This window comes from Heptranchias perlo, chromosome 3 (genome assembly GCF_035084215.1).
Source record: "Heptranchias perlo isolate sHepPer1 chromosome 3, sHepPer1.hap1, whole genome shotgun sequence".
Taxonomy (NCBI): domain Eukaryota; kingdom Metazoa; phylum Chordata; class Chondrichthyes; order Hexanchiformes; family Hexanchidae; genus Heptranchias; species Heptranchias perlo.
The window spans coordinates 26,110,516-27,263,948 of record NC_090327.1 but is presented as its reverse complement, the minus strand read 5'-3'; the positions used below and the strand labels follow the sequence as shown (position 1 = coordinate 27,263,948).

The following is a 1,153,433-nucleotide window of genomic DNA, read 5'->3' as shown; positions in this document are numbered from 1 at the left end:
CAAGAACATGGCTGTATTAGGGGATGAGCCTGCATCTGAGTGCAACCAGGCCACACTAATGCTTTAGGACATCAAAATTCAGGAGCAGGGCAGGCTAGGTAGGCAAACTGCACTTGTGATGCACTTCACCTGTCCTGTGCCAGTACAAGAAAGAGGGGGAATATCATGGTCTATATTTCTCAAAGTGCTTCACCTACAATGAATTATTTTGAAGTGCAATGACTATGTTGTTTAGACAACCATTTGGCATGCAGACAGCTCCCATAAGCAAGAATGACCAGTCAGTCTGCTTTTTTTGGTAGTGTTAGTTGAGGGTAGAATGTTGGCCAGGATACCAGGAGAACTCAGGAGTGAAATCAGGAAGCACTTCTTCACACAAAGGGTAGTGGAGAGCTGGAACTTTTTCCTCCAAAAGGCTGAGGACGCTGGATCAGTTAAAACTTTCAAGACTGATATGGATAGATTTTTCTTAGGTAAGGGCATCAAGGGATATGGAGCTATGGTGGATAAATGGGCTTGAGGTACAGATCAGCCACAATCTAATTGAATGACAATACAGGCTCGAGGGGATGAATGGTCTACTCCTGTTCCTAAGTAAGTCCCTGTTCTTTTTTGAACAATGCCATCGGAACAGGCATTCACTTATCTTGTTACAAGCTGCTTTTACACAAAAAAAATAGATTTCTGGGGCTCTAACTTCCTCTCTTTGCTAATTCTAGTGAAAAGGTAGCTCTGAATAAACAGCAGTGCAGTACCAGAAGTAAGTGTTACATTACTATTTATCCATGTTTAGTGCTGCTCTGAAGATTTCTCTTTTCTAAAATTGGTTCCACAAAATTAACAAAAAGAGAGAAAATAAACAAATAAACAATCATAAGAATCTCAGACCAGGCTTGATATGAGAGAACAGTGAGTCAGAGCTGATCTTAGTATCACATGGAGGCCATTCGGCCTATCATTGCCTGCAGTGAGCCTCTGAAGGAGCCATATCCATGCTGTTTCCCAATAAGAGCACTCAACTGATGAGAAGATTTTGAAGCATCATCGCAGCTGACAAGATACTTAAAAAATAACTGACAGATTAGATAGCAAAGTGAGAGTCAAGCAACCAGAAATAGCTTTCTTATTACTGGTGAATTATTGAAACTATGCATTATTTAAAATTTTATGCATTTATGGATGTCAGCCATTGCTCAGTTGATAGCACTCTCGCCTCTGAGTCAGAAGGTTATGGGTTCATGCCCCACTCTAGAGATTTGAGCACAAAATCCAGGCTGACACACCAGTGCAGTACTGAAGGCGTGCTGCACTGTTGGAGGTGCCGTCTTTCAGATGAGACGTTAAACCGAAACCCTGTCTACCCTCTCAGGTTACATAAAAGATCCCATAACACTATTTCGAAGAAGAACAGGGGAGTTCTCTGGCCAATATTTATCCCTCAACCAGCACCACAAAAAAAAACAGATTACCTGGTCATTATCACATTTCTGTTTGTGGGACCTTGCTGTGTGCAAATTGGCTGCCGCATTTCCTACATTACAAAAGTCACTATGCTTCAAAAAGTAATTAATTGGCTGTAAAGCGCTTTGGGACATCCTGAGGTCACATATAAATGCAAGTCTTTCTTTTCTAAAAAAAACTCTTGTTCGTACGGAAATAGAATGTTCTTATAAAGATGAAAAGATCCAGGATATATTTCTGCACATTTTCACTTCTGATATCTTTAATATTAATATGTCTGATGTGTTCCCGTTTCCTCCCACCATCTCCACCCATCCCCATCGTACAACTGAGCTAATAGCAAAGGCAGTTCTTAAAGTTAAGTCGTGTAATTTAACAGGCAGACAAGTTATATTTTTGAAGGTGGCAGCTACAGCACGATGAAGCAGAGAAGCCCAGTCAGGGAGAGCAAGTAATAATTATCTGAACCAATTCTTCTCAAGGTTTAAAGCCTCCAATCATTCTCACCCTGGGCAACCCAGCAGCCTTTCTCCCGAGGCACAAAATCTAAGCAATGAATTAAAAACATTTAATATATTTCACATATGGTATTAAGTATATTTTGTATGAAAATACTCACTTTGCATACAAAGATCACTCTTAAAGAGATTCATTTCTTATAGGTGTGTAGAAAAAAAATTACAGTCTAAAGATTCATGAGATTTTAAAAAATCGTTTTTGACATGTCAATGATTTACATAAATGTTTTCTTTAATATGATTTTCAACATCCAGCTCAGGAAAAAAATAGAATGACCAAAAGGGTGTAGTACTTTGCTGTTCTCTATTAATTACGATGAACTTGTGAGGATATACCAAAAGTTGAAATCATTAAAGTCATTTCGACAAATTGCTGGACAGGTCCATTTTTTGCTAGCATGGAAACCGAACTGATTTCTTGCTCACTGCTGGCTAGATACCATTACTGTAACAGAACCAAACGGCTACAGCTTTCACTTTAATGCAGTTTAAACTTTTATATATCTGAAAATGAAGCGTGTCAGTGCAGGAGGGTTTTATTAGTAATAAAGATAATAAAATCACTACACTAGAAGTGACAGAGCATATGGATCATTTTACTGAGCATCTGAGGTGCAGAACACTGAAATATATTCACATAATTCCTGAGGTCAAATGTAATCTATATTCCGGTGTCTCAAAAAATCTGTTGAACAATATTGTGAGGCTTTACAGCATTCCCTGGTTTAGAAAGGGAACAGTGTAAAGCTTTATAAGGAATAGTGCTACTCTCAGGCTGGCTATTACCAGCCACTTTTTGAAGAAGATTATTTATGTAAGGATGTTAATAGAGATTGCACAAATTCAAATTTCGACTAAAGATGGTGACTGAGAGGGGATCTTAGAGACATACATTGAACAATATGGAAAAGACGAGTCTGAAACACTTGTATCAGCAAATTCAAGAGATGCAAGAGAGATAAGCAAATACTTGGTGGAAAATTTGATAGAGGAGTATGAGAGGTATCATGGGATATGATATTCCTTAGGCACTAGATAGACCACAACAGACTTTTCTGATCCTGTACTTTGCTATGTACTATGAGGAAATTTTATGAGCTTGTTCTCCAGGCAAGGACCCGCATAACATAAGAACATAAGAAATAGGAGCAGGAGGAGGCTCCTCGAGTCTGCTCCGCTATTCAATAATATCATGGTTGATCTTCTACCTCAACTCCACTTTCCCGCCCTATCCCCATATCCCTTTAATGTCCAAAAATCCATCGATCTCAGTCTTGAATATACTCAACAATTGAGCATCCACAGCCCTCTGGGGTACAGAATTCCAAAGATTCACCCTAACCTGCTGGTAGCACATAATGATGATTTTAATGGTCAGAAATTGTAGGAGGTGCCCATTCAAATTTCTGTTATGTACTCCCAGCAGGTGAGGCTCCCCATCAGGAGTGCATAGCAGTAAAACTACTCCCTTTATGCCAAGGTATGCTATAAAAGGACACGGCTCGAGCTGGTGAAAGACAAAGATAGGACTGAGACCTTAACCCAAATAGCGATCAACATTTGGATTGAGTTTCCAGAGAGTAATGAAAGCAAACGACTTGGAATCTTTAATAGGAGGTTCTGTAGGTTAATGAGTCAAGATGGGCCAAAGAATCTGCTTCACCCATATGTATCTTTTGATCTTGTGAAGACAAGGGTTAATGTACAGAACTCCCATACTTTCCCTCTGCTTCTGGATCCACTAAAACTTCAATGATGGTTCCAGCAATCTTTATTGTGATATTTGTGTGTAGCATTTGTAACACCGTTCTTTGACATTTATTTGGGAAATTAGAGTGTGCATCTCTATGGAAACAGACAGTGACTATCAATAGGCTAGTCAACTAGTAAAAGGTATCATAGTCGAGCTGTATCCAATCATGATTCATCAACCACACATGAGAACTTTCCAGGAAGGGTGCTTAACTAGCAGTCAGAAGCTGTAGCTGATTTATTTCCCTTCCTATCCCAGGGGCATCCCAATAGCTGCCCTGCTTGAGATCAGCTAACTCAGCACAGATGAGGGAAGGAGTGGGAAGGAGATAGAGGAGTAAATTTGCAGGCAAATTGCCGAAAGATGCAAAAACTATAGACTATGTGATAATGGAGGACTTCAATTATCCCAATAAAGATTGGGACAATAACAGTGTAAAGAGGAGGTACTTAAAAGATTGGCAGTACTCAAAGTAGAAAAATCACCCGGTCCAGATGGAATGCATCCTAGGTTACTGAGGGATGTAAGGGTAGAAATTGCGGAGGCTCTGGCCACAATCTTCCAATCCTCCTTATATATAGGGATGGTGCTAGAGGACTGGAGGATTGAAAATGTTATACCCCTGTTCAAAAAGGGGAGAAGGATAAATCCGGCAATTACAGGTCAGTTAGTCAGATGGTGGGGAAACTTTTAGAGACAATAATCCAGGACAAAATTAATTGGCATTTGGAAAAGTATGGGCTAATAAATGAAAGTCAACAAAGATTTGTTAAAGGAAAATTGTGTTTGACTAATTTGATTGAGTTCTTTGATGAAGTAATGGAGAGGGTTGATGAGGATAATGCAGTTGATGTTGTGTATATAGACTTTCAAAAGTAATGATACAGTACCACATAATAAACTTGTTAGCAAAATTGAAGCCCATGGGATTAAAAGGTCAGTGGCAGTGTGGATACAAAATTGGATCGGGGACAGAAAGCAGAGAGTCGTGGTGAATGGTTGTTTTTCAGACTGGATGGGAAGTATACAGTGGTGTTCCCCAGGGATCAGTATTAGGACCACTGCTCTTTTCGATATATATTAACGACCTCGACTTGGGTTTGGAGGGTATAATTTCAAAGTTTGCAGATGACATGAAACTTGGAAATGTAGTAAACATTGTGGAGGATAGTAACAAACTTTAGGAGGACATAGACAGACTGGTGAAATGAGCAGACACATGGCAGATTAAATTTAACGCAGAGATGTGTGAAGTAATATGTTTTGGTAGGAAGAATAAGGAGAGGTAATATAAACAATATGGTACAATTTTAAAGGGGGTGCAGGAACAGAGAGACCTGGGGGTGCACATACACAAATCTTTTCAAGAAGGCTGTTAAAAAAGCATACAGTATTTTGGGCTTTATTAATAGAGGCATAGGGCTCGATATTAGCAGGGCGGCAGGTTCTCAGCGGGGGTTCGACTGGACGCGTGGGTAACGCGCCCGGTGAAATCAGTGTGCTCCGCATGCAATTACAGGATAATTGGAGCCACTTAACTTTGCTTCCAGGTTCCCCGCTGGTAAGCTGCGCAGCGGGCGGACTGCGCATGCGCAGTAAGGTCTGTCAGCTGGAGGAGCTCTATTTAAAGGGGCAGTCCACCAATGCTCCTCCTGCAGCAAACAACCAATGCTACACCATGGAGCACGCCAGAGGGAAGGCTGCCCCAAGATTTTCGGACTCCTCACTCCAGCTGCTGCTGGATGGGGTGAGGAGGAGGAGGGAAATATTTTTCCCGTCTGATGGGAGGAAGTGCCCTCCCTCCACCACGAAGAGGGCATGGCTGGAGGTGGCCGAGGAGGTCAGCAGCTGCAGCAATGTGGCACGAACCTGGGTCCAGTGCTGGAAGAGATTTAATGATCTAACCAGGTTAGGCAAAGTGAGTATACTTACGCATTCTCCCACACTCCGTCTTCCACATCACCTCCACCACCACACAACCCCTTCTGCACTGCCACCACAACGCTCTCGCATCACTCCTCACATCCAATCAACTATCATCCTCACCTTGCCTGCACATACTCACTGCCCGTCCCCATTCGAACACTACCACGCAACCCAATCCTCATACAATATCATGGCTATGTTGCACATGCACCCTCCCATGCATCTCCCTCACGCTCAACCCCACCTACACCAATGCATGCAGCGGCTCACCATGCAACCATCACTCAATCACACCTCTGTGTTTTGCCTTGATAGGAGAAGAGATGCCAGAATGCCTGGGAGAGGGCACAGACAAGAGGGGGCCCGCCACACCAGGTGGTCCTAACGGACGTGGAGCATCAGGCGTTGGAGATCAGCCACACGCTGGAGTGCCTGTCCATGGCGGATGCTGAGGCTGGGATTGCACAAACGGCCGGTGACAGAAAGCTAACACTCAGCACTCATGATAGCGAATGATCTTAGCGTCACTTCCATCTGCAGTACCTCAACATCTGTCCACTTACCTAATATTGCTTTCTGTTCTCTTGCAGGGCCATCTGCGAGTGCCGTGAGCATGGAGGGCGATTCCTCAGAGGACCTGCCGGTCTCTGAGGATCCATCGTCACATCTGAGCCATGCATCCACCAGTGCAGATACATACACCTCGGTGGGTCCCCATCCTCACTTAGTTGGGCTTGCACATGGTGAGTCACCACGCACATGTGAGCACGACCACACCCTGGTGGCAGGGGCAGCTGTGGAGAGTCCGCGTCGGTGGGAGCACTCTTCTCCAGGCTCTTCTCAGCTGGACTCAGATGCTGAATCCTGGGGGCCAGCCATAAAAAGGATAGTCATTGAGGGGCAGCAGCACATTGCCGAGGTGCTGGAACAGGTGCCACGTGCACTCTCCACAATCGCGCAGAGGATGGAGGAGTCCAACTCCTGCATGAGGGGAATGGTGGCAAAGGTACAGGAGGGTATCTCCGAGATAGTGTCGCAGGGACGTGAAGGCATCTCTGAGATAGTGTCGCGGGTAGGTGCGGGAATGTCTGCGATGGAGGAAAGGCTAGCCTCCCTCGAGCGTCAAGCACGGCTCAACAATGAGTCCATTCAGGCCCTGACAACGGCCATTCAGATTCAGGGTGAGCAACATTCTGCCGCCTTGAACAGGCTGACAGATACTTTACAGGTGACCTTCCAAGGCCTCACACAAGTCCTCCAAACTGCCGTCCAGCAGGGTGGAAGGAGTGATGTGGGCCTGGGCCACGAGAGGGATGATGGTGAAAGGGGACATGGAAGTGGGGACGCCACTTAAAGCGCTCTCACGTCTCACCCGTTGCCCCCCTCTCAACCAGTACCTGCAATGCCGCCCCCCTCCAGGTGGCCGAGTCTGCCCCTGCACAGGTGCAGGTGGAGCAGTCTTTGGAGGGGCCTTCACGGGCACCAAAACCCAGAGGGCGTCGGCCCAAAGGATCTCATCGGTCAGGGCATGGAGAAGAGCAACCTGCCACTACCTCCGCTGAAGCCACAGGGGCAGCACCACATAGGGGTTCCCGGAAACGCACGGCGAAGGTTTTGTGAGCACAAAGGGAATGCACAAGGGTGTCTGACGATTTGTCATGTTTTTCATTTCTTTTGTTTTGTTTCACATGCACAATCAATATTATTATTATCACCACTACTGCCACGTCTTGCCCATTCTTGACTGGCTTGTGGAATAGATCCCTTTCATGGGGTTCACCATGAACATGCACACTTGATGCCACCCATTGTGTCATTGCAGAGTGGGTGTAGGTGTATTTGCAGGGCTCTTTTGTGCAGACGACTGAGAGACGCCAGCGATGTCCCCGGTGGAACCCTGGAAGGATGCGGAGGAGAAGTTGTTGAGGGCAGTGGTGACTTTGACAGCGACAGGTAAGAAGATGGTGCTCGGGCCAGCCGGGAGCAGCTCGGCATGAAGGAGGATGCAGATGTCCATGACTACATGTCGAGTGACTCTGAGCCTCCATGTGCACTGCTGCTCAGAGAGGTCCAGGAAGCTGAGGCTCGGTCTGTAGACCCTATTGCCAGGGTAGTGCCCTCTGCGACGCATCTCTCTCTGCGGTTGCCCTCCCTCCTGCTGTGCAGGTGGATGTGTCACAGCACTGTGTTGTGGAGCTCCACGTGTCAGAGGTGGACGGCGTGGCCGGCGAGGCTGGTGATGCTGTTCGCCCTCCGAGGAGGTCATGACTGCAGCTACGGCGCCCCCCATCCGGAAGTTTGAGGGGGTCCGCAAGCAAGGTAAATGTGTCTGGACACCGGGGTAAGTGTGCAAGTTTATGCATTTGATTGTTAGGAGGAGGGTGGTGGAGACCAAACTTTGTCCAAAGTGACAGAGTGGCCTCCTGCAATGAGTGAGGGTCTCCCCCTCCCACCTGTCAAATGGACCTTTGCAGCTGCCACAGGATGGTGGCTGCAACACGTCCATTTCAACTGGGAGTGTTTCCCCCAGTACGGGAAACAGAATCAGTTAATTGCAAAATCCAATCCCTCCTAAAATATCAGGTCAATCAGGTCTGTAAACAACCTGAAGTACCTGTTCAAGTACTTTAAGTGGCACCCCGCCAGCTTTAATTGCCGGCGGGAGTCCCACATGCGGGGGTTGCGCGCACATGTGAGCGCATCACTGGGGAACCCGGAAATGGGGCGGGTTGGAGCCGGGCTCTGGACCCGCCCCGGGAATCCCGGATTTTCGCAGCCTCCCCACCACGAACGCACCCGATCGCGGGTGTGAAAATAGAGCCCATAGAGTACAAAAGCGAGGAAGTTATGCTAAACCTTTATAAAACTCTGGTTAGGCCTCAGCTGGAGTATTGTGTTCAATTCTGGGCACCACACTTTGGGAAGGATGTCAAGGCCTTAGAAAGGGTGCAGAAGAGATTTGCTAGAACGGTGCCAAGGATGAGGGACTTCAGTTATGTGGCGTGACTGGAGAAGCTTGGGTTGTTTTCCTTGGAACAGAGAACATTAAGGGAAGATTTGATAAAGGTGTTCAAAATCATGAACAGTTTTAATAGAGTAAACAAGGAGAAACTTTTTCCAGTGGCAGCAGGGCCGGTAACCAGAGGGCACAGATTTAAGGTGATCGGCAAAAGAGCCAGAGGTGACATGAGGAAACATTTTTTTACGCAGGGAGTAGTAATGATCTGGAATGCACTGCATGAAAGGGTGGTGGAAGAAGATTCAATAATAACTTTCAAAGGGGAATTAGACAAACACTTGGAGGGAACAATTTTACAGGGCTATGGGGAAAGATCAGGGGAATGGAACTCATTGGATAGCTGTTTCAAAGAGCTGGCATAGGCAGGTGGGCCGAAAGACCTCCTCCTTTGCTGTACCTATTATGATACTATGATAGATCAGGGATCAGACCCGGATCTGTGCTGAGTTAGCTGATCTCAGGTCTGTGTGGTTAAGTAACACACCAGCTGTGTCCTTTACCCACTGGGTCATTGGGGAAGCTGACCTGAACAATGTTAAGAGACTTTGGGATCAATTTTTGTCTTCATCGCCTGGATGGTAATTTGGTGGAATGAGTCACCCACCCATTGTAGAACCCATCCAATTTTCATTCCATTGAAATCAGATTACCATCGAGGCAGTGAAGAAAACTTACACCTTTATTTTGCAGCAGACACTGTCTGATGATATCATCACATTATTTTGCATCTATGATTATGAATACCTGACAAAATGATATCCCAATGAATTTACTTCAGTACTGTTTGTCTGTAATTGGTAATTGATGGAAGTGCATCAGTGTTGATGTTCCAATCCCTTGTGAATACTGTAGAGTGTCTGTGTACTAGGAATTTTAGTGATGCATTCCCCCATGTATCAATTCTGGCATTTGACATCAATAACACATCAGTCACACTTCAGTTAATATCAATATTAGTGAGATACAGGGATAATAATTAAAAGGGAAGTGTAGTCCACTGAATTGTCATACTATCTTAAATGTTGTAAAAGGAAATATTAGTCTCTCTCAAATTATCGTGTTTTGTAACAAAACTTAAAATTGCTGGCTATATTAAAAGCAGATGCTACATGGGCCTGTCTTGAACATTATGAATGATGAAGAAGAGCTGTGGTCAGTCCTTCATATTAACGATGTTACTAGAACTGAGGCATCATGGGGAGCCCCGTGATGTTCTTATGTTGAAATTGTTGTAGGGATCATTATAGTCCAACTGGGTGATCAATGATTCACTTTAGTACAGTTGCTAACAACTTCACATTTATGCAGTCTTCAATAGCTTCCAGTTTACAAGCTCCATGCTTCACCCAGGATGCATTGATACTACAACAGGGTTGGTGTGAAGGGCTGTTTCATTGTAAATGCGCCTGAGTCCAGCATTTTGGCCTGACCTGCTATGGGAATGTAGCTGAGTGAGACTCCCCGGAGGAAGTATTCTCACTCTGCATCCCTTCAGAGTCAGTTTGGGCCTAGGCACTCAATTTAGACACCAAGTTTAGCGATAGTTGGCTTCGGACTGATGCTAAACATGTGAATTAAGAATGCTTACTCAGTCTGCTCCACTCTTGCTCTAGCTGGTCTGGCTCTGAAAAGGTTACGGTAGATTTCCTCTGGTTGCGTTATGTTAACAACATCATAAACATAGCAGGAGGACTTCCTATGTTTGTTATTACTAACTAAATCATTAAAGTTTTTTTTTAACTACACTATAAATAGTGAGCAAATGAACACTTCCCCATTATTGCTTAGGAATTATCTCTAAACTGACATTAAAGGAACTACTATAAATGCTCATAATATACCATTACAAACTCTAAACTACTTATTCCCAGGTTCTGTTGCTTCCATCAATTTTAAAGCAACAACAACAAGGGCGACTAGGAGATGCCAATAAATATCTAGACATCGCCCTCATTTATTTTTTGTCCTTCCAATTTTCTCCCCTTCTCCCCTGGAGGCAGGATGCAGTTCCATAGATGACTGGCTGATTTTTTTCTCCCCTCCTTAGCCTAGCAGAGCTGAGGCCATCTGTAGCACCACGACCCCCAGATGAAATCAACTAATTCAGCACAGACTGGGGATCAAACCTGGGACCTTCCTAATCTGTATGGCTCAGTTCCAAGTTAGGCAACAAGTTCACCAAATGAGCCATTCTGGTTGCACACTTCCCCTTTAACTGAGTCAAGTTAAAAAACCTGAGGTAAGCATTTGACTCATCGCTCCACCATATTTATAGAAGAGATCGAAGAGACAAATCTGATATAAATTTGCAATCAATGAAAGATTATAGGTTTATAAACAGAGCTGTGTACTACAGCAGAGTGCAGTGACATGCTATGGGTGACATTAAAGGAAAAGCAAAGATTAAGGAAATTTTTGCATTGTGTTCCTCTCAGTATTGTATTTCTGCCTAGTTTCATATTGGTTTTCTGCTTGTTTTGATGATAGCATCCCAGTCCCAATGAATAATGGAGGCATTGTGTTGTTTCACTATGATACATTGCAGTTTTAATGTAATTTATTCATGACACATCGTTCAATGAAAATAAAAAACATATTCAGAAGAGGATAAAATACATTCCACTCAAAAAGTTAGAACAAATTAAGCAAGATATGGAGGAATTGAGAGTTTTGTGAGGAATGTATGTCTATATTGACCTCTCCACTGACCTTCCCACCTCTCTCCTCCCATCCAACTCTGCCAATTTGCTATGGGGAGGTACAAAATAGTAGACAGGAAGTGAGGTTCTCATATAATTCCCTCAGACCAGGTCAGAGTGGAGTGGCAGCAGTGGAAGTGACGCGCCTCACACCCATTGTTATGTTTCAGAGAAGACCATTTATATTCTCTTGCACACACTGTTCCACATCCAGTCACATATAATATCTTGAACTTAGAAATGTTGTGCGGTTATCATGCTGTTGAAACATGGAGTTGGGGAAGCACCAAGGGATGTACACCCCACCCCCATCTTCCACTTGCTCCATTCAAAATGTATACTAGGACTGGCAGAAAAAGAAGAGAGGAATGTCCAACCCTGTGGTGAAGTACAAACCAATCCAAAGTCTACAACAACTCTCTGATTTCTGTCATATGATTCAAGTCTTTCACCACTGAGGATAGGATTCCATCTATTTCTGGGAGGATACAATCTAGATTGACACTTCAGTTTTAAAAAAAATCATTCTCAGGATATGGGCATTGCTGGCAAGGATGGCATTTATTGCCCATTCTACTTTCCCTTGAGAAGGTGGTGGTGGGCTTTCTTCTTGAAACACTGCAGTACAGTACAGAGTACGTGCAGCATTGTTTGAGGTGCTATTGTTTGGATGAGACACTAAACGAAAGCTCTATCTGCCAGTTTAGGTGGGTGTAAATGATCCTATGGAACTATTTGAAGAAGAGCAGTGAGCCCTCCCTATGTCCTGACCAACATTTCTCCCTAACCAAAGCCACCAATAACAGATTGATTGGTTATTTATCCAATTTTCTGTTTGTAGAACCTTGCTGTGATAAAGATGGCTGCCGCATTTGCCAACACAATAACAGTGACCTCACTTCAAAAAGTAGTTTGTTCTTTTGGGACATCCTTATGTGAAATGATAAGGTGCTGTAAAAATGCAAGTTCTAGTTAATATTTTTTTCCAATTTTCTCCTCTCCTGAAGGTACTGACTGACACATAGATCTATGGGTGTCAGCAACTCTGGGCTACCTTACTCAAGTGGCTACTATTCATGTATGAGCCTAGTCAATGACTGTCAACAGGATATTCCACTGAGGGAAGCATCACATCCAAGACACCTACACGTATGAACTTTCAATCAAGAGTCACCGGGTAATGGTAGGGGCTTAAACTCTGGTTTATTCTATTCTTTCTATCCTAAGGTCATAAAAGACCAGATCGTGGCTCACCCTATCTGTGCTCCAAGTCTGATATCAAGGGAATCAGAAATGGGTGCCCATTAATGTCAACTGACAAAAAAAAACAGCCACACTGGATTGTAAGCTATTATTCTCCTGTGGGCATTCAGTGGTAATTGTACACTGGACAGAAGCTGGGTATTGCCATCTGAAAATCAGGTGATAAGGGTACCAACAACTGGAAAATAAGACTGTGTGTGTGTGTGTGTGTGTCTCTCTCCCCCCTCCCTCTCTCTCTGAAACATTAGCAATAGTAAACTGTAAGGAAACATGATCAGCACTATGAAAATGTGCTTATCATAATAAACATGATTAAAGCAATACCTGGGTGTTTCTGTCATGGCAAACAAATAATCTAAGGGTTGAGGCATTACATTATCAAACAGTGAACAGAACAGCCTTTCATACAAACTAACAGTGGAAATTTAGGCTTAGTGCACTTAATAAGGTTGTGAACACTTAACAGCAAAGCACTTACGGTTATGCTGACATCAGTGTGACATGAGTCAGGAGTTTAGAAGTGAGCCACAGGGATTATTGGTGGGACCAGCACATCTACAGCACTGACAGCACAAATAAAAGATGTCAGCTTTGCGAATAATTTATAAAAAATGTATACGTTTAGACGTGAAAAGCCAGTGTAGAGCTTCCCTTCTCCACGGGGGTGATATGAACTGTGACAAATAGTAAGTGACAGTAAAGAAAACACTTTCTCTCAAGCTGCCTTCCTACATTTTTTATTATTATATTATTATTATTATTAAACTGCATGAATGATTCCAGGCAGGATGCAGGGGGGTGGGGTCTGCCATACATACAGTCAGGGAGGCACATCTATTGGTGAGATTCATTTCTTTATGGAAATCAACATTTCAGGCCCAGCACCTGACTGTCACAGTGTGGAATCAACCATTTCCAAGCACACAACACCTGTCATATTGATTCAAATCTCGATAAAACAGCCCCTGGCTGCTGTATCTGCCATACTCAAGGTTTGTGCAGCATATGTGAGTGTGTGTGAGAGAGAGAGAGAGAGAGACAAGGGCTGTTGAGCAGAAGGTAACTCTAAAGAATCATTTACATGCTTGAGGTGACCAAATATGACCTTGGGTCCACTTGTTCCTTCACAGTACATTTCTATGTCCATGTGTATATTTGCAATATGATTTCTAAGTTACCAGATTTCATGCTGGAAGACGACATGTTCTCTCATATCAAAATAAAATGTTTCCTTAAGTTTTATTAACCCTCTTTATAGCCCACATCAAACCAAGATTTATATTACACCCACATCTGGAAGGCTTTTTCTAACACCTCTAGTGTACTTGGACAGGATACAAGAAAATGTTTGTCTTCTAACCAGCTATCTTTCTTTTACCTCTATCCTCCAACCTCTGTTATCCATCACAGCCTTTTATTGCCTCTCCATCTTATCAATATTATTGTGGCAATTTATCCTCTGAAATTTTCTCCCTCGTGCCTCCTTAAAAAATATGTTTTAAACAGCTGTAACTTTTATTTAACATGTAGGACGAGTGAAGATTACTGTCCTAACCTACTCCTTTGCTTCTTATTTTCCTGTTTTTCAAATGCTGCAAGTTGGAGAGTAGTTGCTTTACTCCAGGACATAATCTAGGCTAACACTTCAGTACAGTACTGTTGGAGATGCCGTCTTTCAGATGAAACATTACACTGGCAGACGGTTCGGGTGGACGTAAAAGTTTCGCATGGCAGTATTGGAAGGATATCAGGGAGTCTGCCTAGTTATTCTGCCCAATAGTCTTCCCTCAACCAACATCATCAAAAACTGGTCATTAGCTGGTCATTCATCTCATTGCCACATGTAAAATGGCAGCCACATTGTCCTAAATGCATTTCAAGATAATTAATTGTACATGAAGGAATTTGGAACATTTCTAAGAGATCTGATAAGATAAGAACATAAGAAATAACAGCCCCTCGAGCCTGCTCCGTCATTCATAGAACCATCGAATCATAGAAAATTACGCACAGAAGGAGGTCATTCGGCCCATCGTGTCCGTGCCGTCCGAGAAAAAGCTATCCAGCTTAATCCCACTTTCCAGCACTTGGTCCGTAGCCCTGTAGGTTACAGCACTTCAAGTGCACATCCAAGTACTTTTTAAATGAGTTGAGGGTTTCTGCCTCTACCACCCTTTCAGGCAGTGAGTTCCAGACCCCTACCACCCTCTGGGTGAAAAAATTTCTCCTCAGCTCCCCTGTAATCCTCCTACCAATTACTTTAAATCTATGCCACCTGGTCACTGACCCCTCTGCTAAGCGAAATAGGTCCTCCCTATCCACTCTATCTAGTCCCATCATAATTTTAATTACCTCAGTGAAATCCCCCCTCAGCCTCCTTTGATCCAAAGTAAACAACCCCAGCCTATCCAATCTGTTCTTATAGCTAAAATTCAATCAGATCATGGATGATCTTCTATCTCAACTTCACTTTCCCATCCTATCCTCCAATTGCTTGATTCCCTTAGTGTCCAAAGATGATATGTAAATACAACCGGCTCACTTTTCAAAGTAAAAAACGGGTGGATTGGGGGCGGGGAGGCATTGAAAATTGCCACCATTTCACACCCGTCCCCAACACCCCCATTTCCGGTTTTCACTGGGGCGGGACGAGGGACAGGCGACCAACCCGCTCCCAGGAGGTGGGTCGGACATTAAGACCTTTCAAGGAGGCTTCAGACCTCCGTTTTTATCCAATTCCCGATTTCAACCCCGGGGGGCCAGGATTCCTGGACCTTGGGCTCAATTTGAAAACAGAGCCGGGAAGGGGGCAGGGGGATAATTGAGATCGGGAAACCCATTAGTACAGGTTTCCCGGACGTCCTTACGATTTTGACATAAGGATGTCTTTTATTTTTTTTGTCGGTTTCCCGTCCGACTGACCGGCTGATTGACAGGCTGGGCTCAGTCGAATGGGAGAGCAGCCAGGGAGAGAACGTCTTCAGGTAAGTCTGCAGGTAAGTCTTTGTTTGTATGGATAGGGAGGGCATGGGTGGGCACGGGGGCATGGGTGTGCAAGAGGCATGGGGGGCATGGGTTCGCATAGATGGCACATGTGGGCATAGGTGGGCATAGGTTGGCACGGAGTCACGAGTCATGGGGAATGGGATTGGGGTCAGTCACGGGGGGAGGTGACGGGATCAGGGGTCATTGCGGGGCTCCGCGATCGTTGAGTGGGAGGGTCGGGGTCGGAGGATCGGAGGACCAGAGATAGTGGATGCATTGGTTGTAATCTTCCAGAATTCACTAGATTCTGGAAAGGTCCCAGCGGATTGGAAAACCGCAAACGTAACACCCCTATTCAAGAAGGGAGTGAGACAGAAAGCAGGTAACTATAGGCCAGTTAGCCTAACATCTGTCATTGAGAAAATGCTAGAATCCATTATTAAGGAAGTGGTAGCAGGACATTTGGAGACTCATAATACAATCAAGGAGAGTCAACATGGTTTTATGAAGGGGAAATCATGTTTGACAAATTTATTAGAGTTCTTTGAGGAAGTAACGGGCAGGGTGGATAAAGGGGAACCAATGGATGCAGTATATTTGGATTTCCAAAAGGCATTCGATAAGGTGCCACATAAAAGATTACTGTACAAGGTAAGAGCTCATGGTGTTGGGGGTAATATACTGGCGTGGATAGAGGATTGGCTAACTAACAGAAAACAAAGAGTTGGGGAAAAAGGGTCATTTTCAAAATGGCAATCTGTAACTAGTGGGGTGCCGCAGGGCTCAGTGCTGGGGCCTCAACTATTTACAATATATATCAATGACTTGGATGAAGGAACAGAGTGTCTTGTGGCCAAATTTGCTGATGATACAAAGATAGGTGGAAAAGCAAGTTGCGATGAGGACACAAAGTGTCTGCAAAGGGATATTGACAGGTTAAGCGAATGGGTAAAAATTTGGCAGATGGGATATAATGTGGGAAAATGTGAAGTCATCCACTTTGGCAGGAAAAATAAAAATCTAAATATTATTTGAATGGAGAAATATTACAAAATGCTGCGGTACAGAGGGATCTGGGTGTCCTCGTACATGAAACACAAAAAGTCAACTTACAGGTGCAGCAGGTAATCCGGAAGGCAAACGTAAGTTTGGCCTTTATTTCTAGGGGGATGGAGTATAAAAGCATTGAAGTCATGCTACAACTGTACAGGGTGCTGGTGAGACCACACCTGGAGTACCGCGTATAGTTCTGGTCCCCTTATTTAAGGAAGGACATACTTGCATTGGAGGCAGTTCAGAGAAGGTTCATTAGGTTGATTCCGGGTATGGAAGGGTTGTCTTATGAGGAAAGATTGAACAGGTTGGGTCTATACTCATTGGAGTTTAGAAGAATGAGAGGAAATCTTAGTGAAACATACAATATTCTGAGGGGCATCAATAGGGTAGATGCTGAGAGGATGTTACCTCTCATTGGGAAATCTAAAACTAGGGGGCATAGTCTTAGAATAAGGGGTCGCCAGTTTAAGATGGAAATGAGGAGGAATTTCTTCTCCCAGAGGGTCGTGAATCTTTGGAATTCTTTACCCCAAAAAGCTGTGGAGGCTGAGTCATTGAATACATTCAAGGCTGAGTTAGACAAATTTTTGATCAGCAAGGGAGTCAAAGGATATGGGGAAAAGGCGGGAAAGTGGAGTTGAGGTAAAAAACAGATCAGCCATTATCTCATTGAATGGCAGAGCAGGTTCGAGGGGCCAAATGGCCTACTCCTGCTCCTATCTCTTATGGTCTTATGGTCTTATGATCAGAATTGGGTGGGGAGGATCAGGGTCGGGGGTGGGAGGATCGGAGTTGGGGGGAAGGATCGGGGTCGGGGGATCAGAGGGGGAGTATCGGGGTCGGGGGATCGTGGTCGGGGGATCAGGGTTGGGGGTCAGGGGAGGATTGGGGATGGGGGCCGGGGATTGGGAGATCGGGGTCGGGGCTCGGAGGTGGAGGATTGGGGTCAGGGGGCAGGGAATCGGGGTCGGTGGATCGGGCTCTGGTGTCGGGGATGAGGAACGGGGTCGGGGTCGAGAGGTCCGCGATCGGGTGGTCGGGGATCTGCGATCGGCGGGGGGGGGGGTCCGCGTTCGGGGGTCGGGGTTCTGCGATCAAGTGGGGTTGGGGTTCCTCGATCGACGGGGGGCTCCGCGATCAGAGGTCGGAGGTCCGCGATCGTTGGGGGGTCGCTGCCGGTAGGCTTGTTGGGCCCGAGGGAAGCACTCCTGCCCCAGTAGGCCCGGGAATCCCGGCCCCATGGGGTTGAAATCGGGAATTGGAGAAAAATGGAGGCCTGAAGCCTCCTTGAAAGGTTTTAAGGCCCGACCCGCCTCCTGGGATTGGGTTGGTCACCTGTCCCTCATCCCGCCCTGGTGAAAAGCGGAAATGGACGGGTTGGAGGTGGGTTGGGGGCGGGTCTAAAATGGGGGCAATTTTCAATGGCCCCTCTACCCCCAACCCACCCGTTTTTTACTTTGAAAATTGAGCCCCTCGTGAAATGAGACGAGAAGGCCCGAGACTAACAGGTAGGTGCCTAGAAAGGCACAGCTTGTGGGCCCGGAGGAAAAGTGCTTCTCCCAGACCCAACAAGCCTACCTGCATCAACCCCCCAACGATCACGGACCCCTGATCCCCGATCGCGGACCCCCAACTCCCAATTGCGGACCACCCGACCCCGTCCCCCGACCCCTGATGCCGAACCCCGACCCGGATCCCCCGACCCCGCCTGTCAATCAAGCGCTCAGTCAGACAGGAAACCGACAAAAAAAAATAAAAGATGTCCTTACGTCAAAATCATAAGGACGTCCAGGAAACCCATACTAATGGGTTTCCCGACCTCAATTTGACCCCCTGTCCCCTTCCGGCTCTGTTTTAAAATTGAGCCCAAGTTCTTTCTTTCCTAAACTGCCTATTCACCATCCTACATGCTGTTCCTCCTCCCTGCATTATCACTGTATCGAAATCAAGAATCATTCTATTCTCGGTCACTCTAACTCACCCTTTCCCAGGATCTCAAAACTGTGGAACTCCTGACCACTCTCAGTATTCCCTTCCTGCTATAATTTTACAGTTTTGTAAAGTCCAAGCTTCTCAACAATTAATCACTCTTTCTTACATCTTTTATTCAATGATATCCTTCATCCGAGTTCCTTGACTGAAAAAATGATAATTACTTGAAACTCTATTTCTTTTTAATACTTACTGGAATGGAGATACAGCACAAAAGAACAATGCCCTGATAAAATCCCTTAACATCCTCATCTCAGATACATATCCCCTCAACACTCTATTCTGCTGGTGTCCATTGCCAAATTAATGCCAATTAATAATGAATTTTGATGCAGCTTTGTCTTATGGTCTCATGTCTGCACTGAGAGCTTGACTGAGCTGCCAAGAAACCATTCACTTAGGATCCTTAACAGCTGTCTGAAAGAAAAGACAATTATCCCCTTTGTCATGACTGGATTTGAACCCAGGTCCTTGAGTTAAAAAGGACAGTGTTTTAACACACACTGTGCCATTCTCTATAGGCTGGGTTGAATCTTGATGGAACAGATTGCCACTGAAAATCCCAACATAGCAACTCCTGTCTCCAGGATACATGTAGACATTTTAGGTCACGAAGAAAGTGCAGGATTATCATCTCCTAAATTATTCAGAGTAGTATTTTTTCAAATTTACCTGCTCGTGCCTCTATAGCTTTGCTGTCAAAAGCTATAGAGGCACGAGCAGGTAAATTTGTCAATGAAAATTACTGCACAAGTGAAAGGAAGCCCAATCTCACAAGAAGGAATGAGAGGACGAAATAAACCAACACCTTGGTACTTTGTCAATGATGAGATTAAAATAATCCAAGATTGTTATTTCCAAATGCATAATGTTAATTGCACACTGATAGTTTTGGTATGAAAACTAGAGTGCACCCATATTAGTTTCTTCTTCGTTTATGACTTACTTGCGGCCATGAGTTACTTGTTGGCTGTGATGACCCTGGTCTAATGTGTATGTGATTTATACAGGACCTGACTCCATATAACCAGATATAAAGGAAAATTAAGCAGGACTGCAGAGGGTCCTGTCAATGACTTAATGGGCCCGATAACAACTCAGAGTCGGGAAGAGAGTGGGGGGAGGATTTGCGGACGGGAATCCCGGAAGTAATTGTTTCCTGCATGTCCTGCCGAATTTAACCGCAGGACCTATTTTAAATTATCTCAACAGATTTCCCGCCCGACGGCCAGCCAGATTCACAAGCTGGCTCTCTGTCGGGCTGGAAAGTGGCTGGAGAGCGGATGGCAGGTAAGTCCGACATCGCGGTGGGGTGGGGGGGGGCGCGGTTGGGGATAATCGGACATCGCGGGAAGGAGTGGGGGGGAATCGGACATCATGGGGAGGTGGGAGGAATCGGACAACGTGGGGGTAAATCAACCGTCGTGGGGGGATACCAAACATTGCAGGGGATATCAAAGATCGGTGGGGTGGATGACTCAGCTTATCATGGGAGCAGGGGTTGGCCGTTTGCGGGGTGTTTAATAGGTAAGCATGGTGAGCGGGGAAGCACTTCTGCACCTCCTGGCCCACATGCAGTGCAATAAAGGCACTCACCTCATGGATCCAGCCCTTCTTTCAGCTGTCGGATTCTTCGTCTCACCTCTTTTCATCTGTCAGATTTCCCGACGCCCGGGAAACCCGGCCTTGCAGAAGTTAAAAATAAAACATTAGTTAAAATGGAGGCACACAGCGTCCTTAAAATATTTTACTGACCGGCCCGCCTCCTAAGAGTGGATTGGTTGCCTGACCCCCGACCTGCCTCTGTTAAAACCAGAAGTGGGTGGGTGGGGTCAGGTTTCCCGTTTTTTTTATTTTTGACCGCCTCCACGATTACCCTCAATGTGTAACTACACCATCTGATGAGCCATACAGACCAGGAATGTGTGTGCTGAGTTAGCAGATGAAAGTTAGCAAGCTCTCTGAGTGTATCAATGTAGATTCCTTCATCAATTAAGGCTCAGGCTAACTGTCTGGAATAGTTCCACGACTCATGTAGTTAGATATCTAGCTGGATATCCTCTAGTGGTTATTTTTCACTCTGGTCTTTTCTCTCAATTAATGCAAAGTGCCAAAAGCAGCAGCAGATGTATCTGGGCAATTGAAAGCACATTCATAGTGACAAAATCCCTTTAACTTACAATTTTATTTCAAAGATAGTTAAAACACTAATATTGCCTTTTGATTCCCATATGAGTGGCACTGAGGCCAATTGTAGTTATGCTACTGCTGCCTGCCATCTAATATTTATTCATCTCCAATAAGCTAGGATAACCATTACAACCAGTGCAGCAAGAGGATAGGCAGATTTACATTGTGTTCTGACCATTTCCTCTTTAGGATTTGTACTTGCCTCAAGGTTGACTTCCCCTTTCAAGAGACTATGAGTGCCTTAGACGAATGCAGACAAAACAAATCCCAGCTTTACAGTGCACTGTACTTTCCACTGCAACTGGAAAACCCTAAAAAAAGTCCCCATTCTGTGATTTATGTTTGTCCCATTTCCATATGTGCCTCCTTCCTTACAGCACCTTGCCCAAATGTTCCCCTTTTGTGTGTGAACCTAGACAGTCATTGTCTTTTGAAGGAGAGCGTGGCAGGCAAGGCTTTTCACCATAACTCAACCCATCACATCCTCATCTGGTATTCATATATGAACACACTCCTGCAAGGAGTTACTGATGTTTGCATCTTTATAGTTCTGGGGCACTGAAGCCAATTTTAGCAACCCTACTTTCAGCTAATTCAGCCCAGACTAGGAATTGCACCTGGGATCTTCCTGGTCCATGTGCCTCAGTTCAACACTAAGCGCTGCATTTACGAACAGAGCCATCGGGAGAGTTACTGAACAAAGATAATTCACTGTGATCAGTGTTAATATTGGAAGATTTTGGACTTTTCGATATGGATTTTTCACTTGCTAAAGGAGCAGAGTTTGGTTCAGCAAAGGATGGAATACAGTATAGAGTGGTGTTCCCCAAGGGTCAGTATTAGGACCACTGCTCTTTTTAATATATATTAATGACCTGGACTTGGTATAAAGGATATAATTTCAAAGTTTGCAGATGATATGAAATTCAGAAATGTAGTAAACAGACTTCAGGAGGACATCGACAGACTGGTGAAATGGGCAGACACATGGCAGCTGAAATTTAATGCAGAGATGTGTGAAGTGATGCATTTTAGTAGGAAGAATGAGGAGAGGCAATATAAACTAAACGGCATAATTTTAAAGGGGGTGCAGGAACAGAGAAACCTGGGGACGCACATACACAAATCTTTGAAGGTGGCAGGACAAGTTGAGAAGGCTGTTAAAAACGCATATAGGATCCTGGGCTTCATTAATAGAGGCATAGAGTACAAAATCAAGGAAGTTATGCTAAACCTTTATAAAACACTGGTTAGGCCTCAGCTGGAGTATTGTGTTCAATTCTGGGCACCACACTTTGGGAAAGATGTCAAGGTCTTAGAGAGGGCGCAGAAGAGATTTACTAGAATGGTACCAGGGAAGAGGGACTTCAGTTATGTGGAGAGACTGGAGAAGCTGGGGTTGTTCTCCTTGGAACAGAGAGGGTTAAGGGGAGAATTGATAGAGGTGTTCAAGATCATGAACGGTTTTGACAGAGTGAACAAGGAGAAACTGTTTCCAGTGGCGGAAGGGTCAGTAACCAGAGGACACAGATTTAAGGTGATCGGCAAAAGAGCCAGAGGCGACATGAGGAAACAATTTTTTATACAGCAAGTTGTAATGATCTGGAATGAAGCCTGAAAGGGTGGTGGAAGAAGATTCAATAGTAACTATTGGGAAGGGAATTGGATAAATACTTGAAGGGGAAGAATTTGCACGGATATGGGGAAAGGTCAGAGGAATGGGACTATTTGGATAGCTCTTTCAAAGAGCTATCCATAGGCACGATGAGCCGAATGGCCTCCTGCTGTGCTGTACCCACTATGATACAGTTAGACTTGTCTGTTCAGGGCAACATTCTGGGAAGGTTGACCAAGTTCGAAAGGTGTTATTATTGATTCAGACGGTTTAGAAGGCTAACTCAGACGATGTACTTTTGCGGAGATAAGGGGCGAGGTTAAAGATATAACCTGTCTAGGCCTTGAAAGTCTGTGGGAAACTGTCATAAACATCAGATGCTGTAGCATCTGTTTGTTTGAACCTTGGGAAAGAGAAAGAGGGAAAAGCACCAGCAGCTTGTTTTTCCCTGAGAGAATGGTATGAGAGCAGCCATTCTGAAGTGAAAAAAGAAGACAGCCCACCAGACAGACCAGAAGAACATTAAAAAGGATGTCAACAGAGAATTAACCCCTCAATCTCCCGAAGCAGAGGAATTTGACCATTCTGAGTTTTGAGTTGTACTACTGACTTAAGATTGTATACATCTCTATCTGTAAACCTATTGTGTTTTAATGTTAATAAAACCAATTGTTAGAAAAGTTTAAAGGCTTGGTTGATCTTATCTCTGACTACCCTGAAGAGTAAAGAGAGAGTTAAAAAAATCTACATTATGAAGTGGTGAAACCCTACCTGCTACTGTCCCTGAGAACAATGGGATTTAATGTGTTGTTAACACAACTCTATTCAAACACTCCGAAAATGGGGACTAATTGTAGCAATGAATGCTGTAGCTCACCAGTGATTTCTTAATCCTTGGCCTCACCTTTTGGCAGACAATGACTGGCATGATATGACATACCTCCTCAATCGTTAGTCCCTAATTAAGGGTTTTCTATGGCGTCACTAAACAATACCTTAAGGAGAAAGGGGAATTCTGCCCTCCACCTTTAGTAAGTTAAATCAATTTGGTATTTTTCTTTCGAAAATTAATTTTGATTCTGCAACCTACAGCTTTTAAAACCTGAGCTCGTCATCAGTTAACCCTACTTCCTGATTTATTTTGTCTTACCCCCCCTATCCTTTTCGAGCTTGAGCACAAGTTGCACTGTGGGGCTTGGTCCTTCACTTGTGTTCCTCAATAAGAAGAGGGAGTTGGATGAAACCTTTTAAAGCAGAAACAAATAGATTCGTAGAATAAATCTCCAGGACAGTACTCTCAAGGGAGCAGGAGAGGTGGCGGTGGGGCTGGGGGAGCTGTGTGAATGGGCTGAAGAAATGATTACATGAGGCATCGCAGCTGAGCCTGAACCTTAACCATGCTCGCAGGGGCACCACGTAATGATCAAGAATACAAACTCTGACTAATTTATTTTGCCTCGCTCGGGGGTGATGGAGCCAATTTTGACAAGCTCTTTTGCCACCACAGCTGAGATCAGCTAACTCAGTTCAGAGACAGCATGATTACAATGAATTCAACGTATAATAAAAATTCTAGTTCTCACTGCCCTGGTGAGTGTAGGACTGTGCCACATTGATTAATTGGTCACCGAACAGAGTAATTATTAGATTTTGTCTGTGCTCAAAGACTAGATTATTTTAGCAGCCTCTGTGGCAAACTAGCTGTAGCTGTTCATGGAACTAGAATACTTTGATATGTTTTAATCATGAGAACCAAGTGCTCGTGTTTTATAGTGAAGCGATTAAAGCTGATGGGTAGGGTTTAGGTGTTATGTGAATGAGGAGGTCTTTTCATATGCATAATATGTCAGCTTGGCTCAGTTGGCAGTACGCTTGTCTCTGCGTAAGAAGATTCTGGGCTCAAGACCCACATCAGAGCATGAACATATAATCTGCCTGATAGTCCATTGTAATACTTAGGGAGTGTTGTACTGTTGTATTATTTCAGATGGGATGTTAAACCAAGGCTCTGTTTGTCTGTACCATTGGTTCAGTTGAGTATTAAAGATCCCATGGACCTATTTGAAGATGAGCAGGAAGTTTTTCTGATGTCCTGATCATCATTCCTCCAAAATGTATACCACAAAAAACAGATTAATTCATTATTCAATCATCTTATGGGTGTCTGTGGGATTTACTGGTGTAGAACAGTGATCACATTTGCCTACATAATGACAGTCACTGCAAAGGTATACACATTCTCAGGTGGGCTGAGACATCAAGGAATGTTGTAATATTGAATGTTCAGGGTTACATACTTGAGAACTAGTGAAAGTATCATATGTCACTTAATATATCCAATGCATTACAGGAGTTTCCAAACAATCTTTGATGTTATAGCTCTAAGTATTTCTATTGCTTTAATGGTAGAATGATCAAGGAAAGTTTCATTTCATTTAAGATTTATACTAGGAAGTGATCCATCAGTTGTAGGCCTAATTCCAAACGGACTACAGTAAATTTATGAGACCAGAGAAACTGGTTCAGCATCAATCTACAGGGATAATATCTGGAGTAAATCAAGGCTCCATTTTATGAAAGACTCTAATTTGGCACATCTTCATAAAACCAAAACCAACCTGCAGCTTCAATTTGCTGCCCCACAAGCTGGTAGCACATGGGTTCCCATTTGTAATTTTGCTGCCGAGCAGAAAAAGGAGGTTTCACACATGGAAAAGGAAAAATTAGAGGGTGAATTACCCACTCCAGACCACTCTCTAGTAGCCAGCTAAAGAACATCATTGGTGGAAGTCAGAGTGCAGGTCCCTTACTGGTTCTCACAACTAGAGAAGTTTCATGATACTTAGAGACTCCAGAAAGAGAAATTGGAAAAAAGGAAACACACAAAATCAACTTCCTAATTTCTGCTGGAGCAGAGCTTCACAAAATGTACCATATAGATGCTATAAGCGTAGCAGTTTATGCTGGATACATTACAAGTGTCCCGTGAGTAAACATTTTATTTTGATTATTTTGGTTGGCTTTCTCTGCAATTGGAAGCTTTATAAAACATTTCTGTTGATCTGACATTTCACAAAATGTCATTCCTGTAGATGAGCTAGTGCAGTTATAATTGTTGTCATCTGTACACACACATGCCCAGATGGGCTGGGACATCAAGGAACGTTATAATAGTGAGTCTTCAGGGCCACATACTTAAGAACCAGTGAATGTGCCATATGTCACTTCATACATCCAATGCAAGACAGCAGTTTCCAAACAATCTACAATTATCATGGTAGCATAAAGTAACAGCAAAGTCAAATTTAAGTCAGGATTAATTAATTATATCAAATAGTTTGAATCAATGTAAAGTGCTTCTGTTTCACATCAATGCAAACTGTGAAATGTAATTCAGATGTGTAGTCACTCAAGCTTAATTTAGGCAAGAGGTGTAGGACCACCTTTAAGGAGATACTCTGTCTCCAATTCAGATTCAACCCCTGCAGCATAACTACTACCAAAGGAACGTTAAGTTTAAAAGTCACCCCCAAATCAGTGATCCAATATTATCTGCGCACCACAGAGTGAATCAATGTTTTCTTTGTTTCCTTGGTAAATTGAATTGAAATACAAGGTATGTAGTTACAATGCCCCTTTAAAAATCTACCAATTGTTGAGTTTGCAAACTGTTTTATTACTTTCAAAATGTTTTTTTTAAATCCTCTCTTGTTGGAGTATCTCCTGGTTGTGGTCTTACACCTCTTGCCCAAATTCTATTTGAGCTCCTGAAGTGGCTGACTCATGCTCGGGTACAGTTCCATTAGCAGCCCTCCCTCATCCTTCATGTATGGGCCTGGATGATAAGAGTTGGCCAACTGTGGCCCAGAACCTAAGGTCAGTCATATTAGTTGTGCTGGCTGCAAATGTCCGATATTGGCAAATAACTTCTGGAGTATGGATCTGTACGGGTTTCCGACTCCTTTTTCAAACTGTTGTAAAATTTCTGAGGAAATGTTGAAACAGGCATGTACAATTGTGTTTAATGTGTGTGTTAGCCTAAGTCTGCTAGTTGTTGTTTCCAAATTAGTTCATTAAGGGGGAAACACTCAAAATTATAGGTTTCACCCATTGCCCATGCAATGCATTCCTACAGCCCATGTGAATCAAGTGTTGCAGCTGAGCCAAGTTCCCACTCAATGGGAATGTGAAAGGTGTTTCATTGAGTCTTTGCTGGAAGAAAGTTCACCACAACAGGGATTGCTTTTAGTATCGTCCTAACGCTTGACTCCACAACTAAAGGGCTGCTGGAGATTTCAGGTGGCACCAAAGGAGTGTTATCAATAGTCAGCCTATGCCATCCATTGGGACTCTCTCTGGAGGATGTGATTTTTGAGGCCTCCTCAAAAACCTACCCTCAACCTCTCTATCCTTGCAAACTACGCCTCATCTCCAATCTCCAGTTCCTCTCCAAAGTTCTTGAATATGTTGCTGCCTCCTAAATCCATGCTTATCCTTCCTGCAACTCCATGTTCGAATCTCTTCAATTAAGTTTCCGTCCCTGCTACAGCATTGAAACACCCCGAACCAAAATCACAAATGATATGCTATGTGACCGTGACCATGGTGCATTATCGTTCCTTGTCCTTCTCAACCCCTCTGCAGCCTTTGACATAATCAATCACACCATCCTCATGCAGTGCCTTTCCTCTGTTCTCCAGCTCAGTGGGACTGTCACTTGGTTCTACTCTTACCTATCTGATCATAGCCAGAGATTGGAAGGATTGCTCCTGGTACACCAATTATACCATCTTCAGCCCTGGCTCATGATGCCCTTGTGGCAGCCATCGACACAGAACCTCCAAGGTTTGGAGGATCATTATTGTCTGTTGCACATTCAATGACTTTGTTTTATAAAGGTGCCTAGTCATGAAGGAGGAAATAAATGCTGGAACTGGAAACAGACACTGGCCATAATGATGTAGCTACAGAAGCACCAGTGGTCCCAGGAAGATTGCTGCACTAGCTGCTCATTTGTGTAGATGACCCGAATTGGACAGCAATGTCATTTTATAAGGCCTGTGAGGTCAAAGTTTCTGGGTGTTGCAGGAAAACAGCAGGTGCCTTCTCTTCACCTACTACCACCATTAACTCCTCCCACCCAGTACGACTTCTTTAAGCCCACTGTTTACACCTTCTGGGATGTGTGTAACTGCTGGTGCTTTGCAAAAGCAGTGAGAGTGGCAAAGGTGCTGGCTTGCGTGGGAACAGTGGCTCTGTTCTTACAAACCTATGAAAACAAAAGAGGAATATATATCGAAACATGACATCAAATGAACACATTCCAATAGTTCTTTCACTACAGAAATTCTTTGCATCCAGGCCAGAAGATTGGCCAGTTTGCCATCTTTTTGCACAATTTTCAACAGTCAAATGAGGCTCTTGTAATTCTATGCAAGAGCAAAGGATAGTGATAAACAACCAGACCTGTGGTTTCCGACAATGCTTTACTCGAGCAGGGACCTGCCGACTTCATTATCATCCCAAATTCCACTTGGCCACTTCACACTACCAAATCCATTCCTGCTGTTTGGCAAGGGCAGAATCAGTCTCAACTGTGATTTCCCCTTGAATCGCCAAATAGCCTGCCACTTTCTACATCTAGGCTTGCATAGAAAGGAAGACTTGCATTTATATAGCGCCTAGTGCCTTTCACAACTCAGGACATGTGTATTAAGGCCATTGGAGAGTAACTAGCCTCAACCAGCACTATCAGGACCGGAAGGAAGAAAAGTTGGTGGGATAAAGATATGAAATACTCAAGCCTAGGAGCAGATGAATAATTTGTGAGATTATGTGGTTTATTACTGATCATTTACTCGAAGGTTAAGCTGCTTTTTGATTTAATCTGTTACAATGGAAGTTAAGTCTTACTAAATCATCCCTGCATACATTTCCTGGTAAATAGATTTTGTTGATTAAAGATCTAATTGAGAATTTGTTTCTTGTGAGTACTTAAGCGAAAGCTTTTATGGCAAATTGTGTATTACAAATAATCTGTAAGGTAACAACAGGAAATTTATTTGTCATTGTCAAGTGCTGGGGACCTCTGATGACCCAGCAATAACCCCTCATTATGATGGATGCCAGTGAGTGCGTGGATGTTGTTTATTGGATAGATGCACAATAGTTAGTGCCAGTTCTGTATTGTAAGCTCACAGTGCCATCTTCCGGTGACAATTCAGTAATGCAGTGCTTTGAAAGCAGTGAGTGAATGGAGTAGGGCAATTTTTTTCCATGAATGGCAATGCAGCATTGTATCAGAAAATATAGTGAATCTAGTGAATGAATTGCAATTGTTAAGGAGAAAGAATAATCACGGTAACACTTATTGAAAGACACTTACAGTGTATGCTTTTTTAAAATCATTTTGAGTCTACGACTCTGTTCTGTTGCTTAGCATTTTCTAGTCTCGCTAGATATGCACATCAGTACCCATCTGTTCTCTTGTTTGTACAATGTGATCACAGGGAAAATGTCAGCAGTTTCATTGTGTCTAACAGGATGTTTCCTATATATTAGCATCTGATGCTTCCACATGTACATTAGCATATGATTAGTACCTTTCTACCTGAAGTTTAAACAGTGATAAAGATTTATTATAAAAGTTACTGAATCATTTATATAAAAACATTGGTCTTGAAATTACACTGTGCGAATATTAGGGATAGAACTGTTAATGCATTGGTAAGCAAATCCTTTACTGTTTAATAGAAATGTAACCCCATTTAATGCCTCTTTTGAAATAGCAGACAAAGCAATTGCATATCACTGTGCTACGTGTTCGCACACTAATGTTTGCACAGTGTCATTTCAAGGCCATTACATTGGTTCATTGTTTTATATCCATAGTTAGCAGATGTCCACAAGGTATCTGATCACTTTTGACACCATTGACATTAATCTGTTTTATGCAGGTGAAAATGCATGGAGGTGGAGTGGTTCAGTGCCACTGAGCTGCTATGCTCGATGCCAAGAAGTGGTAATTCAGTGGATTTACAGTCTGCTAGAAGGCTTATAACATAAGCCACCATTTTAACTGGTGTCATAAGCCATGAAATAGGAGCTACAGCTGTAGGTGTGGCAGCTAAGTGGTTATGGTACTGGAATAGCAACCCAGAAGTGTGAGTTCAATTCTCACCACTGTAAGCTATGAAATTGTGCACTAGCATTAGAAGAATAACCCAACTGGTTCACTTCAGCCTTTAGGGAGAACACCCTACCTGGTTTACTCTATACATAACTCCATCCCACGTGCTGTGGTTGACTTTTAAAGGCCTCTGAAATGGTCAAGCCAGCCACACAGTTGTAAACAATTGCATATAAGGGAATATAAGTGAAAAAAATTGGAAGGGCCTACCAGCAATGGACCAGGCATCATATTAGAACAAGACACAGGCAATTTTAGCCCAGTGGATTTTGCCAAGTCCTCCTCACTAATATCTGGGGGTTGGTCCCCAAGTTGGGAGAACTGCCCTACAGACTAGTCAAGCAACAGCCTGGACATAGTCCTACTCACATAATCATATCAATCAGCCAACATCCCAGAGCCCTCAATCAATATCCCTTGGTTTGTCCTATTCCACTGGCACAGTGATATACAGTCAAGTGGAAGTAGCCCTCAACATTGTCTCAGGACCCTATGAAGTCTCGTCCTCCAGATCAAACAAGCCCAAGAAAACCTGCTGCTGAGCGCCACCTATTGCTCCCATTTAACTGATGAATCAGTACCTCATTCATGTTAACCACCACTTGGAGGAAGTTCTCAGGGAAGCAAGGACACAGAATGTACTCTGGGTGGGGGATTTCAATATCTATTATCAAGTGTGGCCCAGTAGCACTACCACTAACTGAACTGACTGAGTCCTAAGGACATAGTTGCCAGATAAGGCCTGCGACAGGTGTTAGAGGAAGTATCCTACATAATCTTGCCCTTACCAACCAATGTCAGTCCACGACTGCATTGGAAAGATTGATTACTGGATAATCCTTGAGAACACAAACTTGTCTCCACAGTGAGGACATTCTCCATTCTGCAATACAGCACTATCACTGACTATGGACAGCTCTAGCAGCCAAAAACTGGGCATCCATGAGATTCTGTGGCCGAGCAACAGCAGAATTGTATACCATCATAATCTTTAACCTCATGCCGGCAAATTCCCCATTCTTCAATCATCATCAAGTTCGGAAACCAACCCTGGTTCCATGTGGAGTGCAGAAATGCATGCCATAAGCAGCACCAGGCATACCTTAGAATGAGGTATGGATTTAGTGAAGATCAGCCATGATCTTATCAAATGGCAGAGCAGGCTCAAGGGGCCTAATGGCCTACTCCTGTTCTTAATTCATATGTTCATATGTGCTACACTGGGCTACCTCCATGCTAAATACCACAAACAGAAGGCTACTGGCAGAGCAAAATAATCCTACAACCAGAACATAGCTCTGAAGCTCTACCACATACAGTAGATAAAGGTGCCTGGTCGTTCACCACCAATCAGGACGAGGAAGTTTCATGAATACCCCTATCCTCAACTATAATGGAGCCCAGCACATGAGTGCAAGGGACAAGGCTGAAGAGTTTGCAAATGTTTTCAGCTAAAAGTGTTAAATGAACAACTCAGCGTCCTCCCAAGATGCCTACCATCAAAGATGTCAGTGTCCAGCCAATTTTGTTCACTCCATATGACATTAAGAAGTGGCTGAGTGTACTGGCCATTGCAAAGGCTATGGCTCCTGACAACATCTCAGCTGCGGATCTGAAGAGCTCTGCAGCAGAAGCAGCTGCTCCCCTAGCCAAGCTGTTTCAGTACAGCTATGACACTGGCATCTATCCGACAATGTGGAAGATTTCCCAGATATGTCCTATCCACAAAGAACAGAATAAACCTAACCCAGCCATGGACCAGTCTATCAGCCTCCTCCCTATCATCAGTAAAGTGATGAAAGGAGTCATCAGGAATGCCATCAATCAACACCTACTCACCGATGCTCAGTTCAGGTTCTGCCAGAACCACTCGGCTCCAGATCTCATCAAAGCCTTGATCCAGCATGGATGCAAGAGCTGAATGCCAGAGGAGAGGTGAGAGTTTCTGCCCTCTGTATGAAGGCAGCGTTCGACCGATTATAGCACCAAGGAGCCTAGCAAAATTAATGTCAAATGGGAAGATGCTCCAATAGCTGGAGTCATGCCTGATGCAAAGGAAGATGATTATGGTTGTCAGAGGTCGATTCTTAGAGCCCAGGACATCACTGCAGGAGTCCCGCAGGGAAATATCTTCGGTGCAAAGATCTTCAGCTACTTCATCGATGATCTCCCTATCTCCCTCCATCATAAAGATAGAAGTGGAGCTACTCATTGATGATTCCACAGTGTTCAGTTCCATTCCCAACATCTCCAATAATGAAGCATCCTATGCCAGCCTACAGCAGGCTGTGAATAACATTCAGGCTTGGGCTGACAAGTGGAAGTTAGCATTTGCACATTAAAGTGTCAGATAATGACCATCTCGGATAAGAGAAAGCCCAACGATCTCCCTCTGTCATTAATTGGGCCTGCTATTGCTGAGTCCACCATGATCGACATCAAGGGAGTCACAATTGACCAGAAGCTGAACAGCCATATCAATACCTTAGCTACACGAGCAGGGCAGAATGACTGAGAACTTGGACAAGTATCAGCTGATCAAAGAGAAACAGTGTGGATTTGTAAAAGGTAGGTCATGTCTGACTAATTTAGTTGATTTTTTTGAGGAGGTCACTAGCATGGTGGATGGGGACGTGTCCGTGGATGTTGTCTATATGGATTTCCAGAAAGCATGTGGTAAGGTCCCACAAAAGAGATTATTAGCAAAAATGAAAGCTCACGGAATTGGAGGTAACCTTGTGACATGGATTGGTAATTGGTTGGGAGATAGAAGACAGAGATTAGGAATAAAGGAATCATTCTCTGATTGGCGGGTTGTGACAAGTGGTGTTCCCCAGGGATCTGTAGTGGGGCCTCAGCTTTTCAGAATATATATTAATTACTTGGATGAAGGAATAGAGAGTTGTCTATACGAGTTTGCAGATGACATTAAGTTTAGAAGTATAGAAGGTGTGTAGGTGGGAGCAGGAAATCTAAAACTCTCTCTCCCAAAAGGGTGGTGAATGCTGGGTCAATAGACATTTTCAAGTCTGAGATCGATAGATTTTTGTTGGTAAGGGCATCATGGCAAAGGCGGATAAGTGGAGTTCAGACCAGCCATGATCTAATTGAATGGCGAAATAGGCTCGAGAGGCTGACTTGTCTATTCCTGTTCCTATATTCCTACTCATCACTCACCTGGACAGGTACAGATGCAACAGCACTCAATAAACTAAACATCATCAAGTAAGTACAGAGCAGTTCGCTTTGGAATTGTTTTGCTCAGCTCCTCATAAGCCAACATCTAAACCTATTACTAACTGACATATGTACATATTATAACCAGCTAGGGCCTCCAAACCTTTGACTCAAAAATATAACCCTAGTTTATGACTGTGGTTCACTGCACGAAAAGGTCTCAAACTCAGCCATTCCATTTAGTCTTGCTAGTTGTAGGCCAGAGACCTCTCACCAGGGAAAGTAGGAAAACCAAAAAAGTTTCACCTCAGATCAATTTGCACATGGCCTCATCACAGAGTGGCAATAGCAGAAGCCTAAGAAGGAGTTCGGGATGGTGCAAGAAACATCCTAAGGAGGTCATTGGAGTCAGCCTTGATTCAGTGGTGGTGCTCTTGCTTCTGAGTCAGAAGGTCATGGGCTCAAGCCCCACTTCAGACACTTGAGCATATAATCTAGGTTGGCATTTCAGTGCAGTACTGTCAGAGGTGCCATCTTTTGGCTGAGAAGCCCCATCTGCCCTCTCAGATGGATATAAAAGATCCCACGGCACTATTCAAAAAGGGGCAGGGGAGTTCTCTTGGTGTCCTGGACAATATTTATCCCTCAATCAACATCACCAAAACAGATTATCTGGTCATTTTTCTCATTGCCATTTATGGGGCTTTAGCTGCCGCGTTTCCTTATATTATAACAGTGATTACATTTCAAAAGTATTTAATTGCTGTGAAGCACTTTGGGACTTCCTGAGGTCATAAAAGACACTATATAAATGTCTTTCTTCTTTCTATTGGGAGAAAAATTTCAAAACAAACTGCATATGGCCTTTAACATGTAGGTAGAATGCAGTTAAATTTGAAAAACATGAATGAATCATGACAAGAACATTTTTAACTGGCCCTGTGATAACTGCATTAGCCCTTATTTTCTTCCCTGCCTTTAGTCGCTGACTTGTGCTGGGTTAAAGGCCCACAGGTATTAGCTGCCCTTTCCGGAAAGCTGCACTTTCTGAGAGGAATCACTGGACAATGAGTGCGACAGGAACTCCTGGCTAGTTTTTGTCACCTTCCTAGTCCAGGCACTGTGTGATAGCGATAGCTAAGATCAATTAGCATGGGATTAAACCTGGTACTTTCCTGTTCTGTGTGGCTCTGTCACCAGCAAAATACATGTAGAACTTTTAAGTCACAAGCACTTTGGTATTTTATCAAAAAGAAGCACAGTGATCCAAAACATCTCGGTAAGAATTCTAATGCAGGCAGTGAGTGGGAAGTAATTTGATACATTACAGTTTTCTGCTTGGATCTATTATGTCTTTATGTGTAGTCAGCTGTACGGGCTAATTATATGAGAAGAGCATGTTGTGTATATTTCCTTTCGAATTAGTTTAAAACAAAGTGAAATTGTGTATTAAAACAATGCACTACCTCCAAGTGATAAGGCAAAAACAATTTCCATAAATTGCATTAGTTGCGATGGCAGCTATTACAAGATTATTAAGTCTCAGACCCGTTTCTGTCCTCAAGGGAGACCACAGGTCACTGGGGGTAACTCTCAGCTCTGGCTGCTAATGATATTCTAAATTAGGTGTTGAGCAATTGCAGCTGACAAAAAAAAAATATTGTAAGAAATTAATTATAATGAACTCATTAATTATTCTGTTATTCGGAAGTGTCAAATGGAACAGTGTAATGAGTGAATTCAGACATGTACTAGAGCTTTATATCTTCTGAACCTCACCAGAGAGCTACTTACTGTATGTGTAATAGGAAAGCAATGACTTGCCCATTTTGCATTCAAGAGACATTTTATTTTCGGTACAATGTATCCTGAGGCATTGTTAAAGCTCAGTCTTTCCCCACAATACGCTGGGGGAATGGGCAGCATATCTCTGGCTTTTAAGTACCCGTCCCTCTCTGAGTTTCTGGTTGGATCCCCCCACCCCCTAAACTCTTTGCACATCCCTTCTCCTTTGAGCTCTTTGAAAAATAGTTAATTTCCCACTGGCTTCCTTCTGTGCATTAGAAGAGTAATGCTGAAACATGTTGCAAAATGCTAACACTTCAGGCAGTTAAGCTGTGTGATGATGAAAAAGGCTGTTGTGACACCACAAGAAGTTATTGCAATATTCTGTGAAATTAGTAGCTGCGTTCAGGTTTACATTCGATTTCCATGTAGAATATGAGCTAGCACCTTCCTCTGTGTCCTTCTGAATAATATTGTCTATTCAAAGTACACAAGTTTCATAAGGACTTCAAGCAGAAAGTGTTTTTAACAAACTGTTAGCCCATTAGGAATTGTGTGTATCGTGCACTGTAGGAGAAGTCATTTAAAAATGTCCTAAAAAATCCAGATCTGTCTTAAAATGATATTTGTGGCATTCCTGCCGAACCTTGGGAGAACAGAAAGAATCAGCGCTGAGAACCATGAGTACTCCAAGACAGCACTGTGAGGACAAAGGATTGTTCACAGTTGGCAACTGGTTCTCATCAGTGGCCAGAGTTAGGTGCACCCAGGCTTTTCTAAGTTGAATGGAGGGTTATATTTTCTGACCAAGGTAAGAAATGCCTAGGATGATCCTTATGTTGCACTGTGTTGCACCATTATTTAAGGCCAGACAAAGTGAAATGAGTTTCAACAACCCGAGACTCACCTAGTCCTTATCTGAATTGCTTTATTACTTTTATTTAAAACCAAACAACGTAACAAGTTTTGCAACTAATGGCCAGATCTGGCTTTTCTGAAGTAATTAAAAAAATTCTCATTATAACTGCTTGACATGCGTCTGTATTGTCACCAAATAAGGGAATCCTTGAAATAAGGTGCATCACGCAGCTTGAAATGGTATGGAAGGAATTTGCTTTGACAACCAAAGGTACAAAAGATGGTGTTTTGTCACAAAAGATCAGAGAAGAAAAAAGAGGAAAGAGAGACAAATCATATGGATAAAAGTTCTTGACAGAGAGGTTGATTCAACAGATTTTAAATTAAAATAAACTCTACTAGCCAGAGATCAGCAAATAATTTAGTATATCACTTGCATGTAAGAGTTAAGTTCCTGAGAACAAGCAAGGTTAGTTCTAACTAGGGAGAACAGCCATTGATAGAAGGAAGAAGAACTATGACTACAGACAGAGATTCATCACTCTAACATTCCAGAGGTGGTTCTGAGCACCTGAGGCAGGTGAGTCACCAACCCTACTACACCAACTCAGAAGAAAGGCTGGGGCTCTTTTCTCTAGAAAAGAGAAGACTGAGGGGTGACCTGATAGAGGTCTTTAAGATTATGAAAGGGTGTGATAAGGTAGTCTTGGAGAAGATGTTTCCACTTGCGGGGAAGGCCAGAACTAGGGGCCATAAATATAAGATAATCACTAATAAATCCAATAGGAAATTCAAGAGAAACTTCTTTACCCAGAGAGTGGTTAAAACGTGGAACTCGCTACCACAAGGAGTAGTTGAAGCAACTAGCATAGATGCATTTAAGGGGAAGCTAGATAAACACATGAGGGAGAAAAGAATAGAAGGATATGCTGATGGTTAAACAAAATAGGGAGGGAGGAGGCTTGTGCGGAGCAGAAACACTGGCATGGACCTGTTGGTCCGAATGGCCTGTTTCTGTGCTGTACCTTCAATATAATTCTAAGTATAAGATCTGGAAATCTTTACTAAAGCTACGTGCATATCAGCAATAATATGAATTGAGTAGACTTTTAATACATTCAGTGGAGTAGGTATTTAAAGTTGTTCACTTGTCACCGATAAATAGGATATAGTTTAATCTAATCTTGCTGACTTTCTGACAATTTTGGACATTGAGTATAATATCAACTTGTAATAAGTAGAGCCCAGCTGATTGAGATAATATTTCACAATTGAACTGAATTTGTGACCTCAGGTATTAATTCCATCAGTTTATAATATCTATCTAAGTGCCTTGCATACTCTCACTGTTTAATATTATGAGTGTTACTAGCAAGGCCAGCATTATTGGCCATCCCTAGTTGCTCTGAAAAGGTGGTGATGGGCCTTCTGTTTGAAACATTGGTAGCAGTTTGATACAGCTGACTGGTTTGCTAGGCCACCTCAGTGGGCAATGAGTCAACCACATTGGTGTGGGACTGGAGTCGCACACAGGACACAGAAGGTAAAGACGGCAGTATTACTTCCCTAAAGGACATTAGTGAACCAGTTGGGTTTTACGACAATCCAACAGCTTCATGGTCACTTTTATTAATTTGGAGTGAGAACCCTTGTTGATTTTCTCCTTCCCTAGTTCAGGCAACCAAGGTCAGTTGTAGTTCCCCAGCTGTTGGTCCAGTTAACTCAAACCTTCCTGGTCTGCATGGTCAGTATCAAACCAGCAGCGCATTAAGCCATGAGGGAAACTTATCATTTATAATGTAACACTGCTATCTGCATTCAGAAAATAAGATGACAAAAGCTCTCTGCAAAAAGAGCAGCATCATACATGAACCCAAAATACTGAAGAAAGAAAAAAATACACTTTCTAAACCAATAAATGCATACATAGACATAGACATAGACATAGTGTTGAGATATAAATAATAGCTTTAGATGTGCAGAGACAGATATGTACACATTGGTATAAAGACGGATATGGATGTAAGATGAAGTTACACATATATAGATACGCAGTTTTGAGATCTGATGATGATGGCCATTATAACATATCAAATTCTTCTCTGCTACTTAATAGAAGAGTTAACCCATTTAAAATAGCATAGCATAAAATAGCTTAGAGAGGAATATATAAAGGTGTAGTATTTATATTGTTGTAACTTTCTATCCATAGTGAAGTACAGGAAGTTCCCCAGCTGTTTCCTCTGACCTGAAAATGATTTACAATGGTACGTAACTGTTTCAAAAATTGCTCAGCAATAAAGAGCTGTAATGTAAGAGCAATAATATTTTTAAGCTCTAAAGTATTTTCTAGTTTTAACTTAATAACAAGCGCCATATTACAGGGACGACCTGAGAATTAGCAGAGACACCTTTCAATCTACCAGAATGTTTCTAAAGGAGATAAAGAAAAAAAGATTTGAAGTCAGAAAAGCAAGTTTCCCCCAGTTCCATGCACTTTTTAGCTACTTACTCTAAACTGAACGAAAACAGATCCTGTTCTGTTGTTTTTTTGACTGAATCCTGCTCTGCATGGCTGTATCTTGTAAAAAGTAATTTAAAATGGAAAACTTAAATGTTAAGTACTGGGGGTTGGAGGGGGGGGGGTAGAGTTTCCGCTTTGGGTGCAGTCGGGAAATTGTGCCTAAAATGCACTTGAAATTGTGCTGGTTAGGTTAGAGTTCAAGTATCTGCTAAAATTCATATGCATAATCACAAACATAAAATCTTCCATGAACCATCGCAATCTGGTGGCATTATAGAATGTAATCATTTCTTTTTCTTTTTTCTATTAAAAAGTATTCCTTGATGTATTTAAGACTGGTAACCTGGTGCTGATTTATTAATACAGCTGAAAATGGTATTATCAGCAAAAATAATAATTTTTAATAAGGGTGTCCAGTCCTCCACCTGTGAGTAACCTGATTTAAAATCACTGAAAATGATTTTAAAAAACAATACTGAACTATTTAATAGTTTCATTGGTGTACACTAGTCAGTTTCTTAGTACATAGAATTACACAGAATGTACAGCACAGAAACAGGCCATTCGGTGTTTATGCTCCAGACGAGCCTCCTCCCACCCTTCTTCAACTAACCCATCAGCATATCCTTCTATTCCCTTCTCCCTCATGTGTTTATCTAGCGTCCTCTTAAATGCATCTATGCTAGTCGCCTCAATTACTCCTTGTGGCAGCGAGTTCCACATTCTAATCACTCTCTGAGTAAAGAAGTTTCTCCTGATTTCCCTATTGGATTTATTAGTGACTATTTTATATTTATGACCCCTAGTTCTGGTCTCCCCCACAAGTGGAAACATCTTCTCTATGTCTACCTCATCAAACCCTTTCATAATCTTAAAGACCTCTATCAGGACACCCCTCAGTCTTCTCTTTTCGAGAGAAAAGAGCCCCAGCCTGTTCAATCTTTCCTGATAGGTATAACCTCTCAGTTCTGGTATCATCCTAGTAAATCTTTTTTGCACCTTCTCCAGTGCCTTAATATCCTTTTTATAATATGGAGACCAGAACTGTTCACAGTGTGGTCTAATCAACTTTCTATACAAGTTTAACATAACGCCCCTGCTTTTCAATTCTATCCCTCTAGAAATGAACCCCAGTGCTTTGTTTGCCTTTTTTATGGCCTTATTAACCTGCGTCGCTACTTTTAGTGATTTGTGTTTCTGTAACCCCAGATCCCTCTGCTCCTCCATCCCATTTAGACTCTTATTTTCCAAGGAGTATGTGGCCTCCTTATTTTTCCTACCAAAATACCTCACACTTATATATATTGAAATTCATTTGCCAATTACACTCCCATTCTGCAAGTTTATTAATGTCTTCCTGTATTTTGTCACAGTCCTCCTTGGTATTAACTATACCCCCCAATTTGGTGTCGTCTGCAAATTTTGAAATTGTATTTCCGATTCCTGAATCCAAATTGTTTATGTAAATAGTGAACAGTAGTCACAGCACTGATCCTTCTGGAACACCAATTCCTACCTTTTGTCAGTTTGTGTAACTACCTTTAGCCCCGACTCTCACTTTTATATTTTGTAGCCAGCTTGCTATCCATTCTGCTACTTGTCCCCTGACTCCATATGCTCTGACCTTAGCCATGAGTTTACTATGAAGTACCTTATCGAAGGCCTTTTGAAAATCCAAATAAATTATATCTACTACACTACCCTTGTCTATCCTTTCTGTTACTTCTTCCAAGAATTCAATAAGATTGGTCAATGATAACCTTCCCTTTTGAAATCCGTGCTGACTATTCTTTATCATATTTTTGGTTTCTAGATGTCTTTGAGTAAGGATTCCATTACCTTTCCTACCACCTACATTAAGTTAATTGGTCTATAGAATCACATTAGCTGTCCACTAGTCCTCTGGCACTTTGGGCTCGATATTAGGAGGGAGACGGGTTCGCAGCGGGGGGTAGACTGGACGCATGGGTAACGAGCCCAGTGAATTCGGGGTGCACTGCACGCGATCGCAGCCTAATTGAAGGCACTTACCTTGGCTTCCGGGTTTCGCGGTGGAAAGCTGCGCAGCGGGCGGACTGCGCACCCGCATCATAGGCTGCCAGGTGCAGGAGCCCTATTTAAAGGGGCAGTCCTCCACTGACTGATGCTGCAGAAAGGAGCTAAAATTACAGCATGGAGCAGCCCAGGGGGAAGGCTGCTCCCAGGTTTAATGATTCCTCACTCCAGGTCCTACTGGATGGGGTGAGGAGAAGGGGGAGGACAGAGATCTTCTCCCTGGCGGACAGGAGGAAGTGGCCTGCCTCTGCCAACATGCAAGCCTGGCTCAAGGTGGCAGAGGAAGTCACCAGCACCTCCAACATATCGTGCACCTGCATACAGTGCAGGAGGCGCTCCAATGAACTAAGTAGGTCAGCCAAAGAGAGTACACTTACTCATTATCCTATGCTCCGTCTGCCACATCACTGCCCCCACCCCACATCTCCTTCTGCACTGCCAACACTACTGTAACACATCACTCCTCACACCCACTGAACCCTCATCCTCATCTTACCTGCACTTACTCACCTCGCCAGTACTCATCCCACCACTACCACTCAACCCAATCCTCATACAATCTCAAGGCTCTATCTCATACTCACCCTCTGATGCATTTGTTTCACAGTCAGCCTCACTCAACCTGCCACTACCTGTGCTGCAGCCACAGGGCATGCATCACATATTTGTAGTAGGAAGCGTAAGGCAAACGTGTCGTGAGCATGAAGGGGATGCACAAGGGTGTTTGAGGGTTTGTCATGGTTTTTACATATATTTTATTTCTGATCAACTCACATTACATATTATAATGTCACCACTCCTGCCACGTCTTTCGGTGAGGGAGAAGATCTCTGTCCTCAGCGCGAAACCCGGAAGCCAAGGTGAGTGGCTTCAATTTACTTGCGATCGCGTGCGGAGCACCCCGGATTCACTGGGTGCGTTACCCACGCGCCCAATCGACCCCCCGCTGCCAACCCACCTCCCTCCTAATATCGGGCCCATATTGTCACCACTACTGCCACGTCTTTGCAAATCTTGTCTGGTTTGTGCAATAATGCCCTTTCCTGAGGATCACCATGTAGACCCACAACTGATGCCACCCATTGTGTCACTGCAGAGTGGGTGTAGGTGTATTTGCAGGGCTCTTTTGTGCAGACGACTGAGAGACGTCAGCGATGTTCCCAGTGGCACAGTGGAAGGATGCGGAGCAGAAGTTGTTGAGGGCAGTGGTGACTTTGACAGCGACAGGTAAGAAGATGATGCTCGGGCCGGCCGGGAGCAGCTCGGCATGAAGGAGGCTGCAGATGTCCACGACTACATGTCGAGTGACTCTGAGCCTCCGTGTGCACTGCTGCTCAGAGAGCTCCAGGAAGCTGAGCCTCGGTCTGTAGACCTTGTGGCGAGGGTAGTGCCTTCTGCGACGCATCTCTCTCTGTGGTTGCCCTCCCTCCTGCTGTGCAGGTGGATGTGTCACAGCACTGTGTTGTGGAGCTCCACGTGTCAGAGGCTGGTGATGCTGCTCATCCTCCGAGGAGGTCATGACTGCAGCTACAGCAGCCCCCATCCAGAAGATGTACGTTTGAGGGGGTCCGCAAGGTAGGTAAATGCGTCTGCACACCAGGGTTGAGGTTGCAATTTTGTGAATTTTATTGTTAGGAAGAGGGTGGTGGAGGCCAAACTTTGTCCAAAGTGATAGAGTGGGCCTCCTGCAATGAGTGAGGGTCTGCCCACGACCACCTGTCAAATGGACCTCTGCAGCTACCACAGGCTGATGGCTGCAACACGTCCATTTGAACTGGGAGTGTTTCCCCCAGTGCGGGAAACACTCTCAGTTTAGATGAAAATCCCACCCCTCCTAAAATATCCTACAAATCAGGTCTGCTAATGACCTGAAGTACCAAATTAATTGGTTTAAGTGGGATGCATGCGGGGGCTGCGCGTGCATCTAAGCGCATCATTGGGGAACCCGGAAGTTCACAGGTTGGAGCCGGGCTCTAGACCCGTACCGGGAATCCCCGATTTTCGGAGCCCCCCCTACCACGAACCCACCCGCTCGGACGTCCAAAAATCGAGCCCTTTGACTTTTTCTAATAATTTTTTTAAAGTATGTAATAGTGCCTCTGCCATCTCTTCCCTAACTTTTTTTAATATGCGCGGATGGAATCCATCTGGACCAGGAGTTTTATTCTCTCTAAGTTTGATTAGTTTATCAATTATCTCCCCCCTTTCTATCTTAAATGTTTTTATATCTTTTTTGATCTCGTCTTCTAATGTCATGCCCACCATGTTAGTCTCTCTGGTAAATACTGAGGCAAGGTAATTATTTAATATTTCTGCCATTTCGCTGTCATTACATATGAGTTTATCCTGTGCATCTCTTACTGGCCCTATCCCTATCCTGATTTTTCTTTTGTTATTGATGTGTCTGTGGAATATTTTTTTCTTTTATTCTATTTCTTTTATTATTCCTTGATAATTTGATTTTGTAGTTTCTCTTTGCCTTCCCAATTGTTTTTTTTGATCCAAGTAAATCGAATATTTTTTGATATGAAAAAACTACTAACCTGGGGGCGTGGCCAGTTTGATGGGCGGGGCCTGATCCGGGCGAATTCAATCTTGAAATAGCATAAAAGATCACCGAAAACACGAACCTAAGTGGTTTTGGGCGTAACTCACTTACGTCCAAAATTCCCCGATCTTTTGTGCTGGTTCGGCTGATTCTGCCCAGATTGCGCTGATATTACTAACAGAAACAAGCGGACACTCGACTCCTGGGAATGCAACCACTGTACAGTTCTGTGATTTTATTATTCAAAATGTACAAATGTCAGTAGAGATGCAGTGGCAGACATTTAATGAGATATTTCATAACAGTCAGCAAAGATACATTCCAATGAGAAAGAAAGACTCTAGGGGAAGGACGTACCATCCGTGGCTAACTAAGATAGAATCAAATTGAAAGAAAAAGCATACAATTCCGCAAAGATTAGTGGCAGGTCAGAAGATTGGACAGAATATAAAAAACAGCAAAGAATGACTAAAAGAATAATGAGGAGGGAGAATTATAAAAACAGATAGTAAGAGTTTCTACAGGTATTTAAAAAGGAAAAGAGTAAGTGAAGTGAGCATTGGTCCTCTCGAGAGTGAGTCTAGGGAATTAATAATAGAGAATAAGGAAATGGCGGATGAATTGAACAGATATTTTGTGTCTGTCTTCACTGTAGAGGATACAAATAACATGCCAGAAATAATTGTGAATCAAGAGGTGAAAGGGAGGGAGGAACTTAAAATATTTACAATCACCAGGGAGAGGGTTCTGAAAAAATTATTAGAATTAAAAGCTGACAAGTCCCCAAGTCCTGACGGACTTCATCCTAGGGTCTTAAAAGAAGTGGCTGCAGAGATAGTAGATGCATTGGTATTAATTTTCCAAAATTCCGTAGATTCTGGAAGGGTCCCATTAAATTGGAAAATAGCAAATACAACTCCTCTATTCAAGAAAGGAGGGAGACAGAAAGCAGGAAACTACAGGCCAGTTAGCTTAACATCTGTCACAGGGAAAATGCTAGAATCTATTATTAAGGAGGTTATAGTAGGGCACTTAGAAAATCTCAATGCAATCAGGCAGAGTCAACACGGCTTTGTGAAAGGGAAATCGCGTTTGACTAATTTATTAAAGTTCTTTGAGGAAGTAACAAGCAACATGGATAAAGGGGATCCTGTGGATGTAATGTACCTGGATTTCCAGAAGGCTTTTGACAAGATGCCACATCAAAGGCTACTACACAAAATAAGAGCTCATGGTGTAGGGGGTAACATATTAGTATGGATAAAGGATTGGTTAGCTAACAGGAACACAGAGTAGGCATAAATGGGTCATTTTCAGGTTGGCAAGATGTAACGAGTGGAGTGCCACAGGGATCAGTGCTTGGGCTTCAACTATTTACAATCTATATCAATGTCTTGGATGAAGGGACCGAATGTATGGTTGCTAAATTTGCTGATGATACAAAGGTAGGTAGGAAAATAAGTTGTGAAGAGGACATAAGGGGCTCGATTTTAGGATCGTGTTTCCGGCGGGTTCCCAGGGGGGGGGCCCCGAAAATCCCGATCTCCGGTCACGTGACCGGATCGCGACGAAATCCCGGCCACTTCCGGGTACCGCGCTGACGTGCGGGGCTGCGCGCGCAAGCCCCGCTGGTGGGAATCCCGCAGGCAATTAAAGCCAGCGGGGTTCCACTTGAGAGTACTTACCTTGCTCGTTGTGGTCAGTTAATGAGCTGAAGCAGCTGTCAAAAGAGGAAGTGTGGGATTTTCGGTTCAAGGCAGTGAGTTTCCCACACTGGGGGAAACAGTCTCCCTCCAACCAGGCGTGTTGCAGCCAGCAGCCTGTGGCAGGTGCCAAGGTGCGCTCCACGGGGGAGAGCCCTCACCCACGCAGGAGGCCACCGCGTCACATAGGGCAACCCCTGCCCTCCACCACCCCCCGCCAAGCCAGAGGACAGACCGACACGAAACCGCAGCCCCAGTCCGAGGAACCACACACCTACCCTGCACAACCCCTCAGACCAACACCTGCCAGTTGGGTGGTGTGTGGAGACCCTCGGAGGACGAAGAGCATGACCAGCACCAGCAGCCTCGCAGTCCACGCCGTCCGCCGCAGAGACGTGGATCCCCCCAACACGGTGTTGTTGCACGCCCACCTGCACAGCAGGAGGGAGGGCTACCGCAGAGAGAGACGCGTCGCAGAGGGCACTACCCTCGCCACAGGGTCCACAGACCGAGGCGCAGCTCCCCGGACCTCTCCGAGCAGCAGTGCACAGGGAGGCGCAGATTCGCTCGACATGTAGTCGTGGAGATCTGCAGCCTCTTTCATGCCGAGCTGCTCCTGGCTGGCCCCAGCACCAACTGCTTACCTGTCGCTGGCAAAGTCACCACTGCCCTCCACACCTTCTCCTCCGCATCCTTCCAGGGTGCATCCGCCTACACCGCTGATGTCTCTCAGTCGTCTGCGCGGACGAGCCCTGCAAATACACCTGCACCTACTCTGCAGTAACACGATGGGTGGCATCAGTGGTGGGTCCTCATAGTGATACCCAGGAGCGGGCATTATTGGACACAACGGACAGGATTCGCGGAGACATGGCAGTGGTGGTGTCAATATAATGTGTGCTGTTTGTTGCTCTGAAATTCAATATGGGTAACACCCATGACAAACCCTCAGACACCCTTGTGCACCCCCTTCATGCTCACGACACGTTTTCCTTACGCTGCCTACTGCACATATGTGATGCATGCCCTGTGGCTGCAGCACAGGTGGTGGCAGGTTGAGTGAGGCTGGCCGTGAGGGAGATGCACGAGAGGGTGAGTATGGGATGGAGCAATGAGATTGTATGAGGATTGGGTTGCGTGTTAGTGGCAGGGTGAGTACTGGCGAGGTGAGTAGGTGGAGGTAAGATGAGGATGGGGTGTGAGTGGGTATGAAGGGTGATGTGACAGAGTAGTGTTGGCGGTGCCGAAGGAGATGTGGGGTGGGGGCAGTGTTGTGGCAGACGGAGTGTAGGGGAAAGACTTCGTGTTCTCACTGCGGCTGACCTACTGCGGTCATTGCAGCGCCTCCTGCACTGTATGCAGGTGGGCCATATGTTGGTGGCGCAGGTGACCCCCTCTGCCACCTCGAGCCAGGCCTTCTTGGTGGCAGAGGCAGGCCGCTTCCTCCCGCCCGCCGGGGGGAAGATCTGTGTCCTCCCCCTCCTCCTCACCCCATCTGATGATAGCTGGGGTGAGGCATCATTAAACTGGGAGCAGCCTTCCCCCTGGGCTGCTCCATGCTGCAATTTGTCCCATTGGTTGCAGCATCTGTCAGTGGAGGACTGCCCCTTTAACTAGAGAGCCTCCAGCTGACAGATCGTAATGCGCATGCGCAGCCCGACCGACGCGCAGGCCAGCGCCGTGGACCCCGGAGGAGCAGGTAATTGATTCCTATTAGTGGGTTGCCTGCTACGATCGCGTGGGCAACCCACTAATTTCGCCGAGCGTGTTGACCACGCTCCCGGAGGACCACCCGCTGGGAACCCGCAGGCCTGCTAAATTCGGGCCCAAGGAGTCTGCAAAGGGATATAGATAGGTTAAGTGAGTGGGCAAAAATTTGGCAGGTGGAGTATAATGTGGGAAAATGTGAACTTGTCCACAGGGGTCAATTAAGGACCGCCAATGTAGATTTGTAAAAGACAAGTTATGTCTGACAAGTTTAATAGAGTTCTTTGAAAAAATAAGGGAATTCTTGATAAAGGAAGTACAGTCAGGTGAACGAGGGAGGAAGCCTCCGAAGGCTTGTGATTTTCAAATAAAATTGTTGGACTATAACTTGGTGTCGTAAGATTGTTTACATTTGTCAACCCCAGTCCATCACCGGCATCTCCACATCATGTCTATAATTAAGGATAGGGTGACTGATCACCTCGAGAATTTTCAGTTAATCAGAGAAAGCCAGCATGGATTTTTGAAAGGTTGTTCGTGCCTGACAAACCTGATTGAATCTTTTGACGAGGTGACTAAAGTAGTGGACAGGGGAATGTCAATAGATATTATTTATATGGTCTTCCAGAAGGCATTTGATAAGGTCCCGCATAAGAGACTGTTAGCTAAGATAGAACTCCATGGAATCGAGGGAAAAGTACGGACATGGTTAGGAAATTGGCTGAGCGAAAGGCGACAGAGAGTAGTGATAATGGGCAGGATGTGACTAGTGGAGTCCCGCAGGGATCTGTCTTGGGGCCTCAATTATTCACTATATTTATTAACGACTTAGATGAAGGCATAGAAAGTCTCATATCTAAGTTTGCCGATGACACAAAGATTGGTGGCTTTGTAAGCAGTGTAGATGAAAACATAAAATTACAAAGCGATATTGATAGATTAGGTGAATGGGCAAAACTGTGGCAAATGGAAATCAATGTAGGCAAATGTGAGGTCATCCACTTTGGATCAAAAAAGGATAGAACAGGGTACTTTCTAAATGGTAAAAAGTTAAAAACAGTGGATGTCCAAAGGAACCCAGGGGTTCAGGTACATAGATCATTGAAGTGTCATGAACAAGTGCAGAAAATAATCAATAAGGCTAATGGAATGCTGGCCTTTATATCTAGAGGACTAGAGTACAAGGGGGCAGAAGTTATGCTGCAGCTATATAAAACCCTGGTTAGACCACACCTGGAGTACTGTGAGTAGTTCTGGGCACCGCATCTTAGGAAGGACATATTGGCCTTGGAGGGAGTGCAGCGTAGGTTTACTGGAATGATACCCGGACTTCAAGGGTTAAGTTACGAGGAGAGATTACACAAATTGGGGCTGTATTTTCTGGAGTTTCGAAGGTTAAGGGGTGATCTGATCGAAGTTTATAAGATATTAAGGGGAACGGATAGGGTGGATAGAGAGAAACTATTTCCGCTGGTTGGGTATTCTAGGAGTAGGGGGCACAGTCTAAAAATTAGAGCCAGACCTTTCAGGAGCGAGATTAGAAAACATTTCTACACACAGAGTGGTCGAAGTTTGGAACTCTCTTCCGCAAACAGCAATTGATACTAGCTCAATTGCTAAATTTAAATGTGAGATAGATAGCTTTTTGGCAATCAAAGGTATTAAGAGATATGGGCCAAAGGCAGGTATATTCAGTTAGATCACAGATCAGCCATGACCTTATCAAATGGCGGAGTAGGTACGAGGGGCTGAATAGCCTACTCCTGTTCCTATGTTCCTATGTTCCTATGACACTGCATGTATTACAGTATACTGAGGAAAGTCAGAGAGGAAACATCATAGGCTCTGACCACAGTCTTTCAAACAAAGGAAGTTGTACCAGACGATGGAGGGTTACCAATGTAATGGTTCTATTCAATAAAGGAGACAGGGATAAACTTGGTAACTATAGACCAATCAGCCTACGAGAGTAGTGGAGGCCATAATATGACATAAACATAATACTCACTTCGAAAGACATGGGTCAATTAAGGACCGCCAATGTAGATTTGTAAAAGACAAGTTATGTCTGACAAGTTTAATAGAGTTCTTTGAAAAAATAAGGGAATTCTTGATAAAGGAAGTACAGTGGATTCTGTGTATATAGATTTTCAAAAGGGTTTCATTGGAGGATTGTAGGTAAAATTAAGGCTCATGGTATTAAAGGGAGTGTTACAGCATGGACATTCATTAAAGAACAGAAAACAAGAGAGTAATGGTCAATAGATGTTTTATTGGACTGGATGTAAAAAGTGGTCCGCCACAGGGGGCAGTATTGGGACAATCGCTCTTCTCAATACATTTGTCGGGCCAGAGTTCCCACTCGGTTGCACTGGGTTTTTCAGTGCAATCCGGCCGAATCAGTGCAAAACATCATGGAATTTCGATGTACGCTGGGCGTAAATCACATCCAGTGTAATCCAAGTATCCGCGATGTTTTACGTTGGCTCAAAAATCATCACGCCTTGCCCACAAAACTGGCCAACGCCCCCCAAATGAAATAACTAGGGTTGCAAATTTCTGCCGATTGGGCCCACCTAAGGCCGTTCGAGGAGGGTTTTCAAATTAAGCTAGGTGCACAGGCACTAGTAGACATGTTTTAAACATTTTTAAATATTAAAAGATATTTAATTTACTAAGAAACTGTACACCAATGAAAGCAGTTAATGGTTCAGTCTAGTTTTTTCAAGCCATTTTCAGTGATTTAAAATCAGGCTACTCACAGATGGAGGACTGGACACTCTTACAAAAAAAAATGTATGTTTTTTGTGCTAAACCTATTTGCAGCTATATTAATAAAATTGCACCAGGTTACCACTCTGAAATACATCTTAAATACATCAATGAATATTTTTTATTGCAAAGAAAAAAAATAAACAATTATGCTCTGTTAAGCTGATTGCGCTGATTCATCGAAGATTTTATGATTGTGATTATGTTAATGCATTTTTAGCAGGACTGTAAACCCGCCGGCCCGAATTTTCGGGCGCAATTTGAGCCCAATTGCCGATTGCGCCCAAAGCGGAAACTCTAGCCCATAGTGAATGATCTAAACTTGCTTACAGAGAGCATAATATCAAAATTTGCAAACCACACTAAAATAGGGAATGAAGAGAAGTGTAAACAACTTCACTTCAGGAGGACATAATCAAATTTAACTGGTCAGATAGATGTCAAATTAAATTTAATGTAGAAAAAGATGAATATATTTTGGGAGAAAGAATATATACTAAATGGTAAAACTTTAAAAGAGTAGAGGAGCAGAGAGTCTTATGGGGTTCAGATACACAAATCCTTAATAGTTGAAGACCAAGTTGATAAACCAGGGAAGGAGAGATTAGCAGGGGTGAATGACAGCTGGGTCAAAGAGATGGGTTTTGAGGAGGTTCTTAAAGCAGGAGAGAGAGGTGAAGAGGCAGAAGGGTTTAGGGAGAAAATTCTACTCAGGGATCCAAGTGGCTGAATGCCCTGCTGCTAATAGTGGGGTGAAAGGAAGTGGGATGGACAAGAGGGTGAAATCAGAGGAACAGAGCGGTTGGGAAGGGAGGAGGTTGTAGAGCTAGCCCCTCCCAAACCCACGACCTCTACCACCTAGAAGGACAAGGGCAGCAGGCTCATGGGAACAACACCACCTATACGTTCCTCTCCAAGTCACACACCATCCTGAATTGGAAATATATCGCCGTTCCTTCATCGTCACTGAAACTCCCTACCTAACAGCACTGTGGGAGAACCTTCACTACACGGGCTGCAGCGGTTCAAGAAGGCGGCTCACCACCACCTTCTCAAGAGCAATTAGGGATGGACAATAAATGCCGGCCTTGCCAGCGACGCCCACATCCCATGAATGAATAAAAAAAAGATAGGGTGTAGCAAAGCCATTAATGGGTTTAAAGACGAGGACAAGGATTTTACATCTGTGGTGTTGAAGGACAGGGAGCCAGTGTAGATCAGTGAGAAGAGAGGTGATGGGTGTGTGGGATTTAGTGCAGGACAGGATGCATGCTGCAAAGTTTTGGAATACTTTAGCACAGCTAGTGATTGAAGATAGACCATGGCCAGGAATTTTCTCGGAGGTGCTCCTGCTCTGCTGTCATAACTTTGCCAGAAGTGTGGCATAAACTGGGATTCCACCGGACTTCCGGCAGCTCCGACGAAACACTTCAGAATAAATTAGATAGGTGTTTGAAGAAAAGCAGAACGAAGGGATATGGGATCAGGCAGGCACATGGGATTAGATCTACTGCTATTGTGGAGGATAAGGACCAACACAGACTGCTCGGGATGAACACCTTGGCCCCGATAATTACGGGAAGGCAGGGATGGAGCCGGGGCAACAGGGAAATGGCAGAAATATTAAATACGGGGAACGCAGAGGTCCTGCCGAATTTAACGGCAGGACCTTATTTAATTTTTTTTTCTCTGTTTCCCGCCCAGCAGCCACCCGAATCAAAAGGCCAGCTGGCTGTTGGGTGGGAAGGCCTGTGGTAGAAGGCCACAGCCGGGGACCGGAGAGGAGGGAGGGAGGGACTGAGCGATCGCAGTGGTGGGGGGAGATCACGGGGGTGTGTGATAGCGGGTCGGCATCAGATCACGGAGAGGAGGAATGGATCGCAGGAGGATCAACCTGGAGATCGAGGGGGCGAGGGGGATGTCATCGAATTGTGGGGGTGGAGGCCGGGTTTGCTTGGGAGGTCGGGGGGAAGCACTCCTGCTCCTCCTGGCCCACAAGCAGTGATGGAAAAGCACTTACCCGCTGAATCCGGCCATTCTCACCTCCCTGTAACTGTCGGTTTTCCCAAGCCCTGGGAAACCAGGCCTGCAACTGTTCAATTCAAATGCCTGCTAAAATCTGAGGGACGCAGCCTCATTAACATATTTCAATTTCCGACCCGCCTCTCGAGGTTAGGTTACTCCCCGACCCCTAACCCACCCCGGTTAAACCAGAAGTAGGCCCATTCATGGCGGGTTGGGGTCAGGTCATCAAGGACAGATACTTTGAAATTGGTTGCTCTTCTTTTGGACCTTGCTGTCATCCCTATTGCCTCCAGTGCTGCTATTGCCTCTGTAAGCAACAGCAGGTTTTAGATCCTGTGGCTGCACAGATCAGCCATGATCTTATCAAATGGCGAGCAGGCACGAGGGGCTGAATGGCCTATTCCTGTTTCTATGTTCCTATGTACCAGGTCTCTGCCTCTTCTCCAGCTATTTTGTACTCCTATTTTGTGCAAACCAAACTTGCACTACAAGTAACCAGGGTTTGGGGGTGGGGGTGGGGTGGGGAATGTCCTGTGCTTACTGTGTGTCAGCAATTTTGTAAACGTAACAGGAAGATTCTCTTGGTATTTCTAGTGAAATTGCAAACACAACCATTTAGAATGCTTTTATGATTTCCGAGAAGTAACAATAAAAGGATAACCTCCTGCTGTGTTTATAATGTTGCTAACACACAGTGACCAGAGGAAATTACCCAGGTTATCCTAATTGTTCAAAAATGAAACATTTTGGTAACATTAAATAGCTGTGGAAATGACGGAAACCTATTGTCAAAACGTTGCTATTTTGTGACTCTCACAAATGAAACAGTGGTCAGATAGCCCTGTCATGTCATCCCCACTCCTTCATCACAAGCTGTTGTTAGAGAAGTGTTTGATTTGCTGGGAGTTTGTCACTATTCTTATAGTGGCAGGTATCTTCATTGACTGCTAAAGACTCCTGGGAGGAGCTGGACTGGTCAAAGTGCTAATATTGCCCCTTGAATGAAAGAATGATCATTACTATGCTTTTCTTTGTTTTTTCCTTCCTCCTAAATTTCTCCCCTTTGCTCCAGAAGCTGCTGACTAATGCTGAGGTATGTTTGACGGATATCAACTGCCCTCTGGTACCGTAGCCAAATTACCATTTGTTATGTATGAGCCTTCATCAACAAAACTTCACTTTAATATGGACTATATGGACTTTCAAAAGGCGTTTGATAAAGTACCACATAATAGACTTTTTGGCAAAATTGCCAATGGGAATAAAGGGGCAGTGACTGCATGGATATGAAATTGGCTAAGGGACAGAAAGCAGAGAGTAGTGGTGAACAGTTGTTTATCAGATTAGAGGTAAGTGTGCAGTGGTGTCCCCCAGGGGCCATTGCACATTTTTGATATATATTAATGACACGGATTTGGGTATACAAGGCATAATTTCAAAGTTTGAGGATGACACAAAACTCAGAAATATAGTAAACAGTGAGGAGGATAGTAACAGACTTTAGGAGGACATAGAATGGTGAAATGGGCAGATGAAATTTAATGCAGAGGAGTGTGAAGTGATTAATTTTGGTAGCAAGAATGAGAAGATGCAATATAAACTAAATGGTACAATTTTAAAGGGGGTACAGGAACAGAGAGACCTGGGAGTATACGTACAGAAGTCTTTGAAGGTGGCAGGACAAGTTGAGAAGGCTGTTAAAAAGGCATATGGCTTTATAAATAGAGGCATAGAGTATAAAAGCAAGGAAGTTATGCTAAACCTTTATAAAACGCTGATTAGGCCCTAGCTGGAGTATTGTGGCCAGTTCTGGGCACCACACTTTAGGAAGGATGCCAAAGCCTTAGAGAGGGTGCGGTGGAGATTTACTGAATGGTACCAGGGATGAAAGACTTCAGTTACATGGAGAGACTGGAGAATCTGGGATTGTTCTCCTTAGAACAGAGAAGGTTAAGGGGAGATTAGATAGAGATGTTCAAAATCATGAAGGGTTTTGATAAAGTAAATAAGGAGAAACTGTTTCCAGTGGCAGAAGGGTTGGTAACCAGAGGACACAGATTTAAGGTAATTGGCAAAAGAACCAGGGGCGACTTGAGGGGAAAAAAAATACGTGAGTTTTTAAGCTCTGGAATGCACTGCCTGAAAGGGTGGTGGAAGCAGATGCAATAATAATTTTCAAAAGGGAATTAAATAAATACTTGAAGGGGGAAACAATTGCAGGGCTATGGGAAAAGAGCAGGAGAGTGGGACTAATTGGTAGCTCTTTCAAAGAGCCGGCACAGGTACAATGGGCCGAATGGCCTCCTTCTGTGCTCCATCATTCTATGATTCTATGAATGTAATGAAACATCCCGAGGGGCTTCACAAAGGGGAGCATGCAGGACATCAACCAGGAGTTGGAAGAAGAAGAATTAGGGGAGATGACCTGAAAGTATGGTTGAAGAAGTAGATTTTGAGAAGGCTTTTGAAGAGCTGAGAGATGTAGCAAAATGGAAGAGTTTAGAAAGGCAATACTGAAAGAAAGAACTTGCATTTATATCATGCTTTTCACATCCTCAGGATGTCCTAACGGGCTTCAGATCCAATAAATAACTTTTGAAGTGTAGTCATTGTTGTTATGTAGCGAAGCCGAGCAGTCAATTTAAACACAGCAAGATTCCACAAATAGCAAATAAGATAATCTAATTTTGGTAGTTGTTTGAAAGTGGAATGTTGGGCAGGACACCAAAGAACTCTCTGCTGTTCTTGGAATAGTGTCAATAGTTAATATTTTGTTGAGAAGATGAATTTTCTTGCAAACAGCATTAGTTGTATTATGCTTCCTGCACTTTTCAAACTCTGCTTGACATATGACTCTTTTATCAGGTTAAGTAGGATTTTCTCAACTAGAACTGGGTTGAGGGGTAAGTTTTGGCGAGGGAGAAGAGTCCGAATTGCTGAGTGTCTTTTGTCGCAATGATGCCAATGAGTGACATAATGATGTGTTTCAAAATAATTTACATCATTGTGTCATGTGCCTGTAAATAAACAGACACATGTATATCAAATAATTTTTCATGAAGGTGTCCCTTTAAAGGGTAGTTTTGCCGCTTTTAAAAAATGATCAAACCATTACAAAGAGTAATTGACATCAACATTCATTTATGTCATTACATAGAGTTACAACGCAGAAGCAGGCTATTCAGCCGAAACCAGTCTGTCTTGGTGTTTATTCTCCACATGAGCAGTAGTCTTAATCCCATGTGCCCACTCTTTTCCCATATCCTTTTATTCCCTTTTCCTTAAATATTATCCACCATAATCTTAAATATTAACATGGTCTTTGCTTCAATCACCAACTCTGGTTGGGCATTCCACAGCCTCACAACCCTCTGTTTAAAAATCTTTCTCCTGCTCTCTGTCCTAAATCTCTTACATTTAATCTTATATCTGTATCCCTTCATTCTAGATACCATTACCACTGGAAACAGTCTGTACCGTTAACTCAGTGCCATCCTTTCTTAATTTTAAACAGCTCTAACAAATCACCCCATCATTTCCTCTGTTCCAGCAAAAAGAGCCAACATTTTCAAGTCTTTCTTTGTATTTCCTCATAGCAAGCAGCATCCTAGTGAATCTGTGCTGTATCCTCTCTATTGCTTGAACATCCTTCCATAATGTGGAGCCCAAAACTGCACCCAATATTCCAACTGTGATTTTACCGATGATCTGCATATTTAAAGCAAGACCCCACTGCCTTCTTGTGGGGGGGTCCTGCTCATCTGTTCAAAAAGAGCAGGTTAATATTGGGACACAGCAGAAAAGCAGCGGGATCACAGGGGTTAAGTCGCAGCCCTTATTTTAACTGCTCCTCCCTTCTGTCAGCGAGGGGAGTTAAAATTGGGGCTCCTTTTTTTTTTACAGACGACCCTGACTGTGAAACATCGGGCTCGAATTTAGCAGGCCTGCGGGTTCCCAGCGGGTGGTCCTCCGGGAGCGTGGTCAACACGCTCGGCGAAATTAGTGGGTTGCCCACGCGATCGTGGCAGGCAACCCACTAATAGGAATCAATTACCTGCTCCTCCGGGGTCCACGGCGCTGGCCTGCGCGTCGGTCGGGCTGCGCATGCGCAGTACGATCTGTCAGCTGGAGGCTCTCTAGTTAAAGGGGCAGTCCTCCACTGACAGATGCTGCAACCAATGGAACAAATTGCAGCATGGAGCAGCCCAGGGGGAAGGCTGCTCCCAGTTTAATGATGCCTCACCCCAGGTATCATCAGATGGGGTGAGGAGGAGGGGGAGGACACAGATCTTCCCCCCGGCGGGCGGGAGGAAGCGGCCTGCCTCTGCCACCAAGAAGGCCTGGCTCGAGGTGGCAGAGGGGGTCACCTGCACCACCAACATATGGCCCACCTGCATACAGTGCAGGAGCCGCTGCAATGACCGCAGTAGGACATCCGCAGTGAGAACACGTAGTCTTTCCCCTACACTCCGGCTGCCACAACACTGCCCCCACCCTACATCTCCTTCGGCACCGCCAACACTACTCTGTCACATCACCCTTCATACCCACTCACACCCCATCCTCATCTTACCTCCACCTACTCACCTCGCCAGTACTCATCCTGCCACTAACACGTGACCCAATCCTCATACAATCTCATTGCTCCATCCCATACTCACCCTCTCGTGCATCTCCCTCACGGCCAGCCTCACTCAACCTGCCACCACCTGTGCTGCAGCCACAGGGCATGCATCACATATGTGCAGTAGGCAGCGTAAGGCAAACGTGTCGTGAGCATGAAGGGGGTGCACAAGGGTGTCTGAGGGTTTGTCATGGGTGTTACCTATATTGAATTTCAGAGCAACAAACATCACACATTATATTGACACCACCACTGCCATGTCTCCGCGAATCCTGTCCGTTGTGTCCAATAATGCCCGCTCCTAGGTATCACTATGAGGACCCACCACTGATGCCACCCATCGTGTTACTGCAGAGTAGGTGCAGGTGTATTTGCAGGGCTCTTCCGCGCAGACAACTGAGAGACATCGGCGGTGTAGCCGGCTGCACCCTGGAAGGATGCGGAGGAGAAGTTGTGGAGGGCAGTGGTGACTTTGCCAGCGACAGGTAAGCAGTTGGTGCTGGGGCCAGCCAGGAGCAGCTCGGCATGAAAGAGGCTGCAGATCTCCACGACTACATGTCGAGCGAATCTGCGCCTCCCTGTGCACTGCTGCTCGGAGAGGTCCGGGGAGCTGCGCCTCGGTCTGTGGACCCTGTGGCAAGGGTAGTGCCCTCTGCGATGCGTCTCTCTCTGCGGTAGCCCTCCCTCCTGCTGTGCAGGTGGGCGTGCAACAACACCGTGTTGGGGGGCTCCACCTCTCTGCGGCAGACCGCGTGGACTGCGAGGCTGCTGGGGCTGGTCATGCTCTTCGTCCTCCGAGGGTGTCCACACACCACCCATCTGGCAGGTGTTGGTCTGAGGGGTTGTGCAGGGTGGGTGGGTGGTTCCTCGGACTGGGGCTGCGGTTTCGTGTCGGTCTGTCCTCTGGCTTGGCGGGGGGTGGTGGGGGGCAGGGGCTGCCCTATGTGACGCGGTGGCCTCCTGCGTGGGTGAGGGCTGTCCCCCGTGGAGTGCACCTTGGCACCTGCCACAGGCTGCTGGCTGCAACACGCCTGGTTGGAGAGAGACTGTTTCCCCCAGTGTGTGAAGCTCACTGCCTTGAACCTAAAATCCCACACTTCCTCTTTTGACAGCTGATTCAGCTCATTAACTGACCTCAACAAGCAAGGTAAGTACTCTCAAGTGGAACCCCGCTGGCTTTAATTGCCTGAGGGATTCCCACCAGCGGGGCTTGCGCCCGCAGCCCCGCACGTCAGCGCGGTACCCGGAAGTGGCCGGGATTTCGTCGCGATCCGGTCACGTGACCGGATATCGGGGTTTTCCGGGCCCCCCCGCTGGAAACCCGCCGGAAACCCGACGCCAAAATCGAGCCCATCCTCTTTAAAAGGGTTTTGGTACTGCCCGTTTTAAAAAAAAAGTCCCAATGCTGAGTCTCTCCTTTTATTTGAAATAGACTTAAAATTATTGACTTACCCTTTTGTATAATCAATGATTGATCCAGAAATTGGTATACGGGACCAGAGTAAATGTCTTTTGCAGTACCAATTTTCAAAAGGAGTAATAAGCCTGGCTCTGCTGAAGTTTGCAATTACGTTAATTGTTCCCATTTGTGTGCAACATCCATCAGCTGTTAAGACGGCCATACTTTCAAATGGTAAAGAATGTGCCAATTTTTAACCTTGTTCTCAAATCTATATTGTTAAAAGCAAAATTAAGTAGAAAAAGAAGAGAAAATGAAAATTACTTTCTTTATAACCTTTGAAAGCCCAGCTTTATTAACATCAAACAAGGTCACATGCAGACACAATCCATTACTGGTAATTGTACATTTTAACAGAGAAAGCTTGAAATGTGTAAAATGCAGTTAATAGTAAAGTCTGGGAAAAAAAACAGGCCTGGCAGATCTTGTTACTGCAGATTTCCTGCAAAATGAAAGCTTTTCTTTTCCATTTTGTTTCCCTCCTTTTATGAAGGTACTGACTCATGTTGGAGTATTGATCTACAGGCACCAGTTGCTCTCTGGTACCTCATCCTGTTACCTTGTGTCACGGCCACATTACTCCCTCAATCAACAGCACCAAAAAACAGATTAACTGGCTGTTCAACTCATTTCCTGTGGGATATTGCTGTACATAATTTGGCTGCTGTGTTTGCTCAAATAACAAAAGTGACTGACTGACTGGTGCCTCAAAAACACCATTCATTGAACGTGAAGCACTTTGAGGCATACAAGGAAACACAGTAAAGTGCTTTCTTTCATCTAGGTGCTCATTCCCCACAGATGGGCCTGGTCAGTGAGCGTCGCCAAGCTATCTGAGAGTGGAAGAATCCAGCCTCCCGCTGTCTTCATCCAATGTCCACACAGGTGTGCTTTCTAGCAGATGTCACTGGACAGCGATCAGAACGGCCGTGCTTTCAGCTGCCTAGGCCTTAAGATCTGGATTTCCCTCCGTCAACCTCTCCACCTCTCCCTCCTCCTTTAAGATGCTTCTTAAAACCTGCCTCTTCGACCAAGCTTTTGGCCACTTGTCCTAATATCTCCTTATGTGGGTTGGTGTCAAATTTTGTTTGATAATCGCTCCTCTGAAGTGCCTTGGGACATTTTACTATGCTAAAGGCGCTATATAAATGCATGTTGTTGTTGTTGTTGTTGTTGTTGTTGTTGTTGTTGTTGTTGTGTTCAGCTCAGTATGGGAGGGATTGGATCTGGAATATTCTTCATCATTATGACTCAGTTCATACAGGGCAGTGAACTACTGGGAGAGCTTCAAACCAGAAAGATTTACAGTGATAGTTTTAAAAAATGAATAGCATTATGCTTATTAGCACAGGTTACGTTTTTCTACTTGTTGGTTGCTACTTCTGATCAAATTGTTAAATTCAAATATGGAAACAGATCAGCTCCCTTGCTGCTGTATCAGTTTCTCCAAAGATGCAAACATAACTTTAATGGGAGTTGCGAATACTTGAATCACATATACACCATTAGAGCAACGTTGTATTTGCGACAATGCCAGTTTGGTTGTGACCTTCGCAATGTTGTGGGAAGCTCTATGACGGATCAGATCTCATTGTCACACAGTGATCAGAGGCACCAGCTCTTAAGTGTGGCCTTAGTTATTTTGCAGAGTTTGCCTCTGAAGGCACTCGTATACAAAATAGTTGAAATTGCAGAAGAAAGGTTTAGATTCTGTTGACTGTTCCTTTCTAGTTCATGACTAACAGATTAATTTAATTGACGATCAAAAGGTTATGAAACATTACCTTTATGAAAAAGTGTTTCGCAATAACATAAAAGCACTGCATCAGCAGGATTGCAGTACCGTAGTCAAGTGTGAGCCTAGACAGAGAGTCAAGTGTTTGACCTGCAGCCTCAAGCTTTCAGGTACTTTCCAATCTATGAAGTCCCCTCACCAACCAAAAATCTAACTCTGAGCGGAGGCTATATTCTACTGTGGGGGCATCACAGCCAACCTTGATGCTGTCCATACCTGACATCCACACATGGGCATGATTTTGACTCTGAGCCGGGAAGGGGGTGGGTGGGGTGTTCAGATTGCAGATGGGAAACCCGGAAGTACAGGTTTTCCGGATGTCCTTACGATTTTGATGGGATGGAACTAAGGAGAGTCTTAGGGGGAATTTTAACACTCCACAACACGCGGGACAGTGGCAGGGGGTTAGGTAAAATTTTAAAAATCGAAACCCTGATCCCAACCTGCCTCCAACGCTCCCACCTCCAGTTTTAACTGAGGCGGGTTGGGGGTCGGGTGCGTGACCTGCTCTCGAGAGGCAGGTCAGTAATTTAAATCTGTTAATAAGGCTGCGAGCCTCAGATTTTAGCACATTTTTACATTTAATGGCTGCGGGCCGGGTTTCCTAGGGCTCGGGAAATCCAGCAGCTGAAGGGAGGCGAGAATGGCCGGATCCATCAGGTATGTGCCTTTAACAGTACTGCTTGTAGGCTAGGTGGAGTAGGAGTACTTACCCCTGGCCTCCCCCAAACAAACCTGCCATGATCAGCCTCCCTTCCCACAATCTGCTCACCTCTCCCGCGACCTGCGATCCAAAGCCCCTCCCAGTGATCTGAAGCCCGACCCACGATCTCTTCCTCCCTCCCTCCCTCCTCTCCGCTCTCCGGCTGTGGCCTCCCAAAGTAGGCCTTCCTGCCCGACAGCCAGCCTGCCTCTCAATCTGACTGGCTGCCGGCTGGGAAACGGAGAAAAATAATTCAAATAAGGTCCTGCCGTTAAATTTGGCAAGTTCTCCGCGTTCCCCGCATTTCTCGGCTGCTACAACCTGCCCCACTCTGCTCCCTCCCCGCCTCCCCGTAAATATTGGGACTTTAATGTTTTCCCCACTGGGTTAGCAGGTAAAATGAGCAGGAGTCATCCCCAACCAAGGGGCAACTGCCACACACCCTCAGAGCAGCACTGGAGGAAACTGGTTTCTGCCATTCCTGCCATATTAGTGTGTGATCCAGTGAGATCAGAAGAGCCAGATACCAGAGAAAAAAAAAGATGGAGTCTATCTTCAAAATACATTTTTCATACAGGCCATCCATCATGTGTTTTGGCCATCACATCTGTCTATTAAAAAATGTTGTCTCGCTTCCATTCTTCAAAAAGATGTATTACAAAAACTAATTATTTGCAATGTACAGAGAAACAGAAAATAAATATCTTATTGGTACAGGAGTCAAAATATCTGTATCCTTTGATTGACCTAGTGGGGTACGATAATGTCGTGATTATGTTACTGGACTAGTAATCCAGAGGGCTGGACTAATAATCCTGAGAACGTTGTAGTTTGAGAATTTGAATTCAGTTTAGAAAAAGATATGGAAATAAAAAAGCTGGTAACAGTAAAAGTGACCCTGAAGCTGTCAGATTGTTGTAAAATGCCAACTGGTTCACTAATATCCTTTCAGGAAGGGAACCTGTCATGCTTACCCATCTGCCCTATATGTGACTCCAGTCTCACACCAACGTTATTGACTCTTAACTGCCCTTTAAAATGGTCCAGCAAGCCATTAAGTTGTATTAAACCGCCACCCACCTCCCTCTCTGAACAACTAGGAATGGGCAATAAATGCTGGCTTTGCCAGCGATACCCACATCCCGAGAACGAATTAAATAAAACCTTAGTCAGGACACAAAAAGAAGAAAGCCAATCACTTAATGCTGGGTAATTCTGACCTTCACCTTGAAATTTACAAGCATTTTTCATCCCTGGCTAACCAACAATTAAACTGGGTTTGAACTTGTTTATTTAATAATTAGAATTTATAGCCTTAAAGGGTCACATATCCACTTTAGCAGCAGAATTATACTTCTGCTGCTAAGGTGGATATATGATCCTTACATATATATGTACATATCAGTCACACTCCAGATTACAGAAACAAAACAATGTTAAAAAGAGAATAAAAGCTAATTAAATTAGAGCCTACCATTTACAAGTGATTTACTGACCTCTAACTCAGGGGTGTCCAACATGAGAGTCTGGGCAATCTGTCCCTCAAAGCCCAGGCAATTCAGTCCTATTTGCAATTATACTGATTTCCTGGTTCATGCTTTTTGAATGTTTTGGGCTTGGATGAATGGAAAAAGCTGCAATTGCAGTGTTGCCTCATTAATGGATCAGAATACCAAGGTTTGTTAGTATGAGCAACTTGAGATGTATGCAGATTAATGGAAACATGGATTTAACCTCCCAAGACAAATAGTGTGTACCTTTTCAGCCCATGACGATGAAAGCTTGGATGCCCATGGTTTAATTGACCTGAAGAACTTACAAGAAGCTACAATCACCTAGATTGTAGATGTCCTACAGAGAATACTTCAGCATGATCTTAGAAGGATAGGCCAAGTTAGCAGTTAAAGCAGGTCTCAGACTATCCATGAGTAACACTACAGGAGATCCACTTGTAATTAGGCACGGCAGAACTGGCTGCATTACAGAATGGTTATATTCATTTTAATGGGGACCATGAGACCAGCATAGACTTAATCTGGCCCTGGGAAACCATTCTACTGGCACAATCCTCTGCCAAGAATTTATTTTCCTTTCCTTTAAATCATTCAGCATCTTTGAGTTGTGGTGCCATTAGCACCACCAGGATTTGGATGTCCCTTTGGCAAGGATGTAGAGATGCAATGACTAGAGATTTGGTGGGGACAATGTCTTTGGTGGGTGGCAACGCAGTGATGCTGAGTGCAGCAATGCCACGGAGAGAGGACAGATGGAAGTTTGAGTTCCATCTGGAAAGTTTCCAATCTGAGCTCTGTCAAGCAGAGGGGCACTAAGCAGGGGCTACAGTGTTTCTAAGTATGGGGAAGGATAAATCAGAGGGGGAAGAGTCACAGCTAAGTGGTTTCTAATGCTACCTAGTAGCCAATTATGGGGGGCAAGATGACAAGAAAAAAACCCAAAAACTCAATGTGGGACAGGATTCACGTGCCTGAGATCCGGCAGATGGTGGAGTATTAAAGCTACTGTTCTTAAAGCCCTTTTCATCTAATCTTTGAACATTTTCATTGACTGTTTATTTTTATGGATTAACATTAAACTCTCATCACATCTGCTTGGAAAATATAAGATTAGTCTTAATTCCAAATAAGCAGTATGCACACATAACTCAAAGGCAGGTGGGGAGGTGGGGGTGGTGGAATTGAAGTTATTTATGGCAATATTACAGTATTGTGATATTGTGGATGTGCATTTACAATATAAATACTCTCCATGTAAATATGGATTTATTATAAAAACCTCAGAGATCAGACTTGCAATTCTGCACCATGTCCCATGTATTATGGAGGTCATTATCGAGATATCCCAGATCAGGTGGTCTGATTAAAAGTAACTGGACCGGTATCAGTTTACTATATGAGAAAGCTGGGGATTGTATGGATGAAACAGCAGATGATGATGTGGCTGGAAGGACTAATGTTCTCATTAAAAATATATAATTTTGTATAGTTTGTTTGTCTTTGGTTTCCTTAACCAGAAATCACTTACAGAAACTGCCGAGTGTATCTGCCATGATTTTGCCCACAGGAAGTCAGGATGAAATAATTTTCCATCACAGGACATTAGTGATGGTGTGGGTATAATTGTGGGGATCTGCAGCTTCTGGAACTCCATCTAGTAGCAGAAGTGTGCAGCTGCCAGTGTGACTGTGTCACAAAGTGGTGATGCCCAAATAAGTGCATGACATACACAGAAAATTTAATACAGAAACTACTTTGCATTTTTAAGGCTACTTTATACAGTGGGAATAAACATGCAATACAATCACTTTCAGGAGCGAGATTAGAAAACATTTCTACACACAAAGGGTTGTAGAAGTTTGGAACTCTCTTCCGCAAACGGCAATTGATACTAGCTCAATTGCTAAATTTAAATCTGAGATAGAAAGCTTTTTGGCAAAGGTATTAAGGGATATGGGCCAAAGGCAGGTATATGGAGTTAGATCACAGATCAGCCATGATCTTATCAAATGGCGGAGCAGGCACGAGGGGCTGAATGGCCTACTCCTGTTCCTATGTTCCTAATCAACACAGATTATGGAGGTCTGTCATTTTTTTAATTCAATCTTGGGATGTGTGTGTTGCTGGCAAGGTCAGCATTTATTACCCATTCCTAGTTGAGAAATTTTGATCAGACTGAGTGGCTTATTAAGTTGTTTCAGAGGGCAATCAAGAGTCAACCATGTTGGTGTGGGACTGGAGTCACATATGGGCCAGACCAGCTAAAGACAGCAGGATTCCTTCCCTAACGGGCAATAGCGAACCAGATATGTTTTTATGACAATCCGACAGTTTCATGGTTAATTTACAGATACCAGTGTTTTACATCTGGATATAATTTTCATTAGACAACTGAATTAGTTAAAGTAATACAAATTACTCATCCACATACACAATGTGATTGATTTATTTCATGTACATTATAGGAACCGGAATAGGGCATTCGACCCATTGAGCCTGCTCTTCCATTTTGTTAGCCAAACTGTTCTATCATACTGTTATTTCAATGCATTTTGAAGTACTCAAATGAAGCTGTTAACTTTCTTTAATTTACAGTTCCACATAAAGAAATACTTGTATTTGTATAGTGCATCTCATGACCTCAGGACAGCCCAAAGCGCTTTACAGCCAATGAAGTACTTTTGAAGTGTAGTCATTGTTGTAATGTAGGAAACATGGCTGCCAATTTGCACACAGCAAGGTCCCACATGCAGCAATGAGATACTGACCAGATAATCTGTTTTAGTGATGTTGGCTGAGGGACAAATATTGGCTAGGACACTGGGGAAACCTCCCCTGCTTTTCTGCAAATCCGAAAGAAAGCACCTCTGACAATGCAGCACTTCCTCAGTACTGCACTGAGAGTGTTAGCCTGAACTATGGGCTCATGGCTTTGGAGTAGGACCTGAACCCACAACCTTCTGACTCACGAGGCGAGAGTGCTACCATTGAGCTAAGGCTGACAATATCAAAGTGAAACGGGCTCAAGGTGCTACACACAATGAATTACTCTTGACTGTTACATAGGCAAACAGCGCAACCATTGCACCAGCAACAACCCACCAACAGCCATGAGATGAATGACCCGTTAATCTGTTTGGCAGTGTTGATTGAGGGAGGAATGTTGGCCTGGACACTGGGAGAGCTCCTGCACTTCTTCAGATCATGCCATGGAGTGTTTAACATCCATTCACTTGAATGGGAGCCGGCAAGTTGGACCAGCTCGGAGGCAGATCTGGAAACCTCCAAGTCTGGAAAGGCTAATCCAGTCTATTGCTGTTAATTCAAAGTCATTTTGTTTTCTGCTTTTAAAAAAAAATCAAATTATCCAGGAATTCGAATTAAGCATTTTCAATAAGAAGGCACAGGAAAAAAAATCAAATTAACAGATAATTCAAATTAAGCAAATTAAAGGTACAATATTTATCCAGAAGTGGAAATCTATCTCCTATGCCTGTTGTTATTCATCACTATGTCTTATGGTGATGGTTTCCAGCAAAAACACAAATGCTATGTAACTATCACCAGGCCTAAATTGATGCTGAAACATTGAAAGACTCCAGAAACTCCAAATAAAGGAAGTCAAGAACTTTATTCAGTTTGTACACAGAACACAAGCCACCACGAATGATGCAAAAGCAAATGTAGAAAAATAGTAGGATCATATTGGCACTGACGACTATCTGTTCTGTACACAGTTTTAGTCAAAATAAATAGAAGATTTCCATCTTGCAATGGCATCAATGTATACAATAAACTTCTGCTTTCATTTACATGAATAATTATAAAGGCTGGGGATTTCCTTGGTGCTGCTCCCACTCCTCTGGCGTTACTTCGTCTGAAGTGCAGCAGAAACTGTGTTTACAGGCTTCCACTCTGCCAGCAAAGCAATGCCGGTTAAATGGGAGCAGCTCCGAGGAACTTCCTGGCCAAAGTCTGGAGGCATCCCACCCAGCTTGTTAAGATATCTGTTAAATTGTCTGTGAATGTTTGTGTGCTTGCTCCAAAGTCATCCTTTTCAGTCCTGGGTCTGGGACTAGGGTAGATCTCCGTTAGATTTAAAGTGTGCGTACATGGGCTAAATCTGGAGATATGGAATGTGAAAATATGATGAGTTGCTAATGGTTTGGCGATATTGTTTTTACATCCTGTGGTTGTAATATTAAAAGTAGCAGAGGGAATCTGGGTCTAGGAAGTTTATTTGGTTTTGCTAGTGATAGTACTTTAAGCTTGCCACAGCACCGAGTGAATATCTGTTAAACCTGGACCAAAAAGAAGACGTGAATATTGGAAAGCTGAAATAAAAGCAGGAACTGGTGGGTTGATCATCATCTGAAACAGAAAGAAATAGGCTAATGTATTGGATGGGATACTTCATTTGTTCTTATGAAGGTTCCCACCTAAAATATCACCAACTTTCAGGTGCTGACTGACCTGCTGTGCATTTGAAGAATTCCCTGTTTGAAATTTGCAGGGCTATGAGGAAAAAGCAGGGGAGTGTTACTGATTGGATAGATCGTTCAAAGAGCCGGCACAGGCACGATGGGCTGAATGGCCTTCCACTGTGCTCTATGATTCTATGATTAGGGAGTTTTTTTCTTTAACTGCAGCTTGCCCATGTACTTTCACATAAGTTGAATAGGTGCTTGGTTTCCTTATTTGGAAATGGAAGAATCTAGTCATGACTTGATTCTAGACAAACAAATCTTATTGACCAATCTAGGTGATAGATCAAGATCTATGGGGGAGGATGCCACCAAAGTTGAAGAGAGTAGGATAAGTTAGGGAGACACCAAGCTTTGATTTTTAGAAGCCTGAAAATTGTAGGGGAAAAGAAAGACTGAGCAAGTTCCACAGTTTTGAGGTGTTGGGAAAAAACATTTTAAAATGAGCTACATCATGATTTGAAGACTGAAACGGCATAGAGGCTATGTAGAATGGTGAATTGTGGGATTAGAAAGAACAGGAAAAGAAAATTCAGAAAAGCAATGACTATAGTGCAATTGATAACGTACAGAAAGACAAAGGTTGTGAGAGAGATTGAACTATTATATCTGTCCTCTAATACATGGTGTAACTTGTGGGGGGAAAAAAAGAGGTAAACGAACAGAATAACAAAACCAGTTCATTCATCCATGTAATGTGGAATCCTTAATTACCAAGGTTAAAATGGAATGCTCTTTTCTACTTGATGAATACGATTCTGGTGATAATTTAATCACAGATTCAACTGTGATCTAGCACAGTCTACCCAGTTTAATGTGGACCATTTTATTTTATCTGTAAAACTCATTTATCTGGCCACCAATTTGGAAATGGTTCAGAAAAGTGTGTTCATCACTCGATTTACTCAAATTCAGCACCTGAACCTAGAACAAGTTAGTTTTGGTAAAGTGCATGTTTCTTTGTTAAACTGACAAGGCTGATAGAAATTTAAGATGTAAATGGACCTGTAGCAAAATGTTAGTGTGACAGACCCACGAGTTACATCGAAACTACAGCACAGAAACAGGCCGCTCGGCCCAAGTGGTCTATGCCATCACTTATGCTCCACACGAGCCTCCTCCCTCCCTACTTCAGCTAACCCTAAAAGGATACCATTCTATTCCTTTCTTCCCCATGTGATTATCTAGCTTCCCCTTAAATGCATCTATGCTATTTGCCTCAACTACTACTTGTGGTAGCACGTTCCACATTCTTACCACTCTTTGGGTAATGACGTTTCTCCTGAATTCCCTATTGGATTTATTAGCGACTATTTTATATTTATGACCTCTAGTTTTGGAACAAGAGGCAAGAAACAATCTGTAGCTGCTTAATGAAATGAGCCGTGAAAAAGGTCATGATAGTAAAGCATTTACAGCTAATGTTAACTGTTTAAATTGTTAAATAAGTGCACACTGAGGCTGCTTATTATTTCTATTATAATAATAAAAGCAGTAGTGTAATGTGCGTGTGCACCTGAGCAGCCATCTTGAAATGTGTTAGTCCAAAATAAAATAAAACAAGGTAGCCTGTAGCTCTCCTGATGTTCTATTTTTGCGAGTACCCTCATCCATATACCCAACCTCCCACAACAATGGCTCTCTGAAAAACTTGTTATAAATGTGGCTGGAGCAAGGGTGTTTTGGCCATAAGGGAAATCAGACATTTTCTGAGACATTATAGAGAGGATGGTGCTGGAGTAGAGTTATTACAGAGCCTAACTGTGCCAAGAACTAATTTAGGATGACAACAGATACAGTCCATTACCCAACAATGCCTCAGTGACCTTGTCATGTCAACTGTACATCAACTAATTGAGCTCCCTCACACCACTAGGCTCAGTAACGCTGCTCAGATAGTTCTACTTGATGATGTCATTAGCAATCATATTTTGTTTTACACAAAAATCAATAGAAATTGACAGATAAAAAAGGAAGTTAAATTTCATCATAATGGCTTGATATTTAAAGAGGAGCACTTATGACACAACTTTATCGTGTACACTATTGATCATGCAGCTTTCCGTGCCTTTGGCCATAAGCTTGAGTCTCAATGATATCAGCCACCATAGAGAGAGAGTTCGATCACTTCAAAAGGTGCTTTTGTATTGCAGGAATGCAGCCGGTAGGAGACGCATAGGCCGCCAACCTCAGTTACATTTCACATTAAAATGTGGATCTAAGAATATATCGTCCAGTTAAGGGAGTTGTTTATTTTTACGTAGAAAATGTGTTTATGTGGTGTTTATGCTCCACACGAGCCTTCTCCCACCTTTCATAAATCATCAAAAGGAAAGTGTTTTTCAGAAGGGCGAATGGCAATGCATTGTCTAAAAGGAGTAGAAATGACATATTGCACATTATAGAACTACGGTTAAAACAAATCTTGTGCTGAAAGAAATGAAGGAGCCAACAACTCATTGGTTCAAAACAGCAGGTGATCAGAAAGGCAAACAACAGATCAATGTTTCAGAAGGACTTTCATACCTGAAATAGTGGGGTAAATTTTGCTCTTCACAGCATGGGCGGAAATCTGACAAGAGTGGATTGCCCATCCATTATAGAGCCCGTCTGAATTTCATTCCATTGATTTCAGAGAGGGCTTTATAACGGGTAGCCGATCCACTCTAACAGATTACCGCCCAGGCCGTGAAGATGAAAATTTACCCCGTTACCTTTTCTGTTTCAGGTGCTGATCAACCTATTCTATTATCTTCAGCGCTTTCTGTTTTTATTTCAGATTTCCAGGATTTGTGGATTTCTTCTTAGCTTATTTGCCTTGTCTTTGAAATGAAGCAGAAGTGGTGGAATTGGATATGATGGGAACGGATAGGGGCAGACAACAGGCAAATCTGATACAGCACAAAACCTTGCTTTGTAAGTAGAAAAATACTTTATGTATCTTGATTAACCCAAAGAAACTCAGAAGGATGCTACTTTGAAATGTCAGTTATAAGGATCAGTTAAACACAAACTCATATTGCACAAATATGATGGGCCCATATTCACAGTAACTAACATCCAGGTGACAGACCACACCAGTGTATAAATTATTTCCTCATTTTTTTTTACCCTGTCATTTCAATAAAGAACACACATGAAGGTGTGATTTATAAACTGGATTTTACATTCTTACATGTACAATCCAAAATACTGTCAGGATTAGATACCACACTATGTATAAATTAGTGATTATGGAAAGATAAACGGTGCATATGGGCCCTTACAGTACACTATCATGATACGGGAATATTTAATAACAAATAAAACACTGAATTAGGATATGGCACTTTTACAGTTAACAGAAGGAGCTCCCAAACACAACATAATTAAACCAAATCCTAACATTAAAGTCAATTCCCCACCAATTCTGTAATTTCAGAGTAGTTCTTTGATTCCTGTCCCCTCATGGCAGTTAACACAGAGACCAACAGAGGGCTGGGAGTGCGTTACATGGCTGTAGCATACTTGCACGATTTTGGATGACATCATAATTTCACTAAGGTCATAACAATCTCCAATATTCTGAGCTTCTTCAATGGCCCAATTGGTAAAGCCAGAATGTAACTGAATCATTGAGAGCAAAGGGTCCCACGTTCAGTAACTGGTCTTTGAACAGTCAGTTGATCTTGACTGATGTGAGAGAGCAAGACCTCGATTTTAACCACCCCCCACCCTCCCCTAACGATCGGTAGGAATCCCCAGCTCCAGCATCCCCGATGACTGCAACGCGCAAAGGGAATCCCCAATCTTCCCCAACCTCCGATCGCACAAAGGGAATCCCCAGCCATCCCCAACCTCTAATCGCACAAAGGGAATCCCACTGAAGTCAATGGAAATTACAATCGGGAGAGATGTGAAAGGGGCTGCCGACTTGTTATCGCCCGTTATACACAATCGCACAAAGTCAAGATCTACCCCAAATACTCTCAGTGCAGCTACAGCATAGGTCATAATAAGAAAATAAAGTTCAAAGCAAAAAAATGGTCATTCGGCCCATCAAGCCCATTTCATCCAAAGTCCATTCTTGTTTATTCTATCATGCACTCACCTTCCCTACCCCCAAGCACCACCTGATGATCGCCCTCTTTAAAGAATCATAGAATGCGGCCATTCGGCCCATCGTGCCTGTGCCAGCTCTTCGAAAAAGCGACTAATTAGTCCCACTCTCCTGCTCTTTTCCCATAGCCCTGCAAATTTTTCCGTTTTACGTATATATCTAATTCAAGTTCCTTTCCCTACCTCCCCAAAAAATACACCGTTGGGCATCATTCTGCATCTAAATCATACTCTACCTTACCTGAAACTTGGTGCCCAAAGTAAAAATGTATTCCATTCCCCAGTACTGATATTCCTCGCCGTGATGAGCACACAAATAATTCAAATTTGTTACAATCTCTAATTACTCAATGTGGCCAAGATTGGCTACATGAGTGTCAGTGCCTGCTAGGATAGCGGTCATCAATGTATGAATAAAATTAATCCAAAGAAAAATGAAAAATCCTGCTGTGACCTTTGCACTAACTATTATAAGAACTAACAGATACATGGGAGTGATTGATTTTCTAAACTCATAATGGGGCTTCAGGTAATGTTTTCGAACTGCTTGATGTCACCCAAGCCCTGCTCACTTGTGATTACACTTCTTTACCCATCATTCTGCATGTCTCTCATCACCACATGAAATGAACAAAGCACGCAAATGTGACAAACTAGGCTGCCGCGGGGGAACGTGGGTTTAAACTGGCACAGTTCTGTCCTAGTAGTGATTTGATGATGCCAGAGATGCAAGAACTTTTTTTTAACGAATGGTTAGATTACTCAGATTAGGAATTAATAATTGCATGGAAAAATCTCTCAGTCATTTGCAGTAGATTCCGTTGATTTTCATCCGTTGGTTCTAACCTGGTAGGATACGCGTGTATCAGATGGCATACATTCAATTTTATTTTTACCCAAAAGTGACTGAGAAACCACTGCAGTGCCATGTTTATTCCACAGGGGAGGAATCAACATCTGTTCTTTTCCATGTGGAGACAGACACGCGACAGTTAAACAATAAATAAAAAGATAAATCAGAATCGCTACTCAAGTTATTTATCGTAGAAAGCCTTTTCTTAATTTCTCTGTGTAATTAAGGCAGGAAAGCATTTTTAGATAGATTTAATCTGAAATGTAAATTTTTTTTTAGTACTATTTACAATACAATCATGTTGATCGCATGGGTTAATAAATGGATATATGTAATAAAGAATTAACACCGACTCCGTCAGTGCTTTCCTACAAGAAAGCGTCTGGAGATGTTGTCACAAAAACATTTCAGGGTGTCGTGACTGAGGGAGTGAGCGAGGGGGTGCTACATGAAGTAGTGTAATCCCGCCACCAGTAGGAACTTTTCCAGGAACAGTTCAGAGTCGAGGACGGCAATGTGAGCTGCCCGTCCGATCAGCGCATTGGCAGTGTTAGGCAGCGCGTGGAAAATGTCATAGCGGATCAGGGTGCAGTCCTCAGCCTCTGCCACTGGCCGAAGGAGGTTGTTGATCATCTCGGTGTAGACACAACCTGTCCCAGCAACAAAAGAGAAACTCTTTTTAAAAAATGGAAATATATGAATTATTCATAACAGAAGTTGACTTTTCAAATGTATATATTTATTTCCTTCCTGACTTTACCTTCTATCCCCCTCAAGATTTTATGCAGTCAATGAATACCCCAAAAAACATTTAAAAATTATGAATTTTGCACTCTGCAAGATGAGGGATTTTAGCAATGGAAAGTTTTCCTAATTCAGGGTCCAAGTCAAGTGCACCCAGAGGATGTGGAGGACCTGCCGATCTTAACAGCAGGGCCTGATTTAAATAAAAGTTCCTGGAGTGGCACCCGACATCTGGCCAGATTCATTGCCAGGGACTGTTCCCACAGGTAGTCAGTGGGAGGAGCAGTCTTGAGGCTGATCGGAGATCGGGGGAGGCTGGGGCTAGGTAGGTCCGAGGACTCCTGGGGGGAGAGAAGCACTCCTGGCCCACAAGGAGTTTGAACAGATGTAATTCTTAAAGACTTACCTTGACCTCTTCTGGCCAGTCAGCGCCTCCCGCCGTGGTTCTGCTTCTGGGCTGCCGACAGTGCAGGGCTGCCCCTGAAGTGAAGTTACTGTTATGTCGCGGCCTGATAATGTCATCGGCCCGCCACTTTTGAATATTAAGTAGGCCCCCGCGTACCTTTAGCGGGAACCTCGTTAATGGCATGATTCACTGTCGTAAAAATCACAGCAGCCAGGAACACGGTGAGTTGGAACTAGGAGCTAGAATGTTAAAATGTGAACCCCTCCCATGCACCATTCCCACTGGGCGAGGGGGAGTTAAAATCCCGGCCAAGAGAGAAAATTGAGAGAAACAATAGCTGGCTGATTACCTAAGGTGGAATAGGATTGGCACTGTATTGAGATGCCAGTGAGCTAGAGATGATCATGATCCAGTTAAGAGTCATTCTTTCACACACCTCAGACCAGTGGAACTCCTTCCCTCTCTCAGTCTTCCCTTTCTCCTTACAATCTAAAGGCTTTTAAAACCCAGTCTAGGTGTCACCTAATCACTACTTCTTCCCTAATCATTTCAACCTCATTGGTGCCCTGGAAGATAGGTCTTGGCCCTTCATCTAGGTTTCTCAATTTAAAAAAACACAGAATCAACCAAAGGTATTTAAAGAAAGAAAACACAACAAAAGAATCATTAAGACAACACTTACCAGACTGTCTATCTTTCAAAGCTGTCTTACACATTTCAATCCTGGCAGAGTGAAAAGGAACATATCGATCCTGAGTCGATGCCACCAGCATAACATTCTTGAAGTACTGCAGCCCTATATCAAAATAACAGGTGACCATTAGAAATTAGATCGAAAAAGAGGCTTTTTGTTTTCCAATTATTAGTAACTTCTTCTTTCCCTCATTCCTCTCTGGGTCTCACTGGGCCTTCTGCTGCTGAGAAGAAAGGAGGGCGACCGACTCCCACATCTCCGCCAAAGCTAATTGAGAAGAGGCTAATGACAACATCCACACAGAGGCCCTGACTCTCTGATTTTTCTTCTGCATCACCCCCCCCACCGCCCCTCACCTGTCCACAGTGGAGTGGGGGGAGCGTTATGGAGATAAGGTCCCTCAAAGCAAGATGCGCGTGACAAACCCGAATAAAAAAAAATTACCTTTTCGATGCAATTGCGATGTAATTGATGGTGATTAAAGTTCTTTCCGGGTTTCGCGCCTGACAGCTAGCCTGATTGACAGGCTGGCTGCTGACAGGAGCTGCAACACCGAGGTCGGGGGGGGGGCGGAGGGAAAGAGAGAGAGCGAGACGTCATTGGCGCTGGAACAGAAGATCGGGGGAGAAAGAGTGGAAGATCGGGAGGGGAAGAGTGGAAGATCGGGGGGGTAAGAGTGGAAGATCGGGGGGAGGGGAAGAGTGGAAGATCGGTGGGGGAAGAGTGGAAGATTGGGGGGAGGGGAAGAGTGGAAGATCGGGGGGAGGGGAAGAGTGGAAGATCGGTGGGGGAAGAGTGGAAGATCGCGGGGGGGAAGAGTGGAAGATCAGGGGGGTAAGAGTGGAAGATCGGGGGGGTAAGAGTGGAAGATCGGGGGGGAAGAGTGGAAGATCGGGGGGGGGGAAGAGTGGAATATCGGGGGGGGTAGAGTGGAAGATCGGGGGGGGGGAAGAGTGGAAGATCAGGGGGAGGGGAAGAGTGGAAGATCGGTGGGGGAAGAGTGGAAGATCGGGGGGGGGAAAGAGTGGAAGATCGGGGGGGGGGAAGAGTGGAAGATCGGTGGGGGAAGAGTGGAAGATCGGGGGGGGGAAGAGTGGAAGATCGGGGGGGGGAAGAGTGGAAGATTGGGGGGGGGAAGAGTGGAAGATCGGGGGGGGGAAGAGTGGAAGATCGGGGGGGAGGAATGGAAGATCGGGGTGGGGGGAAGAGTGGACGATCGGTGGGGGCAAGAGTGGAAGATCGGGGGGGGAAGAGTGGAAGATCGGGGGGGGGGAAGTGGAAGATCGGGGGGGGGGAAGAGTGGAAGATCGGGGGGGGGAAAAGTGGAAGATCGGGGGGGGGGAAGAGTGGAAGATCGGTGGGGGAAGAGTGGAAGATCGGGGGGGGGGGAAAGTGGAAGATCGGTGGGGGAAGAGTGGAAGATCGGGGGGGGAAGAGTGGAAGATCGGGGGGGGGGAAAAGTGGAAGATCGGGGGGGGAAGAGTGGAAGATCGGGGGGGAGAAGAGTGGAAGATCGGGAGGACATCGGCGGGGGGGGGAAGGGGAAGATCGGGGGAAATTTGGGGGGGGGGGGGAAGAGGGGGATATCGGGGGCTGAGAGGGACATTGGAGAGGGAGATATCGGACATCGGAGCAGGCTGGAAAGGTAGGTTGATTTTGTGTTTTAACTTTGTGCAATGGTTTTTTATTTAACTTATCTAGTTTATTTTTGCCTGATCAGGCGTGAATCAGAAGCCCTGGGAAAGCTGCCCAGGTAAGTTAAAAATCATTCTAACTACCTAATATGTCACAAGTAAAGTACCTTAAGTATCTCAATGAGGAACATTTGGTTCTTTAACTATCATCCCGCCGGCGGGTTGGAGCCGGCTTCTGAACCCGCTCTGCATTTTTGTAATTTTCGCAGGTTCCCCCCACCTCTATTTCAGTTTAAAATTGAGCCCTAAGTGTGCATGGAAGTTGGATGAGGAGGATCAGGTTTGGTTTTGGTATCTCCTTGCATTACTCCCCCTTCCTTAGATAAATAGCCTGCTGACAATCACTGCCTCAGTTCATACATGAAGAGTGGGCCACCTTGGAGAGGTACCTGTAGGTGACTGGTGCCTATGGAACTGTTCCCAAGCATGTCAGCACTTTCAGGTGAGGAGGGCAGAAAATTGGAAGGAAAAAGAAATGATATCATTTATGTATACACTGGAATGACATCACAGTTTCAACTGGTTTTCTACATTTACAAAGAGCAAAAAATATTTTTTAGAAGAAAAACTGCTGCAAGCATTGTGAACAGAATATAAGTTATGACAAATGTGATATGATAAATGTCTCCATTTGTCAACCTTGCATTTGTTGTGTTGCATGGCTGGACGAGTCACAGCCTCCATTTATTTCACAAATTGGTGGAGTTCTTTGATGAAGTAATGGAGAGGGTTGACGAGGGTAGTGCGGTTGATGTTGTGTATATGGACTTTCAAAAGGCGTTTGGTAAAGTACCACATAATAGGCTTGCTGGCAAAATTGAAGCCCATGGGATTGGAGGGGCAGAGGCTGCGTGGATATGAAATTGGCTAAGGGACAGAAAGCAGAAAGTAGTGTTGAACGGTTGTTTTTCAGACTGGAGGGAAATATACAGCAGTGTCCCCCAGGGGTTGGTATTGGGACCACTGCCCTTTTTGATATATATTAATGACCTGGACGTGGGTATGGAGGGCATAATTTCAAAGTTTAGGGGCTCAAAAGAAGTGGCTGAAGAGATAGTAGATGCATTGGTATTAATTTTCCAAAATTCCCTAGATTCTGGAAGGGTCCCATCAGATTGGAAAATAGTGAATGTAACTCCCCTATTCAAGAAAGGTGGGAGACAGAAAGCAGGAAACTATAGGGCAGTTAGCTTAACATCTGTCATAGTGAAAATGCTAGAATCTATTATTAAGGAGGTTATAGCAGGGCACTTAGAAAATCTCAATGCAATCAGGCAGAGTCAACACGGCTTTGTGAAAGGGAAATCGTGTTTGACGAATTTATTAGAGTTCTTTGAGGAAGTAACAAGCAACGTGGATAAAGGGGATCCTGTGGATGTGGTGCACTTGGTTTTCCAGAAGGCATTTAACAAGGTGCCATATCAAAGGCTACTACACAAAATAAGAACTCATGTTGTAGGGGGTAACATATTAGCATGGATAAAGGATTGGTTAGCTAACCGGAAACAGAGAGTAGGCATAAATGGGTCATTTTCAGGTTGGCAAGATGTAACAAGTGGAGTGCCACAGGGATCAGTGCTTCGGCCTCAAGTATTTGCAATCTACATCGATGACTTGGATGAAGACACCGACTGTATAGTTGCTAAACTGGCTGATGACACGAAGGTAGGTAGGAAAGTAAGTTGTGAAGAGGAAATAAGGGGCTCGATATTAGGAGGGAGGCGGGTTGGCAGCGGGGGGTCGACTGGGTGTGTGGGTAACGCGCCCAGTGAATTCAGGGTGCTCCGCACGCAACCTAATTGAAGGCACTTTCCTTGGCTTCCGGGTATTACGCTGGAAAGCTGCGCAGCGGGCGGACTGTGCACCCGCATCATTGGCTGTTAGCTGGAGGTGCCCTATTTAAAGGGGCAGTCCTCCACTGACTGATGCTGCAGAAAATAGGCAAAATTACAGCATGGAGCAGCCCAGGGGGAAGGCTGCTCCCAGGTTTAATGATGCCTCACTTCAGGTATCATTAGATGGGGTGAGGAGGAGGGGGGAGGACAGAGATCTTCTCCCCGGCGGACGGGAGGAAGCGGCCTGTCTCTGCCACCATGAAGGCATGGCTTCAGGTGGCAAAGGAGGTCACCAGCACCACCAACATATCACACACCTGCATACAGTGCAGGAGGCACTTCAATGACCTAAGTAGGTCAGCCGAAGTGAGTACACTTACTCATTCCCCTACACTCCGTCTGCCACATCACCGCCCCCACCCCACACCTCCTTCTGCACTGCCAACACTACTCTATCACATCACTCCTCACACCCACTCAAAGCTCATCCTCATCTTACCTGCACTTAGTCACCTCGCCAGTACTCGTCCCATCACTACCACTCAACCCAATCCTCATACAATCTCATGGCTCTATCTCATACTCACCCTCTCATGCATCTCTTTCACAGTCAGCCTCACTCAACCTGCCACTACCTGTGCTGCAGCCACAGGGCATGCATCACATGTACAGAAGGCAGCGTAAGGCAAACGTGTCGTGAGCGTGAAGGGGATGCACAAGGGTGTTTGAGGGTTTGTCATAGTTTTTACTTATATTTGATTTCTGATCAACTCACATTACATATTATACTGTCACTACTACTGCAAATCTTGTCTGGTTTGTGCAATAATGCCCTTTCCTGAGGATCACCATGAAGACCCACAACTGATGCCATCCATTGTGTCACTGCAGAGTGGGTGTAGGTGTATTTGCAGGGCTCTTTTGTGCAGACGAGTGAGAGACGCCGACCTTGTCCCCGGTGGCACACTGAAGTTGTTGAGGGCAGTGGTGACTTTGACAACGACAGGTAAGAGGATGGTGCTCGGACCAGCCGGGAGCAGCTCGGCATGAAGGAGGCTGCAGATGTCCACGACTACGTGTCGAGTGACTCTGAGCCTCCGTGTGCACTGCTGCTCAGAGAGGTCCAGGAAGCTGAGCCTGGGTCTGTAGACCCTGTGGCGAGGGTAGTGCCCTCTGCGACACATCTCTCTCTGCGGTTGCTCTCCCTCCTGCTGTGCAGGTGGATGTGTCACAGCACTGTGTTGTGGAGCTCCATGTGTCAGAGGTGGCCGGCGAGGCTGGTGATGCTGTTTGTCCTCTGAGGAGGTGATGACTGCAGCTATGGCGGCCCCCATCCGGAAGATGTACGTTTGAGGGGTCCGCAAGGTAGGTAACTGTGTCTGCACACCAGGGTTGAGGTTGCAAGTTTGTGAATTTTAGTGTTAGGAGGAGGGTGGTGGAGGCCAAACTTTGTCCAAAGTGACAGAGTGGCCTCCTGCAATGGGTGAGGGTCTCCCCCCCCACCACCCCCCACCACCTGTCAAATGGACCTTTGCAGCCGCCACAGGCTGGTGGCTGCACGACGTCCATTTCAACTGGGAGTGTTTCCCCCAGTATGGGAAACACTCTAAGTTTAGATGAAAATCCCACCCCTCCTAAAATATCCTACAAATCAGGACTGCTAACGACCTGAACTATCAAATTAATTGGTTCAAGTGGGATCCTGCTGGCTTTAATTGCCGGCGGGAGTCCCGCATGCGGGGGCTGCACGCGCATCTAAGTGCGTCATTGGGGAACCCGGAATTGGGCGGGTTGGTGCCAGGCTCCGGACCCGCCCCGGGAATCCCCGAATTTCGGAGCCCCCCCCGTCACGAACCCATCCGCTCGGAGGTCCAAAAATCGAGCCGAAGGAGTCTGCAAAGGGATATAGATAGGTTAAATGAGTGGGCAAAAATTTGGCAGATGGAGTATAATGTAGGAAAATGCGAACTTGTCCACTTTGGCAGGAGGAATAAAAAAGTAGTATATTATTTAAATGGAGATTGCAGAATTCTGAGGTACAGGGGGATCTGGGTGTCCTAGTACATGAATCACAAAAAGTTAGTATGCAGGTACAGCAAGTGAAGGCAAATGAAATGTTGTCATTTATTGCAAGGGGAATGAAATATAAAAGTAGAGATGTTTTGCTACAGTTGTACAGGGCATTGGTGAGACCACATCTTGAATATTGTGTGCAGTTTTGGTCTCCTTATTTAAGAAAGGACATAATTGCTTTGGAGGTGGTTCAGAGAAGGTTCACTTGACTGATTCCTGGGATGAGGGGGTTATCTTATGAGGAAAGGTTGAACAAGTTGGGCCTGTATACACTGGAATTTAGAAGAGTGAAAGGTGATCTTATCGAAACATATAAGATCCTTAGGACTAGAAGGGGTAGATGCTGAGAGGATGTTCCCCCTTGTGGGAGTGACTAGAACTAGGGGTAACAGTTTAAAAATAAGGGGTCTCCCATTTAAGATGGAGATGAGGAGAATTTTTTTCTCTCAGAGGGTTGTGAGTCTGTGGAACTCCCTTCCCCAGAGAGCGGTGGAGGCAGGTTCATTGAATATTTTTAAGGCTGAGTTAGATAGATTCCTGATTAACAAGGGAGTCAAAGGTTATAGCAGATAGACGGGAAAGTAGGGTTGAGGTCGCAATCAGATCAGCCATGATCTTATCAAATAGCAGAGCAGGCTTGAGGGGGCGAATGGCCTACTCCTGCTCTTAATTCGTATGTTTGCATGTAAAGTTTGCAGATGACATGAAACTCGGAAATGTAGCAAACAATGTGGAGGATAGTAACAGACTTCAGGAGGATAGAGACAGACTGGTGAAATGGACAGACACATGGCAGATGAAATTTAACACGGAGAAGTGTGAAGTGACACATTTTGGTAGGAAGAATGAGGTGAGGCAATATAAGTTAAATGGTACAATTTTAAAGTGAGTGCAGGAAGACAGAGACCTGGGGGTGTATTTACACAAATCTTTGAAGGTGGCAGTACAAGTTGAGAAGGCTGTTAAAAAAGCATATGGGATCCTAGGCTTTATTAATTGAGTACAAAAGCAAGGAAGTCATGCTAAACCTATATAAAACATTGGTTAGGTCTCAGCTGGAGTATTGTGTTCAATTCTGGACACCAAACTTTGGGAAGGATGTCAAGGCCTTAGAGAGGGTGCAGAAGAGATTTACTAGAATGGTATCAGGGATGAGGGACTTCAGTTATGTCGAGAGACTGGAGAAACTGGGGTTGTTTTCCTTAGAGCAGAGAAGGTTAAGAGGAGATGTATGGAGGTGTTCAAAATCATGAATGGTTTTGATAGAGTAAATAAGGAGAAACTGTTTTCAGTGGCAGAAGGATCAGTAACCAGAAGACACAGATTTAGGGTAATAGGCAAAAGAACCAGAGGTGAAATGAAGAAAAAAAAAATTACGTCGTGAATTATGATCTGGAATGCACTGCTTGAAAGGGTGATGGAAGCAGATTCAATAATAACTTTCAAAAGGGAATTGGATACATACTTAAAACGGAAAACTTTGCAGGGATATGGGGAAAGAGCAGGGGAGTGGGACTAATTGGATAGCTCTTTCAAAGAGCCGGTGCAGGCCCGATGGGCCGAATGGCCTCCTTCTTTGCTGTATCATTCTATGATTCTATGATATCAGTTGGAAGCAGTAGCTTTCTATTGAATGTGACATTTAGTTCCCTATAGTTATGGACAGTGTGCATCGCTTTAAGGACAGATTTTATTTTTTTCACATTTTTGGGACTTTTGTATTTGTGTTTGAAGTGAGTAATTTTGGTGCTGGGGACTGGAACACTTTGCAACTTGTTGCACCCACTCTCAGCAACAAATACTCCCAGGTGACGTACAGTACAGCCAGCCGGAAAGTGACACCCCCTCTATTCTGCTCTAGCATTGTGCCTTAATCCCAATCTTAGCAGTTCACATCTTGCTGCACTAGTGTGACACTTCTACTTTTTACACCAACCTTTACGGCCTTTACAAAGGAGACTGTCAATTTAGTGCCACTCAGTGTGTAATAATGGACAGCTTTTTGTAGTGGGCCTGCAGACACTGGTGATTGAGTTCAACCTGCCCAAAATTCATTTCATTTAGGACCATGACAGCCTATGGAAAAAAAAGGGAAGTATTTCATTGAGCTCAGTACCCAAGCTCCTCCCCTGAATGTCATTAACATTTAATGCTTAAACATACCTCTGGGGAAAAAAATCATTGTTTTGAACCATTATGGATCTGTGAAAATTCCAGACTCCCTAGGCCAGCCATTTTTCATATTTTCAAGTCGTATAGTAACGCTGGAACAAGCACTATTGTTAAAGTAATAATTCAACCACCAGCAACTGATAAAAGCAGCAATCCTCAGGCATCTCATGCACCTGCCCATTCTTCACGTGTGAGCCTTGACAGTGAGTGCAAGAAGGCTGTCTGTCTGTGGGGGTATCAAGGCTGAGCCTGGTCATGTCCTCAACCAGCATCCACACACTTTCCTGCTTTAAGGCTTACCTGATCTGTGGAAAGACCTTAGTTGTTACAGGGTGGCAAAGAGAAAGAGCAGCTCATTTGAGAAATTTAACTATCTGATTCAATGGAAGGCTAATTTTTATTGTGATATTCATCCTTTAGCACTAAAATAAACTCTTAAAACACTGTACTTCTGCTCATCCAGTTTCCCCTTTCTCCATTCTCTCTTTCCTACTTTTATTATTCTCGACTTTACTTTTACCTCATTTATAATTCACACACCCTATTATGACCATTTTACATCATTTTTTTTAATTTAAAAGGATCCTGATTGTTTGATTTTGTCTGCTTCCCCTGTCCTGCTGTCCACTTTGGAGGTGGGACTCAAACGTGGAAAAACATGATCTTCTGATTGTCTGAAAACCACCACATCAAAGTAGAGCTGTCAGTTCCACTGGTGTGGTCAATGTACCACCTTACACTGGCAAAAATAGATCATTCACCTGGTTATTGGTTGCGGAATCTTGCATTGTGCAAAGTGGCTACTGGATCTGTCGATATAACAACCTCTGCTCTTCAAAGTAATTCATTGTTAGTGAAGATAGAACCATAGAAAAGATACAGCACAGAAGGGGGCCATTCGGCCCATCGTGTCCCCGCCGGCTCGAAGAACCACCAGGTGCCCATTCTAATCCCACCTTCCAGCACCCGGTCCGTAGCCCTGCAGCTTACAGCACTTTAGGTGCAGGTCCAGGTACTTTTTAAAAGAGTTGAGGGTCCCTGCCTCTACCACCAATTCAGGCAGCAAATTCCATACACCCACCACCCTCTGGGTAAAAAAGTTTTTCCTCATGTCCCCTCTAATCCTTCCGCCAATCAGCTTAAATCTATATCCTCTTGTTCTAGAACTCTCCGCTAGTGGAAATAGGTACTTCCTGTCTACTCTGTCTGGGCCCCTCATAATTTTGTACACCTCAATCAAGTCTCCCCTCAGCCTCCTCTGCTCCAAGGAAAACAACCCCAGCCTATCCAATCTCTTCTCGTAGCTGCAATTTTCAAGCCCTGGCAACATTCTTGTAAATCTTCTCTGCACTCTCTCCAGAGCAATTACGTCCTTCCTGTAATGTGGTGACCAAAACTGTGCACAATACTCCAGCTGTGGCCTTACCAGCATTTTATATAGTTCCATCATTACATCCCTGCTTTTGTATTCTTTACCTCGGCTAATAATGGAGAGCATTCCGTATGCCTTCTTCTCAACCTTATTTACCTGTACTGCCATCTTCAAGGACCTGTGCAAATGCATTCCAAGTTCTCTCACTTCCTCTACCCCTCTCAATATATTCCCGTTTACTGCGTATTCCCTTTTACTGTTTGCTCTCCCTAAGTGCATTACCTCACACTTTTCTGGGTTGAACTCCATTTGCCACTTTTCCGCCCACTACACCAACCCATTGATATCTTCTTGGAGTCTACAGTTATCCTCTTAACTATCAACTACACAGCCAATTTTTGTGTCGTCTGCAAATTTGCCAATCAGGCCCCCTACATTCAAGTTCAAGTCATTAATATATACCACAAACAGCAAAGGACCTAACACTGTGCCCTGTGGCACACCACTGGAAACGGATTTCCATTCGCAAAGACAAATGTTCTTTGAGATGTTTCTGACAGGAGAGCAATGATAAGGTGCTGGATAAATGAAAGCCTTTTGTATGTCATGTTTTATTGTTTGTATGGTTTAATTTTTATTTTGATCATGATGAACATTTGTAAATAAAAAGTTTTTAAAAAAACTCTGTTGGTCCTCATTCATCTAACAGAGTGCAAATCAATAAGCGAATGCTGAGTTCAAATTGCCTTCTGCTCTGGCAAAATTGAGATTGCATGTTCATCCACACCATGCACAAGTCTGGAGAAGCTCAGACAGGCTGTTCTCAGATTCGTGACAGAACTTCAGATGATTTCACATGCCAAATATTTCAAAATAGGACTCTGTGTGACTTTGTTACAAGCTGTAATGAGCTTTGTCTTGCAGGTGACATTACTTGTTGCCGAACAGCAGTTAATAAAACCTTCACCGCAACATTTACAGTGACACGATGACATGCAAGACCATCTGTTCCAGTATTTTTGACAGATGTTCGTCCTTTATGAGAACCTACTTAATATTTGCACATATGCTCATTAATAAACACAGCTGTCAACTACATCGATCTCTTCAAATCACATAAATACTGAAAATCTTTCATGTTCTCAATAGTAATTTGGACAGTAATTTTATTTTGCAAACTTTTTGCCGAAGACCACTTTCCCAAGCAATATCTTGCTAAGGACCACTCTCAGGGGTGCTCCATTTCTATGCAGTGAGGAGAAATGGATCTGTGCCTGGAGTTCCACAGTTCTACAAGAATTCCTCTGGTAATAATGTGTACCGACAACATTAATGCTTTTGTGAAGTCTGCCTCTGGTCTGTCTTTCTGTATATGCTGGGATAATCTCACTTCCTAATAGCTTTCCTTTGCTTCCTCTCACTGGACCGCAAGGGGAGGAGTGAGAACAGTACTGTTGACGTCCCACTGCCGTGAGTAATATACATGAAGCAGCAGCTCCGCAAAGGGACAGAGCGGGAGAGGAGGAAGCACCCAATTGGCCCTTTGTCTGTTTTAAATGACCAGTGGTGTGTAGTCATGAGGTTTTAAGGGTGTTAGTTGTTCTCTTGGTGCTCACTATAAGCAATAGGTGTAGGGGAGGGGTGGAGGAAGTAGATCCACACTGGGATGTTTTACACTTCTTTGCAACAATCTGTATTTGACCTAATTCAGACACATTTCAAGTTAAAGACGTTTCATATTCCATTTAAACAAAAGAAGGTGCAGCAGACTTGCACTGGAACTCCATCTCTCTGTGTAGTTGAAACACTTTAGCTAGTTAACATTTTGGAGATTCTGCAACAGAAACGGATTGAACTACTCCTGAACACGTCTCCCGTGGCTTCTGAAACACACTATTGAAACAGAGACGAGTTGCAGCCGAAGTTCATTTGGCCCTTTAAACCAGTGATTGACACATCTCAATAAAAGGTGAGGTTTTGCAGCTGGGCACTCGGTTCTCTCAGGCAAACATTTGGCTGGGATTTCTTTGTTGAGACTGAGAATTATAATGTTCAGACAAATTTACCTGCATTTTGGAGCCGCTCAAACTGACAAGATCAGGATGGGGGGGGGGGGGGGCGGCCGCAATGGATCTATTCCACGGTACATCTGAGGAGGAGGAAAATGAAGATGGGGAACCCATCGCCAGAGCAGCCGCTCACATTGCTGCCCATGATGCGAGGGATTCCCTCATCTCTAACGGGTTCTCATAATGAGATGTGCAAATTGAAGACTTTGAAGTACTCACGCCACCTGGAACAAACCACCACCACCACCACCACCTCACCACCCCCCCACTTTGCACAAAACTGTCCTTCAACGAAGCATACACCCATTGCACGCAATGGGTGGCATCATGTCTTGGCATTAATTATGAAGTACATGAAAGGGCGAATTCACAAAAGGGACTCAATAATGGACAAGACGTGGCAGTGGTGGTGATAATGTTTAAATTCAATGTGCCATAACAAAAAAAAAATTAAATTAACAACTTGACAGCTCATCAAGTACCCTTGTACATACCCTTGGTAAATTACAGTTGCTTAGCCTTTCTCTTTCAACCGCTTCTACGTGGTGCATCCGCTGTGGCTTCAGCAGAGGTATTGGCAGGTTGTTCAGGTCCCTACCCTGACTGCTGAGATGCTCTTGACCTACGACCTCTGGGTTTTCGATCCTGTGAGGGCCCCGCCAAAGACTGCTCCATCTGCACCTGTGCAGGGGCAGACTTGACCACCGGGAGAGGAGGCAGCATTGTGGGTACTGGTTGAGGAGGGGGCAACAGGTGAGACGTGGAACACTTTGAGTGGAGTCCCCATTTCCATGTCCCCTTTTGCCATCATCCCTCTTCAGGGCCACATCACTCCCACCACTGACATTGAAAATGTCAGAACTGGCACAGACTCATGTGTGGATATCAGATGAAGACAGGCTTGGTTGCGATGCTCACTATAGTTGACCGGCTTCCAAACAGCAGTGACTAAGGTTACATACGATAAACATGTACTTGAGTAAGGTACTGTAAAGTTGCTAGCACTTGTTCAATTGTACCCCAGCAGTAGTCATTGCTTTCAAAGCAGTAAGAAAACTGGAAGTGGGGGGAGGGGGAAAAGCAAAGCATACATTTCAATGGGATATACCACTCAACTGTTGGTGTTGTTTCCACAGCAAATACACAGATCACAAAGCACACCTACCTGGTTTTTCACTGAGTTTATACAGAAAAGTCTTGCGAGGGTCAGCCTGGTCCTTGAAGGTTAGTTGTAACAGTGAGCTAGACTTTTTCAGTTTCTGCATGAGCCAGAGGCCTACAGTGGTGGAAAAGGCACAATTAGTGACCAGTAACTGCCAAAACACCTGAAGCACAACCATTCCTCCTGTGAGGTTCACAATCAAGATTAAAAAGCTAGAGAAGACAGGATAAGTCATGTAATGAGTAGTTGATGCCTTGAGTTTTAAAAGCATGGGGATTATGGGAAGATGTCATCTCATCGAAACATATAGGGGTCGATTTTCGGATGGCCGAGCGGGTGCGTTGGGGGTGGGGGGGCTCGTAAAATCGGGGAATCCCGGAGCGGGTCCAGAGCCCAGCTCCAACCCGCCCACTTCCGGGTTTCCCAGTGAAGTGCTCGGGTGCGCGCGCAGCTCCCGCTGCGGGTCTCCCACCGGAAATTAAAGCCGGCGGGATGACAATTTAAATACTTACTTACCTAGTTAAGGTACTTGACAGACCTCATTGACTGGAGATTTTGACAGGGGTGCAACTTTGAAGGATCCTCAGCTTGTTTCCCGTGCTGTGCGAAACACTCCCTGTTGGAGCAGACGTGTTTCAGTCAGCAGCCAGTGGGAGATGCAAAGGATTTTTGGACAGTTGGGGGGAATACCTCATTTATTGCAGCAGGGCACTCTGTCACTTCAGACAAAGTTTTGGCTGCAACACCTTTGTCTTTCCACTCAAAATTATTAATTTATACCCTAAACTCTGCTGTGCAAACACATTTACCTACTTGGCAGACCCCCTCAAACTCACACCGTCAGGATGGGGGGCACCATGGCTGCATTCATCACTTCATCCGAGAACGAGCAACATCACCAGCCTCACCAGGCACCCCATCCACCTCCGCCACATGGAGCTCCACAGCACAGTGCTGCACCACAGGCACCTACACAAAATTGTCGTGCAACTACACATACACTCACTGTCGAGTGACCCAATGGGTGGCATCAATTGTGGGTGTTCAGGGAGAACCTCATGAAAGGGACTTATTACACAAGCCAGTCATGAATGGCCAAGACGTGGCAGTAGTGGTGACAATAATAATATTTATTGTGAGTTGAACTAAAATCAAATATAAATAAAAAACATGACAAACCGTCAAACACCCTTGTGCATCCCCTTTGTGCTCACGAAGCCTTTGCCTTACGCTTCCTACTACTCATACCTGATGCATCCCCTGTGGCTGCAGCCGAGGTAGCAGCAGGTTGGGTGAGGGTGACCGTGAAAGAGATGCATCAGAGGGTGAGTATGAGGATTGGGTTAAGTGGTAGTGGTGGGATGAGTACTGGGGAGGTGAGGAAGTGCAGGTAAGTTGAGGATGAGGTTTGAGTTGGCGTGAGGAGTGATGTGATAGAGTGGTGTTGGCAGTGCCGAAGGAGTTGTGGGGTGGGGGCGGTGATGTGGAAGACGGAGTGTAGGAGAATAAGTGTGCTCACTTTAGCTGACCTAGTTAGGTCATTGAAGCGCTTCCTGCACTGTATCCAGATGCGGGATATGTTGCTGGTGCTGCTGACCTCCCCTGCCATCTTGAGCCAGGCCTTCTTGGTGGCAGAGGCAGGCCACTTCTCCGTCTGCTGGGTGGAAGATTTCTCTCCTCTTCCTCACCCCATCCAGTAAGACCTGGAGTGAGGCATCATTAAACCTGGGAGCAGCCTTTCCCCAGGGCTGCTCCATGTTGTAATTTTGGCTGTTTGCTGCAGGAGCAGCATTGGAGGACTGCCCCTTTAAATAGGGCTCCTCCAGCTGACAGCCTGTGATGCGAGCACGCAGTTCGCCCACTGCGCAGGTTTCGGGAAACCCGGAAGCCAAGGTAAGTGGCTTCAATTTACTTGCAATTGCGTGGGGAACCCACCGATTTTACTGTGCGGGTTACCCATGCGCCCAGTCAACCCCCTGCTGCCAACCCGCCTCCCTGGTAATATCGGGGCCATAAGATTCTGAGAGGGCTTGACAGGGTCGATGCTGAGAGGTTGTTTCCCCTGGCTGGAGAGTCTAGAACTAGGGGACATAGACTCGGGATAAGGGGTCAGCCATTTAAGACTGAGATGAGGAGGAATTTCGTCACACAGAGGGTTGTGTATCTTTGGAATTCTCTACCCCAGAGGGCTGTGGATGCTGAGTTGTTGAGTATATTCAAGGCTGAGATAGATAGATCTTTGGACTCTAGGGGAATCAAGGGATATGGGGGTCGGGCAGGAAAGTGGAGTTGAGGTTGAAGATCAGCCATGATCTTATTGAATGGCGGAGCAGGCTCCAGGGGCTGTACAGCCTACTCCTGCTCCTATTTCTTATGTTGTTATGTCTGAAGCAGTTGTAGTTTTGAAGTCCTGGGAAAGAATGAGGTAAGAGTGAGATACAGTGCAACCTCTACTGATTTAAGCACAGTGAAGAAGGTGTAGGACACTGTGTTTGAATTTTCAAAGGAGGAGAAGGAAGTTCAGAGCAGCAATGACTAGAGTTGAACCAATTAAATAGAGAAACATAAGAAACAAATCAATAGAGGGAGAGTTTGGAGGCTAAATGAGAGAAGAATCAGGCATTAGGCAACCAGCTTTCTTTGTGTTCTGTTAAGGAGAACAAGACAGGTTTTAGAAGAGGTGCAGGAAAGGTTGAATAAAGAAATGGCATCTGATAGGCAGCTGAGATATTCATATCAGAATTCTCTGATCAAAGTTTGAGAGATTACACTTGGTTTTGCCAGGGTTACCACTGATTGCCATCTAGGAAGTTAGCCAAGAACTGATTAATCAAGCATTTCAGCACCTCGTCCAAGTGGGTGGGTAGCAGGTTCATAGCATAGATGGGTTAGATAATGAATTGGCTCCATGTTATAACATCTGCAAGGCAATGGATACCTAGAAAACTCGAGGCGGTGCTTGGAATCTAGATCGTTTTTTTAAAATTCTGAGTTTGTGAGAACATCAGAAAGATGGACACCCTAAAAAGCAGAGAATTTCATCCTGTGATTCCTGATCTTGAGCATGTTGCCAAAAGGGGAGAGAGGCACCTACTAAAAACAATATCAAGTGAGAAGTGAGACTCTTGCATCTCTCCACGAGGTGCGTTTGTTCACTTCATAGATGCCAGCTCAGTCCTGGAAGTCATCCAAGAGATGGATTTCAGACATGGCAAGAAAAAAAAGCAGCTATTAATAACATGCCCAGCCAGTTTTTTAAACTACATTCCCTCCCTCAGAGGAGTTGGCGCCTAGGGTTGTCCCTTGTCCAGTTTTGTACCTGAAAGTGCAGTTTTTGGCAGTCTGCTGAGTATTCTACTATTATGGCAGGTAATGGGGCTTCCACTATAATTAGAATCAGTTCTTTACCACCAGGATTAGAAATTTGTTACAACAGACACTTCCTGACTGTCTTGGCTCAGACTCAGTAGAAAATTCTTTCAGCCCCTGCTGCATTAGTGTGACATTTCCATTTCCCCACACCAGATGCAATCGGATTGAGATTGCCAATTAGTGCAGAATTGTAGGCAGGTGTATGCTGTGAATCACATCACTGGCAATTGGGTGAGGCAGCCAAATTTATTTCATGTAGGACCCTTTCCGGAGAAACAGTGAAAGTGAGATGGAAAAAATGAAAGTGAGAGTGAAAGAGAGAGACAGCGAGAAAAATTGAGAGTGAGAGAAAGACACGGAGAGTGAAAAACACAGATAAAGAGTGACGCATACAGACTGTGACACAGAGACAGATAGGTTTCATCAGCCTGAGCTGGATTAAACTGTAAATCTCAAAGGTGAAAAGGGCAGTGTGCTATTGCTGGTGTGACTCTTAAGTCTCTCTGTGAACAAATTGAGACTTGGTAAAGATTTGTTTAGATCTGATTAGCATCTGAGTGGATTTGAATTGAGTATAACATGGCTTAGTACAAGACTATGGGAACAGCTGTTGTTTAAGATCACAACTAAACTACTGCTGTATGCTTGGCACACTCTGTCACTCCAGTGCCTTTCATCAGCGACCATTTATTTCCAACAAAAAGGGAAAAAAATAATTTGTCTCTATTTTCAGGCAGAAGAAACACGGGATTTACTTTATCTTTCACAAAGAGACTTGGATTTGATATAAAAGTACGCATTTGAAATATTAGAGGGAAAGTCAGTGTGTAAGTAGAAAGCTTTCGTAACTGTAATTAGGACTTCTTAGTAAAATTGTTTGCCATGAATAACTTGTTAGGCGTACATACATAATACATGAGTTCACATGTGATTGATTCAAACCAAGCTCTCTTACCCCCACCCCGCCACCCTGAAGGTATTGTCCCCTTGCTGGGCTATAATTTGCTCACTCTCCAGTACCTCGATCAAGTGGCATTATTCAAGATTGATCCTGGACAGTCACCCAATGGACTAGCAACCCAGAAATTGAGAGTTCTAATCCCACCGCAGCAGTTTATGAATGTTGAATTCAAAAGGGATGATGGTGGATAGGCAATGGCTAATATTTAAAGAACGTGTGCAGGAATTACAACAATTATTCATTCCTGTCTGGCGCAAAAATAAAACAGGAAAGGTGGCTCAACTGTGGCTTACGAAAGAAATTAGGGATAGTATTAGATCCAAAGAGGAGACATATAAAATTCCCAGAAAAAGCAGCAAGCCTGAGGATTGGAAGCAGTTTAGAATTTAGCAAAGGAGAACTAAGAGATTGATTAAGAGGGGAAAAATAGAGTATGAGAGTAAACTAGCAGGGAACATAAAAACTGAATGTAAAAGCTTCTATAAATATGTCAAGGGAAAAAGATTAGTGAAGACAAATGTAGGTCCCTTACAGTCAGAAATGGGGGAAATTATAATGGGGAACAAAGAAATGGCAGAACAATTAAACACATACTTTGGTTCTGACTTCACAAAGGAGGACACAAATAACCTCCCTGAAATGTTAGGGAACTAAGGGTCTAGTGAGAGGAAGGAACTGAAGGAAATCAGTATTAGTAAGAAAATATTGCTAGGGAAATTAATGGGGCTAAAGGCTGACAAATCCCCAGGGCCTGATAATCTACATCCCAGAGTACTAAAGGAAGTGGCCCTGGAAATAGTGGATGCATTGGTGATCATCTTCCAAAATTCTATAGACTCTGGAACAGTTCCTACAGATTGGAGGGTGGCAAATGTAACCCCATTATTTAAAAAAGGAGGGAGAGAAAAAACAGGGAATTACAGACCAGTTAGCCTAACATCAGTAGTGGGGAAAATGCTCGAGTCTATTATAAAAGATGTGATAATAGAACATTTGGAAGACATTAACGGGATTGGATAAAGTCAGCATGGGTTTATGAAAGGGAAATCATGCTTGACAAATCTACTGGCGTTTTTTGAGGAGGTAACTAGTAAAATAGATAGGGGAGAACCAGTGGATGTGGTGTATTTGGATTTTCAGAAGGCTTTTGATAAGGTCCCACACAAGAGGTTAGTGTGCAAAATTAGAGCACATGGGATTGGGGGGAATATACTGGCATGGATTGAGAATTCGTTGACAGACAGGAAACAGAGAGTAGGAATAAACGGGTCTTTTTCCGGGTAGCAGGCAGTGACTAGTGGGGTACTGCAGGGATCAGTGCTTGGGCCCCAGCTATTCACAATATATATCAATGATTTGGATGAGGGAACGAAATGTAACATTTCCAAGTTTACAGATGACACAAAGCTGGGGTGGAATGTGGGCTGTTAGGAGGATGCAAAGAGGTTCCAAAGTGATTTAGACAAGTTGGGTGAGTGGGCAAGAACATGGCAGATGCAGTATAACATGGATAAATGTGAGGTTATCCACTTTGGTTGTAAAAACAGAAAGACAGATTATTATCTGAATGGTGATAGATTGGGAAAAGGGGAGGTGCAATGAGACCTGGGAGTCCTTGTACACCAGTCGCTGAAAGTGAGCATTCAGGTGCAGCAAGCAGTTAGGAAGGCGAATGGTATGTTGGCATTCATTGCAAGAGGATTTGAGTACAGGAGCAGGGATGTCTTACTGCAGTTGTACAGGGCCCTGGTGAGACCACATCTGGAGCATTGTCTGCAGTTTTGGTCTCCTTATCTGAGGAAGGATGTCCTTGCCATGGGGGGAGTGCAACAAAGGTTTACCAGACTGATTCCTGGGATGGCAGGACTGACGTATGGGGAGAGATTGGGTCAACTAGGCCTATATTCACAAAAGTTTAGAAGAATAAGAGGTGATCTCATCAAAACATATAAAATTCTAACAGGACTAGACGGACTAGATGCAGGGAGGATGTTCCCGATGGCTGGGGAGTCTAGAACCAGGGGTCACAGTCTCAGGATACGGGGTAGGACATTTAGGACTGAGATGAGGAGAAATTTCTTCACTCAGAGGGAGGTGAACCTGTGGAATTCTCTACCACAGAAGGCAGTGGAGGCCAAGTCGTTAGATGTATTCAAGAAGGAGATAGATATATTTCTTAATGCTAAAGGCATCAAAGGATATGGGGAAAAAGCGGGAACAGGGTACTGAGTTAGACGATCAGCCATGATCATTTTGAATGGCAGAGCAGGCCTGAAGGGCCGAATGGCCTACATTTGCTCCTATTTTCTATGTTTCAATAAATCTTGTAATTTGTGGGCTGGTACCAGATGAAAATGATCATGAATGCTCCAGGATTATCGTATAAACGTAGTTCATGAATGTCCTTCAGTGAAAGGAACCCACCACCCATATCCTATCTGCATTACATGCGACTCTTGAAGATGAGGATTTAAAATTTAATATGATGAGGGACAGGAAGCCCGTGTAGGTCAGCGAGAACGGGGGTAATGGGCGAGTGGGACTTCGTGTGGGGCAGAATACAGGTATATGAGTTCTGAACAAGTTGGAGGTTATGGAGGATGGGGGATGGGGGATGGAAAGCTGACAAGAGTTGACAAAAGCGTGGATAATGGTTTGAGCAGCAGTGGGAGAGAGGTGGGGGAGGTGGCAGTCAGTGTTGTGGAGGTGAAAGTAAGTGGCCTTGGTGATGTATAAGGTTCAGGGTTTGAAGCTTAGCACTGGATTGAACAGGAGGCCAAGGGTTTCCATGGTTTGGTTTGGCCTGAACAGGTGGCTGGGGAAGTGGATGGAATCAGGATCAAGAGCACAGTTTATTGTTGGGGGCGAAAATTATGGCTTCAGTCATCCCGATGTTTAGTTGGAACAAATTCTGACTCATCCACAGCCTGATGTCAGACAGGGAAGTGTTGGCAAAGTAGAGTTGCGTGTCTTTAGCATATATATAGGAAGCCTAAGTGTTTCTTAATATTAAGCAATAGAATTGCCTTTCTGTATTTTTTTAACCAGTCAAGTAACATTCTTTAAAATACCTAACACAATGGTCAGATTTCTGTCGTGAGCATTGTACAAATTCCATCATTCATCCAGTGCATCTTCCATATCATTTAGCAAATCAAACTCTGCTTTCTGCAGCAACTTACCTGTGCTAACCAGCGTGCTGTTATTATATAGTGTTCCCAGATGTGGCCCAGACAGCGACAGGAAGGTATGCAGCTTGCTGAGATAACATCGAAACCGTGGCCGCGTCAGCACTGAGCGAATGATGATGTTGCCCAGTGAGTGGCCAATGAAACTGCATGAAAACACAGAAGATGAATTAAAATCTCACAGAATACATTGGGTGGCAGCTCCATTCTCTGCAGTGATACATAAATGTGTGTTGCCAACATTTAACATGGGGAATAAGTAATTCCAGGGACAGGAGACAAATATCAAGATCCGATGACATCACAAAGCATGACAGCAAAACTGAAAATTATATTGAGAAACCGATGTGTAAGGCCAAGGTCCATAGTGCAGGATACCACCTAGGTTTAAATAAGTAGGAAGAAAACAAGATAAGTGAAGTAGTGATGATTAGGTGAGGAAATAATAAGAGAGGTAAAGAGGGTCACAATCTCCATTACCATCTGAAACCCTACAGAGTGTTACAGTATAAACCCTCCAGTGCTCATTTGTTTTTCCCAATATACAGTGTTTAATACTATTACCTATGATGGAATCCATTAGAATTGTATTTTTTTGATATTTTGACACCAGTTAGCCACTGAGTTCTGAGTGGGATGATTGATATACAACTTTCTTTTAAGAGATTAAATGGATGAGGTAGAGTTCCTAGTAGGGTAGAGTCTATATCAGTGGTATCCAAACTATGTCAGTGCTTGCAATTCAGCCCCGATACACAGGGAACTAATTTCTATTTATGCTTACGTGGGTAGATTTTTTCCAAGCACTGGCAAGCATTGGAAAATTGGGCCAGTAGGCCTTAAGCAAATGAGCTGTGATTTTCCGACGCCCTCATTCATGTCAAGTATGAGCTTCATTACCCACCTCAAATTAATGGCAATGCAATCAAGGGTCTCTATAACATGATTTATGACTTTTAGAATTAGGATTTTCAATGGGCGGAAAGAGCAATTTGATCGGCTAGGCAGCTCTTAAAAGGGAACTGTCTTTCCCTTTTGTTTTCTTTCCCCTTTTTCCTTATGCTTACTGTGGGGTTTTTACTGGTGGAATTTTTTGGATACTATTTGTCGCTACGTTTTTTTATTTCCATCGCATTAAAATGTATCCTTTCTGTCCCAAAGAAGTATTCCTTCATTGTTGGCTCAGTCACCAGAAAGCTGACCATCTCTGATACATTGACAGGACTTCATAAAACTGGAACGGATGCAAAAAGAGGGCACGTGCAAAGGAGCTGTCCTAATTTTATCTTTCACAGGAGCAGACTGAGTCACAAAGCAAGTAAGTGTATATTGCAGAGTCCCATGGTGGGCTGCAAGTCAAAGTAAAATTAATGGTGACGATTTGCTTGCTCCCACAATACAGTATCGCACAGCTGTAGAGGAGCTAGATGAAAGGTTATGAGAAATTTCCTTACACAAAGAGTTGTTGGAGAATGATATGCTTTGCCACAGGGAACAGTTGAAGCAGAGATCACTGCATTTTTTAAGGGAAAATTGGATAGATATTTAAAGCAGAGGAAGATACAGGGCTGTGGGGAGAAATCACGGCTGTGGGGTGAGTTTTGGATTGCTCTAGCAAAAAACAGCATTTGACACAAATGACCTCCTTCTGAGCTGTAAACTTCTATGGTTAGAAGGCAATCAGCAGGTGTTTGAACTGCATTGATTATACTTCCCATTATGCAACCCTTGAAACACCTAACAACTATGCTGGGAGGCAATTGTCTCCACAGGCTTCAAGTCAGCAGAGAGACAATTACATAACTCGACCATATGCTATGCCATCTGCAGCCAACCTGGCAGTTCTGTCAATGGCACTGCAGAGCTCAATATTTGTGGCTCCAGCTCATTGCAGCCTAACACTGCACCATCAGCTAATGTGCTGACAATCAAGGTATCCAACAAGTGAGTGAAGCATCAGTTAGCATCATTGCACTTTCGTCTCCTTTCTCAATGAAAAAAAACAAGCACGACACTGCTTGTCAATATCATTGCACTGCTGTGCAGGGGGACTGATGGCCCCCACGTGATCACCTGTCCAGGAGGTTTATTCTCCTCCTTTGCCAACATGACTTGTATGACCTGCCTCCTCAACCTCACTGGCTGCATTTTCCATGCTGTGATGGTGCTTGTGAACTTCTGTCAGAGATGCAGGATGTCATGTGGTGTTGTGTTGCTCTGGGCCAGTGGCAGTGCTAGCTGGCCACTTCCTAACACAACTTCAAGCAGAACACACATTGTCAGATACTGCATGTAATACTTGTGTGTGTCTGTGTGGAAATCCTAGCTTTTTAGAGCATGTAGGGAAAGGTGAAGCAGAACTCCCCAGGTTTCACCTTCTACCATCCTGCTCTTTTGTCTCCCTTCCTACTCATTTCCACACAGGGATGCACAAACATGCTCCTTTTATCTTTTCAAAATGGTTGAGCTTTTAAGAGTTGCATGCTAGCCAGATTTTCTGCATGCCCTATTAGGCTAGCTGTGGGCTCGCTCTTAAGGATAACTTTGCACTGAGAACTCATGTTAACTATTCAAATAAGCTGGCGCTGAAAATGATTGGCAGTTAGATTGTGATTTTAAACTAGCTGATAGGCAAGTCCCAGCTCCACTCAAATAGCACTGGAAAATTACCCTTATATTGGCCTCATGCTGGTTAGTCTTGCTTAAATTCCGTGGTCCTGCAAGTTTGGAAGGGGTTGTTTTTAGTGCCATTATCTCACTGGTGCATAATTGAGAACTCCAAGGTCTGTTGGTGTCCATAGCCTGAGGTATATACAAATGAATGGGAACAGTGACAGGCAATGTATATGCGGCTCACGAGGCTCCATGGTTCTCATTAAGTGGCCCATGAAGACAAACAAATTGGAAACTCCTGGTGCTATGTTCTATGGATAGAATATACTTGATGGGCTAAATGGCCTTTCCTCATTCTAAGTGTTCATGAATTGTTACATTTCAACCAGTGTATACTGTAAAATAATGCTTAACATGTCTTCATGTCAATGTGTTTCTCAGTCTAAAGGTTCTTATGTTCTAAAGCATAGATTAAACTTGGATGATTAGGAGAGACAAAGGGGTGAATTTAACCCTACCTGCCCGGTGGAAACCCGGATGGTAAGCAGTTAAAATCCACCAGGTGACTTACCCGCTGATGTCACGTCCGATTCTGCCGTTACTGATTTTTACCGGTACTTCTGGATAGGTGGCTAAGTCCCCTACTCATAGCCAGCGGGGTCCTTCTTTAAATATGCAGATTAGGGTCTGAATACGTCGTTGGGCCCCGACTGCAATTTTAACTCTGACCTGAGCTGGGAAGCCGCTGTGGCTTGCCGCCAGGTGAAGGCCTGTCAGAAGAGGATTGGGACATGAACTCTCTGTTCCTCTGACTTTGGCTTCTGGTGCATCCTCCTTCCTTCTGCCTCACTATTGATGGCCCTGCTTTCAGCCATCTAGACCCTAAGTTCCGGAGTTACCTCCGTCTCCCTCCTGTCCTTTAAACCCTCCTTGAAACTCATGTTTTTGAGCAAGTTTTTGGTCATCCCTCCTAATCTTTCCTCTGACTCAGTGTCCATGTTTTCCTTAGGCTTCTATGAAGCACCTCGGGATGTGTTTCTATGTCAGAAGTGCCATATGAATGCAGGTTGGTGCTAGTCTTGTTGAAGTAGAGTCCATAAATTCTATTAACAGGAATTAGGTAATTACTTGTAAAAGAGGAATATTAAAGGTAATGGAATTAATTTAAGTGGCTCATGTGGCAAAAAACACTGGCACTGAATTGATGGGCAAAATGGCCTATTCTTTTTCTGTAACATTCTATGGTTCTATTAAATTCTCTCCAGCTAATTATTATGAACATTTTCCTGCAGTTTTCCATTCCCCTGGCCACAGCAGTCTATGCTCCCTAGTTTAGGCCACCAGCATTTCCACAGCAATGAGCCATAGATATTCTGGAGGTTAACTTGCTCACCTTTGAGGATTAGTGAATAATTATGCAGTATTTTCTCTCAGGAGATTAAATAGGTGGTGTGAACTTCATGATGAGGTAATTATACATAATCTATAAAGAGAGCAAACTTGATGGAGCGCATGAGCATGAGAATTTTTAGGAACAGGAAAGACTATTAAGGTCAACAAGCCAGGATATTTTTGATAGTTCTCAACCCCAACTAAGCACCTTCACGCCCAACCCCCAATCCATTCTCTCTTGAAAAACATAGTTAATTGCCTTTGGAACCCATTCATAATGTTTGCTTCAATAATTTGCCCCGGTAACTTATTCCACAGCTCTATTATGGTTTGGGTGAACAGAGTTCCACATGATTGCCCTTCTTTCTCATTTTTGATTTGTTTCCCCTGATACTTAGGTACTTTGATAAAGAAATTTGCCTGGATCAAGCTTGTCAGATCCATTCATAATCTTGAAAAGTTCTATTAGGTCATGTCAGGATTTATTTTCCAAAGAAAATAAGCCTTGGCGGTCTCTTCTTGTTTTCTTAAGTTTTTATCTTTTAAGTTACTGTAAACCTACCCTGTATTTAATCAATCATGGGAGAAGGAAGAAGTGGTGACAGGATCAATGAGTTACGAAACATTTATTTTGTTCCATTTTTCTTCCTCCTCTCCTGAAGATGCTGACTTACAGCTCCATGGCTATAGACAGCTTTGCAGTAGAGTGGACATTCTTCATGTTTGACCCTGATTAAGTACATTTTAGCCAGCAATCACCAGATCTGGCTGGACCATATCATGCACTATCGGGCTTCACTCTCCTCTGCCAAAACCACCCACTAGTCCAAGTTCATCCTGGAGAGCAAAATTATCACCCAGCTTCTTTTCTTAGCTATCAACCATCTACTTACACTGCTCTCTCCTGTCCTTTCTATCCTCACCTCCAACAAGTGTGAGGAGCTCATGGACTTCCTTGTCACTAAGATTGAGACCATTCATTTAGTTGCCTGTGCTGCTTCACCCCTTATCCTTGCCTATCAAGCCAACCCCCACTCAGACTCCCCTCCAACCTAGCCTGAATCTGTGTGTTTATCTCTTATTACCCCTCATTCCCTCTCATCGGGTCCATGAGACAAGTTCCTGCTCCGTTGACCCCATTACCACTAAACTGCTGACCACCTAACTTTCTTTACTAGCCCTCATGCTACCTGACATTGCAATTGGTTCTCTCCTCAGGTACTGTCTCCCTCCCTTTCAAAACTAGCATTATCACCTATCCTTGACACCTCTGTTCTTGAAACCTACCGCCCCATCTCCAACCTCCCTTTCCTCTTCAAACTCTTTGAACTTGTTGTCACCTCCCAAATCCATACCCATCATTCCCTCAACTCCACCTTTGAATCTCAGGTTTCTGTCCCAGCCATGGCACTGAAACAGCCTAAAGCAAAATCACAAATGACATCCTCTGAGATTGTGACCATGGTGCATTATCCCTCCTATTACTCTCTCTATCCTTTGAGATAGTCAACCACAACATCCTCCTTCAGTGCCTTCAGCTCAGTGGGACTGCTCTCACTTGGTTCCACCCTTACCTATTCAATCATAGACAGAGCATCTCCAGCAAAGACTTCGCTTCCAGTTCCTGTACTGATACTTGCAGAGTTCCCCAAGGATCCATCCTTGGCCCCCTGCTCTTCCTCATCTACATACTGCCCCTTGGCAATAAGATCCACATGACATGGGGTCGGCTTCCACATACATGCTGACGACACCCAGCTCTACGTGTCCACCACTTTTCTCACCCCATCTATTGCCCGTGTTGTCAGCCTACTTGTCCATCATGCTGTAATTGAGCGGTGAAGAACGAGGGTCCATAGGTACAAGATTAAATGTAAGAGATTTAGAAATGTAAGAAATTAAGAGATTGCCGGCACGGACTCGATGGGCCGAACAGCCTCCTTCCGTGCTGTAACCTTTCTATGATTCTATTTTGAACAGAGGGCAGGAGAAACTTCTTGTTATGGAGAGTTGTGAGGATGTGAAATTCACTTCTAGGATTAGTGATTGAGGCACAAACTATGTTAGCATTCACGATTATATAGGGTCAATGGGTGAAGGAAAAGGAGTTGAAGGGATATGGGAACAGGGTTGGTAAATGTGAACTAATTTGCTTATGTGGAGAGTGAACGTCGACATGGATCGGTTAGGCCAAATGGCCTGTTTCCATGTCGTAACTTCACTGTATTTCTATGTGTATTGGGGATGTGTGTGTGGTTTAATTAAATTCAGCTAGTGATGTCTCATGGGAAACTATGGCCTCTTGGTGGTTGTTTGATTGTCTTATGCAGTCAGGGAGGAATTTTCCAGATCTTTTCCTGAAATTAGTCACAGTTTTTATTCCTGTTTGTTTTTGTTCCGCGCACTCTCCCCCAGAGTTGGTATTGCTGGCGATCAGAGAGGGTGGTGCACAAATTTGCACAGGCCAGCAAGTGGAGTGAGCATTGATTGGTCCAATGGTCTTTTCTCATCCTTCGTTTCATATGTTCATATGGTAGAAATCTACAAAGAAACCCTAAAGTGCTGAAAATAAACAGCAAGTCTGTTAGCTTCAGAAAAAAGGTTGATGTTTCAGCTGGCCACAGGACCCTTCACCTGTTCCTTACCTTTGTTTCTCTTTCATATGCTGACTGACCTACTGTGCATTATTTTAATTTCTCAAGTTTGATCTAAGTGAGGAGTTTTCTCTGTATATTTCAAAGAACTTTCATATGAGTCTACAGTTCCTCTTTTAAGAATTTTTTGTTTGTTTATTTCCAACACAGACTGAAATAGCAAGGCCAAAGAAGTTCGAATGATCTAAAGATGTTTGACAAGCTCACAGTCGAATAGATTATCCTGTGGCTTTTAGTGCTGGGATTTATGGGTTTCTGCACTTTAAAGGAATACTCCGGGGAATTGCTCTAACTCTGGCAGTCAACCCTGGCTTAGAAACAAACCTGAATGGCTTACTTTGTTCCGATGATAATCGAACTTTTTCTAATTCCCTACGCGAACCGCTATTTCAATAGACAGAACACTATTTATAAGTTGTTCTCATGATTTTCATTGCTTGTACAATGGACACATTGGAACACTGGTTTGCTGCCCTCTGTATTGACTGTTGCTGTAGTAAATTTTAGACTTTCTACATTGTAGAATTCACAAGATATGGACGAGAAGGCTATAAGATCCATTTCTTCATAGAAATCCAATAACTTTAATCATTTTCTTTCATAAATCCATGCTCACTCCTTCTTACCATACCATACTTTTCTAGGTGTTTCATTATCCCCTCTATCAGGATGCCTTCTAATACTTTACCCACAACAGATGTGGGGTCACTGGGCTGTAGTTTTCCGAGAAGTCCCTATTTTCCTTTAAAAGACTGGTGTTATGTTAGCTGCTTTCCAATCCTTGGGCAGTCCTCCCTTTTCTAATGATTGCCTAAAGTTAATGGGTTGAATTTCTGTGTGGGGGTTCTCCCACTCATCCACATTTTTGTGGTTTCTCCGGGGATTCTGCAGCGCTTCCACTTGGTTTACAGCGGGCGAACGAGAGATTCCCTGCGGAAATTCACCCCAGTAGCAAGACTGTGATTGAATTTCACCCTTGTATGAATTTCAAGTGGTCCTGGAACCTGGTCTTCCTTTAATTTCTTTAGGTTATATGGCTGCCTTATCTGAAATTTCTATTTCCTTTGGCACATCTCCCCCATGCATTCAACTTCCAAGCTGGATGGGCACAATCACAGAAAAGAATTCATTCTATATAAAAGAAGAACTAGTTTATATGTAAGAGGAAGGAAAGCTATGAAGGGAGGAAAGCCATTCCATGGTTTTGAGGTCTTGCAATAGATTGAATTAAGAGTAGAAAGAAAATTAGAGCAGGACAAAGGAGAAAAATTGACTGCATTGCTTAGGGACCGGAAGGATCATAATGATCTCACAGTATAGTCAACTGTTAGCCAAAATCTACAAAGTTTTCTAGCCGTTAAAGTTCTCCAGTAATCTCATTATATTGATGGTTCCATGAAAACAACAGGAGTAGATCTGGACCTGCTAGATCTCTGTTCAGGTAAAAAATGTGTTTTTTTTGTTAAACTCCCCTCTCCATCTGAAGGCATGGACTCCTTGCTGTTCTATGGTTCCCACAAACGTCAGGCGCTGTCCAGTACCTCGACTAGCACATATTGTTTGTGGGTGAGCTTTGAATGGAGTGTTGCCAGACATCACAGCTGAAGCCTGTCTTAATTTCACCTGACATCCACACACGTGCACTTCCTGCAAGAGTCACTGGATAGTGATCAGGAGCCCTGGCCATTTTCCCTTCCCTAACCAAGGGAGCACTGAGCCAACTGTAGCATCCCCATCAACACCATAAGATCAGTTAACTAGCTGCAGACAAGAAATTGAACTTAGCACCTTTATGGCCTGCTCAGCTACTTATTGGATAAACACCCATGTGACTATAATTTGACATTATGACCTGGAAATTTGTGGCACAGGGAACAATCCTTGCGCCTGAATGGGTAGATCTGAAGCTCAGCCTGTATTTGGCCTCAGGTATCCCCAGGCAGCTCGCCGGCGAAGAGGCTTTAAATTTTGGGTTTGCCCTCAGGAAGGTTGTTAAAGGGGAGGCGATCGCGAGGGAGCGACCACGAAAGGGAGGGTAATCAGGAGAGGGGCGACCAGGACAACGCCAATCGGGCAATTGGTGGCCGGCAGTGGGCCGTAGTTTTAACATGGAGTTGGGAGGACCACTCCTACTTCTCCCAGCTCCACATTCAGTATTTTAAGGATGCCAGTTAGGCTTCATGTAGACCTGGTTTTCCTGAACGCAGCCAGCCTGGCAACCCAATTTTGTACAGGGGGCCTCAAACAGGTGTTAGGCCCTTTATTTACACTTGCAGGCGCAAGCCCTGGGTGCCTATTTTTTTACCTATAACAATTGGAGGGCAGGGCATCTCCAGCTCGTAATGAACGTGTGCTTCCTGCCCGCCAATTTGGAGATTTAGTCACCAGTTGAGTGCCCCAAAAACAGATGTGGCGCCATCAAATTTCTAGGCCTTTATGTATAAATGTGAAAGGATAGTCTTGTAAATATATCTTTTTTCAATACAAAATAAGGTAGCGCTTTGAACAAAATGTACTCCCCCTAGACTTTTCTTGTAATTTTAAACTTAGAAAGTTCCTAGACTTGCAACTGAGAAACATCAACAAGAATAAGCGTAATGTTATTTTCTGGCAATGAACAGTTGCTAACAATTATTCCACAGTTGGTAAAGTATCAACCCATTTTGACACTTGTTCTTTTTCTCCTCTGTGGAGGAAAGGGAGAAATGAGTTACTGCTGGGAGCTAGATAATTGCTTCTGTTTCAAAGCTTGCCCCTTTCCTTTCACACAGGTCCGCGTTCAACATTGACAGAGAAAGTATCATTTGGTGAGTGAATTGGATATGATCTATTATGCCTGCTTGGTATTGTCTCTGGAGAGACATGGAGGAAGAGGAAGGGAATGGTTTATAAATTGAGCTGAACGTTTTGCAGGGAGAGTATTTTAGACAATCTGTAACTTGAAATGATTTTTATGAGCTATCTATCACTTTATGATGAAGGACATGGTGACTCCCTACAATTTGATGGTAATTCTTCCCAAAGGCATTAGAGCTAGTTAACTTTTTTTATATATATATATATATATATGCTTTGCCCAACATCTGGTACAGCTGCTGCAATCTGCGTGTTTTTCTTTTTCCCCTTATTTTGTTTGTCTGAATTTTGTGCTTATCGAATGGGACACTTTCCATTTCAGGCAATTAGTAACCACACCAAGTGCTCCCAGGTTAGGTAATAATAGGGCAGAACGTCCGCCCGCTGTTTTATCATGGTTGCAACCCCATCCCAAACCCTGGAGCCGGGGGGGGGGGGGTGGGGGTGGTGGTGGGGGGGAGACTATTAAATAATATGGGCAAGTGCTCTCACCTGTAGTGGCACAACAGAGGTGCACACGTTGCAGGGACATAATAAGCTCGAGAGGGAGGCAGATGTCGCAAGTGCTGTCAGTGCCCTCAAAACAGTGACCTACACTGGTAGGAACTACTGCTGAACAAATTTCCTTGACCCCCATGGAAGCGAGGCAGACGATTTCAACTAATGCTGCTGCTGGAGATCACTTGTAGCCTAGAGCAGCACCACTGCCTGCTTTCAGCAGACGCAGGTACCACGGGGCCCATCCGAGGTGGATCACAGTCTCAGGATACGGGGTAGGACATTTAGGACTGAGATGAGGAGAAATTTCTTCACTCAGGGGGTGGGAGGGTGGTGAACCTATGGAATTCTCTACCACAGAAGGCTGTGGAGGCCAAGTCACTGAATATATTTAAGAAGGAGCTAGATAGATTTCTAGACACAAAAGGCATCAAGGGGTATGGGGAGAGAGCGGGAATATTGAGATAGAGGATCAGCCATGATCATACTGAATGGCAGAGCAGGCTCGAAGGGCCGAATGGCCTACTCCTGCTCCTATTTTCTATGTTTCTATTAGATGGAATCCTCAGGTGGTCTGGGAACACTCCAAAACATAGCCCTGAACTGCAACCAGAACATAAGTGGGGTGGGCAGAAGAAGTGCTTGCCCCACTGGCTTGGAATTTTTTTGCAACCCATTGCACTATGAGTATCACAGATTTTCTGGGCTATCACTTTTATAAGCTCTTTCTACTCTGCTCTAATGTTTTTGAACCCCAACTTCAGGAGAGACATTTTTTGATTTCCAACACCAGCTATCCTGTGGCCTATCTGAGTGAGATTGCCAACTAGTGCCAAATTAAGAACATTTGTATTCTGTGTGCCCATGACCATTAAGAACTAGATTAAGATTCTCCAAACTCATTTCATATAGCACCCTTGCAAATAACAAGGGTGCTCATCTCAATAGCCTGGACAGGATTTGCAACCAGGTTCCACATTTGAAAACTTGATGTCTATAATCCAGTGCAGTATCCAGTCCCCCACTTCCACAAGTGTCAGGGATTTTACAAGCTATTTAAATAACTTATTTTTAGAATTGGAAATGCCTCAGAACTGCACTGAAACACAAGAATGGCTAAAGGTTAATTGTTGATTCAGGTTTCTCTCTCTCTGGGCCTGCTGCATTCAGGATAATCATGTCTACATGCAGTCTAACCAATGGTCCTTTTTAAAAAATACTTAACCTGAATGTGGAGCTGGGAGGAGCAAGAGTGCTCCTCCTGGCTCCACAGTAGACCCGAGGACTATTGCCGGCCCCCTCCCGATTGCCTTCCCTCCCTCCCAATCAACCACTTCCCCCACCTGATCGTCCCCCTCCCTCCCTCCCGAATGCCCTCTCCAGCCCAATCGCTTTCTCCCTCCCTACCGATTGCCCCTCTCTCCCCCACCCGATCGCAGCAATCCCCTCTCCCAGGGCCTACCTGACGGCGATGCAGGTTTCCGCACCTTGAGGCCCAATTTTGATCGGGCTTCGCTGTTCCGACGCAGGGATCGATCCCTATGCCCAGTTGGTGCCGAGCTATCTAATTTCACCCCCATTATCTCTGATTCTCCTAACGTGACCTTGAATCTACAGCATTGATTCCCCTATTTATTTTCAAAACACGTATCTCCTTAGTGTTTTTCCCACCAAGGAGAGGTTTTGCTTCCTTTTCCCCATCTTCAAAATCTTGGAAGTTTTTTTTTAAAGAGTTCTCAGTATAAATGTATGAACAAATAAAATAAAGGTAGCTGCAGTAATCGCTGAGAATGCATTCTAAAATATAAAGATTCTTTGAAAATTGGAATTGTGTTGCCAAGTATGTAACATGGAGTTGGCCTTATTATGTGATGTTATTGCATCTTAAATGCTTCTAAACTTTATTTTTTTAAAAATATGTCAATGACGTAGCTTTCACTATTTAGTTATACATATGGATTTGTTTTTAAACAGGAAATAATGCACAAGATAAGTAATTGTGGATCTTTTACCTTATTCTAGATATTGTCAGATTGTAGAGATGGATATGTTGAATAATCTCGTCCAGGAGTCGATCCGTCATTGCATCAAAATCAGCGAAGGTGTCGCTCTGCAGTCAAATAAATTCATAACAAAGCAACAACAGTGTTACTCTGACGTGACATTGATAAAATGAGACAGAGGACTAAGATTACCATCCACCTCGTTTTGAACAGGTTGTGCATAAATTTCTAGAATGTAAAGATGACACCAAAATCACTTTAAAAAAGAATGCCTACTTTTCACCTTAATTCTGTGACTTACAAAGTATTATTAGTTAAGGTTTTGAATCATGTACATCAGCAATGAAACAAACAACAGAATTCAAGCCATAATTCCATCTCTTGCCCATCCACCCCCTCCCATCCTGCATGCTATCTAGTTTGTGAACTTGGCCAACGGTGGCAATTCTACATCGGGCAATTTGCCAGACAACCATGTCTCTTTGCATAGGTCCATGCCAGTGTTTATGCTCCACACCAGCCTCCTCACTCCCTACCTCATCTAGCCCTATCAGCATATCCTTCTACTCCTTTCTCCCTCATGTGTTTATCTAGCTTCCCCTTATATGCATCTATGCTAGTCGCCTCAATTACTCCTTGTGGTAGCGAGTTCCACATTCTAACCACTCTCTGGGTAAAGATGTTTCTCCTGAATTCCCTATTGGATTTATTAGTGACTATCTTATATTTATGGCTACTAGTTCTGGTTTCCCCGGCAAGTGGAAACATCTTCTCTATGACTACCCTATGAAACCCTTTCATAATCTTAAAGACCTCTATCAGGACACCCCTCAGTCTTCTCTTTTCTAGAGAAAAGAGCCTCAGCCTGCTCAATCTTTCCTGATAGGTATAACCTCTTTAAATGCTGGAATTTATACAATAAAGGGTGGCACAATCTACTGAATTGCTCTATAATCTTAATCGTTATATGAGAGATAGCTGATGATTATGGGTGACTTCCAGTTACCTCTTATTTGTTACATGCCTTTTGTGCATCTTCTCCGCCTTCACCCCACCTTGTGGCGGCCAGACCTTCAGCTGTCCAGACACCATGTTAAACCACTCCACCTCCCTCTCCTCCTTTAAGGCCCTCTTTAGAACCCACCTCTTAGGTCAAACTTTTGGTCACCTATCCTAATAGCTCCTTCTTTGTCTCGGCATCCATTTTTGTCTGATTCCTCTGTGAAGCACCTATGGGCATTTTCTTCATTAAAGGAGAGATATAAATGCAAGCTGTTATTGTTGTTGTTCTTACAGACTTTATAACTGCTGTTTAAAGACAGTCTGTTTGTGTGGATCTTTTCTTTCATGTAACATTGTCAATAAGGCGCATTCAGTTGGATAATAACTTTGGATGAATGTAATAGACCAGAATGGAAAGGGTTAATCAGTGCAGCAGCAGAGATCCTGCTGCTAATTTCATACCGATGGAATCTGCTAGTTAGTATGATGTGCTTTTTTTTTTAGATAATAAGGTTACTGAGTGCATTGTAGCTGTAGGAAATTTTACTTTTCATCTGAGAAATGTGATAATGTAGTTTTAAGCCACAATATTTCAAAATAGCTAATCAATGTTGGGACTGTTCTGTATGCCCTAAGCAGATGGTTCTGTTCGCAAAGTGGATAAGGGAGTGAGATCTGTGGGAATAGACTCCCATGACAGAATAGTTAAACACTAGAGTGCTAATTCAGCAAAAGGGCACCAACTGCTCAGATAAAGTTCATGTAAAGGCTGGGTAACAGAGGGGTGTCATGTAGCAGTGATGAGAAAGGGTAGAAAAGGAAATGGTAGCTACGGTGATTTATTCACAGAAGAAGGAAAGCTCGGTCGGTGCATCTCCCAGGACAGAGATAATGACTGTGTCCTGATTGGTAATGTTGTCCCGTAGTGGCTTGCTGCTACGGAAATGTTGCTGCTTTGCTGATATACTTGACGCTTGTCACAAATCAAGATTAATTTGCTTTTTATCTACACGTATATGCAGTCATGTCTGATTTGATAGGAATGAACCAAAGTTATATTTAGTGACACGGTACATGATTTACTAATATCCCCATAATCCACTGTCTCCATTGCTTGACATGAAGAGATGCTGAACGGCTGGACCAGATTACCAAGTAGAGCGGATGAGGCCAAGACATTGGCCTCATTCAAGAAACAGCTATAGGAAAGTAAGGCTAGGGACTCTTTTCTCCAGAAAAGAGAAGACTGAGGGGTGACTTGATAGAGGTCTTTAAGATTATGAAAGGGTTTGATAGGGTAGATGTAGAGAAGATGTTTCCACTTGCAGCGGAGACTAGAACTAGGGGCCATAAATATAAGATAGTCACTAATAAATTCAATGGGGAATTCAGGAGAAACTTCTTTACCCAGAGAGTAGTTAGAATGTGGAACTTGCTGCCACACGGAGTAGTTGAGGCGACTAGTATAGATGCATTTAAGGGGAAGCTAGATGAACATATGAGGGAGAAAGGAAAAGAAGGATATGCTGATAGGATTAGATGAATTAGAGAGGGAGGAAGCTCATGTGCAGCATAAACACCGGCATGGACCTGTTGGGCCGAATGGCCTGTTTCTGTGCTGAACATTATATTTAATTCAATGTAAAGAACTTGAATTTATATAGTGCCTTTCATGACCTCAAGGCTTCCCAAAGCGCTTTATAACCAATGAGGTACTTTCGAAATGTAGCCACTGTTGTAAAGTATGGAAACGTAGCAGCCAATTTGCACAGAGCAAGGTTCCACAAACAGTAGTGATATAATGACCAAATAATCTGTTTTAGTGATGTTGGTTGAGGGATAAATATTGCTCAGGACACCAGGAAAACTCCCCTGCTCTGCTTTGAATAGGGCCCTGGGATCTTTTACGTCCACTTGAGAGGGCAGACGGGGCCTCGGTTTAATGTCTCACCCAAATGATTGCACCTCTGACAGTGCAGTTGGATGCTATAATGCAAAGGTAGTTGGGTTGTTATTCAGGAAGGAGGAGATGAAGGGGCTGACATGCCTTCTTCATCCAAACCCATGTTGTGATCAGACATGATGGCGCGGGAGGAGAAGATATTCGGCACAAAATGTCCACTGCTCTCTCAACAGTTATAAAACAGTGTAATACATGGCGAATGAGGAACAGCAGCTAGCACCAAAGCATCTTTCTTTATAACATTCAGGTTTACACAACAATTTAATGGAATATATATTTCCCTTTTAAGATAGTGGCTGATTTTTTTTTCTTTTTGTTTTTGAGATGTAGGAGATGAGGTCGGGCCCCATGTATTGCCCATCTCTAGATGCCCTAAGGTGGTGGCTTTCTTTTATAGCACTTTTTCTTTTTCTGTTATAAATGAGTGGCTTGCTGCAGAGGGCATTGAGAGTCAACCACATGCAGGACAGGGAAGGTTCCCCTTCCCTGATGGACATTGGTGAAACAGCTTGGTTATTACAACAGTTTGGCAGTTATTCTGGTGCCAGCCCACAAATTAACAGATTTATTGAATTCAGTTTCATAACTTGCTGTGGTGGGACTCCAGGTTTCTAGTCCAGTTCGACAGCACCTCCCAAATCCACGACCTCCACCACCAGGTTTATGGGAACACCATTCGCTCCAAATTCTTTTCCAAGTCACACACCCGCCCAACTTGGACAAATATCGCCGTTGCTTTATCGTCGCTGGGTCCAAATCCTGGAACTCCCTAGCTAACAGCACTGTGGGAGTACCTTCACCACACGGACTGCAGCGGTTCAACAAGGCAGCTCACCACCACCTTCTCAAGGGCAACTAGGTATGGGCAATAAATGCTGGCCTTGCCAGCAATGCCCACGTTGTGAGAATGAATTTTTAAATAGTACCTTAATCACTATATTACCATACTCTCAATGTTCCTCACTTTGAAGTGGAAGGACATGGGCTCTCCCCAGTGGCAGTCTAATGGTAATGCATCTAGCGTCAGTATTCTTAAGGCTATTTCCCTCAGGTAGTGGCCATGGCAAGTTGGGGGGAAAAATCTGCTGCATGGAGGTGACAGCCAGCAAAGATGTGAGAGGAAGCCATATTTTGTTTGCTGTGAAACTTGTACACCCATTAAGGAGCAAGTGGACTCCCCAGATTTCAAATTGCTCCTGGATGAGATCAATCAGTGAACGTCAGGCAACACGGGGATCTGGCACAACCACTGAGTTTAAGTGGTTTAGTTTCCCCATAAAGTTCTACGATTCAGCATTATAGTGTGCAAATCCAATGTGCTTTTGGAATTCTAAATGCAGCTAAAATGCAACTAAAAGATAGTAAAAGACGGAACAAGCTCGGCTGCTTATTTCTTGTCCAACTTGTTCATTTGTAAGGTAATAGCTCCCTCTAGTGTCCTTTGCCAGTACTGTCAAACATTAGCTGCTTTGAAACATTTGGTTTCCTGCAGGTTTTAATTTACGAGGTATTACGTTCTACCCCTGACAGTCCTAATCCGCCGGGTACTGATGTTGGTAAAAGCCTGTAGGTTTTATTATTTTCACACCATGTGTTTAATTGCTGATCTGTTTTTGCCTTCTTATTTCCCCCCCTCCCCACTTTCCTCCTCTCCTCTCCTGCCTTATGCTGGGATAAAGTTCCACAGGCACCAGCCACCCTCTGGTACCTGGCCCTGGTGACCAAGCTTTTAGTCATCTGTCCTAATGTCTCCTTCGGCTCAGTGTCAGTTTTTGTCTGATTACGCTCCTGTGAAGCGCCTTGGGATGTTTTACTACATTAAAGGTGCTATATAAATGCAAGTTGCTTTTATTGTTGTAGTCCATTCACATGAACTTTCATCAAGGGTCACCGGACAGTGATTAACGGCAGTAAACCATGACCAATTTGTAGGCTGTGGATGCTGATATGATCTGTAGCACTCCACTGTCACGTTGGCTGAGACTTTTTGTTTTATGATCACGTGACGTCTCGGAATCCTGGCAGCCATTTTAAGATCCAGTATATTCTTGTGCAGATTCGTGGGCCGGGGAGTGGGCGAGAGGGGGGTACCTGCTTCATGTAGCCTGCTGGATTAGAATTTAAACAAGGGAGCATTGCATTTCTAGTTATTAATCTCTGCTGCTTAAACATGAATTAAATTCTTCGCATCAGGAAAGCCACATATCCTCCCACATGTCAGCCGATTTCTCTCTGACCTGTCTACAGAATCTTTCTTTCATATGGAGCACTGCAGCTTTAAAGAGTGAGTCAGTTTTACCACCCTGACTTTTAAAAAAAAAAATCAAATATGGCAAAAAGATGTGAAAATTACCTTATTTCTATCCACTTCTTTTGTTTAATTTGTGCTATTAACATCATCAAGGGCACTGATCGGAAGAAATACAGGGCCTGGCAGCGTGAGCGGTGAGTTAACAATCGAGACAGACGTATTAATGTAATAATGGCCGAACTCCAGGGTCAGAGGGTTGATGTATAAGGAAACTGTAGAGAAATCTGGGCTTTTCGCCTTTGAAAGGAGGTCATTGTGAGATGACCTTGTAGAGGTATACAAATAAATAAATAGTATATTAAAGATAGATCTGAAAAATTACTTCAACCAAACATAGGGATCAGGACAAGGAAACACAAATTAAAACTAATGAAAGACTGACATAGGAATGTTCTTCTACACACAAGGAGTGAACAGAATATGAAATGGATTTCTGGGTACAGTATTGGAGTCCAATAACTTAAAATCATTTAAGGAACGGTTGGATGCTGTAGTAGGTGGGGGGAGTGGCTATATGAGCTAAGGTGGGTCATATAACCTTCCTCATCCATACTCAGCTTGTAATTCTTAGATATGATTGGTATGATTCATAGCCATATAGCTGACAATACCACATGGGTATTATTTCAATGTCTATTATTTCAAAATAGTGTGTTAATTTATCACCCCAGCAGTGCAAACTCATGGGGCTCAATTTTAAAACCGAGCCGAGAAGGAGGCGAGGGGGTCAAATTGAGGATGGGAAACCATTAATACGGGTTTCCCAGACATCCTTATGATTTTGACGTAAGGATGTCTTTTATTTTATTTTGTCGGTTTCCTGTCCGATTAACCGGCTGATTAACAGGCTGGCCTCTGGCAGACGGGAGACCAGCCAGGGAGAAGATGTCTTCCGGTAAGTCTTTGTTTGTATGGATGGGGGGGGGGAGAAAGGGGGGCATGAGTGGGCACCGCTGGGCATAGGTTTGCATGAGTAGGCATAGGTTGGCATGGGCAGGCATAGGTTGGCACAGGGGTTGTGAGTCATGGGGATGAGATTGGGGGTCAGTCACGGGGTGGGGGGGGGGGGTCGAGATCAGGGGTCACCGCGGAGTCCGCAATCATTGAGGGGGAGGATTGGGGGTTGGAGGATTCGGGTCGGGGTTGGAGAATCGGAGTTGGGGGGGGGAGGCGATTGGGAGGGGGGGTTCGCGATAGGGGGTCCACGATCGGGGGGGGGGGGGGGAGGGGAGGGGGTGTCCGTGATCAGGGGTTGGTGCAGGTAGGCTTGTAGAGCATGGGGGAAGCGTTCCTACTCCTCCGGGCCCACAACCTGTGCCTTTCCAGGCACCTACCTGTTGGTCTTGGGTCTTCTCACCTCCTTTCACGAGGTGTAAAACAGATGGCCCAGGAATCTCGGCCCCCCAGGATTGAAATCGAAAGTCCAGAAAAATGGAGGCCCAAAGCCTCCTTGAAAGGATTTAAGGCCCGACCCGCCTCTTGGGAGCAGGTTGGTCGCCTGCCCCTCTTCCTGCCCGGTGAAAACCGGAAGTGGACGGATTGGGGGCGGGTCTGAAATGGTGGCAATTTTCAATGCACCGCCGCCCCCAACCCACCCGTTTTTCAATGTTAAAATTAACTCCTCCAAGTCATCTCCTCCAATAGGATTGTTAATACACAACAAAAGGATGAGAAAATGTACTGTAACTTGCCTTTGGTATTGCTCAAACAAAATTTAATTTTTTTTGGAACCGACACCTCTAACACATTACTAATCTAGTCTCCATAAGTCAGAACAATTACATGAGCTGCTTAGAAATCTAATCCCAGAATTATCTGTGGCTGCTTCTTAGTTAAACTTCCAGTTAGAGTTTCTAAATTACTTAAAATTTTAACTTAGAAATGTTCACAATTACTTAAATGTTCAGTTACAACTTTTATATCATTAGTTATTTCAAACTACTTAAGCTTTCAATTTTTGGCGTGGATATGTAATGATTTTCTTCTATGTTTATTGTGCATTATGATTCTCAGATCTGATTAGTTGCTAACCATGGAATCAAAAACAATACACAGATCAGCATGAACCATTTAACAAGGATACTGCATTAATGTGACATTTTTTAAACTTATACAAATTCTTTGAAACATTTCAATTTTTTTTGCAAGGGTATGATCATGAAATTCACTTTTTAGTGGAAGCTATTTGATGTTCTTCCTGTCTAGAAAAATAGTAATAATGAATAATATAAACATACATAAAATATGTAAAAAAACAAATAAAATATAAAAACAAGAGGAATTCCTGCTGTTAGCCTGAACTAAAAGTTGAAACTGTCCTGGATCTAGTTTCTTTCGCACTTATAAAAGCAGAACATGCCAGAAATGGCTCCACAGGGTGACCAGCACCTAAAAGAGAAAGATGGGGCTATGTTTCAGAAAAGAAAGGCCTAACCTATACTTTTTTCAAATGCTGCAGCATTTCCAGAATGCTCTGTTTTTATTTCAGATTTTCCTTTCTTTCTTTCCTCTCTTGTGCTAATAGATCTAACGATTAACAAAGAACAAAGAGTTTATTCCCCACAGATAAGATTGGTAGCTCAGGTAGCCTTATCATTTCCTACCTGGTTCCTTTCAGACATTAAGAAATCCAGTTTGGCACCAGGAAGCCCCAGCTCAATAAACGTCTTCACAAGTCGTAGATCTGCGCTGTTACCTGAAATAAATAAGCATTCTGTAACTAGTCTCAGTACCTGCAGCTGGGAGAGGATGGAAATCAAGTGAATTCTTACAACTGATCCGATTGAGTCCTGGGATGTGTGCATGTCTGTGGGACTAGTGTGAGCACAAGATTGATCTGATCTGTGCCTCCCATTGATAAAGTGGACAACTGACATTCACCATCTAGGCTCATGTATGGATGAATGGACACTTGAGTGGGACATTGGAGGTTTGTTGGCATTAATGCAATTGTACCGCAGCATGAGCCACCAACTTCGGCGGGGGCGGGGGGGAGCAAGGGGAGGGAAGCATTTGTCTCAGAAAACCCCATTTCCACTAAGAAAGATGCAACAGGAAGAGTGTCAGAGGATCACAGTGTAACAAGAGTCCAGCTTGCTGCACCACTGAATAACAGGGAACTTGCACCTGCAACTTGCTGCACTATGAGTTCACGATATCGACTGTGCCACAGCGCAGCACCACCGACCAGAGGTCACTGTAGTACATCCGTAAAGCAGCTCTGTAGGAGGCCTGGCCGATTTTAACCCATTCTCCTGTCAGAGAGAAAAGCATGGTCCAGGGTGAATATAAGGAGGTTTAGAAGTAGGCATGCTATTTAATTTGGACAGCAAGCACAGAACTTGAGGGCACATTTCCAAAATTCACAAGGCTCGAGCGAGATTATAAATTAGTAGAATTGTTTCCTTCCTCTCCCACAGAATAGTGGATATGTGAGACAGACTACCAGAGAAAGGTTTCACAAACACTTTTAAATAGGAACTTTAAAAATAACCTGTCGAGAAAGGGGGTTGCAGATTAAAGAGATATTAATAGAATTGTTTGATTCACATTTTTTTTTTATTCGTTCACGGGATGTGGGCATCGCTGGCGAGGCCAGCATTTATTGCCCATCCCTAATTGCCCTTGAGAAGGTGGTGGTGAGCCGCCTTCTTGAACCGCTGCAGTCCGTGTGGTGATGGTTCTCCCACAGTGCTGTTGGGAAGGGAGTTCCAGGATTTTGACCCAGCGACAATGAAGGAACGGCGATATATTTCTAAGTCGGGATGGTGTGTGACTTGGAGGGGAACGTGCAGGTGGTGTTGTTCCCATGTGCCTGCTGCTCTTGTCCTTCTAGGTGGTAGAGGTCGCGGGTTTGGGAGGTGCTGTCAAAGAAGCCTTGGAGAGTTGCTGCAGTGCATCCTGTGGATGGTACACACTGCAGCCACAGTGCGCCGGTGGTGAAGGGAGTGAATGTTTAGGGTGGTGGATGGGGTGCCAATCAAGCGGGCTGCTTTATCTTGGATGGTGTCGAGCTTCTTGAGTGTTGTTGGAGCTGCACTCATCCAAGCAAGTGGAGAGTATTCCATCACACTCCTGACTTGTGCCTTGTAGATGGTGGAAAGGCTTTTGGGAGTCAGGAGGTGAGTCACTCGCCGCAGAATACCCAGCCTCTGACCTGCTCTCGTAGCCACAGCATTTATATGGCTGGTCCAGTTAAGTTTCTGGTCAATGGTGACATTGGAGTTAGGAAGAGAGTGTAGAGACCTTGGTGGTGGGGGATTCACAATTGAGGTGGTCAAGCATGGACTGTGCCAGCAACAGGCTTTTATAGGCTGTTTCTCAGAGAAAAGACGACAAATAAGAGGAAACTCAGGATTTCCAAAAATGTGGCAGGACTGCAGAGTTTTGATCTGATCTGTTGGTTGTGGAATCGCTTAGCTCTGTCTATAGCATGTTGCTTCCATGCATGTAGTCCTGAGTTGTAGCTTCACCTCATTTTTAGGTACGCCTGGTGCGGCTCCTGGCATGCTCTTCTACATTTCTCATTGAAGAAGGGTTGATCCCCTGGCTTGTTGGTAATAGTAGTGAGGAATATGCCGGGCCATGAGGTTACAGATTGTGCTAGAATACAATTCTGCTGCTGCTGATGGCCCACAACGCCTCATGGATGCCCAGTTTTGAGCTGCTAGATCTGATCTGAATCTATCCCATTTAGCACAGTGATAGTGCCACGCAACATGTTGGATGGTAACCTCAGTGCGAAGACGGGACTTCATCTCCACGAGGACTGTGCGTGGGTCACTCCTACCAATACTGTCATGGACAGATGCATCTGCGACAGGTAGATTGATGAGGACGAGGTCAAGTAGGTCTTTTAGTTGTGATGGTTCGCTCACCACCTGCCGCAGGCCCAGTGTGGCAGCTATGTCCTTCAGGACTCGGCCAGATCGGTCAGTAGTGGTACTACCGAGCCACTCTTGGTGATGGACATTGAAGTCCCCCACCCAGAGTACATTCTGTGCCCTTGCTACCCTCAGTGCTTCCTCCAAGCGGTGCTCAACATGGAGGAGGACTGATTCATCAGCTGAGGGAGGGCGGTAGGTGGTAATCAGCAGGAGGTTTGCTTGCCCGTGTTTGACCTGATGCCATGAGGTCCGGAATCAATGTTGAGGATTCCCAGGGCCACTCCCTCCTGACTGTATATCACTGTACCGCCACCTCTGGTCGGTCTGTCCTGCTGGTGGGGCAGGACATACCCAGGGATGGTGATGGAAGATTCTGGGACGTTGGCTGAGAGGTATGATTCTGTGAGTATAGCTATGTCAGGCTGTTGCTTGACTAGTCTGTGGGACAGTTCTCCCAATTTTGGCACAAGTCCCCAGATGTTCGTGAGGAGGACTTTGCAGGGTCGACTAGGCTTGGTTTACCTTTGTCGTGTCCGGTGCCTAGTGGTTCGATGCCGGGTGGTCCGTCCGGTTTTATTCTTATTATGAATTTTTTAGCGAGATTTTTCAACTGAGTGGCTTGCTAGGCCATTTCAGAGGGCAATTAAGAATCAACCACATTGCTATTGTTCTGGAGGCACATATAGGCCAGACCAGGTATGGATGGCAGGTTTCCTTCCCTAAATGACATTAGTGAACCAGATGGGTTTTTACAACAATCCGGAAGTTTCATGGTCACCATTACTGATACTAGTTTTTTTTAAATTCCAGATTTTATTTAATTAAATTTAAATTCCCCAGCTGCCGTGGCGGGATTATGAACTCATAACTCCGGATTATTAGTCCAGGCCTCTGGGTTACTAGTCCAGTAACATAACCACTATGCTACCGTACCCTACACTGGAGCAAAGACCAAAACGACACAATGGAGCAGCAGAGGGGCAAGGCTGGTCCAAGATTCAGCGATGCCTCACTTGAGGTGCTACTGGCCGGGGTGAGGACGAGGAGGGAATTTTTTTAAACGGCCGATAGGAGGAAGTGCCCTGCCTCTGCCACCAAGAAGGCCTGGCTTGAGGTGACAGAGGAGGTCACCAGCAGCAGCAACATCTCCCGCACTTGGGTCCAGTGCAGGAAGTGTTTCAATGCCCTAACTAGGTCAGCCAAAGTGAGTACACTTATTGATTCTCCTGCATTCCGTGGTGCACATCAGCCCCACCGCCCCCCTCCCCAACCCCCCAACTCATTCTGCACTGCCAAGACTACTCCATCACATCACTCCTCACACCCCTTTAAAGCTCATCCTCAACTTACCTGCACTACCTAAGCACTTCCTCACCTCCCCATTTGTCACCCCACCACTGCCACTCACCCCAATCCTCATCCAATGTGATGTCTCTGTCTCATACTCACTCTCTGATGCATCTCTTTCATGGTTAGTCTCACCCAAAGTAATGAATTCATTGGCTGACCACTTCACCATCACTCACTCACACGTCTGTACTTTCTCCCCTTTTAGAAGAGACTGCAAAATGCACGCGAGAGGGCGAGGACTGGAGGGGGCTCCACAAATAGTGGTCCTCACAGACGCGGAGCAGGAGGCCCTGTAGATCAGCCGCGCCCTCCAGTGCTCGGCCGTCAGGGACACCTAGACTGACACCCCACAAACGTCTGGTGACACAACTTTAACATTCAACACACACATGAATTGATGTTAACAATGCTCGCCATGTTGAACACCTCAGTATGCTCATCGCAACAGGACACATCTGTGATGATGCTTAATATTGCCTTCTGTTTTCTTACAGGCCCTTCAACGACCGCAGTGACAGCAGAGAGCAATTCCTCAGAGGACCTGCTGGCCTCTGAGGGCGCACCGTCACATCTTAGTGAGCCATTCACCAGCACAGATACTCACACCTCGGTGGGTCCTAGTAGTCAGTTAGTTGGGTTGGCACCTGGTGAATCACCACACGCAAGTGAGCACGAGCAGACACTGGTGGCAGCTATGGAGAGTCCGTGTCGGTGGGCGCACTCCTCTCCAGTTCTGCTCAGCTGGATGCAGGTGCTGAACCCCGGGGGCAATCTTTTAAAAGAAGAATGATCGAGGGACAGCAGCACATTTGCGAGGTACTGGAACAGGTGCCACACACACTCTCCACAATAGCGCAGAGGATGGAGGAGTCCAACTCTTGCATTAATGGAATATTGGCACAGGTACATGAGGGCATCTCTGAGATAGTGTCGCAGGTAAGCGCGGAATGTCTGCGATGGAGAGAAGGCTAGCATCCACTGAGCTTCAAGCACGGCTCACAAATGAGTCCATTCAGGCCCTGACATCGGCTGTTCAGACTCCGGGTGACCAACATTCTGCCGCCTTAAACAGGAAGACAGATACTTTGCAACTGGGCTTCCAAGGCATCATACATGTCCTCCAAACTGTTCTCCAGCAGGGTGGTAGGAGTGCTGTGGGCCTGGTTCAGGAGAGGGATGATGGCGAAAGGGGTCATGGAAGTGGGGACGCCACTCAAAGCGCTCCCAAGTCTCACCCGTTGCCCCCCTCTCAACCAGTACCTGCAATGCTGCCCCCTCTCCAGGTGGCCGAGTCTGCCCCTGAACAGGTGCAGGTGGAGCAGTCTTTGGACGGGCCCTCACGGGCTCCAACAACCAGAGGGCATAGACCTAAAGTATCTAAACAGTCAGGGCATGAACATGAGCAACCTGCCACTACCTCTGCTGCAGCCACTGGGATGCACCACGTAGAAGCGGTAGGAAGAGAAAGGCTAATGATTTGTGATCACGAAGGGTATGCACAAGGGTGTCTGACAGACTGTCATGTTTTTCATTTATATTTGTTTTTTGTTAAAGTCACATTAAATGTTATCATTCTCACGACTACTGCCACATCTTGCCCATTCTTGAGTGGCTTTTGTGATAGTGCCCTTTCATGTGCTTCATCATGAACGGCGACACTTGATGCCACCCAGTGGGTCACTTTACAGTGGGTGAATGTGTAGTTGCCGGACTGTTTTGTGCAGGGAGGGGAGGGGGGCACGCTGGTGTTGGTGCTGGTCTTTCCAGGTGGTGTGAGGACTGGACTCTTCTCACTTTCTGATCTTACGAGAACCGTTCACATATGAGTGACTCATTGGCCTCACAAGCAGCCAGGTGAGCTGCTGCTCTGCCTCCTCCTCAATGGGGATGGCAGATGTGAATGGTGGATGAGGGGATGGGGCATCCTCAACCGGTACCCCTCTCTGTTGTGCAGGATACAATACACAAATGTGACCCACTGTCACTGGTGCGTATTGAAGCGCTCCCCCAGAACGATTGAGGCACCGAAATCGCATCTTCAGCAGCCCTATTGCATGTTCAATTATAGACCTGGTGGCGATGTGGCTGTCGTTGTATTGACGCTGTTGCTTGCTGATGGGGTTCCTCAAAGGTGTCATGAGCCACGTGTGTAAGGGGTATTCCCTTGTCTCTGTAGAGCCAGCCCTTAAGGGTGTTCGGTGCGTGGAAGAGACCTGGGATATTGGATTCCCTCAGAATGGAGGAATTATGGCAGCTGCCGCACACGTGAAGGAATCTTTTGCGGTGGTCACAAACGAACTGAACGTTGATGGAATGATACCCCTTTCAGTTGATGAATAGTTCTGGCTCGTGTGGAGGTACTTGGATTGCTATCTGTGTGCAATCGATTGCACCCTGTACATGTGGGAAGCCAGCCACAGAGTGGAATCCCACTGCCCTCTCTGTCTGGCTGAGATCATCCATGGGAAAGTTGACATATTGCAGGGCTCTGCGAAACAAGCCGTCGGTGACCTGCCTTATGCACTTGTGTGCAGAAGAATGAGAGACCCCGGCGATGTCCCCGGTGGCACCCTGGAATGATATGGAGGTAAAGAAGTTGAGGGCAGTAATGACTTTTAACTGCGACGGGTAACGAGATGCCGCTTGGCCCAGCAGGGAACAGCTCGGCATGGAGGAGGCTGCAGATGTCTGCGACCACCTGGCGACTTACTCTCAGCCTCCATAAGCACTGCTCCTCAGAGAGGTCCAGGAAGATGAGCCTTGGTCTGTAGACCCTCTGATGAGGGTAGTGCCTCCTGCGAAGTCAGTCCCTCTGTTGTTGCCCTCTGTGCTCTTGTGCAGGTGCCTGTGGCGCAGCACCGTGTTGTGGAGCTCCAAGTGGCGGAAGTGCAGCCGTGCCTGGTGAGGATGGTGATGTTGCTCGTCCTCGGATGTAGTGGTGAATGCAGCCTTGGCACCGGTCCATCCTGATGGAGTCAGTTTGAGGGGGTCCAAAAAGTTGGTAAATATACGTAAACAGAAGAATTCTGAGTGTAAACCAAAAATGTTCAGTCGAAACACAAAAAACTCCCAGCCAAACGTTTGTCTGAGAGAACTGAGTGCCCTGCTGCAATAACTCACCTTTTATCCCCATCTGGCAAACAGGCATTTCAATGTCCAACTGGCTGTCAGCTGAAAAATGTCTCCCCCAACATGAAGCGGTTCATACAGCATGGGAAACACGCAGAATACATCCTCTCAGCATCTATCCCATCAAGTTCCCTCAGAATCTTATATGTTTCAATAAGATCTCCTCTCATTTTTCTAAACTCCAATGAGTATAGACCCAACCTGTTCAATCTTTCCTCATAAGACAACCCTTCCATACCCGGAATCAACCTAGTGAACCTTCTCTGAACTGCCACCAATGCAATTATATTCTTCCTTAAATAAGGGCACCAGAACTGTACGTAGTACTCCAGGTGTGGTCTTACCAGCACCCTGTACAGTTGTAGCATGACTTCCCTGCTTTTATACTCCATCCCCCTAGAAATAAAGGCCAATATTCCGTTTGCCTTCCGGATTACCTGCTGCATCTGTATGTTGACTTTTTGTGTTTCATGTACGAGGACACCCAGATCCCTCTGTACCGCAGCATTTTGTAGTATTTCTCCATTCAAATAATACTTTTCTTTTTTATTTTTCCTCCCAAAGTGGATGACTTCACATTTTCCCACATTATATTCCATCTGCCAAATTTTTGCCCATTCGCTTTACCTGTCAATATCCCTTGCAGACACTTTGGCCCTGATATTACCAGGGAGGGCCCCGATATTACCATGGAGGCGGGATGGCAGCAGGTGGGGGGGACGACTGGGCGCGTGGGTAACCCGCCCAGTGAAATTGCTCCATTCCCCACGCGATTGTGGGTAAATTGAAGACACTTACTGTGGTTTCCAGGTTTCCCGTCGTCAACCTGCACAGCAGGCACATTACAGGCTATCAGCTGGAGGAGCCCGATTTAAAGGGGCAGTTCTCCAATGCTGCTCCTGCAGCAAACAACCAAAAGTGCAGCATGGAGCAGCCCAGGGGAAAGGCTGCTCCCAGATTTAACGATGCCTCAATCCAGCTTCTACTGGATGGGGTGAGGAGGAGGAGGGAGATTTTCTACCCAGCGGACGGGAGGAAGTGGCCTGTCTCTGCCACTAAGAAGGCATGGCTCGAGGTGGCAGAGGAGGTCAGAAGCAGCAGCAATGTCTCCCGCACCTGGATACAGTGCAGAAATGCTCCAATGACCTAACTAGGTCAGTCAAAGTGAGTACACTTGCTCATTCTCCTACACTCCATCTTCCACATCACCGCCCCCACCCCACAACTCCTTCTGCACTGCCAACACTACTCTAACACATCACTCCTCACACCCACTCAAACCTCATCCTCAACTTACCTGCACTTACTCACCTCCGCAGTACTCATCCCACCATTACCACTCAACCCAATCCTCATACAATGTCATGGCTCTGACTCATACTCATCCTCTGATGCATCTCTTTCACGGTCAGCCTCACCTAAACCAATGCATTCAGCGGTTGGCCATGTCACCATCCTTCACTCATGCCTCTTTACTTTCTCCCCTTATAGGAGAAGAGAGCACAAAATGCATGGGAGAGGGCGAAGACCAGAGGGGGGCCGCAACATCAGGTCGTCCTCACAGACGTGGAGCAGAAGGCTCTGGAATTAAGCAGCACCCTCGAGTGCCTGTCTGTCGGGGACGCTGAGACTGCTACCCAACAAACGGCTGGTGACGGAACTTTAACATTCAGCACTCACAATAGCAAATGATGTTAACATGCCTTGTCATCTTCAGCACCTCAACATCTGTCATCATGCTTAATATTGCCTTCTGTTCTCTTACAGGGCCTTCAGCGACCGCTGTGATAGCGGAGGGCGATTCCCCAGAGGACCTGCCGGCCTCTGAGGGGGCACCGTCACATCTGAGCGAGCCATCCACCAGTGCAGATATACATACCTCGGTGGGTCCCCATCCTCACCTAGTTGGGGTCGCACATAGTGAGTCACCACACACGTGAGCACAAGCAGACACTGGTGGCAGGGGCAGCTGTGGAGAGTCCGCGTTGGTGGGAGCATTGTTCTCCAGGCTCTGCTCAGCTGGACACAGATGCTGAACCCTGGGGGTTGTCCTTTAAAAGGAGAATGATTGAGGGGCAGCAACACATTTGCGAGGTGCTGGAACAGGTGCCACGCGCACTCTCCACAATCGCACAGATGGAGGAGTCCAACTCCTGCATGAGTGGAATGCTGGCACAGGTACGGGAGGGTATCTCTGAGATACGTCACAGGGACGTGAGAGCATCTTTGAGATAGTGTTGCGGGTACGTGCGGGAATGTCTGCGATGGAGGGAAGGCTAGCCTCCATCGAGCTTCGAGCACGGCTCACCAATGATTCCATTGAGGCCCTGACAACGGCCTTTCGGACTCAGGGTGAGCAACTTTCTGCCACCTTAAACAGGTAGGCAGATACTCTGGCACTGGTCTTAAAAGGCTCACACATGTCCTCCAAACTGTCATCCAGCAGGGTGGTAGGAGTGATGTGGGCCTGGCCCAGGAGAGGGATGATGGCAAAAGGGGACATGGAAGCAGGGACACCACTCAAATTGCTCCCACGTCTCACCCGTTGCCCCCCTCTCAAGCAGTGCCTCCTCTCCAGGTGGCCGAGTCTGCCCCTGCGCAGGTGCAGGTGGAGCAGTCTTTGGAGGGGTCCACACGAGCACCGAAACTCAGAGGGCGTAGGCCTAAAGCATCTAATCGGTCAGGGCATGAACAAGAGCAACCTGCCACTACCTCTGCTGCAGCCACAGGGGAAGCACCACGTAGGAGTACTCGTAAGCATAAGGCAACGGTTTTGTGAGCGCAAAGGGGATGCACAAGGGTGTTTGACGGTTTGTCATGTTTTTTATTTATATTTGATTTTTGTTAATGGCAAATTAAGTATTATTATTGTCACCATTACTGCCACGTCTTGGCCATTCTTGACTGGCTTGTGTAATAAGTCCCTTTCATGAGGTTCACCACGAACACCCACACTTGATGCCACCCATTGGGTCACCCTACAGTGAGAGTATGTGTAGTTGCATGACTATTTTGTGCAGATGCCTGTAACGCAGCACTGTGTTGTGGAGCTCCACGTGGCGGAGGTGGACGGTGTGCCTGGCGAGGCTGGTGATGTTGCTCGTCCTCGGATGAAGTGATGAATGCAGCCATGGTGCCCCCCCATCCTGACAGTGTGAGTTTGAGGGGGTCCGCCAAGTAGGTAAATGTGTTTGCACAGCAGAGTTTAGGGTATAAATTAATAATTTTTAGTGGAAAGACAAAGGTGTTGCAGCCAAAACTTTGTCTGAAGTGACAGAGTGCCCTCCTGCAATAAATGAGGTAATCCCCCCACCTGTCAAATAATCCTTTGCATCTCACACTTGCTGCTGGCTGAAACACATCTGCTCCGACAGGGAGTGTTTCCCACAGCACAGGAAACACACTGAGGATCCTTCAAAATTGCACCCCTGCCAAAATCTCCAGTCAGTGAGGCCTGTCAAGTACCTCAGCTATCTGACTAGCTATCTAAAGCAGCATCCCGCCGGCTTTAATTTCCGGTGGGAGTCCCGCATGCGGGAGCTGCGCGCGCACCCGAACGCATCATTGGGAACCCAGAAGTGATCGGGTTGGAGATGGGCTCCGGGATTCCGCCATTTTCGGAGCTCCCCTGCCTCCGCTTGGCCATCCGAAAATCGACCCCTTTGTGTCCTCCTTGCAACTTGCTTTTCCACTTATCTTTGTATCATCAGCAAATTTGGCCACAATACACTCTGTTCCTTCATCCAAGTCATTGATATATATTGTAAATAGTTAAGGCCCCAGCACCAATCCCTGCAGCACCCCACTAGTTACAGATTGCCATTTTGAAAATGACCCTTTTATCCCGACTCTTTGTTTTCTGTTAATTAGCCAATCCTCTATCCATGCTAGTATATTACCCCCAACACCATGAGCTCTTATCTTGTGCAGTAACCTTTTATGTGGCACCTTATCGAATGCCTTTTGGAAATCCAAATATACTGCATCCATTGGTTCCCCTTTATCCACTCTGCCTGTTGCTTCCTCAAAGAACTCTAATAAATTTGTCAGACACGATTTCCCCTTCATAAAGCCATGTTGACTCTCCTTAATTGTATTATGAGTCTCCAAATGTCCTGCTACTACTTCCTTAATAATGGATTCTAGCATTTTCCCAATGACAGATGTTAGGCTAACTGGTCTATGGTTACCTTCTTTCTGTCTCACTCCCTTCTTGAATAGGGGTGTTACATTTGCGGTTTTCCAATCCGCTGGGACCTTTCCAGAATCTAGTGAATTCTGGAAGATTACAACCAATGCATCCACTATCCCTGTAGCCACTTCCTTTAAGACCCTCGGATGCAAGCCATCAGGTCCAGGGGGCTTGTCATCCTTTAGACCCATTAGTTTACCTAGTACTTTTTCTCTAGTGATAGTGATTGTTTTTAGTTCCTCCCTCCCATTGATTATCTACTATTATTGGTACGTTATTAGTGTCTTCTACTGTGAAGACAGATATCTGTTCAATTCCTCTGCTATTTCCTTGTTTTCCATTATTATTTCCCCAGTCTCATCCTCTAAGGGATCAATGTTTACTTAAGCTACCCTCTTCATTTTTATATACTTGTAGAAACTTTTCTTGTCAGTTTTTATATTTCTTGCTAGTTTACTCTCATAATTTATTTTCTCCCTTTTTATTATTCTTTTAGTCATCCTTTGCTGGGTTTTAAAGTTTTCCCGATCTATGGGCTTATCAGTAATCTTTGCCATGTTGTATGCTTTTTCTTTTAACCTGATACCATCCTTGACTTCCTTAGTTAGCCATGGTTGGTTCACCCTTTTTATGGAGTCTTTCATCCTCACAGGGATATATTTTTGTTGCGAGTCATAAAATATCTATTTAAATGTTTGCCACTGCTTATCCATAAAATATCTTTTTAAATGTTTGCCACTGTTGAAGTCTATTACTGTCCTCCTCACTGTTCAGTACACTTCCAAGTTTTGTGTCATCTGCAAATTTTGAAATTGTGCCCTGTATACCCAAGTCCAAGTCATTAATACATAGCAAGAAAAGCAGTGTCCAGTACCGACCTCTGGGGAACACCACTGTATACCTTCCTCCTGTCCGAAAAACAACCGTTCACCACTACTCTCTGTTTCCTGTCACTTAGTCACTTTCGTATCCACGCTGTCACTGCCCCTTTTATTCCATGAACTTCAATTTTGCTGACAAACCTATTATGTGGCACTTTATCAAACGCCTTTTGAAAGTCCATATCCACAACATCAACCGCGTTGCACTCATCAACCATCTCCACTACCTCATCAAAAAACTCAATCAATTTAGTTAAACACAATTTGCTTTTAACAAATCCGTGCTGGCTTTCCTTTATTAATCCACACTTGTCCAAGTGACTATTAATTTTGTTCCGGATTATAATTTCTAAAAGTTTCCCTACCACCGAGGTTAAACTGACTGGCCTTTGGTTGCTGGGTTTATCCTTACACCCTTTTTTGAACCAATTCTCCAGTCCTCTGGCACCACCACCGTACCTTAGGAAGATTGGAAGATTATGCCCAGCACCTCTGCAATTTCTACCTTTAGTTCCCTCAGCATCCTATCCGGACCGGGTGACTTAAACACTTTAAGTACAGCCAGCCTTTCGAGTACCTCCTCTTTATCCCATCCAGTATCTCAATTACCTCCTCTTTTACTGTGACTATGGCAGCAATTTCTTCCTTGGTAAAGACAGATGCAAAGTACTCATTGAGTACCTCAGCCATGCCCTCTGCCTCCATGTGCAGATCTCCTTTTTGGTCCCTAATCGGCCCCATCCCTCCTCTTACTACCTGTTTACTATTTATAACACCATGCTATTATTAGTGGAAGGTTTCCAGTGACAATTATGCATGATGGGATAGTCCTACCACCATAGCATTGGTTTACTTTTCAGAACAGTTGGTTTACTTTTGCTGCCAGAGTCTCAGTAAAGGAAGATGTAGTTGAAATACTGAATGGGCTAAAAATTGATAGAGAAGAGGCTAGCTATACTTAAAGTAGATAAGTCACCTGGTCTAGATGGGATGCATCCTAGGTCGCTGAGCGAAGTAAGGGTGGAAATTGCGGAGGTACTGGCGATAATCTACCAAACATCCTTAGATACGGGGGTGGCAGCGGAGGACTGAAGAATTGCAAATGTTACACCCTTGTTCAAAAAAGGGTGTAAGGATAAACCCAGCAACTACAGACCAGTCAGTTTAACCTCAGTGGTGGGACACTTTTAGAAATGATAATCCGGGACAGAATTAGCAGGCATATGGATAAGTGTGGATTGATTAGGGAAAATCAGCACGGATTTGTTAAAGCCAAATTGTGTTTAACTAACCTGATAGAGTTTTTTGATGAGGTAACAGAGAGGGAAGATGAGGGCAATGCAGTTGATGTGGTGTATATGGACTTTCAAAAGGCGTTTGATAAAGTGCCGCATAATAGGCTTGTCATCAAGATTGAAGTCCATGGAATAAAAGGGGCAGTAGCAGCATGGATACAGGGCTAAGTAACAGGAAACAGAGAGTAGTGGTGAATGGTTGTTTTAAGACTGGAGGGAGGTGTACAGTGGTGTTCCCCATGGGTCGGTACTGGGACAACTGCTTTTCTTGATATATATTAATGACTTGGACTTGGGTATACAGGGCATAATTTCAAAATTTGCAGATGATACAAAACTTGGAATTGTAGTGAACAGTGAGGAGGATAGCGATAGACTTCAAGAGGATATAGACAGGTTGGTGGCATGGGTGGACACGTGGCAGATGAAATTTAACCCAGAAAAATCCTTCGGTGGGAAGAATGAGGAGAGGCAATATAAACTTGACAGCACAATTCTAAAAGGGGTACAGGAACAGAGCAATCTGGGGGTATATGTACACAAATCGTTGAAGGTGGCAGGGCAGGTTGAGAAAGCGGTTAAAAAAGCATACCGAATCCTGGGCTTTATAAATAGCGGCATAGAGCAACAGCAAAAGCAAAGAAGTGATGATGAACCTTTATAAAACACTGATTCGGCCACAACTGGAATATTATGTCCAGTTCTGGGCACCGCACTTTAGGAAGGATGTGAAGGCCGTAGAGAGAGTGCTGGAGAGATTTACTAGAATGATTCCAGGGATGAGGGACTTTAGTTATGTGGACAGATTGGAGAAGCTGGGGTTGTTCCCCTTGGAAGAGAGACAGTTGTGAGGAGATTTGAAATAGGTATTCAAAATCATGAAGAGTCTAGACAGAGTAGATAGAAAGAAACTGTTCCTATTGGCGGAAGGGTCAAGAACCAGAGGACATAGATTTAAGGTGATTGACAAAAGGACCAAAGGAGATATGAGGAAAAACTTTTTTTACACAGTGAGTGGTTAGGATCTGGAATGCACTGCCCGAGGGAGTGGTGGAGGCAGATTTAATCATGGCCTTCAAAAGGGAACTGGATAAGTACTTCAAAGGAAAAATTTTGCAGGACTATAGGGATAGGGCCGGAGAGTGGAACTAGCTGGATTGCTCTTGCATAGAGCTGGCACGGACTCAATGGTCCAAATGGCCTCCTTCCATGCTGTAACCATTCTATGATTCTATGAAAGACAAACATCAGAATCTACAGGTATAGTCCAAGCGGTAGAGAGACAGTGATCATAAACGAGGCTCCCAATGCATGTAAGAACATGGACAGGCCTACTATTAATTATCCTCTTTAATGCTGGGTGATGGTTTTATTCTAAAAGCCAACTGCACAGTCGTTACCTACCATCCAATCCATGAACACAGATGACCAGGTGGATTCCCTCCTCCGAATTCTCCTCCTCTTCTTCTGGGGTGAAGTATGGGATCTCGGAAGCGAGAAAAGGTAGGTCACTGTACAACAAGCCGTCAAACTTCAGCTGCTTGATCAACTCGTCTTTGGCCTGAACAAAACTGCAAAAAAAAGTTACAATGTAGAGATCTGTATTTATGTGGCATGTGGAGAGGGGTTTGATGGTACAATATCGCTATCCTTGGCTTTCACACCTCAAGTAGCCAGAATCACTATTTTAACAGGGTAAATGCTCTTACCCCTTTTACACATTTCAAAAGGTTTATAATGTAAGTATTTTCAGGGATATTGTTTTTGAGATTAACTCTTCATATTAGGAAAGGGAGATACTTAATTTCCAATTCTTCCAATTCCTCCAATTCTTGCCTCTCGCGCTCCCCGATTTTAATCGGTGCACCATTGGCGGCCGTGCCTCAGCTGCCTAGGCTCTAAGTTCTGTAATTCCCTCCCTATATCTCTTTGCCTCTCTACCGATCTCTCCTCCTTTAAGACACTCCTTAAAACCTATCTCTTTGACCAAGCTTTTGGTCGTCTGTCCTAATATCTCCTTATGTGGCTCGGTATCAAATTCTGTTTGAAAATCAGTCTTGTGAAGCACCTTGGGACATTTTACTATGTTAAAGGCGCTATATCAATGCAAGTTGTTGTTATTGTCCAATGTATCAATATTTTCTTTACGCAGCCTTATTTGGACGGGGTAAAGAAGAAAGAACTTGCATTTATATAGCGCCTTTCACCTCAGAACATCCCAATGTGCTTTCCAGCCAATGAAATACTTTTGAAGTGTAATCACTGTTGTAATGCAGGAAACATGGCAGCCAATTTGTGCACAGCAAGGATCGACAAACAGCAATGTGATAATGACCAGATAATCTGTTTTAGTTTTTTTTATTCGTTCATGGGATGTGGGCGCGCTGGCGAGGCCGACATTTATTGCCCATCCCTAATTGCCCTTGAGAAGGTGGTGGTGAGCCGCCTTCTTGAACGACTGCAGTCCGTGTGGTGACGGTTCTCCCACAGTGCTGTTAGGAAGGGAGTTCCAGGATTTTGACCCAGCGACAATGAAGGAACGGCGATATATTTCCAAGTCGGGATGGTGTGTGACCTGGAGGGGAACGTGCAGGTGGTGTTATTCCCATGTGCCTGCTGCTCTTGTCCTTCTAGGTGGTGGAGGTCGCGGGTTTGGGAGGAGCTGTTGAAGAAGCCTTGGCGAGTTGCTGCAGTGCATCCTGTGGATGGTCCACACTGCAGCCACAGTGCGCCGGTGGTGAAGGGAGTGAATGTTTAGGGTGGTGGATGGGGTGCCAATCAAGCAGGCTGTTTTATCTTGGATGGTGTCGAGCTTCTTGAGTGTTGTTGGAGCTGCACTCATCCAAGCAAGTGGAGAGTATTCCACTTGTGCCTCTGATTTGTGCCTTGTAGATGGTGGAAAGGCTTTGGGGAGTCAGGATAGTGGTTATGTTACTGGGCTAGTAATCCAGAGGCCTGGACTAAAATCCAGAGTCATGAGTTCAAATCCCGCCACGGCAGCTGGCGAATTTAAATTCAATTAATTAATTAAAAAATTCAATTAATTAAAAAATAAAAAATCTGGAATTAAAATACTAGTATCAGTAATGATGGCCATGAAACTACCGGATTGTCGTAAAAACCCATCTGGTTCACTAATGTCCTTTAAGGAAGGAAGCCTGCCGCCCTTACCCGGTCTGGCCTGTATGTGACTCCAGACCCACAGCAATGTGGTTGATTCTTAATTGCCCTCTGAAATGGCCTAGCAAGCCACTCAGTTGTAAAATCTCGCGACGAAAAGTGAAGAAGGCGGCTCACCACCACCTTCTCAAGGGCAATTAGGGATGGGCAATAAATGCCGGCCTTGCCAGCGACGCCCACATCCCGTGAACGAATAAAAAAAAAGGTGAGTCACTCACCGCAGAATACCCAGCCTCTGACCTGCTCTCGTAGCCACAGTATTTATATGGCTGGTCCAGTTAAGTTTCTGGTCAATGGTGACCCCCAAGATGTTGATGGTGGGGGATTCGGCAATGGTAATGCCATTGAATGTCAAGGGGAGGTGGTTAGACGCTCTCTTGTTGGAGATGGTCATTGCCTGGCACTTATCTGGCACGAATGTTACTTGCCACTTATGAGCCCAAGCCTGGATGTTGTCCAGGTCTTGCTGCATGCGGGCTCGGACTGCTTCATTATTTGAGGGGTTGTGAATGGAACTGAACACTGTGCAATCATCAGCGAACATCCCCATTTCTGACCTTATGATGGAGGGAAGGTCATTGACGAAGCAGCTGAAGATGGTTGGGTCTAGGACACTGCCCTGAGGAACTCCTGCAGCAGCCTCTGGGGCTGAGATGATTGGCCTCCTAGTGATGCTGGTTGAGGGATATATATTGGCCAGGACACCGGGAAGATCTCCTCTGCTTTTCTTTGAAATTGTGCCATTGGATCTTTTACGTCCACCTGAGAGGGCAAATGGGGTCTCGGTTTAACATTTCATCCAAAAGAAGAATGCTGGAAACACTCAGCAGGTCAGTCAGCATCTGGAGACGACAGTCAAGTTAATGTTTCGGGTGTTCCTGTTTTTGAAAAAGGGCCCATACCCGAAATTAACTGGATTGTTCTCTCCAAAGATGTTGACTGACATGCTGTGTGTCTCCAGCAATTCGACTATTTGGATGGGTTGTGGAATTCTGGGGGTAGAAATTTGTTTTGGTTGGTCGCGCAAAACGGGCGGAATCGTATCTGCCACCCGTTATCCTTCCCTCTCGATACACTCCCCGCCCGATAGTCATTCCATTGACTTCAATAAAACTGAATATCGAGCTGGCTGTATAATGGGTGGCCAATTCAATCCCACCCGTTTAGCTCTACCGCCTGAGACGAATTTCTACCTCTTGATCTCTGATGATCTGGTTTCCCCAATACCAGCAGACCATTTAAAATGCATAATGAACACTCCCCCACTAAGTAAAACTAGTGTTAGGCCATCTGCCCACTAGGCCATGACGAACAAGAGTTTTTTTCTTAAATTCACAGAACTAAACGTAATTTCATTGCAAAATGAAATTGAGAAAAGATGAGATCCGGGTATTTAAAATAGAAAGCTAACATAGACGTAAGCAGGTTATTTAAAAGGTCACTGTACAAGAAGCCTGTGTACTGCTCGGACCATGGAAACGACACTTGTGGAATTCAACTGATCAGAGTCTTAACAACTAAGTTGTAGTCCTTTACCTAACGTGGGACTACTTGATGCTGACTATAGATAGTAAAAAGTGGAAAAGTGTTGCATTCCCCAACACAGAAATACTTTACCTTGATGCACATGAAAATATTGTGAAGTTTAAAATAACGAAAGAAAATACCCATCAGGATCATCCTACGTGAACAAGCTGCTACATGTCAGTGTTACACAATTTTCTAAACAACAAAGACTGTAAAAGGCAAAATTAGGAGGTATATGAATTGTTCAGGCAAGGCGTATTAGTACTTTGGGATCCTAAACTGGGTGTAAGGATCTTTCACTGCACATATATGCACAATGACAAGTGAGTCTGGATTATTCAAAACACAGCAATTTAAAACAATTGTCAATATCTGTGTGACAAACTAAATGGCACGTCCAAAGAATAGTTTTGGAAATAACTCAAATTAAACTGCAGAAGCAATTCTAGACAAGACATCAAATAACATAAGTGCTTTCATGTATATAGGCCAAATGTTGCTATTTATGTCCTCACTTTCATTTGAAGTGGTGCAGTGGGGCAAAGGTACTTTGCCGCCAGTTCTGTGTATTATCTTATCTCCCACTCTATGTACTGGCCTCCAATGAAAGGAAGAAGTGACTGTGGTTATTTGATGAATGCAGAATATTGTTGCTGTGTTCTGTGAAGTGCTGACTTTGTTCTCAATATGACAGATGGCATTGCTACAAGCAGACAATATAATTGCTGAAACTTTTTTTCTTAGAGTCATAATAAATCTGTCTTGCTTTTTTCCCCTCAAGCATATTATTCCATTTATATGTTTATGTTACTGTACTCAAAATTGATTCCACAATCTCTGCTGTCCAGGTAAGAAAGCAGAGGTCCAACCGGCATGATCTTATTGCACTAGATGGTGTCAGGAAGCACTTCTTCACACAAAGACGAGTGGAAATTTGAAACTCTCCCCCCTAAAAAGCTGTTCAGGTTAGGTCAACTGAAAATTTCAAAACTGAGATTGATAGATTTTTGTTAGGTAAGAATATTAAGGGATATGGAACCATGGCGGGTAGATGGGAGTTAAGATACAGATCAGTCATGATCTAATTGAATGGCGAAACAGGCTCAAGGGGCTGAACAGCCTACTCCTTGAATGGCGAAACAGGCTCAAGGGGCTGAACAGCCTACTCCTGTTCCCAGTCTTGCACCTTCAGTTCCCATGTGTAAGATCTGTCATATTCATCGGACGCGCCCTACTCTGGGGCTCCCAGACAAAATTAGGTCATGGTAAATGTCCTTTTTAAAAAAAAAATCCCCTCCCAATCAATTTTCTCCCCCTCCTTGGTTGTAGGTGCACATATTAGGATATGGTACCAAAGGGCTCAGCAGCCCTCCTGAACCTCACCCAACTTGGCCATTCTTTATGTGTGGTCCTCCAGGGCTAGCTAATTTACCATGTCTGGCAAGGCTTAATCCTGTTCCGATTGATGCAGGGACATTCAAAACCCAGACAACTTTATTTTCTCTTCCTATTGTCAGTGGTGGTATTTCACCCAGTAACTAATGCCCCAGTTGAGACAGGCTAACCCACCTCTAATACTGAATCCAAGTCTGCTCTGCCCTGCCTTGAATGTCTCAGTACCACGCTGGGCAGTGCACTTACCCACTAAGCCACGGGGGTGAGGTACAGACTAAAAAGAATTTGAATCAGTAACTGGTTGCATCTTTACCTCGCCATTCTCTCATTGGTTTCTGCATCAATGCCCTGTGAATTAGCTGAGACAACTCCAAAAGAGCCCATGGGTTGCCTGGTGATTGGAGACGCCACTTGACTTGAAGGAAAGGCAACTGGAGAATCCCTGAGCATGGAAGAAAATGGCAGACACGTAGCTGTGCATGAAACAGAAAGATTCACCACCTCAACCATGTTCCTTTTCTCAAATGCCATGCCTGAGCCACCAGTTCCAGAAGAATTTCCACCATCAACCAGAGGTTGGAGTTCACCGTTGTTGCTACCAACCGGCTGCTTTTCACCCCCATGCTCATCTTGTAATTGGGTACAACTGTCATAATGCTGGTCGATTTTAATTCCAGTTTCCAGTTTTCCTTCGTGTAGGCAGGAGGCTTCTTCATTCACCATTCTGTCTGTCAAAATGACATCACTGTAAGTAGCTGTGGTCGGCTGCAAAGTTTCTGTTGTCAGGTCAGTTTGTGTAGTCACTTTACATGTTGGTATCTCATCACTACTGTTTGACACATATTCAGCATTTGGCAACTTGTCACCAAATGAACCATGTTGGTCATTTTGCAACTCATCAGGAAGCAGTAGTAAATATTTCTTCTCCTCTGTGTGACTGTCAGGGTCAGAAGTATTAATATCTGTATCTAATAACTCATTAATATCCACCTTCTTAGATACAAGCTCTTCAAAAGTGTGAATTGTTGAATCCTTAACGCCATCAGCATCTAATATATTTGTGTTATGGTGGCCATCTCCCGTCACTTCAGAGGAAAACCATTGATTTTTGTCTATTGCAGCAATGGTGGTCTTTTCAGCAGCTTCTGTGCTGCTACCGTTCAGCATTGAATCTTCTATACTCTCTTGCAGAATCTCTTTCTCTGTAGGGGAATCAAAATCATCACATCCATCTCTTTGAACTGAATGTGTTTCATGTTGGCCTTCCTCTGCCTTTTCTGAGAGATTCCCCCTAACCCATTGTTTTTTATCAACAGTCTGATCCTGTGCTGAAGAGTCAGGAGATTCGCACGTCTGATCTGAGCTACTGATCTGCGGGGCTGAGACAGATTTGGTCAATTTGCTGAGTTCCACCTCTTCTTCATCTTCGAAAGGCAATGAACTGATAGATGTCAAAGAAGCCTGAATTCCGCTTGGCAGACTGGTGCCACTTTCAGTCTGGCCACCCTCTAGTGAGTTCCTATGGACTGCTTGCGCTCTGACTATCTGCTGCACAAGGTCCCGGTCACTAGATAAATCCAAAGGTTTACGCATCTCCGACCAAGCCACTGAACTGGGTTCGCTCTCTATTCCAGAATCAGATATTATTGACAGAGATCGTTTCATGGCCCCAGATACAATGGAAAAGTCAGCACTCTCACTTCTTCTTTTTATAGATTCCTGCTCGACAGACTCACTATCTACATGTTCAGAGTTCACTACAGGATGCGACAAGTCCAAACCCAGTTTGCTGAATTCCTTTTTCTCACTAATTTTACAGTCATTAGATGCAGATGATTCATTTGTATCTGTTATATTTGGAGAGCAAACTACTAATACGGTCTCACCCCGATAAGGATCCTTGTTGCTGGGTTTTACCTCAATATACATCAAGCCTGATGTAGACCTGGTCTGTTTGATTAATGTGGCATCATTAGATTCAGGGGCAGTTTCCTGCCACTCAGAATTAGATGACTTTTCATTCAATCTGAACGATTCAGTAAGATTTTCATAGATTGTAGAGAGTTCCCCTTGACACTGTCCAACAAACTTTTCTACATCTGAACTTTGAACGCTTTTAATTTCGGCCTCACTGAATTCATCATATTCTTGGCTGACGAAAGCAGCCAAATCCACAGAGTTGTACATCGTTTCCAAGGAAATGGTTTCATTCAGTGTCTGTGTTCCGGACGTCCTGGTCACAAGCATCATCAAGGCTTCGGAAGTGAAACCACCATCTTGTGTTTGCTGGTACCCTTTCATTCCAATTGGTAAGCTTCCAAGCTCTGATATGCGAGTGTCTAACACATGATTCAGCTTAGGTCCCACCTCCTTATTGGATGTGTCGCTGTCAAACCCGTGGTTAGCTGTGAAGACAAAAGTAAATAAATCATAATGAAGCACAGTGAAGACTACATGCCAACAGAATAGTTACCAGCTCAAGCCAGTTCCTAAGTGTGTGAGTGCAGCACAAACCAATGATTTACGCATTAGCAATCTGAAGGAGGCAACTAATGATGTCCAGTGTGATGTGTCGAAGTAAAAGTGTCACACTGGTGCATCAAAGGGTTGGGTTAAAGCACACTGTTGAGGGAATTTTACCCTGCATCTTAAATGTTACATTTTGCAAGTTAAAAATTAGGATGTCAGGATTAAGAAGGGAAATAAGGAAAAACTTTTTTTTTAAAAGTAGGAATAATATAAGTTCAAGAAGCAACGAGGTGCACTTCAGGAGAGCACAATTTATTATTATGGTGAGAAGCTGAGTCTATAGAGTTGATCAATCAAAAAGTGAAGAGCTTGTCGGGGGAAAATGTTCCTAAAATTCTTATGTCTTTACCTTGCTTCACCTCACCTGAGAGTGCTCAATTCTGACCCTGAATGCAAAAAAGTACATAAACGAGTTCCATAGCCTCAGCAAACTGGTGAGCGCAAAGATTCACTATATCATTTGAACAACAAAAAAACCCATTTCCACCCCCTATGTTTGTAATGCACCACCACAAAAAAAAACAAGTTTTCAAAACAATTTTTATTTTCAATGGTGCTGAAAAGAATCAGCATCATGCTAAATATTTTCCTCTGGTCGCTAACTGGAGCAAAAAGAGTAAATAAATGGGAAGCATCACTTTATACTCAAGTCTAAAAATAGCGGAGAAGACACTGGGCTGCTAGAGTGTCATCAAACAAAAACCAAGCAAAAGTGCTCCCTTTTTTTGAGGGGCACAATTAATAAGGAACTAAACCATAAAACAAAGGAAACGTATAAACTTAAATAATAATATTATCAGTGTCCACTATGCACTCCAGTCCCTGCGGTGCCCACCGGTCGTGGAAGGCATCAAGTGTACTGGGGGATACTGCGTGCTCCTTCTCTTGGGCCCCCCGGGGGCGGACAAGACTGCGGAAGAGAGACAGGCAGCCAGAGTGAGCACCCCCACGGGCTGCATCCAACCTGGACCTGTAAATGGCTAACTTGGCCAGACCTAGCATATATCTGAAATTCTTCTTTCCACTGAGGAAGCATTAACCCATTTAATTTGAATGAATTTAGAAGAGTGGGGAGGGCAGTAGCTTGGTAAGTTTTTGTACGCTAGTATTCCATGGTGTCATTTAATCGTTGGAGGACAGAATGCTTTGCCACAGGGTGTAACTGAGACAGACACCACATCTTTTTAGGGAAGACTAGAAAGATATTTAAATCAGATGAAGATATAGGGCTGTGGGAGAGAGCAGGACAGTGGGATTAATTTTGGATTGCTCTAGCAAAGAGCATTGGAAAAAAAGGTTGGGCTAAATAACCTCCTTCGGTGCTGTGAACTTCTGTGGATCATAATTTCTCTGAATTTTATATCTAAGAACAACAGTATTATTCTGTTCCAGTACCACTAGATGGCTGCATAGGGCAAATCACATGAACAATACAGGTTTTTGTTTGATCTGAGCATCACTTCACCTCAATTTTGACCTCCTTTTAAATACACTCAAAATAAACAACACTGAACAAAGACCTTGCTCAAAAATGTTCCAGTTATCATTTATTTTTCATGTAAAGATAGGCTTATGCTTTAAAGTACATGATTGTGCCATAGCAGAAGTATGTGGATTAATCACACTGATACACTGGAGTAATTAATCAGCTGAGCAGTAAGGGTGTAACTGTAATATATGTACATATCTTCTCTCCTCTTCCCCTCCTTTTTTTTACACTTTTTTCTTCCAATAAATTCTCTACTCATCAGTGTAAGAGGTTTAGAGTCATAGAGTTATACGGCACGGATAGAGGCCTTTCGGCCCATCGTGTCCGCGCCGGCCATCAAGCCCTGTCTAATCTAATCCCATATTCCAGCATTTGGTCCGTAGCCTTGTATGCTATGGCATTTCAAGAGCTCATCCAAATGCTTCTTGAATGTTGTGAGGGTTCCTGCCTCCACAACCCTTTCAGGCAGTGAGTTCCAGACTCCAACCACCCTCTGGGTGAAAAAGTTCTTTCTCAAATCCTCTCTAAACCTCCCGCCTTTTACCTTGAATCTATGTCCCCTTGTTATAGAACCCTCAACGAAGGGAAAAAGCTCCTTAGTATCCATCCTATCTGTGCCCCTCATAATTTTGTACACCTCAATCATTTCCCCCCTCAGCCTCCTCTGCTCCAAGGAAAACAAACCCAATCTTCCCAGTCTCTCTTCATAGCTGAAGCGCTCCAGCCCTGGTAACATCCTGGTGAATCTCCTCTGCACCCTCTCCAAAGCGATCACATCCTTCCTGTAGTGTGGCGACCAGAACTGCACACAGTACTCCAGCTGTGGCCTAACCAGTGTTTTATACAGCTCCATCATAACCTCCTTGCTCTTATATTCTATGCCTCGGCTAATAAAGGCAAGTATCCCATATGCCTTCTTTACCACCTTATCTACCTGTTCCGCCGCCTTCAGGGATCTGTGAACTTGCACACCAAGATCCCTCTGACCCTCTGTCTTGCCTAGGGTCCTCCCATTCATTGTGTATTCCCTTGCCTTGTTAGTCCCTCCAAAGTGCATCACCTCGCACTTTTCCGGGTTAAATTCCATTTGCCACTGTTCCGCCCATCTGACCAACCCATCTATATCGTCCTGCAGACTGAGGCTATCCTCCTCGCTATTTACCACCCTACCAATTTTTGTATCATCAGCGAACTTACTGATCATACCTTTTACATTCATATCCAAGTCATTAATGTAGACCACAAACAGCAAGGGACCCAGCACCGATCCCTGTGGTACCCCACTGGCCACAGGCTTCCAGTCACAAAAACAACCTTCGACCATCACCCTCTGCCTTCTGCCACTAAGCCAGTTTTGTATCCAAAGTGCCAAGGCACCCTGGATTCCATGGGCTCGTACCTTCTTGACCAGTCTCCTATGCGGGACTTTATCGAAGGCCTTACTGAAATCCATGTATACCACATCCACTGCGTTACCCTCATCCACACGCCTAGTCACCCCCTCAAAAAATTCAATCAAATTAGTCAGACATGATCTTCCCTTGACAAAGCCATGTTGACTATCCCTGATTAATCCTTGCTTCTCCAAGTGGAGACTAATTTTGTCCTTCAGAATTTTTTCCAATAATTTTCCTAGTGCTGAGGAATGGCAACCTTTTCCCATTTCTAACACACAGGGAATCAATGGAAAGTGAAATCGGGCAGCATGTAAAACGGGTGGCCAATCTGATCATGTCAGTCTCCCACTGGGCAGGTTAGGTTAATATGAGCCCCTCCAGTGTCAACATCAAGCACACCTAGGTCAGGTATGATCAGGTTATATGTGAAGTAAGGCTCCGTCCACTTTGGCCTAACATTGTGCCTCAACCCCAACCTCAGAACACTGCCCCTACTACTGTGGACATGTTTCCATTTCTGGTACCAGCTAAGCTGCGGCCACTCAAAGTGAGATTCTAATTTAGTCCCAAATTAGGGGTTACTTTTCTGCCGTGGGCTTGAGACTGCTCGTCATGGTTCACGAATTTTTTATTATCATTTTCCACAGAGAGAATCTGGAAAAATTAGTTACGCTTAATGCTGCTTTTATAAAGCATGGTGTTTTCGGACAAATTAAAGAGAGGCTGAGGCGATACGTTGTTAAGATGCTAATGAGCTAGCTGTGATTCTGTTACCTCATGGATTGTAAATAACCAATTCATTGCCTGCCTCGGCAAACACCTCCCGCCCATTGTATTGCAAAACCTTTGATCTTTTCTAATGGCTGTGAACAAAGAGATATAAAAAAGAGACTGGAACACAAGCTGGCAGACAGGCTATTTGGAACAGAAAGGCAATCAGGGTTGTTAAAGGGAAAGGTGTGAGGGCTTTTGCTAAGGTGAAGAGGTTAGAAATGCTGGAGAATAGTAAGAAGTCATCTTGTTTACATAAGATGGCCTCCCGATGTGTGCTAATGTGGTGTGTTCCTTATTTTATATTATCACTCAAAAATAAATTGTACAGACTGGATTAAGTGAGTCTCGTTCTGCATCTTCATGTCACTGTGAAATTAAGCAGCTTAATGATTCACATCTGGCCCTATCTCACGAAGTGTCTGTTTGGTCTGCCCTCAGAGAGATTGAAGAAATATGAAAGATACAAATATCTGGTTCAGGTCACAAGCAGGTACTATTAATACACCCTGGGTCATGCTATCATACACAATGACAGTGTGAGTCAACTTCCACAAAAATAAGATGCTCAGACCACGTACTGAGTGACTGCACCACTGTACTCGAGAAGGCATCTACGGCTGGCCTGAATTTGTAACACTGCTCAAATGCCTTCATGTAGAAGTCTTCCAGCTAAAAGACAGAAGAGACGCTTACTCCATCAGGAGAGGCTGGATATGAAACAGGTCCCAACAAGGACAAAGAAGAGTGTGGTAACGTACTGCATTACCCAGTCCCCCATAACTCCTCTTCTTTGATAGTAATAAATGTTAATGTAGAATTATAAATGAGAACAGTATTGTCCTCTTGCTATCTCACAGCTTGGAGGAATTAAAATTGAATGAGTTTGAGGTGCAGTAGCATAGCATATTGGAATTTCAACATCCTGCATCAGGCAGTGGTAGGACATGGGTACGTGCCCTTGCACTACAGTGGAGTGTGCCCTGACCATGTGTTCAAGTCCTTGTGTGTGACTTGAATCCACAACCTTCTTGCTCAAGGAAAAGAATAACTAAAAATAATCTTTTAACAAACTAAGTTACAGTATCTACAACTTGGTTAGTAAAGGCAATCAAGCTGGCATTCAAACTCAGGTGTGCTTCTCTCCACCGAGAAGTCCGACATTTCACGACCAGAAATTTTCGGCTTTGCTAGCAATTGCAATTAATGTAATGGATTTATAAGGCAAGAAACTGCTGTTGGCCATATTAGTTAATGAATGCTTAATGCATTTGTTTGGCATTCCTCTGCTCACTATTTTAAATGTGTCGTTAACCCATTTAAACCAAACGCTTAACACCTTTGTTAAACTATTGAACAGGGGACTGTCATATGAAATTATTTTGCCAGCTAATATTGCTGTTACAAACTTCAGGTCTGCACTAAGTATTCTCTTGAGTTCAAGAACAACTATCTCTCCTGTAAGAGCCCACGTGCCTTACAATCAGGAGTTTACCTTTGCTGTCCTAAATCTAGTCATAGCATGACCATGGGGCTGGCGGGGGGGTGGGGGGGGGGGGATGGTTTATAGCGATAAATATCCCTGTATCATGTGAACTGGATAGTGTAATCTCACAAATGTCCTCACCTGTGTTCCTCTTATCTACCAATAGGAACACTGATTAACCCTCTACAAGACACATGGGGCTCCATTTTAGCACCTGCTATCGGGTGCGTTCCTGGCAGGGGGGCTCCGAAAATCGGGGAATCCCGGAGCGGGTCAGGAGCCCAGCTCCAACCCACCCACTTCCGGGTTCCGCACAGACGCGCCGACGTGCGCGCGCAGCCCCCGCATGTGGGAATCCCGCAGGCAATTAAAGCCAGCTGGGTGCCACTTGAGAGTATTTATCTTGTCATTTCAGGTCATTAACAGACCTGATTAAGGGAATATGTCAGGAGGGGTGCGATTTTAGAAACAACTGGGACTGTTTCCCATACTGGGGGAAACACTCCCAGTTGAAATGGACCTGTTGCAGCTATCAGCCTGTGGCAGCTGCAAAGGTCCATTTGACAGGTTGTGGGGGGGGAGACCCTCACTCATTGCAGGAGGCCACTCTGTCACTTGGGACAAAGTTTGGCCTCCACCACCCTCCTCCTGACAATCAAAGTTACCAACTTGCACACTTACCCCGGGGTCCAGAGACATGTACCTACCTTGCGGACCCCCTCAGATGTACATCTTCCGGATGGGGGCCGCTGTAGCTGCAGTCATGACTTCCTCAGAGGGCGAATAGCATCACCAGCCTCACCAGCCAAGCCGTCCACCTCTGACACGTGGAGCTCCACAACACAGTGCTGTGACACATCCACCTGCACAGCAGGAGGGAGGGCAACCGCAGAGAGAGATGCGTCGCATGGGGCACTACCCTCGCCACAGGGTCCACAGACCGAGGCTCAGCTTCCTGGACCTCTCTGAGCAGCAGTGCACACTGAGGCTCAGAGTCACTCGACATGTAGTCGTGGACATCTGCAGCCTCCTTCATGCCGAGCTGCTCCCGGCTGGCCCGAGCACCATCTTCTTACCTGTCGCTGTCAAAGTCACCATTGCCCTCAACAACTTCTCCTCCGCATCCTTCCAGGGTGCCACCAGGGACATTGCCGACGTCTCTCAGTCGTCTGCACAAAAGAGCCCTGCAAATACACCTACACCCACTCTGCAGTGACACAATGGGTGGCATCAGGTGTGGGTCTTCATTGTGATCCTCAGGAAAGGGCATTATTGCACAAACCAGACAAAATTCGCAAAGACGTGGCAGTAGTGGTGCCAATATAATATGTTATGTGAGTTGGTCAGAAATTAAATATAAGTAAAAACCATGACAAACCCTCAAACACCCTTGTGCATCCCCTTCATGCTCACAACACATTTGCCTTACGCTTCCTACTGCACATATGTGATGCATGCCCTGTGGCTGCAGCACAGGTAGTGGCAGGTTGAGTGAGGCTGACTGTGAAAGAGATGCATGAGCGGGTGAGTATGAGATAGAGCCATGAGATTGTATGAGGATTGGGTTGATTGGTAGTGGCGGGATGAGTACTGGCGAGGTGAGTAAGTGCAGGTAAGATGAGGATGAGGTTTGAGTGGGTGTGAGGGGTGATGTGAGAGTAGTGTTGGCAGTGCAGAAGGAGATGTGGGGTGGGGGCGGTGATGTGGCAGACAGAGTGTAGGGGAATGAGTAAGTGTACTCACTTTGGCTGACCTACTTAGGTCATTGTAGCGCCTCCTGCACTGTATGCAGGTGGGTGATATGTTGCTGGTGCAGGTGACCTCCTCTGCCACCTCGAGCCAGGCCTTCCTGGTGGCAGAGGCAGGCCGCTTCCTCCCACCCGCCGGGGGGAAGATCTCTGTCCTCCCCCTCCTCCTCATCCCATCTAATGATACCTGGAGTGAGGCATCATTAAACTGGGAGCAGCCTTCCCCCTGGGCTGCTCCATGCTGTAATTTTTCCTATTTCTTGCAGCATCAGTCAGTGGAGGACTGCCCCGTTAAATAGAGCTCCTCCAGCTGACAGACTTTACTGCGCATGCGCAGTCCGCCCGACACGCAGCTCAGCAGTGGGGAAGCCGGAAGACCAGATAAGTGGATCCAATGAGGCTGCGATCGCGCGCGGGGCAGACTGATTTCGCCGGGCGCGTTACCCACACGCCCAATACCCCCCCTGCCGTAAACCCGCAGCTCTGGCAATATCAAGCCCATGGAGTAATGATTACAATTGATTTTGTGACATTCCTTGCAACATAGAAAATAACAAAGCATACCACACTGACCCTATTAACAGGCTAAATACAACTTTTGTGACCAGTAATTTCTCTGAAATGAATTGGCACTAAGTTTAAAGAGTGAATCGTCACTCCACGTGGCTGCCTTCCTCGTCAGATCTTGTAAATAGTTTCTGTGTGTCTTTCTTAGCTGGACTGGAAGCCAAAGGATGGACCTATGATCCTCCCCCAGCTCTCCAGTTCAGCTGCCAATCAAACCAGCTACTACCCTGATAGGTGTGAGCTTCCTCAGAAGCATGCCCTGCTTGGCTCACACAAATGAAGCCATAGCAGCATTATCAACCAATGTTCACAAATGTGTTCACAAATGTCATTGTCTCAAACTGCTGTGGTATGCAAGAATTACAATTCTGGATAGATACTCCAGCAGGGTCTAATTCCTTTTGGCTAAATCCTAATCTGCATTCCTATACACTGTATGCTTTGTATTTAATCTCTGTTGAGCCTAGTTTAACTTAATAACAAAGTAGTCAAAAATCATGAACTGCGACAATCACCAACAGCAATTTCTGGACTATAACCTTATATAATTAAATAAAAATGACCTGTCCATATAATACATATGTAATAAAATGGCTGAGGTTAAAAAAAAAGAAAACATGACAAACCTTTGGAAACAGATTCTACATATCTGTCCTCAAATATAATAGGAAGATTACTCCAGTCTCCATCTATATCCAGACACTCGATGGGCAGTGGAGGCATGCTGGTGAGGTAGGGCGAATTTCTGACAGCTGCCGCAATCTGACTGTGACTTTGGATTCTAGGAGCAGGAAATGCATGAAGAGAGATTTAATGCTCTTACAAACTCTTAACTGAATATCGTTTGTGTTGAGTAGGAATGAGCAGGTCTCAGGCTAAGGCCGGTTGACATAAAGCTTGGATGGTGGGTGCCTACAAGAGACATACTGTACATTTGCCTCAACTTCTCAACAATGAGCTTCTTCGTTTAACTGGAAAATGAACCTGTCTTCTGTCAGCACCCAAATTTAATTCAGGCTTAGATTCCCTCCCTGGCCTGCAAAGGTTATGACCAATGATACTTCTTTAACATATTGCTAATGACTACAGCTAGATGCAAAAATATTCTCACTGGAGTCAACCTTAGTGGTAAAATCACTGTTGAATGGGTGGAATGAGAGAACCGGTTCGTGGAATTATCAACATACTATCTGCTTTTTATTGCTTAAATACCAGCAGAGAAAGAGCACATTAAAGACTGGCTTTAGCTGTCAGCCTTGGCTCAGTAGTAGCATTCTCACATCTGAGTCAGAAGGCCGTGGTTTCAAGCCCCACTCCAGAACTTGAACACATAATCCAGGCTGACACCTCAGTATAATACTGAGGGAGTGCTGCACTGTGGGAGGTGTGGTCTCTTGTGTGAGACGTTAAACCGAGGCCCCATCTGTCCTATCGGGTGGACTTAAAAGGTCCTGTGGCACTATTCGAAGGAGGGCTGGGGAGTTCTCCTGGTATCCTGGCCAATGTTTATCCTTCAGCCAACATTACTAAAAAGGCATCATCTGCTCATTTATTTTGTTGCTGTTTGTGGGACCTTGCTGTGCACAAATTGGCTGCCATGCTTCCCTACATTACAACAGTGACTACACTGTATAAAAAATAATTCACTGGCTGTAAAGCTCTTTGGGACATACGGAGGTCATGAAAGGCGCTATATAAATGCAAGTTCTTACTTTCTAGCTGTACACTATTTTTTTTTAAAGAGTATTTCTCCTCTCAGGAATAGCTGGGACTCTGTCCTTAAGAGGGGCATCAGTGCCAGCCACAACTGACCTTTTTAATCCAGGATGTCAATCCATGTACAATGTAATGAGAGCTGCCTAAAGATTGACTTACTGCATACATCGGCTCTCTTCTGGCCAGAGACAGACTGCATCAAATCCCATCACCCTCTTTCTCTGTTAACCAAATTGGCTCCCAATCCATCAACATCTCAAATTTAAAATTCTTATCATTGTCTTTAAAGCCATCCCTGGTTTTACCCCTTCCAATCACTGTGACTTTTAACCTCTCTCTAACACTCCATTTCTCTGACTCCAATCGCATGTGGAATTCCCCCCTACCATCTTTGAAGGCCATGTCTTTAGCTGCTTACTCCCTGGAATGCCCTCTCTATATCTCTCTGGCTTTTCAACTCCCTCCCCTCTTTTAAGTTCATTCTAAAAAAAATACAACTATGTTCAAGCCTCTTTATCTTTCTCTCTTTGGTTCAGGTTCTGTTTTTTTACTATGCCTCTGTGAAATGTCTTGCGTCATTATTTTTTTATGTTGAAGATCCTATATAATTCTAAGTTATTGTAGATTTGTGGAAAAAACTAACTGGAAAGGCCAATGATGCAAGCAGTATATATTGGTTCAAAAAGAAACTAGAAATTTAGGAGTGTGAAGGAAAGTCGGACGGCACCTTTTTTCCCTTCCCTTTTTATGACACTCCTTGGTTATGCATCATTCCTGGCCAAGGTTGAAGACCATTCTCCCAGGTCTCTGCCAATGCTCCTCTGAAGGTGGCTGCTGGGAATTACACAATAATGGCCAGCGTTGCTGCTTCCTTGGCCTTCTCTCCTTCTCTGGGATCTGCTTGGTGAACTGCACATGACAGTGCAGCTGATAGCGTGCACACACGGGATAATCACATGCCACCGCTAACATATCTTGCACATGGGCATGACTTCATTGTGAAGTATGGAACACCATTCATTTAACAAGTATGTTAATATTAAGGTTTGCATAATGAAAAACTATCGCCTGATGAATGCAATGGCAATTAATGGGAAGACTCACATGTGTTCCTGGAATGTAAGTGCCATCTGTTTCTGGTGCTCCATGTAGAAGAAGGCCTCTGAGAATCTTCTTACCTGCATAGAGACAGGCATGAGTCTTTTTAATGCCAATTTTCTCTAAACCTTTCCTTGCATTTATATTGTGTCTTATTTCATCTCTTAGGATGTCTCAAAGCATTGCTACGCTGACCCAACAAGGTTCCTTAACCCAAAAGCAGCTACTGAACCAGAGTGAAATTATTACTTCACATATGAGCCTCCTAAAACAATACATTTAGCACCAAATTGTGGGCTGTATTGACTTGTAGACTTACACTGCTGTTATTGCCCCAAACTAATTTTTGAAGGCGGCGGAACAGGTAGATAAGGTGGTAAAGAAGGCATATGGGATACTTGCATTTATTAGCCGAGGCATAGAATATAAGAGCAAGGAGGTTATGATGGAGCTGTATAAAACACTGGTTAGGCCACAGCTGGAGTACTGTGTGCAGTTCTGGTCGCCACACTACAGGAAGGATGTGATCGCTTTGGAGAGGGTGCAGAGGAGATTCACCAGGATGTTACCAGGGCTGGAGCGCTTCAGCTATGAAGAGAGACTGGGAAGATTGGGTTTGTTTTCCTTGGAGCAGAGGAGGCTGAGGGGGGACATGATTGAGGTGTACAAAATTATGAGGGGCACAGACAGGATGGATACTAAGGAGCTTTTTCCCTTCGTTGAGGGTTCTATAACAAGGGGACATAGATTCAAGGTAAAAGGCGGGAGGTTTAGAGGGGATTTGAGAAAGAACTTTTTCACCCAGAGGGTGGTTGGAGTCTGGAACTCACTGCCTGAAAGGGTTGTGGAGGCAGGAACCCTCACAACATTCAAGAAGCATTTGGATGAGCACTTGAAATGCCATAGCATACAAGGCTACGGACCAAATGCTGGAATATGGGATTAGAGTAGACAGGGCTTGATGGCCGGCGCGGACACGATGGGCCGAAGGGCCTCTATCCGTGCTGTATAACTCTATGACTCTATGACTCTATGACATAGAGAGTAGATTTTCATCCCATCATTTAAACCAGTGTCTCAGAAGTGATGGGACATGCTTTGACCTACAGCACTCTTTTTAAAAATCAAGCTATATCCTATGGAATTTTTTAATGTACACTTTTGTTGATTGTTTTAAAAGTGGTTTTGTCTAAAAAGTAGTGATGACTTCAGTAGAGAACTGGGTTGGAGATTGACAGTATAAAGTAGCTTTCCTGATAGGCATGCACTTAAAAATGTTTGTTAAAAGACCCTAGGTCAATGTCTGTATGCCTTTCTCCCCCCTCCCCTGCACATACACAATACTGTCAGACTTACAAAAAACTCAATCAAGCTAGTTTTCCTGATGAAATCATCATATTTCTGACAATATTTGAGAGGGTCAATGTGTTGTGCTTCAGAGTATCAGAACCAATGTACCAATTCATGTACCAGTTCATGTACCAATTTCCCACAAAACAACTTTAAATCTAATCTCAGCTGCATCACATGGGGAGCCACCCACTTTATCACAGTGAGAGTTGAAAAAAACAAAATCAGTCAGCAATTCTTTATGGCTGGAACAAGAGATGTATTGGCAGAGATTTGGAAACAAGTTGCTTGACAGTTGGCTTGGTTGGAAAATGGCAGATAGCACCTGGAGACATTAATAGTGGCAGCAAAAAATAAGGCAAAAAAGGGATAGAAGTAGGTTTTCTCCATTCTGATTTTCAGAACACTGCAAATGTGATTTTTAAAAAGAATCAAAAATTAATGGTGAATCTTCCTCTTTGAATTTCTCCACTGATTTTTTCTAATTATTTTTTGATTCTTTACCATTATCGTCAGTTACTACACTTCCAGGCTGGATGACTGGGACTTTGGGTGTCAATGGCAGCCTTATCAACCAATAGGAAGAACAGTGTTTCATCTTCCTTCTGAGCAGCCTTCAACAAATTTAGACTGTCTCTCCTTCACACTGTCACCCCTGAGACAGAAGGTCCCTTTAGCTTTTGTGTCCTGATTTGCACTCGGTAGTCCTATAAAAGGAGTTTCTCCAGCCTAATTGTGCCAGTTAAGATGAAGTGGCCCACTTGAAATGTTAACCTACTTTAAACTCGTCCAGGTGCTGATCCATTTGCTACATATCTCCAGCTTTTAATCTCAAATTTGTTTAATGGGCTCCCGCCAATTTATTTCTCCTGACCAAAGATACCAGAGTAACAGTTGGACTGGGAATATGCGGAATGGGGTTGGGAATACTGAAGGTGGGTGAATTTAAACGGCAGTCACAGCTGGGATGTATCCTCACAGTAATCTGGGCACCAATGGTGGAGCTATTTATTAACCCTGTTGTTCACTGATTTTACATTATGCATCTGCAATTGCTGAAATAATAACATTCTTAGCCTTAAACAAAATTTGTTATCATTTTTGTTGAGCATTACTAATACACAGTACACCAGTTAATAGGTTCTGGCAACATCCTCGTAAATCTCCTCTGCACCCTCTCTAGTGCAATTACATCCTTCCTGTAATGTGGTGACCAGAACTGCGCGCAGTACTCAAGCTGCAGCCTAACTAGTGTTTTATACAGTTCCAGCATAACATCCCTGCTTTTATATTCTATGCCTCGGCTAATAAAGAAGAGTATTCTATATGCCTTCTTAACCACCTTATCTAACTGTCCTGCTACCTTCAGGGATCTGTGGACATGCACTCCAAGGTCCCTCACTTCCTCTACACCTCTCAGTATTCTCCCATTTATTGTGTATTCCCTTGCCTTGTTTGCTCTCCCCAAGTGCATTACCTCACACTTCTCCGGACTGAACTCCATTTGCCACTTTTCTGCCCACCTGACCAGTCCATTGACATCTTCCTGCAGTTTACAGCTTTCCTCCTCACTATCAACCACACGGCTTATCTTTGTGTCATCCACAAATTTCTTAATCATGCCCCCTACGTTTAAGTCCAAATCGTTAATGTATACCACAAAAAGCATAGGACCTAGTACCGAGCCCTACGGCACCCCCCTGGAAACAGCCTTCCAGTCGCAAAAACACCTGTCGACCATTACCCTTTGCTTCCTGCCACTGAGCCAATTTTGGATCCAATTTGCCACAGTCCCTTGAATCCCATGGCATTTGCTTTTTTGACCAATCTACCATGTGGGACCTTGTCAAAAGCCTTGCTAAAATCCATGTAGACTACATTAATTGCGCTACCCTCATCGATCCTCCTTGTCACCGCCTCGAAAAATTCAATCAAGTTAGTCGGACACGACCTCCCCTTAACAAATCCGTGCTGACTGTCCTTGATTAGTCCATGCCTTTCAAAGTGAAAGTTTATCCTGTCCCTCAGAATTGATTCCAATAATTTGCCCACCACCGAGGTTAGACTGACTGGCCTGTCCTTCGCTCCCTTTTTAAACAACGGTACAGCATTAGCAGTCCTCCAATCCTCCGGCACTACACCTATATCCAGTGAAGTTTGGAAAATGATTGTTAAAGCCTCCGCTATTTCCTCCCTTGCTTCTTTTAACAGCCTGGGATACATTTCATCCAGCCCTCGTGATTTATCCACTTTCAAAGGTGCTAATCCCCTTAATACTTCCTCTCTGACTATGTTTATCCCATCCAATATTTCACACTCCTCTTCCTTAACTTCAATCCCTGTATCATCCCTCTCCTTTGTGAAGACAGATGCAAAGTATTCATTAAAAACCATACTCACATCTTCCGCCTCCACACATAGTTTACCTTTTTGGTCTCTAGTGGGCCCTATTCTTTCCTTAGTTATCCTCTTGCTCTTAATGTATTTATAAAACATCTTTGGGTTTTCTTTGATTTTACCAAATATTTTTTCATGCCCTCTTTTTGCTTTCTTAATTTCCTTTTTAACTTCACCCCTGCACTTTGTATACTCCTCTAAGCTTTCCGTAGTATTGAGTTCCTTTGGACATTGGACATGAGTGTTGGCAGACTATTAGACCATGGAGCGACAGCACAGCCAAGCTGCATTCTGCCCTCACCTGGTGTTCCTGGAGATGCTCCGGTTAGATCGTAATCACAACAAGGAGCTTTCGCTGATTTACTGCCCAATTTTGCGAGGGTTTTATCTGATGAGCATCTTTTTACAAATAGTGCCCAAGTTTTCATTTTCCATGGAGATGGGATACTATGATTAGGGTCTGGTTAGCAGAATTACTACTACATTTTATATGTTTTTGATAAAGAGCATAAATAGTTCTTGTCACTACACTAACAGTATGCTTTCCAATTCTTTTCTTCCTCCTTTAATGTTAATTTTTCCCTTCCCTTTTTGGTCCCTTGAAGACCGTGCCTGCTCGCTGGGGTAACACTTGATGGGCACCAGTCACCCTCTGAAAATTTCATCAAAGTGGCCAGGCGTAAGCATTGGCACAGTGTGTTGGCAAATTATTCAACTGTGGTGAACATCACAGCAGAGTCTAACCTTATCCGCAATGGATGTACACACATGCAACCTTCCAGGAGAGATATTGGGCTCAATTTTAAAACCGAGCTGGGAAGGGACCGGGGTGGGGGGTCAAATTGAGGTTGGGAAACCCATTAGTACGGGTTCCCCGGACAACCTTACAATTTTGACGTAAGGACATCTTTTAATTTGTTTTGTCAGCTTCCCGTCCGACTGACAGCCTGGTCTCAGACGGATGGGAGACCAGCCAGGGAGAGTACATCTTCAGGTAAGTCTGCAGGTATGTCTTTGTTTGTATGGATGGGGCGGGGAGCATGGGTTGGCATGGATTGGCACGGGGGTCATGAGTCATGGGGGATGGGATCGGGGGTCAGTCACCGGGTGGGGGGGATGTCGGATCGGGGGTCAGTCATGGGAGGGGTGTGGGTGTCAGGATTGGGGGTCATCGCGGGGGTCTGCGATCGTTGAGGGGGGGGGATCATGGGGTCGGAGGATCAGAGTGGGGGGGCGGATTGGGGGTAGGGGGTGGGAGTATCAGAGTGGGGGAAGGATCGGGGACGGGGGTTGGGCATCGGACTCGGGGGTCTGTGATCGGGAGGGAGGGGATGTCCGCGATCGGGGGGGGGAGAGGGTCCGCGATCGTTGGGGCGATCAGTGCAGGTAGGCTTGTTGGGCCTGGGGGAAGCACTCCTGCTCCTCCGGGCTCCCAAGCTGTGCCTTTCTAGGCACCTACCTGTTAGTCTTGGGCCTTCTCACCTCCTTTCCCGAGGCATAAAACAGAAGTCCCAGGAATCCCGACCCACCCGAGTTTGAAATCGGGAAGTCCAGAAAAATGGAGGCCTGAAGCCTCCTTGAAAGGTTTTAAGGCCCAACCCACCTCCTGGGAGCGGGTTGGTCGCCCACCCCTCTTAAAACCGGGTGGGTTAGAGGCGGGTCTGAAATGGTGGCAATTTTCAATGCCCTCCCGGCCCCAACCCACCCATTTTTCAATATTAAAATTGAGCCCATTGGCTGGCAATCGTGTCCTAATTTCCCCTCCCTAACCCAGTACAACTAATGTAATTGTAGCCAAGAACAACTAATTTATTACTGACTAGAGATTTGACTTTGGCAACCTTCTGGTCTGTGTGGCTCAGCTATATACTGCCTAAACCTGCAGATGCATTGGGGGAGGCTATAATTTTCCATTCTAGTAAGGTTTTCCTTTCAGAATTGAATGAGTCTCTCTTTCTCCTGCTGTTAGTAAACAGCCAGATTTCATTGAAGCAGATATTTGTGCAGCCATCAGTTTGCAGATATTTTTCATGAAATTTCTTTTTTCACTAGCAGTAAGTGCACTCTGCCTACCTATAGTAGTAATGAGGACTGATTCTTTACAATCCTTCAAGGTGGAGATAAATGAATTTCTGGAAAACGATCACAGCATTTGGAAGGTAAGAGTAAATCATTCTGAAAAATAATTAAAGTGTTGGCCTCCATGGGTTTATCTGATCATCCATGAGGGGTCAGAGAGGAATTTTTGACAGAGGGCTCCAGAATTGGCTACAGGTCTCTTTTTTTAACCTCTTCCAGGAGGTGGTGGAATGGAAATGGAATTAGCTGAAGGCCTGATAGCCTTTTATTGTCCTGGATACTTAAAACACATGCAGAAATCTCTCAGTTTCAATCTGAGCTCGATGAGCCTTCTCCTTGTCCAGAATCGTTGGGTGTTTTTTTTCTATGAAATATTGTACTTTAAATTTTTCATTATTATTAATCCCCATATTGGAAGTTTGCACCACGAGTCATGGTAAGGTAACTTTGGTGTGATATGAAACAAAATTTGGTGCCATTACCCTCAGGGTGTGATGGTCTTGGCTTAAGAGGGCTGTAACATTTGCCTGGAGTGTCATGCTGTCCAGGAACTGGCTCCATAGTACTGCAAGACAGGAGCAGAGCTGGGCCAGGTCCCTGCTGATCTGTTCCGCCACTTTGTCTGGACTGCTGAACATCTGCAAGAAGATCACAAATACTTTACAACATAAAACAGGTTCTCACAATCAACTTACCTACAACCCATAGCCATACCACATACACTGACAGTGTTACAAAAAATGTGAGGTGATACATTTTGGGGAGGAAGAGTAAGGAGAGGACGTGTATATTAATTGGTAAAACTTTAACAGTACTAGAGGAGCAGAGAGACTCTGGGGGTCAGAGACACACATTGTTAAAAATGGGACGGGAGGTTGATAAAGCTGTTAAAAACATACTGGTCTGGATTTTGACTTTGAGCTGTGAAGAGAGCTGGGGTGGTGGGGGGCGGGGTGGAATTTCCGGACGAGAAACCCAGAAGTACGGGTTTGCCGGACATCCAGTAGAATTTAACTGTCGGCTGCCTTTTAAATTTTGTCAGCAGGTTTCCCGTGCATCAACCAGCCAGATTGACAGGCTGGTTGCCTGTCAGGTGGGAAAGCAGCCAGGGAGCGGATGCCAGGTAAGTCTGACACGCGGCGGTCGGGGAGAAGGGGTCGATCATCAGGGGTATCTGGGGCTGGACGTCGGGGGGCGGGAGTCATCAGGGATGTTTGAGCCCGGATATCGGGGGCGGGGGTGGGGGTAGGAAGGGGAGGGGGACTGTGGACAGATTGAGAGGGGGGGGGTCAGAGACAGACATGGGGATGGGGGGTGCTGCAGGGATTAGTGCTTGGGCCTCAGCTATTTACAATCTATATTAATGACTAGATGAAGGTACCGAGTGTAATGTATCCAAGTTTGCTGACGATACAAAGCTAGGTGGGAAAGTAAGCTGTGAGGAGGACACAAAGAGTCTGCAAAGGGATAGCGACAGGTTAAGTAAGTGGGCAAGAAGGTGGCAGAAGGAGTATAATGTGGGGAAATGTGAGGTTATTCACTTTGGTAGGAAGTATAGAAAAACAGAATATTTTTTAAATGGTCAGAAACTATTAAATGTTGGTGTTCAGAGGGTTTTGGATGTCCTTGTACAAGAAACACAGAAAGTTAACATGCAGGTACAGCAAGCAATAAGGAAGGCAAATTGCATGTTGGCCTGTACTGCAAGGGGGTTGGAGCACAAGAGTAAGGAAGTCTTGCTACAATTGTACAGGGCTTTGGTGAGACCACACCTGGAGTACTGTGTATAGTTTTGGTCTCCTTATCTAAGGAAGGATCTACTTGCTTTAGTGGCGGTGCAACGGAGGGTCACTAGATTGATTCCTGGGATGAGAGGGTTGTCCCATGAGGAGAGATTGAGTAAAATGGGCCCAAACTCTCTGGAGTTTAGATGAGAGGTGATCTAATTGAAACATATAAGATTCTGAGAGGGCTTGACAGGATAGATGGTGAGAGGCTGTTTCCCCTGGCTCGAGAGTCTAGAACTTGGGGGCATAGTCTCATGATAAGGGGTCAGTCATTTAGGACTGAGATGAAGAGAAATTTCTTCACTCAGAGGGTTGTGAATCTTTGGAATTCTCTACCCTAGAGGGCTGTGGATGCTGAGTCGTTGAGTTTATTCAAGGCTGAGAGCAATAGATTTTTGGATTCTAAGGGAATCAATGGGTACGGGGATCGGGCTGGAACGTGGAGTTGAGGTCGAAAATCAGCCATGATTTTATTGAATGGCGCAGCAAGCTTGAGGGGTCGTATGGCCTACTCCTGCTCCTATTTCTTATGTTCTTAACACACATATAATCCAAACATCTATCTAGCAATTATATATTAAATTCTATGCAGTGGTGTTTCACATCATTCACCTGACGAAGGGGGAAGCCTCCGAAAGCTTGTGAATTTAAAATAAAATTGCTGGACTATAACTTGGTGTTGTAAAATTGTTTACAATTATAGTATGCCATCAGTGGCAGTAGGAACACTCAAATGCAGCCAACAGCACAATATCACAATGTGAAACAGTGGTTTATAAACTTTTCTGTGTGAGAACCTCATCACTCTCCTGGGGCCTCTGCCTTAACTTCTGAAAGACAATGTCACTCCCAACGGAAAACATCATTGAAAAAAATACTTATCAGTATGCACCAACAGAAAATCTGCTAATAAAGCAACAAGGATGGAAAAAATGAAGACTATAGAATTCCCGAGGCACCGTGCTCAAGATGCACAGTATGCCTAGCCCAAGGGACAGAAATTGCATGATCTCGCAAATCCTATGGGATCCCCTCATAGACCACATAGGGTCCACAGACTGAAGTTTGAAAATCTATGAGGTAAAAGCATCTTTGGAGAAAGTCACAAAACAGACAATTGATCAAAACAGGATCTTTCAAAAAAGGATTATAAAAATACAAGGTCACAAGGATGCTACAGTGTCAAAACTCAGAGCATCCAACAGTTTCTGAAATGATTCCATGACATTTGCCTCCACTTCATTAACTGGAAGGCTATGCATGTGTTAATCACCCTGTGTGATGATAAGAACCAGTTTTACCTATGCCCAGGTACAGTATTCAGGATTAGTGGATGGGGGATAATTAGACTCAGGTAGAAAGGGGAGGGGGTGGGGGCAGATGGGAGGAGAAAGAAGGATGTGGATATGGGGGAGAGGACGGGGAGCAGCAGATGGAGAATGGGGCATGGGGAATAGTGGATGGGGACAGGGAGGGATGGGAACAGGGGGGAGCAGGAATAGAAGGGAGACAGCAGAGCAGATGGGGTGGAGGAGGGAATGGGGGAGAGGGAACTAGGCACTTGCAGAGGAAAGGCGAGCTGCCCTTCCCATCCCCGGGCCTAGATTACCTTCAGCTTGGTGGTGGGGGTGGGGGGTGCTCTCTTTCCCTTCCCCATACCTAGAGATTTCCTTCCTCCAGGCCTGTGTGCTCAATGGAATGGAGTTGTGAGGAGCAGCTACTCATCTCTTCCACCAGATCCCATTCTTTGCCCAGTGAGGCACAGGGGGTTGTGAAATATTCTTTTCTTACCCTGGCCTCTATTTTCTGCTCAGTTGGGGGAAGAGAAAGAAATTAGGGGGTATTTGCGATTTCCGGTCCTTAGCATTGGGGCCATGGGTTTTGCTGTGAGTATGGTGTCTTTCTGCCTTGGAGGCCAAATCTAGTAATAGTGTTGGGGTGAATGCACAAGGATGACCATCGGGTTCATGCGGTGGGGAGGACGTACCTCTGCAGAAATCACCTCCTTTCAAGATTAGAAAGCTGGTTTTCAGTATTTTCTTATAATTCATAAGAACATAAGAAATAGGAGCAGGGGTAGGCCATCCGGCCCCTCGAGCCTGCTCCACCATCCAACAAGATCATGGCTGATCTTATACCTGCACTATCCCCATATCCCTTGATGCCTTTAATATCTAGAAATCTATCAATCTCTGTTTTGAGTGTACTCAATGACTGAGCCTCCACAGCCCTCGGGGGTAGAGAATTCCAAAGATTCTCCACCCTCTGAGTGAAGAAATTTCTCCTCATCTCAGGCTTGCCCCTTATTATGATTGTAAACAATTTTACAACACCAAGTTATAGTCCAGCAATTTTATTTTAAATTCACAAGCTTTCGGAGGCTTCCTCCTTCCTCAGGTGAACGTTTGTTGGAACGTTTGTTTTCCAACAAACGTTCACCTGAGGAAGGAGGAAGCCTCCGAAAGCTTGTGAATTTAAAATAAAATTGCTGGACTATAACTTGGTGTTGTAAAATTGTTTACAATTGTCAACCCCAGTCCATCACCGGCATCTCCACACCCTTATTATGAGACTGAGACGCCTGGTTCGAGACTCCCCAGCCAGGGGAAACATCCTCCCTGCATCTATCCTGTCGAGTCCTGTAAGAAACTCAGTCCTCTGATGCTAGGGAATAATCTTGTGGCTTTTCTGATCACTTCCCCCAGGTCTTGAATATCTCCCTTGTGTCAAAGTGACCAAAATTGGGTATAGTACTCATGTTGTCGTCTGATAAGAGCACTGTTCAGTTGTATGCATGACTTCTTCTGACTCGACTGTTTTTCAACTTCAGCTTGAACACGTCGAGAGTGAAGTCTACTACAACCACTACATCTCTTTCAACTCAACCCTTTTCTAATTTAACATGGATCACAAAGTATTTATAATTGCCCATTTATTTTTCAACCTTACACTTACCCATATTAAACTTCATCTGCTAATGTTCCAACCATTTGGACATTTTGTCCAGCTCACTTTGCAGTTCCTGAGCTGCCTCCTTAGATTCAATTACTCCTACTCATTTAGCATTGTCTGCAAATTTGACCAGTTTCTAAATCCAAGTTGTTAATGCAAATTAGAAACAGTACTTGTACCAACACCAATCCCTGGGGCACTCCACTCACACTTCCTTCCTCCCACTCCTTTTACATTTACAGCATCTCCCCCTACTCTGTGGGGTACAATGTCTTGTACTAAAATGTCATGCTGAGATATTTTGGGCAGCTTCACCTCATTTGAAGAAAAATTCCAGTGACTGGAAATTATACTAAACAGCTTTTAAAATGTTATTCCAAGTGGTATTTCTGTTACATTTCGTAACCTCAAATAGAAAGTATTTCTACCTTTCTGCAAATCATTTTATCCATTACAGTTTATACCTTCAATCCTGACCCGGTTAGATTTAAATCACAGTGTGGGGGGTGGAATTTAACTTTGGTGGGGATGCAGACAGGCAGTAGCGGTTCGGCCTCCTGTCAACGGGCGGCTGATCTGCTACTGACCGTTCTATGCCGTTGCCAAATTTAAACTCCCCGCCCCCCCCCGCAACCAGTGTTCCTCCCAACAATGAAACTGTTGTTGTGAAATAAGTAATAAAACTCCTCACCTGTAGGTTGATGCGGAGCTGGGACAGTGTTTCTTCAATGAGGCAGTCCTCTGGCAGAGAAAAAAAATAAAGAGTCTTTAAGCATTCTATCCCTCAAGAACAAAACTCCACAATACGGCAGGTGATTATGTAAAAACAGAAAAAGCTGGAAATAGAATCAGAATCATAAACAGCACAGAAGGAGGCTATTCGGCCCATCATGTCTGCATTAGCATTTTGCTGCAGCAATCCAAACCTAATTTCATTGTCCTACTCTCTCCTCACAGCCCTGTATCTTCCTCAGCTTCAAACAACAAGTCAATCAGCATCTGAAAAGAGGAAAGTCAGGTTAACGTTTTGGGTGTAGGCCCTTCGTCAGAATCATTCTGATGAGGGGTACATACTCGAAATGTTAACCTGTCTGTTTGTTTACAGCTTCTGACAGGACTGCTGTGTATTTATAAGAACATAAGAACATAAGAAATAGGAGCAGGAGTAGGCCAATCGGCCCCTCGAGCCTGCTCCGCCATTCAATAAGATCATGGCTGATCTGATCCCAACCACAAAACTAAAGAACACACGAAGTAGGAGCAGGACCCGGCCACTCAGCCCCTGGGCCCTCTCCGCCACCCACAGGGCATTGACCGATCCGAACTCAGCTTCATGTCCAATTTCCTGCCCGCTCCCCATAACCCCTAATTCCCTTTACTTCTAGAAAACTGTCTATTTCTGTTTTAAATTTATCTAGTGATGTAGCTTCCACAGCTTCCTGGGGCAGCAAATTCCACAGACCGACCACCCTCTGAGTGAAGAAGTTTCTCCTCATCTCAGTTTTGAAAGAGCAGCCCCTTATTCTAAGATTATGCCCCCTAGTTCTAGTTTCACCCATCTTTGGGAACATCCTTACTGCATCCACCCGTTCAAGCCCCTTCACAATCTTATATGTTTCAATAAGATCGCCTCTCATTCTTCTGAACTCCAATGAGTAGAGTCCCAATCTACTCAACCTCTCCTCATATGTCCGCCCCCTCATCCCTGGGATTAACCGAGTGAACCTTCTTTGTACTGCCTCGAGAGCAAGTATGTCTTTTCTTAAGTATGGAGACCAAAACTGTATGCAGTATTCCAGGTGCGGTCTCACCAATACCTTATATAACTGCAGCAATACCTCCCTGTTTTTATATTCTATCCCTGTTTTTATATTCTAAAAATATAAAAACAGGGATACTTTCTGTCTTTATTTTAGTTTCCCAATATTTGCAGATGTTTTTCTTTGGTGATGGTGTCATCTTTACGAATACTCTCATGAAGGTGACATCATAGGCTAAATTTTGCAAAGATGGGGTTCTGAAAAAAAAATTGTTGACGTTTAAAATCAACATACATCCACTCTAACTTGCACCATTCTAATGACTAAACTTGTATGAATAGATTATGTAATGAAGAGCTGTGGGATGTCATTTATTTCTAGTTCCAAACATAACCCAATTGCAAATATGTCACTTGCAAGTTATCAGATTAGCAGACTCATTGGATATAAATCATATCCCACAGCTCCTTGTCATGCATATCTGAAAAAAGAATGCATTGCTTAGGGTACTCTCTAACATAGAAATCATATAAGGCTTCAATTGTAACACATCTTGCATGGCCTCTGAAAACACCCATGCCACCTCTGTCTTCTATTGGATTTTCTCTGGTGCCAGTTCCCAGAGGTGGAGGGCAGGTAGATTAGCCGTTCCCAGTCCTACAACAGGTAATCTGTACTAACTGCTATGGTCCTGAGACCAACTGATTCATCGTCCTATTCTTGCTTCTGCTCTACACTAGCACCTCCCCCTACTCGGTGGGGAATTAGTGCAGAGAATTTGCCTTCTACTTTTTGTGGCACACTATGCTCTTGCACTAAAAAGTTATACCTAGAGACGCTTTGAGCACCTTCATTTCATACAACATTTGAAGAAAATCCATATTCCTATAGTGACTGGACATTATACTAAACAAGTTTTTAAAATATTATTTCAAGTAGTATTTCTGTTACCATTTGGTAAATTCAAATGCAAACACACAGATTAAAGGTCAGGACGCAATGCACTGTGGCACAGGTTTGCATAATTCACAACCAGCATGTGTGTGTGTGAATTGTCTCATCTTTAAGACATGGTCTATTTTCCATAATCTGCCATGCCTGAATGTGTGTTCTTTTTGTATCACATATTTGCTCTCTGTCACGGGCAGTTAGGAGTAATACTGTTGTCTTTTTTCACAATTAAAAGATAGGTACCTTGCTTAATATGTTGATGTGCTCCACTGAGGGTGATTTGGAATGTTAACCCCTCACTTTGTATTTATACAGAAAGGGAAAACGAGGAGCGAGACAGAGCAAGATAAAATGAGCACGGGTATGGGGATAATATTACACAAAGCTGGGAACAATGGGCAAATATATTTCTCAATGCGATTCAGTGTGATTCAGGCACATTAGCTGGAAGGGTCCCAGGATTGATTCCCAATCTTGTGATCTCAAATGCGGCAGTGGTAGGGCCACTAAAATTGGCCTCCGAGCTTCTGGCTTATGGAATGGAAAAATCCTCACTCCTGATTGCTATTTAATGATCCCAGCTGGAGAGAGCGTGTGTAAGACATTGGGTGAGAGTCGGCATTGGCAGCGATTCCTCCATATTTCAATAGCACGCCGACACTCATGATGAATTGCCACTTGGACATTCTTAGGATGTGGGTGTCATTGGCAAGGCATGCATTTAGTGCCCATCCCTGGTTGCCCTGAGAAGGTGGTGGTGGATTGCTAGGCCACTTCAGAGAGTAGTAAAGAGTCAACAACGTTGATATGAGATTGGAGTCACATATAGGTTTCCTTCCCCAAAAGGCAATAATAAACCAGTTGGGCTTTTCCGACAATCTGATAGCTTCATGGTCACTTTTACTGAAACTAGTTTTTTTATTTCCAGAATTTTAAAAAACTACCATAGTGGGATTTGAATTCACATTCTCTGGATTAATAGCGCAGTAACATAACCACTACACTACCTTACCCACATGGTACAGTATAGGAGAATAGCTGGCACCTGTGAAACTGCACCCCAGCATGGGTCATTGCCTTCAGCAAAGGGAGTGGGGGTGGAAGACAACAGTGAATGTACTTTTTTAAACAACCACATCTCTTACCCAGCTGAATCTGATGCAATTCTGGGATCTGTTTCATGATTGCACTGAAGTAGCAGAGAAGTCCTTTGTAGGCAGAGAGCAAAATTCGGCACAGGCTTTCGTGCCATCGGTACGCGTGCTGGAGGCAACCCTCTGAGGTGACATTAGAGCTCCCCTAACAGAAAGAACAAAGATGCTGATCTAGGAACACTGGGTTTCATGGTCAAACATCCTATAATCATGCAATTTTTTAAACATACAGTTTTTCTGTATTTTCCCCTGTGTGCCCACAAGGCTCAAAGCGCACCAAGTGTGGGAACAATTAATCAATTCTGACATTTTGCCAGACAGTAAGGAATCAGAATCATAACACCTCACATTAAAAGCTTGATGTCTCACAGGTGATACCAATATCACCTCTAGGCTGCAACGACTTTCTCTGTTACAACTTTGCTTCTTTTTTTTAGTATGGTCAGTGCTCCTCTGAACTTTCCTCTTTTGTTCCTTCTGCAGTCCAAATACATTAACCTACACAGATTGCGTTCTCCCTGAATCCTCACTGTGTTGAAATCAAAACTCAGCATTCTATCACCTACCATAACTCATTCTTTCCCAGGACCTCAAAACTGTGGAACTCCTCACCTCCCTCAATTTTTCCCATCTCTTACTAGCTGCCGAATTTTAAGACCAATTTTGTCATCACCTAATCACTACTTTTCTCCTATTCCTTTCAGCCTTGGTGGTGTCCTGAATTATGGTCCAGGGCCTTTCACCTAGGTTTCTCAATTTAAAAGAACAGGTGTGCGTCTAAGCAAATGTGAAATAAGTGGGTAGAGTTTTACTAGTTTTGAAACCAGGACTGAAACTATAACAGGAGACTGGAACTCCACAGCAAGTTGTATGTGCATATGCATTTTCTGTATTCTCAATGATCCCATTGTTGAGGTGATTCATTTAAAGCTGCCAAGTGCCAATGCAGCTGTGGAAAATGACTACTTGAAAAGCTCACAAATAGGCAGACAACCTTGTTAAACCTTACTCAATGGAAAATCCAAGCACACAGTAAATCCCTTTTATCAATCTAATTGAAAAGATTTCAGTTTAAAAAAAAGCACAGGTTGATGAAAAAACATAATGGAGTAGAAATCGTGCACAGCGGAGAACCAACACTCCTCGCCGCTCCATTGATTTATACTAACCCACTAACTTACCGCTGTCTTTTCTTCAGGCACTTCCTCTAATAGGAAGCGGAGAAGAGCCCAGCGTCAGTTCAGGCGAAGCTAGGCCCATGGGAGAAGCAAGAGAATTGATCTCTGCCCTCGAACAATCAGATCGAAGCATTTTTGACACACTCAGTAACTCTCTGCAGGCTTGGAACATTAAACCAGGAAGTGAAAGGTACAACATTTTAAATCAATGTAAATACAGTTATAGGCAGCAAAAAAAAGAGGGTAAGAAATAATTGAATTAAATAAAAGAGACAGAGGGAAAAGTAAAAAAATAATAATTTTTAAAAGTTTTTTTTAATGTCCAAAAACAATTAAAATAAGGAGTAATGAGGCTCCACATTTTTAAAGGTTAATTTTTAGTTGTTTGGCAGTTATTAAGACTTACAGCACTGTTAAAACTTAGTTTAGACCTGTATTTTTAAGCATAACTGTTTGGTGGCATAATTATTTACTTTCCAGCTGAGCAGTTAAGCAAGTTTGCGCTTTTTCAATGATTTCTCTGATTGCAGCGTGCGATATACCTTTAATTCGAAACTGTCATCTCACTGGCGAACCACTAGGAGTAAGTTCCGGATTTCCGTGTTTCACCACGCATGTGCGAACTTGCTCCTCCATTTCGCCACTAACAACGGAGAGCGCTGTTGAGCTCACCGTTATTTTGGGAGTGATTTCTGCCCCACTTCAGCTATAATTTGCAATCCTCTGAGCTCTTGATACAATCTAAAAAGAAAGTCTCTGTTCACTAATGCTCCGCCTCCTGGAGCAGGAATGACACAGGTTAATAACACAGGTTACAGCTTGTCCAGTTATCAATCCTAGTCATATCAAACAGGGAGGTACCAAATGGAAGCTGCTAAATTCCCGCTGATCACTATTCATTGACTACTATGGGTGTGTGGACATCTAGGGCACGAGTTTAACATTGAAAAACGGGAGGATTGTGGGCGGGGGGGGGGGGTATTCAAAATCCCAACCATTTCAGACCCGCCCCCAACCCACCCACTTCCCGTTTTCATGGAGGCGGACGATTGACCAACCCGCTCCCAGGAGGCGGGTTGGTGATTAAAACCTTTAGAGGAGGCTGCAGGCCTCCATTTTTGCGGAGTTTCCGATTTCAATCCCTGGGGGCCGGGATTCCCAGGCCTTCTCTTTTACGCCACGTGGAAGAAGGCGAGAAGGCCTCAAACTAACAGGTTCTCGCAGAGGTTGTGGGCCTGGAGGAGCAGGAATGCTTCCCCCGGGCCCAACAAGCCTACCTGCAGCGATCCTCTAACGATCGTGGACCCCCCCAACGATCGCGGACCCCCTCAACGATCACGGACCCCCACGATGACCCCCCCGTCCCTCTCCCCATGGCTGACACCCCTCCCCCCTCCGTGACCCCCATGTCCTCCAGTGCCCCCATGCCACCCTCCCCATGCATACAAAGACTCACCTGAAGACTCACCTTTGCATGTCCTCTCCCTGGCTGCTCTGCCGTCCGACTGAGGCCAGCCTATCAATCAGGCCAGCCAGTCAGATGGCAAACCACCAAAAAAAAATAAAAGACATCCTTACGTCAAAATCGTAAGGACGTACTTCCAGGTTTCCGTCCGCAATTTGACCATCCCCGCCCCCTTCCTGGCTTGGGGTCAAAATCATGCCTCTAGTGAGGGCAAGGTCAGACTTGGCTTTAATGCTCTCCTTGTTGAATGACCTGCTGCCACTCACTGTCTTGGCCCACACTTTAAGAATGAAAACGTGGGCAAGGTTCCAGTGGGCTGCTAGCTTCAGGGGAACATACCTCAATTTAATCAATGATTTAAAGAGAGGGGACATGTAAAGAGGAGAAAGCTAAAGATAAATAACATTTGACAGTCAAATTCACATAAATAGGGAGAATAATTTCATGCAATATTTTTCCATTAAGGTCAGTAAGATCCCAGGTCTGGAATAACATTGAGCACATTGAAACTGAGCAGGTGGTACTCTCTCTGATTTGTGATGGTAGGTGCTCTCGCTAATGCAATCTATCATGTCTTGACAGTCACCCAGAGAACCAGAACTGTATACTCTCAGGCTGCTCCACTCAACAGCAATTCATATATATATATATATATTTCTCTATATATAGAAGAAAAATCAAGCTAGTTCTAATTACAAGGGCTAACAGACGTGGCACAATGTTGTAAAATATCTCAGTGGGAACCCAATTAAACTGATGTGTAACGCATACCTTTTCAAAGCCAAGTTAACTGAGGTGAGGAAAACTGACTGTGTTATTGCTGATTAATGAGATGATAAAACAAGTTTGGACCTGTAAAAATAGCTGAGAGCCAGTTCTTTGTATTCAAAGTACATTAATCAGCAGAAAACATTTTCTGAGTTTATTAATTAGATTAGGCACCATAACTAGGTGGAAAGATACTGAAACTGGGGACACTGATTCATAAGGGTGATACCAGAAGTGAGAGGATATACTTATCATGAAAGGCTAAACAGGCTGGAGCTCTTTTCTCCAGAGAACAGAGGGCTGAGGGGTGACCTGATAGAGGTATTTAAGATAATGAAAGTGTTTGATAGGGTAGACGTAGAGAAAATGTTTCCACTTGTGGGGGTGTCCAAAACTAGAGGTCATAAATATACGATAGTTATAAATAGGGAATATATCCAATAGGGAATTCAGCAGAAACTTCTTTACCCAGAGTGGTAAAAATATGGAACGCGCTATCACAAGGAGTAGGTGAGGGAAATAGCATAGATGCATTTAAGGGGAAGCCAGATAAGCACACAAGAGAGAAAGAAATAGAAGGATACGGTGATAGGGTTAGATGAAGTAGGGTGGGAGATGGCTCATGTGGAGCATAAATGCCAGCATAGACCATGCTGGGCCGAATGGCCTGTTTCTGTGCTGTAGCCTCGATGTAACTCGATGCCTGGATGGATGCAGCTGTGACAACTCATCCACCAGCTTAAACATCCACTCCATCCACCACTGGCGTACTGTGGCCGCAGTGTGTACTATCTACAGCATGTGCTGCAGCAAGTCACCAAGGTTTATCGGAAACTCCTCCGAAACCCGTGACCTCCACCACCTAGGAGGACAAGGGTAGCAGGTGAATGGGAACATCATCACATCCAAGTTGTCCTCCAAGTCACATACCATCCCGTCTTGAATGTATATCACCATTCCTTCATCGCCCCGGGTCAAAACCCTGGAACTCCGTACAGCACTGTGGAAGCACCTTCACCATATGGACTGCAGCAGTTCATGAAAAAAGGCCACCACCACCTTTTTAGGGCAACCAGGGATGCCAGCCTTACCAGCAATGCCTAAATCCCAAGAATGAATGAATGAATCACATTGCCAAAAATGATCTTGAATCAAGACTGCCTATCTACAGATTTGACAATGAGATGTTATACAAATGGTGACGAACTGCTGAACTGTGAATTACAAAGGGACTAAGAATAATGCCTGAAGCTGACGACTGGAGGAATTATTGCACATCCAGTGTCATTTCTGCACCCGAGACAATATGTTGAATTACAGCCCATCCCTGTTTATTGAATTATATCCTTAGGTGAAGATTACAAAGAGTAAGTAAGTAATGTACTATTTATTCTGCTGAAAATCCTCCCAGACTGTGCATAACTAGTATTTTATTAGATTTTGCTATCAACGGAAGATCAATTTTCAAAGCTTACTCAGTATAATTGATGATAATATCGCCATTGCTATTTTTTCAATGGAGATCCTTTTGTAGGTACAACATGCAGCACAGCTTTGAAAATATGTTTCCATTAAAGCAAGAGACACAAGATCTGAGGAAGGGAATATTTGTTCCATGCTTTTGCACCCAGTATCAAGGACCTTTTTATCAACAATAAGCATGGGCTTGGATTCTGAGCACAGCTGGCTCCAAAAACACTGCATACACAAAAGAACATTCCATATCGCTATTTCTCACACTAATCATCCTGCGCGCTCTTTTAATAAGGCTGCCAATATGTACAAGATATGTACTGGGTCTGTTCAACAACAACAACTTGCATTATATAGCACCTTTCACATAGTAAAAATGTCCCAAGGCACTTCACAGTAGCGTCATCAGCCAAAATTTGACACCGAGCCACATAAAGAGATATTAGGACAGGTGACCAAAAGCTTGGTCAAAGAGGTAGGTTTTAAGGAGCGACTTAAAGGAGGAGAGGTAGAGAGGCAGAGAGGTTTAGGGAGAGAATTCCAGAGCATACGGCTTAGGAAACTGAAGGCACGGCTGCCAATGCTGGAGCAATGAAAATCGGGGATGCGCATGAGGCCAGAATTAGAGGAGCCCAGAGATCTCGGAGGGTTGTAGGGCTGAAGGGGGTAACAGAGATTGGGGGAGGGGGGGAAGTGCCATGGAAAGATTTGAACACAAGGATGAGAATTTTAAAATTGAGGCTTTGCCAGATTGGGAGCCATTGTAGGTCAGCGAGCGCAGGGGTGATGGATGAACGGGACTTGGTGCGAGTTAGGATACGGGCAGCAGAGTTTTGGATGAGCTCAAGTTTATGGAGGGTGGAAGATGGGAGGCCGGCCAGGAGAGCATTGGAATTGTCGATTCTGGAGATAACAAAGGCTTGAGGATTTCAGCAGCAGATGAACCAAGGCAGGGGCGGAGATGGGCGAAATTACAGAGGTGGAAGTAGGCGGTCTTGGTGATGGAGAGGATATGGAGACGGAAGCTCAGCTCAGGATCAACTTCAGCCGAGGTTGCGAACAGTCCTGTTCAGCCTCTGACAGTGGCCAGGGAGGGGGATGGAGTCAGTTGGGTCTGGGGATCAGCCTCAGGTCTATAATTAGTGCTGCTAATGTGGTAGACTGGGTGAAGAACCAGCATCTTGTGAGCCACGCGCAATTCTTCTGTGGCTGAAATGTGGCTCTTCGAATTCTTTGTTTAGCAACCTTGCCCACATATCCTGTCCCATTACGTGGAATGAAAAAGGAGCCAAACATTCACAATGAAACAGGCTGCCTCATTTCAATTTTGACCGGCTAACCTGTATGTTTTGAATCAGTTATAATACATTAAATAGTTATTGTTGACTGTACCCGACGAACTAGTGACTTACTCAGCTATATCTCAACACGAAAGAAGAAAAGAATCCTAAACTTGGGTTTTACCTGACTGAAAAATAAAGACTTTCTTCTCATTATGAAGAAAGCATAAGTACTTCCGAATTACTAACCGCCAACAGTCGAATGTTAATTTTAGATTAAATAGGGTTTTTTTTTTAAAAAGACTTTAATTTGTTTCTTGTAATATTTTTATCTCAAATATGTAAACTCTTTGCAAAATGATTCTTTTAAGTTGCTTCTTTTCTGGAGAAGGGCTAATAAATAACATTTCGTAATTATATTCAATGCACAGCCATTGAATTATCCAATGTACAGTTCTTGAACTCAAATGCTCATTAATAAATTTGGCGATAGAATCTATCTTTTGGGTTGTCATCTAGGACATCCCAGATTTTCCAATTTATTGCCAGGGATATCAGCGGCGTGTTTTGTCTCCACACATTTCCACACTACTTTTTTTCTCTTTTGGAAAAACGTGCCCTGAAGGTTTGCTATTTGGGTTTGTTGTTAAGGAAATCGGAGGTGTTTCTGGAAAAGTGAGAATTGCTAAACCATGTCCACTGTTACAACAAACAGCAGTTTGATTAAGCAAGAAAGTGTTTTGGTAACTTGAATTATACAATAAATGTTTTCAGTTTCCTATTACTGAAAGTTTTAGGATGCTCTATTCCTCATGTTTTGGCAACAGCTGAATGAAAGGGGCCTTTTTACTAAGTGGTTGTATCAAGTGCAGTAGTGCAATGGTTATGGTACTAGACTAGCGACCAGAGAGTTACAACCTCATCATGTGAAGTTGTGGAATTTAATTTGTAATTGGTCATGTGGATAGCATAGTACTATACAGATACAATACACAGCCTGAGTTTTGAGGGCCGTTTCTGCTTGTACATAGTACAGCGTCTAGGATCTGAGGGCTGATGGGACTATTGCACTGAACAGTGTTTCAGGCCTAAATGATTATGAGTAATTATGATGAAATGTATAAACAGGGGAGGAAAAAGGTTTGAGGCACCGCCAGCCAGAATATTTGTTTTGCTTAAATAAATCTTTCTGTCAGCCTTGTGAATGCACTGGGAATGTCACATACCTTGTACAACAAGATGTGACACAAATTAATCTAACATATATAATGTAATTAATAACTTCAGAAATCACCATCGAGCACTGGCACTAGTTTTGGAATGTTTGTTCATGCTATCAATTATCAGCCTGCTTGAGAAATTTGTTTCTTTGTTATCATAATCTTGATGGCAGCCCTTTTTACTACACTACTATGAAAATCAAGCTCTCACGGATTAAATCAATTAAGGAGAAATGTTCCCACAACTTTCCCTCTTCTTCTGAAGATGCAGATTCTTGCTAGGTTACAGTTCCATACCCTCCCCACACACACAGCACTTTGCAGCAGGGAACACTGAATAGCAATCAGGGAGCAGTTACCCTTACCGCTACTTCCTTTCTTAGAGGTGCTGAGGCACTCCTATAGCCGCTTTGATTTGCATCCCCTAATACAGAACAGACAGGAGGTCATACTTGGAAACTTCCTAGTGTGTATGGCTCAGTATGGGCAGTGCATTTACTTAGTAGGCCATCAAAAGCGTGAGACTTTTTTTAAAAAACATGTATTTATTGGTTCCGCGATTATTCTTTTCCTTTTAATGCTGAATTTCAGAAGGATACCACAACAATGCTGTATGAACAACCTGCACATGCAGTACCTTTAATTCAGGGACATATCCCAGGGAGCTTCAAAAAAAGAGAAGCGGACACTAAGCAAGAATTAGGGAAAAGGTTAGGGGACATCAATAGATCAATAAAGGTACAACTGAAGACAAGTTGAGTGAATGGGCAAATACATGGCAGATGCAGTATAATGTGGATAAAGGTGAAGTTAATGGGAAGGAAAAACAGAAAGGCAGAGTATTATTTAAATAGTGATAGATTGGGAAATGTTGATGTACAAAGGGACCTGGGTGTCCTTGTACACCAGTCACTGAAAGCAAACGTGCAGGTGCAGCAAGCAGTTAGGAAGTCAAATGGTATGTTGGCCTTCATTGCAAGAGGATTTGAGTACAGGAGCAAGGATGTCTTATTGCAGTTATATAGGGCCTTGGTGAGACCACCTTGGTGGAGTATTGTGTGCAGTTTTAGTCTCCTTACCAAAGAAAGGATTTACTTGCCGTAGAAGGAGTGCAGCGAAGGTTCACCAGACTGATTCCTGGGATGGCAGGACTGTCGTATGAGGAGAGATTGGGTCCACTAGGCCTGTATTCACGAGAGTTTAGAAGAATGAAAGGGGATCTCACTGAAACATATAAAATTCTAACAGGGCTAACAGGGCTAGACAGACTGGATGGAGGGAGGATGTTCCCCCTGGCTGGTGGGTCTAGAACGAGGGGTCACAGTCTCAGGATACGGGGTAGGACATTTAGGACTAAGATGAGGAGAAATTTCTTCACTCAGAGAGTGGTGAACCTGTGGAATTCTCTACCACAGAAGGCTGTGGAGGCCAAGTCACTGAATATATTTAAGAAGGAGATAGATAGATTTCTAGACACAGACGGCATCAAGGGGTATGTGGAGAGAGCGGGAATATGGTATTGAGACAGAGGATCAGCCATGATCATATTGAAAGGCGGAGCAGGCTCAAAGGGCCGAATGGCCTACTCCTGCTATTATTTTCTATGTTTCTAAGAGGCTTTTGGAAATGGTGAGATGTACATAGAATTACACAGAATTTGCAGCACAGAAACAGGCCATTCAGCCCAACAGGTCTATGCCGGAGTTTATGCTCCACACAAGCCTCTTCCCACCTTCCTTCATCTTACCCCATCATCATAACCTTCTATTCCTTTCTACCTCATGACATGCATAGGCAGCTGGAATCAAGTGGATCTCTTGAAGAGTATAGAGATTGCCGGAGTAGAGTTAAGAGAGAAATCAGGAGGGCAAAAAGGGGACATGAGATTGCTTTGGCAGATAAGGCAAAGGAGAATCCAAAGAGCTTCTACAAATACATAAAGGGCAAAAAAGTAACTAGGGAGAGAGTAGGGCCTCTTAAGGATCAACAAGGTCATCTATGTGTGGAACCACAAGAGATGGGTGAGATCCTAAATGAATATTTCACATCGGTATTTACGGTTGAGAAAGGCATGGATGTTAGGGAACTTGGGGGAATAAATAGTGATGTCTTGTGGAGTGTACATATTACAGAGAGGGAGGTGCTGGAAGTCTTAACGCGCATCAAGGTAGATAAATCTCCGGGACCTGATGAAATGTATCCCAGGACGTTATGGGAGGTTAGGGAGGAAATTGCAGGTCCCCTAGCAGAGATATTTGAATCATCCACCGCTACAGGTGAGATGCCTGAAGATTGGAGGGTAGCAAATGTTGTGCCTTTGTTTAAGAAGGGCGGCAGGGAAAAGCCTGGGAACTACAGACCGGTGAGACTGACATCTGTAGTGGGTAAGTTGTGAGAGGGTATTCTGAGAGACAGGATCTACAGGCATTTGGAGAGGCAGGGACTGATTAGGAACAGTCAGCATGGTTTTGTGAGTGGAAAATCATGTCTCACGAATTTGATTGAGTTTTTTGAAGGGGTAACCAAGAAGATAGATGAGGGCTGTGCAGTAGACGTGGTCTACATGGACTTTAGCAAAGCCTTTGACAAGGTACCGCATGGTAGGTTGTTACATAAGGTTAAATCTCATGGGATCCAAGGTGAGATAGCCAATTGGATACAAAATTGGATTGACGACAGAAGACAGAGGGTGGTTGTAGAGGGTTGTTTTTCAAACTGGAGGCCTGTGACCAGCAGTGTGCCTCAGGGATCGGTGCTGGGTCCGCTGTTATTTGTTATTTATATTAATGATTTGGATGAGAATTTAGGAGGCATGGTTAGTAAGTTTGCAGATGACACCAAGATTGGTGGCATTGTGGACAGTGAAGAAGGTTATCTAGGATTGCAACGGGATCTTGATAAATTGGGCCAGTGGGCCGATGAATGGCAGATGGAGTTTAATTTAGATAAATGTGAGGTGATGCATTTTGGTAGATTGAATCGGGCCAGGACCTACTCCGTTAATGGTAGGGCGTTGGGGAGAGTTATAGAACAAAGAGATCTAGGAGTACAGGTTCATAGCTCCTTGAAAGTGGAGTCACAGGTGGATAGGGTGGTGAAGAAGGCATTCAGCATGCTTGGTTTCATTGGTCAGAACATTGAATACAGGAGTTGGGATGTCTTGTTGAAGTTGTACAAGACATTAGTAAGGCCACACTTGGAATACTGTGTACAGTTCTGGTCACCCTATTATAGAAAGGATATTATTAAACTAGAAAGAGTGCAGAAAAGATTTACTAGGATGTTACCGGGACTTGATGGTTTGACTTATAGGGAGAGGTTGGATAGACTGAGACTTTTTTCCTTGGAGAGTAGGAGGTTTAGGGGTGATCTTATAGAAGTCTATAAAATAATGAGGGGCATAGATAAGGTAGATAGTCAAAATCTTTCCCCAAAGGTAGGGGAGTCTATAACGAGGGGGCATAGATTTAAGGTGAGAGGGGAGAGATACAAAAGGGTCCAGAGGGGCAATTTTTTCACTCAAAGGGTGGTAAGTGTCTGGAACGAGCTGCCAGAGGCAGTAGTAGAGGCGGGTACAATTTTGTCTTTTAAAAAGCATTTGGACAGTTACATGGGTAAGATGGGTATAGAGGGATATGGGCCAAGTGCAGGCAATTGGGACTAGCTTATGGTATAAACTGGGCGACATGGACATGTTGGGCCGAAGGGCCTGTTTCCATCTTGTAAACTTCTATGATTCTATGATTCTATACTTATCTAGCTTCCCCTTAAATGCATCTATGCTATTCACCTCAACCACACTCTCACTGCTCTCTGAGCAAAGAAGTTTCTCCTGAATTCCTTATTGGATTTATTAATGACTATCTTATATTTATGGCTGCAGATGGAAAACAGGCACCCTGGGCATTCCACTGGCTCTAGGTTGCCACAGTGTTGGCAAGTTCAGAAATGGTAGGTCAGGGAGGGGTGTCCGTTTGGGGTGGGGGTAGGCAGCAGCACCTCTTCAGCTGGACTTCTAAATGAAACTGGGCAGAACTGTAGCACGCTCTGTGGGCCACACCATCAGTGGGAATTAGGCAGTAATTCATATTCAGGACGCTACTGACCCTTTTCTACCCAGTGTGCGGCCTCAAAACCTCCCCCATGGTGACAGTTTTCTTTCTGCTAAGATAAAAATATTGAACAAATTAACTTTTTAAAATTCCTTTAACTGGTTGTATTTATACTGTCAGCAGTGTGAAGGCAAAACGATGCATTACCATCTCCTGCAGGCAGTCTCACACCTCTTGCTTGAATTCCACTCACCAACTTGCATTTATATAGTGCCTTTCACATAATCATCCCTGGGAAAGCTTTTGACACAGGAGAAGGAACAGAAGTTAGAGGAGCTGATCGAAGACACAGCCAAAGAGTTTCAAACAGGATTTTGAAGGAGCAGAGGAGGTACCAAGGTAAAGAGGTTCAGGAGTTCCAAACTTCAGGGCTATGTTGAAGGTGAGGTAGAAGGGGAAGATACATAACAGTTAGAAGAGCAAATGTGCCTACTGGGAATCAGGCTGGACAAGTTTGCAGAGGTAGGATGTGCAACTCTACTCTCAATACACAATGTAGTAACCAGTTAGGGAACTGCAAGACTGGATTGGACACCATTCCTGAAACAATTCTAATCACCATGGCATAGTGGCACAACTTAATTTAGAAGTTATTTTATGATCACTCAGGTGGAATAATACCGCAATGAAAGCCTACTAATTTGCACAGTTGGTAAGTTTGGATTTATTTAATTAATTTGGCTAATTTAGCGTTGAAATAGGAACAGATCTTGTGCTGTAGTCCATGCAGCACAAGGAACTGGGTTAAAACTCATTTCACATATGACCCTTATGGCCAGCAGATGGAGGAGATTTATGTCCCATCAGTCTGGCCTAGATTTAAACCTGAGTGTCAGAGTTGAAAGGACACAAATCTGAGTATTTATTACTTCATAACATCAACCCACCACTCCATCCCTGTAATTTTTTTATTTCTATCAGGTTATAAACAGCTTCTGGATCTCTGCAAGTTAATAACATTACTCAGAGACAGAAAATATTTATAGCATCAAGATCTCTATTCTTCTAAAGACAAGATTTCTTGCATTTGTATATTGATAATACAAAGAAGAACCTGATACAAGGAATGATTTAAGTGTAACATCTGCAACCACAAACCTTCAACATACTCACAAAGCAGCGGATTTTCTTGTAAGTGACTTAAAAACACAACCTGAGGAAATTTGATGTATAAATCTAACATGCCTTCAGGCCTGGGCACAATCCCAATACACCTTCAGATCCAACATTATAAAATCAATATTACCATTTGTAGCTCTCTTGGTTTATGACATCATCTGAACTGCACTATTATTCTGTGTACACTATATATTCTCACGGTTAAAACTGTTGCATAAATGCTCTGAATTGAAGTCTGAGAGAAGATTAGACCATACATAGAGTATAGGGAATGGTTTTGATCTCCATATTATAAAAAGGATATAGAGGCACTGGAGAAGGTGCAAAAAGAGATTTACAAGGCTGATACCAGAACTGAGAGGTTATACCGATCAGGAAAGACTGAACACACTTGGGCTTTTTTCTCCAGAAAAGAGAAGGCTGAGGGGTGACCTGATAGAGGTCTTTAAGATTATGATAGGGTTTGATAGAGTAGAGGTAGAAAAAAATGTTTCCACTTGTGGAGGAGTTCAAAACTACGGGTCATAAATATAAGATAGTCACCAAAAAATCCAATAGGGAGTTCAGGAGAAACTTCTTTACTCAGAGAGTGGTTAGAATGGTTAGTGGTTACTAGAAAAACTAGTATCAGTAATGGGGGCCATGAAACTACCGGATTATCGTAAAAACGCATCTGGTTCACTAATGTCCTTTAGGGAAGGAAACCTGCTGTCCTTACCTGGTCTGGCCGATATGTGACTCCAGACCCACAGCAATGTGGTTGATTCTTAATCGCCCTCTGAAATGGTCCAGCAAGCCATTCAGTTGTACAAACTTGCTACAGAAAGTCACAATAAGAATAAAACCAGACGGACCGACCGTCATCGGACCACTAGGCACTGACACGACAAAGGCAAACCAAGCCCAGTCGACCCTGCAAAGTCCTCCTCACCAATATCTGGGGACTTGTGCCAAAATTGGGAGAGCTGTCCCACAGACGAGTCAAGCAACAGCCTGACATAGCCATACTCACAGAATCATACCTTTCAGCCAATGTCCCAGACTCTTCCATCACCATCCCTGGGTATGTCCTGTCCCACCGGCAGGACAGACCCACCAGAGGTGGTGGTACAGTGATATACAGTCAGGAGGGAGTGGCCCTGGGAGTCCTCAACATTGACTCTGGACCCCATGAAATCTCATGGCATCAGGTCAAACATGGGCAAGGAAATTTTCTGCTGAATACCACCTACTGCCCTCCCTCAGCTGATGAATCAGTCCTCCTCCATGTTGAACACCACTTGGAGGAAGCACTGAGGGTAGCAAGGGCACAGAATGTACTCTGGGTGGGGGACTTCAAAGTCCATCACCAAGAGTGGTTCGGTAGCACGATTACTGGCCAAGCCCTGAAGAACGTAGCTGCTAGACTGGGCCAGCGGCAGATAGTGAGCGAGCCAACACGAGGGAAAAACCTACTTGACCTCGTCCTCACCAATCTACCTGTCGCAGGTGCATTTGTCTATGACATTATTGGTAGGAGTGACCACCGCACAGTCCTTGTGGAGACAAAGTCCCATCTTCACACTGAGGACACTGTCCAACGTGTTGCATGGCACTACCACCGTGCTAAATGGGATAGATTAACAGATCTAGCAGCTCAAAACTGAGCATCCATGAGGCGCTGTGGGCCACCAGCAGCAGCAGAATTGTATTCCAGCACAATCTGTAACCTCATGGCCCGGCATATTCCTCACTCTACCATTACCCACAAGCCAGCAGATCAGCCCTGGTTCAATGAGGAGTGCAGAAGAGCATGCCAGGAGCAGCACCAGGCATACCTAAAAATGAGGTGCCAACCTGGTGAAGCTACAACTCAGGAAAACATGCATGCTAAACAGCTGAAGCAACATGCTACAGACACAGCTTAGTGATTCCACAACCAACAGATCAGATCAAAGCTCTGCAGTCCTGCCACATCCAGTCATGAATGGTGGCGGACAATTAAACAACCAACAGGAGGAGGGGGCTCCGTGAACATCCCCAACCTCAATGATGGCAGAGTTCAGCACGTGAGCACAAAAGACAAGGCTGAAGCATTTGCATCCATCTTCAGCCAGAAGTGCTGAGTGGATGATCCATCTCGGCCTCCTCCCGATATCCCCACTATCACAGAAGCCAGTTTTCAGCCAATTCGGTTCACTCCACGTGATATCAAGAAACGACTGAGTGCACTGGATACAGCAAAGGCGATGGGCCCCGACAACATCCTGGCTGTAGTGCTGAAGACTTGTGCTTCAGAACTAGCCAAGCCTCCAGCCAAACTGTTCCAGTACAGCTACAACACTGGCATCTACCCGACAATGTGGAAAATTGCCCAGGTATGTCTTGTCCACAAAAAGCTGGACAAATCCAATCCAGCCAATTACTGCCCCATCAGTCTGCTCTCATCAGCAAAGTGATGGAAGGTGTCGTCAACAGTGCTATCAAGCAGCACTTAGTCACCAATAACCTGCTCACCGATGCTCAGTTTGGGTTCAGCGAGGACTACTCGGCTCCAGACCTCATTACAGCCTTGGTCCAAACATGGACAAAACAGCTGAATTCCAGAGGTGAGGTGAGAGTGACTGCCCTTGACACCAAGGTAGCATTTGACCGAGTGTGGCACCAAGGAGCCCCAGTAAAATTGAAGTCAATGGGAATCAGAGGGAAAACTCTCCAATGGCAGGAGTCATACCTATCACAAAGGAAGATGGTAGTAGTTGTTGGAGGCCAATTATCTCAGCCCCATGGCATTGCTGCAGGAGTTCCTCAGGGCAGTGTCCTGGGCCCAACCATCTTCAGCTGCTTCATCAATGACCTTCCCTCCATCATAAGGTCAGAAATGGGGATGATCGCTGATGATCGCACAGTGTTCAGTTCCATTTGTAACCCCTCAGATAAAGAAGCAGTCCATGCCCGCATGCAGCAAGACCTGGACAACATCCAGGCTTGGGCTGATAAGTGGCAAGTAACATTCGCGCCAGACAAGTGCCAGGCAGTGATCATCTCCAACAAGAGAGAGTCTAACCACCTCCCCTTGATATTCAACGGCATTACCATTGCCGAATCCCCCACCATCAACATCCTGGGGTCACCATTGACCAGAAACTTAACTGGACCAGCCACATAAATACTGTGGCTACAAGAGCAGGTCAGAGGCTGGCTATTCTGCGACGAGTGACTCACCCCCTGATTCCACAAAGCCTTTCCACCATCTACAAGGCACAAGTCAGGAGTGTGATGGAATACTCTCCAATTGCTTGGATGTGTGCAGCTCCAACGATACTCAAGAAGCTCGACACCAAGCAGGACAAAGCAGCCCGCTTGATTGGCACCCCATCCACCACCCTAAACATTCATTCCCTTCACCACCGGCACACCGTGGCTGCAGTGTGTACTATCTACAGGATGCACTGCAGCAACTCGCCAAGGCTTCTTCGACAGCACCTTCCAAACCCGCAATCTCTACCACCTGGCACAGGGCAGCAGGCACATGGGAATAACACCACCTGCACGTTCCCTTCCAAGTCACACACCATCCTGACTTGGAAATATATCGTCGTTCCTTCATTGTCGCTGGGTCAAAATCCTGGAACTCCCTTCCTAACAGCACTGTGGGAGAACTTTCACCATACGGACTGCAGTGGTTCAAGAACGCGACTCACCGCCACCTTCTCAAGGGCAATTAGGGATGGGCAATAAATGCTGGCCTTGTCAGTGACGCCCACATCTCATGAACAAATAAAAAAAGAATGTGGAACTCGCTACCACAAGGAGTAGTTGAGGCGACGATCAGAGATGTATTTAAGGGAAAGCTAGATAAACACATGAGGGAGAAAGGAATAGAAGGTTATATTGATAGATGAAGAGGGGTGGGAGGAGGCACGTGTGAAGCATAAACACGGCATGGACCAGTTGGGCCGAATGGCCTGTTTCTGTGCTGTAAATTCTATGTAATGCTGTAATGCTGTCTAATTATACAGAGATATTCTGAAGAATAAAGCAACCCTTTTATAGAAGGGCTAAGGTCATATAATTCTCACTTTCAGCACCCACTTCTGTACCACATTCTGTGCTGTTTGATTTCCAAACCTACATTTATTGCCCATTTAAAGTTTAAATTTTTAAGTTTCTGTCAGGCTTCAGCAGAGAGAGCTGCTGCAGCAAGTTAATTGGTTAGCGAGATTAAACTGGTACCTGAAGGTGGGGCAGGCCTGACTCATCTGAGTCACAAACTGTAGAAATACAGGGGCCTGTCAGTGCGAATAGCACAGTGTGCGGACAACACAGTGTGAACTGAGAGTTTGGTACTTGTGGGAGTTCGGTGAAGTGGGGGAAGGAGGTGCTGCTTTGCCTTGCTTTTCCTAACTTTTTCCCCAGAGCGGCAGTGGACCTGAGAGTAGAAGACTGAGATTGGGGAATAAAAGCAGCAGCAGACCTGCAACAAGAGACAACTACTGTGCGACGTCACAGGTGAGGCAGGAGAGTCCGAGAGGTGAGCACAGTATAAAAGGAGAGACCTAGAGCGGGAGGAGTGTCTGAGAGTCTCAGGCAAGTCATGGCAGCACAGCTCGCACCAGTGATATGCTCCTCCTGCACTATGTGGGAAGTCATGGACACCACCAGTGTGCCTGGCGACCATGTGTGCATGAAGTGTGTCCAGCTGCAGCTACTGGCTAACCGTCATTCGGAGCTGGAGCTGCGGGTGGATTCACTGTGGAGCATCCGCGATGCTGAGACTATCATGGATAGCACATTCAGTGAGGTGGTCACACCGCAGGTAAAGATTACGCAGGCAGAAAGGAAATGGGTGACCGCCAGGCAGAGTAAAAGGACTAGGCAGGTAGAGCAGGAGTCCCCTGGGGCCATCTCCCTCTCAAACAGATATTCTGCTTTAGATACTGTTGGGGGAGATGGCTTATCAGGGGAAAGCAGCAAGAGCCAGGTTCGGGGCACCATGGGTGCCTCTGCTGCACAGGAGGGGAGGAAGAAGAGTGGCAGGGCTATAGTGATAGGGGATTCAATTGTAAGGGGAACAGATAGGCGTTTCTGCGGCCGCAAATGTGACTCCAGGATGGTATGTTGCCTCCCTGGTGCTAGGGTCAAGGATGTCACGGAGCGGCTGCAGGGCATTCTGGAGGGGGAGGGTGAACAGCCAGTAGTCGTGGTCCATATTGGTACCAACGACATAGGTAAAAAAAGGGATGAGGTCCTGCAAGGTGAATTTAAGGAGTTAGGAGATAAATTAAAAAGCAGGACTTCAAAGGTAGTGATCTCAGGATTACTACCGGTGCCACGTGCTAGTGAGTATAGGAACAGGAGAATAGACAGGATGAATGCGTGGCTGCAGGGATGGTGTAGGAGGGAGGGATTTAGATTCCTGGGACATTGGGACCGGGTCTGGGGAAGGGGGGACCTGTACAAGCGGGACAGGTTACACCCGAGCAGGACCGGGACCAATGTCCTCGCGGGGGTGTTTGCTAGTGCTGTTGGGGAAGGTTAAAACTAGAGTGGCAGGGGGATGGGAACCTGAGCGGGGAGTCAGAAGGGAATAAAGTTGAGAGCAGCAAGAGAGGGGAAGACCCAGGGGAAATCTACAATACAAATAGTACAAACAGTTGTTCAAGAACAAGTGAAAGGGAAAAGTGTAGAGCAGCGGAAAGAAAGTGTACTTTAGGCACGACAGATAAAATAAAAACTAGAAGGCGTAAGGCAATTAACCCAGCATCAAAGCTGTGGCAGGGGGTTGGGAACCTGAGCAGGGAGACAGAGGAAAGCGTGTCAGGAAGGGACAGAAGGTATGGAGTAAAAGGTAAAGAGTTAAAAAAGGAAAAAGCAGGAACTAAGTGTCACAAAACATATTTGAAAGTTCTTTATCTGAATGTACATAGCATTCATAACAAAATGGACGAGATAACGGCACAAATAACTACGTATGGGTATGATCTTGTGGCCATTACAGAAACATGGCTGCAGGGTGACAACGACTGGGAATTAAATATGCCAGGGTATTTAACAATCAGGAAGGACAGGCAGGAAGGAAGGGGAGGTGGGGTGGCTATGTTAATAAAGGAAGGAATCACTGTAATACAGAGAAATGATATTGGGACAAAGGATCAGGACAATGAAACAGTTTGCGTAGAGACAAGGAATAATAAGGAGAAAAAAACACTTGTGGGCGTAGTATATAGGCCTCCTAATAGTTGCAACTCTGCTGGAAGAAGTATTAATCAGGAAATAGTCAGGGCATGTAATAAGGGAACAGCTATAATTATGGGGGATTTTAACTATCATATTAACTGGACAAATCAAATTGGGCAGGGCAGCCTTGAGGAAGAGTTTATTGAGTGTATTAGGGATGGATTTCTTGAGCAGTATGTAACTGATCCTTCAAGGGGGCAGGCAACCTTGGACCTGGTCCTGTGTAATGAGCCAGGATTAATTAATAATGTCCTAGTTCAGGATTCCCTTGGAATGAGTGACCATAACATGGTTACATTCCATATCCAATTAGAGGGTGAGAAGGTTGGTTCTCAAACAAGCGTACTGAGCTTGAATAAAGGAGACTATGATGGTATGAGAGCGGAATTGATTAAAGTGGATTGGGAAAATAGATTAAAGGGTAAGACGGTACATGAGCAGTGGTGTTCATTTGGGGAGTTATTTTACAATTTTCAAAAAATATATATTCCACTGAGGAAAAAAGGGTGTAAAAGAAATGACAGCCATCCTGGCTAAGTAAAGAAATTAAGGATAGTATCCGACTGAAAACAAGGACATATAAGGTAGCCAAACTTAGTGGGAGGAAAGAAGATTGGGAAGTCTTCAAAAGACAGCAAAAAGTAACTAAAGGATTGATTAAGAAAGGGAAGGTAGATTATGAAAATAAAGTGGCAAAAAATATAAAAACAGATGGCAAGAGTTTCTACAGTTATATAAAAAGAAAAAGGGTGGCTAAGGCAAACGTAGGTCCCTTCGAGGATGAGACCGGGAAATTAATGATGGGAAACATGGAGATGGCAAAAATGCTGAACAAATATTTTGTTTCAGTCTTTACGGTAGAGGACACTAAGAATATCCCAACACTGGACAAACAGGGGGGGAGGAGTTAAATACGATTAAAATCACTAAGGAATTGGTACTCAGTAAATTAATGGGACTCAAGGCGGATAAATCCCCTGGACCTGATGGCTTACATCCTAGGGTCTTGAGGGAAGTGACAGTAGGGATTGTGGATGCTTTGGTAATAATTTTCCAAAATTCTCTGGACTCGGCAAAGGTCCCGGCAGATTGGAAAACTGCTAATGTAACACCCTTATTTAAAAAGGGTAGTAGGCAGAAGGCTGGAAATTATAGACCAGTTAGCCTAACATCTGTGGTGGGTAAAATTTTGGAGTCTATTATGAAGGAGACAGTAGCAGAACATTTGGATAAACATAATTTAATAGGACAAAGTCAGCATGGCTTTATGAAGGGGAAGTCATGTCTGACAAATTTGCTTGAGTTCTTTGAGGACATAACGTACAGGGTGGATAAAGGGGAACCAGTGGACGTAGTGTATTTGGACTTCCAGAAGGCATTCGACAAGGTGCCACATAAAAGATTATTGCTCAAGATAAAGAATCACTGGATTGGGGGTAATATTCTGGCATGGGTGGAGGATTGGTTATCTAACAGGAAGCACAGAGTTGGGATAAATGGTTCATTCTCGGACTGGCAACCAGTAGCCAGTGGTGTTCCGCAGGGGTCGGTGCTGGGTCCCCAACTCTTTACAATCTATATTAACGATTTGGAGGAGGGGACCGAGTGTAACATATCAAAGTTTGCAGGTGATACAAAGATGGGAGGGAAAGTAGAGAGTGAGGAGGACATAAAAAACCTACAAGGGGATATAGACAGGCTGGGTGAGTGGGTGGAGATTTGGCAGATGCAATACAATATTGGAAAATGTGAGGTTATGCACTTTGGCAGGAAAAATCAGAGAGCAAGTTATTATCTTAATGGCGAGAAACTGGAAAGTACTGCAGTACAAAGGGATCTGGGGGTCCTAGTGCAAGAAAATCAAAAAGTTAGTATGCAGGTGCAGCAGGTGATCAAGAAGGCCAACGGAATGTTGGCTTTTATTGCTAGGGGGATTGAATATAAAAACAGGGAGGTATTGCTGCAGTTATATAAGGTATTGGTGAGACCGAACCTGGAATACTGCATACAGTTTTGGTGTCCATGCTTAAGAAAAGACATACTTGCTCTCGAGGCAGTACAAAGAAGGTTCACTCGGTTAATCCCGGGGATGAGGGGGTGGATATATGAGGAGAGGTTGAGTAGATTGGGACTCTACTCATTGGAGTTCAGAAGAATGAGAGGCGATCTTATTGAAACATATAAGATTGTGAAGGGGCTTGATCGGGTGGATGCGGTAAGGATGTTCCCAAGGATGGGTGAAATTAGAACTCGGGGGCATAATCTTAGAATAAGGGGCTGCTCTTTCAAAACTGAGATGAGGAGAAACTTCTTCACTCAGAGGGTAGTAGGTCTGTGGAATTTGCTGCCCCAGGAAGCTGTGGAAGCTACATCATTAAATAAATTTAAAACAGAAATAGACAGTTTCCTAGAAGTAAAGGGAATTAGGGGTTACGGGGAGCGGGCTGGAAATTGGACATGAATTTAAATTTGAGGTTAGGATCAGATCAGCCATGATCTTATTGAATGGCGAAGCAGGCTCGAGGGGCCGATTGGCTTACGCCTGCTCCTATTTCTTATGTTCTTATCCTTATTTGCCCTAAGATGGTAGTGGGCCTTCTCCTGTGAACTGCTGCAGGCCTTGTGTGGGTCTACATACCTTCTACACAGTTGCATGTCCAAATTTATACTGTTCTGCAGCACACTTTACAATGCTGCATATTATTCTATCTATATTATTAAAAGTTTGCACCGCTGTGACTTGTTTGTTTGTGGTATGATAATACTGTAGAACCCCTTCAATGAATCATGTGGGCAATTTTCAATAGCTGGACACCTGTTTCTCGCTTGAAAATGGAGGGCCGGCCCATTGACGCCCATGGCCCACCTGATGCAATTTTCAGGCGGCCTGTAAAGGGACAAGCAACCTGCTTGCCTGTTTCCGGTAGAAAGCTGCTTAAATGTACAAATCGGGATCCTACACTAGTTGTAGGACCTCGATTGCAATTTTCAGATACAAATGGACAGATAATGTACCTGTCTGACCGTCTAAACATTCTGGCTAATGGGTACACCTTCGTCACTATACTTCAGGATCCCCCAGCTAGCTGGCTCCCTCCCTGTTGTCCCTATATAACAGTCATATTGTAAAAAAAAATTAAAAGCATCGATGCAAGGGTCCACTGTTGATGCAAAAGACTAAAATTCCCACAAGCCACAGCCTCGGTCTGCCTGCCTCCTCACCCTTCGTTCAACATCACTACCTTCTGGCCTCAGTCTTGATCCTGCTAGCTCCTGGCCACAGCCCCAATGCCTCCTGACTTCAAGCCAAGCTTTGCCACCTTACTGGGCATGCCTGTTGGTATCTAGCTCTGATCAGCTCCTAATCACTCAGCCACAGGAGCCACACATACCTGCCCCAGCTCTTGAATTCACCACTCCCAGTTCAACCAAGACTGGTTCACTCCAGGCCCTGGATTTTGCCCCTCCCAGATAGCAATTAGTGCAATCATAATATAATAATGCATTCTATTAATTTAGTTTTGAGATAGGTTGGTCACACTGCAGACATCACATTTCCAACATTACAATTCTTCACACATGCAGATTTCTATGTCACACTTCAAGTATGAAAATAAAAAAAGGAAGAAAGCCAAACATTTCCTGCTGATTTGCAGCTGGGAATTTACAAGCAGTTGTCAATAAGCAAACTTTCCTCATCACAGCTAGTGGATTTTGTATCAGACCTGTTTCAACACAGCTCCACCTTAGCAGCAAAACAGTACATAATGCATTACACTGTACAACCTTCCTACCATTATAAAACAGTGGGGTAGATTTTCATCTTCATCGCCTGGACGGCAGATCGTACACACTTTATAGAACCCACCTGATTTTAATTTTACATCTTCACGGGACAAAGGATAACAAGGGAAATTGAAATAACCAGCTCGCCAGCTCGCCCCTGCACTCATTGGAGGTAATTTTGACTTTGTGTGATAGCCCGTTTTCCATCTCTCCCAATTTTTATTTCCCCTGAAGTCAATGTAAAGAAAAATCAAGAGAGATGTAAAGTGGACTGGCGTTTTGCTACCATCCGTTTTACACTATTTCACACAATCAAAATTACCCCCATTGAGTGAAAGTAAACCTATAGCTCGCTTAGACACAACACAACAATCACAAGTCAATCGACAAAAAACTGCACAATACCTATCCAACCCCCCACCTCCTCCAACTCTCCTGAAAAACCAGACAGTCGCACGATGCCCCAATCTCAGCCAGAGAGCTTCAGCTGACAGGAGAAAAGTCTCCAATCTGACAAAGTCTCAGGGCCAGGAGCTATCTTGCCAAGTTTAACAAGCCCTAACTCTGAGGCTTACTCGTATCCTTCAGAAACTCTTCCATCTTGTGGTAGAGACACCTTTCCAGGCAACTTCAAGACAGCCACAATCATGTTAATACATAAAAAAGACAAGGCTGATACCCAGTGTTCATCATCTAGACCTATATCCCTTCTCATTGCTGTCTATAAAATATTGGCCAAGATCCTGACTTCCAGACCAGATACAGTTACCCTGGGAAGGTCCATACAGATCAAACAAAATTAATAGAGGGCTGATTCTTGAGATACACTGCCATGCAGCTGTTCCATGTGGTACACCACTGTTGTAGCACAAAGACTCCTGCACTGGCCCTATGCTAAAGCATTCAGGAGTATTACAGACAGCCATTCACATCAACACACTCTGGACATTTCTCCCTAAATCTCTCCACCTTATTACATGGAAGATGTTTCCACTTGTGGGGAGTCCAAATGGACTCACTAATAAATCCAATGAGGAATTCAGGAGATACTTCTTTACTCAGAGTGGTGAGAATGTGGAAATCTCTGTCACATAGAGTGGTTGAGGCGAACAGCATAGATGGATTTAAGGGGGAGCTAAATAAGTACATGAGTGAGAAAGGAATAGATAGACATGGTGATAGGGTGAGATGAAGTAAGGTGGGAGGAGGCTTGTGTGGAGCATAAATGCCGGCATGGACCTGTTGGGCCGAATGGCCTGTTTCTGCGCTGCAAATTCTAGGTATTTTCTGTGGATACAAAAAAGCATTTGATTGGGTGGTGAGAACGATAGACTCCTTAGGCAATATATTCAAGAAAGGACAAAGTCATCTTGAGCTGCGAAAGGCCAGTGGTGTGTGAAAGTCCAGAAGAGTGTGCAATTTACCTTCAGTGGGAGTTCAGCCTCGAGGTATTGGTGGACAGGATTTTTTATCTCCCTAAAATGAATCCTTGTGTGAAGTGAGTAAGAGAAGTTTGATTCTTGCGAGAGTTGGTGTGAGTGGATGATCAGGCTACCACTCTATACGTTTTTAAGGGATGGCATTGCTGGGAATGCTTGTGATCTGCGTGGCCCTAAAGGGACAAACCAGGTTACAACTAGCAGCAAAGTAATATATTGTGCATTTTATGGCTTGTGCTTCTATCCTTATAAAACATGAGCAATGCTGCAGGCGATCCACTGGAATATAAATGGGAAAATGGCAACGGATATATTTTTATTATTTGGATAAAAGCTCAGTAAAGGTTGTGGAGGAGGAGTTTTTAATGTAGATGTCACTACAATTCAATACTTTTATTGAACAAGCTAACTCAAACGATTCTTACTGTAAGGCAATAGATGTTATCGTGTCTGCCAAACACTTTTACTGAACAAGCAAACTCAAACGATTCTTACGGTAAGGCAATAGATAATATCACGTTTGCTAAATCTCCCTTTTACATGTTTTTCTCTGATTAGTCATTCAGGAAATAATCATGTCTGGCACACTTAAAATGACCCGATTTGTGTGATCAAAGTCACAATCTTTTTTACAGGCCAGCTTCAAAGAGCTGATGTCTTTGATCTACTCTAGCTGCTATAAAGTGAAATTTGTGAAACACAGTGCAGAAGATCACCCTATTTTTAAACAGGGTTTATGCTATTGTTCAGTTTAATCAATTGTTTTTGCTCTTTGTTTATTTTTCTCCTCTGCTAGTTTTCTCGCTCCCTCTCCTAAAGCTCCTGGCTTGTGTTGATGTGCAGTTTGACAGTACTGGCTGCCCTCCCACACATCGTCCAAGTGATCATTCTTCACGTATTATCCTAGATAGTGAAGGGGAGGGCGGAGTGGATTTTCCACTTTTGTGCTTGGCTGCAAATAGTCACCTTGATGGAGCGTTTAAAGGAAAATCAGGCGGGGGTGGGGAGAGGGAATCAATTTAAACGGTCGGAAAATTGGCAGGCTCTGTTGTGGGTGTGTGATCCTCCCCGTTTGATCTTCCTCTATGCACTCCACCTGGACAATTATTTACACCCAGGCACAAAAGAGGATCATCAGCCCATGGGTGTCAGCAGGACATTCAGTCATGCGGGGAATCACATTTTAGCCCAACACTTCCTCACCCGGCGTGCGCACATGGACAGAAACAGATACACACATTCCAGTAGGGGTCTCTAAACTGCAGTCAGGAGTTGGAACCAATAAAACACTTACCAATTTTGTTCTCCTCCAGAGCCCCCACCCCTGCCCCCCCAATTTTCTTCTCAGTGGTGCCACTTGCCTTTGGACTCCATGAAATGTACCATCTATGAGGCTGGGCGTGAGCCTATGAAGTACACTCAATCAAGTTAGGTTAGTAGGGAGTGACAAGGAATCATCATTTGGGCTATGAATCATAAGCACTCCTAGCGCCTCCTTAAAAGACAGATGGGACAAGCCAGCACAGTCTGCTTCTTCATTCTAATGCAATGATCCCTGTTGGAAATTGCATCATGTCAGGTGAGGACAGAACTGGGGTTCAGCTGTGATTCCCCATTGGTGAATATCCTTCCAACATTCACTAAGTTCCTAGATGAAAATGGCCACAGCAGGGGCAAACAGAACCTGTAAAATCATGTTCCAACATGTGACATATTCTGAAGGAACTAAGTTAATTAAAAATGAAAGTTTTTACAGCCTACAGGTTACATTTCCTCACCGAAACATGCACTGAAATGGAGTTTACCAAAGATTTCTTACCGCAAACATTACATTTTGAGAAACGCACAGAACCAAATAACATTTCTCAATTCTTAGAATCAACAATGTAATTATGTATTTTACTGGGTTTGACAGTCACTAATATCTAACACGGTCCTCAAGAGGCAAGACTGTGTTTCTCACAAATGTCAAGCGTCTCCCATCTAAACCTTTGCCTGCTTACACGCAGAAGAAATAATCAAGTTTCTTGCACTTAAAACTGGCCTGTTTGCCTCATTCTCTGATCAAAGAGATAAAGCCCTTTCTTACTTGTAGGTTTACTTCAAAGCTATCACAACTCTGATCGACACAACAGCATCAGCATTCTCTCCTACTACTACAAAGTGATGATTTACAACACAGATATCTTTTCTTTTTGTTATTGATATTTTTCAAATTGTGTAATGTTTCAATTAAGGTTACCATTTAAGCAGCTCTCTGAAGGCTAAATTGGTAAGTGCACCTGCTAATGTGGAATTGAGCCATATGGAACTGAAAGATCCAATTTCCATCTCTGACCAATATTGTTAATGGTTTCAGCTACAGTGGCACTCGCCTCAGCACTCCTGGGTTAGGAATGGAAAACAGAAAAATCAGCCAAGATTCCTCGTCCTCGTTGCTATCTAGCAAACCTTGATGCAAACTGTACATATATGCCTTGGGATAGGGCAGGGTTAGACTTGGTTGCAGTATTCTACATGGGCAAATAGCCGCCATAGTCTCGACTCGCATATAAAGAATGGTCACTTAGGTATTAGAGAATGACCAGCCCTACAGAATTATGCCATAAAATGAATCAGTGGGCATGATTTTAACATGGAGATGGGAACTCAGCGGGTGAGTAAATAGTCGCTTGGGAAACCAGGAAGTAATTTGAGCCCATCGGATTGTCCGATCGCAACTCAATTGAAGGCACTTAATTTTACCTCTGGGTATGGCATCTCCAAGCTGCGCAGTGGGCATGCTGCACACCCGCATGATGCGATTTAAAGCTTACTATTTAAAGGGCCAATGCAACAATGGATTTTGAAGGAGGAAGGAGGAAAAACAGATATGGAAGGACATAGAGGAAAAGCAACACCCAGGTTCTGGGACGCATCCCTTGAGGTACTACTGGCTGCTGTGAGAAGGAGGAGGGAGGTGTTATACCCAAGTGATAAGAGGAAGAAACCTGCTTCTGCCACCGAGAAGGCGTGGCTGGAGGTGGCGGAAGAGGTCAGCAGCAAGAGCACGGAGCCCAGGTCTTGGCTGCAGTGCAGGAAGTGTTTTAATGACTTCACCAGGTCAGGAAAAGTGAGTACATTTGCTGCTTCACTCACATCCTGTGCTGTGCAACACCCCCCTCCCCCTCCCTCTGTTTTGGCACAACCTACTCCATCATATCATTCCTCACATGTAATTAAGTTTCAGCATCAACCATCCTTCACTTTCTAGGCACTTCCTCACCTCCCCATTTATGCACCCACCACTGCCACTCACCCCAATCCTGATGCAATGTGATGCATCTGTCTGTTAGTTACCCTCTGATGCATCTTTTCATTGTCAGCCTCATCCAAAGCAATCATCCATCAGTCACTCACAGGTCTGCTCTTTCTCCCCTTGTAGAAGAGAGCGCAAATCGCAAGAGAGAGGTTGAGGACTGGACGTGATCCACCACAGATAGTGCAGCTAACTGATGCGGAGGAGGAGGCCATGGAAATAAGTGGGACCGTTGCATCGCTAACCATCGGAGACAGAGAGACTGGAAACCGCAGATGGCTGGTGACAGAACTTTAACATCTTTCACACGCATGATGAATTTATTTCATCAATGAATGAACTGTGATAGACCTCAGTAAGGTCATTGGAAAGATTGTCACTTTTCCGATGAATAATTAATATCGCTTTCAGTTGTCTTCCAGGGCCTTTATGACTTCAAGAAGATGGAAGATATTGATTCATCAGAGGACCTCATTCCTTCTGAGGGTGCACCATCTCAGGATATACGACCATGCACCTGCGCAGATACTGGCACTTCGGTGGGTCCAATTAGTCAGATAGTTGGGTTGTCACCTGAGCACGAGCAGACACTGGTGGCAGGGGCAGCTGTGGAGAGTCCCGTCGGAGGGCGCACTCCTCTCCAAACTCTGCTCAGCTGGACACAGATGCTGAAACCCGAGGGCCACCGTTGAGAAAGAGAATGAATGAGGCACAGATACACCTTTGCGAGGTACTGGAATAGCACAATAGCGGAGAGGATGGAGGAGTCCAACTCCAACGCTTATGGATTGTTGTCACAGGTAAATGCAAGTATGTCTGCAATTGAGAGAATGGCAGCCTCCATTGAGCTTCAAGCACAGCTCTCAAATGAGTCTATGCAGGCCATGACAACGACAGTGCAGACTCTGGATGCCAATATGTCTGCCATCTTAAACAGGCTGGCAGATACCTTATCCATGGCCTTACAAAGCGGCACCAACCTGCTGTCCAGCAGAGTGGTGGGAGTGAAATGACACGGGCCCAGGAGAGGTATAATGATGAGAGGGGACAGGGAAGTGGGAATTCAACTCAAAACGCTCCCATGTCTCACCCGTTTCCCCCACCACCATACCCTGCCCCCGACCCCAACCAGTACCCACAATGCTGCCTCCTCTCCTGATGGCCGAGTCTACCCCTGCACAGGTGCAGGTGGAGAAGTCTTTGGTGGGGCCCTCACGGGCTCCAAAATCCAGAAGCCATAGGCCAAAGGCATCTCAGCAGTCAGGGCAGGTATCTGAGCAACCAGCCATTACCTCTGCTGAAGCCACAGGGGATGCTCCACGTAGAGGTGGTAGAAAGCACAAGGTTAAGCAATTGTAGTTCACCAGTGGTATGCACAAGGGTGTTTGAAGAAATATGTTGTTAATTTATCATTTTCCTTATATTGGCACAAACTATTCCGTCCCAAGAGTGAAGTCGCCCTTTCATTTGCTTCATCATGAATGCCAACACATACGGGATCCACTGGTCAGATGTGCAATGGGTGTATGCGTGGTTGAAGGACTGTTTTGTGCAAAGGAGAGGGGGCTGCAATTGGTGGTGGTGGTTGGTCCAGGCAGCCTGAGTATCTCAAATTCTTTATTTTGCAACTCACACAATGAGAGCTTGTTCGAGATGAGGGCATCCCTGGCATCAAGGGCAGCCATGTGCACGGCTGATCTGGCGATGGGTGCCCCATCTTCATTTTCCTCCTCCTCTTCCTCCTCGTCGTCCTCATCCTCTTCTTCAATGTTGCCGCCAGATGAGGATGCTTGATGCGCGCCTTCGTCTTCCTCCATCTGTAGCCCTCTCTGCTGCACTATGTTGTGCAGGACGCAGCATACCACAATTATTCTGGACACCCTCGCTGAAGAGTACTGAAGGGCTCCCCCAGATCTATGCAGGCACCTAAAGCTCATCTTCAACATGTCTATAGCTTGCTCAATGACACACCTGGTGGTGATGTGGTTCAAGTTGTACCGCTGTTGCGCCTCATTGGTGGGGTTTCCTCACAGGACTCATGAGCCACGTTTGCAATGGGCATCACTTGTCTCCAACAAGCCAGCTCCTAAGTCTGTCTCCTGTCTGGAAGAGGTCTGGAATGTTGGACTGGTGCAAAATGAATGAATCATGACAGCTGCCAGGGAATCTGACGCACACCTGCAGAAATCTCTTCTGGTGGTCGCACACCAGCTGTGAATTGATGGAATGATAACTCTTTCAGATTATGAACACTCAAGGTTCATGTGGAGGTTCTCGGAGTGCTACATGTGTGCAATCGATTGCGCCCTGCACCCGTGGGAAGCCAGCCAGAGCGGCGAAACCGACTGCCCGCTCATTCTGACACGTGTCTTCTCGGGGGAAGTTCATGGGCAAACAGGCTATCTGTCACTTGCCATTTACACTTATGTACAGACCACTGACACACCCTGGAGATGTCACCGCTGGCGCCCTGGAAGGATTCGGAGGTGAAGAAATTGAAGGCAGTGGTGACTTTTACTACGACGGGCAATGCGTGGCCCCTAGGTTCAGCAGCGAGTAGCTCTTTTTGAAGGAGGCTACAGATGTCTGCCACCACCTGCCGACTCAATCTCAGTCTAGGTAGGCACTGCTCCTCAGAGAGGTCCAGGAAGCTCAGTCTCTGCCTGTCTACCCTCTCGCGTGGGTAGTGCCTCCTGCGACGTCGGCCCCTTAGCTGGTCCCCTCTCTGCTCTTCTCCAGGTCTTTGTTGCACACCTCCGACTTGTGTACCTGCAGATCCCAGAACTGCACATCGTGCTTGCCGCGGATGATGATGTTCCTCCTCCTCAGATGTACAATGGAATACATCCATTGCGCTCCCCCATCCTGACCTTGTCAGTTTGAGGGGCTCCAATATGTTGGTAAATTTGTCTGAACACAAGAATTCTCAGTCTCAACAAAGAACTCTCAGTCTAAACACAAAGAACTCCCAGGCAAACATTTGCCGGAGAGAACTGAGTGACCAGTTGCAATACCTGACTTTTATTGTGATAAGTAAATCATAGGTTTAAGGAGCCAAATGAGCTTCGGCTGCATCTCGCCTCCGTTTCAATGGCGTGTTTCAGAAGCCATGGGAAGCCCGTTCACAAGTTAAATCCATTTCTGTTGCAGAATCCACAAAAAATTAAGTAGCTCAAGTGTTCAAAGTACCTACATTGTCCCTTTAACAAGCCAGCCACCGCCATTAAGTGGGGACGGACTTCCGGGTTTAGGTTGCGTGCGCAGATCCTAATGCGCCTGATTTAAAGTGGGCGCGTAGGAGTCGAGTTGCGGTCCTGCTGAAGAAATCAACGATTTTTACTACCCACCCGCCCCCAGCCCGTTCTTGGGGATAGGAGAGCAAAAACTGGAGCTGTCATGTAAAAGAAATATAATTTTCCCCTTTGTTCCCAATAGTGCAATGCTTCTCTTCATGACAGAAAAGTGCAAAGTTCTCAGACGTACTTTCTTTTGATGCTATTCTGTAATTCACTAGGGCTCAATTAAATTAGATTTGATACATTTCTTCATACCGACGTCCTTCCCCCACCTCCCACAAGATGGAAATCTTTGAACTTGCATCCTTTTGAGCTTGGAGGAAAGCATTTCTACTGATTCCCTAAATGAAGGCAAAGCAACTGACTTAAAAATATAAGACATTATGCAGCACTACGGTCATGGAAGAACAAAAATGTGGCACTTTGAATGAGTGAAGCCTCAAGGTTTGGAAGCAATTTCTGATGATTTCACCCTGGGGTTTCTGCAGCTGCTGAGAAAGCAAGTCCGGCCTATTAACTAGGGATCAAACAGGACCCCTGAGAGGAGCAGAGTCTAATTATTAAAGCTCTCTGCAGACAAACTATATTATAAAAGACACAGGAAGACGTGACCCACTATGTCAAGGCCATAAATGCAGCCCCAGCCATTGCTAAAATACACTTGTAAGAAAACAACAAAATATTTATTTTAAAATCACACCAGGGGAAGCCAATCCACATTGCTTATTTATGAAATATTATCACTCTACATTTGTTACCTTTTATATATCTACAATAGATTTGAGAATATATAACTACATTACATCAAAGAGGTAGTTCCACAATCTCGAACTCCCAGCATCAAGCTATGCTTGTGGAGAGTGCCCTACCTCCAACTCCCTCTGCCTGCAAACACAGCTCCCCAATGGGAACACAGAATTACGCTGCAAACATCTTGCATATAGTGTAGGCAACACTTTCTTATCATGCTTTTTCCATCGTACCTGCTTTCTACGCTTAAATTTAGCTATTTATTATACTTACCTCTGATTGAGTCCGCCTAGCTCAGTCTCTGAGGTAGATGGTGCCGTTGCACTATTCTCATATTGATTATACTTAGCTCTAATCGAGTCCTCTGAGCCCTGTTTCCAAGCTAAGTGGCACAAAGGATCAGGCCTCTCATCTAATAATCACTCTGCCACTTCTTCCTGTTTCTTCCTGCCACCTCTCGCACTTCTCCGGACCCCAGCTGAGCCCCGAGATAGCCTTCTCCCCTTTCTGCTCCTCAGCCATGCCCAATCCCTGAGGTAGCTTTTTCTCTTCTCCCCATTCCCTTCTGCTGCCTCTCTATTTCTTCTGTGTCCCCTCCTCAAGCATTTTCAGTCATAACCCAGGAACCAATTATGTCCTTTAATGCGCTTACTGAGTTTTTACTATCTTAGTAAAAGCACAGTAACTGTTTTACAGAATGTAAAACCAATTCCCGGGTCATGGCCAGAAATGCAGCTGTAGTGCTGGAGCAAGGCAGCACTTAGTTCCCTAAGTCGCATACTTACAGTAAAGGTGCACTAAGCACTTTAAACAACCAAACCAGACTTTCCAGTTCATTGCTAGGAATGCACTGTGCGAAAGCTTCTTTGGAGTGAGGAATTCATGAAGACTTATCCCATAATTTTTTTGACCCCACCCAGACATAAAATGCCCTTCCCTGCCGCCAACTCACCCTGGGAAAACCCCTATTGCCATGTTCCTGGCAGTAACCAGGAAGTGTATTAGAGTTTGTCAGATCACTTTATTAAGCACAGTAAACACTGTAATGAATTTGGAAATCCAGCTATTGTGCTTTTCTCAGGAGCACTTTCCCACCACTGAGCTAAACACTTAGTGCGTTAACAGTAAAACAACAACTACTTGCATTTATATAGCACCTTTAATGTAGTAAAACATCCCAAGACGCTTCACAGCAGTGTTATCAAACAAAATTTGACACCGAGCCACATAAGGAGATATTAGGACAGGTGACCAAATGCTTGGACAAAGAGGTAGGTTTTAAGGAGCGTCTTATAGGAGGAGCGAGAGGCAGAGAGGCAGAGTGGTTTAGGGAGCGAATTCTAGAGCTTAGGGCCTAGGCAGCTGAAGGCATGGTTGCCAATGGTGGAGCGATTAAAATCGGTGATGTGCAAAAGGCTAGAATTGGAGGAGGTTACAGAGATAGGGAGGGGGGAGGCCATGGAGGGATTTGAAAACAAGGATGAGAATTTTAAAATCGAGGTGTTCCTGGACTGGGAGCCAATGTACGTCAGCGAGCACAGAGGTGATGGGTGAATGGGACATGGTGTGAGTTAAGATACGGGCAGCAGAGTTTTGGATGAGCTCAAGTTTATGGAGGATGCAAGATGGGAGGCTGGCCAGGAGAGCATTGGAACAGTCAAGTCTAAAGGTAACAAAGGCATGGATGAGGGTTTCAGCTGAAGATGAGCTGAGGCACGGGCGGAGATGGACGAAAACTGCAACATGCATTCAATAACTATCATATCTGTGCACAAAGTGCTATAAATAACTAAAACAGGCTTTGCAACTCATTGCTGGGAAAGCACCATATAAAATTTCTGGGGAGAAAGTGGTGGGGAATTCATGATTTATGTTTTAAATTATTTTTTTCAAATTATTTATTTTTGAAAACATTTAGGCCCCGATATTTACGGGGTGGCAGGGAGAGTGTGAGGGAGCGTGGTAGTGTGGGGGAAACCCAGCAAGGCCGGGGACGTGGAGGTCCTGCCGAATTTAATTTTTGTCTTCTGACAATGGCAGGAGGCCTTAGCCGGGGACCCTTGGCGACGGTCCCCTGCAATCGGGAGGGGGGACGGAGAGATCAAAGCTTGGTGTGGGGGAAGAGAGCGGCAATTGTGAGGGAGGGAGCCAGAGATCAGGGCTGATGGGGGCGATCGGCAGAGGTGAGGCCGAAGACTTCCTTCAGAGGCCGGGGGGAGCACTCCAGCTCCTGCTAGCTCACAAGAGGTGCTGTAAAAGGCACTTATCTTCCTGTGCCGTCAGCTCCCGTTTCCCTTTCACTGCCGGGTTTCCCGAACCTTAGGAAACCCGGCCGGCAACTGTTAAATTTAAATCAGGTTCCCAATTGCTCTGTGGGAGCCTGATTTAAATACGGTAATGAAGTGCCCCGCCTCTCGAAGACAGGATACTCGCACGGCTCGAAACTCGCCGCCACCATAAAAATGGGCGGAGGTAACGACGCGTTCCCCGTTTTTTTTTATTTTTACACCCCCCGACCCTCTCCTGCCCGTCGTGGGGGATTAATACCGAGGCCTTAATATCAAATGTCTTAAATGTCTAAGAGCCCTTGTGATGGATAATAGTTTTGGGTAAATGTCAGAGACCAGGATCGAAAGGGTTAATCAGGATAGCATCAGCTCTGATTAATTACATAAAATTTACAGAACAGAATTAGGCCATTTGATCCAACTGGTCTATGCCGGTGCTTATGCTCCACAAGAGCATCTTCTCACCCTACTTCATCTAACCCCATCAGCATAACCTTCTATTCCTTTCTCCCTCATGTACTTATCAAGCTTCTCCTTAGATTCTCTGAAGAGACCTGTTAGTGTGGTATTGCTGTGCTGTTTTTATATTGTAACTGTGTGAACAGAATCATAGAATCATAGAATGGTTACAGCAGAGAAAGAGGCCATTCGGCCCATCGAGCCCGTGCTGGCTCTTTGTAACAGCAATCCAGTTAATCCTAATCCTCCGTACTTTCCCCAGAGCCCTGCAAACTTTTTCCCTTCAAGTATTTATCTAATTCCTTTTTGAAACTTAGAAACATAGAAAATAGGAGCAGGAGTAAGACATTCGAGCCTGCTCCGCCATTCAATATGATCATGGCTGATCCTCTATCCCCGCTCTCTCCCCATACCCCTTGATGCCTTTTGTGTCTAGAAATCTATCTAGCTCCATCTTAAATATATTCAGTGACTTGGCCTCCACAGCCTTCTGTGGTAGAGAATTTCTTCTGAGTGAAGAAATTTCTCCTCATCTCAGTCCTAAATGTCCTACCCTGTATCCTGAGACTGTGACCCCTCGTTCTGGACCCCCCAGCCAGGGGAAACATTCGCCCTGTCAGAATTTTATATGTTTCAATGAGATCCCCTCTCATTCTCCTAAACTCGAGTGAATAAAGGCCAAGTTGACCCAATCTCTCCTCATTCGGCAGTCCTGCCATCTCAGGAATCAGTCTGGTAAACCTTTGCTGCAGTCCCTCTATGGCAAGTATACCCTCTTAGGTAAGGAGACCAAAACTGCACACAATACTCCAGGTGTGGTCTCACCAAGGCCTTGTATAACTGCAGTAAGACATCCCTGCTCCTATACTCAAATCCTCTTGCAATGAAGGCCAACATAGCATTTGCTTTCCTAACTGCTTGCTGCACCTGCATGTTTGCTACCGGTAACTGGTGTACAAGGACACCCAGGTCCCTTTGCACATCTACATTCCCCAATCTATCACCATTTAAATAATACTCTGCCTTTCTGTTTTTCCTTCCGAAGTGAATTTATCCACATTATACTGCATCTGCCCTGTATTTGCCCACTCACTCAACTTGTCTAAATCGCCTTGAAGCCTCTTTGCATCCTCCTCACGATCTCACCTAGTTTTGTGTCGTCAGCAAACTTGGAAATATTACATTTGGTTCCCTCATCCAAATCATTGATATATATTGTGAATAGCTGGGGCCCAAGCACTGATCCCTGCGGTACCCCACTTGTCACTGCCTGCCACCCCAAAAAAGATCCATTTATTCCTACTCTCTGTTTCCTGTCTGTTAACCAATTTTCAATCCATGCCAAAATATTACCACCAATCCCATGTGCTTTAATTTTGCACACTAACATCTTATGTGGGACTTTATCAAAGGCCTTCTGTAAATCCAAATAAACCACATCCACTGGTTCTCCCTATCTATTCTACCAGTTACATCCTCAAAAAACTCCAGTAGGTTTGTCAAACATGATTTCCCTTTCATAAATCCATGTTGACTTTATCTAATCCCATTGATATTTTCTAAATGTCCTGTTATCGCATCCTTTATAATAGACCCTAGCATTTTCCCTACTCCTGATGTTAGGCTAACCGGGCTGTAGTTCCATGTTTTCACTCTCCCTCCTTTTTTAAATAGTGGGGTTACATTTGCCACCCTCCAATCTATAGGAACTGTTCTATAATCTATAGAATTTTGGAAGATGACAACTACTGCATCGACTATTTCCATGGCTACCTCGTTTAGTACTCTGGGATGCAGAGTATCAGGCCCTGGGGATTTATTGGCTTTCAGTCCCATTAATTTCTCCAGCACTACTTTTTTACTAATACTAATTTCCTTTAATTCCTCCTTCTCACTAGTCCCTTGGTTCCCTAGCATTTCTGGGAAGTTATTTGTGTCCTCTTTCGTGAAGACAGAACCAAAGTATTTGTTTAATTGCTCTGCCATTTCCTTGTTCCCCATTATAAATTCTCCCATTTCTGACTGTAAGGGACCTACACTTGTCTTCACTAAACTTTTTCTTTTTGCATACTTGTAGAAGCTTTTACAGTCCACTTTTATGTTCCTTCAAAGATTACTCTCATACTCTATTTTTCCCCTCTTAATCAATCTCTTGGTCCTTTTTTGCTGAATTCTAAACTGCTCCCAATCCTCAGGCTTGCTACTTTTTCTGGCAACTTTATATGACTCCTCTTTGGATCTAATACTATCCTTAATTTTTTTTGTTAGCCATAATTGGGCTGCTCTTCCTTTTGTGTTTTTGCGGCAAAAAGGAATATATAATTGTTGCAATTCATGCATTCGTTCCTAAAATGTTAGCTATTGCCTATCCACTGTATTTTAATGAAGCTTCCCAATCTATCATAACCAACTCACACCTCGTACCTTCGTAGTTTCCTTTCTTTAGATTTAGGACCCTAGTTTCAGATTGGGCTACTTCACTTTCCATCTTAATGAAGAATTCTATCATGTTATGGTCACTCTTCCCTAAAGGACCCCGCACAACAATATTATTAATTAACCTCTTCTCATTGCACAATACCCAATCAAGGATAGCCTGTTCCCTGGTTGGCTCCTCAACGTACTGGTCTAAAAACCCATCTCGTACCCACTCCAGGAATTCATTTTTGCTAATTTGGTTTGGCCAGTCTATATGCAGATTAAAGTCACGATTGAATCTGCTTCCACCACGCTTTCAGGCAGTGCATTCCTGATCATAACAACTCACTGTGTAAAAAAGTTTTTTCTCATGTCACCTTTGGTTCTTTTGCCAATCACCTTAAATGTGTGTCCTCTGGTTCTCGCCCTTCTGCCAATAGGAACAGATTCTCTTTATTTTCTCTATCTAAACCCTTCATGATTTTGAACACTTCTATAAAATCTCCTCTCAACTTCTCTACTCCAAGGAGAACCGTTTTATTTAAGGAACATAATGATGCTGTTTTAAATAATATTTTGAAATAGTCAATCGATGTCTGGAATGTTTGATGTTTGATGCAAGGACACCAGCACCAAAGTAACATCATCTGCTCAGATAAGTGGAATAAAGTTCATGAGAAATCTGAGAACGAAAAAACAGTTGCAGCAGAGCTGGCACATAGCAGTGATAAGAGAGGGTTCTAAAAGGAGACAGCCTCAGCCTAGACAGGGAGCAATGGTGAATCCTCCATGGAAGAGCGATTGGCGTAGTTCCCGGGACAGCGATAATCATTGCGTTCCATTAGTAAAGTTGCCCCATAGCAGAAAGGTAGCGCAGTGTCCTCTTACTGCTATGGTCATTTTTCTGCTTTGCTGGTACTTGACGTCTGTCATACATAAAGAATAAATTGATTTTTAAAAATATAAATATGTAGTTGTGCCTGAAATGACAAGTCTAACCCCAATTATATTTAGAGACATGAGGCTCAATTTTAACGTTGAAAAACGGGTGGGTTGGGGGGCGGGGGGGCATTGAAAATTGCCACCATTTCAGGCCTGCCCCCAACCCGCCCATTTCTGGTTTTCACCGGGGCGGGAAGAGGGGCGGGCGACCAACCTGCTCCAAGGAGGCGGGTCAGGCCTTAAAACCTTTCAAGGAGGCTTCGGGTATCCATTTTTCTGGACTTCCCGATTTCAATCCTGGGGGGGGCCAGGATTCATGGGCCTTCTGTTTTACGCCTTGTGAAGGGCGGTGAGAAGGCCCAAAACTAACAGGTAGGTGCCTAGAAAGGCACAGCTTGTGGGGCCGGAGGAGGAGGAGTGCTTCTCCCAGACCCAACAAGCCTACCTGCACCGACCCCCCAACTATCGCGGACGCCCGATCGCAGACCCCTCCCCGATCGCGGACCCCTGACCCCGATCCTCCCCCCCGACCCCAATCCTCCCCCCACTCCGATCCTCCGATCCCCGACACCCCATTCTGATCCTCAACCCTGATCCTCCTCCCCCGACCCCAATCCTCCCCCCACTCCGATCCTCCCATCCCCGACCACCGATCCTCCCCGACCACCGATCCTCCCCCCCCACTCCAATCCTCCCACCCCGACCCCCATCCTCCCCCCCTCTCCAATCCTCCCACCTCCAATCCTCCCCCTCAACGATCGCGGACCCCAGCGATGACCCCAGTAACACCCCCCCGACCCTGATCCTATCCCCCATGACTCACAACCCTGTGCCAACCTATTCCCACCCATGCCAACCTATGCACACCCACGTTCCATGCCCACCCATGCCCCCGCAGCCCCCCATCCATACAAAGAAAGACTTACCTGCAGACTTACCTGAAGATGTCCTCTCCCTAGCTGGTCTCCTATCTGACTGAGGCCGATCAATCAGACGTGAAACCAACAAAAAAAAATCAAAAGACGTCCTTACGTCAAAATCGTAACGAAGTCCGGGAAACCCGTGCTAACGGCTCGGTTTTAAAATTGAGCCCATGATATATATCATTTGGATAACATTGATTAGGAAGCGGTATTCAGAAATGTAGGCAATGACACCAGAGTTGCCCAGCTATTATAGAGCCTTTTGCTCCATTACTAATAATGAAATTGCAAGCACAGCACTGCACCATCCATTTCAGAAGCTAAGCAAAAAGAAGGCAGTGAGACGTTTTCTTCTAAGTATCCGAATGCATATGGGCAGGCTACAATTTGTTTGTTCAGTTGAGACGCCTGGATTATGGAGCATGATTATTTTTCCTCTGTTTCAGAAATTCAATCAACTAGAACATGAGATCATAAGAATTAGGTGCAGGAGTAGGCCTTACGGCCCCTTGAGCCTGCTCCACCATTTAGTAAGATCATGGCTGACCTTCGACCTCAACTCCACTTTCCCATCCGATCCCCATATGCCTTGATTCCCCAGGAGTCCAAAGATCTATCTATCTCAGCTTTGAATATACTCAACGACTCAGCATCCACAGCCCTCTGGGATAGAGAGTTCCAAAGATTCAACAACCTTCTGAGAGAAGGAATTCCTCCTCATCTCAGTCTTAAATGGCTAACCCTTTATCCTGAGACAATGTCCCCTAGTTCTAGGCTCTAAGGCAAGTATATCCTTCCTTAGATAAAGAGACCAAAACTGTGCACCATTACTCTAGGTGTGGTCTCACCAAAGTCCTGCACCTAACTAAAATCTTATTTCAACTTGATGACAGATTGTCAAGTACCAATCATAAATGTGGGGGTGGAGAGTAACATACATGAAAATCACTTACTATGTCCAGCTTAGCAAGCTACTCCATGTCTGACAGCACACATAGTTCATACCTTCCTTATTTGCTTATTCCAATTTTCTTCCTTCTCTGCTAATGGCATTGACGCACATGGAAGTACAGTTCCAAGTGTGTCAGCAGCCCTGTGGTACCTTATTGAAGTACCTCAGATCTTGTTCTGAAGCTACTGAAGCACACATGCTGGGATGAAGTCTTATTGGTGTCAGTCGCTCTCCTGCACCTAACTTAAATGCCCATTTTTCATGTCTGAGAGGAATCGTAGACCTCGTATTTCAACCAATGCCAACATATAGAGTCATAGAGTCATAGAAGTTTACAACATGGAAACAGGCCCTTCGGCCCAACATGTCCATGTCGCCCAGTTTATACCACAAAGCTAGTCCCAGTTGCCTGCATTTGGCCCATATCCCTCTATACCCATCTTACCCATGTAACTGTCCAAATGCTTTTTAAAAGACAAAATTGTACCCGCCTCTACTACTGCCTCTGGCAGCTCGTTCCAGACACTCACCACCCTTTGAGTGAAAAAATTGCCCCTCTGGACCCTTTTGTATCTCTCCCCTCTCACCTTAAAATCTATGCCCCCTCGTTATAGACTCCCCTACCTTTGGGAAAAGATTTTGACTATCTACCTTATCTATGCCCCTCATTATTTTATAGACTTCTATAAGATCACCCCTAAACCTCCTACTCTCCAGGGAAAAAAGTCCCAGTCTATCTAACCTCTCCCTATAAGTCAAACCATCAAGTCCCGGTAGCATCCTAGTAAATCTTTTCTGCACTCTTTCTAGTTTAATAATATCCTTTCTATAGTAGGGTGACCAGAACTGTACACAGTATTCCAAGTGTGGCCTTACTAATGTCTTGTACAACTTCAACAAGACATCCCAACTCCTGTATTCAATGTTCTGACCAATGAAACCAAGCATGCCGAATGCCTTCTTCACCACCCTATCCACCTGTGACTCCACTTCCAAGGAGCTATGAACCTGTACTCCTAGATCTCTTTGTTCTATAACTGTCCCCAACGCCCGACCATTAACGGAGTAGGTCCTGGCCCGATTCGATCTGCCAAAATGCATCACCTCACATTTATCTAAATTAAACTCCATCTGCCATTCATCGGCCCACTGGCCCAATTTATCAAGATCCCGTTGCAATCCTAGATAACCTTCTTCACTGTCCACAATGCCACCAATCTTGGTGTCATCTGCAAACTTACTAACCATGCCTCCTGCATTTTCCAATGGGGTCACAGCATAGGATTCAGGCAAGTGAATCTTGACTGATTTCCCTGTTTCTTAAATGCACAGAGACCAATTGTATGACGTACTGCCACCCTGGCTAAGATCAGTTAAATCAACAGAAACCGAGAAATGATCCTGGGATCTTCCTGGTCTGTAGAACTCAGCTACACACCATTTTACCCAGCTGAACTTAGGAAAAGAAAGGAACGTTGTAGTTGGGGCAGTAGTTTGCAAGGACAGAGGTTGAAGGTGAGTTTTCATTTTCGTTAAGGGGGTGATGACAGTAGTTATGAAAGGGAGGGGGATTGTACCCAAGATGAGCTCAGAAAGAGCATGCGGGAAGATTACATAGAAACTAGAATGCAGGTAATTATTTGTTGGGGTACTGATCCAAACGTCCTTACACAGTATCCTGTCCAACATTCCTCCCTCAATCAAGATGACCAAAAGAAACAGAATAACTGGTCATTCATCTCATTGCTGTTTGTAGGATCTTACGATGTGCAAAATGGCTGCTACATTTGCCTGTATAAGAACACTTGCTCCAATTCAAAGTAATTAATTTTCTATGAAGCGCTTTGACACATTTTTGAGAGGTATGCTAAAGTGCCATATAGAAGTCTTTTCTCCCCCCTTTTGATAACTTTTTAACCCTTTGATCAGAGATCCTTATGATTATTCCTAAGAATCCAATGCTCCTCCATTTAATTATATCAAGCTATTGACAGACATAACAACTGTGACGTGCAGAATGAATGGTTTGCAAAACATCAATTAGGAACAGATTGCCAGTGAATAAAATGTGCAGTCTGTATAGGAACAATAAGGCTTCTGACTGGCACTTAACTGTGTCATCAAACAACACACCTGCAGGTGTTATGACAACTGTTTAATCGACTGCACACAACATGTGCCTCTGCACAGACTCACTTATTGTTAGAGGTTTTGGGTATAATGAACAGGAATTCGCTGCAATGGTGATATTGGTGAGAGAGCTAGACCGTTGTGCTCCCCGATCCTTCAGTGGCGAATTTACGACATAACTTTCTGGGGAACTGATTAGAATACGCTACAGCGAGCATAGCGGTGAATCTGAAGCGGCACAGCCAATGACCAATATATTGATCCTGCCACCAAAGTAACTTTTAGCTATTATCGGTGAGGGTTAATGGTTGAACGTTACAAAGGTCCCAGAAAATTATGGTGTGGCATTCGAAAGGGCATAATTGAGGAGGTCACTAACGTGGTAGATCAGGGAGCGTCTTTGGGTGTTATTTATATGGACTTCCAAAAGGGGTTTGTTAAGATTCCATACATGAGGCAGTTAGCAAAAATGAAAACGTATGGAATTTCAGGCAGTCTATTGACAAAGGTAGGGAATTGTTTAAAGAGGTAGGCAACAGAGAGTAGGAATAATGGGTATGTGTTCCAATTGGCAGGATGTGACTAGTGGTGTCCCCCAGGGATCAGTACTGGGGAAAAGGCGAGAAAGTGGAGTTGAGGTAAAAATCAGATCAGCCATGATCTCATTGAATGGCGGAGCAGGCTCGAGGGGCCGATTGGCCTACTCCTGCTCCTATCTCTTATGGCCTTATGGTCATCAGGTTTTCACTATACTTATCAATTACTTAGATGAAGGAATAGAAAGCCATATATCCAAGTTTGCTGACATAAGAACATAAGAAATAGGAGCAGGAGTAGGCCATGTGGTCCCTCGAGCTTGCTCCGCCATTCAATCAGATCCTCGACCTCAACTCCACTTTCTGGCCCGATCTCGATATCCCTTGATACCCCTAGAGTCCAGAAAATTGTCTATCTCAGCCTTGAATATATTCAACGACTCAGCATCCACAGTCGTCTGGGGTAGAGAATTCCAAAGATTCACAACCCTCTGAGTGAAGAAATTCTTCCTCATCTCAGTCTTAAATGGCTGACCCCTTATCCTGTGACTATACCCCCTAGTTATAGACTCTCCAGCCATGGGAAACAACCTCTCAGCATCTACCCTGTCAAGCCCCCTCATAATCTTACATGTTTCACTTAGAACACCTCTCATTCTTCTAAACTCCAGAGAGTATAGGCTCATTCTACTCAATCTTGCCTCATAGCACAACCTTCTCATCCCAGGTATTAATCTAGTGAACCTTCGCTGCGTCGCCTCTAAGGCAAGTATATCCTTCCTTAGATAAGGAGACCAAAACTGTACACAGTACTCCAGGTGAGGTCTCACCAAAGCCCTGTACAATTGTAGTAAGACTTCTTTACTTTTGTACTCCAACCCCCTTGCAATAAAGGCCAACATTCTATTTGCTTTCCTAATTGTTTGCTGTACCTGCATGCTAACTTTTTGTGTTTCTTGTATGAGGACACCCAAGTTTCTCTGAACACCAACAGTTAATAGTTTCTCGCCGTTTAAAAAATATTCTGTTTTTCTATTCTTCTTTGTGACAACACTAAGTTAGGTGGCACAGTAAGTAATGCAGATGGGAGCAGAAAGTTGCAAAGGGACACTGATAGATTAAGTGAGTGAGAAAAACTGTGGCAGATGGAGTTCAGTGTGGCGAAATGTGAAGTCATCCACTTTGGACCTAAGAAACGAAGCTTGTCCAACATTCAGTTTTGAATGAGCTATCATTTCCTCCAGCTAAACATTGGGAATGCCAAAGCCATCACCTTCAGCCCCTGCCAAAAGTCTGAACTCTTGCCAATGAGTCCATTCACATACCTTGGCCAATGTCGGAACCAGACTGTTCACAACCCTGGCGTCCTATTCAACGCCGATTCCATCCTCCTCCTCGGCCACTGGCACAGGTTGAACCTATTGGGAACCTCGCAGTCCAATTTAACCCTCAGATGACCTTCCGACCCCATATCCTCTCCATCGGCCGCTGAAACCTTCATTCATGCCTCTGTCACCTCCAGCCTTGATTATTCCAATGCTCTCCTGGCCAGTCTCCTGTCCTCTATAAACTTCAACTCATCCAAACCTCTGCTGCCAATATCAGACCTTATCGGTCGGACATTTAGGACTGAGATGAGGAGAAATTTCTTCAATCAGAGGGTGGTGAATCTTTGGAATTCTCTACCCTAGAGGGCTGTGGATGTTCAGTCATTGAGTATATTCAAGACTGAGAGCAATAACATTTTTGGACGCTAAGGGAATCAAGGGATATAGGGGTTGGGCAGGAAATTGGAGTTGACATCAAAGATCAGCCATGAGCTTATTGAATGGCAGAGCAGGCTCGAGGGGCCGTTTGGCCTACTCCTGTTCCTATTTCTTATATTCTCATCCTGCTCCACTTGCCCATTATCACTGTCCTCACTGACCTACATTATTAACTCCCAGTCACACAACACCTCAAATTTAAAATTCTCATCCTTATGTTTAAATCCCTTCATGTCGCGTCCCATCTCTATCACCAGCTCTACAACTTACATTTGCCCGATCTCTCCATTCTTCTGACTCTGGCCTCTTGTGCATCCCGCTGCCCCCTCCCTTTCACCCTGCCATGAGCAGCCGTGCCTTCAGGCTCCATGCTCCAGAATTTCCTTCCCAAACCCCTCCATCTCTCTACTTCCCTCTCCTCCTTTAAGACTCTTCTTAATACCTGCCTCTTTGACCAAGCTTCTGTTCACCCTTCCTAAGATGTCTAATCTTGGCCTGATATCCATTTTTGACTAATTACACCTCTATGAAGTGCCTTGGGATATTTTTCTATGATAAAAGCATTATATAAATGCAAGTTATTATTGATGTTGTGGTTATTGAACTCTGACATTCTACAGGCCTGATCGCTGTAGTGAGACGTTCTGATGGTTCCCTAGTTAATGGCCTATGTGAGTTGCAGTTAATAATCCCTGGGGCCATTCCTTAGCTCTCAGAGTCATTCTAGACAAGGCAGTTTAATAGGTCTTTAATAAGACCTTAACCAGTGTGATGTCTTATATAAAAAAAACATTTTCATGCTTCTCCAGCCTAACCATTTTGGTTCTGATGAAAGGTTATTTGCACCTAAAATCTTAACCATGTTCCAGATGCTGATCAACCTGCAGTAAGTTCCAATCATTTCCTGTTTCAATCCATATTTCCAAAATTCACATTTTTCTTTTCCAAGTTTATAGAATCTGACTGTACATATTATATCTCTTATACCTTTAATTTCAGCCTCTTATTTCACTTTTACTGGAGATGCTCAATTTTTATTCATCATAATGCTATATTTCAAATAGTTAAGATGTCTTTTAAGGGAAGAAACCTGACATTGGGGTCTCTTTTTAAAGAGAGATCTTTAGCACTGGGGAACCTTTTAACTAGGGAGCCTTAATGTCTAAAGAGAAATTCTTGCTATCAGGATCCTTTTTAAAGGGCGAGTCTTACCAGCAAGATCTGTCTTAAAGAGGAAGATTCACTATCAGGACTAATGATCGTAATAAAAAAGGCTTAATTATTGCTATTGTTTGATTCTATTTCTATTCAAGCCATTTTCCTCAATAATATTATCAGGACTCGCCGTTACAGTTTGTGAGCTCAACAGTGTCAACAGCTGAATTAATGTTAGTGAATATATGAAACAGGATGAGGAGCTGTGGGACAAGGGACTTCAACTGATCACTCATGAGCAACAAAGGTACAGGTCAGTTCGGTCAGCACCACGAGTGGGATTATAGATTACATCTCATGGCTCATTTCAGTGTTCTGATTATGTCACACACCAGAAAAGTGATTTAAATTTAAACGATAACAGTTGAATGTAAATTTGAATTTTAGATACGAACTAAATCAGTGTGTGGTATGCAGGCTGATTCCAGTGACTCACCATGTAGTATTTCCCACCCACACCTTGAATTTGTCTATTCTTAAGTGTGAGATAATCTCCATGAAATACAAAAAAAATTAATTGCTGTAAAATTATTTACATATTGGTACTGGGAATACAACCCAGGGACCATCTGTAGCCCTCAGAAGCTACTGGTCCACATTTCTGAGCCTCCATTTACAGTGGTGAGATGTTAATAGAGCTGAGGTTCAGCACTGTTCCCTTTCATATTGCTGGCCGGTGAGAGTAAGCAAAGTGTGCCATTAGGAAATAGGGATATCTCAGAATCAACTGAGTAAATGAAAGGACTCTACTATATTTCCTCTGGGGAAGTGCCTCATCTTCATGTGACAATTGCCCAAGATGGCATGCTTGAAACCATGAGATTAGTGCATCTGGAGTTACAGGTAGAGAGAGACCTGTGTCCCATCACTCCATGGTGCAGCATATTAGTGTATTCCTGAGGACTGCCTCTCAGCAAGGCATTGTTCAGTACTGTAGCCTTGAAGAGGGGCGTTTTAGGAATTTTTGTTATTTAATGGTTAGTTATCGAAAAGCTCCTCTAAGCTAATACACTCAATGATTTCATCAGCATTAAATGTTAAAACTATACAGTCATCCCCAGCTCCAAAGGATGAATATTAATGGTTAAGAATCCTCCTTTAAGTATGCTGTGCATCCATACCTTAATAACTTATTTAAATGCAGCAGAATGTGCATTGCAAAAGTATTAGGAACATAGGAACAGGACGAGGCCATTTAGCCCCTCGAGCCTGTTCCGCCATTCAATGAGATCATGGCTGATCTGTGACCTAACTCCATATACCCGCCTTAGCCCCATATCCCTTAATACATTTGGTTAACAAAAATCTATCAATCTCAGATTTAAAATTAACAATTGAGCTAGCATCAACTGCCGCTTGCAGAAGAGAGTTCCAAACTTCTACCGCCCTTTGCGTGTAGAAGTGTTTCCTAACTTCACTCCTGGAAGTCCTGGCTCTAATTTTTAGGCTATGTCCCTTAGCCCTAGTCTCCCTAACCAGCAGAAATAGTTTCTCTCCATCTACCCTATCAGTTCCCCTTAATATCTTGAAAACTTCAATCAAATCATCCCTTAATCTTCTAAATTTCAGGGAATACAATCCAAGTTTGTGTGGACGCTCCTCGTAATTTAACCCTTGGAGTCCAGGTATCATTCTAGTAAATCCCCCCAAGGCCAATATCTCCTTCCAAAGGTGCAAAGCCCAGAACTGAACACAGTATTCGAGGTGTGGTCTAACTAAGGCTTTATATAGCTGTAGCATAACTTCCAACCCCTTGTATTCTAGTCCTCTAAATATAAAGGCCAGCATTCCATTAGCTTTTTTAATTATTTTCTATACCTATCCATGACATTTTAATGATCTATGCACATGAACTCCTAAGTCTCTTTGGCCCGCCACTGTTTCAAGCTTTTCACCATTTAGAAAGTACTCTGATCTATCCTTTTTAGGTCCAAAGTGGATGACTTCACACTTGCCTATAATAAAATCCATCTGCCACAGTTTTGCACATTCACTTCATCTATTAATATCTCCCTGTAATTTTATGCTTCCACTGATTACAATGCTGCCTATCTTTGTATCATTGGCAAACTTGGATATGTGGCTCTCAATCCCGCCATCTAAGTCGTTAATAAATACAGAGAATAGTTGAGGCCCCAACAGATTCCTGTGGGACACCACTAGTCACATCCTGCCAATTTGAGTACCTACCCATTATTCCTGCTTTCTGTCTCCTGCCGCTCAGCCAATTTCCTAATCAGGTCAATAATTTGTGCTCAATTCAACTTTAGCTAACAGTCTCTTATGAGGGATTTATCGAATGCCTTCTGGAAGTCCATATATACCTCATCCATAGACATTCCTCTGTCCACTATTTTAGTCACCTATTATACTAAAAAGACCATAAAAACTACAGTTTACACTGTTTGTCACAAGTCTGTGAATCATTTCAGAACAGGTTAGCCAAAATCTAAACTATTCACTATGGTGGCCACATAGGCTATGATCAGAAAAAAGGATACAGGAAGGAAAAAAAGTTAACTATAGTCAAACTGTACTGTATTACCTCTGTTCCAGCCTGAAATTAGTTCTCCCTCTCAACTGAATTGAGCCATTTATTTCCACTGCCTCCCGAAATGTAAATGGCGACTGGCCCCTTCCAAAGTTTACAAAATACGAACTCAATGCTGATGGAGTTTAGGACATCTATACAAGCATAATAATTGCTTATTAACATTTTGTGACAGTATAGACCCTTTTTTAGGTCATTTTAAAGAGTAATTCTTGCTATCAGGACCCTTTTAAAAAAGGACTGGGCCTTGCCAGCATTCCTACCATTATGGAAAACACTTGGATGAAATCGGGAACTCAGCAATGAGGGGAAATATCTTAATTTCACTAGTCTAGGCCCTGCATAACTCTGCTCCAATAAAACTCAAACTTTCTAAGAAAACTTTAATCTTCTCCACTTGTGTTTGATAGCACCGTACTAGGCAAATAAAACAATCTGTTATTTATAGAATGCATTTAAATATAAAACATATCACAATACAGCTTGATCATAAATACGATACCACAAAAATTAAACAGCACAGGCAAACCCATATGAGATAAGTGATCTGTATGTCCAACTCATAAATATGGCAAAGTATCTGAGATGCTGGAAAAGAACCTCCAGGAAAAATTGAAGTGAAGACTCTCTTACCTCGACTGTGAGCTGCTTGTAGTAGCTAGACCCAAACATGAGGGTGTCAAGAGTCAGATTAGATACATCCAGTTCCATCTCCTGGCCACTTTTACCAAGCCATGACCCCTTGCTTAGTCGAGGGAAACTAGGGGACAGAAAAAGTGCTGGTAAAAATTAAGAATTAATAAGCTTTTTCCATTTTTTTGGGGCAATGAGGGGTGATATTTTGTTTATGCTCATTGAGGTGAGGGATGTCAGCTCTGGGAATGAAAGTTTTATTTCCCACTGTTTTTTTTTGCAGCTAATTTGGTATCAAAAATTCCCCAGTCAGGTATAACATCAGGTAGATGCTGAGTAAAGCTTCTTCTACTCCACACCAACATTTGGACATCTCCAACAGTGGGGCATAGTGGGCAGAGGGGTGTGAGCTAAGTACTTTTGCTGATGCTGACTTGGATCTTGCTTGATTGCCTTAGGAAGAAATTTCCTAGAGTTTTTCCAGAAATGAACCAGAGATTTTTTTTTGCTTTCTCAATCAGCGCTACTCCACATTCACCCACAAGGCGGAGCCTCATAGTGGCCAGAATTGAAGCATCCTCTGTCAGGTACTTACATACAGAGGAGTACTGTGCTTCCGCTTGGTGTTCAGGTGAGTTTAGGATCTCACAATGAGGATATAAGTATGTGTGACCTTATGTTCTGCCTTTTCTCAGCATATCAGTGAACTGAGGTACCTCAACCTCTTGTGTCTACTGGCATATTGCTTTGGAAAGAATCACACTTGTACTATATCACCGCGAATGGTTTGCATCACTTGGTAACCATACAATTGATTTTCTAGAAAGACATCTCTTTAAAGCACGTAGAAGATAATGCTGGATTCTTGCAGTCAAGGTCACTATTGTACCTTATCAAGGGCTGGTGTAAAGCAACAAGTGATGCGTGCACAGTAACGGATACGACTGAGAGGTGGAAATAGTCAAACATGACAGGTACGTGATGGTGTAACCCCCTCCTGGGATGGAAGTGAAGACCCAGCCTTCGGCTGCTGATCAAAGGTATTCCTGCAATATCACTCAATCTGTAAGTAAACAAAAAAATAGGTTTTAGGTGTAACTTGGAGACGTAGTTCTTATTAGGATTCTTTAACATTGGGCAATGATGAAAATGTTTACAAAACCCCTGCAATACAATATATGTACATTCAGAAAACATCCAAAAAGCTGTAAATCTTTACTGGAGAAAGGACAATCAAAGAAATCACAATTATTCAGTTATTGTAAAGAGGGAACCATGGTTACAGAGAACATAATGATGTTTAACACTGATGTTCAGGATCCATTGAGGTCACTTTCATCTAACTCTTGGTTTGGCACCAAGACTGAAACAGTATGCTCTCCATTTCATATGCCCATGTCACTTACCATGAACCATTCAGATTCTGCTTTTATAGATACACACTTCCATTGCTTCAGGCTAGATGTTGCTGACAGAAAGCAGTATGGCCTTAGCACTTTTGGAAAGCAATATAAGGAAACTCGATGAAGGGCCAAGTCTCTTAGTATAGAGCAGCAGCAAGGTTGAAATGAGTAGAAAAGAAGGCAAGATAAATCAAAAAGCTGTGGTTAGGTAGTGAAGGTAAGTTTTAAAAAGCAAGCCTGTGAATTGTAGGGAGTGGAAATAAGGCAGGTAAGCAGCTATACAGTTTTGATTTAAAGTCGGATTTGGCGCAATGAATCTTGATTTCAGCTTCATTAATGCTGGTACGTCTCTTTGCTTTCATTTTTTAATCTTTTGCTCGCAGTGTTCAGGAGTGTTAACATCCAAAATGATGACTATTATCCACCTGTAAGTACACCACCTCTCCCTCTCTCCTGGATATGGTGCGCTACCCAAGAGGGCCAAAGACAGAGGAAAGAGCAAATATACCTTAAAAAAATAGTCTCAGCTTCAGACAAAGAATTGCAATAAAAAGTGAAAGCTTCAGCCTCTTATAGCCATCCAATTTCCCTTGTTTAATGAAACTATCACATGTACTGTCAAAACAGTCACAACAGCAATAATAGAAGTCACAACAATTGGACAGTGTCAATCAACATTCATACAGAGAGAAACTGAAGAGTATTCCCAGAATCATGTTCACCTCACTGCACTGTTACATGTAGCAAACAGGATTCTGTGCTCTATGGGCTGTTCCCGGGAACGCACACCGTGACGGACATCAACTGCTGCTGGAAGACCATCAACTCGGCGAATGACGCCCTTTGGTCTGCCCGAAACTTGCTGGTCTTTCAGTGCAAGGAGCTGTCCTCGACCGAGTGTTACAGACTGGCACATTCCAAGGTCCAGGACTACGTGCTCAGGGACGCTGGGTGCGGCCGCCGCAAAGGCTCTGTGGGGAAAGGCAACCGTTTAGAGCCTTCCCACCACTGTATGCCAAGGGGCTGAAATCAGGGAAAAACCCCCTCGGGCAGAATGTAAAATTCAAACTGATGTAATGAAATGTAATGTACCTGTAATGAATCTGTAATGAATCACCTGTATTTATTGTGATGCAATGAGGCACCCTAGAGTGTCATGAACTGTAATTATGTACAATGTGTTAATTGAACCGTACTTGATGTAACCTGCAAATTGTATAGTCTGTATTGTGTACGTTTGGAATGTGATATGACACCTGTATGGTATGTATTGTTGCAAATTTTATGAATAAAGTATATTTTTTGAAAAAAAAAGTCCATTCAGGCTCACACCTCTGAATTTCAGGAGTCTAATATTGGCACAAGTGAAAAAAATAATTGTATAATAATTATATTCCACCCCGGTATCATCACGTTTTTTAAATATAACATGATAAGATAAATTTTAAATATGCTGATGACATCTAATGATAAAACAGTCACACTACATGATACTTTATTCCAGTTATACTGACAAGTTTTCCAATGTGGCAATGCTGGACCTTCCGAATTTGTTCAACTGAAATATCAACCTTGCATTGTATAATTGGTCAGCTGGGCCAATTAAACTCGGACTCACAGTCAGAACCACTCACTGTATGGTGGAATATCTGGGCCAATCTAATTATGACTTACAGTAATTTCCACTCATTGTACAGTGGGATACCCAAGCCAATCAACTCTGACTTAAAGTAATATCTGCTTTTACTCAAGCTGTTCACATTTACACTAACGTCTTTTATTTCCTCTTTTTCTATATAAAATGGGGAAAAGGTACATCAGTGTAGATATGAATGCTTTGCAAACCTACGACACCAGTGTGACATTTTTCCCACTTCCCTGTGGCCTCTTTGGACTCAATTGCCAATTTAATGCCGAACTCATGGCAGTTATGTAATGTGGATATATGCCCATCAAGAATTCCTTCATTTCATTTAGGATCCTTGCAGGCATTCATTTCATCAGTCTGGGCCCATGATCCAAAGGTTAGAGTGCCTGCTTCTAGTATTGAAGGGGCCACATGGAATCTAAATGAATTGCAGCATGAGAAACATATGTCACAGTGTTCCTGTCCTGGTACCTTCTCCTCCCAATATAGTTTGAACATGTGGCTGCAGATTGGCCCTGCTGAGAATTCCACAAATCTCAGGCGATGCTAGTACCTGGGGGAAGTTTAAATATTAAGTTGTGAACAAATCCTCACATACACACCAATGTTGGTCACGGATGACTGAAAATGGGAAAATATCAACAGATTTAGACAAATAATTACAGGGGGAAAACTGTGGAAAGTCCTAAAATGTAAAGATTTCCAATATATCAGTGTGGGAACTGAGTGAGTTAGACACACCGATACAGGCACAATGGGCTGAATGGCCTCCTTCTGTGCTGTCAGATTTTATAATTAGTCACCACCGTTAGCGGAGGAGGGCAGAGCTGCAGTGCCTGATAATATTAGGTAGCTGAATTAAATTCCACATATACTTCAGCGTGTGATTTCATTTTTTTAATATTTACTTCTCCTAGACTACATATCATTTCAGAGCATTAATGAACATGGGAACAGAATAAAGATGTCAAATCATCCAGATAAACGGGAATACTACTAAAAGTTTAAATTAAATTTCTGACATTATAAACTGCCACATAGCAATGGAAGGTTCACACTTACGATTTTTATGAGCCTTCTATGACGTATTCATTCATTCTGCTGCCATCTAGCTTTTTTACTAAATGCCCAAGTTTTGAGACAGAAAGATATTTTTGACAACTAGCCACTCAAAGCACTGTTTCCAATTGCTGCAAACTGACACCGCTGCGAAACCATGCAACACGATTGGTTAACAAGAATTTCAGAACATGTATTACAAGTACTCATGGAAACTATGACACAGCCATCAGATAGCGACATGCTGCCTTATTTTCTACACAATTGAACACAACTAACTCCTCCTTTCTATATACTCAAGATTGGAAAATATCAAGCTATTAGTTGCTAAAAATTTAATCAATAAATATAGTAGAATATACAAGCAGAAATTATGCTTTCATCAAATAGATCCTTCTAATGAATAAATTAGGTGTCTTTAATGTGCCAAATTAGCTCATCTGTCTTCTCATGACAGTAGCTGAATTATTTTTGGGTTGGCAACCAAATTTAGTTTTTAGCAAAGAACCAAAAGAAAAAAAAAGTGCCTTTATTTTGCACTTCTACATCCTCACGGCATCACAAAGCCAATGAATTATTTTTGAAGTGCAGTGTTATGTAGGCAAACGTAGCAACCAATTTGCACACAGCAAGGTCCCACAAACAACCAGTTGGCTAGGACAGCTGGAGAACTCCAAATAGTGCAATGAGATCTTTTAAGTCCATCTGAATAAGTAGATAGGGCCTTAATTTTAACATCTCATCCAAAAGATGGCACCTCTAACAATGCAGCATTCCCTCAGTACTGCAGTGAATTATCAGCCTAAATTTGTGTGGTCAAGTCCTGGAGCGAGGCAAGAATGCCACCAATGACTTGCTGACACTTATTATTCTGACTGGTTACTGATGGAGAGAAAATAATAATACTGAACAGCCAATGATGTGCTACAGAGAAGGAGCAATGGCCGATGGATGATCCACAATGGAGAATTATTTCATTTAGCACCAATAATTCAACAGAATTCACATTGTTTTTAGTGTAACACAAAGATATTACTCACTGCTGTTCAGACTCAGTGAAATGGAGGTCAAGCTTCAGCTGAAAGTCTACTTCATTCAAAGCCTCTTCCACCTGCAAAATGAGTTATAGGAATAAAAGCGGTTGCTCTCCTCAGCGAAAGAAATATAAAGCTGCCACAATGGTTCAGTTGGTAATCATAGTGTAGAATTAAACCACATGGACCAAAAATCCATGCTCAGTGTTGAGCTAATTGATCTGAGCCCAGTAGTTTTTGAGAATTTTAAAAACAGAACATTTTGAAATTCACAGTAGGTTGATGTTACTCTAAAAAAAGAAAAAGTCAGGTTAACGCTTGGGTGCTTCTTCATCAGAACTCACATTTGAGGTTTTCTTTCAATGAAATTGACTGACCGTTATCCCTCCTAAAGCTATTTAAAATAATTAAATCAGCATACCCTCAATTCAATGAATCCCTTGCCCACCTCTGAGCCTAGGACAGGGACAGATGTGATAGTGAGCCAGTTGTAAATGTAGAATACATGGCTGGTGAGAATCATTGTAGGTGTGTATGTAACGGTTTTAGTTCACAAATTAACCATAATGTGTCTAGGGTTGGATTTCAATGAAACAAACTGGGCCCTGTGAAGTTCGTACAATTATTTTTATCTGCACATTTAATTTCCTTCTAGGAGAAATTATTTTTGATGTGAAAGACAGACTTACAGCAGGCTTCAAAATGCCAGAAAATGAACCAAATACAGTAACAAAAATAGAGGGTGTGTGTGTGTGTGTGTGTGTGTGTGACAAAAATGGAATATTACTGTGCTTAGTTTATGGGCTTTCCCTTTGTATTATGTTTCTTCATTTAAAAATTAGTTAATTTTTAAGAAAGACATCACCCGCACAATGGCTTTGCAATCCGCAATCTGGGAAATTGGCTTCTATTCTTTTGAATGTGTCCGAAGTATATAAGAAAGAACCTAATCAATCCAATACTGTTAATTACAGCAGATGTAAGCATTGGGAAAATATTCACCAAGCACGCCCAAGTGTTTGAAATAATCAACCTACATCGCTGGCTATTAGACAACAATAATTATGACCTGAGGATTGACAATGGTTTTCAGACACCAGAGGGTAAATTTTAACGGGGAGCCGGGAACAGAGCAGGGCGGGGGGGGGGGGCGGGGGGGGTTGTTTCTGGATGGGAAACCCGGAAGTATGGGTTTCCCGGACATCCTTACCATTTTGACAGGTCATTTTCAGGTTGGCAGACTGTAACTAGTGGGATGCCGCAAGGATCAGTGCTTGGCCTCAGCTATTTACAATCTATATTAATAACTTAGATGAAGGGACCGAGTGTAATGTATCCAAGTTTGCTGATGATACAAAGCTAGGTGGGAAAGTAAACTGTGAGGAGAACACAAAGGGGGTGATTTTAAACTCCAAGAACGGCATGTGGGAGTTGAAAATAGTTGTTTTTTTGGATCGCAACTGCAAAATTTTCGGACTTTGCATTCCCAGTGGGAAGCCTGTACTTTTATGCGGCGACATTAAACCCAAAAATAAAGCCAGGTTGCGGTCGCGACCCAAAAAACAACTATTTTTAACTCCTACCCACCCCCAACCCACCAGTTCTTGGGGTTTAAAATCACCCCCAAAGAGTCTGCAAAGGGATATAGACAGGTTAAGTGAATGGGCAAGAAGGTGGCAGATGGAGTATAATGTGGGGAAATGTGAGGTTATTCACTTTGGTAGGAAGAATAGAAAAACAGAATATTTTTTAAATGGTGAGAAACTATCACATGTTAGTATTCAGAAAGATCTGGATGTCCTTGTACTCGAATCACAGAGAGTTAACGTGCAGGTACAGCAAGCAATTAGGAAGGCAAATGGTATGCTGGCCTTTATTGCAAGGGGGTTGGAGTACAAGAGTAAGAACATAAGAACATAAGAACATAAGAAATTGGAGCAGGAGTAGGCCAATCGGCCCCTCGAGCCTGCTCCGCCATTCAATAAGATCATGGCTGATCTGATCCCAACCACAAATCTAAAGAACACAAGTCGGAGCAGGACCCGGCCACATAGCCCCTGGGCCCTCTCCGCCACCCACAGGGCATTGACCGATCCGAACTCAGCTTCATGTCCAATTTCCTGCCCGCTCCCCATAACCCCTAATTCCCTTTACTTCTAGGAAACTGTCTATTTCTGTTTTAAATTTATTTAATGATGTAGCTTCCACAGCTTCCTGGGGCAGCAAATTCCACAGACCTACCACCCTCTGAGTGAAGAAGTTTCTCCTCATCTCAGTTTTGAAAGAGCAGCCCCTTATTCTAAGATTATGCCCCCTAGTTCTAGTTTCACCCATCTTTGGGAACATCCTTACTGCATCCACCCGATCAAGACCCTTCACAATCTTATATGTTTCAATAAGATCGCCTCTCATTCTTCTGAACTCCAATGAGTAGAGTCCCAATCTACTCAACCTCTCCTCATATGTCCGCCCCCTCATCCCCGGGATTAACCGAGTGAACCTTCTTTGTACTGCCTCGAGAGCAAGTATGTCTTTTCTTAAGTATGGAGACCAAAACTGTATGCAGTATTCCAGGTGCGGTCTCACCAATACCTTATATAACTGCAGCAATACCTCCTTGTTTTTATAGCAATTGTAGCAAGGAAGCCTTGCTACAATTGTACAGGGCTTTAGTGAGACCACACCTGGAGTACTGTGTACAGTTTTGTTCTCCTTACCTAAGGAAGGATCTACTTGCCTTAGAGGCGATGCAACGAAGGATCCTAGATTGATTCATGGGGTGAGAGGGTTGTCCTATGAGGAGAGATTGAGTAGAATGGGCCTATACTCTCTGGAGTTTAGAAGAATGGGAGGTGATCTCTTTGAAACATATAAAATTCTTAGAGGGCTTGACAGGGTAGATGCTGAGATGCTGTTCCTCCTGGCTGGAGAGTCTAGAACTACGAGGCATAGTCTCAGGATAAGGGGTGAGCAATTTAGGACTGAGATGAGGAGGAATTTTTTCACTCAGAGGGTGGTGAATCTTTGGAATTCTCTACCCCAGAGGGCCGTGGATGCTGAGCCAATGAGTATATTCAAGGCTGAGATAGACAGATTTCTGGACTCTAAGGGAATCAAGGCATATGGGGATCGGGCAGGAAAGTAGACTTGAGGTTGAACATCAACCATGATCTTACTGAATGGCAGAGCAGGCTCAAGGGGCCGCATGGCCTACTCCTGCTCCTATTTCGTATGATTGTATGTACATTGACGTAAGGCTGTCTTTCAATTTTCTTCAGTAGGTTTCCTGCCTGACAGCCAACCGGATTGACAGGCTGGCTGTCAGCTGGACGGGGGAGAGCAGCCAGGCACCGGAGGCCAGCGGGTAAGTCTTAGATCGGGGGTGGGGGAGGGAAGTCAGTCATGGGGAGGGAGGTCATGGGTGGGCGTCATTGGGGAGGGTCAGTCATCAGGGTGGTTGGAGCTCGAGGGGGAGGTCAGAGATCGTGGCGGGGGGGTCAGGGATCGTTGGGGGGGGGGTCGGAGATCGTGGGGGGAGTCTGAGATCGGGGGAGCGGTCGGAGATCGTGGGGAGGGGTCGGAGATCGTTGGAGGGTCGGGGTCCGTGATCGTGGGGGGGGTTGGAGATCGTGCGTGGGGGGGTTGGAGATTGTGGGGGTTAGTGATCATGGGGTGGCGGGTGGAGATCATGGGGGGGGGGGGGGACGTGAATTGTGGGGAGGGGGTGGGCCGATCGTGTGCGTGGGATCGCAGCAGGTAAAAGCTTGTTGGGCCTGGAGGAAACATTCCTGCTTCTCCTGGCCCACAAGCAGCGCAATAAAGGCACTTATCTGTTGATCCGGGCCTTCTCACCTCCTCTTACACTCGTGAATCAGAAGGCCCGGGAATCCCGGCCCCCAGGAATTAAAAATAAAAAACTTTTTATATTGATGGAGACCCGCAGCCTCCTTAAAAGACTTTACTGACCGATCCGCCTTCTGAGAGCGGATTGGTCACCCACCTCTCATCCCCCCCGCCCCCCGTTAAAACTGGAAGTGGACGGGTTGGAGTCGGGTTTTACTTTTTTTTACAATTTTTACCTTTCCACGTGCCCCCAACCCACCTGTTTGTGGGGTTAAAATTTACCCACAGAGGTGGCCATTGGCATGCCTTTCCATGTGTCATGGAGCGTGCTGTTCATTTTTCCTGTAAATTGCCACTGTCTTGCAGATTAACTTCTCAAAGATGATACTGTATTTCAAAGGGTTTTGGGTATAAGGAACAGGTGCTTTTGATATACTAGTTAGATATAGTTTTATCCGACTGCAAGCTATACAGAGATAAGATGTGATTGTGCATGTAATTCCAAGGAAGACCATAACCAGTCAGGATCAGGCAGCTACTCCCATTCTGAAAAGTATTTGTCTATTGTTTGTTTTAAAGATCTGCAAAGAAGACTATTCAAAGGAGATCAACTGACTCATTGAAGAACAATTTCAAAAGCCTTGTGTTAGTTCGGGCTCGATGGGCCGAATGGCCTCCTTCTGTATTGTAACCATTCTATGAATCTAGTTGGACTGCCCTGCTGTTACTGGTTGCTGCAGCAAATAACTCGGCCTGTGATTAAGTCCATTTGCTAGTTCAGTCTGCTACAAACATGTCTAGTATGACTGATACTAATTATCTTGTGAAGTGACATGGGCACGTAGTGGAAGTCCGTAGTGGAGGTCTATAGTTCTCCAAGGGCATACTAACCCAGAATAAATGCACACAAGGTCTTGCTTCAGTTCACAGGAAGCACATGCTTGCCTATGGGAGCTGAATTTTGGTGCAAGTCAACCTCTAATCAAGTCTGTTTTAATGCTGAAGATGAATGTTACCATTAACATTGCCGGTCACTTTCTACTTTTGCACTTCAGTAATTTAAAAAAAAATCTGGATGGAAAAACTCAAAACTGTTTACATTTGTAATAAGAAACCACTCAAAAGCGAAATTAAAGGGCTCTGGATTGGCACTCTGCTGGCGCGCAAGTAAGTAGACTTGTCATCGATATAATGCACTCTTGACAATTCAGTTACACATATAATGAAACCTCCATCATTCATATTGCGATTCTCAGCCAGAATTTTCACATCATGAAACCTTATAACTACACAATATTTCTTTTGCTATTCATATTTCATCTCCTTGTTGAATAAAATGCATTTTTTTTATTCGTACTGTACCTGACTTTATTTCTGTGCTTCAGGTAATGCTGCACCACACGTTTAAGATCAAATTTAGGGAGCCTTGATTATCTGCTAATTTCAATTATCTACCATGGGCCCCTTCCGTTATGGTGGATATTAGAATTACGCTCCAGGAGGCTACAGTGCAACCTATAAAATTAGTACAGATTTAGAAAAGCCCTATTTTATTTTAACAATAAGGTAATATAAAACAGAATATAAAACTGCTGGAAAAGCTTATAGGTTACACTTTGACATTTAAGCCAGATTTTGCTGCTTCATTAAAGTCATGGCAGAATGCAACTCCACACAGAAGGGCAGAAGTAACCACACAAAGACTACCTCAATATTGAGATTTTCCTCCGTTAGTTTTACAAATCAAATCTTAGCTAAATGGATAAATTCCAGTATGGTAATTAAAACATTCAGATACAAAGGAAGGTGTGAATGCTCCTTCCATAGCCGTAATCATCTTTATACCAGCCAACAGGGTGATTAGTCCTATATGGCGGGAGGGCTTTGTGGGTTCCCACAATCCATATGATGTAGGTGGGGGGAGGGCCATTCACACCCACCAATCACAAGTATGTCAATTCAGAGCCGAAGCTCCAGTCTCTACTTGCTGGCACTGTCTGGAGCAGGGTTCAAGCCCTGGACCCTACTGACTCAGAGTTGGTAATGTTACCACAACAACAACAACATGAATTTATAGCATCTTTAAAGTAGTAAAACGTCCCAAGGCGCTTCACAGGAGCGAGTGATTAGCAAACAAAATTTGACATCAAGCCGCATACGGAGATATTAGGACAGGTTGGTCAAAGAGGTAGGTTTTAAAGAGTGTCTAAAAGGAGGAGAGAGAGGTAGAGAGGCTGAGAAGTTTAGGGAGGGAATTCCTGTGCTTAGGGCCTAGGCAGTTGAAGGCACGGCTGCCAATGTGGAGCGATTAAAATCAGGGAAGCACAAGAGGCAAGAATTGGAGGAGCACAGAGATTTCAGGGAGTTGTAGGGCCAAAAGCTCGCTCGGCTTCCTCTGTGAAACCTTGTACGTTCACTACTGTAGAGGCAAAAATGGAGGCACTGGATTACAAGTGTGTCCCTTCAATATAACAATAGGGGCTAAATCCTACTGGTAAGAACTTATCAGTTTTGGACCTATAGGTGTAGTACTTATCCAAGCAACTTTATAGTTGAGGTCCCACCTGTGAGGCTACTCACCTACAGAGGCTAGTTCCTTAAATCACATCTAATTCATTACATAGAAACCAAACAATCATTACTGCTTCCCTTCCAACTTTTCATTGCCCTTTTTACCAAAGAACATCAGATTCTATATTATTGATTCCAATTAATTTTAAAACACTTGAATTGATTTGTTCTTTTCTCCTTAATGAGAACAGACTGGCCTTTGTGTATCTCATCACTCAATGACCTAGACTACTCAAGAAGCCCTTCTATAAAATCTTATGATTTATGAGGCAATGCCATTATCTCCTCTTATTTCCTCTCCTAACCATTCTTTGATCAGTTTTTGTGCTAATGAAATTGAGGCATTTCAATGTTGTGCTCCGTAAACCTTTCCGACCCTCCATCTCCCTCTCCACATTTAAGAACTCCTTAAAATCCAACTCTTTGAACAAGCTTTTGGTCACCTCTCCTAATATCTCCATTTTTGTCGCATTGCCTCTGTGAAGCACCGTGGAACACTATTCTATGTTAAAGGTGCTATATAAATGTAGGTAATTGTTATTGTGCTCACAAAATTGAGGCATTTCAGTGCTTCATAAATCTTGTGTCAACCGGGATGAAGAAAGTACAATACTCGAGGAAGACTGGGGGGGTTATATTCGATAACCCCCGAAACCGAGCGCGGGCATCGCGGTCCGCGATTAACCCGCGCCTGGTGCTTCTGTCACAGGCAGCATAAGGCATTCGTCCTGCCTGAACACTCACCTTACCTCGGTGGTGGGCAAATTATTAGAAACAATTCTGAGGGACGGTATAAATCGTCATTTAGAAAGGCACGGATTAATCAAGGACAGTCAGCATGGATTTGTTAAGGGAAGGTCATGTCTGACTAACTTGATTGAATTTTTTGAGGAGGTAACAAGATGGGTCAATGAGGGCGGTGCGTCTGATGTAGTCTCCATGGATTTTAGCAAGGCTTTTGGCAAGGTCCTATATGACAGGCTGTTCAGGAAAGTAAAGGCCATAGCATCCAAGGGAAAGTGGCAAGTTGGATCCAGAATTGGCTCAGTGGCAGGAAGTAAAGGTCAATGGGTGTTTTTGTGTCTGGAAGGCTATTTCCAATGGGGTTCCACAGGGTTCAGTACTAGGTCCCTTGCTTTTTATGATATATATTAATGATTTAGACCTAAATCTAAGGGGCATGATTCAGACGTTGCAGACGATACAAAAATTGACCATGTGGTTGATAGTGAGGAGGAAAGCTGTAGACTGCAGGAAGATATCAGTGGACTGGTCAGCTGCGCAGAAAAGTGGCAAATGGAATTCAATCCAAAGAAGTGTGAGTTAATGCATTTGGGGAGGGCAAACAAGGCAAGGAAATACACAATAAATGGAAGGATGCTGAGAGGAGTAGAGGAACAGATGGACCTTGGAGTGCATGTCCACAGATCCCTGAAGGTAGCAGGACAGGTATATAAGGGGATTAAGAAGGCAAGAGGGATACTTTCCTTTATTAGCCGAGGCACAGAATATAAGAGCAGGGAGGTTATGCTCGAGCTGTATAAAACACTAGTCAGGCCACAGCTTGAGTACTGTGTACAGTTCTGGTCACCACATTACAGGACTATGTGATTGCACTAGAGAGGGTACAGAAGAGATTTATGAGGATGTTGCCAGGGCTAGAAAATTTTAGCTATGAGGAAAGATTGGATAGGCTGGGCTTGTTTACCTTGGAACAGAGGAGGCTGAGGGGTGATTTAATTGAGGTGTATAAAATTATGAGGGGCTTTGATAGAGTGGATAGGAAGGAACTATTTCCCTTAGCAGAGGGGTCAGTGACCAGGGGGCATAGATTTAAAGTGATTGGTAGAAAGATTAGAGGGGAGATGAGGAGATTTTTTTTTCACCCAGAGGGTGGTGGGGGTCTGGAACTCACTGCCTGAAGAGTGGTAGAGGCGGAAACCCTAAACTCATTTTAAAAGTTCTCGGATGTGCACTTGAAGTGCTGTACCCTACAGGGCTATGGACCAAGTCCTGGAAAGTGGGATTAAGCTGGATAGCCTTTTTCGGCCGACACAGACACGATGGGCCGAATGGCCTCCTTCTGTGCCGTAACTTTGTATGATTCCATCTCAGCCAAGCATTGAAATCCTGCGTTGATATCACGCTCCACGACATTTTCACTTTCCACCAGCAGGGGGAGCCCACATCTCTTAAATGCAGGCTGTATCTCCGACAGGCAGCCTGCACGGAGACTGAATGGAGATCAGACTTTGCACACTTAAAACACAGATGCAGATCCCGTCCCTATGTTTACAAATTGCTGAGTTACATTAATGTAAAGAATCTTACAACACCAGGTTATAGTCCAACAATTTTATTTGAAAATCACAAGCTTTCGGAGATTATCTCCTTCGTCAGGTGAGTGACAAAGGAGATAATCTCCGAAAGCTTGTGATTTTCAAATAAAATTGTTGGACTATAACCTGGTGTTGTAAGATTCTTTACATTTGTCAACCCCAGTCCATCACCGGCATCTCCACATCAGAGTTACATTAAAACATTGAATAAAGGTTATGCATCACTTAAGTCCCACATCATCCAACCTGCATGTCAGACCTCACCAATCTGCCGGTCTGAGTTGGTACCAGGCCTGCGAGACAGCATGCACCAAGGTTCTCTGCTGGTGCACTAGAGGCCTTGGTGCAAGAGGTGGACAGAAGGAGGGGCATTATATATCCACAGGTGGGGGGGCGGGGAGGGTGGTGGTAAGAGGCCCTCCAGACATATGCTCAATAGGCAGTGGGAGGCAGTAGGGGACGCAGTCAATGCAGGCGCAATGCACCACGAACATGGATGCAGTGCAGGAAGAAGTTCAATGCTTTGACACGAATGGTCAAGGTGAGAGGCCAACTGTCAAGTTGCTCCAAGCACTACACCCCCCATTCACCTACATACCAACAAACTCTTTCCATCAGTACTCAACTCTTCCAATCAGATGCTTCCTCTCACCCTCACACATTACCACTATTGCAAGCCGCCCACCTACAACTCACAGACCACACCCACTGGCAGCTATTCAACCATGACAGACACATCATCCAGACACAGGTCCCGCTTTCTTGCAGGAGAAGGAGGCGCATAACTGGAGGCAGCAAGTGGCAGTGGCATTTAGCCCCTAGAGCCTGTTCCGCCCTTCAATGAGATCATCATTGATCTGTGACCTAACTCAGAAGCCTTCGCCCCATATCCCTTAATACCCATGGTTCACAGAAATCCATGAATCTCAGGTTTAACTTTCATAATTGAGCTAGCATCAACTGCCGTTTGCAGAAGATCGTTCCAAACTTCTCCTACTCTTTGCATGTAGAAGCATTTCCTAACTTCACTCCTGCAAGTCCTGGCTCTAAATGTTAGGCTATGTCCCCTTGTCCTAGTATTCAAGTATAGGAGACCTCCAATAACAGTTACAAATGCATCAACAGCCAGAAACAATAATCCAGCAACTAGCCTATAAATCTTGCATGGTCCCTTTAAATAGCGCTGGTGGGGAGTCTTCCAGGAACTCTAAGACATGTTTAGCTAGTCGTGGTTAAGTGCCAAAATGGTGTCTATCACTTTAAATCAGCGTTGCACACTGATTGTATCCATTTTCTCCCTACTTTACATGTTCATTATCTGCACATGCACTAAACCCTTTACCAAGATGGCATCCGGCACATATCATGCTAGAAGCGTGCATGCACATACCAGACGCCATCTTGGACATTCAGGAGGCCGCGTAGCACCGAAACAATGGGTGCTACAAAGCCCAATTTAGCGCTCAATATCTTGCTCCCCAGCAAGAAAATCTCCCATTGGTTGAGCATGCCTCGGCCTAAAAGATGAACATCTTGCAGGATTCCTTTGATACACTTTTGAAGTGTAATCACTGTTGCAATGTAGGGAAACCACGCAGCCAATTTGGACACAGCATGATCCCATAAACGTTAATGAAATAAATGACCAGATAATCTGTTTTTTGTGGTGTTGGTTGAGGGATACATGGAGAACCCCTCTGCTGTTCTTCAAAAAGTGCCATATGATCTTTCATGTCCACCTGAAAGTTCACACCTCCAACAATCAAGTTGCTGGAGTGGGGCTTGAACCCATGACCTCTTGACTCAGATGCGAGAGTACTACCACTGAGGTACCTGAAGACAGATAATAACTCTGCAAATACTGGCACAATCACTCATGGAATACAATCCAGATGAATGTAATTTGTGAAAACCATTCTACTGAATGAGCAGTAATTCAAGAACATTGATTCTAATTAATAGTATAAAATAACAAATAATGCTTGCACTGATATAATGCCATTCATGTCAAAATTATCTCAAAGCTATTTTACACAAAGGATTACTTTTTGAAGACTGCAATTAGAATCACGTGAAATTAAAACCCATTTATTGCACTGTTTCAGCTTGTTTGTGTTTGCAGTCAGCTATGTCACTACTGCAAATGTCAAAAGTAATTATATTGCTAAAGACAAAATTCGGATTCCTCTGTTGTCATGCTTAAATGTGCATAGATGTGCTAATAACATAGCTGCTGGGCTAACCAGAGAATACAGTTCAATATAACTAAGTTTTCATGGTAGATAGGAATTTCCTGATAGGAGGAACACTGCGTGTCATGTTTGGGAGTTTATCTCAGAGGGTGGGAAATAAAAACATAAAAAAGCATTGGAGACAACAAGATTAGTTGCTTTATAATTCCCAGTACTTTCTCAGACCTAACAAAAAAAGCCTACAAGGGCCTTTACGCCACCCAGTGAATTTTCTGAGAGGAAGCTTTGTATAAACGCTCCCTAATTCCCGAATATTACTGGCTTCTCTCATTTCTCATTATTTGACACTGGCCAGCTGCTCTGGAGACAAAATTCTCTCCTTGTTGCTGCAACACAGGAACCACTGTATCTCATGGAATATTTGATCATTTCAGCCTATATTTATCCCTATAACTACTATTCCAATTTCAAGTCAAATGCTTCTTCAGCATCTTGTGTAAGTAGTTGATCAACAGTCTTAAATATTTTTGTAGTCCAACATGACTACAAGTCGTTCAAACATGTAGCATGACTGCAGACACAGAGATTTTTGTGGCCTATACACTTTCATGGGCACAGTACTTGCCCAGTGAATATTTCTCATGTGGTATTCATGAAAAACCGTTGGTTAGACAGCTGCAAGAAATGCATGAGGGGGGAAGAGTGCAACCTGCATCTGCTGAATAAACATTTTTCCTTATGAGTATTGAACAGAGTTTCCAAACCAGGCTTTTAATGGAATTACCAGTGCTGGTATCCCTTGCTTGAGTGCGATATTCACCTCGGGGGAAAAATAAACTGTGAGCGTATATAATCCTTGAACATTGTCATTTGTACAGTCTGATTCACCATGATGTTCATGGAGTGGGGGGGGGGGGGCAGCGATAGGAAAGAGAGCAGTAGAGATTGTTGTGACTAATGGATTTAATTTGACGACTGAAATGCTGCAGAAAGTCCAAGGCCCAGAGTATATGGTTGACCATCTAGTCCTCTGTGGGTACTGAGCTACATTTTCTGCTTTCTGAACATCCAGGCTTGCATCAGAAGATTCTTTTTTAAAAAAAAACTATTTCCTGTAAATTTCAGCGAGAACGCAATATTCAGTATGGCCTTTTCTTTTGTTCAGCTGGGTGCTGCTTCAAGCAAAAAAAGAACGAACTTGCATTTATATAACGCCGTTCATGTCCTCGGGATGTTCCAGGGCCCTTTACGGCCAGTGGGGTACTTTTGGGGTGTAGTCACTGTTGTGGTGTGGGAGACGCTGCAGCCAATTTGCACACTGCAATGACCCACAAACAGCAATGAGATATATGAGCAGATCATCTGTTTTTCTTAGTGATGTTGACAGGACACTGGGGAGAGCTCCCCTGCTCTTCTTCGAAAAGTGGTGCAGTGGGATCTTTTACATCCACCGGAGAGGGCAGATGGGGCCTCGGTTTGGTGTCTCGTCCGGGGGGCGGCACCTCTGACAGTGCAGCGCTCCCTCAGTACTGCGCTGGACTGTCGGCCTGGATTTTGTGCTCGGATCTCTGGAGTGGGGTTTGAACCCACACCTTCTAACTCCTCGGAGGTGAGTGCTACCCACTGATCCATGGCTGACAACATTATCATTTTTAACATTCTCCAAGTCAAGCTACTAAGAAATACATACAGGTAGTGATTCCGTTTGCCTGCTATAGACTGCAAACTTTCATCCATAGGGATGCATCCACTTGCCTAAACCCAGAGAGATTACATGCAGGTTGGCTAAGCCCAGGTTTAATAAACACAGATATTGCTGGAATTCAACCAGCTAAAACCCTGCAGCTTACCTTGGCATTGGTAATTTTACTGCTACTTGTCTGGCTAGAAGCACCCAACCTTTTGGATTGAAAGATTATGTTAAGGCCTTGGAGAGGATGCAGAAGTGATTTAATAGTATGGTACCAGGGATGAGCGACTTAAGTTCTGTGGAGAGACTGGAGAAGCTAGGATTGTTCTCCTTAGAGCATAGAAGGTTAAGGGGAGACTTAATAGAGGGTTTTTGATAGAGAAAATAAGGAGAAACTGTTTCCACTGGTAGGAGGGTCAGTAACTAGAGGACACAGATTTAAGGTAATTGGCAAAAGAATGAGTGGGGAGATGAGAATTTTTTTTTATGCAGCGCGTTATGATCAGGAATGCACTGCCTGAAGCAGATTCAGTAGTAACTTTCAAAAGGGAATTGGATAGATACTTGAAAAGGAAAATTTGCGGGGCTATGGGGAAAGAGCAGGAAGTGGGACTAATTGGATAGCTCTTTCAAAGAGCCGGCACAGGCACGATGGGCCGAATGGCCTCCTTCTGTGCTGTATGAATCTATGAATCTATGAATTAAGGTAACTCAATTGATGACACACTGGCAATGGTAGAATCACATTAGTCACAACATAAAGCGTTAGGATGCAGGATCGCACTCACTATTCTCCATGTGGTAAGTTATCAATCTCAACTGTACCAATATGGGGAGGGGCAGATCTTACTCGAGTCTAGCAGCCAGTCATAAAATGGCACAGGCCTGGCAACAAATTACCTTTCTCGCCATTTCCTCGACCAAACATCATTCATCCCACAGGTATAATAGAAAGAGAATAAAATAAAATACTTCATTGTATGCGTAGAAATAGAATCACATCATTGGTGCTAACAAATCCTGCTTAAGGACGCAGTGCTCTTTATCCCATTATTCCACCAGAAATTTCAGGGGGGAAATTTTAACCCCCCACAATGGGCGGGTTAGTGGCAGGTGCGTAGGTTAAAATATCAAAAATAGGAAATCCGACCCCAACACGCCAACTTCCGGTTTTAATGGAGGCGGGTTTGGATGCAGAAGCATAACCCGCTTATGAGGGGTGGGTCTGTTATTATAATATGTTAATGAGGGTATTTCTCTGAAATTTTGACAGCAATTTGAAATTAACACCTCCAGCACAGATCTCGGCAGTAAAATGGAGACGAGATTGAGCGGCACTTCATGGTGATGGTTAAAGGGCAGCTGGCCCAATGTGAATAAAGGCTGATTGCTCACAGCTGCTTTCTCAGTTGTCTCTGGTAAACAGTTTGCTGAGAGTTCTTGTGTGACGGAAGTATTGGTAAAGTTTGGAGGTGTTCACACGGAGAACATCAGGATGGGTTGCGCCATGGCTGCTTTAGATTGGACCTCGGATGAGGTAAATAACTGGCATCCACAGCAGCAAGGTCGTGCTGTTGTGGGAGCAATAGGGAGGTGGAGCAACACGGAGGTGGAGCAACAAAGAAGGGGAGCAACAGAGAGCAGAGCAACAGAGAAGGAAGAGGGGTGGACCACAGAGAGGAGAGCAACAGAGGTGGACCACAGAGAGCTGGACCATGGAGAGGTGGACCACAGAGAGGCCGAGTTCGCAGGAGGCACTACCCACCTAACAGGGTGTAGAGACAGAGATTCACCTTCCTTGACCTCTCTGAAATGCAGTGCTTCCGGAGGCTCAGATTGACACGTCAGGTGGTTGCAGACATCTGCAGCCTCCAAGAAGAAGAGCTGCTCCCTAATGGACCTGGTGGCCACGCATTATCAATCACTGTGAAAGTCACTACTGCCCTCAATTTTTTTGCCTCTGGCTCCTTCCAGAGCACTGCAGGAAACATATCGAGGGTCTCCCAGTTGGCTGCACATAAATGCATAAGGCAGGTGATGGACTGATTGTTTACAAAGGCAGGGGTTTACGTCAACTTCTCCTGCGAAGACAATAGCCAGAATGAGCGGGCACTCGGATTTGCGTCTCTGGCTGGCTTCCCTGAGGTACAGGATGCCATCGATTGCACACATGTAGCAAAATGAGGACCACCATGAGGTTAACCAGGAGTATTCATCAGCCACAAGGGATTTCATTCCACCAATGTGCAGTTGGTGTGAAACCACAAGAAAAGAATCATGTAGGTCTGCGCCAGATTCCCTGGATGCTTTCATCATGTGCCAGTCCAAGATCCTCAACCTATTTGTATCTGGAAGCAGACTTAAGCAGTGGCTATTAGGAGACAAAGGATACCCCATCAAACTTGGCTGACGACACCTGTAACAAACTCAATCAATGAAGCCTAAGAGCAGTCATATGACCACCAGATGTGTCATCAAGCAAGCCATTGGCATGCTCAAGATGTGCTTCAGATGCCTGGACAGGTCTGGAGGTGCTCTTCAGTACTCGCCAGCCAGGATCTCTAGAAAAATTGTGGTGTGCTGCGTTCTGCACAACACTGTGCAGCAGCGAGGGTTAGAGCTGGAGGAGGAACAAGGCGCTCATCACTTACCGTTTGATGACGATTCCAGTGAAGAGGAGGAGGAGGACGAGGAGAATGATGACGAGGAGGAGAATGAGGAGGAGGAGGAAGATGAAGGTAGCACACACAACGCCAGACTGGCCGTTCACATTGCTGCTCGGGACGCCAGGGGTGCCCTAATAGTTCGAAGGTTCAGTTAATCACTCACACGGACCAAAGTAACTATCACATGCACGGTCCCCACCCTCCCCACCCCCACTCACACAAAGCAGTCCAGTAACCAACCATCTATCCATTGCCTACCCACAATTGGTCCCATCAATACATATCCTCACATTCAACACCAAGCATCTGACAAGGCAAGTTGTCACTTGGCAGGCAAGATTGGCCAACACAGGGAAGTGGTACAAATTAACATATTTTATGTGAGCTAATAACAAAAGGAAACTTAATAACATAACATTTTCACATACACTCATGTGCATACACTTGCTGAATTATATTTTTTTTGTTCTTTCTTCTTTTGCTTTTCTTAAAGCACATGGGATTGGGGTAATATACTGGCATGGATTGAAAATTGATTAACAGACAGGAAACAGAGAGTAGGAATAAATGGGTCTTTTCCAGGGTGGCAGGCAGTGACTAGTGGGGTACCACAGGGATCAGTGCTTGGGCCCCATCTATTCACAATATATATCAATGATTTGGATGAGGGAAGTAAATGTAATATTTCCAAGTTTGCTGATGAAACAAAACTAGGTGGGATTGTGAGTTGTGAGGAGGGTGCAAAGAGGCTTCAAGGCGATATAGACAAGTTGAGTGAGTGGGCAAATACATGGCAGATGCAGTATAATGTGGCTAAATGTGAAGTTATCCACTTTGGAAGGAAAAACAGAAAGGCAAAGTATTATTTAAATGGTGATAGATTGGGAAATGTTGATGTACAAATGGATCTGGGTGTCCTTGTACACGAGTCACTGAAAGCAAACATGCAGGTGCAGCAAGCAGTTAGGAAGGCAAATGGTACGTTGGCCTTCATTGCAAGAGGATTTGAGTACAGGAGCAAGGATGTCTTACTGCAGTTATACAGGGGCCTTGGTGAGACCACACCTGGAGTATTGTGTGCAGTTTTGGTCTCCTTACCCAAGAAAGGATATACTTGCCATAGAGGGAGTGCAGCGAAGGTTCACCAGACTGATTCCTGGGATGGCAGGACTGTCGTATGAGGAGAGATTGGGTCAACTCGGCCTTTATTCACTCGAGTTTAGGAGAATGAGAGGGGATCTCATTGAAACATATAAAATTCTGACAGGGCTAGACAGACTGGATGCAGGGAGGATGTTTCCCCTGGCTAGGGGGTCCAGAACGAGGGGTCACAGTCTCAGGATGCGGGGTAGGACATTTAGGACTGAGATGAGGAGAAATTTCTTCACTCAGAGGGTGGTGAACCTGTGGAATTCTCTACCACAGAAGGCTGTGGAGGCCAAGTCACTGAATATATTTAAGAAGGAGCTAGATAGATTTCTAGATACAAAAGGCATCAAGGGGTATGGGGAGAAAGCGGGAATATGGTATTGAGATAGAGGATCAGCCATGATCATATTGAATGGCGGAGCAGGCTCGAAGGGCCGAATGGCCTACTCGTGCTCCTATTTTCTATGATTCTATGTTTTTTCTTTGGCTACTGCACTTATGTGATGCAACCCTTGTGGCTTCACCAGAGGTAGAGGTAGATTGCTCAGATCCCTGCTCTGACTGCTGAGATGCTCTTGGCCGATGACCTCTGGGTGTTGGATCTCGTGAGGGCCCCGCCAAAGACTATTTCACCTGCACCTGTGCAGGGGCAGACTTGTTCATCGGGAACGGAGGCAGCATTGTGGGTACTGGTTGGGGGGGGAATGGGTGAAATGTGTGAGCCCTTTGAATGGAGTCCTCACTTCCATGTGCCCCTTCGCCATCATCCCTCTTCTGGGCCAGCAGCACATCACTCCTACCTCTCTGCGGGGAAGCAACTTGGTGCAAATCAGTGATGCCTTGTAAGGCCACAGATAAGAGGTACCTGTCATCCTGTTTAAGACGGCAGAAATGCTGGCATCCAAAGTCTGTACGGTGATGGTCAAGGCCTGCTTGGACTGGTTCAATAGGTGTGACTGAAGTTCCAAGGAGAAGGCCAGTCTCTCCATGGAAGATATTCTCGCAATTACCTGCGACATCAATCCACAAATGTTTGAGCTGGCCTCCTCCATCCTCTCTGCTATTTTGGAGCGTGTGCATAGCATGTCTGCCAGTACCCCGCAAATTTGCTGCTGTCCTTCTATTATTCTCCTTTTCATCAATGGCCCACGGGGTTCAGCGTCTATGTACAGCTGAGCAGAGCTTGGAGGGAAGTGTGCCCCCCAACGTCGACTCTCCACAGCTGTCCCTGCCACCAGTGTCTGCTCGTGCTCACTTGTGAACTGTGACTCACCAGGTGAAAACCCAACTAGCTGTCTAACAGGACCCCTTGAAGTGCGAATATATGCTTTAGTACTGTTAGTATGTCCTGTGACGGTGCACCCTCAGAAGGAATCAGACCCATTGAGGAAACATAGTCAGGAAAGTCCATGGACTGCTGCTGTACGCATGAAGGCCCTGGAGGAGAGGAGACGGGTATGAATTAGTACTAGCAATGTAACAATGTTGCAACACAGCATAATCACGCTTAACATATTTCACTTGTTGCTGAAATCAAGTCAACATGATTTAGTCTTGTATGAGATGTGGGTCAGAGATATTGAATTCTGTCTCCAGGCAACTGCAAAGTCCCAGCCTCTCCATTTCCGATGGTCAGGGACGCAGATATGCCACGGATATATAAAAATAAATTTAAAACAGAAATAGACAGTTTCCTAGAAGTAAAGGGAATTAGGGGTTACAGGGAGCGGGCAGGAAATTGGACATGAATTTAGATTTGAGGTTAGGATCAGATCAGCCATGATCTTATTGAATGGCGGAGCAGGCTCGAGGGGCCGATTGGCCTACTCCTGCTCCTATTTGTATGTTCTTATCTCCATGACCTCTTCCTCTGCAGTTGTCAGGGGCACTATCTGTGGTGGGCCACCACCAGTCCTCTCCCTCTCCCTTATATTTTGTGCTCTCTTCTCCTGCAATGGGAGAAAGAACAGATCTATGAGTGAATGGAAGGCATGTGTTCAACCGATGAATGCAGTGCATTCGGTGAATGTGACTGTCAGGCAGATGCATCACAATGCATAAGAATTGGACTGAGTGGCAGTCGTAGATGGATAACTGGGGAGGTGAGGAAAGTAAACAATGGATACTGTTGAAACTGAAGTTGGTGTGAGGAGTGATGTGATGGAGTATGCTGAACAAGACAGAGTGAGAGGGGGGATGGTGTGCACTACAGAATGTAGGCGAATCTGCAACGGGATTCACCTTTCCTGACCTGGTTAGGTCATTAAAGCGCTTCCTGCACTGGGTCCATGAACGGGTCACAATGCTCCTACTGCTAACCTCCTCAGCCATCTCCAACCACGCCTTCTTGGTGATAGCAACAGGTTTCTTCCTACACCTCACTGCAGCCAGCAGTACATTAAGTGATGCGTCGTTAAATTGGGACGCAGCCCTTGACCGTCCTGAGTCCATCTTTAAATTTCACCTTCTCTTTGCAAGAATTTCTAACTCCTCCAAATTCCATCTGTGAATTGGCCCTTTAAATAGTTGAGTTGAGATTGTGTCACGTGGGTGTGCATCAGCCCCCTGTCGCACACTGGAAACGCGAAATTCGGAAGTAAAATTATAATTAGGTAGCCATGTTGAAATCGGACATTCCAATGTGCCGAAACTTCTCCCGGATTTTGTGCCCGCTATCGCCCCCCCCACTCAGAACTCACCTCTGGGTTATTATCGAGCCCCAGGTGTCTGTGGGCATTAGATGAGGATAGAATTAGGGTCAGTTTTGCCTGCAAGCAATCACTGTCTAGGCTCACATATCCAGAAGGGTCAGTTGAGTGAGATACCTGATGAGATACGGTGCCGGTACAACCCTATCCTGTTGGGACCATTTACCTGCACCTGGGCGCCAGGCAAGCAGAGAGCACCTCCATCTGCAATGGCCTGAACCTGCCTGTCTTTCTATGTTCAGGTCATTTACATCGGCTGCACATTCTCTCAGCATAAAAATACCCCTAGCGGGGCACTAGTGCAAGGGAAATCCACTCCTGCTGCAAGTCCGAGAGGCAGCCAGCAGGTCTGCAAGGCTGACCCACATCCCTGGAGGACTAAAAGGAACTTACTTTGGGTCCTGCGTGTTCGCTGTCTGCCTCTCTCCAATTGGAAAGGGTCTGAGCACAGTGCCTGAGGCCCACTTCAAAATGGATGCCTCACTGGCCATCAAAGAGGAAAATGAGGTAGAAGGACTGAGAATGCCCACCTCATTAACATGGTTTCCCTTAGTCTGCACCTGTTGGGAATGCATCTGAAAAATTCCAGGATGCCACAAATGGGGAGCACGGGAAAATCAGTCCCAGTGCCTTAAAAGACAAAACTGGTGGAAAAAATGTTTCTTCCCAAAATGGTCAAATCTCAAGCAAATGGGCTTGATGTATCAATGAAGTACAAGTTGCAAGGTGACTCAAAACTATTAACAGCAAGGAAGGGGCTAAGTGCTGATATTTCTCAACTACAATTGGCACCGTGTTGCTTGTGTAACTTTCCAATGAGGCACTGTCTCCTACTATCGCCACAACACAGTGACTAATGACAAATACTAATTGCCTGTGTTCTCAGAAGCAATACTGTACTATATCACATATACTTAACTTGTTGCCAAAAATGTGTCATCCTCCATGATAAAAACTGCCCTTGCAAAAAAACACGAGTTAATTATCACAACAGTCAGGAAGATTCAGAACAGCATTAACAAAATACCAATTAAATCTGTAATTTTCTATAAATTATAAAATGTTGCTCAGAATAGAAAATGGAAATGGAACAATATAGCTTTGGATATCCAATTAGAGAAAGTCAAAATCATCCTAATGCAAGGGCTGATTGCAAACATTTCTGCATTATCCTGTCACCATTTGTCAATTGATGTTACTGAATGATCTGAAGAACATTCAGTGATCCAGTTGATTTATGATTATGACTCTCCTCATCCATAAGCGTGGAGTGGGGGGAAAAGAAGATGATTTTATCACATTGATCAAATTAGTGCTCAGTGCATTTTTTTTTCACATAATGTCCATGGTGATGGCCAGACAGTCTCCTTTGCAGTTCCCATAGTGATAGAAAATCAAAAGTTGTGTCCAAAAGGTGGCACTGCACTTTCGGGTAAGGCCTAAGTCTGAAACTCATCTGAAAAGTATCCATTTCAACAATCATGTCAGCTACCAGGAAATTACATGCAAACTGAACATCTTTTATGTTTTAATTATTAAGATTTTTTGGAATTATTTTGGAAGCAACCATAGGTACAGCAATGATCTCAGCACGTGTGCTTAGTAAAATGGGATGAACCAAGATGATGAGGCTCTGTTAACAAAGACCTGGGTGATGTTTTAGGTAAAATACTGTTGTTTTTGCATTTTTTTAAATCCAATTGTGAATCTGGATTAGATATGTGAGAGAAGATCCTCCCCTATGGATATAAATTTTCCAAGCCATGAATACAGGCCTTAAGTGAAAGAAGTCTAAGTAGACTCAAGTTGCTATAGACTCTCGATTCCACAATATAAAACTGTCCTACGCAATTCAGTTAACTGAACTGAAGGTTAGAATGGACATTTGGGAATCTGACTGGGACCAATTAAGATGGGTCAAGGTGATGGGTGGGTGGAAGCTCAAGTTCAAAGAAGTGGGAAAGAAAGGCAACTATGTCACCAGTTATTCTTCTATTTTAGATAAATCTCCAATTAGCTCAATGCAAAGGTTTGGCCCTTTCAGCGCATCCTTCTGTAGAAACCGTGGACCCACCATCTTGACCTTTCACTACCACTTGAATAATTCCAGAGTTTTTGCCTTCTGCCCAGATATTGACCACTCTTTGTGTGAACATATTTTTCTTGACATCAGTCCTGAACTTGCAATTTACTAGTTTGTACTCAGGTTCCCTTGTCCTACAGTCATGGATTAACTTGAAATAATGATCTGGATTAATCTTTACTATTCCAGTTTTTTTTATTTGTTCACGGGATGTGGGCATCGCTGGCAAGGCCGGTATTTATTGCCCATCCCTAATAAGTTAGTATCTTATAAACTGCGAGAAGGTTCCCAATCATTCACCTCCTTTTAAGTCTGCAAAATCCATGTTCTTTTTAACCTTTCTTCCTAAGTCTGTCCTCTGACATTCGGTATCAGCCTCTTGGTCCTTCTTTGCACTACTAGACGTTTCACTTTTCTACTGAAAACTCACTCAACATGTGATAAAAAAAATTGCTTTCCAAGAAAAATGGCTCATTTCCTTCATTCTTAAAGCAGACAAAAGTATAAAGTTCATCATGAACACTGGCCTCTGATTACCTTCCTAAAATCACAGTTATTAGCATTATATTAGCTAATATAATTTTTAAATGCCATTTAAATTGATCAATAATAATGTTATTCAAAGGGTTAGTATTAGTCACAAGGCATTTATCAATGACCGACTAGAAGATGGCACTCCTATTACACTAAAATAACTGCAACAAAGTCCAGAATGGTAGGGTAGTACATTACTTTTCCAAGGTGAATACCACAGAGCAACTGGTTGCAAGTTCACGCCCATGTGTCCCATATAGAATTACATAGAATGTACAGCACAGAAACAGGCCATTCGGCCCAACAGGTCCATGCTGGTGTTTATGCTCCACACAAGCCTCCTCCCTCCCTACTTCATCTAACCCTATCAGCATATCCTTCTATTCCTTTCTCCCCTTAAATGCATCTATACTAGTCGCCTCAACTACTCCTTGTGGTAACGGCTCCACATTCTAACCATTCTCTGGGTAAAGAAGTTTCTCCTAGCGAATGCGCAATGTTTGCTGTGAGAAAACACAAGCAAAAACCCATGCTAGGTACTGCCTCAATGGGAGGGAAGGAAAATAACCATGAGAGCAATTTACAATGTGATTGATGACTATATTTAATGAAAGATGTCTCCTCTGAGGCTCTATCCTACCAGTGGCTTGAAAGGATTAACTGTGGAAACAAAGGAGGCTGCAAGGCACCAATAAACAAGCAGGTTATTTTTCTCTTTACAATCTTTAGGATTATGAGATGATTCAGTAGAATATAATTTCCCTTTAATATAAATGCAAATCTGAAATGTTACCAATTAATTAAAATGGATATGAGTATGTCCTTGCAAACTATCGCCCTATCTCCAACCTCCCTTTCCTCTCCAAAGTCCTTGAACATGTTGTCGGCTCTCAAATCAGTGCCCATTTTTTCCACAACACCATGTTTGAATCCTTCCAATCAGGTTTTTGCCCCTGCCACAGTACTGAAATGGCTCTTATCAAAGACACAAATGACATCCTATGTGACTGTGACCATGGTAAACAATCCCGCCTCATTCTTCTCAACCTGTCGGCAACCTGTGACACAGTTGACCACACCATCCTCCTCCAAGGCCTCTCCTCCGTCGTCCAGCTGGGTGGAACTGCGTTTGCCCAATTCCATTCTTATCTATCCAGTCATAGCCAGAGAATCACCTGCAATGGCTTCTCTTCCCACTCCCACACCATTACCTCTGGAGTCCCCCAAGGATCTATCCCTGACCCCCTCCTATTTCTCATCCACATGCTGCTCCTCAGCAACACCATCCGAAAACAGGTCAGATTCCACACGTACGCTGACGACACCCAGCTTTCATTTGTCACACTGTTTGTCAGACTGGATGAGCAAAAATTTCCTCCAACTAAATATTAGGGAAACCGAAGCCATTGTCTTTGGTCCCCACCACAAACTCTGTTCCCTAGCCACCGACTCCATCCCTCGCCCTGGCCACTGTCTAAGGCTGAACCAAACCATTGGTGTCTTATTTGACCCTGAGATGAGCTTTCGACCACATAACCGCTCCACCACCAAGACCACTTACTTCCACCTCCGCAACATCGCCTGTCTCCGCCCCTGCCTCAGCTCATCTGCTGCTAAGGCCCTCATCCATGTCTTTGTTACCTCCAGACTGAGCTATTCCAATGCTCTCCTGGATGGCCTCCAACTTCCACCCTCCATAAACTTGAGTTCATCCAAAACTCTGCTGCCCGTATCCTAACTCGCACCATGTCCCTTTCTCCCATCACCCCTGTGCTCGCTGAGCTACATTGGCTCCCAGTCCGGGAACGCCTCAATTGTAAAATTTTCATCCTTATTTTCAAATCCCTCCATGGCCTCAATCCTCCCTATCTCTGTAACCTCCTACAACCCTCCAAGATCTCTGCGCTCCTCCAATTCTTGCCTCTTGTGCATCCCCGATTTTAATCGCTCCACCATTGGCCGTGCCTTCAGCTGCCTAGACCATAAGCTCTGGAATTCCCCCCCTAAACCTCTCCTCCTCTCTCTCTCCCTTTAAAATGCTCCTTAAAACCTACCTTTTTGACCAAGCTTTTGGTCACCTGTCCTAATATCTCCTTATGTGGCTCGGTATCAAATTTTGTTTAAGAACGCTCCTGTGAAGCGCCTTGGGACGCTTTACTACGTTAAAAGTGCTATATAAATGCATGTTGTTGTTGTTATGGGTAAGTAGCATACGATCCATTCCCCCACGACCTGGGATTAAAGACACGGCCAGGAAATTCCTCAGAGCTGGTTATGTCCCGCCGGCATAATCTCGTTGGGAGTGTAGAAGAGATCCCGTTTACATACGTAAATGGGGTTTCTGCCAAACTTCCAGTGAGTTATGATGGCGGAGTGGGATCAGCTCCAAAGAACTTCCCAGACATGGTAACTCAGGAAGCAGTAGTTAGGATACATTAACCTTTAAGTTTAAAAGCCTGTTGATAGTAGCGAGAAAGAACCGTGAAGAATTTTATACTTTTCGTTATGGGCTTTTAATACTTGAAACCCTTGATTTCTTAGTGAAAGAACACAGAACTGTCAGGTTGACAAAAATCAAGATGCATGATGGTCTTTGCTTATTGTCCAAGATGTTTGGAGAGAGAAACATATGCATCAGCAAGACTGAAGGGTGCCTTTGTCAGCTATAAAACCTGAGTAACCGATAAGAAGAAACAATGCTGACAGTTGTAGAGATAAGGATGCAAAGCCTGCAAACTGATAACAGATTCTCTGGTATCTAAATCAACTCATATAATGTATGGTGATGAAACAGCAGATTTGAATGAAAACCATATAAAAGACCCCATTTTACAAGGGTTTTCAGGAGAGCCATAATGCGACATCCGGACAGGACGGTGTAGGAAAGGACCTTCTCCGTGGGGAAAGGCCACCATGTAAGGACACCCCACCATAAACTGTATGTACAATGTATGGTGCGTAACTGTATTGATTGTACTGGGACCGTTGAATTGTACTGGATGTACCGTTGCAAATTGTATGACCCGTATTGTATTGTTTGAAGCATAACTTGAACTGCATTGTATGTACCATTACAAATTTTATGAATAAAGTATATTTTGAAATAAAAAAAGAAAGGAACCTTCTTTTTCTCCCAGGGCAAAGATTTAAATAAATTCTTTGTCCTGAGTTGTACTCACTTGAAGAAAGGTTGCATGAAAAGTTACTACTTTCTTTCTGGTAAATACTGTCACGTTATAGTTCTTTAAAGTTCAAAGATAGCTTTGACCTTTTATATTCTGAACAAGAGAGAAAAGAAATCCTACAGTCGGGAGTTCCACAGTTTTGAGATTCAGGGAACGAGTGAGTTAGGGTAGAAGATACTGCAATGAGTATTTATTTCAGCAGACCAAGAGTGTAGAGGAAAGGAAGAATTTGTAGAATAGAGTGCTTTTGAGCTCAGGAGGAATAAGAGAGGGTAGCTTAGAGAAACAATCACCAGAGTAGTATTAATAGCTTAGAGAGAAACAAAGGAAAACATGCAATAAAGAAAGAATGGTTAGAGGCTCGGTGTGAGAGAAGGTCCAGACCAAAAAAAAACATTTTCTCATTTGCTGTGCAGAAATGCATGAGAGGGTACTGGAAAAACATTTGAGCATTTTGTTTAACAAAGACCCTGAGAGGCACCAGTAAGAAATGTGTCCGTAAATTTCCAAGATGAGAAATGTATTTTATCTGTGGTTACAAAGAGATTTGACTTGGCAGAGAAGAAGCTATAAAACCTGAGTAATTAAAGTGAAAAAAAATCTCTCACAATCCGTTCAACTTTTGCTTTAAATGTTCATTTTTTAAAAATTCATTCATGGGATGTGGGCGTCGCTGGCGAGGCCAGCATTTATTGCCCATCCCTAATTGCCCTTGAGAAGGTGATGATGAGCCACCTCCTTGAACCGCGGCAGTCCCTATGGTGAAGGTTCTACCACAGTGCTGTTAGGAAGGGAGTTCCAGGACTTTGACCCAGCGACGATGAAGGAACGGCCAAGTCGCGATGGTGTGTGGCTTGGAGGGGAACGTGCAGGTGGTGTTGTTCCCATTTGCCTGCTGCTCTTGTCCTTCTAGGTGGTGGAGGTCACGGGTTTGGGAGGTGCTGTCGAAGAAGCCTTGGTGAGTTGCTGCAGCGCATCCTGTGCATGGTACACAATGCAGCCACAGTGCGTCGGTGGTGAAGGGAGTGAATGTTTAGGGTGGTGGATGGGGTGCCAATCAAGCGGGCTGCTTTGTCCTGGATGGCGTCGAGCTTCTTGAGTGTTGTTGGAGCTGCATTCATCCAGGCAAGTGGAGAGTATTCCATCACACTCCTGACTTGTGCCTTGTGAATGGTGGAAAGTGGAAAGGCTTTGGGGAGTCAGAAGGTGAGTCACTCGCCGCAGAATACCCAGCCTCTGACCTGCTCTTGTAGCCACAGTATTTATGTGGCTGGTCCAGTTAAGTTTCTGGTCAATGGTGACCTCCAGGATGTTGATGGTGGGGGATTCGGCGATGGTAATGCATTTGAATGTCAAGGGGAGGTGGTAAGACTCTCTCTTGTTGGAGATGGTCATTGCCTGGCACTTGTCCAGCGCGAATGTTACTTGCCACTTATTGGCCCAAGCCTGGATGTTGTCCAGGTCTTGCTACATGAGGGCTTGGACTGCTTCATTATTTGAGGGGTTGCGAATGGAACTGAACACTGTGCAATCATCAGCGAACATCCCCATTTCTGACGTTATGATGGAGGGAAGGTCATTGATGAAGCAGCTGAAGATGATTGGGCCTCGGACAGTGCCCTGAGGAACTCCTGCAGCAATGTCCTGGGGCTGAGATGATTGGCCTCCAACAACCACTACCATCTTCCTTTGTAAGGAATCTTACAACACCAGGTTATAGTCCAACTGTTTTATTTGAAAATCACAAGCTTTCGGAGGCTTTCTCCTTCGTCAGGTGAGTGTGGGATTCGAATCCCACACTCACCTGACGAAGGAGAAAGCCTCCGAAAGCTTGTGATTTTCAAATAAAACAGTTGGACTATAACCTGGTGTTGTAAGATTCCTTGCATTTGTCAACCCCAGTCCATCACCGGCATCTCCACATCACAACTTCCTTTGTGCCAGCTTTGACTCCAGCCACTGGAGAGTTTTCCCCCTGATTCCCATTGACTTGAATTTTGCCAGGGCTCCTTGGTGCCACATTCGGTCAAATGCTGCCTTGATGTCAAGGGCAGTCACTCTCACCTCACCTCTGGAATTCAGCTCTTTTGTCCATGTTTGGACCAAGGCTGTAATGAGGTCTGGAGCCGAGTGGTCCTGGCGGAACCCAAACTGAGCATCGGTGAGCAGGTTATTGGTGAGTAAGTGCTGCTTGATAGCACTGTTGACGACACCTTCCATCACTTTGCTGATGATTGAGAGTAGACTGATGGGGCGGTAATTGGCCGGATTGGATTTGTCCTGCTTTTTGTGGACAGGACATACCTGGGCAATTTTCCACATTGTCGGGTGGATGCCAGTGTTGTAGCTGTACTGGAACAGCTTGGCTAGAGGCGCTGCTCGTTCTGGAGCACTATAGCCGGGATGCTGTTGGGGCCCATAGCCTTTGTTGTATTTAGTGCAGTCAGCCGTTTCTTGATATCACGTGGAGTGAATCAAATTGGCTGAAGACTGGCTTCTGTGATGGTGGGGATATCGGGAGGAGGCCGAGATGGATCATCCACTCGGCACTTCTGGCTGAAGATGGTTGCAAACGCTTCAGCCTTGTCTTTTACACTCACGTGCTGGACTCCGCCATCATTGTTTACAGAGCCTCTTCCTCCCGTTAGTTGTTTAATTGTCCACCACCATTCACGACTGGATGTGGCAGGACTGCAGAGCTTTGATCTGATCTGTTGGTTGTGGAATCGCTTAGCTCTGTCTATAGCATGTTCCTTCCGCTGTTTAGCATGCATGTAATCCTGAGTTTTAGCTTCACCAGGTTGGCACCTCATTTTTAGGTACGCCTGGTGTTGCTCCTGGCATGCTCTTCTGTACTCCTCATTGAATCAGGGTTGATCCCCTGGCTTGTTGGTAATGGTAGAGTGAGGAATATGCCAGGCTATTAGGTTACAGATTGTGCTAGAATACAATTCTGCTGCTGCTGATGGCCCACAGCGCGTCATGGGTACCCAGTTTTGAGCTGCTAGATCTGTTCTGAATTTATCCCATTTCGCACGGTGGTAGTGCCACACAACACTTTGGATGGTGCCCTCAGTGCGAAGACGGGACTTCATCTCCATGAGGACTGTGCGGTTGTCACTTCCACCAATACGGTCATGGACAGATGTATTTGCGACAGGTAGATTGGTGAGGACGAGGTCAAGTAAGTTTTTCACTCGTGTTGGTTCACTCACCACCTACCGCAGGCCCAGTCTGGCAGCTATGTCCTTCAGGACTCGGCCAGCTCGGTTAGTAGTGGTGCTACCGAGCCACTCTTGGTGATAGACATTGAAGTCCCCACCCAGAGTACATTCTGTGCCCTTGCTACCCTCAGTGCTTCCTCCAAGTGGTGTTCAACATGGAGGAGGACTGATTCATCAGCTGAGGGAGGGCGGTAGGTGGCAATCAGCAAGAGGTTTCCTTGCCCATGTTTGACCTGATGCCATGAGATTTCATGGGGTGCAGAGTCAATGTTGAGGACTCCCAGGGCCACTCCCTCCTGACTGTATATCACTGTACCACCACATCCTGGGACAACAGATTCCCCGTTTGTGGCTGTACGTAGAGTGGCAGCACTGATCAGGTGTGATCTGAATACAATCCAGTTATTTTTCCTAGCCAATACCGTCCAGGCTAAATGAATAAAGGAGATTGTTTTGGATAAAAATTCAAATTGATTTCTTATCCTTGTTAATGTTTAATGCTTCCAAAAGTCTTTTACTTTCACTTAAGAGATTAAACGAGTTATGCTTCATGATGTGTTAGATTTACTCTGGTGGCTTATGCTGCTTCCGAGCTACAGTTAGAGCTTTTTTTATATTAAAAACTAATCAGTACATGCAGACATCACACTCCAGGCCAGTACATTTTATTAAACAATAAACAGAAAATGCTGGAAATACTCAACAAGTCAGGCAGCATCTGTGGAGAAAGAAACAGAGTTAACATTTCAGGTCGATGATCTTTCATCAAAACTGGAAGATGTTGAAGATTAAACAGTTTTTAAGCAAGTACAAAGCCAGGCAAAGGGGGGGAGGAAAGAACAAAAAGGAAGGTCTGTGATAAGTGGAAGGCAGGAGTGATTAAATGGCAAAAGGGATGATGGTGCAAGGCAAGGAGGGTGGTAATGGGACAAGTAAAGAAACAAAAGATGGGTCTAGAGGAGCTGTAAATGGTAACATCAGAAACATTAGCAGCATCTGCTGTCTGAAAAAATGGGAGCAGTGGTTATGATCTGAAGTTATTGAAATCAATGTTGAGTCCGGAAGGTTGTAAAGTGCTTACGTTGAGCTTCACTAGAATGGTGTAGAAGGCTGAGGACAGAGAAGTCAGAGTGGGAGTGGGACAGAGAATTAAAATGGCAAACGACCGGAAGGTCAGGGTCGCACTTGCAGGTTCCCTCCCAGAACCATGATAGGGTCCCCCTTGTCCTCACCTTCCACCCCACCAGCTTCCATATTCAATGTATCATACTCCGCCATTTCCACCACCTCCAGCACGATGCCACCACCAAACAACAACTTCCCCTCCCCTCCCCTTTCAGCATTCCGAAGGGACCATTCCTCCGTGACACTCTGGTCCACTCTTCCATCACCCACAACACCCGCTCTCCTTCCCATGGCACCTACCCGTGCGAGCGCAGGAGAAGCAACACCTGCCCCTTCACCTCCTTCCTTTCCATCATCCAGGGCCCCAAACACTCCTTCCAGGTGAAACAGCGCTTTACTTCTACTTCTTTCAAGTTAGGATACTGGATATGTTGCTCACAATGCGGTCTCTTCTGCAATGAGGGGACCAAACGAAGATTGGGTGATCGCTTTGCTGAACACCTCTGCTCAGTCCGCAAGCGTGACCCTGACCTTCCGGTCGCTTGCCATTTTAATTCCCCGTCCCACTCCCACTCTGACCTCTCTGTCGTCGGCCTGCTACACCATTCCAGTGAAGCTCGAGGAACAACACCTCATCTTTCAATTAGGCACTTTACAACCTTCCGGACTCAACACTGATTTCAATAACTTCAGATCATAACCACTGCTCCCATTTTTTTGGGCAGCAGGTGCTGGTAATGGTTCTGATGTTACTATTTACAGCTCTTATAGACCCATCTTTTGTTTCTTGTCCCATTACCACCCTCCTTGCCTTGCACCATCATCCCCTTTGTCATTTAATCACTCCTGTCCTCCACCCTATCTTAGACCTTCCCTTTTGTTCTTTCCTCCCCTCACCTTCCACACCCCCCCAACTTTGCCTGGCTCTGTACTGGCTTAAAAACTGTTAAATCTTTCACTTCTTCCAGTTCTGCGGAAAGGTCATCGACCTGAAACGTTAACTCTCTTTCTCCATAGATGCCGTCTGACATACTAAGTATTTCTAGCATTTTCTGTTTTTATTTCAGATTTCCAGCCTCCGCAGTATTTTGCTTTTAAATAAGAACTAGGAGCAGGAATAGGCCATACGGCCCCTCAAGCCTGCTCCCCCATTCAATAAGATCATAGCTGATCTTCGATCTTAACTCCACTTTCCTGCCCAATCCCCATATTCATTCATTCCCATAGAGTCCAAAAATCTATCTATCACAGCCTTGAATATACTCAACGACTCAGCAACCACAGTCCTCTGTGGTAGAGAATTCCAAAGATTCATAACCCTCTTAGTGAAGAAATTCCTCCTCATCTTAGTCTTAAACAGCCAACCCCTTATCCTGAGACTATGCCTCCTAGTTCTAGACTTTCCAGCCAGGGCAAACAACCTCTCAGCATCTACCCTGTCAAGCCCCCTCAGAATCTTATATGTTTCAATGAGATCAATTCCCTTTCTTCTAAACTCCAGAGAGTATAAGCCCATTCTACTCAATCTCTCCTCATAGGACAACCCTCTCATCCCAGGAATCATTCAGTACATTTTATTATACATCCAAAACAATCTGAAAATGCTGGGTGCTTCTGAGCTGCAACCTGAAACCAATAAGCAAATCCAAATCTGCAAAATTCCCAGACTAAATCATAGTTAAATTCCAAGTGACCTATGGCTGCATTTACATATAGCAATTGGACTTTCTGGCCTTAAAAGGACAGGCCACCTTAGCATTATGCATTACGCAGGTATAACACTCCTGTCATTGTAAAACACGTATCATCTCCTTTACCATGAGCAACACCATAAGGAGACTCCTGTATATAAAAAGTTTTTAGGCGTGTTGTCACAATTTGCATAAATCAGAAACATATTCCAATTGAGCATTCTTTTAAAACAAAAGTATACATTAAAAGACAGAAAGCTAGTTATTTCATGTCAGTTTTCCTGACCTGGAGATAACCTCATATCCCTCAAAGGATTGGACAGCCTAGCAGCAGCCAAATCTAGAGAAATTTCCCAAATCAACAGTAATTACCCTCAAAGTGCAGAATTACACCATTTCTACACCAAAAGTAACTGAGCAGTGATCAGACAAGCAGCTAAATATCATAACGGTGTCGCAGATCCCATATTATCCATCAGCAAAACCACAGGAGATCAGCTGATATATATATCCCTGGAGAGTAGGAGGTTAAAGGGTGATCTTATAGAAGTCTATAAAATAATGAGGGGCATAGATAAGGTAGATAGTCAAAATCTTTTCCCAAAGGTAGGGGAGTCTATAACGAGGGGGCATAGATTTTAAGGTGAGAGGGGAGAGATACAAAAGGGTCCAGAGGGGCAATTTTTTCACTCAAAGGGTGGTGAGTGTCTGGAACGAGCTGCCAGAGGCAGTAGTAGAGGCGGGTACAATTTTGTCTTTTAAAAAGCATTTGGACAGTTACATGGTTAAGATGGGTATAGAGGGATATGGGCCAAGTGCAGGCAATTGGGACTAGCTTAGTGGTATAAACTGGGCGACATGGACATGTTGGGCCGAAGGGCCTGTTTCCATGTTGTAACTTCTATGATTCTATCTATGATTCTATATATATATATATACATTTTTTAAATGAACAATTCCAGCACAAGTAGTTTAACTTCCCTTGAACCAATAATTGTTACTGAATGTTACTCAACATATTTGATTTTAAATTTTGTTTTTATATTTAGAAAGTTTTTACATTCATTTAAGGGAGTTTCACAAGACATAGCAACATGAATCACATGCTGGTCAGATCAACAAAAACTGTCCGTAAAACCTACTCCTAATTCAAAATTATGTCAATTTTGTTAAAAAGTTCCACTAATGACTTAGCTAGTAAGCACATTGCCAAGTGATACAATGAGACCTGGAGAGCAGGAAGGTCCCAGGTTCGATCCCTCGTCCATGTTAAGTTTGCTAATCTCAACCAGGGCAATGGCAGGACTTCTACAACTGGCCTCAGCTGGGAACAGGGATGGGGCGGAGAGAGAATCAGCGAGGGTTCCCATTTCTGATTGGTATCCGATGAACAATGGCCATTTGGGCAGGATATCAAAGAGGGACTGGCACCACCACAATTTGAAGCTGACATGAATCAGAAGAAACAGAAAAGGATGGGAGAATATTGTAAAGGAAAGATCTCTCTACAGAAAAGATATTTCCAACTGAAAAGTATTGTATAAGCACCACATGTCAAGGATTTTTTTTAATATAAGCTGCTCATGCTGTGGCCACCATAACTCACGTTTCCATAACAACATTTGCAGCCCTGTCTGATGTGTACATTTCATGTATATTAATTGGCTTGACAAGTCCCCCGGGGCTTGTCAACCCACCAGGATGTATGTTTCCCTGAATAACAATTTGATTTTACACCGGAAAATCCCTCAGTTATTTCCTCTAGGCTGCTCTGTACCTAGCTGCTGCAGATTTTCCCTAAGTGAGATATCGGGCAGAATTTTAACTTTGAAAAATGGGTGGGTTAAGGGCGGGAAGCCATTGAAAATCGCATCATTTTCAGGCCCCCCCACAACCCGCCCATTTCCGGTTTTCACCGTGGCGGGATAAGGGTCAGGAAGCCAACCTGCTCCCAGGAGACGGGTTGGTCACTAAAACCTTTCAAGGAGGCTGCGGACCTCCATTTTCAAAAGATTTTCGATTTCAATTCTTGGGGGCCGGGATTCTCGGGTCTTCTCCTTCACACCACGCGAACATAGGCAAGAAGGCGCGAAACTGCAGGTAAGTGCCTTTCTGGCATTGCTTGTGGGCCCGGAGGAGGAGATGTGCTTCCCCCAGGCCCAACAAGCTTACCTGCAGCGAACTCTCAACGATCACGGGCCACCCCCCACCACGAATGATCGCGGTGGCCCGTGATGACCCCCGATTCCCCCTCCACGATTGCGGACCCCGCGATGACGCCCGATCCCCCCCACCAACGATCAGGGACCGCAATGATGATCCCCGATCCCCACTCCCTCCCATGACTGACCCCCAATCCCTTCACCCATGACTGACTCCTCCAATGACTGACTCCCCCCGTGACCCCCATGCCCACCCATACCCCCCATGTCCCCCCCCCCCACCATCCATTCAATGAAAGACTTATCTGAACACTTACCTTTTCATGTCCTCTTCCTTGCACTGCTCCTGTTTGACTGAGGCCAACCTGTCAATCAGGCCGGACAGTCGGACGACAAACAGACAAAAAAAATAAAAGACTTCCTTTCGTCCATCCGCAATTCAACCCCCACTCCCTGCCCCCTTCCCGGCTCAGGGTTAAAATCACCCCCATCGCGTGTTAGATGCATCTCTGCAAATGCCACAATTCTATTTTTGTTTTTTGCTGTAAATCATATTTTAATTGAGCTCTAAACAAAGAGGATACATTTGAAGATCTGTCATTATGAAGAGGCCGAGCAGACAAGCTTCTCCACAGGATGGAAGGGACTCTGGGGTGGGGAGGAGGTGGTGGAAGAGATCTCATGAAAGCTCCTAGTATTTAAAATGGAACTGATGTAATCCAGCCTTTTTGATTCACCTGAGGGGGCAGATGACTCAAAAGCAATCCAACAGGTCATTACACCAATAAAATTATTGTTTTTTTTTAATTTAATTTCTTTACTGAAGCAATTTCCATGCTGCTTTCAAAGTGTCATTTAAAAATACTGGTTAGAAGTGCATAAAACAATTTTAAGCAAAACAGTGATGAGTCATTTTAACCACTTACACCTTGTTAAATTACTGATTGTTTAAAATTGATTTATGCATTTGTAACTAAGCATACATTTGCAAAATACTTAACATACAATGGTTGGTGAAGAAATTCTGGACACTTATATTCTAACTCACTGCACCATAGTGTTCACAGAATCTACAGTGGGCTCAATTTTCAAATGAAAGTCGAGGTGCTTTGGGGGCAGGGGGCAAAAGAAAATCGCAGAAATCCGGAGTGGGGATGAATCCCGGCTTCCAATCCACCGACTTACGAGTTTCACACGGACCCATCTGGGTGCGCGCGCTATTCCCGAACCTGGAAGTCCCGCCGGCTTTAATTGCCGGCGGGATGACATTTAAACAAGCAAATGTACCTCATTGAAGTACTTCAGGTACTTTATTTCTTACATATTGGCCACCTAAAAGAATTTTCAACTTATCTGGCTGGGTGGCTTTCCCACGGCTTCCGATTCATGCCTGGTGTGAAGGGCCAGATCAGGCAAAAATAGAGTAAATAAATGAAACAAAATAACATTTCACAATGTAAAAAATAAACCTACCTTTCAAACAATGTCACCTGCACCCCCCTGCTCCGATGTCTGATATCTCTCTTAGGTCACCCCTGCCCCCCACCCCCCGAACCTAATGTCTCTTCGAGGTCGCTCCCCCCACTACCCGATGTCTCTCTGACGACTCCCCACCCCGAAGTCTCGCTGAGGACTCCCCCACCCCCGATGTCTCCCCGAGGTTAACCCCCCATCCCCCGGGCGATGTCTGATGTCCCCCACCTCCCCCCACCAACCTTTGTTGCCTCCTCCAATCTTTGTCTACCCCCCGACTCTTGCAGCGGCCAATGAGGTCTCTCTCCCTCTTTTTCTCCCCCCCACCCCGACCCTCTCGGCATTCCAGCTACTGTCGGCAGCCAGCCTGTCAATCAGGCTGGCTGCCAGGCACCAAACCCGGAAGAGGCTTCAATTGGCTTTGTTAGGGTTGCGATGAATATAGACCCAACCTGTTCAATCTTTCCTCATAAGACAACCCTTCCATACCCGGAATCAATATAGTGAACCTTCTCTGAACTGCCTCCAATGCATGTATATCCTCCCTTAAATAAGGGCACCAGAACTGTACACAGTACTCCAGGTGTGGTCTCACCAGCACCCTGTACAGTTGTAGCATGACTTCCCTGCTTTTACACTCCATCCCCCTAGAAATAAAGGCCAATATTTTGTTTGCCTTCCGGATTACCTGCTGCACCTGTATGTTGACTTTTTGTGATTCATGTACGAGGACACTCAGATCCCTCTGTACCGCAGCATTTTGTAGTATTTCTCCATTCAAATAATATTTTGCTTTTTTATTTTTCCTCCCAAAGTGGATGACTTCACATTTTCCCACATTATATTCCATCTGCCAAATTTTTGTCCATTCACTTAACCTGTCAATATGTCAATATCCCTTTGCAGACACTTTGTGTCCTCATCGCTACTTGCTTTTCCACCTATCTTTGTATCATCAGCAAATTTGGCCACAAGACACTCTGTTCCTTCATCCAAGTCATTGATATATATTGTAAACAGTTGAGGCCCCAGCACTGATCCCTGCAGCACCCCTCTATTTACAGATTGCTATTTTGAAAATGACCCTTTTATCCCGACTCTGATTTCTGTTAGTTAGCCAATCCTCTATCCATGCTAGTATATTACCCCCAACACCATGAGCTCTTATCTTGTGCAGTAACTTTTTATGTGGCACCTTATCGAATGCCTTTTGGAAATCCAAATATACTGCATCCATTGGCTCCCCTTTATCCTGCCCGTTACTTCCTCAAAGAACTCTAATAAATTTGTCAGATGCGATTTCCCCTTCATAAAACCATGTTGACTCTCTTTGATTGTATTATGAGTCTCCAAATGTCCTGCTACTACTTCCTTAATAATGGATTCTAGCATTTTCCCAATGACAGATGTTAGACTAACTGGTCTATAGTTACCTGCTTTCTATCTCACTCCCTTCTTGAATAGGGGTGTTATGTTTGCGGTTTTCCAATCTGCTGGGGCCTTTCCAGAATCTAGTGAATTCTGGAAGATTACAACCAATGCATCCACTATCTCTGTTGCCACTTCCTTTAAGACCCTCGAATGCAAGCCATCAGGTCGAGGGGACTTGTCAGCCTTTAGAACCATTAGTTTACCTAGTACTTTTTCTCTAGTGATAGTGATTGTTTTTAGTTCCTCCCTCCCCTTTGCCCCTTGATTATCTACTATTATTGGTATGTTATTCGTGTCTTCTACTGAGAAGATAGATACAAAATATCTGTTCAATTCCTCTGCCATTTCCTTGTTTTCCATTATTATTTCCCCAGTCTCATCCTCTAAGGGACCAATGTTTACTTTAGCTACCCTCTTCCTTTTTATATACTTGTAGAAGCTTTTACTGTCAACTTTTATATTTCTTGCTCGTTTACCCTCATAATTTATTTTCTCCCTTTTTATTATTCTTTTAGTCATCCTTTGCTGGTTTTTAAAGTTTTCCCAATCTTTGGGCTTACCAGTAATCTTTGCCACATTGTATACTTTTTCTTTTAACCTGATACCATCCTTGACTTCTTCAGTTCGCCACAGTTCACCCTTTTTGTGGAGTCTTTCCTCCTCACGGGGATATATTTTGTTGCGAGTCATAAAATACCTTCTTAAATGTTTGCCACTGCTTATCCACCATCATACCGTCAAATCTGTTTACCCAGTCCTCTTTAGCCAATTCCGCCCTCATTTCTTTGTAATTGCCCTTATTTAAGTTTAATGCGATAGTTTCAGACCCAAGATCCTCGCTTTCAAACTGGATGTGAAATTCTATCATGTTATGATCACTGCTTCCCAAGGGGTCCTTTACTTTGAGATCATTAATTAATCCTGCTTCGTTACGCATTACCAGATCCAAAATGGCCTGTTCCCTGGTTGGTTCCCCGACGTATCGGTCTAAGAAACAGTCCCGAATACACTCTATGAAGTCCTCCTCAGGGCTACTTTTGCCAATTTGACTTGTCCAATCTATGTGAAAGTTAAAATCGCCTATGATTATTGCATTACCTTTTTTACAAGCCCCCCTTATTTCTTAATTTATATTTTGCCATAGAGTGTAGCTACTGTTAGGGGGCCTATATACTACTCCCACCAGTGATTTCTTTCCCTTGCTATTTCATACCTCCACCCAAATTGATTCGACATCTTGATCTTCTGAGCCAAGATCATTTCTCACTATTATACCAATTTCATCCTTTATTAACAGAGCTACCCCACCACCTATACCTTTTTTCCTATCCTTGCGAAATGTTAAATAACCCTGAATATTTAGCTCCCAACCTTGGTCACCTTGCAACCACGTCTTTGTATTGGCTACAAGATCAGATCCATTTGTTTCTACTCGTGCCGTCAATTCATCTATCTGATTACGAATGCTGCGCGCATTCAGATAAAGAACCTTTCATTTTGTCTTTTTACCATTCTTTCCTACTCGGGCCCAATTTGCTAGTGCACTCTTATGTTTGTACGCTCTGTCCCTCCTTGACACACTGTTTATCATTACCCCCATCACTTTCCTCTACTACTTCATTGTCTTTTCTCTTTATCAATCTAAACTTCGCCCCGCCTGAACCCTATCTCTCTCTATTTAGTTTAAAGCCTTCTCTACCACCCTAGTTATTCTGTTTGCCAGAACACTGGTCCCAGTATGGTTCAGGTTAAGCCCGTCCCAACGGAACAGCTCTCTCTTTCCCCAGTACTGGTGCCAATGACCCATGAATCGAAACCCACCTCTCCCACACCAATCTTTGAGCCACGCATTCATCTATCTGATTCCGATTTGCCCTGTGCCAATTTGCTCGTGGCTCAGGTAATAATCCAGAGATTATTACCTTTGTGCTTATTACCTAGCTGCTCAAATTCCCCCAGCAGGACCTCTTTCTTAGTCCTACCTATGTCGTTGGTAACTACATGGACCACGACAACTGGATTCTCCCCCTCCCACTCCAAGTTCCTCTCCAGCCCTGAGGTGATGTCTTTAACCCTGGCAACACAGCCTTTGGGACTCTCGCTCTTGGCTGCAGAGAACAGTGTCTATCCCTCTAACTATACTGTCGCCTACTACAACCACATTACTTTTTGCTCCCCCCACTTGAATGGCCCCCTGAACCATGGTCACAAGGTCAGAAGTGGGGATGTTCGCTAATGATTGCACAGTGTTCAGTTCCATTCACAATCCTTCAGATAATGAAGCAGTCCGTGCCCGCATGCAGCAAGACCTGGACAACATCAAGGCTTGGGCTGATAAGTGGCAAGTAACATTCATGCCAGACAAATGCCAGGCAATGACCATCTCCAACAAGAGAGAGTTTAACCACCTCCCTTGACATTCAATGGCACTACCGTCGCCGAAACCCACTGACCACACCATTAACTGGACCAGTCACATAAATACTGTGGCTACAAGAGCAGGTCAGAGGCTGGGTATTCTGCGGAAAATGACTCACCTCCTGACTCCCCAAAGCCTTTCCATCATCTACAAGGCACAAGTCAGGAGTGTGATGGAATACTCTCCACTTGCCTGGATAAGTGCAGCTCCAATAACACTCAAGAAGTTCAACACCAACCAGGATAAAGCAGCTCACTTGATTGGCACCCTATCCACCACCTTAAACAGTCACTCCCTCCACCTCCGGTGCACCGTGGCCGCAGTGTGTACCATCTACAAAATGCACTGCAGCTACTCGCCAATATTTCTTCGACAGCACCTCCCAAACCCGCGACCTCTACCACCCAGAAGGACAAGGGCAGCAGTTACATGGAAACATCACCTGCACGTTCCCCTCCAAGTCACACACCATCCCGACTTGAAAATATATCACCGTTCCGTCATCGTCACTGGGTTAAAATCCTGGAACTCCCTACCTAACAACACTGTGCGAGTACCTACACCACACAGATTGCAGCAGTTCAAGAAGACGGCTCACCACCACCTTCTCAAGGGCAATTTGGGATGGGCAATAAATGCTGGCCTTGCCAGCGACGCCAACATCCCATGAATTAATTTAAAAAAATAAAAACACTACTCCTTGTAGCAGTGAGTTCCACATTCTAACTACTCTCTGGGTAAAGAAGTTTCTCCTGAATTCCCTATTGGGTTTATTAGTGACTATCTTATATTTATGGCCCCTAGTTTTGGTCTCCCCCACAAGTGAAAATATCCTCTCTACGTCTACCCTATCAAACCCTTTCATAATCTTAAAGTCCTCTATTGGGTCGCCCTTTAGCCTTATCTTTTCTAGAGAAAAGACCCGAACCTGTTCTGTCTTTCCTGATTTGTTGTAACCTCTCAGTTCTGATACCCTCCTTATAACCTTGTAAATCTTTTTTGCACCTTCTCCAGTGCCTCTATATCCTTTTTATAGTATGGAGACCAGAACTGTGCACAAGTAAACTAATTTAAGCCAGTATACTGATGAAGATTGTCAATATAACATATATTGACTACTTCCTTTACACAGAACTTTCCTTCATTTATTTGATCTTTTTGCTCAGTACTTAACAGTTCATAAAACTGGCCAATTGTATTCTATCAATCTGGTTTTTATATGTGCATTTCTTTTCAGGTAACATTTAACATATGTTATTTTCCCAAAGTTTACAATAAGAGGGAGCAAATCAAACAAGACATTACAAATGTAGGTTTGCCATTTATTTGTGGAGACAATTATGGAGAGACTAGATTATAGAGTGAATTCAGCAATCTGATTCTTCCAGCAGAGAGCCATGCTCAATGGAAGCACAGGTCCGAAACAAGGCTACAACACAGTTGTGTTGAATATCTGACCCATGCACCTTTCAAATGCAACTCCCCACTCAGATCAATACATTCATCTTGCCTTTGCTGTGACTTTGCCCCAACAGCATAGTACTCAATAAAATAACTCACCCTTTCTCCATCCAACAAGAGATGAACTCTGAAAAGGCTGGGGTCATTCACCACGATCTCTTCATTTCTGTACAGGATCTGGAATATCCGGCTGTAAACTGTGTTGTCATGAATGAAGGGTTGACTGGGTCCAGAGTCATCTGTAAAAAAAAACAACTACTAAGTATACACAGAAATAAACACCTCTTCCTTCCAAAATTGCAGTGTAACACAATTCTGATTACCATAATTTTTTGAAATTACCAGGGCACCCTAATTTAAAGAGAATTCTTAGGAACAGGAAAAGGCCATAAGATACAACACGCCCAAACCTCTTTCCAGAGATCAGCATCCCTACCACTTTCTCACTATATTTCTCAATCCCTCCTTTCTCCAAAAACACCTCTTGTTCACCTTTTTTGTACTATCTGCTTCAGCGACTTTCCCCAAGCGTCGCTGTCACCATATCGATCTGTTCTTCCAGAAGCTCTCTACTACCTTCAACACTGTCAACAACTCCACTCACACTATTCCACCTCATGGTAATGCGCTCTTGTGGCCCCACTCCCAGATGTTCCAATGCAGTCATTGGATCTGCTCAAATGGCTTTTCTTCCTGTACCTACATTGTCATCTGCAATGTGCCCCTGGACTCTATCCTTGCTCAGTTCCTATTCAACCACCTTTGTTACCCCTTCTCAACATTATTAGCAAGAGCAGGGTTAGCTTCAACATGTAAGGTAAAGCCAACTCTACGGCCCGATATTTACGGGGAGGTGGGGAGGGGGCGAGGGTGCGGGGGTGGAGGGGAGGTCTAGCGGCCACAAAACCCAGACATGCGGGTTTCCCGGAGATCCTGCCGAATTTAAAGGCATGTCCTCATTCAAATTTTTCGACTACTTTTCCGGCCGGCAGCCGGTCACATTGAGAGACAGGCTGGCTGCGGCACCAAGCCCCAGTCGGGGACCGTAGAGGAGGGAGGAGGGAGAGATTGTGGATCAGAGGGACATCGGAGTGTGGGCAGGGAGGACAGTGGGGTGGGGGCAGGGAAGATAATTGCAGGCCATGGATAGGTTGGGGGAGGGGGAGCTGGGGAGCAGATCGAGGGCCATCCATAGATCAGATTCAGCCACAGCTGGAGAATTGTGTCCAATTCTAGGCACCACACTTTCGGAAGGATGCAAAGGCGAGGGTGCAGAAAAGATTTACTAGAATGTTTCCAGGGTTGAGGGACTTCAGTTACGTGGATAGACTGGAGAAGCGTAAAGCAGAGAAGGTTGAGAGGAGATTTGATAGAAGAGTTCAAAATCATGAAGGGTTTAGATAAAGTAAATAAAGAGAAACTGTTCCCATTGGCGAAAGGGTCGAGAACCAGAGGACATAGAGGTAACTGGCAAAAGAACCAAAGGCGACGAAAGGAAAAACTTTTTTATGCAGCAAGTAATTACGATCTGGAATGCGCTGCCTGAAAGGGTGGCGGAAGCAGATTCAATTGAGGCTTTCAAAAAGGATGTGGAAAAATACTTGAAGGGAAAAAAAATTGCAGGGCTATGGGGAAAGAGTGGGGAATGAGACTAACTGGGTTGCTCTTACAAAGAGCTAACACAGGTTTGATGGGCCGAAAGGCCTCCTTCTGTGCTGTAACAATCCTATGATTCTATGAATATTAGAGTTGGAAGTAGATGGTCCTTGCGACGGAGAGAATATGGGGTCAGAAACTCAGCTCAGAGTAAAACAGGACACCAAAGTTTCGAACAGTCTGTTTCACCCAGAGCAAGTGGCAAGGGAGAGGGATAGAGTCAGTGGCAAGGATACGGAGTTCGTGATGAAGGGACAAGGTTTAACTGGAGGAAATTACTGGAGTTCATCCAAAACTGGATATGAGACAAGCAATCTGACAACACAGAGGCAGTGGAGGGGTTGAGAGAGGAAGTGGAGAAGTAGAACTGCATGTCATCAGCATATATGTAGAAGCTGATGCCATTTTTGTGGATGATGTTGCCAAAGGGCAGCATTTAGATAAGGAAGATGTGGGGGCGAAGGGCAGATCTTTGGGGGACTTTCAAGGTGACGGTGTGGGGTGGGAAGAGAAGCCATTGCTACAATTGAGTAGGTAAGAGTGAACCAAGCAAGAAAAGTCTTGCTGAGCTGGACAACTGGACAACAGTGGACAGGCATTGGAGGAGGATGGTATGATCGACTGTCAAATGTTGCAGAAAGAATGAGGAGGGATAATGTACCATGATCACAGTCACAGAGAATGGCATTCATGACTTCAATTATGGTTGTTTCAGTGATGTGGGAGGGACAGAAAGCTGATAGGAGAGATTCAAACTGGGCACGGATCTGGGAAGCCACAACATGTTCAAGGATCTTGAGTAAAGGGAGGTTATAGTTGAGGCATTAGTTAACAAGGACAATGGGTTCGAGTGTGGGCTTTTTGAGGAGGGGAGGATAATGGTAGTTTTGAAAGGGAAGGGGAAAGTGCTAGAGGAGAGGTAATCATTTACAAATGTCAACTGGCATGGGGTCCAGGAAGGGAAGCTGAGTGGTTAGGAATTTTGTTTGAATGATGTTGAGGGATCTCATGGATGAGATGAACTTGGAGAGGTCATGGGGGAAATGGAAGGGAAACTAGAGAGAGAAGGGAGTTGACCATTAACTTCCCTAACTGTTCACACAGGCTGAACCTGGTGAGGTACTGCCACACATCCCACTGCCTATATTCCTGTGACTCTGAATTACTGCTTGCTCCCCATTCCAATATTAAAGACCAATCCTTCTGCCATTACACCCCTGCCCTCTGAAATTCTCTCCCTAATTCTCTCTCTTTCCATGCTGTAACAATTCTATGATTCTATGATCCTAAACCACTCTGCATTGTACTTCTCTCACTGCATTCAAAAGCCTCCTTGAAAACCTACTCCCTCGATCGTGCCTTTGATCCCCCTTCTCTCCTCCCTCTCACTCAAATTAGCTCATTTCTATCCTGATGTCCAGCTCTATCTATTGTAAAGCATTCAGACATTCTTTTACATGAAGAGCGCTATATAAATGTGACCACTTTAATGGTTACTTATTCCATAACTCTATTACTATTTTGGGTGGATCTGCCTGACTCACCTTGTAAATCCTACCTTCCGAATTTTAAACTTGCATCCCCTGGTATTTGAACTCCTCATCTTATTGAATAATTTACTTGGAATTTTGTGAATTGTCTTCATAATCTCAAAAACTTTAGTTAGATCATTACAGAGGCTCCTCTTTTGCAAAGATAACAAGCCCAACATCCTTAAATTAAATTCCCGATGCCCTAAGTCACTGCCATTGTTCACCTCTGTACCTTTTCATGGACGATAATATCCTTATGATAAGGTAATCAGAACTGCACACAGTACACCCAAGTGGGGTCTGACCAGCAGCTTATACAGTAACTCCACAAAATGCAGTGGATTTGAGTGATTGCGAGGTAGTAATCTCATCTGAGTTTAGCTGATTATCAACTATTCCAGCTTTGCGTTTTAGCTTATAATTCCATCTGATCTCCTTGATGAGATTCCTGATTAATAATCACTCACAGGATTGTTATTTAAATAATGGGAAAGTTTCTAGCATGTTTTGAATTTGTGATCATAAGGGTATGGTGATGTGACTCACTGTAATTCAAATTCGGTAGAGCGCAGAGCCACCTGTGATTCCTCATGTCATGAGATCTTGAGTTCAGTCACACCATCAGAAGAAGGACAAAGTAAAAATTTGATGTTACCCCAAAATGAAGGTGGGGGAAAATATTTTTGGAGAAGAAATATTGGTAAAAGTTGTCAGTCATCTTGAGGCAGTTGTCATGCACTTCCTGGCAGACTCAGAGTGGGGCTGGAAAAGGTGTACGGGTGCAGGATGCATACATGTTCATTCGAGTCCTATGATGCATGGCACAAAGAATAATTCACAAATGGATTTGGATGCAGTAGGTGCTTCAGCCCATTTGACAGCCCATCTTCTGGAATACCAACCCTACTGCCTTTCTAGTATAACCTATAATATCTACCTGTAAAGGCTGATAGGACCTCAACAGAACATTTAATCTGAAGGGTGGCACCTCCAATAATGCAGTACTCCCTTAAGTATTGCTCTGCGATTTCAGACTAGATCATGTGCTCAGGTCCTGGTGTGGGTCTTAAACTCTCAAAATTATAAGCCAAAAGCTTGAATGCTAACAACTGAACCAAGCTGACAAACTGTTTGCATTTGTGAGTGCCCATCTCAACCATGCCTTCATGGCAGCAGCTGAGCAAATGTACTTTCCCATTGAGAGAGATAAAAGTTGAAGGGAATGGGACCTCTAGGTTGAGCCTGCCCAACTCCCCATGGGAAATTATAAAGTAGCACTGGCAGAAGCCTGCCAATGGGCTTCGACTGGGGAAGACGTTTGACTAAGGGAGCTTAAAGAAGAAGAGAATTTTTTTTTAAAAATCTATCGCCGCCTCCACAAAAAATAAAAATGAATTCTCTGCACAAAACATTGTGTATAACTACTAAAACTTACTGACCAATTTGGTAAAGGATTTCTCTCTGCAAATAACAAACTATTCAGCAACCTCATATATTACTACATGCACTACAGTAGCACTATGGATTCAGTGAGATTGCTACATTCAAAGTGCTTTCTTCTTCTAGTTCTTGATGTAATTAACGATTGAACAATTCAATGGACTCTTACATTTTTACTTCTACAGTAGAATACAAAATGTAACCATGTTTCTTGCAAAGACCCAGGGAGTGAACAGACAATGGCAGCTGTGGAGCTAGTAGCCTACCAATAGATTTTGTTACAATTAGAAGTTTAAGGTATCTGCATTGTTAATATGTGCAAACGTGTTTTTATTTTCCATTTAAGACCAAAGGACTTAATTAATTGAACGTTTCCCTGTATCTCAAACATCAAATGATTCCAAACATCTGTACTCCAGATCAAGAGTGCTGGAACACAGGGAGACTGGGTGGGTAACCAGGTAATTACCATCATCTTTCTGCGTTTTGAACCTGGCCAATTGTTCCCCCTGCCCTGAAGGTGCTCGCTCATGTAATTCCATGAGTACTGGAAGCCCTCTAGTACCACGGCCAAGTGTAAGCCCCGACACTGAATGTCAATACATAATTCAATCTGGGTGAGGGAAGGGACATTCACAGCTGATACGTACACTTTCTATCAGGCTGTGCTAGAAAGCGACTTAGTTGATTCCCTCCAAGCCCAGGCAAATTCTAACACCCTTACCAACACTAACTGAAATCATCAACTCAGCACAAAGCAGAGATCAAGCTTGAGACCTTCCTGATCTGTAAGGCTCAGTACCACACTGGGCAATGGCATCAAGAGAGGCTGCAAATGATTTTCTGTTCAAATGCAAAATAAACATCAGTGCTCAATGGTCAACAGTAGTTACTGTTAGATTTATTGCCATATTCTTTTTTGTCTACAGGAAGATGAACTATTTGTTTAAAGGCAGTCTCTAATACAGCTTCCCACCCTGAAGGCCTATAAAAACTTATCAGGCTGCCACAGAACAAATTATTCCACAAACATATCTATTTGCAGATAAACAGATGAGCTTATTTTGAAGACAGTACTATCGTCTTCAGCTCAAGTCAAGGATATACAGATGTGGCAAAAGCTCAATAAAGCTGGTGCCCTATACTTTACAATATCACTAATACACGATAATGGGCTATTCCAGAATATATATTTTACTGTAGATATCATTCAAAATAACCATATCTCCCATAAAAATAAATTGACAAATAAAATTATTGACATGATACCGCTGAGATACGTGGCACAAAGTTATTGAATGTGGGCACATTTGGTATATTATATAATTCCGTATATATTCTATGACTAATCTCATGCTTTCCCTCCTCGCATTGTGTTGAAGCCAAAACTCATCACATAGATTCCTCCTTTAATCCTGTCTTTCCTAAACCGCAAAACTGTGGAATTCCTTACTACCTTCAGTCATTCCTTCCTACTACAATTTGCATTGGTTTTCCAAAGCCAGGCTGTGCATTATCTAATCACTACTTCCCGATATTCTCTATCAAACATTTAACATTGGTTGTGGCCTACTATATGGGTCTTCACTTAGGATTGTCAATTTAAAATCAACTGTCACAGGGAGGTTCCACAAATTGATGTTTCCAGAGTGGGCCAAAGGATGGATAGTACTTGTGTGTACCTCTGAGTGGCCCCATGATGGAGCAGCACAAGAGGACTGAAGCAGGTCAACCTCTGACCTCTCGAATGGGGATGGTGTCGAATATAGATAGAAACTGGAAGTGGGAGGAAAATAATAACATAGTTTAAAAATAAATTATATTTTGAGGATTGGGTACTTAATATTCCTGGCTACAGGTATTCAGGAAAGATAAGGAAGGAAAGAAAGGAGGGGGGGGGGTGGCAGTATTGATCAAAGAAACTATTATAGTACTGGAAAGGGATGATGTAGTTGAGGGGTCAAAGACAGAATCTATTTGGTTAGAATTTAAGGAACAATAGAGGAGCTATTTACTCTACTGGGTGTATACTATAGGCCACCAAATAGTGGGAAGGAGAGGAGCAGATTTGCAGGCACATTACAGAAAGATACAAGACCTATAGAGTAGTGATAACGAGAGACTTCAATTATTCCTATAGAGACTGCGATAGTAACAGTGTAAAGGGCAAAGAGGGGGAGGAATTCCTGAAATGTGTGCAAGAGAACTTTCTTGTACAGTGTGTTTCCAGCCCAATGAGGAAGGAAACGGTGCTGGATCTAGTTCTGGAGAATGAAGTGGGGCAAGTGGAGCATGTTTCAGTGATGGAGCATTTAGGGAACAGTGATCATGATATCATTAGGTTTAGAATAGTTATAGAAAAGAACAAGGAACAATCAAATGTGAAAATACTTAACTGAAAGAGGGCTAATTTCAGAAGACTAACACGGGACGCAACCAACAGAGTACCCTTCGTCGTCCAGTACTTCCCCGGAGCGGAGAAACTACGCCATGTTCTCCGCAGCCTTCAACATGTCATCAATGATGACGAACACCTCGCTATGGCCATCCCCACACCTCCACTACTCGCCTTTAAACAGCCACCCAACCTCAAACAAACCATCGTTCGCAGCAAATTACCCAGCCTTCAGGAGAACAGCGTCCACGACACCACACAACCCTGCCACGGTAACCTCTGCAAGACATGCCAGATCATCGACACAGATACCACCATCACACGAGAGGACACCACCCACCAGGTGCACGGTTCATACTCCTGTGACTCGGCCAACGTTGTCTACCTCATACGTTGCAGGAAAGGATGCCCCAGAGCATGGTACATTGGCGAGACCATGCAGACGCTGCGACAACGGATGAACGGACACCGCGCAACAATCGCCAAACAGGAGGGTTCTCTCCCTGTCGGGGAACACTTCAGCAGTCATGGACATTCAGCCACCGACCTTCGGGTAAGCATACTCCAAGGCGGCCTTCGAGACACACGACAACGCAAAATCGTCGAGCAGAAATTGATAGCCAAGTTCCGCACCCACGAGGACAGCCTCAACCGGGATCTTGGGTTCATGTCACACTACACGTAACCCCACCAGCGAACAAATGTTATCTGTTTTTAATATAACAGGTCATTGACTGTCTTCCTTATCTCTCTCTCTCTTTTTTTATTTTTGGGGGTTTGTATATTCGGTGGCCTTTTTAGGTGACACCTTTCTGTCTGCTCACTGTGATTGCCTTGGCAACGGGCAGTAATCACCAGGCATTGTTCTGTGATTTTAAAATGCGAAGGATTCGAAAATGTTATTTCCACACCACCTGAGGAAGGAGGAAGCCTCCGAAAGCTTGTGGGATTAAAAATAAAATTGTTGGACTATAACTTGGTGTTGTAAAATTGTTTACTAATTTCAGTAAGTTAAAGAGGGATCTTGCCCAGGTGGATTGGAATCAAAAATTGTTAGGCCAAACAGTAATTGAATAATAGGAGGCCTTCAAGGAGGAGATGGTACGGGTACAGAGTAGACACATTCCCACGAGGGGGAAAGGAAGGGAATCCAAAGCTAGAGCTCCCTGGATGAGTAAAGATATTGAGATTAAAGTGAATCAGAAAAAGGAGGCTAATGACAAATGTAAGGTTCATAATACAGTAGAGAACCAAGCTGAATATAGAGTTATCCACTCCAGATGGGATGCATCCTAAGTTACTGAGGGAAGTAAGGGTGGAAATTGCAGAGGCTCTGGCCAATCCTCCTTAGATATGGGGATGGTGCTAGAGGACAGGAGGATTACAAACGTTATACCCCTGTTCAAAAAAGGGGAGAGTGCTAAACCTGGCAATTACAGGCCAGTCAGCCTAACTTCGATGGTGGGGAAATTTTTAGAGACAACAATCCGGGACAAAATGAATTGGCACTTGGAAAAGTATGGGCTAATAAATGAAAATCAGCATGGATTTATTAAAGGAAAATCATGTTTGGTTAACTTGATTGCATTCTTTGATGACGTAACAGAGAGGGTTGATGAGGGTAGTGCGGTTGATGTTGTGTATATGGACTTGCAAAAGGCATTTGATAAAGAACCACATAACAAACTTGTAAGCAAAATTAAAACCCATGCCATTAAAGGGACATTGGCAGTGTGGATACAAAATTGGCTAAGGGACAGAAAGCAGAGAGTAGTGGTGAATGGTTGTTTCTCAGACTGGAGGGATGTGTACAGTCGTGTTCCCCAGGGGTCAGTATTAAGACCACTGTTCTTTTTGAAAGCAAGGAAGTCATGATGAACCTTTATAAAACACTGGTTCAGCCACAACTGGAGTACTGTGTCCAGTTCTGGGCACCGCACTTTAGAAAGGATGTCAAGATCTTACAGAGGGTGCAGAAGAGATTTACTAGAAATGGTACCAGGGATGAGGGACTTCAATTATGTGGAGAGACTGGACAAGCTGGGATTGTTCTCCTTAGAACAGAGAAAGTTAAGGGGCGATTTGATAGAGGTATTCAAAATCATGAATGGTTTTGATAGATTAAATAAGGAGAAACTGTTTCCAGTGGCAGAAGGGTCAGTAGCCAGAGGGACAGATTCAATAGTATCTTTCAAAAGGGAATTAGATAAATATTTGAAGGGAAAAAATTTACAGGGCTATGGGGAAAAAGCAGGGGAATGGGACTAATTAGATAGCTTTTTCAAAGAGCTGGCACAGGCACAGTGGGCCGATTGGCCTCCTTCTCTGCTGTACCTACTATGATATTCTTATTAAAAATACTCAAACTCCAATCTGTCATAAACTTTGTGGCATTTTACAAGGTCTCACATTAATCTGCCTTGAGCCAGCTGTTATAAGAGAAATACCATGATGTGATTGAGATTTCTCACGATAAACATGAATTTCATGTAGGATCCAGCACTGCAGTTATGATCACCCTGAAACCATGGAAATGCAAAAAGATTCAACCACATATGAATCATGTCAACAAATCCTCATCTTATTTTGTTTGTTTCTTTTTTGTTTGATGCTGGGGTAGACTGTTCAAACATGAAGAGCATCACAGCAAAGCTGAGCCTGATGCTGTGCAAGCATGACGTCCAAACAAACACACATTTTCTAGCAAGGGTCACTTATTTTGCACCATTATATTCTAGCTTCAACACTGGCTTATGTTTATCTCTCTAACCTAATGCCCAGCACCATATGTATATCACAACTGCAGCCGTTTCAGGTTCACAGAAGTGAATGAATTTTCCAACTGATCTATCAGGAGCAAAGAAGATGTATTTTTGAATCGTCAACTGGGACTAAACATCCATCAACAAAAAAAGATCACACATGGAATTGTGCCCCTGTATGAGTCCGCACCTTCAGGAGACTAAGGGAGAAAAGCTGCAGGGAAATAATAACATTTTGACTGACTTTTAGTTCAACCAATGAAACAAAAATGTAAAAGTGTTCTGCCATTTTTGTTGAGCAACACATCAAGCAGTTTAATGAAAGAAAATTCAGGGTTTTGTCACTGTGATGAGTTAGACATTAAAATTCTTCTCTCCTTATTTCAGTGGAGGTGTTAACCCATAACTAATAAGTGGAGAGAGGAATTTTAGACAAATGTGTTTGTTTAAATGTTTGTATGCTAGGATCCTATGGTATAATTTCAGTGCCTGTGTTTCTATGATTCTTGTTCTAAATTCTCTTTCTTTAGATCTTCCCAACTGTGTACCAACCATTCCTGGCCTGGAGGTTGGGTGATCTCCTGCCAAGCCTCTGCTAACACTACTGTTAATCCATCTGCTAGATGATACTCAAGAGTAGCTCTCATAATTCACACTCTGATTCGCCTTTCCCTCTTGCCTTGTAGGGAAACTTCTGGTCTCTGCTTGGTACCTTCCCCTGAAGGTACATCTAGCAATGGGAACTCAACGTGTGGCAAATTGCAGCTACAAATGCTTTTATGCCAAATGCACCTTCATGCCATACATCTGTGAAAGAAGCCTGGATGTACTATAAACAGACCAAAAATTCAATCCTGGATTAGCTGAGCTCAGTCAGGGAAGTAACTGTGGCATTATAATTAGCATTAGTATCTCTGTGTCAGCAAGGGGAAAGTTAGCTAGAGTTCCTCTTGCAGTGACCCTGATTGGAACCATGTTTGTTAGGATAACACCAAGCCAACACACACCGTCTAGACTGACACGTGATAAGTGGCAGCTTGAGCAAGGTACTGAAGGCTGCCTGCAACTTTAGAAATGTACACCATCTACAAACAAGAGCTACAGGAGCGGATGAAAGAAAACTCTCTGTGTGTGTGTGTGTGTGTGTGTGTGTGTGTGTGTGGACGCGCGGGGGGGAGGTGAGGGGTGATGAGGGATTGTATAAAAACAGTGTCCATAAAATCTGTAGCATTTCAAAGGCGAGAATTTGCCTTTGAAATCTGATCCTAAAAGAGTAAGTTCTTGGCTCCACGTTGACAGTGATCTTGAATTTATTTTTGCTGCACTACTTCATCAGAATGGAAATTATCATTCTATTTCCTCCATCAAGCTTTTAAATTGATATTGTTGGAATCTGCTTCTGTCTGATCTATTTCAAAGCAACCCATCCATAACTTATCAATTTTACAAAAGTACCAATACTTTTGAGGGTTGGATAGGGGTTTAGTGATCCACTTGTATTTTTTTTATATGAAAGACATGCATAAAAATGATGAACATTCAACATATTTACAGTGAATCTTTAGTAGATGGGTTGGGGCAGGATACCAAAAAGGTTGGCTAAGTGACACATTTTCTGAAGATTTTTTTAGCAACCTTTGATTCCTGAAAAAGAAATTATAAACCTGGACAAGCCAGTTTAAATGTGTGTTAATCAACCCTACTTTTGTAGAGGCTGCAGACTTCATCATAAACCCTAGTGACTGGAGGTTAGAGGTGAGAGGCAAGGAACAAATGAGCTTCAGCTGGAGAAAAATGAACTGGCACAACAGCACAGGTCTTGAGCTTTATGAGACATAGGAGTAAGTCACTTGCATGATCACTAATCTGCAGGTTTGCATTTTCATTTTTATATGTGATTTCCCCAGAACTTAGCAAGTTAGACTTGGTTCCAACAATGTATGGAGAAAGTAGAATGAAGAACGAAATAAAAATGATAAATGGTCATTACCTATCCCTAAAGGAACCCCACCTGTAAAACAAACTTTCCATACTAGTCTAGTTGGTGCAAAATACTTCATGCTCTTTTTTAAACTTGAAATTTGTGCTCTTCAAGAAATGTTATTGTTTGTGAACGGAACACCCATTTCAGGCATGCAGTGTAGGTATCAAGCACTCCTAGGTCAGAGACAGTATAGTCAGATGGTGAGTAAAACTCCCTTTACCTTGCACCGAACATCGACCTCATTCTCAAATTGCCCAACCTCAGAACAGCAGCTGCTATGGTACCAGTACCATTTTTGTTCTATTTTCCACAACTTCTGGTGGCCTCGAATGCAATTGGTCCGTAATTTAGGTCTGTTTTATCCTGTGGCCCCAAGCTCGTTAGGAGTTGGATTGAGATTGTTAAACACATTACTTTTTTTGTTTGATGCTCTTGTTTATTTTAAATTGCTCCATCAGGTAGCAGCGACAGACCTGTAACCAACCAGTGTTTCACCCGAGTGTTATATAGCTCAAGATGGTCTTTCCAGACACAACCCAAGATTAGCACAAAACCTATCATTGTACTGTTGACTGTTTGCTCAAGGTTCATGAGAATGCAAAATATTATACACTGTCCAAATGCTTTACCAAAATCCTGGTACCAGTACTAATCATCTGCAACTTTTACAATGTAAATCAAAACAATGGGTAAAGACACACTCTGTTTTGTATTGAGCCTGCGGTCCAGAAGATCCCAGGTTCAATTTCCAAACTGTGCTGAATCAGCTTATTCTCAGCTGCAGCTACAGTTGTGATACTACACTTGGTCATGGGTGTTGGGCTAGAGAGATAAACATCAGCCAGTTTTGAAGCTCTTGATCACGATTCAGTGACCCTTGCTAGAAAGCGCGTGTGCGTGTGGAGGTCGTGCGTGCACAGCATCAGGTTCAACTATGCTGTGATGCTCTCCAACACCAACACTCACTATCTAGGCTCTTTGGCAAGGTACCAGAGGGTGACCATCAACAGGAATGGGTGGTGGAAGGTCTATTGTGTGCAGTTTTGGTCTCCTTATCTGAGGAAGGATGTCCTTGCCATGGATGGAGTGCAACAAAGGTTTACTAGATTGATTACTGGGAAGGCAGGACTGACGTATGAGGAGAGATTGGGTCAACTAGACCTATATTCACTAGAGTTTAGAAGAATGAGAGGTGATCTCATCAAAACATATAAAATTCTAACAGGACTAGACAGACTAGATGCAGGGAGGATGTTCCCGATGGATGGGGAATCCATAACCAGGGGTCACTGTCTCAGGATATGGGGTATGCCATTTAGAACCGAGATGAAGAGAAATTTCTTCACTCGGAGGGTGGTGAACCTGTGGAATTCTCTACCACAGAAGGCAGTGGAGGCCAAGTTATTAAATATATTCAAGAAGGAGACAGATATATTTCTTAATGCTAAAGCGATCAAGGGATATGGGGAAAAAGCAGGAACAGGGTACTAAGTTAGACGATCAGCCATGATCATTTTGAATGGCGGAGCAGGGCCGAATGGCCTACTCTTGCTCCTATTTTCTATGATTCTATGATTCAATAGTAACTTTCAAAAAGGAATTGGATATATACTTGAAAAGGGAAAATTTGCAGGGCTAAGGGGAAAGAGCAGGGGAATGGGACTAATTGGATAGCTCTTTCAAAGAATCGGCACAGGCACAAATTGATTCTATGAACTTCAGAATTATAATTTGGCAAAAGTGGCACCTTCAAGACAAGAGAGGAGGGGGACTGGCTCCCCCGAAGGGGCACAGGATTCTTTGGGATTCTCACAATAAAAGGGGGTGCCGATAATACAGCGCTATGGAACCTTTCACATATGGCCAGTCCCCCTCAGAACAGGAGGGAGAAAATTGGAACAGGGGAAAGTGGTTATAGTTTTTTAAAATTCTGATGCAACAATGTTCAAGATTTAATAGTGCAGATTAAAATGCAGTTGAATCATGCAATGCCACTGACAGTGACCAGAAACTTAACTGGACCAGTCACTTAAGTGCCATGGCTATTAAAACAGGTCAGATGCTGGGTGAGTGGCTCATCTCCTGACTATCAAAGCCTCTCCACCACCTACAAGGCATGAGTCAGGAGTGTGATGGAATACTCTCCAATTGCTTGGATGGTGCAGCTGCTACAACACTTAAGAAGCTTAACACCATCCAGGGCAAAGCAGTCTGTTTACTAGCTTAAACATCCACTCCCTGCACCACCAGCATATCACAGCTGCAGTGTGAGCCTATCTATAGAATGCACTGCAGCAACTCGCCATGGCTACTTTGGCACAAGGGCAGCAGGTGCATGGGAACACCCTCACCTCCAAGTACCCCTCCAAGTCACACACCATTCTGAATCGCTCATATATCGACGTTCCTTCATTGTTGCTGGCTCAAAGTCCTGGAACTCTCTACCTAACAGCATTGTGGGAGTACCTTCACCACACGGACTGCAGCGGTTCAAGAATCTTCTCAAGGGCAACTACGAATGGGCAATAAATGCCGGACTTGCGAGCGACGCCCACATCTTGATAATTAATAATAAAAAGAACCGGCTGAATTTTCTGATGCAGTCACAATGTACAGCATGTCTGCACCACAGTGATCACAAGATGAAATTGGATTTCCATGAGTACAGTGCTGTTAATTTAATTAATGTTTGCCTTTAGTGACTCCTGATGGCATTAGAAATTTATGGCTGGATGAGCTCACAGACACAAGGTATGACCTTACATAATATCACCCGTGATGTGAAGGTGAAATAAGGTGATTTCTAGTCCGCATTTTCATTAATATAGATATTATACAGCACAGTTAATGAGGTGCACTTAAAAGTACTTTAGAATATTATAATAATATAATATTTTAAAATTTCACTCGATGTCAATGCTTGAAGCAACATCGCTAGAATTATGTATGAGTCTGCTTTAGCACCAAATAATTGCTTCTCCTTTGATCTGATATTTGATGCCTTTCGATGTTTATGCTGCTAAATTCAAGAGTAACAACCAATCCAGAATGGTCACACATAGAATCATAGAATGGTTACATCACAGAAGGAGACATTCGACCCATCGAGCCCGTGTCGGCTATTTGTAAGAGCAATCCAGTTAGTCCCATTCCCCCGCTCTGTAGCACCACAAATTTGTTCCCTTTAAGTATTTATCCAATTCCTTTTTGAAAGCAATGACTGAATCTACTTCCACCACCCTTTCAGGCAGCGCATTCCAGATCATAACTACTCGCTGCATAAAAAAAAATCCTGTAATATACAGATAGTCAAGCTGGGGTCTTGGGGCCCAAAGTGCAAAGTCATCAGATTTGTGACAGCCTGGGGCTGGAAATACCACCTGAGAGCGCAGCATCTCGCTAATTTTCTTTTCTATATTTTTTTCTGTATTTGTTGATTTATTCTATTCTGCTGCTATACACTAATAAATAACATTTCTTGCAATGACAGAACAGGTTTCCTTTGGGTAGTGACAACCATTTCACAACTCAGATGTTGGGTTTCAATATTTGACGGTGGACCCTGGATGTCTGTTGTTGTTTGCAGTTGTGAAGCTCTCTATGGCTAATAGCAAAGCAACATTCACCTTCTAGGCTTGGGCATGAAGAGTGGTAGCTATGAAGAGTGTTTTTATACAACCATCTGGATTGGAACAAAGGAACAGGAGTTGGCCATTCAGCCCTTTCAGTTAGATCACGGCTGATCTGTACCTCAACTCCATTTACTCGCCTTTGCTCCATAACCCGATACCGTCACCCAACAAAAATCTATTGATTTCAGTGTTGAAAATTTTGATTGAACCAGCATCCACAGCCTATTGGGGAGCGAGTTCCAAGGTTTCTACTACCCTTTACATAAAAGTGCTTCCTTTTTTCCCTCCTAAATGGCCTCGCTGTAAATTTAAGACTATGCCCTCTTGTTCTGGATGTCCACACCAGAGGAAATAATTTCTCTGTATCGACCCTGTCAAATCACCATATAATTTTAAACACCTCAATTACATCAGCACTCTAAACTCAAGGGAGAACAATCCAAGTTGTCCAAAATTTCAACTGTTAATATAAAAGGCAACTTATTTTTCCCAGTTTTCTCACCTTTTCTCATTTCCACTTCTAATGTTTTTTCCTATTAGGCAGGTATCTGACATACATGTTAACACAACACTATGTTTAAAAGTCACACAGTAAACAACTTGCATTTACATAGCGCCTTTCACAATCTCAGGACGTCCCAAAACACTTCATTGACGACAGAAGACAGAGGGTGGTTGTAGAGGGTTGTTTTTCAAACTGGAGGCCTGTGACCAGCGGTGTGCCTCAGGGATCGGTGCTGGGTCCGCTGTTATTTGTTATTTATATTAATGATTTGGATGAGAATTTAGGAGGCATGGTTAGTAAGTTTGCAGATGACACCAAGATTGGTGGCATTGTGGACAGTGAAGAAGGTTATCTAGGATTGCAACGGGATCTTGATAAATTGGGCCAGTGGGCCGATGAATGGCAGATGGAGTTTAATTTAGATAAATGTGAGGTGATGCATTTTGGTAGATCGAATCAGGCCAGGACCTACTCCGTTAATGGTAGGGCGTTGGGGAGAGTTATAGAACAAAGAGATCTAGGAGTACAGGTTCATAGCTCCTTGAAAGTGGAGTCACAGGTGGATAGGGTGGTGAAGAAGGCATTCAGCATGCTTGGTTTCATTGGTCAGAACATTGAATACAGGAGTTGGGATGTCTTGTTGAAGTTGTACAAGACATTAGTAAGGCCACACTTGGAATACTGTGTACAGTTCTGGTCACCCTATTATAGAAAGGATATTATTAAACTAGAAAGAGTGCAGAAAAGATTTACTAGGATGCTACCGGGACTTGATGGTTTGACTTATAGGGAGAGGTTAGATAGACTGGGACTTTTTTCCCTGGAGAGTAGGAGGTTAAGGGGTGATCTTATAGAAGTCTATAAAATAATGAGGGGCATAGATAAGGTAGATAGTCAAAATCTTTTCCCAAAGGTAGGGGAGTCTATAACGAGGGGACATAGATTTAAGGTGAGAGGGGAGAGAAACAAAAGGATCCAGAGGGGCAATTTTTTCACTCAAAGGGTGGTGAGTGTCTGGAACGAGCTGCCAGAGGCAGTAGTAGAGGCGGGTACAATTTTGTCTTTTAAAAAGCATTTGGACAGTTACATGGGTAAGATGGGTATAGAGGGATATGGGCCAAGTGCAGGCAATTGGGACTAGCTTAGTGGTATAAACTGGGCGACATGGACATGTTGGGCCGAAGGGCCTGTTTCCATGTTGTAAACTTCTATGATTCTATGATTCACAGCCATGAAGTACTTTTGAAGTGTAGTCACTGTTGTCATGTTCCTTGCAAAAGGCTGTTCTATGAACATCAGACCCTCTGCCAGCTGCTCCTTCCCTAAAGACACCCTCTACGACTTAACTCAAGTAACTATTATCCAGATGTGAGCATGTACAACAAGTGTTCATAGTGTATTTTACTATGGGGGCGGGGGAGGGCAAAACAGCCAAGCCCAATCCTATACTCAACTGATACACTTCCGAATAGGAGTCACTGGAGAGTGATCAGAAACAGGAAATCTGGCTGATTTATTCTTTCCAATTGAACCCAAAACAGCATGTAACAGCACAAAGCATGGGTAGAATCTGGGACTTTTCTGGACTATTTGACTCAACACCAAACTAGAGGTACATTCAACAACTGAGCCACTAGGAAGCTTGAGGGTCATGTGTTTATTTTCCAGTCTTTTTACATTATCTCTCCCTGTGGTAAAAATTAGCAGGTCAAGATTAAAGTGTCTTATAACTTCAACCAGAAGAAACTTGCATTTATATAGCACCTTACCATATCTCAAAACATTTCACATATAATGAATCACTTTGAAGTGTAGCCACTTGCTATGTAGGTGAACACAGCAGCCACTGTACACACTTCAAGATCCCCAAAAACAGCAATGAGGTGAATCACCAGTTAAACTGTTATTGGTATAGTGTTGGTTAATGGAGGAATATTGGTCAGGACAACAGGCCTCATTTTAATGTCTCATTCGAAGGACAGCACCTCTGACAATGAAGTACTGCCTCAGTACTGCACAAGCTTCAGCCTAGATTATGCACTAAAGTCCTGGAGTGGGATTTGAATCCATAACCTTCTCACATTGTTGCCCATTGTTCCCAAATTACATTATTTGAAGGGTGAGCAACAGCAATAGAGGCTGAAGAAAAGCACAGCAGAGTAACACTACCTGATTCAAAGCACTTGGCGGAAGAGTTTATTTGTGAGTAAAACAGTAGGAATGGAACAATTTAGAAATGGGCCACTGTTTCAAATCAGTACATCTGGATCAGACATTTTTCTATTTTCCTACAAAACACTATAAATATTTTATTATTTTCTAACGAAGGATTAACATAAGATTTCTTTGTGCATTCGTAGTTAACAGTAGAAAATCTAGCCAATATCTTTCATGGAAGTTACCAGCAGTAAAGTACAATTCTTCCTACATGTCCTTAAAGGGAATTCTGTAAAAGTTTCACTATTACTGGTAAATGCTTATTGATATAACATTTCATTGGGGTTTGTGTTTTCCTCTATATTAAAAAATAAAATTTTCAACTCCCTTGATGTTCTAGCAGTTTCGAGGATCATCTGATATACTAGAACTCAGGTTGGATCTTCATAGGAACCTAATAACAGGAGGAGGCCATTCAGACCATCGAGCCTGTTCCACCGTTCAATCAGATCTTTATCTTAACTCCATCGACCCGCCTTGGTTCCGTAACCCTTAATACCCTTGCCTAACAAAAATCTACCAATCTCAGTTTTGCCATTTTCAATTGACCCCCAGCCTCAACAGCTTTTGGGGGAGAAAGTTCCAGATTTTCACTACTCTTTGTGTGAAGAAGTGCTTCCTGACATCACCCCTGAATGGCCTAGCTCTAATTTTAAATTGACCTTAAACAGTTGAAGCAATATGCAATAACCCTTCAACTCCCACACGTACCGAACTCTCAGCACACTGTTGTCCTCACGGTGTGAGGACAACAGTGTGCTGAGAGTTCGGTACGTGTGGGAGTTGAAGGGTTAATCTCTTTAAGGGTTAATCTCTTTAAATCTAGTGCATATTGCTTCAACTGTTTAAGGTCAATTTAAAAGTTTAAATTTCTAAGTTTCTGTCTGGCTTCAGCAGAGAGCTGCTGTAGCAAGTTAATTGGTTAGCTAGATTCAATTGGTCCCTGAAGGTGGGGCAGGCCTGACTCATCTGAGTCTCAACTGTAGAAATACAGGGGCCTGTCAGTGCGGACAGCACGGTGTGAGGACAACAGTGTGCTGAGAGTTCGGTACGTGTGGGAGTTGAAGGGTTAATCTCTTTAAATCTAGTGCATATTGCTTCAACTGTTTAAGGTCAATTTAAAAGTTTAAATTTCTAAGTTTCTGTCTGGCTTCAGCAGAGAGCTGCTGTAGCAAGTTAATTGGTTAGCTAGATTCAATTGGTCCCTAAAGGTGGGGCAGGCCTGACTCATCTGAGTCTCAACTGTAGAAATACAGGGGCCTGTCAGTGCGGACAGCACGGTGTGAGGACAACACAGTGTGCTGAGAGTTCGGTACGTGTGGGAGTTGGGGGAAGGAGGTGCTGCTTTGCCTTGCTTTTCCTGCAGAGCGGTAGTGGACCTGAGAGCGGTGAGCGGCGGTAAAGAGCGAGACCAGAGCGGGGATAAAAACAGTGCGGAGAGAGCGAGAGTTCAGTCGGTGAGCAGCGGGAGAGAGCGAGACCAGAGCGGGGATATAAACAGCGCGGAGAGAGCGAGAGTTCAGTCGGTGAGCGGCGGGAGAGAGCGAGACCAGAGCGGGGATATAAACAGCGCGGAGAGAGCGAGAGTTCAGTCGGTGAGCGGCGGGAGAGAGCGAGACCAGAGCGGGGATATAAACAGCGCGGAGAGAGCGAGACCAGAGCTTACTCTGAGAGCGAGACTCTGAGACCAGCGGCAGAGTTCAGGGTGACGTCACCAGTCAGAAAGTGACGCGGCACAGGGGAGGCAGCTGATTGGTGAGTAGGTTCAGGTGAGTATTTCTACCATTTTACTGTAAGTAAAGTAATAAGAAAGGGAAGATCTGCAGGTTTTATAGCAGATAGTGTTTTTTTTAAGTGAACCTAGGTCCCTAGTATAGTTAACATTTTCTAATTTCAACATAATTTAAAAGGGGTAACTAAGCTAAGGCAAGTCATGGCAGCAGACCTCGCACCCGTGATATGCTCCTCCTGCAAGATGTGGGAAGTCATGGACACTACCAGTGTCCCTGCCGACCATGTGTGCGGGAAGTGTGTCCACCTGCAGCTACTGACCGATCGTATCTCGGAGCTGGAGCTGCGGGTGGACTCACTGTGGAGCATTCGCGATGCAGAGAAACTCGTGGATAGCACGTTTAGCGAGTTGGTCACACCGCAGGTAAAGGGTATACAGGCAGGAAGTGAATGGGTGACCACCAGGAAGAGTAAGAGATGCAGGCAGGTAGTGCAGGGGTCCCCTGTGGCCATCCCCCTCTCAAACAGATATGCCACTTTGGATGCTGTTGGGGGGGATGACTTATCAGGGGAAGGCAGCAGCAGCCAACTTCCTGGCACCACGGGTAGCTCTGCTGCACAGGCTGGGAGGAAAAAGAGTGGCAGAGCTATAGTGATAGGGGACTCAATTGTAAGGGGAATAGACAGGCGTTTCTGCGGCCGCAACCGAGACTCCAGGATGGTGTGTTGCCTCCCTGGTGCAAGGATCAAGGATGTCTCGGAGCGGCTACAGAACATTTTGGAGGGGGAGGGCGAACAGCCAGCTGTCGTGGTGCACATAGGCACCAACGATATAGGTAAAAAAGGGGATGAGGTCCTAAAAGCAGAATATAGGGAGTTAGGAGGTAAATTAAAAAATAGGACCTCAAAGGTAGTAATCTCAGGATTGCTGCCAGTGCCACGTGCTAGTCAGAGTAGAAATAGGAGGATATTTCAAATGAATACGTGGCTAGAGGAATGGTGCAAGGGGGAGGGATTCAAATTCCTGGGACACTGGAAACGGTTCTGGGGGAGGTGGGACCAGTACAAACCGGATGGTCTGCACCTGGGCAGGGCCGGGACTGCTGTCCTAGGAGGAGTGTTTGCTAGTGCTGTTGGGGAGGGTTTAAACTAAAGTGGCAGGGGGTTGGGAACCTGAGCAGGGAGAGAGAGGAAAGCGTAACAGGAAGGGACAGAAGGTATGGAGTAATAGGTAAAGTGTTAAAAAAGGAAAAAGCAGGAACTAAGCGTCACAAAACAGATTTGAAAGTTCTTTATCTGAATGCACGTAGCATTCGTAATAAAATGGACGAGTTAACGGCACAAATAACTACGTATGGGTATGATCTTGTGGCCATTACAGAAACATGGCTGCAGGGTGACAACGACTGGGAATTAAATATGCCAGGGTATTTAACAATCAGGAAGGACAGGCAGGAAGGAAGGGGAGGTGGGGTGGCTATGTTAATAAAGGAAGGAATCACTGTAATACAGAGAAATGATATTGGGACAAAGCATCAAGATAATGAAACAGTTTGGGTGGAGATAAGGAATAATAAGGGAAAAAAAACATTAGTGGGCGTAGTATATAGGCCTCCTAATAGTTGCAACTCTGCTGGAAGAAGTATTAATCAGGAGATAGTCGGGGCATGTAATAAGGGAACAGCCATAATTATGGGGGATTTTAATTATCATATTAACTGGACAAATCAAATTGGGCAGAGCAGCCTTGAGGACGAGTTCATTGAGTGCATCAGGGATGGATTTCTTGAGCAGTATGTAACTGATCCTACAAGGGGGCAGGCAACCTTGGACCTGGTCCTGTGTAATGAGTCAGGATTAATTAATAATGTCCTAGTTAAGGATCCCCTTGGAACGAGCGACCACAACATGGTTGAATTCCATATCCAATTAGAGGGTGAGAAGGTTGATTCTCAAACAAGCGTACTGAGCTTGAATAAAGGAGACTATGATGGTATGAGAGCGGAATTGATTAAAGTGGACTGGGAAAATAGATTAAAGGGTAAGACGGTACATGAGCAGTGGTGTTCATTTAGGGAGTTATTTTACAACTTTCAAAATAAATATATTCCACTGAGGAAAAAAGGGTGTAAAAGAAATGACAGCCATCCGTGGCTAAGTAAAGAAATCAAGGATAGTATCCGACTAAAAACAAGGACTTATAAGGTAGCCAAACTTAGTGGGAGGATAGAAGATTGGGAATTCTTCAAAAGACAGCAAAAAGTAACTAAAGGATTGATTAAGAAAGGGAAGTTAGATTATGAAAAGAAATTAGCAAAAAATATAAAAACAGATAGCAAGAGTTTCTATAGTTATATAAAAAGAAAAAGGGTGGCTAAGGCAAACATAGGTCCCTTAGAGGATGAGACCGGGAAATTAATGGTGGGAAACATGGAGATGGCAAAAATGCTGAACAAATATTTTGTTTCAGTCTTTACAGTAGAGGACACTAAGAATATCCCAACACTGGACAAACAGGGGACTCTCGGGGGGGAGGAGCTAAATACGATTAAAATCACTCAGGAGATGGTACTCAGTAAAATAATGGGACTCAAGGCGGATAAATCCCCTGGACCTGATGGCTTCCATCCTAGGGTCTTGAGGGAAGTGGCAGTAGGGATTGTGGATGCTTTGGTGATAGTTTTCCAAAATTCCCTGGACTCAGGAGAGGTCCCGGCAGATTGGAAAACTGCTAATGTAACACCGTTATTTAAAAAGGGTAGTAGGCAGAAGGCTGGAAATTATAGGCCAGTTAGCTTAACATCTGTGGTGGGTAAAATTTTGGAGTCTATTATTAAGGAGACAGTAACGGAACATTTAGATAAGCATAATTTAATAGGACAAAGTCAGCATGGCTTTGTGAAGGGGAAGTCATGTCTGACAAATTTGCTTGAGTTCTTCGAGGATATAACGTATAGGGTGGATAAAGGGGAACCAGTGGACGTAGTGTATTTAGACTTCCAGAAGGCATTCGACAAGGTGCCACATAAAAGATTATTACTTAAGATAAAAAATCACGGGATTGGGGGTAATATTCTGGCATGGGTGGAGGATTGGTTATCGAACAGGAAGCAGAGAGTTGGGATAAATGGTTCATTTTCGGACTGGCAACCAGTAACCAGTGGTGTTCCACAGGGGTCGGTGCTGGGTCCCCAACTCTTTACAATCTATATTAACGATTTGGAGGAGGGGACCGAGTGCAACATATCAAAATTTGCAGATGATACAAAGATGGGAGGGAAAGTAGAGAGTGAGGAGGACATAAAAAACCTGCAAGGGGATATAGACAGGCTGGGTGAGTGGGCGGAGATTTGGCAGATGCAATATAATATTGGAAAATGTGAGGTTATGCACTTTGGCAGGAAAAATCAGAGAGCAAGTTATTTTCTTAATGGCGAGAGACTGGAAAGTACTGCAGTACAAAGGGATCTGGGGGTCCTAGTGCAAGGAAATCAAAAAGTTGGTATGCAGGTGCAGCAGGTGATCAAGAAAGCCAACGGAATGTTGGCTTTTATTGCTAGGGGGATAGAATATAAAAACAAGGAGGTATTGCTGCAGTTATATAAGGTATTGGTGAGACCGCACCTGGAATACTGCATACAGTTTTGGTCTCCATACTTAAGAAAAGACATACTTGCTCTCGAGGCAGTACAAAGAAGGTTCACTCGGTTAATCCCGGGGATGAGGGGGCGGACATATGAGGAGAGGTTGAGTAGATTGGGACTCTACTCATTGGAGTTCAGAAGAATGAGAGGCGATCTTATTGAAACATATAAGATTGTGAAGGGTCTTGATCGGGTGGATGCAGTAAGGATGTTCCCAAAGATGGGTGAAACTAGAACTAGGGGGCATAATCTTAGAATAAGGGGCTGCTATTTCAAAACTGAGATGAGGAGAAACTTCTTCACTCAGAGGGTGGTCGGTCTGTGGAATTTGCTGCCCCAGGAAGCTGTGGAAGCTACATCATTAGATAAATTTAAAACAGAAATAGACAGTTTCCTAGAAGTAAAGGGAATTAGGGGTTATGGGGAGCGGGCAGGAAATTGGACATGAAGCTGAGTTCGGATCGGTCAATGCCCTGTGGGTGGCGGAGAGGGCCCAGGGGCTATGTGGCCGGGTCCTGCTCCGACTTCTTGTGTTCTTTAGATTTGTGGTTGGGATCAGATCAGCCATGATCTTATTGAATGGCGGAGCAGGCTCGAGGGGCCGATTGGCCTACTCCTGCTCCAATTTCTTATGTTCTTATGTTCTTATGGCCCCTTGTTCTGGTCTCCCCCACCAGAGGAAGTAGTTACTCTCTATCAACTCCTTTAATCACCTTAAACACCTCCATTGGATCACCCTTTAATCTATCCTCGAGGGAATACAAGCCTGGTCTATGCAACCAGTCCTTATAATTTAACCCTTTTAGCCCTTTTATCACTCTGGTGAACCTGCGCTGTGCCCCCTCCGAGGCCAATATGAGGTGCCCAGAACTGAATGCAGTACTCTAAATGGCATCTAATCATAACTTTATATAACTGTAACATAACTTCCACCCCTTTGTATTCCAGTCCCTTGAGATAAAGACCAACATTCCATTAGCCTTTTAAATTATTTTTTATACCTGTCCATTAGCTTTTTGTGATTTCTGTACTTGGACTCCTAAATCTCTCTACTCCTCCACAGTTCCCAGCTTCTCACCATTTAGAAAATACTCTGATCTATCTTTCTTAGGTCCAAGGTGGTTTTCCTCACATCTAAATCCTCCACAGCTCCTAGTCTCACGCCATTAAGAAAATATTCCAATTGGTCTTTTTCGTATCCAAAATGGATGATCTTACACATCCCTACATTGAACTCCATCTACCACAGTTTTGCCCACTCACTTATTCTATCAATCTCCCTTTGCAACTTTCTGCTCCCATCTACACTATTTACTGTGCCATCTAACTTGGTGTCGTCAGCAAACTTGGATATACAGCTCTTTATTCCTTCATCTAAGTCATTTATATATATATAGTGAAAAGCTGAGGCCCTAGTACAGTTTCCTGGGGGGCACCACTAGTAACATCCTGCCAATTTGAGTACATACCCACGTACTCATTATCCTTACTCTCTGTCTCCTACTGCCTCGCTAATTCCTAACCATTATTTGCTGACTTGGCTGAATTCAGCAAGAGCGGCAAACATGAGCTACTACAATTGGACTCAGCACCTCTGAACTAGGGAAGGAAAACACGGGCCAGGGTTCTAGCTCCCAATGACTATCCACTGATTCCGGATAGAAAACCAACATGTGTGAATACTCCATACCTCCTTTGAGCTGCTTCTATTTTATTTTTCTTCAACTTATTTTTCCAAAAATCTTCTCCCCATCGCTCCTCTCTTCCTCTCCTGAAGGCGCTGACTCTTTGCTGGAATATGGGTGCACAGGCACTACACTCTCAGTATCCTGTCCAGATGGCTATTCTTTATTCGTGAGACTAGATAGTGAACAAGGCAGGCTATTTGAGTCATACAGGCTGGCGTACAGGCAGGCAGGAGCCTAATTTAAATTCAAAAGTGATGGCCCTGACATCATCGGTGCCCGCGACATGATTTTAACGACAAGTCAGGTCCGCCCGGTGTAAAATCTAACAGCCAAACTATGGCGGGAGGCACTAACTGGCCAGAAGAGGCCACAGTAAGTTTTTTAAAAATACTTTTGTGAGAAATCCTGCTGGGCCAGGAGGAGCAGGAGTGTTCCCCCACGCCCTGCAAGGAGTTTTTAGGCCTCCCCAGCCTCGGTCTTGCCTTTTTCTCTGCACGCTGACATCAACTGCTAAAGCTCTCGCCCAGCGCTGAGGTTATGCTGAGGACTGTTCCCTTGGGTCCCCGGCGTCCTAAGACTCCAGAGATGATTTCCCACTCCCATCCACTGGCCCTGATGTCCGTCCTGCCGAATGCCCCCAATTAAAATCCCCAGTTTCAATCAATGCTCTGTGGTTGAATTAGCTGCCATGCCTAGGGTGAAAGGTAACCTTCAAAACATTTACCTTGCTTTTTCCTCAGATGTTGATTGACCTGATGTGCATTTCCTGCATTTTCTCTTTTTATTTCAAATTTCCAGTGTTCTTGATTTATCTTCCCATTTCGGTGAAAGTACAGGGTCTACGTGATTTATCACACCCCTGCCTTCAAGGATGGTAAATGCAACTATCTCACTGAACTGAATGTAGACGTTGTCCAAAAAGATCAATTGCCTCAAGAGTGTTACAAAATATGCACAACTACAATCACATTATAGATTCAGATTGTATCTGGTCGTGAAACATTTTGTTGTATTCTCCATAAGAGGTTTCAGAATGTTCTTTGCAGGTTTTTTTGTGTACATATATAAAAATGATAGGTAATTGTTTAATCATAACTACTCATGCAATCCTTTAACATATTCTTCATTCTAACTGGTTTGTCAGTCCGATTTTTAAAAATGCTTGATAAATCTATCAACGGGTAAATTTGCCGATCTTGCACACCCAATAGGGAGCTACACTCAAAAGGACTGTGGACCAGAGACAGGATTACAACACTATACTGCAGATTCTCCAACGCCTTAGAGCTTGGGAGCACAGGATCAGTGAACTAGCCCTCGTAAGTACATGAAAAGCTATTTGAAACAAAAGCTACATTAAAACTGCTAAGGGGATAATGGATACCTATGAATGAGTTACAAAGCTGTAACCTTATTGAGGGCTTCAGGTGATTTTGGATATGTATTAAAACAATGGGTAAATTTTACAATTTAGGACTCCTGGAGCACAACTTCATGCAATAGGAGTGCATATCAGGTACTTGGGCACGGATTTCAGTACATTCACTTCATAGCCTGCATGGTTTCCCATTCTATACCAGAGAGAAAAATGGACAGAAAGTCATGTGAGGTGTGGTGACTTCCTTAATCAAATTCCCCATATGTGCCCCCATCATGCAAAGCTCTGTTCTGGAAATCCGAAATCCTAAAACTTGACCAACAGATTAATAGATATCTATGAATGATTACAAAGCAGCAATTGAGGGCTCAGCTGGTTTATATATAGAATATAACAAGACACCCGAGAGTGAGCTATAATTTGGAATCTAATGAAGGAGTCAGAAGATTTATTAACAGAGTAATGGATACGTGGGAGTACATCAAGGCTGGAATACGAAAAACTTGTACTGATTTAGCACCTTGCACAAGCTCAGGACATTCCAAAGTGCTTCACAGCCAATGAAGTACTTTTGAAATATAAGCCCCGATTTTCAAAGGGGGACGGGCATGGTGCGCGTGAGCCCGATAGCAGGTGACATATCCGGAGAGTCAGGGGCGTGAAGGCCCTGCCAATCTTAACGGCAGGGCATCATTTAAATTGAAGATCCCGGAGTCCCGCCTGACACCCAGCCAGATTCACTACCTGGTCGGCAGGCAGAAGCGAGAATTTGGCCGCAGGAGGCCGCAGCCAGGGACCCGTGATGTGGTCCCGTCAGATCTAGTGATGGATGGCTAAACACGTTGTGTGCCAATGAGTACCTGGGAGTAACAAGGCTTTAACCTCATACAGCTGTTCAGATAGCATCATAAAGCTTTAAAATCACTGTAGGTTTATTGAGTATTATTTCATTATTGGGAATTAATAGTCAATATATATTATAGAACAATAAACACAGGTATTACCTTGATAAGCTAAGTCACATAAAATGAAATGGTATATTATCCTGCATAATATATGTAAGTGATTTTACAGACTATCACAGAAAATAAAATCTCACTTGCAATATTTCGTATTTAACTGGTCTTACAAAGCTCAAGATTTATTTTCAAAATGAATGGCAAATACCCTGTGTACAACACTTCAATCTATTTCCAGATAAGAATTAGCTCCATTTTTTTTAAAGAAATCTAGGTGAAATGCCAAAGTCCATAGTGGAAAACAGCAGCAATGTTGAAAAGAGTAGGAGAAGAGATAAGGTATTTCAGGTAATTACCTTGTCTTTCCGACCAGATATCTGCTCCATCACCAAGACCGCCTACTTCCATCTCCATAACATCACCCGTCTCCGCCGCTGCCTCAGCTCATCTGCTGCTGAAACCCTCATCCATGCCTTTGTTACCTATAGACTTGACTATTCCATTGCTCATCCAAAACTCTGCTCCCGGTATCCTAACTCGCATCAAGTCCCGTTCACCCATTATCCCTGTGCTCACTGACCTACATTAGCTCCCGGTCTGGGAACGCTTCGATTTTAAAATTCTCATCCTTGTTTTCAAATCCCTCCATAGCCTCGCTCCTACCTATTCCTGTAACCTCCTCCAGCCCGACAACCCTCTGAGATCTCTGTGCTCCTCCAAATCTTGCCTCTTGCGCATCCTTGATTTAAATCACTCCACCATTGGCAGCCATGCCTTCAGCTGCCTAAGCCCTAATTTCTGGAATTCCTTCCCTAAATCTCTCCACCTCTCTCTCCCCATTTAAGACGATCCATAAAACCTACCTCTTTGACCAAGGTTTTGGTCACTTGTCCTAATTTCTCCTTATGTGGCTCGGTGTCAAATTTTGTTTGAAAGTCGCTCATGTGAAGCGCCTAGGGACATTTAACGACATAAAGGCGCTGTATAAATGAGTAACTAGGGAGAGAGTAGGACCTCTTAAGGATCAACAAGCTCATCTATGTGCGGAACCACAAGAGATGGGTGAGATCCTAAATGAATATTTCACATCGGTATTTACGGTTGAGAAAGGCATGGATGTTAGGGAACTTGGGGAAATAAATAGTGATGTCTTGAGGAGTGTACATATTACAGAGAGGGAGGTGCTGGAAGTCTTAACGCGCATCAAGGTAGATAAATCTCCGGGACCTGATGAAATGTATCCCAGGACGTTATGGGAGGTTAGGGAGGAAATTGCGGGTCCCCTAGCAGAGATATTTGAATCATCGACAGCTACAGGTGAGGTGCCTAAAGATTGGAGGGTAGCAAATGTTGTGCCTTTGTTTAAGAAGGGCGGCAGGGAAAAGCCTGGGAACTACAGACCGGTGAGCCTGACATCTGTAGTGGGTAAGTTGTTAGAGGGTATTCTGAGAGATAGGATCTACAGACATTTGGAGAGGCAGGGACTGATTAGGAACAGTCAGCATGGTTTTGTGAGTGGAAAATCATGTCTCACGAATTTGATTGAGTTTTTCGAAGGGGTAACCAAGAAGATAGATGAGGGCTGTGCAGTAGACGTGGTCTACATGGACTTTAGCAAAGCCTTTGACAAGGTACCGCATGGTAGGTTGTTACATAAGGTTAAATCTCACGGGATCCAAGATGAGGTAGCCAATTGGATACAAAATTGGATTGACGACAGAAGGTGGTTGTAGAGGGTTGTTTTTCAAACTGGAGGCCTGTGACCAGCGGTGTGCCTCAGGGATCGGTGCTGGGTCCGCTGCTATTTGTTATTTATATTAATGATTTGGATGAGAATTTAGGAGGCATGGTTAGTAAGTTTGCAGATGACACCAAGATTGGTGGCATTGTGGACAGTGAAGAAGGTTATCTAGGATTGCAACGGGATCTTGATAAATTGGGCCAGTGGGCCGATGAATGGCAGATGGAGTTTAATTTAGATAAATGTGAGGTGATGCATTTTGGTAGATCGAATCGGGCCAGGACCTATTCCGTTAATGGTAGGGCGTTGGGGAGAGTTATAGAACAAAGAGATCTAGGAGTACAGGTTCATAGCTCCTTGAAAGTGGAGTCACAGGTGGATAGGGTGGTGAAGAAGGCATTCAGCATGCTTGGTTTCATTGGTCAGAACATTGAATACAGGAGTTGGGATGTCTTGTCGAAGTTGTACAAGACATTAGTAAGGCCACATTTGGAATACTGTGTACAGTTCTGGTCACCCTATTATAGAAAGGATATTATTAAACTAGAAAGAGTGCAGAAAAGATTTACTAGGATGCTACCGGGACTTGATGGTTTGACTTATAGGGAGAGGTTAGATAGACTGAGACTTTTTTCCCTGGAGAGTAGGAGGTTTAGGGGTGATCTTATAGAAGTCTATAAAATAATGAGCAGCATAGATAAGGTAGATAGTCAAAATCTTTTCCCAAAGGTGGAGGAGTCTATAACGAGGGGACATAGATTTAAGGTGAGAGGGGAGAGATACAAAAGGGTCCAGAGGGGCAATTTTTTCACTCAAAGGGTGGTGAGTGTCTGGAACGAGCTGCCAGAGGCAGTAGTAGAGGCGGGTACAATTTTGTCTTTTAAAAAGCATTTGGACAGTTACATGGGTAAGATGGGTATAGAGGAATATGGGCCAAGTGCAGGCAATTGGGACTAGCTTAGTGATATAAACTGGGCGACATGGACATGTTGGGCCGAAGGGCCTGTTTCCATGTTGTAAACTTCTATGATTCTATGATTCTAAGTTGTTGTTGCTGTAATGGTAATTAGGTGACACCAAAGTTGGATTTTAAAACCCTGTGGATTGTAGTAGGAACAATGGAGGAAGTCTGCACAATTTTGAGGTCTTGGAAAGGCACGGATTAATCAAGGACAGTCAGCATGAAATTGTTAAGATAAGGTCGTGTCTGACTAACTTGATTGAATTTTTTGAGGAGGCAACAAGGAGGTTCAATGAGAGTAACACGTTTGATGTAGTCTACATGGATTTTAGCAAGGCTTTTGACTAGGTCCCACATGGCAGACTGGTCAGAAAAGTAAAAGTCCATGGGATCGAAGGGAAAGTGGCAAGTTGGATCCAGAATTGGTTCAGTGGCAGGAAGCAAAGGGTAATGGTCGACGGGTTTTTTTGTGACTGGAAGGCTGTTTCCAGTGGGGTTCCGCAGGGTCGGTACTAGTTCCCTTGTTTTTTTGTGGTATATACCAATTATTTAGACTTAAATGTAGGGGGCATGATTAAGAAGTTTGTAGATGATACTAAAGTTGGCCGTGTGGTTGATAGTGAGGAAGAAAGCTGTAGACTGCAGGAAGATATCAATGGACTGGTCAGGTGGGCAGAAAAGTAGCAAATGGAATTTAATCTGGAGAAGTATAAGGTAATGTATTTGGGGAGGGCAAGGAAGGCAACGGAATACACAATAAATGGTAGGATACTGAGATGTGTAGAGGAACAGATGGACCTTGGAGTGCATGTCCACAGATCCCTTGAAGGTAGCAGGGCAGGTAGATAAAGTGGTTAAGAAGGCATACAGGATACTTTCCTGTATTAGCCAAGGCAGAGAATATAAGAGCAGGGAGGTTATGCTAGAACTGTATAAAACACTAGTTAGGCCACAGCTACAGTACTGTATAGTCTGTTCACCACATAACAGGAAAGATGTGATTGCACTGGAGAGTGTACAGAGGAGATTTACGAGGATGTTGCCAGGACTGGAGAATTTTAGAATTTTAGCCGTGAGGAAAGATTGGATAGGCTGGGATTGTTTTCTTTGGAACAGAGGAGGCTGAGGGATGATTTAATTGAAGTGTAGAAAATTATATGGGGCCTAAATAGAGTGGATAGGAAGGACCTATTTCCCTTAGCAGAGAGGTGAATAACCAGGGGGCATAGATTTAATGTAATTGGTAGAAGGATGAGAGGGGAGTTGAGGAGGAATTTTTTTACCCAGAGGGTGTTAGGGATTGGGAACTCACTGCCTGAAAAAGTGGTAGAGGCAGAAACCTTCATTGCATTTAAAAAGTACTTTGATGTACACTTGAAGTGCCGTACCCTACAGGGCTACAGACCAAAAGCTGGAAAGTGGGATTACGCTGGATAGCTCTTTTTTGACCAGTACAGACACGATGGGCCGAATGGCCTCCTTCTTTGCCGTAAACTTCTATGATTCTACAAATGAGTTAGATAGGAGCCATTGTGATGAGTTTTGATTTCAACACAATGAGAATGCAGAGAGAAGCAAACGAGTGAAGAATGCAGTATTTGGAACAATAGAGGGATGTTCAGAGAAGCAGTTATTGGGAGAACTGGGTGGCAGGGTGAGTTGCAAACTGACCCTTCACCTTCGACACCTATGTTCAAATCCAGCCAAGACTGACTGTGTGGAAGTCTCTTCCTTCTATGTGAAATTGCCTAATTTGGCAGCAATTGGTAATCTCACTCAGAGACTGACACGATGGATGTCAGGCGTGGAATGGAAACATTTTACTGGTACCTGTTTCAGTAGAGGGTACCATTCTGAGATTAGAACATGCTGTTGGGGCAGATTAGAGGGAGCTTTACTCTGAATCTGGATTTGCTATACCTGACTCTTGACCCAGCAGTATTTGGGTGCCTGAAATAGGAAGCATTTCACTCCCCAGCACTAAGATCCCTCATTTTGATGAGCACAAAAAAAAGCAACGATCATAGTAATATTAATAAAATCAGAGAAAGACAAAAAGAGATTGCCTGAACACACATCTGTCAATTTTAGACAAATCCTTGATGTGAAGTTTTCAGTTGCAAACCAGACACCCAGAGGCATTCTCTCACTCCAAAATATAAGCACGGTAAACGACACAAGCTTCATTTGTCAAAGAGGCTACTGGGAACAGGCAAATAGCATTATTACATTCTTCGCTCATTCCTGACTCTCTTGCTAATCTTTATTGATTTTGCTCTCTTTCTCTATCTCCCTTTTTCTGTATTTCTCTTTCTTTCTTTCAACATAACCTGCCTGGGTGTAGTATTTGCAGGTGTTTACTATTGAGTTTTTTTTCTCATTGGAGAGCAAGAAAGCAAGAGACAGCTATCGAGGCAGTACTATTGTGATCTATATCTTTAACAGAGGACATTCATGGCATTTTAGATAGTGGGATAACACTAACTTTAAACTAATCTAACTCATAAACAATAATTTAAATTACTTATACAGAATTTATTCACTCTCAGGACGTGGACATCGCTGGCAAGGCCAGCATTTACTGCTCATCCCCAGTTTCCCTGAGAAGGTGGAGGTGCACCTTCTCCCATGAACTGCTGCAGTCTGAATTCTGTGTAGCTGTTTGATACAACTGAGTGGCTTGCTAGGCGAGTTCAGAGGGCCTGGTTGAATAGTCAGCCATGTTGGTGTGGGACAAGGACATTAGTGAATCAGTTGGGGGTCTTAAGACAATCCGACAGCTTCTTGGTCACTTTTACTGATACCAGCTTATTAGTTCCAGATTTTTTAAACTGAATTAAAATTCTTCAACTGCCCTGGTGAATTGAACTCACGTTCTCTGGATTATTGCTCAACGCTTCTGGATTACTAGTCCAATAACACAACCGCTACACGACCGTACATAAATATATTAGCTTAAGTTAAAAACGTCTTAAATCTATGTAAAATAAAGTGTGAGAGAAGGGAATGGAAATCAAAGAATAAAAACTCAGTCAGTTGCTGGTAACCCACTGATTGCTCCGAGGAATGTCAATGAGTTTGCTTTACTCACCTTTGTACATGATGACTGCCAGCCAATCTGCCTGACTCAGACTTAAGTGCTGGGAATTAATGCACAATCGCACTATAGTGCCCCCACGCAGCAGGTGGAAATCCGGAGGCAGAAAATCAAAACTCTTGCGAATGTGGGAGAGTTTATCGGCCTGCCTAAACATCATTGTATCTACCACTGACATTTGTCATTAATCAGTGCTGCATTCCTCATAACTTTAAACTGCTCCAATTATCCAAGCATCCACAGTCTTTTGGGGATGTGAGTTCCAGATTTATACTACCCTTTGTGTGAAGAAGTGCTTCCTGATTTCACTCCTGAATGGCCTGGCTCTAATTTTAAGATTATGCTCTCTTGTTCTGGATTTCCTCACCTGAGGAAATAGATACTCTTTGTTTACCCTATTGAATCCTTTTATCATTTTAAACACCTCAATTAGATCCCCCTTAATCTTCTATACTCAAGTGAAAAGAAGCCAAGTTTATGCAACTTGTCCTCATAATTTAATCCTTTAAACATTCTGGTGAAGCTGCTCTGCAATATATCCTTCCTGAATGAGATTCCCTCCTAACTCCTGTCTGTCCTCAGCAACAGCTCACAACTCTGGAGAAAGTGGGGCAGTTTCAATAGAGCAAAGAAGGTTAAGGGGAGATGTATGTGTCCAAAAGTATGAGGGGTTTGATAAAATGAATTGGGAAAAATTATTTTCAAAAGTTTATCAGTCAGAAACTGAGTCAGCATAAATTTAAGATCATCACCAAAAGAATGAAGGGAGCAGTTAGGACAACTTCTTTTGAAACACAAAAGGTTATGTTAGGACATTGGTGGAAGCAGAATCCACTACAGTTTTTAGAAAGGAACATTAAAAGGTTAGGGAAAGGACAAGGGAATAGGACTAAATTGGGAACTCTTTCAGAGACCCGAATGGCCTCCTGTGGTATAATTCTGATTCTAAGGACTAACCTGGCACATTCCTATGTACCTTCTGTCTTTGCCCCAGAATCCAATCATTCTGCTCATTAATCTGGGATACTACAAAAGCCATGACCAGCATAAACATGCTACTTCCCTTTATTCTGGGCTTGTGCCCAGTGGTACGAAAGCCAACTGATGTGTACAGAGTAGAACAACTCTCAATATGAATCCCCTCGCTAAGGCAATTCCTGATCCCTCCCACCATACTAGTCAGGAGCACTCCTGTCTCTGATTTAGAAGGTTGTGGGCTCAAGTTCTACTCCAGGCCTTCAACCCATAGGGGATAATTTTAACCCCCAGGATGGGTGGGGGGAGAGGCGGCTGGGAGGTTAAAAATAAAAACAAATGGGCAATCCAATGCCAACCCACCCACTTCCGGTTTTAAGAAGTTCTTGCTCACATAAACAATGATTAATACTTGGGAGTGGACTTCCAGATAGGATAGTGAGGTGAAAAATCCTTGTAATCATTTAAGGAACAGTTGGATGCTACAATGTAGGTTTTCCTAGAAGGGTAATAAAACTTGCACAATTGGCCTTCCCTATCCATGTTTAATTGTATGACATGCTTCCACCTGTGACTCCCTACACCAAATACTTCTGGTTCTGTTTGGCACATCAGAAAGAAGGAAGGAAGGAACAGACAGTTAGTTACCTAACCTCCCTTTTTTACTACCTGGCAGCCAGCTACATCAATAGAAGCCAAAGAAGTAGGTCCACTGACCACTTTCTTTGCCAGTTATGATGAGTTATGAGGAGTAGTGGGGGGATTTTAATAGAAGGGAAAGAATTATTTTTAAAAGCAGGTATGAAATCGAATAAAATATTTTTTTAAAATATCATCACAACAAAAAATGCAATTTGCAGCTGTGAGCATGAGGAAATCAGGCTACAATTGTTAATTGATATAAATCACACACATACGATTAACATACAAGACTCACACTTGATAAATGGCACAGTTTCCCTCCCCCTCAAGACATGAGATATTTACCCCCATCCACCATCTGAGCTTGCTTGGTACTCAACTCCAAAAACTGGGTCATGGTAAGAGGAAAAATATAGAACAACGGGGTAAAAAAAATGGACGAGGCCTATTATTGGGCGTCGGTAGCGCAAACTGCCATTAATCCGCGCCAGATAGCCCCTGCGCAGGCAGGGCGAGAAGTTCGTCTGGCCTATGGACTTACCTTCAAGCAGTGTTGAAAAGTAGGCCTTACATGATGATTCCACCAGCAAGGGAGCCCCAATCTCTTAAAGGGAGGATGTCTCTTAAAATCTCTTAAAAGGTAGCCGGTACCTGTTATTTGCTAAAAGTAACAGTCTGCTGTCGGCACAGAGTCTGAACAGAGATCAGACATCGCACACGTAAAACACAGATGCAGGTCCCGTCCCTATGTTTACAAACTGATGAGTTATGTTATAACATTGAATAAAGGTTGCACATCCTCTAATATGCGTGCCAGACCTCACCAATCTGCTGATCTGAGTTTGTACTGCGCCTGCGAGAGAGTGTGCACCAAGGTTCTCTGCTGATGCACCAGAGGCCTTGGTGCAAGAGGTGAACAGAAGGAGGGACATCCTATATCCGCCAGGGGTCGGGGGTGGGGGGAGAGACAAGAGGGCCTCCAGACATATACCCAAAAGGCAGTGGAAGGCAGTAGGGGACGAAGTCAATGCCAGGCACACAGCACCACAAACATGGACACAGTGAAGGAAGAAGTTCAAAGCTTTGAAGAGAGTGGTCAAGGTGAGTGAGGTCAACTGTCAAGTGGTGTCTCCTACCAACTGCACCACGAGCCGCATCCACTGCTCCATGCACTACACCCCCCATCACCCACATACCAACAAACTCTTTGCATCAGTACTCAACTCTTCCAATCAGATGCTTCCTCTCACCTTTACACATTATCACTGTTGCAAGCCGCCCACCCACAACTCATAGGCCACACACACTGGCAGCTATTGAACCATGACAGGCACATCACCCAGACACATGTCCTGCTTGCTTGCAGGAGAAGGTGGCACATAACAGGAGGCAGCAAGTGGCAGTGGCATTTAGCCCCTCGAGTCTGTTCCGCCATTCAATGAGATCACGGTGGACCTAATTCCATATACCTGCCTTAGCCTCATATCCCTTAATACCCTTGGTTAACAAAAATCTATCAATCTCAGATTTAAAATTAACAATTGAGCGAGCATCAGCTGCCATTTGCAGAAGAGCGTTCCAAACTTCTCCCACCCTTTGCGTGTAGAAGCGTTTCCTATCTTCACTCCTGCACATTCTGGCTATAAATGTTAGGCTATGTCCCCACGTCCTAGTATTCAAGTATAGGAGACCTCCAAAAATAGTTACAAATACATCAGCAGCCAAAAGCAATAATCCAGCCACTAACCAGTAAATCCTGCATTGTCCCTTTAAATAGTGCTGTTGGGGGGTCCTTCAGGCACTCTAAGACATGTTCGGATGGTCGCAGTTAAAGCTGTGCATTGAGTTGAGCATTAAGTCCCAAGATGGTTTCTATCACTTTAAATCAGCGTTGTACACTGATTGCATCCATTTTCTCCTTACTTTGCACGCTGCCGGTGTTCGGTATTTGCGCATGTGTTAACTCCTATACCAAGATGGCGTCCGGTGCACATCACACTGGAAACGTGCGTACACAGCCAAGAAGCCACCTTGGCACTTCAGGAGGCCGCGTAGCGCCGAAACAACAGGCGCTACATGGCCCAATTTCTAGCTCAAATTGTCCTTGCAGCACTTTGGTGCTGAGCCTATTGTTCTCAACTTTTAATCCTTGCTCCACTGCAACCATGTGCAGGAGAATCCTGCATATGATTTTTAAGAACAGAAAAAGCCCAATAAACCCATTCCTTTTTGATGGATTAACTTCGCCTACCCACCTTCTTATCATATCCCTCATTCCCCTCTCTCTCCAGGAACACATCCAGGTTTCCTCTTGAACCTATTGTTTCAATGACCTCCACTGATATTCTACAGCTCTTTTACCTTTAAAACAAATCTTTGCCCGACTTTCCTTCTTACTCCCAACTTTCTAATTTTTAAACACATGGGGCATGATTTTTACCAGCAGCCAGGAACTCAGCGAGTGGGTAGATAATCACGTGGGAAACCAGGAAGTGAAGTGAGCATGTTGGAATCTGCGATCGCAACTTAACTGAAGGCGATTATTTTTGCTTCCGGGTTTCGGGTCTCCAAGCTGCACAGCGGGCATGCTGCGCACCCGGATGACGCAATTTGAAGTCCACTATTTAAAAGGGCCAATGCAAAAATGGATTTTGGATATGAAAGGAGGAAATAAAGCTATGGATTCAAAGAGAGCAAAGGCATCACTCAGGTTCATGGATGCTTCACTTGAAGCACTGCTGGGTGCAGTGAGAACCAGGAGGGAGCTAATTTACCCAAGTGATGGGAGGAAGAAAACTGGTTTGGCTACCAAGAAGGCATGGCTGTGGGTGGCAGCAGGAGCATGGTGCACAGCTCTTGGCTGCAGTGCAGGAAGCGGTTTAATGACCTAACCAGGTCAGGAAAAGTAAATACAGTTGCCGATTCACCTACATCCTGTGGTGTAAAACACCGCCCCCCCCCACTCTGTCTCAGCAAGCCTACTCCATCACATCACTCCTCACACCCACTTAAGTTTCAGCAGCAACCATCCTTCCCTTTCTATACACTTCCTCAACTCCCCATTTATCCATCCACCACTGCCACTCACCCTAATCCTTATGCAATGTGATCCATATGTCTCATAGTCACCCTCATCCAATGCACTGCATCCATTGAGTGAATACGTCACCTTCAGTCATTCACAGGTCTGTCCTCTCACCTCTTGTGGAGATGCCGGTGATGGACTGGGGTGGACAAGTGTAAGGAGTCTTACAACACCAGGTTATAGTCCAACAGCTTTAATTGAAATCACAAGCTTTCAGAGCTTTCCTCCTTCGTCAGGTGAGTGTAGGATTCCATAAAGGTACAGCATATATAGTCAGAGAACAATGCCTGGCATTTCAAATAAAGCTGTTGGACTATAACCTGGTGTTGTAAGATTCCTTACCTCTTGTAGAAGAGAGCGCAAAACTCAAGGGAGAAGGCAAGAACTAGAAGTGGTCCTCCACAAGTTGTTCAGCTGACAGATGCAGAGGAGGAGGCCATGTTGATAAGTGGGACATCTCGGAGATGGAGAGACTGGGAGCCCACATATGCCTGGGGACAGAACTTAAACATCTTTCACACACATGACAACTTTATTTCATCAATGACTGAACTATGAGAAACCCGAGTATGGTGATTTTCAAGATTGTTACATTGCCATGACTAATTCATATCACTTTCTGTTGTATTCCAGGGCCTTCACGCGTAGAAAAAGAATATGCGGAGCTGGATGACATCAATTCCTCAGAGGACCTCATTCCTTCTGAGGGTGCACCATCACAGGACATACAGCCATGCACCAATGCAGATACTGGCATTTTGGTGGGTCCTGTTAGACAATTAGTTAGGTTGTCACCTGGTGATTCACCATCACAAGTGCGCACGAGCAGCTGTGGAGAGTCTGCATCGGAGGGCGCACTCCTCTGCAAGCTCTGCTCAGCTGGGCAGAGATGCTGAACCCCGTGGGCCATCATTGAGAATGAGAATGATTGAGGCACTGCTGCACCTATGCGAGGTACTGGAAAATGTGCCACACACACTCTCCATAATGGCGGAGAGGAGGGAGGAGTCCAACTCCAACATTAGTGGATTGATGTCGCAGAAACTGTAAGAATGTTAGCCATGGAGAGAGTGGCCGCCTCCATGGAGCTTCAAGCACAGCTCTCAAATGAGTCTATGCAGGCCATGACCATAGCCTTGTATACTTTGGAAGCCAGCATGTCTGTCGCTTTAAAGAGGATGACAGATTCCTTATCCGTGGCCTTAAAACACGTCACAGCTGTGCACCAAGCTGCTGTCCAGCAGAGAGGTTGGAGTGACGTGGCGCTGGCCCGGGAGAGGGATGATGGTGAAAGGGGACACTGAAGTGAAAACTCCACTCAAAGCGCTCCCACGTCTACCCATTGCCCCTCCCCCCCCATCCAGTACCAAAAATGCTGCCTCCTCTCCCGATGGCCGAGTCTGGAACATTCTTTAGCGGGGCCCTCACAGGCTCCAAAACCCAGAGGTCGTAGTCCAAAACCATCTCAGTCGTCAGGGCAGGGATCTGAGCAGCTAGCCAATACCTCTGCTAAAGCCACAGGGGATGCACCACGTAGAAGTGGTAGGAAGCGAAAGTTCAAGCAATTGTAGTTCATCAAGGGCATGCACAAGGGTGTTTGAAGAAGTGTTATGTTGTTAAGTTTCCCTTTTTTAGATTGGCACATTAAATGTATTGATTAGCACCACTTCCACGCCTTGGCCATTACTGCGTCCCGAGTGTTAAGTCAACCTTTCATTTGCTTCATGGTGAATGTCAATACATGGCGGTACCCGATGGGTGGATGTGAAATGGGTGTATGCGTGGTTCAAGAACTTGTGCAAAGGAGGGAATGGGGGGAGGGGGGGTTGTGGTCAACAGTGGGTATTGGTGATGGTGGTGGTGGTTGTGCCAGCCAGCCTGAATATCTCAATGTCTCTCTTTTGCCACTGTTACTAAGAGAACCTGTGAGAGGTGAGGGCATCCCTGGCAGCAATGTGCGCGGCTGGTCTGGCGATGGGTGCCGCATCTTCATATTCCTCCTCCTCGTCCTCCTCTTCAATGTTATCGCCATCAGCGGATGGTTGACCAGCACCTTCGTCCTCCTCCACCTCTAAACCTCTCTGCTGCGCTATGTTGTGCAGGACGCAGCACACCACGATTATTCTAGAGACCCTCGCTGGGAAGTACTGAAGGGTGCCTCCAGACCTATCCAGGCACCTGAAGCGCATCTTCAACATGCCAATGGCTTGCTCAATGACAAACCTGGCGGTCACTTCGCTCTGGCTGTATCACTCTTGTGCATCGTTGGAGGGGTTCCTCACAGATGTCATGAGCCAAGTTTGCAGGGGGTATCCCTTGTCTCCAACGAGCCAGCCCTTAAGTCTGTCTCCTGTTTGGAAGAGGTCTGGAATGTTGGATTGGTGCAGAATGAACGCGTCATGACAGCGGCCAGGGAATCTGGTGCACACCTGCATAAATCGCTTCTTGTTGTTGCACACCAGCTGTACATTGGTAGAGTGAAAGCCCTTTCAGTTGATGAAGACTCCTGGCTCATGTGGTGGTCCTCGGATTGCCACATGTGTGCAATCATTGTGCCCTGCACCCATGGGAACCCAGCAGAGAGGCGAAACCCACTGCCCACTCATTCTGGCGATTATCATCACAGGGGAAGTTCATGTAGTCGGATGTCCTAGCAAACAACCCATCCGTCACCTGCCTTATACAGTTATGTGCAGACGACTAACACACCCTGGAGATGTCACCAGTGGCGCCCTGGAAGGATCCAGAGGCAAAGAAATTGAGGGCAGTGGTTACTTTCACTGTGACGGGCAATGACCAGGTCCAGCAGGGAGTTTCTCTTCCTCAGGGAGGCTGCAGATGCCTCCGACCACCTGCCAACTCAATCTGAGCCTGTGTAGGCACTGCTCCTCCGAGAGGTGCAGGAAGCTCAGCAACTGCCTGTATACCGACACATGTGGGTATGCTTCTAAGCACTGCTTTCCACAAATTTATCATTACTTCTTTACACTTGTACTCTATGCCATTGTTTATTAAATCCGACATTGTATTACCTTTTTGTGGTTTTAACTACCTGCACTCGCACTATCTGGAAATTATGTATTTGCACTCATGGGTCTCCCTATTCTTTCACACCCTTCAACATCTTTCCATTGAGTGTATATGCTCATCCCTTGTTTATTTCTCCCAAAGTGCGTCACCTTACACTTCACTGCATTAAATTGCACCTGCATGGCTAGCACCATGATACAATTTTAGGTCAGGGTGCAAGTGCATTGAATCTGTTTGGAGTGTTTAAAGGCCACTGTGGGAAGTGATAGCACTAGCAGCAGATCAGGAGACCCAGGAAAAAATGGATCTGTACTGTTGCAGCTGCTAAAAGGCTGGTAAGTTTATATTTGTCGGTCCCGTCAATTATGCGTCAGTGGTACTGCGACAGTGTAAAAGCACCTCATGAGGCTGTTTGTGTTCAACTGGCAGGGTATAATTGTCCCGCACCCCCCTCCCCCCCCCCGATATTCACAGGACCTCTCCACCCTGTTTTTCCCAGGGCATTTTTTCCCTTGGATCCGATGCACTAGTATCTGGGATAAGGCAGTGAGGGACAGTCATGAATATTAACCTGAAAGGAAAATTAGCTAAGCACTCATGTGGGGAAAATAGAGAAGATGGGACACAAACTTTTTTTCTTCCTCTAAACAAATTAAATATTTAAAATTGCAGCTGAATATGCAAGTGAATAATTGCACAGGGACCTGCTGTCAGTGATTGCAATTGCAACTGCAATCTATTAAGTCACAAAGCAAGCGCTCAATAATTGAGACATAATCCCTAGTTTCTTTCCCAAAGCTAACATCAGTCTGAAGGTTCAAAGGCCATGATTTACGTAGCATATAATTGCAGCTCCTGGAAACAAGTTTGCATTTAGGGAGATGAAGTGTATTTGGAGACCAAAACAAAATCCCAATAGCTACAAGCAGGAAGAAGAGAACGTAAGCAGGTAACTGACTGCACTAGAAGAGTGCTTCAAGTTTGATTGCAGCATGGTTCCAGGTCCTTTGCTGTGCAGGGACTGGTCAGTAACCTTTTATTAACACACACAAGGGGCTTTGTTGACATCATAAACTGCTAAAATTTAAGCTAGTGTGGTTCCAATTTTACTTGAATCCCAAGATATTTTATGGCCTTCAGCATCCTCCCAGACATTGGTATTTTTCGTAAATAACGACAATTGATCCAGTTTTATTTTGTTTACTCATTTTTCAATTTCCCCTGTACCTGTAACTTCTATTAGCACTGCCCTTATGGGTGGAATATTTTAAGGTGTGGTTCTATGTAATGTGAGAGGAAGAACTTTAAGGAAAAAGCCACGATGATACACAGATTCCACAGCAAAACAACACACACTATTTAAAGAGGCATACCTCTCATGCGCATATATATGTGTGTATAATATATGTGTGTGTATTTTCTTCTCTCTTCAATTTTTTGTCCTTTTGTCCTGAATGATATTGAAGTACTGACCCATGGCATCAACAGGACTCCAATACCTCAACAATCCTTCATCTTTGAGCCTAGGCAGTGCTATTTGTCCATAGGTGCTTGCAAAGCTGAGCCCGAGGCTGTCCACCCACACTCACTTCCAACAGATAGCAATCAGGAGCAGGCATCAACATTACCAATTATGTAGCCCTAACTGCTCCTTAACTGGGATCAGCTAACTTAGCAGTTAAATAAACTTCATGTTAGAGGTATGAAACTCTCGTATAATATATTCCAACCTAGAGATACAGTAGTGCGCATTCAGTCTGACTTCTGATTAACAACCAAATTAAAATGATGTGACTATCATCAAACTCTACAGAATTGCTCATTGCTGGGTTTCAAAACAACAACACCTTGCCTCTAATGTAGAAACACGTCTCAAGGCGCTTCACAGGAGTGTAATGACAAATAAATTGACACCAAGCCAAAGAAGAAGATATTAGGACAGGTGACTAAAAGCTTGGTCAAGTTTTAGAGATGGTCTTAAAGGAGGAGAAAGAGGTGCAGAGACGGAGAGGTTTACAGAGGGAATTCCAGAACTTAGGGACTAGACGGCTGAAGGCACAGCCACCAATGGTGGGGCAAAGGGATTGGGGATGCACAAGAGTCCAAAGTTGGAGAAGTGCAGAGATCTCTGAGAGTTGTAGGGTTGGAGGAGGTTACAGAGATAGGGAGGGGGCGAGGCCATGGAGGGATTTTAAAATCCCTCGAGGATGAAAATGTTAAAATTGAGGTGTTGATAGACCGGGAGCCAATGTAGATCAGCGGGTACAGGGGTCATGGGTAAGTTGTAATTGGTGTGGGTTAGAATAGAGGCATCAGAGTTTTGGATGAGCTCAAGTTTATGGAGGATTGAAGATGGGAGGCTGACCAGGAGAGCATTGGAATAGTTGAGGTAACAAAAGCATGGATGAGGGTTTCAGCTGCAGATAAGCTGAGGCAGGGGCGGAGACGGGCGATGTTATAAGATGGAAGTAGGCGGTCTTTAAGATGGAGAGGATATGGATCGGAAGCTCAGCTCAGGCACAAATAGGACGTCGAGGTTGCAAACAAACTATCACCAGTGGTTGCAGGTGAAAATTTGAGATCCAAACTAGCAATTCTCTGGGAGAATAATATTGAAAATCAAGTTTCAACCACAAGGTATGAAACAGTAGACTTTTTTCTATCTCAGTAGACAACAGAAATACCTCATTTTAATTAGTTCCTCTACGCATTTATCTCTTCCTTAATGATGATGGAACAAAAACATCTTAATTAGTTCTAACAATCGGTAACCACTGACATTTGAGACACCTACACTATATCTTTATTAGTGCTTTGTTATTTGATTAATCAATCTATTCTTCATGGATATGAATGCAAGCCCATGAGAAAGAGTACACTGCAGCGCCAATATCCTGTGCTAAGGTACTGCGTTTACAGCTAACAATGTAAATCATGTAACTCTACTTAATCAAACTCGAATACAAAAGTTGTTAGGAAAAAAAAGGTTATTAGTTTTGGTAGATTAACCTCATGTTACTTGAATCATTTCACTACCAATCGTTACTGTGTCATTTGAAATTAAATCACTTGAAGCATACAAAGGAACAGCCACATAGGTATCAGTAGATCAAACCAATTGTTGACTACACAAAACAAAAGAGATTTATTGAGCACAAATCCAACTTAAATAAAATCAATGCACTGTACCCCCAAATAAACTGGCAAGAAGAAGTAAGGAAAGGAGACTATGGAATGGAGTTTTTACAGTGTGTGCATGACTCCTTTCTTACCCAGTAAGTGAGAAGCCCAACAAGAGAGATCTAGATCTAGTAATGGGAAATGAACCAGAACAGATAAGAGAAGTAAGCGTAAGGGAATATCTAGGCAGTAGTGATCACAACATAATAAGGTTTAAAATAATGACTGAGAAAGACATAAGTAAGAAAAAAACCTAAGCAATAGATTGGAAAAAAGCTAATTTTGAGGGGATGAGAATGGAACTCGGGCAGGTAAACTGGAAAAAAAAATTGACAAAGAAATAGAATAGCAGTGGGAAATATTTAAAACGGAGTTCGGGAGAAATATATTCCTCTAAAAAGCAAGAACAAACTGGCCGATAATGAAACACCATGGATGAATAAAGCGTTATGGGTAGAATTGAAACTGAAGAAAAAGGCATGCTCTAAGTACATAGATAATAAAGGAGAGGATGACAATAGGGAATACAAAGAGGTTAGAAAAGAAGCTAAAAAACAATTAGGAAAGCAAAGAGGAATTACAAGAATAAATTATCAAGGAATATAAAAAGAAATAGTAAAGTATCATACAAATACATAAATAACAAAAGAAAAATCAGGATAGGGATAGGACCGCTCAGGGATGCACAAGATAAACTCATAGGTAACAACAGCAAAATGGCAGAAATATTGAATAGTTACTTTGACTCCATATTTACCAGGGGGACTAATAAGGTGGTCAGGACATTAGAAGAGAGCAAATAAGAAATTAAAACATTTAAGATAATTGATAAACTAATCAAACTTCGGGAGGATAAAACCCCTGGTCTGGATGGATTGCATCTGCGAATATTAAAAGAAGTTAGGGAGGAGATAGCAGAGGCACTATTACATATATATAAAAATTCACTAGAAAAGGGAATAGTGCCAGAGGACTGGCGGACAGCTATTGTTATTCCTACATTTAAAAAGGGAGCTAGAACAAGTCCATGGAACTATAGACCAGTTAGCTTAACATCGGTGGCAGGAAAGATAATGGAATCTTTACTCAAAGATGTAATAGAAAGACATCAAAAGAACAAAAATATAATAAAGAATATTCAGCATGGATTTCAGAAGGGAAAGTCATGCTTGACCAACCTTATTAAATTCTTTGAAGAAGTAATAGAAAGAGTAGACAAAGGTAATGCAGTAGATGTAAAATATTTGGATTTTCAAAAGGCCTTTGATAAGGTACCACATTGTAGACTCATGGCTAAGGTCAATAGCAGGTGGAGTCAGGGAACAGGTAGCAGAATGGATAGCAAGCTAGCTACAAACAGAAAAGAGAGTAGGGGTTAAGGGTAGCTACTCAGACTGGCAAAAGGTGGGAAGTGGTACTCCACAGGAATTGGCGATGGGACCACTGTTGTTCACAATTTACATTAATAGTTTGGACTTGGAAATCGGAAGTACAATTTCAAAATTTGCGGACAACACCAAATTGGAGGGTGTAGTTAATAAAAAGGAAAGATGCGTCAAAATGCAAGCAGACATTAATAAACTTGAAGAATGGGTGTGTAATTGGCAAATTAATTTCAATATAGATAAGCGTGAGACGGTGAGGTGGTGCATTTTGGTAGGAAGAATAAGGAGGCCACATACTGCTTGGATAATAAGAGCCTAAATGGGATAGAGGAGCAAAGGGATCTACAAATCACTAAAAGTAGGGACGCAGGTTAATAATGTCATAAAAAAGGCAAATTAAGCACAAGGGTTCATTTCTAGAGGGAGAGAATTGAAAAGCAAAGAAGTTATGTTAAACTTGTATAGAACTTTGGTTAGACCACACTTGGAGTATTGTGCACAGTTCTGGTCTCCATAGTATAGAAAGGATAAAGAGGCATCGGAGAGGGTGCAAAAAAGATTCACAAGGATGTTACCAGAACTGAGAGGATATCCTTATCAGGAAAGGCTGAACAAGCTGGGGCTCTTTTCTCTAGAAAAGAGAAGGCTGAAGGGTGACTTGATCGAGGTCTTTAAGATAATGAAAGGGTTTGATACGCTAGACGTAGAGGAAATGTTTCCACCTGCGGGGTAGTCCAAAACTAAAGGTCATAAACATAAAATAGTCGCTAATAAATCCAATTGGGAATTCATGAGAAAGACAGGTAAGAATGTGAAACGCACTACCACAAGGAGTAGTTGAGGCAAATGGCATAGATGCATTTAAAGGGAAGCTAGATAAGCACATGAGGGAGAAAGGTATAGAAGGGTCTCCTGATAAGGCTAGTTGATGTAGGGAGGGAGAAGGCTCATGTGGAGCATAAACGCTGGCACAGACCAGTTGGGCCGAATGGTCTGTTTCTGTGCTGTAGTTTCGATGTAACTCAATGTAACTCGATGTATTCTGAGCCTACTTTATCCAAAAATAAATAGAATTCCAAAACACGGACTCTGAGATAAAAAAGAATGTTAATTTCTATTAGTGTATATAATTACTTGAATTAAAAAAAGGTGAAAAGCAGGGCTCCTGGGTAGTTCAGGGAGTTTATCCAGTGAGTACCTGAGCCACATGGATCACAAGAAAGCTTGAGGCTTAATCCCTGATCTGTGTTAAATTAGATAATCTCATCTGGGACAGTACTAGGACATTATAATTAGCCTCAGTTTGCTCAATTTAAGTACGAGAGTAGTGCGAGAGAGTGGACCTGAGCGGGAGGCCCAGGAACCACTCCCCATTAAAGCAACGGCAGCAGTAGCGCGAGAGAGCGGATCTGATCGGGAGGCCCAGGAACCACTCCCCATAAAAGGGTGAAATGAAAAACATTACCGTTTTTTTTGCTCTCTAAGCTAGGGCAGTGGTTTAAACTTAGAGCTGGGAAACTATGACCTGCAATTACTTTATTAAATTAATAACTTAAACTAGATAATCTAATTAGTCAATAAAACTAAAAATATCGAATGAATAAAAACTTTAACCAATTAAACCTATAAAACAAGGTTAGATAGGGATGGGAGGGCAGTTGGTGTGTCGTAACTACAGCATGCGGGTGTTTGTGGAGACCAGTGAGATCCCGAGCAACCACATCTGCAATAAATGTCTGCAACTCAAGGAACTTCGGCTCAGAGTTGTTGAGTTGGAATCCGAGCTGCAGACATTGTGATGCATCAGGGAGAGGGAGAGTCATCTGGACACAGTGATCCAGGAGGCAGTCACACCCCTTAGGTTAGGTAGTAAGGGTTAGTCAGTGGTTAGGGACAGGAGGAGGTGACTGCGACTCAAGCAGGTATGGGGACCGAGGATGCAGTGATGGAGGAGCCTTTGACCTTGTCCAACAGGTACAAGGTACTTAACATTTCAATTCGAAGACCTTTCATCAGCTTTGCTTCCAATTTCCACTCTTCCCTTGCGTTCACATGGTCCATCTCTGACACTTCCCTTCCCTTCTGCGACTTCTCTATCTCCATTTCTGGGGATAGCTCATTACACTTCCTCCCACCCCGCTTCCTGTAAGGACTCTATTCCCTTCTCCAAGTTTCTTCATCTCCGTCACATCTGTTCTGACGTTGCCACCTTCCATACCAGTGCTTCCGATACGTCTTCCTTTTTGTTCAACCGAGGATTCCCCTCCACTGTAGTTGACAGGGCCTTCGACTGCATCCATCCTATTTCCCGCACTTCTGCCCTCTCCCCTTTCCTTCCCTCCCAGAACCATGATAGGGTCCCCCTTGTCCTCACCTTCCACCCCACCAGCTTCCATATTCAAAGTATCATGCTCCATCACCTCCAGCGTAATCCCACCACCAAACAAATCTTCCCCTCCCCTCCCCTTTCAGCATTCCAAAGGGACCGCTCCCTCCACGACACCCTGGTCCACTCTTCCATCACCTCCAACACCCGCTCTCCTCTAGTGAATCTAGTGAACCTTCGTTGGACCGCCTCTAAGGCAAGTATATCCTTCCTTAGATAAGGAGGCCAAAACTGTACACAGTACTCCAGGTGTGGTCTCACCAAAGCCCTGTACAATTACAACAAGATTTCCTTACTCTTGTAATCCAACCCCCTTGCAATAAAGGCCGACATACCATTTGCCTTCCTAATTGCTTGCTGTACCTGCATATTAACTTTCTGTGTTTCTTGTACAAGGACACCCAGATCTCTCTGTACACCAACATTTAATAGTTTCTCACCATTTAAAAAATATTCTGTTTTTCTATTCTTCCTGCCAAAGTGAATAACCTCACATTTTCCCATATTATACGCCATCTATCACCTTCTTGCCCACTCACTTAACCTGTCTATACCCCCTTGCAGACACTTGGTGTCCTCCTCACAACTTACTATCCAACCTACCTTTGCATCGTCAGCATACTTGGATACATTACACTCTGTCCCTCCATCTAAGTCATTGATATAGATTGTAAATAGCTGAGGCCCAAGCACTAATCCTTGCGGCACCCCACTAGTTACAGCCTGTCAACCTGAAAATGACCCGTCTATTCCTACTCTCTGTTTTCCATCCATTAACCAATCCTCTATCTATGCTAATATATTACCCCCAACCCCATGACCCCTTATCTTGTGTAACAACCTTTTATGTGGCACCTTATGGCCTTTTGGAAATCCAAATATACTACATCCATTGGTTCCTCTTTATCTACCCTGCTAGATCCTCAAAGAACTCTAATAAATTTGCTAAACATGATTTCCCTTTCATAAAACAATGCTGGCTCTGCCTAATCATATTATAATTTTCAAAGTACCCTGTTACCACTTCCTTAATAATGAATTCCAGCATTTTCCCGACGACTGATGTCAGGCCAACTGGTCCATAGTTCCATTTTCTCTCTCCCTCCTTTCTTGAATAGCGGGGTTACATTTGCTACCTTCCAATCCACTCGGACCATTCTAGAATCTAGGGAATTTTGGAAGGTCATGATCAATGTATCCACTATCTCTGCAGCCACCTCTTTTATAACCCTAGTGTAAGTAAAAATATATATACCAATATGCCTTTTACTTATACTGTTCTTGACCTTGAATAAAGGCAGTAATTTCTTACACCTTGAATGTAGGCCAGTGTGTCAGAAAGGGGTAGAGGGGCCTAAATTGGACGCAGCCTCCAAAGGACCCAAAATGGCATCGGGAATGCGCGTGCACACTTCTAGCGTGACTTGGGCCGGACACCATCTTGGTAAAGGCTTTCACGCACGCTTAGATAATGAACATGGGCACCATGTAGAGTAGGGAGAATGTGCGGTAGATCAGTGTGCAACGCTGATTTAAAGGTACAGATGTGATTTTGGAACTCAACGCTCCAGCCAACAGCTTAAACTCACACAGCTGAACAGGTCTTAAACAGCATGGAGGATTCCCCCACCACTGCTATTTAAAGGGATCGTGTAGGAGATATAGGTTAGTTGCTGGTTTATTGCTTCTGGCTGCTGATGCATTTGTACCTGTTTTTGGAGGTCTCCTATATTTGAATACTAGGTCTAGGGGACAGAGCCTAAAATTAGAGCCAGGACTTGCAGGAGTGAAGTAGGAATCGCTTCTACACGCAAAGGGTGGTAGAGGTTTGGAACGCTCTTCTGCAAATTGTTATTTTTAAATCTGAGATTGATAGATTTTTGTTAACCAAAGGTATTAAGGGATATGGGGCTAAGGTGGGTATATGGAGTTAGGTCACAGATCAGCCATGATCTCAGTGAATGGCGAAACAGGCTCGAGGAGCTAAATGGCCTACTCCTGTTCCTATCTTCCTATAATAAAATGTCAATAGTCTACAGGGAGTGGGCTGCCTGGCTGACAGGCAACAGCAAGGGCACTGGTGGAGTGGCAGGGGTGGGACAGGAATGCTGTCATCCTGAGAGAGGACAGCAGGTTCATGTTCCATGGAGCCACTGCCACTTGCTGCCTCCTGTTATGCGCCACCTTATTCTGCAAGAAAGCGGAATGTGTGTCAACGAGTGTCCTGCAAGATGTTTGGGTTTTGTGGCTGTCATGGTTGACTAGCTGCCAGTGTGTGTGCGAATTGTGGGTGTGAGGATTGCAGAAGTGGTAATGTGAGAGGGTGAGAGGAAGCATCTGATTGGAAGAGTTGAGTGCTGATGAAAAGAGTTTGTTGGTAAGTGGGTGATGGGGGGTGTAGTGCGTGGAGCAGTGGGTGCGGCTAATGGTGGAATTGGTAGGAGGTGGCACTTCACATTTGACCTCACTCACCTTGACCACTCATGTCAAAGCATTGAACTGCTTCCTGCACTGTTCGTGATGCTATGCGCCTGGCATTGACTTCGTCTCCTACTGCCTCGGCAGAATATGTTGGAGGGCCTCTTGTCCCCCCTGCGGATATAGGATGCCCCTCCTTCTGTCCATCTCTTGCACCAAGGCCTCTAGTGCATCAGCAGAGAACATTGGTGCATATACTCTCGCTGCCTGGTACAAACTCAGATCGACAGATTGGTGGGGTCTAGGGTGCAGATTGGAGGATGTGGGATTTAGTAGTGTGCAAATAACTCAACAGTTTGTAAACACAGGGACGGGACCTGCAACTGTGTTTTACATGTTCGATGTCCTATATCTGTTCAGACTCCGTGCAGACCCATATCTTATAATTTGCAAATGAGAGGTGCAGGCTGCCCTTAAGTGGTGAGCAGCCACTCAACAGCGCAGGCAGCAATCAGGTAAATCACCAGGCAGCACGAATTTTACGTGCTGCCTGCACTTTAACAACCGGGCGCAGGTTAATCGCGGGTTATCCAATATAACCCCCCAAGAGTTAAACAGTAATAGCGCATCAGTGAATAAGGTCAAATCAAGGTAAAATTAAAGGCACTTTATCTGAATGCATAAAGCTTTCATAACAAGATGGACCAATTTATGGCACAATAGAGATAAATGAGTTTGATCTAGTAGCCATCACTGAGACGTGGTTGCAAAGTGATCAAGGTTGGGAACTAAATATTCCAGGGTACTTGACCTTTCGAAAAGACAGGCAAAATGGAAAAGGAGAGGAGGGGTAGCCCTGATAATAAAGGATGACATAAAGACAGTAGTGAGAAAGGATCTTGATTCAGAAGATCAGGAAGTAGAATCAGTTTGGGTGGGGATAAAAAATAACAAGGGGCAGAAAACACTGGGGGAGTAGTTTATAGGCCTCCTAACCATAGTTATACTGTTGGACAGGGTATTAATCAAGAAATAAGAGGAGCTTGTAACAAAGGTAATGGAATAATCATGGGAGACTTTAATCTTCATATAGACTGGACAAATCAAATTGGTAAAAGCAGTTTGGAACAATATGTCCTGGAACCGACCAGGGAACAAGCTATTTAAGATCTTGTCTTGTGTAATGAGACAGGGTTAATTAGTAATCTCATAGTAAGGGATCCTCTGGGGAAGAGTGATCATAATATGATAGAATTTCATATTGAGTTCGAGAGTGACGTACTTAAGTCCAAAACTAGAGTCTTCAACTTAAACAAAGCCAATTATAGAAGTATGAGGGGCGAATTGGCTGAAGTAGATTGGAGAATTAGATTTTTAAAAAAGGCGCTAGATAAGCAATGGTGAACATTTGAAGAGATATTTCATAATTCTCAACAAATATACATCCATTGAGGAATAAAAACTCCACAGGAAAAGTGATCCATTACGGCTAACTAAAGAAGTTAACGAGAGTATTAGATTAAAGGTGACGCTTATGATGTTGCCAAGAAGAGTAGTAAGCCTGAGGATTGGGAGAGCTTTAGAAACCAGCAAAGGATGACCAAAAAAATTGATAGAGAGGTAGAGAAAATAGAATATGAGAGTAAACTAGCAAGAAATATAAAAACAGATTGTAAGAGCTCTACAAGTATGTGAAAAGGAAGACAGTAGCAAAAGTAAACGTGGGTCCCTTACAGGCTGAGACAGGAGAAAATATAATAGGGAGTAAGGAATTGGCAGAGACGTTAACCAAATATTGTATATCTGTCTTCACAATAGAAGACACGAAAAACATACCAGAAAATAGTTGGGAACCATGGGTCTAATGAGAGTGAAGAACTTAAGTAATTAATATTAGTGCTGGAAAAATTATTGGGACTAGAAGCCGACAAATCCCCTGGACCTGATGGCCTACATCCTAAGGTCCTAAAAGAAGTGGCTGCGGAGATCATGAATGCATTGTGATCTTTCAAAATTCCCTAGATTCTAGACGGTCCCAGTGGATTGGAAGGTAGCAAATATAACACTGCTATTCAAGAAAGGAGGGAGAGAGAAAACAAGGAACTACAGACCAGTTAGTCTGACATCAGTAGTCGGGAAAATGCTGAAATCTATGTATCCAAGTTTGCTGATGATACAAAGCTAGGTGAGAAAGTAAGCTGTGAGGAGGACACAAAGAGTCTGCAAAGGGATATGGACAGGTTAAGTGAGTGGGCAAGAAGGTGGCAAATGGTGTATAATGTGGGGAAATGTGAGGTTATTCACTTTGGCAGGTACAGCAAGTAATTAGGAAGGCAAATGGTATGTTGGCCTTTATTGCAAGAGGGTTGAAGTACAAGAGTAAGGAAGTCTTGCTGCAATTGTGCAAGGCTTTGGTGAGACCACACCTGGAGAACTGTGCATAGTTTTTGTTTCCTTTCCTAAGGAAGGATATACTTGCATTAGATGCGTTGCAACAAAGGTTCACTGGATTGATTCCTGGGATGAGTGGGTTGTCCTATGAGGAGAGATTGAGTAGAATGGGCCTATACTCTCTGCAGTTTAGAAGAATGAGAGGTGATCTCATTGAAACGTAAGATTCTGAGAAGGCTTAACAGCATAGATGCTGATGGTGTTTCCCCTGGTTAGAGAGTCTAGAACTAGGGGGCCTGGTCTCAGGATAAGGGGTCAGCCCTTTTGGTCTGAGATGAAGAGAAATTGCTTCACTTAGGGGTTGTGAATCTTTGGAATTCTCTACCCCAGAGGGCTGTGGATGCTTTGTCGATGAGTATATTCAAGACTGGGGTCGACAGATTTTTGGACATTCCAGCCTTCCAATTATGGAGAGTGCTCTAGAAACACCTCCAGTAGTATGGTCACATAATCAGCCTAATTAAGGGACATCCTCCTGACACCAGAAAATCTGCAGGGATCAGCAGCAGAGGCTCCTGATAGATGCAATCTTGGTGTAATTGCCCAGGGGTGAGTTCAATGATAGATTTATGAATGGAAAATCAAGTTGTCCATTCCCCTAACTCAGCATCTCCAAATTAAACCAATTACTGATAAATCCGTAAAAGTAGAATTTCAGTTTCCTTGATATGGAATGTAAGCCCTCTCCCCACTGGGGCACATCCTACTTATTTAAGCCCACATAACTTAGATGCAGGTTTCCTTAGTGGCTCTCAAAAGTGTGCGCAGGGGTACCGCTGAAGTTGAACCATCTGAAACTGTATAGCTCACCAGCACAAAGCACAAGTGAACTCCTGGTTCCCTGACCGCCAGGGACCACCGTACTCACTGGGACAATGGTTTACAGGTTCATCTTGAACCAACGTGGGAAGATTACCAGTTGCCTTCCCCCCAATTCCCTCCAGGCTCCATCAATTGGTCAATTAGCTAGCTGATCAATCATCTACTGTGTTCTGAAATCATGTGGCACTGACTTACTCAAAGTATCAGATTCCAATTTTTCGTCACTAAGCACGTTAGCCCCGACTTTAACCCAGAAAGCAAAACGCAAACGGGGCAGGCGGATCATTAAAATGGAGGTCGGGAAGAAGGGGAAGGTTCGGACTGTGTCCCGAAGCATTCCCACCTGCCGCCAATTTAAGCAGGGACATTTCAGGCAATGGAGTGTCGCCCGTCCCAGGTAGGTGGGGGCATACTTGAAGTGTGAAAGTGGCGGCCCGATTACATTATTGGTGCCGCAACAAGATTTTAACTTAAAATTGTGAAAGGCCCGCTCAGTGGCAAACCTGTAATAGGGCCAGAGGAGGCAAAGGTAAGTTTAATTTTATAATTTTTGAAAGAATTCTTCGAGGAGCAGGAGTGCACCTCTGGGCCCCACAGGAATCCTTGGGTCTCCCCTGGCGTGGACCTTCCCTCTGCTTCCCCGACCGCTTATAGCTCTGCAACCCCCTCTCCCACCCCCTTCAGCACTTACCTGATGTTAGGGTCTGTAACTTTGATATACTGGCAGTATTTGGCTCCCCCCCACCCCACCTCCAATTCCCACTCCCACCCTCCGGTCATGACATCACTCCTGCCGATTTTGGACGGAAGACAGATTTGAAGCATTCAAATAAGTGCAGGGAGTTAAAGTGTCCCATGTCTCATGGCAAGGAGTCCACTGGGGTTTCCCTCACACCCAGAGTTAAAATCAGGGCTGTTATCTTGGTTCCAACCTGACTCCAGAGACCGTTCTTAGAATGACAGATCAACTGACAAAAATGTTCAGTTTTGGGTACTGTCAAACATTATCAAAGCGAAGCCACTAACTAAATTACAACCCCTTATGGATTGTTAGCAAATAGCAAGAAGTTACATGCACATCGGATGGTTTTACCTCACTGGAGATAGTTCTAGTATGAGACAAAACTGTAGTTAAAACAAAATCACAGTTTCTTAGGCTTTATTCCCTTCCATTGGACCTTAGTCACAACTGAATCATTGCAGCACCTGGTAGCATGTTCATATAGATGTCTATGTATGGCACATTTAAAAAAAAATCTAACAAGGTGTTCTCAATGAGTTGATTTCTTTTTAATGCAGCATTTGACACAGTGCTTAAATGGAAACACACAACCTTTATGCGTCACTCTGTCCCACTTACCTACGCTCCTGCTGCTGCTCCAAATCAAGGTCCATCAGAAGTCATTTTTTTCAGCGAATTTGCACTCTGCAGGCAGTCATGAACATCAGGTGCATGTGCAAATGGGAATCCAACATCAAGACACATGTTGCAATATCATAGCACACAGTACCACGTTGCTATGTCCTGGGTTCATTAAGGAGTTCATAGGGGTCATGTCCATTTGTCATTGTACAAAATTAATATGAAACATCAAATGGCTGCATTATTCGAAGAACTATCATCATGTTTACGATACATCTTCAAGATGCAGTACTGTCTACGCGATGATAAAATTTGACTTAATGTTGCTCGCAATTTGAGCTGTCAGAAAAAAGATGAAAGAGAATTTGATTGGATAATGTTCAGTTCATGGAGGTCACCAACTTTATATTAGAGACTGCCATCAATAGTGGGAGAACTGGATAGCCACAGAGACTTGGGGCCCGATATTACCATGGCGACGGGTTCGCGGCGAGGGCGATTGTGAAATCATTCGGCTCCGCGCACAATCGCAGGCTGATTGCAGCCACTTACCACTTGTTCCGGGATCCCCGCTGCTGAGCTGCGCGGCGGACGGACTGCGCATGCGCAGTAAGGTCTGTCAGCTGGAGGAGCCCTATTTAAAGGGGCAGTCCTCCACTGACTGATGCTGCAAGAAATAGGAAAAATTACAGCATGGAGCAGCCCAGGGGGAAGGCTGCTCCCAGGTTAACGATGCCTCACTCCAGCTCTTATTGGATTCGGTGAGGATGAGGGGGAGGACAGAGATCTTCCCCTCGGCGGGCGGGAGGAAGCGGCCTGCCTCTGCCACCAAGAAGGCCTGGCTCGAGGTGGCAGAGGAGGTCACCTGCACCACCAACATATCGCGCACCTGCATACAGTGCAGGAGGTGCTGCAATGACCTAAGTAGGTCAGCCAAAGTGAGTACACTTACTCATTCCCCTGCACTCCGTCTGCCACATCACCGCCCCCACCCCACATCTCCTTCTGCACAGCCAACACTACTCTGTCACATCACTCCTCACACCCACTCAAAGCACATCCTCATCTTACCTGCACTTACTTACCTCGCCAGTACTCATCCCGCCACTACCACTCAACCCAATCCTCATACAATCTCATGGCTCTATCTCATACTCACCCTCTCATGCATCTCTTTCACAGTCAGCCTCACTCAACCTGCCACTACCTGTGCTGCAGCCACAGGGCACGCATCACATATGTGCAGTAGGAGGCGTAAGGCAAATGTGTTGTGAGCATGAAGGGGATTCACAAGGGTGTTTGAGGGTTTGTCATGGTTTTTACTTATATTTAATTTCTGACCAACTCACATTACATATTATACTGGCACCACTACTGCCACGTCTTTGCGAATCTTGTCTGGTTTGTGCAATAATGCCCTTTCCTGAGGATCACTATGAAGACCCACAACTGATGGCACCCATTGTGTCACTGCAGAGTGGGTGTAGGTGTATTTGCAGGGCTCTTTTGTGCAGACGACTGAGAGACGCCGGCGATGTCCCCGGTGGCACCCTGGAAAGATGCGGAGGAGAAGTTGTTGAGGGCAGTGGTGACTTTGACAGCGACAGGTAAGAAGATGGTGCTCGGGCCAGCCGGGAGCAGCTCGGCATGAAGGAGGCTGCAGATGTCCACGACTACATGTCGAGTGACTCTGAGCCTCCGTGTGCACTGCTGCTCAGAGAGGTCCAGGAAGCTGAGCCTCGGTCTGTGGACCCTGTGGCGAGGGTAGTGCCCTCTGCGACGCATCTCTCTCTGCGGTTGCCCTCCCTCCTGCTGTGCAGGTGGATGTGTCACAGCACTGTGTTGTGGAGCTCCACGTGTCAGAGGTGGACGGCGTGGCCAGCGAGGCTGGTGATGCTGTTCGCCCTCCAAGGAGGTCATGACTGCAGCTACGGCAGCCCCCATCCGGAAGATGTATATCTGAGGGGGTCCGCAAGGTAGGTACATGTGTCTGGACACCGGGGTAAGTGTGTAAATTGGTGACTTTGATTGTCAGGAGGAGGGTGGTGGAGGCCAAACTTTGTCCAAAGTGACAGAGTGGCCTCCTGCAATGAGTGAGGGTCTCTTCCCCCAACCTGTCAAATGGACCTTTGCAGCTGCCACAGGCTGATGGCTGCAACACGTCCATTTGAACTCGGAGTATTTCCCCCAGTACGGGAAACAGTCCCAGTTGTTTGCAAAATCCCACCCCTCCTAAAATATCATGTTAATCAGGTCTCTAAACGACCTGAAATACCTAAATAAATACCTTAACTGGCACCCCGCTGGCTTTAATTGCCGGCGGGAGTCCCACATGCAGGGGCTGCGCGCACACGTGAGCGCAACAGTGCGAAACCCGGAAGTGGGCAGGTTGGAGCCGGGCTCCCGACCCGCAACGGGAATCCCCGATTTTCGCAGCCCCCCCGCCAGGAACACACCTGATAGCGGGTGCAAAAATCGAGCCCTTGAAGTCTGATCAATTTGTCTCCTCTTTAATGCAAAGATGCTGAGGCAAAATGTACAGCTTCATTACAGTCATAAGATGAATCAGCTAACTCAGCACAAACAACTTCTCGTTCTATTTTTTTTTACTTACAACAACTTGCATCTATATAGCACCTTTAACATCGTAAAACGTTCCAAGGCGCTTCACAGGAACGTTATCAAACAAAATTTAATAATGAGCCAAATAAGGAGATCCTAGGATAGGTGACCAAAAGCTTGGTCGAAGAGGCAGGTTTTAAGGAGCGTCTTAAAGGAGGAGAGAGGTAGAGAGGCAGAGAGGTTTAGGGAGGGAATTCCAGAGCTTAGAGCCTCGACAGCCGAAGGCACGACCACCAATGGAGTGGCGAAGGAAATCGGGTTTGCGCAAGAGACTAGAATTGGAGGAATGCAGAGATCTCGGAGAGTTGTAGGGAAGGAGGAGGTTACAGAGATAGTGAGGGGCAAGGCAATGGAGAGATTTGTACATAAGGATGAGAATTTTATAATTGAGGCATTGTTGGACCATGTAGGTCAGCGAGCACAGAGGTAATCGGTGAACGGGACTTGGTACGAGTCAGGATATGGGTAGCAGAGTATTGGATAAGCTCAAGTTTATGGAGGATGGACGAACTAGCAAGAAGCACAATTAAAGTAGAACCACTGAGGATGGGATATTTTATGAAATTCACCAAACAGAGACATACGGGGTGGAGACTAATGCTGCTTTTATACTGTTCTTTTAATTCGATCCAGGTCTGGCCCATAGACTCTGGGTCTCAGAATATGAATTAAAAGATGATATAAAAGTACAAGACTGTACAGCACAGAAGGAGGCCATTTGGTCCACTGGATCTCTGCCAACTCTTTGCTGGAGCAATGCCAATGTCCCCATACTCCTATATCTTCTCATAGTCCTATATCTTCCTCTGCTTAAAATATTTATCCAATTTTCCCTTAAAAGATGCAATGGACTCTGCCTCAATTACTCCTAGATACAAAGTACTCTGGGGGTTAAACAGAATAAGCCCATGAAAACGGGCATGGGGATCGCGATTGACCCACGCCCGTTCGTTGCGATGCAGGCAGCACATTACGTTCGTGCTGCCTGCTGTTTTAAATGATTGCTGCGTGCAGCCTGCACCAAGGTTCTCCGATGATGCACAGGAGGCCTTGGTGCAAGAGGTGGAGAGAAGGAGGGGCATCCTGTATCCGCAGAGGGGCAGGAGGAACTCCTGATAGATGCTCAAGATGCAGTGGGAGGAAGTAGCAGACGAGGTAAATGCCAGAAGCATAGCTCCAAGAACATGGATGCAGTGCAGGAAGAAGTTCAATGATATAACACAAGTTATCAAGGTGAGTGACAAGTCACATATCCTACCTATTGCACCACTAGCCTCATCCACTGCTCAATTCACAACACCCTCCCATCACCCACCTAGAACCATTGAACCATAGAAAAGATACAGCACAGAAGGGGGCCATTCAGCCCATCGTGTCCGCGCTGGCTCGAAGAACAACCAGGTGCCCATTCTAATCCCACCTTCCAGCACCCGGTCCGTAGCCCTGCAGCTTACAGCACTTTAGCTGCAGGTCCAAGTACTTTTTGAAAGAGTTGAGGGTCTCTGTCTCCACCACTAATTCAGGCAGCAAATTCCATATACCCACCACCCTATGGGTAAAAAAGTTTTTCCTCATGTCCCCTCTAATCATTCCGCCAATCAGCTTAAATCTATGTCCTCTAGTTCTTGAACTCTCCGCTAGGGAAACAGGTACTTCCTGTCTACTCTATCTAGGCCCCTCAATCAAGTCTCCCCTCAGCCTCCTCTGCTCCAAGGAAAACAACCCCAGCCTATACAATCTTTCCTCGTAGCTGCAATTTTCAAGCCCTGGCAACATTCTTGTAAATCTTCTCTGCACTCTCTCCAGAGCAATTACGTCCTTCCTGTAATGTGGTGACCGGAACTGCGCACAATACTCCAGCTGTGGCCTTACCAGCGTTTTATACAGTTCCATCATTACATCCCTGCTTTTGTATTCTATACCTCGGCTAATAACGGAGAGCATTCCGTATGCTTTCTTCACAATCTTATCTACCTGTACTGCCACCTTCACGGACCTGTGCACATGCACTCCAAGGTCTCTCACTTCCTCTACCCCTCTCAATATATTCCCGTTTACTGCGTATTCCCTTTTACTGTTTGCCCTCCCTAAGTGCATTACCTCACACTTCTCCGGGTTGAACTCCATTTGCCACTTTTCTGCCCACTCCAACAACCCATTGATATCTTCTTGGAGTCTACAGCTATCCTCTTCACTATTAACTACACGGCCAATTTTTGTGTCATCTGCAAATTTGCCAATCATGCCCCCTCCATTCAAGTCCAAGTCATTAATATATACCACAAACAGCAAGGGACCCAACACTGAGCCCTGTGGCACACCACTGGAAACGGATTTCCATTCGCAAAGACATCCATCGACTTTTACCCTTTGTTTCCTGTTACTGAGCCAATTTTGGATCCAATTCGCCACATTTCCCTGTATCCCATGGGCTTTTACCTTTCTGACCAATCTGCCATGTGGGACCTTGTCAAATGCCTTACTAAAATCCATGTAGACAACATCCACTGCACTACCCTCATCAATCCTCCTTGTCACTTCCTCAAAGAATTCAATCAGATTTGTACGACATGGCCTTCCCTCAACAAATTTATGCTAACTATCCCTGATTAAACCATGCATTTCCAAGTGACAGTTTATTCTATCTCTCAGTATTGATTCTAATTGTTTGCCCACCACCGAGGTAAGACTGACCGGCCTATAATTATTCGGCCTTTCCCTCGTACCCTTTTTAAACTACGTTTGCAGTCTTCCAGTCCTCCGGTACCTCCCATGTATCTAATGAGGATTGGAAAATGATCCCCAGAGCATCCGCTATTTCCTCCCTGGCTTCCTTCAATAGCCTAGGAAACAATCCATCCGGCCCTGGTGACTTATCAACTTTCAAGGATTCCAGTCCCTCTATTACTTCCTCTCTCGTTATGTTTACCTTATCCAATATTATACACCTCTCCTCTTTAACTACTACGTCCGGATCATCCCTTTCCTTTGTGAATACGGAGACAAAATATTCATTTAAAACCCTACCCGCATCCTCTGCGTCTACACACAAGTTACCCTTATCATCCCTGATAGGTCCCACCTTTTCCTTAGCTATCCTCTTTTTCTTAATGTACTGATAAAACATCTTTGGGTTTTCTTTAATCTTACTAGCTAATATTTTTTCATGCCTTCTCTTTGCTTTCCTTATTTCCTTTTTTATGTCATCCCTGTACTTTCTATACTCCTCTAGGCTTTCTGCAGTATTTATTTTCTGTGACAGTCATAAGCTTCCTTTTTCTGCCTTATCTTGCCCCGTATACTTCTAGGCAACCAGGGGGCTCTAAATTTGGCAGTTCCACCCTTTTTCTTTGAGAGGACGTGTCTGCATTGTACCCGTAGAATTTCACTTTTCAGTGCCTCCCACTGACTTGCCACTGATTTCTCCTCAAGTAGTTGTGTCCAGTCCACTTCTGCCAAATCACCTCTTAGTTCTGTAAAATTTGCCTTCCTCCGATTTAAAACGTTTACTCCTGGTTTAACTCTGTCCTTTTCCATAATAATGCTAAAACTAACTGAATTGTGGTCACTATCCCCAATATGGTCGCTTACTGTCACTTCACTCACTTGCCCATATTCATTTCCCAGGACTAAATCTAGAATTGCATCCCCTCTTGTTGGGCTTGTCACGTACTGGCTAAAAAAGCTCTCCTGGACACCGATCAAGAATTTTGTGCCCTCTGTGCCCCTCACACTGTTTGAATCCCAGTTGATGTTAACGTAGTTGAAGTCCCCTACTATTATTGCCCTCTTATTTTTGCACTCAGAAATTTGCCTACATATTTGTTCTTCTATCTCTCTTTTGCTATTCTATAGTACACTCCCAGTAGTGTGACTGCCCCTTTTTTATTTCTTAGCTCAACCCATATGGCCTTGATTGATGATCCATTTAGCATATCATCACTTCTCACAACTGTAATTGATTCTTTCACCAATAATGCTACCTTTGCTCCTTTTTAATCACCCACTCTATCCTGCCTGAAAACTCTATATCCTGGGATATTGAGCTGCCAATTATCCCCCTCTTTAAGCCAGGTTTCCGTTATAGCAATGATATCATGCTGCCATGTGTCTATCTATGTCCTCAGCTCATCTGCTTTGTTTGTAATACTCCTTGCATTGAAGTATATACCATTTAACCCCGTCAAATTCCTGTGCTGAACACTATTTAACCTTTGCTTCTTTTGCCTTTCTGAGCACCTACCAACAATCTTTCAATCAGTCCTCAACCGTTCAAATTATATGCTTTATCTCACCCTCACACACTTAGCACTGTTAACAGCTGCACACCCACCACTCACAGTTCACACACACTGGCCATATCAGCCATATCATCCAAACATCTTGCAGGACACTCACTGACACACTTCCCTCTTTCTTGCAGGAGAAGGTGACGCAAAACAGGAGGCAGCAATGAACAACTGGAGGAGGACAAGCGCGCCTGCATGTTTTAATGCAGATGGAGACGACAGTGTTGGCCATCATTGGAAGGTCCATCACTGAGGCCATGGCCACTGGCGGCGCTGGAGGGTTTGATGATGAGGGTCTCTGCATACCAAATCCTTCTTCACTCTTCCCACTTCTCCCTCATCCCATAATCTTTTCTGACTCACAAGCTACAGATGGTGTGAGCACGCACATCTTACTTTCTCCTCTCCCCTCACCACAACCCAAGCCTTGTCCCTTTGTCGTTTCAGATACCCAAGGACTGGAACTTTCCCAGTCAGAGGAGTCAGAGGAAGAAGACTGATGAGGAAGAGACATCTTCACTCTATCTTACACTCGCAGCCACCGGCTCAGAGACTGACACTACATACTTTAGAGGTTAGGTTAGAGGAGGGATCTGCACGTGGTGAGACACCGGGCACAAGTGCGCAGGAGCCAGGGAGGGGGGAAAGCATACCGCAGGTGCCAGCTCGCTGGAGGGTGAGGTCGCTCACTAGTTCTGCTGCAGAGGATTCAGATGAGGACTTCGATGGGTCAGGCTACTGACGAAGGCTGATGGATGTAAACAACCAAATGCTTGGTGCACTGGAAAGCCTGCACACAATGTCAAGGAGCATGGAGGAGTCCAGCTCCAACTTGGCATGGGGCTTTGCGCAGAGCTTGGAGCTCATCCTTTCTAAAATGGAACGGGTGGTCAACTCCATCAGCACACCTGTAGAACTCCTGATGCAGCATCTGATGACTGAGATAACAGCTTCCATCAAAGGTCTGACTGCTGCCATTGTAGCTCTGGTCACCACTGTTGAAAGGGGCTTCCAGGGCATCACAGCAGTCCAGCAATCTGTTCTCCAGCAGATCACCAAGATTGCTGAGATACTGCACTGGGAGAGTGGCGGTAGCTTCATGGAACCAGAACCTGCTATCCTCTCTCAGGATGACAGCATTTCTGCTCCCACCCCTGCTACTCTGCCAGTGCCCTTGCTTTTGCCTGTCAGCCAGCCAACCCACGATGCTGCAGCCCAGGCCGAGATAGTGCAGTCTGAAGCCGGGCCCTTCTGGCCCAGAGCTGTTCGAGGTCGTCTCCAAGGCCATCTGCACTCTCCTCAATTGACGGTCAACAGCCTTCCACCTCCCATGCTCCAGCCACTGGGGAAGCAACTCGTAGGAGCACTAGGAAAGGTAAAGGCACACGAAAGACAGGCATTGAGGGAATGCACAGGTGTGAATAGTTTTGTTTTGTTTGCATAATTTCATGTGTTCATTTATAAATTTGGATCTGAATTTGCATTTGCTGGTGGTTTTTATTTCTGTATTGAGCTGAGGGAGGAACCGATGTGGGCGAGGAAAGGTAGGAGCGTGGGACTATTGGTGAATGGGGAGGTGTCATTGAGGTTACTGGTATCGCTCATTAATAATCTGATCACGTAGAGTCCTGACAGACAGGGCCTGACTACGTTGTAGCCTCCCTGCCTCTTCCTCCACTTCCTGTTGCACTTCCTCCTCCTCCTCCACTTCCTCCTTCGCCTCTTCCTCCTCTGCCTCTGCCTCTTCTTCTTCCTCCTTCTCCTGCTCATGCTTCTCAGGTTCTTGCCTGATAGGCGGTGGCAAGGGCTGTTCCCTCATAATGGCAAGGTTGTGCAGCATGCAGCATACAACGACAAATCTTGAAACCTGCTCAGTTGAGTCCTGCAGGGCTCCTCCAGAACGGTCCAGGCAGCGGAAGTGTTGCTTGAGGACGCCTGTGGTGTGCTCTACAGTGTTCCTTGTGGCAGCATGGCTCTCGTTGTAGGCCTGCTGTGCATGTGTGCAGGGGTTCCTGACCAGAGTCATGAGTCATGTCGTGAGGGGATAACACTTGTCGCCCAGTAGCCAGCCTTTGACTTGCCCTTCTGGTTCAAATACAAGTGGAACAGAGGACTGCCACAGAATGAATGAATCATGGCTGCTGCCAGGATAACGGAAATTCACCTGCATAATGTGCTGCGTGTGGTCGCACAACAGCTGCATATTGAGGGAGCGGAATCCCTTTCTGTTCATGAATATGTCCGAGTTCAGATGAGGAGCATGCAAGGCAATGTACATGCAGTCAATAGCACCCTGCACCATGGGGAAGCCTGAAACACGAGCAAAACACCGTGCTTGCTCCTGCTTGTCTCTGGCAAGAGAGAATGAAATGTATGTGTTTCTCAATGTATAAAGAGCCTGAGTGACCTCTCTTTTACTGCAGTGCACTGCAAACTGCGAGATTTTGTTTATATCTCCAGCAGCAGCCTGAAAGGAGCCAGAGCCATAAAAAATAAGAGCCATGGTAACCTTGACAGTCACAGGCAATGCTGTTCTTTCTCTGCTTTGAGGCTACAACAGTTGACAAATCTCAGTCACAACCTCTTTTGTAAACCGAAGACGTCTGATGCACTGGTCATCGCTGAAGTTGAGGTAAGAGGATTGCTCCCTGAAGACCCTCCGCAGATATGGCCTCCTGCTGAGTGCCCTGCTCCTCTTCCAGCAGCTTGTTCTGCTCTGCATGGCCTCTCTTCATTCTCCCAGTCATGTTCAATTCCCAGAGGAAGCTCTACCAGGCCACCCAGGTCTGGAAGCAACTTTTTTCAGTACAATATTTTAATTGACGCAAAGAGTACAGCAAAATCAACCAGACCGCTCCCTGTAGAGTACTGAAACTTTATCAAAGTAGAGGAAAACTCCAAAAACACGTACAATTGCACCAGCAGCCAGAAGAAATAATCCACCAACTGACCTGTAAGTACTTCATGATACCTTTAAATAATGCTGGTGGGAGGTCCTTCATGCTCTTTAACTCCTTTTCAGCTGTGCGAGGTTGGCTGCAGTGTGGAGTTCCAAAATACCAGCGCACTGATCCGCGTCATATTCTCCTTACTCTACATGCTGCCGGCATTCGTTAGGTGCATGCGCGCAAACCCCTTTACCACGATGGCGTCCTGCGCACTTCCCATCGGAAATGTGCGCGTACATCTTGGACCCCATTTTTGGGACTTAGGTGTCCATGCAGTGCCTAAAAAACGGGTGCTATACGGCCCAATTTCACCCCCTCTACATCTACGTTAAGACAGTTCACCATTGACTCGCCAACAAAAGGAAATAGTCTTTCCTTACTCACTCTATCAAAATCCTTTTATAGTTTTAGCTTTTAATCATAACTCACAACCAATAAGAAGCCTCCATTAACTTACTGCCTGTAAAATCCTGAATTTTGCTTCAGGAGATTTAGGATGGCAAACACCTGTGAAGGGAGATAAAAATTCTTCCCAAATAAAAATAGATGCTGGAAAGTAGCTGTAAAGAGAAGACAGGTTAAAGCTTCAGGTGTAGCCCCATCATTTATCTGTCCTTTCTTTTTAGAAATGGTGATGATCCTGCTGTTCATTTCCAGTGGTTTGTGTTTGCATATCTGCTTCAGTATTATTCCCATATTTGCAGTTTTTTTCTACTTATTTTTGACACTTTCATTTTAGGCATGAAATGACTAAAGCTAGTGATCTGCAGATTTATTACAAGAGGATGCATAATCAAAGTAGGGTCAATGAGTGTCTACAGATCTATTTGAACTGTCAAGAATTACAAACCAATGTATAGTCGAATCCGCCATTACCAACACTCCAATAATCCGTCCTGATTACCAACCAGAATTTTTTGTTATTCGTTCATGGGATGTGGGCGTCACTGGCAAGGCTAGCATTTATTGCCCATCCCCAATTGCCCTTGAGAAGGTGGTGGTGAGCCGCCTTCTTGAACCGCTGCAGTCCGTGTGGTGAAGGTTCTCCTATAGTGCTGTTAGGTAGGGAATTCCAGGATTTTGACCCAGCGACGATGAAGGAACGGCAATATATTTCCAAGTCGGGATGGTGTGTGACTTGGAGGGGAACGTGCAGGTGGCGTTGTTCCTATGTGCCTGCTGCTCTTGTCCTTCTCGGTGGTAGAGGTTGCGGGTTTGGGAGGTGCTGTCGAAGAAGTCTTGCCGAGTTGCATGCTGTGGATGAGACACAATGCAGCCACTGCGCGCCGGTGGTGAAGGGAGTGAATGTTTAGGGTGGTGGATGGGGTGCCAATCAAGCGGGCTGCTTTGTCCTGGATGGTGTTAAGCTTCTTGAGTGTTATTGGAGCTGCACTCATCCAGGCAAGTGGAGAGTATTCCATCACACTCCTGACTTGTGCCTTATAGATGGTGGAAAGGCTTTGGGGAGTCAGGAGGTGAGTCACTAGCCGCAGAATACCCAGCCTCTGACATGCGCTTGTAGCCACAGTATTTATGTGGCTGGTTCAGTTAAGTTTCTGATCAATGGTGACCCCCAGGATGTTGATGGTGGGGGATTCGGCGATGGTAATGCCATTGAATGTCAAGGGAAGGTGGTTAGAACTCTCTCTTGTTGGAGATGGTCATTGCCTGGCACTTGTCTGGCGCGAATGTTACTTGCCATTTATCAGCCCAATGACCTGGATGTTGTCCAGGTCTTGCTACATGCAGGCACGGACTGCTTCATTATCTGAGGAGCTGCGAATGGAACTGAACACTGTGCAATCATCAATGAACATCCCCATTTCTGACCTTATGATGGAGGGAAGGTCATTGATGAAGCAGCTGAAGATGGTTGGGCCTGGGACACTGCCCTGAGGAACTCCTGCAGTAATGTCCTGGGGCTGAGATGATTGGCCTCCAACAACACTACCACCTTCTTTTGTGCTAGATATGACTCCAGCCACTGGAGAGTTTTCCCCCGGATTCCCATTGACTTCAATTTTACTTGGGCTCCTTGGTGCCACACTTGGTCAAATGCTGCCTTGATGTCATAGAGTCATAGAGTCATACAGCACGGATAGAGGCCCTTCGGCCCATCGTGTCCGCGCCGGCCATCAGCCCTGTCTACTCCAATCCCATATTCCAGCATTTGGTCCGTAGCCTTGTATGCTATGGCATTTCAAGTGCTCATCCAAATGCTTCTTGAATGTTGTGAGGGTTCCTGCCTCCACAACCCTTTCAGGCAGTGAGTTCCAGACTCCAACCACCCTCTGGGTGAAAAAGTTCTTTCTCAAATCCCCTCTAAACCTCCCACCTTTTACCTTGAATCTATGTCCCCTTGTTATAGAACCCTCAACGAAGGGCAATCACTCTCACCTCTGGAATTCAGCTCTTTTGTCCATGTTTGGACCAAGGCTGTAACGAGGTCTGGAGCCGAGTGGTCCTGGCGGAATCCAAACTGAGCATCGGTGAGCAGGTTATTGATGAGTAAGTGCTGCTTGATAGCACTGTCGACGACACCTGCCATCACTTTGCTGATGATTGAGAGTAGACTGAAGGGGCGGTAATTGGTCGGATTGGATTTGTCCTGCTTTTTGTGGACAGGACATACATGGTCAATTTTCCACATTGTCGGGTAGATGCCAGTGTTTCAGCTGTACTGGAACAGTTTGGCTAGAGGTGCAGCTAGTAATTATCATAGGACAAAACCATGAAGCAAGACAATGAAATGTTTCTTTTCTTATTTGTACTGTACTTGTCTTCATTCCTTGTAACCCAGCCAGGGACGGATTGGTTCCCTCAAAAGGGCGTGGGATTCTCACTTATACTGTCTGCTTTTTTAGCCTCCCTATATAATTTAATCAACAATTCTATTACCCTTTCGATGCAAAAATTCTGCCTGACTTCCCTTTTTACACCTAACTTTTAACTTGCATCTCCTGGTATTTGAACCCTTTGCCAGTGAACAACTTGCCTGAACAAATACAGAATTCAGTTGACAGGAGAACAGGAATCAATAGACTTAGTGCATCCAATGTGAAAACCTATGGATTTGGTGAGCAGGGCTCCACACAGGTGAGGGCCCGAATAATGCCTATACAGATTATGAGAATTGAATTCATATAGAAATCAATGGAAAGAAAAATAGTCTTGTAAATCTAATCTTTCTCGTTGTTGTAATTGCCAGAAAATAAAGAAGAAGAAAAAAAAACAGAAGGACTGTTAGAAGTTTTCTCGACATGAGAGCTGGCTGCTTCTCAAATCTGCTCCGTAACATGTCTCCAAGTGAGCGAACATCTGTGATTTGGACAGCAGGCTTTGGATTTTATAAGCACAGGGTTTGCTGCTGCTGCTAATCATTCAGCTCTATTATTGCACAACATCAAATGAGTGACAGCATGCTTCACCATCAGCACTGCGGTGAGTGAATCTAATTTGGAGGCTTCCCCTGGTGCAGGCTGGAGCAAACGTCTCATTCTATTTATTTCAGTGTGCGACCACCTGCTAACAAAGAGCACCATGAACTCGGCCTGCAAGGACCGTCTTCAGGGTTTCCAATAGCAAACCACCAACACTGCAGACGTTATTAATTGTTTCCAGACCCATGATTTGTCAGAGCAGAGTTCGTTTTGTTGAATAAGAAACAGAAGTTTTGAACAAGGGCTCTTCAAAAAACGTGAACAAACACTTGAAGGAACTTTAACTCTGCAGTTAAAATGCAGCAGAGGACTTACCCACTGTCTTCCCGCCCAGAAGTAGCTGACTGCAATATTTACCTGAGGCCCCCCTCCCCTCCCCCGAACACGGCGGGGTCCTTCTTTAAATATGCAGATGACATCATCGGGGCCTGACTGCAATATTAACCTGAGGCCTGAGTGAGGGAGCAGTCGTGGCTTCCCCACCAGGCCAAACCTGCCGGGGGCTGATCGAGGACCAGAAGAGGCCCGGGTAAATTAAACTTTTTTTTAAAGGTTTCCTTGTGGGCCAGGAAGAGCAGGAGTGCTCCCCTGTCCCAAACTTCCCTTCCTCCCCCAACTGCGATCCCTGACTGCCACCCAAATTCACGCTCCCGCCCACCGGCCAGGCAGTGATTCCCGCCAGTTTCGGGCGGGAGCTCGATATATGTTATGGAAATGAGGCCCGAGAGCTGAAATCTCCTCAGGCGGCCCTAGCGTGTGAGCTTACCACTTGCCCCAGCCCACCCCCATGCACCAATCCCGCCTCCCATTAACATAGCGGACAAAGAAATTTCACACTAACATATTATTTTTCGCTGATATTCAAAGGACTTAATTTCAAGGTAAGTAAGCTTCCAGTAGTGCCCAATTGTTCCATTCATGTAATATTTAGAACACTGAGATTGCAGAGGGTTTCTTTTTTGGCTGTTGATTGTTTCACCTTCAGTCCCTGTTAAGTACCTATGTTCCATCTATCCATTACAAATGTTTGAGAACATCTGTCTCATTTGAAATGACATTTGAAAAGCAGTTATTTCATGATGCCTTGTTCAGGCCTTGAGCTGGAAATTTACACACACCTTCTAAACTGCAAACTTCACTCACCAAATAGCAATTAAACTCTCAATAACCTCAGGATGTGTTTACTTACATGATTTAGACTTTGTATCCTTAACCATAAATCCACCAGAGTAGCAGGTGTTACATGGCATAATACTCCTGTCCTTATGAAACACAGAATCATCCAACTTACCATCTACAACAACACTAGTTAGTTTGTTTTTAATTGAAAGTCATGGAGAGAAAAAAAAACAGGGTATTTGGCTTAAAAAGAGAGGCAGGCCTTGCCTAAAAATGGTGGAGCAGGCTTCAGTGTATCAAATCACCCACATCCGCTCTTGTTTAAAAAAACACTTTTTTCTCCCCTCCCTTCCTGAAGACTTTGACCCTTTTTTTGGAAACAGTTCCACGGGCACCAAGTGGCCATTCTTCATAGGAGGCCCTGGACAGTGAGCACGGCCGGACTAATGGACCGTGGGAAGCAACATGGCTGAGCTTGGTCTTGTCATCACCTGATGACCAAATATGTGAACTTTCCAGATGGAGCGACCAAATAGGAATCAGAAGCAAGAGCTGTGGCTTAATTTTGTCCTTCTCTATCCCAGGGGCACTGAAGTCAATTGTAGCAATGGCATCACTACCCCAGTTGAGAAGAGCTAACTCTGTACTTACCAGGGGGTCAAATACAGAACTTCCTGGTCTGTATGCAGTATACTTACCAACTGAGCCATTGTGGGAGTAATCAATTTTCTTTTTTCTTCTTGCTTAAAATGGAATTGTGGGCACAACAGGTGGCAGGTAGATTATTTAAGAAGTATGGAACCATCAGTGAAGAGTAGAGGATAAACAGTGACTGAGTTAAGGAAGTGGAGGCAATTCACTGCTTTGAACAGGGAAGACCTGCTGTCAGCTTCCATCAGCCTCTATCTAAGCCAGCACCAATGCGAAATCAATAATACTAAGCTACTGTTTAAATACAATTATTAAATCAGGAAGAAAGTCAGTTCTAATCAAAAGAATATTCTAAAAGTAGTGTGGATGAACTGAATGTTAGAACACAAAAGGACACTGACTCTTAGGGGCAATGACTGGGAGCCCCCATTCTACTCTGTTTCTAGTCTGACATGTCAAACAGAGTCCACAGTGTGTTCCTGCACAGGGGAGGGAAAAGTTAGAGGAGAGAGGCATGCCTGGGCGATTCTTCTACACAACCTGGTCATCCCTGGTGCCTCCTGGCAGCTGGCTATAGGGGGCACTGCCAGCAATCATAACATTTTATAGAATAGGAGGAAGCCGTTCAGCCCATCGTGCCTGTGCCAGCTCTCAAACAGCTATCCACTCAGTCTTATTCCACTACCCATTTCCCAAATATTTATCCACTTCTCTTTTGAAAGGTTTTTGGGTTCTGCTTCCACCACTGTTTCCATATTCTAACAACTCTGCACAAGAACATATCCCCTAACTCTTCCCATTGTAGGAGAAACACCACCCGCAACTCAGCAACAAACAGTGAAATTATGTGTAAGGAGCAGAAAAATTGTGTGATATTTATGCCAAACAAAATGCTTCAAGACCCAGTTATTTTTCATGACCCCATTTTTATTGTTTTCTTCCCTGTTAATGCCAGTGCCCATTGGAGCTGCCGTAGAATGTGAACTTTCTTTCCTTTTGCATACTGCGATACACTGAGCTATCTGTCCATACTCCAGTGAAAGCATCATCTTTAACCTTGTTGGTGCCACTGGAGAGTATCATTCGTAACGGTACACAGTAAACATAGGAACATAGAAACAGGAGTAGGCCATTCAGCCCCTTGAGCCTGCTCCGCCATTCAGTTAGATCATGATCCTTACCTCAGTTCCATTTACCTGCCCTTACTCCATATCCCTTGATACTATTACCTAAAAAAAAATCTATCGATCTCAGTTTCAGTTGTCCCAGCATTCACAGCCTTTAGGGGGAGAAAATTCCAGATTTCCACTACTTTGAGTGAAAAAAATGATTCCTGATTTCCCTCCTAAATGGCCTGGCTCTAATTTTAAGATTATGTCCCCTCGTTCTTGATTCCCAACCAAAGGAAATAGTTTCTCTTCATCTACACTATTGAATCCTTTTATCATTTTACACACCTCGATTAGATCATCCCTCGGTCTTCGATACTCAAGGGAATACAAACTAAGTTTATGCAACCACCACTGGCAATTTTCCACCACCAGCACTTTGTGATAGAGGGAAGAATCAACTTGAGGCACTGATATCCACGAGCCACCTCAGTAATTCTGCAGCCAGAGGTGGGCTGTCTCCACTGGCTACTCTCTAGTACAACTGCAGAGGTAAGACTCAGAACCTAAGGGGGGATTTAACCCCCCCCCCAGGATGGGAAGGAGAGGGGCTTGGGTGGAGGGGGGTGTGGGGGGTGGTCAAAAATGCAAAAATAGAAAACCCGACCCCAAGCCGTTTTAAAGGAGGCGGGATGGGGGTGGGGGGAGCAAGTGACTAACCCGCTCTCCAGAGGCTGATCTGGAATTTAAATATTTTAATGAGGCTTAAATTTAAAAGAGAGGTAAAAGAGATTTCACCTCTCTTTTAAATTTAAATCCCAGGGCTCTGGAAACCAGGCAGCTGAAGGGAGGCAAGAATGGCCGGATCCAACAGGCAAGTGTCTTTCCAGCACTGCTTGTGGGCCAGGAGGAGTAGGAGTGCTTCCCTACGTCCCCCCAAGCTAACCTGTTTACCTCCCCACGAACGGACCCCTACGATCCGACCCCCCTGCAATCAAACACCCCCCCCCTCACCACGATCGGACCCCCCCACCACCGATGTCTCCGGCACCACTGATCAATCCACCGCCTCCCTCCCCCCTGGTGTGCCCCCCGACCTATGATCTCTCCCTCCCTCTTCTCCACTCCCCGATCTGAGCCTGGTGTCGCAGGCCTTCCCACTCGTCAGCCACCCAGCCTCTCGGTCTAGCTGGCTGCAGCTGGGAAACAGAGTCCAAAAATTTAAATCAGGTCCTGCCGTTAAATTCGGAAGGACCTCCGGGAAACCGATACTTCTAGGTTTCCCGGCCGCTACACCTCCCTCCTCCCCCCCACCTCCCCTGCCACCGTCCCCTTCCCTCCTCCCCATAATGATCAGGACCTAAGGGTGCAGCCAAAGTGTGATTTTTACATTGCTGAAGTGAAAACTGCTTTGCAGAGTCAGGTCTTAAGCCATGAGACTGTCGCACACTGCTTGAGAATGATATATGGAATATTGCTCCAACTGGTGTCAAGCTTGGTTTGAGACCATTTACAGGGAAACTATGACATAGTTTTGAAAATGTTTCGAGAAAGTGGGTACTCCCACCCCCGCTCTCTCAAATCATATGAAATTTAACAGCTGGGAGCAGAGATCTGCGCAAGTGTGCAAGGACGCATGCGCAGAGCTCTCTCTCGGCTACAAGGGTGCAGATTTGCAGTCTGCAGTATAAATTAGCAACCTGCTAATTACAACGGCAATCTAAATATCCCACGAATCCACTTCTGACATATTGTCATTTTTCCTTTTCACCAAGTTCTCCATTTTTTCTCCATACCATATCTGTTTATTTTGTCAAAAACATTCTCAATGTGACACCGTTACATTTGTTCTTCTGTCAGTTCCACCATGTTACTCTCCTCTTACACAGCAGGTTGCTGGTAAACACTTGCAATGTTTCCTGCCACTAAATAATTCTAACAGCTGGCTGTCAGCCAGCTATCAAGTCACTGCAGGCGGATGTCATAGGCCAATCACGGTTGGCTCAATATATATCAGCAACGGTCCGAAAAGCCTAATTAAAAGTATTCTAAGCTTCCTGCTTGGTTTCGTTAGGATTAAGCACCTCATCCTCCCAACTCAACTAATTACAAGAATGTCCACTGAATTACAAATGCTACCTTCAGGTACAAACTGCCTACTAATGATGCATTTACTGTGCATTCTCCCCTCCCCAGTCTTAGCTTTTAATTTGTTATGTATGTGCCAGAACATTCTGCACCTTGCTGAAGCCACAGCAGTTTTGTGGCTCCATGCTGTGCACTTGCATTAACCAAGGATGGATTTCAGGTACTTTCCGACATAAAATGTACTTTTGCTTACTGCAACATCTGCTGTGCAGGCTCGCTGGTGGCGAGATCAGTGCAAGACATTGACTGCAACCTGTGGTCCTAACCCTGCCCTGGAGTTTGATTGACAGCTCTGAAGGAAAACAGATCAGTGCTGAGTTAGCTAAGCCCAGCTAGCATACCAGTTAGAACACTATAATTGGGCTCAGCAGCCTCAGGCCATGGTTCCTGCTCTTGAACGCTGTCCAGTGATTCCTGCTAGGAGGTGAATATGCACAGGCATCAGATGAGGATGGAAGAATAGCTTGCTGATATTCACTATGCAAGCTCACACACAAAGAATGGTCATTTAGGCAAGGTACAGAAGGTGCCCCAGCACTTGTGGAACCATACCCCAGCATGAATCAGTGGCTACAAGAGAAGGGTAGAAAAAATTGCTGGAGAATTTTTGAAATTATATCTAAACATCTGGTTAAAAAAAAACAGAACATCCCAGTAGCAGAGGAAGCACATGGGTTATTTCATCACTGAGAAAGTTCTCAAAATAAATTTCCGTCTGTGATTCTTACGAGGCAGTCTCTGGTATGAGGCAGTAATTCGCCAACACCTGTTCAGCATTCTGTGTCTTGTTTTCTTACCTGTGGGTCCTGTCAGTGTTGCTGTCAGCCTGTGAGGAATTCGGGGTGGGATTTTCAGTGCTGTGCGCACCTGGTAATACCTGGAGGACGGAACAGAAAAGAAAGATTTGAGCAACCCATTGCTTTGGCAGCATATCCTATGGTTTCATTGAGAAACATGTTCTGGGAATTCCAGCAGGACACTCTTATATTGAGGGTACAGTATAATGGAATCAAGATTAAACATTGGGTCAGAATTTGTTGTATAATAATGGTGAGGCGAATGGCCCTCGCCATTATTTATGAGCAAATGGTTGAGCAACTTTAGGCGAGGTGCAGGTGCGCATTTAAATGCCAATATCCAAAAGTTGCTGTCCGACTTGTGCTGCATCTCCATTAGCTTCACGAAAATGGCATCTTGCTGTCTGCCTCACCAGTGAAATGCACTGAATGTCGTGAAGTTGATTTATTTCTGCGGTAGATACGAACTAAACTGGCCACAGAAAGTTAGGTCTTGTCATTTCAAGTGTAAGTATCCTTTTAACGATAAGTGTTAATTACTGCCAATTAACCTCCCTGGCACTGAAAATTTACTATTACAAGTGTGGAGTCTCATTTCTTCAGGTATTAATTGTTGTTGGAGATTTTAAAAATGTCAAATTTAATTTTTTTTTACTTTGCCTCTCTGTCTCTTTTTTCCCTCTCTTAATCCAATAATATTTCTTTCCTTCTCTTTATTTCTCTTTCTGTACCTGATTTGACATTGAATTCATTCATTTTAATTTACAATTCCTTCTCAGTCCTTGCACTGTTTTTTTTCTCAGTCCTTCTATAAGATCATAGAATCCTATAATCACAGAAAAGTTACAGCAAGGAAGAAGGCCTTTCAGCCCATCGAGTCCGTGGCAGCTCTATGCAAGAGCAGTACACCTAGTCCCACTCCCCCGCCCTATCCTTGTAGCCCTGCAATTTTTTTTCTTTCAAGTACTTATCCAGTTCCCTTTTGAAAGCCATGATTGAATCTGCCTCCACCACCCCCTCGGGCAGTGCATTCCAGATCCTAACCACTCGCTGTGTAAAACAGTTTTTCCTGGTGTCACCTTTGGTTCTTTTGTCAATCACCTTAAATCTATGTCCTATGGTTCTTGACCCTTCCACCAGTTTCTCTCCATCTACTCTGTCTGGACCCTTCATGATTTTGAATACCTGTATCAAATGTCCTCTCAACCGTCTCTGTTTCAAGGAGAACAACTCCAGCTTCCCCAGTCTATCCACATAACTGAAGTCCCTCATACCTGGAATCATTCTAATAAATCTCTTCTGCACCCTCTCTGAAGGCCTTCATATCTTTCCTGAAGTGTGCTGCCCAAAACTGGACACAATACTCCAATTGTGGCCAAACCAGTGTTTTATAAAGGTTCATCATTACTTCCTTGCTTTTGTACTCTATGCCTCTATTTATAAAGCCCAGGGTACCGTATGTTTTTTTAACCGCTTTCTCAAACTGCCCTGCCACCTTCAATGATTTGTGCACATATATCCCCAGATCGCTCTGTTCCTGTACCCCTTTTAGAGTTGTGCCTTCTAGTTTATATTGCCTCTCCTCGTCCTTCTTACCAAAATGTATCACTTCGCATTTTTCTGAGTTAAATTTCATCTGGCACGTGTCCACCCATGCCACCAGCCTATCTACATCCTCATGAAGTCTATCACTATCCTCCTCACTGCTTACTACCCTTCCAAGTTTTGTGTCATCTGCAAATTTTGAAGTTGTGCCCTGTACACCCAAGTCTAAGTCATTAATATATATCAAGAAAAGCAGTGGTCCTAGCACTGACCCCTGGGGAACACCACTGTACACCCCCATCCAGTTCGAAAAACATGCATTCACTACTGCTTTCTGTTTCCTGCACTTTAGCCAATTGCTACTAAGTCTCTTAGCCAATTGCAGTATCCATGTTGCTACTGCCCCCTTTGTTCCATGGGCCGCAATCTTGATGATAAACCTACTGTGCGGCACTTTATCAAATGCCTTTTGAAAGTCCATTTACACCACATCAACTACATTGCCCTCATCTACCCTCTCTGTTACCTCATCAAAAAACTCTATCAGGTTAGTTAAACACAATTTGCCTTCAACAAATCCATGCTGGCTTTCCCTAATCAATTCACCCTCGTCCAAGTGACTGTTAATTCTGTCCTGGATTATCGTTTCTACAAGTTTTTCCACCACTGAGGATAAACTGACTGGCCTATGGTTGCTGGGTTTACCCTTAGACCCTTTTTTGAACAAGGGTGTAACATTTGTAATTCTTCAGTCTTCTGGCACCACCCCCATATCTACGGATGTTTGGAAGATTATGGCCAGCACCTCTGCAATTTCCACCCTTACTTCCCTCAGCAACCTAGGATGCATCCTATCCAGACCGGGTGACTTTACTACTTTACGTACAGCTAGCCTTTCAAGTACCTCTTCTTAATCAAATTTTAGCACATCCAGTTTCTCAACTGTATCTTCCTTTACTGAGACTCTGGCAGCATCTTCTTCCTTGGTAAAGACAGAGGCAAAGTACTCATTTAGTACCTCAGCCATCCCCTCTGCCTCCATGAGAAGATCTCTTTAATGGTCCCTAATCAGCCCCACCTCTCCTCTTACTACCCATTTACTGTTTACATGCCTGTAGAAGACTTTTGGATTCCCTTTTATGTTGGCCGCCAGTCTACTCTCACACTCTCTCTTTGCCCCTCATATTTCCTTTTTCAGTTCCCCTCTGAACTTCCTATATTCTGCCTGGTTCTCACTTGTATTATCAACCTGACATCTGTCACATGCCTCTTTTCTTGGTTTCATCTTACTCTCTATCTATTTTATCATCCAGGGAGCTCTGGCTTTAGTTGTCCTACCTTTCTGCCTCGTGGAAATGTGCCTGGACTGTACCCAAACCATCTCCTCCTTAAAGGCCGCCCACTTGTTCAATTACAGTTTTGCCTGCCAATCTTTGATTCCAATTTACCCGGGCCAGATCTGTTCTCATCCCATTGGAATTGACCCTCCTCCAATTGAGTATTTTTACTTTAGAGTGGTCCGTATCCTTTTCGATAGCTATTCTAAACCTATGACACTATGATCCCTACTCCCTAAATGCTCTCCCACTGACACTTGTTCTACTTGGTCCACCTCATTCCCTAGAACCAAGTCCAGCAATGCCTCCTTCTTCGTTGGGCCAGAAACGTACTGGTTAAGAAAGTTATCCTGAACACATTTCAAGAATTACTCCACCTCTGTGCCCCTTATATTATAATTGTTATCCCAGTCTATATTAGGATAGTTGAAGTCCCCAGTTATCATTGCTGTATAGCTTTTGCACCTCTCTGTAATTTCCCTGCAAATTTGCTCCTCTATATCCTTCCCACTATTTGGGGGCGATAGAATACACCCAGTAGTGTAGTGGCATCTCTTTTATTTCTTAACTCTAACCAAATAGATTCTGTCCTTGACAACCTCTCTCTCCAGTACTGCAATATTCTCCTTAATCAAAACCCTCTCCTTTCTTTCCTTCCCTATCTTTCTTGAACACCTTGTATCCAGGAATATTTAGTATCCAATCATGCCCTTTTTTGAGCCAGGTCTCCGTTATCGCCACAGCATCGTATTCCCATGTGGCTATTTGCGCCTGCAGCTCACCAACCTTCTTTACCGCGCTTCGTGCATTTACTGCAAACCAGATTTTCTTGTACTCTCTCTTAGTCTGCTCCCACCTAATACTGTACTATTACTTGTTCTAGTGCTATCTTTCTCCGGCGATCCTTTGTGCCCCTTGTTTCTCCTTTCCATTGCTACAACCTGGTGCCCACCCCCCTGCCAAATTAGTTTAAGCCCCCACCCCTCCACAGCACTAGCGAACCTCCCCGCGAGGACATTGGTCCCAGCTCAGTTGAGGTGCAACCCGTCCGGCCTGTGTGAGTCCCACCTTCCCCAGAACTGGTCCCAATGTCCCAAGAATCTAAAGCCCTTCTTCCTGCACCATCCCTCCAGCCTCGCATTCATCTGCTCTATCCTCCTATTTCTATGCTCACTAATGCGTGGCACTGGGCATAATCCGGAGATTACTACCTTTGAGGTCCTGCTTCTTAATCTCTTTCCTAACTCCTTAAAATCTGCCTGCAGGACCTTATCCTTCTTTCTACCAATGTTGTTGGTACTGATATGGACCACGACCTCTAGCTGTTCACCCTCCCCCCGCAGAATGTTCTGCAGCCACTCAGTGACATCCTTGACCCTGGCACCAGGGATGCAACAAACCGTCCTGGAATCACGTCTGCGGCCGCAAAGACGCCTGTCTGCTCCTCTGAATATAGAATCCCCTATCACTATTGCTCTCCGGACCTTTCTCCTCCACCCCCCTCCCACCCCACCCCGTACAGCTGAGCCATCCATGGTGCTGTGGATTTGACTTTGGCTGCACTCTGCAGAGGAACCCTCTCACTCGCCAGTTTTCAGAACTGAATACTGGTTAGAGAGTGAGATGCACTCAGTAGATTCCTGCACTACCTGCCTGGTCCTCCTTGTGTGTCTGGCGGTCACCCAGTCCCTCTCTGCCTACGCTCTCTTAAGCTGCGGGGTGACCACCTCCTGAAACGTGCTATCCACGTAGGTACAGCACTTCCAACTCTTCTCCAGACTGAGAAAGAACCATTTACCCTAAACAATGTCCATCAATCAACTTTCTATCCATGCTGCTATATTTTCTCTTGTACCATATCACTGTAACAAGTCCCTTGTGAGACACCTTATCGAGCACTTTCTAAAAATCCATATACAATATATAAACTGCATTCCTTTTATCTATCCAGTCACTGCCTCAACAAACTCAATTAAATTTGTCAAACACAATTTGCCTTTAATGAATCCATGCTGGCTGTGCTAGGATTAACCCTTGCGTTTCTATTTTGACCTCGAATTATGGATTCTAAGAGTTTGCCCAAAACTGATGCTATTGGAATAAACAAACAGCTGCCTCTTTGTGAAATTAGTTGGTAGATTTTTACTCTTGATCCCCATCTGCAGTTCTCCCCTCCTTATTTACATAGCAAGGCCTGAATTGTTCTGGTCAATATAAAAGACATTTCCCCAACCTGACAACACAAATTTTGTAAACAATTTTACAACACCAAGTTATAGTCCAGCAATTTTATTTTAAATTCACAAGCTTTCGGAGGCTTCCTCCTTCGTCAGGTGAACGATGTGAAAATTTTGGGCAAGGGTAATTTGAAACACTAGCCTATCTTTACTTTTTCATATGCTAACTACCATTCTTTGCATTTTCAGTATTTTCTGCTTTTCTTTTTATCTCCAACCAATATGCAAAAGTAGAATCCATAAAACCACATGAAAACACCACAAGCAGAATTTATAGAACACTATTGAGTCTGTCTGTCCCACACATGAGATTCTTATGCTAATTACTGGGGAAGAGCAGCTGGGGGGGGGAGGGGTTTCCCCTGACCTTCCTTACGGTTTTTATTTTTGAAGTATCTTCTCCTAGGTGGGCTCAACCAAAACCAAAGAACTCTACCTACCCTTTACAATTGGGGGGGGGCACCCACACCCATCAGATGCAAGTCCCCCCACTAGACGTCAACCCAGTATTCTGAGCCAGTGCTCCAATCTCCGCTCGCCGGGGCTGTCTGGAGTAGGACCCAAAACACTGTTAAGTAATACTGGGAAAAAATGTAAAAAAGAAAGCTACTTTAAGGTGAGTGGGCAGGAAAACACATAAAACACTCAGTAAGAGGGACAGTGACACCAGATTATGATCTCACATTATTACCACTTCAACAGAATGCAACTCCAGGATACTATGAAGATGCTCAGCCCCTGAAAATAAACACAATTATCAGTTCCGACATTGGCTTAATTACCTAAGGAAGGATATGTAGAGCTGAATAACTTTGGGATGGAGGCAAGTGAAGAGATGGAGAGATCACTCAAACGTGACAGACAGTGCAAGATATGGACAGAAAAATAATGAAGATAAAACATGCATTTATTTACACAGCATTTTAAAAAAATTCTCCCTTTTTCTCCTCTCTTAGGCTGAAGCTGCCAGCTCCAGCAGGATATGTTTCTGTAGCTGCCAGCAGCCTTCACCAAAACAGATCCAAGAAGACAAAGAGGGAGGACAAAAAAAGACCAAGGGTTGAAATCTAGCAAATACTTTCAGAGAAGTAACTGTCAACAGATTCCAAAATGATAGAAGGAGATAGAAAGAGATGCAAAGTGTTCTGCTCTGTACAGGAGGTAGATGTAATTGGCCATTCTTCATATGCAGATGGTGAACTTCTCCAGGCTATTCTACAGTGAAAGGCATCGTAGCCAAGTCTATCCTGGCTTCAACCAATCTCCGTACACATCAGTGATCAGTAGATGACGATCAGGAGGCTTGACTAATTCTTTTCTGCCCTAGCCCAAGGACATTGGGGCCAGATTTAGTACCACAATTGCCTGCCTTGGCTAAGGACAGCAAACTCAGTGCAAACTGCAGTAATAGCCACCATTTAATTAAGCACAGAGAGATGAGACATTGATTTCAAATTTAAGGAAATGGCAAATAAAACTGACAAGAAGCTGGCTAGCTACAGTGGTATAGTAATGTAGTTTAAAAGCAATCAATCAAAATCCCGCAATCTAATATCTTAATGTCTGCCCAGTCTGCTTGTGGCATGCCATTCCATTTTCTCCAGTTACTTTTATTTAACATTGAAGATGGTTTTTGCTTTTACCAGTAAGCAGTTGACGATCGGGGAGATTTTATTTTTTCCCCTCCAACATTCTCTTTTTCTGAAGTCATGGTGGGATCCAATTTTTCAGCTGCGCGATGCCCTTTGGCATCTCACCTTGGATATCCTGCCACTTTCCGTCTGTTTTTTGGGTGGTAATCGGGTGAAAGAAAGATATTCCATAGTGCTAGTTTCAGGCCCATTTTAGCATCTGCCTAATTTTCTGCCATCCTTTCTAGCGGATGGCGAAGAGCCTGCCCATTTTTGAGCTGGCACAATTAAATCAGGCAGTAACAACATTATCCTGTTATTTACATCGGGGTAGAAATTGAATCAGTTGCGCCTGTTTTCGGGCGTAAAATTGGCACAAAGCTTGCACCCAGTCTGCTCAGGCATTCGTCCCATTGCTAAATGTGTTGGGCCCATATTTTAGGCATCCCAGGCATAAGGCCCCTTGAATATGTCAATGAGGGGTCTAATACCTGACGGAGGACCCTTTACAAAATTAGTCAGCAATAAGTGGGGTAGTCATTGGGTGTGCCCTGCTCAGGATTCTTCAGCAGCTCTTGCGGCCAAGAATGACAAGTCAGTGTAAAAATGTTTATTTTAAAAAAATATCCCTTCTTGTGGAGCCAGGAGCCAGAGTGCTCCCCAAACACCACAGCATCACAATCACCCTCACCCTCCCATAGCATGCTTCAATCCCCCATCCCAGGACTTAGCTGAGGGCCACTGCCGGCAAGGTGGCCGGCCAGACATTGATGTGATCCCTCGGGCGAGCTGCCTGCGCCGGTAGCGCACCCCAAGTTTGTGGATGAGGCCCAAGGACTAATTTCGATCGATCCTCGGGCCTCAAGTTTTTGGCATGCGCTAGTCGTGCAAATGAGTTTTTATCCCAATGAGTCTTAATCACATCAGTATAAAACCGACAACCAGTGATCCTAGGTGCTACCCTGAAGGGAGAATTAAGATTAAAGGGACAAGCTTATTCAGTGACTGTTGCTGATAAAACTTTTGTAAACAATTTTACAACACCAAGTTATAGTCCAGCAATTTTATTTTAAATTCACAAGCTTTCGGAGATTTTCTCCTTCCTCAGGTAAATGTTTCAAATGTTGAAACATTTACCTGAGGAAGGAGAAAATCTCCGAAAGCTTGTGAATTTAAAATAAAATTGCTGGACTATAACTTGGTGTTGTAAAATTGTTTACAATTGTCAACCCCAGTCCATCACCGGCATCTCCACATCATGATAAAACTTTGTTATTGAGTCATTTTTGTGTGGATTTTTTTTGCTTTGTCTTTGCGCCATTGCTGATGGGCTGCCATTTAACCCACCCTCCACTTTTTTTTTTAAGACAGGGTATAATTGGTTTCCCATTGTGGATTTCCCTTTATCATTGCTTTTTGGAAGAGGGGGAGGAGCAACGGTGGTAGACTACGCAGATGAGAGTTCACCACAGGCGCATGTCACCCACCCACTGATACTCCCACACCTCAGGCAGAAATGTTCATACTGGTAAAGAACAGATCTACAGAGGCATCAATTTACAAAGTAAGCTGTCAAGAGTTATACCACGTACTGCAAGCTGACCTGCAGCCCATCTTCACTGTATGCGTGGCTCTCCAGTGGTTATCAAGGTCACCACCACCCTTAACTTCAGTGCCACAAGGTCATTCCAAGCTGTCACTCGAGGTATATGTGTCACAGTTCAATTTACATGCCTCAAACAAGTCTAGCTTGCAGTGTTCTCTACAGTTGGAAATTCCATCAGATACCCCATGGATAACTGGCGACAACAGGATAGAACAGCAATTTGAACGAGTGGCAGGATTTCCCAAAAATTTCCCAAGATTCAACGAGTCATAGATGGCACCCACACTGTCCAATGTGTCTCCCAATGCCTGCACCAACACTCGGTGCTCTGCAGGCATCGTTATTTTTAATGTAGAGCCCATGAGCAGCAAGCTCTTCACCCGAGGACCCTTACGCCTGCAACATTTTTCCCCTCATATGTCACCACCAGCTGCTCTTGCTCACTCATTCTCTGTGTATCATCCATCTCTTCTTCCTCACTATCTAATTCCCTATGAGATGGATGTCTCTGGACTGTTGCTTAGAATGGATAGAGTGAGTGAATGTGGGTATGTGCTGGGATATGTTAATACTGCCAGATGCTGAGGGCTTGGGTCTTCATGATTATTTAATCCTGCAGACTTTATCCTATAGTCTTCCTTATTTTAGTAAATTTTTCAATAATTATTTTTAATGCAGTAAATGTACAGTTCCAGTTGAAGCATGTGGAAAATTCGACAAGTAATCTATACCTGAAAGAAAACATAGGTGAATCACTTTAGAGAATGGGTTAGGAAATAAAGAAACCCACACTTCTAAAAGCTACACCAAGGACTTCACACATCTGAGAAAATTAGCAGAGAAATTTGACAACAAAAGGAAAAAAAGCATTGATATAAAATTTCAATTCACATCATTGCATTCAACCAACTACTGTTTGTAGCCTTGTGGCAGTGAAGAGTTTGAAGATACGATACAATGAACAATTACTGCTGATTGATATAGTGGCTAATACCAGGTTCTTAGGATTGGAAAATGTCAAATGTCATTCCATTATTTAAGAAGGGAGGAAGGGAGGGAGAAACCAGGAAACTACAGACAGTTTAACATGAGTTGTGGGGAAACAATTGGAATCAGGGAGAGAGTGACTGGGCACTTGGACAAGTACAAGATGATCAAAGAGAGTCAGCATGGATTTGCAAAGAGCAGGTCATTTGTGAGTAATCTAGTTTAATCTTTTGTAACTAAGATGGTGACTAGGGGAGTGTTTATGGATGTTGTCTACATGGACTTCCAGAAGACATTTGATAAAGTTCCGGAAAAAATGATTAGCAAAAATAAAAGAGCATGGAACTGGAGGAAACTTTGTGACATAGGTTGGTAATTGGTTGGGAGGTAAGAGACAGAATGTAGGGATACATAGAATGGGAACCTCCACCCACCCCTCTACATCTAACCTGATCAACACATCCTTCTATTCCTTTCTCCCTCATGTGTTTGTCTGGCTTCCCCTTAAATGATCTACGCTGTTCGCATCAACTGGATGTAACTGGTAGAATAGATAAGAGAGAACCAGTAGATGTGGTTTATTTGGATTTTCAGAAGGCCTTTGATAAAGTCCCACATAAGAGGTTAGTGTGCAAAATTAAAGCGCATGGGATTGGTGGCAATATACTGGTATGGATTGAAAATTGGTTAACAGACAGGAAACAGAGAGTCGGAATAAATGGGTCTTTTTTGGGTGGTCGGCAGTGACTAGTGGGGTACCGCAGGGATCAGTGCTTGGGCCCCAGCTATTCACAATATATATCAATGATTTGGATGAGGGAACCAAATGTAATATTTCCAAGTTTGCTGACGACACAAAACTAGGTGGAATCGTGAGTTGTGAGGAGGATGCAAAGAGGCTTCAAGGCGATTTAGACAAGTTGAGTGAGTGGGCAAATACAGGGCAGATGCAGTATAATGTGGATAAATCCACTTCAGAAGGAAAAACAGAAAGGCAGAGTATTATTTAAATGGTGATAGATTGGGAAATGTTGATGTATAAAGGGACCTGGGTGTCCTTGTACACCAGTCACTGAAAGCAAACATGCAGGTGCAGCAAGCAGTTAGGAAAGCAAATGGTATGTTGGCCTTCATTGCAAGACGATTTGAGTACAGGAGCAAGGATGTCTTACTGCAGTTATATAGGGCCTTGGTGAGACCACACCTGGAGTATTGTGTGCAGTTTTGGTCTCCTTACCTAAGAAAGGATCTACTTGCCATAGAGGGAGTGCAGCGAAGGTTCACCAAACTGATTCCTGGGATGGCAGGACTGTCGTATGAGGAGAGATTGGGTTGACTTGGCCTGTATTCACTCGAGTTTAGAAGAAGGAGAGGGGATCTCATTGAAACATATAAAATTCTGACAGGACTAGACAGACTGGATGCAGGAAGGATGTTACCCCTGGCTGGGGATCCAGAATGAGGGGAGATACGGGGTAGGACATTTAGGACTGAGATGAGGAGAAATTCCTTCACTCAGAGGGTGGTGAACCTGTGGAATTCTCTACCACAGAAGGCTGGGAGGCCAAGTCACTGAATATATTTAAGAAGAAGCGAGATAGATTTCTAGATACAAAAGGCATCAAGGGGTATGGGGAGAGAGCGGGAATAAGGTATTGAGATAGAGGATCAGCCATGATCATAGTAAATGGCGGAGCAGGCTCGAAGGGCCGAATGGCCCACTCCTGCTCCTATTTTCTATGTTTCTATGTAACTACTCCTTGTAATGAGTTAAAAAGAACCAAAGGCGACATGAGGAAACATTTTTTTATGCAGCAAGTGGTTATGATCTGGAATGCACTGCCTGAAAGGGTGGTGGAGGCGGATTCAAACTTGGCTTTCAAAAGGGAATTGGATAAGTACTTGAAGGAAAAAAAATTTGCAGGGCTATGTGGAAAAGGCGGGTGAGTGGGACTAGCTGGATTGCTCTTGCAGAGAGCTGGCAAGGGCACGACGGCCGAATGGCCTCCTTCTGTGCTGTAACCATTCGATGATTCTGTGAGTTCCACATTCTAACCACTCTGGGTAAAGAACTTCCTTCTGAATTCCCTTTTGGATTAATTGGTGACTATCTTATATAGATGGCCCCTAGTTTTGGACTCCCACAAGTGGAAACATTTTCTCTACGTCTACCCCATCAAGTCCTTTCATAATCTTAAAGACCTCTATCGGGTCACCCCTCAACCTTCTCTTTACTAGAGAAAAGAGCCCCAGGTTGTTCAGTCTTTCCTGATAAGTATAACCTCTCAGTTCTGGTATGATCCTTGTAAATCTTTTTTGCACCTTTTCCAGTGCCTCTATATCCTTTTTATAATATGAAGACCAGAACTCTGCACAGTATTCTAAGAGTGGTCTAACCAAGGTCCTATATAAGTTTAACATAAATTCTCTGCTATTCAATTCTATGATGTGGAGATGCCGGTGATGGACTGGGGTTGACAATTGTAAACAATTTTACAACACCAAGTTATAGTCCAGCAATTTTATTTTAAATTCACAAGCTTTCGGAGGCTTCCTCCTTCGTCAGGTGAACGATGTGAAAATGAAAACCTCGAAATGAAATCGCATTTATAATTCACAGAACAATGCTTGGTGAGTGCAATTGTAAACAATTTTACAACACCAAGTTATAGTCCAGCAATTTTATTTTAAATTCACAAGCTTTCGGAGATTTTCTCCTTCCTCAGGCAAAACATTTGCCTGAGGAAGGAGAAAATCTCCGAAAGCTTGTGAATTTAAAATAAAATTGCTGGACTATAACTTGGTGTTGTAAAATTGTTTACAATTGTCAACCCCAGTCCATCACCGGCATCTCCACATGGTGAGTGCAGACAGTTTTTTCAACTGCCCGTTGCCAAGGCAATCAGTGTGCAGACAGACAGGTGTTACCTGCCAGGTCTCACAGAATATACAAATCACCAAAAAAAAAACAACAAACAAAAAAAACAGATAGAGAGGTAGAAACATAGAAAAGACAGCAACTGACCCGTTATATTAAAAACAGATAACATTTGTTCACTGGTGGGGTAACGTGTAGCGTGACATGAACCCAAGATCCCGGTTGAGGCCGTCCTCATGGGTGCGGAACTTGGCTATCAATTTCGGCTCGACGATTTTGCGTTGTCGTGTGTCTCGAAGGCCGCCTTGGAGTACGCTTACCCGAAGGTCGGTGGATGAATGTCCATGACTGCTGAAGTGTTCCCCGACTGGGAGGGAACCCTCCTGTTTGGCGATTGTTGCGCGGTGTCCGTTCATCCGTTTTCGCAGCGTCTGCATGGTCTCGCCAATGTACCATCGACATGTATCATGTATCATCGACACAGATACCACCATCACACGAGAGGACACCACCCACCAGGTGCATGGTTCATACTCCTGCGACTCGGCCAACGTTGTCTACCTCATACGTTGCAGGAAAGGATGCCCCAGAGCATGGTACATTGGCGAGACCATGCAGACGCTGCGACAACGGATGAACGGACACCGCGCAACAATCGCCAAACAGGAGGGTTCCCTCCCAGTCGGGGAACACTACAGCAGTCATGGACATTCATCCACCGACCTTCGGGTAAGCGTACTCCAAGGCGGCCTTCGAGACACACGACAACGCAAAATCGTCGAGCAGAAATTGATAGCCAAGTTCCGCACCCATGAGGACGGCCTCAACCGGGATCTTGGGTTCATGTCACGCTACACGTTACCCCACCAGTGAACAAATGTTATCTGTTTTTAATATAACGGGTCAGTTGCTGTCTTTTCTATGTTTCTACCTCTCTATCTCTGTTTTTTTTGTTTGTTGTTTTTTTTTGGTGATTTGTATATTCTGTGAGACCTGGCAGGTAACACCTGTCTGTCTGCACCACTGATTGCCTTGGCAACGGGCAGTTGAAAAAACTGTCTGCACTCACCAAGCATTGTTCTGTGAATTATAAATGCGATTTCATTTCGAGGTTTTCATTTTCACATCGTTCACCTGACGAAGGAGGAAGCCTCCGAAAGCTTGTGAATTTAAAATAAAATTGCTGGACTATAACTTGGTGTTGTAAAATTGTTTACAATTCAATTCTATCCCTCTAGAAATGAACCACAGGATAAAGGGAATGATGTTCACCAGTGACCTATATTGGAGCCTCAGCTTTTCACTATGTATATTAATGACTTGGATGAAGTAATAAAGTGTTGTATATCCAAGTTTGCAGAGAATAAGTTAGGAGACACAATAAGTTACGTAGATGGGAACGATAGTTACTAAAGGAAATAGACAGATTATGTGTGTGGGCAAAACTATGGAAAAGTGTGAGGTCATCAACTTTGGATCCAAGAAAGACAAATAGGAATATTTTCTTAATGGCGAGACACTAGGAATTGTGGATGAGCAAACGGATTTGTGTGTCCAGATACACAAATCACTAAAAGCCATTGCACAGATACAAAAAATAATCAAAAAGACTACTGGAATGTTAGCCTTTATCACAAGGGAGCTGGAATACAAAGGGGAGGATGTTCTGCTTTGGTTTTACAGAGCCTTGGTCATTTTTATTATTGACAAACATAGGTGAAACATCTTTCACTAGTTTCTCTCCTATCTCCCATCACGCTCTCTCCGAGCTCATCTTGTCCATGACACCCATCACTTGCCCCCTCGACCCTATTCCCACCAAACTGCTAACCACCTAACATCTCTTCCTGGCCCCCAAGTTAACAGATATTATTAATGGTTCTCTCTCCTCAGGTATTGTGTCCCCCCTTCAAATTTGCCGTCATCACCCCTCCGAAAAAAAAACACCCTTGACCCCTCTGTCCTTGCAAACTACAGCCCCATCTCCAACCTCACTTTCCTCTCCAAAGTCCTTGAACTTGTTGTCGCCTCCCAAATCTGTGCCGATCTTTCCATCAACTCCATGTTTGAACCCCTCCAATCAGGTTTCCACCCCTGCCACAGTACTGAAATGGCCCTTATCAAAGTCACAAAATGACATCCTATGTGACTGTGACCATGGAAAACTATCCCTCCTCATCCATCTTGTCAAGTCTGCAGCCTTTCACATGACTGACCACACCATCCTGCTCCAATGCCTCTCCTCTGTCGTCCAGCTGGGTGGGATTGTGCTCGCCTGGTTCCATTCTTATCTACCTAGTCGTAGCCAGAGAATCACCAGCAATGGCTTCTCTTCCCACTCCCGCACTGTTACCTCTGGAGTCCCCCAAGGATCTATCCTTGGCCCCCCTCCTATTTCTCATCTACATGCTGCCCTTCGGCAACATCAACCGAAAATATATCAGGTTCCATACATACGCTGATGACACACAGCTCTACCTCACCACGATGTGGAGATGCTGGTGATGGACTGGGGTGGACAAATGTAAGGAATTTTACAACACCAGGTTATAGTCCAACAATTTTATTTTAAAATCACAAGCTTTCGGAGATTGTCCCCTTCGTCAGGTGAGGTCCCCTACTCACCTGACGAAGGGGACAATCTCCGAGAGCTTGTGATTTTAAAATAAAATTGTTGGACTATAACCTGGTGTTATAAGATTCCTTACATTTGTCTACCTCACCACAACCTCTCCCGACTTCTCCACTGTCTCTTTTGTCACACTGCATGTCTGACATCCAGTACTGGATGAGCAGTAATTTCCTCCAACTAAATACTGGGAAGACCAAACCCATTGTCTTTGATCTCCGCCACAAACTCTGTTCCCTAGCCACTGACTCCATCCCTCTCCCTGGCCACTGTCTGAGGCTGAACCAGACCATTTGCAACCTTGGCATCCTATTTGACCCTGAGATGAGCTTCCGACCAGACATATCCGTTCCATCACCAAGGCTGCCTACTTCTACCTCCAAAACATCGTCTGTCTCCACCCCTGCCTCAGCTCATCTGCTGCTGAAATCCTCATCCAGGCCTTTGTTAGCTCTAGGCTTGACTATTCCAATGCTCTCCTGGCCAACATCCCGTCTTCCACCCTCCATGAACTTGAGCTCATCCAAATCTCTGCTGCCTGTCTCCTAACATGCACCAAGTCCCATTCATCCATCACATCACCCCTGTGCTCGCTGACCTATATTGGCTCCCAGTCCGGCAATGCCTCGATTTTAAAATTCTCAACCTTGTTTTCAAAGGTTGAGAATTTTCTCCATGGCCTCGCCCCTCCCTATCTCTGTAACCTCCTCCAGCCCTACGACCCTCCAAGATCTCTGCGCTCCTCCAATTCTTGCCTCTTATGCATTCCCAATTTTAATCGCTCCACCGTTGGCAGCAGTGCCTTCAGCTGCCTAAGCCCTAAGCTCTGGAATTCCCTCCCTAAACTTTTCTGCCTCTCTACCTCTCTCTTCCTCTTTAAGACGCTCCTTAAAACTGACTTCTTTGACCAAGCTTTTGGTCGCCTGACCTAATATCTCCTTATGTGGTTCAATGTCAAATTTTGTTTGATAACGCTCCCGTAAAGTGCCTTGGGACGTTTTACTACATTAAAGGCGCTATATCAAGCAAGTCGTCGTTGTTTTCTCAAGTGGGCCGGAATACAAAGGGGAACAAGTTACGCTTCAGTTTTACAGAGCCTTGGTGATATTTATTATTGACAGACATAGGTGATGGGCTAAGACCAGCACCAAGGTTGAAAATCATCAAAGATACAATGACATAAATCTAGATGTACTGGTTAGCTGAAGTCAAATTTGGGTTAAAAGCCTGGAGATTATAAAATGAAGGGAAGACTCATGGACATTCATACTATAAGATTGGAGTAAGTGCAAAGTAGTTTTGTCTTTGCACTGATGCTAAACTTGAGTGTGTGAATCGGGCATCATGGCCCAAATTGACTCTTATGCGAAGCAAAATGAGATTATCTCGTCTGGGAGTCTCACTCCTCATCACTCAGGCCTGGACTCCAGATTTAGGCTGAATTTGCGCCATAATTGCATTATTGATACAAAAGCAAAGGGATTTGCATCGCACTGTGAATGCATCTCCAGGTACTTGAGGGCATTTGCAGTTTTGAAGTCATGGGAAAAATGAGGTTTTTTTTGTTCATGGGATGTGGGCATCACTGGCGAGGCCGGCATTTATTGCCCATCCCTAATTGCCCTTGAGAAGGTGGTGGTGAGCCGACTTCTTGAACCGCTGCAGTCTGTGTGGTGAAGGTTCTCCCACAGTGCTGTTAGGGAGTTCCAGGATTTTGACCCAGCGACGATGAAGGAACGGCGATATATTTCCAAGTCGGGATGGTGTGTGACTTGGAGGGGAACATGCAGGTGGTATTGTTCCCGTGTGCCTGCTGCCCTTGTCCTTCTAGGTGGTAGAGGTCGCGGGTTTGGGAGGTGCTGTCGAAGAAGCCTTGGCAAGTTGCTGCAGTGCATCCTGTGGATGATACACACTGCAGACACTGTGCGCCGGTGGTGAAGGGAGTGAATGTTTAGGGTGGTGGATGGGATGCCAATCAAGCGGGTTGCTTTGTCCTGGATGGTGTCGAGCTTCGAGTGTTGTTGGAGCTGCACTCGTCCAGGCAAGTGGAGAGTATTCCATCACACTCCTGACTTGTGCCTTGAAGATGGTGGAAAGTCTTTGGGGAGTCAGGAGGTGAGTCACTCGCCGCAGAATATTGAGCCTCTGACCTGCTCTTGTACCAAAGTATTTATATGGCTGGTCCAGTTAAGTTTCTGGTCAATGGTTACAGTAGGAGACTCTGTGTTGAGTCTTGGAGGGAATTTTAACCCATCCAGGACTGGCGGGAGAGGGGCGGGGGTTAAATTGTTAAAAATGGGAAACCTGACCCCAATCCGCCGCAAACGCGCCTATTTCCGGTTTAACCAGGGCAGGTTGGGAGTCGGCTGTGTAACCCACTTTGGAGAGGAGGGTCAGTAATTATACTATGTTAATGAGGCTCTGTGCCTCAGATTTTGTCAGCCATTATGATTTAACGCCTCCAGCACAGGTTTCCCAGAGCTCGAGAAGCCCAGCAGTTAAAGGGAGGCGAGAACTGCCGGATCCAGCAGGTAAGTGCTTTTCCAGCACCGCGTGTGGGCCAGGAGGAGAAGGATGCATACCCCAGACCCCCAAGCAAACCTGCCACGATCTCTCCCACCCCTGCAATTGGCCAACCTCTCCCCTCTGCGATCCGATATCTCCTCCCCACACACCCCCCGAATTGGCCGACCCCACTCCCGCGATCTGCTGACCCCACCCCCGCGACCCAATCTCTCCTCTCCCTCGCAATCCGCTCTTCCCCCTACCCCGTGATCCGATCTCTCCCCCCACCTCGCGATCCGATCTCTCCCACCCATCAGAAATTATTCACCTGACAATGGTGTTACTCAATGGCGTCCTCTGTCACCGACAGCGAATCGAAGGAGCAAGTTCAGGAATTTGCACATGTGCACTAAAACCTGGAAATCATGAACTTGTTCCGATTGGTTTGCCTGCGAATTAAAAGGGCATTGCACGCTACAATAATGATTGCACAGTGTTCAATTCCATTCACAGTCCCTCAGATAATGAAGCAGTCCGTGCCCGCATGCAGTAAGACCTGGACAATATCCAGGCTTGGGCTGATAAGTGGCAAGTAACATTCGCGCCAGACAAGCGCCAGGCAATGACCACCTCCAATAAGAGTGTCTAATCATCTCCCCTTGACATTCAATGGCATTACCATCGCCGAATCCCCTAATATCAACATCCTGGGGGTCACCACTGACCAGAAACTTAACTGGACCAGCCATATAAATACTGTGGCTACAAGAGCAGGTCAGAGGCTGGGTATTCTGCGGTGAGTGACTCACCTCTTGATTCCCCAAAGCCTTTCCACCATCTACAAGGCACAAGTCAGGAGTGTGATGGAATACTCTCAACTTGCTTGGATGAGTGCAGCTCCAACAACACTCAAGAAGCTCAACACCATCCAGGACAAAGCAACCCGCTTGATTGGCACCCCATCCACCACCCTAAACATTCATTCCCTTCACCACCGGCGCACTGTGGCTGCAGTGTGTACCATCTACAGGATGCACTGCAGCAACTCGCCAAGGTTTCTTCAACAGCACCTCCCAAACCCGTGACATCTACTACCTAGAAGGACAAGGGCAGCAGGTACATGGGAACAACAACACCTGCACATTCCCCTCCAAGTCACACACCATCCCGACTTGGAAATATATCGCCGTTCCTTCATTGTCGCTGGGTCAAAATCCTGGAACTCCCTTCCTAACAGCACTGTGGGAGAACCTTCACCACACGGACTTCAGCGGTTCAAGAAGGGGACTCATCACCACCTTCTCAAGGGCAATTAGGGATGGGCAATAAATGCTGGCCTTGCCAGCGACGCCCACATCCCATGAACAAATAAAAAAACAGCTACAATCATTGCAATCAATGAAAAATCGCAAACTTGCCCATCTGCCCAGCTGGAACGTAACTACTTACGCCACCAAAAGATATGCTGCAAATAAACAGGTCTGCACTACTTTTTAAAAGCACGATGACTCTTAATGACTGCCAAACAACTAAAAATTAAATTTTAAAAATGTGGACTGTCATATTACTCCTTATTGACCATTAAAAAAAATTAAATTAAAAAGTTAATTTTCACTTTTGTCTCCACAATTTAATTCAATTTTTAGCTTGGCTTTTTATTTAAAAAATGTTAATTTTTTTATTTACAATGACATACAGAATAGTAACTTTAAATGAATGAAGTCTGCTTGCCTGCTTGTGGGCGTGACTTCTCTTCCTGACAGATTCTATGGGCGTGTCTTCCATTCCCACAGACTGTCCCATACGAATCAGCTTACGTTGCTGAGAGGGTGAATTGACAGTGCACAACCTCACGAAACTTCAAAATCAAGCAAGTGGACACCGCGGAGCCCGCAGTAAGTACATCTGTTCTTTTAATTCGCTGGAGTTGCGGAGAGCCATGCCATGCCGCACTGCGCAATTTCTGGCCCCATGGAATCATCGAGTTACATCGAGTCTACAGCACAGAAACAGGCCATTCAGCCCAACTGGTCTATGCTGGCGTTTATGCTCTATACAAGTCTTCTCCCTCCCTAGTTCATCTAACCCTATCTGCATATCCCTCTATTCCTTTCTCCCTCGTGTGCTTATCTAGCATCACTTTAAATGCATTCAAGATATTTGCCTCACTGCAGCAACTTGCCAAGGTTCCTTCGACAGCACCTCCCAAACCCGCGACCTCTACCACCTAGAAGGACAAGAGCAGCAGGTAAATGGGAACAACACCATCTGCACATTCCCCTCCAAGTCACACACCATCCCGACTTGGAAATATATCGCCGCTCCTTCATTGTCGCTTGGTGAAAATCCTGGAACTCCCTTCCCTTCTTGGGTTCATGTCACGCTACACGTTACCCCACCAGCGAACAAATGTTATCTGTTTTTAATATAATGGGTCATTTGCTGGCTTTCTCTGCCTTCCGGATGTTTCTGCCTCTCTCTGTTTTTTTTCCTGTTTGTTTTTTTGTTGAATGTGTATTCGGGGGTTCTGCAGGTGACACCTCTCTGTCTGAACACGGTGATTGCCTTGGCAACGGGCAGTTGCAGGGGCATTCTATAAACACCATGTATTGTTCTATATGTATAAATGCGTAGGCTTCGAGGAGCTCCTGAACATTTACCTGAGGAAGGAGGAAGCCTTCGAAAGCTTGTGAATTTAAAATAAAATTGCTGGACTATAACTTGGTGTTGTAAAATTGTTTACAATTCCCTTCCTAACAGCACTTTTGGGGAACCTTCACCACAGAGACTGCAGCGGTTCAAGAAGGTGGCTCACCACCACCTTCTCAAGGGCAATTAGGGATGGGAAATAAATGCTGGCCTTGCCAGCGATGCCCACATCCCATGAACGAATAAAAAAAAGCTACTCCTTGTGGTAGAAGTTTCTCCTGAATTCCCTACAGGATTTATTAGTGACTATACTATATTTATGACCCCTAGTTTTGGACACCTCCACAAGTGGAAGCATTTTATCTGCATCTACCCTATCAAAACCTTTCATTATCTAAAAGATTTCTATCTGGTCACCCCCTCAGCCTTCTCTTTTCTAGAGAAAAGAGCCCCAGCCTGTTCAGCCTTTTCTGATAAGGATATCCTCTCAGTTCTGCTATCATCCTGGTGAATCTTTTTTTGCACCTTCTCTATCCTTTCTATGATATGGAGGCCAGAACTGTGCACAATACTTCAAGTGTGGTCTAGCCAAGATTTTAACATAACTTCTCTGCTTTTCAATTCTACCCCTCTAGAAATGAACCCCACTGCTTGGTTTGCTATTTTCATGAACTTATTACCCACATCGCTACTTTTAGTGATTTGTGTATCTGTACCCCAGGATCCCTTTGCTCCACTACCCCATTTAGGCCCTTATTATCCAAGCAGTATATGGCCTCCTAATTTTTCCCAGCAAAATGCATCCCCTCACACTCATCTATATTGAAATTAATTTGCCAATTACACGCCCATTCTGAAAGTTTATAAACATCTTCTTGCATTTTGACGCATTCTTCCTTTGCAAAAACTACACAGCCCAATTTGGTGTCTTCTGCAAATTTTGTACTTCCAATTCCCGAATCCAAATCATTAATGTAAATTGTGAACAACAGTGGTCCCAGCAACGATCCCTGTGGAACACCACTTCCCATCTTTTGTCAGTCTAAGTAGCTACCCTTAACCCCTACACTTTGTTTTCTGTTTTGTAGCAAGCTTGCTATCCATTCTGCTACCTGTCCCCTGACTCCACATGTTCTGACCTGAATCATAAGTCTACAATGCTGTATCTTATCGAAGACCTTTTGAAAATCCAAATATATTACATCTACTACATTACCCTTATCTACTTCTGTTATTTCTTCAAAGAATTCAATCGGTTGGTCAAACATGACTTTCCCTTCTGAAATCCATGCTGACTACTCTAGTACATTTTCGTTTTCTAAACATTTTTCTATTACATCTTTGAGTAAAGATTCTATTATCTTTCTTACACCGACGTTAAGCTAACTGGTCAATAGTTCCCTGAACTTGTTCCAGCTCCCTTTTTAAATATAGGAATAATGTTAGCTGTCCGCCAGTCCTCTGGCACTATTCCCTTCTCTAATGAATTTTTATATATATGTAATAGTGCCTCTGCTATCTCTTCCCTAACTTCTTTTAATATGCACGGGTGCAATCCATCCGGACCAAGGGTTTTATCCTCATTAAGTTCATCAATTATCTCCCCCCTTTCTATCTTAAATTTCTTTATATCTTTGTTTATCTCTTTTTCTAATGTCATAGCCACCTTGTTAGTCTCCCTGGTAAATACTGAGGCAAAGTAACTGATCCATATTTCTGCCATTTCGCTGTAGTTACCTGTGAATTTATCTTGTGCATCCCTTAGTGGCCCTATCCCTATCCTGATTTTTATTTCATTGTTTATGTGTTTACTATTTCTTTTTATATTTCTTGTAAATTTAATTTTGCAGTTCCTCTTTGCTTTCCTAATTGTTTTTCTGACTTCTTTCCTAACCTCTTCATACTCCCTTTTGTCATCCTCTCCATTATTGTCTATACACTTAGAGTATCCCTTTTTCTTTAGTTTCAATTTTACCCTTATCTCTTTACTCATCCATGGTGTTTTATTATTGGCTAGTTTGTTCTTTGTTTTGGAGGAATATATTTCTCCTGAACTCTACTGGTCACCATTTTAAATATTTCCCACTGCTGTTCTATCTCTTTGTCTGTCAAAACATGTTTCCAGTTTCCCTTCCCTAGTTCCATTCTCATGCCCTCAAAATTAGCTTTTTTTCCAATCTATTGCTTTGGTCTTTGTCTTACTTATCTCTTTCTCAATCATTATTTTAAACCTCATTATGTTATGATCGCTATTGCCTAGATGTTCCCCTATGCTTACTTCTCCTATTTGCTCTGGTTCATTTCCCATTACTAGATCGAACAGCGATTCCTCTCTAATTGTGCTTCTCACATACTGGGTAGGAATGAAGTACTGTACACACTGTAAAAACTCCACTCCCCTATCCCTTTTCCCTACCTCTTCATAGAATGATGCAGCAAAGGAGTTCATTCGGCCTATTGTGCTTGTGCCAGCTCTGTGAAAGAGCTATGCAATTAGTCCCACTCCCCAAAGCTCTGCAAATTTTCTCCTTTAAGCATTTATCCAATTCTCGTTTGAAAGTTACTATTGAATATGCTTCCACTACCCTTTCAGGCAGTGCATTCCAGATCATTACAACTTGCTATGTATATTTTTTTTAATCCTCATGTCGCCTCTGGTTCTTTTGCCAATTACTTTAAATCTGTGTCCTCTGGTTACCGACCCTTAGAGTTATAGAGTCATAGAGTTATACAGCACGGATAGAGGCCCTTCGGCCCATCGTGTCCGCGCCGGCCATCAGCCCTCTAATCCCATATTCCAGCATTTGGTCCGTAGCCTTGTATGCTATGGCATTTCAAGTGCTCATCCAAATGCTTCTTGAATGTTGTGAGGGTTCCTGCCTCCACAACCCTTTCAGACAGTGAGTTCCAGACTCCAACCACCCTCTGGGTGAAAAAGTTCTTTCTCAAATCCCCTCTAAACCTCCCGCCTTTTACTTTGAATCTATGTCCCCTTGTTGTAGAACCCTCAACGAAGGGAAAAAGCTCCTTCTGCCACTGGAAACAGTTTCTCCTTATTTACTCTATCAAAACCGTTCATAATTTTGAACACTTCTATCAAATCTCCCCTTAAACTTCTCTTCTGTAAGGGGAACAACCCCAGTGTCTCCAGTCTCTCTACGTAACTGAAATCTTTCATCCCTGGTACCATTCTAGTAAATCTCGTCTGCACTCTCTCTAAGGCCTTGACATCCTTCCTAAAGCGTGGTGCCCAGAATTGAACACAATACTCCAACTGAGGCCTAACCAGTGTTTTATAAAGGTTTAGCATAACTTCCTTGCTTTTGTACTCTTTACCTCTATTTATATAGCCAAGAATCCCATATGTCTTTTTAAAAGCCTTCTCAACTTGTCCTACCACCTTCAAAGACTTGTGTACGTATGTCCTGAGGTCTCTTTGTTCCCGCACCCCCTTTAAAATTGTACCATTTAGTTTATATTGCCTCTCCTCATTCTTCCTACCAAAATTAATCGCTTCACACTTCTCTGCGTTAAATCCATCTGCCACGTGTCTGCCCATTTCACCAGTCTGTCTATGTCATTCTGGATTCTGTTCACTGTTTGCTACATTTCCCAGTTTAGTGTCATCTGCAAACTTTGAAATTATACCCTGTATACTGAAATCCAGATTATTAATATATATCAAAAAGAGCAGTGGTCCCAACACCTGCCCCTGGGGGACATCACTGCTTCCCTCCAGTCTGAAAAACAACATTCGCCACTAACCTCTGCTTTCTGTCCCTTAGCCAATTACGTATCCACGCTGCCAGTGCCCTTTTAATCCCATGGGCTTCAAAATTGCTAACAAGCCTATTATGTGGTACTTTATCAAACGCCTTTTGAAAGTCCATATACATAACATCAACCTCACTACCCTCATCAACCTAATCCATTGCTTCATCAAAGGATTCAATCAAGTTTGTCAAACATGATTTGCCTTTAACAAATCCATGCTGGCTTTGATTTATTAACTCATATTGTACCAAGTGCCAATCAATTTTGTCCCGGATTATTGCCTCTAAAAGTTTCCCCACCACCCATGTTAGGCTGACTGGCCTGTAATTGCCGGGTTTATTCCTCTCCCTATTTTTTGAACAGGGGTATAACACTTGCAATCCCCCAGTCCTCTGGCACTATCCCTATATATCTAAGGAAATTGGATGATTGTGGCCAGAGCTTCCGCAATTTCTACCCTTACTTCCCTCAGCAACCCAGGATCCATCCCATCTGGACCGGGTGACTTTTCTACTTTGAGCGCTGCCATCCTTTTAAGTACCTCCTCTTTATCTATTTTTATCCTATCCAGTTTCTCCACTATCTCCTCCTTTACCGTGACATTGGCAGCATCCTCTTCTTTAGTGAAGACAGATGCAAAGTACTCATTTAGTATGTCAGCCATGCCCTCTGCCTCCACAAGAAGATCTCCTTCTTGGTTCCTAATTGGCCCCACCCTTCCTTTGGCTACCCTTTTACTATTTATACCATCACTAACAGTATTTTTTAGGCTTTTATTTCCCCGCTGACCAGATTTGTGGGGACTTACTAGTCGTAGAGAAATAATGAAAGATTTATTGAACCTGGCAGTTGGGCTGGACAATTGGTGCGCTGCAAGCTTTACGCTCTCACATAATAGGATATGATAGTGTAGTAGTTATGTTCGTAAAAGTGACCATGAAACTGTTGGATTATTGTTAAAAACCCAACTGGTTAACTAATGTCCTTTAGGGAAGGAAACCTGCCATCCTGGTCTGGCTTTTCTGTGCCTACACCAATGTGGTTGACTCTTACCTGTACTGTGAAGTGGCCTAGCAAGCTATTCAGTTGTATTACCACCTTCCCAGGGCAACTAGAGATGGATATTAAATACCAGCCTTGCCAGCAACATCCACATCCCGAGAATGAATTCAAAAAATATTGGGAACAGCTGGCACTATCAACATCATCTTCCAGAATCGACCTAATTATTTATTCTGTACAATCTCCCAGTCTGCACTGAGCCCCCCCGCTGGAAGCTCGCTGAATGAGGGGGCATGAGTAATTCATGGAGCTCTTTAAGGGCTGCTACTGTGCTGAGCTGATTTCTTTCTTCAGGAAAATAGTGGACAGGAAATCATTGCAGTTGCTGAACAATGGTACACTGCCCAAAGAAAAAATATCCATTCACTGATACAGCTATGGACTTGCTCCTGCAGGAAGTGTACGAAAGGAGGGCTGCCTTGCTTGGTGCAGGTTTTCACCTCATTCATAGGGCTCGAACAAATAATCCAGGCTAACTCTTTGGTGCTGTACCAAGGAAGTGCTGCATTGCTGGAGGTGCTGGGTGTGATTTTCAACTTCGTTATCTGGAGACTAACCTGGTAGAATGGACTGCTCAGCCTTCATACAGCCCAGCCGATATTCATTCCATTGATTTCTACAACGGGCGGGGTATCCACTTTGCCAAGTTGGTAATGCCATTCAATGTCAAGGGGAGGTGGTTAGACTCTCTCTTGTTGGAGGTGGTCATTGCCTGGCACTTGTGTGGCGCGAATGTTACTTGCCACTTATCTGCCCATATTGGTTAAGGCTCCTCCTCCCGGCTCCACATTAGAACCATGGGTCGCTACCAGCTACCACCTGCCCCCTTGCGATTGCTTGTCCCATCCTCTGCTGTACTCTTCTGATGACCTTGGCCTGAGTCCAAGCCAACCTATCTTGCTGCCCCTCCCACCAGGACTGACAAGTTGCCTCTGGGGCCATGACAGGCGCCCGCAGCTTGCCAATAATAAACAAATGAGGCCGGTGGACCCATTTGCCATTTGGCACGTGAAGCATGATCCAATTTCTAGGCCAAGTTCTTTCTCTTATGTTTAGGGTTTTACTATTGGTGGGGGTAGGTAAGGGCAGGAGATATAATGCCATGTTTGTGTTCTGTTGAGTGGAGGTATAAGGACATCAGAAAGCATGAAATGAGGAAAGATTATTTGTCCCTTCTACAAACTATGCATAATCTACTCCATCGTGGACTCTATCTGACACATTTAAATTCATGAAGGTAAATTCTGCATAAGCATTCTCCGATTCCTCCAAAGATAAATTAATAATATTAATGTCAATAATATTCATCCATTGTCACATGTCTACTATTCAATCTTGGCTGGCTGCCCTCCAGGTCATACCAACTCCCTCAATAATAGTATTTTTTGTTCTACTTGTTCTCAGAGTGTGGATGACACTGGCAAGACTGCACTTATTGTCCATCCCTCATTGCCTTTGGTGGTGTAGTGATTGTTTGCGCAATTTCAGTTTCTCGCTAGGCCACTTCAGAGTACATTTAGCCTGACTTCCCTCACTCCCCACCTAGCAACTACGTAGTGGAGACTCAAGTCTCCTACAGGGCAGAGCAGAAAGAAGTGGTAGGTTCCCTTCCCTTGCCTGAAGGAAGATAGCAAACCTGACGGGTGTTTATGGCAATCCAGCAGCTTTCAGGGATATTTTTTAAATTGGTGGCGTTAGCATCATTTGTCAGCAATATACTGTCTCACCAACAAAGAATGGACACTTGGTCAAGGTAATGGAGAGTGTTGCTGAGGAGGGGGATGAAATTGGCCAGAAATAAGAAAAGAATTGTGAAAAATTCTCCACAGGCCTCCTCACTGCACCAACAGTTCAGTCACCCAACAGTGCTCCTGTGTCAGAACATTTCATATCTCAAGTTCACTTCCTCCCAGAATTAAATGCTGATGTGAGCTTCAGTTGAATTGAGGGAGCGGGGAGGGAGAAATGAAACATGGTCGACCCGATAGCTAGTGACAAATATATTCATTATCATCACCATCCTCTCTCTCCCCTCACACCAGCATTAAATCACAGGGCGAGCAGGAGGTACTCATAATGAATATGAATAAAGAAAATTTACTGTCAATGGTAAACAGTCCATAATAACTGAAAGGCAAACAGATACAGTTCTGTGTACTTAAACGTACATTCCTACTGTTAGATGTGGCTCACACACTACACCCTAATCTTTCCTGGCAGCTCCCATTCTTACAAATGAGCCAATATTTAAATTAAGACAATAAGAACAAAGGAATAGGAGCAGGAGTAGGCCATACAGTCCCTTGAGCCTGCCCCGCCATTCAATAAGATCATGACTGATCTTCGACCTCAACTCCACTTTCCCGCCCGATCCCCCTATCCCTTGATTCCCTTGGAGTCCAAAAATCTTTCAATCTCAGCCTTGAATATACTCAACAACCGAGCATCCACAGTCCTCTGGGGTAGAATTCCAAAGATTCACAACCCTCTGGGTGAAGAAATTTCTCCTCATTGCAGTCCTAAATGGCCCACCCTTATCCTGAGATTATGCCCCCTATGTCTAGACTCTCCAGCCAGGGGTAACAGCCTGTCAGCATTTAACCTGTCAATCCCTCTCAGAATCTCATAGGTTTCAATGAGATCATCTCTCATTCTTCTAAACTCCAGAGGGTATCAGCCCAATCTATTCAATCTCTCCTCATAGAACAACCCTCTCATCCCAGGAATCAACCTAGTGAACCTTTGTTGCATCGCCTCTAAGGCAAGTAGATCCTTCCTTAGGTAAGGAGAACAAAACTGTACACAGTACTCCAGGTGTGGTCTCACCAAACCCTGTATAATTGCAGTAAGACTTCCTTACTCATGTACTCTAACCCCCTTGCAATAAAGCCCAACATACCATTTGCCTTCCTAATTGCTTGCTGTGCCTGCATATTAACTTTCTGTGCTTCATGTACAAGGACACCCAAGACTCTCTGAACACCAACATTTAATAGTTTCTCGCCATTTAAAAAATATTCTATTTTTCTATTCTTCCTACGAAGGTTCACTAGATTCATTCCTGGGATGAGAGGGTTGTCCTATGAGGAGAGGTCGAGTAGATTGGGCCTATACTCTCTGGAGTTTAGAAGAATGAGAGGTGATCTCATTGAAACATATAAGATTCTGAGGGGACCTGACAGGGTAGATGCTGCAAAGTTGTTTCCCATGGCTGGAGAGTCTAGAACTAGGGGGCATAGTCGCAGAATATGAGGTCGGCCATTTAAGACTGAGATGAGGAGGAATTTCTTCACTCAGTGGGACGTGAATCTTTGGAATTCTCTAACCCAGAGGGCTGTGGATGCTGAGTCGTTGAATATATTCAAGGCTGAGATAGACAGATTTCTGGACTCTAGGGGAATCAATGGATATGGGGATCGGGCAGGAAAGTGGAGTTGAGGTTGAAGATCAGCCATGATCTGATTGAATAGCGGAACAGGTTCGAGGGGCCTACTCCTATTTCTTATGTTCTTATGTGAATAACCTCACATTTCCCCACATTATACTCCATCTGCCACCTTCTTGCCCACTCACTTAACCTTTCTATATCTCTTTGCAGATTCTTTGTGTCCTCCTCACAGCTTACTTTCTCACCTAGCTTTGTATCTTTACATACAATTACACAGAATGTACTGTACAGAAACAAGCCATTCAGCCCAACTGGTCTATGCCGGCGATTATGCTCCACACGAGCCTCCTCCCACCCCTCTTCATCTAACCCTATCAACATCCCCATAATTCTCCTGGGGAATTAGACCTGATGGGAGATTGTTTTTTATTCCCTAATAACATTTTAAAAATTAAGTGTCTCCACATTTAAATGGCTGTAATAGACCAGCATTTCCCTTTAATGTTACATTTAACAAAGTTGCAGGATTGCTTTTGAGTATTTTTTTTTGGAGATGATGGTGATAAATTTTGTGTCCTTGTTAACGTGAGAGAATCAGTGCTGAGAATGAAACATTTTCCAAGTCAGTGTAAGCTTAAAATGCTCCCCCCCCCACACCCCCATGAGGCAATGGAAAAGCTGTTAAACAACAAAAGGACGTGAAAATAGCTAAGTAAGGCAATCAGAAGGTATGGGAACAATACAGGCAAAAGCTGCTTCTGTATTAGCGCCAGTGGGCCGTCATCTTTGATGGTCCCACACAGTTTGTGTCAACCCTAAAGCTAAGTGATCTGGCCCACCAAAGCCGGCTGCTAGGAGAACCTAACTAAAAGCATGGATCTTCCCAGTTCCAGTGAACCCACTTCAGGGGCTGTGACCAGACACCCAAGACTTTACCATTTTCTGTTTCCTAACCCAAAGCATTGAGACCTATTGTAGCACCCGACCGCCATTCTGAGTGAGATCAGCTAATTCAAACCTGGGACCCTTTCCCGTATGTATGTGCAGCTACTCATTCAGCCATAGGAGGCGGCGGTGGTAGGAAGCATCAGGTAGAGACAATTTAACGAGGTGTGAATTATATTAATTCATTAGCTGCTAGAAGACCAGAAATGTCATGGTATAGATGACAATAAGTCAAGGGTGCTACTTTCGATAATTGAAAAGAGCCGATGAGGTTCAGTCATTAAAATGCAAATGTTGATACCACAGGCCACCAGAATTTTTTCACTTGTACAACTTACCACTTTGTGAGACGAGCTTACACCAGCCATTTATATACTACAGCTGGAATTCATCTATAATGTCCAGAACAGTATGATTGATAATAACCAAATGAACAAGGAACCATTACAGTTTATGATTTTACAACATACTCTGGGGATACTTGCATGGATGGCCCAAACCTAATACAACTTTTTAAAAATTGAGTACCATCATATTTCTCCTGATACAATGGGCTAGAGGTCCTGCTAACTGTAAATTCTCCTTCTCATAAGGCTCTAGCTGTGTTTTATGACTTGTATTTTTTTTAATGAAAATAGAAGATACCAATAACTTGCAAATACATAACGAAAGATCCATTTATCAGCAACAACTGAGTAAAATAGTCTTCATGGTGCAGGGATCTGGGTTCAAATGCAGCCTAGACTGATACAATGAAAATCTCCTCTCTCTGCTGGCTGGAAGGGCTCCATGCAAAAGGAATTTGGGAAGAATGAATCCAGTTCGCAAAGCACAAAACTACCCCTAATTTGGTATAAGTTGGTCCAAAGCTGATAATTTGACTCAGAGACCACAGGGTGGCTAGGGTACGAATTAGAAGAATAACACACTGGTGCAGTAGGTGGCACTGTCCTGGGGTTGAGGCTGAGGCATATTGTTGGGCAGAATCGAGGGAGCTTTGCTGTGCACAGAGTTGTGCTGGAACAGACTTGGAAGCTCCTGATGTTGACAATGGATTCCCCAGCACTAACATTCCACGTCATGATATACAGAAAAAGCTATTTTTAACACACTTACATACTTAAACAATATTTTTGTTCCTGGCATACATCGTAAAGAAATTAGCAACAATGGTAGAACTGGAATCATCACTGTCCTTGGTAATCCAGATCCTGTCTGTCAATGCAAACAGTTCAACCAGTACTGGTGTACTTTTACTAGTATGGTTTTAACATTGGCAAAAGATAACTTTCCGCCTTCACTGAACTTCCAGGACTACTTGATATCTCTTAGAAAACCGCAGCAAATAACAGAGTTGGGTTGTATCTGTCGAGTATTTCTCCACACCTCCCCCTATTTGTTCTCCCTTCTTTGCCTGAAGATGTTGATTCCTTATGGAATATAAAGGGTAATTCTGCTAGTTAATTAATTAAACATTGGAGCTCCATCTCAAACCACAATTCCTACGAGTGTGGCTTCTATTGTGAGCAAGAGATTGTAGGATTACCCATGTAGTTCCATGGCTGTCGATCACCCTCCAGTATCTCATTCAAGTCACCACTGTTCATGTGAGCTTAGATAACAAGTGTTGGTAGGCTATTTACGATGGGGGTATGGCAGATGAGCCCAAATCTTTTTTCAACAGATGTCCATAAACACACACTTCTAGCAGGAGTCAATGGATCGAAATCAGGAGTGGGAACCATAGAATCATAGAATCATAGAAGTTTACAACATGGAAACAGGCCCTTCGGCCCAACATGTCCATGTCGCCCAGTTTATACCACTAAGCTAGTCCCAATTGCCTGCACTTGGCCCATATCCCTCTATACCCATCTTACCCATGTAACTGTCCAAATGCTTTTTAAAAGACAAAATTGTACCCGCCTCTACTACTGCCTCTGGCAGCTCGTTCCAGACACTCACCACTCTTTGAGTGAAAAAATTGCCCCTCTGGACCCTTTTGTATCTCTCCCCTCTCACCTTAAATCTATGTCCCCTCGTTATAGACTCCCCTACCTTTGGGAAAAGATTTTGACGATCTACCTTATCTATGCCCCTCATTATTTTATAGACTTCTATAAGATCACCCCTAAACCTCCTACTCTCCAGGGAAAAAAGTCTCAGTCTATCCAACCTCTCCCTATAAGTCAAACCATCAAGTCCCGGTAGCATCCTAGTAAATCTTTTCTGCACTCTTTCTAGTTTAATAATATCCTTTCTATAATAGGGTGACCAGAACTGTACACAGTATTCCAAGTGTGGCCTTACTAATGTCTTGTACAACTTCAACAAGACATCCCAACTCCTGTATTCAATGTTCTGACCAATGAAACCAAGCGTGCCGAATGCCTTCTTCACCATCCTATCCACCTGTGACTCCACTTTCAAGGACCTATGAAACTGTACTCCTAGATCTCTTTGTTCTATAACTCTCCCCAACGCCCTACCATTAACGGAGTAGCTGAACATCATCTCTTCTTCAACTGTCAGAAAACCAGCGATGGAACCTTGGACTTTCAAGGTTTGAATTGCTTAGTTATTCACTGGATAAATTCAGTAAGCCATCAAGGAACTGTTTATTTAGTCTTTCAATCTTATTATAAAAATGATACATTTCCCACAAGCTCACTGCAATAGAAGTTAGCTTCACGTGCAGGCACATAGTGGAATGGGTATTCAAAAGCATCACAATTTAATACTGCATGTAAGATAATGATGCTCCCCAGTTCTCGGGAGAAAATGAGAAGAGTAAGAGAGGATAACATAAGTCAGGAAATAGTCATTAGGTGACACTAAGCTCAGGTTTTTAAGAGCCTGCAGATTAGAAGAGGAAGAGAAGACTGAGGGAGATGGTGGTATTGCCCTGGGCCCCAGGCAAACGAAGATGTAATTCTTTTCCTGCCCTTCAACCTTTCTGGGGAAAGCTTTCGGGGAGTTGTTGTCTACTTGCCACAGAAGCTGCTCCCAGTCAGGTAATTCAGTCAAAGCCACTTCTGATTCAATCCACTATTCTTCATGAAACATCTTTTAAGCAGTCTGGAGTCTATGTTTAAGAGGATAACTCAGCACAAACTGCACCCCACCCACTGACCATGAAAGAATGACCTGATCACCAGTGACTAAGGGTTCCACATCACCAGACCTAATTAATCCTGTAAGAATTCTGGGAATTCTACTTTTTCCCTGAGTATGGAAAACTTTGGCCATTGACTAAAATCCTAAGATGGAAGGATAGGTGAGAGGTCACCAAACAAATCAACAACACACAGTGGAATGTGGGAGAATTGCTGCTTCAGACATGTCTCTGTTTTAATGCAAAACCTACAGCAGGTGGTCAACACTCAGCACTAATTCGAAAGGCAGTAGGCCATTGAAAGAGGCAACTGCTCCAGACATGGTGGAGCCATGTCTTTGCTTTAAAGCAAAACTGATCAACACCTAGGACGTTGGATACAAAAGAAGCCCTGTATACCAGGTGATCAACAAATTGGAATTAACAATGGTCCATCGAGAAAAGCAATTGCAACATGATGAGAAACCATCAAAAGCCATCAAAGATTCTTAAGGACTTTGTAAGAACTGTTTAAACAGACATGAAGTGCCTTTTTTAAGTGACGAAGACCATTGTAAGAGAGGGATATATAAGTGGAAACTCAAAACCCCTCTCTCTCTTGTGTTCTCGCTCTCTGGCTCTTGCCTGTCTCTTGGAAAAGAGCAGCTTCCAGCGAAACCAACGAACCCTACGTGAGAGTACCGGTCAGCCTCGACCATACGTGTGTGTGTGTGATAGGTGTCTTCAGGATCCCCACCAACCTCTTAGTTTAGCGGGATAAAGTACTGTCGTGGGTGTGTGTAACTCAATGTACTGTGTAGGACCGTTTGCGTCGTTATCTTCTTCGTGTTGACGGTATAATAAAACCAACATTTCAATTCAATTCAAACACCAAGTTTGTGTGTTCTCTGTGCTATTCGACTGTGTGATCCATCACCGGGTGCGTTTGCGTAAGTCCCGTTTTCCTGAACCCCCAATCCGTGAGGTATAAGTGTTCCTTGGCTAGACCGGGGACCAGATATCTGCACCGATCAATAGGGTGAGAACAACCCCAAAACACCCTTCAATCCCTAGAAACCAAAGCACACACAAGTTGTTTCAAACCCTTGACTAGCATTGCTTCCGGCACAAGCAGAAACTTGCCAAGAAACCTGGATGTGTCAATGCACGCCTCTTGCAGCAGCATGTAATTAAAATGTACAATGATTTCATATGAAAAATAAATGTACACGTTTCGGAATTCAATAAAAAAAATTGAAGCTTTTATTTATATTACAGTCTTTCTGGTACTTCCAGATACAAAAGAAAGAACCTGCATTTGAGAGAGCTTTTTGTGTCCCCGGATCATTCCAAAGTGCTTCACGGCCAATCAATTACTTTTGAAGTGTAGTCATTGTTATATAGGCAAACATGGCAGGCAATTTGTGCACAGCAATAAAATAAATGACTAGTTCATTTGTTTTTTTTGGTGTTAGTTGAAGGATAAGAAGTGTTGACCAGGACGTTGCAAAAACTCCACCATACTTCTCTAAGTAGTACCATGGGAACTTTTACATTCACCTCAACATGTAGATGAGGTCTTGGTTTAATTTCTCATTTGATGGACACCATCTCCATCAATACAACACTCCCTCAGTACTGCACTGAAGTGTCAGATTACATGCTGAAGTCCTGGAGTGGGACTTGAACTACGACCATCTGACTCAGAGGCAATGATAATACCAATTAAGCTAAGCTGGCAATAGAAAAAAACTAGCATATAAAATCCACTGGAAACTGGCTATTTGTTATGTTAGAATTACACTAATGAAGGTGCTGCAACACCATCACTGGCAGGAGGGTGTAATTACAACATGACTAGTTACTATAACTATAAGCAGTTTCCTCTGTGGACATAGGGATTTATAATGGAAATATATAAAAATAAGGACAGTGTGTAAACTTTAAAATTATGACTGAATCATATCTGGGTGCTCTGGTCCAATCATCTCCCACCCTCTAACTTGCAGACTTCACTTGGTCGTGACTCCCCGTGTCACAGGAGATTGGTTGGAAATATATTAAAAATCCTACATCTCTGTGCATTTCCAGTTCAACTTTTCCATTGTAAATTTCTATGCTCCTCTTTATAATGGAAACTGCCGATGTAAACTTGTTAGGACTTAATTACACCCTCCCACCAGTAGTGGCACTGTAGTATCTCAGTTTTGCGTCTCCCAACCCCTCAGCCAAGCTCCTATGCTGCAACCAACTCTACTTCTCTGTTTCTCAAGTTGCTATATCTTTGTCAAAATAAAATATAAAAATAACAGACAGTACAACTGTCACATTTATGGATACTTTGTCCATCTCCTGCAGAAGGGAGTGTGGATTACATTTGAGTGGTATGTTTAAATTAAAGGAAGTTTATGCAGGTTTAAAATTCTCTTTACAGCCTTGTGCTCTCCTCAGGTACTGTCCCCCTCTGTTTCAAATCTGCCGTCATTACCCCCCTCCTCAAAAAAACCACCCTGGACTCCTCTGTCCTTGCAAACTACTGCTCCATTTCGAACCTCCCTTTCCTCTCCAAAATCCTTGATCATGTTGTCACCTCCCAAATTGGTGCCCATCTTTCCCACAACTCCGTGTTTGAACCCGTCCAATCAGGTTTCCGCCCCGTCACAGCACTGAAACGGCCCTTATCAAAGTAATAAATGACATCCTCTGTGACCGTGACCATGGTGCACTATCCCTCCTTGTCCTCTTGACCTGAGTGCAGCTTTTGACACAGTTGACCACACCATCCTCCTCCAACGCCTCTCCTCCGTTGTCCTGTTGAGTGGGACTGTCCTCTCCTGGTTCCATTCTTACTTTTCCAATCATAGCCAGAGAATCTCTTACTATGGCTTCTGTTCCTGCCCCTGCACCACTACCTCTGGAGTCCCCCAAGGATCCCCCTCCCTTATCTCATCTACATTACACCCCTCGGTGACATCATCCGAAGACACAACGTCAGGTTCCACATGTACGCTGACGACACCCACGCCTACCTTACCACCACCTGTCTCAACTCCTCCACTGCCTTGGAATTATCAACCTGCTTGTTCGACATACATTCTTGGAAGAGACTAAATTTAAACATTGAGCAAACCATCACTGCTCCCCGGTTCAGGCCTCTGACTTAAATGGCAGATCGGGTCCCGATGATCAGCCATGATCTTATTGAATGGCAGAGCAGGCTCGAGGGGCCGATTGGCCTACTCCTGCTCCTATTTCTTATGTTCTTATGTTCTTATGATGCCATCATTGAACCCTATCTGCATATTTAAAGAAGGACCACGCTACCTTCCTGCGTGTGTCAAAGGAGCAGGTTAAGATAGGGACACGGTGGGAAGGCAGCGGGATCAGAGGGGGTAACTCACCTCATTTTAACAGCACCCCTTCACCCGGTGGGGGCAGTTAAAATCAGGGCCATAAGTTAATTGACTCATCAAGCTAGGATGGATCCTCTTCATTTTGAGAATTGCAGGAGATGGTACCTTGAAACTCATGCCTCAGAATGGAGATGGAGGAGTCATTAAACAGGAACAAAATCAGAAAGTCACACTTTCCACAGGGAGAAAAAGGACTAAAGGATCTATGTGAAGGTCAGTCAACCAGGTAGGTCTGTGAAGGGAGTCTAGGCTAGCAAGGGAAAACTCAGTCATCTAAAGGCCAGAGCTGGTCAAATCCAAAAGGCTGACCAGGAAAAGCTAAGTGAGCCAGTTTATATGGGTAGGGTAAAGTAGATTTATAATTTTCTGAGTGCTCTAAAATTATGTTAAGGTAAGATTTCATTATAACTGTTACTTTAAATATTCACCGACTGTCTATAAAATAAAAAAAGTTTAACTATTCATATCTGGCCTTGTTTCACTAAAGTGTTTTCAGTCTCTACTGAAAAACTGGAGAAGTGCTTGTAAGAGTATTTTATGAAATACACAATATCCAGTTCAGCTCACAAGATAACACCCATGGGTTATGCCATTGTATTGTTAGATAATGGTCAGTAAGGGTACAATCCTGAATGCAAGACATTCGTACTGCTAATGGGAGTGACCAGCACCACAACTCCACAATATATACTAACATTATGCACCAGCAGTATATTCTACATGCAAGTAGTTTAATGTTCCTTGCTGATGGCATACGACACAAAACAATGATAAACAAGGAAATGCAGCATTAAAATGAGCCTCACCCTCGCTGAAAGAGGTCCACATTGTAGAATTTGTGCAGCTCGACTGAAAACTCAACAGTTCCTTGTACTTCAGACATGATCTATCCCAGTGCATCACCTGGAAGCAAAGAAACCAAAGAAGAAATTACAACACAATAGGGAATTGCTTCAGTGATGTTAGAAAATGCTGCACTTAAAAAAAAAACAATGAAGGTATTCCTTGTCTCACTCCACTTTATATTTACTCCATTTCATCACTCTAACGGTACCTTTGTTGTTTTTCAATTCTTTCCTCAGAACACAATATGTTCCCTTACTTAGCAATACATGCAATGGCAAGCAGGATGGCTTAAGAGTTCAGAGCACTGTCTATGTAAAGCCAATCTCCAATACATCAGCTTTAGTTAAGTACCCGCACCCCTTTTCTCCTCTCAAAGCAATGACTCATACTACAGTACAGTTCCATGGGAGCCAGCAGCCTTTCTGCACCTCAAAGAAATAGCCATTCTTTATGTGAGAGCCCAGATGGAGAGGATCAGCAGGATAATCTACAATAGAAGGCATTGTGATGTAGCCTTATCAAGCTCTCACCGAATGTTCACACACAAACACTTTCCAGCGTGAGTCATCACATATCGATCAGGAGCAGAAACCCTGGCTGATTCCCCCCAACTCCCCACCTACGCTTGTCCAGGGCTATTAAAGCCAATATGTATTACCCCTATTTCTACCTTCGGCTTAGTTCAGCTAATTCAGCATAGACTAGGATCAAAACTATCACCCTGCTAGCTCAGTATATCACAGGATGGTGCATTTACCAACTCAGGCACCGGTGCACTTCATTAAATTACCTTAACACACAGTATATACACTACCCACTGAAGCAATAATGCAAACACTTACATAGGTGCATTGGCCATACCCTTTTGTTTTGACAGGACACGAAAACACAAGTCGCACGTCAGATTCTGCATCGTTAACTGAATTCATTTCTGATCACATATGAAGAAACTAGATACACAATTTTATCATACCACTACCAGGAACATTTAAAGTAGTTTCCAATTGCCTACTATGAATTCTACATGGCTACAGAATTAATATAAAACTATACACGATGAAATTTCTACGGCACAGACTGTCACAAGGGAAACGAGGGAGGGGAAGAGGGGAAACGAGGGCAGAGAAGGGATTCGCAGGGGGATCCAGAGGTGGGAGGAACTTTGGTTCCACCAATAACTAATAGTAACTCACTGAAATTGCACCAATAACTAATAGTAATACTGGTAAAACTCAGATTTCCCTCATAACCAACAAAAATATAACTCACTGATAGTTTATATGTAACTGGTAGTAATAGGTGTAACACCCCAATATTCTATCTGTCACTAGTATTCATCCTATAACCCACTGATACCCTGAAGCTACAACCAGAATCCCCCTGCACTCCGTAAGTCTAGTCAGTCTCCAGCTTTCACTGACCCCTTCACTGGCTGCTCCTCCCACTCACCACTTTGCTGCTGTTCTCGGTTCTGCAGAAAATACTGATCCCCATGTCCAAACCATTCCCAGACTCCCTCTCTGTACTAACGCTCAAGCCTCAATCCTCCAGCCCCCAGTCTCCCTCTCTTCCTCCCCACTCCCAATCCTATTCTCTTCCACTGAACCCCCAACCCCCAATCTCCCTCTCTCCCCCAACCCCCCGTTTTGCAGTCACCATCTCTTCCTGACCCCACATTCCCCAACCCCAGTCTACCTCTCCCTCCGAATCCCAACTCCTGGTTTCCCAGAACTGGGGAATGAAGTGGGGCAAGTGGAGCATGTTTCAGTGGGGGAGCATGTGGGGTACAGTGATCATAATATCAACAAGTTTAGAATAGTTATGGAAAAAGGCAAGGAACTATCAAGCGAAAAAATACTTAACTGGAGGAGGGCTAATTTCAGTGAGTTAAAAAGGGATCTTGCCCAGGTGGATTGGAATCAGAAATTGTTAGGCAAAACAGTAATTGAACAATGGGAGGCCTTCAAGGAGGAGATGGTTTGGTACAGAGTAGACACATTCCCACGAGGGGAAAGGAAGGGCATCCAAAGCTTGAGCTCCCTGGATGACTAAAGATATAGAGATTAAAATGAAAGAGAAAAAGGTTTATGAATCTTACATTAAGTAAGATTCGTAATATAGGAAAGAGCCAAGCTGAATACAGAAAGTACAGAGGAGATCTAAAAAAGGAAATAAGAGGAGAAAAGAGAGTGTATGAGTATAGATTAGCAGCTTACATAAAAGGGAACCCAAAAGTCTAATATAAACATATCAATAGTAAAAGGGTAGTCAAAGGAAGGGTGGGGCCAATTAGGGACACAAAAAGATCTTTTTACGGAGGCAGAGGATATGGCTGAGGTAATAAATGAATAATTCGCATCGGTCTTCGCTAGAGAAGAGGATGCTGCCAATGTAGCTGTAAAGGAGGAGGTAGTAATGATATTGGAGAGGATAAAAATAGATAAAGAGGAGGTACTTAAAAGGTTGGCAGTACTCAAAGTAGAAAAGTGACCTGGTCCAGATGGGATACATCCTAGGTTACTGAGGGAAGTAAGGGTGGAAATTGTGGAGGCTCTGGCCACAAACTTCAAATCCTCCTTAGATATGGGGATGCTGCTGGAGGACTGGAGGATTGCAAATGTTACACCCCTGTTCAAAAAAGGGGAGAGGGATAAACCCAGCAATTACAGACCAGTCAACCTAACGTCGGTGGTGGGGAAACTTTTAGAGACAATAATCCAGGACAAAATTAATTGAAAATTCATTTATTAGCCCATACTTTGAAAAGGATTTGTTAAAGGAAAATCATGTTTGACGAACTTGATTAAGTTCTTTGATGAAGTAACGGAGAGGGTTAATGAGGGTAGTGCGGTCGATGTGTATATGGACTGTCAAAAGGCATTTGATAAATACCACATTGTACCAAATTGTAGACTTGTTAGCAAAATTAAAGGGACAGTGGCAGCATGGATACAAAATTGGCTAAGGGACAGAAAGCAGAGTGTAGTGGTGAATGGTTGTTTTTCAGACTGTAGGGATTGTGTTTTTTAGGGGTCAGTATTAGGACAACTGCTCTTTTTGATATACATCAATGACCTGGACTTGGGTATACAGGGTATAATTTCAAAGTTTGCAGATGACACGAAACTCGGAAACGTAGTAAACAACGTGGAGGATAGTAACAGACTTCAGGAGGACATAGACAGAGTGGTGAAATGAGCAGACACATGGCAGATGAAATTTAACACAGAGACGTATGAAGCGATACATTTTGGTAGGAAGAATGAGGTGAGGCAATATAAACTAAATGGTGCAATTTTAAAGGGGGTGCAGGAGCAGAGAGACCTGGCCACAAATCTTTGAAGGTGGCAGGACAAGTTGAGAAGGCTGTTAAAAAACCATATGGGATCCTTGGCTTTATTAAAAAGATGTATAGAGTACAAAAGCAAGTAAGTTATGCTAAACCTGTATAAAACACTGGTTAGGCCTCAGCTGGAGTATAGTGTTCAATTCTGGGCACCACTTTTTAGGAAGGGTATCAAGATCTTCGAGACAGTGCAGGAGAGATTTACTAGAATGGTACCAGGTACCAGCTGCAATTATATCGAGCTCTGATGAGACCACACCTGTATCATTTTGGTCTCCTTATCTGAGGAAGGATGTCCTTGCCATGGAGGGAGTGCAACCAAGGTTTACCAGACTGATTCCTGGGATGGCAGGACTGACATATGAGGACAGATTGGGTCGACTAGGCCTATATTCATTAGAGTTTAGAAGATCTCATCGAAACATATAAAATTCTAACAGGACTAGACAGACTGGATGCAGGGAGGATGTTCCCGACGACTGGGAAGTCCAGAACAAGGGGTCACAGTCTCAGGATACGGGGTACCATTTAGAACCAAAATGAGGAGAAATTTCTTCACTCAGAGGGTGGTGAGCCTGTGGAATTCTCTACCACAGAAGGCAGTGGAGGCCAAGTCATTAGATGTATTCAAGAAGGAGATAGATATATTTCTTAATGCTAAAGGGATCAAGGGATATGGGGAAAAAGCGGGAACACGGTACTAAGTTAGACGATCAGCCATGATCATTTTGAATGGCAGAGCAGGCCCGAAGGGCTGAATGGCCTACTCTTGCTCCTATTTTCTATGTTTCTATGAGAGGGTTGTCCTATGAGGAGAGGTTGAGTAGAATGGGCCTATACTCTCTGGAGTTTAGAAGAATGAGAGGTGATCACATTGAAACATAAAAGGTTCTGAGGGGGCTTGACAGGGTAAATGCTGAGAAGTTATTTCCCCTGACTGGAGAGTCTAGAACTAGGGGTCATAGTCTCAAGATGAGGGGTGGGCGATTTAGCACCGAGATGAGGAAAAATTTCTTTGCCCAGAGAAGCTTTGGAATTCTCTACCCCAGAGGGCTGTGGATGCTCAATCATTGAGTATATTTAAGACCGAGATCAATGGATATTTGGACACTAAGGGAATCAAGGGATGTAAGGATAGGGCGGGAAAGTGCAGTTGAGGTAGAAGATGAGCTGTATGGCCTACTCCTGCTCCTATTTCTTATGTTCTTATGTTCAGGGATGAGGGACTTCAGTTATGCGGAGAGACAAAAGAAACTGCGATTGTTCTCCTTAGAGCAGAAAAGATTAAGAGGAGATTTAATTGAGGTATTCAAAATCATGAAGGGTTTTGATAGAGTAAATAAGGAAAACCTGTTTCCAGTGACAGAAGGGTCAGTAACCAGAGGACACAGATTTAAGGTAATCGGCAAAAGAACCAAAGGTGGCATGAGGAAACATTTTTACGCAACAAGTTATAATGATCTGGAATGCATTGCCTGAAAGGGTGGTGGAAACAGATTCTATAGTAACTTTCAAATTGGAATTGGATAAGTACTTGAAGGGAAAAAATTAACAGGGCCATGGGGAAAGAGCAGGGGAGTGACTAATTGGATAGCTCTTTCAAAGAGCTGCCACAGGCACAATGGACCGAATGTGCTGTACTATACTATGATACTACTATACTATGATATAGTAACCTTCACAGCCACTGGCAGTGTCTTGCCTGTGGTGGAGTTTGGCTGTAAATGAAATTACTGTGTGCAGCCCAATTCTCCCACTACCTCCTTGGTGAATTGGAGCAAATTAACAGAGTTATTCTGACAAATCCAAATAAATGCACCCCTTCCTAAATTTGCAGTTGGAAGGATAGCCACAAAGAAGTGCAGTCCATCTGTGGTGCAACCTCACCTACCTGACATCCCTCTATTGCTTCACCTTCTCTCTCTGCAGGAAACAAATGGAGCAGGATTCCCATAGTGAAACCTGCTGATCAAATGTCTAAGAAAAATACAAAGTGCGGCAGTGCCGGAGCAGTGGCAAAAAATAAATATTTTTAACAAAAAAGAATGCACAAAATTATTCACAAAGCAGCCTTCAAAAATAGTACTTTGTCTTCCCCTTTAAATTATCACTTCCACGTCCAACAGCAGGCTGGCAATCTGGTTGCTCGTTTTGCATGGGCACATTCATGACTTACTGCATATTTTGCTTAAACGCCAGAAAATCATACGAATGTCCAAAGGATGTTACTTCCACTGCACTGTAATATTGTTAAGATGTTCCCTGCAAGTTGTTCCCTGCACCTGTCATAATGACTAACAGAAATGTGAGATATGGATATTATGAAGAAGAAGAACTTGCATTATTGTGCCTTTCACGACCTCAAGATGTCCCAAAGCACTTGCTTTACAGCCAATGAAGTACTTTTGAATTGTAGTCATCGCTGTAAATGTAGAAATCACGGTAGCCAATACGCGCACAGCAAGGTCCCACAAACAGCAATGAGATAATAACCAGATAATCTGTTTTTAGTGATGCTGGTTGAGGGAAAAATATTGGCCAGGACATTCTGGGCAGACATCAACCATAAATGATCTCTGCCTACATTCATACTCCATTATGCCCCAATTACACTCTGCTTTGGGGGATAATGGTGCAGAAAGTCGGAAGAAATACGTCCTAACCCCAACAGTCACATCAAAAAGACCAATATGGCACACGGCTGCCTGGCTGGACCTAATACAGCCTGAAGCTTAAAATACTTTTATATGCTGCAAAGCCTGGACTCTCCCTTTGGTATGTGAAACAGCCAGAAATATTTCTCCGAAGATACATATTATTGTGTATAACTGATGTAATTTGGCAATACAGAGTGACAAGATACTAAAGTGCTGCAGCATGCCAACATGACCAGCATCGAAGTAATGGTTACTCAAGCACAACTTCAGTTGGGCAAGTATCACAGAATTTATAGCACAGAAGGAGGCCATTTGCCCATTGTGCTTGTGTTGGATCTTCACTACCTACTCCCATTTTCTTGCCATTTCCACATATTCATAATAACGCAAGAGGGAGGTCTTTCCAACGCAGTATTCTACAGGCAACTGGTGACAGGACAAGGGCAATAGACAGTCACAGGAAACGTTTCAAGGATGACCTAAAGTGAACCCTTAAGGAACACAACATTCATCTGAAAAACTGGGAAATTCTAGCCAAAGATCACACACACCATAGAAATCTGCTGTCAAGTTAAGTTACAAATTTCTATACTAATACTTGACAAATGTCCACTTGGGCTAGTTAACCAGACATTTTGCTGGTGTCTAAGGATCTGTGCCTCAATTAAGGCCATTGCCTTCATAGGACTGGGAAAGATAAGGTGAAGAAAAATAGAAAAGATGAGGGGAGGAATTGAGGAAACCATATGTAATACTGCGGATAAAGAGAAGACGCTCATATTATGCTGTGTTGTGTAGATTCACTTGTTCAAAAGGATCTTGAATAAAACATACTTAAAAGGATAATGTTGAGTAGGGTATTAATTGAGCACCAAAAAGGTCAACCTCAGCCTTGGATCATATGCTTACTATGTATTGCTTTCACAGAACTTTGAATTCTTTGAATTCTTATTCAGCCAATGCTATAAAATAGCTTACCACTTTGAAAGTGGTATTAAAAGCATCCAGAAACATTACAGCTCTTACGATATATTAATATTAAAAGATACATTATACATTTAATGTAACCAGAGGATGCTGACACACCAATATTGTAATTGCTCCATGACCTATTGCTCCAGACAGGAATCTAATATAATTGATAACCAGCCATCACTGCATGCACCACTCATCTGTATACGAGTGTTTTACTTCATCCATAATGGAGGTGAAAAAAAAAACATATTGCAGTTCCAACTCACCTTGGTGGGCAAAATGGTAGTGCTTCTTTAAAATAAACCCATTCCTCATATGGTGGTGGGAGAGGGGTGACACTGAATGCAAGTTGGTTTCCAGTCTGTCCTCTGGACTGAGGAAGATACATGGCCCAGTGAGATTCCAGGAGGGGAGGGAAAGGTTAATTTGGTACTGTGTTTTTTCCTAAATGGTTCTTAAGGCTGTCAATAAACCATGTCACTGTAACATTGTGAAGTCAACAGTGGGAAGATATTTTGCATCCTCAGTTCTGTGCCTACACACTTTATACACTGTAAGTATAAATAACAACCTCAGTTCAGCAGAAAGCTGGCTTGGTTTGTAAGAACATATTGGAAAAGAATACCTCATTTAATTATGGTGCATTTAATTCTGCAGCAGACCATGGAGATTTTACATCTTGATAATTGAAAATGATGTTCAGACAAAAAGCTCATTCTGGTCACAGGAAGGGTACTGTTAGACCAGCATGTCCATTGACGACTGCAACACCAGGTTGCCTTCCCTTAGAGGGATTTGGGAAAGCGCTTTCATTTGTCAGTTTTCTCTCCTCCTCTTCTGGAGACTCTGGCTCATGCTGCAGTACAATTTCAATGGCACTGATTACCTCCCATACCTTACCCGTTAGGTCATTTTGCACAGGTCAGCCTAAATAGTAAGCCCTGGCATGCTATTCTACCCTAAAAGGCCCTCACTTGAAGTTCAAGCGGACTCACTTTCAGCAGCTGTCACTACATAGAGATCAAGAGCAGAAACCATGGCCGATTTTCACCTCCCTAACCCAAGGTCCTTGATGCCAACTGTGGTGCCCATACTGTTGTCTCAATTAAAATTAGCCAACTCAGCACTGCCCAGAAATTGGGCCTGAGCCTTCTGCTTTGCTTGGTTTAGTTGCACACTACATTTGCCAAATGGGTCATTGGGGGAGCTGGTATTTTTAAATCATTTTGAATAATAATTTTTAAAAATTAAAACGGTTGGGGGTTGGAGAAAGTATAGGTTTGATACTGGAGAGGGAAAACAGGATTAGTAAAGCTGTTGGAATAGCAGAAGGCTCAACTGAAGTAAACAGTGAGAAAATATCAGGAGAAAGTGAAAGAAAAAGGCTATGAAGTAGTGAGGTTTAAAAACACTTGATGCAGAAGAGGCAAGGGGCTTCAAACAATTAAATGACAAATTCAGGTAAAAGAATAAGAGCCAATATTCTAAAAAAAATGAGTCAGGATTGACTGGAAAGTATATGAATGCACAATACATTCAAAACAAAATTGGAGAGTTAAAAGCATGAATAAATATGGAGGGATATGACACAGTAGATATAATAGATTGTGGCTTAAGTATGGACAGGATGGAGAACTTAATACGCCTGGTTATAACATTTTCAGGAGGGATAATAAAAGGTAAAAGCGACTGGGGTGGCAATGTCAGTAAGGATGACCTCGACGTTTGAGTTAAGATATGAATAGAGTTAAGAAATAAATAGGGAAATAGTATAATTCTAGTGTATATTATCGGCCACCAAACAGTGGAAATGAGACAGAGGGGGAGATCTTCAGGCACAGATATGCAAGAACAACTGCAGGCAGAGATATGCAAGAAAAACAGGGCAATAATATTGGGTGATTTCGGCTATCCAAAGTAAACCGGAATAAAGGTAATGCCTGCAATCAAAGTCAGACTGCCTTTTAGCATGCATTCAGAACTGAAGGCACTCACAAGATCAGTATGTTTATAGTCTAACAAGAAAATAAGCATTGCTTGATTTAGCTCTGGGAAATGGAGTGGAGTAACTGAGATGAAAGTAGGAGCCGAATTAGGAAACAGCGACCACAACACAGTTAGGTCCAATGTAAGAATAAAAATGATGAATTGAAAAATGGTAAAAAAGGGAAGCGAGGTAAAAACGGATCTGGATCAAATGAACAGGGCAGAAAAGGTGGCAAACAGGTGGACAAAATAGAGTTTTGTGGATAGAGACAAGCCAGTTAGCTTAACATCTGTCATAGGGAAATTGCTAGAATCTATTATTAAAGAGGATATAGCACGGCACTTAGAAAATCTCAATGCAATCAGGCAGAGTCAACACGGCTTTGTGAAAGGGAAATCGTGTTTGACTAATTTATTAGAGTTCTTTGAAGAAGTAACAAGCAATGTGGATGTGGTGTACTTGGATTTCCAGAAGGCTTTTGACAAGGTGCCACATCAAAGGCTACTACACAAAATATGAACTCATGTAGGGATAACATATTAGCATGGATAAAGGATTGGTTAGCTAACAGGAAATAGAGAGTAGGCAAAAATGGGTCATTTTCAGGTTGGCATGATGTAACGAGTGGAGTGCCACGGAGATCAGTGCTGGAGCCTCAACTATTTACAATCTATATCAATGACTTGGATGAAGGGACCGAATGTACGGTTGCTAAATTTGCTGGTGACACAAAGGTAGGTAGGAAAGTAATTTGTGAAGAGGATATAAGGAGTCTGCAAAGGGATATAGATAGGTTAAGTGAGTGGGCAAAAATTTGGCAGATGGAGTATAATGTGGGAAAATGTGAACTTGACAACTTTGGCAGGAGGAATAGAAAAGCAGTATATTATTTAAATAGAGCGAGATTGCAGAACTCTGAGGTACAGAGGGATCTGGGTGTCCCAGTAGATGAATCACAAAAGGTTAGTATGCAGGTGATTAGGAAGGCAAATGGAATGTTGTCATTTATTGCAAGGGGAATGGGTTATAAAAGTAAAAATGTTTTGCTACAGTTGTACAGGGCATTGGTGAGACCACATCTGGAATATTGTGTGCAGTTTTGGTCTCCTTTTTTAAGAAAGGACATAATTGCTTTGGAGGCGGTTCAGAGAAGGTTCACTCGACTGATTCCTGGGATGAGGGGGTTACCTTATGAGGAAAGGTTGGACAATTTGGACCTGTATACATTGGAGTTTAGAAGAATGAGAGGTATTCTTATTGAAACATATAAGATCCTGAGGGGACTAGAAGGGGTAGATGTTGAGAGGATGTTTCCCCTTGTGGGAGAGACTAGAACTAGGGGCCACCATTTAAAAATAAGGGGTCTCCCATTTAAGACGGAGATGAGGAGAATTTTTTTTTCTCAGGAGAGTTGTGAGTTTGTGGAACTCCCTTCCCCAGACAGCAATGGAGTCAGTGTCATTGAATTTTTTTTAAGGCTGAGTTAGATAGATTCCTGATTAATAAGGGAGTCAAAGTTTATAATAGGTAGACGGGAAATTAGGGTTGAGGTCACAATCAGATCAGTCATGATCTTATCAAATGGCAGAGCAGGCTCGAGGGGCCGAATGGCCTGCTCCTGCTCTTAATTCGTATGTTCGCATATATGTTCGTATGATTAAAACTAAATTAAAACTAAATAGGGAGGCATATGATAAAGTTAGGGCTAACAATATTAAAGATAATGATGAGGAATATAGAAAGTGCAGTAAGAAAGTGAAAAGGGAGATGAGAAGGGCTAAAGGGGAATATGAAAAAAGGCTAGAAGATAGGAAATAGAAAGAGCTTTTATTAGCATGTAAAAAGTAAGAGAATAAGCTTAGGGGCAGGGATGAGAAGGAAGTTAAATTGTGGAGGATGAAGGTATGGCAGAGATATTAAATAAATATTTTGCATTTTTTTTTACAAACAATGGTGGAAGTGAGAACTTTGGTGTACTGGAGAAGGATATGGAATAATGTCAGAGATAACTATAAAAAAGAAATTGGGTCTGAAAAAATTAGCAAAACTTAAGATGGGTAAGTCATTTAATCATGACTGCATGTATCCTAGGCTGGTGAAAGGTGTCAGAGAGGAGATTGCAGAGACTCAAGCCACAATGTTTCAATCGTTGTCAAATATGCAAATTGTGCCAATGAACTACTGCAAACTTCACAGCCACCTCCACCACAGTGCTGCCATTCCCCTCCATGTTCTCTGTAACACTTAATGTTTTCTCTTCTTTCTTCTTTGAACTTTTCACCATTCCCCACCCAACCCAAAACTTCCACTTTATGGCCTGCTCACCCCACCAACCTCTCAAAAGCCCCAACCTCCATTCCTCCTTACTGCTCCAATGTTTTGTACCTCCCTACTACTCAAGCCAAATACCACAAACAACTCTGTAAAAAAAAAATCCAGTTTGACTTATTCACTCACTGTAAATTGGTAGTCGTCAGAATACATTGTACATATGGGAGAAAGCAGTATATCCTCTTAAATTCTGTGATCAATACAACGGGAGATCCAATAGCAAATATTTTAATTCTTCCCCTGCAGACTTTTGTTGGTATTATTTTGGCTGATGCCTCAGTTTTACTGGTGTCCAATGGAGTAGTAAACTGCGTGGAGGCATAAGATTCGATTTTTAAAACATGTTTATTTTGTGCCACAAAATGCCATTTGGCAAACACCAAAAATTCTGCTACATTGAGGCTTGTTTATGTCCAACTGGCCTGGTCTCAATCATTGTTTTTGAACCAGAAAGTAAAGCGAGGAGGCCTACCACCAGAAAATTAAAATCAGTCAGCCTCCCCCTACATCCCAGTGGCTCGGGGGTAAATACTTCACATAAGAAAAATAATACTTGCATTTATATAGCATTTTATCACATCGTCAAAACGTCTCAAAGCCTTTCACATAATGAATTACTTCTGAAATGCAGATGCGATAACCATTCTAATCCAGCAACATTACATAAACATGAATGACCAGTTAATCTGCTTTTGGTGGTGCTGGTTAAGGGTGGAAGGTTGGCTAGAACCCATTATTCTGCTTTTGATAGCGTTGGTTGAGGGTGGAATCCAGCTCTTTGAATAGTTCCATGGGAACTTTAATATCCACCTGAACGGGCAGCGTGGACCTTGGTTTAAGGTCCCATCTGAAGGATGTCATCTCTGACAATGCAGCACCCCTTTAGTATTACACTGGACTGTGCATTCAAGTCCTGAAATGGGGCCTTCTGGCCCTTAGGTGAGAGTGTTAGTAGCAAGGCCGTACAATGTCACACTGATCCACACAGGCTGGCAAGAAACCAAGTTTGATCCTTGGTCTATATTGAGTAAGCAGATCTCAGCCTGGGCTGTGGCTACAGCACTAAAATCAGTTACTAGGGGTTGGTGAGGAGGGGGTGGTGGTAGCAGGAATAGGGGAACAATGGTAACAGTTCCTGCTCCTGGTGATCGTACTACAATCCCTGGTAGAAGTGTCCATTTGTGAATGCCAACTACGGATAGCGTTCGCTGAACTATGGTACCCACATGATCAAATAGATGTCCAGGCTCACACTGGTTGCTTAGATGAAGCATAGGAACACCACTAGAACCCAACCTAGCATGAGTCACTGCCTTCAGAATCAGGGGGAAAATTAGAAAGGAAAAATATATTTTTAAAATTCTAAAATATGATGGTAACCTTTCTCCAGATTACCACCAAAGGGAAGAGCAGGCCCTCATTCACATATCTCATTCTATACCTTCGTTCCAAGAGAGTCAGACGCCCTGTGCAAACATTAAACAGTACCAACTATTTCTTATTGCAACATGCTCTATTCTGCAAAGCATCTGGTATTCCCAGAACACTCTATGTGCATGAGTCTTGGCATAAAACTCATGCAAGTGAATTTATCATAAAAAAGGTAAAATGTTATCTGTCAGTGACTCCTCCACTGTGAATGCAAGGGACATAAGTCAGTGGACATCTCAATGTACTCTGCAAGAGGTCAGCCATGTTCTGCTTATGAATTGCAGTACAGTCCTCCTGATGTAGAGCCACTGCCTTCAACTGTAGCATAAATGCCATCAGTACTATTAAAAAAGAATTGTACGTTACATTAATCCTTAATCCTTTGACTTCTCAGTGAGTCTTTGTCACTCTCTTAGAATGTTAATTCTATGATATATTAAATTTGATCTGTATGTCATGCACTCCTTATTTGGGCATCACCATTCTGTCATGCATCTAGGTGGACAATAATTAAGTGATCAGCTACTGGTACCACTGATCCCCAGTTATGCCTGTAGCTCCACACTTCTACCATGAGATGGAGCGTCATATGCTTCAGATTCCTATACCTACAGCATTATTATTGAGGCAGCATTATGACCCCAGGATGCTACCAATGTCACTAACCTCCATCCTGGACAACAGTAAGTTTGGAACAACTACCTACCATTTTCTACTTCCCTTGCTTCAGTTTTCCACTTTTCTATGTTTAAGTAAATGATTTATTAAACTTTGCCAGATTGAAGGCCCATCCTTCTACTAGTTAGGGATCTCTCCGGTTCATTTTTCATTTCAATAGCTGACCTCCAAGGCTGAATGCCTACCAAAATGCTTGCCGTGCTCTGATTTAATATTTTAAAGCTGCGGAGAGGGCTCGCAGCCCCCATTTTGGCAGTCTGCCAAGTTCTTCTCTTTCAGAGATGGAGTCTCCTGGCTGTTCCCACCACCTCCCCCGTTCCCTGGGACCCGGATTTGTCCCTCCAGATTTCCTGCAGCCTCTGAGTACCTGTCAAAATGGTTCTCAGCTAATGCTTTGTTGAATGGAACTGTATGGATGCTTATGTATTAATAACTATTTCAATAAAATATCCTCATCAATGTGATCACATTTTTTCATTTAATTGATTTTCTTCAATGGTGCTTATTTATTTGACCTTGTGATTACATATTGTTTCATGCTTTCTGCGTATGTGTGACTTTCAAAATTAATTTGCGGATTTTCATTTTTGGTTACTTTTTGTAAATATATTGATCTTTCTCAATAATGCTCTTTCACCTCTCTGCTTTTGAATGCCTTTGAGGAAATTTTGCTTTGGTTTGAAGTTCCATGAGCAATGCCACAGAAGATCCACTAGTATGCTTTAAAAATGCCCGGTAAAAGATATTTTGTGTAATACTATCCGGATAGGACATCATGAAGTTCCATTACCAAATCATCACGAACACTAGGACTGCTGGACATTTTCCATTCAGGAAGTCACTAGAACAGAAATTAATGCCATCACATCACGAAATGGATGCCTGTAGCTCATGGTTTAAAGCAGGAAACATGATAATACGCTAACCAGGGTGAGTGGGAGAACATCTATTTGGCTCAATAGATAAACGATCCAGTGTGAAATTGTGCCAGAAAGCTCCCAGATTTGATCTGAATTGCAGTACAGTTCTCTGATGTAGAGCCACTGCCTTCGGCACTGTAGCATCAACACTAGCAATACTATTAAAGGGGAAGTGTATGTTACTAAATTGGCATATAATCCTCAATGTTGTACCTGTATCTGCTCTCTTCCTGTGGTCTGTACTTAGTTAGCTAATTTCAGACAGAGTGGCAATAGAGGTGCTAAATTGGTCTCAGTATCCCAGATACCAAGCTAGAAGCGAGCACTTGACAGCTAAGCAATGAGTGCTGCTACAAAAAGTGCCCTTATATGGACATTGGGTGACGACAGGATCGGGCTTCGCTGTGAAGTCCTCCACGGTTTAATAACCTGCTGACACTAAACTCACATGTGGGAGAGTGGGCGTTTCGACAAGGTAACGGAAGATGACCAGTGCCCATGGAACTATAGAATAGCTCAAGTCAGAGTAGAATATTGGCAAGAGGAGGGGGAGGATGACTGACCAACAGATCTACGTATATATCTGTACGGGTGAGGAATTATTTGGCAAATTAGTAGAATATGCTGTGATCAATGCCACAGGAAATCCATTAGCACTGAAGCAAACCTTACGACCAAAGAACCTTTATCTTAACATTCATTCATTCATTCACTCAAGATATTGGCTGAGCACTGCAATCATTTCAATGACCCTAAAATTAGTAGCATCATTTGAAGATCTATTCATTGAGGTCATTAGACAAAATTGATTCCATTAGTGCTGCTTCTCTGGGATTCTGATTCCCAAAGCAACGCTTGTTCCTCCCCTATTCATCCAGTTATGCATTATCCCACAGTGCTCTTTACTGTAGGCTACAATGTAATTTATAATTCAGCAGCACAGAAAAATATAGATAACAGCGAAAAGCCAACTAAAATAGACAAAAAGTACAGCTCTATAGGCTTGTATTCTGAGGAACTGATGTTTTTTTTCCAAAGTGACCATACAATTAGCAATGTCACAATATTATGATATGCAACACAGATGTGGTACAGTATTTAAAACCATAATAACTATCAACACCATCCTCAGCTTACTACACTGTGGTCATAAATCACAGCAATCGTGACAATCACAATCAATACAACGGGGCTTAATAGATGAATGACAACTTTCCATATGAAAGACAGCGGTGTTGGAAAGGGTATATCAATATTACTGTAAAATTGCATTCATAGTCAAATAAAGTAAGTTCCCCGTACCCTCCAACCTGGAAGTGTTTGTATGGCTGATAGTTGTAAGTAGTTAGTTAACATGGCTGAGCAATAACTGACTGAAATTAGTAACAAACGCTATAGTAAGACTTAAGTCAATGAAGTGTGAAGACTTATATTTGGTTCTACATGAAAAAGACACATGAACCAAGTTTTTTTAAATCATAAAGGATACTGCTATGATAGACTTGAAGTCCGTGGAGTGATAATTTACAAGCCAGCGAACCTCAAACTGCAGATTTAATAAATAATTGCTTTGCAATTATGTGTTATGGAACATGACCTTATTGACTGTAGACTTGGTTGAAGAATTCATAATAGAAATGGACAGATTCTAGATCTGACAGGGAGTGAAAGAATATGGCTGTTGTTAAAGCAGGAGCGAGGTAAAAATTGTGAGAGCGGGTCCTGAAGGTTGACCAATACATTGGATGAGTGACATAGGTTTAGTGGCCTTTCCTCACCTTTCCCAACCTTCTTACACACTTAGGCCAATATTCTAAGCCTTTTTAGCAATTTCAATAACCTTCCAACATTGTTATATGTCAACGTGAATATATTACAACAGCAGAAAAAAACTGTATTCATCAGAAAAGCAATGCTCTACAGCAATTTGGAGGCACTGGGTGGATAATTCATCATCATTTAGGCATACTCTACCAATAAATACATCGTTTAACAGAAAAGACATGAGGTTAATGTTGCTCTATAAGCTCTATTAGTCAGATACCACCTGGAATACAGTGTGCACCAATCACAGGAACGGTCTTATTACCCCACAGTGTGCACCAATCACAGGAACACTCCTATTACCCTTTTGCGTATACAGAGGAAAGGAACCAAAATGATTCTGGATACCTTTCTTTCTTTGCCAGAAACCGTTTCACTCAGTTGATAGCACTGTCTTCTCTGAGTCAGAAAAATTGTGAGTTCAAACCCCACTCCAGTACTTGACTACATAATCTAGGCTGACACATCAGTGCAGTACTGAGGGAGTACTGCATTGTTGGAGATGCCATCTTTCAGATGAGATGTTAAGCTGAAGCCCTATCTGTCTGTTCAGGTGGATGTCAAAAAATTCTATGATACTATTCAAAGAAAAACATGGTCTAGCCAACATTTCCCCTCAAACAAAATCACCAAAAATAAATTAACTACTTATTCATCTTGTTTGTTGTTTGTGGGATCTTGCTGTGTGCAAATTGCTATGTTTGCCTACATAACAATGACTACACTTCAAAAGTAATCCTACTCCTGCTCCTATTTCTTATGTTCTTAACTCTATTACCCTTTCTGTGAAAGGTGCTATATCAATATAAAATCTTTCTTTATCAGAAATAAAAAATATTTAGAAAGGATGAAGAAGTTGGGGTTTGTATTTGGGAAATACCCGATGATTGATATGATCTAACTGAAGTTTTCAAAATTAAGAAGGGAATTGATAAAAATGATTTGGACAAATTGATCACTATGGTGAAAGGTTCAAAGACGAGAGGACAAGTTAAAACTTAAAAGAGTAAGAAGGGAATTCAAGTGCAGCTGTTTCACAGAAAGGGTAATAGAGTTAAGGACATAAGAAATAGGAGCAGGAGTAGGCCGTATGTCCCCTCGAGTCTGCTCCGCCATTCAATAAGATCATGGCTGATCTTCGGCCTCAACTCCACTTTCCCGCCCAATCCCCAAATCCCCTGATTCCCTTAGAGTCAAAAAATCTATCAATCTCAGCCTTGAACATACTCAATGACTGAGCATCCACAGCCCTCCGGGGTAGAGAATTCCAAAGATTCACAACCCTAAAAGTGAAGAAATTTCTCCACATCTCAGTCCTAAATGGCCAACCCCTTATCCTGAGACTATGCCCCCTAGTTCTAGACTCTCCAGCCAAGGGAAACAGCCTCTCAGCAAGTACCCTGTCAAGCCCTCTCAGAATCTTAAATGATTCAATGCGATCACCTCTCAGTCTTCTAAACTTCAGAGAATGCAGGCCCATTTTACTCAATCTCTCTTCATAGAACAACCCTTTCACCCCAGAATCAATCCAGTGAACCTTCGTTGCACCACTTCTAAAGCAAGTATATACTTCCTGAGGTAAGGAGACCAAAACTGCACACAGTACTCCAGGTGAGGTCTCACCAAAGCCCTCTACAACTGCAGCAAGACTTCCTTACTCTTGTATTCCAACCTCCTTGTAATAAAGCCCAACATACAATTTGCCTTCCCAATTGCTTGCTACACCAGCACGTTAACTTTCTGTGTTTCGTGAACAAAGACATCCAAATCTCTCTGAACACCAACATTTAATAGTTTATCATCATTTAAAAAATATTCTGTTTTTCTATTCTTCCTACCAAAGTGAATAGCCTCACATTTCCCAACATTATACGCCATCTGCCACCTTCTTGCCCATTCACCTATCCTGTCTATTTCCCTTTGTAGACTCTTTGGAGTCAATTTTTGGATGGCCGAGCGGGTGCGATCGTGGCGGAGGGAGCTCCTAAAATTGGGGATTCCCGGAGCGGGTCCAGGGCCCACTTCCGGGTTCCCCAATGACACGAATCGGTGCGCGCGCAGCCCCCGCATGCAGGACTCCCACCGGCAATCAAAGCCAGCGGGATCCCACTTAAGATCATTATCTGGGTACTTGAGGTTGTTTACAGACCTCATGGGCTCGATATTATCAGGGCTGCAGGTTCGCGGCGGGGGGGGGGGGGGGGGGGGCGGCGATTGGGCGTGTGGGTAACGCGCCCGGTGAAATCAGTCTGCCCCGCACGCGATCGCAGCCTAATTGGATCCACTTACCTGGCCTTCTGGGGTACCCGCTGCTGAGCTGCGCGTTGGGCGGACTGCACATGCGCAGTAAGGTCTGTCAGCTGGAGGAGCCCTATTTAAAGGGGCAGTCCTCCACTGACTGATGCTGCAAGAAATAGGAAAAATGACAGCATGGATCAGGCCAGGGGGAAGGCTGCTCCCAGGTTTATTGATGCCTCACTCCAGGTCCCACTGGATGAGGTGAGGAGGAGGGGGAGGACAGAGATCTTCCCCCCGGCGGGCGGGAGGAAGCGGCCTGCCTCTGCCACCAAGAAGGCCTGGCTCAAGGTGACAGAGGAGGTCACCCGAACCCCAACATATCGCCCACCTGCATACAGTGCAGGAGGCGCTCCAATGACCTAAGTAGGTCAGCCAAAATGAGTAGCCTTACTCATTCCCCTACACTCCATCTGCCACATCACCGCCCCCACCCCACATCTCCTTCTGCACTGCCTACACTACTCTGTCACATCACTCCTCACACCCACTCAAACCTCATCCTCATCTTACCAGCACTTACTCGCCTCGCCAGTACTCATCCCGCCACTACCACTCAACCCAATCCTCATACAATCTCATGGCTCTATCTCATACTCACCCTCTCGTGCATCTCTTTCACGGTCAGCCTCACTCAACCTGCCACCACCTGTGCTGCAGCCACAGGGCATGCATCACTTATGTGCAGTAGGCAGCGTAAGGCAAACGTGTCGTGAGCATGAAGGGGATGCACAAGGGTGTTTGAGGGTTTGTCATGGTTTTTACTTATATTGAATTTCTGACCAACTCACATCACATATTATATTGGAACCACGACTGCCACGTCTGTGCGAATCTTGTCCGGTTCGTGCAATAATGCCCTTTCCTGAGGATCACAATGAAGACCCACACCTGATGACACCCATTGTGTCACTGCAGAGTGGGTGTAGGTGTATTTGCAGGGCTCTTTTGTGCAGACGAGCGAGAGACGTCGGCGATGTCCCCGGTGGCACCCTAGAAGGATGCGGAGGAGAAGTTGTTGAGGGCAGTGGTGATTTTGACAGCGACAGGTAAGAAGATGGTGCTCGGGCCAGCCGGGAGCAGCTTGGCATGAAGGAGGCTGCAGATGTCCACAACTACATGTCGAGTGACTCTGAGCCTCCGTGTGCACTGCTGCTCAGAGAGGTCCAGAAAGCTGAGCCTCGGTCTGTGGACCCTGTGGCGAGGGTAATGCCCTCTGCGACGCATCTCTCTCTGCCCTCCCTCCTGCTGTGCAGGTGGATGTGTCACAGCACTGTGTTGTGGAGCTCCACGTGTCAGAGGTGGACGGCGTGGCTGGCGAGGCTGGTGATGCTGTTCGCCCTCCGAGGAGGTCATGACTGCAGTTACGGCGGCCCCCATCCGGAAGATGTACATCTGAGGGGGTCCGCAAGGTAGGTACATGTGTCTGGATACCGGGGTAAGTGTGCAAGTTGGTGAATTTGATTGTTAGGAGGAGGGTGGTGGAGGCCAAACTTTGTCCCAAGTAACAGAGTGGCCTCCTGCAATGGGTGAGGGTCTCCCCCCAACAACTGACAAATGGACCTTTGCAGCTGCCACAGGCTGATAGCTGCAACACGTCCATTTGAAGTGGGAGTGTTTCCCCCAGTACGGGAAACAGTCCCAGTTGTTTGTAAAATCCCAACCCTCCTAATATAACAGGTCAACCAGGTGTGTAAACGACCTGAAATAGCAAGATAAATACTGTCAAGTGGCACCCCGCTGGCTTTAATTGCCTGCGAGAGTCCCACATGCGGGGGCTGCGCGCGCACGTCGGCGCGTCTGTGGGGAACCCGGAAGTGGGTGGGTTGGAGCCGGGCTCCCGACCCGCTCCGGGATTCCCTGATTTTCGGAGCCCCCCCCCCCCTTCCACCAGGAACGTACACGATAGCGGGTGCTAATATCGGGCACATTTGTTGGAAATTTTAGGAGGATTTTAGACTACCCAGAGCGTGTTTCCCATGCTGGGGGAAACACTCCCTGTTTAAACAGACGTTTTTCAGCCAGCAGCCAGTGGCAGCTGCAAAGGTCCATTTAACAGGTGCGGGGTAAACCCTCATTCATTGTAGCAGGGTAATCTGTCAACTCAGACAAAGTTTTACCTGCCACACCGTTGTCTCCGCACTCTAAATTATTAAATCTTACCCTAAACTCTGTTGTCCAAACACATTTACCTACTTTGTGGACCCCCTCACACTTACACCATCAGAATCGGGGGTGGGGGGGGGGGTCCATTGCTGCATTCATCACTCCATTGGAGGACAACCAACATCACCAGCCTCGCCAGGCATGCCGTCCACCTCTGCCACGTGGAGCTACACAACACAGTGCTGCGCAACAGGCACCTGAACAAAGTAGTCGTGCAACTACACATACACCCACTGCAGGGTGACTCAATGGGTGGCATCAAGGGTGTTCATGGAGAACCTCATGAAAGGGCATTTTTGCACAAGCCAGTCAAGAATGGCCAAGACGTGGCAGTTGTGGTGACAATGTAATATGTAATGTGAGTTGATCAGAAATCAAATATAAGTAAAAACAATGACAAACCCTCAAACACCCTTGTGCATCCCCTTCATGCTCATGACACGTTTGCCTTACGCTTCCTACTACACATACGTGATGCATGCCCTGTGGCTGCAGCACAGGTAGCGGCAGATGGGGTGAGGCTGACCGTGAAAGAGATGCATCAGAGGGTGAATATGAGATAGAACCATGAGATTGTACGAGGATTGGGTTGAGTGGTAGTGGTGGGATGAGAACTGGGGAGGTGAGTAAGTGCAGGTAAGATGAGGATGAGCTTTGAATGGGTGTGAGAAGTGATGTGATAAAGTAGTGTTGGCAGTGCAGAAGGGGATGTGGGGTGGGGGCGGTGATGTGGCAGGCGGAGTGAGGGGAATAAGGGTACTCACTTCGGCTGACCTACTTAGGCCATTGAAGCGCCTCCTGCACTGTATGCAGGTGCGTGATATGTTGGAGGTGCTGGTGACCTCCTCTGCCACCTCGAGCCAGGCCTTCGTGGTGGCAGAGGCAGGCCACTTCCTCCCATCCACCAGTGAGAAGATCTCTGTCCTCCTCCTCCTCCTCCTCACCCCATCCAGTAGGACCTGGAGTGAGGCATCTTTAAACCTGGGAGCAGCCTTCCCCCAGGGCTGCTCCATGCTGTAATTTTGGCTCCTTTCTGCAGCATCAGTCAGTGGAGGACTGACCCTTTAAATAGGGCTCCTCCAGTTGACAGCCTATGATGCGAGAACCCACCGATTTTACTGGGCGAGTTACCCATGCGCCCAGTCAACCCCCCCCGCTGGCAGCCCGCCTCTCTCCTAATTTCGGGCCCTTTGTGCCCTCTTCACAGCTTACTTACAATGACAATTAGATGGTACACCAATGGGATTTATTACGGAGCAACAGAATATGGTTCATGTACCCTACATTGGTTGTGTCATTGTGGTGTGCTGTCAAGCAGAGATGAACAGTGACAGAAGGGAAAAGAAAAATCAGACAGTAGTTCACCCTGGGCTACTATCATTTATCTCCTTGCCGCTTTTTCAAGATAGCTAATATCAGGGATCTATGATCCTACATTACACTGTATATGGATAACATTTTGACCACCAAAAGTAGATAAGAACGCATGAAATAAGGAAAAGACAGTCAACCAAGCTTATTTCTTCCACAGATTTCTATACAATATACCCCGCCACACCAATTAATCTCCCTTAGGAAAGTTCTGTGTAAATACTCCATCATCTCCAGAGGTAATCGAGTAAAACTTCAGAATATTCATCTGTCTTCGCCGCTCCACCATTCCAGCTAACTGCAGACAACATTCCACCACTCACTGCGCTCCTCCCAATCCGGCCCCAAGGACAGAGGATCAGTGCAACTTACTTCTGTCAAACATTCCTTTTATAGCAATGGGGGAAAGATGCACACTACAAATGTTTTCAAAAAACTTACAAGAAAAATTCATGTCACCTTAACCAAATAAATGACTGTAACTCGCTGTTAGATATCCGGTATTCTCAATGCACGTCAGTGTCAGAACAACCGTATGTCATGGTTCTAGACACCATCTCACAGTAAATTGACCTTGAGATATTCCTTATATGGTTACACTCTCACCAAATAGTCTACAGCATTACACTCCAGTACAAAAATAAAACTGTCTATAAGCGCACTTTTAAGCCATACGCAATTAAAGTTACAGATTTCTATTTTAAAAAGTAAGCATCCACAGAATAGAAATTACTGTGTGTAAAGCTACTTTAAAAAGGGAATGCATAAACATATAACTATTGGATATGTTATTGTCAAAGTCATGTGGCCTCTCACCATTTTGATTGCTTAAAAAAAGTCTACTCATTAAATAACTGTGGGCCAAAATCAAATTTTGTCTTATTTTGAATATTGAGTGCACAATTTCTTTTAGAAAGTAATGCAATTTATTAGCACAAAGCTACAGCTTTAATAAGATACAGCCCCGCTCTACTCTGCCCGCAGCACCAGAGCTTATTCAATTAAAATGCATCTTCTACTGTACTACATTGCTGTAAAGCACATTACGAAGCTATTATCTGCATCCAAGGACAATGTCCTCCAAAAGCAGAGTACTAAGAAAATCTAAAATAATGAAATGTAAATAACCTTCATTCATTGCTTATATCACTTTGGCCAAATCCAAGAAGGTAAATTCACTGATTCCACGCTTCCAGAAAAGAGCCATGTTCAAGAGGGAGCGCAGGTCAGAGATAGTACAATGCAGCACCAACTCTCCAGCCCATGCTCCATTTAAGCGCATCTCCCCACTAAAAGCATGGCAATGGAGAATTTAGTTCAACAACTTCACATACAACTTCAAATAGATTTGAGTAGGTCCTCTGTGTTTTGGGGGGAGAGGGTAGTCATTTTCCAAAATCATACATTCTTTGTCTCATCAATCAAGCTGTTGTTCCCTTACCTAATATGACAATAGACCTTCCTGCAATTGCTCAGTACAGAAACACACAATAAATAAAAAGTGACATGTTGTTCTTCCTTTCCTTCTTTATTTTGGGCAGCCTCTTCATTCTGCCCATAGCAATTTTGATGAAGGGTTCCCGCCTGAAACATTAACCTGCCTTTGCTCTTTCAGGTGCTGATGGACATGCTGTGTGTGAACTTCCAGGCTTTTTCTAATTGTATTTTACATTTGCAACATTCACAATCTTTCTTTGTACCTTGAATAAAAAAACTGATCAACATTTCCATATTCTTCAGCTGTATTCTTCATTATGGACCAGAATTTTATGTTAATGTCCAGAAATGTAACATTTACATTTAATAAGTGCAATAAGAAAGTATTTGCAGTTACATAACACTTCTCACACCCTCACAACAATGACAACTTTCATTTATATAGCACGTTTAATATATAAAAAAATGTCCCAGGTGCTTTGGCAAATAGGCAAAATGAAAATTGAGACCAAGCCAGGAAAGAAGATATTGGGGGGCTTGACCAAAGGATAGGTCAAAAAGATCTTGAAGAGGTTTTAAAGATGGAGGGAGAGAGGCAGAGGTGGAAACATGCAGAAAGCGAGCAGCTCACTACAAACAGTTGAAAGCTCTGCCACCAATGGTGGGTCAAAGGGAGAGATGGGCACTTTATGGCCTTGCCCCTCCTTATCTCCATAGCCTTCTCCAGCCCTACAACTTCCCTTCAACTCTCCGTTCCTCTGACTAATCTATTGTGAATCCCCCCTTCCCTTCACCCCACCATTGGCAGCTAAGCCTTCAGCTGCCTAGGCCCCACGTTCTGGAATTCTCTCCCTAAACCCTTTTACCTCCCTCTTCTCCTTAAACACCTTTCTTAAAACTCATCTTTTGTTTACCTTTCCTAATATCTCCTTTTTTGGCTCAGCGTCCAATTTTTCCTACTCCTCTGAGAAGCACCTTGGGACGTTTTTTCTACATTAAAGGCACTGCACAAACGCATATAGGTGTTTTTGTATACAGTCTAAGAGTTTGAGGCAATAAATTGTACTTGCCTGCATGCGAAGACTTCAGTTTTACTGAGTGAGCCCTGAAAGTATTCAGTGGTATTTTATTGCCCGCTGCTTAATGTAATAAATTCATTTTCCCAAACATTTGATGTGTGTGCTTAAGATGCAAATTCCCTCCAATGTTATTTTACAGCAGGCATGAGCCAATTTATAATGAATTCTTGCATCAAAAATGTTTCCTATAAACCTCAACTCCACAGCTCCCCCAAAAAGACACATCCTGATATTTTACACTCCTGGTGTGTGAGCAGATAGATGCATACATCTGAAACCCTGCTTTGCAATGCAGGTCAATCAAATATTAAAAAGTTAACCAGTCAACCTTGACTGCCATGATAATTGCAGTGAGTCACACTGCTGTCAGAACAGGTTTACAAATGAACCTCCTACAGATGCTTCCCAATCAATGACTTACCTCAGCGGGTTATGTACAAAGTGCACAATGCTGCACATGGCCCACTGAAGCTAAATGATTCTGATTATATTAGCCTTCTCATTACTTACGGGCACAAACTTTTTGTGCTGTTTTCTGCAGTTTTTCTTTATTTTATTCCCATTTTGTTAGCCCCTACTTTTCTTGTATACATACACACACACATACACACACACTTCCTCATAACTTCAGGAGTGCTCCTCCCGGCCCACAAGGGAAACATTTCCATTGCCTCGGGCTTCCCTTCCCCTCCCTTGACTGTGATCCCCTCCCAAAACCCCACCTGACCACTTACCTTAGTGTCGAGGTGGCCTCCCGCTACACGATTTTAACGGCAGAGGAGCCGCTTCCCACTGACTTCCTAGCCGTTGTGGTCAGGAAATTGGCCAGTGACATATTAATGAGGCTTAGCCGTTAAAATCAGCTGGACCTCCCTGCTCCAATCCCAGGCAAACCAGCTGCTTATTAGGCCACGCTCCTGCCCGGGAGTTAAAACCGACTCAATGGAGAGAAGGCACATAATTGAGATTGATAAAACAGAGTTGCCATAGCTGTCAAAATGGCAGAAGAGGCTTGGCAGGCCTTTCATTGTTTCTAACTTTGTCTGATCTTTCAATCCCTAATCCAATGTGCGCTGAGGTTAACTATAGCCTCCCAACCGCTGCCCTAGCTGAGATCAACTGATTCGGTACAGACTAGGGTCAAATTTGAACCTTCTAGCCAGTATGGCCTGGAATTACAACAGGCCAACGGGAAACTCAATAATTGTTTTTAAGCAGCACCAAGCATAAGGCTGCACCAAGAATCAACAATGGCACAGTCACATATGGCTACTCCTGAAGTGCTGTAAGGATTTTGGACCTTGGGTCAGACCCCATTTTACTCTTTTGAACTGCTGGACAACTCAACATAAAGGGTTAACTAGTCCCTTTAAGGATTTGGACATTCACTTGGACAGTACATTTACAGCACATTTGAAAGCAAGGGTTAACTCGTCCATTTATATTACATTTAGATAGTGATATGCACGGAAGATCTTTTGGACGACTCAAAGTAAAAGGTTAACTTGTCCCTTTAAGGATAGTACATATGAAAGCAAGGGTTAACTCGCCCCTTGACATTACCTTTGGACATTTGGACAGTGTAAATTCATAACTGCAAAGACAGCAAAGCGCATTCAATTTAAACTGAACATTTGGACATCAGTTTAAAACTGCAAAAGCAGCACAGTACAGAAATATCAACAAGCTGCGGTTTTCAATAACAACTGATAAGCACGAAAGGCAGAAGCTTTTGTTGCTTTCCAGAAGCTTTTAGAGACTTCGAGAGATTTTGAACCGGTCTCCAGTTTTCACCATAAATGCAAAGGATAAACAACTATAAGACAACAGCTGTGCAGAAGTTTCAAGAAGGTTCTAACGACGTTGGTTCTCAGGACATCTTTGATGCTGACCAACAACCTGGTTCTCAAAACAAAGGAGCTCGTAAATGCACCTCGATTTTTTTTTAATTCACTCATGGGATGTGGGCGTCGCTGGCAAGGCCAGCATTTATTGTCCATCCCTAATTGCCCTTGAGAAGGGCATTAATACGGACAAGAAGATACAGTGGATTCACACAGTTCTTGAGTGTTCCAACCAACCATCCATCATTAATGCAACGATGGGTGAGTGACCAAACTGGGTCTTCTCATAACCTGGAGCACACCCTATCAGTCAAAAACCATACAAAGATAGGACTTCGTAGAAGCTTCAACAGTCAACAGTTGAACAATTACTGCAGTATGGGCTCCTCCAACAATGAGCACTTCAATACTTTGCTTCTGAATAAAAAGATAAACCTTGACGAGAAGACGCAGAACCTCGATACTTTACTTCTGAACTTCGACAAAGAGGCAAAGCTTGATGAAAAGACAAAGAGCCTCGACACATCATTCGGCACATCACTCGACACGTCACCATTACCGCAGCGATCAGCACCCTACTTCTAGATGACTGCTTTGATGTTTTATAGATGTTGTATGTGCTATTTGCTTTTGCTTTATGCCTGCTTGTAGAAATCGGGTAGAGTAATCCACGTATTGATTGAGTTACTTCATGCTTATGTACTCCTTTTTAAATCATTAAATAATCACTTGGATTATCGAAACTACTGGGTAAGGATCTCTTTCTTTGTCTGAACTATTATCCAGGTCCACGAATCTCTGGGAAAGACCCAAATTTCTCTACACTGCTCTGTTTTTTGTTGAAAGTGAAGGACCAAGGACCACAGTGCAGGATGTCATTAAGATTAAAAACAAAGTAATACCTGCATTCATATTGTATCACATCATCATATGTTTCACAGAATGAGTTACTGCTGGAGCGTAGAGATTATTGCTATATAAGCAAACGCTCAATATATTAAAAAAAATAAAAGCAAGGTTGGGGTAAATCAGGAGATAATAGTGATAAAAAGTGTGGATTTTGCAGGGTGAAGGTTGAAAGAGGAAGGAAAGGCCAAGGTTGATACATAGTTTTAAAGACCTAGAATGAATGAGTTAGAGCAAAACACTAGGAAAAAAAACAAGAGCTGGGAATGCTTATTACACCAGCCAAAACTGTGCTGTATTCAAGGAACTTGAGGAAAAGCTTTTTTACACAGCAAGTGGTTAGGATCTGGAATGCACTGCCCGAGGGGGTGGTGGATACAGATTCAATCATGGCCTTCAAAAGGGAACTGGATAAGTACTTAAAATGAAAAAATGTGCAGGGCTACGGGGATAAGGCGGGGCAGTGGGACTAACTGGATCGCTCATGCATAGAGCCGGCGCGGACTCAATGGGCCGAATGGCCTCCTTCCGTGCTGTAACCTTCTATGATTCTATGAACTTAATATCCCGAATGAGCAATTACAATGGATGGGCAAGTATTGTTTCAGAGCCAGCTGGGATTCTACATAATAAATAGCTACATATAAATTGAGGTTTTTTTTAACGTGCTGAAGATTCAAAACCAGTATCACAACACAGCAAAGAGACTTGAGCACATAATCCAGGCTGGCACTTCGGTGCAGTACTGAAGGAGTGCATCCCATGGCACTATTTTGAAGAAGAGCAAGGGAGTTCTCCCCGGTGTCCTGGGCAATATTTATCCCTCAACCAACATCACTAAAACAGATTATCTGGTTATTATCACATTGCTACTAGTGGGATCATGTTGTGCACAAATTGACTGCCGCATTTCCTATATTATAAGAGTGACTACACTTAAAAAGTACTTAATTGTAAAGCACTTTGGGACGTCCTGAAATTGTGAAAGGCGCAATAAAAATGAAAGTCTTTCTTTTTTATATTTCTCCACTGTACACAGGGAAATCCAGACAGCGCAGATTGATTTTCAATATAAAATAGCTCCTTCCATTGAGGTGTGATCCTGTTCTGTCCTCATACGCTTTGCAGAAGTAACCTCAAAGTACCCTAAAAATAGAGTTTGCAACAATTCTGCTGAAGTCTGGGAAAACAGAAAGAGTAAAATTTAAGAACCATGTGCACACAAGATAGCACAGTAAGGTAAGAGATCTCTCACAACTAGCACTTGGTTCTCAAATGTAGCCAGAGCTAGGTACACCCAGGCTTTTCTAGATTGAATGGCAGATTATGTTGTTCAACCAACATAAAAAGTACCTAGGATGACTTAAAGGAGAGCCATCTTTATCTTGTACTGTCTTGTGCCATTATTTAATGCCAGACAAAGTGAAAGGAGCTTCTGCAACTAAACGTAATCCTATCTGAATTGTCTTGCAATCATGATTTGAAGCCAGACAAAGCGAAAAGATTGGCAACAGTGGCAGATGGCCAAACTACCACGATGACATCACACCAACGTCCCAGAGGCAAGAACAAGCATTCAAGAGGGAGTTGAGACAACATCTGCATCAACTCTGAAGGATGAGATTGGGTAAGATCCAGGAATCTTTGCTAATGCTGCAAGCTTACCCGCAATAAGCTGAACTAACTAAACTTTTAATACATACAATAAACTATTTAAAGCTGTTAACTTATCAACTATACATGGAGCCTCATCTAAACTAACCTTGCTGACTTGAAGTTAATCTTGACCACTGAGTATAATGTCAACTTGTAATAAGTAGAGCCCAACTGATGCTGAGTTACTGTGATTTACTTGAACTGCCATTATAACCTCAGATATTAATTGAGTCAGTTACTACTATCTACCCAAGTATCTTGCGTTCATTAATGATTTAATATTAAGATACTGCTAACTGTAATATCATCAATATTAATACAGAAATGTTAGTTCATGATTGTGTGTGACTCTGATGATTTTGTAAAATGATTTGTAAAATCATCATTCAGTAGCTTATGTGTATCCTAATGGGGGCTAGCAAAGCAAATGTTAATATAATTTGGACCTGTTTATGTAATATGGTTCAAGTGAGCTAAATTCAGGCATCTGATATTTCCCTATACATGGATGGTTAGTTCTCAGAAGTTGTTTTTGGTGAGGAGTTAATGTTAATATAAAAGGGTTAAAGATTCATCTGGTGCCCTTTGATTAAGATTCCTTACAAGGTTTGTTGATTTACTGATCCCAGTGTTTTTATAGTTCCGCTTCTCCACCACTGCAATGGACAATTATATGCATTTCTGGAGTGAGAAAAGGGATTGGATTGAGCAATATAATAAGAAAACAGCTGGGGTTACACAAAAATATACATACAAACATATAAAAGGAATGGTGAGGAAAAGACCATGAGGACAGTCAATATTTATCCTTATCCATTATGACAGCACAACCTCATGCACCACCCTCTCCAACCACTAGTAATGCTATCTCCTGAAAGAAGTGGGAAAAAAGACAAACAATAGAGGCTAATTTCAGGAAAAGCTTTGGAAAATTCCTCCCAGATTCCCTAAGGCAAAAAAGCAAGCTCCAGGGGAGCATGATTACCCAAACCATATCATTAGACATACTTTAACTAACTCATCCAGCCTCATATGTTCCAATGTTCCCAAGAAGATAGTACTGTACAAGGTTGGAAAAACCATTTATATCCTTCTGGCTGGGCCTTTGTATAAATGATTTATAATTTCCTGGAATTTCTGCTCAATCCCTAAAACTATACACTCCACAATCATATTTGCCTTTTCTCATCATATTGCACTGTTGATTTAAGGGCAGTTTCCACTAAACTTCTTGATCTCTCTTCTATATAATTTTCTGTAGACTGTCCCCATTATTTTGTACTCCTATTGTTTGTTGCACTTCCCCAGATTCATGACTGTATTTTTCTACATTAAACAAACATTTCCCACTTTTTGGACCAATACCCATCCAGATTCTCCTGCCACTGTCCACTTGTTCCCGCTATTTAAAATCCTTTCTAATTTGATATCATTGGCAAACTTGGAAATTTTTGTTACCATTGATTCTGCCAAATCATTAATATAGCTAAAAAACAAAAATGGCTTCAGAACTAATCTCTCTGGTGCAGCTCTAGTCATCCCTTTCCATATTGATGCTGCTCCCTTATTAACTACCTTACATCATCTGATTCAGTTAGTTATCCACTTCAAAAGCTAGTCCCTGTTAAGTAACCTCCGATATGGTACCACGTCAAAGACTTTGCTAAAGTCTAGCTATATTAAATTTATTTAGTTTCCCTCATCAGCTATTATATCCTCAAAATACTCTAATAGATTTTTCAAGCAAGATCTACCACCTCTAAAGTCACGCTGGCTATATTTTGACTATGTTTCTCCTGATGCCTCACTATTCTCCCCGGATGCTTTCTATTATTTTACCAACAAATAATGTCAAACTCACATGTCTATAGGTCCCTGGGTTACCCTTCAGTCCATTTTCATAAAGTGGGACTACATTTGCCTCTCTCCAGTCTTTTGGCACAATTCCCTTCAAATATCCATCACGATATGACAACTTCATTTTCCACCTCCTTTAAGATCCTATCATGAAGTTCCAGCAGAACTCAGGGTCTTCCTTTTATTGTCCTTAGCATATCTAGCACCTCACTGTGGATAATTTGCATATCTAATTGTTTTTCTTCCTCTTGCCCTTTAAGTTCTATCCCCGTATAGGTAAGGCAGTTCCCATATAAATTTTAAAGTTCAAATAAAGGGGTTTAAAGAACAGTTGATGTATGAAATAGGGACAGGCTTGTTCAACCTAATTTTTCCTTTTCCTAAAACATTTTCCATTCATAACCTAAAACTAGGGACTGCCAAAGCAGAGAACTGCAAGTGGAAGGCCATGCTTTTTTTGAGAAAATGAGAGATAGAGAAGTTTCTAATTACTTTCTAGGCCTGTTCTACCCCATTGTAGGATTTTGGACAAAACCATATTCACCAATTTTTCTGCATTTGTCAGGCGGTTCAGGCACCAGGACTCCATCACCCTACCATTCAACATGTTGATCACTCATCGTGTGTAAAATTTCCTAACATCAGCCCTAAATTTGCTTTCTTGCAGTCCTGGGTTTATTGCCCTACTGTCAAGAAAGAAATAACCTGCATTTATGTAATCCTCAGAATGTCCCAAAACGGTTCACAGTCAACAAAATACTTTTGAAGTGTAGTCATTGTTACGTAATCAAATGTGGCAGCCAATATGTGCTCAGCAAGATCTCACAAACAGCAATGAGATGAACGGTCAGTTATCTTTCATGTCCTCCCAATTTAACTTCCAGTGGTGTGCTGGATTGACCTTTGCTGTGTCATGTACTATCTTGTATGCTTCTAGGACATCACCACTTAGTCACTTCCTTTCAAGGAGAAGAATCCAGGATTCTCTAGTCTTTCCTCAAAATGGGGATCAGCTTTGTGACTGTTCTCTTCACTGCCTTCAGGTTTGAATATCACCTTTTATGTCTTGGTGACCACAAATGGTCATGGGTATATAAGGTCCGGTCTGTTACATTTTTACGTTCTTTTACACTTTTTACTCTAGATATTTTTGACTCTGTAGTACAGCCCTCGCACCCTACATCCACGAAAGTTCATTTCACTTAATTGATATCTGGGTAAAATGTCATAACATGCCAAGAACATTTTTTTAAGATTGATTTGGCTAATGGTTCTGTACCATGCCCCCATGGGGCCCTCCTTGTCTTCGAAAGGAAACAGAGTAACATGAACACAAGACCTTATTTTAGGGTTTAAATACCAAATACATTTATTAAAAAACAAACAAAACAAGCAAAAACATAGCTTATTTACAATAGCTGGTACACTATGCTAGTCCTCATATAGTAGGAAAAAATAATCAACAAACAACTGTAACTGTAAAACTATGAGGATAATTACTTTTTTTTAAATCACTTTCTCATCAACTATTAAAGTTGCACAGCGTATTTATTTCACTTCACATGCTCCAGTCAAACAAACTCTCTTCGAAGATTATAGGTTAAACTAATAGATTTGAAAGAAGCTGGCTGATAAGTACCTGTGAAACAGTAAACAAAGGCAAGTGGAATTTCAATAACTGTCTGTTAAATTCAATGATCTACCAGACACATACCTGAGCAAATCACACAGCAGGTTTGATTTGAATTGAGGTACTTGGTACCTTCTTCAAGCAAACTGCTGGAAGTGAAGCTAATTTTTAAACTAAAGTACTGTATCAGAATTGATGGAACCAATACCAAACTAAAAATTAGACAAAAATAATTTCATTTTTGTCACACAGAGCAGCATACAGTTTTAGTATAAATGAGAGGACAGAAGACGAGTACTTTAATCCCAATTGACCGTATCCATGTGATGAACTCAGCCTGCCACTTTTAACTTTCTTTATAGGAACATAGGGATAGCAGTAGGCCATTTAGCCGGATGAGCCTGTTCCGCCATTCAACAAGATCATGGCTGATCTGTGACCTAACTCCATGAACCCGCCTCAGCCCCATATCCCTCAATACATTTGGTTAACAAAAATCTATCATAGAATCATAAAATCAGAGAAGTTTACAACATGGAAACAGGCGCTTTGGCCCAACATGTCCATGTCGCCCAGTTTATACCACTAAGCTAGTCCCAATTGCCTGCACTTGGCCCATATCCCTCTATACCCATCTTACCCATGTAACTGTCCAAATGCTTTTTAAAAGACAAAATTGTACCCGCCTCTACTACTGCCTCTGGCAGCTCGTTCCAGACACTCACCACCCTTTGAGTGAAAAAATTGCCCCTCTGGACCCTTTTGTATCTCTCCCCTCTCACCTTAAATCTATGCCCCCTCGTTATAGACTCCCCTACCTTTGGGAAAAGATTTTGACTATCTACCTTATCTATGCCCCTCATTATTTTATAGACTTCTATAAGATCACCCCTAAACCTCCTACTCTCCAGGGAAAAAAGTCTCAGTCTATCCAACCTCTCCCTATAAGTCAAACCATCAAGTCCCGGTAGCAACCTAGTACATCTTTTCTGCACTCTTTCTAGTTTAATAATGATGTGGAGATGCCGGTGATGGACTGGGGTTGACAATTGTAAACAATTTTACAACACCAAGTTATAGTCCAACAAATTTATTTAAAATTCCACAAGCTTTCGGAGGCTTCCTCCTTCCTCAGGTGAATGGTGTGGAAAATCTCATTTCCACACCATTCACCTGAGGAAGGAGGAAGCCTCCGAAAGCTTGTGGAATTTAAAATAAATTTGTTGGACTATAACTTGGTGTTGTAAAATTGTTTACAATAGTTTAATAATATTCTTTCTATAATAGGGTGACCAGAACTGTACACAGTATTCCAAGTGTGGCCTTACTAATGTCTTGTACAACAGAGGACTGGAGAACCGCTAATGTAATACCATTATTCAAGAAGGGGAGTAGGGAAAAACCGGGGAACGACAGGCCAGTGAGCCTAACATCAGTGGTAGGAAAATTATTGGAAAAAATTCTGAAGGACAAAATTAGTCTCCACTTGGAGAAGCAAGGATTAATCAGGGATAGTCAACATGGCTTTGTCAAGGGAAGATCATGTCTGACTAATTTGATTGAATTTTTTGAGGGGGTGACTAGGCGTGTGGATGAGGGTAACGCAGTGGATGTGGTATACATGGATTTCAGTAAGGCCTTCGATAAAGTCCCGCACAGGAGACTGGTCAAGAAGGTACGAGCCCATGGAATCCAGGGTGCCTTGGCACTTTGGATACAAAACTGGCTTAGTGGCAGAAGGCAGAGGGTGATGGTTGAAGGTTGTTTTTGTGACTGGAAGCCTGTGGCCAGTGGGGTACCACAGGGATCGGTGCTGGGTCCCTTGCTGTTTGTGGTCTACATTAACGACTTGGATATGAATGTAAAAGGTATGATCAGTAAGTTCGCTGATGATACAAAGATTGGTAGGGTGGTAAATAGCGAGGAGGATAGCCTCAGTCTGCAGGACGATATAGATGGGTTGGTCAGATGGGCGGAACAGTGGCAAATGGAATTTAACCCGGAAAAGTGCGAGGTAATGCACTTTGGAGGGACTAACAAGGCAAGGGAATACACAATGAATGGGAGGACCCTAGGCAAGACAGAGGGTCAAAGGGATCTTGGTGTGCAAGTTCACAGATCCCTGAAGGCGGCGGAACAGGTAGATAAGGTGGTAAAGAAGGCATATGGGATACTTGCCTTTATTAGCCGAGGCATAGAATATAAGAGCAAGGAGGTTATGATGGAGCTGTATAAAACACTGGTTAGGCCACAGCTGGAGTACTGTGTGCAGTTCTGGTCGCCAAACTACAGGAAGGATGTGATCGCTTTGGAGAGGGTGCAGAGGAGATTCACCAGGATGTTACCAGGGCTGGAGCGCTTCAGCTATGAAGAGAGACTGGGAAGATTGGGTTTGTTTTCCTTGGAGCAGAGGAGGCTGAGGGGGGACATGATTGAGGTGTACAAAATTATGAGGGGCACAGATAGGATGGATACTAAGGAGCTTTTTCCCTTCGTTGAGGGTTCTATAACAAGGGGACATAGATTCAAGGTAAAAGGCGGGAGGTTTAGAGGGGATTTGAGAAAGAACTTTTTCACCCAGAGGGTGGTTGGAGTCTGGAACTCACTGCCTGAAAGGGTTGTGGAGGCAGGAACCCTCACAACATTCAAGAAGCATTTGGATGAGCACTTGAAATGCCATAGCATACAAGGCTACGGACCAAATGCTGGAATATGGGATTAGAGTAGACAGGGCTGATGGCCGGCGCGGACACGATGGGCCGAAGGGCCTCTATCCGTGCTGTATAACTCTATGACTCTAACTTCAACAAGACATCCCAACTCCTGTATTCAATGTTCTGACCAATGAAACCAAGCATGCTGAATGCATTCTTCACCACCCTATCCACCTGTGACTCCACTTTCAAGGAGCGATGAACCTGTACTCCTAGATCTCTTTGTTCTATAACTCTCCCCAACGCCCTACCATTAACGGAGTAGGTCCTGGCCCGATTCGATCTACCAAAATGCATCACCTCACATTTATCTAAATTAAACTCCATCTGCCATTCATCAGCCCAATTTATCAAGATCCCGTTGCAATCCTAGATAATCTTCTTCACTGTTCACAATGCCACCAATCTTGGTGTCATCTGCAAACTTACTAACCATGCCTCCTAAATTCTCATCCAAATCATTAATATAAATAACAAATAACAGCGGACCCAGCACCGATCCCTGAGGCACACCGCTGGTCACAGGCCTCCAGTTTGAAACACAACCCTCTACAACCACCCTCTGTCTTCTGTCGTCAAGCCAATTATGTATCCAATTGGCTACCTCACCTTGGATCCCGTGAGATTTAACCTTATGTAACAACCTACCATACGGTACCTTGTCAAAGGCTTTGCTAAAGTCCATGTAGACCACGTCTACTGAACAGCCCTCATCTATCTTCTTGGTTACCCCTTCAAAAAACTCAATCAAATTCGTGAGACATGATTTTCCTCTCACAAAACCATGCTGACTGTTCCTAATCAGTCCCTGCCTCTCCAAATGCCTGTAGATCCTGTCTCTCAGAATACCCTCTAACAACTTACCCACTACAGATGTCAGGCTCACCGGTCTGTAGTTCCCAGGCTTTTCCCTGCCGCCCTTCTTAAACAAAGGCACAACATTTGCTACCCTCCAATCTTCAGGCACCTCACCTGTAGCTGTCGATGATTCAAATATCTCTGCTAGGGGACCCGCAATTTCCTCCCTAACCTCCCATAACGTCCTGGGATACATTTCATCAGGTCCCGGAGATTTATCTACCTTGATGCGCGTTAAGACTTCCAGCACCTCCCTCTCTGTAATATGTACACTCCTCAAGACATCACTATTTATTTCCCCAAGTTCCCTAACATCCATGCCTTTCTCAACCGTAAATACCGTTGTGAAATATTCATTTAGGATCTCACCCATCTCTTGTGGTTCCGCACATAGATGACCTTGTTGATCCTTAAGAGGCCCTACTCTCTCTCTAGTCTTTTGCCCTTTATGTATTTGTAGAAGCTCTTTGGATTCTCCTTTGCATTATCTGCCAAAGCAATCTCATGTCCCCTTTTTGCCCTCCTGGTTTCTCTCTTAACTCTACTCCGGCAATCTCTATACTCTTCAAGGGATCCACTTGATCCCAGCTGCCTATGCATGTCATATGCCTCCTTCTTCTTTTTGACTAGGGCCTCAATCTCCCGAGTCATCCAACGTTCCCTACTTCTACCAGCCTTGCCCTTCACTTTATAAGGAATGTGCTTACCCTGAACCCTGGTTAGCACACTTTTGAAAGCCTCCCACTTACCAGACATCCCTTTGCCTGCCAACAGACTCTCCCAATCAACTTCTGAAAGTTCCTGTCTAATACCATCAAAATTGGCCTTTCCCCAATTTAGAATTTTAACTTTTGGGCCAGACCTATCAATCTCAGATTTAAAATTAACAATTGAGCTAGAATCAACTGTCGTTTGTGGAAGAGAGTTCCAAACTTCTACCACCCTTTGGATGTAGATGTGTTTGCTAACTTCACTACTGAAAGTCCTGGCTCTAATTTTTAGACAATCGCCCCTAGTTCTAGACTCTCCATCAAGCAGAAATAGTTTCTCTCCATCTACCCTATCAGTTCCCCTTAATACCTTGAAAACATAGATCAATTCACCCCTTAGTCTTCTAAATTCCAGGGAATACAAGCCTAGTTTGTGTAATCTTTCCTCGTAATTTAACGCTTGGAGTCCAGGTATCATTCTAGTAAATCTATGCTGCACTGAAGGACAAAGCTGCCAGACTGGGCCTGCAGCAGGTGGTGAGAGAACCAACATGAGGGAAAAACTTACTTGAATTTGTCCTCACCAAGCTACCTGTCGCAGATGCATCTGTCGATGACATTATGGGTAGGAGTGACCACTGCACAGTCCTTGTGGAGACAAAGTCCCATCTTCACACCGAGGACACCATCCAACATGTTGTGTGGCACTACCACCATGCTAAATGGAATAGATTCAGAACAGAATCTGCCTCCACCACCGAGGATAGGGCAGGGGAGTGGGACTAGCTGGATTACTCTTGCATAGAGCCAGCATGCACTCGATGGGCCGAATGACCTCCTTTCATGCTGTAACCTTTCTATGATTCTATAATCTAGCAGCTCAAAACTGAGCATCCATGAGGCACTGTGGGCCATCAGCAGCGGCAGAAATGTATTCCACCACAAGCTGTAACCTCATGGCGCGGCATATTCCTCACTCTACCATTACCAACAAGCCAGGGGATCAACCCTGCTTCAATGAGGAGTGTAGAAGAGCATGCCAGGGGCACCACCAGATGTACCTAAAAATTAGGTGTGCCAACCTGGTGAAGCTACAAAACAGGACTACATGCATGCGAAACAACGGAAGCAGCATGCTATAGACAGAGCTAAGCGATTCCACAACCAACAGATCAGATCAAAGCTCTGCAGTCCTGCCACATCCAGTCATGATTGGTGGTAGGCAATTAAACAACTAATGGGAGGAGGAAGCTCCGTGAACATCTACATCCTCAATGATGGCAGAGCCCAGCACGTGAATGCAAAAGACAAGGCTGAAGCGTTTGCAACCATCTTCAGCCAGAAGTGCCGAGTGGATGATCCATCTCGGCCTCCTATAGAGATCCCCACCATCACAGAAGCCAGTCTTCAACCAATTCGATTCATTCCATGTGATATCAAGAAACGGCTGAATGCACTGGATACAGCAAAGGCTGTGGGCCCCAACAACATCCCGGCTGTAGTGCTGAAGCCTTGTACTCCAGAACTAGCTGCACCTCTAGCCAAACTGTTCCAGCTATAACACTGGCATCTACTCAACAAATTAGAAAATTGCCCAGGTATGTCCTGTCCACAAGAAGCAGGACAAATCCAATCCGGCCGATTACCGCCCCGTCAGTCTACTCTCAATCATCAGCAAAGTGATGGAAGGTGTAATTAACAGTGCTATCAAGCAGCACTTACTCACCAATAACCTGCTCACCGATGCTCAGTTTGGGTTCCGCCAGGACTACTCAGCTCCAGACCTCATTACAGCCGTGGTCCAAACATGGACAAATTCCAGAGGTGAGAATGACTGCCCCTGACATCAAGGTAGCATTTGACCGAGTGTGGCATCGAGGAGCCCTAGTAAAATTGAAGTCAATGGGAATCAGGGGGAAAACTCTCCAGTGGTTGGAGTCATAACTCGCACAAAGGAAGATGGTAGGGGTTGTTGGAGGCCAATCATCTCAGCCTCAGGACATCGCTGCAGGAGTTCCTCAGGGCAGTGTCTTAGGCCCAACCATCTTCAGCTGCTTCATCAATGACTTTCCCACCATCATAAGGTCACAAGTGGGGATGTTCGCTGATGATTGCACAGTGTTCAGTTCCATTCGCAACCCCTCAGATAATGAAGCAATCCGTGCCCGCATGCAGTAAGACCTGGACAACATCCAGGCTTGGACTGATAAATGGCAAGTAACATTGGCGCCAGACAAGTGCCAGGTAATGACCATCTCCAACTAGACAGAGTCTAACCACCTCCCCTTGACATTCAACCATCTCTGAATCCTCCACCATCAACATCCTGGGGCTCACCAATGATCAGAAACTAAACTGGACCAGCCACATAAATACTGTGGCTACAAGAGCAGGTCAGAGGCTGGGGATTCTATGGCGAGTGACTCACCTCCTGACTCCCCATAGAACTTTCCACCATCTACAAGGCACAAGTCAGGAATGTGATGGAATACTCTCCACTTGCCTGGATGAGTGCAGCTCCAACAACACTCAAGAAGCTCGACACCATCCAGGACAAAGCAGCCCGCTTGATTGGTACCCCAACCACCACCTTAAACATTCACTCCCTACACCCCGGTACACCATGGCTACAGTGTGTACCATCCACAGGATGCATTGCAGCAACTCGCCAAGGCTTCTTCGACAGCACCTCCCAAACCCGTGATCCCTACCACCTAGAAGGACAAGGGCAGCAGGCACATAGGAAGAACACCACCTGCATGTTCCCCTCCAAATCACACAAAATTCTGACTGGGAAAAATAGCGCCGTTCCTTCATCGTCGCTGGGTCAAAATCCTGGAACTCCCTACCTAACAGCACTGTGGGAGTACCTTCACCTCACGGACTGCAGCGGTTCAAGAAGGCGGCTCATCACCACCTTCTCAAGGCAGTTCGGGATGGGTAATAAATGCTGGCCTTGCCAGCGATGCCCACATCCCATGAATGAATAAAAAAAAAACTCCCTCCTAGGCCAATATTTCCTTCCTAATGTGCGGTGCCCAGAACTTAACATAGTAGTCCAGGTGTGATCTAACCAGGGCTTCGTATAGCTGTAGCATAACTTCTATCCCCTTGTATTCTAGTCCTCTGGATATAAAGGCCAGCATTCTATTAGCCTTTTTGATTATTTTCTGTACCTGTCCATGACATTTTAATGATCTATGTACATGAACTCCTAAGTCTCTTTGGACCTCTACTGTTTCGAGTTTTTCACCATTTAGAAAGTACTCTGATCTATCCTTTTTAGGTCCAAAGTGGATGACCTCACACTTGCCTACACTGAAATCCATTTGCCACAGTTTTGTCTATTCACTTAATCTATTAATATCTGTCAGTAATTTTATGCTTCCATCTACGCTGATTACAATGCTGCCTATCTTTGTGTCAACGACAAACTTGAATGTGTGGCTCTCTATCCCACCATGTAAATCGTTAATAAATACAGTGAATAGTTGAGGCCCCAACACAGATCCCTGTGGGACACCATTTGCAATCATTGCACTTGCAGTCAGTACAGATTGCAGTTACATTACGTTCATTACTGTCATTACACTTTCATCCCAAGGGGGTTTTTTTGGGTTCCAGTCCCTCGGTGTACAATGGGCATGAGCCCTAAACTGTGGCCTTTCCCCATTGAGCCTTTGCAGCGGCCGCACCAAGCTTCAGTGCGTCCCTCAGTTTGTAGACCTGGAAATGCTTTAATAACTAAGGGCCAGATTTTACTGAAAACATTTTTCTTTGATGTGAGGTGTCGCCTCAAGAATACATGGCTGAAAATTTCACACTTAATATTTGTCCTGCGTTAACAGATCTTCAAAGCAATGCGCAACTGGTCCAGCATGTAAAAAAAATACACATAAAGGGAAAGAAGAAGATAAAACAATATCAAAGGCTGTGCATCCTCAAAGGATAAAGTACCTGGAAAAAGATTTTACCCGGTTCAGAAAAAGGATTGAGCATCAGCTATGGAAGTGATGCACCTGATACTAATACAGATAGAAAACATTCACAGATATAAAATCACTTTTGTAATATGGCAGGTACAGCATTGCAGCAACTTGCACAAGTAATCACTATTAAGTTTCGTGCATATCCTGTGTTAGGAAATGGGAGTTTATTCTTGGTCACGAAGCTGACAACAACATTTAAACCCGTGACCATACAGCCTTTCAAAAATGCAAAAAATGTGGATTTTAAATCTGTTCTGCACTTCAGAGTGAAATAGCAGCCCTAAATAATGATCTGTACAACTACCCATACACCATGCTTCATTTAAGAAAAATTGCTTAAACTTCAGTGATTTGTCCAGAGCATTTCAGAACATTTCTTCTCGTTTCTTTTTAATGGTTTATTGAAAGCTGATTTCTTCCTTGCATTACTAGCGTAACGATTTCACAAAAAGGATTCTAAGCAATTGGTTTATCTCCTCAGACAGGAAGTAAATACCTCAGCAACCACTAATTAAAAGTAGAAGGGAGGAGAAAATTGAGGGGAAAAAAGCATGTCCAGATCCTTTATGGATCTGTTAAACGAGTCACCAAAAAAATGACTTTGACTCTTAAAAAAAACTTGCATTTATATAGCACCTTTCATGACCTCAGGACGACCCAAAGCACTTCACAACCAATGAAGTACATTTGAAGTGTAGCCACTGTTGTAATGTAGGAAATGCAGCAGCCAATTTGCACACAGCAAGGTCCCACAAACAGCAATGTGATAATGACCAGATAATCTGCTTTAGTGATGTTGGTTGAGGGATAATTATTGGCCAGGACACCAGGGAGAACTCCCCTGCTCTTCTTCAAATAGTGCCATGGGATTTTTTATGTCCACCTCAGAGGGCAGACAGGGCCTCAGTTTTAATATCTCATCTCCGACAGAGAAGCACTCCCTCAGTGCTGCATTATGTGCTTAAGTCTCCGAAGATGGGACTTGAACCCACAACCTTCTGAATCTGAGGCGAGAGTGCTACCAACTGAGCCACAGCTGACATGTGGTTGGCCTGCAAGTAGATGCAGTCACAAAGTTATTCTGCGACCATTCAACTAAGTTAAAGAATGAGTACCATAAAGATAGACAGTCATCACCATTCACTGTCACTGGATGCAACACGCTCGGATGTTTGAATTCATCTCACATCCAGCTCCTGCTTTATTTCTCTTACACCCATTGAAACCAGTTAGCCTACATAATACGCCTCCTGTTCACCACAGCACAGGTTGATTTCCTTTTCTGTAAACAGCCCGTGGTTCAAAGAGACAAGATTCATTAAGGATACTGATAGTGCTTGCATGCATAGGTAGTTCCAGTAACAAACCATTTTTAGGGAGTTGCTCTGAAATATAGTCAGTTAAGATTTCCCTTGGCTTTCAAATACAATTAATACTATTACTGTTCAAAATTGGGAATAGAGATGAGAACATCTTGGGCAAAGACAAGGCACTCTGTGCGACTGCTGCTGCTTAAACATTAATCAGTTTTGTTTTCTATTGGAAAAGACAGTAATTGGCAGACAGGAGAGCACTGAAAACTATCGCTGCGGATCCCATTTTCAAACGAAAAATCTTTCTCATTGTTAAGTAAAAAACTTTCGTTAATTAAATTCTCCCATTCTCTTATTTTTGTTTTCTCTATTTAATGCCTTTTTACCTTATTTCTCAATTTTCCTTTTTTCTTTGTTGGCGGTTTTGCTCTTTAATAGTTTCTACTTCTTTGATTACTTTTTAGTCTCTTACTTTTCTATTTATTGCTCATCTTTATTTCTTTCTTCACCTATTTATTACCCATGTCATCTCTCAGTTATCCTCTTGCTATTTGCCATTTCCAAACTTGTCGTCTCCCAACACTGTTCATTCATCTCATTTTTTCTACCACTGTTTCCCACCTTCATAATCTCCCAGCTCTGTGCTTCTTGAGTTCCTGATTCTATCCTTTCCTAAAGGATTGATTAAGAAAGGGAAGTTAGATTATGAAAAGAAATTAGCAAAAAATATAAAAACAGATAGCAAGAGTTTCTATAGTTATATAAAAAGAAAAAGGGTGGCTAAGGCAAACATAGGTCCCTTAGAGGATGAGACCGGGAAATTAATGGTGGGAAACATGGAGATGGCAAAAATGCTGAACAAATATTTTGTTTCAGTCTTTACAGTAGAGGACACTAAGAATATCCCAACACTGGACAAACAGGGGACTCTCGGGGGGGAGGAGCTAAATACGATTAAAATCACTCAGGAGATGGTACTCAGTAAAATAATGGGACTCAAGGCGGATAAATCCCCTGGACCTGATGGCTTCCATCCTAGGGTCTTGAGGGAAGTGGCAGTAGGGATTGTGGATGCTTTGGTGATAGTTTTCCAAAATTCCCTGGACTCAGGAGAGGTCCCGGCAGATTGGAAAACTGCTAATGTAACACCGTTATTTAAAAAGGGTGGTAGGCAGAAGGCTGGAAATTATAGGCCAGTTAGCTTAACATCTGTGGTGGGTAAAATTTTGGAGTCTATTATTAAGGAGACAGTAACGGAACATTTAGATAAGCATAATTTAATAGGACAAAGTCAGCATGGCTTTATGAAGGGGAAGTCATGTCTGACAAATTTGCTTGAGTTCTTCGAGGATATAACGTACAGGGTGGATAAAGGGGAACCAGTGGACGTAGTGTATTTAGACTTCCAGAAGGCATTCGACAAGGTGCCACATAAAAGATTATTACTTAAGATAAAAAATCACGGGATTGGGGGTAATATTCTGGCATGGGTGGAGGATTGGTTATCGAACAGGAAGCAGAGAGTTGGGATAAATGGTTCATTTTCGGACTGGCAACCAGTAACCAGTGGTGTTCCACAGGGGTCGGTGCTGGGTCCCCAACTCTTTACAATCTATATTAACGATTTAGAGGAGGGGACCGAGTGCAACATATCAAAATTTGCAGATGATACAAAGATGGGAGGGAAAGTAGAGAGTGAGGAGGACATAAAAAACCTGCAAGGGGATATAGACAGGCTGGGTGAGTGGGCGGAGATTTGGCAGATGCAATATAATATTGGAAAATGTGAGGTTATGCACTTTGGCAGGAAAAATCAGAGAGCAAGTTATTTTCTTAATGGCGAGAGACTGGAAAGTACTGCAGTACAAAGGGATCTGGGGGTCCTAGTGCAAGAAAATCAAAAAGTTGGTATGCAGGTGCAGCAGGTGATCAAGAAAGCCAACGGAATGTTGGCTTTTATTGCTAGGGGGATAGAATATAAAAACAAGGAGGTATTGCTGCAGTTATATAAGGTATTGGTGAGACCGCACCTGGAATACTGCATACAGTTTTGGTCTCCATACTTAAGAAAAGACATACTTGCTCTCGAGGCAGTACAAAGAAGGTTCACTCGGTTAATCCCGGGGATGAGGGGGCGGACATATGAGGAGAGGTTGAGTAGATTGGGACTCTACTCATTGGAGTTCAGAAGAATGAGAGGCGATCTTATTGTAACATATAAGATTGTGAAGGGTCTTGATCGGGTGGATGCAGTAAGGATGTTCCCAAAGATGGGTGAAACTAGAACTAGGGGGCATAATCTTAGAATAAGGGGCTGCTCTTTCAAAACTGAGATGAGGAGAAACTTCTTCACTCAGAGGGTGGTCGGTCTGTGGAATTTGCTGCCCCAGGAAGCTGTGGAAGCTACATCATTAGATAAATTTAAAACAGAAATAGACAGTTTCCTAGAAGTAAAGGGAATTAGGGGTTATGGGGAGCGGGCAGGAAATTGGACATGAAGCTGAGTTCGGATCGGTCAATGCCCTGTGGGTGGCGGAGAGGGCCCAGGGGCTATGTGGCCGGGTCCTGCTCCGACTTCTTGTGTTCTTTAGATTTGTGGTTGGGATCAGATCAGCCATGATCTTATTGAATGGCGGAGCAGGCTCGAGGGGCCGATTGGCCTACTCCTGCTCCAATTTCTTATGTTCTTATGTTCTTATGTTCTTATGTTCTTTCATTGTAGCTTTGCTTTTTGCTATTTCCTCATTCTATGCCACCAGCTCTCCTCTCAGTCTTCCATCTCCTGGATCCATTCCGCCCCCAATCTCACATATCAACAAAACAGTAAAATACTAAATTTACCAAGAGGCACAGAGTGCAGACCCGACAACAAAATTGCTCTCAATGGAAGTGACTCATTTTCACCATTTTATACACAAGAGGTTTACATGAATTTTACACCGAGCCACAGGATATGTAGAATATTGCAGCAATTTTTAAAACAATCTACAGCAATCTTCAGTCTGCCTCAGTGATCGCAATTAGGGTTCAACAGCAATCCATTTATTTGAACTATTATGAAAGCATGCAGGCACTGTTCTGTAGCAATGAAAGCGATGCATTGTAATTATGCTATCAATAGCCTCTCTCAAGCTCTTCAGCATTAGCCTTCAAGGTTACAGTAAATCATGGGTGTAGCAATGAAAATATTTTAGGGCAAGTCAGGGGTCTAGATGACTGCTGCACTATCAGATTACATTACGTGCTTCCAAGTCTGCTGCAGCACAGAAATGAATACAGAGGATAATGGATATATCCAACTCAATTCTTCTTCATCACCCCCATGCCCTCTTCAATCTCATCGCCGTCATGAGACCCACCTCCTGCTCCCTCAACCCCATTCCCAATAAGCTGCTGACCATCCAGCTTCCCTTCCTGGCCCCATGCTGACTGACATTGTTAATGGGTCCCTCCCCTCAAGCACCATTTCCCGTCCTCAAAAAAACGATGCTCAAATCCTCTGTTCTTGCAAACTACTATCCCATCTCCGGCCCCCTTTTCTCCAAAGTCCTTAACCACATTGTCATCTCCCAAATCAGTGCCCATCTCTCCCGCAACTCTGTTTAAATCTCTCTAATCGGGTTTTCGCCTCTCCCACAGCACTGAAATGGTCCCAACGGAAGTCACAAACAACATTTTTTGTGACAAGGATTATCCCTCCTTGTCCTCCTCAACCTCTCTGCAGCTTTAGACATAGCCAAACCCACCATCCCCCTCCAACGCCTCTCCTCCATTAACCAGCTTCATGGGATTGCCCTTACTTAGTTCCACTCTTACACATCCGATTGTAGCCAAAGCATCTCTCCGGCTCCTGACCTCACCCTACATCATCACCTTGAGAACGCCCAAGGATCCATTTGTGGTTCCCTCATCTACATAATAGCCCTTGGCAACATCATCCATAGACCTGGGGTGAGTTTTCGCATATATGCTGGCATCATCCAGCTTTACCTCTCCACCACCTCTCTTAATTCCTCTGTGCTGTCAGACTGCTTATCCAACATCCAGCTGCAAATCTATCCAGCTAAACATTGGGGAAACAGAAGGCATCGTCTTTGGCCAACGCCAAAAACTCTGCACCCTTGACACTGACTCCATTCCCTACTGAGGCCACTGTTTCAGGATGAACCAGTGTCCACAATCTCGGCATCTTATTCAACCCCCAGCTGAACACCATACCTCTCAATTACAGGGACTGCTTACTGCCACCTCCGTAACATCACCTGCCTCCATCGCTACCTTAGCTCATTTGCCACTAAAATCCTCATCCATGCCTTTGTCACCTTCATACTCAACTATTCCAATGTTCTCCTGACCAGCCTCCCATCCTCCACCCTCCGTAAATTTCAGCTCATCCAAGACTCTGCTACCCAAATCCAATCCCACAACAAGTCCCTCTTGCCATTCAATGCTGTCCTACATTGGCTCCCAGTACCACAGTGCCTCATCCTAGTGTTTAAATTCCTTCATGGCCTCACCCCTTCCTATCTGTGCAACCTCTTGCAGCGCTACCCTGAATTCTCTGATATCCTGACTGCTCATTTCCTGCCTCCACTCTCCGCACCTCTGGTGGCCGTGCCGTTTAGCAGGTCAGTCCCACACACTGGAATTAATAATACTGTTGTTAGGTGCCTAAAGTTGGAAAGAATTGCATTACCCGGCAGCAACTGCTCTCAACTTGCCAAGCACAAAAATTCTTAGACAAAAGGGAAAAAATATATTTTTTCCCGGAGTAGTAAGTGAGACAGAAATTAAACAATGTTGATTAACTCATTCAAAATATAAGTTCTTTACATTTTCCTACCCCATGCACATTTTTTGGTTCAAAAAATCTGACAGAAGATCCTGTTAACACAGCCATTTAGAGATGAGTAAAAGCTGTATAGTTGACTAGCCCTCCAATATTTCTTCCTTACAGGATTGTGCCAAGATTCTACTTGGCATCTCTGCACAGCAGCAGGGTTACAATCACATAGACTTTATGTGGTAGTCAAGGGCACAGATATAGATGCATCCAGCTGCTCCATGGAATGGCATAGGGAGCCCTAAAAATATATATTTTTTCAAATTTCTCTCGTACTCTCCTGAAGTGACTCAACCTGCCCTAAAAATAAATGACACGATCCTGGTTAGTATTGCTGATTACTGGAGCGCATGGTGCAATTACCACATGAGCCATCAGGGAACTTGATGTTCATGAATGTTTCCGATAAGTGTTTCCTCTTCAGCAATGTGCTGTGCAAGTTCACAGCGCCACCAACAAATATTCCCCTAGCAATCATACCGCCACCAATTCACAGCAGACCTAACTGATTAAATAAAATAGTCCCTATAACCATAGTTCCAAATACACCTTCTGTAAACATCAAAAAAGCACAATGCACCACATCACCTTCCTTCAGTATGGCCACCCCAATTTAAATAGGTATTATACACTTACTCACAATCCTCTGTTTTGGTTACCACGATTTGATTTGCACTCCGTCTTAACCTTGGGAAAGATACACATGCCTCCCCTGTAAGAGACCACCCGCCCAGCCAACTGTCAATGTTCTACAGGCACAACATGCCATAACATAATCTCCCTGCATTTCTGCAGCATAGAATCATTAAAAATTAGCCAAATTCTGACTGTTTGGCACAAATACAAACAACTCAGCTACCATAACAGATCAGCCAGATATAAAAGTCAAGGGAGGGGTATGGTACTTGATAAAATGCTTCAACCAATCGGAATTTAGATAAAATAAATATGCTGGGAACAATCCAAAGAGCCTCATGATCAGAGGATGTAAACGACATATGCTTACAAAAGGAGCATTGTATTACCCCCAGGGTTGCTTGGCGCCACAGCATAATGGAAAGATTACAGACTTGCACTTAGATAGCAACTTATCACATCTCAAACCTTCACACGGTGAATTGCTTTTGGAATGCAGTGACCGTTGTTATTTTAGCAAAGAAGGCTGCCATTCCATTCTCCAACAGCAACATTCCAGAAACAGCAATGAGATAAATTACTCTGCTGGTATTGGATGAGGGAGGAATATTGGCTTGGACTTTGGAAGGACTTTTCTTGCAGTAGTGACGTAGGATCTGTAACGTGCTCCCAAACACATGGGCAGATGTTTAACATTTTATCGAAGCACAGCATCTCTGACAAAGCAGCACTCTCTCAGTAGTGCACCAATTGTCCACTTAGTGTATGTGCTAAAGGGCAAGTGTGGGGCTTGAGATACGTAAAAAGTAAAATAATTAATTCAAATTTCCAAGCCTTTGACCCTCCATTTGGCATTATACTTGTGTCGCTACCGATCTGCTCAATCACATCCTCAATTCCACCTTTGATGCCCTTGTCCCCAGTTAAATCCTTACGCTTTTCCACCTTGGTCGTTCCCCCGGTATGGCCCCCATCTCTGCTCCCTTAGGTGCAAGGGAAGCAGACTTGAACATTTATAGCGGTCAACTGGTTTAGTCATTCATTGCCAGATCTGAATGGACCACATAAAGCACTATTGGGCCCTGCTCTTCTCTGCCAAAATTGCTCACTATTCCAGGATCATCCTGGAATACCAAGATAACCCCAGGCTTCTCTTCTCCACTATCAACCGTTTTCTTAAACGCCTCCCCCCTGCGCCCTCCATTCTCACTTCTAACAATAAGTGCGGAGAGCTCATGGACATCTTTGTCACTAAGAGTGAGACCATCCATTCATCTGCCTCTGCCACATCCCTCCCTTCCCTAAGCCTGTCAAGCCAAATTTCTCCTAAGTTTGCGCACTGCTCTAGCCCACAATTCACATCTTTCCCTAGTTTTTCTCCTATCACCCCTCATACCCTCTCCAAGCTCATCTTGTCCATGAAATTCACCTCCTATTTCTTGTCCATATTCCCAATAAACTGCTGACCACCCAACTTCCAATTCCTTGCTCCCATGCTAGCTGATATTGTAAATGGTTCCAACTCCTCTGGTACTGTCCCACACCCTTTCAAATCTGCCACCATCAACCCCTCCTCAAAAAAACCACCCTTGGCACCTCTGTTCTTACAAACTACCGCCCCATCACCAACCTCCTTTTCCTCTCCAAATTCATTGGACATTTTATCGGCTCCCAAATCCGTGCCCGTCTTTCCTGCAACTCCATGTTTGAACCTCTCCAATCAGGTTTCCACTCGTGCCTCAGCCCGTATGCTGCTGAAACCCTCATCCATGCTTTTGTTACCTTCAGAATCAACTATTCCAATTCTCTGACCAGCCTCCTATCTTCCACCCTCCATAAACTTCATCTTATCCTGACTCGCACCAAGTCCCGTTCACCCATCGCCCCTGTACTCGCTAATTTACTTTGGCTCCCGGCCCCCAAACGCCTCGATTGTAAAATTCTCATCCTTGTGTTCAAATCCCTCCATGGCCTCGCCCCTCCCTATTTCTGTAACCTTCTTCAGCCCTACAACCCTCCAAGAACTCTACGTTCCTCCAATTCTGGCCTCTTGCACATCCCCGACTTCCTTCACCCACCATTCGCGGCCTTGCCTTCAGCTGTTTAAGCTCTGGAATTTCTTCCCTAAATCTCTCCGCCTCTATCTCTCTCTCCTCCTTAAGATGCTCCTTAAAAGCTACCTCTTTGACCAAGCCTGTCCTAATATCTCCTTATGTGGCTCAGTGTCAAATTTTGCCTGATAACGCTCCTGTGAAGCACCTAGGGACGTTTTCCTATGTTAAAGGCGCTATATTAGAGCAAGTTGTTGTTGTAGAACAAGAAAGTTGGGAAGATCAAATAGAGGTATTTAAAATTATGATAGGTTTCGATAAAGTAGATTGGAAAAACTGGTTGGTGAATTGATAACTACAGGGCATAAATTTAAGTTCAACAACAAAAGAGCAAAGGGCGAGGTTAGAGAATTTTTCTCCGCAGAAGATTGGTAGGCATGGAAGCAGAATCCATAATATGTTTTAAAAGGGAAGATATTATTAATTGAATTTTTTTTTAAAAAGCTATATTTGAAATTAACATGTCATCTGGGAATTCTGGGACAATGGGCCAGGCTAAACTGGTTGATACCCAGGACATTAACATGAATTCTCTATTCTTCCTCCTCCCCACCCCACCCCTCCCCTCACCGGGAGCACTGATACTAATTTGTTCAGCGCCTACTGCCATCCTAGCTGACATTGGCCAACTCAATGCAAGCCAAAGATCAATAATTAATAATTTACGATTCGCTGAATAGAATTCATTTAAATTGGCTTGCTTACCATATACTGAGTGCAACCCGAGTATTGTTAAGATGGCACCCATCAGGTTGAGTCTGAACACCTGGCAACATGGCACATGGCCCAGGATGTAACTGCTAAACCTGATTCTTATTATTTCTTTTGTTAGTGTCCAGCATGTGTCTGACAATTTATTTGAAGCTGGTATCAGAAAGGAGTGAGGTCCTGACTAGAATCATGATGTTGGCAAATTCTACAAGTACTAGGATTCACCTCAATAAAGGACTTCTTGCTGTGGAGAAAATCCTGACATGTGGACAGTTTCTTTATGGTCAGTTCTGATGTCGGGTCTCCATCCACAAAGTTAACTTGTCTTCTAATGGTATATATGGTATTCTTGGGTATATTTACACCATTTTCAGGCTTTATTTCAAGCTTGATTTTCATTTTCATAATTGAATCCTATTTAAAAATGAATTAGATTAGCTTACCAATTTATTTGTACCTGATGAGTTTGACATGACAAATTGGTTGATGGTTTTACTCTGAATTATAGGTTTAAATGGCATCTAACCTAGAAGATTCAATCATAGCAGCACACGACAGAAAGCTTGAATAAATAAGAATCGAAATACACATCAGGCTAGACTGCATTCGAAAAAGACACACTCGCCTTTTGGAGTGAGACACTTCATCCATTCTGAAGAATAGGCCCTCTGTAAGTAGCATCATATTCTAGATTCTAGAACGGTTCCAGTAGATTGGAAGGTAGCAAATGTAATATCGCTATTCAAGAAAGGAGAGAAGACAGAAAACAGGGGACTACAGGCTGACATCAGTCGTCGGGAAAATGCTGGAATCCATTATTAAGGAAGTGGTGTCTACTAGATCGATTCCTGGGATGAGAGGGTTGTCTTCTGAGGAGAGGTTGAGCAGAATGGGCCTCTACTCTCTGGAGTTTAGAAGACTGAGAGGTGATCACATTGAAATATAAGATTTTGTGGGGGCTTGACAGGGTAGAGGATGGTTCCCCTGGCTGGAGAGTCAAGAACTAGGGGGCATTGTTGCAGGATAAGGGGTCGGCCATTTAAGTCTGAGATGAGGAGGAATTTCTTCTCTCAGAAGGTTGTTGAATCTTTGGAATTCTCTGCCCCAAAGGGCTGTGGATGCTGACTCGTTGAGTATATTCAAGGCTGAGATAGATAGATTTTTGGACCGGAGGGGAATCAGGAATTATGGATATCAGGCGGGAAAGTGGAGTTGAGGCTGAAGATCAGCCATGAGCTTATTGAATGGCGGAGCAGGCTAGTGGGGCCATACAGCCTACTCCTTTTTCTATTTCTTATGTTCTTATGTAACAGGGCACTTGGAAAATCATAATATGATTAGGCAGATTAGCACGGGTACGGTAGCATAGTGGTTATGTCACTGGACTAGTAATCCAGAGTCATGAGTTCAAATCCTGCCTCAGCAGCTGGGGAATTTAAATTCAATTAATTAAATTAAATCTGGAATTAAAATACTAGTATCAGCAATGGTGGTCATGAAATTACCGGATTGTCGTAAAAACACATCTGGTTCACTAATGCCCTAAAGGGAAGGAAACCTGCCGTCCTTACCCAGTCTGGCAATGTGGTTGATCCTTAACTGCTCTCTGAAATGGCCCAGCAAGCCATTCAGTTGTAAAATCTCGCTAAAAAAAATCATAATAAGAATAAAACTAGGCACCGGACACGACGAAGGCAAACCAAGCCCAGTCGACCCTGCAAACTCCTCACTAACATCTGGGGACTTGTGCCAAAATTGGGAGAGCTGTCCCACAGACGAGTCAAGCAACAGCCTGACATAGCCATACTCACAGAATCATACCTTTCAGCCAACGTCCCAGACTCTTCCATCACCATCCATGGGTATGTCCTGTCCCACCGGTAGGACAGACCCAACAGAGGTGGCGGTACAGTGCTATACAGTCTGGAGGGAGTGGCCCTGGGAGTCCACAACATTGACTCTGGACCCCATGAAATCTCGTGGCATCAGGTCAAACATGGGCAAGGAAACCTCCTGCTGATTACCACCTACCGCCCTCCATCAGCTGATGAATCAGTCCTCCTCCATGTTGAGCACCACTTGGAGGAAGCACGGAGGGTAGCAAGGGCACAGAATGTACTCTGGATGGGGGACTTCAATGTCCATCACCAAGAGTGGCTTGGTAGCACCACTACTGGCCAAGTCCTGAAGGACATAGCTGCCAGACTGGGACCTGCGGCAGGTGGTGAGCGAACCAACACGAGGGAAAAACTTACTTGTCCTCACCAACCTACCTGTCGCAAATGCATCTGTCCATGACAGTATTGGCAGGAGTGATCACCGCACTGTCCTTGTGGAGACGAAGTCCCGTCTTCGCACCGAGGACACCATCCAACGTATTGTGTGGCACTACCAACGTCCTAAATGGGATAGATTCAGAACAGATCTAGCAGCTCAAAACTGGGTATCCATGAGGCACTGTGGGCCATCAGCGGCAGCAGAATTGTATTCCAGCACAATCTGTAACCTCATGGCCTGGCATATTCCTCACTCTACCATTACCAACAAGCCAGGGGATCAACCCTGCTTCAATGAGGAGTGTAGAAGAGCAAGCCAGGAGCAGCACCAGGCGTACCTAAAAATGAGGTGCCAACCTGGTGAAGCTACAACACATGCATGCTAAACAGCGGAAGCATCATGCTATAGACAGAGCTAAGCGATTTCACAACCAACAGATCAGATCAAAGCTCTGCAGTCCTGCCACATCCAGTCGTGAATGGTGGTGGACAATTAAACAACTAATGGGAGGAGGAGGCTCTGCAAACATGCCCATCCTCAATGATGGCGGAGTCCAGCACGTGAGCGCAAAAGACAAGGCTGAAGCGTTTGCAACCATCTTCAGCCAGAAGTGCCGAGTAGAAGATCCATCTCGGCCTCCTCCCGATATCCCCACCATCACAGAAGCCAGCCTTCAGCCAATTCGATTCACTCCACGTGATATCAAGAAACGGCTGAGTGCACTGGATACAGCAAAGGTTATGGACCCCGACAACATCCCAGCTGTAGTGCTGAAGACTTGTGCTCCAGAACAAGCTGCGCGTCTAGCCAAACTGTTCCAGTGCAGCTACAACACTGGCATCTACCCAACAATGTGGAAAATTGCCCAGGTATGTCCTGTCCACAAAAAGCAGGACAAATCCAATCCGGCCAATTACCGCCCCATCAGTCTACTCTCAATCATCAGCAAAGTGATGGAAGGTGTCATCGACAGTGCTATCAAGCAGCACTCACTCACCAATAACCTGCTCACCGATGCTCAGTTTGGGTTCCCCCTGGACCACTCGGCGCCAGACATGGACAAAAGAGCTGAATTCCAGAGGTGAGGTGAGAGTGACTGTCCTTGACATCAAGGCAGCATTTGACTGAGTGTGGCACCAAGGAGCCCTAGCAAAATTGAAGTCAATAGGAGTCAGGGGGAAAACGCTCCAGTGGCTGGAGTCATACCTAGCACAAAGGAAGATGGTAGTGGTTGTTGGAGGCCAATCATCTCAGCCCCAAGGCATTGCTGCAGGAGTTCCTCAGGGCAGTGTCCTAGGCCCAACCATCTTCAGCTGCTTCATAAATGACCTTCCTCCATCATAAGGTCAGAAATGGGGATGTTCGCTGATGATTGCACAGTGTTCAGTTCCATTCGCAACCCCTCAGATAATGAAGCAGTCCGAGTCTGCATGCAGCAAGACCTGGACAACATCCAGGCTTGGGCTCATAAGTGGCAAGTAACATTCGCGCCAGATAAGTGCCAGGCAATGACCATCTCCAACAAGAGAGGGTCAAACCACTGCCCTTTGACATTCAACGGCAATACCATCGTCGAATCCCCCACCATCAACATCCTGGGGGTCACCATTGACCAGAAACTTAACTGGACCAGCCATATAAATACTGTGGCTACGAGAGCAGGTCAGAGGCTGGGTATTCTGCGGCGAGTGACTCACCTCCTGACTCCCCAAAGCCTTTCCGCCATCTACAAGGCACAAGTCAGGAGTGTGATAGAATACTCTCCACTTGCCTGAATCAGTGCAGCTCCAACAACAATCAAGAAGCTCGACACCATCCAGGACAAAGCAGCCCGCTTGATTGGCACCCCATCCGCCACCCTAAGCATTCACTCACTTCACCACCGACGCACTGTGGCTGCAGTGTGTACCATCCACAGGATGCACTGCAGCAACTCGCCAAGGCTTCTTCAACAGCACTCCCAAACCTGCGACCTCTACCACCTAGAAGGACAAGAGCAGCAGGCACATGGGAACAACACCACCTGCACGTTCCCCTCCAAGTCACACACCATCCAGACTTGGAAATATATCGCCGTTCCTTCATCGTTGCTGGGTCAAAATCCTGGAACTCCCTTCCTAACAGCACTGTGGGAGAACCTTCACCACACGCACTGCAGCGGTTCAAGAAGGCGGATCACCACCACCTTCTCAAGGGCAATTAGGGATGGGCAATAAATGCCAGCCTCGCCAGCAACGCCCACATCCCATGAACGAATAAAAAAAAGAGGCAACGTGGTTTTATGAAAGGGAAATCATGTTTGACAAATTTATCAGAGTTTTTCGAGGATGTAACTAGCAGGATCGATAAAGGGGATCCAGTGGATGTAGTATATTTGGATTTTCAAAAGGCATTCAATAAGGTGCCTCATAAAAGGTTGTTTCACAAGATAAGGGCTCATGGGGTTGGGGGTAATATATTAGCATGGATATAGGATTGGTTAAGGGGCAGAAAACAGAGAGCAGGGATAAACGGGTCATTTTCAGGTTGGCAGGCTGTTGCTAGTGGGGTGCCACAAGGATCAGTGCTTGGGCCTCAGCTATCAACAATCTATATTAATGACTTAGATGAAGGGACCAAGTGTAATGTATCCAAGTTTGCTGACGATACAAAGCTAGGTGGGAATGTAAGCAGTGAGGAGGACACAAAGAGTCTGCAAAGGGATATAGATATGTTAAGTGAGTGAGCAAGAAGGTGGCAGATGGAGTATAATGTGGGGAAATGTGAGGTTATTCACTTTGGTAGGAAGAATAGAAAAACAAAATATTTTTTAAATGTTGGTGTTCAGAGAGATCTGGATGTCCTTGTCCACGAAACACAGAAAGTTAACACGCACGCACAGCAAGCAATTAGGAAGGCAAATGGTATGTTGGTCTTTCTTGCAAGAGGGTTGGAGTACAAGAGTAAGGAAGTCTTGCTACAAATGTACAGGGCTCTGGTGAGGCCACACCTGGAGTACTGTGCACAGTTTTGGTCTCCTTATCTAAGGAAGGATACACTTGCCTTAGAGGCAGCGCAGGGAAGATTCACTCGATTGATTCCCGGGATGACAGGGTTGCCCTATGAGGAGAGAGTGAGTAGAATGGGCTTTTATTCTCTGGAGTTTAGAATAATGAGAGGTGATCTCATTAAAACATACAAAATTCTTAGATGGCTTGACAGGGTAGATGTGGAGAAGTTGTTTCCCTTGGCTGGAGAGCCTAGAACTAGGGGGCATAGTATCAGGAGAAGGGGTCGGCAATTTAGGACTGAGATGAGGAGGAATTTCTTCACTCAGAGTTTCGTAAATATTTGGAATTCTTTATCCCAGAGGGCTGTGGATGCTCAGTCGTTGAGTATATTCAAGACTGAGATCGATAGATTTTTGGACTCGAAGGGTATCAAGGGATATGGGGATCGGGCAGGAAAATGAAGTTGAGGTCAAAGATCAGCCATGATCTTATTGAATGGCAGAGCAGGGTCGAGGGACTGTATGGCCTACTCCTGCTCCTATTTCCTTTGTTCTGATCATTCACTTATCTTTCTTTGTCAGGTGCAGATGGACCTGCTGTGCATTTATGATATTTTCTGTTTGCATTTCTGGTTTCCAGCATTTGCAGTTATTCTTTTTGATTTCTATAAATGTGGTGTTCAAACACAGCACTGTCGCAAGAAGGGAAGCAGCGGTCTGCAGAATGTAGCATCAGCTAAAATAATTGGCAAAAAAGCCAGGTGAGAGAGGAGGAGAATTTTTTTTATGCAACAAGTTGTTATGGTCTGGAATGCACTGTATGAAAGGGTGGTGGAAGCAAATCCAAAAGGGAAATGGATATGTACTTGAAAAGGAAAAATTTGCAGGGCTATGGGGAATGAGCAGGGGCATGAGACTAATTGGAGAACTCTTTCAAAGAGCTGGTGCAGACACGATGGGCCAAATAGCCTCCTTCTGTGCTGTATGATTCTATGATCTCTGAGAGAGAAGCAATGACATGTACAAAAGGGGCAGTAATTGCAATTTCTGGAAGGGAAACCTGAGGTTCAGGCTTTCTTTGAGGAAATGTATTTGAATATATATTGCACAATCTGGTATGACTAGGATGAGCTATTTCTCCAGTTACTTGCATGAATTATTATGTAAGAGGGAGTTAATTATCTGAAATCGTAATTCCCTTAGTGCTTGATGATACCTGTAGAAAATTGTAGTCCAGTAAATAAATAATCATTAAAGCTCCTGAGATGTTTGTTTCATTACAGTTCCAGGAGATGCTTTGCAACACTGCTGTTAATGAAAATATCCGCAGGTAAAATAGAACAAAATGAATGTATGCGGGTGCCAGTAAACTGACACTGCTAACAGACTGTGCAACCTCATGCCATTCACTGTCCTTTGTATCATTATGACAGAATACCGTCAATTCAGTTTTAAATTTCAATTTTGTGGCATTACATATTTTTTCCTTTTATTTTCCTTTAATCTTTATTATGGTAAGTCAATAGAATAGAATCTAGAAAAAGACAGGTGAATGATTTTTCTCAACTGGCTAGTGTTAAATGAAAGCTGTCTTTCCTCTTGAGATTACCAGCTGTGAACAGAAGAATGTTCTCTGCAAGAATACTGATCATAAAGGGCAATCAATCAGATATAGGGGAAGTCAAGTTAGATATGCAGGGGCAGGTGACACATTGGGGCGGACTTAAACTTGCCGAGATGGGCGTTAACGGCTTCAAAATGGGCTCGGTAGACTCACCACCCCATTAATGCTGACGCATTGGTTGCCACCATTTTTACAAGGGCCTACCGCTGGGCATCCACCTGCTTCAGACATTAAATCCTTTCTTTAAATTGCAAATCGTGCATAGGGCCCTGAATGCCACTTTAAGACAGATTTGGTCATAATGTGCGCCATGCACTCTCTGACCAGTTTTATTGGCGAAACAGCCACAGAGGAAGATAAGTTTTAAATTATTTTTGGGGGGCAGGAGTGCTCTCATTTTCAGCCTTGCTGAGTTGGTGGCGTTCTGAGCTCGGGATCAGGTGGTTATGGGTTCAAGCCTCACTCCAGGAATTTGAGCTCATAATCTAAGCCAACACTCCATTGCAGTATTGAGGGAGTGTTCCATTGGCTCCACTCTGTACACCCAATTGATGAAGCAACAAGTGATGAAAATTGAGTTCCTGGCAACAAAGAGGTGAAAGGCATCTGAGCCGATCAAAAACTCATCCTGTGAGAAGTTGCAGTGAGAGATGCAAATCTTCCTCCTGCCACTCTGCCCAACTGCATGCTGCAGCACTAACAGGGTGTAAGTTTGAGCCCTAACTCAGCACTTACAATGAGGCACCAAAACCACGGGTAGAGGAGAGATACATGGTTTGGGAGGGACCAATACAGAGGAAAATAGCTGCAGGAAAAGAAGTGAACATATCCTTAATAAAGAAAATTGGCACTGGCACTGGCAGCCCTGATGGCTTAGTGGGCAAAGCTTCATGTGCTGTGGTATTGGGCCACTCAGACTAAGAAGTCTGAATACACTCTTTTGAATAACTCAATCTTCAGTGTGGAAAGGGAAATGATTCTGAATCAACATTTCAGGAGAGGCAATAAAATAATTATGAGTGAGATAGAAGAGAGAGAAATGGATGGATGATTGGATGGATGGAGAAACTTGTATAATGGAGCCTGATTGAGCTATAATAGCCCCTTTCCTTCCTCACTATCTATAGCCTTAAGACATTGGGAGGATAGATGGACTGCAAACATATCTGTTGAAACTTGCTAACAATGAGAACGTGACAAGGCACAAAACAGCACTTCATTTCACAACTACTCATACAAGCGCAAGGAGCTGATGTGTGTCAGTTGGCAGCAATTATCCCCTACTCCTCTCCTGGAGAGGTTGAATCATACAGGGATTCATGCCTGTCTTCTTGGACTGCACCCAACTGACAATGAGCATCAACATGGGTATTTGACCATGATGGGAGGGCAGGGGGTTGGTTGGGGGGGGGGGGTGGAGGGAGGAAGAAGTATCACAGTTTAGTCCAATCCCATCCTTATCCAAAGTCTACGCAGCACAGACACACATGCACCCATGTTGCAGCAGGGTAGCTATCAGGAATGGACACCTCGTTCAAAAGTGGTTTCCAACCTAGGTATTGTCACCTTGAATAAGATCAGCTAATTCAGCGCAGATTGTGGAATGAAACCCATGACTTTCCTGGTTTATATGACTCAGGTCCACACTGATAAATGTACCATCAAAGGCGTTTTAAAAGTTTGTTTCACATTAACAATTTTTTTATGACATTTTTTGAAGCTGCACTGTGGACACACTACTGGTTTGAACAATGATCACACTATCACCAAAATAAATCCTTCCATAATAATCATATTGTTGCATCTCTTCCACTGAAGTGTTTCACTAAGCATTTATCTGAGGGTCATTACTTATTTGCATAAATACAAATCAAGCACTATATTTGATAATCCTAATGTGTTCCACTTTGACAATATACAGTAAGACTCCCGAGTGTAATGCATGGCTGAGCCATTTTGTGGCTCACATTTCATTATTCCAATGGGAATTATGGCCGTATGCCAACAACATACATTAAGTACTACCCAAAGCAGAAATAATTTAACTAAGAGGATTGATTTGATTGCAAGTCACTTTCTCTGATCCAATCGCAGCAATAAATGTCACACTTACTTCAAACTGATTGCATTACTGTAACTAACAAGCATTGTGATTAAAGTTAGTGAAAGCTTGGACTTCTAGGGCTGGATTCAACTTCCACATGCAGTGGTATTCATACAGCCTTCACTCGTGGCCTTCAGTAGAACAGCTGCTCCAAATGTTTCTAGGCTTCCATCTATAAATCAGCAACTCTGGGATCTTGCTGCCATTAGCAGATAGAGAGAGAGAGATAATAGGTAGACAGATTTTGAAATTGCAATGCTCAACAAAAAGCTACTGAGTAATCCTCGTGGCAGATTTTTAAAAAAATTTAATTGGAGTTTTTTCCTCCCTGTTCCTGAAGATATTAGCTGTCTGTTAATGTACAGCTACACAGGCATAAGTCTGTACCTAAACCATTAGCCATGGGCACTGGCAGGGTGTTCAACCACAAGGAGCATCACAGGCAAGCCCAATCCTGTCATCTGCCTATGTCCACATGTGAGCAATTCCCAGCAGGAATCACTGGATAGTGATCAGGAGTGAGCCACTGGGCGATATTCCACTCCCTAACCTAGGGACACTGAAGGCTAGAAATTGGGTCGTGTAGCACTCGTTGATTCGGCGCTACGCGGCCTCCCAAAGTGCCAAGATGGCGTCTTGGACGTGCACGCATGTTTCCAGCGTATTATGTACCAGACGCCATCATTCTAAAGGTATTAGCACATGCACAAATAACGAATGCAGGCAGCACGTAAAGGAAGGAGAAAATGGATGCAATCAGTGTGCAACACTGATTTAAAGTGATAGACACCATTTTGGGACTTAACGCTCAACTCAACGCACAGTCTTAACCACGACCAACTGAACATGTCTTAGAGTGCCTGGAGCATCCTCATCTGTGCTATTTAAAGGGACCATGCAGGATTTACAGGTTAGTGGTTGGATTAGTGCTTCTGGCTGCTGATACATTTGTAACTGTTTTGGAGGTCTCCTATACTTGAATAATAGGAGGCAAAGACATAGCTTAACATTTAGGGCCAGGACGTGCAGGATTGAAGTTAGGAAACGCTTCTACACGTAAAGGGTGGGAGAAATTTGGAACGATCTTCTGCAAACGGCAGCTGATGCTAGCTCAATTGTGAATTCTTGCTGTTAGGTAGCAAGTTCCAGGATTTTGACCCAGCGACGATGAAGGAACGGTGCAATGTTTCCAAGTCAGGATAGTGTGTGACTTGGAAGGGAACGTGCAGATGGTGTTGATCCCATGTACCTGCTGCCCTTGTCCTTCTAGGTGGAAGAGGCCGCGGGTTTGGGAGGTGCTGTCGAAGAAGCCTTGGCGAGTTGCTGCAGTGCATCCTGTGGATGGTAAACACTGCAGCCACAGTGTGACGGTGGTGAAGGGAGTGAATGTTTAGGGTGGTGGATGGGGTGCCAATCAAGCGGGCTGCTTTGTCCTGGATGGTGTCGAGCTTCTTCAGTGTTGTTGGAACTGCACTCATCCAAGCAAGTGGAGAGTATTCCAACACACTCCTGAGTTGTGCCTTGTAGATGGTGGATAGGCTTTGGGGAGTCAGGAGGTGAGTCATTCGCCACAGAATACCCAGCCTCTGACCTGCGCTTGTAGCCACAGTATTTATGTAGCTGGTCCAGTTAAGTTTCTGGTCAATGGTGACCCCCAGGATGTTGATGGTGGCGGATTCGGCGATGGTAATGCCGCTGAATGTCAAGGGGAGGTGGTTAGACTCTCTCTTGTTGGAGATGGTCATTGCCTGGCACTTGTCTGGCACGAATGTTAGTTGCCACTTATCAGCCCAAGCTTTGATGTTGTCCAGGTCTTGCAGCATGTGGGCACGGACTGCTTCATTATCTGAGTGGTTACGAATGGAACTGAACACTGTACAATCATCAGCGAACATCCCCACTTGTGACCTTATGATGGAAGGAAGGTCATTGATGAAGCAGCTGAAGATGGTTGGGCCTCGGACACTGCCCTGAGGAACTCCTGCAGCAATGCCCTGGGGCTGAGATGATTGGCCTCCAACAACCACTACCATCTTCCTTTGTGCTAGGTATGACTCCTGCCATTGGAGAGTTTTCCCCCTGATTCCCATTGACTTCAATTTTAGTAGGGATCCTTGGTGCCACACTCGGTCAAATGCTGCCTTGATGTCAAGAGCAGCGACTCTCACCTCACCTCTGGAATTCAGATCTTTTGTCCATGTTTGGACCAAGGCTGTAATGAGGTCTGGAGTCAAGTGGTCCTGGCGGAACCCAAACTGAGCATCGGTGAGCAGGTTATTGGTGAGTAAGTGCTGCTTGATAGCACTGTCGACGACACCTTCCATCACTTTGCTGATGATTGAGAGTAGCCTGATGGGGCGGTAATCGGCCAGATTGGATTTGTCCTGCTTTTTGTGGACATACCCGGGCAATTTTCCACATTGTTGGGTAGATGCCAGTGTTGTAGCTGTACTGGAACAGCTTGGCTAAAGGCACGGCTAGTTCTGGAGCACAAGTTGTTGGGGCCCACAGCCTTTGCTGTATCCAGTGCACTCAGTCGTTTCTTGATATCACGTGGAGTGAATCGAATTGGCTGAAGACTGGCTTTTGTGATGGTGGGGATATTTGGAGGAGGCCGAGGTGGACCATCCACTCGGCACTTCTGGCTGAAGATGGTTGCAAACGCTTCAGCCTTGTCTTTTGCACTCACATGCTGGGCTCTGCCATTATTGAGGATGAGGATGTTCATGAAGCCTCCTCCTCCCGTTAGTTGTTTAATTGTCCACCACCATTCATGACTGCAGAGCTTTGATCTGATCCGTTGGTTGTGGAATTGCTTAGCTCTGTCTATAGCATGTTGGCTTCCGCTGTTTAGCATGCATGTGGTCCTGTGTTGTAGCTTCACCAGGTTGGCACCTCATTTTTAGGTACGCCTGGTGCTGCTCCTGGCATGCTCTTCTACACTCCTCATTGAACCAGGGTTGATCCCTGGCTTGTTGGTAATGGTACAGTGAGGAATATGCCAGGCCATGAGGTTACAGATTGTGCTGGAATATAATTCTGCTGCTGCTAATGGCCTACAGCGCCTCATGTTTTGAGCTGCTAGATCTGTTCTGAATCTATCCCATTTAGCACGGTGGTAGTGCCACACAACACCTTGGATGGTGTCGTGTCCTCAGTGTGAAGATGGGACTTCATCTCCACAAGGACTGTGCGGTGGTCATTCCTACCAATACTGTCATAGACAGATGCATCTGCGACAGGGAGATTGGTGAGGATGAGGTCAAGTAGATTTATCCCCTTAGTGTTGGTTCGCTTGGTCAGTAGTGGTGCTACCGAGCCACTCTTGGTAATGGACATTGAAGTCCCCCACCCAGAGTAAATTCTGTGCCCTTGCTACGCTCAGTGCTTCTTCCAAGTGGTGCTCAACATGGAGGAGTACTGATTCATCAGCTGAGGGAGGGCAGTAGGTGGTAATCAGCAGGAGGTTTCCTTGCCCATGTTTGACCCGATGCCATGAAATTTCATGGGGTCCAGAGTCAATGTTGAGGACTCCCAGGGCCACTCCCTCCAGACTGTATAGCACTGTACCGCCACCTCTGTTGGGTCTGTCCTGCCGGTGGGACAGGACATAACCAGGGACGATGATGGAAGATTCTGGGACGTTGGCTGAAATCTATGATTCCGTGAGTATGGCTATGTCAGGCTGTTGCTTGACTAGTCTGTGGGACAGCTCTCCCAATTTTGGCACAAGTCCCCAGATGTTAATGAGGAGGACTTTGCAGGGTCGACTGGGATTGGTTTGCCTTTGTCGTGTCTGTTGCCTAGTGGTCCGTTGCCGGGTGGTCCGCCCAGTTTTATTCTTATTGTGACTTTCTGTAGCGAGATTGTAAAACTGAGTGGCTTGTTAGGCCATTTCAGAGGGCAATTAGAATCAACCACATTGCTGTAGGCCAGACCGGGTAAGGACAGTGGGTTTCCTTCCCTAAAGGGCATTAAAAACCCTAAAACCAGTTGAGTTTTTACGACAATCCGGTAGTTTCATGGCCACCATTAATGATACTATTTTTTTTATTAATTCCAGATTTTATTTAATTCATTGAATTTAATTCCCCAGCTGCCGTAGCGGGATCTAAGACTACATTTACAACTGTAGTATGAATGCAAAGTTGTTTTGCTTCACACCAACACTAAAAGAAGTTGTATTGGAAATCCAGAGTCAAGGCTCAGCCTGACTTCAGAGCCAAGCTGAGTGAACATGTGCAACATGTGCAAACCAAATTTTAAAAAGATAATTTTTTATCTTAATGTTAGCAGAGAGCTGACATTTCCAATGACTAACAGCCATATTTAACAAGTATTCAGATGCTAGCGATACTAATTTTTCCTGTCAAACATATATAGAACTGGCAGTTTCACTCTGGTCTACTGGCTCCACATTATCCTTAACAAATATAGGTACTTCTATCTAATACAATGATGTCCTCAGTTTAAAACATGACCTAACATTATCCAATATGGCAACCTCTGCAAGTGTGTAGAATCCGACAGTAAGACCAGTCATTGTGTTCTCACTGGGGTGGAAATGACTTCCGTTCCTTTTGGCTGCCAAAAGTGCAGAGAGTATCACGATTTTAAGTTTGATTTGGTGCCAGCATTTGAGGCAGGTCTTCTTGTAAACATTTTTTTATTTAGTCTTGGAATGTGAGCGAAACTGGCTTGGCCACATGTTTTGCCCATCCATAGCTTTTCCTGAGGCCATTAAGAGCCAACCAACAATCTGGGGCAGCTGTCACATATCAGCCAGAATGGATAAGGTCACTGAAGAACAATAGCGAACATATGTGGGTTTTTACGATAATCTGACAGGTTTCACGGTTATTTTTCTCGTACTAGTACGTCATTTGTTCAATTCGTTTTTGGGATGTGGGAGATACTGCCAATTATTGCCCATCCCTAATTTTCCTGAGAGTATGAAGAGTCAGCCACATACTATGGAACTGGAGTCACATGTAAGCTGGACCAGGTAGTGGTAGCAGGATCCCTTCCCTGAAGGGCACGAGTGAACCAGTTGGGTTTTCACAACAAAACAGCAGCTTTCATGGTCATTTTTCTGGTGCTCGCCCACAAATTACGAGATTTATTGAATTAAATTTCACAACATGCCATGGTGGGATTTGCACTCACAATCTCCACGTTACTAGTCCATTAGCATAACTATCACATTACTATACCCAGGATTAGACAGAGATGCTGTTACATCTTTTAAAGTTTACAACTCTTGCTACAATGTTGGACAGCAAAATGAAATAAATTACTCTCATGTGAATTAGATTTCCATGCTCAATTCCATATCTCTTTGACAAAAACAGTTTAACTAATATATGCTGGAGTCATGTGTGGAGTTAGGCAGCATCTCTAATATTTATTTTTAATTTTTGTCCCCAATTTTCTTCCCACCTATATTGAAGCCGCCAACTGCTACTACTGTACAGATACCTGCAGCCCTTCAATTCTCACTCGAGTGACTATTCTTCATGTGTGAACCTGAACAGTAAGTCTTGGCAAGCTCTTCAGTTGAGGGTGCCACAAGCTGTTCCTATTCTAACCCAAAGTTCACACACATACTTTCCCACAAGAGTCACTGGAAAGCAACCAAGAGCTGGAACAAAAGCTGTTTTTTTTTCCTTCCTATCTAGTTCAGGTGTGTTGAAGCCAACTGTATCATCCCACTGTCATCTTGGCTGGGATCAACTAACCCAACCTGGAACTGAACTTGAAAACTTCTTAGTCTGTATGCTTTGTATCACATTAGACAGTGCATCTGCCATCTGTATCCCAAAATGTGATTAAAATCCCAACAAATACTTTTGATAACATGCTGCCCATCTGCTCATCTCCAAATACTCTACAAGGTTCATGAGTTTATTTTGTGATGTGAACTCCAGCCAGCAGTTGACAATAGAAAGCAAAATGAAAATTAAAGCTTAATGAAAAATCCATGGCACTATTTAGAATAACACCATTTCTGCATTAGAATTTTTTTTTTAAATTCATTCTCGGGAGTTGGGTGTCGATGGCAAGGCTGGCATTTATTGCCCGTTCATAGTTGGCCTTGAAAAGGTAGTGTGGCTTGCTAGGCCACTTCAGAGGGTGGTTAAGAGTCAACCACTTTATTGTGGGACTGGAGTCACATATAGGCTAGATCGGGTAAGGACGGCATATCTATATACGGTGTCATATTTTGCTTTTCAGTTGCAAGGCATGTTCTGTTTCTGTGGAATTCTTTAATGCTGCTTTTTTATAATAATGAAAGAATATTTAAAAAGCAGGACAATGCTGTGAGGTCCAACAAACATCACCTTTTTGCACAGATCTATCTATCTTCCCACAACATCCCTCAACACATGTAATTGCTTCCTGAACCCATTTATACATACTGCTTCAATGGCCTTCCCTAATAACTTATACCACAACTCAACTACCTTCTAGGTGAATGAGTTTCCTACTTTTAACTTGTGTTCCCTGGTGTTTGAATCCTTCAACAAAGTGAATAATTTACTTAGAAATGCCTGTTCAGTGAGATGGTAATAGACCTAGTTTTCAGGTCTTTGAAGCTTTGGAAGTCTTTGGGGGGAATTTTAACCTCCAAGAACGGGTGGGTGGGGGGCAGGTGGGAAGTTAAATAAATGAATTTTGCAGCGTGACCACAACCCGGCTCCAACGCGCTCACTTCTAGGTTTAACGGAGGCACGTTTGGATGCGTGCGAGTAACCTACTCGCCGCTGTCGAGACCCTAATTAGTGCAGGCGGATGGATAGTTATTGGAGCAATTAACATCATTATGAGATGTTAATTAGGTGTTTTTAAATTGATTTTAACAGATCTTCAAATTTAACACATCCAGCGAGAGAATCCCGGGGTTCATGAATCTCGCCAGTGAAATGGAGGCGAAAAGGGCCTGATCATGAGGTGAGTGCCTTTATTGCACTGCTTGTGGGCCAAGAGGAGCAGGAGTATTTCCTCCAGGCCCAACAAAGTTAACTCCCACGATCGGCCAACGCCCCCACCCGCACCCCCCACGATGTCTGACACAACCCCCATCGATGTCCGAAGCATCCCCCCCGATGTCCAACCACTAACTGTACAAATATAACTATAACATTTACCCACCTTCCAGCCCTCCAGCATCTCCTTGTAGTGATCTCCCTCCTGGCATCAGCTCCCCAGCTGCTCTCCCGCCCGACAGGCAGCCAGCCTGTCAATCAAGCTGGCTATCGGGCGGGAGACCTTTTGAAAAATTTTACATCAGTTGAGGGATGATGAGGATAGTGCGGTTAATGTTATGTATATGGTGTATATGGACTTTCAAAAGGCATTTGATAAAGTACCACATAATAGACTTGTTAGCAAAATTAAAGCCCTTGGGATTAGAGGGACAGTGGCAGCGTGGATACAAATTTGGCTTGGGGATAGAAAGCAGAGAGTAGTGGTGAACGGTTGTTTTTCAGACTGGAGGGAAGTATACAGTGGTGTTCCCCAGGGGTCAGAATTAGGACCACTGCTCTTTTTGATATATATTAATGATCTGGACATGGGTATAATGTCTAAATTTGTAGATGACACAAAACTTGGAAATGTAGTAAACAATGTGGAGGATTGTAACAGGCTTCAGGAGGACACAGACAGACTGGTGAAATAGGCAGACACATGGCAAATGAAATTTAACACAGAGAAGTGTGAAGTGATGCATTTTGGTAGGAAGAATGAGGAGAGGCAATATAAACTAAATGGCACAACTTTAAAGGGGGTGCAGAAACAGAGAGGCCTGTGGGTGCACCTTCAAATCTTTGAAGGTGGCAGGACAAGTTGAGAAGGCTGTTAAAAAAGCATATGGGATCCTGGGCTTCAAATAGAGGCATAGAGTACAAAAGCAAGGAAATTATGCAAAACATTTATAAAACACTGGTTAGGCCTCAGCTGAACAACTGTGTTCAATTCTGGGCACCACACTTTAGGAAGGATGTCAAGGCCTTAGAGAGGGTGCAGAAGAGGTTTACTAGCATGGTGCCAGGGATGAGGGACTTCAGTTATGTGGAGAGACTGGAGAAGCTGGGGTTGTTCTCCTTAGAACACAGAAGGTTAAGGGGAGATTTGATAGAGGTATTCAAAATCATGAACAGTTTTGACAGAGTAAATAAGGAGAGACTTTCCAGTGGCAGAAGGGTCGGTAACCAAAGGACACAAATTTAAGGTAATCGGCAAAAGAGCCAGAGGCAACATGAAGAAACATTTTTTAAGCAGCGAGTTGTAATGGTCTGGAATGCACTGCCTGAAAGGGTGGTGGAAGCAGGTTCAATAGTAACTTCAAAAGGGAATTGGATAAATGCTTGAAGGGAAAAAATTTACAGGGCTATGGGGAAAGAGCAGGGGAATGGGACTAATTGCATAGCTCTTTCAAAGAGCCGACACAGGCACAATGGGCCGAATGGCATCTTCCTGCGCTGTACCTACTATGATACTACCGTTAAATTCAGCAGGACCTGCGGGAAACCCTTACTTCCGACTTTCCCATCCGCAAAACCAACCTCACCCGCGCCCCCCCACCCCCAGCTTTCTTCCCGGCTGCAAGTCAATATCGGGGCCATGATGTTTGAAAGTAGTAGAGAGAGAGAGAGAGCAACAGACAGACAAAGAGAGATAGAAAGTGACAGTGACAGAGACAGAGCTTACAAGAGCGACAGTGAGACAGAAACTAAAATTCAGCTTTGTAAGTCTGATTAGGGGCTTGGAGAGCAGAAACAGAGGCCAGTATGAGTCTTTGATCCTAGCATGCAGCCTATTAACATATCAAATAAATAAAGCTTTCATAACACTAACACTTTGTGACAACTCTAAAAGTCAGCATGACAAATCCAAAGATAAAAAAACATTTCACAGATGCTGCAGGATATAGAAGATGTGCGATTCTAAAAGAGCTTCAGTGGAAATTCAGTGTTCAAAGGCTAAGAAACTGGGCGAATGCCAGGTTCCAATGTGGCTGTTGCTCCTGTTAGCCAACAGTACCATTTTTTTTTATTGATACTGATCTCATCACTAAGGCTCCCTTTGAGAATTTCCCTCGTTGCTGCATCTGCGATGGAGGAAGCCAGGTTAATATTTTATTTTGATTGTTATCTATTCACTAGAACTGTATTACATAGAATTACATAGAGTCCACAGCACAGAAACAGGACATTCGGCCCAACTGATTCATGCCGGCGTTTATGCTCCATACAAGCCTCCTCCCACCCTTTTTCATCCAACCCTAGCAGCATCTCCTTCTATTCCTTTTTCCTTCATGTGTTTATCTAGCTTCCCCTTAAATGCATCTATGCTATTCACTTCAATTACTCCTTGTGGTAGCGAGATCCAAATTCTTACCACTCTTTGGGTAAAGAAGTTTCTCCTGAATTCCCTATTGGATTTATTGGTGACTACCTGATATTTATGGTCCCTAGTTTTTGTCTCCCCACAAGTGGAAACATCTTCTCTACATCTACCTTATCAAACCCCTTCATAATGTCAAAGACTTCGATTAGGTCACCCCTCAGCTTTCTCTTTTCTAGAGAAAAAAGCGCCAGCCTGTTCAACCTTTCCTGATAAGTATGACCTCACAGTTCTGGTATCACACTTGTGAATCTTTTTTGCACCTGCTTCAGTACCTCTATATCCTTTTTGTAATATGGAGACCAGAACTGTGCACTGTACTCCAAATGTGGTCTAACTAAGGTTCCTTACAAATTTAACATACCTTCTTAGCTTTTCAATTTTAACCCTCTAGAAATGAACCCCAGAGCTTTGTTTGCCTTTTTTATGGCCTTATTAACCTGCATCGCTACTTTTAGTGATTTGTGTATCTGTACCCCCAGATCCCTTTGCTCCTCTACCCCATTTAGACTCTTATTATCCAAGCAGTATGTGGCCTCCTTATTCTTCCTATCAAAATGTAACACCTCTCACTTATCTATATTCAAATTAATTCTCCATTTACATGCCCATTCTGCAAGTTTATTAATGTCTTCTTGTATTTTGTCGCAGTCTTCCTCAGTATTAATTATATCTCCCAATTTGGTGTCTCCGCAAATTTTAAAATTGTACTACCGTTCCCGAGTCCAAAATCATTTATGTAAATTGTGAACATGGGGCTCTTTCCCCGTGGCCTTGCAAATTTTTCATTTCCAAGTATATATCCATCCAGTATGTATTTATCTTACTAGGCTACCGCTAACACACTCCCTTCTTTCTTACAGGACAAGTTGGTGCATAATACCTGGGAGCATGCAAGCACAGGACGAAGGCAAGTATATATTCATATCCTATTCCCACTGAGCAAGAATATTTGTATCTTCCATTGTCAACATAACAGGTTGATTGTCAGGTGTGACAATTAGAGGCTGCTGCTTCAAAATGCAACTGAAAAATTAACTTACTTACAATGAGGAAAACACTATCTCTCTCTCCAAGCTTACTGCACTTTCTAAAGTTTATAGACACAACACAAAAGCTACAAAGCTGTGTAACCAGTGATCTATCTTTTTTCAGTCACACAAAAGAACACTCAATATAAATTTTACCTCAATAGATTTTGAAAATTGTCCTCCAGCATTTTTTCAAGTAACTTTGAAAAAATTTAGAGAAAATACTGCTGGAATATTCCATCAGTACAACTGACTGAACTATAGTAATGTATCCTGAGAAATTATGCACACTGCATATGCTCAGACTGGAAAATCTAAATTCAGAATCACAGCTCTGGGCAAAAATATCAAGTTGAAGCCCAGGCTTTTGGAATAGGCCTTCAAGTAAATACTTTAATGATATTAAAAGACACAAAGGACAATTAAATTGATAAACGTAATCACAGTGTTGCGAAAAATGTAATTTTTGAATTTATTTTGTTTAAATTTTTATTTTGGACATTAGAATTTTCAGTTTCTGAGGAAATAAATGGCAGATGAAAAAAAAATTCAAAAAGCTTTTTGAGTGATTTGTGGGAACCTTGATGGCCAGATTGTGCAATCAGTGATGAGTTTACATCGGTAAACCTATTATAAATGAGGTACAGGAATTTATAATGGGAAACAGTGGACACAGAAAGTGTGACAAAAATCTAACAACAAGACGATGTGTTGGCAGGAAGTGTGTGCAGATGTAAGATTTGTTCTATATTATAGGTAGTTACAAATATATTACAGAGAGATATTACAGATTTCTATACCTGTTCCTCAAACTGGGAAGTGGGGCTAAGAGAAACTGGTTATGCATTTTCACTGTATCATACAATTCTAGTTCCCCTTCAAGCTCTTAATGAATTTATAGCAGGCAGGAAAAATACTTGGAAATATCAGGTCTGTTTTACTCGCTTGTAGGAAATCCAGCACCAAATACAACACCAGCTTGCAGGTAATGAGGCATTAAAATATAAAGTTCATGACATTTCAAAAATAAATTAGAATTCTCGAATGAATTTTATCCATGTATTTCTCTGAGTAATGTTATGTCATGGATAAGCAAGGAATCCGAAATGGAGCATCTTGGGTGAGTTTCTTTCATCCTATGAATTCCCCTGAACTCCACAGCCACATAAACCTGCTCCCAGGTCTCCACAAATATTGCTCCAAACCAGCCATTAGAAGGTGTACCAGCATGACTCAGATTCAACATTCCTTATGATTTCCCCCCAATCCTGGCCTCTGCATGAAATCTTCCAGAGCAGTGCAGGCAATACAGAAAACTCAATGAAACAAACCTGCATTGCTCCCCCTTCTGCCAACACCTCTGTGGAATTGCAACTTAATGCTTCAGTGCAGCAGGCCTCCAAAACTGCATGATTTCCTTTTCATTTCTCACCAATTTTACTTTGCCCTTCTCCTCCTGAAGGTGTTGATCCCTGGCTGCTCTACAGTTCCATTGATCCCACACTCTACAAGTGCCTGTTATTCATATATGGGCCTTGACAGTGATTGTAAGCAGCATTTAACCACTATTAAAGGGTCATAGCAATCACAGCCAACTTCAATTCTATCCTCACCCAAGGCCCATGCCCTGGAACCTTTCAGCTGAAACTCAAGAGAGCCATTGGGGAGCATCTCATCATGTGATTTTAACCAGTTGTGAATTCACTGCAGTTTGGTCCATTTCTGATGTTCTCTGAGTTACCTGATCTCAGCTGGGTTGGAGGTAGGAGCATTACAAGTGCTCCCAGTGCCCAGGGTTGGGGGAGGGGGAAAGCCTTGGTAAGGTACTCTGCCAACAATCACTGTCTAGGGTCACACATGAGGAATGGCAAGATGAGGCAGTGGAGCATGACTGGCATCCGTGGAACTGTAACTCAGTAGGGAGTCAATGTTTTCAGGAGAACTGGAGGTTCAAAATTGGCACTGAAAAAATACTTAAATTGACTGCAAATAAAAATTAATCAAGCAGCCATTGAGCTAGCTACTATTGAGCTAAGGCAGGTAAATGGAGTTGAAGTACAGATCAGCCATGAGCCAACTGAATGGCCGAGCAGTCTCAAGAGGCTGAATGGCCTACTCCTGTTGCGATGTCCCTGTGGGTCCTGTACACCCATTCATATCCTGTTTACAGAAAGCAGACACTTTTGTTGTGAGAATAAACCAAGCACACTGTCATCTATTGTTGCCCTTCAGTTATTAGCTGGGGAAATCGAGACACTACACAAAATGTGCCTCTGGAAAACACAACCAAACCGATTAGTGGGGGGAGGGGGAGTATTCACAGCAATGTTAATATTATGGAAAAAACTGAACATTAAAGCAAAGCTGCATCTTCTCTTTTAACAAAGATTCAACTAATCATGTTTTCTATGCCAGTTCATTCTGGGGTATGGTCACAGATGCCATTGCCTTAGGGAACGTCATGCAAATGGCCATTCGTCACAAGACTGGAATTGTTGCCAGGCTATTCTGTTGTGGCGGAACATCAAAGCAATTCCAAATCATATTCTCATTTGTGTATTTTATAACATGGATCACTGGATAGCAGCCAAGAGCCGGAACCCTAGTTAATTGTTCCTCTCCTCTAGCCAAAGGACACTGAAGTCAACTGTAATGCGCCTATCATAAGAACATAAGAAATAGGAGCAGGAGTAGGCCAACCGGCCCCTCGAGCCTGCACTGCCAATCAACAAGATCATGGCTGATCTTCAACCTCAACTCCACTTTCCAGTCTGATCCCCATATCCCTTGATTCCCCGAAAGTCCAAAAATCTATCTATCTCAGCCTTGAATATACTCAAAGATTCAGCATCCACAGCCCCCTGGGGTAGAGATTTCCAAAGGTTCACAACCCTCTGAGTGAAGAAATTCCTCCTCATCTCAGCCTTAAAAAGTGACCCCTTACCCTGAGATTATGCCACCTAGTTCTAGATTCTCCAGCCAGAGGAAACCACCTCTCGGCATCTACCCTGTCAAGTCCCCTCAAAATCTTATATGTTTCAACTAGATCACCTCTCATTCTTCTAAACTCCAGAGAGTATAGGCCCATTCTACTCAATCTCTCCTCATAGGACAACCCTCTCATCCCAGGAATCAATCTAGTGAACCATTGTTGCACCGCCTCCAAGGCAAGTGTATCCTTCCTTAGATAAGGAGACCAAAACTGTACAAGTACTCCATGTAAGGTCTCACCAAAGCCCTGTACAATTGGAGTAAGACTTCCTTACTCTTGTACTCCAACTCCCTCGCAATAAAGGCCAGCATGTCAGTATCACAGGCCTGCCTAAAGCACAGGCTGGGGATTGAATGTGGGACCTCCCTGCTCTGTATGGCTGAGTGGCTTTAACAACTGAGCCACTGAATGAACTCTACATCTCTGTGTGTATGAATATTTAACTAATCATTTTAACAAATCAAATTAAATCATGTAAGGGGATAAAGTTTCTTATTGGCTAGCTAACTCTAAATATAAGGCTGTAATCCTACTAAGGGATTCAGATAAGAAAAGAAATTAAACCAAGACAGAAATGCTCTAAAAGTTTATAACGGTTATCCGAACTCAAACATACTGAGGGCGAAATTGGGCCATGTCGCACCCATTTTATAGGCGCTACGTGAAAACCTAAGCCCTTAAAATGGCATCCGAGATGCGCATACACACTTCCGACGCTGATTTGAAGCAGCCGGCGACATTTTGGATATCCACACACCAGCTAATGCACTTAACCTCGCACAGCTGAACAGGACTTAAATGGCATGAAGGACCCGACACCAGCGTTATTTAAAGGGATCATGCAGGAGTTACAGGTTAGTTATTCTGGCTGCTGGTACAATTGAACTTATTTGTGGAAGTTTCCTACACTTGGATAAAGTTGCAATATTCTACAGAGTGGTCTGACTGGTCTTGCAGTACTATTAGTGGCATTTAAAATAATGTGCTGAACAAAGCTGCTTCCAGACATGGATTCCCCTGGGAATTGAACGTTACTGGGAGAATGAAGCCACGCAGAGCAGGACAAGCTGCTAGAAGGAGGAGGAGGAGGAGGAGGAGGAGGAGGCGGCGGCGGCGGCTCAGAGCACTCAGCAGGAGGCCATATCCAATGAGGGTCTTCAAAGACCAATTCTCTTACCTCAATTTCAGCGACGACCAGTGCATCAGACGGCTGCAGTTCACTCAAGAGGTCGTGACCGAAATTTATCAAATGCTGCAGCCACTAGTGCTGCCTCAGAGCAGGGTAAGGACAGCATTGTCTGTGGCTGTCAAGGTAAATGTGGCACTTAATTTTTTTGGCTCTGGCTCCTTTCAGGCTGCTGCCGAAGATATAAGAAACATCTCGCAGTTTTCAGTTTTCACTGCTGTATAAAGGTCACTGAAGCTCTGTAGGCACTCAAACAGATTCATCTCATTCCCTCTTGCCAGAGACAAACAAGGGTTTGCTCGCGTTGCAGACTTCCCCATGGTGCAGGGTGCCACTGATTGCACGCATATTGCCACGCGTGCTCCAAATGATAGGCGTCCTCAAGCAACGCTTCCGCTGCCTGGTCCGCTCTGGAGGAGCCCTGCAGGACTCAGCTGAGCGGGTAACAAGATTTGTCATTGTGTGCTGCGTGCTGCACAACCTCGCCATTATGAGGGAGCAGCTCTTGCCACAGCCTATCAGGCGAGAATCTGAGCAACAGGCGGAGGAAGAAGAGGAAGAGGCGGAGGAGGAGGAGGAAGAGGCAGGGAGGCAACAAGGTAGACAGGCCCTGTCTGCCAAGGCTCTGCATGACCAGATCATTAATGAGGGATACCAGTAACCTCAACAACACCTCCCCATTCACCAACAGTCCCAAACACCTTACTTTTCCTCTCCCACATGAACATCAAATCGTCCTCCTTACGATTACACATTGCTTCCTCTCACAGCCCATTGCAGAAATGAAAACCAATACCAAATATAAATTCGTAACCACATTTATAGATTTACAGATGAAATGATTCAAAGTGATACTATTCACCCTTGTGTAGTCCCTTAGTGCCTGTCGTTCATGTGCCTTTACCTTTCCTAGGTGCTCCTACGATGTGTATCCCCAGTGGCTGGAGCATGGGTGGTGGAAGGATGCTGACCTTCAATTGAGGAGCGTGCAGATGGCCTTGGAGGACGACCTCAAGCAGCTCTGGGCCGGGAGGGCCCGCTTTCAGTCTGCACCATCTCAGCCTGGGCTGCAGCAGTCTGGCTGGCTGGCTGACAAGCAACAGCAAGGGCACTGGCGGACTGGCAGAGGTGGGAGCAGAAACACTGTCATCCTGAGAGCGGACAGCAGGTTCCTCTTCCATGGAGCCACTGCCACTCTCCCAGGGCGGAGCCTCCGCACTACTGGAGAACAGATTGCTGGACTGTTACAGCACCCTAGAAGCCCTGTTCCAAAGTGGAACCCAGAACCATGATAGCAGCAGTCTGAGCTTCCAAAGCAGCAATCTGAGATCCAAATGCAGCAGTCAGACCTTGGATGGCAGCTGTTTGTGCTGCAATAGATGTTGTGACATCGGTCATCAGACACTGCATCATGGTGGGTTCCACAGGTGTGCTGATGGAGGTGACCACCCGTTATATATGGGAAATGATGGGCTCCAAGCTCTGCGCAAAGCCCTGTGCCAAGTTGGAGCTGGACTCCTCCATACCCCTTGACAGTGTGCGCAGGCTTTCTGGCAGGCTTTCCAGTGCACCAAGCATTTGGTGGTGTACGCCCTTCAGCCGTCTTCTGTAGCCTGGCCCATCAAAGTCATCATCAAACTCTTTTTCAGCAGAACCAGTGAGCAACCTCGCCCTCCGGCAAGCTGGTACTTGCGGTATCTGATCCCCCGCCCTGGCTCCTGCGCACTTGTGCCCGGTGTTTCACCATGTGCAGATCCCTCCTCTATCCTAGCCTCTAAAGTAGACGCTTGCCAGACTCTGAGCTGGTGGCTGTGAGTGTAAGATCGAGTGACGGAATGCCTTCATCATCACTGTCGTCTGCCTCTGCCTGGACAGGTTCCAGTTCTTGGGTATCTGAAATGACAAAGGGATACAAGTTGTGAGTTGTGGTCCAGGGAGAGGAGAAAGCAAGACGTACATGCTTACACCAACTGCAGCACGTGAGTCAGAAAAAATTGTGGGATGAGGGATAAGTGGGAAACGAGAAGGAGGATTAGGTATGCAGAGACCCTCATTATCAATACCTCCAGCACCGCCAGTGTCCACGGCCTCAGCGATGGCCCTTCCAATGACAGACAGCACTGTCTCCTCCATGGGGGGGGTGAGGACATGTAGGCGCTCTTGTCCTCCTCCAGTTCTTTCCTGCTGCCTACTGTTGTGCACCACCTTCTCCTGCAACGAAGAGGGAAGTGTGTCAGTGAGTGTCCTGCAAGATGTCTGGGTGATGTGGCTATCATGGTTGGAGTGTGCGTGACCTGTGAGTTGTGGATGTGTGGCTTGCAACAGTAGTGATGTGTGAGGGTGAGATGACGCCTCCGCTTTGAAGAGTTGCGCACCGATGGAGTTTGTTGGTAGACGGGAGACAGGGGGTGTAGTGCGTGGAGCAGTGGACGAGGCTAGTGGTGCGGCGAGTGACTCACCTCCTGACTCCCCAAAGCCTTTCCACCATCTACAAGGCGCAAGTCAGGAGTGTGATGGAATACTCCCCACTTGCCTGGATGAGTGCAGCTCCAACAACACTCAAGAAGCTCGACACCATCCAAGATAAAGCAGCCCGCTTGATTGGCACCCCATCCACCACCCTGAACATTCACTCCCTTCACCACCGGCGCACCGTGGCTGCAGTGTGCACTATCCACAGGATGCACTGCAGCAACTCGCCAAGGCTTCTCCGACAGCACCTCCCAAACCCGCGACCTCTACCACCTAGAAGGACAAGAGCAGCAGGCACATGGGAACAACACCACGTGCACGTTCCCCTCCAAGTCACACACCATTCCGACTTGGAAATATATCGCCGTTCCTTCATTGTCGCTGGGTAAAAATCCTGGAACTCCCTTCCTAACAGCACTGTGGGAGAACCGTCACCACACGGACTGCAGCGGTTCAAGAAGGCGGCTCACCACCACCTTCTCAAGGGCAATTAGGGATGGGCAATAAATGCTGGCCTCGCCAGCGACGCCGACATCCCGTGAACGAATAAAAAAAAAGTTGGTAGGATATGCCACTTGACAGTTGAACTCATTCACCTTGACCACTCATATCAAATCAATGAACTTCTTCCTGCACAGCATCCATGTGCGTGGTGCGACATTCCTGGCATTGACCTCGTCCGCTACTTCCCCCCACTGCCTATTGAGACTTTGTCTGGAGGGCTTCCTGCCCCCCTGTGGATATAGGATGCCCCTCCTTCTGTCCACCTCCTCCAGCAAGGCCTCTAGTGCATCAGCAGAGAACCTTGGTGCATGTTCTCTCGCAGGCCCAGTCATTCTTCACAAAATTCCAGCACAGATTTACTTCCCAATGGACTTCCAGCACTTCCTGCAGCCATAGTGCACTTCCCCATTAATAGGTACAGGCTGCCTTTAAGTAGTGCTAGCCACTCCCGATTACTGGGCCCCCTGTGATGGGTGCAGCCAATCAACAGCGCAGATAGTGCTGGCTGCATGCAGCAATCATTTTTTTAAAAATTCGTTCATGGGATGTCGCTGGCAACGCCGGCATTTATTGCCCATCCCTAATTGCCCTTGAGAAAGTGGTGGTGAGCCGCCTTCTTGAAGCGCTGCAGTCCATGTGGATTTAAATCATCAGGCAGCACAAATGTTATGTGCTGCCTGCATCGCTACGACCAGGCACGGATTAATCACGCCCCACGATCCCAGCGCCCCATTTCGGGGGTTAGCCAATATAACCCCCACGATTTCTATCTCAAAATCATATTTTTTTAAATAATATGTACTTTGGAGTGCATCAGGGTGGTATTAGGATCATAGAATTATATAGTAGTCCTCTTCAAGTATATGTCTAATTGCCTCTTGAAAGTTCCTATGGAATCTGATTCCACCACCTTTTCAGATAGTGCATTCCAGATCGTAACAACCCTCTGGGTGAAAAAATTTCTCATTTCCCCTCGACTTCTTTTGCCAATTATTTTAAATCTATGACCTCTGGTTAACGACCCACTTGCCAGAAGAAACAACTTTTCCCTACTTAATCTATCAAAACCACATATAATTTTGAACACTTCTATTGTGTCTCCCCTTAACCATCTCTGCTCTTAGGAAAACAATCCCAGCTTGTCCACTCTCTCCACATAACTGAAGTCCCTCTTCCCTGGTATCGTCCTGGTAAACCTCCTCTGTACCCTCTCCAAGGCCTTGACATCCTTCCTAAAGTGTGGTGTCCAGAATTGTACACAATACTCCAGCTGAGGCCTAACCAGTGATTTGTAAAGGTTTAGCATGACTTCCTTGTTTTTGTATTCAATCCCCTATTTACTAAGCCATGTATCCGATATGCTTTCTTAACCACCTTATCAACTTGTCCTGCCACTTTCAAAGATTTGTGAATATGTACCCCCAGGTCCCTCTGCTCTTGCACCCCACTCAAAATAGTACCATTTAGATTATACTGCCTCTCCGTGTTGTTTCTTCCAAAGTGCATCACTTCACACTTATCCGCCTTAAATTGCATCTGCCGTGTGTCTGCCCATTTCACCAGTCTGTCCACGTCCTCCTGAAGTCTGCTACTATCTTCCTCACTATTTACTACGTTGCCAAGTTTTGTAATCTGTATCCTCTAGTTACTGACCCTTCCACCATTGGAAACAGTTTCTCCTTATTTACTCTATCAAAACCCTTCAGAATTTTGAACTCCTCTATTAAATCTCCCCTTAACCTTCTCTGCGCTAAGGAGAACAATCCCAGCTTCTCTAGTTTCTCCACATAACTGAAGTCCCTCGTTCCAGGTATCATTCCGGTAATTCTCTTCTGCACCCTCTCCATGGCCAAGTATTACAGTAGTGCATTTCAATTCAATGGCAAATGATTTCTAACCTGAAGGATTAACAAATGTAATGTAATGGCTGGAAGCTTACCAAATGATAGTCAGTTGATTAATGGGAAATGTATTACACAGTAAAAGTCAGTATGCATAATACTCTTCATTCTACTGCAATGATAGTCAGCAAACACAACATAATCAGTATGATTTAAACAATTATGCTGTCAGGACTTCAAACCCTGTGCTTGATTTACATTGAATCTACAGCATAGAAACAGGCCATTCGGCCCAACAGGTCTATGTTGGCGTTTATGCTCCACACGAGCCTCCTCCCTCTCTACTTCATCTACCTCTATCAGCATACCCTTCTATTCCTTTCTCCCTCGTGTGCTTATCTAGTACCCTTTAAATGCATTTATGCTATTTGCCTCAACTACTCCTTGTGGTAGCGCGTTCCACATTCTTACCACTCTTTGGGTAAAAAAGTTTCCCCTGAATTCCCTATATTAGTGACTATCTTGCATTTATGACCTCTAGTCCTGGTCTCCCCCACAAGTAGAAACATTGGGCTCGATTTTCGCACCCCCGAGCGGGTTCGTTCGTGGTGGGGGGGGCTCTGAAAATCAGGGATTCCTGGGGCGGGGTCCAGAGCCCAGCTCCAACCCGCCCACTTCCGGGTTCCCAAGTGACGCGCTGACATGCGCGCGCAGCCCCCGCATGTGGGACTCCCGCCGGCAATTAAAGCCGGCGGAATGCCACTTAAACTAATTAAGTAGGTGCTTCAGGTCGTTTACAGACCTGATTAACATGATATTTTAGGAGGGGTGGGATTTTCCAAACAACTGGGACTGTTTCCCGTACTGGGGGAAACACTTCCAGTTCAAATGGACGTGTTGCAGCCATCAGCCTGTGGCAGCTGCAAAGGTCCATTTGACAGGTGGGAGGGGGGGGGGGGGGGAGGGGAAGAGACCCTCACTCATTGCAGGAGGCCACTCTGTCACTTTGGACAAAGTTTGGCCTCCACCATCCTCCTCCTAACAATAAAATTCACAAACTCGCACACTTACCCCAGTGTGCAGACACATGTACCTACCTTGCAGACCCCCTCCAATGTACATCTTCCAGGTGGGGGCCGCCGTAGCTGCAGTCATGACCTCCTCGGAGGACAAACAGCATCACCAGCCTCACCGTCCACCTCTGATACGTGGAGCTCCACAACACAGTGCTGTGACACATCCACCCGCAAAGAGAGATGCGTCGTAGAAGGCACTACCCTCGCCACAGGGTCTACAGACTGAGGCTCAGCTTCCTGGACCTCTCTGAGCAGCAGTTCACACGGAGGCTCAGAGTCCCTCGACATGTAGTCGTGGACATCTGCAGCTTCCTTCATGCTGAGCTGCTCCCGTCTGGCCTGAGCACCATCTTCTTACCTGTCGCTGTCAAAGTCACCACTGCCCTCAACAACTTCTCCTTCGCATCTTTCCAGGTTGCCACCGGGGACATCGCTGACGCCTCTCAGCCATCTGCACAAAAGAGCCCTGCAAATACACCTACACCCACTCTGCAGTGACACAATGGGTGGCATCAGTTGTGGGTCTTCATAGTGATCCTCAGGAAAGGGCATTATTGCACAAACCAGACAGGATTCGCAAAGACATGACAGTAGTGGTGACAATATAATATGTAATGTGAGTTGGTCAGAAATTAAATATAAGTAAAAACTATGACAAACCCTCAAACACCCTTGTGCATCCCCTTCATGCTCACGAAACGTTTGCCATACGCTTTCTACTGCACATATGTGATGCATGCCCTGTGGCTGCAACACAGGTAGTGGCAGGTTGATTGAGGCTGACCGTGAAAGAGATGCATGAGAGGGTGAGTATGAGATAGAGCCATGAGATTGTATGAGGATTGGGTTGAGTGGTAGTGGTGGGATGAGTACTGGCGAGGTGAGTAAATGCAGGTAAGATGAGGATGAGCTTTGAGTGGGTGTGAGGAGTGATGTAATAGAGTAGTGTTGGCAGTGCAGAAGGAGATGTGAGGTGGGGGCGGTGATGTGGCAGACGGAGTGTAGGGGAACGAGTAAGTGTATTCACATCGGCTGACCTACTTAGGTCATTGAAGAGCCTCCTGCACTGAATGCAGGTGCACGATATGTTGGTGGTGCTGGTGACTTCCTCTGCCACCTCGAGCTGGGCCTTCTTCATGGCAGAGGCAAGCAACTTCCTCCTGCCCACCGGGGAGAAGATCTCTGTCCGCCCCCTCCTCCTCACCCCATCCAATAAGACCTGGAGTGAGGCATCATTAAACCTGGGAGCAGCCTTCCCCCTGGGCTGCTCCATGCTGTAATTTTGCCTATTTTCTGCAGCATCAATCAGTGGAGGACTGCCCCTTTAAATAGGGCTCCTCCAGCTGATAGCCTATGCTGCGCATGCATAGTCCGCCCACTGCGCAGCTTTCCAGCGTGAAACCCGGAAGCAAAGGTAAGTACCTTCAATCAAGTTGCGATTGCGTGCGGAGCACCCCGATTTCACTGGGCGCGTTACCCACGCGCCCAGTCAACCCCCCGCTGCCAACCCGCCGCCCTCCTAATATCGGGCTCATTATCTCTACGTCTACCCTAACAAACCATTTCATTATCTTAAAGATCTCTACAAGGTCACCCCTCAGCCTTCTCTTTTCTAGAGGAAAGAGCCCCAGTCGTTTAGGCTTTCCTGATAAGTGTATCCTCTCAGTTTTGGTGTCATCCTTGTGAATCTTTTTTGCACCTGCTCCAATGTCTCTATATCCTTTCTATAATATGGAGACCAGAACTGTATAAAGTACTCCATGTGTGGTCTAACCAAGGTCCTATACAAGTTTAGCATAACCTCTCTGCTTTTCAATTCTATCCCTCTAGAAATGAACCCCAGTGCTTGGTTTGCCTTTTTTATGGCCTTATTAACCTGTGTCACTACTTTTAGTGATTTGTGTATCTGTACCCCAAGATCCCTTTGTTCCTCTACCCCACTTAGACTCTTATTATCCAAGCAATATGTGGCCTCCTTATTCTTCCTACCAAAATGCATCACCTCACACTTATCTATATTGAAATTCATTTGCCAATTACACGCCCATGCTGCAAGTTTATTAATGTCTTCTTGCATTTAAATGCATTCATCGTCTCTTTTTTCAACCTTGGCGGTGGCTTGCACTATCGGTAACCATACTACTTTTAGGATTTAATCCAATCACACCTAATAATTATATACCAAAAAAATCAATTCCAAGATTAAAGTTAAGCCTGATAAATCCTTAAAACATTAGCAAGCTCAGTCCTGGGGTGACAACACAGCTGCTTTCTCAGTTTGGCTCAAGGAGCACTCCATACTAAATGTAAAGCATACCTTCAGTTACCTGCATGACAGTGTTCTCTAGGGGCGGGGAAGATGCAGTTAATGATGCACGTCAACCTTCAGCATTATACTTTGTGAAACTAGTTTGTGATCCTTTCTAATTTAAGAGCAGCGTATTGTTTTCCAAAGTAGTTTTGCTGATGAAACTTTGACAGATTGCAAATATTTCGTTTCATTTTTGATCTGGAAAAAGTATGTGTTTGCTTGCCACGAATTCAGGAAAAATAAAGTCCACAAATTAGAATGCCTAACTATGGGACTTGACGCGGCATCTTGGACTTTCAATAAAAATAATAATTTAAAAAATCATCCAATGATTCCATTAGCACTTTGAACTGCACAATATTGGAAAGGCCCTTTGTAGACTGAGATTATGGGAATAAAATTTCTTACTAGATCTCAATGCTGTTACATTCAGGAGTGCTAGTAAGTTCTGCTGCCAGCCTTCATTTTCAAATTAACCACATTTCTTCATATGTCACTGGAGTCACTAGAACATCGTTAGGATGAGATTAAAAATCTTTTTAATTCAGTTTTCAAGTTATCCACAAAGTAGTGTCATTTTTTTGTTTTTCCTTGAAGAGTTGGTGTTGCCTCAGTATGAAGACCTGTTATCTGGAAGAGACTAGTCTAAAATGTCTGCTATCACTCCGTCATTTAGGCAACTGTAGAGGTAGATACAAGATCTTATTTTCTTCTTATTTTTCTCTGCCGATTTTTGCCCCTCCCCTTGTCCTGAAGATGCTGACACCTTGCAAGGTTATAGTACTGCAGATATTGAGTGCCCTCCAGTACTTCCCCATTCTTTGTATATGGACCTAGGCTGTGACTGCAAGCTATCAAGCTATTTTACAATGGGAGAGCATCATAAGCAAGCCAAATATTTTCCTCACCTGATGTCCGTCCATCCACACACACACACACACACACACACTTCCTGTAAGGATCACTGGATAGTGATCAGGGGAGAGAGAGAGAGAGAGAGAGAGAGAGAGCGAGAGAGAGAGAGAGAGAGAGAGAACACGTCTTCCACATTTCCACACCCAATACCTAAATGTACTGATGCCAATTGTCATGCGTCTGATGCTACCTGGCTGAGCTTTGCTAATTCGACAGAAGCAAGGAATCGAATGTGGAACTTTCCCAGACTGCCTGGCTCGGCTACTAATTGCCTTAACCAGCTCATCCATGATAGCAACCTGTTGCAATACCTTTAACAAAATATTTTAGAAGATATAGATTTGGCTTCCTTTTAGAGGTAACAGCAGGTTGATGGCAATATAACATCATCATATATCCCTCCATAAACATTTTATTTTTCCAGTCCTGATTATTTAAAAAGGTATTATGGAGGCGCTATGTCACAGAGTGTCGGTAAATTTGTACTCACAATCCTCCACCAGCTGAAGTCCCAATCTAATTTGTGCCGCAGTAGAAAAAGTGCTGGCTCAGAGGGAGATAGCAGGGTAGCAATTGCAGGCAGAGTCAGCCTAGGCTGTAACTGAACAACTAACAACAGGAGCAGGAATTGCGGAGACCTAGGAAAACATTGTTCAACTACCCTCTTGGCTGTGAATGCTGAAAAGAGACCAAAGATAGAATTTTTTTTGTCCCTTTCAAAGGTGAGAGACAAGTGTTGGGAATGACCAGCTTCTAATTTTATACTTTTCATCTACATCAAGCATTTCCAGACAGAAATTAAGTATGCAAGGTGACATAAATGAATTATTTCATCAGAACCTGACATCAGTAGTAGTGAAAATGCTAGAATCTATTATTAAGGACGTAGTAACAGGGCGCTTAGAAAATCATAATATGATTAGGCAGAGTCAACACAGTTTTATGAAAGGGAAATGTGTTTGACAAATCTATCAGAGTTTTTTGAGAGTGTAAAAGCAAGGTAGATAAGAGGGAACCCGTGGATGTAGTATATTTGGATTTTCAAAGGCATTTGATAAGGTGCCACACAAGAGGTTGTTACACAAGAGTAGGGCTCACGGAATTGGGGGTAATATATTAGCAGGGATTGAGGATTGGTTAACGGACAGAAAACAGAGTAGGAATAAACGGGTCATTTTCCGGTTGGCAGGTTGTAACTAGTGGGGTGCCGCAAGATTCAGTGCTTGGGCCTCAGCTGTTAACAATATATATCAATGACTTAGATGAGGGGACCAAGTGTAATGTATCCAAATTTGATGACGATACAAAGCTAGGTGGGAAAGTAAGCTGTGAGGAGGACGCAAAGAGGCTATAGACAGGTTAAGTGAGTGGGCGAGAAGGTGGCAGATGGAGTACAATGTGGGGAAATGTGAAATTATCCATTTTGGTAGGAAGAATAGAAAAGTAGAATTTTTTTTAAAAGGTGAGAGACTAAGAAATGTTGGTAGTCAGAGGGATTTGGGTGTCCTTGCACTCGAATCACAGAAAGTGAACATGCAGGTACAGCAAGCAATTAGAAAGGCAAATGGTATGTTAGCCTTTATTGCAAGGGGGTTGGAGTATAAGAATAAGGAGGTCTTGCTGCAATTATATAGGGCTCTGGTGAGACCACACCTGGAATACTATGTACAGGTTTGGACTCCTTACCTAAGGAAGGATATACTTGCCTTAGAGGCGGTGCAACGAAGGTTCACTAGATTGATTCCTGGGATGAGAGAATTGTCCTATGAGGAGAGATAGAGTAGAATGGGCCCATATTCTCTGGAGTTTAGAAGAATAAGGGGTGATCTCATTGAAACGTATAAAATTCTTAAGAGGGTTGACAGGGTAGATACTGAGAGGCTGTTTTCCCTGGCTGGAGAGTCTAGAACTAGTGGTCATAGTCTCAAGATAAGGTGTCGGCCATTTAGGACCAAAATGAGGAAAAATTTCTTCACTCAGAGGGTTGTGAATCTTTGGAATGCTCTATCCCAGAGGGCTGTGCATGCTCAGTCATTGAGTATATTCAAGACTGAGAGCGATAGAGGGATATGGGGATAGGGCGGAACAGTGGAGTTGAGGTAGAAGATCAGCCATGATCTTATTGAATGGCGGAACAGGCTAGAAGGGTCTTATGGCCTACTTCTGCTCCTATTTCTTATGTTCTTATTTTGCAATTGAAAAAAAATGGGTGAAGGGCCAAGGCCTGCAGTGCTGGACACCACTGAAGAGAATAGGAAAGTGGACAAGGTAAATAATGATAGTGGTTAAGTGGGACCAGCTGGGGCTTTAAAATGCTGTAAACTGTAGAAGGGAAGACTGTGGAATGTAGTCTTAAGGTCATCGAAACCCTGATCCCCAAGAAGCAAATATGTTAAAATATGAAATGTTATCCTTTCAAAATAATTTAGTTCTAACATTTGGCTTTTCAAAATCCAAATTAGAATGATACTAAAAGCACAGACACAGGTTAGATCCAGAGTGAAGTTTCTCTTGCACTGCCCCAAATTCATAACGACAACTTCAGCTGGCCAATAAATGTCCACTTCCTGCACAACCATCGTCATGACCTCTCTAAATGAGAATACTCCATTTTTTGGCAGTTTTCTTTTTTTTTTACTGTGAACCAGTGTCCTCTGGGTACTGGTAGGGTGGCCAACTCTGGTTGGAGATATTCCTGGAGGTTTGATCATGTGATATCAGCAAATTATTGCATTTACCTTATGAAGTTTGAGTTGCCTGTAGTTGAGTATCTTCGCCCATGGTTTCGCACCAGCAGCCGTTGTGTGAGAAGTTCCAAGAAGCAGGAGGCCACCCGCGAGCAGGCAAAGACGGGAAACTGAGTGCTGGCAAGAGGGGAAACCGAAGGTGGGAGAGGGATTCACAGGGTGGAAACGAGAGGTGGAAAAATTCAACCAATAACTAATAGTAACTTACTGATGTGGCGCCAATAACTAATAGTAATACTGATAACACTCAGATTCCCCTCCTAAACAACAGTGATCCGATAACTCACCGATAGTCTATATGTAACTCATAGTCATAAAGCATAGAAAATAGGAGCAAGAGTAGGTCATTCGGCCCTTCGGGCCTGCTCCGCCATTCAAAATGATCAAGGCTGATCATCTAACTCAGTACCCTGTTCCTGCTTTTTCCCCATATCGCTTGATCCCTTTAGCATTAAGAAATATATCTATCTCCTTCTTGAATATATTTAATGACTTGGCCTCCATGCCTTCTGTGGTAGAGAATTCCACAGGTTCACTACCCTCTGAGTGAAGAAATTTCTCTTCATCTCGGTTCTAAATGGCGTATCCCGTATCCTGAGACTGTGACCCTTGGTTATGGATTCCCCAGCCATCGGGAACATCCTCCCTGCATCTAGTCTGTCTAGTCCAGTTAGAATTTTATATGTTTCAATGAGATCACCTCTCATTCTTCTAAACTCTGGTGAATATAGGCCTAGATGACCCAATCTCTCCTCATACGCCAGTCCTGCCATCCCAGGAATCAGTCTGGTAAACCTTCGTTGCACTCCCTCCATGGCAAGGACATCCTTCCTCAGATAAGGAGACCAAAACTGCACACAATACTCCAGATGTGGACTCACCAAGGCCCCGTACAACTGCAGTAAGACATCCCTGCTCCTGTACTCAAATCCTCTTGCAATGAACGCCAACATACCATTCGCCTTCCTAACTGCTTGCTGCACCTGAATGCTCGCTTTCAGCGACTGGTGTACAAGGACACCCTGGTCTCGTTGCACATCCCCTTTTCCCAATCTATCACCATTCAGATAATAATCTGTCTTTCTGTTTTTACAACCAAAGTGGATAACCTCACATTTATCCACGTTATACTGCATCTGCCCATTCACCCAACTTGTCTAAATCACATTGGAGCCTCTTTGCATCCTCCTCACAGCTCACATTCCACCCCAGCTTTGTGTCGTCTGCAAACTTGGAAATGATACATTTAGTTCCTTCATCCAAATCATTGAAATATATTGTGAATAGCTGGGGCCCAAGCACTGATCCCTGCGGTACCCCACTAGTCACTGCCTGCCACCCAGAAAAAGACCCGTTTATTCCTATTCTCTGTTTCCTGTCTGTCAACCAATTCTCAATCCATGCTAGTATATTACCCCCAATCCCACATGCTTTAATTTTGCACACTAACCTCTTGTGTGGGACCTTATCAAAAGCCTTCTGAAAATCCAAATACACCACATCCACTGGTTCTCCCCTATCTATTCTACTAGTTACCTCCTCAAAAAACTCCAGTAGATTTGTTAAGCATGATTTCCCTTTCATAAACCCATGCTGACTTTGTCCAATCCGGTTAATGCCCTCCAAATGTTCTGTTATCACATCCTTTATAATAGACTCTAGCATTTTCCCCACTACTGATGCTAGGCTAACTGGTCTGTAATTCCCTGTTTTTTCTCTCCCTCCTTTTTTAAATAGTGGGGTTACATTTGCCACCCTCCAATCTGTAGGAACTGTTCCAGAGTCTATAGAATTTTGGAAGATGATCACCAATGCATCCACTATTTCCAGGGCCACTTCCTTTAGTACTCTGGGATGTAGATCATCAGGCCCTGGGGATTTGTCAGCCTTTAGCCCCACTAATTTCCCTAGCACTATTTTTTTTACAAATACTGGTTTCCTTCAGTTCCTCTGTCTCACCAGACCCTTGGTTCCCTAACACTTCTGGCAGGTTATTTGTGTCCTCCCAGCCAATACCAGTCCCTGTGCCCGCCCTCAAAAGTGACATAAAAGAGAGACCCCTTGCAAGAGTTAGAACAGTGCCCCTATCTAGACCAGCACTTTAACAGTCAGAGTGCAGCTCCAACAACACTCAAGAAGCTCGACATCATCCAGGTTAAAGCATCCCGCTAGATAGGCACCCCATCCACCACCTTAAACATTCACTCCCTCCACCACCGGTGCACCGTGGCTGCAGTGTGTACCATCCACACGTTGCACTGCAACAACTCCTGGATCTCCCTACCAAACAGCACTGTGGGAGAACCTTCACCACACGGACTGCAGCGGTTCAAGAAGGCGGCTCACCACCACCTTCTCAAGGGCAATTAGGGATGGGCAATAAATGCCGGCCTCGCCAGCGACGCCCACATCCCATGAACGAATAATAAAAGAGCAGGGGAATTCTCCACGGTGTCTTGGACAAGATTTATTCCTGAACCAACAACTCTAATATCAAGTTATCTGGTCATTATCACATTGCTGTTTGTGAGACTTTGCTGTGCACAAATTTTCTGCTGCGTTTCCTATGTTACAACAGTGACTACACTTCAAATGTACTTTATGGGCTGTGAAGAGCTTTTGGACGTCCTGAGGTCATGAAGGGTGCTATATAAATGCAAGTCTTTCTTTCTTTATTCCCCTTTTCCAAATACTTATCTCATTCCCTTTTAAATGATGTTCTAGTCTTTGCCTCAAAAGCCATTTATGGTGAAGCATCCCATGGTTTAATAGCCCTCCGTGCAAAAACCTTCCTTCTCCCATCCCCCTTCTTCCAGTGAGAATTCTCAGTCTCCGGCCCCTTGTTCCCCATCTCCCATAAGTCGAAACAATCTTTCACATTTACCCTCAGTAAAGTTTCATTCGCCAATTTACCTGTTGTTCTACTCTTGGTGCCGCTCCCACTCACCACATTGCTGCTGCTGCTGCTGCTTCCTGCTCTACAGGAAATGCTGGGCCCCACCCCTACCCCATTCCACAGTCTCCGTCAGTTCCCCAAGTCCTAGCCCCAATTCCCCTGACCCCTAGCTCCCAGTCTCGCTCTCTCTCCCTCCCAGCCGAGCTCCAATCTCCTGACCTCCAGTCCCTCTCTCCTTCCGACCCCCACACCCGTCTCCCCCCCCATTCCCCAGTCTCCCCCTTAACCCGCCATCTGCGACCCCCATTCCCCAGTCTCCCCCTCTCCCCCTTAGCCCACATCTCCGACCTCCATTCCCCAGTCTTCCTCTCCCCCTCCCCCTACCAAAAACCCCGGCCCCTCCAGTCCCTGGTCACCCACTCTTCCCCCCGCCCCCCAAGCCCCAATCCCCTGCCCATTGTCCAGTTCACCCTCTTTCAACTATTCCCTTCTCCGTCTCTCTCTCTCTCTTTCTTTCCCACCCCAGACTCCCGGCTGTTTCTCCACCAGCCAGCCCCGTTTCTGGTCACCCCACAGCAGAGTCCCGCTCTCTGCGGCGAGGAGAGAGTGCCATCACCGAGCTAGGGGAGACAGCGGTGAAGTCACGGGGCAGGGAGGGCGTCAACGGTAGCCAAAAATTTAAAGGGTGAAATTCTCCCAGGCTGCTAGCAGCAGTGCCTGGGATATTCATGCCGCATTCTGGAACACTCCCGGACAATTCTGGAGGGTTGGCAACCCAGGTACTGGGTGGAGTTGAACTGGTCAAATTAATTTCAAGATATTGCAGGACCTGAACAACCAAGGCTCCACTGCTGGAAGAAATATATTTTAATCTGTTGCATCACCCAGTTCCACTTGAAAAATGCTAAATAAGGAAGAGATGGGATTCATAACATCTACTGACTGAATTTAATCAAAATAACAAAACGCTGATGCTTGTCACTGCGCTGAGTACTGAAAACTGGAAAAGCTGACCCTTGTAGCACTAATCTGCAATATCTTCCGACATATTCTGTGGTACTGTTATAAATCATGCTTGAAATTTAAACCAAACTTCATAATTGATGGGGCAACTATGCTTCCGAACTTGTGCATTCATGTCATCACATGCAAAACAACTTGAACTCAAGCCAATGATCTCAGTGTTTCTCCCACTAGACCCAGTTTTATTGAGTCTCAGGTTACTCTACTCCATCGTTGATTATACTCAACCCATTTAATCTCCTGAGGAAAGATTCTGGAAATTTCCTCAAATCTCAGATCTTCCTGGTCTGTATGGCTTAGTACCACACCATTTACTCACTATACCACTGAGGAACCTGACCTGATAATATTTCCTTATGTCAACCTGGGCTAATCAAGTGGCACACAGAAAGAATTTACATTTGTATAGCATCTTATCATGTCTCTCAGGAAGTCCCAAAGTCTTCACATATGATAAACTGCTCTGAATTGCAGTCGCTGTTGTTATGTAAGCAAACGTGGGCAGCCATTTTACACACATCAAGATTCTACAAATAGCAATAAGATGAATGACAGTTAGTCTATTTTTGGTGGTGTTGGTTGAAGGAAGAATGTGAGAACAGAAGAATATCCAAAGGGAGGGAAGGCTGTTCAGCCCAACAAGCCCCTTCCCCTGGAGTCCATGTATGATTATTCTATAATAGACTTCTCACTCATACTGCCATTGTCTCCTGCATTAGGGAACACTAATTTCCTACCCTGATGTATCCCCATAAAAAATATTGGCAAAGACAGAAGGCGAACTCTCCTGCTCTTCTTTCAATAGTGCTATGTTATCTCTCACTTCCACTTGAACAGACAGACAAGCATCAGTTTAACGTTTCATCTGAAAGACAGCAACTGAGACAATGCAGCAGTCCCTCAGTACTGCATTGAAGTGTCAACCTAGATTATGTACTCAAATACTGGAATGGGCATGAACCAAGCTGACAGTTGCAGGAGTTGACTGTTTGTTTGTTGTGACACCCTGCCAGCAAAAGCACAGAAAATAGTGAACCAAACATGGAAATTAACAAACAGGTGTGCCCCACGTCATACTAAAATTAGTACTTGGAGGAAAAAAAAGTCCTATGTTTCTTCATAGTCCAAACAATGTGTTCCTTGGCATTCACACACTTTGAGACTGAAATGACATTGATAGTCATCTCAATGCTCCAATGTGTTACAACCTAGTAGCACAGTCCTGACACCGTGTTGTCCCCTATGTATTAATTCATCTGTGCAGTGTCAGTAACAATAGCATAGCATCAGTGGTGTAACACTGCTACCAGCAAAACAGCTGGGAGACTCCAGCACACCTCATCATTCACACTCGCTAGACACAAAGCAGCACAGAGTGACACCCCTTCGACGCCACACCTACATGTTCTATAAATTCACAATGGAAAAACATGCAATGATGGCAATTCTTTCAAAGTTCTTCATTAAAATAATACAATGTGGCCACAGGAGGATCTACTTTGCCTTCCATTGAGTTAAGCTCTGACTCAATTTTACCTAAATTAATGCACAAAAGTATCTCAAATTTGATTTTTAAAACTACAATAGAAGATCAGATAGAGGAAAAAGATCTTACGCAACCAACTTTGTTTTCCATCAGGCGCCCTCATCTTGGTAAACTGCCAGCATATCCCAATTTCCTGCCCTGGCGTACCCCCACAAAAAATGTTGGCAAAGACACAAGGGGAACTCTCCTGCTCTTCTTTCAATAGTGCTATAGTACCTTTCACTTCCACTTGAACAGGCATCAGTTTAACATTTCATCTGAAAGACAACAACTGAGACAATGCAGCACTCCCTCAGTACTGCATTGAAGTGTCAACCTGGATTACGTACTCAAATTCTGGAATGGGCGTGCACCAAGCTGACAATTGCAGGAGTCGACAGTTTTTTGTGACACCCTGCCAGCAAAAACACAGGAAATAGTGAACCAAATACATATCCTTTATATTCCACCCTCATCTCACATGACTAGCTTCTGACACCTCTCTTGGCGTGTCAAAAAAAAAAGTTTCTGGTTGAATTGTGGCTACGTTTAAGTGTTGTAAATGTGCAGGTAATGTGCAGTGAAGTATTCATGCCTTCTGACTCCCATACATTTCCCCCCCTCCAATTCCCTCTCCTTTTCTACCATCCTCACCACCAAGCAGTGACTCGAGCTGCAGTGACTCGGTCTCTCAATCAATTAATCATTCATCATGTGTGAGCCTGAATGGTGAGTGGCATCTGGTCTTCTGGCCACAGGGTCACAGCCCAGCTCAATCCTGTATATATACACACATGTATGTGTATGTATGTACACATGTGTGTACGTATATTATATATATATGTGTGAGTGTATGTACGTATATTATATATATATATATGTGTGTGTGTATGTACGTATATTATATATATATGTGTATGTACGTATATTATATATGTGTATGTATGTATATTATATGTGTGTGTATGTTGGTATGTTATATATATATATGTGTATGTACATATGTTATATATATATATATATGTGTATGTACGTATATTATATGTGTGTGTACGTATATTATATGTGTGTATGTACGTATATTATATATATATATATGTGTATGTACATATATTATATATATGTGTGTATGTACATATATTATATATATGTGTATGTACATATATTATATATATGTGTATGTACATATATTATATATATGTGTATGTACGTATGTTATATATGTGTGTATGTACGTATGTTATATGTGTGTGTACGTATATTATATGTGTATGTATGTATATTATATATGTGTGTATGTACATATATTATGTGTGTATGTACGTATATTATATATGTGTGTGTATGTACGTATATTATATATATGTGTGTGTATGCACGTATATTATATATATGTGTGTAAGTACATATATTATATATGTGTGTGTATGTATTTATATATATATATGTACGTGTATATATCCTGGGGAACACACACACACACACACGTGCATACAGGAACAGATATATGCATACACATATGTATATACACATGCACATACACACATGCGCGCACACATATGCACACACACGTATACACACACGTATACACAACTTGCATTTACATAGCAGCTTTCACATAGCAAAACACTCCAAGACACTTACACGCATATACATATATAGTACATATATAATACATTGCATTTTTATATCTCTCTCTCTATCTATATATATATATATATATATACACACACACACATAGGCATACAAAGAAGCGTTTAAGGCCAACATATTTTGTTGAACAATCACGGACCAATATATCACGGGGGTGAGGAAGATAAGGCTCGAAAGGGGCTACGTAAATATTAAAGACATGATTTGATGCACAGTACGTGGTCTGAATGATATCATACACACCACTCAGCAATTGAATATATATTCAATATATATGGAACTCCATTTTTTTGATCAGTCCAGTCTTAAATCTCAGTAGACAAGAAACGAAAGAATACAAATACCAGGTAATAGATTTTTTTAAAACGATACACAGTAAAAAGCTGCTGGTATCTAACCTCAATTAGTCATTTTTTATTATAGAAAGCTCACCGGGTCGATTTGCGTTTTGACTCACATTCTCAACCCAGGTAAAAAAAAATACACATTAATAACCTACAATGCGAGATGCTTTCAATTCATAACTTTAAAAGAGATACGAGGTCTGACCGCAATGAAACATGACTTTACTCAAGCTGCATCACCGACTTGTTTTTTTCCCCCTATGCTTTCTCATTCTGCGTGTATTGACTGTCACTGTGAATTGTAAACAGATGCACAAACTAGGGTTAAATGCTTAAGTGAAACCGCATTATAGTATCGTGCAACCTTCCCCTTTATCAGTTTAGTGCGGTGTTACTGTGTCATTTCATACATTGTAGTCATCCAGTTGCTCCCGGAGTAGCATTTCAATCCGCAGCACAACAATCAACGCCACCGACTGCAAACAGAACGAGCTCCACGTTACATCGGATTCATTTACTTCATCAGTCAGTGCAATGCATGCTGCTATTTCTAAATGATTAAATATCTGCTGAGATTGACCTAAAATAAGACACAACCCTGTCAACACATTTTGCAAAGTGAAAACTCCAGTCATTCTTTGATCTTCATGATTTTATATTGTGTTAACTTACAATAAATGTAGTGGATACATTTATCTGTTAACACGTGGTAAGAATTACTATATATACACACACATCAATCATTATCTCCTACCTGTTTCCAGAGACCGGCAGTTTCTCTCCTTCCAAAAGAAAGATTTGCTCTTTTTTTAAAAAAAAATATTTCTCTTAGTTGGTTAATCTTCCTGTTGCCATGGTTATTTTTGCACAATTTTAAATAGATTTCTCGAATCATTCACATTTTCTCCCCCCAGAACCAGTGTCTCTCTGTGTTGTGTTGTGTGTTCCTGATACTCTGTATCTGTCGCTCTGGCTGCAGGAGATTGTTGTGAAGAAAGATTTCTACTGGGCTGCTGACGTCACGTCAGTCACAGCAACAACTAAAACCCAGCAACGAAAAGCGATGAGAGTGGAGAGAGAGTGCGGCCAACTGCACCAGCATCCGGAGTTCCCAGGCTGACTGACTGCTCGGCAGGGGATGGGATGGGATGGGGAGGCGAGGTGAGCTCTGGCCAGCTGCTTTGCACACCCGCAATCGCAATCCATTTGTCAAAAATACTTGCCTGCAAGGGATGAACGGCGGGGAGAGCTCGGGAAGTGCATCAACACCCAGAGTCCTTGTGACTCGACTTTTCGAAATGTATCCATTGACTTGTTAACACGGAGGGTAGGACACTGGGAGATAGAGTGGGCACACAAGGTTAAGTGCTGGGGAGGGCAAAATGCTGGCTAACATTTAATCCCTCAACCAACATCACTAAAACAGGTAATTTGTCTCATTGAAGTTTGGGTAAATTGGCTGACTCGTTTCTGCACAATACTTACTATACTTCAAAACTATATTATTGGCTCTGAAGCACTTTTGGGACGTACCGAAGTCATGAAATGTGCTTTATAAATGCACGTTCTTTTATTACAAAATGTTGGAAATCTGAAACAAAAATTGATAAAACTAGAAGCACACAGCAGGGTAGACAGCATCTGTGGAGAGAAGTCAATCTTTGGGCCGCATAGCCTTCTTCCAAACAATGCTCCCATTGACTGCCAACATGGAGCAAAGACTACTGAGCAACTGCAGAGCCTCCCTTAGCTGCAAGGTTCTAAACATAGTCATAGACTGATGGCCAGGGAAGTATAAATGGGTGATTACCCAAATGGACATCCTCCCCCACCAAAGGTACAATATTATAAATATTGCTATTAACTAGTCAGAACAGAAGGAAGGACAGTGGAAAAGAGAGTGGCCAACAGAGAGAGCTCTCGTATTTAAATATTGGTATTGACTGGTCAGTATCAAAAGACAAGGGGTAGACTGCAGACCTGCACATGTAGAAAGATTATAAGCACTGTCATTGGCTAACCAAGTGGGAGGAAACTGGAATACTGTCAGTATCAAGGGCAAAACAAGAGTTAATTGGTCAAACTGCAAGTGTCTGAAGTCATTACTGGCTGGTCACCTTTGAAGGAACTGAAAGGGAAGACTGGCCAACTGAAGGCACATCCAGAGTTGCAACAACAGACGAACTATTATTTACTTATCACAATGGCTAATTGCATATATACTTAAAGTTGCAAAATTATTAATAGTGCCAGTAATTAATCAGCAGTTTTCGAAAGCACAAAGAGAAGACCAGCTGACTACATGTAACAATGAGGAAACTGGATTGCACACATAACCAAGGCTTATAATAATGACTGTCATTGACTAATCATCATTGAGAAAGGAACAAGCGGAAGACTGACTGATTGGATGCATATCTAGATCTGAAATGAATACTATGTTTGACTGGTTAGCATTTAGGGAGGAACAAGGCAGGGGGGTTGGTTTATCACTAGGGTTGTCACCTTTTCCAGCACTGGACAGGAGACAAATTAAGGAGGGGAAGGGAGTGCTGATGAATTAAGTGCTGATGTTTTCTTTGTTGTTATTGAAAATTCTTTGAAAATATCAGTAATGAATGCTTCCATTGTCATAAAATACAGGAGACATAAAACACCATTTACGTAAGTGTACTGCATCTTTTATGATCTAAAACCTGTGTCTTTCACTTTTGAACCATGCATAATAATGTCGTCTAGATCTAACAATTAACCCAAATTACAGTAATTTGCTTATTGGAATGTATGTAGGATTTCCACTATATCTTCCCTCTCACAGATCATGGGATGTGTTACACATTAAACCAGCTTCTTACAGGCTAAAACAACTAATTTAATTTATTTGCAATTAATAATTCACAGTTACAAAGATCTTAGGCAAATACTATAAAGCACAAGGAACAGAGTTGTTCTCTCAGTTCCTTCTTCCACATTCATGAAATGATACAGTAGCTCAAGCAAAAATGTTTCAATTGAGCTGAATTGTCTGGACCTCCACCAGAAATCCAAAGAGAACTATCAAACCCAAGAAGATTATTTTATTTTATACTTTTAATTCCTTTGAAAATAAGGATGTTAATCAATTGTTATCAGTGCTACAATAGCACAGATTCTTGTAATATTTAATCACAACATCACAAAGTAGATTGCATAGAATGCACATGAGGATACAAATACTTATGGTCTGGAATCTTAGCTCTTTTCACAGTTCAGTATATGTGACTACAGAAGGTTGATTTGGAACCTATCACCTGACTGTTTTCATGAAAATTGGCCAACCATTATTGACAACAAAAGTCATTTTTCAAGATACAAATTTCTCACTGCTAAGGAAAATGTGACAGAAGTCAAAGCTCTCGAACAGTAAAATTTCTGAATTATGTTTTTTGTAAATGGACAGACTGCTATAATTTAAATATTCACCTCAGATAGCTGTATTTTTAAAGAGACATCCTTTGTTTTTATGTCTTGAGTAAACAATATATTAAGCTGCCTGGGTGGGGGAGGGCATCTAGTCAATGTGGTTCCCTCAGGATCAACTGCCTGTATCCCTAAGTTAATTACATCTGAAACCCCCAGGTCTTTTAAATGCTAATATATGCGAGTTTGCCAACTGGAACAAAAACAAAACCTATTAGCTTTGGTTGCTGAACCATCAAAAGCATTTCAAGCCATTTGAAGTGCATTGTTTTAGGCCTCAGTTGGGTGCCATGAGAAAATGATTGGACACTCACCCAAGGGTTTGCTGTTTACACCCTATATATTTTATTGATGGAACTGATTAATACTGTGATTGCCTGACTATTGACAAAGAATCTGTTTTGGTCTTGTGTGTTGAAACCTGTCCTTTGGAGCATAGAAGAATTTATATGAATTGTGGAGTTGCCCAGAATCTTTCCATCCTTGTGGTATCTATTTCCGCATTAAGGAAGTGACAAGGGACGCCATGGAAGTCCTTCAGAGATTCAGACTCTGGAAATACCTGCTAAGATTTTGGACTCTATTGATTTTTTGTAAGGGTTTGTAGCTTTTTTTATATAAGTTTTTGTGGCTATTAAAGTAAATGAGAACATTAGAAATACGAGCAGGAGTAGGCCATATGGCCCCTCGAGCCTGCTCCGCCATTCAATCAGATAATGGCTGATCTTCAACCTCAACTCCACTTTCCCGCCCAATCCCCATATCCCCTGATTCCCCTAGAGTCCAAAAATCTATCTCAGCCTTGAATATATTCAATGATATTAGTGCTGGGGAATGCACCTTTTCCCAGGTTAAGGTGCCCACTGTTAGTATCAAGCACTACTAAGTTAAGTATAGAACATTCAGATGCACAGTAAAGCTCCACTGGCTCTACCCCAGTGACATGCCCCAACTCCAACCCCAGAAGAGCATCATCTAATGCACTAGTGTGACATTTTTTTTGCATTTCTCAAATGAGGCAGATTGTGGCTTCTCTGAAAGAGATTAGTGCTGAATTAAACACAGTTTTGTGCTGTAAGCCCATGGACACTAAGAATTGGGAATAAGACTTCCTATACTCAATTCGCATGGAACCCTTACAGCGACTGGCAGAGGAGACTTTTATTCTATCAGTCTGGGCTGGATTTCAGTGTAGGTTCCAAAGCCAGAAATAGTATTGCAAGAAGAATTAAAAATAGTTTTTAAAAGGGAAGTGGATAAAAACTTGAAACATAAAAAATAAAAGGGCATGGGGGGAAGGCAGGGGAATGGGACTAAATGGATAGCTTTCAAAGAGCAGGCACAGGCACATTGGGTCAAATGATCTCCTTCTGTGCTGTAAAATTTTATGATTCTAGCTGAACAGCCAGTTTCAAACCCATTGTGTCACATAGTTCCCATTTAAATAATATTGAAATGGAATATTAATACAGCTGGTTACTTCTTGTTAGCTTGAATGCAGCAGTCTGACAATATGGTCTTCTCCACTTTTAAAAGTTAACAAGAAACTTAGTGGGTAGCCCACTCAAAATACCAAAGTCAAAGTCAAAAAAATTGTTAGTCTTCTGGCATACCATCAAAATACACCAAGTATCGGTCGAATAACAAGAGCCTGCTTATGAAAGTTGCCTTTTTCTTGTGCACACAACTAAAGAGAGTTGGGGGAGAGCCCAAATTATAACAGATAATTCTTTCCCCCTAAGGAGAGATAGCTAATTATACTAATTTAGGACTCAACCTAATTAACCTTGCCTGACTAGCTGGTTTTTTAATATTAAAATAAATCAGTGACAATTTTAAAATTTGTGGCATCAAGATATTGATGGCAAAGATTTATGATGCAAACAGTGGGAAAATGATTGACTACAAACTTATTTGCAAGTACAGCTTCAGTTGCATGCCAACTGGCTATAATATTCATAACCATCTCAAGAACTTATCATCATTATCTATTCTGCAGCTGTCTGTTGCCATGCTACCCTTCAGATTTTCCCATATACAGTACCATTACCTCAGCTTTGGTCTCCCATTTGGTCTTTTCCTATCTGAGCCCCATTCCATCTCTACCTGAGGATACCAACCTTCAGCCATATAGCAAACATGGCCTACCCACCAGAATTGTCTTGCTACAGCACACATATTGCAGTACTCAGACCATTGCTCATTAATTCAATGTGGTCACTATGACCTCCTCCACGGCTTCTCCAGAAAAACATCCGGCCTCAGTGCCTCGTCAAAGTTCAGATCTTCAACATCATTTAAAAATATTGACTGAATCATAGCCTTGTAAATTCTTAGTTTTTTTCTGTTGTTTGTCAAACAGTTCTAGCTAGAATAATATTTCTCTGCATCTCCTTTCATGAAGCATTCAATGTCACAGGTATAAAGCCATCCACCAATTCCACCTCCTATCAATGTCCATTCCCTTAATTGTTCTGTAATCTTCCAAGTACAAATTGCATAATTTTCTTCTTTGAGAATCTGATGCTGAAGCTTATTTTCTTCTTTCAACACTTTAGACATTGTGATTGGAACAACTAAGGATCTGGCAAGAATACTGACATTGTTCCACACATTTCAGGTCCTTAACCAGGTCCTGGCATGCCCTTCCATCTTAAGGCTCACTGAAATTATTGTCATTGCCTCACTCATTATGTGATACATGACTGTATTAATCAAGGTGGGTGACTGGTTACAGCTGAGGAGAAAAGGAGAAGCTGACTGAACTTTTATTTATTTAGAGTAAAAAGAATTGTGGAGAAGAGGATGTTGGTGATCATCAACCTTCCCCAGTTACAGCTCAGATTAGACATTTACTAGCTGAGCAAGTATAACTCACTCACACCCTCAGTTGCATCATTAATTGGATTAAACGAACATTTAAAAAAGATGGACAGAAAACGACAGCTGGGTCCATTGAGCCTGCCCCATTCAATTGTGTTGCAACTAAGCATAGAAAAGGAAGAAATAAGCTGACTGTAAGTTTGTTCAGGGTTAAGATATTGATTGATTCAAACAAAGCTGATCATTGATTGACTGGGGTACTGTAACAGGGAAAAGGAAAGATTGCCTGATTGCAAGTTTACTTAGAGTGACAGCATAGATTGAGCACTGCTTGGCCTGATGGAGGGATGGGTGATTATTGATAAACTTACAAAGAATCACACCACAGACAGGAACATTGGAACTAGACATGTTAGAGGAAAAGGGAATTTTGGTTGTCTGCACACTTAACCTATGGTTAAAATTTAGACTAGTGGTCACAACAGTAAACAGTGGGTCTGATGTTCCTGTATATAGCACTCAAAGTGCACTTATGTTTCAGATGCCACACATGGGTAAAATGTGTAGCCTAACGTCTACTCGATTAGCACTGCCGACATACTTTGTGCTGTGTTTCTACGAGGGTACGAATCGTTGAGCAAACAAAGTGTTGATGGGAAGCTGATGAGCAAGAAGTCCTGTTGGGTGCCAGGGAGGTGAGCCATCACAAATGGAGGAGGGCACCATCAAGGCTTTATCCTGCCTGCAGAATATATTGTCCCAACAGGATTTTTGCACACCTCACCGAGTAACAATGATTATGACAGCTCAGGTTAAGCAAGGAGCTGTCCAACCTGCTGCAAGATGTCCTGAAGCCACACTGCAGGCCTGGCACAGTGCCAATCAGAGTCGCCAGAGCGTTGCATTTTTTGGGGGGTCGCAGAAAAGGATTTGATTCCATTAATGTCCAGGTGGCCTGTGACCATCACCACAAAACAATGCAATTTAATGTCAGATTCCTGGGCAGTTCACTTTGAGGATAGCTCTTGAGGAACCTTGAATATCTATTGATGACTCCCATGCCCCGCAGCTTTTTGCCGCTGCAGCACAAACCAGCTCAGTTCCTCATCTCTTACTATGGTTCCCATACCTTGCAATCAACCGTACCCACAACATGTACATGAACAACCTGTTCGTTCCCTAGTAATGCCATCCTTGCAGCATAAATGTTGGTTCATCCTTATTAATCTAAATGAAACGGCACACAGCATCAATTATTTTGAAAACATTTAATAACCAAAGGCAGAATTGAGTCTGAAATTAGTGACTGCTCTTACTCTTCATTTCAGTGAGTACTTGCCTGACTAATCTCATTCTCCTTCCCAATGCATTCCCTATGGTGGGAGCCGGGCAGTGAGCTGGCAGCTGAGCATTAATGATAGATTCATGGGATGAGGTGGTTCTCGAACTCAATGAGCAAGGACCCCAAACAGTTATGCTTCCACTGGTGCAGGGCCAATTTGGCCCTACCTATTTTCAGTTTCTTGTGCAATCAAGAGAGTGCGGGGCTGCTGCGGATGTGGAGCCATCTGGAGATGTAGCAGCAGCATTATCTATTGCCAATTCTGGCTGGCCTTGCTCCCAGTCTCTAGGTCACTCTGCTCACTGATCTTAGACTATACAGACCTCATTGCAGCAATGACATTGTTTGAAGTGGTAACGATCGCTCGCCTCATTTTGCCAAGTTCACAGGCAAGCCTGTCCGATAAGGAGGGCATAATGGACCTGAAGGTCTGAATCATAGCAGTCTGAGCATTGGTGACAGATCCTTATACTGGTAATAAGGCCCCTGCCGTGAGGGACTCTGCAGCAGGCGTTCCTGGAGCTGCCATTCATTCCAAGGCTATCTGTATACTTTCATGCTGTGCATCAGCATCTCACATGTGTGAAGTGTACTCCTCCACTCTTGATGCCATGTGTCGGAAACTGCTGAGCACATCCCCAATGTCTGCTTTCGTGCTCATGAAGTATCCTATATTTGAACGCTAAGCATCAGAGATCAAGATCCATGGCCCCTTCAGCTATGAAAACAGGCAACCTCCCCCTCTAGAAAGCGGTTTTCTCTTCCAACTCCACATTCTGTGCATCACCCATTGTGCTACCTTCAGTCTCCTGGATGTCACTGTGCTGTTGCATGCCAAATTGTGATAGTGTGACGAGTACCAGGTATATGAACAGCTGAGGGCCCGGTGTCAGTTTCCTCTACCATCTCTAGAGAATAAAGGTGGCAATTGGTAATAGCCGTTCTTTGGAACAACTTATTGAGAGTTACCTTTGAACTGGTGCTGCATGTCAACATGCAGATTGTAGCTTGTTGAACTGAATAGCATTGAGTGTGACAATATGAGGAGCAATGTTGTACCAACCCTGAGCTAGGGGGACATGCCTCCTGCTTCCCATCTTTGGCCTTGTCCAAATTTCTTCACGGTCATTGTAGGATCTCAAATGGGGTCAAATCATGCAATGTTGCTGCTCCCCACCTCCCCGCCCCACACCCCCCCACACCCCCCCACACACCACCCCCCCCCACACCCCCCCCCGCCACACCCCCCCCACCCCGGTCTGAAAATAACAGTTTCCAAAAGGGGCAGAAACCATCCCCAAATTCAGAGCACCTTTAAGCTGCTCAACCTTTAAGGACTGTAGCAGCACTCCAATTTCCTCTGCCTCACTTTGACAACTCATAACATTAGCTGGCGAAACAACCCAATGTTCAAATGACGTAATCTAGGAAATATGTACACATTTTTGCACTTCTGGGCAATGCTCCACGTCATTAGCACATGTGCGAAGGGTGGACAAGTTAATCGACCTCATAAACCTCAAGCTACGGTTTTCTAACTGAATTGAAAATATTGCTGTTCTGCTTTTAATATATACAACGGTTATATGCATTGTTGTATCTTATATAACAACAGCAAAGGTTATGTGCCTTGACAACGACCTGGCTGTATTGCTCAAAACCTGCGGACCAGAGCTAGCTGCTTCCCTAACCAAGCTGATCCAGTACAGCTATGACACTGCCACCTATCCGAAAATGTGGCAAATTGTCCACAAAAACACAGGATAAATCTAATCTGGCCAATTACTGTCCAACAGCCTCCTCTCTATTATCAGTAAAGTGAAGCAGGAGTCATCAATAATTCCATCAAGTAACACCTACTCATCAATACTCTGCCCACTGACACTCAGTTCTGGTTCTGCCAGACCTCATCACAGCCTTGATCCAGACACGGACGCAAGAGCTGAATGCCAATGGAGAGGTAAGAGGAGCTGCCTTCAACATCAAAGAGGCATTCGACTAAGTAAGGCACCAAGGAGCCATAGCAAAACTGAAGTCACTGGGATCAATGGAAAAACACTCCAATGGCTGGAGTTGTACCATTGGAGGAACGTTGTTGTGATTGTCAGAGAAGCATCCTCAGCCCAGTCATCTTCAGCTGCTTTATCAATAACCTTTCCTCCATCATTAGTGTAGGGGTAGGGCTGTTCACTGACTATTCCACATTGTTCAGCTCATTCACAACTCCTGCAGAAATGAAGCTTCCCATGCCAGCCTAAAGCAGCTCCTGGATAACATCCAGTCTTGGGCTGACAAGTAGCAGGTAACATTTGCACCACATTAATGCCAAGTAAGTGAGAATCTCCCTTTGACCTTCAGTGGCTCCACCATCAACATCCCGGTGGTCATCATTGGCCAGAAACTGAAGTGGACCAGTCGTATCAGCATTGTGGCTACAAGCAGGGCAGAGTGTGGGTACTCAATGATGAATGGCTCGCGTCCTGACCCCTCAATATCTCTAACCTCTACAAGGCTCAAGTCAGGAGTGTGATGGAATATTCACCACATGCCTGAATGGAGTCAGCTGCAACAACACTCAAAAATTTCAACACCATTCAGGACAGAGCAGTTCACTTGATTGTTGTTCCTGTCACTGGACTTAATATCCATCTCCTCCACCACTGGTGATCTTTAGCTGCAGCAAATCACTAAGGTTGCTTTGACAGCACTTGCCTGCGACCTTTACTACCAAGAGGTGGGACACCATCACTTCTAAGTTCCCTCTAAATCACAAACCATCATGACTTGGACACGTATCGCAATTACTTCACCTTCACTGGGTCAGAATCCTGGAATTCCCTATTATCACTATTGTGAGAGCCCAATCACTACAAGGACTGCAGCGCTTCAAGGGGAAGGCCCAGCACCACTATTTCAGGGCACCTAGGGTTGGGTAATAAATGCGGCCTTGCCATTTTGTCCCACTTCCCGAAAACAAATGAAAAAAACACATTCAAATTTAAAACAATCACGTTTCCTATTTTAATTTGGCATGTCATTAGCAGTAGAATTGCAACATGCGTGTAAATGCTTTGGGGTTGTAAAGTGCTTTGGGATGTTCTTGACGATATAATAAGATGCTGAAATAAATGCAAGCTCTTTCTTTGTTAGTGAATCTACCATCGGGAATGCCAAATCAAGACATACTACTCCTTTAGTATCTGTTTAAATAATAAAAGGTCAAAGATGTTGCTAATGCAGCCAACATTCAGATACCAATGAAGTAATAGAGCTACATTCTGACAGATAAAATGTCAGGAGCATGGTATGTGATTTCATGTGACACAACATCCCACAGCAACTCCTGTTAATTTCCATACTCACTGGGATTGATGGTGACTTTTGGGCGGCCGACTGGCGGAGCATGCTGGCCTCATTTGAAATGAGAATACAGTATATAGCTTCAGTGGAAGATCTAGCACTGGCACAGGGATAATGCGTCAAATGGTCTCCTTCTGTGCAATAATTTCTATAATACAACCACCTGTTTACAACCTTAAGTTTTAAAATGTTATTTATATAGAAACCTTAACTTCCAATTAAAAAAAAAACTTAACAATCCTTGTCATTATGTAAGTCCAATGCTGGTGGTCAATTAGTAAAGCTGGTGGTTATATTCACCCGCTACTCCGTGGATTGGTGAGTTTATGTAATCTAACATATCCACTGGACAAATAAGCTAGTGGAGCAAGTCACATTGGAATAACTTATGCAATGTTGCCTGTGTTTCATATGAGGACAGGCTGAAATAAATAACCTTTCCTACATTTAATATAGTTGGGCGTGGAGCAATGCATGGGTATTATTATGATAATTAACTAACTAGTTTCTATGCTGCACTGTTCAGTAAGAACCTGCAGCCTTCAAGAGGCTAAGAGATGGGCCAACTGGCAGTATACCCAGAGTTACAACATAGCTTGGGCTACTGAGGGGATCGATAGATGGCAAAAGGGCTGACTATGTACTTTATCTGAGTTACATAATAAAACATGATTGGTGTCAAAGCAATTAATCTGGTAGGAGAGAGAAAGTTCAAGTTGGAACATGACCCATTAATAAAGGTGCCTCCTTTTCCCAAGTCCAGAACTACACAGAAGGCAGAATAAGCTGGGAGCGGAGAACAATTAAGATTGTGGCTTAGAAGGATAGCCAATGGAGATGATAGAAAATGTGGCAAATCCCATAAATTATAAATCAGCAGCATTAATGAGAGACTGCACCAACAGAGAATATTGGATAGAGGATCTTTATCATCTCAGCCATATACCCAGACATTAACATGAGGGTAGACTTTCCAGTTTCAGATCAGAGGTGGCAGTTCATATTGAATAAAGTGAAGTGCTCACTGATTTGCTCCCATGCTCATCTTGTGCAATATTGCAAGATCAACAAATTAATGAGCTAAACTGTGCAGATTGGGCCTGGTACAGGGAGCTCGCTAACTATGGGATGGGTTATCTGGGGCAGCAGCTCCTCTTAAAATGTTGCTGCTACTATTTAGGGTAAAGAAAGGAAGAACTTCCTTTTATATAGCTCCTCAGGACATTGCATAATGAATTATGTTTGATGTATAGTCACTATTTTTATGTAGGTAAACGTGGCAGCCAGTGGCATTCAGTAAGGTTCCACAAAGAGCAAATGGGATAAACGACCAAATGTTTTTGTAGTGTTGGGTAAGGAATGAATGTTATAAGCATACAAATATACAAGCAATGACAGACAGGAAAAGACCCTCTGGTCCATCGAGCCTGTCCCACATAATCGTGATACCTTGTGTATCACAATATATACGCTCCCCACCCTCACGCTGGCCAAGACGTTAGGAAAACTCCCTTCTTTTCTTCAAAATGGTAATATTGGATCTTTTGAACTCGATTTTACCAGCGGGTTCCGGGTGCGTTCCCGGCGGGGGGGCGTCGAAAATCGCGATATCCAGGTGCGTCACCGGATCGCGCCTCGATCCCGCCCACTTCCGGGTTCCGCGCTGACGTGCGGGGGTGCGTGCGCAGACCCCGCCGGTGGGAATCCCGCAGGCAATTAAAGCCAGCGGGATGCCACTTGAGTGTATTTACCTTGCTTGTTGAGGTCATTAAATGACCTGATTCAGCTATCTTAATAGGAAGTGTGGGATTTTACCTTCAACCGAGACTGTTTCACACACTGGGGGAAACAGTCTCACTCCAACCGGACGTGTTGCAGCCAGCAGCCTGTGGCAGCTGCCAAGGTGCACTCCACAGGTGGGGGGAGAGCCCTCACCCACGCAGGAGGCCACCGCGTCACATAGGGCAACCCCTGCCCTCCACCACCCCCCGCCAAGCCAGAGGACAGACCAACGTGAAACCACAGCCCCAGTGCGAGGAAACACCTACCTACCCTGCACAACCCCTCAGACCAACACCTGCCAGATGGGTGGTGCGTTGACATCCTCGGAGGACGAACAGCATGACCAGCCCCAGCAGCCTCGCAGTCCATGCCGTCCGCCTCAGCGACGTGGAGCCCCCCAACACGGTGCTGTGGCACACCCACTTGCACAGCAGGAGGGAGGGCAACCGCAGAGAGAGATGCGTCGCAGGAGGCACTACCCTCCGCACAGGGTCTACAGACCGAGGCTCAGCTTCATGGACCTCTCTGAGGAGCAGTGCATACGGCGGCTCAGAGTCAATCGCCAGGTAGTCGCCGACATCTGCAGCCTCCTTAACGACGAGCTGCTCCCGGATGGACCAAGCAGCATCTTCTTACCTGTCGCCATCAAAGTCACCACTGCCCTCAACTTCTTTGCATCCGGATCCTTCCAGGGTGCCACCGGGGACATCACCGGGGTCTGTCAGTCGTCTGCACACAAGTGCATAAGGCAGGTCACCGATGGGTTGTTCCGCAGGGCCTCGCACTACATCAACTTCGCCATGGACGAGCGCAGCCAGATGGAGAGGGCGGTTGGATTCCATGCCATGGCTGGCTTCGCACGGGTACAGGGTGTAATCGACTGTACCCACATCGCAATACGGGCACCTCCGCATGAGCCAGGGCTGTTCATCAACAGGAAGGGGTATCACTCCATGAACACGCAGCTCATCTGTGACCACCGCCAGAGATTCCTACACGTGTGCGCCAGATACCCCGGCAGCTGCCACGATGCCTTCGTCCTCAGGGAGTCCACCGTCCCGCCCCTCTTCCACGCACCCAACACCGGCAATGGCTGGCTCCTCGGCGACAAGGGGTATCCCCTACACACGTGGCTCATGACACCTCTGAGGAACCCCATCACCGAGCCGGAGCGTCGGTACAATGACAGCCACACTGCTACCAGGTCTACAATTGAGCAGACCATAGGGCTGCTCAAGATGTGCTTCAGGTGCCTTGATCGTTCTGGGGGAGCGCTCCAATACACACCATTCAGAGTGGGACGAATCATAGTTGTCTGCTGTGCCCTGCACAACATGGCCCAACAGAGAGGGTGCCGCTGGAGGAGGCCCCATCCACACCCGCCATCCACATTGAGGACGGCGATGAGGACGAGGAGGTGGAGGTGGAGGAGGAGGAGGAGGGGGAGGAGGAGGACGCGCCAGAGGATGATGTACGACCCATGCGCCGAACACCGGCTCACCGGGATGCTCGCCGGGCCAGGGAGGCACTCATATGTCAACGGTTCTCCTAGAGTCAGACAGTGCGAGGTGTTCGCATCTCCTCACCTGCACGTGCGAGGGGCCATACCAGCCCCCTCCACTGAAGAGTGTTGCCAGTACTCCTGCACCCACAGCAGTGTGCCCAATGGGCGGCAGCAGGTGTTCGCCGTCATGATGGGCTGCACGGAACGCACCTATTGCACAGGCCGCAGAAGAATGGACGAGAGGTGGCAGGAGTGGGGAGAACGATAGTGTTTAATGTGTACATGGTGCAATACTATAAACAAAAAGTGTACAAATTAACAGACACCCTGGTGCATTCCCTTTGTGCTTATAACGCCTTTGGCTTTCGTTTTCGGGAACCCTTACGTGGTGCTACCCCTGTGGCTCTAGCAGAGGTAGTGGCAGGTTGCTCCTGTTCTTGCCCTGACCGGGTAGATGCTTTGGGCCGACGGCCCCTGGGTTTCGGTGCCCGTGAGGGCACCTCCACAGACTGCTCCTCCTACACCTGTGCAGGGGCAGACTCGGCCACCTGGAGAGGAGGCACCATTGCGGGTACTGGTTGAGAGGGAGGCAACGGGTGGGACGTGGGGGCACCTTGAGAAGCGTCCCCGCTTCCATGTCCCCGTTCACCATCATCCCTCTCGTGGCCTCGGCCCACATCACCCCTTCCACCCTGCTGGACGACAGTTTGGATTGCATGTGTGAGGCCTTGCAAGACCACCCCTAGTGTATCCGTCAGCCTGTTTATGGCGGCGGAATGTTGCTCACCCTGAATCCGTACAGCCGTTGTCAGGGCCTGCATGGACTCGATGTTGAGCTGTGCGTGACGCTCGAGGAAGGCTAGACTGTCCTCCACCGCAGACGCTCCCGCACCTACCCGCGACACTGTGTCGCCGGTACCCTCCTGTACCTGCGCCACCAATGCCCGCATGCAGGAGTTGGACTCCTCCATCACCTGCGCAATCGTGGACAATGCGCGCGGCACCTCTCCCAGTACCTCGGCAATTAGCTGGTGCCCCTCGACGACTCTCCTTTTGACTGGTGGCCCCCTGGGTTCAGCATCTGGGTCCGGCTGAGCAGAGCCTGGAGATGAGTGCTCCCACCGACGCGGACCCTCCGCGGCTGCCCCTGCCACCAGGGTCTGCTCATGCTCACACGTGCGCGGTGAATCACCAAGTGCTACCCCAACTAGTTGGCGAGGGGGACCCACCGAGGCGCGTGTCTCTGCGCTGGTGGATGGTTGGCTCATATGTGACGATGCACCCTCAGAGACCGGCATGTCCTCTGAGGAATCGCCCTCCTCGCACACAGCGCTCGCAGACGGCCCTGCAAGAGAACAGAGGGCACTATGAGGCATGTGCACCAACGTTACGATGAGCCTGATGCCAGGTGATGATACGGTCACTCGCGATCATGAGTGTTGAGTGTCAGCTTTCCCTTACCGGCCGTTTCTGCAGCGACAGACTCGCCATCCGCAACAGAGAGGCAATGTTGCGTGCCGGCGAGGTCGAGCGCCTCCACCTCTGCATCCGTCAGATCAACCACGTGCGGCGGGCCCCCTCCGGTGCGGGCCCTTTCTCGGTTGTTCTTGCATCTCTTCTTCTGTCAAGGCAAAACACAGATGCGTGAGTGAGTGCATATTGCATAGTGAGACGCATCAAGCATCAGTGTGGGTGGGTTGAGCGTGGGGCAGATGGATGGGAGGATGCGTGTGCCACATGCCCATCCCATTGCAGAGGGATTGGGGTGTGTGGTAGTGTTCGGGTGGGGCCAGGGACGGTGGGTACTTGCAGGCACGGCGAGGATGGTGAGTGAGTGGCTGTGAGGATTGCTGCAGGAGCGCTGTGGTGGCTCTGCAGGAGGGGTTGTGATCTGTTTGGCGTGATGGTGGGGACGGGTTGTGGGAGGGTGCGTTGGTGTACTCACCTTGCCGGACCTAGTGAGGTCATTGAACCGCTTGCGGCACTGCTCCCATGTGCTGGGGGTGTTGGCCCTGCTGCTCACCTCCGCTGCCACCTCTGCCCATGCCTTCCTGGTGATGGAGCCAGGGCACTTGCATCCGTCTGCCGGGAACAGCGTGTCCCTCCTCCTCCTCACACCCTCCAGCAGCAGCTGCAGCGCGAAGTCGGAGAAGCGTGGCGCAGCCTTGCCCCTGGGTTGCGCCATCCTGTGTTGCCTCTTGCTTGCAGCAGGAGGGGCTTTGGGGGACTGCCCCTTTAAGTGGAGCTCCTCCATCACGAAAACGGTAGTGCGCATGCGCAGCCCGCCGGCACGCAGCTGGGGAGCGGAGAACCCGGAACCACGGCTTAATGTGATCAATTATCCCGCGATCATGCGGGGGGCGCACTCAATTAGCCGTCCGCGTTTTCCACGCTCCCGAAGGACCACCCGCAGGCCTGCTAAAATCGGGCCCTTTATGTCCACTTGAACATAATGTAGCTCTCGGTATAACGTCTGATCTAAAAGACAGCTCCTCCAACAATACAGCACCCGCTCAGTGCTGTACTGAAGTGTCAACCCAGATTATAGGGTTAAATTTCCGCGAGAGTTCTCCTGATCATCAGCTGTAGCTTTGGCAGAAGATCTTCAGAAACCCCAGAGAAACGACGTAAACACCACCTGCGGAAATATAACCTCGATGTACTCAAGCCTGGGAGTAGGCCTTGAAACTGTCAGACTCAGAGACGAGAGATCTACGAATTGAACCCAGCTGTAAAGCAGAGCAACATGTTCTTTGAGAGCAGAAATGCCTTCAAATCATAGCACAAAGAAGAGGACGTCTTGAAGGTGCTGTCCTTGAGCTACTGATGGACCAGTTGAAGGGCATCATCCTCCCAGTCCACCAGTCTGCCGTACATGGAAGGAGGTGAAAAAATAAAGGCTGTCACCCACATCCAAGGGTCATGGGAGCAAATGAATAAGAAATTTAAGGTAAGAATACCCAGCATTTACCTAAACAAAGTATATAGTTTTAATATGCACAATGGGTGAATTTACATTGGTGATCTTCCGCTCTCTGCTGTAGCTTCAGTGGAAGCCCTGGAAGAATGGATATAATAGCATTTCCGCTACTGTTCTGGGATTTCTACAGCTCCTCCACCAACAAGCAGGTGGATCCTCAAAGAGTTTACTCAAACTAGTTCAGATTCACTGAAGCATTCAGGTACACTTTCAGCTTTTTCGCAAAAGCACACGCAATTCTACATTGTTGGTGGGCAAATTTTGGGGGTGGCACTGAATTATATTTCACTAAACTTGGTTTTACTAAAAGGTTCATGTTCATTGACTCGCGCACAAGTTGGGATGTAGGGCACGAACATGGGCGTATTTATTTTTTGTCTACAACATGGAAACAGGCCCTTCGGCCCAACATGTCCATGTCGCCCAGTTTATACCACTAAGCTAGTCCCAATTGCCTGCACTTGGCCCATATCCCTCTATACCCATCTTACCCATGTAACTGTCCAAATGCTTTTTAAAAGACAAAATTGTACCCGCCTCTACTACTGCCTCTGGCAGCTCGTTCCAGACACTCACCACCCTTTGAGTGAAAAAATTGCCCCTCTGGACTCTTTTGTATCTCTCCCCTCTCACCTTAAATCTATGCCCCCTCGTTATAGACTCCCCTACCTTTGGGAAAAGATTTTGACTATCTATGCCCCTCATTATTTTATAGACTTCTATAAGATCACCCCTAAACCTCCTACTCTCCAGGGAAAAAAGTCTCAGTCTATCCAACCTCTCCCTATAAGTCCAACCATCAAGTCCCGGTAGCATCCTAATAAATCTTTTCTGCACTCTTTCTAGTTTAATAATATCCTTTCTATAATAGGGTGACCAGAACTGTACACAGTATTCCAAGTGTGGCCTTATTAATGTCTTGTACAACTTCAACAAGACATCCCAACTCCTGTATTCAATGTTCTGACCAATGAAACCAAGCACGTTGAATGCCTTCTTCACCACCCTATCCACCTGTGACTCCACTTTCAAGGAGCTATGAACCTGTACTCCTAGATCTCTTTGTTCTATAACTCTCCCCAACGCCCTACCATTAACGGAGTAGGTCCTGGCCTGATTCAATCTACCAAAATGCATCACCTCACATTTATCTAAATTAAACTCCATCTGCCATTCATCGGCCCACTGGCCCAATTTATCAAGATCCCGTTGCAATCCTAGATAACCTTCTTCACTGTCCACAATGCCACCAATCTTGGTGTCATCTGCAAACTTACTAACCATGCCTCCTAAATTCTCATCCAAATCATTAATATAAATAACAAATAACAGCGGACCCAGCACCGATCCCTGAGGCACACTGCTGGTCACAGGCCTCCAGTTTGAAAAACAACCCTCTACAACCACCCTCTGTCTTCTGTCGTCAATCCAATTTTGTATCCAATTGGCTACCTCACCTTGGATCCCGTGAGATTTAACCTTATGTAACAACCTACCATGCGGTACCCTGTCAAAGGTTTGCTAAAGTCCGTGTAGACCACGTCTACTGCACAGCCCTCATCTATCTTCTTGGTTGCCCCTTCAAAAAAACTCAATCAAATTCGTGACACATGATTTTCCACTCACAAAACCATGCTGACTGTTCCTAATCAGTCCCTGCCTCTCCAAATGCCTGTAGATCCTGTCTCTCAGAATACCCTCTAACAACTTACCCACTACAGATGTCAGGCTCACTGGTTTGTAGTTCCCAGGCTTTTCCCTGCCTCCCTTCTTAAACAAAGGCACAACATTTGCTACCCTCCAATCTTCAGGCACCTCACCTGTAGCTGTCGATGATTCAAATATCTCTGCTAGGGGACCCGCAATTTCCTCCCTAACCTCCCATAACGTCCTGGCATACATTTCATCAGGTCCCGGAGATTTATCCACCTTGATGCGCGTTAAGACTTCTGTAATATGTACACTCCTCAAGACATCACTATTTATTTCCCCAAGTTCCCTAACATCCATGCCTTTCTCAACCGTAAATACCGATGTGAAATACTCATTTAGGATCTTACCGATCTCTTGTGGTTCCGCACATAGATTACCTTGTTGATCCTTAAGAGGCCCTACTCTCTCCCTAGTTACTCTTTTGCCCTTTATGTATTTATAGAAGCTCTTTGGATTCTCCTTTGCCTTATCTGCCAAAGCAATCTCATGTCCCCTTTTTGCCCTCCTGGTTTCTCTCTTAACTCTACTCCGGCAATCTCGATACTCTTCAAGGGATCCACTTGATCCCAGCTGCCGATGCATGTCATATGCCTCCTTCTTCTTTTTGACTAGGGCCTCAATCTCCCGAGTCATCCAAGGTTCCCTACTTCTACCAACCTTGCCCTTCACTTTATAAGGAATGTGCTTACCCTGAACCCTGGTTAACACATTTTTGAAAGCCTCCCACTTACCAGACGTCCCTTTGCCTGCCAACAGACTCTCACAATCAACTTCTGAAAGTTCCTGTCTAATACCGTCAAAATTGGCCTTTCCCCAATTTAGAATTTTAACTTTTGGGCCAGACCTATCCTTCTCCATAGCTATCTTAAAACTAATGGAATTATGATCACTGGTTCCAAAGTGCCCAAAGTGATCCCTCACCAACACTTCTGTCACCTGCCCTTCCTTATTTCCCAAGAGGAGGTCAAGTTTTGCCCCCTCTCTAGTTGGGCCATCCACTTACTGAATGAGAAATTCCTCCTGAATACACTCAACAAATTTCTCTCCATCCAAGCCCCTATTGCTATGGCTGTCCCAGTCAATGTTGGGAAAGTTAAAGTCCCCTACTATTACCACCCTATTTTTCTTGCAGCTGTCTGTAATCTCCTTACATATTTGCTCCTCAATTTCCCGTTGACTATTTGGGGGTCTGTAGTACAATCCTATCAAAGTGATCTCTCCCTTCTTATTTTTCAGTTCTACCCATATAGACTCAGTGGGCGAACCCTCGGATATATCCCCTCTCACTACTGCCGTGATGTTCTCCCTAATCAAGAACGCAACTCCCCCTCCTCTCTTACCTCCTGCTCTATCTTTCCTATAGCATCTGTACCCTGGAACATTGAGCTGCCAGTCCTGCCCCTCCCTTAGCCATGTTTCAGTAATAGCTATAACATCCCAGTCCCATGTACCCATCCATGCCCTGAGTTCATCTGCCTTGCCCATCAGACTTCTTGCATTGAAATAAATGCAGTTTAATCTAGACTTCCCTCCTCAACACCAGTTCTTCTGCTACCCACTGTTCAGTGGAGGTAACTGAGCCGACTTCTCCCAGAATGCCCCTCTGTCTCCTCTGCTGGATGCTTTTCCTCCTGGTAGTCACTGAAGGGCTTCTTCTGCTACCCACTGTTCAGTGGAGGTGACTGAGCCGACTTCTCCCAGAATGCTCCTCTGTCTCCTCTGCTGGATTTATTTCTGTCTTCAAGATCCTAACATCTCTGATTTTTAATCTGCTTGCAGGAAAGAAAGAACTTGCATTCATATAGCACCTTTCACATCCTCAGGATATCCTAAAGCGCCTCACAACAAATTATTTATGCAGCATAGTCACTATTATGTAGGAAAGCACCGCTGCCAATTTACACATAACAAGGTCCCACAAACAGCTAGTTAAATAAATGACCAGTTAATTTGTTTTGGTTGTTGCCTAAAATATTGCCCAGGACACCAGACGAGTGTCCCTGTCCTTCTTCAAATAGTACCACAAGAACTTTTTCATCCACCAAAAGAGACCGATGCGGCCTCAGTTTAATGCTTCACATGAAAGATGGACCTCCAACAATGCAGTACTCCCTCAGCACTGCACTGAGTGCTGAGATATTGTATTGAGCAGGGCTTTACCGACCTAATTGTTACCCATTGGTCTGTTCCTACATAGCTTATGTACTGAGCGAGTGTCCAAGGGAATAGCAAAAGTTGTCACAGATGAAGAAGCTGCACCACAGCCATCTCAGTCAAACGACAGAAGACGCTCCAAAATACATGTAGGATCAGGCAGCCATTATAGCATCAGGCACGGCACCATCAGTTGCAGGGACATCTCCATTTCTCCATCAAAAGGAGGTACAAGAGAACATCCATCCCAAGAGGCATCCCCAGCAGGTAGCCTTCCACTGGGGAAGCACTTAGAAGGAGCACAATGTTAAAATTGGATTGAATTCTAGAGCCTCGTCTTTAGTTGTTTCCAAGCCTTTATTCACAGAGATTCCCCTTACAGACACACCACTGCATAGATAAGCTCTCCTATAAAAAGAATACAAGAGAGTCCCCAATTGATACCCACGGCCTGAACACAATTAACACTCATTGAAAGAAATCGTACTATTAACACGCGAGGTTGGGTTCCTCTCTTCCTCCTCGTGCTTGCAGCATTCTTATTCCACCTCACATTTGCACTGCTTCTTTACAGTCTCCTGTTTAGGCACTTCGAACTGGTATGTCCATTCCTTGTTCCTCCACAGCCAGACCTGCTAATAGCGCACAGTCTACCACTTTCATACCCCTCTAGAATTCCTTTTTCAGTACTGCTGTTTGATTTGACTTGTTTAATTTAATTTCAGCTTATTGATCTGTGGGTATATTTATATCCCATCTTCATTAGCATGTAGGTGTGTTGAGTAATTGTTTTCCCAGACATAAATGTCTGATAATAATCAACAGATTTGGGCTGGCTGACTTTCTCTTTGATATATTCATGCAGAACCAAAGAACGCCAATTTCTCAGCATGCAGTTGCTGACGTAACTTTGAATTTTTAAAATAACTTGAAGGATAAATTTTCCACTGTTGGCATCAGTCTGTTGCACCTGAGGGGAGACAATTGCCAATGTTTTTCCTCCTCAGGCCATTTACATGATCTAGAGACATTACAGGTGTAGGCGTAGGCACGCACCCCACACCCCCCACCCCCTGGTTTAGGGGTGTTGGTTGAGGGATAAATATTGGTCAGAACATCAGAAGAACTTCCCTGCTCTTTTTAAAAAGAGTGCCATGGGATCATTTACTTCCACCTGAGAGGGCAGACAGGGCCTCAGTTTAACATCTCATCCATAAGGCAGCACCTCCGACAGTATAACACTCTCTCAATACTGCACTGAAGTATCAACCTAAAGATAATATGCTCAACTCACTGGAGTAGGACTTATCCCACAATTTTCTGACTTAGCACTACCACTGAGCCAAGGCTGAGTGGGCAGAAAGAATCAGGTAAGAAAGGCCTACTTGCCCGATCTCCCAACCCCCATCCACTCTTTCCTTGCTTGCGCTAGCAGTGAAGACTATTGGAAAGTCTGCCCTATAATGCCTGGATGGTGCCAGGCCATAGATGCCATGATTCACAGAAATAACAGACTTGTACTTAGACAAAAAAATACAGGGGTGTGATTATAACCTAACCTGCCTGGCGGGAAACTGACAAATCAGATTGGCCGCCATATCAATGGCAAGTAAAATCGGGCGGGGTTGTAAAACGGGCGGTCGATCCGATTCCGTCCATTTCCCGCCAGGCAGGTTAGGTTAAAATTACCCTCACAGACTCCTGATGCCCATTGTACATTTTAGAAATACTGCATAAGTTTGCCGAGAGAATAAACTTGAAATCATGCTTTGTGACTTTTAGCCGACAAATGATTACACATTTGTGTGAAATTCCCTTGTCTGCTACATTAGTGGAGTGTTAACCTGGTCAATACCTCCATTAAACAGCAGACAAAGAAATTTCATGCAAACCCATTAAGGTTTCATACACTAATATTTCTACAGTGTAACTTCAAGATCCACATGAATTTAACAAGTTAAATATGCAGAGGATTTAGCTTACTCAATTGCAGTTATCTCACTTGGCCCCTCTCCATTGACGATTGGCATTTGACCAATGTGTGAGCAATTGTTGTTGCACCTTTTTCAACTGGGAAACAAAGTTTTTCAAAACAAAGACTGGAATCTACCTACATCAACAAATGGAAACTCCCGGAAAAGTGACAAACGTTGTAACACAATCAACTGAAAGACCTTCTGAGGAGCACCTGCTCTTCTTTTTTGCAGCTCCCATCAATAACCGTGCATGAAACCAATTGATATGTAAATCACTTTATTAATAGTGGACAATGAGCACAAAGCACAAATTATTTCTGATCGCAGTCATTGAGGTGGGAGGGACAACTATGTCTCTGAATATGCACCTATGCCTATAGACCCTTAGAAACCAAAAAACAGTGTTCAGCTCTGCATATGACAATTTCTAACTGCTGAGGCGATGATTGCACAAATGTAAGTGATGAAAAACAGATTTTAAAAAAGACTTCTGGCCTACAAATTAGATCGTGCTGCGCCTACAGGCATAAAATAGGCACCTAAGAGTCCAAAATGGCGGGCAGCGAGCGCGCGCTTAATCCGTGCCGGAAGTGTGTTGTTCGCCATATTTGTTAAGGATACTCTGTAGGCAAACAGGACGCAAGTCTGAAACCGACACTAGGCCCTTTGCATATGCAAATCGGGAGGCTCATGCTTGTTTCAGGAACCCTTCGACTGCAGTTGACCATAGAATGCATTGCGCGTGTGCGGTCAGTTTCTTCAGGCGCTCAGTAGCCAAACCAGCGGTTCTTAAAGGGACCACTGGAGGCTACCACTCGAATGTTAAGTTTTAGCTTGTTTACATACCTCGTTGCGGAGCCAGGAGGAGCAGGAATTCTATTTCTTGATCCCCCTCCTGATTGCCTCCGCACCCCCGGACTCACCTGAGAGCCTCGGCCAGCATCCCGGCTGCCCGAGTTCGCTCCTGCTCCGCGACTGGCGAGCTGCATCTGGGGCTGCAACTGGTGCCCACAGCTCGGCGGCAATAAACAAATGAAGCCGGTGGACCAAATTTCCGTGGTCCTACCACCGGCCTCATTAAAATCAAGAATTCGAAGAAATCCACAATTTCAATGGAGAGGTTAGTGTCTCTGTTAAAATAATGAAATAAAGGAATCTCATACAAATGTATTAAATACTGGTGAGCTAATATATATATATAACATAATAGCCAAACTGTTCCAGTACAGCTACAACACTGGCATCTACCCGACAATGTGGAAAATTGCCCAGGTATGACCTTTCCACAAAAAGCAGGACAAATCCAATCCAGTCAATTACTGCCCCATCAGTCTACTCTCAATCATCAGCAAATTGATGGAAGGTTATTGGTGAGTAAGTGCCGCTTGATAGGTGCTATCAAGCGGCACTTACTCACCAATAACCTGCTCACCGATGCTCAGTTTGGGTTCCGCCAGGACCACTCGGCTCCAGACCTCATTACAGTCTTAGTCCAAACATGGACAAAAAAGCTGAATTCCAGAGGTGAGGTGAGAGTGATTGCCCTAGACATCAAGGCAGCATTTGACTGAGTGTGGCACCAAGGAGCCCTAGTAAAATTGAAGTCAATGGGAATCAGGGGGAAAACTCTCCAGTGGCTGGAGTCATACCTAGCACAAAGGAAGATGGTATTGGTTGTTGAAGGCCAATCATCTCAGTCCCAAGACATTACTGCAGGAGTTCCTCAGGGCAGTGTTCTAGGCCCAACCATCTCGGGCCGCTTCATCAATGACCTTCCCACCATCATAAGGTCAGAAGTGAGGATGTTCACTGATGATTGCACAGTGTTCAGTTCCATTCGCAACCCCTCAGATAAGTGCCCACATGCAGCAAGACCTGGACAACATCCAGGCTTGGGCTGAGACGTGGCAAGTAACATTCGCGCCAGACAAGTGCCAGGCAATTACCATCTCCAACAAGAGAGAATTCAACCACCTCCCCTTGACATTCAACGCCATTACCATCGATGAATTCCCCACCATCAACATCCTGGGGGTCACCATTGACCAGAAACTTAACTGATCCAGCTGCATAAATACTGTGGCTACAAGAGCAGGTCAGAGGCTGGGTATTCTGCGACGAGTGACTCAACTCCTGACTCCTAAAGCCTTTCCACCATCTACAAGGCACAAGTCAGGAGTGTGATGGAATACTCTCCAATTGCTTGGATGTGTGCAGCTCCAACGATACTCAAGAAGCTCGACACCAAGCAGGACAAAGCAGCCCGCTTGATTGGCACCCCATCCACCACCCTAAACATGCACTCCCTTCACCACCAGCACACCCTGGCTGCAGTGTGTACCGTTTATAGGATGCACTGCAACAACTCGCCAAGGCTTCTTCGACAGTACCTCCCAAACCTGCGACCTCTACCACCTGGAAGGACAAGGGCAACAGGCACATGGGAATAACATCACCTTCTTGTTCCCCTCCAAGTCACACACCATCCCGACTTGGAAATATATCGCCGTTCCTTCATCGTCGCTGGGTCAAAATCCCGGAACTCCCTACCTAACAGCACTGTGGGAGAACCTTCACCACAGGGACTGCAGCAGTTCAAGAAGGCGGCTCACCACCACCTTCTCAAGGGCAATTAGGGATGGGCAATAAACGCTGGCCTTGCCAGCGAAGCCCACATCCCGTGAACGAATAATAAAAAAAAATTTCAAGTTCCATGTGAATTTGACAAATGTAATAGGCAAAAAGAGTTGCCTATCCATATGAACAGTTGTTCCCTTGGTTGTCTACCCATTGATTATGAGCACAGTGTAGACCTGAAGTAGTGCCTAGGTCAAATCTGTGACCACCAGCTGTTGCACCTTGTTCAAGTGGCAAAGCAAATTTTTTCAAAACAGCAACAGTAGTTGGACTCTGTTAAAGACATCTTAGCTCCCATTACTAACCATGTATGAACTCAGTTCTAATGTGTATAATTGACAGTGCACAATGCACACTATTTCTCACCACACAATCATTGGTAGTGGAGGAGGTGGAGGGGTGAGGCACAATCAGTCATATCTCTGTACTGGATGAGCAAAAATTTCCTCCAACTAAATACGGGGAAGACCGAAGCCATTGTCTTCGGTTCCCACCACAAACTTTTTTTGCTGGCCATCGACTCCATCCCGCTCCCTGGCCTCTGTCTGAGGCTGAACCAGACCATTCGCAACCTTGGCGTCCTATTTGATCCTGAGATGGGCTTCCGACCACATATCCGCTCCATCACCAAGTCCGCCTACTCCCATCTCCGTAACATCGCCTGTCTCCGCCCTGCCTCAGCTCATCTGCTGCTGAAACCCTCATCCATGCCTTTGTTACCTCTAGACGTGACTATTCCAATGCTCTCCTTGCCGGCCTCCCATCTTCCACCCTCCATAAACTTGAGCTCATCCAAAACTCTGCTGTCTGTATCCTAACTCGCACCAAGTCCCATTCACCCATCATCCCTGTGCTCGCTGACCTACATTGGCTCCCAGTCCAGGAAAGCCTCGATATTACAATTCTCCTCTTTGTTTTGAAATCCTTCCATGGCCTTGCCCCTCCCTATCTCTGCAACCTCCTCCAGAACTACAACCCTCCGGGATCTCTGCTCTCCTCCAATTCTTGCCTCTTGCTCATCCCCGATTTTAATCGCTCCACCATTGGTGGCCATACCTTCAATGGCCTAGGCCTGAAGCTCTGGAATTCCCTCCCTAAACCTCTCCGCCTTTCTACCTCCCTCTCCTCCTTTAACATTCTCCTTAAAACCTACCTCTTTGACCAAACTTTTGGTCACCTGTCCTAATATCTCCTTGTGTGGCTTGGCGTCAAATTTTGTTTGATAATCGCTCCTGTGAAGGGCCTTGGGATGTTTTACTATGTTAAAGGCGCTATATAAATGCAAGTTGTTGTTGTTGTTGACTATGTGCCTTTGCCTATGGAGTTCTGACCCTTGATGCTTATTGGCTACTGATATGCTTTGCTCACCTCCGCATATGACAATTTCTTGCTGCTGAAGATTGATCTCTGATCTATACTTGCTGGGTTCCTTAAAACAAAATGTCTCTTACACAAGTTAGATGTTAATCAATTCTGATTAAAATGAGTTCCCTATTATAGACTTACTATCAGGGATAATTAAAATCTCATGCCAAACATTGGCAAAGTTTACTATTGATCAAGTTGTTTCTTCTCAGCCTTACTACACTATATGGCCCATTCTGATAAGATTCCTAAGGGCCTGTGTGTGTATATATGCCACTGTGTGGAGGAGGGGAGGAAGAAAGTCCAGTTCACATTCGCAGGGGCAGATTTTAAGTTGAGGCACAAAACGGGTGGTCAGCAGACGGACCGTGCCTGCCGTCTGCCCATTATTACCACCGTAAGGCCTGAGCCATTTGGAGGCGTGGGCCTCATTTACATGCTGCCAGCAAGCTACAAGCATCAAACCAACGGTGCGAGTCAGCTCGCAAATTGGGGAGAGCAGGAAATTGGTGGAACATAAATGGAGCTGGCCAGCAGTCGGAGCTTTGTCGGGGTGGGGGGGTGTGGGGAGACGATCCCGGGGCCTGCACCTCTGCTCCTTCTGGCCCCACAAAAAATATAAGTTAAAAAAATGTAGCACTTTTCTAAGTAGCTTCCAGTGGTTCCTTTAAGGACCGCTGGTTAGGCCTCTCAGCACCAGTACAAGTGGGCAGAGCGAGCACTGTGCACACTCCATTCACTTTTACCTCAAAATTGCAATCGAGATCCTTTGTACATCATGGGACCCTGATTTGCATATTACAAGTGGCATCCAGCCCGAAACCGGCAGGCGGTCCGCCACCCATCTCAGGACACTATCCAAGATGGCGGCAGCTGGAGTTCCAGAGGTAATGGGGAGGTAAGTGACCTGACACCATTATCAGCCTGCTATAGCCCTGTTTATACCATGATGTGGAGATGCCGGTGATGGACTGGGGTTAACAATTGTAAACAATTTTACAACACCAAGTTATAGTCCAACAATTTTATTTTTAATCCCGCAAGCTTTCGGGGGCTTTCCCCTTCCTCAGGCGGTGTGGAAATGACATTTTCGAATCCTTCGCATTTTAAGATCACATAACAATGCCTGGTGATTACTGCCCGTTGTCAAGGCAATCACAGTGAGCAGACAGAAAGGTGTCACCCAAAAAGGCCACCGAATATACAAACCCCCAAAAAAAAGAGAGAGAGAGAGATAAGGAAGACAGTCAATGACCCGTTATATTAAAAACAGATAATATTTGTTCGCTGGTGGGGTTACGTGTAGTGTGACATGAACCCAAGATCCCGGTTGAGGCCGTCCTCATGGGTGCGGAACTTGGCTATCAATTTCTGCTCGATGATTTTGCGTTGTCGTGTGTCTCAAAGGCCGCCTTGGAGTATGCTTACCCGAAGGTCGGTGGCTGAATGTCCATGACTGCTGAAGTGTTCCCCGACAGGGAGAGAACCCTCCTGTTTGGCGATTGTTTATACCAGGCAGAGGCACTAAAAATAAGCCCCAGGGTCTCTAATGATGTGATACATGATATGTATTTTCATGAAATTGATAATGCAGGTTTCTTTGTTGACAATTTTGACTTTGAGAACATATAAAAAATTATTAAACTACCCTGTTAACAATGAGTTAATATTTTACTGACGAGCTTCGCATAGTGAGGTGTTAGCCTTGGCTCAGTGGGTAGCATTGTCGCCTCTGAATCAGAAGGTCGAGGGTCAAAGTCCCAATCCAGGTACTTGAGTGCATAATCTAGGCTGACACTTCAGTGCAGTACTGAGGTTTCTGCTGCAATGTCAGAGATGCCGTCTTTTGGATGAGACGTTAAACTTATAACCCGTCTGTCCTCTCAAGTGGACGTAAAAGATCTCATGGCACTATTTGAAGAAGAGCATTGGGGTTGTCTCCCGGTGTCCCGGCCAAGATTTATCCCTCAACCAACACCTAAAACAAATGGTCTGGTCATTATCAAATTGCTGTTTGGGGAGCTTGCTGCACATAAATTAGCTATTGTGTTTCTTACATTACAACAGTGACTCCACTTCAAAAAGTACTTCATTGATTGTGAAGCTCTTTGGGACATCCTGAGGTCATGAAAGGCGTTATAACAATTCAAGTTTTTGTTTCTTTCTAAAAGATTATTCAACAAATCTGAAGGCTCAGGCAGTAAATGCAATGTGTGGTGTGCCACTAAACTATACAGATCAAGACTGTCCCAGATTCAATCCCTGGTCTGTGATGAGTTCGTTGATCTTAGCCAGCTTGGCAATGGCAGCACTACAACTACTCTCAGTCGGGGTAGATCTTGACTTTGTGCGATAGTGTAAAACGGGTGATAGTGAGTCGGCAGCCCGTTTTACATCTCTCCCCGAATTCTACTTCCATTTAATTCAACGGAAATGAAAATTGGGAGAGATGTAAAACGGGCTGCCGACTCGCTAACACCTGTTTTACACTATTTACACAAAGTCAAAATGACCTCACAGGGAGAAGTAAAATCAGTTCCTGCTTCTGATTACTCACCAGTGACCCCTGCTGGAAAATGTTCATCTGTGGAATGTCAGTCGGGAAAAGATTGGGGTTGGCTGTGATTCCTTCTGTTGTTCCGCAGTTTGCTGAGTCTCTTTGTCAAGGTTTATTGATGAAGAACGGCCCATTGGGTAAGGGTCGTGAAGAGAACTGGCGGCCATGTTGCCATACCCTAGCTGTCAGTGCCTTCAAGAAAAATAGGAGAAAATTGGGGCAGAGGGGAAGAGAATGAAAAACTGAGAACTATCAACAAATCTGGAATTTACAAACATCTGGTGTAAAATAAAAATGAGCAACTAACATAATCAAAATTCATCACTGTTTATTGACCATTTCTTGATTTATGAACACTGTTTACACAAGCAGTCATTTTCTCTCTGCTAATTAGAAATGAATAATTTATTGATTCATTTTCTGAATTTGTCAAAAGTTTCTTGATTTGTTGACAAAATAAATCAGCCACTTAAGTTGAACGATTCAGTAAATTAGTCAACAAAACACCAAAAGCAGTGAACAGGCTTGTCAACAGCAAGTTGTTGCTGCAAAATATGAGAGTCGATTTTACGACATGGACAGAAACTTCTGGGGAACGTGCCTACAATTGCCCGATTCGCACGTCCAGCAAGTGAGGCGTCGCGACAGGAGAACACATTCATAAAATTCCCCTGCAGTGCAGAATGTGCCCACAATTTCCCAAATAGTGCTCCCAGCTGGTGAGGCTCCATTCCAAAAGAATGCAGTCTTAAAATCATCCTGTAATGGATGGAAAATCATGGAGAGCACATCTGCAATTTCACTGACCTACATTGGTGAAAATTGGTAAAATATGTGCAACTAGAAAAAAAATTAAGTGATCTGCACACGCAGGTAAAGTGGTGATTCTCCCTTCTCGCCTTTCCACATTTCCATCTCAATCTTATCCCCATCCCCATCCCCATCGCTCTTAATGACCAGATACAGAGTGTCATTCGGCAGAAGCAGGTTGCCTGCTTGCTCTCTTAAGTGATGAATGGTGTGTGGTCTGTCATAAAATGCGATAAAAATACTTATCCCAGGCCCCTTCCTTGTCAGAATAAAGAAAAATATCTTTCACACTGATATCTTTGCAGATAGAGTTGATGCTGGCAGGACTACTGATTCCTTTTCAATACTCAACAATGCAGAATGCTGATTAATCAGCAGGACAAACTGCTACATATGCATGGTTAGTGCTCCAGTTGCCAAGACAGGCTTATTAGTTTAAAACTCAGTTGCACTAGCAATTGTCATTCCAAAGATTTTCTATCTTGCACCTAATAAAGTGGTTTCAAGGAATAAAAGAATGCAAACATAAGGCCAAGGCACAAGTGAGATGAAATCGATCCATGCAGTTTGAATTTTTCATGTCAAGCAGAATGAAATGGTGAAAATAATTGAACTGATGTAGGGGAGGGGAAAGAGTGGAAGGGAAGGAGGAGGAGGTAGAGATGGAGAAGAAGGAGATGGAGGAGAAGGAGGATGAGGCAGATGGTAGGGAGTAGGCAAATAGAAAGGGGTGAGGGGTAGGCAGGAAAAGGGATTGTGGAGAGGGAAGCCAGTGGAGGGGGAAGGGAAAGAGTGGAATAAGGAGGTGGGCACAGGAGAAGATTAAATAAGATGGGGGCAGAAGGGGGAGGAGGGACGAAACGCAGTGTACGGGAAATGCAGTTGGGAGGTTTACTGTAAAAGGGGAAATGAGGCAGAGCAAGAGTAACCTCTAAGGGGGAACTTCAGCCAGTGAGGGTCTGGGGGGGGGGGTAGAGAGGTGATTGAGAGTCAGTGGGTGAGTTGGAATGGGAAATGCTGCCAGTGTGAAAGAAGGGGCTTGGTGGAGAGGTGCAGCCAATGGCGAACAAATGAGAATATGAGCAGGGAGGGGATTAAACACAATCCATGACTTGAGGGGGAGGGGGGTCCACAATTCCTGCTTAGCCCACAGAGGGAGGGAGTTTCATGATTCCTGCTCAGCCTCGGGGGTGGCGTCTAGGTGAGAGCAGAAGGTGCAAGTATTGGGTAGGTGGATTTTTTTGCTGCTTGTTTCAATCAAAATCTGATAATTGCACTGCTTTTTCTGGGTTTCAGCATTGAACATAATTGCTGCCTACTTGAACTATCTGTCTTCCAACCATTGTCTACCACAAATTTTGATAGCACTTTTTCCTCATTTTGCCTAGGAGGGGGCTGGATTTGAAGACAAGGGCAAGGATATTAAATTCAATGTGTTGAGGGTCAGGGAGCCAATGTAAAGGAGCGAAGACAGAGGTGATGGGCAAGTGGGACTTAATGTGGGGCAGGATATGGGCAACTGTGTTTTGATCACGTTGGAGTTCATAGAAAGGTGGAGGATGGAAATAAACCAGAAGAACATTGGAGAACTTGGGTCTAGAGGTGACAAATGTGTGGATAAGAATTTACAGCAATAGTGTGGTGGAAGAGGAGCCGTGCAATGTTCTGGAGCTGGAATTAAGGGGTTTTAATAATGGACAGGATGTGGCGTTCGCAGCTCAGCTCTGGGTCAAACAGAACACCAAGATTTTGCATGGTTTGGTTTAGCTTGAGCAAATGACTGAGGATGGGCACGAGAACGGAATCTATCACTTTGGTTTTCTCAAAACAGTGAAGAGGTACAGCTGGGTGTCATCAGCACACATGTAGAAGCTAACATGCAGATGATGTCACCAAAGGGCAGCATGCAGAAGAGGACGAGGAGGTTGCCAAAGATAAATCATTGAGGTGACCGTGGCGGTGGTGAGGGAAGTCATTTCTGGAGATATAATGGTTGCATTCAAAGCAGCACCACAGGACTGGCAACGAACGCAAAATGATGCATGAGGATGGTACGGACAACCATATCAATGCTGTGGAGAGTTTGAGGAAGGCAAGGAGTGATAATGCACCACAGTCACAATCATAAAGGATGTAATTCGTGATTTTGGCTAGGACTGTCTCAGGGCTGTAAGCAGGGCAGAAACAGGCTGGACTGAAAGGATTCAAACAAGTTTTGGAAGAGATTGGCGTGGCACTGGGTGGTGACAATACATTTGAAGATCTTAGAGAAGAAAAGGAGGTTAGAGATGGGGTGGTAATTAGAGAAGACAGATGGGTCAAGGGTAGCTTTTTTGAGGAAGGTGATCATAACAGCAATTTTCAAAGGTAGAGGCGGCTATTAATAATATTGTCAGGCATGGTGCCTGAAGGGGTAGTTGAATGGGGAAGGGATGGAGGGAGCAGAAGGCGGCTCTCCTGGTAATTATAAGCTTAGGGTGAGATGGGAGAGAAACTACAGTGACAGGGAATCAGAGCTCGAAAGACTGGGGGATATCAGACTGAGTTGACCTTTTATGTACATCCAGCACTCATCAATTTATCACCTCTTTCCAGCTTTTTAAATCTATGTTTAGAGGCTATTAGATCCATTAGCTGCTACTTTTTAATAAAAAGTAAAATACTGCAGATGCTGGAAATCTGAAACAAAAACAGAAAATGCTGGAAACACACAGCAAGTCAGGCACAGCGTCTGTGGAGAAAAGTGACTAGTTAACCTTTCAGGCATAACCCTTCATCAACACTTCTCGAGTTCTGATGAAGTGTTATGCCTGAAACATTAACTTGTGACTTCTCTGCATAGATGCTGTGCCTGACTTGCTGAGTGTTTCCAGCACGTTCTGTTCTTGTTTCAGCTACCATTTTGTACTAGTAGCTAGCCTTTTGTCTGTTGCTTTTTAACTCATGTCTTTTATCTGTTACTCTGGTCTCATCTCTTTGTTTCGACAAGCCCTATGAAGTAGTTCTCCTGTCTTCCGATATCAGTTCTGATGACAGGTCTCCACCTGAAACCTCTTTGCTCTTGCTGCCTGACCCGTGTGCATTTCCAGAATGTTCTGCTTTTACTTCAGATCTTGATTTTTCACTTTGTTCCTTTTCTTACTCAAAAAGCTACTTGGTCTTCTGTGGTGTTGCTGACAAGCAAAAGTAAAGCAAAATGGATGGTGCTATGTCTCTTCCTGTAGCTGTCTCTCTGCTTGTCTCCGTAGCTAAAATTTCCTATTGCCGATATTAGCAGCCGAACGCTCAGGGGGCCCGAAAATGTGTGGAACCGTTCTGCCTGCGAAGGCCTAGCAGAGCAGGCACCTCTACTCCTGACCCTGCAAAAGTGCCCGCATGGGTCACTTCATTGGCATCACACTGACGGGCCCATGCTGCAATGGACGCATCTTAGGTGCCCACCGTGGTGGTAGGGGGGAGGGGGTGAAATGTTGCAATGGCCATTACGACTAAAGCTGCCAGCACCACCGGCACATGGAGTTATTTGTTTAGGCCCCAATTTACAGAGGCAAATTATTTTAGAGGTCCAGGCCAGGATTCCCAGGCGGGCCCCGCATCTACGGCTCAGAGTGTCAGCAGGCCGATTTACAAAGCACTTGGTGGTAAGTACATTTCCAGTGGTGGGAATTCCCTCCCCTGGCCTTGACCTTCCTCCCCTCCCAATATCATGATGAGCCATGTTTGGGGCAGATGGAGGTTCCTGCCCCCAGAGGACACCTGCCAAGTGCGCCAATGGACCTCACAGAAATTTGGGGTATATACATTTCTGTGACATCCCTATGTCCACTATTTTAATGCAGATATTAATTCATCTATTTTAAATGGTTTAACATCTCTGCTGAAATAATGGATAGAGAAAGGTTGTATGAACACTCATTTGCCAATATTGCTAAAAGTAATTTCTAGGCTATATTCGCTAATTCTTTCTGTCTGTCTCCCTTTTATCTTTATATTTGTCTTCCGCTCCTTCTATCAGCCTATCTGTCTGTCTCTCTCTCTGGTTTCATCCAATTTCTGTTGTTGCGGCTTTTCTCATTCCTTCTCTCTCCCTTTATCTATAAGAAAAAATAGAAAGATGTTCTGTTTTAAATAAATCTACATGACCTTGCTTTGATCCAGTTAGAGTTGCTATAGTAATAGTTGTGAGTGTTGCTGCAAAGGTTTTTTTTAGCATATCTGTACACTGGTCCAAAAAATTCCTTTACTAGATCTCATATCTGAATATTTTATCTACCTGTCCCACTGGGGAATTTATATTGACGTCTAACAAATTGAATGAATGGGTGTTTATTGTCAGTAGGTCTTACCAGACTCTCATTATACGAAATAATACTATTGTTAGGGCAGGCCCAGGCCTAGATCCGAGGACCAGATCCCAGGAGTGGAGCTGAGGCTGGTCAGCGTAGCAGGCTAGTGGTGTCAATCTTGGCTCAGTGGTAACACTTTTGCCTCTCAAGGTTATGGGCTCAAGCCCCACTTGAGCACATAATGCCGTACTGACACTTCAGTGCAGTACTGAGGGAGTGCTGTACTATGCTGCCTTTTGAATGAGATGCTAAACTGTGTGCCGACTTAGATGGATGTAAAAGATTCCATGGCACTACTTGAAGAAGAGATGGGGAGGTGTCCTGGCAAACATTTATCCCTCAACCAACAATACTGAAGCACATAATATGTTCATTTATCTCTTGTTGTTTGTGGAACCTTGCTGTGCACAAGTTGGCTGCTGTGTTTGCCTACATTACAAGAATAACTACACTTCAAAAGTCAGACATCATTTGGAGCATTATGTTCAGTTTTTGTGAACCTCACCTTATGAAGGTTATATTGGTCTTTGCAGGAGTCCAGAGATGGTTCACCAGGATGATACTTCAGATGACAGGACATAGCTATGTTGAGAGTTTGGGTAAACTTAGGTTATGTTCCTTAGAGATGAGGAGGTTAAGGGGCGATCTGACTAAGGTGAAGGGAATTGACAAAGCAAATAGAAAACAACCCTTCCTTCTTGTAGGAGAATCTAGAACAAGGCAGCATAATCTTAGAATTCAAATAAAACTGGTTAAAATTGAATCCAGAAAAACATTTCTTCACACAAAAGTTTGAGAAAATGTGGAATTTGCTGCTCCATAAGGCCATAGATGAAGAATCAATCAAAGTGTTTGAAAGTTAGATATAAATTACTTGGGAAATAGACATTAAGAGATCTGGAGTGAGGGCAAGAAATTAGGATTAAAGAGATTAGAGCTGCCATGGTTAACAAAATGGAAGAGTAGGCTCAATGGAACTAATGGTCGAATCCTCTTCCTATATATTCCTATAAAAAAGTGACACTCAAGATAATCAATTTAAAAAAAATAAAACATTGGAAGACGATTTTCTGTGGTTATTAATTCTAATGAAATTATAAACCAATTCTTGTAGAGTGCTTTAATGATTTTGCGAGACAAAGGAAACAAAAAAAACTTTTGTGTGAAGCAATGTTTACAATCTCACCAACTCACAATGACCAGAAGAAACTATAAACTAGGCCATGATGTGTGGTTCATTACTTTTCCATTATGTTCATTAATACTAAGCAACATTAACAGCAGAAAAACAGTTTACAAGTGTTATATGATATAAAAAAACAACTGCAGGATTTTAAAAGTACAAAGGTTGCTGCATCGCTGAAGGATAAGTCAGTGCTGTACAGGTTCCTACGCAATATTTCACTCCACCTACTGGTAAATTGTAGGGCCTACAGTAATTAAAATGGTTCAAATGAATGTTATCACTTACACCAAGAGGACTCCTATGTTTCTAACACCGGTTCTTTGGGATAGAAATTGGCCTGTGTTCCTGGCGGAAAACATGCACCAGAAGAACAACTTCTGAGGTGCCCACCTGAAAGAGGCATTAAGCCCATTGCAAATATGCAAATGAGGGGTTTAATGCCTGTTTCAGGCTTCCTGAAGGAAATTGGGCAAGTGCTGAACACACTCCGTTCAGCTTTTCCCTGCCATTGCTGTGGCCTAAGCAGCGGCCACCACTGAAAAGGTGAATTTTTTTCTTGTTAAACCTTCTTGTGGAGCTGGACAGACCAGAAATGCTCCTCCTGGCCCACAACACAGCTGAGGGCCGCTGCCTGACCACAGACGCTTCCTTCATGTTTTCCTTCCCGTAACCACCCCCCCTCCCAGGGCTCATTGCCAGCAAGGCAGGTGGCCCAAATTCTGGAGGCATAACGGGTGCTGGCAGCTTGCCCTGACTATTTCAATGAGGCTCTCGGCCCAATTTCTGGTGAGCCTCAGGCCTCCTAGTTTGGGCGTGCGCTGGAAGCCGCCATCAATAATGTGCGCTAAAATGGGCCATGATGAAATTTTACCTCTTCGTGTTTTTTGCTTTGCTCTTTTAAGAGCAGGTGGACAGTGGACAGTCAGTTTTTGCCAAGTCAAAATCCAAGCAAGGGAAATGATGAGTGGGGCAAGGGGTGGGATCATGGCTCGAGTTTGATCTTTTGTTTGTTGATGAAAATTCAATAGTAACCTTAACAACTGATGCCTTTGCATCGTAATACACAAAAATAAGCAAGAGAAAAGTAATTTGTTATATCATTTTTGATGTTTGGGTAATATATATTTTAGAAATTTCCAAACCGTTCATAAAGAGTCAGTTTGGCTCAGAGGTAACACTCTTGCTTCTGAGGCAGAAGGTTGTGGGTTTAATCCCCATTCTAGGACTTGAGCACATAATCGGGACTGACAGTTTCAGTGCAGTACGATGCAGTGCTACATTAACTTTTGGATGACATGTTAAACTGCGACCCTGTTTACTTCTTTAGGCAGATGTAGAAGATTCAATGCCACTAATTATTTTTATTCGTTCATCAGATTTGGGCGTCGCTGGCAAGGCCAGCATTTATTGCCCATCCCTAATTGCGCTTGAGAAGGTGGTGATGAGCCGCCTTCTTGAACCGCTGCAGTCCGTGTGGTGAAGGTTCTCCCACAGTGCTGTTAGGTAGGGAGTTCCAGGATTTTGACCCAGCGACGATGAAGGAACGGCAATATATTTCCAAGTCGGGATGGTGTGTGACTTGGAGGGGAATGTGCAGGTGATGTTATTCCCATGTGCCTGCTGCCTTTGTCCTTCCAGGTGGTAGAAGTCACGGGTTTGGGAGGTGTTGTTGAAGAAGCCTTGGCGAGTTGCTGCAGTGCATCCTGATGGTACACACTGCAGCCACGGTGCACCGATGGTGAAGGGAGTGAACGTTTAGGACGGTGGATGGGGTACCAATCAAGCGGGCTGCTTTGTCCTGGATGGTGTTGAGCTACTTGAGTGTTGTTGGAGCTGCACTCATCCAAGCAAGTGGAGAGTATTCCATCACACTCCTGACTTGTGCCTTGTAGATGGTGGAAAGGCTTTGGGATGTCAGAAGGTGAGTCACTCACCGCAGAATACCTAGCCTCTGACCTGCTCTTGTAGCCACAGTATTTATGTGGCTGGTCCAGTTAAGTTTCTGGTCAATGGTGACCCCCAGGATGTTGATGGTGAGGGATTCAGCGATGGTAATGCCGTTAAGTGTCAAGAGGAGATGGTTAGGCTCTCTCTTGTTGGAGATGGTCATTGCCTAACACTTGTCTGGCACGAATGTTACTTGCCACTTATCAGCCCAAGCCTGGATGTTGTCCAGGCCTTGCTGCATGCGGGCACGGAATGCTTCATTATCTGAGGGGTTGTGAATGGAACTGAACACTGTGCAATCATCAATGAACATCCCCATTTCTGACCTTATGATGGAGGGAAGGTCATTGATGAAGCAGCTGAAGATGGTTGGGCCTAGGACACTGCCCTGAGGAACTCCTGCAGCAATGCCCTGGGACTGAGATGATTGGCCTCCAACAACCACTACCATCTTCCTTTGTGCTAGGTATGACTCCAGCCACTGGATAATTTTCCCCCTGATTCCTATTGACTTCAATTTTACTCGGGCTCCTTGGCGCCACACTCAGTCAAATGCCGCCTTGATGTCAAGGGCAGTCACTCTCACCTCACCTCTGGAATTCAGCTCTTTTGTCCATGTTTGGACCAAGGCTATAATGAGGTCTGAAGCCGAGTGGTTCTGGCGAAACCCGAACTGAGCATCGGTGAACAGGTTATTGGTGAGTAAGTGCCACTTGATAGCACTGTCGATGACACCTTCCATCACTTTGCTGATGATTGAGAGTAGACTGATGGGGCGGTAATTGGCCGATTGGATTTGCAAAAGAGCAGGAGAATTCTCCCAATGAGCTGGCCAATGTTTATCCCTTAACCTAACACGATCAAAAAAACATGTTGTCTGGTCATTTATCTCATTGCTGTTTTTGCATCTTACTGTGTGAAAATTACCTAACAACCATGCTTACACTTCAAAGTAATTTATTGGCTGTGAGATGCTTTGATACAGCCTGAGAATGTGAAAGGTGCTATATAAATGCAATTTTGTTCTTTCTTTCAAAAACTAGATATGATGATAGTTGAAAACCTCAATGGATAGACAACCTAGTACCAAACCCCTGGTAGATACTAGAAGGTTCATGAGAACACTGATCTTCCATATGTTCTCTATAGGGATATTGATTACTTTCTCTTGCCAGTAAGGCTGAGAGCAGGCACCCAACAGATGAGGAAAGTTGTCGACCTATTCACATCCTACCATTCCAAAGTATAGCACTACTGCATTGCTGAAAATGCTCCATTATCATGTCAATAAGTCCATTTTTGAGTTATTTTTAGGTCACCCAGCACCACCCTTTGATCAGGGTTAGATGGAGAGGAAAAATCTTCAAATATCTGGGATCATATTTTTGGGTGGCTGGTGTAAAGCTAGTTTTCAATTGCTGGAGAGATGTAAAGGGTATCTTTCTGTTGTTTTTAACAGCACTTCTCTTAAGTTGCGAGTCAATAACAATTATTGACAATCTGCTCCAAGTTTATATAAAGCTTTCAGAACTCTGCCATTGTTAGTAAGAGCTGCATGAGCACAGGTCAAGTTGATTCATCGAGTTACATTGGGCTCGATATTACCAGGGCGGCGGGTTCGCAGCGGGGGAGCTGAAATCTGTCTGCCCCGAACGCAATCGCAGAATGAATTGGATCCACTTACCTCTTGTTCCGGATTCCCTGCTGCTGAGCTGCGCAGCAGGCGGACTGCACATGCGCAGAAAGGTCTGTCAGCTGGAGGAGCTCTATTTAAAGGGGCAGTCCTCCACTGACTGATGCTGCAAGAAATAGGCAAAATTACAGCATGGAGCAGCCCAGGGGGAAGGCTGCTCCCAGGTGTAATGATGCCTCACTCCAGCTCTTATTGGATGGGGTGAGGAGGAGGGGGAAGACAGAGATCTTCCCCCCAGCGAGCAGGAGGAAGCGGCCTGCCTCTGCCACCAAGAAGGCCTGGCTTGAGGTGGCAGAAGAGGTCACCTGCATCACCAACATATCGCGCACCTGCATACAGTGCAGGAGGCGCTGCAATGACCTAAGTAGGTCAGCCAAAGTGAGTACACTTACTCATTCCCCTACACTCCGTCTGCCACATCACCGCCCCCACCCCACATCTCCTTCTGCACTGCCAACACTACTCTGTCACATCACCCCTCACACCCACTCAAACCTCATCCTCATCTTACCTGTACTTACTCACCTCACCAGTACTCATCCCGCCACTACCACTCAACCCAATCCTCATACAATCTCATGGCTCTATGTCATACTCACCCTTTCATGCATCTCTTTCACGGTCAGCCTCACTCAACCTGCCACTACCTGTGCTGCAGCCACAGGGCATGCATCACATATGTGCAGTAGGAAGCGTAAGGCAAATGTGTCGTGAGCATGAAGGGGATGCACAAGGGTGTTTGAGGGTTTGTCATGGTTTGCACTTATATTTAATTTCTGAACAACTCACATTACATATCATATTGGCACCACTACTGCCACGTCTTTGCGAATCTTGTCTGGTATGTGCAATAATGCCCTTTCCTGAGGATCACAATGAAGACACACAACTGATGCCACCCATTGTGTCACTGCAGAGTGGTGTAGGTGTATTTGCAGGGCTCTTTTGTGCAGACGACTGAGAGACGTCGGCGATGTCCCCGGTGGCACCCTGGAAGGATGCGGAGGAGAAGTTGTTGAGGGCAGTGGTGACTTTGACACAACAGGTAAGAAGATGGTGCTCAGGCCAACCGGGAGCAGCTCGGCATGAAGGAGGCTGCAGATGTCTATGACTACATGTCGAGTGACTCTGAGCCTCCGTGTGCACTGCTGCTCAGAGAGGTCCAGGAAGCTGAGCCTCGGTCTGTGGACCCTGTGGCGAGGGTAGTGCCCTCTGCGACGCATCTCTCTCTGCGGTTGCCCTCCCTCCTGCTGTGCAAGTGGATGTGTCACAGCACTGTGTTGTGGGGCTCCACGTGTCAGAGGTGGACGGCGTGGCCGGCAAGGCTGGTGATGCTGTTCGCCCTCCGAGGAGGTCATGACTGCAGTTACGGCGGCCCCCATCTGGAAGATGTACATCTGAGGGTGTCTGGACACTGGGGTAAGTGTGCAAGTTGGTGCATTTGATTGTTCGGAGGAGGGTGGTGGAGGCCAAACTTTGTCCAAAGTGGCAGAGTGGCCTCCTGCAATGAGTGAGGGTCTCCCCCCGACCTGTCAAATGGACCTTTGCAGCTGCCACAAGCTGATGGCTGCAACATGTCAATTTAACTGGGAGTGTTTCCCCCAGTACGGGAAAGAGTCCCAGTTGTTTGTAAAATCCCAACCCTCCTGTAATATCTCGTTAATCAGGTCTGTAAACGACCTGAAATACCAAGATAAATACTTTAAGTGGCACCCCGCTGGCTTTAATTGCCAGCGGGAGTCCCACATGCGGGGGCTGCGCGCGCATGTCAGCGCGTCTGTGGGAAACCCGGAAGTGGGCGGGTTGGAGCCGGGCTCCCGACCCACCCAGGGACTCCCCTATTTTAGTAGCCCCCCCTGCCAGGAATGCACCCGATCGCGTGTGCTAAAATCATGCCCATTGAATTACACCAATCTACAGCACAGAAACAGGCCATTTGACACAACTGGTCTATGCCGGTATTTACGCTTCACGTGAGCTTCCTCCCTCCCTACTTCATTTAACCCTATCAGCATATCCTTCTATTCCTTTCCCCCTCATGTGCTTATTTAGCTTCCCCTTAAATGCATCTATGCTATTTGCCTCAACTACTCCTTATGGTAGGTCGTTCCATATTCTTACCACTCTTTGGGTAAAGAGGTTTCTCCTGAGTTCCCTATTGGATTTATTAGTGACTATGTTATATTTATGACCTCTAGTTTTAGACTTCCACACAAGTGTAATCATTCTATAATTACCCTTTCTCCCTTGGGAAAGCAGTTCAACTCTGTTGCGGCTGCTTGATGGCCCAATTGGAGCAATCAGGAACTTATCGTTTAAGTACTCACAGGCATGAATGAACATCTTAGTTGACTCTCTGGTGCAATGTGTTGGCTGCCTAAATAAAATATGTCAGTTATATTACATTGTATAACAACTTTCCCCTTTAATAGCACGATGTGCGGCAGGCCATCATTAATAATACAAGTCACTTCAAAACAAACCTACAAGCATAGGAAAGAGTTACATTCATTGGTGTTTGTAGGAATGGCTCCACAAACCAATGCACAATGCACTTTTATGGCACATTGTCCATTGTGTAAAGTGAGTGCCTAAGCATTCAATATGGCGGGTGGTGTACACGCGCTCATTCTGCATCACAAGTGCGCCACCCGCCATATTGGATCTGGCTCCTCTGATGTCCAGGGCATACTAGCATATTAAAAAGTTTCATTAAAATATTTAAATAAGGGTCCTATGCTTTTTGTAGAACATTTTTGTGAAATTGGTCTACCCCTGTGCCTGAGTCACCACGTGATAAACTCGCCCAGCAACCTATGGTGCTAATCGGCAACAAGGATCCTGTAAGAGCTCGATTTAAAGGGCTCATCCATTAACTACAGATTAGTGGCTAGTTTGTCCTTTAAGGCTGCTGGTTAACATCTGGGCATTTTACGTCCTATTTTCTGCCTTCTACATCTGATTTCTGACTTCTGCTAACATCTTTTTGCTGGTGCTGGACTGTTTTTGTATGTCTTCAAAACAGTTTCACTGCAGTCATGGGTGGTCTGGTAAGTCTGCATTTGGGGCTGGAGGATGAGGGGTAACAGCCAGGAAGACAGGAGAGAGCAGAAGCAGTTGAGATAAGAGGGAGGAGGAGGGCACTGCGCAGCAAACTATACCCACAATGGGTCTTCAGGGAGCACTTCCCTTGCCTAAACTTCGCCGAAGAGCAGTGTGTTAGGAGTCTTCACTTCACCAAGGAGGCCATCACCGAGCTGTGTCACCTGCTGCGGCCAGAACTGGAGCCTCAAACCAGAGCACGGACAGCACTGCCTGTGGCCTTTAACATTTATACAATAGGCTCCTTCCAGGCTGCAACAGGATATCAGCGACACCTTCCAGTTTCACCGCTATATCAGGGAGGTCACCAAGGCTTTCTAACCCAGGAGGAACACCTACACCTCTTTCCCAATGGACAGAGCGAAGCAGGAGAAAAGAGCATTGCAGTCTTCCCCAGGGTGCCAGATGCCATAGACTGCACCCACATTGCCTTGTGTGCTACCTATCACCAGCCTGGCATCTTTCTGAATAGAAAGGGACTCCACTCCCTCAATGTCCACAGGCAGCGCATCATATAGGGCTGTGCCTGGTTTTCTTGAAACAGTCATGATTCATTCATCCTGGGCGTCCACATTTTCATCAAATGAAATGAACGAGAGGAACATGGATTAGCTTTTAGTGTGAAGGGAGAGCAGAGAGAGACAAGTGGCTGGTGAAAGCATCTGCAATTTGTTATGCAGAGTGTGTCGGGAGAGGTAGAAGTAAGAAGGGAGAAAGAGGGTAAGGTGTGAAGTAACCCAGCACGACGTCTCCTCCAGCACTGACACTCGCCCCAGCCATGACTCCCCGCCCCTGCCACCAATGATGGCCAGCATGTTTTTTTCCCTAGCTCGGAGGATGTGAAGACAGGCTCGGCCTCCTCTGGTCTTGGCTTCCTGTCACAATTTGTGCGTGATCTTATCCTACAAGAAAGAAGGGAATGTGTTGGTGATATCTTTGTGAGGTGTTAGAGAGTGTGCCTGTCATGTTCGAATATAGAGTCACAGAGTCATAGAGTTATACAGCACGGATAGAGGCCCTTCGGCCCATCGTGTCCGCGCCGGCCATCAGCCCTGTCTACTCTAATCCCATATTCCAGCATTTGGTCCGTAGCCTTGTATGCTATGACATTTCAAGTGCTCATCCAAATGCTTCTTGAATGTTGTGAGGTTTCCTGCCTCCACAACCCTTTCAGACAGTGAGTTCCAGACTCCAACCACCCTCTGGGTGAAAAAGTTCTTTCTCAAATCCCCTCTAAACCTCCCGCCTTTTACCTTGAATCTATGTCCCCTTGTTATAGAACCCTCAACGAAGGGAAAAAGCTCCTTAGTATCCATCCTATCTGTGCCCCTCATAATTTTGTACACCTCAATCATGTCCCCCCTCAGCCTCCTCTGCTCCAAGGAAAACAAACCCAATCTTCCCAGTCTCTCTTCATAGCTGAAGAGCTCCAGCCCTGGTAACATCCTGGTGAATCTCCTCTGCACCCTCTCCAAAGCGATCACATCCTTCCTGAAGTGTGGCGACCAGAACTGCACACAGTACTCCAGCTGTGGCCTAACCAGTGTTTTATACAGCTCCATCATAACCTCCTTGCTCTTATATTCTATGCCTCGGCTAATAAAGGCAAGTATCCCATATGCCTTCTTTACCACCTTATCTACCTGTTCCGCCGCCTTCAGGGATCTGTGAACTTGCACACCAAGATCCCTCTGACCCTCTGTCTTGCCTAGGGTCCTCCCATTCATTGTGTATTCCCTTGCCTTGTTAGTCCCTCCAAAGTGCATCACCTCGCACTTTTCCGGGTTAAATTCCATTTGCCACTGTTCCGCCCATCTGACCAACCCATCTATATCGTCCTGCAGACTGAGGCTATCCTCCTCGCTATTTACCACCCTACCAATCTTTGTATCATCAGCGAACTTACTGATCATACCTTTTACATTCATATCCAAGTCATTAATGTAGACCACAAACAGCAAGGGACCCAGCACCGATCCCTGTGGTACCCCACTGGCCACAGGCTTCCAGTCACAAAAACAACCTTCGACCATCACCCTCTGCCTTCTGCCACTAAGCCAGTTTTGTATCCAAAGTGCCAAGGCACCCTGGATTCCATGGGCTCGTACCTTCTTGACCAGTCTCCTGTGGGGGACTTTATCGAAGGCCTTACTGAAATCCATGTATACCACATCCACTGCGTTACCCTCATCCACACGCCTAGTCACCCCCTCAAAAAATTCAATCAAATTAGTCAGACATGATCTTCCCTTGACAAAGCCATGTTGACTATCCCTGATTAATCCTTGCTTCTCCAAGTGGAGACTAATTTTGTCCTTCAGAATTTTTTCCAATAATTTTCCTACCACTGATGTTAGGCTCACTGGCCTGTCGTTTCCCGGTTTTTCCCTACTCCCCTTCTTGAATAATGGTATTACATTAGCGGTTCTCCAGTCCTCTGGCACATCCCCTGTGGCCAGAGAGGTTCTGAATATATGTGTCAGAGCCCCCGCAATCTCCTCCTTTGCCTCACACAGTAGCCTGGGATACATTTCGTCCGGGCCTGGGGATTTATCCATTTTTAGGCCTGCTAAAACCGCCAATACCTCCTCCCGCTCGATGTTAATATGTTCGAGTATATCACAGTCCCCCTGCCGTATTTCTATGTCTACATCGTCCTTCTCCATAGTGAAAACAGATGCAAAAAATTCATTTAGAACCCCTCCTACATCTGCCGGCTCCACACACAGATTGCCATTTTTGTCCCTAATGGGCCCTATTTTTTCCCTAGTCATCCTCTTACCCTTAATATACTTATAAAACATCTTAGGATTTTCCTTTATTTTGATCTCCTAATTTCTTTTTTAAGTATCCCCCTGCACTTTTTGTACTCCTCCAGGGCTTCCTCCGTCTTTAGCCTTTTGTATCTGCCAAAAGCCCTCCTTTTTTTCCTAATCCATTCTCGTATATCCCCTGATATCCAAGGTTCCCTGGAGTTCTTGGAACCACCCTTGACCTTTACGGGAACATGTTGCCATTGTATGGTCTCAATCTCCCTTCTGAAAGACTCCCATTGCTCCGATGCGGATATGTTGTGTGCAAGGTGTGAGGTGCGGGGAAGTGAGGGTTGCAATAGTGGTGAGAGTAGGAAGTACAGAGTGTGTGAGTAGGAGAAGGAGATAGAGTGAAGTGTGGTGCGGTGATCGTATAAGAGTGAAGGAAGCGGGAGAGGGGAGTATTGTGATTATTCAGGCTGCAGGTGGTGCAGGTGTGAGGAAAGAGTAGTTGAGCTGAGAGGTAAGATTGTTACCTTGACAATTCTGGTGAGTTCATTGAACTTCTTTCGGCATTGCAGCCATGCCCTGGGAGTGAAGCTCCTGGCATCAAACCTCATTAGCCACCTCTTCCCACCGGTGCCAAAGGTGTTGCCCAGATACGTTTCTGCCTGCCAGAGGGAACAGGATCTCTATTCTCTTGTTCACTGCCCAGACTAGGGCCTCCAATGCTGCATCAGAGAATATCTGTGCCCTCTCTCGACCTCTTGTAGCCATTTCTCCACTTGCAAAGTTTACCTGCTGTCTGCAACCAGAGTGTACAGGATTTAGTGCTGCAGTCCCTACTATTCCTAATCTATATTCATCACTTAACTCAACACAAACTGGTCAAGTTCTCAAGTAATACTAAACTGGGGGTGGGGGAGTTGAAAACATAGGAACATAAAAAATAAGAGCACGTGTAGGCCATATGGCCCCTCGCGCCTGATTCGCCATTAGATCATGGCTGATCTTCGACCACAACTCCACTTTCTTGCCCGATCCCCATATCCCTTGATTCCCCTAGTGTCCAAAAATCTATCGATCTCAGCCTTGAATATACTCAACGACTCTGCATCCACAGCCCTCTGGGGTAGGGAATTTCAAAGATTCACAACCCTCTGAGTGAATAAATTTCTCCTCATCTCAGTCCTAAATGGCCGATCCTTTATCTTGCGACTATGGTCCCTAGTTCTAGACTCTCCAGCTAGGGGAAACAACCTCTCAGCATCTACCCTGTCAAGCTCCCTCAGAATTTTATATGTATCAAAGAGATCACCTCTCATTCTTCTAAACTCCAGAGAGTATAGACTCATTCTACTCAACCTCTCCTCATAGGACAACCCTATCATCCCGGAATTAATCTAGTGACCCTTCGTTGCACCACCTCTAAGGCAAGTATATCCTTCCTTAGATAAGGAGGCCAAAGCTGAATGCAGTACTCCAGATGAGGTCTCACCAAAGCCCTGTACAATTGTAGTAAGACTTCCTTACTCTTGTACTCCAAACCCCTTGCAATGAAGACCAACATTCTATTGGCTTTCCTAATTGCTTGCTGTACCTGCACGCTAACTTTTTGTGTTCTTTGTACGAGGACACCCAAGTCTCTCTGGACACCAACATTTAATAGTTTCTCACCATTTAAAAAATGTTCTGTTTTTCTATTCTTCCGACCAAAGTGAATAACCTCACATTTCCCTACATTATACTCCATCTGCCAGCTTCATGCCCACTCACTTAACCTGTCTATATCCCTTTGCAGACTCTTTTATCTTTGCTCTCATTTGAATAATTATTCACAACACCAAGTGCAACGGGTTTAGGAATGGCACCATTGTTAGAAGAGAATCATTGTCTGTTACTCAAATTGAATCGACTGATCCAGAAAAGATGCTGAGCTTTGCCATCTGCTCCAAAGAAACCTGTGGCTACCATGGAGCATAGATCTTGCACATATACAAGGACAGTAACAGTCAGCTGTGGCCTGTGAGATTGCAGGATTCCACCGTCATTCCCATTTGAGTTTGTCAGGGACCACAGAAATCATTGGTGGCATCTTGGCAGGAGCAGCCAAACAGGCAATGACTTGGATGAAGAAACAGAGTGTCTTGTGGCTTGGAAAATGGTGTGATTTGTAGCTTAAAGAACCTCAGCTATTCAGATAGATTCAAGAACTGTGGTCTATTTGCTTTAGAGCAGCGTAGACTTAGAGGTGACCTGATAGAGGTCTATAAAATAATTAAAGGGCTGGATAGCATGCCTATTGATAGATTACTCCAGTTTAACAGATTGGGGAGGACCAGGGGACATAAGTTTAAACTACATAAGAGTAGGAATAGGCTGGATTTTAGGTGGTTCTTCTTTTCCCAGAGAGTAGTGGGCCTTTGGCATGCATTGCCGGCTGGGGTGATGGGTGCTGTCTCTCTGCATGCCTTCAAAGGTGACATGAGGAAAAGCTTTTTTACACAGCGAGTGGTTAGGATCTGGAATGCACTGCCCGAGGGAGTGGTGGAGGCAGATTCAATCATGGCCTTCAAAAGGGAACTGGATAATTACTCGAAAGGACAATGGGGATAGGGCGAGGAGTGGGACTAGCTGGATTGCTCCTGCATAGACCTGGCGCGGACTCGATGGGTTGAATGGCCTCCTTTCATGCTGTAACCTTTCTATGATTCTATGATTCAAGAAGGAGCTGGACAGGTTCGAGACTTGGGCAGAGATTGCATCATATAGAAGGTAAGTGTCTTTATAGATAACACTTGATCCATGGACAGGCTTTGATTGCCTAAGGGGGTCAGAGGGGAATTTTCCAGAGTATTTATTTTCCTTATTGGTCCTGGGTTTTTTCTCTGGTTTTTTTGGCTCTCCCAGGAGATTACATGGCTGCTGGTGGGGGCAAGGGATGTGTGGGGTCTGGACATCATGAATTTGGGGCAGGCGTGATGGACCAGCTGGTCTTTTCTTGACTATCAATTTTGTATTTTCGTGGTGGCCTTCCCCATCCCCTTTTGCCTACTGTAATAAAGACCAGCTCTACTTCACTTGGGCCTGACCAGAAGATAGGGCAGGTCCATAAACCAGCTAGATTTTGGCAGAACTGATTTCCACTGGGATCCTTGACCTCTACCATCCCTCTCGCATCCTAAATTGGTTGGTTGAGTATAAGCTGGAACATGTCATACTGAAACTGTGCAGTGCCGTGTTCAGACACACCTCGAGTACTGTATTCAGTTTTGGTTACCAAGACATAAAGGAAACATTCAAGCAATGGAAGTGGTACAAGGAAGAACCACAAGACCAATAGTAAATGGGTAGTAAGAGGAGCGGTGGGGCCGATTAGGGACCAAAAAGGATATATATGCACTGAGGCAGAGGGTATAGCTGAGGTACTAAATGAGTACTTTGCATCTGTCTTTATCAAGGAAGAAGATACTGCCAAAGTCACGGTAAAAGAGGAGGTAGTTGAGTTACTGGATGGGCCAAAAATTGATAAGGAGGAGATACTGGAAAGGCTGGCTGTACTTAAAATAGATAAGTCTCCCCGGTCCGGATGGGATGCATCCTAGGTTGCTGAGGGAAGTAAGGGTGGAAATTGCAGAGATGCAGGCCATAATCTTCCAGTCCTCCTTATATATGGGAGTGATGCCAGAGGACTGGTGAATTGCAAATGTTACACCCTTGTTCAAAAAAGGATGTAAGGATAAACCCGGCAACTACAGGCCAGTCAGTTTAACCTCAATGGTGGAGAAGCTTTTGGGAACGATAATCCGGGACAAAATTAATAGTCGTTTGGACAAGTGTGGATTAATAAAGGAAAGCCAGCACGGATTTTTTTAAAGGCAAATCATGTTTAACTAACTTATTGAGTTTTTTGATGAGGTAACAGAGAGGGTTGATGAAGGCAATGTGGTTGATATTGTGGATATGGATTTTCAAAAAGCGTTTGATAAAGTGTCACATAATAGGCTTGTCAGCAAAATTGAAGCCCATGGAATAAAAGAGGCAGTGGCAGCATGGATACAAAATTAGCTAAGTGACAGGAAAGAGAGAGTAGTGGTGAATGGTTGTATTTCGGACTGGAGGAAGGTATATAGTGGTGGTCCCCAGTGGTTGGTACTAGGATGACTGCTTTTTTTGACATATATTAATGACTTGGATTTGGGCGTACAGGGCACAATTTCAAAATTTGCAGATGACACAAAACTTGGGAGTGTAGTAAACAGTAAGGAGGGTAGCATTAGACTTCAAGAGGAAATAGACAGGCTGGTGGAATGGGTGGACACATGGCAGATGAAATTTAACGCAGAGGAGTGCGAAGTGATACATTTTGGCAGGAAGAATGAGGAGAGGCAATATGAATTAAATGGTACAATTCTAAAGTGGGTGCAGGAACAGAGAGATCTGGGGGTATATGTGCACAAATCTTTGAAGGTAGCAGAACAGGTTGAGAAAGCGGTTAAAAAAGCATATGGTATCCTGGGCTTTATAAATAGAAGCATAGAGTACAAATGCAAGGAAGTTATGTTGAATCTTTATAAAACAGTGGAGTATTGTGTCTAATTCTGAGCACTACACTTTAGGAAGGATGTGAAGGCCTTAGAGAGGGTGCAGAAAAGATTTACTAGAATGGTTCCAGGGATGAAGGACTTCAGTCACGTGGATAGAGTGGAGAAGCTGGGGTTGTTCTCCTTACAGCAAAGAAAGTTAAGAGGAAATTTGACAGAAGTGTTCAAAATCATGAAAGGTTTAGATAAAATAAATAAAGAGAAACTGTTCCCATTGGCGGAAGGGTCAAGAACCAGAGAACTCAGATTTAAGGTGATTGGCAAAAGAATCAAAGGCGACATGAGGAAAAACAAATGCAGCGAGTAGTTATGATCTGGAATGTGCTGCCTGAAAGGGTGGTGGAAGCAGATTCAATCACGGCTTTCAAAAAGGAATTGGATAAATACTCGAAGGGAAAAAAATTGCAGTGCTACAGGAATCCTTTTATCCTGAAAATGTGAATATAACTGTGATACAGCTCCACCTCTGGTACACTGCCCAAGTTACCATTCTTCGTGTGTGAGTCCAAACAGTGAGTGCTGCCAAGGTATGGGGTGGGGGTGGGCGGGGGGCTGCTGGGGGGTTTCACAGCTGAAGCTGATCCTATCTTTGCCTGAAGTCCACACATGTTTACTTCCAGCAGGGTTCACTGAATAGCAATCAGGAGTGGGAACCTTGGCTGATTTTTGCCTCATTAATATTGATGAGGTTAATTGCAGTACCCTTGGCACCACCTCAGATGAAGTCAACTAACTGAGCACAAACCGGGACCTAAATCTGAGATCTTGCTATTGTTTATGGCTCAGCTAGTCACTGTCTTAACCAGGTGAGTCACTGGAGAGTTTCTCCAAATCACTTTTAGCTCTCTTAAAGCCCAAGTCTGTGCAAAATGTGAATGCTTTCCAACACCTCTCTTTCACTCCTGGATAGGATAGAAGAAGAAGCTTGTCATCTGATAGAGGTCCCCTCTCTCACCTCCAGACTTCAACTCCTCTCTGTGCATGGCAGCCTATCTTATCATTCTCTTCTTTACTGATCAAGACCTTCGATCCAGACCTTCAAAGCATCCTACGCACTCTCATCCCACGTAATCCCCGCGTGGGAGACTTCTACTGCCTCCCAAAGATACACAAAGCCAACACACCCGGACGTCCCATCGTATCAGGCAATGGAACCCTGTGTGAGAACCTCTCTGGATACATCGAGGGCATCCTGAAACCCATCGTACAGGGAACCCCCAGCTTCTGTCGCGACACTACAGACTTCCTACAAAAACTCAGTACCCACGGACCAGTTGAACCAGGAACACTTCTCACCACGATGGACGTCTCGGCACTATACACCAGTATCCCCCACGATGACGGCATCGCTGCGACAGCATCAATACTCAACACCAACAACAGCCAATCTCCGGAAGCCATCCTACAACTCATCCGCTTCATCCTGGATCACAATGTCTTCACCTTCGATAACCAGTTCTTTACCCAAACACACGGAACAGCCATGGGGACCAAATTCGCACCCCAATACGCCAACATTTTCATGCACAAGTTCGAGCAGGACTTCTTCACTGCACAAGACCTCCAACCAACACTATACACCAGATACATCGACGACATTTTCTTTCTATGGACCCACGGCAAGGAATCACTAAAGAGACTACACGATAACATCAACAAGTTCCATCCCACCATCAAGCTCACCATGGACTACTCCTCAGAATCAGTTTCTTTCTTGGACACACGAATCTCCATCAAAGACGGGCACCTCAGCACCTCACTCTACCGCAAGCCCACGGACAACCTCACGATGCTCCACTTTTCCAGCTTCCACCCTAACCACGTCAAAGAGGCCATCCCCTATGGACAGGCCCTGCGAATACACAGGGTCTGCTCAGACGAGGAGGAACGCGATGGACACCTACAGACGCTGAAAGACGCCCTAGTAAGAACGGGATATGACGCTCGACTCATCGATCGACAGTTCCGACGGGCCACAGCAAAAAATCGCATAGACCTCCTCAGGAGACTAACACGGGACGCAACCAACAGAGTACCCTTTGTCGTCCAGTACTTCCCCGGAGCGGAGAAACTACGCCATGTTCTCCGCAGCCTTCAACATGTCATCAATGAGGACAAACACCTCGCTATGGCCATCCCCACACCTCCACTACTCGCCTTTAAACAGCCACCCAACCTCAAACAGACCATCGTTCGCAGCAAATTACCTAGCTTTCAAGAGAACAGCGTCCACGACGCCACACAACCCTGCCACGGTAACCTCTGCAAGACATGCCAGATCATCGACACAGATACCACCATCACACGAGAGGACACCACCCACCAGGTGCATGGTTCTTACTCCTGTGACTCGGCCAACGTTGTCTACCTCATACGTTGCAGGAAAGGATGCCCCAGAGCATGGTACATTGGCGAGACCATGCAGACGCTGCGACAACGGATGAACGGACACCGCGCAACAATCGCCAAACAGGAGGGTTCCCTCCCAGTCGGGGAACACTTCAGCAGTCATGGACATTCATCCACCGACCTTCGGGTAAGCGTACTCCAAGGCGGCCTTCGAGACACACGACAACGCAAAATCGTCGAGCAGAAATTGATAGCCAAGTTCCGCACCCATGAGGACGGCCTCAACCGGGAACTTGGGTTCATGTCACGCTACACGTTACCCCACCAGCGAACAAATGTTATCTGTTTTTAATATAATGGGTCATTTGCTGGCTCTCTCTGCCTTCCGGATGTTTCTGCCTCTCTCTGTTTTTTTTCTCTGTTTTTTTTCCCTTTTTGTTTTTTTGTTGAATGTGTATTCGGGGGTTCTGCAGGTGACACCTCTATGTCTGAACACGGTGATTGCCTTGGCAACGGGCAGTTGCAGGGGCAGTCTGTAAACACCATGTATTGTTCTATATGTATAAATGCGTAGGCTTCAAGGAGCTCCTGAAACATTTACCTGAGGAAGGAGGAAGTCTCCGAAAGCTTGTGAATTTAAAATAAAATTGCTGGACTATAACTTGGTGTTGTAAAATTGTTTACAATTACTGAAATAGAACAGCAGTGGAAAACATTAAAAAAGGAGATCAATAGAGTGCCGGAGAAATATACCCCACTAAAAGGCAAGAACAAACTAGCCAGTAATGGCACACCATGGATGAATAAAGAAATAAGGGCAAAATTGAAACTAAAGAAAAAGGCATACACTAAGTGCATAGGCAATAAAGGAGAGGATGACAAAAGGGAATACGAAAAAGTTATGAAAGAAGTTAAAAAAGCAATTAGGAAGGCAAAATTAAATTATCAAGGAATATAAAAAGAAATAGTAAAGTACTCTGCAGACATAAATAACAAAAGGAAAATCAGGATAGGGATAGGGTCACTAAGGGATGCACAAGATAAACTCACAGATAATGACAGCAAAATGGCAGAAATATTAAATAATTAATCTGCCTCAGTATTTACCAAGCAGACATTAGAAGAAGAGATCAAAAAAGAGATAAAGACATTTAAGATAGAAAGGGGGGAGCTAATTGATAAACTAATCAAACTTAGAGAGAATAAAATCCCTGGTCCGGATGAATTGCATCCAAGCATATTAAAAGAAGTTAGGGAAGAGATATCAGAGGCACTATTACATATATATAAAAATTCATTAGAAAAGGGAATAGTGCCAGAGGACTGGCAGACAGCTAATGTGATTCCTATATTTAAAAAGGGAGATAGAACCAGTCCAGGGAGTGATAGACCACTTAGCTTAACATTGGTGATAGGAAAGATAATGGAATCCTTACTCAAAGATGTAATAGAAAAATATCTAGAAACTGAAAAAATAATAAAAGAATAGTCAGCATGGGTTTCAAAAGGGAAGGTCATGCTTGACCAACCTTATTGAATTCTTTGAAAAAGTAACAAAAAGGGTAAACAAGTGTAATGTAGTAGATGTAACTTGGATTTTCAAAGGCCCTTCGATAAGGTTCCACACAGTAGCCTCATGACCAAGGTCAGAGCATGTGGAGTCAGGGAACAAGTAGTAGAATGGATAGCAAGCTGGCTACAAAATAGAAAAGAGAATAAGGGGTTAAAGGTAGTTATTAAAAATGGCAAAAGGTGGGAAGTGGTGTTCCATAAGGATCGGTGCTGGGACCACTGTTGTTCACCATTTACATAAATGATTTGGACTCGGGAATCAGAAGTACAATTTCAAAATTAGGGAAGACACCAAATTGGGGAGTACAGTTAATACTGAGGGGGACTGCAACAAAATACAGGAATCATAGAATCACAGAAAATAGGAGCAAGAGTAGGCCATTCGGCCCTTCGGGCCTGCTCCGCCATTCAAAATGATCATGGCTGATCGTCTAACTCAGTACCCTGTTTCCGCTTTTTCCCCATATCCCTTGATTCCTTTAGCATTAAGACATTAATAAAAATGCAGAATGGACATGTAATTAGCAAATGAATTTCAATATAGATAATTGTAAGGTGGTGTATTTTGGTAGGAAGAATAAGGGGGCCAAATACTGCTTGGATAATAAGAGTCTGAATGGGGTAGAGGAGCAAAGGGATCTTGGGCTACAGATGCTCAAATCACTAAAAGTAGTGATGGAGGTTAATAAGGCCATAAAAATACAAACCAAGCACTGGAGTTCATTTCTAGAGAGATAGAATTGGAAAGCAAAGAATTTATGTTAAACTTGTACAGAACCTTGGTTAGAGCAGTTCTGGTCTTCATATTATAAAACGGATATAGAGGCAACTGGAGAAGGTCAAAAAAGATTTATTAGGATGATACCAGAACTGAGAGGTTATACCCATCAGGAAAGATTGAGCAGACTGGGGCTCTTTTCGATAGAAAAGAGAAGACTGAGGGGTGACCTGAAAGAGGTCTTTAAAATTATCAGAGTTTTTTTAAAATTCATTCATGGGATGTGGGCGTCACTGGCGAGGCCAGCATTTATTGCCCATCCCTAATTGCCCTTGAGAAGGTGGTGGTGAGCCGCCTTCTTGAACAGCTGCAGCCCGTGTGGTGAAGGTTCTCCCTGTTAGGAAGGGAGTGCCAGGATTTTGACCCAGCGACGATGAAGGAACGGCGTTATATTTCCAAGTCGGGATGGTGTGTGACTTGGAGGGGAACATGCAGGTGGTGCTGTTCCCATGTACCTGCTGCCCTTGTCCTTCTCGGTGGTAGAAGTCGCAGGTTTGGGAGGTGCTGTCGAAGAAGCCTTGGTGAGTTGCTGCAGTGCATCCTGTGGATGGTACACACTGCAGCCATGGTGCACTGGTGGTGAAGAGAGTGAATGTTTAGGGTGGTGGATGGGGTGCCAATCAAGTGGGCTGCTTAGTCCTGGATGGTGTCGAGCTTCTTGAGTGTTGTTGGAGCTGCACTCATCCAGGCAAGTGGAGAGTATTCCATCACACTTCTGACTTGTGCCTTGTAGATGGTGGAAAGGCTTTGGGGAGTCAGGAGGTGAGTCACTCGCCGCAGAAACCCCAGCCTCTGACCTGCTCTTGTAGCCACAGTATTTATGTGGCTGGTCCAGTTAAGTTTCTGGTCAGTGGTGACCCCAAGATGTTGATGGTGGGGGATTCGGCAATGGTAATGCCATTCAATGTCAAGGGGAGGTGGTTAGACTCTCTCTTGTTGGAGATGGTCATTGCCTGGCACTTGTCTGGCGCGAATGTTACTTGCCACTTATCAGCCCAAGCCTGGATGTTGTCCAGGTCTTGCTGCATGCGGGCACGGACTGCTTCATTACCTGAGGGGTTGCGAATGCAACTGAACACTGTGCAATCATCAGCGAACATCCCCATTTCTGACCTTATGATGGAGGGAAGGTCATTGATGAAGCAGCTGAAGATGGTTGGGCCTAGGACACTGCCCTCAGGAACTCCTGCAGCAATGTCCTGGCGCTGAGATGATTGGCCTCCAACAACCACTACCATCTTCCTTTGTGCTAGGTATGACTCCAGCCACTGGAGAGTTTTCCCCCTGATTCCCATTGACTTCAATTTTGCAAGGGGTCCTTGGTGCCACACTCGGTCAAATGCTGCCTTGATGTCAAGGGCAGTCACTCTCACCTCACCTCTGGAATTCAGCTCTTTTGTCCATGTTTGGACTAAGGCTGTAATGAGGTCTGGAGCTGAGTGGTCCTGGCGGAACCCAAACTGAGCATTGGTGAGCAGGCTATTGGTGAGTAAGTGCTGCTTGATAGCACTGTCGATGACACCTTCCATCGCTTTGCTGATGATTGAGAGTAGGCTGATGGGGCGGTAATTGGCCGGATTGGATTTGTCTTGCTTTTTGTGGACAGGACATACCTGGGAATTTTCCACATTGTCGGGTAGTTGCCAGTATTACAGCTGTACTGGAACAGTTTGGCTCGAGGCGCGGCTAGTTCTGGAGCACAAGCCTTCAGCACTACAGCTGGGATGTTGTCCGGGCCCATAGTCTTTACTGTATTCAGTGCACTCAGCCATTTCTTGACATCATGTGGAGTGAATCCAATTGGCTGGAGACTGGCTTCTGTGATGGTGGGGATATCGGGAGGAGGCCAAAATGGATCATCCATTCGGCACTTCTGGCTGAAGATGGTTGCAAACGCTTCAGCCTTGTCTTTTGCACTCACGTGCTGGACTCTGCCATCATTGAGGATAGGGATGTTTACAGAGCCTCCTCGTAAAGAAGATGTTTCAACTTGCAGGGGAAACCAGAACTAGGAGCCATAAATATAAGATAGTCACTAATAAATCCAATAGGGAATTCAGGAGAAACTTCTTTATCCAGAGTGGTTAGAGTGTGAAACTTACAACCACAAGGAGTAGTTGAGGCGACTAGCATAGATGCATTTAAGGGAAAGATAGATAAACACGAGGGAGAACGAAATAGAAGGATATGCTGATGGGGTTAGATGAAGTATGGAGGGTGGAGGCTCATGTGGAGCATTAACACCGGTGTGGACCTGTTGGGCTGAATGGCCTATTTCTGCGCTGTACAGTCTATGTAATTCTATAATATTAAGTTCAATATTTTCGTGAATTCTCCTCAGCTCCTAATGGATGCACTATCCTGCTCCAACCCCATCTCTTAATTATATTTCAATCAAGATTCATCACATAGTTTCCTATTTTAAATCATTCTTTCCAAATACCTCAAACCTTTCCCTCAGACCTCTCTTCCTCCTTCTTTCACTGGGCTCCTATTAGGTGGGCTTTTGTGCAGTTGAATGGAAGTGAGATACCATTACTCTAGTGTTATTACCATGTTGAAATTGCTTCCACAGCAAATCAAAGAAGCTCACAGAATGATGGGCCCGTAGAATATTCATTGTTCAAATCGAATCAACTGTAATTGATAGGCATATAAAGTATAGAATTAGGATATCTCATCAATTCAATGTACCTTATATTGTTTATTGACAATTCTTTCAATCTGTCGAGTTTCCACTTGCATGTCCCAGCGCAAACCAATTATTCAAATACTGGTGTCCTCAGCCCCAGATCAAAAGCAAATTAATTATATGCATTAAACAGAAACTGGGTTGTACGTTGGATGAAGAATCTGTTTTACGACCATGCAAATGTGCCATAAAAGCTGATCCAAATTAAGACCTTCCCTTGACTACCTTTGAACTCAACGTGGTGGGACAGAGGAGGGAGAGTTTATTGAGAAAAGTTGGAGCCAGTGAGGCCTCCTGATGAAACCGGCAGCCAATAGGATGGCGCATGGTCCCAGTTTTTGCCAGGGGCAGTCAAGCTCAGCCTCAACCAAATCTCGCTCTGAGCCTCCAGTCCCTCCGCATCCTTGCACGGCGCAAATGAGTCACTTCTAAAGCTTTCGCCTTCTCTACTTTTTTACTCTCCCATTATTTCTTCTCCCGTTTCCCATTTGCCTGATTTCCAATTTGAAACGAAAATGGGATTGGATTTGTTCCATGGATCAAGGTAGGACTTCCAATCAATTTTAATAATTTAGCTGTGCTATATATAATTTTTAACCATCACAATTAATATATTTGCAATTTAAAAATAATTGCGGTAAATCGTATTGTTAAAAAACGACATCGTCAATCTCAATGAATATTCGATTGGTTTCACTTTTTAATATGGGTCACGATTATTTTCATAAGGGTCATGGATCTAACGATCTTTTAACCCATAAAAACTTATAGCATTCGATCGACAAACTTTATAGGACAAATTAACAGAGGAAAACAATCCGATTTACATTTAGGTTGCGTTTGAAAGAAAGTTCACTTTTGTAAGAGAAACGACATCCGAATAAATATATATATATATGAAGTTATAACGTGAAATAGCAAAGGATTTGTTATGTGTTAAGTGAGGATGAAAACCATCAATCATGTCGTTTGTATGATTAAACGGTTTAATTTATACCAGAGTTTAAAAGTAAAACAAACCAGAAAGAGCTTTGCAGGGCTAGATTTAAAGAACCTAATTGTAAACTTCTGAAACAGTTCTGTTCGTTGGTGTTTATAGTGTAATGGCTTCTGATGACTTTGTATTACAAAAAACTAACGCAGCCAAAAGTTTAAGAAGTTTAAAGTTTAGTCACATCAAACAGTGGATGTTATATGTTTAGATGAAATTGTACACTTGGTATATCTGTTGAAATAAGCTTTCCAATTGTAGGCTAATTTCAGATCAACTCCAGAGGCATAAACTACGTAAATCCTTAAGTTAGATTGGAAAGGTGGATGAAGGAAAAAGGGATATGGGAAAAGGACAGATTATTGTTATTAGGCGTATTTGTTCACGTAGAGGGTAAGCGCCCATATAGACTGGCTGGACTGAATGGCCTTGTTTCTGTGCAATGTACTTCTATGTCAAACACTCATTCAAACAGGTCTTCAATTAGAGCACGATGAAATCACCTGAACCAAATTAATCTTGGAATTCAGAAAATGAAGATTATTCTGCATAGGTTGGACTTGTGATCATTCGGGTTCATCATCTAGTTAAATGATTCTGCGGAGTTTGCTTTTAAATTTCTCCATCTTTTTCATTTACCTTGTTTCCATGAGAGGGTGGCATTGGTTTTTGATCATGAACAGTCTCATAGTGACTCTCAATGCTGTTTCCTGTCTGGGTGGGTGAGTGAAAAGATGCGCCATGCACCACTGCTAGGGCTGCTGGCAGCTCACTCCCATTTCTTTAAGTGTTGGAAGGAAGCAGGCATTTGCCACCTTGTGCACGTAACTTGTTCATAAAGTGATATTGACAGTGGTCATGGGGAAGACAGTAGGACACCACGTAGGTACATAGGAATGGCTAGACAAAAAAAAAGACCAAGGTCCATCTAGTCAGGCAGCTTCTGTGGAGAAAGAAAGAGGGTTAACTGAAACATTAACCCTGTTTCTTTGTCCACAGATGCTGCCTGACTTGCTGAGTATTTCCAGCATTTTCTGTTTTTATTTCAGATTTCCAGCATCTGCAGTATTTTGCTTTTGAGTTGGCCAAGGTCCATCTAGTTCGCCTTCTATCATTCTGGTAGTTGCATGATACAATGATAATGGAGTTGTTAACTAATCACAGCAATCAATCTCTATAAATCAGCCTACAACAGACCCAGAAATGACATGAGAAAAAAACCCGTTACGCAGAGCTTTAGGAACTATAGGGGCAAAGTCACCTTTTTCCTTCCAAGTATGCTACACTTACCACATGTCATGTCGCAAATTACTCATTTACCACATATGGCCAACCTAGCTGGTAGAAGACTTGGAAAGGGGAAAAATTATAATCATATTTTGGGACACATACGTTTCTGTGCATTAAATAGAAGCTAGTTACATAGAGGATAATGTATTGTGGACAGTGAATTACATAGATGATACTAGGTTTCTAACAGTGATGCAAATGCAACAAGGGTATCCAGCTTTAGTTTTCATCGGGTGAATAGGTTTATACAATCGGGGCTCAGGCGCTACATAGAAAGATTAAATCCATGCTCCTATTAATTTGTATATATCTCAAATTGCTGATACTAATAGACCTTAGTGTTATGATTTAGGATTTATCAGGGACAGAGTGACTGAGCACGTGGACAACTATCAGCTGATCAAAGAGAGTAAGCATGGATTTGTGAAGGGTAGGTCATGTCCGACTAATCAAGTTGAATTTTCTGGGGAGATTGCTAACATAGTGGATAGGGGAGTGTCCATGGATGTTGTCTATATGGACCTCCAGAGGCATTTGATAAAGTGAGGAAGTGATACTTCAGTTGTACAGAGTATTGGTCAGGCCCCTTCTGGAGTACTCCATTCAGATTAGGACACTGAATCTCAGCAAAGGTATAATGGTCTTGGAGGGGGTACAGTGCAGATTCACCAGGTTGATACCAAGGCTTAAAAGGTTAAATTATGAGGACAGATTGCATAAATTTGGTTTGTATTCCCTTGAGTTTAGGAGGTTGAGAGATAATCTAATAGACGTGTTTAAAATGATAAACAGATTTGATAGGGTTGATACAGAGATTATTTCTTCTGGTGGGAGGATCCAGAACTAGAGGGCATTATCTTAAAATTAGAGCGGAGCCATTTAGGACAAAGGTAATGTAAATCTTGAACTCTTACCTCCCCCACCCCCACAAAAGGATGTGGATCATTACAAATTTTCAAGACTGAGATTGATAGATTTTTATTGGGTTAAAGGTATCAGCGGAGCAAAAGCGGGTAAATGGGGTTGAGGTACAGATCAGCCATAATCTTATTGAATGGTGGAACGGGCTCCAATGGCTGAATGGCCTACTCCTGTCCCCATATGGCAAAAGCACTAAACAACAGCCCTTTCTAAACCTCCAGGCCCACACAAACTAAAACAGGACAAAACTGCAAATAAGTAATACAAGAGTGAATAGAACTGAGCAGCCTGTGCTTTCACGGTCAGGTTGCCAGGGTTTGAGGGCTATTGGTTGAAAACTTCATATATAGCCAGCTGGCAGAGAATTGTGCAAATTATAAATTGCTGGGAGTCAGTTACATGCAGGACAATAGATGGCAGCAGTGAGTTACAAAACTGTCATTAAGTTGAGGAGGTCTGATAACCTCATAAAATGTCAGAGCATAGCCATTATTGAATGAAGCCATTCTTGTAACTCACTGTTTGGCACTACTTCCGTTCCACTCTGTGACTACATATTCTTGCTCCAAGACAGAACACCTGCAAGGAGGTGGTAGTATATGAAAAATAGGCGTCTCTTTATATACTATAGATTATATTTTAGACAATACGTGTACCATTTGCTGGCCATTTTGATCATTTGAACATTATTTTAAAAATTAATAGCATTACTGGGACATTACCTTCATGAAAAATTGTTGGACAAACCTATATTTCTTTGGTTACAAGGATGACATAAATCAGACTGAAATGAATTGTGCACTGTTTTGTGGCTGATACCATCATGATGAAAATAACAAATGGCTCCTCTTGCTCTTTTCCTACCCCCTTTAAGAGAGCTGTCTGCTAAACACTTACCCTTGGAGATAACCCCTTTAATAAAAACTATTATTATTTAATTACATATGATGTTTATATTTTATTAATGACGTGCTTTCCTATATTTGGGTACGGTATCTTATGATATCATTGCGTATAGTTACTAAACATTGACATTTGTTTAATTTTTAATTTTGCTTTGAACCAGGAAAAAACAGGAGGGATTCTTGCTGAAGCTGTGTATTTTCACTTTTGCAACCTTACAGGCAGTATTTTGGTCTCCAGTATTGTGTAGTAAGTAAAATTTAATAAGAATGTATTAGATTTCTGTGATGCTGAAAAGAATATAATGAACATATACGAAAAAGATGGGCAAGAAAAGACCAGCTGGTCCATCAAGCTTGTCCCACACTCACAATGCCTGGAGCATCATGACGAGAGACTTCCTAACCCCCACCCCCCGACCAGCAACTATACAATTACCTGGGAGAGGCAAAAAAACCAGAAAAAAATCCCCAGGGCTAATAAGGAAAAAAAATCTGGAAAATTCCTCTCAGCCCCCTCAGGCAAAGGCCATGTTTACCAGGTATAAGTGAATAGTCTTCAGTTCACGTTAACTGTGTACTTTTGCAGTTGGTATCTGGCTGTGCCTTCTGGTGAAGTTAATGGAAGAATGCAGTAAATGCTCCAAAATGTAATTGCACACATAGTGTGACATGTAAGCATCCAGTCTCCAAAAATTTCATAGTTTAGAGGTTATTATTGCCATGGGTTTGTGGATCGTGCTCCTGGAAAGGATACAAGGAAAAGCTTGTCTGTTAGGCAGTCCTTGTCTCGCCTCAAGCCTCTGACTTAGTTCTGGGCTACCTGCTCCACCCTGCATCCTCACCATGTAGAAATCCGTAACTTATTGCACCTACACCTACTTTCCCAGGATGTCTAGTCTGTGGAACTCCTTAATTCCCTTCTGCTTACAATCTACAGACTGTTAACCAATTCTCCTGATTAGTGCATCTGCAAAACCACCTAGTTTAAAAATGCAGCTGGTTAGCGATTATCCCATTTAGATTCTTCATCCAATTTCCCTTAAGTTTTCCTTGAAAATATAGTTCAGTCTCCACAACAAACATTTCTCTTGTCCACTGGTTACAAAAAAAGGTACACAATGCCCTAATCTCCCAGCCTCTTTTTAAAAGCTATTTAATTCTAATAAAGAAAGAAAGAGCTTGCATTTATATGGCGTCTTTGTAGGCCAGAAGAACTCCCCTTCACTTCTTTGAATAGTGCCATAAGATCTTTAACGTCCACCTAAGAGGGCAGACGGGGCCTCGGGTTAACGTCTCATCCGAAAGACGACACCTCCGACAGTGCAGCACTCCTTCAGTACTGCACTGAAGTGTCAGCCTAGATTAGGTGCTCAAGTCCCTGTAATGGGACTTGAACCCACAACCTTCTGACTCTTTAACTCTACAATTACACTGAATGTGAATACCATATATCTCTATCTAATTGGTAAGTTTTATATACTATCCACTAGTCTAATTATATTTTCTTTTATCCAGCATTAGAACACAGACTCAACTACAATGGTCTGGATGACAGCACAGTGTGCCCTAATATTAGGATTGGACAAGATGACTTACCAGGCAAGTTTTCAGACTTTAAAGGGAACTTTGCCCAGAAATGTGCCTGGTAGCTCTTGTGGCAGGTTGCATAACTCTAGTCTAAGGATGAACATTTGTATCAATCCAGGCTGTAGATTCTGACACCGATTCAGAGCACAAGGAATTTGAAGGCCTTAATCTCTCTGGGACCCTGGTAAATTTAATTTCTTTTTAATATAAAAATGAACTGTTCTTCAGCTGCTGCACAGGGCGCCGGCCTCACTCCACTGCTGCAGTTGCTAGAGCTGCAGCAGCCACTTTTCTTTCTCTTCCTCGGCGCCCTCCCCCCGCCCCCCCCCCCGCCCCACCGCCACCCAGTTGGGCTCTCCAACGTAGGTGGACATGCTGCCACAAATATCACAATGAGGCTAACTCCTGGAAATCCCCTGGAACGAATGTTGCCACCATAGTTACTGGGAAAATGGCTGCCATTGAGGAAAATCCTGGCCACTGTGCTATTTTGAGCAATAATCAATAATCAATAACACAGGGTGGCTTGATTATGAGTCTCCTAATTTGTAAGTTTTTAATCTTCATGGTTTAGGTTTTCTGTGTGAATCACAAGCATCTAAAAAGTCTGCAAATAGTAGGACATGGCAGTGAATGCTGATTGCTGACCACTGTAACCATCATCTCGAATTGTACGGTTGCCAAGGCTTTCATTTATAATACATGACATCTATTAATATAATGGATACTCCTTTGTTGTGATACCAAACATTAGTTATATATGTTCTAAAACCCATTTAGTAAAATTGGTAGAGTGACATTGGAGATGCCTGAATTAATGACTGAAAACCCATCTGATATTCTTTTGCTTCCCCATACTCTCAGGATTTGATCTCATTACCCAATTCCAATTGGATTCCATTCCACTGCGGGGAGTGAGAAGAGTGGAAGGTTCGACACCACTTCAAATTGCCTTCAGACTTGACAGAGAGGCAAACTTCGAAATTCCAACAAGGTAGGAAAGAATGGTCAAAATCTGTGTGAGTTCGCACATGTTGAATTTTCTTTGGTTTGTTCCAATTTATGTAGCTCTCCTGAACAGCAATCTTGGTCATGGCAAATTAATTTTAAAGGGAATCTAATAGGAAGCAATCCCCAAAATTGCTTTATGGTCACTTCCAGGGCCTTCAAGGATTGATGAAGAGGCATGCCATATGGACGAGGGCGATTCCTTAGAGGAGCTCCATGCCTCTGAGGGTGCACCGTCACATCGTACCCAGTCATGCATCAGTGCAGATACTGGCACTTCGGTAGGTCCTGTTAGATAGATAGTTGGGTTGTCACCTGGTGATTCAGCACTTACAAGTGAGCACGAGCAGACACTGGTGGCAGGGACAGCTGTGGTGAGTCCGTGTCGGGGGGCACACTCCTCTCCAAGCTCTGCTCAGCTGGATGCAGATGCTGAACCCCGGGGGCCATCATTGAGAAGGAGAATGATAGAGGTACAGCTGCACCTTTGCGAGGTACTGGAAGACGTGCCACGCTCACTCTCCACAATAGCGGAGAGGATGGAGGTGTCCGATTCCAGCATTAGTGGAATGGTGGCGGAAGTGTCTGCGATGGAGAGTATGGCAGCCTCCCTTGAGCTTCAAGCATGGCTCACAAATGAGTCCATTCAGGCCATGACAACGGCTGTTCGGACTCTCGATGCCAACATGTCTGCCGCCTTAAACAGGCAGACAGATACTTCAGCAGTGGCCTTACAATGCATCACAGATGTCCTCCAAACTGTTGTCCAGCAGAGTGCTAGGAGTGATGTAGCCGTGGGCCTGGAGAGGGATGGTGGAAAAAGGGGACATGGAAGAGGGGACTCCACTTAAAGCCGCTCCCATGTTTCAACCATTGCCCACCCCCCCCCCCCTCAACTAGTACATGTAATGCTGCCTCCTCTCCCGATGGCCGAGTCTGCCCCTGCACAGGTGCAGGTGGGGCAGTCTTTGGGGGTGCCCTCACTTGCACCAAATCCCAGAGGGCATAGGCCGAGAGCATCTCAGCAGTCAGGGCAGGGACCTGAGCAATGTGCCACTACCTCTGCTGAAGCCACAGGGGAAGCATTACATAGAAGCGGTAGGAAGAGGAAGGCTAAGGTTTTGTAATCACCAAGGATATGCACAAGGATGTCTGATGAGATGCAATGTTTTTCATTTATATTTGTTTTTTCTTACATGCACATTGAATATTATAATTATCAACACCACTGCCAGGTTTTGTTCATTCTTGAGTCCCTTTGGTGAAAGTGCCCTTTCATGTACTTCATCATGAACACCAACACTTGATGCCACCCATTGGGCATGTTTACAATGGGTGTACGTGTGTTTGAAGGACTGCTTTGTGCAAGCAGAGGGGGGTAGCTGGTGTTGGTGGTGGTGGTTGTTCCAGGCGGCCTGAGTAGTTCACTATCTTCAGTTTGCAGATCTCCTTATCAGAATCTATTAGATATGAGTGGCTCCCTGGCATCACAAACAGCCATCTGTGTCGCTGCTCTGCCGATGGGTTGCCCATCATCGTCCCCCTCCTCCTCCTCATCCTCCTCCTCCTCCTTGTCCTCCTCTTCCTCCTCCTCGTCTTCTTCAATGTTGCCGGCAGGTGCAGATGCTTCTTGAGCATATGGGACCTCCTCCACCAGTAACCCTCTCTGTTGAGCCATGTTGTGCAGGACGCAACACACGACTATTATTCTACACACCCCTGTGAAGGTATCCCCCAGAACGATCCAGGCACCTGAAGCGTATCTTGAGCATTCCTATGGCTTGTTCAGTGACAGACCTGGTCGTGATGTGACTGTCGTTGTACTGCTGCTGTGCCTCGTTGGTGGGGTTTCTTAGAGGTGTCATGAGCCACGTCTGCAGGGGGTATCCCTTGTCTCCAAGGAGCCAGCTCTTAAGTCTGTCTTGTGTGTGGATGAGGGCCAGGATGTTGGACTCGCCCAAAATGAAGGAATCATGGCAGCAGCCAAGGAATTTGGCACACACCTGCAGAAACCTCTTCCGGTGGTCGCAAACCAGCTGCACATTGATGGAGTGATATCCCTTTCAGTTGATGAACAGTCCTGGCTCATGTGCAGGCCCTCGGATTGCTGCATGTGTGCAATCAATTGCATCCTGCATCTGTGGGAAACCAGCCAGAGAGTGGAAGCCCACTGCCCTCTCAGTTTGGCTGATGTTGTCGCAGGAGAAGTTGACGTAGTTGGATGCCCTAGCAAACAAGCCAGCCATGACCTATCATGTATACTTATATGCAGATGACTGAGAGATCCTTTTGATGTCACTGGTGGCGTCCTGGAAGCATCCGGAGGTGAAGAAATTGAGGGCAGTGGTGACTTTAACTACGACGGACAATGCATGGCCACCAGGCCCAGCCAGGAGCTGCTCTGCATGAAGGAGCATGCAGATGTCTGCGACCACCTGGCGACTCGATCTGAGCCTGCATGGACAGTGCTCCTCAGTGAGGTCCAGGAAGCCTTTCATGTGGATAGTGCCTCCTGCGACCTCAACCCCTCCATTGGTCCCCTCTCTGTTCTTCTGCAGGTACTTGTGGTGCACCACCGTCTTGTGAAGCTGCAACTCCCAGAACTGCACGACATGCCTGCCGCGGGTGGTGATATGCCTTCTCCTCAGATGTTCTGTTGAATAGATCCATTGGGCCCCCCATCCTGATGTGGTTGAGGGGATCCAAAATGTAAGCAAATATGTGTGAACACAAGATTTCTGAGTGTGAACTAAGAAATCTCAGTCCAAACACAAAAAACTCCCAGCCAAAGGTTTGTCTGAGAGAACTGATTGCCTTGCTGCAAAAACTCACCTCTTCTTCACATGTGTCAATCACTGGTTTAAAGGTCCAAATGAGGGCCAGCTTCAACTCGCCTCCATTTCCATGGAGTGTTTCAGAGGCCACGGGAGACATGTTCATGATAAGTTAAAATGGTTTGTGTGTGTCAATACACAAAAAGTTAACAGCTTTACGTATTGACCTTCACTTTCCCACAGTCTGTTCATTCATTCCATCACTCACAGACATACAGGGCCTAAATATCCTCAGGCTGGTATCCCGGCAATTAATTTGGGATTGATGAACCCCACTGGAGTATGCGGGATAAGTAGGAGGCCACCTCATTTGAACAGGGCACCCGTGTCAGTATAGGTGCATCTTGGATGTCTGCCTGCCCACAAAATGCTACAAAATGCAGCCTGATTGCCCAGGTTGGGGGGTGGGGGGGCCTTGTCACTGCCCCTCCCATCCAAAACACGTCTCTGGCCCTCAGGGGCTGCATTCAACTTTTAAAAAAATTAAAGTTTGACATTCCCTGTTCCGGAACCCAAGGTGGTTCTCACACCCATTTTGAAAGAGGTCCAAACATCTCATCTTACTGAGTGTACCAGCCTCCATCGAAACTATGATCACCTTCTGAGCTAAGGCTTATTGCATTACTGGCCTTGTAAAGGGTGGGTTGAGGCTTTGCTTTTTTTGTACAAGGCTGAGTGGAAAGTCCAATGTATGTCTGAGTTCCAGTGGAGCTTCAGTCTGCCGGAATGGCGAGCATTTTTGAGCAGACATTGTCTTTGATGTCAAGCTGTGTTTTAGCGATTATTTTAAGTTGCCCAAGAGCACCTCATAGCATCTTGTGACACACACTTCTACAGTGACCAGCACTAGCAGTGATGTATGAGCTCTGGGGGGTTCTATAATGAGTTGCAGGAGGATACACTTGGTGAAGCATAGGTGATGAAGAGCAAGTGCATTTGGAGCTACTGGAGGGCTCCAGTAGCTGCTGAGCCCAGAGATTTGGAGCTCATAAGACCTACCTACAAATTCAGCTTAGTAGCTCAGCATCAGCAGTTCATTTATGTCAAGAAGCCTGTACAGTGTTGGGGCATCTATGGGGGAGTCTGCAATCTGGACCACTGCAGTGCTGTATGACAGCCTGACTGATCTGCAAGCCATGGCAGATCATGACTACTCCAGAGCTATCTACGTTGGAGCTTGCTTGACCGAGGTCCTAAGCTCAGACATAGAAGCAGTGAATGAGAAATATAGTAAGGGGACATCCATTAATTAACATAAAACTCAGGGCCTTAATAAGCCCATCGATTAATGGAGCACTGAACAATGCACAATGAATATTGGGCTTTTAGAAAGTCTCAGTGCCTAGTAACGTGGGGAAATGATACTCAATGCGCAGCAGTGCTACAGGCACCAAAGTTCACATTATTGGCTCCATGAGATTTTCAGTTTAGTACAATTAACACTTAACATGAAGAAATGCATAGCTAGAAGTTACTGTTGGTGATAATAGTGGAGTGCTGGATTTACCTTTTCTACATAATCTCTAATAGGTCGCCTTTCATTCACTTCCTTTCAAGCCTGAAGAGTATGAGTTTATTAAGCTTGTCCTCAACACTGCCCACTGACAATAGAGGTCAGTTTTTCTCTGCACATTTAATGTTTCATTTCAAGGTTGTAAAAAATATCTCTAGGTTGCGCAATAGTTTGGCAGACTATCCTTTTGACTTTAAAATCTGAGTACATAGGAACATGAGTAGGCCACATAGCCCCTCGAGCCTGTTCCGCCATTCGATGAGATCATGGCTGATCTGTGACCAAACTCCATATACCTGCCTTAGCCCCATATCCCTTAATACCTACGGTAAACAAAAATCTATCATTCTCAGATTTAAAATTAACAATTGAGCTAGCATCAACTGCTGTTTGTGGAAGAGAGTTCCAAAGTTCTACCACCCTTTGTGTGTAGAAGTGTTTCCTAACTTCACTCCTGATAATCCTGGCTGATTTTTAGGCTATGTCCTCTAGTCTTAAAATCCCCACCCAGCGGAAATAGTTTCTCTCTATCCACCCTATCAATTTCTCTTAATATCTTGAAAACTTCGATCAAATCACCCCATAACCTTCAAAATTCCAGGGAATACAACCGTAGTTTGTGTAATCGCTCCTCATAATTTAACCATTGGAGTCCAAGTTTCATTCTAGTAAATCAATGCTGCATTCCCTGCAAGGCCAGAACATCCTTCCTAAGGTGCGGTGCCCAGAAGTTAACATGGTACTCCAGGTATGGTCCAACCAGGGCTTTGTATAGCTGTAGCATAGCTTCTACCCCCTTGTATTCTAGTCCTCTAGACATAAATGCCAGCATCCCATTAGCCTTTTTGATTATTTTCTGTACCTGCCCATGACATTTTAATGATCTATGTACATGGACTCCATAGTCTCTTTGTACCTCCACTGTTTCGAGCTTTTCACCATTTAGAAAGTACTCTGATCTATCATTTTTAGGTCCAAAGTGAATGACCTCACACTTGCCTACATTGAAATCCATTTGCCACAGTTTTGCCCATTCACTCAATCTATTAATATTTCTCTGTAATTTTATGCTCCCATCTACACTGTTTACAATGCTGCCTATCTAATTCAAAATTAGTTTCCTTGGGGTGTTTGGTATGCTATCCTCTTCCTCACATCTATCACAGACTGTTGAAATTCAGCTCTATTCTATTGGATTCATTCCGCAGTGTAAGCTGTCCACAGTTCAGCTCCAATATATTGTCTTGCCAAGGGAGATCATGAGGATAGTTGGTGTAGGAAATGGAAGGTCATGTGGTGCAGAGGTCATGAGGTTGCGGTTAAAGCATATTTTTTGAGGCAGGATAGAGGAAACTTTATCTAACCAACATGTAACCTGTGCCAAACCTAACATTTGAACATTAATAGATGTTACATTCTTAAGTATCGAGATGAACTTAAAAATTCAACCAAATTTAAGAATTAAATAAGTCTTAATGTCTTGATACAGATCAAATTCTATTTCATTGAAGAACCAAAAGTAAACAAGACACATTAAGACAAATTGTTAATGCAACCAGCCTCAAATATCAGTTTTACTCTGAAAAGAACAAGGGATGCATCTGGGTCTGAAGATTCTATATTGTTCTATATTCCATAGGAAATCCATTCTGCGTAAAACCAGGCAATAATTATATATTAATTATCGTATAGTGCATAGGTGTTACATTGTTTTGAAAGCCAAGCTTGGCATTATCTAACTACTTCTTGTTTTAACTTGCCTTCTTTCCTGATCTTTTCAATGTTCTTGGTCATTTCCTAGGTTTCTCAGTAAAAACTAGTAACCTCTCCTATATCTCATAGGATTTACATGTCTATCGCATACATTGCACTTGATTCAGTTCTTTTGCTGCTTTGTGAGTAAATACACCTCATGGAGTGGCACTGTGGCATAAAGAAGGCCGTGGGTTAAATCTGTGGTGAGTTTGCTGATCTCAACCAGGACAGGGGTGGAGATGGTTGTGGGGGGGTGGGGTGGAGGCATTATAATTGGTCTCAAAGTTCTGGGCTAGCAAGGGGAAATATGGCTGGGGTTTCTGTTATTGATCATTATCCAGTGATCTCTGGTGGAAGTGCATGAGTGTGGAAGTTTGGTAAGAGCATAACCGCCCTTGGTTGTGATGGCCCTATGGTCAACCAGTCTATTAACATTCACATGAAGAATGGCTGTTCTGATAATATACTGGAATGTATGTCAGCATGAGCTGATGACAGCAGGAGAAAAATAATAATAAACTGGAGAGAAAGACAAATAAAGTAAACAATAATCATACTAATCGAATGAGTCTGGTAATTTATGAAGACTAAATAATTTTGCTCTATGTAATGTAAAGGAATTATTTGATTTTTTTTTTCCCAGAATAATCTACCCACGAGGGCTGCCTGAAGAGTACTCCTTTGTTACCACCTTCAGGATGGTAAAAAACACGGTTAATAAAGTGTGGAACTTGTGGCAGATTGTGGATGAAAACGGCTACGAGCAAGTAGGCCTGAGGCTGAATGGCAACACCCAGTCCTTGGAGTTTTATTTAGTCGGCCTGGAAGGCAGCCTACAATCAGTCATTTTCCAAGAGGTTTCGCAGATCTTTGATGCTGACTGGCATAAGATCTTGGTGGGCGTGGAGAGAGATACTGTCAGCCTATTCGTGGACTGCCATCGAATAGCATCCCAGCCCATTAAGCCAAAGGGCACCGTCAATGTGGATGGTGATACTCTTATAGGACGACTGGATGCAAACCCCAAAGTATCAGTAGTGGTGAGATAATGCTTCTATTTTGTTTGTTTTGATTGAGTCTAAAATCAAACTACTGAGAAATCCTTGCTGGTATAATTTCCTGTTGCCCAATATTGAGTGCACACTTTCTCCATAGAGACATACCTCACTAATCTAAATCTAGAGAATTTAGGTGCAGGTTGGCAGAGCCAAGGATCAGGAACTCTCCCAAGTGTACTCTGGAATTTAATTAGCTAAAACTACATGGTCCACGAGCACAATGCGCTGGAAGCTTCCAGCCCTGTCGATTGCCTCCCTGCCAGCTCCAAACCCCCACCCAGACCTTACCTGATGACATTTACCAGCAAGGCAGATGATCTGAAATTGAATTTTTCCTGTGGAGGCGCGACCAGCAGCTTGCCCCAAATATGTAGATGAGGTTCAAGTACCAATTCTTGCTGATACTTGTTTCGGGTATGCAGCACTGAGGCTGGGCCCAAAAAAGGGCCCAGATGAAAATCTGCCCCTTAGTCTTTTACGGGTTAATATAATAGAAGTGTTTAAAATTATGAAAGTATGGGACAGGATAGATAGAAGCAGGCTGTTTCCAGTAGTTGTAGGATCAAGAACAAGGGGCCAGAGATACAACATTAAATGTAGGAGATTTAAAACAGAGGGCAGGAGAAATCTCTTCACACAGAAAGTTGTGAGGATGTGAAATTTACTTTCAGGGTTAGTGGTTGAGGCAGAAACTAAGTCAACATTCAAGATTAGATTGGATAGTACTTTGGGATGTTTTTTCGATGCTTGAGACACTATATAAATGCAAGTCATTGTTGTATTCATTATGCATAAACCATCTAAACTCCTTGATTAGATTTCAGCCAGTAACTCACTCCCAAGCGTGCATTATTTCATTTCTAAACTATCTTAACCGCTTTGTAACTCACTCCTAGCGATACGTTGTTCTCTGTGTAATCAGATATTCGTTTTATTCATCTTGAAGTGCTGTAGGTGAATTAGGTGAATTGCTTAAACCACTGAGTTCTTCCAGGACTGAGTAGCTTCCCATATTGACATTGCTTGCAAATACTTTTCCCTAACATGGAACTAGGAATTAACCTCATCACTAAGTGTAGTGACATCGCAAGAGAGTTTGTGAGAGTTTCATCTGTTTAATATTTCTGCTAAAATTATAAACTCATTGTAAAAGCAATTATGATGTCACCACATATACTGACCAGAAGAATTCTTACATCATGATTATTACAAGTATAGAAACCTAAAGGGTAACTGTAGAGTGTTTACCTCTGGGATAAACACTAGGAATGGTGCATATCTAACTGCCTACCCTTGAGTTAGACACTAGAGCCTATATTTTCTGCTTGGCAAAATCCTGAGATGAAATATGGTGGGCTGTGGTGTGTACCTGCCTGACCAGACATGGCCTGATCCTGCCACCATTTTTGGCATCGGCTTAATTTAAATAAACACAGCAAGTTCCCAGCTTTACGGGCACCAATCATTGGGAGCTCGCCATTTGAGGAGGTATGAGCTGCTGAGCTGCTGCAGAATTTAAAGGCCTGCAGCAGCATTAGGAGGCGATGACAGCAAAAATGTTTTTTGGAAGCAAAATTGAAATAAAGTTACCTCAGGAATGCCTGGTAGATCTGTGAGCTCTGAATAGGTTTCAGACTCGGCAGGTGAAGAAGGTATACAAGCCCTTCTGCACAAAATCTGATTGGCAAAGAGGGAAGCAGCCCACAAGGAGAGCAACGCGGCAGCTGTGGCAGGAAATGGCCAGGGCAGTCAGTGGCAACTCAACTATCGCATGCAGTGCCGGTTGCAGGGGGGGAATTTTAGATTTATTAATGAAATGTTATGATTTTATTTTATCGCACCACTCTTCTCGAAAGACCACTTAGATCACTTGAGAGGACACAGAAACAAACAGCGGATGTTCTTCCAGAGTTAGCCAGTCATGTGATTTGCCCAGTGAAAACTGACTAGTTGGGTCCGCACTTCTAAATGTTCACTTGGGATATTGCAGTGAATAGCAACAAAGTTATTGATAGACTAGCGACAAATAACTGGTGTTTGGACTTCGTGCTTTAAAGTTTTTGTTTGACAATTGCTTTTTCTGTTCATTTGCTTTATTTGAATTGCTAGATTAATGGATGTAATAATGTTTCTATTTGAACCTTACTTTGAAATTCTTATTTGAAAAATAGGCCTTATGAAATAGATTGTTTGGTCTGTCAAGCTCATATCCAAACACCCACTGAAAAAAATAGTGTGTACCTGCTCCTGCGATATGTTCCAGGAATGATACTCCTGAACTGTTAAGAGTGAGGTTTTATGTGAGGGAGTGGCCTGTGGTGATGTGAGTGCAGGTGTTTTCTGCTATCTGAGGAAATGTCAGGTACCTGGTCAATGCCCCTTGCCATCAGTATGACACGTGGGGAATGCACAATCACAAAAAAGTGATATCATTTTAAGTGGTATCTCCGCTTTTTAAGAAAGGAGAGAAAGGGAAACCAGGGAATTATAGACCAGTTAGCCTAACTTCTGTTGTGGGGAAAATGCTGGAGTCTATAATTAAGGATAGGGTGACTGAACACCTCGAGAATTTTCAGTTAATCAGGGAGAGCCAGCATGGATTTGTGAAAGGTAGGTCGTGCCTGATAAACCTGATTGAATTTTTTGAAGAGGTGACTGAAGTAGTGGACAGGGGAATGTCAGTGGATGTTATTTATATGGACTTCCAGAAGGCATTTGATAAAGTCCCACATAAGAGACTGTTAGCTAAGATAGAAGCCCATGGAATCGAGGGAAAGGTATGGACTTTGTTAGGAAGTTGGCTGAGTGAAAGGCGTCAGAGAGTAGGGATAATGGGTAGGTACTCATATTGGCAGGATGTGATTAGTGGAGTCCCACAGGGATCTGTTTTGGGGCCTCATTTATTCATAATATTTATTAACGACTTAGATGAAGGCATAGAAAGTCTCATATCTAAGTTTGCCGATGACACAAAAATTGGTGGCATTGTAAGCAGTATAGATGAAAACATAACGTTACAAAGGGATATTGATAGATTAAGTGAATGGGCAAAACTGTGGCAAATGGAATTCAATGTAGACAAATGTGAGGTCATCCATTTTGGACCATAAAAGGATAGAATAGGGTATTTTCTAAATGGTAAAAAGTTAAAAACAGTGGATGTCCAAAGGGACTTCGGGGTTCAGGTTGATAGCTCATCGAAGTGTCATAAACAGGTGCAGAAAATAATCAATAAGGCTCATGGAATGCTGGCTTTTTTCTCTAGAGGACTAGAGTACAAGAGAGCCCAAGTTTTGCTGCAGTCATACAAAACCCTGGTTAGACCGCACCTGGAGTACTGTGAGCAGTTCTGGGCACCGCACCTTCGGAAGGACATGTTGGCCTTGGAGGGAGTGCAGCGTAGGTTTACTAGAATGATACCCAGACTTCAAGGGTTAAGTTACGAGAAGAGATTACACAAATTGGGGTTGTATTCTCTGGAGTTTCGAAGGTTAATGGGTGATCTGATCGAAGTTTATAAGATATTAAGGGGAACGGATAGGGTGGATAGAGAGAAACTATTTCCGCTTGTTGGGGATTCTAGGAGTTCTAGGGGCACAGTCTAAAAATTAGAGCCAGACTTTTCAGGAGTGAGATTAGAAAACACTTCTACACACAAAGGGTGGTAGAAGTTTGGAACTCTCTTCCGTAAACGGCAATTGATGCTAGCTCAATTGATAATTTTAAATCTGAGATAGATAGCTTTTTGGCAACCAAAGGTATTAAGGGATATGGGCCAAAGGCAGGTATATGGAGTTAGATCACAGATCAGCCATGATCTTATCAAATGGCGGAGCGGGCTCGAGGGGCTGAATGGCCTGCTCCTGTTCCTATGTTCCTAAATTACAGGTTCTTGACATCTCACGATGGAGCAGCAATGCACATTCGGACTTTGCTACTCTTTTCTCTTTCATTTGTAACAGTTCTTTTTTCCTTCTAGTTTGAGCTACAGTGGATGCTGATTCATTGTGATCCACAAAGAGCACACCGTGAGGCCTGCACAGAGTTATCCATACAACAGGTAAAAAAAACCTCAGTCCCTGTGGCAATCTGTAAATTTGTCCTCTCTGCCTGTCTTACTTTTCTGTGGTTATAGTCTGTCTCTGTTGGTTCTTTCTTTCCCTCCCTCTCTCCTCTTCTCCCCTTTCTCTCTGTTTTTGCTCTCTCCTCTCTTTGTGTGTGCCCCTTGCTCTCCTTTTTGACATTCTTTCTTCATGTCTGTCATTTTAAGTGTCTTTCTCACTCCTTTTTCTTACCATCTGTTTCCTCTGTGTACGTCCCTCTCCTTTCTTTGTGCATCTTTTACCCCTCAATTTGTTGTTCTCTCTCTTTGTGCATGCCTCCCTCCACTGCTTGACTTTCTTTGTATGTCTCTCCTCAGTTTGCCTCTCTCTGCTGCACTTCTCCTCTTTCTTACATTAGTATATATTGGGATATGGCCAGATTATTGTCACATAAAATTTTCAGTTTTAATATTTACCAAATTAGATTGGGATTCACATAAATCATTAAAGAATCGCAATTAAAAATAAAATGGATTCAACCAAATTAAATTTGCATTGTTCACAATACTACAAGAAACTTTAGTGTTGCTAGTCAATCTGAAAAACAATTAATTGCAATTTTGCACCTAGAATCTTTTTGGGGAGCGTATACAACCTTGTACTTTCTTCTCAATACTCTTGGTTTCTCCAGGCCATGCATCCCCTGGGGCCCTGGCCCCCATCAATGTCTCTCTGAAGCTGAATGCTGAGAAGTGCAGGAGAATAGTCCTGAGAATGACATTCCCTTCAATTTTATTCCATTAATAGAAAAGTGTCTGTAATTAAGTTGTTTTTCAGATGGGCTAGAGGTATTAAAACCTTTTTGTAAGGTGTGTGGACTGGTTTAGGTTCAGCAGAATGGCTCCCATGCTTTAATGGCCTGGCAACACTCTGCCTAGGGGTCCACATGAAGAGTGACCACTAGGGTGAGCTAGGCTGTCGAGCCATACCCCATGTAAGGGCTCACTCCCTATCAATCTGTATCATGTCCACTGAGATATATTTTCTGTAGCAAAATATAAATGACTATGTGTTGTAACTGAAAATGTTTACAATAAAAAAAACTTAAGAGAACCATAGCTCAGTATGAGTCACCACCTTTGGGAGAGGAGAAAACGTGGGAAAAAATAAACGTTATAATAGATGTTCAAATTAGAGGTAAAAGTCAGCATATGTTTCTGTACATGTCATCTGCTGTGAGTCCTCATTCCCAGAGCAAACAGAATGAACAAGACTTTTCTTTTGTTTTCTGAAGACCTTCCTCCTTTACAATATATCTGTGTCAATAAGACATATGTCTCTCTCCCTATCCCTCCACCTCTTTTCTGCTCTTTGTATGTTAAGCTATATGTTATGTTTAACTTACCAGGACAAAGATAACCCCGCGTTACTAATTTGTGCCTGCAGATGAATATTTCTTTAGTTAATATGTAGGATCGATTAATATGTATGTCAGACCTGAGCCCCCGTTAAGATTAGAAATTCAAACTTTGGAACTCAAGCACACATTAAGGTAGGGATGATTAGCTGGAAAATCTCAATGTGACAATGCCCACAACTGATGCAGTGATTTGGTTCAGTCTCTCTTCCTGTAATTTGAACATTGTCACAAGTTATGCATTCAGTGAATCCTCCATGATCGACTTTTGTTCTTGGTTCATCAAGCACCTTCTCTGTTGCTTCTTACCTGTCATTGAATTACTGGTCACAAATACTCTAGACCCCTGTCCGAACTGAAATGAGCTGTTTTGACTGCTGATTGCCTCCTCCTGCCCAGATTTGTTTCTGTTTCTAAGATGGTCTGCTTCTCTTGCATGTTCTTTTCTCAGTCATTCTATTCAATTTAATTTTCTGACTGAGTCTCTCCTTAGTGTTCTATTGTCATTCAGAAATAGTCTGTCCTTAATCTAAAAAAAAACTGTGGCAAAAACCATCCTTCTTAGACCTGAACATTAAAATTATTTAAGGGAATGTGGCCTCCTTCACATCCTTATTTCAGAATTCGGACTTTGCTTTTAATCTTAACTTAATAAAACATGTCATACCTTTATTATATGCTGATGTTTTTTGTGGTACCAAAAAGCCTAATGCAAGGCTTCAAACATCTGTTAATTAAGGTTTTCTCGTTTTCAAGATTGGATGATCAAGAAATGTACACAGGTCCTAACCAGGTTAACCAATTGGCCTTATTTATTGTCCTAACCTGATCTGGGAATGCTTGATGTTGTTTCTTGGTGCCTGAAATAGAAAGTATTTCAACCCCTCCCCCACACACACCCCTTGATAATCATAAAACCATATTTTTAAAAAAGCTTCTTGGCATTTATCTTTTATAACAGATGAATGGTGATTCTTGTTATAATTCAATTCATTAAGTTGTTCTGACAGGATTTCTTTCTACTAGGATAAAATAGTTACTGGGCACACATTATTTAAAATCAGTGGATGCTGCTATTATGTTACAAAATTAGAACTTATTAGTGAGGGCATTGAATGCACACTGGGAATCCAGTAGATATGAGCTGGTCTTTTTCACTGGTGGAGGTGCCTTCCTTCAGATCTTTAGTATTTGGCAGTTGCCATCTCTGTGACTAATGATCAATGACATAGGATCTAAAGGTTGTGACTGGTGCTTTCCTAGTGGCTCAGTTAGTTAATGCACTGCTGTACAGACCAGTAAAGTCCTAGGTTCATTTACTGCTCTGTGTTCTGTGAGTTGATGATGCAGGCCAATTGTAATGCTCCTGGGTTAGAGAGGAAAATGTTGGAAGATCAGGTGTACAGCTATGGGGTGAGGACTGGATTGAACTGGCTGTGAAGATACTACTGGTCCAATAGCCTGCTGAAACCCCATGTTTAGGATAAAGAATGAACAATTGTGTAAAGTACCAAATGACAACCGGCATCTTTGGAACTATATCCCACTAAAGTGCACCTTGAGGAAAGGAAGAGGAGGGGATGGGAGAAAATTGTTAAGGAAAATAAAAGCCATGAATACCTCCAGGGTGTCAGCATGTAAATGCAAGGCAAGCACCAGTTTTTTTTCCTTCCAATTTTCTCCCCATTCCCCTGAAGGCACTGACAGTTCTGTGGGTACCAGCCAACCTAAGCAAGCATTTTTCATGTGTGAATCTACATAATGAGTAGCTATTCCTTCATGAGCAGTACTCTGTTCTCACCCAACAGCTACATTTGTGCGCTTCCAACAGGAGGACATTGAATAGCAATCAGGAATAGGAAGCCTGGCTGATGTATCATGCTCCCAGGTTCACACAGACCAATTGTCTCATCTACTGCCTGGTTAAGATTAACCAACTCAACAGAAACTGGGGGATTAAACCTGGGATCTACCTGGATCATTTCTGCACTGGACAGTGGACTTATCTGCTGAGCGTTTAGGGAAGGAAGCTTCTCACCAATGATTTCAATAAAGTCCCAAAAATTACAGTCATTGGCGACTTCTGAGGAAAATATATATATTTTTTCATAACTTCAGTTATGCATTCAATTCAAATTCTGCACTTTTTCCTTCATATTATTAAATATAAACTGAGGCTGCGAGTGTTCGAATTGATTTGGTTGTGCCAAGCTACCCTCCCCTTCTCCCTCCTGTTCCCAGAAATTCAGACGAATTTGGATTTGAACGTTCATTCTTTACTATCCATGAGGATAGGAATGAACTTTGGAATTCAAGTCGATCTGTGCATTTCTCACTTTCCTATCTGTTGCCCGATATCTTTCTGTCTCTCTCCCCTCATTTATGATAGTTCCTTAATTCTTCTTTTGAACTTTCTGAAGCAAATTCTGGGCATCCGAAGCTGCCCCTAAATGCCTGTGAATGATTCAGGCACTGACAGTTAATTTGATTGGACATTACTTCTGTCCTCCATTAGATAGCCTACATCATTGCTAGCAATTCCATAAACTTGTGCTCCTCAGAATATTTTTGCCTCTTCCTCATTCCTTCATTTTTAAACACATTTTATTATTTTGGACTTTATCACATATAAAGAAGAAAAAAATACAAGGCCGCATATAGATTTAGGGAGGCAGTAACAGCAGTAACATATTGTGTATTTAGAAAGAAATTACATTTATTTAGCAGTTTTTATATCCTTAGGACTTTCCAAAGTGATTTACAGCCAATTAATTATTGTAGTCACTGTTGTTTTGTACAGCTTAGGAAATGAAAAACATTTACAGAAACACCAGGATAATCCTCTTTCATTTTTCCCCTAATATTCATCCCTCCCTCCCCTGAAGGCACTAATGTTGCAGTATGGTTCCATGGGCAACAACTACTCTCTGGTACCTCACCCAAGAGGCTACCCTTCGTGTTGGAGCCTAGAACAGTGAATGTCAGCAGAGTATTCAACCATGTGGTGAAATTCCGACTTTGCCCTGATTTGACATCCATGCACATTTTATCCGGTAGGGAGAGGAGGAAATTACCGGATAGCAACCAGGGACAACAACTGTGTCTGACCTTTAGCCCAGGGACACTGAAGAAATTGTAGTGCCACTATGACTGCAACCTTTGAGATCAGGTTCCTCACTACAGAGTTGAATTGAGTCTAAGACTTGCCTGCTCTGTATGGCTTAGTTTGACACTGGGTAGTGGACCTGGCAACTGACCTGTTTAGGGAGTCCCTGGTTCGCAGTACTTTAAGGTAATTTTATTCTGCTGTTACATCAGTGCCATGCTGAAATGTTCAATGTGCCAGTGTGTACCCATATTGGTGTAAGTGAGACTATCTCCAAGAGATGGACTTCTAATGGTTTCACTTCTTGCCAGCAGCAGTGTAGCTCCCACTGTCTTTCATTTACATCCTCCACTCCCCCACCCGACTTTCCCCCCTTTCTCTCCTCCTTTCCTGAAGCCACTGGCTCATGCTGGAGTACATTTCCACAGGAACTGGTGGTTCTCTGGTACTTCACCCAAGTGACCTTTCTTCATGTACACACACTAAGAGAGTGAACATCGGATTAGACCATGGAGAGGCATCGCAGCTGAGCCTGATCTTCACATCAACATGTACGTGCTGCTTCCAGCATAGGTCACTGAACAGCAATTAGCAGTGGGAACCCCAGTTGAGTAACATAATAACTCTTGTAGCATAATGGACTGCATTTTGCTGTAAAACTAACGGTGAGGCTAACTGCTTACCGTTATTCATGTGCAAATTGGACAGTAACTTCCGGCGACCACACATGCGCAGTTAAACGCGTATATATACAGAAGTTGCTGTACGAGATGCGATTTTCCTTCAAAAGCTGCATAAAAATGGCATCTCGCTGTTTGGCTCCCATTGAACGGCGTGAAATTCCTGCACTTACTTGATAGATACGTACTAAACTCTCCAAAAAAAATTAGTCAAGTCATTTCAAGTCTAAATACCATTTTAACGGCGTGGTAAGTCTTAATTACAACCAAACAATCTCTCTGGCACTGAAAATGAACTTTTACAAGTGTGGAGTCTCATTCCTTCAAATTTTAATTATTGTTGGGCATTAAAAAAAAGTAAATAATTTTATTTTTTTCTTTTTCTTTCTGTCTCTTTTATCTCTGTCTCTGCCTAATTCAGTTTTTCTTACTCTCTCTTTATTTCACTTTCTGTACCTGATTTGACATTGAATTCACTATTCTAACTTACACTTCCTGGTTCTGACTGCGCTGGTATTAATGATTCTTCAATCTGATTGGTTAAGGAGATACACAGCTGCTTGCCCTGTTCACACAAGTCCCAGATGCCCTGTAGAGGGCGTCGTGCTTTTTGGATTTCTAATTTTCAGGAACTTGCCATTCAAAAGCTCATGGGAGGTCTATGGGCACGTGCAAGTCTAACCAATGGCTGGTGCCGTTCGTTCGGCGCTCACAGCAAAACCTGGCCCATGAACGCTTGAAAAATGAAAAGTCAACTTAGATAAGTATGGAAAAACAAGTTACCTATTAAATGAGGAGTGAGTGAGTTTAAAAGTCCTTTCCCGACACCTAATGGCATCTTTGAAGGAGGAAGTCGAGATGCGAACATAAAGTTTAAAACAAAACTTCTCAGTTGTAAAGGCATGGTCCAGTGATCCATGTAGACTGGACTACACTAAATTAGCTAATCTGAGCTGGGATGTCAGAGCTGATGCAACAATTATTAGCATTATTTGGTCCACTGAGGGATTAAAAAAAAGCAAGAGTTTCCTGATTGGTATTCAGTGATTCTTGCTTGACTATGTAGATGTTGATTGAGGCTGTAATTGGGCTGATCTGTCATAGCCTCAACAGACTTTCCTTGGCAACTACACAAAGGTGCAACTGCTGCGGGCAGGGGAGGAAAATCGTGTGTTGAACTGTTCTGCCATCTCCCTGCTACCTGGTGCCACTTCCGTAATTTCTCACTGGAGGTAACGTTGAGCATACAATATGTGCAAATGTGGGCAGGTGTATTGTAATGAGATGCAAACGGTGGGACTATATCATATATATATCCCATCCCTTGCACCATAGCAACGTTGGGCGCTAAGAATGCTGATTCATTCCTGGCAGCCAGTATTGCTAAGGGGGCAGAGAGGAGGCATTTAAAAAAGCTATGGGTGACCCAGCGGCAGTGCAAACGCCACCAGAGGCCCAACAAAGTTATGGTAACGACTTTGATCTTGATCCTAATCCTGACCTTGACTCTGATCTCAGAGAATTGTCTCGGGTCTTGGGCACAGGCAGAAGTTCCATTCCATTGAAGTTGCATTGCTCTAGCGGCCTAAAGGAAAATCTGCTACTCATTGTCTAGGCTACACATTAAGAATGAGCACTTGGCCAGGTGCCAGCTGGTGGCTGGCACCAGTGAAACAGTGCCCCTATCTAGACCAGCACTTTAACAGTCGGAGTGCAGCTCCAACAACACTCAAGAAGCTCGACACCATCCAGGTTAAAGTATCCCGCTTGATAGGCACCCCATCCACCACCCTAAACATTCACTCCCTCCACCACCGATGCACCGTGGCTGCAGTGTGTACTATCCACATGTTGCACTGCAGCAACTCGCCAAGGCTTCTTCTACAGCACCTCCCAAACCCACGACCTCCACCACCTGGAAGGACAAGGGCAGCAGGCGCATGGGAACACCACCACCTGCACGTTCCCCTCCAAGTCACACACCATCCCGACTTGGAAATATATTGCCGTTCCTTCATTGTGGCTGGGTCAAAATCCTGGAACTCCCTACCTAACAACACTGTGGGAGTACCTTCACCACTCGGACTGCAGCGGTTCAAGAAGGCGGCTCACCACCACCTTCTCAAGGGCAATTATGGATCGGCAATAAATCCCATGAATGAATAAAAAAAAGGTTGGCAAAAAATCAAGAAAACTTTGTGTTGGAACAGGGCAAACAGCTAATTTTAACATTTGGCAAATACACCCACAAATTTCCTACTTTTTAATCCTGTTGCACCATTTGATTTGCACAAAAAGGTCAACCAAACTTCAGATACAGTACTATATGTGATACAGCAGCGTACTGGCTGTGATATTGGGCTAGCAACCCATGAGTTCAAATCACACAATGGCAATTTGTGAAACTAAATTCAATAAATCTCAGAATTTGTGGGTTAATACTAAAAGAAATGAGCATGAATTGTTGTTCACCAGTGTCCTTCAGGGAAGGAAACCTACTCCCCCAACATATGAATCCAGTCCACACTATGTGATTGACTCCCAGGGATGGCCAATAAATGCCAGTGTCAGCGTATGCTGCAAACAAATATATATAAAAAAAACAGTCAGATACACAAAGTGCTTCCTCTTTCTGTTTAAGTGTGACCAATTCAGTTGCATCAGGCCACTTCCTTCAAACTTTAACAGCCTTTCTTTACCAATTGTAAGACACATGACTGATAGGCTTTGTGAGACATTGTTCTGCAGACTGAAATAAACCTCCAGGGGTCTAGGCTGTCTGTGAGAGTTTTTCTTAAAATTTTCTAATAGGATGAATTGAGTATGGCAGGGTGTGTGGGGCAGGTTGGGGTTGGTGGGAGGATGTGAAGAAACCTTTTCTGTGGGAGGGTGAGGAGGGCCTAATGCTCGTACTTATCAGATAGAATTCAGATCATAAAATTGCTGACCCCCGGCCCCCAGTTCCTGACCTCACTACTGTACTTTGCATATTTTCCTCATCTTTGTCCCAAGAAGTAAATGTGTTTCACACTTTTAAGACTGTATTAACCATTACTTTTCCAATTTTTCTCCCTCTCAGAGAATTCACCCTAATTCCGAGGTATTCCATTACTCATTCTAATGGATGCAATTGACAATAGCTGTTAGAACCAGTGTGTGTTAAGTAAAGTTCCTTGTAGCATCACTGATTTATGCATGAATCTATAGAATAGAATGCATGCAAATTCATGGTACAATCCCCATTAGAAACCTTAGTTTGTTTAGTTGCCTGCATGTGTTGTAGAACTGCCATTAATTAATTACATTTTAATATAGTTTAGGTTTAGGAGACAGTATCTCTTTTATTGATCTCTGAAAATTTTCTCCGGTTTAAAAAAAAGGTTTAAAGATTGCAGCAAAATATCACGCCAAGTAATTTTATATGAATACATTAACCAATGTGCGATCAGAGAAAATTAGAACTCCAGGTCTCATTGTTTTGTTACTTTTTTATTTTGAAACTATCTTTGTTTCAATTCAGAGAAAGAAAGTGGCGATGGTGCTGAGAGACCCATTATTTTTATTTAACTTGTTTGATAGGAATTCTTCCTGATACATCATCAACCACATATAGGGGCTTTAAAATAGAGAAACAACCTGAGGTCCTTTCCAGAGTGGTGAGGAAAAATGGACACCAAGCTACTGAAGGAAAGATTAGGAAGGGTGACCAAAAGCTTAGTCAAAGAGGTAGGATTCAGTGAGGTTCTGGCTGCAGACAGCAGGGAAGCGTCGAAGGGTTAAAATGGCTGGAAGAGGTCCAGACAAGGCACCAAGCTTCTTCGATGCCACGTTGGAGGCCCTTATCCAGGTGGTGGACAGGAGGAGGGAGATCCTCTTCTCCCTAGGGGCCAGAATGCCAATCAGGCAGCACCTCCTCTGCCAATGGGAATAGATCGCTGAGGAGGTCAATGCCAGGAGCTTAGCTTCCAGGACAGAACTACAAGGCTGGAAAAGTTCAATACCCTCACCAGAGTTGTCAGGGTAAGAATACTGCTCTCCTACTCTCTGCTAACATCACCACCACCTCCAGCCTCACTACTCACAATACTCCCCTCCTCCATTTCCCTTCACTATCCTACAATCACTGAACCACACTTCACTCCACCTCCTTCCCCTCATGCTCGCAGACTCAACGCTATTGCAACCCTCACCTCTCCACATCTCATAACTTACACACTACATACCAACTATTCGACCATGACAGGCAATTCTCTAAACACCTTACAAGACTGTCACCAACACACTCCCTTCTTTCTTGCAGGAGAAAATCGCACAAAACTAGCGCCAGGAGGCTGCAACTGGAGGAGGCCACGCCTGCCTGCACAGCCTCCCCCTCGCGGAAGATAATGTATGGGCCATCACAGGCAGGACGAAAGTCATGGCCGGGGCAAGTGGCAATGCTGGAGATGTCGTGCAGGGTTTCATCACACCTTATCCTCTGTTTCCCGTCTTACTTCTGTCTCTCCTGACACGCTCTGCATGACAAACTGCAGCTGCTTTCACCAGCCATTTCTTGCCCTGCTCTGCCTTCACACTAAAAGCTAACCCTTCTGTCACTCTTTCATTTCAGGTGCTGGAAATGTGAAGATACCTCTGCCACTTCAGGAAAAGGATGCCAGCCTGCCTGAAGATGCAGCGCCCCTCGCTCTGACCCGAGTATGCACCAGCTCAGAGATTGCCACCACGCGTACTTTAGAGGCTAGGCGAGAGGAGGGATCTTAACGTGGTGCATCACGGGGTACAAGTGTGCAGGAGTTAGGACAGGGGATAGGATACCACAGGTACCAGCTCGTTGGAGGGCGCGATCACATAGGAACAGGAGTAGGCCATTCAGCCCCTCGAACCTGTTCCGCCATTCAATTAGATGATGGCTGATCTGTATCTCAACTCCATTTATCCACCTTGGTTCTATATCCCTTAATACCCTTACCTAACAAAATCTCAGTATTGAAATTTTCAATTGACCTGCTCTCAACAGCTTTTTGGGGGAGTGACGTCCAAATTTCCTCTACCTTTTGTGTGAAGAAGTGCTTCTTGGCATCCATGGAGGAGTCCAACTCCAACTTGTCGCAAGGCTTTGCGCAGAGCTTTGCAACCATACTGTCCAACATGGACCGACTGGTCAGCTCCATGAACACGACAGTGGCCATGGTGGAACATCTGCTGACAGCTCTGATGGCTATTGTTGGGGCTATGACAAATCAGCCCAATTAAATCTTCACTCAATGTCTAACCTCTAAAGTTCATGTGGTTTCAGTATCTCAGCTGGTGCTTGCAAGAGTCAGATCAAGTGACAGTGCATCTTCAGCAACACTGCGCTCCTCTTCCTCCACTGGCTGAGGGGTGTCGATATTCTCAGCACATTGTGGTGTGAGGAGAGCAGAGGGTAAGAAGTGGGTGTTGAAAGCATATGCAGCTTGACATGCAGAGTGTGTGGGGTGAGTGAAAAGAGACAAAGAGACAAAGAGCACGGCATCTCCTCCAGCATCGCCAATGGCCATGGCTTCCACTCTGCCCCTTCCCATTATTGCCAGGATACTCTCTTCAAGGGACAGGGGGAGGGTGTGCAGACACGCTCTTCCTCCTACGGTGGCAACCTATTGCCTGCTGTTGTGTACGACTTTCTCCTGCAAGAAAGATTGAAGTGTGTCTGTGAGAATCTTGTGAGGTGTTTGGAGAACATGGCTGTCAAGGTAGAATAGCCGACTCTGTGTGTGTGTGTGTGTGATGTGAGTTGTGGGTAAGTGAAGTTTGTAATAGTGTTGATGTGAGTATGAGGAAAAGGATGTTTGAAGTGTGGTGCACAGATTGAAGGACAGTGCAGGGTAGTTGGGGAGGGCAGTGCTATGAGTGCTTTGAGTGTTGTAATTAATGAGGCTGTGATTGGTGCAGCTGTGATGAGGAAGTATTTTAGTGGTCTTCTTACCTTAATCACTCTAGTTAGATCCTTGAATTTTTTCCTGCATTGCATCTATGTTCTTGGGTCAGTGCTCCTGGCATTGACGTCCTGACTAATGTCTTCCCAATGCTTGCTTAGCAATTGCCTGGAGGGCTTCCTGCCCCCTGGAGGAAAAAGGATGTCGCACTTCTTGCACCAAGGCCATCAGAGAATCTTAATTCCCATTATCTCCCACCTTCTGCCATTTCAGCCTGGAGGCTTTCCGACTTACTGTTGGAGAGCAGCATCTAGAAGTTACAGAGGCCAGCAGCCAGTCCCACAACTCACCTCTCATAGGCCTCATAGGCCTGCACCTGTTCCCACCCCTGTTTTCCAGTACAAAGCCTTGTTGGGGGCCAGGCCTGTGTCAAGGGTAGACACACACATATGTAAATTTAGATTAATATTATTTAACTTCCGGTCATGTTGATTCTAAGGCAGCGTTTAATGATTCTCAATCATATAATAACAGTCAGGTAGAGACACAGATACAAACATGTCAACAGAGACACAAATACACAGGAACGCAGACAAACACATAGGCAGAGATTCTCACAGAGACATACACGCACCCAGACAGACAGGCTATAAATTGAGATAAAGAGACATAGATGCAAACATGCATCCCAACATAGACACAAGTTATATACTCTCATCCACCAAGATAATCTCTCAGGCAGGTACAGATAGTAAGAGACTGACTCACACACAATGATCCATATGCAGTCACGCAGAATACAGGCATATACATTGATACAGATACCCACGTATAAAGAAACAGGCTTACACAGACATTCACGTGTATGCACACACATAGAAACAAAGCACATACAAAACAATCCTTAAAATCTTGTGTGGAAGCTTTGCAGTTGGTGTAAGTGATGCAAATAATGCTGAAGTCCAGCAGAAGACCAGCAAGAGGTGAGGTGCTGTCTCTTTAAGTAGTTGCATGCTGGCCTGAATACTGTGAGTAGAATAAAAGGTTTGGGATGAAATGGTTTGAACTGTGAAGAAATGTGTCCAGTGACACAGCAAAATTTTAATTTAATTTCTGTTTTACATATTGCTGTGGAAATTTCATGAGAGGTACAAAGTTTTATTTAACTCCTATTTTCCAAAAGGAAGTAAAAGATAATTTTAGGCAAAGATTAAAATTCCCTTTAACTTTTAATGACACAATTTAATAACACTCTGCCTAGAACATAGGAACATAGGAACAGGAGTAGGCCATTTAGCCCCTCGTGCCTGCTCCACCATTTGATAAGATCATGGCTGATCTGTGATCTAACTCCATATACCTGCCTTTGGCCCATATCCCTTAATACCCTTGGTTGCCAAAAAGCTATCTATCTCAGATTTAAATTTAGCAATTGAGCTAGTATCAATTGCCGTTTGCAGAAGAGAGTTCCAAACTTCTACCACCCTTTGTGTGCAGGAATGCTTTCTAATCTCGCTCCTGAAAGGTCTGGCTCTAATTTTTAGACATGTAGGTTGTTTTTTCTACAGTATTCTCCCTTTCTCTCCTGAAGTTGCTGAATAATTACTGGGGATGGACAACTAGGGGGTGATTTTAACCCCCAAGAACAGATGGGTTGGGGGCGGGAGGGAGTTGAAAATAGTTGTTTTTTGGGTCATGACTGCAACCCGGCTTCACTTCCGGGCACGTAAAAGTCCAGGCTTCCCACTGGGAATACAAAGTCTGAAAACTTTGAAGTCGCAACCCAAAATAACAATTATTTTCAACTCCTACCCGCCCTCGACCCACCTGTTCTTGGAGCTTAAAATCACCCCTGTAGGCACCAGCACTCCTCCAGTTCCTGCCCAATTAACTGTTACCTGGCACAGGCCATGAGCACATTTCAGGAAATTATACACTGCCAGCCTGTGATTTTACGACCATTAATATTAATGTACAGAAAATTGGATGCAGCAGAATTTTCCTGATATGTATTCCCGCCTGTGCCAGAAGCTCTGAAGTGGAAAATCCCAGCCTAAAATTCACCAAAAGAAAAGGGAAGCAATTGGGGTCTATCATGTCCTCAGTTTATATATGTATATATATAAAAATAAAGTAAACCACTCTTTTAGATCGGGGGAAAGAAATTAAGACTTGAACTACACCGTTATAACATTAAATACTTCTACTTTAATGTAGTTTTCCTCAAAAACGGAAAGCCGGTGAACAATCTGGGAATGAACTCCTCTGTTCACTATGGGGGTGAAATTGGTATTCGGCAGTGGTGCAAAATGGGTGATAATGAGCCAGCAGCCCATTTTACACCCCGCCCGATTTACTAACTTCAATGGGAAAAAAATCGGGCGGGGATAAAATAGGTCGTTGATTCACTATTGTCCATTTTGCGCTACTGCTGAAGACCAATTTCATCCCCCTATCTGTATTTGTTTGTGAAGATTTCCCCAGCTTGGTATTGGACTGAAACTGTAAATGTCCCTCTTTATCCTACTCAATCTCCATTCAAAGAGACAGGCAACCGACCTATCCTTGGGCATTTTCCCAATGCTGCTCTCTATGTAGGTGCCTGGAGCTATGTAACAGTTTTACAGGGTGAATCTTCCCTTGATTTTCTTTTCCTTTTGGGGAAACAACTTTGACCTATTCCTTCCCTATAGTATGTGAGGACTCATGGGCATGGAACATGTCTCTTCTGCAGGGGTATATAAATAAATATGTAAGTATTAAAAGTCAAATATAAAAATTAAAATAGCTCCATTCTAAAGGACCTTTAAAAGTAACGGTTCGTTTATTATCCCCAATTCATACTTACTTAATACTACTCGCAGAGATTAGGGAAAACTTTGATGAGTGGAATTTGGTTTGTTTTTACTGGAATGCAGTTGAAGAATATCACGACAAACTGGGCTGTGAGTAACAGATGAATAAAATGTAGCCACTAAAAATTGAATTTACCAAACTTTCTATTTTTATTATCTCAAACTTCAGAAGGATTCTGCTCAAGATTTATGTCACAATAGTTTGCTGTAATGAGTGCTGGTGATTTAAAAGTCACGGCCTCATGCCTTTAAGGGGATTAGGTAAAATTCTTAAGGAAAGCTCAAAGGCTCTCATGGAATGGACGTTGACCTTCGAATTGGGGAAATGAGCTGATTTTACCATTTCTTCAAGTTCAGCATTCACCATTTCCCCAAATATAGGCTGGCAAGCGCAAACGTTTCTGTGCAATTGTGGCGCACTTGCTGTGGTAGATCTTAGAGAAACCTTACTCCTAAAACCATGCGAGCTTACTAATTCTCATTAACATTTTTCCTTTCACTTAGCCTGATTTCGGATATAGGGGTCCAAGACCCGACTATGGAAAGGCAGGTCCCCCAGGTCTACCAGGTCCACCAGGCCTGCCAGGTCCTTCAGGATCTCCAGGAGTCCCAGGATCACCTGGGCTGGATGGAAGAGATGGAGTTGATGTGAGTCTTTCAAGCCTTGTAATTACAAAATGCCAGACTGATTTCTTGCAGGCTAGAAGCATAGAGGTTTTCTAAGTTTTTTTGGAGTTGGCGTCACATGTAATTTGGTTCAAGATAAAACTGAAGCATCATGTTTGCATATGTGCTTCGGTGAGCTCAATATAAATAGTTGGGACTTATTCCCTTTGATACCAAGTCAGTGTAAAATCTTCAACCACTTGGCTTTGCTTTGGATCTGGTTGCTAAGCTGCAGATTCTACAATAGCTGATATAAAAGGGCCTGGTCCAATCTCCAAACTGGATTTAAAACAAGGACAAATTTCAATATATGCGTTGAGAATTCCTGATGCATGCATTGGCCAAGGACAGTCCTCCATGTTCACCTTTGATCATAGGAACAAGAGTAGGCCATTCAACAACTTGGGCCTGTTCTGCCATTCAATTAGATCATGGCTGATCTGTAACTCAGCTCCATTTACTTGCCTTTGTTCCATATCCCTGATACCTTTACCGAACAAAACTGTATCGATCTCAATCTTGAAAATTTCAATTGACCCAGCATCTACAGGGGGAGAGAGTTCCAGATTTCCACTACCCCTCATCTGATAAAGTGCTTCCTGATTACACTCCGAAATGGCCTACCTCTCATTTTAAGATTATGCCCTCTTGTTCTGGAAGGATTGCAAATTATTGTGGTTCTCAGTATAATCAGAGTACTAGGTTATGTTCACCAATAGGATGAATCTACTATCGTAGCCTAGATAGAAACTTGACGAAGTATGGAATAGGCTGTTTGGACACATTGAGCCTGTTCCTTCCACAGGCCATGTGCAATTTTCTTTTGATTGAGAAACCAAGGTGAAAGGCCAAAGCTCATACTGCAGGACACCAAAAACAGTAAACAGCAGGAGAAAAGACAAGGTAAATCAGGAAACAACGATTAGGTTATATCAAGCTTGCGCTTTAAAAACATAAAGACAGGAGGAGAAAGGAAAGGCCGAGGGTGGTAAAACGTTCCACAGTTTTGAGGTCCTATGGAGAAATGAGTAGGAGAATTGTGATGCACTTGGATTTCAGCACAGTGAGAACGTAGGAAGGTGGAAGAATGTGGCATTGTTGCAATTTAGGAGAAACAAGAAAGCAAAATTCAGAAGAGTATTGCCTCCATCTCACAATGCATGCAGCCACCTCCAAGTGAGTTTCCAAGATGATCATATTCTGTGAAAAGTCCCCCCAACCTGTAAGGGAAATCAAGAAAAACTTCATGTTATTAATTCAACTTTACACTGGCACCATGGGCAATGCTGTTAGGAGCTGGGGACTAAAGTAAATTATTGAGATGGAGCAAAAGGGAACTTACTCTGCAGTTGGCTGTGCTATACCTGACTGGGAATTGCTTGATGCTGACACTGGGTGACAGATTTGGGGAAAGTATTCTCCTCTCCATGGCTAACATCCTTTGTTTTGTGTACAAAGTTAATTCCAAACATAATTAAATATGTAGGAAATACAGTTTAATTACTGTAAAAGTGATCATTTTTAATTTTTGTTTTGCAGGGAGGAACAGGAACTCCTGGTCGGGCAGGCCTTCCAGTAAGTACTGTTTGTTATCATTAAATTAGTAGCAGCCATCTGATGTTTTATATGAAGAGTAAGGACACAATTAGTGAAAGTTGGCTGAATCCTGCAAAATCTGATCATAGCAGTTATTGACGCAAGGATACTATCCTGACTGCTGTAAGCATCTCCCCTAAAACATACAAAATAATTCCAGAAAATATTCAGTATATTAATATCTTCCTCCTTCTATGTCACAAGACCAATACAGTTTCACAGACATTTATGGGTGAATTTTCCAAGACTGTTTCCGCACCTCCCCTAGCCTCGATCTCCAGCCTCCCCGCCAACACCACCCTCCTGCCTCGACCTCCAGCCTCCCCGCCAACACCACCTCCCTGCCTCGACCTCCAGCCTACTCACCCCCCCGCCCTGGCCCTGATCTCCAGTCACTTCTCCCCTCCCTCCCGATTGCGACTCGGAGCCGATGCTCTCATCCGAGTGTCGGGTACTGTCCCCACGGGTCCCCAGCTGAGGCCTCTTGCCGCTAGGTTTCCTGCCCACCGGCCAGGCCTTGCCGGGTTCTCTGCCCGATTACGGGCTCCCCTGCACCATCTCCAGCTCCCCATTAATATCGGGGCTAGTGTTTCTGAAATTAGTTTTGAATTCACCCCCCTTCAAGCCTGCCCTGTGGTTCTACTGTTCTGGAAAAGGTGAAACAGTTTGCTATGGTCTACATTATTATTAATTTTAATGGCTGAAAAATCAGGAGCACCACGAGTTAAGCACACTGACCACTGCGCCTTATTCTCTGATTGGCCCACCAGGCATGGAATCTTGGAAAATTCACCCTCATGGCGCTTTGGGGATTAGACAACAGGGCTGGGAATTTTCTACTTTGGCTGAATCCCAGTACATTTTCAGTGAGTCAGTACTTCCACCCATCGTAATGGCTCGCCTCGTACCCTGGCCGATTTTCTGATATCATGGTTATTTGAATAATATTGGCAGGTTCATGACAGGATTCCGAGGGCTAGAGCATTCTATGCAATTGATAAACTGATGCTGTTTGGGGACAAATTTAAATGCAATTCAACACTTTATGGCCAGCCACAGAGGTATGTCGGGAAGCCAACTGGGGGTGGGGGGGGAGGGGGTCTTAAAATGGGTGTGGCGTACCTCTGTGGCTGGCCATAAAGTGTTGAATTGCATTTAAATTTGTCCCCAAACAGCATCAGTTGCATAGAATGCTCTAGCCCTAGGAATTCTAGGTGTCAGGAACTCACAGATATTTTTAGCAGCCAGCATTGCTGGGGTGCAAATGAAGGGAAATGTGTTGGATGGTGCCTCCCTTAATTTGCATGATCTTTAAATATGCACACCCATATTCTGGCAGAAAATCAGAATCACCAAATCATCTAGTTTGTCCTTACACTATTTTGCCCCATGGTGAAGTCCTTTTCCCTTTTAATTCTTTGATGACAGTGATATCCAGACATATCCATGTCAAAGTTGGTGTAAGATTTAAACCCCTACTTTCAGGATTATAATTTAATCCAATCCAAGGACTGGTTCTTGACAACAACATGACCTCCACGGTACTGGTATTATGGTTAAAGGCAAAACAGATTTATTAAGCACATCACAATTAGTACAAAAAGGTGATACTTAACAAAGAGTCACAGTCTGTTCCTTGAAACCTTGGAAGTATCATTCCAAGTGACTGCGGTGCAGTCTCTCTCTCTCTCTCTCTTGCTGTGTTCTGTTGTATCACTTCGCATTTTTCTGAGTTAAATTTCATCTGCCACGTGTCCGCCCATGTCACCAGCCTGTCTATATCCTCTTGAAGTCTATCACTATCCTCCTCACTGTTTACTACCCTTCCAAGTTTTGTGTTTGAAATTGTGCCCTGTACACCCGAGTCCAAGTCTTAATATATATCAAGAAAAGCAGTGGTCCCAGCCCTGACCCCTGGGGAACACCACAGTACACCTCCCTCCAGTCCGAAAAACAACCCTTCACCACTGCTCTCTGTTACCTGTCCCTTAGCCAATTCTGTATCCATATTGCTACTGCCCCCTTTATTCCATGGGCCGCAATCTTGATGATAAGCCGACCGTGTGGGACTTTATCAAACACATTTTGAAAATCCATATTGGTTAAAGAAACAATTACAGCTGTGAGGAGGGATGATATGTTAGAAGGATCATCAAATGAGGCCATATGGGTTGAGCTAAAGAACAAAAAAGGGGCAGTCAAACTTCTGGGAGTGTACTGTAGACCCCCAAACAGTCAGAGGGAGATAGGAGGGGAAAAAGTAGGCACATTTCTGCGAAGTGCAAGAACCATAGGGCAGTGATAGTAGGGGATTTCAACTATCCTAATATTAACTGTGATACATAAGAACATAAGAACATAAGAAATTGGAGCAGGAGTAGGCCAATTGGCCCCTCGAGCCTGCTCCGCCATTCAATAAGATCATGGCTGATCTGATCCTAACCACAAATCTAAAGAACACAAGAAGTAGGAGCAGGACCCAGCCACACAGCCCCTGGGCCCTCTCCGCCACCCACAGGGCATTGACCGATCCGAACTCAGCTTCATGTCCAATTTCCTGCCCGCTCCCCATAACCCCTAATTCCCTTTACTTCTAGAAAACTGTCTATTTCTGTTTTAGATTTATCTAATGATGTAGCTTCCACAGCTTCCTGGGGCAGCAAATTCCACAGACCTACCACCCTCTGAGTGAAGAAGTTTCTCCTCATCTCAGTTTTGAAAGAGCAGCCCCTTATTCTAAGATTATGCCCCCTAGTTCTAGTTTCACCCATCTTTGGGAACATCCTTACAGCATCCACCCGATCAAGCCCCTTCACAATCTTATATGTTTCAATAAGATCGCCTCTCATTCTTCTGAACTCCAATGAGTAGAGTCCCAATCTACTCAACCTCTCCTCATATGTCCGCCCCCTCATCCCCGGGATTAACCGAGTGAACCTTCTTTGTACTGCCTCGAGAGCAAGTATGTCTTTTCTTAAGTATGGAGACCAAAACTGTATGCAGTATTCCAGGTGTGGTCTCACCAATACCCTATATAACTGCAGCAATACTGCCCTGTTTTTATATTCTATCCCCCTAGCAATAAAAGCCAACATTCCGTTGGCTTTCTTGATCACCTGCTGCACCTGCATACCAACTTTTTGATTTTCTTGCACTAGGACCCCCAGATCCCTTTGTACTGCAGTACTTTCCAGTCTCTCGCCATTAAGAAAATAACTTGCTCTCTGATTTTTCCTGCCAAAGTGCATAACCTCACATTTTCCAATATTATATTGCATCTGCCAAATCTCCGCCCACTCACCCAGCCTGTCTATATCCCCTTGCAGGTTTTTTATGTCCTCCTCACTCTTTACTTTCCCTCCCATCTTTGTATCATCTGCAAATTTTGATATGTTGCACTCGGTCCCCTCCTCCAAATCGTTAATATAGATTGTAAAGAGTTGGGGACCCAGCACCGACCCCTGTGGAACACCACTGGCTACTGGTTGCCAGTCCGAGAATGTACCATTTATCCCAACTCTCTGCTTCCTGTTCGATAACCAATCCTCCAACCATGCCAGAATATTACCCCCAATCCCGTGATTTTTTATCTTAAGTAATAATCTTTTATGTGGCACCTTGTCGAATGCCTTCTGGAAGTCTAAATACACTATGTCCACTGGTTCCCCTTTATCCACCCTGTACATTATATCCTCAAAGAACTCAAGCAAATTTGTCAGACATGACTTCCCCTTCATAAAGCCATGCTGACTTTGTCCTATTAAATTATGCTTATCTAAATGTTCCGTTACTGTCTCCTTAATAATAGACTCCAAAATTTTACCCACCACAGATGTTAAGCTAACTGGCCTATAATTTCCAGCCTTCTGCCTACTACCCTTTTTAAATAACGGTGTTACATTAGCAGTTTTCCAATCTGCCGGGACCTCTCCTGAGTCCAGGGAATTTTGGAAAACTATCACCAAAGCATCCACAATCCCTACTGCCACTTCCCTCAAGACCCTAGGATGGAAGCCATCAGGTCCAGGGGATTTATCCGCTTTGAGTCCCATTATTTTACTGAGTACCATCTCCTGAGTGATTTTAATCGTATTTAGCTCCTCCCCCCGTAGAGTCCCCTGTTTGTCCAGTGTTGGGATATCAGTGCAAAGGGTATAGAGGGCGCAGAATTCTTAAATTGCATTCAGGAGAACTTTTTTAGCCAATACATAGCAAGCCCAACAGGAGGGGGTGCAGTTCTGGATTTAGTTTTGGGGAATGAAGCTGGGCAGGTGGAAGGAGTATCAATGGGAGAGCATTTTGGAGGTAGAGATCTTAATTCAGTCAGATTTAGCATAGTTATGGAAAAGGACAAAGATAGAACAGGAGTAAAAGTTCTAAATTGGGGAAAGGCCAATTTTACTAAGCTGAGAAGTGATTTAGCAAAAGTGGACGTGGAGACAGCTACTTGAAGGTAAATCAGTGTCAGAGCAGTGGGAGGCATTCAAGGGAGAGATTCAAGGGGTTCAGAGTAAACATGTTCCCACAAAGAAAAAGGGTGGGACTGCCAAACCTAGAGCCCCCTGGATGACAAGGAACATACAGGGTAAGGTAAATCAAAAAAGGGAAGCTTATGTCAGATATTGAGAGCTCAATACTGCAGAAAGCCAAGAGGAGTATAGAAAGTGCAGGGGTAAAATTAGAAAGGAAATTAAGAAAGCAAAGAGAGGGAATTAAAAAATATTGGCAAGTAAAATTAAGGAAAACCCAAAAATGTTTTATAAATACATAACGAGCAAGAGGATAACTAAGGAAAGAGTAGGGCCTATTAGAGACTAAAAAGGTAACCTATGTGTGGAGGCAGAAGATGTGGGTATGATTCTGAATGATTACTTTGTGTCTGTCTTCACAAAAGAGGGGGATGATGCAGAGATTGTAGTTAAGAAGGAGGAGTGTGAAATATTGGATGGGATAAACATAGTGAGAGAGGAAGTATTAAGGGGTTTAGCATCTTTGAAAGTAGATAAATTGCCAGGCCCGGATGAAATGTATCCCAGGCTGTTAAGAGAAGCAAGGGAGGAAATAGCAGAGGCTCTGACCATCATTTCCAATCCTCCCTGGCTACAGGCATGGTGCTGGAGGATTGGAGGACTGCTAAAGTTGTACCGTTGTTTAAAAAGGGAGCAAAAGATAGACCGAGTAATTACAGGCTAATCATTCTAACCTCGGTGGTGGGCAAATTATTGGAATCAATTCTGAGGGACAGCATAAATTGTCATTTAGAAAGGCACGGAGTAATCAAGGACAGTCAACATGGATTTGTTAAGGGAAGGTCGTGTCTCACTAACTTGATTGAATTTTTTGATCAGGTAACAGGGAGGGTCAATGAGGGTAATGTTTGATGTAGCGTACTTGGATTTTAGCAAGGCTTTTGACAAGGCCCCACATGGCAGACTGGTCAAAAAAGTAAAGGCCCATGGAATTCAAGGGAAAGTGGCTCGTTGGATCTAAAATTGGCTCAGTGGCAGGAAGCAAAGGGTAATGGTGTTTTTGCAACTGGAAGGCTGTTTCCAGTGGGGTTCCGCAAAGCTCAGAACTAGGTCCCTTGCTTTTTGTGGTATATATTAATGATTTGGACTTGAATGTGGGGGTCTTGCAGATGATGCAAAAAAGTTTGCAGATGATACAAAAATTGGCTGTGTGGTTGATAGTGAGGAGGAAAGCTGTAGATTGCAGAAAGATATCAATGGACTGGTCAGGTGGGCAAAAAAGTGGCAAATGGAATTCAATCCAGAGAGGTGTGAGGTAAATGCATTTGGGGAGGGCAAACAAAGCAAGGGAGTGCCCAATAAATGGGAGGATACTGAGAGGTGTAGAGGAACAAAGGGACTTTGGAGTGCATGTCCATAGATCCCTGAAGGTAGCAGGACAGGTAGATATGGTGGTTAAAAAGGCAGATGGGATACTTTCCTTTATTAGCAGAGGCATAGAATATAAGAGCAGGGAGGTTGTGCTGGAACTGTATAAAACATTAGTTAGGCCACAGCTTGAGTACTGCCTACAGTTCTGGTCACATTACAGGAAAGATGTAATTGCACTAGAGACGGTACAGAGGAGATTCACGAGGATGTTGCCAGGGCTGGAGAATTTTAGCTATGAGAAAAGATTGGATAGGCTGGGATTGTTTTCTTTGGAACAAAGGAGGCTGAGGAGAGACTTAATTGAGGTGTATAAAATTATGATGGGACTAAATAGAGTGGATAGGGAGGACATATTTCCCTTAGCAGAGGGGTCAGTGATTAGGGAGCATAGATTTAAAGTAATTAGAAGGATTAGAGGGGAGCTGAGGAGAAATTATTTGCACCCAGAGGGTGGTGGGGGTCTGGAGCTCACTGCCTGAATGGATGGTAGAGGCAGAAACCCTCAATTCATTTAAAAAGTACTTGGATGTGCACTTGAAGTACCGTTACCTACAGGGCTACGGACCAAATGCTGGAAAGTGTTGGCCGGCACGGACATGATGGGCTGAATGGCTGCCTCCTGTGCTGTAACTTTCTATGATTCTAATTTCAAAATTTGCAGATGGCACATAACTTGGAATTGTAGTAAACAGTGAAGAGGATAGCAATAGACTTCAAGAGAATATAGACAGGCTGGTGGAACGGGCGGACACACGGCAGATGACATTTAATGCAGAGAAGTGCGAGGTGATACATTTTGGCATGAAGAATGAAGAGAGGCAATATAAACTAAATGGTGCAATTCTAAAGAGGGTGCAGGAACAGAGAGATCTGGGGGTATATGTGCACAAATCTTTGAAGGTGGCAGGACAGGTTGAGAAAGCGCTTAAAAAAGCATACGGGGTCCTGGCCTTTATAAATAGAAGCATAGAGTACAAAATCAAGGAAGTTATGTTGAACTGGTTCGGCCACAACTGGAGTATTGTGCCCAATTGTGGGCACTGCACTTTAGGAAGGATGTGAAGGCCTTAGAAAGGGTGCAGAAAAGATTAACTAGAATGGTTGCAGGGATGAGGGATTTCAGTTACGTGGATAAACTGTAGAAGCTGGGGTTGTTCTCCTTAGAGCAGAGAAGGTTAATGGGGGATTTGATAGAAGTGTTCAAAATCATGAAGGGTTTAGATAAAGTACATAAATTGTAACTGTTCCCATTGGCGGAAGGGTTGAGAACCAGAGAACACAGGTTGAAGGTGATTGGCAAAAGAACCAAAGGCGACATGAGGAAAAGCTTTTTTACGCAGCAAGTAGTTATGATCTGGAATGCGCTGCCTGAAAGGGTGGTGGAAACAGATTCAAGCATGGCTTTCAAAAAGGAATTGAATAAGTACTTGAAGGGAAAAAGTTTGCAGGGCCACGGGGAAAGAACGGGGGAATGGGACTAAAGAGCCGGCATGGTCTCGAAGAGCCGAATGGCCTCCTTTTGTGCTGTAACCATTCTATGATTCTATGAATAAAACATTTAAATGAATTACAAAAGACTGGATTTAATCATTTAACTCTTGTGCTGCCTCACTAAAGCCAATCAATGTGCTAAGCTGTTTTTACAAGCATTTTTGAAAATTGCTTAGTAACAATTCACTGACATTTCAGAGTCCTTTTCACCTCATCAGGTGCTAGGGCTTAAAAACCTTTGGCAATCAATCTGACAAGCGCTTTTGTTTAGGTCTAAAAACCACCTCAACAAGTGCTAATATTTAAGCTCTGTTAGTGTTCTGTAAGATAAGGACACAGTTCAGCTTCTAGCTAAAAGGCAAACATTAATTAATGACCTGTTCTAAAAAAAATGATTAGCTGTCAAATACTGTGGGATATTGCTTGATGTGATTAATTTGTTTTTAAAGGTCCTTTTATTTTTGAACATTTGTTGTGCTGAAACGTATATTGCAATGAAAGCAAATAACATAAATACACTTTCAGTTATCCATAACAACTGTGTGACCATTTTTGCAGAACTGTAATTGCAATATAGTTTGCATTCCTTTGTTAGCTTCTTGGAAAACTTGATACAACCATTAAATTGGTAAAAGAGTAGAACAGTTATATGAATCAAATTACTTGGCAAAATCATTATTCATTTAACCGTTTTGCACTGTTCAGAACTTCTGATTTCCAATCCGATTATTGCCCTGCACATATTTAGCTCTTTGTAACACAAGGAAGGAAATAATAGCAAATAAATAAAAAATGGATAGTGATTAGTGGAGCGCCCAGTTTTACAGTAATTCCTTGTTGTTTCTGTCAAGTATTCATAGAATGACGCAGACATTTTGAACAGCAAGACATAAAACAATGACTACAAGGTTTTCTTTTTACACTAATGGATCTCCAATGGCCTTGCTCACTGTAAATGAAACATGACAGTTACAGAAAGAGTTGCATAACAGGAAATGCATGCAGATGCAAGACTTTTAATATATAATAGATGATGCCATTTTGGTTAACGCATTCTTACAACAAATCAATGTTTCTTGGTCTCCACTCGAGCCTCTGGTCTCCCTTTTTTTCTCAATTTGAAATGTCTGTTGTTTTCTCTTGTTTGAAACACTATCATCTAAAACCCATAGGTCACAGTTTGAAAGAACATCAATAAATCTGTTACCAGTGAGATACACAGCCTGTGAATGTTCTTGGTGAAGTTCAGTTTTAACAGCAACAGCCTATTTTTGAGGAGGTAACTAAACCTTAAAAACAGAACTAGACCAAACAGGGGAATGTCTATGGATGTGGTTTATATGGACTTTCAGAAGGCATTCAACAAAGTTTCATAGTAGGTACAGCACAGGAGGAGGCCATTCAGCCCATCATGCTTGTGCCGGCTCTTTGAAAAAGCTAACATAAGAGACTGTTAAACTTAAAGCTCATGGAATTAAAGGCAAATTATTGGCCTGGTTAGGAGATTGGTTAGGCGGTAGAAGATAGAGAGTAGGGATAATGAGTATGTACTCGAATTGGAAGGAAGTGACTCGCGGTATCCCACAAGGATCTATGCTGGGCCTCAACTATGGGCAAAATGTGGCAGATGGATTTCAACGCAGGAAAGTGTGAGGTCATCCATTTGGACTAAAAAATAATAGATCTAGAGTATTTTTTAAATGGTAAAAAGATAGGAACAAAAGAGGTCCAAAGAGATTTTGGGGTCATGTACACAGATCACTAAAATGTGCAAAAATAATCAAAAAGTCTAATGGAATGTTAGACTTTATAACTAGAGGGCTAGAATATAAAGGGGAGGAAGTATTGCTACAGATGAACAAAAACCCTGTTTAGACCACATCTGGAGCACTGTGTACAGTTCTGGGCACCACACCTTAGAAAGAATATATTTTCCTTTAGAAGGAGTGCAGTGCAGATACACCAGAATGTTACCAGGGCACCCGGGGTTAAATTAGGAGGCGAGATTACATAAACTAGGCTTGTATTCCCTGGAATTTAGATGGTTAAGGTGATTTGTTTGAGGTTTTTAGGATTTTGAAAAGAATTGATAGGGTAGATAGAGAGAAACTTTTTCTACTGGTGGGGAGTCTAGGACAAGGGGACATAACCTTAAAAACAGAACTAGGCCAACCAGGAGAGAAGTTAGGAAACACTTCTTCCTGCAAAGGGTGGTAGAAGTGTTGAACACTCTCCTGCAAAAAGCAGTAGATGCTAGTTCAATCTGAGATTGAGAGATTTTTGCTAGCCAAGGGTATTAAGGGATATGGAGCCAAGGTCTGTGGATGGAGTTAGGGTACAGATCATCCATGCTCTCATTGAATGGTGGAACAGGCTTGAGGGGCTGAATGGCCTATTCCTGTTCCTATGTTCATTTTAATCAACATGTCAATTTGTTCTAATGCAGGGTCAGAAAGGGGAGCGTGGTGATGCAGGATTCTCAGGACACCGGGGAAAGCCTGGCCTTCCAGGAATTAATGTAAGTACTACAGGTCATTCCCAGATTCCTCATTGTGAGGGTACTTATACAGTTGGTTTTTGAGTTTCCTTCACACTGGGTAGATGGATTTCATTCTGTGCAAATCTATAACCAGAGAAACACCAAGACAGAGTGAAAGATTACACTTTGTGCAAGTGATTTTTCCGCAGTGCTGTTGATTTATGTAAATCCACCATCCCCTCTAAAACATCCAAAACCATACCTACACCTTCTTCTCACTTTAATCTATATATTTGCATATTCATGACATTTCCTTCAATCTCACTTCATTTCACTTCCACCTCCCATCACTCCAGCTTTGGTTTCTTGTAGAAGCCCAAGTTTTACATCTCTTTCACCCTTGCTCCTTCCGATTTCCCACCTAAATTGTCTGCTCTAACCTTTATCTGATTTTATTCTGATTGGCACTGAAGGTTTCACATTTTAGCCTTCCCCTTCTGTCATGTCTGCTACTATGTGTTGATTCAATCTTGCTTGTCTTATGTTGTCTCTCAGATCATCCTGAAGTATCTCAAACTCATCTTATGTCAGCTCAGAATTCTTATAAATCTATTTTACCTGCTAATGTAATATTATTGAAAAAAAGCGATGTCTTCCTGCCCATCCAACTTTTGGAGCGTTTCCAAAGCAGTCTCTCCTAACCATTGTGAATTCTCCTTTCTTATAACATATGAACAAATGAAAATGACAGTCAGGAAAAGACCGACTGGTCTATCCAGCTTGTCCCACACTATTGTGATGCTTTTTGCATCACAATATATACGCTCCCCACCCCAACCGGAAACCATACAATTTCCTGGGAGAAGCAAAAAAACTAGCCAATTAGGGGGAAAATAAACTGGAAAATTGTTTTCCGACCGCCCCTTAGGCAATCAAAACTAGTCCAGGAGATCACTCTGGCCATGAATAATGTTACAAGGCACCTACCTCTTGTACAAGGTGATCTCCACCCCAGCCAGAAACTGGTGTATTATGTACTTTTAATTTATAAACATTTTTTTGTTTGCCTTATTTGTCTTTGTACATGACTAGTCAGCCACCTTGGCTTCTTCTTACCACACTCCCTTCTTTTGAATTTGGGGAAGTATATGGTCCCAATAGTACAGTTGTTAGATTTCTTAATGGGAAAGGACTTCAAGGATTAAGTTACGAGGAGAGATTACACAAATTGGGGTTGTATTCTCTGGAGTTTCGAAGGTTAAGGGGTGATCTGATCGAAGTTTATAAGATATTAAGGGGAATGGATAAGGTGGATAGAGAGAAACTATTTCCGCTGGTTGGGGATTCTAGGAGTAGGGGGCACAGTCTAAAAATTAGAGCCAGACCTTTCAGGAGTGAGATTAGAAAACATTTCTACACACAAAGGGTGGTAGAAGTTTGGAACTCTCTTCCGCAAACGGCAATTCCTACTAGCTCAATTGTTAAATTTAAATGTGAGATAGATAGCTTTTTGGCAACCAAAGGTATTAAAGGATATGGGCCAAAGGCAGGTATATGGAGTTAGATCACAGATCAGCCATGATCTTATCAAATGGCGGAGCAGGCACGAGGGGCTGAATGGCCTACTCCTGTTCCTATGTTCCTATGAAAGGTGAAATTTTTCAATCACTTCTCCCCTCTAACTCTACTTTGATAAAGAATCTCTCTCCATTGGCCCATTCTGTTCAACCATTGAAACCATCATCAATTTTTATCCCTGCCGCATCTGCCAGCTCTCTGAACTACAATGAGACCTCTAGTCCCAATAGCATTCCTCTCTTCATTCTCACAATGACAATTATAATTAGAGTATTTGAATTATAATTAGAACAATTGAAGTCAGTGGAAATAAAAATCAGGATAGATGTAAAACAGCATGATGATTTGCTATCACCCATTTTACACTATTGCACAAAGTCAAAATTACCCCCATTATGTCTTCAAACTCAACCCCGCCCTATATCATTTCTTAAATCTCTCTTACTTTTAGTCCACCTGTCCTTTTTGAAAATTTGCTCATATTCGCCGTATCTTTAAGAAAGGTGATTCCTTTTACCCTTCTATTTACCACTCCAATAGTTAGTACTTTAAAAGTTCTGAAAGCTGTTATTAACTGTCAAATAATATATTACCTTGAAAGTTTTGGTCAATTATAATATGGCAATTTGTTTTTTGCATAGCCATTTCACCGGTGACCTTATTCTCTACATTATGCTCAATCTAGAACTCTGCTGTAGAACACTTTGGTGACTATTCTCTTGTTTTTTTTTCTCATATTAATGATATCCTCCACTCATCATCCAAATCCATCCATTATTTTGTAGCTGATTGCACTCACATTCTCCAACTTCCTTCAGGTTTCAAGTCCTTTACATTGCAGTGATTGAGTTACTACATCTTAGTCTCCTTCATGTCTCTGAATGGGGCAATGAAAATCTTATTTTTTTCAAGGACACAGGGATGAAATTGGATAAAGGCGCGGACACACAGCAGGCAGAATTGTATTTGTCGTCCATTATACAATATTCAGTTGGATTGAAGCCAATGAAAATGAATATAAGGTATAATAGGTGACCAATGTGACACAGCTTGTTTTGTGTCTCTGCTCATGCCCAATTTCACCCCACAGTTTCTTCATATCTCTTAGAAATCTGAACAGCAGCTACCATCTTTTTTCCTTTGATAGCTCCACCTTGAATCCTTCTTCATCTATTGGTATTCTTGATCTCACTATCTCCTCTGACCTCAAATGGAACTCACATCTCTTCCAGTGCAAAGATAGCTCCCAAGATGCTTGGTTTCTTTTTTTCGCAATAACACGTCTTTGCCCTCAATAACATTTAATGCTCGATAAAGTTTATGTCCATTCTAGACTTGAATAGTTTTCCCATCTCTGGGGACTCTTCAGGCTCCTTTCACATGCAATAAAAAACTTTTCACCTAATAATCAATGCCACCCTCATCTCTAGTCCCAACATCCCTCTCTCCTTCTCAAATGTTTTTGTCTTTGTTTTCTCAATTCTTTTATGATTAATACTGATCCAAATTTTCCTGTCTTCTTCCTTCTAAGCTGCAAAGACCCCATCCTACAAGCTGTTCTTCCTCCTCACACTTTCACTGCATTGAAATTAAAACTCGTTGCACTACTTTAATCCATTCTTTCTAAAGACTTCAAGCTTACGTCTCTCTGTCTCTATGTCCTCCTACAAATCTCAGGCTTTGAAACCTAACCTTTTTGTTGTCCTGCGCTATGGGCCTTTGACATTTACCTTGATTTCTCAATAAGAAAACAAAGTGCAGCTGACGTTGTATACTAGTCACTTCCAATAGAGGCAGGTGTATCCAAATACAAATGATACCACTTGGACCAAAATTAGAATATTAACGAATTCATTTGAATTTTCAAATTCTAATTGTTCAGCTCACTCTTACCAAAGAACCAGCTTCATGTTATACCATGGATCTTTTATCCTTGTTAAATCCACTGAATTTTATTAAGATATGCTATTTATGGTTTCAGAGAGTTTAGTGTTAATTCTTAATCATTAATCGTTGCTGTCTTTATTTTCACTAGGGGCGACCAGGCCCAATAGGACCAATGGGTCCTGAAGGTCGAGTGGTAAGTGATAAAAATGATGAAGATCTGCATTTGTGAAAGATACGTTTATTCTTGCTGCTTTTTAAAGTTCAAAGGGAATGTGTATAATACGCACTTGGAATACAGATTCCAAAAAGTGCTTATTTGTGGAATCAACAGAGACATTCACCTTCAAAGGTTTTATATAGGGATGGAATTCATAATTTGACTGCTTGGCAGCACAGTCCCTTCTTCCTTAAGTTTCATTTTCCATTCCACAAGCATGAGCACTAAGAAAGTCAGGTGCTAATAAGATGGACTAGCCGAAGCTCTTGTTATTTGCCATTTTTTGTCCAACTCCTGCTCTCAAGAGAGAGATATGAGGTGCTGAGTGGAGGATGAGAGGTGCCCTTATAGAGGGCTATAAGATAGGAGTGGGGCTCGTATAGGGACTGAGTGGAACAGAAAAGGTTCATCCTGAGTCCTATGTTCCTATGTTCCTATTGAGTCACTATTCCCAGTAAAACCCCACTGCAGGACAAGGGGCCAATAATTGCCCGTTAGGCCTGTTAACAACAGGTTCACAGTGACTTTCAGTTACTAGGCAGTGATGAGAGGTCTTCGTAGAAGGATATAAGGGACTGAGTGGGAACTAACAGGGGCCCTTATAGAGGGATATTGTCCTAGTAATCCTGCCTGGCTTAATGCTATCTGCCTTCATTCAGAGACATGCCATTATCAACAGATTGGCAGAGCTGTGTGGAACAGTGTGCAGTTTGCTTCAGAGAATAACAACAGAGGCCCTAAGAAAAGATACAGAAGAATAATTCTGCGCAGGAGTCGAGTACAGACTCGATGGGCTGAGTGGCCTCCTCTATGCCGTGACCATTCTATGATTCTAGAATTGAGGAGAAGTGGAAATCTGAATCATAACATATTTTTCATACAGTTCAAATATGTAGCTAGCCATAATAAACATTAAAGATAATAATGGTAAGGATTAGGAAAAGATCTGAGATTTCCACAGGACCGCTTGAAGGGATGGTTAATTGTTGAGTTTGATTCCCAGATGTCTGAACTGTAGCTCTACATTTGATATAAGGTGTTGCTATTTCACAGCATGCTTATAAAATGTTGTCATTCTGTGTTGAGTTCAGCTAGGGAAGCAACTAAGGGAAAGATGAAAGGAAATCAACCAAGGAGTCCTGCTCCCAGTCACTATCCCATTACCTCTGATGGACAGTCCCAGTGAGGACAAGATCAGGTTAAACTTTGGCACTTCTTCCCTCGTGGAATAGCCTTTTGACACTTGCTCTCTAGGGTCACACGCAAAGAATGGCCTGTACTGTTCCACAAGTGCTAGCAGTCCTTCGCTATCTCAGTAGTAGAGCTGCACACTCAATATGATCCAGCACCTTCGAAAAAGAAAGACAGAGAATTGGGTAAATATGGGACATCGTCGGCAGGTCCTAAAATAGAAGAGATTGTGCTGGTACAGCTAATGGTGCTGGTATTATTGATCAGCACTAGCAATCATTTTCCTCAAAATTAACATAAGGATAAAATTAATTGGATTAAAAATTTGAAGGAAAGGCACATTGATATAATGTAGCAGAGGAGCTGTTATTGTAAGCTGCTCCTGGAAGTTGCAGTAACTAATCCTGTCTGGGAATTCCACAATGAAGCCATAACATCTGCATAACATCTGTTCCTTCTGCTCTCATCAGGTATTCACTGTGATGCCTATTACCACACTTTCATTTTTAGTCAGGAAACAGTAAGCACAATTTATTCCAAGATTTTATTGATGCCATCCCTTGCTTGATGATAGCCAGGTGTGCTCCTATAGGTTCAGGGCAAGTTTAGCCATCTTGGGAATCTCTTTCTCTTTTGCTGAGGTGGATCTCCATGCAGCAGCGCATCAAGTGACCCACTGATTGCTTCCTGCTGCACATCACCCGGGAGATCTCGCCAACAGCCAGTGGGCTAAACATTTGGAATAAGTCCACTTTCCCATATAGCCTAACACAAGATAAGTCAGCACACAGACACAAAGAAGTTTAATTATTCTGGCCCAGGGGGTGATCCCACGCCACCGCCTCGATATAGCAGCCTGGTGTATCATTGATAATCTCAGCAGGGGAGCTAATGAAAATTTTGCTCTTTCATCTTGATGAAAGTGCCCAGAAGCTGAGCTAATGAACAATTACAGCAGCATTTGCTGTTTTACCAGCTGCTGAACTGCATTTTTTTTAATGAGGAATCTGATAATCTTCTGGCTGCTATTAAACTCGAGCTGTGAGAGTCACAAATTATTCATTTGCAAGGATCCCAAGAAATTCCCAGGTCTCGATTTTGGGAAGCTGGCCTACCTATCTCATGTATATTGAGATTTCATGTCAGTTTTCAAAATGTTTGTTTGTTTGTTACCAATTAACATCAACAAAATTAAGCTCCTGTAAAGTTTTAATATTCAATAAAACCAGGAAACTGGGGTGGTGTTATTTGGATGTAGAAATTCTACAGCAATAATTTACACTCACAAAGCACCTTTAATGTGGTTGAACATCCCAAGGCACTTCACATTCTTAAAGTATTAAAGACATTAGGGGATTTTTTACCTTAGGGGTCCAGGTGTAGGAACATTTATCTTAGTAAATTTAACAAGACTTGTTTTCACTATTACCACAGTTTTCTTCCCTTTTCCTTATCTTCTGAAGGCACTGACTCAAGTCTGGGTATGATTCCACAGGGATTAGCAGTCCTTCACTAACTTGCTCAATTGGCTGTTCTTCATGTCTGAGCTCAGGCATTGAGTATCAGGAGGCCATTTGGCATAGGAGTGGTATCGTCACTGAGCCTGACCCTGTCCTCACCTGACATCCATTCATATGGACTTACCGACACGGGATCAATGAATAACGTTCAGGAGTGGGGACCATGGAGGTCCGTGGCTTTTTTCATCTCCCTTAGCCTAGGGGCACTCAGGCCAAATGTGGCACCACCATAGCTGAAATCAGCCAATAGCACTAGCGATTAAGTCTAGAACCTATCTGACCTACTTGTCTGAGTACCATACCTGGTAGTACATCTCTTACTCAGCCATTGATTCTTAAACGCCTAAGTTCCAATTGTCAAAGTCCACATAGGAATGCTTAAAATGCTGATATGGTTTTGGGCATCCCAAAATTACATTAAAGTCATAGAAAGCATACACTGCAGATTCTTCAGGTTGTTAACAGGAATGGAAAACTATAGTTATGTGGAGAGACTTGAGATACTGGAGCAGAGATGGCTAAGAAGGGACTATTTCCACTGGAGCAGAGATGGCTAAGAAGGGACTTAATAAGCATTTTTATAATTATGAAGGTTTTAATTGGATGAAAAGGAAAATGCTATTTCTTTTGGTTGGGAAGTCAGTGACAATGGATCATCAATTTAACGTTGTCACTAAGAGAGATTAGTAGGAATTTCTTTATGCAATGCATTGTTGGAGCGTTGTCATAGGCAGTGGTCGAATCAGAGACCATTGTATCCTTAATTGGAACATTGGATAGACATTGGAAGCAGAGGAAGATATAAATGTATGTGGAAGAGCAAGGCAGTGGGATTAGTTTTGGATCTAGAAAAAAGCCACACAGATGACCTCCTACTGTGCTGTTAACCTCCATGATTCATTGGCTCATCAGAGCACCAATACAGGTGACCATGAACTGATGGGATGCAGATTTGTTCTGTCATGCCACTGAGTTCACAAACTCAACTGAAATGATGTGAGGGTAAGGCCAGACATTTCTTCACAGAGCTGGAGAAAAATTGGATATCATTCCAGAGCCATTCTTGCATGCCTTCAAGTGGCTACCTTAGACTGGATCTTTTTATTCTACCTATAGGTTACATCAGGCTATTTAGTTCCTGCTCCCAAACTTCTTCCAATGTCGTTCTTTACTTGCTACAAGGAAGCATGAAACAGGAGCCAGAGGTGACTCTCCCTGTGAGTTTATCCACTCCCTCTCCCATAAGGAGATGCTTGGCCTTCAATCACACCTCTTCACTGCAGCATGGCTGAAATTAGAAACTCACTAGGATGGGGCAAGTAGAAATAATGCCTGAATCCAACCATTAAACTACATCAGGTCAGCTGCCTGCTCTTCCCCTCACCTGTGATATGGCTTTAGAAAACCAGGAGGAGAAAAAAGGGGATGAATAAATAGCGAAATTATTTTAAATTGAGAAAAAAACTTATCAGAAACTTTTCTGGCATGCTTGTAGAACTTAGGAGAAGCCAATAATCACACAAAAGACATTTATTTCAATGTAATGAGTCACCTTTTAATTATTAAAACGATACAGCATCTCCTTTCTTTCCTTCATTATACTGTAATCTTGTCGTCAAGGTAATAATGAAGGTTGTCCCGTTAGACAGGCTGACCTTTGCAATAGTTTGAATAGAGCAAGCTACAAATTCAATTTCTGCTTCCAGCAAAAGAAGATTATGAATCATTGCCAGGGTGAATGGTGAAGATTTCAGCAAAACACTCCCATGTGTATTAGCTGCTAATTGACAGCATAAGGCCATTTCTTGTTGTAACCTAAGAACACATGTAATACTGAAATGTGGTAGCAAACTACATTTGGTTTTAATTAAATACATCGTTGAACTAACAGGCATTCGGAATAGAACAGCTGTTAGATATCGTATTTGGATTTTCAAGGGTATGTAATACTGTCCAGTAAAACTATAGCTGTTTTTGTGGGGGGGGAGTGGTGGGTGGGGAGTGGGGGTTAGGGAGAGTTAATAGTGCACTTGCTAACATTCCACAATATCTATCTAACCTTGTGTCCTGCGTTAGACATTCCTGCCCTTCCTTGGCATGACATTTCCAAGTTTCCAGCATTTAGGAACCATCCAACATTGCATCACAGTTTTGTTATTGCATCAGTCTTTTAATGACCAGTGGAACTGATAATTTTGAAGTATTTTTGGGGCAACATCGAGGGTAATTCTCGTTATTCTTGCCAAAAGTAAATGCCTATCTTGTGATTTATGTGTCCTCAAATGTTTTCAGCACTACCAACATCATAGCAGCAATTTACATAGATAATTTACAGCAAAATAAGAATGTTTTCTGAACACATTTAGCAGGTAGGGGGCAATTTTCATCTACTTACTACCTCGCTTTTTAGTGTGAATGGGGCAATAGCAGGTTGAAAATATTCTTTAAAATTTGCACCGATTTCAAGCCTGAGGCCCGCCGGATGCGATTTTCGAACGGGCCTCAATTTAGACGGCCTACACTCACGTTTAAAACAGTCAGGAGCCTCATTAAAATATCTAAATCGTGGTCCTAAGACACATTTAGGACCCCAAAGCAATTTTCACCCGCCTCTGGGTGGAACAGCGTTGAGCGGCCAAACCAACGGTCATTAAAGGGACTGCTGCAGGTGCTCCATGATAAGGGAAATGACACCTTTTCCAATGAATGCTTCTCCTGACCCGACAAAAATCTTCCCTCTGTAGTCTCCTCCTGAGATTTCCATCCCCCCCCCCCCCCCTTCTTCCCTTCTTTTATGACATTCTTCCGGCTTGGCTCTGTGGAGAAACGCCTGCATTTCCCACCCAATGCCTGCTTGATTTATGTGATAATCAAAAATCCCCCCCCTCAGTTTTTATTAGTATGACGTATGATTTAGATTTTAAAACCATAAATGCCAAACTTGAAAGCTAACAAGAGCTGGCCAACAGGTTCAAGAAGCTGACCCAGGCCCAGAAAAGTTGACAACTCCAAAACTGGCCTAAATATGTGCGAAGTGATACATTTTGGCAGGAAGAATGAGGAGAAGCAATATAAATTAAATGGTATAATTCTAAAGGGAATGCAGAGAGCAACCTGGCGGTATATGTGCACAAATCTTTGAAGATGGAAGGATAGGTTGAGAAAGCAGTTAAAAAAGCACACGGGATCCTGGGCTTTATAAATAGAGGCATAGAGCACAAAAGCAAGGAAGTTAGGTCGAACCTTTAAAAACACTGGTTCGGCCACAACTGGAGTATTGTGTCCAATTCTGGGCACCGCACTTTAGGAAGGATGTGAAGGTCTTAGAGAGGGTGCAGAAAAAATTTACTAGAATGGTTCCAGGGATGAGAGACTTCAGTTACATGGATAGACTGGAGAAGCTGGGGTTGTTCTCCCTAGAGCAGAGAAAGTTAAGAGGAGATTTGATAGAAGTGTTCACATTCTTGAAGGGTTTAGATAAAATAAATAAAGAGAAACTGTTCCCATTGGTGGAAGGGTTGAGAACCAGAGGACACATATTTAAGGTGATTAGCAAAAGAAACAAAGGCAACATGAGGAAAAACTTTTTTTAAGCTGCGAGTAGTTATGATCTGGAATGCACTGCCTGAAAGGGTGGTGGAAGTAGATTCAATCATGGCTTTCAAAAAGGAATTGGACAAATACTTGAAGGAATAAAAATTGCAGGTTTACAGGGAAAGAGCAGGGGAATGGGACTAACTGGATCGCTCTTTCAAAGAGCCGGCACGGGCTCGATGGGCCGAATGGCCTCCTTCTGTGCTGTAACCATTCTATGATTCTATGAATATAACCTATGATGTGTGAAAAGAGTTAATTATACTGAAGATGCAGTGGGACATGGGCTTACAACTTAAGCTGTAGTTAAACCCAATATTTCTTCACTTGTATTAGAGGGATCAAAAGAGAAATATCTGAAAGTCTGAAGAGGAATACAAGTGTTGAAATCAAAATTGGGGAAATTTGCCCCCTCCATAAAATTTTAATTTTTATTGCACTTTATTTAGTGCATTTTCAAGTAATTTAGATTCTATTATGAATGTGGGAATTGTGCTTTTTTAAATCTGAAAATGAAAGAACAGTTGTTCAGTTGAAAACCATTCAGCATTGAAAACTACTCTCTTTGTCATTTGGGAATTGATTATTTTTCTTTATATATCTTAAAACTTTTATCTTCAGCAGTTAATCTTTTACTCGCTGAAAAAAGTTTGAGTTAAATTTCTTTTTTATAAAAACGAATTGCTGAATAGCACATGAAGGTTTTAACCCCAACGTTGTTGGATATACTCAGGGCTGTAGGCAGCAAATTTAAAATTGTACTTAGTTCTTCCAAGTCCTGGGGACGATAAGGGCCATGTTCTCCCTGGAAAATGTTAATTTTTTACATTAGAATCAATAGTTATTCTTAAACACTCTCCCCTTCCAACAGCCCCAGATCATAAGGACTCTCTCCTCCTTTAACACCTCTTCAGTTTACAAGGGTACCTCCAACACATCTTCTCCTCTGGTCAACAAAGGCTCTTTCCTCCTCCAAAGTTCCCAGTTCATGAAGATACTCTACAGTTCATTCTAGCACTCTTTCCTGCAATTTATGCTCCCACTTTCCTACCCACACTGGCACACAGCTTCTCAACACTGCACTCGGGTTTCCTCTTTCCCCTTCCATCCACGAGTGCTGCTTTCAGACTTCCTCCTCTTGCTCTCCTTCACCAGTGCTACTCTCAGTCTACCCCCTCTCTTTCTTCCCTTACAAATACCATTCTCAGGCTTTCCTCACTTCCGTACACTCCATCAGCACCACACTTGTGCTTCCTTTCCTCCCCCTCCCCTCCAACATGCTGCTCCTGGGCTTCCCATTCTCTTCCCTCCCTACCAATGCTACCCTCAGACTTTACTTTCTCCTCCTCCCTCACCAGCGATACTTTCCCCCTCTCCCTCCTATGCAGTGTTCTTAGATTCCCTCCATAGCACCGCGCTGGGACTCCTACCTCCTGTAGTTGCTACTCTGATTTCGAATGCCATTGCACACCGTAGTGGAACTTCTGATTTCATGAGAGTTTGGAGGAAAATTGGAGCAGCAACCTGAGTTACGGAGCAGTCTTGTGATGAGAGGCTAAGAGTGGAGCTGATTTTTATCTACAATATAGTATGTCAAACACAGACAGTATTGTCACAGTGAAAGGCTTCTAGGAAAGAAAGGAGAGAAAATAGTGAATCATGTTAGGTTGCTTTTTCAAGAATAACATCAGCAGTAACTTAAGAGTGGTTCTCTTATCCTGTGTCAGCCAAGGAGACAGGAATTCCTTTATTGCATAAATGAATGAGGTATTACATAAATGTGATCTGCAATGTTCTAATGTAATATTTTTCCAATAATCTCTTTTTCTGAAGGGTCCTCCAGGAATGCCTGGTCCAGAAGGTCCATCAGTAAGTATTAACCTTTGTAATACTATTTCACATTGAAAGCTTTTGAGGTTGTTTTGCCTGTATACTGCTGGGGGCCTATAAGTGATGGACTGAATCAATGATGATTTTACTGAAGGCTAATGATCAGTGATGAACCTGAGTAATTAATACTGTAGGGTATTTGCCCTTTCCCAATGATCAACGTGACTCCAATATGGTACAGTGGTATTTTATTAAGCTTTACACAATGGTCAGCACTTATACGTGCTTAAGCAATAGTTAACAGTACAGAACGAGAACTATATCACCCGTTCCGTGCTGGGTAGAGCTCATGCCCACTTTGTAAGGGTCTTGAAGGAAGGTTCCACCCCGCCTGGGGTCTCTTCTGTCCATTGGCCCTACCCCACCTGGGGTTTCATCTGTTCAAATCCAGATCCTCTCCTTGTTTGGCCGCTGCTGCCTGGTTCCTTTCCAGGGTCTGTCCTTGCTCCTGTCCTGGTTCTCTACAACCTAACTCTCGCAATGGGTCTATCTTTTATGCCACTTTTGAGGGCGGGCACAGGGCTGGTATTGACACATCATCACCCTATCGAGGCCTTTCCAAAGGGCGAGGTGACCAGTAAGATGTCATGTAACTTCCTAACAAAGGGAGAAGAGTCTGCCTACTTATCTCTACCTTTCGTGGGCAGAGAATGATTGAGTGGCCCTCAAGATGCCATACCCCTTAGTTGGCCAATCCTCAGCTTACAACTCCGGTCGGTGGGGGGGCTGCCTCTCCATCCTGTCTCGTTATGCTTTTCCCAAGGCTGGAATCAGCAACTTTGGTCCTGTTATCTCACATTCTATGTCTGTTCTCAAGCTAACAATTCTAAGGCCCTATTGTCATGTTTGAGGTTGACCTTTGGCAGTTAGGACAGCTGGCTCATCTTGTGGCTAGAATTACATCTTGTTAGTGCGGCTACAGCTACTGCTACATTAGCAATTTCACAATTCTGTTAATTATATTCGAGTCAAAATGCTTTGTTTCTCATACATGCATTCAATGGCTTTGTAAAACTTATAAAACACATTTGTGTAAGTTAGCTACTGATTAATACAAAAGGCGATCGTATAAAACAGTAAAGGTTGCAAATCAAAGACACATGTGGTACCTTAGGTCAAAATATGCTAACAGTCATCTATGCTTGATTAATAAGAGGGTGACTACACAAAATACACATTTGGTACAGGTTTGATACGTAGCAGTATATTCTTTCAATACTGAAGCAGAAACAAATACCATGTACCATACCACAAAAACGCTGGTAAGACCACAGCTGGAGTATTGTGCGCAGTTCTGGTCACCACATTACAGGAAGAACGTAATTGCTCTGGAGAGAGTGCAGAGAAGATTTACAAGAATGTTGCCAGGGCTTGAAAATTGCAGCTACGAGGAGGTATTGGATAGGCTGGGGTTGTTTTCCTTGGAGCGGAGGAGGCTGAGGGGAGACTTGATTGAGGTGTACAAAATTATGAGGGGCCTAGATAGAGTAGACAGGAAGTACCTGTTTCCACTAGCGGAGAGTTCAAGAACTAGAGGACATAGATTTAAGCTGATTGGCGGAAGGATTAGAGGGGACATGAGGAAAAGCCTTTTTTACCCAGAGGGTGGTGGGTGTATGGAATTTGCTGCCTGAATTGGTGGTAGAGGCAGGGACCCTCAACTCTTTTAAAAAGTACCTGGACCTGCACCTAAAGTGCTGTAAGCTGCAGGGCTACGGACCAGGTGCTGGAAGGTGGGATTAGAATGGGCACCTGGTTGTTCTTTGAGCCGGTGCGGACACCTTGGGCTAAATGGTCCCCTTCTGTGCTGTATCTTTTCTATGGTTCTATGGTTCTAATTTTGGATTCTGCCAAACTACTTTTAAAGCTATTGCTGCCCAGAGTTTGTTTGTGATCTATTGGAGTTAAACAAGTCTATGAGCTGAACTATTTTCATCCAGTACCTTCTGTTGTATGATAAGAACACAGATATTTTTAAGAACAGGAACAGGTCATTAGGTCCACTAAGCCTGCCCCATTTACCTGCCTCCATGCCATATCCCTCAATTTTTTTTCACAACAAATTGCATTTAAATTGCGCCGTTAACATCCCACTCTGAGCCAAACAAGAAGACATTAGGAGGGGTGACCAAAATCTTGGTTAAAGTGGTGGGTTTTAAGGAGGGTCTTAAAGGAGCTGAAGTTTACAGAGGTTCGATGATAGGAGGCCAGCAAAGAGAGGATTGAAAGGCATGGATGAGGGTTTCAGCAGCAGATGGCTGAGGCAGGAGCCGAGGATGGATGTTACAGAGGTGGTTTTGCTGATGGAGAATATATGAGGTTGGAAGCCCAACTCTAGGTCTAATAGAACACTGAGACTGTTAACAGACTGGTTCAGTTTGAGAAAGTGGCTGAAGAGAGGGATGGAATCAATGGCAAGGGTATGGAGTTTGCGGTGTGGGCCAAAGACAGTGTCTTCAGTCTTCCCAATGTTTAACTGGAGGAAATTGCGGCTCATCCATGACTGGATATGAAATAAGCAGTCTGACAACACAGAGACAGTGGCGGGGTCAAGAGGGAGAGAGGTGGTGGAGAGATAGAGCAGAGTGTCCTCTGCATATATGTAGAAGCTGACCCCACGAGGAAGAGAAAGGAGCCAAGGATTGATTCTTGGGGGACTCTGGAGGTAACGTTGTGGGGGCAGGAAGAGAAGCCATTGCTGGTGATTCTCTGGCTATGATTGGAAAGGTAAGAATAGATCCAAGCAAGGGCAGTCGCAGTGAGCTGGTCAGTGGAGGAAAGGCATTGGAGGAGGCTGGTGTGGTCGACTGTGTTATAGGCTGCAGAGATGTTGAGGAGGATGAGGAGTGATAATTCACCACTGTTACAGTCTCAGAGGATGTCATTTGAGACTTCGGTTAGGGCCGGTTTGTTGTTGTGGCAGGGGCAGAACTCTGATTGGAGAGGTTCAAATATGGGGTCACAAGAAAGACAGGTTTGGAAGGTGGCAACATGTTCAACAGCTTTGGAGAGCAAAGGGAGGTTGTAGACAGGACAGTAGTTTGCAAGGACAGAGGTGTCAAGGGTAGGTTTTTTGAGGAGGGGGTTAATGGCGTAGTTTTGAAAGGGAGGTCAACAGTACCTGAGGAAAGGAAACCATTTACAGTGTCAGCAAGCATGGGGACAGGAAGGGAAGTTGAGTAGTCGGCAGTTTAGCGGGGATCTGAGTAGTAGGTGGTTCTCATGGACAAGATAAGTTCAGAGAGGGCACAAGGGGAAATAGGAGAGAACCCAGAGAAAGATGCAGATTTATGAGAGGGCATAGCCTGAGGGAGGTTTAGCTTGGTGGGCAAAGGGTGAAAACAGCAGAGGCAACTGGACAGATTGCTTCAGTGTAAATGATAAAGAAGTCCATGAGTACCTTGCATTTCTTTTTGGAGGTTAGAGTGGAGGGACTGTTAGAGGGGTTTAGGGAGACATTTGGTAGTGGAGAAAAGGAGACACAGGATTATCTTTATGCACCAGAATGATCCTGGAGTGGTGAATAGTTGTGCCAGAGGAGAGTGAGGCCACTAGCATTTGTGGTCCAACCAGATCAGAAATGGATGACTAAACCAGTAGTGCACCAGATATGCTCACTTCTGTGCCCCTTGGACTTAAGGGAGAGAAGATTGAGGCAAACTGTTTGCCTATTAAACCCATTTATACTGTTTACTTCAATGGCTTTCCCTGGTAACTTAATCCATGATTCTGTTACCAGTCTAACTTTCCTTCTATCCTTAACCTCCAAATTTCTCAATGCTTGGCATTTGACCCCTTTATCATAATGAACAATCTACCTGGATCAACTTTGTTAATCTCCTGGAGTTCTCCAGGGTTCGGTATTAGGGCCACAGCTCTTTTTGATATATATTAATGACCTGGACTTGGTTATAGAGGGTACAATTTCAAAGTTTGCAGATGACACAAAACTCGGAAATGTAGTAAACAATGTGGAGAATAGTAACAGACTTCAGGAGGACGTAGGCAGACTGGTGAAATAGGCAGACACATGGCAGATGAAATTTAGTGCACAGAAGTGTAAAGTGATACATTTTGGTAGGAAGAATGAGGAGAGGCCACATAAACTAACTGGCACAATTTTAAAGGGAGTGCAGGAACAGAGAGACCTGAGGGTGTAGGTACATAAATCTTTGAAGGTGGCAGAACAAATTCAGAAGGCTGTTAAAAAAGCATTTGGGATCTTGGGTTTTATTAATACAGGCATAGAGTACAAAAGCAAGGAAGTTCTGCTACATCTTTATAAAACACTGGTTAGGCCTCAGCTGGAGTATTGTGTTCAATTCTGAGCACCACACTATAGGAAAGATGTCAAGGCCTTAGAGAGGGTGCAGAAGAGATTTATTAGAACGGTACAGGGATGATGGACTTCAGTTATGTGGGGAGACTGGAGAAACTGGGATTGTTCTCCTTAGAAAAGAGAAGGTTAAGGGAAGATTTGATAGAGGTGCTCAAAATCATGAAGAGTCTTGATAGTGTAAATAAGGAGAATCTGTTTCCAGTGGCAGAAGGGTTGGTAACCAGAGGACACAGATTTAAGGTGATCAGCAAAAGGACCAGAGATGACATGAGGAAACACTTTTTTACACAGCGAATTGTAATGATCTGGAATGCACTGCCTGAAAGGGCAGTGGAAGCAGAGTCAATAGTAACTTTCAAAAGGGAATTGGATAAATACTTGAAGGGAAAACATTACAGGGCTATGGGGAAAGAGCACAGGAATGAAATTAATTGGATAGCTCTTTCAAAGAGCTGGCACAGGCACGATGGGCCGAATGGCCTCCTCCTGTGCTGTACCCACTCTGTTACTATGATACTATAACTATGAAAGCTCAGGTTCTAATAGCAGAGGCCAGGTGTAGTTTGTTTAGTTATATCACTGACTTTGGTTCTTTGATTAGCTGACTTGGATAAATATGCAACATGTCAATTGATGCACTGGGATGCAGTTCGGTAGGTATCAATGGAAGGATGAGTTAGATAGACTCCATTATGCCACAGTTCATTTCCCAAATATGTGTAACAGTTATTGAATATAGTAGCCATTTTGCATACAGTTGCAAATCTAAATGTTTTACTTACATAAAGGAGCCAGAAATTGTGTGTTGATAAATCCACTGTTTGATTCCAGTGTCTCTCAAATGGCTTCTTCTTGATATGTGGTGATGCAGTTGTGTACAGTAAATTCTTCTTGAAACTTTCTGTTTCACATTTTTGCTTCCCATTATTTTGGTTGAACATTCTCACCCTAGCAACAACTTATGCTGTGATGTTCTTGTCCGAACGTAGCTACCTGACTACATCAGAAGAAGCCAATAAACATGGCAATACATTCAGCACTCAATATGGCTGGCTACAGTTCAAATATTTTTGACAATCCAATCGATATTTAGGTGTAAGACATCCACCATTGGTTAAAAAAATAATTTATGTAGTATAATTGAGTTATGTTTAACAAGGGCTTCTCTCTTTGTCTTTCAACAGGGACCAGTGAAAATTGGACTTCCAGTAAGTAAATGAGGCCTTTTCGTGGGACTAATTGTAAGCCTTGAAATGATTCGCATAAAATTTAAGGAGTGAATCCATGATCCCAAACTACCAGCAGGGGACCACAATCAGCTGGGGTGGGTTTGGAGAATTGGAGCTTCACTATTGTAGCTGCTATCACCGTCCATGCTTCTTTTGAGTGTAGCTTCCTGTCTGGGAGTGTGGAATTGTGGAATCATTCTTTATGTAAAGAAGAAAAAAATCATCATCTGTAGAAATCCAGAAATTAGAGCTATTGTAGTGGAGTAACATTACTTGTACCTGTGATTAATTTAAATTATTTTTTGTTGAGAAACTAAGGCCACATAGTGTAGATTACCAACAAAGCTGAAAAAGTAGGCAAATTAAACAGTAATAGCCAGATGAGACCAAGTTCAGGTTTAGAAGCTGCAGGTTGTTGGAGGAAGTGAAGACTGAGGGAGGTAAGGAGGTCCAGTTTTGAGATTTTGGTAAAGAATTACTTAGTGAAATATGAGGCTTGATTTCAATGCAGTGAAGGTGCAGGGATGAAGAAAAGCATATTGGGATGGTATCTATGGAACTTGGAAGCAAGAGCGGAAAGGTCTGTAGAGAAATGTAGTGATGATGAGCGAATGGGAGGAGCAGAAGATTAGGGAAGAAAAAGAAACCATTCCGCGTTCACAAGCTCAGAATTCAAAGATGTTCGAAATAAACACAGTATACACATAATGACTAAAACACTCTCCTTCAGGTTGTACTCATAAATTTTGTTCCCCTCATCCCTTTCTTCACATGGGTAGTGAATTTCCTTGGGCCTTCTCCCATTCAGCCATAGTAACTTAGACAGAGCGGGAGAATCCCCGATTGTAATAGGTTTAAAGCCAAATTATCTAGGATTGCAACAGGATCTTGATAAATTGGGCCAGTGGGCCGATGAATGGCAGATGGAGTTTAATTTAGATAAATGTGAGGTGATGCATTTTGGTAGATCGAATCGGGCCAGGACCTACTCTGTTAATGGTAGGGCGTTGGGGAGAGTTATAGAACAAAGAGATCTAGGAGTACAGGTTCATAGCTCCTTGAAAGTGGAGTCACAGGTGGATAGGGTGGTGAAGAAGGCATTCAGCATGCTTGGTTTCATTGGTCAGAACATTGAATACAGGAGTTGGGATGTCTTGTTGAAGTTGTACAAGACATTAGTAAGGCCACACTTGGAATACTGTGTACAGTTCTGGTCACCCTATTATAGAAAGGATATTATTAAACTAGAAAGAGTGCAGAAAAGATTTACTAGGATGCTACCGGGACTTGATGGTTTGACTTATAGGGAGAGGTTGGATAGACTGAGACTTTTTTCCCTGGAGAGTAGGAGGTTTAGGGGTGATCTTATAGAAGTCTATAAAATAATGAGGGGCATAGATACGGTAGATAGTCAAAATCTTTTCCCAAAGGTAGGGGAGTCTATAACGAGGGGGCATAGATTTAAGGTGAGAGGGGAGAGATACAAAAGGGTCCAGAGGGGCAATTTTTTCACTCAAAGGGTGGTGAGTGTCTGGAACGAGTTGCCAGAGGCAGTAGTAGAGGTGGGTACAATTTTGTCTTTTAAAAAGCATTTGGACAGTTACATGGGTAAGATGGGTATAGAGGGATATGGGCCAAGTGCAGGCAATTGGGACTAGCTTAGTGGTATAAACTGGGCGACATGGACATGTTGGGCCGAAGGGCCTGTTTCCATGTTGTAAACTTCTATGATTCTATGATTCTATAAACTTTCCATAGTTCATATCTTCTCTTATCTTTACAAAGATGATTATTCTTTTAAACAACTATAACGTTGAAATCCCACATATGTATATACATATATTTCTGTTATAGAACAGAATAATTATGTAACATTTCTATTGTAATTACTGTGCAATAAAGTACATCTGCTTGATTTTCTGTGCCTGTAGTTATAGTTTTCACCAGTGATACTTATAAGTATTTTTTCTATGATGGTAAGTGTATAATAAAGGAGTGATTTATATGATAGGGTTTATGCTATTCCTTTCCTTCACATATATGGAGCATTGGTGGTTACATGTGTTTGGTTGGCATATGTAAAATGGTTGGTTTGGAAGGATGGTGTTCTAATAAAGGTGGGTATTTTAACATGTTTTTGTCCATTTCACACTTGAGTTCTGGTGTAATCAAGGGGAGTAATTTTAACTTTGGGCGATGGTGTAAAATGGGCGATATCGAATTAGCCACAGGTAATACACCACACTTGATATTTCTTTCCATTGAAGTCAATGGAAGGAAAATCGGAAGGTGTGTATAACGGGCAGCTAATTTGATATTGCCTGCTTTACACCATTGTCCAGAGTTAAAATTATCTCCAAGATATGTTAAACATGATTCTTACTGGCACTGTCAACGTTATTCTGCCTTTTGAAGTTAAGAGTGCCGCTGTGCATGTACATGATAATGTGTTGGTGGATGCCTGATGATACTGTATTATTGGATGCGGGGTCTTCAGGTCTACCATGTGCTCGATGTTTGCTTCATCCCCATTGTGAGCCTGCAGCACTGCCGTGTTCAGAGATTGGATTCGGTGTTATTGTGTCAACTGCAGCTATTATCTTCAAGCTGACACAGTCCTAATCCAATCTTAACTACTTACTTCATGTGGTATCATGGGAGGTGAAACAGTTGAGTCTGTATACTATTTGATTGCCCGGTCCCATGATTTTCTGACAGAAATTTATACGAGCAAAAGAAACCATGGAATGGGAAAAGGCCAATCAACTAATCAATACCATTTGTTTTACAGATTGTTAGAAACCATCACACCTCTTTAGCCTGAGGGAATTCATGAAATGCATCTTATTGGCTACACTCTCATCGTCTGCTCTCTTCTCATTTTTCAGGGACCTCCTGGTGAAAATGGACTCACTGGGGACCCTGGACTTCCAGGAAAGCCTGTAAGCAGATAACTTCAAAGAATTCATGATTAGATTTTTCGATATTGGCGTTATTTACAGATATTAGACAGACTGAAAAGGAAATGGACTGTTCGTGCCCAGTTTTCCAAGTTCAGCTCATTATGATAGTTATAAGTATAATTCCGATAGATGTATCGAGCGAAAGTGATGGGAGCAGAAAGTTTCTTGTAAGTGAAATTTAAAAGATGGAGACAATTTAAAGGGAGTGTCACGATTTGGGGACAAAAATTCTGAAAGCCTTTGGAAAGCTTCAAAAGGCATCTCAAACCCATCAGCAACCTTTGCCAAGACTGCAATGTCAGGGGACTAAGAAGAGACTGGCAAAAATGAAGGGAGAGGAAGAAACCCAAGATGCAGGCATGAGGCTGCATACAAGTGACAGAGCACCCGACCTTGGAGGTGGTGCTGCATGAGGTGATTGCGAAGAGGGTAGCCCCTTGTAGCACTTCACAGCACCATCCCAACAGGTAAACATCGTAGCAAGGGTGCGCAGCCAAGTTTCAGGCCGTAGCTGTTTGTTACTCTTATCGGACACGCCAGTCCTTTGCTGCGTGATAGCTGCAAGTTTCCTTGCAGCAGATGTTACAACACTGCAATGGTTTCCTTGCTGAATGAGTTACTTCTGAAGATAATCAATTAAGCGATAATTAATTGGATAATTCATTGAGGTTAATCAAACGTTCACATCTCCTAGTGGTGCCATTGGGTCTGCTGTCACAAGTGCAGAGCCTTTGTCAGCACGAATAGCCTGCCAAAGTCTGTAGATATTGTACCCACTGATCTGTGGGTACTGATGGGTAGGCGCATAACATCTCTCATGAGGCCTGTCCTGCCTGACATCCCATCATGTGCTTTTTACAAACACATCATATTGGTGCCAAGAATAGCACTGAGGGAAAAAATGAATAATTTACAACATTTGTGACAAATAGGAGGAAATAGCTGGGGCTCTGACCATCATTTTTGCAATCCTCCCTGGCTACAGGCATGATGCTGGAGGATTGGAGGACTGCTAACGTACCGTTGTTTAAAAAGGGAGCAAAAGATAGACCGAGTAATTATAGGCCAGTCAGTCTAACCTCGGTGGTGGGCAAATTATTGGAATCAATTCTGAGGGACAGCATAAATCATCATTTAGAAAGGCATGGGTTAATTAAGGACAGTCAGCATGGATTTGTTAAGGAAAGGTCGAGTCTGACTGACTTGATTGAATTTTTGAGGAGGTAACAAAGAGGGTCAATGAGGGTAACGAGTTTGATGTAGTGCACATGGATTTTAGCAAGGCTTTTGACAAGGTCCCACATGGCAATCTGGTCAAAAAAGTAAAAGCCCATGAGATCCAAGGGAAAGTGGCAAGTTGGATCCAAAATTGGCTCAGTGGCAGGAAGCAAAGGGTAATGGTTGACGGGTGTTTTCGCGACTGGAAGGCTGTTTCTGTTGGGGTTCCGCAAGGCTCAGTACTAGGTTCCTTTCTTTTTGTGGTATATATTAATGATTTGGGCTTGATCAAGAAGTTTGCAGATGATACAAAAATTGGCCGTGTGGTTGATAGTGAGGAAGAAAGCTGTAGACTGCAGGAAGATATCAATGGACTGGTCAGGAGGGCAAAATAGTGACAAATGGAATTCAATCCAGAGAAGTGTGAGGTAAATGCATTTGTGGAGGGCAAACACGGCATGGGAGTACACAATAAATGGGAGGATACTGAGAGGTGTAGAGGAACAAAGGGACCTTGGAGTGCATGTCCACAGATCCCTGAAGGTAGCAGGACAGGTAGATAAGGTGGTTAAAAAGGCAGATATGATACTTTCCTTTATTAGCTGAGGCATAGAATATAAGAGCAGGGAGGTTATGCTAGAACTATATAAAACATTGGTTAGGCCACAGCTTGAGTACTGCGTACAGTTCTGGTCACCACATTACAGGAAAGATGTGATTGCACTAGAGAGGGTACAGAGGAGATTTACGAGGATGTTGCCAGGGCTGGAGAATTTTAGCTATGAGAAAAGGATAGGCTGGGGTTGTTTTCTTCAGAACAAAGGAGGCCAAGGGGAGATTTAATTGAATTATCTAAAATTATGAGGGGCCTCGATAGAGTGGATAGGGAGGACCTATTTCCCTTAGCAGAGGGGTGAGTGACCAGGTGGCATAGATTTAAAGTAATTGGTAGAAGTATTAAAGGGGAGCTGAGGACAATTTTTTTCACCCAGAGGCTGGTGGGGTCTCGAACTCTGCCTGAAAGGGTGGTAGAGGCAGAAACCCTCAACTCATTTAAAAAGTACTCGGATGTGCACTTGAAGTGCCGTAACCTACAGAGCTATGGACCAAGTGTTGGAAAGTGGGAATAAGCTGGATCGCACTTTTTTGGCCGGCACGCACCCGATGGGCCAAATGGCCTCCTTCAGTGCCGTAACTTTCTATGATTCTATGAAAGGCTTATCCGAATCTAAGTGCCAACAGGAAAAGAAACAACAAACAAAAATGAAGAAAAATAGTTTAAAATAGTCTAAAATTCACATACTTTTCTATCACTGTACCCTTTCTATGACCTCCAGGGTACTCACTCCCACCTAGAAACCCTAGATGTGTTTTTTAAATGGCAACTAGTGTCTGCACACCAAAAGAGTGAGAATTTGTGTGAGGTACCAATATCCCATCATATTAATATGTAATTGAAACACCTGCCTGTTTTAAGGTGAGTCTCCCTACCACCACTTATCCTGCCCAATTGAGGTTAATCAACAATTTGCACATCCTAGTGATGTCATTGGGTCTGCTGCCCCAGCTTCCCAGTGCCTATGTCATCAAAAAATTAACTGCCAAAGTCTTCAGATACGGGCGCAAACACCGCAGCAGCGATATTTATGGGGTGACCCTCTCCCACCCATCGTGGGGAAGTTAAAATTTCCCACAGCATTTCTGGAGGGGAGGGATTTCCGTCTATTTAACAGCTCTGGCCATCTGAGGTTTTTTATTTTCATTCATGGGATGTGAGTGTTTCTGGCACATTTATTGACCATCCCTATTTGCCCTTGAGAAGGTGGTGGTGAGCTGCCTTCTTGAACCGCTACAGTCCACGTGGTGAAGGTTCTCCCACAGTGCTGATAGGTAGGGAGTTCCAGGATTTTGACCCAGTGACAATGAAGGAACGGCGATATATTTCCAAGTCAGGATGGTGTGTGACTTGGAGGGGAACGTGCAGGTGGTGTTGTTCCCATGCGCCTGCTGCCCGTGTCCTTCTAGGTGGTAGAGGTCGCGGGTTTGGGAGGTGCTGTCGAAGAAGTCTTGGCGAGTTGCTGCAGTGCATCTTGTAGATGGAACACACTGCAGCCACGGTGCGCCGGTGGTGGAGGGAGTGAATGTTTAAGGTGGTGGTTGGGGTGCCAATCAAGCGGGCTGCTTTGTCCTGGAGGGTGTTGAGCTTCTTGAGTGTTGTTGGAGCTGCACTCATCCAAGCAAGTGGAGAGTATTCCATCACACTCCTGACTTGTGCCTTGTAGATGGTGGAAAGGCTTTGGGGAGTCAGGAGGTGAGTCACTCGCCACAGAATACCCAGCCTCTGACCTGCTCTTGTAGCTACAGTATTTATGTGGCTGCTCCAGTTAAGTTATTGGTCAATGGTGACCCCCAGGATGTTGATGGTGGGGGATTCGGCAATGGTAATGCCGTTGAATGTCAAGGGGAAGTGGTTAGACTCTCTCTTGTTGGAGATGGTCATTGCCTGGTGCTGGTGTGTTAATTGTCACTTATCAGCCCAATTCTGGATGTTGTCCAGGTCTTGCTGCATGTGGGCACGGAGAGCTTCATTATCTGAGGGGTTGTGAATGGAACTGAACACTGTGCAATCATCAGTGAACATCCCCACTTCTGACCTTATGATGGAGGGAAGGTCATTGATGAAGCAGCTGAAGATGATTGAGTCTAGGACACTGCCCTGAGGAACTCGTACAGTGGTGTCTTGGGGCTGAGATGATTGGCCTCCAACAACCACTACCATCTTCCTTTGTGCCAGGTATGACTCCAGCCACTGGAGAGTTTTCCCCTGATTCCTACTGACTTTTACTAGGGCTCCTTGGTGCCACACTCGGTCAAATGCTGCCTTGATGTCAAGGGCAGTCACTCTCACCTCACCTCTGGAATTTAGCTCTTTTGTCCATGTTTGCACCAAGGCTGTAATGAGGTCTGGAGCCGAGTGGTCCTGGCAGAACCCAAACTGAGCATCGGTGAGCAGGTTATTGGTGAGTAAGTGCTTCTTGATAGCACTGTCGACGACACCTTCCATCACTTTGCTGATGATTGAGAGTAGACTGATGGGGCGGTAATTGGCTGGATTGGATTTGTCCTGCTTTTTGTGGACAGGACATCACTGGGCAATTTTCCACTTTGTTGGGTAGATGCCAGTGTTGTAGCTGTACTGGAACAGCTTGGCTAGAGGCACAGCTACTCCTGGAGCACAAGTCTTCAGCACTACAGCCCGGATGTTGTCCGGGCCTATAGCCTTTGCTGTATCCAATGCACTCAGCCATTTCTTGATATCACATGGAGTAAATCGTTTGGCTGAAGACTGGCTTGTGTGATGGTGGGAATCTCAGGAGGAGGCCAAGATGGATCATCCACTCAGGACTTCTGGCTGAAGATGGTTGCAAACACTTCAGCCTTGTCTTTTGCACTCACGTGCTGGGCTCTGCCATTATTGAGGATGGGGATGTTCATGGCGCCTCCTCCTCCCATTAGTTGTTTAACTGTCCATTCACGACTGGATGTGGCAGAACTGCAGAGCCTTGATCTGATCTGTTGGTTGTGTGATCACTTAGCTTTGTCTCTAGCATGCTGCTTCCGCTGTTTATCATGCACGTAATCCTATGTTGTAACTTCACCACTTACTGGACTATCCAGGATGAAGTCGCTCAAGTGACGAAAATAGGAAATAAAAGCAGAAAATGCACAGTAGTCCAGTCAACATCAAAAAGCTTAAAGACAGGGTCCCAAATTCTGATGAAGTGTCCCACCTGAAACATTAACCCTTTCTTTCTGTTGTACTTAATGTCTCTTTAATTTGGTTTGGTCATTTTTGTTTTGAAGTCATATTTTATTTTAAAAATTCAATATTTTGGAATGTAACATGTACAACATAAGTTGTTACAAGAAAATAGAAATTTCACCTGTCTACTGTCTGTGTGGCTTGGATCTGTCCACTCCACTCATTATCCATGACTGAGAGGGGGTAAGAATGGTGGACCATAGAGCAACTTTTTTACACAGTGTGTTGTGAGTTTGTGAAATTCACTTCAAAGGTTATTGGTTGAAGCAGAAGCTATGTCAACACTGAAGATTAGATTGGATAGATGGATGAAGGAAAAGAGGATGAAGAAGCATGGAACAGGGTAGCCAAACATCATTAGGACTATTTGCTCATGTGGAGGGTAAATGTAAACATGGTTGGGCTGAATGATCTGTTTCTGTGTTGTAACTTCTATTTATTTCCATGCAAGAGGCTGAACAGGCAGCTGGATAGGCCCTTGATAGTGCAGCTCTGAAACCAACCACTACAAGATGTGCAAAATGGCCCTGAGCACTTTCCCCTCTTATTTCTTCCTGTCTGCATAAAAGTGCAGATTCCCAGCTCGGTGGCACAGTTAACGTTAAGAACTCAGTGTGTTTGGAAGCACAGACTTGATGTTACATTCTTCCCCTCCTTGGATAGCAGGTTCGGTCTCCAATTCATTATGCAATCATGCTGGGCTTATTATGGGCTCGATGTTAGCAGGGCTGCGGGTTCGCGGTGGGGGGACTATTGGGCACATGGGTAACGCGCCCGGTGAAATTAGTCTGCCCCCCGCGCGATCGCAGCCTAATTGGATCCACTTACCTGTTCTTCCGGGTTCCCGGCTGCAGATCTGCGCGTCGGGCGGACTGCGCATGCGCAGTAAGGTCTGTCAGCTGGAGGAGCTCTATTTAAAGGGGCAGTCCTCCACTGACAGATGCTGCAAGAAATAGAAAAAATTACAGCATGGAGCAGCCCAGGGCAAAGGCTGCTCCCAGTTTAATGATGCCTCACTCCAGTTATCATTAGATGAGGTGAGGAGGAGGGGGAGGACAGAGATCTTAACCCCAGCAGGCGGGAGGAAGTGGCCTGCCTCTGCCACCAGGAAGGCCTGGCTCGAGGTTGCAGAGGAGGTCACCTGCACCACCAACATATCGCTCACCTGCATACAGTGCAGGAGGCGCTCCAATGACCTAAGTAGGTCAGCCAAAGTGAGTACACTTACTCATTCCCCTACAATCCATCTGCCACATCACCGCCCCCACCCCACATCTCCTTCTGCACTGCCAACACTACTCTGTCACATCACCCCTCATACCCACTCAAAGCTCATCTTCATCTTACCTGCACTTACTCACCTCGCCAGTACTCATCCCGCCAATACCACTCAACCCAATCCTCATACAGTCTCATGGCTCTATCTCATACTCACCCTCTCGTGCATCTCTTTCACAGTCAGCCTCACTCAACCTGCCACTACCTGTGCTGCAGTCACAGGGCATGCATCACATATGTGCAGTAGGAAGCGTAAGGCAAATGTGTCGTGAGCATGAAGGGGATGCACAAGGGTGTTTGAGGGTTTGTCATGGTTTTTACTTATAATGAATTTCTGATCAACTCACATTACATATTATATTGGCACCACTACTGCCACGTCTTTGCGAATCTTGTCTGGTTTGTGCAATAATGCCCTTTCCTGAGGATCACAATGAAGACCCACAACTGATGACACCCATTGTGTCACTGCAGAGTGGGTGCAGGTGTATTTGCAGGATTCTTTTGTGCAGACGGCTGAGAGACGTCGGCGATGTCCCCGGTAGCATCCTGGAAGGATGCGGAGGAGAAGTTGTTGAGGGCAACGGTGACTTTGACAGCGACAGGTAAGAAGATGGTGCTCGGGCCAGCCGGGAGCAGCTCGGCATGAAGGAGGCTGCAGATGTCTATGACTACATGTCGAGTGACTCTGAGCCTCCGTGTGCACTGCTGCTCAGAGAGGTCCAGGAAGCTGAGCCTCGGTCTGTGGACCCTGTGGCGAGGGTAGTGCCCTCTGTGACGCATCTCTCTCTGCGGATGCCCTCCCACCTGCTGTGCAGGTGGATGTGTCACAGCCCTGTGTTGTGGAGCTCCACATGTCAGAGGTGGACGGCGTGGCCGACAAGGCTGGTGATGCTGTTCGCCCTCCGAGGAGGTCATGACTGCAGCTACGGCGGCCCCCATCCGGAAGATGTACATCTGAGGGGGTCCGCAAGGTAGGTACATGTCTCTGGACCCTGGGGTAAGTGTGCAAGTTGGTGAATTTTCTTGTCAGGAAGAGGGTGGTGGAGGCCAAACTTCGTCCCAAGTGACAGAGTGGCCTCCTGCAATGAGTGAGGGTCTCCCCCATCCCCCCCACCTGTCAAATGGACCTTTGCAGCTGCCACAGGCTGACAGCTGCAACATGTCCATTTCAACTGGGACTGTTTCCCCCAGTATGGGAAACAGTCCCAGTTGTCTATAAAATCCCACCCCTCCTCACATATTCACTTAATCAGGTCAGTTAATGACCTGAAATAGCACAATAAATACTTTCAAGTGGCATCCCGCTGGCTTTAATTGCCTGCGGAATTCCCACATGCGGGGGCTGCGCGCGCACGTTGGCGCGTCAGTGGGGATCCCGGAAGTGGGTGGGTTGGAGCCGGGGTCCGGTCCCGCTCCGGGATTCCCCGATTTTCGGAGCCCCCCCGCCAGGAACGCACCTGATAGCGGGTGCTAAAATGAAGCCCTATGTGTCTTTTTTTGCATTTACATTTCTTGCCCTTTCTTGTTTGATTATTGTTGTTCCTTTATTAAATACCATATAAGTAGAGAGCTGCATGTCACACTATGTAGTTTGGACTGTAGCCACAAGGCATTGTCTGTGCACTTAAATTCTGTTGTGTGAACATGTACATTATTGGACAAACTCCACAATGAAGATTCTTCTATTGACGACAATGTTACAGAGTCACAGGAAGTTCTTACCCGTATTTTTTTTTAATGTTAGGGTGACCCTGGAACAAAAGGACCACCTGGCATACCTGGACCTCCAGGGCCCAAAGTAAGTTCAGTGTTACCCTTTTTTCATATTTCTGCCTTTAGTTGTTTCCATTGGTAGTTGTCTGGTACATATATTTTTTGTTAACTGTGTGCATGTTCCATTTAAAAGATCTACAAAGGGAGATCCAGTTTTTTAAACTGAATTGCTCAAAATATATATTACCTCTGTTGTGTGAACAGGATCAATCTCAGCTGTACTGCCTCCCATTATTAAGTAGCCTCTTGACACTTAAGCTTTAATGTCCACTTGAATAGGGTAAAAAAAGCCTAGTGACACTCATGGATCCAATCTGCAGCAAAAATAAAATTGCAGAAAGTAATTTAATTATTAACAAAAGTTGTTTATTAAGCTTCAGTTTTCATGTTTTTTTTCTACAGTACAATTTACTAAATGCTGCTTCTCTCCTTTGCAAAGGGCCCACCTGGCACGGCAGGAGCAGATGGAAGTGGAGATGTTGTGGTAAGTGCACAGGGTATTCAAAAATAAAAACCTATGCGGAACAAGTTTCAATCCGCCCGTCACCTTGATGTTTTAAGCATCTAAGTACAGTGCTGTATAACAGGCTTACTCATCACCAACTACTTAATCCAGGTCCCCATTTGAGTGTTTTTGGCACAGAAATCTGCCCTCTGTGAAGTTGACTCTCCTTCCAGTTTGGTGTCGGCCAGAATCCTCCCTCCTGGCAATCATCTCCCTTCGTTGTCTTTGTCCCCATGGTTGTGTTGCCACAGGTCGATAGTGTGCACTCCATATCTGGCAAACATAAACTCTACCTGTGTGGTTTTCTCAGTTGCTTAGTTTGGAGACCCTTGGTCATGGTGATGTAACTAACACCCGGCTGACCAAAAAGAAAATTCAGCATCTGGAAGAGAAAGATTGGTTAACATTGCTGGTGAGACCTTTCATCAGAACAGATATGATCTAAGCTGGATACATTTTTTTTATGGAACTGACAAGAGTAAATCAAAACATGCCCAGGAAATGTAATTTTAAAATTTGAACTTAGCCAGAGAGAATTTCTTTGCACAAAGGATTGTGAGAGTATGAAGTGGAGTGTCCAATATGTGCAGAGGTGAGACAGTTCAGTGGATGATAACGCTGGTGTCTGCACTGTATTAGTGATCACTCTATTTGTCAGTTGGGAGATTGATGGGGATTGGAAGATGTCCATTCCTTTTTTTTATTCATTCATGGGATATGGGCGTTGCTGGCAAGGCCAGCATTTATTGCCCATCCCTAATTGCCCTTGAGAAGGTGGTGGTGAGCTGCCTTCTTGAACCGCTGCAGTCCTGTCTGGTAAAGGTTCTCCCACAGTGCTGTTAGGTATGGAGTTCCAGGATTTTGACCCAGCGACGATGAAGAAACATCGATATATTTCCAAGTCGGGATGGTGTGTGACTTGGAGGGGAACGTGCAGGTGGTGTTGTTCCCATGCGCCTGCTGCCCTTGTTCTTCTAGGTGGTAGAGGTCGCGGGTTTGGGAGTTGCTGTCGAAGAAGCCTTGGCGAGTTGCTGCAGTGCATCCTGGTACATACTGCAGCCACGGTGCACCAGTGGTGAATGGAATGAATGTTTAGGGTAGTGGATGGGGAGCCAATCAAGCAGGCTGCTTTGTCCTGGATGGTGTCAAGCTTCTTGAGTGTCGTTGGAGCTGCACTCATCCAGGCAAGTGGAGAGTATTGCATCACACTCCTGACTTGTGCCTTGTAGATGGTGGAAAGGCTTTGGGGAGTCAGGAGGTGAGTCACTCACCACAGAATACCCAGCCTCTGACCTGCTCTTGTAGTCACAGTATTTATGTGGCTGGTTCAGTTAAGTTTCTGGTCAATGGTGACCCCCAGGATGTTGATGGTGGGGGATTCGGCGATGGTAATGCGGTTGAATGTCAAGGGGAGGTGGTTAGACTCTCTCTTGTTGGAGATGTTCATTGCCTGACACTTGTCTGGTTGATAGCTATTCCAATGGTAAATGAAACAAGTAAACTTTGCTGCCATAACCCCTATCTGTGGGATATAAATCACTTACTTGGACAATGATTTTTGTATTTGAATTCCTTCATTCTGATGTTGTTTTTGTGAAACATAATTAAGAAAGTCTGTTCTGTTTCCCAGTGTACGATGTCCTGTCCTCCAGGCCCTCCTGGGCCCCCCGGGCTACCAGGGTTTAAGGTAAACAACAATTAAGTTCCATTATGCTACTCCAACTTGTATCATTACAAATATTGAGGACTTTTGACCCCAGTAAGTGCCCTGTCACATAAGAAAGCACGGTAAAAGATAAGGTCAAATGAATTGGCTCTGTCCATAACCCATAAACATCCTATCCTATCAAAGATTCTTCTCCAACTATTTAAGTTCCTGACAGAAGATTGTGTTTTTTGGCGCTGTCGGCTGAGAGAAGCATGTTGGGTAGGACACAAAAAGATTCATTGCTCTTCTTTGAGTAGTGCCATGGGATCTTTTAACTTCCACTTCAATGGACAGAAAGTGCCTCAGTTTAATGTCTCATCCAAAGACAGACCCTCTGACAGTGGAGCACTCCCTGAGTTCTGCACTGAAGTGGCAGCCTAAATTATGTGCTCAGGTCCTGGAGTGGGGCTTGAAACCAAGCTTTTTGACTCAGAGGTGAGGAAAATTCCAACTGAGTTAAGCTGACACTTAAAGGCCAGGTTTGTCTTCCTGTTGTGGTGACAAATTTGAATTTTACTTTGCTAATGGTGGCACCGGGTTTTCACTCTGTGGTGTATGGGTTTGGAGAGACAAATCCTCTTTGATGAGGTGTATCTGTTTTTCCACCTGCACATGTTTTGTTTGACCATGCACCTCCTGTGTTTAGCTGGTCAACATGGTCCCAGACCTCTGCCAGCACCACCATTGATGTTGCTGCACATCACAGTGGCAAGGAAATGACTCCAGTTGTCCCTCCCCATTTGTGAAAAGGTGTCTGGTTCCTACTCTCACAGGAGCATGACTGAGACTGGGAGCTCAGATGTGAAGGAGGTCAACCCTGTGTTCCTCCATCCTATGAAGCTATATTTTGGTCCCTCAGCAAAGTGTACCACGAGCTCACCCAGAAATATTGATTGTGAAACTAACTACCTTGTTTCTTCTAGGGTCATAAAGGCCAAAAAGGTATTCATGGAGAGGTCGGGAAGGAGGGTCCAAAGGTATGTGAACAAAGCCAAATCTCCTTATGAGTCATTCAGTACATTTCTCCAAATTAGAGAAAATATATAAAATACTCAATTACTCTAACGTTACGTTATATATGCAAGATGAGAAAGGGTCCATATGCACTCTCCCCGCTGCTTACTGGAATCATCTCCATATCCCCAGCCTTCCTCCCACTAAACGCGCCCCCCACCCCCCCCCGCCACTTTTTGGACAGGCAAAAGAAAGCCAATTTCGGAATCATTGTCAAAGATTCCTCTCTAATACCTCAAAGACGATTAGGCAAGCCTTGGTTAGTTATATCCCAAAATCTTGTCTTCCTTCTGCTATGACTTTGAAAAAATGTGTCCAATGCCCTCTTGAAGAACTGCAAGAAATCAGTCCCTATTACCAGAATGACATTTATAGTTTAATCACTCTCTGAGCAAAATAAAACACCCACAGCTCAAACCTCAGTCCCTACTTTCTAAATTTAAGTGAATGGACCCTAATTGGACTGAGCTCTATTATGTCAAATAATCTATCTATTTGTATGCTATCAATGTCCTTTTCAATGTTAAGGTCCTGAATCAGATCCCCTCTAAGTCTACATCTCTGCAGCGCATCCAATAAAGTCTGTCTTCGTGACTCAGTGCTCTTAGGCCAAGGATCATCCTCATTGCCCTTCTCTGTACTTTCTCCAGAGCCAAAATGATCAAAAAGGTTTCAGCAAATATTTAAATAACTGTAATATTGAACTTTCTCTGTCTTCAGAGCTGAATTTAAATACAATTAATTTTCCTGAAAGGAATATTAATTCATTGTTATTGCAAACTAGTTGGGATGAACGCTGTAATTCTTACTGGCATTATTGTATTTGTTGAGTTTTTAGAAGGTTGGGAATTAGGATTGTGATAGAACCATTGGATGTTTCATTTATGGTGGGATGAGTGTGAATGGAAGGAACATGTTCATTCTCTGCTTCACTGATCCTATTAGCCAAAATGACAGAAGGCCCAAATGAGAGAATGAATAAAAATAATTTATGTAGCGCCTTACGGCATATCTCAGAAGTATACCAAAGCACCTCACATAGAATGAACCCTGGGACTCAGATGTGAGAGGGCTAAGAACTGAGCCAACTGACACTTACATGTTGAGGTGCTGCATAATTATAAATGTAAAAAAAGATCCAAACTATAGTGACTGGTAAGTGAAAAGAAGCAAGGTCTCCAAAAAGCACTAATTTAAACACTTTGGGAATAAGATTAACCACAATAGTAAGCATAAGAATGAGATCAGAACAAGGATAACTATTGTGATTTCAGCTTCCACACTTCATTGTTTGGAAGAAAATAATCAGGATCAGGTAAAATTGAGAGTTATATGTGTACTTCTCTATTCTGTGATTTTGGATGGATGTGAGATGCGGTTACTGAAAGTGCAAAAAAAAATCTATGGCTAGTCAAACTATGGTGCTATCAAAAATTGTTATAGATTTGAAGAAGTAAGGAAACTTGTCAGAGCCAAAGTAGTTTGGACTCAACAAACCTCCCTGGTCCAAGACTTTCAAAGATGGTTCATAAGAGTAAAATGAATGGAGGAAGAGGAAGGTGCTAAACAACATGGCAATGAAAAGATAAATTAACAGATGGACTGATTGAGAAAACAGCCGTGTCACCAAAGAGAATGCAGTCAAGATCAATGGGATGAAACCATCAAGACAGCATCAGAAGTGAAGACTATAGTTGCCAAACAATGGTAACCAGGTAGTTGCTAAGGGAGAAGAAGCACTTTTCTATTGACTGTAATGGGGCCTCAGGTGGGACCAGGGGAAAATTTTGAGATATTTATTCTTTGTGGGATTACATCATGAAGATTAAAGCTGGAGGTTTATAAATAGGGTATGACATAGCTTAGTATTGAGGTAAATGCATCCATTGATTTTCCATCCATTGATTTCAATGGTGAAGTTCCACAGCCTGGTGTGTACTTGGAAACTTAATCTATGTAGAACTCAAAAGTTCCAACACATGGGTGATAAGAACTCTAAAGTCTTAAAATAACAGAACAGCACAGGTCGATGATGAGAGCCTCCCTAGGGTGTACAGAAGCAGGTGACATGGTTTAGTTCCAGTCTTTCATTAGTCAGGTTGGGTTTGGTTTTCTTGTGGAGTTGAGAAACATCCAATGGTTCTATCACAATCCTAATTCCCAACCTTCTAAAAACTCAACAAATACAATAATGCCAATAATGGAGTAGAGTACCAGAGTGTTTGATCACCATTCTTGTTCTTTTGTAAGCAAAGGGTGATGATACACAGTTTTCTGCCACTTTTAACCAATTTGCTCTCGAAGGTGCTGACTCCCGTTATAATACGACTCCAGGGGTACCGCACAAGTGGACACTTTTGTGAATCTAGGTACTGAGTACTAGCAGACTTTTCGATCAGTGATGGGGATGGCATTATAGCTCAGCCTGATACTGTTTTCACCCAATGTCATATTTGTGCAGTTTCTAACGATGGTCACTGGATACTGTCATCAGGAACCTTGGATGATTCCCCCTCCCCCCCCCCCCCCTCCCACCTACCCTCTCTAAGACAGGACTGCTGAGGAAATTGATATGCCTTCACCTCTACCCCGGCTGAGCTCTGCTAACTCAGCACATACCAAGGTATTCTAATTAAGGCAGTGAGTAGCTGAGCCATATTGATTCTGAAAGTCCCAGGTTCGATTGCTGGTCTTTGCTGAGTCAGTTGATCACAGCTGGAATGATGGTAGTGGTACAGGTAGTAGTGTTGGTTCTGTGTTAAGGAAGGGAAAGAGCAGCCAGGCCTCCAGCTCCTGATCACTATCCAGCAACCTTTGCTCTAACAAAAACCAGCATGGACATTATGGGCCGAATGGCCTCCTTCTGTGTTGTAAACATCTATAAGTCTATGCATGCATGTAGGCTAGAGCAGGACTGGGCATGATTATAATATCGTTCCGTGGTGGAATAGCCTACTGATATTCAGTGATTAGGCTCACATATAAAGAAAGACTGCTTGGATTGAGGTAAGAAAAGACATCTGGCCCTTGTGCAGCTGTACCCCAAAAGGAAGTCAACACCTTCAGGGAAGAAAGTTGTTTGCAAAAGTATTGAGCACAGAACGAGGAAGCAAACTGAGACCTTCCTGATCTAAATGGCTGAGTTGCACACTGGGCAGCACAGTTTCCAATGAGTCTTGTGGACTCAGATTTCTGATGAATTTTGCATTGATCAAAGTGAGGGGTTTCACTCTCAGAAATGAAACACTTTCTCAGTGTCTGCATCAAGCACCGCAAAGTCAGATTTATCCAGTATGTGTATTAATTCATGTTGTTGCTTCTAAACACAGGGGGATCGTGGTTTCTCTGGGCCACAAGGTATTGGAGGGCCTCCTGGATCCGAGGTGTGTAGGTGATATTATCCACAAAAAGCATATTCTAGAATACTTAATGGATTTTTTCTGAGTGAATCTGAATTCCCATTCATTCTAATAAATTACTGTCTGAAAATTACCATCTGTGCCGTTATCATATAAATGCTTAACATACTCAGATCAAATTCCTCACTCTACCATTTTAACAGAAGAGTTAAGTGGTTTATTGTAAATGGGTCGGCACCTCCATTAAGTAGAGGGAGGAACTTGATACAGACACGTTAAACTTTTGTATAACAGCACCCACAACAATAATTTCTAGCCTTCTACGTGTTGGATATTGATTTCAAACCATAGTGCATAGGGCAGGTGTCTTGGTTTAATCTTCCATATTTTAAGTTAGCCTTCTCTCCCATTCATGTTAGGCCCATTGAAAATTGCATTTTTAAATCCCAATACAACCATCAACGTATTTTTATATGACCAGTAACAAAGACCAGTTCAAGGCAAGAATGGTTTTCATTGCTAAGCAGGCAAAATGAGACAGTAGCAGGAAAGAGGGGCCCAACAGCATCTACACTATGGCAGCTCCACAGCTGGTCCATTCATTATAGAAAACCACATAGGGGTAAATTTTCCTCATTAGCACTCCCATCATACAACTATTCATGATGGGAATGTATGTTGGAATTTGGGAGCACTTTTGATTATATATCCAGTACTTTTAATAGGTGGAATGTTGTGGGGACTATGAATTGGATGCACATCTGAATTCCTGACATGCACAGCCAGTGGGCAAATCACTGTGTGCAAATTTAGGGAGGCCTAAAGACAAAAATTAACACCTACCCAACATCATTGTATTCCAAATGGACTAAATTCAAGTGTTTAAGGGGGGGGGCAAATTTAACCCTACCCACCCGTTGGAAACCAGTAAGTGTGGGATGGGAGTACAGAGGGCATCTCACAGTCGGAAAGCAGTGAGGAAGTGGAGGTGTGAACTTTCCTTGTGAGGCTCGGAGGAGAACTCTTGCTCTTCCTGGACCCACAAAGGTAATTAAGAAACATACCTTTAATGGCCTTTTCTGCTTCCGATCCTTTTCTGCCAGGCCTTCAACTGGTGAGAAAGCCACAGCAGCTTCCCTGCTTAGGCTGGAGTTAAAATTGCAGTTGGGGCTCGATGACAACATTGGACACTAATCTACAAATTTAAAGAAGGACTCTGGCCGGCTTTGGATGGGCAGCTTAACCGCCTGTCCAGACATATCCGTAAAAATTGGAAATGCCGGAATCTGAGCGGGAAATTGGTGGGTAAGTCGCCCAATGGATTTCACATGTTTATAAGCCCAGTTTCCAACAGGTGGGTACATAGGAACAGGAGTAGGCTATTCAGCCCCTTGTGGCCTATTCCACCATTCAGTTAGATCACGACTGATCTGTACCTCAATTCTATTTACCTGCCTTTGCTCCATATCCCATAATATTCTTGCCTAACAAAAATCTATTAATCTTAGTTTTGAAATTTTCAATTGACCTAGCCTCAACAGCTTTTGGGGTAGAGATTTCCAGATCTGGTAGGGGTAAAATCCACCTCAGAGCCCAAAAAGAATGGTGACATGGTGCACAGATTAGTTAGGATGATAAAGAAGAAGAATTTGAAAATGAAAACTTTTATTTTAATATTTTAATATCTGAAATTCCTGTGCTGCGGGAGGACGCCAGTTGGGAGTTTTGCCTGTGGAGAGCAGGGACTTGGGGCAGAACTTAGGTCCACCGGGTTCTGCTCTATTTATACTCCCCCACAAATTCTGAGAGGATGAGGCGGGGGCTTCTTAAGCCTGCTCCTATTGCATCCACCAGATCAGGGGCAGGTCTGTGAATTCTGCCCAGCATGGCATGCTATAGGCCCAGTGGATCCCATGGCTGCTGAGAGCAGAGGGACGTCCTCATTCCCGCGTTCATTTTTTACTTCTGATCTTCGGCCTGTTATAGGCCTCTGGCTTCCCCCATTGGAGCGACAGGAAGCTACTCCGATTTTCCAGCACCTCCTCAGGCCTCTATTGCAGATGCAGACAGCCACAAATATTAAAACGATTCTGTCCGAAGGATTTGGGACGGGGTCAATGGGTTTCAAGGAATGGATGGACCTCTCACTCCACCATGCTAACGGCAGCAGAGCAGTGCCCCAGAATTTTAGGCCCTTTGTTTTTATCCATGGTAGTACTTGTTTCACTCTGAGATCTAATTGTTCCTTACAGGGTTCTCGAGGGTCTAGAGGCTTTCCTGGCGCGTCGGGTGATAAAGGAAGCAAAGTGAGTGGCATGTAATATATTAATCTAATTTTCCACAGGGGCTGTGTATTGTAGTTGTCAGTCATTTTATAGTTAGCTACACCTGCAAGGAAATATTCCTCACTGTTCTCGCCATCACTGCATGGTACATGTTAGCGTCAGTGAAAAAAGTTCCAATGTTTCACTTAATTCTCTCTTTATTCTTCATAAATGTTTTTCTTCCAGCTGTTTCCCTCCTCTCCTGTTCCTCTGCAATCCCTGTGCTGTCTTCAACACTGTTTATCACTTCATTCTCCTTCACTGCCCCTTCTCTCCCCTCCAATTCTGTAGCACAGTTCTCGTAGCTCTACTTTTTCTGCCCCAACACAGTTAATATATCTTCTCAGTGGTTTACTGTCATGTCCTTGCAGTCACCTTTGGTAAACCTCAGAAGTTATACCCTTAGACCCCTCCCCTCCTATTCCTCTTTTACATGTTACCCCTTGGCAGCATCATCCAGAAGGATTGCATCAGTTTCTATGTGTGTGTGTATACCCAAATCTTTTTTTTAACCACCACCAAGGCTTTCTGACTGTCTGACAAATATCAAGAACTAGATGAGGCACCATTTCTTTCAGCTCAATCTAAACTGAAACCATCCTTCTCAGTTCCTGCCAGCACCTAAGTGCTACTGGCTCTCGCTTCATCAACCTCCCTAGTTGGCCTCTCAGGATGAATCCAGGTGTGCAACCTTGACATTCTATTAGTTCCTGAGCTAAGTTTTTTACTGCCATCAATACTGCATTCTGCTGGCTGTAGAGCATTGCTCGCTTATGTTCCTACCTCTTGCTCACTGTTGCTGAAATTCAAATCTACCTCTTCATTATTTCATGGATTGACTTGTCCAGTGTTCTCACTGGTCTCCCCACCTCCACCCTTCAGAAACTTCAATGAATCTGGAACTCCACAATCAGGCTGCTCGCTTGCAATAAGTTCCACACCCACCATCCCTGTGCCTCAGCAAACTGACTCCCTGAGTTTTCATCCTAGTCTTTAAATCCTTCCACATGGCCACATTCCACCTCATGTGAGCCATTTGGTCCTGGTCGCATTTTGTGCTTGCTTCACTGGAAGCTGATCATTCAGTCATTACATCCATGCACTCTGGAAATCTCTCCCGAAAATTGGATTTTTTTTAAGGATGAGTTTCCTCTTTTTTTTTTCCTCAGGCCTTTTATCAGCTATAGCTGATGGGGTTGGATGAATAGCTTTCTCCCATGCTTTTCCAATACAGAAGGAATATAAGAAAACCTTGCTCTAGGGGAAGCAACTGGTCTCCATCTGTGGCAACCCATGTTGAGTTACAAAATCTGACAGCATTGCAGAGTCACATCTTCATCCCAAGAATCATGTGACACACAATGTTCTACTCAGGAAAGCATATCAACAGGACTAGCGAAGGCCAGTACTAACTAATTCATTGTTAATTCATTCATAATTCCTATTCTTAAGTCCTTCTTTCCCACAACTTCAAAACTGTGGAACTCCTTACTGTTCTCAATTTTCCTCTCCTCCTACAAACTAAAGGCGTTTAAAATCAAAGCTTGGTGTCATTTAATCGCTACTTCTTGTCTTACCGTCTGTTTTCTTTTAAAATCTTAATGGGGCCCTTCAAGTAGGTTTCTCAATTTAAAATAAAACTCCCGCATTCACAATATCTTAGCACATCCTTTGTGAAAGACTCTTCTCTCCAATCTTTGAGAGAGCTATGTCCAACATTTTGTCCCTAGTGGTTGTCAGGGCAATGATTTAAGAACAAAAGAACATAAGAAATAGGAGCCTGCTCCGACATTCGATCAGATCATGGCTAATCTTCAACCTCAACTCCACTTTCCTGCTCGATCTCCATATCCCTTGATTTCCCTAGAGTCCAAAAATCTATCTATCTCAGCCTTGAATATAATCAACGACTCAGCATCCACAGCTCTCTGGGGTAGAGAATTCCAAAGATTGACCACCCTCTGAGTGAAGAAATTTCTCATCTCAGTCTTAAATGGCCGACCCCTTATCCTGAGACTGTGCCCTCTAGTTCTAGACTCTCCAGCCAGGGGAAACAACCTCTCAGCATCTACCCTGTCAAGCCCTCTCATAACCTTATATTTTTCAATGAGATCACCTCTCATTCTTCTAATCTTCAGAGAGTATAGGTCCATTCTACTCAACCTCTCCTCATAGGATAACCCTCTCATCCCAGGAATCAATCTAGTGAACCTCCATTGCACTGCCTCTAAGGCAAGTATATCCTTCCTTAGATAAGGAGACCAAAACTGTACGCAGTACTCCAGGTGAGGTCTCACCAAAGCCCTGTACAATTGTAGTAAGACTTCCTTATTCTTGTACTCCAACCCCCTTGCAATAAAGGCCAACATGCCATTTGCCTTCCTAATTGCCTGCTGTACCTGCATGCTAACTTTTTGTGTTTCTTATATCAGGACACCCAAGTGTCTCTGAACTCCAACATTTAAAAGTTTCTCACTATTTAAAAAATATTTGTTTTTCTGTTCTTCCTACCAAAGTGAATAACCTCACATCTCCCCACATTATACTCCATCTGCCGCCTTCTTGCCCACTCACTTAACCTGTCTATATCCCTTTGCAGCCTCTTTGGGCTCGATTTTACACACAAATTGCAAGTGCATTGGGGCCAGTGGTCTGCGAAAATTGCAGAAATGCAGGGCGGGTTTGGAAGCCGGCTCTAACCCGCCGACTTCCGAGTTCCCCACGGAAGGAACTGTGTGCGTGGGGCGTCCTGAATCCAGACGTCCCGCCGACAATTAAAGCCGGCAGGATGATAGTTAAAGAGCCAAATGTACCTCACTGAGGTACTTAAGGCACTTTACTTGTGAAATATTAGGTAGTTAGAACGATTTTTAACTTACCTCGGCGGATTTCCCACGGCTTCTGATTCAGTGAAGTTAAAACACAAAATCAACCTACTTTGCCACCCTGCTCCGATGTCCCCCTCTCCAATCTCCCCCTCTTCACCCCCCACCGATGTCTTCCCGATCTCCCCCTCTTCACCCTTCGATATCCCCCCGATCTTCCACTCTCCCCCCCAAACTTCCCCTCTCCCCCCCGATCTTCCCCTCTCCCCCTCCATCTTCCCCTCTCCCACTCCGATCTTCCCCTCTCCCCCTAATCTTCCGTTCCAGCGCCGGATGATGTCTCGCTCTCTCTCTTTCTCTACCCACCCCCCTCGGCGTTGCAGCTCCTGTCGGCAGTCAGTCTGTCAATCAGGCTGGCTGCTGGGCGCGAAACCCGGAAAGAACTTTTAATCACCATCAATTACATTGCGATCGTGTCGGCAACGGTAAGTTTTTTTTAACTCGGGTTTGCCATGCACACCTTTTCACCGCCCCCCCCCCCCCCCCCCCCGCTGCCAACCTGCCACCATTTAAAAATTGAGCCCTTTGTGTCCTCCTCACAGCTTACTTTCCCACCTAGCTTTGTATAGTCAGCAAATTTGGATACATTACACTCGGTCCCTTCATCCAAGTCATTAATACAGATTGTAATTAGCTGAGGCCCCAGCATTGATCCTTGCGGTACCCCACTAGTTACAGCCTGCCAACCTCTGTTTTCTGTCCATTAACCAATCCTCTATCCATGCTAATATGTCACCCATAACCCCATGAACCCTTATCCTGCATAGCAACTTTTTGTGTGGCACCTTATTGAATACGTTTTGAAAATCCATATATACATCCACTGGTTCCCCTTTATCTACCCTGCTAGTTACATCCTCAAAAAACTAATACATTTGTCAAATACGATTTCCTTTTCATAAAACCATGTTGACTCTGCCTAATCATATTATGATTTTCTAACTGTCCTGTTACCACTTCCTTAATAATGGATTCTAGGATTTTCCTGATGACTGATGTCAAGCTAACTGGCCTGTAGTTCCCTGTTTTCTCTCTCCCTCCTTTCTTGAATAGCAGTGTTACATTTGCTCCCTTCCTATCTGCTGGGACCATTCTAGAATCTAGGGAATTTTGGAAGATCAAAACCAGTGCATCCACTATCTCTGCAGCCACCTCTTTTAGAACCCTCGGATGTAGGCCATCAGGTCCAGGGGATTTATCCCATTAGTTTCTCAAGAATTTTTTCTCTACCGATAATAATTACTTTAAGTTCCTCCCTCTCATTAGCCCCTTGGTTCCCCACTATTTCAGGTCTGCCTTTTGTGTCTTCTACTGTGAAGACAGATACAAAATATTTGTGCAACACATCTGCCATTATAATTTCTCCTGTCTTAGCCTCTAGGGGACCAACGTTTAATTTTGCTATTCTCTTCCTTTTTACATACTTGTAGAAGCTCTTACAATCCGTTTTTATATTTCTTGCCAGTTTACTTTCATATTCTATTTTCTCGCTTTTTGTCAATTTCAAGTTGTGCATTTGTATAGCGTTCTTAGCGTACTGACTGAATCAAATTATTATATCAGCCAGCATGCCTTGTGTATCCACTGGATAGGCCTGGGCTTTGCTACCTTTTTCCACGATGGGTATCTCATCTAGCTGTCTATCTGACAGGTCTCAGATTACATATTGGTAAATGAGTTGGAATGTCTCATGAGTTTCAACCTTGGTCATAACTAAACTAAAGTTTCGGGAGTGCCCATTTTTGGGTTTCTCCCCTCCCCACCCACGGAGGGCAGTTACCCTGTGCACAAATGGTGAGGTCCGAGGAGCCCCGGTTATTGGGCCTTGGACCTCATTCCCATAGAGGTGGTGCTGCAGGAGGAGCTCCGATCAGGTAAGTGGAAGGAGTTTGGGACGCAGCCAGCGCAACGGTGGTGGCCACGGGAGGTGGGGGGGGGGGGTGCGGCCTGGGCCTTTGGGGGCTCGCGGGTCTCAGGGAGAGCGATCGGCGGCGGGGGTATCCCCAACAGACAATGGCCTGTGGGCTCGGGCCCTGGAGGTCGGGGATCTCGCGCGGTGGGAGGGGAGGAGGGAGTTCAAGGGCCAGATCCTGGGGGGATGGAGATCTGATGTCGATGGCCAGAGCCTGGGGGGAGCAAGATTGGAGGCTGGAGGCCGGAGCCAGGGGAGAGGGAGATCGGAAATCGGGTGCCAGAGTCTGGGGGGAGGGATATCGGAGGTCAAGGGCCAGAGACTGGGGGGAGGGAGATCGGAGATTGAGGGTCAGGGCCTGGGGGGAGGGAGTTCGGACATCGGAGTCAGGGCCTGGAGGTCAAAGATCAGGGATCTCAGGGCTGGGAGCAGTCGCACCTTTTTGTTACAGGCAATCTTTAGTTTTGATTTCCCTGAGTGCAGCAAGCGCTGACTGCCTCAGGGCAAACCAATGTTGCAGCGGGGACCTGAGGCAGGTGCTAGACCCCTTATTTGCATATGCAAAGGACCTAACTCCTGCTTCAGGCGTGGGTTAAGACGCCTCTTGTTTGTCCTTATCGAATATGGTGGGCGGTGCACTTCCTGCCGGCCATTTTGGGGACATTGGAGGCTGTGCGGCACCAAAAAAGATGGACGTTAACGTATCCCAGTTTCTGGGCCTCCCTATCAAGCCTGTATAGCAGACATAAGATCAAAGATATATGTTGGTGTTGAATTATCCAGATCTGTTAATTGCTCTAAAGTAATTAAATAATTTTTGAACTCAACCTTTTTTGCTCATTCCCGTTGTTTTATTGTGAATTCCCACCGTTTGTCCAGGAACCATTTAGCAATATTTAAGCTTTGCCTGGGTGTGATTTGTAGCTAGCACTACACACCCTGCTTTCAATTACAATCAGGATAAAGATTACTGGATTAAAACAGTCTCAACCCTTTATCGATTCTGTAACTTTTAAGTTTTAATACTGCCATTATATACTCCTTTATAAGGTTCTCTCATACGGCACGATTTATAATATAATAACCTTTATATGGCTCCTCTCAACATGGAGAACACAATTAAAGCATTCCACAACAAAAAAGGCTTCTAGCTAGATTTCAAATAGACTTCAAGAAGGAGATTTACTGTATAAGACTTCTCAAAAATTGAAGTGATTTGTTTGTCATTCAGGGAATTCCAGGATTTAATGGTTTGCCGGGGCCTCCAGGAACTACTGGACCTACTGTAAGTATTTAATTATTTTATGCTAGTTTAAGTTAAAGGTGCAGTGACTTATAGTTCTTTTTCTATAGGTAGATCAGAGATTAGAACCTAAGACCATTAGAAAGTATAGAGTGAGAAAAAGCCGTACAGCCCTTTGAGGCTGTTCCTTTCAACCTAGGTTTCTCAACTAAAATATATTGCTACATTCCCAATATCTGGGAAAAGTACAAACTGAATCAGTAGATCAGACAGTAGGCAGTTTGCACCCACTGAGTAGGCCAGATGAAGTGCCACTTTGCTCTTTCTCACTGGGAATCTCATCTGATTTCATAAGATATGTTCAGATGCAGAAGGCCCTTTGATCCATTTGGTCTCATCCATTCCAAATACTAACCTTACCGCCTTATCTTTACAACTGTAACTTACCCCCGAACAGGCAGATTGTAGCATGGCCTAGGCAATGGGTTAGTCAAATGGGCTTCAGTTTAATGTCCATCCAAAGGACAGCCCTTCTGATAATACTGAAGTTGAGTGTCAGCCTTGATTATGTGCTCAAGTCTTAATATGGGGGAATCAGACCACACTACATTCTGATTCAGAGGTGGGAGTGATGTTAACTGAGGCAAGCTGACATTCAGGAACAGTCTTCATTGACTTAGTATTTTGACTGACAGATCTCAGATCACATATTAGTAAGTCGGTTGGACTATCTGTGACCATGGACATATAAGGATTTTTCACTCATCCTCCACTCACTGAGGAAGGTGAATACTTAGATGTTCTTTCGAAGAAAGAGGTAATTATGGGAATATAAATTGTGGAGATGGAATAGAAAAAACTAGCAAAATAAATAGAAACCGCATTTATTTTTGACACTGTATATTAAAATGCAATCAAGTTTGGAAAGCAGTATTGCTGAGATATCAGTGACCCCTCCTAATGAAGAAGAACTGTAAGTGGTTAAAAAAAATCATCAATCAGTCTTCTATATTTTAGGGACCAGAAGGTCCAAGAGGTGGAAACGGAGAACCAGGCATCAAAGGTGCCAAAGTAAGTTTTTATTCATCCCTCCTGTTTTTGATGTTTGAATTAATGCTTACATACAAATGTGTAATATTCTCGATAATAATATGGAAAATTCAATGATTATGATAGTTTTTCTGGAGAATAGTGGCTACCTGGGAAATGACCACATGGCAGTAATCTAACTAAAATTTGAAGTAAAAATAGACAGCTGATTTTTAAACAAATGTCTCCCTTGTCCCCATTTTCTGTCCTGAGGGCGTTGACATATATTGGGATACAAGTCCATAGCTGTCAGCCCGTCCCTGTTATCTTGCTTTTCTTCACATATGAGTCTTGATAATGAGTGTTGGCAGGCTATTCAACTGTTGGAGGATGGCATTAGAGTTGAACCCAACATCCACATTCCAGAAGGATCACTAAATAGCAAGAGTGACAACCTTGGTTGATTTTCGCTCTCCCTAAACCGAAGGGATTGAGATCAATATGAGGACCCCCACTGCTGTCTGGCTGAAAAGAACAAACGCGGCACAGAACAAGGATGAAACCTGGGATTTTCCCAGTCTTTCTGACTTGTGACAGATACATTGATTGGTTCTCTTCCATATTATCAAATATTTCTATGTCATGTATCAGGGAAATGGACTGAGGAGGAGTCATGGGGATAATTTTCATTTCCATGGAAATGATATTTGGGAGAGATAATCGGGAGAGATGTGTAAAGGGCGGCTGAATCAATATCGCCCATTTTACACTATCACCCAAAGTCAAAATTACCCCAATGTCTGTAAGGGAGCCCGCCTGATTTTCCATCCATTAATTTAAATAGTGATCCAATATCCCCAGCGCAGCAACAACAATAACCACAGCTTACATTTATATCATGCCTTTAATGCAGAAGACTGGGCCATGCGCTACACAAGATAGGTAATCAACAAAATGGAAGCTGAGCCAAAGAAAGAGATAGTTGAAGGAGTTACCAAGATCTTGTTCAAAGAGGTGGATTTTAAGGAGGGTCTAAAAGGAGGAGAGGGAGATGGAGAGGCGGAATGGTTCAGGGAGGGAATTCGAGCGCCTGGAGACATCTGAAGGCGCAGCTGACGGCATGGCTGCCAAAGGCGGGATGAATGTATGCCCCCATATCTTTTCATTTGATTGTAGCTAGGCCTAGTCAATGGGATATTGGAAATGGAAGCCATGGCTGCTGTTTCTGATATATGTTCCCTGTGGCACACTATGCTAGTCACTTCACACTTAGGGTAAATTTGGGGTTTTATGTCTTAGTTTTCCCATTTTAATAAGCATATAAAGAATGTTGGGAGAGGACCCTATGGTGTACTCAGTTCCACACTGGGTAGTGAGGTTTACCATCTACTCTCCCTTTTGAAGCCATATTTCCTTCTTGAAGAAAGTAAGATTCATCTTCAGGATAGTAATAGTTTAGAGCGGTTAGTCTGAGCTTATTTTTCCTCTCTCCTTGAGTTGCAGTTTATGTATTGTCTGATAGATGAATGCTGATCTCCGACATTGAAGTGACATATGACAAATTGGCACTTCAAAATAAAGCAGAACGTAAAAAAGAATAAAGACCATTCACTCCTAAGATAGCTACAAGTTTGTGTGCCTTTAATCCTTTTACACTTATTCTTTGTTTCCTAGGGTTCAGAGGGGCCTCGAGGGCCATACGGTACTCCAGGACCTAAAGGTGAACCTGTAAGTATTTATTATTGTCAGGCTAACTTTGTGATGACTATATTATCATTATTTTATGAAAGTAACCTATAATTTTCTACCCACCCCTCCTTTCCTGAAGGTGCCCCAACCCCCTCCCCTAGCTGGGGTACAGTTCCACATGCAGTGGTTGGCTGTGGGCCCATGCAGCCACATGTGCGCTATGACAGTGAGTGCCAGTGGGCTATCTAACTGTGGAGGATATTGCAGCTGGGCCCAATTCAGTCCTCACTGCATGCATACTACCAGCAGGGGGAGATAGTGATCAACAACAGGAACCAAGGCTGATGTTTCCTTCCCTGACACAGAGGCACTGTGACCAATTTTGGAACTCATCCCCTGGCTGGCATTAACTATTTCGGCACATACCAGGACGGCTCAAAGCTAGGGCCTTCCTGGTCTACATAGCACAGCGATAGAGGCTTTGACCCTGAAATCTTGGCAGAAGATCGGTGTAAGTGGCTGTTTTTAGACATTCCATTTCCGGGTGGGTGTTTCCACCAAAAACCCCCTGCGTGATTTCCTAATATTTACCTCTTAAACACCAGTTGAGCCTGCAGAAAAACCTGCAAAATAACTAATTGGGAAGGAAACAACATTGATGAGTTGTGCTGTGGAAAGGCAGTCACAGATTTGGGGCTGTATTTTCTCTAGTTTGGATTAGCGTCCAGAGCAGCGTTGAGGACGGATTTCCGCCTGTTGGACTAACCCTTCCTGGGTCAGGGATCGTTAATTATGCTCCAAGTGGATTCCCCACAACAAGGAAATGAGGTGGCACACAATGCCTCAAGGAGGAGCTGCCTGTTTTAAAGGGGGCCGATGTGCCCTGAAGAATTTTTTAACAATGCAAAGAAAGGGCTCCGAGTGAGCAGCGGGCTCTTCAGGACACGGTATGGGGGCTGAAGTGATGGAATGGTGGACACCATTTGGCCCTCTCCGTCCAAAGAGCAAGCTTACTGCCTTTGTTTCAGGGTACACTGCCACCCCTCTCCTGGTGGTCCCTGGAGGTTAGCGGTGTCAGTGGTAGTATGGATGGAAATCAGCTGCATAACCAGCCCCACGTCCCTGCCCCATTTACATGCGAACAGGGGCAGCTGGCTGACTTCCCTGCTAGAACAGGGAGAGGAAGATTGCTTATGCATGGCAGTGGTGGGACTGTGGCATTGTTGGACGCTCTAACATCAAGTTGAAGTTAAGTACAGAATGTAGTTTGGCAATATGCCTATGCCATGTGCAGTACATTGGTAAAAATACAGCTTCTTGCTAACAGGAGCACAGGAACCAGTGTAAAATTCACTTTTTAAAAATTTGTTTTCATGACGTGGGTGACATTGGCAAGGCTGCATCCATTACTTATTGCTAGTGACTTGCTAGGCCACGTCAGCAGGCATTAACAATTAGCTGCACAGTGTGGGACTGGAGAGATGAGAAGGTCAGACCAGGTAGGGGTGGAAAGTTCCCTTCCCCGAAGGACATTAGAGAACCAGTTGTTTTTTTCTGGTGCTAGTCCACAAATTACTAGATTTATTGATTTGAATTTCACAACTTGCCATGGACCTCTAGGTTTCTAATCCCTACGCTACCATACCCCCATGAATGACGTATTAGTACACCATTCACATCATTGCTGTGTCCTCAACTTGATTGCCAACTGATTAAAACTTGTTGGTTTAAAATTGGGAAAGAGGTGGAAATGTGAGATGAAATTAAGTCACTAGGAGCTGATGCCACGAGGGCCATGATGTAGGGTAACACATGAGTGTGCTGCATCATGGAGTGGCAGGAAGGGGTTTTACAAATTTTACTAAATAGTGTGCTCTGCCTTTCAGTGGTACATTGGTATCCACCAGAAGCCTGGTATTCAATAGGATGGGAAGGACAAATCAAAGGACAGCTGGCAGTGCACTTGGCAGCCAGAACAACAGAGGCCGATAAGCAGCAGGTCATCAGTCTCAACTAGAGAACACTGTATGGTGCAAGAGAAGATCCAGAGGGGAGGATAACATTTTAAAATAGGAGAAGACATAAATTAATTGAATAAAGTAAGAGTGATGGCTCAGCAAGTTTGCCCACTTAATAGCTGACCAGGAAGGACCTAAGTCGGGAGAGCCTAGGGGGTGTTAAAAATGAAAAGAACGGGGAACGCAACCCCAACCCGCTGCGAACGCACCCATTGCCGTTTTTACGCCAGGTTTAGTGGCGGGACACTTCATTAATGTATTTAAATCAGGCTCCCACAGTGAAATTGGGAGCTCGTTTTAATTTTACATTTGCTGTGCAGGTTTCTCAGGGCTTGGGAAACCCAGCAGTGAATGGGAGGCGGGAGCTGCCGGATCCACAAGATAAGTGCTTTTTAGAGCACTCCTTGTGGGCCAGGAGGAGCAGGAGTGCTCCCCTTGGTCTCTCAAGGAAGTCTTCGGCCTCCCCTCTACCAGATCGTGGCCTCTCTCTTCCCCCAAGCCCTGATCGATGACCTCCCCCCGCCCTCCCCATCACAGCCTTGTTGGCCTCTATCTCCATCCACGCCGATCGTGGCCGATCCCACCCCCACCTCCCAAGCCCTGATTGCCGGCCTTCTCCCCTCCCGAGATGGACTCTCTCCCACCCCCCAAGCCCTGATTGCCAGCCTTCTCCCCTCCCGAGATGGACTCTCTCCCACCTCCCCAAGCCCTGATCGCCGACCTTCCCCCTTCCTGATTGCCAAGGACCATCCCCAAGGTTCCCCGGCTCTGGCCTCCTGCTGCCGGTTTTTCCACCTGGCAGTCAATTTGGCCGGTTGCCAGGTGGGAAATGGAAGAAAAAATGTTAATGAGGTCCTGTCGTTTCCGGCCTCCCCCGCACCCTCCCCGCCTCCCCTTAAAAATCGGGGCCATGTTGTCTAATGGTCGGTGGAGCTACAATTGATTTTCATTTGTCTTTTGTATTTAGGGTATTGATGGGCATTCTGGACGGGATGGTAATCCAGGAGCTGAAGGCAAAAAGGTAACAACAAAAATTTTGTTGATTGTACACTTGATTGCTTAATTGCTCTTCCATACACATAAATTTATATTATTTAAAGGGAAACAGTAACCTTTTGCAGCAATTGCTACCATATTGCCATGCATTTATGCCACACTTTCTTAAACCAAAAAAAAAATTCAGTTGAAGTTGTGGCAGCTTCTTTGCTGTGCCCATACGTTTGCACTGCTTACTTAGCATCTACTAAGATAGCTTTTCTGGCTCTAAGTCTTGCAAATAGAATGGATTTGGGTTTGCAAGGAATTGTGGGCAACATGACCTGCCATTGTTCTCCATTTTCAAATGACAAATGTTGACAAGCAGCCAGAATCTTCCAATCTCGGGTGGCAGGGGCGACCCTTTGGCCCAGATTGTGGATGTATGCTGCCAATTAATGGAGAGCGAGGCAGAGGACAGAGTAGAGCAGGTAAGGGTCGCTATGGGACAGATTATCAGAGCCTTGGGTGAAGGACCGAGTTTCTGGGATGCAGTTAGAGACAGGACAGGACAGCGATTGTACCAGTCACTCTCCTGTCCCGTCTCTGTGTCCTAGGACTTGGTACACTTGGTCCTTTAACAGAGGCTCCAATAATTTATCCCCCTGTAGTCTTCACCTGCCCCGTTGCCTCATTCTGCCTTTGCCCGGTGGCACATGATGTGGGTCAATTGGCCACCTTCTGTCTCAAGGGATTGAAAGATTCTGGCTGACAATCAATGTTGTCATTTTAACTTGCACCAACGGGAGGCCCCCAGCTTGAAATCGGCCTGTAAAATCTGGTGGGTTTGGTGGCTCACAGACCCACTGATGCTGTATAAAAGGGGCATGCAGCTGAAACACAGTGAGTCATTGGCTCTTTGCTGTCTGGCTTGCCAGGAGAGTCTCCAGCTTCCAGATCTCTTCGTTTATACGTCTTTGCCTCACTTCACCTCAGAAACTTTTCTCTCATCATCACGGCTCCTATTATTGCCAGTCCAGATGGAGGAATAGTTTGAGGAAGAGGAGCAACAACAGCTTCAGGAGCCTCAAGGAGCAGTGCCTCTCAGAAGACACCAGTGTCATAGAGTCATAGAGTCATACAGCACGGATAGAGGCCCTTCGGCCCATCGTGTCCGCGCCGGCCATCAAGACCTGTCTACTCTAATCCCATATTCCAGCATTTGGTCCGTAGCCTTGCATGCTATGGCATTTCAAGTGCTCATCCAAATGCTTCTTGAATGTTGTGAGGGTTCCTGCCTCCACAACCCTTTCAGGCAGTGAGTGCCAGACTCCAACCACCCTCTGGGTGAAAAAGTTCTTTCTCAAATCCCCTCTAAACCTCCCGCTTTTTAACCTTGAATCTATGTCCCCTTGTTACAGAACCCTCAACGAAGGGAAAAAGCTCCTTAGTATCCATCCTATCTGTGCCCCTCATAACTTTGTACACCTCAATCATGTCCCCCCTCAGCCTCCTCTGCTCCAAGGAAAACAAACCCAATCTTCCCAGTCTCTCTTCATAGCTGAAGAGCTCCAGCCCTGGTAACATCCTGGTGAATCTCCTCTGCACCCTCTCCAAAGCGATCACATCCTTCCTGTAGTGTGGCGACCAGAACTGCACACAGTACTCCAGCTGTGGCCTAACCAGTGTTTTATACAGCTCCATCATAACCTCCTTGCTCTTATATTCTATGCCTCGGCTAATAAAGGCAAGTATCCCATATGCCTTCTTTACCACCTTATCTACCTGTTCCGCCGCCTTCAGGGATCTGTGAACTTGCACACCAAGATCCCTCTGACCCTCTGTCTTGCCTAGGGTCCTCCCATTCATTGTGTATTCCCTTGCCTTGTTAGTCCCTCCAAAGTGCATCACCTCGCACTTTTCCGGGTTAAATTCCATTTGCCACTGTTCCGCCCATCTGACCAACCCATTTATATCGTCCTGCAGACTCGCTATTTACCACCCTACCAATCTTTGTATCATCAGCGAACTTACTGATCATACCTTTTACATTCATATCCAAGTCATTAATGTAGACCACAAACAGCAAGGGACCCAGCACCGATCCCTGTGGTACCCCGCTGGCCACAGGCTTCCAGTCACAAAAACAACCTTCGACCATCACCCTCTGCCTTCTGCCACTAAGCCAGTTTTGTATCCAAAGTGCCAAGGCACCCTGGATTGCATGGGCTCGTACCTTCTTGACCAGTCTCCTGTGGGGGACTTTATCGAAGGCCTTACTGAAATCCATGTATACCACATCCACTGCGTTACCCTCATCCACACGCCGAGTCACCCCCTCAAAAAATTCAATCAGATTAGTCAGACATGATCTTCCCTTGACAAAGCCATGTTGACTATCCCTGATTAATCCTTGCTTCTCCAAGTGGAGACTAATTTTGTCCTTCAGAATTTTTTCCAATAATTTTCCTACCACTGATGTTAGGCTCACTGGCCTGTAGTTTCCCCGTTTTTCCCTACTCCCCTTCTTGAATAATGGTACTACATTAGCGGTTCTCCAGTCCTCTGGCACATCCCCTGTGGCCAGAGAGGTTCTGAATATATGTGTTAGAGCCCCCGCAATCTCCTCCTTTGCCTCACACAGTAGCCTGGGATACATTTCGTCCGGGCCTGGGGATTTATCCATTTTTAGGCCTGCTAAAACCGCCAATACCTCCTCCCGCTCGATGTTAATATGTTCGAGTATATCACAGTCCCCCTGCCGTATTTCTATGTCTACATCGTCCTTCTCCATCGTGAAAACAGATGCAAAAAATTCATTTAGAACCCCTCCTACATCTGCCGGCTCCACACACAGATTGCCATTTTTGTCCCTAATGGGCCCTATTTTTTCCCTAGTCATCCTCTTACCCTTAATATACTTATAAAACATCTTAGGATTTTCCTTTATTTTGCTCGCCAGTGTTATTTCATGGCCCCTCCTTGATCTCCTAATTTCTTTTTTAAGTATCCCCCTGCACTTTTTGTACTCCTCTAGGGCTTCCTCCGTCTTTAGCCTTTTGTATCTGCCAAAAGCCCTCCTTTTTTTCCTAATCCATTCTCGTATATCCCCTGACATCCAAGGTTCCCTGGAGTTCTTGGAACCACCCTTGACCTTTACGGGAACATGTTGCCATTGTATGGTCTCAATCTCCCTTCTGAAAGACTCCCATTGCTCCGATGCGGATTTTCCTACAAGCAGCTGATCCCAGTCCATTTTGGCCAGATCCTGCCTTATCCTATTAAAATCGGCCTTCCCCCAATTTAGAACCTTTATTTCCGGCCCCTCCCTGTCCTTTTCCATGACCACCTTAAATCTCACCGAATTATGGTCACTGTCACCAAAGTGCTCACCTACTAGCACTTCTTCCACTTGGCCGGCCACATTCCCTAGAATTAGGTCCAGTACCGCCCCCTCTCTTGTAGGACTTTCTACATGCTGGCTCAAAAAGCTCTCCTGGATGCACGTTAAGTATTTTGTACCCTCTAAGCCTTTTACACTCTGAGTATCCCAGTTAATATTGGGGAAGTTGAAATCCCCCACTATTATTACCCTATTATTTGCACAATTTTCTGAGATTTGCCTACATATCTGTTTCTCTATCTCCCCCTGACTGTTTGGGGGCCTATAGTACACTCCCATCAAAGTCCTTCCCCTTTGATGGGGCTGATCGTAGTAGGCCATACCCAGCACACAGGGAGTACATGCCCAGAGTAACAATCCTGGACTTGAGTGAGGAGCAGTGCCTCAGGATGCTTTGTTTACCAGGCAGGCTGTCTCAGACATCTGCAACCTCTTGCAAGGGGACCTGTTGCCTGTTGGACCAGAGGCTTTGTCGGTGGCTCTCAAAATCATCATAGCCTTCAACTTATTTGCAACTGGCTCTTTCCAGTATGCCGCAGGAGATATCACCCGCATTTCCCAGTCTGTAGTACACAGCTGCGTTAAGCAGGTCACTGATGCCTTCTTCACTAGCACTAACCAATACATCACCTTCCTCATTAACCGCAGCGGTCAGCAGGAGAGAGTTCGGGGATTTTCAGCAGTGGCCGGCTTCCCCTGTATACAAGGCGTCATTGACTGCACACATGTGGCCGTCAGGGCACCACATCACCAGCCAGTGGCATTCATCAATAGAAAAGGATATCAATGTGCAGCTAGTGGCTGATCATCAATTCAGGATCATGCAAGTTTCTGCGAAGTACCCAGGCAGCTATCATGATGCATTTATCCTGAGACGTCCCCCACAGTATTTGATCATCCCAGGAATGTGGCAGGATGGCTGCTGGATGACAAGGGATCCCACTACAGACGTGGTTCATGACACCCCTCTGCAACCCCACCAATCCTGAGCAACACAGATATAATAGAAGCCATAGAACCACCAGGATGATAATTGAGCACACTATAGGGATGCTGAAGATGAGGTTCAGCTGTCTCAATAGATATGGGTGATCCCTACGATATGTCCCACGAAGACTCTCCTGTATAGTCATTGTGTGCTGCATGCTTCACAATCTTGCCTTTGGAGGACCCAGCGCAGTCGTAGCAGGCCTCATCGGATGAGAAAGGTGAGGGGGAAGAAAAGGAAGCAGCAGAAGAAGGAGGACCACTTCAATGCCTTGAAGGATCAGCTCATTACTCAGCGGTTCTGATGACTTGCTCAGATAACTCCTATATCCATTATAAACTGACAATTCGGACTCGGAATTAATTCAATACAAAACACATTAATTGCCTTGAATTAATCTCTCGTCCAAGTGCTCAACCCAGAGTGCTTTTCTTAAAAGAACGGTTCTTAAGTCTATTACCCCTACCCCTGGCGGCCTCAGCGAGTCTGGTATGAAGCTGTTAGTCTGTAGTTTGGGAGCTGCTTTGAAGCTGTTATTCTTCATGTGCTCGGCGTTGGTGATGCCTGGGTGCTCGGGCCTGTGAAGGCCAGGCTGCAAACTGCTGCTCCTTGGATGCTGCTGGGACAGACTGCTGGCTGTTAAGTGAAGAAAAAGTGGTGGGAGGAGTTGGTGGTTGTGCAAGTGGTACTGTCTGAGAAGAGAATGGTGTCAGTGCGTGTTGGGAAGAGGTGAGTGTGCTTGGAATGAGAAAGAGAGGTGTTGTGGTGTGCCTTGTGATTGGGGGGAGGGAATTATTGAGAGTGGTGGCAGAGGGGGTGAAAAGAGTGTTGTGAGGTGCTGTTGAGAGAGGTGGATATTATGGAGATTTCTTTTCTTATTCTTGGGATGTGGGCGCCACTGACAAGGCTGATATTTATTGCTCATCCCTAGCTGCCCTTGTGATGGTGGGCCTTCTTCTTGAACTGCTGCAGTCCATGTGGTGAAGGTACTCCCACAATCCAGTTAGGTAGAGAGTTGCAGGGTTTTGACCCAGTGACAGTAAAGGAACGGTGACATTTGTCCAAGCCAGGATGTTGTGTGCTTATCCTTGCTGCTCTTGGTAGGTAATGGAAAATCTTCCTAAACTGAAGCCAGGTCCTCGGGCTGTTGATGGAGCCACCTCAGTCCAAGCCTGCTTTATCCTGGCTTTGGAAATGTCCTTGTGGCTTGTGGAGAAGAGTTGCTCTCTCCTTTCCCTCAATTCCTCACTGAAAACCTTCAAGGAGGCATCAGAGAATCCTGGAGCAACCTTTCTGCTCATCCTAGTTGACAGAAAGCATTTTCCAATAGTTTGCACCAGTTTAAAAGCAGTTTCAACACAGGAAATGAAAGCAGGAAATGCAACCGGGAAAGAGGTGCATCCCTGCTTTAAGTATAGTCGGGAGTCACGCCAGAAATTGTACTCGGTGAGGTGGGGAGGGGGGATGCAGGCTGCCCAGGAATTAACATGGCCCAAGCTTCGCGTGCAAAACTTAGCGGGGTTTTCCCATCCGCCCTGACTTAAAATCGGGGTTTTAGTTCTACGCTCAGAGATAAATCACAGCTGTAAATCTAAAAACACTAGGGTGTGTGTGTCTGTGTGCTCTCTGCTTGGAGTTATTAAACTGCAGTACTGATTTTCATAATGAATCCTATTGAATATTTGGTGAAGGTGGGTGATAGATGAACTTCTACGTGTGGGTGAGGCAGGAACTCTCACTGATGGTGTAATTAAGCTATGGTAGCAGCTCATGTCATTACATTCTTGTCCCACTGAAACAGTCGGCGTGTTTGAAAGCCAATCCATCCAGCCCACGCTGCATCTTTATTGCTGTGTTGCAATCTCACTATTTGTCAATGGGTGCACGTAATCAATGCATCATTTTGTCGATGATGTTGAATGAATTCCATCTTGCTGCAGTCAGCCAAATCTTTTGCACTCAAAGAGTAATAGAGTTATGGAATAATTTATCAATGATTTGGAAAACTTTAAGTGGACTGTATGAGGCTAGATTTTCAACTTGCCTCCATGGGTGTAAAACTGGCGGTGCGGATCAGCTGCCCATTATAGAAACCGGTCCATTTTCATTTCCGTTGATTTTGATGGAAATTAAAAATCAGTCAGTTTCTATAATGGGCGACCAATCCACAGCACCATGGAGGCAAGTTGAAAATCTACTGCTATGAATGGGCCCAAAGGACAATTAGTGTCAGAGAGAAGGGGTGGAGGGATATGGTGAGAAAATGGATAGATGGCATTTAGCACAATAGAAAAATGAGTCAAGCCTATTGGGATAATGGCCATTAACTGTTCCTACAAATACTTACGCTATTATGTTTTTAATATAGGGTGATACTGGATTACCAGGCCGAATGGGGGAAACGGGGGCTTCGGGTTTACCTGTAAGTATCTGTACTGTCACAAAAAAAAAGTATCTACATTAATGATTTATTTCCTTTACTTATATTAATTTCTAATCGTCAACCTGGCTGAGCCCTTTGACCTCTGAGCCACAAAGTCATGGATTCAAGTCCCACCACAGAACCTGAACATGTAATCTGGATTGACACTCCATTGCAGTAGTAGAGGTATCTTTCTTCAGACGAGATGTTAAGCTGAGGTCCCTATTCCTGTGGTTCAGATGGACATTAACAACAACAACAACAGCAACAGCTTGCATTTATATAGCACATTTAACGTAGTAAAACATCTGACGACACTTCACAGCAGCATTATCAAACAAAATTTGACACCGAGCCACATAAGGAGATATTAGGACAGGTGACCAAAACCCTGATCAAAGAGGTAGGTTTTAAGGAGTGTCTTAAAGGAGGAGAAAGAGGTACAGAGGCGGAGAGGTTCAGGGAGCGAATTCCAGAGCTTAGGGCCCAGGCAGCTGAAAGCATGGCCACCAATGGTGGAGCGATTAAAATCGGGGATGAACAGGAGGCCAGAAATGGAGGAGCACAGAGATCTCGGAGGGTTGTAGGGCTGGAGGAGGTTACAGAGATAGGGAGGGGGGAGGCCACGGAGGGATTTGAACCCAAGGATTAGAATTTTAATATTGAGACATTCCTGGACCGGGAGCCAATGTAGATCAGGGGTGATGGGTGAATGGGTCTTGATGCAAGTTAGGATACGGACAGCATAGTTTTGGATGAGCTCAAGCTTATGGAGGGTGGAAGATGGGAGGCCAACCAGGAGAGTATTAGAATAGTCAAGCCCAGAGGCAACAAAGGCATGGATGAGAGTTTCAGCAGCAGATGAGCTGAGGCGGGGCAGAGACGGCCGATGTTACGGAGGTGGAAGTAGGCGGACTTGGTGATGGAGCGGATATGTGGTCGGAAGCTCATCTCACCTTCAGATAGAATGCCAAGGTTGTGAATAGTCTGGTTCACAATAGTCTTAGACAGTGGCCAGAGAGGGGGATAGAGTTGGTGGCTAGGGAACAGAGTTTGTGGCGGGGACCAAAGACAATGGCTTTGGTCTTCCCAATATTTAGTTGGAGGAAATTTTTGCTCATCCAGTACTGGATGTCGGACAAGCAGCATGACAAATCAGAGACAGTGGAGGGGTCGAGAGAGGTGACGGTGAGGTAGAGCTGGGTGTCGTCAGTGTACATGTAGAACCTGACATGTTTTCTGATGATGTCGCCGAGGAGCAGCATGTAGATAGGAGGGGGTCAAGGATAGATCCTTGGGGGACTCCAGAGGTAACGGTGTGGGATTGGGAAGAGAATCCATTGCAGGTGATTCTCTGGCTACGACTGGATAGATAAGAATGGAACCAGGAGAGTGCAGTCCCACCCAGCTGGACGAAGGAGGAGAGGCATTGGAGGAGGATGGTGTGGTCAACCGTGTCAAAGGCTGCAGACTGGTCGAGTAGGAGGAGGAGGGATAGGTTACCATGGTCACAGTCACATAGGATGTCATTTGTGACTTTGATAAGGACCGTTTTAGTACTGTGGCAGGGAAGGAAACCTGATTGGAGGGATTCAAACAAGGAGTTGAGTGAATGATGGGCACGGATTTGGGAGGCAACAACATGTTCAAGGACTTTGAAGAGGAGAGGGAGGTTGGAGATGGGACGGTAGTTTGCAAGCACAGAGGGATCAAGGGTGCTTTTTTTGAGGAGGGGGTGATGACGGCAGATTTGAAGGGGAGGGGGACAGTAACTGAGGAGAGGGAACTGTTAACAATATCAGCTAACATAGGGGCCAGGAAGGGAAGTTGGGTGGTCAGTAGTTTGATGGGAATAATGTCGAGGGAGCAGGAGGTGGGTCTCATGGTCAAGATGAGCTTGGAGAGGGCATAAACGGAGATAGGAAAGAAACTAGAGAAAAATGCGAGTTCAGGGCTAGGGCAGGGGGGAACCTCGGGAAGTTTAGCTTGGTGGGCTGGGGAAGGGAGGGAAGCAGCAGAGACAGTTGGACGGATAGTCTCAATCCTAGTGACAAAGAAGTCCATGAGCTCCTCACACTTGTTGTTGGAAGTGAGGAAGAAGGAGGCAGGGGAGAGGGGTTTAAGAAGATGGTTTGTCGTGAAGAGAAGCTGAAGTTTATCTTTGCATTCCAGGATGATCTGGGTGGTGATGAGGGTGTGATTGAGCAGATCAGTAGCTGCAGAAATGTTGTGATGAATGGAAGGCCAAAGGCTAGACAGTTAGGAATTTGAAAGTGCCGCTGTAAGTGAGCCTGTAGCAAAAGGTGCAGGGAGTTCTCCCAGTACCCTAGCCAATATTCTTTCATCAGCCAATATATTTTCCTCAACCAAAACCACCAAAACATTCACTGGCCATTTATCCTATTGCTATTCAGAGCATTTTGCTGTGTATAAATTGGCTGCTGTGTTTGCCCACTTAAAACCAGTGACTGCATTTCAGAAGTAATTAATTGTGTGAAGCATTTTTAAGATACTTCTGAGATATGTGATAATGTGTAAGTTGCTCTTTACTAAAATTTGAGAAAAAACAGTACCATTGAAATCAGTGACTACAGAGTTGTGAACACTTCTGATTCACTAGCAGGTGCTGTGATTTGAAGAAGTTTTTGAAAACACTTGTAAGAAATTTAAATGCAGCTTTCTGAACATTTGAATTTCCTGCATAAAATGTGAGCATTAATAAATACTCCCACAAATCACAGAACTTAAAGGTTAGTAATGAATGTTGGCATTGTTCACAATACCAGGATATTTATTAGAGGAGCTAACAATGGCCTTGTAATTAAACCAATAGGGGAAAATTAGTAATATCTTTGTGTGTTTTTTTAAGGGATTACATGGATCACCAGGACAGAAAGGACCTATTGGGGAAAAGGTAATCTGTTTATTTTTAAAAAAATATTTGGGGAATAAAGTAAATGTAGCTGTACTACAAACTCCCAAACATTGACATCTCCACAGCTTTGGGGTCCTGGGAACAATAAAATAAAATTAGAAGTTGTTTGAACTACGCAGCAGGTCTATCAGCCTCTCTAAAAAGAAAAGACAAATTAATGCTTTGTTTGTGAATCCTTAGTCTGCTGAAGAGTATTTATCCAGAATATACCCAGAATATCAGCCTGCCTTTTCTCTTTAAGAAGTTGACTGAGCTGCTGTGTATCTCCAGCATTTTCTGTTTTTTATTTCAGATTTACAGCATCTTTAGGTTTTTCTTTCTTTTATTTGTAATGAGAAACAATGAGTTTAGAGTGGGAGACAGTGTGATGAGTCTCGATTCCAATATAATGATGGTGCAGGGAGGTTCAATGTGTAGGACATCGCACTTGCAGTTTCAGAGAGGTAAGTTCGGAGAAACAATGATCAGAATGTTATTGATAAAATAGACCAGAAAGGTTGTGACAGAGACAAAGAGGTTGGAAATTAGGTGAGAAAGCAGTCACTTACCGGACAATTTTTTTTCTTATATTCTTTTGATAGAGAGAGAGAAATACAGAAAGCGAAAAAGAGGGAGATAAGCTTCCCCATATTAGAGTGCAGTATTAAAGTCTTGGATGGACTTTACAGAGAGTTGTGAATTGTTTGGGGCAGGGGGGGGAGCTATAGTAATTGATAGGAAAGATGATTGTGAGCTTTGTGGAGGCAACTTTAGCAGTAGAGAGCTATTAAAGTTTCATTTGAGATCAGAGGAGGACATATGTAAAACACCACATGAAAAATCTATTGATTCTGGTGGAACTTTCATTATTCAAATCAGAGATCTGCAGAGTGGAGAAGAGAAAGATCATAGAATCATGGAAAGGTTACAGCATGGAAGGAGGCCATTCAGCCCATCGAGTCCACGCCGGCTCTATGCAAGAGCAAACCAGCTAGTCCCACTCCCACGCCCTATCCCCATAGCCCTGCAATTTTTTTTACTTTCAAGTACTTATCCAGTTCCCTTTTGAAGGCCATGATTGAATCTGCCTCCACCATCCCCTCAGGCAGTGCATTCCAGATCCTAACCACTCGCTGTGTAAAAAAGTTTTTCCTCATGTCGCCTTTAATTCTTTTACCAATCACCTTAAATCTATGCACTCTGGTTCTTGACCCTTCTGCCAATGGGAACAGCTTCTCTCTATCTAGTCTGTCTAGACCCTTCATGATTTTGAATACTTCTATCAAATCTCCTCGCAACCTTCTCTATTCCAAGGAGAACAACCCCAGCTTCTCCAGTCTATCCACGTAACTAAAGTCCCTCATCCCTGGAATCATTCTTGTAAATCTCTTCTGCACCCTCTCTAATCCTTCCTAAAGTGCGGTGCCCAGAACTGGACACAATACTCCAGTTGTGACTGAACCAGTGTTTTATAAAGGTTCATCATGACTTCCTTACTTTTGTACTCTATGCCTCTATTTATAAAGCCCAGGATCCCGTATGCTTTTTTAACCGCTTTCTCAATCTGCCCTGCTGCCTTCAACGATTTGTGCACATATACTCCTCAATCTCTCTGTTCCTGTACCCCTTTTGGAGTTGTGCCCTCTAGTTTATATTGCCTCCCTTCATTCTTCCTACCGAAATGTATCACTTTGCACTTTTCTGTGTTAAATTTCATCTGCCACATGTCCGCCCATTCCACCAGCCTGTCTATATCCTATTGAAGTCTATCACTATCCTTCTCACTGTTCACTACCCTTCCAAGTTTTATGTCATCTGCAAATTTGGAAATTGTGCCCTGTACACCCAAATCCAAGTCATTAATATATATCAAGAAAAGCAGTGGTCCCAGCACCGACCCCTGGGGAACACTACTGTACACATCCCTCCATTCCGAAAAATAACCGTTCATCACTACTCTCTGTTTCCTGTGGGTTATATTCCCAAAGTTTTCATTGAGGTTGGCTGGAAAAGACAGAAACATAAAAGTGGGAGTAGCAAGGAGACCTGAAGCAGGAGGTCAGGATCACATTTGTGTGGTAATGAATTAAAGTGAATCTGTTTTCTCTTTCTTTACTTTCAAACTGTTTTCTCTTTCACTTTGTCTGCATCATTCACTAATTTCTTTCATTCAGTTTCTCACTTCATTCTCTTTCTGACTTGGGTTTTCTGTCTTTCTGTTTTCTTACTCATTTCTCTCAGTTCATTTTCTCTCACTTGGTCTTGTTTTCTGTTGGATCTATCTCAAGCTACCTCATCTTTTTCTGTGTTCTTTCACTCCAGTCTTTCCCTGTCACAAAGGTCTTTGTTTCTTAGTTTTCTCATTCTTCCTCCCCCCTCTCTTCAGTTCATTTTCTTCCGCTCTCTTCTCCCTAGTTTTCTCTCAACCTCATTTAGATTTCTCTCCTTTGTTTAATTCTCTCTCTGTTCTTGTTTAGTTGATTATCAATCATTTAGTTCATACTCCCCTTCATTTAGTTTTATCTCTTCTCCTTGTTAGATCTTTATCTTCCTCACCCTCGCACTTGGTTCTCTCTAGCCCTCTCTGATTTAGTTTTTTCTCTCTCTCATTTAGTTTTCTGTCTCTTGGTTTGTTTTTTTCTCTATTCCACTCATTTAGTTCTCTCTCCCCTCTTGTTTCGTTCTTTCTCTCCCCGTCACTCATTTGTTTTTCTCTCCCGCTTAATGTTTTCTTTGTTCTGTCTTTCACACCTTTTTTTCATTTATTTTGTTTTCCATACATTTTTCTAGCTATGTAGTGTATTGTTAAACTCTCACTTATGTATATCATGTATATTGCCCCTATTACAGGGTGATACCGGTGAGAAGGGAGATATGGGACCGTCTGGAACCCCAGGAGAGCCTGTAAGTATCATTTCTACATTTAAGGAATTTTTCCAGATAAATACTTGGACATCCAAGGAGCTATAATGAGATTGTTTTTTTAAAAAATGTTTTGCTCCTCTTTTTTCAGGCAATTTTCTTCCCCCCCCCCACCCTAAGTTTTAACTCATTGCTGGGTGGCTTCTGCATGTGACTATTCATTATGCGTGATCCTGTCCAATCCCAACATCTATATACATGCAATTCCAGTAGGGCATGTTGGACAGTGGAAATCTTGATTTTGCCTCTCTAACCCTGAGCAGCTAAGGCCAACTGAAGCAGCTTTACCACATCCCTAACTGAGATCAGCTGACTCAGCACAGAATGGGGATCGAAGCTAAGCCCTTCAGTTCTTTATAGCTTAGCTACTCGCAACCGTGACTGCTAGAGAATTTATAACTCTCTTATTAAGTTTTTTTTAAGTTAGCCATTGTCAAAAATTAGTAGGCAAAACAGTAATTGAACAATGGGAGGCCTTCAAGGAGGAGTTAGTTTGGGTACAGAGTAGACACATTCCTACGAGGGGGAAAGGAAGAGCATCTAAAGCTAGAGCTCCCTGGATGACTAAAGACATAGAGATTAAAATGAAACAGAAAAAGGAGGCTTATGATGAATGCAAGGTTCATAATATAGTAGAGAAAGTACAGAGGAGATCTAAAAAAGAGAATAAGAGGGGCAAAGAGAGAGTATGAGAATAGATTAGCGGCTAACGTAAAAGGGAATCCAGAAGACTTTTATAAACATATAAATGGCAAAAGGGTAGTCAAAGGAAGGGTGGGACTAATTGGGGACAAAACATCTTCTTGTGGAGGCAGAGGGCATGGCTGTGTTTAAATGAATAAATGTAAAGAATCTTACAACATCAGGTTATAGTCCAACAATTTTATTTGAAAATCACAAGCTTTCAGAGATTATCTCCTTCGTCAGGTGAATACTTTGCATCAGTCTTCACTAGAGAAGAGGATGCTGCTATTGTAGCAGTAAAGGAGGAGGTAGTAGAGATATTGGATAGAATAAAAATAAAGAGGAAGTACTTTTACTCAAAGTAGAAAAGTCACCCGGTCCAGGTGGGATGCATCCTAGGTTATTGAGGGAAGTAAGGGTGGAAATTGCAGGAGCTCTGGCCACAATCTTCCAATCCTCCTTAGATATGGGGATGGTGCTGGAGGACTGGAACATTGCAAATGTTGCACCCCTGTTCAAAAAAGGGGAGAGGGGTAAACCCAGCAATTACAGGCTAGTCAGCCTAACATTGGTGGTGGGGAAATTTATGGAGATAATAATCCGGGACAAAATTAATTGGCACTTAGAAAAGTATGAGCTAATAAATGAAAGTCAGCATGGATTTGTTAAAGGAAAGTGGTGTTTGACTAACTTGATTGAGTTCTTTGATGAAGTAATGGAGAGGGTTGATGAGGGTAGTGTGGTTGATGTTGTGCATGTGGACTTTCAAAAGGCCTTTGATAAAGTACCACATAATAGACTTGTTAACAAAATTAAAGCCCATGGGATTAAAGGGACAGTGGCAACGTGAGTACAAAATTGGCTAAGGGACAGAATGCAGAGAGTAGGGGTGAATGGTTGTTTTTCAGATTGGAGGGAAGTATACAGTGGTGTTCCCCAAGAGTCAGTATTAGGACCACTGCTCTTGTTGATATATATTAATGATCTGGACTTGGGTATAGAGGATATAATTTCAAAGTTTGCAGATGACACGAGACTCGGAAATGTAGTAAACAATGTGGAGGATAGTAACAGACTTCAGGACATAGACAGACTGGTGAGATAGGCAGACACATGGCAGATGAAATTTAATGCAGAGAAGTGTGAAATGATGCATTTTTGGAGGAAGAATGAGGGGAAGCAATGTAAACTAAATGGTACAATTTTAAAGGGGGTGCAGGAACAGAGAGACCTGAGGGTGCATATACACAAATATTTGAAGGTGGCAGCACAAGTTGAGAAGGCTGTTAAAAAAGCATATGGGATCCTGGGCTTTATTAATAGAGGCATAGAATACAGAAGCAAGGAAGTTATGCTAAACCTTTATAAAACTGGTTAGGCCTCAGCTGGAGTATTGTGTTCAATTCTGGGCACCACACTTTTGGAAGGATGTCAAGGCCTTAGAGAGGGTGCAGAAGAGATTTACTAGAATGGTACCAGGGATGAGGGACTTCAGTAATGTGGAGAGACTGGAGAAGCTGGGGTTGTTCTCCTTAGAACAGAGAAGCCATGATGTGGAGATGCCGGTGATGGACTGGGGTGGACAAATGTAAGGAATCTTACAACACCAGGTTATAGTCCAACAAATTTATTTTAAAATCACAAGCTTTCGGAGATTATCTCCTTCGTCAGATGAATGAATGAAAAGGTTCTCAAATCGCATATCTTATACTATGTTGGGACAGCATCACACCAATCAAAAGGTGTCGTTGTTATTCAAACAGGCCAGTCACGGAGAACAGCACGTCCCAGTACACTAGATATACATTGTGTCTATTACACAGGCAGGCAGAAAGAAACTCAAAATGGCAGAGAGAGAGAGAGAAAATTTTAAAAAACATATAAATTTTTTCCCCTTTTTTGTTGGTGGGGTTACGTGTAGCGTGACATGAACCCAAGATCCCGGTTGAGGCCGTCCTCATGGGTGCGGAACTTGGCTATCAACTTCTGCTCGACGATTTTGCGTTGTCGTGTGTCTCTCTGCCATTTTGAGTTTCTTTCTGCCTGCCTGTGTAATAGACACAATGTATATCTAGTGTACTGGGACGTGCTGTTCTCCATGACTGGCCTGTTTGAATAACAACGACACCTTTTGATTGGTGTGATGCTGTCCCAACATAGTATAAGATATGCGATTTGAGAACCTTTTCATTCATTCATCTGACGAAGGAGATAATCTCCGAAAGCTTGTGATTTTAAAATAAATTTGTTGGACTATAACCTGGTGTTGTAAGATTCCTTACATTAGAACAGAGAAGGTTAAGGGGAGATTTGATAGAGGTATTCAAGATGATGAATGGTTTTGATAGAGTAAATAAGGAAAAACTGTTTCCAGTGGCAGAAGGGTCGGTAACCAGAGGACACAAATTTATGGTGATCAGCAAAAGAGCCAGAGGCGACATGAGGAAACATTTTTTTACACAGCGAGTTGTTATGATCTGGAATGCACAGCCTGAAAGCAGATTCAATGGTAACTTTCAAAAGGGAATTAGATAAATACTTTACAGGGCTATGGGGAACGAGCAGGGGAATGGGACTAATTGGATAGCTCTTTCAAATAGCCGGCACAGGCACAATGGGCTAAATGGCCTCCTCCTGTGCTGCACCTACTATGATACTATGATACTATGATGCCATGATTGTTGAGGAAACTATTCAAACAGTTTCTTGTCAGATGTGGTAATGGAACAGAAGGGTATGGTAGCCCAGTGCTTATGGTACTGGACTAACAGCCCAGACGTCATTGAGATAAAACCCACCATGGCAAGTTGCGAAATTGAATTCAAAAATCTGCTAATGTGCGGGCTAGCACCTGCTGCCAGATTGATGTAAAAACCTGCCACTCCTACTAGGTCTGGCCTACATGTCACTCCAGCCCTACACCATGTGATTGACTCTTAATGCCCTCAGGGCAACGCCTGAAAAAAAACCTGGGAGATAACACCCTAGTTGAACATTGGCCAAGCTGGAGCAAGGCAATCTGAAGTACAGCCACAAAGGGCAGATGCTGCGGATCAAATTCAAAATACAGCATGCAGATTAACCCTCGGTCCACCAACATGTCCAGCGAGAATCCATACTCTCTGGGCCAACTATTTCTTGACGTTTTCACTGTAGAGCAGGAGCAGGTTTAATCCTGTAAAATTAGTCTGCTTCTCAATGTCATGGTGCGTGCACTGAAAACAAACAAAACTTGTTACTCCAGGGAGATGAGAATCTCTTTGAACCTGATGGGGATCCAAGTGGTTATCTCAGCATTTTACCATCTTGTGAATCACGTAATCATATTATTATATCGTCACCCTCTTCACAAAAGAGGGAGACGATGCAGAGATTGTAGTTAAGGAGGAGGAGTGTCAAATATTGGATGAGATAAACATAGTGAGAGAGGAAGTATTAAGGGGATTAGCATCTTTGAAAGTAGATAAATCGCCAGGTTCGGATGAAATGTATCCCAGGCTGCTAAGAGAAGCAAGGGAGGAAATAGTGGAGACTCTGACCATCATTTTTCAATCCTCCCTGGCTACAGGCATGGTGCCTGAGAATTGGAGGACTGCCTAACATTGTACCGTTGTTTAAAAAGGGAGAAGGAAATAGACCGAGTAATTATAGGCCAGTCAGTCTAACCTCGGTGCTGGGCAAATTATTGGAATCAATTCTGAGGGACAGCATAAATCGTCATTTAGAATGGGTTAATCAAGGACAGTCAGCATGGATTTGTTAAGGGAAGATCATGACTGACTAACTTGATTGAATTTTTTGAGCAGGTAACAAGGAGGGTCGATGAGGGTGACGCATTTGATGTAGTGTACATGGATTTTCGCAAGTCTTTTGACAAGGTCCTAAATGGCAGACTGGTCAAAAAAGTAAAAGCCCATGGGATCTAATGGAAAGTGACTAGTTGGATCCAAAATTGGCTTAGTGGCAGGAAGCTAAGGGTAATGGTTGACGGGTGTTTTTGCGACTGGAAGGCTGTTTCCATTGGGGTTCCACAAGGCTCAGTACTCGGTCCCTTGCTTTTTGTGGTGTATATTAATGATTTGAACTTGAATGTGGGGGGCTTGATCAAGAAGTTTGTAATTGATACAAACATTGGCCATGTGGTTGATAGCGAGGAGGAAAGCTGTGGACTGCAGAAAGACATCAATGGAACTGTTCAGGTGGGCAGAAAAGTGGCAAATGGAATTCAATCCAGCGAAGTGTGAGGTAATGCATTTGGGGAGGGCAAACAAGGCAAGGGAGTACACAATAAATGGGAGGACACTGAGAGGTGTGGAGGAACAAAGGGACCTTGGAGTGCATGTCCATAGATCCCTGAAGGTAACAGGACAGGGAGATATGGTAGTTAAAAAGGCATATGGGATACTTTACTTTATTAGCCAAGGCATAGAATATAAGAGCAGGGAGGTTATGCTGGAACTGTATAAAACATTGGTTAGGCCACAGCTTGAGTACTGCGTACAGTTCTGGTCACTTCATTATAGGAAAGATGTGATTGCACTAGAGAGGGTACAGAGGAGATTTATGAGGATGGTGCCAGGGCTGGAGAATTTTAGCTATGCAAAAAGATTGGATAGGCTGGGGTTGTTTTCATTGGAACAAAGGAGGCTGAGGGGAAATTTAATTGAGGTGTATAAAATTATGACAGAACTAGGTAGAGTGGATAGGGAGGACCTATTTCCCTTACCAGAGGGGTCAGTGACCAAGGGCATAGATTTAAAGTAGAAGGATTAGAGTGGAACTGAGGAGAAATTTTTTCACCGAGAGAGTGGTTGGGGTCTGGAAGTCAATTCCTAAAAGGGTGGTAGAGGCAGAAACCCTCAACTCGTTTAAAAAGTACTTGGATGTGCACTTGAAGTACCATTACCTACAGGGCTACGGACCAAGTGCTGGAAAGTGGGATTAAGCTGAATAGCTCTTTTTCGGCCAGCACGGACACGATGGGTTGAATGACCTCCTTCTGTGCAATAACTTTCTATGATTCAATGGTGATATCATAGCAGCTGCTCAACATCCAATCTGACATTCCAACTATTCTTTGTACTGTCACTAATGCTGATTTCATTTCACTCACACTGATTTCATTTCTTTTGCACTGATTTCACATCACCTGCATTGATTTTACTTTGACACTATTGTGTACATTATAAAAAATGTTACAGAACACAGCGTGAGTACAAGAATATATTATCCGTGCTCCTGTGGTTTATCATAGCATCTGACTCCATCAGTTAATTTCTTTTTATTATTGAGAAACCTAGATGAAAGACCAAGACACAAAATACAGGACACCGCCAAGATTGAAAGGAATAGGAGAGATGGTGAAGTAAATCAAGAACTAGTTTGGTGATGCCAGGTTTGGGTTTTAAAATCCCGTAGATAATAGGAAGAAAGGAAGACTCAGGGAAGTCAACTGGACCAGCCACATAAATGCCGTGGCTACAAGAGCACATCAGAGACTAAGTATTCTGCGGTGTCAGACTCCCCAAAGCCTCTCAACCACCTATAAAGCCCATCAGGAGTGTGATGGAATACCCTCCACTTGTCTGGATGGGGGAAGCTGCAGTAATACCCAAGAAGCTCAACACCATCCAGGACAAAGTAGTCTGATTGATCAGCACCCAATCCACGAGCTTAAAGATAAGTTTAAACAAAACTGGTGTACCGTGGCTGCAGTGTGTACTGTCTACAGGATGCACTGCAGCAAGTCACCAAAGCTTTTTCAGCAGTTCTTTCCAAACCCGCGACCTCCACCATCTCAAAGGACAAGGGCAGAAGGTGTATGGGAACACCATCACCTCCAAGTCCCCATCCAAGTCACACAACATCCAGATTTGGACATATATTACTGTTTCTTCATTGTTACTAGGTCAAAATCCTGGAACTCCCTACTTAACAGCCTTGTGGGTGTACCTTCTCCTCACAGACTGCAGTGGTTCAAGAAGAAGGCCTACCACTACCTTCACTAGGGCAACTAGGGATGGGCAATAAATTCCAACCTGGATGGTGACGCCCACATCCTGAAGAATGATAACAAATAAGGAGTTCTACAGTTTTGAGATCCTAGGAAAGAATGAATTTGAGTAGCAGACTGTGTGAAAAATCTTGATTTCAACACAATGGAGACTTAAGGAGGAAGAAGTTGAAGAAAATTACACACTTATTACTCACTGGCAGCCATCTTTAATTTCAATGCCTTCCCACAATCCAACAGAGAGGGCCGTGAAATGTGTTTCTGATATTCCATATACTTGTTAATTGTGATGCTTTTATTCCTAAGGGTGACCCAGGAACGCCAGGACAAAGGGGACCCCAAGGACTGCATGGCCCTCCTGTAAGTACTGTAACACTGCCATTGCCTCTATCATTTCTTGCATTTGTTCAAATTGGACAATGTCAGATGGAAGGGATGTCATTAATCTTCCATCACAATAGGTAATGTTTGAGAGACTGAATTACGTTGAAACAGAAGCTTTCATGGCTCCTAATGACTCAGCTGGTAATTCCTTGCCCAGTTGGGACTGAGCTATATAGACCAGGTCCCAGAATTAGCTGATTTCAGCCAGGGCAGTGGCTGAGGAGCTACATTTGGTCTCAAACGCCCTTGGGCTAAGGAAGAGAAAATATCAGCTAATGAGGGAAAAATATCAACTGCTATTCAGTAACTCATGCTGGAAAGTGCACATATATGGATAACAGGAGGACAGCACAAGGCTTGGCAGTGATGTTTCCCATATACAAATAGCCTTCTGGCACTTGCTGAAAGGTTGCATAATGTGCTGGAGGATGGCCAGCCCCTGTGGAACCCAACGTGAGTTACCTGTTTCAGGAAAGAGATGGGAAACTTAGTCAGGGTGGGATCTTTGGTCTTGCTTTAAAAAAAGAGCTTAACCATCAATACACCCAGCCTTAGTCAGAAATATCTGTATTTATAGTGGAGTCATCCATCTTACACCATTTACACTGTGTCAAGCCAAGAATTGTGATCCTTTGTGTTGGTGACACGCGAACTGAGTTATTGCATTACTTGTGTACAATAAGTTCTGAATCGACTAGCTGGGGGAGCAAGACAGGAATATTTTATCTGATCCAATTCAGCCAAGTAAATCTTTTGGCAGATTCCAAGAATCGCATGGGCCCATTATTGTAGCTTTGAAGAACAACACAGCAACCTCAAGTTATTTTTTTCTCCAGTTTTCTTCCTTTATTTTCTACCATCCTCTCCTGATGATGCTGGCCCTAGTGACCAGTATTATCTATGATCTTTAGGTTGGGTGTGGCATGGGCCAGTCCATGTGACCTATGTTGCCTGTCACTTATTGGCAACGAGGCTTTAAATGGATGTTGCCAAGGTTGTAGTTAGTTTATTACTATGGAACTGAGCTAAGTCCAGCAAAACTAATTTCTTAGGACTTAGTAGTCCCAGAAGTCGGTTGGAATTTGTATCACACATTCCAGTTGAATGAATAAAGGATACGAAACAACTCCGAAAGATTCAGTTCATTGTCCCTTTTCTTAGCCGTGTGCTTCTTTCTCACAGTGAACACTATACTCCTCCCTTTCTCAACTAACAAAATTAGTTTAGTTAAAAGAAATGTTTTCGTGCAAAGGGCTATTAGAATATGGAATACATTACATAAGAACATTACATAATACCCCTCGAGCCTGCTCCGCCATTCAATCAGATCATGGCTGATCGTCAACCTCAACTCCCCTTTCCTGCTCGATCCCCATATCCATTGATTCCCCTAGAGTCCAAAAATGTATCTATATCAGCCTTGAATATTCTCAACGATTCAGCATCCACAGCCCTCTGGAGTAGAGAATTCCAAAGATTCACAACCTTCTGAGTGAAGAAATTCCTCCTCATCTCAGTCTTAAATGGCCGACCCCTTATTCTGAGACTGTGCCCTCTAGTTCTGGACTCTCCAGCCAGCGGAAACAACCTCTCAGCATCTACCCTGTCAAGCCCCCGCAGAATCTTATAAGTTTCAATGAGATCACCTCTCATTCTTCTAAACTCTAGAGAGTATAGGCCCATTCTACTCAACGTTACCACAAGTAAAGAAAGCACTTGCATTTATATAGCACCTTTCATGCTCTTGGGATATCCCGAAGTGCTTCATAGCCACTGAAGTACTTTTGAAGTGTAGTCACTGCTGCTATATAGGTAAACAAGGCAGCCAATTTACAAACAGCAAGATTTCACAATCATCAATGAGTTAAGTGACTAGATAATCTGTTTTTGTTGTGCTGGTTGAAGGATAAATATTGACCAAAAGGACTCCTCTACTGTTCTTCAAATAGTGCCATGGAATCTTTTACGTCTACCTGATTAGGCAGATGGGACCTCAGTTTAATGTCTCATCTGAAATGTGGCAGCTTTGACAATGTCGCACTCCCTCAGTACTGCACTGATGTATCAGCCTAGATTATGTGCTCAAGTCCCTGAAGTAGGACTTGAACCCATAACCATCTGACTCAGAGCTAAGGCTGGCATTGTTAATGTTAAGAGGAAATCAGGTAAACACATGAAATATTAATGTAGAAAAAGCACAGGAGAATGAAGTAGCACATGCATGATGTGCCAAAATGATCTCCTTTTGTGCTGAAGTCTATGATAATTGGATATACTGTATTTGATGAAACAAATGTTTAAAATGAATGAAAGTTAATAACTAAATGCTGCTTTACCATAGTTCCTTTACTAAAATATCCTGTAAGTAGAAATATGTATGAATATGCAATCTATACAGTGTATGTTACATATAGAATATTAAACTATAATGTGCACATACACTGTATATGCTGCATCAATATGTATGGGTGTTTACTAACGGACAAACTGTTAAATGGAATTTGTCTAACTACACTGTATCGGTCAGCATGCTGTGAAATTATATTGACACTGTCAGCAGTTCAGGTGTTTTGCTCAGACTCCAGGATCAATTTTTGTCTTACGGTCTGAGTTGGTTCTAAATGGCTAAGAACTGGATTTATGTTACCCACTAATCTATTCTCCTACTCTCTTTGCCCCGCTTATTTCCTTTTTCAGTTTTGTATTCAACTTGGTTGATGATGGCTAATCTACCGGAATGGTCAAGTAAAAATAGTACTCAATTCACCAGACTAAGCTAATTTGAATAATTCATCATAATTCCGAAAGCAAACTGAGACAGACTTAGGGAAGACACTAGTGGTGTAGAGGAAAATTGCATGTAAGTGAAATTTAAAGGGATGGGTTCAATTAAAGGGTAGGATCATAGTGAGGAGACAACATTTTAGCAAGCTTTTGAAGAGTCTTAAAGGGCATCTAAACATATCAGCAGCATTTCTGAAGGCTGAAAAGGCAGAGGATTAAAAGGTGGCCGTAAAAATGAAGAGGAAGGGAACTCTAAATTTAGACATGAGTGTGCAGACAAGTGACGGACCGACCCAGCACCTAACCCCTGTATGAAAAGATAGATCCCAGGGCCTGCGGAAATGGTTGGCATCTTGCCGGGTGTGGGCAAACAGGCGATGTTGGCTCTTGCTCACTCTTGTATACCTTCTTTCATGCATATAAAATATGGCATGTCACAATTCCAGGATAGTAGTTAGTCAAGAAGGGCCCAGATAAGGTCTAAAGGCACTTACCTTTAAAATCTATAGGCCTTTTGAATACCTTAATGAGGCTCTCAGCTGCTTCGAATAGGAGCTTCCAAGGCCTGCCTAAGGCCTGGCCACATATTGGTGCAGGGCACAAATTAGCAGGACTCATATCCGCCAGATTTTACAGTCCTGTATGCCCTGTCTATGCCCTAAAACAGAAGGGATACTAAAATCGGCCCCAATATCCCTTCAATTTTCATTTGCCAGACTCAACCATTACTTTACCTGAGCAAAGTCTCATACAGCTAGGTGAAATGCTTTACTATGTGTACTATTGGAAGCCTTGCAAGACAAAACATGTATTTTTACATTACCAAACATTAATATGATTTTTTTTTTACAGGGAGATTCTGGAGAGCAGGGACCCACTGGAACCCCTGGTTTGCCAGGCCCTTCTGTAAGTATAACCAGGTTTCAACTGAACTGATTGTCAGCACATACATTAAGCGAAGCTGTTGAGAAACTTTTATCTTTATAAACACTGAAGCCATGATTTTCTGCTGAAGTTACTGGTGTGAATTCACTTGAATGTGGTGGATGATTGCTTTTGAAGAATTCCACCAGCTCCCACTCCTTTGTCTCTCTCATTTCTGGGATTTCCTGCCAGATGTGATGGAAGTGTGTAGAAGGGTGGACATATTCAAAGATGTATCAAATGCCTAGGCTTCGGCATCATTTTCAAAAATTAGATTTGGGTTTTGAATTTTAAATCAGCTGCAAAGAGCAGTGCTGCAATGCTGTGCTGTGGTGGGCCTCCAAGGTCACAGCTAATCGTCATCCAAGTAGCCTGTAAGAGTGTCGCCAGACTATTTGATCATGTAATAGGAAAAAGAAAGAATGAAATTGCATTCATACAGCGCCTTTCACGACCTCAGGATGTCCCAAAGCACTTTACAACCAATGCAGTACTTTTGAAGTGTAGTCACTATTGTAATGTAGGAAACCCGGCAGCCAATTTGTGCACAGCAAGATTCCACAAACAGCAATGTGATAATGACCAGATAATCTGTTTTGGTGATGTTGGTTGAATTACAACTATAGCTCAGATTTTCTAACTAATTGATATTTTCTGATTATAGGGATCGAAGGGTGACTGTGGTCGTACAGGTCTTCAGGGTCCTCTTGGTTTTCCTGGAGGAAGAGGAGATAAGGTAAGACATTAAGGGGTAGAGATTCCGCTTTGGGCGCAATCAGCAATTGGGTGCAAATTGTACCTGAAAATTGCACCAGCTAGGTTAAAGTCCGAGTCTTCGCTAAAATGTATTTGCATTATCACAAATGTAAAATCTTCCATGAGCCAGCGCAATCTGGCAGCTTAACAGAGCAATAAAAAATATTCATCGATGTTTTTAAGATGTATTTAAGAATGGTACCTTGGTGCAGTTTAATTAATACAGCTGAAAATGGGTTTATCACAAAAGATAAGCATTTTTGATAAGTATCCAGTCCTCCACCTGTGAGTACTGAACCATTTACTACTTTCATTGGTATACACTAGTCAGTTTCTTAGTGAATTAAATATTTTTTAATATGTAAAAATGTTTAAAACCTGCCAACTATAGCCTTTGTGCCTAAGAAAACGAGCTTAATTTGAAGACCCTCCTCGAACAGTCGCAGACGTGCGCAATTGGCGGAAACTCGCCATCCTTGTTATTTCGATCGAGGGGCATGGCCAGATTTGTGGGTGGGGTCGGCTTCAGCTAAATGATTTTTGACCCAGCGCAAAAGATCGTGGAAACTCGAATTAAGTTGGATGTAATTTATGTCCAGTGTAAATCAAAATTCAATGATCTTTTGCGCTGGTGCGGCCGGATTACGCCGATAAAACCAGCATCATAGAATCATAGAAGTTTACAACATGGAAACAGGCCCTTCGGCCCAACATGTCCATGTCGCCCAGTTTATACCACTAAGCTAGTCCCAATTGCCTGCACTTGGCCCATATCTAGTGGAAACTCTACCCACAATTAGTTAAAAAGGTGGAAGAATATACTGTACAATTTATGTATTGTATAATATTTATTAAGGATTAGGGTAAGATTTTTCACCAGTGTTGAGATAAACACTTTGAAGTGGAACATTTTTTAGTCAAAGAGGGAGACAGGTTAATGTTGCAGAAGACATTTAAAGATATGCAAACATTTTAGTGCAATTAAAGAAAAAAACGAACTTGGACTGATATAGTGCTTTTCATGTCCTTATGATGTTCCAAAGCGCTATACAGCCAATAAATTACATTTGAAGAGTAGTCAGTTTTGTTTTCTAGGCAAACAAGGTTGGAAAAAGAAGTGGGAGGGAAAGAAACATTAGCTAGAGTTCTTTGAGGAGGTGATAGATATGGTGGATGGACAAAATACAAAGAAAAGCTCAAGACTATGCTCTTGTATAGAGCCGGCGTGGACTAAATGGGCCGAATGGCCTTTTTCCATGCTGTAACCTTTCTATGATTCTATAAGGGGCTAAGTAGTGATTTGATAGTGATGTTTAAAATTATGAAGGGATGGCACAGAGTAGATAGAAGCAGACTGTTAGCAGTGATTGAGCGGTCTAGAACAAGGGGATATAGACATATGATTAAATATAAAAGATTTAGGACAGAGACCAGGAGAAACCTGTTTTATACAGTGGGTTCTGAGGCTCTGGAATGAACTATCATAGTTAGTTAATGAAGCAGGGACCATGTCAACATTTAAGAATAGGTTAGCTATGTGAATGAAGAAAAGATGAATAAAGGAACATGGGAACAGAGCGAGCACATGGGATTAGGACCATTGCTTTCATGGGATTAGAACCACTGCTCTCATGGGATTGGGACTACTAATCTCATGGGATTAGGACCACTGATCTCATGGGATTAGGACTAATGATCTCATGGCATTAGGACCACTGCTTTCATGGGATTAGGACTACTGATCTCCTGGGATTAGGACTACTGATCTCATGGCATTAGGACCACCACTCTCATGGGATTAGGACCACTGCTCTCATTGGATTAGGACCACCCCTCTCATGGGATTAGGACCACTACTGTCATGGCATTAGGACCACTGCTCTCATGGGATTAGGACCACCGCTCTCATGGGATTAGGGCCACTGCTCTCATGGGATTAGGACTACTGATCTCATGGGATTAGGACTACTGATCTCATGGGATTAGGACCACTGCTCTCATGGTATTAGGACCACTGCTCTCATGGGATTAGGTCTAATGATCTCATGGGATTAGGACTAATGATCTCATGGGATTAGGACCACCGCTGTCATGGGATTAGGACCACTGCTCTCACTGGATTAGGACTAATGATCTCATGGGATTAGGACCACTGCTCTCATGGGATTAGGACCACTGCTCTCATGGGATTAGGACCACTGCTCTCATGGGATTAGGACCACTGCTCTCATGGGATTAGGACCACTGCTCTTGTGAAGGATAAGCACCAACACAGACTGGGTGTGCTGAACCTCCTGTCTCTGAGTTGTAATTTCTGTGCAATTCTATGTAGATAATCCAGTCGCAGAAAGTAAATTAATGGGTTGGAAGACCTGGAACCAGGGTGTAGTCAGGGTATACACTATATACCCACTTTTAATTTCAAAAGAGAAGCATGTGCTCACATTTCAGCCACTTGAAATAGGAGTAGCAAAAGGGAGGAGGCCAATATGTGTTCCTAAGCAGCAGCCTCGCTTTGGAATGCTTACGGGCCATTCTGATGTTGTTGCTGCACTCAAGGGTTGGTCATACAGGCGTTGGATTCAGCTAATTTCTGTGCAAGTTTTTTGTCTGGCCAGAAAGCAGTGCAGCTTTTGGTACATTTTACAATTGACACTAAAGAATGTAATATATTCAACTGCAAAACGCTATAAGATGCAGCAATTATGGTATAAAAATGAAAATTTTCTGGGGAAACATTTTGCACACCTCTCCCTCACCGAAGGACATGGTGCCCACTTATAAAACTGCCACTACCTACAACTTGCTTAATGGAAAAGCAGGAAATTGTTCGATGATATAAGAGATCATCTCAGTGAGGCAATGGAAAGACATCTGAAAGACAGGGGAATGCGCAAATAGCTAAAATGATGAGAGGCTCACACAAGGAAAAAGGCACAGAAATGGGGAAAATTGGACTAAAAAACCCCTCACGGGTGCAGGATGTGTGAAAGTCAATCCGTCAGCCCCGCAAAGAGGGAAAAGAAAAGTCAACATCACAGATGCAGACCTCTGCCATCAGAATTGTCTTGTTCTGAAGGCTTTACCCCTAGGACATAGTTTCAAGGCATTGATTGATTAATCCCAGCAATGTTAGGTTGCTGCTACTGGTTTATTCAGATACTGTGAATTCACATTTGTTTTGTCTTTTCAGGGCTCTGCTGGCATTCCTGGTCTCAAAGGAAATGAGGTAATATAATTGTGCATCCATGCAATGGTGTTGGCATTCAGAGAGGCAACCATTAAAAGCTGACGAAAGTCTTTCAGTTATTTTTGTTCATTGCAGAATCCTAACCGTGGTTAAGTTTTGATTGTAAAGGAGGAGATTGTAAGGTCCCCCCTCCCCAAACCCAGTTTTCTTCCCTTCTCCTGAAGGTGCTGACTCATGCAAGAATACAGCTGTTGGCCCATTTCACCCAACTGGCTCTACCTCATGCTTGAAACTTGATTGTCAAGAGTTGGGAGATTAGTCAGCATTGATGGGCATCACAGCCCAGCCTCATGCTGTCCTCAACTGATGTCAACATGCATGCACTTTCCAGCGGGAGTCACTGGTTAGTAATCAGGAGGTCTGATTTGGGTTTTTTTGCCACCCCTCCCCAGGGGTGCTACAACCAATTGAAGCACCTCCACAGATACAAATGCTGAGATCAATGAAGTCAACAAAGAAAGAGGTTCAAACCTGGAACATCCCTGGACTACATAGGGCCAATTTCACAAGGTCCCACTAGTGGAGCATCGCTGGCTGGGAGCAAGGATTGTGAAATGGGTAGTGTGTCCGATTCGCAGTAAGTTCCATGCAGGGAAAAACACAGCTGCCTTTTTTGAGGCTGCGCTCATGGCCAACACAAGCCTTGTTAAAGCTCCAAATTTGAAGTAAATGGGCGACTTGCCGGATTGTGAGGCTTTTTCACCGCTTCCTGATTGGCAGTGCTGCATTATTAACAGGTTGATGCCAATTGGAAAATCTAGGCCTATATCAGTTGTTCAAATGACCTCAGTTTGCTGTGGGCTAGCTTGGGCCAGGCAGCTAATCATTCCCAGCTCCGATTTTGTGAAATTGCTACTTAAGTCCAGTTGTACACTGAGCGATGAATTTGCCAACTGAACCATGAAAGAGCTGTGCTAGAGTGAAGAATTTCTGCTACTCCTATCCTGCCCTGTACTAAGTCCTGCTCACCCATTACCCATGTCCTTGCTGACCTACACTGGCTCCTGGTCTCCAATGCCTCAAATTTAAAATTCTCATCCTTATGTTTAAGTCCCTTCATGGCTTTACCTCTCCTTATCTCTGTAACCTCCTCCAGCTCTAGTCTCCTTGGCACCCCATCCACCACCCTAAATATTCACCAGTGCACCGTGGCTGCAGTGTGTACCATCCACAGGATGCACTGCAGCAACTCGCCAAGGCTTCTTCGACAGCACCTCCCAAACCCGTGACCTCTACCACCTAGAAGGACAAGGGCAGCAGGCACATGGGTACAACACCACCTGCACGTTCCCCTCCAAGTCACACACCATCCCGACTCGGAAATATATTGCCGTTCCTTCATCGTCGCTGGGTCAAAATCCTGGAACTTCCTACCAAACAGCACTGTGGGAGAACCTTCACCACACAGACTGCAGTGGTTCAAGAAGGCAGTTTACCACCATCTTCTCAAGGGCAATTAGGGATGGGCAATAAATGCTGGCCTTGCCAGTGATGCCCACATACCATGAATGAATAAAAAAAAATCCCCCAACTCTCCATTCCTCTGACTTGTCTCCTCCCCCACCATTGGTGAACATGCCTTTAGCTGCCTAAGCCCCACACTCTGGAGTTCCCTTCCTAAACTTCACTGGTCCTGGACTTCCATCTCCTCCTTTAATACCCTCCATAAACACACCTCTTCGACCAAGCTTTTGGTCACCCCTCCCAATATCTGCTTCTTTGGCTCAACATCCATTATTTTTTATTACACCTCTGTGAAGTGCTTTGGGATAATTTTTATAATAAAGGCACTGTATAAGTACAAGTTATTGTTGTTGTTGTTATGGAAAGAAAAGACTTGCATTTATATAGTACCCGTCACAACCGTAGACCCTCCCAAAATGCTTCACAGTCAATGAAGTACCTTTGAAGTGTAGTCACTGTTGCAATGTTAGCATTGATTTAGTCATCATCCATAATAGTAAACACCTTAGACTACATTAATGTGTTGACCGAGCACCGTGATAACGACCTGGATAAAACTCATATGTAAATAAGAAATGAAGGTTGATAATTCTGAGGGTGTGATCTTCAAATTACCAATGCTCATCCACCGCAGTGACTGGTGATTATCTACAATGACACTGTATCATGGCTCTGATAGACTCGGGCACTACCTGATCGAATCTCTTTAATTTTACTTTTAAAAGGGGAAACCAGGTATGAATGGCGAGTCTGGAGAAAAGGGCGAGCAGGTAAGTGATGAAATAAATTATAAAGTCCTGTATATTTAGCATTTGTAAACGTGGGGCCATGACTACTGCTCCACCTGATGGCTGTTGGGATTTACTGCACTATGAAATTCCCCTGCAAAATGTTTGCAGTGCCCAAACTAAAATTTTTGAATCAAGCAATTAAGGGAGAATTTTTAGCTACCGTTGAGTTTTTGGGGAGGAATCGATTCTCACTGATTTTATCTTCTTAAAGATCAATCTCCACCATTTTTCTCTGAATGTCCATAATAATTTCAGGGATTACGGTATGATTTGGAGGTAATTTGGCAGCAATTGCTACACATTCCCATTTTTCCAATTAAGGAGAAGCTTCTTTGTATATTTGTGTGTATAAGTCAATCTCCCATGGAATTGCACAAGGGGAATCAAGGCCAAGTGAAGTCTTTAGATCAAGCAGGGTTAGACAGCACCGGATTATTAGACCACGTCCAAGGGAGGACTGTGACACTGGTGATAATTAAAAATAGGATTGTCATGGGACAAAAATAGGATTGACTGAGCCCTTTATATATTTATTCCTTGAAACTTTGTGAGGAGGCAGCAGCAAGGACAGCGCCAAGACAGCAGCGGGTTTTGAGGTAGGAGCGTGCGCAGTGGTTGAAGGTTGACCTTGGTGGAAAGCATCATGAGCATGAGGAAGCGTCTGGAGACCAATGGGGTCAGCACCGGCCCAGAACAGGTCTCTGGTTGACAGACAGCAGCCCTTTAAGGAGTGTGGGGCCAGGGGCCAGAGAGGCACACCAGTACTGCTAGCACACGTTGGCCAACCAAAGGGAGCAAGAAAGCCTGAGGAGGGAACAGAACACAGAATAGGGTGCAGACCATGGGCCCAAAGTAGTCGGGCAAGAAAGGCCCAAGAATGAGCTGTAGAGAAGCTGACTGGCGAGGGAAGCAGTCATGGAAGTAGCCAAAGGCGGGGCAAGGAGCAAAAGCAGAGAGCAGTGGTGGGTGATGGGTGAGCAGCCAAGAGGGAGAGAAGCAGTGGCTAAGAACGGGTCATGGCCTTGTCAATAAAATTAAAAGCTAAAAATGTTAATTTTAAACCTTATGACAAACTTGCCTATGAGGAAAAAAATCTCTTGCAGAACAACCAAGATGGTGTTGAAGCCAGAAGAAACAGTTCAGAAATTTGCTCCACAGCACCACCCAGTGGCCAAATAGATATGTGTACCCTGTAGGACACTATAAAAGAATGAAAGTAATGTGACACCTCTAACATTGGAAGTCCTGCCACAGCATCACCTAAAGGTGTCACAGGACTTGCCCAAAGGGAAATCCTCCTCAACCCCTCCCAATTGATCTGATTCATGCTCACTCCAGATACTTCTTCTCATGCCCAATGAAAAGGTTTGGCTCTGCAGGCATGCTTTCTCTCCCCGAACCAAAACATGGCCCTTTGTGAGAAGCAATCTGGAATAGCATAGTGCTGGGTGAACACATCCCTTTTACAGTTAAAACATGCACTGCAAATGGTGCAGCATCATGTTATTACGAACAGTTCAGGTGGGATTCAAACTTATAACCAAAGTTACTTTGTTAGATATTGAGAGAGATGTGGACAGACATACAGATAGACAAAGAGGCTGAGACACATGCATAACATACAAACAGAGCCACAAAGCAAGAACGAGATACACAGACAGACACAGGTAGAGAGACAGATGGGAAGACTGCGACAGAGAGAGGTTTATATAGCGCTGTTCTTAACTCCATGAACTCATCCGGCCTTGTATGACAACAGAATCCTCTGCTCAGGTTGGCTGTTCTGTTTCCCCTTCCATGGGCCTCAGTCCTCTGCACTCTTATTACATTTTACACAGTTTTGTGAATATTTTCCTGAAAAAATATTTTTGGAGACAATTTTCAACTTTGCAACCTGGGCAGTAACCTGGAGGAGCGGATTGCACGCCCTTTGTACAATCCAACTGATTTTCGTACCATTGATATCAATGAGATGAAAATCATGTGGGTTCTACAATGGGTGGGCGATCTGCTCCGCCAGATTACCGCCCAGGCAATAGGAGGTGAATATTATCCCCATTGTTTTATTGAAGTGTGAGCATTGCTCACCTTTGTAGATATTTCATATTTTTGAACAAAATTATGTGTTTGTCTTTTAAAGGGCATCCCGGGTGTTCAAGGCAAGAAAGGAGAGGTATGTATTAGCTTAATGGGGCAAATAGTTCTAGAAATATCATTTTAATATTGATTCTAATTGTTTTGAGATTGTTGATGATGATATTTTATTAAGGATGAGGTACAAGGCTAAATATGATAAAACCTGCCCCCTGCCCACCAATTTTTTTCCTCCTTCTGAAGAAGAGAAGGCAAGAAGTAATGATTTGGGGATGCCAAAGTTGGGTTTTAAAAGTTTGTAGGTTGTAGAAGGAAGCCTACACTGACGCAGGTATAGGATTCCACAGATTTGAGTTCCTCAATGCACATGTTGGAGAAGGAGATGGTGTGGGGTAACTCTTGATTTCAACACAACGAGGATGGTGGGAGGATGTTTAGCTTAGAAGAAATCATAAGAAGAAAGTTCAAATTGGAATGAGCATTAATAAAAACAGAAAGACAAGAACAGTTGCAATGGAGAGGGATTGAGGTTGGAGGCTAGAGATGAGGCAAAGAATCACTTTTCAAATAACGTTTTTTCTTGTAATTAAAAAGAAACATACTACAAATGTTGAAAATTTGAAGTAAAAACACAAAATCATCAGAACTAGAAACTGGAAGATAAGTGAAGTATTAATGCAACTGAACAAAACAAAAAGGGAGGAGGCTCCTCAAATGCTGCATGTACCTGCTCTGCAGTGAGCTAACCCTGCCCCATATTGGAAGGTCAGCTCATCTAAGAGAGATAAAGGGTTGAATATCTAAACAGGGTTTTTTTTTGGAAAACTTGGTAAAGAAATTAATAGAGATTATCTTAGAGAATGTATCCTTTAATCCTACCCAGGAGTGTGAGACTTGTCATGCCTTTTAGAAGAGCCTGCTCAGATATTCAAGTCTTGAACTTTTTATAGATCTATGAAATAGATGCCGATGTGGGTCTATAAAATGAAGCCAGAATATCTGACCTACATTGTCAATCAGTAAGGTGGGGATACAAATCAATCCAGAATTAAATTCTGCCAGTCCTATTGCCGAAGATACAATTGGCACAGTTTACAAATGCATTTCTACCTTTTTGTTTTGTTGCATTAAAGTAGAATATACACATCTGCCAGAGTCAAGCCTTTTGATTTTACCTTCTTAGCCTGGAGCTCCTGGTGAAGCTGGCCTGCTTGGGCCACCAGGACCTCGTGGGCGGCCTGGTCTTGAGGGATCTTCAGGTGCAGTCGGTGCTCGTGGATTGGAAGGAGTACGTGGGATTCCCGGGCCGCCTGGCTCACCAGGTAAACCTGTAAGTATCTGAGGGAAGGCTTACTCTGTACATTGTGGGGTAGATAGTGCAATCCTGGTGCAAAGCTGCTGAGCCCACTGTTCCTCAAATGCTGCATGTACCTGCTCTGCAGTGAGCTAACCCTGCCCCATATTGGAAGGTCAGCTCATCTAAGAAAGTTCAAGAAGAAGGCCCACCACCACCTTCTTAAGGGCAACTAGGGATAGGTAATACATGCCAGCTTTGCCAGCCACATCCACATCCTGAGAAGTTAGTGATACCTTGAGACAAGGAGCTGATAATCATAAACTGCACTGCATGAGTGTGCACTGCATCTACAAAGATTGAGTGCTTTGTCAACAGGATCTCAAGCCAAAGATGTAATGCTGCCATGTTGCACATTCCAGGATGTGCTATTCTCTACAATATACTTCAGGGTTTTGTTTTACTCAAGTGTGTTTTTAAAATGTTCTTTTGTTTAGCCAAAATTGTACAAATACATTGCAGCTACAGATTTCCCATTAATTAATTGTAGAGATCCTTGTTTCTAGGAGGGTTAAGGTTGCTGGGGAGAATGATCTTTGAGCAGCTTTTGAGATACTGTTGAGGTCAATCGTGCTCAGGCCCTGTTCTTTGGCTTTGGGCCAAGATTGCCATTTGTTAATTTTTTATGGCAATACAACCAGTTGTTTGCATGTAATCTTTGTGGTTTTGGTGAAGATTTTACATTTCCTTTCTGATCTCCACTATTAATCACTCCAAAGTCAGGCACTGCAAGGGCTGGAGGAAGAGTAAAGCCCCCTCAACTATGACCCATCAATGTGCCCTAACCATAAGTTCAGAGGCACATCTCCCTATTGCACAAGTATGATATTTCCATTTACCGCTCTTTACCAATCATCCTTTGGTCCGTTTGATTGAGACTGTGGGCAGGTTTGCCTCTTCAGGTCTGGACGATAAACACATCTGCCCTGCCAATCTTTTATGCTGAAGAGGAAAATCCACCCTATAAATGTATTGACGATTGTGCTGAATTATAGGCAGTTTTATGTTGTGGATTTACTTCCACCAGGAATTAGATTGTGATTGCCCAGCATAACACCGTTACATAAATCCCACCAATCTGGACTGGATTCCAAGCCAGGCCTCAGAGGCGAAAGGAGATTGTGCTAACGCACCATGTGCTTTTGGTAAAACTATCATTTCTCATGGCTGTCATACATTAGAACTCATCTGAACTTACAGGATTGCTAGAAACTTCTGAATGTAACCTGACTATTTTGACAACAAAATCCTTTTATAATTCATCCCAGTTGTTCAGGATAAGCAGCAACTAAATTCTTTAGTTCGATTTTTTGAATGTGCCTTTGCTGCTAAACAAAATCTTCTTCCATAGGGCAAAGAGGCGAGTGAGCGACGAATCAGGGAAGTGTGTATGAGCATGATTCAAGGTGAGTGAGTGAGGTCTTCAGGTTGTACTTTTGATGTTTTCCATTTTCAAGGGGCTTAAGATCTGTCTCTCCATCTGTCTGCTCTGGTCTCTGTCTGTCTCTTTTGGCCTTGAATTTATGCTGAGAAAATATTATCAAATGGTTGCTTGGAAAATTTATATGAAATTCCATTGTCTGGTATTTTAATAGAGGTATTTAATTCTGTTAAAGGAACAGACTAGAAGAAATTCATTAAGCATTTGTATACTATATTAGCAAAGTGTAATTTCAAGGTGTCCTTCTCTGTATGGCTGAGATCTTCCACTTTCCCACTTCTGAATTCTTGGTGGGACTGGGATGGATGGTAACATAAAATTGGATGTCATATTCCTGCCAACTAGATTATCTGCTGGTGGCCTTCAATATTTGTCGTAATCTCACTATGGCAACACTGAACACCAGGGATGCCTGTTCATGGCAGAGAATTCCATGTTCTAACCCTCCATAAAGAAATTATTTTCCAGCATCTCCTTTAATCCTTTCTGTGATCTTATCTAAATTTGTTTCTCAGTCAGAGCTAGTTGATCTTTAGCCAGGAGAGTGGTAAGGCAACTAAAATTGGCATTGGTGTCCTAGAGCTGGGGAAGGGAAAAATCAATAAAGATTCCTACTCCCAATCATTATCGAGTGAGCACTACTGAGAAATGTTTAGGTGTGGAGGTCAGATGACGACAGCATCAGGATAAGAACAGAAGAAATAGGAGCAGGAGTAGGCCATCCGGCCCCTCGAGCCTGCTCCACCATTCAACAAGTTCATGGCTGATCTTCTACCTCGACACCATTTTCCTGCACCGTACCCATATCCCTTGATGCCTTTAATATCTAGGAAGCTATCGATCTCATGGGCTACAATGCTCCCTCCCCATGTTGAATAGCCTGTGGGGACTTACTTTCTAGGCTCACGTCTGAAGAATGGTAACCTGGGCGAAGCATCAGAACGCTGCTGGCACTTTGGAGCTGTGGCCTACCATGAAGAGGTGGGTGGGGGAGGGGCAGAAAAATCACACTAACTGTTCTCTTGAGCAGAAGCCGAAGCTGACCCTAATCATGCCCAGCGACCTCCTCCGTCAGGATTCCCGCAGCTTTCCAGTTACAACCGCTAACAAATAACTGCTGCTGTGGACAAATGAGAAAAACCTGCTCTTTGAAAACAGGGAAAGCCTTGAACACTGGCCAAAATATTGGGGAGCAAGCTTTCTCAAAGAATATTATTACAGAGTAATGAATTAAATTGGTTTTCAAAGACTTTGATCCCTTTCCTTCTTGTTAAACCACCGCGCGAATGAATCTAATCAGTAATGGACCATGTAGTTGTTGCATAAGAAGTAATAATGAGTTTGAGGAAGTCACAAAGCAGTTACATAGTTTAAACCAAATCACCAGAGTGTAGTATAAGTGATTTATAAAGCTGTTTGAACATTGAAAGTTACTGGAACATTCTCACTTTGTTGAAGTCGAGATTCATTGCACCATCTCCTCTTTAACTGAACTCCTTTTCTCCCTCAGGCTTCTCTCCTTATTACAATCAACTGGCTTTTAAAACCCAAGTTCAGCATTGCCTAACCACTACTTCCAGAGTTATTTTGTCTTCTCTCCTAAGCTTAGTGCTGTCCTGTGCTACACGTCTTGGTTCTTCACCTAGGTTTCTCAATAAAACAAAATGAATTTAATCATTTCAATCTGTTATTTAGCAATATGGACAATGTGAGGATGAATTCCTGTGTGTAGAGAAATTGTAAATCCATTCAAAAACAGGAGGGCAGGAAAAAGAGTGGCAGAGCTATAGTGATAGGGGACTCGATTGTAAGGGGAATAGACAGGCGTTTCTGCGGAAGCAACCGAGACTCCAGGATGGTATGTTGCCTCCCTGGTGCAAGGGTCAAGGATGTCTCGGAGCGGCTGCAGGACATTCTGGAGGGGGAGGGTGAACAGCCAGTTGTCGTGGTACATATAGGTACCAACGATATAGGTAAAAAACGGGATGAGGTCCTACAAGCTGAATTTAGGGAGTTAGGAGTTAAACTAAAAAGTAGGACCTCAAAGGTAGTAATCTCAGGATTGCTACCAGTGCCACGGGCTAGTCAGAGTAGGAATGACAGGATAGCTAGGATGAATACGTGGCTTGAGAGATGGTGCAAGAGGGAGGGATTCAAATTCCTGGGCCATTGGAACCGGTTCTGGGGGAGGTGGGACCAGTACAAATTGGACGGTCTGCATCTGGGCAGGACTGGAACCAATGTCCTAGGGGGAGTGTTTGCTAGTGCTGTTGGGGAGGGTTTAAACTAATGTGGCAGGGGGATGGGAACCGATGCAGGAAGTCAGTGGGAAGTAAAGTGGTGACAGAAACAAAAGGCAGTAAGGGAGAGTGTACAAAACATGACCGGACAGATGGTCTGAGAAAGCAGGGCAAAGACCAAGGGAAGCCTAGATTAAACTGCATTTATTTCAATGCAAGAAGTCTGATGGGCAAGGCAGATGAACTCAGGGCATGGATGGGTACATGGGACTGGGATGTTATAGCTATTACTGAAATATGGCTAAGGGAGGGGCAGGACTGGCAGCTCAATGTTCCAGGGTACAGATGCCATAGGAAATATAGAGCAGGAGGTAAGAGAGGAGGGGGAGTTGCGTTCTTGATTAGGGAGAACATCACGGCAGTAGTGAGAGGGGATATATCCGAGGGTTCGCCCACTGAGTCTATATGGGTAGAACTGAAAAATAAGAAGGGAGAGATCACTTTGATAGGATTTTACTACAGACCCCCAAATAGTCAACGGGAAATTGAGGAGCAAATATGTAAGGAGATTGCAGACAGCTGCAAAAAAAATAGGGTGGTAATAGTATGGGACTTTAACTTTCCCAACATTGACTGGGACAGCCATAGCATTAGGGGCTCGGATGGGGAGAAATTTGTTGAGTGTATTCAGGAGGAATTTCTCATTCAGTATGTGGATGGCCCGACTAGAGAGGGGGCAAAACTTGACCTCCTCTTGGGAAATAAGGAAGGGCAGGTGACAGAAGTGTTAGTGAGGGATCACTTTGGGACCAGTGATCATAATTCCATTAGTTTTAAGATAGCTATGGAGAATGATAGTTCTGGTCCAAAAGTTAAATTTCTAAATGGGGAAAGGCCAATTTTGATGGTATTAGACAGGAACTTTCAGAAGTTGATTGGGAGAGTCTGTTGGCAGGCAAAGGGACGTCTGGTCAGTGGGAGGCTTTCAAAAGTGTGTTAACCAGGGTTCAGGGTAAGCACATTCCTTATAAAGTGAAGGGCAAGGCTGGTAGAAGTAGGGAACCTTGGATGACTCGGGAGATTGAGGCCCCAGTCAGAAAGAAGAAGGAGGCATATGACATGCATAGGCAGCTGGGATCAAGTGGATCCCTTGAAGAGTATAGAGATTGCTGGAGTAGAGTTAAGCGAGAAATCAGGAGGGCAAAAAGGGGACATGAGATTGCTTTGGCAGATAAGGCAAAGGAGAATCCAAAGAGCTTCTACAAATACATAAAGGGCAAAAGAGTAACTAGGGAGAGAGTAAGGCCTCTGAAGGATCAACAAGGTCATCTATGTGCGGAACCACAAGAGATGGGTGAGATCCTAAGTGAATATTTCACATCGGTATTTACGGTTGAGAAAGGCATGGATGTTAGGGAACTTGGGGAAATAAATAGTGATGTCTTGAGGAGTGTACATATTACAGAGAGGGAGGTGCTGGAAGTCTTAATGCGCATCAAGGTAGATAAATCTCCGGGACCTGATGAAATGTATCCCAGGACGTTATGGGAGGTTAGGGAGGAAATTGCGGGTCCCCTAGCAGAGATATTTGAATCATCGACAGCTACAGGTGAGGTGCCTGAAGATTGGAGGGTAGCAAATGTTGTGCCTTTGTTTAAGAAGGGCGGCAGGGAAAAGCCTGGGAACTACAGACCGGTGAGCCTGACATCTGTAGTGGGTAAGTTGTTAGAGGGTATTCTGAGAGACAGGATCTACAGGCATTTGGAGAGGCAGGGACTGATTAGGAACAGTCAGCATGGTTTTGTGAGTGGAAAATCATGTCTCACGAATTTGATCGAGTTTTTTGAAGGGGTAACCAAGAAGATAGATGAGGGCTGTGCAGTAGACGTGGTCTACATGGACTTTAGCAAAGCCTTTGACAAGGTACCGCATGGTAGGTTGTTACATAAGGTTAAATCTCACGGGATCCAAGGTGAGGTAGCCAATTGGATACAAAATTGGATTGACGACAGAAGACAGAGGGTGGTTGTAGAGGGTTGTTTTTCAAACTGGAGGCCTGTGACCAGCGGTGTGCCTCAGGGATCGGTGCTGGGTCCACTGTTATTTGTTATTTATATTAATGATTTGGATGAGAATTTAGGAGGCATGGTTAGTAAGTTTGCAGATGACACCAAGATTGGTGGCATTGTGGACAGTGAAGAAGGTTATCTAGGATTGCAACGGGATCTTGATAAATTGGGCCAGTGGGCCGATGAATGGCAGATGGAGTTTAATTTAGATAAATGTGAGGTGATGCATTTTGGTAGATCGAATCGGGCCAGGACCAACTCCGTTAATGGTAGGGCATTGGGGAGAGTTATAGAACAAAGAGATCTAGGAGTACAGGTTCATAGCTCCTTGAAAGTGGAGTCACGGGTGGATAGAGTGGTGAAGAAGGCATTCAGCATGCTTGGTTTCATTGGTCAGAACATTGAATACAGGAGTTGGGATGTCTTGTTGAAGTTGTACAAGACATTAATAAGGCCACACTTCGAATACTGTGTACAGTTCTGGTCACCCTATTATAGAAAGGATATTATTAAACTAGAAAGAGTGCAGAAAAGATTTACTAGGATGTTACTGGGACTTGATGGTTTGACTTATAGGGAGAGGTTGGATAGACTGAGACTTTTTTTCCTGGAGAGTTGGAGGTTTAGGGGTGATCTTATAGAAGTCTATAAAATAATGAGGGGCATAGATAAGGTAGATAGTCAAAATCTTTTCCCAAAGGTAGGGGAGTCTATAACGAGGGGGCATAGATTTAAGGTGAGAGGGGAGAGATACAAAAGGGTCCAGAGGGGCAATTTTTTCACTCAAAGGGTGGTGAGTGTCTGGAACGAGCTGCCAGAGGCAGTAGTAGAGGCGGGTACAATTTTGTCTTTTAAAAAGCATTTGGACAGTTACATGGGTAAGATGGGTATAGAGGGATATGGGCCAAGTGCAGGCAATTGGGACTAGCTTAGTGGTATAAACTGGGCGACATGGACATGTTGGGCCAAAGGGCCTGTTTCCATGTTGTAAACTTCTATGATTCTATGATTCTATGAAAAAGATCCAGGTTATGATTTCACCACATAAAGCAGTTCTCCTTCAAGTGTCAGGTTTGGTTCAGTGGAGCACTTTTGCCTCTGAGTCAGAAGGTTGTGGGTTCAAGCCCCATTCCAGAGACTTGAGCACATAATCCAAGTTGACACCCCAGTGCAGTATAGAGGGAATGCTGCACTTTCTGAGGTGCTGTCTTTCAGGGAAGACGTTAAACCGAAACCCTGTCTGCCCTTTCAGGTGGATGTAAAATATTCCATGGCACTGTTCAAAGATGAGCATGGGAGTTCTCTTGGTGACCTGGTCAGCATTTATCCCTCAACCAACACCATCAGAAACATTATTTGGTCATTTATCTCATTGTTGTCTGTGGGACCTTACTGTGTGCAAATTGGCCAATGCTTTTCCCTATCTTACAATAGTGACGATATTTCAATAAGTACTTCATTGGTTTTGAAGTGCTTTGGGACATTCTGAGGAAGTGCCACTTTTTGATGTTTGCCATGCAGGATGTTGGTTCCCAAAGGCATTTGTATGAAATGGGGATCAGTTGCCAAGGAATCAGCTGGGAGTGGTAGCTGATTTAAAGGGTACAGTAAGTAGATAGGTTCTGCTGTTTAAACTTTTTTTTGTTTGAAGAAAAGATAGCTTTTCTTCACTCCACTGTGCCTTGAAATATTGATGTTGTTCGAGAAAAAAATTTGATAAAATACCTTTAAAGTAGCAAAACATCCCAAAGCATTTTATCGAGGTGGGGAACCAAACACCGAGCAGAAGTTTGGGAGGAGGCTTCGAACATGTGATGGAAGGCACGATTGAAAAAGCAGATTTTGAGGAGGCTTTCGAAAGTGAGAAGAGATATAGAATCATAGAATCATAGAAGTTACAACATGGAAACAGGCCCTTCGGCCCAACATGTCCATGTCGCCCAGTTTATACCACTAAGCTAGTCCCAATTTCCTGCACTTGGTCCATATCCCTCTATACCCATCTTACCCATGTAACTGTCCAAATGCTTTTTAAAAGACAAAATTGTACACGTCTCTACTACTGCCTCTGGCAGCTCGTTCCAGACACTCACCACCCTTTGAGTGAAAAAATTGCCCCTCTGGACCCTTTTGTATCTCTCCCCTCTCACCTTAAATCTATGCCCCCTCGTTATAGACTCCCCTACCTTTGGGAAAAGATTTTGACTATCTACCTTATCTATGCCCCTCATTATTTTATAGACTTCTATAAGATCACCCCTTAACCTCCTACTCTCCAGGGAAAAAAGTCCCAGTCTATCTAACCTCTCCCTATAAGTCAAACCATCAAGTCCCGGTAGCATCCTAGTAAATCTTTTCTGCACTCTTTCTAGTTTAATAATATCCTTTCTATAATAGGGTGACCAGAACTGTACACAGTACTCCAAGTGTGGCCTCACCAATGCCCTGTACAACTTCAACAAGACATCCCAACTCCTGCATTCAATGGTCTGACCAATGAAACCAAGCATGCCGAATGCCTTCTTCACCACCCTATCCACCTGTGACTCCACTTTCAAGGAGCTATGAACCTGTACTCCTAGATCTCTTTGTTCTATAACTCTCCCCAACGCCCTACCAATAACGGAGTTGGTCCTGGCCCGATTCGATCTACCAAAATGCATCACCTCACATTTATCTAAATTAAACTCCATCTGCCATTCATCGGCCCACTGGCCCAATTTATCAAGATCCCGTTGCAATCCTAGATAACCTTCTTCACTGTCCACAATGCCACCAATCTTGATGTCATCTGCAAACTTACTAACCATGCCTCCTAAATTCTCATCCAAATCATTAATATAAATAACAAATAACAGCGGACCCAGCACCGATCCCTGAGGCACACCGCTGGACACAGGCATCCAGTTTGAAAAACAACCCTCCACAACCACCCTCTGTCTTCTGTCGTCAAGCCAATTTTGTATCCAATTGGCTACCTCACCTTGGATCCCATGAGATTTAACCTTATGTAACAACCTACCATGCGGTACCTTGTCAAAGGCTTTGCTGAAGTCCATGTAGACCACGTCTACTGCACAGCCCTCATCTATCTTCTTGGTTACCCCGTCAAAAAACTCAATCAAATTCGTGAGACATGATTTTCCTCTCACAAAACCATGCTGACTGTTCCTAATTAGTCCCTGCCTCTCCAAATGCCTGTAGATCCTGTCCCTCAGAATACCCTATAACAACTTACCCACTACAGATGTCAGGCTCACCGGTCTGTAGTTCCCAGGCTTTTCCCTGCCGCCCTTCTTAAACAAAGGCACAACATTTGCTACCCTCCAATCTTCAGGCACCTCACCTGTAGCGGTCGATGATTCAAATATCTCTGCTAGGGGACCCGCAAGGAATATGGCAAGGAATGTTCAAGGAAGGGACTTCCAATGGGCTAGGGGGAGAGTATGGTTAATGACCGAAAGCTAGACTACCAATGGTGGTGTAAAGGAAGTAGCTGATTCACAATAGACCAGAGACCGAAGATTAAAGGAGGTGAGCTGGATGTTGGGCTGGAGTCGGTTGCAGATACAGGGTGGGCAAATCCATGGGGGAAATTGTAAACAAGGAGGAGGATGTTGAAATAAAAGAGCTGGGTGATGGGAAGCTGTTCGTGGAATAGGGGTGACAGATGATTGGAACAGTGTGGGATAAGAATGGTTGAAAGAACATAAAATGCATGAAACATTGCATATTAATAACTAATAAGGTTGATTGGTAGTCAATTTGTGAGGCCAGCTCTCATTTCTGTTTTTTCTTTTTCAGAACAAATATCTCAGCTATCCGCTAGCCTAAGACGGCCAGCAATGTCTGGAGAACCAGGCCGTCCTGGATCACCTGGCCCTCCAGGACCAACTGGCCCTCCTGGTACTGCAGGTCATCCAGGTCCTATAGGTCCGCAAGGAGTCAAAGGTCACCAAGGTTACCCTGGTGAACCTGGATCAAAAGGTAAGAATACCATTTCAACCCATTGTATCACTTATGAAAGCTTTCAGTAATCTGCTTAAAATAGAGATGTGTACCTAGTTTATGTCAATAGACTTGTAGTAGAAAAAACCTGTTGTGGACAAGAATGGTAAATATGCACATTGATTGTTTGGATGGGAGCCATGGCAATTTGCTGATCTCAGCTGTACTTTTTGGGAGAGGTACAGGTTTGCTGCTTCCCCACTAAGTGTTGCCCTGGGCCGCTTTTGTCCAAGCAATCAACTTCGAAAACAATACAAACTAACTACTGGGAGGAGGCCACTTGCCTACTTCTGGTTAAGCCCACTCCCCAGTGCAAAGGAATGGCATGTATCACAGAAGGACCAAAAAGATGAGAACAACAAATTCAGTGGTGACTAGTTGTGGGATGGGTAGCAAAGTTTATTTTGAATTCCACCCTGGAGCAACTCTGTAAATGTGTAATCTCCGAGCCTCTCTACCCTTCTCCCCAACCGTGGCAGTATAAAAGTCAAATGTAAAATATATGAGGCAGTGGATAATGCCAGTTAGTGTACTAGCCTGTTGACTTATAATCAACATATTAGTGAGCATGTTCCACATCTATAATATTAGGTCCTCTATGACCAAAGACCATAGCACAATAAATGGAATGCAGAATGATCAAAGTTGTGAGAAATATTCTTTAGTTTCCGTTCAATATCTTTGAGGGCCAGAGGGAAATGTTGCAGGATGTTTCCGCTCAGAGGTTAAATGTGTTGGTGAACTTCACAATAGGGCAGTAATGGGCCCAAACATCCATGGGGGTGCCAGGATGTAAGTGCCAGGATGCATCCACCTCTGGTCACTGCTTCTTACCCCGCTGAATTGCAGGGATTGGGGGTGGGGCCAAGAGAAACGGGCCTTTGGCACTGGCGGGGGGAGGGGGGTGCATCTGTGGTCCTCCCCAGTAAAAGAGGCTGCATAAAGTGACATAAGTCGCCGGCAGGGAGGGGGAGGAGCTGCCTCCTTAAAAAATATCATGCCCACTCTTAAGAAGGCTTTTAAAAAAATATTTTTAAAATATTGAGTCCTCCTCTTCAGGGGTCCAGGCCTCAACCTCCTTGAACCCTTAAGTGGGCCCCACTTCCAACAGAAGCCAGGAAGGAATGCCTGGTGCGACCAAGTGTACCTCCATCAATGTTACATCGTGACCCAAACGAGAGCTGGCATGGGGGAAATACTGGTCTTCCCCCAATTACATCAATGACTTTGTAGGGGTGGGAGACAGCTCTGCCCTTACTAGGCCATCACAGAATTCCCAGCCTAAGGCCCAGAGTCAGCGCATCCAGGTCTTGGCCATTCCGGCAGAGCCCCTCCAGACTCACAGTGGCAGTCTGCATAAAGGTCGCAGACTTTTGGGGCTAGTCTCTGGAAGGAACGAATTGATGGACCAAGAGATTTTTTCTTATTTCATTTCTTAACTTTTCATAAGTTTCAGTAAATAGATGTGGAGCGATTTCAAGTTGTTTTTGTACTGATCTCTGTTCTTAGAACTGAGCTTGATCTCTGACTTTCTGCATGACAGGTGCACCAGGCGATAAAGGTGAGAAGGGACAAGAAGGAATAGGACTCCGTGGACCAACAGGACCACAAGGACTGCCTGGTAAACACTTAATACAGGAAACCTCAGAGTTACAAATTCTGTTATTACAAGCCTTTCATTCTAGTGGAAAAATGGTCCATGAGAAACCTTCATTCTATTAAGGAGAGCTCAGATCTCAATCAGATAACTTCTTCATTACAGTCAACAGAAGAGCTCTGATCTCATCAGATAAACCTTGCATCATTGAGTGCTAAGAGGGGGGGAGCACGTGATGCAAGTGTTCAGATCACAAAGCAGAATAGATAAACAGGATTTAGACACCACAAGACATGATTCTAAGCTGAGAAAACAATGAGAAACACAACCCAAGAAATACACTTAGATTTGACTTGTAGCTATAGTAAAGTAGGAGATAAAGTTGGCTGGAAGTTTTCTGTGAGCCTATAAAAGATCCCGTGTTAATATTTTTAATGCTTCTTATTATTCTTCTTGTCATATGAGATATGTCACATGGTCAGATGAGATATTTTCTCAGATTCAGCGTAACCGGTTATTCCCATAAGCAGACCTCACGTCCCCTAGGATCTAGAGTGCGCCTTTTCCTGCTCAATATCTAGGTTAAATGATACCGTGACCCATGGACTGAATGCAACAACACTAGCCAATTGCCTCCTGGAATTAATTATTGTCCTTAGACATATCTGTCTGTTAGTGAACTGATGTGTTTACCTTTAAGAAATATCCTATGTGATACCTACATGCCGATTCTTGCAATTCAAAAATACAAGTTAAATGACACAGCACAGACAAAACTCCATTTTGTCACACATTCTCATTTGCTCAACCTTAGTTTACAAAAAAAAATCCAACCACCAAATGGGGGAAACCACTGGGGACACTGTTCCATTAAGAGGTTGGTCCTACGTTTGAGCCAATTTTGGTCAGATGGTCTTACCCTCTTCTGCACTATATAATGGCTCTTACCTGCATTTTTCCCCCACCAGCATGAGTTTTTATTGTTATTTCTGTATACCGGAAGTTATTCCCATATAGGGAATGCTTACTTCCCATATGCTTTAAAGAGGGGTAGGGTGAAGATGGTAAATGCACAACTCTCCCCTATGATCATTCGGTCTGCAGGACCTTCCGACTGCTATTGGAGAACAGCAGCCAGAGGCCCCGAGGCTGGCAGCCGATCCTACAAGTGCAGGCTTCTCAGACCTGCAGCTATGCCTGTGTTCCTACCCCTGTTATCAAGCGCAAATCTCTGCTAGGATTGCAACTGGGCCATGCTAATAATGTGGCCACCAAAGTTAGGCATTCTGAGACCTGGACAGGCACAGTGCATTTTTGGTGTGCTGCACTTATCCAACATCTGGACAAGGTGGGGGGGTGTAAAATCCGGGCCTCTTATTCTTGATCCTCAGTCTGTGCTATCAGCTGATCTAAACCAGAACAGCAGCAGAGATTCTACAGTTGGTCTCAGCAGGGTAGAAATCCGCCAGGGTTCCTACTCATGATCTCTATCCAGTGACCTAAAATATATAAGAAAAGACTATCAGCCAACAAGCCTATATCATCTAGACATGTGGTGCAACCACATACAACACTGACCTCTGTCTACTCACTACACAATCTCCCAGGAAAGGCCAAAAAACAGATGGAAAAAAAACCCCTGCAACTAATTCAGTAAAAACTGTGAAATTCTTCTCTAGGATTGAGGCAACTGAGCAAGACTCCAGGAGACAGTGGGAGCCCAAACTCCTCATAATCCCAGCTAACTAGCAACTTTAGCCTCCATAACTGAAAATGTCCTCTTCTCTCAGAAAATGTGTGAATGTTGAGGGAGGCTATGGCATGGCTGCAAAGAATGACACCAAGGTTGAAAAGTGTAGGAGGAAATACTAGAGGGGTCAAAAAGTTATGGTTTGATGACACCAAGCTTGGATTTTAAATGGAAACTGGGGAGGGATTCTATACCATCAAAAAAGAGGAATTTACCTCAACTTTCTCCATTTGTTTCTTTTTGAAGTAACGTTTTCTTCTGTGGTGACTGCTGATATTGCAAGGAGTTGTTGGTCTGACCTCCCTTCTGTCCCGAGCGAGTCTCAGAGTTTAAAAAGCAATCATGTAGATGTCTGGAAGTGTGAGCAGCCCGTCTTCCGAAGTATATATGGTGACAGGATACAAAAGCAGAAATATAAGTTATGCACTAATCTAAATATGTATCAACACATAATTAATGCATATATAAAATATATTAAGGGAAGTCAAAAGCAAATGTTTATTATACACCATAACTATTTGCGGCATTTTCTATCTGCAACACTTGTGATCCATTTTAATCTAAAAAAAAGTTCTAGCAAAAAATTAAGTTAAAGATGCTTTTTGATTCTCTTTACAATTGTGATCTTATCCTGTGAAAATGTTATCTTATTTTCACTGACATTTCCAGGTATGAATGCTAAGAGCACTGTGGCCTTGAAATTATATTGTGAGAGATTACAATGAGGGGAATTTCTTACAAATCCATTAAATGTTTAAATGCAAGAATTACAAGGCTTGTATTCAGTTATTATCATTGTGAGAGGCTGGGGGTGAAATTGGTCTTCGGCAATAGTGCAAAATGCACGACAGTGAATCGACAGCCTGTTTTACACCCTGCCGTAATTTCTTTTCCATGGTGATATTCACTTTCAAGCAACACAGCGATTAAAACTAAGCACCAGCAACTCTCTATATTGAAAGGATCTTACTACATTTTCTGTCTGTTGCAGGTGAAGTTGGCTTGCCTGGTATTGGCAAGAATGGGCGCGATGGTGCGCGTGGCGAGCCTGGCTTGCCTGGTGAACAAGGACATCCTGGCCCTCCTGGGCTTCGAGGCTTTCCTGGTGTCTGTGATGCGTCTTCTTGCATGAGTCCACCTCACCTCTTCATGGGGCTGGGTGGTGGCAAGAAATCTATGAATATGAAAGGACCGTCAAAATAACAGAAAACAAGTACAGAAGTTACGACTAGTTACCTATTGGTCTACAGCTCCAATTGCATCAAAGGTTCAGTTAACTCCCAAGCGTTTTAAAGAATTTCTTCATCTTGATTCCCAGGATCATAAACTGTTTGGTATCAGTAGCTTCACTTTCTCAAGATTTTTGCTGGAGTTGATACTGCCTATCTGAACCATGTACATTTGAATTCCTGATCACCAGAGGAATCTTGAAATTTTAAATCACGAGACAGGACATATGAACTTTAGGATAGCGTATTCACCAAATAAAATGTACTTTGTTGACAAATAGAACCGCATTTCAGTTGTTGAAAGTGGTTGTTCTTAACCAAGTGATGCTTCTACGCTTCTACATCGTTCTTTCTGACTGTTAAACATTGCAGAAGTCTCGGGTAACATTTCTCCTTTTGATGAATACCAAGTGAATGCGTGTTTTTCTCCATAATTAACGACCTGATATTTACAGAAACCTCACGTTTCACAGGTATTGTAGGAAGCAATATTTCCTAGACAGTGGGACCAGCCAGATGGAATGTAGTGGTCTTTTTTGTGCATTCCTATGTTCATAAGCAATTTCATTGGCAGAACATTAATTAAGGAAAAGCAGGCATTCTTATGTTCTTCGTTAAATGGGAATTTCACCTCTCGATATCATTACTGATTATCTCTGCATAGAAATACCAGTTCTTGAATTCTGTACATGCCCTTACACTTTTCCACAAAAACCTAGTGAGTCATTGGTAATAATTGTGTTGCATTTTCTTTGGTGCCCTATTAATGCTCAATTCATTGCAAGAAATATAAACTCTTATTTCACAGATTTCATTTTTATTGTTGTATTTTATTGTCTACCTCTTTGAAAATAACTGGAAACAAGTGACCAGCCTGTTCAAGTACGTGTCTACTCTTGGGGCAGTCTTTGTTGATACCACATGGGTTAACAATGGAAGCAGTGTAGAGTGGTGGTGCACCTTTACCTTTTGCACATGTTCCCTTCACTCCATTAACATCTTAACAGACTGGAGGGAACACATGAAAAGATAAAGGTTCTATAAACCTTTTATAAAACCTTTATCTTTTACATGTTATAAAACTAGTCCATTTTATAAAACTAGTCCAAGTGCGAGATCTGGCATTTTAAGAACATAAGAAATAGGGGCAGGAGTATGCCATATGGACCCTCGAGCCTGTTCCGCCATTCACTCAGATCATGGCCGATCTTCGACCTCAACTCCACTTTCTCACCAATCCCCATATCCCTTGATTCCCTTCTCAGCCTTCAATATATTCAATGACTCAGCACCCACAGCCCTCTGGGGTAGAGAATTCCAAAGATTCACAACCCTCTGAGTGAAGAAATTCCTCTTCATCTCAGTCTTGAATGGCCGACTCCATAGTCTGCGATTATGCCTCCTAGTTCTAGACTCTCTAGCCAGGGGAAACAATCTCTAAACATCTACCCTGTCAAGCCCCCTCATAATCTTATATGTTTCAATGAGATTACCTCTTGTTCTCCTAATCTCCAGAGAGTATAGGCCCATTCTACTCAATCTCTCTTCATAGGACAAACCTCTCATCTCAGGAATTAATCTGGTGGACCTTCGTTGTACCGCCTCTAAGGCAAGTATATCCTTCCTTAGATAAGGAGACTAAAACTGTATGCAGTACTCCAGGTGAGGTCTCACCAATGCCCTGTACAATTGTAGGAAGACTTCCTTACTCTTGTACTCAAACCCCCTTGCAATAAAGGCCAACATGCCATTTACCTTCCTAATTGCTTGCTGTACCTGCATACTAACTTCTTGTGTTTCTTGTACGAGGACACCCAAGTCTCTCTGAACACCAAAATTTAATAGTTTCTCATCATTTAAAAAATATCCTGTTTTTCTATTCTTCCTACCAAGTGAATAACCTCACATTATACTCGATCTGCCACTTTCTTGCCCACTCACTTAACCTGTCTATATCCCTTTGCAGACTCTTTGTGTCCTCCTCACAGCTTACTTTCCCACCTAGCTATGTACCACCAGCAAACTTGGATACTTTACACTCGGTCCCTTAATCTAAGTCATTAATATAGATTGTAAATAGCTGACGCCCAAGCACCAATCCTTGTGGCACCCCACTAGTTACAGCCTGCCAACCTGAGAATGACCTGTTTATCCCTACTCTCTGTTTTCTGTCCTTTAACCAATCCTCATGCTAATATATTACCCCCAACCCCATGAGCCCTTGCCTTGTGTAACAACCTTTTATGTGGCACCTTATCGAATGCCTTTTGAAAATCCAAATACATCCACTGGTTCTTCTTTATCTATGCTGCTAGTTAGATCCTCAAAAAACTCTAGTAAATTTGTCAAACACGATTTCCCTTTCATAAAACCATGTTGACTCTCTCTAACCATATTATGATTTTCTAAGTGCCCTGTTACCACTTCCTTAATAATGGATTCCATTATTTTCCCGACGACCGATGTCAGGCTAACTGGTTTGTAGTTCCCTGTTTTCTCTCTCTCTCCCTTCTTGAATAGCGGGGTAACATTTGCTACCTTCCAATCCACTGGACCGTTCCAGAATCTGGAGAATTTTGGAAGATCATAACCAAAGCAATCCACTTTTAGAACCCTCGGATGTAGGCCATCAGGTCCAGGGGATTTGTCGGGATGTTTTGCAACATCTCTGGTTTTGGATCAGATAGTTGGGCTTTTTAGTGATCTGTTCTAGGAATTTCTAAAATGTAAACAAACAAAATGTATCTTTTAAGCAGAAAGTCTATTTTCCTCTTCTGTGCCTCATACTGTAGAAGCATTTCTTATTAATGTCTCCAATTAATTTTCATTATTGATAAAGCAAACATCAGAACACATATCCCCTGATTCCACCGCCTTCTACCCTGCTATCCTGCCTCGGTCCAGTTTTAGATTTGACAGAAGGTGGTATTTTTGGAAGCAAAATTGCTTGAGATGCTATGTGTCTAAGTGGTCATCCTCCACATGTGAACGTGGGCATGAAGAACACCATAGCCAAGCCCAATTTTATCCTCACCCACACAGGCACCTTTCTGTGGTAACTGCAGAGCAACCAGGAATGCAAACCCAGTTTGATTTTCTTCTTTCTAGTCCTTGGATGCTGAGATCAGTTGTAGCAACGTAGCAAATGCATTCAAAAAGAACAGGCTGAGGTCAATGGGTGGGAGGCCCAAAGCAGGTGGTGCACCAGGAAGTCATGAAGGAAGTGAGGCCTGGCCAATTTTAATGGCCGGACTTCATTTAAATTTTTAAAATCTGTCTCCCACTCGAAGCCAGCAAGAACGATGTCAAGGCCAGCAGGCGGGAACGGGAATTGTGGCGGGAGCGAGGACCAAGGGAATGGTCCCCGGCGTAAGATAAATGTTGGGGGTTGCAGAACAAGTGCCGGTCAGGGGAGGAAGATGTAAGGCCGAGGCTGGGCCCCTTGCCAGGCCCAGGGGAGATCGCCTACTTCTCCTGGCCTACAAGGGTTCCACATAATAGTAAAATTATTTAACTTGTCGCGGCCTCTTCTGGCCACTCCACAGACTCCTGCCGTGGTAAAGCTGTCGGGGTTGGCACCGTGCGGACCTCCTGAATTTGTGAGTTGAAATAGGATCATGGCACAGATTACACCATTGGGTCACTATTTTTAGATTTAGCGGAGCCTCAGCCGACTATAATGTCGGTGAAGATAAAATCTCGCCGGGTGGGAACGGTCGGTAAGTGGACCCAAATGATTTTGACCCCTCCCACGCACCGTTCCTGCTGGGTGCGGGAGGGAGGGAGGGGGTGGCAGGGTTAAAATCGACTCCAACATGTTGACAATGTCAATACTCAGAGCAGCTCACCGTTTTAAAAAAAAAATCTGCTAGCTGTAAATGGTATTGATATGAGTTGATCAGGTTTTCCTTTATATAATGTTCTCAGGATTAGCAATCTGGAACAGACCCATTCTCAACAAATGAAAATGATATAATGCTTTATTGTCTATACAAGTTCACATGAGCATGAGGTCATTAGTACAAGCTGTGGCAGGCAACATCCGAAAATATTCATATTCATAATCCTTGGAGCCCTTTTCGCAATCATTTCATTTTACTTTACTTTCCCATCAAACTCTTTCCTTTTCTCTGTCGTGTACGGTTTTCCTTTTGTTTCTCTGTGCTTTGCTGTTTTCCTTAAACTTTTTTTGCCAATCTTTCCCTCCTGGTGCTGTCTGTTACTGTGCTACAATTCCATGGCCACTGAAACCTTGTCCAGTGTTGTTTGGTCATGGAGGGCATCATAGTTAAGCTCGATCCTATCCTGACCAAACAGCCACACGAGTATCGATTGGTGGGATGTGACAAGTGATGTTCCTCAGGGATCTGTACTGGGGCCTCAGGTTTTCGGATGAAGGAATAAAGAGTTGTATCTCCAAGTTTGTAGATGACACTAAGTTAGGAGGCACAGTAAATTGTGTAGAAGGGAGCATGAAGTTACAAAGGGACATAGACAGATTAAGTGAATGGGCAAAACTGTGGCGGATGGAGTTTAATGTGGAGAAGTGTGAGGTCATCCACTTTGGATCCGAGAAAGACAAATCTGAATATTTTCTTAATGTGGAGGAGCAAAGGGATTTGGGTGTTCAGGTATACAAATCACTTAAAACAGGTACAAAAAGTAATTTAAAAAGTTAATGGAATGTTGGCTTTTATCTCAAGGGGGTTGAAATACAAGATCGGAGAAAGTTATGTTTCAGTTAAGGTCCCATCTGGAACATTGTATTCAGATCTTGGCACGACACCTCAGGAAGGATATATTGGCCTTGGAGGAGGGAGTACAGTGAAGATTCACCAGAATAATACCGTGGCTTAAATGGTTCAATTTTGAGGATAGGTTGCATAAACTTGGCTTGTGTTCCCTTGAGTTTAAGTTGAGAGGTGATCTAATTGAGGTGTATAACATTATAAAAGAATTCGGTAGGGTAGATACAGAGAAGGTATTTCCTCTGGTGGTGGAATCCAGAACAAGGGGGTGTAATCTTAAAATTAGAGCTAGGCCATTCAGAAGTGAAATCAGAGCGATCCTTTTCACACAAAGGAGAGTGGAAATGGGAATTCTCTCCCCCAAAAGGCTGTGGATTCTGAGTCAATTGGAATTTTTAAGACTGAGATAAACATTTTTATTAGGTAAGGGTATGAAGGAATATGGGTCAAAGACGGGTAAATGAAGTTGAGGTACAGTTCAGCTATGATCTAATAGAATGATGAAACAAGTTTGAGGGGCTGAATGGCCTACTCATGTTCCTATGCATTCAAGTCCTGGAGTACAGCTTGTACACATGGTGGGAAGGAGAGAAATTAAAATTGTTGCACCTGTTTTTGGAGCAAAAAGCAATGTTAGGGGGATGAATTGTGGGTTGTTGTTTCCTGCACGGGATCTCCCTTGGAAATGTGCCCCTGCCAAATTGGAAACAGGCGGCTTCTAGGTATGCAGGGCCCCCGCCTGGAATGAGCGTTAAGCAATTTGGATATACAAATCTGGGTCCTAACGCAGGGTTGTAGGAACCCAATGCAAATTTAGTCATCAAATGGGCGGAGGATTTGCTGCGTATGCTCCACCCATTTGTTACGGGGTCTTCAGTGGCTTAACCTGCTTTCCTTTAAAGGGAAAAAAGGCTTGATCTGCTTATATTTATTAAGCGCCTTTCATCGAGTTACATTGAAACGACAGCACAGAAACAGGCCATTCGGCCCAACTGGTCTATGCCAGCATTTATGTTCCAATAGAGCCTTCTCGCTCCCTATTTCATCTAACCCCATCAGGAGACCCTTCTATACCTTTCTCCCTCAAGTGCTTTTCTAGCTTCCCCTTAAATGCATCTATCTTATTTGTCTCAACTACTCCTTGTGGTAGCGAGTTCCACATTCTTACCACTCTTCGGGTAAAGAAGTTTCTCCTGAATTCCCTATTGGATTTATTAGTGGCTATTTTATATTTATGACCTTTAGTTTTGGACTCCCCCACAAGTAGAATCATTTGCACTACATCTAGCCTATCAAATCCTATCATTATCTTAAAGACCTTCATCAGGTCATCCCTCAGCCTTCTCTTTTCGAGAGAAGAGTCCTAGCCTGTTCAGCCTTTCCTGATAAGGATATCCTCTCAGTTCTGGTATCATCCATGTGAATCTTTTTTCACCCTCTCCAATGCCTCTATTTGCTTTCTATAATATGGAGACCAGAACTGTCCACATACTCCAAGTGTGGTCTAATCAAGGTCCAAACATGTTTAACATAACTTCTTTGCTTTTCAATTTTATCCCTCTAGAAATGAACCCTAGTGCTTGGTGTGCCTTTTTATGGTCTTAAGATGTCCCAAAGCACCTTATAGCCGATGAAGTACTTTTTAAGTGTAGCCACTGTTGCAATGTAGCTTAAGGCTGCCCACAAAATGATGAGAACTTTGTTTATAGTTCAATTTCTGTTGAGCCAGGAGGATGCAGGCCTTGATGGTGCTGGCTCGGCCCCTTCCCCTTCTCTTTACCTTCGGCCCCCCACGTCCTAATAGTGGGGAGTCGGCCAAAATTCCTAAGGCAATGACTGCCGAGTTGCACCGGGTCATCCGATTGATGTCCACAGCTTGCAGGTTTAATTCAAATGAGGGCTTGATGCCGAATTTGGTTCGAGCCTCTTCAGGCGCCGTTCGGATCACGCTGTTTAACTTCTCCCCCATAACTTTCAGCCTCAAGGATAAGAGTGATACCTACTGAGCCAAGTAACTTCATGACCATGTTACACACCCCTGCGTGACATGGCACATCATAACTTACAGTTTTCAATTACTGTACTGCTGTTGCTTGGTTGTAAATTGCTCTTTTGTCAGTTCTATTCATAGAAATATATTTTTTCTGTCCTAAGAATACTCTATTTAACAATAATGGGATTTTATCAGTTCTGTGTAGGTAAGTAGCTCATGCATGGTGTTTAAAATTTCCAGGATGATTGATCCGGGCATTTGGTCCTCATTCATTCCACACAGCAAAGTAGCGGCTGATCTCCACAGGGCCACCCCTGCATACCTCAGGAGGGGGAGATTCCAGCGGATTGCCCTCAAAGTTTGAGGAAGAGTAACTGCGGCCCCACTCTAGGTTCACCAGATGCCCGAAGTGGACGGGCAGGCTCCTGAGGTGATTCTTCCCCAACCAGAGGGTGCACAGGCGTGCGAGAGTGCAGATGGAGTCGGGCAGGCTCTGTAACGCATTGAAGTACAGGAGCAAAGTCTCCAAACGCTCCAGGTTGCTAATGCTATGGGGGATGGACTTTATCTTGTTGTCACTGGCGTCCAAAAACGACAAGCGCCGGAGCTGGCACACCTGGACGGGGAGCTCCTGGAAGTGATTGTTAGCCAAATGCAGACTCTGCAACTTCTGCAACCTCTCCGTCTCGGCGGGGAGGCGGCTCAGCTGGTTGTTGCTGAGGGTCAGCCTCTCCAGCTTTTGCAGAGCTCCGATCTCGGGTGGGACCTCCCTCAGTTCGTTGGTGTCCAAGTTCAGCACGGTGAGGTTGGTCAGTTGTCCGATTTCCCGGGGGACGATGCCCATTCTGTAATTCAGGCAGCTCTCCCGTTGCGGGCTCATCTCCAGCACTTGCAGCTCCCCCAGATCGAATATCTCCAGAGGGACGGACAGCAGCTCTCTGCCTTTCAGTTTTAATTTCTTCTTGCCGTCGTTACTGGGATCGATCTCGATCCTGTACTTCCAAAGTTTGTCCGCAACGCTGTTGGAAGAATAAAGCGACAGGCTGGTTTGAGCCGATTTCAGTCGACCTGTGGACATCTCGGCCACAAGGCGCAGCTCCCTCGCCCTTGGAGATATGGGTTTTAATTTAACCATTTAAAGAAAAGACCCCACTTGTAGAAAACAAAATATCCCCCCGAGTGAGGGGATCCCGAACTATCCATTCTGGTTTGTTTCAACGTTCTGAAACTGTTGCACGTTCTGAGGTTGCTTAGCAACCCCCGTGTAACACTTGATCTGAAATGGACTACGATCCAGGAACCAGGTCAGGAAAAGGTCATTGAAGCTCACCCCCTCTTCAGTGATGGGGGACTGCTCTATCAATGCAAATATTGTGGGAGGGCATAATTAGGTCCTGGCGCAGCTGACCTAACCTCGCCCAGCCCGATAATGCCCACTCAGCCTGTTTTAAATATTTCCGTGGCACTCCTGGCGCTTAATTCAAGAGCTGTTCGGACCGAATGTCAGGCGCCAGCAGCTGCTGGGAGGCACTTTTAAGGGTTGCCTCCAACTGATTGCTCGAAGGCTTGGGGCACAATGACCCCTTTGATGCCAGAGGGAAATGCATCAAAAGAAAGGTGGTCGTATTGGCGTAGAATTACGTAGAATTTACAGCACTGAATAGGCCATTCAGCCCAATAGTTAAATTTTAAACGGGCGGGAATGGGGTCGGGTTGTTCGATTCTGATATTTTACACCCCCCCCCCTCCCCATACACACACTCACTCTCACCCGCTCGAGCTGTGTGCAAATTGGCTGCTGCATTCCCCTGCATTATAACAGTGACTAAATTTTTAAAGTATTTTGTTGGCATTAAAAGCACTATGGGGCATCCTGAGGTCATGAATGGTGCTAAATAAATGCCATATAAATGTAAGTTCTTTCCTTCTCTTTAAGCCTGAGAAATATTTCTCTTTAAGTCTGATTTTTCTTAGAATATCATGTTAACCAATTTAGCTTTGCTTTACCATGTGGTCTTTTAACTCTCAGAACATAAATTTTACATAAGGATGGTTTTGAAGGCATTCCATTTTTTCCATATTGTTAATGTTCCCATGGAGTAGGACTTCCCAATTAATGTGGTTCAAGTTATTTGACATCTTTGCAAATCTAGCCCTATTAAAATCCGATATTAGCATTAAATTTTCAGTAAGTTTGGTTTGGCTGATTAAGTTATGACTACAAACTAAATCTAGTACCCAATTGCCCCTAATATGTGCAAGGAAACAGTCAAGTTTTTTTTTACAAATCTTTCAGCTATCCTGCCAGCAATACGAGATGGATCACGACTGGACCATTGAATGTCTGGGAAATTAGGGGTTGAATTTCCCATGGGGGTTCTCCTGACCATAGGCTGTTCCTTCAGTGGAAGAGCCCCAGAAAAATTATGTAAATAGTGTTTACGTGGCTCTTCCGCGTAAGATGGATGAGTGGGAGAACCCACATGGAAATATACCCCCTTAAAATTCCCCATTACCCAGTCATCACCTAATTCAATTGCCCTTGTAATTTGTGCCCAGAGTGCATCATCATAAAGGGCCTTTTGACCTGGAGGCCAAAAATAGGTCCCAGCGATCAACTTTGGGCCAATAGCTTAATCCACCTGTACCCAAGTAGCTGCATCTTGTGAAACAAATTTATCTCTTTCTAGAACAGTCAGGATCTTTTTAACAAATATAGCCATATCCCCTCCTATTCGTCATGCTCAATCCTTTGGGAATCTCTCATAACCTTTAAATTGGATTTCAACAGAAACGATTTCATTTCAATTTAATTGAAAGGCTTTTGAAACATTTTGGCCTACAAATCATTGCTCCCCTCCCTCACGCGATCGCTTCTGATTGCCGTCTTATCCCAGGATCTACCCGAAGGCCACTGCTTGCAACGTAATGGCCTAAAATTGAAATCCGCTTCATCAGCGAGCTGCTTGAGGATACCCAGCAGGTGTCTGCAGCTCGCCAGTCTCATGTAAATGAGGTCAGAAGTCAAATATCAGGTGGGCTTCAGGCCTACCCATTCCGGCGTAGGGATCGTTCCCTGTGCCCAGTTTGCACTGGCTGGCCAGCACTTTCCAATTTCTAGGCTTTCAATCCTACTTATGCAAAGTGAAGTAAAAATGCCCCAAACAATACACAACTAATTTAGATTCATGAGCAACACCATGGGAGATTCATGTCTTTGTCAACTCCAGACTCAACGGGGGCAATTTTAACTTTGAACATTGGTGTGAAATGAGCGATATCGAACTGGCCGCCCATTATTCAAACCGCCCAATTTTTCCTTCCATTGAATTCTGTTTTGCACCATCGCATAAAGTTAACATTACCCCCCAACTACTTCAATACTCTCCAATACTTTAATGTTGGCCTATCTAGCTTCATCCTATCGAAACTTTGGGCTCGATTTTAAATTCAAATTGAGGGTACATTGGGGGCGGGGTCTGCGAAAATTGTGAAAATCCCAAGCGGGTTCGGAAGCCGGTTCCAACAGACGCGCCCGTGTGCGCACTCGCTTTACAAATCCGGAAGTCTTGACGGCAATTAAAGCCGGCGGGATGATAGTTAAAGAACCAAATGTACCTGATTGAGGTACTTAAGATACTTTATTTCTGACATAGTAGATCGTTAAAATGATTTTAAACTTACCTGGGCAGCTTTCCCATGGCTTCCGATTCATGCCTGGTGAAACCAGGCGTGAAGGGCCGGATCAGGCAAAAATAAACAAAATAAATTAAACAAATACCATTGCACAAAGTTAAGAAACAAAATAAACCTACCTTTCCACCTTGCTCCTATGTCCGATGTCTCCCTCTCCGATGACCCCCTCGATCTCCCCCCTCCTTCTCTGATCTCTCCGTCAGCCCCCGATGTCTCCCTCTTCGATCGCCCCCTCTCCCCCGCTCCCCCGATGTCTCCCTCTCTGATCTCCCCCCTCCCCCGATCTTTCCCTCCCCCCGATCCCCCCCACATCTTCCCCTCCCCCGATCCCCCCCACATCTTCCCCTCCCCCCCGATCCCCCCACATCTTCCCCTCCCCCCCCGATCCCCCCACATCTTCCCCTCCCCCCGATCTTTCCCTCTCCCCCCCTGATCTTCCCCTCTCCCCCCGATCTTCCCCTCCCCCCCCCCCCGATCTTCCACTCTACCCCCACCCCGCCTGATCTTCAACGCTTTCTACTCTCTGTTCCAGCGCCGGATGATGTCTCTCTCTCTTTCTCTCCAACCCCCCCCACCTCCCACCCCCTGTCAATCAGGGTGGCTGCCGGGCGCAAAGCCCGGAAACAACTTTAATCACCATCAATTACATCGCGATCGCTTCAGAAAAGGTAGGTTTTTTATATTCGGGTTTGCCACGCACACCTTTACCCCCCCCACCCCCGCTGCCAACCCGCCATTTCAAATTTGAGCCCTTTGACTCTTCCAGAATTCTGTCTCGCTAAGTCTCACTCACCGATCACCCCTGTTTTTGTTGAAATCCACTGGCATCCCATTCCACATCTTTGTCCTCATCTACAAATTTAGTTAAACTAAAGTGACTAAAAGGTGAATTATGAATGAATATTATATATTTTTTCTTAAGTCTCGAAAAATCTGTTTGAAGCAACATCAATGTGAAACATCAGGAGGAAAATCCCATATATTGTGGACTAGCTCACAGAAAGCTGGGCTTTGAGTTACATTTCATGAATGTTCTTAGTGCTGGCTCCAAAGGCAGAGCATGAAGCATCCAAATGAATTAAATATACACACGAGTCCCATGGGGCCGAGTTTTGGTTTCAGCGGGCATTGGGTAAGTCTAACCAGTTTCTATGGTTGGGCCTCATTGGCATTCTGTTGGTGAGCTGCTCAGGCACAGTTTTTATGGTTAGGCCTCATTAGCATTCTCTTGGTGAGCGAGCAGCTTCACTATGGAGCCCAGGCGGTCCAGGTATGTTAAAACGATGGGAGGCAATCCTGGAGGAGGGTTGGGTAGCGCAGGGTGAGAATTTTAGTGGGACCAGGAAGAGAATTAACACTCCTCCTGACTCCACACAAGTCATTTACTGACCTCTTTAAAAAAAACCTTTCTTGACTGGCCTGCAGCAGTTTCTATTAGGGACCACTGGTTAGGCTGGTCACTGCTCAAAGTGTGTGGTGCACGTTCTGCCCATTGATACCTCAAAATTGAAGAGGAGTTCTATTGACGTCATAGGACCTCGATTTCATGGGCTCATAAAGCTCCAGCCTGTTTAAAGTGGTACCTGGACCACACCAAAATAGCAGGAACAGAGTGATAAGTGCCGTGCTGCAATTTTCAGCCCTGTTCCCGCTTGGGAATCAAAATCAAATCCCAAGGGTTAAACGTTTTAAAAAAAAATGGTCCCTGCATCAATAATGTTCCAATAACGCACTTCTCATCACTCATACACTGTACTTTATACACATACATATACATACTCAAACAATAATTCTACACAAGTGACAAACGTGTTCAAGGAATAGCACCATTAGATACATCAGCAAAAAAAAAGTCAATCCCATCCTGGGATAAGCAAAAGGAAGCCTCACATTGAACTGATCTTCCTTTGAAGATTGGCATCTTTTAAAACGGTTGCAAACCCAAAAAACACAGTAATAAAAGATAAATCTTTTTTTTAATAATTTAACAACCACATCGTAATCAGTCTCTATTCCCATGGTGAAAACTCTTATGTTTCTATGGCAATTTTGGCATGTTGGGTCCGTCATCAGATTGGAATCACAACAAAAGAAGTAACAATGATAAAGGGAGAACAGAAAGATAGAAAACAGTGCCGACGAACTGCAAATCCACTCAAGTGCCAAGGATTGAGTTCCCCTCGCTCCCCCTCCCACCATCCAGAGTACCAGGCTCAGAATCATTGGAACACGGGAGGCCATTTTGCCACTGCGTCTGTGCCAGATTATCTCCGTCACCTGCCCCTCCCATCTAAACTATTTAAAACGCATTGATGAAAACAAATGACGATGAGGTCAATCAAGCAGTGGTGATTAGGTGGTGCCAAGCTTAGATTTTAAAAGCCTATACATTCTAGGAAGAGACAACAGGAGAAGAAAGCACTTTCACAGTTTTGAGGTCAGGAGAATCTTACTTAAAGATTTGTTAGAGTCAAAAGAAAACTGGGCCATGGGAGCCAGAACAATAAAGGGAAATAAATGAGAGATCAAATTGATGATGACAACTGCAATTACAAATTGTTCAGAATATTGCTATTTAAACATGATCTGTTAAAAATACAAAATTATTCTGAGAAGAGCAACATTCATAGACCAACCCTGCACCAAGAGTGCATGAAGAAAGCAGAACTTAAATCCGTCTGAGCCAGGCCAAGAAATATCTGGCTGTTCCTGGGACCAGTAAAATTCCAAGCCAGGACACACCTTTGAATATTGAAATCAGAGGGTCCAATTTTCACTTCCAGCAGTGGTGGAAAATTGGCGGCAGTGTATGATCTGCTGACGGAAAGGGAAATCAGGTGTGGCGTATAACGGGCAGCCAGTCCGCTACCTCCAGTTTTTTGCCACAGCCACCGCTGAAAGAGAAAATTGTTCCCTTAATCTCCAGTGTCTTCCTTGTGCTGACATAGAGGCAGCCACAATGGTAAGACATGGCAAATAAAACCTGCAGATGCGTGACAATAAGAGGGTGCACAGAACATGGTCTTTAGCCAGTTGTGGAGAATCTGACTCACTGCTCAGGCTAATAGTGCAAGTAAACACTTTTTAATGTAATACCTGTATCCAAAAAATGTGAATATACGCAGTACATAAGAGTTTTCACTCAGGGTTATTAAAATATTCAGGTATTATTTCTTAGGCAAAATATATCAGCTTTGAGTGTGTTTTTGTTAATAAACATATAAACATATACAGTTCTATTTACTGCTACCGCAGCAATTTATATATTTGACTGGAAGGTTATGTAATCCATATATGTTGATTGAAGCACCCTTCTTCTCTTAATAGATAAATAATAAAGATCTAAATTCCCTTTTCATTGTATCCCACGAGGTAAGCATCCACACAGCTTTAGTTTCACTAAATCATCAACCCATGTGGTCAAAGTTCCCCTAAAAGAAAGCTTGAATTTATAGAGGGTATCAGTTATCAGTCTGCAAATTACAAGTTCTTTGAATAGAATTGAGGGTTTCAGATCACATCAAATTGTGAGAGCAATTCTGGTCATTTGAACTCCTTGACTTAGGTTCTGATTTAGAATATATTTATATATCTGTAATGTAGCTATATTAAAAGTCTTGTGTATAATCGCACACTTCGGCAGTAATGTTAACCTAACACGCTGGCAGGAACCTGATGGGATCGGGTCGACCGCCCGTTTTACACCCAGCCCGATTTTACTTCCTATTGACTTAGGTTAAAATTATCCCCCTTGTGTAAGCATCACACTGCTTGTCACACTTTAGCAGTCACACTTTAGTGTATCCTCCAATTCACCATGAACAATGCTATGGTAGATTTGCATGCACACACATATTATTTTTATAGTACAAATATTGTGAACTTTATTTTGCAATTCTTTAGTGCCATATTTCTGTCAGAAGATGCTATATGATACAAAAGCTGAAGACTGATTCCATGACATATAATGTGAAGGACTATCAAATTCATAACGTAGGACTTGAACCTCATAAATGTTAGAAATATTCTGTTATTAATTGAGCAATGTTACGTTGCATTTTGTAATGATACAGTATTATGCTGTTACAGGACAAAACATTTTTAATGACAAGCTCATATACAGCAAGTATAATCACAGTCCTCAGACAACTATTAGCATTTGTCAATGGCCTAGGCTTTCCATTTGTGGGGCATCTAGAGCCATGAAGGACTTCTGTCCACCATGGAGATACCCGCTGACCCCAGATGACTTTTCAGCCGGGGGCATTATTGGCATGCTGGAGGAGGGCTTGCTTTGTTCAAGGAGGAATAAAGTCAGACTAGGGGTGGAGACTTGCTGTGGCCAGAAGAAAGTAATTAGATGCCTGAACAAATTATTTTTAGTTAGAATTTCTCTTCCTGCTGATGGGACCTGTGCATGGCCACACTCTGAAAGCACTTGCATAGGCCCTCTATTATTGAGCTTCTGAGGCCCCCTTTGCTGACCCCTGAATGCTGGACACCGCGGCCTAACTAGCAATCTGTGTCTAGTATTTAAAACTGAACAAATGATGGGAAACACAGCTGCATTTCCCCACTTTGATTGCTCCAGAAAAGGTCGAGGAAAGGGGACGTAAGGACACACCCCCGAGCACTTTTGTGGCTTTGTCCACTCAGATTCTTACAAAAACTGGAAGGGTGGGACTGGAAAGACTAGGCCAACTCATTTATATTTCAGGCTGCCTGGTTGAGGGATGGTGTGAGGTGACTCAAAAAGTAATAACAAAGTAATAATTTCTGGATGATAATATAAACTTAAAAAAAATTATTAGCTGAGACTTCTTCACATGGAGAAGCTCATTTCCTTTCTCTTCAGGTTTGGAAGACTGATCATCTCACCTTTCTATCTTTGCAGTTGTGCTTATCATTAGAGTGAAATAATAGTAGTGTTATTACTTCACTGATTATACCCTAATTTTAAAATATAAATATACACATCATAGTGATCAAGGGCCTCACATGGCTCAGAGGGTAAGTGCACAATTCATTGTGATACACAGTTATATAGACCACGTCTGTCCTGAGATAATGGATCTCACCGGGGCAATAGTTCTGAGTGCTACAAATGGCCTCAGTGCACCTTGTTAGGGAGGGGAAGAAAAATAAAATCAGCCAGGGTGATTACTCCATTGTGGTGGAGAGCGTGGTTGTGTGGACAGTAGCTGAAGGCAGAATTGGGCATGGCTATGATGCTTTCCATGGTCAAGCAAGCTGTTGACACTTACTATCCTACTGGTTCACACATGAAGAATGGTTACTTTAGCGAGGTGCCAGATAGCTGCCAGCCTCAAGTGGACCCATGACTGGACATGAGTCAGCGGGCTAGAAATTGGTCTAGGCCCGTTCTTGGACTGAAATATGTGGCGACCTCCGAACGGGGCAGAAGCCGAAGTCCTGAGGCTCGTACCAAAATTGGGACTCTGGCCTCATCAGCATACTGCCGGTGAGCTGCAGGCACCAATCAGGTATCCAAAGGCAGCTTGCCGGTTAGAGGAGGACAAATTTAGGCAAGCTGCTCACCGGCAATGGCACACAGTAGGACTGTGGAGCCAGGCCGTGGCTCCACATAAAGGTAAGTTTAAAAAAACATACTTACCTTTTTGGTGACATCCTCCAGCGTTCCGATTAATGTTGGTTAGGCTGCTCTAAGAACCAAAAAATTGCATGGAGTCCTGCTGTGCTCAGCGCTGACGAGTTTCCAGCAAAAGTCCTTAAACAGGCATTAGGCCCCTTATTCACTGATTCAAGGGGACTAACACTCGTTTCAGGCAACCGCCAGGGATGCCTGGAACGCCACCTTTACCAATATGGCGGCACCTGTAATGCAGGCGCAGATCAGATGCGGAATGTTGTAGCCCGAAATTGTTCCTTTTTGTCCCCATTTACCATACAGAAAATGAAGGCAGTGAGGACCAATTTCCACCCCCACCCACCCAGGTGCTTTGGAGAAAATGGGAAACAAAATGACAGAGAGGACGAATTGGCAATCTCACTCCGAGAAGTGACAGGATGGCTGGTGTGGGAAATGGATAAAAAGTCACAATGGTGCAATAAGAGGTGCTCTTCTGAAGTGGAAGTTAGGCAGAATGTTGGGGCAGAGTACAGTGAACTTTACTCTGCATCAGAGTACCATACCTGACCAGGGAGTGCTCAATGTGGAAACTGGGTGCTTGAAATGGGAAGAATTCCATTCTCAGCACTAACATCTCTCATCTTGATGAGCACAATAAATTAAATTTTAAATCTAACTAAAAAAATACAGAGAACATTGGAAAGTAAATGAAGGCACAGGTATTAAATGCCCCAGCAAGGTCAGGTATTACCATTTTCATGAAGAAAACAGATAGGAAATTTAATATTCTATGATTAGTTAAAATATGATATATAATTGAAAACTCAAATACATCATTTTTGCAAAGTGAAAATAAACTGCCCTTCAAGGGCCAGTAGAAGAGATATTTCACTTTGAATTATGTATGTGGAAATCAGCATGTTTGCTATTAATTTTTCTTTATATATATTCACAACACTGAAATCTGACAGAACAACTGGATAATCTAATGTATGCAAATTGCATTTCACTTATGTCACACTGGACCATACTGTAGATGAGATACAATTATACAGGAAAATAGCTGCAGATTTTGAAAATATGTACAGTTAGAAAGCTTTAAAACCACACAGTTAAGTCACAATTAAGAGCTGGTATGGATTTTCAGGAGGGGCCTGTGTGTGTGCTTAACGGCTGGGATACAGTACACTTCTCCTGTTATCCTAGGAGAGGACAGGAACTCACATCAAAACACATCTGGCCTGCAGCAAGTGTGCTTGGAGTGATCGCTGTATAGGCTGCTGATCGTTATATTTTTGTTGCGTTTAATTAAACAGCCCGTGAGTCCTAAAATCATTCAAATCCTTCTTGTCTTGATTCAAGGTCCTTTTTGGTTGGCCGGCCGGCTGGCCAGACTTGCATAGTAAGCGCACTGAGCCAAGTCACAGATTCCATTCAGCCCAGGGGGGCCCTGAGGACCAGCGGTACCAGGATTACCGAACTCTCCTTGTGGCCCTGGAGAGCCAGGAATTCCATCTTTTCCATAGCCAGGTGCTCCGGCGGCACCTAGAAATATAAAATAACATTTATAAGAATATAAGCAAAAGTCTATGATGAGAAAAGCCTGTTTGGCTCATCAAGCTTCTACTCCAGCCCACTCAATCTTTCATTTGGACTTCATCAAATTTCATTTGGACACCGGCCATGTCTTTGACTCCACCACATTATCAGATACATTATTATAAATGTTCATCACCTTTTGATTATTTTTAACAAGTTTTTTTTGCTAATTTTAATTTCTGTCCTCTTTTCTTACTGGCATGCATTACCTTCAGGTGATATTCTGCATCACCTTATCTATACCATTTACCTGTTAGGAGATCCCTCTTAACCTTTAAGCTTCTCTAATCTTTCTCGGTACATCCCCATTACAGTTGAGATAATTCTTGTTGTTGGTTTTGCACTTTGTCCAGTACATGTATGTCTCTTTTGAAGTGTAGTGACCAAAACTGCACATATTTCTCCAAGTGTGATCCAAGAATAATAAAAACTTAGAATAACCTGTGTAGATTTATATTATACTGTTATGGCTATTGATCCTAACATTCTATTTGATATATTACTTGCTTTCCCACATTGCCTTGACATTGAAAATGGTGAAACTACTGTTACCCACGGTCCCTTTTAAAGTGTCTCTGTGACTAAAGAGTAGAAAACAATGAGCACTTGTTAGAGGAGTTTTAAATGGTGTTGGAAATACTCAACACTCAAAATGTCCAACCAATGTAGAGCAGCAATCAACAAATCCAATAGAACAAATAACTATGTAGCCAAAACAGTAGAATACAAGTCAGAGGAATTAGTGTTGAAACTATACAGTGCTCTTGTCAGACCACACCGTGAATACTGTGCTCAGTTCTGATCACTGAGAGGTAAAGAAGATATTTAAGCACTGGAGGCAATACAGAGAATTGTCTCGCAATGATCCCTAGGGGTGAATTTCCATCGGGGTTCATCTTCTTGTCTGCTATAACTTCAGCAGAAGAGCTGTGGGAGCCTCAGATAAACAGGCATGGGACTTCTAGGCTACTTTCACACAGCCTAGCCTGAACATCAAACATCGAGCCCATTTATTTCATTTCAATTATTTGGGGGGAATGTTGTGCTGATCAGGGTAATGGGTAATAGGACAGATCTTCTTTACTCCTTGCTTCATTATTAACAGTATCAACCAATCTTTGATGTAGTGGTCATACTTTCCAGGTTTAATACTATTTAGATGACCCTCTAAAATTCTCCAAAACTTGGCCAGATTTCCACTTCACCAGAGGCCAGAAGCAGTGTTACAGCTAGTAGGGTTCTGTGTAAATCCATTTGGTGGTAGAAGTGAGAGTTACTATTGCTAGCTTTGGATCTCCTCCCATTCCCCTGAATGCTGCGATGAAGGGAAATATACTGCCAATCCATTACATTAGCTTCCCCCTTCTATGACTGACAGTGTGGGCGTGATCAGTCGGAGGACAATGTCTGTCAAAGCAATATTGCACAATTCCCCACTGATCTCAGTTCTGGCACTGGTGGATTGGCATAAGCACCAAGTGAGGACTTGGAGACAGGAAACAAATCGCAATCTGAGTGAGGAAGTTATTCCTGGGATGCTCCTTTATACCCACCAGTAGCCTGACTACAGAACACCATTGGTAAATGCTTTGGAGCATGACTCCTGTCCTTGACCAATGAATGTTCTGCCACACACAAAGCCTAAAAAAGCAAAACATTATTTTAATTCTACTCCAGATATCATTCTTTACACCTTGAACCAAGATATCAAAACATATGCTTTCATTTTCAGCAATGTTAAGATATGGAATAAAATTTAAGATCTTACCTGGAGGACCTGGTGAACCAGAATCACCCCTCTGCCCAATACCCATCTCTCCTCGTTCACCCTTTGCACCTCTTTCACCTGCACATAAAAGGGAACCACTTATAACATGTCAGGGACTGACAAGAGAAAATGCCAAGTGTGCTTTTGTGGAGTTAATTGCAGATTAGGTTAATTATAATGAATGATCTGTACCTATGCTGACATGACTCTCTTAGTGTTGGAGTTATACATCAATAGTGTGTACTTCCATTTAGATCAGCTCTTTGGTGTCATGGTTAATATAAAGACTCATTATCGAAAATTACTACAATTGGTCTCAGTATTTGCAGTTAGGGAGAGAAGTATCAGCCAGATCTCCCACACTCAAACATTGTACAGTGACCCTTCCCGTGTGTGTGTGTGTGTGTGTGTGTGTGTGTACATGGATAAACCCTTTTATACACTGAAGAGGGGTAATAAGGATTGTTAGGACAATTTTGTGCAGCAATGAGGATGAAAGATGGGAAATAGAGATTATTTTCTGCTGTCAGAAATCAAGCAGTCCCTGGAAGTTCCTTCAGTTCACCATCAGCCCTGAAGCCGAGAAAGGCAAAGCACTACAACAACAACAACTTGCATTTATATAGTGCCTTTAATGTAGTAAAACATCCCAAGGCGCTTCACAGGAGCGATTTTCAAACAAAATTTGACTCTGAGCCACATAAGGAGATAAAAGCTTGGTCAAAGAAGTAGGTTTTAAGGAGTGTCTTAAAGGAGGAGAGAGAGGTAGAGAGGCGGAGAGGTTTAGGGAGGGAATTACAGAGCTTAGATCTTTGGCAGCTGAAGGCATGGCCGCCAATGGTATAGCAATTAAAATTGGGGATGCGCAAGAGACAAGAATTGGAGGAGCGCAAAAATCTCGGAGGGTTGTAGGGCTGGAGGAGGTTACAGAGATAGGGAGGGGGGAGGCCATGGAGGGATTTGAAAACAAGGATGAGAATTTTAAAATTGAGGCGTTCCCGGACCAGGAGCCAATGTAGGTCAGCAAGCACAAGGGTGATGGGTGAACTGGATTTGGTACGAGTTAGGAAACGGGCAACAGAGTTTTGGATGAGCTCAAGTTTATGGAGGGTGAAAGATGGATATCATGAGGTCAGCCTAGAGCTGTACTTATTGGTACAATCAGGATGATCCTAGGAATTAAAAGGATACCATCAATGCTGTTAAGTTAACTTTTTACCCATTTGTTTATGATGTTATCTATGTTGAGGAGACATAATTGACATTTTAAACTGGATCCCTCTGTAAGGGACAGGTGGTGACCCTGACATAAAGCTTTAGCTTTTGCCTTTCTAATATAGCTGTATTTGATAACTTTGCAATCTTTCATCTACCACATATTAAGTAATGAAAAAAAGAATAATGTTTCAATAAAAAATGTGGAAATTACTAGTAATCACTACTCGCACATTACGGTTTTACTGTCAGTTCCGATAAATCAATGGAGCAACATCAATCTGCCAGAGTCATTTGAATGATGGTATTGATGATGGTAACTTACATCTTAGCAGTCTAAGGCACAACTTTATGGTGCTGTCACTGTGCCATTTTGTTAATTCAAAAATTTAATCTATGCACAAAATTCAAAGAAACGTCGCATGAATTTTTAAGTACTTTGTAAAGGAGGGATTGGGCTAGTGGGCTTGTTTCACAGAAGCAAAATTCAAAACGGCAGTAGTTCTTACCCATGTTCCTTTGTGTAGATGATAAATGTTATTAGGTGGTTTGGGTATATAGCTAAGAATAGTTGCTATTTGAGCTTACACAGTATGCAATCCAAATAAAGCTACAATAAGTGATTTTCATTTATGTTGCAGAGCATTAGTAATTGATGGAATTATAGAATTGAAGTTCATAGAATCATACAGCACAGAAGGAGGCCATTCGGCCCATCATGCCTATGTCTCTGTCTGCTCCTGGAATGAGCTATGGCCCTGCAAATATTTCCATTTCAAGTATATATCCGATTCCCTTTTGAAAGTTACAGTTGAATCTGTTTCTACCATCCTTTCAGGCAGTGCATTCCAGATCATAACAAGATGCTGAGTTAAAAAAATTCCCCTCATCTCCCCTCTGATAGAATAGAATAGAATAGAAAATTTACGGCACAGGAGGCCATTCGGCCCATCGTGTCCGTGCAGGACGAAAATGAGCCACCCAGCCTGATCCCACTTTCCAGCAGCCTTGTAGGACATGGCACTTCAGGTGTATATCCAGGTACTTTTTAAATGAGTTGAGGGATTCTGCCTCTGCCACCCTTTCAGGCAGTGAGCTCCAGATCCCTATCACCCTCTGGGTGAAAAAAATTTTCCTCAGCTCCCCTCTAATCCTTCTATCACTCACTTTAAATCTATGCCCCCTGGTTATTGACCTCTCTGCTAAGGGAAATAGGTCCTTCCTATCCACTCTATCTAGGCCCCTCATAATTTTGTACACCTTAATTAAACTCCTCAGCTTCCTCTGTTCCAAAGAGAACAACCCCAATCTATCCAATCTTTCCTCATAGCTAAAATTCTCCAGTCCTGGCAACATCCTCGTAAATCTCCTCTGTACCCTCTCTAGATCAATTACATCTTTCCTGTAATGTGGTGATCAGAACTGTACACAGTACTCAAGCTGTGGCCTAGCTAGTGTTTGATACAGTTCCAGCATAACCTCCCTACTCTTATATTCTATGCCTCGGCTAATAAGGAAAGTATTCCATATGCCTTCTTAACCAGCTTATCTACCTGTCCTGCTACTTTCAGGGATCTGTGGACATGCACTCACTTCCTCTACACCTTTCAGTATCCACCCCTTTATTGTGTACTCCCTTGCCTTGTTTGCCCTCCAAAAATGCATTACCTCACTCTTCTCTGGATTGAATTCAATTTGCCACTTTTCTGCCCACCTGACCAGTCCATTGATATGTTCCTGCAGTCTACAGCTTTCCTCCTCACTAACAACCACATGGCCAACTTTTGTATCATCTGCAAACTTCTTAATCGTGCCCCCTACATTTAAGTCCAAATTATTAATATATATCAAAAAAGCAAGGAACCTAGTACTGAACCCTGCGGAACCCCATTGGAAACAACCTTCCAGTCACAAAAACACCCGTCGACCATAACCATTTGCTTCCTGCCACTGAGCCAATTTTGGATCCAACTTGCCAGTCTCCCTTGGATCTCACGGGCTTGTACTTTTTTGACCAGTCTGCCATGTGGGACCTTGTCAAAAGAACCTTGCGAAAATCCATGTAGACTACATCAAATGCACTACCCTCATCGACCCTCCTTGTTACTTGCTCAAAAAATTCAATCAAGTTAGTCAGACACGACGTTCCCTTATCGAAACTGTGCTGACTGTCCGTGATTAGTCCATGCCTTCCTAAGTGACGGTTTATCCTGTCCCTTAGAATTGATTCCAATAATTTGCCCACCACCGAGGTTAGACTGACTGGCCCGTAATTACTCGGTCTATCCCTCACTCCCTTTTTAAACAATGGTACAACGTTAGCGGTCCTCCAATCCTCCGGCACCACGCCACTGAGAATTGGAAAACGATGATTAGAGTCTCCGCTATTTCCTTCCTTGCTTCTTTTAACAACCTGGGATACATTTCATCCGGGCCTGGTGATTTATCTATTTTCAATGATGCTAATCCCCTTAATACTTCCGAATGACCGAAGAGAAAGTGACAATGAGGAGTGGTAATCAGATATGTGTTATTAATGTGTTAGGATTGGTACGTTGTCCATTTGAAGGGTCATTGATCTTATTATCTGGCAGATTCAATGTTCATTAAAAGTTTACAAAGTCAATAAATAAATCGGAACTTCTGCCTCAAAATTGGAACCACCGATTGATTTTTATATCAATACATTTAAGAGTACAGTTTTAAAAAAACAAAAAACAAATTCGTACCTTTTGGACCCATTGGTCCTCCGGGTCCTTCAGAGCCAGGTTGTCCAGGCTGGCCAGGTTCTCCTGGGACACCAGACCTCCCAGGAAAGCCATCGTTCCCTGGTGGACCAGGAGGCCCTGGCTTCCCAGGTGCTGCCTTAATGGATGTTGGTTGAAATTGAGACATGTGATAGGCCAGTCGTGCTGTAAGTGAATTTAACAAAGCTTTTATTTTACTGAATTGCCAAAAAATTATATTCACATATATATTTTATGAAGCTTGTGTAGTTTGATTCATCAGTGCCTGCAGGAGCTGTATTGACACATCCAAGCTCTTGGTATGACTGCAGACTAGACCAGCTCCTTCACAAATCTTATATTATTAGTGATGTCTAAGAACCAATGTTACAGCAGTATAGAAAAACAAGGGTTTTATATCACCCCCTGTCCGTGTCACTATCTGTTTTTACTTATTTCCCATCATTTTCCCTCTCCCTCTTCTCTTCTTGATGGGACTAACATGAGTTACTTTTCTGAACTATGTGCAATATTGAGGAAAGGTGGGCTTCAAAACAGAATACAAATAATCTTCATACAGATTCTTGTGTTTCATGCCTTAATAACTTCGTAAAATTTAACACCTATTTTTTCTTTTATTTAAATTTTTAAAATAATTTTTTGCTCAAACGTTTCCATTCAACTAGCCGCATCAAGCACTTCCAGGTCAGGCATGGCACAATAAAGAGTAAAGCTAGAAAATGCTGGAAACACTCAGCAGGTTAGACAATATCTGTGGCGAAAACAAACAAGCTAGTGTATCAGGCTCGTGCCGTTCATTCTGACGAATGGTGCAAGCCTAAGAAATTTGTTTTCTTCACGGATGCTCTCTGACCTGCTGAGTGTTTGCAACATTATCTGATTTTGTTTCAGATTTACAGCACTCTGCAGTACTTTGTGATTTTTTTTTTCACAGAGTAAAGCTACCTCTGCTCTGCCAATAATATGTTTGAAATCTGAACCTCAGGAAAGCACAATTTTTTAAAAATAATTTCTTACAGCAGCCACCTTTGTGCTCCAAATTAGATCACCAATTTGTGTTGATTCATGGGCTCATTTTCTACCTATTAGGAATTGGATTGAGTCTGTCCAAACTCATTTCATTTACAGTAATCGGAGAAAAGAGAATTTCATCTCATTACTCTAGGCTAGATTGAAACTTTGGCCCCAGGACTGTGTTCTTACATAGCATAGTACAGCAAATATAGAAATTCGAAGGGCAACCTACCATCGAGCTGCTTCGACAGCTCTTCCCTTATGAGTCTTCTCAGTTGCTCAAATGATGGTGGCTCACCCTGGGGAAAGTAACACCAGATGTGTGTGAGTCGATGCTAATCTGTATGAGGAGTGATTTTACAAAACTGCACCCCTGATGGAGAACCTTGCCTCCTGACAGTACATGTCAGGAACTTAGGGAAGCAATTTAAATGGACAAGAAAGTATATGGGAAGTACATATCCAAAATCCTGCTTTGTGCTCTTGTTGCGCGAGGCTCCCTGCTGGGAGTCTGATTTCATAAAGTTATTCCTGGTTTTATAAAAATTAACATGTCTAAAATAGGACATAAGAAGGAATAATAATCAAGTATGAATGCGTTGGTTGATTCCAACTTTGAGTTTGGATTTAAATTTTTTTCTGAAGCTCCATCCTCTGAAACCAAGTCTGAAGGAATGATTTTCCCTATGAACTTGCTTGACACTCATAACTTTGAACATTGGTAACCTGAGTTGGTATCAGTATTCAGTTACTTACTTTTTCTCCAGGTATGCCAGGAGGTCCTGCTTGGCCTGGTGTCCCAGCTGGGCCTCTTTCTCCTAGAGGCCCCACTGGACCCATTATCCCAGTGTGTCCTTTTATACCTGGAAGCCCTGGATCACCAGATCGTCCTTTGTCTCCTGGGATTCCTTTTTCACCTTTGATACCTGGGTCACCCTGCCCAAAGGAAAGAAAAGCAAAATGAAACTTGGAAATAAATGAAAAAAAAAGCAGAATATTTAAAAAAAAGATTTGTTTTTGTACTTTTTCTCATTTTTCCCTTGGGGTCTATCTCCAGATATCCCTATTCCATCATTATTAAATAGCACAACGGTTTGGTCGCTAGTGATATAAACATGGTAGGAAGATTCCCTCTGATCGCTATTTCAAATTAACCTGTTTCTGCTGGTGTTGGTTGAGGGAGGAATATTGACTGGGATGAGAAGTTAACCATGTGAGGAATCCTGGGCAGGAACCAGGAACTCCACGGGGGTAGATTTTCGTTGTTACTGCCTGGGTGTTAAGCATTGCTTAGGTGGAGCACAGAAAAGTCTGGTGAGGAGGAACGCATGTCCCTTAGAGAAACTGCTGGATTTTCCTTTTATTAATTTCAATGGAAGGAAAATTGGTGGGTTCTGTTGGTAGCGTGCAATCCTTCTGGACAGATTTTCCCTTCTACACTCTGTCCAGACAATGCTTATCCCTAGATGGTAATGACAAAAATCAACCCCAATGTCACAACACCAACAAGTTGCATACCTACGTTCCGTTTAAAACTGAATTGCATGTTGTCTTGCTGGCTCGGTGAATAAATACACTAACCAGTGCAGTACTGAGTCACACAGACCAAACAAGTTCCTGGTTTGATTCCTGGGTCTGTGATGATTTCAGCTAACCTCACCAGGGGCATGATATTTGCCCTCAGCAGCGCTGGCCTTGGTTTTACAATGAAATGAACAACATCGAATATTCAGTTGGACCTTTTTACATTGGATCAGTATCTCATCTGATAGATCCCTGATGTGCATCATCAGCTTATTTGGATAACTGAATGTTTAGAAAGCCTTATTAATATTCTATTTGTCTTCATCATTGCATCACTTACCCTTTCTCCTTTGGACCCCCGATCGCCTGATTTGCCTGGAGATCCCTGCACGAAAGAGCAAAACCAGTCCTGAAACTATTGCATCTTCAACATAAAGATGAGATGTAGTCTGTGGCTCAGTTCAAAGCAAGTTAAATAACTGCCATAAACAAATTAATTCTATTAGAGTAAGAAAGGGAAAATAAACATAATGTGCTTTACTTACCGTTTTGCCTGGGGCTCCTGTCTCTCCTGGCTGTCCCTGTTTATGAAGAAAAGGAAGATGACAAACAACAGCAACTTGCATTTATTTGTTACCTTTAACATGGCAGAATGTCCTCTGCCACTTTACAAGGCAGGATCAGACATTGGTAAATGCAAGAGGAGAAATTGGGGGGAGAGGGGCAGTTGGTGGAGAGAGGGTTTAGAAAGGGAGGGCTAGAAATTCGGCCGTGTAGCACCCATTTTTTTAGGTGCTACATGGCCTCCTGAGGTCCCAAAATGGCATCCGGAATGCGTGCACACGTGCGCTGGATGCCATCTTGGTAAAGGGGTTCGCGCAGGCGCAGGTAACGAACGCATTGTCTTAACCACGACCAGCTGAACATGTCGTAGGCAGCTTGGAGGACCTCCCACTAGCGCTATTTAAAGGGACCATGCAGGATTTACAGATTAGTTGCTGGATTAGTGCTTCTGGCTGCTGATGTATTTGTACCTGTTTTTGGAGGTCTCCTATACTTGAACACTATGACTAGGGGACATAGCCGAACATTTAGAGCCAGGACTTGCAGGAGTGAAGTTAGGAAACGCTTCTACATACAAACGGTGGTAGAGGTTTGGAACGCTTTTCTGCAAACGGCAGTTGATGCTATCTCAATTGTTAATTTTAAATCTGAGATTGATAGATTTTTGTTAACCAAGGATATTAAGGGATATGGAGCTGAGGCAGGTATATGGAGTTATGTCACAGATCAGCCATGATCTCAGTGAATGATGGAACAGGCTTGAGGGGCTAAATGCCACTGCCACTTGCTGCCTCCTGTTATGTGCCACCTTCTCCTGCAAGAAAGCGGGACGTAGGTCAGTGTGGGTCTTGCAGGACGTTTGGGTGATGTGCCTGTCATGGTTGAATACCTGCCAGTGTGTGTGACCTGTGAATTGTGGGTGCGCGGCTTGCAACGGTGGTAATGTGTGAGGGTGAGAGGAAGCATCTGATTGGAAAAGTTGAGAACTGATTGAAAGAGTTTGTTGGTATGTGGGTGATGGGGTGGGGGGGGGTGTAGTGTGTGGAACAGTGGATGGGGCTAGTGGTGCAGTTGGTAGGAGGTGCCACTTGACTGTTGACCTCACTCACCTTGACCACTTGTGTCAAAGCATTGAACTTCTTTCTGCACTCCATCCATGTTCATGTTGCTATGAGCCTGGCATTGACCTCGTCCCCTCCTGTCTCCCATTGCCTCTTGAGCATATGTCTGAAGGGCCTCTTGCCCCCCTGTGGATAAAGCATGCCCCTCCTTCTGTCCATCCCTTGCACCAAGGCCTGTAGTGCATCAGCAGAGAACCTTGGTGCACGCTCTCTTGCAGGCCTGGTACAAACTCAGATCGGCAGATTGGTGGGGTCTGGCGTGCAGATTGGAGGATGTGGGATTTAGTAGTGCACAACCTTTATTCAATGTTTTAACATAACTCATCAGTTTGCAAACATAGGGACGGGATCTGCATCTGTGCTTTACGTGTGCGATGTCTGATCTCCATTCAGACTCCGTGTGGACCCATATCTTATATTTTGCACATAAGAGGTGTAGGCTGCCTTTAAGAGATGAAAGCAGCCTTTAAGAGGTGCAGACAACCTTTAAGAGGTGCGAGCAACTCATGCGATATCTGGGTCCTCCCTGCTAGTGAGAAGTGAGAAGCTAGTGAGAACAACGCAGACAGGCCTGGCTGCTGCGCTGCAATCAGGTAAATGATCAGGCAGCCCGAATCTCACATGCTGTCTGCATCGGAACCACTGGGCGCGGGTTAATCTCGCACTGCGATGTCCGCGCCTGATTCGGGGGTTAACCAATTTAACACCCGGAGATCCTGATGAAGGCTTTGCTACTGATGGTGGTTGGGAGAAGGGGGGAAGAATGAAGACACAGAAGGCCAGAGTTGGAAGAAGAGGGTGCTAGCTGTAGCATAGAGCTGGAAAAGGTTGCAGAGGTAAAATGGGGCAAGTCCATGGAGGATTTATAGACAAGGATCAAGATCTTGAAACCAATATTCTTGGATGTGGACAAAACGTATCATGCTGGAGAATACAATAACTTGGAGCATGTTAACTTTCTGATTATATTATCGGCCATTCAAAACTAAACTAGCTAAATTATGCCACCAATAAATTTAAATTGTTACTATATATGTAATAAAATTAAGCTGGGAGGGGACAAAGTGTTTTAGTGCTCCAGCCTTTTCCTTAAGGGATGTTTTTATCTGTAGTGTCCAGTAGTGATAGCTAAAGACCTGTAAAGTGCCTTCCTGCACCATCACCGACAAAGTACTAACCCATAGAGTTCATCCCTGCAACATCATCGATGGGGTATTAACCCATAGGGTACTAACTAATAGAATTTATCTCTGTACCATCAGCAATATCGTATCACTCACAAAGTTCTTCCTTATACCATCATAATTATGATACTAACTCACAGAGTTCCTCCCTGCTCCATCAATAGTAGAGTTCCAAACCATAGTTTTTTTCTTGATAATTATTACTTGTTTTTGTTTTGTATTTATCTTTATTTTGGAGCTTCGTAAACAGCCATTTTAAGAAGCCAGAATGAAACAGACACACTGGCCTGATGCAGGTTGAGGATCCCCTTCAAGATGTCTGCTTTATACAATGCGAGATTCTCATCTTTGTTGTTTCATAGAGTGAACTTTGTCCTCATCAAGTGTTTACCAAACAAATTTTAGAAAACAATTCCATGTCGGTTGTGAGAAAAGGAATAAGACAGACTGTACTTACCCGTGATCCTGGGGGTCCCTGGACTCCTGGAAAGCCTGGGTCTCCATTTGTTCCTTTGGAACCCTTTGGTCCCTAAAATTCAAAATAATTTCAGGTGGAACATAAATAGCTTATTCTCTAAAATCAGAAAAAACAAATACATCAATTCAACTAACGGTCTGTCCAAGATTGAGGGTAGTTGGCATTTTTAGTAGAACATAAGTCTTTGTGTGGAAATTTTCCTGAACAAATATTAGCCTATGTTTTACAGCATGAATGACGACAGGACACTAATACTGAAAAATCTTGGCCTCATCACTACAAGGTTACGGAAGGGTTTCCTTTTGGTTTTTCCCCCCATTTTTCTCCTCTTATCTCCTGAAAGGGAAGCCTTCTTCTTATCTTACCAAGTGTCTGTGAGTCTAGACAACAAGTGTTGGCAGGTTATTCTATTATGAAAGGCATCACAGTTGAACTTGATCCTGTCCTCAACTAATATTCACACAGACGTGTGCATCCACATGCACACTTTCCAGAAGATGTAGGAACCCAAATTGAATTTTTCCTCTCCCTTGCCCAATTGTAACAGCCCTACTGCCATCCTGGTTGAGATTGGCGAACCTGACATAGACTAGAGATCAAACCTGCTGCTATCCTGGTCTGCATCTCTGGGTACTCACTAAGTCATCAGGAGAACAATCACAAGAATTTAACCTGCAGTAGATTAACAATAACACTGCTCAAAATAACATAACCTTAAAAATAAGGGGTACTTGGCATAACGCTCAACCTCCTAATACAAAACAGGTCCACTATTTTGAGTAATGTGTCCCACATGTTTTTGACAGTGTACAGCATCACAAGCCTCTTTTTGAACCTAATTGTTTAAAGAAACTTTACAAGTCTCCACACTCTAATGAGCAGTCAATGAGTCTTGAGCAACTGGTACGAGGCTTGAGTTTTATTGTACCATGTACTCCATCTGTGCAGTACAGTGTAAATCAAGTTTCATATGTAACAAACATGCACAATTCTGAATGAGAAGAATTTTTAACAGGAACTGAACTGGCAACTATGAACAGTGACCCTGAATGTGGGACACCTGAAGAATGTAATAGTTGTGTGAGAGGAATTCTTAACTGTGAGGGAAACACTCTGAATATATGATATCCCATAAAATGTGATATGATGCACCAAAGAAAGTGAGACAGTTGAGAGAAACAGCAAAGAATGTGTGATCCCCCAGAGACTGTGTGATAGCTGAGAAAGATAGAGACTAAGGTAGTGAAATAGCTGAGAGAGAGAAGTTGAACCTGGATAAGTGATATCCCACAAATTGCAAGACAGTTCAGAGATAGAGACCCTGGGCTCGAATTTGCCAGGCCTGCGGGTTTCCGGCGGGTTGGGTTTCGGGAGCGTGGTCAACACGCTCAGCGAAATTAGTGGGTTGCCCGCGCGATCGTAGCAGGCAAAACACTAATAGGAATCAATTACCTGCTCCTCCGGGGTCCGCGGCGCTGACCTGCGCGTCGGGCGGGCTGCGCATGCGCAGTACGATCTGTCAGCTGGAGGCTCTCTAGTTAAAGGGGCAGTCCTCCACTGACAGATGCTGCAACCAATGGAACAAATTGCAGCATGGAGCAGCCCAGGGGGAAGGCTGCTCCCAGTTTAATGATGCCTCACCCCAGGTATCATCAGATGGGGTGAGGAGGAGGGGGAGGACACAGATCTTCCCCCCGGCGGGCGGGAGGAAGCGGCCTGCCTCTGTCACCAAGAAGGCCTGGCTCGAGGTGGCAGAGGGGGTCACCTGCGCCACCAACATATTGCCCACCTGCATACAGTGCAGGAGGCGCTGCAATGACCGCAGTAGGTCAGCCACAGTGAGAACACAAAGTCTTTCCCCTGCACTCCGTCTGCCACAACACTGCCCCCACCCCACATCTCCTTTGGCACCGCCAACACTACTCTGTCACATCACCCTTCATACCCACTCAAACCCCATCCTCATCTTACCTCCACCTACTCACCTCGCCAGTACTCATCCTGCCACTAACACGCAACCCAATCCTCATACAATCTCATTGCTCCATCCCATACTCACCCTCTCGTGCATCTCCCTCACGGCCAGCCTCACTCAACCTGCCACCACCTGTGCTGCAGCCACAGGGCATGCATCACATATGTGCAGTAGGCAGCGTAAGGCAAACGTGTCGTGAGCATGAAGGGGGTGCACAAGGGTGTCTGAGGGTTTGTCCTGGGTGTTACCTATATTGAATTTCAGAGCAACAAACAGCACACATTATATTGACACCACCACTGCCATGTCTCCGCGAATCCTGTCCGTTGTGTCCAATAATGCCCGCTCCTGGGTATCACTATGAGGACCCACCACTGATGCCACCCATCGTGTTACTGCAGAGTAGGTGCAGGTGTATTTGCAGGGCTCTTCCGCTCAGACGACTGAGAGACATCGGCGGTGTAGCCGGCTGCACCCTGGAAGGATGCGGAGGAGAAGTTGTGGAGGGCAGTGGTGACTTTGACAGCGACAGGTAAGCAGTTGGTGCTGGGGCCAGCCAGGAGCAGCTCGGCATGAAAGAGCCTGCAGATCTCCACGACTACATGTCGAGCGAATCTGCGCCTCCCTGTGCACTGCTGCTCGGAGAGGTCCGGGGAGCTGCGCCTCGGTCTGTGGACCATGTGGCGAGGGTAGTGCCCTCTGCGATGCGTCTCTCCCTGCGGTAGCCCTCCCTCCTGCTGTGCAGGTGGGCGTGCAACAACACCGTGTTGGGGGGCTCCACGTCTCTGCGGCGGACGGCGTGGACTGCGAGGCTGCTGGGGCTGGTCATGCTGTTCGTCCTCCGAGGGTGTCCACGCACCACCCATCTGGCAGGTGTTGGTCTGAGGGGTTGTGCAGGGTAGGTGGGTGGTTCCTCGGACTGGGGCTGCGGTTTCGTGTCGGTCTGTCCTCTGGCTTGGCGGGGGGTGGTGGAGGGCAGGGGTTGCCCCATGTGACGCGGTGGCCTCCTGCGTGGGTGAGGGCTCTCCCCCGTGGAGTGCACCTTGGCACCTGCCACAGGCTGCTGGCTGCAACACGCCTGGTTGGAGAGAGACTGTTTCCCCCAGTGTGTGAAGCTCACTGCCTTGAACCTAAAATCCCACACTTCCTCTTTTGACAGCTGCTTCAGCTCATTAAATGACCTCAACAAGCAAGGTAAGTACACTCAAGTGGAACCCCGCTGGCTTTAATTGCCTGCGGGATTCCCACCAGCGGGGCTTGCGCGCGTAGCCCTGCACGTCAGCGCGGTACCCGGAAGTGGCCGGGATTTCGGCGCGATCCGGTCACGTGACCGGATATCGGGATTTTCGGGGCCCCCCCGCTGGAAACCCGCAGGAAACCCGACGCGAAAATCGAGCCCCCTGATCGTGTGATACGCCACAAGCAGAGACTCTGAATGTGTGACATGGCATAGAATATGTATATAGTGCTCATTCTTAAATACTCAACCACTAGCTATCTAGTATTTTATCTCTCTTCATCTTTGTATCATTGAGGCCGAGAAGTCAGGTTATATGTTTCAAACAAGAAGACATTATTTATAATATCATTGTGATTAGATTCACTCACTATTTACTCAACTCTCCAAAATGGCCGGCGCTAGAATGGTGCAAGAAATTTCTAATCCTCCAAACCAAATGGTGCTTGTGTCAGAATCTTAAATTCAGTGATTCTGTGCACCCCATTGGGAAGTCTCGCTCAATGGAAGTGTAGATTGAAGAGAAGGGGTAATTTTTACTTTGGACACGGGCGGAAAAACTGCTGCTCGATTTTCCTTTCCGTTGACTTCCATGGAAAACAAGGGTTTATAGGGGTGTATAGCGGGTGGCCGATCTGTAACTGCCAGTCGACCATTACCCAATTACTCTTGAACTGTAATCACTGTACGTTTTGGGGTAACATGGCAACCAATTTGCACACAGAAAGTTCCCACAAACTGCAAATGAGATAAATGGGCAGCCAATCTGTTATGATGGTGTTAGTCGAGAGACAAATGTTGGCCAGGACACTAGGAGCACTCACCTGCTCTTCAAGTAGTGCTATGCGATCTTTCACATCCACCTGAACAGGCAGATGGGGCTTCAGTTTAGTGTGTCATCCAAAAGGCGGAAATAATAAATGGATTGGAATGGGCTGTGTTATATTGGTGCATTCGCTTGAAATTGGTTGTTCCCCATTTTAAGGGACTAAACAGATTAAAATAGTGGACAAAGAGATTTCATACTAATGTGCTTATAAATCATTCCAGTTTAATCAAAGGTTATGGGGGCCTAGTTTCTTTGCCCTTCCTGCCTCGGCACTGGGCAAGCACACCACAACCGACAAACATGGTGCCTGTCCAGGCAGAGCAGCACCCAAATTTGGTAACCAGATCATAAACACATTGGCACTACCACACTGGCGCAGCAGGCCTTTACCTGGCAAATTGGGGAGAAAAGAGGAGCACAGCTACAGGCCAGAGAACCCTACATCTGTAGTCCTGGCCTCTGGCATTGGGGCCTTTCAGGTTGATGTTGAAGAGCCCTAGGGCCCAAAGACCCATGAGTCTCTCAAATGAAAAGGTACAACTTACTTTTTCAGACCTCTTCACCTTGCTGCTGGGCTCCTCTTGGGCCCTCCAATCTACAAAGCCACTACCAGCTTCCTGGGCTGCCCTTGCAAATGGGCACCCCCATAGATGCTGCAACAGGAAACAGAGACAGGAGACTGGGAACAGTCCCTTCTGCCTCATTTAAATCTGTATGTTTGGCCTCAACCTAAGCCCCACTCCACTCCTGGGGAAGGGGGAGCCCTAGTAATTTGGGGCAAAGGTCAGGGAAATCGGCCCCATGATTTTTTCCCCCCAAAATATGTAACTTCAGCATGCCTATAATGTAGTCAGTGTATTGCTACATTTCTGGCCAATTTTCCTATATATCATCAGCTTTTGTTAGGTAAATCGTGTACCAATATAGCAGGAAATTTCCCCCAGGTTCGCCCCTGCATAGTCTTCTTTTCTTAAAAATGAACTCTGGGACTTACCAGGGCACCTGGAATACCAGACTTTCCTTCAGGGCCGGGAGGACCACTTTTACCCTGTAAACGCAAAATATACTTAATGAAGGCAGAGTCTTATTACAGAATGACAGTCTGTGCCAATGTTTTTCTCCACATGAGCCACCAAGTCTCATCCTACTCTTCTGCTCGCTCCCCATGCCCTGAAATATTCCTTATTTTCAAGCAACAATCGAGCTCCCTTTTAAAAGAATTGATGGACTCTGCTTCAACAATAGTTTTGGCAGTGAATTCCACATTCTACCCACCCTCGGTATTAATAAAACTTTTCTAACCACCCCATGGATCATTTCTGCCATTATCTTAAATCTGTGTCTTCTTGTCATCTCATCAGCTAGTGGAAACAATCTATCTACTCAATTGTAAACCTTCATGATCTTGAAGACCTCTATCAGGTCAGTGTTCACTCAGAGTATTAATCTATATGTAGCATTTTGTTTTGGTCAGCCGGGTGTCTGACACACGTGGAAACCCGGTCACCACAGTATTATAGAATGCACAGCACTGGAGGAAGCCATTCATCCCAAGATGCCTGTGCGGTGAGAGCTCTGTACGCCAATCCAATTTCCTTGCTCTTTTGCGTATCTCTTTATATTTTTCCTTTTCAAATACTTATCCAATTCCCTTTTAAATGATGCTATAGTCGGTCTCAATAGCCACTCATGGAAAAGCATTCCATGTTCTTAGAACCCAATTTGTGAAAACATTTATTCTAATTTCTCCTTTGTTGTTCTGGAATAATCCCAAATCCTTACCTCCTTGTTATTGATTCACCAATAATTAGAAAAAATTGGACAGATTTTGACTTTGTGCGATAGTGCAGAATGGGAGAGAGTGAATCGGCAGCCTGTTTTACATCTCTCCCGATTTTTATTTCCGTTGACTTCAATGAGTTATGCCGTGGAGCCAGGATAACGCCAGAGAAAAATTAGCCCCAGTGTCTGATAAAATCACATATACAGAGTTTCTGTTTCTCTGATGCGAACCCAGAAATTGTTGAGAATAATTGTGGGTTACCAAAAGCTTTTGGGAGAATTTATATTTGCTGGTTTACTCAAAATATTAATGGTTTCAGTCTGCTAGGCTAAAATGTGAGCTGTATAACATGCCAGCCAGTGAAATGGAAGGAGCATGAATTCTCTTAAACTGTTGGAAATGCAATTACAAAGTACAAATTACAGTAGAGTGTTACAGAGTGAGAAAAGTTACTTTTACAGACTAGGAGGTGCAAGCCTTGCTGCAAGGATTCAAGGAGAGGAGTCACATAATTTAGAGGACTGATGCACCATTCTAAACAGTTGCACATTCTTAAAGAACAAAAGAACATAAGAACATGGGAACATAGAAATAGGAGCAGGAGCAGGCCACATGGCCCCTCGAGCATGCTCCGCCATTCAATCAGATCATGGCTGATCTTTGACCGCAACTTCACTTTCCTGCTCGATCCCCATATCCCTTGATTCCCCTAGAGTCCAGAAATCTATTTATCTCAGCCTTGAATATACTCAACGACTCAGCATCCACAGCCCTCTGGGATAGAGAATTCCAAAGATTCACAATCATCTGAGTGAAGAAATTCCTCCTCATCTCAGTCTTAAATTGCTGACCCCTTATCCTGCGACTATGCCCCTTAGTTCTAGACTCTCCAGCCATGGGAAACAGCCTCTCAGCATCTACTCTGTCAAGCCCCCTCATAATCTTATATGTTTCAATGAGATCACCTTGCATGCTTCTAAACTCCATTCTACTCAATCTCTCCTCATAGGACAACCCTCTCATCCCAGGGATTAATCTAGTGAACCTTTGTTGCACCGCCTCCAAGGCAAGTATATCCTTCCTTGGATAAGGATACACAGTACTCCAGGTGAGGTCTCACCAAAGCCCTGTACAATTGTAATAAGACTTCCTTACTTTTGTGCTCCAATCCCCTTGCAATAAGGGCCAACGTGCCATTTGCTTTCCTAATTGCTTGCTGTACCTGCATACTAACTATTTGTGTTTCTTGTACGAGGACACCCAAGTTTCTCTGATCACCAACATTTGATAGTTTCTCACCATTTAAAAAAAATCTATTTTTCTATTCTTCCTACCAAAGTGAATAACCTCACTTTTCCCCACATTATACTCCATCTGCCACCTTCTTGCCCACTCACTTAACCTGTCTATATCCCTTTGCTGATTCTTTGGGTGCTAAATTGGGCCGTGTAGCGCCAGTTGTTTCGGCACTACATGGCCTCTCCGACATCCAAGGTGGCGTCCTGGATGCGCACGCACGTTTCCTGCGTGACATGCGCCAGACGTCATCTTGGTATAGGAGTTTGCGCAGGTGCAGATAGCGAACGCTGGAATCATGTAAAGTAGGGAGAAAATTACTTCAATCAGCGTGCAACACAGGTTTAAAGTGATAGACACCATTTTGGGACTTAATGCTCAACTCAACGCACAGTCTTAACCCCGACCATCTGAACGTGTCTTAGAGTGCCTGGAGGACCCCCCCCCCAACCGGCGCTCTTTAAAGGGACCATGAGGGATTTACAGGTTAGTGGCTGGATTATTGCCTCTGGCTGCCGAGACATTTGTAACTGTTTTTGGAGGTCTCCTAGACTTCAATACTAGGACGAGGGGACATAGCCTAACATTTAGAACCAGGACGTGCAGGGGTGAAGTTAGGAAATGCTTCTACACGCAAGGGGTGGGAGACGTTTGGAACGCTCTTCTGCAGATGGAAGTTGATGCTAGCTCACTTGTGAATGTTAAATCTGAGATTGATAGATTTCTGTGAACGAAGGGTATTAAGGGATATGGGGCTAAGACGGGTATATGGAGTTAGGTCACAGGTCCACCATGATCTCATTGAATGGTGGAACAGGCTTGAGGGGCTAAATGCCACGGCCACTTGCTGCCTCTTGATATGCACCATCTTCTCCTGCAAGAAAGCAGGGCGTGTGTCTGGGTGATGTGCCTGTCATGGTTGAATAGCTGCCAGTGTGTGTGGTCTGTGAGTTGTGGCAGGGTGGATTGAAACAGTGGTAATGTGTAAGGGTGAGAGGAAGCATCTGACTGGAAGAGTTGAATACTGGTGGAAAGAATTTATTGGTATGTGGGTGATGTGGGGTGTAGTGCGTGGTGCAGTTGGTAGGAGACGCCACATGACAGTTGACCTCACTCACCTTGAACACTGGTGTCAAAGCATTGAACCTCTTCCTGCACTGCATCCATGTTCATGATGCTGTGCGCCTGGCATTGACTTTGTCCCGTGTTGCCTCCCACTGTATTTTGAGTATATGTCTGGAGGGCCTCTTGCCCCCACTGCGGATATAGGATGTTCCTCCTTCTGTCCACCTCTTGCACCCAAGGTCTTTAGTGCATCGGTGCTTTGGAGCAGGCTCGAGAGGCTGAATGGCCTAATGCTGCTCCTATCTCTTATGATCAGTAGAGAACCTTCTTGCATGCACTCTCGCAGGCCTGGTACCAACTCAGATCGGCAAATTGGTGGGGTCTGGTGTGCAGATTGGAGGATGTGGGATTTAGTAGTGCGCAACCTTTATTCAATGTTTTAACATAACTCATCAGTCTGTAAACATAGGGATGGGATCTGCATCTGTGTTTTACGTGTGCGATATCTGATCTCTGTTCAGGTTCCACGCAGACAGTAGACTGTTATTTTCAGCAAATAACAGGTACCAGCTACCTGTAAGAGATTTCTAAGAAACATCCTCTCTTAAAGACATTGAGCTCCCTGGTGTTGGAAAGTGTGAATTGCATTGATTCCACGTGCAAGGCCTGGAAAGGAATGCCGATTTTAGGTAAGTGCTCCCTTGGGTCCAAACCTGCAACCTGCCTGCGTAGGGTCTGTCGGGCGCGGGGTGGTAGCGCATCGCCCAAAACAGACCCTTATCCAAATTTTCCCCCTTTGTGTCCTCCTTACAGCTTACTTTCCACCTAGCTTTGTATCGGCAGCAAACTTGGATATATTACACATGGTCTCTTCATCGAATTGATTAAAATAGATTGTAAATAGCTGAGGCCCAAGCAACGATCCTTGAGGCACCCCACTGGTTACAGCCTGTCAATCTGAGAATGACCTGTTTATCCCTACTCTCTGTTTTCTGTCTGTTAACCAATCCTCTATCCATGCTAATATGTTACCCCCAACCCCATGAGCCCTTATCTTGTGTAACAACCTTTTATGTGGCACATTATCGAATGCCTATTGAATATCCAAATATACTACATCCACTGGTTCCCCTTTATCTACCCTGCGAGTTACATCCTCAAAAAACTCTAATAAATTTGTCAAACACAATTTCCCTTTCATAAAACCCTGTTGGTCTCTGCCTAATAATCATATTATGATTTTCTAAGTTCTCTGTTACCATTTTTTTAATAATGTATTCCAACATTTTCCTGACGACTGATTTCAGGCTAACTGGCCTTCGCTGTTTTCTCTCTCCCTCCTTTCTTGAATAGTGGGGTCACATTTGCTACCTTCCAATCCGCTGGGACCGTTCTAGAATCTAGGGAATTTTGGAAGATCATAACCAATGCATCCACTTTCTCTGCAGCCACCTCTTTTAGAACCCTTGGATGTAGGCCATCAGGTCCAGGGGATTTATCGGTTTTTAGTCCCATTAGTTTCTCAAGTACTTTTTCTCTACTGATATTAATTACTTTAAGTTCCTCACTGTCATTAGACCCATGGTTCCCCACTATTTCTGGTATGTTTTTTGTCTTCTACTGTGAAGACAGATACAAAAAATTTGTTTAACGCATCTGCCATTTCCTGATTCCCCATTATTATTTCTCCAGTCTCAGCCTCTAAGGGACCAACGTTTACTTTTCCTACTCTCTTCCTTTTTACATACTTGTCGAAGCTCATTTTTATATTTCTTCTTAAGTGTGGCAATGGGCTAATATACTTATGGAGCTTGATGCAAAAAGACTGACTGGACTAATTTGTACAGCTCAGCTGTTTGCTGGGTTATTTGCTGAGTCATTGAGAAAGGTCCATTGTTGATTAGAATACACTAAATGATTCTATCACAATCTGTGGTTTTTACTAGTTTATAAATTGCAAACCCAACCAATCAATAATGTTAACTGTTGATGCAAAACATCTGAAATTGTTGAGTCCAACAATTGACGTGGTCAAGAAAATGTATAAAACTCCTTAAGGAAATGTTTTGCTTTTCTGAATGGGCAGCCTTTCAACCTTTTCACACATTGAACTGTTCAATAGATAGCTGACTATTCTGTAGCATATGGAAGAATTTTTAGTCTACATTTTCACCTCTAGAGTGTTGGTTAACTTCAATCAGCACCACCCTAAGGAGGTTCTATGACCGTAGGCAACAGGTAACCAGTTCCCCCATGATCTGAACTCTCCCTGATATGCATATATCTTACCTGATCGCCTCTTAAACCAGGAGGACCCTGAGGTCCTGGAGGTCCTAGTTCACCCTAAAAACATAAACAGTGATCCATAGTAAAACAGCTACAGTTAAAACAAGTGGAATATTACAAGTGCATTAATAGAATAAATATGAGCTTGTTATTAAATTAGCATTTTGGGGCCCAAATGCCCTAGTAACTGTAGATTCCAAATGTCAACTTGCAGATGTTGTGTTTACTGCATTAGACTTTATTGCTGCTGCCTGGTGTCTTGCTTCCACCTTTAACTGGAACACTAGTTCTCCACGCCCATTACACTGCTGTACTGTGTCAGCTTGGCTTAGTTGGTAGCACTCTCGCTTTTGCCATATAAATACTGTGGCTATGAGAGCAGGTCAGAGGCTGGGTATTCTGCGGCGAGTGACTCACCTCCTGACTCCCCAAAGCCTTTCCACCATCTACAAGGCACAAGTCAGGAGTGTGATGGAATACTCTCCACTTGCTTGGATGAGTGCAGCTCCAACAACACCCAAGAAGCTCGACACCATCCAGGACAAAGCAGCCTGCTTGATTGGCCCCCCTTCCACCACCCTAAACATTCACTCCCTTCACCACCGGTTGGCTGCAGTGTGTACCATCCACAGGATGCACTGCAGCAACTCGCCAAGGCTTCTTTGACAGCACCTCCCAAACCTGCGACCTCTACCACCTAGAAGGACAAGAGCAGCAGGCACATGGGAACAACACCACCTGCACGTTCCCCTCCAAGTCTCACATCATCCCGACTTGGAAATATATCGCCGTTCCTTCATCGTCGCTGGGTCAAAATCCTGGAACTCCCTCCCTAACAGCACTGTGGGAGAACCGTCACCACACGGACTGCAACGGTTCAAGAAGGCGGCTCACCACCACCTTCTCATGGGCAATTAGGGATGGGCAATAAATGCCGGCCTCGCCAGTGACGCCTACATCCCATGAACGAATAAAAAAAAAGTGGATTTGAGCCCCAACCAAGGACTTGAGCTCATAATACCCGCTGTCAATCTGAGGAATTGCTGAGCTGGTACTGCATTGTTGGAAATGCTGTCCCTCAGGTGAAATGTCCTACCTCAACCAATCCCATTCACAACCCGGCCTGCTGGTGCAATCCAGAGCCTCGATAACAAAAAGTGTGTCGGATGAGCCTCACTTGGTGCTGACAGCAAGGATGTGGTGTTGCACAACAGGGCACTGAGCTCCTAGTCATTCAGAAATCGGATCTCCCTTGTCCCATTTTGGGAGCTCTTACGAAAAGCTTAATGAAGTCTCAAATCAAAAAAAAAGTTCTCGATATTTATATTTATTTTCTTAAAAATGCAAGTTTGGAAACTACAAAATACTTTTGCATAAGTTACTAAATAAAAAGTTTCTATAGTGCAGCTCTGTGATTAATTTATATAATTAATTAGGGAGATAAATTAATTAAGTGATAGGGAGATGGATAGACCTTGAAATTCCATGGAGGTTCTCCTGGTTTCCCGCTGTAACTCCAACAGGAGACCAGCCACAACCCCAAAAAATGGCAGAGACCTGGCATAATCCAGTTGCAGTAGAGCTCTCCCTTTTTGTTTCAGGCATTCCATGAGAATTATGGCGAGAGACTGGGAGAACTCTCATGGAATTTTAGGGTGTGCTCAGCTGGCCTGATAACCTATACATTTCATCATTGCCCCGTAAAAAAGGAAAATAAATTCATCTTTTCACCTTCTATTGGGCAAGTAGGATGAGAAATGAGACATAGTTGGATGCGAGAAAAAGGAGAAAAGAGAGCAAAATGACCAAAGCAGGAGAAAAAAGAGTCGTGGGCTGGACGCCGAGATGGCAACCAAGATTGCTCATACAAATAAACAACTAAAAAAAACACCACTATTTCTTGATTTACCTTGCCTACTCTTTTCAAACTTGGCCTTTCACCCAAGTTACTCAATTAAAAAATACATAATTCAACCAGTATTGGCAATAAACTCAAACTGATTTACCAAGGAACAAAGACCAAGTTTTTATCAAGAAAAAACTGAACCTCAGATTCTGATAACATTCTGACTTTGATTCAATTACTGACTGGCACCTTTGTCAGCCATTCTTTACCTTACAAGTAATGTTTCAACACAAGAGCCCATCTGTTGTCCTGTGTTTCCACTTATTCTCCATGAAGGTTGTCCATCTGCTTGTGCAGCAGATGCTCATTATTCTTAAAGGTGGAATTTGCAACACAAGTACAAGGAAGCTACACATGTTAGTGTGTGGCTAAGCTACATATTATAACTGAGAGGAACATAAATGCCCCCATAAGTGAAGTAACGGATACATAATGAAGGCCCACAGAATATGACTGGCTTCTCAAATGATTATAGTGAGCATCACAAGTGTGATACATCCATTGCAAAGGATAAACTGTTGGGAAATTATCTTTAATTCCATTAAAGAATACCAAGACGCATTTTGAAAACTTACATCTTTCCCATGTGAGCCTGGCTGACCTGGTGACCCAACCGGTCCTGTTTCCCCCTGTAAGAAAGGAAAACAAATTAATTTTAAAGGACTCTCTGCACCTTCTTAATACCTTTAAAACTTAGCAGCAGGAGGCCTGCACAGTATTATAGCTTAGAAAGATCTGAATTGATCTAGGCCTATCAATAAGCATTGATGGCTGAAGGGTCTTTTCTCCTCTCTGACTTCTGATATTCTATGAGCTCAAGCGAGATCCAAACCACCAAAATTAGTCAATGACAATTCAATACAAACAAAAACCTGTCTGAACTGGTTTTACTTGTTTTGGACTGAATATTTTGCCCCAGAATTCCTGTTTGGCCTCTCTACCAGCAGAAGGGCAGTAGAGAGGATCTTCTGTCTGCTCGAGCAGGGAGGTTCAAACTTCTGTAAGGGTTTCATGTTTGGGCCTAGCACTACTCTAAGGTCTTACTACCAGATACTGGAAATATAAGAATACATAATTTTAAACACTTCTATCGTATCGCCTTACAGTCTTCTCCTTCGTCTTAGTGACCTATCCACTAAAACTAGAGGATCTTTCTCCTGCTCCGATACCTCAAGTACATTCCCATTTAATACATAATGCACATCAACCTTCCCTCTGCCAAATTTCTTAACCTTACATTCCCCTATATTGAATTGCACCTGCCATTTCTCCGCCCACTGATCGAGCTTATAAAGATCCCTTTGAATTTGTATACATTGCTATTCATCATTTACCACCGCTCCCAATTTGGTATCGTTTGTAAATTTGGACAGAATTCCTTCCTTTAAATCATTATTAAAATTATGAATGACAGTGGCCCCAACATTGGACCTTGTGGCACTCCACTGGTAATTGGCTAACAACCAGATACCTGCCCATGCACTCATTGTTGTCTATTAACTGACCATTTGCCAAACCATTATAATACATTCCCATCTATCCCATGGGTTTGGACCTTATGTAATAGCCTAATATGGGACAATGTCAAATACCTTCCTGAAATCCAGGTAGATAACATCTACTGTCTTTTCTGGCAGAAGAGGAACAGGAACCCTGGATGAATTTTTCCCTTCATCGCCCAGGGACACTGAAGCCAACTAAGGCCGAGTGGCTGCACATCAGCACATTTTTGTGTGTTGTACAAGGATAGTTTTCCGAAATAATATAAGCAGTATTTCATGATTCCCCTCTGTACTTCAACCTGCTGCTTGTTTGACATTTGAAATACTTACTCTTGGACCGATTAGACCAATAGGACCTCTAGGGCCTTTAAACCCCTGTGTAAAAGAAGTAAAAGAAAATCAGTTTACAAAGCAATTGATGCAAATAAATACTTTTTTCTTCCGATTAATTTTGAAAGTGTGTTTCTGTCCCTCCTTCATTTAATTCCCAAATATTCTACCAAGCCATCTCAGTGAAGCCAAGCCAAGGAATTGGGTATAACATAAACCCTCCTGGAAATTCTACCCCCAAGTATTTAATTTTTTAGTACCAGTTAATATTCCAGTAATGATGCTTTTCCAGATGTTTGAGTAACTTTATTACTGTAATATTAGTGCTACTTTCAGTGTCACAGTGGGTGAGCCGAGAACAAACCAATACCGTCAATACAGGAGTTTCCCAGAATCTGCTGCAGTCTAATGTTTTTTTTTAAAGAAACCTCCACTTGTCTAGGTCAGTGATCAAGAAGTATAGGCCTCTATAATTCCTATCCTATGCGCCTGAGGGTTACTCAGTTCTCAAGACAAAAAAGAGAGGAAATAAGGACAAAGATCCAAGATGTTGGATCTCTGCTTCAGGGCTTCCCCGAGAGTGGCAGAGTGCTTCGGTCTAAAACAGGCACAGGCAGAACATTGCTGACTAAATGAGGTAAGAGGGGGCATTGGTAACCGTTCCGCCTCACCTTCCTGAAAATTCAGCGGGGCGCACAGTAGGGGTGTCTATAGAACTTGGCGCAGTCCTGTGTATCTGAGATCGGAGGATCTCAGAAAGATGGGCAGCAAGGTGAAGAAGGCCCAAAAAGGCAAGTAGCTTTTTTCTTTTTTAGGGCTGGAGGTCTTCTGGCTGTTGTTTTTGGACAGTTGCCAGAAGGCCCCATAGCCACTGACCATTACTGCTGCTTCAGTCTCTCAGGCCTTCAGCAGCAGTTAGCTTTCCACTCCAGATTCTGGGCGAAGAAAATGGTTGCTACAAGCTTGCATACCTGTAACAGTAGAGTGGGGTCAGCTGTCACTGGGGCAACTGAGGAGCAGGGCTAAATTGTTTTAAAATTTAAATCATTGTAGGGTTGTGATCATTTGCGCTCCTTAATGAGGCCTTTTAAAATTTAAATCTTCTTCTGCATGCCATAGCAAAGGTGGACTCCAAGAACATACTGGCATTCCTTGTGCCCAGCATTGCTACGGCGATAACGACAGAAAATATGATGATTGATGCCAGTCCATCATTATTGTACAACATGAATATGCCTACCCAGGCTGTCACTTCTGGTGGAAAATTCTGGAAGTGATGGCAATTGGCAGAGAGCCAGTGGAACACCTCCCTGGCTGATATCGTGCCTTTGTTCGTCCAATATATGCCTGAAAACTGGTTGTATCAAAGCAGAAAATCTTGGCTAAACTCTTAACACATCTCAACTTGAACAATCAGCACCCTTGACTCCGTTACATTGCAGGAATAGGAACAGTTTTTCAGTTCAGCAAACTGCTCCATAATGTGTTGTATAGAATTAGAGATCTAATACTTACAGGGATTCCTCGGAGTCCATTCCTGCCAGGAGATCCAGGGCCACCTGGCCTGCCCTAAAATACAGAAGCAGAGGCTGTTGAATAATGTTTTCTCATGGTATAAAAAGCTTTAAAAGATTCCTTGTCTACATCAGATATTACCCAAAGTGTGAAGGAAACTTTAACTTAAGTTACTTCCAATTGCAAATTTTTGAAAGAATGTTGGCCAATGTATGAGATTTTTTTTAATGAATAGTATAACTAAGTGATTTTGTTTTCCATTGTGGGATAATGAGAATATCCTATTTGTAATTAAACACTGGATGGATTAAGAAGAATGTTTTAGTTTCTTACCGGCTCTCCTGCAGCTCCAGGTTTCCCATCTTTTCCATCTTTTCCTGCAATTCCCTTTACATAAAAGAAATAATAGTTGAGTTCTACTCCGTTCCAAGAGACAGCAATCTTCACCTGCACCTTGCTTGGAACTATTTCCCACGCACCATGCATGCATAATCCTAGTGCTCTTCAATTCCTCATTGGGGACCTCTGCACATGCCTCGACCCCTCACTGTCAATTGGATCATTCACAGATCAGGCCCTACAAAAGGACTTTATCCAGGCATGAGTGGGAAGAATGGCTTGAAAAAGTCAGCAGAGCTCAGAAGAGAGATGCTTGGAGAAAACAAGAAAGCTCCATGTAGAGATAGAATGGTAGTTCAAGAAATAGAAAGGAGAGCGTGATTGCCAGGAGAATGGAAAACAAAAACAGAGGAGAGGCACAGCAACCAGGAAGACATATAAATAAAGTAAATAAAGATATAGTACAAAACAGAGAACAGTGGGAAGGAGAGAAAGAGGAAACTGAGGACAGGAGAGAGAAAGGAAAGAAGGATAAAGGCACTGGGAGGAAGAGCAACAAGAGGAAATGAGAGGGGAAGAATCTTCAGAAGAGAAGAAAAAGTAAAGGAAAGGAAAGTATTTTTTTTAAATAGTAGATGGAGAGGCAGGTGAGAGCTGCTGTAAGAAATGCCAGAAAGGATATCTGCCAGAGAGCAGACGCACGGCCACAATGGCTCTGAAGTTCCACGGGGCTACCACCAGTTTCTCATTGTAATTTTGGTGGGAGAACAGCAATTCTGGTGTAATTGGTCATTTGTGCTGTTTCTCTGGGGTTTCTGCTGGTCTACTTCTGGGAGACGAAAATCTGCCATGGCCCCTTAGAATTTAGGTGCCAATTTACTAGTGAGACTGGAGATGCTGTGTGACTGGTTGCTGCAACAGGTCTGTGGGGGGTGGGGGACGGGACCATAATGACTTCATTGCTACAACTGCCCAGTTATGTGCTGGTGACTGAATGGGGAGGAAGCTAATATCACCCGGGCAACCTGGGTGCATATTTCATAATGGTGCTGGAAGCCTAGCCATTGGACTTTTTATTAGGGAACATGGCTATGCAGAGCCTGTTAATATTTTAAAACAAAACATTTATTAGAACTACCCATGGTCTAATCTTATAATGTCAGCTCAGTGAGAGATACACTGTACTCGAGGCTTGGCAGCATGGCCCAGGCACAGTGTGACCCCGAGGACAGATGGGGATAGCATGAGGGAGACACGGAAGAGGGAGCTTCAGTCGTGAGTACTTAACCTTTTACCTTTTATCCATGTGGAAAGCCATGGGATATCAACCATATTATAGATCATGATGTTGCTTTGTAAACAACATATCCTCTAAATCACCATCGACAACCCAAGCGAGATCCACTAGGGCTGAAAGCGTGGCGGAATTTCCCCGGAGCTGCTCCCACTCCGCTGCCGTAACTTTGCCGGAAGTGTGGCGGAAATACCACTTACATGCATAAATAGGGTTTCCATCACACTTCTGGTGAAGTTATAGCGGAAGAGTGGGAGTAGCTCCAAGGAAATTCCTGGCCTTTGAGAGTTAAAAAATGGCTCCCATTTTTCCATTTATTCCATGTAACATTAGATGAAAACAAAATAATGTGTAGAGCTTGGATTACTTACAGATGGTCCTGACAATCCGGAAGGTCCCTGAATTCCCGGAGCACCTTCCTTCCCCTGAAAATATCCACAGATTCAACTATTAACGGCACTTGGAATCCTTTTTTATTGTTAACGTGCATCGATACGAAATACATTAGATTGTCTGTTCATTTGAACTTTCACAGCTCTTCCAAGTAACACCTTCACTTTCACTCTATCTGCCACTTTCTTCTGTAGGTTTGGGTAGTGGCCTGAACCAATTCATTGGGCAAGAGCTGTTCAAAAAAGGGGAGAGGGATAAACCCGGCAATTACAGGCCTGTCAGCCTAACGTTGATGGGTTTAGAGATACTAATCAGGGACAAAATTAATTGGCACTTGGAAAAGTATGGGCTAATAAATGAAAGTCAGCACGGAATTGTTAAAGGAAAATCATGTTTGACTAACTTGATTAAGTTCTTTGATGAAGTAATGGAGAGGGTTGATGAGGGTAGTGCGGTTGAAGTTGTGCATATGGACTTTCAAAAGGTATTTGAAAAGTACCACATTACAGACTTGTTAGCAAAATCAAAGCCCATGGGATTAAAGGGATAGTGGCAGCGTGGATACAAAATTGGCTTGGGGACAGAAAGCAGAGAGTAGTGGTTGTTTTTCAGACTGGAGGGAAGTGTACAGTGGTGTTCCCCACGATCCACTGCCCTTTTTGATATATATTAATGACCTCGACTTGGGTATAATTTCAAAGTTTGCAGATGACATGAAACTCAGAAATGTAGTCAACAATGTGGAGGATAGTAACAGACTTCAGGAGGACATAGACAGACTGGTGAAATGGGCAGACACATGGCAGCTGAAATTTAGAGAAGTGTGAAGTGATGCATTTTGGTAGAAAGAATGAGGAGAGGCAATATAAACTAAATGGTACAATTTTAAAGGGGGGTGCAGGAGGAGAGTGACCTGAGGGTGCACGTACACAAATCTTTGAAGACGGCAGGACAAGTTGAGAAGGCTGTTAAAAAAGCATATGGGATCCTGAGCTTTATTAATAGAAGCATAGAATACAAAAGCAAGGAAGTTATGTTAAACTTTTATAAAACAATGGTTAGGCCTCAGTTGCAGTATTGTGTTCAATTCTGGGCACCACAGAAGGATGTCAAGGCCTTTGAGAGGGTGCAGAAGAGATTTACTAGAATGGTGCCAAGGATGAGGGGCTTCAGTTATGTAGAGAGACTGGAGAAGCTGGGGTTGTTCTCCTTAGAACAGAGAACATTAAGGGGAGATTTGATAGAGGTGCTCAAAATTATGAACGGTTTTGACAGAGTAAGTAAGGAGAAACTGTTTCCAGTGGCAGAAGGGTCGGTAACCAGAGGACACAGATTTAAGGTGATCTAGAGGCGACATGAGGAAACATTTTTTTTACGCAGCGAGTTGTGATGATCTGGAATGCACTGCCTGAAAGGGTGGTGGAAGCAGATTCAATAGCAAGGGAATTGGATAAATACCTGAAGGAAAAAAAATTTTGGGGCTATGGGGAAAGAACAGGGGAGTGGGACTAATTGGATAGCTCTTTCAAAGAGCCGACACAGACACGATGGGCTGAATGGCCTCCTCCCGTGCTGTACCTATATGATACATTGTATGATTACATTTTCCTAAAATTGTCAGTTGAACTAGGCTTCTTTAAATATGCAGAACCCAATCTTTAAAGCTTTCCCAAGGTATGCTTGGGTGATTTTTTTGTGTGTATCCAACATTATGGGGCTGATTTTCGTGTTGGGTGCGGGTCGGGTGGGTGGCGGATGGAAAGAAGGTACCAGCGAGAGGCTTGACCTATTTTAATGGTTGGGCCTTATTTGAGTAATTATGATGAGCTGCCAGCACTGTATGAGTGCTTACAGGTAGCTCGCCAATCAGGGGAGGGGCAATCGGGAAATTCGGGGGCTCCTCCATGGAGGCGAGCCCTTAAAGCGGGACGAGGGAGGGGGGCAATCCTGTGAAGAGAAAGAGGGACCAGCAGAGGGCGGGAAGATTTAAGCTCCTCCTGACCCCATAAAATTCAGTGCCACAACAACAACAACTTGAATTTATATAGCACCTTTAATGTAGTAAAACGTCCCAAGGTGCTTCACAGGAGCGTTATCAGACAAAACTTAACACCGAGCCACATAAGGAGATATTAGGACAGGTGACCAAAAAGCTTGGTCAAAGAGGCGGTCTTTTAGGAGCAACCTGAAGTGGTTCCTTTAAGTATTGCAAGTTCAGCCGCTCAACGCTCAGTTCAACTTGGTGGTGCATGCGGAGACTATTCGCTTGTTACCCGACTTGCTCCAAAATCACGGTTGTATTTTTATTGCCTCAGGATTTTCAGACACGTTAGCGCCTCTTTACAGCTTTTCAATAAAACCTGTTTGGGCATTCACTGATTAGGGGGGGGCTTTACTTCCTCTCTGGCTGGCAGAAACTGGGTGGAACGGAGTTAAAATAGAAGCGGTACACTGTTTCTGCCCCATGGCTTTTTTTTTAATGTCGTTATTTTCCTGGGTGAATGAGGCGCCTGCCAGACTCAGGTGGTTGCCTCATGAATATATGCAAATCAGGGCCGTATCCATTTTAATGTTATGGACGTCATGGACGCTTCGCTCAGTAGAATCAGTTGGAGCAGAAGCAGAGGCCCCAAAAGGTAAGTACAAAACATATCTTTGTGGGGTCAGGAGGAGCAGGACCCTTCCTTTGGGCCCCACCAAGAAAGTTTGGGCTTCCTCATAATCCCCCTTCTATGTTTGCGAAACCCACCCGATGACTTACCTCAGCGCTGGTCTTGAGGTCTCCCCGTTGTCCGATACTTGCCGGCTGGAACCTGGTAAGCTGCCTCTGGATGACCATTTCAGGCAGGCAGCTCACCTGCTACATTTAGGAACGGGCCTCTTGCAGCATCTCCAGGATGGTCAGCCTACATGTTCTGCTGGCTTTCCATCAGGGAGTTAAATTTTCCCTCCATTATCTCCCCACTCTTTTTGTTCTGTTCAGTTTCATCACTTGTTTTCCATTTTACAGATGCTGATGAGCATGCTGTGTACTTCCAACTCTTTCTGCATTTATTTCTTTAAAAGAACTATCTGTCTTCTTAATTCTCTGTTGATAATAATGATATTATTAATAATTCTGGAACTGACTTCTATTCATTTTTGCTTTCCTTTTCTTTTACTCCTCCAGAACATTCATAACTGTTACCAGAATGGGCAGGTTGCCTTGGCATTCTCCATGATTACTGACAATTTTGCTGTCCCTTGAATTGGCATGGGACTGGGATATGAAGAGTGGGGACTGGGATATGAAGAGTGGGGACTGGGATATGAAGAGTGGGGACTGGGATATGAAGAGTGGGGACTGGGATATGAAGAGTGGGGACTGGGATATGAAGAATGGGGACTGGGATATGAAGAGTGGGGACTGGGATATGAAGAGTGGGGACTGGGATATGAAGAGTGGGGACTGGGATATGAAGAATGGGGACTGGACAGTGTTCCTTCCTCAACATGTGACAACTCAGTCCCATATTTGGAACAGAATATATTTGTGTAATATTTCTTCCAAAGTTCCCTCCTCCCTAATCTAGTTGAAGCTACCTATATCATACCTTCTCTCCTCGTAGGCCAGATGCACCAGGAGGTCCTGGGATGCCATCAGCTCCCTGAAAAGAATAAAACAATGCTGATTAGTGCATGCCCCTACTGCTGCATATAAACTGAAGTCTGGCTGCAGAATCAAACAAAAGACTATGCGCAATCCTATTGTTACAGTTTCTAAAAGTGTTGATAGTCACATTTCACAAAAAAAGGAACTAATTCAGGCACATGGTGAATCAATGTCTATGCACAACAAGCTAGTTTTATAATGAACTGTTAACACTAAGCAGGAGTGATACTGGGGGTGTGAATATAATGAGTTCCTTGAGAGCATACTGTAAGCCAGTTCTGATGAAAGGTCATTGACTGAAATGTTAACTCTGTTTCTCTCTCTACAGATGTTGCCTGACTTGCTGAGCTTTTCCAGCATTTTCTGTTTTTATTATAGATTTCAGCATCTGCAGTATTTTGCTTTTGTTTTACTGTAAGTGTGGTTTAGAGTTTCAATTCCTTGGTTTAAATTCATGGGGGCTGATATTCTACTGGTCGGGTAGGGCAGAAAGCAGACAGATCTAGCATCGGGGGAGGACCAGAATTCGGAGTGGAACATGAATCTGCTGGATTTACACCCCATTTAAATTCCAGCTCCAAGTCGAGGGGAGTGGGGCAGCTCCCCCATGACTTGGGGGGGTGTTTGGAGGAGTTCTCAGGCAATTCTGTCAATTATGCCCTCAACAGGTCCAAATGAGCTCTAACCAGCTGAAAGCTGCCAAGAATTCCATTTAGGGTCTTATTAAAGCCCCAGTCAGTTCTAACAAAGGGCATCGATTACCTGGCTAAGCATAGCTATTTACTCTCTCGGGACTATTTTACAAGCGCTCTTCCTCCCTTCTTGGGCTTCAGTTCCACCACTGGAGTGGTATGGTGCCACTTCAATATTCCTTAGGTTAGTCGGGGCGGTGCCTCTGATATGTTGTACAGGCGTAGGCTGCCTTTCCCCTGTATTTAAATGCCTTTGTCCCTGTGATTTAGGATAGGGTCTGCCTCCCTGGCCGTGGATGGATGGGTGTTCTACTCCGCTGTATTTCTGCCAGTGGAGCACGACTCCTGAAATCTCTGGGGGTTAATTTTGACTTTTGCGATACTGTAAAAGGGGCAATATCGGATCAGCCGCCCTTTCTACATCTCTCCAAATTATAATTTCTATTGACTTGAATGAAAATGAAAATCAGGAGAGATGTATAATGGGCGGCTGATCCAATAGTGCCCGTTTTACTCTATCGTCCAAAGTCAAAATTACCCTCTCTGCTTCTCAGTCTTTTGGCCTGTTCACCTTCGAATTCTTGAAATCTTCAAATAAGTTACATTAAAGTTTTTATTTCAGATTTCCAGTATCCGCAGTATTTTGCTTTTCACATTCAAGTCATCTCTTTTGCAAAGAAAATATGCCAAATTTCCTTAACCTTTACTCGTAACTTAGATCCCTGATATCTAGAATCAACTTGGTTGCTCACCTCTGGACTCTCTCAAAGGCAATAATATAAAATCATAGAAAAGCACGGAAGGAGGCCATTCGGCCCTTCGAGTCCGCGCCGGCTCGATGCAAGAGCAATCCAGCTAGTCCCACTCCTCCGCCCTATCCTCTTAGCCCTGCAAATTTTTTCCTTTCAAGTACTTATCCAATTCCCTTTTGAAGGCCATGATTGAATCTGCCTCCACCACTCCCTCGGGCAGTGCATTCCAGATCCTAACCACTCGCTGTGTAAAAAGGTTTTTCCTCATGTCACCTTTGGTTCTTTTGCCAATTACCTTAAATCTATGTCCTCTTGTCCTTGACCCTTCCCAAGATTAGGTGATGTGAACACCATACACTACTCCAGACTGTGGTCCAACCAAAACCTCATGGAGCAAGCCAGGACTTTGTTAGTTTTTTTATTACAGTGAAACACTAAGCAGATGGCTTCATTGCACCACTTCCTTCTAATGAAAAGTTCCTGTTCAAAATGGGACATACACAAAAATTCATACTTACAGATTGGCCTGGATTACCAGGTGGTCCAGGATAACCAGGCAGCCCTGGACTACCCTAAGAAAAAGCAAATAAAATGCATTTAGTAAGAAAAATAAAGACCTATATCTTTATGTATCAAATATGGGTACATGATCGCTAAGGCAACCTTGGCTGATTGTTAATCTTCCTTAGCCTGGGCACACTGATACACAGTAACACAGCATTCACTAACCCAGCACAGACCAAGAACTGAACGAACCTGTGATCTTCCAGGGATTTGTATCACACTAGACAATGTATTCACCCATTGAACCATACTCCATGTTAAAACTGAAACAAGCAAGAGTCAGCAGTAATTCAAAGAATCTGTTAAGCCTCCAGAATATCACTAGCTCTGGTATGTCATCCAAAAGCAATTGACCACGATGAGAGAGCTGGATTTAAAGATGGAAACCAATGTAAGATCGACAAGGAGCAAAGAGGGGGAGGAATTTTTGAAGTGTGTTCAGGAGAACTTTCTTGACCAGTAAGTTTCCAGCCCAGCAAGGAAGGAGGCATTACTGGATTTGGTTTTGGGGAATGAGGCGGGCCAAGTGGAGCAAGTGTCAGCGGGGGAACATTTAGGGAACAGCGATCATAGTATCATAAAGTTTAGAATAGCTTTGGAAAAGGACATGGACCACACTAAAGGTAGCCAAACTTAGTGGGAGGATAGAAGATTGGGAAGACTTCAGAAGACAGCAAAAAGTAACGAAAGGATTGATTAAGAAAGGGAAGATAGATTATGAAAATAAATTAGCAAAAAATATAAAAACAGATAGCAAGAGTTTCTACAGTTATATAAAAAGAAAAAGGGCGGCTAAGGCAAACGTAGGTCCTTTAGAGGATGACACCGTGAAATTAATGGTGGGAAACATGGAGATGGCAAAAATGCTGAACAAATATTTTGTTTCAGTCTTTACGGTAGAGGACACTAAGAATATCCCAACACTGGACAAACAGGGGGCTCTAGGGGGGGAGGAGCTAAATACGATTAAAATCACTAAGGAATTGGTACTCAGTAAATTAATGGGACTCAAGGCGGATAAATCCCCTGGACCTGATGGCTTACATCCTAGGGTCTTGAGGGAAGTGGCAGTAGAGATTGTGGATGCTTTGGTAATAATTTTCCAAAATTCTCTGGACTCGGCAAAGGTCCCGGCAGATTGGAAAACTGCTAATGTAACACCCTTATTTAAAAAGGGTAGTAGGCAGAAAGCTGGAAATTATAGACCAGTTGGAGTCTATTATTAAGGAGACAGTAGCGGAACATTTGGATAAACATAATTTAATAGGACAAAGTCAGCATGGCTTTACGAAGGGGAAGTCATGTCTGACAAATTTGCTTCAGTTCTTTGAGGATAGAACGTACAGGGTGGATAAAGGGGAACCAGTGGACGTAGTGTATTTGGACTTCCAGAAGGCATTCGACAAGGTGCCACGTAAAAGATTATTGCTCAAGATAAAGAATCACTGGATTGGGGGTAATATTCTGGCATGGGTGGAGGATTGGTGATCTAACAGGAAGCAGAGAGTTGGGATAAATGGTACATTCTCGGACTGGCAACCTGTAGCCAGTGGTGTTCCGCAGGGGTCGGTGCTGGGTCCCCAACTCTTTACAATCTATATTAACGATTTGGAGGAGGGGACTGAGTGTAACATATCAAAGTTTGCAGATGATACAAAGATGGGAGGGAAAGTAGAGAGTGAGGAGGACATAAAAAATCTACAAGGGGATATAGACAGGCTGGGTGAGTGGGCGGAGATTTGGCAGATGCAATACAATATTGGAAAATGTGAGGTTATGCACTTTGGCAGGAAAAATCGGAGAGCAAGTTATTATCTTAATGGCGAGAAACTGGAAAGTACTGCAGTACAAAGGGATCTGGGGGTCCTAGTGCAAGAAAATCAAAAGGTTAGTATGCAGGTGCAGCAGGTGATCAAGAAGGCCAACGGAATGTTGGCTTTTATTGCTAGGGGGATAGAATATAAAAACAGGGAGGTATTGCTGCAGTTATATAAGGTATTGGTGAGACCGCACCTGGAATACTGCATACAGTTTTGGTGTCCATACTTAAGAAAAGACATACTTGCTCTCGAGGCAGTACAAAGAAGGTTCACTCGGTTAATCCCGGGGATGAGGGGGTGGACATATGAGGAGAGGTTGAGTAGATTGGGACTCTACTCATTGGAGTTCAGAAGAATGAGAGGCGATCTTATTGAAACATATAAGATTGTGAAGGGGCTTGATCGGGTGGATGCGGTAAGGATGTTCCCAAGGATGGGTGAAACTAGAACGAGGGGGCATAATCTTAGAATAAGGGGCTGCTCTTTCAAAACTGAGATGAGGAGAAACTTCTTCACTCAGAGGGTAGTAGGTCTGTGGAATTTGCTGCCCCAGGAAGCTGTGGAAGCTACATCGTTAAATAAATTTAAAACAGAAATAGACAGTTTCCTAGAAGTAAAAGGAATTAGGGGTTACGGGGAGCGGGCAGGAAATTGGACATGAATTTAGATTTGAGGTTAGGATCAGATCAGCCATGATCTTATTGAATGGCAGAGCAGGCTCGAGGGGCCGATTGGCCTACTCCTGCTCCTATTTCTTATGTTCTTATGTTCTTAAAGTAAAAATACTCAATTGGAGGAGGGCCAATTTCAATGCGATGAGAAAAGATCTGGTCCGGGTAAATTGGAATCAAAGATTGGCAGGCAAAACTGTAATTGAACAATGGGTGGCCTTTAAGGAGGAGATGGTTCGGGTACAGTCTAGGCACATTCCCATGAGGGAGAAAGGTAGGCAACCAAAGCCTGAGCTCCCTGGATGACAAAAGGGATAGAGAGTAAGATGAAGCAGAAAAAAGGGGCGTACGACAGATGTCAGGTTGATAACACAAGTGAGAACCAGGCTGAATGTAGAAAATACAGAGGAGAAGTGAGAAAGGAAATATGAGGGGCAAAGAGAGAGTATGAGAATAGACTGGTGGCCAACATAAAACGGAATCCAAAAGTCTTCTATAGGCATGTAAACAGTAAACGGGTAGTAAGAGGAGGGGTGGGGCCGATTAGGGACCAAAAAGGAGATCAATGCATGGAGGCAGAGGGCATGGCTGAGGTTCTAAATGAGTACTTTGCATCTGTCTTTACCAAGGAAGAAGATGATGCCAAAGTCACAGTAAAAAAGAGGAGGTAGTTGAGATACTGGATGGGCTAAAAATTGATGAAGAGGAGGTAGTGGAAAGGCTAGCTGTACTTAAAGTAGATAAGCCACCCGGTCCAGATGGGATGCATCCTAGATTGCTGAGGGATGTAAGGGTGGAAATTGCGGAGGTACTGGCCATAATCTTCCAAACGTCCTTCGATACAGGGGTGGTGCCAGAGGACTGGAGAATTGCAAATGTTACATCCTTGTTCAAAAAAGGGTGTAAGGATAAATCTAGCAACTACAGGCCTGTTAGTTTAACTTCGGTGGTGGGGAAACTTTTAGAAACGATAATCCGGGACAGAATTAACAGTCACTTGGATTGATTTGGGAAAGCCAGCATGGATTTGTTAAAGGCAAATCTTGATAGAGTTTATTGATGAGGTAAAAGAGAGGGTAGATGAGGGCAATGCAGTTGATATGGTGTATGTGGACTTTCAAAAGGCATTTGATAAAGTGCCGTATAATAGGCTTGTCATCAGGACTGAAGCCCATGGAATTAAAGGGGCAGTGGCAGCATGGATACAGAATTGGCTAAGTAACAGGAAACAGACAGTAGTGGTGAATGGTTGTTTTTCGGACTGGAGGGAGGTATACAGTGGCGTTCCCCTGGGGTTGGTACAAGGACCACTTGATATATATTAATGACTTGGACTTGGGGGTACAGAGCACAATTTCCAAATCTGCAGATGACACAAAACTTAGAAGTGTCGTGAACAGTGAGGAGGATATAGACTTTAAGAGGATATAGACAAGCTGGTGGCAGATTAAATTTAACGCAGAAAAATGCGAGGTGATACATTTCGGTAGGAAGAATGAGGAGAGGCAATATACTAAAGGGCACAACTCTAAAAGTGGTACAGGAACAGAGAGATCTGGGGGTTAAAAAACGGGATTCTGGGCTTTATAAATAGAGCATAGAGTACAAATGCACGGAAGTCATGGTGAACCTTTATAAAACACTGGTTCGGCTACAACTGAAGTATTGTGTCCAGTTCTGGGCGCCACACTTTAGAAAAGATGTGAAGGCCTTAAAGAGGGTGCAGGAGAGATTTACTAGAATGATTCCAGGGATGAGGGACTTTAGTTACTTGGATAGGCTGGAGAAGCTGGGGTTGTTCTACTTGGAACAGAGAAGGTCGAGAGGAGATTGGATAGAGGTGTTCAAAATCATGATGGGATTAGACAGAGTAGATAGAGAGAAACTGTTCCCATTGGAAGGGTCAAGAACCAGAGAACATAGATTTAAGGTGATTGGCAAAAGAACCAAAGGTGATATGAGGAAAAACTTTTTACACAGTGAGTGGTTAGGGTTTGGAATGCACTGCCAAAACAGGTGGTGGAGGCAGATTCAATCATGGCTTTCAAAAGGGAACTGGAAAGGAAAAAATTGGCAGGGCTACGGGGTTAGGACGGGGGAGTGGGACTAACTGGATTGCTCTTGCATAGAGCCAGCACGGATTTGATGGCCTGAATGGCCTCCTTCCGTGCTGTATCCTTTCTACGATTCCATGGTACACACATTACACCATAGAAAGTAACATATGATTAGCAGTGGCTGTTGTATTTTCCTGATGTTGAGGTTGGCTATTAAAAAATTATTTTATACTCATATTTCACTATCACTCAACCTCGAGCATCTAGGGCGCTAAATCGGGCCATGTAGCGCCTGTTCTTTCGGCGCTACATGGCATCTCTGACGTGCAAGATGGCGTCTTGGATGTGCAGGCACGTTTCCAGCGTGACGTGCACCAGATGCCACCTTGGTATTGGAGTTAGCGCAGGCGCAGATAATGAATGCTGGAATCATGAAAAGCAGGGAGAAAATGGCATCAATCAGTGTGCAATGCTTATTTAAAGTGATAGACACCATTTTGGGACTTAACGATTAGCACAATGCACAGTCTTAACCCCGACCATCTGAATGTGTCTTAGAGTGCCTGGAGGACCCCCCACCAGCGCTATTTAAAGAGACCATGCAGGATTTACAGGTTAGTGGCTGGATTATTACCTCTGGCTGCCGAGACATTTGTAATTGTTTTCGGAGGTATCCTAGACTTCAATATTAGGACGTGGGGACATAGTCTAACATTTAGAGCCAGGACGTGCAGGAGTGAAGTTAGGAAATGCTTCTACACGCAAAGGGTGGGAGACATTTGGAACGCTCTTCTGCAGATGGCAGTTGATGCTAGCTTAATTGTGAATTCTAAATCTGAGATTGATAGATTTCTGTGAACCAAGGGTGTTAAGGGATATGGGGCTAAGGCGGATATATGGAGTTAGGTCACAGGTCCACCATGATCTCACTGAATGGTGGAACAGGCTCGAAGGGCTAATGCCACTGCCACTTGCTGCCTCTTGATATGCGCCATCTTCTCCTGCAAGAAAGCAGGACGTGTGTCTGGGCGATGTGCCTGTCATGGTTGAATAGCTGCCAGTGTGTGTGGCCTGTGAGTTGTGGGTGGGTGGCTTGAAACAGTGGTAATGTGTAAGGGCGAGAGGAAGCATCTGATTGGAAGAGTTGTGTACTGATGGAAAGAGTTTATTGGTATGTGGGGGATGGGGGTGTAGTGTGTGGTGCAGTTGGTAGGAGACGCCACTTGACAGTTGACCTCACGCACCTTGACCACTCATGTCAAAGCATGGAACTTCTTCCTGTACTGCATCCATGTTCATGATGCTGTGCACCTGGCATTGACTTTGTCCCGTGTTGCCTCCCACTGTCTTTTGAGTATATGTCTGGAGGGCCTCTTGCCCCCCCACCTGCTGCGGATATAGGATGTTCCTCCTACTGTCCACCTCTTGCACCCAAGTCTCTAGTGCATCAGCAGAGAACCTTGGTGCATGCACTCTTGCAGGCCAGGTACCAACTCAGATCGGCAGATTGGTGGGGGCTAGCGTGCAGATTGGAGGATGTGGGATTTAGTTGTGCAAAACCTTTATTCAATGTTTTAACATAACTCAGTGTGTAAACATAGGGACAGGACCTGCATCTGTGTTTTACGTGTGCGATATCTGATCTCCGTTCAGATTTTATGCAGACTGTAGATTGTTATTTTCAGCAAATAACAGATACCAGCTACCTTTAAGAGATTTTTAAGAAACATCCTCCCTTTAAGAGATTGAGCTCTCTCTGGTGGTGGAAAGTGCGAATTGCATTGATTCTATGTGCAAGGTCTGGAATGGAACGCTGATTGCAGGTAAGTCCTGGGGTGGGGTGAAACTTGTGTCCTGCCTGCGCAGGGGCCATTGGGTGTGGGGGTAATAGCACATCATGCTACCTACGCCCAAAAACGGCCCCTATCCAATTTTTCCCCCCCTGGTCCCTCTTTAAACCCAACTCCCTGAGATTTGCCTTTTTCATCTTTCCAAACCAAAGCATCTCTGAACCCACTTTACTCTCCATCACCTGGAGTAGTGAGCCTATCATATCTGTCACTGCCCAATGAAATAGAGTCTGCCCATGTTAAGGATGGTATCGTAAAATATTGTGGGCCATAGCATCACAAAATCAAGAAATTGTGCCACCAACTCCGCTTAAAAAGTATCTCTCCAATTAGAAGGAAGGAGCTTCATTTTCATTTGGTACAATGTTTGGATAAAGGTAGGAAGATGAATTGCTTTATTATTATACAGCTATAGCCAATTTACTATGACAAGTTACCTGTTCGCCCTTTTCACCAGATGAACCAGACAAACCATGGTCTCCTTTGCTGCCCTAATAAATGGGAAAGAAGAACAGCAGAGTATTAGATGTTGGTTGGAATGCAGTAATAATCCTACATTATGAGAGGGAAGAAAAGATCAAGATTACTGTTGTTAGTTTTGACTTTCTCCTCATCTTTCTGGCTGGTGCCAATGACTGCCATGCAGGGAACGAATGGTACCTGCTGTGGTTAGGTGGACCTGGTCAGTGGCCAACAGCAAGTGCTCCTTTGTGGAGAAGGAGGTTCTCATTTTAAAATTCATTCATGGGATGTGGGCATCGCTGGTGAGGCCAGCATTTATTGCCCATCCCTAATTGCCCTTGAGAAGGTGGTAGTGAGCTGCCTTCTGGAGCTGCTGCAGTCCGTGTGGTGACTTCTGCTATTGTGAAGTCTCAGTAGCCTGCTTACTGGTCATTGAAAATTCAGCTGCCAAGGGTAATGAAGTGAAAACTTATTTCTAAGAGGAAAGATTAAGGACATTGGACTTGTTCCATTCAGAGCGAAGGAAAATATAAAATTCAATAATTGAAGTTTCGAAGATTTTGAATGGACTGGCTAGTGTAAGATGAAGCAGAAACAGGGGATGTATGCCAGATATCAGGTTGATTATACAAGTGAGAACCAGGCTGAATATAGAAAGTACAGAGGAGAAGTGAAAAAGGAAGTAAAAGGGGCAAAGTGAAAGTATGAGAGTAGATTGGTGGCTAACATAAAAGGGAATGTAAAACTCTCCAAAGGCACAGAAATAGCAAACAGCTAGTAAGAGGAGGGGTGGGGCTGATTAGGGAACAAAAAGGAGATCGACGCATGGAGGCAGAGTGTGGAAAACCATAAAGACCACATTAATGTAGAAATACGTGAACAGTTACTTGACCATAAAAAAGAAAAGAAATGCATGATGGATATTTGACCAATGTTAACTCCTTGACTCCCATACATGGGGTAGCTACAGCACACACACACACAGAAAGACACAATTGTGTAATTACGTTTAAGCCTTGGTATGTTGATAATTAAGTTGGCTGTCCAGGTGCTTGGTACTGTCTGCCCCCCCCCCCCCACCACCCCCCGAGCAGATAAGGATATTGCTGACTATAAAATATAATGAGAATACAGTTTCTTGAGAGGCCATGTGGCCTTGAGACTGACTTCAGCCCTACTGATAAGCCAGCTTTGGAATTTAGGGAGGGTAGTGCTCGGGCCTATGAGGCCTACGTGCCAATATAGGAATGAGCTATGGATGTCCAGAGGAGGCAGGCTCACTACTTGATTGACCAACTACCTGAACCAATAAAGAATGTACATGTACGCCCATATTCTATGACAGGTGGCATTGCTAATTAAACTCTATAAATGTGAACTGTGTCCTTTGTTCAGTGAAGAGGTTGTTTTGACCATTGTTCAGAATACAGCTTCCCTTGTATACAAGTCAATTAAGTAAAACTTTTCCCTTTGTGATACTGGTCTGAGTGTGTAGTGCATTGGTATAGTGTTAAGTTTCGACAAGAGGGCATGGCTGAGGTACTAAATGAGTACTTTGCATCTGTCTTTACCAAGGAAGAAGATGGTGCGAAAGTCACAGTAAAAGAGGAGGTAGGGGAGATACTGGATGGTCTAAAAATTGATAAAAGAGGTGGTACTAGAAATGCTAGATGTACTTAAAATAGATAAGTCACCCAGTCCGGATGTGATGCATCCTAGGTTGTTAAGGGAAGTAAAGGTGGAAATTGTAGACGTGATGGCCATAATCTTCCAATCCTCCTTAGATATGGGGGTGGTGCCAGAGGACTGGAGAATTGCAAATGTTACACCCTTGTTCAAAAAAGAGTGTAAGGATAAACCCGGCAATGACAGATCAGTCAGTTTAATCTCGGTGGTGGGGAAGCTTCCAGAATCGATAATTCGTGACAAAATTAATAGTCACTTGGACAACTGTGGATTAATAAAGAAAAGCCAGCACAGAGTTGTTAAAGGCATTCTGTTTAACTAACTTGATTGAGTTTTTTGATGAGGTAACAGAGAGGGTTGATGATGGCAATGCGATTGATGTTGTGTATATGGACTTTCAAAAGGCATGTGATAAAGTGCCACATAATAGGTTTGTCAGCAAAATTGAAGCCCATGGAATATTAGGGGCAGTGGCAGCTTGGACACGAAATTGGCTAAGTGACAGGAAACAGAGAGCAGTGGTGAACGGTTGTTTTTCGGACTGGAGGGAGGTGTACAGTGGTGATCACTAGGGGTCGATACTAGGGCCAATGCTTTTCTTGATATATATTAATGACTTGGACTTGGGTGTACAGGGCACAATTTCAAACTTTGCAGATGACACAAAACTTCGAAGTGTAGTGAACAGTGAGGAGGATAGTGATAGACTTCAAGAGGACATAGACAGGCTGGTGGAATTAGCAGACACGTGACAGATGAAATTTAATGCAGAGAAGTGTGAAGTGATACATTTTGGTAGGGAGAATGAGAAGAGGCAATATAAACTAAAGGGTATAATTCTAAAGGGGGTGCAGGAACAGAGAGACCTGATGGTATATGTGCACAGGTCGTTGAAGGTGGCAGGGCAGGTTTAGAAAGCAGTTAAAGAGCATACGGGATCCTGGGCTTTATAAATAGAGGCATAGAGTACAGAAGCAAGGAGGCTGTGATGAACATTTATAAAACGCTGGTTCAGCCACAACTGTAGTATTGTGTCCGATTCTGAGCACCGCACTTTAGGAAGGATATGAAGGTCTTAGAGAGGGTACAGAAGAGATTTACTAGAATGGTTTCAGGGGTGAGGGACTGAGGGACAGTTACATGGATAGACTGGAGAAACTGGAGTTGCTCTCCTTAGAGCAGAGATGGTTGAGAGGAGATTTGATAGAGGTGTAGAAAATCATGACAGGTCTAGACAGAGTAGATAGAGACAAACTCTTCCCATTGGTGGAAAAGTCGAGAACCAGAGGACACAGATTTAAGGTGATTGGCAAAACAACCAAAGGTGACATGAGGAAAACCTTTTTTATGCAGCGAATGGTTATGATCCGGAATGCACTGCCTGAAAGGGTGGTGGAGACAGATTCAATCATGGCTTTCAAAAGGGATCTGGATAAGTACTTGAAGGGAAAAAATCTGCACGGCTACAGGGAAAAGGCAGGGGGGTGGGACTAACTGGATTGCTCTTGCAGAGAGCTGGCAGGGGCTCGACAGGCCGAATGGCCCCCTTCAGTGCTGTAACCATTCTATGATTCTATGATTCTACTGGGATCTTTTGGTATATTTAAAGAATATGATGAATGAAAGTAGTGTAAATGATCTTATTTTTCTGGCTCTTGCTTATAAAATTCAAATTTATAGAAATTCCTTCTTTATAATGTTCTTTGAGAACCATTGCAATCATTAAAAGAGATTTTTAGATTGCATGCTTAAAGTGGCTTTATTAAGGTAATAACGTGGGACAGGGTACAGGTCAGGTGAGAAAACCAGAAGGCAAGACAACCTAGATCACCGACAAGTACATCCTATCAGTAATGTTACCAAAGGCCTTACATTAGGTCACTTCTGTGCTTCTATTGGGTGTATTGACTGTATGGCCCTGATACTCCTCTCTGTAGTGCTGGGCAAGGCTTGTTTTCCAGAGAGGTACTATAGAGGGGAAAAGGTGGAGGAAACTCATGTTGGATCTCTGCTCCCTTTTCACAGCCCCAGCATTTCTCCAATAGGCACAGGCCTATTGTAGTCATGTTGATGGGGTGGGAGGAATGTACCCTGATTCTTCCACCTCCTTTTCCTCCCAGAATCAGAGGGATGAAGGGAGCTTGGTAGCAAAGTGAAGAAGACCAAGAAGGAAAGTGCTCAATCTCTCACTGAAGAAAACAGCTGATTTTGTGCTTGGAAGCCTTCTGGTTGCTGCTCTCCAGCAGCAGCTAGAAAGCCCTGAGGCCAGCAGGCAGGGCCATAGGCTTCCTAGGCATTTCCTGGTATAAGGCACTGCCAGGGCATGGACCTATGCTGGGGGTCTGACTGGGCCATGCTAATGCCGTGACACAGCGAGTTCTGGATTAGCAGAGTGTATTTCCGGCATGCTCTGCCTGGGCAAGGAGGAGGGGTGTAACATTGTGGTCTATTTCTGGAGAGTTCAGCAGCACCATTGTGTAGGTTGGATGAAGGGGAAATGGTTTTGGAAAGGTGAGAGGAAGTTGTGGCATCCTCAAGAAGAGAAGGAACAATATTTTCAGGATCTTTGATTCAGGGAGGTACATACTGAAATTCTTGTTGTATTTTCTCACCTTCATTCCTTCTGGCCCTTGAGGCCCTGGTGGTCCTGAAGGTCCTGGGTCACCCTAGTGAAAAAGAAAAGTTAATCGAGTTCAAACAACAAAGGTATAGCTGTGAGTATAAATCATCTCAATTTATTTTAAAATTAGTGAACAGAGGATAGTATACCCCTAAGAAGCTTAATAACAAGATAGGTAGTGCAGGCAGATGTGCTTCCTGTGATAAAGCATGGAATTTTTAAGAATTGGCTTAACAACTCCATTCTTTTCTGACTGATCTCCACCTCACTCAGTCACCTTCTTACCATATACCTCAATCGCTTCTCTATCAAGAAATGCAATTTGTTGCCTCTTGAATTAGTTTATGTGGCGTTAACCTATTCCACATGTCAATTATTCATTGTGGAAAAATTCTGTCGGTCCTCCCTTCCTATTGCTAACTTCCTTAGTTTAATTTGTGTCCCCAACATTTAAATCCTTTGCCACAGTGAACAATTTGTTAATCTCAAAATCAATTAGTTCCCCTTGATTTCTTCCCCCTTCCAAAGAAAACAAATCTAACTTCCTTTTTCCATAACTTAAAATCCCGATACTGGAATTGTCTTTGTTTCTCACCTCCAAGCCCTACAAGGGAAGTAATATCATTCTAATTAGCAACCAGCACTGCATACAGTACTAACAGTGTATATACTTCAACATAATTGAATAAGTGGTTAGAACAGGTTTATTTTTGGTAAGTTCATTGGTCAGGATTTTACTCTTGTTCATAAAGCTTTTTATGTTCACATACCGTTTGTCCAGCTTTTCCTTCTTTCCCAGGGGGGCCTGCATAACCCTTGCTTCCTTTGAAGCCTGGTACTCCTGGTAGCCCAGGCGGACCTGCTGGACAGCTGGTACACAAGTCCTGAGGGAGCCAAACGAAAATGACATCAGAAAGTATTCATTATTATTCCATTAAGCAGAAGAAACCACATAGATTGCATGGCTCAATTTTAGCAGTAGTTAGGAGGCTCCCAATCCACTGAGGTTTCAGACCACTAATTCATTAATTAATTCGTAATAATGAATGTAGAATTTTCTTGGATTCTGTGTTACTTCCATTTTTCAGTTTGATCAGTACTGTAATTTTATTCCAATTTCCAATAGATGAGAGCTCAGTTTGATATCCCACATGCCAGATAGTGCCGCCCCCCTTAATTTGAATAGCCATCCTCATTCATTCCCTCCCTGTTTTTGTTTTGAACACAATTGATTAATTTGCACTTGAACTCAAGCTTCTGGTGTGAAAATTAGATTATCAGCACCTCACCTGACATCAGATTACTCACCGTAATAATGCTAATAATCATCTTTTACCAATATTCATAACTGTTTATTGCCCACCAGAAGCCATGATATCATACATAATACTTGATTAGTCAATTATGAAGCCAGGGTCATTGACGTTTCATATTATTTTATGATTAATGAGATCAGAAGTTAATCTTACAGGATCTATCTTAGGTTAATATTCAATCTACCCTGTGACATCATTTCAAAACAGTTCAATAACTGAGAACAATAGTAACAGGTGTAACAATAGGAATAGGAATAGCTGCAATAGTAAATGAAAGAATGTAGCGGCACATTTTTCAATATTGTTATTGAAAAATGCAGGCATGGGAGTATTTGCAGGACTTTTTTTCCAGAATAGCAAAGAAAGCAAGAACTTTACCAAATCCTGAATGTATTTTTTCCTTAACAAAGTGTAATCATTTTTGGGGGATGCTGACTCATCAATGTGAGGGATGACAGCATTAGGGAATTAAATGTCTCTCTTTCTGTATCTAATGACTACAACAGGTAGTTCATGATAAGATATGGCATAGTCACAATGAGGGTTTTCCCCAGCATTGGTTCAACCATCTCAGAAGAGTACCACCTACCGCACTAGACTTCCCTGCATTGTCTCCCCTGTGGCCATTTTACATGAGACCACCAAACCACTCACCTTAACCATGGTTCCTATATCTCCCCTTGAAATAAGAGGTAATGATGCCTGTAGATCAGAAAATACCACTGTATTATTTTTACCAATGAAACAGTTTTACATGCTATGTTGGCTAAGCTTTTTCGCTGTTTCTTTTTTGGAATCAATTTATTCAGGAATTGAATCTGGTAAAGTTAGCATCTTCAGTTTGGTGTCCAGATGCTATTAATAAAGTTTCAGAAAGAGGGGGGGATAGACGGTAAGACAAAGAGGAATGTTGGTACTCAACATTTTAGTATCATAGAGTGGGAAGCTATGGGTCCAATCTCCTACTCTGCTGAGCTTCTAATCTTCATTATAATGTTGTACTGAAATGTTGAGCCTCTCCAATCTCCACAGCCATATGTATGTGAATGTGCAGCCAGCATCTTCCACAGATTCAGGTGCTCAGCAGCATAAATGCCTGGGTAGGGCAGGAACTTCCAAGGATTCCGTGCCTCCCATTGACTAGCCTGCCTGCCGGTCAATCTGAATGGCATCAGACACCATGTTGCAGTGAGACTCGGGGTGAAAGTGGAGGCAAGAAAAAAAAAATGATTTTAGAGTGGCAAAATTTGGATGCATTACAAAAATTGGGACACTGGGATATCTTCAAAATAGCCCTATAAAATTGGGATATATTGCTAAAATTGGGACACACAAGAGGTATGCTTCCATTTAAAGAAATCAGAGCGAAAGTCATCCCTTGGTTCCTCATGTTTGCCTTCTGAGGGGCTGTAGAGAGTACCATTGACAGAGACATCGGGGGTGATTTTAAACCCCAAGAATGGGTGGGTTGGGGGCGGGTGGGAGTTGAAAATACTTGTTTTTTGGGTCGCAACCGCAACCTGGCTTTATTTCCGGGTTTAACGTCAGCGCGTAAAGGTACAGGCCTCCCACTGCGAATGCAAAGTCCAAAGATTTTGCAGTTGCAACCCAAAAAAACAACTATTTTCAAATAGTTAGTAAGTTTGCAGATGACACCAAGATTGGTGGCATTGTGGACAGTGAAGAAGGTTATCTAGGATTGCAACGGGATCTTGATAAATTGGGCCAGTGGGCCGATGAATGGCAGATGAAGTTTAATTTAGATAAATGTGAGGTGATGCATTTTGGTAGATCGAATCGGGCCAGGACCTACTCCGTTAATGGTAGGGCGTTGGGGAGAGTTATAGAACAAAGAGATCTAGGAGTACAGATTCATAGCTCCTTGAAAGTGGAGTCACAGGTGGATAGGGTGGTGAAGAAGGCATTCGGCATGCTTGGTTTCATTGGTCAGAACATTGAATACAGGAGTTGGGATGTCTTGTTGAAGCTGTACAAGACATTAGTAAGGCCACACTTGGAATACTGTGTACAGTTCTGGTCACCCTATTATAGAAAGGATATTATTAAACTAGAAAGAGTGCAGAAAAGATTTACTAGGATGCTACCGGGACTTGATGGTTTGACTTATAGGAGAGGTTAGATAGACTGGGACTTTTTTCCCTGGAGAGTAGGAGGTTTAGGGGTGATCTTATAGAAGTCTATAAAATAATGAGGGGCATAGATAAGGTAGATAGTCAAAATCTTTTCCCAAAGGTAGGGGAGTCTATAACGAGGGGGCATAGATTTAAGGTGAGAGGGGAGAGATACAAAAGGGTCCAGAGGGGCAATTTTTTCACTCAAAGGGTGGTGAGTGTCTGGAACGAGCTGCCAGAGGCAGTAGTAGAGGCGGGTACAATTTTGTCTTTTAAAAAGCATTTGGACAGTTACATGGGTAAGATGGGTATAGAGGGATATGGGCCAAGTGCAGGCAATTGGGACTAGCTTAGTGGTATAAACTGGGCGACATGGACATGTTGGGCCGAAGGGCCTGTTTCCATGTTGTAAACTTCTATGATTCTATGATTCTAAATCTCACCTGTCCCCAGCCCACCCATTCTTGGGGTTTAAAATCACCCCCATTGGAACTGATCACACACAGTGCTTCCTCTGAGCCACATAATGGTGGGAGTTTTGGGAGGCCAAAGTGGAGGAAAATGAGCTAAAGAAGAAAAAAGAAAAAAGGGAGAGGAACAAGGAAATATAAGGGCAGTAAAAGAGACCCAAAGGGGAAAAATAGCATGTGATAACAGATACTAACTTCCAGAAAGATAAAAAAAAGCTGAGAGAAAAAATATTTCAATGTACAATAAACAGCCATGTGTGAGGAAAATTGAAAATAAATGCAATTAGATAAAGGGCAAGCGAGAGCAAAAGAAAGAAGTTTCTAGAATGAAAAAAAAATCAAACGTTGAAAGGGTAATGATGCCACAATAAGAAAAGCTAACATACGGGCTCTCCTGGAGGTCCTGGATCCCCTCGAGGACCTGGTAAACCCTGCAAAACAAACCAGAAAACACCTCACAAATAACAATCACTTTAGTTGCTGAGAATACTTTGATACAGAAATTCCAAATTGTTGCAGCCTACAGAAAAATCTTGAAGTGGTTGCGACAACGACTGCATTACAAATGTCTGTGGTGGTGGTGGGGAGGGGTGGTGTTACCTTCATCTGCCTGTTGACCGTACATTATCCATATTATGCTGAAGGAGCAATTAAACAATTGAATGTTGAACATTAGACTTCAAAATGTTTCAATCATTTTTACAACCACTTTTTTTAATTGTATGTCAATCATTAAGATTGACAATTGTTGTTTTCTTTCCATTGACTCCTCAAGGAGACCGATTCTGGGATGCAGCTCCATGGGCATCTTGCCAACTATCCACTCTTCATTTATTGTTCTAGACTGTGAGTGTCGGCAGGGTATTCGACCATCAAAGGGCATCAAAGCTGTCTCATCTCCAACTGGTGCTCAAGCATGTAAACTTTCAAGCAGGGTCAGTAGATAGAAATCATGAGCAGGAACATTGAATGAATTTTTCCCCCCTTCTTAACCCATTGGATGCCTTCCATCGCAGTAGATGCAGTTAACTAGACAATTAACAGAGCGAATGTTTAGCATGAGTGTGAGTTAGGAATACATGGTTGAGGAAGTTTCCATAATAAAAAGCATGCCCAGTTTATTTGAATTGTTTTAAAGATAAAAATGTCTTTTGTTTGCTTCACACAATATTCAGTTTTACAATGACCTTTAACCACAGCTTTGTGAATAGGGGAAAGGGATAAAGGAAGACTCCAACAAACATGAAGGTAAAAATAAAAGAGCATCAATACTTTATCTACAAGATCCTTCTTTATCCATCCCGGTTCGCATTTGCTTTCCCCCTACTAGAATGGGGTATTTTGGGAATAATTAGCCAATTATTTACTTGGTAATAACAATAAGTTAAGTGAATCAAGAATCTTTTCCCTTCCATCTTCTCCCAACAATATATAAATAGCAGGTCAGCACATTCACATTGTTAGCCTACTAAGCAGGCTGATAGTTAAATAACACATTGGGGGTAATTTTGACTTGTGACGATAGTGTATAACATGCAATATTGGCTTGGCCACCCGTTAAACACATCTCCTGATTTTTGTTTCAATGAGTGGCCGAGCCAATATTGTGCATTTTGCAGTATCGTCCAAAGTCAGAATTGCCCCCATTGAAAGCAAGGCACTTTAAAAAATATATATTTTTCCTTCCTTTAGCTTTCCTTGGCTCTGCTTGTGTCAGACACCACCCACTGGAAGAGGAGGTGACAGGCCAACCTATTCTCAGGTCTCGATCAGTGCCACTATGGAGTGTATGAGAGCAGGTTGTGGTGGCTCTTCTTATAATTTCCCTTCCTCTGTGTTAGTTAATCAGGGATGGAATCTCACTACAATGGGATCTGTAATGTTGGTTAGTGAGTGACAGCTTAAGGTTACTGGATTTTTTTAATGCTGATGCAACAATATTCTTATGAATTTCAGCAAAACTTACATCATTTCCAGGGGTGCCGTGTTGGCCTGTGATTCCAGGTAAACCTCTTGGACCCTGGCAAGTAAAATTAAGACTGCAGTTTCGTAAAGAATCAGCTAAACCATCTAATTCAAGCAACAACTTTGACACTGTACTGCTGGGCAAATTCAAATGAAACTTTAAACAACTTCCACATAAAAACAGCTTAAGATGGAAAAAAAATATAGGTGTCCTCCAAGTAATGGGCTAAACAAGACATTTTGTAAATAGCCAATGCTTGGTAGTTTTCCCCCTCCAAGTCCCTCCTCTTGAAGGTGCTAACTTCTGCTGTGGTATGGTTCCATAGGCACTGCCATCTTCTGGTACCATGCTCATGTGGTTATTCCTCATGTGTGATCTTGGTCAGTCATGTCCGACCATGGGTGATATCACTGCCAAATCTGATCCTATCTTTATCCAATGGCCACACACCTTTCAGCAGAAATCATTATATAGTGTTCAGGAGCAGGACAGGAGTTTTGATGTTTTTCCCCAACCCGGGTCATTACTGACTTATGTGGTTCAGTTACATTGAGCAGTGACAACCTGTCAAAGCAACTAGTAACCACGGTAAAAAATAAAAGTGCATTAAAAAGTCTGTGCTGCTGCAGTTACAATACTTATTGAAATACCAACATGCCACAGAGGGTAAAATAATGGTGAGATTCCTTAGTTTTCTTAGTAGGCTATAAGCCTCTCTGAAAATTGCTCATTCGGGCAAATGTTGGTCTGTTCATGATTCCTCTGTATGCTTTGTGTAATAAAATCATATACTCATTGTAGAATTATAAGGTGAGACTTTTTTAGGATTTGCAATTAGACAACCCAGGAAGGAAAAATCAGAGAGCAAGTTATTATCTTAATGGCGAGAAACTGGAAAGTACTGCAGTACAAAGGGATCTGGGGGTCCTAGTGCAAGAAAATCAAAAAGTTAGTATGCAGGTGCAGCAGGTGATCAAGAAGGCCAACGGAATGTTGGCTTTTATTGCTAGGGGGATAGAATATAAAAACAGGGAGGTATTGCTGCAGTTATATAAGGTATTGGTGAGACCGCACCTGGAATACTGCATACAGTTTTGGTGTCCATACTTAAGAAAATACATACTTGCTCTCGAGGCAGTACAAAGAAGGTTCACTCGGTTAATCCTGGGGATGAGGAGGTGGACATATGAGGAGAGGTTGAGTAGATTGGGACTCTACTCATTGGAGTTCAGAAGAATGAGAGGCGATCTTATTGAAACATATAAGATTGTGAAGGGGCTTGATCGGGTGGATGCGGTAAGGATGTTCCCAAGGATGGGTGAAACTAGAACGAGGGGGCATAATCTTAGAATAAGGGGCTGCTCTTTCAAAACTGAGATGAGGAGAAACTTCTTCACTCAGAGGGTAGTAGGTCTGTGGAATTTGCTGCCCCAGGAAGCTGTGCAAGCTACATCATTAAATAAATTTAAAACAGAAATCGACAGTTTCCTAGAAGTAAAGGGAATTAGGGGTTTCGGGGAGCGGGCAGGAAATTGGACATGAATTTAGATTTGAGGTTAGGATCAGATCAGCCATGATCTTATTGAATGGCGAAGTAGGCTCGAGGGGCCGATTGGCCTACTCCTGCTCCTATTTCTTATGTTCTTATGTAACCCAGCCCGACTGGGAGCAAACTCAGGAAAATCTCTCCTATTGAGTCAAAAGTGATAATTTTAACCACGCCCGCCATTAAAATTGACCGTGTGATTTACCTGTCGAGGTCCTGCTCTCTTCTCACAGGTTCCGATTGTAACTTGTTCCTCTGAGCAGGTGGGAACAATACCAGCTGGAAACCAGCGGGGTCCTTCTTTAAATTTGCAAATTGGGCTCTGATGATGTCATCAAGGCCTAAGTGCTATTTTAACCGGAGGCCTGTGTGGGGAAGCCATTGTGGCTTTCCTGCCAGGCCAACCTTGTGGAAAGAGGAGTCGGGGCCAAAAGTTCTTTTACTTTTTTTTTCCACTTTCAGGGCCAAAACAGTTGAATTATAAGGACAGGTTGCATAAACTTGGGTTGTATTCCCTTGAATTTAAAAGCGATGATCTAATCAAAGTGTTTAAAATGATAAAGATATTCGATAGGGTAGATGCAGAGAAACAATTTCCCCTGGTGGGGGAATGCAGAACCAGGGGGCATAATCTTAAAATTAGAGCTAAGCCGTTTAGGATTGAAATCAGGAAACACTTTTTCACCCAAAGAGTGGTGGAAATCTAGAACTCACTGGCCCCAAAAGGCTCTTGATGCTGGATCAATTGAAATTTTCAAGGCTGAGATTGATAGATTTTTGTTGGGTAACGGTATCAAGTTATATGGAGCAAATGGAGTTCAAATACCGAACAGCCATGATCTAACTGAATGACGGAACAGTTCTGAGGAGCTGAATGGCCTACCCCTGTTCCTATGCCTATGTTCCTTGGGGGGCCAGGAGGAGCAGGAGTGGCTTTCCTTTCAACTGGGAAACAGTTTGCACTGGTTATGTTTACAGTGTAAGAAGGTGCTTTGCCTGCTGAACTCAAGCAAAGCCGATCAATACCGTGACAACAGTCTGCTGAGATTGTGTGTATGTCATTGAATCTAGCAAAGAGCCATCACAGACATGATGGGCCAAATGGCTCTTTCTGTGATGTAAACTTCTGTAGACTCATTGCAACTCATGACACCAAATTTGACACTCCAACTGAAGCTTGGATTTTAAACTTTGAACATGATCGTTTAATAAAGAGATCCATTGTTTGTGCACTGTTAAATATTCTACTCTAATTATTATAATTAACTGAATGTTTTCTATCACTGTTGTCATACCGGTTGGCCTCTTTCACCATGGTGTCCTGCAGGGCCCTAGAAAAAAGAAAGAAAACACTATATTATTACTTTTTTCAAATATATGAATTCACCATTTCTGGTGGACTATATTCTCCATATAGTAATGAACAGATAGGAGTGAGGAATGGGTGGGGGGTAGAATCAATACACATACATGGTTTGTGAAAGGAGCAGGATTGGGTAGCATTCCATGTTCATTTATATTCCCAAATGAGACTAAAATCTATTTTTGAAGAATGAAATAACTTGCATTCGTGCAGCACCTTTCAGCACATTCCAAAGTATTTTTTGAAGTGTTATTATTGAATTAGGCAAACACAGCAGCCAATCTGCGCAGACAGGGTTTTAGGGGTCAGACGGAATCACAAAACCAAAGTTTGAGTGGTTCATCATTATCAGATTAAGGGTGCATTTACGCTACAACTGTAGAAGTTTGGCTTTGCACTGATTGCATAGCTATAAAGACTAACTTCCTTATACATGCGGGAATTTCCAATGTGCACTTTAGTATGCGAGGCTTTCTGCTGGGAAGTCAGTCAACTCCCCATATTGCAAATGTGGTCTAAATCCAGAGTGAAAACCCAACAACTTGACCCCAGAGTGAAGTGAAGTGAGCTTCCCTGCAAGAGGAACTCTCAACAACAATAATTTGCATTTATATGAACGAGATTTATATGAACTCCTGAACTGTTCCAGTACAGCTACAACACTGGCATCTACCCGACAATGTGGAAAATTGCCCAGGTATATCCTGTCCACAAAAAAACAGGACAAATCCAATCCAGCCAATTACCGCCCCATCAGTCTACTCCCAATCATCAGCAAAGTGATGGTGAGAATCCCTACGTGGTCAGTTTTCAGTAAAATATTAAAATGCCTACGTGGCAAAGAAGCAGAATGCAAAATGGTTAGTTAGTAACTGAGATTGGTACAAGTGGCCTGGCCTCCTGCTGGGCCATATGTTTGCGTAGTCAGCAGGTTTGCATGGTCTTATCAATGTAGAGTCTTTGATGTGATTCAAGGACTGGTCTGAATGTCTCCATGTTTATGGCAGATCAATATAGGTAACGAGCTTAGCCAAAGTTGAAAGACATTCCAGGTTGGGAGATAAGGAACAGAAGGGACAGGGAAGAACATTCCAAGTTGGAAGATGAGGAAGTATCCCCTTTGATGTCTAACAGCAGCATGATCAGCACATGGACGATTTATGATTGGCCGGAAATAATGTAACCTCGCATGGCAACCTGTGCCCGGCTTATGATTGGTGTTGACCCTCATTAAGTATGTTCCAACCCTATTGATTTGTATAAAAACGTGTGGATTTCTGTATGTTTTTGTTCTTGCTCTGCCAGCATAGAGGGACTCTATCAGGAGTCCAAATCAATGCTGCAGACTAAGAACCCTGCTATTAAAGTTGTGCTGAACTTTAAAATGTATTCGACTTCAGTTTTTACTGAACCAGACTGAGGGGAAAGAATCCGGATCGTCATTGGAAGGTGTCGTCGATAGTGCTATCAAGCAGCACTTACTCACCAATAACCTGCTCACCGATGCTCAGTTTGGGTTCCACCAGGAGCACTCGGCTCCAGACCTCATTGCAGCCTTGGTCCAAACACGGACAAAAGAACTGAATTCCAGAGGTGAGGTGAGAGTAACTGCCCTTGACATCAAGGCAGCATTTGACCGAGTGTGGCACCAAGGAGCCCGAGTAAAATTGAAGTCAATGGGAATCAAGTGGAAAACTCTCCAGTGGCTGGAGTCATACCTAGCACAAAGGAAGATGGTAGTGGTTGTTGGAGGCCAATCATCTCATCCCCAGGACATTGCTGCAGGAGTTCCTCAGGGCACTGTCCTAGGCCCAACCATCTTCAGCTGCTTCATCAATGACCTTCCCTCCATCATAAGGTCAGAAATGGGGATGTTCGCTGATGATTGCACAGTGTTCAGTTCCATTCGCAGACCCTCAGATAATGAAGCAGTCCGTGCCCGCATGCAGCAAGACCTGGACAACATCCAGGCTTGGGCTGATAAGTGGCAAGTAACATTCGTGCCAGACAAATGCCAGGCAATGACCATCGACAACAAGAGAGAATCTAACCACCTCCCCTTGACATTCAACGGCATTACCATCGCCGAATCCCCCACCATCAACATCCTGGGGGTCACCACTGACCAGAAACTTAATTGGACCAGCCATACTGTGGCTACAAGAGCAGGTCAGAGGCTGGGTATTCTGTGGCGAGTTACTCACCTCCTGACTCCCCAAAGCCTTTCCACCATCTACAAGGCACAAGTCAGGAGTTTGATGGAATACTCTCCACTTGCTGGATGAGTGCAGCTCCAACAACACTCAAGAAGTTCGACACCATCCAGGACAAGGCAGCCCACTTGATTGGCACCCCATCCACCACCCTAAACATTCACTCCCTTCACCACCGGCGCACAGTGGCTGCAGTGTGTACCATCCACAGGATGCACTGCAGCAACTCGCCAAGGCTTCTTCGAAAGCAGCTCCCAAACCTACGACCTCTACCATCTAGAAGGACAAGGGCAGCAGGCACATGGGAACAACACGACCTGCACGTTCCCCTCCAAGTCACACACCATCCCGACTTGGAAATATATCGCTGTTCCTTCATCGTCGCTGGGTCAAAATCCTGGAACTCCCTACCTAACAGCACTGTGGGAGAACCTTCACCTCACGGACTGCAGCGGTTCAAGAAGGAGGCTCACCACCACCTTCTCAAGGGCAATTAGGGATCGGTAATAAATGCCGGCCTTGCCAGCGACGCCCACATCCCACGAACGAATAAATAAAATATAGCACCTTTGACATAGTAAATCGCCCCAAGGCGCTTCACAGGAGTGTTATCGAATAGAATTTGACACGAGACACATAAGGAGATATTAGGAAAGAGGTAGGTTTAAAGGAAGAGAGAGAGGTAGAGAGGCGTAGAGATTTAGGGAGGGAATTCCAGATCTTAGGGCCTAGTTTATGGAGGGTGGAAGGTGGGAGGCCAGCCAGGAGAGCATTGGAATAGTCAATTCTAGAGGTAACAAAGGCAAGGATGAGGAATTCAGCAGCAGATGAGCTGAGGCGGGGTGGAGAGACTGGCGATGTTGCAGTGGTGGAAGTAGGCCATCTTGGTGATGGAGTATATATGGGGTTGGAAGCTCATCTCAGGGTCAAATAGCACACCAAGTTTGCGAATGGTCTGGTTCAGCCTTAGACACTGCCGAGGGAGAGGGATGGAGTCGATGGCTAGGGAACAGAGTTTGTGGCGGGAACTGAATCAATGGCTTCGGTCTTCCCAATATTTAATTGGAGGAAATTTGTGCTCATCCAGTACTGGATGTCGGACAAGCAGCGTGACAAATCAGAGTCAGTGGAGAAGTTGAGAGAGCTGGTGGTGAGATCGAGCTGGGTGTCATCAGCACACATGTGGAACCTGATGTGTTTTCAGATGATGATGTCATCGAGGGGCAGCATGTAGTTGAGAAATAGGACAACAGGTCAGGCTCTTTCTCCAGACATACACTACACAGGTTTAAGCATTGGTGTGGGTTGGAAAATGCTTTGCATCAACGTTAAACCTGTAGTGTAAATACATCCAAAGTTGCAGCTTTGAAAATCTTAAGAAAATGCTATTAACAATTAGAGCTGAAATAACCGAGTCATAGAAGAGGTGATTGTGACATCATCAGCACAGATTAACATAATCGGTTAATCACTTGTAATGATCTACAAGAAGGTATATTTTCCCACATTACAACAGTGACTACATTTCAAAAGTACCTCATTGCCATGGCGCTTTGGGATATCCTGAGGTTGCGAAAGACGCTGTATAAATGCAAATCCTTTCTTTAGGGAATGATGATAAGCAGGTTCAGATGTTGTCATGAACTGAAAAAATCCAGTTCAAGCAATGTCGATCTGACCCTCCAAATTAGATGATTTTCATTGCCTGTGCCTTTAAATTAAGTGTAGTCTGGGATGAAAGGGCCTTAACTTAGGGAAATAAATAAGAGATCAGCCATCTTTCTGGAAAACCTCATTTTCCTGCCATGTGGCACAAATTTCCTCCAAATAAATATTGGGAATAGAGTTATGTCTTGTATTTCCAATATTATTTACTTTTGTTGTGCATTTTTGCAAGATATTAAATGTTATCAAATTACTTTGTAATCTATAAATTGTGCAGTGCTGGGACCTTATTGTCAGGGGATTACTCCAAACTATATTTCAAAAAAATACAACTCTAACCCTGACATTTGAAATTTGTGCAGGTTTTGGGGCCCCAATGTGAATTTGCTAGAAAGGCAAAGAAGTTTATGCCCACACAGCCATGTCTTATAATATATATTAAGTGTTATTGTCCTGACCTTTTTTATGAGCCTGTTGTAAACTAATTAATGGCGATTAATTGCTATGATTAGTCATAAACTCCATTATCATTGTATCATGCGACTACTAGGATGACAGAAGGTGAACTAGATGGACCTTGTTCTTTTTCGCCTGGCAATTCCTATGTTCCTGTATCCCCGGGTAATGCCCATTCCCCAGCCCTAAAAATCAGGGGAAAAAAGTGGCGGAGACCCAGTGAAATGGGTAAATGAGGCGAGAGGGGATTTTTGCAACCACCCACTCCATATTCTGTTGCAACAGTCATGAGGTGCCAAAACAGATGTGCCCTAAGAAATTGATACCCCCCTCAGAAATTACAATGTGACCTCAGGTAGCACAACCAGCTGTAGAGTAAAGATCTCAACCAACAATGATTACTACGGCAGTGACATCATAAATTGCAACCTGGCCGCAAGTTGAAGAGAATCCCAAAGATAAGTCACCAACTACTTAGCTTGGGTCTTGGGGCCTTCTGGTTGATGCTCCCCTGAGGCCGGTGGCCAAACCCAAAGCTGCAGGCCACAGGCTCTTCCAGGAAGTGGACCTTTGGGTGCACTGCTCCAGTCAAGCATTGGAGCAGAAGGAGCACAGGAATGTTGGCCCCATCGTATCATTCTTCTGAATCCAGAGCTTACATTGTAGGAGAAAATTTCACCTCCCTCTCTTTCTACATTGAGTACACTGTCCAATGTTACCCTGGCTGAGAGCCACTTACTCAACACTGACCAATCTTCTCTTCTCCTACAATGAAAGCTCTGGATTCAGAAAAATGACAAAGTCCCCTGATGTTCATGACTTCCATAAATAACATGAAACAGTTAAATGTATCCAAGCAGAACAAGCTCACATCTATTTTCTTTTATCAGATGTAATTGTGGAGTAGAGGTACAAGGGCACGCAGAATAAATAATAACAGCTCATATGAATGAAGCTTCTATTACAGTGCAAACTCAGGCGACAACATGACTTTGAGATTTGACTCAACCCTGTTTTCAAAGGTAGTTTAGGGTTATTTTGGACAATATGCAAAATTGACTTACTGGCTCTCCTGGAATTCCTTCACCTGGAAGGCCTCTGTCTCCTGATAACCCTGGTAGACCAGGGTCCCCTGGATCACCCTGAAAGAAAAAAAAATGTTGATCTAAGAATAAACAGTATATATTAAGGCATGAGCGTGACTAACTTACTGCTGTCACTTTTTATTTTTACATTATTTCTTCCCAGTGTTCTCATTTCTTCTCTCCACAGGTGCTGGCATCTCATCCCAATGATCATTCTTAATGTGAGCTTAGACTATAAGTATTAATGGGATAATTTATCCTGAGAGATATCACGAATGAATCCAACCCTGTCCTCAATGGATGTCTACAGACAAACTTTTCCAACAGAAGTTACTAGCTACTATCAGCATTGGAAACTCTGGATGATTTCACCTTCTTCTCTTTCTACTTGATGTTTCCACTTTTGGGGAGTCCTAAACTAAGGAATAGAAGGATATGCAGATAGGGTTAGATGAAGTAGGGTGGGAGGAGGCTCGTGTGGAGCATAAACACTGACATAGACCAGTTGGGCCGAATGGCCTGTTCCTGTTATGATCGTTATTGTCTAGATGTTCCCATGCGCTTACTTCTGTTATCTGTTCTGGTTCATTTTCCATTACTAAATCCAGCAGTGATTCCTCTCTTGTTGGGCTACTCACACACTGGGTAAGAAAGGAGTCATGTGCACACTGTAAAAACTCCATTCCCTTTTCTCCTTTCCCTACCTCTTCTTGCTAGAAAATATGTAATGCTGTGTAATGTAATTCTACATTGAGTACACTGTCCAATTTGAGCAACTTACTCAACACTGACCAATCTTCTCTTTACAATGAAAGCTCTGGATTCAGAAGCATGACAAAGTCCCCTGATGTTCATGACATCCAGAAGTGACGTGAAGCAGTTAAATATATTACAACATTTGTTGATGACACTAAGGTTTGGCCAGGAGACGAGTGTAAGGGAGAAACGTTCAAAGGGACGTGGATCAAATAACAAATGTGTTAAGGGTTGGCAATAAATGGGCGATGCACATTTAAAAAACAAACATGAGAGACGTGTGTGAATGAGGAAAGGATATCCATGAGCAAAAGTGGAAAAGGTTTTGACCATTCAACAAAAGTTTTCAAGATGAAACTTATCAGTGAAGCTAGCCAATTACTGGGATGCAACTCAACATTTCATTATAAGTCAAAGCAAACTATCCTAACACAGTATAGGTCATTGGCGATGTCACAGCCTCTTCAACAATTTGGAAAACTCAACTAGTTTACTAGTGTCCGTCATGGAATGGAACTTACCACAGCTACATATGACTCCAGTCCCATGCTACGTGGTTGACTCTTAATGCCTTCTAAAGTGGCCCATCAAGTCATTCATTTGTAAAAATAATTGCTGAAGAAAGCAGTTCACAATCACCTTTACAGGGCAATTAGGATGGGCAATAAAGGCAGCCCATATTCAGAGAATAGAGACAACAATTATCTAGGGTATGTGCACACTGGCCATTTAAAAGAACTAGAAGGCACAGCTTCAGAAATATCAGGCCCCAAGTGACACTAGAGGGGTGAAATTCTGCAGGGTTTCTCCAGCTTGCCTGCCGTAACTGTGGTGGAAGATCTGCGGAAACCCCAGTAAAACGGCACAAACGCCATTTTTCTGAGGTTTCTGGAGCTCTTCAGTTGGAGTTACAGCGGACCAGCAGAAGAACTCCTATACAAATTCACCCCTGAGGTATCTGTGAGGTGCTATATTAGCATACAAATGCTTAATGCATTCTAACAGAATCCTTTTGTTTGAATAGAAGTATACACCCAACAAAAATAAATCGCATTAAAATTGTGGACAAAGGAATTTCATGATATCACAAGCATGCCAATGTGATTTCATTCCATATAGTATTTTCTTCCCTGACGAGAGTATTGCGTACATGGAACAGAACCTCAAGAAAACAACAACTTGCATTTATATTGTGCCTTTAATGTAGTAAAATGTCCCAAGGTGCTTCACAGCAGCGTTATCAAACAAAATTTTACACCGAGCTACAAAAGGAGATATTAGGACAAATTACCAAAAACTTGGTCGAAGAGGTAGGTTTTAAGGAGTGCCTTAAAGGAGGAGAGGAAGAGGGAGAGGTTTAGGGAGGGAATTCCAGAGCTAAGGGCCGAGGCAGCTGAAGGCACGGCCGCTAATGATGGAGCGATTAAAATCGGGGATGCGCAAAAGGCCAGAATTGGAGGAGTGCAGAAATCTCAGAGGGTTGTCGGGCTGGAGGAGGTGACAGAGATAGGGAGAGGCGAGGCCATGGAGGGATCTGAAAACAAGGATAAGGATTTTAAAATTGAGGCGTTGCCGGACTGGGACTTGATGCGAGTTAGAAGAAGCAGTTAATGCCTTTAAAACAGAATCCGATTGTAAGTGGTTGGCCAGGTTTGAAAGATAGTAAATGAAAAAGGCATTCTGCAGTCAATGTGATTGGGTCAGCAGTTATCAGGCATACTTTGCGAAGAAAAGAAGATGTTTTCTTTCTGGACTCATTTTGAACTCAGGTACCAGTGGTGAAAAGAGTGGGAGAAAAGATAAGGTAATGATCAAGTGACACCAAGCTTGGGTTTTAAAAACCTGGAGATTAAATGGGCTGGATTGTGTTGCTGATTGAGACTGCAATGTGTTGCAATCTCAGCCGATACCAAGGCCTTAGAAGATGAGGATTTGCGGAGTAGAAATGGAGAGACAAGGGCCTCTACTAAGCCCTCTTTGTAAACATCACGCGATTCTGGGACTGGTAGTAACAGGGCTCGTTCTCCTCCGGGGCACCCGATATTACACTGGTCCAAATCCAGCAAGCTGCATCAGAACAGCCGTTTGGGACCATTTAATTGAAGTACATAGGACCCCAATTCCATTTTAGGACTCAGCTGAGCGTGGTAGGGTTCTTCCATCAGCCTCATACTATAGCACTCCGATGGCCAGCTGCTCAAAAACCAGGCATAGAGGAAATCGTGGTGCGGCAATGACCCATTGTTTTAGAGGAGCCAGGAGAAGCACTCTTGTTCTTCTCGTCCCCGCAAAAATAAAACCTACTGGGCTCTTCCGGCAGGACCGTCAACTGCAACTGGGCAAAGCATGCAAGGCACATGCAAACCCTTTCATAATCTTAATGACCTCTATCAGGTCATCCCTCAGTCTTCTCTTTTCTAGAGAAAAGAGCCCCAACCTCTTTAAACTTTCTGGGTATGGTAGCATAGTGGACTAGTAATCTACAAGTCATGAATTCAAATCCCACCACAGTAGCTGGGGAATTTAAATTCAATTAAATAAAATCTGGAATTAAAAAAACTAGTGTCAGTAATGGTAGCCATGAAACTCAGATTGTTGTAAAAACCCATCTGGTTCACTAAGATCCTTTAGGGAAGGTGGCATTAAGTCACCAGTTTTAGCGTGCTACCATCCTGTTTCTGCCCTGTGGGTTACCTGTAACCCCCCTTAATAGAATAAAAGGAAACTTTTGCAATAGAATTCAAATAACTTTTTTTTATTACTTTTAATCCATTCCTTCTCATGAAGTTATCCCTTATCAGTGTCTCTTTCAACTGATTCAGGACAGTTCATGAGTCTTCTGATTTAGGTCCAGTTCCCGGCTCCAATTTAGGCCTGCTCTCCTCTGGCTCCACTTCACGCTGCTCCGCTGCATCCTGTTCCGCTGCGTCCTGTTCCGCTGCGTCCTGTTCCGCTCCGTCCTGTTCCGCTCCGTCCTGTTCCGCTCCGTCCTGTTCCGCTCCGTCCTGTTCCGCTGCGTCCTGTTCCGCTCCGTCCTGTTCCGCTCCGTCCTGTTCCGCTCCGTCCTGTTCCGCTCCGTCCTGTTCCGCTGCGTCCTGTTCCGCTGCGTCCTGTTCCGCTGCGTCCTGTTCCGCTGCGTCCTGTTCCGCTCCGTCCTGTTCCGCTCCGTCCTGTTCCGCTCCGTCCTGTTCCGCTCCGTCCTGTTCTGCTCTACCCCTCTCCCTTTTCTCTAACCCTAACCCTAACCTACTTCTAGCATGATCCTGGCTATACCTTAGTTCCACTTCAGGCCTGCTTTCCTGGCTAATAGAAAGAAATTGAACTCAGAAACATGTTATTCGGCCTAATAGGTCCATGTCGGCATTTATGCTCCACACGAGCCTCCTTCCAACCTTCATCTAACCCCATCAACATATTCCATTCCTTTCTTCCTCATTCACCTAATTCACACTCACCAAATTTCCAGTTAAAAGTTCACTCTCTGTCCTTACCAACCTCAGTGCTTTTGTACTGAACCACACGTACCTTTCTGACACACCCTATGTACAACTGGTTAGTCAATTTCCAGCCATAATAATTGGCTGGGATATGCCCTAGTTCTGCTTTAACCTATTCCTCTTGCTTCGTTTCAGTCCCCCACCCTAGCTACACTTCTCAGGCTTGCTGGAGGGAGGCAGAGCCAGCCTCCCTCCAGCTTCACTTCAGGGCCTCATCTTGAATCCACTCCAGACACATTTCCTTCCCTAGCTTCGCTTCAGTTCCCATGATCTTGTCTCCGCTTCAGGCAACTCTATCTTTGCAGTTCCTCCTGGCACCACCTCAGCTGACACCCTATTCAGACTCAACTGCCCACCTCCTTGTCCTATTTTGTGCTGTACTACAGAAGAGAAATGGGGTCTGTATAGTTTTCATATAGTTATACACAATCACCTCATTATTGACCTCAAAATTAACAAATTTAACAATGTCCACATCACCTAATAAGGGATACTGAGGGTCAAATATAACGAAATGTAAATTATACATGCACATCAATACCATATAAGGGCATGAAATGTAAGCAAATACATACTGTATACATAAATCTGGGCATCGCCACCATATAAGGGTATAACATGTTAAGTACTTGTCCGCATCACAATGGATGTCATGGGGAAATTACAACCCATGCACTATATAAAATGCAAACATTTCTGAAATGGTAGCAGTAGTCAGAGGGAAGCCAAAGTACCAATATGGCAAGAAGCCGCTCTAGGAGAAGTTATGGAAGAGGCAGAAGACGTGGTGGTAGAAGGAGAAGGAGAAGGAGGAGGCGTCGTGGACGCCGAGGAAGAAGAGGCCGTTAAAACTCTTTCAGACATTGCAAAATGGAAAATAAACCACATTTGGACCAACCGAATATTAGAGTCAACTACTGCATGAAACATCCTGCTATCTCCTCAAGATTAGCAGACTGACTGCCCTGCATGTTTTGAAGACTTCATTATCTTCTGTTGTTGATTTGTTGACAATGAATAAAAGCGTCAGCAATGATGCTTGAAAAAAATTGTATGTGTATGCCTTGACATTCTTATAGATAGAAACACAACATATAATTAGGAGCTATGTATAAACATAGCAAAAAGTGGACTGGTTCCACATTTGGTTGATGTTACCAAGAGTGCCTTCTTGGAATTTTTGGAACTTTATGAATTCTGAACTTCATCAAAAGGACTTTCAGCAGCTGCACTTATAGTCCAGGCAGATTCTAGATAAAAGAAGCTATTCCATAAACCTTGCCATCTGCGCTCAAATGAAAACCATGAATCGTAATAATGAAACAAGTTGAATATGACAGCTTCATGCTGAGTTCATTTCAAGAGAAACCATGATTTCATTCAACATTAATTGGCTCACCTTGGGTCCTTGGGGTCCTGCCAAGCCGGGCGTTCCAGGCTGTCCCTGTAACGCCAGATAACATCAAAGTAAACACCAGCTCATCAAGAAAATACATGCTGTGCTTCAAGGTAATCATGATTAAGGTAAACCCATGTTAATGAAAAGGGTATTGAAGCAAAAGTCCAATTACTTTTAACATAATGGGGAAAAAATTGAAAATGTTAGACTAGCGCTAGTCATTGATATGAAAGCAACTAATTTTATATCTATATATGTAAATGTACATTATATCGTATATATTATATTTTATATATACAATCTACTGTATATTATATGATCGTTACTTTCATATCAGTGAATATATATATATATATATATATAAAATCCTAATTAGATTTTCTTATTTTAGGTCACTCATGTCACACACAATTCTCCCCTAAGAGCAGGAAGATGGTGTATTTGTGTGTATCTGCTTATTCTGCTCTAGAGTTGGCCACAAAAGCAGCATGTATCATCCACCATCTGATTACCCCTTGCCAAAAGGAATTCTCTCTTCTGTTTCACACTTCACCTCCTTCTCTCCCCCCTCCCCAAACAAAACTCGGTTGAGTTTAGGAATTTGTTGTGTACTGGGAATTGTTAGCATACGCTCCATACGACAGTGTTGTTGTAAACCAAGAGGCTGCATTAAAAAGTTGTTATTCTCTCTTATCATTTGTGACATAACCACACTGATTACATACTGTCAATTTATGGCTTTAAATTCAACTTAACTTCACCACACAAAGTGAGTTAATCAGAACCAGTGATCTCATGCGAGGGTACAGAACAGGTTTGTATTTTTGTGATCCGGTGTCAGTCTCAAACACTCTTAGGACAGGGTTCCGATTAAAGTGTCCTTTATCCTGTCACACTCGACTAACTCTCAGATACCAGCTCCCACTGCATCAATGGTTTTACCACACCAACCATGTCTGTAGTCTTTCTCAGTCAAGATTACCAATTTAGTGGCAAGTAGGAACATAGGAACATAGGAACAGGAGTAGGCCATTCAGCCCCTCGTGCCTTATCCGCCATTTGATAAGATTATGGCTGATCTGTGATCTAACTCCATATACCTGCCTTTGGCCCATATCCCGTAATACCTTTGGTTGCCAAAAAGCTATCTATCTCAGATTTAAATTTAGCAATTGAGCTAGTATCAATTGCCATTTGCGGAAGAGAGTTCCAAACTTCTACAACCCTTTGTGTGTAGAAATGTTTTCTAATCTCACTCCTGAAAGGTCTGGCTCTAATTTTTAGACTGTGCCCCCTACTCCTAAAATCCCCAACCAGCGGAAATAGTTTCTCTCTATCCACCCTATCTGTTCCCCTTAATATCTTATAAACTTCGATCAGATCACCCCTTAACCTTTGAAACTCCAGAAAATACAACCCCAATTTGTGTAATCTCTCCTCGTAACTTAACCATTGAAGTCCGGGTATCATTCTAGTAAACCTACGCTGCACTCCCTCCAAGGCCAATATGTCCTTCCGATGGTGCGGTGCCCAGAACTGCTCACAGTACTCCAGGTGCGGTCTAACCAGGGTTTTGTATAGCTGCAGCATAACTTCTGCCTCCTTGTACTCTAGTCCTCTAGATATAAAGGCCAACATTCCATTTGCCTTCTTGATTATTTTCTGCACCTGTTCATGACACTTCAATGATCTATGTACCTGAACCCCTAAGTCCCTTTGGACATCCACTGTTTTTAACTTTTTACCATTTAGAAAGTACCCTGTTCTATCCTTCTTTGATCCAAAGTGGATGACCTCACATTTGTCTACATTGAATTCCATTTGCCACAGTTTTGCCCATTCACCTAATCTATCAATATCGCTTTGTAATTTTATGTTTTCATCTACACTGCTTACAATGCCACCAATCTTTGTGTCATCGGCAAACTTAGATATGAGACTTTCTATGCTTTCATCTAAGTCGTTAATAAATATTGTGAATAATTGAGGCCCCAAGACAGATCCCTGCGGGACTCCACTAGTCACATCCTGCCAATGGGAGTACCTTCCCATTATCCCTACTCTCTGTCGCCTTTCGCTCAGCCAACTTCCTAACCAAGTCTGTACTTTTCCCTCGATTCCATGGGCTTTTATCTTAGCTATAAGTCTCTTATGTGGGACCTTATCAAATGCCTTCTGGAAGTCCATATAAATAACATCCATTGACATTCCCCTGTCCACTACTTTAGTCACCTCTTCAAAAAATTCAATCAGGTTTGTCAAGCACGACCTACCTTTCACAAATCCATGCTGGCTTTCTCTGATTAACTGAAAATTCTCGAGGTGTTCAGTCACCCTATCCTTAATTATAGACTCCAGCATTTTCCCCACAACAGATGTTAGGCTAACTGGTCTATAATTCCCCAGTTTCTCTCTCTTTCCTTTCTTAAAAAGCAGATGACATGTGCAATTTTCCAATCTAGAGGGACAGTTCCTGAATCTAGAGAACTTTAAAAGATTATAGTTAGGGCATCCGCAATGTGCTCACCTACTTCCTTTAAAACCCTGAGATGGAAACCATCTGGTCCTGGGGATTTGTCACTCTTTAGTGCTATTATTTTCTTCATTACTGTTGCTTTACCTATGTTAATTTTATCGAGTCCCTGTCCCCGATTCAATATAAGTTTTCTTGGGATTTCTGGCATGCTATCCTCTTTTTCGACTGTAAATACTGACGTAAAGTATTACTGAATTGTGAGCCATTTTGTATGGTGGACTCATACCCGCCAGGAAATAGGGGTGGGACTACTGCATTTCATTTCACTTATAATACATATAGCAAACAGTCTTATATCTGGCCTTAATTTGATCGCAGCTTCTCAGAGTCAAATTCATTGTGTCATTCATTCCTTTAGATAGCTTCACATTATGTCCCCCCAAAAGTTATTTTTATTCCAAGGACAATTCTGCAAGACCGTAAACCTTAACATCTTACAAGACCGGGGCAACAAAGTATCAATGGTACTCCCCATCATTACTCATAATATTCTTCAGTGGTTTGAAAGGAACAATTTAGTTGTATTTCTGAATTCAGGCTTTGTGCAAATATTTGTGCATTTAGACACACATGACTGTAGTGTCAATGCAGTCCTTGGCTTCTACAACCGCTCCCTCAGAAAAAAAATTATTAACTAGAGATTACTTACCGGTTTTCCAGTTATACCTTCCCCTGGTAGTCCAGGGATTCCAGCCGGCCCGGAGTCACCAGGAGTTCCAGGTAACCCCGGCTCACCATCTGTACCAGGCGCCCCCTGTACCAGACAATAGGAAAAATGATAAATGTTTGGCGTCAATCTGCCAGTTACGGTAGCAGATAGATGGATGAGCTTAGTGATCTTTTCCCATTCTTGACTTTTCATATGTTTTTATATCTATTTTCCTTACCGTAAATGTTAACTCTGTGGAACAACCGCAGCCAAATTCTGAACTCCAAGGCAACCACAGCCAAGAGTAGCACCGTTACTGGATTGAACCTTCTCTCTGCTATGGTTTTGTCAGCTGTTAGTTACACCAAGTTACACCAAGAGGTGGGCTACTTTACAGAAACAAGGACTGCCAAGTCCATGTGAAGGTACTGAGAGGCACCATTATTTTCATTGTATTATTTTAACACATAATATTTTTGTTTGCTTTCTTTCTTTTCCACTCTTTCCACATTATCCTCAGCCAAGATGGCAGTTAAAGAACCTGCCCACAGGCTCCTGCTGTTGCCACTCTTTCAACTGGTCACAAGAAAATGTGTGAGAGTGGAATGGAGGGCAGGGGTGGCGAAAATCTGGTACCAAATGTGGGCAAGATTTCAACCCCCGTAGTGCCTCTCAGGCAACATGTTAGGAATCCCAGTAGTGAATCTGCACCATGTCAACAAGTTGTGCCACTGCACTCTGCTTACTTTTTTTTAAAAAGAAAATAAGTCTTAGTACATTTACACAGAGGTTGATCAGTACAATGTGTTGCCCTGTAATATGGGAATAGCTAAGATTTCAAGTGGGACTTTGAAACGTGGCATCACACCTCTGACCTCCTTTCTTGGCTCATGCCAGGGTACAGTTCCATGGATTTTGCAGCTGTCCAAATGCCATAGAAGTGACCATTTTTCATGTGTCAGCATGCCATTTGATGCATATGATGCACTTTCCAGCAGGGGCCACTAGACAGTGCTCAGGAGTAGAAAACTCACTGGATATTTGCCTCCCTCACCTGAAGACACTGAGACCAATTTTAGCTTCCCTACCACTACTCTGACCGAGATCAGCCAACTCAGCACAGACCTGATCCTGATCTGTACAGCTCATACTATATTGCAGTGAGCCATTGGGGGAGGATGTGTTCACTTTCATAATACTAATATTTTTAATCTTTCTAAGGAAAGATGATTAATTTGACCTGTTGTCAGGTCATTGTCATGTCAAATAAGCATTCCCAATCAAAAGGACAGGCTTCTTCCAGACCTCTGTCAATGCTACTTGATGTAAAGCGTCCTCTGATTTTTCTTTGTTTCTGCCCTTGAATGACATGATTGAGATTCAAAAACTCACCTGTCAAGCTGCAATGTGAATCATATAACTGGTTTACCAGAACACTAACCAGCTCTGCCACCTTACCATTTTTGGTTCATTTTCCATAGGTATATTTTAGCTGCATTTTTAAAAATAGTCCAGGTGAATTGTATGCTCATCAAGGTGAACAATGTATATCTAGAGAATGGAATACTCATTCCAATTTTTACCCAAGTAAGGCTTCCTTTACTCTGTCCCAACAGCGTTCCAATAGCTTCAGGATAACACTCCCTGCTAATTTCTTCCCTTTACCACACCAACCATTTTTATCACCTCTCTGAGATTGCCAATTCTGTACTTGTTAGCGTGTTTTGCAACTCTAAAATAAGGGTTCGCTTTTAGCTGACACCCTTAGTTTAGAGCTCCAAAACATCCCATAGAATCCTTACATCTCATCATTCTAGTCTGGATTCAAATCCAACACCCCAAAAGGCAATCATGGTAAATCACTGCATCACCTCGTCTCCCATTATTAGCTGCATTTATTCCACTCTTACCTTTTCCCCTCTGAGACCATCATTGCCTGGGGGACCAGCAAGTCCTGGGACTCCCTGTGTAATAAAGACACATTAGTAGTTTTTCTTTGTTTGAAGACTGGGTACTGACAGCACAGTGATATACCCATGATCCTGAATAGGTGCCCCACACATTAGTATGTAAATTCAATACAGTAAACATTTGGGGATTGATACGTCGTTAGAAGCAGCCACTCCTAAAACTGAGATAACTGTAACGTGCGATAGATCTTAACTACCTGTACATCACTGTGATCCAAGTACAAGTTTCAAAATTGTATATTCGGGGCTGCAAGTTTATAATTTGTAATTTTTTTTCTCCCGACAATTTGATCTTTCTTCTGAATGTCTTGATAGACGCTGGATCCTCCTGATACTTTGCTCAAACAATTATTCTTCTTCAAGTGTGAGCCGAGGTAGCGAGTGGAGTCAGTCCTATCGACCAAGGACAATACGTCCAACTAGCTCAGTGTCCAGTTGTAACAACCAGGATCAGGAATGTAGGTTGATTTTTTTTTACTCCCGCTCCTCAGCAACTGGGTACTGAGACTAATTATAGTGCATCAAATTCTGCTCTTCTCTCTCTCTTCCCCCTTTTCCTCTTTCTCCATGGCTAAGCTCAACTCACTCAGCACAGTTTAGGGCTGAACCTTGAAACTTCTTGGTGGTCTGTATGGCTCACATCATGTGAAAGTATTTATTCACTGAGCTATTGAGAGGTCAATTAACTTCAGAGTTTGTACAAGCATTCCTCTCACACTGCCACTGCCCCCACCCTCCCCCCACCCCCGCCCCACCGATTTCATAGCACCCCAGAATAAAGGAAATTCCCACCAGCAATGATTCTACTGTACATACCACGTTCCCTGGCAACCCATGTGGACCTGGTGGACCTGGCCTTCCAACAATACCCTATCGTGAGACAAATTAAAAAAATTATATCTTAAAAACTGTACAGGCATTAATTATATCAATCCAAACCACACATTAGATTGATCACTGATGATGATGTGAAGTGAAGCTGTAATGATAGCTGTAAGCTGTAATTGAAATGATAATAAAGAAGTAATCAGCCGAATAAATATAAAAATATTAAAATCATTGGCCCTTCACTGAAAGTATCCAGTCAATGTGAAGCTGTTATGAATCAGGCTACTCACAGATTGGATGGACCTGTAGGGCAGTCTCCATAAACAGAAGGTTATTTTAATCTAGCGTAAGATTTTGAAAGGTGGAGGAGGGAAGGGGGGTTGGGCGGATTGGGGTCTGATAGTGCTGAGGGCAGAGGTCTGTCAATATTCAGTTGGGGTTGGGGGTCTGCTAGCACTCAGATTGGGGTTCAGCAGCATTGAGAGGGGCTGCCAGCCTTTTAGGCCGGGGTGTGGGGTGCGCTGTTTGGGATCTCGTAGATCTCAGTTGGGGTCGGGAGTACTCAGTGGGGACTGCAGCCTGGCAGCGGTCACTGGGGTCTGTGAGCAGGCAGCACCCAATGAGGTCTGGAAGCATTCAGAGGCAATTTGGTGGCTAGTATGGTCTGGCATCGCTCTGATAGGACTCAGCAGCACTCAGGAGGGGGCTAGAGTCTGACAGTATTCAGTAGAAGGTCTCTCAGCAATCAGTAGACAGTGGGGTAAGGGATGATTGAGTAACTCCCAGCAGGGGCAGGGGTCTAGGAATTGGAGGCTAGGAGTACTCAGTGCTCCAGCGATCTGGTAACATTTGGGGAGTGTTTGGGGACTGGCACCCCTCGGGATAATCTGCTGTTAGGCAGTACTCAATAGGGGCTGTCATCTGGCAGCAGTCGAGCAATCTAGGGTCTAGCAATATTTGAGGTGGGCTGCAGACTGGCAGCACTTGCGCTGGCAGTACACAGTGAAGCGTGGCAGCATTGGAGGAAGATGGGCAATATTAGATTGTGATGTGGTCTGTCGGAATTGGGATTAGGTGGAGGCGCTCTCTCTCTTGCCCCCGCCCCCCCCCCCCCCCTTCTATCTCCATGGCTGAGCACACAGTACAGTTCAGGGCTGAGCTTTGAACTTTCTTGGTGTTCTGTATGGCTCACATCATGTGATGTATTTATTCACTGAGCTATTGGGAGGTCAATTAACTTCAGGATTTGCCTTTGGGGGATGGAATCTGATAGCTTTTGGGAGTTTGAAATTACTTAGTTAGGTCTGGGGTCTCTCACTGAGATGTATTACTCTGGGTCACACCTGGATTCTGCAGGGCTTGGGGGCTGACTGTGTCCTTGGGAGGTTATGGGCTGGCAGCTCTCAGTGAGGTGGTAGTCAATGGGGACTAGAGGCTCTAAAATTTGGCACCATTCTAGTAGCACTCAAGAGTTTGGGTTCTGGTAGCACTTGGAGCTGGGGTTTGGCAGCAATTGGGAATCTGGTAGCATTCAACGCTGGGGCTGACAGATTTGAGATCTAGTCGCACTTGTTTGGAGCAGAGTATGTGGGGCTGACAGAACTCAATGGTTTGTCTGAGCTTTCGACACTCAGCTGGTTGCACTCAGTGCTGGCGGAGGTCTGACAACACCGACAATGGGTGTCTGGGCTCTCATAGATCTAGGTGATGTTGCTAGGGCTTCACAGACATCGGGAAAAGGACCGGGGTCCGGCATTTCTTGCTAGAATCTGGAGTCTAAGCAACTGCTGGGGTTACCAGGAGCCAGTGTCTGACTGCATACAATTGAAGCTAGGGGCTGGAGGCAATTGAATATTGTTAGGGTCTGCTCTGAAAGGGTGGAAATCTGGTAGTACTTAGTAGGTGCTGAAGGCTAGATGAAGTACAGTCGCTCACTGACACAAAGGAGCAATGTTGTCACATTCAGTAATTAGCAACGTACAACAGATCTGTTACTTAGCAAAAGATGACATCATATACACATAAGAAAGGCACAACACTGCACTATTTAGCTTCCAATGTCACTTTTAGCTTGAGAGAAGAAAGACTTGGTTGTACTTTTGTGCAATTGTTGTTTATATGCTGTATGATAATTCTCATTATCAGAAGGATAGAGTAAAAATCAAAGTTGTATTGCTGCTAGAAAAGGCATTGGTCAGATCCTATCTGGAGTACTATGTCATCGCATAAGAAATTAAGAACATGAGAAATGGGAGCAGGAGTAGGCCATATGGCCCCTCGAGCCTGCTCCGCCATTCAATAAGATCATGGATGATCTTTGACCTCAACTCCACTTTCTGAAGTGGACAGTTTAAATGGTTAAAGGCACAAGTGCATTTCTGGAGAAAGGTACAGTGAGAAGTAGGATAGGGTAGGTTGATATTTCAAAAAAGGACAGGCTTGATGTGCCAAATTGTTTCAGCAGAAAATTGTTTTTTGTTTCCTAAAATTACCCTTTTTGCCCCATTTCTCAGTAAATATTGTCAGTTGCCTTTGACTCAAAGTTGGTTCAAATCCCACTCCAGAATTTGAGTGTGTAACCTCTCTTTCTGTTGCTCAGTGTCCATTTATCTTATGCCTCTGGGGCCCTTTTCTACAATAAAGGCACTATAAAAATGCCAGTTGTTGTTTACTGCATGAAAGAAGCATGCAGGGTAATCAAAAACCAGTATTACCTGAGAGGTCACACCTGCCAAGATGCCACCAGCCATTTCTTCAGACCCTGGCAGTCCTATCTGCCAATGCCAGGTGGCACAATCTTTTCAGACACTAGGTCACCAGAAAGCAAGGAAATTATGCTAAACCTTTATATATCACAACACCAAGTTATAGTCCAACAATTTTATTTTTAATCCCACAAGCTTTCGGAGGCTTCCTCCTTTGTCAGGTGAACACCGTTCACCTGACAAAGGAGGAAGCCTCCGAAAGCTTGTGGGATTAAAAATAAAATTGTTGGACTATAACTTGGTGTTGTAAAATTGTTTACAATTGTCAACCCCAGTCCATCACCGGCATCTCCACATCATTTATATATCACGTTAGGCCTCGGCTGGAATATTGTGTCCAATTCTAGGCAACACACTTCAGGGAGGATGTCAAATCCTTGGAGAGGGTGCAGAGAAGATTTACTAGAATGATACCAGGGATGAGAGACTTCAGTTATGTGGAGGGACTAGAGAAGCTGGGATTGTTCTCCTTAGTGCAAAGAAGGTTAGGTAGAGATTTGATGTCGTTTTCTCTCTTTGCCTTCCCCCCTCTCCAAACTTTCCTTGTAAGTCACCTCCTTAATCAAAGGCAGCTTAATAGTCCTGTGACCGAGCCCTCAAAATTATGAAGGGTTTTGATCGAGTAAATAAGGAGAAACTGTTTCCACTGGCTGGAGGATCGGTAACCAGAGAACACAGATTTAACATATTTGGTAGATGAATCAAAGGGAGATAAGGAGAAATTTTTTTACATTGTGAGTTGTTAATCTGGAATGCATTGCTTGAAAGGGCGATAGAAGCAAATTCAATAATAACTTTCAAAAGGGAATTGGATATAAACTTGAGAAGGACAAATTTGCAGGGCTATGAGGAAAGAATGTTATAAGCTGGATAGCCAGGTGCTGAAGGATAGAATACAAAAGCCTGGTCTTCAGTTCTTCCAAGCCTTTATTCACAGAGCTCCACATTACACACCACATCCTAGATCAGCTCTCTTATACATGGATACAAGAGAGCCCCAATTGATACACACCACCTGAATACAATTAACACTAATTGCTATAAAGCACATGGATACAATTAACAAAGAGCAGGGGAGTGGGACTATTTGAATAGCTCTTTCAATTGGCCATTCAGACAGGAGTTCTTAACCATTTAGAGCTGATAAAGACAAAACAATAAACATTATAAACTTATTAGCCAAGTTAATAGCATTTAAATAAACCACTTACCATTTCACCTTTTGCCCCAGAAATCCCAGATGGCCCTTGATCACCCTGTTGACCATGGGAGTTAAAGAAAGTTTACATAAGCTATAGGTCTGACAGATTTCCATCCATTTTAAAATGACTTATGCTCAATTATAGATGAAACACATAAATCATCGTGATCCTAAAAAAGATGCAGTAATGAACTCCTATTCGAAACAATAGTGGATATGCCATGGAAACCTTTTGGTGAACTAAATTGCCACAGGACAACTTATGATTGGAGCCTCAAAACAAATCTATGTCCAGATTTGCTGTTGACACATTTTATAGCTTTCTGATCTGTCAGCAAAATGATCTAAAATTGCATAGCATTTTATCTTGTGACAGGTTGGGGAGGGCAAACAAGGCAAGGGAGTACACAATAAATGGAAGGATTCTGAGAGGTGTAGAGGAACAAAGGGACCTTGGAGTGCATGTCCACAGATCCCTGAAGGTAGCAGGGCAGGTAGATAAGGTGGTTAAAAAGGCATACGGGATACTTTCCTTTATTAGCCGAGGCACAGAATATAACAGCAGGGAGGTTATGCTAGTAATCTATAAATCATTGGTTAGACCACAGCTTGAGTATTGCGTACAGTTCTGGTCATCACATTTCAGGAAAGATGTGATTGCACTAGAGGGTTCAGAGGATGTTGCTAGAAGAAATTTAGCTATGAGAAAAGATTGGATAGGCTGGGGTTGTTTTCTTTAGAACAAAGGAGGCTGAGGGGAGATTTAATTGAGTATATAAAATTATGACAGGACTTGATAGAGTGGATAGGGAGGACCTGTTTCCCTTTGCAGAGGGGTCAGTGACCAGGGGGCATAGAATTAAAGTAATTGGTAGAAGGATTAGAGGGGAGCTGAGGAGAATTATTTTCAGCCAGAGGGTGGTGGGGGTCTGGAACTCACTGCCTGAAAGGGTGGTAGAGGCAGAAACCCTCCACTCATTTAAAAAAGTACCTGGATGTGCACTTGAAGTGCCGTAACCTACAGGGCCACGGACCAAGTGCTGAAAAGTGGGATTAAGTTGGATAGCTCTTTCTCAGCTGGCATGGACCCAGTGGGCTGAATGGCCTCCTTCTGTGCCGTAACTTTCTATGATTCTATGAAGGTACAATTTCTTTGGAGAGTGATGAGATTCTCTGCTTTTTTCTCCAATTTTTCAATTCAGAATTTTCTCAACAATGGAAGTGATGTAGATAGACAATAACAAACAAACACAAGCCTGCAAAAGTAGTTAGTGGAACAGCGTCAAATTGCATTTATCTTTTCCTTAACTTTTCGGCAAGGATCATAATCCCAAAGAGTATCTTTCTCAATGAGTCACTCTCAGGAGTGCTCCAGCACCCATAACAATGGTTCATGGTCACGCTTGGTTTCAGTTGCTGGTAAATTCCAGGCACTTCCTAGCAGGAAGAGCTGGGGGGCAGGTGGCATCCATTTAAACTATAGACCCCGTGATCTTAATAGGTCATAAGCTCAGTGCCAAACGCACTTCATAATAGCATTTATTTCCTTTCTCTCACTGGACAGCAAGAGTGGTTCCAGCTCTCTCGATATCCTACATCTGTGAATGGAAACCATGGGGTACGTGAGGTAATAGTTCCATTGGCCTAAATGTGAAAAACAGGAGGGCAGCAAAAGCCTCCTTCAACTTTCTGGCTGTACTATGAGCACCATTGGCCTTCCGAAAACAAATTTGAATCAGTACAATGGGTAAGTGCTACCACAAAATAAGAACTAATTTTATGCAACACACTGCCCTAATGCATAACGATGCCAATGTCAAGTAGGCCCAAGTCTGTATTGGGGTTATACTCACAAGCCCTCACATGCCTATTTACTGATCTTAGCTTTGTTATAATCTCCATACTATTTAGTCCACTGTCCTAAGATCTGATCCCCTGAGTATAATCACATTAACATAAAGCTTATTGCAGAAAGTTTTCTGGCCATGTCTTGGAGGGCAGAGTTACATTTTTGGCTATTAACAGGCACAGTCACATGGATCATCCAACTTTTAAGAAAGGGGGCAAGGTACAGGACCCTTGTATCCCATACCTGTCATTCACATTGTCTGGGTGACCTGCCTTCACTTCTTTATCTGTGCTGCTTACTGGCTAACACAACTTTCCCTCTGAATTTTCCCTTTCCACTCTATGGGTAAGCACCTGGCCTCACCTTTATTTCAGCTGAGATCAGTAAACTTAGCATGTTAGAGTGTACAAATATAAACCTGCTCCATGGCACAAGTGTTGAGGTTCTGATGAAGGATCACAACTGAAACATGAACCCTTCTCTCTCTTTCAGACGCTGACTGACCAATTGCACATTTCCAGCTTTTCCAGTTTATTTCCAGCATGTACACTTTTTCTTTTAAATGTTCCACACTTAGTCATCGAGTAATATCTATATTACACATCTCTTGAGGCAAATTAATGTTACCTTTGGGCCTGGAGGTCCCTGTCGTCCACTTTCACCTGGTATTCCATGGGAACCCTAGGACAACACAATTTTGCTTGTTATAAAGATGGAAAAGTACTGTGGTTGATTAAAACAGAGCTACAATTTCACTAGACAATATCATATATCTGCAGTGCTCAATTCTCATGTCTTCCCTCCAACTGTTTTCGATCTCGCACTGTGCACTACGGCCCTTGGCCTTTCTCCAAAGTTTCTCAATAAAATAAAACAAGACCATACATTTGTGTTTAACAAAGTTTAGTGGTATCACATGTATTCTCAAAGAGACCAGTCAAAACTTGAAAAGTCAACCATTAGTTAATGTGAATAAAGGAGCAGCTTAAAGCATGGGCAGTGAACAACCTTACATATAGGCACATGATGGTCTCTGATGGGTCAGTGAATTTATCCAGTGGGTATCTGAGCTATACAGACCAGGAAGGTCTGTCCTTGTCCAAGTTGATTGATTGATTGGGTAGCAGCGCCGCAATGACCTATGGGGTTAGGAAAGGGATAATCAGACAGAATTCCTGCTCCTGATCATTTTCCGGCCATCCCTGCTGGAAGTGCAGACGAAGACCGCCTCCTGTGGTCAAAGAGCCTGCTGACAGTCACCATCAAAGCTTACACATGAATAATGGCCATGTGGGTGAGTTACCAGCATCAGGGAGAAGGGAATCAATGACATGGAGAGGAAAGGAGAACATTGGTGGTAAAAGAAAAAAAAAATTGTTAAAAAAACAGAGGCATTAACACTGAAGACAAGCATGAAGCAGAACCTGAGATCCAATGCCACCAGTGCTGGATTGGATGCTGGATTTGGGACTATGGTGGGTGAGAGGGCTACTGTGAGATCAGTAGCATAAAAGGTAACAGGAGTCAAGATGGCTATCTCTCAAATCACAAGAAAATAGGGGCCTTGGCTATCCTAACCTGACCTGATTTGATTTGATCGGAGTTTTCAAGATATTAAGAGGAACTGATAGGGTAGATAGGGAGAAACTATTTCCGCTGGCTAGAGAGTCTAGGACTAGGGGATATAGCCTAAAAATTAGAGCCAGGACTTTCAGTTAGGAGTTAGGAAACATGCAAAGGGTGGTAGAAGTTTGGAACTCTCTTCTGAAATTGGCAGTTGATGCAACTCAATTGTTAATTTTAAATCTGAGATTGATAGATTTTTGTTAACCAAAGGTATTAAGGGATATGGGGCTAAGGCAGGTAAACGGAGTTAGGTCACAAATCAGCCATGATCTCATTGAATGGCGGAACAGGTTCGAGGGGCTAAATGGCCTCCTCCTGTTCCTATGTTCCTATGGAATGCTTGACATTGACATTGAGTGCCCAAAATGGAAATTCTTCCATTTCCAAGAACACTCTGGAAACAGATTTGACCTTAAACTTCCAGGTTTCGGGAGACAGCTCTTCACATGCCTGGATCTACCTGCCACAGAATCTACATTCCCTTGTTGAAGAAACTGGGCTTGAGGTGCCGCAGAATTCTAGGGACCCGGGCTCCAGCACATACAGGATAAAGATGCCTTGGCTCAGCCTCAGCTCCAATCTCTGAAGAGCAGTATGGTAGTTCTCCATTTTTCACACAGCCGTCATTTGGTCACTTTTAGTGAGATCGCTAACTAGTGCCCAATCTGACATGTTTGCCCAGGCCCACTAAGATCGGTATCAAGATTGCTCACAATCATTATTTCATGCAGGGCCATGGCAGCCAGCAGGCAGACAGACTTTCAATCCAAAGGCCTTAGTGGTGAAAGGCCAATGTCTAACCCAGTAATGAACATGAGTTCAACATTTTGGAGTTCCAAGGTATTCTATTAAACCCTTGTTCCCCAGACAACCTTTTAATGAGGGAGTCTCTCCATGAGGGCTCTTTTTTTACATTTATGGTTCTCCCAACTTTCCTTCCAACTTTCTCCCTTGAATCCTTCTCTTCTGAAGCTGAGGACTCATACCAAAGGAACTGGCTGCCAGCTAGTACCTTGGCCAAGTGAGCATTCTTGGGATGGTCTGAAGATGTGAAATGTGCCACATAAATGCAAGTTTCTTCTTTCTTTCTTCTTTGAGTGTTGGCAGCCTTTTTGAACGTGGGTTTGTATTAGAGCCGAGGCTGATCCTGAACTCATCCGATGTTCACACATCCGTGTTTTTTCCATTTTGATCTCTCTGCACTGATTTTGTGCAGCAGAAGTCACCTCGGTAGAACACTGGTTGTAGATTTAAGCCACACGACTTGTTGCGCCATCATCTGTCAACAAGTTGGACCTTCTCTGCCACCAGGAAAATGATAGCTCGCAACAGGCATGTACCATTAGTGAGCCTGGACAATTACCTTTGGAGTGGGAGGGCCATAACAAATGGTCTCAGTGTTCCTGGGCTACGGAGGGGAGCGGGATAAAAAAAGATCAGCCAACATTCCCAAACCCAATTGCTACCCAGCAAGCATTTCTGGTATGTGTGTGCTTGTGTGAAGTTTGGATGACAGAATCAGGTTTTGGCTCTGACCGAGGCCCATATTCAAATAGCCAGCTGGCACCCACACAAGAAGCTGTGGATAACGTACCAGATGGTTGCTGGTACCCAAGGAATTATATCCCAAGTCAGCATGCTGCAGGTGAGGAGGGGGAAAGAGGGAAAAATTGAGGAAGGAAGAAAAGAAAGAGCCCCTCTTTAAAAGGTGTCAGTGTGACAAGATCTCACTAAACATTTAGCGGGTGGATTTCTGTGGGGATTGTCCCGATCATCCGCTGTAACTTCGGTGGAAGAACTGCAGAAACCCTGGAAAAACCTTTGCCAGTAACATTCGGCTATTTGACTACGGAAGGGTTTTCTACAGCGGGGAGTCGAGTGCACCAATCTCATTTTCTGGTAGTTTGAACTACGGCAGTGCCAAATGCAATCGAGCCTATAGATCACACCATACCTTTAAGGGACATTGTGTAAAGCATCCATCCTAACTCTTTTATCCCAAGACCGCATGAGAAATACTAGTTGGTAATTGAGGAAGCACTAGACTTATTGAAAAGTGTTTCACTAAAAATTAGTTTCTACTAACAGGAGTTCAGCTGACACCAAACGAATGGTTAAGTCAATGGAAAGGAAGATCAGGCGGGATGTATAATGGGCGGCTGATGTGATACTGCCCATTTTACACCATTGCTGAGGGTTAAAGTTAGCCTCCCGCATGTTAGTGATGTTGCAAACACAGTGGCAACATTTCCTCTGGTCACTGTGTGTTAGTGATACAGTAAACGCGGCGGGAAGATTCCTCTGAAAGAAAGACTTGCATTTATATGCAGTGCGTTTCACAACCTCAGGACGTCCCAAACCGCTTTATGGCTCTGCGGCGAGTGATTCACCTCCTAATTCCCCAAAGCCTTTCCACCATCTACAAGGCACAAGTCAGGAGTGTGATGGAATACTCTCCACTTGCCTGGATGAGTGCAGCTCCAATAATATTCAAGAAGCTCGACACCATCCAGGACAAAGCAGCCCGTTTGATTGGTACCCCATCCACCACCCTAAACATTCAGTCTCTTCACCACTGGCGCACAGTGGCTGCAGTGTGTACCATCTACAGGATGCACTGCAGCAACTTACCAAGGCTTCTTCGACAGCACCTCCCACACCCGCGACTTCTACCACCCAGATGGACAAGGGCAGCAGACGCATGGGAACAACACCACCTGCACATTCCTCTCCAAGTCACACACCATCCCGACTTGGAAATATATCGCCGTTCCTTCATCATCGCCGGGTCAAAATCCTGGAAATCCCTTTCTAACAGCACTGTGGGAGAACTTTCACCACAGGGACTGCAGAGGTTCAAGAAGGCGGCTCACCACCACCCTTCACAAGGACAATTATGGATGGGCAATAAATGATGACATAGCCAGTGACGCCCACATCCCATGAACGAATAAAAAAAAAGTACTTTTGAAGTGTAGTCATTGTTGTAATGTAGGAAACATGGCAGCCAAATTGTGCACAGCAAGGTCCCACAAACAGCAATGAGATAATGACCAGATCATCTCTATTAGTGATGTTGGTTGAGGGATAAATATTGGCCAAGACACCGGGGAGAACTCCCCTGCTTTTTTACGAAATCATGCCATGTGATCTTTTATGTCCACCTGAGAGGGCAGGCGGGGCCTCGGTTTAACATCTCATTTGAAAGACGGCACCTCCAACAGTGCAGCATTCCCTGAGTACTGCACAGGAGTAGCACTAGATTAAGGGCTCAAGTCTCTGGAGTGGGACTTGAAACCACAATCTTCTAACTCAGAGGTGAGAGTGCTACCACTGAACCAAGGCTGACACCCTGACCGTTAATTGTTAACGACAACTTAAATGCAGCAGGAAGATTTCCTCGGATCATTGTGCTTTGCAGCATCATAAATACAGCGGGAGATTTCCTCTGATTGATATTTCTAGTAAAAGCTTTGAAAAAAAATTGCACTAATGATTTCACAAGAGCAATGAAAGGAAATCCACCCCCAGAAGTGTGGCTGTTTCCAGCTATGTAAAACATAAAGGGCTGAAAATAAATGCTTTGGTCAACATTTTATAGTCTCTAAAATTCACATGTAGTCACAGTGGGCACATATGGTATTATAAGAAGGGACTTAAAACTAATGATTCTGCATATAGCTAGACAAACCCTGTGCAACGTCATTTACAATATTGGCCTAGAAATTGGATCGCCCCCAAATTGGGGTGCAGTGGCTGCTCAGCTCTCCTGCTCCTCCAGGCTCCACATTCAGCCAAGTATAAAATTTTGTACTTACCTTTATGGTGGCAGCCTTTAAGGACCGCTGGTTTCACTGCTGTGCGCCCGAGAAAATTGACCGCAGCATGTGAACCAATTTGGCAAAGGGGCCTGAAACAGGCATTAGGCCCCTGATTTGCATAGGCCACGGCCACTGTGCAATCGAATTTTTGACCTATCGACTTTGAGCCTTTAATCTCAGGGCAGCATGAGAGGGATAGCACAGTGCTGCCCCTGAGTGGTGAACAGAAGTAAACGCAGCCTTCTTTAGACGCTCCCAATGATTAAATAGGTTATCAAGTATTAGATTTAAATGCCACCACACTTTGTAATACAAAGGAAAGGGGGGTAAAATTGCTGGCCTTGACACAAAGGACACCATTATAAAAAATGATCAACAGATTATTTACATTGGAGGCCAGTAAACATCAAATAAGAAATGCTGTACAGATGTTGTTGGATTATTTGTCTCTGCTGCCACCAGGTGCCAACCTCCAGCAATACATCCCCACTATATTTCTTGCCACAATGTTTGGTTCAGTTCTGCAATCTGATCTAGTGTCAATCCAACCCCAGCTGAATCTGCAGCACACTGAACAGTGGCATAACAAGTATGATTTTGAAGGGAGAGTAACTGGATATTTTGCATCTCTCGTAGGCAGCAAGTTTGACAGCTTGTTAAAGGTAAAAATACATTTGAGAGGATTTTTTTCACATAGATACGGCAGGAGAGGGAACTTGGATCAAAAGTTCCCCCTTAACTTTATTTCACTTTTAAGCAACGATGGACGTGAAAGTAAATTGGACAGGTTGGCTGAGCAGTGATGTCATCAGTGCTGAGTGGTTGAATGACCTTCTCTTCCCCTTTATCTCTCATCAGCTTTTCTCCCCTTTATATGCTGGGGTACAATTCCATGAGTGCCTCTCGTCCTCCAATACCTTGTCCATCTAGCCACTCTTCATATGTGAGCCTAATCAGTGAATGTCAAAAAGGCTATTTGGCCATGGGATGGGTGGAGGGCAACGAGGCATCTCTCCAAAGCCTGATTCTGTCCTCACTCAAGCGTCCATAAAACACACATTTTCTAGCAAGGGCCATTTGGATAATGATCAGGAGCGGGAATTCTGGTTGATTTTTCAACTACCTAGCTAAGGGTTGCTGTGGCCAATTGTAATGCCTATACTGTGACCCTGGTTGAGATCAGCTAACTCAACACAGACCAGGGGTCAAACCATCGGGGTCTGCACAGCTCCCTTTCACAATTGACAGTCCATTTTCACAATGAGTCGTAGTACAGGTACCCTGAGTAGGAAGTCGGAAACAGAAATTTAACTAATAATGTATTGCACTTTCTGCTATCATTAAATATTTCATTAAAGGAGCATTTTTCAAGCCTTAGACACAGCGGCTGATTGTAGTGCCACCACTTGGAAGCCAGCACAGACTAGGGGTCGAGTCTGTGACCTTCCTACTCTGTATGGGTCAGTATCATGCGAGGTGGTGCAATTCCCCATTGTGCAATTGGGGGCGTTGTCCAGATTTTGTGCAATTTGTTTTTATTAAAGGGACTGCTTTCTAGGAAGTCTTTATGTCATGGAGACACGAATGTGGTGCTTGCACTCAGTGTTATCACAAGCCCTATTCATCACAGTTCTTTTATTCATCCTCCTTGTGCAAAGAGTCAATAAAGTCCCCTTAACATGAGGCTTTAAATAAAGACCCTTAGTTCAGAGGGGTAATACTTACCGGCTCTCCTGGCTCTCCTGGATCACCTTTCTCTCCCTTCTCTCCATCCAAACCCTAAGGAAAATCAAAGGAAAGGAATAGAAATGGTTGTCAATCATTACTCTCCAGGATTATATTTATCTGGATTAAATTTGCATGTGCTTAAAGAGGAATTCTCACCACTGGGGAGGTTTTCCTAAATACCTTTTGGGGTTTAAATTCCGTGAGTGGGTGGGAGGGGGGGGGTTCCTTGATTTCTTGCCACATCTTCGGAGGAAGATTGGCGGATTTGAGAATTTAACTAGCAGGGTAGATAAAGGGGAATCAGTGGATATCGTATATTTGGATTTTCATAAGGCATTCGATAAGGTGCCACATAAAAGGTTGTTACACCAGCTAAGAGCTCATGGGGTTGGGGGTAATATATTAGCATGGTTAAAGGACAGAAAACAGATAGTAGGGATAAAAGGTTCATTTTCAGGTTGACAGGCTGTAACTAGTGGGGTGCCGCAAGGATCAGTGCTTGGGCCTCAACTATTTACAATCTATATTAATGACTTAGATGAAGGGACCGAGTGTAATGTATCCAAGTTTGCTGACGAGACAAAGCTAGGTGGGAAAGTAAACTGTGAGGAGGACACAAAGAGTCTGCAAAGGGATATAGACAGATTAAGTGAATGGCCAAGACGGCAGCAGATGGAGTATAATGTGGGGAAATGTGAGGTTATTCACTTTGGTAGGAAGAACAGAAAAACGGATTATTTTTTAAATGGTATGAATCTATTAAATGTTGGTGTTCAGAGAGAGTTTGGTGTCCTCGTACAAGAAACACATAAAGTTAGTATGCAGGTACAGCAGACAATTAGGAAAGCAAATGGCATGTTGGCCTTTATTGTAAGGGTGTTGGAGTACAAGAGTAAGGAAATCTTAATACAGTTGTACAGGTGAGAGACCTCACCTGAAGTACTGCGTATAGATTTGGTCTCCTTATCTAAGGAAGGATATACTTGCCTTGGAGGCGGTACAACAAAGGTTCACTAGATTAATACCTGGGATGAAAGAGTTGTCCTCTTAGGAGAGGCTGAGTAGAATGGGCCTATTCTCTCTGGAGTTTAGAAGAATGAGAGGTGATTGTGAGGAGGCTTGTCAGGGTAGATGCTGAGAGATTGTTTCCCCTGGCTAGGATAAGGGGTCGGCCATTCAAGACTGAGATGAGGAGAAATTTCTTCACTCAGAGTTGTGAATCTTTGGAATTCTCAACCCCAGAGGGCTGTGAATGCTAAGTCATTGAGTATATTCAAGGCTGAGATTGATAGATGTTTGGACTCTAGGAGAATCAGGTGATATAGGGATTGGGTGGGAAAGTGGAGTTGAGGTCAAAGATCAGCCATGATCTGATTGAATGGTGGAGTAGGCTCTGGGTTTTCCACTGATATTCTACCAAAGTTACAGTGGGAAATCAGGGAACGCCATCACCACCCACCCCCCCCACCCCCCCAACAGAATTTCCAGGTAATAATCTTTAATTTCCCTCCTCTCATGAAGGCATTGACTCTTACTGGAGGTTATGGCTCCATAGACCTTTGGGTATCCTGCAGTATTTTGCCATTCTTCAAGTGTGGACTTAGATAGTGAGTCTGCTGGCTATTTTACCAGAGGGGGCATCACAGCTGATTGCAGCTTTATCCTCAACAGATGTCCATACATACATTGTTAAAGAAGCTATTCTAGGTGAAGTTGTGTTTGGATTCCATTTTGAATTAAAGACTCCATTTTGTGGGTAAAAGGGGGCTTTTTCAGAGATTTGCTTAGACAGCTAGCATCTGGAGACTGTCAATAAGGCAATCAAATCTGTAAGACTGGTATCACTATCTGTACCTAAGACAGATTTGGACACTCTGACCTCATGGATAGCTCTATCTGGTTGACAACTAATCATCTAAAGTTCCAACTTTGATCAGAGTAAGCTAGTCTATGAGGGTTTGTGTATAAGAAAAGACGAAGATGACTTTTTCTTCTGACAACTAAATGTTTCTTCTTTTCTGTACATGTAAATAGATAAGGTAATTTATGCTATGTGGTGAAGGTGAACATTATCCCCAACAGGTACTATTAGAAGGAAAATCAGCATTTATTATATACCTACCGGTATCCCAGGTATGGTAAAAACTTCACTCTCCTGAAAAAAAAAGAGGACAGAGAACAAATTTAGACCCATCGTGAACTTGTTCCTATTTTGCACATTCATTTATTCTGGAGTGTGCCATTCTAAGGGCTGGAATGCTGACTAGCTGATATCTATCTTCCATGGAAGTGGCTAAAGTGTTAATTTGACCTCCTCTAACATCATCGTCTTGCCTTTATTACACACCTCTGGAACTCTGTGTTCCCATAGTTTCGTGAATCATATGTTATTGCCTCGGACATCTCCAAAACCTGTGCCAGGGTGTGAATCCATGATTTCTAAACATGTTACCATCGTATGATCTTCTACCAAATAAACATTCATAAATCTTTGTAGCTACAGCTGTTGCCTCTTCCTCAGACTCAGAGGTTCTGCACTCCCATTCTGCTCTTCCTCCATATCTGTGACTTGTTCCACTCATTATTTAATCCTATCCACTCCTTCACATTGTGTACCCTCAATGTGTATAGCTTCAATCATCTCACAGAGCAGTAATTGGATTGCTGCACTTTAAAATCACCCATACTCTTCAATGAAACAATGAAAATCTTGTTTCTTTCCATTATTCAGTAGAGTTTCTACACGTCTCAGGTCTTGGGGCTGTTTTCATAAAAACAGAGGAGATTAAAGGCTAATTTGATAGAGGTGTTTGCTGTTTCCACTTGTGGGGGAATTCAAAACTAGGGGTCATAAATATAAGATAGTCACTAATCAATCCAATAAAGAATTCAGGAGAAACTTCTTTACCCAGAGAGTGGTTAGAATGTGTAACTTTTCACCACATGGAGTAGTTGAGGTGAATAACATAGATGCATTTAAGGGGAAACTAGTTAAGTACATGAGGAAGAAAGGAATCAAAGGATATGGTGATAGGTGAGATGAAGTAAGGTGGGAGGGGACTCGTGTGGAGCATAAACACCAACATAGACCTGTTGGGCCGAATGGCCTGTTTCTTTGCTGTAAATACTATGTAATGCTATGTTGTAAATTATGAAGGGATGGGACAAAGTAGTTGGAAAAAGACTGTTTCCAATGATTGAGGGGGTCTAGAATAAGGGGACATGGATATATGATTAAATGTAAAAGATTTAGGACAGAGAGAAACTTTTTAACACCGAGAATTGTGAGGCTGTGGCATGCCCTATCAGAGTTAGTGATTGGTGCAGAAATCAATTAAGAATGAGTTGGATAAGTGGTTGAAGGAAAGGGGAATAAAAGGTTATGGGACTAGAGTGGACATGAGATTAGGACTCCTGGTCAGGTAAGAACATAAGAACATAAGAAATAGGAGCAGGAGTAGGCCATAAGGCCCCTTTAGCTTGCTCCGCCATTCAATAAGATCATGGCTGATCTTCTACCTTAAATCCACTTTCCCACCCTATCATCATATCCCTTGATTCCCTTAGTGTCCAGATATTGATCTCAGTGTTGAATATACTCAATGACTGAGCATCCACAGCCCTCTGAGGTAGAGAATTCCAAAGATTCACAATCCTCTGAGTGAAGAAATTTTTCCTCATCTCGGTCCTAAATGGCTTACCCCTTATCTTGAGACTATGACCCCTAGTTCTAGACTCTCCAGCAAGTGGAAACAACCTTTCAGCATCTACCCTGTCAAGTCCTCTAAGAATTTTTTATACGTTTCAATGAGATCACCTCTCATTCTTCTAAACTTCAGAGAGTATAGGCCCATATACTCAATCTATCCTCATAGAACAACCCTCTCATCCCAGGAATCAATCTAGCAAACCTTTGTTGCACTGCCTCTAAGGCAAGTATATCCTTCCTTAAGTAAGGAGACCAAAACTGTACACAGTACTCCAGGTGTGGTCTCACCAGAACCCTATATAATTGCAGCAAGACCTCCTTACTCTTATACTCCAACCCATTGCAATAAAGGTTAACATACCATTTGCCTTCCTAATTGCTTGCAGTACCTGCATGTTAACTTTCTGTGATTCATGTACAAGGACCCCAAAATCCCTCTGAACACCAACATTTGTTAGTCTTTCACCTTCTAAAAATATTCTGTTTTTCTATTCTTCCTACCAAACTGGATAATTTCACATTTCCCCACATTATACTTCATCTGCCACCTTCTCGCCCACTCACTTAACCTGTCTATATCCCTTTGCAGACTCCTCAAAGCTTACTTTCCAACCTAGCTTTGTATCATTAGCAAACGTGGATACATTACACTCGGTCCCTTCATCTAAGTCATTGATATATATTGTAAATAGCTGAGACCCAAGCACCAATCCCTGCAGCACCCCACTGGTTACAACCTGCCAACCCAAAAATGACCTGTTTGTTCCTACTCTCTGTTTTCTGTCCATTAACCAATCCTCAATCCATGCTAATATATTACCCCCAATCCCATGAGCCCTAACCTTGTGTGACAACCTCTTGTGTGAAGGATAGACACCAACGTGCACTGGTTGGGTGGATCGGCTTGTTTCTGTGTTATAATTTCTATGTAGCTAATGCTAAACTTTGCCCCCTAAACAGATAGGAATTCTACTGAAATAAATGGCCTGTACATTGCAGAAGGCATCAAAGGGTCCCCAGAGCTCTGCTTGATTGGGATTTGGAGAGAAATACCCCAGAACTTTCTCTAAATTGGCTACAGATTTTTTTTTGTTTCTCCCAAGACACATAATCATTAGGGGATGGGAAGATAATACACGAGGCTACACTGTCTCCTGAATGGAACGGGCTTGCTGGGTGTTTGCCAGGTTCTTTTCAAATGTTCTAAAGTTATTTTTAAATAGTTGGGAAGAAAAGAATGAAGAACAGATTTGCACAGAATGAATGCTTTTAACTAAAGTTCATTAAAAGGGAATCATCATCAGTGAAAACTGTTTTCATACATGTGACAAAATTAGCACTGTTGCATCAAAACTGAATCATGCAAGTTAATGCTTTTGTGATGTGAAGATGTTACAATTAGGTAGGTGGGGTTAATCCATCAAAAATGGACCGGCTTGTTTGGCTCGATGGCCTCGCCTTCTTCCTAAATATTTTACATTTCCTTTTACCTCCCGTGACACAAGCTTTCTTTGTGGTGAATACAACAATCCAATGAAAACTTTCTGGAGCAAGCTGTTTCTGGCTGTTCCAGGAACTGAACTGCCCTGGAAGCTCCCTGAGAGGACAATGATGGTTCTTTAAGAACAGAATTCTAATGAATTCCCAAAATGTCCCACCCAAGTCTACCATAAAGACACAGCACATTGCAGAGCGCACGTACTGTGTATAGTATTTCGATGCAGGTGACTAACCTGCTGATTTTAAATGGGTTAACACTTTCGTAACAACAATATGACATTATCATGTTAAGCATCTGTAGGTGAACTTCCACCCTATAGTTTTTGAAATAGCCTGTAAAAGGCCTGTTGAGTATATTCAAGGCTGAGATAGATAGATTTTTGGACTCTAGGGGAAATCAAAGCATATGGGGATCAGGCGGGAAAGTGGAGTTGAGGTCGAAGATCAGCCATGATCTTATTGAATGACGGAGCAGGCTCGAGGGGCCGAATGGCCTAATCCTGCTCCTAATTCTTATGTCCTTAAAGGGGCCGGTCTTGCATTTGCACTGATGAAGTGTATAGGTCAATATTATCGGAACATTGATTCTTACAAATGGAGAAGCTTAGTTCCTCATTTGCTCTTACTCACCGTCCCTGGTAAGCCTGGAGAACCGGGAAGTCCGTCTGATCCCTAAGACACAAGATAAAGAAAACTGTTGTAAATTTGGGAAGGTTTGGTGCTCGATTGCATTTTCAATTATAATTTTAATGAAATGCTTCCTACCTTTTCACCCTTTTCTGCTTTTGGACCAATAGAACCTCGTTCCCCTGGTTCTCCCTGTGAAAACACAACATGGTGCATAAACAGTCTAAACCTTAAAAAAAAATGACCACATTCAAGTGTGACTGTACCTGCAGCATCAGTGAATCACTCCATCTGACTCTCCGTTACCTGCTCTCATTAGAAGTATAAGATGCATCCAGAACAGAGTTTTCAAACCAATCTGCACAGTTGTTTTCCAGATAAAGCTTTAGTGGGGTAGAAACTGGTTCTGCACCTACTTTCGGGCACATAACCAACGGCGCGCTGACAGCACGCGCCTGAACCAGCAGGCCCGAGGCTTGCTCTAAATAGAGCGTTGGGTCTCCTTTCGATACTTTGGGTGACTTACCATTTGAAGGGAATCAATGAGGGAGGGTTCAGCAGCAGAGAAGCTGAGGTAGGGGTAAGTGATGTTATGGAGGTGGAAGTAGGCAGTCTTTGCGGTAGAGAGGATCTGGGTTTGGAAGCTTAGCTCGGGGTTGAATAGGAGACCGAGGTGGCGAGCAGTCTGTTTCAGCCTGGGAGAGTGGCCGGGAGGAGATGGAGTTGGTGGCGAGGGTTTGGAGTTTGTGGCAGGGGTGGGGGGGGGAGGGGCGGTGGGAGGGCGAAGACAACGGCTTTGGTCTTCCCAATGTTTAGCTCTGAAGTTGGATTCAAGCACATGCCATAGATCTGTAACTTAATATGACGCGCCATCCAGTCCACAAAGGGTTGAAACAAAGCCACTGACCTGCTCCCCTTTAAATCCCTTTGAACCCGGTAGTCCATGTGATCCCGGAAGACCAGGTTCTCCCTGAAAAGAGTCAGATTAAATAGTATGTACGAAAAATAGTCATTACGTGCACGGCTGAAACTCTAGATATCAAATATATACCAAGCCAAACAGGAAATGAAAGTAAATTGCACTACATTAAAGTGAAACAAAATTGGAAGCCTCACTGGCTACTAATGCAACTTTTACCAACAGGATGTGATGGTGAACTTCACTCCTGCACTGCATGTGGTTTCAGTCATAATATTTAACATTTTTTAACTAGGTGTTTGTTTTTTTTTTATTCGTTCATGGGGATGTGGGCGTCACTGGTGAGGACAGCATTTATTGCCCATCCCGAATTGCCCCTGAGAAGGTGGTGGTGAGCCACCTTCTTGAACCACTGCAGTCCTTGTGGTGAAGGTTCTCCCACAGTGCTGTTAGGTAGAGAGTTCCAGGATTTTCACCCAGCGACAATGAAGGAACGCAATATATTTCCAAGTCGGGATGGTGTGTGACTTGGAGGGGAAAATGCAGGTGGTGTTGTTCCCATGTGCCTGCTGCTCTAGGTGGTAGAGGTCGCGGGTTTGGGAGGTGCTGTCAAAGAAGCCTTGGCGAGTTGCTGCAGTGCATCCTGTAGATGGTACACACTGCAGCCACTGTGCGCTGGTGGTGAGGGGAGTGAATGTTTAGGGTGATGGATGGGGTGCCAATCAAGCGGGCTGCTTCATCCTGCTTAGCAACCAAGGACCACTCATAAGGGCAGAGATATAATGCGTCAATCTACTAGTTTCATTCAGGATTTTAAAGGAAGAAGGTGAGACATTGCAGATGGCCTAACTATAATCTTCCAAAGTTCTCTCAATTCAGGAGCCGTTCCTTTAGATTGGAAAATTGCACATGTCACTCTGCTATTTAAGAAAGGTGAGAGAGGGAAACCAAGGAATTATAGACCAGTTAGCCTAACATCTGTTGTTGGGAAATGAAACCTTGAAAATTTTCAGCTTCTCACAGAGTGCCAGCATGGATTTGTAAAGGATAGGTCATGCCTGACGAACCTGATTGAATTTTTTGAAGAGGTGACTAAAGTAGTGGTCTGGGGAATGTCAATGGATGTTGTTTATATGGACTTCCAGAAGGCATTCGATAAATGTCCCTCATAAAAGACTGTTCCCTAAAGTTGAAACTCATGGAATTGAGGGCAAATTATTGACCTGGTTAGGAAATTGGCTGAGCGGCAGGAGACAGGTACTCAAATTGGTAGGATGTGACTAGTGGTGTCCCACAGGAATCTGTGTTGGGGCCTCAACTATTCTCTGTATTTATTAACAACTTAGAATGATGGCCTAGAGAGCCACATATCCAAGTTTGCTGATGCCACAAAGGTAGGCAAAGTAAGCAGTGTAGATGGAAGCATAAGATTACAGAGAGATATTAATAGATTAAGTGAATGGGCAAAATTGTGGCAAATAGATTTCAATCTTAGGCAAGTGTGAGGTCATCCACTTTGGACCTAAAAAGGATAGATCAGAGTACTTTCTAAATGGTGAAATGCTCGAAACAGTGGAGGTCCAAAGAGACTTAGGGGTCCATGTACATAGATCATTAAAATGTCAAGGACGGGTACAGAAAATAATCAAAAAGGCTAATGGAATGCTGGCCTTTTTATCTAGAAGACTAGAATACAAGGGGGTAGAAGTTATACTACAGCTATTCAAAGCCTTGGTTAGGCCACATCTGGAGTACTGTGTTTAGTTCTGGGCACCACACCTTAGGAAGGATATATTGGCCTTGGAGGGAGTGCAGCGTAGATTTACTAGAATGATACCTGGACTTCAAGGGTTAAATTACGAGGAGCGATTACACAAACTAGGGTTGTATTTCCTGGAATTTAGAAGATTAAGGGGTGATTTGATTGATGTTTTCAAGATATTAAGGGGATCTGATAGGGTAGATAGAGAGAAACTATTTCCACTGGTTGGGGAATCTAGGACTAGGGGACATAGCCTAAAAATTAGAGCCAGGACTTTCAGGAGTGAAGCTAGGAAACACTTCTACATGCAAAAGATAGTAGAAGTCTGGAACTCTCTTCCACCGAACAGTTGATGCTAGCTCAATTGTTAATTTTAAATCTGAGATTGATAGATTTTTGTTAACCAAAGGTATTAAGAGGTATGGAGCTAAGGCGGGTATATGGAGTTAGGTCACAGATCAACCATGATCTCATTGAATGGCAGAACAGGCTCGAGGGGCTAAATGTTCCTATGTTCCTATCCCCTGATCAAATGGCTGTACCATTACTGATGTTTGACCTGTTAAATTACCAAATACTGAAGGGATGTGTAGCAACACAGTAGCTGTAAATCAAGCAAGAAGTAAATTCATGTACATAATTCCTAATTTGACCACAGCCAAGCTAATGCAGTGCCTACCTTGGGGTTGGGTGGGGATGGGGGGCAGGCTTGTGGAGATTTCCTTTGTTAAAATCATATACATTTTCTTTACATTTTGCTTAGATTTCATGAGAATTAGTGAACAGAGGAATTGTTCCCCCAGAGCAAGAAAACATGAAAACCAAGAGACAAGTTCTCGGTGAAGGTGCCTGTTCTCTGCTTGACACTTGCCAACAGCAACTAAAGAGAACCAGCTGATTGGCTTCTAATCTTGGAGCAGACTACCCAACCTGTCAGTCAGGGAAATGGTTCCTACCATGATAAACAGGAGGGAGAAACAAAACCCCAACTGCTGAACAAAATAAATTTAAATATGGAAAGGAAATGCTTTTGATTGATAAATGAGAATGTTACACTGAAATTCCCCCTGTTGCATATCACTTTGGTTCATCTTATAAAGAATTACAAAGAATGTATAGCACAGAAACAGGCCATTCAACCCATATATTTATTCTCCACGTGAGCACCCTTCTTTATCTAACCCTATCAACATATCCTTTTATTCCCTTCTCCCTCATGTGTTTATCTAGCTTCCCTTTAAATGCTAGTCGCCTCAACTACTCCATGTGGTAACGAGTTCCACATTCTTACCACTCTCTGGACGAAGAAGTTTCTTCTGAATGCCCTATTGGATTTGTTAGTGACTATCTTATATTTATAGCCCCTAGTTTAAAGTCTTATTAACCCCCCTATTTATCCTTTCCGCTAGGACCTTGGTCCCAGCCTTGTTCAAGTGCAGTCCGTCCCAACAGTACAGCTTCTTCCTGTCTCAGTCCTGGTGCCAGTGCCCCATGAACAGGAACCCCACTTTCCCACACCAATCCTTCAGCCATGTATTTACTTTCCTGAACTGTTTGTCCCTATGCCAATTTTCATGTGGCTCAGGTAATAATCCTGTGATTACTACCCTGGAAGTCCTGCTTTTCAATTTAGTTTCTAATTCCTGATACTCCCTTAGCAGGACCTCCTCCCTATTCTTTCCTATGTCGTTGGTTCCGACGTGGATCACAACAACTGGATCCTCCTCCTCCTCCCTTTCCAGTTTCTTTTCCAGCTGTTTCGAGATGTCCCTTACCCTGGCACCAAGTAGGCAACACACCCTGCGGGACTCTCGATCCTGACTGCAAAGAATTGTAACTATCCCTCTAATTATCGAATCTCCTATAACTACCACCTTTCTACTCTGCACCTCATCCCCTTGGAAAGCCTCCTACTCCAGGATGCCTTGGTCAGCAATCTGGCTGTCCTTCCCACAGTCTTATTCCTTATCCTCACGGGTATCAAGTGCATTGCATCTGTTGGACAGGACTAGTGTCTGTGGGACTTCCTCCTCTATCTCCCCTCTGTTCCCACTACCCTGCTGACTACCAGTCACACCCTCCCCCTCCTGTATCTATGCTTTCTTCTGAGGTGTGACTGGATTCTGGAGAAAACTGTCCAGATATTCCTCCCCCTTCCTTATGTGTCAGAGTGTCTCTAACTTGCACTCCAGCTCAAAGACTCTGAGCCGGAGCATCTCAAGCCAGAGACATATACTGCAGATATAGCAATCCGGGACAGTCTCGCTGTCCACAAACTGCCACATACTGCAATCCCAAGACATAACCTGCCCATCTGAGCTGCATGCCTTCAGCCAGGGTCTGAAAGGTGAAGAGTTTCTTCTGCGAAAGTATTTATCATCTTTTGTTATCTTTGTTATGTGGGTGAGCCGCCCTGTACTGCTCTGAAACAGCCAACAAGATGCTGTGTGGAGCTGCCTGATCTCAGGTTGACACCTGTCCACAGCAATTGATCGGATCAGCTAGCTCAGTACTGACCAGAGGTTGAACCTGGGACCTTACCCCTCAATGTGACTCAGGATCACTCCACAGAATGCACTGGGACACTGGGGGAGCCACAATGGTGCTTTTGAACCTGCCACTGTTTGAACATTTGGGAGTCAGAGATTAGGAAGAAGTTATATGTTCACTAGTTAAAGAAATTTGAACAAACTCATTCAAAAAGTTTGGAGTTCTGTGCACAGTTCTGGTCTCCATATTATAAAAGGATATAGGGGCACTGGAGAAGGTGCAAAAAGGATTTACAAGGCTGATACCAGATCTAAGAGGTTGTACCTATCAGGAAAGACTAAACAGGCTGTGGTTTCCCGCTCTGGAGAAACGACTGAGGGATGACCTGATAGAGGTGTTTAAGGATTTGAAAGGGTAGACGTAGAGAAAATGTTTCCAATTGTGGGGGAGTCCAAAACTAGGGGCCTTATATATAAGGTCATCACCAATAAATCGAATAGGGAATTCAGGAAAAACTTCTTTACCCAGATAGTGTTTAGAAATGTGGAACTCGCTAGCACAAGGAGTAATTGAGGTGAATAGAGTAGATGCCTTTAAGGTAAAGCTAGATAAACACATGAGGGAGAAAGGAATAGAAGGAAATGCTGATAAGGTTAGGTGAAGAGGAGTGGGAGGAGGCTTGTGTGGAGCAATAACACCAGTATGGACCAGTTGGGCCAAATGGCCTGTTTCTTAACTGTACATTCTATACAAAACTGTGAATATAGTTGAAAGTCTTTCCTTACCTTTTGTCCACTGGGCCCTGTAATACCTGGTAACCCTACTTCTCCCTGTTCAACAAGGAATAGAAAGTAAAACATATAGCAACAACTTCTCCACCACAGTCAAAAGAAACTGTTTCATACATTCATAATAAATAAAAGCACGAATAAAGAAATCCATATCTTTTTCCTTACCTTTTCACCATGTTTTCCAGGGAAACCATCCTGTGCTTGCTCTCCAGCTTGTCCCTGTGTTAGTCAAAGGTGAAAGAAGAGTGAATCTGGGACATATTCTGCAGGGATCATCAAAAATGACTGTTCTGATCCATTGCGTTTCAAAGGGTCAATATCAGTTTACTGTAATATCTGGTGTAAAAGCTGCACTGGTATAAAATGCCATGCAACGTCTATACAACATGACTTATTCAACAAAAAATATTAATTGCATTAGCGTACAAGTCACAGCCCCATATTCGAAGGATGTAAAAATCTGGCTTATGCACCGGATTTTATGGTCAATTAAAAATTGGTAAGCATCCTTTCAAATCAACGGGGGTAGAATTTCTGCCGATCACACCTTTTCTCCAGGGTTTCTGCTGATATTCTGCCAAAGTTATGGCAGGAGATTGGTAGAACTCCCATGGGAATTACTGGCAAATAACAATTTACATTTATATAGTGTGTTTAGAGTTAATAAAAACTTTCGAAGCTACTTCAGAATGGTGATAGATAGGGCAACAGACAGTGTACCATGGCGGGAGAGATTAGGAAGAGCGAATGAAAGTTTGGTTTCAAAAGATGAGTTTTGAGTAGGTTTTAAAAGTGAAGAGGAAAGGTGGAGGGATATGTGGTGGAGGGATATATATACCCAGTGAGTGGGTCTGAGGCTGCTGAAGGCTCTACCAACAATGCTGGGGTGAAGGGACGAGAAGGAAATGGACAAAAAGGCAGGATCAAAGAGTGCAGAAATTGATATAGCTGGAGGAGATGTCCGGATGTGCTGGGATTTGAAGATGAGGATGAGGATTTTAAATGTAGTGCATTGGGCGACAGGGACCCATTATAGGTCAGTGAGGACTGGGTCAAGCTAGTTTAAAGAAAAAAAGACTTGCATTTATATAGCGCCTTTCCCGACCTCAGGATATCCCAATGTGTTTTACAACCAATTAAGTACTTTTGAAGTGTAGTCATTGTTGTAATGTAGGAAAGGTACATTAAATAGTTTGAGCTTCAACAGTGTAGTGTAAGAAGAGAAAGAACAGTTTGTATTGCTTAGTAGGAATCAATACTGCGTAACAATTTGGAAGGTTCCTCCAGGTGTACAAAACATGTGACTGACTAGAAGTTCTCTGTGGAAACCAATGAGGCCAGCAGTCAGCATTCTGGAAAGCTGACTGGTCAGGGTTGTGAGCCAGCCAGCAGAGAAAGGCTAAGCAGAGTAGGATTTAATGTAATTTTTTACTACCAGTTTGCACTGCTGTTAAATTGGGCAGGCTGAATTCTGCACATGTGCACTCAAATGCACCCACGTATGATTATTGACCAATCTTCAACAGCGGGGGTTGTGTAGATTGCTCTTATTGCACCTAACACATGCACGTAGTTACCAATGCAAGGCCACATATTTCTGAGGATCTCACTAAGTGCGTCAATGTAAATTTGCTATTTTGTATTGCACTTTTAACATTGGGCTAATGCCCAAAAGGATAGCAGCATTAGACAGAAATGCCTCTATATCTATGGTTTAATAGCCTGTTGATGTACATGTTCAAGATATATCCACAAATTAATGATTACTTGAGTGAGGCATCAGAGAAGTGGCAGATTCCTCAGAAAGGAGAGGGGCTGGTGAATATTTGAAAACTGGGAAGAAAAATGTTATTAAAGAGAAACACTACTGGTATATAGTGCTTTTGACCAGAAAAGACATTGATGGGAGAGTTTGTTTTCAAGTTTAAGTAAGGAAGTTTATTTTTAAACAAAGTATGTATTGGAGTATTTAAGGACCCTAATGCATGACAGACATAACAACTAGATAAAGAAGACCAAAGGGTTGAAAGCACCCTGTTCGATACTATAACAAAAATATTTAAACAGCCTAACATCTTCATTTAAATAATGGAAAAGGGAATTTCATGCCAATACGTTAAAAAACTAGTCTCTAAGATTGTACAATGCAACTTCAACCCATAAGTGTCTGTTTTCCTATTTTCCATAAATAAATCTACTTGTTCAATCTTAATTTTTAGAGGAGAAAAAATAACGAATGACTTGCCTTAACTCCTGGAGGTCCAGGGAAGCCGGTTTTCCCATCTATCCCAGGTGCACCCTGAAAATATATAAATTAGAAAAGATGAGTAGCTTGGGATTATTGTAATAAATTGGATAAAGAAACTCTGATTGACAAATGATTTCCAGAGGTAGATACTGTTTTAAGATCACAGGTTTGGGTGAGTATTAATCTCTATTAAAGGGACTATACTTCAGTTAACATCACGAACCCCATTAATCTCTGGACCCCAGCCATTAAACAAACTGTAACAGTTTTATTTAGAAGGAAGAAAAATATCAGTTTTATTGATTTGCCAGAGTCACTGCTTTGGAATTAGCACTTCAAGCAGCTAAATACTGCAGTGACAGAAATATATACTTCAAGTACAAACTCATGATAAAAATGGATCTATATGGTATTATAAAGAAATCATGAGCTAATGAGTGTAGGAGCAGATGGGTGGAAATTGCATAGCGCCAGCCTGCCAGTGCGAACTGGGCGCAGGGAACAATCCCTGTGCTGGAATAGGTAAAGACCCGATCAAAACAGGGCCTCAGGCCTTACTTAAATTAGACTGGCGAGCTGCGGATACCTGCCTCGGGCAGCTCGCCGGCGAAGCTGCCCACATATAGGTCATAGGGGAGGCAATTGGGAGGGGGCCAAGCAGGGGCTAGCAACAGTATAGGGAGCATTCCTGCACCTCCTGCCTCCTGGAAGGGTTTTTTAAAAAAAATGAATTACTTGCCTCTTGTCAGCGGCCATGAGGGCTGCTGAAGAAACCTGAGCGAGGCAAGCTTGTCACCTATCCCGCTCATCGCTGATCAGTTTTCAAAAGGGGTCCTTTAACAGGCGTTAGGCCCCTAATGCACATAATCAAGGGGCCCAAGGCCCTCCACCAGAGGAGCCTAAAAAATGGGCCCTACGAATTTAGCATTGGGACCAATGCCTGTACTGCTTGTGCACAGGCTGTACCATTGCTAAATTAGTAATTAGCAAACCATTGTTCTATGTTTCACCCGTCTATGCTTCTACTTTTGAAACTTGGGGTTAAAATTGTGCTGTGCAATATTAGTGATGAACGTGTTAACACAATGGAATGAAATTCCTCTGTCTGCTATTTTAATGGTATTAAAATAAATGGGTTAACATCTTTGCTAAAACAGCAAATCAAGAGAATTCTTATAAGCAAATAAATGATTTTGTTACTAATATGGCACAGCAGGATTTCAACCCCCTCTCATCCGCAAAACAGCAAAATGACAGTATTCCTTACCGGTTTTCCAATTGGTCCTGGTTTTCCTGGAAACCCAATTTCACCTGGCAATCCCTAACAAATAGAAAATGTTAATTACATGGCAACAAATTCAGATAATTGTCAAATATATTGGATCTTCCCACTGGGAAGCCTATCTCTTAGGACCGACTGACCCACGTTCAACTGCTGTTCACATGGAACCCTTCTCCACTTCGGCCTTCAAAGTTCTCGTTTGAATATTTGCTACTACCACATTTATACTAAATATCTGTTTTACACCACTGATCGCATTTCTCTGAAAGGTGTGCAAGATTCTCTGACATAAGATCTACCTACCAAATTGTTTTTGGTCAACCAGGAGTCTAACACGTGTGAAAATCCATCACCATTAAGATTCGCCAAACCAAGTTACTGAGAAATTTGCACATATATTTTCTGTTTGCCCAATAGAGCAATAGAGGGCCATACCACACTTACCCAAGTCCATGCATTACCCATAAGCACCAGTTAAAAAAGCTAAGGCTGAAAGGCCCCCATACATGCACAGGCTTAACTAATGCAAACAGTGAATTCAATGAAAATAAGAATCAGGAGAGATATAAATCAGGCTGCCGATTCACTATCAGCCATTTTACACTATCGTACAAAGTCAAAATCTACTTCCCACTCTCCCCAATGATCCTTGTGTTGTAACTCTTTAGACTTAGTTTTAAAAGAATAAAGTTGGGGCCTCCACTGGTGAATAAATCAATCTTTAAAGATATTATAACCATCGAGCTGTCAAAAAAAATTTGGCCCTGCTCTTCAATTTTGGCAAAAAAACAAATAAACAAGACAACTTTAAAGGGGAAGTATCATAGTGGTTCAGTGACCCAAACAATAATTCATGTCCGCTTTTTTATCTTAGAACATGGTAAGGTTCAGTTGGATAGAAAATATCTACAAACTCTCTCACCTGTTCTCCAGGATATCCTGGCGGTCCAGCAACACCAGACTGTCCTTTAGCACCCTAGAAAACAGTACATGGTTAAGAATTGCCCATTCAAAGCTCGCCCAACGGCTCAGTGAGTTAATTCGGTGAGTGGTTGAGCCGCACAAACCAGAAAGGTCGCTAATTCAATCCATGGTTTTTGCTGTCAGTCGATCTCACCAAGGATGGAAGAAGGAACATGATGATTGACCTCAATGCCCTTATTTTGGGGAGGGGAAATCAGCCCCGATCCAGTGACCGCAGCAGGAAAGTACATCTCTGTGGATGTTAGGTAAGGCCACGATTGGGCTTGTCTGTGATGTCTTGCCAACCTCGAATGTTCTCCCAACACTGATTGTGTAGGCTCATGAATGAATGGCCACTTGGACAAGGTGCCAGTGGGCAAATGGCACCTGTGCATCCTTACCCCAGCAGAGAGTCAACATCTTCTGGGGAGGAGGTGAAAAAATTGGTGAGAAGAAGTGTAAAAATAAAGTAAATTAATTATTCCAAAAAGCAAGTGGGACTGAAATACCTTTAGGCCTGTTTTCGTCCAAACTGAAGGGCCCAAAGCCAGCCCGAAATGGGCCTATCGCCTCATTAACATTATCTTTCACACCAGAACAGGCAGCTCACCCATTTGATGCAGTGACCCGAAGATAAGTCCCAGGAGCAGAGGTGGAGCGGCAATGGGGGAGGGTGTGGGGGAGGGGGAGGGGTGGCGATCTGGAGTATTGTGGAGTCAGGAGATCAATACTTTAAAAGTTTTTAAAAAACCTCATCTTTGGTTGGCGGCCGTTAGTTAACCTACGTAGCAGCCGCTGAAGAATCCCAGGCATTAATTTTTTTATTTTCCTTTCTGTCTCTTTTTTCTCCCTCTCTTCATCCAATTTTTCTTTCTCTCTCTTTATTTCTCATTCTGTACCTGATTTCACATTGAATTTACCCACTTTAACTTACACTTCCTTCTCAGTCATCGTGCTGTTTATTTCTCAATCCTTCAATCTGATTGATTGAGGTGATAGACAGTTGCTAGGCCTGTTCCCAGGTATCTTGTTTCCCTCGCTGTGCCATTCTCAGCACGCACTCTCAGCAACTTGAAACGTAAAAATCTGAAATACCTAAACATGCAAGGGCAAGTTTAACTAATAGCAGACGCCATTAGATGAAAACCTGGGCCATTATTTCCCCTGCACTTACCACTTTTAATCAGAGCCCCCAAGAGCCTGATGTGCTTTTGAAGATAAGATTTGGTGAAGCCCTGGAATTGTTGCAGAGCAGGACCACAAGGCTGATCCCTAGTGTTCAGAAATTGAGTTACGAGCATAGGCGCGAAGACTTGACCCCTCCGCCTTGAAAAGGGGTAAATGATGGGGGATCCTATCGAGGTGTAATAATACTGTGGGGAAAAGATAAGGTCAGTCTGGAGCACTATTTCAAGCTAAACCCCGACTATAGGACAAGAAACGGTGCTGAGCACCAGGGGAGGAGCCCCAGGTATCAGTCCCATTCACTCAGAACAGAGAGAGTGACAACACAGTGAACGGAGAGGAGGAGCTCTGAGAGACCCGGAATAAAGTGTAGGTTGATCTGGGTAAGTAAACAGTAAGTAAATTAATAATAATCGAGTATCTAAAGGGAGTTTGGAGAAAAAAGGTTTCTAGATATAATGGACGGACAGCTGAGACCCATTGCCTGCAACTCCTGCACCATGTGGGAACTTCAGGACACTTCATGTGTCCTGGAGGGCCACGTGTGCAGGAAATGCCTCCAGTTGCTTGAGCTCAAGTTGAGGGTTTCTGAGCTTATGGGGAGGCGGGAGTCACTGCAGACTCCAGGAAGCGATCACCCCGCAACCACAGAGAGTTCAGGATAGCAAGTGGGTGACCATCTGAAAAGGTAGGAAAAGGCAGGCAGTGCAGGAATCTTCTGGGTGTGTTGCATTCTCAAACCGATAGTCAGCATTGAATACCAGTGAGGGTGACGACACCTTGAAGGAGTGCAGGCCTGAGCGTGGCACCGTGGGACAAAGGACTGCACAGGGGGGCACAGTGAAGTGTAGAAATGCAGTAGTCATAGGGGATTCGATAGTCACTGGGACAGACGGGCATTTCTGTAATGCCCGCTGATGTAAGTCCCGCATGGTGTGTTGCCTTCCCGGTGCCAGGGTAAAGAACATCACGGAGAGGGTGCAGAACATTCTGCGGAGGGAAGGGGAACAGCCAGAAGTTGTGGTCCATGTGGGTACCAACGACATAGGACAGAAAAGGGATGAGGTCCTGTGGTTAGAGTTTCAGGATCTAGGGAGGAAGTTAAAAAGCAGGACCTCAAAGATTGTACGCTCTGGATTACTCCTAGTGCCACGTGCAAGTGAGAACAGAAATAGAAAGATTAGGCAGGTTAATGTGAGGCCAGAGACATGGTGCAAGAGGGGGGGGGGCTTCAGATTCTTGGGGCATTGGGACCAGTACTGGGGCGGGAGGGACCAGTTCAAGATGGACGGGTTGCACCTCAACAGAGCTGGGACCAATGTCCTCGTGGGGAGGTTCAAAAGTGGGGGAAGGTTTAAATGAATTTGGCAGGGGGATGGGTACCTGAATGTAGCATTAGGAAGGAGAAACAAAGTGCACAAAGGATTGGTGTTTTTGCGACTGGAAGGCTGTTTCCAGTGGGGTTCCGCAGGGCTCAGTACTAGGTCCCTTGCTTTTTGTGGTATATATTAATGATTTGGACTTAAATGATTAAGAAGTTTGCAGATGATACAAAAATTGGCCGTGTGGTTGATAGTGAGGAGGAAAGCTGTAGACTGCAGGAAAATATCAATGGACTGGTCAGGTGGGCAGAAAAGTGGCAAATGGAGTTCAATCCGGAGAAGTATGAGGTAATGCATTTGGGGAGGGCAAACAAGGCAAGGGAGTACACAATAAATGGGAGGATACGGAGAGGTGTAGAGTAAGTGAGGGACCTTGGAGTGCATGTCCACAGATCCCTGAAGATAGCAGGACAGGTAGATAAGGTGGTTACGAAGGCATATGGAATACTTTCCTTTATTAGCCGAGGCATGGAATATAAGAGCAGGGAGGCTAGGCTGGAACTGTATAAAACACTAGTTAGGTGACAGCGTGAATACTTCATACCGTTCTGATTACTACATTACAGGAAAGATGTGATTGCACTAGAGAGGGTGCAGAGGAGATTTATGAGGATGTTGCCAGGACTGGAGAATTTTAGCTCTGAGGAAAGATTGGATAAGCTGGGGTTGTTTGCTTTGGAACAGAGGAGGGTGAGGGGTAATTTAATTGAGGTGTACAAAATTATAAAGGGCATGGATAGGAAGGACCTATTTCCCTCAGCAGACAGATCAATAACCAGGGGGCATAGATTTAAAATGATTGGTAGAAGGATTAGAGGAGAGCTGAGGAAAAAAAATTCACCCGGAGGGTGGTGGGGGTCTGGAACTCACTACTCAGGGTGGTAGGGGCAGAATATCTCATCACATTTAAAAAGTACTTGGGTGTGCATTTGAAGTGCCGTAATCTACAAGGCTACGGACCAAGTGCTGGAAAGTGGGATTAGGCTGGGTGGCTCAGTTTCGGCTGACGCAGACACGATCTGCCGAATGGCCTCCTACGGTGCTGTAAACTTTCTGTAATTCTATGATTGGGAGTGACAGATAGCACTGGAGTAAGAAATAGTACTGTATTAGATGGGATCAAACCAAAAGAGGATATGAGAAGGTCTAAGATAGGTTTAGAGTGCACGTGTGTAAATGCACGAAGTGTGGTAAATAAGGTTGTTGAGCTGCAGGTGCAAATAGCTACATGGGAAAATGATGTAGTGGTGATAATGGAAATCTGGCTCAAAAAAGGGCAGGATTTTGTTCTAAATATTCCTGGATACAAGGTATTCAGGAAAGATAGGGAAGGAAGAAAAGGAGGGGGGGTGCAGGGTTGGCAGTATTGATTAAGGAGAATATTGCAGTGCTGGAAGAGAGAGGATGTCCTTGAGGAGTCATGGACAGAATCTATTTGGTTAGAGTTAAGAAACAATAGAGGCGCCATTACACTACTGGGTGTATTCTATAGGCTACCAACTAGTGGGAAGGACAGAGGAGCAAATTTGCAGGGAAATTACAGAGAGGTGCAAGAGTTATAGAGTAGTGATAATGGGGGACTTCAACTACCCTAATATAGACTGGGATGGTAATAGTGTAAAGGGCAAAGAAGGGGAGGAATTTTTGAAGTGTGTTCAGGAGAATTTTCTTGATCGATATGTTTCCGGCCCAACGAGGAAGGAGACATTGCTGGATCTGGTTCTGGGGAATATGGTGGGTCAAGTGGAGCAAGTGTCAGTGGGGGATCATTTAAGGAACAGTGATCATAATATCATAAGGTTTAGATTAGTTATGGAAAAGGACAAGGAGCAATTTAGAGTAAAAATACTGAATTGGAGGAGGGTCAATTTCAGTGGGTTGAGAATGGATCTGGTCCGGGTAAATTAGAATTAAAGATTGTCAGGCAAAACTGTAATTGAACAATGGGTTGCCTTTAAGGGGGAAATGGTTCGGGTACAGTCCAGATACATTCCCATGAGGGGGAAAGGTAGGCAACCAGAGCCTGAGCTCCCTGGATGACAAAAGAGATAGAGAGTAAGACGAAGCAGAAAAGGCGTATGACAGATATCAGGTTGATAACACAAGTGAGAACCAGGCTGAATATAGAAAGTACAGAGGAGAAGTGAAACAGGAAATAAGAGGGCCAAAGAGAGAGTATGAGAATAGACTCAAAAATGTGCGTGTTGCGGCCGGGATGACTGCCCGCTCCCAAAAACAGCGATTTTGATTGCCCCCCACCCCACCCGCCCCAACCCACCTGTTTTTCCCTTTTAAAATCCTGCCCTATGCCTCTATTAATAAAGCTCAGGATCCCATATGCTTTTTTAACAGCCTTCTCAACTTCTCCTGCCACTTTCAAAGATTTGTGTATGTGCACCCCCAGGTTTCTCTGTTCCTGCACCCCCTTTAAAATTGTACCGTTTAGTATATATTGCCTCTCCTAATTTTTCCTACCAAAATGCATCATTTCAAACTTCTCTGCGTTAAATTTCACCTGCCATGTGTCTGCCCATTTCACGAGTCTGTCGATGTCCTCCTGAAGTCTGTTACTATCCTCCACAATATTTACTACATTTCCGAGTTTTGTGTCATCTGCAAACTTTGAAATTATACCTCCTATACGTGAGTCCAGGTCATTAATATATACCAAAAAGAGCAATGGTCCCAATATTGACCCCTGGGGCCAGTAAGGGTGTAAGGATAAACCCAGCAACTATAGGCCTGTCAGTTTAACCTCAGTGGTGGGGAAACTTTTAGAAACGATAATCCGGGACAGAATTAACAGTCACCTGGATGAGTGTGGATTGATTAGGGAAAGCCAGCACGGATTTGTTAAAGGCAAATCGTGTTTAACAAACCTGATAGAGTTTTTTGATGAGGTAACAGAGAGGGTAGATAAGGGCAATGCAGTTAATGTGGTGTATATGGACTTTCAAAAGGCGTTTGATAAAGTGCCGCATGGTAGGCTTATCATCAAGATTGCAGCCCATGGAATAAAGGGGAAGTAGCAACATGGATACAGAATTGGCTAAGGGACAGGAAACAGAGAGTAGTAGTGATTGACTGTTTTTCAGACTAGAGGGAGTTGTACAGTGGTGTTCCCCAGGGGTTGGTGCTGGGACCACTGTTTTTCTTGATATTTTAATGACTTGGACTTGGGTGTACAGGGCACAATTTCAGAATTTGCAGATGACACAAAACTTGGAAGGTTAGTAAACAGTGAGGAGGATAGTGATAGACTTCAAGAGGATATAGACAGGCTGGTGGCATGGCGGACATGTGGCAGATGAAATTTAACGCATAAAAATGCGAAGTGATACATTTCGGTAGGAAGAACGAGGACAGGCAATATAAACTAGAGGCACAACACTTAAAGGGATAAAGGAACAGAGAAATCTGGGATATATGTGCACAAATCATTGAAGGTGGCAGGGCAGGTTGAGAAAGCGGTTAAAAAAGCATACGGGATCCTGGGCTTTATAAATAGAGGCATAGAGTACAAAAGTATGGAAGTCATGATGAACCTTTATAAACACTGGTTCGGCCACAACTGGAGTATTGTGTCCAGTTCTGGGCACCATACTTCAGGAAAGATGTGAAGGCCTTAGAGAGAGTGCAGAAGAGATTTACTAGAATGATTCCAGGGAAGAGGGACTTTAGTTATGTGGATAGACTGGAGAAGCTGGATTGTTCTACTTGGAACAGAGATGGTTGTGAGGAGATTTGATAGAGGTATTCAAAATAAGGAAGGGTCTAGGCAGAGTAGATAGAGACAAACTGTTCTCATTGGCGGAAGGGTCAAGAACCATAGGACGTGGGGAAAAACTTTTTTACACAGCGAGTGGTTAGGATCTGGAATGCACTGCCCAAGGGGGTGGTGGAGGCAAATTCAATCATGGCCTTCAAAAGGGAACTGGATAAGTACTTGAAAGGAAAAAAAAATGCAGGGGCTACTAGGATAGGGCGGAGGAGTGGGACTAGGAGGATTGCTCTTGCATAGAGCCGGCGCGGACTTGATGGGCCGAATGGCCTTCTTCTGTGCTGTAACCTTTCTATGATTCTATGAAAGACAACCGTTCACCACTAGTCTCTGCTTTCTGTCCCCAAGCCAATTTTGTATCCACGCTGCCACTGTCCCTTTAATCCCATGGGTTTTAATTTTGCTAACAAGTCTATTATGTGATATTTTATTAAATGCCTTTTGAAAGTCCATATATACATCAACCGCACTACTCTCATCAACCCTCTCTGTTACTTCATCAAATAATTCAATCAAGTTAGTCAAACATGATTTTCCTTTAACAAATCCATGCTGATTTTCAGTTATTAGCTCATACTTTTCCAAGTGCCACTTAATTTTGTCCTGGATTATTGTCTCTAAAAGTTTCCCCACCGCTGACGCTAGGCTGACTGGCCTGTAATTGTAATATCCTCCACATTGTTTGCTACATTTCCGAGTCTAGTGTCATTTGCAAACTTTGAAATTATACCCTCTATACCCAAGTCCAGCTCATTATTATATATCACTTGTATCCCATAATGTGATTTCATAGCCACAAGTGGAAAGCGAAACTGGGGAGGGTGTATAACGGGTGCCCAATCTGCTACCACCTGATTTCTGCCACTGCTGAAAGTTAGGATCAGCCTTTTAAATGATTTGTTCTGCAGCACCGATTTACTTTGCACCTCGTGACCACAAGATGGCAGCATTTCCTTTTGAAATGAAGTCTGCATAGTGGTAACTTTCACAAATGTCTCTAATATCCTTTGTTGAATCTAACGATCTCTCCCACATGGTACTTGTGTTACTTTTTTCAGTTTTTGGTATTAGATAAATGGGGAGATGGGGACATTTACTGGTATATAATTCTTCTTTTATAACATACAACAAAGCAATCGTGATATTACAGCTAATCTAGCAGCAGGGTACTGCGCTTTGGGAATAATTATTTTTAATTTATTTTTGTGTGCATGTATTGTGTGAAGGATATGGACAAGGCGATCAGCAAGTGGTCCGCACGCAACATCCTCGAGACCCTGAGGGAAAAGGAGATGGTGGATCCTGTCGGCTGGTTCCCCGAGCAGACTGTCAAAGTCATTTGGCAGAACGCCTCATCGCCAGAGCTGTCAAACAAGCACCAAGATTTAGCTTGTCTGGTGGTAAGAAGGGCCCTTCCCGTCATATCCTTCATGCACTCCTGGAGTCTCAGCGTCACCGCGTGCTGTCCCCGAGGAGGCTAAGGTGGAGACGAGACAGTCACCCATCTCCTTCTGGAAAGCGCCTTTGCAAAGAAGGTCTGGAGAGAGATGCAGTGGTATCTGTCCAGGTTCGTCCCGAGCAGTTCTGTAACTAAGGACTCTGTGCTCTACGGGCTGTTCCTGGGGACGCACACCGAGACGGACATCAACTGCTGCTGGAAGACCATCAACTCGGTGAAAGACGCCCTTTGGTCTGCCCGAAACTTGCTGGTCTTCCAGTGCAAGGAGCTGTCCTCGACCGAGTGTTGCAGACTGGCACATTCCAAGGTCCAGGACTACGTGCTCAGGGACGCACTGAGGCTGGGTGCGGCCACCGCAAAGGCTCTATGGGGAAAGGCAGCCGTTTAGAGCCTTCCCACCATTGTATATCGAGGGGATGCAATCAGGGAAACCCCCCCCCCCCCGGGTAGAATGTAAAATTCAAATTGATGTAATGTACCTGTAATGAATCTGTAATGTACCTGTAACGTATCTGTAATGTACCTGTAATCAATAATCTGTATTGAGTGTAATGCAATGAGGCACCCTAGAGTGTCATGAACTGTAATTATGTGTGATGTATAACTGTATTGTTGGAATCATTTGAACTGTACTTGATGTAACCTGCAAATTGCATAGTCTGTTTTGTGTACGTTTGAAATATGATATGACAACTGTATTGTATGTATTGCTGCAAATTTTATGAATGAAGTATATTTTTTGAAAAAAAATGAGTGTTTGGGAATAGAACACTTTCCATTTCATACTCCAGTGCTGGCATCAAGCACGCTCAGGTCAGGGTAAAGGACCAACAATGCCTCAGTCCCAATCTCAGAAGGGCACCCCTAAGGCAGAAGTGGGACATTTTCCCATTATTCACACTATCCATGCCGTGGCATCTTGGAGTGAGATTGCTAATTTAGTGCTTATTGATTTCATGTTAGGAACAGTTTTTTGTGCTGAGGCCCTTTGCTCAGCAGGAACTCGATCGAGGCTTTCCAATGAAAATCGTTCATTGCGTTATCCTGTTTCTTATCCCCAAAATATACAGTAGGGGTTTTGGAATGCCTTGGGTTGGCTCCCCATGGCTGAGTTGACAAATGCACTGTTAGATGTGATAATGAGTCCTACAGACCAGGAAGTTATCAGGTTTAATATGTGGTCTGTACTGAGTTAACTGACACCCATGGGGGTATTTCCATTGTCCTTAATGCCCCCGGATTAGGAAGAGAACAAAAATTAGCCAGAAAAAGAGGGGAGAACATGAGTGGCTCAGAGCTGATCATCTCTCATGAAGCTTTGATTCTTCAAACTGTGATTAGATAGAAATCACATTTCATTTAAAAAAAGGTACAGTCATCTTGGCCATGAACAAAACTTATGATAAAACCCATAAGGATGAAATGTTAGATTCTCACCATCTAATCCCCATCTTCAATGATGGCGGAGTCCAGCACGTGAGTGCAAAAGACAAGGCTGAAGCGTTTGCAACCATCTTCAGCCAGAAGTGCTGAGTCGATGATCCATCTCGGCCTCCTCCCAATATCCCCACCATCACAGAAGCCAGTCTTCAGTCAATTCGATTCGCTCCACGTGATATCAAGAGACGGCTGAGTGCACTGGATACAACAAAGGCCCCGACAACATCCCGGCTGTAGAGCTGAAGACTTGTGCTCCAGAACTAGCTGCGCCTCTAGCCAAGCTGTTCCAGTTCAGCTACAACACTGGCATCTACCCGACAATGTGGAAAATTGCCCAGGTATGTCCTGTCCACAAAAAGCAGGACAAATCCAATCCGGCCAATTACTGCCCCATCAGTCTTCTCTCAATCATCAGCAAAGTGATGGAAGGTGTCGTCGACAGTGCTATCAAGTGGCACTTACTCACCAATAACCTGCTCACTGATGCTCAGTTTGGGTTCCGCCAGGACCACTCGGCTCCAGACCTCATTACAGCCTTGGTCCAAACATGGACAAAAGAGCTGAATTCCAGAGATGAGGTGAGAGTGACTGCCCTTGACATCAAGGCAGCATTTGACCGAGTATGGCACCAAAGAGCCCTAGTAAAATTGAAGTCAATGGGAATCAGGGGGAAAACTCTCCGGTGACTGGAATCGCACCGAGCACAAAGGAAGATGGTAGTGGTTGTTGGAGGCCAAACATCTCAGCCCCAGGACATTGCTGCAGGAGTTCTTCAGTGCAGTGTCCTCGGCCCAATCATCTTCAGCTGCTTCATCAATGACCTTCCCTCCATCATAAGGTCAGAAATGGGGATGTTCGCTGATGATTGCACAGTATTCAGTTACATTCGCAACCCCTCAGATAATGAAGCAGTCTGTGCCCACATGCAGCAAGACCTGGACAACATTGAGGCTTGGACTGATATGTGGAAAGTAACATTCGCGCCAGACAAGAGCCAGGCAATGACCATCTCCAACATGAGAGTGTCTAACCACCTCCTCTTCACATTCAAAGGCATTACCATCGCCCTATCCCCCACCATCAACATCCTGGGGGTCACCATTGACCAGAAACTTAACTGGGCCAGCCATATAAATGCTGTGGCTACAAGAGTAGGTCAGAGGCTGGGTATTCTGTGTCGAGTGACTCACCTCCTGACTCCCCAACCACTTTCCACCATCTACAAGGCACAAGTCAGGAGTGTGATGGTATACTCTCCACTTGCCTGAATCAGTGCAGCTCCAACAACACTCAAGAAGCTCGACACCATCCAGGATAAAGCAGTCCGCTTGATTGGCACCCCACCCACCCCCCTAAACATTCACTCCCTTCACCACCGGCGCACTGTGGCTGCAGTGTGTACCATCCACAGGATGCACTGCAGCAACTGATCAAGGCTTCTTCAACAGCACCTCCCAAACCCGCGACCTCTACCAACTAGAAGGACAAGAGCAACAGGCACATGGGAGCAACACCACCTGCACGATCCCCTCCAAGTCACACACCATCCTGACTTGGAAATATATCGCCGTTCCTTCATCGTTGTTGGGTTGAAATCCTGGAACCCCCTTCCTAACAGCACTGTGGGAGAACCTTCACCACACGGACTGCAGCGGTTCAAGAAGGCGGCTCACTACCACCTTCTCAAGGGCAATTTGGGATGGGCAATAAATGTTGGCCTCACCAGCGACGCCCACATCCCATGAACGAATAAAAAAAAAATTAATTGTATTATCTTCAGCCAACGAATGTGACCTCTCTGAACTCAAGGCATTGCTTTTGTTTTCTTTGAGATGTTAGTCTGTCCAGACTTTCTGCTTCTTGTTTTCCCACTCTATCTCATTGCCATAAAAGCATCTCTACATAATTTGTATAAACAAAGCTTGTTGTTTTCAGTTCTTTATTTCTTCCAGGATTTCTTATATTTATTCTCAGGCTGATCGGGTGAGATGAAATAGGGTGGGAGGAGGCTCTTGTGGAGCATAAACACTGGCATGGACCTGTTGGGCTGAATGGTCTGTTTCTGTGCTGTACATTCTATGTAATTCTATGTGATGTGCACACCGTTGGCAAGGGTGGTATTTGCTGCCCATCCCTAGTCACCCTGAGAAGGTGATGGTGGGCCTTCTTCTTGAACCACTGCACCGTAACTGTTTGATACAACTGAATGGCTTGCTAGGCCAATTCAGAGGGCAGTTAAGTGTTGACCACGCTGGTGTGGAGTCACATATAGACCAGGCCGGGTAAGGTTTCCTTCCCTAAAGGACATCATTGAACCGGTTGGGTTTTTACGACAATCCGACAGCTTCATGGTCACGCTTACTGATGCCAGATTTATATTTCCAGATTTTTTTGAAAAACTGAATTCAAATTCTCACACTGCCATGGTGGGGTTTGAACTCACATTCTCTGGATTATTACTCCAGGCCTACTGAATTATTGATCCAGTAACCAATAGACTATGGGGGTAAACAGGGTTTCCATCGCATTTATAGTGAAATAATACTGGTGGAGCAGAAGCAGCTCGGAGCAATTTCCTGGCATAATCCAGGCTTACACTCCAGTGCAGCACTGAGGGAGTGATCACTGTACAAACGTTGGCAAGGATACCAGGAGAACTCCCCTGCTCTTCTTCAAATAGTACCATGTGATTTTTTTATGTCCACCTAATGGAAGCTCAGTTTAACGTCTCATCTGAAAGTTGGTACCTCTGACAATATAGTACTCCCTCAAAACTGCACTGAAGTCCCAGGTCAGATTACATGCTCAAGTCCTAGCATAAGTCTTAGACCCATGGTTTTCTGATTCAAAGGCAAGAGTTCTACCACTGAGCCAAGGTTGACACCAAGATAAGCAGTTCCACAGTTTTCAGTTAAAGTTAATGGATAAACTCTGCATTATAAAATCTTATCCTAAATCGAAAATATTAAGCATCTTTAAAAATCAATAACTAACCAGACTCTGGCTCTGTAATAGCAGCACCGCATTCCAAAATTAAACTAAGATAGAATTTAAGCTTTACTCATTCACGGGGAAAGCTCTTAGAAGTTTATCACTCACCAGAAGTCCAGTGATTCCCTGTGTACCAGGCAGTCCCCGGTCACCCTTCCTTCCCTGAAGAACACCAGAGACAGCAGGATCAGTGTTAGAACATATCAGACAAAACAGTGAGTGCTAGAGAAGAGGCAACAGCTTTTAGTGAGGCACGATGGGGGCTCTATTATATGGCTGCGATATCAGTGAAAGAAAGAAGTGAGTAATAATTCACATTTTTATGACATACTAGTGAATCTCCCATGGCCCTGCTTATGGTTCCCACCCATGAACCGCCCGATGCAATTTTCAAGCAAGCCTTGATTTAGTCGGCCATCAGAAACAGGCAGAAGCCTCATTATTCCATGAAAATTGGAGTCTGATGATGTCTTTAGGGCCCCGTTGCCATTAACATTGTCACCAGTGTTTGCTTGGTGATAAACCCGTCCACTATTCGTGGGCAGTACAGGGCAGGAAACGGTCAGGTGCAGCTTAAGTTAACGGCGGATGTGGCGTACTACGGGTGAGAGGAGTGATCGCAACAGCCTGTCGATATTGTCAGCGACAGGCCCGAACCATTTTGATTGTCGGGCCTCATTTGAATATTGCTGGTGAGCTGCCTGCACAATTCAAGTGCTGAGTAGCAGCTCACCATTTCTGGAGGGCGGGAAATCCGGTGAGCATGGGTCTGCAGCACCTTAAAAGGGAGGGTTGGACAGATTAGGGGAAGGGTAGGGGGTGGGGGGGAGGAAGTGACAGAGCTCATCATTTAAGGGGCTGAGAGGGGGCATGATTCAGAAGGAGCATTGAAGGAAATTCAAGTAATCCTGAAGGCTCAAAAGCAGATCAGTAAATTAATAATATTTCTGGACCTGCAGCTTGCCAATGACCCACTGGCCAAAATCAGGGCCTGTGTCTCTTCAAAACGTGGTTTCATGACCAACTGTGGAATGGCAACTGGTTGCTTAGCAACATAGAATGACCAGCTGTTGGGTAGCAACTTTGAAGAATCTTTTATAACACGATCAATGCCAACAATAAAGGATATGATCTGACCTTGTCATGGAGTTGTCAGTCATGATAACAGTATTTTAATATTGATTTTTTATATATATATAATGATAGCATTGGTTTAGACAGCATATTGACAAAAAGCAATTTATTCAAAATCTTATTTTATGATCGTGGACTCAACATTAAAGTGACCTTCTCAAAATTTAAATCAGTATCATGAAAACTGACTGTAATTTGTCTTGAAATGAGAGACAAATTTTATGCTGCTTATTTTTAAAACTTTTTTTTTGCCAGTCTTTTCCCCTTCTCTTTCAAAGGTGCTGGCTCCAGTTGATGTACTGAAATATGATTCCCCAGCACTTTGGCCATGTGTGTGAGGGTGTAGACAGCAAATGCAGGATCGGCTTGTCAGGGGATTAAAGCAAGTGGTGGACCCAGAGGTCGGGAACAAAGCGAGGACTGGCCTATTTTACCTCCCCGGTCTCATTGACATGGAACTTTTCAGCCTCCTGACTGAACCCGGCCAAACCCACTATCTGACCGGTGGGCAGGAAGGGGTTTTCAGGCAGCAGGAGGCCGCCACTGGGGACCTATGGGAACGGTCCCTGACACTAGGGCAGGTTGATTGGGGAGGGGTCGACAGGCAACGGAGGGGGGGGGGGTACGCGAGGAGCCTGGGGTGGGGGAGCCCCAAGGTTTCTTTGTGGGGCCTGAAAGAGCACTTCTGTTCTGCCTGGCCATCTAGGAAGCTTTAAAGAAAAATTGAAGAAATTTATCTTGCTGGGTCTTTTCCAGCTCACGATCCAGCTCCCAGCAGGTTTGGCCTGATGAGGAAACCATAACTACTCCCTCACTGAGGTATCAGGTTAATATTGCAGTCAGGCCCTAATAATCTCGTCAGAGCCCAATTTGGATATTTAAAGATGGACCCCACCAGCTTCGGGCAGGTATCTTTGCCATCCACAATTTCAAATTGCAGTCAACGAGATTGGGGCCGAAGGCTAGTGGATGAGTCCCCTCCTTCATTTTAACTGATCCCTGCCCAGTTTCCACTGGGTGAGGATGGGTTAAAATTCCCCCCAATACTTGTCCAGGTTTGGGGGGAGGGGGCGGAGGTTATCAGGGCCAAGCAGATGATGTCTTCTTCTGACAACCCATACAGCTGCATTTCTTAGCATGAATCAACTGATAACGTCCAGCAGGCTAATTTTTCCCATCATCTCATTACTTCACTTGTTTGTAAACAAAGGGTAAAATCTTTCTCTGCCACTTTACAAAGAGATCAGTGTTACTTTAATTTAATTTGGACAGTGCATGTCATAATTAGAAGACAATGCAAATTACTGAGCAGCAACTACTCTCTGGGCTGCAGAAAACAGACAGACATTAGGGGCTCGATTTTCGCGTCGGGTTACCTGCGGGTTTCCAGCGGGGGGGCCCCGAAAATCCCGATATCCGGTCACGTGACCGGATCGCGCCGAAATCCCGCCCACTTCCGGGTACCGCGCTGACGTGCGGGGCTGCGCGCGCAAGCCCCGCTGGTGGGAATCCCGCAGGCAATTAAAGCCAGCGGGGTTCCACTTGAGAGTACTTACCTTGCTTGTTGAGGTCAGTTAATGAGCTGAAGCAGCTGTCAAAAGAGGAAGTGTGGGATTTTGGATTCAAGGCAGTGAGTTTCCCACACTGGGGGAAAAAGTCTCTCTCCAACCAGGCGTGTTGCAGCCAGCAGCCTGTGGCAGGTGCCAAGGTGCACTCCACGGGGGAGAGCCCTCACCCACGCAGGAGGCCACCGCGTCACATAGGGCAGCCCCTGCCCTCCACCATCCCCCGCCAAGCCAGAGGACAGACCGACACGAAACCGCAGCCCTAGTGCGAGGAACCACCCACCTACCCTGCACAACCCCTCAGACCAACACCTGCCAGATGGGTGGTGCGTGGACACCCTCGGAGGACGAACAGCATCACCAGCCCCAGCAGCCTCGCAGTCCACGCCGTCCGCCGCAGAGACGTGGAGCCCCCCAACACGGTGTTGTTGCACGCCTACCTGCACAGCAGGAGGGAGGGCTACCGCAGGGAGAGACGCATCGCAGAGGGCACTACCCTCGCCGCAGGGTCCACAGACCGAGGCGCAGCTCCCCGGACCTCTCCGAGCAGCAGTGCACAGGGAGGCGCAGATTCGCTCGACATGTAGTCGTGGAGATCTGCAGGCTCTTTCATGCCGAGCTGCTCCTGGCTGGCCCCAGCACCAACTGCTTACCTGTCGCTGTCAAAGTCACCACTGCCCTCCACAACTTCTCCTCCGCATCCTTCCAGGGTGCAGCCGGCTACACCGCCGATGACTCTCAGTCGTCTGAGCGGAAGAGCCCTGCAAATACACCTGCACCTACTCTGCAGTAACACGATGGGTGGCATCAGTGGTGGGTCCTCATAGTGATACCCAGGAGCGGGCATTATTGGACACAACGGACAGGATTCGCGGAGACATGGCAGTGGTGGTGTCAATATAATGTGCACCCCCTTCATGCTCACGACACGTTTGCCTTACGCTGCCTACTGCACATATGTGATGCATGCCCTGTGGCTGCAGCACAGGTGGTGGCAGGTTGAGTGAGGCTGGCCATGAGGGAGATGCACGAGAGGTTGAGTATGGGATGGAGCAATGAGATTGTATGAGGATTGGGTCGCGTGTTAGTGGCAGGATGAGTACTGGCGAGGTGAGTAGGTGGAGGTAAGATGAGGTTGGGGTTTGAGTGGGTATCATAGAATCATAGAATCATAGAATCATAGAAGTTACAACATGGAAACAGGCCCTTCGGCCCAACATGTCCATGTCGCCCAGTTTATACCACTAAGCTAGTCCCAATTGCCTGCACTTGGCCCATATCCCTCGATACCCATCTTCCCCATGTAACTGTCCAAATGCTTTTTAAAAGACAAAATTGTACCCGCCTCTACTACTGCCTCTGGCAGCTCGTTCCAGACACTCACCACCCTTTGAGTGAAAAAATTGCCCCTCTGGATCCTTTTGTATCTCTCCCCTCTCACCTTAAATCTGTGCCCCCTCGTTATAGACTCCCCTACCTTTGGGAAAAGATTTTGACTATCGACCTTATCTATGCCCCTCATTATTTTATAGACTTCTATAAGATCACCCCTTAACCTCCTACTCTCCAGGGAATAAAGTCCCAGTCTGTCTAACCTCTCCCTGTAAGTCAAACCATCAAGTCCCGGTAGCATCCTAGTAAATCTTTTCTGCACTCTTTCTAGTTTAATAATATCCTTTCTATAATAGGGTGACCAGAACTGTACACAGTATTCCAAGTGTGGCCTCACCAATGCCCTGTACAACTTCAACAAGACATCCCAACTCCTGCATTCAATGTTCTGACCAATGAAACCAAGCATGCTGAATGCCTTCTTCACCACCCTATCCACCTGTGACTCCACTTTCAAGGAGCTATGAATCTGTACTCCTAGATCTCTTTGTTCTATAACTCTCCCCAACGCCCTACCATTAACGGAGTAGGTCCTGGCCCGATTCGATCTACCAAAATGCATCACCTCACATTTATCTAAATTAAACTCCATCTGCCATTCATCGGCCCACTGGCCCAATTTATCAAGATCCCGTTGCAATCCTAGATAACCTTCTTCACTGTCCACAATGCCACCAATCTTGGTGTCATCTGCAAACTTACTAACCATGCCTCCTAAATTCTCATCCAAATCATTAATATAAATAACAAATAACAGCGGACCCAGCACCGATCCCTGAGGCACACCGCTGGACACAGGCATCCAGTTGAAAAACAACCCTCGACAACCACCCTCTGTCTTCTGTCGTCAAGCCAATTTTGTATCCAATTGGCTACCTCACCTTGGATCCCATGAGATTTAACCTTATGTAACAACCTACCATGCGGTACCTTGTCAAATGCTTTGCTGAAGTCCATGTAGACCACGTCTACTGCACAGCCCTCAATCAAATTCGTGAGACATGATTTTCCTCTCACAAAACCATGCTGACTGTTCCTAATTAGTCCCTGCCTCTCCAAATGCCTGTAGATTCTGTCCCTCAGAATACCCTCCAACAACTTACCCACTACAGATGTCAGGCTCACTGGTCTGTAGTTCCCAGGCTTTTCCCTGCCGCCCTTCTTAAACAAAGGCACAACATTTGCTACCCTCCAATCTTCAGGCACCTCACCTGTAGCGGTGGATGATTCAAATATCTCTGCTAGGGGACCCGCAATTTCCTCCCTAACCTCCCATAACGTCCTGGGATATATTTCATCAGGTCCCGGAGATTTATCTACCTTGATGCGCGTTAAGACTTCCAGCACCTCCCTCTCTGTAATATGTACACTCCTCAAGACATCACTATTTATTTCCCCAAGTTCCCTAACATCCATGCCTTTCTCAACCGTAAATACCGATGTGAAATATTCATTCAGGATCTCACCCATCTCTTGTGGTTCCGCACATAGATGACCTTGTTGATCCTTAAGAGGCCCTACTCTCTCCCTTGTTACCCTTTTGCCCTTTATGTATTTGTAGAAGCTCTTTGGATTCACCTTTGCCTGATCTGCCAAAGCAATCTCATATCCCCTTTTTGCCCTCCTGATTTCTCTCTTAACTCTACTCCGGCAATCTCTATACTCTTCAAGGGATCCACTTGATCCCAGCTGCCTATGCATGTCATATGCCTCCTTCTTATTTTTGACTAGTGCCTCAATCTCCCGAGTCATCCAAGGTTCCCTACTTCTACCAGCCTTGCCCTTCACTTTATAAGGAATGTGCTTACACTGAACCCTGGTTAACACACTTTTGAAAGCCTCCCACTTACCAGACGTCCCTTTGCCTGCCAACAGACTCTCCCAATCAACTTCTGAAAGTTCCTGTCTAATACCATCAAAATTGGCCTTTCCCCAATTTAGAATTTTAACTTTTGGGCCAGACCTATCCTTCTCCATAGCTATCTTAAAACTAATGGAATTATGATCACTGGTCCCAAAGTGATCCCTCACTAACACTTCTGTCACCTGCCCTTCCTTATTTCCCAAGAGGAGGTCAAGTTTTGCCCCCTCTCTAGTCGGGCCATCCACATACTGAATGAGAAATTCCTCCTGAATACACTCAACAAATTTCTCTCCATCCAAGCCCCTAATGCTATGGCTGTCCCAGTCAATGTTGGGAAAGTTAAAGTCCCCTACTATTACCACCCTATTTTTCTTGCAGCTGTCTGTAATCTCCTTACATATTTGCTCCTCAATTTCCAGTTGACTATTTGGGGGTCTGTAGTACAATCCTATCAAAGTGATCTCTCCCTTCTTATTTTTCAGTTCTACCCATATGGACTCAGTGGGCGAACCCTCGGATATATCCCCTCTCACTACTGCCGTGATGTTCTCCCTAATCAAGAACGCAACTCCCCCTCCTCTCTTACCTCCTGCTCTATCTTTCCTATAGCATCTGTACCCTGGAACATTGAGCTGCCAGTCCTGCCCCTCCCTTAGCCATGTTTCAGTAATAGCTATAACATCCCAGTCCCATGTACCCATCCATGCCCTGAGTTCATCTGCCTTGCCCATCAGACTTCTTGCATTGAAATAAATGCAGTTTAATCTAGTCTTCCCTTGGTCTTTGCCCTGCTTTCTCAGACCATCTGTCCGGTCATGTTCTGTACACTCTCCCTTACTGCCTTTTGTTTCTGTCACCACTTTATTTCCCACTGACTTCCTGCATCGGTTCCCATCCCCCTGCCACATTAGTTTAAACCCTCCCCAACAGCACTAGCAAACACTCCCCCTAGGACATTGGTTCCAGTCCTGCCCAGATGCAGACCGTCCAATTTGTACTGGTCCCACCTCCCCCAGAACCGGTTCCAATGGCCCAGGAATTTGAATCCCTCCCTCTTGCACCATCTCTCAAGCCACGTATTCATCTTAGCTATCCTGTCATTCCTACTCTGACTAGCCCGTGGCACTGGTAGCAATCCTGAGATTACTACCTTTGAGGTCCTACTCTTTAGTTTAACTCCTAACTCCCTAAATTCAGCTTGTAGGACCTCATCCTGTTTTTTACCTATATCGTTGGTGCCTATATGCACCACGACAACTGGCTGTTCACCCTCCCCCTCCAGAATGTCCTGCAGCCGCTCCGAGACATCCTTGACCCTTGCACCAGGGAGGCAACATACCATCCTGGAGTCTCGGTTGCGTCCGCAGAAACGCCTGTCTATTCCCCTTACAATCGAGTCCCCTATCACTATAGCTCTGCCACTCTTTTTCCTGCCCTCCTGTGCAGCAGAGCCAGCCACGGTGCCATGAACCTGGCCACTGCCACCTTCCCCTGGTGAGCCATCTCCGCCAACAGTATCCAAAACGGTATACCTGTTTTGGAGGGAGATGACCGCAGGGGACCCCTGCACTGCCTTCCTACTCTTCCTCTGTCTGTTGGTCACCCATTCACTATCTCCCTCAGTAATTTTTATCTGCGGTGTGACCAACTCACTGAACGTGCTATCCACGACTTTCTCAGCATCGCGGATGCTCCAAAGTGAGTCCATCCGCAGCTCCAGAGCCGTCAAGCGGTCAAACAATAGCTGCAGCTGGACACACTTCCCGCAGGTGAAGGAATCAGGGATACAGGAAGGAGCCCTGAATTCCCACATCCCACAAGAGGAACATGACACGGCTCTGGGATCTCCTGCAATGACTTAACCCTTAAATTAGCTTAAGAACAACTACAATGTCAAGAGAAAAAAAAAGGAAAGAAAAACTACTTACCACTCCCTTTAAGGAGTTTACTCCTTTAAATTGTTCTCAATTTAGAGAATGTTAACTACACTAGGGACCTTGATTCACTAAAAAATAAATGCTACTTCCTATAAGACCTGCAGACCTTCCCTTTCCTTTTACTTCAGTTACTGTGGATAAGGAGAAATACTCACCTGAACCTACTCACCAATCAGGTGCCTCCCCTGTGTCGCGTCCCGATCTGATTCCTGACGTCACTTCGAACTCGGTCGCAGCTCCGCTCGGCTCCTCTCAGCGCTCTGAAATCCCGCCTTTTATCGGACGCTCCCTCCGCTCGGCTCGGCTCCTCTCAGCTGTTCTCAGCGCTCTGAAATCCCGCCTTTTATCGGACGCTCCCTCCGCTCCGCTCGGCTCCTCTCAGCTGTTCTCAGCGCTCTGATATCCCGCCTTTTATCGGACGCTCCCTCCGCTCGGCTCGGCTCCTCTCAGCTGTTCTCAGCGCTCTGAAATCCCGCCTTTTATCGGACGCTCCCTCCGCTCGGCTCGGCTCCTCTCAGCTGTTCTCAGCGCTCTGAAATCCCGCCTTTTATCGGACGCTCCCTCCGCTCGGCTCGGCTCCTCTCAGCTGTTCTCAGCGCTCTGAAATCCCGCCTTTTATCGGACGCTCCCTCCGCTCGGCTCGGCTCCTCTCAGCTGTTCTCAGCGCTCTGAAATCCCGCCTTTTATCGGACGCTCCCTCCGCTCGGCTCGGCTCCTCTCAGCTGTTCTCAGCGCTCTGAAATCCCGCCTTTTATCGGACACTCCCTCCGCTCGGCTCCTCTCAGCTGTTCTCAGCGCTCTGAAATCCCGCCTTTTATCGGACGCTCCCTCCGCTCGGCTCGGCTCCTCTCAGCTGTTCTCAGCGCTCTGAAATCCCGCCTTTTATCGGACGCTCCCTCCGCTCGGCTCGGTATGAAGGGTGATGTGACAGAGTAGTGTTGGCGGTGCCGAAGGAGATGTGGGGTGGGGGCAGTGTTGTGGCAGACAGAGTGTAGGGGAAAGACTTCGTGTTCTCACTGTGGCTGACCTGCTGCGGTCATTGCAGCGCCTCCTGCACTGTATGCAGGTGGGCGATATGTTGGTGGCGCAGGTGACCCCCTCTGCCACCTCGAGCCAGGCCTTCCTGGTGGCAGAGGCAGGCCGCTTCCTCCCGCCCGCCGGGGGGAAGATCTGTGTCCTCCCCCTCCTCCTCACCCCATCTGATGATACCTGGGGTGAGGCATCATTAAACTGGGAGCAGCCTTCCCCCTGGGCTGCTCCATGCTGCAATTTGTCCCATTGGTTGCAGCATCTGTCAGTGGAGGACTGCCCCTTTAACTAGAGAGCCTCCAGCTGACAGATCGTACTGCGCATGCGCAGCCCGCCCGACGCGCAGACCAGCACCGTGGACCCCGGAGGAGCAGGTAATTGATTCCTATTAGTGTGTTGCCTGCTACGATCGCGCGGGCAACCCACTAATTTCGCCGAGCGTGTTGACCACGTTCCCGGAGGACCACCCGCTGGGAACCCGCAGGCCTGGTAAATTCGAGCCCTTGGGCCCTGAAATATAAGATGTCCAGCACTTTTCTAAGGAAATATTTTTGAGTCACACGGAAAAATAAGACTTTTGTTTGAAAATGCATTTGCCAGACTGTGGTTAGAGTGTAGGGTTTTAGCAGAATATATTCACCTTTTGTTTTTTTTTACACTGTACGCATAACTAAGATTGAAAGACAATTTTTCTATAAACCCTCCTTAAACTTAATCTCCGGAACAGGTGACAGATCGAGCATACATGTTTGACCTTCATACTGGCCCCTATGTCTTTCCATATAGCTCAAGCTGCTTTGAATTTATACTTGAAGTTATTCTTTGTATTTTTCCCCTCCCAGGTTTCTCACCTCTTTAAACCAGTAGGCCATTTGGCACCTCACCCAAGTTGCCATAATTCAAGTATGAACCCAGGCATTGAATGTTGGCAGGTTATTCAACCAACAAGGGGGAATAAAGAAACATGGCCAGGCCTAATTCTGTCCTCACCCATGGTTCTCCCATGTGCATTTTCCAGCAGGAGTAATTGACCATTGATCTGAAGCAAGAACCTCGATTGACCAAGACCATTGCTTTCTGCGTGAAATCGACTAGCACAACACAGATGAGGCAATGAGCCTTGGACCTACCAAGTCTGTGTAGCTCAGTTCCATATCAATTACTGACTGGGCTACTCCATCTCCCTGGGCTAGTTGGTTATGCTGCTCAGGCCCTGAAAATGAGAGTACTAACCATTCTTTAAAAAATTCTAGGCATATGTACAAATTTAATCTGATCTAAATTGTCATGTTATGGATTAGTCCTGTCAAATTCCACTTTCCATATTCTGCCTCCCGCTAAAAGAGTGTTGACCCAAACCCAAAGGGAATATAACTGTTTACATACCCTTTGACCTTGTAATCCAGGTTTTCCAGCACTGCCATCCAGACCAGGACGACCCTAAGATTAGAAAAAAAGCATATAATGTTTTATTTTATTGAACTTGAGTTGCTTGCTATGAAAGTTCACAAGAATTGCCCCAGGCTAATTCTCCTTCGATTCTCCTTTCCCTTCCTCCACAGGACAGCAATTTTTTCCAGTGCTTTCTGGATCAAGAGTGGACCTATTTTTTGTGTTTTCACAGCATTTTTGAGTCGTATTTCTTGACACATTTTTACCTATTTTGGGAGAAGAAATTTTATCCAAGAAAAATATGTTTTTTCTCAAAGAATTTCAATGCTGACTCGGAAGGAGGACAGAATTCCCTATATCTGTTCGGATTCCTACATTGTATGAAACCTGACCCAGAAAGGGGTAAATGCTTGTGCCCACAGGCTTTCTCTAGTGATATGTGAACGACTAAAATGGTCACTTGAGATTCTTCAAAAAAAAGTCTATCTTCTGAAACTCCCTCTAATCTTAGTCTAGTCCATCACTGCAGCCATCATCTTCTCCTCGGTTCCAAAACTCTTCTAGTCTTCCTCCAACATCTCCATACTACTTACCAGGGACAATTTCCTAGATCAGGCATATGCATGCAACTAACTTTTCGTCCTTCAGCATTTGTGGTTTTCCTTATCCAGCAGAACATCAACATAACAACAGTTTCTCAAGGACATGGTTATGATTTAAAGGTCTGTATTATCTGCAGTAATAATAGAATCATAGAATCATAGAAGTTTACAACATGGAAACAGGCCCTTCGGCCCAACATGTCCATGTCGCCCAGTTTATATCACTAAGCTAGTCCCAATTGCCTGTTATGTTTTTCAAATACGGTTGTGACTCTTTTTATTATGTTGGGTTGCAACACAACACAAAGCATTGACGCACGCACACTGTGGATGAGAGGAATCACAAGCCTTCATTGATGTTTGGTGATAATTTCATCATGTTGGCCGGTTTGCTCAAATTTCTTCCTTGCAAGTAAAAAAAAGCACTTACCATAGGCCCTGAAGGTCCTTGCAAGCCTGGAGGGCCACGAGGCCCTGGTTCACCCTGTAAAGATAAGGCATGTTATATTGAAATTGAAGTCAAATATTTAGATCAAAAGCAAAATACTGCAGATGCTGGAAATCTGAAATCAAAATAGAAAATGCTGGAAATACTCAGCAAGTCAGGCAGCGGAACTATTGCCTTCTGATGAAAGGTCTTCGACCTGAAACGTTAACTCTGTTTCTTTCTCCAGAGATGCTGCCTGACTTGCTGAGCATTTCCAGCATTTTCTGTTTCTATTATAAAATATTTGGATATTCAATGGCAGCTGTAAATACCATACACAAGAAAGGTTCATTATTGATGTATTTTTATTCATATTTTCACATTTTTTCTCATCACTCTGTAGGAGAACTGCCATAAAAATTACCTTAAATGTGTCCATTCCCTTCCCTCTCCTACAATCACTGCACTACATTTAGGATCATAGAATCATAAAAAGGTTACAGCATGGAAGGAGGCCACTCAGCCCATCGAGTCCGCGTCGGCTCTATGCAAGAGCAATCCAGTTAGTCCCATTCCCCCGCCCTTTCCCCGTAGCCCTGCAAATTTTTTCCTTTCATTACTTATCCAGTTCCCTTTTGAAGGCCGTGATTGAATCTGCCTCCACCACCCCGTCAGGCAGTGCATTCCAGATCCTAACCACTCGCTGTGTAAAAAAGTTTTTCCTCATGTCATCTTTGGTTCTTTTGCCAATCACCTTAAATGTATGCCCTCTGGTCCTTGACCCTTCCGCCAATGGGAACAGTTTCTCTCTATCTACCCTGTCTAGACCCTTCATGATTTTGAATCAAATCTCCTCGCAACCATCTCTGTTCCAAGGAGAACAACCCCAACTTCTCCAGTCTATCCACGTAACTAAAGTCCCTCATCCCTGGAATCATTCCAGTAAATCTCTTCTGAATCCTTTCTAAGGCCTTCACATCTTTCCTGAAGTGCGGTGCCTAGAAATGGACACAATACTTCCGTTGTGGCTGAACAAGTATCTTATAAAGGTTCATCATGACTTCCATACTTTTGTACTCTATGGGCCCGATATTACCATGGCGGCGGGGGAGGGGCGATTGGGCGCGTGGGTAACGCGCCCAGTGAAATCAGTCTGCTCCGCACGCAATCGCAGGCTGATTGGATCCACTTACCTGTTCTTCCGGGTTCCCCGCTGCTACGCTGCGCGGCGAGCAGACTGCGCATGTGCAGTAAGGTCTGTCAGCTGGAGGAGCTCTATTTAAAGGGGCAGTCCTCCACTGACTGATGCTGCAAGAAATAGGAAAAATTACAGCATGGAGCAGCCGAGGGGGAAGGCTGCTCCCAGGTTAATGATGCCTCACCCCAGCTCTTATTGGATGGGGTGAGGAGGAGGGGGAGGACAGAGATCTTCCCCCCGGTGGACAGGAGGAAGGAGCCTGCCTCTGTCACCAAAAAGGCCTGGCTCGAGGTGGCAGAGGAGGTCACCTGCACCACCAACATATCGCCCACCTGCATACAGTGCAGGAGGAGCTTCAATGACCTAAGTAGGGGAATGTAGGGGAATTACTCATTCCCCTACACTCCGTCTGCCACATAACCGCCTTCACCCCACATCTCCTTCTGTACAGCCAACACTACTCTGTCACATCACCCCTCACACCCACTCAAAGCTCATCCTCATCTTACCTGCACTTATTCACCTCGCCAGTACTCATCCCACCACTACCACTCAACCCAATCCTCATACAATCTCATGGCTCTATCTCATACTCACCCTCTCATGCATCTCTTTCACAGTCAGCCTCACTCAACTTGCCACTACCTGTGCTGCAGCCACAGGGCACACATCACATATGTGCAGTAGGAAGCGTAAGGCAAACGTGTCGTGAGCATGAAGGGGATGCACAAGGGTGTTTGAGGGTTTATCATGGTTTTTACTTATATTGAATTTCTGACCAACTCACATTACATAATATATTGGCACCACTACTGCCACGTCTTTGCGAATCTTGTCTGGTTTGTGCAATAATGCCCTTTCCTGAGGATCACAATGAAGACCCACAACTGATGCCACCCATTGTGTCACTGCAGAGTGGGTGTAGGTGTATTTGCAGGGCTCTTTTGTGCAGATGACTGAGAGACGTCGGCGATGTCCCTGGTGGCACCCTGGAAGGATGCGGAGGAGAAGTTGTTGAGGGCAGTGGTGACTTTGACAGCGACAGGTAAGAAGATGGTGCTCAGGCCAGCCGGGAGCAGCTCGGCATGAAGGAGGCTGCAGATGTCCACGGCTACATGTCGAGTGACTCTGAGCCTCTGTGTGCACTGCTGCTCAGAGAGGTCCAGGAAGCTGAGCCTCGGTCTGTGGACCCTGTGGCGAGGGTAGTGCCCTCTGCGACGCATCTCTCTCTGTGGTTGCCCTCCCTCCTGCTGTGCAGGTGGATGTGTCACAGCACTGTGTTGTGGAGCTCCACATGTCAGAGGTTGATGAGGTAGCCGGTGAGGCTGGTGATGCTGTTCGCCCTCCGAGGAGATCATGACTGCAGCTACGGCGGCCCCCATCCGGAAGATGTACATCTGAGGGAGTCCGCAAGGTAGGTACATGTGTCTGGACACCGGGGTAAGTGTGCAAGTTGGTGAATTTTGTTGTTAGGAGGAGGGTGGTGGAGGCCAAACTTTGTCCAAAATGACAGAGTGGCCTCCTGCAATGAGTGAGGGTCTCCCCCCGCCACCTGTCAAATGGACCTTTGCAGCTGCCACAGGCTGATGGCTGCAACACGTCCATTTGAACTGGGAGTGTTTCCCCAGTACGGGAAACAGTCTCAGTCAGTTGCAAAATCTCATCCCTGCTAAAATAACAGGTCAATCAGGTCTGTAAACAACCTGAAGTACCTGTTCAAGTACTTTAAGTGGCACCCCGCCGGCTTTAATTGCTGGCGGGAGTCCCACATGCGGGTGCTGCGTGCGCATGTGAGCGCGTCAGTGGGGAACCCGGAAATGGGGCGGGTTGGAGCCGGGCTCCCGCCTCGCCCCGAGAATCCCCGATTTTCACAGCCCCCCCGCCACGAACGCACCCGATCGCGGGTGCGAATATCGAGCCCTATGTCTCTATTTATAAAGCCCAGGATCCTGTATGAATTTTTAACCACTTTCTCAACTTGCCCTGCGACCTTCAACGATTTGTGCACGTACACCCCCGGATCTTCTTTGAAATACATTGAATGACATCGAATTTTACAGCACAGAAACAGGCCATTTGGCCCATCTGGTCTATGCCAAATTCTTTCAAGGCTTCGCATGGAGCAAGAAGACCATTCTATCCAACATGGATCGAATGATCAGTTCCATGAACACAACAGTGGCACCCAGCATGATGGAGCCTCTGCTGACAGCTCTGACAGCTTCCATGGCAGCTCACAGAATATTGTAAAGTTATGTGGCATGCAATTCATGACCACAAATTTGGAAACATGGTTAGGGGTGCACTCTGGAGCACTTCCCAAACAGTCCAGTCAGCGGAAGTGTTGCTTCAGCACGTCAGTGGCCTGCTCAATGATATTTCTGGTGACAGCATGGCTCTCGTTGTAGGCCAGCTCTGCAGCTGTGCCTGGCCTCCTGACAGAAGTCATGAGCCATGCCTGGAGGGGATATCCCTTGTTGCCAAGGAGCCAGGCTGTCACCTGAAAGCCTGGTTGGAATAAAGGCGGCACAAAGGACTGACGCAGGATGAATGAATCATGACTGCTGCCAGGAAATCGGGCACAGACCTGCATGATGTGCTGCCTGTCATCGCAAACCAGCTGTACATTCAGAGAGTTGAATCCCTTTCTATTTAGAAAGATACCAGGATGGTGATGGGGAGCACGCAAGGCAATGCAGGTGCAGTCATGGCACCTTGGACCCTGGGGAATCCTGCAATGCAGGCAAAGCTTAGCGCTCCCTTGTCCTGCTTCGTTCTGTCCATTGGGAAAATGATGTAGGTGTTCCTCCTAAGAGTGAGAGCCTTGGTGCCCTCCTTGGTGCACAGCAAACTGGGAGATGTCGTTGATGGATCTGCTGCAGCGTGGAAGGAGCCCCTTGCATAAAAGTTAAAGGCCACGGTGACCTTAACAGCCACAGGCAGTGCTGTCCATACCCTAGATTGAGGTTTTAGTTGTGGCAGGAGCAGGTGACATAGCTTGGTGAGAGCCTCCTTGGTGAAGCAAAAACGTCTTGCACATTACTCCTCAGTGAAGCTGATGTGTGAGAAGTGCTCCTTGAAGAACCTTTGGGTAAGGCCTCTGGTGCAGTGCCCTCCTCCTCCCTCTTCTCCTTACTGCTCCTACTCTCTCCTGTCTTCTTCACTGCTCCACCTTCTTTTTCATCCCCAAAGGCAGAACTTCCAGACCAACTATGACTGGATCTCATAGATGCAATTAAGGGGAAGCTATAAAAGTACATGAGGGAGAAAGGAATAAAAGGATATGGTGATAGGGTGAGATGAAGTAAGGTGGGAGGAGGCTCGCGTGGAGCATGAACGCCAGCATGGACCTTTTGAGCCAAACAGCCTGTTTCTTTGCTGTAAATTCTATTTAAGACTGTTTCCAAAGTAGACAAAAACAGTGCAGCACCAATGGAAGATTGCTGGCAGAAGCCAAAATTCACTTGTGAAACATAGGAAATAGCCAAATAAAGGCCCAAAAATTAACCAGAAGCCTAAGAGGACAAACCAGCAACTCACCTATATGGAGTGGATAAGTCCTTTAAATAGCACTCCTGCAGGGTCCTTATTCATTATTAGCACCATGATTTTCTGGGCGAGTTTATCACATGGCGAGTCAGAAACTGGGGCAAATCAATTTCCCAAAAGGTTCCTAAGGCAAGTGTAGGACTCTTACTTTAATATTATAATGAGGCTTTTTAATACTTCCGGCGTGTGCCCATGACTCCTACTGAGCAGCCTGATCCAATCTGGTGGGTGGTGTACTTCCAGTGTGGAATGAGCGTGCGTACACTGTCCATGATATTGGACTCTTCGGCACCTGTTTTAAAACGGGTGCAGCGTGATCGAATTTCTATGCCATTAACTCTTAGAAATAGACTGAGCGATAAACCAAAGATGGTTCCTTGATAAGGAGTTAACCCGAAAGGGTTAAGGATTCATCTATTGCCCTTGATGAATATTCTTGTCAGGGCATTGATCCCAGTATTCTTACACTTTCCTACTTCATGGATTTCACTGCTTCTAGGATACGATGTTATGGGCACTAAGAGTTCTAACTCAAGTGGCCATTACTCATGTGTGAGCCTTGACAGTAAGCGTCAGCAGGCTATTGGATTGTGGTGATTTATATGCTCTCATTTTAGTTGCCATCAGTTACCACATAATGTCTTTACGTGACCTGTATGAATATGGATGTTTGACCAAACGTGTAAAAGAAACCAGAAAAAGTAGTTAAATTTGAGCAAATTCATACCTTTAAAAAGGAACGTTAAAGCTTTAGTTATAGCAATATTAATAGATTTGTTAGATTGATTTGGGGATTAGGAAGAGAGTACAGAGATCCTGGGGAGAGGAATCCATGACTGAAAGTGAGTTTGATGGAATTAATGACCATTTCTAATTTGAAACTTTCTTATGCTCTTAATGTGATAGATTACTTGGAGTTGTTCATATCCCCTTGTAGGTGTGTTTCATAAGAATTATTAGCCAGTAATGCACAGGCAGTTTGAATAATATTCCAATATAAAGTCGAAGATAGAGTTCCATTAGGCAGCTTTATGATGATAGTGTATGGGCGTTATACTTACTGATTCTCCTTTTAAACCGACAGCGTCCACCTAAAAGAGAAAGATGGAGTTGTTAGTGATCAATGTCAAATTGAGGAACGAGAACAAAAGGTTGGAGTGTAAGGCACAGATACATCCAAATTTGCCTAGTCCGACTTTACCAAACTGAATCCAATCTTGGTTTGCATTTAGCTCTGTTTATTGCTAAAAATTACCAAAATAATTGCAACTGTACACGATTAAGGCACCCAGAAGGGGCAGTTGTAACATCTGAAGCTGTTGAAGAATGTAAGGGTGACATTTCTCAATTTGCATCAAATTAGAGGCTGTAATGGGGCTTGCGCACGAGGCAGCCTTTGCCCTCTGATGCCCAACGCTGCACGGTCGGAAAATACAGGTGCATTTCAGGCACTTGGCTGTTGCTCCTGATTCTCTGCACACCTCGTGCCCACACCACACTAGTGCGCAGGAACAGAAAATCTACCCTTTTAATATGCAGTAGATTCATGAGAAATAACACAGCCCTGCATATGATATTAGAGAATAAATACATTGCTCCGAATATATTTGAAAAAAGTCCTTAAAGGGTTAAAAATGAATTTTATTTTAACCATACCAATGCACAGCTGGAAATTCTCGCAGAATAACAAGTCGCCTGCCTGTTAGCTGTCAGGGTCCTTCATAACGTGGGTTGTCAATCCAGTTTCAGTAAATAAGAATACTAAATTGTTAACAATTTGGCACCAATGTCACTAAGAAAGGATTGCTAGCATGGGGAATGGGGATTTTCTGGGGTTGGAGTTAAGGCAGTAAAGCGGTGTTGAGGAAGCCATTTAAACCCTAACAAAAACAAAAGGTGTTTTAACCCCCGCTGCCTGGTGGGAATGCTGTGGATGGAGGAAGGTGGGTGGGGGGCTGGTGTAAGATGGTGGGGACAGTTCATGCCGCCTTCCTGTTGCGTTTCTGCCTCCCACCATCTTAACTTACCTGAAATCAGGCATGGGAAGGCTGCCCATCCCAGAGGAGTGAAGGCCTAATTTAAACGGCAAAGTCGCATGCCGAGGACGTCTTTGGGATGAGCACACCATTTTAACTGTGGGCTGACTTTCACACCCTCCAGCAAAAGATGGCAGCAGGCAGCATTCTGGCAACAGGAGACCCGGGTAAGTTAATTTTTAAAAAACTTTTTACAGGTTCCTTGTGGGCCAGAAGGAGCAGGAAGCACATGCTGCTCAGTTCATGCTCAGTGTGCTGCCCAGCATATTGGCAAAGGCTAAAAAATCGCTGTAATCTTCGAAATTGAATATCTGTCTTTTGCCATTTTAAATTGAACCTGGCTGTAACAATTTGTTTATTTTTGGAGGTAGTCATCTATTCCCCCAATTTTGTCATCACGCACACAAATTGACTGCCACATTTACCTACATAACAAGGGTGACTACACTTCAAAAAGTAATTCATTATTCTTTTTCATTCAAGGGATGGGAATTATTGCCCATCCCCTAGTTACCCTGAGAAGATGGTAATGGGTCTTCTTGTATTTTTTTTATTGCTGGTAGTTTGATATAACTGAATGGCATGCTTGGCCACTTCAGAAGGCGGTTAAGAGTCAACCATGTTGGTTTGGGACTGGAGTCACATATAGGCCAGATCAAGTAAGGATGGCAGGTTTCCTTCCCTAAAGGACATTAGTGAAGCAGCTGTTTTTTTCTACAACAATCCGACAGCTTCATGGTCATTTTTATTGTTGCCAGCTTTTTATCTCCAGTTTATTTTAAACTGAATTCAAATTCTCAAACTGCCCTGCTGGGATTATGAACTCAAATTCTCTGGATTATAAATACAGATCTCAGGATTATTAGTCCAGTGACAGAACCACTACACTAATGTACCCCTAGGTCCCACTGGCTGTGAAGTGTTTTGGCACATCCTGAGGATCTGAAAGGTGCTATATAAATGCAAGTTCTTTCCTTCTTCAAAGGACTTATACCTTTTTGTATCTGCCTAGCAACACTGTTTTATAGGGGTGGTCTTAGCATTGGTTTGTGACCATGTGTGCAAAATTGGAAGTGTCACATCAGCCCCTCATCAACATAACACTTATATGAGACGGGTTAATTTGGGGGGGGCTGTTTTCTCCCCTCGATACAATGTCCTGTCATCAAATCTGTCAGTGTGAATGTGACAAAAGCTATCCCCACTTCAATTTGTGCACTAGCCCACCTTGAAATCAGCCAAAATACTGCCCCCCCAAAAAAAAAACATGAAATCTAGACCAGTGTCCAGGTGTTCAGTGTTCGTTCCAATGGTTTGGATATATTTAAATGTGAACCTTTAATTAGCTTTTCACTTCAGCTTTGAAATAGTAGAACTTCTTATTTTCTACTTACTTCTACAGAGACAACACTAGTGATTAAGTTTTCATTGAATGTGTATCAACTGAAAAACAGCATAAGAGGGGTAATTTTATAAATTCAAATGGATGGAAAATACTTGGCACTCACAGTCCTGATGCTCGTTGCTGGGAGGTGAAACTTTGTGCCAGGTGCTCAAATTCATAAATTTACCCCAAAGAACTTAATTTTTGATCACAATGCCTGCTATAACCCTCTCCTGTATCTATCTATCTGGGTTCTGGATATGGCAAAACCCGGCAACCCAAATTGTCTCTGATCCCAATCGAGCAGCCTGATGGAAAGAGTGGGAAATCCGGAATATCTGAAAACCTGATGTTTGTGTAGCTCATAAAGACTGCAAGGTCAGACCACTCTTTGATTGTTCTAACAGGTCACTCCATCTCCCATTGCAATGTGTTTTGCTGATTTAACACTTACCACACTTGTTGGGTACCCTGGAGGTCCAGCTTCTCCCTGTGAAACAATGCAAAGGAAACAAATTATGGCTTTGAAAATTGAACTGCCTGAGCCTGAGATCCCTTCCTCATAAACTGCCAAGGTTGGAAATGAAGCAACATTGTGACAAATCCACAGGTATATCCAGTTAGGGAAATCTCCAATTGTCAAACGGATAACACTACTTTTTTTCCCTTCCATTTTTTTCCCTTGTCTCCCAGAAGATTTACTAATGATTTGCCCAAGTGGCCATTTTATTTATGTGTGAGGCTAGATAATGAGTGTTGACAAGTTGCTCAACTGTGGGAGGGCATCAGAGCGGAGACCAATTTTGTCCTCATCTGACATCCATATAAATATTTTCCAGCAGGTATCCCCACACCCTCCTTAGACTGGCTGCTCAGGTTAATTGTAGCTCTCCGACTCCTGCCTTGGCCCAAATCAACTAATTTAGCACAGATCGGGGATTGATTCAGGAACCTGTATAGCAAATCATTACATTGAACAATGGCCCTGAAATTTCAGGGGTGGGCCATCTTGACCAAGATACGCCCACCCCAATCTCTGATCTGAATGGCTTCAGTGGACTGTGGGTACACTATTGCCAATTGATTGTCTGGTATGCCTGGTCTCAGCACTGATCATAGATTGGGTTCCTAACTATTATGGGATGCGGGAGCTCCAACGTTCAAAGTCTCCAGTCAGATCCCTCCTTAATGGCCTTGTTAGGTCATGAAGAATCTTGGGTGAGAGGTCAGGACCTGGTGTAACTAGGTCCTAATTTACTTTCCTGCCATTCCGTAGACTCATGCCATAGTTACAGCAGGAGTCCACCATAAAGCTATGGATTTTCAGTGCCAATACATTTTCCCGCTAATCTATTGGGAAGCTTGGATCTCCGTCATTACACTGAAATTTTTTGTTTGAGTCAAAAAGCACAGGCTGTCATGCTTACTACAATGTCTGGGCGATTATCTTAACATGTGCTTTGTTGTATGTTACAGAGTTGGCATAAGGGGAGACGACATAGAAGGACTATGAGGTTGTGTTGCTTTTGTATATATGGTTCCCCACAGTGCGGGTACATTTAAGCTGTGCTTAAATGCTGATTACAACAATAAATGTGCATTATTGAAATTTCACCAGGGAGGGGCACGACACTGAGTAATCCCAAAAGGGGCTTCCTCCCCTCCTGCTATGCCATCCTGATCTGTGGAGGTTTTGGGGGTCCATCAGCAGTTAAACAGTGAGCATTACAGGGACAGGATGGAAACAAGCATGTTCAAAATTCACTTTTGGAGACTGTAAAGTCTACTGTCAGAAAAGCTTTAATGTACTGTATCTCTGCTCTGAAACCTGAAACTCTAATGTAAGTTAGAGTTAATGAATTATTCGCAATAACAATAAGAATTCTAACAATGATTAACATGCAAGGGATGATTTTTCCAAGTACACACTACTGGCAAAGAGCCTCACTTGCAGGCTGCGCATATTGGCATATTGTGGGCAGCATGCCAATGATTTCCTGATGTGCATGACGGGGTAAGAGGCTCCACGCTGACAGCACGTACTAGGAAAATCGGCCCTACAATATATTGTATTTATATTTTGTTTCACCCTACCACTAAACTGAAGTCATTTCCCCCCACCCCCCCTTTTCTAAGCTTCGTAACAAACAGGAGCATTTAGAAACTTCCATAGGAGTTCCCACGTCATTAGAAATGACTTATTGTGTAGCCATAAGAGGCCTTCTTTTGTTTTCATATGTTATTATTTTTCTACTTACTTTGGCTCCCTTTTCTCCAGAAGCACCAGGGATTCCTGGACGACCAGTCGGACCCTGTGAATAATGATACAATAGGTTACAACAACAACAACCTGCATTTATATGGAGCTTTTAACATAGTAAAACGTCCCAAGCCACTTCACAGGAGCGTAATCAGACAAAAATTAACAGAGACCAAAAAAGGAGACATCGGGACAGATGGTCAAATGTTTGGTAAAAGAGGTGGTCTTAAAGGAGGCGAGAGAGGTGTAGTGGCGAAGAAGTTTGGGGAGGGACTCCCAGAGCTTAGGGCCTAGACGGCTGAAGGGTTTCCACACAACCTGTTACCTTTTCATCTTTCTTCTGTTTCCTTGCCTCCCTTTCCTAACGTTCTGGCACATGTTGGAGTACAGTTACAGCTGCTCTGCAGTGCCTCACCCAAGTGGCCATTCTTCATGACAGATTGAATGTCAGCAGACTATTCAATCACGGGGACTTCACAGCCAAGTACAACATTGCACTCAGTCACATCCACATAAACACACTTTCCAAAGTGGGAGGGGGGGGATAAGATAGTGATCAGGAGTGGGAACATTTCCCCCCCCCCCGTCCCTCTTCCTCCCAGTCTAAGGGTTTGAGGCCAATTGTAGCTGGTCTGTCTGAATGCAGCTACATCAGCAAAAAGCAGGGATTGAACCTGGGACCAATTGGCCTGCAAGGCAAACACTGAGTGATGCAATTACCCATTAAGTCCTCTAGGGATTTGTTTTTCTTTTTTTCAACACATATCTCAGAACAGACTGATAATTATTTACAGTTATCATGAAATGGCAGCTGTCACACTAGCATAACGCCCCATTTTATATTCAACCCATCTTAAAACGCAACTACCATTAGGCCAACTATAAACAAAAGCTGCGATTCAGAGTATCTTAATTGGTGTATGTTGAATCATTCTCAAGTACAAATTGCAGTTTGAAGCAATGTTAATTTTCTCTGTTTTAACATGTTGCCTGGTAGGGTTCAGCATTTGCTTATTGGGATTTTAATAAGGTTTAGTCAGTTTCCATTTGCTCGACTGTATCAGAATCAATTACTTTACAGTTGGGACACATGAGGAAGAAAGGAATAGAAGGATATGCTGATAGGGTTAGATGAAGTAGGGAGGGAAGAGGCTCATGTGGAGCATAAACACCGGCATAGACCTGTTGGGCCACATGGCCTGTTTCTGTGCTGTACATTCTATGTAATTCTATGTAACAATTTTACTCATAGGCTCAGAAGTCACACCAAACACTTGGTACAAAACCAATATCTTTAATCTAGTGAGAACAACCACTGTTGATCTGATTGTGATCTGCCTTAACTCACTGGGGCAGAAGTTATGCTGCAGCTATACAAAATCCTGGTTAGACCGCACCTGGAGTACTGTGAGCAGTTCTGGGCACCACACCTTCGGAAGGACATATTGGCCTTGGAGGGAGTGCAGTGTAGGTTTACTAGAATGATACCCGGACTTCAAGAGTTAAGTTACGAGGAGAGATTACACAAATTGGGGTTGTATTTTCTGGAGTTTCGAAGGTTAAGGGGTGATCTGATTGAAGTTTATAAGATATTAAGGGGAACAGATAGAGTGGATAGAGAGAAACTATTTCCGCTGGTCGGGGATTCTAGGAGCAGGGGGCACAGTCTGAAAATTAGAGCCAGACCTTTCAGGAGTGAGATTAGAAAACATTTCTGCACACAAAGGGTGGTAGAAGTTTGGAACTCTCTTCCGCAAATGGCAATTGATACTAGCTCAATTGCTAAATTTAAATCTGAGATAGATAGCTTTTTAGCAACCAAAGGTATTAAGGGATATGGTCCAAAGGCAGGTATATGGAGTTAGATCACAGATCAGCCATCATCTTATCAAATGGCGGATCAGGCACGAGGGGCTGAATGGCCTACTCCTGTTCCTATATTTCTATGTTCCATGTTCCTATTCACATAAGTGAAGGACAGCTGGCTATAAATCATACTGTGGAGCCTTCAGCTGGTTTATAAAGGCTTTTGATGTGATTCTTAACAAGAGTTACCAAGAAAGACAAGGTGGCTTCTCCTATCCCTCTACCCAATGAGAAGGTCCCTGCCTTGCAACACAACTCAGAACTGCTGACACATGTGCAATAATATCATGTTCAATCTAGTTTCCCATTGAGATTCTTTTGTGGACAATTCAAGGACTTCTGTAATGGCTTACTTGACCATTGTGGTGCACTTTGGCAGAGATTATCTGCATGGACATTGGCTGAAGTCAGGATTTATTTATTTACTTATTTATTTTTAGAATGTGGGTAACTCTAGCAAGGGCTTTTATTGCCCATCACTAGTTGCTGTGAGATGGTGGTTGTAGGCCTTGTCCTTTAACCACTGTAGTCCTTTTAATGATGGTCCTCCTACAATGATGTTAGGTAGGGAATTCCATAATATTGACCCACCAACAATGTAAGATTGAGCTTGGCTATAATGTTTTCCCCTCCATGATTGAATAGCACTGTTAACATTCACAAATGATTAAGGACCACTTGATTGAGGCACTGGGGTGGCGGGGATGGTGCAACCAGCACCTACCCAAGCAGACTCAAAACTTTCAGCAGAAGAAGCTAGGGGAAGAAACTGGAAAAGTAAAATTAATGAGAAAATAAATAAATTAAAAAGAAACTTTTCCAAATGTTGGTGGGTTCCACAGGCATTTATGCAGAATACATCTATAGCAAGGTAAAGACTTGTCTGTGATGGAAACAAAGGCCTGGCTCGCTTCACACTGTAAAACATCTATATTACAGGAATGATTCTCCAGTCAGACACTTCTGAACTGGAGTGGTACTTGCAGGGAGTACTGGTTGGAAAATCCTAGGCCTGCAATCCTTGATTTTCCAATCATTTAAATTAATGGATTGAAAATCAGGGCTTTTAGGCCCTCAATTTCCTGATCTGTACTCCTTGTGAGCACCAATCTGTGCGGAGAGTACCCTATTTGGAAATCAGCCGATATATCTTTTCTATGTGAAATTTTAGATAGCCAAAATATTGTGAAATTATCATGGCAGCAGTATCTCTAGGGAAAACTTATTGTATATGTAACATGAAGATCACACACCCAGTAGCCTGTGAACTCAAACTAATTAAATTTGTACTCTCATGAAAGGCAATAGAATAAATGTTAGGATTCAGCATCCCATGTGCAAAACTATGTGGATGGGAGCTTTTAATGGGTTTAATGTTAATGTGTGGAAAATTATGCCGGGCTCGAGGACCTCCATGCTCCAATTTCTGACGTGCACCCTTGTTGCACAATCCTTTGTGTTGGGTGATCTAATTCATAAAAACTCCCCCAATGTGCCTCCAAACTACTGTTCAACAGATATTTCTTTGCTTACAGGCAAGTGTTACACCGTTTCTCTGTGGTTTCCGCCAATCTTCTGCCAAAGATGTGGCGGGAGATTGAGAGAACCCCCAGGGAAATTCTCCCCTTCACCTTTACTTCAGTGCTCAAGTTTCAATGCTGCTTTCATTTCTGTAATTGTTGCTCACATTAAGCAAGAATGTAGTCTCACCTGTGTACAAACATTGCATTGGTCTGTGTTGTCTAGAAATCTAGTAGATTATCAGGCAGGTTAAGAATTATGTTGTGAAGAAGGTCTGATTCAACCTTTTCTTTTGTGTAGGTAGTCATACTATCAGTATCTTGCTGTACTCTTTTCCTTCAGTGTAATTACAACACTTGTAAATAAATGTGATTACCGGTATTAGCCTGAATGAAATGGCAGAAAGGGTTGGAATACATGGTGGGCAATTTTTGCGAACATCTAGTGTGAACTACCTTGGTAAAATGTTAATTGTTAACCTTTTGGCATGCTAATCACATTTGTAGTACACATGAGAAAATAAATTAATTAAAAAGAAACCACCAGCGCACTGTGGCTGCAGTGTGTACCATCCACAGGATGCACTGCAGCAACTCACCAAGGCTTCTTCGACAGCACCTCCCAAACCACTTAGAAGGACAAGAGCAGCAGGCACATGGGAACAGCACCACCTGCACGTTCCCCTCCAGTCACACACCATCCCGACTTGGAAATATATCGGCATTCCTTCATTGTCGCTGGGTCAAAATCCTGGAACTCCCTTCCTAACAGCACTGTGGGAGAACCTTCACCACACGGACTGCAGCGGTTCAAGAAGGCAACTCACCACCACCTTCTCAAGGGCAATTAGGGATGGGCAATAAATGCCGGCCTCGCCAGCGACGCCCACATCCCATGAACTAATAAAAAAAATGGGGTATGGTAATATAGTGGTTATTTTACAGGACTAGTAATCTAGCATCCTGGACTAATAATCCAGCCAATGTGCACTCAAATCCCATGGCAGTTTGATAATTTTGAATTCAGTATATAAAAAAAATCTGGAAATTAAAAAAAACTGGTTTCAGATAAAGTGACCACGAAGCTGTTGAATAGTCATAAAAACCCAACTGGTTCACTGATGTCCTTTAGGGAAGGAAACCGGCTGTCCTTACCTGGTCTGGCCTCTATGTGACTCCAGTCCCACACCAACGTGGTTAACTCTTAATTGCCATTTGAAGTGGTCTAGTAAGCCATTCAATTGTACCATCACCGTCTCAGGGCAACTAGGCATAGACAATAAATACCTGCCTTGCCAGTGATGTCCACATCCCAAGAATGAATTAAAAAATATATAAAAGTGTACGGTTCACGAGTTTCACAGATCTGCCCATGGAATTGTTACAAGGTCTTTCCTCCCCGCTATCCGCATGCACCTGACTAGCTAATGTTTATAATTAAAAAGCAAATAATCTCTTGGCATAGGAGAAGATGTCTCTGATTTCCATTTCCTTTTGCTATTAGAGACAGCCAACAACAACCTGTAGAACTTGCTGTGAAATATGTACTTCCTTCTGCTTGTGATTCAAGTCAGAATCTGCATGACAGGCGGTCTGTGGCTGGCAGGGCAAAATAAGAAAGGTCACAGACTTTCCAATACAGCATGTTGCCAAGAGGAGTAATGCAGAGATCAAAGGTCACACAGCTGCTACAGCAAGAATAGATGGCAAGTCCACGTGAAGCCGAAGCACTGGATGGAGTAACTTTAGCAGAAGTGATGCTTGAAAAACAAGGGCAGGTGTGGAATATCCATTACCAAAATATCCAGTGTGATATCCGTTGCAAGCATCCAACGAGATCTGATCACTGTTTGTAAGGGGGTTGGGGGGGATGGGGGGATAAGAATTCATTAGGGTACATTCGGTGATGTCATGTTCCCACAGAGTCTCGCTCAATGGAAGGGCAGGTCGCAGAATCGGCCCTATAATGTTAAAGGACATATCGGTGACCCACTCTTCCATTGAGCGAGGATCTGGCCAGAATTGCTGAATTTATCCTATAGGAAGGAGTCTTATTAGTTTGTACGTAGCAGGAAAGCTAAAAGTAAAATAGCGTTAAAGGAGGAAGACCATGGGAAATGGGAAATGGCAAATGAATCTGGCGTTTTCCTGAATTCTGAACCTAAATTTCATTAAAACTGATCAGGCTGTATGAGGGAATTCTTGCTGTCTGCCTCTGGCTTCTAACGATGGTTGTGGGATTCTATAGGATGCACTTGTATGATTTGTTTGTTATCGGGGTCGTAAGGAATAAATTGGAATTCTGCAAAAGGAAAACTTATATCTTCCAACTAGCTGTGATTCCTTACGCTGGAGAAATCTAACTTAGTGTTACAGATTTCATTACTGAGGGCTTTCTCTTACATTAAGTATGCAGTGTGAGATCACATAAATTTGGCAGATCTGGCTTCATCATTGCACAGTTTCGTTATACAGCTAAAATTATTTGTTTTCCTTTTGAGCCAAATTTCAACAAAATTCAGCATGTAAGGTAGCCATGATGATGTCATCTTACCCACAAAACGCCACAGACAGTGTTAGAGTTTAGCAGCTAACTTTATGTTAATCTGGTTACATATGTGAGCTTCAAACATGGCAGAAACCTAAAGTGTAAAGAGACTTGTTATCCCTCTGATGAGCTTTTTTGTTCTAGGTTCGCTTCCAACATAAAGGGAAAACTGAAATTGTGTCTGAATTGTGTCTCTCAAAGTTCTACCCCACTCTACGATGGCTGTAACTGATGTAGTATTGAGGCATATAGACCAAGAGGGTGCTGAATTCAGCCATAGGGCATGGGTTGAGGGTGAACAATTGGTCTCAGTGTCTCTGGGTTAGGTCGGGAAAATTCACCCAGGGATTCCACTCCTGGTTGGTGTCCAAGATTTCCTGCTGAAAGTGCCGCGGTACGGACAGAATTATGTGATGCCTGTAATAGGCTGCTGTCACTGTCACATATGAATATTGTTCACTTGGGTGAGGTACTGGATGGAGACCAATGCTGCGAAAATGTACCCCAGCAAGGAATTGACACTCTCAGGAAGGAAAATGAGGGGGTTGGGCTAGGTGACATACCTCACAAAATACTTTGCCTTGTGTATAAACAGAGGTGGCATAATTTGGCATGTATTGACACCAAGTTATTATCAACCTTGTCTGCCGATAAGAGATATTCTCATGTACTTACCAAAGAAAGCAGACGTATATGTCATTAAGGTTGATATGGTGTCAAAGCAGTGCCATTTTTCTATCAGGCTGCTCCTGGTTGTGCCAGGAATTGAAACTGTACAGAAAATCATTGGTTAAGCAACACTACCCTTCTAAAGGTCACCTCAGTATTACAAATAAAAGTATTTTATGGTGTCATCCGTACCACTCATCTCTGAGTCAGAGACTTAAGCATATATTCTTGGCTGACTAAGGGAATGCTGCACCGTTGGGGCTGCTGTCTTTAAGATGAAATGTTAAACTGATGACCCTGTCTGGCCTTCCAAGTGGATGTCAGGAATCCCATGGCACTATTCCAATAAGAGCAGAGGAGCTCTCCAAGTGCCCTGGTCAACATTTATCCCTCAACCATTATCACTAAAACAGATTACCTGGTCATTGCTGTTTGTGCAACCTTGCTGTGTGCAAATGAGCTGACGCGTTTGCCCGCATTTCAAAAGCAATTAATTGGTTATGAAGCACTTTGGGATGTCTCGAGGACATGAAAGTTGCACTATAAATGCAAATTATTTCTTTCTTGCTTTGATTTCCTAATCACAATTTACCAGTGTCAAGCCTGGTGCTGCATTAACTATATTTTTGGATCATGTATAAACAGATAAGCAGAAGTTGAATCCCTTGACTATGAAAGCTGGAGAGTTTTCACTTACCAATTCTCCAGGAAAACCTGGTTTTCCAGGAAATCCATCAAGCCCACGTTCTCCCTATGAAAAGGAAGATAGTATTGATTATGATGTATGCACAGTTACATTTAACTCTGGGCAACAAATCCCATTCAGATTTTATAAAGCGATGTGGATTCTAGTCCCTATTTATTACATTGGTAGCTTTTATTTCCAGATCTATTCATCCATTGAACTGTATCCAGATCTGCCGAGACTCATCAAATAACCATTACGAACACAGGAGTGTACCGGAAAGGAAAGGATGGCCAGTTCAAGAGTTCTAAAAAAGAATACACAGTTCAGTCCCTTTTTGCCTCAAATTGTTTCCCTGTCAAATGCCTGTCTAACTTGCCCTTATCCATCTTGATCATCTTCCTGGCCAGTCCATTCCAAACATTCACCACCCTCTGACCAGTTTGATGAAAGGTCATCGACCTGAAATGTTAACTCTGTTTCTCTCTCCACAGATGCTGCCTGACCTGCTGAGTATTTCCAGCATTTTCTGTTTTTAATTCACCACCCTCTGTGTGTCACATATTTCATGCACAGTGCAAACCTATGTTAGGAATTCCCTCATCTACTGACAGATACCATTTGAAGCATTGTACACAACTTTTGCACTGTTTCACACACTCTTTCATTGTGCCCAACCTGCATGGCACACTTTTCTTTAACGTGGAGGTGACAACCAAGGATCAGCAAACTGAAGACGAGGCATACAGGCCGAATTGCACCTCTGCTATTAAGGCTTTCTCAATGAGTTCAGTAACCATTGTAAACAATTTTACAACACCAAGTTATAGTCCAGCAATTTTATTTTAAATTCACAAGCTTTCGGAGATTTTCTCCTTCCTCAGGCAAATGTTTGCCTCAGTAACCATGGCTGCAACCATCCATCAGTAACCATGGCTGCAACCATCCATCCAGTACTTCTTCTCCTTCAAATAATGCATGCACCTTGCATTGCCACTCAATACTTCCCCAGTAACAGCTACTGATGTGCATGATGATGTTTCTTTGTCAGATACAACCTGAACATTAATTGATTGCAAATCCTTTCTCCCCATCTGGGCCATGGGGTTGATATGAAGAATCCTGGGATGGAGATCATTTCATACAAGAGGTAGATACCCTGTAATATAAGCCAGAGTCACTGTTGTCTTCTGGTCTAGTTTTAATCACCTAAGTGGATTGGAAAGGAATTTTCCAGATTTTCTTTCCTAATTGGCCTGGATTTTTATCTATTTTATCATCTCTTCCAGGCTCCGGGTGGGTAGGGAGTATTTGTATTGTGAAGCATATGGCATCATGACTGTATGGGATAGGCTAGATGGACCAGTTGTTTTTTTTTCTGCCCAACATTTTCATAAGTTCGCAAGCCGCTTTTCAGGGGAAGAGGGACCTGTAGTGGGAACATCTCTTTCTCCTCAGGCCCCCAAAATTTACTTTTTTTAAGGCTTCAGCAGCAACCTTTCAGGCATCCATTCAACTTTGCAGATCCCTCAAAGGACTCAGGAAGTGCTAGAAAACAGGTGGGAACAGTCAGCCTGTGCAGGATACAAAGTGGTTGTAGTATTTGCAGGGCCATCTCAAGACCCAGCACATAGAGGTACAGCACCCCCAACAGACTTGACAAGAGGTTCCCATTGAGGAACAGCAGTCTGCCACTACACCTACTCCTCCCACAGAGGTAATTCTTAGATGAAGCCCTAGATTAGCTGATAGAAGACATACATCACACACACTCATCACGAGGAAGCAATAGTAATAGTAGATACATCGAACACTAGTAGTGAAATAAAATTATTATTTTGTTTCAAAATAGCCTTCGAGCTTGTTTCACCATTCAATTAGTTCATGACTGATCTGTTCCTCAACTTCATTTACCCGCCTTTGTTCGATATCCCTTGAAACTCTTGCCTGAAACTCTTGTCGATTGATATCAGTCCTCAAAATTTCAATTGACCCAGAATCCACAGCCCTTTGGGGGAGCGAGTTCCAGATTTCCACCACCCTTTGTGTGAAAAAGTGCTTCTGATTTCATTCCTCACGTTGAGCTCCATCTGCTGTCGTTTTGCCTAGTCACTTAGTCTGTCTATGTCCCTTTATAACTTTCTGCTCCCATCAACCCACCTTTCTCTGCCTCCTAACTTAGAAATTCAATACTGTGATCGTCTTCACAGCCACAGGCAGAAACATCACTGCAGTGGAAGTTGACTGGACATCAGGGCTCAAGACGGCAGCAGAACTTGGTGACTGCCTCCCTTGTGAAGCGTAGTAGACAAAAGCAGGTGTATTCTCACATATCCAGGTAGATGCGCCGAGGTCTGAATATACAGTTCCTGGGACTAAGGCAAGCAGGTGCCAGTTGCACCTGCCTTCCATCCTATTCTTCCTCTTGATCCTATAGTGCCAAAAGAATGCTCAAAACTGTTACTAGAGAGTGAAGAGAGAGATTAAGAGAAATTTCTTCATGTAGCAGATTGCTAGGGAATAGAATGCTTTGCCACAGGAAGTGTTTGAGGCAGAGACCATTTAATCTTTCAAGGAATAAATATTGGAAGCAGAAGAAGATACAGGACACGAGGAGAAAGCAGGCCAGAGAGATTAGTTTTGGATTGCTCTAGCGTCCTCCTTCTGTGCTGTAAAATCCTACAGTTGTAGGTGCTAAACTAAAAGTTCCTCAAGCAGGCCATGTATAAACTTCAAACACTTCTCTTACCTTGTCTCCCTTCTGACCCCATTCGCCTTGGATACCCTAGAAACAGAAATATAGCAATAACTGGATATAAAAAGAACATTTCCAATAATAAATCCTGGGCTTGCAATAGAATGAATAATTTAAGGTAGACCAGAAAAGTAGTGACTGAAAGATCTATGGCTCAGAGCCTCTCTATTTTCTTTATTAATGTATCTTGCGAAAAGACATGCACAGAGACACTGCAGCCCGTCAGCAACCAAAATGGGACTGGGGCTGAGGAAGGAGGATTAATTTGGATATTTGCTTTGCTGCTGATAAAAATTCATCAAAACCCTAATAACATCAACAACTATTGGCTCCGCATCATGAAACACAAGCTAGTCGGGAAAAAAGACTTATTATTTTAAAACAACAAATTGAATTTGTATAGTGCCTTTAATGTAATGTAATGATGAAATGTATCCCAGGACGTTATGGGAGGTTAGGGAGGAAATTGCGGGTCCCCTAGCAGAGATATTTGAATCATCGACAGCTACAGGTGAGGTGCTTGAAGATTGGAGGGTAGCAAATGTTGTGCCTTTGTTTAAGAAGGGCGGCAGGGAAAAGCCTGGGAACTACAGACACCGGTGAGCCTGACATCTGTAGTGGGTAAGTTGTTAGAGGGTATTCTGAGAGACAGGATCTACAGGCATTTGGAGAGGCAGGGACTGATTAGGAACAGTCAGCATGGTTTTGTGAGAGGAAAATCATGTCTCACGAATTTGATTGAGTTTTTTGAAGGGGTAACCAAGAAGATAGATGAGGGCTGTGCAGTAGACGTGGTCTACATGGACTTTAGCAAAGCCTTTGACAAGGTACCACATGGTAGGTTGTTACATAAGGTTAAATCTCACGGGATCCAAGGTGAGGTAGCCAATTGGATACAAAATTGGATTGACGACAGAAGACAGAGGGTGGTTGTAGAGGGTTATTTTTCAAACTGGAGGCCTGTGACCAGCGGTGTGCCTCAGGGATCGGTGCTGAGTCCGCTGTTATTTGTTATTTATATTAATGATTTGGATGAGAATTTAGGAGGCATGGTTAGTAAGTTTGCAGATGACACCAAGATTGGTGGCATTGTGGACAGTGAAGAAGGTTATCTAGGATTGCAACGGGATCTTGATAAATTGGGCCAGTGGGCCGATGAATGGCAGATGGAGTTTAATTTAGATAAATGTGAGGTGATGCATTTTGGTAGATCGAATCGGGCCAGGACCTACTCCGTTAATGGTAGGGCGTTGGGAAGAGTTATAGAACAAAGAGATCTAGGAGTACAGGTTCATAGCTCCTTGAAAGTGGAGTCACAGGTGGATAGGGTGGTGAAGAAGGCATTCAGCATGCTTGGTTTCATTGGTCAGAACATTGAATACAGGAGTTGGGATGTCATAGAGTCATAGAGAGTCATAGAGTTATACAGCACGGATAGAGGCCCTTCGGCCCATCGTGTCCGCGCCGGCCATCAGCCCTGTCTACTCTAATCCCATATTCCAGCATTTGGTCCGTAGCCTTGTATGCTATGGCATTTCAAGTGCTCATCCAAATGCTTCTTGAATGTTGTGAGGGTTCCTGCCTCCACAACCCTTTCAGACAGTGAGTTCCAGACTCCAACCACCCTCTGGGTGAAAAAGTTCTTTCTCAAATCCCCTCTAAACCTCCCGCCTTTTACCTTGAATCTATGTCCCCTTGTTATAGAACCCTCAACGAAGGGAAAAAGCTCCTTAGTATCCATCCTATCTGTGCCCCTCATAATTTTGTACACCTCAATCATGTCCCCCCTCAGCCTCCTCTGCTCCAAGGAAAACAAACCCAATCTTCCCAGTCTCTCTTCATAGCTGAAGCGCTCCAGCCCTGGTAACATCCTGGTGAATCTCCTCTGCACCCTCTCCAAAGCGATCACATCCTTCCTGTAGTGTGGCGACCAGAACTGCACACAGTACTCCAGCTGTGGCCTAACCAGTGTTTTATACAGCTCCATCATAACCTCCTTGCTCTTATATTCTATGCCTCGGCTAATAAAGGCAAGTATCCCATATGCCTTCTTTACCACCTTATCTACCTGTTCCGCCGCCTTCAGGGATCTGTGAACTTGCACACCAAGATCCCTCTGACCCTCTGTCTTGCCTAGGGTCCTCCCATTCATTGTGTATTCCCTTGCCTTGTTAGTCGCTCCAAAGTGCATCACCTCGCACTTTTCCGGGTTAAATTCCATTTGCCACTGTTCCGCCCATCTGACCAACCCATCTATATCGTCCTGCAGACTGAGGCTATCCTCCTCGCTATTTACCACCCTACCAATCTTTGTATCATCAGCGAACTTACTGATCATACCTTTTACATTCATATCCAAGTCATTAATGTAGACCACAAACAGCAAGGGACCCAGCACCGATCCCTGTGGTACCCCACTGGCCACAGGCTTCCAGTCACAAAAACAACCTTCGGCCATCACCCTCTGCCTTCTGCCACTAAGCCAGTTTTGTATCCAAAGTGCCAAGGCACCCTGGATTCCATGGGCTCGTACCTTCTTGACCAGTCTCCTGTGGGGGACTTTATCGAAGGCCTTACTGAAATCCATGTATACCACATCCACTGCGTTACCCTCATCCACACGCCTAGTCACCCCCTCAAAAAATTCAATCAAATTAGTCAGACATGATCTTCCCTTGACAAAGCCATGTTGACTATCCCTGATTAATCCTTGCTTCTCCAAGTGGAGACTAATTTTGTCCTTCAGAATTTTTTCCAATAATTTTCCTACCACTGATGTTAGGCTCACTGGCCTGTAGTTCCCCGGTTTTTCCCTACTCCCCTTCTTGAATAATGGTATTACATTAGCGGTTCTCCAGTCCTCTGGCACATCCCCTGTGGCCAGAGAGGTTCTGAATATATGTGTCAGGGCCCCCGCAATCTCCTCCTTTGCCTCACACAGTAGCCTGGGATACATTTCGTCCGGGCCTGGGGATTTATCCATTTTTAGGCCTGCTAAAACCGCCAATACCTCCTCCCGCTCGATGTTAATATGTTCGAGTATATCACAGTCCCCCTGCCGTATTTCTATGTCTACATCGTCCTTCTCCATAGTGAAAACAGATGCAAAAAATTCATTTAGAACCCCTCCTACATCTGCCGGCTCCACACACAGATTGCCATTTTTGTCCCTAATGGGCCCTATTTTTTTCCTAATCATCCTCTTACCCTTAATATACTTATAAAACATCTTAGGATTTTCCTTTATTTTGCTCGCCAGTGTTATTTCATGGCCCCTCCTTGATCTCCTAATTTCTTTTTTAAGTATCCCCCTGCACTTTTTGTACTCCTCTAGGGCTTCCTCCGTCTTTAGCCTTTTGTATCTGCCAAAAGCCCTCCTTTTTTTCCTAATCCATTCTCGTATATCCCCTGACATCCAAGGTTCCCTGGAGTTCTTGGAACCACCCTTGACCTTTACGGGAACATGTTGCCATTGTATGGTCTCAATCTCCCTTCTGAAAGACTCCCATTGCTCCGATGCGGATTTTCCTACAAGCAGCTGATCCCAGTCCATTTTGGCCAGATCCTGCCTTATCCTATTAAAATCAGCCTTCCCCCAATTTAGAACCTTTATTTCCGGCCCCTCCCTGTCCTTTTCCATGACCACCTTAAATCTCACCGAATTATGGTCACTGTCACCAAAGTGCTCACCTACTAGCACTTCTTCCACTTGGCCGGCCACATTCCCTAGAATTAGGTCCAGTACCGCCCCCTCTCTTGTAGGACTTTCTACATGCTGGCTCAAAAAGCTCTCCTGGATGCACGTTAAGAATTTTGTACCCTCTAAGCCTTTTACACTCTGAGTATCCCAGTTAATATTGGGGAAGTTGAAATCCCCCACTATTATTACCCTATTATTTGCACAATTTTCTGAGATTTGCCTACATATCTGTTCCTCTATCTCCCTCTGACTGTTTGGGGGCCTATAGTACACTCCCATCAAAGTGCTTGCCCCCTTTTTGTTTTTAAGCTCCACCCATATGGCCTCATTAGAGGAACCTGCTAATATATCATCCCTCCTTATGATATAAGTGTGGCCTAACTAATGTCTTGTTGAAGTTGTGCAAGACATTAGTTAGGCCACACTTGGAATACTGTGTACAGTTCTGGTCACCCTATTATAGAAAGGATATTATTAAACTAGAAAGAGTGCAGAAAAGATTTACTAGGATGCTACCGGGACTTGATAGTTTGACTTATAGGGAGAGGTTGGATAGACTGAGACTTTTTTCCCTGGAGAGTAGGAGGTTTGGGGGTGATCTTATAGAAGTCTATAAAATAATGAGGGGCATAGATAAGGTAGATCGTCAAAATCTTTTCCCAAAGGTAGGGGAGTCTATAACGAGGGGGCATAGATTTAAGGTGAGAGGGGAGAGATACAAAAGGGTCCAGAGGGGCAATTTTTTCACTCAAAGAGTGGTGAGTGTCTGGAACGAGCTGCCAGAGGCAGTAGTAGAGGCGGGTACAATTTTGTCTTTTAAAAAGCATTTGGACAGTTACATGGGTAAGATGGGTTTAGAGGGATATGGGCCAAGTGCAGGCAATTGGGACTAGCTTAGTGGTATAAACTGGGCGACATGGACATGTTGTGCCGAAGGGCCTGTTTCCATGTTGTAAACTTCTATGATTCTATGATTCTATAAATGTTCTAAGGTGCTCCACAGGTGGACATGACGAAATGAACACTGAGCCAGTACAAGAGAGATTAAGTGGGGGAGACTGAAAGCTTCATTGAAGAGATGGGTTTTGAGAAAATTTTTATAGCTGAAGAATGGGGAATCCACTGAAAATTCGGTAAGGACAGGTTGATGGGCGAACGCTAAGAGTTGTGGACAGATTGGAGTTTATGAAGAAAAGATGGGAGTCCAGCAAGCAGGGTGTTGGGATAATTGAGTCTGGAGATGTGTAAGACATATAGAGGGGTTACGGCAGCAGAGAGTTGAAATGGGTTATGGAGGTGGAACCAAGCAATTCTGGTGATTTAAAGCTCCGCTCAGGGTCAAACAGGATGTTAAAGCTGTGAACAGTTTGGTTCAGCCTGGCAGTGCAGTTGGGGAGGGAAATGGAATCAGTGCAGAGGAGGTGGAGTTCCTGGTGGGGACCAAAGACATTGGCTTTGGTCTTATTGATGTTGAGCTGGAGGAAGTTATGACTCATTCAAGACTTGATGTTGGACAACCAGTCTGATAGTACAGAGGCAGTTGAGTGGTTGAGAGGGGTGGAGGGGTACAGCTGGCGTGATCAGCGTACATATGAAAGCTGATCCCATATCTGTAGGTGGTGTACTGAGAAGAGGAAGAGGCTGAGGTTAGATCCTTGGGGTACTCCAGGTGTGGCAATGTGGAGAAGGGAAGGGAAGCCATTTCTGGAGGTGCACTGGCTGCATTTGGATAGGTACAAATGGAATCATGCAAGGACAGTTTAACAGAGTTGGATTGCAAAGGAGACAGAAAAGCTGACTTTTGGGGGGTAATTTTAAGCCCCCAGGATGGGCGGGGATTAAAATTGCAAAAAATGGGAAAACCAACCCCAACGCGCCCACTTCCGGTTTTAATGGAGGCGGGTTGGGATGCTGGCGACAAACCTGCTCTCCGGATGTGGGTTCCTAGTTTAAATATTTTAATAAGGCTGCTTGCCTCAAATTTTACATGTGTTTCAGGTTGAAAGCTGGCCGGCAGGGTTTCCCAGGCTTCGGGAAACCTGGCAGCTGAGGGAGGCGAGAACGGCCGGATCCAGCAGGTAAGTGCCTTTCCAGCACTGCTGGGCCAGCAGGAGCAGGAGTGCTGCCCCCCAGCACACCAAGCAAACCTGTTAAATGCCCCGCGATTGGACCTCCGTGAATGGCCGACTCCCCGCCCCCAGTCAACCCCCCACCCGAGAACTCTCCAACTCCCAACCAATCTCCGTTCTCAACGGCCACACCCCCCACCCTGCCGATGTCCACCCCGACCCATGATCTCTCCATCCCTCCCTTCCTCCTCTCCGCTCCCCGGCTGCGGCCTGGTGCCACTGGCCTATCCGCCCGCCAGCCAGCCAGATGTTCAATCTGCTGCGGCCGGGAAATGGAGTCCAAAAATGTTAATCAGGTCCTGCCGTTAAATTCAGCAGGATCTCCGGGTAACCCGTAACTATGGGTCTCCCGGCTGCTGAACCTCCCCGCCTCACCGTAAATATCAGGGCCTTGATGTCTGGTTTGTCTCAGAAATCATGTCATTTGCCTAGATATTGGCATGGTTGAGGCCTAAACTCTGCAGCACTTGCTGAAAGTGGGCTCTGAAGGTTGCACCCAGTCCCTCAGTCCTTCTCATACCTACATACATGTAAGTATTTCCTTTTCTGGACCAGCAAAGAGGATCAGCAGGCTGGAGGCGTCTGGCTGCTATTTTTAGACAGCGGCCAGAAGGCCCCGGAGCTAACGGCCATTATTATAACTGCAAGCCTGAAAGATCCACTTTCCTTCCTTGCTTTTGGGCACATGTTCAATCCTGTGCTGGGTGCATATTGTAGCCATGGTAACGACCTAAACCTAGAAGTACAGGTAGATTCTGGTTCATTTTGGGCAGAGTGTACCCAAAGTAAATTCCACCCAACTTGCACTCAGACAGATGGCGGAAAGAAAAATCAGTTCCAATATGTCTATAATGATAGTACCACTGCAATAAGGGACAGGCAGATGCATAAAATACAGGATTTCTGGCTATCAGTGATGTTTTTATGTATCAGTATTTCTCAAAACAAAAATTAACTAAACAGTGTAAGCTCTGCCTCCCTCCATGTTTGCTGGGATAACAAGAATTAATTATGCTGGGAAATCAGATCATAACTTAGGGTACGGTAGCATAGCGGTTATGTTACTGGACTAGTAATCCAGAGACATGAGTTCAAATCCTGCCACAGCAGCTGGGGAATTTAAATTCAGTTCTTTAAATAAAATCTGGAATAAAAAGCTAGTATCAGTAATGGTGACCATGAAACTACTGGATTGTTGTAAAACCCCTCTGGTTCACTGATGTCCTTTCGGGAAGGAAACCTGCCGTTCTTACCCGGTCTGGCCTATATGTGACTCCAGACCCACAGCAATGTGGTCAATTCTTAACTGTCCTCCGAAATGGCCTAGCAAACCACTCAGTTGTCAAGAAGATGGCTCACCACTACCTTCTCAAGGGCAATTAGGGATGGGCAATAAATGCTGGCCTTGCCAGCGATGCCCACATCCCATGAATGAATAAAAAAAAATCATGGTCCTACGATAGCTGAGCCACACAGAGTGTGAAGATCCTAGGTCTCATGTTAATACTGAGCTTGCTTATCTCTGCCAGCAGTGTGTGCTACAATTAGCCTCAGTGCTCTTGTGTTAGAAAGGGGAAAACTTGGTCAGGTTTCCTGATTCTGAACGCCATCTGCTGAAAGTGAGCACGGAGGTCAAGTTCATGGTTGAATAGCCTGCCAACATTCACCGTCACAGCTCAGTCCTGAATTATGGATCTTTGGGTGAGGTACACGATGCTGCAAGGAACCTATGGAAACATTTGCCAGGAAAGGACTCAACTATTTCAGGAGAAAAAGGGAGAAGAGGAAATTGGTGAGAAAAAAAACGAAAGATAAAACTCCCCACTGAATCAAACATAGAAACACCAACTAGACTTCACAGCCGTGATAACGGACAATTATGAATGGAAAATCCAATGCATCAACTCACAGGTGGTCCAATGATGCCTCTAAAGCCCTGTTCTCCTGGATAACCCTGGTCTCCCTGTTGGAAAACATAAGCAGTTAAGAAATTAAAATAAAAATTTTGTACTATACCTACCCAAAATAGAAATGTACTGCCTGAAAGGGTGGTGGAAGCAGATTCAATAATAACTTTCAAAAGGGAATTGGATAAATACGTGAAGGGGAAAAATTTGCAGGGCTATGGGGAAAGGGCCGGGGAATGGGTCTAATTGGATAGCTCTTTCAAATCGCCGGCTCAAGTACGATGGGCCGAATGGCCTCCTTCTGTGCTGTATCATTCCATGATTCTATGGGAGCTAACTGAACCATGGGTTTATTTCCTACACCATGACATGATTAAATTAGAAGAGATATATTTTCCAGTGATTTGAACACGAGTCAGATGGAGAGTAAAAGCCTGAAATTAAAGCTGTAGCTTATTAAAAATAATGTAGTTACTAATTATTTTCAGACTGGAGTCAGTCGAGCAACAGGCAGCAACTGCAAATGTTCACAAAGTTCAAGGAGTTGAGGGTCCATATATTAAAACTCACTAATCTGACATAATAGAATTTTAACATTGTTATACATCAGGTTAATCAGTTTACAAGTTAGCCAATATATTTTTTTTGCCAAAATTCTCCCCCCTTTTCTCCTAAACCCATTGGGCCTGACGATCTTTGGGACTTCCTGTGTCTCTGGCCCTCAGAGGGACCCGGTGTTAGGATCAGTGGTGGTAAGCCTGGTGAGACGAGGCAGGAGTACTGGTCTGCTGAACAGCGATCATGGGCTTTATGCTGGGATCGTGGCCTGGACCACTGAAGAAAAAAAATGCAATTTAAAAAAATATATACTTAACTGCAGCTTCCTTACAAAGGAGGCCGCTCAGGGCACTTTAAATTTCTTTCTGGAGCGGTGGTTTGGGGTGGGAATTCCAGAGCTCAATGCCTAGGCAGCGGAAGGCACGGTCGCCAGTGATGGGTCGATTAAAATCAGGGATGCGTAAGAGGCCAGAATTGGAGGAGCGCAGAGATCTCGGACAGTTGTAGGGCTGGAGGAAGTACAGAGATAGGAAGGAGCGAGGCCATGGAGGAATTTTAAAACAAGGATGAGAATTTTTAAATCGAGGTGCTGCCCGACTTGGAGCCAATGTAGGTTAGCGAGCACAGGGGTGATGGGTGAACGGGACTTGGTGCGAGTTAGGGATACGGCAGCAGAGCTTTGGATGAACTCAAGTTTATAGAGGGTGGAAGATGGGAGGCCGGCCAGGAGAGCATTGGAACAGTCAAGACTAGAGGTAACAAAGGCATGGGTGAGGGTTTCAGCAGTAGATGAGCTGAGGCAGGGGTGGAGACGGGCAATGTTACAGAAGCGGAAGTAGATGGTCTTGGTGATGGAGCGGATATGGGGTCAGAAGCTCATCTCAGGGAACGTCTTGCTGAGTTTCCCCATTACAGTTGAATAATTTGTTAACATTCACTGTCAAGGCACACGCATAAATAATAGTCACTTGAGTGAGGTAATAGATGGTAGTCGGCTTCTGTGGAACTACATTCCAACATTATCCAACACGTCCAGCAGTACAGGGGAGAAAATTGGGAGCAAAAATATCCGTGCATAGTTTTTGTTCTCTTAACCAGGGTTTATTTAGTATCAGACATGTTGATTTACTTTAGCAAATTCTGGTTTATAATGCAGCAGCGACGTAATGCCTTTCTTTACGTTTCTTGAGGGAATAGATAGACATGGATGCAGTTGAATGGTAGGGACTGACTTACAGTCTGGAAAACTGCTTGACTGTCAGTTGGTGGTAACCCAAGTTTATAAGCCTCTCCCTAGAAGTACAGCAAGAACTCAGCAACTGTAAAACTCATAACAGATTCAAGGCAGGACTACTGCCTTTTCTGGTACTTCACTGCTGAACTTTCTCAAGCCTGATGACAGCAATTATGCAATTAATTCCTTGATGAAATCTGTGGAATACTAGAGGCAATACCATTTGTAACTCCAGGTGGCAGCACTACTGTCTAACTGAGTGATCATCACAATTAAAAAAGTACAGTAGATTCCAGTCAGGCAAGATTGCTGTTTACTCCTACATGCACAGTGCCATCTACATTGTATCATAATGTCTGTGAGTTTCTCTGCCAACAATGTCCCTGCCTAGTTCAAAAGGGGGCATGACCCAAAATGTGCAAAATGTTCAGCTTTAAATAATAATGGCTCCTGGACTAATGGAACTATAAACAGTCATGTCAAGGAAAGCAGCCAAGAAAAGGTTAATAACCCAGATTCTACAGTTAGACAGTTTCATGTTTCAGGATTTTTTGACTTTTTTCACAGAATGGATTTTGAGGAAAAAACAACGTACCTTCAGTCTTGAATTTTAAATACAAAGTGAATTTACACAGCTTACAAATGAAAGCCACAAGCTATAGGCATTTGCTGAATATGTGTAAAAGTCAGATATTAACATAAATACCCAAAATGGTCAAACACATTAGGGAAGCCATTAATTCATCCCAGGGACTCCTAATAAATGTTCATAATGTGAGTGAATGGAATGCCTCTTCCTGTTCAGCTTTAAACAAAGTTAGTTTCAAAGAGAGACTTGATTATAATTTCTTCTTGTCAACATCCGGACAGGGAATGAGTGAGAAACTAAGCTCCAACTTCACAGGAAGGAGGTGAAGAAAGCCTCACATGTGAGGTTTGGTTAAAGGAAAAGCTGTAAAGGCCTTCAGTGGGGTAGTGCTGTGGGAAGGATGGCACATGGTAGAGAGAAGTTAGGTAATTAACTTTAAGTCAAGCAAGATGACTTGCTGAAGTGAGATAACATAGAATATTCGTTATTTTTATATGATTAGGTTACATTAAGTTTTACTGATTGAACTATGTACATCTGATTGTAACTATTGTTCTGCATGTTCACTTTACTGTGAAGTAAAGCAACTTTAATGATTGATATCAAGCCTTGCCTCACCTAGTGGGAACTCAGTCCATCATCGGAAAAATGGAAAAAATACACATGTGAAAGACATGAGTATCTGGTCCAGATCACAAACAGATGTTCTTGTACGTCCCCAGGTTATGCTAATTTACAAGAAGATTGAGGTCAGTGTGAATCAGCGCCCATAAAAGTAAGATGCTCAGACCACTTAGGAACGCAACTGCCATTGAATCTGTAACAGACCAATATTGTTAAATTTTGGTTGAAATAACTTTGGAGGGAAGGAAAAAAATCTTTCAGAACCTTTCCTAATAAGATTAAGTGGGATTAGGTAGAGTCCATGACAGAATACATGATGTGGAACGAATGGGCTTGATGGAACAAGGAGCCATTTTTTAAATTGATGCCTTAATTTTCCACCATTTATGAAACATATAATCACTATGAAGGGAATGTTTATCTCAGTGTAATGGATACACCTTACATAAAGGGGAGGCCAGGCTTTATATCTTCCCAGGCCTCATCGGTACATATCATGGACCCTAATGAGCCATACATGTTCCCATTAGTTTGCATGTATCTCAAGTTTCTGATACCAACATACCTAGGTGTTTGAACATAAGAACATAAGAAATGGGAGCAGGAGTAGGCCATACGGCCCCTCGACCCTGCTCCGCCATTCAATCAGATCATGGCTGATCTTCAATCTCAACTCCACTTTCCTGCCTGATCCCCATATCCCTTGATTCCCCTAGAGTCCAAAAATTTATCTATTTCAGCCTTGAATATACTCAACGACTCAGCATCCACAGCCCTCTGGGGCAGAGAAATCCAAAGAGTCACAACCCTCTGAGCGAAGAAATGCCTCTTCATCTCAGTCTTAAATGGCCGACCCCTTATCCTGCACCTATGCCCTCTAGTTCTAGACGCTCCAGCCAGGGGAAACAACTTCTCAACCTTTACCCTGTCAAGCCCCCTCAGAATCTTACATGTTTCAATGAGATCACCTTTCACGCTTCTAAACTCTAGAGAGTATAGGCCCATTCTACTCAACGTCTCCTCATAGGACAACCCTCTCATCCCAGGAATTAATCTACTAAACCTTCGTTGCACTGCTTCTAAGGCAAGTATATCCTTCCTTAGATAAGGAGACCAAAACTGTACGCTGTACTCCAGGTGAGGTCTTACAAAAGCCTTGTACAATTGTAGTAAGACTCTTGTTTGATATGGGTTTAGCCACCAATGCTAAGAACTTTCCATTGCAAATCATTGGCTTATGTAATTCAAACAGGACAAACCAGCAAATAAAAAATATAAACACAAATTGGTATTATAAGTTGCTTGGGCCCAGGGGCTATGGTTTATACACTTTCATAATACTCCTACAAACAAAAATTTACAGAGAAGCCTCTCCTCTCTTCAACACAGAGAGAAAAGCTAGTTACATTTTTTTTCATGAGTGGAAAACAAGTTGCCGGTTCACTATCGCTCGTTTCATGTTCCCGCCGAAGACAAATTTCACCCTTCGTGTTGGTGAGATAGCTTTGAAACCAGAACTATTCCAGAAGTCAATATGATGTTTAAAGCCCTCTTAAACTGCAAGGACTATAGTTTTAATAGAAAGATTTCCTGACCATATGAAAGCTGGGATAGCCTTGCCTCCACTTGCTTTCTCTTGGTCCTCCATGAGAGAAAGCATGAGAAATGTTGGCAATTATTGGAATGGTCCATCAATACGCGAGATCACAATTTCAGGCAGAACGGTGGGATAATGTGATCTTCTGCATGAGATTCCGACTTTTTTTTATTCGTTCTTGGGATGTGGGCGTCGCTGGCAAGGCCAGCATTAATTGCCCATCCCTAATTGCCCTTGAGAAGGTGGTGGTGAGCTGCCTTCTTGAACCGCTGCAGTCCATGTGGTGAAGGTTCTCCCACAGTGCTGTTAGGAAGGGAGTTTCAGGATTTTGACCCAGCGACGATGAAGGAACGGCGATATATTTCCAAGTCGGGATGGTGTGTGACTTGGAGGGGAATGTGCAGGTGGTGTTGTTCCCATGTGCCTGCTGCCCTTGTCCTTCTAGGTGGTAGAGGTCGCGGATTTGAGAGGTGCTGTCGAAGAAGCCTGGGTGAGTAGCTGCAGTGCATCCTGTGGATGGTACACACCGCAGTCACAGTGCGCCGGTGGTGAAGGGAGTGAATGTTTAGGGTCGTGGATGGGGTGCCAATCAAGCGTGCTGCTTTGTCCTGGATGGTGTCGAGCTTCTTGAGTGTTGTTGGAGCTGCATTCATCCAGGCAAGTGGAGAGTATTCCATCACACTCCTGACTTGTGCCTTGTAGATGGTGGAAAGACTTTGGGGAATCAGGAGATGAGTCACTCGCCGCAGAATACCCAGCCTCTGACCTGCTCTTGTAGCCACAGTATTTACGTGGCTGGTCCAGTTACGTTTCTGGTCAATGTTGACCCCCAGGATGTTGATGGTGGGGGATTCGGCGATGGTAATGCCATTGAATGTCAAGGGGAGGTGGTTAGACTCTCTCTTGTTGGAGATGGTATTTGGGGATAGCCTTGCCTCCAAGGCTATCCCCAATATTAACTGGGATACTCAGAGTGTAAAATGCTTAGAGGGTACAAAATTCTTAACGTGCATCCAGGAGAGCTTTTTGAGCCAGCATGTAGAAAGTCCTACAAGAGAGGGGGCGGTACTGGACCTAATTCTAGGGAATGTGGCCGGCCAAGTGGAAGAAGTGCTAGTAGGTGAGCACTTTGGTGACAGTGACCATAATTCAGTGAGATTTAAGGTGGTCATGGAAAAGGACTGGGAGGGGCCGGAAATAAAGGTTCTAAATTGGGGGAAGGCCGATTTTAATAGGATAAGGCAGGATCTGGCCAAAATGGACTGGGATCAGCTGCTTGTAGGAAAATCCGCATCGGAGCAATGGGAGTCTTTCAGAAGGGAGATTGAGACCATACAATGGCAACATGTTCCCGTAAAGGTCAAGGGTGGTTCCAAGAACTCCAGGGAACCTTGGATGTCAGGGGATATACGAGAATGGATTAGGAAAAAAAGGAGGGCTTTTGGCAGATACAAAAGGCTAAGGACGGAGGAAGCCCTAGAGGAGTACAAAAAGTGCAGGGGGATACTTAAAAAGGAAATTAGGAGATCAAGGAGGGGCCATGAAAAAACGCTGGCGAGCAAAATAAAGGAAAATCCTAAGATGTTTTATAAGTATATTAAGGGTAAGAGGATAACTAGGGAAAAAATAGGGCCCATTAGGGACAAAAATGGCAATCTGTGTGTGGAGCCGGAAGATGTAGGAGGGGTTCTAAATTAATTTTTTGCATCTGTTTTCACTATGGAGAAGGACGACGTGGACATAGAAATACGGCAGGGGGACTGTGATATACTCGAACATATTAACATAGAGCGGGAGGAGGTATTGGCGGTTTTAGCAGGCCTAAAAATGGATAAATCCCCAGGCCCGGACGAAATGTATCCCAGGCTACTGTGTGAGGCAAAGGAGGAGATTGCGGGGGCTCTAACACATATATTCAGAACCTCTCTGGCCACAGGGGATGTGCCAGAGGACTGGAGAACCGCTAATGTAGTACCATTATTCAAGAAGGGGAGTAGGGAAAAACCGAGGAACTACAGGCCAGTGAGCCTAACATCAGTGGTAGGAAAATTATTGGAAAAAATTCTGAAGGACAAAATTAGTCTCCACTTGGAGAAGCAAGGATTAATCAGGAATAGTCAACATGGCTTTGTCAAGGGAAGATCATGTCTGACTAATTTGATTGAATTTTTTGAGGAGGTGACTAGGCGTGTGGATGAGGGTAACGCAGTGGATGTGGTATACATGGATTTCAGTAAGGCCTTCGATAAAGTCCCGCACAGGAGACTGGTCAAGAAGGTACGAGCCCATGGAGTCCAGGGTGCCTTGGCACTTTGGATACAAAACTGGCTTAGTGGCAGAAGGAAGAGGGTGATGGTCGAAGGTTGTTTTTGTGACTGGAAGCCTGTGGCCAGTGGGGTACCACAGGGATCTGTGCTGGGGCCCTTGCTGTTTGTGGTCTACATTAACGACTTGGATATGAATGTAAAAGGTATGATCAGTAAGTTCGCTGATGATACAAAAATTGGTAGGGTGGTAAATAGCGAGGAGGATAGCCTTAGTCTGCAGGACGATATAGATGGGTTGGTCAGATGGGCGGAACAGTGGCAAATGGAATTTAACCCGGAAAAGTGCGAGGTGATGCACTTTGGAGCGACTAACAAGGCAAGGGAATACACAATGAATGGGAAGACCCTAGGCAAGACAGAGGGTCAGAGGGATCTTGGTGTGCAAGTTCACAGATCCCTGAAGGCGGCGGAACAGGTAGATAAGGTGGTAAAGAAGGCATATGGGATACTTGCCTTTATTAGCCGAGGCATAGAATATAAGAGCAAGGAGGTTATGATGGAGCTGTATAAAACACTGGTTAGGCCACAGCTGGAGTACTGTGTGCAGTTCTGGTCGCCGCACTACAGGAAGGATGTGATCGCTTTGGAGAGGGTGCAGAGGAGATTCACCAGGATGTTACCAGGGCTGGAGCGCTTCAGCTATGAAGAGAGACTGGGAAGATTGGGTTTGTTTTCCTTGGAGCAGAGGAGGCTGAGGGGGGACATGATTGAGGTGTACAAAATTATGAGGGGCATAGATAGGATGGATACTAAGGAGCTTTTTCCCTTCGTTGAGGGTTCTATAACAAGGGGGCATAGATTCAAGGTAAAAGGCGGGAGGTTTAGAGGGGATTTGAGAAAGAACTTTTTCACCCAGAGGGTGGTTGGAGTCTGGAACTCACTGCCTGAGAGGGCTGTGGAGGCAGGAACCCTCACAATATTCAAGAAGCATTTGGATGAGCACTTGAAATGCCATAGCATACAAGGCTACGGACCAAATGCTGGAATTTGGGATTAGATTAGACTGGGCTTGATGGCCGGCGCGGACACGATGGGCCGAAGGGCCTCTATCCGTGCTGTATAACTCTATGACTCTATGACTCTATGGTCATTGCCTGGCACTTGTCTGGTGCGAATGTTCCTTGCCACTTATCAGCCCGAGCCTGGATGTTGCCCAGGTCTTGCTGCATGCGGGCATGGACTGCTTCATTATCTGAGGGGTTGTGAATGGAACTGAATACTCTGCAATCATCAGCGATCATCCCTATTTCTGACCTTATGATGGAGGGAAGGTCATTGATGAAGCAGCTGAAGATGGTTGGGCCTAGGACACTGCCCTGAGGAACTCCTGTAGCAATGTCCTGGGGTTGAGATAATTGGCCTCCAACAACCATTGCCATCTTCCTTTGTGCTAGGTATGACTCCAGCCACTGGAGAGTTTTCCCCCTGATTCCCATTGACTTCAATTTTACTAGGGCTCTTTGGTGCCACACTCGGTCAAATGCTGCCTTGATATCAAGAGCAGTCACTCTCGCCTCACCTCTGGAATTCAAGGCTGTAATGTGGTCTGGACCAAGGCTGTAATGAGGTCTGGAGCCGAGTGGTCCTGGCGGAAGCCAAACTGAGCATCGGTGAGCAGGTTATTGGTGAGTAAGTGCCACTTGATATCACTGTCGACAACATCTTCCATCACTTTGCTGATGATTGAGAGTAGACTGATGGGGTGGTAATTGGCCAGATTGGATTTGTCCTGCTTTTTGTGGACAGGACATACCTGGGCAATTTTCCACATTGTCGGGTAGATGCCAGTGTTGTAGCTGTACTGGAACAGCTTGGCTAGTGGCGCGGCTCGTTCTGGATATAGGAGAGTCCGTACCTGGTGACTATGATTATTGTCTTTCTAACGCATAGTTGGTTTTCATATAAAAATAAGAGAATATTTTTGTTGCTTCTGTAGCTAAAGGAAGTTACTTGAAACTGCTTGTGACTTCTCAAAGCAATGCACATGTAATTGTTGTAACCAAATCTGCTGCAGACTGGAGATGATGAGTAAAGTTTAGACCATCTTAAAGGAATTTAATCTGTAGCATTTATACAGGTTGGGATCAAAAATTCAATGCCTTGGTGAAGAGGGGGCAGTTGAGTCAACATCCCTCTGCTCCCCAGTGGTATACATTGGTCCTAAAATGCAGTCCATTGCTGTGATTTTAATGTCAACAGAATAAAAAGAGCATTTCATTTCCTCCAATTCACGGGTCATTATAAAACAGCTTAAGTGGCATTTCTGTTGGTACAATACATCTACTGTAAATCCATCGATGCCAAGGCCGAACCACGTGAGGTCTGAGCTGACTAATAATCTGTCCATAAATGCTGCGCTAAAGAACAAGACACCATTCAACATCATCACACTCTGTAAGAAAAGCATTAAACAAGCTTTCTAAAATATTGCTAACCTTGTTAGGGAAAAGCATTATGTTGGCTTTCCCCGTGAACAAAACATTTCTGTTCATAACAAGCTTTTAGATGACCTTGTGCAGAGAGAGCCCATTTGAGTAATGAGTTTCTGGTGTCATTCTCATCTCCTGTTTATAAAAATGGGTAAGAGGAGTTGCCTTTAGTTTTAGTATATTTTGGGCAAAGATAAGTGTTCTTGATAACTCAGAGGCAACTAATCATATGGGAGGCATGTTGTCAGATGTTGAGTGTCATCTGGAATTTAAGGAAGTAAAGGATGGCAGATTCATGAGATGGGGAGGATGGCTGATGGGAAGCCCCTTTAGAGCTAATGGGGGTCATTTTAACTCCCAAGAACTGGTGGGTTGGGTGTGGGAGGGAGTTTAAAATAATTACTTTTTGGAGCGGGACCGCATCCCGACTCCAACACGTCCACTTCTGGGTTTAACCCAGGCAGGTTCGTACACGTGAGCACAGCAGACACCAGGAAGTCCCGCCCCCACTTAACGCCAGCGGGCTGATACTTAAAGGGGCAATGTACCTCATTGTAATACTTGAGGTGTATAATATTTTGTGTATTACACAAGCTAAATGAATTTAACCTTATCTGTTCGAGTTTCCTATGGTTTCCGGTTCACGTCAGGTGAAAGCAGGCATGAAGGGCCGGATCCATGAGGTGAGTACCTTTATTGCACTGCTTGTGGGCCCGGAGGAGCTGGAGTGCTTCATCCAGGCCCAATAAGCTCACCCGGCCGACAGGACTCCCACGGTCGGCCAACCTCTTTCCCTCCCTGATGTTGGACACCCCCCCACCCCGCCGATGCTGCACCTACTTCCCCCCCCCACCCCCGATCTCTGATGCTGGCTCACCCTCATGATCCGCGATGCTGGCTGAACCCCCTGATGCTGGCGGACCCCACCCCCCCAATCCCGATGCAGGCTGATCTCCCCGATCCTCGATGCTGGTTGACCCCCCCCCCACCCGATCCCCGATGCTGGCTAATGCCTCCGATCCCCTTGCTGGCTGGAAACCCCGATGTCGTATATGTCCCCCCACCTTCCCCGCTCTGATTTTTACAGTGCCTGATGATCTCTCTCTCCCTCCCGCCCCCCTCTCTGTGTTGCAGCTCCTTTCACTGCCGACAGGCAGCCAGCCTATCAACCTGGCTGCCTGGCGCGTGGTAAATCCGAAAGCTGAAATACTCACCTTCAATTGAGTTGTGATCGCAGATTGCGACACACTCAATTCGCTCCCTGGTTCCCTATATGAATATCTGTGGAACTGTGGGGTACCCGGCTCCGAGTGAAAATTGTGCCCAAAGTGTCTAAAAACGTATATAAGAACATCTTCATATTGATTAGAAAGATCTCGGAGCGAGGCTGGACAGCTCAACTAATATCAAGGATCTTCGAAAGTGCACCTCGAGGCCTTGTGGGGTGATAAACTTTGTCAGGTTGTAATCAAGCATCTTATTAGTATGTTTAATTGTAATCTGTTATATTGACATCTTTGTTACTTATTATAACTCCTTAATAAAGCTATAATACTTGGAACAAAACACCTTGCAGCATTTTTGATTAAAGACTAAACCCGTAAAATAGATAACTCACGCACTCCAAAGACACACTAATCCAGGCCTTCAGTAACCACCAATTAATGCACACTCTCTCATTCAACAGAGGCTTAAAATTCTTTCATGACATTGTGTAGCGATGGCTCTGCTCTGGTGTGAGAATTGAGACCAGTTCATTCAAACTAAAAAGTATCCCCTCCCACCCCTCAAAAAAGGAGTTCTTGTAAAGGTAAAGATAACAATCTTAAAAATTTCCAATTTAAAGAGAAAAATAATCAGTTCCGTAATGGCTCAGTGAGTTTATCCAGTGAGTAGCTGAACCACAGAAGTGAGAGTCCTTGTCCATGCTGAGAATGTTGGGGTAGAGTTGTAGGGGTGTTACAATTGGTCTCAGTGCCCCTGGGTTAAGAAGAGTAAAAAAGAAATTGGCCAGGGTCCCTTATCCTGATTGCTATCTGATGAGTCCTTTTGGAAATGCATGCATGTGAATGTCTGTGAGAGCAGGATCAGGCTTATCTGTGGTCCCTCCTCCCTCATGCTGAATAGTCTACCAATGCTCACCGTGTTGTGAAAAATAGCCATTTAGGCAAGATATTGGAAGGTACCCAGCAGACACTCAACTGTACAACAGCAAGGAGTCAACACCTTAACAAGAGAGAAAATTGACAAGAAAGAAAAAGAAAAAGCTATCACATTAAGTTAGCTTATGTAGAAATATAAATGAAATCTTTATGAGAAATTTGTAAAAACAAATTGGAACAATAATAATGTTAAGCCTCAGATCCCATCATTAAAACAGTTGCAATGGAAGTGAATGATCCCTCGCAGTAAAAGGGAAGTTGAAAGCCAGCTGCCCTGCATGTCATAAATAGGATAGTAGGTGGCTACCAGCTAACTAAAGAATTCCATAACCAATTTCCACACTGTAAAGTAACAGCCGTCTGCTGTCCTATTTATTATGCTCCGCAACACTGAATGGACAGCAGATTTTAAGTCTTCAATCTTTCCTTCCCACCTCCTTCCAGTGGTGGCAGTAGTGAGTCACTGTCTGTGCTTGATTAAAGGAGAAGGTCGGAGTCCTCTGACAGTTTAATTGGGATAAGCACAGTCCATTCAATTCTAGGTCTGTGTTGAGTCAGTTGATCTCACTGCTAAAATTGGCCTCAGTATCCTTGGGACACTCATCCAAAATATTTAAATATCCCTGATCCCAGAAAACGAGCAAGGATTAGAGGTTCACCCAGGAGGTGGCTTGAAGTCCTGTTCCATCAAAAATCTGCCACCGTTGTGGCAGGCAGGAAATTCGGTTTCAGTGATTCAACTGATAATGTTGTTTACCCTTAGATATGACCCTTAGATATGATCCTTCTTTCAAAATCTAGAGTGGCACAATTTTAACGGCCCTTGTGCAGTGTTGGTTAATCCTTCATATGCTCAGTTAAGCAGCAATGTGGGCGTACTCATTTCCTACAATGTGCCAGTACATTCAATCTGTTTTTGAGACTGATTGCAAAATGTCCCATTTTTGTTCTAAGTTTCTAGCATTTCCTTCATCCTGGCAGCTAATAATTTATTCATTTTTTGCTCAAATAATATCTCCTCATTTAATATCAGTCATCCATTTTCACAAAAGTGGAGTCACACAATGGGATGCTGTGTATGTTTTTGCATCCAAGATCCAGCCTGTTCATTCCCAAAAGATTGTCTGTCTCTTTAAATCTGTGCTTTACTGCATTAAACAGAAGGAAAGACAACAGTGTGGATTCAGTTCAATCTTTCTTCCCCAGTACCTTGTAAACCAGTAAATCTTTACAGGATATTTTTATATTTCCATAAAATTCATTACCAAGTTGAGTTCCACAGTGTAATGCGAAGTAGCGACTTCTCATGAGACACAGTGGTGCAGTACTAGTTCAACTCTTTGAGTGGAGTCAAATCCAGAAACCATTGGAACGACATGGGGATTTTAAGGATGGGTTAATGCCTCCCAGAAATCCAACCGACAATATAATGGTGAATCATGTTCCAGAGGGATTTATTGGAGGCAAGGTCTCAGACTGTTGTGTGGCATTGTTAATTGTTGTAATTTATAGACTGCTGTCGAGAGCAATCCAATCAAATTCATTATTTGGAGGATTTAGAGGTTTGTTTTGATACATAAAAAGGAGGCAGGGTGATGCTCTTGCATCTGGGATCTGAGTTTGAATTCAGCCCAAATAGATAGCACAAAACTTTTCTCTCTCTCTCTCTTTCTATGCTGGCTGTTAAATGAGTTTTTGGCAGTCTTACCCTAGGTTCCAAGGGCTCATAGTATCATAGCGAAGGGGTCCCTTCGGCCCATCGTGCCTGTACTAGCTCTTTGGTAGAGCTATCCAATTAGTCCCACTCCCCTGCTCTTTCCCCATAGCCCTGTAAATGTTTTCCCTTCAAGTACTTATCAGTTCCCTTTTGAAAGTTATTATTGAATCCACTTCCACCGCCCTTTCAGGCAGTGCATTCAGGATCAAAATAGCTTGCTGCGTAAAAAAAATGCTTCCTCATCTTGCCTCTGGTTCTTTTGCCAATCACCTTAAATCTGTGTCCTCTGGTTACCGACCCTCTGCGACTGGAAACTGTTTCTGATTATTTACTCTGTCATAAACCATTCATGATTTTGAACACCTCTATCAAATCTCCCTTAACCATCTCTGCTCTAAGGAGAACAACCCCAGCTTCTCCAATCTCTCCACATAACTGACATCTCTCATCCCTGGCACTATTCTAGTAAATCTCTTCAGCACCCTGTCTAAGGCCTTGACATCCTTCCTAAAGTGTGGTGCCCAGAATTGAACACAATACACCAGCTGAGGCCCAACCAGTGTTTCATAAAGGTTTAGCAAGACTGAGTGATATGGGGGTGTTGTAGGCCAAAGGATGTAGGTGAATCTGTAACTGTACTCACTTTTCCTGACCTGGTTAGGTCATTAAAGCTGTTCTTGAACTGCAGCCAAGACCCGGGCACTGTGCTCCTGCTGCTCACCTCCTCAGCCACCTTCAGCCACACCTTCTTTGGCAGCAGAACCAGGTTTCTTCCTCCCATTGCTTGGGTAAATGATCTCCCTCCTGGTCCTCACTGCACCCAGCAGTAATTCAAGGGAACCATCCGTGAATCTGGGTGCTGCCCTTGCTCTCCTTGAATCCATTGAATCATTTCCTCCTTTCTCCTTGAAAATCCAATTTTGCATTGGCCCTTTAAATAGTGGACATCAGATCACGTCATGCAGGTGTGCAGTATGCCCGCTGCGCAGCTTGGAGACGTGAAACATGGAAGCAAAAATAATTGTCTTCAATTAAGTTCCGATCGCAGATTCTGACTCGCTCACTTCACTTCTGCGTTTCCTGGGTGAAAATTTATCCACCCGCTGAGTTCCCGGCTCCAGGTAAAGATCATGCCCTAGGGATCAGCCTCGTGGTACTTTTCTGGACTTCTCCCAGGTCTTGAATGTTTCCCTTGTGCCTCGGTAAACAGACGTAAACACCAGTATTCGAGGTGACCAGGCCATTATACAGTTTCAGCATGACAGGCTCAGACCTATATGTTACCGATTTGCCAACATTACTCAGCAGCTGTTAGATTTGTTGATTGCTGCTCTGCAATGACTGGACATGGTCAGTGTCGAGGCATCAGAGGGCAACCACACTGCAGATACACACCCCAGCAAGGAGTCAAATCCTTCAGGAAAGGAGCAAAGCAAAGAAAATTGTTGAGGCCAAAAAGAGCAACTTTGGCAATCTAGTCTTGCCCAGACATGTCAATCATTGAATGGTGCAGGGCAAGGAATGGTAGTTAGAAAAATTACAGGAGAAAAGAACTGAGAAACTCTTCTAAAGCCCCATATTTTTTTGGAATTAAAAGGACAATTGTTATTTTCAACAAGCAAATCCCCCAAACCAACTGTGCCCAATTCCCACCAGTGATGCCATAAGTGATACAATGGCATTGTTGTGAGAAAATGTTGTTTTCCAATAGGAATGATATCCTTTCAATACAAATAATGAGGTGATTTTGGTCTCTCAGCAGTAAATGGAGGTTGGTGAGGCAAGAGCAGCAGCCACCCGAAGGAGCGGGTGAGGAGCCTGTCCTGGTTTCCGGGTTGCCCCTTATTAGCAAGGTGAGCTGCCAGCGCGAAATGCAAGCCCCAAAGGCAGCTTTCCAATTAGGAGGTGGCAATCAGGTGCTTAAAGGGAAGGTGCTTTTTTGTGGGGCAAAAGAGGGAAGCAACACCATGGTGCTGAGTGAAGATGTCTGTGGGTGACATGAGTTCCAACAGGGCCCCAAAATGTTTGGATGCAGCCATATACATGCTGGTAGAGCAGGTGAACATCAGAAAGATGGTCCTCTTCCCCATGAATGGTAGATGGGTACCATGGCAAATTAATTGTTGGGCACGGCGAGAAATACTGCAAAATCTGGGGTTTCAGTTTTTAACTGGATTTCTGTTGCAATTACTTGAAACAAAAGAAATAATGCCAGATTTAATCAGGGTCACAATGATGTTTACACTTGATTCATATTGTCATAGTCTCCATGAAAGGAAAAAATTTGCAGGACTACGGGGAAAGGGCGGGGGAATGGGACTAGCTGGATTACTCTTGCATAGAACTGGTGCGGACTCGATGGGCCGAATGGCCTCCTTCCGTGCTGTAACCTTTCTGTGATTCTTTGATTCTATACAGAAAATTACATAGTACTTTACAGCACAGAAACAGGCCATTCGTCCCAACAGGTCTATGCCATGTTTATGCTTCACACAAGCCTCTTCCCACCTTACTTCATCTGACCCTATCAACATATCCTTCTATTCCTTTCTCCCTCATGTACTTATCTAGCTTCCCCTTAAATGCAGCTATGCTATTCGCCTCAACTACTCCATGTGGTGGCAAGTTCCACATTCTCACCACTCTATTTACTAAGATCGAAAGCTATCTTGTTTGACAAATTATCAGGCATAAAACTGGTTGTCTGTTGACCTTCCTGAGCCCTGTTTCAGGAATTTCCACTCTGCTCAACTGTTGTGATTTAAATTTTCCATCAGTATCAATTACTCCATAAGAAGTCTCCCTTGTTATAAAAGGGGATTTTCTATCCAATTATAATTTGTACAATAGGGAAATCTTTTTGAGTGACTGGAAGATGTAAGAGCTCTTACTGATTTAGACTGGTCATTACTGCATCAATGGACTTTCCTTAGTATTTGGCAACACTGAGGACACCAAGGAGGATCTCATTGGAATCTGCCTCAGTGATGACCTGCAATCTGCAAACAGAGTCAATATTTGCATACACTGATGGCTCATCATTGCATTCATTCTGATGGCTTGAAGGGACACTACAAGAAAGATTATAACTGAATTTGTAACTGAACAAGATTTCCTTTTGAGTTTTCCTTTAAAGGAATACTCCAGACTTAGACTCTATAGTAGGACACTAGTACTAGCTCTGTAACTAGTTTTAAAAAAGAAATATCTCATTAATAAATGAGTGCTTTAATTATTTTTATGATTTCCTTCCCCATCCAATTTTCTTCCCTGTTCTACGAAAGGTGCTGACGTTCGCTCAGTGTCACCCATGGCTCAGTTGTATCATTCTCGCCTCTGAGTAAGATGGTCATGGGTTCAAACCTCACTCCAGAGAGTTAAGCACATAACCTAGGCTGGCCCGACAACATCCCAGCTGAAGTGCTGAAGACCTGTGCTCCAGAACTAGCTGCGCCTCTAGCCAAGTAGTTCCAGAACAGCTACAACACTGGCATCTACCCGACAATGTGGAAAATTGCCCAGATATGAACTGTCCACAAAAAGCAGGACTAATCCAATCCGGCCAATTACCGCCCAATCAATCTACTCTCAATCATCAGCAAAGTGATGGAAGGTGTCATCGACAGTGCTATCAAGCGACACTTACTCACCAATAACCTGCTCACCGATGCTCAGTTTGGGTTCCGCCAGGACCACTCGGCTCCAGACCTCATTACAGCCTTGGTCCAAACATGGACAAAAGAGCTGAATTCCAGAGATGTGGTGAGAGTGACTGCCCTTGACATCAAGGCAGCATTTGACCGAGTGTGGCACCAAGGAGACCTTGTAAAATTGACGTCAATAGGAATCAGGGGGAAAACTCTCCAGCGGCTGGAGTCACACCTAGCACAAAGGAAGATGGTAATGGCTGCTGGAGGCCAATCATCTCAGCCCCAGGACATCGCTGCAGGAATTCCTCAGGGCAGTGCCCTATGGCCAACTATCTTCAGCTGCTTCATTAATGACCTTCTCTCCATCATAAGGTCAGAATAGGGGCTTTTCGCTGATGATTGCACAGTGTTCAGTTCCATTCGAAATCGCTCAGATAATGAAGCAGTCCATGCCCGCATGCAGCAAGACCTGGACAACATCCAGGCTTGGGCTCATAAGTGGCAAGTAACGTTCGCGCCAGACAACGACCATCTCCAACAAGAGAGAGTCTAACCACCTCCCATTTACTTTCAACGGCATTACCATTGCTGAAGCCCCCACCATCAACAATCTGAGGGTCACCATTAACCAGAAACTTAACTGGACCAGCCACATAAATACTGTGGCTACAAGAGCAGGTCAGAGGCTGGATATTCTGTGGCGAGTGACTCACCTCCTGACTCCCCAAAGCCTTTCCACCGCCTACAAGGCACAAGTCAGGAGTGTGATGGAATACTCTCCACTTGCCTGGATGAGTGCAGCTCCAACAACACTCAAGAAGCTTGACACCATCCAGGACAAAGCAGCCCACTTGATTGGGACCCCATCCACCACCCTAAATATTCACTCCCTTCACCACCAGCGCACTGTGACTGCAGTGTGTACCATCTACAAAATGCACTGCAGCAACTCGCCAAGGCTTCTTTGACAGCACCTCCCAAACTCATGACCTCTACCACCCAGAAGGACAACGGCAGCGGGCACATGAGAACACCACCACCTGCATGTTCCCCTCCAAGTCACACACCATCCTGACTTGGAAATACATCGCCGTTCCTTCATCGTCGCTGGGTCAAAATCCTGGAACTCCCTACCTAACAGCACTGTGGGAGAACCTTCACCACCCAGACTGCAGCAGTTCAAGAAGGCGGCTCACCACCACCTTCTCAAGGGCAATTAGGGATGAGCAATAAATGCTGGCCTTGCCAGCGATGCCCACATCCCATGAATGAATAAATAAAAACTCCAGTGCAGTACTGAGGGAGTGCTGCACTGTTGGTTGTGCTTCTTTTGGATGAGACGTTAAACCGATGCCCCGTCTGCCCTCTCGGTTGGACGTAAAAGATCCCATGGCACTTTTCGAAGACAAGCAGGGCAGTTCTCCCAGTGTCCTATGCAACACTACCAAAAACAGATTATCTGCTTATCATTACATTGCTGTTTGTGGGACCTTGCTGTGTGCAAATTGGCTGCTGTGTTTCCTACACTACAACAGTGACTACACTTCAAAAAGTCATTAATTGGTTAGTAAAAAGAACAGTGGACGCATGTGCGGCGGGTTGGGGTCACGTTGCACGCATTTCACTTTTTAACCCCTGGTCCTCTCCCGTGGATGGGTGGGGGGGGGGGGAGTAATATTGAGGCCAGAGGGCCTACTTATGTGCGGACACTTACGGGTAGATTTTCAATTTGCCACCAGGGCATAAAACTGGTAAAGTGGGGGGGGGATGGGTGCGAGCGGTGGCTGACAGCGACTAGCAGTTTTAAAGTGGAGCCAAAAAGAGCTCTCCTGCTCACTCTGCCTCTTCATGTAAGTAACTTACCTTTGTGGTGGCAGCATCTATCAGTCCCTTTAAAAAATCTCTGATTTGGCTGCTGTGGGTCTGAGAAAACTGACTGCAGCATGCATGACACATGCTGTGGTCAGGAGTCAAACATTTTTGGGAAGAGGCCTGAAATAGGCTTTAGGTCCCTGATTTACATAGGCAAAGGGCCTAACGCCTGATTCAGGCAGGTGCCCTGGATTACTTGAAGGTGCATTACCAATGTGGTGGATGGTGCAAAATACGCGACAACGTATTAGATCCTTCAGTGCCCGTTTTTTGTCTGAGAAACAGGCGCTGCGCGATTCAATTTCTAGGCCCAGGTTCCCCAGTCTTTCCTCATATCTCTGTCCTATGATAGTATTCCATTAGCGAGTCATTAATTACAGAGAAAAATAGGCATTTTACAGGTTTTTTGACAGGAGAATTTCACCCCCACTCTGTGTGAGTTCATTCTTGCATTGCTTTAACTTTATGAACAAAAGTTGTAATATTCATGGACACTACAGCGTTAAAGCAAATTGGGACAAATGAGTTTCCAGTTACCAGTTTGAGTAACAGTGGGTATATTAGTCCAGTCGCAGCACTTTCAGTGGCATTTGCTATTACAAATAAACCAAATTTCCCTGAAACTTCCTTAGTAAGAAGGTGCCAGTTTGCTGTCTAGCCTTTCAACCGATTTTGTTGTGCGATCATTTGATACGACTGAACTCACAGGCACAATTTAACGCTGATTTGTTGTTAAACACAAACTTTCTTTATTCTCAACTTTCACAGTGTTGTCTGCCAGTGAATGAGCCCTCTGTTCTTTGTTGAGAAATGACATTTTCTTCCCATAATATTTCAATCCCTGCATCCTCCTCATTCACCCACGCCTTCCTTGAATATTGGCCATTTGTGAAATGGTCTTAATCAGCATAGTTTAAATTTAAAAAACAACTTGAAGAAAACAGGGTGAAAGTACTGAATGGAGGCAAAGCAAAATGAAACAACGTTGAGCAAGCAGCAGTTTAAAAACATGGCTCTGGGTTTCCCGGTTGGCTCAGTTGGTAAGATTACTGCACGGTATAGAATAGAGCCAACCAAGGTCTCATTCTGTCCTGTCTTTCCCCTCACCATATTCCTCAATCTCTTCAGTCTATTTATTCTTTTCAATTGTCTTTGCATTTGAATTCTGTACAAAAGGCAATATTTGAGAAGTTCTACAGTCTAATGAGAAGCTGATCACGTATATAAGATATTAAATGATATTGGTAAAACACGATTAGTATTCAAAGTAAATTAGGCTGGTAGGACCAAAGAAGACAAAATCAATTTAGTGAAAAGTAAATTGCTCAAATAATGATAAATATTTGGAATAATCTGCAATTGTGGTAATAGAGACAAAGTATTAGGGCCATTTAAAATGAAGTTGGAGGTTCGGCTGGAAGCATTAGAGTACTAAAAGGATAAGGTTGATTTACTAGATTTACTAGAATGATTCCAGGGATGAGGGACTTTAGTTACATTGATAGACTGGAGAAGCTAGGGTTGTTCTCCTTGGAACAGAGATGGTTGTGAGGAGATTTGATAGAGGTATTCAAAATCATGAAGGGTCTACAAATGTAAGGAATCTTACAACACCAGGTTATAGTCCAACAGTTTTATTTGAAAATCACAAGCTTTCTGAGCTTACCTCCTTCGTCTCCTTCACCTGACGAAGGAGAAAGCCTCCGAAAGCTTGTGATTTTCAAATAAAACTGTTGGACTATAACCTGGTGTTGTAAGATTCCTTACATTTGTACACCCCAGTCCATCACCGGCATCTCCACATCATGAAGGGTCTAGACAGAATAGATAGAGAGAAACTGTTCCCATTGGTGGAATGGTCAAGAACCAGAGGACATAGATTTAAGGTGATTGGCAAAAGAACCAAAACTGACATGAGGAAAAACTTTTTTTACACAGTGATTGGTTAGGATCTGGAATGCACTGTCCGAGGGGATGTTAGAGGCAGATTCAATCATGGCCTTCAAAAGAAAACTGGATAAGTACTTGAAAGTAAAAAATTTGCAGGGCTACGGGATAGGGCGGGGGGAATGGGACTAGCTGGATTGCTCTTGCCTAGAGCCGGCGCGGACTCCTTCTATGCTGTAACCTTTCTATGATTCTATGATGGATCAAATTGGCTGTTCTTATGTACAAGGGAAAGAATTCCAAACATCTGCATAGGCTAGGGTTCATCTATGTCATTGTAGGAAGGAGCTAAGACCATGCTAGGGAGCTCACTATAAGGAGGGAGGACAAATTAGCAAGCTAGTCACTCCCTGCCTACTTGAGCACTTCCTAGCAGCCAGGTGAACACTGGGATTGTTGGGAGTGTGAGAGTGAGTCGCCGAATCATCCTCTCAGCCAGCGAACATCCGCAGAGATGACAGGATAGAAAAATAAAGAAAAGTAATAAAATAACTTACAACACCCATCTTGTAACAGCAACAACAACCTACATTTATATAACTTAATGTCCCAAGTGAGGGGTGAGACTCAAGCAGGAGCAGGAGGGAAATTAGGGCTCATAACTAAAGTTGTGGATGAAGAGTTAGGTTTTCAGGAGAATCTTGAAGGTGGGGAGAGACACAGCAAGGCAGAGGGATTTAGCAAATGGCTTCCAAAGTGTGGTGGCAAGCTGGCTAAAAGTTCTGCCATCGATGATAGAGTGGAGGGAATGCATCGTAGACCAAGATGATAGTGCAAGTATGGGAAGGAAAGCCATTGCAGGAGATGCACTGCCTGCTTTGGAACAGGTATCAGTGGAACTATGTGAGGGCAATGCTATTGAGGTGGACCTTTGAGGTAAGGTATCAGAGAAGGAGGGGGTCATCAACCATTTCAAATGTTGTAGGGAAGTTAATGAGGACAAGAGGAGATAATGCACAGTGGTCACCTGTTATTAGTGATGTTGACCAGGTGGGACAGAAGCCAGAGTGGTGGGAAAGGTAGGCACAGAGTTTGGTGTGAATACACACTCCAGAACATTAGAGAGAAAGGGAATATTGTAGATGGGGTAATAAATGAAGAGGACAGAGGTTTCAAGGATAGGAGTGGGGTGATCCTAATAGTTTTGAAAGGGAGAGGCAAAACAGTGCCAGGAGAGATGGAGTAGTTGACAATGTCAACCATTATTGGGCCAAGGAGGGGTAGTTGAATGGTCAGGAGCCGATTTGTGAAATTTTATTGTGTGATCATTTCATACGACTGACCTCACAGGCACAATTAATGTTAATTTATTGTTAAACACAAACTTTCTTTATTCCTAATTTCCTGAGTTGGGAGGTGGTCAAGGAAGTGAATCTAATTGAAGAGATAAGTCTGGTGAGACCTGAAGTGCAAATAGGGGAGAGCAATAGAGTGTTATGAGTTCAGAGTTGAGCTGGAGATGAGCTGGAGGTAGTCGGGGAGAGCAAAGTGTTGGAAGAGGCTGAGGCAGATGAGCAGTTTTACAATAACACCAATGAAGACCTTTCACAGTGTCACATTCCTTTTACTAGCCTCATCATGTTTACTGCAACAAAAAATACTTAAAAAAATTATGGACAATATATTATAGAGAACAACAAATGTCTGGCAGTGAGCTTAGGGCAGTAACTCAAGCTGGTGGTTTTTGATGGCATTAGAATTGCTTAACTGAATTACTGTCTTTTTACTCACTGTCCGCTGCTATTATCCTACATCCAACCCAACTGTTATAATCTATTTATACTTCCAGAAGTTTAGTATCAAGGATATTATGAAGGTTAAAATGCAATTCAGAGTCACATGAGGCTTAGTGCTTACCTTTTCGCCTTTCTGACCTGGTAGTCCTGCCACTCCTCCTACACCTGGATCACCCTGGAAACCAGAAAGAAGGGACAACTTAAGGTTATGATGACAATCAGTAACCTCCCCCTGCCCCCACCCCACCACACACACAAATAAACAGCAATTTACAAATAATTATTTATTTTTGATTGAGGATAAGATTCTGTTTCTAGGGTATTTTTTGCTCTACCGATGTCGATCTCCTTCTGCCATATACCATCTAATAATAATATTTGAATTTATCATATCAAAATATCTCAAAGCATTTCACTCAATAAATTACTTTTGGAATGCAATGGGTATTGATATGTAGGCAAATATGGCAGCAAATCCACAATAGCAAAATCCCAAATAAGAAATGAGATGATGATCAAGTAATATGGGTTTTTGTGGTATTTGTTGAGTGTGAAATGTTGGCCGTGACACGAGGAGAGCTTCTTGTCATTCAAAAAGTGCCACAGATCTTCAACATCCACCTGAGGAGGCAGATAGGACCGAATGTTAATGTCTCATCCAAAGGATCTCACTTCTGACAATCAGCACTCCCACAGTAGTACACCAGAGTGTCCACCTAGATTATGCACTCAAACATGGGAGGAGTGGGTCAAATCCACAACCATGTGACCCAAAGACAAGGCCACTGAGCCAAACTGACATGTAAGAGATGAAAGACCAAGAACCACAGCGCTGGGATAACACCAAGTTTGAAAAGAGCAACAGAGAAGAATGGATAACACCAAGTCTGGATTTTCAAAGTCAATAAATTGTAAGAGGAAAGACAAATTGAAGGAAGTAAAGACTCCAGGAGTAAAATTCAACTTCGGTGAGGGCGGTAGAGGAATGGCCGTTCATTATATACCCCGCTCGACTTCCTTTCCATTTGGAAAGTCAGGCGGTGTGTATCACAGGCGGCCATTTTGAGCTCCCCCACCCACTTCCGGAGTTGAATTTCACCCCCTCCCAGTTGTGAGGTTCTGAGAAAGAATGCATCTGCCAATGCTACTCTGAAACTGAATACTAGGAACTGTGTGACAGCAGCCCGAAAATTAATCTTTCTTTTCCTTTTCTGCATGGAAGTGCTTCTGATCACCCTTTTCTATTGGGAGGCAACATTAAAATTAGGAACTTGGTCTGTGGACATGAACCTCTATCTCACCACTTTGTGGCATTACGTGATGGTGCTCCAATCATGCTGCACATCACGCGTCCCAATAAAGCTCAGCATGACCATACTTACCAACAATTCATGAAGAGGGAAGGGTCAGGCATTGGTTAAAGCGCAAAGATTTTTTTTAATGTTATGTCATGTGATGGTTGGAGTGTGGGATGTATTTCCACGAAGCACAGAGTATGATCACAGAACTGGGGCTCAGGACAACTCATACCATCTTAATGATGGCAAGACCATTAGGAAGTACTGTATTGATCTTGCTGGTGTATAAAATTGCACTCACTATTTCCTACCTATCCACAGTAAAATCCATGAATTGCAACCCCAAATTTGCAGGTTGTAAAAACCCAAAAGGTCCAATTCCAGCACAATCTGTAACCTCATGGCCTGGCATATTCCTCACTCTACCATTACCAACAAGCCAGGGGATCAACCCTGGTTCAATGAGGAGTGTAGAAGAGCATGCCAGGAGCAGCACCAGGTGTACCTAAAAATGAGGTGCCAACCTGGTGAAGCTACAACACAGGACTACATGCATGCTAAACAGCGGAAGCAACACGCTATAGACAGAGCTAAGCGATTCCACAACCAACGGATCAGATCAAAGCTCTACAGTCCTGTCACATCCAGTCATGAATGGTGGTGGACAATTAAACAACTAACGGGAGGAGGAGGCTCTGCAAACATCCCCATCCTCAATGATGGCAGAGTCTAGCACGTGAGTGCAAAAGACAAGGCTGAAGCGTTTGCAACCATCTTCAGCTTTTTCACGGTGAAGGAAGGCGCATCTCAATATTGTGCAGCACAGTTGATATTCCTCTATAGAACTGTAGAGTAGTTTCATCTTTGGGAAGAAGCATGGGTAAGGATATTCACCATTTGGATTTTGTAATGCACGTCCCTCAGTGTAGGTGAAGCTGCACTAATAATAGAGTATCATCTTGTACTTTAAGGTCACATAACCAGCTGTGGGACAAATACCATAAGCTTGTAGTGGTGAGTGAGGGAATGACAGAGATGCTAAATAAGTACTTTGCCTCTGTTTTTGCAGTGGATGTGGACATTGAAACCACCAGACATGGTTGTAGAGTTGTTAGTCTAGGTTATTATTCATAGGGCAATGAAATAGTGAATTAAATTTAAAGCAGATAAAATCACAGGGACCTAAAGGTTTAAGTCCAGTGTCCCGAGGGAAGCTAAGGAAGTTGGGCAGGCTGCCTGTGCAGGCACGATAGATGCCGGCAGCTCGGGCTGCCTGCCTCGCTGGCAGCGGCTCTCAGGTAAGACTCAGGAGGAGGTTGGACGAAACGAAAGAGGGGGGAGCGATCGCATCTCTGCTCCTCCTAGCTTCAAAGGAAGGTTTTTTTTAAAAAAATAAGATTTAGAAAAAACCTAACTGTTGTTGACAGATGCAGGGTCCACTGAGGAATTCTGAGCTGGGCAGGCCCGACATCTGCTCCGCTCATCCGAAACTAATCCAAGCAAGGGGTCCTTCAACAGGCATTAGGTATTTACATAAGCAAGGGGCTTAACGCCTGTTTTAGGGGGCCGCCCTGGACTGTCTAACATTAATAAGCATTCACTCCCCGCCCCTCCTCTGACTGTTCGGATAATTTTAATTCCTTGAGAGCTGGATTGGATTTAAAAGGTAACGGAAGATACTTTTTGAGGAAAAATCCCAAGCTATCCTTCCTTACCCACCAATGGTTAAACAAGCAATATAACCTGGTAGCTAGTTTTACTAGTTGATTATGGAGGAAGCTGGGAACAGTGATCAGAGTGCTTACACAAGTTTATCTCAAAGAGGAAGTGCTTCCAAGATACCCCTATTTACATTTACCAAGGTCAAACCGAGTAAAATTTAGATTATTCCAAATGAATCTGAAAAGGCCCTAATTTGACCAATCCAAATTAATCATTTGAAATCATAATAATCAGAAGACTGTGTGCTATCAAATTAGAATATGACATGCTCAGTGTGAAATATAATGAATACTCCCATTTGTGAAGCTGGCCGTAAATCATTTGTAAATTCATCGCTTACAAGTTGCCTGGTTCCCCTAACTTGTGAGTCATATCTCACTGCTGGCAATGACATATCCTCTGTTTAAAAGGAACCATGTATCCTGCAGGGAGCCGGAAAGAGATTGGACTAACAGAATTATGGTAACACCCTCGCACATTCCACACTATCGCCATCATGAAGAGACATCAGCGCAGAACTCAAACCACTCTGATAAAATCAAGCTCGCTGCAGAAAATACAAACTCACTTCAATTATTACAATAAATAAAGATATTTCTCACAATTTTAAGATTTGTACATTGAACATTTTACAAAATTAGAAAAACACCCATTGAAAACAAGGAATGAGGGAAAAAATGGTCCCCATTCCTGTCTTTTTGTCAGCAACTGGTTGACATGTTGGTAACACTGCTTATGCTCCTTGTGAGTCAATCCTACCCATCACATTAGCAGGCAAGCACAGTAGTGTATTCCACCAGCACCTGAAATCAACGACAACTTTAACATAGGAAAAAATATCGCAAGGTGCTTCATAGAGGCATAATCAAAAATAAAATAAATGCTAAGTTAAAGAAAGGAGATATTAGGAGGGGTGACCAAAAACTTGATAAAAGAGGCAGGTTTTAAGCAGCACCTTAAAGGAGGAGAGGAAGGCGGAGAGGTAGAGTATCTTAGGAAGGGAATTCTAAAAGTGTGGGGGCCTAGATGACTGAAAGCAGGCTGCCAATGATGGGATGAAGTGAGGGGGCACAAGAGACCAGAGTAGGGTGGGGAAGGCAAGGCTGGAGGAGGTTACAGAGATACGGAGGGGTAGGCCATGAATGGATTTAAACAGCCTTAAGAGCATAAGAAAGTATAGGACCAGAAAAAGCTCCTTAGTATTCCCTTGCCTTGTTAGTCCCTCCTTTGGAGGGACTAACAAGGCAAGGGAATACACAATGAATGGGAGGACCCTAGGCAAGACAGAGGGTCAGAGGGATCTTGGTGTGCAAGTTCACAGATCCCTGAAGGCGGCGGAACAGGTAGATAAGGTGATAAAGAAGGCATATGGGATACTTGCCTTTATTAGCCGAGGCATAGAATATAAGAGCAAGGAGGTTATGGTGGAGCTGTATAAAACACTGGTTAGGCCACAGCTGGAGTACTGTGTGCAGTTCTGGTCGCCACACTACAGGAAGGATGTGATCGCTTTGGAGAGGGTGCAGAGGAGATTCACCAGGATGTTACCAGGGCTGGAGCGCTTCAGCTATGAAGAGAGACTGGGAAGATTGGGTTTGTTTTCCTTGGAGCAGAGGAGGCTGAGGGGGGACATGATTGAGGTGTACAAGATTATGAGGGGCACAGATAGGATGGATACTAAGGAGATTTTTCCCTTCGTTGAGGGTTCTATAACAAGGGGGCATAGATTCAAGGTAAAAGGCGGGAGGTTTAGAGGGGATTTGAGAAAGAACTTTTTCACCCAGAGGGTGGTTGGAGTCTGGAACTCACTGCCTGAAAGGGTTGTGGAGGCAGGAACCCTCACAACATTCAAGAAGCATTTGGATGAGCACTTGAAATGCCATAGCATACAAGGCTACGGACCAAATGCTGGAATATGGGATTAGATTAGACAGGGCTTGATGGCTGGCGCGGACACGATGGGCCGAAGGGCCTCTATCCGTGCTGTAGAACTCTATGACTCTATGACTCGAAAAGATTATACAGTTCATCTGGCCAATCCCAAAGATTAATACTTCCCAATTGCCTACTTCCTACAATATCTATCCCATTCTCCCCTAAATGTTTTCACACTATCTGCCTGCACTGCCTCCTTTGCAATCCATTCCACACATTCAAAACCCTCTGCATAAAGTAGTTAAATCTAAAGTGCCTGTGTACATTCCTTCCTCTAAACCTAAGCCATAATTCTAGAGTTTGCGGCAGAACATCATGTTGCAAGCCTCGAAGATAGGAACATAAGAATTACTGGACGGAGAAAGACCAAGGACAATCTAGTTCGCCTTCTACCATGCTGATAGTCACATGATACAACAGTAATGGAGTTGTTGACTAATCATAGCAATCAATTTCTTTCAATTAGTCTACAACAGACCCAGAAATTACACGAAGAAAACTCCAGTGATAGAGGGCTTTGGGAACCATAGGTCCAAAGTCACCTGTTCCTCCCAAGCATGCTAAACATACCACATGCATGTCTCAAATTACTCATATACTGGATCCCAAAATTTTATTTTCTGATGTTCTGCAAGCTGCTCAACAAGGCTCACTCACTATCACACTGTATTTAGTATAAGGATAAATTCACACACTCGACAGGGAGCTGCGCTCAAAGGGAGCGTGAGTCGGAGAATCATGTTCACGGTATTTGGCCCTACTTCCAATCCATCCTCCCTTTGAGTGGGCCTCCCTGCTGGGATTGAGCGACTGGTGAATTTATCTTATGCTGTACATTATAAATGTAATACTGTCATCAAAGTACAACTGAAATGTTTTTTAAAAAATTAAAAAAGGAAACAAAAGCCCATTAGCTGAAAGATTCCTCAAAATGAGGAATGAAGGTCAAAAGGCTCCATAGTTATGATGCCTATCTGTCCATTTTAGGCTTGTTTATGTGTATTTGGACAGCAATTGCATATTATTGTGTCTGTTTGTGGTCAAAATATGTAGTCCTTCTAAAGAATGCAGCACGGAAACACCCAGTTATTGGTTAGGACTGTTGATTTGTCAAAATTAAATCCTCAAAGCTCCACGTAGTGTCTGTAAAAATGTAATTGAGTCTGAATATTACAGTAGCATTTTAAAAAATGTTTTTTTTGAATCAGGGCAGAAAAATTCAAACTGTGGTTTGTTCCTGACACACTGCTGTCATTTTCTGTGACTAAGGCAGCATCAGCTTTATTTCAAACATTAGACGATTTCCCCCTCACCCTCCTGGAAAGGGTGTGGGCATTTTAGTATTATATATTATAGAGAGACTTCCCTCACGTCAGCCTGGAAGCATACTTTTTTATTGTTGGAAAATGCACCAATAGACAATTGCCCTTGTAGATGCAATTGTGCAATTTATACTTTCAAATGCTAAGATGTTAACGAACGTAGAAATATCTGAATAGAAAAAGATCATCGGCCAGTAATTTCCTCAGGACTTCTCCCACTCCACCAGCGTAACTTTGGCAGAAGTTTGGTGGAAACCCTATTCATGCGTGTAATTTTGATTTGTATTCTGTCCACTGTGCCAGCACAATCTGACGGGGGAATTTTTTCTCTGCCTAAAGATTTTGAAACATTGGGCAGAGGAAATTGCAATGGAGAACCATTACGCCAGGTCTCTGCCCTGTTTTGTGTTTAACTCGCATTCTAGGTGCATCTCGCAATGTGAGCTGAAACTCCCATCAGAAACAGGGAGGGGCCTTTAACTGTTAATGACACCGGAGTGACATAAAAACACTTTCCCCGCAATTTTCCTAGGTTTCAATCTGGCAGGTGTCCAAAAAGACAAATGGCCAAGAGAAGGTTACATTGAATACATCGAAACTGCAGCACAGAAACTGGCCATTCGGCCCAACTGGTCTATACCAGCGTTTGTGCTCCACACGAGCCTCCTCCCTCTCTACTTCATCTAACCCTATCAGGATACCCTTCTATTCCTTTCTCCCTCGTGTGCTTATCTAGCTTCCCTTAAATGCATCTACGCTATTTGCCTCAACTATTCCTTGTGGTAGCACGTTCCACATTCTTACCACTCTTTGGGTAAGGAAGTTTCTCCTGAATTCCCGATTGCATTTATTAGCGATTATTTTGTATTTATGACCTCTAGTTTTGGACTCCCCCACAGGTGGAAATATTTTCTCCACGTCTACCCCATCAAACCCTTTCATTATCTTAAAGATCTCTATCGGGTCACCCGTCAGCCTTCTCTTTTCTAGAAAAAAGAGTCTCAGCCTGTACAGCCTTTCCTGATAAGAATATCCTCTCAGTTCTGGTATCATCCTTGTGAATCTATTTTGCACCCTCTCCAATGCCTCTATATCCTTTCTACCTTCCACATTGTTTACTACATTTCAGAGTTTCGTGTCCTTCCCAGGATCCTTCTCCTGCCCAGGTGAAAGCCACAACGTGCAAATGAGCTGAACCCAGAAGTTTAGCCAGGTTTAGCTACACTCCAGTCCAGCGGATTCAAGATGCACAGATCCTGACTAATGCTTGGGCAAAGGTGGAAAGAAAATCGGCCTCAATATCTTATTTGTTGTTTTATTACAGCTAGGCATTGGGCTGACAGTTTCATAGATTTATCTGTCATTACCTCTATCTTTTTCCTGATCAGCACTCTATCCCACAGTTCAATTTAACATTGTCTGTCTGCCATGTTGAATTTATATGCTGCATCAGATATTGGTTGCTGATGGTGTCCAGGAGTGCCAAATAATCCATGTCACAAGTTATTGGTTGCTATTTTTGTTGCAAAGCTGGAGTTTTATTACCCTGGTGGTAAGACTTAAGGCAGTAATTTTGCCCAACTACATTAAATTATAAGGAGTCGTACAACACCAGTCCATCACCGGCATCTCCATATTAAATTATCTACTGGGATTGGAAATTTTCCATAGGCCTTTTTATGGCACTGACAGTTACTACACACCCTGGCAATTGACTGGCTTTACTATCAGTGTAATATCATAATTATGTGACAAGAATGAAAATGATAGATGATTAAGTTACGCCAGAACCAACTATTTCAAATTCGCTGCCCGGGCTACTGACAACTGCCATCTATTCATTTGATGACCTGCCCCAATTTCTTTGTATAGATATATCAAAGAAATATAAAGGATAAACTGTAGATTAAGGTCAGTGTTGTGATCTTTCATCCGCTGTTGAACATTGACAGATTATATATCCATGCCTTTGTTACCTGTGGACTTGACTATTCCACTGCTCTCCTGGCCGGCCTCCCATCTTCCACCTTCCATAAGCTTGAGCTTGTCCAAAACTCTGCTGTCAAAATATCCTAATTCGCACCAAGGCCCGTTCACCCATCACCCCTGTGCTCGCTGACCTACATTGGCTCCTGGTCCAGCAACGCCTCGATTTTAAAATTCTCATTCTTGTTTTCAAATCCCTCCATGGCCTCGTCCCTCCCTTTCTCTGTAACCTCCTCCAGCCCTACAACCCTCCGAGAGCGCTGTACTCCTTCAATTCTGACCACTTGCACATCCCTGATTTTAATCGCTCCACCATTGGCGGCCGTGCCTTCAGCCGCTCAGGCCCGAAGCTCTGGAATTCCCTCTCTAATCCTCTCCTCCTCTTTACTTCTCTCTCCTCCTTTATGAATCTCCTTAAAACCTATCTCTTTGACCAAGCTTTTGGTTACCTGTCCTAATGCCTCCTTATGTGGCTCGGTGTTAAATTTTGTTCGATAATGTTCCTGTGAAACGCCTTGGGACACTTTACTACACTAAAGGTGCTATATCAATGCAAGTTGTTGTTGTTATATAGCTCATTGACCAGAAAAGACTAGCATTCTTCAAATGTTAATGCTTTGATAATTTTTTCAAGTAAGAGTTTTTATGTCAATGCGATGTAACCAGAATCCTCTCACTATTTACCATGCTTAGTAAATCAACATCTATACTCAATACTATTTGTTTAAATCTGTTAACAAATGGGTAATGGCTGCGTTTCATCTTCAGTTATGAACATACAATGCTTCGGTTTGTTCATCACATCCAACCTACCGGCATGGTTAAATGGCTGGAAAAATTGGTAGAAGAATGGAACCCATAAGAAAGCTGAGCATACTTGTGACTATCAGCAACTGCAATGTTCAATAAACATAAGAACATAAGAAATAGGGGCAGGAATAGGCCGTATGGCTCCTCGAGCCTGCTCCACCGTTCAATCAGATCATGGCTCATCTTCAATCTCAACTCCACTTTCCTGCCCGATCCCCATATCCCTTGATTCCTCTAGAGTTCAAAAATTTATGTATCTCAGCCTTGAATATACTGAATAAAACCTACCCTTGCTCCAATTTGGAATATGTTAGACCTGTTAGGTAGCACACAGTGAAACCATCTTTTTACTTAGACTCAGTGGGGATAATTTTAACTTTTGGTGGGGGTATAAAACAGGCGTTATCGGACCAGCTGCCTTCTAAACACTCCACACGATTTTCCTTTACATAGAAATCCAAAAATGAGTGAGCCTTGTTGGCTGTAACACTAATGGATTACTTTCTGTAAGCACACTGGTTTCTGATATGTATTCTATTTATTCATCATGAATAAAGCACTCAAACGTTTTTTATATCACATACAGCCTTGGTTTCGTACATAATATTTGCAGGTTTTGTAAGATTCTCAAAATTCACAGATCCCCCTAAACTCGAAAAAAAAACCTAAAGAAAAGGACTTTGGACTCTTTTCTATCCATTTCAGGGTGACTCACACATGCGCCGCACCAGGAAGCATCAACCAGGGAAGAGTACTTTTTGAGGAATCCACGTCCTTTAAGGGACTCGCTTCCTCGTAGGGGCGACTGTAAGAATTCTGGGAATTCACCTTTTCCCTGAGTATGGAAAAACTTTGGCCATTGTCTAAAATCCTAAGATGGAAGGATAGGTGAGAAGTCACCAGACAAATCAACAACACACAGTAGAATGTGGGAGAATTACTGCTTCAGACATGTCTCTGTTTTAATGCAAAACCTACAGCAGGTGGTCGACACTCACTGCCATTGAAAGAGGCAACTGCTCCAGACATGGTGGGGCCATGTCTTTGTTTTAAAGCAAAACCGATCAACACCTAGGACGTTGGATACAAAAGGAAACCTTATGTGACAAGCTCTAAAAATCGGAATTAACAATGACCCATCGGGAGAAGCAATTGCAACATGATGAGGGACCATCAAAAAGCCATCAAAGATTCTTAAGGACTTTGTAAGAACTGTTTAAACAGATATGAAGTGTTTTTTTTAAAGTGACGAAGACCATTGTAAGGGAGGGATATAGAAGTGGAAACTCGAAACCTCTCTCTCTCGCTCTATCTCTCTCTGGTTCTTGCTGGCACTTGTGTGCTGCTTGTATTGTTCTGTCTGTCTCTGGAAGGAAGAGCAGCTTCCAGCGTTCAACAAGGCAAGGGGGCAACAGAGAGAAGGTCAGCAGCTCGAGAAGCAGGCCGACACACAAGAAGAAACCAAAGCAACAGCCCCAGTGTCCATCAGACACCTCGCAGCAACAAGGGCCTTACGAAACAATCAACCGAATATTGCCACCAACCAACCGGGTAATATTGGGCCACCGCGACCAAAGAAAACCAACTCGGGAGAAAACCGAAAATCCGCAAAGTTTCCACTCTACAATCTATTTCTGACTTACCTCTGGGTGAATTACTGTCAAGGATTCGTTTGGTGAGGATTATCTCTGGCCCTTTAGAGTCCAACTTCGGCCAATTCGATTCACTCCACGTGATATCAAGAAACGGCTGAGTGCACTGGATACAGCAAAGGCTATGGGCCCGGACAACATCCCAGCTGTAGTGCTGAAGACTTGTGCTCCAGAACTAGCTGCGCCTCTAGCCAAGCTGTTCCAGTACAGCTACAACACTGGCATCCACCCGACAATGTGGAAAATTGCCCAGGTATGTCCTGTCCACAAAAAGCAGGACAAATCCAATCCGGCCAATTACCGCCCCATCAGTCTACTCTCAATCATCAGCAAAGTAATGGAAGGTGTCGTCGACAGTGCTATCAAGCGGCACTTACTCACCAATAACCTGCTCACCGATGCTCAGTTTGGGTTCCGCCAGGACCACTCGGCTCCAGACCTCATTACAGCCTTGGTCCAAACATGGACAAAAGAGCTGAATTCCAGAGGTGAGGTGAGAGTGACTGCCCTTGATATCAAGGCAGCATTTGACCGAGTGTGGCACCAAGGAGCCCTAGTAAAATTGAAGTCAATGGGAATCAGGGGGAAAACTCACCAGTGGCTGAAATCATACCTAGCACAAAGGAAGATGGTAGTGGTTGTTGGAGGCCAATCATCTCAGCCCCAGGACATTGCTGCAGGAGTTCCTCAGGGCAGTGTCCTAGGCCCAACCATCTTCAGCTGCTTCATCAATGGCCTTCCCTCCATCATAAGGTCAGAAATGGGGATGTTCGCTGATGACTGCACAGTGTTCAGTTCCATTCGCAACCCCTCAGATAATGAAGCAGTCCGAGCCTGCATGCAGCAAGACCTGGACAACATCCAGGCTTGGGCTCATAAGTGGCAAGTAACATTCGCGCCAGATAAGTGCCAGGCAATGACCATCTCCAACAAGAGAGAGTCTAACCACCTCCCCTTGACATTCAACGGCATTACCATCGCCGAATCCCCCACCATCAACATCCTGGGGGTCACCATTGACCAGAAACTTAACTGGACCAGCCATATAAATACTGTGGCTACGAGAGCAGGTCAGAGGCTGGGTATTCTGCGGCGAGTGACTCACCTCCTGACTCCCCAAAGCCTTTCCACCATCTACAAGGCACAAGTCAGGAGTGTGATGGAATACTCTCCACTTGCCTGGATGAGTGCAGCTCCAACAACACTCAAGAAGCTCGACACCATCCAGGACAAAGCAGCCCGCTTGATTGGCACCCCATCCACCACCCTAAACATTCACTCCCTTCACCACCGGCGCACTGTGGCTGCAGTGTGCACCATCCACAGGATGCACTGCAGCAACTCGCCAAGGCTTCTTCGACAGCACCTCCCAAACCCGCGACCTCTACCACCTAGAAGGACAAGGGCAGCAGGCGCATGGGAACAACACCACCTGCACGTTCCCCTCCAAGTCACACACCATCCCGACTTGGAAATATATCGCCGTTCCTTCATTGTCGCTGGGTCAAAATCCTGGAACTCCCTTCCTAACAGTACAGTGGGAGAACCGTCACCACACGGACTGCAGCGGTTCAAGAAGGCGGCTCACCACCACCTTCTCGAGGGCAATTAGGGATGGGCAATAAATGCCGGCCTTGCCAGCGACGCCCACATCCCGTGAAAGAATCAAAAAAAAACTTAGCTAGTATAGTGGGATTGGGAGGGGTGAGGTATCTTTCTACTGTAATTTCCCTCGTGTGTACCGAAGTGTTCCCCATTTTATTAGAGTGTTAAGATTGTTGTGTTGTATTTTCTCTCTTGAATAAAGGTCAAAGTTTCTTGCACCAAAACCAGTTGTCTGCTGCACTTTGTCACAACCCCCAAATAAGTCCAAGGTCTAGAACCCAGGGAGTGTGAGCGATTCGAACCGCTCAGAAGTCAGAGGCGAAGCTGACACACACAACCACCCCCTACAGTTTTCTTTTAAAGAAAGCAAACTTAACAGAAATAGGCCACTGGTAACACTGATTGATTTTACAATGGCCTTTCTGATTCAGTTCAAGTTGGCCCAGGGTGGCTGCTGGCTTCTCATGGAGAGGTATCAAGCAGCAGCAAGATATCTTACCAATAGCTGGGAGGGGAAATGAGATGAATAGTCAACCTACACTAGTTGTGCACATCTCTAATAGCTGTCCCCAGAAAAGCATATGCAGACACTGGAATAAAGTTCTCCAATACAACACTCAATTGATAAATGGCATAAACAATGGATCGAGGCCAGAAGCAAGTGAGGGGGAACAAAATATCAAAATAAGTATAAATTAACATTAAGAAAAAAATGAACTTGCATTTATATAGCATCTTATCACTTCTGCAGGATATCTCAATTCACCTCACAACCATGAAATACTTTTGAACTGTAGTCACTGTTGTTATGTTGGATAACAGAAGCCAATTTGTACACAGCAAGATCCCACAAACTGCAAATCAAATGAACAACCCCCTAATCTGGTTTTGGTTGAAGGACGAATGTTGGTCACCTCACTGCTCTTCTTCAAATAGTGCCATGGCATCTTTCACATCCACTCGATCTAATGTCACTCAAATGGCAGCGCCTCTGACAATGCAGCACTCCCTCAGTAGTGCATTGGAGCATCAGCCTAGATTTATATGCTTAATCCTTGGAATAGGGTTGGAACCCACAACCTTACGAGGTAGGAGTGCTACCAACTAAGACAAGCTGACACTTAATTTTGAGCTGGTCAGATCCTATAAAGCAACACTAATGCGACTAGATTGAATTAAGATTATTAAAGATTTATTTATAAATTTTATGAAGTAGCACAGAGATCTGAAATGTATTAGGGCTGGACTAAGCATCAGATATCAGTCCAGAATCATTCCAATGTTAAAAACAGCTTGTAAGTGACGCCAGCCAGAACGACTCAGTCAGCATTGCTATTAGAGATCCCGGTGTCAATTACTGTAAATGTTTAAATGGCTCCATATGAATATTGTAAAATTCTGAAGATTAGGGAATGGCTGTTCAAATCTTCAAACAGTGATCTCTGACAAAGAAGATTAAATGCAACAGACTGCTGTCATCTTCTACCAGCATTCCCCACCCCCCAGCTTCCCAACAGTTTTTTTTCTACTTCCCAGCTCAATGTAAACTAACCTTGTATCTATAATGAGAATTAATAGTACACATTTGGCCCCTTTACCAGTACTTTGCATTTCTGAAGCACCAGTCGTGCTTCTTTTCCTGGTTTGTTTTTCCAGAGTTAGGTGATTGACTGATCAAAGTGATGAATTTAGAGTGTCGCACCCTCGGGAGATACACACACAAATTGATGGGATTGACTGGCGATCCTTAGGATATAGATATGCTACCACTTTTGTGTCAACGTAATGCTAAAGTTAGGTCCTGTCATAACTCCAGAGCACCGAGTGAGAGACTCCTAGGGCAGGCCATCTCCCACAGCAGGCCATCTCCCACAATTTCAATTCGCCAAGGGTTCTTCAACAGCAACTCCCAAACCCGCGACCTCTACCACCTAGAAGGACAAGGGCAGCAGGCATATGGGAACAACACCGCCTGCACATTCCCCTCCAAGTCACATACCATCCTGACTTGGAAATATATCGCCGTTCCTTCATCGTTGCTGGGTCAAAATCCTGGAACTCCCTTCCTAACAGCACTGTGGGAGAACCTTCACCACACGGACTGCAGCGATTCAAGAAGGTGGCTCACCACCACCTTCTCAAGGGCAATTAGGGATGGGCAATAAATGCTGGCCTTGCCAGCGATGCCCACATCCCATGAATGAATTAAAAAAAAGTTTTGATTTGAAAGCACATAGAGTACAGCTAAGTTTAAAAAGTGCGCAGGGAGTCTTTTGGGCCTCCTTATCTCTTTATAAGCTGAAGCAGATAAGACCATAAGACCATAAGAGGTAGGAGCACGAGTAGGCCATTTGGCCCCTCAAGCCTGCTCCGCCATTTAATGAGATCATGGCTGATCTGATTTTTACCTCAACTCTACTTTCCCACCCTTTCCCCATATCCTTTGACTCCCTTGCTGATCAAAAATTTGTCTAACTCAGCCTTGAATGTATTCAATGACTCAGCCTCCACAGCTTTTTGTGGTAAAGAATTCCAATGATTCACGACCCTCTGGGAGAAGAAATTCCTCCTCATTTCCGTCTTAAACGGGCGACCCCTTATTCTGAGACCATGCCCCCTAGTTTTAGATTTCCCCCATGAGGGGTAACATCCTCTCAGCATCTACCCTATCGAGTCCCCTCAGAATCTTGTATGTTTCAATAAGATCTCCTCTCATTCTTCTAAACTCTAATGTGTATAGACCCAACCTGTTCAATCTTTCCTCATAAGACAACCCTTCCATACCCGAAATCAACCTAGTGAACCTTCTCTGAACTGCCTCCAATGCAAATATGTCCTTCCTTAAATAAGGGCACCAGAACTGTACGCAGTCCTCCAGGTGTGGTCTCACCAGCACCCTGTACAGTTGTAGCATGACTTCCCTGCTTTTACACTCCATCCCCCTAAGAAATAAAGGCCAATATTCCGTTTGCCTTCCGGATTACCCGCTGCACCTGTATGTTGACTTTTTGTGTTTCATGTACGAGGACACCCAGATCCCTCTGTACGACAGCATTTTGTAATATTTCTCCATTCAAATAATATTTTGCTTTATTATTTTTCTCCCCAAAGTGGATGACTTCACATTTTCCCACATTATATTCCATCTGTCAAATTTTTGCCCATTTGCTTAACCTGTCAATATCTCTTTGCAGACACTTTGTGTCCTCATCGCGACTTGCTTTTCCACCTATCTTTGTATCATCAGCAAATTTGGCCAAAAGACACTCTGGGGGAAAAATTGGATAGGAGTCCGTTCTGGGTGACGGTAGCGTGATGCACTACCTCGCCGAACGGACCCTGGGCAAACAAGACGCAAGTTTGGTCCCCAGGGAGCACTGACCTGCAACTGGCATTCCTTTCCATGCCTTGCAAGTGGAACAAATGCAACCACCAGAGGGAGCTCCATCTCTTAAAGGGAGGATGTTTTTTTAGAAATCTCTTAAAGGTAGCTGGTACCTGTTATTTGATGAAAATAACAGTCTACTGTCTGCATGGAGTCTGAACGGAGATGTTACCCTTCATGGGGGAATCTAAAACTAGGGGGTGTAGTCTCAGAATAAGGGGTCGCCCGTTTACACACTGATGAGTTATGTTAAAATATTGAATAAAGGTTGCGCATTACTAAATCCCACATCCTCCAATCTGCACACCAGGGGCATCATTTTAGCACCCGCTATCGGGTGCGTTCCTGGCGGGGGGGCTCCGAAAATCGGAGAATCCCGGAGCGGGTCGGGAGCCCTGCTCCAACCCGCCCACTTCCGGGTTCCCCACTGACGCGCCGGCGTGCGCGCGCAGCCCCCGCTGGTGGGAATCCCGCAGGCAATTAAAGCCAGCGGGGTTCCACTTGAAGATATTTATTTTGCTTGTTCAGGTCATTAACTGACCTGATTAAGGGATTATGTGAGGAGGGGTGGGATTTTATAGCAAACTGGGACTGTTTCCTATACTGGGGGAAACACTCCCAGTTCAAATGGACCTGTTGCAGCCATCAGCCTGTGGCAGCTGCAAAGGTCCATTTGACAGGTTCGGGGGGGAGACCCTCACTCATTGCAGGAGGCCACTCTGTCACTTTGGACAAAGTTTCGCCTCCACCACCCTCCTCCTGACAATCAAAGTCACCAATTTACACACTTACCCCGGGGTCCAGAGACATGTACCTACCTTGCGGACCCCTCAGATGTACATCTTCCGGATGGGGGCCGCCGTAGCTGAAGACATGACCTCCTCGGAGGGCGAACTGCATCACCAGCCTCACCAGCCTCGCCATCCACGCCGTCCACCTCTGACACGTGGAGCTCCACAACACAGTGCTGTGACACATCCACCTGCACAGCAGGAGGGAGGGCTACCGCAGAGAGAGATGCATCGCAGAGGGCACCACCCTCGCCACAGGGTCCACAGACCGAGGCTTAGCTTCCTGGACCTCTCTGAGCTGCAGTGCACATGGAGGCTCAGAGTCACTCGACATGTAGTTGTGGACATCTGCAGCCTCCTTCGTGCCAAGCTGCTCCTGGCTGGGCCGAGCACCATCTTCTTACCTGTCTCTGTCAAAGTCACCACTGCCCTCAACAACTTCTCCTCCGCATCCTTCCAGGATGCAACCGGGGACATCGCCGATGTCTTTCAGTCGTCTGCACAAAAGAGCCCTGCAAATACACCTACACCCACTCTGCAGTGACACAATGGGTGTCAACAGTTGTTGGTCTTCATAGTGATCCTCAGGAAAGGGCATTATTGCACAAACCAGACAAGATTCGCAAAGACATGGCAGCAGTGGTGCCAATATAATATGTAATGTGAGTTGGTCAGAAATTCAATATAAGTAACAACCATGACAAACCCTCAAACACCCTTGTGCATCCCCTTCATGCTCACGACATGTTTGCCTTACGCTGCCTACTGCACATATCTGATGCATGCCCTGTGACTGCAGCACAGGTAGTGGCAAGTTGAGTGAGGCTGACCGTGAAAGAGATGCACGAGAGGGTGAGTATGAGATAGAGCCATGAGATTGTATGAGGATTGGGTTGAGTGGTAGTGGCGGGATGAGTACTGGCGAGGTGAGTAAGTGCAGGTAAGATGAGGATGAGGTTTGAGTGGGTGTGAGGAGTGATGTGACAGAGTAGTGTTAGCAGTGCAGATGGAGGTGTGGGGTGGGGGCGGTGATGTGGCAGATGGAGTGCAGGGGAATGAGTAAGTGTACACACTTTGGCTGACCTACTGAGGTCATTGGAGCGCCTCCTGCACTGTATGCAGGTGCGTGATATGTTGGTTGCGCTGGTGATCTCCTCTGCCACCTCGAGCCAGGCCTTCCTGGTGGCAGAGGCAGGCCGCTTCCTCCCACCCGCCGGGGGGAAGATCTCTGTCCTCCCCCTCCTCCTCACCCCATCGGTTGATACCTGGAGTGAGGCATCATTAATCTGGGAGCAGCCTTTCCCCTGAGCTGCTCCATGCTGTAATTTTTTCTATTTGTTGCAGCATCTGTCAGTGGAGGACTGCCCCTTTAAATAGAGCGCCTCCAGCTGACAGATCTTACTGCGCATGCGCAGCCCGCCCGACGCGCAGATCAGCAGTGGGGAACCCGGAAGACCAGGTAAGTGGATCCAATTGGGCTGTGATCGCGCGGGTGGCTGACTAATTTCACCGGGCGCGTTACCCATGCGCCCGATAGCCCCCCCGCCGTGAACCCGCAGCCCTGCTAACATCGAGCCCCAGACCTCACCAATCTGCCTATCTGAGTTGGTACCAGGCCTGCCTATCTGAGTTGGTACCAGGCCTGCGAGAGTGCGTGCACCAACGTTCTCTGCTGATGCCTTAGAGACCTTGGGTGCAAGAGGTGGACAGAAGGAGGGACATCCTATATCCGCAGTGCGGGGCAGGGTGGGGGGGGTGGGCAAGAGGCCCTCCAGACATATACTCAAAAGACTGTAGGATACAGCGGGGGATGAAGTCAATGCCAGGCGCACAGAATCATGAACATGGATGCAGTGCAGGAAGAAGTTCAATGCTTTGACATGAGTGATCAAGGTGAGTGAGGTCAAATGTCAAGGGGCGTCTCCTACCAACTGCACCATGCACTGCACCCCCCATCCCCCACATACCAATAAACTCTTTCCATCAGTATGTAACTCTTCCAATCAGGTGCTTCCTCTCACCCTTACACATTACCACAGTTTCAAGACACCCACCCATAACTCACAGGCCACACACATTGGCAGCTATTCAACCACGACAGGCACATCACCGAGACACATGTCCCGCTTTCTTGCAGGAGAAGGTGGCGCATATCAAGAGGCAGCAAGTGGCAGTGGCATTTAGCCCCTCGAGCCTGTTCCACCATTCATTGAGATCATGGTGGACCTGTGACCTAACTCCATATACCCGCCTTAGCCCCATATGCCTTAAAACCCTTGGTTCACAGAAATCTATCAATCTCGGATTTAACATTCACAATTGAGCTAGCATCAACTGCCGTCTGCAGAAGAGCATTCCAAACATTTCCCACCCTTTGCGTGTAGAAGCATTTCCTAACTTCACTCCGGCTCTAAATGTTAGACTATGTCCCCGCGTCCTAGTATTGAAGGATTGGAGACCTCCAAAAAGAGTTACAAATGTCTCAGCAGCCAGAGGCAATAATCCAGCCACTAACCTGTAAATCCTGCATGGTCCCTTTAAATACTGCCGGTGGGGGGTCTTCCAGGCACTCTAAGATACGTTCAGATAGTCGGGGTTAAGACTGTGCGTTGAGTTGAGCGTTAAGTCCCAAAATGGTGTCTATCATTTTAAATCAGTGTTGCACACTGACTGAAGCCATTTTCTCCCTACTTTACATGATTCCAGCGTTCGAGGTAACTCCTATACCAAGATGGTGTCTGGCACACGTCACGCCGGAAACGTGCGTGCGCATCCAAGACACCATTTTGGATGTTGGAGGGGTCGTGTAGCGCTGAAACAATGGGCGCTGCACAGCCCAATTTAGCGCCCTCTGTTCCTTCATCCAAGTCATTGATATATATTGTAAATAGTTGAGGCCGCAGCACTGATTCCTGTGCCACCCCACTAGTTACAGATTGCCATTTTGAAAATGACCCTTTTATCCCGACTCTGTTTTCTGTGAGTTAGCCAATCGTCTATCCATGCCAGTATATTACCCCCAACACCCATGAGCTCTTATCTTGTGCAGTAATCTTTTATGTGACACCTTATCGAATGCCTTTTGGAAATCCAAATATACTGCATCCATTGGTTCCCCTTTATCCACCCTGCCTGTTACTTCCTCAAAGAACTCTAATAAATTCGTCAGATTATGATTTCCCTTTCATAAAACCATGTTGACTCCCCTTGATTGTATTATGAGTCTCCAAATGTCCTGCTACTACTTCCTTAATAATGGATTCTAGCATTTTCCCAATGACAGATGTTAGGCTAACTGGTCTATAGTTACCTGCTTTCTGTCTCACTCCCTTCTTGAATAGGGGCGTTACGTTTGCGGTTTTCCAATCCGCTGGGACCTTTCCAGAATCTAGTGAATTCTGGAAGATTACAACCAATGCATCCACTATCTCTGTTGCCACTTCCTTTAAGACCCTCGGATGCAAGCCATCAGGTCCAGGGGACTTGTCATCCTTTGGACCCATTAGTTTACCTAATACTTTTTCTCTAGTGATAGTGATTGCTTTTAGTTCCACTCTCCCCTTTGCCCCTTGATTATCTACTATTATTGGTATGTTATTAGTGTCTTCTGCTGTGAAGACAGATACAAAATATTTGTTCAATTCCTCTGCCATTTCCTTGTTTTCCATTATTATTTTCCATTATTAAGGTCTTACTTAAATATTATGGAATTGTTGAGGCTCCCACTTATGCTCTCAAGATATTTAAAATTTGCCGCCAGCAACTGATCCCTGCACATGTCAAAACATCTTCTAGGCTGTAAGAGTCGGATTTGCAGCCGGGCTATATAAATTGGGTAACGATGGCTGGGAATCCGACCCATGATTAGTACCTACAATTTAACCATAGCCTTAAATTTGACTGTTGACACTTGAACTTTTGGACTTCTGAAGATGACTCTTAATCCAACTCTTGAAGAGAATAGCTCCAAAAATCTGGGAGGGGGGGCCACTCCCCAGTGTAAGTGCCAGGATGCACTCACCTGCAGCCACTGCCATTGACCCTACCAAAGATTGCTGGATCAGAGGGTGGGGCCAAGAGAAGTGGGTCTTCAATGGCGTGGGGGTGTATCTGTAGTGACCCACCCCTCTGGAGATCTCGGAACTGCCAGTGGTAACTGGCTGGCCCAGGAGTGATGGGACCCCTCTCAAAGAATAATTTTAACCACCCCCCAAAAACAAATCTCTGGTCCTCTCATCCTCTGAGATCTCGACCCCAAAATGGCTTGAGACTCCAGATGGCCCCCACTTCCGCCCCTTTTGGCCAAGTGTGCGTACCTGTGCCAATCGTATGTTGGGTCCAGACTGAGGGCACTGGAGTGGGATCTTCCGAAGGTCATGTCCCTCTAAGTCAATGAGAGAGGGCCATTCTGGTAGACTCCTGTTGGATTTACAATGGGAATAGCTGCATGTTTTTGGAGCCATTCATATTCTCACCACTGAGAGACTTAAAGGCCATCAGGTGAGATATGATTGAAGCTCCAGAAGTTTTGTGTACATAAAGGAGAGCTCATTGCAAAAAACACTTGTAAAATACAAATACTGAGCTTGAGGCCAGGGAGTCGTTTAGAAATGTTGCGGCTGAGCTGAGTTTACAACGATGTGCCCTATAAGAGCACCAAGCTCACTGCCTAGTGCGATCTGTTGATTTGGTTCAGGTCAGTCTGTGCCGGCCGGTTTTGACATGTGAAATCCAAGTACTGATCAGCTCTGGCTGAGGCACCCAGTTCAGAGTTGTCACCTTCACACAGAACCTGAGTCCAAACAACAGTCCAAGGAGATAGAGAGAGATGGGGCCTGTTAAAATTGGCATCGACAGGGGAGCCTGACCGCACCTTGTGCAGTGCAGGGATATCCTGGCTGTAGTGAGAGGGGGACTATCAGTAGGTTATAGGATTACTACTAGTTACAGATAGGATATTATGGTGTTATACCTATTACTACCAGATACATATATACTATCAGTGACTATCATTTTTTTTACTATTGGTTATCAGGGCAATCAGTCTTTCCATGGCACCCACCATTCTTAACCAAAGAGAGATGGGTGGAGGGAAGTGTAGGTCTGCCAACACCTCTGGAATGGTACCCTGTCATTAGTCAGCACCTTTAGGAAAGGAAGGGAGAAAATTGGGATTGTTTTTAAACTTACATTTCTTGTTTATCAGTTAAAACAGGACCTTATTTTGTTTTGATATGGAGATTTATATCCAAATACTCCTCTTACTTTCTCTCTGTTACATCTTTCTGATATACAGGCAGAGTGGCACAAAGATGGACTCCCAGGGACTATTTGGTAGTGAATTTTTCCCAACTCAGCAAACAATTTGTCTTACCTTTTCACCTTGCCCCCTTGAAGTGTAGCTTATTTTGCCCTGTAACAGAAAGAATATAATTAGTACAGCTTCCTCCTATTAACCATTAACGTGAACTTGAAAATACCCCACTCAAAATGATCCAACTCTCTTCCATCTTCCTCAGTTATATCATAAATGATCAGGGTATTTCACCTCTTCAAACTATTTTTCGTTTGTTTGTTGAGGTGGTTCTCAGTCTCTGGAGGCCTCCTTTAATGGGAAGGCACTCATCAAACACATGCGCCTGGAATTTCCGTAGGGTTTCTATCGCTGTAACATCGGCAGGAGATCAGCAGAACCCCTGGAGATATGGCATAAATGGCTAAAGCAACTGTTTGCACCATTTCTCCAAGGGTTCTCCCGATCTTCTGCTGAAGAACCCAGTGGAAATTTTGTCCCATGTTGAATTGTCAGGTTTCAGAGAGAAACCTGGGAAGTAACTTTGTCAAACAGGGAGGTGTAAAAACTGTGGAGTAACGAAAACATGATTAAAGAAGAATTATTTCAAAGTGGAATATTTCTGTGAGTAGGGTCAAAGAACCAGAAGAGTTATCTATCACCCTTGAAGTGATGAAGGGACATCCAGCTGATTCAGTGAAGTTTTTAAAAGGCAGTGATCTGTTTTTGATGAAATTTGTGTTGTATGTAATTTATTTGGCAAACATTTTTTTTTAATTGTTCACTGTTTTTTCAGGAAGATAGCAACCCTTTAATGGAAGGCGGAGCGAACATCTGGTGCAATGATATTGTCCCTAGATGCTTCGCAAATGTAATGTGATCTAGTATATCCAGGGGCAACCAGTGGCTGAACTTAAATACTGTTCTTACCTTATTTTTATTTCATCGACAGGACATTCAATTTGAACCACTTTTATAGTTTTTATGGCATCCAATCAGTATACGAAAATTAGATAATTGGTTATATCACCATATCCAGAATGAATGAGGACCATACAGCTGTTACCCAAACAACTGTCACCAGCTCATAAACTTGTTACCATCATTGTGGCTACTTCAGTTCCAATATATGTTACAGATTAGTTTGGTAATATCACTAGAATGAGAAAGGTTAGGAGAATTTTTTTTTACACAGGGTGTTGTTGGAATGTGGAATGCTTAACAGGGATTGCATCTTTTAAGGAAAAACTGAATAAATATTTGAAGCAGAGGAAGATACAGGGCTTATGGAGAGATGGGCGGCGTAGTGCAATTAGTTTTTGATTACTTTAGCAAGGAGCCAGCACAGACACGATGGGCTGAATGGCCTCTTTTTGTACTGTAAACTTCTATCAATTGATGGTTCTATATTGTACCTTAACATACGGAAACAGCTTAAAATTCTTGAAACAATGAATCACCACAAAGTACAACAACTGTTATTATGTAGGCAAACACAGCATTCGTTCTTTGTCAGCAAAATCCTATAAAACTGTCATGAGATGAACAACCAGTTAGTCTGTTATTGGTGGTATTGAACAAGAAACATTGGCCGCACCACTCCTCACCGAACAGGGATATTTTGCATTCAATTGGAGCCACATGCAAATGTGCTCTCAAGTTCGACATTTCAACTGACAATACAAAACTCTTTCACTGGAGTGTCAGCTTAGAGATAGAATGATGGAAGCCCACCTCAACATGCTGTCCCACCATGCTGCCCCTACCAACTTAGAAATTACATTTAATATACAAGTACTTACTGGTTCTCCTTTTTCTCCTCTGGGACCATGAGCTCCCACTTGACCTGGTTCACCCTGCCAGCAAGAAATGAAAAACAAGGTTGTCAGTTCAAGTCATTGGCTGTGAAAACAGATCACAATTTTGTTTGTATCAATCTATCGGAAGCATTTTCCCAGTGGGGTCCTACACAATTATTATCATTTAGTGGAGGGAAAACGTATCTGTGTGTAAAGGGAGGGGGAAGAGGTTTCAACAAGCAAGACTACTACAATAAGCAGGCTTTTTAAAATCCAATCTTGGCATTACTTCATCAGTACCTCTTGATTTACTTCGTCTTTTCTCCTACATTTTTCAATTTGGGTTGTGTATAAATCTTAGCCTTTCACCCCACTTTTTCGATGAGAAAGAAGGACAATTAGTGTAAAGGGTTTTCCCTTTGACCCTCACTGATTTGAGTTATTCTCAGGCTCCTTGGTGCAATTCTTGATTGAATGTCACCTTGATATCAAAGCGATTTTTTCAGGGCCCATATCCTTTGCAGTGTCCAGTGCATTCAGCTGCTTCTTAAAGTAATGTGGAGTGAACCGAATTGGCTGGAGACCGGTATCTATGATTGTGGGGTCCTTCGAAGGATTCCGAGTAGTATCATCCAATTGGCACATCATCATTTCAGCCTTGTCTTTTGCACTAATGTGCTGAACTCCACCATGGTTGAAGATGGGATGTTTATGCCTTAATTGTTCAAACGTATAAAATCCTGACACTGGTTGATACTCCATTCAGTTCACCAGTAAGATATTGTCTCATCATAATAGAGAATTATTAGCAATCATGTTTGCTTAGGCCTTCTGTCTGCTAATATCACAAAAGCTAATGAGATGGTGACCTTCGCTAACACACATGTGAGTGGGTATTAACAATAACACAGTGCACACTGGTTAAAATCTGACTTCATTTACACTTAATACATTGGAGCTTTGTGTGATTCATGTCTGATGAAACTGGATAGGCTGTATGTCTAACATAACACGAGGCTCAATATTCATACGCAGAACAGGTTGAGCTAGTGACAGATAATTCAGGTTAATCAGACCATTTCAGCAGTTAGAAAACCAGTGGTAAATAAACATGTATGGTAGTTAAATAAGTATTGAAATTAGCTTGCTTGATAACAGATGTTGTAAGCTCTAATGTGGCTCATTTGGACAAATTCAAAACATTCTGTTGGATATTTTTGCAAGGGAGAGTTTGGCTTCAGTTTTTCTGATGCTGAGCTATTGCAAGTTTCAGCACATTCAGAGCTTGGCATTGGATGGATAATTAGATAGTACAGTAATAGCCATGTAGTTAATGGAGGGAGCAGAGGAGTAGAGTTTGGTGTTACAGGTGTACATGTGGAAGCTCAGCCCATGTTTGTAGATAAGTTGGGGCCTCCTTGCTTATTGAAGATCTAGAGTTTGCCTGGAGTTTGAAGATATAGGGCTTATTTGGTGTTTGCAGAATTTGAGTTAAATCTTTTCAGGTTTGAAATGTGATTCAATACTCAACTCAAGTGACTTATAATCTACTCTAGGTTATGCACACTTGAGGTCACTTCTGTAACTCAAAAGTCAATTAATTACCATATTCTAAATTCCCAGCCCGTAACATTCACAGAAGTCTGTTGACCTCGTTTAGCAAAGAACACTGGAAACCATTTCATATATGTATTGACTCAGTAATTAAATTTGTTTGTTGTTCTAGTTGCAGAAAAAATAAAGGGGTGAATTTATAAAAAGGATTTCAATGCAGCATCCTGTACTTTTGGCACCCAGTGTCTGTGTCCCTTGACTACCAACCTCAGAAGATGACTTGTCACTGCAACAGTGTGAAGATTTCTATTTTACACACAAACATTCTTGTGGTCCCTCTGGGTGAGATTTTCAACTAGTGCTAATAAATGTTTAGTTGTGGATAGTTTGTGATTATGGACCCATGTCTGCTATGAACTAGGTTGTGACTGCCCAAACTCATTTCACATGGGATTCTTACAATTGACAGAAGGAACATAATTTCATCTCATCAGTCTCATCGAAGTATAGTTGCCTATCTCAAGTATAAGAACCTTGAGTAGGATACTTTGGGGAGAACTTTCCTTCGTACATTAATGCATTATTATCCCGCAAAAGCCAAGCATAACTTTGAAAATAACTGGAAGCCACCTTCTCTGCCCTCTCCACCCAAACTAACCTTTGGACCTCTGGGTCCTTGAAAACCAGGTAGGCCGTGAGCACCCTGTGGAAAATTGCAATAGAAAAATCAAAACAGCAGCTGTTAAGAAAAAGTATTTAAACCACATCACATAGAGACATCAGCAGCCATTTAGGTTGCATCAAGACAATTGCCAGAAAAAATAGAGATAAGTGCATTTTATCTAGAAAGAGCTGACAAGTTAATCTGCCCAGATGTGTTCAGAGTCCAAGCTTTCAGGTGTATTCGTTTGGATGTAAGGAAACTTAAACTTTATCAGCAGCGAAAAGCATAAAAGATGTTCTTGTTGAAGTATATAAAATAATAGTTAAATAAGTCAACATAATAGGACAGGAGATAATAAGCATAAACTTATGAAAAATAAATTTAGAACAGAGAGGACTTCTTCATGCAAAGGATGGTAAATGTCTGAAGTAATCTGCCAGGTCGGGTAGTAGAAATACAGACTTTAGGGTATTCACAACACAATTGGATGATAGGCCTAGAGAGTTTGGGTACTAGAGAGACAAGCTTCACTGGGCCAAATATCTTTTCCTCATCCTTGACTTTTCATATCTTCTTACAAATCAGGCCAATACAGTAGTAAGGGTGCTATATTTATTATTTCAGGTTGTAGAGATTTCCAATTGGTGTTCTGGTTTTGTGCATCATTGTGTGTGATTGAATGTATATGAGTGTAAGGGTTTATGTGTGTGAGTGTATACGACTGTATATGTGTGAGTGAATATGAGTTTGTGTGTTTGTCAATGTATAAGTATACATTCGTGTGAGTATGTATAAGTATGTGTCGATGGGTGTGTGCATCTGTATGAGTGTATATGTACGTATATGCTGAACTAAGTATTAGGGTACATGTCAGGGATTAATGAAAGAGTTTAACCTTAATGTGGACACACTTTTATAATATACCATATATTGCATCACCTGTATGAATGAGTTTTGAAATAATAGTACACAACCAGTCAACTACATGGTGACTTTCACAGAAATTATATTGATGGATTTGTATTATAAATTGAATTTAAATACAAGACTTGCATTTATATAATGTCTTTCATGACCTCAGGATGTCCCAAAGTGCTTCAAAGCCAAAGGAGTACTTTTGAAGTGTAGTCACAGTTATAATGTAGGAAACATGGCAACCAATTTGAGCACAACAAGATCCCACAAACAGCAATTTGATAATGACCAGATAATCTGTTTTAGTGATGTTGGTTGAGGGATTAATATTGGCCAGGACACCAGGGAGAACTCCGCTGCTCTTCTTCGAAATAGTGCCATAGGATATTTTACGTCCACCTGAAAGGGCAGACGGGACCTTGGTTTAATGTTTCATCTGAAAGATGGTGCCTCCGACAGCGCAGCACTCCCTCAGTACTGCACTGAAATGTTAGCTTAGATTTTGTGCTCAAGTCTCTGGAGTGGGCCTATGAATCCACAACCTTCTGACTCAGAGGCAAGAGTGCTACCAACTGAGCCATGGCTAACATTGATTATACTAATTATGCTGATGGGATTGGTCACCTGGATAATTTATGGGGATCAATGATATTACATAGTTACATAGAATGTACAGAACAGAAACAGAACATTCAGCCCAACAGGTCCATGCCAGTGTTTATGCTCCACATGAGCCTCCTCCCACCCTTCTTCATCTAACCCCATCAACATATCCGTCTATAACTTTCTCCCTCATGTGTTTATCTAGCTTCTCCTAAAATGCATCTATGCTAGCCGCCTCAACTACTCCTTGTGGTAGCGAGTGATTTGTGTATCAAGATCCCTCTGCTCCTCTACTCCATTTAGTCTCTTACTTCCAAGGAATATGTGGCCTTCTTATTCTTCCTAAGAAAATGTACCTCCTCACAGTTATCTATATTGAAACTCATTTGCCATTACACGCCCATTCTGCAAGTTTATTAATGTCTTACTGTATTTTGTTGCAGTCCTCCTCAATATTAAGTATACCCCCCAATTTGGGGTCGTCCACAAATTTTGAAATTGTTCTTCCGATTCTCGAATCCAAATTGTTTATGTAAATGATGAACAACGATGGTCCCAGCACTGATCCTTGTGGAATACCTCCTCCCACCTTTTGCCAGTCTGAGTAACTACCTTTAACCCCTACTCTGTTTTCTGTTTTGTAGCCAGCTTGCTATCCATTCTGCTCCATGTCCCCTGACCTTAGTCATGAATCTACTATGCGGTACCTTATCAAAGGCCCTTGAAAATCCAAATATATTACATCTACTATATTACTCTTGTCTACCTTTTCTGTTACTTCTTCAGTGAATTCCATAAGTTTGGTCAAGCATGACCTTCCCTTTTGAAATCCATGCTGACTATTCTTTATTATATATTCAGTTTCTAGATGTTTTTCTTTTACATCTTTGAGTAAGGATTCCATTATCTTTCCTACCACAGACACTAAGCTATTTGGTCTATAGTTCCCTGGACTTGTTCAATCTCCCTTTTGAAATATAGGAATTACATTGGCTGAATACTAGTCCTCTGACACTATTCCATTTTCCAATGAATTTTTATGCATATGTAATAGTGCCTCTGCTATCTATTCCCAGCTTTTAATATGCACGGATGCAATCCATCTTGGACCAATGATTTTATCCTCTCTAAGTTTGATTAGTTTATCAATTACCTCCCCCCTTTTTGCCTTAAATATCTTCATATCTTTTTTGATCTTATCAATTAAGACGACATTAAATAAAACAAGTAGGAATCTGTCCTCTTGTAGATACATCTGATATGATTTTACAAGATTAGTCAACCTATTTTGGTTCAATCTGGTTTGGCTTGAATTTTCACATCCTGAAAAATATTCCTGAAATTGTATATATCTGAACCCTGTAGGTACCTCCTGTCCACTGCGTTGGGAGGCCGGCTCACTCATCCTTGCAGTCAACAGGGCAAAGCTATCATTTTTAGATGGCTGAATGCAATACTAAAAATGTTACAATAACATAAGCTTTCTTTTTATTATTTTCCAACCACCTACCCAGAGATACAAGAAGAGGACCTCGAGGACTGAAGAGCTGATCAATCTTCTGACCCGATGAGCAAAAGCCTTGGTTTAAAGGTTGTATATTTATTAATGATTTGCCTGCTGTGTGTATGAATTGTTAAGTCATTACACAAAAACATTGCGAATTATTAAGTGTATAACGAGATTTTATAGAGGAAAGTCATTTGTATGGTTTGATTTTGCTTCATGAATGCTCATATGAATGATAACATCATTAAATAATTACTTTTGATTAATGAAGCTACCATGAGTGAGGGTGACTTTCTTTGCTTGACTATTTGACCAGTTCCAAGAATCACAGGAAGTAAGGAATTCCCTACAGTGATCATAGCATTAGGCTAGAAACCAGGAGATCTGTATCTTTGTTTAATTTCATATCTCTGAGTGAACGTTGCACTTTTTAATGTGAGGAATGAGAAAAAATTAAATATTTCCCAATATTTGCACCCAGCGTTAGCTTTTGTCCTGTTGGGCAGCATATAAAGCTATCTCCATGTGCCCATTAATTTATATATATCTCATGTTGGTGACATCAACACACCCAATGAGATAACTGGGCTAAAAATAGCACTTTCCAAACCTCCAGGCTTACAAAATAAACACACATAGGACTGACTTATCTGGGCTTTAACGGCCAGATTGCCAGGTCTCAGAGGCTGCATGTGGCATTAGGATTGCAGTATAGTACAGTTGGATATCCACTGACACTTCCTCTACTTCGATTCGAGAATTACGCTACCTACTCTACCAGTGACGTTACCTTACATCACAAGAGTGACTACACTTCAAAAGTACTTAATTATGTGTGAAACTCTTTAGGACATCCTGAGGTTGTGAAAGGCGCTATATAAAGACAAAGTCATTAATTTTTTTCTTTTATATCTCACATCATCCAACATTCCATTTTCACATTTTGGTCAGTTTTGTGCTGTGAATCCACACCGAAAAAAAAGCTTGACTGAAACGGCCTTAAATTCATTTAACATAGGTGGTAGAGAAAGAGAGAGGAAACTTCAATTGCATTAGCCAGGATTTATACCCAGGTCCCAGATGTGACAGGGCACTGTGCTAACCCAGTGCACATTCAATTCTCCAGACAGTGGTACTTTTTAAATTTTCTATGGTTTTCTCAGTAGAGCCTCAGAAACCCATTCCTCACACAGTATTTCTTGGTTCAATCACCAACTATTGACTTCTTTAAAAATACTACAAGATTAAAACAAAGCTCTGTCTATTTTTCCCATGTATTTCAGGAAGGAGGCAGTCTGCTGCCCTCGATATTAGATAGCCAAAGGCCCGTGTTCACCCACTACCCTACTCCTTTACTTTGGTTTTGGATATGGTAAATAGTGACAATCCTGTAATTCATCCAATTACTTCTAGTACCTTTTCTCCCTTATTACAGGAACAGTTGATGGACTTCAAACTGTCGACCTCAGCGGGTGGTGGTGGTGTGTTTGAGATCTCCACATAAGGATGTTGAGTGGCAAGTGTAATTTCACACTGGAACAAACGAGAAAGTAATGGCTGTTAGAACTGGAGATTGAAAGGGTAAGAAGTGTAACAACAGTTTGATTCAAATGTATCTCAGTGCGAGTACAAACGAACAATACTGAAATGAATAACTCATAAGTGAATATAACTCTTAACGGAACTCCTCTCCCTACACTCTCATCCACCACTCTAGTCAACATGACTTAGTGGGTTAAAAAAAGGAAGACCAAAGCCATTGTCTTCGGACCCCGCCACAAACTCCTTACCCTCACTTCCGATTCCATCCCCATCCTCAGCCACTGCCTCAGGTTGAAGCCAACTGTTCCCAATTTTGCCATCCAATTTGACCCCGAGCTCAGTTTACGACTCATATCGTCTCCGACATAAAGACTGTGTACTTCCAACTCAGTAACATCGCCCATGTCTGCATCTGCCTCAGCCCATCCGCTGTCAAAACCCTCATCCACGCCTTTGTCACCTCCAGACTCAACTATTCCAATGCTCTTCTGGTTGTCCTCCAGCCTCCATAAACTTCAGTTCATCCATAACTCTGCTGCCCTTAGCATAACCCGCACCAAGTCCCACTCAACTACATTGGTTTCTGGCCTCTAATGTAAAATTCTCATCCTTGTTCAAATCCCTTAGTAGCCTCACTCCTCCCTATCTCTGTAACCTCCCCTGGCCCTGCAATCCTCCAAGAATTCTGGTCTCTTGTGTGCATTCCCACTCCCTTCGCCCCAACATTGGCAGCTGTTGCTTCAGCTGTCTAGGCCCTAAGCTCGAGACTCTCCTCCCTAACTTCCCTGACTCTACACCTCTCTCTCCTCCTTTAATACTCTCCTTAAAATCTACCTCTTCACCAAGCTTTTAGACACTCCTCCTAATATCTCCTTCTTTGGTAGACAATTTTAGTCTGATTATGCTTCTGTCAAGTACACTGCATGTTTGCTACATTAAAACTGCTATGTAAATGCAAGATGCTGTTGTTTTTTTTTGTTGTTGTTGTAAATGAATTACTCAGTATGGTACTGAGACTTACAGATCTGTAAGGTCTCAGATTTGATTCCTGATTTGCACTAAGTCAGCTGATCTCAGCTGCATTGTCACTAGGGGAACTTGTTTTTTTATTCTTTCATGGGATGTGGGGGTCGCTGGCAAGGCCAGCATTTACTGCCCATCCCTAATTGCCCTTGAGAAGGTGGTGGTGAGCCGCCATCATGAACCACTGCAATCCGTGTGGTGAAGGTTCTCCCACAGTGCTGTTAGGAAGGGAGTTCCAGGATTTTGACCCAGCGATGATGAAGGAACGGCAATATATTTCCAAGTTGGGATGATGTGTGACTTGGAGGGGAACGTGCACGTGGTGTTGTTCCCATGTGCCTGCTGCTCTTGTCCTAGGTGGTAGAGGTCGTGGGTTTGGGAGGTGCTGTCAAAGAAGCCTTGGTGAGTTGCTGCAGTGCATCCTGCAAATGGTACACACTGCAGCCACTGTGCGCCAGTGGTGGAGGGAGTGAATGTTTAGGGTGGTGGATGGGGTGCCAATCAAGTGGGTTGCTTTGTCCTGGATGGTGTCGAGCTTCTTGAGTGTTGTTGGAGCTGCACTCATCCAGGCAAGTGGAGAGTATTCCATCACACTCCTGACTTGTGCCTTGTAGATGGTGGAAAGGCTTTGGGGAGTCAGGAGGTGAGGGAAAAGCGTAGAGCAGCGGAAAGAAAGTGTACTTTAGGCACGCCAGATAAAATAAAAACTAGAAGGCGTAAGGCGATTAACCCAGCATTAAAGCTGTGGCAGGGGTTGGGAACCAGAGCAGGGAGACAGAGGAAAGCGTGTCAGGAAGGGACAGAAAGTATGGAGTAAAAGGTAAAGTGTTAAAAAAGGAAAAAACAGGAACTAAGTGTCACAAAGCATATTTGAAAGTTCTTTATCTGAATGCACGTAGCATTCGTAACAAAATGGATGAGTTAATGGCACAAATAACTACGTATGGGTATGATCTTGTCGCCATTACAGAAACATGGCTGCAGGGTGACAACAACTGGGAATTAAATATGCCAGGGTATTTAACAATCAGGAAGGACAGGCAGGAAGGAAGGGGAGGTGGGGTGGCTATGTTAATAAGGGAAGGAATCACTGTAATACAGAGAAATGATATTGGGACAAAGGATCAGGATAATGAAACAGTTTGGGTAGAGATAAGGAATAATAAGGGGAAAAAAACACTCGTGGGCGTAGTATATAGGCCTCCTAATAGTTGCAACTCTGCCGGAAGAAGTATTAATCAGGAAATAGTCGGGGCATGTATTAAGGGAACAGCTATAATTATGGGGGATTTTAATTATCATATTAACTGGACAAATCAAATTGGGCAGGGCAGCCTTGAGGAAGAGTTTATTGAGTGTATTAGGGATGGATTTCTTGAGCAGTATGTAACTGATCCTACAAGGGGGCAAGCAACCTTAGACCTGGTCCTGTGTAATGAGCCAGGATTAATTAATAATGTCCTAGTTAAGGATCCCCTTGGAATGAGTGACCATAATATGGTTACATTCCATATCCAATTAGAGGGTGAGAAGGTTGGTTCTCAAACAAGCGTACTGAGCTTGAATAAAGGAGATGATGATGGTATGAGAGCGGAATTGATTAAAGTGGACTGGGAAAATAGATTAAAGGGTAAGACGGTACATGAACAGTGGTGTTCATTTAAGGAGTTATTTTACAACTTTCAAAAAATAATATTCCACTGAGGAAAAAAGAGTGTAAAAGAAATGACAGCCATCCGTGGCTAAGTAAAGAAATTAAGGATAGTATCCGACTAAAAACAAGGACATATAAGGCAGCCAAACATAATGGGAGGATAGAAGATTGGGAAGTCTTCAAAAGACAGCAAAAAGTAACTGAAGGATTGATTAAGAAAGGGAAGAAAGATTATGAAAATAAATTAGCAAAAAATATAAAAACAGATAGCAAGAGTTTCTACAGTTATATAAAAAGAAAAAGGGTGGCTAAGGCAAACGTAGGTCCCTTAGAGGATGAGACCGGGAAATTAATGGTGGGAAACATGGAGAGCGCAAAAATGCTGAACAAATATTTTGTTTCAGTCTTTACGGTAGAGGACACTAAGAATATCCCAACACTGGACAAACAGGGGGGGAGGAGCTAAATACGATTAAAATCACTAAGGAATTGGTACTTAGTAAATTAATGGGACTCAAGGCAGATAAATCCCCTGGACCTGATGGCTTACATCCTAGGGTCTTGAGGGAAGTGGCAGTGGGGATTGTGGATGCTTTGGTAATAATTTTCCAAAATTCTCTGGACTCGGCAAAGGTCCCGGCAGATTGGAAAACTGCTAATGTAACACCCTTATTTAAAAAGGGTAGTAGGCAGAAGGCTGGAAATTATAGACCAGTTAGCCTAACATCTGTGGTGGGTAAAATTTTGGAGTCTATTATTAAGGAGACAGTAGCAGAACATTTGGATAAACATAATTTAATAGGACAAAGTCAGCATGGCTTTATGAAGGGGAAGTCATGTCTGACAAATTTGCTTGAGTTCTTTGAGGACATAACGTACAGGGTGGATAAAGGGGAACCAGTGGACGTAGTGTATTTAGACTTCCAGAAGGCATTCGACAAGGTGCCACATAAAAGATTATTGCTCAAGATAAAGAATCACTGGATTGGGGGTAATATTCTGGCATGGGTGGAGGATTGGTTAGCTAACAGGAAGCAGAGAGTTGGGATAAATGGTTCATTCTCAGACTGGCAACCAGTAGCCATTGGTGTTCCGCAGGGGTCGGTGCTGGGTCCCCAACTCTTTACAATCTATATTAATGATTTGGAGGAGGGGACTGAGTGTAACATATCAAAGTTTGCAGATGATACAGAGATGGGAGGGAAAGTAGAGAGTGAGGAGGACATAAGAAACCTACAAGGGGATATAGACAGGCTGGGTGAGTGGGCGGAGATTTGGCAGATGCAATACAATATTGGAAAATTTAAGGTTATGCACTTTGGCAGGAAAAATCAGAGAGCAAGTTATTATCTTAATGGCGAGAAACTGGAAAGTACTGCAGTACAAAGGGATCTGGGGGTCCTAGTGCAAGAAAATCAAAAGGTTAGTATGCAGGTGCAGCAGGTGATCAAGAAGGCCAACGGAATGTTGGCTTTTATTGCCAGGGGGATAGAATATAAAAACAGGGAGGTATTGCTGCAGTTATATAAGGTATTGGTGAGACCGCACCTGGAATACTGCATACAGTTTTGGTGTCCATACTTAAGAAAAGACATACTTGCTCTCGAGGCAGTACAAAGAAGGTTCACTCAGTTAATCCCAGGGATGAGGGGGCGGACATATGAGGAGAGGTTGAGTAGATTGGGACTCTACTCATTGGAGTTCAGAAGAATGAGAGGCGATCTTATTGAAACATATAAGATTGTGAAGGGGCTTGATCGGGTGGATGCGGTAAGGATGTTCCCAAGGTTGAGTGAAACTAGAACGAGGGGGCATACTCTTAGAATAAGGGGCTGCTCTTTCAAAACTGAGATGAGGAGAAACTTCTTCACTCAGAGGGTAGTAGTTCTGTGGAATTTGCTGCCCCAGGAAGCTGTGGAAGCTACATCATTAAATAAATTTAAAACAGAAATAGACAGTTTCCTAGAAGTAAAGGGAATTAGGGGTTACGGGGAGCGGGCAGGAAATTGGACATGAATTTAGATTTGAGGTTAGGATCAGATCAGCCATGATCTTATTGAATGGTGGAGCAGGCTCGAGGGGCCCATTGGCCTACTCCTGCTCCTATTTCTTATGTTCTTATGTTCTTATGTTCACTCGATGTAGAATACCCAGCCTCTGACTTGCTCTTGTAGCCACAGTATTTATGTGGCTGGTCCAGTTCAGTTTCTGGTCAATGGTGACCCCCAGGATGTTGATGGTGGGGATTCGGCGATGGTAATGCCGTTGAATGTCAAGGGGAGGTGGTTAGATTCTTTCTTATTGGAGATGATCATTGCCTGGCACTTGTCTGGCGCGAATGTTATTTGCCACTTATTAGCCCAATCCTGGATGTTGTCCAGGTCTTGCTGCATGCGGGTACTCTGCCTCAGTAGTTGATAGTTGCCAAAGTTCTCAATTTCCTTGCCCTGATGTGTGTTCTTGCAGCAGTTACTGGATCGCAATTAGGGGTGGGAATCCCTCCTTAACTGGGCAAAGCCGGAGTCGATTGTAGTCCCCTCACTGCTGTTCTGTCTGAGATCAGCTAACTTGGTAGATATCAAGAATTGAACCTAGAACCTTCTTGCTTTGTATGTCTAATTATATTACTTTTAATCTCTCCTCTCTCTTTCCCACTTAGCTACTTGTCACACCACAAGAGCACAAGAAAAGTTAACGATGAGAAACGGTAACATCATCCATAGAAGGTAATTCCCAAAGTCCCCTAACTCTCCTATCTTAGCATCTATCTCAATTTTGCACCATGCATCTTCTCTGTAAATAAATTTGAATACTAGATTTGGCCTGAATCATATCATCTGACTGTGTGGCGTTTTCCACCTTTTTGGAAGAGCATGAGCGCATGATGGATCACGTATACGACCCCCAGAGCAAAATATCTCAACAACAGAGTAATAAAACTATGTTATGCCCATTCATGGTGTAGTCTTAGATCCTAGGGGACATTTGTCTATTCAAACTGCATTATGCTCTGAACACAAATAGAGAAAGTTGGGATTGAATGTGAATTGTGATTATATCAAATATCATAATATTTGTTCAACAACAACTTGGATTTATATAATGCCTTTAATGTAGAGAGGCACGTCACACAGGGTTAATCAGACAAAAATGGACACCAAAACAAAAAAGATGATATTTGGAGGGGTGACCAAAAGCTTGGTCCAAGAGATGGGTTTTAAAAAGGGTCTTAAAGGAGCAGAGGGAGGTGGAGGAGTGGAGAGATTTCGGGAAGGAATTCCAGTCTCTGTGATCTAGGCCTAGGTGACCGAAGGCACAGATGCTAAAGGTGGGTCAATGTAGCTAATGATTTTACTAAAAGGGTACTTGCTGAATGTGTACAGAGCCATGTAAATCAGCTGTAAAGCTTTTAGGACTATTTGTTTCTTCCTTGCACATTTCACCTCTTACTGACCGGGTTGCTGGGAAGATCACAGCAGCTCTCCAGCTCCGCGTCCTTGGCATCACAGTAAATGACGATCCGCTGAAGGTCAAACTGGAAAAAAAGGAGCAACAAAGCATTTTTTAGAAAATGACGAATGAATATTGTAAATTTATTTTGAACCCATTTTCTTTTCTATCCTTTGCTCCCTTCAGGTTTTACGGCAGCTTTCCAGTACTTGCTGTACCACCGCAGAAGGATAGGGGCCTTACAACTCAGCTCAATCCAACACTCATCAAAGGAGAGTGAACTTTTTCTTTACCCGCTAACAAGAGAATGTCTATTTTCCTCTGAATCATTGATCCATTAATGAAATTGATTCTCAGAAAATGCACATTTCAAAAGCCACTTTTCCAGCAAGTTACTTCATGGCTCACTAATTACTCAGAAAAATGGGTACTTTCTCATTATTATCATTAGAAAATGACTTTTACCTCTGTCATTAGCACTTGGGCACGTTCCAGGGGAAGGGGAGAGGATAAGGGCAAATCCTGGCTGGTCCCCCTCCCCCCTCCCAACCCAGCCAAACTGGTGTTAACTATCTTTACTGGAACTCTGAAATCAGCTAATTCATTTCAAGCCAGGGATCAAACCTGGGATCTTATTTATCTTTACAGCTGTGCTTATACCAGTGTTAATACCATACTTATGCCACCGGTTCCAGATGTGAGAGTCTTGTGCAGCTGGCAGAAACCCGAAGTAAACTTAACAGATTTGCTAAGGCTGTGAAGACCTAGTAAACTTTCTTCCTGATTTGAAAAATGTGTTGTAGTGAAAACTCCAGAATACACATCTATCCTCACTCTTCCATCCCTCAGACCTGGCTGGTTGCTTCCATAGGTGACATTTCCATAGAGTCAGCAGTACAGAAACCATTCTATTCCACGGTCCCTCTCCATAAGTGTCAGATCAGTTTATTTAGTAGCACTTTTGTCTCTGCGTCAGAAGGTGATGGGTTCAAACTCCACTCTAGAAACTGATCATATCATCTAAGGTTACACTTCATTCCAACCCTCCATGGAAGTTCAGTCTTTTGGATGCACTGTTAAACTCCATATACCCATTGAAGTGGTTCTGATAGATGCCATGGCACTACTGGAAGAGCAGGGAATTCTTCTGGTGTCTTAGACAACATTCCTCCCTCAACCCAAACCACCAGAAACAGATTAACTGATCACCCATCTCATTTGTTACTTCTAAGACCATGCTGTGTGCAAGTTAGCTGCCATCTTTGCCTATAAAACATAATTCATTGGTTGTGCAGTGCTTTGGGAGGTTATAAGGATGTTACAAGGCACTATCTTTTACCGCGCTCAACAGCTATGGAAATCCTACTGGTGGGGTGGTGGGGGAGGGGGTGGGGATAAAGAGCTGATTTATCTCTGCAGATTTTCATCTCAATGGAGGGTCAAATGTCACATTCCAAAGATCACATTGGCAGGGGCTCAATATACTGTTTTAAAATTGATCTAATCATTTGCAAGTTTCCAATCCAAAGGAATAATTCCTGAATCTAGACAGCTTTGGAAAATTATGACTAATGCATGTACAATTTCCTCACCTATTTCTTTTAATACTCTGGGGTGGAGACTATCAGATCTGGAAATTTGTTTATGTTAAGTCACATTATTTTCTCCGTTTCCATTTTTTGTACATATATTAAAATCATTATGTTCCTCCCCTTGACTTATTTTTAGGTTGCTTTGTGCTGCTGATATTTTGTCCCCTTCCTCCACTGTCAAAGCAGGCATGAAGTACTCATTTAGAAAATCTGCCATTTCCTTATTGTCCAGCAGCCAATTTGTGCATGATAAAGTCCCACAGCTAATGGAAATTAGATAAATACTCAAAGGGGAAAATTTTACAGGGCTGTGGGGAAAAGAGCAGGGGAATGGGACTAATTGGATTGCTCTTTCAAGGAGCTGGCACAGGCATGATGGGCCGAACCCTAACCCTAATCCTAACTCTAATGGCCTCCACCTGAGCTGTACCTATTATGATACTATGATACTATGAAGTGGTACTGACCAGCCAATCTGTTTTTGGTCATGTTGACTTCAATGGAAAGTAGAATCAGGCGGTGTGGAAACCAGATGGCCGATCTGATCCTACCCATTTATTGCCAGATGCTGCCTGTTTCCTGCTGGATTAAACTTACCCTTCTGGAGTGGAGCTTGGACCCATGACCTTCTGATTCAGAGGTGAGAGTGCTACCACTAAGCTAAGCTAGCGAAATCAGGTGAGAATATATTGGCCTAGAAATTTGATCGCAATCAAATTTGGGCGTGATCTGGGTGCAGTGGTTGCTGCGTGTACGTAACCAGGCTGGCAGCAGGACAATTGGAAATTGGTCTGCTGGTCTCATTTATTTATTACCAGCGAGCTACAAGAGCCAGTCACAGCCGCAGGAAAAAGCGAGATCGGTCGGCTGGGATGTTGGCCGAGGGCAGCAAGCAAGTTGTGAGAGATGAGGAAATCGGGAGGGGGACAAGCGCGAGCCAACAGCAGCCTGCAATTTTAATGTGGAGCCAGGAGCAGTATTGCTGCTCTTCCAGGCTCCACATTTACCTTTTAAGTGGCAGTCTCCAGCTGTGCCTGTAAGGACAACTGGTTTGGCTCCTGTGCGCCCGAGAAAACTGACCGCAGCAGGCATGTTGCAGGCTGTATTTAGTCGCGATCCAAGATGGCAAAGGAGCCTGAAACAGGCATTATGACACCGATTTGCATAATTAAAGAACCTAACGCCTACATCAGGTATGTGCCCTGTTCGACTATATGGCGCCCTATCCAATATGGTGTGTGGTGCACTTCCAGCACAGGCTGAGTGTGTGCACGCGCGCACTATATTGGACCCTTAAGTGCCCACTTCCAGATGGAAAAATAGGCACTGTGCAATCGAATTTCTAGGCCAGAGAACCTTTAAAGCATTTAAAAAATATACATTTTTGGATAAACAGAGCATTAATTTTATTTTCCTTCTTTCTTTTCTAAGAGCACAAATGAGGCACTACTCACATCGATTGGGATACTGTCGTACAGGCGCTTGCCAATGACTGTCTTCCCTTGGATGTTGATGTTCTCCCGTTCTTCCATTGGCAGCGTTTCAATCAGTTTGCAGTCGATGTAGAGGGAGACACTGTCCGACTGAATGCTCAGTGCTATTTTGTGCCAATTGCGGTCAAATAAGCCGGTGACTTCTCGGTTTGTGAAAACTGTTCTCACGGCATCCTTCCTCAGTCCGACTGCGTTGTACTCCACAGCTTTGTTCTCACCATCTAATCGAATGGAAACCTGAAGAATGCAAAGGAAGTCATCACTGGGCACTCCACCCTTAAAGGGGCCTTGCTGCTTAAACTGGTATCAGCCACTGACACTGTGGCCCTGATATTTACAGGGAGGCAGGGAGGGAGCGGCCAGGAAATCTGGAAATGCAGGGAATGCGGAAGTCCAGCCAGCCAGATTGAGAGGCTGGCTGGCTGTCGGGCGGGAAGGCCTGAGGCATAAGGCTGCAGCCGAGGAGCGAAGCGGAGAGGAGGGAGGAAGGGAGGGAGGGGGAGAGAGATCGTGGGTAGGGGAAGAGATCGTTGGGGGGGGGGAGATATCGCGGGGGGGGGGGCTGTCGGATCGAGGGGAGGGAGGCCGATTGCGGCTGGTTTTCTTGAGGAGCCGGGGGGAGCACTCCTTCTCCTCCTGATCCACAAGCAGTACTATAAAAAGCACTCACCTGCTGACTCTGGCCGTTCTCAGCTCCCTTCAGCTGCTGGATTTCCCAAACCCTGGGATACCGGGCCCATAGCCGTTAAACCTAAAAGGTTGCTAAAATCTGAGACACGCAGCCTCATTAATATATTAAAATGACTGACCCACTTCTCGAGAACAGGTTACTCGCTTGCCCCCCAACCCGCCCCGGTTAAACTGCAAATAGGCCCGTTCGCAGCGGGTTGGGGTCAGGTTTCAGATTTTTAAGAATTTAACCTCCACTCTCCGCTCCTCTCCCGCCCGTCCTGGGGGATTAAAATTGCCACTGTGATTCTATCACATAGAAACATACATAGAAACATAGAAAAGAGGAGCAAGAGTAGGCCATTCGGCCCTTCGGGCGTGCTCCGCCATTCAAAATGATCATGGCTAATCGTTTAACTCAGTACCCTGTTCACGCTTTTTCCCCATATCCCTTGATCCCTTTAGCATTAAGAAATATATCTATCTCCTTCTTGAATACATTAAATGACTTGGCCTCCACTGCTTTCACCAACAATCTGTCACAATATCAACATCTTTTTTTTATTCGTTCATGGGATGTGGGTGTCGCTGGCGAGGCCGGCATTTATTGCCCATCCCTAATTGCCCATGAGAAGGTGGTGGTGAGCCGCTTTCTTGAACCGCTGCAGTCCATCTTACATATGATCCAGCAGCCCTGCTAGATGTGAGTCCGTTACTGTACTTCTAGATCCTTGATGCATGATCATTTTAGTCCATTTTCTAGTCACCAGCTGATAGAGTGACAAACACAACAACCTTCTGGTTGAATCTGGAAACAGCTGATGGTCACAGAACTGACCAGAGTTGAAGGATCAAATCTACAATTCTTATTTTTATTTCTCGTTTTACTCTGCCCTTTTCTATGTTCCTCTCCTGAAGACTTCCACAGGGCACAATTTCACAGGCATTGACAGTGCCCTTCAACACCACCACCCCTGCCCCCGCCACCCCCCCATTGCCATTCCTTATCTTTTAGCTTTGACACGAATGTTGGCTAACTATTCAATCATGGAAAATCTATTGTTTTTGTTGCTTGGTATGCAATGTTGGGGATGGGGGAATGAATCGTCTGATATTGGAGAAAAGATTGAAGAGTGAACAGGAAAAACTATTTCCTCTAGTTAGGGAATCATTAGTAACACTGAAAAGGATAGATGAACAGAGAGACCTAGGGTTTAAATACATAATTCCATGAAAGTGTGAATGCAGGTAGATAAAGCCATAAAAAAGACCAATGGCATTTTGGGATTTATCAATAGGGGCATAGAGTACAAAAGAATTAATGACAAATCTGTAGAAAACATTGGTTAGGTCACAGAGCACTGGAGAAGCTACAGAAAGAATAGCTTTTTCCTAGAGAATCGCTGGCTGAAATCCATTAAAAAAATTCCCAGGTGCTTCCCTGTCTTAAATTTAATTTAAAAATATAGGTTTGAAGGTGGCAGGACATGTTGAGAAGGCTGTTAAAAAAGCATATGGGATCCTGGGCTTTACAAATAGAGGCATAGAGTTCAAAAGCAAGGAAGTTATGCTAAACCTTTAAAAGACACTGGGATAGGCCACAGCTGGAGTATTGTGTCCAGTTCTGGGCACCACACTTCAGGAAGGATGTCAAGGCCTCAGAGGGTGTAGAGGAGATTTACTAGAATGGTACCGGGGATGAGGAACTTCAGTTACATGGAGAGACGAGAAAAGTCGGGATTGTACTCCTTACAGCAGTGACGGTTAAGGGGAGATTTAATAGAGCTGTTCAAAATTATGAGGGTTTTGATAGAGTAAATAAGGAGAAACTATTTCCACTGGCAGGAGGGACGGCAATCAGACAACACAGATTTAAGATAATTGGTAAAAGTATCAGAGGGGAGATAAGGAGAATTTTTTTAAATAACAAACATGTTATACAGGCAATATACCTGTGGAATCCCGTATTTGTCGATAATTTGCCAGATGTACCAATCTTCTCTTCTTGAAGTTTTTCGGAATTTGAATGTCGCAACAAAAGCATATTCATCAGGCAGGCCTTGAGGAAACACAGCTCTGAAACCCAAAAAAAATGGAGTGCCTTTGAACATTCAGCAGGTTTAAGCAGCAGAGCGATACAGATCAAGAATATTTCAAGTTCTATCCCCAGTTATGCTGAGTTAATTGATTCAGGCAGAGTGGTAGTAAGGGCCTCTGAAATAGCCAACAGAAACCACATATTTTTAGACTTCACACAAGTAGACTACACAGCCAAAACACACTGGAAGTAAATGTTTATTTTAAATAGTTGCATATCAGATGACTCAGAGCTGAATAGTAACACAGGAGCACAGCCTGAAGAACCGAGGTAGCCTTAGTGCCCCTAGGTTAGGGCAGGAAAACTGCCCAGTGTTTCCTGTTCCTGATTGCTGTCCATTGCCCCCTGCTGAAATTGAGCAGGACATTGGGAGGAGACAGGATTGGGGTAAGCTGTGATGGTTCCTGTGATCAAGCATCTTACCAACACACACTGTCAAGGCTCAACCATCAATAATGGTCATCTGGGCAAGGTATGGAGGGAAACTGGCCCACATGGAACTGTACCCCAACAAGGAGAGAAAGGGAAGGAGAAAAATTAACAAAGGAGAAAAAAACAATTTTCAGATAATGATGGTGAGTGGCTGGTGGTTCACTCTCACTCTTTGTAACCTTTTTTTCACCTAACTTCTCCCTTCTCCTTAAAGCACTGCTGGTGCTGCGATAAAGTTCCATCAGCTCTGGTCCAAGTGGTCATTATTGATGTACAAGTATTGGTAGGTCGAGATCTCACTGATTGATCCAGGGATCTTCATGGCTTCTATAGCCCAGTTCCTTATGTTATCTCCTATACCCTACAATGTGCTACTGCTCCATGACACAATCCTAGATATGAATCATCCTCTGTGTAACAATTTAAAGTTACCATTTATTGACAATAGACTTTGACTGTGGCTGTTTCACACATTGGTTGATGAATAAGGAACAAATATTTCCCAAACAGGCAGTGAAACCTTTGCCTCTTGATATGCTTCTGCCATGTTTTTCCCAGTTGCAGGAAGTTAAATGACTTCCTGCTTTCCTTTCATCCATACAAAAAAGAATTTGCCTTCCTGGTTCAGTTTCACGACGTGTGGTGAATTTACTCACTGAGCCATCAGGGCCTCTTTTTCTATCCTCTTGAATCCTCTTTTTCTGCCTTTACCAATATGGCGGGCAGAGCACTTCCGGCGTGTAACGAAGGTGTGCGCTCCGGCCGCCATATTGAATGCTTAGACGCCCGCTTTGCGCTTGAAAAATGGGCACAGCAGCATAGAATTTCTTGGGACAAGTGACTTCAGGGAGGTTGATTCTGTAAACAATGGTATGGTAGTGTAGTGGTTATGTTACTAGATTAGTAATCCTAAGAGTTCTGGACTAATAATCCAGAGACTATGGGCTCGATATTACCAGGGCGGCGGGTTCGCGGCGGGGGAGGGGCGATTGGGCGCGTGGGTAACGCGCCCGGTGTAAGCAATCTGCCCCGCGCGCAATCGCAGGCTGATTGGATCCACTTACCTCTTGTTCCAGGTTCCCCACTGCTGAGCTGCGCGTCGGGCGCACTGCGCATGCACAGTAAGGTCTGTCAGCTGGAGGAGCTCTATTTAAAGGGGCAGTCCTCCACTGACTGATGCTGCAAGAAATAGGAAAAAGTGCAGCATGGAGCAGCCCAGGGGGACGGCTGCTCCCAGTTTAATGATGCCTCAGTCCAGCTCTTATTGGATGGGGTGAGGAGGAGGGTGAGGACAGAGATCTTCCCCCCAGCGGGCGGGAGGAAGCGGCCTGCCTGTGCCATCAAGAAGGCCTGGCTCGAGGTGGCAGAGGAGGTCACCTGCACCACCAACATATCACCCACCTGCATACAGTGCAGGAGGCGCTGCAATGACCTAAGTAGGTCAGCCAAAGTGAGTACACTTACTCATTCCCCTACACTCTGTCTGCCACATCACCGTCCCCACCCCACATCTCCTTCTGCACTGCCAACACTACTCTGTCACATCACCCCTCACACCCACTCAAACATCATCCTCATCTTACCTGCACTTACTCACCTCGCCAGTACTCATCCCGCCACTACCACTCAACCCAATCCTCATACAGTCTGATGGCTCCACCTCATACTCACCCTCTCATGCATCTCTTTCACGGTCAGCCTCACTCAACCTGCCACCACCTGTGCTGCAGCCACAGGGCATGCATCACATATGTGCAGTAGGAAGCGTAAGGCAAACATGTCGTGAGCATGAAGGGGATGCACAAGGGTGTTTGAGGGTTTGTCATGGTTTTTACTTATATTGAATTTCTGATCAACTCACATTACATATTATATTGGCACCACTACTGCCACGTCTTTGCAAATCTTGTCTGGTTTGTGCAATAATGCCCTTTCCTGAGGATCACAATGAAGACCCACACCTGATGCCACCCATTGTGTCACTGCAGAGTGGGTGTAGGTGTATTTGCAGGGCTCTTTTGTGCAGGCGGCTGAGAGACGTTGGCGATGTCCCTGGTGGCACCCTGGAAGGATGCGGAGGAGAAGTTGTTGAGGGCAGTGGTGACGTTGACAGCGACAGGTAAGAAGATGGTGCTCGGGCCAGCCGGGAGCAGCTTGGCATGAAGGAGGCTACGGTAGCATAGTGGTTATGTTACTGGGCTAGTAATCCAGAGGCCTGGACTAAAATCCAGAGTCATGAGTTCAAATCCCGCCACGGCAGCTGGCGAATTTAAATTCAATTAATTAATTAAATTCAATTAATTAAATTAAAAAATCTGGAATTAAAATACTAGTATCAGTAATGATGGCCATGAAACTACCGGATTGTCGTAAAAACCCATCTGGTTCACTAATGTCCTTTAGGGAAGGAAGCCTGCCGCCCTTACCCGGTCTGGCCTATATGTGACTCCAGACCCACAGCGATGTGGTTGATTCTTAATTGCCCTCTGAAATGGCCTAGCAAGCCACTCAGTTGTAAAATCTCGCTACGAAAAGTCATAATAAGAATAAAACCGGAAGGACCACCCGGCATCAGACCACCAGGACACGACAACGGCAAAAAAACACCAAGCTCAGTCGACCCTGCAAGGTCCTCCTTACGAACATCTGGGGACTTGTGCCAAAATTGGGAGAGCTGTCCCACAGACTAGTCAAGCAACAGCCTGACATAGCCATACTCACAGAATCATATCTTTCAGCCAACGTCCCAGACTCTTCCATCACCATCCCTGGGTATGTCCTGTCCCACCGGCAGGACAGACCCACCAGAGGTGGCGGTACAGTGATATACAGTCAGGAGGGAGTGGCCCTTGGAGTCCTCAACATTGACTCTGGACCCCATGAAATCTCATGGCATCAGGTCAAACATGGGCAAGGAAACCTCCTGCTGATAACCACCTACCGTCCTCCCTCAGCTGATGAATCAGTCCTCCTCCATGTTGAACACCACTTGGAGGAAGCACTGAGGGTAGCAAGGGCACAGAATGTACTCTGGATGGGGGACTTCAATGTCCATCACCAAGAGTGTCTCGGTAGCACCACTACTGACCGAGCTGGCCGAGTCCTGAAGGACATAGCTGCTAGACTGGGCCTGCGGCAGGTGGTGAGCGAACCAACACGAGGGAAAAACTTACTTGACTTCGTCCTCACCAATCTACCTGTCGCAAATGCATCTGTCCATGACAGTATTGGGAGGAGTGACCACCGCACAGTCCTCGTGGAGATGAAATCCCGTCTTCGCACTGAGTTTACCATCCAACGTGTTGTGTGGCACGACTACCGTGCTAAATGGGATAGATTCAGAACAGATCTAGCAGCCCAAAACTGGGCATCCATGAGGCGCTGTGGGCCATCAGCAGCAGCAGAATTGTATTCGAGCACAATCTGTCACCTCATGGCCCGGCATATTCCTCACTCTACCATTACCAACAAGCCAGGGGATCAACCCTGGTTCAATGAGGAGTGTGGAAGAGCATGCCAGGAGCAGCACCAGGCGTACCTAAAAATGAGGCGCCAACCTGGTGAAGCTACAACTCAGGACTACATGCATGCTAAACAGCGGAAGCAACATGCTATAGACAGAGCTAAGCGATTCCACAACCAACGGATCAGATCAAAGCTCTGCAGTCCTGCCACATCCAGTCGTGAATGGTGGTGGACAATTAAACAACTAACGGGAGGAGGAGGCTCTGCAAACATCCCCATTCTCAATGATGGCGGAGTCCAGCACGTGAGTGCAAAAGACAAGGCTGAAGCGTTTGCAACCATCTTCAGCCAGAAGTGCCGAGTGGATAATCCATCTCAGCCTCCTCCCGATATCCCCACCATCACGGAAGCCAGTCTTCGGCCAATTCGATTCACTCCACGTGATATCAAGAAACGGCTGAGTGCACTGGATACAGCAAAGGCTATGGGCCCTGAAAACATCCCAGCTGTAGTGCTGAAGACTTGTGCTCCAGAACTAGCTGCGCCTCTAGCCAAGCTGTTCCAGTACAGCTACGACACTGGCATCCACCCGACAATGTGGAAAATTGCCCAGGTATGTCCTGTCCACAAAAAGCAGGACAAATCCAATCCGGCCAATTACCGCCCCATCAGTCTACTCTCAATCATCAGCAAAGTGATGGAAGGTGTCGTCGACAGTGCTATCAAGCGGCACTTACTCACCAATAACCTGCTCACCGATGCTCAGTTTGGGTTCCGCCAGGACCACTCGGCTCCAGACCTCATTACAGCCTTGGTCCAAACATGGACAAAAGAGCTGAATTCCAGAGGTGAGGTGAGAGTGACTGCTCTTGACATCAAGGCAGCATTTGACCGAGTGTGGCACCAAGGAGCCCTAGTAAAATTGAAGTCAATGGGAATCAGGGGGAAAACTCTCCAGTGGCTGGAGTCATACCAAGCACAAAGGAAGATGGTAGTGGTTGTTGGAGGCCAATCATCTCAGCCCCAAGGCATTGCTGCAGGAGTTCCTCAGGGCAGTGTCCTGGGCCCAACCATCTTCAGCTGCTTCATCAATGACCTTCCCTCCATCACAAGGTCAGAAATGGGGATGTTCGCTGATGACTGCACAGTGTTCAGTTCCATTCGCAACCCCTCAGATAATGAAGCAGTCCGAGCCTGCATGCAGCAAGACCTGGACAACATCCAGGCTTGGGCTGATAAGTGGCAAGTAACATTCGCGCCAGATAAGTGCCAGGCAATGACCATCTCCAACAAGAGAGAGTTTAACCACCTCCCCTTGACATTCAACGGCATTACCATCACCGAATCCCCCACCATCAACATCCTGGGGGTCACCATTGACCAGAAACTTAACTGGACCAGCCATATAAATACTGTGGCTACAAGAGCAGGTCAGAGGCTGGGTATTCTGCGGCGAGTGACTCACCTCCTGACTCCCCAAAGCCTTTCCACCATCTACAAGGCACAAGTCAGGAGTGTGATGGAATACTCTCCACTTGCCTGGATGAGTGCAGCTCCAACAACACTCAAGAAGCTCGACACCATCCAAGATAAAGCAGCCCGCTTGATTGGCACCCCATCCACCACCCTAAACATTCACTCCCTTCACCACCGGCGCACTGTGGCTGCAGTGTGCACCATCCACAGGATGCACTGCAGCAACTCGCCAAGGCTTCTTCGACAGCACCTCCCAAACCCGCGACCTCTACCACCTAGAAGGACAAGGGCAGCAGGCGCATGGGAACAACACCACCTGCACGTTCCCCTCCAAGTCACACACCATCCCGACTTGGAAATATATCGCCGTTCCTTCATTGTCGCTGGGTCAAAATCCTGGAACTCCCTTCCTAACAGCACAGTGGGAGAACCGTCACCACACGGACTGCAGCGGTTCAAGAAGGCGGCTCACCACCACCTTCTCGAGGGCAATTAGGGATGGGCAATAAATGCCGGCCTTGCCAGCGACGCCCACATCCCGTGAACGAATAAAAAAAAAGATGTCCACGACTACATGTCGAGTGACTCTGAGCCTCCGTGTGCACTGCTGCTCAGAGAGGTCCAGGAAGCTGAGCCTCGGTCTGTGGAGCCTGTGGCGAGGGTAGTGCCCTCTGTGACGCATCTCTCTCTGTGGTTGCCCTCCCTCCTGCTGTTCAGGTGGATGTGTCACAGCACTGTGTTGTCGAGCTCCACGTGTCAGAGGTGGACGGCTTGGCTGGCGAGGCTGGTGATGCTGTTCACCCTCCGAGGAGATCATGACTGCAGCTACGGCGACCCCCATCCGGAAGATGTACATCTGAGTGGGTCCGCAAGGTAGGTAAATGTGTCTGGACACCGAGGTAAGTGTGCAAGTTGGTGAATTTTGTTGTTAGGAGGAGGGTGGTGGAGGCTAAACTTTGTCCAAAGTGACAGAGTGGCCTCCTGCAATGAGTGAGGGTCTCCCCACTCCCCACAACTGTCAAATGGACCTTTGCAGCTGCCACGGGCTGATGGCTGCAACACGTCCATTTGAACTGGGAGTGTTTCCCCCAGTACGGGGAACAGTCCCAGTTGTTTTGTAAAATCCCAACCCTCCTAAAATATCTCGTTAATCAGATCTGTAAATGACCTGAAATACCACGATAAATACTTTAAGTGGCACCCCGTGGTATTAATTGCCGGCGGGAGTCCCACATGCGGGGGTTGCGCGCGCATGTCAGCACGTCTGTGGGAAACCCGGAAGTGGGTGGGTTGGAGCCGGGCTCCCGACCCGCCCTGGGAATCCCCGATTTTCGGAGCCCCCCCGCCAGGAACGCACCCGACCACGGGTGCTAAAATCATGCCGTATAAGTTCAAATCCCACAATAGCAGTTTGAAAATTTGAATTTAGATATTATAAAAAGCTGGTATCAGTAATGTACTTTAGGGAAGGAAACCGCAGTCCTTACTTGGTCTGGCCTTTATGTGACTTCAGTCCCACACCAACATGGTTGACTTTTAACTGCTGTCAGCTATGACTTAACAAGTCACTCAGATATATCAAAATCGGGGCAACTAGGGATGGGCAATAAATGTCGGCCTTGCCAGCAACCCACATCTCAAGAATGAATATTAAAAAAATCACAATGAGGCCTTTGCTCAGTTCATCTTTTGATTTGAGTGAGGTGAGAGGCTATAGAAAACATCCATGAATTTGGAACAGATGTTTGTCCCAGAATGTTTATCATTCTCACTGCCATGAAGGTATTGTGAGTTAGGATGGGGACATGCATAAATCTGTCAGCCAAAGATAACTGGCGAAACCCTGACAGGGCTGGCAGCTGGGTGAGTGGAACACTTCACTGTGCCTCAGACATGTTCTTACCATCGCTTACATTTTCACACATATGAACCCTCAATTAAGCCCATGAGCGTCTGATAGTCTAATGTGCAGCAGAGTGCGTGGACAGTTATAATTACCTGTAATTCAATGAACTGCTATTTTGATCTGTGAGGTAGTGGCCTTGCCAGATGGAGATGAATGATTCAGTTTTATTTCAGGATGACACTGTCTGACCCATGGGCCACAGGGAGCCACCACAGCCAATAACAACCTTGGTGCGAGGAGAGGTGAGACTCTATAAAGTGACAGCCAGCTGTTCAAGAGGCTAACTTAAGACAGAAATGACATGGGCAAAGAGCTATAGCTGTCAGGCTGACAAGGGCAACAGTCAGAAATGACACAAGGCCTACTTACGAGGCTGTGTGTTTTCAACACCTGTTCTCGGAATGAGGTGAGGAATATCTGCATTCATTTGCCTCAGAATTCAAGCCCTTTCAGTTTAAAACTCTTGTCTATAGAAGAGTTTTCCCATGCTAAGATATTTTTCCTTCAGTTTAGCTCTACCATTCTGCTTTCCACTTGTGGCACCCCCTCCTTGGACATAAAATGCAACTAATATGTGACTTATTACAGCCATCAGAATTGGTTATAAAGATGGAGGTCAACCTCAATGCCTCTTTCGGAAAATGTTTTGGTGTGAGGGACTTGAATTAACATCGGCAGAGATTACGGTTGTTAACTCTGATATCCTTTAGCTATGGATGGATGATTTATATCCATTGTGGAGTTGGGTTTGCTAATTGAGAAGCACTCACTGTTTAAACAAAAAATGTTCAAACACCCAACAGAAACCCAGAAGCAACAAATGATGCCAACATTATTAACTTTTTGATGGCGACTTTAAAATAATATGCAGAGGAGGTTGTTTACAAAGAGGTGATGCTAAATGAAGAAGGAAAGCATAGAGAAAGTAATTTTTTTCCCCAAAATATTCCTCTTTCTTTAGAAAAAAAGTTGATCTCTTACCAGATATTTCTTTGAAGTTTCTTTTCCGAATGCTAAATTTTAGTCGAGCCATTCGAGGAGGGCCTCCCTCCCTACTAGACTACCCTTGACAACATTAATTGCAGGGAACCACCCTATTGTATCCTGGGATGGTTTCACAGCCAAGGGTGTGTGACTTGAGACCGGTTTGAGGGCTGGCTCAGAAACCTTCTGTTCTGAGCGACCCTGCAGCAGGAATTTCCTTGGCTTGGGCCAGTTTGAAGCCACCCCCCCTCCCCAACTCACTATTTATAAAGGAGCAGCTCGAGCACACTCCCTGTAACTGATGTCACTGAAGTGGCCTAACAGGGAAAGAAAACCCACTGGTAGGTCTCCAGGTCAGCGCTAAAATTACGTTAATAAAAGTCAAAGAAATATCTGACGAGTATCATTTTTTTTGTGTACAATTTGCACAATCATGGGGGGTAATTTTAATCTAACCTGCCTGATGAGAAACTGACGGGATTGGTTGACTTCAATGGAGAGTAAAATCGGATGGGGTGTAAAAACAGCGTTGCACCCGATCTCGTCAGTTTCCCGATGGGTGGATTAGGTTAAAATCGTGTCCATGGACTCTAATGAAGTTGAATAGGTAGATAAAGCTCTGTGATATTTCTCCTTGACCATCAAAGGCAGTGAAGCAAAAGACACCCATCTAACATTACAATCAATGTTATCCACCCTTGACCGCTTGCATTCCACAGATGACATTCTCAGTAGGTTTGGAGCCTCATAATGTTTGAAAGGAAATTTTCATCTCTACCTATTTTGATCATCTCATTCCTAACGAAATATTCATCCAGCTCATTTTAAAATGAGTTAATCAATATAATATTATCTGTTTAGTTAGGAATCTATTTAATATTTCTACTGCGCTGTGCGAAGAGAAGCTTCCAATCTCAAATTTTGCTTGAGGCTTGTTAATTCTGTATGCATGTCTTCTATTTCTGTCAGCACAGATAACATGGGTCAAATGAAGAAGAGGTGGTAGTCAGTTCATTTGACATTTGACCTGGCACTGAGAAACAAAAAAAATGGAAGTTTACTTGTAGAAAAATAAATGTGTCAAACGCGAACGTTTTCAATGGTTTTTCAAAACAAAATGAGTGTGGGATTTTAAATTGTTTCCTTTACATCCACTACGTGTTGACCTCAAAGGGTCAACCTTAATGTGGTTCATTTGTGCTAAAAGACGTAACAAAGCCTTCAAGTCCTTCATTGCTAAACTAGCAAATTAGAAGTACAATCCTCACTGCGCTTCATGTCATCAGACACTGTAGACTGATAGTATCTGCAGTGACAGGTGAAACACAGCTAGTAAATGTTCACACACTGCCTCATTAAACATGTAGGCAACGAACCTGCACACGCAGTGCATTAAACACATCTGCTTTGGTTCCCCCATCCTTAGTAAATTATAATGAACTTTCTTTTGGGAAGTTTGTGTTCATCATGCTGAGAGATAATAGTGCTAAGGAATGGAACGCTTTTCATTTTGGACACCAAGTACTCCAGGTAAAGCATAGAGATGTACAGCCTTGGGAAAAAATAAATTGCAGTCCATTTGGCTGGTCCCAAGTTTAAAGGAAAGCACACTGCAGCCTGTGGGCCATATGCAAAACCTGAGCCCTGACAATCCAGCCCTTGAAGTCCAGGCAACTCATACTTCTTGTGTTAATATTTCTTATTTGTTGGTTTGTTTTGTTTGAATTGGAGGCTTGGAAAGGGCCATTCTTAACATTGCGGCCTCGAAATCAAGACACTGAGATCTGTAATATCAGCGAATTGATATATATATGTCAGTTAATGAGAATTAACATGGATTTGAACTTTGTATGTGGCCAATGAGACTCCATGGTATGAACCTACAGAGCCCATGAAGACGGAAAACCTGGATACCTTTGCTGTCGTAGATGCTCTATCTCTTATACCCCTCATTTGCTTCTTTCACCAAAATAATTTTCATCTCACTCTTGAATCTGATTGCACTATCACCCTCTGCTGTCTTCCTAGATAATCCGATCCACATATTCATCACCCTCCATGTGAAATAGTTAAATCTAAGAAGCAAATAAAGCTCCATTTACTCTGCCAACAATATGCCTCAGAATCTAAATTGGATGCCACCACATCAGTATGGCATGTTTCCATTTCCCAAACTACCCAGCCTGTGGCCTCTCCATGTTAAATTGTCTATTTCGTGCCAATTGTTGCCAAACTGGGGACAGTTTCATATTGGGGGATTCCTCGAGCTGGGTTCAGAGGTGCCCAAACTAATATAGGTCTCCTACAGCCAACAGACAGAGCAGACTTTCACCCAGTGAGTCTGGATGAATTTGAATACAGGTTACAGAGGTGAAAGGCCAGTGACCAGCTCACAATGTGACCCAGACTCCTCTAACTTTTCCTTTTTGAATATACTATCACCTACCAAGAGGGTGGGCAGGCAACTTGTTGTTGGGTATCCATGTTTGCCACTCTGAGACCAGATGCTGGAAAGTATGTCAGATTTGTCTTCTGATTTCCTCTTCCTCCCTGAGAGGAGGTGGCTGGCCTCCATTCAGTTCATAACACATGGCTTGCATCAGATACCAAAGGAGTGGCATATTATGGTTGCACACTGATACCTCAGCACTTTGTGGTGTTGGAATGCAGAGCAGTGCAGTGCAATGGTGTCCAACAGAGCACAATAGTGTTCAGTGATGTCTGTTTATAGCACGGCAGTTTCCAGTAGAATGTATCCACTAGAGTCCAATGGAATGGAGTGGAAGGCAGTTGTTTGTATGCAATGTAGTACAACATAGGAACAAGGGTAAGCCATTTAGCCCCTCGCGCCTGTTCCGCTATTCAATGAGATCATGGCTGATCTGTGACCTAATTCCATATACCTGCCTTAGCCCCATATCCCTTAATACCTTTGGTTAACAAAAATCTATCAATTTCAGATTTAAAATTAACAATTGATCTAGCATCAACTGTCATTTGCGGAATAGAGTTCCGAACTTCTCCCACCCTTTGCGTGTAGAAGCGTTTCCTAACTTCACTCCTGGAAGTCCTGACTCTAATTTTTAGGCTATGTCCCCTAGTCCTAGACTCCCTAACCAGTGGAAATAGTTTCTCTCCATCCACCCCATCAGTTCCCCTTAATATCTTGAAAACTTTGATGAATCATCCCTTAATCTTCTGAATTCCAGGGAATACAACCCTGGTTTGTGTAGAGTGGTGAGCAGTGGGGTATAATGATGTTCAGTAAGGTGGAGAACAACAAAGTGATAGAAAAAGCTATCGATAATGAAGTGGAGTGGTGTGCACTGGAGTGGAGCAAAGTGGAACAGAGTCGACTGGAGCGCACAGAATGCAGTGACTTACTTTGTCATCTGAACAATGGGCATTCTTCCAAGGCGAACAAATCCTCCATCTTTCATTTCGATAATGCTTCTCACACGAAATAGCTCCATCAGGTCAAAACCTGTTTGAATGCACATGAAATGTAATCTGATGATATGAAGATTTAAAAAAATATATACATGTGTTTTATGATCTTTTTCATCATTTAAAGCAGGGGTGTCAAACATACGGCCTGCAGAACAGTTCCAGCCTGCCCGTGGTGTGCACTGTTCCTAATAGCCCCGGAGAACTGGGCCTTTTAAGTTTGGCGCCGCAGCAGCACACCTCCCACTCCCAACCTCTACCCCACCACCCACCCCGCTGCTTCATGACGTCACCTTCACCAATGGCACAGAGATGTGGCCCCTGCAAATATTGTACAGAAACCCTAATGTGTCAGGATGTGGGAGGGACTAATGTTTTCTGTTTAAAGTACTGATTTCATTAATGTCTTTAAGAGGCCTGGGGTTTTTTTCACCTCTTTCAATCGACCCGGAAGTCAATGTGCCAATGGAAAGGTGGGCCTTAGTTGGACATAAAACAGGTACCTCCATGTGTGTGCAGAGGTACTGAAGCTTAACTGTGCTCTAGTACTGCTGTATACTCATGTGGATCCTTAAGCTTTGGCTTTGCCAACCTGTGTCTAAACTCTCTGGACTTAGGTAAATGATATGTTTATCCTACAGCATGAGGACATTCTACCTGTCTAGATTTCTAGATTTGAAGACTCACAAGGAAGACGGTTTGAAGACTCACAAGGATGATGATTGGCTTTTGTGCATGTCACAAAAAAATAGACTAACTGCCATGCACCCCGACATACATATGATGCTACTATCACATGTCCTGCAATGAGACTCACTTACCTGGGATGTTAGCTGAAGCCTTACTTGGTAGTTTGTACTGACTGCCCTCCAATCTCAGATTGGGACATAGCACATCTGTTGAAACATAACATACAAATATTACTTAAAGCATCAGATCTCCTGAGGCATTGTTCAATACAAATTGGATGATTTGCTTTTTCATAACGACAGCAGTGTTATACCTTGTAATGTACAATGTATTATCCTGCCGCTAAGATGGAGCTGTGTTTAAGCTGGCCCGTGCCTTTAAGACCACAAAGTCTAATTCCTGTAAGCCTCATGTCAAGCAATGTATGTGGGGAAAGTTTGCAGATTGAGACTTGTAAATTTCCAGTTCCAGGTCAGAATAAACCGACACAAAATGACTGCCTTTTCCCCTTTTCCTTACTTTTGATGCTTTGATGTGTAACAGATGCTCTCAAAATTTTATATAAATATGGATAAGGTGGAGCGAAATAGAAATGAAAATGTAAATTGGGGGAATTTCCCACGGTATTTGTTCTAAGAAACAGGTAGAGAACACAATAGGACAGAATTTCCTCTTTAGTACTTCAGTGTAAAGCATTACTTGGACAGACCACAAAGAGCAAAAACAGGCAGGGAGGACTGCACGCCCATAACAGAGCCTATTCGATTTTCCATCCATTTAAATGAATGGATGGAAAATTGGGCAGGCTCCACATTGGGTATGTAATCCTCCAGGCTCAATTTTCCACTATTGCTTTACTAGGTGATGCTTTATGTCCAAGAGTGCCCCAGTGTTTTGGAATGAGTTTTTAAGGGGATTCAGGCTGTCTGGGCCTACGGGATGACACATCTTGGAAAAGGGGAAAGCCCTATTGTCTCCTCTGTTTCTATTTTAATGTCTCTCTAATTGAGGTTGAATGTCTTATTTATCTGCATGTGTAACTCTTATGGTCTATCCCAGTAGGTGGTATGGGCTGCATCTTTGTCCGTGGTTACCTTTGAGAAGATTACATTCTGATAACGTGAGTCGATCAGATATTGATGCCACTGTTCTGGTTCAACATCTGATTGGTTATTGCTGTAGAGGTAGGGTTGCTAACTCTGGCAGGATGTATTCCTGGAGGTTGCATCACATGACCTCCTCCCTCCAACTCCCGCCCCCATGCTCCCCCATTGGTTGCCCAACATGTCCGTTCTCACGGTGCAATGCCTTCCCATGTCAATTGGAAAGTGAACAGACTCTTCATTACCCGAATGGATGGTTCTTGACTGTGAGTCAAACAGGCTTTTCTTACCCATCATCAAAATTTTTATAACTAACAAACAAAAGAGTTGAAAGAAATGTTTTTTAATGCCCTTATGATTTTTCTCCTGGGTTGCTCCCAGTAATTCCTGGAGACTCCAGGGCAACCCTGTAGGGTTGGCAACCTATACAAAGGTCATTGCTATAGAAGATATCTCTAACCTCATAAAATGTCGACTGAGAGACAAAGGATCATTAACATTGCAATATAACAGCTCAATGCAAGTCTAAACAGAGATCAAGGTTAACATGAGACAGAGGGGGACAATAATGTGACCAGAGGAGGCTGTATTATTGGGCACAGAGCCCAGAGGCCTACTCTGCGCTGGATGTGCCTTACATGCTAATTGCTGCCAACCCCCAGAAGAAGAACGTTGTGCAAAAGGCTCATTACTGCTGCAAAAAATATTTAAATTAGGGGTTCACCCCATAACGTGACTGAAGTACCTGAACAGTGCTCCAGCTGCACAGCACCCATTTGGAATAGCAATGCTGTAGAGAAGCCCTAATGTATCAAAGAAAAATTCCCTGTGCCTACCTTGCCACCCATCATGCGCTGGAAGGACATCAAATTATTGTAATGAGCTGACCTCAAATAATAGGATGAGTTCAGTTAACTTGAGGCAGACATAGCCTACATCACACAGCCAGTGGTCCTGATGATGTCCCACTGAGCTCCCATAATCAAAGAGAGAAGCCCAGCATAGATCACCCCATTAAAGGGCTCAAAGACTAGATCTCTCAATGTTTCTATATACCATGTTGTATTGTATGCAGAGAGAGTTACCTGGAAAACTGCATTAGGGTTATTGCGAAAACAAAACCTTAATTCCTATTACTTCACCCATATCTGGGGAAAAGAGTTACACTAAACATGATAAATAATATATGTGTGTATTTATTTGGGTGTGTGTGGTTACACGCGTGATGGTTTGTGTAACAGAGTGCATGTGGGAGGAATGTAATATGAGGCTGGACACATAAGGGTGAGTGTGACGAAGAAAGTATGCATGCATTGGGGAGTGTGCATGTGAGATAGTGTGCATGTGAGAGGAGTGCTATGTGAGATTATGGGCGCAAGAGGGGGTGTGCATATGAGAGCGTGCCTGTCAGAGTGTGTGTCCAGGAGGGCGTGCATGAGGAACTGGTCATTCGAGATAGTGCGTGTCTGAGAGTGCGCAGAGTGTGCAGATATTACCTATTCGATCTTTGTATTCAGTACAAGGTAAAATTCAAATATCTAAATTCATCCAGAACATTTCCAATCATTGGGCAGAATTTTCACTTCAAGCCAGGAAGGGAGTGGGGGTGGGGGGAGATTTTTGGGTGCGAAGCCCGATAGGTAAGTGGGTGGGTTGCAATCGTGCTAATAAATTTTACTTCTGGGTTTCGCGCCCGGCAGCCAGCCTGATTCACAGGCTGGCTGGTTGTCGGGCAGGAGGGCCTGCTGCAGTAGACTACAGCCGGGGATCGGAGGGAGGCAGGGAGGGAGGGAGGGATCATGGGCCGGGGAGGAGATCGGGAGACTGGAAGAAGATCGGGGGACCGGGACTTGGAGATTGAAGGTCGCTGGAGGTCGGGTGAAGAGTCGGAGGTAGGTGGGGGCCCACCAGGATTCAGGAAAGCGAGCAACAAGCATCACTGTCTGGATTTTACTCTCAGAAAGTTTATAAGATATTAAGGGGAACAGATAGGGTGGATAGAGAGAAACTATTTCCACTGGTTGGGGATTCTAGGAGTTGGGGGCACAGTCTAAAAATTAGAGCCAGGAGTGAGATTAGAAAACATTTCTACACACAAAGGGTGGTAGAAGTTTGGAACTCTCTTCTGCAAACAGCAATTGATACTAGCTCAATTGCTAAATTTAAATCTGAGATAGATAGCGTTTTGGCAACCAAAGGTATTAAGGGATATGGGCCAAAGGCAGGTATATGGAGTTAGATCACAGATCAGTCATGATCTTATCAAATGGCGGAGAAGGCATGAGGGGCTGAATGGCCTGCTCCTGTTCCTATGTTCCTAAATGGTAGCTGAGGAGCAGGTGTCCCAGTTCCACTTTTAATATGAAGCCTCACAAGGAGAATAGGCTCCCTTTTTGCTACCGCACGACCACAGCCACATCTTTTCCTGGATCTACAATGCCGCCAGTTCCTGGAACCCAGGCTTTCTTTTTACATTATGGAGTGCAACAGATGGATGGAAACGCAAGCATTTGCGTTTTGTGCTGTACGCCTATAGCGTAAGAGATGAACGGTGTCTTCTCTTGCCCGCAGTACTTCCCTTGTAGGATGACATCACTGTGCCAAGCATTTGTGTGCAGTTATGCTAATTGTAGTTGATTTCAAATAATAATAACCCTTCAAATTTTTGTGAAGAGCTACACAGAACAGATGGAGAGCTCAAAGTAGCACCAGTAATGACATCCCACAATGATGCCCCCGGTCCAGGTTTGAAATGTGGGGAAGGGGTGGTTCCAGGGGTGAAACAATGGCGCTGCAGTGCACTTTTGACACACATTGACCGAAGAATTGGAAACACACCTGCTGACTGTCCTTTTGAAATTCTTGGGAAGTGTGGTGAATTATAAAAAGAAAGCAGCTGTCTTTTTTAAATAGTAGACTGACTCACTGTACCCTATCAAGTATTGGGTTTAAATCACACTTCTGTAAATAATCTGTTAAATATAAGTCCACCATTTAGTGGCTAATGTATCACCAACTTGGCTGTCAGCTGGCATTTTGTGATTGTAACTGACCAATTTATCAGTGCTCTGAGATCCTTTAACAGCTGCCACACCCAATGTAGGGGAAAGTACGAAATCCAGCAGACTGTGTAAGATCTGTGCAAAGGAAAACACAGAATTCTATTACATAAGAAATAGGAGCAGGAGTGGGCCATATGGCCCCTCGAGCCTGCTCCACTATTCAATCAGATCATGGCTGATCTTCAACCTTAACTCCACTTTCCTGTCTGATACCCATATCCCTTGATTCCCCTAGAGTCTAAAAATCTATCTATCTCAGCCTTGAATATACTCAGTGACTCAGCATCCACAGCCCTCTGGGATAGAGAATTCCAAAGATTCACAGCCCTCTGAGTGAAGAAATTCCTCATCATCTCAGTCTTAAATGGCCAACCCCTTATCCTGCGACTATGTCCTATTTCCTTTTATTGCTCAATGAAAATGATTCCAAATGAATTAAACCAACATCAAACTATTTGCCTTTGTCTCCCCAATTTTCCATTCCCATTAGTGAGTCCTCAAGGCACCCTTGATAAAAGAATCAAGACAATAGAGCTAATAATGGTGATGAAGTGCATTAGGCGGCCAGCCAGTCCCTGGAAGAATCAGATGTGGAGGCCTGAAGGCTGCAATGCAGCTCAGTGCCCATGCATATGCAGGACGAATGCAAAGGGCAGCGGGAGCCAGTGCACAAGTATCATAGAACTGATTTCATGATCGAGCGCTGCCAACAGGGAGTGGAAGGTTGGGAAATGGCGGGCCCGCAGCCTGTGGTTTTCTGTCCATTAATATCAATGAATGGAAAATCATGGGTTGCAGGCCTGCAATTCCCTGAGCTGTGCTGTCTGCAGGCGCTGCTCACTGCTGGGAATGTCCGATTGCCAAATCATCCCTTAAAATTCCTAGGCTCGTGTTTTTATGTTAGGCATTAAACCAGAACGGTCCTATAATTTCAACCCAAAAGTCATTGAACTTCGCTGTGACTTTGTTAACAGGAGCAGTATCACAACTATGGGTTTTACCACAACAACTTTTTAAAAAATGTATTCATTCATGGGATGTGGGCGTTGCTGGCAAGGCCATCATTTAATGCCCTTCAGAAGGTGGTGGTGAGCTGCCTTCCTGCAGGATTGTACAACTGAATGGCTTGCCAGGCTATTTTGGAGGGCAGTTAAGAATTAACCACATTGCTGTGAGTCTGGAGTCACATATAGGCCAAACTGGGTAAGGACAGCAGGTTTCTTTCCCTAAAGGACATTAGTGAACCAGATGGATTTTTATGACAACCCAGTAGTTTCATGGTCACCACTACTGATACCAGCTTTTTGTTCCAGATTTTTCATTTAATCAACTGAATTTAAATTTCCCAGTTCCTGTGGTGGGATTTGAACTCATGTCTCATTACTAATACCAGTAACATAACCTCTATGCTACCATACCCTAATCTAAAATTACATTGATATAGCGCCTTTAACATAGTAAAATGTCCCAAGGCACTTCACAGGAGCATTATCAAACAAAATTTGAAACCAAGCCAGATAAGGAGATAGGAAGATATAGGGGTAGGTTTTAGGAGCATTTAAAAGGAGCAGAGAGAGGTAGAGAGGCAGAGAAGTTTAGGGAGGGAATTCCAGAGCTTAGGGCCTTGGCAGCTGAAGGCACTGCCACCAATGGTGGAGCGAAGAAAATTGGGGATACGCAAGAGGCCAGAATTGCAGGAGCGCAGAAATCTCGGAGGGTTGTAGGGCTGGAGGAGGTTACAGAGATAGGGTGAGGCCATGTAGGGATTTGAGAACAAGGATGAGAATTTTTAAATCAAGGTGTTGCTGGACCGAGAGTCAATGTAGTCAGCGAGCAGAAGAGTGATGGGTGAATGGGACTTGAAGTGAGTTAGGACACGGGCAGCAGAGTTTTGGATGTGCTCAAGTTTGCGGTAGGTGCAAGATGGGAGGCTGGCCAGGAGAACATTGGCATAGTTGAGTCTAGAGGTAATACAGGCATGGATGAGGGTTTCAGCAGCAGATGAGCTGAGGCAGGAGCAGAGACGGGTGATATTAAGGAGGTGGGAGTAGGCGGTCTTGGTGACGGGGAGGATATGTGGTTGGAAGCTCTGCTCAGGGTCAAATAGGCCAGGGACAGGGATAGAATTGGTGGCTAGGGAATGGAATTTGTGGTGGGGACTGAAGACGATGGCTTCAGTCTTCCCAATATTTAATTGGAGGAAATTTCTGCTCATCCAATACTGGATTTCGGACAAGCAGCATGACAAATCAAAAGCAGTGGAGGGGTCGAGAGAGGTGATGGTGAGGAAGAGCTGGTCATCAGCGTACATGCGAAACCTGCCATTGTGTTTTCAGAAGATGTTGCTGAGGGACAGCATGTAGATGCAGAAAAGGAGGGAGCCAAGGATAGTTCCTTGGGGGACTGCAGAGGTAACGGTGCGGGAGTGGGAAGAGAAGACATTGCAGGTCTGGCCAATTATCTAGCCAAGACTGGGTAGATAGGAATGGAACCAGACGAGCGCAGTCCCACCCAGCTGGATGGCAGAGGAGAGGCATTGGACGAGGATGGTGTGGTCAACCATGTCAAAGATTGCAGACGAGAAGGATGAGGAGGGATAGTTTACCACAGTCACAGTCACATAGGATGTCATTAGTGACATTGATAAAGGTTGTTTCAGTACAGTGGCAGGGGCGGAAACCTGGTTGGAGGGGTTCAAACACGGAGTTGCAGGAGAGATGGACAAGGATTTGTGAAGTGACAACATGTTCAAAGACTTTTGGGAGGAAAGGTTGGAGATGGGGCAGTAATTTGCAAGGATGGAGGAATCAAGGGTTTTTTTGAGGAGGGAGGTGATGATGGCAGATTTGAAGGGGAGGGGGACAGCACATTCATGGAGCAGTAGCCCTTTCTGTTCATGAAAGGAGTAACATAGGGGGAAGAGGCACACGTGGTCACATGCAACAATGTCAATAATGCATATCACTCTGAGGAAACATGGATCAGAATTGGAGGGCTCTTTTCTGCCATTGACTGTAGAGCCTGTTGCATAAACATTCAATGCACCTGTCATCTTCACAACAACTAACAGTCCCTCCTGCCCTGGAAGTGTTTCTCCAGCCTGGTTGCAGGATTGTCCATAGTTCTGTTGTGGTCTCCTTCAGGATACATGTTCAGAAACAAAAGCCTAATCCTGAACACATGAATGGTAGAATAAGGATAATCTGTAATAGAGTATCTAAAATGCAAAGGCACCTGTCTGCCATTCCTTATATGATTGTCTTTCTATTTCTTGAGAACATTCAAATGAAGAAGTATGCCCATAAGGATACCTCTAGCTCTTTGCAAATCACTAACGTCGTTGGCTGGACATACAGGCACAGATAAAAACTGCAGATATCTTTAAGAAGCTGTCAGGTTGGTTCCAAGAATTTTCACCATTTTCAATTGTTCACCAATAGCAATATAATGGAGAAACCGGAACTTGCAAATAGATACACTAAAAACACCAATGTACCTTTAAGAGCAAAGACTCAACTAAAACAAAGAGGCCTATTTTTTAGTGCAGTTTATATGGGTGTTTAGCCCAGGAATTGTTTTTGAGAGGCTTCACTCAGGTTTATGGGGACATCCCATTTGACTGAGAACTGGGGCTTCAATGAGCATAGTGCACAAATGGGCCTGAGGAACTTCTGGATCATGCTGTTGAGCCCTGTGTGCATTGGGCATTCCATGACCTCAGACTCCAGCTCGCCATAATGCAGGGTGTGGTGCCTAATGTGCATTAATGCTACAGGCCCCATTTGTATGAGATGTATGGAAAGACTTGATGCATATTTTTAAACTTAAAGTTAAAAAAAATGTTAAAGTTAAAATTAAAACTCGCTTTGCTTCCCCACCCACCAAATAAAACACATTAGAAGAACTCTGCACTGTTATGGAGTGTTCAGCTGCTGCAACTAAAATTTAACCTAAGCAAAATCATTGCAGATGTTGGGCAGAAGTTTCAGAGAAGGAATTTTGAGCTCCCACTTTTAATCATTTTCCTATCCTTGTTAAGATCCTCCCTCACTACATAATGTTTCCCAATGGAGAGTGTGGGCAGCTGACCTGCTCATCCCACCACCCTGACAACTTGGCTTTTCAAGAAGTCACTAGTTTATGTGACAGCAGCTCTTCTGAGGGAAGGACGGGACATCATATTAACCTGGCTGCAAGTAACTTGTTCAGATCTTAGCAGCAGTGGATGCTGAGTGGAGAACAAGGCAAGAAGTTGCCCACTCATATCAACTCCCACGTACGCGCTAGATTTGAAACAGCAGGAACAGCAGAACTCGGAGTCTCTGACCCCCCTGTACTAAAGGTAAGTACTTGGCTTCTACGAGATTGGGTGCAACCCAGAAAAAATGGATGAACACGGAGCCTCACACTCAAGAATAGATCTTGTGCGCCCAGTTGAAAAGGAAAAAAAAAGACAGCCTATAAAATAGGACTTTCCAGCCGAAATTGGACAGGTGCCACCCCTAACACAGGCCTGTGAGCAACTTTCTGCCCCCTCTCTTGGTGAGAGCACATGTTACACAGGCCAAATGTTGCAACAAATCGAAATATTACTTAAACACATGCACAACCACACGAGTAAGTCAACTTTGGCATTGCCAATGGTGAGTTGAAGAATATTGATTCTATATACATGATGGTGATTAGTTGAGCGAGAGACAGCAGTTCACAGAGCTGCCTTGTGACCAGAGCCTGCAATTACATTGTGACAGTTGATGTGGCAAAATTGAAAGGTAAATGTTGACCTAGCTCTTGCAGTTCACAATGGTAAATGTTGACCCTAAACTGTGATGAAAAATTGTGACACCAATAGGTAATATTTGTGGATAGGAAGTACAAAAGATATACTGTCAGTCTGTTGCTTCCCTTCACTATAGCACTTGGAAGGACAACAGCCTCTTCTATAATTCTTATTTAGCTTTTTGATTGTAAAAAAGAACATCTGAGACAGTATCCCAATCTCCTCCAGTGGCTCAGTTGACAGATGTATCTGGTGTATAGCATTGGTATACGCCAACATTTTCATGCACAAGTTCGAGCACGACTTCTTCACTACACAGGAGCTCCAACCAATGCTAGACACCAGATATATCGACGACATTTTCTTCCTATGGACCCACGGCGAAGAATCACTGAAGAGACTACACGATAACATCAACAAGTTCCATCCTACCATCAAACTCACCATGGACTACTCCTCATAATCGGTTTCTTTCTTGGACACACAAATCTCCATCAAAGACGGGCACCTCAGCACCTCACTTTACCGAAAACCCATGGACAACCTCACGATGCTCCACTTTTCCAGCTTCCACCCCAACCACGTCAAAGAGGCCATCCCCTATGGACAGGCCCTACGAATACACAGGATCTGCTCAGATGAGGAGGAATGTGATGGACACCTACAGACGCTGAAAGACGCCCTCGTAAGAACGGGATATGACGCTCGACTTGTCGATCGACAGTTCCGACGGGCCACAGAGAAGAATCGCAGAGACCTCCTCAGAAGACAAACACGGGACGCAACCAACAGAGTGCCCTTCGTCGTCCAGTACTTCCCCGGAGCGGAGAAACTGCACCATGTTCTCCGCAGCCTTCAGCATGTCATTGATGACGACGAACACCTCGCTAAGGCCATTCCCACGCCTCCACTACTCGCCTTCAAACAGCCACCCAACCTCAAACAGACCATCGTTCGCAGCAAATTACCCAGCTTTCAGGAGAACAGCGTCCACGACACCACACAACCCTGCCACGGCAACCTCTGCAAGACATGCCAGATCATCGACACGGATACCACCATCACACGAGAGGACACCACCCACCAGGTACATGGTTCATACTCCTGTGACTCGGCCAACGTTGTCTACCTCATACATTGCAGGAAAGGATGCCCCGGAGCATGGTACATTGGCGAAACCATGCAGACACTGCAACAACGGATGAACGGACACCGTGCAACAATCGCCAGACAGGAGGGTTCCCTCCCAGTGGGGGAACACTTTAGCAGTCAAGGACATTCAGCCACCGATCTTCGGGTAAGCGTTCTCCAAAGCGGCCTTCGAGACACACGACAACGCAAAATCGTCGAGCAGAAGTTGATAGCCAAGTTCCGTACCCATGAGGACGGCCTCAACCGGGATCTTGCGTTCATGTCACGCTACACGTAACCCCACCAACAAAAGGGGAAAAAAGTTATCGGTTTTTAATATTCTCTCTCTCTCTCTGCCATTTGGGTCTCTTTCTCTCTGTCTGTGTAATTGACACAATGTATATTCAGTGTACTGGGATGTACTGTTCTCCGTGACTGGCCTGTTTGAACAACAACGACACCTTTTGATTGGTGTGATGCTGTCCCAGCCTAATATAAGATATGCGATTTGAGAACCTTTCACTCATTCACCTGACGAAGGGGATAATCTCTGAAATCTTGTGATTTTAAAATAAAATTGTTGGACTATAACCTGGTGTTGTAAGATTCCTTACATTTGTCCACCCCAGTCCAAGACCGGCATCTCCACATCAGTTGGCAAATGCATAGCACAGTGTGGAACTGAAACAAACTGACCAGGAAGGTCCCAGGTTTATCCTAGGTCTGTGCTAAGTTAACAGATCTCATCCAGGTTGAGACACTACAATTGGCCTCAGTGCCCACTGATCTAGGGAGACGAAAAAAATTTAGTCAGGGGTCCCAGTCCTGGTGCATCTCCACTGTCCACTGCTGGTAAGGACATTGGTTTGGACAGGATCAGGCTCAGCTGTAGTACCACCCATAGGCTGACAGTCACTGCCAAGACTTACGTAGACAAGAATATATGAGGTAACAGGGGGTGCTCAATTATTGTAGAAATGTTTCCTAGGACTAGTCAATGCTTTCAAGAAAGGAGGGGAGAAAATTGGAGCAAAAAAATTTTCACTGACACCACTTCCATGGTCTCAGTTATTATTTATGGCTCCCTCATTAACAGTGAAATTGTATACTTTAACAGTTTCTCTATAGCAAGTCCTTTAGTGTAATACATTTTACAGAGGGCTCTAAGATAGAGTCTTCTCATTGGGATTTGTGGCACAGCTACAAGTGGACAGGTTCATACATAGTCACTTCAAGTATCTGCCATTGGCTTTCATTTTAATGTTAATCCTTTGAGTGCCGCAACTGAATTTACTTGCCCAGGCACTGTCAAGCAGCAGGCTGATGACAAGTTTACCTTTAAAATTTATTTTTGGCCAATTACATTTTTTTTTCCAAAATGGACCATGGCATAGAATCATAGAATCATAGAAGTTACAACATGGAAACAGGTCCTTCGGCCCAACATGTCCATGTCGCCCAGTTTATACCACTAAGCTAGTCCCAATTGCCTGCACTTGGCCCATATCCCTCCATACCCATCTTACCCATGTAACTGTCCAAATGCTTTTTAAAAGACAAAATTGTACCCGCCTCTACTACTGCCTCTGGCAGCTCGTTCCAGACACTCACCACCCTTTGAGTGAAAAAATTGCCCCTCTGGACCCTTTTGTATCTCTCCCCTCTCATCTTAAATCTATGCCCCCTCGTTATAGACTCCCCTACCTTTGGGAAAAGATTTTGACTATCGACCTTATCTATGCCCCTCATTATTTTATAGACTTCTATAAGATCACCCCTTAACCTCCTACTCTCCAGGGAAAAAAGTCCCAGTCTGTCTAACCTCTCCCTGCAAGTCAAACCATCAAGTCCCGGTAGCATCCTAGTAAATCTTTTCTGCACTCTTTCTAGTTTAATAATATCCTTTCTATAATAGGGTGACCAGAACTGTACACAGTACTCCAAGTGTGGCCTCACCAATGCCCTGTACAACTTCAACAAGACATCCCAACTCCTGCATTCAATGTTCTGACCAATGAAACCAAGCATGCCGAATGCCTTCTTCACCACCCTATCCACCTGTGACTCCACTTTCAAGGAGCTATGAATCTGTACTCCTAGATCTCTTTGTTCTATAACTCTCCCCAACGCCCTACCATTAACGGAGTAGGTCCTGGCCTGATTCGATCTACCAAAATGCATCACCTCACATTTATCTAAATTAAACTCCATCTGCCATTCATCAGCCCACTGGCCCAATTTATCAAGATCCCGTTGCAATCCTAGATAACCTTCTTCACTGTCCACAATGCCACCAATCTTGGTGTCATCTGCAAACTTACTAACCATGCCTCCTAAATTCTCATCCAAATCATTAATATAAATAACAAATAACAGCGGACCCAGCACCGATCCCTGAGGCACACCGCTGGACACAGGCATCCAGTTTGAAAAACAACCCTCTACAACCACCCTCTGTCTTCTGTCGTCAAGCCAATTTTGTATCCAATTGGCTACCTCACTTTGGATCCCGTGAGATTTAACCTTATGTAACAACCTACCATGCGGTACCTTGTCAAATGCTTTGCTGAAGTCCATGTAGACCACGTCTACTGCACAGCCCTCATCTATCTTCTTGGTTACCCCTTCAAAAAACTCAATCAAATTCGTGAGACATGATTTTCCTCTCACAAAACCATGCTGACTGTTCCTAATTCGTCCCTGCCTCTCCAAATGCCTGTAGATCCTGTCCCTCAGAATACCCTCTAACAACTTACCCACTACAGATGTCAGGCTCACTGGTCTGTAGTTCCCAGGCTTTTCCCTGCCGCCCTTCTTAAACAAAGGCACAACATTTGCTACCCTCCAATCTTCAGGCACCTCACCTGTAGCGGTGGATGATTCAAATATCTCTGCTAGGGGACCCGCAATTTCCTCCCTAACCTCCCATAACGTCCTGGGATACATTTCATCAGGTCCCGGAGATTTATCTACCTTGATGCGCGTTAAGACTTCCAGCACCTCCCTCTCTGTAATATGTACACTCCTCAAGACATCACTATTTATTTCCCCAAGTTCCCTAACATCCATGCCTTTCTCAACCGTAAATACCGATGTGAAATATTCATTCAGGATCTCACCCATCTCTTGTGGTTCCGCACATAGATGACCTTGTTGATCCTTAAGAGGCCCTACTCTCTCCCTAGTTACCCTTTTGCCCTTTATGTATTTGTAGAAGCTCTTTGGATTCACCTTTGCCTGATCTGCCAAAGCAATCTCATATCCCCTTTTTGCCCTCCTGATTTCTCTCTTAACTCTACTCCGGCAATCTCTATACTCTTCAAGGGATCCACTTGATCCCAGCTGCCTATGCATGTCATTTGCCTCCTTCTTCTTTTTGACCAGTTGCTCAATCTCCCGAGTCATCCAAGGTTCCCTACTTCTACCAGCCTTGCCCTTCACTTTATAAGGAATGTGCTTACCCTGAACCCTGGTTAACACACTTTTGAAAGCCTCCCACTTACCAGACGTCCCTTTGCCTGCCAACAGACTCTCCCAATCAACTTCTGAAAGTTCCTGTCTAATACCATCAAAATTGTCCTTTCCCCAATTTAGAATTTTAACTTTTGGGCCAGACCTATCCTTCTCCATAGCTATCTTAAAACTAATGGAATTATGATCACTGGTCCCAAAGTGATCCCTCACTAACACTTCTGTCACCTGCCCTTCCTTATTTCCCAAGAGGAGGTCAAGTTTTGCCCCCTCTCTAGTTGGGCCATCCACATACTGAATGAGAAATTCCTCCTGAATACACTCAACAAATTTCTCTCCATCCAAGCCCCTAATGCTATGGCTGTCCCAGTCAATGTTGGGAAAGTTAAAGTCCCCTACTATTACCACCCTATTTTTCTTGCAGCTGTCTGTAATCTCCTTACATATTTGCTCCTCAATTTCCCGTTGACTATTTGGGGGTCTGTAGTACAATCCTATCAAAGTGATCTCTCCCTTCTTATTTTTCAGTTCTACCCATATGGACTCAGTGGGCGAACCCTCGGATATATCCCCTCTCACTACTGCCGTGATGTTCTCCCTAATCAAGAACGCAACTCCCCCTCCTCTCTTACCTCCTGCTCTATCTTTCCTATTGCATCTGTACCCTGGAACATTGAGCTGCCAGTCCTGCCCCTCCCTTAGCTATGTTTCAGTAATAGCTATAACATCCCAGTCCCATGTACCCATCCATGCCCTGAGTTCATCTGCCTTGCCCATCAGACTTCTTGCATTGAAATAAATGCAGTTTAATCTAGACTTCCCTTGGTCTTTGCCCTGCTTTCTCAGACCATCTGTCCGGTCATGTTCTGTACACTCTCCCTTACTGCCTTTTGTTTCTGTCACCACTTTATTTCCCACTGACTTCCTGCATCGGTTCCCATCCCCCTGCCACATTAGTTTAAACCCTCCCCAACAGCACTGGCAAACACTCCACCTAGGACATTGGTTCCAGTCCTGCCCAGATGCAGACCGTCCAATTTGTACTGGTCCCACCTCCCCCAGAACCGGTTCCAATGGCCCAGGAATTTGAATCCCTCCCTCTTGCACCATCTCTCAAGCCACGTATTCATCCTAGCTATCCTGTCATTCCTACTCTGACTAACCCGTGGCACTGGTAGCAATCCTGAGATTACTACCTTTGAGGTCCTACTCTTTAGTTTAACTCCTAACTCCCTAAATTCAGCTTGTAGGACCTCATCCTGTTTTTTACCTATATCGTTGGTGCCTATATGCACCACGACAACTGGCTGTTCACCCTCCCCCTCCAGAATGTCCTGCAGCCACTCCGAGACATCTTGACCCTTGCACCAGGGAGGCAACATACCATCCTGGAGTCTCGGTTGCGTCCGCAGAAACGCCTGTCTATTCCCCTTACAATCGAGTCCCCTATCACTATAGCTCTGCCACTCTTTTTCCTGCCCTCCTGTGCAGCAGAGCCAGCCACGGTGCCATGAACCTGGCCACTGCCACCTTCCCCTGGTGAGCCATCTCCCCCAACAGTATCCAAAACGGTATACCTGTTTTGGAGGGAGATGACCGCAGGGGACCCCTGCACTGCCTTCCTACTCTTCCTCTGTCTGTTGGTCACCCATTCACTATCTCCCTCAGTAATTTTTATCTGCGGTGTGACCAACTCACTGAACGTGCTATCCACGACTTTCTCAGCATCGCGGAAGCTCCAAAGTGAGTAATGGAGCAAGAAAGTAAGTTAAAAGAAGCTTTTCAATTGCATTTTTTAAGGAGAAGGTGGTGGAGAATGTGAAAGAAGGAAAATACAAAAATGATTGCACCAAATAATAATCAGAACAAATTACTTGTGGCAAATTTCAATTGCTCAGACACCCTAATTTTCACAGCCTCCAGGACCTTTTATGCAAAGTTTTAGTAATTGGGTAGCAAGTCTGTGGGATTGGCATGGGATGTCGCTCTGCACTGAATCATTTGCCCTAATAATAACCTGTATTGGACACTGGCTGGAAGGAAAATTTCAAATGTAACTTCTAGCTGCTGTTCTAATGCCCATTAAGAGTCAGCAGTGAGCTAACAGTTACAGGCGAGGCCAGCCCATAGCTATTGACCAGTGTGGCTGGGGTCTCTCTGAGGTGCTTTTGTACATTAATGGGTGGGGGGGAGAGTTTCTGTTTGATTTGTTTCGTTTCTCCTCACTATGGTAGTTAAGCTGGAAGATGCAAACATAGAACATTTATTTCTATCCAAATATGCCAAGCTCTCAATATAAGTACCTAATGAATTTGCTGAACTGTCAGTCTCAGCTAACACGGCATCTCTGTGGCTAAAAATGAACATTCGTGTTTAAACAAGGGCCTAGTGGGTAAGCAAACTGCATGTTGCAGTGTTGAAAGATACAGAAAAGAAGGTAGCAAAATTGGGATAAATTGACTCCTTTAAAAGGGAGCTGGATCCATTTCTGTTGAGAAGGGGATGAAGGTCATCGGGAGACCATTATTATTGCTTGACTTTTTTTCAGGGGATGTAGGAGAAGAATCTTAGTGTTCTCTGAAGTAAGATGGTGTGGGAGGGAAAAGTTCAGGATAGAAAAATCTGGATTGATTGGACTTGTTAGGCTGAATGGCTTTTTCTCACTCTGGACTTTCTTATGCTCTTACGTAAGGTCCCAGGTTCGAGTTCCAGTCTTTGCTGAGTTAATCTCGGCCATAGCAGCAGCAGGAACAATTGGCTTCAGTGCCCCTTGGCTAGTCAAAGGGGAGTGGGGGCAGGGGGGGGGGGGGTGAAGAAATCCGCTGCTGCTCATGCTTCTGATCACTTCTGCTAGAAAGTCTGCAGGTTTGGACTTTATTCGAGGCAGGAAACATGGCCAGTTGCAATGTCCAGTTGTGATGTCCAGTTGCTTGAATAGTTTTTATTGACATCCAGGCTGAACCTTAATAACATCCAGTTGCATTTGGCTTAAAGTGGCACAATTTGATTAATTCTGATTCATGGTATCATAGTATCATAGCAGATACAGAACAGGAGGAGGCCAATCGGCCCATTGTGCCTGTGCCAGCTCTTTGAAAGAGCTATCCAATTAGTTCCGTACCCTTGCTCTTTTCCCATAGCCCTGTAAATGTTTTCCCTTCAAGTATTTATCTAATTCCCTTTTGAAAGTTACTTTTGAATCTGCTTCCACCACCCTTTCAGACAGTGCATTCCAGATCATTACAACTTGCTGCGTAAAAAAATGTTGCCTCATGTCACCTCTGGCTCTTTTGCCGATCATCTTAAATCTGTGTCCTTTGGTTACTGACCCTTCTGCCACTGGAAACAGTTTCTCCTTATTTATTCTATCAAAACCATTCATGATCTTGAACACCTCTATCAAATCTCCCCTTAACTTTTTCTTTTCGAGGGAGAACAACCCCAGCTTCTCCAGTCTCTCCACATAACTGAAGTCCCTCATCCCTGTTACCATTCTAGTAAATCTCTTCTGCACCCTGTCCAAGGCCTTGACATCCTTCCTAAATTATGGTGCCCAGAATTGAACACAATACTCCAGCTTAGGCCTAACCAATATTTTATAAAGGTTTAGCATAACTTCCTTGCTTTTGTACTCTATGCCTCTATTAATAAAGCCCAGGATCCCATATGCTTTTTGAACAGCATTCTCAACTTGTCCTACCACTTTCAAAGATTTGTGTACGTACACCCCCAGGTCTCTCTGTTCTTGCACCCCTTTTAAAATTGTGCCATTTAGTTTATATTGCCTCTCCTCATTCTTCCTACCAAAATGCATCACTTCACACTTCTCTGCGTTAAATGTCATCTCCATATGTCTACCCATTTCACCAGTTGGTCTATGTCCTCCTGAAGTCTGTTACTATCCTCCACATTGTTTATTACATTTCCGACTTTCGTGTCATCAGCCAACTTTGAAATTATACCCTCTATACCCAAGTCCAGGTCGTTAATATGTATAAAAAAGAACAGTGGTCCTAATACTGATTCCTGGGAAACACCACTATATACTTTCCTCCAGTCTGAAAAACAACCGTTCACCACTACTCTCTGCTTTCTGTCCCTTAGCCAATTTTGTATCCACGCTGCCACTGTCCCTTTAATCCCATGAGCTTTAATTTTACTAACTATTCTATTATGTGGTACTTTATCAAATGCCTTTTGAAAGTCCATATGCACAACATCAATCACACTACCCTCATCTACTCTTTCCATTACTTTATCAAAGAACTCAATCAAATTAATCAAACACAATTTTCCTTTAAGAAATCTGTGCTGACTTTCACTTATTAGCCCATACTTTCCCAAATATGAACTCCTAGATCAAATACATGAATAAAATCCACATATTGTCAAACCCCTGTAGCTCACACCCAAACACATCAACAAATCTATGCTATAGTGAATGGCTTCAGTAGCAAGGGACACAAGTTAAAAGTTACAACAACAACTTGCATTAATATAGTGCCTTTAACGTAGTAAAATGTCCCAAGGCGCTTCACAGGAGTGATTTTCAAAAAAAATTTGACACCGAGCCACATAAGGAGATATTAGGACAGGTGACCAAAAGCTTGGATAAAGAGGGAGGTTTTAAGGAGCATTTTAAAAGAGGAGAGATAGGTAAAGAGGCAGAGAGGTTTAGGGAAGGAATTCCAGAGCTTAGGGCCTCGGTAGCTGAAGGCACGGCCACCAATGGTGGAGCTATTAAAATTGGGGATGCGCAAGAAGCCAGAATTGGAGGAGCGCAGAGATCTGGGAGGGTTGTAGTAGGGCTGGAGGAGGTTACAGAGATAGGGAGGGGAGAGGCCATGGAGGGATTTGCAAACAAGGATGAGAAAGGAATGAGAAAGCAAGCCAAGCAGAATTACTTCTCCTAACGAATGATGCAATTGAGGAATAAGTTACCAGAGCAGGCTACTGAAGTGGACAGCATAAGTGGGCTAAAGTAGCAATTAGATGTGTTTCTTAGACATAGGGGATTGAAGAATACGGTGAGAAGACAGAAAGGTGAGTTTGATCTACAAACGGGCTTGTTGGGTCTAATGGCAATTTACTGTTTCTAAAAGTTTTTTTATTCTTATATCAGTCAAGATGAGTGGAGTCAGTGCTGGGTAATGGGCCACTGTTGTACCCAGAGTTAGCATGAAGCATTCTAAAGTAAGATATTGCACAGGCCAAATGCAGGATAAAACTCTCGCAGTAATGTTTCTTAACTCCAATCTCAGAGGAGCACTCCCCACTGATCCAGGGTGACATTTTCCATTTTCCAAACCAGCCATTCTAATGGCCTCAATGAGACTCTTAATTTACTGCCAGGTTATGGTCAGTTTTCTGCAGAGGTTTTGTAGGCTCTCCAGGAACAGGATCCAAAAATGTCCAAACTCATTTCAGTAAACCAGCAAACAGAGATGTTTTCCTATAGGGTTGGACTATAATCAACTCCTCGGCCTAGAATAAAATGACAATGTACTAACACACCACATTACCTAAATAACATTTTCTTTTTATGGGTCAACAACATTTGAATCCAACTTATCTAAAATCTGTAAAAAGAAACAATTCCAAGTTTGGTTCGACTGAATGTTTCCAGGCTCAACATCATGAATGTTGCCAATATACATTTAGCCAATTAGAGTAAAAATACAACCGGTGGTACAGTGCTGATTTATAGGAAAGCCTTCAGCAGCGCAACTCAGAACATCTGTAGGAGATTTAGGAGCTTATAACAATCCCTTCACAGTGAAATCATTGAATCGAAGAATCATAGAAAGGTTACAACACGGAAGGAGGCCATTCAGCCCGTCGAGTCGTGCCAGCTCTAAGCAAGAGCTAGTCCCACTCTCCCGCCCTATCCACGTAGCCCTGCAAATTTTTTCCTTTCAAGTACTTATCCAGTTCCCTTTTGAAAGCCATGATTGAATCTGCCTCTACCATCCCCTCGGGCATTGCGTTCCAGGTCATAACCCTCGCTGCGTAAAAAAGTTTTTCCTCATGTCACCTTTGGTTCTTTTGCCAATCACCTTTTCTGCCAATGGGAACAGTTTCTCTCTATCTATTCTGTCTAGACCCTTCATGTCTATATCCTCTTGAAGTCGATCACTATCCTCCTCACTGTTCACTACGAAATCTTTTGTCATCTGCAAATTTGGAAATTGGGCCCTGTACACCCAAGTCCAAGTCATTAATATATATTAAGAAAAGCAGTGGTCCTAGTACCGACCCCTGGGGAACACCACTGTACACTTCCCTCCAATCCGAAAAACAACCATTCACCACCACTCTCTGCTTCCTGTTACTTGGCCAATTTTGTATCCATGCTGCTACTGCCCCCTTTATGCCATGGGCTTCAATCTTGATGACAAGCCTATTATGCGGCACTTTATCAAACACCTTTTGAAAGAACATATACACTGCATCAACTGCATTGCATTCATCTACCCTCTCTGTTACCTTATCAAAAAAACTCAATCAGGTTCGTTAAACACGATTTGCCTTTAACAAATCCATGCTGGATTTCCCTAATCAATCCACACTTGTCCAAGTGACCACTAATTCTGTCCCGGATTATCCTTTCTAAAATTTTTCCCACCGCTGAGGTTAAACTTTATTTTTTTTTCAGGTTGCTCTGATTTTCACCCCTCCCCCTCCCTATTCTGAAGGTGCTGACTCAAGTTGAGGCGCGTTTCATTGGCAGCAATTGGGGTCCGATATTACCATGGCGGCGGGTTCGCGGCGGGGGGTCGATTGGGCGCATGGGTAACGCGCCCGGTGAAATCAGTCTGCTCCGCGTGCAATCGCAGGCTGATTGGATCCACTTACCTGTTCTTCCGGGTTCGCTGCTGCTAAGCTGCGCGGCGGGCGCACTGCGCATGCGCAGTAAGGTCTGTCAGCTGGAGGAGCTCTATTTAAAGGGGCAGTCCTCCACTGACTGATGCTGCAAGAAATAGGAAAAATTACAGCATGGAGCAGCCCAGGGGGAAGGCTGCTCCCAGGTTTAATGATGCCTCACTCCAGCTCTTATTGGATGGGGTGAGGAGGAGGGGGAGGACAGAGATCTTCCCCCTGGCGTGCGGGAGGAAGCGGCCTGCCTCTGCCATCAAAAAGGCCTGGCTCGAGGTGGCAGAGGAGGTCACCTGCAACACCAACATATCGTGCACCTGCATACAGTGCAGGAGGCGTTGCAATGAGCTAAGTAGGTCAGCCAAAGTGAGTACACTTACACATTCCCCTACACTCCGTCTGCTATATCACCGCCCCCACCCCACATCTTCTGCACTGCCAACACTACACTGTCACATCACCCCTCACACCCACTCAAACCTCATCCTCATCTTACCTGCACTTACTCACCTCGCCAGTACTCATCCCGCCACTACCACTCAACCCAATCCTCATGGCTCTATCTCATACTCACCCTCTCATGCATCTCTTTCACAGTCAGCCTCACTCAACCTGCCACTACCTGTGCTGAAGCCACAGAGCATGCATCACATATGTGCAGTAGGAAGCGTAAGGCAAATGTGTCGTGATCATGAAGGGGATGCACAAGGGTGTTTGAGGGTTTGTCATGGTTTTTACTTATATTTAATTTCTGATCAACTCACATTACATATTATATTGGCACCACTACTGTCATGTCTTTGCGAATCTTGTCTGGTTTGTGCAATAATGCCCTTTCCTGAGGATCACAATGAAGGCCCACAACTGATGGAACCCATTGTGTCACTGCAGAGTGGGTGTAGGTGTATTTGCAGGGGTCTTTTGTGCAGACGACTGAGAGACGTCGGCGATGTCCCCGGTTGCATCCTGGAAGGATGCGGAGGAGAAGTTGTTGAGGGCAGTGGTGACTTTGACAGCGACAGGTAAGAAGATGGTGCTCGGGCCAGCCGGGAGCAGCTCGGCATCAAGGAGGCTGCAGATGTCCACGACTACATGTCGAGTGACTCTGAGCCTTCGTGTGCACTGCTGCTCAGAGAGGTCCAGGAAGCTGAGTCTCGGTCTGTGGACCCTGTGGCGAGGGTAGTGCCCTCTGCGGCACATCTCTCTCTGCGGTTGCCCTCCCTCCTGTTGTGCAGGTGGATGTGTCACAGCACTGTGTTGTGGAGCTCCACATGTCAGAGGTAGACGGCGTGGCCGACGAGGCTGGTGATGCTGTTCGCCCTCCGAGGAGGTCATGACTGCAGCTACGGCGGCCCCCATCCGGAAGATGCACATCTGAGGGGGTCCGCAAGGTAGGTACATGTGTCTGGACACCAGGGTAAGTGTGCAAGTTGGTGAATTTTATTGTTAGGAGGAGGGTGGTGGAGGCCAAACTTTGTCCAAAGTGACAGAGTGGCCTCCTGCAATGAGTGAGGGTCTCCCCCACCCACCTGTCAAATGGACCTTTGCAGCTGCCACAGGCTGATGGCTGCAACACGTCCATTTGAACTGGGAGTGTTTCCCCCAGTACGGGAAACAGTCCCAGTCAGTTGTAAAATCCCATCACTGCTAAAATAACAGGTCAATCAGGCCTGTAAACAACCTGAAGTACCTGTTCAATTACTTTAAGTGGCACCCCACCGGCTTTAATTGCCAGCGGGAGTCCCACATGCGGGGGCTGCGCGCACATGTCAGCGCGTCAATTTGGAACCCGGAAATGGGGCGGGTTGGAGCCGAGCTCCCGACCCGCCCTGGGAATCCCCGATTTTCGTAGCTCCCCCACCACGAACGCACCCGATCGCGGGTGCTAAAATCGAGCCCTTGGTCTCCGATAACTATCTCAAGTACTCCAGTATGTGCCATAATAGTGAGTTACGCTAGGCCATCTGACTATGGAGATTACAACATCTTGGTTTGATACTGCCCCCGCCTAATACCCCCACACACAAACTTCCATTAGGCGTCACTATATATCTCCGAGTACCGTGTAGATTTCTGGTTACCATACTGCGTATCTGGGTCACAGCCTATCATCTAACCCTTCCAGCACGCTTCCCAGAGTTATGACAAGTGCATGTCAGAACGGTTGCTGATTTCTGACCCAGTAAATTCAGAAGATAACTTTAAAGTAGGACAGGTTAACAGAAACAGAGGTCATAAGTACAGACTATAAAAAGAAGTAAATGGTCCTGGTGCAAACTTCCAACTAGGGGTCATTGTATTATGGGGAAGAGCTTTATGACCCAAAAGGTCTTTTCATGTCTTTAATTTTCAAATATTCTTATGAGGAGCCAGAATCCTGGTAACTTTCCTTTCCCTAACCCAGGGGCTCTGCAGCTAATTGTAATGCCCTACCATTGCCCTGACTAACTCAGTGTTAAACCCAAAGATTCATTTTTAGTTTCACTACAGCTAATGTCCACATCATCATAGAATCATAGAAAGGTTACGGCACGGAAGAAGGCCATTTGGCCCATTGAGTCTGTGCCAGCTCTATGCAAGAGCAATCCAGCTAGTCCCACTCCCCCGCCCTATCCCCATAGCCCTGAAAATTTTTTCCTTTCAAGTACTAATCCAGTTCCCTTTTGAAAGCCACGATTGAATAGAATAGAATAAAATAGAAAGTTATGGCACAGAAGGAGGCCATTCGGCCCATCGTGTCCGTGCTGGCCGAGAAAAGAGCTATCCAGCCTAATCCCACTTTCCAGCACTTGGTCCGTAGCCCTGTAGGTTACGGCACTTCAAATGCACATCCAAGTATTTTTCAAATGAGTTGAGGGTTTCTGCCTCTACCATCCTTTCAGGCAGTGAGTTCCAGACCCCCACCACCCTCTGGGTGAAACAAATTCTCCTCAGCTCCTCTCTGATCCTTCCACTAAATCTTTGAATCTATGCCCCCTGGTCACTGACCCCTCTGCTAAGGGAAATAGGTCCTCCCTATCCACTCTATCTAGTCCCATCAAAATTTTATACACCTCAATTAAATCTCCCCTCAGCCTCCTTTGTTCCAAAGAAAACAACCCCAGCCTATCCAATCTTTTCTCATAACTATAATTCTCCATCGCTGGCAACATCCTCGTAAATCTCCTCTGTACCGTCTCTATCCAATCACGTCTTTCCTGTACTGTGGTGACCAGAATTGTACGCAGTACTCAAGCTGTGGCCTAACCAATATTTTATACAGTTCTAGCATAACCTCCCTATTCTTATATTCTATGCCTCGGCTAATAAAGGAAAGTATCCCTTATGCCTTTTTAACCACCTTATCTACCTGTCCTGCTACCTTCAGGGATCTGTGCACACGCACTCCAAGGTCCATTTGTTCCTCTACATCTCTCAGTATCCTCCCATTTATTGTGTACTCTCTTGCCTTGTTTGCCCTCTCCAAATGCACTACCTCACACTTCTCCGGATTGAATTCCATTTGCCACTTTTCTGTCCACCTGACCAGTCCACTGATATCTTCCTGCTGTCTACAGCTTTCCTCCTCACTATCAACCGCACAGCCAATTTTTGTATCATCTGCAAACTTCTTGATCAAGCCACCCACATCCAAGTCCAAATCATTAATATATACCACAAAAAGCAAGGGACCTAGTACTGAGCCTTGTGGGACCCCACTGGAAGCAGCCTTTCAGTCACAAAAACACCAGTCAACCAGTACCCTTTGCTTCCTGCCACTGAGCCAATTTTGGATCCAACTAGCCACTTTCCCTTGGATCCCATGGGCTTTTACTTTTTTGACTAGTCTGCCATGTGGGAACTTGCTAAAATCAATGTACACTAAATCAAATGTGTTACCCTCATCGACCCTCTTTGTTAACTCCTCAAAAAATTAAATCAAGTTAGTCAGACATGACCTTTCCTTAACAAATCCATGTTGACTGTCCTTTATTAGTCTGTGCCTTTCTTAATGACGGTTCATACTGTCTCTCAGAATTGATTCCAATAATTTGCCCACCATAGAGGTTAGACTGACTAGCCTGCAATTACTATGTCCATCTTTTTCTCCCTTTTTAAACAATCTGCCTCCACCACCTGCTCTGGCAATGCATTCCAGATCCTAACCACTCGATGCGTAAAAAAGTTTTTCCTCATGTCGCTTTTGGTTCTTTTGCCAGTCACCTTAAATCTATATCCTCTGGTTCTTGACCCTTCTGCTAATAGGAATAGTTTCTATTCTGCCTAGACCCTTTATGATTTTAAATACCTCTAAGAAACCTTATCTCATCCTTCTCTGTTCCAAGGAGAACGACCCCAGCTTCTCCAGTCTATCCACGTAACTGAAGTCTTTCATCCCTGGAATCATTCTAGTAAATCTTTTCTGCACCCTCTCTAAAGCCTTTACATCTTTCATAAGGTGCGGTGCCCAGAACTGGATACAATACTCCAATTGTGATCGAACCAGTGTTTTATAAAGGTTCATCATGACTTCCTTGCTTTTGTACTCTTTGCCTCTATTTATAAAGCCCAGGATCCCGTTTGCTTTTTTAACTACTTTCTCAACCTGCCCTGCCACTTTCAATGATTTGTGCACATATACTCCCAGATCTCTCTGTTCCTGTACCCCTTTTAGAGTTGTGCCCCCTAGTTTATATTGCCTCTCCTTGTTCTTCCTACTGAAATGTATCACTTCGCATTTTTCTGCGTTAAATTTCATCTGCCAGGTGTCCGCCCATTTCACCAGCCTGTCTATGTCCTCTTGAAGTCTATCACTATCCTCCTCACTGTTCACTACACTTCCAAGTTTTGTTTCATCTGCAAATTTGGAAATTGTGCCCTGAAACCCAAGTCCAAGTCATTAATATAGATCAAGAAAAGCAGTGGTCCTAGTATCGACCTCTGGGGAACACCACTGTACACCTCCCTCCAATCCGAAAAACAACCGTTCACTCCTACTCTCTGCTTCCTGTTACTTAGCCAATTTTGTATCCATGCTGCTACTGCCCCCTTTATTCAATCTTGATGACAAGCCTATTATGCGGCACTTTATCAAACGCCTTTTGAAAGTCCATATACACCACATCAGCCGTATTGCCCTTGTTGACCTTCTCTGTTACCTTATCAAAAACCTTTATCAAGTTAGTTAAACACAATTTGCTTTTAACAAATCTGTGCTGGCTTTCCCTAATCAATCCACACTTGTCCAAGTGACTGCTAATTCTGTCCCGGATTATCATTTCTAAAAGTTTCCCCACCACCAAGGTTAAACTGACTGGCCTGTAGTTGCTGGGTTTATCCTTACACCCTTTTTTGAACAAGGGTGTAACATTTGCAATTCTCCAGTCCATGGCACCATCCCCGTGTTTGTGTTCATGAACACTTCCAGCAGGGGCCTTTTTTTTCATTATTTGTTCTTGGGATGTGGGCAGCTCTGGCAAGGCTGCATTTATTGCCCATCCTTAGTTGCCCTGAGAAGGTGGTGATTGTGCTTCTCCTTAAACCATTATAGACCTTGTGGTGCTGGTGGTTCCACAAAGGTTTTAGGTAGGGCATTCCAGGATTTTGACCCAACACTGACAAAGGAGTAGCAGTATGGCTTGTGCCTTGGAGGGGAACTTGCAGGTGATAGTTTTCCCATAATGTTGTTGCTCTTGTCCTTCTTGGTTGTCGGTGCTGTTGAAGTAAGCTTGATGAGTTGCTACAGTGCATCCTGTAGATCGTACGTACTGCAGCCACAGTGTACCGGTGGTGAATTTTTTTCCATGCTAGCTCAGGGTTGCTGAGGTTAATTGTAACAACTTTACCACTGCTGTGAATGTTAACAGTTAATCCTTAGTTGTCTCCCATGTAATTATTTTTTTTCCCCTCTGCATAAGTGTATAGCTTATAGAGGAAAGAAATTCCTGTATTTGTATAGCACCTTACCACATCTCTTGAAAATATCTCAAAATACTTCATGTGCAGTGAGTTACTTCAAAGTGCACCGAGTATTGTTATAGAGACAAACTGAGACCTGACCTCTCAGTGAGCGCGAAGTGCACAAGGCGAGATCCCACAATGAGGTGAATGGCTAATCGTTCCCTTTTTGGTGTGTTGGTTGAAGGAAGAATGTTGGCCAGGACACTGGGAGAACTCTCTAGTGGCATGGGATCTTTAACGTCCATCTGAACCAATGCAGCAGGCAGACAAGCAGGACCTTGGGGAAAGATGGCAGTTCCGACAATTCAGCACTCCCTGAAGATTGCACAGGAGTGTCAGACTAGATTAGGTGCTGAAGTCCTGGAGTGAGCTTGACCCCTTGACCTTCTGACACAAAGATTAATTGAAATCTTGTAGAAATCAGTCTGGTGATTTTAGCCAAGCTGATCATGTTGATGCAAATCCAACTGATAACATTTGGATTCTGCATCACAAAAACATCCAGGACATCACTTCAGAGTTGTAGATTTCAGCAAATTAACATATAATTATGACTGATATGGCGCTGAATAACGCAGTGTGAAAATCCACGGGGGTAATTTTAACCTAAGTCGTTGGGCGGGAAACCCTTGGGATCGGGTGGAATGCTGGTTTTACACACTGCCCATTGACTTCAAAGGAGAGCAAAATCGGGCGGGGTGTAAAACCAGCATTGCACCTGATCCCATCAGTTTCCCGACAGGCGGGTTAGATTAAAATTGCCCCCTATGTCTCAGTGAGTGGGAGGTTGAAAGAATTTTTTTGTACGTTTTAATATCTGGCCAGCTGTTATATTTTCAACATGCTCTGATTCTCATTTTGTGAAAAGTATGCATTTAGCTCAAGACCTTGGAAGTGATCCAGACCATAGAGGGGAACAACTTTCTCTATTTCTGTCTCTTAAAGAATGAAGTCTTTAATTTTTCACTCTCTATGCGTTTCCAGCTGTCAGGAGGAAGGATGGCACAGAATTACATCATCCCTTCATCTCAAGGAAATAATACTGCAGAGGAAATGGTTAATACAGACCACACCTGACAATTGGCATACAGTCAAACATGGGTCACATGCTTTATTAGAGAAAGTAAAAAAATCAGGATCAGTCTTTGGACCTCCGTTTATCACAATACTTCAGCTGTCAATTTGCTCAATCACTCCCTCACCTCCACTTTCGAATGCCTTTGTCCCCAGCAAAACTTCTGCTGCCTCCTATCCCAGTTATTCCCTCTGATATGGCCCCCAACTTCACTCTCACAAGTCCAAGTCTCCCTCCTGCTCTAATCCTAAACCCACATCTCTCTTGGTTTCTCTCCCATTTCCCCTCAAGCCCTCTCCGAACTCATCTTATCCATCAGACATCGGGCTGACTGAAGCCATTGTCTTTGGTCCCTGCCACAAAGTCTGTACCCTTACCATCGATTCCATCCCCCTCCCCAGCAACTGTCGTAAACTCAACTAGACTGTTCACATCCTCAATGTCCTATGCAATTGCGAGCTGAGTTTTTGACCCACTATCTTCTCTATCACAAAAGCCATCTACTTCCACTACCATAACATCACTCATCTCCAACCCTGCCTTAGCCCATCTGCCGCTGGATAGCAAATGGAACTGTGAACCCTGGTCAATTTTACTTCCCACAAGCCAGACATTGAGATAAACTGTAGGTCCCCCACTGCCGCCACTGCTGAGATCAGTTAACTTTTTAATAATAAGGTTGGGAATTGCTGTTGATGATATTAGTGATTGAATATATTTATACAATATTCCTCTGTCCAGTATTTTAGTGGAGATATTAAAATATTTCAAATAAACAGTTTAATGCTTATATAGTAATAGGAGGAGGAGGAATGTCATAAGAACACATTTAGCGTCAGCTAATATTGTCAACAATAATCTCCAAGTTAGATTTTAAGTAACAACTTGCATTTATCTACCACCATTAGCATAAATAATGTCCCATGGCATTTGACAGATAGGCAGGCGTAAGAGAAATGGACACCAAACCAGGAATGATGGGCTGAGGAGGGGTGACCAAAGGCCTGATCAAACATATGAGTTTTGAGGAGATTTTTAAAGGCAGAGAGAGAGGTGGAAACGTGGAAATTCCGGAGGGTAAGATGGATGAAGGCCAGTGGAGGGTCAAAGGAAAGATGGATGCACAAAAGGTCAGAGAAAGGAGGACAGTGTTCTGAGAAGAACACAGGGTTGAAGGAGTTTTCAGAGATAGGGTAGGGCAAAGCCTTAGAGGAATTTAAAATGCGGATGAGGATGTTAAATTTAATGCTTGGAGGCAGTGAGCCAATTTATGTCAGCGAGAACAGGGTGGATGGGCAAGCAGGATTTAGTGCAGGAAAAGGTTATGTACAGCAGAGTTCTGCATAAGTTGTAGGGTGGAGGAAAGGCGGCCAACAAGAAAAGCATTGGAGCCGTCGAGTCTGAAGATGATGAAGACGATGATGCATGAGAGTTTCAGCTGCAGAGGGGCAGAGGTAAAGGTGGAAGAAGACAATTGCGGAGGTGGAAGTGAGCAGTCTTATTGTTGGAGAGGATATGAGCTCTGATAAACACTGGCTCAGAACAGAGTATCACTCTTGCTGTTCCACCAAGAGCACTATTTTACATGAGGGTAGCCTTGTGAGCAGGCTGCAGCTCTGTATAAATTATAATTCGTGCCCAAGATATTTTAATTGACCTTTTGCATCAACCGTATTCAATGTGAACAATGAAATAAAAATGGAACAAAGGTCAGCAGATTATTCAGAAAGAGAAATGCAGGTTAACATTTGAGGTAGGACCCTTCATCAGAACTGGTCAGCGAGAGAATCCTTTTAGAGGACTGACCGAAACAAAGGAGGTGAGGCAAAAACAGGAAGTGAAGATCAAGCATATAAAATGATATCCCTCACTCCTGCTTATCTTTGTGCAATGCCAACTACCTCAACTGTGAAGCAGCTAAATGTTTAATATACTTTTAAGTGCAAGGAAGAGGTATGAATTGTTCATTTCGTTCAGGGATTTGAATAAACATGTATTATTTCTGATTGGTGAGCCTTCTTATTATGTATTCAATGTGAACAATGGACAATGTTAATCTAGTTCAATCACACTGTGTGAAGTATTCCTCCCTTTAAGAGATAAGGGAGGAACTAAACTGCCACTAAATGATAGGTGCCTTATAATAGCTGTGGTTTATGCTCTAAGTATAACCTGGGTTTGATGGGTGTAATCCCTCTGTAAACATCACTTACATTGCACTCCTCCATGTAATTGAGGATTGCCTATGTGGCTTTGGACAGCAGCCGTGATTGTTGCGTGTATTTGGTTTTGTACTGTTTAGCTCTCCAACTGATCTCACTGGAGTCTGCTGATTGCCATTTTTACATATTGCCTTTTCTAAAAGTTGTACTTTGTAAGTGACATCCACACCCACTTATAAAGCTTGTAAATTTATTCCCTTGCCTCACTTTTAAATTTTCTGTCCCTCTTGTGCTGTGTTTCACTTCCGTATCTGAATAGGCTGAGCAAGCAATTTGCTCCAGGACCTAAATATTGGAACTGTTTAAGAGCAATGCTTCCTGCCTCTCCATAAGAAACAATCTGCTGCATCCTGTCTTCCTGCAATCCGGAGGAGATTACGAACTCAATATGTTGCGAAACTCATTACTGTATCAAAAGGTTGTGCTATTATGCTCCAGTCCCCACCCCCACCCTCCCTTCAGTAAATAAAGGGATATGGAGCAAAGGTGGGAAAATGTAGGTTTAGATCAGCCATGAATGATGGAACAGGCTTGAAGAGCTGAATGGCTTCCTGCCTCCCTCAAATATTATTTCACTGCCACATTCTCTTCTAACCAGAACAAAAAGGGGCCCCACTTTCTGCTCCGTGTGAGGTCACATCCTCAAATACACATGGACACAATTCAAGAGGACATATGAAAGCACGGCAGATGCATATTTAAGTAAGGCTATTAACATTCATTCAGTAGCAGGAAAAAGGTTAGATATTTCTCCTTTACTATTTATTAATTTCTAGGATGTTGTTTATGACATTACACGTCAGAAACTGGGTGGTCGGCAGTTAAAATCGACTGGATGACATATCGGGTGATGTTAACAACAACAACCGGCATTTATGTAGTGCCTTTAACGTAGTAAAACTCCCCAAAGCTTCAAAGGACTGTTATCAAACAAAATTTGACACTGAGCCACATAAGGAGACCTAAAGAGATATTTAGGACAGGTGACCAAAAGCTTGGTCAAAGAGGTAGGTTTTAAGGAGTGTCTTAAAGTAGGAGAGAGAAGTAGAGCAGTGGAGAGGTTTAGGGAAGGAATTCCAGAGCTTTGGGCCTAGGCAACTGAAGGCACGGCCGCCAATGGTGGAGCGATTACAATTGGAGATGTATAAAAGGCAAGAATTGGAGGAGCGCAGAGATCGTTGTAGGGCTGGAGAGAGTTAAAGAGATAGGGAGGGGTGAGCCCACTGAGGGATTTGAAAACAAAGATGAGAATTTTAAAATCGAGGAGTTCCCGCACCAGGAGCCTTTGTAGGTCAGCGAGTACAGGGGTGATGGGTGAACATGACTTGGTGCGAGATAGGATACGGGCAGCAGAGGTTTGGAAGAGCTCAAATCAATGGAGGGTGGAAGATTGGAGGCCATCCAGGAGAGTATTGGAGTAGTCAAGTCTAGAGGTAACAAAGGCATGGATGAGGGTTTCAGCAGCAGATGAGCTGAGGCAGGGGTGGAGACGGGCAATATTACGGAGGTGGAAGTAAGTGGTCTTGATGATGGAGCGGATATGTGGTCATCTCCAGGTCAAATAGGATGCCAAGGTTGCGAACGATCTGGTTCAGTCTCAGACAGTGGACAGGGAGAGGGATGGAATAGGTGGTTAGGGAACGGTGTTTGTGGCGGGGACCGAAGACAATGGCTTCGGTCTTCGCAATATTTAGTTGGCGGAAATTTTTGCTCAGCATCAGGGTACATATGGGACCTGACGTGTTTTCAGGTGATGTCACCGTGTGGCAGCTTGTAGGTGAGAAATAGGAGTGGGCCAAGGATAGAACCCTGGGGGCTTCCAGAGGTAACGGTGCGGGAGTGGGAAGAGAAGCCATTGCAGGTGATTCTCTGGCTATGACTGGATAGATAAGAATGGAACCAGGCGAGCGCAGTATCACCCAGCTGGACGATGGAGGAGAGGCGTTGGAGGAGGATGGTGTAGTTAACTGTGTAACAGGCTGCAGACTGGTCGAGAAAGATGAGGAGGGATAGTTTACCATGGTCACAGTCACATATGATGTTATTTGTGACTTTGATAAGGACCTGGAACCTGCTGTCTTACATTTAGGAACATAAGAATAGGGCTAGGCCATTCAGCCCCTCAAGCCTGTTCTGCCATTTAATTAGATTGTGGCTGATCTGTACCTCAACTCAATTTTCTTGCCTTTGCTCTATATCCTTTGATACCCTTACCTAACAAAAACCTATCGACCTCAGTCTTGAAAATTTAAATTGACCCAGCGCCCACAGTCTTTTGGCGGAGAGGGTTCCAGATTTCCACGACCCATTGTGTGAAAGAGTACTTCCTTATTTCAGTCCTAAATGACCGAGCTCTAATTTTAAGATGATGCCCTTTTGTTCTGGATTACCCCAGCAGAAGAATTAGTTTCTCTGTGTCTATCCTATTGAATCCCTTTATCATTTTAAAGACCTTGATTAGATCACACCTCAACCCAATATACACCAAGTTTATGCAACCTGGCTGAGGGGGTTGTCATTCAGTGAGTTAGCTGATCCCAGCCGGAGTGACAGTATTAGCACAATTGGCCGCAATGCGTCATGTTAGGAAAATAAACCAACGATTCAACTCCTGATTAGTATCTAATAAGACCATAAGACCATAAGAGATAGGAGCAGGAGTAGGCCATTCGGCCCCTTGAACCTGCTCCGCCATTTAATGAGATCATGGCTGATCTGATTTTTACCTCAACTCCACTTTTCCGCCCTTTCCCCATTTTCTTTGACTCCCTTGCTGATCAAAAATTTGTCTAACTCAGCCTTGAATGTATTCAATGGCTCAGCCTCCACAGCTTTTTGGGGTAAAGAATTCCAAAGATTCCCAACCCTCTGGGAGAAGAAATTCCTCCTCATTTCTGTCTTAAACGGGCGACCCCTTATTCTGAGACTATGCCCCCTAGTTTTAGATTCCCCCATGAGGGGTAACATCCTCTCAGCATCTACCCTATCGAGTCCCCTCAGAATCTTGTATGTTTCAATAAGATCTCCTCCTAATGACTTCCAATGTAAAGTCCAGATGGGGCCATCAAGTGACAGCAAGTTTGCACTTGGCTGTGATGTCCTCTATGCCAAAATATGCCTGCCAACACTCATTATCTAAACTTACCCATGAAGAATGGCCTATTGGGTGAGGTGTCAGAGGGCAATCAGAGTCTGTTCAACTATATTATATCAGGAATCGTGCCTCCAGGAGAAAACAAGGAAGAAAATGATATAAATTATTAATGGTCAATTGACAATTAGATATCAAGATTACCACGGGGATAAAAATTACTTCCTCAGTGTATAGTTATCCAATTTGTTTGGGTAATAAGTGAAACAAACAGGTGATAAACTGGTTTCTTGGCTTCCAATATGGCAGACAGGAAACACACACACATTACAAGCTGGAGGTGCACCACCTATCATATTGGGATAGGCAAAAAAGATGTGACCGGGGCCCTTGCCTTAAACGTTGGGTCCTTTGCATATGCAAATAAGGAGACTAAGGCCCGTTTGTGGCCCCCTGTACAAAATCTGGTTGCCCTTAAAATCAGGAAAGCCAGGTCTACATGCAGCCTAACCAGTGGTCCTTAATGTGGAGTCGGGACGAGCAAGAGTGCTCATCCTGGTTCCATATTAAAGCCACAGACTGCTGCCGGCCACCGTTCACCCCTCAATTCCCATCAACCCCCTGTCCCAATGTCCCGATTAACCCCCCCCCCGTCCCAATATCCCGATCAACCCTCTGTCCCAATATCCCGAATACCCCCCCCCGTCCCAATATCCCGATCAACCCCCTATCCCAATATCCCGATTAACCCCCCTGTCCCAATGTCTCGATCGCCCTCATTTTCTGGTGGCCACCCTCCCAATCGCCTTCCCTTCCTTTTTTCTATAATGTCCTTGAATGTGTCATTCACACACAGTGCTGTGTCCATCTCCCACAAAACTCCTTGGTTTAACCCTTGCAGTCTAGCTTCTGCCCTGCTCACAGCATCGAGACCCTCATGGCCAAAGTTACAAATGACATCTTCTGTGACTGTGACCATGATACTTTATCCTTCCTTATCCTCCTCAATCTTTCCATAGCACTCAATATGGTTGACCACACCATTCCCCTCCATTGACTGTCCTCCTTTCTTCAGCTCCAAGGGACTGCCCCCGTGGTTCCATTTCTACCTGTCCCAATACAGCAGTACATCCTCCATATAGCCAGGCCTGGAATCCCTTGGATTTACTCCTCCTCTTCCTCATTCATATGCTACCCTTTGGTGCTTTCGTCTGAAGGCATTGGGTCAGCTTTAACATGTATACTGAAAACAACTGCAGGTAGTTCTACTTCTCTGTCATTTCCCTTGACTCCACTATCAGTTCTGTGTGGTCAAGCTGCCTGTCTGATATCAAGATATGGATGTGCCAATGTCGTCTCTGCCTGAACATCGGGAAGACTGAAGCCATTGTTTTCAGCCACCACCATTAAACTCACTCCTTAACTACTGACTCCATCCCACTTCTCAGCCACATGCTCAAGCTAAACCAGTCCAAATGAAACTTCCGTGTCCTGTTTAACCCAGAACTGAGCTTTAAAACTTATCTCAGCCCCGCTGCCAGCGAAATCCTTGTCCATTCTTTGTTACCTTCTAAACCTGGTTTCTCCAAAGTCTTCCTTTCTGGTCTACCACCTCTCACTGTCCACTGACTCCAACTTGTCCAAAATTCAGGCATCCATATCATGTCCTGCATTAAGTCCCACTTATGCAGTACTCCTATCCTTGGTGATCTATACTGGCTCTCTGTTTTCCAATGCACTGAACAGAAAATTCTTGTCCTCATCTTAAAATCACTCCATGGCCTCACTCCAATATAATTCTGCAAATTCGTCCAGCCTTTACATTCTCTCCCACACCATTCGGTCCTCTTACTCTGGCCTTTTGTGCACTGTACCCTCCCTACACCCACCATTGGTGACAGAGCATTCAGCCACCTCAGCCCTTCTCCCTGGAGCATCTCCACATTCACTTTTCTCTCCGTCTTTATTAATTATCTCAAAACCTATTTTTTTCCCCAAGCTTTCGGTCATCTCTCCCAACTCTCCCTCCATGTCTCGGCACTTGTCCGTTTGCCTATTTTATTTCATTTTTTTTCTCCTCCCCTCTGCAAAGTGCCTTGGCTGATTTCTATGACAAAGGTGCTATATAAATGCAAGATGTCGTTGTCCCAGGAGTGGAGGTTAAAACAGGTGCCTCATTCTATTGCCTCTCCCACAGGGGTACCAAAAACATACAGGAGAGGTAAACAACGGAGAAGGTCATGGGTCGCTGCTTGAGCTGCGCTGTCTCAGGAGCCCCAGCAACAAAGTAAATGTGACTTTAGAAAATGACACTTAATATCAATCTTTGGCACAGAGGTCGTGGGCTATTTTGAGTCATCACTATCAGAGCTGTTGTCTAGAAAGATTAGATAGAATAGCTATTGTCTATTAAAAGGTTGAGTTCATACTTAGAATTGTAGGAATTCATTCATGTTCCTCTTAAACTCCTAATATGCCATTCCATTCATTCTTCTTCATCCGTCAGGTGTTGAAACCAAACTCATTGCGCTATCTCCTATTCTAAAGGATGAATTCACTGGTCCCATGCTTTCCGCATGAAGCATACTCAGAGGGAGTGTGGGGCAGTTGTAGAGCCAAAACAGAGTAGCCCTGATTCTCCGACCTTCAAAAAGCAGCTCCCTGCAGGGAGCAAGGAACAAGAAATTTACCCCAAACTCTTTTGTTCCCATACCCTCAAGACCATAACCTCTTAGTCTTTCTTTCCTCCTACATTCTTCCAGTTTTTAAAATCCAAGCTTTGCTTCACCTACTCACTAAGTGATTTACCTCATCACCTCTACTACTCTGGAATGTATTGCCTGAAAGGGGGTGGAAGCAGATTCAATAGTAAATTTCAAAAGGGAATTGGATAAATACTTGAAAAGGAGATATTTGCAGGGCAATATGCAAAGAGCAGGGCAGTGGGACTAATTGGATAGCTCTTTCAAAGAGCCAGCACAGGCACGATGGGCTGAATGGCTTCCTTCTGTGCTATATGACTCTATGATTCTTTGCAACCTTGGCAGTGTTCTATTGTATATATAAATATATATTTTTAAATTTGCCAATAGTTTTGTAGCTTTGTAGATAAAGGGAAAGATTATTTCAGACTGAGTCACATACCTGTTGGTGTACAACATTAGGAGCCCTGTAATACAGTACTGCACTCCTCCCAGTGATTTATTTGCTGTCCATTCCTCAAGTGTAGACACCAAGCTGCCTCTAACTATAGCTAGGAATGCAAGTATGATAATTTGGTAAAAATATCTGTCATCGGCATCTTGTTGTCTGGCCCCGTAGCACATGTCACATTTAAGCTACTTTGATGTTGTCATCATTGGGTATTCATAATTTTGTCAGTTTTCTCTTAAAGGGGCACTATCTTGATAAAAAATTGTTTGTCAATTTTTTTTGGAGGCAGAAAAGTCACGCATCCGTTTCGTCATGATGATACTTATAAGGTGCATGATGTGTCTCGATATGGTTGGCATCATTGTGATATGCGTTTTCAAAAAAATAGAAAAAAGGGGGGGTGATAAGGAAGTCATGATGAACCTTTATAAAACATTGGTTCGGCCACAACTGGTGCACCGCACCAGTTCTGGGGCACCGCACTTTAGGAAAGATGTGAAGGCCTTAGAGAGGGTGCAGAAGAGATTTACTAGTATGATTCCAGGGATGAGGAACTTTAGTTACGTGGATAGTCTGGAGAAGATGGGGTTGTTCTCCTTGGAACAGAGAAGGTTACGAGGACATTTGATAGAGGTGTTCAAAATCATGAAGGGCCTAGACAGAGTAGATAGAGAGAAACTGTTTTCATTGGTGGAAGGGTCAAAGACCAGAGGGCATAGATTTAAGGTGATTGGCAAAAGAACCAAAGGTGACATGAGGAAAAACTTTTTTACACAGCGAGTGGTTAGGATCTGGAATGCACTGCCGGGGGTGGTGGAGGCAGATTTAATCATGGCTTTCAAAAGGGAACTGGATAAGTACTTGAAAGTAAAACATTTGCAGGGCAACGGGGATAGGGCGCAGGAGTGGGACTAGTTGGATTGCTCTTGCAAAGAGCTGGTGCAGACTCGATGGGCTGATTAGCCTCCTTCCATGTTGTAACCTTTCTATGATTCTATGATTTTAACCCTCTAGGGTGGGTGGGGGGGAGGCGGGTGAGGGCCGTTAAAAATGAGAAAACGGGAAACCCGACTCCAACCCGGCCACTTTCGGTTTTAACGGAGGCGGGTCGGGAGGTGGGCGACCGATCCGTCCTCAGGTGGCAGGTCGGTCGTTAAAATATTTTAAGTAGGCTACGTGCCTCCATTTTATTTTAAACACCTGCAGGCTGGGATTCCCAGGCTATGGGAATTCCAACAGTTGAAAGGAGGCGAGAAGGGCCGGATCCATAAGGTAAGTGCTTTTATTGCACTGCTTGTGGGCCAGGAGGAGCAGGAGTGTTTCCCCGGGCCCACCAAGCTTACCTATTATACACCTTGTGATGGGACCCTATCAATTGGCTGACTTCCCACTTCTCGTGATGTCCGACTTCCCCTACAGCCCCAGTGATTGGACCCCCGCGATCCGAACCCCAAAGATCCTGATCTCTCTCCGATTCCAGCCTGTCAATCTGGCTGACTGTTGGGGGCGAAACCTGTAGAAAAATTTAAACAGGTTCTACGGTAAAAATCGTCAGGACCTGCGGGAAATCCTTACTTCTGGGTTTCTTGTCCTCAAATCCTCCCACCTGCTCTCTTCCCGTCTTGCAGTTAATATCCAGTCCAAGGTGTGCTCACCACTTTTTCATGAAGGCTGTGCCCCTTTATATTTGTAAAGCAGAGAACACTGCTCAAGAACCAACACAATACCAATGTAAACTACACCAGCATTGTGTTAATCATTCCTACAGAATTGTTATGCTATAAGACTTCCAAAAGTAGCTAAGGTGCCACTTCATCGCTGTATGAAAATATCTGCAATGGACTTCATCAGAAAGAAAGAACTTGCATTTATGTAGCACCTTATTACACCCTCAGGCTGTCCCAAAACCTTCAAACCCAATCAATTGCTCTTGAAGTGCAGTCGCTATTGTTGTGTAGGTAAGCACCATAGTCAATAGGTGCACAGCAATGGGCCACAGATAGCAAATGAGATGAATGGCCAGGTAATCTTTTTCCAGTATTGTTGATGGAGGGATGAATGTTGACCAGGACAGCTTCCTGCACTTCTGTAAATCATGCCATGTGCATTTTTTACATCCACATGAACAGACTGATGGAATCTTAGTTTAACATCTCATCCAAAAAATGACACCTCTGACAATTCAACACTCCAGTGAAATATTGGCCTACGTTAAGTCCCAGTATTCAGCTTAAACTCACAAACTTATGTTTCAGTGGCCAGAGTGCTACCAACTGAGCCAAGTTGACACACAAAAGATATCAGCTGTAATTAGGTCACATGATAATGTAGCAGGAGAAATGGTGACAGACCTCACAGCCAACCATGGGAGATAGAAGGCCAATGATAAAGGAATTTTTTTTTGCTTCCTGTACTTTTCAGAAATTCCACAATCACTACATCTTATGGGCGCTAAATTGAGCCGTGCAGCACCCGTTGTTTCGGTGCTACACGGCCTCTTGAGGTGCCAAGATGGCGTCTTGGCAGCGCATGCATGTTTCCAGCGTGATGTGCGCCAGACGCCATCTTGGTATAGGAGTTAGCGCATGAGCAAATACCGAACGCCAGCTGCATGTAAAATAAGGAGAAAATGGATACAATCAGTGTGCAATGCTGATTTAAAGTGATAGACAGCATTTTGCAACATTTTTTTATTCGTTCATGGGATGTGGGCACCGCTGGCAAGGCAAGCATTTATTGCCCATCCCTAATTGCCCTTGAGAAGGTGGTGGTGAGCCGCCATCTTGAACCGCTGCAGTCCGTGTGGTGAAGGTCCTCCCAAAGAGCTGTTAGGTAGGGAGTTCCAGGATTTTGACCCAGCGACGATGAAGGAATGGCGATATATTTCCAAGTCGGGATGGTGTGTGATTTGGAGGGGAATGTGAAGGTGGTGTTGTTCCCATACCTGCTGCCCTTGTCATTCTAGGTGGTAGAGGTCGCGGGTTTGGGAGGTGCTTTCGAAGAAGCCTTAGCGAGTTCCTGCAGTGCATCCTGTAGATGGTACACTCTGCAGCCACGGTGCACCAGTGGTGAAGGGAGTGAATGTTTAGGATGGTGGATGAGGTACCAATCAAGCAGGCTGCTTTGTCCTGGATGGTGTCGAGCTTCTTAAGTGTTGTTGGAGCTGCACTCATCCAGGCAAGTGGAGAGTATTCCATCACACTCCTGACTTGTGCCTTGTAGATGGTGGACAGGCTTTGGGGAGTCAGGAGGTGAGTCACTCGACGCAGAATACCCAGCCTCTGACCTGATCTTGTAGCCACAGTATTTATATGGCTGGTCCAGTTAAGTTTCTGGTCAATGGTGACCCCCAGGATGTTGATGTGGGGGATTCGACGATGGTAATGTCGTTGAATGTCAAGGGGCGGTGGTTAGACTTTCTCTTGCTGGAGATGGTCACTGCCTGGCACTTGTTCTGGTGCAAATGTTACTTGCCACTTATTAGCCCCAGCTTGGATGTTGTCCAGGTCTTGCGTCATGCGGGCACGTACTGCTTCATTATCTGAGGGGTTGCGAATAGAATTGAACACTGTGCAATCATCAGCGAACATCCCCATTTCTGACCTGATGATGGAGGGAAGGTCATTGAAGAAGCAGCTGAAGATGATTGGGCCTAGGACACTGCCCTGGGGAACTCCTGCAGCAATGTCAACTCATCTCAACGCACAATCTTAACCCCGAACATCTGAACATGTCTTAGAGTGCCTGGAGGACCCCATCAGTGCTATTGAAAGGGTCCATGCATGATTTACAGGTTCGTGGGTGGATTATTGCTTCTGGCAGCCGAGACATTTGTAATTGTTTTTGGAGGTCTCCTATAATTGAATGCTAGGACACGGGGACATAGCCTAGTATTTAGAGCCAGGAAGTGCAGCAGTGAATTTAGGAAACGATTCTACATGCAAAAGGTGGGAGAAGTTTGGAATGCTCTTCTGCAAACGGCAGTTGATGCTAGCTCAATTGTGAATTCTAAATCTGAGATTGATAAATTTCTGTGAACCAAGGGTATTAAGGGATTTGGGGCTAAGGCAGATATATGGAGATAGGTCACAGGTCCACCATGATCTCATTGAATGGCGGAACAAGCTCGAGGGGCTAAATGCCACTGCCACTTGCTGCCTCCTGATGTGCGCCACCTTCTCCTGCAAGAAAGTGGCACATGTGTCTGGGAATGTGCCAGTCATGGTTGAATAACTGCCAGCGTGTGTGGCCTGTGAGTTGTGGCTGGGCGGCATGTATCAGTGGTAATGTGTAAGAGTGAGAGGAAGCATCTGATTGGAAGAGTTGAATACTGATAGAAAGAGTCTGTTGGTATGTGGGTGATGGAGGGTATAGTGCATGGAGTAGTGGATGGGGCTAGTGGTGCAGTTGGTAGGAGACTCTACTTGACAGTTGACCTCACTCACCTTGACCACTCGTGTCAAAGCATTGAACTTCTTCCTGCACTCCATCCATGTTCATGGTGCTATGCACCTGGCATTGACTTCGTCCTCTACTGCCTCCCACTGCCTTTTGGGCATATGTCTGGAGGACCTCTTGCCCCCCGTTCCCCCCCACCCTGGCGGATATAGGATGTCCCTCCTTCTGTCCACATCTTGCACTAACGCCTCCAGTGCATCATTAGAGAACCTTGGTGCACATACTCTCGCAGGCCTGGTACAAACTCAGATCAGCAGATTGGTGAGATCTGGCATGCAGATTGGAGGATGTGGGATTTAGTAGTATGCAACCTTTATTCAATGTTTTAACATAACCTATCAGTGTGTAAACATAGGGATGGGACCTGCATCTGTGTTTTAAGTGTGTGATGTCTGATCTCCGTTCAGACTCAGTGCAGACAGCAGACTGTTATTTTTAGCACATAACAGGTACCATCTACCTTTAAGAGATTTTAAGAGACATTCTCCCTTTAAGAGATTGGGGCTCCCCCTGCTGGTAGAAATTGCAAATTGCATTGACTCAACATGCAAGGCCTGGATCTGAACGCAGATGACAGATGAATATTGAGGCCGGACAAACTTCTCGTCCTGCCTGCGCAGGGGAATGGATCATGCTGCCTACGCCCAATAATAGGTCCTATCGAATTTTTTCCCCCTATATCTCTTGAGGATCTGAATCTCAACTATTTCATGTGAGGAACGTGTCTAAATGAAGTATCCCTGCCTTTGATCAAAGTATGGGATACCCAAAATGTCATTTTGGGATACATTTTAAAATTGGCATAGTTCAAATCCAAATATTTACAGTCCTCCTCGATTATCTGTTAGAGAGCTAATTAGACATTTTTTAAAAGCAACTGAAATGATCGGTTTTAAATTGGAATTTGAAAGTCAATTATCTATATAATTGATATAATTGAGGTGCTAGCCATGCCTCAGTGGTAGCACTCTCGCTTCTGAGTCAGAAGGTCATGGGTTCAAGTCCCACTACAGAGACTTGAGCACATAATCTAGGCTGACACTTCAGTGCAGTACTGAGGGAGTGCTGCACTGTCATCAGATGAGATATTAAACAGAGTCCCCATCTGCTTTCTTCGGCGGATGTAAATGATGCCATGGCACTATATGATGAAGAGCAGGGCAAGTTCTCCCCAGTGTCCTGGCCAACATTTAATCCTCAACCAACATCGTTAAAACAGATTATCTGGTCATTATTACATTGCTGTTTGTGGGATCTTGCTGTGCGCAAATTGGTTGCAGCAGGCTCCCTACATTATAATAGTGCCTACACTCCAAACGTACTTCATTGGCTGTAAATTGTTCTGGGACATCCTGAGGTTGTGAAAGGCGCTATATAAATGCGAGTTCTTTCTTTCTTTGTATTAACACATTTAAACATCTCCTGCCATATTTGGGGAGCCTTGTCCAAAAGGCAATCCTACTCTCATTTTTGGCCTCCAACCCTTCTCTATCTATTGCAATCCTTCTTATATTTATTGATACTAGTACTGTTCCTTTGAATTTCCTTTCTTGTTCCTCCTAAGCTCCTACATACTCTTTCTCCTTCCAGCATTCTAAGCATGTTGAAATCAAGGGAGCAATTTTATCCTAACTCACCTGGTGGGAAATAGACGGGGTCAGGTGAAACATTAGATTTATACTTCGCCTGATATTATTCTCCATTGACTTCAGTGCAGTACTGAGGGAGTGCTGCACTGTCATCAGATGAGATATTAAACTGAGTCCCCATCTGCTTTCTTAGGCGGATGTAAATGATGCCATGGCACTATATGATGAAGAGCAGGGCAAGTTTTCCCCAGTGTCCTGGCCAACATTTAATCCTCAACCAACCGATCCCATTAGTTTTCCAACTGGTGAGTTTGGTTAAAATAGCCTATTAAGACTCATCATGCTGTTTGCAATTCTAACTCATTCTTTCTCAGCATCTCAAAACTCTGAACTCTTTGCTTCAGTCTTCCTACAATACACAGCCTACAAAACCTAAGCTAGATGGGGATTTTCTGATATTCGTTATTCAAAGCGAAATTGTCAGCCTTCTTTATCCAGATATTTATGAATTTGCTGTGAACAGCAAACATTAAATCTTCTCTCTAAGGCTTTTGAAACTTTTTTGGCATACTTGAACTATGGACCCTAGTCCTACATGTAAGTATCTTCATAGAAAAATATGCATCAGAACAAATTTGATTCCAGTTCAGTTCGATGCCTTGAACTCATAATACACATCAAACAACTTTACAAAACTATGGAACTAACTGCTAAACATTTAAAGCTGGCATCAATTTTTTTTTCATTTTTGTGGCTATTTCCACTCTTCAGCTAACCAGTTCAATTATTTTAACATGCAGTGGGTGTAGTTTGTATTCTTTAAGTGATGGGTGTTGAGTTATATCGAAGTACTTTACTTCATAATCTTTAACTAACCAGTGCTGGTTATATTAATGGTAAACATAATTATAAGTCAATGCCAGCTGCAATGGCTTAGAAAAGAAATATTTGAGTTGTTGCTTAGCACTAAGCTAGAGACAGGGTTATAGAATCATTGAAGTTTACAACATGGAAACAGGCCCTTCGGCCCAACATGTCCATGTCGCCCAGTTTCTACCACTAAGCTAATTTGTAATTTAGAAACATAGAAACATAGAAAATAGGAGCAGGAGTAGGCCATTCGGCCCTTCGAGCCTGCTTCGCCATTCAATATGATCATGACTGATCTTCTATCTCAATACCATATTCCCGCTCTCTCCCCATACTCCTTGATGCCTTCTGTGTCTAGAAATCTATCTATCTCCTTCTTAAATATATTCAGTGACTTGGTCTCCACAGCCTTCTGTGGTAGAGAATTCCATAGGTTCACCTCCCTCTGAGTGAAGAAATTTCTCCTCATCTCAGTCCTAAATGTCCAACACAGTATCCTGAGACTGTGACCCCTCATTCTAGACCCGCCAGCCAGGGGAAACATCCTCCCTGCATCCAGTCTGGCTAGCCCTGTCAGAATTTTATACGTTTCAATGCGATCCCCTCTCATTCTTTTAAACTCAATGAATACAGGCCAAGTCATCCCAATCTCACCTCATACGACAATCCTGCCATCCCAGGAATCAGTCTCGTGAACCTTTGCTGCACTCCCTCTATGGCAAGTATATCCTTTCTTAGGTAAGGAGACTAAAACTGCACTCAATACTCCAGGTGTGGTCTCACCAAGGCCCTGTATAACTGCAGTAAGACACCCTTGCTCCTGTACTCAAATCCTCTTGCAATGAAGGCCAACATACCATTTGCCTTCCTAACTGCTTGCTGCACCTGCATGTTTGCTTTCAGTGACTGGTGTACAAGGACACCCAGGTCCCTTTTCACAATCTATCACCATTCAAATAATACTCTGCCTTTCTGTTTTTCCTTCCAAAGTAGATAAATTCACATTTATTCACATTATACTGCATCTGCCATGTATTTGCCCATTCACTCAATTTGTCTAAATCGCCTTGAAGCCTCTTTGAATCCTCCTCACAACTCAAAATCCCACCTAGTTTTGTGTCATCAGCAAACTTGGAAATATTACATTTGGTTCCCTCATCCAAATCATTGATATATTTTGTGAATAGCTGGGGCCCATGCACTGATCCCTGCTGAACCCCACGAGTCACCGCCTGCCACCCCGAAAAAGACCCATTTATTCCTACTCTATGTTTCTTGTCTGTTAACCAATTTTCAATCCTATGTTTCTTGTCTGTTAACCAATTTTCAATCGAGGCCAGTATATTACCCCCAATCCCATGTGCTTTAATTTTGCACACTAATCTCTTATGTGGGACTTTATCAAAGGCCTTCTGAAAATCCAAATAAACCACATCCACTGGTTCTCCCTTATCTATTCTACCAGTTACATCCTCAAATAACTTCAGTACATTTGTCAAACATGATTTCACTTTCATAAATCCATGTTGACTTTGTCTAATCCTGTTGATATTTTCTAAGTGTCCTGTTATCACATCCTTTATAACAGACTTTACCATTTTCCCTACTGCTGATGTTAGGATAACCGATGTGTAGTTCCCTGTTTTTTCTCTCCCTCCTTTTTTAAATAGTGGGGTTACATTTGCCACCCTCCAATCTGCAAGAACTGTCCCATAATCTATAGAATTTTGGAAGATGTCAACCAATGCATTCATTATTTCCACGGCGACCTATTTTAATACTCTGGGATGCAGATTATCAGGCCCTGGGGATTTATCGGCTTTCAGTCCCATTAATTTCACCAGCACTATTTTTTTACTAATACTAATTTCTCCTAGACCCTTTGTTCCCTAGCATTTCTGGGAAGTTATTTGTGTCCTCTTCCGTGAAGACAGAACCTAAGTAATTGTTTAATTGCTCTGCCATTTCCTTGCTCCCTATTATAAATTCTCCCATTTCTGACTGTAACGACCTACATTTGTCTTCACTAATCTTTTTCTTTTTACATACTTGTGGAAGCTTTTACAGTCTGCTTTTATGTTCCTTGCAAGTTTACTCTCATACTCTATTTTCCCCCTCTTAATCAATCCCTTGTTCCTCTTTTGCTGAATTCTAAACTGCTCCCAATCCTCAGGCTTGCTACTTTATCTGGCAACTTTATATGACTCCTCTTTGGATCTAATACTATCCTTAATTTCTTTTGTTAGCCATGGTTGGGTCGCTTTTCCTTTTGTGTTTTTGCTCCAGAAAGGAATGTATAACTGTTGCAATTCATGCATTCGTTTCTTAAATGTTAGCCATTGCCTATCCACCGTCATGCCTTTTAATGAAGCTCCCCAATCTATCATAGCCAACTCACTCGTTATACCTTCGTAGTTTCCTTTGTTTAGACTTAGGACCCTAGTTTTGGTTTGGACTACTTCATTTTCCATCTTAATGAAGAATTCTGTCATGTTATGGTCACTCTTCCCAAAAGGACCCCACACAACAATATTATTAATTAGCTCCTTCTCATTCACACTCCAGGAATTCATCCTCCACAGTATTATTGCTAATTTGGTTTGGCCAGTCTATATGTAGATTAAAGTCACCTATGATTATTGTAGTACCCCTGTTACAGGCATCTCTAATTTCCTGTTTGATGCAGTCCCCTACATTACCACTACTGTTTGGAGACCTATAGACAACTCCCACTAATGTTTTCTGCCCCTTGGTGCTTTTTAACTCCACCCAGACTGATTCTACACCTTGATCTTCTGAGCTAATATCCTTTCTCACTATTACTCTGATTTCATCCTTTACTAACAACGCCAACTCACCTTCTTTTCCTTTTGGCCTGTCCTTCCTAAATATCAAATACCGTTGGCTATTCAGCTCCCAGCCTTGGTCACCCTGCAGCCCTGTCTCTGTAAACGCAATTATATCGTATCCGTTTACATCTATTTGTGCTGTTAACTCGTCAGCCTTATTATGAATACTTTGTGCATTCAGATACAATGCCTTTAGATTTGTCTTTTTAACATTTTTAGACATCTTTACATTTTTTTGTACAATGGCCCTATTTGTCTTATTACCATTTTTTCTTACCCGGAGTCTATTTGTTAGTGCACTCTTTTATTTGTACGCTCTGTCCCTTCCTGACACCATCTGGTTATCCTTACCCCAATCACTTTCCTGCACTGCTTCCTTGTCTTTTCTCTTTAGCATTCTAGATTTCTCTCCACCGGGACCCTCCCTCCCCTTAATATTTTAAAGCCCTATCTACCTATCTATTCAATTCGCTAGAACTCTGGTCCCAGCATGGTTCAGGTGTCGTCCGTCCCAACGGAACAGCTCTCTCTTTCCCCAGTACTGGTGCCGATGCCCCACGAATCGAAACCCACTTCTCCCACACCAATCTTTGAGCCACGCATTAATTTCCCTGATCCTATTGACCCTGTGCCAATTTGCTCGTGGCTCAGGTAATAATCCAAAGATTATTACCTTTGTGGTTCTGCTTATTAATTTAGTCCCGAGCTGCGCAAACTCTCTCAGCAGAATCTTTTTCTTAGTTCCAGCTATGTTGCTGGTACCTACGTGGACCACGACAACTGGATCCTCCCTCTCCCACTCCAAGCTCTTCTCCAGCCCGGAGGAGATGTCCTTAACCCTGGCACCGTGCAGGCAACATAGCCTTCGGGACTCAAGCCCCTGGCTGCAGAGAACAGTGTCTATCCTCCTAACTATACTGTATCCACAGTAGTATTCACAGTTGTTCCATTCATGTGACTTTATAAAGGAACTGGATTTGTGTTTTTTTTATTTTGTCCCCTTCAAATTTTTTTCCTCCTCTCCTGAAGGAAGTAGAGTAGGCTGGATCATGATCCATGGGTCAACCTCAACCAAGTGCTCATTCTTATTGTATGAGTCCAAACAAAAAGTCATAACAAGAATAAAACCGGACGGACCACCCGGCATCGGACCACTAGGCACCGGACACGACAAAGACAAACCAAGCCCAGTCGACACTGCAAAGTCCTCCTCACTAACATCTGGGGACTTGCACCAAAATTGGGAGAGCTGTCCCACAGACTAGTCAAGCAACAGCCTGACAAAGCCATACTCACAGAATCATACCTTTCCCTGGGTATGTCCTGTCCCACCGGCAGGACAGACCCACCAGAGGTGGCGGTACAGTGATATACAGTCAGGAGGGAGTGGCCCTGGGAGTCCTCAACATTGACTCTGGACTCCATGAAATCTCATGGCATCAGGTCAAACATGGACAAGGATACCTCCTGCTGATTACCACCTACCGCCCTCCCTCAGCTGATGAATCAGTCCTCCTCCATGTTGAGCACCACTTGGAGGAAGCACTGAGGGTAGCAAGGGCACAGAATGTACTCTGGGTGGGGGACTTCAATGTCCATCACCAACAGTGGCTCGGTAGCACCACTACTGACCGAGCTGGCCGAGTTCTGAAGGACATAGCTGCTAGACTGGGCCTGCGGCAGGTGGTGAGCGAACCAACACGAGGGAAAAACTTACTTGACCTCGTTCTCACCAATCTACCTGTCGCAAATGCATCTGTCCATGACCGTATTGGTAGGAGTGATCACCGCACATTCCTCGTGGAGACGAAGTCCCGTCTTCACACTGACACCATCCAATGTGTTGTGTGGCATTATCAACGTGCTCAATGGAATAGATTCAGAACAGATCTAGCAGCTCAAAACTGGGCATCCATGAGGCGCTGTGGGCCATCAGCAGCAGCAGAATTGTATTCAAGCGCAATCTGTAACCTCATGGCCTGGCATATTCCTCACTCTCCCATTACCAACAAGCCAGGGGATCAACCCTGGTTCAATGAGGAGTGTAGAAGAGCATGCCAGGAGCAGCACCAGGCATACCTAAAAATGAGGTACCAACCTGGCGAAGTTACAACTCAGGACTACATGCATGCTAAACAGCGAAAGCAACATGCTATAGACAGAGCTAAGCGATTCCACAACCAACGGATCAGATCAAAGCTCTGCAGTCCTGCCACATCCAGTCGTGAATGGTGGTGGACAATTAAACAACTAACGGGAGGAGGCGGCTCTGTAAACATCCCATCCTCAATGATGGCAGAGTCCAGCACGTGAGTGCAAAAGACAAGGCTGAAGCATTTGCAACCATCTTCAGCCAGATGTGCCGAGTGGATGATCCATCTCGGCCTCCTCCCAATATCCCCATCATCACAGAAGCCAGTCTTCAGCCAATTCTATTCACTCCACGTGATATCAAGAAATGGCTGAGTACACTGGATACTGCAAAAGGTATGGGCCCCGACAACATCCTGGATGTAGTGCTGAAGACTTGTGCTCCAGAAATAGCTGCGGCTCTAGCCAAGCTGTTCCAGTTCAGCTACAACACTGGCATCTACCCGACAATGTGGAAAATTGTCCAGGTATGTCCTGTCCACAAAAAGCAGGACAAATCCAATCTGGCCAATTACCGCCCCATCGGTCTACTCTCAATCATCAGCAAAGTCATGGAAGGTGTCGTCGACAGTGCTATCAAGCGGCACTTACTCACCAATAACATGCTCAGTTTGGGTTCATCAGGGACCACTCAGCTCCAGACCTCATTACAGCCTTGGTCCAAACATGGACAAAAGAGCTTAATTCCAGAGGTGAGGTGAGAGTGACTGCCCTTCACATCAAGGCAGCATTTGACCGAGTGTGGCACCAAAGAACCCTGGTAAAATTGAAGTCAATGGGAATCAGGGGGAAAACTCTCCAGTGGCTGGAGTCATTCCTAGCACAAAGGAAGATGGTAGTGGTTGTTGGAGGCCAATCATCTCAGCCCCAGGACATTGCTGCAGGAGATCCTCAGCGCAGTGTCCTCGGCCCAACCATCTTCAGCTGCTTCATCAATGACCTTCCCTCCATCATAAGGTCAGAAATGGGGATGTTCACTGATGATTGCACAGTGTTCAGTTCCATTTGCAACCCCTCACATAATGAAGCAGTCCGTGCCCGCATGCAGCAAGACCTGGACAACATCCAGGCTTGGGCTGATAAGTGGCAAGTAACATTCGTGCCAGACAAGTGCCAGGCAATGACAATCTCCAACAAGAGAGTGTCTAACCACCTCCCCTTGACATTCAACGGCATTACCATCGCCGAATCCTCCACCATCAACATCCTGAGGGTCACCATTGACCAGAAACTTAACTGGACCAGCCATATAAATACTGTAGCTACAAGAGCAGGTCAGAGGCTGGGTATTCTGCAGCGAGTGACTAACCTCATGACTCCCCAATGCCTTTTCACCATATACAAGGCACAAGTCAGGAGTGTGATGGAATACTCTCCACTTGCCTGGATGAGTGCAGCTCCAACAACACTCAAGAAGCTCGACACCATCCAGGACAAGCAGCCCGCTTGATTAGCACCCCATCCACCACCCTAAACATTCACTCCCTTCACAACTGGCGCACAGTGGCTGCAGTGTGTACTATCCACAGTATGCACTGCAGCAACTCGTCAAGGCTTCTTCGACAGCACCTTCCAAACCCGCGACCCCAACACGGAGAAGGACAAGAGCAGCAGGCACATGGGAGCAACACCACCTGCACGTTCCCTTCTAAGTCACACACCATCCCGACTTGGAAACATATCACCATTCCTTTATCATCTCTTGGTCAAAATCCTGGAACTCCCTACCTAACAGCACTGTGGGAGAACCTTCACCACACGGACTGCAGCGGTTCAAGAAGGCGGCTCACCACCACCTTCTCAAGGTCAATTAGGGATGGGCAATAAATGCTGGCCTTGCCAGCGACACCCAAATCCCATGAACGAATAAAAAAAAACAGCGAATGTCAACAGATGATGCAGAGTTTCACAACTGAGCCCAATCCTATCACTGTCTCACTTCCACATACAAGCACTTTCTAACAGAGATCACTGCACAGTGGCCATGACTGGGATGGCTAGCTGATGTTTTTTTCCTCCCCTCCTCCCCCAGGATTACTGATGCCAGTTGTGGAATGCTGCCACTGCTTTCACTCAGATCAGTTAGCTCACTAAAGGCTAACAAGAACTTTCATTTATCTCTCCCTCTCTTCCTAGCAGCCCTTGCATAAAAGTACACCACAGAGCACTTTGCAAGGTGGAAAAAATGGATACCAAGCAGGAAAAGGGGAATTTGGGAGAAGGAGTGTGGGAGAGACCAAAAATATGGTCAGAGAAAGGGGAAGGGGTCTTTAAAGAGGCAGTCTTCAAAGAATGCAGTAAAGAAGATAGGAAAGGAAAATGATTTTGGAGAGAATTGCATCCTCTGACGGTAGAACAGGTGGGGCAGTTAAGAAGCAATAATCTGAAGTCAAAGGAGTAGAGAATTCAGGTACAGATGTCTGTAATGAAGTAATAGATTAGGGTTTTAGCAATGGAGGGCGAGAAATATGGGCATAAGCAGGCAACGTGTATCTTTGGAATTCTCTACCCCAGAGGGCTGTGGATGCTCAGTGCTTGAGTATATTCAAGACTGAGATCGATAGATTTTTGGGCACTAAGGGAAGCAAGGGATATGGGGATCGGGCAGGAAAGTAGAGTTGAGGCAAAAGATCAGCCATGACCTTATTGAATGGCGGAGCAGGCTCGAGGGGCCGTATGGCCCACTCCTGCTCCTATTTCTCATGTTCTTATGTTCTGCAGGAGGAAAAATGCAATCTTGACAACTGGATGTGGGGTAAAATGCTCAGCTCAGGATTGAAGAGGGTGCTGTTGTTGTGCAGCACAATATCCAATCTGAGGGAACAGCCCAAGTGGCTGATGCAGTCAGAGTCAAGGGCATGTAGGGATCAAACCTGATTCATGCAGCTCAAACTTACAAGCTGGTCTATTGGAGGAAGCACGTTTTTTTTTGAACAACAGGCAACCCAAAGACCCAGATTTATAACCTCCTGTTTGAGAGTCAAATGGCCATCTGCTTGATCTGTTTGGTTTCCTATTATAACTTCTGTAATGTACTGTAACACTTCTGATATACCATGACCTTTGATACAATACAAATTGCTTATGTCTCCTAACAGAGAAACTTACTGTTGCATTGAAACCATTCCAAGCATATCTTTTAGACATGACATCAAATGATTTCCGTTGAAGGGTCACTGTCTGACACTAACGTGATTGATTGGGTTGTCCCTCAGGGCTCTGCAATGGGATCATTACAGTTCCCACGTTATGTTAATGGCCAACAGAAAGTCTGTACCCACACAAAACTACTTTCATCTGCAAGCGATACAGTTCTTCCCCAATCATAAATCTAGAAAGATAATTTGAAAGGTTTTAACAGATTCAGAACATAAATCAAGAATGAGAAAAGGCCATTTGGCCAATTAAAGCTCCCCTGCCTTCTACCCCACCTCTTCCTGTTTAACATCCAGCCTCATTCTGAACATCACAAATAATTTTTAGTTTCTTAACGCCCTGCGGGTGAAAATGGTCTCCGGCTGTAGTTCCCTCTTTCTGTTCACTTTGATGGTTTCCTAACCCTCCCAGGCTGAGTCCAAATGCTTTGTCCCTTCCTAGCCAAAGTGCTATACTGTTTCTGCCTCTTCCTCCTCCAAATCCCACTGCTTTGCTGCAACTTATCCTAATACTCTTCTCCCTCTCCGATGCTGAGTGCCAATATGTGCTGATTTTACAAGTCTCAACCATCGTGGAATGGAAGTAGTAATTCAAAGTCATGTTCATTTTTACTTACCATCTAGATAAACAGACTGAAGTGTTTTTTGCAGGAAAAAAACAATTTTGAAGTTAAAGCGGGTAATTTTCACTTTCAGCAGGGTGGAAAACTGATTACATTGGAAAGGAAAATGGGTAGGCTGCATAAAGGGTGTATAATAATCCAGAGAACATGAGTCAAATACCACCATGGTAGTTTGAGTGTATGAATTCAGTTTAAAAAACAATCTGGAAATAAAAAGCTGGTATCAGTAAAAGTGACCATGAAGCTGTCAGATTGGTTTTTTTTTATATTCGTTCATGGGATGTGGGCATCGCTGGTGAGGCCAGCATTTATTGCCCATCCCTAATTGCCCTTGAGAAGGTGGTGGTGAGCCACCTTCTTGACCTGCTGCAGTCCGTGTGGTGAAGGTTCTCCCACAGTGCTGTTAGGAAGAGAGTTCCAGGATTTTGACCCAGCAAAAACGAAGGAACGGCGATATATTTCCGAGTCGGGATGGTGTGTGATTTGGAGGGTAACGTGCTGGTGGTGTTGTTCCCATGTGCCTGCTGCCCTTGTAGCTCTACGTGGTAGAGGTCGCAGGTTTGGGAGGTGCTGTCAAAGAAGCTTTGGCGAGGTGCTGCAGTACATCCTGTGGATGGTACCCACACTGCAGCCACGGTGCACCGGTGGTGAAGGAGTGAATGTTTAGGGTGGTAGATGGGGTGCCAATCAAGTGGGCTGCTTTGTCCTGGATGGTGTCGAGCTTCTTGAGTGTTGTTATAGCTGCACTCATCCAGGCAAGTGGAGAGTATTCCATTACACTCGTGACTTGTGCCTTGTAGATGGTAGAAAGGCTTTGGGGAGTCAGGAGGTGAGTCACTCGCCGCAGAATAACCAGCCTCTGACCTGCTCTTGTAGCTACAGTAGATGTTGCTGGTCCAGTTTAGTTTCTGGTCAATGGTGACCCCCAGGATGTTGATGGTGGGGGGGTTCAGCAATGGTAATGCCGAATGTCGTAAAAACCCAACTGATTCACTAATGTCCTTTAGGGAAGGAAACCAATCGTCCGTACCCAGTCTGGCCTAGATGTGACTCTATTCCCACACCAGTGTGGTTGACTCTTAAATGCTCTCTGAAATGGCCTAGCAAGCCACTCAGTTGTATCAGGGTAACTAGGGATGGTCAATAAATGCTGGCCTTGCCAGTGACACCGATCTCCCAAGAATTAATTTTAAAAAAGACAATTAGTATTGCATCTTTAGTAGATATTTTTGTATTCAAACGATCACAAGATAGTTATGGATGAGGAAGGTCATTTAGTGCATCTTGATTCATCTAGTCAGAAAGAATCTAAAGTCTTCACATTGCAGCATCCAACTGTTTCTTAAATGGTTACAGAACCTCTCATTTATACCTCCTTAAAACTCAAAAAGGTATAAATTAGAAATTCTGTAACCAAGGAAAATCTGCTGTATTGACTTCATGTTACCGTTTAACTTTTACTCTTAGTAAGCCTAGTTCACAGTTTATGATCTAATTCATACAGCCTCGTAGAATATTTATTTTTCCACTATCCAAAGACTAGAAAAACATAAGAGGGCTCATGACAATTCATTAACAAGGGTTCATGTTCAACCATGACAATGCTACATGACAGACACTGTGTATATAAAGTCACAATCTGCTTCATAGGAGTGAGAGTTTATTAATAGTGGTCTTTAGCATCGGTTTTGAGAGAAAAATTTGGAGTAAAGCCTAGAAAACATAACAGATGCATCCTTCAATTTAAGAATATGCATCAAAAGTATGTCCAAATGATTCCTATTGAAGCTTTTTAGATTAAATCTGGAAACTGAATTTGGCCTCATGTAGTTTCATGGATATTTGTCCCTTTAAGTAAAATGGTGGTATATATACAGAGAGAGACATGCCTCACTAAACATGGGCTGTCAGAACTAATGACTTTCCCTCCCTTACAGCCAGCAAAGATAGGTGCCAGGGGCTGAGGTCATTCGTTAATTTAATCCCTGCTAGTCTAGTAGAAGGTGGGGAGGGGGGGAGGGGGTGGTGTGCTGAGGGAAGAGTTTCAGTTGTAGTAAGTTTCCCACTGTTGTTAAAGCTGTATGTTGGGGAACAGAAAATACAAAACTAGAAAACTAAAATATCAATTCTGTTACTGTACAAAATTACTAATTTTTTCTAGATAAAAAGACTTGTGCCAAAGTACAGTAACCCTGGACTTGGCAATCTTTATGTTGTTAATGGCTGTCTGCACCAAACTCAGGCAGGCTCTGCTCACTAGTCGAGTGCTGAGTGCTGACAGTCTGGCGGCTGTCAGCAGTCAAAGGCACAGACGTTACTGAGCTGCACTGATTAGATTGGACAATGTTTCACTAGTGAACTCAAACTGTGTTGGTGCACGTGCGAGGATAAGTGCTGGTCACTGAGGTGAATAATGACCACAGATGAGTGACAAAGCTACATTCCAATTTATATTAGCCTAATATTTGGATATATAGGTAAAATCAATTATAAAGTTTAACAACTGTGAATTCTGTCAGATGCCTGGAGCTTTTTCAAAACCACTTAAAGTTCCCTGTTCAAACACCTGAAAGTTTGTTCCAAATGTTGTCTACCCTTCAGCTAAAACAAAACTGCCTATTTAGCTTTCCTTATCTTACATATCCCATAAAAACCTCATCATTCTGGAATTCAGTATACTGTACCAAATATATTGTACCCCTTCATTATCTTAAAAGCTTCTATCCAGTCTTCTTGTTTCAAGAGAGAAAGTCCCAGCATATACAATCAATCTTCATTGTTCAATCCTCTAAATTCTGGGATCAACACTGGACACAATAAAAACATAGAAACATAGAAAATAGGAGCAAGAGTAGGCCATTCGGCCCTTCGGGCCTGCTCCGCCATTCAAAATGATCATGGTTGATCATCTAACTCAGTACCCTGTTCCCGCTTTTTCCCCATATCCCTTGATCCCTTTAGCATTAAGAAATATACCTATCTCCTTCTTGAATACATCTAATGACTTGGCCTCCACTGCCTTCCGTGGTAGAGAATTCCACAGGTTCACCCCCCTCTGAGTGAAGAAATTTCTCCTCATCTTGGTTCTAAATGGCATACCCCATATCCTGAGACTGTGACCCTTGGTTCTGGACTCCCCAGCCATCGGGAACATCCTCCCTGCATCCAGTCTGTCTAGTCCTGTTAGAATTTTATATGTTTCGATGAGATTACCTCTCATTCTTCTAAACTCTAGTGAATATAGGCCTAGTTGACCCAATCTCTCTTCACACGTCAGTCCTGCCATCCCAGGAATCAGTCTGTTTTTTTTGGGGAGTGCAACGAAGGTTCACCAGACTGAACGAAGGTTCACCAGACTGAACAAAGGTTCACCAGACTGAAACCCTTGCATTTATATAGCACCTTTCACGGCCTTAGGGTGTCTCAAAGCAATTTACAGCCAATGAAGTATTTTTGAAGTGTTGTCACAATTGTAATGTAGGAAACGCGGCAGCCAATTTGCGCACAGCAAGGTCCCGCAAACAGCAACGTGATAAAGGACCAGATAATCTAATTAATGGTATTGATTGAGGGATGAATAATACTCACAAAAGTAATGATCTCACCAAGGTTGCATTTAATATTAAAATCATCCCTTAAGGATGAGTTCCCTAATAGCTTAATAAATTGCGAAAAGTGTCTGTATCAGAACTACAGGATTATCATCTCCAGCAAAAAAGGCAGCACCTGCTTCCAGACATCAGTCTGTGTTATTCTACTTTTAGCCACTAGAATAATAGAAATTACGGCACAGAAAGAGGCCATGCAGCCATTGTGAATGCACTGTGCAAGATCTTCAGCTGAATTAATCATATTTCTCTGCCCTTTCCCCATATTCTTTTTATCTTTACTTTTTCGACTATGCATCCAATTCCCTTTTAAATTATGTGACAGTCTTTGTCGCAATATCCACTTAAAATCATAGAATCATAGAAAGGTTACAGCATGGAATGAGGCCATTTGGCCTATCAAATGCGTGCCAGCTCTATGCAAGAGCAACCCAGCTAGTCCCACTCCCCTGCAATAGCCCCGTAGCTCTGCAATTTTTTTCATTTCAAGTACTTTTCCAGTTCCCTTTTGAAAGCCACGATCATGTCACCTTTGGTTCTTTTGCCAATCACCTTAAATCTATGTCCTCTAGCTCTTGACCCTTCCGCCAATGGGAACAGTTTCTCTATCTATTCTGTCTATACCCTTCATGATTTTGAATACTTCTATCAAATCTCCTCTCAACCTTCTCTGTTCCAGGGAGAACAACCCCAGCTTCTCCAGTCTATCCACGTAACTAAAGTCCCTCATCCCTGGAATCATTCTAGTAAATCTTTTCTGTACCCTCTCTAAGGCCTTCACATCTTTCCTAAAGTGCGGTGCCCAGAACTGGACACAATACTCCAGTTATGGTCGAACCAGTGTTTTATAAAGGTTCATTATGACTTCCTTGCTTTTATACTCGATGCCTCGATTTATAAAGCCCTACCTGCCCTACCACTTTCAACAATTTGTGCACATATACCCCCAGATCTCTCTGTTCCTGTACCCCTTTTAGAATTGTGCCCTCTAATTATAAGGTATTCCATGATCTAACAACTCTCTGTGTAAAGAAACTCTAACTTCGCCCTTTGTTCATCTAGATATAATCCTGAGTCTCTGCTCCCTCCTCGTGTTCATGGGAAGTGGATAGTTGGTTACCACTATGCTGAGCATTTCTTATCTGTATTCCGACCTATATATGGATGATTTGGTATTGGGCATAAGGAGCACAATCTTGAAATTTGCTGATGGCACAAACCGGTGAGGCAGACTGTAAAAGGCTTCAAGGGAACGTAGATAGGTTAGTGGAATGGGCAGACAGGTGGGCAACAGAATTGGCAATTTAATGTGGAGAAATATGATGTATACATTTTGTGAGGAAAACAAAGAATAAAACTTACATATTCAAAAGAAAGATGTAGAAAGGTGTGGTTGAACAAAGAAACAGAGGAGTTCAAATATTGAATTCCCTAAAAGTGTGAGTGCAGATAGATAAAGCCACAAAAAAGACCAATAGCATTTTGGATTTTATAAATAGGGACATTGAGTAAAAGATAAAGGTGACGATAAAAGCAATGGTTAGGCTACGGTTAGAGGCACGCAGTTTTGGTAACTCCATTATGGAAAGACATTAAAGCCGTAGAAAGCATGCAGCGTAGATTCACCAGGATGACATAAGAGTTGGGAAACGTTAGCCAATTCCCAATCTAATTCAAGACTGTGATGGAACACTCATCACTCATCTGGATGGGTGCAACAGCGACAACACTCAAGAAGCTCAACATCATCCAGGACAGAGCAGTTTGCTTGATTGGTGCCCCTGCCACCATACTCAATATCCATTCCCTCCACCACCGGGGCACATGTAGATGCAGTATGTACAATCTATAGGTTTCACTACAGCAACTCACCAAGGTTACTTTAACAGCACCTTGCTCCCCTGTGACCTCTACCATCAAAAAGAACAAAAGCAGCAATGTTGTAGGAACACCATCATCATCCTGATTTAGATGTACATCGTCGTTCCTTCAATATCGCTCGGTCCCTACCTAACACCATTGTGGGAGCAGCATAATCGCAAGGACTGCTCAGTTCAAGGTGAAAGTACACCACCACCTTCTCATGGCCACTAAGATGGGCAAGAATTATGGCCTTGCCCGTGTCACCCACATCCCAAGAACAAGTTAAAAAAAAACTACAAGTATGAAGAGAGACTTAAAAAACGGGTGCTATTTCCACTGGAACAGGAATATTAAGAAGAAATTCAATGGAGGTCTTTAAAATTATGAAGAGTTTTGACAATGTGAATATGGAAAGACTATTTCCTCTGGTTGAGGAGTCAGTGATGAGGGGTCATCAATTTAAAATTATCACTAAGTGAATGAGGAGAGGAGTTAAGAAAAATGTCTTTACACAGAGAGTCGTTGGAGCATGCAATGCTTTGCCACAGAGAGTGGTTGAGGCAGAGACCATTTCATCTTTTAAGGGAAAACTGGATAAATATTTGAAGCAGAAAAACATACTGGGCTATGGGGAGAGCATGGGCAGTAGGATTGGTTTTGGATTGTTCTCGCAAAGAACCAGCGCATGATGGACCAAATGATGTAAACGTTTCTGCTTCTATTTCCTACTCATAGTGCAATTGAATGAGTTTATGATGTCATAGAAATCCTATGGAAAAGGCCTTCGCCCAGGCAGCTCCAGACCAGCAATTCTGAAGCATAAAACAAAGCCATGAGATACCTGATAGATGCTGATCAGTGTCCAGTTACCTCCTTTTATTATGCTTAGTATTAAGGGACAATTTAGCAGAATGTACTTCACCCTTTAAATATTATAGTGTTCAGGGATTGTCTAAATTTATACAACACCAGGACAGTGACACAGTGCAGAACTAATGGGTACGGTGGCTTGTGTTGGATTGGTACCAAAGATTCACTTTCTAGCCTTTTTATTGTATCTCCTTCTGATCAGCACTAAGCGTTCAGAACACTCATGGTCCAAGTTCTAAAATAATTAAAGGGGCACAGCCTTGATCAAAATACACTTGGCAAGCCTGTTTTCTTCCTTTGCCAAATACCCGATAAATGAAGCAATCCACATAAAACTATTGGATTGTGAGAATGTCACACTCCATGCACCTGACATCACTGAGTCAAAAATGATTCATGGCTGGCCTGCCTCTGCTATTGCCTTGGAAATGAAGATGGTGCCCTTTAATTACTTGTTTCAAGTCATTTACTAGTTTCATGAATAATTAGATGTTTTCATCCAGTGAAAATGGAAAGAACTGTCATTAGTTATCCTTTGATTGTGCAGCACTTAAAATAAATCATGGGCAGAAATATTTCAGGTCACTTCACTTATTCCTGGGCTAGACACGACGAGACTTCTTCTTTTGGTAACTGGCTAGCACGGTGGCTTAGGCGCACTATATACTATCGCCCCTGGAGCCTGAATCTGAGCCCCAGCCAAGCACTATGGCATGAAAATCACGGGGGTTAATTAATATGGGGCTTCTCCCGCTTCGTGCTATAGCTTTGGTGGAAGCTCGGCGAGAAACCCTGTTTGCTCATGTAGAAGTGGGGTTTCCCCTTCTGATCTGTAGGCGAAGTGACAGCGGTGGAGCAGGAGAAGCCCCAACGAAGTTTCCTGCACAAGTCCCTGCCCACTTTAAGGATCCTAGGAAAATGGGTGCCAGCACAAACCTTAAGTTGCAATTTCTTAACTCAGGGGAACAAGATCTGTTCCAACATGAAAAACAAGACCAAACTTATTTTTTTTTATCTATGTGTGTTTTTAAGCGTTGCTGACGAAAATTACAGAACAGCATCTTCAAAGTCCTGCAAACCAGCTTCTTTCCCACAAGTGGTCCATTGTCATCAAATAATAGTGTAAAAAAAAATCTCTGATCTGTGAATTGCAACAGGCTTTGTTTCGGGCGAGGGGGAGTAGTGGGATTGTACTGCACATCTCTGAACGTGGCCACACTACGCTGAGTGCGCTCAAACTTGTCTGATCTCGGAAGTTAAGCAGAGACAGGCCTGGTTAGTTACTTCGATGGGTGACCGCCTGGGAATACCAGGTGGAGTAGGCTTTATGGGAAAAGAGCAGGGGAATGGGACTAACTGGATTGCTCTTACAAAGACCCGGCACAGTCTTGATGGGCTGAATGGCCTCCTTCTATGCTGTAACCATTCTATGATTCTAGGTTAACAGCAAGTGCACACACAGACAGAAACACAAATCCACAGGTCTTGCTGCTGAGTTGGGAATTTTGCTAGCTTATGTTTTCTGATTACGAATGCTGATTTAAGTAGCAGACTTTCTAAAGGAACACATGAGGGGATTTTGAACTGCTCGCCCTACAATCCTCACCTGAAAAATGGACGACCGGCAAAGGAAAATCTGGTGGGGACCTTGGACGTCCAATTTATGGACCAATTCAATATTCGGGCAGGCTTTTAAATGGGTGTCCAACACACCCGCCTAAAACAAGAAGCCTATTTAAATATGCAAATGCCAGTTTTGCAATTTTCATGGAGGAACTGGGCAGAACAGTTTTTCCAGGCGTCAAGCGGCCCAACCAGAGATCCTTAAAGGCACCACTGGAGGTTGCTCAGAAAAGGTGAGCTTTTACATTTGTTAAATTTTTTGTAGGGCCAGGAGGAGCATTCTTCCGGCTCATTACCATCCTCCAGAATCCACGACCCCCCCACTACCCCCAGCCCGCAACAGGCCTAACCTGCCAGCTGGAAGCTGTCCGATTTTCTGTCACACCAAACTGGCGAGCTGCAGTGAAGCACCTGTTTGGCATCAGCAGCTCACCGGTAAGACTTAAATGAGGCTCGCACCTGAAAACGGGCCATCGATATCGCACCTGCTTTTGGACCTGACTTGATACTCTTCGCCAAGGATAACCATTGCTTGTTCAATCACATATACTTCTCTGCCTCAGGCAAGCTGACTTAGTTACTTTAAATCATGGATGATTGCAGTTACATGCATTTAAAAGATGAATGATCAAAAGTTCACAGACACACGAAGCCCTTCACGTTAAAGAATTTATATGCTTTTCCAAAACCTTCAGGTAACATCTTCTTACCCGATGTACTTCACCCCATAACAAACTATAAGTACTTACTTTGACACAGTCTTTGTCGCAGTATTCCTCGGACCCTGTCTATGGCATTGAAATCAGTAACGTGGAACATGTGAGCCGATTTGGGTTCTGAGGCGATCTCCTCCAGTTCTTCCTTCAGGGCGTCACCAACACCCACGGCAAAAAGCCTGATACCAGCAGAATGAGCCAAGGTGGCATTCGGCAACACTTCATCCTGGCTTCTGCCATCTGTCAAGAGGATTGCCACTTTTTGAACATTCGGATCATTGGGTCTTGCGCCCGCCTGTTGCGAGAAGCTATTCAAAGTGATATAGCCAATGGCCTCCCCGGTTACGGTGTTCCCACGGCGGTACCTGATGCTTGCCGCAGCCTGTTTAATATCTTCTATGATCTGGTAAGCGCCTAAGTTGAATTCTGTGTGTGGCTTGTCACTGTAGCTTACGACCCCTACCCTGGTCTTATCTGGACCGATATCGAACGTTTCCACCAAGTTGGCGACCCACTGCCTGACCTTTTCAAAGTTCTCCTTGCCCACGCTGTAGGACGTGTCCAACAGAAAGACCAGGTCATAGTGGACGTTCTTGCAGCCTGTGAAGGAAGCAGAGTCAGCAGGTAATACATGGTACACATTGAAAAACATCAGCACTGCTCCCCAAAGCATTTCACTGCAACATGCTGCCTCTCGAAACAGTGGATGCCAGAAAGATAAAGGAAAGCCCGGCTCTTTCACTTAGTTCCTTTGTGCTCCTTTTGAGAGGAGATCCACTTGAAGTGATGTACGACACAATTGAAAGCTGTTATTATGCGCAGTTCCAGCCTCCTTCTACAGTTTGCTAAAGCCTGCCCTCATCAGACTGAATGCATTAAAGGAAGTTGTTTTCTTATTAATTCCCAATTGAAAAAGAGCTTCCACCAGTGGCTTTCAAAGTGTATTCTACCTTTAAATTTATATTACTTATATTAAATTTATATTACTTATATTACAGTTAAAAGTAAAGATTTCAATTGAAAATGAAGATGTGTGCTCTGTTTTTAAATAACAGCGCTTTGAGTGAATGTTTTTACATCACATTTGTGGATTTATTGTAGATAATTTACTCCCAATGGTTTTGTTTTAGTGTAGATTTTTTTTTGTCGTGCAGCGTGAGACTCCAAGCCAAGCTGCACGACCCATTAATGGGGAACACGGTATTGCATTCCCTTTCCCTTCCTCAGCTATTGATAACCATTTTCCTTTGACTAAACTCCAGCATATATGTTTGGGACACTTTGTCAAACCATGCAGTCCATACGTCACAAAACACTGTACTTTTGCTCCAAGGCAAGTATAAAATTTGCATTTATATAACCCCTTTCATGACCTCAGGACGTTCCAAAGTGCTTCACAGTCAATGAAGTGCTTTTTGAAATGTGGTCACTGTTGTAATGTGGGGAAATGCAGCAACCAATTTGTGCACAGCAAGGTTCCACAAACAGTATTAAAATTAATCAGTGAATAAACTGTTCTAGGGGTGTCGGTTGAGGGAACTCCCCTGCTCTTGTTCAAATAGTACCATGGAAATTTTTACATCCACCTGAGAGAGCAGACAGGTTTCTGTTTAACGTCTCATCCAAAATCACCTCTGATAGTACAGCACTCCTCAGTACTGCGTTGAACTGTCAGCTGAGATTATGTGCTCGATCACAAGAGTGTAATTTTTCCCCAAGTTTTCTCTCTTCCTCTCCTGAAGATGCTGATTCCTCATATTTGAGCCTGGATGGTCAACACCATGGGTGGATTATAAGACAATCTTGTCTTCACCCAAAGTGCATTTTACAGCAGAAAGCTTTGGATAGTGTTGAGAAGCTGGAACCCTGGTTGATTTTTCTTTCTCTAGTTCAAGGGAACTAAGGATGATTTCAACACTTCTACTGCCACCCTAGCTGAGGTCAGCACAGACTGGGATTGAATCCAAGACCTTCCTGATTTGTACAGCTCAGTACCACATTGAACAGTGTGTCTACCAAGAAAGTCAATGGGGGAGCTTTACTTTTCAACGTGTCTACAGCTGGATAGTAAATAGGAGTGCTGGTGATTGATGTGGGTAATCCTCCAGCCTATCTGCACTTGCTTGGTGACTTTTTCATTGAATCCACACATAACTTTCTGTGTGTTTCTGATGCTGCAGGTTAACCAAAGCCTGTAATCATGTACATTTTTGTAGAAATATACCACGGTTTACAAAGTGTTAAAATATGCAAGAGTGGTGACATGAATTGAAATGCAGCCACAAATTGTTTCTATAAAGATAATCCACCCACACCACATTTTTAAACATTAGTCCCTTTCTTAAAAGAATCAAGCCCCAACCGGTACTGATTTTTTAAAACTGATCAGCATTCAGAGCTGGGAATAGGATTGCCAATCCTCCAGGATTGCCCTGGAGTCTCCAAGGATTAAAGATTAATCTCCAGGACAACGCTGCGAGCAATCCAGGAGAAAAATTATGGGGGCATTAAAAGTTGTGCTTTTTAAAATTTTTGTTGAACATTTTAGTTTATTAGTTATTAGGACATGGAAAGAAAGGCCGTGTGACTGACAGTCGAGAATCATCCAATCGGGTAATGAAGAGTCTATTCCCTTTCTAATTGGTGTGGAATGGCAGTGCGCCACAAGTATGGGCGTGTTGGGAGACCAATGGCAGGAGTGTGGGGGGCAGGGCAGTTGGAGGCAGGAGGTCATGTGATGAAACCTCCAGGAATATGTCCAACCAGAGTTGGCAACCCTAACTGGGAAGCATGCCAATCTGCTGCTGAACATAATAAGACCTAGCCCATGACAGACATGACCTGGATGTTTTTTTTCCAGAAAGCAGGTGATTTTTTTTTGAGAAACCAATGTGAACGTCTGACACCAAAGTTGAAAAGAGTAGAAAAAAAGATCCTGACTTTATTTGCCAGCCGCAGATATGAGCATTACTAGCAACTGGTGAGGGTGTAATGGAAAGGATGAGCATTTATGGACCTAAAAGTCTTTTTTCATCTCTCTTTTCATTAGGTAGTGTAAATCAGGAAGTAGTGAATGTGCTATGGGCAATCTGGATTATAAAGGTGGAAAATAAGCGATAGGAATGTTGGTCAGTGATCAGGGTAGAAATTTGGGTGCGCCCATTTTTGGGCTCTTGGGGGCGCATGGTGCGATCCCTGCACCTGAATGGTGAGGCCCGAGGTGCCTCTGATATTGGACCTCGGGGCTCACTAACATCAAGCCGGCGTGACGCAATGAACAAGCTGGCGAAGAGCCAATGAAGATCCGCCGCTGCTCCTGTCGCAGAGGCCCTCGGGTAAATGAGGGCCAGGGAGGGAGAATCAGAGGCTGAAGGAGAAACAGAGACCAGGCTGGGTGGGATATCAGAGGCTCCGTTGGGGGGAGCAGCGCGATTGGGGGAGGAGGGAGTAGCATCAATGGTGGGGGGGGCGGAGGAGCGGCAGCCTACGACCTTCAAATGTGGGGTCGGGAGGAGCACTCCATTCCTCTATGGAGGGTGGAAGAAATAAGCGCCCTCAGCTGAGAAGGCTAAGGAGCTCGGGCATCTACTTGGCTGTATCACTGTAATACAGCATGCCATCTAAGGCTCACACAGCACTTGTGCCATGTGTGGAGCTGACTGTTGAATAGACCAATGCCTGATCTGCTTTGAGATATTTTTTGACATCACCCTCTCATCCTTATCAAAATGCTGCCAAAACCATGGTAAAGCTGGAAGTGAGTCAACCAAAATCCCTCACTTTATATCAGAAATTTACTGAGGCAGTCACAGCATCATTAAATAACACATCAGTAATAAGTGGAGCAGAAGCTGGGTGGACAAAGTTGAAAGAGGCTGTATACAAAATCTCAGCCCAAACCATAGGCCTTTGACAGTTTAAGCAGGAAGACATCGTGGAAGCTCCTAGCTGATTTTGGCTGTGCTGACAAGTTTGTCAATGTGATTCAAAGCTGCATGATGGGATGTCAGGGAGAGAGATTATTAATGTGGCAATATCTGATGTGTTCTCTACTACCAGTGGAGTCAAGCAGCAATGTATTTCGGCACCCACCTTACTTGGCACGTTCTTCTCTGCCATGCTGAAGGAAGTCATATCAGAAACCTGGGATTGAGCATGTAACCAGTTCATAACAGCTGGAAAGCTCTTTTGACTTATTCAGACTACAAACAAAGAGCAAGATTAAACAAGTCATCATTCATGCAATGCTTTTCACTGATGATTGCTCTCTGTTGGACTACACATTGGAGGATCTCCAGACCATTACCAACTATTCTGCATCGATGGCCAAAAGCCACAGGCTATCCATCGGTCTGAAGAAGGCTAAATTTATGTTCCAGCTGGCACTTTGCTCTTAGTAAATACCACCATTGCTGTTCATTGAATGAACACAGCTGAGTTCAGTCGATCAATTGACCTGCCTATGCAGCACCCTGTTATTAGACACATCTCTGGACAAAGAGGTATTTCAGTAAGAGAATAAGACCTGCTCAGTTTTTGTCTGTTTGCAAACATATATATAGGATGGACATGGACTGAAAATGAAGCCCAAGATTAAGGTGTATAAAGCAATGATCCACAGCTATGAGGTTCGGACAGTCTATATACACAAAATCAAAGACCTTGAAAATGTATACATCCGCAGCCTCAGCACAGGAGCATCAGATGGAAAGAAAGAAAGAACTTGCATTTATGTAGTGCCTTTCATGACCTCAGGACGTCCCAAAGTGCTTTACAGTCAATGAAGTACTTTTGAAGTGTAGTCACTGTTGTAATGCAGGAAAAGCGGCAACCAACTAGCACACAGCAAGGTCCCACAATCAGCAATGTGATCATGACCAATGTGACATGCTTTAGTGATGTTGGTTGAGGGATAAATATTGGCCAAGACACCGGATCGTTTACGTCCACCTGAGAGAGCTGACATGTTTGGTTTAACATCTCATCCAAAAGACAGCACCTCCGACAGTGCAGCACTCCCTCAGTACACGGGGGTGTCAGCCTGGATTATGTGCTCAAGTCTCTGGAATTGGACTTGAACCCACAACCTTCTGATTCAGAGGAAAGAGTATTACCGATTGATAACAAGACAGCATTCGAAGCACTGAGATCCTGGCTCATGCTAGCTGTCAGGAATTAAGGCCACAGTGATCAAGGGTCAGCTGAGATACACTGGGCACATCTTAAAGACATGTAAGGGCAAGATGACCAAGATTGTATTCTGCTCCAAACTAAAAGAGGACAAACATTCCCAGTTCAAACATTGTAACAATATATTGAAAAGTAACCACAGAACTGTGACGTCAGTACAGAATCTTGGGAACAGCAGACGACAATGGGTGGTAGAATCCATTGAAACTGATGCCTCTTTGAGGGACATAGGTAGAAATTAGTCTTGGCCTGTTTTTGGGCTTCGTGAGTAGTGCACACTGAACCAAGAGACCCGAGGATTGCTGGAAATTGATTGTTGTCCCTCATCTATGCATTTGGGGCGAGCTGCTGGCAACTGCCGAGCCTCCACAGGCAGCTCACCATATGGGAAAAGCCAATTTCCGGCTGCCTGCCTCACCAGCAGCAGCCCTCAGGTAAGTTCCTGCTGGGGGGTGTTGGAGCAGGCCATAGGGGAGGGGGGGTAGCGCGATCGCTAGGACTGTGGAGCCAGGTGCCCAGGGTCCGCCGAAGAATCCTGAGCACGATGGACCCAGCGCCTGCGCCACTCATCGGTAACTAATTTTGTAAAGGGGCCCTTAAACAGGCGTGGGCCCCACATTAACGTATCCAAGGGGACTAATGCCTGTTTTAGATGGCCGCCCGGGATGCCAATAAATGAGCCCCACGAATTTAGCAGTGGGCTCAACGCCTGGGCAGAATGGGCGCAGGCCATCCCATTGCTAAATTGGTACACTTCGCATTTGTTTTATGCCCAAAAGACAGGCGCTCCTCATACCAATTTCTATCATATTCAAGCTGCACTGATGAAAGGGAGAAGTAGAAATGAAAGCTGGCAGCCAGACTTTGAATTCACTCTTACTAAATGTGATCACATCTGCTGTTCATGTTTCGGCCTAGTGAGTGATAAAAGAGCATGCGGGAGGAGACACTCCACCACAACAACCCAGGCTCTGACCCCGTTGGGATGTCAACATTGTTCTGTCAAACAGCCAGGCAGGGGTGTCGTAACTGGTCTCAGTGACAACTGTCCGAGAGAGTGGATAGATCGGCCAGCTTCTCATTTCTATTCAGTAACCTACACTGGGAAGTGCATTAATGTGGTGGTCAAGGTGGGACAGGATCTGGCTCAGGTTTTCCCCTACAGGTTATGAGGTTTGGCCAGTGTCTGTGGAACAGAATCCAGCAGGAGTCAAATCTTCAAATGAGGAAGGGAGAGAAAATTAGTTGGAGGGGAAATCAGTAAATGAAAGGAAACAAAAGTTTTTTCATGAGCATGACTTTTCTATTTAGATTATTTTAAAACAAAAGAAATAAAAATAGCAGCGACGAGGCAATTATAGATTCAGAGCATCTGGATTGCAGTAACTTCAGATGTGAAGATAAATTTATGCCGGTGAAAGGGTTCACAGAGCAACTGTCATCTCATTAGTTAAATGAAAAAAGATGCTTGCAGGAAAACAGAAGCATGTATTTCAGATCCCAGTTTTGTGACATTTTGTAAAAAAATATATACGATTATTAAAAGAGCTCAATTTAATATATCACCCCCTCCAGGATCCTCACCTCTCGTGATTTATGATGAAATATATGAGGGTATATGGACCTCAATACGCCTGTATTACATGCATTAAATGGACACATTGAGGGCAAATTTCAGGATCTAATGTCCCACCCCCCAAGATGGCTGAAAGACATCCAAGCCATTATTGGGTCGGGCCGTTTTTCAGGTATCCTGTGGAGCCACCTAAAACAGGCGTATGCTAATCAGGAACCTAATGCTTGTTTTAGGAACCCTTTTGGAATTTGAGTTGCTCTCCATGGAGCAGGGACCTAGCCTGCTCTACTCAGGTTTGGCTGGCGTGTATGAGGCCTAGCAAACAGCCGTCGCCAAAAAGTTAAGTAATAAAAAAAAATTAATGTTTGATATGGAGCCAGAAGGAGCAGAAGTCCTGAGGGCTGCTGCCAACCCGCGATCAACCTGCTCCTACTCCCCACTCCCAGCACTTACCTGAGGGCCACTGCCAGTGATGCAAAATTGGATCTCCAGACATGGGCGAGCTGCCTCTGAAGGCATGCCAGCCGTTCACCTGAAATATTAAGATGACGCCCGAAGACCAATTTCAGGTGGTCCTCGGGTTGGCCTCTCCTGAAGCGTGCAATGCGTGAGGCACCTGGTTCGCGTCCGAAAATGGGCGGCGAACCATTTTATCCCCCTTGGTGTTGTAGGTGCCAGTTGTTCTGCGGTACTGACCTCATTCTGAGAGACTAGACACAGAATGTTAGCATACTATTTGTCGCAACTGTAGTAAACTTACAGCTGCCTTTTGATGAGATCAGCCAACGCAACACAGGCCGGGATTCGAACCCAGGGTCTTCCAGGTCTGTACTACTCAGTACCAAATTGGGCAATGGATTTTCCAACTATGCCATGAAGGTAGAGCTAATAGTTTGATTTCTGATCAAGGAGTGGATCGCCTATGGTCTCATCTGATCTTGAAATCAACGCAATGACCCACAGTGCAGACACTAAGATTGAAAAGAGTGAGAAGCGAAGACAAGGTAAATCTAGAAGCAGTGATTTAGTGATGCAAGCTTAGACCGACAAGGAAAAGAGAAATGGTCGACTAAAATGGGAGTCTGCGGTCACTACAATAGTTTGCTTCTGAGTTGCTGGATACAGACAGTTGCCCACAGTGGGCCGTAGGAAAGATTTGCAGAGTGGAGGTAAAGTGCTTCTGCAATGGAAGGGCAAAATCAGAGAGCATGTCAACCTGCTCTTGTGCATCTCTTAGCAGTCAATGCAAGTATGTTATCAACTAAATGACCCCTCCACACCCCCTAGTTCAAGACCAGAAGAATTTTTTAAGAGCTACTATTAAGCTAAACCGTTATATTTATGCTAGGAACACAAGAGGTGCTGCAACTGCAAGACTATGTTCTGTGTCAATTTCAAAAGTCTGCCAGCAGCAAAGCTTTACACGTTGCATCTCCTACCCATGAATCTGTCCTTCAGACGGTATCATTATCTGCATCACAGTTAATTTATATGCAGAAGGAAGACTGTAAAGATAAACGTTATGAATGCACACTCCTGGGGCACAGCCTCAAGCACCAGAAATGCATTTAAGGAATTTGGATGTGTGACCCGACAAATTTCCATCCACTGGAATCATGGGAGCAGGTGTGCAAATTCCTGAGAGGGAAGATTCCGCAATTTCACAAGGAAGCCAAGCTCACAGGGAGCACAGATCAGAGACAGGGCTGCAACACTATCCCCAATTCTCTGACCTGTGTTCCCTCCACGGGCAGCTTCCCATTGGGTGGATGAGAGCATAGAATAACCCCTGATAAGTGATCCCTGAAAGTCCCTCTCTCTCCAGAAACCCAACTGCTTTCTCTGTATATACAAACCTATGTTAATGGCCTTCCCTGCTAACTTAATACACACAAGGGATATGGAACATTAGCCGTGATTATGTGATCATGTGCTAATGTGATTATGGAATGGAATTTCTGACTTACAGGCAAGAGTGCTATAAAAGGCTAATGGAATGTTGGCCTTTATCTCAAGGAGATTGGAATTCAAAAGTGAGGAAGTGATGCTTCAGTTGTACAGAGCCTTGGTCAGACCCCATCTGGAATATTGTGTTCAGTTTTTGGGCACCGCACCTCAGAAAATATACATTGGTCTTGGAGTGATTATGGTGCAGATCATCACAATGATACCAGTGCTCAGATGGTTAAATTCTGAGCACATGTTGCATAAACTTGGCTTGTATTCCTTTGAATTTATAAGGTTGAAGGGACTTCTAATTGAGGTGTTCAAAATAATAAATGGAGTTGATCAGGTAGATTCAGAGAAGCTATTTCCTCTGGTGGGGGAAATCCAGACCAAGGGGGCATAATCTTAAAATTAGAGCTAGGCCATTTAGGAGTGAAATCAGGAAGCATTTTTTTACATAAAGGGTGGTGGAAATCTGGAACTCTCTACCCAAAAGGCTGTGAATGCTGGGTGAATACAAATCTTCAAGACTGAGATCAATAGATTTTCATATCTATAGATTTTGATAGTAAGGGTTTCAAGGGTATGAGGCAAAGGCGGGTAAATGGAGTTGAGGTACAGATCAGCCATGATCTAATACAATGGTGGAAAAAGCTTGAGGGACCAATGGCTTACTCCTGTTCCTTGTTCCTAATTAGAACCAAGGTGACACTGTAGCTTTTTAACTTGTGTTCTTGGTATTGGAACATTTCGCCATAGTGTGAAAGTTGTCTAGAACGGCTTTGTCATTTCCCTTCACAACCTTGAAAACTTCAATTAGGGCACCTTGAAGTACCTTTTTCTAAAAGAAATAAATCCCACTTGCTTAACCTTTCCTCATAGATTACCTATTACTTGCTGAGCTAAGGTTTTTGGAGTAATGCATTAGGTCATGGAAAATCTTCGACTAGGTGATTGGCAGCCCAGCGTTATTTTTTCTTGGTCTTTCTGTACTCCTAAAAAACAGATGGAGTATTGTAGCAGCCGTCTTTGACTTTGATTGATGTTAAATGACACTGTCCTAAGCCTAAGGCTTCAACTTTGAACTTATCCCCTGTTGAGTATGCTCGAAACTGGCAATGAAAAACTGGTCTTTGCATTGAGCAGGGATCTGTAAAAAAGCTTAAAGAACAATTGTTTTACTGTGTTGATTATCCCTAATGGTGGTGTTATTCTCTGTAACTTCCTCCAGCCCTACAACCCTCTGAGATCTCTGCACTCCTCCAATTCTGGCCTCTTGCGCACCCCCGATTTTCATAGCTCCACCATTGGTGGCAGTGCCTTCAGCTGCCTAGGCCCTAAGTTCTGAAATTCCCTCCCTAAACCTCTCCGCCTCTCTACCTCTCTCTCTTGCTCTAAGATGCCCCTTAAAACCTACCTCTTTGACCAAGCTTTTGGTCATCTGTCCTAATATCTCCAGGTGGCTCAGTGCCAAATTTTGTTTGATAACGCTCCTGTGAAGCACCTTGGGACGTTTTACGATGTTAAAGGTGCGATATAAATGCAAGTTGTTGTCGTACAATTAATTTTATACTAAAAGGTCATTATTGAGCTCAGAGATTTTGCTAAATTTTACACACCAGAGAATCAAATGCTAAGCTGACAGGAAACCCGATGAATATCCTTCCTGTCCTCCCAATTGTAGGCAACCAAAGGAATGGACAGGTAGCTACTATATCACTGTGGAAAACAGTGAATGTCCCAACCCTCCAAAAACTAAAAACTACCTTTACTGTTATGGGCCGATTTTAACCCACCCCACATAGCAGGAAAGGTGTGGATGGTGTTTTAAGATGGCAGGGTTATGCCACTTTCCCAATGCATTTCTGCTTCCACCAGCTTTACTTGCCTGAATTCAGGCACGGGTGGGTTGCCCGCTCCAGAGGAGCAGGGGGCTAATTTAAAGTGTGAAGATGCTTCCTGATGATGTCATCAGGATGTACACGGGCTTTTCACTGCAGGCCAGACTATGGCCCGCACAGTCTCCAACCCATTGGCAAAGGCTGGCAGCAGCAATGATTCTCATCACAGGAGGCCCGGGTAAGTGATTTTAGTTTAATTTTTAAAGGTTCTTTGTGGGCCAGTAGGAGGGGCAGGAGTTCTCCTCCTGACCCACGAGGATACCTTAGGCCTCCTCTGCCATAGGCTGCCCTGCTTCCTCTGATCGCGGACTTGCTGACCCCCACCCCCCCAAATCATTACTTAACTTGCCAGGGAGACTAGTTCTGTGGGTTCTTATTGGCAGCCTGACCCCCCAACCAATTTTGACTCCCACCCGTTGGTTTTGTGAGGGAGTCAATGTTGGGGCATGTAAATGATGCCCAGAAGTTAAAATCTCCCAGGCCTCATGCTCCCGGGGGTGGGGGAAGGTCAGGGATCAGATGGTTCACCTCCTGTTTCAGCCCTCACCCCCAATTCCTGCCCTGTCAAAATTGGCCATTTAATCATTTCTTTTTTTGGGTGATTTGCACCCATTAGGGCGAAGGCTGATTAAGGATAATTTTGAAAGTTTGTGCTCCCATAACAAAGCAGAGACTCGACATAAACACTTATGTCTTCTGACACAATATACACTAGGGCTAATTTGCAGCCATATGATTTTCTATCCATTAATTTCAGTTGATGGAAAGTTGAGCCTCCATCGCGCAAGGTCTTTGAACAGGAGCGTAAAATTACCCCTCATATTCCCTATTACACCAGTGCGACAGATCCACATCTACTGTCTTTGTGACCAGTCTGTGTGATATTGACAACTTAACAGCATTTTTGTTTTTTATCGGCCCATGGTTGCTCGAAGCTCAGTTAAAATTGCCCAAATTCATTTCAGATAGGAACCTCACAACCTGCAGGTAGTGGTAACTTTGCTCCATTATTATAGAATGGACTCCAACCCAAATCCCAGAGATGGAAGGACAACATATCAGTCAGTCCTTCTGATTATCAGTACTAAAAACTAGTTCAGCATGGAGTAGAGATCTGCAAGGTTAGGTTTTAGCTGAAAATGTTTGAGGAGCAATGTTACACTTATTTGGAGGCCAGTCTTTTGCGGAATATCCATAATGATGTCAACATCACCTCCCAGTCCTGCACCCTCTACAACAAAGAAGGACAAGAGCAGCAACATCATGGGAACACCATTACTTGCAGATTCCCCTCCAAGTCACACATACCATCCTAACTTAGACATATCTCGCTTTTATTTTATTGTCGCTCATATGAATAAGGGCAATGCATGGGACATGGACACCCAACATTACATGTTTCCTTCCATTTTTCTTCTGCTTTGCACCTGGGAAATAAGTATTCCTGGCATACAGAGCAGAGCAAGATTGGGCCGAGAACATTTGTTTTGCCGGCAACTATGTTTTAGCTGAGTGAAATCTTCCTGCTTATCACTAAGCTTAATAACATCAGGATTTGCATGTCTCGTTTTTAAATCCTCCTGGATCCCCTTAAACTAGCAATTTGAGCCATTTACTTAACATTTCCAACATTGTTCTTAATGGGGAGCTAACCATAAATAAATAGCATCACTGTTTGGTACTAACCCACAGGCCATTAATTATTGTTAACCCACATTACTGGATTCTGCCCACTGACAACTCCAACTGCTGGAAGGAAAAGAAAATGGCTGGCACAGTGCCAACAGCTGCTTTTACTTGTCCTGCTATCATTACAGTTCCCAAACTTCAACTGGATTTCACCTCTACTACCGTTCCAAGTTTTGATTATACTTCGTATCAATGTTTTTCCTGACACCTGCCCTAAACATTCCTTTCACCAGTTTTAATTTATGTCTAGTATCCTGGCATACCTTGAAGTGGTAGTCTAGATTAACCTTATCTGTACCATTTAATATTTTGTAAGGTCCCCCCTTCAGTTACCTCCTTTCAAGGCTAAAGGGCCCTAGCCTCTCCAGTCTGTCCTTTTAACACAATCCTTTGATGTTAGGGATCTTTCTCGTTGTATTTCTCTGCACCACCTCCTTGGCCTGAATGTTTTCCTTATGCTTTGCAAATTGAACAGAACTCAAGATGCAGTCTGACCAGGGACTGTGCAGTTTTAAAATGACATCTTCTGACTTCTACCCAACTGATGTGGCAATATAGTTGAGCATTCTATTTGTTACGGCCTCCCAGAGCAATACATCATGGAAACAACCAGGAAATAGGCTATTTTAGATCTTGTATTATGTAATGAGATAGGGTTAATTAGTAATCGCACAGTAAAAGAACCTCTGGGGAAGAGTGATCATAATATGATAGAATTTCACATTGAATTTGAAAGTAACATACTTAAGTCAGAAACTAGGGTCTTAAACTTAAATAAAGCCAATTACATAGGTATGAGGGGTGAGTTGTCAAAGGTAGATTGGGAAATTAAATTAAAGGATTGACAGTTGAAAAACAATGGCAAACACTTAGAGAAATATTTCAATATTCTCAAAAAGTATACATTCCATTGAGAAATAAAAACTCCACGTGAAAAGTGATCCATCCATGGCTAACTAAAGAAGTTAAAGAGAGTATTAGCTTGAAAGAAGAGGCCTATAATGTTGCCAAGAACAGCAATAAGCCTGGGGATTGGGAGAATTTTAGAAACCCACAAAGGATGACCAAAAAATTGATAAAAAGGGAGAAAATAGAATATGAAAGTAAACTAGCAAGGAAACCTGCCGTCCTTACCCGGTCTAGCCTATATGTGACTACAAACCCACAGCAATGTGGTTGATTCTTAAACTCCCTCTGAAATGGCCTAGCAAGCCACTCTGTTGTACAATCTCGCTACAAAAATTCATAATAAGAATAAAACCGGACGGACAACCAGGCATCGGATCACTAGACACCGGACACGACAAAGGCAAACCAAGCCCAGTTGACCCTGCAAAGTCCTCCTCACTAACATCTGGGGACTTGTGCCAAAATTGGGAGAGCTGTCCCACAGACTAGTCAAGCAACAGCCTGACATAGCCATACTCACAGAATCATACCTTTCAGCCAATGTCACAGACTCTTCCATCACCATCCCTGGGTATGTCCTGTCCGACCGGCAGGACAGACCCACCAGAGGTAGCGGTAGAGTGATATACAGTCAGGAGACAGTGGCCCTGGGAGTACTCAACATTGAATCTGGACCCCATGAAATCTCATGGCATCAGGTCAAACATGGGCAAAGAAACCTTCTGCTGATTACCACCTATCTCCCTCCCTCAGCTGATGAATCAGTCCTCCTCCATGTTGAGCATCATGTGGAGGAAGCACTGAGGGTAGCAAGGGCACTGAATGTACTCTGGTTGGGGGACTTTAATGTCCATCGCCAAGAGTGGCTCGGTAGCACCACTACTGACCGAGCAGGCCGAGTCCTGAAGGACATAGATGCCAGACTGGGCCTGCGGCAGGTGGTGAGCGAACCAACACGAAGGAAAAACCTACTTGACCTTGTCCTCACCAATTTACCTGTCGCCGAAGCATTGGTCCATGACAGTATTGGTAGGAGTGACCAACGAACATTCCTTGTGTAGATGAAGTCCTGTCTTCACACTGAGGACACCATCCAACGTGTTGTGTGGCACTACCACCATGCTAAATGGGATAAATTCAGAACAGATCTAGCAGCTCAAAACTGGGCATCCATGAGGCACTATGGGCCATTAGCAGCAGCAGAATTGTATTCCAGCACAATCTGTAATCTCATGACCCGGCATATTCCTCACTCTACCGTTACCAACAAGCCAAGGGATCAACCCTGGTTCAATGAGGAGTGCAGAAGAGCATGCCAGGAGCAGCATGAGGCGTACCTAAAAACGAGATGCCAACCTGGTGAAGCTACAACACAGGACTACATGCAGCTAAACAGAAGAAACAACATGCGATAGACAGAGCTAAGCGATACCACAACCATCGGATCAGATCAAAGCTCTACAGTCCTGCCACATCCAGTTGTAATGGTGGTGGACAATTAAACAACTAATGGGAGGAGAAGGCTCCATGAATATCCCCATCCACAATGATGGCAGAGTCCAGCACGTGAGTGTAAAAGCAAGGCTGAAGCGTTTGCAACCATCTTCAGCCAGAAGTGCTGAGTGGATGATCCATCTTGGCCTCCTTCCGATATCCCCAACATCACAAAAGCCAGTCTTCAGCCAATTCGAATCATTCCACGTGATATCAAGAAATGGCTGAGTGCAATGGATACAAAAAAGGCTATGGGCCCCGACAACATCCTAGTTCTAGTGCTGAAGACTTGTGCTCCAGAATTAGCCACACCTCTAGCCAAGCTGTTCCAGTACAACTACAACACTGGCATCTACCTGACAATATGGAAAATTGCCCAGGTATGTCCTGTCCACAAAAAGCAGGACAAATCCAATCCGACCAATTACCGCCCCATCAGTCTACTCTCAATCATCAGCAAAGTGATGAATGGGGTCATTGACAGTGCTATCAAGCGGCACTTACTCACCAATAACCTGCCCACCGATGCTCAGTTTGGCTTCTGCCAGGCCCACTCAGCTCCAGACCTCATTACTGCCTTGGACCAAACATGGACAAAAGAGCTGAATTCCAGAGGTGAGGTGAGAGTTACTGCCATTGACATCAAGGCAGCATTTGACCAAGTGTGGCACCAAGGAGCCCTAGTAAAATTGAAGTCAATGGGAATCAGGGGGAAAACTCACCAGTGGCTGGAGTCATACCTAGCACAAAGGAAGATGGTAGTGGTTGTTGGAGGCCAATCATCTCAGCCCCAAGACAATGTGGCAGGAGTTCCTCGGGGCAGTGTACTTGGCCCAACCATCTTCAGCTGCTCCATCAATGACCTTCCCTCCATCATAAGTTCAGAAATGGGGATGTTCGCTGATGATTGCACAGTGTTCAGTTCCATTCGTAACCCCTCAGATAATGAAGCAGTCCGTGCCCGCATGCAGCAAGACCTGGACATCATCCAGGCTTGGGCTGATAAGTGACAAGTAACATTCGCGCCAAACAAGTGCCAGGCAATGACCATCTCCAACAAAAGAGTGTCTAATCACCTCCCCTTGACATTCAATGGCATTAACATCACCAAATCCCTCATCATCAACATCCTGGGAGTCACCATTGAATAGAAACTTAACTGGACCAGCCACATAAATATAATGGCTACAAGAGCAGGTAAGAGGCTGGGTATTCTGCGGCGTGTTACTCACCTCCTGGCTCCCCATAGCCCTTCCATCATCTACAAGGCACAAGTCAGGAGTGAGATGGAATACTCTCCACTTGCCTGGATGAGTGCAGCTCCAACAACACTCAAGAAGCTCAACACCATCCAGGACAAAGCAGCCTACTTGATTGGTAACCCATCCACCACCCTAAACATTCATTCCCTTCACCACCGGTGCACCGTGGTTGCAGAGTGTACCATCTACAGGATGCACTGCAGGAACTTGCCAAGGCTTCTTCGACAGCATCTCCCAAACCCGCGACCACCCAGAAGGACAAGGGCAGCAGGCAATGGGAACACCACCACGTACACGTTCCCCTCCAAATCACACACCATCCCGACTTGGAAACATATCGCCGTTCCTTCATCATCGCTGGGTCAAAATCCTGGAACTTCCTACCTGACAGCACTGTGGGAGAACCTTCACCACACAGACTGCAGCGGTTCAAGAAGGCGGCTCACTACCACCTTCTCAAGGGCAATTAGGGATGGGCAATAATTGCTGGCGACGTCCACGTCCCAAGAACGAATAAAAAAATTGTGTGAGGAACTTAAATAAATTAATATCACTCGAGAAAAAGTACTGGACAAAGTAATGGGACTAAAATCCAACAAATCCCGTGGACCTGATGGCCTACATCCTAGGGTTCTAAAAGAGGTGGCTGCAGAGATAGTGGATGCATTGGTTATGATCTTCCAAAATTCTCTAGATTCTGGAACGGTACCAGTGGACTGGAAGGTGCAACATAATAGGTTATACAAGGTAAGGGCTCATTGGATTGGGGATAATATATTAGCATGGATAGAGGATTGGTTAAAGGACAGAAAACAGAGAGTAGGGATAAACTGGTCATTCTCAGGTTGGCAGGCTGTAACTAGTGGGGTACCGCAAGGATTGGTGCTTGGGCCTCAGATGTTTACAATCTTTATTAATGACTTAGGTGAAGGGACTGAGTGTATTGTATCCCAGTTTGCTGATGATACAGAGCTAGGTGGGAAAGTAAGTTGTGAGGAGGACACAAAGAGTCTGCTAAGGGACATTGACCGATTGAGTGAGTGGGCAAGAAGTTGGCAGATGGAGTTATAATATGGGGAAATGTGAGGTTATTCACTTTGGTAAGTAAAACAGAAAAACAGAATATTTTTTAAATGGTGAGAAACTATTAAATGTTGGTGTTCAGAGTGACTTGGGTGTCCTGGTACAAGAAACACAAAAAGTTAGTATGCAGGTTCAGCAAGCAATTAGGAAAGCAAATGGCATGTTAGCCTTTATTGCAAGGGGGTTGGAGTACAAGAGTAAGGAAGTCTTAGTACAGTTGTACAGGGCTTTAGTGAGACCTCACCTGGAGTACTGTGTATAGTTTTGGTCTTGTTATCTGAGGAAGGATATACTTGCCTTGGAGGCGGTACAACAAAGGTTCACTTGATTAATTTGTGGGATGAGAGGGTTGTCCTATGAAGAGAGTTTGAGTAGAATGGGCCTATACTGTCTGGAGTTTAGAAGAATGAGAGGTGATCTCATTGAAACATATAAGATTATGAGGGGGTTTGACAGGGTAAATGCTGAAAGATTGTTTGCCCTGGCTGGAGAGTCTAGAACTAGAGGGCATAGTCGCAGGATAAGGGGTCGGCCATTCAAGACTGAGATGAAGAGGAATTTCTTCACGCAGAGGGTTGTGAATCTTTGGAATTCTCAACCCAGAGGGCTGTGGATGCTGAGTCATTGAATATATTCAAGGCTGAGATGGATAGATTTTTGGACTATAAGGGAATCAAGGGATATGGGGATCAGGCAGGAAAGTGGAGCTGAGGCTGAAGATCAGCCATGATCTGATTGAATGACAGAGCAGGATCGAGTGGCCATATGGCCTACTCCTGCTCCTATTTCTTATGTTTTTATGTTACATTTAATTCTGCTCTATGATTTCACTGTCAGGAATTTCCTAGTTCGGCCATCAGAACTTCTGCAGATAATTGGCAGAAATCCCGGATGGACAGGTAAATGGGGTTTCCGCTAATCCTCCACTGAAGTTATGGTAGCCGAATGGGAGAATTCCGTAAGACAATTTCTGGCTCACATGTTAAGTGCTAATTCTACCATCACCCTCAAATCCCTTTCCACCTTCCTTTTAGCTATTTCTACACCATTCTTGATATAAATGTCACACCCATTTTTCTTTCCAATCTGTAGGTTCTTGCATGTGTCTCTATTATCCATTTGCATATTTTATTTAACTCCTTTTTAGGTACTTAACTGCTTCTTGACATTCCTCCTTGGTTTAGCATTATCTGTGAACTTGCACCAGTTTTCTGTATCCAAATTATTAATGTAAATTGGGAACAATAGGGACCCAGCACCAAACTCTGTGGCACTCCACTCAGTATTCTCCACAACCCTGACATCACTCCCCTAACAAGTAACTGCTGCATTCTTCCCTTCAGTCAATCCCTTATCTACATCCAGGTTCTGCTTTGAATTCCTACCCCTTTCAGATTGAGTAGCAACCCTTCAGGATCAACTTTATCAAAAGCTTCTTGAAAATCTAAGTAGACCACATCAGGTGGTTTCCCACTGTCCACTTGGGATGCCACTTCCACAAAAACGTCAAGGGCCCCGATATTTACAGGGAGGTGGGGAGGGAGCGGGGGTGCCTGTCAGTGGATGGGAAACCCGGAAATGCCGGGAAGGCAGAGGTCCTGCCGAATTTAATGGCTGAACCTCATTAGAATTTTTTTATTCCATTTCCCACCCGGCAGCCGGCCAGATTGGAGGCTGGCTGTGCTGTCGACGGGAAAGCCTACGGTAGAAGGCAGTGGCCGGGGACCGCTGAGAATGGTCCCCGGCAATTGAGAAGAGCGAGGTGGGCACGATCACAAAGAGGGGAGAGATCGTGACGGGGGAAGGATATAGAGATTGCGGAGGCGGGAGAGATAGAGATTACGGGGGGGTTGACTGTTTGCGGTGGGGGAGGTCGGCCGAGTGCGGTGTGGGAGAGATCGTGGCTTGAGGTTTGCTTGAGCAGCTGGAGGAAGCACTCCTGCTCCTCCTGGCCCAAAGGCAGTGCTGGAAAAGCCCTTACCCACTGGAGCCGCAGCTCCCGCCTCCCTACGGCTGCCAGGTTTCCCAAGCCCTGGGAAACCTGGCCCGCAGCTGTTAAATTCAAATGGCTGCCAAAATCTGAGGAACGGAGCCTCACTTGAATATTAAAATCACTGACCTGCTTCTCCAGATCAGGTTACTCAGACTCCCCGAAACCCGTCGTGCTAAAACTGGAAGTAAGCGCGTTTGCGGCGGATTGGGGTCGGGTTTCACATTTTTCACAATTTAACCTCTCCCCGACCCTCTCCCGCTATTCGTGGTGGGATTAAAACTCCCCCCAAGAAGGCTCATCCAGCAAAATCTTTCCCTCCTTAAACTAATAGATTATTCTAATAAGGGTACTCCTTGAGTTTATTCCCAGTACTTAATTCCATTATTTTTTCAGGTATCTATGTTAAGACTATTGGGTCGGTGGATGAAATGACCAAAACACTACCATAGAATCATTGTGTGTTTCAACAGAGAGAAAAGTTATGTGACCCATCAACTTGTGTCAGCAATTTTCCCCACCTAGTCTAATCCTACTGCCACGTTTCAGGATTTCTGTCTATCTTACTTGGGAGAGACTCTTGCTTTAAGTTACAATATGGTTTTGATATGAAATGAAATTCTAAGATTTAATGCATAAAGTTCCAGGACTGTTTTTGTCTCTTAATAGAAGGAAGGCTGGAGCTATTTGAAAAATAGGGAACCAGGTGTTTCAATGGGTTCTCACAAATAGAGACGGGCTAGGTGTTGAAATCATTATCCTTATCCGATCAAGACAGCAACAAATTCAATTAATTCCAACATGCATTCAAAGCTACTATATTCAAATAACTGCCCTGCGTGGCAGCTCAGTGGTTGTTCAGCATAAGCAGTTTGATTGGCAGTACTATTGGCCAATCCCCAGACAGGAAGGGAATCAGCAACAACAACTTGCATTTATATAGCGTCTTTAACATAGTAAAACGTCCCAAAGCACTTCACAGGAGCAGAAAATCAATAATTCTTTGCTGATTGGGTGATCGCTTTGCTGAACACCTCCGCTCAGTCCTCAAGCATTACCCTGATCCACTTGTCATTTTAATTCCCCATTCCACTTCTACTCTGACCTCTCTGTCCTCGGCCTCTTACACTGTTCCAATGGAGCTCAACGGAAGCTCGAGGAACAGCACCTCATCTTTCGTTTAGGCACTTTACAACCTTCCGGACTCAACATTGATTTCAATGACTTCAGATTATAACCACTGCTCCCATTTTTATTTTTAAAAAATTTATTGGACTGCAGCTGCTGGTTATGTTTCTGCTGTTGCCATTTACAGCTCCTCTAGACTGATCTTTTGTTAATTAACTTGTCCCATTACCACCCTCCTTGTCTTGCACCATCATCCCTTTTGTCATTTAATCACTCTTGCCCTCTACCCGATCACAGACCTTCCCTTCTGATCTGTCCTTCCCTCCCCTCCCTCCATCCTTTCCCTGGCTCTGTACTTGCTCAATAACTTTAACATCTTCCAGTTCCGACGAATGGTCTTTGACCTGAAACGTTATCTCTGTTTCTTTCTCCACAGGTGCTGCCTCATTTGCTGAGCTTTTCCAGCATTTTCTGTTTTTATTTCTTTATGTAAAGAAGTTAACATAAGAACATAAGAACATAAGAAATAGGAGCAGGAGTAGGCCAATCGGCCCCTCGAGCCTGCTCCGCCATTCAATAAGATCATGGCTGATCTGATCCTAACCTCAAATCTAAATTCATGTCCAATTTCCTGCCCGCTCCCCGTAAACCCTAATTCCCTTTACTTCTACAAAACTGTCTATTTCTGTTTTAAATTTATTTAATGATGTAGCTTCCACAGCTTCCTGGGGCAGCAAATTCCACAGACCTACTACCCTCTGAGTGAAGAAGTTTCTCCTCATCTCAGTTTTGAAAGAGCAGCCCCTTATTCTAAGATTATGCCCCCTAGTTCTAGTTTCACCCATCCTTGGGAACATCCTTACCGCATCCACCCGATCAAGCCCCTTCACAATCTTATATGTTTCAATAAGATCGCCTCTCATTCTTCTGAACTCCAATGAGTAGAGTCCCAATCTACTCAACCTCTCCTCATATGTCTGCCCCCTCATCCCCGGGATTAACCGAGTGAACCTTCTTTGTACTGCCTCGAGAGCAAGTATGTCTTTTCTTAAGTATGGAGACCAAAACTGTATGCAGTATTCCAGGTGCGGTCTCACCAATACCTTATATAACTGCAGCAATACCTCCCTGTTTTTATATTCTATCCCCCTAGCAATAAAAGCCAACATTCCGTTGGCCTTCTTGATCACCTGCTGCACCTGCATACTAACCTTTTGATTTTCTTGCACTAGGACTCCCAGATCCCTTTGCACTGCAGTACTTTCCAGTTTCTTGCCATTAAGATAATAACTTGCTCTCTGATTTTTCCTGCCAAAGTGCATAACCTCACATTTTCCAATATTGTATTGCATCTGCCAAATCTCCGCCCACTCACCCAGCCTGTCTATATCCCCTTGTAGGTTTTTATGTCCTCCTCACTCTCTACTTTCCCTCCCATCTTTGTATCATTTGCAAACTTTGATATGTTACACTCCGTCCCCTCCTCCAAATCATTAATATAGATTGTAAAGAGTTGGGGACCCAGCACCGACCCCTGCGGAACACCACTGGCTACTGGTTGCCAGTCCGAGAATGAACCATTTATCCCAACTCTCTGCTTCCTGTTAGATAACCAATCCTCCACCCATGCCAGAATATTACCCCCAATCCAGTGATTCTTTATCTTGAGCAATAATCTTTTATGTGGCACCTTGTCGAATGCCTTCTGGAAGTCTAAATACACTACGTCCACTGGTTCCCCTTTATCCACCCTGTACGTTATGTCCTCAAAGAACTCAAGCAAATTTATCAGACATGACTTCCCCTTCGTAAAGCCATGCTGACTTTGTCCTATTAAATTATGTTTATCCAAATGTTCCAATACTGTCTCCTTAATAATAGACTCCAAAATTTTACCCACCACAGATGTTAGGCTAACTGGTCTATAATTTCCAGCCTTCTGCCTACTACACTTTTTAAATGAGGGTGTTACATTAGCAGTTTTCCAATCTGCCGGGACCTTTGCCGAGTCCAGAGAATTTTGGAAAATTATTCCCAAAGCATCCACAATCCCTACTGCCACTTCCCTCAAGACCCTAGGATGTAAGCCATCAGGTCCAGGGGATTTATCCGCCTTGTGTCCCATTAATTTACTGAGTACCAATTCCTTAGTGATTTTAATCGTATTTAACTCCTCCCCCCCTAGAGCCCCCTGTTTGTCCAGTGTTGGGATATTCTTAGTGTCCTCTACCGTAAAGACTGAAACAAAATATTTGTTCAGCATTTTTGCCATCTCCATGTTTCCCACCATTAATTTCCCGGTCTCATCCTCTAAGGGACCTATGTTTGCCTTAGCCACCCTTTTTCTTTTTATATAACTATAGAAACTCTTGCTATCTGTTTTTATATTTTTTGCTAATTTATTTTCATAATCTATCTTCCCTTTCTTAATCAATCCTTTCGTTACTTTTTGCTGTCTTTTGAAGACTTCCCAATCTTCTATCCTCCCACTAAGTTTGGCTACCTTATATGTCCTTGTTTTTAGTCGGATACTATCCTTAATTTCTTTACTTAGCCACGGATGGCTGTCATTTCTTTTACACCTTTTTTTCCTCAGTGGAATTTTTTTTTGAAAGTTGTAAAATAACTCCTTAAATGAACACCACTGTTCATGTACCGTCTTACCCTTTAAACTATTTTCCTAGTCCACTTTAATCAATTCCGCTCTCATACCATCATAGTCTCCTTTATTCAAGCTCAGTACGCTTGTTTGAGAACCAACCTTCTCACCCTCTAATTGGATATGGAATGTAACCATGTTATGGTCACTCATTCCAAGGGGATCCTTAACTAGGACATTATTAATTAATCCTGGCTCATTACACAGTACCAGGTCGAAGGTTGCTTGCCCCCTTGGCGGATCAGTTACATACTGCTCAAGAAATCCTTCCCTAAAGTTGTTTGTAACCTCCCCTTTAATTCTATTTGTGATTATCTTAAACTTCTGCTCTTTTGTTACTGTCTTGTCAAATAATGGAAGCAATGTATCACTATTTACCTTATCATTACCTTTCATGTCAAGTCATCCTTAACCTTCTCCACGCTGTTGAAAAAAACTGTAACTTATCAAGTTTTGCTTCATAATTATAATCCCTCATCCCTGGCAATATCCTAGTGACTCTACACTGCACCCTTTCCATTTGTTTTATACCCTTCCTGTAACAGGGTACTCAAAACTGTACACAAGTCTCTAACATCAGCCTAACTAAGGTCTAGCACAAGTTCAACATTATCTCCTTGCTTTTGTATTCCACGCCTCTAGATACAAAACCAAGCATTCCGTTTTCCTTTTCTATGGCTTCATCTGCTTCTGATTCTATCTTTAATGACCTATGTATTTGCACACAAAGGTCTCTCAGTTACTCTACTTCATTTAAATTCATACTATTTATGGTGCATTCCCTTCCCTATTTTTAACTTCTAAAATTTATTACTCGACATCTTGGAAGCCATGGAGCCGATTTTGATGTCCGGCCTTGGAACTGGTGGTGGGAATAAAACTAACCCAAGACCACAAGCACTGAACAAAGCCACATTTATGGGTTTAGCCTAATTTAAGAATGCATTTATATAGTGCCTTTCACGACCTCAAGACATCCCTCAGTGCTTTACAGCCGATTAATTACTTTTGAAGTCTAGTCACTGTTGTAATATAAGAAATGTGGCTGCCAATTTGTGCAAAGCAAGGTCCCACGAACAGCAACAAGATAATGACCAGATAGTCAGTTTTAGTGATGTTGGTTGAGGGATAAATATTGGCCAGGACACCAGGCAGAACTGACCTGCTCTTCTTCATATAGTGCCATGGGATCTTTCACATCCACCTGAGAGGGCAGGTAGGGCCTTGGTTTAACATCTCATCCAAAAGACAGCATCTCCAACAGTGCAGCATTCCCTCAGTACTGCAATGGAGTGAGACTTGAACCCACACCCTTCTGACTCAGAGACAAGAGTGCTACCATTGAGCCAAGGCACATTTACACATTGTTGATTGTTGGTGACCCGCAGGCTTGAGTAATGCTTAAAATTGGCCATTCATCCATTGGGGGTGGGAAATTATGCTGCAGGTCTTAAAGGCTTGCTGCAACTTAAAGGGGCATTCGCTGACATATCTTCCAGCAGTGAGGGTGCAGCAAGCTGCACAAGAGCTTATCCACTGATATCTGCACATCCACAGCTGCAAATAGGGCTGATCAGACCTCAATAAAGCAAATGATAAATGCATTCAGAGTCCAATTCTCAAAGCACATTGTGACTGCAGGCCTAATGGTGGGTGGAGTAAGCAGAATGGTATGGAGGTTGGTGACATTAGCTCCCAGCAGGTGTGCTGGGTGGAAAGATCAGTGAGAGAGAAGGATAGCACTGTAACAGGGTTCACGGTTACCACCAGCAGAACAAAGTGGGAAGCTGGAAGAATGTTTACACTGAATTATTCCCCACAAGTGGCTACCGAGGCAGACATTAATTTCAAATGGAATTAGATAGGTATTTGAAAAAGCAGAATATAACAATGTTGAACTGAAGAAAGGAGCCAAACTCAAAATCACACTAGATTTTGGGCGAAAATGTGTTTTTCTGCACTGTAATTTTTACAACTCTATGGACAACAGAAACAGTGGTTGTCTGAGAAAAGGGATTTTTCTTCATATCTGACCAGTAGTACTTTCAATAATGAAACGGGCACCATACCTGCTCTCTGCGCATCTGTCTCCTCTCCAGCCCATAACAACGAGAGAATTATGATGACATATGAAACTCGAGACATAGCTCGAAGGACCATTCCTTTTTGCTGGGACGAGTTATTAGGACATTAAACCCTATGGTAAAATAGAAAGAGATTAATGGTTAACTCAAAGATTGGTCTCAACATTCTATTTAACAAATAGAAATCGGGTCATGTGGACCGCAATGGTCTTTTCTGGTCTTGTACAATCCTATAAGCTCCTATAAACCATAATTACACATTTTATATTTGAACGCTGAAAAACATCTAAATGTAACTATTATATTTTTAATTAAGTTCCCTCCAGTCTGCTTTCTCTCTTTGAAGGGTTATCCTTCCACACAGTTCCCTTCTGTTGGGAGAACAGAAGAGCAATGTGGACTGTTCCTCAACTGAGACCAACCCATTCAGACCTCAGGGGTCCAGTCTTTAAAGGAACTATGATTGGGGGCATCGCTCTTATGTGCAGGCAGTGGAGACAGTTACCATCCTTTTGGCTGAGATGATAATATAAAGAGAGGTATCCACTGCATACATCTGCAACACATTACAGGATGCTTTTCACGGCATGCAGAAAACCCTGGAGCAAATGACAGTCCAAGAAAGTTCTGCAGCAACAAGGTGCAAGGAGGAGGTTCTAAGGACATTGGTGACTTCTGGAGTGGCAGCTACTCAATGCTTCAGTAGAAGCCTTGAGGGTCAACTTGAACACTGTAATTGCAGAGGGCTTCCAAGACGTGGTTAGGTCTGTTATGACATAGTGGTCAATACCACTTCTGAGCCTACACCCTGCACCAGCAGGCTGTAAGGATTGGCCACATATGCCACTGTCTCTCCAGAAAGTGGTAATAAACCTGCTTCCTTAAGGTCCTCTCTAATGCCTGCGCATGAGGGAGCTTCAGGCATGTGCCCCAGCACACTTTGACACTTCAACATAAAGGCTGCCAGAAGCTGATTCATCTGGGACAGTTGCTTCACAGAGACAAGAGTCACCTCAGCCCTCTAAAAATCCAGGAAAACCATCCCAGCCACCAACCACTCAATCTCAGGGATTACCTCACAATACTAGCAGACGAAGAATTCGAGCAAGTAAGGTAACTAGCACAAACAGTAGACATGGTGCTAAGAGGTAGTTCCAGATAAGGTAAATGGATTGCTTTTCATCTTTGGGTGAATGTCATTCTGCAGAGTAAACAAGGGTTTTATCTGGCTGCTGGCTGTCCTGTTCCACATCCTCTGTTTCCTGTGCAGTCTTTTCATGCTGTGGTAATAGAGACCACACCATGCCCTCCATTCCCTGTCTTCTTCATCATCATCATCATCCCCTTCACGTTTTGGAAGTACCAAGCCTCATTGCGATGATATTTGGTGCACAGCTAGGTATAATGATTCTGTACTGTTGATGGGCTGTATTGCAGGGCTGTACCAGGTTTATCCAACCAAATAAAACAAGGCTTCAGTCTGCTCCATGGCACTTTTCGTACTGACATGGGCCTCATGATATCTGTTGCCCTCCTCAATCTGTGGATATCTTACAGGAATCATAAGTCATGACTGCAAAGGATATCCCTGTTCAACAATCAACCATCCAAATATATGGCAGGAAGGCTGGTATGGCAGATTGTCACATGATGAAATCATCATGAAAGTTTCCTGGGTAGTGGGCATTCATGTGCAGGATAGGATGATAGCATTACATTAATGGAATAAAAGCTTTTCCTTTTCGTGAGAACTGAATGTGTCCTCATATGGAGATTTCTGTCAATTGCTCCTTGCACTTGAAGGTAAGTTGCCAGTCTGTAGAATTGGGCAGCTCACTCTCTTTGAGTCTCTGGTTCCATTGAGAAATTAATTGTGTGGCCTGGCTGAATAGAGCACTGGTAAATTTCTTTACAGAATGGTGAATTGCTGCCTATCTAATGTGTCAATGGCTACCAGATGCTGCCTGGAAGGAAATTCAATCCGGTGGAAGTGGGGTGAACGTCTTCAGCCAGGAGCAAACATATCTCCCCAGTTTTCTTGAGGTGGGGGTGGAAGGGAGAAGTGCAGCCTTCCGAGCCAATGATGAAAAGTCTAAGTAAGACCTTTTTTTAGTCTGTAAACCTAGTGTGTAGGTATTTGCCTGTAGTGAATATATATCTTCTGTGATGCTTCACTCTAAAAGTCTCAAATCTAGCTTCATCCCTCATCCCCATCCTCCTCATCTTCAAAGCATAAGAATAGAGGCATTCCCATTGGGAAATTAACATCCCCAGTCCACAACTGTACTTTCTGCAGAGCTAACTAAATAGGACAGTTAAACTTGCACCAGAATTATCCTGCAAAAATAGCACTATTCCTTTTAATTCCTTCTAATTCCTGTTAGACCAGACCACCACAGTCAAATGGTCAAGTGGGTAGAGTTAACCCCTGCTTCATTTTCCCCAACTTCAAACCAAAACCTCACCCAAATTATTACCACCACTATATAAGTGTCAGTATGAACTGTAGAGACGGATACCACATTCAGGGGCCATTTTGTTTGCTACGCTGATTCTACTTTGAAGGTTGGTTCTACTTTGCCTATGCATTGATTGTAGCTGCTTGGTACTCTGGAGAGTTTGTCAAGACTTTAATTGTCCTATTTAGTTAGCTCCGCAGCCGGACATTAATTAAGATACCTATTAGACATAAAGAATTAACAGCTTACAATATTTATCAGATGTTCTACTAGTAAAAGAAATAGAGTGTAGCCTTCAGTTTTTTGATGGTAACAAAATAAACCACAGAAGAAATGGTAATTTAACGGTGGGTTGGGTGGGACATAAAACCAGCCCTTTAATTTTATAACTCATCACAGAGTAATAATTTATAATGTCTCCTTTGAACAAGAATCAACCAAGTTGAAAGTGAGTTTCCTTAATGGGGAAATATATTTACCAATTTGTCACTTAACCCTAAATACTGTTTACTTATCAGTATCTCTCAATACCTTTGTTGGTATTGTCTTTAAAATGGCTAGTTAAAGGCTGCCTGGGTTATTTTGTACAGAACAACGCCTATTGTGACATCTGTAATGGGAACAGTAGATGTGCAACAATAGTTCGGTTCCTTTCAACAAACCATGTTGAATTTCGTACATTCTGCCCAATTCATACAATCTCCTGAGAGAGATAAGGAACCATAGGTAAAAGTTACAAGATTAACATTTATGAATTTTCTCCTTAACTCCCCTCCAAACCTGGAAGTGAATGGAATGCATATATCAATCTATTGGCAGACTGTGGTGCAATGATTTAGACACTAGCTTTTCATCTCTAGGACTTGCGCTCAAATCTAGTCCAGATTAAAGAGATAAAAGCCTCTTTTATCCACTGGCTGTAAGAATATTATGTGAAATGAGCCTGGCCGGCCTTGATCCAGTTTCTGGTGGGCATGGACCCGCAGCACAAAACTGTCAAGATGGCACTGATTGACAGAAAACTGACAATTTCACTCTGATAGGCCACAAAAAAATTTGCAATGCTCACTTTAATGAGCATAAATTTCACTAAACAAATACAAAAAAGTTAGACATCAATCTAGAATTGCTATCCATATTAATCAAACCTGGCTCGTTACATTCCAGAGCTAATAGCCTATTGCCCCAAAAATGACTGGAACCATGTGTTAACCATAGAGTAGTTGATCGTCTATCTCTTTACCATCCATATTATCTTTGAATCCTTTCTGAACCAGATATTCACCTAGCTCTACGGAAAAGAGATAATCCTCATCTACTAACTTTCATTGGAGTCTGTTTCATATTTTCACTGTAGGGACAAAAATTATTCTAATCCCTTACAGGTGCTGATGCTTGCCAATTTTTTCCTTATGTCTATTGCCAGTGGTCACAGCTAAATTTAAATTTCCTGCTTACATCTATATTATACCTTTCAACTCCTGACAGAATTCCTCACTGAAAGCTGTAAGTCCAGCCCAAAGCTGTGGCAGATTCAGGGTAAATCTTGGAAATGGCTAAGAAATTGGCTGAAGGGTAGAAAGCAATGGGTACTTGTTGGACAAGTTTTGTTGAAGTGGGGAGGGGAGGTGGGGAATTAGTGAGTGGAGTGCCCCAGGGCTCAGTATTGGGACTATTACTGTTTCTTAGTTTTATTAATGACTTGGAATCAGAAACTCAATGTAACTGAGTTAAAATTACTGATGATACTAAACTAGGAGGGCAGTGGAATTGAAGGAAGCAGCTCAGAAATTAAAGAATGAGTTGGATAAACTATATGTGAGCCGAAAAATTATATTTAATGCAGACAAGTGTAAAGGAAGGATGAGAAAATGGGCAAAACATGTAATCCAATCCATAGATGGTGTTGAAATAGCTAAGGTTGAGGTTTTTTTTATTTTTTTTTATTCGTTCATGGGATGTGGGCGTCGCTGGCAAGGCCGGCATTTATTGCCCATCCCTAATTGCCCTTGAGAAGGTGGTGGTGAGCCGCCTTCTTGAACCGCTGCAGTCCGTGTGGTGACGGTTCTCCCACAGTGCTGTTAGGAAGGGAGTTCCAGGATTTTGACCCAGCGACAATGAAGGAACGGCGATATATTTCCAAGTCGGGATGGTGTGTGACTTGGAGGGGAACGTGCAGGTGGTGTTGTTCCCATGCGCCTGCTGCCCTTGTCCTTCTAGGTGGCAGAGGTTGGGGGTTTGGGAGGTGCTGTCGAAGAAGCCTTGGCGAGTTGCTGCAGTGCATCCTGTGGATGGTGCACACTGCAGCCACAGTGCGCCGGTGGTGAAGGGAGTGAATGTTTAGGGTGGTGGATGGGGTGCCAATCAAACGGGCTGCTTTATCTTGGATGGTGTCGAGCTTGTTGAGTGTTGTTGGAGCTGCACTCATCCAGGCAAGTGGAGAGTATTCCATCACACTCCTGACTTGTGCCTTGTAGATGGTGGAAAGGCTTTGGGGAGTCAGGAGGTGAGTCACTCGCCGCAGAATACCCAGCCTCTGACCTGCTCTCGTAGCCACAGTATTTATATGGCTGGTCCAGTTAAGTTTCTGGTCAATGGTGACCCCCAGGATGTTGATGGTGGGGGATTCGGCGATGGTAATGCCGTTGAATGTCAAGGGGAGGTGGTTAGACTCTCTCTTGTTGGAGATGGTCATTGCCTGGCACTTATCTGGCGCGAATGTTACTTGCCACTTATCAGCCCAAGCCTGGATGTTGTCCAGGTCTTGCTGCATGTGGGCTCGGACTGCTTCATTATCTGAGGGGTTGCGAATGGAACTGAACACTGTGCAGTCATCAGCGAACATCCCCATTTCTGACCTTATGATGGAGGGAAGGTCATTGATGAAGCAGCTGAAGATGGTTGGGCCTAGGACACTGCCCTGAGGAACTCCTGCAGCAATGCCCTGGGGCTGAGATGCTTGGCCTCCAACAACCACGACCATCTTCCTTTGTGCTAGGTATGACTCCAGCCACTGGAGAGTTTTCCCCCTGATTCCCATTGACTTCAATTTTACGAGGGCTCCTTGGTGCCACACTCGGTCAAGTGCTGCCTTGATGTCAAGGGCAGTCACTCTCACCTCACCTCTGGAATTCAGCTCTTTTGTCCATGTTTGGACCAAGGCTGTAATGAGGTCTGGAGCCGAGTGGTCCTGGCGGAACCCAAACTGAGCATCGGTGAGCAGGTTATTGGTGAGTAACTGCCGCTTGATAGCACTGTCGACGACACCTTCCATCACTTTGCTGATGATTGAGAGTAGACTGATGGGGCGGTAATTGGCCGGATTGGATTTGTCCTGCTTTTTGTGGACAGGACATACCTGGGCAATTTTCCACATTGTCGGGTGGATGCCAGTGTTGTAGCTGTACTGGAACAGCTTGGCTAGAGGCGCAGCTAGTTCTGGAGCACAAGTCTTCAGCACTACAGCTGGGATGTTGTCGGGGCCCATAGCCTTTGCTGTATCCAGTGCACTCAGCCGTTTCTTGATATCACGTGGAGTGAATCGAATTGGCCGAAGACTGGCTTCCGTGATGGTGGGGATATCGGGAGGAGGCTGAGATGGATTATCCACTCGGCACTTCTGGCTGAAGATGGTTGAAAGAGACTTAGCAAACTCAATGCTTAAGATGTCCAACAAATGCAAAGCAGCAATCACCAAATCTAATAGATTAAGAACATAAGAAATAGGAGCAGGAGTAGGCCATATGGCCCCTCGAGCCTGCTCCGTCATTCAGTAAGATCATGGCTGATCTTTGACCTCAACTCCATTTTCCTGCCCGATCCACATATCCCTTGATTCCCTTAGTGCCCAAAAATCTATCGATCTCAGTCTTGAATTTACTCAACAACTCAGCATCCACAGCCCTCTGGGGTAGAGAATTCCAAAGATTCACAACCCTCTGAGTGAAGAAATATCTCCTCATCTCAGTCCTAAATGGCTAACCCCTTATCCTGAGACTACGCCCCCTAGTTCTAAACTCTCCTGCCAGGAGAAACAGCCTCTCGGCATCTATCCTGTCAAGTCCTCTCAGAATTTTGCATGTTTCAATGAGTTCACCTCTCATTCTTCTAAACTCCAGAGAGTATAGGCCCATTCTACTCAATCTCTCATCATAGGACAACCCTCTCATTACAGAAAGCAGTCTAGTGAACCTTTGTTTCACCGCCTCTAAGGCAAGTAGATCCTTTCTTAGTTAAGGAGACCAAAACTGTACACAGTACTCTTGATGTGGGCTCACCAAACCCCTGTACAATTGTAGCAAAACTTCCTTACTGTTGTATTCCAACCCCCTTGCATAATGGCCAACATGCCATTTGCCTTCCTAATTGCTGTACCTGCATGTTAACTTTCCGTGTTCCGTGGACACCCAAATCCCTCTGAACACCAACATTTAATAGTTTCTCACCATTTAAAAAATATTCTGTTTTCCTATTCCATTGCACTGCATAGCTAAAACAACAAAATATAACTGTACGGTGCTTTGATCAGACCTTAAGCATTGTGTCCAGTCTTGGTCAACAAGAAACAAAAGAGATATTCAAGCATTGGAGGCAGTGAAAGGAAGAGCCATGAGATCGATCACTAGTGTGAAAGTTCTGAGCTATAAGGAAAGACTAGAGAAACTTAAGCTATGTACCCTGAAGATGAAGAGACTGAGAAGTGGTCTTTTTGAGGTACACAAGATAGTTAAGGATGTAGAAAATGTAAATCCAGAGTGTTGCTTTAAATTAAATTCTGAGAATAGGACTGTGGGACACAGATTGAAACTAGTGAAAAGTATCACGTTAGGAAAGTCTTCTTTTGCACAAGAGTGATCAAGACATGGCATAGACTTCCAGGTAGGGTGGTGGAGGTAAAACCCTGGAATAATTTAAGGAACAATGGCATGCTATAATGGGGGGCATGTCGGGTCTTTCTGGAAGGATGAACTAGGATGGGCTGAATTTGCCTTCTTCATCTGTGATTGTCTTGTGCTCTTGTGATCTTTAAGGACCTGAATGATACCTCCTCCCAATCTTCTTTTCTCCAAAGACAATAAATGTGAAAAAAAAAACAGCAACTGACAAGCATCTGAAATAAAAACAGAAATGGCTGGAAATGCACAGCAGGAAGGGTCTTACACGCAAAACATAAACCGATCTTTTCTCTTTGTGGATGCTGACTAGCCTGCTATTTATCAGTTTTATGTTTTTATCCCGAAGAAAACAAGTTAACTTTTGGGAGTCTCTCATAACTTAGGCTCCAGACACCAGCCTCATTCCAATTGCTGCATTCTGAATTATTAATAAAATATCAGTGGGACTTCCCTATAGCTCAGACAATTTAAGGTACCCCAAGCAATACAAACCAGGAAGACTCCAGGTTTGATCCTGAGTCAGTGTTGAGTTATCTGATCTCAACTGGGTCACGGAGAGGAAAATCGGCAAATGTTCCCATCCCCAGTCACTATCCAACAAGCCCTGTTTGAAAGTACAAGTTCATAGGTATCAGGGGCTCGATTTTAAAAGGGTGGCGGGATGGGCAGCGGTGGGGGGGGGGGGTCAATGGGCACGCGGCAAACCTGAATAATAAAAACTTACCGTTCCCCACGCGATCGCGACGTAATTGGAGCCCCCTAAATTTGTTTCCGGGTTTGCCGTCTGAAAGCTGAGCAGTGGGCGGACTGCGCACCCGCATGACAGGCTGTCAGCTGGAGTGTCTGGATTTATAGGGCCATTGCTCCAATGGCTTTTGCTGGAGCAAAGAGCAAGAAGACCCAGTGGAGCAGCACAGGGGCAAGGCTGCTCCAAAATTCAACGATGCCTCACTTCAGCTGCTACTAGCCGAGGTGAGGAGTAGGAGGGAACTATTTTACCCGGCCGACAGGAGGAAGTGCCCTGCCTCTGCCACCAAGAAGGCCTGGCTCGAGATGGCAGAGGAGGTCACCAACAGGAGCAACATATCTCGCACCTGGGTCCAATGCAGGAGGCGTTTCAATGACCTAACTAGGTCAGCAAAAGTGAGTACACTTACTGATTCTCCTGCATTCTGTGGTGCACATCAACCCCACCCTCCCCACCAACTCATTCTGCACTGCCAAGACTACTCCATCACATCACTCCTCACATCCACTTAAGGCTTGTCCAAACATACCTGCACTTCCTGAGTATTTCCTCACCCCCCCATTTGTGACCCCACCTCTACCACTCACCCCAATTCTGATCCAATGTGATGCCTCTGATGCACCTCTTTCACGGTCAGCCTCACCCAATGCATTCATCGGTTGGCCACTTCACCATCACTCACTGTACTTTCCCCCCTTCTAGGAGAAGAGAGCGCAAAATGCATGCAAGAGGGCGAGGACTGGAGGGGGGCCACAACAAATAGTTGTCCTCACAGACACGGAGTAGTTGGCCCTGGAGATCAGCTGCACTCTCAAGTTCCTGTCCGTTAGCGACGCAAGACTGGTACCCCACAAAAGTCTGGTGACACAACTTTAACATTCATCACACACAACATGAATTGATGTTAACAATGATTGGCATGTTGAACACCTCAGTATGCTCATCGCAACATGACACATCTGTGATGATGCTTAATATTGCCTTCTGTTCTCTTCCAGGCCCTTCAACGACCACATTGGCGGGAGAGGGTGATTCCTCAGAGGAGCTCCCGGCATCCGAGGGCGCACCTTGGCGAGCCATCCACCAGCGCAGATAGTCACACCTCGGTGGGTCCCAGTAGTTAGTTAGTTGGGTTGGCACCTGTTGAGTCACCACACACAAGTGAGCATGAGAAGACACTGGTGGCAGGGGCAACTGATGAGAGCCTGTGTCGGTGGGCGCACTCCTCTCCAGGCTCTGCTCAGCTGGACGCAGGTGCTGAACCCCGGGGGCCATTCTTTAAAAGGAGAATGATCGAGGGACAGCAGCACATTTGCGAGTTACTGGAATAGGTGCCATGCACACGCTCCACAATAGCGCAGAGAATGGAGGAGCCCAACTCCTGTATGAGCGGAATGATGGCACAGGTACTTGAGGGAATCTCTGAGATAGTGTTACAGGGACGTGAGGAACTGTCTGAGATAGTGTCACATGTAACTGCGGAAATGTTTGAGGTAGTGTCGCAGGTAAGTACGGGAATGTCTGCGATGGAGAGAAGGCTAGCGTCTGAGCATCAAGCACGGCTCACAAATGAGTCCATTCAGGCCCTGACAACGGCTGTTTGAACTCACGATGAACAACATTCTGCCGCCTCAAACAGGCTGACAGATACTTTACAACTGGGCTTCCAAGGCATCATACATGTCCTCCAAACTGTTCTCTAGCAGGTTCTCCACAGTAGGAGTGATGTGGGCCTAGACTAGGAGAGGGTGATGGCAAAAGGGAACATGGAAGTGGGGACGCCACTCAAAACGCTCCCACGTCTCACGCGTTGCCCCCCTCTCAACCAGTACCTGCAAGGCTGCCTTCTGTCCAGGTGGCTGAGTCTGCCCCTGAACATGTGCAGGTGGAGCAGTCTCTGGAGGGGCCCTCACAGGCTCCAAAACCCAGAGGGCGTGGGCCAAAAGCATCAAAGCAGTCCGGCCATGGACATGAGCAACCTGCCACTACCTCTGTTGCAGCCACTGGGATGCATCACGTAGAAGCAATAGGAAGAGAAAGGCTAAGGATTTGTGATCACGAAGGATCTGCACAAGGGTGTCTGACAGACTGTCATGTTTTTCATTTATATTTGTTTTTTGTTAAAGTCACATGAAATGTTATCATTCTCACCACTACTGCCACCTCTTGCCCATTCTTGACTGCCTTTTGTGATAGCTCCCTTTCATTAGCTTCACCATGAACAGCGACACTTGATGACACCCAGTGGGCCACTTTACAGTGGGTGTATGTGTAGTTGCAGGACTGTTTTGTGCAGGGTTGGGGGTTGGGGGGTGGGGGGCTGGTGTTGGCGCTGGTCTTTCCAGGTGGTGTGAGGACTAGATTCTTCTCACTTTCTGATCTTACGAAAACCATTCATATATTAATGACTTCCTGGCCTCATGAGCAGCCAGGTGAGCCGTTGCTCTGCCCATGGGTTCGTCCTCCTCCTCCTCCTCCTCCTCCTGCTCCTGCTCCTCCTCAATGTGAATGGCAGATGTAGATGGTGGATAATGGCATGGTGCCCCTCTCTGTTGCACCATTTTGTGCAGGACACAACACACTACTATAATGTGACCCACTCTCGCTGGTGCGTATTGAAGCGCTCACCCAGAACGATCGAGGCACCGAAATCGCATCTTCAGTAGTCCTATCGCATGTTCAATTACAGACCTGGTGGCGATGTGGCTGTCGTTGTATCGATGCTGTTGCTCGCTGATGGGGTTCCTCAGAGGTTTCATGAACCACTTGTGCAGGGGGTATCCCTTGTCCCCGTGGAGCCAGCCCTTAAGGGTGTTCGGTGCACGGAAGAGGCCCGGGATGTTGGATTCCCTCAGAATGAACGAATCATGGCGGCTGCCAGGGAATCTGGTGCACACGTGAATAAATCTTTTGCGGTGGTCACAAAGGAGCTGAGTGTTGATATCCCTTTCTGTTGATGAACAGTCCTGGCTCATGTGGAGGTGCCCAGATTGCTATATGCGTGCAATTGATTGCACCCTGTACCCGTGGGAAGCCAGCCACAGAGTGGAATCCCACTGCCCTCTCCGTCTGGCTGAGGTCGTCCATGGGGAAGTTGACGTATTGCGAGGCCTGCGAAACAAGCCATCGGTGACCTGGCTTATGCACTTAAGTGCAGACTACTGAGAGACCCCGGCGATGTCACCGGTGGCATCCTGGAATGATCTGGAGGCGAAGAAGTTGGGGGCAGTGGTCACTTTAACTGCGACGGGTAATGAGATGCCGCTCAGTCGGGAGCAGCTCGACATCAAGGAGGCTGCAGATGTCTGCGACCACCTGACAACTCACTCTCAGCCTCTGTATGCGCTGCTCATAGCCACGGTCTATAGACCCACTGCCAAGGGTAGTGCCTCCTGCGACATCGGTCCCTCTGTTGTTCTCCTCTGTACTCTTGTGCAGGTGCCTGTGATGCAGCACTGTGTTGTGGAGCTCCAAGTGGCAGAAGTGCATGCCGTGCCTGGTGAGGATGGTGATGTTGTGCGTCCTCGGATGTACTGATGTATCAGTAGCATTTTCTCTAGCATTTTCCCCACTACCTAACATCAGTAGTGGGGAAAATGCTCCAGTCTATTATAAAAGATGTGATAACAGAACACTTGGAGGGCATTAACGGGATTGGACAAAGTCAGCATGGATTTATGAAAGGGAAATCATGCTTAACAAATCTACTGGAGTTTTTTGATGATATAACTAGTAGAATAGATAGGGGAGAACCAGTGGATGTGGTGTACTTGGATTTTCAGAAGGCTTTTGATAAGGTCCCACACAAGAGGTTAGTGTGCAAAATTAAAGCACATGCGATTGGGGGGAATATACTGGCATGGATTGAGAATTGGTTGACAGACAGGAAACCGAGAGTAGGAATAATCGGGTCTTTTTCCGGGTGGCAGGCAGTGACTAGTGGGGTACCGCAGGGATCAGTGCTTGGGCCCCAGCTATTCACAATATATATCAACGATTTGAATGAGGGAACTAAATGTAACATTTCCAAGTTTGCAGACGACACAAAGCTGGGGTGGAATGTGAGCTGTGAGGAGGATGCAAAGAGGCTCCAATGTGATTTAGACAAGTTGGGTGAGTGGGCAACAACATGGCAGATACAGTATAACGTGGATAAATGTGAGGTTATCCACTTTGGTTGTAAAAACAGAAAGGCAGATTATTATCTGAATGGTGATAGATTGGGAAAAGGGGAGGTGCAACGAGACCTGGGTGTCCTTGTACACCAGTCGCTGAAAGCGAGCATTCAGGTGCAGCAAGCAGTTAGGAAGGCGAATGGTGTTGTTGGCCTTCATTGCAAGAGGATTTGAGTACAGGAGCAGGGATATCTTACTGCAGTTATACAGGGCCTTGGTGAGACCACATCTGGAGTCTTGTGTGCAGTTTTGGTCTCCTTATCTGAGGAAGGATGTCCTTGCCATGGAGGGAGTGCAACGAAGAGTTACCAGACTGATTCCTGGGATGGCAAGACTGACGTATGAGGAGAGATTGGGTCAACTAGGCCTATATTCACTAGAGTTTAGAAGAATAAGAGGTAATCTCATCGAAACATGTAAAATTCTAACAGGGCTAGACAGACTAGATGCAGGGAGGATGTTCCCGATGGCTGGGGAGTTCAGAAACAGGGGTCACAGTCTCAGGATACGGGGTATGCCATTTAGAACCGAGATGAGGAGAAGTTTCTTCATTCAGAGGGTGGTGAACCTGTGGAATTCTCTACCTCAGAAGGCAGTGGAGGCCAAATCATTAGATGTATTCAAGAAGGAGATAGATATATATCTTAATACTAAAGGGATCAAGGGATATGGGGAAAAAGCGGGAACAGGGTACTGAGTTAGACGATCAGCCATGATCATTTTGAATGGTGGAGCAGGATGGAAGGGCCGAATGGCCTACTCTTGCTCCTATTTTCTATGTTTCTATGAATTCAGCCATCGCGCACCCCCCACCCCATGCTGATGGCGTCGGTTTGAGGTGGTCCAAAAAGTTGGTAAATATGTGGAAATCTGAGTGGAAATCAAGAATTCTCAGCCTAAATACAAAGATCTCCCAGCCAAAAGTTTGTCTGAGAGAACTGAGTGCCCTGCCACAATAACTCACCTTTTATCCCCATCTGTCAAACAGGGTTTTAAATGTCTAAAATGGGCTGCCAGCTGAAACACGACTCGTTCCCAGTGGCGTGTTTCACACAGCATAGGAAACATGCTGAGGCAGCGTTGAAATTGCTTGCCTTCACTCTAAATTAGATTCATGTATATTTCAAGTACATAGAACATAGGAACATAGGAACAGGAGTAGGTCATTCAGCCCCTCGTGCCTCCTCCGCCATTTGATAAGATCATGGCTGATCTGTGATCTAACTCCATATACCTGCCTTTGGCCCATATCCCTTAATACCTTTGGTTGCCAAAAAGCTATCATTTAAATTTAGCAATTGAGCTAGTATCAATTGCCTTTTGCAGAAAAGAGTTCCAAACTTCTACCACCCTTTGTGTGTAGAAATGTTTTCTAATCTCACTCCTGAAAGGTCTGGCTCTAATTTTTAGACTGTGCCCCCTACTCCTAGAATACCCAACCAGCGGAAATAGTTTCTCTCTATCCACCCTATCCGTTCCCCTTAATATCTTAGAAACTTCGATCAAATCACCCCTTAACCTTCGAAACTCCAGAGAATACAACCCCATAGCCCTTGAAGTCCGGATATCATTCGAGTAAACCTACGCTGCACTCCCTCCAAGGCCAATATGTCCTTCCGAAGGTGCGGTGCCCAGAACTGCTCACAGTACTCCAGGTGCGGTCTAACCAGGGTTTTGTATAGCTGCAGCATATCTTCTGCCCCCTTGTATTCTCGTCCTCTAGATATAAAGACCAGCATTCCATTAGCCTTATTGATTATTTTCTGCACCTGTTCAAGACACTTCAATGATCTATGCACCTGAACCCCTAAGTCCCTTTGGACATCCACTGTTTTTAACTTTTTACCATTTAGAAAGTACCCTGTTCTATTCTATTTTGATACAAAGTGGATGACCTCACATTTGTCTACACTGAATTCCATTTGCCACAGTTTTGCCCATTCACCTAATCTATCAATATCGCTTTGTAATTTTATGTTTTCATCTACACTGCTTACAATGCCACCAATATTTGTGGCAAACTTAGATATGACACTTTCTATGCCTTCATCTAAGTCATTAATAAATATTGTGAATAATTGAGGCCCCAAGACAGATCCCTGCGGGACTCCACTAGTCACATCCTGCCAATGTGAGTACCTATCCATTATCCCTAGTCTCTGTCGCCTTTCGCTCAGCCAACTTCCTAACCAAGTCCGTACTTTTCCCTCGATCTATCTTAGCTAACAATCTCTTATGTAGGACCTTATCAAATGCCTTCTGGAAGTCCATATAAATAACATCCATTGACATTCCCCTGTCCACTACTTTAGTCACCTCTTCAAAAAATTCAATCAGGTTTGTCAGGCACGACCTACCTTTCACAAATCCATGCTGGCTCTCTCTGATTAACTGAAAATTCTCGAGGCGTTCAGTCACCCTATCCTTAATTATAGACTCCAGCATTTTCCCCATAACAGATGTTAGGCTAACCAATCTATAATTCCCCGGTTTCCCTCTCTCTCCTTTCTTAAAAAGCGGAGTGACATGTGCAATTTTCCAATCCAGAGGGACAGTTCCTGAATCTCGAGAACTTTTAAAGATTATAGTTAGGGCATCTGCAATGTGCTCACCTACTTCCTTTAAAACCCTGGGATGGAAACCATCTGGTCCTGGGGATTTGTCACTCTTTAGTGCTATTATTTTCTTCATTACTGTTGCTTTACTTATATTAATTTTATCGAGTCCCTGTCCCCGATTCAGTATTAGTTTTCTTGGGATTTCCGGCATGCTATCCTCTTTTTCTACTGTAAATACTGACGCAAAGTAATCGTTCAACATGTCCGCCATTTCCCCATTGTCAATGACAATATCCCCACTTTCAGTTTTTAAGGGGCCAACACTGCTCCTGACCACCCTCTTTTTCCTAATGTAACTATAAAAGTTCTTCATATTGGTTTTGATATCCCTTGCAAGTTTCTTTTCATACTCTCTTTTTGTAGCTCTTACTATCTGTTTTGTGACCCTTTGTTGATCTTTGTATCTTTCCCATTCGCCAGGATCTGTGCTATTTTTTGCCTTTTTATATGCCCTTTCCTTATGTCTCATACTGTCCCTTACCTCTTTAGTTGTCCATGGCTGTTTTTTTTGGCAAGTAGAGTTCTTGCCCCTCAGGGGTATAAACCAATTCTGTACTTGAATTGTTTGTTTAAGTATTGTCCCGCCGACTTTAATTGCTGGCGGACTTCAGGGTTCGGGAATGGTGCACGCACCCAGATGATACTGGGTTGGCGCGTTTTTAGACGTGTTGGAGCCGGGATTTCAGTCTGCTCCTCGAAATCGCGATTTTCTTCGCCACCCACGCCCCCAACACGCCCGCAGTTCCAGTTTAAAATCGAGCCTCAGGTGAGGATAGGATCAGGTTCATTTGTGCTGCCTTGTGTTGTTGAACAACTTTCTGACACACACTATCAAGGCGGCCACTTGGGTCACAACCGGAGAGTACCCAGCGCCTGTGCAGTGAATGTGGTAGACTTGCGTCTTTACCAGCTTTCAATGGATGGAAAATCCAGCGGGTTCTGTTACTGGCATGCATTCCTCCCTGCCAGATTTTCCGTTCTGTGCCCCGCCCAGGCGATGCTTAACACCCTGGCAGTAAAGATGAAAATCTACCCCAATGTCTGTCCTGCTCTTCTTCGAATAGTGCTATGGGCTCTTTTAGGTCCACCTGAGAGGGCGGACAGGACCTCAGTTTAACGTCTCATCCGAAAGACGGCAGCTATGACAGTGCAGCCAAGGCTACTACCCATTGCATGAAAAAGTGCTACCTCATTTCTCTCCTAAATGGCCCAGTTCTAATTCTAAGACTATGCCCACTTGTTCTGGATTTCCTCACCAGAGAAAATAGTTCCTTTGTATCTGTCCTATTTAATCCATTTATCATTTTTAACACAGATTTTGGCTTTCCGTCACTGCCCTGTTGTCACTTTAGCACCAAAGTACCCAGAGGCATTGTTTAATTAAACAGAGGAGGCAACACTCAAAGACTTCCAAATGGTTAATGTGGCTTCAAGAATAAAAGTAGATGTTGAATCCACTCAATAACCATAATAGAAAGCAGACAGATACACTGATTATACACTACTGCAAAGTTTATTTTTAACTAGTTTGTTAAAGAAAAATCCCTTTAATCAGATGTTAACATGCCAACGGTATGTGCAGGGAAACAGCATCCTGAAGGGCCACTTAATAAGCTCTTGTTGTTTCATACATGGCTGATAAAATCCTTCAGAGTAACCGACTTCATGTCACTCCAGCTTCATGGTCCAGGCTGGTTGAGGCAGGACATCATAAATTTGATCTATTTATGCTCACTACTGGTGAGATAGTGAGTGGGTACATCTGAAAATAGTTTCATGGAAACTGTAAGCTAGAAATGACCGTGATAATAAGAGAACAAACCCTTAATGTGTTTGTACTACACCTTCTCGAGGGCAATTAGGGATGGGCAATAAATGCTGGCCTCGCCAGCGACGCCCACATCCTGTGAACGAATAAAAAAAAAATATTCCACTGTTTTTTTTTATTATTTGTTCATGGGATGTAGGCATCACTGGCGAGGCCAGCATTTATTGCCCATCCCTAATTGCCCTTGAGAAGGTGGTGGTGAGGCACTATTCTTGAACAACTGAGTGGCTTGCTAGGCCATTTCAGAGGGTAATTAAGAATCAACCATGATTGCTGGGGGTCTGGAGTCACATATGGACCAGACTGGGTAAGGATAGCAGACTTCCTTCCCTAAATGATATTAATGAACCAGATGAGTTTTTATAACAATCTAGTAGTTTCATAACCACCATTGCTGATACTAGTTTTTTTTTAAATTCCAGATTTTAATTTATTGAATTTAAATTCCCCAGCTGCCAAAGCAGGATTTGAATGCACGACTCCAGAATATTAGTCCAGGCCTCTAGAGTACTAGTCCAGTAACATAACCACTATGCTACCATACCCAGTATATCACAAAATTGTCATTCTATTTGTTACAATGTTGCTATTAAAATAGCGGGACGAGTGAATGGTCCTGGGATCCAGTCATAATAATAAATTGTTGATACACATATTATGTAAAAGTGAAACAGTTTCACGGTCCAGATTTTCCTGTGAGCAGCGAACGAACAGTGCCAGCCACTCGTTCGGTGAACTTGCACTTGGCCATAGACTTTCTATAAGCTTTTGCACTTTAAGTTCCTTTAAATTGGAGAGGCAAAAAGCACGGCGCCCTCTACAGGGCATCTGGGACCTGTGTGAACAGAGCAAGCAGCTGTGTATCTCCTTAGCCAATCAAATTGAAGCATCGTTAATAACAGCGCAGTCAGAACCAGGAAGTGTCAGTTAGGATAATGAATTCAATGTCAAATCAGGTACAGAAAGGAAAATAAGAAAGATTGAATTAAGAGACAGAGAAAAAAGATACAGAAAGAAAAAGTAAATAAAAAATTTAGATTTTTTTTAAATGTCCAACAATAATTAAAATCTGAACGAATAAGAGTCCACACTTGTAAAAGTTAATTTTCAGTGCCAGAGAATTTATTTGGCAGTAACTAAGACTTACCACACCGTTAAAAGGTACTTAGACTTGAAATGACTTGACTTAACCTTTTTAGGTGAGATTAGTCTGTATTTATCAGGTAAGTACAGGAACTTCAGGTCGTTCAATATATTTGAGCGGTGAGTCAGTCAGCGAGATGAGGTATTTGCACAGCTTTTGCGGAGCATCGCATCTCAGACAGCAATTTCCAGATTTCCATGTTTAACTGTACATGTGCAGTTGGCGGAAGTTGCTGTCCGATTTGCACATGAATAACAGTGAGTGCTGTTAGCCTCACCATTATTTTTACAGTAAAATCCGGCCCAGATATTTATGTCGTTTGATTCTATGATTTGACATTTTTCCCAATTATATGTTCTTTTCTGAAGGGGCTGATTTGTGCTGTGGTATGAACTCATAACCACTGATACCCATTCAGTACCTTCCCTAAGTATTGAGTGTGTGCAAGCCTAGATATTGAGTGTGGGCAAACTATTTCACCATGGGAGTCAGAGCAAAGCCTGGTCTTGATCTCCACATTTGGTTTGGCTCTGGCAGCAGTCACTGGATAGTGCCCAGGTGCAGAAACATTGGCTAAAGAAGCAGCTGGCTTGACTTGAGGACGAGTTCCACTGAACTTATTATCACATCCTCATCCTGCTCACTCTTCACCACAGGAATATACACTAATGCCCGAGGCCTCATTTTTCAAACAGTCATTACCATCAATGGGGTTAACACAGGCTGTTTACTCAGGTTAGATTTCCTGTAATTCATTGAAAGACCCCAAACTTCAATAGATAATTTCATTGTTGGGTCATTCTGATGCACTTCCTCCAATGGTTGGTTTAATTGCGCCATTGGCTGAGGCCCAGGGCTAGTTGCCCTTCTATCCTCTGTGTTACTGGTAATGCAAGACACCAAGAAAAGGCAGTGGCATTTCTCTACAAGGTGGATGAGAAGGAAGGGAAAACAAGAAATTGGTGGGCAGTCACAGCTGTTATTTAACTAACTTGATAGAGTTTTTTGATGAGGTAACAGAGAGGGTCGGTGAGGGCAATGTGGTTGATGTGGTGTATATGGACTTTCAAAAGGCGTTTGATAAAGTGCTGCATAATAGGCTTGTCATCAAGATTAAAGCCCGTGGAGTAAAGGGGGCAGTAGCAGCATGGATACAAAATTGGCTAAGTAACAGGAAGCAGAGAGTGGTGGTGAACGGATGTTTTTTGGACTGGAGGAAGATGTACAGTGGTGTTCCCCGGGGTCAGTAATAAGACCACTGATTTTTTTTATATATATTAATGACTTGGACTTGGGTGTACAGGGCACAATTTCCAAATTTGCAGGTGACACAAAACTTGGAAGTGTTGTGAACAGTGAGGAGGATAGTGATAGATTTCAAGAGGATATAGACAGGCTGGTGGAATGGGGTGGGGGCTACGTGGCAGATGAAATTTAATGCAGAAAAATGCAAAGTGATGCATTTTGGTAGGAAGAACAAGGACAGGCGATATAAACTAGAGGGCACAACTCTAAAAGGGGTACAAGAACAGAGAGATCTGGGGGTATATGTGCACAAATCGTTGAAGGTGGCAGGGCAGATTGAGAAAGCGGTTAAGAAAGCATACGGGATCCTGGGCTTTATAAATAGAGGCAAAGAGTACAAAAGCAAGGAAGTCATGCTGAACCTTTATGAAACAATGGTTCGACAACAACTGGTGTATTGTGTCCAGTTCTGGGCACCGCACTTTAGGAAAGATGTGAAGGCCTTAGAGAGGGTGCAGAAAAGATTTACTAGAGTGATTCCAGGGATGAGGGACTTTAGTTACATGGAAAGACTGGAGAAGCTGGGGTTGTTCTCCTTTGAACAGAGAAGATTGCGAGGAGATTTGATAGAGGTATTCAAAATCATGAAGGGTCTAGACAGAATAGATAGAGAGAAACTGTTCCCATTGGCGGAAGGGTCAAGAACCAGAGGACATAGATTTAAGGCGAATGGCAAAAGAACCAACGGTGACATGAAGAAAAACTTTTTACACAGCGAGTGGTTAGGATCTGGAATGCTCTGTCAGGGTGGGTGGTGGAGGCAGATTCAATCGTGGCCTTCAAAAGGGAACTGGATAAGTACCTGAAAGGAATAAATTTGCAGGGCTACGGGGATAGGGCAGGGGAGTGGGACGAGCTGGATTGCTCTTGAATAGAGCTGGCACGGACTCGATGGGCCAAATGGCCTCCTTCCATCCTTTAACCTTTCTATGATTTCTATGATTTCCATGTGTGGTCCATCGTTATCTCCTAATGGCTGGATACAGGATCGTTAGTAACATGCCCCTCTTGCTGATGATAGATGTGCCACAGTCAGACAGACTGATGATGAGGATTAATTTTTATAAAGGAAAAATATCATAACAGTATAGAAAATCGCAGCAATGTGAGTGTGTAGCCTTATTGTGTATTGTGCATCTTCATATTGAATGTGGGAAGATAGCACTCTGAAACACAAACAGTGCACTGCTTGCTGGCTTCTGACTTCCAGTGAGTTTTCCAATGATTTGAAAAGTCCATTGCACACTAGTTGAAATTATACATATTATTCATTATCTTTAATTGACGTGGGACTACCTTTTTCAAGCTATGACCCAAGTACTGTCAGATCTCACTGTGCTATCACATCAGCAGAGTTACACTGCATCCGCTTTGACACAGTGTGAAAGACCACACGCTCCAATGCAAGACCTGGCATTTAAGTGGGATATTAAATAGACACAGTGTGAAAGGACACACCTTTCAATGCAAGACTTGGCATTTATATAAGAACATAGGAACAGGAGTAGTCCATTAAGCCTTTCCAGCCTGTTCTGCCATTCAATTAGATCATGGCTGATCTGTATCTTAACTCTATTTACCCGCTTTGGTTCCGTACCCCTTAATACTCTTGCCTAACAAAAATCTATCAATCTCAGTTTTGAAATTTTCAATAGACCTAGCCTCAACAGTTTTATGGGGGAGAGAATTACATAGAATTACATAGAATGTAGAGCACAGAAACAGGCAATTTGGCCCAACAGATCCATGCCAGTGTTTATGCTCCACAAAAGCCTCCTCCCTCGCTACTTCATTTAACCCTATCAGCATATCCTTCTATTCCTTTCTCCCTCATGTTTATCTAGCTTCCCCTAAAATGCATCTGTACTAGTCACCTCAACTACTCCTTGTGGTAGGGAGTTCTACATTCTCTGGGCAAAGAAGTTTCTCCTGAATTCCCTATTGGATTTATTAGTGACTATCTTAGACCATAAGACCATAAGAGATAGGAGCAGGAGTAGGCCATTCGGCCCCTCTAGCCTGCTCCGCCATTCAATGAGATCATGGCTGATCTGATTTTTACCTCAACTCCACTTTCCAGCCTTTTCCCCATATCCTTTGACTCCCATGCTGATCAAAAATTTGTCTAACTCAGCCTTGAATGTATTCAATAACTCAGCCTCCACAGCTTTTTGGGGTAAAGAATTCCAAAGATTCACAACCCTCTGGGAGAAGAAATTCCTCCTAATTTCCGTCTTAAACGGGCAACCCCTTATTCTGAGTCTACACCCCCTAGTTTTAGATTCCCCCATGAGGGGTAACAACCTCTCAGCATCTACCCTATCGAATCCCTTCAGGTATCTTATATTTATGGCCCTAGTTCTGGTCTCCCCCACAAGTGGAAACATCTTCTCTATGTCTACCCTATCAAACCCTTTCATAATCTCAAAGACCTCTATCAGGTCACCTCTCAGGCTTCTCTTTTCTAGAGAAAAAAGACCCAGCCTGTTCAATCTTTTCTGATGGTATAACCTCTCAGTTCTGATATCATCCTAGTAAATCATTTTTGCACCTTTTCCAGTGCCTCTACGTTCTTTTTATAATACAGAAACCAAAACTGTTCACAATACTCCAAGTGTGGTGTAACCAATGATCTATACAAGTTTGATGTGGCGATGCCGGTGATGGACTGGGGTTGACAATTGTAAACAATTTTACAACACCAAGTTATAGTCCAGCAATTTTATTTGAAATTCACAAGCTTTCGGAGGCTTCCTCCTTCCTCAGGTGAATGTGAATGTGAATCTCCACATTCACCTGAGGAAGGAGGAAGCCTCCGAAAGCTTGTGAATTTCAAATAAAATTGCTGGACTATAACTTGGTGTTGTAAAATTGTTTACAACTATACAAGTTTAACATAACTTCCCTACTTTTCAATTCTATCCCTCTAGAGCTGAACCCCAGTGCTTTGTTTGCTTTTTAATGGCTTTGTTAACCTGCATCGCTATTTTAGTATATCTGTACCCCCAGATCCCCCTGCTCTTCTACCCCATTTGGACTCTTATTTTCCAAGGAGTGCATGGCCTCCTTAGTCTTCCTACCAAAATTACCACCTCACAAGGTTCCAGATTTCCACTATCCTTTGTGTGAAGAAGTGCTTCCTGACATCAGCACATAATATGGGCAATAAGGCACAAAAAAAAGCTGGTTTGGGAATAGAAATGTTAACCTGATACAGTAAGGGTCACTCTTTCTAAGCTTCAGTGCACGTTGTTAGCGGCAGAGCAGAGAGTGTTATGTTCTGCCTCTGACTTGTAATGACAACTGGATGCCCAAAGTGGAAAAATTGCCTGCATCAAACCCATGAACACACACACACACACACGAAGATAATTTTTAAAACGGGATAAGACATTTTAAATCCTTTCATGATTTTAGGAGATTGACACTGGCCCTTATGTTATAACCAGCTATAATTTAACTCTCGATGATCTGACAAGATGCAAGAGGCAGCGTCTCAAAGTTTGAATATCAGCCCGGGAATGGAAACATAGCGAAAGAAATGTTGTCCTCAAACCACGCTGGCAGTATTCTTTGACTTATCGTTTGCTTTTCATGTCCAAAAGCAAACAACTCACAGAGAAATAAGACCCTTGATTGGCATTTAACTCAAAATAATGTCCATGAATTTATGTAACGCCTTTGTTCTCGGAAAAAATGTAAAACATGGGAAATAACTACTGAACTTACCATCAATACACTTATTTTAAAATAAAAGGTTAAACAAACACCATGGGATAATTATCTCAATACACATGCAGACAAATGCTCTTTTTGCACTAAGCATTAAACTTACTATTTAAACTTGGTACTCCACCTAACTGTAAGCAGCTCTCAGTAGAGGAATATCGTTTAACGTTCTGGTGCAAAGATTATTACATTCGTTTCAAATTGGAATCTTACCTGAAATAAAGTTTCTCTTCAAAAGAACTTCCCAAGGTCAAGTTCTAACAATCGTGAGAAAAAAGATCATTTACAAAACTGAACAAAGATTCAAAAGGCACTCTAGATTTTTCGTTCAGTTTTTTCTAAAAGTGACAGTTCTCCCATCACATCCAGGCATCCAAGTTTTTCCACCAAATTACACACTTTAAATGAATTTGAAGATCAGCCACTGAAGAAGTAAACCCAGTTACACACAAAAAAAGTTCACAGGCAATATTCTATAAGGATAAAAGTCCCCTCTTCACTTTTTTTCCCCTCCCAGTAAATCTCTCATCTCTTGATCATCCTCAGTCTTTCTAGATTGGGGCAGTGTCACTGTATTAAGTTTCAGCGGCAGTGCATGGAATAAACCAGACTGTCAGCCCATCCAATTATAGCAAACTTTGGGGTATTTTGGTACTTGTGTATCTGAAACCATCTCAGAGCAAAACCATTAAACAAAGAGCCTGATTGCCCTCCTTCATTGACATTTGATGTTTGTTTTATATCCCCGACCGGGTTTTTCTAAGTTTAATACAATTATAAAGATATATATCAGTAATCTGATCGGAAATTGCTATTTTATGTCAGAACTGATGTTTTCAAATGTGAGTATCCAGTCTCCGGGAGATTGAGCAGAGAAATCGCGCCACCTTGTGTTCGGACTTTAAAATTGGTGATGAAAGGCGTGAGGCTCAAGGGGTTTATGGGTTGTCACAGCATAAATTAGTTTTAATTGTATAATGTGAAGTTTGTTAAAGTTGCAGCAACAAATAAAAGTTAAAAGTAAAATGTAAATAAAAGCAATGTCATATTTGATAACATTGACTGATCTGGGCTAATTTTCCTTATATTAACACCAAACTTTGGAATGCATCATGGATTTCTCAAGTTAATTCAGTTAATGCAACAGAAAATATGAAATGTACTGGCTTGACTCATTTGGTGGCATCTCGCCTCTGAATCAGAAGGTGCTTGGCTCAAGCCACATCCCAGGACTTGACTCATAATCTAGGCTGACGCTAAGGGAAGTGATACACATTGTCAGAATTGCTAGCCATTGTATCAGATATTCACCTGTTCTGGTAAATATTAAAAGGTATCATGGCACTATTCAGAGAACAGCATGGTGTTGTCCTGGCTAGCATTCCTTGCCTTAATCAGTAGAGTTCAATTTTAGCTGCCATTGTTGGGGTGAAGGGAGGGGGAGATGCACAAGAGACCATTGTCGACGGAATGTAAGGGTTTAAGGGCTCATGTTGGCTACAGTGATTGGGAGGGGTGAGGCCATGAAAGGATTTAAACACGAGATTGATAATTTTCAATTGGAGATCGCACTTCTGGCGAAGTTACAATGGTGGGGGGGGAGTGGGGTGAATGCATTTCTGAGGAAATTCCAGTCCAATATTGGAGCAGAGCTTTGACCCATGTTACCAGGTCTGAGAGCCCTTGCTGCCGACACTGGATTAAAAAAGTGGAAATATATTCATTTTCGGCACTAATATCCATCCAGAAAAAACTAAATGAAAAAAGATCATTGACTAGGTGGATTCTTGGTTGATTAGGATGTCATGCATCCTGATTGCATTACATAAATGTCCCCAGTTTTGGAAAGAAAATCTATTCTGAAAAGTTTAATATGTTAGTATTCTCTCCATTTCTAAGAGTGAAAGAGAGTTTAACCTTAACTGTTGTCACCGCAATCCCTGAAACATCTGCTGCTAATGGTTATCCCTCTGGTATTGTTAAATTATCTGCTTCATTTTTGCTGGGCCAGTAATCCCTACAAGCCATTGCTCCCAAAGCCATTAGTTTTAAGAGCTTCATGAGAAAAAGGGTTTGGCAATGTTTGATTTTTTTGGTTCACAAACACACAATCAAATGACATACATCATATTGAACTCACATATGAGTAATTTGAGACATGACGTGGTAAGTGTAGCATGCTTGGGTAGAAAAAGGTGACTTTGGACCTATGGTTCCCTAAGCATCTGTTGTACACTGATTGATAGAGATGGATTGTTACAATTAGTCAATATTGTTACCATTACAACAACAATTTGCATTTATATAGTGCCTTTAACGTAGTAAAACGCCCCAAGGCGCTTCACAGGAGCGTTATCAAACAAAATTTGACACCGAGCCACATAAGGAGATATTAGGACAGGTGACCAAAAGCTTGGCCAAAGAGGTAGGTTTTAAGGAGCGTCTTAAAGGAGGAGGAAGAGGTAGAGAGGCGGAGCAATTTAATGAGGGAATTCCAAAACTTTGGGCCCAGGCAACTGCATTGTATCATGCAACTACCAGGATGGTAGAAGGCGAATTAGATGGACCTTGGGTCTTTTCTCGTCTAGCAATTCCTAACTGCATTATTTTGTCATTTGCGTGTGACATCAGCATAGTCAAGATAGTACTCAGCTATGCTGTCTCCGCTCCCTCTCGAAACAAAAAAAGTGTAGTCAAATCCTATGCTTTTTAAATATATCACTATTATTAATTCTCTTTAGATTTATTTTAAATGGGTGACAAGGCCCATTGTACTGGGCAGCATCAAAAATGAAAAAAGTAAAAGAGAATATGAGGCAAACCAAGGTGATAACAAGCTGAAGATTTAAAAGCTCATAGGCTCTAGGAGGAAGGAAAGACTGAGGGAGGTAAGGAGTTCCATGGGAAAGTCCACACAAAAATAAGAAAAAGTCTGAATAATGTGTATATTCCATGATGTCTGTGCATACTCATGCCACTTACTTTGACCAGTCTGGTGAGGCCACTAAAACATTTTCAGCACTGTATTGCCATTTGTGGATAGGTTGATGTGGCACTGACTGCATGCAGCACCTCGCTCCAGACTGCGTATACCATCCTTTTTTGGGGGCTTCCTGACTTTGGTGCCAAATAATCTTGCCCTCTTTTCCTGTATCTCTGCTGACGTGACCTCCGTGGAAGCTTCGGAGAATCTTGGGGACTTGACCACATCAAACACTTCGGTGCTGATACACCTTCTGCCATTCTCCGCTCATTCCTGCTCTATCTCTACCTCATGAAGGCTTGAACTGTCCTCTGGCACTTTAAACTGTAACAGCCTTTTAATTGCTGCAGCTACACTGGATTTCCCTCTCTCTGCAGCAGTGGAGAACCACCCAGCAGTGGGATTCCTGGCCTTAACCTGACCTGTGTACTTAACTAGGCCACCCCCAGGAAAATGCAAGACCTCGTGGCAGGGCAGAAGTCCTACCCTGAAATTTTTTCCACTGGGTGTTGGAAAATCCAAGTCAATGGTTCTAATACATGGAATATACTAGGAGACCTGCTGATCTGTATGACGTAGTACAATAAACCATGGCAGTGGGGATAGATTTTTTTCTCACATTGTTTATTTATTGTTTGATCATTTTTATTCTAATGCAATGCTATAGACAATGGGCAAAGCTCTCATCACTGCAATTGGGCGCATTATCAACATGCCCGTATAATCAGGATGGCTGCTGTTTGGCTCAGTACTCTTGAGGTAGGGAGGGGGAGCCAGAGTTCTCATTCCAAGGCACTGTCCAGTGACTGCTCCAGAATGTGTGTTTTGTGGGCAGTAGATTGAGGACAGGCTCCAGCCCGGCTGTAATGTCCCGAATGGTCATATCAGCCACTAACTCAGTGTGTGGACCTACACACGATAGATAGCGAGGTACCTGAGAGCAGCTGGCACTCCTGGAATCGTACCCCAATATGAGTCGGCACCTTCAGTAGATAAGGTGATAAAATTGGGGGAAGACGAAAGGGAAAAAAAATAAGTAGAAAGAGATCTATTCACATGTATCTTCCTTCCTATAGCTCTCGCACAGCAATAAATTTTCAATAGAAGAAAAATAAAAAAGGCAATATTACACACAGATATTTTCCTAAGATTATTATTTTGTAATTTCATCTAAAGAGATGACATTCTGTCTATAAATAAGGGACTGACTGCATGACATGAACAATTATTTTCAGTTTAATGCAAGGCTGATGATGAGAAACTGATATGATACAATTCTTTACTCAGATAGTGGCAGCTATTTTTCTCTCTCTCTGTCATTCTCTGCAGATGTGTCTCAAGGTCGATTTGTTGCGTTTGTAATCTTAGCGATGTTACGAGCTGTAAACAGCACAATGGGCCCTGGCTGGAGAGAGGATGTTTTTATAATTTTGCCTTCTCTCTAACAAACCTTCAGTAAGGTAAAAGCAAACAGTTGAATCACACAGCAGAATGGTTAACCCCTTCCTGCTGAGAGAAGAGGGAGGTTTCTTTTGCTACGGAAGATAAGATGGTGACCAGCAATTACTTATAAGGGAATTATTCAATGCAGCAATTCTAAAGCACAAAAGTGAGAGATTGGAATAAGGGTAAGGGTTGTCCACACCCTTGGTATCGACCTTTTTCTTCATTATGCCTCCAATTATCTCCTGCTAATATCACTTCTGCCATTTAACTACTTCTTGTCCTCCACCTAAGTATTTTACATATCATCTGCTCAGGCCTTAGATTTGGATGGAGTAGCACGCAGAACAATCGTTCCGTCGACTTGTCACCAGTTTTGGGCACAAGTCAATATTGTAACCCTCCAGTGCAGTATTAAATGAGCACTGCATTGTTGGAGGTGCCACCTTTTGGATGAGACGTTAAAATGAGGCCCACATCTGCCTCCTTGGATGGATGTAAACAATCCCATGGCATTATTTGGTAAGAGCGGGGAGATGTCCTGACCAACATTAGTCACTCAACCACCCAAAACAGATTCATTCATTCATTTGTTCATTTGCTGTTTGTGGAACCTTGCTGTGCATAAATTGGCTACCACATTATCCTTCATAACAACAAATACTGCACTTTGAAAAGTAAGCCCTTAGTTATAAAGTGCCTTGGGATATCCTGAGATCTTATAAGGCACTATATACGTGTGAAGCTTTGGGGTAATGATTCTTTGTAGTCCCTTTGACAGACTGGTCTGTGGCCAGGAGCTTCCAATTGTGAGCTTAGAGCGGACTGCAAAGGCTCAGATCAGTCTGAAGCCATCAGAGAGACTGAGCAAGATCTGACTCTTAGGTAATATTTCACCACATAAGTGAGTGATATGTTTCAAGGTTCCATTTTTGTTGACAGGTAGCACAGGAGAAGTATCTTTGTTGTTCTGGTATTTCAAGGGGAATCGTAAAAATTGTAAATACTGTAAATATACTGTTTCTACTGTTCATTTACCAGTTGAATTGTTAAATTAATTTGTCTTTTAGTTTATAGCCTGAGCTTCATTCTGACAGAGGGTATATTCAATCTAGCTACTGGTGAGACATGACATATTGCAGTAAACTATGCTCTCTGATCGTCCTCTAACCCTGGGTCTCATGACATTTACCTGGATCTTGGGCAGATAAAGACATGCATTGTCTACTTACACGAGTGATCACTGATGCTAAACCCAAGTAGAGTCTGAAGCATAAAACCCCCAAAATGTAATAGCAGCATGACTTGCAGCATGTGCTGCATGAGGGGGTTGCAATGAGAACTGCCACCTGAGCCAGTCCATGGCATCATCTCATAGGTCAGCATTGCAGCATACCTGCAATAAGGCAAAGTCAAGTTTCAGTCAACAGTTGGCTGCTACTAACACTGGTTGTGCCAGCCTTAAACTGCATGGTAGATGCAGGTATCCTTGAAGCAGATGGCACTGCACCGCACTTATCTGCTGACCTAGATCCTGAGAAGACAGCTCTCCATTACTAGATAGGTGTGTCAGGGCCTACAGAAATACTTGGTGGCAACTCGGTGTGTGTGGCCAAATGGGCAGCACTGGCTCTTGATCATCCTGCCATGCCTTTCATGCAGTGGCACTGAAAGCAGGACATACCATGAGCAGGTGCTTTCAAGGAAGCAGCCAACATTGTAGTTAGTCAGGCATTGACATACCTTAATGCTGCTATCAGTGATCTGCTGTCCCAGCTTCCTACAGCAAAAGAAAACTCCACCAACACTAATAGTTTGCCAAAATGAGCTATGTCCAGCTCTGTCTTCAAATGTGGGTGTGTGATAATTCATGGGTGAGCAGATCATGTCTCATGCAACCTGACTCGCCTAGCAGCCCTCAGTAGGCTCTCCTAAATCTTCCACACATGTCAGATAGGAGGGATTTTCATTGAAAAACCCATTGGTACTAGAATGGTGAAATAACATATAGCAGGGCTCATTAGAGTCTAGGGGCCAACATGAAAAAAACAAGAAAGATGTTTTTTAATGGATAAAATGCACTTACCTTTATATTGCTGTGTCCTTTCCATGGTTTCCAGGATATTTATTGCTGCTTAGCAACCCCAGATACCCATTTCAAATGGGCGTTCTTTACATCTCGCAACCTGCACTCCAGAATGGTGGAAAATGACGCACAGGGCAGACATGCCCATAAATTAATAGTTAAATGAAATGCCCCCTACTTCTGCCCCTGCTGGTCTCACCCATCAGAAAATATGTCACGATGCAAACTCCAATATGGTCAGATTTCTGCCCATTTCCTGATACCCGCCACCTAATTTACACCACAACATGACAGCCAGCATCTATGAATCTTCTCTTCTCTGCCTAATCTTATGCATGAAGGATGGCCACTTTAATGTGGTATTGGAGAGCGACCTGTGGCAGCTGCATCCCAACACAGGTTAGTTATTCAGGAGAAAAGGGCAGGAAATTGTGCTGTCTGTGACCTTGCATTCCTTGCTGGCTATGTTTGAGGCCTCGCCAGCAGGTGAAGCCTCACAAGATGTACCTTTTAGGCTTTGTTTTCCTTTTGACTGGGAATAGATTTTGCTTCCTTAATGTCTGTCATAGCCCATGTAACAGGTCTTTGCCTGTGACGAGGTATCTCTCGGGCTATGATCAATGGGTCGGCAATGTTCCAGTGCATGCTGGCGGTGAGCATGGTATCTCAACAAGAGAAAGGATTTTGAAAATCTATCCTATGGAATCATCTTTGTTGCCCGTCTCTGAATCCTTAGCACTGTCTCCGTGCGACAAATGTTATGATTAAAATGAATGGGTGAATATAGGGTGAAAAGACTTCCACACCCAAAATCCAGATATGGGCTCCTGTTGTACTAAGTTCTTTGTCAAGAATGCTTAATTGTAAAATTTACCCCATATGTATATTTTAAATATAATGATTGCAACTCAATGGACTGTACAACATGTAGAGATAAATTTTCATTTTCAGCACATGGGCAGTAATCTGGCGGAATGGGTTGTCTGCCTGTTATTATCACCCCCCGATTTACATTCTATTGATTTCAATTGATGGATGATCTGCTCCGCCAAATTACTGCCCATGCAGTCAAGATGAAAATCGACCTCATGATTTTACTAATGTGTTGGATAGTTTCAGTATCCTTGCCTTGGACCTCTATTTTGTTTTCCTTTCCGACTGTTCATATATATAGTATATCCTTTTTTAGGTAAGGAGACCAAATCTGCACACAATACTCTAGGTGTGGCCTCACCAAGGCCCGGTATAACTGCGATAAGACATCCTTGCTCCTGTACTCAAATTCTCTTGCAATTAAGGCCAATATACCATTTGCCTTCCTACCTGCTTGCTGCACCTGCATGTTTACTTTCAGTGACTGGTGTACAAGGACACCCAGGTCCCTTTGTACATCAACATTTCCCAATCTATCACCATTTAAATAATACTCTGCCTTTCTGTTTTTCTTTCCGAAGTGAATAACTTCACATTTATCCACATTATACTGCATCTGCCATGTATTTGCCCACTCACTCAACTTGTCTAAATTGCCTTGAAACCTCTTTGCATCCTCCTCATAACTCACAATCCCACCTAGTTTTGTGTCATCAGCAGACTTGGAAATATTACATTTGGTTCCCTCATCCAAATCACTGATATATATTGTGAATAGCTGGGGCCCAAGCACTGACCCCACTAGTCACCGCCTACCACCCCAAAAAAGACCCATTTATTCCTACTCTCTGTTTCCTGTCTGTTAACCAATTTTCAATCCATGCCAGTATATTACCACCAATCCCATGTGCTTTAATTTTGCACACTAACCTCTTATGTGGGACTTTATCAAAGGCCTTCTGAAAATCCAAATAAACCACATCCACTGGTTCTCCCTTATCTATTCTACCAGTTACATCCTTAAAAAACTCCAGTTAGGTTTGTCAAACACGATTTCCTTTTTAAAAATCCATGTTGACTTTGTCCAATCCCGTTGATATTTTCTAAGTGTCCTGTTATCACATCATTTATAATAGACTTTAGCATTTTCGCATACTTCTGATATTAGGCTAACCTAGCAGTTCCCTGTTTTCTCTCTCTCTCCTTTTTTAAATAGTGGGTTACATTTGCCACCCTCTAATCTGCAGGAACTGTTCCATAATCTATAGAATTTTGGAAGATGACAACTAATGCATTCACTATTTCCATGGCTACCTCTTTTAGTACTCTAGGATGCAGATTATCAGGCCCTGGGGATTTATCGGCTTTCAGTCCCATTAATTTCTCCAGCACTATTTTTTTACTAATACTAATTTCCTTTAATTCCTTCTTCTCACGAGACCCTTGTGGGGGAGGGGGGGAGGGAATTGGATAAGGCCTGTTTTTGGGCAGGGGTAGCACAATCCACTATTACCCCGCGCCTAATGGCCCCTGCACAGGCAGGATGAGACTTTTGTCATGCCTGAGGACTTACCTGCAATCTGCATTGGAAATCAGTGTTGAACTCGGATTCAATGCAATTCACACTTTCCACCAGTTGGGGGAGTTCCAATCTCTTAAATGCAGGCTGTCTGTTAGAAATCTCTTCAAGATAGCTGATACCTGGGGCTCGATTTTACCAGCGGGTTCCGGGTGCGTTCCCGGTGGTGGGGGCGTCGAAAATCACGATATCCAGGTGCGTCACCGGATCGCGCCTCGATCCCGCCCACTTCCGGGTTCCACGCTGACGTGCGGGGGTGCGTGCGCAGACCCCGCCGGTGGGAATCCTGCAGGCAATTAAAGCCAGCGGGATGCCACTTGAGTGTATTTACCTTGCTTGTTGAGGTCATTAAATGACCTGATTCAGCTGTCATAACAGGAAGTGTGGGATTTTACCTTCAACTCAGACTGTTTCACACACTGGGGGAAACAGTCTCACTCCAACCGGACGTGTTGCAGCCAGCAGCCTGTGGCAGCTGCCAAGGTGCACTCCACAGGGGTGGGGAGAGCCCTCACCCACGCAGGAGGCCACCGCATCAGATAGGGCAACCCCTGCCCTCCACCACCCCCCACCAAGCCAGAGGACAGACCGACGTGAAACCGCAGCCCCAGTGCGAGGAACCACCCACCTACCCTGCACAACCCCTCAGACCAACACCTGCCAGATGGGTGGTGCGTTGACATCCTCGGAGGACGAACAGCATGACCAGCCCCAGCAGCCTTGCAGTCCACGCCGTCCGCCTCAGCGACGTGGAGCCCCCCAACACGGTGCTGTGGCACACCCACCTGCACAGCAGGAGGGAGGGCAACCGCAGAGAGTGATGCGTCGCAGGAGGCACTACCCTCCGCACAGGGTCTACAGACCGAGGCTCAGCTTCATGGACCTCTCCGAGGAGCAGTGCATACGATGGCTCAGAGTCAATCGCCAGGTAGTCGCCGACATCTGCAGCCTCTTAACGACGGGCTGCTCCCGGATGGACCAAGCAGCATCTTCTTACCTGTCACCGTCAAATTCACCACTGCCCTCAACTTCTTCGCATCCGGATCCTTCCAGGGTGCCACCGGGGACATCACCGGGATCTGTCAGTCCTCTGCACACAAGTGCATAAGGCAGGTCACCGATGGGTTGTTCCGCAGGACCTCGACCTACATCAACTTCGCCATGGACGAACGCAGCCAGATGGAGAGGGCGGTTGGATTCCATGCCATGGCTGGCTTCCCACGGGTACAGGGTGTAATCGACTGCACCCACATCGCAATACGGGCACCTCCGCATGAGCCAGGGCTGTTCATCAACAGGAAGGGGTATCACTCCATGAACGCCCAGCTCATCTGTGACCACCGCCAGAGATTCCTACACGTGTGCGCCAGATACCCCGGCAGCTGCCACGATGCCTTCGTCCTCAGGGAGTCCACTGTCCTGCCCATCTTCCACGCACCCAACACCGGCAACGGCTGGCTCCTCGGCGACAAGGGGTATCCCCTCCACACGTGGCTCATGACGCCTCTGAGGAACCCCATCACCGAGCCGGAGCATCAGTACAATGACAGCCACACTGCTACCAGGTCTACAATTGAGCAGACCATAGGGCTGCTCAAGATGCGCTTCAGGTGCCTTGATCGTTCTGGGGGAGCGCTCCAATACACACCATTCAGAGTGGGACGAATCATAGTTGTCTGCTGTGCCCTGCACAACATGGCCCAACAGAGAGGGGTGCCGCTGGAGGAGGCCCCATCCACACCCGCCACCCACATTGAGGACGGCGATGAGGACGAGGAGGTGGAGGTGGAGGAGGAGGTGGAGGAGGAGGAGGAGGAGGGGGAGGAGGGGGACGCGCCAGAGGATGATGTACGACCCATGCGCCGAACCCCGACTCACCGGGATGGTCGCCGGGCCAGGGAGGCACTCATATGTCAACGGTTCTCCTAGAGTCAGACAGTGCGAGGCGTTCACATCTCCTCACCTGCACATGCGAGGGGCCATACCAGCCCCCTCCACTGAAGAGTGTGCCAGTACTCCTGCACCCACAGCAGTGAGCCCAATGGGCGGCAGCAGGTGTTCGCCGTCATGATGGGCTGCACGGAACGCACCTATTGCACAGGCCACGGAAGAATGGACGAGAGGTGGCAGGAGTGGTGAGAACGATAGTGTTTAATGTGTACATGGTGCAATACTATAAACAAAAAGTGTACAAATTAACAGACACCCTGGTGCATTCCCTTTGTGCTTATAACGCCTTTGGATTTCTTTTCCGGGTACCCCTACGTGATGCTACCCCTGTGGCTCCAGCAGAGGTAGTGGCAGGTTGCTCCTGTTCTTGCCTTGACCGGGTAGATGCTTTGGGTGGACGGCCCCTGGGTTTCGGTGCCCGTGAGGGCACCTCCACAGACTGCTCCTCCTGCACCGGGGCAGGGGCAGACTCGGCCACCTGGAGAGGAGGCACCATTGCGGGTACTGGTTGAGAGGGGGGCAACGGGTGGGACGTGGGGGCACCTTGAGAAGCGTCCCCGCTTCCATGTCCCCGTTCACCATCATCCCTCTCGTGGCCTCGGCCCACATCACCCCTTCCACCCTGCTGGACGGCAGTTTGGATGGCATGTGTGAGGCCTTGCAAGGCCACCCCTAGTGTATCCGTCAGCCTGTTTATGGCGGCGGAATGTTGCTCACCCTGAATCCGTACAGCCGCTGTCAGGGCCTGCACGGACTCGATGTGGAGCTGTGCGTGGCGCTCGAGGGAGGCCAGCCTGTCCTCCACCGCAGACGCTCCCGCACCTACCCGCGACACTGTGTCGCCGGTACCCTCCTGTACCTGCGCCACCAATGCCTGCATGCAGGAGTTGGACTCCTCCATCGCCTGCGCAATTGTGGACAATGCACGCGGCACCTCTCCCAGTACCTCGGCAATTAGCTGGTGCCCCTCAACGACTCTCCTTTTGACTGGTGGCCCCCTGGGTTCAGCATCTGGGTCTGGCTGAGCAGAGCCTGGAGATGAGTGCTCCCACCGACGCGGACCCTCCGCGGCTGCCCCTGCCACCAGGGTCTGCTCATGCTCACACGTGCGCGGTGAATCACCAAGTGCTACCCCAACTAGTTGGCGAGGGGGACCCACCGAGGCGCGTGTCTCTGCGCTGGTGGATGGTTGGCTCATATGTGACGATGCACCCTCAGAGACCGGCATGTCCTCTGAGGAATCGCCCTCCTCGATCGCTTCACTCGCAGACGGCCCTGCAAGAGGACAGAGGGCACTATGAGGCATGTGCACCAACGTTACGATGAGCCTGATGCCAGGTGATGATACGGTCACTCGCGATCATGAGTGTTGAGTGTCAGCTTTCCCTTACCGGCCGTTTCTGCAGCGACAGACTCGCCATCCGCAACAGAGAGGCAATGTTGCGTGCCGGCGAGGTCGAGCGCCTCCACCTCTGCATCCGTCAGATCGACCACGTGCGGCGGGCCCCCTCCGGTGTGGGCCCTTTCTCGGTTGTTCTTGCATCTCTTCTCCTGTCAAGGCAAAACACAGATGCGTGAGTGAGTGCATATTGCATAGTGAGACGCATCAAGCATCAGTGTGGGTGGGTTGAGCGTGGGGCAGATGGATGGGAGGATGCGTGTGCCACATGCCCATCCCATTGCATGGGGATTGGGGTGTGTGGTAGTGTTCAGGTGGGGACAGGGACGGTGGGTACTTGCGGGCACGGCGAGGATGGTGAGTGAGTGGCTGTGAGGATTGCTGCGGGAGCGCTGTGGTGGCTCTGCAGGAGGGGTTGTGATATGTTTGGCGTGATGGTGGGGACGGGTTGTGGGAGGGTGCATTGGTGTACTCACCTTGCCGGACCTAGCGAGGTCATTGAACCGCTTGCGGCACTGCTCCCATGTCCTGGGGGTGTTGGCCCTGCTGCTGACCTCCGCCGCCACCTCTGCCCATGCCTTCCTGGTGGCGGAGCCAGGGCACTTGCGTCCGTCCGCAGGGAACAGCGTGTCCCTCCTCCTCCTCACACCCTCCAGCATCAGCTGCAGCGCGAGGTCGGAGAAGCGTGGCGCAGCCTTGCCCCTGGGTTGCGCCATCCTGTGTTGCCTCTTGATTCCAGCAGGAGGGGCTTTGGGGGACTGCCCCTTTAAGTGGAGCTCCTACATCGCGTAAACGGTAGTGCGCATGCGCAGCCCGCCGGCACGCAGCTGGGGAGCGGAGAACCCGGAAGCAGGGCTTAACGTGATCAATTATCCTGCGATCGCGCGGGGGGCGCACTCAATTAGCCGTCCGCGTTTTCCACGCTCCCGGAGGACCACCCACTGGGAACCCGCAGGCCTGCTAAAATCGGGCCCCTGTTATTTGCTGAAAATATCAGTCTGCTGTCTGCACGGAGTCTGAACGGAGATCAGACATCGCACACATAAAGGACAGATGCAGGTCCTGTCCCTATTTTTACACACTGATGAGTTATGTTAAAACATTGAATAAAGGTTGTGCACCCCTAAATCCCACATCCTTCAATCTGCTGCCAGACCTCAGCAATCTGCTGATCTGAGTTTGTACCAGGCCTGCGAGAGTGCATGCATCACAGTTCTCTGCTGATACACCAAGGGCCTTGGTGCAAGAGCTGGGCAGAAAGAGGGACATCCTATATCCGCAGTTGGGGCGGAGGGAATGGGGGGGGGGGGGTGGGGCAAGAGGCCCTCTAGACATATACCCAGCGTCATGAACCTGGATGCAGTGCAGGAAGAAGTTCAATGCTTTGACGTGACTGGTCAAGGTGAGTGAGGTCCACTGTCAAGTGGCGTCTCCTACCAACTGCACCATGTACCACACCCCCATCCTCCACATACCAACAAACTCTTTCCATCAATACTCAACTCTTCCAACCATATGCTTCCTCTCACCCTTACACATTACCACAACTCACAGGCCACACACACTGGCAGCTATTCAACCAATACAGGCACATTACCCAGACACATGTCCTGCTTTCTTGCAGGAGAAGGTGGTGCATATCAAGAGGCATGAAGTGGCAGTGGCATTTAGCCCCTCAAGCTTGTTCCGCCATTCAATGAGATCATGGTGGACCTGTGACCTAACTCCATTTACCCACCTTAACCCCATATCCCTTAATACTCTTGGTTCACAGAAATCTATCAATCTCAGATTTAACTTTCACAAGTGAGCTAGCATCAAATGCCATCTGCAGAAGAGTGTTCGAAACGTCTCCCACCCCTTGCGTGTAGAAGCATTTTCTAACGTCACTCCCGCACGTCCTGGCTCTAAATGTTAGGCTATGTCCCCGCGTCCTAGTATTCAAGTTTGGGAGATCTCCAAAAACATTTACAAATGTCTCGGCAGCCAGAAGCAATAATCCAGCAACTAATCTGTAAATCCTGCATGGTCCCTTTAAATAGCACCTGTGGGGCGGGTCCTTCATGCACTCTAAGACACGTGCAGATGGTCGGGGTTAAGAATTTGCGTGGAGTTGAGCGTTAAGTCTCAAAATGGGGTCTGTCACTTTAAATCAGCGTTGCACACTGATTGAAGCCATTTTCTCCCTACTTTACATGATTTCAGTGTGCGTTATCTGCGCCTGCATTAACTCCTACACCAAGATGGCGTCTAGCGCACGTCATGCTGGAAACATGCATGCGCACCCAAGACACCATCTTGGAAGCTGGAGAGGCCGTGTAGCGCCGAAAGAACGGGCGCTACATGGCCCGATTTAGCGCCCTTGGTTCCTTAGCATTTCTGGGAAGTTCTTTGTGTTCTGTGAAGACAGAATCAAAGTATTTGTTTAATTGCTCTGCCATTTCCTTGTTCCCCATTATAAATTCTCTCGTTTCTGACTGTAAGGGACCTACATTTGTCTTCATTAATCTTTTTATTTTTACATACTTGTAGAAGCTTTTACAGTCTGCTTTTATGTTCCTTGCAAGTGTACTCTCATACTTTATTTTTCCCCTCTTAATCAATCTCTTGGTCCTTTTTTGCTGAATTCGAAACAGCTCCCAAAGCTCAGGCTTGCTACTTTTTCTAGGAAAGGATTAAACCCATGCTTGTCTCTTGTGCAATGATCAATTAGAGGCTACCTTCCTTAGGAATGTCAGTAGGTAAATGTGGGCTGTGCTTTAGATGTTGGTTTTCTGTTATAGCAGTACCTCATGCAGATTTGGGTGTCCAAAAGCTTTGGCTGTCTTCAAATTGCATCTGACTTCTTAAGGCCTAGGCAGGTTTGGATTTGTCCCTACCGGGAATTAGTGCACAATTCATTTCAGGCAATGTGAAGCTCTTACGAAGCATTTTTAACAAGGTAGACGAATTAACAGCACAAATAGATGTAAACGGATACGATATAATTGCGATTACGGAGAAATGGCTGCAGGGTGACCAAGGCTGGGAGCTGAATATGTAAGGGTATTCGATATTTAGGAAGGACAGGCAAAAAGGAAAAGGAGGTGGGGTGGGGTTGTTAGTAAAGGATGAAATCAGAGCAATAGTGAGAAAAGATATTGGCTCAGAAAATCAAGATGTAGAATCAGTTTGGGTGGAGTTAAGAAGCACCAAGGGGCAGAAAGCACTGATGGGAGTTGTCGATAGGACTCCAAACAGTAGTGATAATGTACGGGATGGCATCAAACAGGAAATTAGAGATGCATGTAACAAGGGTACTACAGTAATCATGGGTGACTTTAATCTACATATCGACTGGCCAAACCAAATTAGCAATAATACTGTGGAGGATGAATTCCTGGAGTGTGTACGAGATTTTTTTTAGACCAGTACGTTGAGGAGCCAACCAGGAAACAGGCTATCCTTGATTGGGCATTGTGCAATGAGAAGGGGCTCATGAATAATCTTTTTGTGCAGGGTCCTTTGGGGAAGAGTGACCAGAACATGATAGAATTCTTCATTAAGATGGAAAGTGAAGTAGTCCAATCTGAAACTAGGGTCCTAAATCTAAACAAAGGAAACTACGAAGGTATGAAGAGTGAGTTGGCTATGATAGATTGGGAAGCTTCATTAAAAGGCATGACGGTGGATAGGCAATGGCTAACATTTAAGAAACAAATGCATGAAATGAAACAGTTATACATTCCTTTCTGATGCAAAAACACAAAAGGAAATGGCTAACAGAAGAAATTAAGGATAGTATTAGATCCAAAGAGGAGTCATATAAAGTTGCTAGAAAAAGTAGCAAGCCTGAGGATTGGGAGCAGTTTAGAATTCAGCAAAAAACGACCAAGAGATTGATTAAGAGGGGAAAAATAGAGTATGAGAATAAGCTTGGGGAACAAGGAAATGGCAGAGCAATTAAACAAATACCTTGGTTCTGTCTTCACGGAAGAGGACACAAATAACTTCCCAGAAATGCTAGGGAACAAAGGGTCTAGGAGAAATTAGTATTAGTAAAAAAAAGTGCTGGTGAAATTAATGGGACTGAAAGCCGATAAATCCCCAGGGCCTGATAATCTGCATCCCAGAGTATTAAAAGAGGTAACCATGGAAATAGTGAATGCATTAGTTGTCATCTTCCAAAATTCTATAGATTATGGAACAGTTCCTGCAGATTGAAGGGTGGCAAATGTAACCCCACTATTTAAAAAAGGAGGGAGAGAGAAAACAGGGAACTATACACCGGTTAGCCTAACATCAGTAGTAGGGAAAATGCTAGAGTCTATTATAAAGGATGTGATAACAGGACACTTAGAAAATATCAATGAGATTAGACCAAGCCAACATAGATTTATGAAAAGGAAATCATGTTTGACAAACCCACTGGAGTTTTTTGAGGATGTAACTGGTAGAATAGATAAGGGAGAAGCAGTTGATGTGGTTTATTTGGATTTTCAGAAGGCCTTTGATGAAGTCCCACATAAGAGGTTAGTGTGCAAAATTAAAGCACATGGGATTGGCGGTAATATACTGGCATTGATTGAAAATTGGTTAACAGACAGGAAACAGAGAGTAAGAATCAATGGGTCTTTTACGGGGTGGCAGGCAGTGACTAGTGGGGTACTGTAGGGATCAGTGCTTGGGCCCCAGCTATTCACAATATATATCAATGATTTGGATGAGCGAGCCAAATGTAATATTTCCAAGTTTGCTGACGACACAAAACTAAGTGGGACTATGAGTTGTGAGGAGGATGCAAAGAGGCTTCAAGGCTATTTAGACAAGTTGAGTGAGTCGGCAAATACAGGGCAAATGTAGTATAATGTGGATAAATGTGAAGTTATCCACTTCGGAAAGAAAAACAGAAAGGCAGAGTATGATTTAAATGGTGATAGATTGGGAAATGTTGATGTACAAAGGGACCTGGGTGTCCTTGTACACCAGTCACTGAAAGTAAACATGCAGGTGCAGCAAGCAGTTAAGAAGGCAAATGGTATGTTGGCCTTCATTGCAAGAGGATTTGAGTACAGGAGCAAGGATGTCTTACTGCAGTTATACAGGGCCTTGGTGAGACCACACCTGGAGAAAGGATATACTTGCCTTGGAGGGAGTGCAGCGAAGGTTCACCAGACTGATTCCTGGGATGGCAGGACTGTCGTAAGAGGAGAGATTGGGTCGACTCGGCCTGTATTCACTTGAGTTTAGAAGAATGAGAGGGGATCTCATTGAAACATATAAAATTCTGACAGGGCTAGACAGACTGGATGCAGGAAGGATGTTTCCCCTGGCTGGGGGGTCCAGAACAAAAAGTCACAGTCTCAGGATACTGTATAGGACATTTAGGACTGAGATGAAGAGAAGTTTCTTCACTCAGAGGGTGAATTCTTTACCACAGAAATCTGTAGAGGCCAAGTCACTGAATATATTTAAGAAGGAGCTAGATAGATTTCTAGACACAAAAGGCATCAAGGGGTATGAGGAGAGAGTGGGAATATGATATTGAGATAGAGGATCAGCCATGATCATATTGAATGGTGGAGCATGCTCGAAGGGCTGAATGGCCTACTCCTGCTCCTATTTTCTATGTTTCTATGTTTCTATTTATTTGAGCACAGAGATGGGTTTCCATATATGTCAGATACAAACCGACCAAAAAAAACAATTATTATCACAATCTCCCTAATTTTATTTAAATTTAACTTTATTAGGAACATTGGGAGCAAGAGTAGGCCATTCAGCCACTTGAGTATGCTCTGTCATCCAATTAGATCATGGCTGAATTGCACCTCAACTCCATTTACCCGCCTTTGCTCCATATCCTTTGATACCCTTACCTAATAGATACCTATCTATCTCGGTCTTGAAAGCTCCAGTTGTCCCACTGCTTTTTGGGGGCAGAGTTCCAGATTTCTACTACCCTTTGTGTGAAAAAGTGCTTCCTGATTTCACTCCTGAATGGCCTAGCTCTAATTTTAAGATTATTCTAGTATTCTGTTTCTATATTACTTATTCTACCCAATTTAGAGCTAGAAGCAACCTTTTTTCAATGGCTGAAAACTGACTTTGAAGGTTAGTTTTGCAGCCAGTGTACAATCCAGATTCTATAGGGTAGAAATTAGTATGCGTTGCACTTGTTTTACCCCTGAGAAACAGATGTAAAGCATACCAATTTAGCAGTGAGATTAATCTGCGCGGGCATTAGTCCCACTGCTAAATTCGTGGGGTCCTTTTATAGCTGTCTCGGGTGAACGCTTGAAACAGGCATTAGGCACGTTAAATCTGTAAATTAGGGGCCTAATGTCAGTTGAAGGACCCCATTATGAAATTTGTTGGTGAAGTGCAGCACAGACGTCGTGCCTGCCTCGCTCAGGATTAGTAAGCGGCCGTCAACGAAAAGTAGGTGACATTTTATTTTGAAATAATCGTTGCTGTGGAGCTGGAGAACCAGAAGTGCTCCCCAACTCCATAGGAGTCACGATTGCCCCCTCCCCCCGTAGTCCACTCCAACTCCCTCCAGGGCTTACCTGAGAGCCGCTGTTGGCAAGGCAGGTGGCCTAACATTGATCTTTACGCTCGGGCAAGCTGCACGTGGAGGTGCAACCAGCGCCGGCAACTTGATCCGAGTATGCTGTTGAGGACCAATTTCCATCGATCTTGGGCCTTTCAGTTTGGACGCGTGCTGGTTGAGAAAAGCGGCCCAGACCAAAATCTATCCCTATAGTTTGATCTGACAGATCAATTCTTGATGCAAAAATTATATCAAGACAGGAAGTTTTGAGGGATTTTGATAGAGTAGATAGGGAGAAGCTGTTTTCACTGGCAGGAGGGCCGGTAACCAAAGGGCACAGATTTAAAATAATTGGCAAAAAAGCCAGGTGGGAGATGAGGGGAAATTTGTTTACTCAGCGAATTGTTATGATCTGGAATGCATTGCCTGAAAGGGTGGTGGAAGCAAATTCAATAGTAACATTAAAAAGGGAATTGGGTCGCGACTTAAAAAGGAAAAATTTGCAGGTCAATGGGGAAAGAGTAGGTGAGTGGGACTAATTGGTAGCTCTTTCAGAGAGATGGACACTTATGCATTTGTTACAGTCTACTTTTAATTCCTTGCAAGCCACCAAACACATCGTACTATAATATGCCCGCGATTGAAGCTCAATCTTCAAACTGGCATATTTCTATTCAGGTGCATATAAACAACAGGAATTACATAATTATAGGAGGAGAATTCAAAATTAGCCTGCATATTCGTAACGTAAGGAACAAATGAGCTTGCTGAAATTTTAAATATGTTGTCTTCATCTATTTTATTCACATACGAATTTCCATTTGAATAATCAGCATTCTTATGGGAATAGTTCAGTGCCCGTGGTATTCCCTTCACCATGTATCAATATTACTTGTTCTTTGTTATTGAGATTTGTTATTTACAATGAGATTTTTCATTCCATCATTCAACCCCAGCTAAAGTCCTATATCCTAGAGTAAAATCAACGACAACCCATTGAAAAATAAATGCTGGAAAATTTAAACAGAAAAGTAAATCTCTTGTAAACCAGATATCCCTTTCCGTAGTGCTCCAGATGTGCTCTCCTCTATTGCATTTAATAATCTGTTTCTCAGCAATTTAACATTTTGCTGTTATTTATTTCTTTGTTTTTTGTCCTGTGCAAACTAATTTCTCAAAGCATCAATGGTCACTGACTTGTAGAAGGACTGTAGTCCTCCTGGAAGCTTCTCTCAGTTTGCTGAAACCAGGTCTGCTAACCACTAGTTTTTTTTGTACATTTTCTCCTGGCTCCATTGTTAAGTAGCTTACTTGCATCACAGAGTTCTTTCTCTGTCTGCTGGCTTGCAGTGTTAAGTTCTTCATTGATATTAACATTACTAAAGGCTAATCGTAATGGTTTTAAAGGCTTAGACTTATCACGTGTTCCATCATCATAGCCTTTTCCTTGCTTCAGCCTTAATCTCCCTCTCACAGTACTGAGTGAGGGTTCAGGATTTCCAGCAGGAATATAGCTCTGTGCATCATGTGACATTTCAGATTTAGCTTTGATGTTTGTAATCTTAGGAACCAAGGGTTTACTTGGAAGTGCTGGTTCTTCAAATTTCCGATTGGTGGTTGAATTCGAGATCTTGGCAGGGAGAAATGGTGCTTCTTGCAGGTCTTTCAGATGTTTTGGGGCTTTTTGGTTTTCTAGATATGTCTTTTCAGCCAGTCTTATCTTCTCCAAGCTCTCCAGCTGCTTGCGATTCCTCACTTTTTTGGGCTGAGGTTCATTGCTAATTGCTCCAATGGTGGCCAGTTTCTCTGCGGCCATCTTGGCCTCTATTTGAATGTTTCTAAGCTTCTCAAGTTGCGCTTTCTTGACATTCTCAGACAGTTCTAATGGCGCCAACTTTATTGGCTTTTTGAGAGGAGGTTCTTTCAATTCACCCTTAGCTCCTTGATGTGACTTTGATGATGTAGCCTTGAGCTGTCCGTTATTTGGGTTGGCAGATAAGGATACATCATCAGAACTGCCCATATCACTGGTTGCTGGATGAAATGCATCAGGTGCATTAAAGCTCTTGCTGTCTTTAGTTTGGTTGAGATCGGGGATGCTTAGCTTATTGGAGGCATTTTTAAGTTTGGAATCTGGCCTCCTCTCGGTTGGGACTCCCTTGAAAACAATCAATTAATCTTGTTATCTTTTTAAAAAATATACAATGTACAGTGTAGTGCCACACATTCTCACAAATGCCTTTCATACCCCTAAAAGACAGAAACTCTTAAATTAGAAATTAATTCAAAACAGATTTAATTTTTAAAAATGTAAGCAAAGGTATCTACAATTCTCTATACTTCCGCATGTCCTTGTTTTGTGAGGTGTAATTTCTTTTCTGATTCTTCAGCAGAGAGCAGACAACAAACTATTCCAAGACCTTTACTGACATTGTTCATGAACTCGGCACAAGAATGGCATGGGTTTACACTCACTCCCTCCAGCATTTTATCTCCATTCGGATGACCTGAGTGACATTATGAGTTGGCTGTGCAGGGAACTGTAGAGCAGAATGTATATCCAACCACTCTGGGGAGCACAGTATTACTACTGTTTGAAACCTTTATTTTTGTTGATCTCCTTTGGTTTCGGAATTAACATTGCATTAAACAACATAAATGTTATTTAAATGAATATTCTTTTTACCAAAAAAGGACATTTTGTTGATATATTGAACTGGCGTTGTTTTGTAGCAGGATTCTCACCATCAGTGAGATTAAATGATTATCAATTTTGACCCCTTCATATCAATGGGTGATTTGAATATTTTAAATGGTAGGTGCTGGTGATATCAGCAGAGAAACTGAGCCAGACAGTCTGAGTTAACTGAATTTTACCATCATTAACCTAAGTGGAGCTTCAACAATCTCGCCATTTCAACTTTACACTTTGAGGATACTGATGGAGAATGTAGGACTTCGGTACATAATGGTCAATACACTCACTTTATAATCTTCAATTTGGCTTTACTAAATGATAATTCCAGTTGAAGGTAGTAGTGTGAAGGGAAAAGGACTTGAAGAAACTCTTTGTTGGGGCTTGGAAATGATGGAAAACATGATTACCATCCTGCAGCAGATAATACCACAGGGTATTGCTATTACACCATCCATAAGAAAGAAAAAAAAGAAAGACTTGCATTTATACAGCGCTTTTCACAATCTCAGCACATGCCAAAGTGCTTAACAGCCAATGAAGTACTTTTGAAGTGTAGTCGCTGTTGTAATGTAGAAAACGCGGAAGGTCTCACAAACAGCAATGAGAGTGTCAGCCTAGATTACTGTTTTGTGGTTTATTTTGAATATTTTGGGTTCCTTTATTGTGTTTAAAATTTAAAATAAAAAATTAGGAAGTAAAGAGTACGAAGGAGAGCCATTAAAAACCTTTTTTTTGCGCAAAGGATAATAACGTTGTGAAATAAAGTTATCAAGGAAGACCATTGAAGCAATTAGTATAAATGGATCTAGAGGCAATTAAACATGTTCCTAGAGACGAATTTGAAGGACATGGTAAGAAGGTAGAGTTGATCCGTTAAAAAAGGGTTCTTATACAAATTAATTTGGTTAAAGTTATTGACCAGTTAGAATGGGGGAGGGGATTGGATAAGAAGGACAGGTCCTCCCCTGATTCTTCAGCGTTAGTTATGTCCACCCCACCCCACCCACCTCCTCTCTGCCCGCTTCAAATTGCAGAATTGTGTGGGACGTCGCTTCAAACATCTTTAAATTGGGATCTGCCTCTGGTCAAAGATGGAATGGACCATGATACATATGAAATATATTCATCCACTCTAACTTGTAAGAACTTATCTATCTATTAGTTATCTCTTGGTTGACAAATCATTAGCAAATTAAACTAATCTTTAAACAGAATCTTTGGAAAACCCACCTTTAGAAAGGTTTGAGTTTAGACTGCATAGTGGATTTTTATAATGGGCTTTCAGATTATAATACTGTGGATGGGAACTTATCAACTGAATTCATCAATGTTGCATGTGTAGATGATTTAGAAAAAGTACCAAGTGACCTGGAACATAAGAACATAAGAAATAGGAGCAGGAGTAGGCCAATCGGCCCCTCAAGCCTGCTCCGCCATTCAATAAGATCATGGCTGATCTGATCCTAACCTCAAATTTAAATTCATGTCCAATTTCCTGCCCGCTCCCCGTAACCCCTAATTCCCTTTACTTCTAGGAAACTATCTATTTCTGTTTTAAATTTATTTAATGATGTAGCTTCCACAGCTTCCTGGGGCAACAAATTCCACAGACCTATTACCCTCTGAGTGAAGAAGTTTCTCCTCATCTCAGTTTTGAAAGGTGGTGCTGATCATGGTTATTTTGTTACTTTTGACACAGATTTTTATTTGTGAGTGAGAACAGTAACAGGAAGTGCTGCCATGGAAACAGTAGCATGGGAAATGGGACACGGCAGGGTAAAAGACAACTGCCTCCAAAAATGCTATAGTGTGATTTTTTTTTTTTCCCCCAGTTGCCTTTGTTGGCTGCTCAGAAGCACCATTTGCTTTTGCAAACTCCTATATCACATTATAATCTTCTGTGCACTATCTGACCCCAATTTCATTTTCTGGGAGCAATCTGGAGTCTATTACATGAATTATTATATTTTCTAATACAAACAGGAGTCCCCCTGCACTATTCCTTCACACTGAACATTTCATTGGTGAGTTACTGTTGCATACTTTTATTGATCTCCTTTATTTTTTGCTTTTATTTATGTTACTGTTACACCATCAGCTGATTGCATTCCTTTGTCCTTCATATCAAAAGTGTTAAATGAAGAGAAAATGGAGAAAAAGTAATAATTTGGAAGAAATATAAAGATAACTAAATCCATGGTTGAATGCTGTCACTCAATGTCTGGCATCCTACGTGAAGAGTGGTCATTTGGGCACAAAGGGAGCATATTGGAGGAGGAAAAGATTTTTGTAGATGAATACCATTTGAAATTACACTGTATGTTATTAGCTCAGGAATGCTTAGTGCAGTTGTATAAATTCCCTTGTCTGCTATTTTAGCAGAGGCATTGATAATTTTGTTTTAAATGACTTAACACCTCCATTAAAATAACGGACAAATTTCATATCACACATTAAGTGTTTGCACACTAATATCACACTGTGTCATTTCAAATCAGTTGAGATTAAAATCCAAACAATTTTGGACTTCCATTCTAGGTTCAATTTCAGGGTTCACAGATGTGGATCACTTGAGCATAACCTGCAATTAGTCCAAAAACCACAAGTTAATACGCGAGTCTCTGTACCTCAGCAAGGAAGATAGACACGCTCTGCCTCACTAAGCTATTGAGAATTAATGGCATTCACACTACTAGGCTTGCAATAATTGTTCATACATCGATCACTAAACTAGCAGGAAAAACAGACACCGACCAGTAAAAGACTACAGTGGCAATGACAAAATTTATATTATAAACTTAATAATACAAGAAAAGGAGTCACAAAAGTTTCTGTAGAGAAAGTTATGCATTGAAAAAAGTTAGTAGCCTTCAAATTCGTTGTTTAACATTAGCATATGGACACCCAATGTGTTTGTATGAATTTCCTTTGTCTACTATTTTATATAGTAACCACTCCCATTAAAATAGCAGATATAAGAATTTCATGCAAATGGACTAGATAGATAAACTGATAAATAGATAAATAGATAGATAGATAGATAGACAGACAGACAGACAAACAGACAGACTACTGAGATGGGCAGCTGCAATAAAAATGCAAATGTCTAACTTACTAGCCTTCCTGGTAGTTCCTGCCTTGGCCTTTGTTTGATCATCTCCCTTCAGATTCCACCTCCAGTACTGTGCAGCCCAGATACCAGCAGGGAGCTCTCTGCATGACTTTAGTATGGATAAGGGATCTATAAATGCCAGTATAAGATAATTACATGAAGATTAGGGTCACTGCTTAAACAGGTACTTGCAGACAAATTCACATCAGTGTATGCAACTGATACTCAGAATTACCTGAAATAAATAAACCAGCACAAAATTTAATATTCATTATGTAAAATAAAGCTGAACAGAAAATTGAATGGTTAAAATTGAAGGAAAGTCCAAGGGCAGTACTTTATCAAAATATTCCCTCTATACCTTACATTTATATCGTGCCTTTTCACGTCCCATAGCACTTTGCAAGATGAATAACTAGTTACTCTGCTTTTGGTTAAAGGAAAGATTGTTGGCCAGGACACTAATGGAACTTAAACAAAATTGGAAAATGCTAGCATAACTCAGCAGGTCAGGCAGCCTCTTTGGTGAAAACAGACAAGACCAGAGGTGTGCTGCAGCTGTGAGGGGAGGAGAGCACTCCACTCCATTTTTCAGTCCAGGTCCACTTGCATGTTCCAGGTGTACTCCCAGCACAGTTGGGAATGACTTCAATGGAAATGAAAATCAGGAGGGATGTATAACAGCAGTTGATCAGATGTCACCTGTTTTACACTATCACCCAAAGGCAAAATTACCCCCACCATGTGGATGTGAAGGGCAGTATATAAATATAAGTTCATTCTTTCTTCTTTACACAACCATGTATATATGTTGTACTGTGATCAAAATTTCCCCTAGTCTTTGACATGATTCACCTTTATTTCTCTAGGGTCATGCATGAAAACCAGCACCTTGTCCTAGGTTGCTCCATTAATTTGAAAGGGAACCACAACTTTAGTCTAGCAAGGGAAATGTTTGGGCGCCATGCTACAGACTGGTTATGCTGCATAGATTTTCCTATCCCCTTCAAATATTGGCCCAGAATTTGCTGGAGTGGGGCATCTTGCAGCGTGTGGGCCGGATTTGGATTTTTTTCCTCAACCTTCAGGTCCAATTATTTTTGCGCTGCAAATTGTTCGAAGTGTGAGCTGTTAATACGCAGCGAGGTCAAAAGGGCATCTGGGACCTTGGTGAATGATGGGACCAACGGTCTATCTCCTTAACCAATGCGATTTCATAGTATGGCACAGCACAGGAAGAGGCCATTCGCCCCCTCTGTCTGTGCTGGCTCTTTGAAAGAGCTATTAAATTAGTCCCATTCCCCTGCTCTTTCCCCATAGCCCTGTACATTTTTTCCCTTCAAGTATTTATCCCATTCCCTTTTAAAAGTTAAGGATAGAGAAAGAAACAGAGTGAACGATGGAGAAGGAAATAGGGTGAATTAGGGTGAACGGCAGAGCAACGTAAATAGTCCAGTAATTTGTGGTGATTCGCAACTCATGGTGTATCTCTTGCCACTATCTATGGTGTATCTATGCTGGGTTTTTTATGCACTAATGGTGGCATATGCCATGAACTCACCATTATTTTCCCAGCAAATTCTGGGCCATTATTTTTATTTGTGTGCTGATAATAGCCTTCAGCTTCAGTGTGTTTTCCTAGACTCAGGAAAACAAATTTAAAAAAGTGTTTGTGAAACTACACATTTACTGTATTAAATAAATAGTGTTCCTTAGGGCTTAGGGAAGGAACAGTGGAACAGTGAGGGTCAGTCCTCAGTGACAGCTTACTACTATTTTCCATATTGAAGCACTCTTTTTCCCAGACTTTGGGGTTTTACAGTTCACCTTGGACCGCTCCATTATTACCATGAAGAGATATGATATTGTGTGAGTGATTTTTTAAGAAGTGTCATTATGCTATAGTGGTCCATAGTTCAAGGTCTGATGCCTCTGCTGCATTGGTGAAGAACAATGGCAAACGCTTACCCTTCAAATGGAGGCATTTTTATTCATAAACACTCCATAGCCTCTTCTTTAGGCAATTATATTTAGCAGTTCTCCCAAATATTTCACTTTTTTTTTAACCTCTATATGATGTACACACTTATAGGCACTGTTTGCCATTACAGCACCCTTACTGCTGTTTAGGTGGGATCAACTTATTTGGCAGAGAGCAGGGATTGAATTTGGGACCTTTCCGATCTGTAGGACTCAGCTACTTACTGGTTAAACTCGTTTATTTATTTAAATGTTTAGTCACTTTCCAAAGTTGAAGTAGATCATGTGAGGATATGTGATATAACGATGAGCTGAAAAACAGTAACAAGGGTTTTCCATTTGTTCCATGGGTTCACTACAAATACCTACATATTGATCAGATAAAGACATACTCCAGGTCATAGGAGGTGAGGTTTACCCCTGGGAATGGTCGGAGACACTGAACCTGAGAAAAGTTTCATGAGTAACAACCCAAAGATGTAACAAGGATATCCACATCCAATCCCTTGTATCATGGTGTCTTCATTTCATCCCTCCCAGTGGAGAGATGGTTATATGAATGGGATGAGAAAAGGCCATTTGGCTCAACAAGCCCATTCCTTCTTCAAACTGTGAGCGCTGCTCTCTATCTTGGACTTTACACAACCAATTTAACCTCCTAAGGAAAGATGCTGCAAATTTCTCCCTGACATATTCCCAAGGGATATAGGCATAAAACGGGTGCCTAAGCACCCAACATGATGCGTGGTGTGCGTGAGCACATTTCATGCCTGCTGTGCACCTCTCGCCATATTGATAAAGGCTTCTGTATAGGCGTGGCCCTCGCCTGTATCAGATGTAAGGCCCTTTGTATTTGCAAACATGGGAGCCTAACAGCTGCCTGAGGCCTCCCATTCCAAAATTCGTTTGCAATTGACATGCGCCATGCATGCTACAGTTAGTATTCTCAGACGCTTGGCAGCCAAAGATAAGTTTTTATTTTTTTACTTACATTATTGTGGAGCCAGGAGGAGGAGGAGTGCTTCTCCCAGCTCCACATTAAAGTTGCGGGCCGCAGCTGACCACCACTCGCTACCCTCCCGATTGCCCACCCTCTTCCGAATTCTGCGTACTGCCTATGTCGGGTTCCGAGCCGACCGATCTTCGTTCTTCCGGGGACCGCGAGCTGCCTCTGGGGCCACGTCTGGTGCCCGTAGCTCGCCGGCGGACCCATTTACCAAGGTCCTGCCACCGATTAGGCGCGTGCGGCGTATGCTACACCGGGATCGTGTCCCGATCTGGTCGCAATCTGATTCCTCGGCAAAACTCTTTTCTAATATAAAAAAATAAATGTGCCATCAGCTGCAGAGAGCCTGCCGCCCAAAGACTTCAATGTTTGCCTTGCTTGGAAAGTAATCACTATTGCTTTCATGCCCCTTTGTGCTCAAACGACCCATATCACATCTGTAAACCCTGCTATCCAGTCAGACCAGCTTTCTCCAGCTTGCATTCTATAACTTAGCACTGAGGTAAAACCACGGTACAGTCTTTTGCAGAACTGATGGCCTCTAAAATCATTAGCCAGAAAACACATATACATTTTCACAGAAAGTCCCTCAGGGATACAAGGAAAACAAGCAAGGTAATTACAACTAACTGCCAGGAAATAGGCAGAATGGAGAATAAGGTTAAGTTTGCTAAAAGATATTTGTTGCATTCATGCAACATTACACACTTGCACGCTTTTAAATTACATGAGCATCGATAGTGCCTTTGGATGTAATAGCAGTATTTGTCACTTAATGGGCTCGATAAGATTAAATTCACAGCAACTGAGGGGGATGTGATTTTATTTTTGTCCTATTACCTAAAGCTATTGATGAATCAATGGTTTGAAAAAAAAACATAGAACGTAAGATATTTGAAACTTCTGGGAAGTATTGATATTAAAATATAAACACTTTATAAAAACTCCCTATAATGTTCATCCTGCTAGGCTACACACTGCAATAACTAAGACCTTTGGTAGTCTAAAGTCGTGGAGTGTTATGGATGTAGTCAGTTCCTAATTTGTTAGATGTTACATCCTGGATGCTCACGATGCAGTTTTTTTTAGTAATGTTATTCGCTTTTCCAATTTTTTTTCCTGTTTCTCTCCCATCTCCCAAAGATAGGTCAAAAAAGCAAAAGCCCATGGGATGAAAGGGAAAGTGGCAAGCTGCATCCAAAATTGGCTCAGTGGCAGGAAGCAAAGGGTAATGGTTGACTGGTGTTTTTGCAACTGGAAGGCAGTTTCCAGTGGGGTTCCGCAAGGCTCAGTACTGGGTCCTTCAAGTAATCTCTTTCTACACTAATTGTTCTACATCCACTAAATCAAAAGTTTAGTGTAACATATCAAAGTTTGCAGAAGATACAAAGATGGGAGGGAAAGTAGAGAGTGAGGAGGACATAAAAAAACCTACAAATTTCCGCCCACTCACCAAGCCTGTCTATATCCCCTTGTAGGTTTTTACACTAAACTTTTGATTTAGTGGATGGAGAACAATTAGTGTAGAAAGAGATTACTTGAAGAATACAGTAAATTTACCAAAAAGGAGACAGGAAAGTCTAAGATGGAGCATTAGAAAAAAAATACAAAAAAACATAAAGTGCAAACAAAAAGCCGTTTTGTAGGCACATTAGTAGTAAGGGGATAGTTGGAGTAAGGACTTTAACATTCTATTGTCAGTAAGAGTACTGCGAGGTGACAAATACAACACCTCTCTTCGAAAAGAGAACAGGAATCAACCACAAAATTATTGGCCAATTAGTCCAACTTCAGTTGCAGATAAACTACAAGAGTCTATAACATGGAATGAAATGGCCAAGCAGCTCCCAAACCCGTGACCTCCACGAACAAGAAGAACAAGAGCAGCAGGTGCATAGCAACACCATCACCTCCAAGTTGCCCTCCAAGTCACACACCAACTTGCCTTTTGCATATGTTTTTTTATTCGTTCATGGGATGTAGGTGTTGCTGGCAAGGCCGGCATTTATTGCCCATCCCTAATTGCCCTTGAGAAGGTGGTGGTGAGCTGCCTTCTTGAACCGCTGCAGTCCGTCTGGTGAAGGATCTTCCACAGTGCTGTTTGGTAGGGAGTTGCAGGATTTTGACCCAGTGACGATGAAGGAACGGCAATATATTTCCAAGTCAGGATGGTGTGCGACTTGGAGGGGAACGTGCGGGTGGTGTTGTTCCCATGTGCCTGCTGCCCTTGTCCTTCAAGGTGCTAGAGGTCGTGGGTTTGGGAGGTGCTGTGGAAGAAGCCTTGATGAGTTGCTGCAGTGCATCCTATGGATGGTACACACTGCGGCCACTGGAGGGAGTGAATGTTTAAGGTGGTGGATGGGGTGCCAATCAACCACCTTTGTCTGGATGCTTTGTCAAGCTTCTTGAGTGTTGATGGAGCTGCACTCATCCAGGCAAGTGGAGAGTATTCCATCACACTCCTGACTTGTGCCTTGTAGATGGTGGAAAGGCTTTGGGGAGTCAGGAGGTGAGTCACTTGCCACAGAATATCCAGCCTCTGACCTACTCTTGTATCCACAGTATTTATATGGCTGGTCCAGTTAAGTTTCTGGTCAATGGTGACCCCCAGGATATTGATGGTGGGGGATTCGGTGATGGTAATGCCATTGAATGTCAAGGGAAGGTGGTTAGAATCTCTCTTGTTGGAGATGGTCATTGCCTGGCACTTGTCTGGTGCAAATGTTACTTGCCACTTATCAGCCTAAGCCTGGATGTTGTCCAAGTCTTGCTGCATGCGGGCACGGATTGCTTCATTATCTGAGGGGTTGAAAATGGAACTGAACACAGTGCAATCATCAGCGAACATCCCCATTTCTGACCTTATGATGGAGGGAAGGTCATTGATGAAGCAGCTGAAGATGGTTGGGCCTAGGACACTGCCCTGAGGAACTCCTGCAGCAGCGTCCTGTGGCTGAGACGATTGGCCTCCAACAACCACTACCATCTTCCTTTGTGCTAGGTAAGACTCCAGCCACTGGAGAGTTTGCCCCCTGATTACCATTGACTTCAATTTTACTATGGCTCCTTGGTGCTACACTCAGTCAAATGCTGCCTTGATGTCAAGAACAGTCACTCTCACCTCACCTCTGGAATTCAGCTCTTTTGTCCATGTTTGGACCAAGGCTGTAATGAGATCTAGAGCCGAGTGGCCCTGGCGGAACCCAAACTGAGCATCGGTGAGTGGGTTATTGGTGAGTAAGTGCCGCTTGATAGCACTGTCGACGACACCTTCCATCACTTTGCTGATGATTGAGAGTAGACTGATGGGGCAATAATTGGCTGGGTTGGATTTGTCCTGTTTTCTGTGGACAGGACATACCTGGCAATTTTCCACATTGTCGGGTAGATGTCAGTGTTGTAGTTGTACTGGAACAGTTTGGCTAGAGGCGCAGCTACTTCTGGAGCACAAGTCTTCAGCACTACAGCCGGGATGTTGTCGGGGCCCATAGCCTTTGTTTTATCCATTGCACTCAGCCGTTTCTTGATATCACGTGGACTGAATCAAATTGGCTGAAGACTGGCTTCTGTGATGGTGGGGATATCGGGAGGAGGCCAAGATGGATCATCTACTCGGCACTTCTGGCTGAAGATGGTTGCTAACGCTTCAACCTTGTCTTTTGCACTCACGTGCTTGGCTCCGCCATCATTGAGGATGGGGGTGTTTACAGAGCCTCCTCCTCCCGTTAATTTTTTAACTGTCCACCACCATCCACGACTGGATGTGGCAGGACTGCAGAGCTTTGATCTGATCCGTTGTTTGTGGAATCGCTTAGCTCTGTCTGTAGCATGTTGCTTCCGCTGTTTAGCATGCATGTAGTCCTGTGCTGTAGCTTCAACAGGTTGGCACCTTATTTTTAGGTACGCCTGGTGCTGCTCCTGGCATACTCTTCTACACACCTCATTGAACCAGGGTTGATCCCCTGGATTGTTGGTAATGGTAGCGTGAGGAATATGCCAGGCCGTGAGGTTACAGATTGAGCTGGAATACAAATCTGCTGCTGCTGATGGCCCACAGCGCCTCATGGATGCCCAGTTTTGAGCTGCTAGATCTATTCTGAATCTATCCCATTTACCACAGTGGTAGTGCCACACAACACGTTGGATGGTGTCCTCAGTGCGAAGACGGGATTTTGTCTCCACGAGAATTGTGCGGTGGTCACTCTTACCAATACTGTCATGGACAGATGCATCTGCGACAGGTAGATTGGTGAGGACGAGGTCAAGTAGGTTTTTCCCTCGTGTTATATCACCATTCCTTCATCGTCGCTGGGTCAAAATCCTGGAACTCCCTATCTAATAGCATTGTGCGAGTACCTTCACCACATGGGCTGCAGCGGTTTAAGAAGAAGGCTCACCACCACCTTCTCAAGGACAATTAATGAAGGCCTTGCTAGCGACACCCATAGCCCAAGAATGAATTTTAAAAATCAATTGGAGAAACATCTGGGCCAGTCAGCAGGGATTTTGTAAAGGCTGATGGGAAATAACATAAAGGGTAAATAAATGGAGTGCAGTCGATGCAGTTTAAATGGATTTTTAAAAAAGCATTTGTTAAAGTACGCCATAAGAGAGTTATGGCAAGTATAATGGCAAATGGAATTAAGAGGAATGTGGCCACATAATAGAGAGATGGTTGGAGGGCAGAAAGCAAAGGGAAGAGGTAAATATAAGGTTCTTGGACTAGACCAATATGGCGAGTGGTATTCCATCGTGGTCTGTGTTGGAGCTGCGCTTATTTACTATATGTATAAATAAATGACCTGGACTTGGCAATTAAGGAACAATGCATAAATTTGTTGCTGACACAAAACAGGGGCTATGACAAACTGAAAAGAATTGTAAAAAAAAGGACAAGAACAACAAGGACTTGTATTTATATAGCGATTTAACGTAGTGAAACATCACATAGAAAAGCCAGCGGGATGGACAGATATTTGACAGATACAGTCGAAAATGAGAAGCAATGGAATTAAGAATGGGGAAAGGAAATATATCTTAAAAGATAAGATTGTAAGTGGAGTAGAGGAACAGAAGGACTTTGGTGTGCAGCTATTCAGGTCACTAAAGGTGGCAGTGAATGCAGATAAGGCCATAAACAAGGCAAACAGAGACATAGAATACAAAAGTTCAGAGATAATGCTGAACTTGTTAGACTGCAGCTGGACTGCAATTGCGTGCAGTTTTGGACAACTCATATAGGAAGCGTATAAAAGCAATGGAAAAGGTACAGCATAGATTCACTAGGATGTTACCAGGGAAACAGTTATGAGGAGAGTAAGATGGTAACATGAGAGCATAAATTTAAACAGAGAATGATTAGGATGTGGAATACTTTACCATAAGTCATTGTTGAAGCAGAGACCATAAATAATTTTGAAAGGGAGTTTGACAGTTGGATGAAAAAGAGGAATATTCATTAGGAAGAGACTAAGTGGGTAGCTCTTTCAGAGGGAGCTGGAGCAGCACGACAGGAAAAATGGCTTCCTAATGTTCTGTAAAATCCTGTGATTTTATGATTAAAGGGTATGTAGAATAAGCAAAAGAGTGAGATTAGACTAGATGATTCATTGGGAGAAAAATGCTGGCATAGACTTGATGATTGAATGATCTACTTCTCTGTTGTGACATTCCATGATACGATAAATTATGAGCACATAAGGGGTGATTTTAACCCTGCCCACGCAGTGGAAACTGGGTGAGTGGGCAGTTAATATCAGCCAGAAGACATACCACCCCCCCTCACTTTCCCCCCCAGACATTCCATTCCCTTCCCACAGTCTTCATTTTAAATCTGCGCAGGCAGCAAGGACACCAACTGAAACCGACAGGGTCCATCTTTAAATATGCAGGTTGGCAATCATCATCAGGACCCGACCGCTATTTTAACCGGTGGCTTGAGTGGGGAACTCATTGTGCCTAGCAGGAAGAAGAGCCTGGGCCAGAAGAGGCCCAAAGAGATGAATCTTTTTACTTTCCCTCTGGGGCCAGGAGGCGTAGAAGTGCAAGGAAAGTTTAGGCCTCCTGTGCCCCGGGATCCGCTCCCCTTGCCGATCATGAGACCTTCCCGCAACTCCCACCTCGCGACTTACCTAAGTGCTGGCGACCATGACTTTGGTCCCACCCAACGACCTCCTGCCACCCAACATTCTGCTCCCGCCAGCTACCACTACCCGCCGGTTTTGGGTGGGCAACTGACCGGGGTATCATGCAGGTGAGGCCCAGGAATTAAAGTCCCTCGTGCAATATGCTGCCGTGGTCAGGTGGGGTTTGGCGCTTGCTCAGCCCCTGCCCGCCCAATTCACGGTCCAAATTAAAATCAGGGCTTAAAAGCTGAGAATTTGTGGACTTGACAAAAAGTCACTAATAGGACAGGATAATTTGTGGCAAACCAGATTTTCTCTGGAAAATGGAACCATTTAGTTCATAGTTTGCAGATGATACAAAGATTTCTGTGAGTATTGGAATCTTAGAAGAGAGGAAACAACTGCAATCAGATTGAGATGCGATGGATGAATGGGCCCACACCTGGCAGATGTCATTTCATATAGATAAATATAGTGGTATGTATGTGGGTAGGGCTAATGCCAGCCATGTATGTACGATGCAGAATTCCAAACTAAGGTCTTTGGAGCAGGAAAGAGGTGTTATCGTACATGTATCTCTAACGTGTCATAATCAGTGCCGTGAGGCTATAGCAAAAGTAAACAGAATATAAGAATGTATGGCTAGGTTGATGCAGTATAAAACAAAAAGCACAATATTGTCCTTGTAAAAGACCTTCTTTAGGCCGCATCTGGAATTCTGTTCTGGTCCCCTCACATGGTCGGTGATATAGAGGCCCTGGAGAAGGTACAGAATAGGGCCATTAGATTTATTCCTATCTTCAAAGTCCTTAGTTACCACAATAGACTTAGAGAGCTGGGTCTACACTAAAAATATGTATACTTTGTGGAGAGTTGATTGAGGCTTTTAGAAAATTGAAGGGACTAGACTGTGTCCATGTGGATGGGCTATTTGCATTAGTTAGGTTAGTAAGAACCAGGGGACATGCATATAAGTTATGTAAGCATAGAACTAGGTTAGATGTCAGGAGGTTATTCTTTTTTTAGAAGGTCATTGACCTTTGGAACAAGTTGCTGGCACGTGCAAGTGTTCAACAGTGAGTAGGACAAGTTGCTGGCTGAGGTTGATATCACAGCATATAATAGGTAGGTGTGGTATTTGGCAATGAGACTCATGGCGCACGATTTTAAAAGGGAAAAACCGGTGGGTTAGGAGCGGGGAGGCATTCAAAATAGCAACCATTTCTGACCCGCCCCCAACCTGTCCCCAACTCACCTCCAATCCGCCCATTTTCACTGGGGCGGGTCGAGGGGCGGGCAGCCAACCTGCTCCCAGGAGGCGGGTTGGTGATTAAAACCTTTCAAGGAAGCTGCAGGCCTCCATTTTTCCAGAGTTTCCAATTTCAACCCCAGAGGGGCGGGATTCCCAGGTCTTCTCTTTTATGCCACATGAAAGTAGGCATGAAGGCCCGAAACTAACAAGTTCTGGCACAGGTTGTGGGCCCGGAGGAGCAGGGTGCTTCTCCCAGGCCCAACAAGCCAACCTGCAGCAATCCCCCAACGATCGCGGACCCCCCCCAATCCAATCTCCGACCCCCCTCAACGATCGCAGAAACCCCCCCACCCCGATCTCTGACCCCCCCCCCCACCAACGATCACGGACCCATGCGATGACCCACGATTCCCCCCCGCAACATTCGCGGACCCCTGCAAAGACTCCCGATTCCCCCACAACGATCGCAGTCCCCTGCGATGACCCCCGATCCCGACACCCTCCCATAACTGACCCCCGGTCTTTCCCCCCAAGACTGACTCCCCCCACCCTGTGACCCCCCCATGCCCACCACTGCCCCGTGCCAATCCATGCCCCCTGCCAACCCATGCCTCTGTGTCCACCCATGCACATGCACTCCCCATGCCCACCCATGCCCCTGTGCCCCCCCCATCCATTCAAACAAAGACTTACCTGAAGATGTCCTCTGCTTGGCTACTCTGCTGCCTGATTGAAACTAGCCTATCAATCAAGCCAGTCAGTCAGATGGCAAACTGACTTAAAAAAAAGGTCCTTGCGTCAGAATCGTAAGGATCTCCGGGAAAACCACGCCTCCGGGTTTCCCTTTTGCAATTTGACCGTCCCGCCCCCTTCCCGGCTCGGGGTCAAAATCATGCCCATAGTAATTATGGTCTCCTAGGACTTGTTTTGATCACTTCGAGGGTGGGGGATGGGGTGTGGAGAGGAATTTCCCAGATTTATTTTCATGAACGGCCTAGAGATTTTTTTAAAAATCTGTTTATTTTTTTGCCTCTCCCAGGCAATTACAAGGTAGGTGCGGGGATTGGGGATCATGTTGCTTAATTACACCATGACTGTATGGGGTGGCTGAATGGATCAGTGGGCTTTTCCTATCCATCAGTTTTGTATGTCCATGGTTAAGAAAGGGATTAAGAAGCATTGAAAGAAATCTGAAATGTGATATGTCAAAACTGTTTTTATAGAATCATAAAATCATAGAAAGGTTACAGCATGGAAGGATGCCATTCGGCCCATCGAGTCAACACCGGCTCTATGCAAGAGCAATCGAGCTAGTCCCACTCCCCGCCCTATCCCCATAGCCCTGCAAATTGTTTACTTTCAAGTAATTATCCAGTTCGCTTTTGAAGGCCATGATTGAATCTGCCTCCACCACCCCCTCAGGCAGTGCATTCCAGATCCTAACCACTCGCTGTGTAAAAAAGTTTTTCTTAATGTCACCTTTGGTTCTTTTGCCAATCACCTTAATTCTATGCCCTCTGGTTCTTGACCCTTCCGCCAATGGGAACAGTTTCTCTCTATCTATTCTGTCTAGGCCCTTCATAATTTTGAATACCTCTATCAAATCTCCCCGCAACCTTCTCTGCTCGAAAGAGAACAACCCCAGCTTCTCCAGTCTATCCATGTAACTAAAGTCCCTCATCCCTGGAATCATTCTAGTAAATCTCTTCTGCACCCTCTCTAAGGCCTTCACATCTTTCCTAAAGTGCGGTGCCCACATGTTTAGATGGTATGGAATGCAGGATAGAGCCAAATCACACAGAACAGGCAAAACCAGGAAGACGTGTCACTTAAGGAATTTTATGCAAATATAGTTTTGGCAAATCAAGCAAATGAGAAAGATTAGGTGCTGCTATTGGTAATGAACAGAAAAAAAATCATACAATTTAAATTGGATGCTAGAGCACAAGTGATCTTGAGATTGTAAAAGATTTTTAGATTGTATCTAATTTATAGCTGGCAAATTTGAACATTGGGATAATGTAAGATGGCCGATTTTGAATTAACCGTCCATTATACAACCCATCCGATTTTCCCTACCATAGACTTCAATGGAAAGAAAATCGAACCGAGTGGCTGCTAATTCGATATCGCCAAATTCACACTATTCACCAATGTTAAATTTACCCCACAAGGAATCAAAAAAAAAGTGATTGAATACTTGGAAGTGGATCCAGTGAAAGGAAAATGTGTTGCAACTGTCATTTGAAGTGGTGCTAACAGATTTACAGCACAGTTTAGGTGTCAGTGCTTGTGGGAATCTCAATCTAGTAAAAAAAAAGGGTACTTACAGGGAAGGCTCAAAATAACATATTGCACAGGACTCATTTCTGCAAGAGTGAAGAGATTTATTTCAAAATGAAATATTTTTGCTGGGGAAATACGAGATCAGGGTGATTAAATAAGTTACCCCAGGAATACCCCAGAAAAGTACCATTTGCACTACAAGAAAAAAACCTAAAAATAGACCTAGACATAATTGACGACTTAGAGGTAATAAAGAAAACAAATAAACCAATGCTCTCATTAATAAGCGTTGACAAAAGGAATGGTAAATTTTAAATTTCCTTGGACCGCTAAAGAATTTAACAGGACTTGTAAAAGGGAACTTTTCATGCTTCCAACTCATGAGGAAATTATGATACTGTTTACTACTGTCACTTGGGGCAGCCTGAAATGCAGCAGCCTGCAGCCTCCAGTGGCTGGAGTCATACCTAGCACGAAGGAAGATGGTAGTGGTTGTTGGAGGCCAATCATCTCAGCCCCAGGACATTTCTGCAGGAGTTCCTCAGGGCAGTGTCCTAGGCCCAACCATCTTCAGCTGCTTCATCATTGACCTTTCCTTCTTCATAAGGTCAGAAATGGGGATGTTCACTGACGAAGCAGTCCGTGCCCGCATGCAGCAAGACTTGGACAACATCCAGGCTTGCGCTGATAAGTGGCAAGTAACATTCGCACCAGACAAGTGCCAGGCAATGACCATCTCCAACAAGAGAGAGTCTAACCACCTCCGCTTGACATTCAATGGCATTACCATCGCCGAATCCCCCACCTTCAACATCCTGGGGGTCACCATTGACCAGAAACTTAACTGGACCAGCCACATAAATACTGTGGATACAAGAGTAGGTCAGAGGCTGGGTATTCTGTGGCGAGTAACTCACCTCTTGACACCCCAAAGCCTTTCCACCATCTACAAGGCACAAGTCAGGAGTGTGATGGAATACTCTCCACTTGCCTGGATGAGTGCAGCACCAACAACACTCAAGAAGCTTGACACCATCCAGGACAAAGCAGCCCACTTGATTGGCACCCCATCCATCACCCTAAACATTCACTCCCTTCACTACCAGCGCACCGTGGCTGCAGTGTATACCATCCACAGGATGCACTGCAGCAACTCGTCAAGGCTTTTTCGACAGCACCTCGCAAACCCGCGACCTCTACCATCTAGAAGGACAAGGGCAGCAGGCACATGGGAACAACACCACCTGCACATTCCCCTCCAGGTCACACACCATCCCGACTTGGAAATATATCACCATTCCTTCATCATCGCTGGGTCAAAATCCTGGAACTCCCTTCCTAACAGCACTGTGGGAGAACATTCACCATACGGACTGCAGCGGTTCAAGAAGGCGGCTCACCACCACCTTCTCAAGGGCAATTAGGGATGGGCAATAAATGCTGGCCTTGCCAGCGATGCCCACATCCCATGAACAAATTTTTTTTAAATGTTCCCGAGGCACAAAAATTCATGGCGACAGTGACTTTCAGAGCCACAGGCAAAGATGAGCATGACCTGATGCTGACCGCAGTTGGTGCTTTGAAAAGAAAAGAAAGAGCGCGCATTCATTTAGCGCCTTTCACAACCTCAGGATGTCCCAAAGCGCTCTACAGCTAATGAAGTAGTTTTGAAGTGTAGTCACTGTTTTAATTGGCTGCTGTGTTTCCTACATTATAACAGTGACTACACTTCAAAAGTACTTAATTGGCTGTAAAGAGCCTTGGGACGTCCTGAGGTTATTTTAAAATTTTCAGCCTTGTTTCCAAATCCCTGCATGGCCTCGCTCCTCTCTACCTCTGTAACCTCCTCCAGCTCTAGAACCCTTAGAATTCTGGCCTCTTGCGCATCCCAATTTTTATCACTCCACCATCTCACCTAAGCCCTGAACTCTGGAGTTCCCTCCCTAAACCACTCTGTCTTTCTATCTCTCTTCTCCTTTAAGATGCCCCTTAAAACCTACCTCTTTGGCCAAGCTTTTGGTCACCTGTCCGAATGTTTCCTAATAGGCTCGGTGCCAAATTTTGTTTGATAACGTTCCTGGTATGCGCCTTGGGATGTTTTACTACATTAAAGGTGCTATGTACATACAAGTTGTTGTTGTCATGAAAGACACTATATAAATGCAAGATTTTCTTTCTCTACAGTCTCTATGCTAAAACATGCAGTTGTACGAATTCAATATGATTTTTGAGGTTTCTTAGCTTTGAGCTTAAGGCGGTCTACTTCTCTCTGACATAATCTTTGTCTTTCACGCACTTTCAGTCTTTCTCCTAATAGGACCAACATATTACATAGTGTTAATACTCTGCTGTCAGGTTTAATGTCAATGTTTTATTGATGCAGCAGACTTTAGATTATAAACATCCACTACAGAATATGAACCTACGACACTATTTAATAAGAGAAATAAATGGCCCAGAAATTGCTCCGAGCGGCAAACCAACACTCCTCACTGCTCCATAACTTGATACTAACCCACTCACTTACTGCAGTCTTTACTTCAGGCACTTCCTTCAATAGGAAGCGGAGAAGAGCCCAGCTTCAGTTCAAGTGAAGCTGGGACCCATGGGAGAAACAAGAGGATCACTCTCTCCCCTCGACCAATCAGATCACAGCATTTTTGACACGCTGTGATCAGTTTCTGCACGCTGGAATGCAAAATCCAGGAAGTGAAAGGTACAACAATAAAATCATTTGTAAAAACAGTTAAAGACAGCAAAAAAAAGAAAGGGTAAGAAATAATTGAATTAAATAAAAGAAACAGAGGAAAAAGTTATTAACATTTTTTTAATGACTAACAACCATTAAAATATAAAGTAATGTCACTCCACATTTTTAAAAGTTAATGTTTAGTTGTTTGGCAGCCGTTAAGGTTTACAACACTGTTAAAACTTAGTTTAGACCTGGTATTTTTAAGCATATTTGTTTTGAAGTGATATTAGTTACTTTCCAGTTGGGCAGAAGAGCAAGTTGGTGCTGGTCCATTGATTCCACTGTTTCCAGCCAGCGATATCCCTTTAATGCGAAGCTGTCATAACACCAATGAACCAGAAGGAGCAAGTTCCGGATTTCCACTTTTGACTGCGCATGTGCGAACGTAGGAACTTGCTCCTCGATTTTGCCACTAACAAACAGCACTCACAGTTACTTTTTAAGCAATTTCCGGTCCATTATTTAGCTTAAGAAAACAAATTTAAAGTGTTATACATTCATGCAGAAGCATTATTGTACTTGACATATTCAATTTATATGAGTCGATATCAATTTAGACTTTCTCGCCATTGTGGCTAAAGCTTATTAGTTCAAATAGAACCTGTCCTAGGCACATATTTTTGATCTAACCTTCATGGAATAGAAACTGTTGCTGCTTCATATGGCTTAATTTATTTAACAGAGAGCAGTTAAATCATCATGATAATATGACAAGGTGTAATTGTTCTTTAAAGCAATGGACCTTACTGAATCCTATCTCTAGATTCATTTTGTCCTGGGGGAGTAAGATCGAGATCTCTGGCTCTTCATTATTGCTCCATTATCTGTGGTATAAATTTTTTATGTAATATATCATTGCAGGCTTTTAAAAAATTTCTTCCAGACACCATTGTTCACCTAATACATTCTTGTATTACCATTCATTGACTTCAATTAGCTGCACCACATGACTTTCAATGAGTGTGCCTAAAGAGTGAGTGTCAGCGGATTATTCAACCATGGATGGTATTACAGCTGAATCTTGTCCTCACCCAATGTCCACAAATTCTTCAAGCACTGTACAGCAATTAGGAGCACAAATCCTGTCTTATTTCCCTCCCTAACCCAGGATCGCTCATACCAACTGCAGGTGTCAAATTGTTTGCCCAATTGAGATAAGCTAACTCAGAACAGAATGCAGAGATCGGAAGAGGTGTATAATGGGTGGCCAATCCAAAATTGCTCCTTTAATACCACCACCATGAGTTAAAATTACCCCCACAGAGTGATTATTGTTTTGATTTCCCTTCAAGCAATCTCCCAACAATGGCACAATGGAGAATTGCAGCCACTTCTCCCTCATTCCCCCACACCTAATGCATTTGCACAGAGCCTTTCACAACCTCATGACACCACAAAGTGCTTCACAGCTGTTGAATGGACCAGTAGTGGGCTAGAATTTTCTTATGAGCCCAGGAGCAGCATTTTTGCTCCTCCTGACCCCACACGGTTAAAAATTAAAAATTGCCTGGACTGTTTTGTGAGGTGGCCTCCAACAGTCACTTTAAAGATTACTTGTTAGACCACTCAACCTCTGATGCAAATGGATGGAGCTCCACTCATTTGTACCTCAAAATTGCAATCGGGGCCCTATTTAAGCAGCCCTATGCCTGTGTCATGTGGGCGGACTTCTTGCCCATTTACAGGCCTGCCTGAAAATTGAATCTCAGGAGCCAATTTGGTGGTTGAGGCCCCTCCCTCGAATTTCAACAGCCGACTGCCTGCTTTCCAGGTGAGAAACAGGCGACCAGCTGTTGAAAATCGGTCCAATTGTACATGACAGCTTGAGAATGGAGTCCATCCTTTCTTGATTGCTGCCAGTGTCAAATTGAACTGTATTAACAGGTTTGCTCCTTTGCCAATCTTAGCCAGGGTGGCAGCAGAGACCTCAGCCTCCTGGGTTGGGCAGGGAAAAAGTCAACGAGGGCTCCGGATTCTAATAGTTATGTGAGACCTCCTTCCACTCCTATATAGCCTGCTGGTGCTCAAAGCAGCATTGGCCACTCCCAATCCATCCAATTTCGGAGTGAAAAATTGTTACAACACCACTCTACTGACTCATGGCCAGTTGTTGCCACAGAAATGACGACAGCCATTGAATATGTCCACACCTCACTGGCGCAGAAGCAGCTGATAGAATCCCAATCTGTCGCACTTCCACTGCCATGCAGCCTTGTGGAAGACCTAGGCTCATAATTTGAGCTCAAATTATTGAGCATTTAGAGATGCATGGTCTAATTAAGGACAGACAACATGCATTTGTTAATGCTAAGTCACCATCAACATAGGAACATAGGAACAGGAGTAGGCCATTCAGCCCCTCGTGCCCACTCCGCCATTTGATAAGATCATGGCTGATCTGTGATCTAATTCCATATACCCGCCTTTGGCCCATATCCCTTAATACCTTTGGTTGACAAAAAGCTATCTATCTCAGATTTAAATTTAGCAATTGAGCTAGTATCAATTGCCATTTGCAGAAGAGAGTTCCAAACTTCTACAACTCTTTGTGTGTAGAAATGTTTTCTAATCTCGCTCCTGAAAGGTCTGGCTCTAATTTTTAGAATATGCCACCTACTCCTAGAATCCCCAACCAGCGGAAATAGTTTCTTTCTATCCACCCTATCTGTTCCCCTTAATATCTTATAAACTTTGATTAGATCACCCCTTAACCTTCGAAACTCCAGAGAATACAACCCCAATTTGTGTAATCTCTTCTCGTAACTTAACCCTTGAAGTCTGGGTATCATTCCAGTAAACCTACGCTGCACTCACTCCAAGGCCAATATGTCCTTCAGAAGGTGCGGTGCCCAGAACTGCTCACAGTACTCCAGATGCGGTCTAACCAGGGTTTAGTATAGCTGCAGCATGACTTCTGCCCCCTTGTACTCTCGTCCTCTAGATATAAAGGCCAGCATTCCATTAGCCTTATTGGTTATTTTCTGCACCTGTTCATGACACTTCAATGATCTATGTACCTGAACCCCTAAGTCCCTTTGGACATCCACTGTTTTTAACTTTTTACCATTTAGAAAGTACCCTGTTCTATCCTTTTTTGATCCAAAGTGGATGACTTCACATTTGTCTGCATTGAATTCCATTTGCCACAGTTTTGCCCATTCACCTAATCTATCAATATCGCTTTGTAATTTTATGTTTTCATCTACACTGCTTACAATGCCACCAATCTTTGTGTCATCGGCAAACTTAGATATGAGACTTTCGATGTCATTAATAAATATTGTGCATAATTGAGGCCCCAAGACAGATCCCTGCGGGACTCCACTAGTCACATCCTGCCAATGTGAGTACCTACCCATTATCCCTACTCTCTGTCGCCTTTCTCTCGGCCAACTTCCAAACCAAGTCCGTACTTTTCCCTCGATTCCATGGGCTTCTATCTTAGCTAACAGTCTGTTATGTGGGACCTTATCAAATGCCTTCTGGAAGTCCATATAAATAACATCCATTGACATTCGCCTGCCCACTACTTTAGTCACCTCTTCAAAAAATTCATTCAGGTTTGTCAGGCATGACTCACCTTTCACAAATCCATGCTGGCTCTCTCTGATTAACTGAAAATTCTCGAGGTGTTCAGTCACCCTATCCTTAATTATAGACTCCAGCATTTTCCCCACAACAGATGTTAGGCTAACTGGTCTATAATTCCCTGGTTTCCCTTTCTCTCCTTTCTTAAAAAGCAGATGACATGTGCAATTTTCCAATCTAGAGGGACAGTTCCTGAATCTAGAGAACTTTGAAAGATTATAGTTAGGGCATCTGCAATGTGCTCACCTACTTCCTTTAAAACCATAGGATGGAAACCATCTAGTCCTGGGGATTTGTCACTTTTTAGTGCTATTATTTTCTTCATTACTGTTGCTTTACTTATGTTAATTTTATCGAGTCCCTGTCCCCGATTCAATATAAGTTTTGTTGGGATTTCCGGCATGCTATCCTCTTTTTCTACTGTAAATACTAACGCAAAGTAATTGTTCAACATGTCCACCATTTCCCCATTGTCAATGACAATATCCCCACTTTCAGTTTTTAAGGGGCCAACACTGCTCCTGACCACCCTCTTTTTCCTAATGTAACTATAAAAGTTCTTCATATTCGTTTTGATATCCCTTGCAAGTTTCTTTTCATACTCTCTTTTTGTAGCTATTTCTATCTGTTTGTGACCCGTTGTTGATCTTGTGTCTTTCCCATTCGCCAGGATCTGTGCCATTTTTTGCCTTTTTGTATGCCCTTTCCTTATGTCTTATACTGTCCCTTACCTCTTTAGTTGTCCATGGTTTTTTTTTGGCAAGTAGAGTTCTTGCCCCTCAGGGGTGTAAACCGATTCTGTATCACGTTAAATGTTTCTTTAAACATTTCCCACTGATCATCAGTCGTTTTACCCATTAACAGATTTGCCCAGTTTACTGTGGACAGTCTCTGTCTCATCCCATTGAAGTCGGCCTCGGCCAAGTCTAGAATCTTAGCAGCTGATTCACTTTTTTCCCTTTCAAACACCACATTGAACTCGATCATGTTATGATCGCTATTGGATAGATGTTCATGTACAGTTAAGCCGTTAACTAAATCTGGTTCATTACTCGTTACTAAATCTAGTATGGCTTGCCCCCTTGTTGCCTCTAGGAAATACAGCTGTAGAAAACTATCCTGGACACACTCAAGAAATTCACTACCTTTCTGACAGTTGCTAGTCTGCTTTTCCCAATCTATGTGAAGGTTAAAGTCCCCCATTAAGACCACTATGCCTTTCTTACACACTTGTCTAATCTCTGCATTTATACAATCTAGCACTTCAGAGCTAGATTCCCACTATAGTCTTAGATGCTTTCCTATTTCTCAATTCAACCCATAAGGTCTCTGTTGGCTGCTTACCTCTCGTTATATCCTCCTTTATCATTGAAGTGATTTCATCTCTAATCATTAAGGCTACTCCTCCCCCTTTTCCATTTTCCCTATCTCTCCTGTAGACCTTATAACCCAGTATATTTAGTTCCCAATCCTAACCATCCTGCAGCCATGTCTCAGTATGAACATAATTAAGGAGTAAATTTTAACTTCCAGCGGATTTACTGTGGGTCAATTAGTTTCCCCCCCACCTGCGGCAGTATGAGGCCATGCAATTTTAACTGCTCGGCCTCATTACCATGCTGCTGGCCCACTTCCTATCCGGAGCTCTGCCGCCCATATTCACGGCCACCCCATCAACCTTGCCATCTCCAGTGGCTTCTCTGCTCCTACGATCTTAATCATTGACAAAGCCATCTCCGATCACTTCCTTTCCTTCTGCATCTGTTCTTGGACAAAAAGGTCTTCCTCAAATCCCTTACAGCCACTCCTTCAAACATTGGGCTCACATTGGGTGGGAAAGTGGAGTTGAGGTCGAAGATCAGCCATGATCTTATTGAATGGTGGAGCAGGCTCGAGGGGCCATATGGCCAACTCCTGCTCCTATTCCTTATGTTCTTTTCCAGCTGCCTAGTCCTCTATTTTCCATGCTACTACTGCAGTGGATCTGTCACCAAGTTACTAAGGCTTGCCGCAGTCACTCTCCAGCATCTCAGGATGGTCTCTTCAACCTCCACTTAAAACAGGCCGGCATCGGGAGTCCACCACTGTGGTAGGTGGAATTTCGCTGCGGTCAGGATTGCACAAAAATGGAAAATCACAATTTATGTTTGGGGAGGCACTTGTTTTGTCTTTGTGCTCAATCTTGCATCTGCGCCAAAATCAAATATCTGTAATACTTGGCATGTCCCAAAGCTGACATCTCCATAGAGTAGCAAAACAAGCTAATATTGCAGTCTCCAGAATTGCAATTTAGCTGAATTGCATGTACTGTACATTTAAAGCACCTTAGGCACTGCTTCAAAGCCATAAAATGCCTTACAGATAGATGAGGCTGCGAATTTTAAGTCTCCTGTTTTCAACAACTGAGTTGAAATGCGACTCAGGGTTTAGAAGCTAAATTCACAGGCTTTGTACGGAGGACATGCAAAAACAAAAAAGCAAGTTAACTTGCAGGTGGAGAGATTGAGGGTTAAGTGCTGCGACATGCCTATATATGTAAGTCAGGTGCCTTGATGTGGTGCATTAGAATTTCTGACAGAAATTTCAGTTCAGAACCTAACAGTACCAGCGATTGAAGATCAGGTTTATGAGAGGCAGTAAATTCCTGTTTAGAATTTTTAAGCAGTTAAACAATACACTTATGCATTCAAAGCATTAATTGGGTGTACTTGCTCAGGGCTTCCTATTTGCATGTGACAGGTGGAATGTGTGAACATGGAAGGAAATTAAAGTGTCCATCTATCTGAACTCCGTGTATTCATGTCTTCTGCCAAATATTATTTTATCAGAAATCAAGAACGAGAATTGCTCAGCCTCTCAACTATGGGGGATGGAAGTCACCAAGATATTGAAATAAGAAGAAAGAAGAGATGTGACTACAGTCAAGTTCTCCTTGAGGCAATTTTTAATGTCAGTGGAAAAAGTGACCCGATCCTTCCTTTAAGATCACTCAGATATTGAGATCCTGGGAAATGAAAATAATTTTTATAATGGGTGTCTGATTCGCAATACCCAAATGTCCCAAGGCACTTAACAGATGTGTAAACTGAAGTCCTGGTGTGCGATTCAAAGCTACGCCTCAGGTGCAGGTGGAAGTGCCAGCCTGCCTCACTTACGTTGGTGCAACAGTGATGCCGAAAGCCTAGACCGGCACGTTTGGTATCCAGACTTCAGACTTGGTTATAGACGAATAACAGTGTTAAACTGCTGGGTACTTCTGATCTGCAGCCTGAAACTAAAGCATATTCTGATCTGCAAGGTTACAAGTCGTGGCCTTAAACAGACTCAGATCCATCTCAGCAGCTCTTGTCCTGATAAAATGGCATATCATTCAACAAAATCAAAGAGGAAGAAAAGAAAAATCAGATTTCTTGTCAAAGGATAAAGAAATTTGAGGTGAATGTAGTTTTAAGTGTAACACAAAGCATTGTGGGGCACTAGTTCAAAAGGAAACTACTGTCACCTAAAAAACATCTGTCGATCTCAGTCTTGAAAATTTCAATTGGTAAACATGTTAAATAGAAAATCTAAGAGATCCTTAAGTTTGTGTATATGAAGGATGGGAAACAAACTGTCTGGTTCATTAAGTCCACCTCATCCAGCCCCATACACCTGCAATTCGTTCTCTCCGTCATGTGATCTCCTGCGAGAGGCAAAAAATAGAGAAAAGAACCTGAGATCAATTTATGAAAAACTCTGACAAATTCCCCTCTGACCTGAGACAATCAATGAGACCATGGTAACTCATGAAACTCACTATTACCAGCTACACCACAGTTTATCCTCTATAACATGAAATGTCTTCCTCTCAAGAACATATCCAGCTCCCTTTACAAGGTCCGCAGGGAATCCATACTCACTGCATGATTCAATAATCTCTTCCAGAGGTTGCTGATCCTCTTTGAGCAGAAATATGTCCTAACATTTATATTATATATGCAAATCTCCAGTTCTCCCATTCATATTGATCAGCAAGGGAGTCAAAGGATATGGAGAACAGGTGGGAAAGTGGAGTTGAGGCCAGAATCAGATCAGCCATGATTTCATTGAATAGCAGAGCAGGCTCGAAGGGCTAAATGGCCTACTCTTTCTCCTTTCTCTTACGTTCTTATGTTCTTATATCCATTTCAAATAACCTATCTGACTGGACGGAATCTAATCCCTTTATCATTTTTAAAAATGTCAATTATCCTTCCTCTAAATCTGTATTTCCCTAATGAAAATAGCCCCAACTCATCAAACCTATCCTGATAATTAAGGCCCTAAATCTGGGTATCATTTTGGTTGCCTTCCTCTGTACCTCTTAAAATTGATTCCTTGGTAGGAACTGCAGAAGATCTCTTAGCTAGGCTGAAGATACTCAAGGCTAATCGGGCTGCTGGACCTGATGCCATTCACCACAGAGTGCTAAAGGAAATGGGGGTAGTATTATGTGAACTGCAGGCTCATTTACTTAATAGCTTTTTGGAACTGGGCTAGTTCGACTGGAGTTTTTTTTATATTCATTCTCGAGATGTGGGTATGAATGGCAAGGCTGCATTTATTGCTTATCCCCAGTTACCCTGAGAAGGTGGTGTTGGGCCTTCTCCTTGAACTGCTGCGTGTAGCAGTTTGTTACAACTGAGGGGCTTACTAGGCCACTTCAGAGGGCAGCTGGTGTGGAACTGGAGTAATGTATAGGCCAGACCAGGAAAGGATAGCAGGTTTGCTTTTTTAAAAGGACATTAGTGAACCAGTTGGGTATTTACGACAATCCAACAGCTTTATGGTCACTTTTACTGATATTATTTGCAGATTTAAAAAAAAAATTGAATTCAAATTCTTAAACTGCCGTAGTGGAATTTGAGCTCATATTCTTTGGATTATTAGTCCAGGCTTCTGGATTACTGGTGCAGAAACATAACCACTATGCTACCATGCCCTGACATGGAAGGAGCGTGGTGTGTTCCCAATATTTAAGAAGGGAAAGAAATGGGACCCTGGGAGTTATAGTTCTGTTAGTTTAACATTGATTATAGATCATTGTAAGGTATGCGATTTCTGAACACCAGGAAAGATCAGCAGTAATTACAGAATCCCAGCACTGCTTTAGGAAGCAGAAGTCCTACCTCACTCGACTGAATGAAATATTTGAGGAAATGACCAAATTAGTAGATGTTGTACTCCTTGATTTCCAGAAAGCCTTTGATAGAGTGCCACAGATTTGTCTATCATGGAAATCCCCTTTGGGTCTTTAATGTTAATCCCTAAAGATTTACTGAAGAAACATGGGTTTCCTGGCCCTTCTTCGAAATGCAGTATTGCAACATTAATTGTGTGCCGGTTATTCACACAGTGTCCTGTAGGTGGTGCCCAAACACCATTCATCTAATCCTGGGTTAAATTAATGCAGCAGAAAAAGCACTGGCACTGAAGCATTGCACTGTTCATTTTTTTAATAGCCCGGCTCCTAAGCAATCAGCATAAATTAAGTATTTACAAAGCCTCTATCTTTTCTCATAAAAGGGGTCACTGGAGTCTCACCAGTGGTCAGGCGGAAAGTCCCGCAGAAATGCCTCAGTTGTTAAGTAAATGCTTTGCAGCCCATTAAAGCTAAGGTTGATTTAAGTTTCCAGTTGATCCTCTGATTGGTGATATCACTGTATAACGTGGCACCGATACAAAACTGACACAAAACGGAATCCTTTGTGTCCTTCATGATTATAATTTCAAAGCATTTATATCAAACAGTAACTGAATTAAAAGAATAAAAATTCTTCAACCTGACAATCTTTTAGAATTTTTAATTAACATTTGCTTTCCCTTTTATCAGCCCTTTTATTTAAAAAATCAGGTGGTCAGCCATTGGCTCCCTCAGTGCTGTATTTAAAGAAAGGATGAACGTGGAATTTATCAATTTACATTGTCCCTTATCATACTTCTCAAAATGCTGCACAAACAATGAATTACTTTGAAGTTGTGGCTCTGGCTATGTGAACAAATATGGCAGCCATTTTGCACACAGCAAGATCCCAATGAGATGGATCTACTTTTGATGCTGTCCGTTCTAAAAGGAATGCTGGCCAGGAATGAAACTCCCTGCCCTTCTTGAAATAGTGTCATCGAATCTTTAACATCCGGCTAATGTAACACTTCATTTAAAGAACAGTGAGGGCAAAACTGGTCTTGGGCGTAGTACTAAATTGGATGATAGCGAATCGGCAGCCTGTTTTACATCCCACCTGATTTTTCTTTTAGTTTTGCGTCGCTGCCCAAGACCAAATTCACCCCAAGCACATCTGGCTCAGTGCAATACTCACTCGGTACTCTAATGGATTGTCAGCCTACATTATATGCTTCAGTCTTTGTAGCCTGAATTGAATGCACAATCGTCTTACTCAAAAGCAATGTTGTACTAAACTCTAGAGCAAGGCTTGAACTCATGACCTTCTAACTCAGACGCAAGAGGACTACACTTAAGCCAAGGCTGATACTTAACTCAGTTTGCACAGATCACATATGGAACCTTCTGGCTTGTATAGCTAAGTTCTGCATTGGATTGGTGCCTTTACCCAAAAGGGTTGTTGTTGTTTTCATATCTTCACATTCATCCTTTGGAGAAGAGTGTGAAGAAGTCAAAGGATTCACAGTCAGATTAAGAGTATGACCGGCCATGATGTGAACGCTCCTTCCACGGCCGTAACCTTCTTTATACAGGCTGATAAAGTGGTTAGTTCTACATGGCGGGAAGGTTTTATGGGCTCCCACAACCCATACGTTAAGTGGGGGGGGGTCACCCACACCCACTGGACATGAGCATCCTGTTGGATGCCAACCAAGAATTAAGAGCCAGTCTCCACTCGCCAGGACTGTCTGGAATGGGGTTCAAACCGTGCACTTTCTAACTCAGAATGCTAGCACTAAACCAAAGGCTCACTTCACCCACATGGGTAAAGTCCATAATTCCACGCTTTCAGCTGAGAAGCTACACTCAAGGAAGTTTGGGTCAGAAATAGGGCTTCAACACTGTAACCTGATCCTCTGACCTGCACTCCCTGTGAGGATCAAGGAGTTTACCTACTATGCTGTTTTGGGGTGATTCATTTTTATTTGCTAATAGTTCTTCCCCCCTCTTTTTTAGATGCTTTCTGGATTATACCACCAATCCTTAACTAAGATGAAAGACAAACAAACTTCTTGAAGACTTTTCCAACACAACTCTACCTGGATCACTTCTCATCTGACTTTTCCTTCGGTTGGAGGACGTATCTTACCTCTGCATTGGAACTTGCCCTTCTCTGCCAGCTGAGGTGACTTAGCTTGGAGAAAGCTGTGTTTCAAAGCGAAATCCTACTTGTCCCTACCAACATAGTGTGATCACCCAAATGGATCTTGACTTGTCTGTATTTCCGGGTTCAGGTCATTAGCCAGGCCTTGGAATGGATGTGTGCCCAAAGTCAGGGAAGGAAAATGGAGTCTCAGATCTCAACATTGATAATAGCTGTTGGCTTTGGGTGTCCTACCTGCTGTCCAAAAGCAGTAGACAGAAAGTCAACAGTCCCACTTATTCTCCTCACTGGCCCTGAAAAGGAAGTATTTAGGTGTTTGGTAGTGTGAGGTGGTTGCTAGCTACCCCATCTCAGCTCCTCCACCTGATGGGGCTTGCTGCAACCTATAAGGCCTACTATCAGTGGGCACAGCAGCAAATGGGCTTCTGTCCAGTGGAGATCCAGTAAAATGACGCAGGAGGAATTCTGACATTACTCCCACATTACTACAAATAGCAGCCTGTTTGAGGCGAGTGAACTCTGTCCACACTCTGGGGAGATGCCAGGAGTACAAGTGAAGAGCAAAGGAGGCAAAAACCTGGGTGTACACCCCTTTTTTCACTGTTTCACAACTGAGAAATAGGCATAACCGACTGGGTGCAAAGGTGTAGAGGAAAATCTGGCCCAACACGTCCGTACTGGTTGAAGCTATTTGTTTGAAAGACTTGTAGCAGCAGATGGCAACATGTTAATGACACATTCCTGTTATTTGCTAAGGGCATCAACACATGATGTTATGGGTTGGATCCTGTGAATACTGAAGGAAATTTTGGACGTAAATTTGGGTAAGTAGAAAAAACATAATTGGGACAGAAATTGCTTATAACATAATGGTGAGCCTAACAGCACTCAGCGTTATCAATGGGCAAATCAAAGAGCAAGTTCCGGTGACCGCACATGCTCAGTCAAACGCAGAAATCTTGCTCAGACTTGCTCTTCCTGATTCACCGGTGATCTGAAGCTTTGTGTTAAGGGGCCTCGCCGACTACAATCAATGGACCAGCGTGAACTTGCTCTCCTGCTCAGCTGGAAACGAACTAATCTCACCACAGAAAGGGTATGCAGAGATTTTTAGGTCTAAACTAATTTTTAGCAGCGTGGTAAGTGTTAATGACTGCCAAACAACCTCTCTGAAACTGAAAATTAACATTTAAAAACAAGGTAGGGGAGTCTATAACGAGGGGACATAGATTTAAGGTGAGAGGGGAGAGATACAAAAGGGTCCAGAGGGGCAATTTTTTCACTCAAAGGGTGGTGAGTGTCTGGAACGAGCTGCCAGAGGCAGTAGTAGAGGCGGGTACAATTTTGTCTTTTAAAAAGCATTTGGACAGTTACATGGGTAAGATGGGTATAGAGGGATATGGGCCAAGTGCAGGCAATTGGGACCAGCTTAGTGGTATAAACTGGGCGACATGGACATGTTGGGCCGAAGGGCCTGTTTCCATGTTGTAAACTTCTATGATTCTATGATTCTATGGAGTCTCATTACTACTGATTTTAATAGTTTTTGGACATTTAAAAAAACATTTAAAATTAAAAAAATAATTTTTTTTAAAAACTTTTTCTTTCTGCCTCTTTTATCTCAATCTTTTAAATCTTACCCTCTCTTTATTTCACTTTCTCTATCTCTTATTATAATACAATTACTGACCTTACCAGACATTTCCTGGTTTGTCAATGAGTTTCACTTCCTGGTTCTCACAGCATGGCTTGCTTCAAGCCAATTGATTGAGGGGATATAGACATCCTTTCCCCGCTCACACAGCCCAGGAAAGATCGCTGCTGTTTCTTGAACTCAAATTTCAAAGAAGTTGCCGCCAAAAAGAGCACGGTAACTTAGGAACATAGGAACATGGGAACAGGAGTAGGCCATTCAGCCCCTCGTGCCTGCTCCGCCATTTGATAAGATCATGGCTGATCTGTGATCTAACTCCATATACCCACCATTGGCCCATATCCCTTAATACCTTTGATTGCCAAAAAGCTATCTATTTAGCAATTGAGCTAGTATCAATGGCGGTTTGCGGAAGAGAGTTCCAAACTTCTACCACCCTTTGTGTTTAGAAATGTTTTCTAATCTCACTCCTGAAAGGTCTGGCTCTAATTTTTAGACTGTGCCCCCTACTCCTAGAATCCCCAACCAGCGGAAATAGTTTCTCTCTATCCACCCTATCCGTTCCCCTTAATATCTTATAAACTTCAATCAGATCACCCCTTAACCTTCAAAACTCCAGAGAATACAACCCCAATTTGTGTAATCTCTCCTCGTAACTTAACCCTTAAAGTCAGGGTATCATTCTAGTAAACCTACGCTGCACTCCCTCCAAAGCCAATATGTCCTTCCGAAGGTGCAGTTCCCAGAACTGCTCACAGTACTCCAGGTGTGGTCTAACCAGGGTTTTGTACAGCTGCAGCATAACTTATGCCCCCTTGTACTCTAATCCTCTAGATATAAAGGCCAGCATTCCATTAGCCTTATTGATTATTTTCTGCACCTGTTCAAGACACTTCAATGATCTATGTACCTGAACCCCTAAGTCCCTTTGGACATCCACTGTTTTTACTTAGTTGGTGAATTTATATCTAATGAGCAACAAGCAGTGTTAGATTGCTGCCTGGCACAATTTACGGCCCAATAAGATCCAATTTATTTGGATTATTTTTCCATGGTTCTATTAAGATACAGGGTTGTGGGGAGAGTGAAGTCAGTGGACTTACTTTTGGATTGCTCTAGCAAAGAGCTGGCTAATGGCCTCGTTCTGTGTTGTTACTTTGATGGTTCTATGGATATTGCGGATATTATACCAAATGATAGCATCAGCTACATGAAACATAAGATGTAAATTGACACAGAAGTGACTTCACATAAATCCCCAGGGATAGATGTAATTTATCCCAGAGTACTGCAAGAGACTAGCGAGGAGATTTGTGAGACACTGGCAATCATTTTAAGGGAATCATTGGACACCGGGTGGTACCAGTAGATTAGAAACAGGCTAAGGTGATGCTCATACATAAAAAAGTGACAGATCAGACATGGGCCACTATAGGCCCATTAGTCTTATTTCAAATTCATGAAAATAATGTCAGGAGTAAACTTGTGGATTATCTGTACAACAATAACCTAGTTAATGGCAGTCAGCATGAATTCAAAAGAGGAATATCCTGCCTGACCATATCTCTAATTTTATTTTGCATTTTACATTCAAACTTTAAAGAAAATAATTTTGTTAAAGGTTCAGGGACCAGCGATGAGGGACTTCAGTTATGTGGCGAGACTAGAGAAGCTGAGGCTGTTCTTCTTAGAGCAGAGGTTAAAGGGAAATTTAATATAGGTGTTCTAATTATGAAGGATTTTGATAGAGTAAAAAAGGAGAAACTGTTTCCTCTGGCAGGAGGATCGGTAACCAGGGGACACAGATATACGATAATTGACTAAAGAATCTGAAGGGAATGGAGGAGAATTTTTTTTATACTGCGAGTTGTTATGATCTGGAATGCACTGCGTGAAAGGGTAACGGAAGCAGATTCAATAGTAACTTTCAAAATTGGATATACATCTGAAAAGGAAAAAACTTGCAGGGCTATGGGGAAAGAGCAGGGGAGTGGGACTCAGTGGCTAGCTTTTTCAAAGAGCTGGCACAGGCACAAACGGGACGGATGGCCTCCTTCGTTGCTGTATGATTCTGTGATTCTAAAGGAATTGCTCATAAATATGCATATTTGAAATCTGCTCAAAGCTTTCAATACCCAAAATTTGATAAAAGGGATTCATCAAAACGGAGTCAACCTGTATCCTAACTTTGCTCAGGGTAGTCTTCCTTCTTAACTGAGAAACCAAAGTGATGGGTCAAGGCTCATAGTGGAGGACCATCCACCAAGGCTGGAAAGAGTAGGAAAGAAGATACATCAATAAGCAGTCCAGATGATACCAAGCTTGGGCTTTAAAAGCCTATTGGAGAAAAATAAAAAGTTTACACAGGGAAAGAATAACTTACAGCTGAAGATGATGTGATGAATCTTGATTTGAACACAGTGCGGATGCTGGGAGAAGAAAGAAACACTTGCATTTATATAGTGTTATATCACATCTCTCAGAAACAACTCAAAGTGCTTCATACACATTGAATTACTTATTGGAGTTCAGTGAACATTCAGCATCTCACAAACTGTGATGAAATAAAGGACCAGATAATCTATTTTTGAAAGTTGTCCAGGACATTGAGAAAAATCCCTACTCTTCTTCAAATAGTGCGATGGGATATTTAGCATACACCTAAATAGGCAGATGGGATTTTACTCCAACATTTCACCCGAGGATATCACCTTGACAATCTAGCACTCCATTAGTACTGTGCTGAAGTGTCAGACTAGATTAGGTGCTCAAGTTCTAGGTGTGGAGCTCAAACCCACAACCTTCTGATTCAGAGATGGGAGTGATAGCAAATGAATCAAGCTGATAATGTGAGTATCATTAGTGGCGAGTGTTAGTGGAAATAATGCTGCAACATTGCGATTCTGCATCAGGAGCAGAGCTACATCAAATTATCTCCTGTGTGGAAAGGAAGGACCAGCATATTTGGAACTGAGGAAGAACAAGGCAAGAAAGTCCAGGAGAGTTTAATACTGTTGATAAAATAGAAAAAGACAAGAAACATTGCAGTGGAGAAAGAGGTTGGAGGCTGGAGGCAAGAAAGGGCCAATCATTGTATTGTACCATCACCCCAGCTAAGATTAACCATCTCAGCCCAGGTCAGCAATCAAAGCTAATCTGAATGGCTCAGTTCCACAATGTATGGTGTACTTAACAACTGAGCCTCTAGGGAGTCTGATTGGCAGCTTTTGTTCACAGCTTGTGGCTCACACAGCTTTTCTTGTACAAGCTTCTTAATAGTCTAAAAGAAATATTTATGCATGAATCTGGTACCCTGTTGAAATTCTGGCAACCCCCTCCCCGGACTATTACCGTGTATTACATTTAATGCCAGTGTGAAGAAGTGCCATCACGTTCTCTTGAGTTTACCTCGGTCACTGGGATCAAGTCCAGGAGCTGGCTGACTGTGCTACACTTTTTGATCTGAAAACATTCACTCAGTGGAGCCAATCTCTCCACTGTTCGCTGGTGAACCATTATGTGAGGATCATCAAGTTAAACTTAACAGACTGCAGGCAGGACAGTGATGGGTGCAGATCCTGCTATTCAGTGGAATGTCACTAGAGAAATAACTGCGCTGCATCAGCAGATGTGAAATCGAGAGGCTTTTATACTTTATCTTTTTCTTTCACAGCTGTCATTTTCCAGTGACAAGTTCACATTGGAAAAATAGCACTTTCACCCTTTCCTTAAAATAGCTAAACCCATTAGTCCAAAGTGACATATTGTTTTCAACACTTGCACTGAATAATTGATTTTGATAATGTGTAAAGGATCCCCAGGGTCTTTGAACCATAGCTTATGTTTATGTGACACTGTGACAAGATCTAGCATTTTTTTCATTAATACCGTATCAGCTGTTTATTTATTCTTTTCCCTTATCTCGTTTCATAAATGCTCCCCCGTCCTTCAGAGAAAGAAGGTGAAATAGGCTTCAGACTGGTTTTTAGCTTTAATTCTCAATTAAGCTAGTTGGGGTCGATTTTGAATGTCTTCGCCTGGCGTTAACGGGCGATAACAGCCTCAAAATGGGTTCGGTGGTTTTACCGCCCTGTTAACAATGGCCGGTTCCATTTTGAAAGGGGCCTACCGCAGGGTGTCCAAATCGCCCACCTATTTCAGGCGATCGGCTCCTTTTAATATGGAAATCGGGGTCTTATGATGTAAATAGGACCTCGATTGCCTTTTCAGGTTGGAACTGGGCGGACCCTGTGCCGTGCACACTCCGACCAGTTCCATGGATGATGAGCAATTTTGAGGCCTCAATTCGGCGAGCTGCACCGGCACAATTATTTGGCGCCAATTTTTCCCCAATTCCACTCTTTGGCAGTTGGGTGCTCCTGATCTGTCGATTATGCATCAGATACACCAAAGAGTCCAGGATCCCAGAACTCCCTAGTTAAGGATCCCCGCCCCTGACCTGTCACCCATTACGACTAGGGGCACGTTTGGGGTGGGTAGAGGCTCCCACCTGATAGGCCATTCCAGATACTTCTACACAAGTCCATGACCAGGCATATCTGGGTCCCTGCCTAATTTCCAGCCTTTCTGACTGTCTCCCACTGAAATTACAGCAGGATTACCCCAGAATAGCCATGGCTGTTGCAGGCCTTAATTTATTGTCTCTGAGCACACATCTCACAAGCTTCTTATGAAATCCTTTTACTCTACTAGTCAGCTGTGGCTCAGTAGTCGCACGCTCGCCTCTGAGTCAGAAGTTTGTGGGTTCAAGCCCCACTCAAGAGACATAGGACTATAAATTGGGCCGCGAAGTGCTCGTTGTGTAGGTGCTACGCGGCTTCCTGAGGACCCAAAATGGTGTCCGGAACACGCGCGCACACTTCTTGTGTGACATGCACCGGACGTCATCTTGGCAAAGGCATTTGTGCACACGTGGATAACGAACGCTGGCACCATGTAAAGTATGGAGAATATGCGGTAGATCAGTGTGCAACGTGGATTTAAAGGGACAGATGTGACTTTGGGACTCAATGTTCCAGCCAATGTACAGCTGAATAGGTTGTAGACAACTTGGAGGACCCCCCCTCCCCACACCCCACCAGCACTATTTAAAGGGATCTTACAGGTGTTGCAGGTTAGTGGCTGGATTATTGCTTCTGGCTGCTGGTACAATTATATGCTGTTTGTTGAAGTTTCCTATACTTGGAGAAAGTTGCAATATTATACAGAGAGTGATCTAGCAGGTCCTGCATTATTGTTGGTGGTATTTAAAACAGCATGCTGAACAAGATTTCTGCCAACTATGGGTGGCCTGCTAGGGCTTCCGCTGGGCATTGAACATGACTGGGAGCATGCAGAGAGGCCACGCAGAGCAGGTCAAGTTACGAGGATAGGGAGGAGGAGGAGGCGCAGGGCAATGAGCAAGAGGCCATATCCAATGAGGGCCTTCAGGGATCAATTCTCAGACCTCAACCTGAGCAAAGACCAATGCATCCGATGGCTGCGGTTCACGAAAGAGGTCGTGACTGAGATCTGTCAACTGCTGCAGCCACAACTGCAGCCTCAGAGCAAGGCAAGGACAGCATTGCCTGTGGCTGTGAAGGTAACTGTGGTGCTGAACCTTTACGGCTCTGGATCCTTTCAGGCTGCTGCTGGCGATATGAGCAACATCTCGTAGTTTGCAGTTCACTGCTGCATAAGGGAGGTCACTGAGGCACTATACAAGCTGCGCAATAGAGTCATAACATTCCCTCTTGACAGAGAGAAGCAGAATGAGCGAGCACGAGAGTTTGTTTGCGTTGCAGGCTTCCCCATGGTGCAGGGTGCCATTGACTACATGCATACTGCCATGCGTGCTCCACATCTCAACTCAGCCATCTTCATGAACAGAAAGGGGTTCCACTCCCTCAATGTGCAGCTGGAGTGCGACCATACGCAGTGCATCATGCAGGTCAATGCCCACTACCCTGGCAGCAGTCATGATTCCTTCATTCTGCGGCAGTCCAATGTCCGACCTATCTTTCAACCAGGGCTTTGCATGCTCACCTTATTAACAAGCAATATCAGTAGCCTTAACGACACTTCCCAAGTCACCAACGGTCCTACACTCCTCACCTTTCCTTGTGAAGGAATTTAGGGTCAAGGGGTACCTGCCCTTGATAATCATTTGATGACCTTTTACAACAGACGTATGACAACAGTAACCTGAATCATGACAGATATGATCAAAGGTACAACAGACATATGACAGTAGTCACCTGAATCATGGCTGATTTGATCAAGGGTACCTACCTTTGACCATTCCTTGATAACCCTTTATAATGGACATATGCTGAAAAACAGCAATCAGCTGAAAACAGCATTCAGCTGAAACATGACTAATTTTGATTAATTTGATCAACAAGAATTGTGACCAAGCTGATCAACAAGAACTTTGTCAACAAGAACACTCACAGCCAAAATGAAGCAATCGGGAAATAATAGTATAAATACTGAGAGCACAGATTAGGTTTTTTAGATTCGCTTAGAAGGCCTGGAGTGTTTCTCGGCTATCAAAGTGAGGTGAGTTAAATCCTCACCTTAAAAAGGAAGGAGACATCTCGCCTGCTCTATAGTCTTCTACTACTCGGGGATTTAAGGTTAAAGCTACCTTGATAATTGATGGATAGCCTGTCTAAATAATTTTGAGAACCGATCTACTGTAACGAAATTTAGATTCAAAGATTAAATTCTCTACTAGAAGGAAGAGTATAATTTTTTACCTTTTTAGGGAACTGTTAATGTTGCGATTACCGGTCTCACCAGCTGTAGATTGCAAATTGTTTAATCAATAAACTTCTGTATAGTTTTTATATTGTCACTCATAGTTTTCTGTATCATTAATTTGTGAACCCTCATCTCCGTACACTCTTTTGGTGAAGCGGTACATTACTGAGGAGAGACCACTGGAACCTCACAATATCCGGGATATTACAATGTGGCTGGAACTTGCTAAAAACGCTATCTGGAGGACGATAATATTCTCAGGTTGTCCCTTTCCCTTGATGAGAGATAGGCCAGATCTTCAGACCCATTCAGTGTCTTTAGGATTTGGCTATCTCAATCTTAGTTTGTGAGTGAACGCCTGAGAAGTATGTCTGATCTGGGATAGTTCCCAAGGGGCTAGGATCGTAATTACCACATCCCCGCCCACATGACCATCAAATTGTCCACCTTGTGATTGCACATTGCGTCCTCCCGCAGCTCATTGCATAAATAAACACCACCAACAACTGTGACTTCAAATACAAATTTATAAACTAACACATGAAATCATGTATACAACATTGCACTATTCACCCTTGTGCATTCCCTTAGTGCCTATTGTTCTTGTGCCTTTTCCTTTCTTAGTGCTCCTAAAAGGTGCATTCCTAGTGGCTGGAGCACGGGTGGTGGAAGGCTGCTGACCTTCAGCTGAGGAGCGTGCAGATGGCCTTGGAGGACAACCTCGAGCAGCTCTGGGAGGGCTTGGCTTCAGACTGTACCATCTCAGCCTGGGTTGCAGTAGTCTGGTCTGGCTGGCTGATATGCAACAGCAAGGGCACTGGCGGAGTGGTAGGGGTGGGAGCAGGAATGCTGTCATCCTGAGAGAGGGCAGCTGGTTCGACTGCCATGGCGCCACTGCCACTCACATGGGGCGGTGCCTCAGCAATCCTGGTGATCTGCTGGACAACAGATTGCTGGTCTGCTGTGATGCACTGGAAGCCCCGTTCCACAGTGGAACCCAGATTCACAATAGCAGCAGTCTGAGCTTCCAAGGCATCAGTCTGAGCTCCAAACGCAGGAGTCAGACCTTGGATGGCAGGTGTTTGTGCTGCAATGGAAGCCGTGACATCGATCACCAGATGCTGTATCATGGTGGGTTCCACAGGTGTGCTGATGGAAGTGACCACTCGTTCAATATGGAAAAGGATGGGCTCCAAGCTCAGCACAAATCCCTGTACCAAGTTCGAGGCGGACTCCTCCATACCCCGTGACATTGTGTGCAGGCTTTCTGGCAGGCTTTCCAGTGCACCAGGCATTCGGCTGTGTACACCCATCAGCCTTCTTCTGTAGCTTGGCCCATCAAAGTCATCATCTGACTCCTCTGCAGCAGAACTAGTGAGCGACCTCGCCTTCCAACGAGTTGGCATTTATGGTATCCGTTTCCCCCGCCCTGGCTCCTGTGCACTTGTGCCTGGTGTCTCTCCATGTGCAGATCCCTCCTCTATCCTAGCCTCTAAAGTATGCAGTGTCAGTCTCTGAGCTGGTAGCTGTGAGTGTCAGATCGAGTGACGGTGTGGCTTCATTATTACTGTCTTCCTCTTCCTTCACCTCGGACGGTGTCAGCTCCAGTTCTTGGGTACATGACAAAGGGAGATGGGTTGAGTTGTGGAACGGAGGTGGAGATAGTAAGACATGCGTGGTGACACCATCTGCAGCACGTGAGTCAGAAAAGATTGTGGGATGAGGGAGATGTGGGAAACAAGAAGGAGGATTAAGTATGCAGAGACCCTCATCGTCGAGACCTCCAGTGCCGTCAGTGGTCACGGCTGCAGCGAAGGCCCAGCGCTGTCTCCTCCATGGGGGTGAGAATGTTTAGGCGTGCCTGTCCTCCCCAGGACTTTGCTGCTGTCAGCTATTATGCACCACCTTCTCCTGCAAGACATGGGAAATGTGTCAGTGAGTGTCCCGCAAGGTGTTTGGGTGATGCAGCTGTTATGGTTGAATAGCTGCCAGTGTGTGTGTGACCTGTGAGTTGTGGGTGTGTGGCTTGCAAGAGTGGTACTACATGAAGGTGAGATGCAGCATCCGAAGTGCAGCGTTGCGTACGGATGGAACGCGTTTGTTGGTAGGTGGGTGACGGCGGGGAGTGTCATGTGTAGAGCAGTAGTGCAGTTGGTAGGATGTGCCACATGACACTTGGATTCACTCACCTTAACCATTCATGTCAAATCATTGAACTTTTTCCTGCACTGCATCCATGTGCATGGTGCGATGCTCCTGGCATTCACTTCCAGCACCACTTCCTCCCACTGTCTCCGCAGCTGGTGTCTGGAGGGTCTCCTGCCACCCTGCAGAGACAGGATGGCCCTCTGTGCACCCACCTCGTTTACCAAGGCCTTTAGTGCGCATCCGAGAACCTTGGTGCACACTCTAGCACAGCAAGAATCATAGCTCTCTCGAAGGTCCAGCCATTAGATTTTTCTTCCACCACCGATTGAATTGACATTGCACCCCCCATTTAAGAGGTGCAGGCTGCCTTTAAGTAGTGCTGGCCATGTCCCAAATCGGGCCCCCTGCTAGTGCATGCAGCCACTGAACGGCACAGGTAGCGCTGGCTGCACGCAGCAATCATGCAGATTATCAGGCAGCTCGAATCTCATGTGCTGCCTGCATCTCAACGACTGGGCACGGGTTAATCGCGCACTGTGACTACTGCCTGGTTTTGAGGGTTATCAAATTTAATCTCCATAGAATTATACAGCACAGGAGGAAATCAATCATTGTGCCTGTGCTGACTCTTTGAAAGAGCTATCCAATTAATCCCACACCCTTGCTCTTTCCCCACAGCCCTGCAAATGTTTCCTTTCCTACTCCTTTTTGAAAGTTACTATTGAATATACTTCCACCATCCTTCAGGCAGTAAATTCCAGATCATAACAACTCACTGCATAAAAAAAATTCTCCTCATGTCCCCCCAGCTCTTTTGCCAATTGACTTAAATCTGTGTATTTTGGTTACTGACCCTCCTGCCAGAGGAAAAGGTTTCTCCCTATCTAGTCTATCAAAACACCTCATAATTTTGATCACCTCTATTAAACCTCCACTTAACCTTCTCTGCTCGAAGGAGAACAATCCCAGCTTCTCTTGTCTCTCCACATAACTGAAGTCCCAGATCCCTGGTACCATTCGAGCAAACCTCCTCTGTACCCTTTCCAAGGCCATGACATCCTTCCTAAAGTATGGTGCCCAGAATTGGACATAATACTCCAGTCTAACCAGTGTTTTATAAAGGTTTACCATAACTTCCTTACTTTTGTACTCTATGCCTCTATTTATAAAGCCCGTATGCTTTTTTAACAGCTTCACATTTGAGCACATAATTTAGACTGACACTTTAATGCAGTACTGAGGAAATGCTGTACTATCAGTGGTGCCGTCTTTCAGATGAGATGTTAAAACTAGGCCCCGTTTGCCCACTTAGGTGGACGCAAAAGATATCATGGCACTATTTGAAGAAGAGCAGGGGAGTTCTACCGGGGCCTGGCCAATACTTATCCCTCAATCAACCCCTAAAATCAGATTATCTGGTCATTTATTTCATTGCTCTTTGTGGGACCTTGCTGTGTGGGAAATTGGCTGCTGCATTTCCTACATTACAACAGTGACTACACTTGAACAAGTGCTTCGTTGGCTGTAAAGCACTTTGGAACATCCTGAGGTCGTCAAAGGTGCTATATAAATGCAAGTCTTTCTTTTTTCTCTTCTTACTCCGACAACACAGTAATAACCTCTGACTCACCATGGACAACGCCACAGGAAATCCATTTGTTCAAGACAAAACTTAAGCTTTTGATGGTCACACAGATATTTCTGTCAAATTAAAGAATTTAAGTGGTGAATTTTTTTTGGTGAACAAGTTAGATGTTTTCGAGATTGAGTTGAACTTGGATCCCTGGTGGATTTTAAGATAATCAAAGATATAACCGACAAAAATTATTTTATTCCTCTCAACCTTAACATGAAATGTAATGCATTTTAAACAAACACTAGTCAACCAACATCAGTTAAGGCATGTATGGTCCTGCAGATAAACTATTGGACACTGACTTTTCCAACTTGCACAATTGCCACAAGTAGTAGATAATATCAGTGACAAATCAGATAAAAAGCACACAAAAAAGGTAATGATGGATGGTTGTATGTGTTGGATATCGGGATTAAGCAAGTCAGTTGAAGGAAGAGATTGCAGGTTGAAACTGTCAATCAGTCTTCAGTGCCTCAATTCAATAAAGGAGGAGTCCATTACTTCCATTTATTGTTGTTTTTCAATCATACTTTAGAGAAAACGGCCTTTCGTTGGCATCTTCATCCCTGCTTTGAACACTGAGTACTGAAACCGTGATTTTATGAATGTGTGGGGCACTGTAAGACCCTGCGTAAGTCACCACCTACAGAAGAAGAGGGAAGGTCATCAGTCAATACCTGACAGTCAGTTGAAATAATTTCTCATCACAACAACATTGTAGTGTATGGAAGAGGGGATAATGGGGGATAGGAGAGGCTATTCTCAGCGTAGAGCCTTAGTATATGCGAGTTAGAGAAAGAGCTATAAGGCTGCAGTCCTGATTCTATGACCTGTGCTCACCATTATTGAGGTTCAGCGCCAACAGTACAGCCTTGTAAAATTACCACTATTATGCACATTCACCATATGCGCCTAAATAATGAATGTCAGCGAGAAATACTACCATGGTGGGAGGGAAGAGCATACCAGTTAGGCTGATCTGTTCTGACCTGTTGTTTACATTTTCCGTCAGTGCTTACAACAACTTTGGCCTCTTGTGTACCCCCACTTTCTTGGCCATTGGCTGCCGTGCCTTCAGCCATCTAGGTCCTAAGCTCTGGAATCCCCTCCTCAAACTTCTTTGCTTCTTCACTTCTCTCTCCTCCTTTAAGACACTGCTTAAAACTTACCTCTTTAACCAAGTATTTGGTCACCTAACCTAATAGCTTCTCCTTTGGCTCGATGTTAACTTTTGTCTGATTACACTCCTGTGAAGCACCTTGGGATGTTTTACTACGTTAAAGGCACTATATAAATGCAAGTTGCTGTTGATGCAAGAGTGTTACTAATGAGCCAAACTAGATGATTTTTCTCTTCCCTAGGCCAGTAGCACTGTAGCTATTTGTAGCTGCTCTACTTCTGCCCTGTCTGAAATCAGCACAGACCAGTGATTAAACATGGGACTTTCCTGGTCTTGATGACTATTTTACACTAGGCAGTCACGAGCTGAGACATCAGAAGCTTGCTGCTCATTGTTTGATTTATTTACCCATTTAATGGCACTGATCAACTGATGCTCTCTCTAAATTCAGCCTGAGGTTTCAGATCACAGTTTGATTGCATTTTAACACTAAGGCTATATATCAGAGGTACTGATGTAAACATGGCAGCTTCTGTCAGAAGAATATTGGATGATACAACTTTATTGTCTAACCAATTAACTGTTAATCCACTTACCTTTTATATGATAGAGATATATATCAGGAGCGCAGATTTGTAAAATTAGTCCATTTAGTTTTTCTTGAATTGAGAGATCCAGCTGTGGGAATAGACTCTCGAGTAGAGGCACGCTTTCTTGAATTGAGAGATCCAGCTGTGGGAATAGACTCTCGAGAAGAGGCACGCTTTCTTGAATTGAGAGATCCAGCTGTGGGAATAGACTCTCGAGAAGAGGCACGCTTTCTTGAATTGAGAGATCCAGCTGTGGGAATAGACTCTCGAGTAGAGGCACGCTTTCTTGAATTGAGAGATCCAGCTGTGGGAATAGACTCTCGAGTAGAGGCACGCTTTCTTGAATTGAGAGATCCAGCTGTGGGAATAGACTCTCGAGTAGAGGCACGCTTTCTTGAATTGAGAGATCCAGCTGTGGGAATAGACTCTCGAGTAGAGGCACGCTTTCTTGCCGAAAATTGCGCCACTTTGGACCCAATCGCAATTACTGTGTAACTCTTATTTACTTCACTATGGCTGACAAATCTTTTCAATGTGAAAGTTGAGCTAAGAGCTTGACATGTTATTTTGCGGTTGATGGTTGGTAGTGAGTACACCATCAATCACAATGCCTTTGTTGCTCTTTATTTTATTTGGGAGGAGAAAGATCTCCCATAGATCAATTGGAGCCCACTGAATTACTTCATTGCTGAATTAAAACTGAGCCTCGGAAATGGTTTTTCAGAGACTTAGAGCCAATGCTAAGATATCTTTGCTTGGCTTTCGAAATTTAGTTAGGATCTTATAATACCAATTTACTAGTCTCTGTTCTGAGTTATCTAATCCCATGTCCTTTAGATGATTGATATACCGTTTAGACCATTTAGTAGGAAGGCCTTGACATTGGAAAAACTATGATAAAAATTGAAGCTTGGTACATTGTGAATGTCCTTTCGCCAGTTGTCACCGATACATTTATTAAGCACTAAGACATGATAAAATAATTCTCCAGTAGATGCTCCTTGGAGTGCATGGGAATGGGACATTTTTGTTTTCAGCAGCTATTGGAAGTATCATCAACAAGCTAGGCAAGCTTAGCTTAGATTTATAAAGTTCCGCCCATTTTCACCTGAATTTTGCATCGGGGTCCTACAAGCAGTGTGGGACACCAATTTGCATAGTAAAGTAGACTAACACCTGTTTCAAGTGGGCATACTGCTTGCCCATTTACAGGCCTGCCTGAACATTGCATTAGGCGGACCCTGGGCATCAATGGGTCGATGAGGTACACCCACCCTCCCAATTTTCAGCACCTGGCTGCCTGTTTTTCAGGGCCAAATCATATGACTATAATTTCTCCCCCTTTTTGTCCAAAGTGTAACAGACTTGCTGAATAAGTTACCAGAGATGATTATTTAACTGGACAATATAAATGAGTTCAAGGGACAATTCGATGTGTTTCAGGAGAGAAAAGGGACCGAGAGATATGGTTGTAAATGGGGATAGGAACAAGGAACATAGGAACAGGAGTAGGCCATTCAGCCCCTTGTGCCTGCTCCGCCATTTGATAAGATCATGGCTGATCTGTGATCTAATTCCATATACCTGCCTTTGGCCCATATCCCTTAATACCTTTGGTTGCCAAAAAGCTATATATCTCAGATTTAAATTTAGCAATTGAGCTAGTATCAATTGCCGTTTGCGGAAGAGAGTCCCAAACTTCTATCACCCTTTGTGCGTAGAAATGTTTTCTAATCTCACTCCTGAAAGGTCTGGTTCTAATTTTTAGACTGTGCCCCCTACTCCTAGAATCCCCAACCAGCGGAAATAGTTTCTCTCTATCCACCCTATCTGTTCCCTTTAATATCTTATAAATTTTGATCGGATCACCCCTTAACCTTCAAAACTCTAGAGAATACAACCCCAATTTGTGTAATCTCTCCTCGTAACTTAATCCTTGAAGTCCGGGTATCATTCTAGTAAACTTACACTGCACTCCCTCCAAGGCCAATATGTCCTTCCGAAGGTGCGGTGCCCAGAACTGCTCACAGTACTCCAGGTGCGGTCTAACCAGGGTTTTGTATAGCTGCAGCATGACTTCTGCCCCTTTGTACTCCAGTCCTCTAGATATAAAGGCCTGCATTCCATTTGCCTTCTTGATTATTTTCTGCACCTGTTCATGACACTTCAATGATCTATGTGCCTGAACCCCTAAGTCCCTTTGGACATTCACTGTTTTTAACTTTTTACTATTGATTTCCTCAAGAGGGTTGATTTCCTCAAGAGGGATAGGCTTTGTTTCTGTTCCCAAGCACTGCAATATTCTCAGTAGTCGGGTTGTTAACCCTTGAATTTTGTTCTATTAGGGTTAATTGCAGGGATGTAAATCAATTTAAGATATTTTACAAAATGGATTGCATGGTGTCTGTGGAACCAGCTTCTGCATAAAATGAAAAAGAATCTATTCCTTTATTGGACTAGAAATTCGATGGCACAGCGCCCATTATTTTTCAGGCGCTAAGTGGGTACCTAAGTCTTCGATATAGCAGGCAGGAAGGGCACGCTCATTATGATATGTATGCGGCCTGCCACACTGGTATAGGCAAAAAAATGGACGTCCAGGGCCCGCGCCTCAAACAGGCATTAGGCCCTTTGCAGATCTGACAGGCCAGCTGCATTCAGGAAAACCAGACCTACATGCGGCCTAACTGGCGGTCTTTAAAAGGACCGCAGCAGGCCGCCACCAAAAAGGTAAGTTTATAAAAAGTACTTACCTGAATGCGGAGCCCGATGAGTACTTGATATTGAGCCTCGGGCAGGCACGCGCAACTGAATTTCTAGGCCACAGTCTTTTTATTATTCATTTGTTTTCATCAGAATACTTCCTAACTTTCTGACCACAAACTTCTGAGCCAGGAGATTACCAATGATTGACAGCATTATCCCATGACTGGTTCCCTCTGCCAAGTTATTCTTTATAAAATGTGAATCAACACACATGATATAATCTCAGCACTGCTAAATTTGTGCTGTCGGAAAATATTTTTAGTCAGTATAGTGTGAGTCACTGTTCAGTATTTACTTATTTAAATAGATTTAAAACCTATTTTTAAATATCAGTAAATAGAGTATTTCACTTTTATATTGGACTCTTATGTAATCAATTCAATAGCCTTGTGGGAATGGAATTTGAAAGATGTCAGTTATGGGTATCGAAGGCAATGATTTCAGTATGACGAAAATACTATTGGCCCAGAATTTGCTTTAAAAGTAACGATAAGCCTAACACATCGTTATTTCAGTGCAAATGGTAGAGGAACATCTAGCGACCACACATGCGCTGTTAAACGCCGAAATCCAGAAGTTCCTTCACCAGAAGCACTGCTCGCCCAGAAGCTTAGCGGGAAGGAGATCACGTCGGCTGACTCCCCGTTGAAATGACTGCAACAGCGTGAAGTTCCTCTCCTGCCCTGTGTTCCAACGTGCCTGGACGCAGACACAGGAAAAGCTCCCCAATAAGATTAAGTTTCTGATCTTAGGACGTGTGACCTCGCCTATAGAAGTTGCCTTTTGCAAGTTAGAATCATAACAATTAACATTGGGAATGGATCAGTTTCTTCTTTTTGACACCAATCAGGTATTCCCAGGCCAGTTAAAGCACAGCCAGATCCTTCTCCTGTACCTGAACAATGTGCTCTGTCCCTAGGGTTATATGTTTTTCAATGAATTCACATTTGCACAGAGTTCCTGAAACTCAGCAAAGTTGAGAAGACCCAATGATTTGCAGATATTTTTTGATGGTCCTGGCAACTTTTTCAATCTAAGGGGAAAATCTATGTCTGATCTCTACAAGAGTACTAATCTCAGTATCCAGTACCTGCCAATGCAGAGAAGAATATCTATCTGTGTTATCCAATGGTACATTGTTGGGCTCTGTCAATGTAGGCCGATAGATCAAGAAGACTTTGACACATAATCACTGAATCTTTCCCTAAATCTCCTCCTGACATTCTAAAAATTTGCTTTCCAAGTGAAAGCAAATTTCACTTGAAAAATGAAAATTCTAAAAATAACTGAAGTTGCTTGTACTGTCAGTCAGCCATCATGACCATGTACTGTCAGTCAGCCATCAGTTTCAGATATGTAAATGCTCTGCCAATATGTTTGTTGTAATCTCGAACACTTTTTACAGTCTGAGAGGCACTTTCTTGATTGGCGATGGGAGATGTGGATGTAGCTTAGGGCATTCAGAGATTCATTGTTACTGGTTCCAGCTTCTGATGACTTAGCCGGTATGCTATTCACGACAAAAACAAGAATAACCACACAGTTAAATATTTCAGATGAAATGCTTTATTGATGAAAAGTAGAAGTGAAAAGACATCTATTAGGTTTTTAGATACACTGAAAAAGAAAAAGCAAGTTGAAGATTAAATGGCATGTCAGTCTAACTCTACAGCTCAGGCTTTGCAAAGCCTGTTTAGTCGGGCCTCTTAAAACTAGTAAGTTGCCTTTTTGTTTGCATTTTGAAATAATTTTGTATCTCTGCAAAATCCTCCAGCCCTACAACCCTCCGAGATCTCTGCGCTCCTCCAATTCTGGCCTCTGACGCATCCCCGAGTTTCATCGCTCCACCGTTGGCGGCCGTGCATTCAGCTGTCTAGGGCCTAAGCTCTAGAATTCCCTCCCTAAACCTCTCTGCCTCTCTACCTCTCTCTCCTCCTTTAAGACGCTCCTGAAAATGCATCTCTTTCACTAAGCTTTTGGTCACCTGTCCGAATATCTCCTTATGTCACTCAGTGTCAAATTCTGTTTGATAATGTTCCTGTGAAGGGTCTTGGGACGTTTTACTAAGTGAAAGTTGCTATATAAATTCAAGTTGATATTGTTGTTGTTTTTGCTGGAAGCATTTAGAAGGTTGTGAATTCATCATCGTGCATAAATATTTTGGGGTCCCTGATGCTGCCTTTTGTACAATCCTCACTTTTGCCATGCTGCAATTGTATTTAAAGTGCCAAATAGCTGCTGTAATCTAAGTAACACCGAGGAAGGACCGGTGGATAGGCCTGGCTGTGTCAACTCCCATATGCTGGAGCACCACCTGTATATCCAATGACTGGTCAGGCACAATAATGGCCACTACCCCAGGTCCAATATGTACAGATCATGCCACTCCTACTTAGCCATTTCAGATGGGCAATTTTCAAGAATCCCCCCAAATTGGGCACAAAGTCGGCAGATCAACTGCTCCGCCTGCCCACTTAAGCCAACATGAGGCCCAAGCCAACTTAAGGCCTGGGCCTGATTAGAATGCTGCTGGTGAGCTGCGAGCAACAAGCTGAGCTGGCTGGCCGTTCGGACCTGGGCTGTGGGGGGCGATCCCAGGATGGTCTTGAATTGGCAACTTCAACATAGAAAAACATCTCTAGGCATTCACAGAGGTTTATTTTTTTTAAAAACTTCTATTCCTCTTCTATCTGATGCCCCTCATCAACTTTGTCCACAGACATGGATAGTTTCCACATGTTTGCTGATGACATCCAACTCTACCTCTCCACTACAACTCCATGATCACCACTGTGATATCCAGTTACTTGTCCAGCATTGAGTCACGGGTGAGCCAGATTATTGACAAGACTGAATCCACTATTTCTTTCTTGCCACAAACTCTAAAGCCTTGCCCCCAATTCCATCCCCCTCCTCAGTTGCTTGGGCTAGACCTCATAATGCACAATTTCAATGCCCTGTTTGAATTCAGGTGAAAATTTTGTGAGATGCAATTTCGGCAAGGAGGAAACACTAATAATACACCAATAATAGTAGAAAATCAAGGGGACAAGGGGAGGGAGGAACTAAAAACAATCACTATCACTAGAGAAAAAGTATTAGGTAAACTAATGGGTCTAAAGGCTGACGAGTCCCCTGGACCTGATGGCTTGCATCCGAGGGTCTTAAAGGAAGTGGCTACAGAGATAGTGGATGCATTGGTTGTAATCTTCCAGAATTCACTAGATTCTGGAAAGGTCCCAGCGGATTGGAAAACCGCAAACGTAGCACTCCTATTCAAGAAGGGAGTGAGACAGAAAGCAGGTAACTATAGGCCAGTTAGCCTAACATCTGTCATTGGGAAAATGCTAGAATCCATTATTAAGTAGTAGCAGGACATTTGGAGACTCATAATACAATCAAGGAGAGTCAACATGGTTTATGAAGGGGAAATCATGTCTGACAAATTCATTAGAGTTCTTTGAGGAAGTAGCGGGCAGGGTGGATAAAGGGGAACCAATGGATGCAGTATATATGGATTTCCAAAAGGCATTCGATAAGATGCCACATAAAAGATTACTGCACAAGATAAGAGCTCATGGTGTTGGGGGTAATATAATGGATAGAGGATTGGCTAACTAACAGAAAACAAAGAGTTGGGATAAAAGGGTCATTTTCAAAATGGCAATCTGTAACTAGTGGGGTGCCGCAGGGATCAGTGCTGCGGCCTCAACTATTTACAATATATATCAATGACTTGGATGAAGGAACAGAGTGTCTTGTGGCCAAATTTGCTGATGATACAAAGCTAGGTGGAAAAGTAAGTTGCGATGAGGACACAAAGGGCTCGATATTAGCACCCGCTATCGGGTGCGTTCCTGGCAGGGAGGCTCCGAAAATCGGGGAATCCCGAAGCGGGTCGGGAGCCCGGCTCCAACCCGCCCACTTCCGGGTTTCCCCACAGACGCGCCGACGTGCATGCGCAGCCCCCGCATGTGGGACTCCCGCAGGCAATTAAAGCCGGCGGGGTGCCACTTAAAGTATTTATTTAGGTATTTCAGTTCGTTAACAGACCTGATTAAGGAGATATTTTACATGGGGTGGGATTTTGCAAACAACTGGGACTGTTTCCCGTACTGGGGGAAACACTCCCAGTTCAAATGGATGTGTTGCAGCCATCAGCCTGTGGCAGCTGCAAAGGTCCATTTGACAGGTGTGGGGGGAGACCCTCACTCATTGCAGGAGGCCACTCTGTCACTTTGGACAAAGTTTGGCCTCCATCACCCTCCTCCTAACAATAAAATTCACCAACTTGCTCACTTACTCCGGTGTCCAGACACATGTACCTACCTTGCAGACCTCCTCAGATGTACATCTTCCGGATGGGGGCCGCCGTAGCTGCAGTCATGACCTCCTCGGAGGGCGAACAGCATCACCAGCCTCACCGTCCACGCCATCCACCTCTGACACGTGGAGCTCCACAACACAGGGCTGTGACACATCCACCTGCACAGCAGGAGGGAGGGCTACCGCAGAGAGAGATGCGTCGCAGAGGGCACTACCCTCGCCACAGGGTCCACAGACCGAGGCTCAGCTTCCTGGAACTCTCTGAGCAGCAGTGCACATGGAGGCTCAGAGTCACTCGACATGTAGTTGTGGACATCTGCAGCCTCTTTCATGCCGAGCTGCTCCTGGCTGGCCTGAGCACCATCTTCTTACCTGTCGCTGTCAAAGTCACCACTGCCCTCAACAACTTCTCCTCCTCATCTTTCCAGGGTGCAACCGGGGACATCGCCGACGTCTCTCAGCCGCCTGCACAAAAGAGCCCTGCAAATACACCTACACCCACTCTGCAGTGACACAATGGGTGGCATCAGTTGTGGGACTTCATTGTGATCCTCAGGAAAGGGCATTATTGCACAAACCAGACAAGATTCGCAAAGACGTGGCAGTAGTGGTGCCAATATAATATGTAATGTGAGTTGCTCAGAAATTAAATATAAGTAAAAACCATGACAAACCCTCAAACACCCTTGTGCATCCCCTTCATGCTTACGACACGTTTGCCTTACGCTGCCTACTGCACATATGTGATGCATGCCCTGTGGCTGCAGCACAGGTAGTGGCAGGTTGAGTGAGGCTGACCGTGAAAGAGATGCGTGAGAGGGTGAGTATGTGATAGAGCCATGAGATTGTATGAGGATTGGGTTGAGTGGTAGTGGCGGGATGAGTACTGGCGAGGTGAGTAAGTGCAGGTAAGATGAGGATGAGGTTTGAGTGGGTGTGAGGGGTGATGTGACAGAGTAGTATTGGCTGTACAGAAGGAGATGTGGGGTGGGGGCAGTGATGTGGCAGACGGAGTGTAGGGGAATGAGTAAGTGTACTCACTTTGGCTGACCTACTTAGGTCATTGCAGCGCCTCCTGCGCTGTATGCAGGTGGGCGATATGTTGGTGGTGCAGGTGACCTCCTCTGCCACCTTGAGCCAGGCCTTCTTATTTGCAGAGGCAGGCCGCTTCCTCCCGCCCGCCGGGGGGAAGATCTCTGTCCTCCCCCCTCCTCCTCACCCCATCCAATGATACCAGGAATGAGGCATCATTAAACCTGGGAGCAGCCTTCCCCCTGGGCTGCTCCATGCTGTAATTTTTCCTATTTCTTGCAGCATCAGTCAGTGGAGGACTGCCCCTTTAAATAGAGCTCCTCCAGCTGATTGACCTTACTGTGCAAGCGCAGTCAGCCCGACACGCAGCTCAGCAGTGGGGAACCCGGAAGACCAGGTAAGTGGCTCCAATTAGCCTGCGATTGCGCGCGGGTCAGACTGATTTCACCGGGCGCGTTACCCACGCACCCAATAACCCCCCCCGCCGCCAACCCTGGTAATATCGAGCCCAAAAAGGTCAACATACAGGTGCAGCAGGTAATCCGGAAGGCAAATGGAATATTAGCCCTTATTTCTAGGGGGATGGAGTATAAAAGCAGGGAAGTCATGCTACAACTGTACAGGGTGCTGGTGAGACCACACCTGGAGTACTGCATTCTGGTGCCCTTATTTAAGGAAGGACATACTTGCATTGGAGGCAGTTCAGAGAAGGTTCACTGGGTTGATTCCGGGTATGGAAGGGTTGTCTTAAGAGGAAAGATTGAACAGGTTGGGTCTATACTCATTAGAGTTTAGAAGAATGAGAGGAGATCTTATTGAAACATACAAGATTCTGAGGGGACTCGATAGGGTAGATGCTGAGAGGATGTTACCCCTCATGGGGGAATCTAAAACTAGGGGGCATAGTCTCAGAATAAGGGGTCGCCCGTTTAAGACGGAAATGAGGAGGAATTTCTTCTCCCAGAGGGTCGTGAATCTTTAGAATTCTTTAGAGTCATAGAGTCATAGAGTCATACAGCACGGATAGAGGCCCTTCGGCCCATCGTGTCCGCGCCGGCCATCAGCCCTGTCTACTCTAATCCCATATTCCAGCATTTGGTCCGTAGCCTTGTGTGCTATGGCATTTCAAGTGCTCATCCAAATGCTTCTTGAATGTTGTGAGGGTTCCTGCCTCCACAACCCTTTCAGGCAGTGAGTTCCAGACTCCAACCACCCTCTGGGTGAAAAAGTTCTTTCTCAAATCCCCTCTAAACCTCCCGCCTTTTACCTTGAATCTATGTCCCCTTGTTATAGAACCCTCAACGAAGGGAAAAAGCTCCTTAGTATCCATCCTATCTGTGCCCCTCATAATTTTGTACACCTCAATCATGTCCCCCCTCAGCCTCCTCTGCTCCAAGGAAAACAAACCCAATCTTCCCAGTCTCTCTTCATAGCTGAAGCGCTCCAGCCCTGGTAACATCCTGGTGAATCTCCTCTGCACCCTCTCCAAAGCGATCACATCCTTCCTATAGTGTGGCGACCAGAACTGCACACAGTACTCCAGCTGCGGCCTAACCAGTGTTTTATACAGCTCCATCATAACCTCCTTGCTCTTATATTCTATGCCTCGGCTAATAAAGGCAAGTATCCCATATGCCTTCTTTACCACCTTATCTACCTGTTCCGCCGCCTTCAGGGATCTGTGAACTTGCACACCAAGATCCCTCTGACCCTCTGTCTTGCCTGGGGTCCTCCCATTCATTGTGTATTCCCTTGCCTTGTTAGTCCCTCCAAAGTGCATCACCTCGCACTTTTCCGGGTTAAATTCCATTTGCCACTGTTCCGCCCATCTGACCAACCCATCTATATCGTCCTGCAGACTGAGGCTATCCTCCTCGCTATTTACCACCCTACCAATCTTTGTATCATCAGCGAACTTACTGATCATACCTTTTACATTCATATCCAAGTCATTAATGTAGACCACAAACAGCAAGGGACCCAGCACCGATCCCTGTGGTACCCCACTGGCCACAGGCTTCCAGTCACAAAAACAACCTTCGACCATCACCCTCTGCCTTCTGCCACTAAGCCAGTTTTGTATCCAAAGTGCCAAGGCACCCTGGATTCCATGGGCTCGTACCTTCTTTACCAGTCTCCTGTGGGGGACTTTATCGAAGGCCTTACTGAAATCCATGTATACCACATCCACTGCGTTACCCTCATCCACACGCCTAGTCACCCCCTCAAAAAATTCAATCAAATTAGTCAGACATGATCTTCCCTTGACAAAACCATGTTGACTATCCCTGATTAATCCTTGCTTCTCCAAGTGGAGACTAATTTTGTCCTTCAGAATTTTTTCCAATAATTTTCCTACCACTGATGTTAGGCTCACTGGCCTGTAGTTCCCCGGTTTTTCCCTACTCCCCTTCTTGAATAATGGTATTACATTAGCGGTTCTCCAGTCCTCTGGCACATCCCCTGTGGCCAGAGAGGTTCTGAATATATGTGTCAGAGCCCCCGCAATCTCCTCCTTTGCCTCACACAGTAGCCTGGGATACATTTCGTCCGGGCCTGGGGATTTATCCATTTTTAGGCCTGCTAAAACCGCCAATACCTCCTCCCGCTCGATGTTAATATGTTCGAGTATATCACAGTCCCCCTGCCGTATTTCTATGTCTACATCGTCCTTCTCCATAGTGAAAACAGATGCAAAAAATTCATTTAGAACCCCTCCTACATCTGCCGGCTCCACACACAGATTGCCATTTTTGTCCCTAATGGGCCCTATTTTTTCCCTAGTTATCCTCTTACCCTTAATATATTTATAAAACATCTTAGGATTTTCCTTTATTTTGCTCGCCAGTGTTATTTCATGGCCCCTCCTTGATCTCCTAATTTCTTTTTTAAGTATCCCCCTGCACTTTTTGTACTCCTCTAGGGCTTCCTCCGTCTTTAGCCTTTTGTATCTGCCAAAAGCCCTCCTTTTTTTCCTAATCCATTCTTGTATATCCCCTGACATCCAAGGTTCCCTGGAGTTCTTGGAACCACCCTTGACCTTTACGGGAACATGTTGCCATTGTATGGTCTCAATCTCCCTTCTGAAAGACTCCCATTGCTCCGATGTGGATTTTCCTACAAGCAGCTGATCCCAGTCCATTTTGGCCAGATCCTGCCTTATCCTATTAAAATCGGCCTTCCCCCAATTTAGAACCTTTATTTCCGGCCCCTCCCTGTCCTTTTCCATGACCACCTTAAATCTCACCGAATTATGGTCACTGTCACCAAAGTGCTCACCTACTAGCACTTCTTCCACTTGGCCGGCCACATTCCCTAGAATTAGGTCCAGTACCGCCCCCTCTCTTGTAGGACTTTCTACATGCTGGCTCAAAAAGCTCTCCTGGATGCACGTTAAGAATTTTGTACCCTCTAAGCCTTTTACACTCTGAGTATCCCAAAAAACTGTGGAAGCTGAGTCATTGAATACATTCAAGGCTGAGTTAGACAATTTTTGATCAGCAAGGGAGTCGAAGGATATGCGGAAAGGGTGGAAAAGTGGAGTTGAGATAAAAATCAAATCAGCCATGATCTCATTAAATGGCGGAGCAGGCTCGAGGGGCTGAATGGCCGACTCCTGCTCCTATATCTTATGGTCTTATGACTCTTATGGAGTAGAGCAGCATGAAAAACTGGGAGGAGGTGAACAATGTCAGCATAAACTGAAGGATGGGGTGGGAATGGTGAAATAATGAAGCAGTCCGAGCCCGCATGCAGCAGGACCTGGACAACATCCAGGCTTGGGCTCATAAGTGGCAAGTAACATTCGCGCCAGACAAGTGCCAGGCAATGACCATCTCCAACAAGAGAGAGTCTAACCACCTCCTCTTGACATTCAACGGCATTACCATCGCTGAATTTCCCACCATCAACATCCTGGGGGTCACCATTGACCAGAAACTTAACTGGACCAGACATATAAATAATGTGGCTACAAGAGCAGGTCAGAGGCTGGGTATTCTGCGGCAAGTGACTCATCTCCTGACTCCCCAAAGCCTTTCCACCATCTACAAGGCACAAGTCAGGAATGTGATGGAATACTCTCCGCTTGCCTGGATGAGTGCAGCTCCAACAGCACTCAAGAAGCTCGACACCATTCAGGACAAAGCAGCCTACTTGATTGGCACCCCTTCCACCACCCTAAACATTCACTCCCTTCACCACCGGCGCACAGTGGCTGCAGTGTGTACCATCCACAGGATGCACTGCAGCAACTCGCCAAAGCTTCTTCGACAGCACCTCCCAAACCCGCGACCTCTACCACCTAGAAGGACAAGGGCAGCAGGCACATGGGAACAACACCACCTGCACGTTCCCCTCCAAGTCACACACCATCCCGACTTGGAAATATATCGCCGTTCCTTCATCGTCGCTGGGTCAAAATCCTGGAACTCCCTTCCTAACAGCACTGTGGGAGAACCTTCACCACAGGGACTGCAGCGGTTCAAGAAGGCGGCTCACCACCACCTTCTCAAGGGCAATTAGGGATGGGCAATAAATGCCAGCCTTGCCAGCGACGCCCACATCCCGTGAACGAATAAAAAAAAAGTAACAGTTTTTATTGAGGGACGGACAGAGAATGGTGAAAGGGGTCAGCGTGAACTGAAGAGGAGAAAGGAGCCAACATAAACCGGGGAGAGAAGGTTAAAGGGAGAAGAATTTCCCTCTAAGGGAGGAAAGTGACTCTTGAAATAGTCTTTCGGGAAATTATGTATTTCAGTATTGAGCAACCCACTTATTTTTCTTATATTGTTTAGATTGGAGATCTATCACTGTGAAGTAAAAAATTACATTCAATGAACTACATTATTCAAAAGTTCAAAATATTCCAGGCAGGAGCTCTCAGGCTCACCTTAAAATATATCCGCTACTGGGCATAGGAGTGGGGAATGTGCAATTTGAAAGGAATGAGTACAATTCTAAGCAATCTGCTTCCACTCCTGGAAGGCACAATATAAATGTTACAGTTGGCATTTACAATTGGTTAGCATGAAAGCTTAAAGCCTTTGAGGACATTACAGATAAAGTAGATGACTGAATTTATTAAGATATTGTTTGTCTAGACTTTCAAAAAGCATTGACAAAGTCCTACATAAAACACTACTAATCAACTGAAAGACACAAGGGGGGAAAAATACCACCCTGCGCCCGACGGACCCTGCGCAGGCAGGACGCAGGTTTGGACCCACAGGAGCACTTATCCGCAATCGGCATTCCTTTCCAGGCCTTGCACATGGAATCAATGCAATTCGCATTTTCCACCACCAGAGGGAGCTCAATCTCTTAAAGGGATGATGTTTCATAGAAATCTCTTAAAGGTAGCTGGTACCTGTTATTTGCTGAAAATAACAGTCTACTGTCTGCTTGGAGTCTGAACAGAGACCAGACATCGCACATGTAAAACACAGATGCAGATCCCATCCCTATGTTTAATACTGATGAGTTATGTTAAAACATTGAATAAAGGTTGCACACTACTAAATCCCACATCCTCCAATCTGCACACCAGACCTCGCCAATCTGCCGATCTGAGTTGGTACCAGGCCTGCGTGAATGCATGCACCAAGGTTCTCTGCTGATGCACTAGAGACCTTGGGTGCAAAAGGAGGACAGAAAGTGGGACATCCTATATCTGCAAGGATGGGGGGGGGTGGAGGGGGGGGCAAGAGGCCCTCCAGACATATACTCAAAAGGCAGTGGGAGGCAGCGGGGGACGAAGTCAATGCCAGACAAACAGCATCATGAACATGGATGCAGTGCAGGAAGAAGTTCAATGCTTTGACATGAGTGGTCAAGGTGAGTGAGGTCAACTGTCAAGGGGCGTCTCCTACCAACTGCACCACGCACTACACCCCCATCCCCCACATACCAATAAACTCTTTCCATCAGTACACAACTCTTCCAATCAGATGCTTCCTCTCACCCTTACACATTACCACTGTTTCAAGCCGCCCACCCATAACTCACAGGCCACACACACTGGCAGCTATTCAACCATGACAGGCACATCAATCAGGCACACATCCCGCTTTCTTGCAGGAGAAAGTGGCGCATATCAAGAGGCAGCAAGTGGCTGAGGCATTTAGCCCCTTGAGCCTGTTCCACCATTCAATGAGATCGTAGTGAACCTGTGATCTAACTCCATATACCCGTCTTAGCCCCATATCCCTTAATACCCTTGGTTCACTATCAATCTCAGATTTAACATTCACAAGTGAGCTAGCATCAACTGCCGTCTGCAGAAGACCGTTCCAAACATCTCCCACCTCTTGCGTATAGAAGCATTTCCTAACTTCACCCCTGCACGTCCTGGCTCTAGATGTTAGGCTGTGTCCCCGCGACCTAGTATTGAAGTTTAGGAGACCTCCAAAAACTGTTACAAATGTCTTGGCAGCCAGAAGCAATAATCCAGCCACTAACCTGTAAATCCTGCATGGTCCCTTTAAATAGCGCCGGTGGGGGGTCCTCCAGGCACTCTAAGACACGTTCAGATGGTCGGGGTTAAGACTGTGCATTGAGTTGAGCGTTAAGTCCCAAAATGGTGTCTATCACTTTAAATCAGCGTTGCACACTGATTGAAGCCATTTTCTCCCTATTTTACATGATTTCAGCGTTCGTTATCTGCGCCTGCGCAAACTCCTATACCAAGATGGCGTCTGGCGCACGTCACGCAGGAAACAATCAGTGCTACACGTCCCACTTTAGTGCCCAAGGACATTGGTTGCAAAATAGAAAGTAGAGAGTGGAGTCTGAATGGGGGAGATTCCGAGTGGCAACATAGGAACAGGAATAGGCCATTCAGCCCCTCAAGTCTGTTCTGCCATTCAATCAGATCATGGCTGATCTGTATCTCAACTAAATTTATTCACCTTTGATCCATATTTATCTTTGGAAAACCCATTGCAAAAATCTATCAATCTCAGTCTTGAAAGTTTCAATTTACCCAGCATTCATAGCCTTTTGGGAGAGAGAGTTCCAGATTTCCACTGCCCTTTATGTGATAAAATGCTTTCCGATTTCATTCCTAAATGGCCTATCTAATTTTAAGATTGTGCCCCCTCGTTCTGGATGCCCCCACCAGAGGAAATAGTTTCTCTGTATCTAATTTATTGAATCCCTCAACCTTCTAAACTCAAAGGAATACAAGCCAGATTTATGCAAACTCTTCTCATAATTTAACCCTTTAAGCCTCAGCACATTATACCCCCTTCAAGACCAATATATCCTTCCTGAGAGGCAGTACTCAAAGCTGAGCACAGTACTCCAGATGGGGTCTGACCAAGGTTCTTTACAACTGAAGTACAACTTCCTCCTCTTTGTATTGCAGCCTCCTTGAGATATAGGCTCACATAAGGTGCCACATAGGTAGTAACACAAGATTAAGGCTCATGGGGTTGGGGGTAATATATTAACATGGATTTAAGATTGGTTAAAGGACAGAAAACAGAAAGTAGGAATAAACGGGATATTTTCAGGTTGGCAGGTTGTAACTAGTGGGGTGCCGCAGGGATCGGTGCTTGGGCCTCAGCTATTTACAAATGTATATTAATGACTTAGGTGAAGGGACTGAGTGTAATGTATCCAAGTTTGCAGTCGATACAAAGCTAGGTGGGAAAGTTAGTTGTGAGGAGGACGCAAAAAGTCTGCAAAGGGATATCAACAGGTTAAGTGAATGGGCAAGTCGGTGGCAGATGGAGTATAATGTGGGGAAATGTGAGGTTCTTTACTTTGGTAAGAAAAATAGAAAAACAGAATTTTTTTAAATGGTGAGAAACTATTAAATATTGGCGTTCAAAGGGATTTGGGTGTCCTTGTACACGAAACACAGAAAGTTAACATGCAGGTACAGCAAGCAATTAGGAAGGCAAATGATATTTTGGCTTTTATTGCAATGGGGTTGGAGTACAAGAGTAATGGAGTCTTGCTGCAACTGTACAGGGCTTTGGTGGGACCAAACTTGGAGTACTGTGTATAGTTTTGGTCTCCTTACCTAAGGAAGGATATACTTGCCTTAGAGGTGGTGCAACAAAGGTTCACTATATTGATTCCTGGGATGAGAGAGTTGTCTTATGAGGAAAGATTGAGCAGAATGGGCCTATACTCTCTGGAGTTTAGAAAAATGAGAGGTGATCTCATTAAAACATATAAGATTCTAAGAGGGCTTGACAGGTTAGATGCTGAGAGGATATTTCCCCTGGCAGGAGAGTCTAGAACTAGGGAACATAGTCTCAGGATAAGGGGTCAGACATTTAGGACTGAGATGACGAGGAATTTCCTCACTCAGAGGGTAGTGAATATTTGGAATTCTCTGCCCCAGAGGGCTATGGATGTGTATATTCAAGTTGAGTATATTCAAGACTGAGATCGATAGATTTTTGGACTCTAAGGGAATCAAGGGATATGGAGATTGGGCGGGAAAGTGGAGTTGAGGTAGAAGATCAGCCTTGGTCTTAATGAATGGCGGAGCAGGCTGGAGGAGCCGTATGGCCTACACTTGCTCCTATTTCTAATGTTTCTTATTCCATTAGCCTGTTTGATAAATTTATGGACCTAAACTAGCTTTTAGTGAGTTGTATACATGGACATCCAAATCACTTTGCTCTCCACAGTTCCTAGTCTCTTTCTCTTACCATTAAGAAAATATTCTGATTTGCCTTTCTTGGATCAAATGTGGATGACCTCACTTTTTCCACATGGAAATTCATCTGCCTCAATTTTGCCCACTCAACTAAACTTTGTAACTATCTGTTCCCATCTACACAATTGCTGTGCCTCGTAACTTAGTATCATCTTCACACTCTTTATTCCTCCATCTAAGTCATCGATATATATGGTTAAAAGCTGAGGCCCTAGTACAGATCTCTGGTGAACACCACTTGTCACATCCCGCCAATCAGTGTACATTCCCTTTATCTATCCCTCTCTGTTTCATACCCCCTAATCAATTACCCACCCATGTCACAAGATTATTTCCAATCTTATTATTGCTGATAATCTCTTTTGCAGAACCTTATCAAATGCTTGCTGGAAGTCCATATAGACAACATCCATAACATTCTCCTATCCTTCATGCCAGTAACTTTCTCAAAAAAAATTCAATTAGATTAGTTAAATATGAACTACCCTTCACAGTGAGATCCCACAGGGGTCAGCATTTGGAAACATTTTGGGGGTAATTTTGACTTTGGGTGATTTTGTAAAACGGGCAATATGGATTCAGCTGCCAGTCATACATTTCTCGTGATTTTCATTTCCATTGAAATCATTTCTAATGAAGACTGCCATTGATTTCAGTTTTGCTAGGCTCCTTAGTGCCATACACGGTTGAAAGTTGCCCTGATGTCGAGGGCAACTACTCTTATCTTTTCTCTGGCAATCCACATCTTATGTGCATATCTGGATCAAGACTGGAGCTGAGTCATTCTGGCAAAACCTGAACTGAGCGTCAGAGAGCACATAATTAGTGAGTAGGCGTCACTTGATGGCAACACAGAGCCTCCTCCCACCTCAGTACAACTGGCGAATGTAATATTCATTTTCCACTGCCTGATTTTGGTAAAGGAAGAAACTGCCCATGCTGAAGTAAATAATTTTTTTTTTTTAATCATCATATACAGATATTAGCTGTGAATCATTTGAATTCGGAATTATTGGGTGAAATTTCCTCTAAATACTCTCCTACTCTCAGCTATATGCATCATTGATAGAAAATGAGTGGGATTGAATTGACAAAGGGAGATTTGAAAAGGGGTCAGTGAGTAATGGGTGACTCATTACTGGACAATGTGGTGAAGCAATTTAAAAGTATCAGACTACTAGAGTATAACTCTCTGGAGATCACACGGAGGCTCTACAATGTAGAGTTTGATTCCATTTAGAGTCTTGTATCAATCCTGGCCACACACAAAAATAAAAAAAGTTCTAAGCAGTGGAGAAGGTACAGCAAGACTGATCCCAAGTGTAAAGGACATGAGCTATGAGAGAAGTTATGATCTACAGGCTAGAGAGAGGTTTGATGAGGACCTCACTGCGGCATACAAAATAAATCACGTAAACCCAAAATATTGCTTCAAATTAAGCTAGGAATATTTTGACTAGAAGATTTACACTAAAATTATCAAGAAAAGAGTTTAAAACCAATATGAGGAAGAATTTCCTTACTCAAAGAGTGATAGGCCCTGAATTTCTATGAAGGTTCTTTTGATCTCCTGCTGTAACTATGGTGGGAGATGAGCGAAACTCCTGATGAAATGGTGGAAATGGTTGAAAACTGCCTATAAAGCCAGCCTCCCACCAAAATCACAGCAGGATATTGGAGAATCCCTGCAGAAACTGAGCCATAAATGTTTGAAACAGTCTGCCAGGCAGAGTAGTAGAGTCCATAAATTATTTAAAATGGTAATTAGATAGTTCCTTGAAAAAGATCAATATTAAAGTTTATGGGGAGAAAGCAGGAAATTGTGATTAGACTAGGTGGGCTCATGAGAAGAAAGAAACCAGTGCTGACTTGATGGGCCGAAGGACTTCTGTGCTGTACCATTCGATGATTAGGTGCATTCAAATTGAGGCTGGATTCTATAATTGGACATTTAGGGTACTAGAGGGAAAATGGCCTTTTTAAACATTTGATTTTCTTATGTTCATACCCAATTGGAAAATCAATAGTCTATTGCCCAAATGGACCTACGACATAATTGACACTGGCCAATGCTAATTTATGTTGCCATGATACTTTTACATTTTCTGGTCTTCAAGCAATTTGCTTGTCTTGTCTGAACATCAAGTACTTATTGAGATCGATGAGTCAATTGTGAGTCAATCTTTATTCTAATGAGGACAAAATGTAAAATGAGCAAGAGTGACAACCTAAATACAAATTGTAATCTCCTTAAAACAGAGAAGCAATTACATGGCAGTTATATGACCTTGCACAGGCAAACATCGCAATTTAATTTCTAGCTGCTGCAGGCTAAATTGCCTAGTAAGACTTGATTTTATTCACAGAATGTATACCTTTAACCTCATCCTATTCAAAGTGTTTCAAAATAGATTTAAATTCTTCTTGCAAGTACCCCATTTAGTACCCCATTTACTTGGCATCAAGAACAACAAAGCACCGAAGTAAGCAACACAATGCCTTTGTTTCTCACCAAGGGAAATAGTAAACCATCACCCCTTTGCTCACTAACTTCCATTGGCTCCCAGTCCAGCAATGGCCTGATTTAAAAATTCTCATTCTTATATTCAAATCCCTCTATGACCTCACCCCTCCCTATCTCTGTAACCTCCTCCAGCCCTATAATCCTCCAAGATCTCAGTGCCCTTCCAACTCTTTTCTCTTGCGTATCCCCGATTTTAATCACTCCGCCATTGGCAGCCTTGCCTTCAGCTGCCTAGGCCTTAAGATTTTGAACTCCGTCCCTAAGCCGCTCCGCCTCTCTACCTCTCTCTCCTTCTTTAGGACGCTCCTTAAAACTTACCTCTTTGACCAAGCTTTTGATCACCTGTCCTAATATCTCCTTATATGGCTCAGTGTCAAATTTTGTTTGATAATGCTCCTGTGAAGCGCCTTGGGACATTTTACTATGTTAAAGACGTTATATAATTGCAAGTTGTTGTTGAAGCACTGCACATATGGGTAACCGCATATGTTTAGAGTTCCTTTTCTCTAGCCAGAGAATGACATGGAGCCAATAGTATAACTCAGATCTCTTAGTCAATGTCACTCTCAGGAAGTATCAACATGCAACATAACATCAATCATTCAACACATTGGCGCTGATATTTATGGGGAGGCAGGGAGGGAGTGAGGATCGTGTTAGCGGGGAGAAAACCCAGAAATCCCAGGAAGGCAGAGTTTCTTTCTTTACTCCATTTACTCCATTTCCCGTCCGTCAGTTTAGGGGTTTATAGTAGTCTATGGTCCCCACTACTCCATTTTTCTGCTTAGAATCATAGAATCGTAGAAAGGTTACTGCATAGAAGGAGGCCATTCAGCCCATCGAGTCCGCGCCGGCTCGATGCAAGAGCAATCCACCTAGTCCCACTCCCCCGCCCTATCCCCGTAGCCCTGCAAATTTATTCTTTTCAAGTATTTATCCACTTCTCTTTTGAAGGCCATGATTGAACCTGCCTCCACCACCCCTTCGGGCAGTTTATTCCAGATCCTAACCACTCGCTGTGTAAAAAAATGTTTCCTCATGTCACCTTTGGTTTTTTTGCCAATCACCTTAAATCTATGCTCTCTGGTTCTTGACCCTTCCACCAATGGGAACAGTTTTTCTCCATCTAGACTGTCTAGACCCTTTATGATTTTGAATACCTCTATCAAATCTCCTCGCAACTGTTTCTGTTCCAAGGAGAACAACCCCAACTTCTCCAGTCTATCCATGTAACTAAAGTCCCTCATCCCTGGAATCATTCTAGTAAATCTCTTCTGCACCCTCTCTAAGGCCTTGACATCTTTCCTGAAGTGCGGTGCCCAGAACTGGACACAATTCTACAGTTGTGGCCGAACCAGTGTTTTATAAAGGTTCATCATGACTTCCTTACTTTTGTATTCTATGCCTCTATTTATAAAGCCCAGGATCCCGTATACTTTTTTAACTGCGTTCTCAACCTGCCCTGTCACCTTCAATGTTTTGTGTACATATACCCCCAGATCTCTCTGTTCCTGCATCCCTTTTAGAGTTGTGCCCTCTAGTTTATATTGCCTCCCCTCGTTCTTCCTACTGAAATGTATCACTTCGCATTTTTCTGCATTAAATTTCATCTTCCACGTGTCCGCCCATACCACCAGCCTTTATATATCCTCTTAAAGTCTATCATTATCCTCCTCGCTGTTTACTACCCTTCCAAGTTTTGTGTCATCTGCAAATTTTGAAATTGTACCCTGTACCCCCAAGTTTAAGTCATTAATTTATATCAAGAAAAGCAATGGTCCCAGCACTGACCCCAGGGGAACACGACTGTACACCTCCCTCCAGCCCAAAAAACAACCGTTCACCACTGCTCTCTGTTTCCTGTCACTTAGCCAACTCTGTATCCATGTTGCTACTGTTATGCTTAAAAACATTCTTTTAAAAAAGGCACCATCTTCAAAATGGCTTCTGTAACTGCGTGCTCACCAATGGGATTCTGTTCTTTTGGTCTTGCTCAAAGTGTATTGGAAAGTATAGATTGACAGACTGGCCAGCTGCCGGGGAAAGCCAGTGAAAGAAGGCCACAGCCGAGGACTGTTGGGGATGATCTCCGGCAACCGGGAAAGATCAGGGGGGGGGGGGGTGCGCAGACTGGCAATCATGAGGGAGGGGGAACCGGCAGCGTTTGTGGGGCAGAAGTGGGGTATCAGACCAGCAATTGGGAGGGATGGGGGACCGGGAGAGATCGCGAGGCAGATTCGGGATGGTAGGGGGGGGGGGTTCGGCTCGGCAATGTGGAGGGAGGGGCGACAGACTCAGGATCGCAGGTTTGGAGGGTGGGGTCGGCTGAAGATTTTCTTGAGGGGCTGGGGGGAGCACTCCTGCTCCTCCTGGCCCACAAGCAGTGCTCTAAAAAGCACTTAACTGCCTGATCCGGTTACTCTAGTCTCCATTTTGCTGCCCCGTTTCCCGACCTCTGGGAAACCCGGCTCACAGCCATTAGAATTAAATCAGGCTCCCAACTGCACTTTGGGAGCTTCATTTAAATATTATAATGAGATGCCCGGCCTCTCGAGAGCAGGACACAGACACGCCACACAACCCTCCGCCGTAAAAATGGCGGCAGGCTGTTTGTGGCGGATTAGTGTTGGGTTACAGGATTTTTAATTTTTAACAGCCTCCCCGACCGTCTCCCGCCCATCGTGGTGGGGGGGTTTAAAATACCCCCCATTGTTTCAAGGGAATAATAACCAAACTTTTTCAAAACAGCTGTTGAAGGTTTCTAATGGCATTTGTTCGAGAGCTTACATCGACAAGCATACAGCAGGTAAAGGTTTAATGATGCTATGTGACAGTGTGCTATTTTCTTTTATTCATTCATGGGATGTGGGCGTCGCTGATGAGGCTGGCATTTATTGCCCATCCCTAATTGCCCTTGAGAAGGTGGTGGTGAGCCGCCTTCTTGAACCGCTGCAGTCCGTGTGGTGAAGGTTCTCCCACAGTGCTGTTAAGAAGGGAGTTCCAGGATTTTGACCCTGCGACGATGAAGGAACGGCGATATATTTCCAAGTCGAGATGGCGTGTGACTTGGAGAGGAACGTGCAGGTGGTGTTGTTCCCATGTGCCTGCTGCTCTTGTCCTTCTAGGTGGTAGAGGTTGCGGGTTTGGGAGGTGCTGTCAAAGAAGCCTTGGCTTGCATGCAGCCACTGTGAATGAAATAAGAATAAAGTTTTATTCCAACAAATAAAACTGTATTTGGTTTGGTTTGGATGGAAGAAAAGTCACAATTAGACAGATAATCTGTGTGCTACTGAAGTTCAGGAAAGAACTCCCACACCTCTTCATCACTCTCTGCATGTGTTACTTTGCAGGTCTTACAGCAAATAATTCCTGTGAGGTGTTCCATGATGACATTCATCTTCTGTTAGTTGACATATGGTACGAGTTGAAGAAGAATGTTAAGTGTATGCAGAGCTAACAGTATAATTTAGGACCTCATCAGGACCAAACTGCGCAGGTTTCTGAAGTCATACCAGACAAGAAGGCTTAACCCACATCAGATTACCTAATATAAAATGGATGCTACAATTACATAAGAACATAAGAAATTGGAGCAGGAGTAGGCCAATCGGCCCCTCGAGCCTGCTCCGCCATTCAATAAGATCATGGCTGATCTGATCCCAACCACAAATCTAAAGAACACAAGAAGTCGGAGCAGGACCCGGCCACATAGCCCCTGGGCCCTCTCCGCCACCCACAGGGCATTGACCGATCCGAACTCAGCTTCATGTCCAATTTCCTGCCCGCTCCCCATAACCCCTAATTCCCTTTACTTCTAGGAAACTGTCTATTTCTGTTTTAAATTTATCTAATGATGTAGCTTCCACAGCTTCCTGGGGCAGCAAATTCCACAGACCTACCACCCTCTGAGTGAAGAAGTTTCTCCTCATCTCAGTTTTGAAAGAGCAGCCCCTTATTCTAAGATTATGCCCCCTAGTTCTAGTTTCACCCATCTTTGGGAACATCCTTACTGCATCCACCCGATCAAGACCCTTCACAATCTTATATGTTTCAATAAGATCGCCTCTCATTCTTCTGAACTCCAATGAGTAGAGTCCCAATCTACTCAACCTCTCCTCATATGTCCGCCCCCTCATCCCCGGGATTAACCGAGTGAACCTTCTTTGTACTGCCTCGAGAGCAAGTATGTCTTTTCTTAAGTATGGAGACCAAAACTGTATGCAGTATTCCAGGTGCGGTCTCACCAATACCTTATATAACTGCAGCAATACCTCCTTGTTTTTATATTCTATCCCCCTAGCAATAAAAGCCAACATTCCGTTGGCTTTCTTGATCACCTGCTGCACCTGCATACCAACTTTTTGATTTTCTTGCACTAGGACCCCCAGATCCCTTTGTACTGCAGTACTTTCCAGTCTCTCGCCATTAAGAAAATAACTTGCTCTCTGATTTTTCCTGCCAAAGTGCATAACCTCACATTTTCCAATATTATATTGCATCTGCCAAATCTCCGCCCACTCACCCAGCCTGTCTATATCCCCTTGCAGGTTTTTTATGTCCTCCTCACTCTCTACTTTCCCTCCCATCTTTGTATCATCCTCCCCTCTCTAGCCCAATGTCATGGGCTAGAGAGGTAAAAAAAAATAGATAGGGTTCGTTCTCTTGATTATTATCTAAGTGATGTCTGGTGGAAAGTCAGATGAGAACAGAATCAAAGTTCCTTACAGTCAAAAGGAACAGAACTCACATACGAAAAATGGCCACTTAACTGATCTGTTACAGGGTGACCAGGACCCATACTCAGCATGAGTCAGTGCTTTCAGGAGCGGAGGGGAATAAAGTGGAGGGGGTAGAAGGTCAGAAACATTGTCCCATGAATCATAGGCTCAATAACTTGACATTTATACCTCATCTTCTTACCTACTCATTTTAATCTTGATACTGTCCTGCACTACAGACTTGACTTTTCATGTAGTCCTCTCAATAATTAAAAAAAAACGTTCATATTATATTTCAGAAAACATTTGATAAGGTACCTCATAGGTGACTTGTAGAACCAGGCGAGGGCAGTCCCACTCAGCTGGATAATGGAGGAGAGGCGTCTTAGGAGGAACTAAATGTATCTCAGTGGAAATGGTATTCTGTTCATTCATATATTTCCATGTTAAAAAACGTTTGTTTGGCTTACAATCTGCCTCATCTCACTGGAGTGCTTTTCAGATTGCGTTCTAAAAGGACAGGAGAATGTGTGTGGCAGCATGTGTGAGATCATAGTATCCAGTACACACAATGAATCATAGAATAGTAGAATCATAGAGTGATACAGCACAGAAGGAGGCCATTCACCCCATTGTGCCTGTGCTGGGTCTTTGAAAGAGCTATCCAGCTAGTCCCACTCTCCTACCCTTTTCCCATTATCCTGCAAATTTTTCCCCTTCAAGTATTTATCCAATTCCCTTTTGAAAGTTATAATTGAATTTGCTTCCACCACCTTTTCAGGCATTGCATTCCAGATCAAAACAATTCACTGCATAAAACAATTTCTCCTTATCTTGCCTCTGGTTCCTTTGCTAATTACATAGAATATACAGCACAGAAACAGGTCATTCGGCCCAACAGGTCCACGCCAGTGTTTATGCTTCACACGAGCCTCCTTCCTCCCTACCATCTAACCTTATCTTCTATACCTTCTATATCTTTCTCCCTCATGTGTTTATCTAGCTTCCCCTTAAATGCATCTATGCTAGTCACCTCAAGTACTCCTTGTGATAGCGAGCTCCACATTCCAACCACTCCCTGGGTAAAGAAGTTTCTCCTGAATTCCCCATTGGATTTACTAGTGACTATGTTATATTTATGGCCCCGAATTCTGGTCTCCCCCACAAATGGAAACATCTTCTCCATGTCTGTCCGATTGAACCCTTTCATAATCTTGAAGACCTTTATCAGGTCACCCCTCAGTCTTCTCTTTTCTAGAGCAAAGTGCGTCAGCCTGTTCAATCTCTTCCTGTTAAATTTTCTTTTTTTTATTCGTTCATGGGATGCGGGCATCGTTGGCAAGGCCAGCATTTATTGCCCATCCCTAAAATTCCTTTTATGATATGGAGACCAGAACTGTTCATAGTACTCCAACTGTGGTCTTACCAAGGTTCTATACAAGTATAACATAAATTCTCTGCTTTTCAATTCTATCCCTCTAGAAATGAACCCTAGTGCTTGGTTCACTTTTTTTTATGGCCTTATTAACCTGCGTCACTATTTTTAGTGATTTGTGTATCTACATACGAACATACGAATTAAGAGCAGGAATAGGCCATTTGGCCCCTCAAGCCTGCTCTGCCATTTGATGAGATCATGGCTGATCTGATTGTGACCTCAACCCTACTTTCCTGTCTATCTACTATAACCTTTGACTCCCTTGTTAATCAGGAATCTATCTAACTCAGCCATAAAAATATTCAATGACCCTGCCTCCACCGATCTCTGGGGAAGGGAGTTCAACAGACTCACGACCCTCTGAGAGAAAAAAATTCTCCTCATCTCCGTCTTAAATGGGAGACCCCTTATTTTTAAACCTAGTTCTAGTCTCTCCCACAAGGGGAAACATCCTCTCAGCATCTTCCTCTTCTAGTTCCCTCAGGATCTTATATGTTTCAATAAGATCACCTCTCATTCTTCTAAACTCCAGTGTATACAGGCCCAACTTGTCCAACCTTTCCTCATAAGATAACCCCCTCATCCCAGGAATCAGTCAAGTGAACCTTCTCTGAACCGCCTCCAGAGCAATTATGTCCTTTCTTAAATAAGGAGACCAAAACTGCACACAGTATTCAAGATGTGGTCTCACCAATGCCCTGTACAACTGTAGCAAAACATCTCTACTTTTATATTCCATTCCCCTTGCAATAAATGGCAACATTCCATTTGCCTTCCTAATCACTTGCTGTATCTGCATACTAACTTTTTGTGATTCATGTACTAGGACACCCAGATTCCTCTGTACCTCAGAGTTCTGCAATCTCTCTCCTTTTAAATAATATACTGATTTTCTATTCCTCCTGCCAAAGTGGACAAGTTCACATTTTCCCACATTATACTCCATCTGCCAAATTTTTGCCCACTCACTTAACCTATCTATATCCCTTTGCAGACTCCTTGGGTGCTAAATTGGGCTCATTGTTTCGGCACTACATGGCCTCTCCGACATCCAAGATGGCATCTTGGATGCGCATGCACGTTTCCTGCGTGACGTGCGCCAGACACCATCTTGATATAGGAGTTAGCGCATACGCAAATACTGAACGCCGGAAACATGTAGAGTAGGGAGAAAATGCGTGCAATGTGTGCAACGCTGATTTAAAGTGATAGACGCCATTTTCGACCTTAACGCTCAACTCAACGCACAGTCTTATCCGCGACCATCTAAACGTGTCTTACAGTGCCTGAATGAGCCCCCACCAGCGCTATTTAAAGGGGCCATGCAGGTGTTGCAGGTTAATAGGATAGTTGCTGGATTATTGCTTCTGGCTGCTGGAGGAGTAGGAAGTGTTTTTTGAAGCTCCCTATTCTTACTGAGAGTTCCTAAAGTACATTTGAGAGTAGTTTGGCAGGTACTGCCTTAAGGGTCGGAAAGTTACAACCGTGGTTGAACAACATTCCTGCCAACCATGGGCAGTCTGCTAGGGCTCCCGCTGGGCATTGAGCACGACTGGGAGCATGTAGAGAGGCCATGCATAGCAGGTCAAGCTGCGAGGAGACAGAGGACCAGGAGGCGCAGGGCACTGAGCAGGAGGCCCGACCCAATGAGGGCCTTCCGGGATCAATTCTCTTTCCTCAACATGACCGAGGAGGATTGCATCCGACGCCTGAGGTTCACCAAGGAAGCCGTCACCGAGATCTGTCAACTGGTGCGGCCACAACTGCAGCCTCAGAGCAGGGTGAGGACATCATTGCCTGTGGTTGTGAAGGTCACCGTGGCGCTGAGTTTCTACGGCTCAGGCCTCTGCTGGCGACATGTGCAACATCTCGCAGTATGCAGTGCACTACTGCATAAGAGAGGTCACAGACGCACTGTACCACATAAGGAACAGGTTCATCACCTTCCCTCTCCACAGAGACAAGCAGAACAAGCGAGCACGGGGGTTCGCTCACATTGCTGGCTTTCCCATGGTGCAGGGTGCCATTGACTGCACACATATTGCCCTTGTGCCCCGCACATCAACTCGGCTATCTTTGTCAGTCGACAGGGCTTCCACTCCCTCAACATGCAGCTGGTGTGTGCCCACACGCATCGGATCACGGAGGTCGATGCCTGCTACCCTGGGAGCAGTCACAATACCTTCGTCATGCGGCGGTCCAACGTGCCAGCTATCTTTCACCCGACTCGGCAAGTCAAAGGCTGGCTACCGGGCGACAAGGGATATCCCCTCACGCCGTGGCTGATGACACCGGTCAGGAACCCAAGCACACGTGCACAGTGTGATGATAATGAGAGCCATGCTGCCACATGCAACATCGTGGAGCACACCATAGGCCTCCTCAAACAACACTTCCACTGCCTGGACCGGTCTGGAGGAGGCCTGCAATACTCCCCTGAGCGGGTGGGCAGATTTGTGGTGCATGCTGCACAACCTTGCAATCATGAGGGACCAGCCTTTGCCACCAATGATTGGAAAAGACCCTGAGCCAGAGGTGGAGGAGGAGGAGGAGACTGAGGAGGAAGAGGCAGAGCAGCAGGAGGAGGAAGAGGCTGAGGAGGAGGAGGAGGGGATGGAGCTGGAGCCGGAAGAGGAAGTGGAGGAAGACGCAAGGGTGCAACAGGAACCACACGCCTTGTCTGCAAGGGCTCTGTGTGCTCACCTGATCCATGCCCGCTATCAATAATTTGAACTACATCCCCTAACTCACCAACGGTCCTACACTCCTCACCTTTCTGCTCACACCAGACAATCAAATTGCGCTCCATCTGATTACACATTGGTGTCCATCTCAGCTCAATGCATAAATAAAAACCACCACCAAATGCAAAATCAAAGTCTCATTTATCAATGAATAAATGAAATTATGCAAACATAACAGAAGTATTCATCCTTGTGCATTCCCTTAGTGCCTATTGTTCGTGTGCCTTTACCTAAACTAGTGCTCTTACGAGTCCTACGAGGTGCTTCCCCAGTGGCTGGAGCATGGGTGTTGGAAGGCTGCTGGCCTTCAGCGGAGGAGCGTGCAGATGGCCTAGGAGGATGACCTCGAGCAGCTCTGGGCCTGGAGGGCCCGGCTTCAGACTGCATCATCTCAGCATGGGCTGCAGCAGTCCAGCCTGGCTGACCAATAGGCAACACAGGGGCACTGGTGGAGTGGCAGGGGTGGGAGCAGGAATGCTGTCGTCCTGAGAGAGGACAGCAGGTCCGACTGCCATGGCATCACTGCCACTCTCCTGGGGCGGCGCCTCAGCAATCCTGGTGATCAGCTGAAGAATGGATTGCTGGAGTGCAGTGATGCCCTGGAAGCCCTGTTCCACACTGGTCCCCAGAGCCACGATAGCAGCAGTCTGAGCTTCCAAGGCAGCAGTCTGAGCTACAAATGCAGCAGTCAGACCTTGGATGGCAGATGTTTGTGCTGCAATGGAAGCTGTGACATCAGTCATCAGACGCTGCATCATGGTGGTTTCCACAGGTGTGCTGATGGAGGTGACCACCCGTTCCATGTTGGAAAGGATGAGCTCCAAGCTCTGCGCAAAGCTCTGCGCCAAGTTGGAGCTGGACTCCTCCATGCCTCTTCTCATTGTACGCAGGCTTTCTGACAGGTTTTCCAGTGCCCCGAGCATTTGTTGGTGTACGCCCATCAGCTGTCTTCTGTAGCCTGGCCCATCGAAGTCCTCATCTGACTCCTCTGTGGCAGAACTAGTGAGCGACCTCGTCCTCCGGCGAGCTGGCACCTGTGGTATCCTTTCCCTCCGCCCCGGCTCCTGCGCACTTGTGCCTGGTGTCTCACCACGTGCAGATCCCTCCTCTAACCTAACCTCTAAAGGACGCACAGTGTCAGTCTCCGAGCTGGTTGAAACAAGTGTCAGATTGAGTGATGGTGTGGCTTCAGTGTCCTCCTTCTCCTCCTTCTCAGGTGTCACCACGTGTTCTTGGGTATCTGCAATGACAAAGGGAAACAGGTTGAGTTGTGGAATGGGGAGAGGAGCAAGTAAGACGTGCGTGCTGACAGCATGTGCAGCACGTGAGTCAGAAAAGATTATGGGAGGGGGGAGATGTGGAAAAGAAGAAGGAGCATTAGATATGCAGAGACCCCCTTCATCGGGACCTCCAGCATGGCACGTTGTGCAGGCTGCAGCGACGGCCTGCCCAATGAACCTAAGCACTGTCTCCTCTAGGGGGGTGAGGACATGCAAACGTGCCCGTCCACCCTCAGGTCTCTCCTGCTGCCAGCTGTTATGCGCCACCTTCTCCTGCAAGACAGAGGACAGTGTGTCAGTGAGTGTCCTGCAAGGTGTGTGGGTGATGTGCCTATCGTGGTCGAATAGCTGCCAGTTTGTGTGACTTGTGAGTGGTGGTTGTGTGGCCTGCAAGTGTGGTACTATGTGCGGGTGAGATGCAACATGCCGAGTGCAGCATTGTGTATGGATGGGCAGTGTTTGTTGGTGGGTGTGTGATGGGGAGTGTGATGTGTGGAGCAGTGGTGCAGTTGGTTGGATGTGCCACTTGACACTTGCATTCACTCACCTTGACCACTTGTGTCAAATTATTGAACTTCTTCCGGCACTGCACCTAAGTGCGTGGTGCAATGCTCCTGGCGTTTACTTCCTGCACCACAGCCTGCCAATGCCTGCAGAGCTGGAGTCTGGAGAGTCTCCGGCCACCCTGCGGGTACATGTTGGCCCTCCTTTCATCCATGCCTTCCAACAGGGCCTCCAGAGCATCATCCAAGAAGCATGGAGCCCTCTCTCGTGCCGGTTCAGCTATTCTCGTGGCCATCTTTCCCTCCTGCAAATAAGCTGTGTACCTGCCATTTGAAATGTGCCTGCTCCTTTAAGAAGTGCAGGCTGCTGATGACATGCGCTGTGCACGCCCCATTTCCAACTTCCTCATTCTCCGTGCAGCCTCTCAGCAGCGAGAGCTGTACTGGCTGCATGGAGATTTCACGGTAAGTAGCAGGCAGCACGAAGTTCATGTGCTGCCTGTGTAGGGTTCGTCGGGCAAAGGGTGGTAGCGCACTGCCTGAAACGGATCCTTATCCAATTTGGCCCCCTTATGTCCTCTTCACAGCTTACTTTCCAACCTACCTTTTGTGTCATCAGCAAATTTAGCAACCATCCAAGTCATTGATATGGATTGTAAATAGTTGAGGCCCAAGCACTGATCCCTGTGGCACTCCACTCGTTACATCTCGCCAACCGGAAAATGACCCATTTATGCCGACTCTCTTTCCTGTTAGCTAACTAATCCTTTGTCCATGCTAATGTGTTACCCCTACACCATGAGCTCTTATTTTGTGTAGTAGCCTTTGATGTGGCACCTTGACAAACGCCTTCTGGAAATCCGAGTACACCACATCCACAGGATCCCCTTTATCCACGTTGCTTGTTATTTCCTCAGATGGTACAGAGGGATGCTCTTATTATCCGAGTAGTATGTGTCCCCCTTATTCTTCCTACCAAAATGTGATACCTCACACTTGTCTATATTGAAATTAATTTGCCGATTGCACCTCAACTCTGTATTCTCTGGTTATCATGGAATCATAGAATCATAGAAGTTACAACATGGAAACAGGCCCTTCAGCCTAACATGTCCATGTCGCCCAGTTTATACCACTAAGCTAGTCCCAATTTCCTGCACTTGGCCCATATCCCTCTGTACCCATCTTACCCATGTAACTGTCCAAATGCTTTTTAAAAGACAAAATTGTACCCGCCTCTACTACTGCCTCTGGCAGCTCGTTCCAGACACTCACCACCCTTTGAGTGAAAAAATTGCCCCTCTGGACCCTTTGGTATCTCTCCCCTCTCACCTTAAATCTATGCCCCCTCGTTATAGACTCCCCTACCTTTGGGAAAAGATTTTGACTATCGACCTGATCTATGCCCCTCATTATTTTATAGACTTCTATAAGATCACCCCTTAACCTCCTACTCTCCAGGGAAAAAAGTCCCAGTCTGTCTAACCTCTCCCTGTAAGTCAAACCATCAAGTCCCGGTAGCATCCTAGTAAATCTTTTTTGCACTCTTTCTAGTTTAATAATATCCTTTCTATAATAGGGTGACCAGAACTGTACACAGTACTCCAAGTGTGGCCTCACCAATGCCCTGTACAACTTCAACAAGACATCCCAACTCCTGCATTCAATGTTCTGACCAATGAAACCAAGCATGCCGAATGCCTTCTTCACCACCCTATCCACCTGTGACTCCACTTTCAAGGAGCTATGAACCTGTACTCCTAGATCTCTTTGTTCTATAACTCTCCCCAACGCCCTACCATTAACGGAGTAGGTCCTGGCCCGATTCGATCTACCAAAATGCGTCACCTCACATTTATCTAAATTAAACTCCATCTGCCATTCATCGGCCCACTGGCCCAATTTATCAAGATCCCGTTGCAATCCTAGATAACCTTCTTCACTGTCCACAATGCCACCAATCTTGGTGTCATCTGCAAACTTACTAACCATGCCTCCTAAATTCTCATCCAAATCATTAATATAAATAACAAATAACAGCGGACCCAGCACCGATCCCTGAGGCACACTGCTGGTCACAGGCCTCCAGTTTGAAAAACAACCCTCTACAACCACACTCTGTCTTCTGTTGTCAATCCAATTTTGTATCCAATTGGCTACCTCACCTTGGATCCCGTGAGATTTAACCTTATGTAACAACCTACCAAGCGGTACCTTGTCAAAGGCTTTGCTGAAGTCCATGTAGACCACGTCTACTGCACAGCCCTCATCTATCTTCTTGGTTACCCCTTCAAAAAACTCATTCAAATTCGTGAGACATGATTTTCCTCTCACAAAACCATGCTGACTGTTCCTAATTAGTCCCTGCCTCTCCAAATGCCTGTAGATCCTGTCTCTCAGAGTACCCTCTAACAACTTACCCACTACAGATGTCAGGCTCACCGGTCTGTAGTTCCCAGGCTTTTCCCTGCCTCCCTTCTTAAACAAAGGCACAACATTTGCTACCCTCCAATCTTCAGGCACCTCACCTGTAGCGGTGGATGATTCAAATATCTCTGCTAGGGGACCCGCAATTTCCTCCCTAACCTCCCATAACGTCCTGGGATACATTTCATCAGGTCCCGGAGATTTATCTACCTTGATGCGCATTAAGACTTCCAGCACCTCCCTCTCTGCAATATGTACACTCCTCAATACATCTCTTGTCGTTCCGCACATAGATGACCTTGTTGATCCTTCTGCCACGGGAAACAGTTTCTCCTTATTTACTTTATCAAAGCCCTTCATGATTTTGAACACTTCTATTAAATCTCCCCTCAACCTTCTTTGCTCTAAGGAGAACAACCCCAGCTTTTCCAGTCTCTCCACGTAACCGAAGTTCCGCATCCCTGGTACCACTCTAGTAAATCTCTTCTGCACCCTCTCTAAGGCCATGACATCGTTACCAAAGTCTGGTGACCAGAATTGGACACAATACTTCAGCTGGGGCCTTAGCAGTGTTTTATAAAAGTTTAGCATAGCCAAGGATCCCGTTTGCTTTTTTAACAGCCTTATCAACTTGCCCTGCCACCTTCAAAGATTTGTGTACATAGATCCCCCAGGTCTCGCTGTTCCTGCACCCTCTTTAAAATTGTACCATTTAGTTTATATTGACACTTCTTTGGCTTGGTGTGAATTCTTGTCTGGTTACACTCCTGTGAAGTGCCTTGGGACGTTATACTAAGTTAAAGGCGCTATATAAATGCAAGTTGTTGTTGTATTGCTCCTTGTACAATAAAACAAAATAAAATTTGAAACTCTGCTCCTGTTATGAGCTAAGTTCACTTACTGGTTGGCAATCCCTGAACTAATTGGCACTAACCATTTCTCTTACAGGCCAAAGCTGTTCATATCTGAGCCTATAGTCTCATAGCCTCCCTCATTGATGAGAGAATGAGATTTATCTCTCTTTCTCTCTACCCCCCTGAGATGTTCCAGGCTCAGACTGCCCTAGATGCACTTCTCCTGAGAGAGATAGAGAGAGTAAGGCTGATCTCCAACCCTTCCCTCGACACTGTGTGATGAGAATTGGTCCCCAAACTGCCAATCAAAGTTAGCACTTTGAGAACACCTCACACCACTGGTGTGAAAACTCATGGCAATTACATTGTCTATTTAGTTAAGCCCTGTTGGGCATATTGAATGAAAGCCCATTTTATCCCCAGGGTGGAACTGCTCGGGGATGTGCTCAATTGTGACACAATTTGATGGTTCTTCCATCTGGTACCTAGTCATCCTAATAAACATTTTAAATGTTGTGTGTATCTCTGGGAGTTAAACCTTTGTCAGTTGAACCCAACCTTACAGCAACACAATAATATAAATTAATCCAAAACCCCTTCTGGAACCAAATACATAAAACACTCGAAAGGTCACATTGATTAATTCAAATAGGTTTGTAATTTGTCACACAACTTTTGACTAGGAATCTCACTCTTGACTTTTTTGTTGTACTGATAGCTTTAGTGTTAATTTGGCATTGGCTGTCTCAATAAGAAAGAAAGAACTTGCATTTATATAGCATCTTTCATGTCCTCAGGACGTCCCAAAGCGCTCTACAGCAAATGAAGTTCTTTTGAAGTGTAGTCACTGTTGTAATGTAGGAAATGCGGCAACCCATTTGTGCACAGCAAGGTCCCACAAACAGCAATGAGATAAATGACCAGATAATCTGTTGTAATGATGTTGATTGAGGTACTAACTTTGGCCTGGACACCAGAGAGAACCCCCCTGTTCGTCTTCAAATACCTGTCATGGGATCTTTTACATTCATCTGAGAGGGAAGACAGGGCCTCGGTTTGACGCTTCATCCAAAAGATGGCACCTCTGACAGTGCTGCACTCCTTCAGTACTGCACTGAAGTGTTAGCCTAGATTATGTGCTCAAGTCTCTGGAGTGGGACTTGAACCCAGAACCATCTAAATCAGAAGTGAGAGTGCTACCACTGAGCCACAGCTGATTTGGCCCAGCTTTTCCTGTAACGGTGACAAACACCATAAATATCATCGTATAGCACAGTGATCTCGTCGTTCCTCCATATGTTGCTGGTTTTGTAATTAGAGTACACCGCGATGAGCATAACGGTGAATCAGGCACTCAGCGACGATCTAAGAGCTGAAGTGATGGCACATTCACCATCTGGAGCTGCGAGAGGGTTTCAGTGAACCAAAGTGTGACATCTTAAATAAACTTTCATCTACAATTACTTTAAAGTGTAGTGCCCCTTTTTGAGTTTGGAGATTTTTAACGGTTTCACTGCTGTGTGTGTTCTATGAATTCAGACCACACCCAATCACGACATTATAAACTATTAATAATTTAAGAATAAAATAACCATTGACTTTTATGTTCGTGGATCACGGGCATATAAAATGAGCTACACAAGCTAACCTTCAGTTTTTAATTTATTGACAAGTTTCAGGTTTGAATTAGACTGAAGATCACAAATCATGCTGTACTTTCCTCTGAGTACTTCAAATGTTTTTGAGGTATACATACATCAATTTACTCATAACTGACTGAAACAATTGTGATTTACAAGCAAATTAGACTTATTAGAAAAGATATGGTTGTTGTGTAAGCAGCTTTAGTGAGGTTGAGTACTGCGAGAAAACAGAGAAGAGGTCATTTAAATTCTGAAGATGATCCCATAAATTGAATGGGTTCCAGACATGTGGCATAGCAATATTAAAATTGAAGATCCCAGGTGCAGGAAGTAGATATTCAAAGTCCTAGTTGTTTAATCTTTGCAACAGTAATACATTTTTAACAACTGGGAGCTTAAACCTGATCTTGGAGCAATAAATCACATCACTGCCAACACACTTGGACCATTACTTTTAAGTCTATGTGGCAGTGGCATGAAAACTGGCTTTAATGCAGGAAAATCTCCATCACTATTGATTTTAATGGGGACGGAGCTATGATAATTACCTTCTGTTCTTAGCAACGGTACCAGCGTAGCAGCGTAAAAGTCCCAGGAAAGTATGGAGTTGCGTAATCAATGGCGTAAGTCACTTACTTCATAATTTCCTCTTATCTTTGCGCCGTTCAAGGGTCCCTACAATGTAAATGTGCCATTATATCGGCGCAAGTCCCCAGGAAAATCTGGGCCAATGTGTTTACAGCGTTACTTTTAAAAAATAATTTCATTTTCCTTATTTCCTTTGAAGATCAAAGCAAAAATACTATTTTGACATGTGACAATAGCAGATCGTTTTCCAACCTTTCTAAGATTAGGCTACACTATCACAAATAAGACTATGGAATGTTAAAAAGGGAAATACACGTTCTCTGGATTAAAACAGACAATTTAGTTTTAAGAAAATGTGTGAAATCCATCTTAGATTTGGGTTACCAAAGCTTTTTAGTCTATGTATAAACCTGTCTGGCCAAAATTTCTGTACTTGTCACAAATGCAGATTTTCAATAAATTCCTGTAATTATCATATAACAGCACCACAGTACTTAATGTGACAGCTTTGCATGGAAATTCTACAGCATCTGTTTTCCTTCTTGATGAATTGCACAATTACTGTCACTATAAAATTTACTTTAGGAGAATATCAAGGTCAGTTTGCTTACTTGGTAGGAAGAATGACACACTGAAAAGACATGTAGAAGAATATTCATTATATTCCAAGCAGATAGGAAACCTTGACCTATTCACATTGCACTGGTTGTAGACTGCTGGAAGTCATCATTGCCCTGCCTGTAACAGTAACACTTAATTCTACAATCTATTTGGCCTTGCGTCCTGCACTCTGGCTTCTGAACTCTGAACGTACCTGAGAAAATTGGAGACTTTGCATACTGTATTCATTGGCATGTAGGCCGCCCCTGCATATAAGTCACATCCTAAACTTAAGCCAATTTTTTTTTTTGTTTGGCCTAAGTTTGAGTAGGTGTATTAATTAGAATGTACCTCTGGAGGAAATTCTGTATGATGTTTTGCCTTCAATAACTATTTAGATTAAAAATGTAGCCTCCTTTTAAAATGTTCCTGAATGGACAGATGTCTTAATCATTGAAAGTGCATTTTCTCACTTTGTTTAAGTAGATTTTGAAACTTTCAATATCATTTAAGAAGGCCATATTGAGAATTGAGATAATTGAACTGGAGACACACATAGGCCAGGCAGGATCAGAACAATAGGTTTCCCTCCCTAAAGGACATTAATGAACCAATTGGGTTTTTACAACAATCTGACAACTTCATTGTCACTTTTACTGACATCGGTTTTTTATTTCCATTTTTTAAAAACTGGATTCAAATTCTGAAACTACCATTGTGGGATTTGAACTCACATTCTTTGGATTGTTAGTCCAGGCCTCTGAATAACCACTACACTACTGTACCCCTAAATAGTGCCTTTAATGTAATCCCAATGTGCTTCACAGAGATGTAAGGAAAAAAATGGACAGTGAGCCAAAGATGGAGATATTAGGAAGGGTGAGCAAAAGGTTAGTCAAAGAGGTGAGTTTTAAGGAGGATCTTAATGGAGGAGGCGGTGGTGGAGTGGTTTAGGGAGGGAATCCAGAACATAAGTTCTGAATGGTTTAAGGGTTTGAGGGATGGAGAAGGATACAGAGATAGGGAGGGACGAGGCCATGAAGGGCTTTAAATATTTAAATACCATTGATTATTGCTTACTGATGGCAACATGGCTGCTTTCTGGATAATGGCCAAGGACATACATAACGATATTTCAGTGGCCAAATACCACGTGAACATCTGAATTATATGGCATCTATGTAAATACTTACTTTGCATGTAGGTCACATGATTCATATGAGGAACCATGATGCCCACAAGGGTGCCATCTGTAGCACCTTGAACTTGGAGAAAGCTTACCAAAACACTCTGTGGCCTGTCCAGCTGATGCCTCCTTTCTGCAGGTGAAGTGGCCAAGGTGTAGCCCCTTACAAACATAGCATCAATCACTTTCTTGATGCAGCTATGCACTGTAGACTGCCTGATGTAGCACATGCCCCTGGGTGACTTGGAAAGATCCATTAACATGAAAGTGACATACTGGTGGTTACTTCTGCAGGCAGGGCCATGCCAGATCTAGATGCTGTGTGTAAATCATTTTGCAGCAGATGGCACATCTCTGTGGCAGTGTGTATTCTGAAATGGAGGTGGCCAAGACAGGTCTCCTCTCAAATATCCAGATACATTTGGACAGTGATGGATGCAGACAGAACAGAACATCTGGACAATTGGTGCACCAGCATTTGGTGGGCTATCATAAATTCCACTTCCTCATCTGAAACATGCAGTACATTTGGAAATCATCATGGAATGCCCATGTTCCTCACTTTCTGTGGTGTCATCTAAATGCCGCAGAAACTGAAGGAAAGTATTCACAGCAAGTATTCAAAAACGGCAGAGTTCCCAGACAAAATATGAATGAATGCAGCAAGATGCAGCAAAAAGAAAAAAGCCTTCCAATGAACGCATCCACCTACCTTTAAGAGGCCGGTTTGAGCAGGTTAGGCCCTATGAGCACTATAGTACCAATGTAAAACGGATGAGCAACATGCCATGGTCGGCCCTTTGCCCTCAGTAAGAAACTCCAGTGAGGGAATTAATTTAAATCAAAATATAGTAGAAACAAGGCGCTTGCATGGCAGTAGTGCAGTCTCATTTGCACGCTGAAAATTGATGGTTGTAAAATTGGATGCATTGTGAATTGGCATATTTGATGCACGATGCAAGATTTCCTAACCTCTGACTCACTGCCAACTGATAAAAGTTTTATTCTCTCTCCGGTTGGTGTCTCTTTTTCCATAAGAAAGTGATAAAGTTTTTTTCAGGCAAAATGGCATCAGTCAGTAGCTTGATGCAGGAATAAACTGCAGATTGGATTGTCTGGGAAATGCCACTTGCAGTAGCCTGGGGAGATCTTACGGCACATTAAGAAGTTTAATGTCGTGGTGACCTTGACATCAACAGGAAAAACTGTCAGTCTGTGATGTTGTCTGTTAATCAGGTTGCAACAGATGGTACAGATCATGTCTGCATTAAAGTGGAGGTGTTTCCTGACCAGTGAGGCATGGACTGAAGTTCTGGACAGTCAGGAGTCTGAGTGAAGGCCCAGGACCTATTGTGCAGGACATCTCCAAGGCTGAAAAGAGTAGAAGGCAAAGCTAGACAAGATGAATCAAGGATTAGTGGTTAGGTATTTCTAGAATGGGTTTTAATAGCTTGTGGAACGTAGAAAGAAAGGAAGGCTGAGAGATGTAAGGAGTTCCACAGTTATTTTCTTTGGAAACCGAAGACTGAGTGATCTAAGAAAAAAATCACCAAAATTCATTCAGGCAGATTGTTAGGGTTCAAATGTCAATAGGTGCAAGTTAAAAATCAAGAAGTTAGGAATAAGAGGGGATGTCAGGAAGAAGGAAGAGCATGTATGATAGTGTATTTGAATCTTAAGGGAAACAAGAGAGGGAAGTTCAATTGCAATGTCCACAGTTGTATTGACAAAATGGAGAGAGAAGATTAAAAAACCTTGTTTGTGAGGTGAGTGGGAGAAGGAAGGGTGCACATGATGCACAACATTTAATTGTTTCACAAACAGCTTTTACCTCTAACTCAATTAAAGAAATTGGTGTCATGTTGATCTAAGAGAGGGCACTCAGGCTGCGCAATAGGCCAGTGAACAATTTGGTGAAGCAATTTTACTTACACTGCGTCTGACAATGAATAGTAATTTAAAATTTGCCTCCTCGAACATGAAGGTCATCCATAATTGTGTTAAATACTGCAAGATAGTTACTTAATTTGAGCAATTAGGGTTTGGTCTTATTACAGAAGCAATATTAATATGGAAGGGACTACAGAAGGTAATAGTGGCAAGATGCCTGCATTCTTCTTCATCATTTTGTTTAAATAAGATGAGATACCACTTTTATTTGGAGGAGCATTTCTTGATAAATTAGCTCCTAGATATTTGAAAACAAATGTCAAGTGTAATGTATTATTTTTCAATGTATTTTCTCTTCTCCTTATTGTTGTATCCTCAATTTCTGGTCCCTTTGCAGCTGAGCTCACCCCTTCATTAGAACCAAAATATTGGCCTGTCTTTCTCTTTCAGATGCTTTATAAAAATTCATTTTTGGGACGTGGGCATCGCTGGCAAGGCTAGCATTTATTGCCCATCCCTAGTTGCATTTGAGAAGGTGGTGGTGAGCTTTCATCTTGAGCCGTTGCAGTCTATGCTGTGAAGGTGCTCCCACAATGTTGTTAGGTCGGGAGTTCCAGGATTTTGACCCAGGGACAGTGAAGGAATGCCAATATATGACCAAGTCAGGATGGTGTGCGCTTTGGTGGTGATGGTGTTCTTCTGCACCATCTGCTCTTGTCCATCAAGGTGGTGGAGGTTGCGGTGTTGGGATGTGCTGTCAAGGAAACCTTGGTGAGTTTCTGCAGTGCATCCTGTAGATAATACACACTATAGCCACGGTATGCCGATGATGGAGGGAGTTCATGTTTAAGCCAGTGTATACCATGCCATTCAAGCGGTCTGCTTTCTTCTGGATAGTGTTGAGTTTCTTGAGTGTTGTCGGAGCCCCAGCCATCCAGGCAAGTGGAGAGTATTCCATCACATTCCTGACCTGTGCCTTGTAGGTGATAGAGATGCTTTGGGGCATCAGGAAGTGAGCCACTCGCTTCAGAACACCCATCCTCTGACCTGCTCAAGTAGCTACGGCATTTATGTGGCTGATCCAGTTCAGCTTCTGGTCATTGGTGATCCCAAGGATGTTGATGGTGGGAGACTTGGCGATGGTAATGCCATTGAATGTCATGGGGAGGTGGTTATGCTCTTTTGTTGAAGATGGTCGCTGCCTGACACTTGTGTGGCTGATCAACCTGCTGCTTGTTTCCAGACTTTCTAAAGTAGAACTGCTGTACTATTGGACTTGTTAATTTACGAATAGTTCAGTTGCTGATAAAAAAATTGTTTCTATTTGGTACACTTTGTCCTGTAAATATTACCAACTTTCACTTATTTGCATTGCATGGAAGAGATGGGTAGCAGTAATTGGGAAAGTACAGTTCTGTGGCAGATCTTCTGCAGTAAAGCTGCTACAATCCATGATTATGCAGAAACAGACAGCATCTGTATATGAGTCCCCTTTAACTAATCAAGTAGTAATTTGTTCCCTTCAGTAATTTTCGTGGCAAGTACTTTAACAACCATTTATTCTCTTTTATACCAGATTTTTTTTTTGTAAGAATATTCCTGGAGAAGCAGATCATTTATTTTAAAGTACAGCTCTAGATGAAATTATATACTTTAGAAATTGAATAGTAAATGCCCAGGTTAGTCAACATGGTGGAGCAGTATTGAATGGTCTGTTATTCGGGCAATAGAAGAAATTTGAGATGAGAACTCCACAATCTTGGAAAAAAAAACTGAATGAGTAGGTTTTCAGGAAGTAAGAGTGAATGAAAATTGGAAAAAAAATCTTGTAAATCGGAATTGGGAGCAGGTTGGCTGTTCTACTACCTAATATAAAGTCAGAATGGCAACAGCTCCAGGATCAGAAAGCTTGGCTCCTCCCCAAATAGCTTCTCTTTCTCTCCATCTGCCAGAACATTTAACATAAGTGCGTAGGACTGGTGAGGGAGGGAACTCAAACCGAGTGTTAGCTTGGCCCGCAGCCTAAGTTAAATCCACAGAAAGAATGGGAGAATGGAAAAAAAGAAATATCTGTTAGGAAAGCCAGGTAGGGATGCTCGCAATATAGACAGTACAAATATAAAACTAAGAAACAAGCAGAACTAAAGGTTAGTGTTTGTTTTTTCCTCCCACCCCACCGACACCAAGTAGTAGCTTTGTGAAACAGTATCCCAGCAACTGGTAGGCTGTGGCTCCCCTTTTTTAGGTGTAAAACGGGTGCAATGATGCCAAATGTAGCAGTGGGAGGGCCTGCGCCGAATCTTTGCATGCGTTTGGGCCATTGCTAAACTCGTCAAGCCCATATTTTAGGCGTCCCGGCCAATCATCCAAAAGAGGTGCAAGGCCCTTGCATATGTTAAAGAATGACCTAACGCATGTTTAAGGATCTCTCTGTGAAACTGGTTTCCAATGAGCGAAGCTGGAGCCGGGCCTGTTTCGTTCAGGATTCTTCAGTCACAGCGGCCCCCACCAACATGTAAGTTTTTAAATAATGTTTCATATAAAATGTTGCCGTGGAGCCAGGAGGAGCAGGAGGGCTTCCCTGACTCAACAGTATCCCGATTGCAACCCCCCGCCATTGCCCTGCCATACCCCCGAGACTTACCTTTGGGCCACTGCCTGCGAGGCAAGTGGTCCGCTATTCATTTTGTTCCGATAGGCGAGCTGCCCGTGGACATGCGACAGGCGCTGGTTGCTTGCCCAATTAAATTAATGAGGCCCTGGGTCCAATTTCGGGCAGGCCTTGGGTCTCCTGGTTCAAGCGGGCATTGTGACCGCATCGCTACCCATGCACCCGAAACCGGGCACCGGCAATTTCTGCCCCATGGTGTATTTAGAGTGTAAACTTTCATGATAACTGAAAACTGAACGATGAACATCATTTTGATAAATGCTCTAGAAATCTGAACCCTTCAGCCCACATCATCTGTCAAGCTATACAATGATAACTCTCACCTGCTTCTTCCTATCTGGTCCAGGAGTAATTCTGAGGTTACTAATCTGGAGATACTGCTTTCTAATATAACAGCTCACTGCTCATATTTTCTGTACGAGACCTTCATCCTGTTCTTCCCTACATCGTTGGTTCAAATGTCAACTTCAACTTCAGGCTACCCACTGAAGTGGGGCTTGAACCTATCAACTTCTGACTCTGAGGTAAGAGTGCTACCACTGAGCCAAGGCTGACACCTAACCTACTCTTAACCTATCCTGTAGGGTTACTGAGGACCCCAGGAAGAAATTTCAGCAAGTTCGTGGTGGAGTCACTTGGGCAGGTGCACGTTCTGATTTCTGCAAACCCGCCAGTTCCGGACAATTCTGCCCCAAGTCTGTAACTCAAACTCTTCTGACTCAAAGGCAAGAATGTTATCAACTGATCCAAGCTGATGTACTGAGAGCACCAGAGGCTTGCAGCTATGGAGCACTTGAAACTACCAGAACAGCTAGAAATCAAAGCAAAGAATTTACTTCAGCTCTGGAATCAGCGGAAAGAATAACTAGAGATAGAACAAGAACTTACATTTATATAGCGCCTTTGAAATATTTGTGCCAAAATTGGGAGAGCTGTCCCACAGACTAGTCAAGCAACAGCCTGACATAGCCATACTCATAGGGTCATAGCTTTCAGCCAATGTCCCAGACTCTTCCATCACCATCCCTGGGTATGTCCTCAACATCGACTCCGGACCCCATGAAAACTCATGGCATCAGGTCAAACATGGGGAAGGAAACCTCCTGTTGATTACCACCTACCGCCCTCCCTCAGCTGATGAATCAGTCCTCCTCCATGTTAAGCACCACTTGGAAGAAGCACTGAGGGTAGCCAGGGCACAGAATGTACTCTGGGTGGGGGACTTCAATGTCCATCACCAAGAGTGGCTCGGTAGCACCACTGCTGACCGAGCTGGCCGAGTCCTGAAGGACATAGCTGCCAGACTGGGCCTGCGGCAGGTGGTGAGTGAGCCAACACGAGGGAAAAACCTACTTGACCTCATCCTCACCAATCCACCTATCGCAGGTGCATCTGTCCATGACAGTGTTGGTAGGAGTGAACACCACACAGTCCTTGTGGAGACGAAGTCCCGTCTTCACACTGAGGACACCATCCAACGTGTTGTGTGGCACTAAACAGTGCTAAATGGGATAGATTCAGAAGAGATGTAGCAGCTCAAAACTGGGCATCCATGAGGCGCTGTGGGCCATCAGCAGCAGCAGATTTGTATTCCAGCACAATCTGTAACCTCACGGCTCGGCATATTCCTCACTCTACCATTACCAACAAGCCAGGGGATCAACGCTGGTTCAATGAGGAGTGTAGAAGAGCATGCCAGGAGCAGCACCAGGCGTACCTAAAAATGAGGTGCACCAACCTGGTGAAGCTACAACTCAGGACGACATGCATGCTAAACTGCAGAAACAGTGTATTTTGGGCAGAGCTAAGCGATCCCACAACCAACGGATCAAATCAAAGCTCTGCAGTCTTGCCATATCCAGTCGTGAATGGTGGTGGATAATTAAAAAGCTAACGGGAGGAGGAGGCTCTGTGAACATCCCCATCCTTAATGATTGTAAACAATTTTACAACACCAAGTTATAGTCCAACAATTTTTATTTGAAATCTACAAGCTTTCGGAGGCTTCCTCCTTCGTCAGGTAAACATTTACCTGACGAAGGAGGAAGCCTCCGAAAGCTTGTAGATTTCAAATAAAAATTGTTGGACTATAACTTGGTGTTGTAAAATTGTTTACAATTGTCAACCCCAGTCCATCACCGGCATCTCCACATCATCCTTAATGATGGCAGAGTCCAGCACGTGAGTGCAAAAGACAAGACTGAAGTGTTTGCAACCACCTTCAGCCTGAAGTGCCGAGTAGATGATCCATCTCGGCCTCCTCCCGATATCCCACCATTACAGAAGCCAGCCTTCAGCCAATTCGATTCACTCCACGTGATATCAAGAAACGGCTGAGTGCACTGAATACAGCAAAGGCCATTGGCCCCGAAAACATCCTGGCTGTAGTGCTGAAGACGTGTCGTGCCCCTAGCCAAGCTGTTCCAGTACAGCTACAACACTGGCATCTACCCGACAATGTGGAAAATTGCCCAGGTATGTCCTGTTCACAAAAAGCAGGACAAATCCAATCCGGCCATTTACTGCCCCATCAGTCTACTCTCAATCATCAGCAAAGTGATGGAAGGTGTCGTCGACAGTGCTATCAAGCGGCACTTACTCATCAATAACCTGCTCACTGATGCTCAGTTTGGGTTCCGCCAGGACCACTTGGCTCCAGACCTCATTATAGCCTTGGTCCAAACATGGACAAAAGAGCTGAATTCCAGAGGTGAGGTGAGAGTAACTGCCCTTGACATGAAGGAGCACTAGTAAAATTGAAGTCAATGGGAATCAGGGGGAAAACTCTCCAGTGGCTGGAGTCATACCTGGCATAAAGGAAGATGGTAGTAGTTGTTGGAAGTCAATCATCTCAGCCCCAGGACATTGCTGCAGGAATTCCTCAGAACAGTGTCCTAGGCCTAACCATCTTCAGCTGCTTCATCAATGACCTTCCCTCCATCATAAGGTCAGAAATGGGGATGTTCGCTGACGATTGCAGTGTTCAGTTCCATTTGCAACCCGTCACATAATGAAGCAATCCATGCCTGCATGGACTTGGACAATAATCAGGCTTGGGCTGATAAGTGGCAAGTAACATTCGCGTCAGAAAACTGCCAGGCAATGACCATCTCCAACAAGAACGATTCTAACTGCCTCCCCTTGACATTCAACGGCATTACCATCACCGAATCCCCCTCCACCAACATCCTGGGGGTCACCATTGACCAGAAACTTAACAGGACCAGCCACATAAATACTGTGGCTACAAGAATAGGTCAGAGACTGGATATTCTGTGGCGAGTGACTCACCTCCTAACCCCCCAAAGCCTTTCCACCATCTACAAGGCACAAGTCAGGAGTGTGATGGAATCCTCTCCACTTGCCTGGATGAGTGCAGCTCCAACAACACTCAAGAAGCTCGACACCATCCAGGACAAAGCAGCCCGCTTGATTGGAACCCCATCTACCACCCTAAACATTCACTCCCTTCACCACCGGCGCACCATGGCTGATGGCTGCAGTGTGTACCATCCACAGGATGTACTGCAGCAACTCGCCAAGGCTTCTTCGACAGCACCTCCCAAACCCGCAACCTCTACCACCTCGATGGACAAGGGCAGCAGGTACATGGGAACCACACCACCTGCACGTTCCCCTCCAAGTCACATATCATCCTGACTTGGAAATATATCGCCGTTCCTTCATCGTCGCTGGGTCAAAATCCTGGAACTCCCTACCTAACAGCACTGTGGGAGAACCTTCACTTCACGGACTGCAGCGGTTCAAGAAGGTGGCTCACCATCACCTCCTCAAGTCAATTAGGGATGGGCAATAAATGCTGGCCTTGCCTGCGACACCCACATCCCATGAACGAATAAAAAAAATGTTCCAAGGCTCTTCACAGGAGCATTATCAGGCAAACGTTGACACCAAGCCAAAGAAGGAGATATTAGAATAGATGACTTAAATCTTGGTTGAAGAGATAGGTTTTAAGGAGTGTCTTTTGATCAGAGATAGGATCGTTGGTGGAACTAGAGGTTCGCACATGAGAGAGTTGTGACATGATCTGGAAGAACTGTTAAGACAACAACTCGTCGGAAAGATTTTGTTACTTTATGATTTATTTACTTGGAGTATTCACTTGTTGAATCATCTGAGTTGCCATCCTTTGGGTGAGCAAATTCATTGGTTCTGCACCAGGAAGTTGGGCATGAAGGGAAAGCAAGTTGGAGATTAGTCTGCAACACTTGCCAAATCTCGCCAAACCAAAATAAATGACCAGATAATCTCAATAGGATCCCTATTATCATATATCATTGAGGTGTCTGTGTGAATCAGTCGGACGCCTCATGCACCTGCCATTAAAATCGCTGTGGGACGGTATCAGAGCGGCAAAAAGAGACTTATCATTTTATTTCTTCCTGATATCATGAGGAATGAGAGGGAGTTAAAATACCTGATCTTGGTTCAACCCCAGCTATTTGTGGATCACACCATGTAAAAACATGATATAGGACTCCTTACACAAAGGTCTGGCAATGCTGTTGTTGTCGCCCATTGGAATATAAAATGATGGGTTAACATGAAATTAAGAAATAATTCAGAATTAAAAGGTTGTATCAGCAATCCCAAGCTCACTTGCAGGAAGAATGGGTCAGAGTTAGCCCCAGTTCTCCGACCTATGCTCCCTGTGAGTGAGGCTCCCTGCCAGAGGTGAAGGATCACAGAATTACCCCTTAGTTGTGAATCTCTTTTTTTTTATTCATTCATGGGATGTGGGCGTCGCTGGCAAGGCCAGCATTTATTTCCCGTCCCTAATTGCCCTTGAGAAGGCGGTGGTGAGCTGCCTTCTTGAACTGCTGTAGCCCGTGTGGTGAAGGTTCTCCCACAGTGCTGTTAGGAAGGGAGTTCCAGGATTTTGACCCAGTGACGATGAAGGAATGGCAATATATTTCCAAGTGTGACTTGGAGGGGAACGTGCAGGTGGTGTTGTTCCCATGTGCCTGCTGCCCTTGTCCTTCTAAATGGTTGAGGTTGCGGGTTTGGGAGGTGCTGTCGAAGAAGCCTTGGTGAGTTGCTGCAGTGCATCCTATGGATGGGACACACTGCAGCCGGTGGTGAAGGGAGTGAATGTTTAGGGTGGTGGATGGGGTGTCAGTCAAGCGGGCTGCTTTGTCCTTTGTCTTAAAATGAGCAACACTAACATTAGGACTACATTCATTTATTAATTCAGATCCAGATAACAATTACATTTTTTAAAGCTCAGAAAAACACTAAACTAATGAATAAAAACTAATTTTCTGTCTGCAGCCCAGTGGAAGAAACTTAATGATGCACTGATAGAGAATTAGCCATCCCATAAAAAATTCAAATCGCAGCAGTCTCCATTTTGACCTTTACCCAGCATTACATATCAAATGACATGTCAATGGACTACAGAAGGAGACACGACCCATAACATTTCACACCAAAATCCACTTTGACAATGAACTGTATGTTGCTTTTGATCAGACACAGCCCCTGACTTGCATAAAGGTCATTTTAATACAATTGATCTTCACATTAGTGAATCTTTGCAAATGTCACTGAAGGTTAGTTGACGCTTACAGCAGGTACACTGCACAGCTCAAATTGATTTTAATGGATTGTTTATGAATTATTTCAAGACGTCAGACCTAAGTCTTGTGTCTATTGTTTTTGTTTTGGCAACCAAGCATAATTAGGCCTTAATATCAGCTGCACTTGGGCACCATGGGAAGCTCTGGTAGCCTGCTTTCATAGAGCATGGCATTTTCATTTGGAGGCATTGTTCATTTTCCCATGCCTAAGGTTGGGCAGGAATGAAGTAAACAAAGTAGCACTCAGATAGAGGAGGCAGCAAAAAAGTTCAAGAGAAACATTTGAAAATGGCATAAACTTATTACCACAAATAAGTTTTTCATCCAGTTTTTCATAAGGCACAATATTATGTTCCTTGCAGAGTTCAAAGTTATAATGACAGTGACATTATGTCATCACGCCACCAGGTATGTTCAGATATATGCATGTATTATAACCTGGTGATGATTTATTTTTAAATGCAATAGTGTGTAGGAATATCACAAGATAATATATTGAGCAATTTATATTTTAAGGCTGTTTGAGAATTGTGTCATTGACTCTGATTTACATAATGATCCCTTGCTATTGCCTTTGGAGAGCAGTATTGTACACATTAACATGGGAGGAGGTTTAGAGACTCTCAGGTAGAATTTTCCCCCATTGGCTATTATTGCAGGTGAGGTTACAAAATCAGCCAACATTCGTTAAAAGAAGCACTGAAGAATGAATCTACTTTGATAGTGCCAATTAGGAGATACAGCTTTCTGCAAGAAGAAGAAGCATGGACAGAAAATTTCTACGGTGACAGAACCTATTTTGTTTACCCTGTAACACTGCTGGTTGCTCTAATCTTAAATCCATCTTATATTGCAGACCTGATCAAAGCAATTTTGAATTTAACACTACCACTCAAAGTCAACAACAATAACAACTTGCATTTATATAGCGCCTTTAAGGTAGTGAAATGTCCCAAGGCGCTTCACAGGAGCGTTATCAGACAAACGTTGACACCGAGCCAAAGAAAGAGATATAAGGACAGGTGACTGAAAGCTTGGTGAAAGAGATGAGTTTTAAGGAGTGTCTTAAAGGAGGAGAGAGTGGTGGAGAGGGGGGCAGGTATAGGGAGTGAATTACTGAGCTTAGGGCCTAGATGGCTAAAGATTGTGAAGTGCCTTAGGACATTTTACAACACTAAAGGCACTGTATAAATGCAAGTTGCTGATACTAACATATAAGAACATAAGAAATAAGAAATGTTCCTCTCGAGCCTGCTCTGCCATTCAATAAGATCATGGCTGATCTTCCACCTTAAATCCACTTTCCTGCCTTATTCCCATATCCTTTGATTCTCTTAGTGTCCAATCGGGAGAGCCACTATCATGAAAAAGGAAATAAAAGGGGCAAAGAGAGAGTATGAGAATAGATTGGTGGCTAACATAGAAGGGAATCCAAGTCTTCCATAGGCATATAAACAGTAAACAGGTAGTAAGAGGAGAGGTGGGGCCAATTAGAGACCAAAAAGGTGATCTATACATGGAGGCAGAGAGCATGGCTGAGGTACTAAATGAATACTTTGCATCTGTCTTTACTAAGGAAGAAGATGGTGCCAAAATCACAGTAAAAGAGGAGGTAGTGGAGATACTGGACGAGTTAAAAATTGATAAAGAGGAGGTACTAGAAAGGCTGGCTGTACTTAAAGTAGATAAGTCACCCGGCCTGGATGGGATGCATTCTAGGTTGCTGAGGGTAGGGTGGAAATTGCAGAGGTACTGGTCATTATCTTCAATCATCCTTAGATATGGGGGTGGTGCTAGAGGACTGGAGAATTGCAAGTGTTACACCCTTGTTCAAAAAAGTTATAAGGATAAACCCGGCAACTACAGGTCAGTCAGTTTAACCTTGGTGGTGGAGAAGCTTTTACAAACGATAATCTGGGACAAAATAAATAGTCACTTGGACAAGTGTGGATTAATAAAAGAAAGCCTGCATGGATTTGTTAAAGGCAAATCATGCTTAACTAACTTGATTGAGTTTTTTGATAAGGTAACAGAGAAGGTTGATGAGGCAATGCAGTTGCTGTTGTGTATGTGGACATTTTAAAAGGCGTTTGATAAAGTGCTACATAATAGGCTTGTCAGCAAAATTGAAGCCCATGGAATAAAAGGGGCAGTGGCAGCATGGAAACGAAATTGGATCAGTGACAGGAAACAGAGAGTAGTGGTGAATAGTTGTTTATCGGACTGGAGGAAGGTGTACAGTGGTGTTCCTCAGGGGTCGGTACCAAGGCCACTGCTTTTCTTGATATATATTAATGACTTGGACTTGGGTGTACAGGGCACAATTTCAAAATTTGCAGATGACACAAAACTTGGAAGTGTAGGGAACAGTGAGGAGGATAGTGATAGACTTCAAGAGGATATAGACAGGCTGGTGGAATGGGCGGACATGTGGCAGATGAAATTTAACACAGAGAAATTCGAAGTGATACATTTTGACAGGAAGAATGAGGAGATGCAATATAAACTAAATGGTACAATTCTAAAGGGGGTGCAGGAACAGAGAGACCTGGGGGTATATGTGCACAAATCTTTGAAGGTGGCAGGACAGGTTGAGAAAGTGGTTAAAACAGCATACGGGATCCTGGGCTTTATAAATAGAGGCACAGAGTACAAAATCAAGGAAGTTATGTTGAACCCTTATACAACACTGGTTCGGACACAACTGTAGTATTGTGTCCAATTCTGGGCAGGATGTGAAGGCCTTAGGGAGGGTACAGAAAAGATTTACTTTAATGATTCCAGTGATGAGGGACGTGGATAGACTGGAGAAGCTGGGGTTGTTGTCCTTAGAACAGAGAAGGTTGAGAGGAGATTTGATAGACGTGTTCAAAATCATGAAGGGTTTAAATAAAGTAAATAAAGAGAAACTGTTCCCATCGGCGGAAGGTTTGAGAACCAGAGGACACAGATTTAAGACGACTGGCAAAAGAACCAAAGGCAACATGAGGAAAAATTTTTTACGCAGCGAGTCATTATGATCTGGAATGCAATGCCTGAGGGGGAGGTGGAAGCAAATTCAATTGTGGCTTTCAAAAAGGAATTGGATAAATACTTGAAGGGAAAAAATTTGCAGGGCTACGGGAAATGGAACCAACTGCATTTTTTTATTCGTTCATGGGATGTGGGCGTCGCTGGCCAGGCCAGCATTTATTGCACATCCCTAATTGCCCTTGAGAAGGTGGTGGTGAGCCGCCTTCTTGAACTGCTGCAGTCCGTGTGAGAAGGTTCTCCCATAGTGCTGTTAGGTAGGGAGTTCCAGGATTTTGACCCAGCGACGATGAAGGAACGGCGATACATTTTCAAGTCGGGATGGTGTGTGACTTGGAGGGGAATGTGCAGGTGGTGTTGTTCCCATGTACGTGCTTTCCTTGACCTTCTAGGTGGTAGAGGGTGTGGGTTTGGGAGGTGCTGTCGAAGAAGCCTTGGTGAGTTGCTGCAGTGCATCCTGTGGATGGTACACACTGCAGCCACTGTGCGCCAGTGTTGGAGGGAGTGAATGTTTAGGGTGGTGGATGGGGTGCCAATCAAGCGGGCTGCTTTCTCCTGGATGGTGTTGAGCTTCTTGAGTGTTGTTGAAGCTGCACTCATCCAGGCAAGTGGAAAGTATTCCATCACACTCCTGACTTGTGCCTTGTAGATGGTGGAAACGCTTTGGGAAGTCAGGAGGTGAGTCACTCACCGCAGAATACCCAGCCTCTGAGCGGCTCTTGTAGCCACAGTATTTATGTGGCTGGTCCAGTTAAGTTTCTGGTCAATGGTGACCCCCAGGATGTTGATGGTGGGGGATTCTGTGATGGTAATGCCGTTGAATGTCAGTGGGAGGTGGTTAGACTCTCTCTTGTTGGAGATGGTCATTGCCTGGCACTTGTCTGATGCGAATGTTACTTGCCACTTATCAGCCCAAGCCTGAATGTTGTCCAGGTCTTGCTGCATGCGGACACGGACTGCTTCATTATGTGAGGGGTTGCGAATGGAACTGAACACTGTGCAATCATCAGTGAACGTCCCCATTTCTGACCTTATGATGGAGGGGAGGTCATTGATGAAGCAGCTAAAGATGGTTGGGCCTAGGACACTGCCCTGAAGAACTCCTGCAGAAATGTCCTGGGGCTGAGATGATTGGCCTCCAACAACCACTATCATCTTCCTTTGTGCTAGGTATGACTCCAGCCACTGGAGAGTTTTCCCCCTAATTCCCATTGACTTCAATTTTACTGGGGCTCCTTGGTGCCACACTCAGTCAAATGCTGCCTTGATGTCAAGGGCAGTTATTCTCACCTCACCTCTGGAATTCAGTTATTTTGTCCACGTTTGGACCAAGGCTGTAATGAGGTCTGGAGCCGAGTGGTCCTGGCGGAACCCAAACTGAGCATCGGTAAATAGATTATTGGTGAGTAAGTGCCGCTTGATAGCACTGTCGACGACACCTTCCATCACTTTGCTGATGATTGAGAGTGGACTGATGGGGCGATAATTGGCCGGATTGGATTTGTCCTGCTTTTTGTGGACAGGACATACCCGGGCAATTTTCCACATTGTTGGGTAGATGCCAGTGTTGTAGCTGTACTGGAACAGTTTGGCTAGATGCTTTGCTCTTACAAAGAGCTGGCACGGACTTGATGGGCCGAATTTCCTCCTTCTGTGTTGTAACTATTCTACGATTCTATAACTACCTGGCCGGTGGGCGGGTGCGAGAATTAACTGCCCCCGTCTGTCATTTCCGCCAGGTGAGGACAGTTAAAACCGAGCCTATTGAGCTGACTTTGACTGTAGCATTGAACCATACAGTACAAAAGGAGGCCGTTTAGCCCATCATGTCTATGCTGAGTCTTTGTTTCAGGAATCCAAAACTAATCCCACTGTTCAAAGAGACCATGGGTTAGAGAATCGGCACTGATGTTGCACCCATCTCTGAGCTGTGCTTCCTTTGAATTCGGCTCCCCGCTGGGAGCGCAGGATCACTGATTTTATCCTGTATGTTCCAGTTGATTTATTGCCATCAAAAGGCATTTTTGAACTGGGATGAATGGAGAAAATCATGAAATACTCCTTAATTACATTAGAAGAATAATCTGAAAGAACCAAGTTTTGTTGTATTGAGGTAGCACCTATTGGAAAAAAATATCAGATGTTACATGATACAAGGTCCTATTAATATTTATCGATTTTGTTATGCTTGGTTTCCACTTGTCCTGATGTAATATGAGGTGTTTCTTAACTATCCATTTAACTTCTGTTCATGTCCTTTGAATCAATTCCTAACTGCTTGGTCAATTCTTAGTTTACAGATTGAATTACAAATATGATATAAACAACAATATCTTACATTCAAATTGATACGTTGAGCAGCACTAGGCATCGATATCTTGAAACAGTTCTCATTGTTTCCTCCACGGAAGTGAAGGTTACAAATATGTGCCAACCTATAAAACTCAGAAAAACTGCTGTAAAACAGTTGGCACAGCCTACCAAAAGCTGACAGCTCAAGAACAGCGTACAACTGAAAAACAGTCATGAATAAAGGTCTAAATCAAGAATACAGCTTCAGGCTCACTGAATAAGTTAAATTCCTTTTAATTACGTTGGATTTTAATGTCATTTTTATTAGCGTTTTATGATCACATTGTGCAATTCAGTTTGCTTTCTTGTGGAAATTGAAATCCAATGGCCACACATAGGACATTAAAAAAATAGTTCCAGTGGGAGTGTAGTGGGCACAGCATTTCCAATCAGGTTTTGCACAATTGTAGGAGTTCCCCAGGGCTCAGTTCTCAGGTTCTTATGGTCCACAGTCATTGATAACACCTAATACACTGTCCTCCCCTTATTTATGTCTTTGTATCATGCCTAATATTCCTCCCTCAAAAAGCACCACTAGAAACAGGTCATCTGGTCATTCATTCATTTGCTGTTTATGAGATCGTGCTGAACAGAAATTGACTGCCATGTTTGCCTACAGAAGTAATTGTTGGCTGCAAAGTGCTTTCAAATATACCGAAAATGTGGTAGGTTTTTATATAAATGTATAGTCTTTCTTTCCTGGGAAAGATGAGGATATAAAAGTCTCTTAATTTAAGTAGGAGAGGTTGGCGTGTTACCCTCTGCTACTCACTGAGTCTTGCTGTATTGGATCTCTCCTTTTTGAATCCAGAGTTTATGTCAAATAGGGAGTAGTACAGTCTTTCTGTATTGATAAAAATCGAGACATATTGTCCCAGCATTTGCAGAAAAAATAACTGCGTGTGAACATGTCGTTATTAATGTGCAAATCGGCCAGCAACTTTTGGCGAGGAAGAGATACTCCATGAATTGAGAATTGCCACAAGTTGCTGGCAGATTTGCGCCACTCCGCCGTTAGCTTCATGAAAATGGCACCTTGGCCTTAACCTCCCGTGATTTTCATGAAGTTGCAGCATTTGCATGTTAATTGCCATTAAATTCGCCACAGAAACTTAAGTCTAGCAATTAGCAGCGTAAGTACCCTTTTAGCGACGTGATAATTGTTAATCATAGAATCATAGAATCATAGAAAGGTTACAGCATGGAAGGAGGCCATTCAGCCCACCGAGTCTGCGCTGGCTCTATGCAAGAGCAATCCAGCTAGTCCCACCCCCACCTCCTGCCTTTTCCCCGTAGCCCTGCAATTCTTTTTCTTTCAAGTACTTATCCAGTTCGCTTTTGAAGGCCATGATTGAATCTGCCTCCATTAGCCCCTTGGGCAGTGCATTCCAGATCTTAACCACTCGCTGTGTAAAAAAGTCTTTCCTCATGTTACCTTTGGTTCTTTTGCCAATCATCTTAAATCTATGTCCTCTGGTCCTTGATCCTTTTGCCAATGGGAACAGTTTCTCTCTATCTACTCTGTCTAGACCCTTCATGATTTTGAATACCTCTATCAAATTTCCTCGCAACCTTCTCTGTTCCAAGGAGAACAACCCCAGCTCCTCCAGTCTATCTACGTAACTGAAGTCCCTCGTTCCTGGAATCATTCTAGTAAATCTCTTCTGCACCCTTTCTAAGGCAGTCACATCTTTCCTGATAGTAACTCAGCCATCCCCTCTGCCTCCATGAGTAGATGTCCTTTATGGTCCCTAATCAGACCCACCCCTCCTCTTACTACCTGTTTACTGTTTACATGCCTGTAGGAGACTTTTGGATTCCCTTTTATGTTAGCCACCAGTCTATTCGCATACTCTCTCTTTGCCCCTCTTATTTCCTTTTTCCCTTCCCCTCTGAACTTTCTATATTCTGCCTGGTTCTCACTTGTGATATCAACCTGATATCTGTCATATGCCCCTTTTTTCCATTTCATCTTACTCTCTATCTCTTTTGTCATCCAGGGAGCTCTGGCTTTAATTTCCCTACCTTTCTACCTTGTGGGAATGTGCCTAGACTGTACCTGAACCATCTCCTCCTTCAAGGCTGCCCACTGTTCAATTACAGTGTTGCCTGCCAATCTTTGAGACCTATCAACCAATCAACCTCTCTTGCCCATAAAATGAAGAATTAAAAGTGTGGAGTCTCATTCCTTCAGGTTGTGAATTGTTGTTGGTGATTTTAAAAATGTCAAATTTAAAATTTTTTAATTTGCTTTCTTACTTTTCCTTTCTGTCTCTTTTTTCGCTCTCTTAATCCAATCTTTCTTTCTCTCTTTATTTCTCTTTCTGTACTTGATTTGACATTGAATTCACCCACTCTAATTCACCCTCTTTCTCAGTCTTCTGTTTATTTCTCAATCCTTTAATCCAATGGTTAAGGAGATACACTGTTTGTCCCATTGTTCACCAAGGTCTCAGATGTCCCATTGCCCTCGCTGGGCCGTTATCAGCTCACACTTCCAGCAACTTAGTGGGCAAAAAATGTTAAAACCTAAACACGCACGAACAAGTCAAACTAACAAGGCATGCCTGGAGATGCCAAACTCCAGCAATATCTGGGCCATTATTCACTACGGTGAAGGATTCAAATACCAGGTGATGCAAGCGAAAAATTGGGAAGTTGTGAGTGAGAAGGGAAATCAGGATGAACATTTCTACACAAAGAGTAATAGGCTTGACAAATTTACACAGCTGTTCTCCTGTGTCTGTGTGATTTATTTTCATATTCCAAACCCTAATCAGGCATGCAGCAGTAATATCTTCCTTCAAGACTTCCTAACATCCAGTGAAACAACAGATCTGCAGTGCAACGCTGAGCAACACCACTCAGTGTCTGATCTAACCTTGTAGCACCTCAACTGCCAACATATCACCAGAATTTAAAGGTTTGCACCATCCACTGCAGTGCCAGGAACTCTCTAAATTGTTTCATTAGAATGTCAGCAACAGTTCTTATATTTTAAATTAATCATCAAATTCATGCACAAATCAGTTTGGAAATTAATTCTAAATTTCATAAATATGAATTAATTTTTTTAAAATGTGTGTATAAATCAGTTTGCATGTGTAGTTATTTATCAGTGGATGCATTAGGAAATGAATCAAATTTACATATTTATGAATTAATTTGAAATGAATTAATATCCGAGAAAGGAGTAAAGTTATTCTGAAATGACTTTGTGACATAAGAACATAAGAAATAGGATCAGGAGTAGGCCGTACGGCCCTTCGAGGCTACTCCGCCATTCAATCAGATCATGGCTGATCTTTGACCTCAACTCCACTTTGCTGCCCGATCCCCATATCCCTTCTTTCCCCTAGAGTCCAAAAATCTACCAATCTCAGTCTTGAACATACTCAATGACTGAGCATCCACAGCCCTCTGGGGTAGAGAATTCTAAAGGTTCACAACCCTCTGAGTGAAGAAGTTTCTCCTCATCACAGTCCTAAATGGCCGACCCCTAGTTCTAGATTCTCCAGGCAGGGGAAACAGCCTCTCAGCCTCTATCCTGTCAAGCCCACACAGAAACTTATATTTTGCAATGAGATCACCTCTCATTCTTCTAAACTACAAAGAGTATAGGCCCATTCTACTCAATCTCTCCTCATAGGACAACCCATTCATCCCAGGAATCAATCTAGTGAACCTTTGTTGCACTGTCGCTAAGGCAAGTATATCCATCCTTAGATAAGGAGAACAAAATTGTACACAGTACTACAGGTGTGGTCTCACCAAAGCCCTGTACAATTTTTTTTATTTGTTCATGGGATGTGAGCATTGCTGGCAAGGCCAACATTTATTGCCCATCCCTAATTGCCCTTGAGAAGGTGGTGGTGAGCCGCCTTCTTGAATCGTTGCAGTCCGTGTGGTGATGATTCTCCCACAATGCTGTAAGGTAGGGAGTTCTAGGATTTTAGCCCAGCGACAATGAAGGAACGGCGATGTATTTGCAAGTCGGGATAGTATGTGACTTGGAGGGGAACGTGCAGGTGGTGTTGTTCCCATGTGCCTGCTGCTCTTGTCCTTCTAGATGGTAGAGGTCGTGGGTTTGGGAGGTGCTGTCAAAGAAGCCTTGGCGAGTTGCTGCAGTGCATCGTGTAGATAGTACACACTGCAGCCACTGTGCGCCAGTGGTGAAGGGAGTGAATGTTTAGGGTGGTGGATGGGGTGCCAATCAAGCGGGCTGCATTGTCCTGGATAGTGTCGAGCTTCTTGAGCGTTGTAGGAGCTGCACTCATCCAGGCAAGTGGAGAGTATTCCATCACACTCCTGACTTGTGCCTTGTAGATGGTGAAAAGGCTTTGGGGAGTCAGGAGGTGAGTCACTTGCTGCAGAATACCCAGCCTCTGACCTACTCTTGTAGCCACAGTATTTATGTGGCTGGTCCAGTTAGGTTTCTGGTCAATGGTGCCCCCCCAGGATGTTGATGGTGGGGGATTCGGTGATGATAATGTCGTTGAATGTCAAGGGGAGGTGGTCAGACTCTCCCTTGTTGGAGATGGTCATTACTGGCACTTGTCTGGCGCGAATGTTACTTGCCACTTATCAGCCCAAACCTGGATGTTGTCCAGGTCTTGCTGCATGCCGGCACGGACTGCTTCATTATTTGAGGGGTTGCAAATGGAACTGAACACTGTGCAATCATCAGCGAACATCCTCATTTCTGACCTTATGATGAAGGGAAGGTCATTGATGAAGCAGCTGAAGGTGGTTGGGCCTAGGACACTGCCCTGACGAACTCCTGCAGCAACGTCCTGGGGCTGAGATGATTGACCTCCAACAACCACTACCATCTTCCTTTGTACTAGGTATGACTCCAGCCACTGGAGACTTTTCCCCTTGATTCCCATTGACTTCAATTTTACTAGGGCTCCATGGTGCCACACTCGGTCAAATGCTGCCTTGATGTCAAGGGCAGTGACTTTCACCTCACCTCTAGAATTCAACTCTTTTGTCCATGTTTGGACTAGGCTGTAATGAGGTCTGGAGCCGAGTGGTCCTGGCGGAACCCAAACTGAGCATCGGTGAGCAGGTTATTGGAGAGTAAGTGCCGCTTGATAGCACTGTCGACGACACCTTCCATCACTTTGCTGATGATTGAGAGTAGTCTGATGGGGCGGTAATAGGCCAGATTGGATTTGTCCTGCTTTTCGTGGACAGGATATACCTGGGCAATTTTCCACATTGTTGGGTAGCTATACTGGAACAGTTTGGCTAGAGGCGCTGCTAATTCTGGAGCACAAGCCTTCAGCAATACATCCGGAATGTTGTTAGGGTGCATAGCCTTTGCTGCATCCAGTGCACTCAGCCTTTTCTTGATATCACGTGGAGTGAATCGAATTGGCTGAAGACTGGCTTCTGTGATGGTGGGGATATCGGGAGGAGGCCGAGGCGGATCATCCAATTGGCATTTCTGGCTGAAGATGGTTGCAAATGCTTCAGCCTTGTCTTTTGCACTCACGTGCTGGACTCCGCCATCATTGAGGATGGGGATGTTCACGGAGACTGCTCCTCCCATTGGTTGTTTAATTGTCCACCACCATTCACGACTGGATGTTGCAGGACTGCAGAGCTTTGATCTGATCCGTTGATTGTGCAATCGCTTAGCTCTGTCTATAGTATGTTGCTTCCGCTGCAAGAAAATATAACAAGACTTCCTTACTCTTATACTCCAACCCCCTTGCAAGAAAAGCCAACATACCATTTGCCTTCCTAATTGCTTGCTGTACCTGCATGTTAACTTTCTGTGTTTCATGTAAAAGGACACACAAATCTCTCTGAACAACAACATTTAATATTTTCTTACCATTTAAAAAATATTATGTTTTTCTATTCTTCCTACCAAAGTGAATAACCTCACATTTCCTCACATTATACTGCATCTGCCACCTTCTTGCCCACTCACTTAACCTGTCTATATCCCTTTGCAGACTCTTTGGGGGAAAAAAATTGAATGTGGCTTATTATTGGGTGGGGGTAGCACGATCTGCTATCACCCCACTCCCAGTAGCTCCTGCAGAGGCAGGACAAGACTTTTGTGAGGCCTGAGAACTTACCTTCAAGCAGCGTAGCGAATCAGCGTTGACACAACGATTCACGGCAATTTGCACTTTCCACCAGCAGAGGGAGCCCCACTCTCAAAGGCAGGCTGCCCCTTAAAAATCTCTTAAAGGTACCTGTTACCTGTTATTTGCTGAAATAGTCTGCACGGAGTCTGAACATAGATCAAACATCGCACATGTAAAACACAGATGCGGCTCCCATCCCTTTGTTTACAAACTAATGAGTTATGTTAAAACATTGAATAAAGGTTGCACACTACTAAATCCCACATTCCCCAATCTGCATGCTGGATCTCACCAATCTGCCGATCTGAGTTTGTACCAGGCCTGCGAAGGTGCGTGCATCAAGGTTCTCTGCTGATGCACTAGAGGCCTTGATGCAAGAGGTGGACAGAAGGAGTGACATCCTATACCCACAGGTGGGGGGGGGGGGGTGCAAGAGCCTGCAGCTGTCCGTGCCCCTATGTCTTAGCACACCCATGCAAATCTAGCAGGAGGGAGACCTCAGTTGATGTGTAGGTGGGAGGATATTAAAAGGCCCACAGTTTTTTGTCAGGTGAGTGCTGCAGGGCTTTTAAAGACCTTTCATGTTTTTTCTTTATTTTTTAATATCAATAGGTTTAGAATAATTATGGAAAAGGACAAGGAACAATCAAATATGAAAATACTTAACTGGAGGAGGGCTAATTTCAGTGAGTTAAAGAGGGATCTTGCCCAGGTGGATTGGAATCAAAAATTGGCAGTCAAAACAGAAATTGAATAATGGGAGGCCTTCAAGGAGGAGTTGGTTAGGGTACAGAGTAGACACATTCCTACAAGGGGGAAAGGAAGGGCATCTAAAGCTACAGCTCCTTGGATGACTAAAGATGTAGACATCAAATTGAAAAGAAAAAGGAGACTTATGACGAATGTAAAGTTCATAATGCAGTGGAGAACCAGGATGAATACAGAAAGTACCGAGGAGATCTAAAATAGGTAGTAAGAGGGGCAGAGAGAGAATTTGAGACTAGATTAGCGGCTAACATAAAAAGGAACCCAGAAGTCTTTTATCAACATATAAATAGGAAAAAGGTAGTCAAAGGAAGGGTGGGACTGATTAGAGACAAAAAAGGAGACCTTCTTGTGGAGGCAGAGGGCATGGTTGCAGTACTAAATGAATACTTCACATCCGTCTTCACTAGAGAAGAGGATGCTGCCATTGTGGCGGTATGCAAAATTAGCTAGGGGACAGAAAACAGAGAGTAGTTTTAAAACTGGAACATAGGAACATCAGAAAACCGGAACAGGAGTAGTCAATTTAGCCCCTTGAGCCTGTTACTCCATTCAATGAGATCATGGCTGATCTGTGACCTAACTCCATATACCTGCCTTAACAAAATCTATCAATCTCAGATTTAAAATTAACAATTGAGCTAGCATCAACTGCTGTTTGTGGAAGAGAGTTCCAAATTTCGACCACCTTTTGCGTGTAGAAGTGTTTCCTAACTTCACTCCTGAAAGTCCTGGCTCTAATTTTAGGCTATGTCCCCTACTCCTAGACTCCCCAACCAGTGGAAATAGTTTCTCTCCATCTACCCTATCAGTTCCCGTTAATATCTTGAAAATTTCAATCAAATCACCCCTTAATCTTCTAAATTCCAGGGAATACAGCCCTAGTTCGTGTAATCTCTCCTCATAATTTAATCCTTGGAGTTCAGGTCTCATTCTAGTAAATCTATGCTGCACTCCCTCCAAGGCCAATATATCCTTTCTAAGGTGCAGTGCCCAGAACTGAGGAACATAGGAACATAGGAACAGGAGTAAGCCATTCAGCCCCTCATGCCTGCTCCGCCATTTGATAAGATCATGGCTGATCTGTGATCTAACTCCATATACCCGCCTTTGGCCCATATCCCTTAATACCTTTGATTGCCAAAAAGCTATCTATCTCAGATTTAAATTTAGCAATTGAACTAGTATCAATTGCCGTTTTGCAGAAGAGAGTTCCAAACTTCTACCACCCTTTGTGTGTAGAAATGTTTTCTAATCTCGCTCCTGAAAGGTGTGGCTCTAATTTTTAGACTGTGGCCCCTACTCCTAGAATCCCCAACCAGCGGAAATAGCTTCTCTCTATCCATCCTATCTGTTCCCCTTAATATCTTATAAACTTCGATCAGATCACCCCTTGACCTTCGAAACTCCAGAGAATACAACCCCAATTTGTGTAATCTCTCCTCGTAACTTAACCCTTGAAGTCCGGGTATCATTCTAGTAAACCTACGCTGCACTCCAGGTGTGATCTAACCAGAGCTTTGAATAGCTGTAGCATAACTTTTACCCCCTTGTATTCTTGTCCTCTAGATATAAAGGCCAGCCTTCCATTAGCCTTTTTGATTTTTTTTTTAACCAGTCCACGACATTTTAATGATCTGTGTACATGGATCCTTAAGTCTCTTTGGACTTCCACTGTTTTGAGCTCTTCACCATTTAGAAAGTACTCTGGTCTATCCTTTTTAGGTTCAAAGTGGATGACCTCAGACTTGCCTACATTGAAATTCATTTGCCACAGTTTTGCCCAAACACTTAATCTATTAATATCTCTCAGTAATTTTATGCTTCCATCTACACTGCTTACAATGCTGCCTAGCTTTGTTTCATCAGCAAACTTGGATATGTGACTCTCTATCCTGTCATCTAAGTCATTAATAAATACAGTGAATATTTGAGGCCTCAACACAGATCCCTTTGGGACACCACCCATTCGCATCCTGCCAATTTGAGTACCTGCCCATTATCCCTACTCTCTGTCTCCTGGCGCTCAGCCAATTTCCTAACCAAGTCGATAATTTGCCCTCAATTCCATGAGTATCAACTTTAGCTAACAATCTCTGATTCAAAATTAGTTTCCTTGGGGTGTCCGGCATGCTATCCTGTTCCTTTACTATACTGATGCAAAGTAATTATTTAACATGTCCGCCATTTCCTTATTTTCATTTACAATATCAACATTATCAGTTTTTAAGGAGCCCACATTGTTTTTGACCAACCTCTTTTTCTTAATATAATTGTAAAAAATGTTTGTGTTGATTTTGATATCCCTTGCAAGTTTCTTTTCATACTCCCTTTTTGTAGCTCTTACTGTCTGTTTTGTCACTCTTTGCTGCTCTTTGTATCTCTCCCAGTCGCCAGGATCTGTGCTTTTTTCCCCATTTTTGTATGTTTTTTCTTTTAGTTTTATGTTGTCCCTTACCTCTTTTGTTGTGCATGGCTTTATTTTGCAAATAGAGCTCTTGCCCCTTAGGTGTATAAACTGGTTCTGTATCACGTTAAATTCTTTTTTGAACACCTCCCACTGATCTTCTGTTGTTTTACCCATTAACAGATGTGCCCAGTTTACTATGGACAGTCTCTGTCTCATCCCATTGAAGTCAGCCTTAACTAAATTTAGAATCATAGTAGCTGTTACAGGTTTCTCCCTTTCATACAGAACATTGAACTCGATCATATTATGACCGCTATTAGATAAATATTCACGCACCATTCGGCAGTTAACTAAATCTGGCTCATTACTCATTATTAAATCTAATATGACCAGTCCCCTTGTTGGTTCTTGAGCATATTGTTGCAGGAAGCTGTCCTGAACACACTCAAGAAATTCACTACATTTCTGACATGAACTCGCCTGCTATCCCAATCTATATAAAAGTTAAAATCCCTGGAGAGATGTATACAGTGATGTTCCCCAGGAGTCAGCATTAGGACCACTGCTATTTTTGATATATATTAATGATCTGGACTTGGGTATAGAGGGTATAATGTCAAAGTTTGCAAATGACATGAAACTCTGAAATGTAGTAAACAATGTGGAGGTTAGTACCAGACTTCAGGAGGACATGGACAGACTGGTGAAACGGGCAGACACATGGGAGGTGAAATTTAACGCAGAGAAGTGTGAAGTGATACATTTTGGTAAGAAGAATGAGGAGAGGCAATATAAACTAAATGGTACCATTTTAAAGGGGGTGCAGGAACAGAGAGACCTGGGGATACACATATACAAATCTCTGAAGGTAGCAGGACTAGTTGAGAAGGCTGTTAAAAAAGCATATGGGATCCTGGGCTTTTTCATAGAGGTATAAAGCAAGGAAGTTATGCTAAACCTTTATAAAATACTAGTTAGGCCTCAGCTGGAGTATTGTGTTCAATTCTGGACACCACACTTTAGGAAGGATGTCAAGGCCTTAGAGAGGGTGCTTAAGAGATTTACTAGAATGGTGCCAGGGATGAGGGACTTCAGTTATGTGGAGAGTTTGGAGAAGCTGGGGTTGTTATCCTTAGAACAGAGAAGGTTAAGGGGAGATTTGATAGAGATGTTTTTGATCATAAAAGGTTTTGATAGAGTAAATAAGAAAAAACTGTTTCCAGTAGCAGAAGGGTCGGTAACCAAAGGACACAGATTTAAGGTGATTGGCAAAAGAGCCAGAGGCGACATGAGGAAAAGCTTTATCACGCAGCGAGTTGTAATGATCTGGAATGCACTGCCTGAAAGGGTGGTGGAAGCACATTCAATAGTAACTTTCAAAAGGGAATTGGATAAATACGTGAAGGGAAAATAATTATAGGGCTATGGGGAACGAGCAGGGGAATGGGACTAATTGGATAGCTCTTTCAAAGGGCAGGTCAAATGGCCTCCCCCTGTGCTGTACCTACTATGATACTATGATGCGGTGGAGTGGTATAGATGACCTCCCCTCATAAGCAGTTAATACAGAACCACCTTGACTTCGATGAAAAAGAGAGTCAAGTGCTAGGCAGCTCCATAACTGCACAGGGTTTCTTTTCCCTTCATTATAGACTGCCATTTCTTAATCCCCTGCCTTTTCAGTGTTTATCAAAGGCTGTTGGTGCGTTAAAATGCCTTTTAAGGCTTCTCAAAGGCTTTCCACATTTTTGCACCCATTATGAAACTCCATGATTCTGAACTTCATATTTTTCATTCCTCTGTCATTGGTTCGAATGTAAACCACAACTTCAGGCAGCTACTATGAGCCTATAATTAAGGATCGGGTGACTGAACACCTTGAAAAGTTTCCGCTGGTCAGAGAGAGCCAGCATGGACTTGTAAAGGGTAGGTCATGTCTGACGAACCTGATTGAATTTTTTTGAAGAAGTGACTAAATTATTGGACGGGTGAATGTCTATGGATGTTGTTTATATGGAGTTCCAGAAGGCATTCAATAAAGTCCCATATAAGAGACTGTTAGCTAAAGTCAAAACTCATGGAATTGAGTGCAAATTATTGAACTGGTTAGGAAATTGGCTGAGTGGCAGGAAACAGAGAGTAGGGATAATGGGCAGGTACTCAAATTGGCAGGATGTGACTAGTGGTGTGCCACAGGGATCTGCGCTGGGGCCTCAACTATTCACTGTATTTATTAACAACTTAGGTGATGGGTTAGAGAGAGACACATCCAAATTTGTCGATGAACAAAGCTAGGCAGCATTGTAAGCAGTGTAGATGGAAGCATAAAATTACAGCGAGATATTAATAGATTAAGTGAATGGGCAAAACTGTGGCAAATAGATTTCAATGTAGACACATGTGAAGTCATCCACTTTGGACCTAAAAAGGATAGATCAGAGTACTTTCTAAATGGTGAAAAGCTCGAAACAGTGCAGGTCCAGAAGAGACTTAGGGTTCATGTACATAGGTCATTAAAATGTCATGGATGGGTTCAGAAAATAATCAAAAAGGCTAATGGAATGCTGACCTTTATATCTGGAGGACTAAAATACAAGAAGGTGAAGTTATGCTACAGCTATACAAAGCCCTGGTTAGACCACACCTGGAGTACTGTGTTCAGTTCTGGGCCCTGCACCTTAGGAAGGATATATTGGCCTTGGAGGGAGTGCAGCATAGATTTACTAGAATGATACCTGGACTCCAAGGATTATATTATGAGGAGAGATTACAGAAACTAGGGTTGTATTCCCTGGAATTTAGAAGATTAAGGGGTGATATGATTGAAGCTTTCAAGATATTAAAGGGAACTGATAGAGTAGATAGAGAGAAACTATTTCCGCTGGTTAGGTGTCCAGGACTAGGGGGCACAGCCTAAAAATTAGAGCCAGGACTTTCAGGAATGAAGTTAGGAAACACTTTTACATGCAAAGGTGGTAGAAGTTTGGAACTCTTTTCTGCAAACAGCAGTTGATGCGAGCTCAGTTGTTAATTTTAAATTTGAGATTGATAGATTTTTGTTAACCAAAGGTATTAAGGGATATGGCGCATATATTAGGCGGGAATTGGGTCACAGGTCAGCCATAATCTCATTGAATGGCGGAACAGGCTTGAAGGGCTAAATGGCCTCCTCCTGTTCCTATGTTCTTATGCTGATTCACAAGGTACGTGTTTCGCACTGCCAGCAAGGACCAATTTTACCCCCGACAAGTTAAAGCGAGATCTAGTCTATCTGTTCAAATGGATATAAAAGATCGTATGGCATTATATGAAGAAAAGTAGATGAGTTCTTCCAGTCTTCTGGCCAACATTTATGCCTCAACCAACACCACCAAGGTTATCTGGTCATTTATCTCATTTGCCTCTTGTGTGACTTTGGTGTGCACAAATTAGCTGCCATGTTTACATAACAACGGTGACTACAATTCAAAAGTAATCAATTTGCTGTGATGGGCTTTGGGACATCTTGAGGATATGATGAATTGATGTTCTTTTTTTGTCTTTGATTTAATAACTTCTTTCCAAGTTCCGCTGATTGTGTTTGCTATATTCCTGCTCAAATCAAATAGAAATAAATTCTGTAATCTGACCCTGCACTACATCAAATTTGACAGCAACTCATTCATTGGTGGGCTAAACCTATTATTAAGATAACCTTTCTCGACTATTTTTCTTTTCATCATTTTACATATCCAGCAAAATGCCACCAATATTGATCCTGACAGCAGGCAAACCACTCTTACATGGAAGCACTTTACTGTATGAGTTAGCAAGCTTCAGAAGAATAATCCTTGGACAATAGGTCCTCGATGCCAAATATAAAATATTGAAGGATATCTCAGTATGTATTAATGAGATTTGACTAAAGGTAGGTAAAGATTTGCATCCTTTGCTCTTTGCAGTTGTCATCCTGAAATCTGCACGCCTCATCGATTTCAAATATCGCTTTCGGTTTTGCTTTTCTGATATTTCCCATTACAGAAAGTGCACACAACGGAAAGACAGGCTGCTATAAAAAGCTGGGTACATGCCCTTCACTCTTCATGAGATGCGAAGGGCTTTATTAAACTGCAAAGAGCAAAAGACAAAAAAAATAACTTTTTTTATAAAGAAGTCTAAGGAAAAGCAATAAGTAGTTCAAATGTTACAATGCCGACCACCTTAATGAATTCATGAGAAAACAGCGCTGTGCAAGAGTGACATCCTGACATTTAGATGACTTTGAGGGGCAGGAGGAAAAACTGTCTGAAGACATCACTGCCACGGCTGGCAGAAACATTGCAAACAAATTGCAGCTGACATTTGAAATAGATAACTTAAATGTAATTCCCTTCCAGCGATCCCTTCCAGAGACGCACAATCACAGGAAATTTATGTAAATCTTTGCCTTTCTTTCAGCTCTATGGGGAAGGCGAGGAGCAGAATGGCAAATCACAGTCTGCCACAGCTGAGGTCCACCTGACAAATACCTCAATTGTTTTTTTTTAATCTGCACCAGATTGACTACCGTGCTTCACAGATGTTTCCGTATCACAGATTGCTAAAGGAAAGGTTAATGCTATGCAAAGTTTGAACCGGCTCTGAAAGAATTGTACCAAAAATTCATATTTGGTGCCATGCATTTTCCTATTGAGTGTGTCATCGACTCTCTACTGCATTTTTAAAATAAATTAATTGGTCCAAGGTATTTATTTAAAGGAGAGGTACATCTTGGTAGGAGGTATTTGCACGTAAAACACTTACTCCCATTGTGTCTTCTGCCTTAAAAGACTATTTTAAATCCAGTCCAAACTGGAATGTACGTCTCCCTCTGTGCTGCAGAAAGGCCCTATGTGAAAAGAGCTTGGCCATCTCAATCCAATCTCTAGTGGGTTTCGGGCTACAGAAATTCCCTTAATTTATCACCGATTGGGAATCTAAGTCAGAGGGGAATACATTTAATTTTCAGTGATGGTGTAAAATGACCGCTATCGAATTGGCCGCCAATTATACACCCTGCCCAATGTTCTTTACCATTGACTTCGCCCATTGTACACCATCGCCTAAAATTAAAATCGCCCTAGAGAGTCCGTGGGATGACAAGTGCGGGAAATAGAAAAATGTCACACTGGTGGAGTACAGGTTGCTCTTCTGAAGTTGGGGATGGGCAGTTTAGAAGTTGCTTTGCTCCTTGTATAGCCGTGCAACAACTAACTTGGCAATGCTTGATGTTGACGGTAGATCCTGGAGTTTTGGAAAAAGTTCACCTGATTTACAAGCATAAATCTAAGGGACTCGATCTGATAATTGGGCAAAGTCCCATTGCACCAAATCGCCATCACTTTGCATCACATGTAATTTTGCATTGGCAGGTAACGTCTCATTCAAACAAATGAGAATTTAATTTAAATATTAATTTGAGGGCAGGGATGTTATGCATTTCACTTAGGCTTTGGCGTGCATGTAAAATGGGAGTCTAGGGCTACAAGTAGTTGCTTTAAGGCACAGTAAGTAAAAGTCACAAATGGCATCCTCTGTGACTGTGACCATGGTACACTATTTTTCCTTGTTCTACTCGACCTGTCTGTAGCCTTTGTCATGGTCGACCACACCATCCTCCTCCAACTTCTCTCTTCCATTGTCCAGCTTGGTTCAATTTTTACCTATCCAATTGTAGCCACAACATCTCCAGCAATGGCTTTTCTTCCCACCCCTGCACCATTAACTCCAGAGTCCCCCAAGGATCTATCATTGGTCCCCTCCTTTTCCTCATCTACATGCTGTCTCTTGGCAACATCATCTGAAGAGATGGGGTTAGCTAATGGCACTCAGCTCTATCTCTTAACCACTTCTCTGAACCCCTCCATTGCCACTTGTTGCCATTCTGCTTGTCCGACATCCAGTCTTAGATAGGCCACAATTTCCTCCAGTTAAACATTGGGAAAACCAAAGCCATCGTTTTCGGCTCTCGCCACAAACTCTGAATCTTTGCCAATGATTCCATTCCCCTCCTCAGCCACTGTCCCTATATTAAAACAGACTGTTTGCAACCTTGGCGTCCTATTTTATCCCTAGCTAAGCTTCCGACCTGATATTCTCTCCATTACAAAGACCGTTTACTTCCACCTTCATAACATCATCCGCCTCCAGCCCTGCCTTAGCCCATCTGCTGCTGAAACCATCATCCATGCCTTTGTCGCCTCCAGACTTGACTGGCCCACCGCGCTGGTTAAATAATGAGCAGGCAATGCTGGTCAAGATGGAGCAATGTTCATGAGGCCCTGGCAGGGCCCATACTTGGCCAGGGTCTTTGGGCACGGGCCCTGTAGGCTCTTGTATCAATGCAGCCTTGTTGCTGTTACATAGGTCAGAAGATGACCTTCAGATTACAGGGCAGATTTTGGTAACTGAGAACATCGCAAAAGTTTGAGCCTTTTGAAAAAGAAAAGCACATTTGGGAGATAAAACTTCCTATTTTAACGAAAAATGAGACAGTAATGCCTGTAATAATAAATAATTTGATAACAAAAGTGCACGGTTAGAAAAGACACATTTCAGAGCAGGATACTCTTACAATTTCATTCATTACAGTGAAAAAAGAAGCTGTATCCCATACTTTGTCTAAGGAGGAATTTCACTGTCTGGACTTTTTCCTCAGTGTTCGCCGAAATCTGATGGCTATCATTGGAAATCAAAGCTCATCTCTGTGGCTTACAAACAAGGGAATGATTTTTATGTTAATTACTGAAATTATGTGTTTTTGCAATTTAAGGCATTTTCAGTTCCCTGTAACCAAAAGCTTCATGATCTATTAAAGCTGTAAATATTAGTGAAAATGCTTGTTCAATAGTCCAGGGTGACCTTCCATGTTAAATTTGACTGCTTTCAATGCAGGTAATAAGAGAGATTGTGATCTAAGAGCTCAGCTAGACTATGACCAGGACTAAATGGAGACCTGCAGGATCAAGCCCCACCTCCAGGGCAGTTCGTGCTCACCACTAACAGGACTTTGCCTCTGGTGGGTATGGGAAAACCACCCCTTGGGGTTGTAATCAGTGCCTCCGGAGGCATTAGCACCACTTTGTTTATATTAGAGCCACCAGAGCTGAGATGTAATAAAATATGTGCCAGGCCAGCTTGACTTAGCTGGTCATAGTTTCTTTGCCTTTGGGTTTGAAGGCCATAAGCTTGGATCCCAGAACAAAGGTTTGTCCTCATAGTTTAGTCTGGTGTTGCAGTGCAGTGCTGAGAGAATGCAGCATTGTCAGATGCACCACATTTTAATGAGGTGCTAAACTGAAATCCTGTCTGTCTGTTGAGATGGACATTGAAGCTGTAACGGGAAGACAGTAGGGTTACTATTCTGGAAGGATGAGATCAAATGGGCTGAAGGATATTTTTTATCCGAATTGTTTAAAATGTTAAAAAGACTTGACAGGGTAGATACAGAGAAACTATTTCTTCTACTGGGGGAATCAAGAACAAGGGGACGTAATCTTAAAATTAGAGCTAGGTCATTTAGAAATGAAATCAGGAAACACTTTTTCACACAAAGTGTGAAATTTGGAACTCCCCCAAAAGGCAGTGGATGCTGGAACAATTGGAGCTTTCAAGACTGAGATCAATAGATTTGTGTTAGGTAAGTGTATCAAAGGATATGGAGCAAAGGCAGAAAAATAGAGCTGAGGTGCAGATTAGCCATGATCTAATTGAATGGCAGAGCAGGCCCGAGGGGCAGAATGGCCTACTTCTGTTCCTAATGTTGCTATGTAACTAATCGTGTGATCTAGCAAAAGGCCTGCTGCACACGACAATCATTTTAAAACAGTCATAAGATGAACTAACCGGCCTATCAAAGAAGAAACAGTTTGCAAGTGTGTGCTTCAAATATTATAACGCGCATTCAAAAGAATGAGTTTCGCCCCAGAGCATCAATCATCCTGTGCATTGAATTCTGACCATTTTCAGTATTTGCATTAAAAGCTGGAACGTCCTTTCAAATTGCTTAATGAATCCAGTATTAACTCACTGCACACCACATTTGGTTTGTAAAGATCAATTTTCAGTCAGAACAATAATTGAAGTAGACAGCTGTCAAAAATCACAGGAAGCCAACAATATCATTTGAGAAGTCACTATGGAGATTGTAGCAGTCCATTTAGAATTGTGTTGATAAAATGGTTTGTATTACAATTCAACCTAATAAATGCATAATTAGTTTGCCAAGAACTGTTAAGCTTCCATCAAGTTTCCATTAAATGTGAATAAAAAATATTAGCCAATTAACCAATTCTTGGATCTGCGCCATTTTGTTGGCTCCATGTTCAATCTAAGCAATATTAAAAGGAATTGCTCAGCTAAAACATTAAGGCTTGGATTCTATAATATGCTGCTACCTCTAAAGTGATACATGTTGGATGGCTTAACTGGGGAGCGCTATTACTATTGAGCAAGATTGTAGAAAATCACTATTGAAGCTCGAATGCCACACCACTTAGAGGGAATTAAGTCCACAAGATAATTGGACTGTAACAAGGTGCCATTTACTTATTGAACATGCTTGTTATTGCAGGCCTGAGTAGTGCGAGTTGTAACCCGACACTAAATAGAGGTGATTAAGTAAACAAGGAAATTGCACCATAACAAGGTGCGACCTACTGAGTGAACACCTGTTTCTGCCCAAAATATACGGAGCATTTAACACACTATAAGCGACAACTTTGTAATTGACTATAATGGACGTGGAAAATGGTTAGCGCTTTTCGGCCGATTTAACCATCACCTGATTTAAACGTGGGCAGTTTAAATGGTGGGGACTGTATTTGTCAGTGCAAGCTAAATAATTAGGGAACATGCTGTGCTCAATAGAAGATATTGTACAATAGGAATGAATGGAAAGTAATTTGGTTCATTGGGATTCTGTACATGGGAATTTATAGGAATTAGGGATATAATTTCCTTCATTTACTAATTTTAGTGAAAAAGTGGATTAGAGCAGAAAGTGATATCTCCTGCTTCATATTTGTGTACTTGTTTGTTAAAATTAGCAATTAGGGAAAATATGTCCCTAGAAGTGAACGGAAATGGTCCATTGAGATTCAGTCCAGTAGCAGTGAATAGGAAGTGATTTGGTCCATTGAGATTCAGTCCAGTAGCAGTGACTAGGAAGTGGTTTGGTCCATTGAGATTCAGTCCAGTAGCAGTGACTAGGAAGTGGTTTGGTCCATTGAGATTCAGTCCAGTAGCAGTGAATAGGAAGTGATTTGGTCCATTGAGATTCAGTCCAGTAGCAGTGAATAGGAAGTGGTTTGGTCCATTGAGATTCAGTCCAGTAGCAGTGAATAGGAAGTGGTTTGGTCCATTGAGATTCAGTCCAGTAGCAGTGAATAGGAAGTGGTTTGGCCCATTAAGGTTCTGAACAACAGGAGTGGATGGGAAGTGGTTTGGTCCATTAAGGCTCTGAACAACAGGAGTGAATGGGGAGTGGCTTGGTCCATTGAGATTGTGTGCAGTAGGAGTGGATGTTTCCATGTATTTTATCCATTGAGATCTGTACAATATCTTTTAGTCCCAACTTCAGACAACGTACCTCAAATCAACCTATGTGACATTTTCCCATTCCCCACACCAGCATCCTGCAAATTTTTGAATGAGATTGCTAATTTAGTGTCAAATTAGAAACCATTTGCCACTGGGGTCTTGCCCTCTAGGAACTGATTGAGACTGTCCAACCTCATTTCACATAGGATTCTTGGACAGAGGAGATTTTCAATACTTGTACTGTGGAATCACTTACTCTGATGGACTTCCTGGTGGCTCACTGGCCTGGTCCAGGGGAACTTTATTTAAATTATATTTTTGTGTTTGAAATATGCAATGTTTGTATCTTGCCAACCAGTCACAAATCCCTATGACTATTATAGTGATATGAAAACTTCTCTCTTGTATAAGTAGAGAAAATGTACTGGAGAAACTAATGAGACTAAAAGCCAATAAATCCCCTGGACCTGATGGCCTACATCTAGGGTTCTAAAAGAGGTGGCTGCAGAGATAGTTGTGATCTTCCAAAATTCCCTAGATTCTACAACGGTTCCAGCAGATTGGAAGGTAGAAAATATGACCCCACTATTCAAGAAAGGAGGGAGAGAGAAAACACAGGACTACAGACCAGTTAGCCTGAAATCAGTCGTCGGGAAAATGCTGGAATCCATTATTAAGAAAGTGATAACGGGGCACTTAGAAAATCCTACTATGATTAGGCAGAGTCAACATGGTTTTATGAAAGGGAAGTAATGTTTGACAAATTTATTAGAGTTTTTTGAGGATGTAACTAGCAGTGTAGATAAAGGGGAACCAGCGAATGTAGTATATTTGGATTTTCAAAACGCATTCGATAAGATGCCACATAAAAGGTTGTAATGCAAGATAAGAGCTCATGGGATTGGGGGTAATATATTAGCATGGATAGAAAAAAGAGAATAGGGATAAACGGGTCATTTTCGGGTTGGCAGCCTGTAATTGGTGGAATGCCACAAATATCAGTGCTTGGGCCTCAGCTATTTACAATTTTTGTTAATGACTTGGATGAAGGGACCGAGTGCAATGTATCCAAGATGGCTGATGATAAAAAGCTAGGTGGGAAAGTAAATTGTGAGGAGGACACACAGAGTCTGCAAAGGGATATAGACAGGTTAAGTGAGTGGGCAAGAAGGTGGCAGATGGAGTATAATGTGGGGAAATGTGAGAATATTCACTTTGGTAGGAATAATAGAAAAATAGAATATTTTTTAGATGATGAGGAACTATTAAATTTTGGTGTTCAGAGAGATTTGGGTGTCCTCGTACAAGAAACACAAAAAGTTTGCATGCAGTTTCACTAAGCAATTAGGAAGGCAAATGGCATGTTGGCCTTTATTGCAAAGGGGGTTGAAACACAAGAGTAAGGAAGTCTTACTACAATTGTACATGGCTTTGGTTAGACCTCACCTGGAGTACTGTGTACGGTTTGGTCTCCCTATCTAAGGAAGGATATACTTGCCTTAGAGGCGGTGCAACAAAGGTTCACTAGATTGATTCCTGGGACGAGAGGGTTGTCCTGTGAGGATAGATTGAGTAGAATGGATCTATACTCTCTGGAGTTCAGAAAAATGAGAGATGATCTCATTGAAACTTACAAGATTCTGAGGGGGCTTGACAGGGTAGATGTTGACAGGTTGTTTCCCCTGGCTGGAGAATCTAGAACTAGGGGGCATAGTCGCAGGATAAGGGGTCAGCCATTTAAGACTGAGATGAGGAGGAATTTCTTCAGTCAGTGTGTTTTGAATCTTTGGAATTCTCTACCCCAGAGGGCTGTGGATGCTCAGTCGTTGAGTATATTAAATGCTGAGATGGATAGATTTTCAGACTCTAGGGGAATGAAGAGATATGGGGATCGGGTGAAAAAGTGAAGTTGAGGTCAAAGATCAGCCATGATTTGATTGAATGCTGGAGCAGGCTCGAGGGGACGTATGGCCTACTCCTGCTCCTATTTCTTATGTTCTTATGTTCTTGTGGAACTTTGCATCATTGACATCTTATTTACAAGTAGTGTAAAGCCTCTATAGTATGTACTTCAGCACACTTAGCAGTTTTCATTACAGTGATTTCAACAGTAGTTGAAGTTTCACCTGCGTCGGGATTTTCTGACGTGGAACTGTAAATTGGCCCTCATTTAACTGGCAGGTTGAAGTGATCGGCAACCTTGGAAACTGAAACCACCATCCCATGGTGTTTAATCAAATGTGACCATTACCTTGCAAGGCAGCTGTCTATGTGGATATTTCACTTTGCAAGTGGGTTCATCCTATTTGCATGAAACCAAGGAATGGTACAGCACAGAAACAGGCTATTCAGTTTAACATGTCTGTGTCAGTGTCTTTCTCTACATGAGTCACCTAGTCTATCCCCAATATGCTGCTTGCTCCCTTTATAATTTCTCTTTTCAAGTAACTATTTAATTCTCTGTTTAAAAAAAAAGGTGCACTCTGTTTCAGCAATGGTTTGTGAACGAAAATACCATATTCCAATCAACTTCTAAGTTAAGAAATTTTTCTCCCTTTCCTATGAATTCTTTTTATGATTATCTTAAATTTGTACCCTCTCTTCACTGTCTCACTGACCGGTGAAAGCAATTTATGACTATTTACTGTATCATAACCTTTTATCATCTTGAAGACCTCTATCAGATTACCCCTTAAGGCATTCGATAGGGTAGATACAGAGAATCTATTTCCTCTGGTGGGAGAATCCAGAACAAGAGGGCATAATGTTCAAATTAGAGCTAGACCATTTAGGAATGAAATCAGGAAGCACGTTTACACTCAAAGGGCAGTGGAAATTTGGAACTCGCTCCCCCACAAAGCTGGGTCAATTGAAATTTTCAAGACTGAGGTCGATAGATTTTTGTTTGGTAAAGGTGCCAAGGAATATGGAACAAAGGTGGGTAAATGGAGTTGAGGTTCAGATCAGCCATAATCTAATTGAATGGCAGAACAAGTTCGATGGACTGAATGGCCAACTCTTGTTTTTATGTTCTTCCCAGCTCTGGTGAAAAATCCCTAACTTCATAAGTCTCTCTTCATAATTGTAATCCCTCATCTCTGGTAACATCCTAATGAATCTACTGTGTACCTTTTCCATTACTTTTATGCCTTTCTATGATGGGGTTACATCCTTCTTTTAATAGATGCTGTGACAAACATTAAGCATCTTTGTCTAGTTTGGGCTTAGTGGTGGTTCCTTTAGTCCAGTCACGATACATGAGGAGCTTAAGAACAACTGCAGCCATAATCACACTCCCAAACTAACTCAATATAAATGTTGTGAAGCTTTATCTGGTTATTGTTAGGCAAACATGCTGTGTGATTGGTTCAGTTATATGTATGACTCGCAGTTCCATATTTGAGTAGGTTGAAGAAAAGAATAGCTGTGTATATAAAGGTTTACTACAAAATATTAGCTTAAAATAGAGATTACATTCATTTATTTTCTTTCATGGAGTTGGTTATTATAATAACTACTGTAAAGACATATATATATATAAAATCGCTTTATCATTCATTCTTGGGGCCTAAACAGCGCTGGCAAGGCCAGCAATTATTGCTTATTCCTCATTGCCCTGAGAAGGTGGTAATGGACCTTCTTCTGTTTGATACAACTGAATGGCTTGCTAGGCCATTTCAAAAGGCAGTTAAGAGCCAACTACATTGGTGTGGGACTGGAGTAGCATATAGGCCAGACCGGGTAAAGCCAGTAGGGTTCATTCCCTACAGGACATAAGTGAACCAGTTAGGTTTCTATGACAATCCAGCAACTTCATGCTCACTTTTACTGATACCATGTTTTTTAATTCCAGATTTTCATTTAACTGAATTAAAATTTTCAAACGGCCATGGTGGGATTTGAACTCATGTTCCTTGGATTACCCAATAGTTGAGTAAGGTGGGCCTATACTCTCTGGAGTTTAGAAGAATGAGAGGTGATCTCATTGAAACATATAAGATTCTGAGGGGGCTTGACAGGTTAGATGCCGAGAGGTTGTTTCCCCTGGCTGGAGAGTCTCGAACTAGAGGGAATGGTCGCAGGATAAGGGATCGGCCATTTAAGACTGAGATGAGGAGGAATTTCTTCACTCAGAGGGTTGTGAATTTTTGGAATTCTCTATCCCGGAGGGCTGTGGATGCTGAGTCGTTGAGAATATTCAAGGTTGAGATGGATAGATGTTTGGACTCTAGGGGAATCAAAGGATATGGGGATCGGGCAGGAAAGTGAAATAGAGGTTGAAGATCAGCCATGATCTGATTGACTGGTGGAGCAGGCTCGAGGGGCCGTATAGCCTACTACTACTCCTATTTCTTATGTTCTTACCATTCCACGCCTCTGGATTACTAGTCCAGTAACATAGCCACTGCATTGGCATACCTTTTAGTTCACCTATTGTTTATAAAATGTACTTGATAGTAAAAGTTTGAAACAAAGCCTGATATTGTGATACTCTTTTCACTTTTAAAAGATGTGAAAAGGTCTTGTGGAAAGGTAGGATAGACCCAATAGCAATGACAATTTACAGAAAAAAAAGTCTTTATGTTATCCTGGGCTCCCTATCAGAAATTTAAGTACATGTCAGGATTCATGAAAGTACCATCAAGGCCATAATGAGCCAAGACATATCAATGAGAGTATTCTAAAATGCAGAGGCTGAATTATCTAGGATAGCAAGTGCAGAAAAGACCTAAACTCATAAATTACATACTTTCAGTAATAGAGATACATCCTTCCTATAACGGAATTATATCTTTCCTATAATGGAGTTATATTCTTCCTACAATGGGAATATATCCTTCTTATAATGGGATTACATCCTTCTTACAATGGGGTTATACCCTTCCTATAATGGGGTGATATCCTTCCTATAATGGGGTCACATCCTTCTTATAATGGGGTTATATTCTTCCAATAAAGGAGTTACAACCTTCCTAAGCGTTACAACCTTCCTTCAACTGTATTATTACCTCCCTACAATGTAGTTATATCCTTTCTATAATGGGGTTACATCCTTTTTATAACAGTGTTACATCCTTTATAGAAGTGTTACATCCTTTTTATAATAGGGTTACATCCTTTCAAAAATGGGGTTACATCTTTTCTATAATGGAGTTACATCCTTTCTACAATTTGGGTTATATTCTTCCTACAATGGAGTTTTACCCTTTTTATAATACAGTTATATCCTTAACAATAATGTTTACTGTTATTAAACTTTACTTTCTCATAGGCTTATGAAAATATAGAGTTGATTTTAAAACCGGTTACTTCCACATTATTTCTATATAGGAGGTGCAAGAAGGAACCTTAAGCCAGTGGACAGGGGAAGGGGGAATGGACCACGGAGATGTGGAGACCGAATGATCCGTAAGCTTCTCCGTGCGTGTAATTATATTGCAGTTTGAGATTAGTACCTGCTTCGATTGACTCAGAGCTGGTACCAAGTTATACTGTTTGCATCTGTTCTGACGATGCCACCTTCCATACCAGTGCTTCCGATATGTGCTCCTTTTTTCTCAACTGCGGATTCCCCTCCACTGTAGTTGACAAGGCCCTCGACCGTGTCCATCCCATTTCCCGCACTTCTGCCCTCACCCCTTCCCCTCCCTCCCAAAACCACGAAAGGGTCCCCCTTGTCCTCACCTTCCACCCCACCAGCTTCCACATTCAACGTATCATCCTCCGCCATTTCCACCACCTCTAATGAGATGCCACCATCAAACACATCTTCCCCTCTCCTTTCCTTTCAGCATTCCGAAGGACCGTTCCCTTCGCGACACCCTGGTCCACTCTTCCATCAACTCCAACACCTGCTCTCCTTCCCACGGCACCTTCCCATGCGAGAGCAGGAGATGCAACACCTGCACTTTCACCTCCTCCCTTCCCACCGTCCAGGGCCCCAAACACTCCTTCCAGGTGAAACAGCGATTTACTCGTACGTCTTTCAATTTAGTATACTGTATTCGCTGCTCATGATGCGGTCTCCTCTACACTGGGGAGACCAAATGCAGATTGGGTGATCGCATTGCTGAACAGCTCCACTCAGTCCGCAAGCATGACCCTGTCCTTCCGGTCGCTTGCCATTTTAATTCTCTGTCCCACTCCCACTCTGACCTCTCTGTCCTCGGCCTCCTACGCTGTTCCAATGAAGCTCAACGGAAGCTCGAGGAACAGCACCTCATCTTTCAATTAGGCACTTACAACCTGCCAGACTCTACATTGATTTCAATAACTTCAGATCATAACCAATGCTCCCATTTTTTCGGACAGCAGGTGCTGGTGATGGTTCTGCTGTTGCCATTTACAGCTCCTCGAGACCCATCTTTTGTTTCTTTACTTGTCTCATTACCACCCGACTTGCCTTGAACCACCATCCCTTTTGTCATTTCATCACTCCTGCCCTCCACTCTATCACAGACCTTCCTTTTTGTTCTTTCCTTCCCTCCTTCCCCCCTTTCCCTGGCTCTGTACTTGCTTAAAAACTGTTAAATCTTTAACTCCTTCCAGTTCTGATGAAAGGTGATCGATCTGAAATGTTAACTCTGTTTCTTGTTCCACAGATGCTACCTGACCTGCTGAGTATTTCCAGCATTTTCTGTTTTTATACCAAATTATATTGTTGGCTACAAGTCACCTGACCAGGAGAAACTGAGCTATGCATGGGTGTGCTTAGATGCAAGCGAAAAGTTTTCCTGATAAAGGTTAAATATATAAACAACTTTCTGATTATAACAAAAAGTGAAAAATTATGCATGGAAAATTTGGGAATATTTGGGAGCTTTTACAACTTCACTTCACATCAGCTGAAGCTATGTTATTGCCCAAAGCCAAATGAGGCTCAAACTACCTTAGATGTAATCTAATATCAGTTCTCTAATGTCCTTTTGGGCAACTTCATACCTGGGCTATACTTACAGTTTGCATTGGAGCAAAACTTCATATTGATGTAAACTGTGTAGTGTAACGAGTCTTCATCGCTGTGCTCAGTGTTGTT

The 1,153,433-nt window shown here is 44.0% G+C and overlaps 4 protein-coding genes across 6 annotated transcripts; 1 reads left to right on the top strand and 3 right to left on the bottom strand.

Annotated features, from left to right (window-relative positions):
- Positions 1-64,527: 64,527 nt before the first annotated feature.
- fam135b (family with sequence similarity 135 member B) lies at positions 64,528-456,674 on the bottom strand. The gene is made up of 20 exons (XM_067978580.1): positions 456,412-456,674; positions 362,425-362,521; positions 325,939-326,018; positions 251,856-251,995; positions 211,817-211,887; positions 207,556-207,729; positions 206,667-206,793; positions 158,442-158,595; positions 155,277-155,326; positions 150,329-150,484; positions 144,027-144,100; positions 141,833-141,987; positions 131,533-133,624; positions 126,522-126,688; positions 111,988-112,079; positions 104,118-104,215; positions 92,087-92,238; positions 84,575-84,685; positions 72,183-72,296; positions 64,528-71,000 (listed from the first exon to the last, which is right to left on the bottom strand). Exons 2-20 carry the CDS (start codon positions 362,499-362,501, stop codon positions 70,795-70,797), a joined length of 4,290 nt encoding a protein of 1,429 aa, XP_067834681.1. The 5' UTR covers positions 362,502-362,521; positions 456,412-456,674; the 3' UTR covers positions 64,528-70,794.
- A 56,982-nt stretch (positions 456,675-513,656) lies between these two features.
- Positions 513,657-653,770, top strand: LOC137306049 (collagen alpha-1(IX) chain-like). The gene is made up of 38 exons (XM_067975092.1): positions 513,657-513,685; positions 517,410-517,495; positions 518,764-518,847; positions 519,700-519,829; positions 526,589-526,985; positions 530,983-531,063; positions 539,329-539,349; positions 545,524-545,667; positions 547,225-547,260; positions 557,119-557,190; positions 560,765-560,809; positions 568,972-569,007; positions 574,552-574,575; positions 577,485-577,538; positions 585,626-585,679; positions 586,094-586,138; positions 587,790-587,846; positions 588,791-588,844; positions 592,211-592,264; positions 594,493-594,546; positions 600,593-600,646; positions 601,622-601,675; positions 603,308-603,361; positions 606,308-606,361; positions 613,075-613,128; positions 615,998-616,042; positions 618,893-618,946; positions 625,968-626,021; positions 629,682-629,735; positions 630,418-630,489; positions 633,703-633,738; positions 635,949-635,993; positions 638,155-638,187; positions 639,292-639,438; positions 640,814-640,868; positions 649,017-649,199; positions 650,764-650,841; positions 653,559-653,770. The coding sequence occupies exons 1-38, from the start codon at positions 513,657-513,659 to the stop codon at positions 653,768-653,770; spliced, it is 2,895 nt and encodes a 964-aa protein (XP_067831193.1).
- A 7,032-nt stretch (positions 653,771-660,802) lies between these two features.
- On the bottom strand, positions 660,803-661,615 carry LOC137308015 (leucine-rich repeat-containing protein 30-like). Its single transcript, XM_067976977.1, has one exon. It carries the CDS (start codon positions 661,613-661,615, stop codon positions 660,803-660,805), a length of 813 nt encoding a protein of 270 aa, XP_067833078.1.
- A 4,357-nt stretch (positions 661,616-665,972) lies between these two features.
- On the bottom strand, positions 665,973-1,010,370 carry col22a1 (collagen, type XXII, alpha 1). 3 transcript variants are annotated; one of them, XR_010960277.1, is made up of 64 exons: positions 1,010,058-1,010,370; positions 986,929-987,056; positions 962,065-962,631; positions 901,884-901,958; positions 901,000-901,099; positions 889,207-889,330; positions 886,547-886,822; positions 883,505-883,585; positions 877,248-877,364; positions 872,801-872,845; positions 870,592-870,645; positions 868,871-868,909; positions 847,112-847,165; positions 824,551-824,604; positions 816,807-816,842; positions 814,070-814,123; positions 806,768-806,821; positions 804,964-804,999; positions 802,151-802,180; positions 796,346-796,399; positions 795,308-795,361; positions 785,109-785,162; positions 772,722-772,775; positions 771,785-771,838; positions 770,515-770,568; positions 768,435-768,488; positions 768,264-768,308; positions 763,215-763,277; positions 762,446-762,499; positions 762,311-762,352; positions 758,594-758,626; positions 756,469-756,522; positions 749,924-749,977; positions 747,458-747,502; positions 743,470-743,523; positions 742,594-742,647; positions 740,684-740,788; positions 737,499-737,543; positions 731,826-731,903; positions 726,360-726,395; positions 723,519-723,572; positions 721,939-721,983; positions 719,605-719,652; positions 718,405-718,518; positions 717,627-717,680; positions 713,304-713,357; positions 706,423-706,476; positions 704,402-704,455; positions 700,787-700,840; positions 699,116-699,169; positions 698,783-698,836; positions 697,268-697,312; positions 696,011-696,064; positions 693,533-693,586; positions 688,094-688,147; positions 683,038-683,109; positions 680,257-680,292; positions 680,052-680,096; positions 678,944-679,123; positions 678,420-678,486; positions 677,156-677,338; positions 673,212-673,289; positions 667,203-671,389; positions 665,973-667,172 (listed from the first exon to the last, which is right to left on the bottom strand). XR_010960277.1 is itself a non-coding variant. In XM_067978562.1 (63 exons), exons 2-63 carry the CDS (start codon positions 987,017-987,019, stop codon positions 671,202-671,204), a joined length of 4,722 nt encoding a protein of 1,573 aa, XP_067834663.1. In that variant the 5' UTR covers positions 987,020-987,056; positions 1,010,058-1,010,370; the 3' UTR covers positions 665,973-671,201. The 3 variants fall into 3 exon arrangements, 2 of the variants coding, with proteins under 2 accessions (XP_067834663.1, XP_067834673.1); XM_067978562.1 differs by having other exon boundaries at positions 665,973-671,389; XM_067978572.1 differs by lacking the exon at positions 719,605-719,652 and having other exon boundaries at positions 665,973-671,389.
- Positions 1,010,371-1,153,433: the final 143,063 nt, after the last annotated feature.

Coding starts and splice junctions, on each gene's coding strand:
- fam135b (XM_067978580.1), bottom strand. CDS start 362,501: ATGTCTGAAGTACAAGGAACTGTTGAGTTTTCAGTCGAGCTGCACAAA. Junction 326,019..362,424: donor GTGGACCTCTTTCAGCGAGG/GTGAGGCTCATT, acceptor TCCGTCCTCCAG/GTATTACCAGGTGCGCACAG. Junction 206,794..207,555: donor TTACACCAGCCCTTGATAAG/GTACAATAGTGA, acceptor TCTGTCCCCTAG/TTTCCCTCGACTAAGCAAGG.
- LOC137306049 (XM_067975092.1), top strand. CDS start 513,657: ATGGGATTGGATTTGTTCCATGGATCAAG. Junction 587,847..588,790: donor CCGGGCTACCAGGGTTTAAG/GTAAACAACAAT, acceptor TGTTTCTTCTAG/GGTCATAAAGGCCAAAAAGG. Junction 638,188..639,291: donor TTCAAGGCAAGAAAGGAGAG/GTATGTATTAGC, acceptor TTACCTTCTTAG/CCTGGAGCTCCTGGTGAAGC.
- LOC137308015 (XM_067976977.1), bottom strand. CDS start 661,615: ATGTCCACAGGTCGACTGAAATCGGCTCAAACCAGCCTGTCGCTTTAT.
- col22a1 (XM_067978562.1), bottom strand. CDS start 987,019: ATGGTCCTTCGAGCTATGTCTCGAGTTTCATATGTCATCATAATTCTC. Junction 762,500..763,214: donor AGGGATTTAAAGGGGAGCAG/GTCAGTGGCTTT, acceptor GTGTTTTCACAG/GGAGAACCAGGGGAACGAGG. Junction 704,456..706,422: donor CTGGTAATCCAGGCCAATCT/GTAAGTATGAAT, acceptor TATTCTTTTCAG/GGAGCTGATGGCATCCCAGG.